The following is a 1143897-nucleotide window of genomic DNA, read 5'->3' on the forward strand; positions in this document are numbered from 1 at the left end:
GCAAACCTCTCACAATCACGAGGATGTAATGGAATAGAGAAAAAACAGTCTTTTATGTCTATAATTATTGTAGGCCAATCTTTTGGTAAAGCAGTAAGGACTGGAAGCCCTAACTGAGTTGGCCCCATAGATTGCACAGTAGCATTAATAGCTCTTAAGTCATGAAGGAGCCTCCATTTTCATGATTTCTTTTTTATGACAAAAATAGGGGTATTCCAAGGAGAAGTTGAAGGTCTAATATGATTTGCTTCTAATTGTTGTTGTACCAGTTCTTGGGCCACTTTAAGTTTTTCTAATGTCAGGGGCCACTGAGAGACCCACACTGGTGCATTGGATTTCTGTCTCTGATTTCATAGACGCTCTTTCTGATGTTCTAGATCTCTCTTCATATATTTCTTTTAAAACCTCTTCCCCTTGTTTTATAGCTTCTCTGCATTTTTGGCCTAGGAGTGTCCAAGCACCCTCTGACTAACATCCATATAGCCATGGTTCCCGGAGGCAATGGTTTTACTCTTTCTGTTGCTTTCAAGTCTTCCCCTAAATGCTCCCGTTGAGGGATGTTTAGTAATCCCTCGTCCAAGAACCATGGCACAATATCTTCCACTGTGCGTAAAAAGTTTTGGGCTGTTTTAGTTTCAAGAGGAATTCCATTGGCCCGGAGCAAATCCTTTAAGGGACCTTCCATGGGCATTCGTGACATTTCAGTGTCCATATTTCTCTATTAAACGAACAGAATGTAAAGCACTTTAACTAGCAAAACAAAAGCGAAAGCACTTACAAACACTCAATCTCCGACACTATCCGCGAACTTTAACCTGGCCAGACTGTACTTTACTTACCCTGTATTTACCTGATCAGTTCCTTCTTTGTAACTCAAGTTCCCGGGTTTTGGCACCACTTATGATCGCCCACCGCCCGTGGGGACAATCACAACACGTATGCTCTTCTTGATCACAGGAACCAAAAGGAGTTTATTCCGCAAGTCTCAGACTTATATCGAGAACATAAGCCTATCAGAGAGTAGACTACCAGGAAAGTCAGTCTATCAAGGAACAGTCTCCAGGCAGATAACAGGATCGCCTCATGTACAACAGCCAACCAGAGTTACTTCCTAAAACTTGTATATGAGTGCAGCTATGTCTGGCAAGCTGCCAGGCGCCATCTTAGAGATCAGGCCCGGGTGTAGCTCTGGGACCCTCAGAGCCTGCCCCTGACAAATGAGGAGAATGGTCTTACTGATACTGAGACCACAGAGAATATTGTTCTTGTGGATCCTAAGAATGTGCACACCTTGCAATAAAATGAACAATGTTCTTATGATAAATACCAGCTCTTTCATTTTTACTTGTTGGCCAGTGTTACAAAGTCAGGCATGAAGCCTGACTCTATAAGTGCCTTAATGGGATGGGTTGTTCCCAGCTCTGGCTTAAGAAAGGGATATAGCTTAACCTGTGTAAAGTAGGACTCTGCAAAGATTACTAGCAGGAGTTACGCTGAAATTTATTAAATTTCATCCCGGAGACTATAAATATTATCTCTCTCCACTGAGCTTCAGGTAAATATTAGGCAAGTTTTACTCAAATGTATACCTGGGATACATGTCTTACATGATGTTGTTAAAGTGTGTGCACACATCCATTAACACTGCACTGTGGGGTAGGATTGCCACTCTACTGTGAAAATTGAGTAGCCCAGCAAGAGGGAAACATGCTGATAAAGTCCTCCCATGGAGTGAGCTTTGTATAGCTTGGATCTTAAGTGTCCCCCAAAGGCCTGTACACCAGCCTGTGGCACTATTGGGAGGTCATGGAAACTTTAAGAGAGGGACCTTGAGTGAGGAAGTTGGGTCATTAGGGATGTGCTCTTTAAAGGGATATTGGGACTCCAGCTCCTGCCTGGTTCTCTTTTTTGTTTTCTGATCACAATGAGGTGAGTAACCTTCTCTGCCACATGATCCCACCATGATTTGCTGCTCTGCCACAGGCCCAAAGGCAACAGGTCCAAGGGACCATCAACTGAAATATCTGAAACCATGGTCTAAAGGAAAACTTTCCTTCTTTCAGTTGATTTTCCCAGGTATTTTGTCACAGTGACACAAAGTTAACTAACTCTTGAGCCAAAGAAATATTTCTAGGCATAGGAATGAATATTCTGAAAAAGTAATACTTGGTCTTCCCCAGCACACAGAACTAATGAAATCAGTACCATAATTAACCTGGAACAATCATAAAGTTGCCTGTTTTTTTAGCTCCCACACTCTGCTCCCTCTTTTACAAAAAAAGAACATTCTTATCAACCCTGATTCCCATGGTATCAAGGTAGATCATTAACATTGGGAATTCATATTGAACTTGTTTGTCTAGTCAATAATCAGTTAAGAATGGGGAACCTTAACACAACGTCAGAGGTCTTCATGGATCAGTCGATACCACCTGTTTACACATTTCCCTTGGTCTCAAGTACACCACATCCCTTGTTTCACTCCCTTTCCCTTCTCTGTACCTGAGCACATCATTTATTCTATAGAGAATGCTCTCTGTAGTACAACTGGCAGACTTCTGTTTGCTCTTCAATTCAAACACGTCAGCTACTTGGGCATGTAGAGAAATATTCTTCATGTAAAAGTAAGATGCATGTCTTTGTCCAGGTTGTGTTTAATACATACCATCCCATTGGATACTACAAAGGGCATGAGTACCTCCTCCCTCTTAAGATGGGAGGGGGAGAGATTTTCCTCCAGATAGCCAGGTAAAAGAGAACACGGCCAGATGCACTTTGCATTGAATAAAAATTACGCATCCTCTTTAATTACAACCTATCCTTTTTATGGAGTAAGTCTGAATTATTGTCAATTTCATCATTTGTAATCAGAGGCTGAAACAGATGCTGAAGGTTTAGTTTAAAATGATATGTGTCTCTTATAACAACTTGCAATATGCTCTCAAAAGACTATTTACCTTCCACATTCCATAAACTCAGTACAAAGGAATTTATTCTTAAACGCCTTTGAGGTAAATTAAGCACAGTGAATGCAACTTTCTATAGAGATAGCATTTAGCAGAGTTATTGCAGGACTTAGTACATCTGCTTTGAGTGGGCATTTGCCTTAATGACTGTTTAACAAGCTTCCATTTCCTTGCTTATGGAATTTAAAGTGATCTTACAACTATTAGCCCTTAGGAGTTTGGGTACCAATATGTACCAATCACAATTTAGAATTAAGGAAAATAATTAAGAGAAAAATATTTATAGTTTCAATATCAAAGGAAATGGTAAAATTCTTAAGTTTGTTGTGCATGTTAAAATGTATTCTTCACTCTGAAGCTAAGATATTGGAATAATGAATCCATAGCATTCCTCTGTCCAAACACAGGTTGGTCACTTTATGCATGACAGCCAGTCGAGTATACACAGTAAATACAGGAACACACCCACTTCGTTCTCTAGATTAACTAGAGAAAAGCATATTTTAGAATAATACTGGTACATTGGGGAAAGAGAGTCAGAAGCAAAACCAGGGTAGGGAATCAAAGAAGATTTTTGTCTGATCTGTAAATCTTTGGAATTGCATAAGAAGAATGCATTCATTTAATTTTATTTTAACTAAAACTGGTATAACAAGAAAGGATAAACTAAAAGAAAGCACACTTAAAAAGAAGTAAAGATGAAACATGTAATAAGCAACCTATCCATAAACGAATAAAATAGAGTCCTTAATCACACATGAGAATATAAGAGAATCCTAATTTTAAAAACTAATTAGAGATAGAATTTACCAAGTTTACTAAAAGAAGTTTTTAAAAGGGAAAAAATATAATTTGAATATAAAAATAAATAAAATATTAGCTTCTACTGCAATTTTGATTCAAAAAACAATTTAAGAAAATGAACCCAGGGTGCTTAACCACTGAGCCACACCCCCAGTCCTTTTTTATATTTTTATTTAGAGACAGGGTCTCATTAGGTTGGTCAGGGCCTTGCTTAGTTTTGAGGCTGGCTTTGAACACACCTGCCTCAGCTTCCGGATCTACTGGGATTACAGGCCTACATCACCTCAACGGACTTAAATATTTTTTTTATTTATTTTTATACACTAGAACTAGTTTCTGCCAATCTGTGATACTTTCTTAATACTTCACTGGTATTTCAATCAAAATCATCTCTTGGTCCTTGAGATTTTTCCCAAAGATAGAATGGTTCTTTCCCTTAAAATGAATACATGTTATGGGATGGGGTTGTAGCTCAGTGGCAGAGCACTTGCCTAGCATGCATGAAGCCCTGAGTTACATCTCCAGAACAAAAGTAGCAATAGTAACAACATATGCTGCCTAGAATATTGGTGGGATTTTCATTAATTTTTGAAGTTCTGTGTATGCTGTTCAGACCATAAATTATATAAGGTATATATACTTTTGTTCTCCTTGTCCCTTAAGAAAACTGACAAAGTTATCAAGAAAGTAGGCAGCTTTATTAATTTATATTGAGATATTATTCAGATATCATTTTATCCAAATATAGCCCAACATTAAAAAATATAAGTAGTTATTTATTTAATAAAACCATGCTTATTGGAAAGACACACCCCTATTTTACAAAATATGGTGTGATATGAGCTGAATTATGCAGCTTCAATATTCATGTTTTGAAAATCTAATTCCCAATATGACTGTATTTTGAAATAGAACCTTTCAGGTTGCTTTGCTTTGGATATGGAATGTCCCCCAAAGCTCACATGTTGAGGGCTGGGACCCAAATACAATGATAGGGTTCTTGGGAAGTAATTCAATCATGAGGGCTCTGACCTCATCAATGGATTAATCCGTATGTGGATTAATAAACTGAATGAATTATTAGGAGGTTGCAGAAAATGTAGGAGGTAGGTGGGTTCTTGGAGGTGTGCCGTTGAGAGCTATATCTTGTCCCTGACCCCTTTTCTTTGTTTCCCAGCTGTCCATGAGGTGAGTAGCTTTCTCCACCACACCTTTCTGCCATGATATTTCTGCCTTGCCTCAGGCCCAAAGCAATGAGTCTGCTGACCAAGGACTGAAACTTCTGAAACCGTAAGTCAAAATATCTTCCCTTCTCTAAGTTGTCTTTTCAGGTATTGTGTCCCAGCAAAGGAAAGCAGAATCATACATGAGGTAATTAAAGTTTAATGAAGTCATAGGGTTGCACCATCATCCAGTAGGATTGGTTGCTTTCTGAGAAGAAGGATGGAGAGAAGGATTGTGCTCTTTCTCCTTGAGTGGACTAAGAAGTCATGTGAGCACAAGAGAATCCAACCACCTACAGTCCAAGGGATGATGTCTCAAGCAAACTGGCCTTGATCTTACATTTCTAGCTTTCCAAACACTGAGAAAGAAGCATCTGTTGTTGTAGTCTCTCAGTCTGTGCCGTTTTGTTACAGCATCTTGAGTACATTAAACTCCTTTCCAACACTAGGATAAGGGCATACCAGGTTTGAGTAATAAATTGCTCTTCCCACAGAGTGAGTTGAATGGTGTCCCTCCCCACAGAGAGCCATATCCTAACCCTCGGATTCTGTGACTATTTACTTATATGGCACAAGAGTGAATATTACCTTATATAGTAACAGATGTGATTTAAATGAGGCTTTTGAGAAGACAAGATTATCTGGGGTTAGTTGTTTGGGTCCTAAATCACAACACAAGCATCCTATAAGAATGAGGCAAGGAGACTGGAGTGATGCAGACACAAATCAAGAAATAGGGACAGACACCAGCAGCCAGAAGAATCAAAGAACTGCCATAGAGTTCCAGAAGATGTGTAGCCTGGACAACACCTTGATGTTGGACTTCAGGTCTCTAAAAATGTGAGGTAAATACTTTTCTGGTTTACACCATCAACTCATGACTCGTTATAGCAGCCACAAGACACTAGTGCACCCTCCTTCAATTTGCTGATCCATCTTCAGTGGATTCACAACTCTCTACAGGTCTAATCTCACATTTCTTTAGGAAACGTTTAAAACTCTTAGATGAAACTCGTGTGTATGTCTCACTTACTCACAAACAGGTCTTAACATATCTGTGAAGTCTTTATCGACTTCTCTTCATTTAAAAATTAGTACCAAACTTTCTAATGATGCATTGCCAAAGATATTACCATTAAAACTCAAAGGATATGATTGATTTACCACTTAGAAGTTAAAATAGAACTTTCTGGAAACTGTGAAGTTGGTGAGTTCCCAAAGGGAGGTATGCTTAAAACATATCAACATCTTTTTATCAGCTATAACCAATTAACATCAAGTAGTAAGTCATAACAAAATGGTGACAAAAAAAATGAATTACTTAGGATCTGCCATTTTAAGAACTAGATGGTATGCATAGCAAAACCTAAAACCTATTAAATAGAGAGAGAGACACAATATTTCTTGGTGGAAAAATAATTTCCAAAGCAATAAATTTTCCCAAGCTAATAGTTTGACCCAATGTATTTTCCAACAAATCTTGACTACATTTATTTAGATTTTAATTCAAGATCAATTTGAAAGACTAAGGGTAAAAGGGTGATAATATTATATACAAAACATTAAACATAAAAACTGTATAATACTGGTAAAAAAATCAATAGATCAATGAAACACAATTGCCCTATCAGGCATAATAATTTTGATTGTGATAAGAGAACATCAACTACTATAATAGAGAGCTATTTGTCAAATGATTGGGACAATAAATGATCACGTAGACATAGCTAAAGTTTTATTTTTTAACTCATAGCATATATCAAAGTACATTCTAGATATACTGAAAAGTTAATATCAAAAATAAAATTTTAAAAATGCCATTCATAATTTATATGAACATTCTTCTGATCTCTGAAGGAAAAATAACTTCTCAAAGTACAATAAAAAATCATAAGTGAAAATGTTTATATTTTACTAAATAAAAAAACATTTGCATTCATAAAACAGGTTGAACAAAATGAAAAGGCAAGCTTAGGAGAATATTTCTTGTAAATCAAGTGGACATAAAGTTTATTCTTGATTCTATAATAGAGATGTTATTTTTGCCCTTGTTAATTCCTGCTTCCAACTGGTGACATTTCACCTATACACTCAGTCATTAATCTTGAAGTTTAGGCATACAGGGAAATATTTTTTATAAAGAAAGAATATTCTTTCTGGCTGGAGGCTTTGTGGGGATGACAAAGAAGAAATGCATCTAAAAAGAAGGTAAACTGACGAATTATCAGTCATTATCTGCCACCCCTTCCCTCATCCCTGAGTCTACTTTATGAGGGCTGATTTTAAAGCATCCAAAAATTATGGAGACCACCTGGAAGGGGGCTGGTGACTGAGCTATTCCTTTAGACTTAGATGTGGCCACGTCCATCACCATGTGGGAGTGACGGCTCAGAGAAGCCCTTTGAGTGACAGACAGCCTGTCCAAGCGATGTGGGTTTCCACCAGCCTGCGTTTGTAAAGCAAGGGACCAGAGGTTCCTGTAGGAGGGGCAGAGTGGTACTTGGACCTGAGTGAAGAGGTCACAGTGAGCAAGAATTTAGAAGCCAGAAACAAAAGGCCAGCATCAGGGATCCCAGGGAAGGGTGGCAGTACGTCAAGTTCAAACTGCTAAACAGGACCGCAGCACACTGCTCTGTAGTCACTGATCCAGGGAATCAGAAGCCCAACTGCTCCACAGTGCAGACTGGGGAGGGTCCCGTGAGGTCAGGACCAATCTCAGGACTCTGTCCTTTCTGCTGTGAGATCAGAGAAGGCACAGGTGGTGGCGAGCACAGATAGGAAAACAGTCAGTGAGTAGAATAAGGGACTTGCATCTCTTCCTGCCTCTCTAGCAGGTGCACATTTCTGGCCTCATTACACCTATTGCCCATCCATATATTTCTAAATACAAAAGCATTCCTGTTCTGGAAAGTGAACCCTTGAGGGTTTGGAGTTATGGGTAGACACTTTAGGATTAAGCCTTTTTTCCTGGTCTATCCCCCACTTTTTTTTTTTTTTTTTTTTTTTTAAATCACATTGCTCTTGTCCAAGAAAGAAAGACTTTGACATCCTCTTTGTCACATTCTCCTGTGCCATGGCCACAAACTTCCGGGATTAGGTCTTATTTGGAGAGGAGATTTCTTTCCAAAGCACACTGGACAAACACTTGGTTCTACATTCTCTAGGTCTTTCAGTTAGTAGGTGGGATAGGACATGGAGCTGTGTATCTCTGAGAATCAATATGATTTGCCTTATTAGCTTCTAAACACTATATCTTAGATACAATCTTACAGAGCTCCTACCAACTGAAAAGAATTGCCCACAAAAAAATAAATAAATAAATAAAGCAGAAAAGCCTTGTTCACTAGAGAACTGGCACAAGGTTTTCATCATACACACAAAGAAAAAAGGATTCAGAAAGACCAAAAAGAGCCAGAAATGTATTATTTTTCATACCTTTGAACTCTTCCTAGGAAGGATACATAAAAACCTGTAGCAAGGTTTTTAAAAGAAGAAATAGACATGTTAAATAACATTTAAGTTCACAAGTCATCAAACACATACACATTTAAAAACATGAAGTCTTATTAGATTGGCAATTAAAAGATGAGTTCCTGTGCTAGTGCAGAGGTGCAGTAATCCCGGGGGCTGAGGCAGGATCACAAGTTCAAAGCCAGCCTCGTCAATTTAGCAAGGCCCTAAGCATCTTAGTGACACCCTGTCTCAAAATAAATAATAAAGAGGATTGTGTATGTGGCTCAGTGGTCGTGTCCCTGGGTTCGATACAAAAAAAAAGTTCCCAATATCGGAGACAGTGCTTCAGAAAAGTATTTTTATGTAATGCTGTTGACAATGTTAATTTGCTTTAAATTACTATAAAAGAGATTGGCAATGCATTTTGTATTCTCCAAAAGATCTCCTTATATCATGTGGTTTTTAATGATTAGAAAAGATAATAAATATACTTTTGAGCAGGGCTAAGTAGCTCTTCTTGACATCAATCACTGTTGACGACGGTTGTCTCTGTGGGTTGGTGAGACTTCCACCTGGCATTTCCTATAGTTCTTATCTACATCCACCAGACATTTGTATCAGTAACTTGACAGGCGGCAAAGTGACAGGCATGTTGTGCTAGGAGTTTTAAGTAGCTCTAATTTTTTGCTTCAACTAAAATTCTATGTCATTTTCCAAACATTATGTAAATATTCAAACACAAAGCAAATCACAACGCTGACAAAATAAGAAGAGTAAAATGATTTTTGAAAGGAAAGTTAGTGAGCATGGTAAGAGTAGCAAACAGAAAATCTCTTCAGGAGGCCCTGCAATATGTTCGTGAAGCAAACTGAGTAAAAGGCCCTAAAATAACAGTGATGTAAAAAATGATCAAAATGAAGATGAAATCCCAGATTAAGATGGCAAATGTTTGAGTGAATCACACTCTTCTCTGACGAATGACTTCCTTGGGACAGCATTAACATCTCAGAAAAGCAACCAGACGTCCCTTCAATCCCATGGTTCCTTGTTCACTAGGTACAAAGTTTTCATGTGCTTAAATAATAAAGGACTCAAAAAGGCCAAAATATGCCAGAAATGTACTAGTTTCACACCTTTGAACTTTTCCCAGGAGGGACAGAACACACATGCACACACACTCTAACACACAGCATAACACACACCAACGCATATGCAGATATAACTCTATATACACATTTTTAAAATTAAAATCAGGGGAAATGTTCATCCCTGGGGCTATTATATGAAGCTGACTAAAGGATCCCTGTAAAAAGAAGTGTGTGTTAATCTGCTTTATAAAATGTGTCCAAGAGAATTCATGTTCCAAGGTGATTCCTGTAAGCTAAATGAAGATCTATTCTTTCTCCTCGGTTCTATATTTTTCGTAAAATATGTTCCACATCTCTAGCAATTAGAGAGATGCAAATCAAAACTACTCTAAAATTTCGTCTCACTCCAAATCAGAATGACAATTATCAAGAATACAAGCAACACTAAATGTTGGTGAGGACGTGGAGAAAAAGGTACTTTGCTGGTGGGAATGCACATTGGTGCAACCACTATGGAAAGCAATATGGAAATCCCTCAGAAAACTTAGAATGGAACCACCATTTGACCCAGTTATCCCACTCTTCTGTTTATACCCAAAAGACTTAAAATCACATACTACAGTGACAGTCACGTCAATGTTTATAGCAGTTCAATTCACAATAGCTGAACTATGGAACCAACCTAGATGCTCTTCACAGATGAATAGATAAAGAAAATGTGGTGTATATAGATATGATGGAATATTACTCAGCTATAAAGAAGAATGAAATTCTGGCATTTGCTGGTAAAAGAAGCACACTAAGCATCTAAGTGAAAATAAGCCAAATCCAAAAAACAAAGGTCAAATGTTTTCTCTGATATGTGGAAGCTAATTCACAATAAGGGGTTTGGGAGAGAGAAGAATAGAGTTTCTTTATATTAGATAAAGGGGAGTGAAGGGAGGGGAAGGGCTATGGGAAAGGAATGATAGTAGAATGAAACAGATATAATTAACTCATGGGCATGTATGACTACATGAGAGATGTGATCCTGCAATACATATAATCAGGAGAATGGGAGATTACATTCTATTTATGTATGATCAATCAAAATGTATAAACTCATTCTGTTGTCACATACAACTAATTAGAACAAAAAAATTTTAAGAAATTTAAAAAGACATTAAAACCTTTAGTTCTCTAGAGTAGGATTTTTCTGAAACAGAAATCGAGCCTGGAAAAGTAAAGTGTTGTCAACCCTAAGACATATTCTCTGCAAACCCCTTCTGTCCAGGATTAGCAGTGCAGTGTTAACCATCCCATCTACACTTTTACCTTACAAGTGGGGTCTCAGAGGCTCAGGGAACACAGGTCACTCTGTGGAGGTCACATTGCGAGTCAGTGTGAGACGAGATCTTGGCAGAGCTCCCAACTGTATCTCATTCCATTTGCTGGCTAGTTTAGTAATACCCACCATGCAGCAAGGATGGCGTCTTCCTCTCAATTTTCCAGTTCACCAGGCAATGATGTTCATGTTCAGCATGATATTAAATTTAAGATGGGTAGAGTGAAGGAGAGGTTTAATGTGCATGGGTAGTGTTTCAAGTCAATATGTCCTTCTCCATTCATTTTACCACTTCTGTTTCCTAAGGCAACTAATCTGCCATGGCTTCTATCACTTGAAGAATCTGATGCTAATTGCAACTTTATATCTTATACAAACTTGTCATATAATTCCACAGTGAGATTTTGGGGAAACATTTCAAATGAACTCAGTTCTTTGTGATTATACATATCACTTAACTCTATTGTTACATCTATCACATACATGTAAAGGACTTAGCTCAGTGCTGATAGAACAGATATGATCACGTGTCAATACATCTGTATTATAAAGTGGATTCTTCTAGTAGTCTTGGGGCTTTGAGATTTTCTATGGTGTTTATAATCCAGACCAAAAATTCTTACTAAGTGTACACTAAGTGTATAAAACTTTAGAAGGCTGAGAGATTGTTATGTTTTATTGCTTTACTGATACAGCCTAAGCACCTAAAACAGTACCAGGCACAGAGCAGAGCCTCACAACATAATTCCAAATAAACAAATACAGGAGCATGAACAGAACAATGAGTCAGGAAGAAAAATCCTGAGTCCAGCCCTGATGGCTGCTGCCAGAGCTCACAGGTAAAGCAGCCAGCATGTTGGCAAAGATGGAACTTATTATTCAGGGATGACAAGTCTGATCCAGAAACACAGTTTATGAGGGGCATTTCTTTTCACAAGTTAGAGTCATGTGAGGAAATGAGAAAATCAATAGGATTTCTAAACTGTTGCTTCCATTTATGGGAATTATTTTAGATTAATTCCTATTCCAGTCAGGGAGACTTTTGTTTAAGGCTGAATTATTTTCATAGATACTATTTTAAAAATATTTGTATGACATTGTTCTCTAACACAACAATAAACTCGCTAGAGGCTTATTGACTTGAAATTACCATGGATCTTGGACAATTTCTCTATCAGCTGGCATTACTATTTTCTTTCTAACTTTTTAAGGGAATATATCCTCAAGGGATGAGATACTATCTTTTTAAAATGGTATTTCTTTTACCAATGTGAATCAGATTATTTAGAAATGAGTTTTGGTGAGTAATAATTCTAGACCTTTGCCTAGAGGTAATTTAAAAACTAAAAACTAGATTTACTAAGTTAAGTTGCTTTCCATGAGTTAATTAAAAGTCTGTTATTAACTGATATTATTAAAAAGAAATCTCTAATTTTAATGTTTCCAAACACTAATTTGGGCGAGGATATAATCTTTGATATATCTTTAAAAGAGAAATATGTGAACTGCAAATGCCACTAGTTCATTTAAAATTTTCTAGTACGGTAGCCACATTAACACACAATATTTCAGCATAAATTAGCATAAATTGATTAATGAATGTTTTCCTTTTTTTTTGTTCTAATTCACTTTGGAAAAGTTACATTTCAAGTGGTCAAAATCCACACGTAGTCGAAGCCTACCATTGTGAACAGCCACAGGTGAGAGGTTGCAAGTTTTGGAGTCAGATGGTTCTGGATTTAAATCCTGGTTGAACACTTGCTGACCTAAGAGATGTTGAAGACTTTTAAATATTTCAAGTGTTAGTTCCAGTGATTATGAAATAGGAATAATTGATAGTATTAACATGGTAGTGAAAATTAGGAATAATGGGGAGACAGGTCTCTCAGTCTATATCTGTATCTATATTGATCACCATACTGGGAACTCAGTGTTAGTTTCCTGAGGAAACTAAGGTTTCAGTGTTTAAACCATAATCTCTATTAAATGAGCTCCTATTACCACCATCACTTTCTGTCTTCAGAGCTGCAGAAAAACTTTTTGTGCTTAACTTTCCTCCCTAGGAAGCCAGTACTGCCTTAATATATGTAATGAAACTGGTGACGGTGGAACTCCTGAAAGGCACCCTCATTAGCACACAATAAGCGAGAGAATATGTTGTCACTTACAGTAAAATGTCCATTCATCATGAGTCCGCTCATCCTTCTCATTTTAGGTCATAAGAAAAGTGACAGGCAATACATTCATTCTAGGAGATATAATTTTTGTCAAACAATGCCCTGATAATAATGAAATTCATTCTGACACAAAATATTTCTGTTTTGTGTCTCTGAATCATTAATTTCTTCCTGTTTCGATTCACAGTCATACCCTGATCACTTCAGTCTAGGTATAGAAGCTTGATTTCTTTTAACTACTTCTAAGAATGTCCTTAGGAGACCAGTTTTGGTACCTTTGGAAGAAAGTGTGAATTTACACTTCTATAAATGATGGTGAGTCTCCTGAGGAAAAAGAACTAAAGGGTTAACAATTTGAACACCCAACAAAGAAGTCTCATTTTCTTGTCATACTTGAGCACCAGTTGGCTTGGTTTAGATCATGGACTCAAAAGCAGTCAGTACAACTGAATGTTGTGTGATCCTTTTAAAAGTTTACCAAGTGTTCTCGTGCTAATAATCTCAATGAGGAAAAAAATAAAGTTGAGATAAACATCAACTGACTTAGAGTCAAACATTTAGTTTGCATTGGTTAGATGGTACCGTACAAGGTGAAGAATGTTTCTGTGAGCCTGCAAAGGTAGATGAAAGATTTAGAAAAGGCTTCCATTGTTATCTAATGCTAATTCAAAGAAAAATGGATTTTTAAGATGGATTGTGGTCAGACTCAGTCAAAAGGAAATTAAATGTGAACAACATAGATTTTAAAATGGAGACCTACATTCCGTATTTTGCATTGAAATTACTGTTAAGAAATATTTTTTTAACATAGGATTATAGAATCATAGAGTTAGTGGAAACTGAACTATACTGTCTTCCTTACTTTGCAAGAGAGATCCAAAGAAATGGAATGATTTTTCCATAAGCAAAGTGAGAGGGGGAGTCTTGTGTGAACCCAAGAAGTCAGCTTTACCCTTCCTGCCTTTCATGACAGGAAGTTGCCTCTAAGGAAAATGAATCACAGTCTGGGGTTGGGAGATAGATAAATAGTACAAAGTGGTATTTCCTGGCATTTTTTTTTTCTATTGGCTGAACATGTTCAAACACAATAAAGAAAATAATTAAAGTATCCTTTATTTTCTAGCACTGGAGAGCTTCAAACTGAGCTATGAAAGTGATGAATATTTTGGGAATATTTTGGGGGGAGAGGAATAATTTATTCAAATAATTATTTCAATGCTGTGCTTTATTTTGACTAGAAATACCATTGCAATTTTTTTTTTTTCAGTTTGACTTTCACTTTCAATTGTTTTGTTATTCTTGGATCATGGGCAGAGGAAGACAAGTTGTTACTACTGAAGCATCTCTAGGAAATTCTTCTGGGCAATTAAGCAACCATTTTCCCCTCATGAATTACTCCAGAGCTACAGTACCTTGGAAATGGATCAGATGAACCCCAGTTAAGAAAATAACCAGCTGGCAATTCGGGTGTCTCACAAGGAATAGGTCTCTCTGTAGTGTTACTTTAAGCGAGCAGTTCACAGATTATGTGTGCCTTGTAAAAGGAGTTGCAGAAGCGAGTTCTTGCCTCTTGGCCTGAGATGTGACGATGCTGCCTGCTCCTTTTGCACTGGCTGTGATGTTCCTATTGTCCTCGGCCTTTGTTCTTTCTGTACACAGAAATTAGTCCCAGTTACCCGGTGTTTATTTTTCCAAAGCAAATGACAAGTGAATGGAGAAAAGTTCCAGCACCTTCAAACTAAGAAATGCAGTAATTTTGAAACAAAAAGAAAAGAAATGTGTATATAATCTACAAAAAGGAAAACCTAAAGAAAAAACTTATTTCACTGTTCAGCCTGATGGAATGTAATGGAAGATTTCAGTGGTGGCTTTTTATTCTGCTGATAGCAAAACCAAGACAGATATGGAAAGTCAAAAGTGAAATAAATTCCCCCAAATCAACCAGCACTCCATATCTGCTGTAGGAGAATTAATCAAGTGGAAAAAGTTTAGGTTTCAGAAAAAATTACTTCATAGTTTCCAAAAGAGATACAGCATTCACCAAATTTCTATTTTCTTATGAATATGGCATTGCTTCTTTAAAAGCGACTGTTTATTTTATTACTGTCAGCAATATTAGTGAGACTCTATTCTCCATTTTCTATTTCTTCTTCAGCAATGTTTTTATAATCCCTTCTGGGCTCTCTAGGTCACCTGTCATTCACATCCTTTCCATCAGTAGGGCTGGTTTTACTCCGGATTGTATCTTACAGATATAACCTTCCTTTCTGGCATTCTTTGTCTTCTTAAACTATACAACTAAAGCTACACTTCACTTAAGCTATACTGTCTCCCTATTGACTTGGCCTTTCCCAGGACTCTGGGACTATTCTTCCTTGTAAACAAAGAGGAAACACAAGAATATCGAATTAGAGAGTTCTTTGTCTTTCTCTCTTTGAGTTGCTAATCACAAAATACCTCAGGTTAGGTAATTTGTAAACAACAAAAATGTAATACACAATTCTGAAGACTGGGAAATCCAAAATCAAGGCAACTGCAGATTTCTATCAGGTAAGGACTCACTATCTGCTTCATAGACAATATCTGTTTTAGTCAGCTTTTCCGCTGCCATGACTAAAAGAATCTGAACAGCACAATTGTAAAGGAGGACAAGTTTATTTGGGGGCTCACAGTTTCAGAGATCTCAACCCACAGGCAGCAGACTCCATGCCTCAGGGCTGCAGGTGAGGCAGAACATCATGGCGGAAGAGCATAGTGGAGGCAAGCAGCTCACATAATTAGAGGCAGAGAGAGAGACTCCACTCGCCAGATACAAAATACATACCCCCAAAGTTACTCTCCCACTGTCCCATCCCCTCCAGTCACACCCTACTAGCCTTCAGTTACCACTCAGTTAATCCCTATCAGAGGATGAATTCACTGATTGGGTTAAGGCTCTCACAACCAAATTATTTCTTCTCTGAACTTTCTTGCATTGTCTCACATGTGAGCTTTTGGGGGACACCTCACATCCAAACCATAAAAGTATCTACATCCAGACCATAGCAGTCAAGGTCAGTACCAAGCCTCTCTAATTCCATCATTAACTCTAGCTACCGAGTGTGGCAAAGATATCTACCCATTCACCACACCCCTGTTTCTTTTTTGTGGAACACAGCTGGACCTTAGTCCCCATATCCATGGCATGGCTAGCGCCCCATTCTCAGTTATCTCCAGCTATGCTACTGAGTTCTGGCCAATGGAGTATGACTGAAGTAACGGGTGTTACTTTCATCCCTGACCCATGAAAATCTCTTGGTCATGATCCTTTCATTCAATTTCCCATCTCTCAGCTGCTTTGTGCAGATGGCAAACTTGAAACCCCCTGACAAAACTGACAAGAATCTTAAGATGCCAACAGCAAGGTGTCTGAATCTCTACTTGAGGCAGAAACCCTCATCATTCACAAACACTCATTTTAAACTTGAGTGAAACAGTTTCTCTATGAAGAACCACTAAAAGTTGGTGCTTTATTTATTAAAGCAGCTATGATTATTTTATATGATGCTGTTGACACATACACTTTTGCAATAATTTCCATTCCAAAGAACTCGGTCCTTGTCTCGTCCCTGTTTACCTTAACCTTGTTGCTCTATAAGGCATTGCTTTCTCTGTCTTTCCAGATATTGATCTCTATTCTGGGAACCTATTCCACAAGACAAATGTTGAAGAGACCTTCTAGTTTTAGGGTTCCAGGAAAATGAGGCATTCTTTTCCCCAAACAGAGCCTTCAGGAACCCCATCCTGTCTTTTTAAAGATTCTCCTGTATACCCTGCCTTCTGTGTGGCTTTTCCCACCCTCCTGACTTGACAGTGGGCTATAGCATCCCAAGATCTAGTTATTACTCTCTCCTTATGGCCATGCAAGCATTCTACATTTTTAAGGTTTTCCTACTGTGAAAGAAATAGATTTTATGTTGTGCTTCAAAATTAGACTGGCAGAAATATTCGTTTTAGCTACAAAGAAAAAAAAAAAGCACATTAGGAAGAAAATCAGATGCTTTTCAAAATGAAAAAAACTGCACTCTTTCAGGCTTACTGAATAAATTATAAGAAATTCAATAAAATCATAATTAGCATTTAATTATCATAAGATTGATGAGGAAATTTCAGCTTTCTATGATAAGCAATGAAAAATTTAAGTGAGCAGATTACACTCCTCTCTGATAAACACCACAATGCATGAAGTGTCCCTTAACAAACATTTATGTGTTCAGTGTTATAGGTTGTGGTCAATCCTTCCACACATTCTCAACATACCAAGGTTCTGAGATTTTGGTGCCCTTTTTCATCCTTCCTATGGGAATCTGGCCTGTTCTTCTGTACCCTATATAATACAACAAAAATGATACTCCATGAGACTTCCATGTCTAGTCTTCTTTACAGTCTCTGCTTCTCTCTTGGAAAACACATGCTTGGAAAAGCCAATCATTGAGAAAGAAGTCAACCGCCATGAGCCCCCTGTGCTGTGTATTGATATAACATGATGTGAGGGAGTTTATCATTTTTCCCCATTTCCCTGAGTGAGGAAGTTCTAGCCAGTCATATGGAAAAACCACATGGACAAAGAGAACTGTCTGACAATTTCCAGTTCACATATCACTATAAGGATCCAGCTTGACACAACTACAGCCATCTTGGTCATAACTGCCCTCTTGCCTGTCAGGAGACCCTGGGACACATTCCAAACCCTATAGGATAAAAAAAGTCATCAAGGTGATCATCAAAACAATTCCTAACAACCACTGACATTCATACATGTCTTAACTGACATTTGATATCTTAATAGTTTTTACAAAGCCCAGATACTTTTCTGGTTGGCCTTGACTGACTTTGTCTAGCTTAGCATATAAACCTCTCCTCCTGTCTTAACTTGTTGGGATCCTCTGTCTTGCATAATGTTTCTGTCTGTAAGTTCCTGATAAATTGCATCCTACGCCAATCTGATTTATTATCTTCTCTCTTAGGTCTCTTTGAACCTTCCCCTTTGGTGGCTGGTTTTCATATACTAGGTTTTTCCAAAACACTTACCATCCAAATGGAGATGCCAGACTTGTGAGTCATCTTAGACAGCCAATCCCAGCACCCTCACATGACTCAAACCCCAGTTGCTCTAATTACTATGCAGGGACTGCTCCTGAGTCCAGCCACTGCAAAGAATCGTGGCAAATAATACTAAACTGTTGTTTAAACCACTTAATTTTGAAGTGGGATGCTATGCGGAAATAGATACAGGAAAGCCAACAGTGCTTTGTAAAATATTATAGCAAACTTCTTTCTCCCTTCTAATAAATATTGGTTTTGTTCCTTTCCATTCTTGTTCTAAATAAACTGAAAAGAAATGAGCAGCAGGCAGAGGTTCACCATTGTCGAGCAAGGCTAAGTCAGAGTCACATGGCAGCCAAAATGAATTTCATGATACTGACTGGCCACATTGTCAGGCTCAGCCACCTTGGTAGCTGGAGCGGGAAAACATCCAGAGGACTCATCCTAGGTAAATTTCACAGCAAAGGAACAGAAGATAACTTGTGGGCAGGCTTGTTTCCAGGAGGAACAAAGAACCGATTGTTCTTCCCAAATTACCAGTCAGAAAAATCCCTTACCTGGGCCAGGGTGAGGTCAATAACAAAGCAAAGAGTCCAGAGTCACACAATGGAAGGATATACTAGGAGGGCAGAAAAGGAGTTTTCCTCCAATGGTAAAAAGCTTGAATAAAACTATGAATAAGTATAGATGTAACTAAAATTTTTGGTGTATAACATAATGTTTTAATATGTGTTACACATATTCATTGTGAAGAGGTCACAGCCTCCAAACTCATGATCATATCCACCACTTTTCATAACTACCATTCTGTGTATGCAAGAGACAGAGCACTTTAGATGTACATTCTTAGCAAATTTTAAGTAGGCAATGCAGTATTATTAACTATAGTACCCATGCTGCACACTGAATCTCCAGAACTCATTCATCCTGCATTCTTTAAACTAAAATCCACCCATTTTCCCAAATCCTCAGTCCTTGGCAACCACAATTGTACTCTCTGCTTTTATAAGTTCAGTGTTTTTAAATTCTATATGTGAAGAAAAGACATGTGAGATCGTCTTTCCATTCCTTATTCCATTTATTTTACTTAGTATAGTGTCTTCCAGGTTCATCCATGTTGTTGAAGGTGGAAGGATTTTCTTCTTGTTTAAAACTAAATGGTACTCCTTTTTGTATATATGCCATATTTTCTTTATTCATCCACCCATTGATAGACACTTAGGTGGTTTCCATATTATGGCTAGTGTGAAAAATGATGTAATGAACAGGGGAATGCAGATAACTCATTATGATGTTAGTTTAATCAATTCATTCAGAAGTGGGATTGCCGGATCCTGTGGTGGTTGTATTTTTAATTTTTCCAGGAACTTTCATGTTGTTTTCCTGTAATAACTGTGCTAGTTTACATTCCCAGCAACAGAATACAAGGTTTCCCTTTTCTCCAGATCCAAATTTTCATGTATTCATTACTAATCATCACATGCAGATGAGTACAACAAATGAAAATGACATAAGTTACAAGGACTTCTGAATAGTCCAATGTTCTTACCATCTTAGGTGAGTTTCATAACCCCTATGTATTTAATCTCCTTATCATAAACACAACTTTTAAAAATTAACAGGAATATGGAAAAATGGGTGAATCCAAGGCTCCATTTAGGATAGAACACAGCACAGACATCAATGGTGCAAAAAGTGAGTAGAAATATAAAGTAAGAACAATTTTGATTTGAAAAATGGGATTTTCCTAGGATTGAAGAATGTAAATTTAAACATGTCATCATTGGAACTGCAGGGATGGAAATGATTTACTGAGACCATTTAAGAACCTGACAGTGTATAATCATTCCCTATATTGTAAGCTAAAAAAAAAAAAGATGAAAATAAGCATTATGTGTCATTAATCACTTATTTTAATGCAAATTATGCATTACCCAACAGTAAATATACATAATATTTTTGGAAGGAGAAATATAACAAGAGGAATTGCAAAGCTATCCATAGCCTGTGAAGCTGGAATCAGAACAACTTCCATCTGCCCACAATTAATATAGATTTCAAAAGGATACTTCCCCTGCTTTCAACCTTTCATATGGCAATTTTGCCCTTGATGCTCCTCAGCATTAGGAATTTGATCAGCTCCTTATATTAACAAGCAATGCACTTTCAAACTGTAGGTTTATTTAACACAAGTATGTTTATTTAACTTCCCAAAGCAGTATTTTCCTCAACAATATAGTTATATTTCTTCACATAAATGACTGCTCTGATAGTTCTCTCACTCCCTACGGCCAACAGGAAACGTAACATTACTGACACGGTTTATAGTCAGAAAGGATAGCTAAGGACCAACTTCTTTCAGCTTGGCTATCACTTTTACTGCTCCCAGGTCAAACATAAACACTGGTCAGTGAAGGGTTCATCAGTATCTCTCACCATGCACAAAACTAAACTCAAAATGGATTAAGGATCTCGGAATCAGACCAGAGACCTTGCATCTTATAGAAGAAAAAGTAGGTCCAGAGCTTCAACATGTCGGCTTAGGACCAGACTTCCTCAACAGGACACCCATAGCACAAGAAATAAAAGCAAGAATTAATAACTGGGATAGATTCAAACTAAAAAGCTTTCTCTCAGCAAAGGAAACTATCAGCAATGCAAAGAAAGAGCCTACAGAGTGGGAGAAAATCTTTGCCAATCATACTTCAGATAGAGCGCTAATCTCCAGAATCTATAAAGAACTCAAAAAACTCTACACCAAGAATGTAAATAATCCAATTGACAAATGGGCTAAGGAAATGAATAGACACTTCACAGAAGAAGATGTACAAGCAATCAACAAACATATGGAAAAATGTTCAACATCTCTAGTAATAAGAGAAATGCAAATCAAAACCACCCTAAGATTCCATCTCACCCCAATTAGAATGGCAATTATCAAGAATACAACCAACAACAGGTGTTGGCGAGGATGTGGGGAGAAAGGTACACTCTTACATTGCTGGTGGGGCTGCAAATTAGTGCAGCCACTCTGGAAAGCAGTGTGGAGATTCCTTAGAAAACTTGGAATGGAAACACCATTTGACCCAGCTATCCCACTCCTTGGCCTATACCCAAAGGACTTAAAATCAGCATATTACAGAGATACAGCCACATCAATGTTCATAGCTGCTCAGTTCACAATAGCCAGATTGTGGAACCAACCTAGATGTCCTTCAATTGATGAATGGATAAAGAAACTGTGGTATATATATACAATGGAATATTACTCAGCCATAAAGAATGATAAAATTATGGCATTTGCAGGCAAATGGATGAAACTGGAGAATATCATGCTAAGTGAGATAAGCCAATCTCAAAAAACCAAAGGAAGAATGATATCGCTAATAAGTGGATGATGACACATAATGGGGGTGGGAAGGGTTAGTGTTGGGGTTGGAGTTGGGTTTAGGGAGGGGGGCAGGAATGGAGGAAGGAAGGACTGTATAGATGGAGGGGAAGGGTGGGAGGGGAGGGGGGGAAGGGAAAAAATGGCAGAATGAATCAAACAACATTACCCTATGTAAATTTATGATTACACAAATGGTATGCCTTTACGCCATGTACAAATAGAGAAACAACATGTATCCCATTTGTTTACAATAAAAAGAAAAAAAAAAAAAAAAAAAAAAAAGTACTGAGCCATGATGCCTGACTGAGAAGCTCTGGGATCCAGGAGGAGTGATCAAGATAGCCTTCTAGACCTTCCTAACACCATGGGCCAGATAATATGGGGATAAATGTCTTCTAAGTGGTTGAAGAAAATGGCTTCCATGTACTGAATATATCGAAACAGTGACCCCAGTCTTTGAACAGTGAACCCTGGAGGAGACAAAGAATCACTGAGAAAAATATGTGAAAACTTGTGTGTCCTAAACATCTTCTTTAAGCTAAATAATGACATGCATGCAAATAGATGAAGAATGCATTTATTTATTTTCATCTCTTACTCAGATTAATGAAAACATTTGCACATTTTTACAGCTTCTACAATTCATAATACCCTTTGACATTATTCTATTTACAATTAAGCAGTTTTAAAATCTAGCTGTTCACAGATGAGACCCTGTACAGCTGTTTCATGTGAGAAAGAAAAAAAGGAGTCTCCACAATTGAAAGTATTTATTTTTTTTCTTGACTTCAGTAGACTAGTTATGTCCAACTCTTCCACATCCACAGAACAGGTTACCATTTGATGAAAAAAAAAAAAGCACATTTTTCTTGGGATGTGGAGTAGTGATGAGGGACACCATTCAACTGGGCAGGAAGCCCTAAGTAGAAAAAGAAGTGTCCTTTAAAATTCTAGGTGACTCAAGAGCCGATACATGTGATTTTGTTGGAATATGCAGGAAGTTGGTGTGTCTTGAGGAAAACCTACAGTTAAGGACAAAAGAGTATTAAAAGCTCCAAGAGACCCTCAAGTAGTGATTCTCAATCTTGGCTGCATATGAGAACCATTAGGAGTTTTTGAGCCACTGGATGGACAGTGGCACACTAGGTCAATGAAATCAGAACCCCTGGGAGAAGAAGCAGAATCAGTAGGCCTAACACAGCAGACCTAACACTTTCCAGGAGATTTCAATGTGCTCCAAGGGTGACGTCTGCTCTCAGGACCTTACAGACACTGGGGTGCGTGTCACAGCATGCAGGTACCTGATATGCCCCTCACACTGAAAACAAGTTTAAAGATTTCACATCTGTAGCCTGTTTCACAATCACCTAGTCTCTTGAGTGGCAAGATAACAGGATTTGTTGATTTGGCAAGAGGTGTTGTTATAGCCTCTGAGGAAATATTAAGCACATCTCAGGCTCACAGAGAGAATCCATAATCACTTTGCCTAGTCTTGATGTCAAACATGTTCTTCTTATTTTACCTTAAATCAGAAATTCAATAGAGCCCAGTCTACAAGGAATATGATTTTGTTTTTAGGCCTTTCACAATTACCTTATTGAACAATTAATTACATGACCATTGTGTGGAATTACCTCCTTGTATGCATGTGGATGTGCTGTTTTTCCTTATTTTCTGCAAATATATCAATGGAATACTATGATCCAATTATATGAAACACATTTTTAAAGGTAGAATTTTTTCCCCCTACTACTGGGGATTGAACCCAGAATCTTAGATCAGCTCTCTACTACTGAGTTACACCCCCAACCCCTAGTCCCAGGTAGCATCTTAATATCAGTAAATATTTAGGTACACACTGCATGCAAGTCATGCTGTTATGAGCATAAGATAAAAACTGTGAATTAAGACATGACTGTTCCTCTCAAGTAAGTCACAGTATAATAGGTGTGACCAGAGTAAATAAGTTAAAAATACACTGAAACAAGTTCTCATTATTTTATGAAGACATCTGTTATGGTTTAGATCTAAGGTGTTCCGGAAAGCTCATATGTGAGACAAGGTAGGAATGTTCAGCAGTGAAATGATTAGAATATGAGAGATGTAACCTGGTCAGTGAATCCATCCATTTGGTGGGTTAATATTTTGAACAGACTAGTGGGTGTTAACTGTAGGTCTAGTGGGTGTTAACTGTAGGTTGATAAGGCATGGCTGGAGGAAGTAGGTCACTGGAGGCATGCCCTTGGGATGGTGCCATCTTTGGCTCCTTACACTCAGCCTCTCTTATCTTCCTAGCTATGAAGAACTGGTCAGCTTTCCTCTATCATGCCCTTGCACCATGATGTTCCTCCTTACCATAGACCCAGAGCTATGGAGTCAGCCAACTGTGCACTACCTCTGAAACTGTGAGCTAAAATAAACTTTTATTCCTCCAAGTTCTTGTTGGGTATATTGTTCACAGCAGCAGAAAGCTGACTAAAACAACATCCTATGAAAATCAAAATTATAACTTATATGAACGAGGAAGAGACAGGACACAGTGATGGGGACAACTGATTTTGATTGTTTTAGCTGTTATTTTTTCTGACTGATGAATATACATAGAACTGGAAATATGGAAATGTGTAAAGGACAGCAATAAACTACCAACAGCAATTCAACAATCAAAACAAAACATACTTTTCATATGTATATATGTATGTATATAAATGTATGCATTTGTATCATGCTGCTTTTGAGATTTGTATATGTAGCATATAAGCAAATATATATCTCACATTTCTAAGTATATAAATATGCATATGTGTAATATAACATATTTAAACATGCATTTTGGTGTATTATGTATACACACATACTCTTGAATTTTTATGTACACATATGTAAATATAATACTAATATATTACACATGCAATACACTATGGCGATATCTGAAAGGACCAAAATAATAAGACCTCTGTTTCTCTCTAGATTCTTAATCAGTTGAGAATAGGTAAATCTGTAACAATGTCTTTATTGTTGACTAAGTTGGAGAACAAAGCTCTGTGTGAGAAACCAAAGGGTCAGCTGTGTCCAGAATTGGAAATATGCAGACTTACCCAATTGGTCACAGAGAATTCTGGACCAGAGAAGATCAAGCTCCACTACCCTGCCCCTAGAAAAGGAGAGTGAAACTCAAGCTCTCTGGAAGTAGCTGGCATACAAAGAGGAGAAAAGTTGGAACTGAGGTAGACTTGCCAAGTTTAGACTATACAAATTTATATATGCATTTATTATTATATAATATATTTAGCTGTATTACTCATGATATAACACACATATGTAATTATAAATACATGTTTCTATAAATATTCAACTTATTAAAAGGAAATTCTTAAGAAATTAGCTATTATTCTAATTTCCAAATCATATTATATGTATTTACAGGATATCAGAAGTTTTCCAATAAGCTTAGATGGCAACAGAATCATATATCAATTGCAAAGTGCATAAAGCCCTTTAGTTCATGAAATTCCTCAATAAAGTTGTCCTAATTTTACACATAAGCTGTCTGCAAATATTATTTTTTTAGGGAGAAAATAAAGATTAAAGAATAAATACTCTTGTCAATTACATTAAAGAAAGACCAAAATCAAATTTCCTTCACTTTTTAAAAATAAGTTAAAAAAATTGCAAAAGTTATTCCTGCAATTTCTATTCTGGTTTGGGGCTCAACATGCTTGGATACAGTTGGGGTTCCTTCAGCAACTGTAGCCTGGGAATGGTGTGACTCTTCTAAGGTTTCAGAAATTAGTTCAATGTCAAGACTCATCATTCTTCCTTCAGCAGGATACTTTAAAACAGGATTCCAAAAAACTAACCCTAACCCCACACTCACCAGAATTGGGATACAAGACAAACCCCTAATCTGTAAGACCTATGGTGTCAAACTTCCTCCACAGTCCGAGAAGGTAGTGTTCTCAAAGCCTATCTTAATACTGTCTGAAGAACCAAGATGGATAGTAGATGGTGACCATCTTGATTTCAGCCAGTCTCTTTGCCTTTTTTGGAATCCTCAACCTGTGAAGAAAATTGGTAGGAATCTTCCAGCAAATGATATATTTGTCACTATGAATTTGCCCTACATGGGACCAGAGGGTAGAAGAAATCCTGATGCCTCCTCTGTCTCTGTCTCTCTCATCAGACTGTCTCCTCTGTCAGAGCCAGCATTGAGACCATGATTTCATCTTTCTTTGTAATGGCAGCAGCAACTCTTTGCCAGGTATTGAGAATATTTTCTTTGTGGTCCAACCTATTATAAATCTCTTTGCTGCATTTCCCTTGGAGCATTTCAGCTCTAGGGATGAGCTCTACTGAGTATGACTGACTTTAAGATATTCTTCTAACAGGCACTTGTGCGTGCGTGAACAACAGCATCTTTCCTTTGCCTCTTGAAATTAAATTGGTATGGCCTATATATCCTGCCTTCTAGAGAAAGATTTCACCTTAGATCCAGCCAAAAAGTCACACTGAGATTTCTCAACTGAAGCTGCTGTGTAGGCTGATAGGGCAGGTGCTCCTCGTGAGGGCCAGAGTCTCAGCCATGTGGTCCTCTAAAGTCTAGACAAAGGCTATCTTTTCCATGTCATAAATTTCTTGAGCACTGTGGTACCCAGATGCCCAGCTATAATAATTATGATTTTGAAAGTCACTCCAACATTCTTTAGGATCTTCTGTTACCGAAACTTTGGACCAAGCACATAATTTAAGATCAAGTACTCAAGGTTTCAATCTGTGCTCTGAATGAAGGATGGAGGGCTACCCTACTGCCACCTGAGGCAAAAGAGCCTAAAAACTGCCTGGTGTTCTGTGAGCCCTCTATAACTTTGCTGATTGCTGTGCACATGCAGGTAATAATCCCATGTTAGCTCAGCCAGCAATGCCAGGTCAGGCAGAGACTGCATCATAATAAACTTCATCTGCCTGCATACTGAGGCCTTAGCACCTGCCAAAGACACTCTCTTTGCTGAGGACCTTGCCTTGCACAACAAATTCAAGGTCAAACTGCAGCAGTCTGCATCCTGAGGCCATCTGTGTTGGCTATAGGTCCACACTTTGGCCGTCTCTCTACAGAAAGTCATCTGGGGTCAGAACAACAAGTCACAGACACCAAAATAAAAATATGCCTAGTGACTAATACTTTGTGGATCTCAGCAGTTCAAAGCTAACTATGCAGAGTAAAAACCCATCTGGCCTAGTATAAGCTCTATAAACCATCACTGTCAAATTGTCCTGCCCGGACACTAAGGGTGCAACAAAAGTTTTGTTCATTGCACTTGCAATTTACTTTCCAAATATTTGTCTTGTTTCTCAATGTCCCCAGTGATTGAACCAAATATGGAATTTAGAAACACACACACACACACCACACACACACACACACCACACACACACAAGCTCATGCACATAAAATGTTTTCTTTTTAACTAATTTGGGATCATGTATGCACGGTGTTATAGTATTTAAATACACGCTTAATGTTTTGTATAAATGCCTAGAATACATTTGCTCCAATAAAACTTTATAAAATGAATCTGCGAATTCAAAAATTAATAAATAATATCAAGCAAATAGATGCTTTAGTGGAAGGAAGTTATATGAGTCAGTACTATTTATCATTGGTCAGCACTCATTGTTTATAGGTGAGAAAAATGCAACTCAAACTTTTTCATCTAAACTGAAGAATTTAATCATTCATATAACTGAGAATCCTGTTGGATCCAAATACTTGAAAGAGGCTGCTGGGAAATCTCTCTCTTCTGTCCTCTGTGCCAGGTCCACCACCACTATCTCACCATCTTTCTGCTCAGCTTTCCTTAGGCTGCCAGCACATCCGCGAGCTTACTGATCATGCCGCATGCCCAGGGAAAGTGACAGTCATTTGGTGACCATGAATGAAGGAGGTTCCATCTTGTTGCTTTATTCTTCAGTCTCTGTGGAGGTTGTGGTGACTCATCACTGGCCCTTAGAACATCCGCCTACATGTGACATCCATTACTAATGCTCACACTCCCTTGGCAAAGCAAGTCATGTCTAACCTCAAGAAGCTGAAAAAGAAATACCGTCCTTCCATTTATCCAAAATGCAGCAGAACTGGAAATACATAATGAAAAGCCTAATGACTTCCACATTAATTGTTAGCTTTAATCTCTGGTAAAAACCCCTAAGAGTTAGCCAAGAGGTTCCCAAACCTCAGTCTTCCATTTTAATAACTCAGATAGAAATAATAATAAAATTTTTATTTATTTTATTTACCCAGTGGTTTTAACAAAAGACCTACGGTTGAAGGAAACAAAATTTGAGATGAACTCTTATAGATTCTTATTGCTGCCGTACAAATTATCATAATCTTGCTCAAAATATCAAAAAAAATCAGTTGTCGTAAACCTAAAATGGGTATTTACTGAATTAAAATCCAGTGGTCAGCACAACTATGTTCCTTCTAAGGTTTCTAAGGAAATGTATTGTATAGTAAAGTGAATGGTGACCCCAAAGGATATGTTCCCATTCTAAACGTGAACCAAATGAATGTGACCTTATTTGAAAAAAAGAATCTTTGCAGACATACTTAAGGATTTCAAGATAATCTCATTGTAGATTATCCAGGGAGGCCCTAAGTCCAATGCAAATGTCTTCATGGGAGACAGAAGTAGACAAAGAAGAGAAGGCCACAATGAATACGAAGGCAGAGTTTGAAGTCAGAAAGTTCCAACACAAAGAAACATGGAATCACCAAAGACCCACCTTTGCAGGGAGGGTTGCCCTGATGACACCTTGATTTTGGAATCATAACCCCAAGCACAGTGAGAGAATAAGCTTGTGTTGTTTTAAGCCATCAAATTCCAGGTGTGTTTTGGCAGCTCCAGCCACCTGGCATGGGGAGAATCCATTTCCTTAATGATTCCAGCTTCTGCAGGGTGCTTGCATTCTTTGGCTAGTGTTCCCTTTCTCTATCTGCAAAGATAGCAATACAGCATCTTCAAATCTCTCTTTTTCTCTCCCTCATAAAGACCCCTGTGATTACATTTCCCTCTGGGTAATCCAGGATCTGCATCATTTCTACCGATTACAGAGAATAGAATGCACACATTCTATTAAATTGCAACACAAAGCAGGATAACTTATCAACAAAAATGAAGAATGGTATTTGATATAAAATGGAGGAAAAGAGAAAGTGAAGTTTGAGTCCTAGAAGTTTTAGTAAATGCCAGCTAAATACTCTGCAGACAACACACATTTGCTGACCTACACAAGTGAGTTAGAAATACCTTGCTAGTGTTCCATAATAAGTTTGGACCTACCTTTGCTTGTTACTGACCTGCAAGACTTTTATCAGCTGGTTGGTTGCCAACTCAGGATTTTCCCTTTGTTTTCAACACATATACTCTTTCAAGTATTTGGATCCATCAGGATTCTCTTTGGTGTTGGTCTGTCCAATCTCCTTTTCTGATCTCTTGCTAAGCACTTGCCTTGGATTTCTATTGCCAGCAGTTTTTAATTTTGAATTATTTTCAGAAGAATTTCCTATTCATATTGGTCTTGAGAATAGGGTTTAATGATTTTTCTGTGAGGAGGAGATTTTTAAAAAATGGATAAGAGTGTTGAATAGCCACAATATAGTATGTGAAAAGGGCCTGGGAAGGAGATAAGACTGGAAAGACAGATAGAGGTTTGTTTATAGAAAATATTGAAAGGAAGAGTCAGGACTAAGCAAATTAAACTTAAAAGTTCAAATTTTATTACTTTATAAAGTTGAAATTTTATGAGAAATAAAAACAAATATTAGAATGGTCTGCTTTTTATAACTTTATTAACTATGACTTGCTTTTTATAACTTTATTAACTATGACTGCTGTTAGTTATCTACAGCTGTATCTAATAATTGATAGAGCTATAGTGTAATCCTCAACTTTACCACGATCCAACTCCATATCTTACATTACATTTCAGTGTTGTGATTCACATGATAATATTAATATGAAGAATAAACTGGAGGTAAGAGAGCCTTGTGGCACAAAGAGAAACTGAAAGGTTAACCTAATCATAGTCATCTCAAGTAAAAGGCGATTTGGGCTGAACTAGACAACAGGCAACAGAAACATCCTGAAAAATTAGACAAGTAGGAAGATTGAGTATAGTCTTATGGTCAACTGGATTTGGATTAAAAATCCAGCTTTGTTTGTTATTTGCCTGATTTTAGTCAAATATTGTAATCTCCTTGGCTTCAACTCCCTGTTCTCACAATGGGAACTAAGGCATACTTCATAAATATGTTGTAAATGATTTATTTAATGTACTTAGCACATTGCAAGTCATGTTAGGAACTCAGGGAATGATGTTCTTTGTATTTCTTTTGGTTTTTCTTTTCCTTATGATTAAAGCAGATGCATGAATGTAGGAGAAAGAGTGGAGTCAAAGGTGACTATTTGGGTTTAGCATTGACAACTGACAGTATGATGATCTCACCAAGAATGCCAGGGAATATAGTTTTAAGAACTGTTATGAGGTAGGAATGATAAGTCTGACTTAGATCACACTGAATCTGATGTATTAGTAGGAGAGATATGAAGATATCACCCTAACAAATGAGATTCTGGTTCAGAGCTTGAGAGCCAAGTAGACATATAAAGCTAAGCAATAGAGTTTGGAATGGTAATGACCTATACATTTGCAATAAAAGATATAACAATGCCTGAACTTCATGGGCAGTTCATCAGGATGTTTGTCTTCTGATGAATATTTGTACTTAGCCATTATCCTGCTGGAGCAAGAAAGGCCCCAGTGTGAGGCTTCCTGACAAAGGGCACCAATGACTTTGCTTAACTAAGGGAAACACTTGTGATAAGTAAAGGAGGAAGGAAGGAAGAGAATAAGTAAATAAAAAAGATGTGTGAAAACTCATGAAAGTTCATTGAAACAATAGCCTAAAGATTTATTAACTGTATATCATGACCCAATGTCTGCTAAATAACGAGGAACAATGTGGACCTGGGATTATATGATATCAAAATTTCAATTTTACGAAACTGTTAAAAAAACAAAATTTAGGCAGGACCTTCTAGAGAAGTAATCTAGGATTTATTTCTATTGTTCTTTAAAGTTACTATCAGCTGGATTGCTTAATTTACTTAATTTATTTTTGTTCAACATATTGTAAGAAAGAAAATATGAGACACATCTGTTGGGTGCTTTCTGCGATTAAAATTTTTCTATTGTCAATTTCTATAGAAAATATATTAATAAAATATAGTTAAGGTATAATTTAAAATTATCAAAAAGAACTGAGAATAAAGAGTAAGAACCTAGGTCTCATTATTAGGCAAATTTTTTTTTTTCCTTTTTAGAGAGTGGGGGACTTTAGAGTCAGCAGACATGAAAGTTCGTTCTTGATGTTTCTATTTTTCACTTGCAAATTATTAAGAGCCACCAAATGACAGAGGAGACAAAAGTTCATCCAATGTGACAGCCAATGTACCATTCTAAAGAGGCCAAAGAAAGATATTTAAAAGAATATTCTCAATACTTCAATAATAATCCAGAAAAATAAACAAAAAACAAAATTGTGGATAAAATTACCATTTATATATGGCAATTGTTTGGGGGCAGTAAAATATGTTGAAATGAAATTAATTTGTGAACCTTCTTTTAAAATTTAAATTTATTTTTAATTGATGCATAAAAACATGAAAAGCACATATTTGTGGGTTATCATGATACTTTATTCAAGTACATATTATGTAATGTTTAAATTAGAATAATTATAATCATTTCCTCAAACATTTGTTATTCTTTCTGGGGAGAACATCTCAAATCCTCTCTTTTAGTTTTGATAGTACAATATTGTTATCTACAGTCATCCTACTTTGCAATTGTACACCAGAACTTCTTACTCTTAAGTTTGTATCCATTGATCAACCTTTCTCCATTCCACCCTTCCCCTTATTTTATCCAACCTCTCGTAACCACTTACACTCTTAACTGCTATATGATCTACATTTTCAGATTACATATATGTAAGAAATAGTGCAGAACTTGGGTTTCTGTGTCTGGTTTATTGCACTTAAACATAAGGACCTCTAGGTACATCATGTTGTCACAAATGAAAAGATTTCAACCTTTTTTTGACTGAATTCCATGGCATCTATGTACCATTAATCTTGGTCTATTCATCATTTGATGGACACTTAGTTTGCTTCCACTTCTGAACTATTGTGAACAGCATTGTAATAATAGTATCTAATAGTGTGGTAGTATGGTAGCTCTATTTTTAACATTTTAAGGAAGCTCCTACTGTTTTTCATAATGGCTGCACTAATTTATGTTGCCATCAACAGTATGCACATCTTAACCAACTTAAGCTGGTTCTTTGAAAAAATAAACAAAATTAACAAACCCTTACCTAGACAAGAAAAAGAAAAGACTCAAACAAAACAGAGATGAAAAGGGATGCATTACAATTGAGACACAGAAATACAAAGAAGGATTGTTATGGTTTGGATGTGAGGTGTCCCCCAAAAGTTCGCATGTGAGACAATGCAAGAAGGTTCAGAGGAGAAATAATTGTATTGTGGGAGTCTCAACCCAATCAATGAATTAATTCACTGATGAGATTAACTGAATGGTAACTTAAGGTGGGTAGGGTGTGGTTGGGCAGGTGGGTCATTGGGGTGTGCCTTTGGGCTATATATTTTGTATCTGGTAAGTGGAATCTCTCTCTCTGCTTTCTGATCATCATACAAGCTGCTTCCTTCTGCCATACTCTTCTGCCATGATGTTCTGCCTCAGCTTGAGTCCCAGGGAATGGAGCCGGTTGTCTCTGGACTGAGAACTCTGAAACTGTGAGACCCCCAAATAAAACTTTCCTCCTCTACAATTGTTCTTGTCAGATCTTTTAGTCACAGCAGTGAAAAAGCTAACACAAAGATCATGAGAGATTATCATAAACAACTATATAATTCATATTTGATAACCTAGAAGTAATGGAAAAATTTCTAGACATGTATACCTTACCAAGATTGAATCAGAAGAAACAGAAAGTCTGAACAGATCAATAATGAGTAACAAAATTGTATCAGTAATAGACTCCCATTAAAGAAAGTCCCAGGACCAGATGGCTTCACTGCTAAACTCTACCAAACACTGACAGAAGAATTAATATCTATTCTTAAATTGTTACAAAGAATTGAAGGGGAAGGGATTCTTCCAAAATCATTTTACAGGACCAGCATTACATTGACATTAAATAGGAAGTTGAAATGTCATTTTTTAAATATGGCATGATCTTATATATAGCAAACTCAAAAGTCTCTATTTGAAAAGAAGAAAAAGTAGAACTACCAAATTAATCAAGCAGGTTTAGACGACACAAAACCAACATGCAAAAATCAGTGGCACTGCTTTGCATTTCAGTGATCTGATAAATAAATTTAAAAAGCAATACTCTTTACAATAGTTTCAAAAATAAAATACCTAGGAATCAATTTAATGAAAGAAGTGGAACATCTCTATGATGAAAACTATAAAACATTGATGAAGGAAATTAAAGAGCACATAAAGAAATGTAAAGATGTCCCATGTTCATGAACTGGAAGAATCAATATTGTTAGTTTCCATATCATCTAAATAAATCCACAGATTCAATACACTCCCTATCAAAATACCAATGGCATTCTTCACAGATTTAGAAAAAAGTCAATCCTAAAATTTTTATGGAACCACATGAAACCCAAATAGCCAAAGCTATCTTGAGCAAAAATGAACAAAGCAGAGGCATTAGACTACATGACTTCAAAGTACATTACAAAGCTGTGGTAAGAATTAATAACATCTAGACTATATAAGGAACTCACAATTCTCAATGGCAAAATAAATAAATAAATAACATAATTAAAAACAGTAATAGACCAAATAGACTTTTCTCAAAAAAGAAAACCTACAAATGGCTGATCAGTATATGAATGAATGATCAATATCTCTAATTTTCAGGCAAATGCAAATCAAAATCACAATGAGATATCATCTCAGTCCAGTTAAGAGTGGCTGTACTCAAAAGACAAAAGATGATGTGTGAATCCTGATGATACTCTCTTTACCATATAAAATATGGTACTACACTTTTCCCCAAAGGGAAGAAAAATGGATTGATTTTTATCTTATCAAATCTTTAAATATAAAGTATTTACTGGCTACTCCCAAAAGTTATTTTTAAAAGCCTCAGAATATGCAAGCTATGTCATTTTATATATTTTCTAATCTCTTTGGTTAAACATTGTCCAGTATTGCTAATTTTTACAACTTAGTATATTTTCATAGTAAGCATAGAAATGTATGAAATGAAGAGAACCCTAAGCTAATTCATACTGATGTAAATAAACCATTGAATACAAGTTATAAAACAAAATGTTTTAATAGGACTTATTTTCCACTCTTTTTTCAAGCATCTATAATCTTCAGATGTGATGTTGGAGATGTTTTCAAATCTCACAGGTATTACAATACATGTTTTTGGTAACACTGATAGAAGAAAATTCTATTCCTGACACAATTCAGCTCTTTATTGCAAAGTCAGGTCCACACAACTTAATTGCTTGGTTTTCCTCATGGGCACAAAGAAGAAAGGAAGGGAAAATTACAAGGCTTGTCTGCTGGTGTCCAAAATAGTTCTATTTACCACCTTTTTCTTCATACCAAGTTAATTACCTATCTTTCTGGGGTTTTTTTCCTCCAACACTGTTAACACTTTTACCATTTCTCCCCCTTCTTATGTCAGAAATTTATTTTAGGTCATGAGATTTTCTCATTCAAACTACACAATCCCATACATGACTTCATTTCCTCTACAAACATTGGTTCCTTTAATCAACAGACACTGAGTGAGGTAGACATAATGATGGTATTGACAGAAGTATTGGAAAAGAGGTAAGAAACTTGCCTGAAGAAGGAGAAGGGAATTTCAGGATTGGATGCCATCCGGCTGACTCCACCGCATCTCCTTTCCATTATGTGAAGGTATGGAAGGTAATGGTATCTCCATGACAGCTACTCTTGCCAAAATCTTAGATACATTCCCTCTTGAAGATTATACAAGAGGTCCTTGCCTCTCTCCTGTAATACAGGTGGGCAGAATATGGGACTATCTGGATTTTGCTTTGAACATATTTCTCATTTATTGGGCTCTGATTATTCAAAATATAAAAATAAAATGGCAAAATGACAATGCTATTTGTGGAGGAGACAGTGCTAGCTACGTATATGCCCTCAAGGTCTTATGATTGATGAGGTACAGATGAAAATATTTCTCTTAATTGATAGAATGTACTTTCATCTCAATTATTCCCTAAACATATATTTTAATAAATAAAACATCCTAAACTTACATTTTATGGTTCTGTCTTATGTAGTGCCTACTAGTAAACATAGTGTATAATCAATCAATGCCTTCTAACAGATGGGACCTGAGAATGGTGGTAATATTGTTGAAGACAACAGCATTTAAACTCTAAGAATGGTTCCATTTTCATTTGGTAACTCTCATTAAATCATCAATCAGGAAATGTTTGCATATTGGTATCATTTATACTAAACCCAATTATTATGGTCCTCAAAATAAGTTATGAAATGTCAATGCTTAAAACATTTTTTAAAATTTTGTTTCTTTTTTTCATTTTTGTTATAATTGACATAAATTGTGACAGTTTGACTTCTCAACTCTTGATTTCAATGCCTGCTAACTAATTTGGGATAATTAAAATACTCCCAATAAGAAAATCCTCTTATTAGGGGGAACATGTTATCTTGTCTGAAATTTCACAAACATGATTTGGGAATGCTAGCTCCAACTTAACATTTGTCCATGATGGCCTTACTGGAAGAGAGTGTGTTCTCTTAATAAAACTCCATGAATTCAGTCTCTCACCTCTAAAACTTTTCTCTATAATATAATATTTTGCCTTCTTGGAAAGAGTTTGGAACAAATAGGACAAGAGATGATTTTGTTTAAAATACTTTAATGGAAATGAGTAAACATGATTTTCAAAGGAAAAAAAGCTAACCTATGTGGTTAAAAAGGCTGAAATTGCTTTTGTTTGATTGTATAGTCCTAGTAGTTTAAACTGAGACAACATTTGTCAAAAAGTCAACATTTAGCACATTTCTTAATAACTTTGGTTAACCCTACTAACTACTTCAGTGGAAACAGAAAGAACCTATGCTCATAGGAAACCAAGAAAAATGAGACTCATTCACATTAAAGGTCTTTTGAATGTATTTGTGCCTGAAACCTTTTATATAATTGAAAATAATTAGGTGGGCATAAAAAAAGTCATTGTCATATAAAAATCTGGCTGGAGGCTAATGAAATAAACTTTGCATTATGTAACTATTTAACATGTTTTTATTTGATGTGTGGACTAATCAAATGAATTACAGAGATAATAAAATTGACTTTAAAATTTATACATTAACATATGCCCCAAAGTCTTAAGTGTATTACGGTAGAAAATATATTTATTGAAAAGAAAAACACTGAGTAAGCAACTTGTCCTTTAAAATAGATGTAGTTTTATTGAAAAACAGAAATGAAACATGTGGTCTAGAAATGAATGTGTGATTCACAAGTTCAGAGAGAATCAGGTGAGAGAGAATTCCTACTTTGGAGGTAACTTATTCATTATTACATAAATAAACCACAATCAAATAAACTATTTCATTCATTAAATGGTTACCTTATTCTGGGGGCTGAGACTGGGTATGAGGTACTCTATAGCTTGAACCCTAGTGCTACCTGATAAAGGCAATCCTTGAATTGGAATGGACTCCTTGTGTAAGATGAAACTTGATTAAACTGGACTGGAACAGAGGTGAAGCAACTGAATATAACATGAATGACTAGCTAAGAACAACAAAGAAACTGGCAATCACTACAAGTCAAATATCAACATGTACACAGGATACTATTCTGAAAACCAGCAGAATAATAATGCCCATAGGAAATTTTACCAGGATCGGTAAAGGAGAAATACAGGAAAAGGCCAACCAAAACTGTAGAAGAAATTATAGGATTATAATTATAATTATAGGATTACATAACCATAATTTTGGAACCTCTAATGATACTACTGATCCAGAAAATGATGATCACTCATCAGTTGAATGCTGATGGAGGACATGAAAAGTTACAGACATAATCCCTTTCTGAATATCTCTGGCCTGCAAAGGAGAAGAAAAGAATTTTATAATGAAGCAATTAATTTGTTCACTCCTTTGCCATGTTTTGAATCTTAGTAACAGTAAGGGTGGATCAACCACAAACTAAGTATTCGGATGTAACACAATGTATCATCCAATGTTACTTAGGTAAGCTTACTAAATATAATTCTAATTTCTGGTTGTTAGGAATGACAAAGAACAGAAGAAATAGCTAGGTGATAACTTCAAAAAACTCACTGTGAAACTCTGGGCAAAATAACCCAGTGCCTTCCTCTCAATTTCTGGAAAATCTAGACCAATGAGGTTTTAAAGACATTGACATTACATCACAGGAATATTTATGTCAAAGTAAATTTTCTTCATGACATACATTAGCTAAATTTAGGAACCTTATTCCCCATTTGTACTCTTATCTTTGAGTATAATGATTGTACAGGGAGTAATTTCAACAAGAGGCTGACCACCATAATTTCATAAAATGCAAACTTGTTTTAGCTCTCTAGGAAGAAGTTAGGAATGGATATCAAAGCATTATACTTGTTTATTTTTTATTACCTTCAGATAAATTCACATAAAGAAAAATGCATTTCCATTTTTCTGCCAAATTCAATTATGTAATAGCTTCATGTGTGTTTCTTTTATAAAGAAGACTACATATCAAATTCAAAATATTTACCATGGATCCATAACATGGCAGCCCCATAGCCTATTCACATAAAAACTTTTTACAAATTGTAAATTGCAATATAGATGTAATAATAATTTCATTCAATTCTACAATGACCTTTTTAACTGTTTTGTACGAACACATGCTGAGAGCTGTAGTTTCCAAATGCAGTTAAAACAGAGACCCTAAGTCCTCATATTCCTCATCAGGCTAATGAGAATTAGGAGCAAACCTGTGCCCTCTTGGAAGATACAAAATCTGCTTCAGCAAATGAGGTGCCGAACATCATCATGAGATTATTGCAGCTTTTTAATGCAAACCATTGTTAGACATGGACCTTTAAGCCCTGCTGGTAAATCAATAGTCTAACAATTTTATTTTCTGTCTTTCACTGTCAGAGTATTGAAGAACTGTCTTAAGAAAGGACTCTTAGAGAGGTGATTCTTTAATACCCTCACAGTAGAGGCCTGCGTTATTGATCTATTTATTAGGGGAAGGAATGGGCCTAAAAACTTTGAGTATAAGGCCTACATTTCATTTTCTGTGCTCAGTGAAAAGGAACGAAATAAATAAACCCACAAACCACAACAGCAAAACTCCTTATTTCCTACATTAAGTATGCCCTCTCCCTTTCTGTTGTTACTATAATTATATCACAGTTTCAATGGCAAAATGCTAATGAACCATGGAGTATTTTTAGAAACAAGGCAGTTTGGGGAGAGAGAGAGAGAGAGAGAGAGAGAGAGAGAGAGAGAGAGAGAGAGAGAGAGAGAGAGAGAGAGAAAATAAAATGAAAAGGAACAAGCTGAGAGTGTGGACGTTCTATGGTCTGAGTCCGAATAGATTTCTGCCTTATTGCCCTTTACAAACCCAGGACACTAACATTCCACACACAGAACCAAGAACGTGCTGGAATGGTAAGACTTGAACTAGAGAGCCAACTTTGCCAACCACATAAACAAAAAGTACTGACAGCTTATGTGTTTTTATTTTTACAACTCTCCTAATAATAAATAACGATAGTCCCATTGAGTCTTTTATGTGCACAGAATATGTCTTTGGTTATTTCATTTAATCTTCACAACTATTCCAGGACAAAGACATTGTTCTCCCCATTTAACAATGGAGGAAACTGGGCTTTTGCTTTGGCAAGTTGTTTGAATTCATACAGTAAGTGAGAAATTTGGAATTTAATTTTACATCTATCTCACTCTAAAGTTTTTGTTCTTTTCTCTGTACCACAGTTCGGTTTCTTTTCGTTGTTACTTTTCATTCATTCTTTTCTTTTCTTTTTTTTTTTCCTGTCCTAGAGAGGCAATTTACCACTGAGTGTGTGCATGTATGTGTGTGATATACATATATATATATATCACTATATTCCCATCCCTGGTTCTTATCATTTTTTTTATTTGGAGACAAGGTCTCACTAAGTTTCTGAGGCTGTCCTGGAACTTGTGATCCTCCTGCCTCAGTCTCCCGAGTTACTCGGATTACAGGTGTCCACCACCACACCTGGCTGTTCCACAGTCTTTTTAACTTAAAAACTTAGATTAAGAACAGTGAACAAATGTGTCAGATGCTTAATTCAATTTTAACTTTGAGTGAAGTGTCACTGTTATTTACTTTTAAATTATATAAATTAAGACCTTAGGCTGTGTTTGAAATAAAATTAGGAAAGACGGTAGAAAGAATCTAACATAATTTTCCTATGTACATATATGAAAACACCTAAGTGAATCCCACCATCATGTATATTCACAAGAATGGGGTCCCAATTAGGATAAGATATATTCCATGCTCATATAATTGTATCATAATGGATTCTAGTGTCATGTATAACTAAAAAGAACCAATAAAAATTAGGAATGGTTTACTAAATAGGTTATATGATATACCGAATTTTAAATTAAAAGAAAAATTCTTAACATTGTTTTGTACTACAAAACTTTTCTTTTTCATTTTAATAATGTTAATTGAAGTCTATATTCTAGGAGTGGTCAGATTGCTGAGGTATATATTAACTCTGGGACTCTACGGAAGATGAGCTACTATTTAATTTTTTTAAAAAGGAAACAGAAAAAGAAGGAAAGATAGAAGGAAGGAAGGAAGGAAGGAAGGAAGGAAGGAAGGAAGGAAGGAAATTCCAGATGTAGCCACCACAAGTTTCAACTAGTTTTATGTGATGCCAATATTAGATATTCTTAATTTGTGTATAAAAATATTAGAGATTGCCTTTCTTTGGCATAATGAATGAGGATGAAGATATGTTGATAGGTGGAAATGTAGAAAATATTACGTGAAGAGAACTTAAGGATCTAGACCAAGCCCTTTATCCTTGCTACAGAATTGACTGCCCGGATCTCATTCCTAAATGGCCCTGTGTTTAGCTTGTGATACCAGCACATTTTGGGTCACATGATTCAGTTTAACACAGTTAAAACAGTGTCACATATGCCTCAAGGTAAACTTTTCATTTAATTATTGTCAGAATAATTAAGAAACTGTTCATGCATACAGAGGGTTCATGTGCCCATTTCATGCTTGCTACTAAATATCTGCATGTGTGACAAAATTCAGTTGGGGACATGCTTTCATTTTGAGAGTTAAGAAATGAGAAGACTATTTTCTCATATAACTAACTATTGGAGATAACTAATACTTATCAAAAATAATTGTCGGTGACCAAATTAGCTTGGGTTAAGTCAAAACAAATGTTCCGGTACCTGCATGAATTGATCAACTCTACCATTTCCTTGGGGTGTTTGTTACCCCCTTGTTGTTGTTGCCTTTACAGCACCAGAAGGGATTGCTGGAAGTTTGGCAGGGTGTTCTTGTATTATTTCTAAACAGGCATTTGGATGCAGCTGGACTTTCGGTGGGTCTCAGGAGAGATTGGCAGGTTACCAGGCTGCCCGAAGATACTTCCATCTGCAAAAGTTATAGAGCCAGACCTCAAAATGGCCTAAAATCCTGTTATCCTCTTAGAAAAAGGGATTTATCCAGATTTGAACACCAGAATAAACATCCTAACAATCCAGAGCCCTTCAAAATCTCCTAGATTGGTAGCAGTGCTTCATGAGAATGAACAAATATATCCTCTTGATACTATCTTCAAAGGGGATTTCAAGATTTCCAAGACCCTATGTGGTCCTTAGCTCCAGAAACATGCCTTTTCCGCTTGCTACCTAGTATGGTGGACTTCTTCTTTGGGATGCTGGAGATCAAAGCCAGGGTACTGTGCATGGTAGGCAAGTGCTTCACTACTGAGCTACATACCAGACTGTCACAGTGATGGGGAAAAGCTCTAAGACACCCTGTAATGTAACAGACCAGTCTCCCAAGAAAGGGGTCCTGGGCTCTATGAAATGAATGATGGCAACAATTTTAACATCACTAGGCTGTTTTATCAAACTAATCACAGGTCAGCTTCACTTGACAGGAAGTAAAATTTAGTAACTATGCTCTTAATATGGCTTTTTCACAGATGAGATTCCCCCTTAAGAGTCCTAGTCTGAACTACATTTAATAAAAGTATTAACCTAGGACCCATTCCTTATTTTAGGAAAGACAAATAATCTTTGTTTTTACAAATATCTAAAATCTAATAGCTCATTTCTGAAGATATTACCTGAGTTGCAAAAGATGTCAGAGGGCATACAGTTTTCAGATCTTAGTTAAACAACTTGTAGTAATGAATTTCAAGTCATATACAAAGGAAAATATTGTGAAATACTGTTTAAATGAAATCATACATATACACATATATGTATACTTACAGGATATTAACATCATTAACTTTCCATAGTTAATGAAGATCTACAGTAAGGCACAATACCAGTGTTCCGAACATGGAATCAGAAGTCCTAGTTTGAATTCTAGCTTTGTGACTGAATATAGACTGTTTAATTTTTCTGAGCCTCATTTGAAAATTGTTCTAAAATTAGATGAGGTAGAGTATTACAAAGTACCTATCATTAGCTACCATAAAACAGGTGCTCAAATATTATTAGTTAATTCTCCTCATCTAAAGCATGTATTTTGGAGGAATAGGAAGTTTGAAACAGATTCCTCCTTGTTTCAATGTAGCTCATTACCTGAACTAACTTGGTGTCTACTAATAAAACATTCTCAGGCTTCATGAGTAGAGTGCATTTCCATCTTTATTTGACCATGTGACAAAAGAGCTGAGTATGTGAATTTATTTGATTGTTTTCTCACTGAAATGTCTGCATGCTCTTCTGTACCATACAACTTCAAAAATGCTATTTCCTTTGTTAATGATGTCCAACAAATAAAACATTAAAAATAAATTGCAGGGAAACACAGTGGGAAATGAAACTTACCAGGTGGAAGATCAAGTGGAATTAAGCTCTGGACCAAATGTCTGGAAAATTGATTTGACTTAATAAGTTTGATGCAAATGAAGTTGTATTATTTGAGATGTGTGTATACATACACACTCAGGCACACAGAGACATCTTTAACTGTGTGAGTACATATTTTTTCACTGTCCTTTTAGAATTCTCATGAATAAATAAATATAAATAGGTTGTTTTCATTTTTTAAACTCAACTTTTTTATATGAAATTTAAAACCAAGTATAAACCAGCATATGAACAGACAAACTTTAAAGAACACAATAAACTAAGGAATGTCTAAAGATAACTTATGATGCTATACTGCTTGCTATTCTCTTCTTATAAAAGAAGCACTATACTTTTATGTCATTTTCTTGAGTAAATGTTAGTTTTTAAATATTCCTGTATTTTATTTTATTTCACTTTTTCCACTACTATCAGACACCATGGTGTTTTTTCACTCCAAAGCTCTACCAGGTGATTTGGGGAAAATATTTTCTGTTTTTTCTCCTAGCTTATCCCTGCATGTCCTTCAGGATTTGGCTTTGATATCCTCCAGTAAGCTTTGTCTTTATCCCTCCTTTCTATTCACAACAACAAAATGCCCTTCCTATGTAATCAAAACCACCCTGCATAATGTTAAAAGTATACTTCTCTTGTCTCTCTTATCCACTGGACAGTGAAGATCTTTAAGGCAGAAATTTCATCTTGCTTTCTTTTGTTTCCAGTCCTTTAGGAGAGTGCCCAGAACATAGTACATGTGTGTTATGGTTTGGATATTAGGTGTCTCCCGAAAGCTCATGTGTGAGACAATGCAAGAAGGTTTGAAGGAGAAATGATTGGTTTACCAGAACCCTAACCCAATCAATGAATTAATCCCCTGGTGGGATTAACTGAGTGGTATTTGAAGGCGTGTAAGGTATGGCTGAAGGAGGTGGGTCATTGGGGGCATGCCTTGGGGTATGTATTTTGTATCTGGTAAGTGGAGTCTCTCTCTCTCTCTTTGCTTCCTGATCATCATGTGAGCTGCTTCACTCCGTCATACTCTTCTGCCATGAAGTTCTGCCTTATCTCACGCACTGAGGAATGGAGCCTGCTGTCTATGGACTGAGACCTCTGAAACTGTGTGCCCCCAAATAAACTTGTTCTCCCCTAAAATTGTTCTTGTCAGGTCTTTTAGTCACAGAATTAAAAAAGAAAAAAAAAAAAAAAAAAACTGACGAAAACAGTCCACAATGGATGTTTGTTGTATTCAATTGCATCGATGTACAGATCAGTGCCTGTATTTAAATTTATTCCAAAATGACCCTCAAATTTCCATTAGCCCAAGAAGAATGCTTCTGTGTCTGGTTTCCTGAGAAGAACACTCACGTATGTGTTTTATGAAAGCAAATTCTGAATTGTCTCACAGCAATGAGCTTCAGCTTCTCACTACAATCAATGCATGGAAGAGCTCTAGCATATTTGTAACCCATGAAAGGTGGAGCCTGTGACCAGCCATGGGCTGAGTTTATGGATGTGAGCTCATCTCCAGGCTGCTCTTAGATACGGTTTCCACATCTTGTATTTGGCTTTATTTGGCTTGCTGATTTGCAATAATAATACTAATAATGATCTTTCTTACTTAACACACAGATTGGGTCCTGCTCAATTAGACAAATAAATATGATTTTAAAAAATTGATTGCAGTTCATCCTCTGATAGAGTTCTTTTACTTACCTGTTGGTCCCAATAATTAGTATGATAAATTTGCAAAATACACACAAAAATATCAGTGGATTTTAAAAGTTAAGGTTTAATAATAATGGAAAACAGTGTCAGTTATACAAAAGAGAAGAATGCTAGCATTTGTTCCTACTTAGTAGAAGTTCTATATACAATAAGATTGTGTCCATTTAGGACAGCAGTTATCGTTTTGCTTCCTAAATTATTTTTTCATTATATCAATTTATGGGGTACAATGTGATAATTTGGTAAATGTATACTATGTGAAGTGATGAAATGAAGGTAAATAAATTTCATCTTATACATTTTTTAAAATTTTTGATTAAATCATAAAAATTGTATGCATTTTTGAGTAAACTAATATTTCAACACAACAGTACTGATCCAATCTAGGTGATTATATTTCCATCTCCTTATTACTTTATGTTTGGAGCCTTCAAGCTCTTCTCTTGTAGGCACTAATAAGATATGAAATAGGATATTGTAGAACTACAGTCTCCACACTGTTTTTAGAACACCAGAAGCTATTCCTTCTGTCTAACTGTGTTTAAGTACCTGTTATTCAACCTCCTGACATCCCAACCTCCAACTTTCCTGCCTCTATTAATCACTATTATGCATTCCATAATTTTTCTGTTTTTTTTTAAATTTTTATTTTTACAGACTGCATTTTGATTCATTGTACACAAATGAGGTACAACTTTTCATTTCTGTGATTGTACACAATGTAGATTCACAACATTCATGTAATCATACATATACCTAGGGTAGTACTGTCTGTCTCAGTCTGCTATCTTTCCTTCCCCAACCCCTTCCACCCCATTTTGTTCATGCATAAAAGAGAACGTGGTAGTTTATCATTCTGTGCCTGACTTATTATATTTAATATTATGTCTTCTAATTCCATCATTTTGCTGTAAATGTCAGAATATCATTATTCTTATGGCTAACTAGCATTCCGTGGTGTATACGAACCACTTTGTTGTTCTCTCATCCATTAATGGTCGATTTCATATCTTAGCTGTTGTGAATACCACAGCAGCAAACGTGGGCACTCAGGTGTTTCCTTTATATACTGATATCATTTCCTTTGGCCATATACCCAGAAGTGGGATTGCTGAATCACATGTGGAAGATCTATTTTTAGTTTCTTGAGGAACCCCCATACTTTTCTCCATCATGGCTATACTAATTCACATTTCCCACCAGCAGTGTATGGAGTGTATGGGAGTTTCCTTTTCCACACATCCTTGCCAGGGTTTATTTATTTATTTGGTCTTTTTAAAAATAATAATCCAGTCTAACTGGAGTGAGACGCTATCTCATTGTGGTTTTCACTTGCATTTCCCTGATGCCTAATCAAGTTGAGCATTTTTTCATAGGTTTACTGATCATTTGAATTTCTTTCTTTGAATAGTATCTATTCATATAAAATAGCAATTATTTTAAGGGCATTTCTAGTTATTTTGGAGAGTTAGGATAAAAGAATATTCTTGATTTCTTTTATAAGGAAAATAGAAAATCAGAAAACATTTTTATAAACTCAAATTGAAATAGATCTCATCTCTTAAAGATACTACAAAAAAAATTCACCATACAACTAACAACCATTTATCCAAGGATTCCCTATCTTTAAAAATACGTATTATTTTCAGAAAACAAGTCATTCTTTTTTGTGTTTTATAGCTTGCACTGATGCCATCTGAAAATGCAGAGAACTGAAAACAAGAGACAGTATCTTTTTTGATACAGGAATAAAGTAAGAAATAGGAGAATGAATGAATTTTACATATGTACTAATTTTTATCTCTGGGGTTCAATTCTCTGTTTATTTTAAAATTACACTCAGATGAAACACACTTAAAACCAAAAGAAAAAAAAAAAGATAGTACCTAAATTATTTTGCACAGTTGACTACCTGTCAGAAACATAAAACATAAAACAAAACCAGAAAAAAATATAAACACATTTACTGTAGAATACAAAATACTCATTAAAAAAAGTAAAGCTTATTATTTTATTGCAAAAATATCAAATGCTATCCTATTGAATTTTACATTGTATTCCTTACCTTAGTATTAACACAGCCTCAGCTAACAGAAGATCAAATCAAGTCAGTAAGAAGTCATTGAAGTACGTGAAACAAAAGCAAAAATAGACAAAGGGAATTGCATCAAACTAAAAAGTTTCTGCACAGCAAAGGAAACAGTCAACAGAGTGAGGAGGCGACCTGCATAACAGGAGAAAACATTTGCAAACTACACATCTAACTGGGGTTTAATATGCAGACGGTATAAGTAGCTCAAAGCAAAAGTAAGGACAATAATAATAACCTGATTAAACGGAAGTACAATGTTTTCATTTTTCAAGTGCTATGACCAGATTAGCTGAGAAGAACAACATAGAAAAGGGAATTTTATTTGAAACTCACAATTTCAGAAGTCTCAGTCCTTAGATGGCCAATTCCATTTCTCTGAGTCTAAGACGATGTAACACATTACAGGTAAAGGGCTCAATAGAGGAAAGCTGTCACTTATGACAGGGTCAGGGAGCAGAAGCAGGTGAGGAGGAAGGGACTGCAGGGCAGACACGCTCTTCCAGGGCACCCCTCCAGTGAACCTCCTCCTGTAGCCACGCCCTACCCATCTACAGTTACCACTCGTAAGTCCATTCAAACTAGAATGGGCTAATTAGGTCACAACTCTCAATATAATCATTTCACCTCTGAATACTCCTGCATTAACAGGAGCTTTGGGAGATACTTCATATCCAAACCATAACAGACAGTGAGCAATAAACCTAAATAGAAATTTCCCAAAATAAGACTTACAGTAGGAAAACACACATGAAAAAGTTTCAACTTTACTAACCATCATGGAGGTGCAAATCAAAAACATGGTAAGATATCACCTCACTCCAGTAAGAATGGCTACTGTATTATCAAAAAGATAAAGATAACAAATGTTGGTGAGGAGGTGGAGGAAAGGGAACACGTGCACACTAAGAGTGGGCATGGAAATTATCACCACCCTCTTGAAGCACAGCATGGAGTTTCCCCAACATACAAAAATAAAACTACCCTATGACCCAACAGTATATATCAGAAGGAAATGAAAGAAGCATTTCAAAGTGACATCTGTGCTCTCATTCATTGCAGCACTAATCACAATAGCCAAGAAAGGTGAGCAATCTAAGCGACCATAAACTGATCAATTGATAAAGAAATCATGGTACATGTAAACAATGGAATACTATCCAGACATAAAAAATAAAATTCACCATTTGGTATGAAATGGATGTAACTGGAGATCCTTATGTTAAGTGAAATGAGACAGAGACAATTACCACATGATCATGCTCTTGTCTCGAATCTAAAAATGTAGAACTCATAGAAGTTGATAGTAGAATGCTGGTTACCAGAAGCTGGGTAGAGTAAGGGCTAGGAGGGTTTGGAAGGGGTTGATGGGCACTAAGTTACACAGAGATAGGAACAAGAGGTTCTAGTGGGAGGTTGCACAGTAAAGTGACTATGGATCATGTGCTGCATGTTTGAAAAAGGCTAGAAGAATGGATAGTGAATATTTATACCACAAAGTAATAATAAATGAGGAAATAGGCATGTTTAATCTGGTTTAAACATATCTAAACATTAGATAATATACACATGTCACATAGCACCCTATCAATATGTATAATTTTGATGCCTTTTATTTTTTTTGGTTCTGAGTATTAAGCCCAGGGGCATATCCCCAGCCCTTTTTATTTTTTCATTTTGAAACAGGGTCTCACTAAGTTGCTTAGATCCTTCCTAAGTTGCTGAGGCTTGTCTCAAACTTGTGATTCTCCTGCCTCAGACTCCCAAGTCACTGGGATTACAGGTGTTAGCCACCATGCCCAGTCTTCATGCTTTTTATATCAGATTGTTTTTTAATTTAAAAAGAAATCATTGACATTTATTATGTATTAATCTTTACCGTAATGTCTATTTTGAACCTCCTTGGAAGTCAATACCATTATTTTCGAAATAAGTAATCTCTCGGCTCATCTCCTTGCCTCTGGATATAACAGAGGTGGAAATTCACATGGTGTAGCAGGTGACTGTAGGGTTGTTGATGACTTACAGCCTTCAAATATTCTTCTATTACAGCAAACTGATTGCATATTCCAGGCAGATTCTTTTTCCTCTTTTCAAAAATTCACTGTGCATCTTAACACGTTTTTAAAGGGTTTTAAAAATGCTCTCTAATTGGTTTCTGGTTCCAAGGTGTTCAGATTCACATAATGTGTTCACAGGCTTACATTTATCTAAGTGCCCTTCTTCCCCTTGTCCAGAACATCTTCAGCATTTGTTTCAAGTTAATCTAAACATTTTAAACTGATACGTATGCAACATCTGTGAAATTTGAATTAATTTACACAGAAAAGCTTTTAAATTTTTCTCAGTTGGAAATATTACTCATTTTCTTTAAATAGAGAAAAAATTATGCTAGAGAAGACATTAATGTGACAGAGAAAGAAAATGCAGAAAAAACAAATGTGTGTGTTTGTATATTTTAAACGTGCAGAGGTAAAATTAATTTCCAATGTTGATTTTCAGGTACAGGATAAAAGTCAGTATCCATGCATTTTTTTCCTTTATTTATTTATTTATTTATTTTTTATTGTAAACAAATGGGATACATGTTGTTTCTCTGTCTGTACATGGCATAAAGGCATACCATTTGTGTAATCATAAATTTACATAGGGTAATGTTGTTTGATTCATTCTGCCATTTTTTCCCTCCCCCCCTCCCACCCCTCCCCTCCATCTATACAGTCCTTCCTTCCTCCATTCCTGCCCCCCTCCCTAAACCCAACTCCAACACCAACACTAACCCTTCCCAACCCCATTATGTGTCATCATCCACTTATTAGAGATATCATTCTTCCTTTGGTTTTTTGAGATGGGCTTAACTCACTTAGCATGATATTCTCCAGTTTCATCCATTTGCCTGCAAATGCCATAATTTTATCATTCTTTATGGCTGAGTAATATTCCATTGTATATATATACCACATTTTCTTTATCCATTCATCAATTGAAGGACATTTAGCTTGGTTCCACAATCTGGCTATTGTGAACTGAGCAGCTATGAACATTGATGTGGCTGTATCTCTGTAATATGCTGATTTTAAGTCCTTTGGGTATAGGCCAAGGAGTGGGATAGCTGGGTCAAATGGTGGTTCCATTCCAAGTTTTCTAAGGAGTCTCCACACTGCTTTCCAGAGTGGCTGCACTAATTTGCAGCCCCACCAGCAATGTATGAGTGTACCTTTCTCCCCACATCCTCGCCAACATCTGTTGTTGCTTGTATTCTTGATAATCGCCATTCTAATTGGGGTGAGATGGAATCTTAGGGTGGTTTTGATTTGCATTTCTCTTATTACTAGAGATGTTGAACATTTTTCCATATGTTTGTTGATTGCTTGTATATCTTCTTCTGTGAAGTGTCTATTCATTTCTTTAGCCCATTTGTCAATTGGATTATTTACATTCTTGGTGTAGAGTTTTTTGAGTTCTTTATAGATTCTGGAGATTAGCGCTCTATCTGAAGTATGATTGGCAAAGATTTTCTCCCACTCTGTAGGCTCTTTCTTCGCATTGCTGATAGTTTCCTTTGCTGAGAGAAAGCTTTTTAGTTTGAATCTATCCCAGTTATTAATTCTTGTTTTTATTTCTTGTGCTATGGGAGTCCTGTTGAGGAAGTCTGGTCCTAAGCCGACATGTTGAATCTCTGGACCTACTTTTTCTTCTATAAGATGCAAGGTCTCTGGTCTGATTCCAAGATCCTTAATCCATTTTGAGTTTAGTTTCGTGCATGGTGAGAGATATGGGTTTAGTTTCATTCTGTTGCATATGGATTTCCAATTCTCCCAGCACCAGATGTTGAAGAGGCTATCTTTTCTCCATTGCATATTTTTGGCCCCTTTGTTTAGTATGAGAAAATTGTATTTATTTGGGTTTGTGTCCGTGTCCTCTATTCTGTACCATTGATCCACCTTTCTATTTTGGTACCAATACCATGCCGTTTTTGTTACTATTGCTTTGTAGTAGAGTTGAAGATCTGGTATTGCGATACCCCCTGCTTCACTCTTTCTGCCAAGGATTGCTTTAGCTATTCTGGGTTTTTTATTCTTCCAGATGGAATTTCATAATTGCTTGCTCTATTTCTGTAAGGTACATCATTGGGATTTTAATTGGAATTGCATTGAATCTGTATAGCACTTTTGGTAGTATGGCCATTTTGACAATATTAATTCTTCCTATCCAAGAACATGGGAGATCTTTCCATCTTCTAAGGTTTTCTTGAATTTCTTTCTTTAGTGTTCTGTAGTTCTCATTGTAGAGGTCTTTCACCTCTTTTGTGAGATTGGTTCCCAAATACTTTATTTTTTTCAAAGCTATTGTGAATGGGGTAGTTTTCCTAATTTCTCTTTCTGAAGATTCATCGCTTATGTATAAAAATGCCTTAGATTTATGTGCATTGATCTTATATCCTGCTACTTTACTGAATTCACTTATGAGATCTAAAAGTTTTCTGGTGGAATTTCCTGGTACCTCTAAGTATACCATCATATCATCAGCAAATAGGGATAGTTTGAGTTCTTCTTTTCCTATTCGTATCCCTTTAATTTCTTTGGTCTGTCTAATTGCTCTGGGTAGAGTTTCAAGGATGATATTGAATAGAAGTGGTGAAAGAGGGCATCCCTGCCTTGTTCCAGTTTTTAGAGGGAATGCTTTCAGTTTTTCACCATTTAGAATGATATTAGCCATGGGTTTAGCGTAGATGACCTTTACAATGTTAAGGAATGTTCCCACTATCCCTATTTTTTCTAGTGTTTTGAGCATGAAGGGGTGCTGTATTTTATCAAATGCTTTTTCTGCATCTATCGAAATAATCATGTGATTCTTGACTTTAAATCTATTGATATGGTGAATGACATTTATTGATTTCCTGATGTTGAACCAACCTTGCATCCCTGGGATGAAACCCACTTGATCATGGTGCACTATCTTTTTAATATGTTTTTGTATGTGATTGGCTAAAATTTTGTTGAGAATTTTTGCGTCAATGTTCATTAAGGATATTGGTCTGAAATTTTCTTTCCTTGATGTGTCTCTGTCTGGTTTAGGAATCAGGGTAATATTGGCTTCATAGAATGAGTTTGGGAGAGTTCCCTCCTCTTCTATTTTCTGGAATACTTTGAGAAGTATTGGAATGAGCTCTTCTTTAAAAGTTTTGTAGAACTCGGCTGAGAACCCATCTGGTCCTGGACTTTTCTTTGTTGGTAGGCTTTTGATGACTTCTTCTATTTCATTACTTGAAATTGGTCTATTTAAATTGTGTATGTCCTCCTCGTTCAGTTTAGGCAATTCATATGTCTCTAGAAACCTGTTGATGTCTTCGAAATTTTCTATTTTGTTGGAGTATAGATTTTCAAAATAGCTTCTAATTATGTTTTGTATTTCAGTCGTGTCTGTTGTGATATTTCCTTGTTCATTCCAAATTTTAGTGATTTGGGTTTTCTCTTGTCTTCTCTTTGTTAGTGTGGCTAAAGGTTTATCAATTTTGTTTATTTTTTCGAAGAACCAACTATTTATTTTGTCAATTTTTTGTATTGTTTCTTTCGTTTCAATTTCGTTGATTTCAGCTCTCAGTTTAACTATTTCCTGTCTTCTACTACTTTTGGTGTTGGTCTGTTCTTCTTTTTCTAGGGCTTTGAGCTGTAGTGTTAGGTCATTTATTTTTTGAGTTTTACTTCTTTTATTAAATGCGCTCCATGAAATAAATCTTCCTCTAAGTACTGCTTTCATAGTGTCCCAGAGATTTTGATATGATGTTTCTTTGTTCTCGTTTACCTCTAAGAATTTTTTAATTTCCTTCCTAATATCTTCTGTTATCCATTCATCATATAGTAGCATATTGTTTAATCTCCAGGTGTTGGAGTATTTTCTGTTTTTTACTCTTTCATTAATTTGTAACTTCAATCCATTATGATCTGATAGAATACAAGGTAGTGTCTCTATCTTCTTGTATTTGCTGACATTAGCTTTGTGGCATAATATATGGTCTATTTTAGAGAAGGATCCATGTGCTGCTGAGAAGAAAGTGTATTCGCTCTTGGTTGGATGGTATATTCTATAAATGTCTGTTAAGTCTAAATTATTGATTGTGTTATTGAGATCTATGGTTTCTTTGTTCAATTTTTGTTTGGAAGATCTATCCAGTGGTGAGAGAGGCGTGTTAAAATCACCTAGTATTATTGTGTTATGGTCTATTTGGTTTCTAAAATTGAGAAGGATTTGTTTAACATACATAGATGAGCCACTGTTTGGGGCATAGATGTTTATGATTGTTATATCTTGCTGATTTATGCTTCCCTTAAGCAGTATGAAATGTCCTTCTTTATCCCTTCTGACTAACATTGGCTTGAAGTCCACATTATCTGAAATGAGGATGGATACTCCAGCTTTTTTGCTGAGTCCATGTGCATGGTATGTTTTTCCCCATCCTTTCACCTTTAGTCTATGGGTATCTCTTTCTATGAGATGAGTCTCTTGCAGGCAACATATTGTTGGATCTTTCTTTTTAATCCAATCTGCCAGTCTATGTCTTTTGATTGATGAATTCAGGCCATTAACATTCAGGGTTATTATTGAGATATGATTTGTATTCCCAGTCATTTGGTTCATACTTAAAATTTTTGACACATCTTGGTTCCTCCTTTATTTGACAGTTCCTTTAGGATAATTCCTCCCTTTGCTGATTTGCTTCTTTGTTTTTTATCTCTTCCTCATGAAATATTTTGCTGAGAATGTTCTGTAATGCTGGCTTTCTTTTTGTAAATTCTTTTAGCTTTTGTTTATCATGGAATGATTTTATTTCATCGTCAAATTTGAAGGTAAGTTTTGCTGGGTATAAGATTCTTGGTTGGCATCCATTTTCTTTCAGAGCTTGAAAAATGTTGTTCCAGGCCCTTCTAGCTTTTAGGATCTGGATTGAAAAATCTGCTGATATCCGTATTGGCTTCCCCCTGAATGTAATTTGGTTCTTTTCTCTCACAGCCTTTAAAATTCTGTCTTTATTTTGTATGTTAGGTATTTTCATTATGATGTGCCTTGGTGTGGGTCTGTTGTAATTTTGTGTATTTGGAGTCCTATAAGCCTCTTGGACTTGATTTTCCATTTCATTCTTCAGATTTGGGAAATTTTCTGATATTATTTCTTCAAATAGATTGTTCATTCCTTTGGTTTGTTTCTCTAAGCCTTCCTCAATCCCAATAATTCTCAAATTTGGCCTTTTCATGATATCCCATAGTTCTTGAAGATTCTGTTCATGATTTCTCACCATCTTCTCTGTTTGTTCAACTTTGTTTTCGAGGTTAAATATTTTGTCTTCAATACCTGAAGTTCTGTCTTCCAGCTGTTCTATCCTATTCGTTATGCTTTCTATGGAGTTCTTAATTTGGTTTATTGTTTCCTTCATTTCAAGGATTTCTGTTTGGTTTTTTTTCAATATCTCTAACTCTTTATTGAAATGATCTTTTGCTTCCTGAATTTGCTCTGTTAACTGTCGATTGGTGCGATCGTTCAATGCCTGCATTTGCTCTTTCATCTCATCGTTTGCTTCCCTAATCATTTTAATTATGTACATTCTGAACTCCCTTTCTGTCATTTCTTCTGCCATGCTGTCGTTGGATTTTATTGATGTAACATCTAGATTTGTTTGGGGCATTTTCTTCCCTTGTTTTCTCATATTGTTCAGGAATCAGTGGGTCATTAAGATATTGCAGATTTCCTCTATCAACTTATAATGTCCCTGAAGATTGCTAGTATATCCCCTCTTATCCTTCAGTAGCCTGAAGTCTTGGAGGAGGTTGATAATGAAGAGCTCCACGAAGAAGCTGCCTCTCTAGGGGTGGTGACCCTCAGATGGCGTATATTCCCTGCTAGTGGGCAGAGGTGCCTCCACTTGTTGACCAATGGTCATCCAATGGGGAACTAGACTGCGGGCTGAGGCAAGGCCTGTTTGTGCCTGTGTCTCTGGTTTTACCGTCCCTGTGGGAAAACCTCCCCCGGCCGGGAAGACTCACTCGGTGGGGACGTCTCGCTGGTCAGTTGCCCTCCTAGAGGTTCCCCTCAATCTACAACTACCACCTGGGCTGGGCTGTCTTCCTCTGCAATGATCCCAGGGGCCCGGACCTACGTCTTGGGCCTGGGAGCCTCACCCTTCGCAGGCCAGTCTCCTTAGGCTGCCTCTCCCAGAGAATCTGCCCGCCGTCCTGGAAACTTCACTCCGCCCCTAGGCGTGTCTCTGTGTGGCTCTTCCAGCAAGAAGCCACCTAGCTCCTGGGACCCTGCTCTGCACCAATTGCCTGGCTATGCAGCCCCTCCTCTGAGCCACCACCTGGAGCCCCGTACAATAGCTCCGAGACCCAGAGACCCGCCACACACCTCCTCCTCCGGACAGCCGCCCGGTTTCCAACGCAGTCACTAGGAGTCCAAACAACTCACTTGGGGTCTCCTCCTCCCGCCAACCACCCGTAGCCCTAGGCAGTCACTCCAAGTCCAAGTGACCCGCTCTGTTCCTCCTCCTCCTCCTTGGGGTAACCCCCGGGTGTTCAGGAGCGGCGGCTCCGAGACCAAGTGACTCACCACGCTCCTCCTCCAGGTAGGCCACCGGTGTTCAGGAGCGGTCGCTTTTAGTCCAATCAACTCACCACTCGCCTCCTCCTCTGGCAACCGCCTGTGGCTCTGATGCAGTCACTCCTAGACCAAGTGACCCGCCAGGCTTCTCCTCTTCCCCCGGCAACCCCCCGGTGTTCAGAAGCGGTCGTTCTGGGTCTAAACAGCTCGCCACGCAGCTCCTCAGGCAGCTGCCCAGAGCCCCAGTGGTTGCTCGAGTCCAAGCGCTGTGCTGAGCCGCCTCCTCTACGATGATCCCAGTTGTCCGTGTTTACCGCTCCAGCGGGGGGAGGGGCGTCTCGCCGAGCAACTCCACTTCACAAATTCCCTGCGTTCCGGGGCTACCGCCCCATCCAGACGCCTCCCCAACAGGAGAGACTCACCCGGCGGCTTTGAGTTGGTCCCAAGTCTCTCACTATCCTCTTTTGAATCTTGCGTCCTGGAGCAGCGTGAAATGCAGCCGCCCTCTAGTCCGCCATCTTGGCCCGCCTCCATGCATTTTTTTGCTCCTTCAAAAGAATACTTAAAAGCCAATGTTTTAAAGAAAAGTTTCAAAATATTAATTTTTCTTATAAGTTGTACTCATACATAAAGGATTTCAAAATCATGTTTAAACTACTATTTTTCTCTAACATATTTATAACTGATTTCTTGCTGCATCTATTTCCTAAAACAGTACATTTGTTAAACATTGAAAATCATTGAAAAGTAATTCAAGTCAAAATCTCCTGTATGATCTTCTAGCCTTTAATTATTTAACTAAATTATCTGTTACAGAACAATGTTACTTTGAATTTTAAGTAAAATATAAGTGATAATAATTGTAAGTAAATATATTCATAATTACAAGTAATTCTTAATGTAATTTATCATTACCAATAAGGATGACAAGTTTGCAGATCAGTGGTAGAACACTTGTCCAGCATGCCCAAGACCTGGGTTCTATCTCCAGCACTGGGGAAAAAAAAAATTAAAAAAAAAATAATAAAAAAAAAGAAACAACCTTGTTGAGAATCAAGATGACATTTCCCAAAGTGGAATGTTCAAATGATCAAAAACTCATAAGGCATTAAAAATGTAAAGGTTTTAAAGAATTTGTGCTATGTAATCAAGTCACACACTAAACTTCAAAGCTCAACTAAACCAAAGACTCATTGGATTGGATAACAGATGCAATATTCATATCAATAACTTAACTCTTAAAATGATAATAACACCAGGAGCAGTTTTTTTAAAAGATCAGCAATAAGGAGTATCCTAGAAGAGTCGTGGATACTTCTGTGTATCCATCATTCTGTTACATAGCTTTAAACTAATAAATACTTGAGATTTTTTTTTTTTACAAAAGATATTTTAGGGAGTTCATCTATATTATTCTTTTTTTTTTCTCTTCATATTCTGGACAAATTAGGTGGCAGAGATGAAAATGTAAGCACTTCAGTTTTTTTAAATTTTTTTTTATTTTTACAGACTGCATTTTGATTCATTGTACCCATATGGGGGACATCTTTTCATTTCTATGATTGTGCACGATGTAGATTCATACCATTCGTGTACTCAATTGAGGTAATTTTTGACTTATAGAAGAGTTATGAAGATAGCAACAGAAGAAAAAGGAGCAAAATGAAAAAAAGCTGCCATGTCTTCTTTGTGTCCTCCTTACTGTGACAGACCCTTAGTATTTCTGGGTTACTTATTATCTTGGCAAATTTGAAAAGTATTTTGTGTATGGTATTTTGTGAATGTCCCTCAATTGGAGTCTGCTTGACATATTAGACAGAGTTTTGATTTTGGAGGAATATCTAAATGGTGGAAGTCCACATTGCATTGCATTATAACAGAGGGTGCATGATTTCTATGTGTTTTGCAACCAGTGATTTTGACTGGATTCAGTGCTGTCTGCCAGCTTTCTCCACTGTAGAGTTACTATTTTTTCCTTTTTTTACTCTGACAAAAGTGAGTCATTCAGTCCCTACTCAAGGAGAATCAAGCTCCACCTCTTGGAGCCTAGAGAAAAGAGTATCAGAGAATGACTTGCATATGTGGAAACAACTGGCATCATTAACAAATATTGGAGGGGTTTGTCTGAGGCCCTGGAAACATCCTGTGTCTCCTTAAAGTTCTATGCACTCATTTAGTGTTCATCAGGGAAACTCATCCATAGAAACGCAAAGTTATAAAGGGGATTGTCTTTGCTCATTTCTTCTTCATTTATTCCTTGAAATTATCTAAAAGGTAATGTTGTCTCTCTTCCTTCACTTATTGAATCAGTCTTTCATTTATATCATGGGTGCCTGTCTTATTCAATTAATAATACAATGTGTTTGTCATTTATTGTGTTGCTCTAAGTGTTCTGGTTTTGGACACCAGAGATTCCTTCAGGTAGACCCTTGCATTCATTGGATTTCCCTTTGTATTCATGGTCTTCCCTTTGTATTTTGTGTTTTCCTTAGATTTTTGCTGGTTTTTTTTTCTTTTTAATTGTGTTTGTTTTGATTTAAGAACAACTTCATTTTCTGTAACTTTAAGGCACTCAGTGTAATCTTATATTTTCTCTGCTCCCATCCTGTGATAAACCAGGTATGGAAGGATCCTTGCTTCCTTTTAATGAAAAGCCAATAAAAAGGTGCTATGTGTGCTCATTACCACTGGCCATCTTGCCATTTAGTCCTCTTGGTGGACAGAGCTCAGAAATGTATGTTTGCATGCTGTCACATGTATGTACTTAAATTTATATTTCTGTATCCATCTATCTGCATGTTTGTACATATGTAACTATTTTAGTCAGATTTGTCTCTGCTGTGACTAAAAGATCTGACCAGAAAAATTTTAAAGGAGAAAAAGTTTATTTGAGGGCTCACAGTTTTAGAGATCTCAATCCATAGACAACTGGCTCCATTCCTCAGGGCTGGAGGTGAGGCTGAACATCATGGCGAAAAAGTGTGGCAGAGGGAAGCAGATCACATCATCAGGAAGCAGAGAGAGAGAGAGAGAGAGAGGAGAGGAGAGAGAGAGAGAGAGAGAGAGAGAGAAGGAGAGAGAGAGAGAGAGAGAGAGAGAGAGAGAGAGAGAGAGAGAGAGAGAGAGAGAGAAGGAGAGAGAGAGAGAGGGAGAGAGAGAGAGAGAGAGACTCCACTCTTCAGATACAAATATATACCCATAGCCAAGCCCCCAAGCAACCACTCCCTCAAGTCACCTGCCTCTAGTTACCAATTAATCCCATCAGGGATTAATTCACTGATTATGTTAAGACTCTTACAACCCAATCATTTCTCCTCTGAATCTTCTTGCATTGTCTCACCAGTGAGCTTTTTGGGGATGGGGCACCTCACATCCAAGCCATAACAGTAACCTATTTGCTTATAAGTTTATCCCAATATCTCTGACTCCAGTCTAGTACAACAATGTATGTTCTAGCTTTTCTCTTTCCTTGTTTGTCACATCTCTCTTAGACAAGGAAACACTGGCTATCAACAACTACAAAATAATTACTTATTTATTCAACTATAGTATAGCTCTAGTTCCAAAATTGCTTAATCTCCACTCACACAGCGAACAATTTACCAAATAGACTATGATATTTATGTATAGGTCTTTTTCCTGTTCAGCATTAAATAAGGCATGCATCTAGTGGATATATTGTTCTCCTTCTGTTCCTTTCTATGTGATTATGCCATGCATTTGTAACACTGATAAAAGGGCAGAAATAAATTTGAACTGAATGAACATGAAAATTCAACATATTAAATGTGTAGGATGCAGTTAAAACTCTGCTTAGAAGGCAATTTCACACAGATTAACTGCTTGCATTAGAAGTCTCAAATCACCAATCTAAAATTAAAGAAAGTAAAGAATGAATGTTTATGACTCCTCTGTATATGTTTCATTTTTTTGTCTACTTAATCATTTTCTCTTAGTCATTGATGGTGATTTGCATTGATATGTCTAGTTTTAAAATTTTCCTAGTGTTTTATGAGTTTCTTTGATGTTTGGTCTTATGTTTGTCATTAATTCTGGCCAAGTCTCTGCCATTATTTCAAGAGTTTCTTTCATCCTATTCTTTTTCCATTCTCTCTCAAGGATTCCTATTGCTCATATATCAACCCAGTCCTCTTGGAAGTCCCTCTTTGTATTTTTTTCTTCTCTTCTTTATATTTCTGTCTTTGAGTTTGGGTAATTTCTATTAACTTCTCCGTGTTCAGGGATTCTTGCTTTGGCTACATTGAGTGCAGTAATTAGACATAGGACATTCTTCATTATTTTATTGCATTTTTAATATCCAGAAAACCCTGTGGACTTTATCACTAACTCTCCTTTCTGGTTCCCATCTTATTTTGCATATGTTTTCATTTCTTACATTAGAACTTTCAACATATTAATCATATTTAAATTCACTCTGAGAGCTCTTCACTGTCAAATGAATTAGTTCTCATTTCTTTTTCTTATGGAAATGTGTTTATTCTTGCCTTTTTTGTATGTCTTGAAATTTATTACTACTTTCTGGGTACGATTTTTAGGACAATAAATACTGAAGTTAAGTCTCTTATACATGGAGATGAATATGCCTTCTCCTAGTCTTCTTGAATGGGGGTTTGTATTAATTGAGTACATAGGCTGGATTTGAGGATTTGAGTTTGTTGCTTTTGCTACTATTACCCTCTGTGTCCCACAGAATTCAAATTTCTCTAGTTATTCATGGCATTTAGGGAAGTTTGGTTTGCTATGGATCACATTCTCAATGAGTGCTTCACCTGACCACTGTAGTCTGAATGTTTGTGTCCTGCCAGAATTCATATGTTGAAACTTAATGTCATGGAATTATGAGGTGTAGCCTTTGGAAGATGATTAATGCTCTTGTAAAAGAGGACCCTGGAACACTTGTTAGCCTTTTTACCAATTGTACCTTGTAAAGACATGGCCATCTATGAGGACGAGGTCAGACACTGAGTCTACTAGTATCTTCATCATGGACTTCCCAGTCTGCAAAACTGTCAGCAATAAATCTTTTTGCTTATAAATTACCCAATCTAAGTGATTTTGTTACAGTAGCAGGAATGGACTAAGAACACTTACTTTAGATCATCCCTTTGTGCTGCATCCCAGAGAAAATCTTCTTCCAATCTTCTAGCTGTGTTCTACTTTGGCTTTTACTTTAGACTTGACAGTCTAGTGGCTGGTGGTGGAGACTAGGGACCAGGATGTTTGTCCCATGATGGTGTGGCTAAATGTCTTAGTTTTTGGCAGACTCTGTCTCTGGGTCTGATGTAGGTGACCTTTTCAAGTACTCCTGATACCCTGATCACCACAATGATGGACATATCATGTTACCAACCCTCCCTTAAAGCTCTAGATGAGTCTACTTTCCTTGTTTTCTTTCTCCAGTCACTGGTTTCTACCAGGGGTCTAAGGTGACGGTTTGTTACCCCCATTCCTGTTGATTAATGCCTTGTTCTCTATGTGAGCTAGTGGATATTGATCTGAATTGAGGCTCAATGGTGTGATAAACAGATGAAAAGTCATTAGTTTGCAGTTTTCATCGTCCACCTTTGCTGTGAGAGTGAGATCAGAATTCTTTTCAACTTTCCATCACTGAGCTAAAACCAGAAGTCAGTAACAACATTCTTACTGTAGCTCAATTACGAGAATGTGACTTGGGGATGTGGTGACTACTAAGGACAAACTTACCTACTCAGTTCCTGGGAAACAACGGCCTCAGAGCTTTGACCAGTAAGCCTGTGTCATGGTTGGAAGAAGATAAGATGGGTTTTCTACAGATGGAAAATTCCCAGGAAAAGATGAAAAGAAGAAAGAGTTATTTATATATGCTGTTTCCTTCCCAAATTCATTACTCAGATTTATCATCCTTCCACTCTGGAATGATGGAGTGGAAATAAACCAAGACTGTGTTTCTAATGGATATTCTTCTAGATCCACAAAATAGAAATACTTCCTCCCTTCCCAATAACCTTACCACCTGCACAGTTTAACCAATAAATCCATGGTCATCCTGCAGGAGGAATCAGCAATTTATCCATGTTGTCTTTTTCACCTTGCTGATGCTGCTTTCTTGTGAACAACCAAAGATCCGGTGTTTACTACAGAGACCTCTGTGTCAACACCTAAAAGTCCTTTCAATGATCCAAACAGAACACAAATAATTTCAAGTTCCTTCATTTCAAACTCAATTTTTCTTTCCATGCTCATTGGAGTCTGCCATATTGCCTACAGTTGTTATTAAATATTCTGTGATAGGAAAAAGTGACAATATAAAATAATTAAGTTCTAGGGGAGATTTAAAATCTACACACTGAATCATCATTTAAATTATAGTGCTAAGATTTCAAAATCTAAAACAATTTTAATGTGTGAATTCAAATTACTTTGTCCTTATAAGTTATAGATCCAGAAGAATTTAAGAGTTCACTGAGTCCCTATTCTATGAACTTATTCTGTCAACCCAGTCTCAACCATCGGTATGTGGGTTCAGCTGAGATTTCTTTAGCAGTCATAGTTTGGGGTCCCACTGGAACCGGTGAGGTTCTTTCAAAGCCCTAGAAGTTGTATTAGCTTAATGTCAAATATCTCATGTTCTCACTTTTAAAGTGTCCAAAGAATTACCAAGACATGTACCTGTCAGTGGCCTGCACTAAATTAAAAGAATAAGCTGCTCACAGCTCCTAACTCAAAATCTACCACTCAGTGTTGCCAAAGACCAACACAGAAACTCAAATGACATTGAATGGGGCGGGGGGGGGGGGGTGTGCTAAAGTCTTCTTGGTTTTAGTCCAACCAGGATGCCTATTAATGCATTTTTCTAGAGTTCATGATCTATGAAGTTAATCTCAATTATTAGAAGTCTTATTGTAAAGAATAGTCATATCTGGAAATATAATTGTAATACCTGGGTGGAAACTCACCCCTGTACACTTTCTAGTGTCATAGAGGATGAAGCACACTGGAGATACTGCTATCATATTATAATGTTTTTTCCTTTTGAATAATTGTTATTTAGATGAGTTTTCAGTTCACAGCAAAATTAAGAGTAAGGTACTGGGATTTCCCACATATCCACACTGGAGACAGAGGTACAGACTTCCCCATTATCCATGTCCCCATCAGAGCCGTGGATCTGTTACCACTGAGGCACCTACATGGACACATCATTATCTATCCGAGTCCAGAGCTTGCATTAAGGCTCACTCTTGCTGTTGTACATTCTACGGGTTTTGATGAATGGATGATATTCACGTACCATTCTGGTTTCATAATCATTATGTTACCACATTAGGAATCCGCTGGGCTTTGCCTATTTACCCATACCCCATACCCTTACACCGTCTTCACAGCTTCCAGGATTGTATAGTTATATCACACCATTGGAAACATAGTCTGTAGCTCTTTCAGAGTAGCTTTTTTCACTGAGTAATATGCAATTAAGGCTTCTCCATGTCTTTCCATGGTATGGCAGCTATTTTTTTAAAGTCTGACAAATTTCAAAAATGACTATGTTTGCAGTGCTAATCATTTAACTAGAGATGACCCTTTCCCAAACAACCTGTTTTAAAGCTCTTGCTTTGTGTTATTCCCCCATGGACTATGTGTATCATTCAGCTTTGAGCCTGTTGCCTCTCTCCTTTAGACAAAGAAGGCAACTACCTATATTGCCAAGATGATGGTCACCACCCTTCCTCCTGTGTTGTCGCTCCTTCTGCCTTATGCTTGTTGTGTATGAAGAGTTGTCTTTGGAGGAACCCTGAACGGAAACACCAGCACACTGAGTGTAGGGCTCTCTCTGCCATGACCTCCTCTACAATTGGGCAGTGGAAATCTTCACCCACGGCTGTCTCTTACATAAATGAGTCAACTTGAGACACATGGCAGCTGGATACTCTTCTATGCTATTTCCCTTTTAAAATAAAGTATCTGAGACAAGTGCACAGAGATGGATGGATTTTCCCACGTGGATACACTTACAGGACTGCTGCCCCAGCCAAGAACCAGAACGTCACTGTTAGGACAGAAGTCCGCCTTGTGTCCTCTTTTAGCTACTGCTCCACGCTCTTCCTCAAAGTAACAGCTGTTTTATCTTCTGACACCAAAGGTTCATTTCCCTTCTAATTGAATTGAATCATACATTGTGTATTATTTCTATATTTGGCTTCTCCAACATAGTTATTATTTTTTTCTTTTTTACACCTTTATTGAGACATGTTACCCAGTGTAAATTCACCCATTTTAAGTGTCCATATCAGTGGCTTTCAGTGTATTGAGAATTGTGCAGCTATCACCATAATCTAGTGTTAGATCATTTTCATTATCCTCAAAGAAAACCTCCTATCCTTTAGCAGACATCCCCTTTCCTTTTTTCTCCCACCTTCAACCTTAAGCAACCATTTTTATGTTTCATAGATATGTCTATTCAGAACAGCTCATGTGAATGGAGTCATGTAATATGTGGTCATTGTGTTTGGTGTCTTACAAACTATTTATTTATTTGTTTGTTTTGGTACCAGGGATTGACCCCAGGGGTGCTTAACCACTGATCCACATCCCCAACCCCTTTTTATATTTTATTTAGAGACAGGATCTTGCTGAGTTACTTGGGGCCTCGCTTTGAGAGATTCCTATATGCCTCATTTGTAACATAAATTCATTCTTCTTGGTTGTTGTACAGAATTTCATTGAATAAACATGCTAAAATCTGTCAATGCTACTATGGCTGGAACTTTGTATTACTATTTTGGAATACTATGAAAAATGCTTCTTTTACCATGCTTACAACTGTTTTGGAAGCACATGTATAACATATGTTATTTTATCTATATATAAAATATACCTGTGTGCATATATATATATATATATATATATATATGATGTATTATTCATTTATATTTGATATATGCCCCCAGTGACACACATTGTGTATTTTTACCTAGGCAAATTATTATTTTATATTATCCCCTGGAGAAACAAAATTGTTTTCAGTAGTTATAAAGTAACAGTTGGTAAGTCATTATTTTATGTATTTGCTTTTTGAACAACCAAGTAATCATTTATAAAAGAAATTTCAATTTTAAAGACACTCTTAAAAACTCATTACAATGTTTCAGACATGAACACAATTTGTATTTGGAAAACAAAATTATATTTCATTTTAATTATTTTAAATTTATTTATTCTTATTTTTTAAATAAATTATATTTTACTTATATTAGTATATAAAACATGATGTATAAGACACACACATATACTAAAATGGTTGTTATAATGTAACAAATCAACATATCCGTCATCTTACATAGTTATTCTTTTCTTCCCTGTAACAAGAATAATTACAATGTACTCATTTAGTAAAATTCTGAATAAAGTACACTATTACTAGGCATAGTCTTCATTATCCTACACTAGATCTCCTAACTGGTTGATCCTACACATTTGCTATTTTGTATTATTTGACTTGCCTCTCCCCATTTTCCCCTCTCTCTCTAATCTTGAAACCTGGTAACAATTGCATTATTCTCTACTTAAATATGTGTGACTATTTCAAGATTCCACCAGTGAGATCATGCAATATTTTTCTTCTGTGTCTGGCTTATGTCACTTAATATAATGTCTTCCAAGTCTATCTGTGTTGCTGCAAATGGCAGGCAGTTTCTGCTCCTTTTAAGGCTGAATAATATTCCACTATATGTATTTTACTGTATGGGTCCCACAGTTTCCTTAACCCCTTGTCCACTGAAAGACACTCAGGTTGTTTCTAAATCTTGGCTGTGGCATATAGCACTGCAAAGAACATGGGAGTATAGATATCGTCACGAAGTGGCGATCTCATTTCCTTTGGGTTTATACCCAGAAGAGGAGTTGCTGAGTCACTCAATCATTCTAGTTTTAATTTCTTTAGAAAATTCCATACTGTCTTCCATAATGGCTGCACCAATGGACATTTCAGGTAACAATGTTCCAGAGTTCCCTCCTCTTCACACCTTTGAAACATGTGCAATCTCTTGTCTTTTTGCTAACAGCTATCCTAACAGGTGTGAGGCGTTATCTCACAGTGGTTTTGATCTGCATCTCTTTGATGATCAGTGATATTGAGGTCTTCCCACAGGTCATTTTTCATTCATCTTTGGAGAAATGTCTACTCAAATCCTTTGCCTGTTTTGAAATCAAGTTATGTGTTTTCTTGCTATTAAGTTGTATGAATTTTTATAAATCTTGGATAGTAATCCCTTATCTAATACATTGCAAAATTTTTCCCAATCCACAGATTACTTTTTCATTTTGTTGTTTCTTTGTTCTTCAGAAGCTTTTAATTTGCTGCAGTCCCATTTACTTGGTTTTGCTTTTGTAGCCTGAATTTTTGGCATGATATCAATAAATGATTGCTGAGGACAATGTCAAGGAACTTTTCCTCTATGTTTTCTTCTAGAATTTTTGTGGCTTCAAGTCTAAGGTTTAGATCTTTATTCATTTTGACTTTGTTTCTGTGTATGACAGAAGATCCAATTTCATTCTATTGTATTTGGAATTTCTGTTGTAAATGGGATTTTTAAAATCTCTTTTCAGCTGGGTCATTATTAGTATATAGAAATGCAATGAATTTTTGTGTATTGATATTATGTCCTAATAACTTTACTGAACTTATTTATTGAATCTGACAGCACAATCTGACCCACTGTGTTTGCTATAGCTTGGATTTGGAATGTCCTCAAAGGCCTGTGTTGGAGACTTGGTCCTCAACTTGGTACTATTAAGAGGTGTTGGAACACTTATATGGTGGGGTCTCATGGTTCACTTATGGGACCATGTCCTTGAAGGGGATATTTGGACCCTGACCTCTTCCTGTCTTTTGTTTCCTGGGTGCCATCATGTGAACATGCCTCCTGTGCCACATGTACTTGCCATAATGTACTATGATATCACAGCAAGAACTTAAACCTATGAAACCACAATACAAAATAAACCTTTCCTCATTTTAAGTTGATTATCTCAGGCATTTTGTCACAGCAATGGAAAGTTGAATAATACAGTATCTTTTATGTTTGCCTATTGAAAATTATTTGGCCATGTATGTTGAGATTTATCACTGGGTTTTCCATGCTATCCTACTTGTCATTGGGTCTTGTGATTCCGTACCATGATGTTTAGATTACTATCACTTTGCAATGTAATTTTAAATCAGGAAGTATGATACATCAAACTTTTTTATTTTTCTGAATCGTTTGGTCATTTGGTATTTTCAATGGTTTCACATGAAACCATTGGATTGTTTTCACTATTTCTACAAAGAATACAATTGTGATTCTGACAGATTTTATTGAATCTATATGTTACTCTCGTTAACACCTAACAGTATTCATACTTCCAGTTCATGAGCATGGAAATCTTTTCATTTATTTGTGTCATATTCAATTTCTTTCATCATTGTTTTATAGTTTATATACAGGTCTTTCACCACCTTGGATACATTTATTTCTATTTTTTTTAACCCTATTGTAAATAGGATTGTTTTCTTAATCTCTTTTTCAGCTGGGTCATTATTAGTATATGAAAATTACATGAATTTTTGTACATTGATTTCATATTATACAACTTTATTGAATTTATTGGATTTGTTAGGTCTCTTTATGTTGTGTGTGTGTGTGGTTATCTACATATTGGATCAAATCACCTACAAATAGAAGTAATTTTATTTCCTTTCTGTTTTGCATACCATTTATTTCTTTTCCCTGTCTAATTGTTCTTGATACAACCTTTATTACTGTGTTGATTAGAAGTGTCAAGAGTTGGTATCCCTGCCTTATAACAGATCTTAAGGAAAAAGCTTTGTTTCTCCCTGTTGATTATGAGATTAGCTGTGGTTGTTTCATAAATGACCCTTATTATGTTGAGGAACTTTCCTACAATACCTTTGAGGACTATGGATCAGGAAGCTCATATTTCTTCTAAGACTTGGGAATTTTTCATTAATTATTTCATTAAGTAAGCTCTCTGTCCCTCTCTTTTCCCTTCTCCTTCTAGAACTCCCATAATGTGAATGTTTGTTTATTTAACAGTATCCCAAAGCCCCACAGGCTCGGTTTGCTCTTTTGCATTCTTTTTAATTTTTTTTTTTCTCTGATTGGGTAATTTCAGAAGATCTATCTTCAGGTTCTCAAGTTCAAAGACTTTCATTCTGTTTGATATAGTCTGTTGCTGAAGCTCCTAATATATTTTAAGATTTTGTTGTTTGAATTCCTCAGCTCTAAGATTTTGTTTCTCTTTTTTATTGTAATGATTTCTTTGTTGAATTTCTTACTGGGATCGTAGATTGCTCTCCTTATTTGATAAAATTGTTTTTCTGTCTTCTATAATATCTCACTGAGTTCTTATGATCATTATTTAAAATTCCTCTTCAGGCAATGCATGAATTTCCTTTTCTTTGGAGTTACTTAGTGAAGAATTATTGCATTCCTTTGGTGGTTTCATGTTTGGTTTTTGCTTTGTCACATTTCTTTTGTCCCTGTATTGATGTCTGGACACCTGGTGGAACAAATTGCCTCCTCCAAACTATACAGAGTGACTTTTGTAAAGAAGGATGTTCACCTATAGATAGATCTTAGTGTTCTGGTTGGGAAAAATGGGGTAAATCTGGTCCCAAGTCAGTGAAGTAGTAGTATAATCTCTGGACATCTTCTTGAATTGGGACCAATGTCCTTGATGAGTGTGGGGGCCTCAGTGGCTCAGCTGTGGGAGTTCGTGGCAGTAGCAGTAACAATATCGCTTGCAAGGGTCCTTAGTGGTAAAGACTTCTAGGGTCCTCTTGTTCTTGTGTTCCACATAATGAGGAGTCTTATCTGTGGGATCCTTTTTGGTATCAGGTCTGACATGGTCTACAAACAGCTACAGAAACAATGGTTTTCAGGGTAAAAGAGCCTGGAGAAGCTGTGGAGCCACAGATTGCGAGGTCTCAAGTTTGAGGTCTCCTGAACCGCTTGTGGCACCTGAATCTTATAATACAGTTTTACTCTCTGAGGCAAGGATGGATTCAGATCACCCACAAAGCTGGGGTGTGTGACTCTGTGGCACTTCCCAGCAGCTTGGGCCCAAGAGTGTATGTAGGTGAGACTTGACTCTTGTGGGGTGAGGTGTGGGCAGGGCACAGCACTGGCCTTGCTCTAAGTGAGGAGAGGTGCTTTGGGGTTTGGGGCTTTGGGAGAAGGACAGAACTGCAATTTATGAATAAGAGCTGAGAAGGCATAACAGAAATCAGTGCCCCAAGGGATGAGGCTTTTACAGTGGTGACTCTGGACCCTGAGATGGTCTCTCAGAATAGCGAAGGGGAAGTGTGGTGGCAGTAAGGACCCAGTAATGGTAGAATGCAGCAGCTACTTGTGCCCAGGGGAGCAGGGAGCAAGCAACACAGTGATGACTCCACTCCCCAGGGAGAGGGTGGTCTCAGCATCTCAGTTGCTAGGGAGTCAGTCTCATTCCAGAAAGAGGGTACTGCAGTCTTTCTGCCTGTAAGTGGGCGGTCTCAACTCAGTTAGCTACTTCACTGAAATGCAGAGAACCATGTCAGCTCAGCTCAGGATTGTGTAGCTGCTGTGCTCAGCCAAGGCAGATTCCCTCAGATGGGATTTACCACCTCATGCAGGAGGGTCTGAGTGTTCTTGGTGGATGAGGCATTATTTCCCCAGGAAGCAGGGTGCTGCTTCAGCTCCAGCATAGAGTGATGTGACTGCTGTGGGCTCCCTGGGGTGAGCCTCATGGCCAGGGTACAGCAGAGTCCAATCAGAAGGTGTAGACTAATTGGATTTGCATTTGTCAAATGACTAAGTACTTGTGTATCATAGATATGTTTGGATGTCTTTTGTTGTGAAGTTGCTGTTCAAGTCTTTTGACCCCTGACTAAATTGTCTATTTTTATTTGTCTTCATTTTAATGATTTGCAGGAATTAGTTACATAACCCCTGTATATGTATGTTGCTTATTATAAGTATTGTAAATACCTTCTCTCATACAGGGATTATCTTTTAAAATCTCTTCCTGATGTCTTTGCTAAGCAGAGTTCCTCACTTTTTAAAATACTCATCATTTGTTAACATTGTTTAATGGTTTGTGTTTTTGTATTAAGAGGAGTCCTTCCTTTTAGTGTAGACCACTTTATCCGTGTTTTCCTTGATGTTAGGACTAGTGTTGTGTTTGATCATTCTTTATCTACCAGTGGTTACAATGATGTTTTATCTATACATGTGGACTTAAGTTTTGCTAAGATTTTTTTTTTTTTTTTTAATATGGGGCAAGATAAGAGTTGACCATGGAAATCCAGTTCCCTTTGTATCATTTAATGAATGCGCCTCCTTTCCTTCATTCATTAGCACAAAGTAATGAAGTTTTTCATTGCCCCAAAGATTTCTAGTTATGTTTTATAACTAGAACACTCCATCCCAGGCAAGCATTGATCCACATTCTGTCACTATAGATTACTTGGCATTCTCATAGAATTTATGTAAACACAATTGAACACTATGTACTCTTATTTTGTCTGGCTTCTCTCAGGCAACATAATTCTTTTGAAATTAATCCATGTCTTTGTCAACAGTTGCTATAGTATGTCTTTTCAATTTTAATGATTGCTGTGGGCATGTAATGGTATCTCTTTGTGATTTCTAATTTACATTTTGTTAATTTTGTTTTTTAAAAATTAATTAAAATTAACATACCATGGTAAAGTTGACAGTAAAATTTATTCATTTTACACCCAGAAATCAGGGTACTGCTTCAGGTCCAGCACAGGGGGATATGGCTGCTGTGAACTCCCTGGGATGTGCCTAACCTACCCTGATGGGCAGGGTACAGCAGAGATCAATCAAAAGGTATAGATGAACTGGATTTGCATTTGTGAAATGACCAAGTACTTGAGTACCATAGATGTGTTTGGATGTCTTTTGTTGTGAAGTTACTGACCAAGTCTTTTGACCCCTGACTAAATTGTCTATTTTTGTGTTTTTTTTTAAATGATTTGCAGGAATTAGTTATATAATCCCAACATACATATTATATATATGCATACTGTGTATGTGATATAGACAGTTGTGAACTTTGACAAATGCAGTAGGGGACTCTGGGTACCACCACAGTCAAGACTTGGGCAGTTCCATTGCCCTCAGATTACTGACCTTTTGCCAGTCCCTAGAGTTTTCCTGTTTCAACCTGTCTTATGATGGAAGCACAGGGTATGGGGGCTTTAGGGTCTGGCAATCATTGTAGCAAAAGGGAATCTGAGATTCATCATAGAGACAGTTCATTTTTTTGTGTCACTGGATAACATTCCAAGGCGTGTAGGAACTATGGTATTTTATAGTAACTGAAGAACATTTGAAATATTTCAAGGTTTTGGCAATTGTAACTAAAGTGCCAATAAATATGTATGCACAAGTTTATATGACACAGATTTTTGTTTCTTGGGTAAATCCCTAAAAGTGAGATGGCTAGATTCACATGGTAAACAGGCGTTTAATCTTGCAAGAAACGGTCCAGACATTTTCCAATGGACTCTGCTGTTTTTTATTCACATTAGCAGTAAATTAGGACAATATGAGTTGCTCCAGATCCTCCTCTGATATTTCTAGTGGTTTAAATTTGCATTTATTCAATGATTAATAATACTTCATATGTTTATTTGCTAACCATTTATCTTCTTTGGTAATGTGTTCGTTCAAAAGTTTTGCTCAAGATTTTTTAATGGGTAATTTGCTTTTTGTTGAGTATTGACCCAAGGTCAAAAATATTTTCACTATGTTTTCTTTTAGAAGTTTTTTAGTAATATGCTTTATACTTACATTTTAAGTGAACTCTCATATAAGGGTTGAAGTTTTGGTAAAAGTTGATCATTTGTAAATGAACACCCAACTGTTCCAGCATCATTTGTTGAAAAATATCTTTTTTTCATTGACATTCTTTTGTACCTTGTAAACAGCATTTTAAAATTTCATTTGAATTATCGTTAGAAAAGTAAAAATACAACAAATGTTGTATGTTGATTGAACTTCTGTTCGGCAATTTTTATTTCTCCTTGTAATGCCTGATTTTTATATCAGAGTAACACTGGCCTCGTGGAATGAGTTGGGAAATAGTCCATCCTATTCAATTTCATAAAATAAAATGTGATCTTTCTAGGTAGTTAAATAATAAAAAAAAGAAGATAGATAGTGGTCACACCATGCATGTTCAGTTCCTCTTCTCACAGTAAACAAATAAGTAATCGAGTGAATAACAAGGTGTGCAGTATGAGACAATATTATCTTAGAGGATATTCCCACTTTAAAACATAAACAAAAGTAGAGGGATGTTCATCATTATATTTTCTTTCTCTCTTTAAGAATAAAATAAACCTAAGTCCACATTTCTCTGTAGAAATAAGTCAAAGATCTCTCAAATCAAACTATATTTTAGAGATAATGCATGTTTCAGAAAATCCTTAAGTTTAGGTAGATTCACTATTTGTTCCTGAAGCCATCAAGGGACAGGCATGGAAAGAGTTATGCTATCCTCTGTTTACATATGGAAAATGGAAAATAAGAGTGAATTAACTCATTTGTGATTAATGGCAAAATCAGACCATTAGACCTCTTGCCTCTCATAGTAATTGTTTCCTTAGTGACTTTCACTTCTCAATTTCATGATCATCTAAATAGTGACTTTAGAATAAAACTCTAAGTGAAATGCAAAAATTAATAAAGTATCATTCTCAGAAGTAGAGTGCTATTTCTATAACCCACCTTAATGTTTTAAGTCCTAGGGCTTGATGTCAGGTTTTTCTCAATATACTCACTCCCTAGATGTAGTGGGTGTCTGTTTTCTCCATGTCCTTTCCTTCTGGGGATTGTTCCTTCTCAATGCCATGTGATCTGGTAGAGTTGTCCATCAAAGGGCCCTATTTTCCTGGCCACAGAGGTGCAGAGGAGGCCCAGTCTGGCCCTTCAGTGTCTCCCTCCAGGGTACAGTGATGGACAGAGCCCATATGGGGATTGATAAGATTGCTGGGAGAGAAAAGATCTATTTTTCTTGTGAGACTTAAAGCTGAAACTGCCATGTGAACTTGGAATTGACAGAAACTTTCTGGAAAGGACACTAAGAGAGAGGCGAACAGAACCAAAAGCAAAACTCAGCAATGTTTATATTGAAAGAGAGAGAGAGAGAGAGAGAAAGAGAGAGAGAGAGAGAGAGAGAGAGAGAGAGAGAGAGGAGACAGAGATAAGAACTTGCCTTTCTGTTTAAGACAGAGTTTTTTGGGTCACTTTCAGTCAAGTGTTGATTATTTCAAGTGTTTTACTCATTTCCACATGCTGACAGTTTACTTTCTTACATTTTTACTTTAGACTCTGCTAAACTCCAGATTCATATTTATGAATATGCTTGACTTTCAGCTTGGAGTGCATGATTCAGAGGCAGCTGAACATACCATGCTCAAAGCCAAACATCTGATTCCTTCCCCAAACTTATTCTGGCTTCATGCCTCTGCATCTCAATATGTTACCACCACTTTTCTGTCCCTCAAGTCAGAAAACTTAAACTCACCCCAATTACCTACTTCTTTTCACTACCTCCAACTCCACCCATCAAGGAGACCCACCCTTCTTGCTCTCCAAATGTTAGAGGAAACTTTCCGCTTCTCTTCAGTTTACTATCTCCATCCCAGTCCAAGACAATGCTATGTTCTCAAGGCACTGAAGTATCTTTCCAACTGCCTCACCCTTGGGTTCCCTGTACCCCATTATCTGCACAACACCTAAAATAAGACTCGAAAAATATAAACGAGACCACTTTAGTCTCTTCCTTGGAAACTTGTACCTACTTCCCATTGCATATAAAGTAAATCTTGAATCCCTTTTTTCTGCCCTAAAAGACTTCTGAAAACTCTAACCTTGTCTATTTCTCCAGACTCATACACACTGCCCCTTCCATACAATGACCCTATGTTTGCCCCTCTCCTCCATTGACTTTAAGGTTCAGTCTAAATTACATTTCCTCAGAGAGGTAACTCTGACAACCTTATCCAAAATGAGTAGCTCCTGATCAACCCCATGATTGAAGTTCTTGTTCATTTACTTAATATCAGACATGATAATTGATAATTATTCATCATTTAGTTGGTTTTCTTTTTGTCCTGCACTAGACTGGAGTATAAGTTCCATGAATAGGAGAACCAGAACACCTTCTACCACTAAACACCCCATATCCAACTCAATACCAGCTACACAGATGCTCAAAATAATCTGCTGAACAAAAGAATAAACAAATGAATGTACGATGGAATGTATGAATTATACAGGGTATAATAGAGAATTGGAACAAAGGAAACTGATCATGTTTACAGTGACTGGCAAGAGTGTTTTGGGATAAAAAGTCTATGTGAGTTTAACCTTGAGCAGTGGTTTTGAGAATAGTGGGAAGAAAGGAAATGGCCTCAGGGAAAACCTGAGTTTGTGGGTGAGGGTCATGCACTACATACACAGACCCTGTTGTGGTTGTAAATGGGGACTGAACTGCAGCGGGTGGGAAATAATCCTTAATAGGGGAAGTGAAGTCAAATTGTGGAATTTATTGCTTACTAAACTTTATTTAGTTCCAAAGGAACTACAGTTATAGGGATAATGAAGGATGCGTATAAAGAAAATTGCTTTGGCAATGGAAGGAGGAGGTAATAGTTATGATGTGATGTGGCGGTAACATTTACAAACTGTAGTCACAAAAGGAATATTACATGTTAACAGAGATGTAAGAGTCAAAGTTGAATCAAACTTGGGAAATTTTGCTTCTAGGATATGAATTCCATTAATAGGCAGAAAACTTGGGAGAGCCATGTGTGACTTGGGGAGCTATGTGTCACTAAGACATGAACATTTACCAGTGGATACTTGGAAAGGTGGTGCTGGAGCCCAGTTTAAAAAATCAAAGATTAATAGGTATGTCTCTGGGTCTTCTATTCTGTTCCATTGGTCTTCAATTCTTTATTTGTGCAAATACCATGCTGTTTTTGTTACTATAGCTCTGTAGTATAAGTTAAAGTCTGGTATTGTGATACTTTTCTTTTCTTGCCAAGGATTATTTTGAGAACTCTGGATCTCTTATTTTTGAAAATGAATTTCATGACTTTTTTATTTCTATGAAGAATGTCATTGGAATTTTAATGAGAATTGCATTATATCTTTATAGTGCTTTTGGTTGTATGGCTATTTTGACAATATTCTGTCTATTTAAGAACATAGGAGATATTTCCATTTTCTGAGGTTTCCTTCAATTTCTTTAGTGTTCCATAGTTTTCACCTCTTTTGTTATATTGATTCCCAAGTATTTTATTTTCTTTGAGGCTATTGTGAATGGGATAGTTTTCCTGATTTCTCTTTCAACTGATTTGTCATTGGTATATAGGAACACGATATTATATCCTGTTACTTTGCTGAATTTGTTTATAAGTTCAAGAAGCTTTTTGGTGGAGTTTTTTGTCTTCTAAATACAGAATGATGCCATTGGCAAATAGGGATAGTTTGAGCTCTTCTTTTCCTATTCATATCCCTTTCTTTCTTTTGTCTAATTGTTCTGGCTAGTTTCAAAGACTGTGTTGAATAGGAATGGTGACAGAGGGCATCCCTGTCTTGTGAAGACACAGAGACATATAAATACAGTTATTTTATACTAGACAAAGGCACTATAAACATACATTGGCAAAAAGATAGCCTCTTCGACAAATGGTGCTTGGAAAATTGGAAATACATGTGTAGTAGATTGAAATTGAACCCCTCTCACCCTGCACAAAACTCATGTTAAATTTGACCAAGGACCTTGGCATTAGATCAGAGACCTTGAGCCTACTAGAAGAAAAAGTAGGCCCAACTCTCCATCATGTCCGCTCAGGAATGGACTTCCTTAGTCAGGCTCCCAAAGTACAAGAAGTAAAATCAAGAATCAGTTAATGGGATGATATCAAACTCAAAAGCTTCTTCATAGCAAAGGAAACAATCAAGAACAAGCAAGAACAGAGAGCCTACAGAATCGGAGAAAATCTTTACCACCTACACCTCAGAGCATTAATCTCCAGGATATACAAAGAACTCAAAAAACTTAACACTCAAAAAAAAAAAAAGAACCCAATCAATCAATCAATCAATCAATGAGCAAAGCAACTGAAAAGACACTTCACAGAAATATAAATGGTCAAAAATAAACAAAAAAATGTTCAACATCTCTAACAATTAGAGAAATGTAAATTAAAACTACACTGAGATTCCATCTCACTCCAGTCAGAATGGCAATTATCAAGAATACAAGTAACAATAAACACTGGCAAGGATGTGGGGAAAAAGATTCAGTCATATATTGCTGGTGGGACTGCAAATTGGTACAACCACTCTGGAGAGCAGTATGGAGATTCCTTAGAAAACTTGGAATGGAGCTATCATTTGATCCAGTTAGCCCACTCCTCAGTTTATGACCAAATGATTTAAATTCATCATACTACAGTGACACAAACACATCAATGTTTATAGCAGCTCAATTCACAATAGCCAACCTATGGAACCAACCTAGGTGCTCTTCAACAGATGAATGGATAAAGAAAATGTGGTATATATACACAATGGAATATTATTCATCCATATAGAAGAACAAAATTATGGCATTTGCCAGTAAATGGATGGAACTGGAGAATATCATGCTAAATGAAGTTAGCTAGTTCCAAAACCCAAAGGCTGAATGTTCTCTCTGATATATGAATGGTAACCCACAAATGGGGAGGGGGAGTATAGAAGTTCCTTGGATTAGACAAGGGGGAATGAAACGAGTAGGGATGGGAATAGGAAAGACAGTAGAATGAATTCGACATCACTTTCCTATGCTTGTATATGAATACATGACCAGTGTAACTCCACATCATGAGCAACCACAAGAATGGAATCAAACTTGGAATGAGTTGTACTCCATGTAGGTATGTCAAAATACACCTTACTGTCATGTATATCTAAAAACAACAAATAAAAAAAAGAAAAAAAATGATTAGGTATATACCCAGTGAAAATGCCTACCTATGTTCACCATGTGCAAGAATGTTTACATTCTTATGTACAAACTGGAAATAATTCAAATATGTATCAATAATTAAAGAATAAATAAAAAGTTTTTAAAAAAATGATAAATAGGATAATTAGCAATACCTGTCAAAAAGAAATTCATTGAGTCCATGCTCTAGGCTCAAGTCAAGAGAACCCAGTTACTTCTAGCAGAAAATAACTTAGTACCTTTTAAAAAGGGAATTAGATATTTGTAAAATCATTGAGAAATCCAGAGGAATCTCACTTATGTCGTAAGTGGAACTTCATGGATTTTTGTAGCTTTGATTATGTTACAGGAGCTAGTCCAGCCAACCAGAGGTCATGAGCATGCTGCTTCTTTGGCTTCCACCATTGTTGAAGTTGAAGGTTCCCCCACACACAGCAAGTTGGTGAGTTGGCACTAGGTATGAGTACAACTGCTGCTTATACTCTGGAACACTATGCCTATGTACCTACACTGGTACAGAAAAGATGAATTGCTTCCTGCTTTACCCTGTCTTCCAAATATGGTATAGGTCTCATTGGCAGAACCTATGTAATATCCTGGACCGTCATGGTAAGTATATCAGGGAAAGGTAGCTTTTAGTCTTCTAGCCTTTATCAGGGACATAAAATAGAGTGAGACTGGATGCTGAGTGCCAAAAATCGTGAATTTTCTGCACAATGGGTATTGAGCAAAGAGCTATATATATGTTTACTCATTTTTTACCAGGAATTATACCATTGATCTCATGTTATACATTAGAATGTGAAGACATAGAATCATTAAGTAACTTGACATTTGTCCACCTCTAATAAGAAGGGGAACCAAGACGTATATCCAGGCATACTGATTCCTTAGCTCTGTACTGGAGTTTTCCCTCTAGAAATAATAGGTGTAGACCTCGTGCTAACTGAGCAAAGACAAATTCAGAGCTAGACTTTTGGGTAGTTCCTAAATGTAAGGAATAAAAGGAGGAAGCAAAAGCAGTAGCTGAGATTACAAACTGCTTAGAAAGGAAGTGGAGTGTTAGAAGAACGCATCACATTCATAGTCAGAAGGGTGACAAGAATCGAGAAGTCATCACACCAATCAAAAGGCAGGCCACTATTGTCACTTTTTTTTTTTTTCTGGTGCTGGGTCTTGAACCCAGCGCCTTGTGCTTGTGAGGACAGCACTCTACCAATTGAGCTATCTCCCCAGCCCATCACTGTTCTTTTATAAATCTGAAACTGAGGGATAAGGTGAAAAATAAATTCGTATTGATTAAAAGATAAAGTATAGCTTTCAGCAGGTTAGGGTTGCTGAAAGTTCCTGGTCCTACCCAAGTGTGTTTCCCTCAACACTTATTTTGACTTAGAGTTTACTAAAAGACTTGTTCCTGAGTCACCCTTATTCCTCAAAATCACAGAAAAATCAGGTAACTCAGAGATGGTTTCATGTGGATGGAATGGCCAGAGTTCTGGAATCATGACCATAGGGCTACTAGGGCTTGGAATACGTGGTGGCTTGAGAAGTTCCCATGACATCTCACCCTCATGAATCCAGTCTCTGGTGAAATCAGAATATAACCCTGAAACAAATGTTTCGATTCCCTTGTTGTATTCTGATTTGACGTGAGAATGTCACTCCCTTTCGAGACTCACAGAGACTTTGCAGGATAGTTAAGAGTCCCACCACTTCATTCAGATCACCCCCTGATTTCACGGTGAGCAGCATTTTGCTGTGATTCACTGCAGCATTTCACATCTGGAATATACAGCATCCCTCCTGCTCAGCTACAGAAAGACTCATGGGAATAGACACATACTGATGACGTTGATGACATCACAGAGACTGTGTTTTGTAGTCAGATCAGATATGTCCTTGAAATTCCCTGGGATGCAAAAGTCCATTCTTTACATAATCATAGGGAGCTCATTTGGCTAATTTCTTTGCAATGAGATCTACTAAGTTCTTTGGAATTTTCCTTCTACTATCAACCGCTAAAAATATCATAAACAATCACATTCAATCTGTAAGGAAACATTATCTTGTGTTCAAATGCCTATACATAATCTTGACAAAAATGATCAATAATTTGCATGCACTGTTAAAGCACTGACACCTGGTTCCTGAATCTTTTTTAAAGGTGTAGGTAAATTTGCTCTAGGGAAGAGCAACCCTGAAAAGTATATTCTACTAGAGAAAATGAGACTTATCCAGTGTCCTCAAAATATTTCCAATGTAACTGGAAATTATGTAACCATATTCTAATATTTTAATGAATGTTTACACATTATTACACTAATGAAAATGAAAAAAAAACATAATAGGAAGACAGAAACATAAAAAATAAAATATTTATTTAAACAAAAATATACACACAGTGTACAATGAATATGGTTTACATAGAACAATAAAACAAAAATGATATTTCTACAAATGTCAATATAAAATGATCTAATCTATGTGTGGCTCATTTTCTATAATGCACATTATTGGTTCACCTAAAAGTATCTATATTTAGCACAAAAAGAAAACAAATGTCAGCCTTCCAGATGAGTACCATAAGAATCTGAAAATTCAATGTTAGGTTACATAAAATAATAAAATATTCACATGAGCAGTTATTTGTTCAAGGGGCTGTTATGTGTGAAGTGATCTATATAGTACAGACATGTGCACTTTGCCTTTTGTAAAAGTGAGAGCTCTCCAGTGTGAAATATTACTTAATGGTGATATAAAAACATCACAAGAGTGACACAGATAGTATAGCAATCTTGGCAAAACTTGAATCACTAATGCTTGCTAGTAATCAATACTATACTAAGTCATCATTCAAGATGTGCTGTTGGATCATGCCCTGTCATGATCTGGGAAAATTTTTAATGATTTTAGGAATATTGCAAATGCATTCATACCACGAATGTAAAAGAACAAAACCTTCACCCTAAATAACTGTATTTGCTAAAAGATGTATTTAACCAGCATATGCACTATCTACAGATGGTTTAGCAGGCAATGCCATTTTTATTAGGTATTTTTTCTTTAATATCTACTCTCTCTGGGTACTATATTTAATTGTGACCTTATTTGTCTTTTTTTAATTTAAAATTCTTAGTATACATGCTTGAATAAGAATTCAAGCTCAGAAACGTGATTGCAGGTACCTTTTGGGGGTTAACATTGCCCTAAAATTTTTACCTTTGTTCCGATCGCTAGTTATGATTTGTTTCTTTTAAACCAGAAATGTTTTAGAGTTTGTTTTAGAAATAAAATTCAAAGAGCAATTAATGTGCACCATGTCTCAGAAAGAAAAAAAATGCAATTTTGTATCCCTTAACTCCATCCTTGGCTTGCCATATTTTATCTAAAACATTACTTTTATTTTCTTATTTTAAAAGGCAGTTTTTGCTATGGGTAGCATCACTTTGGATGCAAAGTTCTAACTTCAAACTGCCAAAGAAATAAAAGATGTAATATATTTGGACTTTACAAAGCTAAGAAATTTAAATATGGGGGGGAATACATAGCTTATACAGATTGCAGCTGGGTGAAATGAATGTGAATTTATGCAAAAATCATCAATCAACTACACAAATTTCTAGCAAATTATTCTTAGTGCATAATTTGTAAAGCTTCCAGCTATTAGAGATGCTTTGTGTCCAATATGTTTGCTTCCCTCGATAACTGCTCACAATTCTTCTCAGACCAGTTTCTTAAATCTGTGATAAAAGTTAATTTATTTCCTAAAATATTGCAAAACGTGCCCTGAACTAAAATGATATCCCATCCTGCTTGGAAATCAAACACTTAAAACATCTGTGGTGCTTTAGCATTCTGCCAGAGTTTAATTTGTTTAATCTAACAGTTTGGGTTTCAATTGAGTTATATTTATTAGAATCTGGGCAAAGTAATATGTTACTGTTTTTTCCACTTTTAGCAAATGCCAAAATTATAAGCTTAAAAATTGGTACTGAAGCACATTTTCAATGATACTCTGATTAGGCTAACATTTTCCTGAATTGAGTCCTGAGTTACTGCTTACACCAAAGCTGCATTGCTAAGGTTCCCCTTGTAGTACATTATTGAGAGATGGGTTTATAAATCCAACTCTATAATTTAATAATTTTCATTATAAATAAAATATAACTATCAAATATAAATTATAGCCTATAGGAATCTTTAAAGAAGTTATACACCTAAATTATAGCCAGCTGAAAATGACCATTTTAATAATTTTAATAATACCATTTTAATAATTTTATCCTGCTCCCCAAAATGTGTTACTTTCTGGAGCAAAATTGGTGGTGGCTTTTAGCTGAGTGCTGGTAAACATTTGACAAGTGGCATTCCAGAAACTAAGCATCTTAGTGTGTAACATTTGCCAGTTCCTGTGGTGTAAATGTTCTCACAGTGCCAGATTTTCAGATACCAATATGGTGCCCCTGAATATGGAGTCAGGAGGAGATTCAGGGTAGCATACTCTCATATAGCACTTCAACAATAAAGACACAGTAGACCTAACTAATCTCAAGCATACAAATAAATAACAAAATTTAGTAAAATAGTTAGTAACTGGTAAGTTTTGATAATCAACTTCACTTTTGATAAAATGGATCCAATTGGATTTCATAATTTAATATTTAATTGTGGTTGTGTTTAGCAATCAGCTTACAAAATTTTTGAAAATTTAATGATCAACTCTCAAGAGTTGACAAAAGGCAGTTCTAGCACAGCACAATATTGGAATCTATCTCTTGGCACAGTTTCTACTCTTTCATAGAGAGAATTTGATTTGCTTGGGACCAAAAAAAGAAAAGGACTCCTTTTCCACCTTGAGTCTTACTTTATGCACAATACTGTGCTAAAGGAAAAAAAAAAAAAAAAAAAAAGGAAGTATCCCCCATCCAATGGTAAATTTTAGGGATTTACAGTTTTTCCAGAAGAGGTGTTGGAGATATTTTGTGGTCTTATGAATGACTGGAGGCTAGAGACATGGAATACTGCCCTAAACAGGGAGATGACCATTTTAGTATAATTCATCACCTGGATCAGGTGCTTGCTATGATCCACTGGATTAAGGGACTTAACAAGCTACATGCAACAAAAAGCTGTCCTGCAATGTGTAGATTAAACTCGAAGCAAAATTTATGAGAAAAAACTAACCATATGAGAAATGAAATGAATGGGTATACCAAAGTGTGAATCTGCTTCAATCAAATATTTCAAAAATTTGTGTTTAATGATTTTGGGAAACATTTTCAGACTCTGGACATTTGTCACTGGGTCAACCACAATCAAGATTGTAACTTTCCTTGTTTATCCTAGGGATCTATAAATGATCAGTTCAACTTTGATACCTACATTAAATGAGAGTAGAAGGGAAACACATTTTATAGCCAAATAACTGTGTTGTTTGGAAATGTGATTTTTTTTGTTGTTGTTCATGTGTGGCACAATATGATCTCCTCAAATAGGCATGCTGTATATATTTTAAATGAAAATATAGATAGAAAAACATGACTGTTACTATATGTGTTCAAGGAAGATTTAAAAACATTTTTTGTTTAACATTTAATCAGAAAGCTTTCATAATAGAAACAGTTAAGTGGCTTCCCCAGGATATTTGCACTATCAGAAAGGAGCAGGAATGTTTATGAAATAAGAATTTTCTTGGTGAAATTAACTTTTACATATATATATGTGTGTGTGTTTTTATAAGGATATGCTGATGACTATGCTAATGATAAATGAAAATTTTTATGCATTAGCATTACATCAAACTCTATCCTTTGCAACACGTATGTTAGAATTTAATTTTAAAAATCTATGAAATGACTTCTAAATATAGAAAATCTTAAGCCTGGCTTTCTAGATAATTAATATTTTTTTCAATATCTAAGAGGTTTTGTTTTTAAAAATATAATTAATTATTTCATATAAAAATTTATGGGTTGATAATTCATGTAAGGTCTCTTAGAACTAAGACTGCCATTTGATATACTAAATGAAGCTTTACAGTATCCAAAGAGACCTACACCATCTTGAACATCTTTATCTTAAATCCAAAGGGATAATGGAAAAAAAAAGAACGATGAATCCCACCATTCTGAAATTCATTCAAACAATTCAAAGATCATATTTAATAATCACTGAAATGGAAATGAGGTAGGACAGACTCCCAGGATAATTTTACCCATGAATATGCCCAGAGTATACAGCACATTTTCATTAAAAAAGGCTGTAAACATCTCGGCAACTGCTTTAGTAACTCCCTTTGGTCTCCAGCTAAAATAATAAATTTAAAATTCAAGTAGGAGAACCCTCAAAGAGCTATCTTACACTTGTAGCAATTTGAGAAATACAACATAGTACTGGAGATTTGTTTGAAGTCTTAAGTTTCAACTGCACTGTAGCCAAGGAGTTTGGTTAACGTTAGGGTTAGGTATCTTATTAGCTATGGAAGGCCCCACCATGCCATCTGCTAAATGTAGTCACAGCTGAGAGGTGTCTATGTGATAAGACCCCAGTGTTCCCAAAGAGGATTCCTGCTGTGGGTGGCATGTTCCATGGATGAGTAAGGAAAAAAGTAATTCTTAAAATCTGGAGAAAATCAACTTCATTTGTTCCAATTTCTAGTCTCTAAACTTCCATTGCAGTGATAGATCCTCATTTCTATTTAAATTAAATAGCATAGGATCCTCCCTTAATTTTGGTGTATATTTAGCATAGGAATGTAGACAAAGGACAAGCCAGAAGCCAGGAAATGAAGAAAAGTAGGACTACTGGTAAGAAGAGATCGTAATCATGATTCCTTAATTTACCAAGTTTTCAAATACTGGTATCACAGAAGATGATCTCTAAGGCAAGTTTCTACTTTGGAATTGGGAAAATTAACAAATTTCACATTTAAAAATTTAAAACTCAGATTAACAGAAAATTAATGTGTTCGTTTACTATTAGTTATAGTTGCACATGCCTTGAAGGTTTATTTACCCCAGCTAACCTATTCCAAATGCACACTCCCACCAAGATGGCTGCTAGAAAGCATCTCAAAGATATTTCTTATGAAGTTCATGAACTTCACTGCATAAATTTCAACTGATGGGGATTTTCAGCGTGGGTATCAACAGGCTCTTCATTTTTAATTTATTTCAGTCCCTTGCAGGGTTTTGCCTATTATATCATTAAATTATCTGCATCACCACTTCTAAGGCTGGGTCACACAACACAAATAGGAGCTTTGAAAAGATGCCAGTTTGGAAAGGTGTGTATACTGCTGTGTTTATCTACCTGGTTAGGTGCAGGAGTCACTTCTCATCTGGATGACAAAGGTCTTTACAAACGTATCTGCATACCATTTTAGTAGTCAGTGTCATGAGTTAACTTTACCTGATTTTGATTTGCTAGAAAGATATTTAATAACTCCCTAAGGTGACTCTAACTTTGTCTGCAATCAAGGCTATGATGCAATCAAGGCATAACTTGAACTTTTTGTCCCCTTTACTCTCTCCTTTCTTCACTTTGGATGGAGAAGGTCACTCTGAATTATCTCTGGTCCTATCCAAGCAACCTCTGTTTTCTTAGATGCTCTTCATTTAAATAATCCATGACTGAAATTTATACTTTCTGAATTAATATCAACCACTTTGTGAGGGTCAGCAACAAGGTGCCTGCAATTAGAAATGGCAGCGTTACCTAGGAGTTTTAAAATAGATTCCTTTCAGAGTCATATGCCGATGGGTGTTCAAGTAGTTCCTAGATTTGGGCAAACATCCATGATCACTTTCCCCCATAAATTCATAACAACAATAATAATAATAAAAGACCAAGGTGGAGATCATCCAACTGAGCATGTTTGTGTTGCTGTTTATTTACATGTTGGCACTCTTAGGTGTCAGCTTTTCCATAAGTGCCCTCTGGAGGTCTGTAGTGCTTGGGGAAAGCCATCAGCTGCAGCATGTTGAAAGCATACTTCCTGCATTTGATGTTCTTCAGAACATTCTCTATGCGGCATCCTTCTCTGGTGAAAGGGGAAAAAGTACAACTTCATGAAACACAGAATAAATAAATATGCTTTATTTGTTCAATGCAGAGTTGCAGCAACAGTCCGAGTAAAAATAACAAAGATTCAACTCTACATTTTTTTTTTTTTCACAAGTGATGATACATCTTACAAAATTAAATCCTAGGCCAGGCCCAATACCATTATTGCCTTCGGAAAGAGATGAGTAAAGTCTCTGTTCTTAACATACATTTAAGGTTTAATAAACTCTTTAAATATAATTCGCTCCACAATACAGCTTCACTTTCATTTCATAAATATATCTGTCTTTTTATAACTTTTCCACAAATTAATTTCTCAGTCTCTTTAAAACACATTAAAATCTATATGTAGCCCTAAGGATGCAGGTTCTAGGAATAAGGCATTTAATTTATTAAGTCTGGCCCTATAGATTTTTAAAGGAAAGTTTCATCTCTATTTTACTTCATTAGTTTAGCTGTGCAATGAAGAGAGAAAATGGCTTTCTGAACAGCCTGGTCCAAGTCTCAGCTTTGTAAGGGAAGAGTGGTCGTCCACGGACAGTACAAAAGTCACAGGTGCAGAAAAATGACGCATCAAGACACACGAGACCTTGTTAAAAAGAATAGAAAAGTACTCCGGAAGCCAAAGCAACCCAAACAATAGTAACAAACAGATTGATTTAATTACAAAACATAAATCGCCATTCTCTCCATTAAGTTACTTGACAGAAAAGGTTAAGTGCAACAAAAATAAATAAATAAACAACAGGTTAAAAAAAGAAAAAAACCAAATAGAAGTTCTATCAGCTGATGACAACTATGTTATTAGCACAGTGGAAATCAAGTCTGTAACCTCCCACATCCCTGGGACTTATTTCGGGGTTTCAGTGGGTTGTGCAAATTCAGTCTTCATTTCTTAAATAAACTGAATGGGAAGAGGAAGAGGAGGTTCAGAACTTCAAGCTTTCAGGATTCTGTTCTTTGTATTATTCCAAAGACAGTAATTTAAAAATTCTTCTTGAGATGGTTAACAGTGGGAAAACACTTTTCCATGAACAAAAGAGCAAAAAGAATTCACTTAATGCATAGTACTTTCTGTTTTTTGTTTTTGTCTTTTTAGATTTTAGGAAAAATGAACAGGAACACAATTCAAACATTTTTTAAATTCTATGAATCTGAAAATGTAGAAATATTACAGCATTGTCCCCATAATTTAAAGTCCATTGTCATTTGTAGAAAAAAAAAGGAATACAACATAGAATTTATTGGTATTTGGCTAATAGTAATGCGAGACTTAAAATGAGCCACACAACTAGCAGATGTGAGCTGACTAGCAGCAAGGCGACAGGGTAGAAGTGTCGAGAAGTTGGCTTGTTGTCACTTAGACAGCCTGTTTCAGGATCATCGGAGTCATTCAGTGCTCCCTGGGTTTGTCTGCTGTTAAACAGGGAGGAGTTAGGGAAGAAAAGAAAACAGTGTAGAATCGGCACAGTAAAGAAATTCAACCTTAAGTACTCTACAACCCAACACACCGTCCTGTGCAATATAGCTGCCTCAGACAAGCTTTCATGCTAAATAGCTCCAAATGCATCTACAGATTGTGCTCTCACTGGACTACACTGACAGAGATATTTAAAAAAAGAAAGGAGAAATACTTTTGCTTTTTGCATAAGGAGGAAACAGTGTGAAGACATTCCTGGAGGTGAAGTCTATATGGGCAAGGAAGAGTCCAATACACATAAGAGCACCAGCAGACAAGATTGCATGAATAAAACTAAAATATGGATGTGCTCATTCAAAAATCTGATAAAATATATCTTTGGGAAATGAAATAAGGATGGAATGAAGCACAGGATGTAGTGAAACAAACGGATGTGTCTGGCACATTTAAACACGCCCTCTCCAGATAGTATACCTATGTAATGTGAAGTTGTAAAAATGATTTATTGACATGGTTTGGTCTTTTAAAATGAATGAAACATCTGACATGTCATCCTTGCCAGCCATGATATTAGTTTAGCAAAACCCAACTCAGCACCCTTCTGTTGGTTCAGCTTGTAAATTCTATTGTCTCCTGCTAATCTCTCTTAGAGCCAAACCTAGCTCCTATGGACTCCTGATCTAAAAAGAGATCCATATCTGCAGAGTCACACTTCAGAAAATAAAATCTTCAAATTCTAAGAGTGTGTATTGTCTGTGTAATTTTTTTTTTAAATGGGCTTTTCCAATTCTACTCAGAAACAGCTTCAGTTGTGACAAGTCTGAAATACACACATTGAAGGTAAAACTTATTTCTCTGGTATATTTCATCAATATTCAGAGTACTCTGAATTTCAATTACATTCAATGGTCAGGTGGTGGTTTAACCCCTATAGGCTCCTCCGCAATGTGAGGCAGAATATGGGTTGTATCTTTAAAGGTTATCAAGCAAAGGAATCTTCTATATAAGCTCTTAGCTATGGCCTCTTTCCAACCACATGCAGTCCCAAAAAATTCCTACACAATAATTTTTGATCAGGTACTGACAATGTGAGTGACTACCTTTGGACAAACACCATTGTTATTATATTTCAGTGACTTGAATAAGTTTAAAACACCAAAATCAACCATGCTGTGCTGTGAACTGGTGTTTCCTTGTTTGGTTGAGACCTAAGGACTATGTAACCATTAATAAACTAAGTTATCTGGAAAATAAATTGTTCATTGAGCAAAAAGGGATTTATTCATGCTGTCAATTGATGCTTGTTCAATTTTCTCCTGCATATTTGCTGGAAATTATGCGTTAGATTTTTTTGGGGGGTGGGTACCAGGGATCGAACACAGGTGTGCTTGACCACTGAGCCACATCCACAGCCCTATTTAGTATTTTATTTACAGACAGAGTTTCACTGAGTTGCTTAGCATCTTGCTTTTACTGAGGCTGGCTTTGAACTCAAGATCCTCTTGCCTCAGGCTCCTGAACCACTGGGATTAAAGGCGTGTGCCACCATGCCTGACTATGCAGATTTTAAAGTATTAGTAACTTTGTGACTATGATATGCTTCTTGGGTAATATTGTTTTATTGGTTTAAAATCCTTACATTACTGACTAATCCCAGAGAAATCATCTATTTGTTAAACCAGTATTTCTCAGCTGTCTAGTAAGAGTCAGTCACTGCTATGGACTTGGGTGATACAGTGGTAGATAGATAAGATGGAAATTTCTGCCTGCATAAAGTTTACCTTTTGAGTTGGAGAAGGGGGAATAGAAAAACGGTAATATGTGGCAAACACATGAGGGAGAAACATAAAGCAGAGGATAAGTGTGTGTGTGTGTGTGCGTGTGTGTGTGTGTGTGTGTGTGTGTATTTTAAGCAGAGCGAAGAGGAACTCTCACAATAAGTCCAAAACTGAAGAGGAAAGGGAGGGAGATGTGTGGATGCTCAGATTAGTTTTTATGTGACGTAGTTTATTACCTAGTAGCTTCTTGACATAAGGGGACTGGCACCTATAGGCTAGAGGACAAAGGGACATGAGGGAATGCCTGGAGGTCCTGTCCAGCCTGGCTGGATCTCAGAGGAGATAGGGAGGAAAGTGGCCTAAACAAGTGGTGGACAGATAAACTGAAGGAGAGTCTCCACAGTTGTGGACCTCACTGTCACCACAGACCCAACACAGAAAAGGACATTAAGGCTATTGAGGGCAGTAGTTCTAATTTCCCCTATAATAATCCATCAACGTGATCTCCAAAGGGGGATACGTGCATCACGGGGGGTGGTTCCAGACAATACACTGGGGGCAGAGGACAAAAGTGTGAGAACTTCCTCATTACCAATATGCACCTCATTCTTTAAAACATTCACTTTGTCCTCTATTCCATAATTCATATTAATCAGGAGCATGGCACATGTAGAAGCAGCTCTGATACAGTAGACCAGAGCGTAGACTCTGGAGCCAGACCACCTGTTCCCAGTTGTTACATGCTAGTTGAGTGGCCTTCACTCGACTTGCCCTATCTCAATTTCCTTTTCTGGAAAACAGTAGTAACAATATTTACATCACAGAACTGCTGTGAAGTAACACTATGCTTAGAAAGTTCTTAGAACAGAGAATGCATGTAGCAAGCATTCAGTAATAGTTACTATTCTTATCTGAAGGTCAACAAATATAACATGGTAGTAGAGCTAGAACCTTTTTAACTGGGAAGCATATGTAACCAAACAGGACTTCAAGCCACTGATCTAGCCCCTGGGTACCTTGTGGGATGGTGGTGGAGAAGCCCAGGGTCAATGATAGCTATTTATCAATATAATGCCTTTAATTTATGTGTATACCAACCCCAGTGGTCACATCTGAACAAATAGTAGTCACAATTATTTCAAAAAGATCACACAGCAATGTGTATCAATTCCAAACACCAAGTCCACCATGCTGTGCTCTGGTTGAAAAGAATATTTGAGAATTACTGGTTTATCTCATGCTTGAACAATTCTGAGAATGAAGAAAAAGTACTTTTCACAAAGGTCTGTTTCACCCACAGGCAGCTGTGGATGGGGTTCAGCCCCAGAATGCATGTGCAGGCCTGTGTGGGGTGGGTGGAGAAGGGCTGGGATAAGGGGCCAGGGAAGGCTGGGGTGACCCAAGATGTCTCAAGTTTACCTGATCTTCACATGTACAAGGTAAAAAGAGAAACTCTGTTTTCTTAATTCCAGCTAAGGCAACAACTAGCTGCATGAACTTTAGTGAACAATCTCTTTCCATTGCAATTTCTTCACACACACAGAACTGTAGAGTTCTTGAAAGGATTAAATGAGATCACACATGAAAAACACTTAGTACAGTACCAGGCATAAAATATGGCCTGAAATGTTAGCTATTAATATTAAATGTAATAACTTTTATCATTATCATCCTTGTTAGCATTCCCTCTTGATCTGTTCTGTTTTAAAGTAAAGATCATCTATAGCAAAACATAACAACTTTAAACTTTGGTTCTTCTCCAATGATCCCTATAGTCATCCATCCATCCATCCATCCATCCATCCATCCATCCATCCTAGTATACATATTGCATGCTCATGGCAAACTTAGTTAAAAATATTAGCCACAGTTTATCAACATATAGTACAAAAATCCTCTTTCCCAATGAGGTCACCCGGTAGACAGGCCCTAGCTGAGTTCTACAGTGCTCAGACCAAAAATAAGGCTGGAAAGTAAGTTGAAACTGTCTGATAGAGAGCACTAATTCATGGCAGATGGCTTTCTTTTTCTACAATTGCCAAAGCACATTCAAAAATTTCCAGTCTGATGTAGTTTATGCCAAGTGAATATTACTAAGTAAAAGGTTTTTGTTTCTGTGTTTCCAGGGGCAGTTTTATAATTGAATTAATTTGTTGTTTATTAACTTTCGTCTCTGGAGATGAGAGTAACACATTAAAAATGCCTCACATGTAATCATCCTATTATTCAGTTGGAATCCAAAGCAACTTGGCCTGTGAGGCTGCCACAGGATTTAAAGGTGGAAGCCCAGATCCGTGCCAGACAGGTGCTTCCTGGCTTCCCCATAAGGATGGCACAACCAGTTTCTTCAAGGCCACATGTGATTTTGAAAGCACTCTTTAAGTGTGAAATACAAAGGAAGCATTAAATAATATTAGCAATTTCTTCACCGGGAGATTATGACAAATAATTTATTGGTGCCTGCCTTACAAGATCCCCGGCAATCCAATGCCATTAGTTTTAGCTGGCACTGACTGGCCCATCACCATGGAAGCAAACAATGATGTTGTCTCCAGTAGAAATGTGACAAGATCAGATGTCAAAGGTCAGTTGCTGAACCTTCAAGATAGAAAATTATCTTTTCTTGAAAGACCTGCCAAAGTAATCACTTAAAATAGAAATAAGTACAAAGAAATTCCTCACTTTTAAATATATCGCTGCCTACACAAGGAGACATATCCTAAAATAAAATCCAATATGAGTGACTTGTTGATATTTGTTTATTTCCCCTTTTTTTCCTGTCAGTGACTATTTTGTATCCTAGAGGTCATAAGTCACCCATTGAGATACCCTCTCATATTATTCAGATCTTTAAATACAAAGTTAGACCCCTCCCAGCTTCCTTACAAGACAATTATTAATAGTTTTTTTTACTAGATATTTTATTCTGTTCACCACTATAGGTTTTTAAGCTTCCCAAAGGAATATTACCAATTAAAACTGAATTAAAAAAAAATTTCTTCTGACCAGAAAGCTGATTTCTTTCCATGCTAAAATAAGAACCACTTCATATTTAATTACATGCTTCCAGTCTGGGGCTATGGGTATATCATCTTGAAATTATGAACCAAGATTTTAAAGCCAATACCTTACAGAGCTGTATTTGACACAACATTCATCTTAGGAGTCAATATACAGAACACCACATCTTGGACCCTGGACTGCTAAAGCGTATCAGAATCAAACTGGCAGATCTGTGTAAAATGCATACAATGCAGGTCTGGTGTCAATGAGAGATTTGAGAGTGGTATGGAAAACAGAGGATCAGAGATTCTCCTATGAATAAGAAAAATGACTTTAAAAAATCTTCAAATTATATGTATACATTTAATAGCTGAGGAAATAAAAGTCTTCCTGATGTATCTTTAGCAATCATCAGCAAGTAGACACTTGAGAACGTGACTGCCCTGGCTAATAATTTCATATATCACAGTCTAAGACAAAGGAAGAAAGAAGAGTTTTTCTAGTTTAGATCCAGGTCCAAGATGAATTTCAGTCATCTATGAATTAGATGACTGAAAATACACTTTGATAACAAATGATCATCCAAAACCTTTGACATACTTAATTTGGAATTTAAATACTAACGAATTAAAAACATTTTTAAAAACTATACAATTATTTAAATGTAGGAGAAATTTAATGAAAGAACCTCAAGGATGAGGTCATTCCCAGTGAGTAGTCTTTATGGCCACAGGATGAAAAATTCCTTCTTTTTTCTGACTGAATGTCAGAATCTAACTCAGAAGGTAGTATGCTAACCACAAGAAAAGCTCTAAAGGATGAAATTATGCAGAAAACGTAGGACAGTGTCACTGCTTTGGAAGTCCAGGTCATACACAATTTCAATAAGTGAGGACGAGTTTGCTACAAAAGTCATCTTGTGTTTTACCCGTGGAACACTGTGTGCATCTCTGGACACGGCATTCTGAAGGGAGGATGCTATACGCTAGGGAATACCAGAGCACGGTACCAAGACCACGAGAGTGGTCTGGGAACCTGGTGAATCAGAAGAGACTGATGATACTGCAAATGAGAAGAATTTTTTGGCTTGGAGAAAAGTGTATGATTAACTGATTGTTGATTTCCTGTAGCCTAATGCTGTGTGCTCTAACATCTGGGCTACCTTGGACATTACTACTTCCATGGGTTTCAAAGGGTTTCAAGACAAGATCAGGTAACAGTTGGAGAGGCTTTGTTCCTGTTTGTCCAATGGGGGAAAAAAATTCACATTAGGATTTGGGCCCCTTAAGCACAGGTTTCCTGCTACCTCACAGAAACAGGAAGATACAGTTGATTGCCAGTTTTAAGATTAGATTCACTGACCTCTAAGCCTACTTTCATCTCTATTTTCCCGTGATTCTTTGATCCTATTAATGCCTAACTGCTGTACTCCACAGATGCGTATTTTCCCCACTAAGAGAATTATTGCCTTCAGAAATGGTTGGGGTTGAGGGGAAATTAAAAAAAAAAAAAAAAAAGAAAAAGAAAGTATTCTGATATTTCATCCGGTCTCTAAAGCTATCCTCTTCTTTCTCATCTATTCTGACATTCGATTTTGAGAATTAAAACAAAATAAAAGAAAATTGATGTATTTAATTGTATTCATTGGATTTCTTCCTGGCATTACTTTTTTTGTGCTTTTTGTTCCATTTTAATGTTCTGGCTTTATAAAGTATCTAGAAAGTCAGAATACCTCCTCATCAGAGGAAGAGAGGCTCCACATGGTGACATATTCAGAAGGTGTCTAAACAGTGCTTTGAAAAGAAAGTACACACACAGAATTACAACTCACGAGCAGACAGGTAAATGGCCCAGTATAAAACCTAAAGGTGTTTTATTATTAAAAAAAAAAATAAGAAAGAAGGTGAGGCATAATGAGTTGAAAGCATAATTGCGTCCATCAGATCATTATCAGAGAACAAATTTCAGTTTTGATCTTTGAGTTTTAGAAAGGAGAATATTTGGATCAGATCCAGAAAGAAATATCAAAAATGATTAAAAGACCGAGGGAAAAAACCCATATGAGGGGTGTTTAAAGTTGCTTTGTTAGGATAAGAGAAGGCTAATATGAAATATATAATGAGAGTGATTTTTAAATACTGCAAGACCTATGGTAAAATAAGTTTGACATATGCATTTGTGGTATGCTGGCTGTTGTTTCTTCTTCCTCGTAGTTTTTGAGTTTAAAGCAGGTGCCCCGGGGATTTCAGCAGTGTTGAAAGCAGGAGTGGCCTCTGCTAAATAGATTTACCCTTCTTCCATGACAGTAAATTTGAAGTGTCCATTGGGAAGGCCCAGCGTTGAGAGGAAAAGAGGCAGAGGGAGGAGGAAGGGGACAGAAGAAGGAAGAAGGAGGGAGGAAAGTTTGGAGGGGGAGAGGCAAATTCCATAGAGACACACACAGGGATGGGGGAGGGGACAGAGGGACAAAGGCTGGTGCCAGAGTGTGAAACCTGTGCACTATCTTGTGAGCCAGGATGCAGGGGAGGATGCTGGCCCCGGGACATCACCGCCTTTGCCAAAGATTCCCGTCTTGAGTGAGGCCTGGATGCCGTGAACGGAAGGGACCTGACGGTACCAAGAGGAGTGGCAAGGGGCACGACAGGGCTGGTGACTGATGCAGACAAGTTCAAGCTTCAGCGCCCAGTAAGACCTGTGGCCAGAGCAGGACATGAAATCACAGAGACTGACTTTCATTCGGCTGGGCCTGCTAGGAGCTGGCATGTGGAAAGAAGTTTACGCAAAGAAACAAATCAAAATATACCACATTTTACATACCTTAGTGAACAGATAAGCACGAAACTTCTGCAAAGAAATGGGTACACAGATCTAGACATAGGCTTAGAACTCATTTTCTAGTTCCTATACATTACAATTATGCTTTTTTTTAAACAAAGAATTCCAACAAGATATCTTGTTTTGGAGTCAATGCAACAGCAAGATCAAAGAAAGGAACTAGTCAATAAATCATCCTGTGTGTTTGTTGCTCAAGTAAACAGTCATTGTCTTATTGCTCTAATTCACAACTTCCTGGAGTGTGGAATAACTTTTACACCTCAGCTAAGAGGAAACAAACATGCAAAAATCTAAGGGTTCTGCTTCAATCTCTAATAAGCCTAGACAATGAAGAACAATGAACAATGAAGTCCCTCCGTCATCACCTAGCTTCCCTGGTGAAGCAGGAAAGCTAGCAGAGCAGAAGTTCACACATGCCATTAGATTATAGCCCTGTTTATTCAAGAAGTAGCCTGAGAAATGTATCAGATATCAGTAATGACAAATAAATATTTATGCATGAATAACCCAGACGAAAATCAGCTCTCCTCCCTATTACCTAACTCCATTAAGTCCCAACTTTTTCCCTTTAAAATGAGAATATTAACATCTGTCCTACAGGATGATTGTGACAATTATATAAAGGTTCATGTGCAGGTGTGTCCCTTGAACAGATGTGTAGCTGTTCTTTCTGTCCAATGTTGAGCCACCCAAGATTCAAGATGGCACCCTTTGCCCTTCTCTACAATATCTTTCTATGGTTTAAAGGTCCCAAGACTTTAGTGTAATTTTGTGCTGTTAAGTCTTACATTTATCTCTTTAGACCTTTTCTCTGAATTACAGACACATACTGGATGTCTAGTTAGACGTCTAATTGACATTTTAAAGTAACAAGATTAAAATGTAAGTTGGGTCCCACCTACTCTGTTGCTGCCCCCTATCAGTTCCTGCTTCTCTTTCTGTTTCAGGAAAGGACCCCCACCCATGCTCAGACATCCACATGAAATACCTCAGTCCTCTTGTTTCTTTTGTATTCTTTGCACCCCACGTCCATCCATCAACAAGTCAGGTCACTTGGTAGCATCTCCACAGTCACTACCTGATATAATCCACTGTCACCTTTTTCTCAAGCTAACAGAAGCTCTTTTCCTTTTTCACCTTCTTTTATCCTTCTCTTAAGTTTTAGTAACTCCCAGCATTTCCACTTAGATATACAGAAAACCAGTAATGTGCTATCCTACTTGCAGCTTTGGAATGAGAATCCAGCTACATCCCAGCTCAGGGGGTCAAGCCTGTCAAAATGGCAGTGGTGCTTAGTCATCTGCCGAGAAGTGCACCCAGAGACCAAAGCTTCTGAGTCTCCAGTAGGAAGTTTATGTATATCTTCTTGCTGTACTCCCTCTTGGGTTTCCTGAGGGTTTTTCTTTCTTTTTTTTTTTTAACTACTTCCCACCACTACCACCTCTTTGGGATTAAAGTCCACTAGATGAATCCTATCCACCTTTCTTAGTAATGGAATCTCATTTCTGCTCTTTCTGCATCTGAAATGGATAGAACGAAGTGGGAACCAGTTCAACACTGGACACCGCCATTCCCAGGGTTGAATATTTTCAAACATTCACTTTGACCCATTCTTAGTATTGTACTCATCAAAAGAATCAAGTAAGGGTTGATTCTCTCCTAGAAGGATAGTGTTGCTTTCCCACTATTTTCTGTTTCTATCTATCTCCCAACTTTTCCCTTTAGTCCCACTGAACCATTGCAACATCATTGTATTACTATTTTTTTGTTATCAACTCCTAGGAGTAAAGGCTGATGTAAATCCAAGAGAAACAGAATAGGATAAATCAAAGAATCTTATGATTTAGCTTTTTGATTCAACACATCCATGACTAATTACGACCACAACAACAGTAACACAGCTACGAAGAAGGCAGAACACAGAATGCACCCGTGACGAATAACTCTCAGCTACAGCTCCAAGTGCTTTAAATATATCATCACTAATCTCTGGACAGGGATTCAAAGATCAGGGAAGGCTTCTTAGAGAAATAGATTTTTGTATTGGATAGTGAGGGCTGAACAGAGTTTCAATGCCTAGAAATTGGCTGGGACTGGAGGAATGTAACTAACACGGAAAAGACATGGAAACAAGAAAACCATACACATGTATTTAAGAATGATCCAGAGTCTGCCTTGGTTATAATGATGGGGCAACAGAGAAACCAACGAAGACAGGAAAATTAATTAAATGGGAGGGCATTTTCTTTTTTGTTGCTTATTTATTTTATGTATTTTCTAAAAGAAAAACATGTTTTAAAATAATTCAGTGACGATCTTTAATATGAGATGGGCTGTGTTGCAAGCCTTTGTGTTGACAACGGCCACACAAAACCTGGACCTTGTTTTCTAGGAGGAGGTGGGTGAGTGGGTGAGCCCTGAGGACTCATGAGCAGCCGACTGCTGTGATGAGCTCTGTGCCCAGCGCAGCAACCGGCAGTAAGTGAGATGGCTTCAGCCAGGGCTGCGACAGGGACAGAATAAGCCGGAGACATGGAGACCAATTAGGAGGCTCTTACAATAGCCCAGGCAAGAAATGACAAGTGCTTGAACTGGGAGGGAAAGAGAAGGGTGAGGAAGTCACAGCTCCTGTAACAGAAGTAACTGGAAAAACAGGATGTTGAGTTTTGATGGAGGGAAATTAGGATCAGAAAAAAGAAAAAAAAAAAATGAGGGGCCGAGGTTGTAGCTCAGGGGTAGACCACTTGCCTAGCATGTGTGAGGCACTGGGTTCCATCCTTAGTACCGCATAAAAATAAATAAATAAAATATAGGCATGTTGTCCATCTACAACTAAAATATTTTTTAAATGATTTTCAAAATTCAGGGTAAAACGCATTTTATTTACACATACTATGTTGCATAATTCTTGTTTGAATATTTATGATTGGACAGGATCTGTAACATGGCTCTATATCCTAAATTGTTACCAGTTCATGTAAAAAGTGAGCTAATTAGATGAGATTACCCACACAGATGACTGGAAACAGGGCTGAAGGCAAAACTCTGGGGACTGCATGCTTCTGGAAGGTTGGGAGGGGAGCAGACTATATTCAGGGACCTTGAAAACAATCCCAAATTCAGAGAAAGGACGACCAATGTGAAGAACTCTTCGGCTGGAGCAAGGAGGTTACAAAGCAAATAAAGGTCACAGGTGCCTTGTAGCTTTGACGTTCAAAAGAATTTTAGGAATTTTAGAAACAGGAATTTAGAGGCAGCTGGTGAATGAGTGGTGAAGCACAGGAGAGGGCATTCTGTCCTGTTCAGGCTGCTGTCTTTACAGCGTTGGCAGAGAAAGAAGAAAAAGAGAGCTCAGACTATCGAAGGGTCAAAGGGATGGATGGAACTGTTTTAGGATACGTGAGGTGAGTGTGCCGGGAATCACAAAGGAAAGGTAAACAGGGAAGATTAAAGAAGGATATGGAGTAGCCTGCCATCACTTCATTTTCAGAGGACAAAAGATATTTATGGATTGAGAAATGGTCATAAATTTCACTTTTAATCATAAAGTCCTCATGGCCTCCCTGCTTCACCAGAATGTGAAACCAAAGACAAAGGTCACAAGGGGCAGGGAGAAGGGGAACGTAGAAAAGTAAGATAACTGGAAAATTCACCTGTCTCCACGTTGGGGCACAATCAGACATATTTGCAACATACCTGCAGTGGTTTAGTAAGAAAATAAAGGCATCTTGTGCATTTTGAATGACTGTATAGTATTCTGCAGTCTGAAGGTACCATAATAATTTTAACAAATTCTCTATTAATAATCATTTATGACCTCTCCAATCTGTTACTATCATTATAGATTCCTAAGAATAGCATTGTTGGATATGCACATTACATGCCCTCAATGGTTATCTAGCAATTTTTAAATATGAGTGTAAGCTTAACATCTAAAATTCATTAATACAATCGCCATGTTCCTAAACAACCCATAAACACTTTAAACTCTGACCTCCTCTTCCTCACTTCTATGCCATTGCTGCATTTTACTTCTTTTTCACTTAACTTTGAAAGAAGATATTATTACTATTGTCTTCCATAAAAGAAGTTTAGTTACTATTAAAAAAAAAAAAACAAGATTGATTTTCTGAGCACCTAACCATTAATGTCGAAACAAGGGAGAGCATCCAAGTTGCCCACAGTGTCTATTAAATAGAATCTTCACATATAATTTTGAAGTACAATGTTATCTAGGTCCCAAGAGTTTATAGATATGTACATACATGACTTTCAATGCAGGGCTTATACCTCCTGAACTGATTCCTTTTTCATATGGCTATTTGGTTTAGAGTCTGTCAATGAACATCTAAACGCATCAACACAAATAACAATGGAAAGGACAGTTAGAGTGCGTTGTTCTGCTTCTCTTTTAATTTCTAATAACCACTAATGACCTTTAATTATTTGCAACATGCTATTTCAATCATGATCTTTGGGAAGACCTACATCTGGACTCCTAGAACTTAAAAACTATTCGAAGTTAATGAATGGCCTTAAAAGATGTCTTTTCTATAGACAAGACAGATACTTCCTCTAATTTCTCTGTTGAGTGTTAAGAATTTATTTTCTTTTTCAAATGAGTTGAGACTGTCCTACTTACTATAGGTTACAGCTGCTTTAATATGGGTCTGGATGAACCTTTCTTGCTTTTGATTTCTACCTTTCAACCCACTTAAGATTACAGACTACAACTCCATGAAAATGGTATTTTCCAAGACATGTGTGATGAAATAAGTCAAGGAAATCCTAAAAGAACTATTATACTTATTTATTCAAGAACTAGTGAGTGCATACATTATCATAAGCTTTAAGTACTATAAATACAAAGAAAAAGAAGATAAATATCCTACCCTCATGCAATTTATACTCAGATAAGGAGGCAGGTAATAAGCACATAAAAACAAGTCTTATTTTAGGAAATAATAGAAGCCCCAAGGAAAAGCATGGCAGGGTGGGCAGGGTGCAGGCTGATCCAGACAGCCTGGGCAGGGAGAACGTTTTGGAGAAGTTGACCTACTTTACCCTACAACTTAGTTTTGCAATAAAAAAAAAAAATCTCAGAACCAATATTATAAAATTGAAAAAAAAAACATTTAACCTCCCTGTCCAAATCTAGGTTCTAGCAAGAATTGTTGTAATAGTGTGATAGTGGGCAATTTAACTTTATTTTTTATAAGCTTAGCAACCATCTTGACAAGGTAACTAGGAATGACAGTTTAATTTTAGAAACAATATTTGTTGAGCATAAAAGATGCTCTCGAGTTTCATTATGATTAAAAGCAACTACCGTCAAAGACAAGAAGAGGGGACTGGTGCTGGCCCGGCGGCTGCGGGATGGTGTCTTCCTGGTGATTCGTGGGGCATCCCCCAGGCTTTGTGGAACCGAGCTGGTGCCAGACTGAGGTAGGTGGTGGCAGAGTGGAGAGAGGAGGGCAGTAACTCAGGAGAAGGGAACAGCAGCAGGAGGGAGGCCACGGAGGAGGGAGTGTGAAAGACATACGCTGGGGACTGGGGACAGTCCAAAAGGACTCCAGTCTCAGAGTGGGAAGAAAGAGGAGGGTGAAGATGGGAGAGGTGGATTCATCCTGAAACGACAGAGGCACCAAAATCTAGGCAGTTTTAACATTCCTTTTATGGAGTGGGAAGGAACATGATCAACCCTGAACTTTAGGAACCAACTCTTTGGTGGATATACAAAGTAGACTGGAGAGTAAAGGACCCGACAAAGGAGAGTGATTAAGAGGCGACTGCAGTGGTCCAGGCAAAAACCAGCAGAAGTTGGAATCAATCAAAAGAAATAGACACAATGAGACCATTGGTGAAAGACAAGAACAGGGGTGACTTAACATCTTGCAGAACCTACCTTCTAACAATTATAGGTCAAAGTAGCAATTATGAACTGTTAGGTGGAGATGATAGTAGTGTTTTCATCTCAGGTAAGATTTTCTTGTTTCTCTAGCTCCTTTTGGTAACTACACTGAAGCAGATAATCAGACTGTGTCTAACAGAGCCATCATTTCTGACACTTGCAACAATGCTCTGCAGTAATTCCTGAAATGGCTCTGTTGTTTGCCAAACAGATGGCTATCAGGAAGAGAGCAGAATATCACTCGGAGCCGATCGTGGCAATTGCTCAGAGTTAACTTCTGAGATTAAAATAAAAAGTGTTTCAGGAGTTAGATTCTAGTAGAACCAGGAGAATTCTAAGGGCACAGCAGTTTCTTTTTCTCTGCAATTGGTTTGTGCTTTGTTACACATCAGTCAGAAATCACACTCTGTATCGACCATTCTGTTCAATTGAGTAAAACACAAAGACACAAGAGCTTGGAAAAGGGATATTTTTTCCCCCTACTTTTCCCTTTTGTTTAGCCTCTCTCTAAACTGCTTAATGCTTTTCTTCAACTCAGATTGCTGGAGTTAGAGGAGACCCTTAGAGATGATCAGGTCCAACCTCTTCATTTATCATATGAGAAAGCAGAGGTCTCCAGAGGAGAACCCAGCTCTCATTAGCAGTCTGTGAGGGTGCAGAGCTGGGATTGTGTGCAGAACAATTGGATTAATGATAGTCTTCAACTCTCACACAGTGAAACAGCATCTCTCCTTCCATGCCCCACCCCTAACAGAGGAGTAACTTCTTCCCCTTTGGTTTTATTCATTGGGAAGACAACTAGTCCAGCACACTCCTGTGCAGAAATGCTCTCAGGGATTTAGGGCACTGGGGCAGAGTCTGAGAACATACCACATGACTCAAGTTCTCTCTGTTCCTCAGCAATCCCCATGGCTCTTGGTTCCTTTTCCTAAATAATTATGCCATGAAATTAGTCTTTCTGAATCTGTCACTATTGTTGCTATTGTACTAACTCACAAGCACTAAGAATATGGATGAAGGGAAATTAAGGCTTATTATTAAAGCATCAACTAAGCTCTCAAGCAGTTAACAGTAAAAGTTACCAGTGAGTTCTATTGTACAGGGTGAGGCAGATGTGGAAGGACAGAGGCAGCCAGGGCAAGATGGCGAATGAGGAGGTCAGGGGCAGGGCCAGACCACAGGAGCATGGATCGCATCTTCCAAGGAGATCACCTTTCTGGTTAGTGAAAGTACTTAGGGACACAAGTGGGGGCCCAATCAGACAGACACTTCTGTTCTTGTGCCCCTGAGCAGGAGATCCAACAGAAAAATAGACATGTGGACATGGGGGTATCAATGAACAATAGTGAGGAGAGTGTGGACAGGAAGGGCCATGGGAAAGGAGGAAATTCCAGGTCCATAAAAAGAATAAGCCCAAACTTCCCCACTGAACTCCTGGCTCCAGGGCCCCTTCCCTTTGGAGAAATTTGTTACTCTCCTTCTGTGACAAACTTGCTGTTTGCTTGTATCTCTGTGTCCTGTTCTTCAATTCTTTCCTGAATGGAGACAATGAACCCAAGTCTCCTAGATGGTAATTAGTGCTTATCAATTCACCTGGGTGTTCTCCTTTGGCCTTCATATGACATATGTGAAGCAGGTACAAGGACCCATTTTGCAAATGGGAAAACTCCAAGATATTCAGTAGCAGGCTCAAGATTAAATTGGTAATATGAGGCACAGGTGGAAATGGAATCTGGTTCCTTCTGACTCCTGAGTACTGCTTTTAAAAACTGTGCTGTACTGTTTTTCTACATTCTTCATTAGAGATACTAGTACCTGCATCCATGGTCTTCCAGTCTACATGGGACAACTCAGTACACCCAGAATAGAGAAGGTATGTAGTGCTATCTTTAAATTAAAGCAAAAAAGAAGAATCTAAACAGTTGTTGGTGTAGAATTTTAGGGTACCCTGGAGCAGCCCCAGTTCATACCTATTACCCAGCAGGATTTACATGAAGCTATGGAGAAGAGCATTTAGGAAAAGGGTATAGCATTAGAAAAAAAAAGAAAAATACAGGCAAGAAGTTGTGGTGTTCTCTGTGTTGCATGTTTTCTATATGAGTGTGAAGGGGGTACAGGTATTTATGTGAAAGAAGGGTTAAAGATGAGCGAGAGACAGAAATGGAGAAGTGTAATCTGATGAAAGGATGAGGGAACAGGTAGGTGATGAGCAGAGGCAAGAGAAGGTTGATAGTCAGACAAGTAGAGCCACTGGAAGACCACATGATACTACATGATCTGCAATGCTCTTCACCTTACCAAGGGGTTATGTCCCTATAAAACCATCTGAATTGTAAATACCATGTGTTGAAAACGCATTCGATGCAGCTACCCTACAGAACATCACAGCTTAGCAACACAGCTCACTGCAGAGTATCAGTGGTCTCCCCTTGAGATCACCTGGCTAAGGGTGAGCTGTCACTCTCCACTGCTGCTCAGCATCAAGGGAAAGGATCAAGAATGAAATTATAGCATTTGCAGGTAAATAGATGGAACTGGAGGCTATTGTGCTATGTGAAATAAGCCAATCCCTAAAAAACCAAAAGAAAATGTTCTCTCTGATATGTGGATGCTGATCCACAACAAGGGAGGGGAAGATTAGAAGAGTTCATTGGATTAGACACAGGGGAATGAAGTAAAGGGCGAGGGGATGAGAACAGAAAAGACAGTAGAATGAATCAGACACATCTTTCCTCTCCTTATATATGAATACATGACCAATGTAACCCCCCATCATGTGCAACCACAATAATGAGATTCTAATTGGAACAAGTCATACTTATTCTATGTATGTATAATATGTCAAAGTATGCTCTTCTGTCATGTATATTTAGAAAGAACAAATAAATAAAAGAGAGAAATGATCCTTCTACATGTTGTTAATCCTAGAAAAGATCATAATTCAAATATGGTTTCTACTGAACATATATTGCATTCATATCATTGTAAAATGGAAAAAAAGTCATAACTTGAGCTATCCTAGGTCAGGGATCATGGGTCCTTGGGTTTAAAACATAAGTTTAAAAATATTACACAGGGAAGTTTAGAGTAGAGAGATTGGAATCTGGTAAGACAAATATTGAAGTAATCAAGGTGTTAAGATTTAACACTGTGAAATCTTCTTGGGAAGAATTTGTCAAAGCCAAATGACACTCTGAGGAGAAAAAACAGTGGAATTTGTAGCAATAGACAGGTGATTAACATCATTGTTATAACTACATGGTCCCACCTTCTAGATGCTATTCTCGGGGTCAGAGAGAGAACTAGAAGGACTGGCTTCTACTCTCATGATGCTTTGGAACCAAGGGTCACCACACAGGTACTAGAAATTGTGAAACAATCTCCTAAAAGGTTTTCATAGTAGTTTTAAAAAGAGGAATGAGCACAGAAAACACAGGTTACCTGAACTGCTGTCACATGCAGTTTAATTGCAGAAAAACAGTATTGTGTCCTAGTAAATGAATTGTGCTAATGCAAATTATGTTATATGTAATTTGTGCAACGATTTTATCTCATACTTGTGTAAGAGCTCAAGGTATAGGAAGTTTTAGGTTTGGGCATAAACAAGTAACATTATACCAAAATTAGCTTATTATGAAAAGTAGGTGTATAATAATTATCTTTTCTTAAAAAGGGCCCACACATGAGTCAAGTCAAAAACAAGTAATTTAATATGAGTAAAGTGCTTCATACATCACTGGCTTTGGCAAGGAAGTAGTTCTTAGTGATACATGACTTCACAGTTTAATGGGCTGGTGGCATTTAATGGGCTGGAAGCCACAATGCAAATAGAGAGCAAGTAAATATGGGTTTAAAGGGTCACAAGAGTAGTTAAGTATGCACCAAGAAATGCTCATTGTGCATGCCAAGTTCCAAAGGAGGAACATGGAATGAAGAAATACAAATAATAAAACCATCCATGGAATCTATTGTTGGTACTCAAGACTTGGTTCAATAGCGGCAGTTCACTCAAATGGGAGTTCGGCAGTATGTGGTAGACATTAAATGTATTTCTTTTCAGAAAGGTGAAAATATCAATAGGCAGGAATTCATCTTACAGCCAAATTAGTAAACATCAATTTTCAAGAGATGTTAAAAGACAAAGTATTAGCACAAAAGTCTATTCAGATACCATTTCTCATTTCTCCCAAACCACAAATCAATGAACTGAAGATCTGTGGGTCATATCCACATGAAGTGTCATAGATATCAGCAGGAGATTTTACAACTTTTATCAAATAATAGATTGCTATTGTGAGCTCCAGAATAATGTGGCTAAAATACTTGTATTCTTTTAATTTCTTTTTCTAAATAGAAGCAAATAATGTATTGAAAACCATTTTCCAATTAGTTGCTTAGGAGATCACGGGGAATTGAATTTATACAAATGAGATTTCAAAGTTAAACCAGGAGTGACCTAAAACATTCTTATACAGACATATGAGATTACAACTTACCAGGACTTGTATCCTTTTCAAGAACTGCATTCTAATGGACAGCATTCTAGTACAAGAAGATTTATCTGTCTTCCTCACTACCTTAAAATATTTCCCACTAGAGAAATATTAGTACAATGGCAATAGTTGATTAAAACTAAAATAGAGGCAATTAGTTTACATGTTCCTGTAATTCTATAAATGTCAGTGTGTTTTTATTCCTGATAGTTAACACCACACAGAGTGAACAGTGATTCAGTATGGCATGGTATTTATGATCAGGGAGTCAGAGAAGCCGAGGTTTGAATGTGGCTTTACCTCTAACTACCTGTATTGCTCAGACAAGATATGTAATTTTGCTAGACATTTATTTTGTCTTATTTTTACTGGGGATGATAATACTTCCATTATACATAGGTTAATGTGAAAACTAAAAATATATGCACACACAAATACATGTACATATAAATGTTATTTCTTGGCACATGCTATTTCTTGGATTTGGGTAGTTGTTTCTCAGGTATTCACTTTACAATTATTTTTGAAATGTACATTCATGTACATGTACATATAAATGTACATGTAAATAATTGAGCATATCTAGCATATATTAAATACTCAGGAAATTGTAGCTGGAAACTATTAGGGTCATTATAAGTATTGACAATTGTTTATTGAATAGATGAGAATGAAAGAATCCATGAGATATTTATATTAATGTTTAATAAATTTAAAATCTATACAATAAAATTGGAATAGTCTCTATAAAATTTATAGCCCAAACTAATGACCTAAAACATACTTAACTTATCCTAATAACATATTTTCTTTTAACATATATATATATGAATAAGACATATTACATTAATCTCTCTAAATGTTTTATTGAATTTACAAGTCCAAAGTTGATGGAATATTGGATGCAGTTTGATTCATTTTGGCAAAAAAAAAGAAGGATTATTTGAAAAATATTGCTTGCTTACATTTCTTATACACCTTCTATAGTGCTTATTTCCTTTATGCTCCTACTCCATGTTTAATATAATTATATCTATAAAAAATAACTGAAACATTGGGTATTGTAATTTATCTTGGTCTACCTGAAATCATTAAATTCTAATAATGTTTTGCTATAATACTATCAACCAGAAATCATTAATATTGGGATATTTGTTGAAATATTTATACCCTTAATAAGTATAAGCATATAATTTTCTTATAATTTAAATTATTATAATTAGAGATAATAGATGCAGAATAAATTATTAACGTGCACAATAATTTCTAAAGAGAAATGCTGCTGCTCTTCTATTAATAAGCCAGTTTATTTATTCCCTAGGAATTACTTATTTAAAATTTATTTCTCCAGAAAGTACTACCTGATTACTTAAGCATAACTCATGCACTTCTATGTTGATAAATAAAAAACTAGAGCAATTGCATGCAGTTATAAGTTAAAACAAATATGCAGATTCCTCTACAGTCCTTCATAAATAGGCACATGTTTACAAAATAACATTAATGTTTTGAAAAATCCTACAGCCAAGAATACACTGAGTATTTTTCTTCAATATGAACAAAATAATGCCTTTACTTCATCTACTGGCCCAAACTTACAGTGCTGAAATTGTTTAGAGCTCTCTATTGTGTTCCATGGTGCTCACAGCTGGGCCAGTAAAAGTGCTTCTTTATGGTAGAGTCTTCCTAAGGCTCTAATATGTAAGTATGTTGGGGACTTTTGGGAACTGGCACATGCTGTTTCTTGGACTTGGGTAGTTGTGTCTCAGGTATTCACTTTACAATTATTTTTGAAATGTACATTCATGATTTATTCCCTTTACTGCTAATATTAATAGAGTTGTCCCTTGGTATCCTTGGGGGAACTGGTGCCAAGATCCATCATGGATACCAAATTGAGGATGCTCATGTTTCTTAGCTGAAGTAACTTGCACACATTTTCCTGCATGCATTAAATCATCTGTAGATTAATTATAATAACCCAATGCAAGGTAAATGCTAAGTATATACTTCACTGTTTAGGGAATGACAAAAAAAATGTTTGCAAATATTCAACACAGATATATTTTGAAAAATTTTGAATTAGTATTTGGCTGAATATGTGGATGCAGATCACAGATTCAGAGATCTGATGATACTTTAAAATTATAGTCTATAATATACATTGTGATATTCTGAGGACATACAGACAAGAGAAATTCTTTCTCTTAGAGCATCTATTTAACATCAGAAATGTAATTAGTGTTTAGAAGAGAATGAATTAGGAAATATTGCCCTATGAAAGTCACAAATTAGAAAATAAACAATTTATTCAAATAATACCCACATAACAATGTCATGATGACTCAGAAAGGTATACAATCAATGAAATTATTAAAATAGTTCTGATAATATTTTATATTCTACAGATGCTTAAATTAGATATCATTTTTTCATAAAATTAATCTGGATAAATGTCTTGATTCTCTTTCACATAGTACAGGATAAATCCAGGAATGTCTTAAAAACTTTGTAGATCCAGGTTCTATCATTAAAAGAAAATGTGGATACCTTATTATTATAAGAAAAGATAGTGTCCTCATCATGTTTCTTTAATGGCTTTACTTTGAATAAAGTATAAAAGGATGCTTTATACTGACATAAATCATTCATTGTTCTGACTTCCTTGGAACCAATCTTCAAGTCTCATTTAATCAAGAATAGACTATTTCTTTTCAGATGCTCATTATATTTAAAGTCTTAACTGTCATTTTACTTTAAAAAGTCTTATAATAATTTGTTATACTTCAGATATATATTTTAAAACATGGAAGTAGTTACAGATACAAAACGTTTTCAAGAGACAAGACACGTACAAATAATTAATTTTCCCCAGGTGTCCTATAAAACTCTCTATGTCGTCATTATAAAGTTTCTTAACAAATGTAAGAACTCATCTGGTAAGATTTAAATACAGTTGTTGGAAGGAAAAACTTCTCTTAAGGAAGAGTATTAAAAAGAAGAATTTGGCAAATGGAAACTCTTTTAGTCAGTTTTTGTTGCTGCTGTGACAAAAAGACCTATCTAGAACAATTTTAGAGAGGTGCAGTGTTTTGAGGGGCTAATGGTTTCAAAGGTCTAAGTCCACAGATGGCCAGCTCCATTGCTGTGGGCCCAAGGTGTATCAGAATATCATAGTGGAAGAGTGTGGTAGAGGAAAGCAGCTCAGGACATGCCCACCAGGAAAGAGAGAGACACTGCAGACAAAATATATACCCTAAAGGAATACCCCCATTGACCCACCTCCTCTAGCCACACCCAATCTGCCCATAATTACCACCCATTTAACCCCTATCAGGGGATTAATGCACTGATTAGGTTAAGACTCTCATAACCCAATCATTTCACCTCTGACCTTTCTTGTATTATCTCACACTTTTCTTGTTTTGGGGGATACCTCTTTTCTAAGCCATAACAAACCCCACTAGTATATAGAAAAGAACAGTAGAGGATATATCAGGGCAAGTAGATGATAGACTTGCTACACTCACTAACTAGTAGTGCATCTGTAAACTTACCTAAACTTATTAACTAACATGTTGGAGAAAATTGACCTAGAGAGTTATGAAACCTCAAAAGTCAATTCCATCACAACATTTGTATGATTTACCTGCTGAATTCTAACTGAATTACTAATGCATCAAGAACCACAAATCTGGTACTGAAGACGGTGCTGGAAAGATTGGATTAATATGCACTAGATTAAAAGGCCCAAAGTTAGAGAAAAAAAGAAAACTAGTCAATATCAACACCTGAATCTCATGATGAATGTTCTCTAGTGATATTCAAGCACAGACAAAGAACAATGAACCATTGCAGAAGAAGTATACAGGGCAGATATTGTGAAAATCTGGTAGTTGATTAGGCACAGAAGAAGAGAGATACAATAGAAAGGGACTTGTGCAAAGGACACGTGGCTTCTAGCACCTCCTGGTTGGTAGGAGAAGGTAGTGGGGAGGGAAACAACCAGGGAGATGAAGGACCCGGTGAGAGGCCACTGACTTGTTTTTGAGCAGATGGCGGACAGATCCGATATGTGTTTTACAACATGAATTTGTGTAGCTGTATCAGAAAGTGGCTTCCAGAAGGCAGTCGAAAGAGACAAACTGTTGAGTTGGCAAGGCTGGTGTGGCGCAAACACTGAATGGATGCTAACCCTCTGTATTAGCAACAGAAAGGGAATCTCTCTGGCTTCAGACCCTAGTGATATTGGTGATGATGTTCCCATTTTGCTGCGAAAATTGGATGTGATGACTTGTATATTTTTGTCCCAATGGTTCTATCATATTCTCACACAGTAAGAGGTTTGTAGTGTACCTGTAGTCATGGCACGACATCTCAGGACAACTACAGATACGCTTGAGTACTTTAAGAATTTATCTGAATCCCTACTTTCTCTCTGAGATTATGGAAAGCCCAAATCCTATGTATAACTCTTTAAACAAAGAAAAAAACTATGGAAAGGATAACCCAGATCTAGAAAAGTATGGAAGGTAAGAAGTTCCTAATTGCCAATGTCTCCCAGAGAGTATGAATGTTACAATAAATTCCAAAATTCAGGGCTTTCCTGATTTCCTGTCTGGAGTTTTAACTTTGACACTGACTGCAACAGACGTTCTTCAATCTACTTGACTATTTTATTCCACTTAAATTCTGGTCCATAAGAGGACCACAATCATGTGTTCATGTCCACAGAATATAATTTAGTATTTCAGCAATAAACAGGACAGATGAAGGATTGAATGCATCTCTATAAAAGCCTATTTTCAGGAAATCTTAGGATACTGGGGGAGATCTATTCTGTTTCTTAGAGATATTTTATAATTGGAATCGACCCTGGACGTTATGTATTCTTTGGATAGTATTGCTTACATTTTATGCATTAATTTAGAAACTTCTGATGGAAGTGTTATGTGGGTCGGTCATTTATAAAAATATCCGAGCATGCTATATTGCTGCTTTGTCATTTTCTGTTGTGTATAAAGTAAAATAACCCAAAACCTGGCTGACTGCCCCATGCTCAATGTAGTAATACGCCAGACCAGACCAATGGCATCTGCTTGTTATCTCTTTCTGAGGAAACAAATACCTGCAGAATAGGATCAGAAAACTCCACTGCTGTAGCTGAAGACTTTTCTACGCATGTATGAGATAATCAGTGCTGCAAGTTCAAGTTCATTACAGCCTCATCTCAAGTTCCAGCTGGGAATTAAACTTAAATTGAGACTGAAATGGGTTTTGTTATCCCCATTGTGCTGCTTAGAGAAAGATGTTTCACGGTGATAGGGAGAGTGATTGCCTCTGGGGCCAAAAATAGAGTGTGCGTTAGTTCTCCACATATGCACTCACACACACACACACCATACTTGAAAAATGAGATAATTCTACAGAGAGTCCACAGGGTCCTGTTTTTTTTTTTTTTTCTTTTTCTTTCTTGAGGACTGATTCAATCATGGGTGTCTGGTTGTCTCAGCTGGGGATCTACAACATTTATTTTAATATTTTCTGATCTCTTACTAAAACGAGTGCTGTGATAATGGAAGGCTGGATAGTCACAAAAGACTCCTAAGTCATGTTTAAATACACCCACAGACAGAAAATGACATTTTGGGGCAGTAAACCTTTGGGAGAATGGAGATAACAAGACACATAAGGAGCACTTTCTTGTGTACTGTTTATAAAAGGGGCAGATGGTCTCCATATCTGGGTTACCTTATTCAAAATTGTTCTATGGAATTTAGATCAACTAATTTCAACTGTCATCATTAGTTGAAGATTGTCTAAGTGATATAAGAAGGATCAAGTATGTAAATGTATAAGACCCCAATCACTATTTCTAGATTCTTGACTTTGCTTCATTAATTCAAAATATATTTTTGGTGACCTACTCTGTGAATTTATAATTCTAAATTAACAGGAACCACATGAAATTAATTTACAAGAATAGCATTTTTAATACCAGAGTACATTAAAGTTAGTTTGATGGTTCAAAAAAAAAATAACACTATTGATACAGTACTATGTTGATCACTGATTTCTATGAAGCACCTGAAAAGAGATTCAAACTCTAAATTCATTCTTGTCATGTATACACATGATCTTGACATACAGTTAGGCTTTGATGTTCTCATATGGAACAGACCATGTAACATGGCCATCAACTACCAACTGATAAAGTACAGTGAGTCTTTGTCCAATAGGAATGTTATATACTTTATGGCTAGATGAGATTTTGCCCATAAAATTTGTACAAAAGCAATAGAGTTTCACTGGCGTTTTGGTTAACTCAAAGGACTTTTTATATATGTAATATACTGAACTTTTAGGATTAGTAATCATAAAGTTGTCTTAACTGTTACAAAATAGCATTTGTTCAATGTAAAAATCTTATTTAAGTTTCTATGAAATAATTATTTTATACAAAAGTTCTGTTCTGTGATATGTGATAAAGGATCTCCTAAACAAAACAAGATAATAACAACAAAAGCAATCAATATTCGAATAACTTGTGAATTTGAAATTATTTATTTTATGTGAGGGAGACTAAAATTCTCTGGACACTGCTATCTTAAACAAATTTGATGATAAAAATAATTCAAGCTACAGAAGATAAATGTTAAGTGGCATCTCCTTTCTTCAAAATATTGAATTTCAGGGAAAGCTTTATCAGGGAATTAAATACAATTTTTCATGAAGAAGAGACTAAATAAACAAAACAAAAATAGTGTGGTACTTGTAAAAACGTAATCTACCACAGAAGTAAGTGGTAGGAAGACGAAGAAAGTCAGTTTCAAGGACTTTTGATTCCAGAAAATCCTCAGCCCCAAGTATGTTTTGAGCTACTATGTGAATGTTTTGGGCAGTAACAAAGTGCCTGAAATGACAATAAGCAGCTAAGCCTAAAAACATCAACATATTTTACAAGGAAATGAACATTCTAAAATTTAAATTCTCAAAGGGTTGGCAACATTACTGTGTTAAGTCCTGGGTTATAACAAGATAGACTGATTAAGTTAGGGGTCTACTGCCCTCCATTCACCTTTGGAAAACTGAACAATACTAGTGGTAGGAAGAAATGAAGGGTCAGGTCCACTTGGAGTTCCACTCTGCAACTCAAATACAGCTTTCTTGTCCTGGATGCTTGGAAAATGGAAAAGCTCTGATCAGAGAGTGTCCCCCTCATCTACCAACCACACAAATGATTGAGAGGCGGAAAATGCTAAAGAGACAATTTTATTAAACTCTTTAGGATGGCAAGGTACCCATATTCTAGAGTGACAGGTGCCGTGGAAATAAGCAATTACAGTGGGAGTAGAAGGAATCCATGAATACATCATCATGTAGGGAATTGACAATTAAGAAATAATATATTTCAGAAAAACTTTCATAATGACAAAAACACTCCACTTTAATATAAGAATATTAAAAATCATTCATGCACTTTTTTTTCTATCTGCATCTCTTTATCTGTTATTCTAATGTTACAGGAACTTAATCTATAATCAAATTCTTCATTGGCTGCCACTCACTCTCCAGGATTGGTTAGTGATTGAAGGTGAGAATAAAGGAAAGCTTCATTCAAGCAAGTAGCTACATGTATCTCCTTCCACTTAAGATTTTAAAAAGATAAAATCTCAGTAGCTACTTCTCATGTAAAAGACAGTTTGACTCATGCACTCCCAGGCTTGGACCTGAAATTAAGAGGTCAGTCGGTACTGACATGAACATTAACAGTAACCCACAGACCAAACCAGAAATAAATGTGCCTCAGTATAAAGACTATGAAAATTCTTCCACAAGCAAGAGGAAGGCATGAAATCTGGAACCAGTAATATTCTATTTCCTTGAGCTATTCATGCTTAAATTATAGCAAAATTATTCCCTAAAAAATTGTACAAATCCAATCCCTCCTTGTCCAGTGCTCTTTTTACTTCTGAAGTATTTTTTTTTTGACTCCACAATGCCTAAGGTTTAGTAAAAATCAAGGAATTTAAAAAAATGTATCACTTCATTTCCCCTCAAGACAGAACTCAAATGATCTAGGCAAAGACAGCATGGAAGTGTGTCCCCTCCTCCTGGGTATTTTTAGGTACTTTCTGACTCCAGGCAGATGCCACCTACCATGAAGCCCCCATCTCCATTTTCCTTCTCTTTGTATGTCTTGTCTCCTGCACTAGACTGAAGTTATTTTAGGGTAAGGGATATATTTCTTCTATCTAACAGACCATGCACTAAAAAGCAGTATCTAAAAATGCCAAGTAAGTCAAGATCCTCCAAGAGAGCCAAGTATTTTGAAAGCAGGCTGTATTTGGGCTCTATGTATAGGCCAGTTACTCAAATAAATGCAGATGGTTAAAATCTATTATGCTTTAGTAACTACCAAAAGCTCATCACTACAATACCAAGACTGAAAGTAACAGTTATTTGTATACAAATTTGTAATTTTCTTCAGTTCACACTATCAAAAAGGCTTAAAAATGAAAACTAATCCTAATCTCTTGGACTCACTCAATAAAAACAATCCCTCATTTTCATAAATGCCTTTACAATAAATGATGTAGTGTCCCTGGCCTATTACTTCTCAGATTGTATTTGTTTTCTTCCCTTAGAACATCATTAAGGAAACTATTTAGTCCAATCTGTTCTCTGCCCCAATGGCCTGCAGTTGTACAAGAGACTCAGGCCACTGTAGTTGGATATTATGCTCCAAGTACTGTAGAAATCATGTCCCACTCTTGCCTAGCAAATATAGATGAAATTCTCAGAGATGAGAAGGGGTTCAGACTTTTAAAAACAAAAGAGAAAAACTAAGATGAAATTCTATTTTGCCTAAGTAATATTTTTAATATGACTGAAAAATGTTAAATCCAATATTAAAACTATTAGGGAGGATTCTGGAACAAAATCAATCTATGATTATCTGCTTCAGCATGGCAGGCTCTGACACAACTTTTCTTAATGCTAAAAAGAAAAGTAGGGATGTAGTTTGGGTTGAGCAGTAATGGTGTTTCCAAGTATTGACAGGAGGTCAACTAGGAGGGCAACTAATGGAAGAGAGTAGAATTTTGTTTGTTTCACAGATTTCTAATCAGCTGAAAAGGGGGAAAATTCAGGCAGGTTAGAAATCACCTAGAAAACCAATGTATTTACAGAGAGATAAAGGCTGCTAAACCTGGATACTTATAGAAGTCATTTTTCCGTGTCTCTTTGACATTACTTACTCTGATATCATAATTTGATAAAGCAATTCACTTTAATATTTTCAGTATGTCTCAATTCACATTCCCCCAGCAAAATCATGCTGAAATTTATGTAATAAGTAATTGCTCTTAAGAATAAGAATCATCCAAGCTTCCTGTAGATGGAACATGTTCTTTCTTTGTGTACCTCTCTGTAACAACCCTAACTTAAAGGTCACCCTCTCTCCCTGTAGCCCCCTGATGTTGCCCCGCATTTTACCACCCTTCACTGCCATAATTGTTTCCTTATCTTTCCAAAAGCAATTGGTACATAATATCACAGAAGACTCCATCTATCTTCATTTGTTTGTCTGTGATTTTCTCCCAAGAGGTTTCTAGCTTTTATAGGAAGGAACACAACATATTCTTAAATGTATTTTCAAAATGAAGCAGGATTGTTGGTAAATAATAGTCACTCAAGAAATTGCTTGCTTCTTTGATACAAGCAAGCGCTCAGAATCTTCTATTCCTTACGGTCGATGTCTCCTATCAGTGTGGAAAAATAATGAAACACTTTTTATGGAAGCGATAGTCCACAATATCAGCCAACATTTGCCTGCTAGGCTCTATGTTGCAGAACAAAACAGGGCACAGAAATAGGTCACCATGATGCTTGAATTTGTCCTTGTGGTGGTCGGTGGACCCCTGAAAAATGTAGATGTCACCCTACCAATGGCATAAAACACAGCTAGCTCAAAGGATTCTGATTGGCCAACTTACTTCCCACTTTCAAGCTTTGGGTAGATCTTCATGGGGAAGAGAAGGAGCCAGGGAACTGAAGTCTCTTAGTGAGATCCTATTTCCTTTGACTTCATTTTCCTGCAGGTTCAGGGAAGAACCGAAGGAATGTGAACCAAATTCCAAATGATCTATCTCACTGACTTGCAGACTTGGTCAAGACTATATGGTCTGGTTTAACACTAAATCAACTGAAAATTGGTTGTAGAAATGACTACATGTAATGTACATATGACTAATTTTTTACTTTTGTACCAATCATGCCTTTTCAACATAGGTTACCTTACCATGCCCAAAGAACCTGCCCTATAGGATTTCTCTTTTTAATATTAATTATTGCATTTGTTTATTTATTAAAATCTTTTAGACTATAGAGCCCTAAATCACCTATTAATTGGATATCATTGGGAAGAAGTATTTTTTTATTTAATAAAATGATCCCCACTTCTTAAGCCATAGAAATATACAATGTCCATTTGGCTACTATACTTCTGTGACTACTGGGACCAATAAGAATAAGAATATATTCATTTATATTTTACTGAAAAATGTTAACTACCCCAGTGGAGCTTGGTAGAAACCTCGCTAAATAGTGTATATATGAGGAAGGACCACTTCTTTCTATTTATTATGAAATTCCTTTAAAAATATCATGTACTTTATGTATCAAGGAAGGAAGAGAGAAATACAAAAGGAAGGGAGGGGCTGGGTGGTGGCACATGCCTATAATCCCAGCAGCTTGGGAGGGTGAAGCAGGAGGACCGCAAGTTCAAAGCCAGCCTCAGAAACTTAGTGAGGCCCTAAGCAAATTAGCAACACCCTGTCCCCAAAAATAAATAAATAAATAAAAAGTGCTGGGAATGCGATTCAGTGGTTAAGCACCCCTGGGTTCAAATCCATTGTACCAGGAAAAAAAAAGAAGAGAGGGCAGAGCCTTGTTCCCTTGTTTTCTTTTACTTTTCATTCCTCACATTAAATTTAGAATATAATATCGAATTTGTACTTGTTTACAAAGGAATCAAAATAAAATAAAGCATGCATTTGAAGGATGATAGCAATATCATTTAGGAAGAGTTGTACCTACTTTCACATCTTTAAGGAGTTTAAGAAATTAATAATAACACAGAAACCATCTTCAAAATATTTGACAAGCTAACCTAAAAAAGAAGATAGTGACTTTCTCTGTGTTGATCCAGGCAGAGAGTAGAACAATAATTGGAAGTTACCAGGTATCAGATCAGAGTGTAAGACAAAGGTAAGTTCTATTAAACCTGTAGTTGTCTAATCATGGGATGGGTTGATATGCAGAGTAACAACTCCCTGCTGCCGGACACACGCAAGGAAAGGTGAGCTGACAGTCTGTCAGACATGTTGTACGAAGAACTCTGACCCTGGTTGGCAAGGTCACTAGGTAATCGCTAAGGTCTTTTCTAAATGCTGCAATCTTAAAATACCATTAGCATGAAAAGTTATAAGTACACAGAAATGGAAGGAGTTTGAAAATTGACTTTTAGGAGAATAACAACTGAAGTGTGAATAAATGACACTTTATCACCAAAAGTTGGTGGTGCTTCACCAACCCATGCATAAAGAGTAATCAGTCTGGCATACCTGGGGGAAGTTAATGCATCAATTTAAAATTACTCTTCTCAATTTATCTTACTTTAATGAGATAAGCAAATGTTGGGAATTTTAAAATCAACATTACATTTAGTAATGAAGAGAATAAGAATAAACACATCTTTCAGAAGTCATGATGACTGGGTCAAATGAATGAAATGCAATTTATAAATAAGATCAAAGGGAGCATTTAAACAATTTTTATATTTTAATTTTTACTCATGTTATTAGTATAACATAAAATCGTATGTGTGTATATATATTGCTTAACATCTGTAACTGCAGTCTCCAAAACAAGTTGAGAGTCATGTAAAAAAGTTCATTCCAATTTACTTTTCAATTTCAGTTACTTTATTTGGATTATAAGTCTTGCTGCCAAATTCATTTTGTTAAAAAAAAAAAAAAAGATTTTCTGAAGCGGCTTTGGACTATTTCCTCAAACACGGAGCTCTGACCCTGCTCTAGTAATTCTGTATGAATTCTCACTATGGCTCAGGGGAATCAGGTCTACGCAGACACAAGAAGGACACATACTGTGGTGTCCGGCATAACTGCTTTTGACCACTCTCACGCCATCACACCGGGAACAGCAGTTAGGTGCAAGGTACAGAATCCTCGATGAAAAAAATCTAGAAGAGCTACTATATATTTAAGAACAATGTCTAGATTACAAAAGAATTACATTAGTAGATGAATACATTCCTTAAGGTAAGATATTGTGAGGCTTCGGAATGAAAGATGTATACTTTCCTTTGCAATACTGATTCAACAAGAAGAAACCTTGGTAGACCCCTGGTGCATATTTTGACAGAAATGGATATAAACATTAACTACACTTGCTTAGGTTCCTCAGCAAAGTTTTTTCCAGGAGTTGAAATGCCATATATCAACTTTAGGCATCATGGTACCAATAAGGACATAAAGTCCACATGATGTGTATATATACCACAGTAAGAAGCTAACTGTTAAAGCAGTGTTTTTACTTACATAAAAAGAAAACTTCAGAAGCAGCAGCATTTGTGAAGAGTGCAGACTACCATCATTTAGCAATATTCTCTTCTAGTTGCTGGAACAGTATTTAGCCCAGATTACCTGCTCAGGCAGAAGACTCGCCTCTGTGGGGGAAAGAAAGCCCCACCTGTGTGGATGATTCCTGCCAACCCCAGGCCTCCAGTCCCAGCCACCAGAGTGACAGGAAGTTCACACAGGCTTTCACCTTATCAAACCCTAAATACATCAGAAAGCAGCTTATTCTCCTATGTCCAGATTTTTCTAAGATAGTTTTATTTTATATTTATTTTATATTTTCTTGATGATGATAAATTCGTTAAATCAACATTTTGCTCTGATTCCTTATCAAACTTCAGCAAGAAATCAGCAGAGTTCAGCACCAGATGGGCAAAAAATATTATTTTAACATTTAGTTGGAAATAGGGATATTAAAAAAAGGCAACTACTAACTTTCAAATTGAGTTCAAAATTTTAAAATTACATATATATGTATGTGTGTAGGTGTGTATATATATACATATTAGGCTATTAAGTGACTTTATATGTATATATATGTGTGTATAAAGTCACTTACTAGTCTAATATATATATATATATACATATATATAAAGTCACTTATAGTCTAATATATAAATATATAAAAAGTCACTTACTAGTCTAATATGTCATCATCCAAAAATTCCCAAGACTTTTTAAAAGAATATAATATTTAAAATTTTTCTTCCATCTCAGCACCTGTACTCAGGTTATAAATGTGTCCTTCTTTAGATATTCCAGGCAAAGGTAGCAAAGGAAACATAAAGCTGCTACCATAAAATCATATGAACCAGAGTGAAAGGAACCGTGACTTGTACATGTCACAAATAGAAGTGAAATACAGAGTTGACATTTTTCATTAGGGTCTAAAACCATAACATCCACAATTGAAAATTTAAAGAACTTAAAGGATTACATTAGGGGACATTATAACTGAGGATATAAATATCAAAATACATCATTTTCTGAAAATAGAATTATTTACTTCACCCACAGCCCTCTGATTTAGAATTAATTTCTTGTTAGGTTCCACATACCACATGAATTCAGCTTTCAAGACTTAATTCTCCCTACAAGGTTGTTGTAAGGCAGTTATGTGGAACTAGATCGTCTCTGCTTCCTTCCAACACTTCCCGGCTTTTATCATTAAGTTTATCAAAGAAAATGAACTCAATTCTCTGTTCAGAAATCATACAACTTATTAGCAACCTTTGAATTACTAATATGCATGCAAAAATTGTGTGAATATAGTCAAACTGGAGAGAAAAACAGATTACATTAGCCAAATATGGTGGCATTTGGACTTTCCAGAGAGTCTTATGTGGTCAAACTGAGCCCACAGCAAATGTGCACATCTGCCTGGGTTCCCTTTGGGCTTTATGACTGTGTAAGATTTAATCGAGTGCACTGGGTGTCTATGCATGGTGTGGGGTTTTTGTTATTTTCTGGGAAAGATGTTTTCATTTGTTTTTAATAGTGACTAGAGACACTAGGAGTTTTTGATACATGAATCTATTTCAAGAAGAGTTGCTGGAAAATCAGTTCATTCTACACAGAGGAAGTCACTCTCCCCCTTTCTTCAGGCAAAAATAATATCTCGACAGATCTAATTCTTTTTTGTTTTGGTTTCTTCGAGAGAAAAAAAATCTATCACAAAGTCAAATATAATTCTGTGTTATAAAAATTCTATCTGTGAATTTATGTCACAAAATTAAATTACAGAATTGAAACGGAACAAAAGATGATATCTATTGTATTTCTGTTTTTAAGAGCAAAGGAATAGTCAAGGTGATTTGTAAATTCTAAAGCATGTAAAATATAATGGTCTTATTTTCTCAAATAGTTGGGAAGACATATCATTTTTGAAAACACATAAATTCAGGTCTAAAAGGCAAGATTTTTTCACAGTTTGAAAAATACGTTAGCATTATTCAGCTTAGATTGAAGAGTGCTAAAACTAGATTTAGAAAGACTCTTGAGCATAGGATATGGTGAATGCATTATGTGATTTTTATTGTTATTTAAGGATTTACACCCTGCCTTTTTAAAAAAAAAAAAAAAAACTAAGGCAGTTTAAATGGATACATCAAATTCAGGAAGAGATCAGGAATGAATAGGGGGAAAGAAATAGTAAATGCAAGGGTAATGCCATAAAATGGAACTAGGAATGAGGTCACCATAAAAAAAAAAAAAGAACACATTAAACAATCTATATATTTGAAGTAGAGGGATCACAAAATTGGCCCTGAGCATTTTAGTAGTATCTACAAAGGAGAAACCACAAAATTAAAGCATACATACACAATTATAGACAACCTGCTTCACATGCTTGCACAAAAGTACCTGTGCTGCAAAGGATTATAAAACACCTAATGCCAATGATTGCCTTAGAAATAGAAATGGAAATGATGATAAAGAATACCTCCAAAGAGGGAAATTGATAAGGTAATGAAAAATGTCTGACACATGAATGAACCTTGAAAATATGCTAAAGAAGTAATTCGTGGTATTGCTACCAAAACCAGAAAGACCAGTAGATTAGAGACAAACCCACATAAATACCCTTAGCTCATACTAGACAAAGGCACCCAACTCATACAGTGGAGAAAAGATAGTATCTTTTAACAAATGATGCTGGGAAACTTGGAAATCCACATTTAGTAGAATGAAATTTAATGCCTATCTCTCACCCTGCACAAAACTCAAAGGGGATCAAAGACCTATGTATTAGAGCAGAGACCCTGCGCCTACTAGAAGAAAATGTAGACCCAACACTCCAATGTGCTGTCAGCTTAGGAATCAACTTCCTCAACAAGACTCCTAAAGCAGAAGAAGTAAAACCAAGAATCAATGAATGGGGTAGTATCAAACTAAAAATCTTCACAGCAAAGAAAACAATCAAGAGCATGAAGAGAATCTATTGAATAGGAGAAAATCTTTGCCACATGCACCTCAGATAGAGCCTCAATATCCAGGATATACAAAAAAATCTCAAAAAACGTAATACCAACAAAACTATAACCTGATCAATAAGAAGGCAAAAGAACTGAAAAAAAAAAGAACAGGTACTTAAGGTAAAAAGAAATACCAATGGTCAATAAATACATGAAAAAAATGTTCAACATCCATAGCCATTAGAGAAATGCAAATTAAAACTACCCTGAGATTTCATCTCACTCCAATCAGAGTGTCAATTAACAAGTAACAATAAATGTTGGCATGGATATGGGGAAAAGGTACACTCATATATTGTTGATGGGACTGAAAATTAGTGCAACCACTCTGGAAAGCAGTATGGAGATTTTTAAAAAATAATTAGGAATGGAACCACCATCTGACCCAGTTATACTGTCCCAGGTATATGTCCAAAGGAGTTAAAATCAACAGTGACACAGTCCCATCAATGTGTATAGCAACTCAATTCACAATAGCTAAGCTATGGTACCAACCTAGGTGCCCTTCAACAGATAATGGATAAAGAAATTGTGGTACATATACACAATGGAATACTACGCGGTCATGGAGAAGGATGACTTTATGACATTCGCTGGTAAGTGGATCGATCTGGAGACTATCATGCCAAGTGAAATGAGTCAATCCCTAAAAGCCAAAGGTTGAATGCTGTCTCTGAATTTCTACATAGATGCTAACCCACAACAAGAGGTAGGGGGAGAATAGAAGTTCAGTGGATTAGACAAAGGAAAATGAAGGGAAGGGAGGGGGGATGGAAATAGGAAAGACAGCAGAATGAACAGGACAAAAGTTTCCCATGTATATATATGAATACCCCAAATTGATTCTCAACATCTGTATGTCCATAAGACTAGAGTCATAATTAGAATAAGATATACTCCATGCTTATATAAAGATATCAAAATGGATTCTACTGTCATATATAACTAAAAAGAACAATAAAAAATTAATTCACAAAAGACCGCAGATTGCATGATTCTATTTATATTAAATGTCCAGAATAGACACAAATTATGGCAATGGAGAGACTATGATGATGGATATGGAGTTTCTTTTGGGGGTGAAGAATAGCTACTAAAATTATTATGGTGATGTTTGCACAACTCTGTGTGTGCAGTAAAAACTGCTGAACAAAAATTAAATTGTATGGGCTAATAAAGGTATATGAATAATATCTCAGCAAGGCATTAAAATGTAACACTATTCTTACACTAGACTGGTGGTTATCAAACTTAAGTGTGTGTCAAAATCACCTGGAGAGTTCATTCAAACACTGATTCCTGGATCCAATACCAGGAATTTCCAGGTCTGGCGGAAGTCCTGAGAGTAAGGATTTCCAACAAGCTCCTAGGAAGGCAAATGCTGCTGGCCAGGGGCCACTCTTTAAGAACAAAGGCAATAGGTGGTATGAATGAGAAGAGGACTGTTTCCTTAAGTTTCCTTAATACCATTTAAGGACATCACACACATGCACAGTTTAATCAAAACACACCTTCAGGAAGCCAAGATGACAAAGAAGCAATGAGAAGAAAGCCCACTCTTGCCACAGGCATCAGTGACAGCCACTGAATCCTTACTGATCAAGCAGCGAGTTAGGTGCCTCAGTGCATTTCTTTTAGCCTTCGCAACATCCTTGTGAGGATGCTGGATGCTGAGATGAGCATGTTGGTGAAAGTGCCACAGTGATGGTTCAACTTTATCGCACGGTTATGAGACCCAGTTACTATACACACACACACACACACAAATATTTATAGTTACATATATATTTATAGTTATATATTTACTTTCATTTTTATGAATAACCAACCAACCTAAGGGCTTTTAGAATTTTCTTCCCACTGCTAAGAAGTGGAAAACAGGGACAATGTGACTCTAAAATCTCTCCTCTAACCACTGCACTGTGCTTAATTCATATGCCATCCTGAGGCAGTTGCTCTCTGCAGGGCTGACTTAATGATTAGATTTTAAGAGTACTCGGTGCAGTGATGCCCCCAAACAGCAGTGCTGTGATACTTGAGAATATCACATGTGATTTGTTACAGCTAATAAACTACCAATTTTGCAAATAACACGCTTTAAAAATAACATTCTTGATCACCGTAATGATGTCATTCACACTCACATGAATGCCAATACATTCACTGAGTGGAAAAGAATGGGGTTCAATCATGCATGGCATGTTTTTTTTTTTTTTTCTTTTTCTTTTTGTCCATAGGGCTTTGGGCCATTATCTTTGAGGCATAATTGTATTATGCTGGGCATTTGAACTTCTTTGTGGTCTGTGATCTTCTCATCAGAGCGATTTGCCATAGCCTGGTTGCTCTTCCATAAATACTTGTTTTTGAGCACAGCTTTCATTAGACACTGGCCTGCAAAGACTCCCAGCACTATAAACAAAAACCAGCTGAGAAGGAGGCTAAAACACTTCCATAACAGTGTTCATCAGTAAAATGAGCATCCTGTGGAAAGCAAGAGCTCTGAGAAAGAACTGATGATGCATGGGTTTATCGGTCTTGGGTTTATTTTCACGTGTGTGAGGACAAATGTTAACAGGCCCATTAGTGCATCAATTCATGGATATCATTGCCTAGGACAAGGCTAAAATAAATAATTGTTCAGGTGTTGCTTGTGGCAAAAATCATTCCCTGGTTAAATGGGTGAGATTTGGGAATCTCATCTTTGATTCTCCTGAGTCCTGCAGTGGGTTTGAATGGACTCTAGGTTTTGGGGTAATGGCCCTATTCCACAGGTCATTACTGGTCTATTCCACAGGTCACTCAGACCTGGGCTGCCTTCATCTCTAGTTTCCTTAAGGAGAGCCAGCCCTTTCCAAGATGAGTATCTTCTGCACCTCACTTTCCAAGTGCAAAAGGCATCAGTCATCTCCCTAATTGACCAGAGGTTTTGTTTGTCTCTCTGCTGGAAGTTTCCTTCCCTTGTCTAAATTGGAGCTCTGTCCCTTCCCTGCTAAAAATCTTTCTATCTGTCACAGGATCCTGCCAAAACACTGTGCATTTCTTGATCCAAACCCAAGGGAACTCTTTTCCTGTTCCACTGTGCATTCATTTAAAAAATAAATAAATAAAAATATTTCTTAAAACTGCCACTTCTGAAACCCTTTTCTAGAACTTGACTTAAACACAATAGGCCAGAGGTGTACAAATGCTAGAATCCTCTTAACCTACAATTATATACAAAATCCTCATATCAGAAACAAAAAATTAGAAACTTGAATGGATAAATCAATGTTCAAACACATGCTCACTCCCACTTATAATCCTGGGAAAATATAAATTAAAAAAGAATGTGAACTTTTACCCATGAAATTGACCAGAATTTTTATAGAAACATGAGCACATGAACATGACTGTGGACTTTAAAATAGTACAGCTATTTTGACAAGCAATCTGTCAGCATCTAGTAAAGTTGAAAATATAAATACCTTAGCACTCATTCTATTAATGAGGTCTGTATTGGAGAAACTCTTAATTGTATTCATGGATATGTGTATGAAGATGTTTATTCCCTTACTGTTCATAGTAACAAAATATCAGATACTATCTAAAATTCAATAAGGGAATATACAAATCGTTATCTATTCATATGAGGGAATATTACAGTCATTAAATGGGAAATCCTAGATATTACATGTACATGTACTCTCCAAAATATCAGGTAAAGAAAATAAGTTGTTCAATGTCACACATATTATGATACCATTTATGTAAACATGAACACTTGAAAAATGTGATGAATGATTAACCACCATTCTCAGCCTGAACCACATGAATAATTTCAAGATAGCCCAGCATTCAGGAAGAGCTTGGCTATTATTGACTGCTTTTAGCCAGAGAAACAGGAGAAAAGAGGAACAAAGCAGAAAAATTTAGAATACTTGCAAGTTGACTAGGGAAAGGAGTGTGTTTAAAAGTCTTTGCAGGGAAGACACAGTTACTAAAAAAAGATTAGCACCATCACAAAGAATCTAAGTACTTTGGACCAGGACAATGAGAAAGATGTCTTAATGGCATCTTAGGAATCAGCAGAACCCTACCTATGACAAGCTTCATTGTGTAGAAGTGCAAACTCAAAGACTTTCTTTTGAGAAGAGAACCCTGGGATGCCCTGATCCTACAAGGCCTCCTAGGGCAATGGTTCCCTGGTATTCATTTTCAGCCATCGTACACTCAGAGGTTGTGATAGATATGGTTCCAGTGGATCACCTGCAGACTTTGGCCTCATCTACATCAGAGGCCCTGCATTGTCACTGACAGGGTGATGCATGAAGCTAGGATTAGTGAAGCTGAAGCTGCGAGGGAGACCCAAAGTAGTTAGCTTCCAGGAGTATGAACTGTCTGCTGAGGGAAGCTGCAAACAGTGGACACAGTCAGCCCACTGGTGTGGCCATGTGGACCACAGCCAGCAAACATACCTGGTGGGCTGCCCAATCCCTTTAAGAGTAAATCACACCACTGTGTGTACTGGATGCTGAATGCAGAGCTATAGGACTTCATGTTTGCCCCACTGGAGTTCGGTCTTGGTTTGGCTCAATTCCTCCTTACTATTTTCATGTTCCTCCCTTTGGAATGGGAAGGCTTGCACAGGGTGATTGTATATTGGAAGTATGCAACTTTCTTTTTGATTTTTATAGAGGTTCACAGATTTGGTTTGTTTTGAGTCTCAGAGGAGATTGGTCTTGGACTTTTGAGTAACAACTGAACTGTTAAGATTTAGGGGACTCGTGGAGAGAGAGAGTAAATGCATTTTGAAATGGCCATGAACCTTTGCAGGTTGCGGGTAGAATTGTACTCCATACAATTTGGGTATGGAGTATAAAAGGTTTCATTGCCAGCCCGTGACACTGTTGGGGTTGCTGGACCCTTTAGAAGGTAAGTTCTAGTGAAAGGAAGGTAGGCATTGAGCGCATGCTCTTCAAAGGAATATTGGGACCCTGACACCTTCTAGTCTCTCTTTTTGCTTCCTGGCAATGAAGAGTTGTGTAGCTTTGCTCTGTCACATTTTCCCACCATGATATACTATGCTGTCCCAGGTCCAAAGCAGTGATGGAACCAACTGACAATGGACTGAAACTAAAATAAACCTTTCCTCCTTTCAATTGTCTCAGGCATTTTGTTGCAGCAATGAAAAGCTAACTAATACAGCATAGTACTCTGTTGTAGTAGACACTAAAAAATGCTTACTTTGACTATGAAAATAACACTGACATATTTTGGTTAGTTCTCAATAGCCAAGTTCACCTCTGAAGGGGGAGTTCCTATTTATACATTATTTGGAGATCCTAATTTGTCAATAAAATCTGTGGATAGTCAAGCATTGAACATACATAAGTTTCATCATTTGAGTGCTGAGGACTTGCTCTTTGAAAACACAGATGAGCACTAACCCCTACTTCATGCTTAGCTGCTTCTAGAATCCTTTATTTGAAGGGCTCTAGCAAGACTTCTAAATCTTGTAACCCCAAAGCACTGAGAGATCATTGAAGCCATTTTGGGGGGAAAGGTAGGGATTTTTCTTGAAGAGCAGAAAAGTCCCTAATTTTAGGAATATAGAGAAACACAGAATAAGAAGTGGCTAGAGAGTGGGAGATGTTGACACTCACTGGGTGCAGAGACTAAATAAATTATCTCATTTAACACACTACCCACAGGGAAGAGAGTGAGTATTATCATGCGTTTAGAGATCAGGAAACCGAGGCTTTGGATAAACTTCCAAAGCAGTGATGAATCATTAATGTTAGTTTAAGGATTTCAGGTTTTGAATTTTAAATTCTATGGGTGTGGCAGAATTTGTTTACTTATTTTAATTAAATTCATATATATAATTCAATTTATTTGAAGTAATTTAAAAACAGATAGAGCCTTAGCCAATGGTTTAAAAAATTAAAAGAAGCGATTTCCTTAGGAAGGTGTGTGGAGATCTGGTGGCTGATGGCTCCATGCTCCAGCATCTCAAGTCACTAGTACTAGAAAACAAATACTTTATTTACAAATGCATTAACAAAAAAAAAAAAAAAAAAAGGAGACTTTGAAACCACTACTTTTCTGTAGCAAGGTAATATAATATATCTTGTCACCCCAACTGGGATTCCCTAAAATTAGCACATATATTTGTGTTCAGGAAGTTGAAAGTTCCTCAAAGGTCATTCTTTGATTTCGCCAATAAAATAAATTCTCTTTTGGTGATTCCCCTGCAAATTTCTCATTGAAAGATATTTGCCCAACATGATTTGCAAGGAAGTGTATTCTTTCCCCCAATTTCAGCTCAGCCAAAGCATCCTCAGTGGGTCAGTTTTTGTGTACTTGTTATGGAGGATGTAGGTGAGTTCATCTGGGATGATTCCTGTTATTTCCCACCGATAGGGTCTGAAGTCAGGTAGCAAGCACTGTGAGATTCTCAAGAGAGTAGGTAATAGTAAAAATGGAAAAACTGTCCCTGGTCATGCTGTTCTCCACCAACACATCCCTTTCCAACAGCCAATAAATAGCCACAAACTTCAATGACTGTGTCTGCAATGCTTATGACTTCACATTTGAAAGAGGAGAGAATATGAAATTATTGTAAGACTCTTCTCAAACTAGCACAATCAAGAAAAGTTACCTTAGAAGATGGAAAGATCTCCCATGTTCTTGGATAGGAAGAATTAATATTGTCAAAATGGCCATACTACCAAAAGTGCTATACAGATTCAATGCAATTCCAATTAAAATCCCAATGATGTACCTTACAGAAATAGAGCAAGCAATCATGAACTTCATCTGGAAGAATAAAAAACCTAGAAGAGCTAAAGCAATCCTCAGTAGCAAGAGCGAAGCAGGGGGTATCACAATACCAGATCTTCAACTCTACTACAAAGCAGTAGTAACAAAAACGGCATGGTATTGGTACCAAAATAGAAAGGTGGATCAATGGTACAGAATAGAGTACACGGACACAAACCCAAATAAATACAATTTTCTCAAACTAGACAAAGGGGCCAAAAATATGCAATGGAGAAAAGATAGCCTCTTCAACAAATGGTGCTGGGAGAATTGGAAATCCATATGCAACAGAATGAAACTAAACCCATATCTCTCACCATGCATGAAACTAAACTCAAAATGGATTAAGGACCTCGGAATCAGACCAGAGACCTTGCATCTTTAGAAGAAAAAGTAGGTCCAGAGCTTCAACATGTCGGCTTAGGACCAGATTTCCTCAACAGGACTCCCATAGCACAAGAAATAAAAGGAAGAATCAATAACTGGGATAGATTTAAACTAAAAAGCTTTCTCTCAGCAAAGGAAACTATCAGCAATGCAAAGAAAGAGCCTACAGAGTGGGAGAAAATCTTTGCCAATCATACTTCAGATAGAGCACTAATCTCCAGAATCTATAAAGAACTCAAAAAACTCTACACCAAGAATGCAAATAATCCAATCGACAAATGGGCTAAGGAAATGAATAGACACTTCACAGAAGAAGATCTACAAGCAATCAACAAACATATGGAAAAATGTTCAACATCTCTAGTAATAAGAGAAATGCAAATCAAAACTACCCTAAGATTCCATCTCACCCCAATTAGAATGGTGATTATCAAGAATACAAGCAACAACAGGTGTTGGCGAGGATGTGGGGAGAAAGGTACACTCATACATTGTTGTTGGGGCTGCAAATTAGTGCAGCCACTCTGGAAAGCAGTGTGGAGACTCCTTAGAAAACTTGGAATGGAACCACCATTTGACCCAGTTATCCCACTCCTTAGCCTATACCCAAAGGACTTAAAATCAGCATACTACAGAGATACAGCCACATCAATGTTCATAGCTGCTCAGTTCACCATAGCCAGATTGTGGAGCCAACCTAGATGTCCTTCAATTGATGAATGGATAAAGAAACTGTGGCATATATATACAATGGAATATTACTCAGTCATAAAGAATGATAAAATTATGGCATTTGCAGGCAAATGGATGAAATTGGAGAATATCATGCTAAGTAAGATAAGCCAATCTCAAAAAACCAAAAGAGGAATGATGTCGCTAATAAGTGGATGATGACACATAATGGGGGTGGGAGGGGTTAGTGTTAGGGTTAGAGTTAGGGTTAGGGACGGGGGGAAGAATGGAGGAAGGAAGGACTGTATAGAGGGAAAAGAGGGGTGGGAGGGGTGGGGGGAAGGGAAAAATAACAGAATGAATCAAACAACATTACCCTATGTAAATGTATGATTACACAAATGGTATGCCTTTACGCCATGTATAAACAGAGAAACAACATGTATCCCATTTGCCTACAATGAAAAAAAAAAAAAACCACATAATGTTAATATTAGGGTCAGAAGGGCCCTGAAGTTAAGAAAAATAAGCTAAAAGTGGAAGCAGGACTAAGAAAGGAAAAAAAAAAACTTTTCTATTTCAGCAAAACATGAATTATACTATCCAAAGAGGGAACCCTTCAAGGAATAAGTGATCATGAGCACAATGTTGCTGGCATCAATTGGTGACACTTGTCACTTATTTATGAAGCAAAGCATTATACTCCTTCAACGTAAATTTCAGTTGCAGCGTGTTGCAAATGTGACATGCAATGAGGTAATAAAATTCAATAAGGCTGATGAGCCATTAGTCTCTCTCTTTTGAAGTAAATTCTAAAGAATAATTAGAATCCTGTATCTTAAAGGTGAAAAGTAGGTTGTGTACTGAAACTTATCCTGATCCATCTTGCTAATGGCAAATCTATTATCTTCATCTTAAAGGAGCCATCATGAAATGACAGGTTGACAGAGCAATGGAACATTAGACAAATAAAAGACAGGCAACTAAGCAATATGGTGTCACATGTTACATTGTGTCCATGCATAATCTCAGAGCTCCTGTTAAAAGAAACACACATGCAGTGGTATTTGTTAAAAATTTAGAGTGATAATCCCTTTTCCCAACACAATTAATTTTGGCTGGGACATGATGATTTTCAATCCCAAAATGATTCAAATATCATAAATATACATTTATGATGTCATAAATATATATTTATTGTATTTTTATTTTTAATTAATAATTTATTTAAAAATTTTTTTAGTTTGTCAATAGATCTACCATTTAATTTTATTTATTTATGTGTGGTGCTGAGTATCAAACCCAGGGCCTCACACATGCAAGGCAAGCACTCTACCACGGAGTCACAACTCCAGCCTCATTTATTGTATTTTTCAAAGTCCAATTCTTACTTTCTACTCATCAAATATAAGTTTTAAAGTAGGTACTAAAATTGCTTTCTCAAAAAGCATTGCAGAAAGAAGCCTCTTAGCAATCAAAGGTGATTTTATAATTGAAAACTGAGCACTGATATTGTATTCAACTATCCTTAAAATAAAATGAAAAACCATAAAATGATCAAAAAAAAGCCCTACCAATTATTCGTCAACCACTTTGTAAACTTTCACTGTAATTAAGAAAAAATTTGGCCATACACATACATACATTTCAAAACTCAAAAAAAAGGATAGAAATGCCATATTTCTCATCCTATTAAGACATTCAAATTGGTTACTGATTTAAATTAAAATAGGTTTAATAAGTCCCAGTGTTACGGTTCAGATTTGCAATATCCCCCAAAGTCTGCTGTGTTCAGAGATGGGGCTTTGGGAATAATTGGATCATGAAGGTCCTGACTTCAAAGTGGATGAATCCATTCATTATTGGAGGTACCACGGGGAGGTGAGACCTAGTTCTATCCGGGTGCAGACGATGGTGGAAACCAGCAATTTCACTGTCTTCGGGATCTAACAGGGTTTGAAGTGGAGAGTGGAAAAAAACCCACCCACAAGCATCGTCAGCATTAGTGCTCCTGATGGCCCTCTGCTGAGAGCCAACGTCTCAGCCAGCCTGAGGCTGCAGCTCTAATGGCACCACTCCTCAGACCAGTGGATCAGCCAGAAAGGCAACAGGGAGCCACGTAGGGCCTGGATAAGCTTCCACATATTCCTGGTAGACCAGGGTGACCTAACAGGGCCCTGTGCAAACGAAAGCGAGGCAGGCTTGAGAACTGAGTATCTGGTGCACTCAAGCTCACATCTGCAGAGGGTAGGAGCCTTACTGCACTGAGCTGTTTCAGCACAACTTGTGTTAAACACATTACCGAGTCATTTCAAGTGATACTGTTTCATTTTATTTGGTACAAAGAAAATAATACTGAATGATAGGAGACCTGTGTTCCAGTGCTGGCTTGAATATTTTCTGCCTGAGTAGTCTACCCAAACACTCTAGAATTCAGTTTTATTATTTATAAGACAAAACTTCTAAGGTGACTTCTTGAGCTCAAATTCCATGATTATTTGTAAGAGCATAAAATAATACACATTAACATCAAAAAGTATTTATACGAAACCTTCCGAGGCTTAATGAATGCAATCCTTCCATAATTTGCACAGCATTTGCAAATACAAGCATATTTTAAAGTGCTATTTAAAGAGCTGGTTTTCTTAAACAAGTAAAGGAAATATTGAATTTGAAACCTTATTTACAAGTGTTGCAAGAACACTTTATTATATGGTATTGGAGTTAAACCTATGTCACAATGTATTCACAAGTATGAAACTACAAAGGTCATAATTACCTAGATTGAATTGAACTTGGAGGATGAGAATGTTAACATTATGAACTTGGATGTTTATTTTATTAATTTAACAAATATTAACTTACTGTGTCAACCATTGTTCTCATTGCTTTTCAGAGAGCAATTCATTTAATCCTCAATATAAACGTAAGAAGTGAGTATTGTTATGATTATTTTACAGGTGAGGAATTTGAGACACTAAGAGGTCAACTAAGTTGCTAAGGCACTAAGAGGTGATGTGTTGTTCACTGGCTAGTAAGTGGTCAATGGCCTGCATTCAAACTCAGGTCAGCTGGCTCCAAGTCCCACACTCTACCTACTTTGTCATGTTGCCAGAGATTATAAACTTGTAAGCGTGCCTTATAAGGGAGAATCCCAAAGAGAGAAATGCAGACAGTTATAACAAGCATGTCTTATTTTCTTGAAATATATGCACACGTACACACACACAGATTCTCACACTCTTAGGTAGCCCTCCTGTATATAAGACTGAAAGATCAATTTGATAGTTAGAAATAAAGCAAAAAAAGAAAATAAAAAGAAAAAATATTACCAGAGTAGTAGGAATATGGAGCATTTGTCATTTTAAATTAAATTTCTAACATCTTACCCTTTTTTTTTTTTAACAATTCAAAAACATACCTCCAAAGATGTTATGCCATGATTAACTGTGTTGTATGAATAAAGTTGATTCTGAACAGGAGTACATACGGTAATACGTAGTTTTATAGTTTTATGTGCATGCCAGATATGCCCTTTATTTTCCTGATGGAAGAATTTTTTTTTCTAATTTAAGGATCCTTCCTTGTCTTCTCTCCAGCTTAAGTAAACAGGTGACAATTTCTCCCTCCAGATAATTTGCTAGTCAAATTCCTTTAGTGCCCTGGTGTCCCTGGCCTATAGTATCACCTGATCTTCATCTCCTCCCCAAATACCTTTGTTCCACACATCGTAACATTTGTATTCTTTTCTTGTAGAGGATTTAATACTTGGATTTAGAATTTTTCCTGTTAGTGCCGAGAGATTATTTTTGAAAGCATTTTTTATTCCAACCAAACGTGTTTTAAATGGCTGAGATGCTCATGTCAGGCCTCTAAAACATTGTTAGACATTTATAAAAAGTTATGATGGAGCTCCACTGAACAATGAAAATGCTGGGAGACATGACATGGTACAAAGTCGAGGACTCCAGAACTCTCTCATTAGTGGGAAAACACACAGGTGGAGAGGAGCCCAAGCACACATCAGTGTCCCCGCTACAAGGCGCAGCAGTCAGAGGGCAGGGCAGGCTAGGAGCACGCAGATAAGAAGTTGCCCTGTCTGTCCAGCGCCGCACGATACTCCTCTCTGGGAGCACTGCCCTGCCCCACACCTTCTAAGAGCTTCTGAGCTGGTCTTTGTGGCAGGGACAATTTCACTTAGCTTTTAAATTAACGTGTGTCCTTGCTGATAGACATTGTGAATGAGGTACTTTTTCCTTCGCATTATGGCTCAGACTTTAGATTTAATTACTGTGGAAATGAATCAAGACACATGACTCGGGGCACAGCATTTTAAATGCCTGCTGACTAACATTATTAATTTTGCGTTTTAAAGCATCAGTGTTGTTCCATCTTTAGGATGCAGGATGTGAAAACCATTCCAAATGGTTTGCTAGTCCTACTAGTCTCAATTTGGAAACATTTTTTAAAATTGACAGTTTTATCTAGTGCATATTCATGACCACATAGACATCAAGAAAATGGGCTCCTCAAGTGTTACATAGGAATGTTCAAAACCCTTTATCTTGAGCCAATGAGCTAATGAAATAGTCCCCCATGCATATGTTCAAATGCAGGCAAGGCCATGTTTCTTTTTATTACCTGAAATGAGTAAAGGGAATACTTAAAATTACTTTCTCTCTCATACCATGAGCTAAAAACCATGGGAATACAGGGGAGTTACTAAATGTTTGGTTCTCCAGTAAGATACATGTTTTTCTGAAGAAACAAAACAAAACAAAACAAAACAAAAAAAAACAAAACTCAAAATGACCTTAAAAGAAGAAAAGACCTCAAGACACATGGGATACCTTCTCATGCAGTCCAGAGCACGGATGAAGAAGTCCTTGTGCAGCTGATGCTCATCCCTCAGAATGGAGCACTGCTCTAGCGTCACTGACATCGACGTCCTGTCTTTGGCACTCTTGCAGCAGGTGAAACGAATACCATTTAGCTTGCGACAAATCTGTAGCACATGTGCAAACAGTTTACTGTCCGTGTGTGTTATCTTAGCATCAGGGTCCTGTAAACACTACCAGCCTGAGTACAGCAACTACCAGTGACTTTGCATTTAGACTGATGAGTGCAAGTCAATGGGTGCAATATGCCCTATCAAAAGCGAAATCATTGCTCTTCATTCCGAAAGCCACAGGAGCAGATTTAACTTATTTAGCTCTTTGCGTGTGAGGTATGGGGCTGTTGAAATGAAATGAGATGTAAAAGATGCAACAGAGCAGGCGATGGTACCCAGCACGGAGCCTGATCTGCAGATCATGAAGATAATCCCAGCCCAGCTGCAACAACCTCATTGAAAATGGAGAACACTCTGCTCCTTGGATCTGACAGCTAGTCAGAGTTTTCACTGATCTCATCTTATTTTACATTTAAGAAACCTTTGCTAGACTGGTTTTATCCTACGATGTTTTAAAAATCTTCACAATATGAGATGGAACCAGTCAGCAAAAGTGGCTCCCAACTGGGCATGTCTGCTATGTACCAGCATAACACTGTGAAATTTCACATGGACTTGCTCTTTTAATGAACTTCACATGAAGGTAATTATTCTTATTTTACAGATGAGGAAACTGAAATTTAGGCAGATTAAGCAATTTTCCCACAACAGAGCTGATCCAAGATGCAAATATAGTTTATTGGAGTCCAAGGATCAGGTCTTTAATTTCTGTTATAGTCTGATTCCCTCTATAATTCTTTATTTTTGTTATTCTAACTTAAGTCAGAGAAGACTTTCTAAGTAGCACATTACCTTATGGTTAATAGGTAAATCACTCCATCCTTTCCTTCTATCCCATGATGGGCTTTGGATATAAGATACCAATCATTAACCACAGCATCAACAATGCTAATCAGTGTTTGTTTAAATTAAATTTAATGTGATATAATAAATGCCTACTTCAGTCTGTTGTCAAGGAGTTCTTAAAAGTTGCCTGCTTTGAGAAGAAAATAATACCGTTTAGGGCTTTTACCATATTTTAATTGTGATTCTGATACTTAAACTAGGATTTATAGATCCTATTAATTTGGACCTTCACTACCTTCTATTTCCAATAAAATAGACTAGAGATATATGGGAGCATGATTTCACCATATAATCTTTTTTCACTTAGAAAATTCTAATCCTTTCAAATAAATGGTAGTTCACACTTTAAAAGCTAAGTACTTTCACAGTAATAAAATAGACCTTACTGGCTACTTTTGAGATATGATTTTTAAAGAGAACTAATATTCTTTATGTACCTATCCTCCTTAGGATATTTAGTGTTCTAAATTCAAAGTCAAGTGGAAGTGGGGGCAAGTCCATCAGAATAGACAACTGGGGTCTGGATTTCTGTATTTCTACAACCCTTGAACTATGGAAGTTTGATTTAGTTCACTTGATTAGTATTTGACTTAATTAAATTCTCCTTTTTATTATTTAAATTAAACAAGAAAAAGCAAATGATTTTAGATGCTTCAATTAGAATGTAAAACAGTAATACAAGGACTGTTGCATTAAACAGATTTAAAGACAAAAGGAAAGAGAGAGAAATAAAAGCTTTTTAAAAAATAACAAAAGGAATTCCTGTATTTCTTCATTTTATTTACAAATAGATATTGGAACTGAGGCTTCCACCCACAGAAATGCTGCTAACCATGTATTCAATTGTACTTTAAACAGAAGCCGTATTTGACTAGCATATATATTTCAGAAAAATACCTTAGAATTGTGCAGGATCTATAGGAAAACTTTTTTATATTCAAATGGGAAAACTGAATGTACTGAGAGAAAGTATGTATTCACACTTGCATTTGTGTAGTCTTAATTTATCTATGTATAACTTCCATAATATGTGTGTATGATTTATTTATTTATGGTTTTAAGTAGCCAGAAGGCCTATGCAAATGATCAGAATACTCTAATGCTATTACATTATTAGCAAAATTGAAACAATGACTCGTGATCTATCACTGTGAAATTTTTGTAAGAATTAACAACTATGGTAGTCTGGCTAAGCGTAGCCACGCTGGGGAAGAGCTGTTATAGACAGCCTTCCTGTAATGCGACATGGTGCTAATTGGGAGCAGTGTAAATGAGCTTCCTAAAAGTTAGATTTCATACTGTCCCCCCACTTCGATGTTCTTGCCTGGGACTCTTAAGAAGGCATGAAGCAAACTATAGCAGCTTTTCTCTGTCTTGCTCTTGGTAAATTATTTTATATAATCTCATGGTAAATTATCTATTCCTTTTTTCAAAAAGGGAGTGAGTCATATTGGATGATAGTTGAAGCACTTGGAAGTGGGGAAAAGGCTTTGTTTTAAATGTTACCGATGGAGAATAGAGTGTGCTAGAAGCTTGGTTAGCCTGCCGATTCCAGTTTATAAGATCAACACTGCAGCATCTACAAATCTGGCACTCCTCATAGGCATCTCCAGTGCATCTTTCCTAACAGAAGGATGCTAAAGACAGGAACTTTACGTCTGAAGTTGGAGCACAATTCATAAATCTCATATGAGCTATGACTCAGAATGACCGGATAAGAGTTTTAAAAATATGAGCACAATCCCTTCTCTGTTTTAGAAATCTGGGGTGAGGAAAATAAGCTGTTCTACCCAAGGGGTACCATTAAGTGAAAAAGAACAATACAAAATACAGTTCATTACCCCAAGAGCAATCAATCTGTAAAAATCTCCATGCCAATATCTAAATTAACAAACACATTTACAAGCTCATTAACTGAACAATATGTCCAGGAGCCTTACTAAAGCTGTGAGTCAGAGACCTGATAACCACATTCTGTTGAAACCATATGTCTCGAGAGTTCCAGTTCAAAAATCCTAGTTGATACGGATAATCAACATTGCAACCTGCAACACCAACAAAATCACAGGTGCTTCATTTTAACCTCCAGGGTTGATAAGAATAGCTAATGAGTAAGATTCTCTCTTGGTGAGTGTGCCTTCCTCCTTCTTATGTTCTAGTCTATTAACAGAACTATCAACAGGAAGGACAAGGCCTCATCCCCTGAATGGGGGCTCACAGCAGCTGGTAACTAAAAGTGTAGAGGCTGGACCTGGCACAGAGTTCGCTTCAGCACGTCTGCTGGCTCTGATGTGACAGGGAGTAGACCTGACATGACAGCGCTTACCGTTGCAGCCAGCCACACGATTTCGACATTCTTCCTTTTTTTGGCTTGGATATTTTGGTGAAGATTTTCTAGTAATCCTTTTAAATCGGTTTGTTCTTGAAAGTGTGAAATGTCTGACGAGGAAATATAAGGGAAGAGAAAAAAATGCAATCGTGTTAGTACTATGCTACCCCCGGAGTTTGTTCAATCTATTTGTAGATTCAACTTCTGAAACAACAAATGCCCTTTGGAGCTGAGAGTATCTGAGGATAATCATGCTTACTAATCCTTTCAGGTTTATTCTTCACTTGGAAATGTGCTTTCATTTTCATTCCCTATTTTGTGAAACTATGATAATGCCAACTGGTCATAAAGTACATTTTATCTGCAAGGAAAAAGGTTTGATAAAGATGATGGTCGCTGTCTAACTTTAACCAAAGCATAAGACAGATGTCATGTGATATAACCTCCTGGTTTTTTTTTTTTTTTTTCTTTTCTTTTTTTTTTTTTTTTTGCCACTGAGAAGCTACTCCAAATTAAGAGAATGTATTAAATTGAACATTTCTGGGGTGAGTGAAATCTGAAATTTCAATTTAAAAAGCATAAAGTCAATTGCCATACAGCAAGTCTCCTCAGTCTTGAAATTCTGACATTTGAATCAGATAAATTTTTATTGGATGGTGTGGATTATCATCCACTGTAGGATGTTTAGCACCATCCTGAGCTCTCTTTCAAATGCAAGAAGCCCCCTTTCCATTATAACAATAAAAATTTTATCTGGATATTACCAAATTTCCTCAATGGGGACATCCATTCTGGTTGAGAATCACCACTATAGGTGTGGTAGGGAAAGAAGAACAACAGGAGGTGATACGTAAAGACATGAGGTAATTGTATAGGGAGCAGAAAGTAACACTGGTTGCTCAGAGCTCTACTAATAACTAAAGCATTAAGTAATAAATGACACATGTTACACTCAATCCTTAGGCAACATGCAATTATGAAACAATTGTCCCTGAGACTTGGTGAGATTGAATTCAAGGTTAGAATATAGTGATGGAAACAAAGAGGTTTTCTAAAATACTGCCTGATATAAAACTGTACTAGTGAATCCACAAAATGAGGTGTGAAGAATTACTGAGAGCTTTGACTGAGGCTAAAGAAAGGAAACACAAGCAAGAACTATGGACTGTAACTAGTCTACCTAGTTATACTAAACAAATAGATTACATGATCCTGATTCACATTAAAAAAAACACAAATTTGCTTTAATAATGATGAGACTTGGTACTTTTCAAATTTCTATCATATTTTCATTAGCAAAACAACATATTTGAGTAGTTCTTCCATTAACTCCAGAGAACAGAGGAAGTGTTCCAATGATCTATACTAGCAATGTCTACTGTACCCATTTGTGTACAATGAATCAAAATGCAGGCTGTAAAAATAAATAAATAATTATAAAAAAGAAGAAAAAAAGGTAGAAGTGGTTGGTAAAGTGGAAATGCACATTGAAAATGATCATACATCATCTTGGATTTCATGTCCAAAAAATAAGGAAAGTTGGGTGAAATTCAGAATTCAGCCAGGAAGGGAAAAAAAATAACAATGAATCAAACACCATTACCCTATGTAAATGTATGATTACACAAATGCTATGCCTCTACTTCATGTACAAACAGAGAAACAAGATGTACCCCATTTGTTTACAATAAAAAAAAAAGAATACAGCCTGTGTTAGGGAAGTGAGATTCAAACTATTCAAGTATAATATATATATGATTCTACTGTGTTAGTTCCTAACAATCAAATCCTTACCATGTAACTACAGATGATTCTCATAAGAGAGAGGGTTTGACTAAAAATATTGCATCCCGAGGCAGAAGACTTTGAGATATATAGGAATTCTAACAGAACACAGCCCAAAGATAAAGGAAAGGAAGTCTTGAAAAGAGTTAAAAAAGCAGTTGAGATGTTTTAGTCAGATTTTTCACTGTGGGATCCAAAGACTTGATAAAAACAATTTTAGAAGGGGAAAAGTTGATGTGGTGCTCACAGTTTCAGAGATCTCAGTCCATAGACAGCTAGCTTCACTACTTTGGGGCCAAGGTATGGCAGAACATCATGGCAGAAGAGTTGGGTGGAGGAAAGTGGCTTAGGACATTGGCCACCATGTAGCAGAGAGAGAGAGACAGAGACACAAACAGCTCCCCACACCACTGACAAAATAGGAACTTTAAAGGCACACCTCCGTGGACCCATCTCCTCCAGCTACACCCTGCCTGCCTACAGTTACCACCCAATCAACCCCCATCAGAAGATTACTGCACTGATTAGATTAATGCTCTCATTAGCCAATCATTTCACCTCTAAACTTACTTGCAATGTCTTACAATGAGATTTTTGGGGACACCTACTATCTAAACCATAACACCAGGAATCTTCTGCTAATTTGAAGTTAAGGACAGTAATAGAGTTTTATACTCATGGCATGTGAGGAATAAGAAGTCAGGTCCACCATAACTTTTTTTTATATGTTGATAAATAGCAACCAAAACAAACCTAGAGTGATCCATAAATTAAAATTATTAGCTGCTATTAAAAATTACATACAGGTATGTCACTGGCATAGAGAGTGTCCTTGACATTGTTGAAAGGAGAAATCGGTCAGATTGCTGAATGAATTTATTCAGGTAACATTGAGTGTGTGCAAGTGTGGGTAATACAAACAGAGAGAGACTTTGGTTTACACATTAGCAGGAATCATCTTCAGGTTGTTGGGAAAAATCTCCATCTAAGAAGGTAGGATAAATATGTAAGACAATACTGAGTGAAGAAAAATGTATCATGGCTATGACACAAGTCATGAGGCCCAAGGGAGGGACAGGGTAATTTCTGGAATAGTTGGGTGTGAAGGGACATCTAGCAAAGATAATGCTTTGTGGGTTCTGGGAGCATTTGAAGCCAAAGGGAAAATATCAACGAAGTGTGGAGACGTGAGTCAGAAATGCAGGCACTGGGAAACTGCAGTCCACAATGTCCTTGGAATGGTTGGGCCCTGGGACGGAATTAAGCCTGTTCTGCTATGCTGGGGAATCTGGGGTTCATACTAGAAAATAGGAGCAACTGGTGAGTTTCAAATAGTGACTTAACCATATCTGGGAGGTCCCTAAGACGTTTTCTGAAGTCAGATCCCACAAAGGAATTTTAAGTACTTTTTAAAGTACAAAAATAAGACGTTTAATTTAATGCAAGATGAACAAGTTCTGGTGTTCTCATGTATAACAACCTGACTATAATTAATAACATTTTATTGTGTATTTGAATTTTTTAAGAGGGTAGATCATAAGTATTTATACATAAAATAAAAATGATATGTACTTGAAATGACAGATATATTTAACAGTTTAATCATGGTGATTAATTTAGTTTCTTCTATTCCATTTTCAACCCAACAATATAGGAGGGATCTTGTGGGAAGTCCTAGGGTCACCGGGGGCATGCCCTCAAGGGGTTGGTGGGACACTGGCCTCTTTCTCTTCTTGGCATGATGTCAGTTTTTCTCCACCACACACTCCTTCTCACATACCCAAAGCAATGGGGTCCAGTGATCATGCATGGAACTTCCAAAACTGAGAGACAAAACTGACTTTATAAGTGAATTAGTTCAGATATTTTGCTATAGTAAAGTGAAACTAACAGTATTTAAGTGATTTTTTTTTTTCACAAAGTTTGTAGTCAAAGGAAGAGTCAGGCCTAATCTGCTAGCTCTGTTGCCAGTAATGTCTTCCAAATCTGTATTAGGGTTTTCACAATTAGTTGGGGCTAAAAACAGCCCTAGTATTAATGCAACAGGGCAACTTCTTCAGAATGCTAGGACTTCAGAACCAAGCCAAATACTTATCAAAATCATTTAGTTTCATTGTTTTACATATTTTTTTCCTAATAAAGTCATTTGAAAAGAGACTATATAATTCCCAAATGTAAATCATTCTTTTGTCCACTTCTATCCCATAGTGTCTTAAGATTTTTTCTTCTCATTTTTTTTATTGTGGTGCTTTTGTGGGTAGCATATGCATATCCAGGGTCTTGCATATGCTAGGCAAGTGCTCTACCACTAAGCCACATGCCCAGCCCTCTATTTCTTTTTCTATAATGAAAAGCACATCCCTGTTCATCCAATACTTTGGTTGCTGCCAACATTTTTAAACTGATAAAAATCCTGAGAGGCAGCTGGGCATGGTGGCCCATGCCTGTAATCCTAGCAGCTCGGGAGGCTGAGGTAGGAGGATCCCAAATTCAAAGTCAGCTGCAGCAACTTAGCAAGGCCCTAAGCAACTTAGCAAGACCCTGTCTCAAAGTAAAACATGAAAAGGACTGGGGATGTGGCTCAGTGGATAAGAATCCCTGGTTCCATCCCTGGTACAATTAAAAAAAAATAAATAGAAAAAGGAAAAAAATTCCTGAGAGTCATAGAAATTCAGGTCTGGTTCAGGAAAGGAGCATCATTCAATACTAATGATCAATTTGTTAACAGGTAAAGTTTTAAGATGTAATAAAAGATCCTAATGTAGTAACTGAAAATCATAACATATATAGAACTTATATTGATTTTAGTCTTATACCATGTCTCCTCAAATACAAATATACCCAAAAGATTTTTACTAAAGCTACTTACTTACTCCTGTATTATTCTAACACTGAATTTAGACACTGTTATGGTTTGGATATGAGGTGTCCCCCAAAAGCTCACATGTGGGACAATGCAGGAAGGTTCAGAGGAGAAATGATTAGGTGGCAAGAGTCTTAACCCAATCAGAGAATTAGTCCCTGATAGGATTAATTGAAATGGTAGGGTGTGGCTGGAGGAGATTGGGGTGTGGTTATGGGGTTTATATTTTGTATCTGGAGAGTGAAGTGTCTTTCTGCTTCCTGATGATGCCAGCTGCTTCCCTCTGCCACATTCTTCACCATGATGTTCTGCTTCATCTCAAGCCCCAAGGAATGGAGCCAGCCTTCTATGGACTAAGACTTCTGATATTGTGAGCCCTCAAATAAACTTTTCCTCCTCTGTAATTGTGCTGGTCAGATCATTAAGTCAAAGCAGCAAGAAAGCTGAATAAAACAGACAGTACAATTAGTCTCTGTGTACATCTTCATAAGCATATTCTTTCTTTCCTTTCAAATGGGATTTAAGAAAGCAGTCAAATGGAAAGTCACAAGAATGTTCTCTGTATTATTGTTTATAATACTAAATGGCAAAAAAAAAATCCCATGTAAATATTCATAAAGAAAATGGATGAATTGTTTTGTATTTATTCAGGGTAATATTCTATACTGTCATAGGTAAAATAATTAAGCAATTGCCACATGTATCCACATGGACATATCATAAAATCTGTTGAGAAAAAAAAAAAAGAAAAAATTATAGCAGTCATACAAGATAGCAGCAATAATACATACGAAAATGTATCATATTCTTATGGTTACATATGAAGGGTATAAATATATATGAGATTGTACAATACTGAATGCAAAGCATTGATTGTATCACAGGAGGTGAGTCAGCAGTGGGAAGCTGGGTGGGGAGATGGTACAAAAGGAGAGTTCATGTCTATCTAAATAAATATTCATCTATTACAAAAATTCCAAAGCTGAGTAATAGATTCCCAAGGGAATGTTATTTATGATTTGTTCTTTTTTTGTTTTGAATTTTCATAATTCTTTTAAAGGAAAGCGCTGAACCAAAATTCCAGGAAAATCATTTCTAATGTCAACTCTACTCTTGCTTTGATGTGTGGTCTTGGGCAAGTTGCTTAACCCTTTGTCCCTATTTCCTCAACTGCAAAATGAGGACAGTCACCCTGTCATGCTTCATCGACTTGAAGTGGAAAACAATTAATAAAAGTTATGGTAGAAGAGGCTACATGATTAAATTCTGTGTCAACCCTAGAAAACAGAGGGAAAGATTAATTGTTCTGAAGAAAGAGTTCATAGCCCCAGAAGGGAAAAGTCAGCATCTATTCAAGGCAGAAAATATTCTCCTCACACCCTTATGGGCACAGCCAGTCCTCATGAGCATTCACAAATCCAGTGACTGTCCTACTACTCTCCAAAGGAACAGAAGAGCCATGTCGAGTCATATGTTTGTACCTACATTTTCTTGGTTTTGTCAAACAGAATTTCCTCGACAACAAATGTTCTAGCTATGCCACTGACTTGCGTCAAAGGCAGGGTCCTGGCAAGTGAATGGGAATGAGACCACGACTTCTCAGCTGATGGAGCTGTGGTGCTGATGATTCCATGACAGTCGCTTCATTCTGTCATGGTCAAATGACTTCCTGCTGCCAGAGGCGTTTGAAGATGAAATGAAAATTAGAGCTGGCTTCCTAGCCCATCTCCACTCATTTTCTACTGAGTGGCAGATACCAGATTTACATGGGATCATTTGCACCCTTACTCTGATGAGTAGGTAAAATCTAGACCCCTTGAAATCAAGACAAGTTCAGGGATGGGCATGATCTACACCAAGCTGAATGTAACCACCCTGATCTCTTCAATTATTTTAAGGGTATATAAGTGACCAATGCTCTTCTAGTCCAGTGAGCATGGAGGTAGCTAAGGATAGTCATGAGGAGGCTAGATGTAGAAAAAAGTCAACACACTAAAAGCAGTATGGTGATGAAATAGGGGAAAAAGTATCTCTTGCTAGTCCTGAGCCACTGAACCAACCCTCTCTAGAAATCTGCTTTACTCCTGGAATTATCAGTTATGTTAATTAGTGAATTTATTGTTGAAAACAGTTTGGGTCAGGGTTGCTGTCACTTGCAACCTAAAGCATTCTAAAGCAAATAAATGGCTATGGATGCACTTTTAACATCAACCAGATATATTGCAAATGTGTACTGTAGATTTACAGTGAGGAAAAGACACATAAGATTATTTCTGGAGAACAACAAATCAACCATATCTACAATGATGGTTTTAAAACTACCATTCCTTCTACTGAGAGGTGGGGTCTATGGCCACTCACCTTGAATCTGAATGGGCTTGGGACAGTGTTGACCAATACAGTATGGCAGACATGAAGCTATCTAACTTCTAAGGCCAGGTCACAAGAGACTATTCAGCTCCCAACTGATTATTCTTTTGGAATTTACCTGTCTCTGTTTTTCCTTTTGAGACATTCCCTGTAAGAATTCATCCATACTGCCAGGGGACGCCCAAGCACTAGGAGGGTCCCACTGACACGCTATGGTTCCAGCAGAGCCTAGCCTGTGAGACCAGTTATAGAAAACTCTGGATGACTCTAGTTCCCAGCCATTCAGGTGACCCCCTGCCTTTCTTCTTTCCATCTGAAGTCACAGATGTCATGAAGCAAAGACACTGCTTTCAGTGTCTGACTACCTAACCCACAGAATGTGAGTATAAATAAAATGATCCTGACTTTATGTAAGTGCACTTGGGAGAATACGTTCCTTGGCAGTAAGCAACTAGAACAACCACAATCAAACAACTTGGAAGGGCCTGTACTTCTACTGGGGATAATGCTTTCAAAGAGTATTCTACTCTGCAGCAAGTCTCTTCTTCAACTCTGTAATAATCATAGTTGCTTGTACTAGCAAGCAAATACAATTGGTAAAAGTCAATTTTACATCTTAAAATTATAACATGTTCTTTTGGAGAATATTACATCTTAAAATTATAAATTATAATCATTTGCATTTACATATTAAAATTATACATTATATACTTTTGGAGGTCATAAAACCTTGAAAAATATAAAAATTGTATTAAAAATGCTTCCTAAAACCATCTTTTTTTAAAGTTATATTACCAATTTCCAACTTATGAAGGAGTTACTATATCAAATATCAAAATCCCAACCTGATCAGAATCCCAGGTTTTGAGCTATACTTTCAGCATTTCCTCATTATTGTTAGCACATTGGGGACTATGGCTTATGCTGAGTAGGAAGAAGAAGAAAACAATTAAACATTTTAATATCTTTTCCTACTGTCAATTTTTTTAAAAAAATCATTCATGATTTGATTTCAGAATTTCCAAACAATTTAAAGTCATGTTAAAGAGTTGGGAAATGGTTAGTTCAGATTCTTTAACACCTAAATTCTATTCTTCTCTAGCTATAGGTTAATGCTCAACAATAAAGATGAGTGGGCAAAAGAATTCTCGAGTAGGAGGAGAGGCTTTAAATGAAAGCCCAGTTCAGTCTTGGGAATCGGGTTGAATTGCATGGACAACTACTTTAGACTGTACCCGAGTGACTGAGATCCTGGTGCTGAAGAGAACTGAACAATCATCTTTTCTCCCTGGCCAGCTTCCAAGGCCCTGCATTGTAAAGCAATGACAGCAGCAGCAAAGATGCTCATCTCTTAGGCTTACAAAAAGTCTGAAAGAGGAATTCTCAAAGCATAGGCAGACCAGGAATGTGACTTGGAGGTGAGGGTAAGGGCCAAGCTGCTGGAGAGACAGATCAAGCTCAAATGCAGTGAGAGGCAGAAACACAAAAAAACTTCTCATGAAAGAGAACGGCTAGCCTCTTCCATGCCCCTCCTCTTCCTGAAAGCAAGGGAGGAACTGACTCCCCAACTGCAGGAAAATGCCCAGAAAAGGAGGTGGTTGATGGTCTCTCCAGGACCCTGGAGGCAGTTCAGAATAAGTGAGGAGTCCCTGCTATTCAGCTTTCAACTGAAATCATGTCTTTTGATTTCAGGCCATTTATATGTGCTGACTTACAAGACTGGTCTGTTGGGAGGCCAGCCAATAAAGCAACTCCTGGCGCATTAGGGATGACACAGGAGAGGTCAGGTAGAGAAAGAAGATGGAATAAGGTTGCTTTGGTTCCATGCTAAGCAAAATAAGCCAAACCCCAAAAACCAAAGGCCAAATGTTTTCTCTGATATGTGGATGCTAATTCACAACAAGTGGGGGCAGACTCTAGGGAACAATAGAGTTACTTTACATTAGGTAGAGGGGAGTGAAGGGAGGGGAAGGGGTCTGGGGGTAGGAAGGGATAGTAGGGTGGAACAGACATTATTACCTCATGTACATATATGACTGCATGACCGATGTAATCCTGCAATACATATAATCAGAAAAATGAGATCATACTCCATTTATGTATGATCTATCTAAATGTTAAATTTATTCTACTTTCATGTACAATATACTTGAACAATTTTTTTTAAAGTTTTAGAAAAAGCTGCTTTGGAAGTTTCCAAAATGAAAAGGAAAGCGTTAAGGAGAATATGAAGCCTACATTTTATTCCACTCTTTTGACTTGAAGCAGCCTTTTGTTTGGCAGTCTGGAACACTGGCACAGTGGCAGTTTATCAATGGTAACACAATTATTCCTCTACGAGTGTTCTTAGACTGCTCTTCTCTGCTTCATCTGATGAAAATAATTTTCAATTCTCCCTTTATGTGACTTCCCAGAAAGGTTCATATTTTTCTAGAGTTTTGTGATGTAGAAGTGGGAACATAAAGAACAAAAGGTGGACAGAAAGAGGGACTGGAAACAAAAGGTTTTGCCCTGTGTTTTTAAAAAAGTAGAATGTTAATTGAAGGGTGAATATTTGGGAGAGTGGTATGCTATACAGCTGAGTGAATGAAAGTCAGAAAAAAGGACTTAAAAGGTGAGAAGTTGCTAGTTGTCTAAGTTTAAGTAAAGATTGGAATTAACTTCTGTCATCTTTGTTGGTCCACTTATTTGATAGCATAATGAAACTGAGTCATTGAAGACCCTTGAATTAATTCAGGACAAATTCAGATATTTATATCCAAAAGGAATGATGAGTACTAAGATTTTTCATGGCCAGCTTACTCGTCATGTCAGGACCAAAGAATGAATCCTACTGGTAATGTTTTAAGGAGCTCATCCAAAGGGGTATTTCAAAAAGGAAAACACACACACACACACACACACATACACACAACATGCACGCGCACATACTTTTTTTTAATTACAAGGGAATTAGTGATTACTCAAAAAATTAGTAAAGTTAACATAAATATGAAATAGTGCAGACAAAGAGAGAAGCAAAGTCGTCACTGGATAGAAAAGAGATGTTAATTGGTTTAAACTATGGAAAGGACTTCACAATTAAATTAAATTGGACTGGTAGGTTGGTTTGTTTGTATAAAGGAGAAATATAATTCTCTTGAGAAGCTCAAAGTGCACCATAATCATTATCCTATCCATTTCCTTAACATTCATAAGTGCAGCATGACATTTGTCTGTCACAGAAACTGACACTGGAAATACTAACGTCCTTTTCCTGGTGAGATAATGGTAAAATGTACTTTGAAGTACAAGGTATATACATATTAACTATTCTCATTTGGCTGACAATGAAATGCAAGCACTGAACATATCAAATGTCTCATGTAAGTGAGCTTTCAACTGAATTCATGTCTTTTGATCTGATACCATTTAGATGTGCTGACATACGAGACTGGTCTACGGGAAGGCAGGTCAGTCTTTGATGAGTGGTGGAATCTGGTATATAAAGCTTCACCATTTTAAAGAGAAGAGAATTCCAATGAGAAGGAAAGAATGAAGAAAACTGTCAGGATGACTGAGAAAGTCAGGCATCCAACTTTGTGTCTGCACATACTATAGCAGAATGCGGCTAACCAAAAGATGCATAGATTTAAATCACCATGACCACCAGGTAAGGCAGAAGTTGCAGAGATCAATGTGTAGGTGACCAGGCAGGTGGCCATTTGTATATGTGTGTCCTACCATGTTGATGGAAGTGCTATCTGTACTTCATTCTTCAATCCAGTCTACAAGTTAATGGACACTGTAAGTCTCGGTCTATGGTTTCATGTGCATTGAGAAAATTAAGATTGAACACTGTCTTCCATCACTTTTCTTTACAAAACTACTTCAAGAGTGAGCAGACAAAAAGAAAAGTTTCTGGGCTTTTGCTGTCAGGAAAAAGACATTAAAACTTTAAGAGTTCAATGAAATTGAACAAATTAGGTTATCTGCATGTATGAACATATCACAATGAATCCCACTTTGATCTTTTATGTATAATCATAATATACTAATTAAAAAAAAAAAAACTTCAAGAGGTAAGTGTACCAGAGTTTCTTTTACAACAAGTTGAAAACAATTGCATAGTTAGAAATATATAAAAATTAAAATCAGACAATAAAAACATGGTGTGATTCAGTAAAACATGCAGTTTGAAAATCTATAATTATAAATTCAGGTAATTTATAAATTCAGGTAATTTATAATTTTAAATTCACTGTTGTCAGAAGCCTCTAGAAAGCACTGGTATAAAACTGAAAAGAACACTCAACTGGGAGTCATTGTACATGGAATTTAGTCCCTGTTGTCCCACTAGCTCAGTGTATGTACTTAACAAAATCTATGGTGGATCCCCAAGTCCCTCATAATAAATGATATGGCTGAAACAGATCAGTATTTCTTCAATTATGTCCTGAGGAGCACTTATTTAGCCAAATGCTAATGAGTATCCTATATAATTTTTAATGGTTCTATAATGCCAAAAAGGCTCTTTTAAACAAAATTAAATAGGTTTAGAAACTATAAACTAGGGTCAGAAAACTATGGCCTGCAGACTAAGCCCACCAGTTCTCTGCTGTTTTAAACAGTTTTATTGGAATTCAGCCATGTCCATAGCATTCATATTGTCCATGACTTATTTTGCACCACAATATCAGACTTGAGAACTTATGACAGAGATCACACAACCCACAAACCTAAGTATTTACTTTCTGTCTCTTTATACAAAGTTTACCCTCCATGCTATAGACAGACCTCTGAACATTCAATGTGATAATTCCAAAATAATTTGACTAGAGAATCCTTTTATCACTCAGCAATTATTAACAGAAATAATGATTTTTGACATTGTCTAGGCTCCATTAATTCCAAGATCCAGTAGCTTTCTATTTTTCTCTGATTCTTTAATATATACCTAAATAACCAAATAATAATAATTTATCCCATTCATTCATACATTAACCAAATATTTATAAAGTAGGAACCATGTGCCAGACAATACTTTTGGAAGTTCAGATATAAAGTCAACAAGTCACTTTTAAAGGGTCACACTGGCTATTATGATAAGAAGAGAATAAACAAGGACTGAGAGAGAAAACATAGAGAACTCAAGGGTGTTACTGTTGTAACCTTGAAGAGATACTAAATGGCTTGCACAGGGTGGTAGCAATAGAATAGACTTCACAGATGTACATAAAGGTGAAATTCACTCTGGTATATTCATATATTCTGAAAGTACAGTCAGTGAGATGTTCCAATGAACTAGAAGTAGAGTAGAAGTTCAAAGGAAGACTCAAGAGTTACTCCATTTCTTTAACCCAAAGCAACTAAAATGTTAGAATTTATATAAACTTGGACAAGGAAAATTGTAGTAACAGCACCTTTTTTTTAAGGGTGTCTCAGGAACCAAGTTTAAGGCATTGAGCAGAACATGAGTTCAGAAAAGATAGATGGGCCAGAAATGAGAACATGGAGGTCAATGGTTCATAGACATATTTAAGGCAGTGAGGCCATGTTCAAAAGGGGAGCTGAGTAGACTTCCGGGGACTGGATCCTAGGACACTGCAACTTTCAGAGTCAGGAAGATAATGATGAATCAGCAATGAGATTCTAAAGAAGCAGCCAGAGAAGAAGAGCTATCACAGAAATGTGTGGTGGTCCAACAGCCAAGTGATGAGAGAGGGAGTAAATAACCATGCCAAACCAATGACTAGGTCAAGTAAGATGAAGATGAAGAACTAGGCACTGGGTGTAACAGTGTTCAACTCCCGACAAAACCATTTCAGAGGAGTTACGAGAACAGAAGGCTGACTGGAATGGATTTAGAAGAAAAATTGGTGTAGAAAAAAATGCAGGCAGCTAGTAATCTTCCAATTTTACTTTCATCGGCTGTCTTTTGGACATTTTCAACTTTGAGGCTCCTCCACCTTGAGGTTGTCCTCAATATATATGATAGATGGATATCATACAATTTTATCTATGCATAAAGATATATAAATTTCCCTTGTACTGCCAGTTCCTTTTAACATTTTTGTATATCTATGCAATGCCAAACATATGGCTAATATGTGAAAATTTCCACAGCCATCTGAATGTTTCCAAATATACATATGTTTGAAACAAAATAAGCAAAATATTTGGATGACTGGTTGGATTTTTCTTTTGTATATTTGGATGCCTACATAGTATCAAAGTTGAAATGCCTTTAAAGTTATTAATGTAAATTAGTTATGTAATACATCAATGTATAATTCCTGTTGAAAGGCAACTCATGTTTACTTAAGAAAATCCTTATATCTTTTTTTTGAATTTTCACATTTTATTCTATTCTGTGCTCTGTTGCTGAGCCTCAGTGGGTCACATTCACAGTATAACTTTACACAAACTTTTAAAATAATTTTTATTGTTGTTTTTAGTTATATATGACAGTAGAATGTATTTTGACATATTATCCATACATGGGGTATAACTTCCCATTCTTGTGGTTGTACATGATGTGAAGTTACACTAGTCATGTATTAACATGTGAACACAGGAAAGTTATGTCCGACTCATTCTACTGTCTTTCCTCTTCCCATTCCCCTCCTTTCCCTTCACTCCCCTTTGTCTATTCCAGTGAACTTCTGTTCTTCCCTCCCTCCTGCTTATTGTGAGTTAGCACCCATATCTTTTTATATCTTTTATCTTCCAGTTTGTTAGAAATACTAAAAATCTGTACTATTTGGATTATTCTTTGTAGTAACTTAGACACTTTTAATTTAGCATGACATATGAAATCAAGGTAATTTCACATTGAATGGAAACATCATTCCATCTGATTTGCTTCATATATATAAATAAGTTATACATATATATATATATATAACTTAGGTCAATCAACTAAACAGCAAATAAATAAGATTATTAGCAGTTTTAATATGGTAGGCAATTCTGGCTTTTTAATACTCATGTGCAAAATATAAATGTGGCTCCATTAAGAGGGCTGGTATTCACATGTGCCCTTTTGGTTTATGGAGTGTTGCCCATCTGTGAGGCACACGTAGCTAGGGCTGTCAGAATTGATTTCATCATATATTTCTTGATCTGTGACAGAACTCACAGAATGATCACTAACTGAAGGAAGAATCCAATTAAGTAGCCTTAATCATCATTGTCAGAGCAAATGCAAAGCACCTCTCTGATAAATGTACCAACCAAGAGCCGAATGACCCTCTCTTCTTCAGTGCTGTTACTCATTCGTAGTGCAGGGTACCCACTGGCATGCCACAGTGACTCTATGGCATTAAACAGGATGCTGAGCCCAACAGTATGGTTTGTGAACAAAGTGTGACAAAACCTAGTACTGATTTTTTTCCAGAACAAAATATGTGTTATAAATATTGTAGTTAGTTTTTTAGCAATACTCTTATGTGTATCAATTTATAAGTTTAGTTTACACAGAATACAATTCTGAATAATCCCTTGGCAATTCTGTTCTTTCCATTCCTTTTGGACACACAAAAATAATAATTTATTTCAGGAAAATATTATCACACATTTAGTCTGGAAAATGATCTTCGCTTATTAGAGAGTTCTGGCTCATGTTTGAAAAATATACTACATTTTTGATGGCTATATGGCAATGTCCAAAATGACAAAGTATTTGATATCTCAGGAAGTTGTTCAATTCCTTGAGCTCATAAACCCAATTTTATATACCTATATTATGTTTTATAGATAAGCTCTTCTTTTTCACTTGCTTCTGTCAAATCCTTTTTTGTAGGTTTGCTTGTCCCAAAAGAACCCTGTTGCCTTTCATAAATTTCATTTGTTTTAATGTTTATTAAATTGTTCTATTTTTATCTCAACTTGAACCAGCTTTACTCCATTTATCAAATTTTCTAGTGAGAGTTAAGATACATTGAAATAGTGAAAATAGAAATTGCTAACTGAGGGACTGAGGGAACAACTCCATGGTACACTGCTTGCCTAGCACACGGGAGGCCCTGGGTTCAGTCCCCAGCACTGGGAGGGAGGGAAGGAAGAATAGAAATCCAAAGGGCTCAGAATATTTTAGTCTAAATTACACTCTGCCATCAAAATGTTAGTTCAGTAAAATCGATGTTAGACTTCTTAACATGCACAGCATTTTACAAATTACATTGAAGTATATTTCAATAATTCTATTAAAAGAATTTAAGAATTAGGTATCAATGAAAACGATGATTGATCTGATTTTTTTTAATTGGCAAAGTAGATGTGAATAAAACCTTTTCCCAAGGTTTTTCCCTCTAAATTCACCAAAGGACTATGCAACCTGACAGCCAGTGGTAACCGGCAGGGATTTGAAGACCAACTCCGAACTCCTCTTTGTAACCTTTCAAACTTTTTATGAGTAGAACACCAGTTTTACAGTGACTATGAATTCTTCTGCAATTTTTCAGGTGTTAATGGGGCCTCAGCCAGGTATGGCAGCTATTCATTATCTAGAATGAAGCTAGAATACTACTTTCATCCCTGCTGAGTTATGTTCAGTTTCTACTTTCCATGGGAGGACTAGTCCTTTGCTCTCTCTTAGAGATTCTTTTTTTGTTTTTGGCTACTTTGAGGAGACTCACCACTGCTACCTTCTCCAGAACCTCTCAGCCAGACCAAGAACAGGTCCTCACCCCATAGCTGGCACTGGGAGATTTCCATCTGTCTTTGAACACACATTGACCTTCCCTCTTGGAAAACTAAAGAGTATCAAAGCAAAAACAAAAAACCTTTTTCATGTGATTCTATGATTTCAGCCTATTTTCTCATTTCTCTCTTGGTATTCAGTGGTGAGTTTCTTAAGGTGTGGCTTTTACTCTCTCTACTTATACAAGATGTGATCTTTTCTTAAATGCCTGCTAATTAAAACTAGTCCATCAAACACCATCAATGATTCATAGAACCAAATTCAATAGCTTCTCTTTAATCCTCATTTTTCTCTTCAACACATCTAATATTCTTGCTCACCTTTCCCTGGATTATATCCCTCTCATTTTAGCTTCTTTTTTGCCTCAATGTCAAATAATTCCTCCATCCTCTATGGGCTCCATAGCCCTACTTTTCTTGTAGTTACAGATATTACCTTTCACAATGTCTATTGTCATTTTCTATGCAGACTATAGAGAAAACTGTTTAAATAATTCATCTAAAATTAATTATCCATAAAATATTAGATTTGCATTTTCTTCTCCTATTTTTGTAAATGGAATGAATACACAGGATGTTTTATTTTTCCTTGTGCAGAAATGAAAGCTATGACAATGCATAACCAGACCATGAATGTCAGAAACAATCAAGGAGAAAGTAAACCTCTTTGAACAATGGAAGCAAAAACAATAAAATCAAATTATTCAGAAAAAGGATCAACACTCTGTAATAGCAATTATTTTTCTGGAATGAGGTTCAGAGTTAATGCAGATTATTCTTTGATGACACTGAGTCATTGAATTGTATGCTACTAGGGGCACAGGCCTATTCATCTTCCTCATCCACAGTGATTGGCAGAGTTTTACACATCATATGAGCTCCACCAGCACCTGCTACATTGAATGTGAGACTTCCAGCAAAATCACATACATATGACCAGATACATGACAACATTACACCCACTTTTGTTGCAAACTTAGTTTTTTTATTTTTTTCTAAAAAACATTTCATGCGGAATTCTTAATGCTATAGTGGATAAAATACTACATGTACATATTATTTCAATTGGCAATTAATTGACAATTAATATACAAATAGTTTAGAATAGCTAAAAACTAAAAATAAAAAGCCCTGCCTGTTTTTCCTTCTAGCTCAAAAGTGCTATACAATCCATCCCTATTGTTCAAATAAAGGAGTCAATAAGTGGTGAAATTCCAATAAAGCTATGTTATAATTCCAATCTCACTGTTTTGGATGCAGGACAAACTATACGGGCATTACTATTAGAGAAAATGCTTGGAGGTGAACAATTGACACTTGTTCCCTCCTACCTTAAAGCAGAGAGACAGCAGCATTGAATCCACTCCTTCTACAAAAGCTTCTGGATTATACATGAGATGTGACAACCATCTTGAACCAGGGAACCATTTGTGCTGGCAATTTATGGAAGTGCTTTATTTTTCATTTTAGTGTATTTATAATGCAAAATTAAGTGTCTTCAGGTTTTAAGGAGGAAAGAAAGGGGACTTGAAAGATGTCTGAAAGGTGTCTGAGATCATCAAGCTCAAAGGGAAGATCAGAGTAGGAAGGAGAAGCATAAATACAGGTTCCAAGGAATTTGACAGTTGATCAAAGGGGCCAGTGAATATCACAGGTAGGGCCTGAGGGGAAGCAGCTCCTAGAGATTTACTCTGCCTCAGTCAGTGCAGGGATGGCAGCTGTCAGAAAGCTGCATCACTGGGAAAGAAAAACGGTGAGGGGGAAATCCTCAACACACAGAAGGGGCAGTCACCAGCCGCTCTGTCTCTCTGGAGGCAATTTCGGGTATGTATTACTTGCTTCACATGAAGGTTCAGGAAAGCAAATGCCCTTTCTTGGGATTTCTACACTTGGCTTGCCTCTCTGCAATAGAGACATTCCATGAGATGTCCCTCAAGATCCATGAATCCTCCACAACAGACACAGGAGCCACCTGCTGTGCCAAGTCTTTCCCTGATTGCCTTTCCATAGCTGAGAGAAGATGGGGTGGAAGTTAATAATAATCTGAATTTGATTAAATATTTATTCTAATGGCATTTAGCATTTTAAAATACATGAGTCATAAATTTCTAGACTATGATGAACATATTGAAAGGTACTGATAATGTCCAAGTTTCATTCAACGTCCCTCTCAATTACTAACTCCTGAGGTTTAGATGTTCAGTAAAGCTGGTAACAGTTACCAAAATAAAACTATTCCGCATTTGTAGACTGCCGAACTGAGGCTGTTCTTTAAATCTACTACATTCATAATGGGAATAGAGAATATTTGGGGGAAAATATGTTTTTAGTCTAAAATAAATTTATACACTAAAGAGTAAAAATTCATACATGAATATACACAGTGAATCCCACCATCATGTACATCCACAATACTGGGGCCCTAATTACAATAAGATAGATTCCATGCATGTATAATTTTCTCAAAATGGACTCTACTGACATGTATAACTAAAAAGAACCAATAAAAATAAGAAAAGATGAGAGTCCTTTGGGAGTGGATATATTGAGTGGGATGGGATCTATCTTTTTGTCTTGATATCAGAAAAGCAGGGCACATCTCTTAAGGTTAAAAAAACTTTGAGGAAGAAATTATTTTTTACCTCAAAATCTTATAGAATTCAACTATTTCATGCACAAATCATTTTAAAACAAGGTAATAAATTAATGAACAGTACATCCATAATGGATGAATAAGTGAAAATAGTATGTTAAAAGAATTAGTCTATCTTAAATGTTGACAGAAACTATCCCATGATTTTACTGTGAGAGAAAATAATAAACTTTATGGATTGTGGATATGACCCAGCATCATAGTTCCTTCCTTTTTAGCAAATGGCCCAACCTCTATTCACAAGCTTTGTGGTTTTGTCCTTAAATGGAGTATAACCCAAATCATGCTTTGGCCAACCCTGTTTCTACCAGAAGCCTAGCCCACAGGTGTTAGCGTTACTACACAGATGGGGTTTGCTCTCTGGTTTCAGATGTACCACAGTCATGCCATGACTCCATTCTGCCAAGAACCTATGAGCATTGTCTCAGAAATATAGGAATCAAAATAGGAAAATTCAGTATGTTAAGACAACTGTCTAATTAATGAACTGGGTGTGACCCAAAAGGCCATTCTGTTTTCAAAGAATAAAATTTCAAGTTTCTAAAAACAATTGGTTATACAGTCAGCTCTCTATGTTCAAGTGAAAGCAGCCACCAATCAAACATATTCAGAAAACTATACACTGCAAACTGTATTGAACATGTACAGATGTTTTTGTGTGTCATTATTCCCTGTAAGCAATATGGTGTAACAACTGTTTACATAGCCTTTAGGTTGTATGGGTTTTATAAGTAATCTAGTGATAATTTAAAGTATCCAGAAGTATGTATCCAGGGTTTATGCAAATACTATACCATTTTTATAGAGCACTTGAGCATCCACAGACTTTGGTATCTGCAGGAAGTCCTAAAATCAATTCCTCATTGATACAAAGGGACGACTATGGAATTGCTAATATATGAGGTTTCATATTCCTAAATTTTTTAACATTTATTTTTATGAAAAGTTTAAGTTAAATTGAAAATAGCATTATTTTTGTATTCATCTCTCAGGTAATATTTCAGCAAATACTTCTACATGTTTCTTTTACAGGTGACACAACTGTTAGTATAATTTATGGACTTTGCAAACAAGTACTTTTTAATATTTGTTTTGAATAAATATGACATATCAATGACCATAAATGGCTCTCAAGAATTAATGTGGATCAGAAACCACTTGGAAAGATTATTAAAATGTGGGATTAGGGTGAGTTCAGTAGATCTGCAGTGGGGCCTGAGAGTTTGCTTTGTTAACAGGTCCCAAGGTCAGGCTGATGCTGCTAATCTAGGAAGTATACATACTTTTAAGAACAAGCTAAACAGAAATAAAGTTGATAAAAATTTGGAGTATTACTCCCAAATTATAAGTAACTTATAAATAGACCAAAAACTCAGCAACATCCAAGTTACAGTAAATTCTGTTTTCATTAATGACTAAAGCAAAATGATTTTATATATAATATAGTAACTTTTTAGGTAATTAGCAAATTTATAATTTGAAGTATGCTGGTTGCTAAAAAAAATCTCCACCTGCTTAATTTCATTTTGGCAAAAAAAATTGATTTAAAATAAAAATATAAAAATTACAGTATAAAATCTACAAGTGAAACTTTCTATCTGCACATGGGCCTGAATATGCCCACAGAAGAAATCTGATTCAACATTCACCAGGTTAATGAAGACTTTAACATTCTTCCACCTAAAATATCACAAACCAAGCATAAGTCTATAAATCAGTTAACAAATGACCTGTGATTAGATGACAGGTAGATTTAGATTACAGTTTTTTGGTTAAAAGTATTAAAGCATTTCCTGATTTATTAGTTTTTTATCATTGGGAATACCTCAATATCTCAGCATTTTTATACTTATTTGCAAATGAACTCCAAATACATTCTTAATTCTCTGATGTTGGACTACTTAAGTGTCACGTACTTAACGGTGTGAGAAAAAGAGGTGCAGAACTGAAGAATGGCAAAACCTTTACCAAAAAATGTAAAACACATTTTTATCAGCTTGAATGCTTTAAGTTTTTCACATAAAATGGTGCGATAAGTATATTCAATAAATTGGCTCCTTCTTGTATGTTACTTGGCATTATGTTGTGAAACTTGTATTCTGATTTTCTCTTATGCAGTGTGTGATATTCCGACGTATCTCACAAATTAGAGACTCCAGGATTTACTAACGTGTTTTGTAGGGAGAAGAATTATGTACAAATTTTATGGGACTCGATAGAGGTTTCTAATTTTAAGTTCCGTAGTTTTAATTTTTGCCATTTTCCAATGGCACTGAAGTTAATGTCCCTGCGTGAGCTGTGGGAGACATTCTGAAGAGCAATCAAGGTAATGAGGCAGGTGTCAGCCAGGCCACCTTGGCAATCAGTCCTTTTGGTTCACATAATCTCAAAATCACTCTCATATCCCCATCCCATGCTTCTTTAGTCATTGACCTCTAGGCCTGACCTTCCCTGAAGATTTCTAATCAAGAAATTGTTGTTATTGTTTTCTCTTGTACTTACAATCAGGAGGCATCTTTTCCATAAATATTGTGTAATATTCTTTTAGAAGTTCAAAATTTTCATGGTTAATACTTTCTTGCAAAGAGACATCTCCAAACCTAAATGTGGAAATAAAAAGCAGTTACAGAGTACTAAAAAGTAACATTTTTAATCACTGCTTTATAAATAGATGACAATAGTTTCCTAAGGGAGTGTCTTGCTCATTTTTAAAGCAACATTGCACAATGGTGATTTCAAACATATTCTAGTCTCCACTGGCCCTGATTCACTCCTGATTCATTCTCTACTGCCCAATCACTCTGACAACACCAAAATAGTCTCACATCATCAACTGTAAACTTTGATGAAATACCATATGCTAAGCCTCACCCACCCCTGTGCATGTGGGTAACTAATACCCAGTTAATTTTCCTTACCTTGTTCCTCCTCTTTAGGACTGCATCTCTGTATGCATAGAAAATCCTCCCCACCCCTGCTCTCTTTATCCACTCAATCTTCCTCATGACCTATGGCAGCTTGGAACAGAACAGGACGCTGTGCTGCATGCAGTCTTGTATCTGCCAACTGCTGTAGGAACATGTACAGCCCTACACCCCCAACAGAAAGGAGTTCACTTTTACAGACATTTTTTTTTTTTTTTCTGCCAGATCTTAAGACCAACATCTCTGCACTAGGACTCTTTCACTTGTTCTTCAAGACAAATATTTCTACCCATGTGTCCCTGACTCTGTCTTCTCTTTGAGAATTTCCCAGGTTCAAAAGTCCACTCGTCTCTCTTTTTAAAAAGGAAGCTGTATAAATGGCTCCCAGTATGTATCTACATCCTAATCTGTATTTCTAGATTGAAACTTTCAGTGTGAATTGTCTTCCTCCCATACTGACTTCAGGTGCAACATAAGCCAAACCTGAATCCACTTCTTCCTCACTGACTGTTTCTAAACCTGTCCCCAATATTCTCTCATTAACTGGAGTTCAAAATCTAGGCATCATGTTGGATTTTCTTTCTCTTCTCCATCCTACCCACTGTTCATTGATCTTTTCACATCTCTGGTGTCCCTTCCTTTTTTTTTTTCTTTTCCACTATCACTATATAGTAGGTATAGTAGGTATTTAATCACGCTCCTCAAGTCTGCCAAATGCCCCAGACTCCAGCCTCCTTCTCTTTTAATTTATTTTGTAGCATGATCAGATCATTCATTCATTCAGCAAATATTTATTCAGTATCAGCTATGTACCTGGCATTGCATTATGCACAAATAAAATGCTTAAAGAATCAATTTCATCCCATCAGTTCACTGAACTTCAGTGCTTCTCTTCTCCTTGTAATGACAAAGTCTGGTCCCTTTGTTCAGCGTTGAACTCTACACAAAAGCTTTCAAACACACTTGTGGGAATGTACGTACTTACGCCCTTCTTCCTTGCCCACAGTATCTTAACACCTCTGAGACTCTTCACGTGCTAGTCCTTCTCTGACCAGAATGTCTAACTTTCCTTGTTGGTTTGATTAATTCATATTTATTCTTCAAAGCAGGAAAGACTCTTGTCCTCCAAGAGACCTTTGACATGGACTCATCTCCCATTTATTTACTTAAGTTTTTTTGGGGGGAGTTGAACTCAGGGGCACTCCACCACTGAGCCACATCCCCAGCCCTGTTCTGTATTTTATTTAGAGACAGGGTCTCACTGAGTTACTCACTGTTGCTGAGGCTGACTTTGAACTCGCCATAATTCCTGCCTCAGTCTCCTGAGCCTCTGGGATTACAGGTATGTGCCATCTCTCCTGGTTCATGTCCCATTACGAGCACTTTCTTTCCTACACGATTTCTGTCCTTTCAACACCTTTGATGGTTGCATAAGTCAAACACGCAGTGCAATGTTTGCTGACTTGTCCTTATCCGATTGTAGTTCTATCAGCACAGGTAGCAGGACCCACGTCTCCTGCCTCCCTCTGTCCCACAGCTGGACACAGCAGTGCCTGGCAGAGCCAACCTTCAATATCCATATGAGTTGAACTTGGAGAACATGAATATAGTCATAGGACAATCTAAAGGAGAGTTTCTCCAGACTGAAAATACACTCTTCTAACGTTTCCAGAGTGAACTGGTGTTTTCAAAAATGGCTTCCTTCCTTTTTGAAGTAAGATGAGTGTTTTGGACTACAAAATTAATGTGCTGAAGCCCTAACCCTAGTTTGGCTGTATTTAGTGATGGAGCAAGTAAGGCTGAATGAGGAGATGAGGGTAGGCTCTGATCCCAATTATACTAAGTGACACCAGAGAGTTCTGCATACCCTCTGCACCAGGTGCACCAAGAAAAGGCCACGTGAGCACACAGGGAACGTGAGCAGTCCCCTGCCCTCACCAGAGACCAACACAGCTGGGACCTGGCTCTTGGACTTCCCAGTCTCTTGAAGTGTGAGAAATGAATTTCTAACTTTTAATCTACCTTATCTATGAATATACCGAACTCTATAGTCTATAGAGTACCAAAAAAGACACCGTTAAGCAGGCTGGTTCTTTTCATCCCAAGTCATGTGATTTATATTCAGGGATATCATTTGCCACAAACACCATTTTTACTGTGAGGAAAAAAAATTACACCACACACATACACATACACACCTGGAATGCAATCTAACTTTTATACTGATTTTCAAAAATGTTTAACTATCAAAAAAACTTCATGTACAGTACTATGAATACAATTATATTTTGATATGTGCATACTGTAAGAAAAAGAGACTAACAGTTTCCACATGGATTAGAATCAAACATATAATACAAAGTTTCATCATCTACTTGTTAGTTGCCAAATGAAATTTATGAAAACCTGTGTTTTCCAGGAAACATCTTGTGAGTAAGAGAGAGAAGCAGAGTCCCTGAAAATAATAGCTAACAAGAGGCATGTTAAGCGTCAATGAAATTCAAGAGAACTACAATTATAGCAGAAATGTTAGCTTAGTAAAAGACAGTAATGAAGACCTAAAATATATTTAACAAGTTATAGAAAGTAACGTGCCAGGCACTTTAAAACAGTTTCCTGTGAGGAAAGAGACATTGGAGAGTAAATAGTTGATTAAGAAACCATTTTAAATACCAAAGACTCTCAAATTATCTGAAGTTTGCCTGTCAGACTTCTCCAGACAGGCCTTCTTTCTTTTGGTACCAGGAATTGAACACAACAGGGCAACTACTATGCACCATCCCAGCCCTTTTTAAATTTTTTCGTATTTTATCTAGAGACAGGATCTCACTGAGTTGCTTAGGGCCTTGCTAAGTTGCTGAGGCTGGCTTTGAACTTGCAGTCCTCCTGCCTCAGATTCCCAACTGCCGGCATTATAGGCATGCAACACTGCACCTGGCTCCCGCTGATAACTGCTTTCTCTAAAATCTTTTGCACCTGTGTTCCATGAACTTTAACTGTTAATCTAAAGTTTCTATAATCTTTACATGTAAATTAAGTAATGTGCAGAATTAAGTTTTCTACTCAAAAAGAAGTGTTTTTTGACAATGCCTCATGGGATCGCATACAATCATTTACTATTTGAGAAAGTCATTATAAAAAAGATGTGTTAACATTATTCCACTATAGTTATCATAATAAATAAAGCAAAAGATAAATAGATTGTGTTCAGAAAATTTTAACACATTAACTGGATTTACAATGTCTACATATATAAACATAAAAAGTTCTAATATTTAATATACACGTTGTATTTGGAAGCATAAATAAAGTTAATCCATGTGACTTCTTTGGTATTAGCCTCTACATTTTCCTCAATTTTTGGGACACATTTAAATTGTGATTTGAGCCAGATTTCCTTGAATATGTCTATTTTACATTGCTATATCAAATAACTTAGTATTAATAAAAAGGAGAATAATACCAAAAAATATATCTAAATTCAATATGCAGAATAATGGGGTTTCTCTGCATAGCCTAAAAAGGAAAAAAGAAAAACTGAAATCAACCTTATACCTGAAGCTTACCTCTCAGCGAGAGTTTGCTGTTCATTGATCCCAACATTAAAAAGTACTGGATGCACATGGAGTAACTGTCCTTCTTTAATCTGTGCAGGTAGTGACTCAAACATTCCAGCTGGAAGCTTGACCTCTACCACATAGTGTTCACTGCAGAAAGTAAAGGACAGGGAAGAAGCATGGCTTACCTTGTGTGTTTCAGATTATTTTAGTTTCATTGGAATGTAGTATGGATTTAGGGTTTTGTCTGCTATATGCTTATTTTCTATTGTTCATTCATTCAGGAAGCATTCCTTCATTTCCTTACTAAATTGCTTGGCACAAAGACTTGCAAAGATTTGTTTCCATGTTTGATTTTTCTACATTATTCTGAGCTCCATCAGGAAAAGAAAAAGATATATACATATTACTGGGGATTGAACCCAGGGGTGCTTAACCACTAAGTCTCATTCCCAGTCCTTTTAAAATATTTTATTAGAGACAGGGTCTCACTGAGTTAAGTGCCTTGCTAAGTGTGAGACTGACTTTGAAATCACAATCCTCCTGCCTCAGCCTCCAGAGCTGCTGAGATTACAGGTGTGTGCCACCAACCCTGGCAGGAAAGGAAGAATATTTAGTTCATTTTTTAACACCCAGGGCCATTCGCATAGATATGGCCTTGGTATTTGTTTTCTTTAGTTAATTTTAAAATCCTATCAGTTCCAAGAAAAAAGTAATTTAATAATGGATTTTTTTCAGTATGGTGAAGTCTGATGAACCAACTCATTTATAATATTTTTTGGCACAGTACAATAATGATTATTATTGATGAACACCCTATTTGTGATATCCTGATGAAAATGAATGGTTTAATTACTTAAGGTGCAACCTTTGAGAGTCTTGATCATTTTGCAACATTCACATACCACAGGCATATTTTCATTAGGAATTTTTATTAAACATTACCACTATGGAAATCAGTACAGAGGGTCCTCAAAAGAGTAGGAGTGGAACATCACATGACCTAGCTATAATACTTCTTGATATTTATTCTAAAGAATTAAAATCATTGAACTGTAGTAATGCATGTTTATCCATGTTTATAGAATCACAATTCTCAAGAGTTAAACTATGAAACCAGTCTAGGTGCCTGTCAGTGGATGAATGGGTAAAAAAAAATGTGGTATATGTACATGATGGAGTTTTACACAGCCATAAAAAAGATTGAAATTATGTCATTTGCAGAAACATGGATGAAACGACATTATATTAAGTGAAATAAGCCAAACTCAGAAACTCAATGTTTTCTGTCATATGTGTACTTAGAAAGGATGAGGGAAAAAAAGGTGGGAGGGGGAATTACATGAAAATTGAAGGGAGACCAGTAGAGCAGAGGGAAGGGACCAGAGTGAGGAAGTAGAGGAGGGAAAAGGGAAATACTAGGGAATGAAACTGACCAAATTATATTGTTAAATTTTATGCATGTACAAATATGTAACAACAAATCTCAACATTACTTATAACTACAACACACCAATAAAAAGTTTTTAAAAATAACTCTTAATGTTTAAAGTTGATAATTGAAATCAGTATTCATCAAATATGCTCAGCAAGAGTAGGTCCTTGTATACTTTAAAGCTCCTGATATTTGGATACAGTGTGAATTGTAAATAGACTTGCAAAGACTTTTTAGCTATGGAAGAAAATTGGGAAGCACCGTCAGTAGAGCAAACATAGGTGTCAACATTACCCTCAGATGGACACATTATTGCTCTTTGTTTAATTGCTCTCCGCCCTTCTTACAATAAGCCTGGCTAACAGAGGGCTGAGGTTTATTTCACATCTTTCAAGAATATTTAAGAATCAATGAGTCAGTGCACATGTAAAAGCTGCTCTGGAAGGTGACATGTTTTATATAATTTCTCTGTGATAACTTTGTATTAGCTTCAGATATAATTGACATAAATGCATCCATTTAATGGTATAATCCAGAGTTTTAACAAGTTTACTGAGTGGTACAACCATAACCATAATCCAGTTTTAAAACATTTCCATCACCTTAAAGAGATCTTTCATGCCTGTCAATCCCCTCCCATCGCCAGCCTCAGGAAGTCTCTACAGACTTTACTTTCCTGCTTATTTCATACGAATGGTTTCATACAATGGGTAGACTTTTCTGCCTGTCTTTTTCACTTCACGTAACATTCTTGATCTTACTTGTATCATAGTTCGTACCAGCAGTCTGTTTCCTATTATGAATAGCATTCTACTTTATAGATAACACTATAAGACAATTTGCCTATGCTGTCATGAGTTGATGGAAATTTGGATTTTTTTCATGATTTTGGTTACTAGGAATAATGCTGCTGTGAACATTCCAGCAAAAGTTTTTTGTTTGAGCACCTTATTTTCTCATGAGTATATACACCTAAGAGTTCATATTTAACTTGATAAGAAACTATTTCCAAAATTGTGTACTGTTTTACATTTCCACCAATAAATATGAAAGTTCTAGGCTTTCCATGTCTTTGCCAACACTTATTTTTTTCTGATTTTTTAATTATGATGATTCTAGTGTGAGTAAACTGGTATTTAACTGTGGTTTTAATTTCATTCTCCTAATGATTATGACGTTAAATATGCTTTCATGTGCTTATAAGTCACTTATAAGATATATTTGGTAAAGTATTCAGATTTTTGCCCATTTCTAAATTAGGGTCTCTTTTTTTTTTTTTCATTTTTATTGAGATGCAAGCCTTCTTTTGATGTTCCAGGAACAAGTTCTTTTCAATATATGATTTGCATGTCTTTGTCTCAATCTGTGACTTGTATTTACATTCACTTAATAATGTTTTTGATGCTTAAAAGTTTACAATTTTGATAAAATCCTATTATTCACATTTTCTTTTATGTATCTTGATTTTTGTGTCCAAAGAACTCATTATCTAACACAACTTATAAATATTTTCCCTAGAAGTTTCATGGTTTTAGCTTTTATTTAGATCTATATGAATTAATTTTTGTATGTGGGTCTAAATTCTTCTATTTGCATATAGATAACCAATTGCCACAGCATCATTTTTCGAAAAGATTCTGCACTCATCGTTAAGTTATATTTGTAGAAAATCAATTGACTTTAAATATGAGAGTTTATTTCTGAACTCTAAATTCTGTTCTGATGACCTATGTATATGCAAACTTAGACCAGTACTATATTGTTTTGATACTGTAGTGTTATCACAAATTTTGAAACCAGAAAATATAAATCCTTCATACAAATTTTGGGGAGTATTCTGGGTCCTTTTCATTTACTTAAAAATTTAGGTTTAGCCTTCCTTCTGTAAAAAAGACTACTGAGATTTAGACAGAAATTGTACTAAATCTATAGATCCATTTGTGGAGAAGTGCCATCTAAACAATATTGGGTCTTCCAATGCATGAACTCAGACTGTCTCTCCATTTATTGGATCATATTAATTTCTCTCAGCAACTATTTTGTGTGTTTGGCATACTCTTCCTTGACAACATGTTAAATTTATTCCTACTTATTCTTTCTGATTCTGCTGTGAATGGAATTATTTAAATCACTGTCTAAATTTCTGACACCTTTAGGACTGTGGCTTTTCCTGCTCTCCAGGGCAAATCAGGTCAGTCCCCTGGACAGTGAAGTTGCAAGGGTTAGTGACGGGCTTTGTCCTGGTAGACCTGTGAGGACAGTTCTGCTTGGTGGGAGCAGCCCTCAGGAAAAGCACCACAAATCCCCGCAGCTGCCGTCCAGGGTTCCCTGGCTTCTAAACTTGTCTAACTGCTTCTAAAATTGTCATATGCCTTTGATGGAGTCCCTTAGTCCTAACCTGGTGGTTTGAGATGACTCTGCCAAACTGCTCACGTTGCCCTTCTGGAAGTCCTGTTCCCATCTCTATGACAACATGAGAACTTAGGTACTACTTGAGGAATTTCCTCAGAAAAAGTCTCCTGCACTTGATTTGCAAATGCTCTGGGTAAGCACCCCTTATAAATTGTGAGAAAAGTATCAGGTTCTCACTTTTGACAGTAAACTTCACAGTAATAGACAGAGCTGTACTATTTCCCAGTGTGTATATGAGCAATTTTATTCCCTTTTCTTCCAATGAAAAGCAAATGAAGCATAATCTTCAAATGAGATGTTCAGTTTTACGAGGATGAGGGTTGGTTGGTTTGTTTGTTTTCCTCTCTTTATGTGTAAAACAGTCACCTTTCATTCAACCATGTGGCTCTCCACATCCTTCAAACAAATATTATATGTTTATCACAGATAGGAAGATGAATGTATTTTGTTTTTGTTTTTGTTTTTTAGACTTTGCCTCTTCTTCATTTTTTTCCAGCTTGAAAGGTGTTCTTCCTTTTATACATTCACATTTTCATTATGACCAGAGAATGTTTTAATCTTTAAATAACCTCATGCAGCACTTAAAATGGCTAACACTAGAATAGTTGAAAGTTGGAGGAATTCTGATTGCAACAACTTACTACAGGATATAAGTTTTCTATCAGAGGCCTATTTTATACACAATCATTTTTCTTAATTATTTCTGATACTTTGCCCATCATATACTGACCTTCAAAGCTATATATTTAAAACACTTCTCGGAAATTTCACAGCCTGAGAACGAATTGTCAAAAATAATTAAGAAAAATGGTGGTATATGCCCCTGCCATAGGAATATATCTTCCCTAAAATGTTGCTGCTTTTAACTGAATTTAATTTAAAGTCATCTCAAGAATTATGGAGCTATTAACTGAACGATTCCCGCAAAAGTAAAAACATCCAGAGCTTTAGACTAGATAGCTATAAAGAGAAAAATGTTCTTTACATGCATGATATTATTGTAAATTTCTCACATTTCATGAAGGAGCATTACCAGACTCACCTGACTACAATTTACAAACATTTAAGACTCTACAAGTTTTTCAAGATCTTACCCTGTCACATCACAGGTATTTACTTCTCAGCAAAAAGGAAAAGATAACAAAGGAAAACCAAACTCAAACCAAACCTGAATTCCAAGGCTCTTTTGCCAGGAATAAATACAATATAACTAACAAAGCACAGCCTGTCAGAAATGGTCACACTCACCGTCTTCCTGTTATAACTGGCAGGACATCATTGGATTTGGCTTCTATTATTTTAAATGCTACTTTCTTCAAGTCAGAAATGCCAACAGCCATGTCCTCTAGCATCCCAATTTCATCACCTAAACAAAGAAAAAGGTGCCTCTTTACAAACATACATATAAAGGAAAGGTTAGGAGCTACTACCCCTCCCTGCTGGAATTTGTTCTAACAATTTAGAGAAAGAGTTTCTGAATGTGGTACATCTGTTCCACGTGTTGGTCCTCACATGCTGAAGGTTTTCATCAGAGAAATAAGAACTGTTCCAATGAACTTTCTAGAAGGCAGTGTACCCTTTGAGGGAAGAAGGACACACACTTTTACTTGGAGGTTGGAGAGATTGTAACTCGTTTAGACAACATTTTATTGGCAGGACTGATATCTGATTTCTATAAGCAGAGATGACTGAACTGACCACCACTGACCAAGGCTCCTGATAGGTTTGTATCTCCATATACTAACTAATAAAGCCTAAGAAAGAGATAGTTAAATAGGATTCTAGATCATCTCTGTCCAATGGAAACATAATATTACAAATAGAATTACAGATTTTAACTTAGTCATATTTATAAGTGAGTAAAATTTAAAAAGGTAACAATAATTTTAATAATATATTTTACTTAACCCAATATATCCCAAAGGTCATTGCAACTATAAATCAATATAGAATTATTAATAACTAATATAAAATTCCCTTATTTACTAATCTTTGAAATTGGGATGTACATCTAGAATATATTGATTTGGAGTAGGCCTATTTCAAGGGTTTTATGTCCACAGGAGCCTCCAGTAGTGAATAGTGTAATTCTAGACATTAGTAGTGAATAGTGTTGGGATTTTCAAATCTACTCATTGAAACTGTGTTGTCAAGGAGCCTTTCATATTAAAAAAAAAAAAAAAAAGCCAGAAGGCTTTTCCGGAGTCTATTCTGAAATAATTTATAATTTAATTTTCAAAACATAATGGGAAGTCAAAGTAAGTTACAAGGTGAAAGACTGCAAAAACTAAAAGGTGCATTATTCCTGTAATATTTGGTACAATAAAGATTTACTTCCTGTTTTTACACTTCCCTGAGAAGTTGATGGGTTAAATATTATGGAAAGGGATAGGATGGCAACATGTACTAAGCAGTACTCACTGTAGGTACTCAGCAGTCCTTCATATTGGACAATCAACCCCACCGTGTGAAGCTGCTGCAGGAAATTGGGGTCATGCAAACTCGTGTGTAATTTGATGATAAAACCACAAACCAATCCAGCAAGCTAAAAAAAGAAAATCATTGAAGAAATGTACTGGGGTCAGCAAGCTTATCAGTTCAATTTTTAAATATTTTTAGACTTTTGAGACATCACAGATTTAATTAAAAATTCTCAAGTATAAGCAACAAAGTTACAAGTCTTCATACATACATATTAAAATAAGTTGGCAGTCTTTGATCCAGCTAGGCTGTGTATAAAAGACTTGGGGAAGATAGGATAGCAAAAGGGAAAAAAAAAAAAAAAGTACATGGCCTTTGCAAAGTTTGGGTTGTGTCTTCAAATGGATGTCTAAGATTTCTACCAATGAAACCATCAAAAATTACTGAGCACTTCCAAAGCATGTTAATTATGATTTCTACATGCAGAATAGAGGCAATGGCACTTATTTACAGAGTCATTGAAAGGACACAAGAACTATATATGAAGTAGAGCATACTTCCTGACATGTGGTTAGCTCCATTGGTCATGAGATTGTTTAATAATGGACAGAGGCAGTTTGGTTAAAATGCTCCCATTGCATGAAATGCTTACAAAGGGAGTCCTTTTGTCTCCTCCCTGCATGTGTTCAGTCTGTAAACTCAACCCTGGGGGTGCAGGCAGGTGGGAAAAAGGGAGGCACCAGCATGGTGGAGTAGTGGGGTCCTGTCCGTAAAAGAGCTAGTCCTGGCAAACTTCCAGTTCAAGCCTTACTGCCCTGAAAACTCATTTTATAAACAAAATAAGGGAAAACATTCAGCCTTTGGTTTTTTGGGCTTGGCTTATTTCACTTAGCATGATATTTTCCAATCCCATCTATTTATTTGCAAATGCCATAATATTATTTTTCTTTATGCCCAAATGTTTTCCCTGATAAGTGGAGAATGGTATACGATGGGGGTGGGGGTGGGGAATGAGAGAAGAATGGGGGAACTTTAGAATATGTAGAAGGAAATGAGAGGGAGGGGATATGAAAAATGGTGGAATGAGGCAGACATCATCACCCTATGTACATGTATGATTACACAAATGATGTGAATCTACATCGTGTACTACCATAGAAATGAAAAGATGTACCCCATTTGTGTACAATGAATCAAAATGCAGATTTTGTAAAAAATTAAAAGCTAAATTAAAAAAATAATAATTAAAAAAAATAAGGATTATTGTGAAACCCTGTCCTTGGATTTATAGGGAAACTTGGTAAAGAGATCCCCTTTGCCCAGGCCTAGCAGAGAGAGGTCCCTTCCTTACAGGTCAGCAGACCCCAGGATGTAACACAAGGGTGGGCCCCCTTTCTTCACAGACTCCAGGCCCTGGCCAGTGGAATGGAGAATTCAGACTTGGCCATCTCTCTTCAGAAAGAAATACCGGAGGTTTCATCAGCTGCGTCCGAGTGAGTTTCTGCACATAGCTCTCACAAGAAAAAAAACCAAAAAACAAAACCTGGTGCCCACGTCTTAAGAAAGGGATGTTTAAAAATAAAACTGCTGAAGGAAGAATTCTATCCTCATCCAAAAGAGGAGGTGGATGCGTGGCCCAGCTCCATGGGAACAAAGCGGGCACCTACTGCTTGGCTGAAGACGACGTCTCTTCGCAGAGTGAGCGTCAGGCACTGGGGCAGGCTGCAGGCCAGCTCCTGGAGCAGCACGAAGGTCAGCGACTGCTTGGCTCTGCTCACCACTTCTCCCATGCAGTCCTTCAGGGCGAGCACGAGGGGGCGCAGCTGCTCACACCAGTCCTCTGCAGGGAGCAAGAGCAGGGGATTCATGATGGAAGGTCTCGGTGTACAAAGCCCGTTTACGATTCTTTCAGCAAAGTAAAACAGACTATTAAGGACTTATAAAAATTTTAAAGGTTAAATCTAGTAACCTCCCCTGAACTTCAACAGTCTACACCAGCCACCCTTTGGATCTCCCTCATGGAGGTATTGGCTTCCTTTGCTGTCTGCTCATCTCTAACTTGGGCACCGCTAGTATCTTAGTGGAAGGTGCCACCAGACTCTTCCTTTGCGGGAAATAGGAATTTTACTAGACTTCCTCCGCAGCCTTCACAGTTAGTTGGCCATTCAATTAGCTCTGAAATATGTAACAGAGATTCATCTGCCCCTTGCCCCCTCTCGTCTACATTAATTCTTACCCTCCCCTGATCACTCTCTAACTGCTCCCCCTTCCTCCAGCCAGAGTCTGCTCAAATCCCCTCTCCACAGTGTTGCAAGGAGCTTTCTCGTCAGTTTGAAGTTAATTCCATCACTCGCTCTTGCCTCCTTACTTCAAAACAAATCACTAAAAGAGTCCAAACTCATCATAGACCCCCCCCCATTATCTCTGCCTACCTGCCCAAGTCCATCTCTCAGAGCTTCAGGTGCTGTCTTGAGTCCCTAGTGAACTGAAAAACACATTCTCCTAAACATGCACGACTCTCCCTTCTGTGATTTTGCAAAACCTGTGTCCTCTCCTAGAACATTTTCTGTACTTACTGGCCTGACAAGTACTTTTTCCCCCCTTAAATTGTAATCCAGGCTCCCCCTTCTCCCCTGCCCATGCCCCTGAAGTATGGGTGGAGTTCACTTCCTCTCGTGCCCACAGCTTCCTGCCCTTCCAGCTGGGAACACTTGCACACTGTTTTCCTCTACAAGAAAGCGAGTTCACACAGGAGAAGGAATTTACATTTAATCACTGAATCCTGAGAACCCAGCACAGTGACCAGCATGGAGCAGATGCTTGCATTTGAGTTGAATAAGTAAAGTTACAATAAACATAACCAAAGTTTCTCAACATGTACACAAGTATGAGAAGGTCAAGTTTTGACACTATTAGGGATTCAAACAGCTCTTCTTCAAGTATGGATTAAAACTGAAACCATCTGTACTGTTTGTAGGTCTCTACGTCTAACATGGTTCAATTATGCAATCATGACTTTGGTCTATGATGTAAAGACCAGTTATATTCTATTTCAATTTGTTTGGAGAACAAAGTCCTGACAATTGTCAAATATAAATTCGGGGTTGTGTGACATCCCATTAACATATAAATAAATTAACACCAGGATGACAAATACAATTTAATAGGAAGGAGCACATGCTGCAAAATTAATTATGGAGCAGGATTTGAGATGATATGATCTTCTCAGCACAAAAGGAGAAGCGTCGTCATGAGTGATGTGTGTGGTCGATAACTAGTTAAGACCTTGAAAGAGTTACAGGGAACAATGAAAAGAATCGCCATCGCTGATGTGCCATGTCTACTGCCACTTACTTATTTTATGTTGTGGCATAATAGACTAGATGAAATAAACCAAAGTAGTTGAAGGATAATTAATGACTCCAACTTAATAAAAAGATGTGCTCTTATTAACACTCTATGGAAATGGCTGTGTGATGCCATAATATAAAGTACTTTAGGAACAATAGGGGTGACTATTGCTAAAACCTCATAGATTTCATGTTATTCTAGGAATGACAACCACCAGAGAATGGGGAATTCAACAAATGCCTATTAAATCTGTAACCATTTAATAAAGAACATACTCTTATGGAACCTAAGATGGAATATGAACAATACTTCAATTCAGACAAACACTGACCAATAATTCTTAAGTCACCCGTAGTGTAAAAATGGAACATGAGAGTTCCATCATTTATTTTCAAAAGAAAAGACATCAGTGGACACCAACGAGGAACAGCCTGCATTTTTATGTTTTTCCTGTTTGCATTCTTGTATCTCCCATTCTCTCTCTCACTCTAATGTTGCTTCCTGAATGACACTAAGACACACACACAGAGACACGGCAGGGAAAAAAACTTTAACAAACTGACCCAGACTAGATGTTAAAAGATAACAGACTGTGGACCAACTTTCTTTTTTTAATTGAGATGGACACTATATTTTTATTATTTATTTTTATGTGGTGCCGAGGATGGAACCCAGCGCCTTATGCATGCTAGGCAAGGGCTCTACCACTGAGCCAGGACCCCAGCCCTTCTGGACCAATTTGTGTGTGTGTGTGCTTGGCTCTGTAGGGATCAGTTTCTACTAAAAACTGCTTCAGCATAAAATCAGGCTTTTGTGCGGTAGGTGGCGCTGCTTTATCAGGCTGAAGGAGAAGTACTTGGTCACTCATTCCATTCAAGTAAGTGATCGCCACTGTTTTGGACACTTGCGTAGTCCCCGAACAACATGATCCTTATTGAAGCACCTAGCATCATACTGTCCTGTGTCTGGAGGGCACTTCTAGTTTGAAAATTAAAACATGAACTTAGGTGCCCAGTATTTTCCCCTTGAAAAATATTCACTGACAATTCAAAATAAACAGAGCCATTGGTTTTTCTTGAAGGTCTTTATAAGAGGAAGCTTCACAGACTTCCTTGGTAGCATTAGGATGATTTCTTCCCTCACTCCTAAAGTCATCATCACGCTCCTCTAGCCAGGTGGCAGTTTATCACAAATTGCCATCAGATAACCAAAGGGAAAGGGAGAGAGAGAAAGAGAGAGAGAGAGACAGAGAGAGAGAGTGAGTGAGCACAACTGATTCTGATTTCTATTCCTACTAGAATAGGGGTAAAAACCTGGAAAAAAGAAATTCCAACTGATATTCTAGACCTATAAACAATGTTAGATACTTCTGATATAAGTAATGTTTTGGCATCTCCATCTGGCATAATTATATATACTTTTATGGCTAAAGTTTAAGGAAAATGACAACAGAGGACAACATTAATTATGAATGAGAAAATTACATGTATGTGAGCAAGATAAAACGTCTCCTATGGAGAAGTCTCCTGCAAATGAGCAAGGCAAAGACGAGAATTTTCTAGATAAAGAAACAGCATAAAGGAAAACCGCACTGACACATGCCAATTGCAACAACTACAGATTTTCTTCTCTGGCAACATTCGCCAGTTTAAAATCTCAAGGTTTTGAAATAAACACAATGGGGTCTGACAGGCCAAGGAAGCTGAAGTCGGTTCATAAATGGTCTTCTTGCTCCAGCGAACACTCCAAATCATGTGCACAAAGAACCCAAAACGCTGCAGCTTCTCTTTAAAAAACGTTTTGGGGAAAGCAGAAAGCGCCAGCTCTCCAGAGTCTTGAGGCTGCTGTGACATGTCCCTCACGTCTGGATGCTTCCTGCTGCACTGTCACACATGAATAGGTCCTGACATTTTCTGGTAAGGATGAAGACGGTGTTCATTTTGCATCATCTCATCCCAAGTCAGGAATTGTGGAACACACATTCACCCGCACTTGTGAGTTCAGTCTCTTCCAGTTTCAGCTAAGACTCTGTGCCTATGTGTGTGCATGCACACAGGTTTTTGTGATGTGGCAGCTAAAGGCGCACACACCACGGGACTGCCCCTCACTGACACCTCTCACACAGCTCATCGGCCTGGCTGGCACTTAAATGTGATTCTCTCCCCTGGGCTCCTTTCAGTGACAGAGGAAAATATGAAGAGAATGTTTTAGTGTCTCTATAAAAACTTGCTGAGACTCCTTAACCCTGAGACCAACAAGCCTAGTCTTTCCTCAGGAAAACATAAAATGCATGTGGCTTAGCTGAGCTCTTCCTGAGCTTTGTAAAGGGAGTTGGAAGTCATCCAAGTAGAGCTCTGTTTTCCAGCCCTTTCCTTGCTGCTCGAACATATTCAAGTGAAGCTCACTGAAGGATTCAAAGAATGACTGCCGGGTGCCCCCTCTTTTCCTCCACACACCATCTATTTTCTGTACAGGATGTTCCCGTCCTCTGAGCTCAATGGCTCTTACATTGCTCAGGAGAAAAATAAAAGAGCCAAATATCAACCAACTGTAGCAGAGCATAATACTTTCCTTCCAATTTCTAAGCCATTTTCTTCTCAGGTGTTTGATCTTCTTTCCTCATTTAAAATAATTAACTCCACAAAAGCTTGTTATTTTTGTTATCACAACTTTTCAGACATATGAAGAAGAAAAGCTGAAAGATCGCACATCCGTTAGGCTTTATGTAAAGAGATAGAAGAAGCAATGCTCCCAGCTCAGAAGATTCACCTGGGGAGGGGGGCAGGAATGGAGGAAGGAAGGACTGTATAGATGGAGGGGAAGGGTGGGAGGGGAGGGGGCGAAGGGAAAAAATGGCAGAATGAATCAGACAACATTACCCTATGTAAATTTATGATTACACAAATGGTATGCCTTAACGCCATGTACAAATAGAGAAACAACATGTATCCCATTTGTTTACAATAAAAAGAAAAAAAAAAAAAAAAAAAAGAAGATTCACCTGGGTAAGGGGATGATGAACTGTGAAGTCATCATTAGAAATGCCTTAGAGGAGGGTGAGAACGTTCCCAATGTCCTGAGGTGGACACAGACCAGATCCACAGCCAAAGGGGTTTTAGAGTACATCCAAACCCCGGTCAGCACAGAATGACAGACGTTCATGTCTGAGGGCTGGGGAGGGGGGAGTTCTTCTGACGAAAGAGTCTATGCCTTATATCTACCCAGAAGATGTAAGTGCTGCTCTGAGTGACAGCCCTCTCTTGCAGGTATAATTTTACAACGTGAAAATCACTGTAAATTTCATGAATGTGAACACAGAAGAGTCAATTACTGATACGACTTCCTCTGTAGATAGTTTAGAGCTAAACTTCTTTGTGTAGGTATAATGCCTGGGCCCACCTTTGGTCATAGATGCTGGATACCTGCACACAGGAGGTCTCTGAATACCCAGACATCTCCAGGGATATGGAACACAGAAACTATGCTAAGTACACACCAGTGATCAGGAAAGGAAAGCACCTGCTGGGCTTGGCTGCTTTGAACATTCTGCTGCTCACTCAGAACCCCTTCCGCCGAGCTCTCCTGACCCTTTCCCTATCCTCATGCTCCATCTCCTGCTTCAAGTCTCCCAGGAACTGAAAAAACAATGTGCATTTATCTATTTTAACAAATGAGAGCCCACTGCTTTCATTAGCTTTGTATTACGACAACAAAATACCTCAGGTAACTGACTTATAGAGAGAAAAAGATTATTTTGGCTCATAATTTGGAGGTTCCAGTCAAGATTAGGCAGATTCATCGCTCTGGACTTCTGGTGGGCCTGCCAGATGACAACGACAGGGAGTGTGTGGCAGAGAAAACAACTCACCTCACATCCAGAAAGAGAAGAGACCAGATTCCTACCATCCCCTTCAAGGGCACAGCCCCAGTGACTTAAGGACTTCCCGCTGGACCTTTGGAAACATTCGAGATTCAAACCATGGCATCCAGCTCCTTCCTCTTTCACTGCCATCGTGAGAAAGTCATTCACTGGACAAACTGAATGTCTCACTTATGAGGTCCTACGGTGGGACTGATGTGGGGAACTCACACCCCTGCCCTTGAGTCACTTAAATAGCAGGGAAGATGACCTGGAAAGTCATACCTGCAACTTAAGGGGTGGAACAAGTACCAAAGCAGCGGGGAGGGTCGGAGAACAAGTTGCAAAGAGTCAGAGTTTGAAGGCAAGACCGCTGGTCTGTCAAGTCCACATTCACGCATGTGGCATCTGCTGCTCCTTTAAAGGAAGCCACGTGGGGAGCAATCTCAGGAAAGGTGGTGAGGTCACACCAGAGTGAGGCTCTGTGAGAAGAGGGTCTGGGTAGGGCCCTGGAAGGGCGATGCCAAGTCTCATAAGCAGATGCCAGAAATTGAGCAGAGGGTGCCATAAGGGACACTGGAAGGGAGACTCAAGGACTCAAGAACTCAGAGAAAGCAGGAAAGAAATGGAAGCGGTGTTGAGTCCGTCATCAAGGGAACCAGACAGAAAATGAGGTGTGGACAGTAACTACGTAGGAATAGGACGGACAGGGCTAGGCATGAGCAGAAAGAGAATGCTGCAGATATGTATGAAAAGAGCCCAAGCTAAGAAGCCAGGACAGACCTAGAAAGAATGGACACCAGGCCGGCAAGTGGCAAAAGGGCTGTGGTAGCCCTGGGAGGAGGCAGTGCAGGATGCTGTGCTTCCTTTGACTCTACCACAGAGGCCACAAGAGTCTCATACAAAGGACAAAGTTGTATCTTAAAATCATTGTACTGTCTACGGGGGTACATGGCTGCTCTTGGTACCTTCCAGATGGATTATAAATGAGCGTACTGCTCAACCCAAGTTAGACTGCAACGAGAAAAGCAGGGACGACCTTGCCTCATGTCAAGGGCGCCTTGTTGGTTTAAACCCTGCCAGCCTGAAAACACACTGTCATAAAACTTTCCAGTCTTGCTCTTAGAAAAATTGTAAAGGAAATGCATCAAGGGATATCCTGGTTGAACTCCTCATTTTGTAGCACAAAGTTGAAAGCCTTTAGTAAATTCTGCTAAGACAGTTTCCAGGAACTAAATCCATTAATCAAACAAGCTCTATATTTGTTGGAGCACAAAAGCTTTGGATTCAGGTTGTGCTGGGCCAGGAGGAGTCAAGATTCACATTTGTTGGGCTTATTTTTCCTGTGGACCTTAAATAAACTGTAACCTCAGGACTCTGGCCCACAAACAGGCTGGGTATTGGAGAATAAACTCTGTGGGTCACAAGTTACAGAGCAACTAGAAGTCACCAATATAGCTGCACCAGATAGCTCTTGTCATTTAAATACCATGTAGCATCTGAGGTTGGAACAGAGAGGCAGTGGATAAGAACCTGATAGAACTGAAGTACAGGCAGCCAGAGGATGACAGAGGGCTACATTTCCACTCTGAAGTGAAGAAGGGAAAGCAATATTTTTCCAGTAATGCTCAAGACCAGGGGGATACAAAGTGCACCATATTTTTTTTATTCCTACAAATACAATAGAAATTCTTGTGCATAGATTTAACTTATAAATGTTGAATAGGTAGGCAAGTAACTGAACATGCACAATACATTTCTCAGGTCGCCAAAGTCCTCCAGAGGGATGCATCATGTCCCTTGTTCTCCAACTATCCCCATTTCTCTGTGGCCATAAGCATACCCATGTTTATGAGAAAGCAAAGCAATTTTTCAAGAGTAATTATGGATCTTAATGCAGGCATACAATTCTATAGTAAACTTTAGCAGGTACCCAGGGAACTGATTTTCATGACATTATTGTAGAGTATCATAAGTCCATGCCCGGTAAAATTTAACATCTTGTTAAAAAGGTGATAGCAAAAGTGTTTTGTAAGGAGGAAGATCAAAGTTTTTTTTTTTTTTTTTCTTTTCTTTTTTGCTGGGTGCGGTGGCCCATGCCTGTAATCCCAGTGGCTCGGGAGGCTGAGGCAGGAGGATTGCGAATTCAAAGTCAGCCTCAGCAAAAGTGAGATGCTAAACAACTCAGTGAAACCCTGTCTCTAAATAAAATACAAAATTGGGCTGGGGATGTAGCTTAGTGGTCGAGTGCCCTTGAGTTCAATCCCCAGTACTTCCCATAAAAGAAGAAGCTTTCCCCCATCCCTTGGGAGAACAGAGGGGCAGTCAGGAGCGCAGGCTCTGAAGCCAGACCACCAGGGTCAGGATCTAGGCTGCCGCTGGAGTAGGGATGGCAGGGCACAGGGGACTTTATTGCTCCCTCCTGTCCATTAATTGTATGGAACTACTCCTATGAGTGCTGTGATCATCAAATGAGTTAATAAGGCTGTAATTTCCACACAGTATTTAGCATACCATAAGCAACCTATATATATTAGGTTCTATGTTAAGAAAAATGGAAGTAACCCTGTTGTCCTGCATCTGCCTACCTGCCGGCATTGGTCCTTTATGCCCCTGCTTCTCTCCTGCTCCTGACAATGGACCACTTGCTCTGTAGCTGGGACCAGTCCTTCTCACATGCTTAAAAGCATGACTCCTTCAATTCTGCCCCTCTTCCTACATTATTCCATATATACTTTTTTCCATTGGATCCTTCCCATTAGCAGACTGTTATCTCCATATCTCTAAAAACAACTCTGTGTGGACCCTATTTCCCTCCGTAACTTCTACCCTATCTCTGTTCTCTTTCACTATCAAACTCCTCAAATGAGTTGCCCCTACCTGTTGTCTCAGGTTCCTTTTCTTTGTCTTCCTCTCAGCTCATTCCCCCGGGGTTTGAAGCCACTCTTGTCAATGTCACCAGACTCCCACAGTGCTAAATCCAAAGTTCACCCCTCGGGTTTCTTTTAACTCCCCCATCTAACCCTGCTTTTCAGGATATAATTTTTCTTGTTGTTACTCCGACCACACTAGATGTTCCTTATTCAAATAATTGATGGTTCCTCCATTTCTTTCTGACTTTTTAACATTGAGATATTACCAGGTATAATCTATAGGTGATTTACCTTTTCTATGTATATCTAATCATTTATTGATATTATTCAACTTCCTGGCTTTAATTACCATCTATTGGTTAAGAATTTCTAAATCAATATCTTTAGCTTGAACATTTCTCAGAAACTACAGATTTTTAAACCTAGCTGGATAGTTGAGATCTCTGTGTCAAAGTTAACCTGTTCCAAATGAGTTTCTAAGTTGCTTCTTATAAGGCCTTCTCTGTCCAGAGTCTTCTTCAACTAATATGTGGCCATCTCATCCTTCCATGTGCCAGTCAAAAATTGTTGAGTTGTCCTTGACGCCTTTTCTCTCACCTACTCAAACCATCAGAAAAACTGGCTTGGAATCACCCTCAAAATAAGCACAGATCTCACCACCTCGTTCTTAGGCCATGGCCCTCTTGGTCTTACCTACACTACATTCGCTTTCTAACTGGTCCATGCCTGAGATTTTACCATTTCCATCTACAGTCTCTCAACACAATAGGCTGGGTGTTAATATTGAAGTTAAATTGGGTTAATCTTCTGCTCCAAGTCCTCCAATTACTCCCCATTTTTCTTGGAGTAAAAGCCAACATCTCTACAAGAGTCCTACATGATTGTTCCCCTAAACTACCTCCTAACTTCATCTTCTTCTCTCTCCCCTTCATGTTCTTATTCAAACCAAACAGGCTTTCTTGCTGTTTCCTGAATATGGCAGGAACATGTGTGCACAAGCTGTTTTCTATATCCAATACATCATTCACCAAGATGTCTACATGGCTCACTTACTCACCTCTTGGTTTCTCTGCTGAAAATTCCAACTTTCAAACAAAGCCTACCTTGACTATTCTACTAATGGGCAATCGCTGGCCCACATCATGGCTCCAAAACTCTCATGTTTACTCTGTATTTTTCCCAAAGCATCTGTCACCATCAACATGTTATATAATGCCCTGTTGTGTTATTTTTAAACGTCTCTCTGCTACAAACAATTATGCTTCAGGAAGGTAAGATAATTTATTTTGTTCATTGTTTTAAGAACAATAAACATAGACTTAATGTTAAAAATTTAGCATTTCCTTGAACATCACAAAACTTTAGAACTGGAAGACCCTTTAACAATTTTTAGATAATATTTATTTTACTAAAAAAGAAACTGATGCTCTGCGATTTTAAGTGACTTGCTAAAGGCTGTGCAATCAAATAAGCACAAAATTATGAATGTGCCCAGATCCTGCCTCGAAGGCCCACACTGCTCTGTTGTGTCCATCATAATTCATTGACTGATTTTTTAAGGAAAAAATAGATTTCTGATAAGGCCAGTCATTAAAAAATGTCATAATGCAAGGATGCCCTCTTTCACCACTTTTATTCAATATTGTCCTTAAAACTCTAGCCAGAGCAATTAGAGAGAAGAAAGAAATTAAAGGTATACAAATAGGTAAAGAAGAACTCAAACTATCCACTATTTGTCAATGACATGATTCTATATTTAGAAGATACAAAAAAATTCCACCAGAAAACTTCTAGAAATGGTAAAAGAATTCAGCAAAGTAGCAGGATATAAAATCAATACCTATAAATTGAATGTGTTACTATACATCAGTAATGAATCCACTGAAAGAGAAATTAGGAAAACTACCCCATTCTCAGTACCCAATTAAAAAAAATACTTGGGAATCAATCTAACAAAAGAGATTAAAGACCTCTGCAATGAAAACTACAGAACACTAAAGAAAGAAATTCAAGAAGATCTTAGAAGATGGAAAGACCTCCCGTGCTCCTGGATAGGCAGAATTAATATTGTCAAAATGGCCATACTACCAAAAGCATTATAAAAATTTAATGTAATTCCTATTGAAATCCCAATGACATTCTTCATAGAACTAGAAAAATCAATCATGAAATTCATTTGGAAAAATAAGAGACCCAGAATAGCCAAAGCAATCCTTAGCAAGAAAAGTAAAGCAGAACACATCACAATTCCAGACCTCAAACTATACTACGAGCTATTACATATAAAAACAGCACAGTACTGGCACCAAAACAGACACACAAACCAGTGGTACAGAATAGAAGACACAGAGACAAACCCACATAAATACAGTTATCTCATACTAGACAAAAGTGCCAAGAACATCCGCTGGAGAAAAGATAATCTATTCAACAAATGGTGTTGGGAAAAATGAAAAGTCACATGTAACAAAATGAAATAAACCTTTATCTTTCTCACACTGCATGAAACTCAAGCCAAAGTGGATCGAAGACTTAGGCATTAGAACAGAGACCCTGTGCCTACTAGAAGAAAAAGTAGTACCAAATCTTCACCATGTTGGCCTAAGAACTGACTTCCTTAACAAGACCCCTAAAGCACAAGAAGTTAAATCAAGAATCAATAAATGGGATGAATTAAAACTAAAAAGCTTCTTCTCAGCAAAAGAAACAATCAATAATGTGAAGAGAGAGAGCCTACAGATTGGGAAAAAATCTTTATCAGATGTACTTCAGATAAAGCATTAATCTCTAGGATAAATAAGGAACTCAAAAAACACCAAAGAACAAATAACCCAATCAATAAATGGGCTAAGGAACTGAACAGATACTTCACAGAGAAAGATATATAGTTGATCAACAAATGTATGAAAAAATGTTCAACATTTCTATCAATTACAGAAATGAAAATCAAAATTGCTCTAAGATTTCATCTTACTCTAATCATAATGACAATTATCAAGAATATAAGCAACAATAAACATTGGTGAGGATGTGGGGAAAAAGGTAGACTTATACATCGCTGGTGGGACTGCAAATTGGTACAACCATTATGGAAAGCAGTATGGAGATTCTTCAGAAAACTTGGAATAGAACCACCATTTGACCTACATCTTGGTTTATACTCAAAGGACTTAAAATCAGCGTACTACAATGATGCGCAGCCACATCAATCTTCATAGCAGCTCAACTCACAATAGGTAAAATATGGAACCAACCTACATATATGTCCTTCAACAGATGAATGGATAAAGAAAATGTGGTGTATATATATATGATGGAATATTTCTCAGATTTAAAGAAGAAAGAAATTATGGCATTTGCTGGTAAATGGATGGAGTTGAAGAATATCATGCTAGGTGAAATAAGCCAAACCCCAAAAACCAAAGGCAGAATGTTTTCTCTGATATGTGGATGCTAATTCACAATGTGCAGTATGCTAGGGAAGAAAAGTTACTTTAGATTAGATAGAGGTGAGTAAAGGTAGGGGAAGGGGTATAGGGTAGGAAGGAAGTAGAGTGAAAGACATTATTACCTCATGCACATATATGACTGTATGACAAATGTGATCCTACAATATGTACAATCAGAAAAATGAGAAATTACACTCTATTTATGTTTGACTTATCAAAATGCATCAAAGCATTCTACTATCATGTATAACTAATTAGAATAAATAAAAAATTTCAAACGGGTCATAATGTAAAATGTTATTGGAATTCTTCATTTTTAATAAAAATATATGGTACCTGTGGATTATCTATTTACCAATTTTTTAAACTTATAAATACACTTTAAAATTGTTCCACCTGGTAAAGTGTTAGATTTTAAAAGACTAACCCATTAATCTTTCTTTTCCCACAAAATTCTAAACATCAACATGTAGAAATTCATGGAATTCAGAAGTATTAACATCTAAGCCCTTTGAAGAAAAATGATGCTTTATATTTATAACTTTGCATTTTATAAAACCACTGAAAGAATTATCTGGTGTTAAGGATAAGTTCTGAGGATATTAGTATTTTCACATGTATGTGTAAAAGTGCACACATGTTGAAGAAGTCACTTGACAACATCAGGACAAGCTGCTTAAGCATTCTGGTGGTTGCAGCCTTCCGTCAAGTTGACTAGGTTTTATTTCACAATGTTGGGCCTCTATCATTTGCCAACAATTATATTAGACTCTGGAGATTCAACAGCAAATCACAAAGACTTGGCATATTTTCTCAGAGAGCCAGATCTAGTAGGGGAGATAGCATTGAAAACATTATGCATGATAAATTATATTCACAGGTTTCAAAGAAATGGTCCCCAAACCAGCCTTTTCTGGTCTGGGTTTCATCATGTTATGATAAATTTAACCTTTTAAAAACGGGGATATTTCACGTAAAATCAGAAGAGATGATAGTTTCAGATCCATATTCCCCTGTGGAAATGATGGGCTGGGGCTGAGGTGGTGACCTCATTTGAGGGGATCTATATTCCTTAGTTCACTCTAGTTTCCATCTTCTCCTGGACTCATTCTTCCTGCCTTGCATGATGTTTGCAGAAGGTGTGACTACAGAATTGAAAGAACTCAGTGAAAAATAAAAGTGCAGAATTCTATTCAAAAAACAGTAAACAAGCCTTTTCCTTTCTTGGCGGTATACCTAACAACCTGTCATGGTGGTTGGTGGTTTTACTTTATTCTTTCATGTTCACATTCCCTTGGGCATGGGGATATGTGAGTGCAGTGTCTCAAAGAGTTCCAGCCTGATCTGGCTCTCCAGTACCAACTCCAGGGCTCCATGGTAAGTGGGAGTGAGAAGCAGTCACTAGCTGGAACGGGGATGGAGAGACTGGGCAGACACTGGAAAACCCCTCCAATTGTGGGGAGGAGTAGAACTGCATGTGAGTCAAGGCTCAACTCCCAGCCCAGGCTTTATTATGCTATTGGACTTCACCAACAAATACAAAGATAGAATTATTATAAATCTCAAGATGGCAATTCAGAGCATTATGCCCAGAGCAATGAGTTCTTCTGAGCAAGAGGTCATGGGCAACTATCTTGGTCCCATAACGCCAGCTCAGGAAAGATGCCACAAGGATGGGAGGTTTGGGCTTATGGGAGGTAGAGAAGGGCAACTTTGGAAGGTCTACAGGTAAGAAGCCCAAGGTGAGACCTAAAGGGGTCACTGTGAATGAGCATGAAGAATGAGGCAAGATGAGTAGCAGAAGATATCAAGGCACAGTGAAGTCAGGAATTTGAGTACTTATCAGAAGTAAGAAAATTAAACCACCAAGTGAAGCAACAGAGGTGACTATTTGAGAAAAAAATCCATTAAAATATCAAGGTCCAAATAAAGGCAAGTTATCCATAAGCAACAGTGCTCTTGAAATTTAAGCATTCCTTTTTTCAAAGGACATATGAGGACTCTAGGTTCTTTTTGACAAATTCTATCAGGAATCACTCTACCCAAATTGGAATCCTTATTGAGATGCCTACCTGCTTTGCAAATTTTAGACAAATTATTCAACTTCCTTTTCTACAAAATGAGGATAAAACAGAACCTCCCCCTCAGGTGGGTCATGAGAAAGAAGGAAGGGAGAGGAGAATTAGCAAAGTGCTTTGTCTCACAAATGTGAGCACAGGAAATGTGAACTGTAAATATGCTTATTGTAGCTCTTTTTATACCCTTGTGTAATATCCAAGCTGCACTTGGTTTTCACCCCTTGATGTTTCCCACACCTGAGCTGAGGGTGATCCTAAACCCTGGGCTCTTTGTTATGGAATTTGCTCATAGTTTCTTATTATTTCTATTTGTATTTTATTCGGTTTACTCTACCTACCTGTTGATGCCTCTCAAATGTATCCTCCTATCGAAAGTCCTTTATCGTATAAATTCTATCTTTAGAAGATCTCTAACTGGGATATTTTCTTTGAAATACAAGTTGCTTTCACAGGAGACTGCATGAACAGGGCTATGGTTGAATATGTTTCTGAATACAGTGCGCGAAATAGGGCAGATGCTTGACAACTCTCTATTAAATGAAGGAAAGGATCTTCAATTTTCTCTTCAAACTCAAAAAAAAAATTAGTGTGTGTCTTCCATGAGGTTTCGTGCTTGAAATATGTAAATATAAAGTGATATATTCATATACATATTAATCTATCCTTTAATTATTTCAAGTTTGCTAGACAGAAAGCTCACCTGTGCAATCAAAGACAAAGTATGAAACAGAGGAGTGATTTGCTTAAACCTTTAATTTGTCCCTATCTTGCAGTTGGGATACATTTTTCAAATGACTAATCTTTGGCATGCATAAGCTCTTGATGCTATTGATATATCACTGCCAAATCCCTGGTAGTTCTCAGACAACTGTGTTAACTGGAGTCAGCCAGAATAAAATTAAAAGATGTGGTACATATAGTGAAATCTCAGATCCCAGGGGGAATGTGGAATGTGCTTTACAAGTTAAAAGAGAATTATGAAGTGGGAAAGAACATGAGTACCTTGGAACTAGAAGTGAATTCTAAGCAGAGAGAAGTGAATTAATTCTGTGATCTGCATGGATATTTACCTCCTTTGAGAGAGAAAGCAGTGACGACTTGAAGCCAGCGTGAGCTCATAAATGAAAATTATGTCACAGGAGTTTCATCTCCTTTCTGACAGAGTTTACAGCTGGGTAGATTAGGAAGAAGAATTTAATGGCACAAGGTATTTGGCCTTTCATAGAACAGATCATGATACACTTATGAAAGATGGTTGAAAGCCAGACCATGCAACAGCACCAATGGATGCATACACAGCTGACTGAACACACATTCCTGAAGGGCAGGGATTACCAAGTACATTTGAATGCATACGGTTCTTTTTCATGTTGTGCCTCAAGGACTTGTGTTTAGCTATTTTACCATCCTTTTTATCTATTACTTCTATGAAGGGACAGGAAATGTGTAGAAAATGTGAATAAAATAGGTCTGAATAGGACAGTAGAAATGATGGATGAAAGCAACAGGTATTTATTAGAGGGTACTCAAAAGTGTTTTATACTGTAGCCATGGGTTTAGAAATCCATCTCTTCAGCAGCATTGAGATAAGCCATCTTAATCTCCTTGTGCCACTAATATTTCACAGTGTCTTGCATAGAGTGGTGCTTATGTGTTGTTTGAGTAATGAAGGATGAGCAGGATGAGTCAAGTTTAGCAGAATTATGAACACTAACAGAATTACTACCAAAATGTGGTTTTGCAAACAGTTAATGAGAGCTTAGCTATTACAATATGAATAGTATCTAAAATAGGGAGGTGGACTTCCTGGGTTGCTCTGTTGTTATTAGGCCACTGGGTTTAATTCTGGGGACTTCTCAAACTCTGAAGGATTCTGAGAAAAAAGCAACTACTGGATGTATTTGGAGGCTATTCCTTTGAAAAAAATCCCTCAAACACTGAAAATTCAAAAAAGGACATGATATGAGTTAGGCTTAATGTGGGAAAAGGAAAGTAAACCTATCCCATTTATTTCAAAGGATTATACTTGGGTCACTGCGAGAAGTGAAAGGAAACAGAGTTGGATCAATGTCTGAAGCTTGCTGTCTAGAAAATAAAAGTGGCCTCAGGACTGGAGATGTGTCTCATAGGCTGGGTGAAAACTGGCAGAGATACTCTAGGCCAGCTTCTTAACGTAATTTAGGAGGTTTAATTACATAGTATTTAAGGCCACATAAGACCTAAGACTTTAATATTCTCTGATTTAATCTGAGTTTTCAATTTATTGTGACATTGAAGGCAAGTGGTTCTACACATACAGATGCCCATAAATGTGTTTACATGTACTGAAAATAAAGGAACAATCTGTGTTCACCACACACACACACACACACACACACACACACATACACACACTACAGACTTTGGAATGGCTATTCTATTATTTGTGTTCAAAACAGTCGGGAAAGTTTTACTTCTCTCAGCACTACTTGTATTCACCCTGAAAAGAAAATGTATAAAACCAGCAAAAGATATATCATCAGATTCTGGTTCTAAAATAAACAAGCAGAAATCCTTCAAACTATAAATTTAAAATACTATTAAATGAATATACTATAACAAGAAAAATCTACACCCTGATGAGAAATATTTATAGGTCAGAGAGGAGCATAAGAAAATAGATAAACATAGTGATAATTCATAAGACCACTGCGTAGCTATGTGAAATATAAAAGAGCAAAACAAACACAAGAGCAGGTAAAACATGAAAATAAAGGAGGGGTTGAAGAAAGAAAAGGTAGCATCAGTTTGATTTACTCTATGAAATTTAAAATATATTCCAATACAAAAGACAATTTAACTGTATATAACAATAAAATTCAAGAAATTTATTAGAATTACTTGCAGAACTTAATCTATAAAGGAAAAAAAAACAAAAATGATACAATATGAAGAATCACTAATAAATGATGGTGCAAAAATGCCTAATATGCCAGGTTCCATGGTGCATGCCTGTAATCCCAGTGACCCCGGAGGCTGAGGCAGGAAGATCGAAAGCTCAAGGCCAACCTTGCCAACTTAGTGAGGCCCTGTCTTGAAACGAAATGAAGTGAAATAAATGAAATGAAATGAAATAAGGAAATAAAATGAAAATAAAATAGATCTGGGGGTGAGCTCAGTGATTGAGCAGCCCAGGATTTAATGCTGAGGACCCCTCCCCCCCACACACATACAATCTAACAATATTTATCACTTATCACATCGTACATTATAATAAGTACTAGATGACTCAGATCACTCCTTCAATTCAGTAATTAATTATAAAGAAGGGAAAAACATGAAAGGTTCTTCCACCACAGCTAGGGAATGAGGATACATATAATACTATTAAAGAAACAGATTTTCTCATAAGAACCGTATTTTGAAATACAATGTCAACAGTATTTTGAAATACAATGAAAAAGGTCATACAATGTCAACTTCACAGATAAGCAGAAGTTATGATAAGGTTACTTTCATCCAAAAATAGCATGAAATCAGTGAAACTAAGTCTGGGAAAACTAGTTAGGAGGGTGCTTGTAGGCATGGCACTTAGAGCACCCATTCTTTCAAAGAAGTAACAAAATGCCTGAAATCTCAGGTGTTGGTTTCTCGTTATTGAAAGAAACCAGGGTTCCCTGCAAAGTGGGTGCACCAGGAACTACAAGATGAGCCTGGAGCAGCTAAGGTAAGGAAGGGAGGAAAGAGAAGACTGAAAGTGAAGAACTAATCGTGGGAGGGAGGAACTTATCAAAAAGACACTGGAGCAAAGAGCTCCTGATGCAAAATCTGGAACAATTAGAGTCCAAAATAAAACAATGGATTATAAACCATAGGATAAAATAAGTATTAATGATCCCACATTGATATAAATAGGTAAGTGGTATCCATGAATACATAACATAAACAGATAAATGAAGAGGGACAACTCTTCTTACAAAATAAGCCCAATTCTAGTACACCATGGTAAAAGATAATATTTGAAATGTGGTTGAAGACTTACATAGTCAAAAATGCTTGTACATTAATTACAACATTATAATAATTGAATACCTGAAATGGTGGATTCCCTTTAGGCAAATTAGTTACCATCATTAAAATCTCATTTCCAGGAAATGTCTGAGGAAATGTTAATATGCAAAATAACAAAAAACACACATCTGTATTAATAACTTGTACTACAATTGGGTTAAAATACATGTGTGAGTGTGAATGTGTGTAAGTGTTTGTGCATGTGAGTGTGAGAGTATGTAGGTTTATTAACACAGGCAATGTTCAAAATGGTAATGTCTGGTTGAAATAAGGAAAAAAAATCATACACAACCATATTTGCTATTCTTTACAAATTTTCAAAGTTATCACTTTTGTGAATAAAAGTTTTAAAATACAGGTAGATTGGTGACAGGGAATGCATACCTCAAATATTTTAATCAGAAAGAGTTTGGGCCAAAATGTCTTCATTTGTTTTACATTAGCTTAAAAGGCCACCACATATTTCTCTCAGGAATTACTTTATGTGAAAAAAGTTAGAAAGATTTTTCTCCCTAATATAAGAGGAAGGCTATAAATTATTATTAAATTATATCTTGTTTTGGAGTATGTCTGCCCAATACCTCACATTTGAATAAAAGTGATTAAGCTTATGGATAATTTCTCTACCAAATATTTTTACTTTCTAAAATGTTACTTTATCATACAGATACAATTTCTGATTAAATAAGATACAGATAAACTGTATTAATTTAATATTTGACATTAATATTTTTATTAACTAATTGAGTTAATCAATTGAATTCAAATATAGTATAGATGCTACTGCATCTAATAGATCTTTAATATATCTATGGATGAATTAACATTTATAGATACATTTTCATGTACCTACAGAAATCAACTGAATTCAAATATGTTATAGATGCTACTGCATCTAATAGATCTTTAGTAGATCTATGTGTGAATTAATATTTATAGATATATTTGCATGTATCTACAGAATCTATACAGATTTGAGCACATCATTCATTTGTAAAATATTTATATATGTTAAGCATTTTCTTTTATGTGTCAATTATCTCCCTAGAACATGCACTATGTATGCAACTGTTTAGCATGCAAAAATTTAATGTTTTAACTGAATTATTTAATAATATTTACTACATTAAGTAATTTCAAACAAAAGTAATAGTCTATCTTATACATTTAAAAAGCAACATCTAAAAATTTTTAGAAAAACAGAGAAGAATGGACAATGGGTAAAATAAATATACATAACAAAATAAGATAAATTAAAAATCAATTAGAGTATAATATGTTGTAGTTTGATTTTGACCATCCACACCAATGATCTGGTTGTGATTTCTATATTTGCAGCAAGTACTGTTTGGTTTTAGATGATGTCCATACAATGTTTCACATTCAAATAAAATTGATTCATTTAATCTTATGATTTGTCTACCAAATACTTTTACTTTTTAAAAACATAATTTGTATCATACATGTATAATCTTCTGATAAAATATAAGATGTAGATAAAATATGTCATTTCAAATATTAGAATATTATTCTTTTTCAAGAGACTTCAGGGAGCATCAAACAAAAAATGTGGTAATAGCTGGTATCCTTCATTTCTACTAAAAAATTATGTCTTGAAAATCCATCCATGGATAAAATAAGTCCCTTCATTTTAAAATTCTGCTCACTTACCTGATTTTCCAGAACATAGCAGTGTCTGGCTAACAGTTCCTAGTCAATATATGTTCAATTAAAGAAAATTGAAGCACACTATTTCTTGATGATATAGCTATGACAAGCTTTCATTTTGATTCATGTGAAGTTATGGAACTGTACTAGATTCATTAGCTAATCAAAGTGATATTATTAAATAAGAAAATCCCCATATACAGTGAGATCAATTAAGTATGAACATGAAGAATGCCAAAAACAATCATACAGACTCTGTAGACTTCAGTTGTGTGAATGTGTAATAGAGGAAGAGGGACCAACTTTAATAAGGCGATTTTGGAAAGCTGTGGTTTACAAATGTGATTAAGAAAAGGGTCTGCTGTTAATCAAGTGATGAGAGATGGATGTTTTACATAATTAAACTCCTGATGAAAATGTCAGTAATGGAAATTGGGAAGACAAATTGGAAAAACACAAATTTAATCTTATAGACATCTATACCTTCTTATGACTCATTTTCTTTAAGTAAATAAAGAACAAATTTCAGGAGAATACTGTTTACTCTCTTCAAAACAAGATACTGAGTAAAAAAGGCTAGGTCAACTCTAACAGTAGTTCTACTATCATAAAGAAATGAAATATTTCTGTATCGACTTTAAGAAAATTAACAAAAATAATCATAAAAAGCCATTTCTGGGGATACAACTATGGTTAATATTTTATTAGATTTGCTAATCAATCTGCTAATATGATATGCATTTGATCGTATCTCCCTCTCTTTCTCTCACATGTGTATACATGTGTGTGAAAATACATTGTTATGACATATTTTTGGAATAATGCATAAACAGCCTTCATATTCAAACCTTATATGTTCACAAAAAAGTATGCCTTAGAGCTGGGCAAGGTGATATACACCTGTAATCCCAGTGACTTTGGAGGCTGAGGCAGGAGGATCACAAGTTCAAGGTCAGCCTCAGCAACTTGATGAGGCCCTAAGCAACCTAGAGAGATCCTGCCTTAAAACAAAAAAGAAAAAAAAGGGAGGGGGGGTGCTGGGAATGTAGCTCAGTGGCAAAATGTTCTTGGATTCAATTCCCAGTACAAAAAAAAAAAAAAAAAAAAAAAATCCCAGAATAAGACAAAAAGCATTCTATCATACTGCATTCTGTTCAAGAACTGTGAGAGATAACTGCGTCCTGGTCTCAAATTTGTACGAATTAAAAGCAATCATTATTTTTCTTTCTAATAAAACTTTGGAAGAATGTGTGAAAGTAGATCAAACTCTGACAGACCCTTCAAGAGAAAGTGTGTCTTTGTAGCAAAAGAAAAAAAAATAGACCTTGCAAACAATTCAGAAAACACAACTAAGATGCATTTTGATAAAGTCTTCCATCCTCCAAGCCAAAGCAGTGGAAAGGTCTGCTATCAGCACTTTCATCAAAGGCACTGTTGAGTTCCCTTTGTCTACCTCATTTTATCATAACTTTTTCATTTGGTTTACTCAGTAAATGGGAAAAAAATGATTCCTTACCACTTGGGTGAGAGGTGATGGAGTCCTCTAGCGAAGAGTCCTTCTCTCCATCTTTGCTGCCTCCGCTGTAGCCTTCGCTACCGCCATCTCTCTCAATCAGTTTATCTACCATAGCAATAATGCAGTTCAGGCTCTTCCCCACGTTGGCCCACACCCTATCCTGAAAAGAGCATGAGTATCACTACATGCTTTGATGGCAAGAACAAGAAAAGGCAAAACAGGTGCATCCAGTTCAGAGAAGCAGTGATGCAGGTTGAGGGACTAGCTGGGATTTTTCCATTTATTTGGTCAGATTGTGAATATAAAGAAATCTGTTTCCTCTGGATAAAGCCCAAATAAAGGTTTTCCTCAATCACGTTTAGTTAGTCCATTATTTTTGCTCTGTCATCAAGAGATGATGAACTGCTATGAAACATTAATCTGTAATTGAGTACAAGTTATGACACTTGAAACCAGAGGTATCTGCTACCTTTATCAACACTTAGTAAGAAAGCAAAGATACAACAAAATTTTTAAAGAACAGTTATACCACTTGCATTACAAATCCTCTTTAAAAAAACTGTGGTAACTCATAGATAACATGAAAATTGCTATTTTAACTGTTTTTATGTATGTAGTTCAATAGCATTAATTATGATCACATTTTTGTGTGACCATGATCTCTCATTCACTCCCATAAGTTTACATTTGCCTAAGCTGATTCCCCATTCTGCCCTCCCCAGCCTTGGTAACCATCAATCTTTCTTGTAACTATGAATCTGACTACTCTAGGTACTACAAAATCCTACAAGTATGGTCTTCAGACCACCTCTAATGGAATGGTCTAGAGGATTAACGAGCAGATCCCTGTGGTCTACCAAGTCAGTCAGAAGCACTGGGGACAAAATTAAAAATTTGATAAGATTACCAGATACTTCTGACCACATCAAGTCTCAGAACCACTAAGTCATTTGGTGTGATTTACTTCCTGGGAAGTGACTCACATCACCAAGAGGTCTCTAGGTCACTAACCTTCCCAGTTCAGATTAGTACCCATATTTGTTTAAGGTAATGCATCAAATGGAATGCTTTGATTCATAAAAATTACACTAACTTTTTTATTTATCATTTTTTGGTACCAGAGATTGAACTCAGGGATGCTTAACCACAGAGACACATCCCCAGCCCTTCTCTTGGTGAGTCCTTTGATACAGGGTCTCACCAAGTTGCTTAGGGCCTCACTAAATTACTGAGGCTGGCTTTGAACTTGGGGAGCTCCTGCCTCAGCCTCCCAAGCTGCTGGGACTACATGGTGTGTGTCACCGTGCCTGGTTGCATGAACTTTTTAAATAAAAGTTTTGAATATAATTATCTAGATGGAAGTCTGTCACTCCTGGCTTCCTTGCTCACTCTTCTTCCCACCTGATTTAGATGAAGGCAATGACTCCTCTGTTTTTCTCTCCAGACCAAAGATCCAAATTGATTTATGGTGCTTTTCTTGCATCAGGCCACAGAGTAATCTTTCAATGAGTGCATTCTCTGTCATAGAGCTATTTCAGGCACCAGGAGTAACATCAAATATGAAGACAATACTCAAATATAGTACTTCCTTGGTGGCTTGTATATTTTCCCCCCAAATGTGTATGTATCACCCAAGTTAATTTTGTTAGTTTGTAAATAAGTAATTTGGGGGAGGATAAATCTAGGAAGAGAGAACACAGCTGAATTTACATTATTTGATGGTTGTCCTTTGTAATGACTAAGTTAGTTGAATAATTCAACCATATTAAAACTAATGTAGGTCTGGGTAGTCATACAGTTGAGCTGAGGAAGTAGTTGGGTTTTGTAGAAAAGCAGCAGAAAGTTAGAAAAGATAATTCTGTGGTCCTCATGTGAGATGCTGCTAGGACACAGGGGCAATCACTTCATCTCTGAGGAACCAGAGTTGTTTTCTCTACAGTTTGGTAAGAAAATTTCCTGCTCCACCTACCTCATCATGCTTGCAGTGAGAACCACGTACTATACTATGATTTCTATGAAAGTGTTTGGGGAAATTATCACATTTTCACAAAATTTTATCCAGCCTTATGGGCTTTCCTAAATGAGTCAAGCTTCTTTCCCTCATCCTATAATCCTGAATGGCAAGTATGCTATGAATCACAAATAATTATAAAAATCTTTCCCTTGAAAGGACATCGTTGCTCCAAAAATTGAAGGCACTTTCCTTCAAGGAAATTAAGACATGAACACATCTGTAGAGTACATCATCCTCTTCCTGCTGTCTGAAAGATGAGGGGGTGGCATCTCTGAGCCAAGAGCCAGGAGGGCTAAGGAAGCTCACCTGTGCAGGAGAGGCTGGGAGAGAAGGCAGGCAGCCTGAAGGGCCAGACAGCACTCACACTGGGCTGTCAATGTTCCAACCCCAATGACAAACTTGACCTTTATTCAGAATATGCCTGCATTACTACCACCATCTGCATCTTTAAGATGGTTCCATTGAAAAATTCAGCAATGTTCTAGCTAATTCTAGGAACAAACACCGAGGGGAGAAAAAGGGAGCAGATCCTTCTCAGTTTTCCAGGTTAGCTTTGTACATGAGATAAATTCTCAAGCCTCTTTCTGTTGCCTGTGTTGAAAGGAATTTTGTATTTTGAACAAAGATCAAAAGTAAGGTTTCATGCTGCCTTCCTGATAGAGAGCAATATCAAGGATGGATCACCTGCTCTTAATGATGTTTCTGAAGAGCCTGAACATAAAGGAATTAAAAGATAATGTGACATTCACGCCTATACACTAACACTCATCCTATTCTTTATCTTTGGAGAGGAGATGGTGAGAGAACTCAGCTTTGGTACACTGCCTCCTTCTCTTTTATGGCCCCTACAGAGTAGATTAAAGTTATTGATTTGTGCCTCTGTCTCTAAAGCTAGATTGTGAACTATTTGAAAATTCTTTTCACACTATAGACAAAGGGCCTGGTTCTCCATGACTTTTGTTGGAAGAAAGGAAGGAAAAAAGGCAGAGAAGGAGAGAGGGAGCAAGTGAAAGAGGAGTGGGGAGACTTCAATTCAGAGATGAAAGGCTGGTACCTATATTCATCTGACATAAGCACACTGGCTAATTGAAACTTCAAAAACTGCCAAATGAGCTTAATATTATTGACTTAGTCCTTAGAGATGAAGAGACTTTGTTTCAAAGATGTAGAATAACTATTCTCAACATCAGAATGTTAGGAATGTCCTAGAAATACATTCTTTTGGACTCTAAAGACTTGATTCTCCCACGGGAAGAGTCAGAAGGAGGGGCCCAGGAAGGATCAGACAGAAGGGAGTGTCATTTTGCAGGAGTAAGATGAGGTTTCAGTTACCTGAGACTTGAAAACGAGTCCACTAGGAGATCAGAGACTAAACACTGACTCTACAATATGAACACGCTGGTCAGATGTACCCTTAACTGTGAGACCAATAGTGTCATGGAAACAGGGATGGAGCAGTGACATGGCTACAGGGTCCATTAGCATGGTCCAAGAAATATAAATGGCCAACATTTACAGAGGATCATGGTCTCAGGTTCACTCAACTGACTGGGACAGAAAACAGATGAAAAGTTCCAGGAGGAAAGAGGATAACTCAGTTACTAAGAGCAGTAAGTATAAGGTGGTCAATTACTTTGACACTAGAATATCAAGGAGAGGCAGGCAAGATTCTTAAAGGGGAATCTTGAATATTTGAGTTTCTCTGGGAAAACAAGCACAGAGGACAATAACCAGCAATCACAGCTCCTTGTTCTAATGAGTACCACAACGCCACTCCAAAAGGCAGATTCTTCTCGATTGAATTGTTGGGTCTACTCAGTGAGGTTCCCACCATGATGAAGAAAGGTTGATGAGTGGGAAGACAATGGAAGCACAGGAGCCTGACTGTAGAACAAGGGGCAACCAGCCCCCCACCATCTTTTCAGCCTGAGGAAGTAGGAACAGCCTCCACATCCTGTTTAGCTCTCCTGTCCCATGAGAGGGTCAAAAATGACCATTACCTACCATACACACACTCAAAGATTGGTGGCCCTTTCACTGCCTGATGGATCTCTGGCTGTGCTAAGGGAGTAATGGAAGGTCGGTAGGTCCCAGTCTAACCTTTATTGTTGGAGCCTTAATTTTAATCAATGTCCTTAACCTTAATAGAGCTTTTACTTCATCTCTTTAGGTGAAGTGGCTGTAAACCTTTTCTGGTCATTGAGGGTACAAAGTGAGTGGGGAACTAGTAGCAATATTTATTCTATTCTAAGTCAGGTGTGATCTGGGCCCTTATTTATTTCCTGGTTAGGATCTGAGTGAATATTAAGGTCAAGTCCAATGGCACAGTTACAAAAGTTTGATGGATGCACTGTGAGTAGCCAGGGGGGCCCTACAGTTGGCAAAGTTGGTTAGGGTAGGAGCCGCGGTGCTTACCCAGCATGCCACATGTTTATGAACTTGGTGGCATCAAGAGAAATCCTGAGTGCTTTGGATCAGCAGTGAACTTCAATAAGAAACTTCAGTAATGCTTAGTTGATCAACTTTTCTACAGACAACTTTTGATCAGCAAGAATGTGAAGAAGCAACCAGAGCTGATATGGAGATCCAAAATAGCCCTGTCAGGTATGTATTTCCATGAATAATTTCCCACTTGTCATTATCAATTTCAGAGGTCTTTGATTAGAAATAGTCAGTGAATTAACAAAGTTGATCCCATCTTTATAAAGGAGCTCCAGTTTATCCTTGAGCTGAATGAGAATAATTTGTTCCACACTGGTTAAGTTCCTTAACATTGAAAACCTTCATTCCTTCAATAGCTTGATAGCTCTTCTCTCTGAATCCTAACTTTATCCAGACTTAGGTAAAAGAAGTTGCATGTAAAATATTCTATGGTCCAGTTAGTACATGGATGTTCCAAGCAACATAGCACTCAAATACATACAAACACAAATACATTCACTTAATAAAGTCAGACTTCTGACATTTATCAAAATTAAATTAGATTTTCCAACTTTTGCTTCCTAGTCATCTTTTTGCTTTGATTTCACTTAGTTACTCATGTAAAAAGTCTTGATCTTCATTTCCCAATAACCACACTCAGTTTAAATCTCCTCCTCCTACTCTGACATTCAGTCCTTGGTCACATAAATGGACTTGGATAGCTAGCCACTGATTGTCCAGTGGTGACCTCCTCATGAGCTCCTGGTTTGGGTCCTGCTCACCTGCATTATTAGCTTCACACCGTCAGGTCTATGAATAAGTGCCACGTTCATCTCCATTGATCACCATATATATTTCATCACTCCTAGTCAAAAGTAGTCTTAATACTGCAGCTGCTATCACATTCTTCTCTCAGCCAAGAGTTACCTCATAGGGTAAAATTAGATAATTCCTATCTCCCTTCATTCAGATCAGTCCCCTCACCATCCTAAAGATATACTCTTAAATTAGATGACCCCATATTTGCCAGGTATCTGCTGTATGCCTGCTCAGTGTCTTCATCAAAAGACTGAAGGAAACTTTGGAGAAGTCTATCATGACAGATGCTAATTTTTAGACCTAGAATAACTTCTCCCTTATTTTCTATCAATCTAAATTCTTTCCTTTTCAAGTCTCACCCATCTTCATGAATTGTTCATATTATTCTCTTTCTGCATAACATGCTACTCATTTCTAATAAAGAATGAACTCTATGAAGAAAAGGATTATTCATTCATCCTTTTATTTTCAGGTCCTACCACCAGCAGGTAAATGAAAGAAGAATGAATAAACAAATGAATGAAAGAGAGAATGAAAAGAAGGGATGATTCTTCCATTCTTTCCAACTGTCAAATAACCTCTCTGAATATTTTTGACATTTTTAATGGTGATCACATCACCATGTGCAATTCTGAAGAAATTTCAGTATCTCTGCTTGCTTTGTGACTGCTAGTCATCTCACTTAAATTTCATATTGCTATTAAGCTCAGGTTCCATTGAAGTGGGTATGTTGTAGCATACACTTTATACTTAGCATCTGTTGACTGACTTAATAATATCCTTATTTAGGAGTAAAAAGACATTATGATACAATCATAAGAAGTTCTTATTGCAGGCATCTTCAAATTAAAAGTTGGAACCAAGCTCCTTCTCTGAATGGCTGAGTAGATCTTAATAAATGCCACATCACACTATAGGTTTCATCTTAGTGAAAATTTGTTGGATAACAAGTGGGAAAACTCTACTCATCAACTGAAGCTTTTAATTTTAAGTTGATAATAATATGTTATCAACCCATCATTATATGCTTGCACAACTGGTAGACTCAGGTGATGTTATTAGTTAGTATGTTGCATCCAACCACTTTTCAAAAATTGATTTTTTTAACTGAATGTATCCTACTATATTCAGTCAATAGTCTTTCTATACATACCTCAGCATTTCCTTTACTTAGTCACCAAATTTGGACTTTCAAAGATGTCTATTTAGAAAGTAATATTTCATTATTTACAATAGGATGTATTAAAGTGTGAGGGTGCTTGATTTGAATGCAATTATACATTTCTAAAGTATTCATATGCAAGTTTGTACAGTTATCAAAATATCCGACATTGAACCAGGTATTGTAAGAGACAGGAGAGTGTCCAAAGAGGGAAGATGGTATTCAACTTAAAGTCACATGAAATTCACCATCACCTTATTGGAATAAAATATCTCTATTAAAACACAGGTGGACTTGGAGAATGAGCTGCTGGTTTTGCAAATCTGTCCTTTCACCTGTTCCTACATTAACTGAAAAATACATTGAACGAGACAGTATGAAACACTGTGTTAAGTGCTATAAAACAGTGAACTGAAGGTGAAAGTATTAACTGCATGTGGGAAATCCAGAAACAGGCAGGATTTCATGAATATGCATGCACATAAAGATCTCATTTGGGGTTTCTTTTCTTTAATAGAACATTTGTGCATTTTAATGGACAGTCATGAACTTTGCTTAATCACCTTTTCTGGAATCTAATACTGGATAAGTATTCCAAGCACATTTCTTCAGGGTGAAATGGACTGGAGAAGTCCAGGAATGTTTCTCATCCATCAAGAAAATAGATGATAGACCACATTCAGTTGTCGTATAGGGAACTCCTGGCCTAATTCTCCCTGTCTCTGCCTGTCCTTTCTGAAGGGGAAAGTGATTACAGAAAAGCCTCATGCTTGTCCAGGTTATATATGGACTTTATTAACAAGATGTTTGATGTAAATATTACTATGAGTTTATGCTATTTTTCTAAATTATATACAATTGTTGAAAAATTTATTATAGGTGGATATGGATTACCCATTCCCTTATGTAACATAAACACATTTACTATAATAAAAATGAGAAAATGTTCTCTTTGCTCAAGAATGGAGACTAAGTCAGGTGTGGTGGTGCATGCCTGTAATCCTGCTGCTTGGGAGGCTGAGGCAGGAGGATCATGAGTTCAAAGCCAAACTCAGCAACTTAGTGAAGCCCTGAGCAATTCAGTGAGAACCTGTGTCTAAATAAAATATTAAAAAGGACTGGGGATAAGGCTCAGTGGTTAAGCACCCCTGGATTCAATTCCTAGTTCCAAAAACAAAGAATGGAGACTAAAATTCACAGTCTGATTCATGTTTGTAACATAAATGAGGGAACTAATTGGGTAATTGAGACGTTGAACCGTGGCCTGATGCTCAGTTCAACACAGTTCAATTAAAAAATGGGTTTGAGATATGACTGAATAATAATAGCTTTCACAGTTGTGCAGTTGGCTGAAATGGATCAGAATATAAAGGATCAGAAGCTTATTTTTTAAACAACTTATTTGAATAGGAATAGGAAGATTTAGCCCCAAGTCCATCAATGTAATGTTGAAATTAAATCACTGGGTTGCAGAGAATAGCATAATTTCTAGAAGCCACAAAAACTGGGTCAACCTAATAGTTTGGTTGGATGACATGCCTTCATACTTTGGACAAACTAATCTCAGAACCCCAGCTGCTGGAAGCATCTGGTGTAGAGATGAAGAGAAAGAAATGCAATATTTCATCTTTACCGGCTGAAAGATGAACAACACGATGCTCGCCTATTTCCTGGTACAGATTGTCAGAGAATCCCAAATAGTCCTTTGGGTTTAATTGTTTACTAACTTTTTAAGGAAAATAAACCTTTAAAGCACTCAATCATTTAATAAGTAAAATTCAGCAAATAACAGGCCTTTTTGTAAGTGCTCATTTTAGTTTGGATCTCTACAATATTGACTACATAATTATTATCCAGATTCATATGTCATCAATTTTGTCAATAAAACAAATTGAGAACAGAGAAGCCTCACAACAATGTAGAGTTAACAATGTTCTTCCTGACTGCAAAAGAAAGGTTGTTAGATGTATAAGGAGGATAGGATTCAAGAGTCATTTATTAACATGGGCTCAATTTCCAAATATTTATTATAAGAATAAAGGCAGTTATTCAAGTTAGGAAATTTTTAAAGTCAGGAACAGAAATTATGTAAAATGAAGAATTATAAAAATGGAATTACTGTATAAACCTAAACCAACATAAGCAGAGAATATTTTCATACATCACAGAAACCCAATTAAATTAATTTAAAACACTGAATTACTTCTAGAAGTTGACTAGATTTGTAATCAGTGCTGAAACTTTTTTACAGCTAATTAAGAAAAGGAATACACAAAGCTATATCTCCAATTCATTTCATGGCACAGTCTCCAAAGGCATTTTCAATTAGCTACAGTTTCTTTAGATTTACTCATTGTGTCAAAGTTGAATAAAACTTTGAAAATAATGTTAACATGACTGTGACTCTGGCAAAATTTTTCTTTTTAAAAGGGATTTCCATCCCTTGGCAAAGGCATTTTTTTAATAGAAAGTGGTTGTTATGGAAGTCAATAAGAATGTTATATAACAATCAAACAGTATTGTTTGTAAATAAAGCAAATTATACTAAGAGGAGAGAGTTATGATTAACTTTTTGGAGCAGGAAAGATTTTCCTTATAATTGTGGTTAATTCAGACAAGTCATTTATATGCTTTCTAGAAAAACTGGGTTCTGAAAGGAATGCAGAAATGATATGAAGGAAGGTGCGGAGAGAAAAGGGGACCTTCATTATTGCTCTACTTGTTTTGCCTTTGAAGAAAACCAAGAGAAACCAGTCAGTCAGTCATAAACTGGAAGAAAATAAGGAAAACTGATTTTCCTAGACCGAGGACTACCCAAGTATTCCCAAGAGAAGGGTGGAGGGGGAGCAACCACCAGCAGACCAATTTTTCAGCCTCGGCTTGCCTTTCCCAAGCACTGGGATTCTTCTAAGTTTTCCAAATATTGCTGATAAGCTCATCCCCCCATTTCTTTGGTGCCTACTTGAAACTTTCCCCACTCTCCTCTTCCTGTTCTTTCTATCTCCTTCTCTTAGCACATGAGTCCCCTTTGTGGATAGAACAAAGCTGCCCACCCACCCTCACCAAAGTCCTCCTTCACATGGTCCCTGCAGCCTCAGCAGAAGAGAGTACTCCACTTAGGACTCTAAGAACTGATTCTTTTTCTTCTCTTATAAGGATCCTGCTCCATCAATCATTACTTCTCTGTCTCCCAAAAGCCTTAAGCAATTTTAAAGAAAATTAAGTAATAATCACACACACACAGACACACCAACCACCTTCCACATGGCAGCTATTGCAATCCCCTGGCTAAAAGTACACCTTCTCCTCTTTTTTATTTGTGAGTTAATATGACTTTTTATTGATTCACTATAATTGTACACAATAGTAGATTTTGCTGTTACATATTTACATATTTTCTTAAATTGTTAACTTCTGCTCACAATTTTATGTCCAGAATTACTTCTGGAAATCCTGTTATGACTGCCACATTCTTGCTATACAGCTTTATGGCAAGAGCCACTGATCTTTCTAGAGCACTGATGGGCTGTAGAGACACAGAAGCCCTGGGTGTTCACCTGTGGCCCCAGCATGCAGCAGTGAGTGACACAGAACAGTAATATTGTCTGCAGGAAATGGTTCTCTGTAAACCTCATCAACCAATGACATTCATCTTATGCTCTTGCTTTTTGATCTCTCATTAGACAGTTTTGAATTTAAAATTCTCAGTTGAAGTCCCATGAGCAAAGACTATCTTCTTGAATCTCTTCTTCATGAACTTTTGTTCCAATGTTTTGTACCACCTGTTAACATATATTTTAATCTATCACTGGACTCTGAGTTCCAAGAAGTAAGAAACTAGAATTACTTACCTTCCCTTTTGAAATACTTAGGAGACTGACATTCTCAGAAATTATGCAAAGAATAGAAAACAAGGGAAGAAGAAGAGGAATGATTTAGAACAGAAGGAAGAAGTTGAGGTGTGGGAGAGAGATTGTATATCACAAGGAGGGTAAAACAATAAAAATGAAACTACCCAGTTTCAAAATCCTCTCTTGATTTAATATAAAATGGTAATTTTTATCTCAAAAGGTTAACACTGTCTGTTTAACTAAATGAAATATAACTTGTTTTACTTGTTTTAAAATTACTGTTTAAAATTCACAATCCACATTTTATGATCTGTACCCAGCCTCCCCACTTCCCTCAAAGGATAAATTTGATTTTCCTAATAGGATTATATAATTCACATTTCTTAAAAAAAGAAAATGTATAATAATAATGCTGAAGTAATGCAATGCATTTTCCTGGAACTATCCAGGTAATACAGCATCATTGCCCAGGTAAACCATTTATCTCACAACCATCCTGAGAGCTAAGCAGAACAGGTGCTATTTTCATTTTACAGTTGAGAAAATTGAACTTCAGAGAGGTTAAGAGGCATGCACGCCTTGAAGCTGTGAATAAATTGAAGAAAGTGCAGATAAAAGGGAGAAATATTAGATTTGCTCTTTTGAAAATGCTTCAGCAGGAGAAACACAATCTTAATCAGCAGCAACAACACTTATTCAGCATTTATTTACCTCTTGGAGTTGAGTTCTGTGTTTCCAGTGACAGAAATTTTTCCAAAGAAAGAGCAGGCATCACCTCATGGACCCTCAGGTAGCAAGTTTTTTGGGAAGATCATGGCCTCTCAAATAATTATTCCTCAAACACTTAAATTCTAGGCTGGAAAGAAAACTAATTGCTAACTAATACTTTAACACCTAATTACAGCTAGCACATTTTTAAAAAATTGTTAAACATATGATTTAGGGTTTCTCTTTGTGTGTGTGTGTGTGTGTGTGTGTGTGTGTGTGTGTATACAACTATGCATGCACTATGGAAGGCTTTTGGAAAATCAATGTGCTTTGACTCAATGATAACATAATAATACCACTTCTCTCCTGCCACGTGTTCTTTCATGTTCCTCCTGTCCTATTCTCTACTGGAGTTCTTCTCACTCAGTTGCTTCTTTTACTCATTTACCTTTATTAGATATCTTTTTTTCAAGTGCTTATAGGGGGCATATAAATTTTCAAGTACCTGCAGCAACATCTTCCGTTCAATCATAGAATCGCCAGCAAGAAGGATCTAAAAGATCTTTATGTCCACTATCACTTAAATGTGAATCTATTTTTTAAAAGGATGCCCAGAAGTAAAACACTGGGTTGTAATAATGAAGTTACTTGTTACATCCAAGTCATGGTAATATGGATGATTTTTGACTCTTCTGAAAAACATTTTCAATAGTTTCCTATAGCTTTGCAATAAAGAAGGAAATGTAGCATAGAGTCTTGTAATTATCAGTATCTTTGCTTTCATGATGTAGTCTTGGTTAGACATATAATTTATTTGCTAACAAATGTACTTCTATATCAAATAAATTTGATCAGTAACACAACTTCCAAATATAACTTTCCCCTAAGGCAAAGTGTGACTTCTTGTTCCACAATCCATACTATGACTGTTCTTTAATATTTTTTGATGAAAAGCAAACCTTCCTTATCACACTTTCTTTATTTCTCAGGTCTGAACAGTAAAGGGGCAAGCGATGTGTGAAGACTTACCCACTCTTCCTCATCGTAATCTGAATGATGCGGTATGGAGTCCTGCCTTCTCATCCGTGGGGGTTGGTCCTGGGGAGAGCTCTCCTCTGCCTTGCTCCTAGGAGAGGGTGGTTTGGTAAGGATGCCTCCTGGCCTTGCAGTATAGAGTGCTAAAAGCGCACTCCTGACCAGCTGATCCTTGAAGGCATGTACAAAAAGCTCTGTCTGGAAAGAAATTGACAAGGATTAGAAACACCATGGTAGGCAGCACAGTACAGGCTATGGAAAGGTCAATTGCAGATTTGTTGGTACTTAAGTGGTGTGTATGGTGGAAAAAGTACAGGCACCAAGGAGAGAAAATGATTCACACCAATCAATGGAAAATGGTTTGGTTTTGGGATGCTGCCAAGGCCTTGAGTCCTCCTGTTTTAAAGTTAATGCTGAGGTTTAAAATGCACTATAAACACCAGCTGTCTCCTCAGCCTCCTCTCTTTTGGCTCCAAACCCTGTCTTTGGAGATCAGTTTCACTGGGGATAATCATTTGAGCAACATCTACAACATTTTAAGTCATTCCAAGCACATCTTAAGACATAATGTGATCAGACTATGTATTGATATTTTAAATAGGGTTAAAGGCTAAAGAGAGAAAGATGTATCTTTAAAAAATTGAATAATTTTTTAATCATCATGAGCAGATCTCAGCAGTAGAGGTGACATAACACTCTTCCCTATGAAAACATTTGCTTTTTACTGCTTCTATCACCTCCCCCCCGAACTGTCTCCTCCACCAAATGGTTTCAGTAATGCTCAATGTTAACGAGGTTACTGTGATACTTGGCATGGTAGATTTTACAAGCTAGTGGTAAATAGCTAGTAAGTACTGCAGTAATGACAGCTTCCCAACTATAAAGAACTTTACAGCTGTACTTTGCAATTTCCTGATGAAATGTTTTAACAGCTTCACCCTGTAACAGACTGGAGGGTGCAGTAATTGATTTTCTGTATTATAGTACACTTAACATGCATGTGGCCTACCAATCTGTTGAAGGAGTACAGTCATAAGTCAAGAGTTGATCCATATTGTTAATAGAGTCATAGTTTGTAACCTGCAAGGAAGGGGCCCTATAATGTGCAGCGTTATTTTGAATAATAATTGATATTCTCACCACTTAATGCAGCATCCTTAGATATAAAGCCGACTTCAATATTGCCGTAACTCAAGGTAATTATTTCTTGGTGCACTCTCAATATGCAGTCAATAGTGCCATGTCTAACTCATGGTTGCTAAATGATCTCTAAATCTTCCTGTTGTGAATGTCAGCAATTAAAATCCATTAAATCTTGTGCAAAACAAGTGCCTCATAAGATTTTGTCATATCTTCATAGTTCTGTCTTTGCAATAGATCATAAAATTGTAAGGTGGAAGGGACCTTGAAGTTGACCTCTTTGTTAATCAGTTAAGAAAGTAAGTGTGGTAATCTGTTTTACTACAAGTTGCTTATGTTGGCATAAATGGAATAGATTACAAGTTGTGTAAAAATTCAGTAGTTTTTCCTATTCCATTCCACTTATCACCTGATCTAACAATTCCTGTCCTTCTTCCCTAACTCCAAATCCCTACATGTTTTCAACGTCCACCATTTCTCAAATGTGCCCACAATGCCCACATAATCATTGCTAAATTTCACTATTTAAAATACTGGTAATATATTAGTTATATTGAATCTACTTTGAGAAGGTAAGAAAACAAGAAGTATGGAAAAATAGATCTATGATAATACTCGACTGAAAAATAGTTTGGAATAAAGAAAACAAAATAAAAGTTCAGTTTATATTTGAAAGGAACAATAAATGTCCACTGATGTTTTCAAATAAGTGTTCAAATGGGAATAGAAGATATAAAAAAGATTCTGATGGAAAAATATCACTAGACAGTACTCAAACCAGTCAGTGTATTTACAGGAAAATGGGAAGACATGTTATTTGCATAATTTTTCACATAGCCTAGATATATCCATCAACGTGAATATAATATTAAAAATGTGAATTTACTCCCATTCAGCTTTAACCAAACTATTTCTGTGTTGATAATTTCAATAAATTCTTTTGATTTATTTTTAGAACAAAACAGCTTGCCTTCTTTGAATTCCTGCTACTATCGCTCCAGTCCCCAGATATTCATATAATTACTATGTAGCAGAATATTTATTCATATCCAATGAAATTTTCTATAGTATATGTAATCATTTCCTTCCCATAGCATGCACAAGCAGAGATTCCACTTAATTTATCTAAATCTCATTTGAGTTGATTTACCACCAAATGGAAGGAAGATAATTCAGAAGATTCTTGCAATTTTACAACCCAGAATTTTCTTTGGATAGTTGAATATAATGCATCACAATCTTTAAAACAATAATAGCTGGTTTTTACTTTGTTTCTATACTGACTAATATATCAGGCTGCTTGGGAATTCTCTGGATCACCAGGATACTGTGTATAGATTATACTTTACTAACTAATCCATTGCAATATTTTTATGACCTTGAAAAAAATTTAATTTTCTGAACTAGCACTATTTATTAAATGTAGACCAATGAAGAATTCAGTATGTTTTATAGTCAACATAAATCAGTTTGAGGAGATTAATATAGTCATTAAAACCCAACACAGCTGTATCCCTACAACTGGATGAAATTGGGAAGTAAAGTCAAGAGAAAGTTGTGGCCATGTCTCTGAGTAGATGCCAGAGGGTTCTGAATCCTTTTTCCTCTTCTGATCCATATACAGACATGTTATCCACTGCGCATTGGCCTGCACCAACATTATTCCTTTTCTGACTCAGTCTGTACTACATTAAATGCAAGAAGAAAAGCTGTATAAATATTATAATAAAAATTTATTTAATGTACCAGCTTAACAATATAATAAAAATAATAAACTCAGAACCAAGGAAAATCTAATTCACTTGTCTAAAAATTTTAAAAAATAATGCTATCTTCAAAATGAAATGTTTTTTATTATACTGACATTTTTCAAAACCATATTCCCATATAACTATTCTTTGAAGCAAAACACAAAAATATCTGTAAGTTTAAAACCACTTAGAATTACTTCTCCTGGGGATGAGTGGAGATAACTTCCTACTTTTCTGAATATGAATGACAGAGGAATTGTTAGACTATGTTCATTTAAGAACACTTTTTTATTAGATATCTCAACAAATTCAACTAAATTCTGTTCTATTTACAATTTCATTCTCATTGAAAAAAATATCAAGATGATGTCCAATTCCACTTGTAATATAGAAGCAGTCAATGGCATAAACAAGTGATTATGATTTTAGTAATCATGTATGCAGCAGGAAAGAATCCTGTTTACTTTGTATGTGATATGCTTTCATTATTTCATATAACTATATTCTTATATGCTGTCATTGGAATGAATATTTAACAGCCAATAGTTTACCTGACATTGGGCAGCTATGTATCATGCACTTGACCTAAGACAAAGCAGGTAACCATTTCCTAGTTTGTGTCAAATTACAGTGTCTATCTGTGAAACTCTTAATGGAGCTCACTATAAACTATACTCTTCTGTTTGTGCTACTTTTTTTTTTTTTTTTTGACTGAACTTCTTTAGTTTCATGTTTTGACTCATCATCCCGTTCACCCAAAATGCTGTAAAGGGAACCCCAAGAGCCTAAATCACTCTTTCGAAACCTATTTTCCCTACCGGTGATATAATCCATTCCCTCAAAGCTTCTACTAGAATCTTTCTGCCAAAGTCTCTAAAATCCATTTCTATCCACCTCCTGAACCATCTCTATCATCTATTTCCACTTAAAGTCCTTTGAGTTTAGGAGTCCCAGACTGATCTCAAGTGGTTTTTGTTTGCTTGTTTTGTTTTTTAAATCTATTCTTAGATTTTCCTTCTGAGTGTTATCATTACTATCCATCAGCTGGGAATCTAAACCTCTGGAATATCCTCAGTGATACCAATAGTCTAAATTTGTCTCTGATTTCTTCTAGTTTACTCTTTTCAAGAATTTCAAAGACTGACTCTTTCTTTACAATTCCAAAGTTAGTTCCATTTAAGATCCTTCTACATTCCAATGGATACTTTCCACATCCTTCTTAGTGGCTGATTTACTTTTATAAGCTAACTTTGTTTTTCTCAGAATGTTACCCAGAGGCCACAAATAATGAGTCTCAGCCCTAAATTACTAAATCAGAATTTGTACATTTAGCAAGTTCCCTAAGGACCATTACAGACATTTTGTAATGCCCAATAAGACCTAATGATTCAAATTCTTTGTCCTAACTCAATCTATTATTATTAAGTTGTGTAAACACTTCTTATATTCTGGTAGAAGGGTTTTGTATGATATATATTTTATAGATTCTTTCTCCAAGTTCATGGCTTGTCTTTTAATTTTAATAGTGTCTTCTGAAATATAAAATTTTTAAATTTATTAAAGTATTACATATCATTTTTCTTTTTTGACTCATGGTTTTGAATGCAAGAAATATTTGTCTAACTCAAGATGATAAATATTTTCTCCTATGTAAAATTTCCAGAAGTTTCTTTTTAAAATTTCTTTTAGATTATATATAAAGGTCTATGATCTACTTTAAGTTAAATTTTATATGTGCATCTGTATGCCCAGTCATTCCTGCATAGTATGGTAAAAAGATATCTTTTGCTGAATAAAATTAATTTGTGTTTTGGTCTAAAGTTATTTCGACATAAAGTATCAATCTATTTCTGGGTTCTCTATGCCATTCCATTAATCTATAAGTCTGTGCTACACTGATATTTCACAAACCACAATATCCTCACTAGTATTTTTTGCTTGAAAGTAAATATACTTAAGGAAATTAAAAAGTTGAAGTTTTTGAACTATCTGTTCACATATTGACTGTCTCTCTCTCTATTCTTTGTGTACATCCAAATCTCCCTGGTATCATTTTTTCTCCCTGATGGCTTTTCTTTGCCACTTGTTGTAGTGCGCATCTGCTATAAAATCCTTTATCTGTCTTCTCTTTACCTTTATTTTTGGCAGATAACGTCTCTGGAAATGAAACTGTAAATTATCATCTTTTCTTTGGTCAGTACTTAGAAGATGTTACTCCACTGTCTTCTGGTTTTCATAGTGCCTAATTAAGAGTTGGCTGTCATTCTCAGTGATGTTCTCTGCATGTGACCCTTTTTGCTTGCGTCCCCCCAACCACACACATACAATTTCCTGTTATCTTTGTTTTTCAGTAATTTGGTTATGATATACCTGAGTTTCTTTTTCTGTATTTATTCTGCTCAGAGTATCTTGAGTTCCTTGAGTTACTAGTTTTCTATTTCGTCAAATCATGAAAATTTTTGATCATTATTTTTGCAAATCATTTTATGCTCCCTCTCACCCTCTTCTTCTTGGACTCAGATATCAGCCTTCTTGACATTGCTTTTTAAGTCATTCATGTTCTGCTCATGTTTTACAGTGGTTTTGCCCTGTTTCCTTTGAATAGTTTTTAAGGCTATGTTTACAAATTCACTAAACTTGTACAGTGATCAATTTACTATTAATTCACCAAGCATAGACTATTATCTCAGAAACTGCTTTATACTTCTGAGTTCTTTGTGATTCTTTTTTATTTTTGTACCTATCTATTATTTATTTTGTGGTACTAAGGATTGAACCCTGGGGTGCTCTATCACTGGACCATGTTCCCAGCCTTTTGGTTTTTTTTTTTATTTTTTGAGAGAGAGTCATACTAAGTTGTATGGCCCCAATCTGTGATCCTCCTTACCTCAGTCTCCCAAGTACCTCGGATTATAGGTATGCACCAACACATCTAGTTGATTCTTTTAAAAAATCTTCTATCATTCTGCTCATTCTGTTTTTTCTCTAATATCTAAAATATATGAAGAATATACAAAATTCCTATTTTAGAGTCCTTATCTGCTAATGTAAACATCTCTGTCACTGGATCTGTTTATATCCCATTTTTGCTTCTAGTTATGGTTTATATTTTCCTGCTTCATTACATGTTTGATTTTGCATTGTTGGTTTCTAAATTTTAATATAATCCATTAAAGAATAATGTTTTGTTTTAAGTTAAGTTACTCAAAATCAGTGGAATTCTTTCAATCCTTATTTTAAAGCCTTATTAGGATGGATTAGGAGTAATCTTTAGTACTAATTTAGCTCCACTACTAGGGCCATGTTCTTGTGATGATGCTACTTAATTCCTTGAGCATCTCTTTTTTGTGCTATTGGCAGAAAGATAAATTATTATCAGCCCTGTGTAATCACCAGGAAAGATTGTTTTTGGTGTATTTTTGGTATTTCCTTTTCTGAATATGGCTAGTTTATTCTCAATCAAACATAAATCAGAACTCAAGTAAATATTTAAAGGCACTCATTTATAGGACGACAAGGCTCTATCTATATGAAGATTTCTCTTTTCTGATACTCTGCTCTATTATTTCTAGCTATCTTGGATTTCCTAAACTCTAATCCTTATTTACTCAATTTGAGAACATACTGTTTGTGTTTCCACTCCCAAATGCTCAGCCTGGAAAATGCCTTTAAAAGTAAGCTCAGTAATTAAGGATCACATAGTCTGTTACCTTTCTGTGCTCCCTATTTTCAAGTGACTGACAACCATTTTGTCCAGTCTTAGCATTTTTTAAGGTGAGAGGATCCATGTGTCTCCATCATGGATAGAACAGAGACCATTCTGATTTTTTTATATGCAAGTTTCATTCTTAACATTGTCATATTTTCTTATCTTTGTTTTGTCCTATTCTCCAGTTTTCTAATAAACACAAATTTTGTTAATTGTATAATATTATTTCATAAATTAAGTATTTATCACTTGGAAGGATTTATGAAAACCAAAGCATAAATTCTAATCTTAAAATTTAATCTTCATCTAAACCAGTTATTCTAAAGTTCCCTCTAGACCCTTGATATGTACAGGCTATAATCATAGATAATAAATCAAAATTCTTCATTCACTAAATCTGATCTTAAAGTTTAGGGCTGAGATAGACTTAGGAATGGTTGAAGCAAATAAACAATAAGAAATTTCCTTGCAGTATCTAAGAAATCAGTATAATTAAAAGTCTCCTCTATATTATGTGTATCTTCAATTTCTTACCACAGTGTTTTCCCAGCATTACTCTCATAGAAACAGAATATTTCTTAAGAAAATCTGGAGTTGAGTTCTAGAATGAAATGCTTTTCATTTTTCCTTCAACACACAGAATGTTTTAGTAGAGTATACTGAAATTCAAGAATATTAGTAAACAGAATTTCTTAAATATACTGTAATATAACTCTAATATTTGCAATTCTAACCATTTAACCATTGTAACACTGGAAACACCCCATTCTTAAAGTCTTAGTTTGTAAAAGTTAAGGACCATGTCTATGTAGTATTTATTATATAGCATTGAGTACAATACCATACACAATTAGGTTCTCACTGATGCTTTTTAATGAGCAGGTAATAATGACTTTGTAAACAAGGCCCATCATTCTCTATGGAAAAGAGAAAGCAGTGGGCATTTGAAAGTTAACGTCACACGTATTTCTGAACTATGAGAAACAACATATATTACCTACATTCATTTTGCTATTCTTTTCAGCTTGAATTTACTAACATTTTTCCTTGGGTATATTTTCCTGAAATATCTCAAATTTAATCTGAGGAAAAGAAAAGTGCATTTTTATCCCACTCTAATAGTAAATTTCAATATTGCATGTTAAAATTTTGACTTATCCTTTGTCTTTTCTTTTGTAATTAATTCAGATAAACTCAGAACTTGTCTAGTATTAGGATCTTATAAAATTATTTAATATTTCCAAGAACTAATATGCAACAAACAAATCCAATTCTCCATCAGGAGATATACTAAGAGTTTCAATTCAATGTAGTTGGTGCATATTAGAACAAGAGATAACTATAGAAAATGTTCATTATTGTAAAATTTCACTTATGTTCTTTAGCACACACTTACTTGTCTCCTTGGTCCTATGTATGAATGTCTATCAAAAACTCATGGGACATTCAAAGACAGGACAGTAGTTAAGCTCACAGAATCTGGAGCCAGAAAACCGACTGGTGTGACTGTAAGCACATTATGTAATGGTTCTGTGCCTCGGTTTCCTTAACAGTGTAAAATGAGAATCCAAAAAATAGCTCATAGGATTAGGAGGAATCAGTGTAGAAAATAGCAACTTCCTCATGGAATTGTGAAAAGTGAACACCTTACGGCAGCTAAGTCTCAGCTAAATGCCACCTTACCTTGTCATCGTCATTACCACCACAACTCTTACCTCTAAGAACTCTGCATTTCTTGTGAAAAATAATCAGTCTTATTTTTATTCTGCCAGGGTCCCTAGTGTCAGGCACAGTGCCTGGTGAACTGTATGAATTCAGGAAATACTTTTACTTTTTATAAGTTGTGTGTGTTTCTTTCTTTCTACCAATGAGTGTTCAGGATGGAATTTTGTTTGGAACCTCAGACCGATACTTTGGTGCTCTATGGCAGCAGAGATGCTATGAATTGCTTTAGGATCTAAAAGTACTGTCTACTCTGTGATTTCCCTGAATATGTCAGCAAGTTAGGCTCCCCTGTCACCTCTTGTCTTTCCACGGACTCTGAGTATATGTTTAATTGATAATGACTCCATTTCTATCATCTCCAGATGCACTGGTTTACCTAAGAGCAGAGATGACATCCCATCACAAACTAATTGAGTACTTCCTACCACATTACCCCTGGGCTGCCCTCAGCTTTCCCCGCCACACGGAGTCCACTCCAGAGACCTCATCCAGGTACAGATGCTCAAAGACTGTAAAACCTTCTGAGTTCCCTGCCAAGTATGAATATAAAACCATTCCTATTACTTCTGAAATATGCTCTATGGATGAGTTCCTAAAAAAAATAAGAAATTATTTTCCAAATAGACCCATTCAGAATCCATAAAAGGAATAATGAAATGTAGGTCAGAGGATATAGACTATCAGATATGTAAGACGGGCAAGTGCAGAAATCTAACATATGGCATGAGAATAGCTAATGAAACTGCTTTGTATTTGAAATTCACATGAAATGAGTGAGTTTTAGCTGCTCCAGCCACAAACACAACAAAAAAAGGATATGTGTATAAGAGGCTAATGTGCTTCATCCTGGTAACCTTTTAATTATCTGTATGTGTTCCATAAGATCATGCTGCATGTCTTAAATATATATAGTAAAATTTATTTTTTAAACTGGGACTATCGATGAAGAAAAAATTATTCTCTAATCCAGTGTTTTAAACCCCTCAAACTTAGAAAAATGAAACTTTAAAAACTTACATTCCAAAAATATTAAATTACATTTAAACTTGAGATATCACTAAAACAATTTTCCTTTCATGGTGAACTTGTGGATCACACTTTATTCTACACTAGGAGCTACTCACAGTCTTCATAGACTATGCAAAATTGTTAACTGAGATAATTCTTTGAAATTCCAGGCAGGAATTTTTAAAAGAATGCATGGCTTGCAAAATTAACTTGAGAAAGATCCTCCTTGTTCCAAGGGCTGAGGGATTTATTAGTAGGCAAAGCTTATCTACCCTGTAGAAAACGTAGGGGGAAAAGTTGGAGCAGCACTGGATTAAAGAAGCAGAAAGTGCCCCCCTCCATCACTGCAGCAAGTTGTAAATGATGTATGAAATGGCAAATCCCTGCCCAATGCACAGGAAGAATATAAATACTGCTCTGTAATCACTGCAGTGATGTGCTATTTGCTAAAATTTTCTGCTTAGGTGAGCCCAGAAAAACCCTACCTCATCTACAAATCCAAAAGAGAAATGAACCAAAATGAGATTATATTATTTTACTGTATGCAACAATCTTTTATTTCTTCTTTTCTCCCTTGGCCCTAAAGATGTATTTGTTGAATACTAGAATATGTACTTATCACTAAGGACTTTGTCCAAAAAAAAAAGAATTTTGAGTATTTTAAATAAGGAAATGTCAGAATATATATATTACATAAAGGGCACAGCCCTGGGTTTGAACCCCTGGTTTTGTTGGATTCCTGGGTTTTAGTCTAGATATGATTTCCAGTTACATGATTTCTAACATTTTGGACTTCTTAGAGTAAAAAAATGATGCTAATACGCACCCCACATTGTGAAGACTAAATAAGGTAGCAAAAGCCATGTAGGCCCTTGCTTTGACATGAAGTATGTACTTGTAAAATTTGGTCAATATTTTCCTCCCTTTTCACAATGGAGGCGCCTGTTATGGCATGGAAAAAAATGCTACATTTCAAACTAGATATTTTGGGTTTGGGGTTCTGATCTTTGACTTTTTAAAATATTAGGTGTACTGGGTCACATCTGTAATCCCACCAGCTATGGAGGCTGAGGCAGGAGGATCGAAAGTTCAAAGTTGGCCTCCACAACGGCGAGGTGCTAAGCAACTCAGTGAGACCCTGTCTCTAAATGAAATACAAAATAGGGCTGGGGATGTGGCTCAGTGGTCAAGTGCCCCTGAGTTCAATCCCTGATACCAAAAAACGAAAAAATAAAATTAACAAAAAAACTAAGAAAACACGTCACTTGATCTTTCTGCACAGATATCGGCTAATTTTTCATAAAAATAGATATTAGTTTTTTCCTATGAGAAAATGTATGAAAAGGATGAAATTTAAACTAAAATGCTACACAGGTAGCAAGATGGTACTATTATTAAATTTTCAATTATCTGAGTAAAATGATAGATATACATAAAATCTGAGTTTCGATGAATCTATGCTTCAGAAAGAGGTAAAAGAAGTAAACTTTTTATTTACTCTAGATTTGTAATACAAATGTTTCCATTGGTCAGTTTCATTATAAGTATTTCATAGCAAATTATAAGATGTCAGAATGCAGAGATGCTGGATGAGCACATTGGCATTAGACTCCATGACACCTGGTTTTACCTTTAAAGACAGGTTGCAATTTGTCCTTTTCTGTCTTGGCTCTATGTCACGCTGCTGCCCTAATTAGCTATGAAAGTTGATATGAAGTGTCTGTCCCATGCTAGATCAACTTTCCTTTCTGCAGATAGGAGCAAGTCATTCTTGGAAATATCCAGACTTAGGTTCTAGTATGTCTCAAACAATAACTAATACTTCTAGAAATTTTTAGAATCTTCTCCCAGCAGGTAATATTGTAGAAAGCAGGGGAATTATCCCCATGCAACTAGTGTGAAGCCACATCAAAGTTCTGCATTCAAAGGAAGTGACATTCTGATTCAAACGCATAGCTTTACATGCAGAAAAATTAGGTGATCAACAGAGGAAAATACTTTCCAAAATCTAACTTAAGTCACTTAACAAGACCATAAGCCAAAGAAAATAAAGGTGCCAAGGAAAAGAGAAAGCGTACACCAACCAATAACAGGTTTCACTTCCTACTAGGAAAGAAAAATAATGCTCAGTAAGATTTGAAAAGAGAATAAGGCCAATTCATTTTGATCCTGTGGCAACACTTTGAAGCTCCCTTTTAACCCAGTCTCTTACATTTCCAGATGCTATGAAAGGCAATGTATGCAGAAAGCAACGCCAGTGGGGCTGGGTGGATTTCATTTCCCCACTGTAGAGAAGACCCGGATCTTACTTTCTCTGAAAGCATCTTTAAAGAATTCTTCAGGCTGTCTGGAGAACGTTGGCTTGCAGAATTAAGCAGCAGGTCCGCATGGGTCGCTATCAGAGGTTGTAGTTGATTGATGTTGCTGAGAACTTCTTTTGCTTTCGCTGTATTTTCAGGTGAATAGTAAATAAACTGGTACCCAGTACTGCAACAGCAAAGATAATGGCACATTACACCCAAAGCAGAAAGGATTTGTAACCTTTAATACCAGATGGTTGATGATAAACAGAACTCCAAATGGCATTACTCCCTGTGGAAGAGATAAGAATTATTCTAAGGGAATTTGATGATATCCTAACAATTTTCTGTTTTTTTTTTAATTGGTGCATTATAATTATACCTAACAGTGGGATCTGTTGTTACATATTCATACATTCACAAAACAGGTTTTGGTCAATTTCACTTCCCAGTACTTACTTCTTTCCTTCACCTTCTCTCTTCCTTTGCTCTATTACTCCTAGAAGTTTTTAAGTAAGGTGGCAAACGTACTTTTTTTAAAGACTAGGTTAAATACATCTAGTTCTTGTTCAACCACTAGAAAGATTCCACATGAATATATATACATATATCTACATATACATATAAATGAATGTGAAGATGTGTAGATATATGTAGATATATATATCAAATAGTAGTATTCAAAAATTATTATTATTATTATTATTAATTACTAATGGACTTGAGGCCACCTAGTACAGAGAAAAAAGTGTGTGACTATATTCAAGTCATTGTCATCCTAAATCCTGGTTTGCCACTTACTAACTTGATAATCTTGGGCAACCTTCAGCTTCCTCATCAGGGAAATGGGAATCATTATCCAAACAATTCTATGAGGTAGGTAAGATTAGAGATCATTCATGTGAGGTGCCTAAAATAGTGTTTGGTATTAGAGTAAGCATTCAAATAACCACTACCTCTATATTCCCTATGGTACTGGTCAAGGAGGAGAAGGAATAAGTATTAAAACACAGAAATAGGAAGAAAAGAAATTAATGCCAGGTGGGCAGATGGCTAATTTTATTGAATAGAAGAAGAATTTTATAGCATAAAAATTTTATTCTATTACTTTATCACCACCTTTTTGTTCCTTATGGTTTCCCATCTGACCTTTAAAGAAATTTAAAATGGATTATTAACTGAACGATTATTGACTTTCATTACCATCATGTAGGAACTGATTGAGAATGTCATGGGAGTTAGGGATTCATAAAGCAAAGATATCTTTGGTCAGTTTCAGCAGGAAAGACAAAGGAGGCATTGCATCAGAGAAATGAGTAAAGCAGCAAAACCCCATCCAGCAGGAATGAGTAGAGTCATGGTTGGTACAAATCTGCCTGTGTCTTTACAACATTTTTTTTTTGCACCAGGGATTAAACCCAGGGATGTTCAACCACTGAGCCACATCTCCAACCCTTTTTATTTTTTATTTGGAGACAGGGGCTCACTACGTTGCTAAGGCTGACTTTGAACTTGAGATCCTCCTGTCTCATCCTCCCTAGTTGCTAGGATTTCAGGCATACACCACCATGCTAGGCTACACCTGACTACACTAGACTCTTAAAGTAGTCTTGCACAATAATTTGCAACCTATGTTGAGTATTTGTTAGCTCTTTTCCCTACAGTTCCCAAGTAAATTACTTAAATTCCCATAATTCCATTTCTCATCTTGAAAAATTAGAAATCATTAAAAAAAATTAACATGTAAGCCTTCTCTTCTCTACTAATTTTTTTTCAGGGGGGACATAACAGAATCTTTAAGGAGATGATATTCTTTAGCAAGCATATAAGAAATATTCCCCATATTTTATTTACTATTCATTTGTTACAAAATGATGAAAATAAAAGTCCTTGGATGCTTCAGCTATTTAGAAGCTGGAACAAAGAGTCAGTGAAGAATGACAGCTTTACAAAGGCTAAGAAATGCAGAGTTTGATTGACACAAGGATTTGCTCTCATTTCCTACTTGGAGGTTTTAAATGTCAGCAGTTACAATAAACCTTAACAAGTTATTATATATTTTAATGTTAATTAAGACAAGTAACAAATAGCACTTAAAGAGAGGAGAAAGGAAGCAACAGATCCTGTGGATGACTTGTGTCTATTCCTGGTTCATCCTGTGGTGGGGACCCAGGCCTATAGAACAAAAACTGTGACTATTTCCTTGAGAGAGTCTACAAAAGTCAACCCACCAAGGTCCTTCCTAATTCAGACAATTCCATGCTATTTTGGAGACAGTTATCTGAAGATACTGATGTGTCACCAGGGTGAGGTAGAGGTTTGACCCCCTCCCCCCAGCTCTGACCTCAGGGAGCCAGAGAGACTATAAACCCAATGCAGCTGGCTGGCCTGCTGCTCTGCCACTAGAGTTTGCTTCCTCTTGTGGTCTGATGGGTACTCAGAGGCCACCCACTGCTTAGTTCTTGGAAAGCTGCCCTGCTACAGACCATGTGGTCTCCATCTTCCTCTTTACCTGACTCCTCATTCTGCACTGTATCATTTCTGGCCCCCATGCCCTTACTCCATTTATTCTTTTTTACTTTTACCCAAGTCCCTTCTTAAGTTATTCTAATTTTCTTGGAATTGTATACAGGGCTACCGTGACACTCCATCTTTATTCTGCACACTTTGCTTTGGCTCCTTTCTCCTTGCTGGTGTCTCCTCTCCTGACATTTCCCATCACCCTTTCATCTTTTCCCTCCCAATGTGCTCCCTGCCTAATGTCTTTTAAAGATGAGCATCTTACCTAATGAGGTTGAAGTTTCATTTTCCACGATAAAAGTCAAGGTTGGTGTCCAGGATGAAATAGTATGGTATGGAGAAAAATATCACCACCCACAAAATAATTTTAAGTATACATAAATTTCATGTACCTATTCAGTGCTTTACTCCTTAAACATGTCATATATTTTAATGGTTACAGCTTCTTAAATGGAAAGTTATGAGTATAATTTAATTATCTAGATAAAAAGAATATATCTAAACTCTATTTTGCGGTGGTATGAAAGTTTAACTGAATCCAAACACCTGAATCAACTATCAATCAGGTAAAATCAGAAGAAAGAAGAAGCATTTATTTAGATAAAATACATTTATATACAATAGAGCAAATCATGGATATTGAAAATTGAAATTAGTTTATCATTTTTCTATAGATTAAACAGTGAATTAAAGTATGCATTTATAATTTATCTATTTACCTAAAACTTTAATATATAGTTATGGTTTGGATGTGAAGTGCTCCCCAAGACTCACATGTGACACAGTGTAAGAAGGTTTGGGGAGAAATGATGGGGTTCTGGGAGTCTTTACCCAATCTATGATTTAATTCCTGATAGGGGTTAACTGTGTGGTAACTGAAGTGGTGGGGTGTGCCTGGAGGAGGTGGAATTGGGGTGTGGCTTTGGGTATGCCTTTGCCTTTGGCAAGTGAGGTCTATCTGCTTCCTTCTGCTACACTCTTCTGCCATGTTGTTCCTGTCTCTCACCCTGAGCCCTGAGGAATGGAGTCGGCTGTCCATGGATTGAGACTTCTGAAGCCGTAAGCCCTCAAATAAACTTCTCCTCCTCTATGGTTGTGCTGATTGGGTCATTTAGTCACAGCAGTGAAAGAGCTAACTAAAACATATATTTAGTATCAATGTAAGTAGAACACAAATAGTTACCCATCCTTCTGTGTATGTCAACTATAACTAGGTATATTATTTTTTGAAGACGTAAGGAAATATAAGGTACACAGTGAAATCATGTTCATAAACTCTAATTGCTAGCCAAAATACAATTTGAACAAAGACTTCAATAGTCTGTACTATGCCATCCACCTCCTCCATACTTTTTTGCTGGTCTTTCTTATTCCCATTTTCTAGGGTCAGCATGTACCAGAATTCAGTCCTTAGAACTCTTGTCTTGTTGATCTACATATCTCTCCTAAGTAAGCTTATTTAATCTTGTGGTTTAAATGTATCAATTATGTTCATGATTCCAAATGAATATCTCCAACCTGGACATTTTTCCTGAATTTCAATTAAAATAACAGCTCTCCTCTTTGACAGTTGGAACCTAAGAGTTCTATGCTGCTCCTGATCAGCTCCTATTTTCAACCATCAGCTCCACTGTCTTCTCTGTCACAGTTTATGACATAACCACTGGATGTGGTCAATGACCTTATTCTCCCCTGCCTACATTTTGTCCAATTTTTCAGGAAAGCCCTTCTTTTCCTTCAAAATATACCCAGAATCCAACCACTTGTTTCCAACTCATTGCAAATATCCTGATGCTACATGTCCTACTACTAGAATTACTGCAATGGCCTATAAACTGGTCTCCCCACCTGTGACCTTGTATAACCTATCTGGAGATAAATAACTCTAAGACACTTGTATTCTTGACTTATGCTCAGGACTGGAAGGAGGTAGGAGGCAGGCAAGAAGAGAAAGTGGTTCTTCCATTGGTCCCTGATCACAAGTTCATATCCTGAGACTCTCACTGTTATTTTCAACGCCTCCTCCTCCTTCCCAACCTATTTGGCTCAGCCAAACTACTATTTTAGAAGTGGAGTTAAAGAAAAATATAGATGAGAGATAAGGAATAGGCAAGAAGGAAAGGGAAGGAATACATGAGGGAGGAAGGGCAGGGTGATAACCAAGCATGGAAGTTCACAAGAAAAAGTGCTTTCCAGTAGTGTGTCTCTGCTTCTGAGGCAGAGCTCAACCCACAGAAAAATCTCAGTACAAGTTCCCTCTATTTTTTCACAAATCAAGCACTACTTGTAAAAAACGGTCTCTTGAATCCATAGGGAGGGATAGACAGGCTCTTAGTTCTAACTGAGAAGAAAACCATGTGGATAATAAATGAAAATTCACACCTTACTGCACTTAAACATACCCTTCTGGCTTCACAGGGCTTAACAACGTGCTTTCATGAAATTGTAGAAAGTAAAATCATACCTGTCTGCTTTCCCCCACGCATCCTTTCCATTTTCTGCTAGAAGTGGGGCTTTGAGAAAAGAACTAGAAGATAAAGAGTATTTATTTTGTTTATCTCCTGTGGATTTCACTTATATAATTAAATGAATTATATGATCTATGCTTTAATTGATGTTTATTTTTAAACCTACTCTTGTTTAAAAAAGATCCTGGTTTCATAGAAATTTTAAAACCAGAGGACATTTTGATCAAAGTTTGATGCCATTTATTAGTTTTGGGACAAATGATGCTAATTAAAATAAACTCCTAATATTCATTTCTGCTCAACTTGTCCTCCTAAGGAAATTTGTTTGTTGACTGATCACAGTGGCTCCTACTATCTCGTTTTAAATGTTTAAGTTCCTATCTGTAATTTCTTGACCTTTGGGATGTCTCTTCTATCTATGTCCTTTCCTTAGCCTTATTCTTGTTGTAACAAAAATTTCCAGGCACTATCATATGAATTTTAAATATACAAATTCTAACATGTGTTTTTACCTCCTTCCATTTGTCTCTCAATTCATTTGCCCCAATTTCCTCTGCCAACTTCCAAGGTTCTGGTCAGTTCTATTTCCATGTGGTTTGGTTTCTGCCATCTTCACATTCTTTTTTTTTTTTTTTGCCAAGGTTGATGGAGTAATAACCCAAACCAGGTCCCATGATTCCCACTAACCTCAACAACTTCTCTGCTCCCTCCTGGCTCTTAACTTCTTAGATTTCACCAAGGGAGACAGCAAGGTTCAAGAACAGGAGCCATCCCCGAGTATGCTACATATGTGCATGGCCCCTTGACTGCAAGCAGGAAACAGAGACCTTTTTGGGATAATGAGTATTATCCCAAATATACTAAAATAGGGTTGTGATGATTTTCAGTGTAAAATTCACTGAAGTGTAAAATTCACTGAAAATCATTGAATTGTATACTTACCATAGGTCACTTTTTATTTTATGCAAATTATACTATAATTTCTTCTTAAAAAAGCAAAGGTTTCTAGTGTATGATATCATAGTACTGATGATCATGATTCAGGAATAAAAATATAAGAAAACAGAAGGTGCATTTACGAGCCATTTCATTTTTTTCCATGTTAAATCTGATTGGATTTTTAAATGGGTCACTAATAAAGCCAATAATTTATTCTATATAATTTGTACTCACAATCCAAATCTCCCTATTTCTCAATCATTTTAATGTTTAATAATTATTGGATCTATACTATGGATCTAACTTTATGTTAAATGCTTTCCAAGAATTATATTATTTAATCTTGACTACTATGAGGAAGAAACATTATTCCATTATAAGAAATTGAAGCCTGGGTGGGCTGAGCAATTTGTCTTGGGTCACATAACTAGTATATATGGTAGAACCAGGCTTCAAACTCACATTTTATTATTATACAGTTTTAACTCCTAATTATGTTTTACTAAGTCTTGAACAAAATATTGACCCATTTTAACTCTGAAAAAATTATAAAGCTGCAACAAATATTGGGCAACAACTTTAACAACATCATGGTAGGTTTAACTTATAAATATCAAAATAAAGTATAACCGAGGTTCTTACCCTCTAAAGCAAAACTTATTAGAGAAGATATATGATTCTATTTTATAACATGGATATGTTAAAGAAAGAATTTCAGAATTATGTCATAGAAAATTGCTTTCAACAAATGTTTAATGATTGTTCTTCAGTCAATTAATCAAGGAAAGCAAAAGGCCAGAGTCAGCAGCAAAATAGTCAGTAGACACGTAAAATGCTGCTTTGTTATGGTTTGGATGTGAGATGACCCCCAAAAGTTCATGTGGCAATGTGGATTAATAATCTGAATGGATCGCTGAGTGGCTACTGTAAGCAGATGAAGTATGGCTGAAGGAAATAGTTCATTCTGGGCATGCCCTGGGGAACTATATTTTTCCCTAGCTCTTTGGTCAGTCTGTCTTCCAGCTACCATGACATGAGTAGCTTTCATCCACCATGCCCTTCCACCTTGATGTCCTGTTTCACCTCAGGCCCAGAGCAATGGAGTTGGCTGACAAAGGACTAAAACCTTGAGCCAAAATAAACTTTCCCTCTTCTAAGTTGTTCTTTGTAAGTAATTTTAGTCACAGTAATGAGAAGTTGACTGATACATGCTTGCCCACAAATGCCACATCAAGGCTAGGTAGCATGCCTGACTCTTCTTCCATCAGACCTTGCAAACCTGCAAGACCCTTAGATTCCACAGCTCCTTACAACCCTTTGAAGAATTAAAAAGAATGTCACGTGTCATCCAAATTTTCTAGGTACTTTGTAGTTGGAGAATTTTTTCCCTGATACCTAGTTTTCATATGTGCCAAAAGTAGAACTTGCAAAAGGGTTTTGCAATGACATTTCTCTTATTGTACAACCAAAGACAGACAGACAGAGAGAGAGAAAGAGAGAGAGAGAGAGAGAGAGAGAGAACAAAACTTTTCTAAAACAAATATACTTCTGTATTTATCTATAGCATTCTCAGTAAACCTATTAATTTTTCCAATGCATTCATCAACATGTTTAGATTTATGATTTCAGGATATATATAATTTCAAGTTTTGTTTCTGACATTTTACTACTATGAATAATTTGACATCTTTTACTTTTTTTTTTCTAGTGATATTGGGCATTAACTCAGAGGGAGAGCTCTACCACTGTGTTCTACTCCAGCCTTTTATTTTTTATTTTGTAGTATGAGGTGTATTTTCAAAGGATATAAATAGAAATCTCATAAGGCTAAAGTTTAGAAATATTTTCACTATTATTCAGACTATGTTTGGTGGACTGAAACAGTAACGAAGTCTGAGTATAAATTACCATATGAATTTATAAGTTTTTAATAGCAAAGATAATTTACTTTTAAAATTATATTCTTACAAAAGCCTGGGAGGAGTTAAACAGTACAATGATATTTTATTTCTATCTTGAGGGTAGCAAAATCAATACCTGGAAGGAACATTAGTAGCTAACATTATTCATTTATTAAAGATATATTGTATGTTGAACATCTACTGACTGCATAAGGGTGGATAAGAATTGAGGAAGAACTTGGAACTAAGGACAGAAGTCTATTTTCTAGCTTAGCCACTGTTATTCCCTTTAAGGTTGATTTATCTTTAATCCTCATTATTTTTATCAATAACATTAATAGGGCACTAAGAAAGAAATTAAAGAAAACCTTAGAAGATGGAAAGATCTCCCATGTTCCTGGATAGGCAGAATTAATATTGTCAAAATGGACATTCTACGAAAAGTGCTATACAGATTCAATGCAATTCTAATTAAAATCCTAACGATGTACCTCACAGAAATAGAGCAAGCAATCATGAAATTCATCTGGAGAATAAGAGACCTGGAATAGCTAAAGCAATTCTTAGCAGGAAGAGTGAAGCAGTGGGTATCGCAATACCAGAACTTCAACTATAATACAAAGCCATAGTAACAAAAACAGCATGGTATTAGCACCAAAATAGACAGGTAGATCAATGGTACAGAACAGAGGACACAGACATAAACCCAAATAAATACAGTTTTCTCATACTAGACAAAGGTACCAAAAACATGCAATGGAGAAAAGATAGCCTGTTCAACAAATGGTGCTGGGAAAACTGGAAATCCACATGCAGCAGAATGAAACTAAACCCCTATCTCTCACCCTGCACAAAACTCAACTCAAAATGGATCAAGGACCTTGGAATCAGACCAGAGACCCTGCACCTTATAGAAGAGAAAGTAGGTCCAAAATTCATCATGTTGGCTTAGGATCAGACTTCCTTAACATGATTCCCAAAGCACAAGAAATAAAAGCAAGAATCAATAACTGGGATAGATTCAAACTAAAAAGTTTTCTCTCAGCAAAGGAAACTATCAGTAATGTAAAGAGAGAGCCTACAGAGTGGGAGAAAATCTTTGCCACTCATACTTCAGATACAGCACTAATCTCCAGAATCTATAAAGAACTCAAAAAACTTTACACCAAGAATACAAATAACCCAATCAACAAACAGGCTAAGGAAATGAACAGACACTTCACAGAAGAAGAAAAACTGTTCAACATCTCTAGTAACAAGAGAAATGCAAATCAAAACTACCCTAAGATTCCATCTCACCCCAATTAGAATGGCAATTATCAAGAATACAAGCAACAATAGGTGTTGGAGAGGATGTGGGGAAAAAGGTACACTCATACATTGCTGGTGGGGCTGAAAATTAGTGCAGCCACTCTGGAAAGCAGTATGGAGATTCCTTAGAAAGCTTGGAATGGAACCACCATTTGACCCAGCTATCCCACTGCTCGGCCTATACCCAAAGGACTTAAAATCAGCATACAACAGAGATACAGCCACATCAATGTTCATAGCTGCTCAATTCACAATAGCCAGATTGTGAAACCAACCTAGATGCCCTTCAATGGATGAATGGATAAAGAAACTGTAGTGTACATATATACAATATAATATTACTCAGTCATAAAGAAGAATAAAATTATGGCATTTGTGGGCAAATGGATGAAGTTGGAGAATATCATGCTAAGTGAGACAAGCCAATCCCAAAAAACCAAAGGACGAATGATCTTGCTGATAAGTGGATGAAGATACATAATGGGGGGTGGGAGGGAGGCAAGAATGGAAGAAGGAGGGACTTTATAGAGGGAAAAGAGAAGTGGGAGGGGTGGGGGGGAAGGAAAAATAACAGAATGAATCAAACATCATTACCCTATGTAAATGTATGATTACACAAATGGTACGTCTCTACTTCATTTACAACCAGAGAAACAAGTTGTACCCTATTCATTTACAATTAAAAATAATTAATAGGGGAATTCACAATTTTTGAGACTCCCTGTAAGTTCTAAAATTTAAAAGATTTTTTAAAGCGAAAAAAGAAAAACAGACTTGAAAAAATGATTTTACCTCCCAACTCTTTCATATCAAATATAGACAACTGACCTTATATTAAGTAAGCAATTGAAACAAATGATCTATTTTCCATATTCCTTTTCCCAGCTGCCTTCGCATTTACCCAGTAGTGTAAACCAGGAAGTTAAGGGTCCTTCAGCCCTGCTCAGTCTCCCTCAAACCTTTATCCAGTTGGATTTAAGTTCTGTTCAATGTTTCTTTAAATCATTCACGGTAACCCATTCCCTCTCACTATCACTATAAGAACTAATTGTTTGCCCATCAGTTCTCTGCACACTGTCACTCAAAATGCAAATATGATCATGTCAATGCTCATCTTTAAACTTGCTGAGAGCCCCCATGACCATGACAAGCTGGTAAAACAATGTCCTTAGGGATTGACATCTGCCTGCTGCTCTGCCTCACATCCCTTCACACTCACCAATATTCCACCAACTGCTCCAAGTGGCTGGAGTCTGTGAGCCAGGTGCAGTCAGCAGCCCCACCATCCCCTGGTGTGCTGCACAGAAGCTCGGAGACTTCCCTGCTACCTGGGTTCTCACCTCCCAAACCTAACAAACACACCAGCTCCAAATAATGGCCAAGCCCTCCTAGAGCCATCCCCTTCCACGTATGCTGGGGCTGACTTCCTCTCCTGATGAGGTCACTGCAATACGAGCTTGTAAGTGCAAGCCTCCTGGCCGGATGTTGGCACTTTTCAGGCAAAGCCCCATCTAATGAGGATTTTTGCAATTACACAATTTATTTCATGTTATATAAACCAATTGTGTAACTTTTGTTCCATGACATGAATCCCAATAGTACATTTCTAAAAAAAAAAAAATAAATGAATAAATATAATTAGTAACAATAATCTTACAAAAAGTGAGTAGCTATGAAAAATACAGTGGTTTTAGTTTTCAGGTAATTTATTTGTAGATGACTTTCTTTTCTACCACTTGCTGCCTTTGGGACCATGGATATTAAATATCTAGACTAACAAAGAGCTTTAAAAAATATCCTGGAGATCACTTGGTGTTTAACTTGAGTATAAAGGGTCTTCCTGGGAGTTGATACTTACTGGTTGAGATGACAGTGTGTGCTGTTTACAATATCATCTCAGTTTAGAGAGGAGATGTGTAACTCCCGATGTACAGAACATACATTTTTCAACAATATCGTCTTTTGACAGTTCTTTTTCAGCAAAAGAAAAGGTTGTTTTCCCTGCAATTTGCTTATTGACTTTTAACATTTTGACTTTTAAGTTCAAATCTTCCTGCTGATTAGCTTTTTCTTTTGATCTCACTCTTTTCCTATATGTGTGCATGCGTATTCAAAACTGAGTCATCTTAATTGCAGTGTGAAATTGAAAACATTTTATTGTAAAGTCAAATTATCCAAATTACCTTCCAGAGAAATAGTGATGATTTAGATACTAAGTTTTTCCTCGAAAAATCTCAGATTTTAACCATTCTTTCCAACAATGAGGCTGTGGCAACAATGAAGCAAATGAAGATATATCAGGTACATCTGGGTTTTCTGGCAGATGAGAAAAACCAGGCATGAGCAGCACAGGGGCTGAAATCCTACAACTCAGAAGGCTCATGTCTTTGATTATTTCCAGATATTGTTCTTTTTGGCAAATTGAGTATTACTATAAACTCTGGGATCATTTAGCAAACATATTGTCATTGTCAATTAAATAAGTCCTTTTCTTTGAAGCAGTAATTTAGATTTTCAGAATCCTGAATAGCCATACAGCTTTTTGCCAAGGCACACAGTGCTGTCTCAGCTTCAGATCAGGCTTTGCCTCACAAGCTCCTATGGAAGGTACTGGAAGCATGCTACCAAGTTTCACATGTTAAAGTCATCATGGTATTACTAACACTGTTTCAGGTATTAAGTTGGCTATTTTTTTACAAAATATGGCCACTTTTCTTCTTGCAGAATGTGGCAAAGAATATACTTCCCTTCCTAGGAAATTGTAAGCAAACACTGACATTCTAATTCTTGCTAAATATCTGTTTTTTTTTTTAAACCTATATGACACTATTCAGAAATACTTCTGTTTCTGTTTTTGATTCCAGATTCCTCAGAATATCCCTATGTCTGTTCCCTAATTCAGATCCATCAGTCTCTTCAGGAAGAGGAATTTGTTCTATCCTCCAATCCCATGGCAGGCAATCTTTTTACTTCATTTACTCACTTGCTCAATACACTTATCTATGCAAAACACTCTTATCCAGTGAGTTCCTGGGGATACTATGGTGGTCCAGACAGACATAGTCAAAGTCCTCAGAGTAACAGCAGCCTGGAGGGATGCTTATACATTGAACGCAGACATAGTCTAGCCAAGTAGTTAGGAAAGGCCTCTGGGCAGAACAGAATTTTAAGCTAAGATCTGTGGTAGCAAGTGAGGAAGCTCATGCTAGGTCACTATGGAGGGCAGTACAAGAGGGAGAGATAAAAATACAAGTGGTGAGATATGAAACTAAATAAGACAAGCAGAGCCAGACCATAAATGAATGCAGTACCCCACCTCAAGTGTTGCTTTCATGGTTTCAGTTATCTGTCGATAATCATGTCTGAAAATATAAAAAGGAAAATTCCAGAAAAATTTATGTTTTTAATTTTGTGCCATTTTGAATAGTGTGATGAACTCTTGTGCTGTCCTGCTCTCCCCTTGCCTGGGATATGAATCACCCGTTGTGCAGCATATACTTGCTGTATATGCTGCCTACCTGTTGGTCACTTTGGTGGGATAAAATCTTGGTTATCTGTTGACTGTCAGGATATCTCAGTACTTGTTTTCAAGTAAGCCTTATTTTACTTAATAGTGGCCCCAAAGTGCAAAAACACTGAAGTTCTCAACTTTGTTACAGCATATTATTGTAAATGGTCTATTTTACTCTTAGTTTTTATTGTTAATCTCTTATTATAAGTAATTCACAAATTGAATTTTATCAGACATATATATGTATAGAAAAAAAACAGAGCATTTGTAGGATTGGGTACTATACCAGGTTTTATGCATTCACTTGGGTCTTAGAATTGATCCCCCAAGTATAAGGGGTAACTACTGCATATTATGCACCTTATACTTTACCTTCAGGCAAGAGTTAGTTTAAAAATTTTAAAAATTATGAAATCACAAGATTATATCTGCTGTTTAGAAATATTATTATAGACAAAAGGAGGAAAATGGATTGGATGAGAGCCAGCCTGGATGGAAGGAGAGTGATTACATGATTTGGCAACAGAATGCTTATGAGATACTGTTCTATGGGCTAGGTTTATCATGTCCCATAATTCACTGCTGAAATTAATGTTGAACTGACAATCATTTTTATTTTTTGAAGTATAAGCAAAATAGATAAAGTTGTCAAGAAGTCCCAGATTTCTAAGTGGAGCTGAGCAGATGGCAGTGTCTTTTATTAGAAAAAGAACATCCAAAAGAACCAAGTTTGAAGGTCACAAGGGTGAGAACTTACTGAACATGTTCACCTCCAGGTGTGTGGGAGATAATGGTAAAGTGAAGGTATCTGGAAGATGGGAGTAAATACATGTCTGGACCTCATGGGTCCTTCCATCCACATCTGGACTCAATGCAGGCTGATGTCTGAAGTTCAGCACTCAAAGTTGGGAAATTAGACATCAGATGCATATTTTGGAGTGTGATATGAAAATATCTCTAAAATTAACCACTTCTTAACTAAGAAATTCCACTGTCAGGAATTTATCAAGAACAAACGTATTTTCAGAAATTTATAAATAAGGATGAATTTTCAAGTACAAGAGGTTATGAAAGTTGGAAACCATCTGATCAACTCTCAGTAGTATATTGTTCAGTTATGCTACATGCAATCTGCAAAATCCTCCTCAGCTTTTAGAAAGAATAAGATCTACACACTGAGATTTCCAAAACATTTTTGAGTGAAAGCATACTTATTGATACATTTTACATAAATAATAGACACTATTGATTAAGTCCTCACCATATGCCAGGTATATTTATAAATACTTGACATATATTAACTCATCAGATTTTCAGAATACCTATGGAGTGAATTGTATTGTTTTCCCTTCACAGTTGAGGAAACTAAGGTGTAGAAAGGTGAGGTAACATGATTAATGTCATGAAGCCAGAAAATGTGGAAGTCAAGATTGAAATGCATGCAGGGAATGAGAGCTTATGAATTGTCTGAGATGGAAGTTCCTACTTGCCCCAGTATAGAGACAATAAAAGTTAAATAGAGTCATAGAAAATTCAAGAATGTTATACTGTCATGATGAGAATTTGTGAATGAGGAATAATAACTGCTAAAATCTTCATGATCTGACATGCCTAAAATAAATCTTTCAGCATTAAACTACTCTGATTGTTATATTCTGGAGAAAGGATTGACAAAGGCAGTCTTTCAATTATTCTTGCTCCTTGATTGTTTGAATTTGTGTGATACAAGCCAGTCTTATCTCTGTATACAACTAAAAATGAGAAGAAGATCTACAGTACAGATTCACTTAGGATCATATGCAATGGAGCAAAAATCCTTCCCTTGATTTGTTCCTTCTAGTTCAATGCTTTGCAAGTCTCACCATCACTTTGTGCCGGATGTCCAACCCTTCACAAATTAGTCTAGACTGTTAGACTAATTAACAGAAGTTTTATTCTCTCCCTGTTCCAAGTTGTAGATAAGAGACAAAGCTCATTTCTTCTTGAAGATCTGGAGTTGGGTACAAGAAGCTGTGTGTGTAGGGAAGTCCCTTTGGAGAAGAAAAGTCTGGAGTACAGATTTGGCAGAACCAATTATTATTTGCTGAAATATGGACTGAACTGGGAGCTGTCAGTGGCCAAAGAAAAATCAACTCATGAGAGGAAAAAGAATATACCTGCAAAGAGTCAAATTATAATCAACACCATATATTAAATCACCATCTCCTCCAAAATGACACACTGTTAGCAACTAGACACAAAATAAAAGAAAAAACAAAGAGGAACTGACATATCTTTATACAACTTAAAAGAAAATTTGTGATATAGAGTGTTCTTTCTGAAAGGAAAAACAAAACAAGCATTTGAAAGTGAGTGAGGGATGAATTTTTTAATTGCTTCAAAATGGAAATGTTTAAATAGATCAGCTTTTTGGTGTTTTGGACATGACTACTAAAGAAACACAAAAACATAAATTATTTACAAAATGAAGAGCATTATATTTATATATACATGTGTATGTGAAAAATATGAAGAATTAGTGTAGGTGGTTTTGCAATTTTGAATCTATAATAGAAAAAATATAAATATGTTGATTTTATGTGGGACAAATAACTGGAAGAGACTATAAAATATGCTTCCAGTAACTGTCTTAGTGAAGGAGAACAGGGATATTTCTGGTCTCTTTGGACTTTTCTGTATTTTCTGATAAACACATTTGTTTCCAAAATTGGAAAAGAACCAATAAAATTATTTATTAAGAATATATATCATTGAAATATCAAACTATTTCTACTTAAAATATATGACACACCCTATTGATTCACATAAAATACCAAGTGGAATTAGGAGTTCAGACTCCAAATGGCTTGTTAATGAGTCACAACACAAATGTGTGCAAGAAATCCAGAGATCAAGCAAGAGACAGAAAAGAGCTTCGACTAGCACAAAATAATTTGCCCTCCCATCAAATCACAGATGGGATCTTATAGCTTTCCCAAATGCATTTTAATCATGCATTCTCTTTTTATACAAATGAATAAGAATTTTAATCTTAAGCATGGAAGTGAACAGTTTTAAAACAGTTTTATAACTATGCCTAGTCTGCTCATCTGTCACTACAGAAAATAGAGAAATGGAAAAGGCAGAAAAGTTTCTGAAGGTTTTGCTTAGACCTTCAAGCATGAAAATGCTAACTGAAAATGTTAATTTATGTTTTTGTCTCTCCCAAATTACGTAGTGGCTACTGATTGCGTCAGAAAAATGTATGTGAAAGGTGGTGGTATGAAGTTATGCATCCAGTTCTCTTATTTCTGGTTTATCCAATACCTGCTATATTATTGGTTGGAGACGACTTCTTTCTCTGATGTCTTTTTCCCCCATTTATACAAGAAGTCTCCTATTTATAATAGGGAATGAGGACATTTTTATTGGCATTTTTCCTTACTATTGTACTAATAAATTCTCAGCCCCAGAACTTTTGTCCTGGTGAGTGGCTGATCACTGACCTCAAAGAAGGCAAGACTGGTTTAACCCTCTGTGGTGTTGCTCACTGTTTTCAGAATGTTTGTGTGCCTCCAGAATTCAGGTGGAACCTTTAGGAGGTGATTAGACCACGAGAGTTCTACTTCCTGAATGGGGTTAGTGCCCTTATAAGAAGAACCACAGAGCTGCCCTGCCCTTCCACCATGTAAGGTCACAGCTAGAAGATAGTGTCTGAGAAGCAGAGAACAGACTTCACCAGACACTGAATCTGCTGGTGCCTTGATCTTGGGTTTTTAGCTTCTAGAAATGTGAGCAATACATTTCTATTCTTTATAGATTACCCAGCCTAAGTTGTTCTGTTGCAGCAGCAGGAACAGACTAAGTTACTGTTTTATTTATTTCAGAAAATTCCCTCAAACTTTAGTACAAACTGCATGTTTATAGGCTCAAGTATAACCTACAATATTCCTAACAGCAGAAATTTAGTTCATGCTTCTTAAGACCTTTGATTTTCCCTCTTCGTTTTCAAATTTTGGCTTATTAATGTTGATTATGGGCATCTGGAGCAAGTTGAGGGAGAGTCAGTGGTAGCTAGGGTAGAAGTCAGGCAGGCATTTGACATTAAGATCACCTGCAAGGGCGTCGCCTGTAAATCCAGCAGCTCCAGAGGCAGGAGGATCCTGAGTTTAAAGCTAGCCTCAGCAAAAGTGAGGGGCTAAGCAACTCAGTGATATTGTGTCTCTAAACACGATACAAAATAGGGCTGGAGATGTGGCTCAGTGGTTGAATGTGCCTGAGTTCAATCCCCAGTAACCACCCCTATCCCCTCGAAAAAAAAAAAAGATCACTTGAAAGGTCCCAGATCTGAGTGTAGTCAAAATTAACAGATCATAAAGAATTAAAACACTCATAAGGAGTTATGAGTCCCTCATTGGGTTTTCTTCTTCTTTACAAAGGTTCTTGTTTTTATGAGGTACCTTTTTATCTTATTGGGAGGGTTATACTTTCAGGTGATGAACCTACTTAGTTATAGTTCTGGCTGAATCTAATCTTGCTGAAATTATAAATGTTCAAAGAGAGAAAAAATATCTGTTGTAAAGGACATTTCCCTTTCATTTAAACAAGGCAGAAAGAATTTATTCATGTTGTAGGTGATAAACCTATTAGTTTCACATAGTATCTAGGTAAATCATCAATGCTTGGTGTTATGGATTAGATATGAGGTGTTCCTTAAAAGATCAAGTGTGAGACAATGCAAGAATTTTCTGAGTTTAAATGATTAAATGGGGAGAGGTATAACCTAATCAGTGGATTAATCCATTAATATGGATTAACTGTGAAGCAACTGTAGGCAGGTAAGGGGTGGTTGTGCCTTTGGGGTTTATATTTTGTCCTTGATGAGTAGAGCTCTCTTTGTTTCCTGGTCACCAGGTCCTGAGTTGCTTCCCTCCACCAGGCCCTTTTGCCATGGTGTTCCCCCTCACCTTGGGCTCAAAGATATGAAGTCTGCTGACCCTTGATTCAACCTCTGAAACTAACAGCCAAAATAAACTTTTCCTCCTCTCTGCTGCTCTTGTCAGGTCTTTTGGTCACATGATGCAAAACTGACTAAAACATTCAAAATGGTAGATTTGTGTGTGTATGTGTGTGTGTGTGTGTGTGTGTGTGTGTGTGGTGCTGGGGATTGAACCCAGGGATTTATGCTTGTGAGGCAAGCACGCTACCAACTGAGTTATGTCCCCAGCCCTAGATGTTTGATATTACAATACATAGGTCACAAATACACTGATAGGTCTTTTTCAACAAATGCATGTGTAATTAAGGTTTTGGTTCTATAAAAGTCTCAAGTTTGCAACATGAAAACCTCTATAATAAGAATGATTTTATTTGTGTGTTATTCAGGGCCAAATTTTCCCACATTAACATTCTTATACCTTTATTCTCAATATAGTTCCATTTTGCAACTGCCTGGGATTCTCTAAATGAAGATTTCCAATAAGTGAGTTACAGTACTTTTCTTCTTTGGTTTAATAAATATTCCTTCTTACGGCTTTTGTTTCAGGAGGGGTCTGTGTAGCTCTCCAGTTCAACTCACCTGTGTAGCTAGTCCCATTTCCTTTCTCCACACCCTTCATCTGTCTTCCCGCAGCACTGTTCATTCATAGTTATATCAGTGGTTTGCACCCTTGCTTCAAATTACTCACCTAGGAAGCTTCTAAAGCATACCAATGCCTGGGCCCCTTCCTGTAGATTCTGATTTAATTTATCTGGGGTGATAGTGTGTCACAGATAAAATCTTTCAAAGCTGCAAAGTTGATTCTGATATGCCAGCAGGGTTGAGAACCCATTGTCTGTGTGTTATTGATCTTACTGCATTATAATATTTGTGAAATTTTTCCTACTCCTGGAGTTTTCTGCACTTTTAAGTCTGAGGCTATATCTGATTCATATGTGAATTCCAATGCCCGTTGACCTTGATCTATATAAAAGTTATAAACAAAGCGCTTTTTAGGGCACTCAGGAAGATCCAAAATTCAAGACCACTATCTATTATTATTCAAGGAGAAAAGAAAACCTATTACGAAAATATCAGGCAAGAAAAATATTAATACACCATTCCTGTGCCCTTGTAAATTAAAGCTGCAAGGAAGTAAAAATAAAATATAAGAGAGAATCAAATCAACTTAAAGAATCAGGAAGGTCTAGTGATGAAGGTAGAATATTAGGCTACATCATGGGTATAATTTTGAATAGGGTTACTTAGATGGTTTTGACAGAATGAAAAGAAAATAATAGGGAGATAAGAAGTACAGATTTTGTGTATGTGTGTGTGTGTGTAAAGAAACATTCAGAACAAGGAAAGGAGAAGAGGTGGGAATGTGCAAAGCCCACTGGGAAATAATTTGCATAACATTTAAGACGCAAACACAGGAGAAGGAAGTGATGAAGGTGGAAAGTCGTGGGGTGAAATCATGGAGGCTCAGAATGCCTGATGGATGGATGAGCATGGACTCCTTCAAGGATTTGGAGCACTGGAGTAATGCACTCAGGTATTTGTGCTTTAGAAAGATCAGTCTTCCTAATTATCTTGTAGCTTTTAAAAATACTTTTGTACGTGATCGGACTTTGTACTACATGAATACCATGAGGAAGGATTTTCTTATGCTGAACCTGTTCCATTATGTGGTCAATATATTCATCAAAAAATAGATCACTAAGGAATAGAAACGTAAATTACATCTGTTCTCAGATGACAATATTTCTTTGGCTTAACTGAGAAGAAAATAAATGAAGGTGAAATAGCACAAGGGTGGTGGTGAGTTCTGCAAAAACAAGGCCTAAAAGGCCTGAGTCTTTTGGGGCAGTCACCACAGGAAAGAAGAGGCAAAGAAACTTTCCTTCACTTAATGTGATTCTTTGCCCTTCAATATGTAGTTTATTAAGTGCAAGATACTAATTTTATATACACAGGTTTACTTTGCCACATTGTCTTTGAATGCCAAATGCAGTATTTGCTGCTAGAAAGGGTTCCATAAAAAGTACTGGAAGGGCGCACCCTTTTTAGGTATTATGTCTTTGCTGGAGTTAGCTTTCAACTTAAAGGACAGGTCAATACCATGGTCACCTCTGAATTGCCTCAGCATGTCATATCTGACCCATATACTACCCTATGAAGAGGCGTTTTAAGATTCACACTGCTAGTTTTCAAACAATTTGATTAATTTTATAAATAATTAATAAAGCAGTGGGATATATAACACACATAAGACATCGATCAATGTTTACAAACATCAAGCACACTTTTCTCTTACTTTTATTTTAAATTTACCCTACAGCTCTATGTGTTGTGTGTTTAGATCAGACACCCATTAAGAACATAAAAATAGTGAATAATTCAGGTATTAATGTATGTATTTCAAACTTAAGAAATATTATTCAGGGTCCAATCACATAACCCAGTATTTGTATTTGCTAACAGTGTAGAGTAATATTTTATAAAATTATAGGGTTATGTTCCATGTCTCACATTAAAATTGATTCTGGATACCCTGTGGATAGTTTTGAGTCTTCTAATTATGTTATACACTTTAAAATTTGATTGAAAAACAAAACAAAATTATTGTCAATTCTCACGTTAGAGACTTCCAGTCTTAGACAAGATGGAGTAAACACAATCTATTTCATTTTTCCTGATATTCACAATAAAACCCTCTGGACAAAAGACATAAGTCACATCAAAAAACTCTAAGAGGGAGAGAGGAAACGTATTGGCTATGTCCTCAGGACTTCAGAAATGACATGACAGTGAAAACTCCATGATTTTTCCCTCCTAAATGTCTCAATTTGGATTTCAGAGAAGCTCTCAGTGAAGTCAAATGTCACCACCACTACCACCATGAACAAAATCATCACCTAAAAGTCAAATAACTAGGAAAAGGGTGACCCAATGGATCATGCATCTTTTAACCACCCTGTCAATTTTGGGGGTGAGTAACCCACAAAAAGCCAAGTTTAGAAACATACCCCCTCAATAAAGCCCACAGATAGAATCTATCTTCCACTCTCACATTTCCACTTAGACAGTTTCCCTTCCTCATGGAGTCTGAGTTTTGGACTGACTTCCATCACCCATGAAGTTATTAAGAGATGCCCCTCATCTGCAGAGTCTCTTGCTGGAACCCTCCCTTCCCCTCCCCACTTCAGGAGTGTGATAAGACCACTTTCTATAGCAGAAAGGTTTGGGGCAAGGGAATGAATACTGAGGAGAGACCTGAGGGAGGGGGAGTTTCTTTATGCTGATGAAATAGTTCTGTAAAATTATGATAATGGTTACTTCAATCTACACATGATACAATTTCACAGCAAGATAGACCTTTCTCAATGAAAAACAGAAAACCAAAGAAATTGGAGAAATACAATAAAGGTTGTAGGTGAGTTAACAGCACTGTACCAAAGTCAGTTTCTAAAATGTAGAAAGAAAAAAAAATACATATGTATTGCTAGTTTATATATTTATGTAATAGGAAGTCAGGTAGCCAATTCAAACTGACTTTAAATGCTTTCTTCCTGAACATCTGGGCATCAAAAAAAAACAACTGTTATATGTGACAAATGTGATCAAACTTTCAAAACAGCTCGCTTTGCCACTCAAATAGATCTTCTAATACTATTACTGAATCAAGTGTGACTAATGAATGACTCTTTCTCCCTACTGTTTTTAAATTTAGGTTCTTAATCCCAGGAGAGTAACTATTTTAAAAAGGAAGTTGTTCTTCACACCTGCATGATGCTTTTTATGGTTTGCCTAAGTGTAGTCATAACTGGAGAATATTACTGAGTAAACTCAAGAAGAGGGGTCCTTGAGGGAGGGCAATAAACTACTCAAGCAAAAGCTTTATAAAGAAAAATTGCTAAAAAACAAAAATAGAGAAAGGTGTTGTTATGATTTGGATTTGGAATGCTGTCTAAAAGCCCAGGTGTTGAAATCATGGTACCCAATGCAAGGTTAAGAGTTGGGGCTTTCAGGCAATGATAGGACCATAAGGGCTCTGACCTTATCAGCTGACAGGACTACTGGGAGATGGATGTAAGTGGAAGATGTAGGTCACTGAAGTCTGCCTTGGAAGGGTTATCTTTTACCTGTATTCATTTCATTTATTCATTCGTTCATTCTCTCATATTCTCTCTCTCTCTCTCTCTCCCTCTCTCTCTCTCTCTTTCCTTCCTGTGTGCCATTAGCTAAGTTACTCTCCTCCACCATGCCCTTCTACCATGATGTTCTGCCTTACCTCAGGCCCAGAGCAATGGAGTCAGTCAACCACAGACTGACCCTCTACAACTGTGAGCCCCAAATAAACTTTTCCTCCTCTATGTTGTTCTTGTCAGATGTTTTGGTCGTAATGATGAAAAGCAGTTGACTAGCACAGGCACGATAAAATTATAAACTGTGGTGATCCTTCAGTTTTTGTGCCATGCCTTTTCCCGGAGGAACAGGAAGTTTTCTCAGTTAATCTCACACTTATCTAATAGTTTTGTTCTGATGTCTCCTTTTCAAATGGCAAAGTTACATGACGGAACGGTTATGTGTCCTGACTCAGGCCACAGCAGAAGTCACTGACAGAATCATAACACAGGACCTATCCAGCTAAATCTCTGAATGTCATTTCTTGAGTGAGCCATGGTAAGTCCTAGAATATCACCTCTGAGCAGCCTGGCTTCTAGGATATTTGTCTGCTAGCACAGCACTGTGTCCAATAAGCAGCTCATTCAGACATTCTGTTTGCTCTAATTTCTTCTCAAGTATTTTGGAGAAATTTGAAAACTTGAAGTTACCCAGTGGGTTGGAAATGTCAAGGACTATTGGTTACGATGGTCCAGGCATCTTTCTGAAACTTGTCTATAGATTTGCTCAAAGGGAAGATGAGGATGTTGTCTCTACTTACTTTCTCCTTTCTGTTTCAAATCTATGGAGTAGTTTCCGAAGACCACCATTCTTAAATCCCTGAAAATGGGCAGCTGGGGCTCCCACCGTGATGACATCGTAGACAGCATCTGGAACGGGAACAGACAAGGAGATGAAGGCCCTGCAAACATTTATCTCCCGCATGCTGTTTGCACTGAAGCATACGTACTGTGGGAAGTCTGAGAAATTATTCTGTTTAAATTTGTAGGAATAACTATGAACTCTCATCTCACAGGGGCAAGAGAAACTAATCAATCTTTCTAAAAGCCACCTGTGCACCTAAACAAGTTATAATGTCTCCCTGATTTATGACTACATCTTAATTATATGCTACAGTGTAGAACAGTATGTTCTCTCATTCTTCTATATACTTACTGAGAAAACATGTTAATTGGTCTTTTGTGTATTTTACTTTATTGAGTTTTGCATCATTTAATTTGCAATCATATTGAAATTCAACAATAATGAACAATCTTTCAACCACATTTACAGAGAGAAGAACCAAAATATTAATTCATTTTGGCTCAAGGGCAGAGCAGAATGAGTGCGTTTTAGAAAAATCTATACAGAGTCATTTTTTTTTGCCAGTATATACTAAATCTTACACAATTTTGAATGTATACTTTCACAATTTCCTTACCTGACATGGAAAGAATACAAGAAAATGTCTCTTGATCTATTTTTCAGCCAGATACTTTGTTTTAGTGTAAAAATCCATACATTTAAATTGAAACTCAATCCTTTGCTCTTGAAAGTCATCAGGTTTGATACATATTAAGTATGGCTTCAAAATATGGCATCAGTTTTACATTCTGATGGAAAGTATCCTCATAAAAAGAAGACAAAGTGATGGCCCTCTTGTTAAACTACATTTTATTTGAGAAAACTCATTTCGTAATAGATCTTTTTCAAATTGATTTTGATACTGATGCAATGGTTGTTCTTTTAGATCTCATTTACTGGGAAAACATAAATTATTTTATTAGACTCAGGTAAACACTGCAAGTTCTTCAGAATTGTTCAATCCAGATGCATTTGAATTTCATTTTTTATACAAAATGTCTTTAAATGAAAGACTTCAGCAGTACTTCAAAAATGCAAGGTCAGAAGAAACACAATGCCACCCAAATCGATCCATCTTAAGGCACATGCTGAAAAATCAATTAATGGATCTCTGTGGTGGTAATCTTGTGCCCTTTGAAAAGTTGCTAACAAACTACTAGAGGTTAACTCATCCTAAGGTAGCAGAATATTAGATTTATGAGAAATTTAAATATCCTTTGACCAGGAAAATTTAACCCACAGCTGAGAGAAAACAGCTCAGGGTGTCTATGGATATGCAGATTGCGTAAGTGCATCCGTTCTAGTCCATAGCCAGGGATCACAGCTTTCTAAAGGGTCATGTCGCCCCCCCCCCCCCCATAGCACTATCACAGTGTCAATCTAGAATGTCCCACCGAGGCTCATGTGTCGAAGGCTTGGTTCCCAGCACAGTACTGTTCACAGGTGAAGTTTTTGGGAAGTGACTGGATCATAAGGGTTCTAACCTCATTAATGAATCAATCCATTCAAGGATTCATAGCTGAATCAACTACTGGGAGGTGGTGAAAACTGTAGGAAGTGGAACCTAGTTCAAGGGAGTGGATCATTGGAGCCATGACTTTGGAGTGTGCCTTGTTGCTGGCCCCTTCATTTCTTCTCTCTCTACTTCCTAGTTGCCTTGAGGTGAGATCTTTGCTCCATCATATAGACCCTGCCATGATTTTCTGTCTCACCATGGGCACAGAAAAAACAGAGCCAAGTGACCATGGACCAAAACCTCTGAAATATAAGCCAAAATAAAATTTTATTCCTTTAAGTTATTTTTCTCTGACATTTTGTCATAGCAATGGAAAGCTAACAAACAACTACCAATGATGAATTCTAGTCTGCCTTCATTTATCTAAGGAGAAACTTGGGAACTATGAAAAGCTGATTGCTTTGTCTAAGTTTCAAAGGATCTTACCCTCAGGGTGCTCTGCCTTCTCAGTCAGAATGGACAGCCAGTGTTCCCTGGAAATTTAAGATACTAGCTGGAACCTGAGTCCCTGAATTTAGATCCCAGTCCCGACATTTATAAGCAGTATGGTATTGGAAAATTAGTTAACTTCTCTATGTATCAGTTTCCTCACCAGTAAAAATGGAGTTAAATGTCACGATCATTCAGTAAATGTTATCTATGATTATTTTCTCTACAAGAAGTAATCTTACTGAATAAACAAAGGTGATGTTTTAATTTTCACTCATTTCCCTAGAAAAGGAGGCATTTCAGTCTGTAAAGGAAAATGATACTGTAAAGGAAAATGAAGACTGAAGGCTCAGTCTTCTGAATAGAATCAGCTCCTGCACTAATTTGATTGAAAGGTAAAAAGACAAATCATCATGACATTTCAACACAATGTGCTGTATGTCTGCCCAAAACTGGGGAACCAGCCACACCAATACAAAACCACCACTAAAACCACCACCTGGGCTTAGAAAGGAAATCTGTCATTTATGACAACAGGGACGAACCCAAAAGGTACTGTTAAGTGAAAGAAGCTGGTCAGAGAGGGACAGACGCTCTACTTCCTGTGTTTGCAGTGTCCCAACAGTCCAAGTCATGGAAGGAGAGGATATAAGGGTGGGTGTCAGGCAATGGGGAGGAGGCAATCGGGAGGTCTTATTCAACGGTCAGAGGTTTCAGTTATGAAAAGTGAACAAGTTCTGCAGAGCTGCTGTACAATAATATTGTGTTATACATTTAAAAAATTTGTTAGGAGGGAGGGTCTCAAATTACATGTTCTTAGAACAAGTCTAACAATAAGAAGACTCAAGAGGAGATACAAGGATGCTTTGAGATAATGAATGTGTTTGCTACCTTGAGTGGTGTTTTAGTCAGCTTTTTGCTGCTATGACTAAAAGGACCCAACCAGCACAATTGTAGAGGAGGAAGAGTTTATTTGAGGGCTCATGGTTTCAGAGGTCTTAGTCCACAGAAGGATGGCTCCATTCCTCAGGGCTCAAGGTGAGGCAGGACATCATGGTGTAAAAGGGTGGCAGAGGGATGTAGCTTGCATCACCAGGAAGCGGAAAGAGACTTCACTCTTTAGATAGAAAGTTTATACCCCAAAGCCAACCCATTCCCCACCTCCTCAAGCCACACCCTACCACTACAATTAATCCCACCATGGATTAATTCCCTGATTGGGTTAAGACTCTTCCAACCCAATCATTTCTCCTCTGAACCTTCCTGCATTGTCCCACATGTGAGCTCCTGGGGGACACCTCGCATCCAAGTCGTAACAAGTGGTGATGGTTTCACGGGTGCAGGCCTATGTCCAGACTCATCAAGTGTATATATTAAATATGTGCAGTATTTTGTAAATCAAGTGTACTTCAATACAGCTGGTTTGTTTTAAACCATATATATCTCTCTAAACCCAAATCAAATAGATTCCTAATTCAGCTTCCTAAACAATTAATTACCTATACCCTGTGGCCCCTCTAGTACCAATCAACAAGAGGATATTATGGTTTAAGAATGAATTGTCCCCCAAAAGCTAAGGAGACAATGCAGCAATGATCAGAAGTAAATGATTAGATTACAGTAGCAGTAAACTAACAGTGGCTTGATCCATTTGACGGATTAACAATTTGAAAGGACTACTATACCTGTTGGTCATGGGTGGGCAACTGTAGGCAGGTAGGACATGGCTGGAGGAAGTGGTCAATGGGGGTGTCATTGGATTTTATATTTGGTTCCTGGTGCCTCCTCTGCCCACTCTCTGTGTCCTGGTTTCCCTGAGCTGAGCTGCTTCCCTCCAGCAGGCCCTTCCACCATGATGCTCTGCCTCACCTCAGGCCGACAGCCATGGAGTCGGCTGATCATGGACTGAACTGCTGAAACTGTGAGTCCCAAATACACTTTTCTTCCTCTAAGTTGTTGCTGTCCGGTCTTCAGTCATAGAAATAAAAAGTGACTAATTCAGAAGGGAGGTATGAAGTGTGGTGGGGGAGTTTTAGTAGAAAAGAGAAAATATTTCAATGATGGAGATAAAAATTACTTACTTTTGCCAAATTTTCAAAAGCATTTGACCGCAAATGTGGTGCTTGGGCTCCTTGTAATGCTGTCTAAGAGGTCTAGGCAAATGAGAGGCCCTGAGAAACAGCATTCTTGGTCCTGTGGTGAATCTGCCTCTTCAACCCATCCATGACCTCACCATCATCCAAAGCTACTTTTGATGAACAGAAACTTTCTCTCTCCATCCACTTCACTGCTCATGGGAATTCTAGCCACTTATGAATGAACCAATAGACTCGGAAGCCCCAGGTAAAGGAAGAGAAGCAAGATGCTTGAATAATCTTATCTCCCCATAATTAAGAGTTGATTGTATTTAAAATCTAAATGAAGTTCATGTTTCTTGAAATAATTTATTGTAAAATGCCTAAGGTTTTGGTAATCTGTTGTGTGTATTCTGACTTTTGATTCTTTCCGTTTGGTTTTCTATTTACGAACTCATCCCTTGTAAGGCTAGTACATCAAATTTGTGTTTTTCATTTGTTCTTATTAGTTACACATGATAAAATATATTTTGACATAATACATATACATGTAGTAAAACTTCCCATTCTTCTGTTATAACATGATGTAGAATGACACTGGTTGTGTATTCATCTATGCATATAGGAAAGTAATGTATGATTCATTCTACTATCTTTCCTATTCCCATTCCCCCTCCCTTTCTTTCATTTCCCTTCGTTTAATCCAAGTACTTTTATTCTTCTCTACCCTTTCTCAGCCCCTTATTGTGAGTTAGCATCTGCTTATCAGAAAGAACATTCTGCCTTTGGTATTCTGGGATTGGTTTATGTGACTTAGCTTGATATTCTTTACTTCCATTCACTTACTGACAAATGTTATAATTTCATTTTTCATTATGACTAAGTAATATTCCACTGTGTATAGGTACCACATTTTCTTTATCCATTCATCTGTTGAAGGGCATGTAGGTGGTTCCATAGTTTAGCTATTGTGAATTGAAAAAGTTAACACCAGAAAGTCAAATGACCCAATTAACAAATGGGCAAAAGAACTGAATAGGCACTTCACAGAAGAAATATGATCAGTCAACAAAGATTGAAAAAATGTTCAACATCTCTTAGCAGTCAGAGAAATGCAAATTAAAACTACACTAAGATTTCATCTCGCTCCAGTCACAATGACAATTATCAAGAATATAAGTAACAATAAATGTTGGCATGGATGTAGGGAAAACATCATACACTGCTGGTGGGACTGCAAATTGGTACAACCACTCTGGATGTAGTATGGAAACTCCTCAGAAAACTTGGAATGGACCCACCTTTTGACCCAGCTATCCCACCCCTTGGTTTATACCCAAAGGACTTAAAATCAGCATACCACAGTGACGCAGCCACATCGTGTTTTTACTGGGGACTATAAAAATCTCCACTACTGGCAGAGTCCTCAGTTCCTTTTCTTCCCTCATCTTTATATCTGAATAATTTCAACAACTCTGTTACAAAGGTCTTAATTCTTGCCCATTTTGATGATCTTCACCTTCCTGGTGATGTCATTTCCTGTCAGGATTACTACCCCAACTTTGATGTTTGCTGTCTGCACCTGCGATGTGGAATTTCACTTCTATGTGGGTTGCCAGTCAGTCACACTGCCTGCAGCACAGGCTTCAATACTTAATCCCTCCTCCACAATTTCAAACACTGACGGAAGAACATCAAACACTGCACTACCATATTCAGGTCATCTGTTATCTATCTCCAATTTCTTGTTGGTCACATTGTCTGGCATGTACTGTAAATGCCACAAATGTCAAAATTATTGTAGCCATACTCACAGATATCTCCTAAGCGCTTAGCCCATGGAAAGAACTCATCGTTTATTGCACATCTCTCATCTGGTTACAACCATATTTTATATCTCTTTAATTTGTGTATGTATTTGAAGTCTTTTTATTTTGCCCTTGTATTCTCTGGTTTAGATTTTCTCCACCCTCACTTCCATCCCTCCTATTTCTTTATTGGGATGGAAATTCTACTGAAATGCCACTGTTATAATCAAGCTCAATTCTACCTTCTTACTGAAATCTTCCTGAATATTCCAGTCAGAAGTAACAGTTCTTTCAATCCACACTTCCATGTTGCTTTGTCTTTGTACCTTGAAGATTTATTTAATTCTTCCTTAAGCTAGCTCCTATAGCCAAGTAATATGAATATGAATATAAAAGTTTGTTATAAATGAATTTTTATCTCTTTTCTCCCCTGGATATGTTATTTGTGACTAGAAAGTGCATTTATTTAATGAATTATAAGAACGTTAATAACAATAATGTCTGAAATATAGTAGAAAAATGAAAATTTATTAGGTGAGTGAATATTGGTGGCAATAGCCCATGTTTATTGAGTGCTTGAATGTGCTGCCATGAGATCATAATACACACTATATATTCAGGCTCTCATTTAATTTTCAAAATAACCTTTTAAGATAAATATTATTCCCTAGCTTTACAGATCGTAATAGAGATTATCAACAAGATTAAATAACTTGTAATCTCACACTACTAAGTTTGAATTTTATATATTTCCAGTGTCTGACTCACTAAGAAAAGAAAAATAATGAGCTCTGTTTTATTCAATGTTCAGTGTCTAGTAATGGTTATATTTTCCATTAGCTGCAGTAATTAGGTACATACACTGAATTGTTTGGTAAAGTTTGCTTGCATGGGGATTCTAGGTATTTATTTCTAAAATGAAGATATTTTTGTGAGTATATCAAAAAATATGACTCAACTCTATTATCCTAATATTTACTGATTCACTAAACAAACACCCACTGCATGCACATGATTCTGAGGTGAAATTTTCACATTGGAACAGAAAGTTATGTATTAGAATTGATACAATTCTTAAGAATAAGGCCTATAGGAGGAATTATATGGAATTCACTAAATAACTACTCACAGAGACACACTCAAGTTGCAAGAAAGTGACTGGGGTGTATGATCTTAATTATGCTTTCTTTCCTGACATCATTTGTATTTTCACATACATCTTCTTTCTTCTTTTCCTTTTTCAAATTGGTTCTTATTTCTTTCACCTTCCTTTGCCATTGTCCCCTCCCTCTACCTCTGCATCTGCTTAACTGATGCAGCTGAGTCACACCCACCACCGCCATTGCTCATCCTCCTCTTCACAAGTCCTGGGCTCACCTCTCTCTCTTTCTCTCTGTTCCCAGCAGGGTTCCTCTGACACAGAGACCAAGAGTCTTATTTATAACCAATGGAATTACTCATAATTTCCCAATATTTTTCCAAGTCTGTTTCATCATTTTAGTGTCTTTCCAAGTTTTTATTTTATAAATTCACAATGGAGGCAAATTTATCATATGTGCATTTATCACAACTTTTTCTTAATTTAAATCATGTCTACAGTTCATATATAGTTCATGCCCTTCAACAGATGATTGGATAAAGAAACTGTGGTATAGATAAACAATGGAATATTATTCAGTCATAAAGAAGAATAATATTATGGCATTTGCAAATAAATTGATGGAATTGGAGAATATCATGCTAAGTGAAAGAAGCCAATCCCAAAAAACCAAAGGCTGAATGTTTTCCCTGATAAGTGGATGATGATATATAATGGGGGTAGGGAGGTGGGAGGTGAGAGAAGAATGGAGGAACTTTAGATTATGTAGAGGGAAATGAGAGGGAGGATGGGGTGGGGGTATGAAAGATGGTGGAATGAGACAGACATCATTACCCTATGTATATGTATGATTACATGAATGGTATGAATCTACATGTGCACAACCATAGAAATGAAAAGCTGTACCCCATTTGTATACAATGAATCAAAATGCAGTCTGTAAAAAATAAATTAAAATAAAAAATAAAATGTCTAAAACACAAAAAAGAGGATTAATGGAGAAATATTCTACATATTCTATTAAAGAAGTTGAATGTAAAAATTAAATAGCACAACTAATTCCATGTCTTTCCTTAGATTCTGTTGCAACTCTAAAACTCTCCAGAGGTTCTTCCACCTCGACTGCCTCTGCCTCCCTCTCTTTCCCTTCATCACACCTGAAGACTCCACACTGAGGTCTGGCTCCTGAATTAGTTCCCAACTGGAGACCTTGTGTGGTCTCTCGAGCAGAACGTATTTACCTCTTCCTATGTGCAATCAGTCTAGAGTCATATGTTTATTGTAGCATTTCTTACTCTTACATTGCATAAATAATTCTGAAAACTGATTTCTTTCCTAGATTTTAAACAATTTAAGTGTAGGCATTGTGAATTTAATGTGTTCATCTTCCCCTTAACACAGATCATAGCAACATGCATGTTGTACAAAAAAAGTCAATAAATATAAATATTTTGAAGCTCAAGCCTGGCTGCTTCTTTGTCTCTAAACCATAAAGGGAATTACTATTCCTAAGTGAAGAATAAAAAATTAGATGTACTATTAGGGCAACACTTATTAGAATTTGGAAATAGAGATACAAATACAGATATATATATATATATATATATACATATTTATACATATGGAATATATTCTATATCATATTGCACATCTCATATTACATATTATATATTATATAATATGAATATATTATATATATGATATCATATATGATATAGAATATATTCCATGAGAATATCTATCTATCTATCTATATATCTATCTGATATTCTTATAGGAACAAAGAACTTAGGACTAAATGGCTATATTTCCACAGAATTTTAATTAAGTTTTCATATGCTATACAAAATAAGAATAAATAAAACATTTATCATTGATTAAATACTTTTTAAAATTTTTGTTTGAGGTCAATTTTAGACTTGCAGAAATGTTGAGGAATTAGAACAGAGTTTCTATATGAAATTCACCCATGTTCTTCTTCTGCTAATAACTTTTGTAACTGCAGATTATTTTTAACTTAAGATATTAATCTTCACACCATACTATTAAAGAAGAGAATGCATTTACATTGTTCTTTCTGCTACAGCCCTTTTCCCTTTTAGCAGTCCACGTTTCATTTAGTTGACATAACTTCTCAGGCTCCTCCAAGCGAGGACAGTCTTCATCTCTCATTGTCTTTGGTGACCTTGCTGTTTTTGAAGAGTGCTGATCAGTGATTTCATGGAATGTCCTTCGGGTCAGGCTTCTCTCCTGCTTTCTGATGACTAGACTGACTTCTACACCATGGTGCCGGTTACTATGGAAGGGACCTGTGCTTGTCAGGGCACCACACCAGGGAGTGTTGAGTTCAGGTTCACTGTGATGCATCGGGTCCTCTGCCACTACCAACAGCAGATTCTCCCCTATAAAGTTTCTGGATTGGGGGTATATACTTGAAAACTATAAAAATATCTTGTTTTTGCTTAAACTTTTACCTATTGATTTTAGTCTACAGTCGTAATGATTAACGGGATGCATCCTACTAAATTTGATGCACATTGTCTTTAGCAATTATTACTATTATATTTGAATAATGATTATCTGTTTATCTCATTCTCCCTACATTTATTTATTGGAAATATCCTGAGGAATAATTAACCTTTGCCCAACATTCATTTATTCCTTCAGTTACTTATTAATATCAATATGGACTGCTATATTTCAGATGATAAACAGCCACCAAAGACCCCTGTGTTAAAGGTTTGGCCATCAGGCTGGTAGTAGCAGGAGGTGGTGGGACTTTTCAGAGATGGGGCTTGGTGGGAGGTTTTAGGTCACCCTGTCCTAGAAGAGGATTGTGGGACCATGGGCCCCTGCCTTCCCTTTCTTTTGCTTCTCAGCCCTGAGATGATCAATGTCCACCACCACGTATGACGTGCTACCTTGCTACAGATACAAACCAACAGGGCCAGTAGATCATGGACTGGAATCCACAAAACTGTGAGCCAAAATAAATCTTTTCTAATTATAACTTGATTATCTCAGGTGCTTGTTATAGTAACAGAAACCTGACTAACACATGGAATCATGGGTATTTTCTCTTTGGTTTATGATCCCATTGTGTTGTTCAAATTGTGCCAAGTTTGTCTATTCAACAAAGGTTTGTTCTATGACTTTCATTGATGTTCCTTCTCAAGGTTTTCTTTTTGAAAGCACTTTCTTATTTTCTGGTGTGACAGATGCTCCAGATAGATGTTATATCTCACCTGCCCTATAATCAATTTTTCAAGGAATTCTGATCTTTGAATTGAAGAATAGTGTTTAGAAATCAAGCCCTGAGGACTCACTATGCTCATTGCTATTGACGGATCATTTCTTTCTATCTCTTTAAGTGGCTACAGCTAGGAAAAAAAAAATCATGCTCATAACTAAGTCATGCATACATCTATCCTAGCAACTTATCTATACTAGCAACAATAACAAAATCATGAGACTATGTTGATATCTCTGACTTCAAAGAAGTACTCAGGATTCATTCCAGCTTTCCTTTTTATTTATTTTCTCTGGCTTTAAAAAATGTAACTCTCATTATCAATATACTTACATATCTGGTTAACCCTCATAAACCAATTAAATAAATTCACTGTTAATCCATAATCCTGTAAAAAACAAATTTATCAAGAAAGGTATAAAGTTTGTAGTTGTTTTGCTCATTTATACTTATAAATATCCAGTCTTTTCCAAGGTTTATTTAGGAATGATCCTTCTTTTCTGACTCTTCAATAAGTGATTATTTTTATCATTTTACTTATCATTTATCATCATTGTAAACAATACAATAAAATAAGTTAAAAATAAAAGCAGATGAGGGTTTCAAATTCTAGAGAATATTTCCATACTAATAAGCATGAAAATGACCAAGGTTTGAAAAAAAAATAGGCACAGCTATATGTTTTTAAAGTGAATGAAAAGAAGAAAAAAACAGGACAAAAGTCCCCTCAACACTATTCCCTTTTGAACTTCACAGAATAAACTTTAAAACAGCAAGCTGGCAGAAGGATTGCACCTCATCTAAATTCTGCAATGGAATTGCTTTCTCTACCTCATCTCTCAGCCCAACCACGATCTTCCATTAATATCAAGAAGTATTTTCTACAGACAGAGTTCATGTTGGGATGTCAAAGAAGCAAACAAGGTCTCCCTCTCACCTCACCTTTCTGAATTACTTTTGAGTCTGCCAATCTGACCCAGAATCACCCCTAAAACACTTGCTTATGCCCGCACTATGCAGAAGTTCAAAGAACCTGGGCTTAAATAGTCTTTGTACACTTCAGGTCAACGATGCTTTCAAGTTTTAAAGGTTTAACTTTGATAGCCAAAGAGTGACTCTGAGGACAACTGGGAAAAAGCTACTGAATGTTCTTCTCAGACCTGATGGGTGAATGTAAGCCACAGGGAATAGCCTGTCCTGCTATGGGGATGTTCACTTTTGTCAAGTGATCTGAAATAAGAAATGCATTGTGTACAGCTGTGTAATCCTTCACCTTAATCCAGAGAGTTTTCAAAAATCCAACACCTTCTATGAAAATCACAAGTTTGTTGTCTTAGAGAATCTTATTAATTTGCAATAGGCCATTTGATAATTATCAATTACCAATATCTCAATGTTGTAAAATATAGGTGTTTCTTTGACCATTTCAGTCTAGAATTTTCCTTGCAATTACTACAAAACTAGTAGATTAACTTATAGAGGTGACTTATTCCCTTTCCCTTGAGTTAATGGAGAATTGCATGCACTTAAAATACTATGTTCATTTTATCAGGGCAGTTTTACTCTTCAAAGTTTACAATAAACTGCAATTTATTTTCCTCTAGGATGGAACAGATATATAAAATAGACTTAACAAGACAAAAAATCCAAATTTTATGGCAACAATCCAGTCTAATCAGTAATCATTTTTTAAATCTCTCATTTCATCCTACTTTTTAAATTGTGTGTCAATATGAATCAAATAGTCCTTAGATGTGTATAACAAAAGTCTTCAGATTTTGGTACCAAGAGACAATCATAAAAATCAAGATGGGAATATTTTATAGAAAATTTATGCAAAAACAGTTAAAGGCTCTCTTGTCTTTAAGAAAAATAATTTTTTTTATCTTCCTCCTTTGACATTTTATGGAATCTAAAACATTGTCTCTGGCTTTGTGAAAATGGAAAAGTATTCAATGTCAAAGGGAAATAGATCTTACATCATTGAATCTCATCAAGGTAAAGATATCAGATTGGTACCACTGTTACGAAACAGTGATCCCTTGCAGCTTTTTAAAAGTCATTTAATAAAGAAATGAGATAACTTTTTTCCCCAAAAACATTTCTTTAAAATTCATTCAACTATAAAATAGTGCCAATGACATAAAATGTAGGCAAGCTTATCTCATATCAAGAAACATTTAAGCATAAGCCCTGCCATTCAAATGGCCTGCAAAGTCCTTAGACACAAATCATAAGGCTTTAGGGATTCTTTAGGGAAATCTCTTTTAAAATAGTCCCAGCAACTGGCATTATCTGAAGGTAACCAGGCTTCATTGATGGAGTAACACACCCCAGCCCTTGACATACAGAACTCAGGGAACTCTAGCAGGCTCTCTCGTTTGGTCCTTTCCTCGGTGTAGGTTAGAAAATGAGGGGCCAAAGGGCTAGCTGACATCCACAGTTACACATCAGCCTCCACCCAATGCTGAACCTGATGTCACTGTAGCTTTATGACATAAAATAGTGTTGTTTTACACATGCAGTGGTTAAGGTTCTTTCCGCTGCAGCTCATAGATCCCTACTTGAGAAACAACACACAAACAAGAGCAACAATGGGTGTGTGTGAGAGTGTGTGTGTGTGCTTGGCAGGTGCTCATTCACATAAACTATGGATAGGCCCATTCTCTATGGGTGAAAATCAGGAACCAAAATGCCCCAAGACTCCCTCCTCTCCTTTGGTGGTCTGCTTCATTAGTATCTTTGATTTTCCTTCCTACAGTAAAGATGGCCAGTTTTCCGTTCCTAGAACATGGTATGAGTTAAGATCTGAGCAGATCCTGCCTCTGGACCCTCAAACTGGATCCCTGAAACTCAATTGACTCAGCATGGAACATGTGCTCACCCCATCTCCCTCCCTCTCTCCTCCCTCTCACACACTGTGTGTGGACACTGCCATCACCCAGCCAGCTATATCGAAGAGACTAGGCCCATAATGCCACATCATGGCTATAGCGTTGATTTACCATTTACAAAACACTTACATTTACTCATAACTAATAATACACAGTTGCATAAGGGACAGCTTTAATTTTATAAATCACAACAGATTTATAAACTACTACTACTAACCTGAACTATTACTAGCTCTACAGACTAGTACTAGATTACTACTTCACTGCAAAAAAAGCACAATTGCTTTAATTTGAATTCATTAAATCTTATAGCAAATATAATACTTTGCCGTTACATATCTATAACATATCAAATAATCAAAACAATATACTACTACTATGCTTTATAGTATTCACAACTTTTTATAACAGAAAAACACTTATTTACATATATTGGAGGAGGACTTCATGCTTTTAATTTTATAGGTTTTGATTTTACTGTTGTCATTGCTGAGGTCTCTATTATGGTGGACATTCTATTTTTTGCATTTAAAGAGCAAATATGCATGAAAAATTAACATAATGGGTCTGGGGGCACCCAAAGTTAATTGTAGCTTATTTCATTTCTCAATATGGGACATCACATTAGTTCTCTTTTTGTTGCTTGTTTCAAAAGCTAGACATGAACTTGTATTTTGAGAATTTGCCTGCTACTATTTGCAAAGCTGTTTCTTTAAATATAGCAGAGTTATTAATCAAATGTGAATATATATATATATATCACATTTATATATATCACATTTATATATTGCATCCAAATAACTCAGCAGCAAAATACCAAGGCTTAGCCAATCTTACTTGTATCATTACCTTGCAAAATGTTTTCTGGATTCAGTTAAACATTCAGATCAGTAACCTGGAATCTAAAGTAGATTGAACTGCAATTCAAAAGCTCTTTAATATCTTATGTAAACAAGTAGAAAATTTGGTTTACCTACCTATCACAACTTTTAACCTTTTTATTTTATAATTAAGAAGACTGACAGAGAGTTCAAATAACTTGGTCCAAGTCAAAGAACTATGTGGAAGCAGCGTTTTTGATCTCTCTTCATATGGAGCTATGCCCTAGTCTAAAGCACTGACTCTATCTGAACTCCAATTTCTAAACTTAATTGTACAAATATTCTTAAAACAACCTAAATATGATCTGTACATGCTATGTACATTCACTCACATACAAATATATGTGTGAATATGTCACGTATGTACATTATAGATGAAAAATGGGAGGGGAGTCAGTATACAGTGCAAATCAGTACATTTTCCACTCACTTGGCTCTTAGGATATTTAGTAATCTCATATTTTCTAGTTTGATTGTTAAAGAGAAAAACTAGTCTTTTTGCTAAGAGCCTTGTTAAGAATCCCCTCATTCATAGCTTGCTGACATAGCTATAACATTGTAATTTTGCTTTTCTCTGAATTTCTTGATATAGGTAATCACAAGTAAGAAGTTCCTTCTGGTATTCTGTAATGGGTTTGCTTGTGCCCTTTAAGGTATTTCAGAATGTGACTTTATCCAGGTGAAATCCAGTCATGGACGAGGGTGGGCCCTTGTCCAATATATCCAGTGTCTTTAAAGGAGAAGTTTGGACACAGGACAAACCATGGACAGGGCAACTGAAGACAGGACACTATCACCTGACAATGGATGATGGCCAGGTGTATCCACAGCCAAGGAAAGTCACCAGACATCAGGGAGTTAGAAGAGGACTTTGGGCTGGGGATATAGCTCAGTTGGTGAAGTGCTTGCCTTACATGCACAAGGCCCTGAGTTCAATCCCCAGCACCACAAAAAAGAAAAAAAATGAGGACGTCCCTAAAAGCCTCAGAGGAATGGTAGTCCTGCTGACACATTGATTTCAGACTTCTACCCTCACAAACTACAAGATGATAAGTTTTGTTACAAGTGCTGCAGTTTGGTATTTTGTTACGACAGTCCTAGGAAACTAATACACATCACAAGACAAAAGATTTAAGATAAACTGCTGTTTGCAATGCCAAATAGTAGTTCCCAGTTTCTTCTTTTCAAATCAGAGAATCAGAAGCTGAAGTATTGTTTTCATCCTTATTTGCGCTCATCTATTTTTCAGATCATATAATGGAAAACAGGACAGTGTATGTAGTTCTTTCATTTTTAAGGAAGAAACATGAAGTAAAAGGCCACTTGAATAATAATTTTTCTTTGTTTGGTGGAAGAATATTAAGGATCATTACCAAATATGTGAATGCATAATTAAATACGAATTCATATCAATTTGGCCCCAAATAGCCTCTGTGGTTTGATGACACTGCCATCCATCAGTGGCTGTAACCCAAATTATCTCTCCCCTCATTACCTTACTCCATCAGTCATTAAGTACTCACATGTGATGACTCTCCAGAATGCCTCTCTAAATCATCTTTGCTCTAAACCCAGCTATTTCCTTGGTACAAAACTCCACTGTCTTTGAATAGGGTCTTACTTGATTACTGTTTTTTAGTTATAATAGTTCTAATAAAACGGACAGATCCATTTTGTTCCAGTGATGGCAAATGCCAGATGTATAATAAAACTGTTATTATTGTATCATTTTAGATGTTTGACATACTCTCACACTTCATCAGAAATGAGGGGTGCATCACTCAGAGGGATTAAACCACAGACTTGGGCCAAACATAAGAAGTGGTAGAGATGAAATTCACACCCAGGTCTGTTATGCTCCAAGATTCACCAACTTTTTACTATATCATAAATGTCTTTTCACATTGGCCATGAGGAAAAGGATGTTGGTTGATAGCTCTTAAGGGATTTAGTTTCTTTATTACTTGTTGATACTTTGGGTTTTGGTGATTTTTAAGACCATTCATGTTTGTGGTGTTCAAACTGACATGATCAGGAAAGGGTTCCTAAATTCCTTGGCCGATCCAACTGATTTTATTTCATTTGAAATAATATATGGTGAAAAAGACCTAAATTAGGAATTTTAGCTGTTGATCAAGGTTGCCAAATAAAATTACACATCAGAATAAGTATAACCACACTTAAGCTGGTTGTGTATATGTGACTAGTATGTTCAAACTAAAAAAAACAGCAAACACTTAATTTTTCTGTTTATAAAACTTCAGATAATTTTAAAATGGAACAGAGATTTCATTGAAACTCTTTTTAAAACCACTTTGTTGAGGTTTTATTAACATACCAAAACCTGTACATACTTAATGTATGTAACTTGATGAGTTCGAATATAAGTATCCACCTCTGAAATCATCACTACAGGTTATGCCATAAACCTACCCATCAGCTCTAAAAGTTTCCTACCACCTTTTTATTATTTTAACATATTTCTTTATATGATAAGAACACTGCATAAAGCCTACTTTCTTATGAAAGTTTTAAATATGTAATACAGTGTTCATTACTATAGGTACCACACCGTACAACAGATCTCTAGGACCCATTAATCCTGCATCACTAGAACTTTATACCCTTCACCAATAACTCCCTATTTCCCCCTCTTCTAGTCCCTGGAAAACAGCATTATACTCTTTGCTTACATAATTCTGACTCTGGCTTCCTTATGAAAGTGGTATGATGTGGTATTATCCTCTGGAATCTGGCTTATTTCTCTTAGTGTGATGCCCTCAACATTCATCTAACTTGTTGGCAAATGGCAGGACTTACTTCCTTTTGGAGGCTAAATAATATGCCATTATTTATATGTGGTATCATTTCTTTATCTATTTGTTCACCAATGGACATTTAGGTTACTTCTATATCTTGATAATTGAGAACAATGCTACAGTGAACATGGTGCAGATAGCTCCTTGAGGTCTTGATCCCAATTCTTCAGATATAAACCCAACAACGGGATTGGTACATCATATGGAAATTCTATTTTTAATTTTTGGAGAAACTCACATAATTACAAGGTCTACACAGATTTATATTTCTACCAATAGTGCACAAGGATTCGTTCATCTTCATTTCTAAATTGTAATCATCATATTGTTGACAAGGGCTACAGTACAGGTCGCAGGAATGTGTCTTTGGATGCCTCTGTGCATGCATGTTTGTATGTGTGCTGCTATGGTTATCCTAAAGATGTGATTCCCCAAAGTAACTTTTGGCCTCCTCAAAGATGGGCAGTAGTAGGATGCCATAGCTGTGGACACCAGTGACTTGGATCATGGGTCTTTGACTGCCTTGGAGCTTTGGCTGCATTTTGCCTTGGGAACTTTCTGTGCAAAGGTGGAGGCCAAGATTGCCCAGGAGCTATGGCAACACCCTGCCTGAGGAAGTTCTGTGCAAAGACACAGAATTATATCAGCCTTGAACTTGAGCTTCAACACCAGCAGGTGGGGATACAGAATTCTGAGCGTAACAAGATAACCACAATAGCTTGCAAGTGCTGAGACCTTCAAGCCTGCCTGCTTTGCAGACACTTTCCTACAGAAAATCTTTAGATGATAAAACCTTTATGGTAAATGTGCTGTGTGAGCTCTGGTCACTGTTCCTCCTTCGGAGGTCAATGTCCCAACTGGTCCCAGCTTTCTCTTGGTACATATTTGTGTGTCTTTCTTAATCTCGCCTCACCCCTGCTGGTTAGGGTTAAGTCATACAGGTCACAGTATTTCTTATTATAAAAAGAGAAACTTTTGAGAAGGGAAGGGTAAGGGGAGGCACCATTAACAGAGATCCAGGACAAAAGACATAATAACCTGGGACATTTCCTGGAAAACCAGGACATATAGTCATTCTAGAAATACACAGAAAGTTGATAGAGAAATAAGTTCAAGGGTGGTATGAGAATAATTTTTAAAACATTTTCATTAAGAAATAGCAAGAGTATACAGAATGGAAATAAATATGATACCATATAAGTCACTCTGGACCATACTCAAGTACAATTATGAAGACACAGAGAAAAACCCACGCAAATACAGTTATCTCATACTAGACAAAGGCATCAGAAACGTTCACTGGAGAAAAGATAACCTTTATAGCAAATGGTGCTGGGAAAACCAGAAATCCATATGTAGCAAAATAAAATTAAACCCCTATATCTCATCCTGCACAAAACTTAATTCAAAATGGATCAAGGACCCAGGAATTAAACCAGAGACCCTGTTCCTAATAGAAGAAAAAGTAGGCCAAAACCTATATCATGTCAGTTTAGGAATCAACTTTCTTTATCTTTTTCTTTTTTTTTTTTTTGCAGTACCTGGGATGGAACTCAGGGCCTTGTGCTTGCGAGGCAAGCACTCTACCAGCTGAGCTATTTCCCCAGCCCTAAGAATCAACTTTCTTAACAAGACTCCTAAAGTGTAAGGAGTAAAATCAAGAATCAACAAGTGGGATGGAATCAAACTAAAAAGATTTTTCATGGCAAAGGAAGCAATCAAGAAAGAATGTGAATAAAGAGTCTACTGAAAGGGAGAAAAATCTTTGCCACCTGCACCTCAGAGAGAGCATTAATCTCCAGGATTTACAAAGAACTCAAAAAACTTAACACCAAAAAAACAAATAACCCAGTTGATAAATGGGCAAATGAACTGAACAGGCACTTCACAGAAGAAATACCATCGGTCAACAAATACATGCAAAATTGTTCAACATCTCTTGCAGTTAGAGAAATGCAAATTAAAACTAAACTGAGATTTCATCTCACGCCAGTCAGAATGGCAAATATCAAGAATACAAGCAACAGGGTTGGAGTTGTGGCTCAGTCGTAGAGCACTTACCTAGCATGCATGAGGCACTGGGTTTGATCCTCACCTCATAAAAATAAATAAAATAAAAAACTAAACTGCAACTAAAAAAATTTTAAAAATTTAAAAAGAAAGAACATAAGCAACAATAAATGTTGGTAAGGATGTGGGGAGAAAAAGATATATGCATATATTGCTGGTGAGACTGTAAATTGGTGCAACCACTCTGGAAAGCAGTATGGAGATGCTTCAGAAAACTTGAAATGGAACCACCATTTGACCCAGCTATCCCACTCCTGGGTTTATACCCAAAGGACTTAAAAATCAGCATACTACAGTGACACATATCAATGTTTATAGCAGCTCAATACATAATAGCTAAACTATGAAAGCAGCCTAGGTGCCCTTCAACAGATAAATAGATAAAGAAAATGTGGTGTATATATATAAATATATATATATATATTTACTTATATATATATATATATATTCACACACACACACAATGGAATATTACTGAGTCATAAAGAAGAATGAAATTATGACATTTGCCAGTAAATGGAAAGAACTGGAGACTATCTCACTAAGTGAAATAAGTCAAGCTCAGAAAACCAAAGGCTGAATGTTCTCTCTTATATGCGGATGTTAACTCACAATAAGCTGGTGGGGAGGAATAGGAAAGAATAGAAGTACTTTGAATTAGACAGAGGGAAATGAAGAGACAGGAGGGAGAATGAGAATAGGGAGTTAGGCAAGACAGTAGAATGAATTGGACATTACTTTCCTGTATGCATATATGAGTATACAACTAATGTCATTCCACATCATGTATAACCAGAAGAATGGGAAATTATACTCCATATATGTATAATATGTCAAAATACATTCTACTGTCATAAGTAGTAAGAATTAAAAAAAAAAGAAAACCTAATATTTCTCCTTGACAAACTAAGTACATCAAAATGCCACCTTCTACCTAATTAATCTTGGCACCCCTCCCGATTCCCATGGGACATAGTATTTCTGTAGGTGGTCACCACTAAGTTAGAGGGACTGCCTGTTTGTCTACTTTTGCTCTTTGGTTTCTTAAAGACACATGAAAAACAAGTTTGGTTTTCTGTCTTTTTTTCTTTCTTTGATAGTTAGGTATTTTCCACCATAAATACTATTTTTCAAGAAGTTGATATTCTGCATTTGTATCTCTAAAACAACTCTGGTGCTATATTCACAGAGGATTGTGAATAAAGCAATAAACATGCCACAGTCCCTTTTAGACTATTTAGAGTCATTACCAGCAGTAATAGTTGCATCTTCCTCCTTATATAACTGGTGTACTTTTGAATTCTACCAACAGTGAAGCTTTTTAAATAAATATGCACTGTAACATAATTTGCCATTTTAAAAATACAATCCATAGTACCTTTCAAGTGAGGGCTGTGTACATGCATTCTTTGCAGGTGTAGATTCACTGGAACAAATTCTAATGTTTTCTCTCCTTTGCTGCTGCTTGATTTGAAAGAGGACCCTAGGAGGAAAAATATGGAACATTATTAGTATAGAAATAAATAAAAAGTTTTTATGTGTTGAAAAGATGCTTGTAACAGAAAAACTTCAGGAAGAAAAACATGTCCTGTGTTTGTAAGTTTTCTTCTCAGAAAGTCTATTTGTTGAAAGAAATTATTTCACATATTCTTATGGTAATACTATGGGATAGAACAGCACAGATTTTCCTCCTTGTGTTAAGATCTAATGTATAAGAAATAAAAATTTAAAAAATCTATTGTGCTCTCATCTCTATAATAATAATGCTTACTATTATTTTCTCATGACACATGTAGAATGCAAATGAGTTTGAGTGAATAAAGTCGCTGTTTTCATACCTGTGTCCTTGCTAAGCTCGGTCAGAATGTCTTGGTACATATTCACCATTTGATCACAGTGAGTAAGAACGTTCTTCCGTAGATTGTCCCAGTGTGGGGAGAGCTCACCAAGCTCTTTCAGCTCCTGGTTTCTGTGCAAAAGAAAAGCAGGAATTATTTATTTCTATCTTAAATCTATAGAGGCAGACCCTTAACCAGGCTGTCAAGCTGATAAGAAATTGCATCATTATCCTTATCAGGAAATTTGTATAAGGTTACTATTGAAATTTTAAAACATTAATTTAATACAAAGGAAAATATTATGTTGGGCTATGCAAACATTAAAAACATGTCAGAAGGAAAAAAAAAAAAAAGGTTAAATTCCTTAATGAAATCTTCACAGATGGGGGACTGACTATTCTTAATATGTGGAGAGAACATCCCATTGAAGAGCAAATACGCAAACCTCAATATAATTACAGCTAAGTTCTGGGCTTCAATTATCCAAAATCAAAGAACCTGGAAAAGGTTATCTGCCTAGGACTGAAGGAAACATGAGAAACATAGGTAATCCAGTTTAGATATAATTGAGCTATAAAATTTTCACAGCTTGAATAAGAAATAAATGATATTTCAAGGTATGAATTTTTTTGGCATTAGTTTCTCTCAAGGGTCCAATTCCAATACTGTATGCATATGTGTTGTACCTTCTAAATCAAAAGGAAGAGCTAATCATGCCATTTAGGTTTTAATTATTAACTTTTATCTAAATCTCTACCCTTTAGCCAAGTTAATTTAAATCATAAGAATGCCTTTTTTAAATTATAGTGATAAATGATCTAATATGCTGCTTGGTTAGATCTCTTATTCATTTCTGTAACCTTTTACCAACAACATTTTCATGAGGCTAATTTAACCAGCAATAATGAAGCTTCTTTGCTATTTTGGCTGTGAAACATGCTAAATACCAAGCTAATAAATAAGAAAGATGTAGAATCTTTTAGCATACTCTTAAATGCAAGAATACTGGATGGTGTGCAAAAATGTGACTTGTTTTCAAAAAATGTGGTACCTGTCTTGGCTGTATTTTGATGGGTATGAGGTATGGTATTATTGCACCTTTTATCTGAGATTTTTTTTTCTTTTCTTTTTTTTATTTTGATTCATTGTACACACATGGGGTACAACTTTCATTTCTCTGGTTGCACGCGAAGTAGAGTCACACCATTTGTGTGGTGTACATACATGTACATAGGGTAATGATGTTTGTCTCATTCTATTATCTTTCCTCCCCCCACTCCCACTCCACCCCTCATTTTCCTCTACACAATCCATCCTTTTTCCGTTCTTATCTCCCTGCCCCAGTTACGCATCATCATGCACTTATCAGAGAAATCATTCAGCTTTTGGTATTTGCGGATTAGCTTATTTCACTTAGCACGATACTCTCCAAACGTTTACCTGCAAATGCCATTATTCTTCTTTATGGCTGAATAATATTCCATTATATGTATATACACACACACCACAGTTTCTTTATCCATTCATCTGTTGAAGGGCATCTAGGCTGGTTCCGCAATCTAGCTAATCTTTGTGAACATTAATCTCATTCTCAACTTTTCCAGAAATTAACATTTATAACACAAAATGTGTGGGAGAAGAAATAATGCATCAGTAGACAATGAGAGTAATAGGAGTTCATGATCAATGGGGAGGCATAAAGAAGGTTGGAATTTGGGGGAGTTGACTTCTTTGCCCTCAAATGGCAGATGTTTAACTTAAGGACACACCAATGATAGCCCAAGCACACCTCTCCCACTGCAGAAGAACCCCAGCATTTAGGTCAAATCTGAGATAGACAGCCAGTGTGATATATCAATTTAATTGGTCAAGATTCAGGCTTTGCGTCCAATATATAATGCTAATAGAAATATTAGCTAATTATTCCTGTTTAAAACCAATAGATATGCTTTAGGTTTGTAATTTATATTCTCTAAATCCTAATCAGAAATAATGAGTAAACGAGGGATCATGAGGAAGAGGATATAGGTGTGAAGCCAGGACTTCACTGTGGGATACATATAATCGATCCCCTTGCCCAAGAAGTTTAGGAGTTATAACCAGAAAAACTTAGCACTTTGTTGGCAAGGGACTTGAGATAGACTGTGAAGTGTCCACAACAGCTGTTTTAAATTTATTGAACACCTCCAATATGCCACAGTTCATACAGAGAAGTACACAGATGGGTCTGTTTGTTCTCAGAGATGGTACTGAGAAGGTACACAGCCAGAAAGAGACAACCGGCCAACATACCATCACTCTGCCTTCAGAAAAGTTCACATACGAGCAGTGAAGAGGCTCTAAAACAGAATGCAGATGACTAAGGGAGTAGCCATGGTTTTTAAAAAATGAAATAATTACATTGAAACATTAAAGATAGATGAGGAGAGAAGACCGTTGGGTGCACCAAAATTAGTGAACTTTTCCATCAGGAACTCGAGTGCAATTTCTTTTTAAGTGTATTTGTCATTCAGTGAACAGGAACATCTGAGTTCAAAAATCCGGTGTTGCATCTCAATACACTTTCTCTTGCAGGTCCTGAAATCAAGCAATCTCAGGACAATAGGGAGGATATATATATATATACGAAAAAAATATATATATTCTTCATACATGAAGAAAGCAGACATGAGGCGGTATATTACTGAGCTGGGCAGAACTTTGCAAGCAAACATGGCTGGTTATTTGGTCATGTGGAATAAACCAAGAGCAATCACATGGAAACTCTGCACCTTACAAGACGCTAAATGGACAAAGAAACATTTGTATGCTAGTTCCATACCACATTCTATATTCCAGCAGTAAAGATTCATCCTACAGGACATTAAATTTTCCCACTTCCAGTTGTATATTCTGTCCCTTCTGGGTAGCCACTGGGAAAGCAATATCCCATTGGTGACAGAAAGTTCCTGGCTCTGGTCTGGTAAGACATGAGTACCAGAACTACTGAGGATCCTACCATGGCAGGTGCCACTGGGGGTCATGTTAAGATGAGCCTGGCAATTATCTTCCAGGAGGCTGTACAGCTAGGGACCTGAGAAGATGAGGTGTTAATGGTGGCTACAGATGGGGGTTCACCATTAGTCAACTGGTCAAAAACATAAAGGCACACTTGGGTTGAGCTAGTATATGGAAAAACACACAAACTGGATCCTGGACTGGCAAATCTTTATATAATTCAGATGTACATGTACGATTTTGTTATATCCCAATAGCATATAAAATAAGATCCCTAGTATAATATCAAGAACAATGCTTCAAATTGGTGGCCAGTTGCAATTCCCTCAAGACTCAAAGAGAGGAAGCAAACCAAGCTACAGTAGTCCATGCTCCAGCTGATCCTTGGAACCTTAAAGAATATCCATCAACCATCTCTTACCACACATTTAAGATTTTCCAAGTACCCTACCAATACTTCAGCTGCTCTGAGTTACTACCTGGTGAGGAACTTGTAGATCTTAATCCTGAGGGATTAAGCTCTTAGTTTCTTTGCTCTTACAGAGTTTTGGTTGCTGCAATTTCCCAATTCTTTTCTAGGCATGGAGCACCTGAGTTCCAGACCTTTTTCTCTTTGTCACTCCTGTCTTTTTGCAGTCCTATCTTCTCATAGCATGAGTATAGTAATCTTTCCATCTTTGTACCTCACAGTTTGGAAGCACACTTAGTAACCAGATCACATATGGAACCAATCACAGCTTCCATGTGAGTGGGACTTTTATTGGGTCATCTGACGGAACTGCTGCCCCCAACCCACCTCTGCCACAAGAACCGGGATTCAAATTAGCGAAGTCTAAGACTATAGAGAAAGAAAGCATATAAACTGCAAAGGGGGCACTGTGGTTGACTATAAAAAGGGCCCACCCTTATCCCAGAACTGTAAACTTTGGCTCTGATGAATGCAGCATCCTATATCAGCTGTTAGTTTAGCATGTTGCTTCATCCTAGAAGGCAATAATCCATTTCTCAGGATGATTTTGTTTCTTTGCTTCTGCTTCCCTTACCCCAATGTAGGTACAGTAACAGAGTTATTCATGATCAACATTATTCCACTCTTCCATCAGGTCAGTGGCTTTTGTGTGACAGAGCATGCCATGATTGGAAACTCACTGTTGTGCATTTTTTGAAATAGCAGCAAACAAGTTTTCCTTGGTAGGAACAATGTTGTAGGGGCACCATATCATTGGATCGGGCATTCTATAAACTGTCAGGTGTAGGTGCCAGCAGTGACACTGCAGGAGGACAGACAAAGATAGACTACATATTACCCACTTGGAACAAACTGTTATCCCCCTAAGGTAGAAGGGATCCAACTTCATTGCTTGCTAATTAAGCCACCACCAAACAGTGTGTGGGCTCCGAGGCATCAACTTAGTAGCTCATTGTCAGTCTGGCACTTAGGAGTCAACAGCAATGATGGTTATTTCAGCTTTGGAGAGAGAGGCCATGTCTTTGGGTCCATACATAGCTCCTACCACTGTCAACAGGTTGTTTTTTATTAGGATCTATTGCACAAACCCTGGGGTAGCTGAGAAAGTTGGTTGGCTTCTATCCCTGGACAGGGGTTACTATCCACCTGGTAGTAGTTTCCTCAGTAGCATTTATTGTTTTATAGGCATAAAGACTCTCTGTGCTCACTCCTCCAGACCCATCCACATTGTATCTCATTTGCCTAGACTTATCTCTTCCAGGTCCAGGAGGCCATTAACTTTATCAACACTCCATATACATCTGTACCTCAAGCCATCTCTTTCTCCAAATGAAGGGAATAATAAACTGTTTGCTGATGTGCCCACAGGGGAGACTTCCTTCACTTCTGATCATAAAATCCACCCAACATATATCAGGGCTGATCCATATCTGTTTGAATTCTTTCCTCCTCCTTGAGGGAACTCCCAGGCAGGCATAAGATGTGTGTTGAGAAAGAACATCAATGCCAATAAAGAAGGTGACATGAGTCCCTGTGACACCTCTTCATGCTAGATGCTCATACCTTCTGGATCGGCTTGAGTCCAGTTCCAAATGTATCACTCCCTTCTAATAACACATTGTTCCTGTATCATACCATTCCATAGGTTCAAGTCAATACCAATTCACAGTGGACAGGTCACAGTCCCTCTGTGTCCCACCAGCCTGGGTTCAGTCTCTGCTAGGGCCCTGTCTCACATCAAGAGCTATCTTTTCAAGTGGAAAGTAACTCTCTGACATAGGAGGCACTGGATAGGTTACTATCCACCTGGTACATGCCAGGACCCTAACTAAGGTCTACACTGAGACTTTCCTACTTGCATTTCCCAAAGACTTCACCTGGCAGTATTGCTTTTGGCCCCATTGGATCTCCTTGGATGACTTAGCCCAGTACCTGCAATATAGTCCTTACCTTCTGCAATGTCTCTCTGGTGGCCCTCCTTCCACAGTCTGCTTCTACACTCATAGTTTAACACACACATACACGCTCATGGGATGATTAATAGCTGAATAAGCACTAAATGAAAAGTACTAATGTTGTGCAGTTCATAAATACAGTTCAGAGCACAATTATTTATATGCATAGATGAAAAAAGTTTTTTAAGTTATACTAATTTTCCCCACTATTTCTCATTCCGGAAACATGTTAAAAGTGGGGGGGGGGCAACTATACCTATTTACACCAGTTATTTCACTGTATTATTAGCATCTTCTTTCCTTCTCAAAATATCAGATTATTCAAGTTATAAGGATAACAGAATCAATAAAACCTTTTAAAATAAAAACAACAACCAAATCATACAGGATGGTACACTGGGATGGAGACTCAGAGAATAGTTTGAAATCTGTTGTTTCACAGGTGAAGAAGCCCAGGTAAAATTGCTTGGTAGTCTTGGAGTCCATAGAGGACCACTAAGCTTTAGACTGCAGTTCCCATGTCCATTCCTTCCTTACTTCATATGATTACCTGCTATAAAAACAAGGACACACACACACACACACACACACACACAATAAAAAAAGATGACAGACTGAAAAAATGTTGGATGAGTGGGATTTAGGATGTGAGCTATTGACCTCTGGAACTAGTAAATTTTCAAGTACTTTTTTTTTTTTTTCAAGTACTTTTAAAAGTAAACCTGACGGTTTAGACATTAAATTCTCCCTGAAAAGTTCATAAGGTAATATAGGAATGTTCAGAGGTAGAATGATTTGATTAGGAAAGCTATAACCTGATCAGTGGATTCATCCATTTGATGGATTGATAATTTGAATGGATTACTGGGTGGTAACTATTGGCTGGAGGAAATAGGTCACTGGGGATGTGTCCTTGAGGGTTATACTTTTTCTCTGGTCCCTCACTGACTCTCTCTGCTTCCTCGTTTCCATGAGCCAAGCAGCTTTCTCTAGCACCCCAACTTTTCCTCCTCTAAGTTGTTCTTGTCAAGTGTTGGGTCACAGCAATGAACATCTGACTGATAAATTTGAACAAAGGACAAATTACACAATGGGATTTTTTACTTCTGGATATTTTAGTTGTGCATGGAGGGGTGGGTGGGTAGACTAAGGGAAAAGGCCTGTGTCTGTCCATTTATATTAAGTTCAAGTGCACGATGGTGTCCAGCATTAAGAGGACCCTGGGTCTCATCCCTTCATGTTGTCTCATGCATACAAATGGCAATCGTGTATTAAAATCAGACTTAAATTATTACACGTTTTTACTAAGTCTTTGGAGTATATGGCAAAGCAGATGAATTGTGTAAAGATATGTTTAATTCAGAGAAAAATATTTTTTAAAAATACTCCTTCCCCATCTACAAACATTCTAATTTTATTCACAGTAACAACAGTTCTACTTTCAAAAGTTCTCTCTTTCAATTGTGATTTTGCAAAACTACCAACCAAATGATTCTCCCTGGAAAACCTACCACCCTGCTAAATACATACCATCTCATACATTGATTCCTTTTCTCACTAGAGATCTGTCTCTAAAACACATCTTCTAGCCTGCCTCCAACTTCTCCTGATTCTCTAGGAGTCCAACAGGTTAAAAAAAAAAAAGTTGAGAATAAAATATTTAATATTAAAATATTAATAAGCTTAGGCCTCTTACACAGTAAACACTTTTTGTCACTTAGCTGACAAAAAATGTCTGTCCCATTTCCTTCTGCAACCTACAGAGGTAAAAGAAAAATAATAAAAAACAAATCTCCAAAGAAGACAGATGATTGCGAAGGCCTACTCAGGAAACATTCAGCGCTGTGGATCTGGGTATTGGGACTGTGGAGTGTGACATTCTTGATTCTTGATAAAATATTCATATGGATCTCTGGAAATAAGCTTAAGAAGTACCTTTGGTCTGTATGACTTCTTTTGTTTTTACCTTGCTTAAACATTTCAAAAACACATGCTTTATATTTTCAGTAAAATAGAAGTTCCTCAAGGTCATCACAATCCTCTGGAAGGTCCACAAGGTGGAACACCCTACAACTCATGCACAATGTTTCAAACATAAACCACGGAAAGACAGGATGAGAAAATAAGATTAAAATGAAAAAAAAAAAAAAAAAAAACTCCATAAAAAAATTTTAAAAATAACAGAGAAATAATTGAACACAGAATTTATGGCAGAGAACCTGGAAGAAAATAGCCAAACCTGCTTTAAATATTTTACCTATAATACATAAAACATTGGCAAGAGTGTTAAATTGATGAATGGTTTTTAAACTTTGTTTCTTCTCTTCTGGGGCTAGAGAGCCCGGGCATGGTCCAGTAAGGCATAGTCCTCAGGCCCCAGGCCTCATTTCATACACCCATCTGCCCAGCTGTATGTATCTCTTTTATTTATACTGTAATTCTGTGTTTAAATGTGTTTGGGGAGAAAAATTCTCCTGCTGAAATAAATATCGCAAGGTTTAAGACCAACAAAATAAAAAATAGTAAAAACAGAAAAAAAATGAACTTCTATTTAAAGCCTACAGCACAGGATGAGGGAGATTCCAACATGGGACAAATGTGCTTTGAACCTGTAATAGGCAGAGACTTGCCTTAGTCATCTAGTGTCCTACTGTAGTCCCCCATCCTTGGGATGTATTCAATATGGGCTTGTTAAGTGAATGAATGAAAAGTACACTTGGAGATTGTCGTTCTTAGATTTTCCTAAAATTTGGGATAAAGCTATAATATAGATTAACCTGGAAGTAGAGGGCTGAGCTGTGGCCAGCTGCAGTGCTGAACTAACACACTGTGGAACCTTCTAACCTTGTACGATTTAGGTCTGAAATTTTGGATCAGGCAAGTCTTCCTTAGGGATACAGACTTGAAATTTTATCTTCTTATGGCATTTCTTGCTGTGATAATTAATTTTATGTGTCAATGTGGCTGGGATACAAGGTGCCCAAATATTTGGTAGAATATTCTAGGTGTGTCTGCTGATGATGTTTTAAGATGACATTGACATCAGAATTGGTGCGTCAGGAAAGTAGATTGCCCTCCCTAATGTGGGAGGATCTCAAGCAAGCAGCAGAAGGCCTCAAGAGAACAAAAAGGCTGATCTTCCCTCAAGTAAGAGAGAATTCTCTTGCCTTACAACCTTGGAAACAGAACTTTGGCTTTCTCCTGCCTTCATACTCAGACTGAATCGTTGTCTCCTCCAGGGTCTCAGGTTCCCTGACTCAGACTGAAACGTGTTCATCATTTCCCCTGGCTCTCCTGCTGGCCAACTCACCTGTGGATCCTGGGACTTTCAGCTTCCATAATTACATAAGCCAATTCCTTAGAATACACAGGGACACAAACACACACACACACACACACGCACACACACACACAAACTATTCTGTTTCTCTAGGGAATCTTGAGGAATACACTCTGCTGGGATTCTATCACATAGATTTCTCTCTGGTGCATAAAAAGCCAGGGGTGGGAGGATCTAGGCTAGAGGGAAATTGGAGGGAAACATCTGGAATTTAGTTTAGACTCATCTGTGGACTTGTAATCCATACACCCCATTTCATAAAGACCCTCTTGACTTCTTCAAAGGAAAAATGACTACAGAGATGTACAACTTGTGTAAGGGCCATGGACAAGAAATCTCTAAAGTCTTGAAGTCACAACTCTGCATGTGAATATGCATTTTATTAGGTGGGGAACCTAGAATGATAAACTTTAACATTTTGAGTACATAAAATCAAATATCCCTGGAATTAAGAAAAATAATTATTATAACAAACAATAGTTGAGAATAACAGTTACTTCCTTTATCAGAAAGTGGTTTGTCCAAATAAAATCGTCTGGAAAAAAATTTATATACCAAAGAATAGAGCTGAATATGAAACATTAAAATGTTATTTGAGAATGTTATTATTTAAGTAAATAGAAATATTTTCCCAAAATGAGCTTTATAATACCATTTTGTAGAATAAAAATATCTCTAAATTTTAAAAGAGCCTTTTGGTAATCATCACATAGTAAAACTACATGTGGGTGTACACGGGTGGAAAGTTTAACAGCCAAGCTGCTTTCATTCATTAAGCAAAATTAGACCTTAAATCAAATCCCAAAGAAGTCATAAAAAATTTATCAGCTAGGAAAAAATGAAATACCAAATAGTCAGTGAAGAATAGACCACATAAATGGCTGGTGGGTGGCTTCAATTTCATAAAGTGGTTGGGCGACACCATAAAACTGAGCAAAGTTCAACTGGATGTCAAGTTTCACAGTATGTTCAACACCCAATTCAAAATGTCTGTACTTTAACCAATACAGGGATAAAAATTGTATCTATAAATTATAGGCTTATTTTTCAAAAAATTCATTTTTCTAAATGACAATGTAGTTAGTGCTACGATCCATGAGCCACTATTTCAATGAAAAACGACGGAATATTTCTGAGTGGTCATTCGCTCTGATTTTCACTTGACATTAAAATAAGTGGTTATTGTACTATTCACTCAATAAAGTTTCAATTTATATGCAAAGACTAAGAATTGAAACACAGTTATTACAGGATTTAGTTGTAATCACAGAATCTGTTTGTATCTGATAAACAGCCAGATTCTGTAATTTAATTTTAGGTAACTGCATTAGAAAAAATGAGGAAAAATAAGTATGCCTTATCCCAGCCAAAGAGTCTATTTATTATTCCTGATAAAGGTGAACGGGTGTTTATTTCTAAATAACATCCTGCTTACCATTGGTAGTTTGTTTTAAAGTTTAAAGACATGGACGACATGTATTTTTTAATATTTCAAAGTTCAGCTCTCCACTTATGTTAAGAGGGTGGCACACTGCCTTGAGTAAGGTCTTGCTCAAGTGCACGTCTTAATGACATGTCTTTCCGCTCCCAGGAGCCACGAGGGTTACAAACTGTACTTGAAAGACCAGCAGAGCCAGAAAGTTTACTGGGGCTCTCAGCACCCTCTCGTCACCCTCTCACACCTCCACCTACGCTTTCAGAAACCGCAGACGTTTCTGGATACTGTCCCTTCCAACATCCTTAACCCGGACTGAGGATGTCTCCCCGCATAGTGAGACAGGCAGACGAAATTCAGGAGGCTTCACTGACTGTTTTACATCACACTGGGCTGGTTGGGGGACACCATGACCCTTCCCATATTAGTCCTTATCTCTTCCTTTTGATAATCAGAGTTAATTTTGCATAAAATGTATCTCTCCATTAAATCCTCACAATCCCCAGGATTCACTGTTTCAGAGCTGTACCAAACAGAACTAAAAATTCGGTGTTATCTATTCCTCTGGAGATGGCCTTCATTCCCAAGGATTTGGATTCCTTGCTTTACTCCAAAAGGCATTTCCCTCTCAATCAATCAATTTCTGTCTGGCTACTTTTTCTCTCTAGTTGCTTTTCTCCTTGAATGTTGGTCTGCCTTCCTAAATAAATTTCTTTGATGCTTAAAAAAAAACAAACAAACAAAAAACCAAAACAAAACAACAACAAAAAGAAAACCACTTCAGTCACACCAGGCACACTTCAAGTACTTGGTAGCCAAAAGGTTAATATAAGGAACATAATAGAACATTTCCATTACCTGGAGAGTTTGAATGAATAGGGTTGTTCCAGACAAATGAGAAGAATGTGACTGAGAATGAGGTGAATTGATGAATGCCTCATTACTGGTAAGTGGCAAAATCAGGACTTGTACCCAGGTCGTACCAACGTAAATCCTATTCTCTGTAATTATTTTTGGTGGGGAGGTTGTGGGTACTGGGGATTGAACTCAGGGTCACTGGACCACTGAGTCACATCCCCAGATCTGTTTTGTATTTTATTTAGAGACAGAGGCTCACTGAGTTGCTTACCACCTTGCTTTTGCTGAGGAGGCTGGTTTTGAACTCTAGATCTTTCTGCTTCAGCCTCCTGAGCCACTGGTATTACGGGCCATGGGCCACTGTGTCTGGCTCTATTCTCTGTAATTTTATTCCTGGTGAGTATAGTTTCTCCTAATGAAAACATCCCAGAAAAGGCCAAGATTTGACTCTCCCATCTGAGGGACTCATCTGAATATCACTACCATCCAGCTCCACAGAGAGCTATTCAAATAGTTTTCTGTGAGTGTGCAAAATCAGGGTTGTCTATCATGTGATAGACAATCTTGGCTGCTGAAAAGTCAATCAATACAGCAAAATATTATTTATTTTCTTTTTATTTAACAAATATTTATGCAGTACTTACTCTGTGCCAGGTACTATCTGAGAACTTGACAAACAGGCATTCATATGATACTCATAACAACCCACTGAAGAAGATAAATTATTATCATCCTCATTTTATAAATGAGGAAATAGAGGCCAGAGAAGTTAAGTAATTCACCCATGGTCAGCTACCTGCTGAGTACCAGGGTTGGCATGAAGCCCAGGCAGTTTGGCTTGGGGGCTATAATGTTTTCTAGGGCTGTCATAACAAAATATCACAGCCTGGGTGGCTTAATCATAGAAATATATTTTCACATGGTTCTGGAGGCTACAAGTCCAAGATCAAGGGGTCAGTGGGTTTGGCTTCTCCTGAGACTTCCAATCCTTGGCTGAAGGCGAACCCCTCTTTGCTCTTACAATGTTATTCCTCTGTGTACACGAACCCTTGGTTTCTCTCTCTGTATCTTATATAGACATCAGCCAGACTGAGTTATTAAGCCAAAAGAGATTAAAATAAATTATGGACTTAGTTTTGCGTCTGAGACATTACAAACTTTCTCTTGGGGTGAGAAATAACAGTAGCTTTGATATATGTATTTTTTGCCAAGAACATGATTCTTTACATGAATGTTAGGAAAGATTTCTTCAGACAAAAGTCATGTGTGTCCATATACTAGACATGTTTTATCCATAATTTGAAATCTCACAATAACTACATGCATATATATCACTTAGGCCCATTTTTACAGTTGAAGAAACTGAAAATTAAAGCAATCAGATTGTCAAGCCATATCACATAGCTGTTCAGAGGGGTTGGTTGAGCCAAGTTTCAGACCTGGTATGTGTGTGTGTTGCGTGTGCGCACACAACACACACACACAAAACAAATACCTGTAGTCTATGCTACATCCTTGTGATTGCTTATTTAACTAACACCTAGTCTTGCAAGACAAATGATCTTATAACCTAAATAGTTTGAAAAATCAGGAAATTGAAAAATTAATTTTCTACAAATTTTGAGTATGTTCCAAGTAGCAGATATAGATTTTGAGCTCAATCTATAAAAATTCCAATTCTGGGCTTTTATGTTTACAACACACTTTTCCATACTCAAGTTGTTTGAAATAAAGAATCTTGGCCCAATAGGAAAAAATGTTTCTTTATGAGTTTTGCCCTATTCTTTCCTGTGGGGATATTATAATACCCAAACAATGATATATAAAACCATATTTCTTTCACCATCTTGAAGTTCCTAAGTGCTCTACAGGACCTCTCATTAAATGATACCAAGAATCCATAACAATGAACTTAATGGCACACAGCATCTGCCCTCCGTACTAGGACTTAGTAGGGCAAAAGCACTTTTCAAGATAAACAACATACCACGTGGTATTCTAACTGTGCATCAACATTACATCAAGAAAAATGAACAGACGAAATAACACTAATCAGGCATAAGCTGATAGTAGAGTCCTGATGGAAAGTTTTCTAATGCATCTTCTGTGAATTCTTTGGACTTCATTATTCTCAAGGAGTGCAAGAAAGGGAGAGAGTGAGAAAGAAACACAAAGAAAACAGGAAGAGACAGGATACTACAGAAACTTCTACTAGACTCAACAGTTTGAGGTTTACTTGATATGTATGAGATCTAAATACAGTGGCTGGCTCCCCATTGCTTTTCCCACTAACCAATATTTCTTTAAAATCATCAAAGATTCTCATTGTGCCTTTTGTTTTAACCAAGTGCGCAAATGTCAACAGACATCCCCAAACATCCCTGCTTCAGCTGTGCAAAAGAAAAGAAGGCATGTGACCTGGCTGGAGAATTAGGGAGACATAAGATCATGCTTGCCTTGTAGGCCATGGGAAGGAATAACTATGACTGGAAATATATTGACAGAAAGTATATAAACTGATTTCAGGAAGTCACCTCATGCTCAATGGACAGGCTGGGTTGCTATGTAATAAAATCCTAGTCTAAATATATTTATATAGTGAAGAAGTTTTAGAAATAAAATTTACCTCAATAAACCTGGCTTCAATTTTAATATTAAAGACAGATTTTTTAACCCTTTAAAAGGCATTCTGAAGTGGTATCATTTTGAAATACAATGAATCATTTTTTAAATGACAGTTACAAATACTGTAAGATAATGTGCAGGACCCAGCCTGGTGGTGCACGCCTGTAATCCCAGCAGCTCAGGAGGCTGAGGCAGGAGGATCACAAGTTCAAAGCCAGCCTCAGCAAAAGCAAGGCCCTAAGCAACTTAGGGAAATCCTGTCTCTAAATAAAATATAAAAATGGGTCTGGGAATACGACTCAGTGGTTAAACGCCCCTCAGTTCAATCCCTTACATACCAAAAAAAAAAAAAAAAAAGATAATGTGCAATATCAGAGAATTATCTTCTTTCTCCAAAAATAGCTTAGAAAACAAACTCAAGTGAAGGAAAATAAAATTTAAGTATACATACAGAACATGTCTCTTTAACATACGCCCTGTGTATCATCTATGATTTCAAAGTCGGGGGATTCTAAGAGATCTTAGTGGCCATATTTTTCAGATGTAAAAGTACATTATATTCAAGAAGTAGATTTAGGATACAGATGTATACCTAAATAGATAAGCTCAACATAGTGATAGAATATATATTTAAAATATAGAATATTTGAAACGGTTAGTGATGAACAAAATATATGTGATAGTCATTGATACAAAATATTTTATCATCATGGGTCTAGTGTATGTACAGCATTTGCAAATTGAGATATCTAAAACAAAACATTCTCAAAGAGACCCATAAAATCTCATACTTAAAATTTATAAATCTGAAACTCTTCTTTAGTTTTCCATAATGAAATTTTGGTTCATATTTTTAAATACTTTGTTTATAAGATTGTAAATATTTTTATGCAATTCACTAAAATTTTTTGTACAATGAAAGGTTTTCAAATACCATTTTTTTGCCTAGAAATATAAGTGTTTTGATAAAGCCACTATGCCATGGCCATGAGTGTCTCACCTAACCTACACATGTGCACACCATGTTTGAATACATTTGTATCCTGAATGAAGCTTAAGCTATATAGGTACCATCGTTCTGTAGAGTAACTAGCATACTTCAATGTAGGCTGGGCATAGCAAAATTTTGAAATCATACCAAATTTGGAGAAAACACACAACATAAACCAAATATGTGGCAATATAAAAACAACCTGTAAAAATTTTATCAGTAGTAGTTTGGGAAGATCTATATAACTTGTCTGCACCCAACCCAAGCTTAAAGGAAAATAAAGCTTGAAGTACTATAAACACAAGCAAACCTATTTCTATATAATCACACACACACACACACACACACACACACACACACTATATATATATATATATATGACATATACATACATATATATACACACAGATATATACATATAATTTTTAACACATACTCTCTCCTTTTCCTTCCATTAAATTACTCCATGAAAAACTAGTTCCCATTTCTGCCAGTTTTCAGTTATACCAGATAGAAGAAGTGGTTTGCTTTTCAATACCAAATCCCCAATGTATCATAATTATGGAATGACTTACTAAAGTTCTCAAAAAGAAAGTGTTAAACTGAGTACTTTATAAGCAGAAGTTTGTCTCTTCTCCCATTCCCAGCACATAACCCCAACATTGTTCTTGAAAGGTTAAATATCAAAAATATCACCCCAAAACTCCCACTGTATATCTGCATTTTAAAAATATTTTAAATCACATTTTGTGAGCCTGCAAGTGAATCATGGATTTTAAGGAAAAAAAAAAAAAAAAAAGTAAGGTTGTAGGTAGACAGAAAAGTCATTAGTAGACTGTTACATTATCATTAAAAAAAGAAATGGGGGTATTCTGATTAGAGCAGGTGGGGTTGGAAGAAATTGTGGCAGGAGATTGATCAGAAACTGATTCTGGAAGCTGAAGGTGGGTAAGTGTAGTTGAGATAGGACAAAAGCGTAGGTTCTATACTTCTGAACTGAGTTGATGGAGGGCATAGGGTGGAGTCAGGTAAGGAGGCAGGAACTAATGGAGGAAGAATGATTTTGAACAGAGAGAGAAGAGTTAAGCTTCAGGCATGTGGAGTAACTGCAAGATGTAAATAGACAGTCAGCAGGGGGTAGAATAGAGGTATCTGGACCTTGGAAGATAAGTGGGAGTTAAAGGATTTAGAAACAATGGCATAGAGCTGACAATGGACTCCATGGGAGTAAATGTGACAAATCACAAGTAGCATGAGAGAGGCAATGCAGAGCTCAGCATGAGAAGAGCCCATGGAGGAGACCAGCAGGCGAGGCAGGGGACACCTGACTCCTGCTGCCTCAACTGATGGGAAGGAAGCCTTTCCCAGAGCAGGTGGATGCTGCAGACAGGCCAGAAATCTAAGGCTAATGTCTAGCCATTTTGATGTAATGACAAAGGTGTCATTAGGAGATTTTATCATCTAACCCTTTTAAAGTTTGGCAGATCAAGTAGCCGGAAAAAAAAAAAAATGGAAAAAAATCAATAAGAGATTGAGAATATAATAATAACAATGATAATTTCAAGTTTAAAGAAATTATTACAAATTTGTACATCTCAGCTATAAAGTATAATTTATTTTCATATATCTATAAAATGATCAAGGAAAAGGTTATAAGGAAAACAAATATGAAGCCATTCATTACTCAGAATGTCTAAGCAAAGCGGGGTGTGGCTGGGGAAGACAAAATGATAATATCTTTAAAATAAGATATAATTTTCTAAATAACAAGTGATCAAGAATGAAATAAAACTAGAATTAAAAACTTTCAAAACTACTAAAAAATGGCAGCATACATGGCAGGCAACATACATGTGCCGAAGATTCAACACAAAGTCAAAAGTTTTTGATCATTTCATCCTTTAAACAAACAGAATAGAAATAAAGGTAGCATGCAGTTCATTTAAGAAGTCAATTTTTTAAGTCAATTTTTTAAAAAGGAATTTGATGAAAACAAATATTTGATTGAGAAAATAAGAGTAGAATTAATAAATCCATAAGAATTATTCTAAATTACCAATAAAAAATCAAACATTAGTTCTTTCAAGAAACATAAAAGCCCAATGAAAAGAACTACAAACGTGCTTTTGAATGTCTAAGAGAAGGTATGACAGGAGCATACTCCTGAATGTAAAAAACCAAAACTCCAAAGATATCCATTTTTAGGGTAAATTTGCTGTAACTAATACTTTTTAATATTTCTAATTACTTTAGTGGGGATGGTGGGGAGGGATGGAAATTGGGCAAATATCATAAGTAAGTAAGAAAGAAATGAAAATTGACTAAATTTTCAGAAATGTAGCCAACATTTGATAACATGTTAAATAAATTCTTGATAACACAATTTTAAAATGTAGAATAATAAAAAACATGTTATATTTTTATTGAGGCTGAACTGACCTGACAATAAAGGCAAGTTTTCTACACACAATTTCACAATACAAATAATTACATAATATAAAGTATAAAATTAGAAATACTACTTTAAAAATGTTACAAACTAGCCACATAAGTATCTCTTGCAAACCAAAAGAAAAGATGAATAGCTTATTTCAACACAGGCCTGTTATGTGTATTTGTGTGAGTATCTGTAATATAGACAAATGTTCAACCATAGAAGTAATAAAAAAGTAAGTTTGAAAACTAATAAGAGTTCAAGGTTTGCATTATAGAAGTGAAAACAGATGAAACTTTCTGAAGGCAATTAGGAAATATGAAACCAAAGCCACTACCACCACACACACACAGACACACACACACACACACACACACACACACACATCTTGTTTCAGCAATTTTACTCCTAGTATTTAAAAATAAAGGATACTAAAGATATATATGAATACGTGTTTAGGTGATTTTCTCATTAAATTTATATTGTGTAATATATAAAACCATATAAGTAACAATTTATATGCACTTTATTGACCTGTTCTATGACAGAATATCATGTAACTATGCAGATTATACTTTAGAAAACATTTAGGAAAGTATGAAAATATTAATAATACACAGGAAAAAATGGAAGTTATAAAATGATATATGTGATATAGTATCATTTTCAATAAAGCAAATAGGCAAGGATACAGGACTTCACGACCCATAGCCTTGACAACCTGGTAGCTAAGCCAAGCTGTGGAAATGATGGTGGAAAGATGGCAGATGCATATTGCTCCGTCCCCCAAGCTGTGTCTGGTGCATGAGAAATCTAAAGGTTTCCACATATCCACAATGGTAAAATTGCTGCAAAGGCCAGTGTTTTGGTGGAGTATATGATCAGGATGAAAAAAACTATGAAGGGTAAATATGTGAATATCAGATGCAAGAGGATCCCGATGGGATGACAAGAAACCACCTAAAAGACCAGGCGGAACCCATGCATCTCAGTGATTACCCATCATCCCATCACAGAAACCAGTAGGCATTCAAAGGACACCAGGAGGAATCAAGAAGCCCTTTGTTACTGATGCTGGGTATACAGTGCAAGCCCAGTCTCATTGACTGAGATATTGTCTTAGGGCAAGGAAGGGGAAAAGTGAAGTTCTAAAGGACTAGTAATTTTCCTAAAAAGAGTCACCCCCAAATTTTTAAAATCAAGCCTGAGAAGATCTAAGTTTTGAATAGACTTTGATAATTAGATTGAAGGTAAGCTTTTAAACTATAGGAAGTGGAGCTATGGTTAACTGCAAGTCTAAGCTATGTTATTTGCAAAGGTTAGTGTATTAATGTTATATAGCTGCGAAACAACTGTCATTCTAAATTCACCACCCAGGAACAATCAATAATGACTATGCTAGTATATTTCCTTCTAGCTTTTAAATGTTTTAATCAAAATTAAGATGAAATATTTTAACTGATTACTGAAATATTTTAACTGATTAGTCATATTTTCATTTAACATGATATAGTAGAATCATAGATGGATTTAAAATACAACTCAGATGTGCAAGGAAATTAAGCTTGCTGCCAGTGTATGATGGTCATGGAGGCTCAAATTCTATTTACCACAATGAAGCTTACAAGATGAAAGAGAATGTAGAAATTAAAGATGGTAATTTTCCTTCTTGATAGGGAATTTAGAATTATTTTTTTCTTTTTTATATTTTCTGTATTTTTACTTTTTTTATAATGGGCATGTGTTATTTTCAAGGTAAAATTTCAATATATATTCTACATATTTGTAAACTCTGGTTTCAGAAACAAGAAATCAGAAAATTACTAAGTGCAATATGAGTTTTTCTTCACAGCAGTAAACATATCTTGAGTGATATCTAAGCTCCCTGATGGCAAATATTTTGGACCTAAACCACAATATAAAACTCAAAGCATGATGTTATGAAAACACTTCACTGCCAATTCAAAAGCTGTTATATATGTGAACATGAACTCAGAAGGTGCTATGCTTAGGCCAATCAGAAGGAGCTTCCAAGGGACTTAAACTCTGCCACAGCCCTAAGAATTGATCTGCGAACGATTTCAAATTTAATAGAAGTACTTCATGTGAAGTCCAAAAGTCACACTAACTGTGAGACTAATAGCGAGGGTGTTTTGGGGTGGCATCTACAGGCAAGGATAGACACTGTGTCTGATTGATGTGAAAGTAGCTGCAGCTTAGCTCTGTCACTGCCGGAACATTTACACTCAGTGTCAAGCTTGGCTTGGCCATAAAGGGCACAGTTCTCCTCTCCTCAACCCTGTATGTGCGCACTACATGAACAGGCCCACAGTACACACACCTGGCCCCTGCAAACAGACCCACAACAACTTAACAACCCCCGTGTGTGAAAGTTAATAATATGCTTGACTGTGATGAGTAGGGTTTCATTCTTACTAAGTTAAAATTATGAAACTACTAATATGTCTTGTCTTTAAGGCACAGTTTTGAATATATAGACCTAAATTTTCCTTCATTTTCTTCCTTCTATTTTCTTTTCCAATTAAATCCATAATCAAACTTCAAGAAATATCTGTCTGTGAATTTCTGAAACTATATCAATCATTGCAGTCATTTTAATTTCCCATTTTTTAGAGCCTGGGTAAATAAAATAAGGGCAGTAATATAAGAAACTATTCAAATAAATGCCTAAACCCTCCTACAGAGAGATGGTAACACACCAACTCAGAACTGTTGACTCTTTGGCCATGGGTTAATTACATAAAAGTTCAAAACTGGGATTAAAAAGGAGATTTAAAGAGTGAAATCATCATGAAAGCAAGTCTAGGATTTTCAAAATAGATATTAAGGGCTGATTTGTTAGCAAATTCATCAGCATGGGAATTAAGAGGCAAGTCCTGTTTTCTAAGCACTGTTGAAATACAGCTATCATTATTCATTCAAATGTTGGATACACTTGTTTTTGGGTTACAAGAGCAAATACCCATATGCCTTGCAAAGACAAAACTATCTAATCCCAGCACTTAAGGTAAAGTTTTTGCTGACTACTGATGTAGGTAGGGCATGACTGAGCTCATGCTGTATTCGCTGAGATTTTTAAAAGTATATTTTTATTCGTATCTATCAATCTATCATCTATCTATCTATACCTACAGGTCTCATACAAAGCAAAATATGAAAAGAGCTGGGAATAGTGTTGGTGCACACCTGCAATCCCAGAGGCTGAGAAGGCTGAGGCAGGAGATCGCAAGTTCAAAGCCAGCCTCAGAAACTTAGTGAGACCCTAAGAAATTCAGTGAGACCCTGTCTTAAAATAAAAAATAAAAACACAGAGGCTGGGTATGTGGCTCTGTGGTTAAGCGCTCCTCAGTTCAATCCTTGGTATGTGTATTTTTGTGTGTGTGTGTCCTTCACCAAAAATGTAATAAAATGATTTACTCAATATTTATGTTAAAGGCTCAAAAACTAGTTACATAGAAAACATAGTTATACAGAAAATGTCATGCATCCCCAGCAAAGGAAATGCTCCTAAGTAAAGCTGCCCAGGAAATGATCTTTTGTTTTTTCCTGAAGAGAAACCTCAAGCTTTTTGATTAATAATTCTCCAAGGGAAGATTTCCAAGCACTTTAATGAAGTGTTTTATATTGCGAAGTGTTTTATATCGTTTTCAAGTGCTGAAAGAGAACGGCACTATGGCAACTCAGTAAGAATCCATCTAATTGTGGGGATGGGAGGGAAGACAAGTGGGACCAGATCTTTCTGGAATCAGAATAAAAGTAATGGAACAGCCGCTGAGAAAAGTATTTCAGAGAAGTTTGGTGCAGGCTGGGGATTCCGCCTCACAAAGAAATATGTTGCAAGTATTTTTGAAGGAGTTCCTATTCTTACATTAGCAATTTATTTTTATATTATTTATTAATTTATACAATTTATGTACTCATCTAGAATATTCTACAAATAGAATCTTTCATTTAGCTTATTAGATGACATATATCCTCAAGTCGGTTTTTCAAGAAAGCTTGTGGGTGGCATTTTCTGAGCTCCTGCATATTTAAGTATGTCATTTCCATTGCCGTCATTCATAAAAAATTCATAACCTGACCCTAAATAATAAGGTGGGGTCACAGCCTTTTCCTCTCAGAAATCATTAGACATTATTCCATTGGCTCCTGCCATTTGGTTCTGCAGTGAAGTACAAGGTTAGCCCGATTTTGGCCGGAAAGTAAAAAAGGCACCCCTGTGGATACAGACACCCAGCCACTGCTTCCTTTCAAGCTTTTGCACACACGACTCTTTCCCAAGACTATTTAAAATTATTTAGCAGTTTCCAGCTCCTGCACCACACATCAAACATCTCTCTCATCCTTTTGAGTTTTTTTTTCACCTTTGTTTAACATTTAGGGAGAGTTTATCATATTTGTCTTCCACATTACTGATATGATTTCTTAGCATCAGATCTTCTCTGCTGGCTCTGTGGATTTAATTTGGCTGCTGCCCTTTAAAATTTCATTACTTCCACCATTATCACTTCCTTCTTGTCCTTTTCCCTTTCAATGGTTACTTTCCTGTGAGTTTCTGATTCTGCTTCCTAATAATCTTATCTTCATAACATTATGCTCAGATGGCTAGTCAACTTTTGTCCTTTTTTAAATTTCCCTTCGAGTCTTTGGGGTGATTTTTTCCCTCCTCTTCCCTTCGTAATGTTTTAAAGGTTCAGTGTTGAATTTTTTAACACTTTCTAGTGACAGAAAATTTATAGAAAAAGTGTCAAATAAAGCAAAAGTGATCTAGAACAGGCTGGTCATCACTGTCCCTAGGCAGAATTAAGAATCTAACAGGTTGTTATGTTGTTTGGTTTCCTAAGACTGAAATGTGACTTGCTCTGAACAATCCCAGTTTCTAGTTCTCTCTCGGGCAATGGAACCTCATATTTAGAGGCAAGGGTCCTTGTTCTCCACCAAAACTGCCCACCTGTGTTTTCCATGAGTCAGTGAATATTTTGCTATGAATGCAATGGAGAGGCAGGGTGGAGGGACAAGGAAGCAGAGTAGGTGGACAACACCTGATTGTTATAAGAAAACAATGAGCAAATTTTGGTAGGACTCTGCCTACCAAAATTCAACAGTTTAGTAGTGTCTCCATATTCCCTGCTCATTATTTCTCCCCAGGATATCCTATCAGTGAATGGATACAGAGACATTCATGGGAGTGGAATCTAATTCGGGGTTGGAGATACCACAGTGGTGGACTCAGAAGTAGAAGATGTGCCCCAGAAGGCCAGCTTCTCAGCCTTTGAGATGTTTCCAAATGAATGACCAAAGGGATATTGGGACAGAACGTAGGATTTTTCCCTTTATCTTCTGTCTTACTAGCTTGTTACATTTTTTAAATTAAATAGCATCAGTGGTCCATCAACCAAGATTTTTCAACCACAAAATATTAGCATAAAATTAATTATGTTATATGGAATATAGTATATATATCATGTCAGTAGATTTCAGTGGTTTTTGAACTGCCATAATTTTCCATTTTCTATGTCTCTGTGCATGTCTCGGTGGGAATTTAGGACTGGCTAAGCTAGGTGCAACTACTCAGTTACCATTTATAAGGTAAAGTACAGTCACTACTTAAATTTACCTCATATGACAAATCCTTTTCTATGACCCTCAGCTGAACAAAGGTGCTAGTTACTGCCTGGCACCTGAGATTCATGCTTGTCTTCTGAGGGGTCCTTTCTTGTCTACTAATCCTGTGAGAACCTGATGCCTCCAACACTTTAGTGTGAAATGGTGGTCCTTGAAGGACCCAAGTAGGGGTGGTTCTTGGTGTCTAATTGTCTGAACACAACAATGTTGAGGAGGATGACTCTCTTAGGACCTTAAAGACCTGAACTCCATGTTGCTCTTCTCTACTGTACGAACTTCCTTATCTCTCCTGGGAACTGTCTTTGCTCACTACCTATTCATGCCACTAGCTCCAGGTGACACTGAAAACCCATTTTAGAATACGTTGGCTCACATTAACTTACTCTTGCAGCTGGATCTTCTGTAGTCTATGTAGGTTCCTGGACAAGTCACAGGTTCTCTTGACCTGTGTCTGATTGGTCTGATACTTACTGCCTGATTTCTGGGGTCTGATTTTCCTTGCTCTGCTGTATTCCTCTTTTCCTTTCAACCTTTATTGCCCTAGATCCAGATGTCCTTCTAATCCAGATTCCTGCCACATTTCCCCTAAAAGTCAGTTTCTGTTCTCTTTCTGCCTCACTTTGGTTTATAGTATTTGTGTGGTTATAGGAACCCTAACCAAATTTGTCAACACCTAGCAGATTTAACTTGCCCTGTCTATGGTTCCCTTGATGGCATAGGTCAACAGGAATCCCAGGGACTTTGTGTCTACCAAAGGCATATGATCCTGTATTTCAGCAATTACAGACTGTTACCCATGAAAATTATCTGAGATTTAGAGCCTTAAAGGAATTCAGTATAACACAGTATTCAACATTTTAAAAGTCAGGACAGGTTTGTTTAAAAGGCAAACAAACAAATTATTTAATTAGTCATGGTTCAGAGATATTCTAATCAACCAATAAGTTCTTAAGTTCTTCTGCCTTTTTTTATAGTAACTGACTTAACTTCATGGTACAATACTGTCCGTTTGCATAGCAAATTTTATCCAATATCTTAAATGGTTTTTCAGACCAAAAATATCTTAAAGGCTTGCTACAGATGAGTAGTCCAAAGAGGAGGTCTACGCTGCTTTAATTCAAATAGGAATTAAAGAAACAGTTATCATAAGTAGATGAGGTAAAGACAAAAGGATTAGTACAGGTCAAAGCTCAACTTATTGACTAGATACCAAGCTGTCCATAAGAAACTGAGTTTGATCAAGTCACAAAAGAAAAGCACATGTGTAATTTAAAATTTTATATTTGAGATATTTAAAAAGTAAAAATTAAAAGGCAGGTAAGATGAACTATAATAATAAATTTAATTTATCCCAATATACTCACAATGTTAACATTTCATTATTAAATTATTTGTGTGTGTGTATGTGTATATGTGTATGTACAGTGGGTGCACCAAGAATTTGAGATTTCATGTGTATTTTATACCTACAAAACAACCCAATGGAAAGTATATTTTAAATGATCAATAGCCCATAGAACCAATACCACCATAGCAGACAGTGAAGGTCTAAATATTTATGTTATCATCAAATTTAAAAGTTCTAGAAAAAGAATAGATAATTAGTGATAAGCATATGAGTTATTACATATGTCAATTTATGTCAATTATGACATAACAACCTGTTAGATTCTGAATACTGACTAGGAACAGTGATTACCAGCCTGTTTTATATCACTTTTGCTTTAATACAATACCTTTTCTATAAGGTAATGGCCAAATTATATTATTATATTGCATGCATGTATTTCACAATATGTTTATTTCAAAACAAGTTGGAGATGATAAACATACATAATTTTTAAATTTGTTAATTAAAAAAATTAAAAAATGATGTGAAGAGAAAAATAATGTGAGAGGCAGTGATAAAATACTTTTCTTACCTACACAAATCTTCTTTTATGTGAAGGGAAATCAGTTCCTTGGGAATATGAAAAGAAAGTATGCTCTCTGACATCTGCTCCCGGATGCGCATCCACTTATTGTCAGATGTGGGAAATCTGTATAATTTACACACTGGATTCTTTAACACTGGGAAGAAAAAAGATAAAGGTAATCGATAATTTACAAACAAGTGCACATCAGATGAAGCAAAATTAATGTTAATCAGGGTAACATTCTATTTATTTGATCAAAAATGTATTTACCAGAATTCATTAGTATATTTGAATTTCTAAGAATTTTATTTTTATGTAGTGTTTTTGTTTCTGTAGCATCTGAAAACATACAGTCTTTGTTAGCCAACAAATATATAAAGATATATTCAACGTAGTTAGCAAATTAGAGTAATACAAATCAAAACTACAATGAGATTTCATCTCAGGCAGGTTAGAATGGCAGCCATCAAGAACACAAACAACAATGAATACTGGAGAGGATGTGGAGGAAAAGGAACACTTCTACTCTGTTGATTGGATGGTAAGCTAATACAAATACTATGGAAATCAGTATGGAGGTTCCTCAAAAGACTAGGGATGGAACCACCATGTGACCTATCTTTACCACTTCTCATTATTTATCCTAAAGAATTATAGTCATCACACTATAGTGATACCCATGTTTGTAGTAGTACAATTCACAATAGCCAAACTGTGGAACCAGCCTAGGTGTCCATTGGCAGATAAATGGATAAAGAATATGTGATATATACATATATATATATATATATATATATATATATATATATATAAAACAATGGAGTTGTTACAGTTGAGATAATAGGTATCCCTTAAAAGCTCATGTGTAAGACAATGTAAGAAAGTTTAGAGGCAAAATAATTGGGTTATGAGTCTTAACTCATCAGTACATTGATCCTCTGATGGGGATTAAGTGGGAGGTAAATGCTTTTGGGTAAATATTGTCCTTGGTTAGAGGAGTTGTCTCTCTGTCTGCTTCCTGATTTCATGTACTGAAGTCTAACAGGCAATGAAACTTCAGATCAATCACTAGTCAAGCATCTGTGATTAGCTGGCTCCAGTTTACCAATAAAACTGATTAAAAATATAGTTGATACTGAAGTGGATGTAAGGCTTTAAATAATATCAAGCATGGTACATGGTAGCTCAGGTCTCCTCAACGTACAGGCATAAAAGTCTTTCAAATGTTAGGTCTCTGTGAGACTACAGTATATCATTCACTACTTGGGTAAACATATAATATCTTTCTGAACATTGAAATGAGAATCTATTTATTCATTCTTCTGCAACCATCCATGCTCAAAGGTATACTCTGAGCATTATCATTATCACAATTGGCATCAATTACAGCAGAGACCTTGATGTCAAGCATCTCATTCTTCAACCCACAGATTCAAATCTGTGGTATATTTACATACCCCTGTCAAGAATGAGACAGAGGGCTCACCTTTCAACAGGACCAACAGAGACCAGAAAACAGTAGAATATTTCCAGTGTGCTGAGAGAAAATATTTTAAAAGCTAGAGCTATGTGCCCAAAGAGATTATCCTTTGAATATCTTCATGATCATTTAGGTTTTGTCAATTGGATTCTATCACAAATACATACAGAGCCTTCATTATATTTATTTCCTTTCATCTAAAATAGAAGAACTTGCAGTCAGTCAATAAAAGAACTACATGATTTCATTCATTTTTAAAGTGACAATGTTTCAAAGATGTAAAAATTTTACTACTGCTTCTATTAACATATCTCTAGAGTTGGAAAAATATGTATTGAATTCAATATAGTGTCAGTCAGGTTAAATCATATGGATGAGATCTCACGAATTCTAAAATATATCACATGGTTAGGAAATGTTAATGCTTCCTTTTATGGAAAAACAAAACCTTCAATCTCTGAAATGTCCAAATTGTTGCATAACATGTAAATATTCAATTGCTATATGTGCTGTGTTTTAATCTCTTTTTTTTTAATTACACAGAATTTTTGTATCTCCCTAAACACAGTCAGGAAGAATCTTTGGATTTTTCTTGGCCTTTATAGGTAAGTAATTTTAAAAAATCATATTTTGAATTATGTCAGAAAGTAGAAAAATATTTTCTCTTTAATCTCAAAACATGTCCCTTAAATTTCACATATTTTTGACTTTTCATTTTAATGTTCTAAAAAGAAACAGCAGATCACAAGCAGTTTGATTAATGAGTTTGGGGATGCTCCTTTGGACACAAGGCACACACCATCCAAACATTCCATGGGAATGCTGTTATTTTTGAAGGAAATACCTGGGGCAAATAATCAAAACATCAGGCAACTTAATCATGCCCCCTCCCCAAAAATCTTCTCCCCAACTTTCATGCCATGGATTCTGATCTTTTGAGACTCATGTCTTCAGACGTTGGTACTAAATTGTGTACATTAACCAGGATTTAAATTCAGATATGGTAGGATCTACTTTGCAACTCAATTAGATCCACCAGTGTTCCTTCTTGAGTACCTGCTGTGTCTGAGGTAAGAAGACCTAGTGTTTATCATAAAATACTATATGATGGACATGATAATAAAAATGAGGAGGTATGATCTGACCTTATTCCTCCACGCAAGTTCATTGTACTAGTCACAAGAAGACCAGATAACATGCCTCAACTCAAAATTCTTGCTGTGGTGGTGAGGTAGTCATTGTCACACAAAAGAATGGCATGGTACTCACGCATCCAATAGTGAACAATGACTCACAAATGATAAATGCTTTGCCCAACTCTTTTAAATACTTCTACCTTATAGCAGAGATACAATTTCAGCAATTTTTTGTACATGTTCCAGCTGTTTATGTGAGTGACTGTGTGAATGACTTTCAGCTCTGGTTCTCCACTGTGCCAATTGTGTTTTATGTAGGAGCAGCTTTCTTGACCACATAACTAGGCTCATCCCAAAAACAATATGTAAGTAGCACCTAGTGCATGTTCTTTCCAAAGACAATTCTGTGCATATTCTCCATCTCCAATTTTTACAATGCTTTTTGCCAGAACAACTGCTAAGAATATCATGTGCCAGATTCTGTCAAGAGAAAGGTAGTTTAGGGTTATTTTGGACCACACCGTGGTCTTGTGATGACTTAATGAGGGTTAAAGTTCCCAACCAGTCCAGATTTTAATTGATCCACTCCCCTTTAAATTTGCCCCTTGAGATGAACACAAGTATAGAAAGTTTTCTCCAAAATTGCAACTCCAACTCAAATGTCTATATTATTTCTCTCAGAAATAACATTTAGCAAGGTAGCATGCCACCTGCCTTTCCACGGGATTCAGCAATTGTGAAAGCCAAGCTGCGGCAGTTCTGAATAATTCAAAATAAAGATGCCAAGGAAATGTTCAACAAAACCAACACAGATAACACATAAAAAAGACTGCTGCTCAAGCAACCTGGGGCAGGAAAAATAAACCAGAGTTATCCCAGGATGGTTTCTCTCCTCTCTAACAAAGGAGTGCTAGGGATAACGGTGGGTTGACTGGACAAGGGAATTTGGAAATATGATTCAGGGTCCCAGGGATCATCAAAAAGCAGGAACACTTGTTTCATCAGGTTATCTTTTATACACTGCTCCAGGGAAAGCTCATCTATGGCTGTCTTCATGTACTTCCTTGCCTTCAGGATAAGGCAGAAGTTATATATTTAAATCGAATTTGACTTTATAGGCTTAGGGCCTTAAAAAAATCACTAGTTAATGTGCTGTACATTCTTAGAGAGAATCCATTCATTCTGTAGTTTTAATTATGCAGTTGTTTAATTGTTTAATTATTCAGCTGAATGTGCGTATAGTGCCTATTCTCCAAATGCTATATTACACTTATTCAGGGTAAGTCCTTGTAATCCAATTAGATACTGGCAGACCCTCATTTAAGCTTACAAATATCACACACACACACACACACACACACACACACCTGAAATGTAGGTTGGCTGTTTTTTAAAATTGCATGAGAACTGAAAAATCTAAACAAAGATCCCAAAAAACACCATCCTGGGTCTGGCTCTAAGCAAACAGAGGGAAAGAAAAACAAGAAAGGACCTCAGAAAATACAGCAAAGAGATATATCTTTTTTAAATGATACAGGAAAAATAAATTGGTGAAAAATTGAATTCGCAAGAAATTTTCAGGGACATTTCTTTATGTATGTTATAAATTCTAAGTGTATTACTATTTTAAATAATCAAAAATAGAGTAGAAATGGAATATACTCTAAGTTGGACAAAGAACTGCTTTCCTAATGCAGCCAAACCCAGAAGCTCTTGGCCTTCCATCTTAAATTTAAGGCCAAGAATAAGAAAAACTATAACAGATGCCATAATAAAATATGAAAGTAATATTTGTCTCCATTTGGTGACACTTGGTGAATTTACTTTACAGAATTTGGACTTAGATACTGGGTGGACAGTAAAAAGAATTTGCTTCAGTTCTTTTGCTTCTGTTTCTGTCAGTGAAGGGTATAACTAGAAAAGCTGTAAGAGGGTTCATATTTCATGTGAGAAACCTAGAATGGCCTGTAGTCCACTGAGCTCACCAAGTTCTCTGCCAACATGCTTCCGCTGCTTTCTCTGGACCTCAGAAGAAACCCCTTTTTCTGAGCTGCATGCTATATACCCAGCTCAAATGGCACCTCCTCCAGGAAGCTTTCCTTGGCCTCCTCTGCCTCCCTCCATCAGACGTCTCTCCTCTTACTCCATCACAGTGCTTGCCAACTATGCTACGGTTGCCAGTCTTACATGGGACAGTTTGGATGTTGAATGTCTTGTACAGGTCCATGTGTTAAAGGTTTGGTGCTGAAGGTGGTAGGTAAGGAAATTTCAGGAAGGGCAGCCTAATGGAAGGTCCTTGGGTGACTGGAGGCACACCCATTGAGGGGAATGTGCACACAGGTCTCCTTCTTTTCCTTCATCTTTGTTTGCTTTCTGGCACATGAGTTGAGCAGTTTGCTTTACCACATGTTCCCACCATGATATGCCATTCTTGTCAGAGGCCCTAAGCTAATGGAGTCTCATAATCTTGGACTGGAAACTCCAAAACTGTGAGTCCAAGTAAATCTTTTCTCTTTATCAGCTGATTGCTTCAGTCATTTTCTTATAGCAAGGCAAAGCATACTAATACACTGGTCCATGTCCCCCATAAGAATACGAACTCTTTTTTTGGAGGGGGATAGGACCTGTGCAGCTGTTTTCCTCACTGTCCTTGTCTCTTCTCCTGTACCTGCATGGGGCCCAGTAAATGCAAACAAAGCACAGAAATGAGTCTAGATTTTGCAATGTAGATGTTTTCCATCATTACTTTTCCTATGAAAAGAACAGACATGGCATCAATAATTGTTTAAATGGAGAGGGGAAAGACAAGACAGAAGGACATAATTAAAAGCCCCACTTTAAGGCAGGACACAGATTTCAGAAGAAGGGAAAGATTAACCAAGGTTAGAAGTCCCCTTCCCACTCCTCCACATAAAGTTAACTTTTTGACCATGTCATCATCTTGCCTTTATTACTGTTCTTCTAGTTCACCTGAGGTGGCCAAGAGAGGAGATAGAACATGAATGGAGTTGAAGCATTCAGCTGATACCTTTAAATGCATCCACAAGAGGGTTCCACAGGCTGTTAGTGAAATGCACTCTTCCATTTAAAGCTACTTACCATTCTAAATATATTGTGGAACAGTAATGAAAATATATGGAAATTCCAAAAGAGCAAGGTGAATGGGTTGCATCATGTTTACTAAAACAGCAAAGGGCAAAGAAATTTGGCAACTAAAAAGGAGCAAGGGCCAAGATTATGAGCCAAAATGGCCACAAGTTTTATAATTAGAGAGTTATAAGGGGGAAAATCTATTTAAATTTGTATGAGGAAATGATATTTTTGTTAATATAAAATGATATCATCTGACATTTGACGAGGTAATAGATTTAGTACCACATGAATACAAAGAAAAAAGGTGAAAGCAGGATTTGTTTTTTGGCTGGAATGCATCAGAACTCAAAATGAATACAGAAGGAAATATTTTTGACAATCTCTTAAAGTATTATGAATCACAGATGGTGGAGTTTGTGAGAACATTATCTCAATATTTAGTTCAGTTGCATGGTATTGTGAAAGATAATTAAAATTTATGGTACTATATGAAGCAGAAAAAATTTTAAATGAGAATTTTCTTGTAACTTTTAAGGAAAGTAAACTATCTGATTCCAAACCTAAATAAGTAAATTTGAACATCTTTCTCAGGGGACCTGAAGCATAAATTCAAAGAAGATTCATATGTCATTTGTCACTGAACAAGCATTTGTTGAGTTTCTGTAGTATTCTGGCACTGGAGATTGGGTATTCAGAAGGCAAGGATTGAACTGTCCCTCCCAGAACTCCGCTCTCGCTCTCAGTCTAGAGCTCCCAGGAACTGCTCTGTCCAGGACTGCATTCATCACTGACTGATCATCACCTCTATCACAAGATCAGGGTAGTCCCTGGTGCTTATAAGAGGCTCTCAGTCAGAGGAATGTATCTACCTCTGGACTCCAAGTCCCTCCATTTGTAGAGCTTGTTCTCCATGAGATTAAAAGAAAGAAAATCCCAGGTTCTCTGTGTGTTTAGGGTTAGAAATTGCCTTTATCTAAAGGGAATCGGCTATCTTCTCTGGTTTTTTGAAATTTCAAAGGTGCACATTCAACAGGGCTGAAAACTCTCATTCCTTAATAATAAATTTTTATTTTACCCATAAATTATTGATCAAGTTCTGCATGATAGAAGACTTTTATTAGGTCAATGGAAAAGGGTGCATGTTAGACAATCTGAAATTCAACGTATAAGATTTAAGGTCCAATGCTTGTTAAAATAAAATGCATACTCTAAATCTAAGAAGAAAGAAAGAAAGAAGCAATATCTCTTCTTCAATAATTTATACTCCTTCATCTCCTGAGAAGCAACAGTAGTGGATGATTTAACCCTATTTGGGGAAAAAGAGTCAAAGACATAGGGATCTATTTGAGGAAAGATATGGTTCTTGTGTGAAGCAAGAAATAGAAACACCAACAAATTCTCTAAACAGGAAGGCAAACTGCATGTATTTATGACTGACAGCAGGCGGTCCCTCATCTTTGTTTGGATCCCAAACAACACAGTCATGGGAATCACAGCCCATCAGAGATGCCCTCTTTGAATAGAAGGGACACTGCACATATTAACATAGAGCATCAAAGTGGTCTTCAGTGAAAATAAAGGACAGTCATGACTCCAAAAGTATGGGGTTCAACCCAGGAAGATGCTGTATCCAATCTAATGCTCGCTGAAATGGAAAACTCACTCAAATCAGGATGTTAACAGGGAGCTTGGGATGGGGCCCACTGACTCCTCTCATCTGTCATTGTGATATAAGGATCGGTGAGCTGAAGTATTTCTCAGAATTATAATTTTATCCCCCTCCCCCCAAAATGGAGAATTTGAGATATCTAGAGAGAACTGTCTTCTTGACAAAAGTTTAAGAAGTTAGATCTCCACGCAAGCGTTTGTGCTGTAAATGACAACTCCTGAGAAACAAAACTGTGTCAAAGAGTTTGTACGTGAGCTTCACGTGAAAGCGATTCAAGTGAACACTTGCATGAAACGTTTCTCAAAAGGAAAACAAAGCAAGAGTTCACTGTGCTACACTCACCTCACACATGAGAGAGCCAAAAGAGAAGTCAAGGACCCGTGAGGTTAACGTGGCTACTAATGTACAAAGTGGCCACTCAGTCTGTCCATCGGTGTCACCTGCTTGGTGGCAAACCTAGGGCTGGCATCTGTTCTCAAGACAGTCTGGGCTGTGCTCTTACATGATTACCACAAGAGCCAGCAGTGGGCAAGGAGCTTGGCCTGATGTGACTTAAAAGGATCCCCCAAACCCATGTCCAGGTGAGGGACCTGACCCTCTGTACTTCTATACAGTTAAAACTAACTCCCCATTCACCATCTCCCAACATCAAATATATTTAAGCTTTCTTACTACCATTTTGCTTAAGTGAATACGTAAATAATTAAAGAGATAAGTCTACTGTTTTAACAACCTTATTTTATAGGCTCTATATTGAGAAAGTCAGACTATATAAGAGCTTCTTCTATCTGATACGTACTGTGTTTGGGTCTGGTTTGTTTTCCTATGAAGCTAAGGTACTGGTATTTCATTCTTATGGAATTACAAATTCTGCCCCTACTCCTCCTTCTTGTCCTTCCTCTCCTGCCCTCAATTCCCCAAATTCCCAACTTAAACATTCGACTTGCAAGGTAAACAGGCCATAAGAAGGGTGAGACCTTAGGGTGAAGAGCTTTTTCTTTTTACAATAGATAAGAGAATTTCCTGAGTTATAAATGAAACCTCTGGAGATATAAATAGAATACTGAAGAGTACACCAAGATATGACATTCTCTCCCACTCACTCAGAAAGTACTTCATAACTCACTCGAGACTGGCAAGTTCCATATAATACATTAATACAAAGCCTTGAGAAGAATGTCAATAGCTCCCTTTGCCTACAGATTAAAAAAAAAATACCACATGGGAGTTAAATGGATTCATTCCAAAGTTGCTGAGTTTATATAGATAAATAAATAGAACAAAAGACAAAGGTACACACAGGCCAAAGTCATACATATTCTATGCCTGTACAATGCACTTTTTATTTTGAACAGAGATATTTTATGTATAATGCTTAGCTTGTATTTTTAAAACTTTCTAAACACCTTTACAACACTGACTTTCTTTCAGGCTGATCCTCCCTAATATAAAATGACTTGGAAAACATTCGTGATAAATATATTCTAGGGTCAGAATACTCCTTGGTTTCCCCTGGACTAAAGACATTTAGTAACATCTTCAGAACAACATGGAATATCACCACCATCACCACCAAGAATAGAGAAAAGCAGTAACCCACGGTCTTTCACTCCACCAAGTAGGTGCACTTAAAGTGTAGAATTCAGCCATTCCCACGAATTCCATGTCTACTGTCTTTGTCTTATAATGAACACATAGCAAGCAGTGATCTAGTAATCTCAAAGAGTAAGGTTTCCAAGATGTACAGAATCTAGACCCAGGTATTAGGAGGTATGGATTCATTTTCCAATACTCTACACCTCTGTACCTTATTCCTCAGATCCTATATTTGTTCACTTAGGAGTAAGTTTTCTTTTACTTTGAAATTTAACCAATTGGTATCTTTAAATGACATTTCTTTTTGTGTGTCTAAGAAAGGCACAGGTTTTACATGAATGAATCTTTAACTTATAATCATAGTATAGATTTGAAAGAATACATGAGTCATTCGAATTGTATTTAACATGAACTCAATATCTACCACACTCATTTTTCAAGAGAACATGTAATAAATGAAACAGATTATATGAACATACTAAAATAAAGTACTAAAGGTTGATTAAAACCTTCAGGTGAAAAAATAAACATGAACAGGACCCTTTGATAACACTTCAGATCTTTTAACCATGCTGATAATTTATCAGACATTTTATGGTCTATGGATGATCTAGCTGTCTGGGTAGAGCCTTCAACACTGAAATGCATGTCTCTTCTGAGATTAAATCTTCAATTAAAAGTAACCATCCAAACAAAAATCTCCCATACCATGTGTTCACAGGTTGAGAAGCAGCTATTCTTTTTTGGCATAATGCTTCATTTTGCATAAGTAGAGTTGATTTTTTTAACATATTTATCAATTAAATTTAATTTGATTTCTCTGTCTGTATAAAAACAGCCAAACGGTGCATTCCCTTCTCCAGTTCCTATTATTAGCTGCCCCTAATAAATAGCTAATAATTTAGAGGCTATGTATTAATAAGCCTTTGAAGTTCTGTTCCATTCATTAATCTGATTTTCACGCTATCTATGTTGTTACTCAAATATAAATAACATGGCAGGGCAAGAAAAAGCAGCAAGACTTATGTTACTGTGACAGCAACGTGGGGAGTAGTGGCATGGCCTGGGACTCAAAAATAAATGCCTTGGTACTGAAACTCGTGTGAATGCCGTACCCACTACTATTTACCGGGTGGGGGACATGGAACAATTTCCTCATCTGCACAGTGTTGCCAAGGGTAAAACCTTCCCCAAAACACTTGGTGGAGGACCAAGGCAACAGATCTACTGCCTGTCACCAGAGTAGCCATTAATGATCACATAACTTACACTATCCTTCAAAAAGTTATTGAATTGAACATATTCAATATTATCACGTATATCCTAACCATACCATCCATCTCCATTTTATTCATAAATGCCTTTAATACATTGTTTGATGCCTTGTTGAAATTGAAATGTGTTACTATGAGTAACAGACACAGGCCTAGGAATGTTCCAATGTGGTTATGAATTTTTCCTATTGAATTTATCTGTCGATTGTTTTTTGTTTGTTCTTGTTTTTGTTTTTGGTACCAGGCATTGAACACAGGGGCACTTGACCACCGAGCCACATCCCCAGCTCTATTTTGTATTTATTTAGTGACAAGGTCTCACTGAGTTGCTTAGTGCCTCACTTTTGCTGGCCTTGAACTTGTGATCCTCCTGCCTCGGCCTCCCAAGCCACTGGGATTACAGGCTTGCACCACCACACCCAGCCTGTCCATTATTTTAATAACTTCATTTTATGAAGTATATAAGTAGAAAGTCAAACTAGATAAGAGGTTCACTTTCTATTTGTCTTTAAGTGTTTCTTGTTTCATATAATATTCAATTCAACAGTCAAGAGGAATTTGCTTATTCTGCATATAGCTAAGGTGTCTGTCTAGGTTTCCTATGGGATTATACAATCTTCCCCCATTCTGCTGGCTGCACCTGATTCCCAGTTCATTTACTAAGTGCTCAGAAGTCATTCTCTGAGAAAAATGCCCACTTTCAGAGTTAACTTTATAGAACATTCAAATTTATGTTCATATGACACTAATGTAAGTATCCAAAACTGAGTTACATACCTGCATTCAAAAAAGGTAAATTATCTTTTCCACTCACACTTTCTGGGGCCATACATTCGTATACCAGGGCACACTAGGAAAAAATAAAAGAGAAAAGAAATATATTAAAAATAATCAAGATGAGAAATGAAATTATTTTTTTGTAAAAACATGAAAACATTTCTTTACCATGGAGCTTGTTTAATTTGTGATTATTTACTCATATTTATATGTAAGACATTTGTATTACACAATTATGAAATACATCTCAGTTCTGGCTAAAGGCTACTTGGGGAAGAATTGAGAAAGAGTTGAGAAAAATCCCAATGTGCTAGGGAAATTTTTCTAGTAGAGCAAATCATATTTTACTAGCAGAATTATTTGCAATTGTTTTTCCACTGGGTTAATTTTAGAACAATAGAAAGCAAAATATTTTCCAGATTTTAAGTAAAGGCAACTTTAATTTTTTTTTGTTTGTTGATTTTAGGGGGTACCAAGAATTGAACTCAAGGGCACTTGACCACATCTCCAGTCCTATTTTGTACTTTATTTAGAGACAGGGTCTCACTGAGTTACTTAGAGCCTCGCCTAGGCTGAGGTTGCTTTGAACTCGAGATCCTCCTGCCTCAGCCTCCCAAGCTGCTGGGATTATAGGTTTGTGCCACCTTGCTGGGCTAAAATACAGTAACATTTAAGTGTATAGGACAAAAGGATATTTTGTCTCTAGGAAAACAATGCAATGCTCGTAGAGTATGAGGACCATTTCTAACCAAGATGATCTCCGGGGTCCATGATTACTAGATCAATTTCCCGACATTCACAAAGCTGATACCTCTCTGGATGGAGAGAAGGAAGAGACACAGAAGGACTCATGGACTTACTCCTAGGGAATGAACCCTGATGGGAGAGAAAGTTCCAGGCAATTCATCACTAAGATGGAACTCTCCCTCAGCTTCCTATGGAACTGTAACTAACAGAGGAAACAGGAGGTTGAGAAGAGAGCAGTTTTCACATAGGCAGATCTGGAATCCATTTCTTCTCATGAGTTTCCTTCTATTTCTGGCCCCAAAATGGAGGGATTCAGGGGAAGGAGGAAAGTGAATTTTCTGAGAACATATACCAGCTATAAACAAGAGAAAGTAAACAAAGCAAACGGAAAAAAAAAAAAAAAAAAAAAAAAAAAAAAAAAAAAAACACCTAGAAAGTTCTTTGGGTGAGTAACTAAGGGAAGCGTTCATCCTCCTGTAGGTTCTGCTTGGCCATGCTCAAAAGAATGCACAGGCTCAGATCACCCTCCCCAGGAGGTTAGACCAGAATTCCTTGGGGACTTCCCAGTTGTTCTAACACACCTGACTCCCCCCACCGCTTGCCTGTCTGCCCCCAGGGCCTGGTCCCCCTTGGGAATCATGAAAACTGAGGTTCCTGTTAAAGAAGGAATGTTTAGGTTCCCTAAACACTTTGAGGAGGAAGGCACATAATCAAAGCACTGACTCAAATGTCACTTTCTGTATTTTTCAGTCTACTACTTATTCCTCTGCTGTATTGTTCATCATGTAACACAGTAAATTTGTGGGTGGGTGAAACAGGAGCTTTTGTAACTATTTTACTGAGGTCCTAGTTAACTGAAAGAATGAAAAATCACAAACAGCTCTTAAAATTTGATGCCCTCTAAACCATTCCTCTGACCAATCAAAAGTCAAAGGTGGTACCCTTCTTTTAATTCACAGCTTGTTTGGAAACGTACTTTTCAAAGCACTGAAGTAATGTGCAATGATGCTTGGGCATACTTAAAATTCTTTACTTTTCCTCTTTCCAATATTTCCTCTACTCCTTTCAGACTATACAGGGCTGTTAAAATAATCTTTCATAAACACTATATTCATCATATCAATGTTCTGCTCCAGCATGTATAATGGGTATTTACAGACCAATCAAACCTAATATTCTCAGACTGTTCTGGATATTTTCCCATGATTTGTCCCTGACACCCTTCCATGTAATAACTAGATCTATAGCTATAAGACATCCTCATTTCCAAAAGAAGAACATTATCAACATAACTTACAGGAAAGGTGAGATCGAACCTTTCGAGTAAAGTCCATAATTTATTGAGACCAGGCCATTATTCTGACACTGCTTTCCTATATGAAGCAGCCTGTCTCCTTGTAATAAAAGACAGCTTCATGTTTCCTAATGGAAGGTCTGTATTATTTACAAAGTGGACACAAAAATATGACCTTCCCATACTCATAGCTCCCATCCAAACTGGAAGGCAAATATTCAGGACAATTTTGACCTAAAGAGCCATCTTCTATTGAGATTTTACTGTATTTTAAAATTCTATTTATCATGCTCTCAAAATTTAAATTCATAGCACAAAATAGAAAATATCCAAAAATAGTTACTAAATTAATACTAATTAATTCCTCAGCAGGAACTGAACTAATAGACACATTGATCTGGGACTTTCTAGCTTCCAGAACCATAAGATAAATTCCTGCTATTCAAGTCACCCAGCTTAAGGTATTTTGAATAATATAGACTTCACTGTTACCTGCTTAAATCTACATGAGCGATAACATGTGTTACTCTCAGGACAAAAACTGCAATGCTAACAGAAATACACTCCTTCATCCTCAAATTAGGCAAAGCAGCAAAAGTGATGCTATATTAGGGATATATTTTACTTGTTACCTTCCCTTTTCACATATGTCAATCATTCAAGATCTAAATCACCATTAATAAAAAACTATGTTAATACACTTCCTATGGATTTTAGAAGATCTACAGAAGGATCCATCATTTGCAGTTCTAAAAAAACAACCACCCCCACGAATTCTGGCCACATTTTGAAAACACAATGAGAAAAAAATATTTCCATATATTCTTCTAAATATCATGCATATTGGATCTTAATATATGTTTTCCACTCAATAATGAATTTTGTTATGGATTACCAAAAGACTTGATAGTTACTTTATTAAATATTCACAAAAGGTCAGTTTTTCTAAAAATCCAGAGGTGACAGAGATGCTGCCAACCTTTGGTTTGTTTCTTCTCTTTGTCAACTTATGACTCACCCAGGGTGTCTACTGCCACCTTCTATTTCTAGAATAGCTCAGTTACAATTTTTTTTAAGTTCAGATGACTGAGCCAAAAGCATTATATAGGACTTTGGTGGGGCAAGTTCCTAGGTATCAAGTTCTCTTTCTATGAAAAGAGTATGATTCAATGTGCACTACCTCCTAACAGAGACAGTCTGGAGTCAGGAGTGGGTGAGCTGGAGGAGAAAGGGGAGGCGGCTTTGAGGAAAGCAGCTCTGCTTTGAAATGGGAAGAATTTCTGCTACTGGCCTCCTGGTTCATGGGTACAGGTCCAGGTATGATGATCTGTCTACTCCTGAATCCAGTTCCCCACTTAGCATCCAAGTCATCTTTCCCTAAACTTGATACAGAGTTCATGTGATGGTGACCCAAATGAGTCTTATATGAGACTCCAAAGGGAACAATGCTAGAATGAAAGGACCAAACCCAGGACAGAGTTCTCGAATACAGAAACCCATTGAGGATCTCCGGCAAAACTCTGCCCTAGCCCTGACACTTGCAAGTGACCTGATTTAAACTCTAGGCCTCCTTGGAATATTTCTTATGATATATAATAATGTCCCAATGGGAGAATAAGGGAATAAAGAAAAACAAAGTTTGGAACAGCACAGAAGATGCTAGCCAATTCTAGTACAAGAAAAATATTTTGTTGAAAGTCTTAGATATTTTATAAAAATCATTTACTTGTTAAGTGTTGGATAAACATCTTCCATGTTGATGTTTCATAAGTACCAAAAATTGAACATGCACCAAAGTAAGAAACAATAAACTAGAAAATAAGTCACAGTGGCCTTATCATTTAAAAATGTTCAATTATGTGAAGGTAGAAATTAAAGTATATAAAAGAACCCATTTTCCTCAAAAAAAAACCATTGGCAGTTTTTAAATATGTGTCTGTGCTTCAATTGTTTCCATAAAATAGGCCACTGCATTCCTAACAAAGGAATTTAGGTTAATATTTATATCAGGTTTTTCTCTTTTAGAGAAAAGGAAGCAATAGAAAGAGAAAATCCTGTGCACATATTTATTTGCACTGCACCTTTATCATAGGCTTCAAAAGAGCTGCTTCACTTCTGGCTGGTATTGTCCCTCTTCTAGAGCTGTCCCTCTGCAACATGTTATTTCCTGCCTCTCTCTGTACAATTTCATAAGGCACCAAGTTCTTGTTAAATCTGCTTTCCATCATACAAAAAGGAAATCCAAATTAAAATTGCATCTCTTTCCAAAGACAGCTCTGGGAGGAGAGAGCAGGTTACTTTTTGGCAGAAGCCCTCCCAGAATCTTCTGTGCATCTCATGCAGGGTTAATTATGACAGAATGCAACAATGATCAATACTTTCGTTCCAACTGAGAAGAGGCAGTGCCAGCAAGGGAGCTGGCAGTGAACAGAAAGGTGTTTCTGAATGGTGTGTAGCTTTGCCTCGTTTCATACAAGTGGACCCTCTGGTTCAGAGGATGAAACACTCATCTTGTACTCCAATTCCAGAGCCGATTTCTCATTTATCTTTTGAATAATGAGATTTCCAGCCCCACAGAGTGTCAGTGATACAGGCATCTGGCAAAGCTGATCATTTCTAATTTAATTTGTGCAACGAGCTGACTGCAAACCTACCTTTTGTCCCTGCACATCTGTTGTGATGTGGTCGGCTTCCCCATCCTCGATCTCCCCCATCTTCACGACACTGACTTCTATGGTGCCGACCACTTTGCCACCATCTGAAGTTCTGCAAGCAGAAATCAGTGAAATGCAGAAGTGAGAATCTCTCTCTCTAAACATGTTCAAATCACTGTTGTTTCTGAAAACCAGTAACATTGCTATTTACCTTGTCTTAAACATATCTGCTAAAAACGGCAAATAGTGTTACTTATGCTGGTATTTTTAATTTCAAATGAAAATTAAACCTGAATTTGTAAGATAAATTATGTCAAAAACTACTTCAAGAGCCCTCAGGAGCAGCCTCAGGGAGGGAACACTGCCTGTGGAACAGATCAGCCGTCTACCTGCAGTCATAAAATGTCAACAAGGGCATAAACCATGGTCCCACCATACCAACTGCATGACCTATCACATCAACTCCAGCTGAATAAAAAAGGAATGAAAATAAACGATCATGTATCCATCTATGGCTAAGCCACTGGTTACAAAATCTGACTTTGTACATTTTTTCTAGTATTTTTTTTTCTCTCCGAAGAGAAAAGATTAAGAAAAACTCTCCTAGCAAACATTAGTTAAGGTACACGCAAATCAGAACACAACCTAGAGTTTATTTACTATAGTCTTTTATTTTTCAGACACAGAAGCTGAGACTCAAGGGATGGGAAGACTCGTCCAAGGTAACAAAGTAGCAGCCCCTGTGCTAATCTTCTTCAAGTCTATTTGGTCACTGAACAACTCTGCTGAGCTTAAAGGTGATAACTTTATTAGATTTTTAATGTCATTTTTTTCATCACCATAAAAGTATTATGGTTGGCAATTACCATGAAAACTAAAGATACATTAATGAACTACCACATTTTAAGATTCTCTTGTTTCTCTTTCCCAGCAAGAAAATCTTTAGGAAAAAGTGCTGCCTTTATACCATGGCAACACTGTGACCCATAATTACATGTTTCCCTCCAGGTCTATGGTGAAAGTAGGTAGCATGTCACCCAACGGGTCTGACATGCTGCTGTACCTTCTCGCTAGCCACCCTGACCGAATGATAGTGATCACGACACTTCATTTTCGTTTTGAGTTCTGTTCTTTTCTGAAATTTGCTTTTCACTTTAATCTGTGTATCTCTTTTAACAATTCCTTCTAAATGTTGCTATGTTATTATAAGAGGTATCAGAAAAGAAGAATAAAAAATCAGTATTGTTTGCCAAAAATACTAATTAAAATAATGAGTAAACTAAGTGAAAGGAAGCATGACTATATTACTAGATCATGAAAATAAAGGGTAAAAATTAAAAGGATCTTTTGAATTATGCTTTTAAGGAAACTGGAGTAGGAAAATCCTAGAGTAGGAAAATATTCATGTACACAATTAATATCATAGTGCAATAAAATAGAGGTGACACAGAAAAAGAAGTGGTTTATTGTTAACTATTAGCTAAAGATTCTTATGAATCTTGAAATATGAAGTAAAATGCTTGTTGGTCATTTTAAAATTGGTGGCAATCATCCTACTATTGTCTCAATTTTTTGATATTAATATACAAAATCAAATGTTCCCCACCAAGAAGATACACATACTGGAGACATTACAGTTTGTGATACTGTAGAAAACTATATTAGTTCCAATTCTGGGATAGCGTTAAAGAACTCATTATATCATTTCCCACTTAAATATGACTTAATGACTTCTCACAGGCATTGTGGGGCATAACTCAACATAATTCTTCCAGACCTAGTAGTGTAATAAAAATCCTCATTGATAAAGGCTTTTTTAAAATAGAGATTGGCAGACTCCTCTTCCCCACCCCCAAAATCAGTTATCTAAATGAATAAAGGAATTGTTTCTTTCTTCTCAAAAGGAATTGTTTAAAAATGATTCTTTAAGCAAACTAAGCTAGCTTAACTTTCAGGAATGTAAATCCTATGTATAACATTCTAAATTTTTTTTTAACAAACTAATCCAAATAACATACCTAATGAGTTGAAACAGTAGGTAGACTTTTCACAGCCTCTTCCAGGGCTGTGTAATAATTAAAAAGACCTCTGCCATAATGGCGACAAGTGTCAACTCAAGGACTGAGCTGGGCAAGTCACACAACCACGTGAGGCTAAGTTTTCCTCCTTCGTAACTCAGTCAGACTTCTCCCAAGGATTGAATTCTGTGCTCATCACAGTGCCTAGGAGTTGTACTGGTACAGCATCAGCATCAACACAATCGCCACTGACATTAAGGCATCAAATTATATTTAATACGATTCCCCTCAGAAATGTCACTCAAAAAAAATATCTAAAACAACAGTAAAAAGAGCATAGGATCTCATGGCACATATATTTCAAGAGTGCTTGAATATCACCGGAGATATAAGACTTAGTGATAACGGATGATGGTATGAAGTCCACATTCCTGGTAGTGCAGAGTACATAAATCCATAACTATCACAATACAAGTGAACCTTTCAAAATCCTCCAGCAGATGAAAAAGTAATACACAATGGGAGTCAACTTCTGAGCTACAGTTCTATCTATTCCCTCTTTTGTAGTTATCTGGCTACTTGCTCAATGATTTGTCTACCTTCTGGGTTTCCAGGTTTATCTCTTCTTGGCTTCTGCTTAGTCCCTGAGTAGAATCAAAGTCAGGAGCTTGCTTAAACTAGTGATACCATAGAATTCTAGAGTCAATTCCTCCCCTCCCAATCATTTTAGATAGGCAGGTCTTTTGAGTACCCTAAAGTATATCTCCTCATCTCAGATTTGTAGAAGATAAAATGTTTAAACCAGGTTAGAAATGAACCCAAAACAACCCAAATTGCACCCTGTCACTGAACTAGAATATAGAATATAGAAGTAGATTCTTGATATAATAATTTACTACACACAAAAATTACAGATACCAACACCTCTCTTCAATCAGAAGAGTCACAAAAGAAATATTTATTTCATGTTCCAGAAGGTCCATTCAAAGATGACATCATAGAGATTTAGAAAACAAATTTACTCTTAAATGATTAATTACCTATCACCCATCAGGTTGGGGAAGGTTAATAATAATAGCTTAACCATTATTCACTACTGAAATTCTATTGGGTTTTAACCAACAGAAATTCATCACATCTGCAGAGAAGATACATTTAAGAAAGTTCTGGACTAGCGATCAAGAAATCCAAGCTCTACTTCCACCCCTTACTAATCAACTATGTGACCACGTACATATAATTTCATTTCTCTGCATTTCAGTTCCTTTTACTACAAAATAGAGTTGGTCTCTAACAGCTATTCCACACTATCAGCACTTGAAACCCATCTTTAGTCTCTTCTATGATTTCATAACTGCCATCATAGGCCATCACAGATTAATATAGACTCAAGGGCAATCTCAGGCACATGCTAGCCTCTCCTCCTTAATCCCCCACCTTCCCTTCCCACTTTCAGCCCAAAGAAACCAAAACAAACCAAATGTGTGCCAAGCCTGGGGAATCACTGAACAACACATTTGACTGAACCCGAAACAGAAGCAATCTTCAGGTACTTTCCTAGCAATTCGGGTGGCAATAACATGAGGTGCAGTTAGAAAAACCTCAGCTACACCAAGAAAAGAAAAAGAAACTGTCATTTCAGAGAGTGTATTGCTGGATTATCATCACTGTTGAAAGCAGAGTCTCATAAGAAAATACAAAGTGGATAGTTCATGGTCACTGCTGTATTTCCATCACAACGTCAAGGTCCTCTTTCCATCCGTAGAGACTTAAATATTTAACCATGACAAGGAGATGTGGAAGACAAGAATGGGGGATTTTGGCAACACAAATCTACACACATTTTTCTCACCCAGGTTTTCAGATACATAATAAGTTGGTAATGAAAGCTTTTTAAAATATGCTTTTCAAATAACTTTCTGACACTTTCTAATATATTTAATCTCATAGGCTGACATGTACACATGTATTTTAGAAGTATATATGCAAAATGTTCTTCAAACCAAGTACAATTTAATGAAGCTCATCCTCTGAACTTCTTTCTCATCTATTCCGCCATCCTTATTACAGCAAAAGGAAAAAAATAATAATAATAAGAGAGAAAAGAAAAATATTTCCAGAAATGTTAAAAAGCAACATGTAAATAACTTTTCTATTTTGGAAATGTCGCAGAGATGCAAACGAACAAATGACTCTGTAAACATCCAGGGAAAAGCATCATTAGCACTGTCTGTCTTTGTGAATACGAAGTAGCACCAGTACATACCCAGGAATTTGCAATTGCAAGACGTGCTTTACATTGCAACCAACTAGATGTGTAACTAGAAAATGAAAAGCTCACCTGGACGGGAAAATAAACAAAGGCCATAAATAAACAAACAGAGCCAGTCAGTCAGTGAGCACACCCTGATGATCTTCTGGCACACAAATTTACACAGCAGGGCTAAACTCATGAAATTGAGGGATCTCTTTAAGTACATGGAGGTGAGAACACCTCTATTCTAGATGAAATTCATGAGTGTTTAGTTCTAGGGTTTTTGATCTTTTCTCACTATAGATTCACCTCCAAAAATTCCACCCACTATCATGGGATTCCAATGTTCTTCTAAGATCTACCACAATTTTATATTCTCAGCTCAATTCCAATTTCTATTTCCAAATACCGTTGCTCCTTATGTCATTATTTAATATTCTAGAAGCTTGAAACTAACCCTTCATTTTTTCAAACCCAAACTCATGCAAGAGCATTTTATTCTAAAACCAAAACCAAAAACACTCCTCTCCTCCCTCTGCCTTGTCTTTATACTCCAGTCAATCACTAAACCCTGATTCTTCCCCCATAACATCTCTTACATGTATCTCTTTCCAAGAACAACATCCAGATTGATCACATCTCTTATGTTACACTTAAGAGAATCTACTTCTGTTCTCCAGTATCTTTCCCTTGCATTCTATCTATGCCAAATTCTCTGCCTAAAGCTCTGCTTTTTCACTACTTTATTTTTCTCATGTTAAAAGTCTTAGGACATTGCCCAGTCACTACCCAGAAAGGATGGACTAAATAGCACCTGTCTTTCAAGGCCTGATATTAGGATCTGTCAAGTTTATTATGGACAGCTTGATATTTTTGGTTCAAACTGATCTACCTCATCACACATCATTAAATAATGAAGAATGAAGTGGTGGGAAGCATCGAGGATTTTGAGTAGCAGAGTTCCTAGCCATTGTTCTGATTCCCTATATAGTAAACAGCTCTGTGATTGGGAACAGGCAAGCCTCCATAAAGGTCTCCCAGCTATAAAATATGAAAACTGTAAACCATCCACTTATCTCATAAGATTTATGTAACCCAAAGTAACAGATCTTAGGTTTAAACATGAAAAAATGCTTTTACAAATGCGTAACATAGTTATATAACTTGGACCACAAAAATTCAAGAGTACAAATAATCACCATCACATTTTTAGGCCTGTAGGTCCCCTTTTAATGCTGAAAATGAAACTGTCCCAAAAGTAGGAATTCTACTAACATAAATTTCACCCCCATCAGACACAATTCAAATGTTATCAATTATATTTTGAAACTTCTTTCAATAATAAAGGTGAAATGCCAACTGTCTCCTTGAATGAAGAAGTATCCCATCAGAAAAGTGAGAAAACAAGGTTGGCTCCTTGGAAATGCCATGGTCAGGAGGCTGAAGCAACTAAAATTACAGTAGAATTATCAGACATCTTGATCTGCCAGGAGGGCTCCAGGTAGCAGAGAAGCAGCACACTCTAGCCCGTCACACACACGGAACACAAAGACACAACCAGGATGTGGAGCGGTTACAGTAGGACAGGGATTTGAAGAGAGCACCAGGCAAACTGAGGGAAGGTGTCAGCAGTGAGGTTATAATTTCCCCCTCTGGTATCCCTGGACCTAGATTCAACACAGTCTCAAATGTAGAGATAAGCATTAGTGCAGACAGCGATCCAGGAAAAGTCCTCTAGTTCTGGAGGTGAAGGAAGGAGGTCTCCTAATAATAAAGAAAGAAAAGGAGAAGAAAAGAGAAGAGAAGAGAAGGAAGATAAAATAAGAGAAAAGAAAAGAAAAAAGAAAAGAGATCTCTTTGTTCCACTCCCTCATGCCCCAACTACCATGTAATTTTGCAGATGGTGGTGGCAACAATAAATATGGTCACAATCAGGGCAAAAACTCAAAGTTCCCTATAAAACTATGAGAGAGGAACTGCTTCCTCTCTGACTGGAGGAACTATGATCCCAAGGGTGTGGCAAAATACTCTTTATCTTTTATTACCCTCCATTCTCCTGCTATGTGGTCCCAGAAAGGGGGTGGAGTTACACAGCATAGTGGGAAAGCAAAACCCACTGGAGGATCCAGAAGAGAATCACCCCAAGAAACAAGAGAGTGCCAGAGAGATTGTAGAGAGAATGAAGTTCTGGAAAAGGACGTCTTAATATTGTTTATAAGCTCTCAGGCTCAACCAAGCTGGGCATGCTTGGTTCTGATACAAGTATATGTATTAGAAATTTTGAAAAATGACCCAAGGACCAGAGTACCATGAAAAGTCCAAAATCACCTGGATGACAATGTGAGGGACAGATCCAAATTACACTATCATGGTTCTGGAAACAGGTGACATCGAAACCAGAGGGCTCTACAGGATACATGGTAAATACACAAACATCTAGCAATGAATGTCAGGAATCCAATTATTCATTTCTTTCTCAAAAAATAAAATGATTTGTAATGGACAACAAATTAGTGGTTGCTAGGGGTTTTGTGGGTAGACACAGGAAACAAAGGAGCAGCAGAAAGGAGTTTTTTGTATCCTAATTATATTGGTGGTTATGAGAATTTATTCATGTGTTACAATTCTAGAACTATACAATAACACAAGGTCAGTTTGACTTACGTTAGTTCATGAAATCAAAGAAATGAGAAAGGACAGAGCCATTTTCTGTAATAATAATTTAATAGACAATAAAAACATCAATTTTGGTCTGGGAATATAAAAACCATATTTATTAAAAGGCGATCCTTTTCCATGTCAACCAAATCTGATTTCTGACATTTACTAGGTAGGGATGCCAGAGTCCAAGTGTGAATTTTATCCCATCTGTTGTGATTTTGAAATATCTGAAAAACCTTGGAAATCTCACGTATGGAAAGAAAAAGTTCCACCTGAACCAATGGGAAGTAGTTCATCAGAATGGATAGGAAGATGCTCATTCAGGTGGTGCAATACATTTACCAAACCAGTGAATCTACACCATGGTATAAATCCTGGCCTCTTCCTGCCTGAAATCTCTCACATTTAGACTTAAAAAAAGAAACCATTACTTAGATTTTTGTTGAATTTGTTTTATTATATTTATTTTCTTTGCACTTTTACTTTTGAGCAAGAGAAAGGGAAAGACTAGTAGGAAGAGAAAATCCACATTAGCAGAGGCAACTGGGAAAGGAAGAAAAATAGGAGAAGGGATGGAATAATATGAGATTATATGCACATAGCAGGGAAAAACTTAATATCAAAAAATTTACATGTATAGAAATCTTTATGGCAAAGGGCAAACAATATTGACAGCTAAGGAATTTTGCTTTTGTTCCTTTGATATTGTTTTTTACATAAATTGCTTGCAAATTTCATAAAACTAATCAAAATGCTCTTAGACACCGAAAACATCCATAGACAATGTACATGGAGAACTGAAGGATTAAATTAGTAAATAATCAATTAAATACCAATGAGGAAACACTAATATTCAGATTTTCAATTGCACACTTTTATCAGGTTTTCTTGTGCTTTGAGTTTTAAGTTAGTTTTTAATAGTAGGAGAGTACAAAAAATACCAACAGAAGAGCTGGTATTAAAAGGTCAAACTTATACATTGTATGAATGTAATTTTAAAGTACAATGCATTTCAAGCCTATTCAATCAGAAATTCAAGGAGACATGTACTCTGAACAACTCTTACTGCCTATATTTTTATGCTTAATTGCATTTTGATTTGTTTTAAATTCTGTCAATTATAAAATCTTCCCGTTTTCAAATTTTTATTTTCTTTAATCTGATATCACTAAAAATACTTACAACTGCATCAACTCCATAGAAATATAAAAATAAGTTAAGAAATTACAGAAAATATTAGTTTGCAAACATTTATTTGGCAACTACTTGTTCTATTAAGAACTATTCCATGTACAATACAACAACAGAGAAAAAAAAAAACCAAAATTCCTACCCTCAGGAATTCACATTTAAAGGTAAATGAGTGAGAAATATATCAGAATATGATAAACGCCTAGAACAAAAATTAAGCAGGGTAAAAAGATAGAGGAGAGTTGGTCTGAGGCTGCTACTTTATGGTTAATGGAAGAAAGGCCTCTTTCATATGATGAAGTTTGGATACACCCTAAGGAAAGGAATAAAATGAGCCATATATCTTAATTGGGGCAAGATCTTTCCAGAAAGAAACAGATGATATTAAGGTCTTTAGGTGACCATGGTTGCCCTAAACCAGGAATGGCATATGCCAACGTGGCTAAAGCTAGGTAGGTGGGGAAGAGGGAAGATGTACCAGGAACACTAAGTCCAAGAGGCATGTATTAGTTTTCTATCTCTGCATATCAAGTTACCACAGACTCAGTCTTAAAACAGCACCCATTGGCTATCTCACAGTTTCTGTAGAAAGGAAGTTCAGCCAGAGTCCTCTACTTAGGGTCTAACCAGCTGAAATTCAAATGCAGGCTGGGCTGAACTCTCACGGAAGAACCTTCTTCCTGGGGGTGACTGGTAGAATTGATTCCTTGTGGCCATGTGACTCAGGTCCTCATTTTCTTTCAAGTTATCAGCCAGAATGATGCTCGGTTCTGAAGCTACCCTTAAAGTTCACTTCTTCAGGCCCAGCAGGAGAACTTTCCTCTTCAGTCTGCTAGGACTGTGTCTCAGACATGGCTACCCCAGTCGCCTATATGAAATTACAGAATTGTCTACCTCACCACCTGTGGTTTAGAAGGTAGGCTGATGAAGAGAGTGAATTTCCTGTCACATTCAGGGCACTTCTGAACTGAACGAGAGGAGTCCTAAAGAGCAGGTACCACAGGGTCAGGCATCTCAGACACCCGGGGCAGTTTCCCTGCCAGAGAGTAGATGGTATGATGTGAAGCCTACAGACCACTGTGGGAACTCTGCCCTTTACTTTGAATGAGTTAAAAAAAAAATACAATATAGAGAACTGGAATAAGTTTTAAGGTGAGAACACTGGCTGCAAGTACAGAAAATGAACTGGCAGGAGGTTGGGGGCAAAGTGAAGATCAGTAGGATGAGTCGGCAGAAATTTGGAGGCGCATGAGGTGGGTCAGAGATTAGTTTTCTTTTGAGCGAGAGTTAATAACATACTGTTGTTACGGGTTGGTAGGAAAGGATAAGAAAAAGAGAACTCCAAGACCACAGGGATCTGAGCCTAAGAAATGGGAAGGGGGAAAAGCAGTTTCCTGGAAGGGGAGACTGTGGAGAGAACGGGATTTCAAGGGGAGAGGTGGGCAGTGGGCAGGAGTCAGGCCCTCAGTTTTGCATATTTTAGATTTGAGGCACTTACTCAAAGTTGAATTATCATAGCATAGTTGGATGTGAGGATCAGGAGTTCTTGGAATTGGTCAACCATCCACACTAGGGAAGGTGTTGATTTTAGATAGGAAGTGAGGGGTCATTACAGGAGGAGGCGAGGCAGACCGGGTGCAGACTGGATGGAAACTGTGCTGTAGAAAATTGTCAGATTGCTCTTCTTGTTGAAACAGAAACCAGATGAATGAGTTGAAAGAGAGGAAGAGGAGAGAGATTTCAGAGGTTTTAGAGATGCAAAGAGAGGCAACTTCAGAACATAGATGCCAGCGGCTGGGGAAGAAATCTGTGGTAGAATGTACACTTAGCATGTGTGAGCCCCTAAGTCTGGTCCCAGTTCATACACACGCAGAAGCACAGGTGCTATTAAAAGCTTGGAGACTGGGTAAAAGAGGATGAATGAAGAGGGAAGGAGAAGAAGAACCCACACTAAAGTGAGAAATAGGACTCTTCGACATTTAGAGGTCAGGGTGCTGAGGAGCAAACAGGAAAAGACACATAGTGGTAGGAAGGGAAAAAGAAATTCCGGTGTCCCAGTACCAAGTGCAGAACATGTTTGAAGGAGCAAGCAAGCGATCCATTGTGTCCACAGGCCATTAAGAGGATCACTGAGGGGCCAAGATGGTGGACTAGAGGGCGGCTGCATTTCACGCTACTCCAGGACGCAAGATTCAAAAGAGGAGATAGTGAGAGACTTGGGACCAACTCAAAGCCGCCGGGTGAGTCTCTCCTGTTGGGGAGGCGTCCCGGATGGGGCGGTAGCCCCGGAACGCAGGGAATTTGTGGAGTTGCTCGGCGAGACGCCCCTCCCCCCGCTGGAGCGGTAAACACGGACAACTGGGATCATCGTAGAGGAGGCGGCTCAGCACAGCGCTTGGACTCGAGCAGCCGCTGGAGCTCCGGGCGGCTGCCTGGGGAGGAGCTGCGTGGCGAGCTGTTTGGACCCAGAATGACCGCTTCTGAACACCGGGGGATTGCCCGGAGGAAGAGGAGGAGCGCGGCGGGATGCTTGGTCTAGGAGTGACTGCATCAGAGCCACAGGCGGTTGCCAGAGGAGGAGCTGCGTGGTGAGCTGTTTGAACTCAGAGTGGGCGCTCCTGAGCACCGGGGGACTGCCCGGGGGAATTGGGGGAGCGCAGCGGGACGCTTGGTCTGGGAGTGACTGCATCAGAGCCACGGGCGGTTGCTGGAAGAAGAGCTGCATGATGAGCTGTTTGAACTCGGAGCAGCTGCTCCAGAACACTGGTGGCCTGCCTGGAGGAGGAGAGCGGTGGGTTGCTTGGTCTAGGAGTGACTGCATCAGAGCCACAGGTGGTTGCCAGAGGAGGAGGCGAGTGGTGAGTTGATTGGACTAAAAGCGACCGCTCCTGAACACCGGTGGCCTGCCTGGAGGAGGAGCGTGGTGAGTTACTTGGTCTCGGAGCCACCGCTCCTGAACACCCGGGGGGCTACCCCAAGGAGGAGGAGGAGGAAAAGGGCGGGTCACTTGGACTTGGAGTGACTGCCTAGGGCTACGGGTGGTTGGCGGGAGGAGGAGACCCGAAGTGAGTTGTTTGGACTCCTAGTGACTGCGTCAGAAACCGGGCGGCTGTCCGGAGGAGGAGGTGTGTGGCGGGTCTCTGTGTCTCGGAGCTATTGTACGGGGCTCCAGGTGGTGGCTCAGAGGAGAAGCTGCATAGCCAGGCGATTAGGTGCAGAGCAGGGTCCCAGGAGCTAGGTGGCTTCTTGCTGGAAGAGCCGCACAGAGACACGCCTAGGGGTGGAGCAAAGTTTCCAGGGTGGCAGGAAGATTCTCTGGGAGAGGCAGCCTAAGAAGACTCGCCTGCGACGGGTGAGGCTCCCAGGCCCAGGACGTAGGTCCAGGCCCCTGGGATCGTTGCAGAAGAAGACAGCCCAGCCCAGGTGGTAGTTGTAGATTGAGGGGAACCTCTAGGAGGGCAACTGACCAGCGAGACATCCCCACCGAATGAGTCTTCCCGGCCGGGGGAGGTTTTCCCACAGGGACGGTAAAACCAGAGACACAGGCACAAACAGGCCTTGCTTCAGCCCGCAGTCTAGTTCCCCATTGGATGACCATTGGTCAACAAGTGGAGGCACCTCTGCCCACTAGCAGGGAATATACGCCACCTGAGGGTCACCACACCTAGAGAGGCAGCTTCTTCGTGGAGCTCTGCATTATCAACCTCCTCCAAGACTTCAGGCTACTGAAGGATAAGAGGGGATATACTAGCAATCTTCAGGGACATTATAAGTTGATAGAGGAAATCTGCAATATCTTAATGACCCACTGATTCCTGAACAATATGAGAAAACAAGGGAAGAAAATGCCCCAAACAAATCTAGATGTTACATCAATAAAATCCAATGACAGCATGGAAGAAGAAATGACAGAAAGGGAGTTCAGAATATACATAATTAAAATGATTAGGGAAGCAAACGATGAGATGAAAGAGCAAATGCAGGCATTGAACGATCGCACCAATCAACAGTTAACAGAGCAAATTCAGGAAGCAAAAGATCATTTCAATAAAGAGTTAGAGATATTGAAAAAAAACCAAACAGAAATCCTTGAAATGAAGGAAACAATAAACCAAATTAAGAACTCCATAGAAAGCATAACCAATAGGATAGAACAGCTGGAAGACAGAACTTCAGATATTGAAGACAAAATATTTAACCTCGAAAACAAAGTTGAACAAACAGAGAAGATGGTGAGAAATCATGAACAGAATCTCCAAGAACTATGGGATATCATGAAAAGGCCAAATTTGAGAATTATTGGGATTGAGGAAGGCTTAGAGAAACAAACCAAAGGAATGAACAATCTATTTGAAGAAATAATATCAGAAAATTTCCCAAATCTGAAGAATGAAATGGAAAATCAAGTCCAAGAGGCTTATAGGACTCCAAATACACAAAATTACAACAGACCCACACCAAGGCACATCATAATGAAAATACCTAACATACAAAATAAAGACAGAATTTTAAAGGCTGTGAGAGAAAAGAACCAAATTACATTCAGGGGGAAGCCAATACGGATATCAGCAGATTTTTCAATCCAGACCCTAAAAGCTAGAAGGGCCTGGAACAACATTTTTCAAGCTCTGAAAGAAAATGGATGCCAACCAAGAATCTTATACCCAGCAAAACTTACCTTCAAATTTGACGATGAAATAAGATCCTTCCATGATAAACAAAAGCTAAAAGAATTTACAAAAAGAAAGCCAGCATTACAGAACATTCTCAGCAAAATATTTCATGAGGAAGAGATAAAAAACAAAGAAGAAAATCAGCAAAGGGAGGAATTATCCTAAAGGAACTGTCAAATAAAGGAGGAACCAAGATGTGTGAAAAATTTTAAATATGAACCAAATGACTGGGAATACAAATCATATCTCAATAATAACCCTGAATGTTAATGGCCTGAATTCATCAATCAAAAGACATAGACTGGAAGATTGGATTAAAAAGAAAGATCCAACAATATGTTGCCTGCAAGAGACTCACCTCATAGAAAGAGATACCCATAGACTAAAGGTGAAAGGATGGGGAAAAACATACCATGCACGTGGGCTCAGCAAAAAAGCTGGAGTATCCATCCTCATTTCAGATAATGTGGACTTCAAGCCAATGTTAGTTAGAAGGGATAAAGAAGGACATTTCATACTGCTTAGGGGAAGCATAAATCAGCAAGATATAACAATCATAAACATCTATGCCCCAAACAGTGACTCATCCATGTATGTTAAACAAATCTTTCTCAATTTTAGAAACCAAATAGACCATAACACAATAATACTAGGTGATTTTAACACGCCTCTTTCACCACTGGACAGATCTTCCAAACAAAAATTGAACAAAGAAACCATAGATCTCAACAACACAATCAATAATTTAGACTTAACAGACATTTATAGAATATACCATCCAACCAAGAGCGAATACACTTTCTTCTCAGCAGCACATGGATCTTTCTCTAAAATAGACCATATATTATGCCACAAAGCTAATGTCAGCAAATACAAGAAGATAGAGACACTACCTTTTATTCTATCAGATCATAATGGATTGAAGTTACAAATTAATGAAAGAGTAAAAAACAGAAACTACTCCAACACCTGGAGATTAAACAATATGCTACTATATGATGAATGGATGACAGAAGATATTAGGAAGGAAATTAAAAAATTCTTAGAGGTAAACGAGAACAAAGAAACATCATATCAAAATCTCTGGGACACTATGAAAGCAGTACTTAGAGGAAGATTTATTTCATGGAGCGCATTTAATAGAAGAAGTAAAACTCAAAAAATAAACGACCTAACACTACAGCTCAAAGCCCTAGAAAAAGAAGAACAGACCAACACCAAAAGTAGTAGAAGACAGGAAATAGTTAAACTGAGAGCTGAAATCAACAAAATTGAAACGAAAGAAACAATACAAAAAATTGACAAAATAAATAGTTGGTTCTTCGAAAAAATAAACAAAATTGATAAACCTTTAGCCACACTAACAAAGAGAAGACCGAGAGAAAACCCAAATCACTAAAATTCGGAATGAACAAGGAAATATCACAACAAACATGACTGAAATACAAACATAATTAGAAACTATTTTGAAAATCTATACTCCAACAAAATAGAAAATTTCGAAGACATCAACAGGTTTCTAGAGACATATGAATTGCCTAAACTGAACGAGGAGGACATACACAATTTAAATAGACCAATTTCAAGTAATGAAATAGAAGAAGTCATCAAAAGCCTTACAACAAAGAAAAGTCCAGGACCAGAAGGGTTCTCAGCCGAGTTCTACAAAACTTTTAAAGAAGAACTCATTCCAATACTTCTCAAAGTATTCCAGAAAATAGAAGAGGAGGGAACTCTCCCAAACTCATTCTATGAAGCCAATATTACCCTGATTCCTAAACCAGACAGAGACACATCGAGGAAAGAAAATTTCAGACCAATATCCTTAATGAACATCGACGCAAAAATTCTAAACAAAATTTTAGCAAATCGCATACAAAAACATATTAAAAAGATAGTGCACCATGATCAAGTGGGTTTCATCCCAGGGATGCAAGGTTGGTTCAACATCAGAAAATCAATAAATGTCATTCACCACATCAATAGACTTAAAGTCAAGAATCACATGATTATTTTGATAGATGCAGAAAAAGCATTTGATAAAATACAGCACCCCTTCATGCTCAAAACACTAGAAAAAATAGGGATAGTGGGAACATTCCTTAACATTGTAAAGGCCATCTACGCTAAACCCATGGCTAATATCATTCTAAATGGTGAAAAACTGAAAGCATTCCCTCTAAAAACTGGAACAAGGCAGGGATGCCCTCTTTCACCACTTCTATTCAATATCGTCCTTGAAACTCTAGCCAGAGCAATTAGACAGACCAAAGAAATTAAAGGGATACGAATAGGAAAAGAAGAACTCAAACTATCCCTATTTGCTGATGATATGATGGTATACTTAGAGGAACCAGGAAATTCCACCAGAAAACTTTTAGATCTCATAAGTGAATTCAGTAAAGTAGCGGAATATAAGATCAATGCACATAAATCTAAGGCATTTTTATACATAAGCGATGAATCTTCAGAAAGAGAAATTAGGAAAACTACCCCATTCACAATAGCTTCGAAAAAAATAAAGTATTTGGGAATCAATCTCACAAAAGAGGTGAAAGACCTCTACAATGAGAACTACAGAACACTAAAGAAAGAAATTCAAGAAAACCTTAGAAGATGGAAAGATCTCCCATGTTCTTGGATAGGCAGAATTAATATTGTCAAAATGGCCATACTACCAAAAGTGCTATACAGATTCAATGCAATTCCAATTAAAATCCCAATGATGTACCTCGCAGAAATAGAGCAAGCAATTATGAAATTCATCTGGAAGAATAAAAAACCCAGAATAGCTAAAGCAATCCTTAGCAGAAAGAGTGAAGCAGGGGGTATCGCAATACCAGATCTTCAACTCTACTACAAAGCAATAGTAACAAAAACGGCATGGTATTGGTACCAAAATAGAAAGGTGGATCAATGGTACAGAATAGAGGACACGGACACAAACCCAAATAAATACAATTTTCTCATACTAGACAAAGGGGCCAAAAAATATGCAATGGAGAAAAGATAGCCTCTTCAACAAATGGTGCTGGGAGAATTGGAAATCCATATGCAACAGAATGAAACTAAACCCATATCTCTCACCATGCACAAAACTAAACTCAAAATGGATTAAGGATCTCAGAATCAGACCAGAGACCTTGCATCTTATAGAAGAAAAAGTAGGTCCAGAGCTTCAACATGTCGGCTTAGGACCAGACTTCCTCAACAGGACTCCCATAGCACAAGAAATAAAAGCAAGAATTAATAACTGGGATAGATTCAAACTAAAAAGCTTTCTCTCAGCAAAGGAAACTATCAGCAATGCGAAGAAAGAGCCTACAGAGTGGGAGAAAATCTTTGCCAATCATACTTCAGATAGAGCACTAATCTCCAGAATCTATAAAGAACTCAAAAAACTCTACACCAAGAATGTAAATAATCCAACTGACAAATGGGCTAAGGAAATGAGTAGACACTTCACAGAAGAAGATATACAAGCAATCAACAAACATATGGAAAAATGTTCAACATCTCTAGTAATAAGGGAAATGCAAATCAAAACCACCCTAAGATTCCATCTCACTCCAATTAGAATGGCAATTATCAAGAATACAAGCAACAACAGGTGTTGGCGAGGATGTGGGGAGAAAGGTACACTCTTACATTGCTGGTGGGGCTGCAAATTAGTGCAGCCACTCTGGAAAGCAGTGTGGAGATTCCTTAGAAAACTTGGAATGGAAACGCCATTTGACCCAGCTATCCCACTCCTTGGCCTATACCCAAAGGACTTAAAATCAGCATATTACAGAGATACAGCCACATCAATGTTCATAGCTGCTCAGTTCACAATAGCCAGATTGTGGAACCAACCTAGATGTCCTTCAATTGATGAATGGATAAAGAAAATGTGGTATATATATACAATGGAATATTACTCAGCCATAAAGAATGATAAAATTATGGCATTTGCAGGCAAATGGATGAAACTGGAGAATATCATGCTAAGTGAGATAAGCCAATCTCAAAAAACCAAAGGAAGAATGATATCGCTAATAAGTGGATGATGACACATAATGGGGGGTGGGAAGGGTTAGTGTTGGGGTTGGAGTTGGCTTTAGGTAGGGGGGCAGGAATGGAGGAAGGAAGGACTGTATAGATGGAGGGTAAGGGTGGGAGGGGAGGGGGGGAAGGGAAAAAATGGCAGAATGAATCAAACAACATTACCCTATGTAAATTTATGATTACACAAATGGTATGCCTTTACGCCATGTACAGACAGAGAAACAACATGTATCCCATTTGTTTACAATTAAAAAAAAAAAAAAAAAAGGATCACTGAGAATTACCCTCTGGAGTTAGTGGCATGGAGTCACTACTGATCATGACCAGTGTCGTTTAGGTAAAATGGAAGGGCTAAGAGGCTGAGGAGGACGGGTTCAGAGGACAATCAGAGGAAGAGACGTAGAGACAGATCTTGCAGTGCAGCCGGGAATGGAGCATGAGTCAGGAGATGTGCAGCCCGGCATGGCACTGTGTTTACATTAAGAGACATCTAGCAGGTGATAATTTATGACACAAGAGGAGGAGGAGGTAACTGCTGTAGGAGTGATCTGGGTAGTTCAGAAGAGGTGCAATCTACAATAAGTATGGAGGCATTGATGGTAGAAAGGAAGCCAGAGTCCATCTTAGAAGCAGGAGGGAAGGCAAAGGAGATGCAGACAGGTTGGTAAATTGGGCATGGGCAATTGTCAGATTCCTCTTCTCAGTGGAACAGAAACCAGATCCATCAGCTGAGAAAGAGGATGAGGAGAGAGATTTGGGAGGTTTCACAATGAGGTGGCATAAGATAATGTTCCCAGAGATTGGGAGACTGTGAACCAGGAAATACGTGGGTCTATGGGTTAGGGTACCCAGATGGTCAGGGGTCATGTGCTCAAATGCAACCTGTAAGCCTAGAAGTCAGGTTGCTCAGCCGCCTCGACTACAGGAATGCACGTGTAGACGTGTAGAGTAGATGAGCTAAACACTGGGCTTAGCCGGATTTTGTTACTGTAGTTTTTAATTTTCATTAACAAGTTGATGATGTTACATTTTTCTCAGGGAATATAGGAACAGGAAAGAGAGGCACAGGAGTTCAGGGAATATGTGAGGGAGTTGTCTTGTGATCTCTCAGGGGTGGACTGTGGAATCATCATCTGGATAAGAGGAGAGGATAGGAACTGGGCATGATGGCACACACTTGTAATTCCAGCAGCTCAGGAGGCTGAGCCAGGAGGATCGCTAGTTCAAAGCTAGCCTCAGCAACAGCAAGGTGCTAAGCAACTCAGTGAGACCCTGTCGCTAAATAAAATACAAAATAGGGCTGGGGATGTGGCTCAGTGCTGGAGTGCTCCTGAGTTCAATCACCAGGACCACCCCCATCCCTCCCCCTCCAAAAAAGGAGAGAGGATATGGGGGAGGGGTCATGGAGGACAGAGCAGAAGCACAGCATCAGTGAGTCTGTGTAGTTAAAGAACAGCCAGAACTTGTGTATCACAGGTGGGGAGGTGGGAGTCAGCAAGTAGGATGCTTCAAGTGGAGACTCCGGAGGGGCTGGATTAGTGATGAGACCCAGGAATGACCTTGAATGGGTTGCCAAGGTACGATGGAGAAAATACTGAGAGGCCAATGACTTGACAAGGTCACCTAAGTGGTCCTGAATCCAGGAAGAAAAAGGAGTAGTGCTGACGAGAGACCCATGTGTCACAAACTAAAATTGTCATGAAATGGGGGAGGTGACATCTGGGGTTGACCTCAGTAATGTGAAGAATTGGGTGGTTTGAGGCCACGAGTCACAGTCCAGGACAACTTCTGGAGATGCCTATCCTACCCCAGGGATGAAGAGAGAGGGCAGCTTCCAGTGGAATAAAGAGAAATGACTGAGGGAAGGGCGTGGACTGAGGGTGGACCTCAGGTGTCATAGCAGAGCTGAGGAGCACGGGCTGTCATGGCCAGAGCATGGGACAACCCGGGAATCCAGACTTCTGTTACAGCAAAGCACCTGAGAATGAAGAGCCATTGACAGTCACAATAAAGACACTCAGTTTGGCTAGGCAAATACACAACAGCAGACAGGGGGCACTAGTTTTAAAGGGCTAATTACCAAAAGCACTAGACAGATTCGATGCAATTCCAATTAAAACCCCAATGATGTGCCTCAAAGAAATAGGGAAAGCAATCATGAAATTCATTTGGAAAAAAAAAAAAGACCCAGAATAGCCAAAGCAATCCTGAGCAGGAAGAGTGAAGCAGGGGGTATCACAATACCAGACCTTCAACTATACTACAGAGCAATAGTAACAAAAATGGCATGGTATTGGCATCAAATTAGACAGGTAGATCAATGGTACAGAATAGAGGACACAGAGACAAACCCACAAAAATACAGTTATCTCATACAGGACAAAGGTACCAGAAACATACAAGGGAGAAAAGATAGCCTCTTCAACAAATGGTGCTGAGAAAACTGGAAATCCATATGCAGCAAAAAGAAATTAAATCCCTATCTCTCACCCTGCACAAAACTCAACTCAAAATGGATCAAGGACCTAGGAATTAGTCAGTCCAGAGATCCTGCACCAAATAGAAGACAAAGTAGGCCCAAATCTTCATCATGTCAGTTTAGGACCAGACTTCTTTAACAAGACTCCCAAAGCACAAGAAGTAAAACAAGAATCAGTAAATGGGATGAATTCAGATGAAAAAGCTTCTTCTCAGCAAAGGAAACAATAAATAATGTGAAGAGAGAGCCTACAGAGTGGAAGAAAATCTTCACCATATGCACCTCAGATAGAGCAATAATCTCCAGAATTTGTAAAGAACTCAAAAACTTAATAGCAAAAATACAAATAACTTAATCAATAAATGAGCTAAGGAACTGAACAGAGACTTCACAGAGGAAGATATACAATTGATCAATAAATATATGAAAAAATGTTCAATATCTCTAGCAATTAGAGAAATGAAAATCAAAACTACCCTGAGATTTCATCTCCCTCCAATTAGAATGGGTGTTTTCAAGAATACAAGCAAAAACAGGTGTTGGCGAGGATGTGGGGAAAAATACATGGCTTGTGGGATTGCAAATTGGTGCAGCTACTCTGGAAAGTAGAATGGAGATTCCTTAGAAAACTTGGAATGGAACCGCCATTTGACCCAGTTATCCCACTCCTCGGTATATCCCCAAAGGACTTAAAATCATCATACTACAGTGATGCAGCAACATCAATGTTTATAGAAGCTCAATTCACAATAGTTAGATTGTTGAATTGACCAAGATGTTCTTCAACAGATGAATGGATAAAGAAACTGTGGTATATATACACAATGGAATATTACTCAGCCATAAAGAGGAATAAAATTATGGCATTTGCAGGTAAATGCATGGAGTTTGAGAATATCATGCTAAGAAAGACAAACCAATCCCCCCAAAAACAAATGCCAAATGTTTTCTCTGATAAGAGGATTCCGATACATAACAGGGGCAGGGGTAAGGGAAGAATGGAGGAACTTTGGATTATGTAGAGGGAAATGAGAGGGGAGTGGGCAGGGGGAAGGAAAGGTGGTAGAATGAGACAAACATCATTACCCTACGTACATGTCTGATTACATGAATGGTGTGATTCTACATTATTTATGACCAGAGAAATGAAAAGTTGTACTCCATTTGTGTAAGATGAATCAACATGCATTCTTCTGTCATTAAAACTAATTAGAACAAACAATTTTAAAGGGGGGCTATAAAGACCTGAAAGTTCCCATTTTGGGGTATTCACTTGTTTTACTATATGATGCATTACTAAATCATCTAGTAATTATTTTAGAGGTTAAAATGTGACTGATCCACAGTTTAAGCAGTCTATACTGAACAATAAAGATTCCTACAGAAGATTTTATTTTGTTGCTAAGAGGAAGAAAAGTAATTAAAGAGAAGTCCAATATTTCTGCTATATAGAAACAGTATATTGATTTTACTCATGTTAAATACATTCTGAAGATCAGCAAAACTAAATCATCTTCTACTAGTATTTCAACTTAGAGTACTCAGCAAAGTTGTCTACTTCCTTTTCCTGAATCTCTCACTTTTAAGACATTATTCCATGATTTCCAATTATAAGCAGATATATCTATGGTAACTCAAAGGTCTTCATCATATCTCTAAGAAAGAATCAGCATAAGAAAAAAATATGTTTTTGGTAATTGGCAGATGGAGGTTCTAACAGGAAATAGAAAGATATAAAACTTGAGAGTCATAGGATTAAAATTTTCAATTCAAAAGGGATTATTATGTATCCTTTTGCAAATTTTCAAGAAGCATAATGAAATATATTCCTAATAAAAGATTCGCTGGTTTTAGATAACCCTGGATGTTGTCATTTTTTTTTTTTAAATCTGAGAGATTCCTCAGAACTCAGTATTAGGTTTGGTGAAAATCAGAGAATGTACAAGTCCAGAGTAACCTTTAGCATCACCCAGTCTATTATGTACGAACTGAGTCATCTGCAGTGTTAGGCCTTATCCAAGAACAGAAACAGTCAGAGGACCACACCCAGTCTTTTAACACTTATGTCTGAAGACCAAAACATAAAGTGGTGTTAACTTATTTATTTGTTGCTTGGTCAATATATTTCTTTAAATTTTTAAATCTTCATAGAAAATGGAAAGAACTTGATTTAGCTATCAGCAACCTGCTCCTAAACTGTGAGAAAACTTGCCTGGTGCTAAACTAGTTGATCTTCCTTACAGGCAAGAGCACATTTTGGGATGTTCTGATCTTTTCTTTTTAATTTCCTCCTATGTTTCTTCACATAGCAGCATGACCCTTCATATATGTCTTTCCTCCAAATTTGGAATTTAGTTATTCTTTATGCAGTGAGAGAAGTGTTTCTTATGAGTATCTTCATCTTCTTCCATTAGATAATGCATATAATCTGGAATGTTCTCATCTATAATATGCTTCCAAATTACTTCACATTGCATTCTTTGCTTTCTGAATCAAAACTGGGGAAGCATTCATTCAGTACTGGGAGGAATAGACAAGCTCCCCTTCATAACTCTTCACAGCCTCAAAAACTTGATTTCCAAGGTATTTTTGGCAAGGATCGCACACAAATACAAAACACCTTCACAATATCCTCTGAGAGCTAATGGACATAAGCTGCCCAGACTCTCAGGACCCCTTTGACACAGGCATGAGGAAGCTGATGAAGGACAGCTGGGTCTGTCACACAAACCACCATCCTGTATTTGGACATGTCCCTTTATTTTTTTTTCCTGGATTATTACACATTTCCAGGCACACTCATCAGTTTCACCTTTTAAATTTCACTGGTTATCTCTTGAATGAGATCTTGCACTTGAAAGTTTTAAGGAACCCCATTCTGCTGAACAGAGTCCCACATCTGTGGCTTGGCACAGACCCACAGCGATGGTATGACTTTCAGATCTTAATTTTCCTGGCAATAATAAGAAAATACTGTTGATGTAAGAAGAGTTTGAGTGTAAAAATCTATTCAGACAAATGCATCAGAATGTAGTTCTCTTGATCTTAGCTGGCTTGGGTTGCCTAATAAAATACCGCAGACTGCGTGGTTTAACCACCTGAAATTTACTCTCACAAGTGTGAGGGGCTGGAAGTCTGAGATAAGGAAACAAGAATAGCTGGGTTCTGGTGAGGATTCCTTCTGGCTGTAGATGGCTGTGTTCTACCTGGGTGCTCCCAGCAGGGAAAGAGAACAAGCCCCCAGTCTTTTGTTCTCACAAGAGCTCAAATCCCATGAGCAGGACTCCATCCTCACCAGCTACTCTGACCCTTGCCAACTCCGATGGGCCCATTTCCAAACACCAACACACCAAGGGTTGGGGCAGTATAAATTTGGAAGGCCACAAACATTCAGTCCAAATATTTGAAAACCTCAAATTTGAAAATTTAGCAGACTATAACTTCAAAATATCCATCACTCATTACTTTTGCTTCATTGAGACTTCCCATGAATTATATTTATAGAAATCTGGAAAGTTTTATCTTAATATGACTTTGATTACCAAACAGGGACCATCTTCCTTCAGAGAAACGTTTTATTGCAGTCCTATGAATCCCTGTGCTCATAAATTATCTTCTCTCATCCTTTTGTTTTCTTTTACTTTCTTTCCTTTCTTTTTTTTTTAAACAACGTTTTCACTGGAATGTACCAACAATGTAGAGTTGGATAATTTCACAATCCTAAGTTCATTTCTTCACCTATAAAATGGGTATAATTATACTACATTTCTTATAAGATATTTTGCAACTTAAATAAAACATGATACACATACTCTGTAAGCTGTTATTTTCCTGGTAGTGTCTTTGGTGGAAGCAGCAGACGTGAGGGGGAGTCAAGCATACCACTATTTTGAATCCTAGAACTGCTTGGGTTCATCTTCTGCCTTGCTGATCAAGTTTTCTGCAGTGTTAAAAAGACTATTTCTTATTTTCAAGGTGTTCAATTTAAATGTAAACCATTATGTTTTTACCTTCACTATCCGCTTTCTTCTCCATCCTGTTGTTATTGACTAAACTGAAGTGCTCCAGGACTTTACTGGGACCACTGTGCACTTTCTAAGATATTTTTTCATTAATGGATTTTAAAACTTCAGTGGTGATTTTTTCCCTATTTACTTATTCAGAAATGCACTTCTCTTGATGATAATTTAAAATACTTTTCTAGGCTTCAAAGAGTTGCTTCAACGTTTTCTTCATTAGTTCTTTTTTAAAAATTGAACTCACCTAAATTTGATTTAACTGAACTCCCAATTTTTCTTTTAAAACCAGCTTCACTGGAGCCTACCCCTGCTCAGCATTAGCTCCCTTCTTCCCAAAAATCCAAGCTAATTTCTTAGATTCATTTTTGTTTCATTTCTCTCTCTCATATGAACCATGCATGCTATCATCAAATTCTGCCTGCCCCTTTTTCAAAATGAATCCAGAATGTGACTCTGCCTTACCACCTCTAAACCACCTCCCTGGTTCAAGCCATCAGCGCCCTTCACTGCATTAGGACAGGGCTTCCCACCTGTTTTTTTCTGCTTCCACTCTTGTCCTCCTACAGCTGGTCCATTTACGACATAAGTCATAGTGTAAATCAGATCATGCCACTTCTCTGCCCAGAACCCTGCAATGGTTCTCAGCTGTAACCAGAGTAAAAGATGAAGCAGGCAGATGGCATTCATCTCTTTACCAACTGGACTTTGGCACCTCTGCGGCCTCATTTATTTAACTCTCCTTCTCACTCTGCTCACCCAACTCTTGTCATGGGACAATACTATTCCTTGAATACACCAAGAAAACTCCTTCTTCAAGGACTTAGTACTAACTATTCTTCTGACTGAAGCACGACCCCACCACCACCAGCACCACCACCATTATGGTACCACCACTATTACTGCACCACCAACACCACCATCACCACCATCCACACCACCATCCCACCAGCATCACCATCACACCATCACACCATCACCACCATCACCACCATCTACGCCACCATCACCACCATCACCACCAGCACCACCATCACCACCAACACCACCATAACTTCCATCACCACCATCTACACCACCATCACCACCAACACCACCAGCATCACCACCATTATGGTACCACCACCATTACTGCACCACCAGCACCACCATCACCACCATCTACACCACCATCACCACCATCTACACCACCACTCCCAACCACTATCTGCACGGTTATTCTCCCCTTCAAGAATATGCTCAAAAGTCACCCTCCCAATGAGATTGGCACTAATCACCCACTGGACCAGGCTAGCCATGTAGGTGAAGGGGAGTTTGTGATCAAAAACAACTTGGATACACATCTTCAAAGAGAAGCCTCTTCAGGACTCAGGGTTATAAGACATTGAGGTTGATGCTGATGGTGGTAATAGTGACCAATATTTATTGGGGGCTCTGCACCATGCACTATTTCAATTGAATTTCATGTATTCCTTTTTAAATATCTCAAATCGACCTTAGGAAGCACATGCTACTCTTGTTCCCAGTTGCAGATGGTGGTAAAATACCCAAGAACTCCCACAAGCACTGCTGTTTTAGACCTCTTTAGGTCTGATGCTGGAAGGGCTATCTTCCAGGAACACAGGGGTTCTCTAATAAAGATCAAACCCTTTTCCTTGAATCATCACTAATCATGTTCTCCAAGCAATGCACACATTACTTTTTGCACACCCTCCCCGCTGTTCCCTACGTGTAAGTCATAGAGGGAGACAGTCCTCAGGGAATTAAAACTAGGGATCTAGAGCTCAACTGGAGTTCTTCATTTTAGAGGATAAAACTGAAGCACAAAAGTCTGCATTGTGAAGTTACATGTCCAGTCAGTGGCAGGACATGGACCACAATTCTCAGTAGTAATGTGGTTGTTTACAGTCCAGGCTGACATTCACCTGGTGGTCCTACCGTCTGCAATGGAACCTCATGAGTCAGTTTTATGTGCTGATTATGAATATGTGTGACCCTTTCCTAGAATGAGTATTCATGAGCTATGATAAAAAGTTACTTGTTCTCCACTCTCAGCCTCTTTTCCAGTTTCATGGGTACCAAGATCCTATGCCTAAAATCAATTTGAGAAGAGCTCCCTCCTTACCACTTAGAAACACATTAGCCCTGCTTTCTGACTCCATCTCCCTGTGGAGAAGGTATTAGGTGGAAAAATCTGTAAAAATTCTCTTTGAGGAATGAACTTGCAAGATATGAAAAAGGGAAAACACTCTCCAGAAAAGATATATATTCCCATTTTTTATTCACTTTGGCCCTGAAACTCAAAGAAATTTTTGCTGCATCATTTCATATCCATGAATAGTATTTGGGGACTCAAGGAATTTAAAGATATTACAAAGACAATCTTTGAGAAAAATAATACAATTTTATAACAAATATTATAAAACCAATTCTATGTGATTTTACCATTTTCCTTCCCTGGAGCTTCGTATATCTAATATTGTCTCTGATATATTTCGAATGAACTTGGCAGGAATGAGAACATCCGTTGAATAGCACTTGATTCAAGGACTCATGGGGGTTCTGGGAAAGGAGAGATGGAATAAAAGAAAGAGGGGGAGAAAAATGTTTCCTTTTTTCTATTGAAGTTGGAAGATCCTTTAAATATGGCTTATGAAGCTATAAATTAAGCTTATCTCAGTGGCATTAATATCATTACTAGAAAGATTGTGAAATTTAAGCAAAGTCATTAATTCCTGGTGACAACAAGGGAGCTCTGACTTCCTTCAATGTCACAATATGAGGCTTACCCTCCGTGCTTTAGAGACCCCTGCGCTTGGACAGAGCATCACTCCTTTTGTTACTAGTGTGAGAGGCAAGTCTCAATAATCAAGAAATTTTGTGTTAGCTGGAAGTTTGCTCAAAAAACAAGCAAACTCTCAAGAATGCTTCGAGACCATCTCTCCTATTTATTGTGTGAAGCCCTGGAAAATCTTCCATTTGATTTTAGATAAGAGAAAATAACTTCTACTAAACACCCTTTCTAAGTTTAGGTTGGAAATGTTTCAGCCTGCTTTCAGTAAGAAAGACTGCATCAGAAAAATATTGGGGGAGAAATAATAAAATAAAATTCAACTTATCTGCTCTGATCTTCCATGAACACACAGGGATTAGAACATGTTTATTAGTATACCTTAAATTTGTTTTTATTGATCAAGTTTTATATTAAGCTCTAAAGGACTGTTTGTTTACTTCCCAATTTACATGTATCAACATTAGAAAGAAGTAATATTCATTATTTGTCTGCAAAAAGTTGATCTTTTACTTTTCTTATACAAAGTAATAAATGCCTAGTAACATTTAGGTCAGGACCAATTAAACCTACATTCAGTGATTTGGGTTAATTTTAAAAGCTTTTTTTCTATGCAGTAAAACTGTCCTAGAATGTAATAAAATCATCAATGCAACACAGTGTTATAAAAAAGAACCCTTAATTACCTCACATTTTCTACGCAAATTTAATAAGCTTTTAAGTACATTGATTAGAGAATCCAGTGGATCGCCCCCAAAGGAACCATCCCCCACTACATATATCATTGAAGAAAACAACCTGGTTATATTGACACTAATTGTACTGAAATAAAACAAAACAAACTTGCCTATTCTCTCTTTCTTATTCTGCACCTTTTTGGCATTTTCTCTTTGATCTCATCCTTCTCTTCTGCTTTTTTGGCATCTCATTTATCTTACTATTCTTCATGTGTTTTCTGTTCTCCTATTTTCCGTGAATAAAGTAGTATTCTTTGACTTCTCTCTTTATTTTACTGAAGCCTGATTGCAGATAATCTTTCCCAGCCACAGTTTTACTATGAGCACATGATACTACGGCTCAGAAGAGGCATCTGCGAATTGCACTTAAGGAATAACGTTGGGAATCGTGGGCTAGAGGCAAGCGGTTGGGGGAAGGCACTGTCGAGAAGTAGGGCACTTTCTATATGCCCTCTGAGCAAGACCTCCGGTGCCTCTCACACCCATGCAGTAAGGAGAACTGACAATCTACAAACAGAAAAGCAAAAGGAAACCTCTTTGGAAACACAGTTAAACATACGACCTTGTGATCATGAGGCCTCTATTAGCCGGAGAAGGAATGATGAGCTCTGACCTCCTTCCAGCATCTACTCAGAAGCATGATGATATTCCACAGAGTCATCAGGTCACAGGAAATCGAGGAGGAGGACTGTGACTAGACATTTGCACTGATATGTCTGGAAGTTCTTCTTGTTTTTTAGTAAAAGTACAGTTAGAGAACATCAGAGTTTTCTAGATAGATAAAACCTATTGTTTGGGAAAGGAATACCAAAAAATGGTGAAAAAAATGAACATGGGGTAGGGAAGAAAATACAGTGTACCATGCACACATACATTGCCGTGCTCTGTTATTGGATGAAGTTGAAACTAAGCTCAAAGAACCCAAGAGAGAATTACAGAGGAGTACAGGAACTCTGACTCCACACTTGATGTCAAATAGCCATAAGCCACTATAAAAGGGAGGGAGGGGTGGCCAGTGTCAAGGGCAATGTATGTGGCTGAAAAAGCAGACCCACACCTGGCTTTGTAAAGAAACTTCTGTACCTTGGCTGAAGAGATTGCCTATTCATGCTCCTTGTGGAGGCTGGAGGCCAGTGTGAGCAAAAAGAAGAGGGAAGATAAAGTTTCAAGAAGGAAAGAGAAAACAACCAGACAAGGATTTCAGGAAGGATAAATTGAAAATGAAGCTGAAATTTCTGACCAGGGCTACACTTAGAATATCTGATAGTCCAGCTTTTCTGATGAGTCCACGTGCATGGTATGTTTTTTTCTCATCCTTTCACCTTTAGGCTGTGGGTATCTCTTTCTACAAGATGAGTCTCTTGCAGGCAGCATATTGTTGGATCTTTCTTTTTAATCCAATCTGCCAGTCTATGTGTTTTGATTGATGAGTTCAGGCCATTAACATTCAGGGTTATTATTGAAAGATGATTTGTATTCCCAGTCATTTGGCTCATTTTTGTTTTTGACACGACTTGGTTTCTCCTTTATTTGGCTATTCCTCTAGGGTGGTTCCTCCCTTTGCTGATTGGACTTCAAGCCAAATTTAGTCAGAAGGGATAAAGAAGGACATTACATACTGCTTAAGGGAAGCATAAATCAGGAAGACATAACAATCATAAATATCTATGCCCCAAACAGTGGCTCATCCATGTACGTCAAACAAATTCTTCTCAATTCCAGGAATCAAATAGACCACAATACAATAATACTAGGTAACATTATCATACCTCTCTCCCCACTGGACAGATCTTCCAAACAAAAATTGAAAAAAGAAACCATAGACCTTAATAATACACTCAATAATTTAGACTTAATGGACATATATAGAATATACCATCCAACAAAGAGCAAATTCATTTCTTCTCAGCAGCACATGGATCCATCTCTAAAATAGACCATGTATTATGCCACAAAGATACTGTTAGGAAGTAAAAGAAGATAGAGATACTATCTTGTATTCTATCGGATCATAATGGATGGAAATTAGAAATAAATGACAGAATAAAAAACACAAACTACTCCAATACCTGGAGATTAAATAATATGCTATTAAATGATGAATGAACAACTGAAGACATCAGGAGGGAAATAAAAAAATTGTTAGAGATAAACGAGAACAAAGATACATCATATCAAAATCTCTGGGACACTATGAAAGCAGTACTTACAGGAAAATTTATTTCATGGAGCGCATTCAATAAAAGAAGAAAAAAAATCAACAAATAAACAACCTAACACTACAGTTCAAAGTCCTAGAAAAAGAAGAAAAGAGCAGCACCAAAAGAAGTAGAAGACAGGAAATACTTAAAATCAGAGCTGAAATCAACAAAATTGAAACAAAAGAAACAATCGAAAAAATTGACAAAATAAAGAGCTGGTTCTTTTAAAAAATAAACAAAATTGATAAACCCTTAGCCACACTAACAAAGAGAAGGAGAGAGAAAACTCAAATTACTAAAATTCAGAATGAACGAGGAAATATCACTACAGACACGAGTGAAATACAAAACATAATTAGAAGCTATTTTGAAAATCTATACTCCAACAAAATAGAAAATCTCAAAGACATCAACAGGTTTCTAGAGACATATGAATTATCTAAACTGAATCAGGAGGATATATAATTTAAATAGACCAATTTCAAGTAATGAAATAGATGAAGTCATCAAAAGCCTACCAACAAAGAAAAGTCCGGGACCAGATGGGTTCTCAGCCGAGTTCTATAAAACCTTTAAAGAAGAGCTCATTCCAATACTTCTCAAAGTATTTCATGAAATAGAAGAGGAGGGAACCCTCCCAAACTCATTCTATGAAGCCAATATCACCCTGATACCTAAACCAGACAGAAACACACTGAGGAAAGAAAATTTCACACCAATATCCTTAAAGAACATTGATACAAAAATTCTCAACAAAATTTTAGCAAATCGCATACAAAAATATATTAAAAAGATAGTTCACCACGATTAAGGGGGTTTTATCCCAGGGATGCAAGGTTGGTTCAACATCTGGAAATCAATAAATGTCATTCACCATATCAACAGACTTAAAGTCAAGAATCACATGATTATTTCAATAGATGCAGAAAAAGCATTTGATAAAATACAGCATCCCTTCATGCTGAAAACACTAAGAGAAATAGGCATAGTGGGAACATTCCTTAACATTGTAAAGGCCATCTACGCTAAGACCATGGCCAATATCATTCTAAATGGTGAAAAACTGAAAGCATTCCCCCTAAAAACTGGAACACGGCAGGGATGCCTTCTGTCACCGCTTCTATTCAACATCGTCCTTGAAACTCTAGCCAGAGCAATTAGACAAACCAAAGAAATTAAAGGGATACGAATAGGAAAAGAAGAACACAAACTATCCCCATTTGCTGAGGACATGATTATATATTTAGAAGAACCAGAAAATTTCACCAGAAAACTTTTAGAACTCATAAGTGAATTCAGTAAATTAGCAGAATATAAGATCAATGCTCATAAATCCAATGCATTTTTATACATAAGTGATGAATCGTCAGAAAGAGAAGTTAGGAAAACTACCCCAATTCATAATAGCTTCAAAAAAAATAAAATACTCGGGAATCAATCTAACGAAAGAGGTGAAAGACCTCTACAATGAGAACTACAGAATACTAAAGAAAGAAATTAAAGAAGAGCTTAGAAGATGGAAAGATCTCCCATGTTCTTGGATAGGCAGAATTAATATTGTCAAAATGGCCATACTACCCAAAGTGCTATACAGATTCAATGCAATTCCAATTAAAATCCCAATGATGTACCTTGTAGAAATAGAGCAAGCAATTATGAAATTCATCTGGAAGAATAAGAAACCCAGAATAGCTAAAGCAATCCTCAGTAGAAACAGCGAAGCAGGGGGCATTGCAATACCAGAACTTCAACTATACTACAAAGCAATAGTAACAAAAACGGCATGGCATTGGCACCAAAATAGACTGGTAGATCAATGGTACAGAATAGAGGACACAGACACAAACCCATATAAATACAGTTTTCTCATACTAGACAAAGGGGCCAAAAATATGCAATGGAGAAAAGATAGCCTCTTCAACAAATGGTGCTGGGAAAACTGGAAATCCATATGCAACAGAATGAAACTAAATCCCTATCTCTCACCCTGCACAAAACTCAACTCAAAATGGATCAAGGACCTCGGAATCAGACCAGAGACCCTTCACCTTACAGAAGAAAAAGTAGGTCCAAATCTTCAACATGTCGGTTTATGATCAGACTTCCTTAACAGGACTCCCATAGCACAAGAAATAAAAGCAAGAATCAACAACTGGGGATAGATTCAAACTAAAAAGCTTTCTCTCAGCAAAGGAAACTATGAGCAATGCAAAAAGAGAGTCTACAGAGTGGGAGAATATCTTTGCCACTCATACTTCAGATAGAGCACTAATTTCCAGAATATATAAAGAACTCAAAAAACTCTACGCCAAGAATACAAATAACCCAATCAACAAATGGGCTAAAGATATGAACAGACACTCCACAGAAAAAGATCTACAAGCAATCAACAGATATATGAAAAAATGTTCAACATCTTTAGTAATAAGAGAACTGCAAATCAAAACCACCCTAAGATTCCATCTCACCCCAATTAGAATGGCGATTATCAAGAATACAAGCAACGATAGGTGTTGGCGAGGATGTGGGGAAAAAGGTACACTCATACATTGCTGGTGGGGTTGCAAATTAGTGCAGCCACTCTGGAAAGCAGTGTGGAGACCTTAGAAAACTTGGAATGGAACCACCATTTGACCCAGCTATCCCACTCCTTGGTCTATACCCAAAGGACTTAAAATCAGCATACTATAGAGATATAGCCACATCAATGTTCATAGGTGCTCAATTCGCAATAGCCAGATTGTGGAACCAACCTAGATGCCCTTCAATGGATGAATTGATAAAGAAACTGTGGTAAATATATACAATGGAATATTACTCCTTCATAAAGAATAATAAAATTATGGCATTTGCAGGCAAATGGATGAAATTGGAGAATATTGTGCTAAGTGAGATAAGCCAATCTCAAAAGACCAAAGGACGAATGATCTCGCTGGTAAGCGGATGATGACACATAATCGGGGGTGGGAGGGGGGCAAGAATGGAGGAAGGAGAGACTTTATAGAGGGAAATGAGGGGTGGGAGGGGTGGGGGAAGAAAGAAAAAATAACAGAATGAATCAAACACCATTGCCCTATGTAAATGTATGATTACACAATGGTATGACTCTACTTCATGTACAAACAGAGAAACAAGTTGCATCCCACTTGTTTACAATAAAAATAAATTAAGATAAAAAAAGAATATCTGATAGTTCTTCATTTAACCAAGAAAGGAAAAGCATTAAAAGGAAGGGCCCTCAGAAGAGTGAAGTTCAGCTTGGGGTAGTTAAAGCATTATTGTGAAAATACTTGTGTGTTCATTTATCTAAGCTTAAAGAATCTGCCAGTGAACAGACAAGAGACTTTCTGCATTTTGCAGTTCCTTCCCCATTCATTTAATCCAAACTTCAGGAAGTGGTGTCTATACAGGCCAGGGGTATGGGACTGTGGCTGGGACGTGGGGAGAGGATGTGTGGGAGGTGGGGGTAGCAGAGTGTGTTTATTGGGTGTAGACCCAATGCCCGTTTACAGTAGTGTGTGTTAAACATCAAGCTGGTGGTAGAAAAAAGTGCATAAATACATAAAAACATTCATTCATCTATTTCTTTGGAAAATGCTTTATTGTTCCTGTTGTTTTAAATCAGGGTTTTCTAAACTGTTTAGCTGTCTTTCTTGGAACATAGAATCTATTAAGCTGTTCATAGGTGTTCCACACAGAAAGTATCTTGTATTCAATTTTAGAAGGGCTGAGCCGGGTGTGGTGGCCCATGCCTGTAATCCCTGTGGCTCAGGAGGCTGAGGCAGGAGCATCATGAATTCAAAGGCAGCCTCAGCAACTTAGCAAGGCCCTAAGCAACTCAGTGAGACCTTGTCTCTAAATAAAATACAAAAAAAAAAAAAAAAGGCTGAGGATGTGGCTCAGTGGTTAAGTGCCTCTGAGTTCAATCCTCAGGACCAAAATTAAAAAAAAAAAAAGGGGGTGAGCTGCCAGGGACACAGACCCTTTGAAAGTCCCAACAGAAAAAAAAACTCACTGCCCTTTTTCATTTTCTTTTAAATACAGGATTTTCGATTTTCAAACATATTTGACCCCATTCCTTTAGGGGAAGAATATGTATCAATCACCTAAAGAATACAGTGTTACAAATAACACCATTTAAAAACAGCTATCATAAAGTGTCCAGAGCGACAGAAACACAATAATAATGATGAATTAACTTTCATAAATACCGAAAAATCTAACACAAAATTTTCAGGTCAAATATAATTCCTTCCAGGTATAGGCATTCCTGAAAATTATCTTCAAAGTTCTTAAGCAGGTAGGTCTTTGTATATAGATATTAACTTTGTGTGATTTGCATTTTAAAGAGGAAGGATTTTTCTGTTCAAATTGAGGAGCAATTGAAGTGTTTGCTAAGCATGTGTTGTCCCTTCAGTGGTGGGGAACTCTAAACCAATTTGCAATCTGAGGAATCCGACATCTTTTGAATAATGCAAACTATGAACGTGCTAATTGGTTTCCATGGTCATAACTACAGCTTCATAAAAATGGATTAGGAACAGAATGAAGAATGCAGAATATATAACTGCAGGGCCATTTACGTTATAAATGAGAGTCTAGTTGAATGAAACAAAAAATAATAATATCGATGATGATAATGTAAATAATAGGTGTATGGTGAACACCTCCTTTGTATCAGATACCATTTCAGATAGTCTATAAACAGGATATCTAGTCCTTGAAATAAAAGACTGGGACTAGAAAAGCTTCTCAATAAAGAAAAAATAAAAATAATAACTAACACTTACCAAGCACTGTGCAGACCCACTGTAAATGTTTCACATTATAACTCCTGTGGCGCCCACAGCAAACCATGGGGAAAATATACACTAGTATCCTAATTTCACAGATCAGGAAACAGTTTTAGCAAACGACCTTCCTGCTATTTTCTAGAAGAGCATGGAAAAAGGCATAGACATGTCCCCAATTCCTGTACTCTATTTCTTTACTGTCTTTGTCCCAAATTTACATGTTTTGCATTCTCCTTTAATTTTATGATAAAGTGATGGGATTTTAACAGTCTTTATAAAGTGACTCATGGGAGAGCATTTTGGTAATTTTAAGCAATTGTGTCCCTAAGAGCCTTTACCAAAGCTACTTAAAAGACCATCATCAGTTTTGCAAGCAAATTCCATACTTCTGTGTTTGATGTCTCCTTTCTTTCTCACAGTCCAGCCCAGAATAATAATGTCACTTGGATTTATTTTTGTGGACAGTGTTTGGTATACTGCATCAAATGCATCCATAATTCTAACAGCAATTGATATCCTGTGATACACTTCCAGATCTCTGTCCTGATTTTGATACTATATTGGTAAAGTTTTTAGTCAAAACATGTTCTATTTTTTCCTATTGGTATTGCTTCAACTCTATTGGTATGCCTCAACCAAACTGCTCTTCCTACGCCTCCAGCTGGGATCTGCTATGATGTCAAGACTAGGTTTTAGGTTTCAGGTAAGAATCAATTCCTTGGTTGATAGAAATGCTATACCCAGAACAAGCATTAAATAAATCCCTCTGCATCTACCATGTGTAAAGACTGTGGCTGTCATTTTTTAGGAAAGGATTTCTTCAACAAACTAAGCAAGAGATTAAGGAACGGCTGACAGAATTAGCAAGGGTAAATCAAGAACCAAGGGAAACAATATTTACAGTGTTTTCCTCTAATGCAGAGCAGTGGTTGGAATCTCTTAGCATTTATTATTGCCCAGAACCACGCTGGGAGAGAAGTCATTACCACTTCCATGAGCAGACAGCATGCCAAGAAAACCCAGTGAGCACTAGAACTTAGATGTGTTATTAAGTCCCCCGCCTATGACCTCATGTTTCTTCCTGAGAAGAAAGAAGGAAAGATTTAGAGTTGGATGAAAGAGCTGTTTTCAAGTGTGTCAAAGAAAAAGGGAGACTTCTTCTACTTAATCCACAAGGAGCAAGAACCATGGCCAGGAGATGAAATTTGGGAAAAAATAGGAGCTTTCTAATATTAGACCTGTCTGGGGATAGGCTCAGGGGTTAGGGAGAGTACTGAGTCTGAGTTCCCTGCTCCTTAATGGGGACCAAGAAGTTATTCAATAAACAGTTTTTAAGGCCCTTCAGGTCTCTAAAATAACTTAATGCCTATGATTCTAAACAAAATAGATATTCTCTCGGAACTTGCTATCAAGAACTCTTGTTCTCTAAAAATCTCCATTCGCCATCCTGTCCCAGCTGTGTGACCCTGAAAAGTCAAACAGTTTTTCCTCTGTTGCCTAAAGAGTAAAACAGGAAAAATATCATTTCCCAGAACAGTAGAAGATGAAGGTTATTAGAATATTAAGTACGATAAAACACTTGAAACCTTTAATACATTTCAAACCTCAGCAAGTGTTAGTCACCCCTCCCTACATATCTGAGGGGTGCCAGGCCATGTCAGAGCTGCCTTACAGGAGCTTCATGCAGGAGCTTCCTGTCACTTTATCAGAATCCTGCCAAAAGCCAGTGGAAGAATGTTCCAAGTCTATGAGACTCTCTCCCACCTATGTGCATCTAAATCACTCTTGACAGAGTGTTTGCTATTAATTCTCATGTTTCCCTGCTTGTTTACTTCCAAAGAGAAAAATGTGGTGTTCTGATGCACTGCTTCCATGGATTAGGGTATAAATTTTTAATTTTCTATGCAAAAAGCATTAATTAAATTAGCTATTTGTATGCCATTCTAATTGCCCACCTTTCTATTGATGCATCCAACTACTCTGCTTTATAATTAATCACAGATGTGATACTCTCTCCTAAAGAGGAGCTATTGGCTGCCAATTAATTTCTGTTGACGTTATTTAATATAGAAAATGTTTTGGATATATATAACAGTGTTTTGGAGACCATCAAAAATATCTGCCATAATCTTGGTTTATGGAACCTAAAAATAAAAAAGCTAATTGGAAGACTAGTGAAAGAGAATGAAATGTACACAAATAATACATGATGATTAAGGTGGCTGAATGTAAATTTTTACATTATATCTGAAGTTCAAATAGATATTGATAAGAAAATATTATTGATGATCAAGAATACAGTAACAATAAATGCTGGTGAGGATGTACAGAAAAAGGTACACTCATAAATTGATGGTAGGACTGCAAATTGGTGCAATGACTCTGGAAAGCAGTATGGAGATGTCTCAGAAAACTTGGAATGGAACCACCATTTGACCCAGTTATACCACTCCTTGGTATATACCCAAAGGACTTAAAATCAGCATCTTACAGTGATGTAGCCATATCCATGTTTATAGCAGCTCAATTTACAAGAGCTAAGTTATGGAACCAACCTTGGTGCCCTTCAACAGATGAATGAATAAAGAAACTGTGAGATATATATATATATATATATATATCACACAATGGAATATATATATATATATCACAATGGAATATTACTGAGCCATAAAGAAGAATGAAATTATGGCATTTTCTGGTAAATGAATGGAACTGGAGACTATCATGCTAAGTGAAATCATGCAATCCCTAAAAACCAAAGGCTAGATGTTCTCTCTGATATGTGGATGCTAGCACACAACAAGGCAGATAGAGAATAGAATTTCAGTGGATTAGACAAAGGGAAATGAAGGGAAGGGAGGAGGGCAGAAATAGGAAAGTCAGTAGAATGAATCAAACTTAACTTTCCTATGTTCTTATATGAATACACAACCAGTGAAACTCCACAGCATGTACAACCTCAAGAATGGAATCCTAAGTAGAATAAGTTATACCCCATATATGTATAATATGTCATATAATACATTCTACTGTCATAAATATCTAAAAAGAATAAAATATTTAATAGATGTACTATACAAATATTCTTCCTACTCATACTGTAAAGATTAGATCTGATGCGTAAAGTAAGAAGAGCTACATAATTTTTATTTTTGTGCAAGAAAAACAGTGATGGGCAATTAAAGGTCTGGAGATGTTTAACATCATTTTAAAAACCGTTCCTGTAAAACCCTATTTTCAGTCTATGGCCAGGTTGTTCTCAGGTCACTGCTTACTGGAATTCGGGAACCACCGGATTCTGATCTACTGCAATGCGACATGCCCACCCGCAGCCTGTGAGAGGAGATGGACAGTGCTATTGTCTTCCCGCCTGGGAGCCTGGCTTAGGGGACTGTCCATCACAGCCTGTGGGCCTCCCTTTTAGTCCTCTCAGCTCCCAAGTTAAGAAGATAGCCTTGGGAGATTCGGTTAAAATTTTTTTTTTTTTTTGGTGCTGTTCTTTGATTTTTAGAAACAATACACTTGAACTCCTGTGTGATTAGGAAGGTTAAATTAAGCAAAAGAGCAGAAAGAACTTTAAACCTCACAAGTCTGATCTTATCTTTTTGGAGTATAAATGTTTGACAATGATCAAAACTATTCTTTTTTGTGGGGTGGTACCAGGAATTGAACTTAGGGGCATTCAAGTGCTGAGCCAAATCCCAGCCCTATTTTTCTATTTTATTTAGAGACAGGGTCTCACTGAGTTGCTTGGTGCCTCACCGTTGTGGAGGCTGACTTTGAGTGCATGATCCTCCTGCCTCAGTCTCCTGAGTCCCTGGAATTACAGGAGTGTACCAGCAAGCCTGGCAGTATTCATTGTTTCTGAGAAAGCAAAATAATCCTAAAATAATATAGGTACACACACATATATTCATCTAGACACTCACTGGCTAGCATGTTTATGCATGCTTATGTACCTTTATAATTGCTCCATAAAATAGGGAATTATTTTTAAATAAACAGTACAAGTTGAATGTTCTTTTTCTTCACAGCTCTTCTCTGTAGACAACATCACCACATTTAGCATGAGTGGAGTCATTGCTTGGTGAAAGCACTATTATAAAGGTAGAAGAAGTAGAAAATGAAAATAAGATAAATTCTATTTTGTATGAATAAATGCTTGCATATCTGTTGTTTTAAACTTTTTATCAAATCCACCTTGATAAAATGATATAAACATTTGCCTAACTTGGGGGTTTACATATAGAGATTACAAAAGAAATAACAGAGTACCGACTGAGATGAGCTGAAGGTAAAGAGGCCTATTCTGAAGTACAGGTGAATTCTAAATGAAGTTCCCAGCTTTTAAGATCACAATCTATCAATCATTACTGCTCTGAAAGTTCCTTGTTCCAGATATACTCTAATGCTTACACTGCATCATGTTTACTAATTTAGATGGATTCCACCTAGAAATAAGCTCTCAGTACTAGGTTTACTTAAAGCATCTATAAAAATGTAAGGAATTCATTATCATGAATCAAAATTCCAACAATTATTATTGAAGCTCTACTATGTTGTACACACATAAAATCTGAATCTTAAGATAAAGCATTAAGAAACAAAGGCCCCTAAATTCTCCAGGGGATGGAATGAAAACTGTAGAAAGAAGTAAAGTTTCTATTAGGTTGTCAGCTTCCTAAGAGGTAGTAAAAAAGAAACAGAAAAGGCTCTGGAGTCAGGCTAATCTTAAACACCAGACTTGCTTGTAGATTCCTCAGCTGTAGGATCTTAGACAAGTTATGATAAAACAGAGATGATAATGCTACATGAATTAAATAATAAAATAATGCATTAAAGGTACCTAAGGTATCCCTTGCATGCCAATAGCTGTTCAATAAATAATGATTTTTTCCATTAAACATTCTATTTGTAACATCAAGTGCAAACTATTAACTCTGCTGCCATTTTTAAAATTTCATGAAGAACCTGCCACAGTTCTTAGCATATAAAAAATCCTTCATATATATTTGCTAAATGAGAGAACACTGGAAGAAATCCATATTGTGTGGAGGCATCTGAAACTCCTCCCCATGACTCCATCCTTCTGAGAAGGATTTCCTAGGATAGAAGAAGTTCACCCTTTTTGATGTTATGGGTTTTCCTTGCTGGCTATTTGAATACTTTAAGAGCAATGGGCTTTTCCCCCTGACTGCTAATACACCATCTCCAGTCACAGATCTGACATTACCACTCTGTTCTTAAACCATAAGAAAGTACGGTAATGCTCCAAAGTTCTGCTTATATGGTCCAAGAGATTCAGGTCACATTGGTAGAGTACTCCAGGGTTAGGTGCTTAGGCAGAAAACCCTGTGAAGGTCTGGCTAATGTCATGGATCTAGAGTGAGAAGAGATGTCTCAGGTTTTCTTCAGGCACCAATCAATTCCCCTTAAAACTAGCAGGCTGGTACCCACTTCCTGCCTTCTTGGTTAATATCCCCAAATTGTCCTTGGCATGACTCATTGAGTCATCACCTACTATAAGACCAGATGCTGACGAAATCAAGCATGAACGAAAGAGTGAACAGATGGTCCTGGACCCACGTCCTTGCTTTGCTCTGCCACTAAGTGACATGACATGAGACATATGTTTCAACTGGTTCTGTTTTCTCCTTTATTGAAGGAGATACACAGTGGGTCATTAAGATCACAGGCTTTGCAGCCAAAAATGTGTGGCTTTCCACATTCCCTTTCCTGTTGAAGAGCATTGTAGCTTTGCACAAGTTACTTAAGTGTCTTCTATGTCTCAGTTTGATTTATGAAATGAAGAAAATAATAACATCTTAGGGCAGTTTGATAAGAGTTAGTCACATATCTGTAATATTATAAAAGCACAAAGTAGAGTACACTATTGTTGCCATTCTTCTTCTTTTTTCTCACTATCATTATCACTTTCATACTGAAAATTATCATCCTCTGTATAATAACTCTACCTTATTTATATCATAGCACAGAAGTCAGGACTACACAGCAAGGACCTAGAGGCAAGAACGGAAAATATGATTACCATATAAAAGAAGTCAGAGGAGATAGGAATCACCAAACATAAAGTAGCAAAAAAAGTAGGCATAATACAAAGGTAAAGAGGTTAATACTAAATAAAGAAACCAATTCCACTTGGGATGCTAGAACATTCTGACAAACATAGAAAACCAGGCATTTACATGAAGATGACTTGTATGCATAGAAACTGCTTTATATATTGGAGTCATTTTCCCTAGCATAATAAAAAAATCATACTCAATGACCTCAAAAACACACCATATTTCATAAATGTAAACCTAAGTCTAAAAATCAAGAGGTATGTTTCTTGCCCTGTCCCTCTAAGTTTTCTGTAGGAAAAAGCAAAACCCCATGCACCTGATCTCCAGTTCAAAGTACACACAACCTGGGTGGCCATGTTAAACCATGGTGCTTCGTGGAACTTGTTGAGAGATTTAGAATCTGAATCACATAGTAAGAAGCACCAAGGGTCAAGACAAGCAGAACTGTCTGCTCTGGAGAATCAGAAACACCAGCTGGGGAAAAGGAGGTAAGGAACTTTATCATGTAAAGTGGCACCTACAAATGTGTCCTCATTTCTGTGAATTTGTTTAATTCTACTGTTTTAAAAATTATGACTAAAATATAAAAGGAATAAGCATCACAAAAGAATAATTTTAAAAAAAGCTTCTTAGGTCTGACCTAATGTTCTCTCAAACTCAATACCTCAGAGACAGTCAGAAAAAGAAAATAAATCACATCAGATATATTTTTTAAAAAAAATCATGTGCCAGAAGCCAAAAGGCTATGATAAATTTATAATCTGTCTGGTTCTTAGGGAGAACGGTCCACAAATTCAGCAAAGCACAGAAAGGGGGAAATAATAACCTAGTCATTTTAATATTGGTATTCTAAAGTTAACATTTATCTAGAAAACTCAATTCTTTGATGCTGAATTTGTTTCCCTTTTCCAAATCAATATCAAATTACTAAGAATCGAGGTTATTCAACGAAAGGTGAAAATTTGTCATTTTCATCAAAATCTGAAAATTTATATTTCATTTTTCTTCCAAAAATAGTAGTCTACACATGACCCTTATGTTCTGATCTTCCTTTTATAAAAATTTTTTTAGTTGTCGATGACCCTTTATTTTATTTATTTGTATGTGATATTGAGAATCAAACCAGTGCCTCATGCATGCTAGGCAAGTTCGCTACCACGGAGCTACAACCCAGCCCTGTCCTGAGCTTCTTTCTGAGATACTGTATGTGTTCATGATTTTCATCTCATTTATAATTTCTTATCTTGATTTTGGTTTCAAACTAGACTGTCAATGGTGCACGATTATGCTTTGCTTCAGGTGCTAATGAGTCTCAGGATGATCAGAAGCTGTGCATCTGATCTAGAAAACATGAGTGCTGCTGGTGGTTCCAGGTTAGCTCAAGGTTGGACATTCCATCGTGGATCCAGGGAAGCAGGTTACTTCAAGGGACATTCTAGGATATTGATGTATTTTAGGCTAGCCTTTCTAACTAGCCCTTTCATACCCCAAACTGAAATTAATGACAGCACAACTTTTGTTAGAGGACAATATCACAAAACTCTGAAGATTTTTATATGACTTCCTGAATAAAATACACCACCAAATGTTTCAGAGATAGAGCCGAAAGGAGGCTTTACTAGAAACCACCAACGAGTAGTTTTCCTGCTTGGAGGATGGCTCATTTTATATAAAAGCAAACAAAATGCAGAGTTAAAGAATAAGAAAAAAATCAGAGAAAGAGAAATCCAGGAGTAGGGATCCCAGCCTAAGCTATAGCATCTTGAATGAAATAAATTGTTGGTTGCAAGTGGGTTCTTGGGGAAAGAGGGGACAAACAAACTTAAGACACTGTCTGATCTCCCAAAGTTGTCAATTCCACTCTAGTAAGAAAGACTGATAAATGGTGTTCTATAAAATTTTTGTATCCATCATGCAATATATTCTACACAGTATTCTCTATGTACATGTAATTACAAAAGTTTCTTACAGAAAAAAAACCAGCATTGTTTTCAAATTTATTGTCAACTTAAAAAGACACATTTATCCTATTTAATATACTTTACAACTACCTAAAAACTGTTATCATCTTTGCAATCAAAATAAATTTAAATTGTACTCATAATCAGAATTAGCTATGCTCTGCTGTTTCAATGAGTCTGCTTTAACTTATAAGTATTTTATGTTTAATAGCATAGTAGCAAAAAGAAAAAGCTAAAACTATCAATTCACTCTCTGCAACTGCAATGTTGCCTCTACAAAATTTTGAAACTAAAAACAACTTACTTGATTTAAAAAGCAACATTTTCATAAGTAACAGAAATTTTATTTAATAACATGGTCATAATTTATATTTATGGTTTTAGTTTCAAAGCACTCTGTCACTTTAACAACAATGCAATATTGCCTTTCCAACAAGGTCTAATAACATTTCCCGCATTGAAACATGAACTTGAATGTGAACTTGAATAATTACTGTGCCGCTATAACTTGTAGCAGTAGAGACTTAAGCTATTTGAGAGTTGACATTTAACATCTGCAAGAATTATGACTTTTAAATGCAGCCAGCCATCAATAAATATCCCAGGTTACTAACTACCAGTGTCGTGTGAACGAAGAGACCTACCTCAGGCTGAGGGACAGCAGTTGCTCCTTCGACTTCAGTAGCTCCGCCACTTTAAAACTAGCAAAACCCAAGAAGCTTCGCTGATAATGAGAAAGAAAAAAAGGTTTTCATTAATTTCTGGGTTTTTTTCAATATTTTTGATGTCACACCAATCACACAAAATTAGTCTTTAGAAGAAAAAAAATATTGAATCTATTAGCCTAACAAAAATTTCACTGACAGAAATACCATTACCCATAGCATATCCTCCTTGGAGGTGTAAGTAAAGGGGGAAAAGCTTCATTTTGGTTAAAAACAGAGACCAGTGGCCTGGAAAATAACAAGATGTGAAACACAGCGGCCGTGACTTTTCCACGAACTGTAATTTTCTCTCTGTAAGAAAAATCTAGGGTAAAAGAAAAGATCATAAACTTTCAATATTTACCAATGCTGTAGTTCCTATTAGACTTCCTCACATCACTGGGATCAACAACTTTGTATTCCAGATATGAGCAAATCTGTTACTTGGAGCTATTTTTATGTGGGACTCTGAGCAAGTTATAAATAGAAATGCTATATTTCTCCCCCATCACAGAAACATTTAAAAGTATCTGTTTCCTTTGTTATTTCTTTACTGGCTTGGGACAATTTCATTCCAATACACACACACACATAAATGGTGCTTCTTCCATTTCATTTTCTAAAATTGCTTTTTAAATGTATCACACAGGGTTGTTGACTTACCTACGAATGCTTTCTACTCTTTTTGACTCAATGTCAATAAATAAAACCTATTTTTCCCCTCTTTTTTAGGATAAAAATCTCCCATCTCTTTTTAATATCCCCTGACTATTTCTGACTTGAAAGTCATATTATGACAATAATAACATAAATACTATCTCTCTTTTCTCAAGATAGAGAAGCAAGCAAGAAAATACCAAGTCCTACCATTACCTATGCTATTGCTGCCAAGCACCATGTAGCCACTCTCTAAGAGGTTAAGGCCACTTCTTCCAGAACTTTCTCTCATCTTAAGTCTGCTGCCAGACTACAACTGAATCAGAGGCTGGATTTAAGTAGTCTGAGGCTAAGTGGATTTTTTAGAAGAAAATAGGAAGTTATTCCATATGTAAAAGTCACAGTCTACAGGAAGCAATTGTTAAGCCGAGTTAGGGAAGAAAATCTGCAGGTGAACACTTTTATACCTCTTTCAAAAGTCCAACTTGGGAAAGGAGGTTCACAAAGGTTTAAAACAGACATTCGAAAACAAACTGGGTTTTGAAGTTGGAGATGTCTCTATTTATTAATGATAAACCCAATACATTAATTTGAAACTCAAAGCACTAATTTAGACACCAACTCAACAAAGCCATGAAAAGCTGAGGTTATATTATTGGATGGAAAATATTGGGCAAATATAGGGCTTTGATGAACAATGAAATTGGTGACATTTCAGCAAAGGACAGAAAACTCAGGAAACATCCAGCCTAAGAAAGCATTCAGGTCGTGTCATTAGAGACACCTTCCAGAACACTCCCATGTAAGGGACCACCTCTCCTCCAAATACGCACTCTGCTCTTCACCATTCCTTATTCTATTTTGTTTTTCTTCCTTGGGTTATCACCACTGGGCATACTATATATTTAATTGCTTATTTTTACTCTCTACAAATAATTGAGATTGGAAGAGCCACAAAGAGCTTTATTTTGCTTTCTGATACATTTTGCCTGCAAAGCACCCAGTAGGCTTGTGAAAAATGAATGAAAAAATGGCAGAGACTCAAGCTCTCAAGTAAGTTATTTTATTAGATGTGGGAGAAACACTCATTCTGCAGTTACTTATAAACTACTATAATTCACTGAGATGGGAAAATCAAAACAATTTTATACTATGCAGACTCTCTAATACTGTAGTAAACTTCATTCCAGCATTTTATATTTTAAAAATATGTCTGTCTCACTTTTTCTTTCACTGAAAATCAGGATTTTAAATTTAAATTACTACCTCTCACTCATTATTCACACTCAAGGAAAAATTAACACATCAGAAATTTCATAACCCCAAATTTCAAATTATTTTGTTTGCCTTTTGAGATCTCGTGGATAAGGATGAGTTGAGAATTAATAAAACAAACTGCACATGTCATGATATGATTGTGGTTTTTTCAGCAAGAACTGCACAAACATCCCAGACTGGAATGTAGCAACTAGAGACAGGTGGAGTGGCTATTTTTAGACACAAACTACAGACACACCATAAGGCACAGCTGCAGGAAAACCTGTGACAAGCCACAGAATGCCTCTCCTGTCCATCAGCCCAGAAGTTCCTGCACAAGCAAGGCCTTGCTTGTTCATCTCCTAGCCAAGCCCAGTGTCTGGAAAAGAGGGGATGTGTGCTGTGACTTTTGCTGTGCTGTGAGCTCACCCAGTGGACCAGGGCAATAGGCAAAAGTCAAGCTTTTCCACCACAACTGTTAGTCACATGCTTGATCTCAGGATAATATCAGAACCTTCAGAAATAATGCAGCCTGTTGAAATTAACATTGGTCATGAAATTACATTACAAAAACTTTTCAAACCAGAGGAGGTATGATTTAGATACAAATATTATCTTGTTTATTCTAAAAATAATTGTATTTGGGGACTTGGTATTAGATAAAATGCATTAATGAAATCCCCAGATTTAAAGATAATATATACTTGTTTCACACTGTAACACCAAAAAAAAAATGGAATTGCCTATGCATTTACTTTTGAGCAGATTTTTATTTGCTTACTTCACCTTGACTGATATAAATAAAACCAGGATCTTCCCCATTCCTAAATTAGAAAACAAATCCTACAACTATGCAGTTATTCATGGGACTCACTGTGAGAGAATGAATGAGAGAAAAATCAGTCTTTTCTCTTGCTAAGATTTTAATTTCCATGGAGGCAAAAAGCTATTTTATCTTTGCTGTCACTGTGATCATAATCACTGAATTTAAGAGGAGTTCTTTAATTTTAGCTATATTTCAAATATAATTCAAGTTATGAGGTTTTCTGTCTCTCTTTTGGTGCTATTTCTATAGGGTAGAGAATAAAGACAAACAAAAAGTGAAAAGCCTTATTGAAGTTGGAACTTAGAAGGTGGGAGCGTGGTCCTAAATTATGAATTGGAAATTTAGATAATTAAATCACCTCTCCCAGTCTCCAGGCTCCTTCTCCTGTGGGGGGCACCGTCAGGTCTTACCATGTTCCTTATGAAGTCTCTGATCTTGGATAAGTTGCTCTACTACTCTAGGCCTTAGCTTCTACCTTTTTAAAAATGTACATATAACTGTATAATTCCCATGGTTATTATTTTGAAAATCAAGGTAATCCAGGCAAAGCACTTAGGACACTAACAGGAAAACAGGAAGTACATCATAAATATCAGCTTGCACAGTGATTGCAATAACACACCCAGAGTCAGATGTCTCAGAATGATCTTCCGTCCACCTTAAATACTCCGGAAAAGGTAGAGAATTAAAAAGGAATTGGAAAAAAATAAAGTCTATGAGAAATGCCTTCCTTACAAAAAGAGAGGTGTGTGTAAAATTAAAAATTAGATTCAGGAGAAATGTAAATGAGAAGAAAATCTAGATAAAAGGTGGAGAAAATGAAGATAAGTCTACACGGTCTTGTGCAATTATCACTGTTAAGAACATGTAACCTGGGATTCTGTAGAATTAGTTTATGCAGACTGTTTAAAGGACAGTAAGTTTTCTTAAGGCATCACCAGTGAGTAAAGGAAGACAGTTAACTGAATTAAAATGCAGAGAGGTGAAGTTGGAACCTAGGCTTCTTGCTTCTCTGTCTAGCCTTCTTTCATCTCTATCACACTGTGTCTCATTTCCAGGAGAGGTGGCAATTCCCTTCCCTTCTGACAGGCTCTCTGCCTGCATAGTACATGTCTCTGACCCTTCTTGCCTGCTTTTGTGACCATGAAACACTCAGCATTATCATCTGGTGTACAGATCCCAAAGCTGATGATCTTTAAACTGCTCAATGCATGATTTCACTCATTCACCTGGCTGGAGAGTAATGTCAAGCAGGGTGGAAAAACAGGGGGTGAAGGGTATGGGAGGAGCCTGTCACCACCTCTGGATCTCTCTAAGGGAAGTGTAAAAATAGTTTATGCTGGCAGCAATTGCAGGAACTCAGAGCAAGTCACATAGACCCCAACTGCTCATTAGGTAATTCAGGTCTATTATGGCACCCTGGTCACTCAAAGGGCATTAAAAGAGGTACAACCCCAAGCTTATTGCCACACTGTGGTCAAATCTCCATTCCCCATGTTCATCTCACAAGTCTTTATTCAAAGGATAAATTTCCTTTATAGCACAATTGGAATGATCCTCTTAAAATTTTTCCAACTACTATCCAGAGCTGTACTACAATGGGTAGACATTAATTTAAGCTTGCAAAAGTGTCTGCTACACGTTGAAAATGTTCTTAGTATACACACTGGATTTAGAAGACTTAGCATCAAAAAGGGAACATGAAACACAATGTTAATTTTTTGTATTGATTACATTACAAAATGATGATATTTTGCATACAGTAAATTAAAAAGAACAAGTTTCTTTTTGCTTCATTTTAAAACAAGGGTACTAGAAAACTTTAAATTACATATGTGGCATGCATTTTTGTGGTACACACTTATATTTCTTTTGAACACAGTTAGTTTAAAGCTTAAAGGAATATCTCAATAACACTTGACCTCTTCTCATAAAACCATATGCAGGATATATGGAGTAAGTTATAGAAGGTCTTTAAAGAGCCAAAGTTGATATAAGGCTGAGACACGACATCCTATACATATAACTTAAAGGACAAGTTTTTCTTTTCAAAGCCCAAATATTCTTTTCTTCACTGCCAACCATAATCAATTTGGTTACATGGTTTCCAACCCCATGAAAAAGGGAAAAGAATACATGAACTATTAACATTGAAAAAAACATACCAGAAAGGAAAATAATTGGGAGGAAATCTCTTAGAAGTTGATGAACCACCCAAAGAAAACATTAAAATTCATTTTATGGTACAACCATTTATTACAAAATGAATCTTTCCTCTGAATATACTTTCAAAAGCCTAAGAGCACAAATTGATACCTATTTGATTAGATCATCACGAAAGGCTTGGATGCACCCAGTAAATGTTGCTTAAGAAATACAGTACACTCTTTATCAAGAGGTTCATTCATTTATTCAGGTTCAAGGAGAATGAACTGGTTTAAATCTTTCTCCTGGAATTGCAGCATCACAGGGAGAAAGAGGGTCATGCAACTGTGGCTGTGAGGAGCTGAGGCTCAGAAAACCTTCTGGGGCATCTGGGGAAACTAAAGGAAGGCCTATATAGTGTGAGCACAGAGAGTTGTGGGGAGATCGGTCTGAGCAGTTGAAGTGGGAAACAAATTATGGAGACTCACTTGAGGCCAAGGAAAGTTGCTCATCCTATCCTCAGAAAGAAACTGGAAGCTTTTGTTAGGCCAGTCTCCAGTGACTTCTTCCTACTCCCTCCTTACTAGCAGATGCTCAGATAACCGACATTCTGCTCAGCCAATTCAACTTGCATGTTGGTGCATATATTTGGAGTACTCCCTTGGCAGGTCTGGAAGTGACTGTTGTCAGTGACGAAAAATGAATCTAATACAGTGCTCTACACATTCACTGGGAGAAAGTTGTCAAGTGCTTGTAGGATTTAAATAGGCCTTTCAGCTGGCTCAGCCCCAGGGCCTCCGAGACTCAACTTTCTTCTGGACTTTTTTCTCCTCTCTGAATGCACAGGTTGCAGGGAATCAGCCTGCTGAGTTGTATCTTGTCAGGAGCTGTCATCTCCAACTTTAGCCTTGTCTAAGCCGAAAGCATCTGCTATCCTCTTGCTTTTCCTAAATCTGAAGCCTGGAGATACATTGGTCCAGAAGCAGCAGGAAAATCTCAGCAGAGTTTGCCAACACTGGACTGAACATCAAAGGTCATCCCTCTTTTGACCTGCCTTACATGTTTAAGTGGCAGGAAGCGAAAACAACAAAGTCCCAAAGCTGTCCTCTTCCTATGGAGGTGTACCTCACAACTGTAATTCCCTTAGTCTCCCGATGGTCCAGGAATATTGGCTACGAATTTCATTTCAGCTACCTGCAGAGCGATCTCTGTGCTGACCTCTAGTCAGCTGAACTACATATATTTATTTGAGGATGATTTTCAGGAAAGAAAGAATGATTTCCATGCCATTCAAAAAATATGTTACAGTGCCTCTTTGAATGGTCACACCCTGCTAATTCAACTCAATTTCACTCCTCAGCTACCAGGCAGGAGGCCAGAGAAAATTCAAATGATTAACTAACAAACCATGTGTGCACCTTTTGGAAATATAAGAAACACTTACCCCAACTTCTGGTGGGGAATCTTTCTGATCAGGTAGGACACTGGTTCGAACCTATGGAGAAAAACAAATATTTTCTACATGACTTTGGAGTAGAAACTAGTGCAGAAGCTTCATACAGGTGCTGGATTTCAATTTCCTTCTTCTGGTGTTAATTCAGACTCTGGTTAATCATTACCGAAGGTGCCTGTGCTCAATTCCCAAAGCAGTGCAATACAGCTGTCCTTTTATAGTTTTTAAACTTCCTGATTTTCCTAAGTGGACAGATCCTTGCCCCATTGCCTCCTTGTCAAATATAGTTAGATCCAGGATTTAGGAGAATCGCCTTTAATCTCTTCTAAAAGCAAGCTTCGTTCATCAGTCAAAGGAAAGAGAGTTGGTGTAGAGAAAGTAATTCCACGCATGCTCCACAAATGTTCTTTGAACGTGTTCCAAAACCCATGCTCCTTATAGGATACCCCTTCCACATGAGAATTCTGGGTCAAATAATCAGACACTGCTGTCGGAACTCATTTGAAAATAATTCTCACTTGGGGAAGGGGGAATAGGATCAAGTAACCAGTCATCTGGGGGAAGTTTTGATATCAGCATTCCATGTGAAATGTCAACCCCTTGAATAATGAGAGGACATATATCTTCTACTGAGTGGCAATTCTCAGTCTTGGCTGTACACTGGAATCACCTGGAGACCTTTGCAAAATATTGCTGCTCCTCCCTTCCCCCAGATTTTCTGAATATAGTGTGCAGCTATTGAGTCTAGGGTTCTCTTAAGAAAAAAAATGTTTCAAATGGAAATAAAAAAGTCATGATCATCTTTATCTTCTTACTTCAGAAAAAGATAGTCAAAGAAAGAAAAAAACATAAAATGTATATCTAGGATGACTTCATTTGAAATAAAGATGAGATAAACCAATTGAATGACCACAGAGCAATATATGAGCTCAGTCTGTAGCATTGGGGAGCAGGGATCTGCAGAGAGGGATGGGGAGCAGCAGACAGAAGGATTCCATGGATCAGTATTTTAGGGGTCACTTTAATGAAATCCCTTTGGAGGTACAGCACTTCAAATCATACTTCCCCTCAAATCCCTTAAGTTCTGACACAATGGACCATACCAGGTCAGGATGCAGGATGCAGGAATGCTTTTAATACCTCTAACAATGTCAAAAGTCTTGACTCATATACTAAAGGCCTGCTGATCTTTAACACAGTTTCCATTTCCTTAAAAAAAATGGTGCAAGCCATGGCAAAATGTGCCTCTCCATTTCCAGTTGAACACTTGGCTTTAGTTTCTTTATGACAGATCAAGCACTATTGCTTGCACGATTTGTCAGTCATTATGGTTCCAAACTGTTCACGAGAGCACCAAATAAGTGACAGGAGAGATCCCAACAGAGTAAACAACACAATTTATAGAATGCACTTGACTTAGAATTGTGTGATAGAGCAATGGCTTGCCAGGAGCATTTGCAGTTAGCTGAGTAGCTGCCGTCACATTCTTTACCCAGGTGTACTGTTCAGTCTCATTATCTGAAAGTCATCGGCTGGCCTGGGAGCAGAAGAGAACTATATGAGTAGTGGGTTGTATGGACTACAAAGTGCATGTGAATACAGCAACTCTACATACGGTGTGCATGCCCATGTAGATATATATATATAATACATATATATACATATACACACACATATACATATATATGCATATATGTACATATAATACATATACATATATAACTCTAATATGGTAAAATGAACTATATATGTAGTAAATAAATGCACATATATAACATAACACACACATGCATATGTACATTATTTTTTAAATCACTTTCCATAGTGGTATGCTTGAATTTACTAATAAAATTTAAAAATCCAGGTTCAACATATATCAAAAATCCAGGTTCAACATATATCAAATAATATGAAGTATCTGGATTATGTATGTGTGTTAATATGTGTGTACTAAGCTGTGATTAATGATAGACAAAGATAGAATAATATTGACAATGCCAACAGGGACCATTAAATGCTTATATGAATTTTATCATTCCTTATAAATATGATTAGATCATAGGGGAAAAAAAAGAAGATTCATACACATAAAAACAAATTCTAATTCATGGACAAGTTTGGCATGTTCTGAGTATGTTTTTATGTGTGAAGGGGAAAAAGAGAAAATGAACTACTTTTTCGATTTACATAGCAGAAGCATGAGTACAAGTTTTTCACTTTTCCTATAAGGAAGAACATTTAAATCACTATCAAGCTCCTGAGATAGAATTGAAAGATAAAATTTTGGAAACCAATTCCAAATTTTTTAAAGTCAGATTTTCATATAAACATTTATTTAAACCAGTAAAATATGTACAGCTCTAAAACTTTTATGTTTAAGTTAGTACTACTTATATTTTGGTACATAGGTTACATATCACTGATTTTTTTTTTTTTTTTTTTTAACGTAAAATCTACCCCTTGCTTCAGTGAATGCAAACCAGGTAGCAATCACTGGGTTTCCCAGGGTCTTTGGGCCTTGAGAGTCTAGAGGATGGGATAAAAGTAAACCAATCCAGTACAAGGTAGTGAGTACTCTAATGGAAATAAGGGCATTTGCTCTGGGCATTTGAAGAGAAGAGTAATTCAGCCTGTCAGTGATATAAAAGCTCCACAGGAGAGGTGGTCTGAGTTTTGAAGGTAAGCAGGAGTTTTAGTCAAGGAAGGATACAATAAAGCAAGAAGCCACTTAGCAGGCATGAACCATGGAGTTGCCAAAGTCCAATGGTGTTCAGGAAAGTGTGCCTACTCTGGTGACGCAATAGGGACTTGTGAGGAAGTGACAAGCTAAACATGCTCAGGGGAACAGGTGGGGGTCACAAGCTAAACATGCTCAGGGGAACAGGTGGGGGTCATGTGCTGTAGAGGGTACCCTATTGTGTTATAGAATTGGGGCTTCATTCCATTTATTTATTTGATGCAACAGGAAATTAGGGAAGGTGCTGGATAAAAGAATGATATGAGCAGCTTCCCTTGAATCATACCAGTCTCCTTGGGAGAGTTATGTACCCTCTGTAGGCCAGCTGCCTTCCTGTCTTTGGGTCAGTTCTTCAATGGGGAATTAATAACAGACCCTATAACCTTGTTCTCTTACATCTTTTTCAGTCCTCAGAACAGTACCAGACTCAGAGAGAGAAAGCAGCAGGAAGTGACAGAGGAGGAGACGGAGTGAGGAGGAGGGAAGAGAGAAAAGAAAGGAGGAAGGGAAGGCAGAGGGGAGAGATGGGCAGTAGGGAGCAGGGGGGAACATGTCACCAAAAAACACTAAACTCTGAAGAAAGTTAGATGGGGCCTCTTGACCAGGAAGGGGTGAAGCGGTGGTTCTCATGGCAGAGAATAATAATATTTGGAATATTCTGGTTCACTGACAGTGTCATGCCTCCTGAGAATTACTGGCCTTCCTCAGGAATTCATTTTCCCTTTTTTGGTCTCATCAGAAGCTCCCTGTCTGTCTGCACCATATCCCTCCTGTCTTTTCTTGGAACAGAAGAATGTCTGCCTGACTGACAACCAAAAGCTCTTGCAGCGTCCTTTGGTCTTGAAGTTGATATCACACTGCTGTTCACTGCTCTGCTTCAGCAAGGCAGAGCAGTTAATAGGAATGACCCTGTAGGAGATCTTGTTATGCATTCCATCTTGACTGTGCCTTAAGTTCATAAGAAACAAACGAATTTGCTTCTCTATAAGCCTCAGATGTTCCAAATTCTACTAACCAAATTCACCCTGAAAACAAAACAAGACAAAGCCAGATAGTACATGTGAGTTACATGCAGTCTCCCATCAACTGCTTGGAGTCTATTTCACTGACCTTAACTGCTCCCAAGCAAGCTTGGGCTACCACTCCGGCAGGTGGACAACACTTAAACATTCCTTAAACTAGTCAATCTTGCTAGAAACGCAGCTCTACTGGGCTAAGGTGAACACCGCCATGGATTTCATGGGTAAGTAGGCAAGAATGTGGCTGCAGGAAATGCTAGAGCTTTCTTGGGGATCCAAATCCAGAGGAGGGGGTCACATGGCCATGAATCAGCACACCAGGGTGGCAGTGCCTGGACCATATGCAGCTTCATGACCTCATGGGGGTGAGTATGAAACAGCCTACCCTAGAAAGACTCAGCAGGAAGGCAGAGGGAAGGGTGGCTTATTCCAGAGGGACACTCCTGGGTAGGGAGAGCACCCAGGTCCTCTGCCCAGAGTATTGTCACATCTGAGCATATCTCTGAAAATGAATGCAACATCAAAACACATTCGTCTCCCCCCCATATAAATTTCAATTATCGATGTATCTCAAATTCAAATATACAATTATCATCACATTCACCTGGATAAGACACAGATCTACATTCATATTTGAACACATGGAAACCTGACTGAAATATTTAGCTTCCTTCCCCAGTATGAATTTTTCTGGAAGGAAGCTGTTTAGTTGGGATTATGTATTTCAGAATCCCTTTTGCCCTGGCACAGTCCCATAACTCATTCATACCAATAAAGTATATATATAAGTGATATTTGCTACACCCAGGAATTTCCAGAAGTGGATATAGTATGCTCTCTCCACTGCCTCTTTCTCCTCCTAATGGTGAGAAGTAGAGGGGTCCAATCCTTGGGCATTGACAGAGCTGTAACTGGGTCTCCAAATGACCACATGAAAGAAAGTCATCTGGCAATGACCACTAGCAATATTAGACAATTAAACTACTGTACTGGTTTTCTACTGGTGGATAGCAGCCCGCTGCTTAAAACAATATCCATTTATTTGCTCAGTTTTGTGGATCAGAAGCAGGCATGGTATGGCTGGCTCTCCATGAAAGACCCACAAGGCCAAAATCAAGATGCCAGATGGCTGTGTCCTGATTGGGGAATTTGCTAGGGAAAGACTTGCTTCCAGGTTCCCTCTGGCTGTTACTAGACTCCAGTTTCTTGCAATTCTAGAAGGTTCTCTTTTTCTTGATGGCTGCCTGCTGGGCCACTTTGAACTGCTAGGGGCCACAAGGCAGGGATGCTGGGGTGTGGCCTCCTCCACCTTTAAATCCAGCAAGAGAGAATTTCCCTTGCATCAAACCCTTGCACTTCAGATCTCAGTCTGCAGGAAGAATCCTTTCCCTTAAAAGGCTTACCTGAGTCATTCAACCTTGCCTCAGGATCTCTCTTTCTTTTTCTTTTTAATTTATTTTTTAACACAAACATAAAAACATAAAATTGTACAAGTGGGGTACCATGTGAGAAACACCTAGACGTTGCATGTTTTTTTATTTATTTATGTATTTATTGGTGGTGCTGGGAATTGACCCCGGGGCCTCATGCATGCTGAGAAAGTGCCCTACCTCTCAGCTGAATCCCTAGTCGTCCACAATGTTTAAAATCAGGTTTAACATATCCATCTTCTCAAACATTTATCATTTCTTTACACTGAAAACATTCCACATGCTTTCCTTCTAGTTTATTGATATAGTACATAATTGTTAACTACCATCACCCCACTGTGCTATAGCACACTAGCACTGCTTGCTTCTCTCTGACTGTAACTTATTACCATTGACCAACCTTTCACCATCTTTCCTTCCACTTTCCTCCCCAGTCTCTCGTAACCACCATTCTACTCTCAAGTTCCAGGAGAGATGATCTCTCTTTTGTAAGTCAACTGGGCCTTATAACAAGACCTAATCATGGGAGTAAATGCCATTAATACCATAGTCGTGGGGATCACACTGCCAGGTGCGCCATGGTGTGGCAGTCTCAGGGACCATTTTAAGATTCTCACTACCACAGTGATTGAGAAATAAACACATTTTGCTAAGACACTGAAATCTGGATGTTTACATTTGTTTCAGCAGTCAGCATAATTTAGGCCTCTCATTTGTTTTAAATGGAATTTCCAATTCAGTTTATGGTCAAGAGGAAATAAAGCAAAAGAGCTCATATTCAATCTTAACTTACTATTTTAAGCTCACAAATATATATTAAGCACTTCTTATGACTCAGACACCATTATAAACATTGGCAACCTCAGAAATTAAAGAATTAAGGAGACGAAAGTTTTTCTTGTTGTTTTTATTGTTTTGTTTGCTTTGTTTTGTTTTGTTTGTTGTCCTCAGACAATAATGACAACGTGGTGAGAGTTGAAACTTCTAGTAATAATTGCTAAGAATCTTCAATGTTCTACAAGTTATCAGTGAGTCTTAGAAAATGATTTGGAAATTGTTTAATTTTTATCCTGGATGGAAAGAATGACATATAAGCACACCTACATGATTTATACGCAGAATGTTAGAGATAGAAGGCATCTTAGAGTGAACCTAGAAAAAGCACCTATGTGATATAAAAATTGTTTAAAATTTTTTGAAATGTTGTTAGACCTTTATTTTATTATTTATATGTGGTTCTGAGAACTGAACCCAGTGCCTCACACATGCTAGGCAAGCATTCTACCACTGAGCCATAACCTAAGTCCTATGTGATATAAAAATTTTATCTGCAATATCCCTGGGAGGTACATTTAAAATTTCTTCTTGAACATTTTATGTCTAGCTTCTATCTCACAAATCAGTATTTTAGATGTAGTGTGCAAACTAACATTCCCAAGGGCTCTAGGCTCTTAATGGAAGAGGCAGGCTGGGTATAAGACACAACAGGCACTGGAGAGGACTGTGGAGAAATGCAAATCACCTTGCCAGTCTATATGGAGCAGCGACAACCTAGCTCTAAATTACTAAAAGAAATTCCTGAGAAAGATTCACTCAAATATCAACAATGAGTAGATCCTGGTTCTTTTACAGGTCGGCTATTATTTGTATGTACTGACATTTGCCAAAAACGCGGCTAGTCAATGAGGTGGGTGGATCAAAGCAGGTCTCCCATGATTTAAGTGAAAATAATTTTAGAAGTGCTACTCTAAAAGAGTTGTTACTGTGTTGGATTTTTTTGTTGACTGTGACAAAATACCCGAGGACAATCAGTTTTGAAGGATTTTGGCTCAGAGGCTTCAGTGCACGGTTCTTGGTCCTCTTGCTTTGGCCCTGTAGCAGCAAGGTACATCATGACAGGAGCACATGGCAGCGAAAGCTTGCTCACTTCATGGTGGCTGTGAAGCAGAGAGGAAGGGGCTGGGGTCCCAGTGTTCCCCAACATTCCCTTCCAGGGCATACAATCATTGACCTCATTTCCTTCCACTAGGTCCCACCTTCTAAAGGTTCCACCAGCTCCCAATAGCACTACTGGCATGGAACTAGGCCTTCAACACATGGACCTTCAATTCAAGGTCTATGCCATCACATTAACTCAGCAATACATAAGAATCAGCTAGAATGTTTTTTTGTGTGTGTGTGGTTATTTTTAATGTCTATTCACAAGGCATAGCCTATTATATTTCATTCAAAATACATGATGGTAAGCTCTAGCCTTTAGTATTTTATAAGGCTTGCTCTTTACTTTATTCCAATGTACAGCCAAAGTTCATGTAAAGAATCACTGCTGTAAATGTGTGAGATTTTGTGTGCGTGTAAATGCTGTAAAACTAGCTCCAAATCCTATGAAAAAAAATCTCAAAAAATGTGTTGTGCAGTGATTAAGCCATAAATTATGCTCTATTTTTAAAAGACAAAGTCGTTCACAGGATCTCAGAGCTGGAAGGGGTTTCAGATGATTTTAGGCAACATTTCTTAAAACTGAGTGTGCATTCTCATCCATCACCTGCTGGTCTGCAGTTGTTGGGAGGGTTGTCTGAAGACCACTCTGTAGAAGCCTGTTGGAGATGCAGAACCTCAGGCTTACCTCAGCCAGGCCAAATCAGAGTCCTCAGTTTAAAAGGTTCCCAAGTCATTCTCACACAAAAGTTTGAAAAGCTCGGGTTGAGAAGAATGTGCATGAATGAAATGGGTTATAGATGAGAATGGGAGATGATCATTAGTATACAAACATGCCTGAAACAAGGAATGCAGTTGGTTATGAAGGCATTTAGCATGTTTTTTTTTTGTTTGTTTTGTTTTGTATTTTTTAATGACTGACGACTATAAAAGTTCCCGATGATGTCTACTACCATAGAGGTGAAATCTTCCTTTATGAGCAAATATCTGCCGGGCAGGGTGGGAGGGTTGTACTCTTTAATCAAGTCAGAGATTGAGCTGTGGCGGAGTTGGGTTGGAATTTTATTAAGACTCAGTATCCTGGGCTGAATTGTTTCCCCCAAATTTATAGGTTGAAGCCCTAGTACCTCAAAATCTGACAATTTGGAGAAAAGTTCTAAGTGAGGTGATTAAGTTAAATGAGGTTTTTAAAGTAGAACCCTAATCAAATAGGACTGATTTTCTTACAATAACAAGAAACACCAGGAGAGCTCACGGACAGAGGAAAGACCAAGGGAAGAGGCAGCAAGAGGATGGCCGTCTGCAAGACAAGGAGGGAGCACTTAGAACACCTTGACCTTGAACTGCCCAGCTCCAGAACTGCAAGAAAATTAATTTCTGTTTAAATTCCCATTCTGAGGCATGTTTCATGCACAGCCCTGGGGAAGATGCTTGTTCTTGTGCAGCGTGGCCTTCCAGATTTTAACTAAGAGCAGGTATGGACATAGATTTTCATCCCTGAAAGAACACAGGCAATTCTCAGAGGTTTCAGTGTAGCTCTTAAGCATTGTGCCCTAAACAGAGCCGCAAAATCTGTCGAAAGATTGTAGAGGAAACCTAGCTAGGAGCCTGAGCCTGCTTTGGACTCCAAATTTGTCATTCTGGCTATACATGCAAATGGGAATCTGTAAGGAGTTCTCTGCCAGCTCTTTCCTTCTCCTTGATCTTAAGACTTGTAGCTCCAGGGAGAGTCTATGAACGCCACCATGTGAGAAATAGTTTTTAATCCTTCGGTGTCAACTTCAGGGCTTCCTCTCTTGCCTGTTCTTTTTTTGTTTTTCCCCTTTTTTTTTTCTTCCTCTTTTCCTAAGCATTGTGAAACTGTGGGAGGTTCACTCTGCTTTTTATAAGTCTTTGCCTAGTACTTGAATCTCTTGCAAAGCATGAGAATTCAGCAAGTTTCTTCTAAGAAAAAGGACTGCTTCTGAAGGAAGTCTCCATTTCTCTCTTCATCCAACACCACTGCTGAAAGCTTTGCTAATCTCTCTTATTCTAAGCAGAAGTAGCCCTATTCTCCATGGCCTATGCCTCTGCTCACTCTCAAAGTTAGAATAGGCCCCTCGATGAAAAATTACTGCTCTTCATAGTTCAACACTGAACGGTCCTCTTTCCTCTAGAAGCTTATTCTTGTCGTCTCTGCTTCCACAGCTTGATGAGGCATTCACATGTGTGTAATCTGTCTGGCTTTTTTCTGAGTGTTGTCTCACCCCACCATGAATACACGTATGTGTTTTTGGTACCAGGGATTGAACCCCAGGCCTCATGGATGCTAATCCTATGCTCCATCACTGAGCTATGCCCCCAGTCCCTGAACTTTTTAATATCCAAAAGTTATTATAGGAAAGCTAAGCAATCTTCCAAACATGTGTCTAAGGGATGAAAAAAGATATTCAAAAGAACATAGATAAGTATGACTGGAAAGGGGAAAAATGCCATTATGCCTTAGACTGTCTTTTAAGTCTTTGGTAAAACAGTTACAAATGCATATCTATAAGTAGTTCTCTTGATAAACAGCTTTTAGTCTGAAGCCTAAACACCAGCCAGAAGGATGATGGCTGTCTTAGACTCGACTAGGTAAATGTGATCATCTTTCAAATGTCAATGCACACAATGCCAAATTTTGTACACAGAACATTCTATAGACTTCCAACATAAAAAGAAATAATAGTTCAGACAAATTTAAGCACAGCTTTGGTTTGGATGTATCTCATCTCAGTGTTTTCCATCTAAGGCAGCGATTTTCACACCACAGCTCTCTAGTCACATGGGCCCCTTTATGTTTAATTGGTGTCTCTTTAAGAGTTCTAATTTCTGTCTGTGAATACACCATTATACTAAATTCCACCGGTCATACAGGAGTCATGTGGTTCTTTAGGTTAATGGTGACTGCAAATGTGGCTCCAGAGTCCCATAATTCCGAGCATCCCTGCCGCTACCCACATTTTATTCAATTTCCCTTTCCAAGATTACAGGATCTGTTGAAGGCAGGTGAAAAAACCCAGAACAACAAAAATATCTGTAGGTATTTCCTTCCTAAAAGATCCAGGTTCTGCTAAAAATAAGAGATGACAAGACTGAGGTTGCATTTTCATGAGTCAAAAGGAAGTCCTGTGTTCTAAGAGCCAATTCTCCTACACTCCATACTGCTTACTCCCGGACCTTTCCAAAAGAAGCACAAGATGAGGAAAGCAAGCATCATCCAGAACCCATCAGCTTTCCTGCACTCTACCTATAAGCCAAGTCCTGTCCCACACATTTACGAAAGCTCAAAGGACAATCCTCTAAAGAGTTGTACCATTCGAGACAAAGATTTTCTTTAAATGTTAAGATATGTTTAGATCTTTTCAAAACACAAATAAAGAACAATGGCACACCATATGTTGCAAAAATACAAGCTAAGAATATGCTTTCCAGGCACATAAGAGAACAGTAGACAACTTGCTAAGTATCTGTTCTGTGTAAGTGGAGGACACCATCTCTGCTGACTCACTGCTACAGTTTGAATCTGAAATGTCCCTCAAAGACCCATGTAGCTTGGTCCCCCTCTTAGTGCTACTGAGAAGTGGCAGAAGCCTTACTACGTGGGAAGTCTTTAGAGCTTATTAGGGGTGTGCCTTGAAGGGGGAGTGGAACCCCAGTCCCTCTTATTCCTCTTTTTTACTTCCTGGCCATGAGGGAACAGTTTTGCTATGCTATATGCTCTCGCCATGACATGCGGCCTCAGTCACAGCAAGGGGACCAAATCAATCATGAACCCAGACCTCGAAAACAATGAGCCAAAATGAACATTTTCTCTTTATAACTCGATTTTCTCAGGGACTTATATAGTGATGAGAAGCTGAGAGATAATTATGTGGATATTATCAATATATGAAATATAGAGAGAACTCAATTCAAATCCCAAGTACTCTACAACACACAATGAGGTCACACCTCAACAACTGCCTTTATCTCCCTTCCTCTCCTCCTTCCACCACGTCAACACGCAAATATCATTGTACCATCATTCGGAAAAGTGGAAGGAGGATCAGTAGGTTGATTCCTTATCCAGAGCACTAGATCTCAATGGAATCTAGACTATTCTAAAAACATCCTACCCTCAAGAGAAATAAAGGGAAGCTTATAGTTGGTAAATAACGATAATAAGTGCAAAGAAAATGACAATAACTGACTTTAGCTTTGGTTAAATTATTTCAGGGCCTCGTATATTAATTATTTTACTTGTATTATCTAATTTAATTCTGATAGTTCTGTGTTGCGTTATTGATTTGCCATTTCACAGATGAGAACACTGGGTTTCAAAAAGTCAGAGTAACTTGTTCAAGGTCACTTCATGAGCAAGTTGCAGATTTGACACTAGGTCTGCTGCTGAAGGCTGTGCCCCTAGCATGGCAGTATGCCACTTATAAACCCAGACTAATGGTGACTTTAATTGTCTTCCCTAGGGTTGCTTAATGAGAGTTTTAAAAACCAAAAATCTATTAGCCTCAGGGAATAGAAACAGACACAATTCATCACACTGCCAGACTCAAAATCACCATCTTATGTATTAACAGCCCCCAATTAAGACCACAGCCATGAGTTAATGAACAAGCCATTAGACAGAGAACAGCAATATCAACACAAGCACATGTCTATCAATCTGTTGCTCCTTGGAAATCATTAGTCCCATTGATATGAGGCTAAATAATTTCTAGGTAGCTTCAAAACTACTGTGATATTGCTGAAGTATTTGAAGATGGATCATGTACAACCTGGACTTGAGTTATTCTTGTCAGAGGATCATGAAGTTCTGCACAATGATCAATTGATTTAAATGATATTAACTTAACAAAGTATGTTTTGTTCCTTGAATTGGGGGGGGGGGCGTCTGTGGGTGGGCATGAAGTGGAGAAGTTATTGGTATAGCTATCCAGAGAAGTACTGTGCTTACCTCCGGGCACAAATGGGAGAGCCACCACAGGAACTCTATTCTACCATCACAATAGTTGCTTCTTCTGTGGAATTTTACCAAAGCATCCCATGGTGTTTTTGTTGTTGTTGTTTTTTGTTTTTTGGGGTGCTGGGGATCGAACCCAGGGCCTTGTGCTTGCAAGGCCCATGGTTTGATAAGTGATTCTCAACGTTGGCGGTACACTAGAATCACCTGGAGTTTTTTAATACTGATGCCATTGAGCTACTTGTATCCATTCCTTTAATTGGATGATTCCTAATCACACAGAATTTTCTTGTACTGCTTCCTTGTTCAATTTCATCTGCAGAACAACCTTGGGAGAAAACTGAGGCTCAAACTTCAAGTAACTTTCAACTTGTAAGAACAAACTCAAACCTAAGTTTCTCTCCAGGTTGTGTGGCTGGTAATAAGCAGTGGAGCTAATATTTCAACTTGAATCTGCTGCTTTTGCCAACCAATGCTTTTAGACCCTCTGCTGTGTCACTGAACGTGGGAATAAATAACAGTAGCAGCCCACTACACCAAAGGCATGAGTTGCAGCAAAGCACCCAGTTTCCCTGCAACAGTGGGTATCACGAGGGCCTAGCGGCACCCCAGATAGGGATGAGGGCCATTTCTTTTCTCAAGGAAACACCTTACCATGGTGGCCACAGTCTACTTCCTCACTCAGTGTCACCTTAAAGGTGTTACATTCAAGGTTGTGGGCTCTTTCCTGGAAGCTAATAAGAATATGCAACAGTGTCTTCACAGGAAGAGTATATTTGAATTTTTCAAGTATTTCAGTAGGGTGAGGGTTCCTTTCCTGTAATAATCCAGGTGCACACTGAGTGCTGGTGGCCACGGGAACAGCACCTGGTTGCAAGATGCCTGCAGCTCATATCTATTCAAACCCTCAGTCTTCAATTCTCAAGTGTGATCCAAGTGAGGGATTTGGAAGGTCAAAACTATCTTCATAATAATACTTGAATGACAATTTTCTTTTTGACTCTCATCCTTTCAGGAGGGTATAGTGGAGTTTTCCAGAGGTTACAAGATATGTGATACCACAAATGACTGCATATAGAAGTAGACTAGATGTCACAATGCAGGTTTCCCCTATTGGTCAGGCATGAAAGACATTTCAAAACTAAGACAATGGCAATCTCAGTAAATGTTTTTGGTTTTCTGAAACATGATTTTCAAATACATGTATTATTTAATATGACAGGTTTCTTATTTGTGATTTCATATTAATGAATAAATAATTTTTACATTTTCTGAGTTTTAATTTCTAATACAGGAAATATCCAGAGTCACTCAATGTAAATAAAAGCCCTTCAAGATTCTCAGTATGTTTTAAGATTGTAAAAGGGTCCCGAGATCCTTTACATTAGAGAAACACTGCTACAAGGGGGTCTCAATATTGGATCAATTTTACCTTTTTTAAAGAAGGTTTGTGCTTCAGCCTCTGTATCAATGGCAGACGTGATGCTTACTGAGGCACCTGATAGTCTGGTCATCCTGGAATACAAAAGGTCCGTGCCTTGCTCTCAGCGCCCTCTGCATGGGCTGGTCTTTCACTTTCAATGCAAGGGATATAGTTGTGAACAAGGAGGGATCATTGCATGGACCACATCCTAGCATCAGGAAGAGTTAGGAAATATCAAGATGGGTAAAAAAAGGTGTAATGGTTTGGGTCTTTGATGTCCTCCCAAAAGCTCATGTTAGGCAAGATAGGAATGGTCAGAGGTGAAATGACTAAATTATGAGAGCTGTAACCCCATCAGTGGATTGATCCATTTAATGGATTAATACTTTAAAGGGACTACTGGGTGGTACCTGTAGGCAGGTGAGGCCTGACTGGAGAAAGCAGGTCACTGGGATGTGTCTTTGAACTGTCTGTCCCTGCCTCCTGGGGCTCACTGTCAACGCTGTGCCACATGCTGAGCAGCTTTCCTCCGCCACACCCTTCCTCCATCACGTTCTCAGGCCCTGAGCAATGAGCGGGCCCGCCATGGACTGAACCTCTGAAACTGTGAACCAAATTAAACTTTCTCTCCTCTAGGTTGTTCTTGTCAGGTATTTTGGTCACAGTCATGAAAAGCTTTCTAACACAGTAGGAAAATAGTGAAATAGAGTAATGGCAAAAAATGTAACTAGTTGCCAGGTACTTCTTCTATAGTGCAGGTTTCTCTAAGCAGGTGACTTTGATTAAAACCTGCATAATGAGGAAGAGCCAGAGAGAGAAAAGAAGGAAGAATGTTTCAGGCCAAGGTAACATCAAATGCAAAGGCCCTGAGGCCAAAGTGGCTAAAAAAAAATCAAAGAAAATGAGAGGAAAGAAGTAGGAAGCAGGGTCAAAGAAAGGCAGGGTTCCAGTAACACAGGTTCATATTATAATTACAATAGAAAACTCTAGCAGGGTTTTGAGCCAAGAAGTGGTGTGATCATTTTCATGCTTTAAAAATAGCATCCAATATGTGGAGAACAGACGGCAAGAGGTCAAGAGCGGAAGGAGAAGCAATAGGAGTCATTTACAAATTAGAGTTTTATCCCCATAACTCTACTTTTTTTTAGAGTCAAGATAAAGCCAGGTATATAGGTTTTAGAGGAATAATCATTGAGTTCCCTTGAGTTCATTTATTTCTAAATATTTATAGAAAGCACTTTGATACTGACAGAAAAACAAAATGAATACATAAATTTCCTGTAAGTGTAATTGCATTCATCTATAAGGATAATAATGCGCGACTGGTCACACAGATATTTGTGGGTTAACAATTATTTAAATAAATCTAATGCCGCCTAATAAATGTTGAACTATTCATTCCCTATTTACATTGTGAATGTTTAGAAATAGCACAGCTCTTAAAATAGAAGGATATTTCAAAGAAGCTTGCTAACTCAAAGCATGAGGGACCTGAAATCACTAAGAAACATGTATACACTGAGTGATAATAATGATCATAATTATTAACGAAAGCCAATGAATAAGACTGTTTATGAATGGACTTATCTCTTCTGGCAGGCTCCTCTGACAGTACTACATAGAAAATATCTTCATTGTTACTTTTTGTATTTGGACTTCAAAGATCCATGACTGGCAAACAATGATGCATGCAGAGAATACGAGAAGGAAGAAGAGCACCTTTAATTTTTAAAGAAACCACTTATTTCTAGCACCAAGAGGCCTATTCATGGGACTTCTAAAAAGCATCTTTCCATGTGGGCACCATTTTGCATATCACTGGACCTGGATTCAAATCCATCTCTGGATTTTGAAAGTTAGAATTATGAAACACTCTTCATCTGTGCTGGACCAGAAGAGGCCTGTGAAATGCTTCTTTTATTTTATAATCGGTGTTTTTTTCTGCATGTTTTACAGGGTAACTGGAAGTCAGACCCAGGAATGCGTGTGTGCACACAGGCACGTGCTGTGAAACCGTTCGATTCCACTAAGTTGTAATTATTCAACCAATGCCAAAATGTTCCTGCTACCCCAAACCATTCCAAAAACCTAAAGAATATATCTTCTTTTATATTTAAGGACTTCAATATCTCAAGGAAACTTCTGAAACCAGAATTCTTACATTTAAAATTCTTAACATTGGAGTACCTTTGTCATTTATAATGCATGTTTTGTGCCTAAAGTGAATTTATCCTCAGTATTCTTGCTGCCTCAGTACTTAGTTGCTGGCTAAGTTGGGGCTAACAGGTTCAGGAATTTTAGAAGGAACTGTTTTAAAACTAAGAGCACTAAACAATGTCCACTAAGGAGAGAAACAAGAAGCACTGTCATAAATTCATCCTATCAAAAGCTGTACTTTCATCTTTTCCACTTCTTAAGATGAATTTTTCTGTGATGCTGTCAGAAAAAGAAACTTTAAAATACTCTCAGCTAAGAGAGCTCCTTATTTGCACTGACTAGCTGAAACCAGAGGTAAGAAAGTTCAAGGGATTTAATGCAACCATGCCGAATGGGATTTTGCCTTTAAGGACAGTAGTATACAGGTAAATGTTTGACAATTTGGCTCTCAGAGGATGGGGACGGGTGGGAGACAGCTGTCACTTATGGTGACTTCCAGTCTCTGTGGTATAAATATCCCACCCAGGTCCATTCCATGATACTAACTTGAGATCAGTGACCATGGGTAGAAATGTGGGGATCAAGTCTCCAGGGCTAATACAAGCAGGTTCCAGGACACCACCATAGGATCACTATGGAGAAGTCAGCACAGGGTAGACATTCTGTACCTCATTCTACTGAGATCCTGGTTATCATGAGCAGCTAGCACAGGTATGTCTTGCAGAAGGAACTTAACCTACCATGGTATTCCAGTCAATAATTTGAAAACAAACTTACCTTTGACATGTCAGAGGACAGGTAAGACCATGTCTCTAAACCAAATAATTTTAATTGGGTTAAAACTCAATAGTTAAACATCTAAGAGAGGTGCCCAGCACTATCTAGTCAATCAGATCCCTAGTAGTTGCTGAGGAATTTTTTAAAAAGTCAGTGGAAACTTTGGTCATGGGAAAGATGCACACACACATTAAGAATCTGGCTAACCAAAATTGGTCTCAAGACATATCTGACTCTGGGGTCAGTGTTAAGTGACCTGGCAGCTCCAGGGTCAGTATTAAATGCCCTGGCAGTTTGTACTGAATGCTTTAAAATTTTCTCCATCTTTGGAACCTCTAATTATGGTCTTTACAGGCCACAAATCATGTTATGCATCAGTATTTTAAAAAGTACCCCCACAAAGTTAGAAGAAACCTGAGGCTAGCAAAGCATCCCATATTCCAAAAATAGGCTCATAACCAAGAATTTCTAGAGTAGAGTCTAAAATCTCAGGAAAATCTTTCTTTTAAAAATTTGCCCCAATTAAGAAGAGATTTCTTTAAGTGTCCTGTCTCCTTAAAAAAAAAAAAAAAAAAGCTAATCTTCAGGACAGCTATTTTACATTGTTTTAATTTCACAGATTATTTGAAATAAAGCTATATATTATGGCAATCGGTGCTTATATTACTGTGTTTCAGGGACCTCAGATGATTTTATCAAAAATAGAGAAAGAAATTTACAACACCATAATGAGACTCTTTATTCTTGGTTCTCCTATAAAATAAAACAGAAAGGGGGTAATTATGAGTAGACATTTAGTAGAGGTTTTGTAATAATAATTAGATTAGTAGCCTTCATGGACATATCAATATTAATGGAAAGAGCAATGAAACAGAAAAGTATTCAATGCTATTTTTAAAACAAAAGAGAAATATTTCTCAATGACTTTGGGAAGTGAATAGCTAAGCTAATTAAGCTAATTAAAGGGTGGGGGAAGAAAACCACATTTGGTAAGAAAAATGAAAAAAAAAAAAAGAAAATATATGATTCACTTTCAGGATCAGGAAAATCCACATTACAGTTGTTCTTTTATTAGCAAAAGGGTGTTGGACGAAAAAGAAACTTAGAAGTAATTTAATCCCTTCATTTAAAGTTGAGAAAACCAAAGCTATTGGTGGGTAAGTTAATTGTTCTGGGTCTCACTCTTAGTTCATAACAAACTTGTATCTAGAATCAGTGTTTTCTTTTGTCCTTCAAAAACTTCCAAAACCACCGAGATGTACCACAGTGTGAGTCTGTGAAACACTGACTGACTTGAAAGAACCCATCTACAGTGCATCCTGCTCACAGGTGCTGAGCAGGGGTGTGAGGGACTTGTCTGATCTGCTTAGCTGGGCCCACCTGTCTGTTCTCTCTGTTCTTGCACCTCAAAGTGAAGACCTTGGATTAGCAGCACTGGAATCACTTGGGAACTTGTTAGAAACGCAGAATCTGAGGTCCTTCCCCTGGTTGGAATCTGCATTTCACAAGATCCTAAGGTAGTCAGTTCCCAAGCACAGAGGTCTGGGAGAGGATCCACTCACTCAAAATGGAGAAGAGTTTGCTGAAAGACCAGACCTTTCCTTTCCATCCTTCCTCAAATTCTAACTGGCAGAAATCAGGAAGAAAGGGAAAATAACAGCAACTCAGTTAAGATATGAGTTAAAATTTAAAAAATTTTTTTAATTGTAAATGGACACAATACCTTTATTTTATTTATTTTTATGTGGTGCTGAGGTTTGAACCCAGGGCCCTGCACATGCTAGCCAAGTGCTCTACCATGAGCTACACCTCTAAGTCCAAAACATTTTATGATGTTACATCACTTGAGGATTCTCACATGCATGAAGAAAGGAAGGCTTCTACCTAAACACCATCTAATTCAAATGCATAAGTTAACTGCAAGGACTTGTCTGTATTAGAAAACTAAATTCACCCAGCTTTTGTTTATTTTCTGGTTTTGTACATATTGCATTTCTACAGTTTGTCCAGTACCTTTATTTTCTTCCAGTTTTATTGCAGTATAATTGGAAAATAAAATTGAATAAATACATTTACTGTGTACAACATATTTTGATATCCGTATACATTACGAAATGATTATCACAAACAAGCTTTTTTACCCTAACCATACCTCCACAAATATCTTTTAAGTGTGTGTGTGTGTGTGTGTGTGTGTGTTGGGGAGATAGTAAGAACATTTAAGATGGACTCTTTTAATAAAGCTCAAATATGCAATGCAGTATTGTTAGCTAGAGACACATCAGATTCCCAGAACTTATGCATCTTATAACTGGAAGTCTTACCCTTTGACCAGCATTTTCCCCATTTCCCCCTCCAGCCCTAGGCGACCACTATTCCAATTCTACTGTTTCTGTGGGTTTGACTTTTTTCGATTGCACATACAAATGAGGTCATACAGTATTTGTCTTTCTATTTGAATTATGTCACTTAGCATAATACCCTAACGGTTTGTCCATGTTGGTGTAAATGACAGAATTTTCTTTTCATTAATGATTGAATAATATTCATGTGTGTGTGTGTATACCCAACAACTTATTTATCCATTCATCCATCAAAAGATACTCGGGTTGTTTCCACATCTTGGATATATTATTTAATGTTTCAATGAACACAAGAGTGTGAATTTCTTGAGATTTTGTTTCCTTCAGATATATTCACAGAAGTGGAATTGCTACATCAGATGACAAATTCTATTTCTACCTTTTTGAGGAACTTTCGTACTGTTCTCCATATTGGCTTTACCCACTCACATTCCCTGTGACAATGTGTAAGAGTTCTCTTTTCTACATATCCTCGCCAACACTTGTTATCTTTTATCTTTTTGATCATAGCCATCTTTGTAGAAAAAGATATCTCAGTGTGGTTTTAATTTGCACTCCCTGAAGACTGGTGAAGTTGATTGCCTTCTATAGCCTGTTGACCATGTGCGTGCCATCTTTAAACATTTATCTTTTCAGGTCCTTAGCCTATTTTAAAACTGGATAATTCAAGGGTTTGGGGGGTTAGCTTGGTTTGGGTTTTACTTTTGCTTTGCTGTTGGGTTGTGAATTCTTTCTCTATTTTGGATACTAATCCCCTATCAGGTATACAGTTTGCAAATACTTTCTCCCATTCCATAGGTTGCTTTTTCCTTTTGTTGGTAATGAACTGCCTTTAAATACTGAATGGATAGATGGAGTATCTGAACTTACAGCAAACATTCCCCTGAAGATTTTACTTTCCGAAACCTCCCAAGAATAAATGCTATAACTCTAGCAGACTGGCTAATGCTCAGCCTACTACTTCCTGGGAAAAATGCAGGAAAAAAAATAATAATAAGAGTTTCTCTGAGAATCCATGAATTCCCAAAGCAGCCGGAGGAGTTATAAAAAGAAAGGCATTTGACCATTTCCATGGGAGCTTCTTCACTTGTCTCATTTTCTTTATTGACAGTGACTCAGCTTAAATCTTGCAGCAATAAAAACAAAATGTCTAGCAAACTGGTTCCTAATATGTGCTTGGAGTACAGGACGCTTTTCCTCCCTGGCTTCAATTCTGGACCTGTTACTTCTCTAGTCCAAGTGCCCTGTCCTTGCTTCTCATCTCACACCCTCAGTCACCTTCCTCTTTGCACTTTAGCCACTGAAGTCAGCAATTGTATCATTCCTCATAACCCAGAGCCTCCATGTGTGTCTTAAGGATGCCTTTGCTTTCCAACCTCCACAAGGAAAGACCAGTCACATGGACGGTTACTGTCTATTTGCCTTTCCCGTGAAGCTTCTGATGTTCAAATTCTCAAACACTGAAATGCAACCTGAGATTTTAAAACAGTGCCACTAAACCCCTTGGGAGACATGCAAAGTCAGTATCAAATGGCAGAACAGAGAAAAGGAGAGTCACCTAACTTCAAAAGTTGTTGCTCAGATGCAGCTTGATGAATACGTACAAAGTAACACCAGTATGAAACTGCTACCTGTGGATGAAACCCACATTGGTCAGCAACCTTTTTGCACCTTTCCCCCAAACAACTTTGAGATTTCACGTAAAATACATAAATACCGTATACGTCCCTTTGTCTTACTTTGTTTACCCAACATTTTTGTGATTTACTAACATTGTTTCTTATAGCTGTTTCATTTATTTTCCTTGTCAGATATGAATTTATTGCATGACTATACCATGATTTATTCACCCCTATTACTCTTGATGGATATGTGGGTTACTTCTGTGAATTGGTTGGAATGAACTAAAATAAACTATGCTACTATGAAATTCTTGCACGTGGATCTGGAGACCATGCATAAATCACTTTCTAGGGTACAGACAGGAGAATAATTGCTGGATCTTTAGTGAGCGGATCTTCCACGGGGCTGGAATGCTAAGCTGCTTTCCAAATGGTGGTCTCATTTAGCCTTCAATCATATGAATATTCATATCTTTATACTCAAAATTGTCAGATTTTTAAACTTTGTGTGAACTTGATAATTATAATCTCATTGTGGTTTTAATAAATATCTCTCTGATTCCTAAAGAGGCTGACTCCCAAATGTACTAGCCATTTGACTTTCCTCTCTGGTAGAATGCTGTTTGAATCTCTTGCTCTTTATTGCCCTATATTTATTTGTCTCATTTTTGTTTTGCCTCTCATACATTTTATTATGCACAATGGCTTACAGTCCCTTGTGATCTATATGTAAATGTCTTCCCCACTCTGTCTTTTGGTTTTTTAACGATACCTTCTTCAACTGACTCAGAGGTTCATATTTGAAAGGACCAGGTGAGAAAAAAGGACTGATACACCTCTAAAATACAACTTCTTCAAAATGTCTCCAATATCATCATCCCCAATTCTGTAGCTGAGAAGTGACCAGTTGGCACCTCCACATCTGACTTCAACTGTATCAACCCAGAATTACCTATGCTTTGCTTTTCAAATGCTTTTTAAAGATTTCTGAAACTTTTCCTTCCATAAAACCCCAACAACCAGATGCTGACCTACATCTAATGAATTTTTCCAAAGTTTAGGTAAATGCCACTTGAAAGACTAGCCATCCAACTGTTCTAGCAGTTTATAAATAAAGGCTGCACTTAAAGATTATGAAGTGGCCTGTGTATGGAAACCTGCTCCTTTGCCTTGGCACTCAATAAATAAATGGGCTGGATTTTGTTTTCATGCATTTCGAATTCAACAAAGAAAGGCTCTTAGAGCCTGAACTCCTCATCAGTACTATTTCCTACATCAACTATTATGATTATCACAAGCTATGAATAACCTGCATTTCAGGATTTTAATTTCCACATATTAGCATTTGTGCTAAAACTCTTCTTCCTGCACCTCCAGATCCCAGGTTCTATCCTCTTCCATCTGTCTTCTTCCACTGTGGATGACATCAAGGGACTTCCTCTGACTTTTTGAGTTCCACACTGGGGACCCAAACTGGACAATAGCAGGCCCAGAGGGAAAGGGAGGTCTGGACACCTAGCTCTGCCTCTTTTCCTGCTAGGTAGTTTCTGGTTGACTGAGTCCCTCAACCCAGCTAGTATTCTCTACTTAATTCTCTCTGTCTGCTTTCTGAAAATAGTTCCTTTCTTTCAGACCTAAAAGTAATAATAGCCCTATCATTATTAAACCAGGTTACAGCATCGCTCTGTGGTTCTGCTTTGCAAATAGTCCCTTTGTAAATAAACCCTCCTGGAATTATCCTAATTTGCCAGTGCCATCTGTTTTCTTTTGGGACTCTGACTGATACAGACTTAATAGCCATGCTTGCGTGCAAAGAGAGAAGCAAAACAAAGCATTTAGGTAGATGACTGTAAGTGCTGCTCTTCCACGCTCAGAGGAAGCACAGAAGAGGCACAAGTACTCTCCTAAGGAGCTCAGAGAATGATAGGCAGCACGCACATTGTGTTGGACATTAGGAATGTAATAAATAACGAAGAACAAAATTATCCTTCCTTTTGGAAGGATGGGTTCTTTTTCCAGGTCTAGGCTGTAGGCCCTAGTCAGTATCTTGCCAGCTGGATAGCATCCCAGGAAAGTGTTTCTGGTGGAAAACACTTTCTTCACACACCAATTCTTTATGACCCTTGTTAACTCTTCCTTGTCACATCCACGTTTTGAAAGTAAAAGGGGACATTAGTTAGTATAGGACACTGAATAATATTTCAAGTGATCCAATGAATCCTGACTCTGAATGATATTCAGAAACTTTCTCCAGCCAGGCATGGTGGTACACAACTGTAATCCCAGAGGCTCTGGAGGCTGAGGCAGAAGGATTGCAAGTTCAAAGCCAGTCTCAGCAAAAGCAAGGTACTAAGCAACTCAGTCTGTCTCTAAATAAAATAAAAAATAGGGCCAGGGATGTGGCTCAGTGCTTAAGTGCCCATGCATTCAATTCCTAGTACCAAAAAGAAAAAAAAAAAAAAAAAAAAAAAAAAGGAAAGAAAGAAAGAACTTTTCTCCATTTCTGTTTTTTAAATTTTTTTTCACTCTATTTCTAAAAGAAAAGGCAGTGTTGGTGCCTCTTTATCCCTGTATACCTCCTTATATAGCTCTTATTCCTCATGCTTTGATACAGAATTAAAAAGTTAGAAGATCACCTTTTATTTATGGTTCAGGCAAAACTAAAAAGCAATTATAAAGCTGGAAAATGGAAGCAAATTGTAATTAGCAACAATTACACATATACCTCAGGATGCTGCAAGAAAATGTTTTCATTTCTCAGCCACGGGGTCTTCTTAAGAACATGTTTTATTGTGTATACACTATAGAGTTACAGATCCTCAAGTTAGAACATATTTAATACCACAAAAAGCACATTAAATGGAGAGTATTAAATTTCTAACTGGAAGTACATTAAGGGTATCTGGGCTGGGGAACAGCACTGGGGGGCTCTCTCTGTTTTCCTATAGACTGGTGGCCTAGTTTCCATGTATAGAGTCAGGGAGGCCCAGTGGGGGGACCTCTTGCTCCCCCAATTAGTAGCCACTGTGACAGGCAGCAGGCAAACACAGAGATGAGAGACAGCCACTGTCTACCCTGCGTGCAATGACAAACCCTTCCTTACAAACACCATGATGGTCCTTCTCTTCTGCCTCCCAGCCTGGAAGAACCTCTGGCTTCACACATCCCCTCTCTTAGCAGCCAGTGACATGACTAGACAGGAAGTGATCTGAAGGCCTCTAAGCCAGGCATAGCTACAATGTCAATACTACAGGAACTTAATGTGTGGGTCATGATGCATTTGCCATTATTCTACTGGAGATTCTGAGGATAAAAAATAAGTTACGTTTTCTAACAGAAAACACTACACAGGTTTGACTGTGCTTACTAATTAGTGAACATATAAATATACTTATTTGACTGGAAAATCCATGTTCCAATCTCCTTGGACAACACTTAACATTTTACAGAGAGTCAAAGTGAGTCTCTTTATGTTGATGCTATTTGGTGTCTAATTCAACATTATACTTAGGTTTGGACACAGATGTGAAACAACATACATTTATTTCATTTTAAGGGATAATTTACTGTTAAGAAGGGTCCCATCTAGGAATTATATCACTTAAGCTATACTTTAAAACAACCTGTTCAAAGGGTATACAGAAAAAAATCTTACAGAGATATATTTAATTTATTTGTATTCAATGGAAGAGGGAAAATAAATGGCTAATGCACAGGCAATTAAGTCAGTAACTTTCAGCTGTGAATCTGAGTAGTTCTATGATTTGGTTAACTACTAATGCAGCAGACAGAACTTAAGATCTCTCAGGTTCCCCACCTTGCCTCCACCCCTCAACATTTTTGTCCTGTTTAATTTCCTTGCCGTGAGTGGGGACAAGAGTTGTAACTTGCTTCTAATCTAGAATGTGGCAGGGGGGACAGGACACTACTCTTGTGATGGTTATGTTACATAGCAAAGGTGATAGACCGTTCCCATGTGATCTTACTGCATATCCTAAGATTCTGGTTTAGCAGACTGGACCCAAAGACTCTCTTTATGGACTTGGAGATGCTCACCTGGCAAGAAATTGCAGGCACATTCTAGAACCTGAAATGATCTCAAGTCAAAAAGCTAGCAAAAAGCTGGGACCCTCAGTCACACAGTCCAAAAGGCACTGAATCTGCCAGTAACTGGAGACACTTGGAAATACAATTCTTCCCTAGTGGAGTCTGCAGATGAGAATACAGCCTGTCCAATACCTTCATTTCAGTCTTGTGAGACCCTGGGCTGAGGACTCAGCAGAGGACAATTCCTCTGGGGAAACTGAGATAGTAAATGTGTTGTGATAAACTGCTAAGTTTGTGGTGATTCATTACACATTTCTCCACTCCTGAGATTCTTTCCATGTGAAATAGAAATGATTGACTCTCTCATAGTATCTGTGAACATTAAATGGCATCCTGGTTTCCGTGCACACAGGACCTGGTTCTGGGAAAACTCTCAAACATCAATGGTAATGTTATTCCTATGACTATAGCAGAACATTAAGTTGCAGAAGGGTAAATATAAGATAATCGTCTTAGGAAGAGATGAGGTCAGCTAATGTTAATAGTGAAGATGGAATCAAAAAGAATGCTGATTGACTGAGAACGTGACAATTTTACTACAGGGAATGCTTAGAACAGTCCTAAACAAAATCAAGAATTAGAAGGAATTGGTCATGGATACGTGCTCCTTGTCCATGCAAGCCCTTGACATTCTTCCACAATCTCCCAACCTCTAGGTTGGTCCTCAGTTTCCCTCAGCGGTTGCATATATTAAAGATGAGAGAATCCATTTTAAGAGAATCTTATAGCAGCTTGAGCCATACCGGAAACACAATTTGCCTTTTCTCCCAGAATATAAGAATTGTTCCACATGTGCGCAAGACATTAAATGAAAATGACAGGGAACTATTTATAAGAATACAAACATTTTCATAATATATAACAATTTCAAAATAGACTTCATACATTTTGCATAGAGAAATTCTGCTGCAAAGGCATTCATGTTTCTTAATAGCGATCTCAACTATCTTGCTTACTGCCTTAATCTCTGAAACTGAGCTTTATTTATTACTCTCACTTTGATTTCAGATCATTTTAATTACCAATAAAAAGCAAGTACCAACACTGAATGGATTATTACTTATGTGGATACTTAAAGCTAGGATAGTTAGTGGCTTCATTCCAAAGGTTCTATAAACCATTTTTATAAGTGAATGCTATCATAAAAAAAAGTAGATAGAAACCCTATCACAAGTGGAGAAAAGCAAAGAATGAGAACTTTAAATGTGTCAAGCACAAATCAACATCATTAGCTTAAAAGCGTAAATTTCATTCATTCCTCAATTTCATTAGGAGAAACATCAGTGAGGAGATGAAGGATTTCATATATATCCTGTCCATTCAAACATGGGAATTAGAAGAAATCTGAATATGACAACATAGGAGCTGATGCAAAACAGTTCTGTGCTCTGTTTATTTCTCTGGGACCAAGAAGATTTTTCCAATACAACAATCCAAAGAGGAACCACTGAAATTGATATTCTGCCTGGTAAATTAACCAGGGATCTCAAAAACTAAGTAGACTTTACAACCCATTCTAAAGGGTATATTTCATATTTTATGGTGACAAAGATATTGATGTTCTCGAGATGAAGGAATGGACAAGTGCAGGACATTTATCTAATGGATTATTAGAATATTCTTTGCTTCTGAGTTCACATAAATCCCTATACCTGAGAAGGCATGAAAAAACCTGAAAGTTTATAAAAAATCAAACAAATACAAATTGGCCTCTCACTAAAGTGAGACATTGGAGTTTTGCCTATTTTTTAAAAAATATGAATTCCATATTCAGAATCACTTAGCTATCTATAAAAATATGACTAAGAGCTCCAAACTACCCCAAAGGCCTTTTATGTCTATTATTATTGGCCTTATCTTCTGGTTTATTTACCTCATCAACCGAATGCTAATGAACTTCAATGGTCAGCTATTATTGATAGCCCCGACACTAACTAATTGTAAATTTGGTCAAACCAGTTAATCTCTTTGACTCCTAATAAAAGTCAGGGATCCTTTTCTCTATTCTCCTCTCTGTTGAGGGCCTCAGAAGCAATACTATGTGTGAAAGCACATTAGAAAACAGTGAGGCACTATGCAAATTCAACATAAAATTACTATAAATATTAATACTACCACTTCTGGTCCTTGATTGCTCATTGAGTATCACTTTTGCTAAGTAATAAGCTGAAATCCCATAACATTTATTAACAATGATATTTTCTGTGCATTCCCGATGTCACCATTTAGCTGCTTTAGTATTGAGTGTACTTTGGTTATCTTTTTAATAATGGCCATAAATTAGTTTTATTCCATTCATACTGTCTAAAATAGTTCCTCTCTCTTATAAAGAATAGCATGCATTTAAAGAGAAATAACCACAGAAATACAAGAAATCTTTGCATAAGGAAGAGGACGCTAGACTCTTTAGCACTAAGGTGCTTCAGTCAGATCCAGGCTGTCAGACAGGACAGGCTAATGAATACCTCTAAAGACATAGAGAGGCATGATATATATTTTATGTAATATAAGTATTACACACAACTTCATAATATTTATGTATTTTTCTGTAGAGTTTAAAAGGCACTTTGAAGAAACTATGAGGATCATTAAGTCAGAGGACAGTAAGAGAGTGGAAAATGTGCCTGTGGTAAGTTCTCTTGCTTCCTGATTCATACCTGTTCTCCAGTAGCCCAGCGTGATGTCATCACAGCTCACAATCATGGAGCTTCTACCAAGGGAAGATTTACATAAAGAGAAAGATACTAGATGCAGTCAGAAAATCCACTCCTTTGCCAGCTATACCCATCAGTCATCTAAGAACAAGGACATAACTCCATGTGACAACGTGATAAAGGCTCACCACTTAAGACGCTGATAGGTTTTCTTTCAAATATAAAAGTATCAAATACTCCCTATTTCCACTTTTTTTGCCATTTTGTGTCATTCAGTTAGAAGAAAACAATATTGTCTCTAGATTCACACATTAAAATAACATAGTTCCCTTGTTTTTCTGTCATCTCATTTGATTTGTATAGAAATGCTACATAGCTCTCTTCAAATTATTCCAAGCTAACTTTGCTTGGTTCTGATTATTTCTTTACAGTCTTAAAATTCACAATTTAATAACACTGAAGTGTACCGAACTCCCTCTTATTTGGGAAATGTACACTAAAAAGATCCTTATGGAGGTATCTATGCATTACAGGGCATATTATTATTGTTTAGTGGAGGAGAGACATTATATAGCAGCAGATACATGTGTGACTAATTAAACTCTAATACAAGGCACACAAAAGATGCCAGATATCTAGAAAAATAATTCATTTCTTGATGAGAAGGATCTATATTCACTATCAGATTTCCTGATTTAAAATTTTTTAAAAGGCCCTGGGGAATAATATAGAAAAATAAAGCATTTAAAGGACAGTGACAAAGTAGTTAGAGAAAAGTATATCTAATGCATTCAGGTGTGACACAGGTTTTCATGTTTCAGGTGTGGAGAAAGGCATGTAGTTATGTCAATCAATATGAATAGCTATAGACCAGGAAGAGAGCAAACACATTTGGTGGAACACTGTTACATATAGTCTGTCCTCACCAAAGTTCATGTTGAGGCTTGGTCCCCAGTGCATCAGTATTGAGAGGGATAGAGCCCTTTAAGAGAGATTAGAGCTCTTCTCTGTTATGGAAGTGAGCTATTGCACTACTGGGTTGATCACTATGACAGTGATCTAGTGCACTACGTGAGCCAGGCACCACCCAAGTCTCTTGCACACAAGCTTTTCCTCAAATACCTACTTCCCCTTTCCAGTTTTTCACAATGACTTGACCGCCATGAAGCCCTCACCAGAGGCTGAGATGTTGGCACCATGGTCTTGGACCTCCAGAGCACTAAGCTAATGGAATTTCTTTTCATTATAAAGTATACAGCCTTAGGTATTTTGTTATAGCAGCACAAAACATACTAGGTCAGTGAAACATGGATCATGGCTACATTAATAAATAAACATAGAATCTGAGCAGAAACAACCAATTCATTTAACTCATGCAATAAATTGCAGTGGTTTCAATAGTAAAACAAAAAAAAAAGATTCATAGTAATTTACATTTGACTTATTTTAACAATGATGAAAAGAACCTGATAAATCAAAGAAAATAGAGGGTTTATGTTTCCATCAATTTCAGGCTGAAAAGTGCCCATTTTCCCTACAATGGCTAATATTTCACCTTTTTCAGTGTATACCTGGTCTACTCAGTGAACCTTTGAGATACTGGCATCTAGATCTTCCTCCTCTTCCCTTTAGGCAACTGTGGCAGTTTGGAGGAAGTGTTCTTCATCTCAGCGGCCACCTCCGTTTGCTGGTGTCAACATGCAGTTGCATATGCTTGTCATTAAGTCATGCACATGTATTCACAACAGCAAGGATGTGGTATGGTAGGAAGGCACACACGGCAGAAGCGGCGCTAGTTTATCAGAAATCACTGCCATCTTCTTACGTAGTGCTGAGCTGGGCACTTAATTTAAATAGGCATGGTCTCTGCCGCTTATGAATTTATGAACCAAAACTTCAACAACACGTTCTCATTCCTTCCAAGAGGATCTGCCCCCTGAGCTTCCTAATTAAATGCAAGCACCAGAACTCTAAGACCAACTGGCCGTTACTCCATTCTGTTTCCTCTTCTCTCCTTTTTGACTCTTTCCTTCTATCACTCCATAATTTAAGGAGAGTCTTGGGAATAAAAAGACACAGAGAAAGAACCTAAAGCGCAAAATGTCCTCAAACACAAAATAAAGTGAAATAATGAGCTAAAAAAAGACTTGGTAAAGGAGGTATATTAAGGATGTAGAATAGGATAAAAGTCTCTTTTATGAACCACACTAGCACCAAAATACACAGGAGGTAAGGGACATTATCTGACTGAAGAGTGATAATCAAGAATTGTAAATTAGCCAAGAATAGAAAGGAATAAATAATGTTTTAAAAAATTAAAAAAGAGGACTTGTGCAATGTTTAAACAAAATAATTTTTAATGTAGTCACAGCCCTAAGCAACTCAGCAAAATGGACCAAATTAGACAAATATCAAATAATTCAAACTTATGCTATCTACATAATTAAAATATTTGGCTTAAACAATAATCAACATTTTATTTTTTTCAAAGTAAACAAATGGAATACATGTTGTTTCTCTGTTTGTACATGGAATAAATGCATACCATTTATGTAATCATAAATTTACATAGGGAAATATTGTTTGATTCATTCTGTTATTTTTTCCCTCTTTTCCCTCTATACAGTCCTTGCTTCCTCCATTCTCGCCCCCCTCCCTAACCCTAACCCTAACTCTAACACTAACCCGTCCCACCCCACATTATGTGTCATCATCCGCTTATCACCGAGATCATTCGTATTTGGTCTTTTGAGATTGGCTTATCTCACTTAGCATGATATTCTCCAGTTTCATCCATTAGCCTGCAAATGCCATAATTTTATCCTTCTTTATGGCAGAGTAATATTCCATTGTATATATATATACCACAGTTTCATTATGCATTCATCAACTGAAGGACATCTAGGTTGGTTACACAGTCTGGCTAGTGTGAATTGAGCAGCTATGAACATTGATGTGGCTGTATCTCTGTAGTATGCTGATTTTAAGTCCTTTGGGTATAGGCCAAGGAGTGGGATAGCTGGGTCAAATGGTGGTTCCATTCCAAGCTTTCTGAGGAATCTCCATACTGCTTTCCAGAGTGGCTGCACTAATTTGCAACCCCACCAGCAATGTATGAGTGTACCTTTTTCACCACATCCTAGTCAACACCTATTGTTGCTTGTATTCTTGATAATCGCCATTCTAATTGGGGTGAGATGGAATCTTAGGGTGGTTTTGATTTGCATTTCTCTTATTACTAAAGATGTTGAACATTTTTTCATGTATCTGTTGATTGCTTGTAGATCTTCTTCTGTGAAGTGTCTATTCATTTCCTTAGCCCATTTGTTGATCGGGTTATTTGTATTCTTGGGGTAGAGTTTTTTGAATCCTTTAGATATTCTGGAAATTAGTGCTTTATCTGAAGTATGAGTGGCAAAGATTTTCTCCCACTCTGTAGGCTCTCTCTTCACATTACTGATAGTTTCCTTTGCTGAGAGAAAACCTTTTAGTTTGAATCTATCCCAGTTATTGATTCTTGCTTTTATTTCTTGTGCTATGGGAGTCCTGTTAAAGAAGTTCGATCCTAAACCGACATGTTGAAGATTTGGACCTACTTTTTCTTCTATAAGACGAAGGGTCTCTGGTCTGATTCTGAGGTACTTGATCCATTTTGAGTTTCGTGCACGGTGAGAGATATGGTTTAATTCCATTCTGTTGCATATGGATTTCCAGTTTTCCCAGCACCATTTGTTGAAGAGGCTATCTTTTCTCCATTGCATATTTTTGGCCCCATTGTCTAGTATGAGAAAATTGTATTTATTTGAGTTTGTGTCCGTGTCCTCTATTCTGTACCATTGATCCACCAGTCTATTTTGGTACCAATACCATGCTGTTTTTGTTACTATTGCTTTGCAGTGGAGTTGAAGATCTGGTATTGCGATACCCCCTGCTTCACTCTTTCTGCTAAGGATTGCTTTAGCTATTCTGGGTTTCTTATTCTTCCAGATGAATTTGATAATTGCTTGTTGTATTTCTGCAAGGTATGTCAATTGGGATTTTAACTGGAATTGCACTGAATCTGTATAGCACTTTTGGTTGTATGGCCATTTTGACAATATTAATTCTGCCTATACAAGACCATGGGAGATCTTTCCAACTTCTAAGATTTTCTTTAATTTCTTTCTTTAGTGTTCTGTAGTTCTCATTGTAAAGGTCTTTCACCTCTTTTGTTAGATTGATTCCCAAATATTTTATTTTTTTCGAGGTTATTATGAATTGGGGTAGTTTTTCTAACTTCTCTTTCTGAAGATTCATCACTTATGTATAAAAATGCGTTGGATTTATGAGCATTGATCTTGTAATCTGCTACTTTACTGAATTCACTTATGAGTTCTAAAAGTTTTCTGGTGGAATTTCTGGGTTCCTCTAAATATACAATCATGTCATCAGCGAACAGGGATAGTTTGAGTTTTTCTTCTCCAATTCGTATCCCTTTAATTTCTTTGGTTTGTCTAATTGCTCTGGCTAGAGTTTCAAGGACGATGTTGAATAGAAGCGGTGAAAGAGGGCATCCCTGCCTTGTTCCAGTTTTTAGGAAGAATGCTTTCAGTTTCTCACCATTTAGAATGATATTATAGCCATGGGCTTAGCGTAGATGGCCTTTACAATGTTAAGGAATGTTCCCACTATGCCTATTTATTTTAGTGTTTTCAGCATGAAGGGATGCTGTATTTTATCAAATGCTTCTTCTGCATCTATTGAAATAATCATGTGATTCTTAACTTTAAGTCTGTTGATATGGTGAATGACATTTATTGATTTCCGGATGTTGAACCAACCTTGCATCCCTGGGATAAAACCTACTTGATCGTGGTGCACTACCTTTTTAATATATTTTTGTATGCGATTTGCTAAAATTTTGTTGAGAATTTATGTGTCGATGTTCTTTAAGGATATTGGTGTGAAATTTTCTTTCCTCGATGTGTCTCTGTCTGGTTTAGGAATCAGGATGATATTGGCTTCATAGAATGAGTTTGGGAGGGTTCCCTCCTCTTCTATTTTATGGAATACTTTTAGGAGTATTGGAATGAGCTCTTCTTCTTTAAAGGTTTGGAGAACTCGGCTGAGAACCCATCTGGTCCCAGACTTTTCTTTGTTGGTAGGCTTTTGATGACTTCTTCTATTTCATTGCTTGAAATTGATTTATTTAAGTTGTGTATGTCCTCCTTGTTCAGTTTAGGTAATTCATATGTCTTTAGAAACTTGTTGATGTCTTTGAGGTTTTCTGTTTTGTTGGAGTATAGATTTTCAAAATAGCTTCTAATTATGTTGTGTATTTCACTCGTGTCTGTAGTGATATTTCCTTGTTCATTCTGAATTTTAGTAATTTGAGTTTTCTCTCTCTCTTTGTTAGTGTGGCTAAGGGTTTATCAATTTTGTTTATTTTTCAAAGAACCAACTATTTATTTTGTTAATTTTTCCGATTGTTTCTTTTGTTTCAATTTCGTTGATTTCGGTTCTGATTTTAACTATTTCCTGTCTTCTACTACTTTTGGTGTTGGTCTGCTCTTCTTTTTCTAGGGCTTTGAGCTGTAGTGTTAAGTCATTTATTTGTTGATTTCTACTTCTTTTTTTGAATGCGCCCCATGAAATAAATCTTCCTCTAAGTACTGCTTTTCATAGTGTCCCAGAGATTTTGATATGATGTGTCTTTGTTCTCGTTTAATTCTAAGAATTTTTTTATTTCCCTCCTGATGTCTTCTGTGATCCATTCATCATATAATAGTGTATTATTTAATCTCCAGGTAAAAGTTTCTGTTTTTTTTTTTCTGTCATTTATTTCTAATTTCAATCCATTATGGTCTGATATAATATAAGGTAGTATCTCCATCTTCTTGTATTTGCTAACAATAGCTTTGTGGCATAAAATATGGTCTATTTTAGAGAAGGATCCATGTTCTGCTGAGAAGAAAGTGTATTCGTTCTTTGTTGGATGGATGGTATATTCTATATATGTCCGTTAGGTCTAAATTGTTGATTGTGTTATTGAGATCTATGGTTTCTTTATTCAATTTTTGTTTGGAAGATCTATCCAGTGGTGAGAGAGGTGTGTTAAAATCGCCTAGTATTATTGTGTTGTGATCTATGTGATTTCTGGAATTGAGGAGGATTTGTTTGACGTACATGGATGAGCCAATGTTCGGGGCATAGATATTTATGATTGTTATGTCTTGCTGATTTATGCTTCCCTAAAGCAGTATGTAATGTCCTTCTTTATCCCTTCTGACTAGTTTTGGCTTGAAGTCCACATTATCTGAAATGAGGATGGATACTCCAGCTTTTTTGCTGTGTCCGTGTGCATGGTATGTTTGTTCCCATCCTTTCACCTTTAGTCTGTGGGTATCTCTTTCTATGAGATGAGTCTCTTGCAGGCAGCATATTGTTGGATTTTTCTTTTTAATCCAATCTGCCAGTCTGTGTCTTTTGATTGATTTGTTCAGGCCATTAACATTCAGTGTTATTATTGTGATATGATTTGTATTCCCAGTCATTTGACTCATTTTTGTTTTGTGACATGATTTGGTTTCTCCTTTAGGCTAGTTGCTTCTGTTGCTGATTTGCATCATTGTTTTTCATCTCTTCCTCATGGAATATTTTGCTGAGAATGTTCTGTAATGCTGGCTTTCTTTTTGTAAATTCTTTTAGCTTTTGTTTTTCATGGAAGGGTTTTATTTCGTCGTCAAATCTGAAAGTAAGTTTTGCTGGGTATAAGATTCTTGGTTGGCATCCATTTTCTTTCAGGGCTTGGTAAATGTTGTTCCAGGCCCTTCTAGATTTTAGGGTCTGGATTGAAAAATCTGCTGGTATTCTTACTGATTTCCCCCTGAATGTAATTTCATTGGTTTCTCTCATAGCCTTTAAAATTCTGTCTTTATTTTGTATGTTAGGTATTTTCATAATAATGTGCCTTGTGTGGGTCTGTTGTAATTTTGTATATTTGGAGTCCTATAAGCCTCTTGTACCTGGTTTTCCATTTCATTCTTCAGATTTGGGAAATTTTCTGATATTATTTCATTGAATAGACTGTTCATTCCTTTGGTTTGTTTCTCTAAGCCTTCCTCAATCCCAATAATTCTTAAATTTGGCCTTTTCATGATATCCCATACTTCTTGTAGATTCTGTTCATGATTTCTTACCATCTTCTCTGTTTGTTCAATTTTGTTTTCAAGATTAAATATTTTGTCTTCAATGTCTGAGGTTCTGTCTTCCAGGTGTTCTATCCTATTGGTTATGCTTTCTATGGCGTTTTTAACTTGGTTTATTGTTGCCTTCATTTCAAGGATTTCAGTTTGTTTTTTTTTTTTCAGTATCTCTAACTCTTTATTGAAAAGATCTCTTGCTTCCCGTATTTGCTCCTTTAACTGTTGATTGGTGCGATCATTTAATGCCTGCATTTGCTCTTTCATCTCTTCCTTCAATGCCTGCATTTGCTCTTTCATCTCCTTCTTCAATGCCTGCATTTGCTCTTTCATCTCCTCGTTTGCTTCCCTGATTGTTTTAATTATGTACATTCTGAACTCCCTTTCTGACATTTCTTCTGCTATGCTGTCATTGGGTTTTATTGATGTAGTATCTAGGTTTGTTTGGGACATTTTCTTCCCTTGTTTTCTCATATTGGTCAGATATCAGTGGGACTCTGAGATATTGCAGATTTCCTCTATTGGTTTATAGTGTCCCTGTATATTTCCAGTATATCACCTCCCAGCCTTCAGTAGCCTGAAGTCTTGGAGGAACCTGATAATGCAGTGCTTCTGAAGAAAGCTGCCCCTAGCCCCCTACTGGGTCCAGGGCTGGGGGCTGGTTCTGCGTGGAAATCCTCTCACTGGGTGGGCCTGCTTCAAGAAGCTGGCTATAGACACAGCCTGCCCCTGCCTGAGGGAGCCAGGCTGCTGGGGGAAAGCCTCTCCCTGTCCTGCCTTGGTCCCAGAAGCCGCCTATGGACTAGGGCCCACTGCTGGGTCCAGGGCTTGGGGTTGACTCTGTGCAGAAAAGCTCTCCCTGGGCGGGCCTGCTCCAAGAAGCTGGCTGTGGATTGTGCCTGCCGCCAGAGGGAGCCGGGCTGCTTGGGGAAGACTCTTGCTGCCCTGCCCGGACCTGCCACCCGGACCAAGCTTCACCCGGTGGGAGAGACTCACCCCGCGGCTCTATGTTGGTCTGAGTCTCTCAATACCTTCCCTTCTTGAATCCTGAGTTCTGGAGCAATGGGGGATGCAGTCACCCTCTAGTCCACCATCTTGGATCCCATAATCAACATTTTAAATCATAAAGGTGTGATACTGTGTAGCTTAAAAGTGTTCAATTAGGACATTTGTATATGTGTGTGTGTGTGTATGTGTGTGTGTGTGTGTGTGTATGTATTACTGGAGACTGAACCCAAGGGTGCTTTACCATTGAGCTACATCCACAACCCTTTTGTGTGTGTGTGTGTGTGTGTGTGTGTGTGTGTGTGTTGCTGGGGATTAAGGATTGAATCCAGGTCCTCATGTATGCTAGGTAAGTGCTCAACCACTAATCCATATTACCAGGCCTCCCAATCCCTTCCTCTCATCCTTCCCTCCCTCCCACCCATCTACCCTCCCTCCCTCCCTCTCCTCCTCCTCCTTCTCCTCCTCCTCCTCCTTCTCCTCGTCTTCTTAATTTTGAGACAGAGCCTAAGTTGTGGAGGCTGTTTTGAACTTGTGATCTCCCTACCTCAGCCTCCTGAGTCACAAGATTACAGGTATCTGCCACTGCATGTGGCTGAATTTGGCATTCTAAAAGGTGGAACAAGTTCCATAAATGAAGGCCTTCCTATTTGAAATGACATAGGAGAGAGGACTTGGTATCCCACCACCCTCTCATTGACCAAGTTCAATTTCATGACTCACTCAGGTTTTAATAAGATGACAATCTTACTGAATTCTATACTTGCTTTAATTTTCCATTTCCCTTTGTGTACATATAGCCCAGTTCTTCCTTATAAGAACATCAAGATAACCTCTCTGTTAACTAATGTGCAGTCATGGAATGCCTGCCTTACCAGCCACATCTTTCATATGATAAGGAAAAGATGAAATCGTATTTGATTTCATTTGATTTCATCACATTTAATGCCATTCCATTGTAAAATCATGTGTAAATAATTTTCTTTTCAAATTAACCCAGGAGAATTAAATAAAAGTGATGTCACTTCAATTTCAACTTTAATAGATAATCAACAAATATCTACTGCATATCTGCTATGTTTTAGCTATTGTGACCAAAGTTCTTCAACAATCCACTTAACATGATAACCTAAGGAAAGTCTGAAACAGTCAGGCCTATAATGAAATCATTTTTCTGAGGAAAGTGCTACATACATTCCAAATTCCTGATTATGATTTGGCCAGTGCTCTGGGGGATAGGGGAACCATTATCATGATGAGGAACTCCAAATATTACATCATAGATGCCACAGTTCCATCTGGAATGTCCCCAAAAGGCCCACGTGCTGAAGGCTTGGTTCTGAGGTTTGCGCTATTGACAGGTGGTGGAACCTTTAAGAGGTGGGGCTTAATGGGCAGCCCCAGGTCCCTCGGAGCATGCCTTCAAAGGGGTTTGGGGACGCCAGTCTCTTCTCTTCGCTTCCAGTCATCCTGAGTGTTTGCTCTACTACCTGATACCACCATGATATGCTACCTTACCACCGACCCAAAAGCAATAAGACTTACAGACCATGAATTGAAATCTCTGAAACTGTGAATCAAAAAAGACCACTTCTCTTTTTCAGTTTAGTGTCTCAGGCATTTTCTCACAGTGGTGGGAAGTTGACTAACACAATGGCTGACATACAAAGTGAAGGTTGAAGAAAAACAAGTAAATTCATTCATTCTCAGTTAAATTAGTGAAGATGCTATTATTTTCATTTAATTTCTAACTTGAAAAAATAAAAGTGGAAAATATTAATTTCAATAAAAACATTAAAAATAATCCATGAGTTAAAATATTAGAGCAAATAATTTCTATGTGAACTTTGTTCATAACTTTTCTCATAACTTTTCTCTCTGGTATCATAATATAGAATACTGAAAGTAAAATATAAAAGGATTTATGAGATGGAGAAAGATTATATAGGGTGAACATTACCTTCCAATTTGAGGTACATCTGTAACAACGGAGGAGGTTCACAATTGGCGAACTATCTCCTCAAAAAGTAGAAGAAATAGGGTCCTGGTTCTCCCACCCTGAAGTTAAATATCCCCAACCCAAGTCACAATAATTTCCTGACACTTAGAGGGGAAGAGATGAAGACACAGAAAACTCTGTTACAAACATTAACATCACATGCAAACATGATAAATCTTCAAAGTTGCCATGCTTTTCTAAGACAAAAGGTCCATCTCCATTCTGGGATTGTAGGGATCATGGCACAAGATTGGCCAAAATGAACGTCACATCTAAGGTTAACTAGAAGCTCCGTCTTTGGAATAAAATCTTTCCACCTTGCAGCCTTTGTTTATGATGGTGGGATAAAGTCTTGAGATCTGAAGAGGGGTACTGGGGAGCCCTATCCCAACCCTGCTGGGACATCACCAGACAGCCTGTTTTCATTAGCCCCCAAACCTATTGCTTCATTACTGAGGATCTTGGCAGAGGATAAGAAATGGAACATTTGCCATCTCAAAGAACCCAAGGCATTCCCCATTCAGACTGCCTCTATTTGTTCTTCATTAGCATTTTACTTCTGGAATATTTTTACTATAGAGAAAAAATGATGAACCCATCAATGGAGAATTCAAATCAGATTCATTCCTGAGCCCCAAAACCAACCTCCCAGGCCCCAATTCTTCCCTGCAGAGAAGGCTGAAGGAGAGGCTGGAAATCAGCATGTGGAAGGCCTTTTGCTCTCTCCTGTTTTATACGTCCTCATAATTTACAAGTGGAAATCTGGATAATAAGAAAATAAAAGAACCTCTTTCTATGAGCCGGTGATATATTAGAGTAATATTGCCTCAGGACTGCAAAGGAGAACTGGCTTGACTCGGGGTGACAATTGTCTAAAATGTCCCTAATGAACAGTCTGAAGGAAGAGCGCTTCCCTCTGTAGCACTGGTGGTTACCAGAGCAAAGCCTCCTCTGTCCTAAGAATCCCCCGAAGTCAACTCCACTCGGTGCCTCCTCCCAAGAGCTGTCCTGTGAGCCAGCAGGGTGGCTGCAGAGCATTTCATGTCACTCAGGCAGGGAGCCCGAGGGCGCTACCACGGGAAGCCCGTACTTACAGCTCAGCCTTGCCAGCACCAGCGAGGAGGAGCACAGAGCAGATGGGAGTTTTCTAGTGTTTTTACACTCTTTGGAAAGAAAGATTTCTTGTTCCTCCTCCAAATTTTGACTACGCTTGGCTGTTTATTAGCTCTCTCTACATACTCTGTCTAGTAGCCAAGATTGTCATGGCTATAGCCATTTATTTACAACCCGAATTAAAATATATTAACTTGAGTCAATTAGCAGCAAGATATCTTAACATAGATGGAAACTCTGATATCACATTCAGCTGACCCCCTTTATTTCTCCCCAGAGAATAAGAACTGATATACAAGAGGGATTTGTGCATCACTTCCAAATGAAGGGACCAAAGAAAGATAATGTGAAAGAGATGCTATTTTTGTATTGTCTGTTATACTCTTTGTTACTTAGATACTTAGGAATCAAGATCTACTTTGTCATAGAAACTTAGCACTACATGGTTCTCTAAAAGAGTGAAAGTCAAACTACTATGTTAGCAAATAGTTTAAAACTAGAAAGTAATTTGCACGCAAGAATCTCACGGATCATATTTCCCATTTTCCTGCAGTGGCATAAGATTGTTTCTCTGGAAATATGAAACATAGGACTATTTCAACATCAATAATTCATGAAAAAAAAGTATTTCATAAAGATTCCATAAATAATAGTAAAACACATTTGAAGGGGAAATTTTGTTGGGAAAATGTTAATCACTCCATGAAGGTAATACCAAGAATTGTTCTCCATAAAAACCACAACTTTCTGCCTTTCAAGGAATGAAAGAATAGAAAAATTACTTCTTTTAATTTAATTTTTATTTTTAGTTCTGTGTTGGGGATTGAAACCAGGTCCTCACACATGCTGGACAAATGATCTACGACTGATCTATAACAAGCCCTATTTCTTTATTTTTTCAGCTATAGTTTTAGGACAAAACAAGAATTTTATGCTCAAATAAGTTCAGATTTTTCTGAAATCAGTATGTCAAAGAAGTTGCAAAAGAAAAACCCATCATCATTACCACCACCTGACCACTAAGTATTTATTTATTTCCTTCAATGCAGGACAAAGGTAAAGGGTATTTAAAAAACAGATATTTATAGCCGGGTGCTGTGGCACACTCCTGTAATCCCGGCATCTCAGGAGGCTGAGGCAAGAGGATTGCAGATTCAAGGTCAGCCTGGGAAACATAGCCAGGTCCTGTCTCAAAATAAAAAGTAAAAAGGGGCCGGGGACAGGGCTCAGTAGCAAAGTGACCCTGAGTTCAATCTCTAGTATCAAATAATAATAAATTAATTAATACTATTACATGAACTGGGAGGCTGAACTTGGGATGAGTGTTGCCTTCCACTGTGAAGAACACACACTGTTCATTAGCCTGGCTCTGAGCTTTCAGGTACAGGGTCTGCAGGATCCCCATGCCCTTGCTTCATGTAGGCAAAAGAATAAAGGCTGAATCATTGATGTCACATTCCCTATTCAATAGTTGGTGTCCATGTTTCAATTGCCATTTCTAGTGGATAATTTCAAGATAAATCAGAGCACATAATGGGTACCAGTCAACATCTTTCTTGTTGGTGACTTTTCTTCCAAGCATTTTCTTCAGCAAAACAAACAAGAAACTAAAACCTAAATCACTTTGCCTTACACATCACCAATACCAACGTAATTCAAATTCTCGGCACACCTCCCCTTACTCTAGGCTTACTTAATTCTTCATTATATGTTCTAATCCTTACTTTGAGATAGAGAATGAGCATATTATTCATAAGCTATTGAGCCTCAACTATGAGAAGGGTCCGTGTGGTATAAATATTGATTAACTACCCTGCTTTGGGGGAGATACTTGGAAACATAGAAGTCATTTAAAACTATCTAAGCCACGATTCTTTTTCAAGATTTAAAACAGTGAAAATGTTAATGATTATAAAATTCTGCTTTTTACTGCAAAATTATACTTTTCCCTGTATTTCATGTTGTAAAGTACTTTATAGACATACAGCTGTGTCAGTGACTCACTCTCAGCTCAAAACGCATTTGCCTTTACTCTGTGAAGCTGGACCTGAGACTCTCAAAACCACAGTTTTTGCTATCTCCAGCTGGCTCTGTCTTGGAATCTTCTAGCAAGGAGCCCCCATGAAACCAGAAAAGGGTGAAGGAAGAAAATGGAACATACTCTTCCTGTGAGGCAGATGTCTGTCTGCTATTCCTGAGCACACCCTAGTTATTTTCTTTACCCTCAGAACAGTGGTTCCTTCTCAGAGCTGTATCTGAAACCAGCCTGCAATATTCTAATATCTGCCGCCCTGTGCACACCTTTCAGAAATACCAGTGCCAGCCTGGCCTGTTCCCTTTGCAGAGCGGATATCAGGCCTGTGCCTGGAGCTGTTGCCCAGGCTCCTCAGCAGGGAGTATAGTTCAGCTCCAAACTTTTCCCTTTATTCCTCCAGCTCCAGGGCAACAGCCATCTCCCACAGCATCCACCTTTGGGACTATCTGGAATTCTCTTTTGACCCTTTCAGTTCCCCCAGCAACAGCAATGTTATGCCTTGTTAACGACTACTTAGGTTAAATATCTATGTCTGAGTAATGAGTGTGGTTTCTGTCTCCTGACTGCTCCCTGTGAATTCAGTCACCCTATAAGGACAGTAGAACAAGCATTATTGTTCCCACTTCACAAAGAGTTAAGTAACATTCCACTTGATAGGTGAGAGGAAAATGTGTGACTTGAATGCAGTATTTAAAATCCAATTCCAGCACGGTTTCCACAGAAATTGCTTCAGATGTAAAGAGAGTAAAGTACTTCTCATAGCTACTCTACGTGCTCCATCAAAACCCTTACGTAGAAAGTGGATCAAGTGGCCACAGGAGCATGGCTATGCTAAGCCAGATCCTTTGACAAAGTCTCAGGTTAATTTTCACATCAAGACTCTGCAGTGTCTATCATTTCTAACAGTTTTGAGAGTTGGGATTAAGATGTATTCTTATTCCTGTTGTATAATAAACAGTCGTGATCCATTCAACGTGAACACCTCAAAGAAGGCCAAAGTAATATTTACAAGATCATTATTCCTATAGTTTTAAAACTGAAAAAGCAAAATACTGACTAAAAGGTATCTCCCTTTTATATTTTCTTTCTGCCAGATAGTCTATATATGATCTATATCACAGATCATGGAAGCTGCCATTTAAAATAAAAGTAAAATTTTCCAGGCATGGGTTTCCTTTCTCTGGTTGACCAAACAGAGTGCCTTTCCCTCTTGCCTTTTCTGTAGAGGTGTGTCTCAAGACTGCTTTGTGTTCTTGTAAATTACATGTAACTGGACAGCCCGGCAGCAAAGACTAATCAAGTTGAAGAAAGTACCACAAACACATCCCAAACTGCCTATTTCTACAACCATCGACATGAAGACAATTAAGAAAGTGAAAAACAGGAGATGAAAACAATACAGCACCTTTTATTCCTTCTCTCCTCATTGTTAGAACCAAAACATAGAAAACTAAAACTACAATTACACTTGTAGAATCTATGCTACACAATAATTTATAAATCTATTGAAGCACATAGTCTGTATGATATGAAAATAAAATTTTTAATTTGAAGTTTTATTACATACATAATAATAATAAAATATTCCCAACCATATGTCTATATGTCACACCAAGTATTGAACAAATCCACCTGCTAGGATCAGACTTCAGCTCCCTTGTGGTGCTTGGTGGCTCATCACTAATACAGCACCAAGTAAGAAATGAAAAACAGAACCAACATTCCCACCTCCTTCGTTACTTTCTGTTAATTAAATACCTGTGAAAGTGCAACGTTTCATTTTCATAATCCCAACATTGTCAGAATTTGTCATTGGGAAACTACTGGTAAATGACAGCATCCAAGTTGCCTCTTCTTATTGCTGAGTTCAGTCTTCTGCATAAGAGGCCAAGTCCTTGAACAACTGTGTGCCAACTGCTAGGTTAGGAACACAGTCCCTTAGAATTAGGGTGATGTGCTCCCAGTTCACTACTGAACCCCTGACTCTTCACTCGAGATTATCTGTGCATTGCATCACTGAAGCCAAACTGCTACCAATGAATGCATATTTAAAAAGGTCGAAATCGCTAAGTGCTTATTTTTTTAAACATGCCCATCATAAAATCTTCTGCAAATGAAGCACAATTGTGAATAATTGTGCTTTCAGCCTTTTAAAATTTGTGAAGGTAATAAATAGAGATCACATTAAAATATTCATCAGGAAATTATTAAGAGTAAGAACACTTCAATTGCAGGGTTTTTAAAGTTGTAAGTATATATATTAGCCTCTAGGGGGAACTCCAGGTTCTTTTCCTTAATTTTTCTAAAGGCTGAGACAGGAAAAGAGAAAACTTCATCCTCCTGTGAGGGAATAATCAGATGCATCAGATACTAGGACACTGAATGAACCCTGTTTGGTAGGACTGGAGCTTACAGAGATTTCAGGAGGTCAGTATGCAACTACTTCTCAAGCTCTCCATTCCCTCCATGTGGTACCAGACTAAATCACTGCTCTGGCAAATTGGCAAATTTGCAATCCCTCTCCCTCTCTAGATATAGATGTTTACAAACACATATGCATATGCAGCTTCGCCCAAGATTATCCGATTACTGCCTTTGCTCAGTCAGTCATGTCCATGCCGGTGAGGGTAAACATTGCCCAAAGAAACATTTATCAAGCCTGGTTCACTGGCCATAATATTGGCACACCAAAGATCTTTCTCTGATTCCTAATAAAATGCAAGAATACATTATCTATTTTAAAATTGTACAGAATACCATTACCTAACGTTGTGACTTTGGGCATCTCCCCTTGCTCTGCGAATTCCACTTTCCTCACTAGATGGTCTCTAATGTGCCTTCTGATTCCAAACTCTATGCATTTTTTTTTCTTTTTATTCAATAATATATCCAATGCTAAGTGAAATTTTGTTTAATAACTCTTGGCAGTCTACACATTTCTCCACCGTTGATTTAACTGACATAGTTCCACTCAAGGTCACAGAGCAAAACTAAAACACCCAGCAAGCATATAAGAACTCAAGTCAATCCATGTGATCCGTGGGCTGCAGGAACCTGGAAGACCACAGCCAGAAACCACCTGAGTGGCCAATCTCAACAGCAAAGTCACATCTGCATAGATTTAATGTAGCATATTAGGTAACATGTGCTACAAGTCTTCCCACAGCCTTGGTACATGGGCTCAAGCAAATGTACACACGGACTTTTACACCTACAAATTCAGTGATGCACAGACACCTTGCATAAACCATCCTCCTGACTGTGCCAGCAGCATTTCTTTCCATCAGTATGTGGCAAATCAGGATTGGGTTTGGATGGGCATGACCCATGTTCTTGTAGGAGGCACAGGACTTCCACAGGAAAAGCAGAGGAGGATTCTTGGCCCTCTCCTGGGATGGGCTGACAGACCTGGCTCTATGAGAATGTTACAGACCAGACTATGAGGGAATTGACTAAACAGACTCCATTTTGTTCTGAGACTCTATGTTATGTAGGAAATAAGCTTCTCCCATGGGAACACCCCGCCTCTGGCCCATCATCAGTTACTTGGTGTGACGTGTTTAACAATACAAAATGACAATTCCTATGTAATGAAAAATTGCTCTCTTTTGATCTCTATTGCTCCTAACCAGTGTACCAACATAGCAGTAACTGTGTGGTTGTTAGTAACCATTCTTTAGTTTGTACCTAGGTAAGGGTCATTTTGACCCACTTCCCCCTCTGTCAATGATCTCATGATGTTAGTATGTAATTTTGAATCATAGCAACAGACACTTATGATTGATGTGATTTTTGGTATAAGAACCCCTACAACTCTTTGGTCAGGGCTCTTCTCCCAATAGCCATTTTTTGGGGCATTGTGTGAGACAGTCAGCTGGACGGCTTAATAAAGACTCTCAAATTTGGACTTCTCAGTGGTGATCGGTCTGTTCTTAAGTTGTACCCCATAACACTTCTATAGACTTGCAATCCCATACTTTCACATTTTGTCTTTCATGTTTCTTGGGTACTCAAGGAATAAACTGGCCAGAACAGTTGAGGTAAAGGACAAAAAAGAAAATTAGAATCAGGAATTCCAATTTTCCCAGAGAAATCAAAGAGCAAAATGTGATATTACTACAGAAGGTAGAACAAAGAAAGATCTTAAACTGCAATTGATCCAAAACAAATTCAGAGAAGTCTATGCCTTCATTGTGATGATCTTTATTTTGGGCTTAGCTTACACACTATTATGTGTCTCACCATAGTGGGGAAAGGTAAGTGGAGAATTTCACTTTTGCACACTCCAGAGTTGAGAGAATCAAGTTAAAATATACCTGACCTATGGCTAATGTATTCATTACACTTTTCAACATAACAAAGCAACCTGTTAGGGGCTTAATGATTATTTATTATTCCTCCTGTTCCTGTTTCCATGCCTTGACTGGGCAGTTCTGTTTGCCTCATCTCAACTCACATGTGAGGCTCAGTCAGCTCATGGCTGGAGGAGGCTAGATGCCTGAGGTAGCTTCCCTCTCAAGCCTGGGGCCTCAGCTAGGGCCACTGGTATGGTCATTGTGACATCTGGGACCCTCTCTCCACAATCTTTCATCTGGGCTTTTTATAAAATGCTGGAAGTTTTCCAAGGGGGCAAATATAAAATCTGTAAGCTCTTAAATAAGAAGTACCAAGTCACCAAATATCACTTCTGTATTCTCCATCACGAGGACAGACCAAAATCAAGTGGTGGGAAAACAGACTCCATCTCTTTATAAGAGGAGCTGCAAAGGATTTGTGATTCTACCTGATGTAGCACATACACACCAGAGAAGTCAGGAGACTGAATGAGATGCATATTTGCATCCCTTTCTCCCTTTCAATAGACTGTGTACTAGGGACCAAAGAGATGCTAGATCAGTCAGTCATTGCACCAGATAATTATTTTAAATTGTTAACAAACAGAAACCATACTAGTGATATGCTTTTCTGTAAGGTCTACATCATACTGGCACACAATAAAGCCACAATCTAAAAACAATGAGGACATATGCAGGGACAATAATGTTTCACAGCAGAAACTAAATTATATTTGGTGAGTTTTTTTTTTTTTTTAATTTTGTGGGAGGGTACTGGGGATTGAACTCAGGGACACTCAACCACTGAACCACATTCCCAGCCTTATTTTGTATTTTATTTAGAGAGAGGGTATCACTGAGTTGTTTATTGCCTCATTTTTGCTGAGGCTGGCTTTGAACTCTAGATCCTCCTGCCTCAGCCTCCTGAGCCACAGGGATTAACAGGCATGAGCCACTGTGCCAGGCTTGTAAGTTTATTAAGCACATATTCGTATCTAGAATGAAAAGTCATTGCTTTCTCTACTGAGGAAAGCGATTACTTTTGCACAGAGGATCTTTATATAACAACACAAAGAGATTCCAAAAGTTACAGGTTTCTGGCAAGACTACAACATCCAAGGCAGGCAGTCTCTAATCACGCAAATTTTGTAAAGCAATTCAGCTTATCAGGGCATGGAGCATATGAAGTCAAAGCTTTGATCTTCAGATAGGCCAATTAATTTAATGGAGAGAAATCCTTCTTACATAAGGAGAGCCTTGATCATTTCTCTCCCTACTGGGTCCTTTCTCAACCTCAAGAAAAACGGACAATGTGATTCAATAAAATGCACCCATTTTTTTTAATGCCACATGCTCAAATAGATGCAAATCAGGCTACCAACAAAAAAATGAAAATGGTAGTTTTTTCCTTCCAGAATTTTTTAGATTAGTAATCAGGACAAAAAATAGGAGAATCCTAACAATTAATGGATAATGTATAAAATGAGAGTGAAGAGGAGGTACAAATTAGAAACCAAGGTTAAAGGAAAAAGATATTTATACTAGGGAATCTAGAAAATGTACAAAGGTGGTGGCATTGCACTGTAATTTTAATATGTGATAACATTTCTAGATAAAAGGGAGAATAGTGAACAGTGAATGTTTAAAAAAAAAAAAAAGTCTACAAAGAGAAAATCAGTGGGAAACAAGACTATGAAGTAGATTGGAGTCGGATGAGAAAGGAGTTATCTTATCTTGGAAGGTCACGGGGAGATACTGAAAGTTTTTAAGCAGTGGAATAAAATAACCAGAGTGGCACTGTGTGGAAGCTTATTCTGGGCACAATGAATGGAAATGAGCGATCAGGAAGAGAAGCTGGGTTTCTACTCCAGTAAAGTACATGAGAAAACTAAAAGTCAGAACCATGAAGAAGATAGATCCACAGCACCACCAGGCAGTTTGTACTTTAAGGTGGTGTGTGTCCTTCCCTCTTCAGAGGAGAGACAAAATAAACAGAAATATAAATCTCACATATGTGTTGACAGAGGAGACGAGAATGTGAGGAAAACATGGAGGGTGTTAGCATGTCCAGTTATCTAGACCAGCTCCTGGACAATGAGGTTGGGCTTTACTGGGAGACTTGTGGAGCTGGGGACTTCTCCAGCATGGACACAGAAAGGGCAGTAACAAGGCATGAGAAAAATTCAAAAGCTGGGCTGAGGGAGCTGCTGAGAAGAGATGCACGCTTGGCAGGAGATTCTAGTTAGTCTGATTTTGCACATTTCTCCGGCCATGCTCAGTAACCTCAGAAGATGAAAGTAAGAGCACAGTGGAAATTATCCGAGCTGGAAACCAAGATGGATCAGGGGAATGAGGCAGAGAATCTAGGCTTCTGCTGAGAACATGTTAGAGACCTCACATCCCATGGTTCTGGCTGAGTAATGGAAGCCAGACGGAGAGGGAAAGTCCTACAAAGATAATGGGGTGGAATGTCTCTGGATCCTGGTCAGCAGCAAAGCCAAGAGTTGGAACTGAGGTAATGAGGTGGATATCCTGCTGCTATGGAGGAAGCAGAGTTCCACATGTGGCAAAGAACCCACAACCCTTCTAATTTCCTGAGCCATAGGGGTTCTGAGGGCATCTCATTTGATATTTGTCCTTTACGGGTTCCTAATACAGGTCTAATCTGTTGGAACATCCTGGGAGACAGGAATGCCTGGCAACTCTTGGTGAACTCCAGGATGAGGGCTGGTCCCCAGAAACATCAAGTCATGGTCAGACCATTGGACCTTTTAGCTACCCTAACCCCAGTCCTCAAGGATGGCGAGAAGGGCTAGAGATTGAATTAATAACTGATTTTCCCTACTGGATGAAAGTCTCCTAGAAATCACTGAACTACAGGATTCAGAAAGCTTGGGGGTTGGTGGACACATTCATGTGTCAGGAAGGGGTGCACCCCAACTCCCTGAGGACAGAAACCCTTTCCGATCTCATGCTATGTACCTCTTCATCTGACAGTTCATCTGTGGTCTTTAAAATATACTTTGTAGTAAATCAGTAGTAAGTGAACTGCTTTCCTGGATTCTGTGAACTACTCGAGCAAATTGTCCAACATAAGAAGGTTTGAGGGGGAAAAAAAAAGGAGAAGAAGAAAGGAGGAGGATAGGGTCCTCTGAACTATAGCCAACTTGGACAGAAGTTGTGGGTAACCTGGAGACCCAGTCACAACTCAGATGTGTTGTGATTGGCATCTACACTGGGGGATAGTCCTGTGGCATGGTGCCCTTAACCAGCTGGGTCTGTGCCGACTTTGCACCTGTTAGTGTCAGAATGAAATTGCAGGTCACTCAGCTGAAGTTCACAGAGATTTAGAGCCTTGCTTGGTATGGAAAACCCACACATCTGATCACAGAACTATTCAACACGAACACACCGAAGAAAATTATGCCTGGTTTTCCCTATATTGACACGGCAATCTCCCCACTCTTGTGGGGGGGGCCTCAAACCCCCCCATTCTCAAACAAACCTCAAAAAAATGTGACCTATCTGTAAAGAGGAAGCCTCCCCTTCCTTTAAAAAACTCTCTTATTAATGAACACAATATGGGTAGTGAATATAATGTTATTATACATAATAGTAATATAATATGTATATTATACATAATAATTATAATATTGAAGATAATTCCTTGCAGTTCCTTCTGGCATTAGCATTTTTCTATAGTAAACCTTATTATTTTGTCTACAGTAAACCCATGACCTCTCAACTAATCTGTAATTATTTCTAAACATATAGAAAGCAACAGAGAAAAATAAAGCATAATGTAACAAATATCCCTGTACCTACCATTAATCCAATTAAAACATTTTTACTATATTTGCATCAATTCTACTTTCAAAAGAAAGATGTATACACAGAAACATGTTGAGCCTTCTGTGTGCCCTTTCTTGATCCCATTTCTCCTCCTACAATTTCAAAATTAAAAACTGCTCTGAATTTTGTTCATGATCACCATGCACATCTTACATCTTTAATAAACATGAAGGCATCTGTAAGTTTCTCTTTTAAAATGTTTTTGCTTTTTACAATGTATGTTGGAAGTTAATTCCCATTTACTGCTCTCATAGTATGAATATACAGATTTTTCATCCATTCTGTCTTAATGGACATTTAGATTTCCTGCAACTTTATACTAATACAAAGAAAATGTTGCAAAGAAATTCTGGGAGACTAGTGGAAACACGGTCTGAACATTACAATTATCTAGGGAAATTTTTTGAAAATGCAGATGTTCTATCCTAGATCTCTGCAAGCCATTTGATTTTACATCATGAGAGACCTAGAAAATAATATGTATAGGGTGCACTGGAGTAAAGAGAAGAGGTTACTCAAAGATTGTAAGAAGAGGAACAGGCCCTTTTGCCTCATACCAAACCCCCAAGACTATAATGAATCAAAACTCAATAGATTGAAATTTTTTTCCCACTTTCTAGCATGTCAACATGGCAGAAATACTGACCAAATGGCTCTTACTAGAGCAGGGATTCTCAAATTTGACTGCACATGAGAATCTGCTGGAGAACTTTTAAAAATCTACCATACTCAGGATCAAGACATTTAAAAAAAAAAAAAAAAAAAAAAAAAAAAAGATGATTCCGACACAGTGCTGAAGCTTAGAATGACACAGAGACCTACTCAAATCTCCTGACTATGAAAATTACCTGCCGCACTTGATACAAATGCATATTCCCCAAACTTTTTCATGGCCAGGCTGGGAACCTGTACATTTAAAAATGCCTCAGGTATATACCCAAAAGCAAAATTGCCCTCTCTCAAATGAACAGTGCTGAGAAGGCTGCTTGACAGCCACTTGAAAGCCCTCATTTGTCATAGCAATCAATTCAAGCAAGTAATCTTGCCTTTCCAGATAACATCCATGTCTGAGTGGCCACTCTGACCTTCCGACTGCATTGGTCAGTCTGGCTGGAATTGGAAAGATGAGTTCAGAAACCATCAGAAAAGAGGCCTGGCCTCGTGAGGGGCTGGGTAGGATGGCTGTGCGCTTGGGTTGTCACACCACTCCACATGCTCTCCTGGAATTAGCCTTTGAGAGTCTCACCACACAAGTGTCTCTTGCCTTACTTTAAGAGGCTGGAAGGAATGCTAGTGAAAAACAGTCTCTGAAGCCAGATGCCTGAGAACTCCTGGCTCCTCCAACAGCTGCTCTGTGATCCTAAGCAGCACACTGAATGGCACCGTGCCTCTGTTCCCTGTTCTGGAAAAACAGTCACAATAAATAGGACCTACTGTCATGATGCAGTCATGCAGAGTAAAAAGAAAATAATCATATTGCCTAGAATTTAAGTGCTCCGTAAAAGATTAGATTATTCCTAATATAAATTGACACTTCCCAGTTGTCTCATTGAGGGTATTTTTTAAATTTATTTTCTAGTATTCTTCCCATTTTCACCCACTCAAACCCCTATTCCTTTATTTTCATTGTAGTAAAGGAAAAGCAAGCAAAATTCTTAAACCTTTCTCAAAAAACCAACTGGGTATATTTTTTAAAAAAATAAATGTGACACTATCATTGATAAATAATGTTGAGAGATACTAATTCTAATATAATACAACATAGTGTCTACTGTGGCTTAAGCTTTGTGTTATTTGGATTCAATATCTTTCAGGGACATATAGGATTTGGTATCCTATAACCCACTTTGATAACTTGTTGTTGAGTTAAAATAAACCTTTTAGGCAGGAAATTCATTTTTATGTCAGTGTTTTTTTGGTCATGCTGAACTTCAATCCCATTTTCTCTAGGTTTAGCTCTTGTGCCCATTTTAAAAACTGGGACTTGTGATAACTATTATTACATAGTATTTATTGTAGAAAGAACCTCAAATCTTTAAAAAATTATACTAGAATATTACAATATGGTTCCTTTTAAGTTAAATGTCATGAATAAAAGGGACTTTTATAGAAATACTAAAACAAATGTTATTTGAGGCAATTTTAACCATAAAGTGGATTCCAATATAGACATGAGACCAGGATTCTGACATCATCTATGTGAATTCTGACACTTATGTTAATATAAACAAAACACATGTAATCAGCACTATGATGAACCATTTCAGGTCCAAGGCCTGGAGGGGTTTAATAGGCAGACACTGTAGCAGGGTCAAATTCTAAAACTTGCTCACTTATGGTTTTTAATACTGTTCAGTACTTTGTCTTGTCCCTGAGAAGCAGCTGGTCATCTAAACCATCTGGTCTTTTGTGCTGGATAGAAAATGTCACAGTCAAGGTGTTTCAAAGTCATCACAATGAAGCAAACAGAGCTGAGACCTGGGAAGCTCATAGAAAACTACCCTGAAAATACATTTCAGACATTTTTTATTTCCCGGGACTCCTTCATATGGCAAAGCCAAGTGTAGTTGTGATACACTGAAAATAATTAATGCTAAAACCCCTCTCGAGGCTGTGAAGAATTTAGGTCATTTCAGGGAAAGGATAATGTCTATGTTAATTCTGCAAATCCCACAGGATCCAGGTCAGAGATCTACGTATTGCAGGAAAGGAAAACATAATTTTAGATGACAGTTGAAGATGATGATTATGGTGACTACAATGAGGGAAAGCCTTTTAATTATGTCAGCCCCGCAAAGAGTAATTGTGTTTTGTAAAGTATAAGGTGGAAAAAAAATGTATTCCAGTCTTCATGCAAAGAGTGTAAAAAGTCTACCAAATGATTAAAAATCTGTTTCTGCTTATAGGAGCTAGATTTCATTAAGGGTACATATTTACACTATACATACACCTACGTTCTTGTTATTTTATAGTCTGCATGCAGGAGCTATTTTTTGCTCTCCGTCACCCTTGGTGTTTTATCTTGACCTCAGCTATTTTCTCAATGTCCCCTAAGCCTACTGTCTCTTAAGACTGCATAAAGCCACTTCTCTCCACTCTAAGGTCAACAGGCTGGTCTATTCACCAACATCTATCTGCCTCTTCTCTAGTATCCTGGAGAGTCCATATTCTACACAACGACTAGTGTGGTCATTCAAAAGTACAAATGAATTATGTCTTTTCCCTACTTAAAGTCATTCAGTGGTTTCCTAAATCAGAAAAATGAAATTAAAATATCCTCAAGACCCTGCAAGAAGTTGGTGCTACCTGCAATCCCTAGCCTGATCTCTAACAAGGGTGTGGACTAGTTTTGGTAAATGGGACAGGTACTGCCATCTGCCCTCCCTGGGTCACTGTGCCACCTCTTCCTTCTAGCTATTACCCCACTTTTCCCAGTCTTCCTTACAGTGAGGATTGGCTAACGGTTTATAGTCAAGGATGTGTACAAGGACGTATATGAGGAGGGATTTCCTTCTAGTTTCCAAATGTGTGTGGAGATATTCCCTAATCAGATTCCCTGCTGCTACTCTGTGTCATGAAATCCTATTTCTTCACAGCACTGACGGCAGTTTGAAAATGTATTACATATTTGTTGGTCTGTTTGTATCTCTAACTCCTCTGCAAGTTCTGTAATGATCATTTGTGCCTTATTTACAACTGGGTATTGTCACCTCTCACAATAGTGGTGCTAGATAAATATTTGTGGGCAAGAGAATAAAATAATTTATCTTATTATTTGCTGTGAAACACTATAACTTGTATACGTCCATCATATTCATAAACATTAGTCACATGTTTATTTTGCTTAAGGCAGAAGCTTGGTGAGGAGATGTATCAGTTAAGATGATGTAGCTTGTACCCTTAAGAATGGCACAGACTACTAGCTGGGCAAGGTGGCTCACACCTGTAATCCCAGCCACTAGGGGGGTTGAGGCACAGGATGGCAAGTTTCAAACCAGCCTGGGCAAATGGGTGAAATACTGTCCCTAAAAATAAAAAATAAAGAAGGCTGGGGGTGTGGCTCAGTGGTAGAGGGCTTCTGGGTTGAATCTTCAAAGAACAAACAAATAATAAAAAAGTGACATCTACTACCGCAAAAACGAAACGGACATGATCATCTGTAACAGATGGCAGGTGTTGTAAGCCTGACACACAGGTGCTAGAAGTTCAAAGGAGAGAGGAAGCCTGATTGATAAGTGTTGGCAAGAGACAGTGAGAGAATCACTAAGTTGACAATGAGGTTCAATATCATCCTAATGATGGTGGGGGGGAGGGTGAGCAGGTGGGGAAATATTTGCTCTGAGGAGAAAACTCAAAAAGCACTTTCAGGAAGTTCAGGTTGTGTGTGAGTAACTAAGAACAGCTTATCAAAATTCAAATGTGCTGCTGGGTGTGGTGGCACATGACTGTAATCCCAGCCACTCAGGAGGCTGAGACAGGAGGATCACATTTGAGGCTAGCCTCAGGAACTTAGTGATGTCCTAAGAAATTTAGGGAGATCCCGTCTCAAAATTAAAAAAAACAATCAGGTTTTTTTTAGAGCTGGGGATGTGGCTCAGTGGTTAAGCAGCCCTTGGTTCAATTCCTAGTACCGAGAAAAAATGCACCCAAATATATCATTCCTATATGTTCATTTCCTTTAATTACTTACGTTGGTCATCCTGAGGATGACCCAGCTGGGCCTGATGAACAGGAGGAACTGTCATTTAATAAGGTTGATAGGAGGGAGGGAGAGAGAGGAAAAGGATGTGGAGTCCTGTACAAGTTCTATCAAAATCTTCAGGGGCTGGGGATGTTAAGTTCATTAAAAATATATCATCCCAAATTGGGAATCAATCAAGACAGGAAGGAAAGGAATCTGTTATGAAGGCAAGAACCCAGAAAATAAGCTGTTTATGTTGGTGATCTCACTGTAGTTATTTATTTTTAAATGCCTTTTATTCCCATTTAGCCATTGCACCATCACCAGAGGGAAGATACAGAAAAAGTTAGAAGAATGAAGTTTCAGTTATTTGCAAAAATCTGATCACACACACACACACACACACACACACACAGAGAGAGAGAGAGAAGAATGACAAATTTTCAAATTATTATACAAAATGAGTTGCAATGAATTGAACTTGAGATCCTCCTGCCTCAGCCTCCTGAGCCCCTGGGATTATAGGGGTGAGCCACTGTGCCTAGCACTGAATTGACTATTTATTCATATATGTCATTCTAAAAATTGTTAAGGACTGCTTCTGCAATGGAGCCATGCAATTAGACAAATGAAAAGGAAACGTACACATATGTATATATATGATATATAATTATATAGTTATAATTTTTTATTCATCCTCTATTTGGGTTGCTGCATGTCCCCCAAAGTTCTTTGTGTTAAAGGTTAGATGCCCAGGAGTTGGCATTGGGAAGTGGCAGAACCTTTCAGAGATGGGATCTTACAGGACATCCTTTCCTTAGTGGGGTTGTCTTTAAAAGGGATTATGAGGCCCTGGTACCAGACACTCTCTGATTCCTGGCTTGTCATGTGAGTGGTTTCTTCTGACATGCACCTCCCTCACTCCCTATCACTACTATCTAGTGTCCCTGCCAGAGGCCCAAAGCAATGAAGCTATCCAGATTATGGACTGGAAGTTCCAGAATTATGAGCCAAATAAACATTTTCTCTTTATAAGTCAATTGCTCAAATGTTTTGGTGCAATATGAAGACGACCAATACAATTTGCATACATATTTGTGCATATAGAAGCTCAGACATATTTCAAAATGTGTTACACGTTTCATAGACATCTCTTCCTCATTGCATTATCTGACCCTTGTGGTGCCTCTGAGGAGTAAATAATATTATGATACTACATGTATTTTAGATATGAAAGTAAATGTAACGGGACGACGTTGCTTGCCTAAAGAAATAAGTCAGTTCATGCAGAAAGTAAAGCGGAACCAAGATTTCAAAACTCATTGAGTCCAGTGATCCCCCTAATGCATTTTGAACAGCACAAAGACATCGCCTCTTGTAGCAGGTGGAAGAATGATTAAGATGGTGTCTCATATATAATGTCGCCCTAGATTTATACATCACATTTCTTCCAAAGGGTTTTCAGATATGATCTCATTTGTCTTCCAACATCCCTGAAAGATAAGTCAGGGCAGGTAGGTTCATCTGCATTCCCTAAGATGGATTATCTGAGGCAAGGAAGGGTGAAGTCACTGTGACTCTGGAGCTCAGACAGTGATCAGACCAGAATTTAAGCCGCCTGCTTCCAACCTCAGTCTTTCTCTGCTGATCTGTGTAACGAAATCACGTGACGTCCACCGGGGCTGGGAAGGTGAAGTTGGGAAATTTCAGCAAACAGATATAACTCTTCTGTTCCACTGTTACTTTTCCTAATCTCTCTGTCTAGGCAACAGGATTTTAAATGGAACTTGTCCTTTTCTTCAAAATTGATTGTTAATGTTTAACGCAAAGAAGAAATGAATATTAGTACCCCATCCTAAACAGAACTGCAGACAGTAGGGGCTCCTCATCTTCAGAATATTCTAAGGTAGCTAAAGCAAACTCAATGCCACTTCAGGCTCCTGCTTTCCCTTTCCTATCTATGAAAAATAAAAATGGAAAAGGAGACAGCAAAGAGGCCATACATTCTTGTTATAAATTCTTAACCTAATGGGAAATAAGACCAACCTTCTGTTCAACAGGCTTCTGTTCAGGTTAAGAGAAGCCTGAATAGTTATTGGGGTTCCAGCAGCTCACTGATTTCCATTTCTACAGAGAATTCTTGATCATTTCTGTGTCTGCCTAAGCCAAGAGAAAACTAATTGATAAAAAGAAAAAAGGCAGAACAGGTGATTTTAAATATTGCACCTTGTAGTTCCTATATCTGATTTCCATGATTAAGCGAGAAGGACTAGAATCACCTTACCAGGTGACTATGGAGGAGGACATCTGGTCAGGTGAGGGACCTCACAGAGCAAGAGGCTACAGGGCATGTCCATAGAATCAGGTGCAGGAGACTCCACAGAAGGGATGCTTAGCTCCCAGAAGCCCCTCTTCTGCATGTCCCCTTTAAGAGACTCAGCTATGATGCTAGTAAGGACTAACTGGGTAGCAGAGCAATCGACAAAAATGACAACAGCACCAATCATGTAAAAGACAACTACTCTGATTTTTTTCTTCCCACCTTAACCGCACAAGCAAAATAAGAGGAAGCAGGTGTCCAAATGCCTACCAATCAATCCTACTCTCAAGTAGAAGGAGTAGATAAGCCAGTCACATTTCCTTCTCCTAGATCCCGGGACCTCGAGACTGTCCCCATGCTGTTAGAAAGCAAAGTTTTATAAAAGACATGAAATTGGAGTTTTCAACTGGACGGAATTTGAGTAATGGAAAATGACTAGAAAGTCGTGGAATTTGCCTGGGATGCTGTGAAGGGATTTGCTATCCAACTGGGGAGAGGAATTTGACATCACACAATAGGGGAGGAAGGACTGGTAAAAAATAAAACCATTTCATGTTTGTTCCCTGCTGAGCTGAGCCTGCTCAATAAACTAGCTACATGCAGATGCCAGTATCAACTGAGACGGTGCAGGAGGAAGGGCAGGCTTCGGCAGAGAGAGAAGAATATTATCTCTGCTTCTCCACAGAAATGATTTACTGCAATAGAAACAGCCCGCGAGGCCCGGGAGGAAGGGACGGGAAGAACCAGACGCTCATGGCTCTCTCTCTGGTACTACTTGCAGTTTTTAGATTCCTTCTAGATTCCTTCTTTCCCACTTATATGCACTTGGATGGCAGCAGTGCACACTGAAAAATGTAGAGAGGTTTATACTTGACACTGCAAGGAACATTTATTTCAGGCATGTTGCTACATCAATTAAACGCCATGTGTATTCACATTAGTCATTTCACACAGCCACTCATTATATTGCTTGAGCCTTGCAAAAGCAGCCACGATTCAGTGAGGCATAAAAACCACAAAGCATCATTATGGATTGTACATCACTATCTTTAAAATATATTAAGTTGTTGCAGTGGTTTTATTCTCCAAGTTATTAATGCTGGTCAAAATTACCAACTCTTCTCCTCACTTATTCTGGGTAACTTCCATTTGACCTTCCATCCTGATTATATAAATTGACCCTCTAATTAGCTTAATTCAACAATAATTTTAAAAAGTGTTTTCCCACCATTGTGAAATGATGCCCATAAATTTGGCATAAAATATTAAAAAGTAAATGGCTCTAATAAAATATTATTAGAGGCTGCTATTTCTAATTTAAAACACTCATTAATTAAGCTTCAGCATGAGGGTAACTAAAGTAAATCACATAAATGAAAAACGGGAAATAAATTGAAATATAATTATAGAAATGACTATTTTAGTTTATGCGAGCAAATGGTGACTTAGTAAGTTATGTGCAGTTTGGTACATTAACTGATACAGTGAAAACAGGAGAATCCAGCTTGAATTTAATTCAGTTCAACAAAACAAAGATTTCCTTAAAGCATCCTATAGGAATAAGTAAATGTGTGAAAGATTGATAGAAACACAGAATTGCAAAGATAAGTAAGATAGAGTCAACAAGGAGGAAGGAATGGAAGTTTGAAGGTATCACTGTCAGTCAAATGCTGTGTAATGAACCAATGTATTTACTGACTAAAAGCACATCTTCTTTCCTCTATCGATCAGAACCTGATAAGAAACAGATGGCATGCTCAAAATGGTTTAAATGAAAAGGAATAAAGGAAGGGACCATTTACAAAGGTATGGGGGGTGTGGTCAAGGGACGCAAGAACCCATGAAGCACTACCACCCCATCGGTCAATTCTCCCTACTGCTTGTGGGAAGGAACCTGTTTCCTAGGGGCCTACTGAGAGATGGAGCCAGGAGCAGGCTGGTGGACCCAACAAAATGTGGCAGGGGAGGAGGGCAGCCAGATCCAGAACCTCACAAAAGGGTGAGGGCTGCAAAGAGCTGGATGATCTCTCTCTCCTTCCATGTTCTGATCTCTGGTAGGGTCTCCCACCCGTCTCTAGACGCACTGTAGAGCTGAAAGCCAAGGATTTCAGGGACTAAGATCAAAGACGCCCAAGGAGGACTGGGGGGAAGTGGGGCAGGAAGAGGCAACCAAAACAGCGCATTTGCTAAAATGAAATTTAGAATACAGTAAACCAGACTTCTCTTAATCAATAGTTTAATGTCTCAAAAACTAGTCCTCACACTGAAGGCACAGAATTGAATAAAGAAAAACAGATTTTGAAGAACACTCTAAAATACTCTAAACTTTAAGGCAGGTGACATCCTGACAGTAAGTCAGTATCACTGATCATCAATGGAAGAAGTAAGTACTGGACAACATAAGCGTCCTTCTGCTGGTCATCCTAGGAACACGAAGCACACATCTAAACTGTGTTGGTAGGAAAGGCATGTTCTCTTATGCAGGTCTGGAGTCCATGCCTCCTTCTTTCCTTAGTTTTCAAGAATTTATCACACAATAGGCACTCGGTGAAGGCACTTAAATGAGAAAAGAATTCCACATACCTTTAGCAATTCGGGGGGAAAAGAGGGGTGGGGAAAAGGAAGAGGAGGAGGAGAGGAGAAAGAAAGGGAAGAAAGAAAGAGAAAGAAGGAAAGAAAGAAAGAGAAGGAAAGAAAGAAAGATTAAAAATATAATGTGTAATTCAGACTACAGCAAATCACAAATAGAATGCCTTATAAGGACAAATTATGATTAAAGGTATTGTGGGCTAGGGAAATCGAAGTGAATCATGGCAGGGAAATATTATTAAGGAAGATCTGGTGTACAGGGTAAATTGTCAAAGCTTTTAATTGAAAGCCTGAGAGATTTTTATTATTAACAATTGGTCATAAACATAGTCTTCTCAATAATTCTTGCCATTTGGTATCACTGAATTCCTTAGAATTGATATGCACAGGTCCCATGAGTAGCTAACTTCTTGTTCTCATTTTTCATGACTCCATTCAATTCAGGGGACTGCTTTCTTTTTTTTGATACTGGGGATTGAACTCAGGGGCACTAGACCACTGAGCCACATCCCCAGCCCTATTTTGTATTTTATTTAGAGACAGGGTCTCACTGAGTTGCTTAGCACCTTGCTTTTGCTGAGATGGGTTTGAACTTTTGATCTTCCTGCCTCAGCCTCCTGAGGCGCTGGGGTTATAGGGCTGCTTGTTTAATTGTAAAGAGAAAACTGTGAGAACTTCTCCAGTGGGAAATGAGCAGGGCCTTGGTTCTTCTTATGAATGAAGAATACTGATACTAAAGCATGAATAATGTCGTGATGTAAGTCGTAGGACTTTGCAAGAGCACTAGTTGAGCCTTCATCTGACAGAAACAACAAACATAGGATGTTCTCCCGGGAATCCTGTCTGACCTCAGGATAATGTGTACATGTCCAAAGAAATTTAAAAAGGCACATGAAGATAAATCATTCTCTTGGTACCTTGACATTGGTTACAAATATTAGCTCTGAATTATAATTCAGGTAGGCAAAAAATAATAAAAGAAATTTCTCTCTCTTAGGTTTTTCAACCTAAGTGCAAGTCATCATAAAAATACAAAATCAAATATTAATTGACCAATTCTTCTGGAGGTCTTCATAATTAATGAGGTCTGATCATTAGTTCAGTGTAATTTCATAATTTCATGAAGAGTTAAGAACATCTTTTGCAGTGGTAAGAGATATTATAGAAGTACATTTAGAAACAACCAACATTCACTTTAAAGATTGAGGGGAAAGATCTATTGTTTTGGTTATTTACCTACCCTCAATCCTACCAGCATTCCCGGGCCTTGGGGTGTGGCTATCATCTTCTCTGCAAAGTATTGATAGACTACCTAAAATTCCCAGTACAATTTCAAAGAAATCCAAAGATGTAAATGGAGTAAATGTAAATGGAGGTGGGGGAGACTTTTGGAACCATTATTAACAGGAGCCTCCTTTTTATGCTTTCCTTCAGGGAAGTGCTGATTGGATAACTGCCTTCTTCAACAAGCTCTGCTCTTGAATCCTTTGGAGAAAACTCAGTTTGCACAACGCTTTTGTCAAGGCCCTGGTCTCACCTTCAACAAATGCTATTTATTTCTTCTTCTGTAAAACCAAGAGGAGATAAATGTTTTGTTTTGTTTTGTTTTTCTTTTCCCTTGTTGTACATCATAAAATGGAGTTATCAACATTTGGTATGTTTCTAATCTGCTTCTCTAGGATGAATGTCCTATTTATATTATTGATTAACATACTGTGTGTGTGTGTGTGTGTGTGTGTGTGTGTGTGTGTGCGCGCGCGCGCACGCATGTGTTTCTGTCATTAGAAGAAGTCTAATTTGACTCCATGAAGTAGGTTGAAGATGGACATGTGAATTTTCTTTAGGATACAATTTCCCGGAACTCCCTAATTCTTTAACTCAGTTTTTATAAACTAATTTTGGGCAAGTACTGTCAGACAGTGGACAATAGTAATAAAAAGGATTCCACACATGGAACTCCAGGCATGTCATGAACTCTGCCCAAGGGCTCCTTGTGCCTACTTCCTGCTCTTCATTACCAACTGTCCATTAAGATATCCAGATATACAAAGAAGGCACCACCGTGGAAAGTGAATTCTACCCAGTCATGTCACCTGAGCAACCATGTAAGCTCTTTAAGTTGAACAACAGGAATCATTTACAAATGTGAAACAACTCCTTCCAACAAAGGTCCCTGTCCTTCACTTTGGGAAGACCCCTGTGGCAGGACAAGGAGCTTGGACACTTCTCCAGATAGGCAGGAGGAAGAGGAAGCGGGAGTCACAAGGAAGGAAAGGAGAGGGGAAGGAGGGAATACTGGAGAAACAAACAGAGGTAGGGGAGAAAGTGTAAAAAATTAGGATGAGATACAGTCCGTGTTTGTATAAATATATCAAAATAGATTCTACTTTTTAGTTTTATAACTAAAAAGAACAAATTTAAAAAATAAAGAAACTTGGAATTTATTTGCTCACGTAAAGTACCCAGGGGTTACTCATGTATGGGTACCTCTAAGTGCTGATGCTTAACTATCATCCATACCCTTGAGGTTTTGATTTTTGTTGGCGACACTGCCAGATTTGTCCCAAGAGCCAACTACTGAGAGCCAAGTACCTTTTATCCTAAGGAGGGATTATTTCCCCAGTATTTCCAGAAAGGGGGAAAAAAATCCCAGTAGTTCCAATGATGTTTCATTTACCTGGCTTAGCTCACATGCCTGGGAAACTGAGGGCAACCTCTTGACATACCAAGAGTACCAGACACATTAAATGTCTAAACAATATTGCAGTTTGAGAAGTTAAATGCTCAAGATCAGAGCCTATAAATACTCACACCCAAGTCTGTTCATCTCCAGTCCCTCTCTTCCAGATATAAATAAGTGCCTTCATAATAGTCAATTACCAGCCTGGGACAACGTCTAGCACTTGCTTTGAAAAACTACCCACTCTTATGAAGCACAGTAAACCCTGCACAATGAGTCCCAATGGAACTTGTCTAGAGTTCTAAAACTCTTTTAGGTTTTCCCTTAAAATAAATCAGCCCAATAAAAGTAGTTCAGACTCTGAGTGATTTCCCACATCTTTTCTGTGTAATATATGCTATATATTTTCTATGTAATATAATGCTGTGCATTGGGAGAAAAAAGGAAACACTAAGAAAGTAATAACAGAGGCAGAAAATAATATGTTTCATGGCAAGACCAAATGGTAGAGAGACTGGAAGACATGTCCCTGAGGGGCAGATCTTGCTTCCCAAGTCTGTCCTTCATTTCCAGAGTGACTTGACAGACACAGAAACATGTGCCTCTGAAGGAGAAGCTTGGCACATTCTCAAGGACAAAAAAAATACGGTTGATGACAACCTTGCCATTCCTATCGTGGGCAGAAGTAGTTTTTTCTCCAGGAAGGAGTAATGAGCTGAGTCTTCTAGTCCTGGAAGTGAATTCCCAAAAGTGTTCACTACACTGACTCCTGCTACCTTGATGTCACCACAAATAGTGTCTCACATGATTGCTTATTTAGGTTTTTACCTCCATCTACACTCTGAACCGAGAGCTCACCCTCTGCACCTGTTTGCAAAATAAACAAATACAGATAAGCACATGCACAGGGGCATGAGTGCACCTCTCGTCTGGACTTGAAATATAGATGGTTTTTACCTGAATCATTTCTCTTCTTTGCCAGAACAGGGATCAGTTTCAAATAGCTGCAGGCGCTAACAATTACTATTTTGAAAATCTGACTCCATGTGATGCAGCATAGTGGAAAGAGCCCTGATTGAAGAGCCAAGTGCTGTATGTGTCATAAATTCTATTTTTTGCATCTATATTGAATAGACTGGTGCCCTTTCATAAAGTAGAAAGTGTTTGAGAAGATGAATAGAGTAACAACGTTTGACCTTTTAAGGTTCTGAAAACCTAAGATAATAAATCTCAAATACTTAAGAGAAAAATATGTTTTAGGGACATGGTTAGAATCGCTCCCTTTGAGACATAAAATAAACAAGTAAAAAACATTCTTATGGCAAGATATAAAAGCTATCTGGACAATTATTTACCAAGTTAGTTATGATCATTTTAGAATACAGTGAGTGATTAAAAAGAGCAGAGACTCTGGAGCTACATGGCCTAGTTGAAATCTGAAAAGTTCTACTCAGTAGCTTTGTGTCTGGGGAGAGGTGCTTCCTTCTCTGTGCCTCCAACTCCTCATCTAGGAAATATGGGTGATACCAGTGGATTCTATTGCCTAATAAAAATTTATGTAGATTAAATGAAGCTGGGCACAGAGGTACACACCTGTAGTCCCAGTGACTTGGGATGCCCAGGCAGAGGAATGGCAGGTTCAAAGCCAGCTTCAGCAACTTGGCGAGACCCTGAGCAACTGAGTGAGACCCTGTCTCAAAAAAATATTAATAAGGGCTGGGGATGCAGCTCAGTGGGTTAAGCATCCCTGGATTCAATTCTGATACAAAAAAAAAAAAAAAAAGATTAAGTGAGGAAATACATAAACTCCAGAGAATTCTGTCTGGAACAAAACAGCACTATTAAGAATTTGCTGTTGCCAGGCACAGTGGTGCACATCTGTAATCCTAGCAGTTCAGGAGGCTGAGGCAGGAGGATCTCGAGTTTAAAGCCAGCCTCAGCAACTGAACAAGGCCCTAAGCAACTCAGTAAGATCCTATCTTTAAACAAAATACAAAATAGGGCTGTTATTCAGTGGTTGAGTCCCCTGAGTTCAATCCCCAGTACCCATTCCCCCCCAAAAAAAGAATTTGCTGTTATACTGGTAAGTGTGAAATAAGTGTATAATTACTCAAAGAAATGATAAGTATTATCACACATTTAAAACATAAACAGCAGGGACTGGTGACATCCTGTAGTCCCAGCTCCTTGGGAGACTGAGGTGAGAGGTCTGCTTGAGCCCAGAAGTTGAGGATCAACTTGGGAAACACTGTGAAACCCCTGCTAAAAAAATTAAAATAAATGTAATAAATAATACATACTTGAACATACATATGTAAGGTAAAGTGTCATTTAGGAAATGCTATTCTTTATTATATTCCCAGATGAGAATTTTTCTTTGGTTTTTGTTAAAACATGCAGAAAGCGAAATTTTCCAAGGTTAATTATAGTAGTAAAATATAAATAAATAAAGATTATGTAGTAATATTAAGACCAGCAGCAAGAGCAAGTAGCCTTGCAGCAATGATGTGGCCGGCACTCTGCCGGAGCTTTGCAGCAGTGATCCCCTTACTAACACCCCAGTAGCCACTCTGCTAATGGTCCCCCATTTCTTTGCTGAGTAAACTGAGATCCAGAGAGGTTAAGTAACTGGCTGATGCTTACAGGATTAAAGGTTGGGAACCTGAATAGATATCTGTTGAAAGTGGGCCCAGGCTCACAATCTTAGCCATGAGGCCAGTGACCTTGTTCTAAGCAAAGATGCATTTTTTTGTGCTTATACTTTCTGCAGTGATCTGGATCTCTTAGCAACACTCACAGTTTGGAAGATGTAGAATAAAGAGGATATGTTAATAAAAGGGGGAGTTTTGCATACTGCAATATTTTTGAGATGGAGCAGAGAAGCAGCAGTATATAGGTTATTGCCAAATGCAATTTCTGACATCTTCCTTTTCTCATTCTTTCACATGATTTTCTCGTTAGCATATTTATTCTGGATTCCTGGATTTTGTCAAACCAGTCAAAATAATCTTTTTTATTGAGCTTGTTATAAATATTAAGGAATGACTAGATGACACTAATCTCCTTATGTCCTCAGGGAAGTCATATTACTGGTGAGCGTCTCATAATACAATTTACTCCCCACCAGAATTGCCAAACGCATCATGAAAAATATGTTCTCCCACTTGTTATTCAAATGGTGTAGTTCCAAAACAGGCATTTTATTATTTTATTATTTACTTGGTAAACTGATCCAAGGAAAGGACTGCAGCATAAGTAAAGCCATAGAAGAAATTTTACAGTGTGAACTTAAATATCTACATATATCTATCTGTTTGTGTGTGTGTGTGTGTGTGTGTGTGTGTGTGTGTGTGTGCTCGTGCATGAGGGTTTTCTTTAATTACTCTGGTTTCTGTAATTACTCTAAACAAATTACCAAGACATCTGCATCTCTCTGTTCTGGGACCCCACCACTCCTCTACCCTAGGATTCCGGGTGACTCACCACTGTGTGCAGAGATGGCCTAGATCACATCTGCGAATGTGGCCAAACACACCCTATCATCAAACAACCTTTCTGTGTGTGCGCTGGCACTGCTACCCCCTCTTCCTTCTTTCTGATACTCAGTGTTTACAAGCCTCCTCTTTCACCTCTTAGCCTCCAAACTTCTTCCCAGCCCCTGAGTATTTTCTCAGGGCCAGTGACCTGCCTTCTAATCACTGACTCCAATTTGTTTTCCATCTTCCTGGATATCCTTGTAGAACCAGGCAACACCGCCCTTTCTCTCCATCTTAAAAGTGCCCCCCGCACTATCTGCTTTCCTCCACTTTTTTCTTACTGTTCTTTATCATTTTTATTGGAAGCTGACTATCTCTCAGACCCACGGTCAGTACTTTCCAGGGTACCACTTTGGATCATTTTCTCCTTCTTTCTTTCTTGAATCTCTCATTTTCAAAGATGGCATCTGTAAGGCTCTCTTCTGAATGGTTAATTTAAATCCAGTGGCCACATGCTTAATCCAAAAGTTGTTTCCAACTACCTTCTTCTTTGTACATGTCAGTACAAAGAATTTGGAAGAACAGATGCACTGGACACAATTTTGGCCGAGGAGATTCTAGAATGAGACTTAAATGCCTTTATGTTCCTGGATAAAAGGGACAAAAATCAGAGGTATAACGCTTTTCCTTTTGGCTTCCTGGCTTCTAAAGCAAAGAGAAGGCCTTGGAATTACTGCATTTTATCTCCTATCCATGCAGTAAGAGACAAACATGTGTACTAAAGGTCAGGATGATTAGAGTCATAAAGAAGAAAGAGAAAAATTCTGTGCCTTTGAACATAGCATGAGGCATCTGAACCAATATCAGCAAATGCCTGGATCTGAACTTTCTGCAGTGTAAGCAAAAAATAATGCCTAATTATTTAAGCTACTATTAGATACTTCTCAACAACATAAATCTTATCCCTATTTCTTAATTCCATCCACCTATTTCCACATGATCACTTACATAGTTCACATGGATATCCCATCTGCATGTCTAATTTATCACATTGAGAATTAAATTAATAGAAAGAAGTCTTAAATATAGTTGCTTTATATTCTTACTACATAGCACTTTATAAAGAATTAGTGTATACTAAATTGTGACAGAATGAACCGTGGTGGACAAATATAATCTCTAGGAACTTCCCATCAGAGGAAACAGCCTTCAGATACACATGTTCATCTCCCCGCTTAACTATTTCCATCTTGAAATTATCATCATCCTGGGATAAGATCTCATGATCATAGGGCAACGTGCCTTAGCTCTTCCCGGATGTCAGTTCATCTATACCAGAGTTTCACATCTGGAACTCAGCAAACCCAAGACTGGCACCAACAATACTGACTTCTCATAATCATCACAGCTATTATACAGCAAGGTAAGACACGGTTACCAGGATCAAAATGGACTAAAGATATTTTTGCTTGTGTGTTCAAATCCACTGGCTCTTAGGGATTATCTACCCAGTTACTCTGGATGTCTCCAGAAGATTTCCCCTCAAGAAGCGAGATCCAGACCATATTTATAAGTGGGGATTGTTGTCAGCAGTGAACTGATTGGAAGTTATCATCAAACCAAAATGATTTAACAGAGTTAGGCGCCTTAATATAATTCCTTGGAAACTTCTTCAGTACATTGGATTCACTGTCAGAAGACCTGGACTCTGGCAATTCAATATGACCTTAAGCAAATTATTTAAATTCAATTTCTAGTTCCCTCTTCTATATAGTGACACTAAATGGAGGGGACCCCTATGAGGAGCAAATTTGATGGTATATGCATAAACTCTTTGTAGCTGATGAAATGCTATGACAATTATTTGTTAATTTTTTTAATGTCCCAAGCAGAATTAGCAATACTGTAAAAGGTGAGTGATTTATAGAGCAGGGCAGGAAGACATTCCTCTCTCTAATCTGCCATTCATTATTAACACCACTTGTACTCTGGTGCAATGTGTGATTAAGCAATAGCACTTAAGTCTTTCTTCTATTTTATCTTTGATGTTTCTGAGAGTCTAACTGGTTAAACCATTTTCCCCAAGGGGAGGTAATTTTTGCACAGTTTTTAGGTGGCTATGGTCTCAGACATAGCTTCAAACAATCTAACCTACTTAAACATTCTCTTGAGGTCAGCTAGAGAAGAAACATTTTGCTAATCTTTTTCTAACAAATGCCTTTAAAGAAAGCAAAGGAAGATTGTGTGAAACAGAAAATGACTTTTTATTTGCTGCTTTTACTTTTTGCCATGTTCAAGGTCAAAGAGTCTTACAAAAGCCTTTCATTTTGGACAGTGGGAATGATGTCTCAAATATCAAACTGGATGATGGGAGAATCAGAAGGGTGAAGAAGAGGGACAGGGTGACTTGCTGGTCAGCCCATCAGGAACAAGTATGATTGGAAAAGTGAATATGAAAGAAGAGGGTGTTTTTTTCTTTCTTCTCTGTCATTCTTTTTCATGTGTGGTTTTAGAAGAGAGACCCACAGACACACTTCCATTTGTAACCTAAGAGAAATGAGACTCAGGTATCAAAATGACTTTATGACAATGGAAAGCGTGGGCATGTCTATGAAGTGATTATGCTTTGCAGGTTTTTTCCCCTTTGGGAAAGAAATACTCACTCAGGAAATGAATGTTGGAGTATCAGAAAACTAAGTATCAGAGTAATGAAATACTAAAATAAAAACAGATAAAATAGCTTCTTATCCATTGTGTTCAAAGTGAAACAGCTCTGGTGCATCAGCACAGGCTCTGTACCCAGACACAAATCACCTGACAAGAACATAGACAAGATGCAGATTGATGGATGCACTGGGAACATAGTCAACCTTGTGGAGTCTGATACCATCAAACCACTAATCCTTCTCTTAGAAATAAACAGTGTCACTCAGGAAAGAACCCCTAAGTACAAAAATAATATCTGTAGTAAATGTTGCTGATACCTGCATTTCTCTTGCATTTTTTACTTCCAAAGCAATTTTATATGAGTTTTATATTTACCTTCCAGTGGTGAACAGAGCAGATATTGAAGTCTCCATTTCAGAGCTGCAGAAACCAAGATCCAAGATGAGAGAACTTGTCCAAAGTCACACTGTTAAGTAGCAGATCTGAAACTACAGCTTTCGCCTTTAAACTTTGTGTCTTCTCCTCTGCTTCCTCACTGAAATAAGCTCAGCAGCTTTCCTTGGCCACAGCCTTCCACCATGATGTTCTATCTTACCTCAGGCTGAGGGCAATGTGGCCGAACACAGGCTGAACCTCTAAAACCAATTAACAATGGGGTAAACTGATGCAGAGTTATTGGAAAACACATGTGAAATAAAACCTAATGCACTCCCACCCTCTAAGAATATCAGAGAGAAAAGCAGACCAAGTCACAAGCACCTGGGGTGACAGCAATAGCAATAGTAATAGCAGTCAGCGGAAGGACCTGGTCCATGTATCATGGTTGCTCAAGAAAATGGCAGTGGATTAATGAAGGAACCAGAGGACCAAATATTCCTGAGCAATAAGTAAAAGAATTGCTGAAGATACAAAGATGTTGCTCTTATCTTCAAGGATGGAGTGATGGAATTAGCAAGCAAGATAGAAACATGAAAATATGTTCATAGAGCTGCAAACAGAATAGAATCTTTAAAATGAAGACATCTGGGGAGATCCCTGGGGGTAGATTAACAGCTTCCTACTTCCCCAGTGCTTATGTGAATACAAATAAAATCACAGTGAAATCATAAAAAAATAAACCCAAAACTTTGTGTCCTCTGCTCTCAACATGGCATTGTGATTGAGAATGAATCTATGAGACAACACAGAGTTGTATCCTTGATCCTAAATGTGCAAATGTCCTTGGCGTGGCTTTCAACACTCTGGGTATCTGTTTTTCCCCTCGCGTTGTTCAGAAACCTTGTTCTCACATCCACTGGTGGGATTTTCAAATGCTTCTCACTTTCTATTGCAATTATTCATTTCCAGTTTGGTAATGTCTTTTCTCAGATACTTGCTTAGGTTGCAAGTTCAAAGTCAAAGAAACTAATGAGAAGGAAAGGTGTCTGTTCTACATCTATTCTGGGAAAGCAAAAGACAAAGACAGTAAAACCTGGAAGACATGCTTCTGCCCCAAACCTGCACTAACTGAAGAGGGTCTCAGTGTATGGAGAATGTTCCTCTGATTAGCAACACTGCCTGAACTTTTTACAGCTACAAATGAACTTAAGCCTGGAATTTAAAGTTTAAAGCCTTACCTACTGCACAACTTTGTGAATATTACTCAATGCACAAAGCTCACATTTAAAATTGTGTGTGTGAATCCACAACCATAAGGCCCGAGTGTCTAAGATGAGGCTCGAGTTTCTTTGTTTCTCTGAGACCAGAACAAGCTGCTCTGCTGGTTTCACTGTGTCTGAATTGAAATTCAAGAATGAAAAGCAAATGTGGTAGCTAGAACATATGCTTCAGATTCCCTGAGTAGGGATGGGAGTGGGGGTTGTGGTGGGTGAGCTGTTGTTTACACTTAGGTCCTATGCAGTTAATATTTTCTTAGAAACTGCTGTCACACATTGCAAAGTGCTATTATGACTATCAGTGACTTTTTGTTAAAAAAAAAAAAGTGGCAATTAAAAAAATCAGAATATTATATAAAATGTTCGGTATCATTGATTCAACAAATTCAATGGTACCTTCCAAAAGCTGCTGTCTGAAGCACAACTCAAAACAATTACCCAAGTTTGTGTGAAAGACTACTATCTTTGTGAGTTCACACACAAATTCCTTGGGACAGTGTATAAAGAGCAGCTGTCACCTCAGCATTTAGCTCCAGTCTCAATAAATGCATCTTCAAAGACAGTCTGACTCAATGCCATGAAAACCTAAGTAAGGAGAATAAAATCTTTGTGATGTGGAAACAGATGTCCTTAACATTTTTCAGCATGTGACATCATCTTCTGCTGTGGTAAAAAGCGACTTTTCTACATTTAAAAATAATTTGCACCTGAATTTAAAGGCCAGATCCAAACTAGTTGTCATTATCATTCCATTCAAATGACTCCAAGGAAAGCCCATGCTTCTTTAGAATTTCCTTTTGTTCCCACTGTGCAGCATATATCAACTTTTGGTAATTAAAAGCTATTCCTAGCCAAAGCAGAATAACCTTTTATATTACTAGCTTCTGCTCCTTTCTAAGCAGAAGAAATATTTTGCCAACATATCACATTTCAGCTTTGCAAAACCAAGCATTAATGAGAAGTCAATGCAAGACACACGTCTCCAGCACCCACCACCAGGTGGGCTCCCCACCATCAGAGGGTCAGTTCACGAAGCATCCACCTGCATGTACAGCTGCGTCAAGAATGCTACAGTGGAGACAAGACAGCAGAGCCAGCCAGCAGGTGCTAAAGGCCTACGCCACCAGCCAAATGGTAGCAACTGCAGCATACTTAAAAGTTAAGAAGCAAGTCTACGTCCTACCAAGGGAAATAACTTGAAGCAGAAATCAACTGCCTTTCCATGCAGGGCTTTAGGATCACTCACAAATCTCAGAGGTCGTCAGTTATCAGATTATGTAATTGGTGTTACCAGGTCAAAAAATCAACCCTCTAGGTCTCCTTTGAGTATGTGTGAGTCACACCATTTACTACCTGTAACGTAGCACAATGGTGTGTTCCCACTTGCTAGTGGAGAACACAGAATCCCTTTTCAACTTCCTCTTAGTTTGTTTCAGGGAGTTCCCAGGGTCTTCATGAAGTATTGCCAACGACTAGAATATTCCCCCCTCTCTGCAGGAACCTTCCCGGCTGATATTTTCAGTGACTGCCTTCATTCCATATGATGATCACTGACAGGCGGTCCCTCGTGTCTCCCTAGCCCCCACCTGCCAGTATGCTCCCAAGTTACCACTTGCTCAGGACAGTCCCTCTCATGGGGGACTGCTGACAGCCCTGATGTGCTGAATCTTCAGAATGCCAAAGTGACATTCCTCTCGGGCCAACAGATTCCATGTACAAATAATGGGAATGGCACTTATCTTTTGAAGTGACATTTTATTAGGAGTAAGGAAATCTTTAAGAAGACCTATTAGACGACAACTTATCCTGTTATCAGCTTATTTATCTCACGCTCTCTCACTTCCTCGTTCACTCTTCTTCTCCATTCCATCTTCTGTACATTACTTCCCATGCTTTTCTACATACTCATTATAGTCATGCACGATTAATATATTAATATCTAAACACAATACTCATACATAGATAAAGGCACTTTTCATTATTAGTTTCTTAAAAAACAAAGTGATACAATGTTTTCTGAAATATCTTGCTTTTCTCGATTATGCAATGGCATGTTCTGGACGCTTTTAGAGATTCAATTTAGTCCATCCTTCTGTGGATGCACCTCAGTTTATTCTCACACTCCCTCACTGACATGCCTTCACCCTGCTTCTGGTTTATCAATATTATGAGTCATGCTCACATACGCTTTTCTATGTATTCTTTTCTTTGGGGATGGGGGGGACTGGGGATTGATCCCAGGAGTGCTTTACCACTGAGCTACAGTCTCAGTCCTTTTAATTTTTTATTTTGAGACAGGGTCTTACTAAGTTGCTAAGGTCTCATAAGATACTGAGGCCAACCTCAAACCTGAGATTCTCCTGCCTCAGCCTCCTGAGTAGCAGAGGATGACAGGCATGTGCCCCTGTGTAGAGCTCTTCCCATTTTTCCTTAAATCTTGGTGTTCTATGAGGTTGGTAACCAGGAGTATGGATCAGAATGATACTTTTTATTTTAAGAGATACTAATACACTATTTCCTAAAAGATGCAAAAATTTGTATTCAGTCAGTAACATATGACAGTATACTTTTCCTCATAACTGTCCTGCAATGGATCTTTAAAATTTTAGCCAGTCTTATAAAAAACTTGGTAATCCCATTGCTATTCTAATGGTGTATTCTCATGAAAAGGCAATTGAAACATTTTCCATGCCTCTTATTTTTCTGAATTGAATTCATTTTTCTCAAGACCATCTTTTCAAATTCTTTGCTCGATCTTTTGACCATTTTTCTCCAAAGTAGAACTTTTTCTATTTTACAGGGATTAGCCCCACCAATTTGAAAATTGCAAATAATATTCCATATCTACTTTTTCCCTTTTGTATGCCATATATTCCCATAAAAATGTTTAGATTACTGTGGGGAACCATTTATGACCAGCGATTATAACCATGCTTTGTGAGCTGTCAGACACAGAGATTTGGCTTTCAGGAACTGGCAATCACTGAGCGATTATTCCAGATTGCCTGAAGTATGTGATATCCATGCAGCGGCTCACTACTGGGAATATGCTGGTCCTGCTGGGATAACCCGCTAAAGCAAATGGCTTCCTTAACTCCACCCCATCCTGTTTCTCACAGAAAAGCTCCTCCTGTCCCCCCTTTACCTGTACAACTATAAATAAAGGGAAGGTGGGCACCTCCATTGTTGTTAGAAGCCAGATCTTAACGTGGCTCAATCTGTCATGTCTCCTTTGATCAAAAAGATAATTGTCTCCTGTGGTTACTCTATTAAGTAAGTTTCTTAGTGATTAATCTAGAGCCAACTCATCCCTCGACAGAAACCCTTTCCCTCACCCACACTGGATGTGGAAGAAACCCTATAGATTACCATAGAGTCATAAATTATCATATATGTCTTTTTGGACTGCCATTCTTCAGAAAATTTTCCCTGCCCCTCACCCTTGGATTATGCAGATAATTATACAAAAAACTCCCAGATTATTAATCTCTCAGATTATTTTCTGGAAGTTTTAATGTAATTTAGCATTCTCACACTTAATTAAGCCACTTGGAATATACTTCCATACATGGAATATGATGTAACTGTACTATTATTTTTCCAGATGAGCAGTTATTTCACCAGCACTGTTTTCTTAAATAATCCATTCTTTGCCTGCTGAGTTAAAATTCTCTAAAGCAAAGCTAATCATCGAGTATTCTGGAATGAGCTTCTGGATTCTATATTCTACCTTTTATTTATTTTTCCATTCTTGCCATAATACTGTACACAATTAATTGCTGTAGTTTTATGTTATGTTTTGATGCCTGATCAGCTAAGTATTATTATTAAAATATATAATATATATGCACACACATGTGCATGTGTGTGTATGTATATATATCTGTTGACTCTTCTTGGATATGACCTTTTTCCTCCCATAAACTTTAAGGAAATTTTATCCCCAATATTCCTTCGTCCCATAAAAATAATTTTTGAGTTTTTTTTTTAATTACTTTAAATAGGAAATGCTGGCCCAAGTTCTCACTGAGCTGCGCCTCCACTCAATATCCACTCCCTCAGGAAATGTGGGTTAGGTTATGCTTCTCTACTGGGGGTGATTAGTAGTAATGAAGTTGCCCACCTTCAGAAACAGAGTAGCAAGTGGCCCTACCCAACGATTCCTATTTAATTGAAAGAAGGCAATTTTAATTCCACCTATTGCAATGTCAGACGAGGTTAAACAATTTTTCTGAAACTTTCACATTTGTGTACAGTCACGGGTGAGAGCACTGAGGCTCAGATCTGCTGAGACAACAGCTCTGTGGATCCTCAGGGAATAAAAGAAGAATGAGGCTACTTCAGAGTCAAGCATCTGATAATTCAGGCCTTTGCCCAAATGTAAAAGATTTTATTTATTGATTTATCTAGGAAAAGAAATCATTTTTAATTTTAAAAATGTAGAAATTAAAAATAATTATATGTATTTATGCTGTGTCATGTGATGTTTTGATGAATGTTTTATATTATGCAATGATTAAATCAACCTAGTTAATAAATTCATCTCCTCAGACAATTGTGTTTTTATGGCTAGAGCATTTAAAAATTTACTCTTTTAGTGATTCTGAAATATGTAATGCATTGTTATTAGTTATAGTCATCCTTACGGGCAAGAGAGCCTGATGCTTCTTTCTCCTTTCTAACTGAAACTTTGCACCAATTAATCAGGATCTCCCCTTCTCTACCCACCCCGACCTGTGGAAAGCACCACTGTGCTCTCTAGTTCTTTGCATTCAACTTCTTTATATCCCACACCTAATGATATCATGTAATATTTGTCTTTCTGTGTCTGACCTCTTTCATTTAGCAAGATGTCTTCCAGATTCACCCATGTTGCCAAAAATGGCAGAATTTCCTTCTTTTTTGACTGAATAAGATTCCACTGTGTACATATCTCATATTTTCATTCATCTGTCCATGGACACTCAAGTTGGTTCCATTTCTTACTATGGGGAATAATGCGGCCATGAATATAGGAATGCAAATATCTCTTTGACATTCTGATTTTAACTCCTCTGGATATATTCCTAAAAGTGGGATGGGCTGGCTTATATGCTACTTCCATTTTAATTTTCTGAGTAACTTGCTTACTATTTCCCATAAAGACTGTACCAATTTACATTCTCACCAGTAGTTCAATTTTCCTCTACCTCCTCACCTACCTTTTATCTTTTGTCTATCTGATAATAACCATTCCAGTAAGTGTGAGGTTATCTCACTGTAGTTTACATTTGTATTTCCCTGATGATTAGTGATGATGAGCAGTTTTTCATATACTCATTGGACATTTCTATCTTCTTTTGAGAACATTCAGACCTTTTGCCTATTTTTTAAAACTAGGTTGTTTTCCTATTATTGAGTTGCTTCTGTTCCTTATGCATTTTGTATATCAGCGCCTTATCAGATACACAGAGTGCAAATAATTTTTCTGCATGTTGTGTTTTCACTACACTGATCGCTTCCTTTGCTGTGCAGAAGCTTCTGTGTAGTTTGATGCAACCCCATTAGTTTATTTTTGCTTTTGTTGCTTGTGCTTTCGGGGTCATATCCAAGAAATATTTGCTCAGACCAATATCACAGGGACTTCTCCTTATGTATTCTGTTAGTGGTTTTATAATGTTATGGCCAAAAGATTTTTTTTTAAATTCATGATTAAATTAATTATATTATTATACCATCAAATAGCAGTCTTTCACCAAGCAAACATCATTATTTATTGTAGAAAGAGAGGAGGGATCAATAAATATCCTTTTCTTCTCTTTTGAGAGTCCAAATAAAAAAATAACAACAAAAAAAGAAAACAACAAACAAAAACCCTCTGAAGAGATGTAGAATCTAAAATTCTGATCAATGAAATATACCAGAGTAGGAAATGATTAGGCAAGTCAAAATCTGAAAACAAACTTGTAATACATATATTCAAAAAAAGCACTCTTATGATAGACAAAGAACTCTTAGAAATCAAAATAAAAAGAAAATTACTTTGTTAGACAAAAGACTTGATTAAAAAAAACAGATGACTGCCCAATGAGCATTAAGAAAGATACTAAGCATAATTAGTCATCAGAAAAATGCACAATGAGATACTGCTGTAAGCTCACTAGAAAAGCTAACTGCAAATGATTGGCAATTTCATGTGCAGCAAGCAACTGTAGCTCTCATACACCATGAGTAGGAGTATAAAATCATACGACAACTTTGAAAAATACTTTGACAGTTTTTAGGAACATTAAACATGAATCTCCCCTATAATCTAACAATTATACTCCTGAGTTTTAACCCAAAAGAATAAAAGCACTTATCCGAACAAATATTTGTGCACAAATGTTTATAGATGCTTCATTCATCATTATCAAAAAGCAGAAGCAATCTGAATGTCTTTGAATAAGAAAACATGTAAACAAATTGTGGCATATCACTAGAACAGAATGCCAGCTAGTGATAAAGAGGAATGGGCTACTGATTCATGCAGCAAATGAATAAATCAAAACAACAGGTGGAGCAAAAGACACTGGCCACAGGGAGCATGCGTACTTCGTGATTTCATTCATGCAGATATCCACGAGGAGCAAAATGTGTCCATAGGAAAGTGGTTGCTTCAAGTTGAATGGGGTGGAGGGGACTTCTGGAAGAAACAAAATGTCTACCTGGGCATGTGACAGTCAAACTCATCAAACTGAACACTGGATCTCGCTCTCTGTTATTCTATGCAAATTATGCCTCAATAATAAAAAAAAAAAAATACCTTTGTAAATCTATACTACTTTTTAGCAGGTAGAAAGGAAGTGGACTTACTCAAATGTCACCAAGTAACATTTAAGAAATCTGAGCTCCTTCCACATGGAATCCATAACTCCCATCGCAAATCATGGGACAACAGAGATAGGAGCATTCCAGAAGGCAAAGTCAGGGCACATGGCCAAGCTCAGAGACCACACAGAACACAGAGAAGGAACAAACAAAGCCAAGGAGAGGAAAGGAAAATTTGAGCCATGAACTCAGACATTTCATAATATTATCAGCCATTTTTCTCATCAATTGGAGTTGGCCACTTCATCATAAAATTTATTTGAACATCTGCAATTAGTTTTACATACTTAAGAGCTTAGAAATTTAGGGTATGGTTCTTTTTCCCTACACTTGAATACTGACTTTTTTTTCCCCTCAATCGACTATTAAACTCCAAATGAAGGGAGTGTTTTTAAAGTATCAGCTGAAGTAAAGGTGCTGTACTGTGGGGTGAAAGAGAAGGGAAACCTGTTAAGGATGTATGTGCCATCACATAGGCTGGAAAAAATAAGGGATCACTGAGAAATATCTCAGAATATCAGTTTTTTTAATCTCGACAATGGGCATAACAACACTTCTCTCAAAGGAGTGACATGGGGGTTAGCGAGGACCTGAATCACCTATTAAACATAGCATTCAGTATGTACTTAGTGAGTGGAAATCTCAATTTCTTTTTCCTTACCCACTGCTTCCTGTCTTGCAGATCAAGAGGAAGGCCAACCAGCAGAATTTAAGCCTCAACAAGTATAGTTAAGACTGAAAGTTCTTCAGAAGTCAGTTTAGACCAACAAGTGAAGTCAAATTATTCTAAACACAAATACTCTTATTTTCCCTAGAAGAAATGAATATAGCAAACTTGACACTTCTGTCTAGGAAACTGTATTATGACCAGACTGCCCTGGGCATATAACACATAATTCAATAAATTTACATCCAATCTTGATAAGGTCACTTTTTCTAGAAGATTCTAATGGGGGTTGCTAGTAATTGGTAGTGTATATCCTCACCTGAGAAATGTTTAGTGTCTACTGTAGTCTAGATTCTCTCCTATAAATTAATGAGGCTAGAGCAAACATTTATTTACCCCCAGAGTAGAAAGAACAGGGTCAATGTACACTTCTGCAAAATAGAGCAAAATTTCAAATTTCGACCATGAGCAAAACCAACTGTGTAACCTAATCATATGTTTGCAGTTTTGAGGGCTGGATGTCCTCAGTGGGATTCTGAAAGAGCCTTGTCCTACCTTCCAAAACACCTACTCATTTGGGAGGAATAGGAAAAAAGGCAAATTTTGATAGTGTTATTCTTTGCTTCTGAAGTTCCTCCTTGTTCTGAAGTTTCCACTGTGCCATATGAAAGCCTCAGATTCTCAGCCTAACTCCTTAAGACTTAAATAGTGTTTTCAAAACAGTTTTGTCCATGTTTTAGTTTCAGGAAATTTGAAGGGGGACATACAATTGGTAAATATCCTTAAGACATCAATTTCACTGAAAGAACTTGGGCTTTCATTTCCCAGCCATGGGCTTCAATTTCAGGCTTTAAAGTCCCCACCAAACAGCTGGATATTAGAACAGCCCATCCTACAAAAAACAGATTCCCTCATAATGAGGAAAATAATCAAAATGTCACTGGAATCCTAATAAGGATGCTAATAGCCCCTATAACCCCACTCACCCCCATCTGCCAAGCCTTACCCATCCATCTGCCTCATTGAGAGACTCAGCAAAGAATGGAAAGATGAAAGATGGAGGAGGAGGAAAGGAAAGGCATTCTAAATCAACAGTTAGGCTCTTCTCATTTGCTATGATGATTAATTGCATTTCTACTAAAGTCACCAAGATAATCAATCTAGGTCTGGATTTGTAGAAGAGTACAAGAACAACAAACAATTAGCAAAATAGTAGCTCTATCAAGGACACAGAGAAAAGGTCATTATTTCTCTTTTAAAATATCTAAGACTAGAATGTATGTAAGTGAACTTGAAAGGGCAGAGTAACATATTTATTTGACTAGTTAATCCCAAGTAATCATAAGGTCAATAGGAAAACACAAGCAACTTAGTCACTGGACTTAACGAATTAGCAATCAAGCGGTAGAGAAGATCTATTTGTTATGGGTCAGTCTAGCATGAGTGATGATTTGCTAGAATGAGCCAGTTAAACATTTAAAGACATGCATGTAACATGACTTTTCCAAAACATATAAATATTCAGAGTCTCATTTCTTATACCTTAAAAGTATTTTACTATTCAGGTATTTGGGTTTTGAAGTGCTTACACTTAATAGCTGTATTTTAAATCCCTTGTTTCCTCTCCCCACCACCCACCTCCAAGGAAAAAGTAAGAAATGAGAAAAAAAATACTAGGAAAAAGACAAGCAGCCCACAGGGACTATTAGCATATCAATGAACTGTGTTTCTATTTACACTTCCATCACTGGTGCTAACTGTTAGCTATTTTAAGGAAGAGGTTACGCCTTAATTAACAGCACTTGGTAAATGAAAGCCAGCTGCATTTCTTAAGTATGTTCAAATTTCAAAAATTTTATTTCACAGCAGGGATTCCAGTTCATCCAATACTTTCATGTGATAACACTTCTGATGAAGGAAAAAAGTCTTTATAAGACCCCAAATAATTAGTTTCCAGAACCGGAGTCAACAAAAAGCATAATTAATGAGTCAGCAAATTGTTTATCTCTAAAGCATTAATATACATGCACATTTTGAAATGAAGGGACTTGAAGGGAATAAATAGCTTCAGTATTTAATACTTCTAGCATGGACGTTTCTAAATCCTTACCAAAACCAAATGCAATATCATCAGCTGGGTAGCATGGTGTTCCTATAACTCTGGCCCTTCCACATTCTCTGTCCTGCCTGTACCCTGGAGCTGATGAAGGATCGCACTTAACCATGAGCTTTGCAAAACATAAAACCCTGTCGTTTCTGCTTGCTTTCCCTTTCCTCTTGGCCATTTCCTGCATATTCCTCCTCCGCACATTTTATCACCTGTTCTGAGGATCCAGATCTCCCTCCTCCCCAACATCATGATTTTTCCTTTCTCTCCCTTTCTCTCTTCTCTGATCGGAGGTTTCAAAACTGGACATGCATGGGGGCTTTGTGCAAATTCTGTCACATTTTGTCCAGAGTACCAATTACAGTCGACCACTTTTCCACACTTATTTCAAAAATCGAGAAGAAAAGACAAAGCTCCCAAGCAAATATTTTTTCAATTGTGGTTTTGACCCAAATTCTTGCCTCTTTTTTCAAAGATGTCAGAAACAATAAGTGTGGACCACTTGAGACCAACTTAGTAAACACAGGAACAGACTTTGGTGGATGGGCCCTTGTTTGATTTTTACTATTCAGGAGGGACTGTCCGCCAGCAGCCCAACAGCAATACCAACAGCAGCGGCAGCGGCAGTATCCTATGCAGCTTGTGCATGTGAACTTATTTTACCTGTGTAATTGTCCCACAAGGTGAATATTATAAAAGAGGAAGCAGAGGCACTGGAAATGAACTCTCCCAGAGTCACAGAGCTAGTAAGTGACATAAAACCACACAGTGTCACTGCAAAACCCACCCTCTTAAAAACTCCACCAGACCATCATGTCTGTTTCTACTCCATGTCCACGTGGCATACTGAAATGGAAATCTGTTCTACCATTTTGAAGAAGTCATCGTCTCTGAGGCTAAAATGAGTTGAAATCCCTTCAATAAAGATTACTAAGTATCCCCAGCGTTGTGCAGAATGCAAGTTCCTTCTACCTGTGTTATATACCTACCAGTGAAGAATGGAAAGAAGAGTAAAAGTCATCATGAGACAAGTAGAAATGTCTAAGTATGGGCAGTTTTAAAGCAAATTTTCCCTGAATGAGGCACTGTGTTCTACAGGTTCAGCAGCATCCCTTAGCTTCAAATAGAACCCTCCTGGAACCCACCAGCCCACCTGCCATCAAAACCTTGCTTGTCTCAAGCTTCACTATTGACCATGATGGTTCCCATAGTTCCCCTGTCCTGACAACACCAAAGTTCATACTCAGAGGAGAGATTTAAAGGAAAGTACTGTTTCCTTCTTTTCAATATCTCCCCAGTAGCATTCTTTCCTGTCTAGAAGTTTTAAGGGTAGCCCCTAGGGATAGTGCCTTCGTACCTAGTTGTCTAACCAGGAGAGACGATTCAGTTGGAAGGAAATTCAAACCAGGTGGAAGATTGAAGAAGTATCTGGGACAAAAGACCATTGGGACTTTGCACAGCCTTGATGTAAAGAGGCCAATTAAATCTTCTGCCTAGTGCTTCCCAATACTTTCTCTGTTGGCTTTGCTGACAATAATGAAGTTGGAAAAAATAGAGGGAGTTTATCTACAGTATTTAAAAGAATAATAAAGAGTAAAAGTAGGGTATATTGTCAATCCCCTGCTTTTAGATTACAATATCTTGAAAGTTTTGAGAGATTATTTAATCTTTTCTCTTTGCTTTCTGCCCACATTATTGCCCATTTAGCCAAAACAACATCGACAACAAAAATATAAACCAAGAGATCAAGTCAGTTTTCCTAAAAAAGAGAGAAAAAAATCTGTTCTGAAAGCTTCTGCTCTGAAGTCAATTGCCAGTTTAGCAATAAACCAAGCAAATTTGCAAAACACCCAGCAAACTATAAACATAAGACAAGCATGAACGCAGTACAAACACCCTCTTTGAGAAATGCCAATTGCATCTAAAGTCCAATAGTTTGGAAAAGTATTACTAACTCATCCTTTTACTAAAGAAAGAAGCGCAAGTACTTACAGTGTCATGAGACTTGTCCTTGACATCATAGACGGTTAGTTTTATTTTGGTCTCCTCATAGATGGGATACTCGGATGGGAATGTGACACCAGTCAGAAACAGTGGGTCTCTTGTCCCCTGAAACAGCACAAGCAGACAAGTTGTATTCAGTAAGGCAGCAACTGCGGTCGGCAGCATGCGGTGACACATGAGAATGCAGAAAGTGTGTCTGAGGCTCTTTTTCTAGGAAACAGTTCTATTAGAAGACAGATCTGAATTGCCAAATGTTGCTCCAGGGCAACAAGGAGACCCAGGGCCCCCAAGTACCGATACAGCTGTTGATGGTAGACAGACTTGTATTACTGACAGAGCTGCTAACAATGAGTCTTGAAAAACAGCTTTTTTTCATTATGTGCAGAATGTGCCAGCAGTCAGTCCATTTAAAATATATTTAATAGCTATAACCTATAATTTATGTGAATAATCTAAGATAGTGACCGATGAAACAAAAGCAAAGTTATTTTCTCAACAAGAGCCATGTGGTAATCTTCTGCTGTCCATTTTTTTCCCTTACTATGATTCAACTGATAGCCAACGCCAAGCTCTTGTTTTACTTGTTTTTGGATGATCAGCTGTGACCTTTTTCTTTTTCTTTTTTTTTTTTTTTCCTCCCCAGACCAACTTAAAAACTTAATGAAAGAAACTTTAAATATGACAAATTTGGGACTATGTAATAACTGGCTCAGGAAGCAGTACACAGGATATTTCCCCCCCCCCAAGGGAGCTAACATCCAACATAAATTATGTATATATGCACATACATATACATATCTGAATATTATAGGAATGTTTGCTCAGGGTCTACAAAGCAATTTTCTACAGAAATTTCTGAAAGCCCACTCAATTCATTCGTTTACTTATTCATTCTTTTACTCAACAAATACTTTTTGCCTGGTATGGTGTCAAACACTTAAGTGAATAAAACAGCCCAAATAGCAACATGTGTTCAAATATAAAATTCTGAACTTTGCAAACGTAAATCCTTTTATGTTTAAAGTGGTACATTTTATGATATGTGTGTTTTACCATGGTGAAAAAAAAATAGGGAGGAGAGAACTTCATAAATAAACTCATTTAAATTTTTGGTAATATTTAGAAAATTATTAATTTAGAATAATGATTGAAAAAAAAATGGATGTAAACAATTTTACAAGTTTAGCCAAGCTGTCTTTATATGAATAAGATTATTTCTGTTCATTCAAGTGCAGCACTAACTATACATTACTCTGGCACGGGATCCTAAGATTTTCAAAGGGCAGACTCAGAACTGCATGCGTATCTGGGTCATTCCCATTATAGAAGTGACTGGTCTGAATCATTTATTCCGCCAACTGCATCAAAGCAGACGGGCGGGCGGCACTGAGCCAGCCAGGTCTGGGGCAGGCTGCTTAAGTTCTTACAGAGAAATTCCTCCTTCCAAACAGATGCAGCTCACAAGTCTAAGAAAAACAAGCAAATGTGAAGGAGTTTAGAGTCTGCTTTCCCCAGCCCCAGATGGGTACCTAAGTACCTCTCTTGCTAAGGTCCTGAAATAAGCGATCTGAACAAAATAATCAAAAGGGAAACACTTCCTCTTTTGAATCCGATCCAGCACAATAACGAGTTTCCTCTTGACACATTCTGAAGGCCATATTAGTAACAATAAATGTAAATAGGAAATCTCTCATCAGATGAGTAATATTTACACCTTCAGCCTGGAAACATTACAGTTTCGCAAATCAATCACCTACCTTTCTTGGAAAAACATCGGACTTTGAAAAACACACACACAGCAAAGAATGTAAAGTTTCCACAATCGGACTGAAGAATATAGGGGGAAAAAAATAAAAGAGCAAAAACACTTAACATATTTAGAACTTCTATGGGTACTTTATAACTCTTCCTTCCCTAAAATAAATGTTCATTCTCTTCCATTTAAAATCTCTCTCTTATTTCCCCCTCTCTCCATTCTAATCTCTATTTGGGGATTCAAAGGAGAACCTTTCCTATCTATGGAAGAAAAATAAGATCTTTCATTGAAAGAGGTTCAGTTTTCCCATGGTGTTTATTCTGGTGAGTTACCAGTGCAGGCTTAGTAACCTCAGGTATGTGTTCCTTAATGACAGAGGTCAGTAACAGCATGGTTACAGACCATGAACTAACTCATTTCAGCCTTTTGCTTAAAAGGAGGTAGGGGGCAGGGTGAGAGGGGGAGGTGGGGAGGGAGAGAGAAAGAGGAGAGAGAGAGAGAGAGGGAGAGAGAGAAATGCAGGCAGGCGCACAGCATGCTCACCTCCACAATTTCAGTGCTGGAGTATCTTATCAGACTCTGCTCCGCGGGGTGGATTACAGAGATCTGCACCACTGTGTTCAGTTTCCGATCACGGACAGGAGCCACGAGATCCTTGCATGCTGGCAACGGCAGAGGAGAGAAAAACAAAAAAAGAAAAGAAAAAAGAAGAAAAAAGGAAACTAACACCGTATCTCAGGGAAAACTTCTGTCCTGGTTGAAAGTAAACTTAGCTAGGCGCTAAAGGAAACCTCCTGGGACTCGGGCTGGTTTTACAGAGGAAGTCTCTTGGAAGTACCTTACAGAAGTAGGAAGTCACGTGCTGCGGAGCTGAATTGAGAGTTCATTTCCACTGACCACATTTGCAACTCATGCAAGTCTTGACTGCTCGGAGGATCCCAGCTTTAATGTGTGACTCTGCACATCCTGCTCAGGGACTTGGGTGACTTTAATTAGTCATGAAACCCTGGGCTTTAATTCATACTCCTTGATGAAGTAAGTTGATTGGGGCCATCTCCAGGAAAACTAGGATGTCCCTTACTGGCAGTGGGTGGATAGTTCAGGTGTTAGAATGCACTCTTGGTCCTTTCCTGCCTATTCTCTAGGACTTCCCTCCTATAGTCAGAGGCACCAAACCAACCAAAACAGGAAGAGTGATTGCTGCCAGCAGCAGAGGCAGCGGCAGCAGAGGCACTCAGGCAGAGGAGGGAGCAGAGGAGGGGTTAAAAAAGCCCTCTGTCTGGAATTCCAAGCCAAGCCTGGGAGAGAGCAACCAGGATAAAGATGGGGTAATTCTTGCCCAGGGGCCACACGTGCATGCTAAGAACTTTCCCTTGAGACGCCAGGCTCATATTACAGCCTCTTACCACCATACCATATTTACTTGAATATTTTCTCCCTCTCACATATCCCTCCCACTGTCTGGGGAAGAAAACATCCAGAAGAATATGCCTTTAGAGCAAGTCCTATATCCCTTCTCCTTACTACATCCTCCCCGCTGGTTTTGAAATAGTGACTTCATTCCACACTAGGTATGATGTAAAGTGTGTTGCTAAATGTAATGCGAAGTGCCCTCACCAGAGTTGGCTCAAGTTAGGCTCAGCCTGGTGGCCCTGGGTCTGACCAAAGTCTGAAGGTAGGGGAGGATGGAAGTATTCAAGTTCGTCACAGCACTGCTGCAGTTGGCAGGCCTTTATCCACGGGGACAAAGGTAATGTAGCTGAGATTTGAAACTTGAAAGCAAAGGAAATTATAGATGTAATTATCACCTTTCAATTGCTTACAGATAATCTCATTTCTAGGAGCATAATGAGATGGGAAAAAGCAGGCATTCTGAAATGAAACAGGCCATGTTTTAGTACAGTTCTAGTAGCTCAGCAATGCTGGAAAAATTATTTAACTTCTTAACTTCTTCTTGCCAGACTTTGGGATCCTTTTATTCCTATCTGGCATTTTGTCATGTGTTTTCTTTATTGAAACCACATGCCTCTAGCCATACAGGAGAGCTTTAGGAAAGCTCATGTGGAAATATTAATAGCCAGAGTTTATTTAACCCTATTTTTTAAAGCACTCTGCTCATTATCTCTTTGTTCCTCAAACTGGTGCTTCGAATTAGTATTGCAGTTTTGCATATTAAGAACTAGAGCTCAGAAACATGAAGTGCTCACATCTACATGACTAGAATCCCCTAGCAGCTTGCTTACATCAAACCCCACTATCTCTACTTCTTTCCTGGCCTTACACGTTTGCTCTCCTGCACAGTGGAACCTCTCTTTGGAAGACCTATTGTCATGGTCCTTTAATTGCTCAACCCAAGAGATCTACAGTTCTATAAGTGACTGATACAAGGTTTCAATAACATCAGCATGTCAAGGGAAGGAAAGAAAAAGCTAGATTTAGATTATACTGTTCTTTGGTGGTTATTTTGATCATTTCTTTTACTTGCCTGATGAAGGTGTTTAATTTTATTGCTCTTGGTTTTCTGTTCCCAGTGAGCATTTGCATATATCTGTCTTTGGTATTTAAAGCTGGGGCCACTGCGCTTTCAACACATGCATGTCACCCACTTTCTGGTGGTAGTTTTACCTCTATCTTGTGAGCTCATGATACCTTTGCTCAAAATAAGTCAATTCGTTTTGAGTTCTTATCAGGCTCGATTGTGGGCTGTGGTTATTTCCCAGAAGTGAGCAGCTGTTCTGCATTTCATCAGAGAAACTCTCAGCCTCACTCCCCACAAGGACAGAGAAAATCTCTACTGAACTGAAATGTTCTGTGCCTGGTCTGCGGATCTCCCAGTACCAAGCAGGAGAAAAACAATAGTGGTATGTCATCTTTCGTTATATTTTGTACCTAAAAACAGGCACAGAAAACAACAGCTATCTTTTGGATTGCACTTATCTCTTTTCGTCCTAACAGCCCAAAGCACTGACAGTTCCTTAGGGCTTAGGTGGCAAAATGTCATGCAAGACACTGAGATCAGACAAAACTTCTGAGATACTGCCCTAGGTTCCGGCTTCCTAGTTCTGGGGGCTAAGTCACAAACCCTCAGGCACTTAATTCCTCTGTCTTCTTACCTCTCAGGGTGGAGGCAAGGAAGAAATTACGCCTGTTACAAACAGACTTTTCTATGCACAAATAATGTTCACTAATATCATTGTTCTAAGAGAGACTGATATTTGGTGTGTTGTTAGAGTGTAAAATGGTTTTTATTGGGTTCATCTTACTCAGTTCCTTAAAAGCAGTTACCACATCCAATATTTCTTTATAAATGCTAAGTCACTACATGAATCATGACATTTCGTAAAGTGAAACCCTAAACATCATGGATCTCAACACACCGAAACTGTACCCCTAGAGGGGTGATAAATGTTGAATGAGTGGATTGCTTCAAGGAGATATTACTCATTGGAAAGTATAAAATCTAATTTTCATGGGAATTATTTAGTAGCCAATCTAGAGGATCTTGAAAAAAAAAAAAAAGATTCAAAAATCAAAAAAATGTTGTATCAATCTTCCAGCCACACTTACCACATCCATTACCCAAAGAAAATTTTATCCAAGAGAACCCTACATAAGTGTCTTTCTTCAACTTAGAAGACTAAAAGAATGCCAACATTTTGACTTTGCTTCTGTTTTGTTTATTTAAGAAATCTAACTATTTGAATCAAGTAGCAACAAATGCTAACCACTTAACCACTGAGCCACATCCCCAGCCCTTTTTTGTATTTGGGGCAGGGTCTTGCTGAGTTGCTTAGGGCCTTGATACCTTGCTGAGGCTGGCTTTGAACTCAGGACCTGTCTGCCTCAGCCTCCCGAGCCACTGGACTTACAGGCACTCGCCACCATGCCCAGCCGACTGACTATTTTTTACTGAAAAGGGGGGAAAATAATAATGCAGAAGTAATGACTTTTTTAAGTTATAATTTGAAATTTTCCTTGAAAAGAAATAAAAGCTATGAGCAACTATGGTGCCTATTAATCCCACCATCATCGTAACTAGCAATGTGAGGGGTTCACTTTCCTTTACCCATCACGGTGAGTGAACTGCCTGTCTAGCTCAGATTTGTCCAGGAGCCAGGCGGCTCTCAGCTGGAAGTGAATCCTCAGTGGAAGCGTAATGGTAAAAATAAATGAAGCCTCCCTTCTCAGGGGACAGCTAAGTACTGAGCCATCAGAAGGCCTATCCCCCAGGGAACCTCTCTGTGATGAATGAAGGCCCACTGGGGCCTCATTTTAGAATCTGTCCCAAGTTTGAAATCCCAGTCACTGTTGGGCCAACACTAAGAAGAGTCACATAAAATGTTCCTTTGCTAAATTTGGCCTGAGGGCCAGAAGTTGCCAACCTCTGGTCTAGATGCTTGCAGCTGCGAACTGCCCTAGGAAGATAACAGATTGTCTTATCTTCTAGCAATTCTTCTCATATTTGAGGGTCCAGAATCTAAAAGGTGAAATCTTTGAGGTTCTTGTTGGGTCAAAGAACCCACCTACTTCAAAACACTGGGTTGCAAGTGTTTTAAATAAAGTACTGGGTTTCACCCCACTTGGCAATCATTTCTAAATCATGTCAAGTCTATGGATTTGATAGAGGCTTTCCATCTCTCTAGCCAACTTTGGCTAGTAGCCTAAAAATGTCTCCTGACTCACATCAGAAAGCTCTGTCCAAGCAACAACAGTGTGAAGTGGAGCCAGCTGCACCTTTGGGAGCTCCTGAATTCAGCAGCACTTCCCATGTCAGGGAGTTCTGAATCCAGGCTATCAGAAGGAAAGGTGGCCGGAGCCCTGAGCAGCCGGAGTTCATGGTCAGCCCCAAGCAACGAACCTGGACCCTAAGGATTTTTTCTTCTGTGAAGTTGGGTCATTTTTCTTGCTTTGCTGACATTCATCTCTGTTCTAGTCATCCAGAGTTAGAGACATGGAGCTAAGTTTATCTTCTTTCCTTCCAGAACAAAGTAGATAGGGAGGAGTGTGTTTGTGCATGTGTGGGAGGTGGGCCATTTGTTAAGAATTTCCGGATCTCTACAATTCTATACTCAAAATTAGCTGAAGGCAATTTAGGCTTAGAAGAGCCACCACACAGTACAGCAATATGGAGGATAATTTTTTTTTTACATAAGATAAAACTGTATTTGATATGAATCACATGTAAGAAGCTATGTGACTAGGTCAAATTACTCAATCTCTTTGAGCCTCTATTTTCTTATCTATAAAATGGGGCCTCTATTTTCTTCTCCACAAAATGGTGGAAGAACAGACTGTATACATTTGTTATAAAGACTACATAAGATTATATGTATAGGTTGCTAATCATATAAGAAGCCTTTCACATTTTTATTATTATTGACATTAATAAGAATATTCACTGGGTGCAGTGTGGTACAAACCTGTAATCCCAGCAGCTCAGGAGGCTGAGACAGGAGGATGGCAAGTTCAAAGCCAGCCACAGCAAAAGTTAGGCACTAAGCAACTCAGTGAAACCCTGTCTCTAAATAAAATATAAAGAGGGGCTGGGGATGTGGCTCAGTGGTTGAGTGCCCCTGAGTTCAATCTCCAGTACCAGGAAAGTAAAAGAGAACATTCATTAACATAAAATGGTTTTATCTATCTCACATTTTTATACAAAATGCTAATTAAATGCTCAAGATAATTCATTTACTCCTGGAGTTTATGTAAATATACTCTTTTCCAATAAAAGCTTGTTAATATACATCTGTGACTCTTTTTGTACTTACTTATTTCCATATGCTTAAATAAACATTTTGAAACCCTTTATTGGATTGTGTGTTAATATGAAAAGACAGGTATATTAATGCCTCACACCTGTAAAAGCAGATGAGCACTCTTAATGCTTTTTAATTTCACTTCTGACTGGGCACTTCCAGATGAGAAGCCCACAGGAAAAGCCTTATTTCCCATCTCCAGGCAGATAATGCAAAAAGGAAATGGTCAACTCAGCCTCTGAGTTGGGGAGACACTGGGGGCTCGCAGGAGAGGATGTTGGGTAGAATGGGGTGGAAGGATGTTCTCTCAACCACTGAGATATGCCAGGGCGATGGACTTGCTCATTATTCTGCAGGTTCCCTTCATCAGAAAAGAAGACACGAGATGCTAATGAAGCTTCTTAATCTTGCAATTAAAAATCGTATTACGGGAAGAATCCTTTATAGCCAGGGAGAAGCTACACTTTGAGGAGATTTTGTCTCTGAAGAGAGAGAGCACTCCTTGTCCCTTCTACAGACTCTTCATAGGGAAAATGGAAGAAAGTAACCCCTGCCCATGAAGGACAAAAAAGACCAGAGAACATTCTAGAATAGAAATGTACCCCCCGCACTCCCAGAGCTTTAGAGAAATAACCATTTGGCTTCCGGCCTCCCTTAATAACCATTCTTATCTTGCCACATTTGCTAAGAAAATCAGTCACTTCCCTGAAAATGCAGGACAGATTTTCATAGACCACAATAGTTTTTTTTTTTTTCAATTCACCTCTCAAATTCTTACTGTTTGCTTGAGCTTCTTCAAAATGTTACATATATATTCTTTCTCCTTGTACTACAGAACATTAGGTTCTACTAATCAACTGATAAGCCAATTTAGGTTATGTTTCCAGTCTAATAAATTATTGGACTCCATGATATGGTTTCACAGTTACCCTTCTATACCAGTGATTACATTTAGATTAAATCAATTTGCATCATACATGAAAAGATATATGGAATACTTAAGAATCTAATAGCCCCTCTTCTCTAATTACTTTGCTGGTGTAATATGTTTTTCTCTTTTCGTTTTCCACTGACTGTTTTTTATTCTTCTTTCCCCTGAGGAATTTTAAGACAGCAATTTTCTGAAGCCTTGGATCTCTACAGTTCAGATCCCCTGGGTAGATTTAGAAGACAGTAGGGCCTAGTTCCCAGTGAACTGCATTCCAGGGCAATTCAAATGTGCCCAGTGAGAGGGTATCATGCACCATGTCCCTGTCTCACATTAACACACAGCGGGAATTACCCAAGTCGTTGGGACACACTGTTCACTTTCGATTATTTGCTTCAGGTTACTTCCCAGAAGAATGTGGCTGTAAATCACGCTGAGCTAATTTGTGGTCACTAATTCTTCCATGTTCATTCTGTATTCTCTATCACCTTTAAAAGTATTTAATTCATTGAGTGTAGCTTCTCTGCCTGCCCTCTCTGTTCCTTTGAGCTCATTTTCAATTGGGCAAGACTGCTTTCTGTAATTTTTCTTTTTTAGTATTAATCCTTTTTGTTCTTTTGTCTGCTCTCTCAAATTTCCTAACATGTTTCTTGCTGTCATGACTCTGAAAGACAGATCATGGAAGTTATTGCTCCTATACACAAGACCTGGTAACCTAGGGATCAGGAACTCATCGAGCATACCAAAGAGTTTCTCCTGAGTTAGCTAGCCAATTCAAAAGTCTTAATACAAACATAACAAAACTGTGTTACTTTTCTCTTAACTGTTGTAATTTAATTGCCACATACTAAAGAGCCTACGAACCATGCATAGCCACCAATATAAGTAATACTTGTCAGAAAAATTAAACATACAAGTTAACATTTAAAAAAAATGAAAATTTGACATTTTTTTTCCATTTTTTTTTATTTGTTTGTGTTTTGGGTTTATTTTGTCTTCTTTGGCACTGAGTTTGAAAAAAAATCATGTCCCTAATTCAAAACCTGGGCCTTTTATTCAAAGAAGGCAACACTCTTATAACTTGTAACAACACTATTAATGCTAGGTTTCTAGAAGATCAGGGGAAAACAAAGCAATTTAATGTTCAAGGTTAAAAAAAGAGAAGTCAATCCAAGGAATTAAAACACACACTGAATGAATGAATGAATAAATGAATGAATGAATGAAAAAAATGAGTAAACAAAGTCACTCTAATGCAAGAATACCTTAGGCATACTAAAATAATGCTAGACATTTTTGCTCCTATATTGCAACTAAGAATTCTAATATCATATACAATTTAGGGTTATTGTCATTTAAAATAACACATGAAATGTGCAGAGAAGGTGGGGATGGAAACAGGAGCAAAATATCCTGAGCCCTTACTATGTCCAGCCAGCACTTGCTCAGCCCCTTGGCTTGTGTCAGCTCCTATCCATCCAGGTCAACAATGTACCTTTTGCTGCCTCATCAACTCTAAATGCATATTTTTTTTATTCAACGTTCACAGATGATGGCATTTAGCTCAAGGATGAAGACTATTTTCACTTTACCAACAACGCAGTAATTAGGAGTCTGAGTTCATAGTTTTGCAAAAACATCAATATGCCCACTCTAGTCCTCTGCCTTTACAATAGTGATTTGGTTTTGTCAGGAGAATTTAAGACTCTCAACACTCAGATAATAGAATTCAAATAAAACTTGACGAGAAGCTGAGGCTAATACCATAGGGGGGAAACAGAAGATGGAGCTCTTGAGGAATATGGGCCATGATTTACAAGAGGGAACTTAAGAGATTCTGTTACAGAAATATTGCTTTGATATTGCGGTCACACTGAGAATTGAGTACCACGGCTCCTAAATTTTGTGACAACCCACTCACTGATAGATTAAACATATTTCCTTGATATAAAAAGCTAGATTGTTGGGAAACAGAACCTGAAAAAAACCTTACTTTTTCCCATGACAGAATAGTATAAAAATATTTCACCATATTTCACATGTGTCTCTGTGTGTTCAATAGAAACACGTTAGTCTACAAAAAACAAAACAAAACAAACAAACAAAAAAAAAAAAAAACAGGGGGGTCTGAGAAGATAAAATTCATTCCTTTACTTGGGAACATGATTGATGTTCAAATAAACTTATGCTCGGTCCCAGTTCTCAATCTAAGTATCACTGTAGAATCTGGAGAGAAAGAAAAGAAATTGCGACCTCTGGCTGGAACAATGGTGCTCAGGGGAAACACTCTTGGATGGTGCCTGGGAGCAGAGAAGACACCAGCTGTACAGCAGACAGCTTATTTGCATATGAAAAGAACAAATTTTGTTCAAATCACTGTTGTCAGTACCAGAAGACTTCCATTCTTGAGTCTGTCCCCTGTTCCCTGAGCTTCTCTCATGTCAATCCTTAGACAATCTTATTTTGTCTTGTTTTCCTGAATATCACCTCAGTGGCTACGATTCCATCCTAAAGCAACTGAATTAGAAACAACTCCGTGCCCGTGTCTCTTCCAATTTTGATATCCCACGCTACAGGCCGTAAACCCCAAAGTGGCCTGACATCGTCTGAAGTTGCACACAGACTTGGCTCCAGTGCTGGCTCTGAATTCACGCTTCCACGTTGGAAAGAGCAAACGCTTGCAGCTTTCTGCTGTTCTTTTCAGCAAGAACATATGTGCTGCTTCAGAAAGGAGGAAAATGTTATTCCAAGAAGGAAAGCAGGTCCCACTGAATACTAAAAGAAAAATTGTGAGTCAGTTAATGGAAATTTGTAGTGTAACTACCAGAATCGGAGAAGTAAAAAAAAAAAAAAAAGAAAGAAAGAAACAGAGAATGCTCTTGCTTAAACCCTTGACTCTCCTGCAGGAGCCAAGATGCCAAGCCAAAGGATCCCTGTTTGGGACAAGCACACAGCCCGTTATTGGATCTAGGAGTCCAAGGGATTAAAGGGAAGGGCTCTTCCCTGTTCTACCTCCAGACTAAAAGTTGAGGCTAGTGTGGGTGATGGAAAGAGGGGTACAGGAGGGACATTCAGGGTCTGAGTCAGCAAAAGTGGATGGGTAAGGCCAATGTGCTCAGGTTGGTGGACTTCAGATGAGGACATGTGATGGCACCTAGGGGCATCTGTGAAACTGAGGAATAAAGGCAACAGGGACCTCTGAGGTCGCCTTGATGAGCTGATGGTCTCCTGAGGGAATATGAGGTCCCCCGGCTGAGGCAGGCTGCAGAAAAGGGCAGCCTCTCAATTCAGATGATTTCTCATATTATACACCAACTCATGGGTCTGGGCTTCACTGAATCCCGAACAAGGCAATTTTGAGGCACGCTTTCTTAAACAAAAATGTTTTAAAAAAACTGCATTGTATATATTGTGTTTAAGGTTTAATTACATGGGACAGTACTCAAAGGTGAAAAAATTGTTTCAGGGCATTTTTCCCACTAAGCATTGGGCTTAGTATGCATGAAGTTTATATGAAATTGCTATCATTCTAATGCCCAATACTTTACAGGTAAAATTAAAACACAAAACCAAAGACAGGCAAATAGACATATTTAGGAAATCAAGGAGAGAGGGCGAAATGGGATAAAAAGATGGTTCTAGGGGGATAATTAGTATCTTGTTTTTATTGTCTCCATCGCAATCATTCATTGGGGAAGGGCAAGCTTTGAAGAGCTTGAGGAAGTCGACTCCCCATTTCTACCTAGTCTTCAGTCATATAGAGACAAAAGAAAATCTCAGTACTTGTGTTGAACAACAGGGCTCTGAGGGTGGCCATTCCCGTCATGAGATGTTGACTGACAGGAAACAAAACAGACCATACAGATAAGGTAGAGCTAGTGATCTAGAAATAAGAAAAAGAAGGAGGAGCCAGAGCCTGGAGAAAGCCAACAGGGCTACTGGTTTAGTCAGCTATTTCACGGCTGTGACTATGATCTGACCAGCACAATTATAGAGGAGGGAAGGTTTATTTGAAGGCTCACGATTTCAGAGATCTTAGTCCATAGAAGGCCGGCTCCATTCCTTGGGGCTCAAGGTGAGGCAGGACATCATGGCAGAAGAATGTGGCAGAGGGAAGCAGTTTGCATCATGGGGAAGCAGAGAGAGAGAGAGAGAGAGACTCCACTTTCCAGATACAAAATATATACCCCACACCAGACCCCATTTCCAATCTCCTCCAGCCACACCCTGCAACTTCAATTAATCCCATTAGGGATTACTTCACTGACTGGGTTAAGACTCTCACAACCCAATCATTCCTCCTCTGAAACTTCCTGCATTGTCTCACATGTGAGCTTCTAGGAGACAACTCACATCCAAACCATAACAGCTAATTTGAGGGCAGAAATGATTTGGAGCAAACCCCACTACTTCAATAGTTCATGGAAACCATGAAGATCAGACAATTTTAAAGTGAGACAGTGCTCCAAGAGAACTAGAGTTTTAAGGAAACAAAGCATATTTCTCAGAATGTTGAGATCTCCAAGGAGATCAAACAGTTCAAACTTAGAGCTTGGCAGAGCAGCTAACTGAATGCAGATCCTTTAGAGCCCAGATATGCAGAAGCTGTAGAGCAAAGAAGTCCTTCACACCACCAAAGAATTCGACTCAACACCCCAAAATCAAATAACCCAATCAATAAAGGGCAAAGGAACTGAACAGGCACTTCACAGAAGAAGAAATATGAATGGACAACAAATATATGAAAAAATGTTCAACATCTCTAGTAATTAGAAAGCAGCAAATGAAAACTACACTGAGATTCCATCTCACTCCAGTCAGAATGGCAATTATCAAGAATACAGGTAACAAACATTGGTGAGGATATGGGAAAAAAGGCATGTGCATACATTGCTGGTGGAACTGCAAATTGGTGCAACCACTCTAGAAAGCAGTGTGGTGATTTCTCAGAAAACTTGGAATGCATTACCATTTGACCCAGTTATCCCACTTCTTAGTATACACCCAAAAGACTTAAAATCAGCACGCTGCCGTAATGCAACCACATCAATGTTTACAGCAGTTCAATCACAATAGCTAAGCTAGGGAACCAACCTAGGTTCCTTTGACAAATAAATGAATTAAGACAATGTGGTATATATACATAGTGGAATATTACTCAGCCATAAAAAAGAATGATATTATGGAATTTGCTGGTAAATGGATGGAATTGGAGATTATCACACTAAGTGAAATAAGCCAATCCCAAAAAGCCAAAGATCGAATATTCTCGCTGATGTTCAGAGGCTAACACACAATTCGGTGGAGGGATAGAAGTTCACTGGAGCAGACAAAGGAGAATGAAGGAAAGTGTGAGGAGATGAAAATAAGGAAGACAATAGAATGAATGGGACATAACTTTCCTAGCCTTGTACTTGAATACACGACCAGGGTTACTCTGCATCATGTACAACTACAAGAATAGGATCCTAATTAGAATAAGCCATACACCATGTCTGTATAATTTGTCAAAATACACTCTACTGTCACGTACATCTAAAAAAGAACAAATGAATTTAAAAAATACAGGAAGAAGAAAAAAAGAAGAACAATCTTCTTGGCTCCTTCAGGACTCCTGGTGGACTACATAAGACTAAGAGGCACCTTCTGTTCAAGTTCCCTTGATAATTTTTGCTCCCTGTGCATGGTAAATAGCCAAACTTCCAAGGTCATGGACCCCAGCTCTAACTCTGTGCCTTTGGGTTTTTTATGAAGTCTCAGAATCCTCATCTGAAAACAGGGATGATGATTATATTTATTCTCACTGGATGCTTATGAAGATCCAATTAAATAAGTGGGGGAAAAGATTCAGGAAATTCTTAATAACATATTAATAATGTATTTCTCACTTGGAAATATTTAGCTGAAACACTCTGTGAAACAGAAACTATTCTGTGGAACTTGCAGGTAAGGAATCAGAGTGTAGGAGAGAGTAATGGGATAACAAAAATACTAATGAGAGCCATGATATCAAATCTATCACTTCTACACCAAGTACCATTCTTAGTGCTTTAGGTGGACTGTCCCATTTAATCTGCAAAACAGCACAGTAAAGGAGGATTCCTCAGGGATGCACAGGTAGCCAGTGGCAGAATGGGGACAGAAGGCTCTCAGGCCAGCACCCGGCTTGTGACCTCAAACACTGCCTTGTGCTATAGGCTGAAGTGCCAGCTCGGGTCTTCTGACTGGCCTGTTGCTATTATTCTAGTTATCCATTATTCTTGCTTCTATTTGTATATACATCTCAGCAAAAGGATTCAGTGCTTCTGGAGACTTCTATAAGACAGGGACCCCAAAGTTCCTCTGTGAAGAATTTTACTTATCAAATCCAACAGGTAATTCTGTACTTCACTGTCAGATTGTGTGTAAAGAACTAACTTGTTGTATTCAGCCTGGAACTGAGTCTCTTTGTCAGTTCTTTCTAGAAGAACCCTGAGGCCAACAAGACTATATCTTACAGAATTTATGAACAAAGAAATATCAATAATTAAATAATTGCATTCATTAGGGATTTAATTTTTTTTTACCAATGTGTCAGCAATAATTACAAAATATATCAATTGATTTTGACAAAGAAATGTGTGAAAGTGAAGCAATGGAATTCATGCATGCATTCAGTCCATGGGTATTTATGGAAAGTTTAAAGTTTGTCCTGTAGGATTCCAGGCTGTTAAAAAAGTGAAAAATCAAGTTCTCTCAGTCTGCTAAGAAAAGAAGATTAATAACCTGTGGTGAGAATTCTAAGCAGGGTGATAAACTCAAGAGAGTTGGATGCTGATAGACTAGGAGAAGAAGCTTCTCTGAGGAGGTATCATTTGAGCTGTGACCTAGATCATTCAAAGGAGCTAAATGAGGAGGAGCAACAAATATTTGGCCTGTTTAAAAAGTGGAAAGAAAACCAAAGCAGTAAATGCAGAGTGAGTTAGATTAGCAAGGTAAGAATGGCCTGCTTCCTTAAACCCCAGGTCCAAGGCAGTAAGAGTTGTGAGTATATTCCTAGGAATGGAGCCAACAGAAGATTTTAACTAGGGGAGTGAAGCAATCACATTTGTATTTGTGAACAAGTGCTCTTGCTGTTCTGTCAGAGGATAATGGAGCCCCAACAGACCCCTGAGGACCCTCCAGGCTGTCCCAGGCCAGAGCTCTGTGTAACTTGGAAATGAAAGGCCATGGTGGCTCTGGAGAGTGGTAGGTAGTCAAATTCAGAATATGACCACCATGTTTTCAACACAGAACATACAGAACTTGATTGTGGATTTGATGCAAAGGTAGAGAACGAGAAGAATTGAGATGGAGATGTGGTGTGGGAACTTGAAAAACAGAGCAGGAAGTATATTTTGCAGACATGGGTATTGTGGGGTATAAAACATTTGAAGGGACAGGCATGGGGGCTGAGAAGTCAAATTTTAATCATCTGAAGTTTAAAATACCTCCTAGACAAGCAAGTGGAGATAGCTAGTGGTTGGTAAAGTCCCAGGAACATTACTTTAAAGTCATGGGCCTAGAAATTGCTTAGAGTGAGAGGGTGTTGAAGATTTGCACTGAGATAAAACTAAGTTCTGAATTTGAGTAAGTTTTGACTTGGGAATACCTACTTTATTCAAAATGACTTCTGCTACCTTACCAGAGCCATCTCTTTGTCCTGGGTAATGTGGAGAGATGGACGGAAAGGGAAGAATGCTGGAAAAGCTTTGGGCTTCTCCCTACCAGGGAAGCAGCTTAACCTCTCTGAGGTTTAGTTTCTTCCAGTGGAAAATGGGAATACTATCACCTTTTATAGCTATAAAAGATTGAAAGCTCCAATAAGAAGCATGTGGGGAAAACTGTTGAGTTCCATGGAAATGCAAAGGGACTTCTTAAAACTGTTGCCTTGTGTTCTGCTAGGTCTCTTCTCTTGCCCACAGCATGGTTCCCCAGTGGCCCAGGATACATGTGCAACTATTTGCTAGACAAGAAGGTGGACTGACATCTTTTAACCACATAGACAACAGCATCAGGTATCCTGCTCCATTCACAGCCTCAGTGGCTTTCAATTTTACACAAAGCAAAAGCACCCAATGACCGCAGCCCCAATTTCTCATAAGCAGCAACAGATGCTGCAGAAGTAGACCATTCCAGTGACCAGCACTCTCAGCAATTAGACAACAGAGGGAAGAAAGTCATTAGGTAAATCACATAAAAGTCATTAGGTAAAGTCATTAGGTAAAGAGAAAGAAACTAGATGTGATGTGTCGATCATGAATGAAAGACACAAATAAAAAAGACAGAAAGGGAACATTTAAGAAGAAGAAAAAAAGTCACAAATAACTTGTTTAACCCATGTGGAACAATCAATTTAAGCCTGCAGAGTTAAACATGGTCAAAGACATCCCTTAATTAAACATCCTACGATATATAACTCAGAAAGAAATGCCACAAGAAGAATACATACATACACACACACACACACACACACATACACACACACACACACACACACACACATATATATTACGGCATTGCAACTCAGTTAAGTGAAAAAGTCACAGTAAGAGAAGTGAGAAGTTTGACTTCCCAAGTGTTTCTCATTTGTTGACTGATGTCATGCATCTCAATATCTGCAGAGTGCCAAACTAGAATTTAGACCAGTGTCAATGAGGAAGGGCTACGATCCAGCTGCAGAACCCATTAAATGCTGGGTCTCCAGAAACCACTAGCACATGACAGACCTGCTAAAATGCTCTAATTGGATCATTTTCTCTTCTTTCAATTAAATCTCTAATTATTTCAGCAGTACAGAAACAATTATGCAGGTCTTAGATAACCTTTAATTGCTCTTCCCAATCTCATTCTTGTATTTTTTTTAATAATAATGCAAAGAACATGGCCTTTGGAGTTAAAATTTAGATCCCTCCCTACCCTAGATCTAGGCCATTGTGCCAGGGCTGAAGTTATCTGTGAAACATGAGTAGTGAGGAGCACCTGAGGGCACACTCTAGGCTCAGGGTGCAAGTGTACAACCCATAATTCCTGGCACTCAGGTGTTCAGTAAGTTACAGCAATCATTATGCACAAAAAGCGCAGAGCCAAGACTCTCGACTCAAAAAGTACCTATGAGTGTGATAAGGTGATTCACCTAAGGCAATATTATCATAATAGCAATTAAGCATTTAGTATATGTCATATATGTGCTTTGTATACATTAACTTATTTAATCCTCATGAGAAACTTCTAAGGTGAATGACCATATCCTTCCCATGTTACAGAAATTCTGAGACATTGGTTAATTTTTCTAAGGCCACATGGCTAGTTAGTAGCATTTGAATGCTAGCAAGTTACCTGAACACCCATGACACTCACTAGGAGAGCTAAATAGCCTTCTCTCTTGGATTCTACTGCAGCCTAAAATGCAAATTCATTTCTCTTCACTGTCCTTATTTTGTTCTTATGGCTGTTTTGCTTTTGGTAAATGACAGTTCTAAAATATATCTCCTCAATTGTATTGCTAGTTGCCTGCTGTTGACAAAATTGAGGCAATTCAAAGACTCACTACAAAGGTTGTTGCACATGCAGATTCCTCATAAGCAGGAAACTGTCTGGGGCACAGCAACCTTTAGTCCACACTGTCCCACTCAGAAAGGCCTGAGCTTTCTCTGAGTTTCATCCAGCACAAGCCCAGTGGTAGTAAGACCCATTTTTTCACCATACCCAGATATAATTAACTAGCATAAAGCAATGTTTAAAACTGTTCACTTAGAATTTTAAAACAAGGTCCAAATATTCATGCAACAATTGTAAAATACTGCAAGAGGACTCCTAGAACTTTATTTTAGAGTGCATTATAAGCAGCAAAAGAAAAGTGTAAATGAGCATTAAATGCATCACCTTGGAAAATGAGCTCTATGATTTTATACTTCAGGTAGTTTTCTACTCCTTTTGCCTGAATTTGCTCATGAGGGCTTCTAAACGAACTGAGATTTTGTTCATCCTTTAAGACCTGGACCAAATGCCATTTCCTCAGAGACACTGTCTCTAATGCCATAGTTATTTTTAATCACTACTTGCTCAGCACTTCCACAATTATTGGTTTAAGTCTTTGTTTCTCCCTTATGGAAATCTGCATGCATTATTATGTTTTTTGGTCCCCGCCATTTCCTGGAAATTCCTAGAAAGCAGCAATCAATATGGATGTGGGTATGTCGGTCTGTTGGTTAAACGCAGGAGTTAGAACTCTCGGATCCTGCCCTGTCACTCCTCTTCCATAGATCTTTGGGAAGTTGATCTCTGGGAGTCTAAGATTCTTCATCTGTCAGATAGAGACAGTATATGAGAACATGTTCAAGATTCAAGATTCCTGGGCTCATTACCTATTGATGCCTGATTTTTCTTACCTGTAAAACAAGGATGTTAATAAAGCACGACTCAAAAATGAAACTGTGGGAATTAAAGGAATTAATCTACATAAATTATTTAGAACGCCATATGGCAGACAAGTAAGCATACAATAAATGTTGGCTACTTTTATTATTATTAAATATTATCTTCTACTAGAATTGTGATAGGGCATATGTGCTTGTAAAGAACTAAACACATGATCTCTCAGGACCTTGCACACGCCCTACTTTAGAAGATTTCCAGAAAACCAGATTTAGCAGAATGCAATATTTTACATGAAACACAGTATAATGTAAGAATCAATAAAATGATGATTCATTTGTAATAAGGCAACAAAATAAAGCAAGTACAAAGTCTTGTCTAATGCAATTGTTTCTCTTGCTCTGAAGATCATCTTGCATTGTATTGGTGAAGGAATATTTTTATCACTAGATTAAATACAAAAATATATTTCTGGGCTTAGTATCCCTTTCAGCTGACTCAGCGTACCCTGTAAAAGGTGAAAATACTAAGGAAGATGTACTAAAATCTTCCTTTCCCCCACTGGAGTTTTTAAAAAGTCAAAACTTTATGATCATTTATAGAACACAAACCAGCAAGAGAGAAGAAGTGTGAATACAGAAAAGAATTGGTAAATTGGGCCTTCTAAGATTTTTTTTAAGATACATAAAACAATCCCTGATTTAGACCCATTCATAAAGTATAAATGAATCTGACATGTGGGCTAATAAAGACCCTAACAAGTGGTAAAAGATGGGTCTTTTAAGAGGGCAGCTTGTCATTTTGGGCACAATTCCATACATTTGCACATAATGAACACTGATTTCACATGATTTTATGATTTTTTTTTCTCCTAACTGAACTGTTAGAAATATAGTGACTCTTTTTTTTTAGCTGGGTATAGTGGTGCACACCTGTAATCCCAGCAACTTGGGAGGCTGAGCTTGAGGACCACAAGTTCAAAGCCAACCTTGGCAACTTAGTGAGATCCTATCTCAAAAGAAAAAAAAATAAAAAGGACTGGGGATGTAACTCAGTGGTAGAGCACCTCTGGGTTCAATCCCCAGAACTTCCAAGAAATAAAAAGAAGTTAAAATAAAACAAGAAATACAGTGGCTTTCTCTATAAAATTCCATGGTGCCTGTCATTTAATACATAAAATAAGGGACAAACTAAGTATTTAGAATCAGCATTTTTATGGACAAAGCCTTAATAACCAAAGGGCATAATCTCTCCTGATTGACAGTAACTGTGATGTTTGCTGTAGCCTACCTAAGGACATCTTGTTATTATACCAGGACATGATATTTTGAGGAAACTGAACCATCAGCACTGAACTCCAGGATGCTACTGACCATCTGCCCAGCACAGGCACACATTGGGTTGCACATCTAGACTTTTCTGTTTTAATTATCCACTTGCATAGAGAAAACAGAGTTTCTACAAGAATTGCATTTCATCTATATAATCATGCTAAAAAATTATTTCTCCATAAGGCACTAATTTTTTTTTTCATGTATACTACTGTTCCCAAAGGAGAAGGAAGTAGATGAATCAAGATCCTATTTAAGGAGAACACTCTGCATTTTCTCCTCTAGAGAGACAAGATGGCTGTCCTGCTACTACAGTTTGGATCTTAAATGACCCCAAAAGTTCATGTGTTAAAAGACTTGGTCCCCAGCCTGTGGTGCTACTGACAGGTGGGGAACCTTTAAGACATGGGGTCTGTGGAAAGAAATTAGGTTGTTGTCACTGTGCCATTGAATAGGATATTGGGACCCTGGTCCATTTCCCATCTCTTTTTTCCTTTCTAGCTGCCATGAGGCAAGCAGTTTCCTTCACCACAGCTTCCACCACGATAGGATGTACTATCTCATCATGGGCCCAAAAGCAACAGGACCAAATGATCATGGACTGAAACATCTAAAACTATAAGCCAAAATAAACTTTTCTCCTTATAATTTCATGTTCTCAGGTGTTTTATTATAGCAATGGGAAGCTGACTTACACACCTATTTGTAGTTAGGCATAATAACTATCTATTGGGTATGTTCTGAATTTGGAATCTTCATCTTGTTCCAAGAACCGTGTGCTCGAATCATTTTATTTCTAAATATTTTATGCTTCTCACTATACAGTTTGAATAAATGAAAGACTTATACTTGTTAGGGGTTTCCCTATAGCTTTCTTGTTCTCGTATGCATCACAATCAACCCCAAACCTCGTAAACATATACGAAATCTATCTTTTATCGTACCTCGTTACAGGCCACTTTGCTTCCATTGGGTATCCACCATCAAGAAATAAATTTTAAAAAAAACAAGAAATCAGGGACCATCCTGGTATGTACAAAAGAAGACTTTAGGTTCTCTCTGGATTGATACCTTTTATGTTCATTCCTATTGTTTAAGTATTGTCAAGTCTTTCTTTTCTAGAATAATAATTCCATGAAGTCTCAAATTTCCTACTTTATCTTTGCCTTTATTATTTACCTTTATAATTTTAAGCAATGACTTTCTAATTTTCTGTTTGCTTTTAAGAATGTGACATTCTCTTTTATTAAAATGTTACATATTATGTTCAACTACAGCAGTATAAGAAAGTACAAATAAAAAAAAGGATACCTCAGATCCCACCAACAAGAAATAACTCTTACCAAATTTAACACCTAATAGATGGATGAAAGGATGAGTAAGATAGATCAGTAGTTCTCAAAGTCTGGTTTGCAATGCCCTGGGTATCCCTGGGATCTTGTGAAGGAATGTGCAAGGTGAAGGTTATTATTATTGTAATACTGAAAAAGTAGTTCCTGTTTCTCTGTATGAACACTGTACTGTACTGATGATGCTTAAGTAGGGGGTCAATAAAAATGCTGTTTCCTTAGCAAAAAAAAAAAAAAAAAAAAAAAAAAAGACAGAAAGAAATTAAATTCAAAATATGACTTCAGTGTCCAATCAAGAACACAAGGATCACATACAAACACACACATGCCATTCTCTCCAGTATATTCAATAGGCATCACTACCTATCAACTTCAATTTATAAGGTTACTGATGTATGTATTTGTAAAATATGAAAATATAAACATTCTGTTGACTGGAGATAATCAATGGAGGCACCTGACAACATTATAAGTATAATCAAGGAGGATAAACTTAAAAAAGTTCATAGAAATTTCTTTTAGATCTTTTTAAGATTAGTCTTCTCTATATATTTCCCACTTCCATTTTTCTAGAAGCAAAAATACCCAGATTTTAAGAAATGATCTGTCTTTTTGAGAGCCAACTTTGTTGAGATGAATTTTGTTAAGCCATAAACAAACTTCATGTTCTCTTGTGTTTGTAATTATTTTTTCTGTGTGAAAATAAAAAGTGTATCAGTACACTCAAAGAAATAAGAAGTGTGGATGCAGAGTTGCAATTGGACAAGAGTAAATTAATATGGATACGATTCACCCATCAGAAACACCAACAGTGGACACGAGACACTGCCATTTCCTGCACGTGTATCTAGGGCTAACAAGACCTCTCAGGCCAACTAGCTTGCTCAATTGACTAAGTATCTCCTAACTCAATTCTGAATAAATATGTAGCAGAGGAAACTCACTGAGATGCAATGATTTTATGATCTCATACAGGCAGGAGAGAAATGAGTTCTCATGGAAAATAACTTGGGCAAAGCAACATGATACCTGGCAACATGATTAGTACAGCTGTTTCCCCAATTTAAGGAGCAAGGTTCCTGAAATTCTCAATCATTTTGAATATTTCAGTAGAGAAAATCAAATATAAAACTTTCAATGGACAAACAGTTCTCTATCTTGCTCTATTTTTTTCTCTAAAACTTTTCCTTCTTTTACTTCTGATTAAACAAATATGTACATCCTTAAACAATGAGATGATCAAAATATTTTAGGAAACTATCATTCTCTCACAGTTCAATATGAAATGTATACAAGTTAATTATACAATAGGTGAAGCTGAAGAATTTATGGAATTAAAAAAAAAAGACTCCAAGGAAAAATACTGACAGAAATCTATAGTAAAATTTCCAAGGAATTACCTGCACTGTTCTAGAAAAAGTAGATTTTTGTCCTTGTTTTTTTAAAGTTCTTCAAGAAGTGGTATGGTTGAGGATCTAAAAGTGCTAAGAAGCCTAACAGACTGAGAGTGTGCTTTCCACAGTCAACAATACAATTCCATGAAGACTGAATGACTTTGTATAGTAAACTGGTATTCACTTTTCAGGCATTTCTTGCCAGTTGTAATGGTAAAATGATCTATTCTTAAGACTTAGTGTATTTTTGAATAAATACAGAAAAAAGAAAAATGAGGTTTCTTAAACTGGAGGAACATTATTACCAATAAATTTTTTCATTTGTGAATTAGATCAATGATGCAAAACCAAAAATGTGAGTGAGGACAGATGGTTACTGACTAGTATTTCATACAAATAGCCTGGTTAGCCCTTCGAACAGATGACACTGTTTTAAGGACAGTAGACACGTGTCTGGCCCAGGTACGCCATCTCTGTACTGTTGGCCGCCATTTCTCTTGAACACTTTCCACTCCAGTTGGTTCTGGCTTCTTCCAGTTCCCCCTTTTTCTAGCACACAAACAAGAAGACTTTGCTTGTGCTTTGAAACACACCAGATCAATCTAACAGATCTTACCTTTTCACTAGGTCTATCAAAAAGGTAAAAAAGGAATTCCTTCTCAAAAAAATGAAAGGTGGATAGATACCAAGTAGGAAGAGGTCTAGTCAGTGAGTCGTAGGGTACCTAGGCTTTCTTCTGCCACTCAGCTGCATTTCTGAAAACAAAATCTATGATCCCACATCATCTGAAAACTCTAAGAAATAAAAGTATAGCTTTATTCACATTTTTCCCCCTGTTTCTCAATACCTGGGGGAGGGGGAGGATCTAGAATCCTTAGTTAAGGGTACCTCTTTTAGGTATACTTGTAACAAAAGTATTCAAGATATAAATTATATACAATAGTTATCTCAAAAATTTATGCTTCAAAGTGAAATATTTTGAGCAAAGGATATATATTCGCATCGTAATTAATAAAAATGTATGTTCCTAAAATAATTGGGATTCAAATCCTAAAGACCAGTATATGTACATATTTAAATTTGCCCCAAAACTTAAGAAAATACCTATATTTATATGCAAAGATCTGTGTACTAAAATGTGTCTGGTCTCTGCATTAAATATGTACCTGTGTAAGTTTTTTTTAAAGCTTAGTTTAAAATAAAACAAAGATATTGCTGCCTTTTCAAAATATTTCAATACCATCTAGGAAGGAAAAAAAAATAACTCTCTAAATAGTTCATACAAACTATTTTTAACCCTCATTAAATACCTTTCTGCAGCTAATTTCCTTATGGTAGAATTGTAGTTATATGTGGAGTAAGTCCAAAGCAGTTCCCTCTCCATACTGACAGGGTGGCCTCGTCTCAGTGAACATTTTTAACTCATTCTTGGACAAAGTTACAAATTTCAACATGTGACAGAACTTGAAAATGTCTTAAGTCCAAACTTGGATTTAAAGTTACATTTTCAAGGGCCAAAGATCTGTCCACAAAATCAATATGGAAGAAAAAGTGAATATTCTTTACTAAGGCAAAAAGGGAGCAAGAATCCTGTAAAGGCATAAAGAAACCCAAAGGAAATTTCACGGGGCCAGTCTCCAGTCGAAAGAGTAAAAAACTTAGACAAGCAGATTTCCAGCAACAAAAATCAGTTACTACACTGGAACAAATGTTGGGAAAGGGATTTGTGGTCATTGTACCTGGCTGAGAAGTAAAACTATACCATCACTGAACTCTCTACCCTTGGACAGTAAAGTACCCTGTGTAGCAGCCAGGAATCTTTACTTAAAAATTCACCTACCTTATGGAATACATATTTAAAAGAACAAAGTTCATTAAAGTTGTCAAAACTTAATGATATATATATTGTATATATAACTTCTAGACTACTACACAAATTTGTACTATACTTATTGGTATAAATAAAATGAGATTCCTTACCAAGGATGAATTCCAATTGTGGTTCGTTTGGAAACTTCTGAATACCTAGAAATAATAGGTGTAAATTCAGATTTTAAAAATTCAACTCATTATCAATAATATGGCAGTATATATTACTGTATTTTGCTCTGACCAGAATGTACAAATATATTATTTGACAGAATATATTCATGTAGCTAATCAGGCTCAATCATTGTAAGTTCTCAGAAGAGGGCATACTATTTGTAGCCAAGCTAGATGTGACTGGAGATTGCCATTTCTTTGGGAAGCATGCAGACAGAAGTAAAACCTTTAAAAGGAACCACCTCACCAAAGCACTCTTTTAAATTGATTTTTTTTTTTTTTTTTTAATTCAGGCTGCTCTGGCTGGCTGCAAACAGGAAATCATTAGCTAAAGGAAGTCTCCAACTAGGGTATGATGGGCATAATCATGATGCTGGTTGTTCTGCTCATTTATTGAGAGCTTAATCCAATATTCTGATAAATGTTCCCATTCCTTTAGTTAGCAATGTTTAAAAAATGTAACATGGCTAAATGACTTTATGATGAAATAGGAGGGAAAGTGAGTCTGAGGAAGAAAAGCATGGAAATGCAAACATTTAATGGTTGGAAATGGAATGTTAGGTGTCAGTAAGTGGTAACTCTTAAGGTGGATGCTACACAGACAGACAGGACAGGGTCCTCCTAAGGCAGAGCCAGCCTCCTGGCTGCAGGATGCCATCTGTTACAACTCATGGGTGGCTCAAGATGCCAAAGTAAAATGCATGGAAAAGGCAACAACTTGGCAATAAATGTAAGAATAAGAGTAAAAAAATACTCTCCTTGTTTATTTTTGGTGGTGCATTCATGAGACACTATTCAAATAGACTGTCACTAATATATCTCTAAGGCCATGTTCTTTTCATAAAAATAATATTTTTATTCACAGAGTTAAATTTTTTTTTGCATGTTAACCACTTATTTTTTTTTCTCCTGCTGACATTTAACAATGCTGTGGTTAATAATTTTAGACTTTCCAAGAGAGGTTAGAGGGACAATCATTAGGTAGGTCTTTGTGAAATTCGAATAGACTGGATTTTTTAAAAGGTTATGAATAATTAACTCTGCTGGAGGCTTTGACAATCAAACTTCTTGAGAATGCATCCAACCAACACCATTTTCTAAAGATAATTTTTATAATGTAAATTAAAGGAGAAGGTTAGGAATATATTTGCCAGTGTTAAACAACTGGGAAACAAAAATCTTCTGAAAGAAAAAGATGGAATTCATACTAAAATATAAAATGCAAACTCCAGATTTTTAAGCATGAAAGAAAACAAACAATTCTTCCAATGATTTTAATTACTTGGGTAGCACAAAAACCAATTCTAATGTTCAAATGCAGTTTTGGCCAAATCTCTGAGCTTGCTCTAGTGAGGTGAATTAGTGCTCTCTGACTGAGCAGCAACAGTCTAGCTTTCTTGTGCAACATTTTTTCACTAAGACTTTCAACTTAAATGTTTTTTGTTTTTAAAGAGAAAATCTCTATGTGCCAAAAAATAACTCTGTGTAAGAATATACAAATACCAATTATAAGGTGTTCTTAAATCTTATTAGTGTGTACAAGATATCTTTAAAGAGTATTAACTAGTGCTAATACTCAATAAATTATTGTGATTTGTCATTTGATATTTAACCATTTCATGGAATATCATCTACCTTTCCCAAGAGAAAAGACATGAAGCACACTATACACTCACATGCTAAGGAAATAGTGCAAAAGAAAAAGTTGTGCAATCTCATGCCATTCGCCTTTCCGTGAATACACAGGTATGTGTGTTTAGCTGACCCAATCTGCTTCTTCAGAGTTACAGGAAGGGACACAATAATACTTACTTGTGAACTGAGTGCCCCTGCTTTCATTTGTCTGGGCCGTGGGAAGAAAATGCTGGCCTTCTTCTGATGCTCCTTCCTCTTTGATTTCCATGATTGTCCTTTGCAATTGTTTAATTTGCCAAGTATTCTGTTCCAAATGTCACCAGTCAATGATTTCTGGTAGATCTATCTTCACACTAAGGGTTTGATGTCTCACTCTAAAATTCTGTACATAGGAAACATCAGGAGTGAAAAAATCTCATTTACTTCAGATTTCAACAGAAAGTTAAGAATTAAAGGTAAGTAGAGCACAATTACCGATACATAAACTTCCCTCCTCCCCACCCCACTCATCCATAAAATCATCACACTCATCCACGAGATCAACACACCATTAGTTCTAGGTTAAACAGGAGTTTTCCAGGCAATTCTTAAATGGCCACATGAGTGACTTCTAAATTCTGAAAAGTATGTTCTTTCTCTTCAGGTTAATTCTGAGAGCAGACAGATACAGGGGTTGTAATGTAATACGTGACTAATTTAGCAGCAAGGTCAGGCAGTTTCATATCAAGGCATTAGCCTGTTTTGTCAAGGTGAGAACTACTATCATTCCTTCCATTAAAATTGCCCTTTCTGCTCATCTCTCCATCTGCCCATCTTAGAACAGAATTCATGACCACAAAAAGGTAATTTGGCATGACATGCTGCTTCTGAGGTGGGCCAACAGGTTGTATAGGGGAGTTTCCAACTTTATTATTGTCCACAAACTTTCTTGCTGTTATGCTTGATAAAGGTTTAATTGTTTAATGATTGAGGTATATGGGGAAGAGAATGAATAATAATTCTAAAAAGCTAAAACTCAAGGGGAAATGAAAGTAATAGCAAGTTGATGAAAATTAGCACGGGGAAAGATAGTCTCTCCAAAAATTTAATACCCTGTTACTCAGACAGTCTCAAATAGTTACAAATTCATTTTGATACTTAGCATGATATACATGACCAAGAATGAATTGAAAAAAAAATCAATGTTGTTTTAAATCAAGTTACCAGCTGAATTAAAATGTGTGAAAAATCTTTAAGTGTCTACCCAGCACTGTTTAATGAGATAGCAGCAATCGAGTGGTTTGGAATACTGATGTGGTCTCAAACTTTACAAATCAACAGCCTCACTTTCTGTTGTTCTTAACAAAGCAGCTTCATTTATAATTCAATGCTAGTTCTTAAAAATCATCTAGCAAAAATTAAATCCAGAAAGTATCTTGAATTCTTAGAAAATATTACAATAAAGTTCCAGATAAATACATATTGGTTTCTAATAATATAAGGAAACACTTTCTGGTGCAAAGTGCTACTGCACCATTAATTAGACCAAAACCATTAATTTAAAAATAATGTTTCAAATGAAGTTAATGCTTCCTAAATTCTTTTTCAGCTATGAAATTTAGAAGTCTTTTCTGATAAGGAAAGACACATTCATTGTACTCCCAGGGCCTGTGACAAATTCCAGTAGTAGGATTATACCCAGAGGACAGTACTTACGTCCCACCTGAATATAAGGACCTTGCTAACTTCACTATGTTCCTCTACCAAAGACTCAAATCTTAATCCTGATAAGTCATCTTAAAAATGTGAAAGGAGATTTACATGAGGCAGTATGAATGAATCCTTATAAAATAACAGTTCAGTACACTAATAGGGAAAATTAATAAAATCAATGTCCATTCTGTGTGTGATTGTGCACACTTGTGTAATTTGAGGGTGAGAGGACATGACTGAAGCAAGATGTCTGCAATGACTCCTGGCCAGGACCCCACTGTAAGCATATCAACCATTTAAAATGAGTTCTCTAAGTAAATATAACTGCAAATTTAGAGAAAACTGAGCCAAAGTTACCACACAAGGATTACGTGGCCACCTCTGAGTTTCTATTCATTTTCATTCCTCCTTTGTTGCACTGAGGATTAATTGAAGATTTAAAGAGCATTCTTGAGAAGGAATCAGTGACTGAGCTCCAGGAAAGAGCTGCATTTCTAGCTGATAACGGGCACATTTGCCTATGGTTGTGGTTTGGTACAATAGTTCCTTTTCTGTGTCTATTTGGAAATTTTCTGGTTTGGTGATCATGCACAAGAAGAGGCTGTGGTTTTTGCACACCACGAGTATCTTTACAAGACAACTTTTAAGCATAGTGACTACTCAGTCCAGTTCTCATATATCTTGTCCTACTCAGAAAAACAACAGGCTAAATGGTCATAATAGTTAAAAAATATTCTTGGTTTTCTCCCCCTGCTCCACCAGGGAAGAGAAAGGATTGAGAGCTATCTTTCAGTTATGTGTAACAGAGGAGTGTTTCTCACCGACTGCTGTAATATCAGGCATTTGTTAATGTTTTGTATACTGCAAAGGAGACTCTGACATGCAGGTCGAAACACACAAGGAGATTATGGTCAATTAGGAAGAGAAGACTAGTAACACCGTGCAATGAAGGACAAAATGTGATGTGTTCAATGTTGGAACCCTGCACTGGGATGCTGGCCATTTACTGGTGATAAGAAATAAAACAGCATCAAGATGTTGTGGCAGAGTGCTCTGGGGGTACAGGAGATGGTGTTAAGGAGCATGCCCTTGGCTGCCATGCTTTATTAGACACCATACTCTACTCCAGTGTCAGAGAACATACTCACGATCAAATTTGAGAATTTTTAAAAAATCAAATGGAGATGAATGAAATAAGATCAAGGGATTTTGACAGAAAATTTAGAAGATGAATGGAGGGAAAAGAAGAATCAGATCTCTTAGTGATTACATGTAACAAGTTGTGATAAGGGAAATATTTTGCAAATATTAAATAATACAACTCAATTAAAATAGTCTTTTCCATACATCTGTCTGTAGAGCCACAACACTTGTCAATCCAGAGCAAGAAAGAACAAAACAATAAGGTTCAGAGAAACAGGATGTACTAAATCCTTTCTCCTTTTACACTATATGGTTGTACCTGGTTGGCCAAATTCTAGAATATTCACATAGTCGAGTGAAGGTAATGCTGCCACTGGTGAAGGTGGAGCCAGAGATAGACAAGGAGAGGTGAGTGAGACCAGGATGGAGGGCGGGAGAGCCATACTCCTCTCTGGGACTTGAAACCTGAAGTGTGGAGAAGATCCTTGGTGGATGGCAGGTGGTCTTCTGGCCCCACATTGTAAATATGGGATAAGCCGCCTTCCAGGATGCCTCTGTGTCAATGCAGGGCTTTCTCCTCAAGGTGGAAGAGGGTCCCTCATGTAGATGGGCAGAGGTACAGGACCTTTGCTAAAACCCAGGATTCCCTCTGCTTCTCTAGTGCATGCATGAACCCAAGAAAAGACTATCTGACCTCAAAGTGGGTACAGAAGAAAACAGAACTGAGACCTAGCAGGTGAGCCTTGGGGGTTATTGACAAAAGGGATATGAGAACCCTGTGGCAGAGGTTGAGATATTAGCTTCCAAGGCCATGAAACAGGTAGAAGATCCAGCCAAAATGCAGCAGGCCTTCTCTCCCATCCAGACCCAAGGTAAGGCCTCGTTAGTTAGAAGTTACTGACGAGGCTATGAGAACACAGCTTAGGGGTGACTCCTGCCAGGCAGGTGAGCTGTGATGGAGATGGGTCACCGTGCCTCAGTGGACAATATAAAACATCCACCCAGGAACAGCATGAGAGCAGCAAGTGTCATTTGTCCAATGTCACACAAGCACGTGAGACCCATTTCCTCACTGGAGGAGATGCAGAGAAGAGACAGGCCAGCTGGGAGACACAAACAGAACAAGCTCTTTCTGGTATGGCTTACACGGTGTTATCAAACAGAGATTTAAACAGTAGTGGAGCATGTTGGTTAGCTTTTGGTCACTGTCGCAAAAGAAAATCAACTTAGAGGAGGGAAGATTTATTTTGACTCATGGCTTCTGAGATTTCAGTCTATAGTTGACTGGCTTTATTGTTCCTGGTCCTGTGGTGAGGCAGAACATCATGGTAGAAGGGCATGGCAGAGAAGAGCTGCTTAGTTCATGGTGGCTGAGAAGGAGCGGGGGGAGGGGAGTGTCCCCAAGGGCACACTCCTAGGATCTGCTTCCTCCAACTGGACCCTATTCTACCTCTTAACATTCTATTCAGGCTATAACTTATCAATGGTCTAATCCATCGGTGAGGTTAGCATCATCATGACCCAATCACTTCCCCAAAGTCACCTCTGAATCTTACTCTAAGCCCTGGGGACATAACAGATCTAAACCATAACATGATCTAAATGTTGACAGGTTTATTTATTTATTTTTTCTTTTCTTTTTCCTACTCTCAGCTAGTAGGTGCTTATGAAGTTAAAGAGGGGAGAAAAAAAAAGAACAGGTTCTTTCAACAAAAGTGAGAAGATCCACTCGTGCCACAAATTGAAATGTTTTTATTAACTGAAATCATGTTTTCCATGGAATTTTTTTCAATTTCAGCATACTTCTCTCTTTAAGCAGATCATCTGTGAATATAAAAACATTAGGAAAAAAATAAATGACTTAGGATGTTCCTTTAAAGGATGTCAGTCTTAAGAGGGAAAAGTAAAGTGAATATTTACAAAGAAATGTGGTACATGTTGTGAAAGGGGACCCATCAAGGTAAGGAGCACAATCAATAGCACCCAGGGGAGGCTCACTGGGTTGTGGTCATCAAGAATGAATCAAGAATGAATTCAAGGGCTGGGGTTGTGGCTCAGTGGCAGCACACTCGCCTAGCACGCGTAGGTCCTGGATTTGATCCTAAGTACCACATAAAAATAAAATAAAGGTATTGTGTCCACCTACGACTAAAGGAAAAATTAAAAAAAAAAAAAAAAAAACCAAAAGAATGAATTCAAGGAAGAGGGTTCAGGATGAACTAGGTAAAGGAGTGCTTCCTTAGCATTCCAGGCCAACAGCGCCCAGGAAGAAAGATGTGGGAGGATAAGGATTAGACAAGTCAGAGAACTGCAAGTAGTTCATTTTGGCTGAATATGAGATACTGTGTTTTATTGTCTTTCCCCTATGTTTTATTCATTTAAATTAATTAATTTTGCTTATTTCAAGAAAGTCTATTATTGGTGCATATTATTTATACACACTAGTTGAGTTTCATTGTGCATATTTGCATATATATGGAAGTGTAGTTTGATCCATTTCACTCCCAAATACCTTCTCATCCGGCCTCCCTCTCAGTGGCCTCCTTCCTTTACACTACAGACCTCCCTTCCACTTTCAAGGCATCTCTCTCTCTTTTTCCTATCTCACCCCCCTCCCCACCACTGCCCCAAGGTTTTATGTATGGGAGAAAAGAGCGAGACTTAATACTAGGGATGGCATCATATTAAAAAACTTCTTCACAGAAAAGGAAACCGTTAGCAGAGAGAAAAAACATCTTACAGAATAGGAGAAAATCTTTGCCAGCCACTTTTCTGACAGAGGGCTAAAATCCCAAATAAAGAACTCAAGCAACAAAACACTACAGAAAAACAACAACAACAACAAACCCTTCATCCATAAATGAATAAATGAATTAACTAGACTCTTCTCAAAAGAATTAGTACAGATCACCAAAAATTATATGAAAAAAAGTGTTCAATATCTTTAGACGTCAGGGAAGTACAAATGAAAACTATAATGAGATTCCATTTCACTCCAATTAGGAAGGCAATCATCAAGAATACAATAATAAATGCTGGTGAGGAATGTGGGGGAAAAGGAATTTTTACTCACTATTGGTATGAAGGTAAACTAGTATAGCCACTATGGAAATTAGTATGGAAGTTCCTTAAAAAGCTAAAAACAGCAGGGCACGGCACATGTCTGTAATCCCAGTAGCTCTAGAAGCCAAGGCAGGAGGACTGCAAGTTCAAATCTAGCCTCAGCAATTTAGCGAGGCCCTCAGCAACTTAGTGAGACCCTATCTCAAAACAAAAAATAAAAGGGGTTGGGGATATGGCTTAGTGGTAAAGCAGCCCTGGGTTAATCCCCAGTACAAAAAAAAAAAAGCTAAAGATAGAACTACTGTATGATCCAGTTGAACCAATCCTTGCTATTTATCCAAAAGAATTAAGGTCCACATACTTTATAGGTAAATACATATACATGTTCATAGCAACAAAATTCAGAACAGCCAAGTTATGGAATCAATCTAGAAGTTCATCAACAGATAAATGGAAAAGAAAATGTGGTGTGTGTGTGTGTGTGTGTGTGTGTGTGTATCAGAACTTTTGTTTTTAAATTCTAGCAATAGATTTTTTTTCATATAAAATCTAATGGGTAACATAACATAAAACAGAAAAAAGCAGAGCTACTCTGAGTTGGGACTGGAAAACAGAGGCTCTACTCACTTCCTGGTCTTACTTGTCCTCTTCCTTGGATTTTGTGAAATACCTTCCTGGAATTCAGTTGGAAGCTTTCATGAGTCTTCCCATTTTATTTATTTTTTTATTGTGGTCGTTGTTTCTGTAATTACATGAGAATTGCCTCCAGAGAAAAACTACAGAGATAAGATCAGTTAGTATAGGAGACTACAGGTCAGACTAGAGAGACTAAGCTTACTTTTAAGAGTAGAAAGAACACAGGAGGGTGACATGATCCTGTTTGAATTTTAGAAAGTTCACCAGGTATCAAGGTAAGTAATGTCTTGCAAGAATGGTAATGACATGGAAACAACCTTACTTGAGGTTATTCGAATAGAATAATATAATATTCTAGAAAAATAATAATGGGAGTCTAAACCAAGATAGAAGTAGATGATAAGAAAAGAGAATCAAGATTCCAAAGAAAGTTATTAATTAGAATTTACTGGCTATAGTGATAAAAAATCTTGGTGGAAATTATAGAAGACTAAACCATCTGGAAAATGAAGAATTTTAGTTAAATATATTGAATTTAGTTTTAACCATGTTGTTTTGAGTAACTTCAGATATTCAGAAAGTAGTTGAACACATATGGATTAAGATTCTTGGGAGAGAAATTAAGGCCAGAAAAGTGTATTTGGAAATCCATGGCTTATAATTAAGTCAAAAGAATTTATAAAAGTTCCTGAAAGAAAATACATGTACTGAGAAGACAGGGTTTTGTGCCACCTTAAGGCACAAAAAATATTTAAGGAGATAAGAAGGAATTCCTTGGAAAAATCATGGACAGTAGTAAAGAGAGGCAGCAGAAAGGAGTAACCAATGGAATGGTGTTTTCCCTGGACTTGGGTATTTCTCAAGGAGACGAGATCACTGGGTTCAGAGATGGTTTTATTTATATATTTATACATTTATTTATTTCCTTATTGTTAAGGCTGGGGAACTGTAAGCATACGCAAATGCTGAAAGGATACAGTCAGAATAACAGAGAAATTGAGGGTTGAGGAGAAAGGGAGATGACTGATAGGGCTCGGAAAAATCTAGAATATACAGTCCGCTGGAATGCGAAGAACGGTGGTGAAATGAGAACGAAGCATATCTGACAAGCCAGGGTGTCTCCTCAATTACCTCAGTTTTTTGTTTTTTGTTTTTTTTATTTCAAGAAAAGCATATTTATAAATTAGGTTTAGGGGAAAATATCTCAACCCAATTTCAAAAGCACAGACCATAAAGGAAAATATTAATAGCTGACTACATTACAATAAAAGTGTCCTGTGAGCAGAAGATACCTTAAAAGGGAGAAAACAAACTACATACTGGCAAAGTAGATGGTGCCCCTGACCTTTAGGATATATAAAGATGTAAATAATACCACTCCACTCCTACCCCAGCCACAGTAAAACGCTGAATCAGGTATAAAAAAAAAATACTGTTCCTTAACTAAAAGAAGAAATAAGGTCTTAGGGCAACTAACTATGCTGACTATAAGAAAAGACAGATGCTTCTGGGAAGAAGAGATGTCAGACCCTAAAATAAGCTGGCAATAAGAATTCGGACAAAATATTTAATGAATTAATGAAGGTCAGCACTGAGCTAGCATAGAATAGAGAGGTGCTGGGAACCACCACCCCAGGGCCCTCCCCACACTCTAACAGGCTCTTCTTCATGGACCTCACCCACATGCTTATGGGAAAACTAGGAGCAGGGTGGGCGTCTGGTGAAAATGCCCCTCCGTGACATATGCTTGTGGCAGGGGACAAGAGCCCTGGGCAGGAAAGCAAGAAGCCCCACCTGGATCCTCCTCCCTCCAGAAGAGAAATGACAAACCCTGTTGCCGTAGGGGCACAGATAAAGACTCAGTAGAGTGGGAGATGAAAGCAAGGGAGGAATGGGAAATTTTCCTGGGACCAGATCATTAAGGACACTGATCCTCTATCACTGTGATCTAAGATCAAGGAGCTTGCCTAAGAATCCAGTTTAAAGAGGACCACAGAGTACCTCTGGCTCCTACCTCCAGGCCAGCAAACAACAAAACCCAGGCCAGAGTAGACTGCCTACCACTGAAAGAGGAACTAGCATAAACAGTGACCCTCTCTGTGGTTAGCAACCCCCAGGCAAAGCCTAAAGTGGAGAGTGGAGATCAAAGTCCCCGCCACTCAGCCCCTTCCTGAGCATGAGTTAATGCTGGAAGGATGTGCAGCCAGTGAGGCACTGAAGTTGGCCCTGGCAACAACAAAACCCAAACTCAGCTAAATTACTGACTACATTGAGTCAAACTCTCCAACATGCAAATTAAAGGCCTACTAGAAAAAGTAAAATGCCCATTTTCAGGCATAAGTAATCTTTACCTCAGACTCAGGAGGAGCAGAGGAGAAAGAAAAATATTATTGAGAGAAAAATGCAGATAAGCAATGAACAGGGCCATACTTGGATATTATAGCCAGTACTGGAAAGTCAGGAAGAGAATCAGAAAAAGAACATGCTGAAGATTTCGTGGAAAAGGAAGACAGCCTGCATGATCAGATGGGAAATTTTAGCAGAGAAAGAGAAAATGTAAAATGAACAAAATGGAAATACTAGAGATGTAAAATGCTGTAACAGAATTGAAGGATGTCTGTAACAGGCTTATCCATAGGTTTAAAACAGTCAAGAAAATAGTCAGTTTGAAGGTAGGCCAATAGAAATCACCCAAACTGAAACAAAAAGATTAAAAGTGACAGAGCAAAAGTGCACCCAAAAACTCTGTGACAACACCAAACAGGCTAATATGTGTGCTATGTAACTGTTGGAGGAATTACAGGACCAAATAAATATTTGAGGTGATAATGGCTGAGGATTTTCCAGGGGTTGAAAGACATCAAAACACAGATCCAAGGATGTCAGAAAACCAAGAAGATTACACCACCCCCAACCCCACACATCAATAAACCAACAAGCCAAAAGAGAAAACAAAGAAACTCCAACGTATAACATATTCAAACCACTGAAAACCAAAGGTAAGAAAATAAGTACAAAGGCAAGTGGAGCAAAGGCAAATTGCATATAGATTTTCAAAGTAAGAAGCATAATGGCCTCCTTGTTAAACCGTGTAATCCAGAGGACAGCAGAGTGACATCTTTAAAGTTCAGAAGGAAGAAAACCTGTCAACTCAGAACTCTATACAAAGCAAACATAATTTGTAAAAACTAAGGAGTAATGAAGACTTTTATTCAGAAATAATGAATGACAAATTCATTATCAGCACTTCAGGAAATGTTATAGGAAGTTCTTCAAGTGTGACACTTGGGTTTATAAAAGAAATGAACAGCTCTGCAGATGGTAAAAAGGAAAGTAAAAGTTAATTTCATCTGTTCTTGCTTTTGTGACTATTAAAGAGAACTGCCTAAGGCAGAGGTTGGCAAACATTTTCTGTTAAGGGTCTGGTAGCAAATATTTTGTGTTTGTGGGCTATCTAGTCTGTCACACCATTTCAACTCAGGGTAAGCCAGCCACTGATAATACATAACCAACAAGCACAGTTATGTTACCATAAAGTTTATTTACAAAACTCACCAGCATTCTGGATTTGACCTGTGGGGCAGAGTTGTCCAACCACTAGCTAGCACTAAAACAGTAGCAATATGTTGTTTTTATGGCACACACATGAAAAAAAAAATCATGTAAACAGCAAAAAGGTATATGGAATATATTATATGGTTGTGTACTACAAATACAATGTGCAATTATGCCACAAATATGTTTAAAGTAGACTGTGATTAATAACAATATAGGTGGTAACCTAGGGTAGCCACAATTGACCTTAAAATATAATAAGCTAATAATGCAGACAGAATGGAAGATAAAATTCTACAATTCATCTACAAGCAAGGAAAAAGAACAAAAATAGAGGGAATGACTAGAAACCGACTACCAAAATATTTTTGATTCATCTATATCAATAATTATATTAAATACAGTCTTCACACATGTGCACACACATAAACACATATACTGCAATTAGAAAACGGAGATAATCAGCTTGGATAAAAACAGCACAACTTGCTATGTACTTTGCAGATGTATTTAAATATGATCACACAGATGGGATGGGAGCAAAGGGATAGAAGAATACATACTATGTCAAGAAAGTCAGAAGAAAGCTGGCATGACTATAGTAGTACCAGATTTTGATTATTGATTATTAATATTGATTTCACATCAAGAAATATGAGCAGGGGCATGATTAATTATAAAATGGTTAATTCACCAGAAAGACATAATAATCCTAAATGTGTATGAATCTAACAACTGAGCTTCATAATACACAAAACAAAACCCAACAGGACTGGTAGAAGAAAATCAATCCACAGCATACCTGGGGCCACCAACATTCCTCTCCCAATAACTGACGGAAGGAATAGATAAGAAAAATAAGTGAGGACACAGAAGAGTCAGAGAATCCTCATTTATAAAATAGTCTACCCAAAAACAGAACTCACATTTTTTTTTTTCAGAGTGCATAGGGAATATGCACTAGGAAACATTATATCCTAGGTCACAGAGAAAAACTTAACAAAATTAAAATAAATGAAATTGTACCAAGTACATTTTCTTTAATATTGTATCATGGAGAGGTTCTTTTTGGACCTTGTCTATTCAGGGTTCTGAATACATTCTGCATCTGGATGTCCATCTCATTATCAAGGTCTGGAAATTTTTCAGTTATTATTTCCCTGCGGAGTTTATCCATTCCATTAGCCTGGGATTACAGGCATGAGCCACTGGCAAGAAAGATTGCATTTTTTAAAAGTGCAGGTTGTGGTGATCCCTCTAATCCCAGTGACTCGGGAGGCTAAGAAAGGAGGATCGAAAGCTTGAGACCAGCCTCAGCAACTTAGCAAGTCCCTAAGCAACGTAGTGAGACCCTGTCTCAAAATTTTTTTAAAAAAAGTGGGGGAGGCTAGGAATGTGGCTCAGTGAGTAAGTGCCCCTGGGTTCAATCCCTGGTGTACAGAGAGAACACAGAAGAGATAAAGCAAGTGATGGTTATAAGAAAGGAAGATAAAAACTAGAAAAACAAAGTAAAGGGAGAATGAAAGATCAAAAAAGAGAATTTGGAGGTCAGCAGAAGAGGAAAGAGAAATAAAAAAAGAGAAACAAGCAAATGAAAACAAACCCCAAATAAACAAACCAAAAACTCTAACCCTCTCAAAAGATAAGGAAAAATAGCTACATTAAAAAATGCTAAAAATGAGGAAAAAAAGAAACTTGCATATGTATATAGTTCATGAACCAATCAGCATGGCAAGAACACCAAGAAACAAAATCAAAATTGATTTTAAAAAAGATTCTTAATCTAAAATGAAGAAATTGCCTCCACCGAGTTGGTCAAAATAGTCAACAAGAATGGATGTTCACTGACTGTACTCGACTATTCTCCTTTTTGTTTCTTCTTGAGCTACATACTGGCAGGGGCTGGAGTTGGGGGTCATTAACTCTTTTTTCTTTTTGTGTTGCTCACCAAGCTAGCTGGAGTGGCCTAAGACTGAAGTTGGTTGAAACAGCTTGAAGCTTCCCTTCTCACCAGTAGGAGGTAGGACAGAGTGGACAGTACTGTCAGTTGGAGTTTTGTCCATACATACAAGATTGATGCACTTCCAGGGTGGGGCCACTGCAGAGTTCTATGAGAGAAGATCCAGATTTTGAGACTCAGGTCTAATCAGGCTTCGAGGGTTATGTTGGGTGGTATCTGACCTGCAGAAATTAGATCAAAACACCCCTAGGGACCAGCAGTTGCTGATATCTGGCAGGAGTCTGCATCTCAGGAGTCTTCTAAGAATTCCACTTGTGGGGCAGGGGAGTCAATCCTACACACATACTGATCTCATGAACAGGGTCTTCCCACACTTAGTCCCTGAGTATAATCACACTCCCTTGTTCAGACTCCTGACCTGTTTCAGTTGGTAATGTGAGTCAGCAGAGTCAAAAGAGAAGCAAGTTGGGATCCCCTTCAGTTATCCAATTTGAATTTCCCTGGGTACAATGCCTGTTTCTCTCATGTTCTATTAGATACACCCTAAACCACATGGAAGGTGCTTGCCAGGACAGCATGACCACCTAAAGATGGCTCCACATCAGCTCTCTAAGTGCTCTGAGAAACAGACCACTTTTCAAACACCACTTCATAGTGCAGCTTCTAATTTCAGGATGTTTCTCTGAACTCAGGTTTTTCTACACCAAATCTGTCAATTTATTTCTCTGTGATCTGCCTCCTCTGAGGTGAACCAATGCTACTGCTACCAGCTTGGTTCCAATGTACTTTTTCTTCTTTGTGGGCTTGGGTCATAGCTCAGTTGGTAGAGTGCTTGCCTTTGTTCAAGGTATTCAAATTTCTGAGTCTGTCCGATGCTTTTACTGTCCACTATTGAATTTTAGTGAAACCTCTTTCACCCACCTCTCTAAGAAGCAGACTCCTATAGCTTGAATCTTGAGTCACATAGCAACTAGGAACGTAGACTTCCTCTAATCCGCCATCTTGAATTCTTCTCAAAAAGTAACAGTTTCTTACCACTGTGGAATTAAACTAGAAATTACTCACTAAAAGATATATGGAAAGTTCCCAAATATTTGGAAATTAAATAATGTATTTCCAAATAACCCATGAATCAAAAAGGAAGTCACCAGGAAAATTCATATATATTTGAAAAAATAAAATCACTCTACTACATATCAAAACATGTTTGGAGGAAAATCCATTGTATTATATGCACATAATAGAACAGGGACTCAATGTAATAATCTAAGCTTATACTTCATAAGCAAAAAATGCAAATCAAGTCTAAAATAAGCAGAAAAGTAAAAATAATGTATAATAAATACAACTGATGAAGAATTCATTTCCAGAATATATTAAAAATGTCAACAAACAAGAAAAAGGGCAAAACAACCCAACTGGAGACAAAGTTTTCAAAATATATAAACAAAATAATTAAAAAATATTAAACATAAATTGCCAAGGAACATTTTTAAAGGTTTTTAACTTTACTTGCAAACACAGAAATGTAAACAAAAAGCAAATGACATATAATCATATAGTCATCAATAAGTAAAACTGTCAGTCTCAAAATACTGATGAGGATTTAGTGTAATATAAATTTTTAAACATTAATGGAGCTCCAACCATATTAAAAATAATTTGATAATATCCAATAAAGTTGAAAAGTAACTGACATTCAAGCATTATGTTCTGGAGAAACTCTTACACATATATGTATCAGGAAACAATTAGGAGGATGCTTATAACTAATTAAGTTGTAATAAAAAAATGTTGAAAATAGGCTCAATTTCACCAACAAGAAAGTAGGTAAATATATTATGGTATATTTGTTTTGTATTGCAGTGAGAATAAATGAATCTTCATTTGTGCTAGCAATATAGATAACCTTCAAAAAGTATTGAGGAAAGAGTAGAAAGAGTGAGTAGGGGTAGAAAGACAAAGAGAACCAAGCTGGCATTTATAGAAAATTTTAAAACATGTAAAGCAATACTCCACAGTTCTATATTGTGTGCAGTACACACATGAGGTACCATTACAGGGAAATTCAAACTGAGCACTAAAGTTAGAACATCTAAAGGAAGGATGGGCATTGGGGATGGGATCTGGGAAGGGAACACAGTGGTCTTCAACTGTGCTGGGGACGTTTTACACCTTAAACTGGGTAATAGTGCACTAATCCTCTGTAAGGAATAGATTGGGTCATAACTATAGGCAGGTAGGGTGTGGCTGGAGGAGGTGGACTTTTGGGGGTATGCCATTGGAGTATATATGTTGTCCTTAGTGAGAGGAGATCTATCTCTCCCTTCCCTCTCCCTCCCCCCTCATCCCTCTCCCTCTCTTCTTCCGGGTGCCATATTTCCATTGCTTTCCTCTTCCATGGCCCTTTGACATGATGTTCTGCTCTCCTCTGGCCCAGAGCAATGAAGTTCGCCATCTATGGACTAAGACCTCTGAGACCACAAGCCTCCAAATAAATTTTTCCTCCACTAATTGGTCTCATCAGGTTTCTTTGGTCACAGCAGTGAAAAGGTTGACTAAAACAATGAGTTCAATAAGCTAAAACAGGCAAAATCCTGCATTCAGAGGAAATAACAAGAAAGTGCCTAGGAACTCTGAGAAGAGCAATGGAGTTTTGAACTGGCCTTCTTGAGCACTGGATGAGAGAACTAACAAGTTCATACAGGGGCAGCTTGGGGGATACAGCTGGGGCTAGCGACCATAGATCTGCAGGATCTCAGTCTGACTGTGATGTGGCTTTTTCCAGTGGTGCTCAGCATCCTGGTGAACAAAGACTGTATGGTTGGCACAGTGTTGGGATTTTGCCTGCTACTTCAGTGAGGGAAAGGTGAAGTCGATAATGTGGTACTGATAAAGAGACTGAAGGTCTTAAGGGCTAAAGAGAGAAGTCATTGAAAGGGAATGACATTATATTTGGGAGATGAGAGAAGCATTCATTTTTAAGTAAGGAGAAGTTCAGGATACAGCCATGGGACAAATGGGTGTTGAAATAAAGTGGGGTTGGTAGTAAGTAGAATCAGTAAGGCAAAGAAATGATGTATCAAAAGTGTTAAATGAGTTAATTCCATGGAAATTGAAATCACTCAGAAGGACAGCAGATATGATCTGGAGGTCAAGAAAAGACAATGTGCCTCATAGAAGAGCCTAGAGAGACTAGGAGTTTGGACAAAAAAACACAATACATGGGTATGAAAGTGTGGTATAGCCAGGCAAATCTTAAATTAGGTCATAGCCATTTAAGGGGCCTCTTATGACATTAAAAAATGATAAGCCTGTCTCCATGCTCTGTGGTGTGTGCCTTGTCCACATTAGATTAGGAAACAGGGAAGCTGGGCCTCACAAGAAAGCCAGGCTCCATTAAGACACACACACACACACACACAAAAGAAGCAGCAGCAGCAACTTTCTCTAAAGAAGTGGAAGGTAGAAAAGCCTGTTTTTTGGAGAAACAGAAGATCTTATATATCTTATATCTTATATTATATATCTTATCTTATATTATATCTTATCTTATATCTTATATTTCAAAAGTGGCATGTTAAGGTATGGATTGAATCATGGCCAACTGAGCCCACAATGAAAGGAGATAATGTGGTAGGCAAGGATAAAAGTCAGGAGGCACTTGGTTCTGGGGAGTACTCTGGAACAACAGGCATGTGAGCCATTACGTGATGAGCCATTCTAAATAGACCTCGGGTAAAGATGCTTCTGGGCCCAGTCAGGCTAAGGTCCAGGCAGGGAGTGCTGATAGGGCTACTTATCTGTGACTTTTTCTAAGGTTTCCAAACTGTGCTCTTACATGAAGTGCTGAATGAGTTGTTCTTTCCCATCATCTCAAAATGAAACACAATAGCAAGTCTCTGTTGTGCTGATGATATCCTCTTTTAATAGCTAAAAAGCTACATTTGCTCACTTCTCAGCAGTTTCTCAAAACTTCATTCATTCTGGTAAACCACATAAAAAAGCTGGAGGTGTAGCTCAGTGGTAGAGAGCTTGCCAAGTAGGCATGATGTTCAAGAGAGAGAGCAGAGAGGAGAGGTGGGGGGAGAGGAAGAGAGAGAGGGAGAGAGAGAGAGAAGAAAAACAAAAAAGAAAAAAAAATTCACAGTACCAAATTACTCCTAAAACTTTCCAAATACCTAATATTTGTGGATTGGAAATAGACAGGGTTTATAAGGATCAGCCAAATACTAAATTGTGCTGAGAACCGGTAGGACCACAACATGATTAAGATGGAATTTTGACTCTGCCTTTTTCTTTCCCCTCTTGGAAAACATCAGGCCACTTTGAAGACAACCATGAATGTAGGACAACTGGATTCAGTTTTGCAACTAGGTACTTGTGCTCAGCAGTATGAGTTTCTTCTGATGATGACATTATTCAAAAGCAATAATGGGGTTAAAAAAAAGATTCAGAAAAAGTGGTTCACTTTGAGGAAGATGGTGTTTATTGTCAAATTCTATGTTTTATCTGAAGAAACAACCAAGCTTGTATTTAAAGATCAAAGATATTCCTGGGTTTTTGAGCAGGTAGGGTGGACCTAACAAGGCAGAGGAAATCTCCTGTCAGATCAGAGGATGAACAGCAAGGGGAAAGCTTCTGCCCAGAAAAACCAATTACATCAGGGGACAACCTAATCCTCCAACCCATCTGCTACAGTTTGGATTTTGAATGTTCCCTGAAGGTCCCTGGTTGCCATCCCATGGCACTGTTGAGTTGTGGTGAACCTTTAAAAGGTATCAAAATGCATAAATGCATTCTACTGTCATGTGTAACTAATTAGAACAAATAATTCTTTTAAAAAAGGTTTTTAGCATAGGTAGCTTTTACAATGTTATGTTCCTACTATCCCTATTTTTTCTAGTGATTTGAGCATGAAGGGGTGCTGTATTTTATCAAATGCTTTTTCTGCATCTACTGAAATAATCATGATTTTTAACTTTAAGTCTGTTGATGTGATGAATTATACCAGATGTTGAACCAACCTAGGATCCCTGGGATGAACCCCATTTGATCATGGTACACTATCTTTCTATTATGTTTTTCTACATGATTTGCCAGAATTCTGTTAAGAACTTTTGCATCTATTTTCATTAGGGATATTGGTCTGAAGTTTTCTTTCCTTCTTGGGTCTTTGTCTGCTTTTGGTATCAGGGTGATACTAGCTTCACAGAAATAAGTGTGGAAGGGCTCCCCCTTTTTTATTTCATGGAATACTTTGAGGAGTATTGGTTTAGTTCTTCTTTGAAGGTCTTATAAAACTTGGCTGAGAATCCATCTGGTCTCAGGCTTTTCTTGGTTGGTAGGCTTTTGATGACTTCTTCTATTGCATTGCTTGAAATCGATCTGTTTAAATTGTGTATGTCCTTCAGATTCAGTTTGGGTGGATCATATGTCTCTAGAAATCTGTTGATGTTTTCAAGATTTTCTATTTTGTTGGCATATAGATTTTCAAGATAGGGGGATGAGACAAACAGCATTACCCTATGTACATGTATGATTACGTAAATGGTGTAACTCTACATTGTGTACAACCAGAGAAATGAAAAGTCGTACCCCATTTGCATACAATGAATAAAAATGCATTCTGTTGTCATGTATAACTAAACAGGGCAAACAATAAAAAATAAAAAAATAAAAATAAAAAAGGTGGGGCCTAGTAGAAGGAAGTTATTTCCCTGGGACTGTGCCCTTGAAGGGGATTGGGATGCTGCCCCCTCTCTCTTCCTGACGCTTCCACCACATGCTCACCCCAAAGGCAAAGAGGTCAAGGTGCCATGAACTGAAACCTCTGACACTGAACTAAAATAAGTCTTTCTTCCTTCTAATTTTATAATCTCAGGTATTTTGTTACTATAACATCAAGCTGACTCACATGCTATCAGTATGGTTTTTCCATTGGTCTTAAATTCAGTGAAGACCTGTTTTGTCACAGAAGAATAAAGATGAAAATTGTTAGGACTCCAGTTTGATCAAAAATTTTGAAGGCAACCAGTCCCACCGAATTTAAGCACAGCAACTGGTGCATGACTATCCTCTTCCTTTTTACTTTGAGGAAGCACCATCGACCTCAAACACATAGAGAAGACCCATAGATCCAACACGACCACACAGCAATAAATAGTCTTTAAAGGTTCTGTCACTTAAAAGATGGGCATTTTATCAGCAGCATTTGCGATCGCTTGAAGCTTGAGAGAAATACAGAACCCAAGTCCCATCTTCATCTACTAATTAGAACATTCATTTTAGGAAAAGTGACTGTGACACACATTTAATCTTCAGAAGCACCACTATAAAGCACAGAAAACCACCCGGATTCCAGATGCATGACTTGGAAGAGGGGAACAGGGAGTACTGCTGGATAAAACACCATTGTAGGTTAAAATCCATGTCCTTCACTGCATTTCTATAGTCATGCCAGGAGGTGGTGGATTCTGGCCTGGACTTCAGTTACTCTAGCCATTGGTTCATGACTTACCATCAGCAATGGCCAGGATTTCATGGCCCCAGTTCTCTCTGGAGCTTGACTCTTGCCTACCCTTTTACCCTCCTGTAAGTTGGCCTCTTTGTGATGGGCTTTTGCTAGTGATCGGTCCTGACCGAGCCTAAATTCTGTCCCCAGATTTGACTCCCTTTCATCTTTGCTTTTCCCAGTCTCAGCTCTGCAGCCTGACTCTTGGCAGTCCACTTGACTCTTGGCAAGGACAGATCAAGGTACTTCCGTGGCTAAATCTTGGAATGTGTTGGGATTTGGCAAGGACAGTTCTGCAGCAGCTCACAATAAGAACTAATGCTTTAATGTCATCAAAGCAGGACCATCTAGCATCCAGTCATTCATAAAGAAAATAAAAAGTCTGGACTGTGTGTTTTAGGCACAGTAGTTAAAACTAGTGTGATAAGTAGAAAAGGGAAAGGAAGACAGAGGGAGACAAGAAATAGAATCAATTCCATAAGATACAAATGACTACAGGTTACCCTTCCCTTTCTTTGCAAATACCAAATCAAAGGAATCTCTACTAATATCTATTTATAATCCCCACAGAATTCTATCTTTACTACTGTGTTTAAAATTCATTTCATCTAATACAAGTTTTGATATGTTTATGTGCCATGCTATCGCTTTGTATTAATCTTTGCAATAAATTTATAAAGTAACAACAACTTTACAAGTTGAAACTGAAAAACTGAAGGTTAAAGGGTGATTTGTTCGAGGACCCACTTACTAGTTGATAAATTGGGCTGTGAACTTAGGTCTCTGATTATAGAGCCCCTCCCTATTCTATCTGCCACCCAGTTTTTAAATTTAACCTTCAAATATTGTTATGGATTTGATATGATGTATACTCTAATAACTGCAATGTTTCTTCAGGAGTATTCAAAGACACATGATTGAACTGTGAGACACTGAACACAACCAGTCTATCCTAGTTTGGATGGATGGACTGGGTGGTAACTGTAGGCAGGTAGGGCATGGCTGGAGGAGGTGGGTCACTAGGGCATGCCCTGGGAGAAGTCTTCTTCCCTGTGGCACCTGCTTTTCAACCCCCTCTACTTTCTGACTTGACATGAACTGAACAGCTTTCTTCTGCGGGTCCTCGCCCCATGATGTGCCACTTACCCCTTTACCCAGAGCAATGGACGTGGTCTCTCTGCACTGAGATCTCTGAAACCACGAGCCCCCAGTGAACTTTCCTCCTGACTTGTTCTTGTCAGTATTTTGGTCACTGTGATGAAAAGCCTACTAAAACTAATTTTTTTTTTTACCTTTTATTATTCCTTAAGAAAGATTTTAAGGCAGAGTGGTAGAGACTGACAGGAGAGAGGACTAGAAAATGCTTACCTTATATTTTCTGTGTTTTATTTGTTATTCTTAAGAGATGAAACATTATTTTACTCTGATGTCATCAGTATATGTGAATTAAAATGTCACACTGTACCCTCCCCAAGTATGTACAATTATTACATGTCAACCAAAAAAATGTTATTAAATGTTTTAAGAGTCTGAAATGTCAGCTACTCTGATTTGATCATTATAGTATGCATTTATCAAATTATCATACTGTACTCCATAAATATGTACAATTATAATAATAAGTAGTAAACAAAAAAATATTCTTAAGAATAAAAACCTCTAGAAAAATCTATAACCTCTTAGTATAGCATTTAATGCTGAAGTACCACAACCCAGAGGCAGGAAAAAGAAAAACAGGACACAGTATTTTTATGATTCTGTTCATAATCTTCTGTCCATTTGAAGCATACTCATTTCTGGTTCTTTTGCTGGGTCCTGATATGAATATATTTTCAGTGGACAAGTCAGCATGAGAAAAATCAAGCACAAAATTTAAAGTCACTGAAGTTTGAAAATAGAATCTAGTGATGGAGTATACCCCATTCTCCAGAGCCAGAATTCTGCTTACTTAATGAAGAGATACTATTTTCATTTTTAACACTTTGAATCTCAGGTTCTCTTTTGGAGATCATAATCCCAGTCAAGAAATAATCCCAAAGCAAAATGGGTGATGGTGACCACCGAAACCAGCATAATCTTGACTTTAAGAAGCCCAGCACATGAAGCAGCAATGCAGAGGCCGCAGCTCCACCCCAGAAGGTACTTTAGGTTCCTTGTAAATCAGAGTCAGCCTGTTTCTTGTTTCTAATTAGGATAAGAACAATTTGGGTCTTTGCTATAGTTTGGATCTTGAATGTCCCCAAAGGCCCGTGGATTAAAGACCCAGTGTCCAGGTGGTGCTATCAGGAGGTGGCAGAATCTTTCAGAGGTGGGGCCTGGGGTGTCCCTCTGAAGGGGACTCCCAGGCTCCAGCCTCTTCCTCTCTTGCTTCCTGGTCACAAACTGAGCATTTTTCCTTGATCACATGCTCCTTGCTGTAGCCATCCAGCACGCGCAGAGAGATCTCATGGGTCCACCTAATCATATACTGGAAAGCCATGAGCTGAAATAAACCTTTCCTATTTACAAGTTAATTAACTCAGGTATTTTATCTTAGTGATGAAGCGCTAACATGATCTCCAATGTATACAAAGCAAAAGAGGAAGGCTCGCTCAATCCCCATGACAAGGCAGCCTTGATCCCAACGACTCAGAAGGCATCAAATCTAAATCAGAATTTAAATAGTATCCAACAGCAACCCAATGTTCTGAAGAAGGGAAGACAACTTTGGGAATAGAGGGAGTCAGCCATCAGACTATTTCCATTTTGTTCTGTGTCATCAAAAATGAAAAAGCAACCTGAAAAATAACAAACTACAGATGTGAACATATGTTGGTTTCACCTCAACCTTCTCTTAGAAACAGGTTTAGTATGTCCACCTACCACCACTCTTTAAAGTACAGGAATAAAATCTTTCAGCAGAACATAAAATTGAAGAGCCTTAAAGAAACTAGGGGCCATTCTCATATAAGAAATGAGAGCACCAAGACCCACAGGTGCCCACGGGGGACATGGCTGGCAGTGACCACACTAGGATCAGGCAGGAGGTCTGTTCTGAGGTGTGGAGGTTGTGGACTTCTTGACTGCCTCTCAGATGTCCTTTCAAAGTCTAGGAACTTCCATTAGATGTTCCAGAAAAGACTAAAATTTCGTGGACATTTTTTTCTTCTATAAATACTTCATGTGTCACATTGAATTTTGCTTACTTATCAAAACTTCATAAAACCAGGAGCCCCAAATACAGTTATTTAAAAAATGCTATCACAAAGCAAAGGTTTAAAGTAAAGAAAAACAGGAACATGAGGGTCATGGAGCAGTGATCTGGATGCTTACAGATTTTTAGATGCCTTTCTATGTCATTGTCTGAAAAAAATTAAGTAAAGGATAGGAGTTTATTGTCCACACATAGATGGCGGGGTTTTCTTTTCCTGATCCTTGTCTTCAAACAAACTGCATGTTCCAAATATAAGGTCTCTTAATAGCCTATCTCCAGTCCACATCAAGAAGCAGAATTCTACAGAAAAAAAGTGTAATTTGTCTAGAAGTTGATTTTTATTTCACACACATTAAACAGGACTACAGAATTGTGGTCTGAGCAGAAGCAGATGAACACGGCCCCACATATATATCCAAGGCCAGTTAAATTTCATATGTGAGAGTAAAACTCAAACTGAAGCTTTGATTATATCCTCAGGACATTACTAATACAGACATCATCAGATGTTATTAATTCACAGAGCTGATTGAATTGCTTATGATGATACAGTTCAGGTTCAAATTAGTATTGACTAAATTATCTGTAGTTTCTGATGATGAATTACCCATTTTCTTTTGAAATTTAAAATTTCAAAGTAAGAACAGATAACGAATTTAATTAAAATTTTATCTTCTGCTTTTTATTATGACAGGCAAGAATAAATGTATATATATGATTATTATAATTTCACTTTAGCTCTCTAGAGAAGTTCAGAGGATGCCTGAGGTTATCCGCAAAGAATATAAAAATGGCATAACTAAGTTCTCTTATTCCCATTGCCTACTGCATACAGATAATGCATCTTAATGCATCCTTCACCACAGAGTTTCCTTGTTCTCTGAGATGGATCCAATGACATATTCCATCTTAAAATATTTATTGAGTAAAACTGCACCACAATGAGAATAAGAGTAAGCAATGCACGATTCAAAAAAAGGAAAATTCAATTGCCGAACACAAATTGGGCTGCATATCTACAAAAAGAACCAGGATAAACAGTGAATTTCCAGAACACTATACCACCTGCAAATTCCTCCAGCATCTCTCTTATGGAACTAGAGAAAACGATGGGCAGATTTAACAAATCCCCTCTATAACACAGGTTAATCTTCTGTGATCACACATAAAGGACTGTCACTGAGATATTAGGGGACTGTGAACTCAAATGTTATGCCAAAGCATGTCATTAATGCATGCCTGAATAGTGACTAAAACGTGTTAGGCTTTCCTACTGCCTTTTCCACTTTGCTATCTCTGGTGGAAGACACCTCCAACTCAGGATTGCTTTGATCCTATGTGCAAGGAGAAGTGAGTTAGGAAACACCATAACCTTCATTCATGGAATATGCATTTATTGAGCACCTACAACATATAGTATACTGTTGTAAGTAGAAAAGTTGCCTTTTGCATTGACATTGCCAGAATACTAGTTTTCAATCCTTAATTAGCATAACCAACATAACAGCCTGATCCACCCCCTCCCTCTGTACATTTCTATCCCAGTACTTTTTATCATATAAAATTCCCTGACTCTTTCTCTTATGGAAATACTAGAAGAATATCTTCACTAGTTTTTGTTTCCATGTCCAGTCATAAAGTTGCCTTTATCTGACTATTTCTTCTTACTATTCTGAAGTCTTTATTCTTCTAGTGTATTATTCTAACATGCATATCCTAACCCCTTTCACTTGATGCTTATCATCACAGTAATTCAGCAAGAGTAAAGCACCAAGTGTGGACCCAGCTTTCCTGGGCCCTTCCATTTACTCTGGGATGTTGGGCAATTCATTCGAACACAGCTTCTTCATCATGAATTATGAAAATGCTAATTCCCATCTAATAAATTGAGAGGGATTAAATACATTGACATACGTGAAGTTTTTAGGCATGCTATTTCTGGCCAAGATAAACCAAGGCAACTAAAGATCACATCTCCTACTGACTGGGGGTATATATAAAAGCATGCTCCTAAAAATTCTGAAAATAAACAAAGCAGGAAATTGGTTACAAGGAATTAAAATTTAGAGAAGATAACCATATAAGGTTAATATTTCATTTTTTCTGTTTGCCTCATGGTTTTGATCTGAGGACAGTTCCAAATTTTTGACATGGATCGTAAAACAAGTAATGAAAAATTTAAACAAAATGAAATCATAATGAAGTATGTTCCCAAATCATAATGGTATTAAATCAGAATTCAATCACAGAACAATATCTGGAGAGTACAGATTTTTCAGAACTAGGCAACATACTCTTATATCATATTTGTAGGATGCAGTTACAGTAGGGCTTACAGGAAATCAGAGTGCTTATGTTAGAAAAGAAGTTGTGAATAAATAATTTAAGCTTCCATCATAGGAAATTAGAAATAGTACATTAAACTAAAAACAGGTGGTAGAAAGAGGGCAGTAAAAAGAAAAGCAAAAATTAGTGCAACTGAAAACTAAAGTAATAGTGAAAATCAGTGAAATAAATAGTTGATTCTTTGAAAAGACTAATAAAATTGATAAACTTCTACCCATACAGATCAGAGAAAGACAAGATTTCCATGTCAGAAATAAGGGACATCTTGATAAACCATGATAAAAAGGAAATATGACATAATTATAATTATAAACTAAATAAAACTAAATAAAATAGTTTCATTTAATAAACTAAATATAAGAAATAAATATAAGAAATTAAATAAAATAAACTAAATAAAATGTATCAATTTATTAATGAGATAAGCAAATTTCATTGAAAAGAATCCTAGATAACCTAACAAATCCTGGGTCTATTACTGAAACTGGATTCATAGTTAAAATCAACAAAGAAGACTGCAGGCCTTGATGACCTGCACCAAAAGCTTGAAAAACAAATTTTATAAATAATATAAATTCTTCCAGAAAACAGGAGGGAATATTTCCCAACTCGTTTTGTGAAAATAGCATTATCTGATACCAAAACTGAAGATGCTATCAAAAAACAAAAAAAAAAAAAAACAAAAAAATTTCTTAATGACCTTAGATAAACAAGACAATCGGCAACCAAATTTTAGTCATTAGGAAATGTAATCCAACAGTATATAAAAAAAGAAATATTTGCAAGAAGAGTTTATCCCCAGAACTGACTCAACGTTCAAATATCAATCAATACAACTTATTATTCTAATAGACTACAAAAGAAAACATATTATCATTCCAATGATGCAAGAAATGCACTTAACGAAATTCAAGATACAAAATATTTAAACTCTAATCCCTAAAAAAAAATTCTCAGTAATTTAGAGATTAATGTTTCTTAATCTGAAAATGAACACAGAATGATAAAAGCCTCGAGTCTTTGCCTCTAAAATAGGTAAGGGAAGGATATCTATTCTTATCTTTCCTCTGCAACATTATATCAGAAGTTGGATGCCTATGCAGTAACACAAGAAAAATAAAGTGCATATGAGTTGAAAAAATAAAGTTGTTTCTATTTGCAGACAACGTGACTATTTACATAGAAATTTTCCCAAAATTGCTACAAAAAAACCAGGAATGTTAAATAAATGTACTGTATATGTTTTTAAGTTGTCAACGAGATATCAATGAATGTTGGGGGAGAATGGAGCACCAATTCATGTGGCAACATGGATGAACCTTGGTAACATTAAGCTAAGTGAAAGGGTCCAAGTTGTGTGATTCTGCTTATAAGAAATGTCCAGAGAACACAGATAGGAAGTAGATTAGTGGTTGCCTAGGGTTGGAGAGGTTGGTGGGAAATTAAGGAGATGGCTTAGGGATACAGGTTTCTTTTTGAAAAAATAAAAATGAACCCGTATTGTATTGCTAAATACAGAACTTTGTAAATACAAAAAACTATTTAACTTTACAATTTAAATGGCTCGATTTTATGATATATGAATTATATCTCAATGAACTGTTTAAAAAGAATAAGTGAGTTTATCAAAGTTACACAATACAAAAATCAATGTATGAAAATCAATATTACGTCTATAAACAAGCAATGAAAAAATGAGAGCACAAATTTCAAAAAATGAGCCATCTATCACAGCACCAAAAAAAAAAAAAAATCACATTTTAGGAGTAATGAGAAGAAATATGGAAAGAATGTGTGTGTGTGCTGTAATCTAAAAGCACTGATGGAAGATATGAAATAATATCTATTTAAGTGGAGAGGTAGATTATGTTCATGAATTAGAAAACTCATCGTTAAAAATGTCAAATTTCTGCAAAGCTATCTGTAGATTCAGCCTAATTACAATCAAAATCCAAACAAGATTTTTGTAGATGTCAACAAGAATCTAATTTTAAAATTTATATCTAAAGGCAAAAGAAATAGAACAGCCAAAACAATGTTGATAAAGCAGAAAAAAAAACAGAAAATTATACCACCTAGTTTAAAAAATAATAAGACTTTAGTAAAAGGACATATACGGAACAGTAAAAGGAGATAATACATACATACATAAATGGTCTGTTATATTTTTGGCAAGATGCAGAGAATTATTTTAGGCTATCACAATTGAATACAAAAATAAGATGAAATTAAAAAATAAGAATACATCTTGTACTTTATAATTATACAATAAATATTGATCATCTAATTATAAAATCTAAAACTATAAAGGTATTAGAAAAAAAACTAGGAGAAAATATTATTAATCTTGGCAAAGATTCTTTTTCTTTTTCTCTTGTTGTTGGGGGATTGACCCAGGGTCTTATATATGCTAAACACAGGTTGTAGAACTGAGCTACACCCCCTGCCATAAACATGTGCTAATAGAATACATAAGTTATAATCCATAAAAGAAAATGGTTAGTACATTGACTTCATGTACATTAAAAATTTTTACTCTGTGAATGACACTAAGGGACTAGGAAGAAGACAAGCTGCCCCTTGGAAAAAAATATTCACACAATTTATATGTGATTAAGAATTCCAAAACAACATTTAAAGATCTCTCAAACTCTATTTAAAAAAAAAGAAAAAGAAGAAATGCACTAAAAAAAAAAAAAAAAAAAAAAAAATGGGCAAATGATTTAAGTAGACATTTTCACCAAACAAGATATGTAAGATAAAAATGATGGTATATAAGCACATGAGAAAACATTGCCTCACTGATCACCACTATGCCTCACTGATTAACACTATGAAGAACATCACTACACACTATTGGAATAGCTCCAAATACATTTTAGAAGACTAACAATAACAATCTCTGGTTAACATGCGAACCTACAGTATCTTTCAGACATTCCAACTAGGAATGCAAACTAGCACAGCCATTTTCCAAGAGTGGCTGGTAGTTTCTTACAAAGGCCCACACATACCTACTATACCACTCAGAAGTTCACCTCTTATATTTTTACCCAAGAGAAATACAGCTCTTGATAACTAAAAGCCTGCATGTGGATGTTTCTGGTGGCTTTTTTAAAAATCAATAAAAAATTGGAACAACCCAAAGGTTTTTCAAATGGTGTCATGAGCAAGCCAGGCCACTCACAGCTCAGACTCTTTTGTGTCTTTCCACAATGTCAGAATTTATTGAACAACAGTAATTTCATAGGCTACACCACTGTCGTTGGTGGCAGTTCACTGAATACTTGTAGGTCACTGGAAGTCATCAACTGGGGGAGCACAGGTTCTTTTATTTCAACCTTAATTTCTATAACACTCAAGTCACAAGTCACAGTTCACACAAATATACAGAAAAGCTAGGGATGGGATAAGGCTGTCACAGGGACTCAGCAGGCTGAACTGAGGGGCAAAGGCACCCAGCAGGTATGCATGCAGGGAGTCACTGCAGGTGGTCAGATAGGATTAAGAACCAGTCAAAGAACCTGTTTAGGGCACAGGGATGCCAAAGTGAGGGACTTATTCTAGGCCAAGGCGCTGAGGACAGCACTTTCACAGTGTCAGCTGTGTGTCAGAGGCAGGGAAATCACGCTCTGCTAAACCCCAAAGAGAGAGTTTCAGAGGTTTGTCCCTGTTGCAATTTTCCTAGGCAAGGCCTGCAACGAGTGACCAGCAGACAGTCAGGGTGCCACCGTGTGTCCAGTCTTGGGGTACTCCTACTTTCTTGGATCTTGAGTGAGGGTGTTTCTTCATTTGGTGATCTGCTGAGTTCGATAAGCTCATGGGCCTGGTTTTTCTGATATGAATTTGATAAGTCCATGTATTCATGAGTTCCTGATTAATTTGATAAGTTCCCAGGTGGTTGTTTTTATTAGCATGATTAATTTATCTATCAGTTTGTGCCTTGTGGTTGTGTCAGGCAGATGGTGGCTGTTTCCTTGTACAAACCAGGTAGAGAGTCATTCCACCTCAGCATTTAAACTCAAAATGGAATAGCTCATGGCAAACTACTGCTTTACAAAATGGAGTAAGTCAGGTTTAGGCACAGCCCGAAAACTGCTGTTTTCATGGAGTAATTTGGAATAGATCACAGTCTGCCCTTCACAAATGGTATATATGTACACACACACACACACACACACATACACAGTGATAAATCTGTAAGATGAAATACTATTTAGCAATAGAAGGAAATAAATACTAATAACTACAACACCATGGGCAAATTGAAAGCACAATATGTTAGGTGAAAGGAGATGACCTCAGAGGCTCTATACTGTATGATTCCGTTTATGTGGCATAAATGGAAAAGGCATAATTATGAAGACAGAAATAGATCAGTGGATTCTAAAGGGTTGTGGTAGGCAGAAGAGGCTGACCATAAAGGGATAGTGGGAGGGAAGTTTCGGGAACGATGCAAGTGCTCTGAATCTTGATTGTCACTATGGTTACATAAATACATCTTTGTCAAAATTAAAGAACATGTAAGTTTACCTTATGTAAAAGTTTACAGAGTGAATAAAAACAAATGATATTTTAGAAATAGTCAGTAAACATAACAGCATTGTTGATTTAATTATATTATTAATATGACCAGGCAAGTGGGAAGTACAATGTGAATTCAATGAAAAGAAATGTAGGGACATGAAAAGAAGCAAACAGAAATCCATTTAGTAAGGGAGTCAAGAAGGGTAATGTGCAAAAGAAATTGTGACTCATCCATGGAGGAGACAAGAGTCCATGACACCAAGATTTGGTTACATCTCTATATGCATCAGTAAGTAAGGGGGGTGCCCTGGGGTTTGGAATGAGGGGTGGGGAAGCAGTTGGGGAGGGTGGTTCTCAGCATATGTGTATCCAATAATCAGGGGGGTGCGGATACTGAGGTAAAGGCAAGTCACAGGGAGATAGATGCTGGCCTGTGTCCTGGCAACCAGGGCTTCTAGGTCACTGAACTGCAGAGTCTGGCTGCTGACTCTGGGGGTACAGGGATAAGAACTGAGGACCCATTCAGAAAGCCATCTTGACTCAGGCAACTGTGACTTCAGCCTGGAGCTTCCACACACTGGTGGCTCATGGCCTAAATTCGTCCTACCAGTAATGCAGACATCAGTGTGAAAGCAAGCCACCAACTGAGCTGAGGTTCTCTCCTTTACTAGTAAAGGAAAGCAGGACAGAGCAGAGAATGAAGGGTAAGAGCTGTTCACACATTATTTGCCTTGGCTTTCACTGGCTGTGTCAGACTCAGTTTCCACCAACAGGGAACAAGGGACAGTGCCTGCAAACAAACCAGAACAAAGCAAAGGCAGTAAGATTATCTCCTAGGAGATGCCTGAGGTGGCTTCATGCAAGACATGGTATCAGATAAGAACTAAAGAGATTTGCATATAAACATTGAGGGTAAATAAAAGAAAGAGAGAAGAGAGAAAAATGAGCTGTCAGAGCAGTAGGGAAGGAAAGAATGCAAACAAGAATACTGGGAATGCAGGCAAAGACCAAAAGCTAAGCATGTGGAATGTGCACAAATAATGGAAAAGTGGCCAATCTGAAGGGAGTAGAACATTAGAGAAGCAGCAAGAACTGGTTGTACTACCATGAATGACACAATCCACAGGAAGGCATATACCCTTGCTCTGATGTGAGACCTGCCATGTATAAGCTGGGGGGTGTGGCAATCTGGGTGATGTGTCCCCTGGCACCCTTAGTTCCTAGCTTCACTCAACCAAACTTTAACTGATCATCTATCCTACCTGGTACTGTGCAAAGTTCTGTGCCTAATACAGAAAGAGGTAATGCTACCTCTAAGTAGAGTTTACAATCTGGATGGCAAAGTCCAGACATCTACAAGAAAAGAGTTTGAATAAAAGGATGAACCAACCTGCCTTTGATTCTTTGCCTCCAGTATAGAATTCATAAGCACTTTCCCAATATTTTTATTTGAAATAGTCTGTGCTACATAGTATAATGTGTATTTTAAAAGTTAATCTTCTTTTGTTTTACTTCCTTTTCTTTCCTTCCTTTCTGCAACTTAATATTATATATCTAGATCTGCTACTACATACCAGTCAGTGTGTAAAATCAAGAGAGAAATAAGATAGAAATGTTGAAAACCCAGTTTTAGAGATGAGTATATTATGAGTTTGTAAATAGTTACAAAAATATCTGCCCAAGATGACACAGAGAATTGATGAGGGAGCTTGGCATTCAACTCAATCTTCAAAATATTAAAAAGCATTGTTTTTACAGTGAGAAAAATACCTGAAATTAATTTATAGAGATTGAAAGACTCTTGTTTTGACTGAGTAAAATTCCTCTTGAAAGAGGAAACAGTAAAGTTTCAGTGTGGAGTCAATACCATCTTCCCCAAAGGCCAACTCAATTTCAGAGAGGTGATTATTCAATTTGGTTGGAATATTATCATTTGTGTTTTTCTCCCTATTTTTATGTTTCCATGTTGATCTTTATTCTTTCCTTTTTGTAAAAGCCATTTTCAATTACGATTTCTAATTAGATTCCAAATTTGAGACATATCCCTGCTAGAGAGCGAATAGGAAAAGTAGTAATTAAAAGACATCTGTCTCTTGTCTTTCTGGGGATGAAACAAAGCTTTGGGTTTCAAAGTTTTGAAATCCTGGGGAATTTTTCTTGATTTTCTTCTTTTGAAATAACAGTTAATTTAATTGAAATATACTGAATTGGTCTAAGAAAACAGATGCCACTTCTAACATGCATGCCAAAATCCTCTCTTCTTGAACAAGCATAAGTCAGGTTTAATACTCTAGTTCCTGAGGATCTTTCTTGCTGCAAGTACAAAATCTCTATATTTCATGCAATATCAACTCATTCTCTAAAGTACTCAAGTAGGCAATACCCCCAGGTCATTTGCCTTATCTTTAAGACTTCTTTAAGAGCCCAAATTATGAGAATTTTATAAATCAAGAAGAAGGAGGATTTTTGATGGAAAGGAGGAATATGAGCCAGATTAGTTGAGAGGCAAACACAATTTTTGTGATATTCCTCTGTGTGTTTGACTTAAGAAAACCAATATGACTAATGCTGATATTAAAAATTATTTATTAAGTTCTTACTATAGACTTCTGTTTTGGAACCTAAGGATATATTTTCACATGCAAAATATAATCAGGGATCAAAGCAATTAACTACATATCTCAGGTCAAGAAAAATTCTCTGCTGGAAAAAGCTAAACCACCAAGGCAAACAGATTTTTCTTTCCCTGACTTGAATTATCTTGATCCTAGGAAATTATCTAATACAGTTTAATGTGCATAGACACAAAATAGGCCACATTACCTAACAGCAGGCCAATCCCAGGAGCAAAAGGAACCTCTTAAAAGGCATATTTTCAAGAGAGCATCTTTCAAAATAATTTCTACTGTAATTCTGAAAATAGCTTTGGAAGTACTGTATGAAATAAAGGTACACACACACACACACACACACACACACACACACAATTTCTGTTGTGTTTTTTACTGTAGAACTTTGCCCAGGAGATGCAGTAGGGTAGTGCAGAGTCTGTTGATAGGTTTGAAATCATCTCTATTCAAGAGATCAAAAGAAGGTTAGGGTTAGGGTTAGGGTTAGGGTTAGGATTAGGGTTAGGGTTAGGGTTAGGGAGGGGGCAGGAATGGAGGAAGGAAGGACTGTATAGAGGGAAAAGAGGGGTGGGAGGGGTGGGGGGAAGGGAAAAAATAACAATGAATCAAATAACATTACCCTATGTAAATTTATGATTACACAAATGGTATGCCTTTACGCCATGTACAGAGAAACAACATGTATCCCATTTGTTTACAATAAAAATTTTAAAAAAGAGGGGACAAGTGACATCACACAAAATTGCCAAGCCAAGGAGTGAAAAAGCGAGCCTGGGCCCAGGACACCTTACTGGAACAGGAAGGTCTTGTGGGACTGGGCTACTTCCCACATTCAACCTGGTTTCCACTTCTGTGATTGTGCAATAGCCACACAAACTTCGTTCATTTTTTTCTTCTTTTGTATATTTTAAATTGTTTTCTTTATTCACTATGGTCCTATTGGTTTTATCTTCACAATTAAGACCTCAGTTTAAAAGTCATCTTCTAAAGACATCCTCCTACTTCACAAACCACAGACTCTTCCCTTCTTTCCCCATAGTCTCCCACAGAACTCTGCACGCTTTCTCTTCACTTCCTTAATAGCATTTATCACAACTTCCAGTCACATATCGTTATTTGCTCACTTAATGTCCCCTTCAGTGAATTTAGGTACCATGAAGGCTGCTTTGTCCAATTATGTGAAATCACTTTGTAGATGAATTTCCATTTCATAGATATATACTGGGGAAAAAAAAAAAAAACACCAAAGGTTGAATGTTCTCTCTGTTTTGTGGATACTAACACAAAACAAGGGAGGTTGGGGAGGGGAATAATAGAAATCAGTTGGATTGGACAAAGGGAAATGAAGGGAATGGAGGGGGAGGGGAAAAGGAAAGACAGTAGAATTAATTGGACATAACTTTCCTAGCCTTCATTTAAATACACAACCAGGATAACTTTACATCATGTACGACCACAAGAGTGGGATCCTAAATAGAATGTTATACTCTGTGTGTATAATTTGCCAAAATGCATTCTACTGTCACGCATAACCAAAAAGAAAAAATAAAAATAATTTAAAAAATGATGATAAAAAATTAAATAAATCAAATGCTTTCAGAAGGTAGGGAAATACAGTATTAAAATTAAGGGGGCAGGATCAAGAAAATATACTTCTTAAAATTACTCTCCCTGAGTAATAACTGTAAGTAGAAGTATAATAAATTGAAATACTAAAAAAAAAAGTAATAATAATAACTTGATTCCTTCACATTTCTGTTTAGAACTAGTTTAACCAACTTCAAAATTGTTGTGATGCAGACATAGAAATAAATTTCCCTCTAGAATATGGTTAGCTACCTGTAACACATAGTCCCGCATATTCTAAGACTGGTGTTACTGAAAATATTTTGTTAATAATGGAGTAATAAGCTTGAAGTAATCATCAATTTATGTGTCAATAATAATGAGTTTTATGTGTCAACTGTTGAGAATGACTTCTGTACCTTATTTATGTTGTATTCCTCAACAGCTCTGCTCTTTGACTATTGTTTTGCTGGGTTCAGGGCTCTGCAAAGACAAGAAAACAAAATTTTAGGATTTGGCATTTTACAGGAAACTTCTCTAACTAAAGCACCATAGATATCATATTTAATAGGCTTATACTGCCAGTATCATTATAAACTTGAGGACTTATCATTACAAGATCCATAGAACACAACTGTTCATCTCTCTTTCAAATTAATCTGCCTCATTCAGTTCACAGAGCTCCACTAGAAGGAATTATAGTTGACCCTGAGGGACTGCTCCCAAGTGCCAAGCACTATTTTGTACCAAATGCTATTCTCAGTGACAGGATTAACTTGTTTATCCTCATAACTCCCTGGGCAAGAAAGGGTTAATGCAGTTACCCTGAAAGAGGCACGTCTCCAAGATGGGCCTCTGGTTGGCTCCTGGGAGATAACTCTGGGTTCTTGGAATAGTCTGAGTGGTTAAGAATGTTTTTATATGTATGAGGCCTTGGGCTATGCTGTTTCAATCCAACCAGATAAGTTTACTCTAAAATGTGATTTATAGTGAACACCTGGTTTTTGCTTGAAGGCAGGGGATGCTGGAGTCTGTATAGTTGAGGTCGGTTGCTCAGTGTTGCACATTTATGTGACTAATTCCCAGTAGAATTCTAACAACCAAAGTTCTGCTAAGCTTCCCTGGCTTACTCACACGTCATGGTTTTTACTAGGAGCTGTAAGCATGTGACTCTACTGGAAGGGATACCTGGAAATTGGTTCTCATGAGTCTTTTCCCTCGGCTGATTTTACTCTGTATCCGTTTACTGTTATAAATATGCTTATATGGTTTTTTTGAGTCTTCTAACAAGTCACCAAACTGAGGGTGGGCTTGGAGACCTCCAACACAACCATTCACAGGTAAAGAATTTGGCCAAGAAACATGAGATAGCTCAGTCAGAGTCTCACAGCTGGCACAGCTGGTTTAAGAATCAATCAGTATGTGAATTTGAATCCAACATCTGGGCCCAGAGTTTGGGCACTTTATCACTCTCCCATATCATTTATCAAAATATTTTTTTTTTTTTTTACTATATGGCATACAAATGAGTCCAAAAAATGATACCTGGACCTCTTTCCTATTTTATTGTCAGAAATTATAATTTTTAAATTGTAATTTTATTATTATCAATTACAAAAATTTCATTTTATCTGTCAAAAGAGAATAATAACTCCTTGAGTTAAAGTACTATTGTACTTTACTCAAAACACTTTCCTCCAATCACATAAAAAGTAGATGTCACATCAGATTTTCTCCTTCATTTTATCACGTCTCTCTCTCTCTCAATTCTACAGTTGTCCCTCAGTATCCCTGAGAGATTGGCTCCAGGATCTCATACAGATGCTAAAATCTGCAAATGCTCAAATTCCTTTTATAAAGAGGTGTAGTACTTTCATATAAACTAGGCATATCTTTCCCTATACTTAAAATCATCTCTAGATTATTTATAATAAAACCAATATAACATAAATGCTATGTAAACAGCCACCATAATGTATTGTTTAAGGAATAATGACAAGAAAAAAGTTTGTGCATATTTGGCACAGACAGAAATGTTTTAATATTTTTGATCTGCAGTTCATTGAATCTAAGGATGTGGAACCTACAGATAGGATGGCTAGCTATATTTGGTTTTTAATTTAGAAAGAGGAAACTACAACAAGTAAGCTATAAATCACATCAGATCTAATTTCATTTGGGGAAAACAAAATACTTCATTAAAATTTGTCCTAACATATCTCATTTTTTGAGTCTGACAGAATCAAAGTTGCTTTTAAGACGTTAGGAAAGAAAAGTTTTATAATAAGAGAAAACATAAAACTGGTCACCCACTTGCAACTCAAGAAAACAGAAACCACTTATTGGTTACTAAACATAAAGCAAAATACACCAGTTATATAGAAAAGTCTTAAGTTTGCTATATTGAGTTTTTATTCAGATAGACTTTGCCAAAGATGCTAGGGGCTAATCAATCTTGGTCATCAGGTATATGAAAGAGTAGCTTTATTCTAACACTTAATAAAAGCCATAGTTTACCCCTTATATTTTTCAAATCCAACCAAAGCTTAACATTTTGCCCTGTTGTATGTAGAGTATATGGCAGTGTCCTGTCCTTATCACCCTATCACCAGAAGAAACTATATGACCCTCTTGATACTTTGAGGTGACGAGTCTGCCTTACAGATACAATGTGAATGTACAGAGGGAAACAGAAATTCATATGGTCCACAGTGCCCAAACAAGTCACTGAATAATTCTTGTCCTTTTTTTTTGGGTGCTGGGAATTGAACCCAGGGCCTTGTGCATGCAAAGCAAGCACTCTACCAACTGAGTTACATCCCCAGCTCTGAATAGTGCAAGTTGCTCATAGTTGCTCTTAAAAGTGCAAGTTAAGCATACAGAGGAAGGGCAACCTCTCATACAATCATGATTAAATATATCGAATAAAAAAGAATAATTGTGCAAGTCCAAAGAACAAAAGTTTATGATGCAGAAAGATCAATGGTGTTATATGAACCTGTCTTTCACACAGGTTTTGTCCTCCTTATGGTGTTTGTCACTTGTCAGCTCCCATCACACAGCAAGAACCAATATTTACTCAAATCTACTGAAGTGCATGCTCACCTTAGACAAACATCCTACAGAACTAATGCAAACAAAAAGCCTCATTTAACACTTATCATTACCTTCACAATAAATGACCCAAGAGGATACTGCATTAATCAGGTCATAAAAGTTTTTTAAAAATGCTATTTTAAATAGAATTCTAATTTAAATTATATTTGGATGTTAGGTTGAACTCAGCATGGTTGTTCAGTATTAGAATGTGCACAACCAAAAAGGAGATTGAAGTGGCCGCCATTGGGGTTCTACCTCATGTGATGCAGCTGGTGAATTCTGTGGTCCTTGTGCTCATTCCCTCTGTGGTCCTGAAAGACACAGGTCTCTCCTCCTGCTTCAGAGTGTGTGCAAAGAGGATGCAGCTAGCATCAAGGCTGACTATTTCTTTTCATGTTACCCCATGGAAGAAACAAACCTAGGCTTTAGAGATCTTATGCTGACCCAAAACAGCCTGCAGGACTCCAAGCCAAGGGTCTCCTCAGTTAAGAGTTTTGGGATATTATGCCAAAGCCTGGAGCTGAGAAGCTTGGAGTTTAGAAGAGATCAGAGAGGGCACATGCTGTGTAAGTCAGGAAATTGGGCACTATGGAGGTATTCATGGGTTCTGAAAAACCTCCACGTTTGTCCCCTAAAGGTCCATCATTTAAATGCCTGCTCAAATTATTTGAATGTAGTTACCTGAAGGTATTACTATAAACTATCTCTAAAACAGATGTAAAAGTTCCATGCAATCTCCAAAACAAATTTTTTAAATCATATTTTTGTTACCTAATTCCCATCCCTAATTGTAAAGACAAAATAGAATTTAGCTGGTGTTGACATTATGCTCAATGTGGTCTTTAGTTCAACTAGAAAACTATAAAATTTTCTCTATTAAAATTAATAAAATTATTCAAGCAAGCTCCCAGGATGCAAGGTAAATATACGACAGTAACTTTTCTATATAATCGCAGTAAACAGTAAGTTTTCCAAAATAAATGAATACAAATCCCAACAGCAGTAATAATAATCTGAATCACTACAGCAGTAACAAGAAAATCAATAAAAAGTTTATGAATGACTCTGTAAAGAAAGTTATTGAAAGCTGTAAAGGGAAATAAGGAGCTATAACATGTGTGTGAGTAGGAAGGTATTTACCATTCAAACATTGATTTTTCCAAAACTTAATTTATATTTTAACACGATTTAAACAAAAATTCTAATGCAGCTAATTTTAGAGCCTGTTGAAATTTTCTGAAGTTCATTTGAAGAATGAGCTGTGGCTCCAAAAGAATATTCGGAAAATGAATATTAATAAGAGGTTTTATTCTAATGATAAAATGTATTATTGTGACACAACGTTCACCGGAGTGCAGAAATGATTCTGGAATGGATGTAATTAGTGAGAAAATATGGCTTTGCCAGAAATGTCCCATTTTAAGCATTTTTCATTCAACAGATATATAATGCCTGTCACATGCCAAGCACTGTGCTAGTTATCAAAGGGACAACACATTTCTGTCCCTCCCATTAAATTTGGTGGGAGAAAATTAATAGCTAATTTTCATTACAGTAAAAATTGATGTAAGCAGGCATAGGCCACTGGGATACGTAGAGAAAGGGAACCCAAATTCATCGCATAATAAAATCAGAACCACAAATGAATGCAAAAAGAAATGGTTTAATAATTATTGTGATCATTGTCTAACTTGGGGGAATGAAATAAATATGTTCCATTAGACATAATAGAAATTCCAAATGAGTAATGGGAATAAATAAAAATAAAATAAAACACAAAAAATATAAAGTTGAGATAAATCAATTATACTTTTGAAACTTACAGTGCTAGAAGAAATTATAAAGAAAATGCTTGGCAGTTTAAATTATGTAAAAAATTTCACTAGATTAAAAATTAATAAAAGTAGAAATGATGTTATTTGCAACAAATGCAATACACCAAATCTATTTTATACAAATACTGAATACTGAATGAGAAATAGTCAAGTGATACTTCCCAAAGAAGACATAACTCATTAATGAATATATGAAAAACTGCTGGACCTCACTGGTACTCAAGGAAATAACCATTAAAACGGTGATTGAAAATATTTCATCTAACACATTGGCAAAGAAGAAAAATCACTTCTACTTGATGCTACTTGAGATTGTTTTGAATGCTACTTTCCTGCATCCTTAGAGTATTTTCTCAGAACTTTAAAAGTGTTCTTAACCCATCCCAGAATATCTAGGGTACATTCTCACTAATGTAGTTAATACAAGTTGAGATGTTCACTTTAGGCCCATGAAACCATAATACTCATTTTAGGTAAATGTCTTTAAAGTACCTCAATAGCAAGAAGGAGGCATGGGATGAATATGTTCAGTGAATAGATTAAGGAGCTTGTTTCTTTATTAAACAAAAGTGTGGCACTGGGTTATTAGAAAATACATTTCCATTCCCTTTGATTTTGTAATTCTAACTGTGGGTCTTTATTGTAGAGAAGAAATATAAATGTAGGGGAAAAGTACATGAAAAGTATTTCTACAATATGACTTTTGTAAGAAAAAAATAGAACCAGCCTAAATATTTAACAATATAGAAATCTTTGAATAAATTGTGTTATATTAATTGGTGGAATATTCCGTCACACCATTATAAAGATATCCACAAAGAGTTTAAAATCCACAATTGAAAAGATTTTTAATAAAACACTAAATGTAAAAAGCAGTATTTACAGCTGTACATCTCAATTATGCCTATTATGTAGGGTAACAGGTAAGACTCATAATAAAAATTCCATCTTCACTAGTCCTTAACCTGATCTTCATGGACAAGTGACTGAACCTCTTTAAGCCTGTTTCTTCATTAATATAATGGGAATGTATCAACAATAATGCATATCTCAAAATGCTATACTTTAAATTAATGATTAAGTTATAAAATTCATATTGTATATATTCAGACATGGCAGCTTTTATGTGAGTTATTAGACAAATGTCACATCTACGTGTGCCAGAAAGTTTAGAGGATAATTCATCAATGTGCTGGGGTTTTGGTGTGGTGGCTTGCCTGTCTGGAACCTCAGGAACACCTTTCCTATGTCTGGGAAATGTCCCACCTAACAAGTTCACCCATCACCAAGAGAGACACCAGAATCCGCTTCTCAGTCTTTCTTACTGAGATTATGCAAGCATTTAGCCAAGTCTCCTCTCCTATGATGTCACCGCACAAAGCATCAGCCCAGAAACATATGCTTCACGGAAGCCATCTGGCATTCTGTTCTGAGAGCTGACACCTCTGCCAGCTCTGAGAGGCAATGGGGGCAGAGGCTGTACCCTCTGCCCAGTGCCAACAGTGTGGAAGGAGGTCCCAGGGCCAGCAGCAGCAAAGGAAAATTTTTCCTGGCACAGAGCTCATGTGGATTTGGTTGGGGATGCAGCTCCTGAGAGGGCAGCCTCCAAGTCTCAGCCTGTGTTCTTTACTTGAGGGGACCCTAGACACTCTGCATTCATTGACTCCTTTTTCCATGTGGACATACAAACTCTCACACAGAGCTATATATCATATTTGATGATTGCAGTGGTAAAAAAATATATTTATATTACACAGCAATTTTTCAATCTAAAAACTCATTTTTTATTCAAATTTTAAAAAGAAATTAAAAGTTTGTCATGGGCTGCTAAATGAATTGGGGGCCTTGACATTATGCCTACTGTGGCTTTTGAGTAAGTATACTCTGCTGAATGCCCCCAAATAAATTCATTTCCTCTTTACCTCTATGTTTGCAGCTAAGAAAGCTAATTGTGCGGATTGCAAAACAATGGTGAATTTTTTAAAAAATTTTTTTCACTTTTCCAGAAATTCTCAAATTCTTTGAAAAAATTATGTTTATTAAAGGGAAAATAATACATTTATGAAGGAAAAGAAAAGAAACAAGTCTAACCAATTGATATATAATCAGTAGCTTATAGCAGCAAAGGAAAACTCTGCATATTTCTGAACTCAAGCTAAACAAGTACTGCAAAGACCACTGTGGAAAAAAAAATGTCATGTGTCCAATCACTCATTTCCATTTGAATCACCTTTACCCCACTGTACCCTGACCAAATGGTCACCTCTAGTGATAAGGAACTCAATCAATCGCTACCTCAGGAAGCAAACCAGACAATGTTCTTCTTTAATGTTGAGCTACTACATAGTCCCGAAACATTTGTTTTTCCCTGAGTATATTTCTGACATTTGAATATTCTTTATACTCCAAGTTAGGTACCCAGTATCCATCCTCAGAACCACCACCTAGTTCCCCAACTCAAAAGACCTTCACATATGTACTTTGTCAGTCCAAGACTTCCCTAAGTAACCTGTCATTCCAGAGCAGACCCGGGAATTGCCAAATCAGGGGCACTAACTTTCATCTCTTCAGATCACAGACTTATCATTTCTTTGAACCCAAAACAAGAAAACAAAGTGGGACATAGTTTAAAAAGAAATGTGAATCCCAATTCAAAATTTAGACATTTAAAGTCAAAGGTAATAATATCTGATGGGCAGCTGGCCACCTCCATCACAGTCCACTGTAGTTTAAGATTTTATGAGGTCCAACTGGCCGGAGGCAGGTAGCACACATTAGTCTACACCAATGCTACATATCTAAATAGTGAAAGGTAGTAAATAAGGATTTTGGTAAAATTAGCATCTGAAATAGCTGAAGACAGGAGGATAATCAGAAGAACGTGATGGTTACAATCATCAGATTAGCAATCACCTCAGGGAGAACGAACAACAGGGATCCAGGAAGGAAAGGTTCCCAATGAGAAGGAATAGAAAAATCTTGGAGGCAAAAGTCATATTAGAACGGGAATTTCTAAGGGTGTTGTTTCTACAGTCATCATGCAACAAAACATCAAAATACTCCTCAGAAATATAATCAGGTCATTTCCTAATCTGTCCCTTTCCAGTCTCTCTTCCTTTCTGGGTTCTCTTGTTCTGCAACTCTGCAAACTTCCTGTCTGGACATTCCTTCCATCATTATGCTACCTGATAGAACTTTACCAACCCAACAAAAATCCTTCACATAGCCCAGAAAAATGCTTCCATTCTTTTCCTTGGGAATTCTCCTATCGTTTGTGATATGGTGACTCCTTGTGGGGCTGCTTATTGGTATAATGTTATGTAAATTTACTTTTTTTGTGTTGTTCTTCGCACTATCATATCTCCTTGTATGTAGAAGGAGTTAAAATATTCAGTGACTGGTTGAAAAAGTTAAAAACAGATTTATATGTTAAATCAGTGTTTCTTAAACATATTGCATACCAGAATTACTTCCGGAATACGGATTCTCATTCAGTAAAATGGGATCATACGTTACATTTCTAAAAAACTCCCAGATGATTTGATTTCATCAGCTTTGAGGGAAAAACATGAGTAATTCTGCTGAATCTGAGCTAAACCTGTTAAGTCACACTTCAGACAAAAATAGAATGAGGTCAGTGGTTTTGATTACCCAGACATAAACTGATAGGGATATGATTTAGCACCAAAAAGTTTAAATAGAATTGAGACTATTTCCTAGAACAAGCAGTTAAAACTTCCCAAGAAAGGAGACTCTCTTCCATTTTCTGTGGTCTAGTGCATGGAAAGTGGTAGAAGGGAAGACTGTGGGTGAGACCCAAAATAATTATCGTCACAATAATTTCCTTTTGTACCCTCACGAGGGAGAGGGAACAGACATAGTTAAATATTAGGGGGAAAAAAAGATGCGGCAGTAATACATGGGTGTCAGTGGAGAAATCATTTTAAATTAAAGTAGAAAATGTCAGAATGAAGTGAATTCTGGTGATTGTTTATGAAATTCTTTACAATAAAACCAGGAAAAAATATGTATCAAGTTTCAAAACCACAGACATAGCTAATAAAGGGAGACAAAGGTATCACTGTAAGGGAAAGTGTAGAGTTTATTCATTTAAAGTTCAGCTATCTTTATCAATTTTGAGATAATCCTACATAGTTTTGAGTTTTTGTCTCTTTCAAGTAGCTTCTGGTACAGTGGTAAATACTACCAATCAAATGCCATCAACTGTCACCTGTTAAAAACTGTCCTTCAGAGTCTCCAAAGTCAGGCAGAGTAATAATGACAGGGAATATAGCCTACAGATTGAGCGTTATCTGGGAATAAATGTTTTCCCCAAAAAAACAACTTGCAAGGTTACCTTTCAAGGAAGATTAAAGCAAATATAAACTTTTTTTTTTTAATATATCAGAGGAAAAGGGCCAGTTAGAGACCCTACAAGGACCAGTCAGGATCTCAAGAACAAACAAAAACAGACTAACAGGAGAAGGGATATCACAAATTATCTCCCAAAATAACAGGTTAGGAGACAGAATAAACATAAAATGTAACCACAGGATTTTGCTTTCTTAAGGCTTTATTAAATTCAGGTCATATGCTAAAAAAAACACTAATTCTTGATCATCTTTGTTTTAGTTGTTTCCACATTAGAAAGGCTGGTTGAAGCTCAAACCATCAATGTTAAAAAAATAATAATAATAAGGTAAAGAGGCCTTTCTACATAGAGCCAGCCACAAGTCCCCGAGCCAAGGGAGAGCTTTGATCCGCAAGCAGCCTCTGGGATCAGGGCAGGGCAGCTTGAGTCTTCCACAGGCAGCCCTGCGCACTCCGGTGCTGGGCCCCTCCCACACAGCCAGCTTCTCCAGGTTCTCGGAGCAGGTCCCCTAGTGAGAGCCTTTCTGATCAGAACAAGCTCCAAGTCCCGGAGCCAGCGTGGCGTACTCAGGCCTGCAAGCAGCTTCAGGGACCAGGACAGGGCAGCCAGAGACCTCCCCAAGCAGCCTGGACCCCTGCGGTGGGAGGCGCCTTTCAAGGCTAGCTTCTCGGATCAGACTGCTCAGTGCGCCTTTCTACATAGAGCCAGCCACAAGTCCCCGAGCCAACGAAGAGCTTCGATCCCCAAGCAGCCTCTGGGATCAGGGCAGGGCAGCCAGAGACTTCTCCAGGCGGCTCTGCCCACTCCGGCCGCAGGCTCTTTCCACGGGGCGATCCAAGATGGCGGCCTAGAGAGTGACTGCATCTCCAGTCGCTCCAGAACCCAGGACTCAAGAAGGGGAGGCATTGAGAGTCTTGGACAAAAATAGAGTCACAGGGTGAGTCTCCCCCACTGGGCGAAACATGGCCTGGGCGGCAGGCACAGATGGGGGTGGCTTATCAGAGCAGGGCACGGCAGCTAGTCTTTCCCAGGTAGCCTTCCACACTCCGGTGGTGGGCTCCCCCCACACGGCCAGCTGCACGGTGCAGGCCCACAGTGAGAGCATTTCCGCACAGAGCCAGCTCCAAGCCCTGGAACCAGTAGGGGGCTAGGGGCAGCTTTCTTCGGAAGCACTGCATTATCAAGTTCCTCCAAGACTTCAGGCTACTGAAGGCTGGGAGGTGATACACTGGAAATCTACCAGGACACTATAAGCCAATAGAGGAAATCTGCAATATCTCAGATTCCCACTGACATCTGACCAATATTAGAAAACAAGGGAAGAAAATGTCCCAAACAAACCTAGATACTACATCAATAAAACCCAATGACAGCACAGCAGAAGAAATGTCAGAAAGGGAGTTCAGAATGTACATAATTAAAACAATCAGGGAAGCAAATGAGGAGATGAAAGAGCAAATGCAGGCATTGAAGGAGGAGATGAAAGAGCAAATGCAGGCATTAAATGATCGCACCAATCAACAGTAAAAGACCAAATACGGGAAGCAAGAGATCATTTCAATAAAGAGTTAGAGATACTGAAAAAAAAAAACAAACAGAAATCCTTGAAATGAAGGAAACAATAAACCAAGTTAAAAACTCCATAGAAAGCATAACCAATAGGATAGAACACCTGGAAGACAGAACCTCAGACATTGAAGACAAATTATTTAATCTTGAAAACAAAGTTGGCCAGACAATGAAGATGGTAAGAAATCATGAACAGAATCTACAAGAATTATGGGATATCAAGAAAAGGCCAAATTTAAGAATTATTGGGATTGAGGAAGGCTTAGAGAAACAAACCAAAGGAATGAACAATCTATTCAATGAAATAATATCAGAAAATTTCCCAAATCTGAAGAATGAAATGGAAAACCAAGTACAAGAGGCTTATAGAACTCCAAATATACAAAATTACAACAGACCCACACCAAGGCACATTATAATGAAAATACCTAACATACAAAATAAAGAGAGAATTTTAAAGGCCGCGAGAGAAAAGAATCAAATTACGTTCAGAGGGAAACCAATAAGAATATCAACAGATTTTTCAATCCAGACCCTAAAAGCTAGAAGGGCCTGGAACGACATTTACCAAGCCCTGAAAGAAAATGGATGCCAACCAAGAATCTTATACCCAGCAAAACTTACCTTCAAATTTGACGATGAAATAAGATCCTTCCATGATAAACAAAAGCTAAAGGAATTTACAAAAAGAAAGCCAGCATTACAGAACATTCTCAGCAAAATATTCCATGAGGAAGAGATGAAAAAAAATGATGCAAATCAGCAACAGGAGGCGCTAGCCTAAAGGAATAGCCAAATAAAGGAGAAACCAAATCATGTCAAAAAACAAATATGAGTCAAATGACTGGGAATACAAATCATATCACAATAATAACCCTGAATGTTAATGGCCTGAACAAATCAATCAAAAGACATAGACTGGCAGATTGGATTAAAAAGAAAAATCCAACAATACGCTGCCTGCAAGAGACTCATCTCATAGAAAGAGATATCCATAGACTAAAGGTGAAAGGATGGGGAAAAACATAACATGCACACGGACACAGCAAAAAAGCTGGAGTATCCATCCTCATATCAGATAATGTGGACTTCAAGCCAAAACTAGTCAGAAGGGATAAAGAAGGACATTACATGCTGCTTAAGGGAAGCATAAATCAGCAAGACATAACAATCATAAATATCTATGCCCCGAACATTGGCTCATCCACGTACGTCAAACAAATCCTTCTCAATTCCAGAAATCAAATAGACCACAACACAATAATACTAGGCAATTTTAACACACCTCTCTCACCACTGGATAGATCGTCCAAACAAAAATTGAATAAAGAAACCATAGATCTCAATAACACAATCAACAATTTAGACTTAACGGATATATATAGAATATACCATCCAACAAAGAACGAATACACTTTCTTCTCAGCAGAACATGGACCTTCTCTAAAATAGACCATATTTTATGCCACAAAGCTACTGTTAGCAAATACAAGAAGATAGAGATACTACCTTGTACTCTATCACATCATAATGGATTAAAATTAGAAATAAATAACAAAATAAAAAACAGAAACTTCTCCAATACCTGGAGATTAAATAATACACTATTATATGATGAATGGATAACAGAAGACATCAGGAGGGAAATAAAAAAATTCTTAGAAGTAAACAAGAACAAAGACACATCATATCAAAATCTGTGGGACACTATGAAAGCAGTACTTAGAGGAAGATTTATTTCATGGGGCGCATTCGAAAAAAAGAAGTAGAAATCAACAAATAAACGTCTTAACACTACAGCTCAAAGTCCTAGAAAAAGAAGAGCAGACCGATACCAAAAGTAGTAGAACACAGGAAATAGTTAAAATCAGAGCCGAAATCAACGAAATTGAAACAAAAGAAACAATTGGAAAAATTATCAAAATAAACAGTTGGTTCTTTGAAAAAATAAACAAAATTGATAAACCCTTAGCCACACTAACAAAGAGAAAGAGGGAGAAAACTCAAATTACTAAAATTCGGAATGAATAAGGAAACATCACAACAAACATGACTGAAATACAAAACATAATTAGAAGCTATTTTGAAAATCTATACTCCAACAAAACAGAAAACCTCGAAGACATCAACAAATTTCTAAAGACATATGAATTACCTAAACTGAACGAGGAGGACATATACAACTTAAATAAACCAATTTCAAGCAATGAAATAGAAGAGGTCATCAAAAGACTACCAACAAAGAAAAGTCCGGGACCAGATGGGTTCTCAGCCGAGTTCTACAAAACCTTTAAAGAAGAGCTCATTCCAATACTCCTCAAAGTATTCCATGAAATAGAAGAGGAGGGAACCCTCCCAAACTCGTTCTATGAAGCCAATATCACCCTGATACCTAAACCAGAGAGAGACACATCAAGGAAAAAAAATTTCAGACCAATATCCTTAATGAACATCGACGCAAAAATTCTCAACAAAATTTTAGCAAATCGCATACAAATATATATTAAAAAGATAGTGCACCACGATCAAGTGGGTTTTATCCCAGGGATGCAAGGTTGGTTCAACATTCAGAAATCAATAAATGTCATTCACCATATCAACAGACTTAAAGTTAAGAATCACATGATTATTTCAATAGATGCAGAAAAAGCATTCAATAAAATACAGCATCCCTTCATGCTCAAAACACTAGAAAAAACAGGGATAGTGGGAACATTCCTTAACATTATAAAGGCCATCTACGCTAAGCCCATGGCCAATATCATTCTAAATGGTGAAAAACTGAAAGCGTTCCCCCTAAAAACTGGAACAAGGCAGGGATGCCTTCTGTCACCACTTCTATTCAACATCGTCCTTGAGACTCTAGCCAGAGCAATTAGACAAACCAAAGAAATTAAAGGGATACGAATTGGAAAAGAAGAACTCAAACTATCCCTGTTCGCTGACGATATGATTATATATTTAGAGGAACTTGGAAATTCCACCAGAAAACTTTTAGAACTCATAAGTGAATTCAGTAAAGTAGCAGGTTACAAGATCAATGCTCATAAATCCAATGCATTTTTATACATAAGTGATGAATCTTCAGAAAGAGAAATTAGGAAAACTACCCCATTCACAATAGCATCGAAAAAAATAAAATACTTGGGAATCAATCTCACAAAAGAGGTGAAAGACCTCTACAATGAGAACTACAGAACACTAAAGAAAGAAATTCAAGAAAACCTTAGAAGATGGAAAGATCTCCCATGTTCCTGGATAGGCAGAATTAATATTGTCAAAATGGCCATACTACCTAAAGTGCTATACAGATTCAATGCAATTCCAATTAAAATCCCAATGATGTACCTTGCAGAAATAGAGCAAGCAATTATGAAATTCATCTGGAAGAATAAAAAACCTAGAATAGCTAAAGCAATCCTAAGTAGCAAGAACGAAGCAGGGGGTATTGCAATACCAGATCTTCAACTCTACTACAAAGCAATAGTAACAAAAACGGCATGGTATTGGTACCAAAATAGACAGGTAGATCAATGGTACAGAATAGAGGACATGGACACAAACCCAAATAAATACAATTTTCTCATACTAGACAAAGGGGCCAAAAATATGCAATGGAGAAAAGATAGCCTCTTCAACAAATGGTGCTGGGAAAACTGGAAAACCATATGCAACAGAATGAAATTAAACCCCTATCTCTCACCCTGCACAAAAATGAACTCAAAATGGATCAAGGACCTCGGAATCAGACCAGAGACCCTGCATCTTATAGAAGAAAAAGTAGGTCCAAATCTTCAACTTGTTGGCTTAGGATCAGACTTCCTTAACAGGACTCCCATAGCACAAGAAATAAAAGCAAGAATCAACAACTGGGATAGATTCAAACTAAAAAGCTTTCTCTCAGCAAAGGAAACTATCAGAAATGTGAAGAGAGAGCCTACAGAGTGGGAGAATATCTTTGCCAACCATACTTCAGATAGAGCGCTAATTTCCAGAATCTATAAAGAACTCAAAAAACTCTACACCAAGAATACAAATAATCTAATCAACAAATGGGCTAAGGAAATGAACAGACACTTCACAGAAGAAGACGTACAAGCAATCAACAGATATATGAAAAAATGTTCAACATCCCTAGTAATAAGGGAAATGCAAATCAAAACTACCCTAAGATTTCATCTCACCCCAATTAGAATGGTGATTATCAAGAACACAAGCAACAATAGGTGTTGGCGAGGATGTGGTGAAAAAGGAACACTCATACATTGCTGGTGGGGTTGCAAATTAGTGCAGCCACTCTTGAAAGCAGTGTGGAGATTCCTCAGAAAGCTTGGAATGGAAACACCATTTGACCCAGTTATCCCACTCCTTGGCCTATACCCAAAGGACTTAAAATCAGCATACTACAGAGATACAGCCACATCCATGTTCATTGCTGCTCAATTCACCATAGCCAGATTGTGGAACCAACCTAGATGCCCTTCAGTTGATGAATGGATAAAGAAACTGTGGCATATATATACAATGGAATATTACTCCACAATGAAGAATGATAAAATTATGGCATTTGCAGGCAAATGGATGAAATTGGAGAATATCATGCTAAGTGAGATAAGCCAATCTCAAAAAACTAAAGGACGAATGATCTGGCTGATAAGTGGATGAGGACATATAATGGGGGGGTGGGAGGGGTTAGCATTAGGTTTAGGGTTAGGTTTAGGGTTAGGGATAAGGAGAGCGGTAAGAATGAAGGAAAGAAGGACTGTATAGAGGGAAAAGAGGGGTGGGAGGGGTAGGGGGAAGGGAAAAAAATAGTGAATCAAACATCATAGCCCTATGTAAACGTATGATTACACAAATGGTATGCCTTGACTCCATGTACAAATAGAGAAACAACATGTATCCCATTTGTATACAATAATAATAAAAAAAAAGTATAAAGAAATGTAACATGAAAAAATCTTTTAAAAATTAAATAAATGACACTTTGCATGGAAGGAGAAAAAAAAAAAAAGAAATAATATATACCAAGCTCTGAAAGAAAATGGGTAACAACCAAGAATACTATACCAAGCAGAATTAAGCTTCAAATTTGATAATCACATGGCACCTTCCAAAATAATCAGAAGTTAAAAGAATTTACAACTAGAAAGCCTGCACTACAGACATACTTAGTAAAATATTTCATAAAGAAAAAATGAAAAAGAAAATTGAAAACCATTAAAAGGAGGAACTACAATAGAAAAATTGTCAATCAAAGGAGCAACTAATTCACATTAAAAACCAAAAAAATCAAAATGACAGGGAATAAAAATTCTTTCTTAAAAATAACATTGGATGGAAATGGCCTAAACTCATCAATCAAAAGACACAGACGGGCAGACTGGATTAAGAAACAAGACCCAAAAATAAACTGTCTCCAAAAGACTCACCTCATAGGCAAAGACATCCACACACTGAAGGTAAATGAATGGGTAAAAACATATCATTTACATTGATCACATAAACAAGCAGGGATTTCTATCCTCATATCAGATAAAGTGGACTTCAAGCAAAAGTTAATCAGAAGGGACCAAGAAGGTCATTTCATACTGCTTCAGGGAATTATACATCAACAGGACATAACAATTGTAAATATTTATGCCCAAAACAATGAAGTATCTATGTACATCAAACAAACCTGTCTCAATTTCTAGAATCAGATAGACCACAACACATTAATACTGGATGATTTTAACATGCCTCTCTCATCACTTTAACATCCTCCAAACAAATACTAAATAAAGAAGCTAAAGAAGTAAAATTACAATTAATAACTTAGACTTAACTGACATATACAGAACATTTTATCAATGAATGAACACACTTTCTTCTCAGCAATGTGTAGATCTTCTCTAAAATAGATCAAATCTTATGCCACAAAGCAACTTTAGCAAATACAAAAAATTGAGATAATACCTTGTATTCTATCAGATCATAATGGAATGAAATTGGAAATCAATGACAAAATAAAAAATAGAATCTACTCTAATATGTGGACTCTAAACAATATGCTACTGAATGACCAAGGGATTACAGAAGAAATCAGAGATGATAGAAAAAATATTTAGAGGTAAGTAAAAATAGTGACAAAATACATCAAAATCTCTGGAACACTATGAAAGCAGTTCTAAGATGAAGGTTCACTACATTGAGTTCATTCATTAAAAGAACAGAAAGTTACCAGATAAAAAACTTAACATTACATCTCCAAGTCCTAGAAAAAGAACAAATCAACACTGAAAGCAGAAGACTAGAAATAATTAAAACTAGAGCCCAAATCAATGATGTTGTAACAAAAATTTTCAAGAAAAAAATCAATGAAACAAAAAGTTGATTCATTAAAAAAATAAATAAAATTGATTAACCCTTAGCCAACTTAATGAAGAGAGAAAACTCCAATTACTAAAATTCATGATGAAAAAGGATATATCATGACAGACACTACTGAAATACAGACAATAATTAGAAACTATTTTGAAAATTTATACTCCAATAAAATAGAAAATCTTGAAGACATCAACAAATTTCTAGATACATATGACCTACCCAAATTAAGCCAAGAAGATACAGAATATTTATACAAATAAATTTCAAGCAATGAAATTAAAGATGCCATTAAAACTCTACCAACAAAGGAAAAAAAACAGGACCAGATGAATTATTAGCCAAATTCTACCAGACCATCAAAGAAGAAATCACAGCAATCCTACTGAAACTTTCCATGAAATAGACAAAGAGGGAATCTGTCCAAACTTAATCTATAAAATTAGTATCACCCTGATACCAAAACTAGACAAAGACACATCAAGAAAAGAAATCTCAGACTAATATACCTGATGCACATAGATATAAAAATTCTTAATGAAATTCTGGCAAATTGCAAACAGAAAGGCATTAAAAAGACAGTGCATCATGATCAAGTGGGGTTCATTCCAGGGATGCAAGGTTGGTTCAACATATGAAAAGCATTAAATATAATTCTCCACATCAACACTTAAAGACAAAAATCACATGATTATCTCATTAGTTGCAAAAAAAAAAAAAGCATTTGACAAAATCAGCATCCATTCTTGCTCAAAACATTATACAAACCCAGGGTCATAGGAACATACCTGAACATTTGAAAGTTATATACATTAAAACCCAAGCCAGCATCATTCTAAATGTAGAGAAACTGAAATCATTCGTGCTAAAATTGGAAAAAGACAGAAATGCCTTCTTTTACCACTTCTATACAAGGTAGTTCTTGAAATTTCAGACAGAGCAATCAGACAAAAGAAATTTTAAGAGAATACAAATAGGAAAAGAACAGCTTAACCTATCCCTTTCTGCTGATGACATGACCCTACACTTAAAAGGCCAAAAACCTTCACTAGAAAACTTCTAGAACTCATAAATGAATTTGAAAATGTAGCAGGATAAATTAACACCCATAAATCAATTGTGTTCCTATATACCAATGATAAATCAGCTAAAAGAGAAATTAGGAAAACTATCCCATTCATAATAGCCTCAAAAAACCAAAACACACACACACACACACACACACACACACACACACACACACACACACACATATCTGGGAATCACTCTAACAAAAGAGGTGAAAGTCCTCTACAATGAAAACTACAGAACGCTAAGGGAAAAAACTTGAAGAAGACCTTGGAAGATGGAAAGATCTCCCATGTTCTTGAATAGGCAGAATTAATATCAGGTCATACTACCAAAAGCACCATATGGATTTAATGCAATACCTATCAAAATTGCAATGATGTTCTTCATGGAAATAGAAAACCAATCATGAAATTCATCTGGAAAAATAACAGAAGGCCCAGAATAGTCAAAGCAATCCTTAGTGAAAAAAGTGAAGCTGGAGGCATCATGATACCAGACCTTAAATTATACGACAGAGCTATAGTAACAAAAATAGCATGGTATCAGCACCAAAACAGACATGAAGATCAATGCAATGAATAGAAGATATAGAGACAAACCAACATAAATATAGTCATCTCATCCTAGACAAAGGTACCATACACATAAAATGGAGAAAAGATAGCTTTTCAACAAATGGTGCTGGGAAAACTGGAACTCTATATGTAGCAGAACAAAATTTAAACACTATCTCTCACCCTGCATCAACTCAAAGTAGTATTAGATCAGAAACCCTGTGCATACTAGAAGAAATTGTAGGCACAGCACTCCAATATGGCTGTCAGTTTAGGAACAGACTTCCTCAACAAGACTCCTAATGTGCAAGAGGTAAAATCGAGAATCCAGAAATGGGATGATATCAAACTAAAAAGCTTCTTCACAGCAAAGGAAACAAGAATGTGAAGAGAAAGCCTACAGAATGGGATGAAATCTTTGCTACCTGAACTTCAGAGCATTAATCTCCAGGATATATAAAGAGCTCAAAAAACTTAACACCAAACGAATAAGTAACCCAATTCAAAAATGGGCAAAAGAAATGAACAGACATTTCAAAGAAGAAATATGAATGGACAACAAACATGAAAAAATGTTCAACATCTCTAGCAATTAGAGAAATGCAAATTAAAACTACACTATATTCTAGTCAGAATTGCAATAATCAAGAATGCAAATAACAAATATTGGCAAGGATGTGGGGAAAAGGGTACATTCATACATTGCAGGTGTTAATGCAAATTGGTGCAAGCACTATGGAAAGCAGTATGGAGATTCCTCAGTAAACTTGGAATGGAACCACTATTTGACCCAGTTATCCCACTCCTCACCCTTCAAGAGAGGGGTAAAAAAATATGGTACATACACACACATTCACACCACAGTGGGACATTACTCAGCCATGAAAAATGAGTTTATGATCTTTGCCAATAAATGGATGGATCTGGAGACTATTATGCCAATCCTCCAAAAAACAATGGTCGACTATTCTCTCTGATATATATATGCTAAATCACAACTGGGGGTGAGGGTGAAGGGCAAGAATAGAATTTCAGTAGATTAGACAAAAGAGTATGTAGGAAAGGGAGGAAGGACAGGAATAGGAGATATACTGGAGTGAACCTGACATAAGTCCCCTACATACATATATGAATTATGACTATGCCATAGTGAATCTCTACATCATACACAATCGCAACACTGGGTTCCTAATTAGAATAGGATGTATACAATTGTCTGTATAAATATGTCAAAATCTGTTTTACTCTCATGTATACCTAAAAAAATAAAAAATAAGGAAAACCCTAGTTTATTGACCAATTTTCCTCCTCAGAACTTCAATATATAACATTTCTAATTGTTTAATGACTACAAAAACAAAAGGCAGTATTTGCATTTGTGGTGAACTCTTTTTTTTCTGAGAAAGAATATCCGATTAATACTTGTAGGTAAAATAAGTCTATTTTCATTTAAATCATAAGTGCAGCCATAAACCAGAGGAGTAAATCAGACAAAAGTGATTTGTACTTGATTAAAGTTGTTCCTGACCTGGCTGACTTGGTCCAACCCACCATTTTTGTTTCTATACCATGTGGAACTTTCCTTTTGTATCACATCAAATCTTTGTATGAATTATTAATGAAGAAGTTATAATTCCACTTGATTTTAAACTCTGTGGCAATCAGAGGCCATGTACACTTTTAGATCATTGTATCTCCAGTACCTAGAATATTGATATGTAAGATGCTTAATAAATAAATAATGCAATATTTTATTTAATGACATAAAAGTTTATCTTTAGTATGAGCAGAGATTATAAAGCGATTTAAAATCAAGTTTTGTTTTTCTCTTTAGTTATGGTCCATAGAAGCAAGAAGTTCTACTAAATAAATCTTGTTTGGAGATTTGGATATAGTTCTCGGGAAGGCAAAATCAAGAACAGTCATGATGATAGAAACCAAAAATAGTGACTGGACTTAGGCTAGATTTTGCTTGAGAAGGTCAGTACCCAGGTCTCACAGGAGCTGACTACATAATTCAATGTGCATCATTCATGATACTCAGGCCATGGCATCAGCCTCTAATGTCTTGCCATTGTGTTCCGACATCGGGCTGGGCACTCTAGAAAAAGCAATAGAGTCAGTATGAGAACAATCTGAGTTGGGATCTTTACCACGTTTGCCTCCCAGTTCATACTGTTTTCTCAGGTACGTAAAGCAAAGGCTGGTAGGAATTCTGCAAACTAATGTTATTAATGGACCTAAGAATAGTGATATCTGATGTTCAGTTTTAGGTTTTCATTGTTGCATCATAAGTTCTCTCGGTCTTAGAGACAATTTTGTAAACTTGAAATAATGTGTTTTATTGACTAATAAGCCGGTGTGCATATTTTATATCAAATTGGATGGCAGATTGCAAAGACAGGATGAGTGCAGCCATATAAACACAGGCAGTAGGGAATGTCTGCTCTCAAATGATGAGCAGCAAACAGAACAGGTCTGTGGAATTCAAAACCATTCACAGGAGATGCTCAGAAATTCTTAGGGACAGGCCTTGATTTCTTACCACTGAGTAGAATGAGGACTTGAGGCTATGGCTGCATGGATATTAAAGGAAAACCAGATACCAGAAAGAAGATCACTTATCTATGGAATCCAGCACTCTGAATTAATTGGAAAGGGGTGAAAAGAACCTAAGAATCTTTAGATTGCTGCTTGGGAACATGCATCTTGGTGATGGAGTAGTTGATAAGGACCAGAGATTTTTGTGCATCATGAGAAGTTTAATTTAAAAATATCAGAACAATTTTCCTGTCCTGAGATATCAAATACAGCTCTTATCACTGTATCCAAAGAATAATATTTACAATTTAAGAGGGTTCAGAAAATACGACCTAAAAAACAATCAAGTGAGTGAAGTAGGGAGACTGCTATACACTGCCAGATTAAAATGGTATGGCTTTACTAAACCAGAAGCAGAAGCTCAGCAAGTACTTTAACCTAAAAATCAGCAACTTAAAAATCAATATAACTTACAAATTTAATATATATTTTCAAATATATATTAAACAACTCTCAAAGTATGAGGACAATGGAATGTCATGAGGAAATAAGATCACCAGTATTTTATTAGTACAAATTAGAAATATATTTTGTAAACATATATACATAACAAAAAAGTATCAAATTCATGAAAAACTAAGTCATAGAGAGCTACTAAAGGAAATCTTGCATATTTCCAGTCTCCATAACTATCTCTTAAAGCTTTTACTGTCAATCAAAACCCAGAATTAGAAGGGCCTTGGTATATCACCAGTATACTCTCCAAAACCCAAAATATTTTTAAAAAACCACTTTAAACAATATCTACCATTTCATTTTCTGCAATAAAGCATGGATAATTTAAGGAATTTTCAGAAAAAAGATCTCTTTGTTCAGATACTATAAAAACAATTGCACTTAGGGGTCCTGTACTTGGTTTTTGTCTAATAATGGTCTCTATTTTAGGAATATCTAGGTAAGAAAGAGGAACCTAAAATTATCCAAATGTAAGTGTGTCACCCAGGGTACTCAAGCAGATATATGTGACCACTCACCAGAGACTCCTTGTTTCACATGGGACGTCAGGAGATTAGTCTGTTTCTTTCTAAGGAATGAAAATTGCCTTCATTGAAGGCATATACCAATAATTTTTTTAATCGGACACTAAGGGAGCTATGAAGTACTTTGATAGAGGAATCTTTGATCTCAGGCTACAAAGCTGAGAGTAGAGAACAAAGCAATCAGAATCTAGGCATAGTCTCAATTTTCATTTAAATGTTTTCTGGAATACTTCACTGACGTGAAAATTTTCTCATAAAAAAAACAAACCAACCTTAGTCATTCAGGTTTTAGACTGATAGTCTATATCTCAGAATCAAAAAATTATAATAAATAATGATGCTCATTTAACAAGGGCTCTGTTTTCAAACATCGGAGTTTAGGTAAATACCACATTGATCAATAATACTCCTTTGTCAGTTTAGAAGGAAAATAATTTGTTTTTAAAAAATAGTTCAGATAATTCAGAGACACATCTAATTTAAACTTTAGGATAAACCTAGAATGAATAAGAGCAGGTGTCATGATTTCTAATTTGTAAAAGTAAAAATACAATCCCTAAGAACTAGAAAATATATCAATAGCGTCTAATAAGATCCAGTGCACAAAGTGGTTTCCTTGGTGGTTCAGTTAAGAAATCAGGAGTTGAACAAATCTAACTCTAAGACCATGCCCTTAAACACTGTATTTTAAAATTTCTTGTCCAAGATTACATTATTTTACTACTAGAATGGCGCGTGACATTCAGAAACTAGCATTCTCCTCATTATATAAAGTACCTAAACTATGCCCACATCCATCCGTCACTAAAATTATGAATGTGAACGAGGCTGGCACTGGGTAGACATGCATCAAACCCTCTCCACTGGCTTCTGCACACACCTATTTGATGCTTCCCAGCCTTCTGTGAAATTAGGTGGCTGAGATCTGATGGTACAATGTAGACAGACATCATATACGCTATTCCAGACCTGGCCTATAAAATTCTCCACTGGACTTCATATTCCCCTTCCCTCTGCACTAGCTGAAAAGGCAAGACCCCAAGGTGTGCAGAAACAAGAGAATCCTGGATCCCTGCATGACCACGTCTGAAGCCTTCCATCTGTCAGCAATGGAGAGTGGAATTTATATGAACATGAAATAAACTTTTACTCCCACAAGTTGTTAATACTTTGGAACATTTAAACTGGTTTTACCATTTCAGACTCCCACCAGGAAAGTATGATAATTCCAGTTACTCCACATTCGCACCAACAGTGAGATGTTAGTCTTCTTAATATTAGATAGTCTGTCTGCATGTAGTAATAATTCCTGGTTTTAATTAGTGTTTTCCTGATGCCTTGTAATTTTAAGCTCTCAATTAGGTTTATCATTCGTTACGTATTTGACAGTTAACTAGTCAAACATTTCCCCCATTTTTAATTGAAATGCTATCATTGTATTATTGCTTAATAGGACTTTTTATAATATTCTAGATACATTATTTTGTCAAATATGTTTCTGTTATAATGTTTTTTTTCAGGAATATTTTTCCCAATCTGGGACCTGCCAGTTCATTTTCTTTATTGGTGTCTTTCAAAGAGAAGTGTTACGTATTTACAAAGTCCAACCTATCAGTTTTTTATTTATGTTTCATGCTTTCTTTATGAGAATGATTTATTTGTTTCTTTTAGATTTTTATATTTTTGTATTTGAAACTTGGAATATGATTCATCTAGTAAGAATAACAGTTGGCACTCATTTTGTCACATAGATGTATTCACTTGTTTCAAAAACATTTATTGCAAAGAAGTTCCTCAATGAATATCTTGGCACTTTTATTAAAAATCAATTGCCTATTATATGTTGGTCTATTTCTGAAAACTATTTTTTCCATTAACCTACTTATCCAAACATAAGCCACTATCAGTGTCTGGTTTAAAATTTAATTACAGTAAATTATAAAATTAGGGGATATGATTTCAAATCTTTTGTCTATTTTAGGTTATGTGTATTTCCACATAAATTTAGAATTAGGTTGATAATATCTAGCTCCCCTACCTCCCAAAATTGTCTGTGATTTTGACTAAGATCTTATAGAACTTAGATACAAATTTTAAAATCCATATTTTAATAACATTGAATCATTTCAGGTTGGATTAAGCATAGATTCAAGCCAGGTGCAGTGGCACATGCCTGTAATCCCAGAGAATTGGAAGGTTGATGCAGGAAGATCACAAGTTTGTGGCGGGCCTCAGCAACTTTGTGAGAACCTGTCTCAATTTTTAAAAAGATAAAAAGGGATGGGGATGTAGCTCAGTGGTAAAGCAGCCCTGGGTTCAATTATCAACACCAAAATAATTAATTCTCTAGACAAAGTTTGATAGTTTTCTCTGTGGAAATGTCACTCATGTTTATTAACTCTCCCTGAGCATTTTATGTATTATGTACAAATAACTTATCTAAAATTTAATTTCTAATTGTTTCTGCATATTATATATGTGTGTGTGTGTGTGTGTGTGTAAAATTCCCCTTGTATCATGTCTTTTCTATATTAACTTTTTATAGTAGTTGCATTTTAGATTTGTCAAAATTTTCTATGTACATATATCATCTGTAAAGATTTTCTCTTATTCCTTTTGAATTGATGTGCCTTTTTTCTCAATTTCTTGTATTTTTACATTGATTAGGACACCCAGTTCAACATTAACTATAAAGCATTTTTCCTGTTCCTGTTCTTAGCTGGAAAATATTCAAAATGTTGCTACTATGAATAATGTTTGCTGTAGAATTTTTAAAGATGCACATTATGAGATTAAGTAAATTCTTTTCTATTCCTAATCTTTTGATAGTTTGTTTTTTAATCATGAATGGGTGTTTAATTTTTCAAATGCTTATTCTGTGTTCCTTGAGTTGATCATATAGTTTCCTCCTTTCATTTGCTAATGTGGTACAAACATGATTAATTTTAGAATTAAAGTCAATCTTGCATTCCTAGGATAAACTCCAAATGCTCATCATGTATTATCCCCTTCCATAGAATGAAATTGTAAAATTGGTTTTAAGGTGCTAACTTCTCTTACATTTTAGGACAGTTTGAAAAACACTGGATTATTTTCTTCCTTAAACGTTTGATTAAATAAACCAGTGAAGCCATGGTGGCTTGGAGTTTAGCCTATGGAAAGATTCGGATTTCCAAATGTAGTTCATTTAACAGATATAGGACTTCTATTTCTTTTTGTGTCAATTCTGACAAATTGAAATTTTTAAAGAAATCTTCTTTTCATTTAAAATGCAGAATTTGTTCATAAATTCCTAAAATTGTTCCTTGCTCATAATATTCTCTTATATGCCTCTTGATATCTTTAGTATTCTAAGGTATATACTGTTATTTTCTTTCAAACTCAATATTAATAATTTATACTTCCTCTTTTCTTGATCAGACTAAATCAATCTGATTAATCCTTAAAACAAAAAGAAAACAACTTCTGTTCCTTAAACTTTCATTTTCTATTTCTTTGATTTTCTTTATTTTTTAAATCACTTTCTTTCTTCAACCTCACTTTGCTTGTAAGTTACCCTCCTCTTCCAAGGTTTTTAATGTGAAAAATTAGCTCATTAATTTTAGTGTTGTCTTCCTTTCTAAGCATTTGCCAGTAAAAGTGCTCATTTTTTTCTCAAATACTTTTCTAGCTGTATCCCATAAGCTTTTATATATGTGCTTTCAATTTATATTAAAGAATTTTCTAATTTTCCCTGAGATTTTTTGCTTTGATTCATGAATTTTTTTTTTAGAAATGTGCTATTCAATTTCCCAATATTTGATGATTTTCAGATATCTTTTTTATCCTAATTTAATTTAGCTGACTATCCTGTGGTCAGAGGAAACCATCCTATAAAATGTCTATCTTTTGAACCTGAATGAAACTTTTTTTAATGACCCAGCATGGGATCTATTTTGGAGAGTACCTCATTTGTCCTTGGGAAAAATGTGTTTTCTGCAGACTAAATCAACCTGGTTAATCCTTAAAACAAAAAGAAAACAACTTCTGTTCCTTAAACTTTCATTTTCTATTTCTTTCATTTTCTTTTTTTTTAATCACTTTCTTTCTTCAACCTCACTTTGCTTGTAAGTTACATGCATAACTTTTTATAGTAGGGAATATTACATGCAAATTTAAATTAGATCAATTTCATAGATGGCATTTAAGTCTTTAACATATGTATGTATGTATTTCTTTAGTGGGTCTGACTGTTGAGAGGGGATGTTAAAAATATAAATTATGTTTGAGCATCTGTGTATATTCTTCACTTGTAGCAGTTTTTCCTTCATTTTTAAGCTGTTATTCAGATATATACATATGTGGGATAGTTATTTCAACTAATATACTAATTTTCTCATTGTTATGAAATATTCCTTCTTTTCAGGTAATAATCCTTTTTCTTGAAATTTGTTTTGTCTGATATTAATCTAGCTAAATTTGCTCTGTAATAATTACTATTTTATGTTACATATTTTTCATGATTTGACTTCAATATATACTTCTGTATCTTTGTACTAACAATGCATCTGTTATATACAACACATTCTTTAGGGGAACTTCATTTTATTGTAACTTTCTTTTTTCCTTTCTTTTGCAAATAAAAATTATATATGTGATGAACAAAATAATGTCCTGAAAATGCATATACATTGCAGAATGGGTGAATCAAGATAATTAACATATTCATTATCTCACAATTGCTTTCTTTCTGAAGACTTTTAAATTTAAAATTTACTCTCAGCAATTTTCAATACATTATTATTAAATATAGTTACCAATTACTCAACTTATCCCCCCTGTCCTACATATTTTGACCACCTCTCCCCAATTCTCCACTGCCTCACCACACTGTGCTAGCCCCTGGTAACTACAATTCTACTCTCTGTTTCTATTAGTGCTTGTTAGAGTCCACATATAAGCAAGATCATACAGTATTTGTCTTTCTATGATTGGTTTATTTTGCTTAATATAATGTCATCCAGGTTCTTTCATAGGGTCACAAAATTATAGGAATCCCTTCCTTTTTAAGACTGAATGGTGGGCTGGGGAGATAGCTCACTTGGTAGAGTGCTTGCCTTGCAAGCACAAGGCCCTGGGTTCGGTCCCCAGCACCACAAAAAAAAAAAAAAAAAAAGTGAATGGTATTCCATTGTACAGATAGAGTCACATTTTCTTTAACCATTCATGTACCGATGGGCACAACTTAGGTTGCTTCTATATTTTGACTATTGTTAATAAGGCTGTAATGAAAGTGGAACTACAGATATCTCTTGGGCATACTGATTTTATATTCTTGGGTATTTACCTAATAGTGGGATAGACAGATCATGGTAGTAATTCTATTTTTAATTTTTTGAGGCAACTCAATATTATTTTCTATAATGACTGTTCTAATTTGCATTCCAACCAAAAGTGTACAAGGCCAAAGAATGACATTGAGCACATCTCATCCCAAACCACAAAAATCAATTCAGATTTTTTTTAAAGTCTTCTATGTAAGACCAGAAACTACTACATGAGAACAGGTGAAAAGATCCATAACATTGTTCTGGACAAATATTTTTTATCAAGACCCCCAAATCACAGGCAACAAAAAGCAACATTAAACACCTGGGTTTGCACCAAACTAAAATGCTTATACACAGCCAAGGAAACAGTCAACTGAGTGAAGACAGAACCTGTGGAATACAAGAAAACATCTACCAACCAAACAGCTGCTAAAGGGTTGACATTCAAAGTATATAAGGAACTCACATCATCCATAGCAAGAAAAAAATAAACTAATTAAAAATGGGCAAAGGATGTGAAGCAAAGTGGGCAAAATGTCAATGAAAAAATGCTCAACATCGCCATATGACAATGGAAATGCAAATTAAGACCACACCAAGACATACCTCACATCTGTTAGGGCAATCATTACCAAAAGACAAGATAAAGCATTTTGAAGAATAGAATTATATATTCTATTTTATTTCTTCTTCTACTCTTTTGTTAATTTTATATATATTTGTGTAATTTTAAATAGCTCTAAAGATTAAAATTTGCATCCTTAATTTACCATATATCTAATTATTATTGCGCTGTTGCTGTCGTATGTCATAAGCCCCACAGATATTTTAAATTTTCTAAACAGTTTTCAGTCAAAGAACATAAAAGCATCAAATATAGGCTTTCATATTTACCAACACATCATTTCTGAGCTCATTATCCTTTCCCATTGACACAAGTCCCTATCTTTATCACTTCCCTTCAGCTGGCAAACCTACTTGAGCTTTTCTTATGTATAATTCTGGACAGAAATAATTCTCTCAAAATGAAAATATTCTTATTTTACCCTCAATTTCTTGGTATACATTCATCAGATATAAAATTCTAATAGTTTTTGCTTTCTTTTTAACATGTTAAAGATAGGGTTCCATTATCTTCTGGCTGCTATTATTTCTTGCAAAAAAATTCATAATTTGGATGATGGTGCTCCTGTATGCAATGTGCATTCTCTCTCTCTGATTTCTCTCAAAATTTTTTCATCTTTGATTTTTAGCAGTTTAATATGATATGGTTTGGTATGATGTAATATGATCTGGCTGGTTTCTTTTGTATACCTCCTTCTTATGTTCCATATATATTTTTTTACCATGTTTGAGACTTACAAAACATTATTTATTTAAACATTTTATTGCTCCATCCCTTTCTCTTCTTTTTCTGGGATTCTTCACATATTATACCTTTTGAAATCACTTTAGACATCATGGTGACTGTCTTTCAAAAACACTTTTGCTATTGTTCTTCAAATTGCACAATTTCTGTTGACCTGTCCTGTTCATTCACCCTTTTCTCTATGATTTTAATCTGCTACTCATCCTATCCAGTATTTTTTTTTAAGTTCATATTTTGTATATCTCATAGTTCCAGAATTTCAATATGCTTTTTCTAGTTTCCATTCCTCTATTATTAATCACTATGCACATGCTTTTTTATGTATTTGTTTTGAAATCTTTAGCATATTTATTGAAGGTATTTTAAAGTCCTGTTCCAAAGGCTCATTTTGCTATTTTACTTTCAGTCTCTTGGTCATCAAGGCACCTGTTTCTGCTAGTTTTTCTCGCAGTTATAGGACATATTTTCTTTCTTTTTCAGATGACCTAGTCTCTGACTAACTTGGATTCTCAACATCCAGCTAACCTTAGAAGTCTGAAATCTCCTTAGGAATAAGATGCCAGTAGCTCTGGATTTCCAATTCACCATTACCAATTTAACCACTAGGGTTTCAATTATTTTTAATCACTATAATGGTCAGGGTATGTTACAGTTTGGAATGTCCCCCAAAGACTCCAATGCTAAAAGCTTCCTCCCTTGCCTCTGGTGCTACTGGGAGTTGGGGGAAACTTTAAGAGGTGGGGCCTAACCACAGGAAGTTAGTTATTTGGGACACGTCCTTGAAGGGGATATTGGGACCCAGGGCCTTCCTCTCAACTTCATAGGTGCTCTGAGGTGAGCAGCCTCCTCTGCCAGATTCTTCTGCATGCCTGATGTGCCACAAGCCAAAGCAACAGGGTCAAGCAACCATGGACTGAAACTTCTAAAACCAGGAGCAAAATAAATTTTTCTTTCTTTTAAATTGATTATCTCAGGTAGTTTTTCACAGTGGATGGAAAGCTGACTAACACAAAATCATTTTACTCTGACTTTCGAAGGCTTTTGTTGTAATGCTTTAACTTTCATTCGAAATCTCAAAATATATTGACTTATAAGGCAGCTGTGTAATACACACTCCTAATTTCTCTAGTTTTGATCTGCAGAGTGACCATTCAAGCTTTGTTCCTGCTCCTGGCTCAACACCTGATCCTCAGTCTTCCTCCCTCGTAGGCGAGTGCTCCAAGGGACAGAGAGTTACTGATCCTCAGCAAGTTCTGAACTTTTTCCCCCAGCAGCAGTTATAGTGCATCTAATATTCTTTGATTCCAGAGTTTCCTGGTATCTTTGAAAATATGACTTTTGTAATTTACCCAATTCTTCTGGTTCTGTTAACACTTTCCTTGGCCTCTTACGATTTACTGAGTTCTACTTTGAAACACAATTCCAGTTTTGCCTAATTTTAAACTTTTATTCGTAAAATAATACAGTATATACTCTTGTTTTCTGGCTAATTTTGCCTAACAGTGTTCTTTTGAGCTGTCCATCCATACCTCTGCATATCCACTCTCATTGCTGTGGATTATACTAAAAAGTATTTGCACATTCTGCTGTTAACAGGTGTTGGACACATTTCTTCTTTCTGGTTATAACAAATAATGCTGCTTCGAACATTCTTATAAATGTATTTTCATGAATATATGAGTACATATTTGGTAAGTGTGTAGTACATGTTTGGTAAGTGTAAGTAGCATAATTCTGAATCATGGGGTACACATATGAACTTGTCTTTAGGCACTATTATAAAATAGCTTTCCAAAGTACCTCCATGAGGGTATGAGAGTTTCCATTTGTTTATACTTAATTTGCTGCATTTTTAAAAAATGCTCTTCTCCATTTCCTTATTAGGGTATTGCTATCCTATTATTTTAGAAAAATCCTTAATGAAATGAAGATGTTATCTCTGTTGTTCCCAGCAAACATATTTCTGCCTATTCTGTTCTCAGTGTTTTAACTCAAAGCTATGTGAACATTATATGTAAATGATTTTGGATTACTCATACTTTGAATTATTCACATCTCCACTTCAGTCCATTAAAGCAGATAATTAAGTCTTGACAATGAATTCTTTCTCATCAGATTTACCTGTCAATATTTAATGCACTATTGTGAAATACCACTTTAAGACTGGTAATGATAAAGCAAATTAGGAATAAGGTAGTTTCAGTCTCATTCTTTGGGGAGACCTAACTACTAATAGGAAAGGAAAAAAAAAAAGAAGAGGAGGAAGAAAAAGAAGAGAAGATTTCTGTATAAAAAAGTTTTTAAGCTATATAATCAGAGTAACATAGATCTGTAGTAAATAGATGCTGACATGAAGTTTTGGCGGGAGTGATGGTTTTAGTTGTTTGGTTTTTCCTTACTTTGCCCCCCATAGAAGGCTACAGTATCAGGGTTCATGGCTACTGTGTTTCTCCAGCATGCCCCTGTAAAACAGGCCTTTCTACCTGAGACATTATTAGCCACATCACATCCCATTATTCCAGTTGTGAGTAATATGAAAGGAGAAACAGTGTCCAGCCACATCTTCCCTGGCACAGTTGTAACTGTTAGAATCACACAATGCCAAACCAACCAGCAACTCAGTGTGGTCAAATTATATTTATTTTGACATACAGTGAAACAAATTTTCAGTCTAATATATTCCCCTAACTGGATAATTTCAAAAAAAAAAATAAAAAAAGTGTAAGAGAATCAATGATATGTCTGCTAATGATGAAAATCCCAAATTTATTCAGAAGAGATTATCGCTCCAAGACTTTCAAGACTCATACATAAATCCACGAATATTTTGCAATGTTTAATCTTTTTCTAACATAAAATATACTGAAAGCAAATGCTTTATTGGCTAACCACGAGTTAAATAAACTAAGGAGTCAACATTGTAAATAACTAAATCAATGAACAGCTCCACTTAAACAAAACTGTCTGAATTCTTGGTCTGCTTTGAATTTCATTGACTTTTTCAACATTATCTGAAAACAACATATTTCCCCGTAGTTACAGTATATTATTATTACCAGCTTTAGTCAGAGCATGGGAAGCCTTATTCTTGGCACATTGCCAAACACTATATGCAATGCCTTAAATGTCATTAATACATGTCCACTACCATCCATCTGAAATATGCAGAGAAAATGAGCATAAGTTTCAAAAGAAGTTTAACGTGTGATCCATGCCTTATTTGGCATAGACAATGAGAAAGGTCACTTACAAATGCAAAGATAAAACTGTGGTCAAAGCAAATATTATGCATATGTGATATGGTTCCTTTTATGAGTCCTTTCAGGAACTTGAAACCATGATACAACTACTTCACTTTTGTCTTCTGACTTGCTTTTCATCTGTACATTAATTCTCTTGGGTGACTTCAAAGGGGTTTAAGTCAATGTTCAAAAATGCCAATCCAAGCCGTGCACCACCACAACTCAGACCCACCAGCCTCTAACCACCATATGCTCTTCTAAGGGGTAAAAGTCACTTCCCACAGAGCAATGTGACAGAGAAAGGAATGGAGAGAATTCAAGATAGCTACCTTAAAAGTTGAAGATGACTGTGATTTTGTGGGAACATGAACTGTATGACAAAGAATCTACCAATTTAAGAAGTCTTATTTAAGGAGGAGTTAATTTGCAATCCTCTGGTTTAAATGAGAAGATAGATAATCTGAGTTTGAAAAGATACGAGTATAAATTGTAATTGTCAACTACAAAGGCAAATTGTGTGACTTAAATATACAGTTTGACCTCTACTTCATGCACAAACAGAGAAACAAGATGTATCCCATTTGTTTACAATAAAAATAAATTTTAAAAAAATACAGTTTGATTTTTAAGAGATTATAATTTTCTGAAATGCAAAAAATATATTGAAAAATTATTTGGAAAAACTTTTTACCATGTAAGAACTGGTTCTTAGACTCTTTGTAATTGGAAAAAGTAGAAAATACTCCTTGATTCCTATGATCTGCTTTGGATCTGGAAGGATAAAGAAAAAACACCTATTCCATAGAAACCAGTCCGTATGGGGGACTGGAATACAAGTTTAATACCACTGGGAAACATTTCTGCTTGTTTACTTGAATTTAAAAAAGCAATACAGCATTCAGAGGAGGAAAAATATTTAATCAAGGCCTCATACATGCAAAACAATGAAAACCAAATGCCCAAGAATATGGAATTGTGGTTAGCAAATCCCATTTGGTTAAAAGAGAGTTTAAAAGGAAACTAGTAATAACATAACATAATAGAAAGCAAAATTTAGAACAGGTTAAAACTCTGTTGACTTAAACGTGTATATAGAATCTACAGTTTGCTTTATTGACCAGCAAATAAAGGAAGCTACGATTTCATTATTCTTGGGTTTATAAAATAATTTTGCTTCCTCTAGTGATTTACAAGCTGCCTTTTGTCTAAGAAATACTGAGCAGGGATAGGAATTTCTTTTACCAGGAAACTGCATGTGAATGTTCAGACATCCCATGGAATCAGAGCTCTCTTGACAATGTTGTCCTTGTCACACCACAGGGATCATGATTGCTGAATGAGACCAATTACCAATTCAACAAACCTCTAAATATCCTTTCCTTTAACCAATAAAAAAAGATCAAGCCTCCCAGGCTGTTAAGTAATAATTGAAAGCCTATTATATCCTGAAAGAATAATCCACAAACTCTGCCTTTATTTCTTTGTTCCTCATCCTGCCCCTGCAATCTGAGCAAAGCCCTCTTGGTACTAGGCAGCTCTCATGACTCCCAGGGAGGAATGAGGCTGTGCCAGAAGCTCATTGTTCCAGAAATATTTGGAGTCAAATTGGTAGGAAAATAGGTTTTACTCAAAGCCAGCTGTGAAGGAAGATAGAAAAAATTCAATTGCTCCAAAGGTTTGATCTCCCAAATCTCCAAAACTAAGCAGAACTTTTAAAAAGAGAAGAGGCCTAGAAGGGACAAAGGACAGGAAGTATGTATGTAGAGGGTCAGCCTGCATTGGACAGGCAAGCCTGAGTGGGCAGTCTCTGCCCCCATGGCTCCAGGCTTCTTTGATGTGTGTCAGGGTCTAGAATGGAAGTCTCCCCTACAACCACTCTCAGCATGAGAAAGTCATTCCCAATTTCAGACAGGACCACCCTAAAACCAGTCTGCTTCACCATTCCCTAGTATGAACACCACTAAAAGCTATTGAAAGCAGAGGGCCAAATCCTCTGCCTGGTCTCAGGCTTCCCAGTAGTCTTAGAAAAGATAGAAAAGGAAAACATTCAGGAAACATAGAAAAATCAACTCAGGAGTGCTTTAAATGTAAGCCTTAAGAAAGTAGTACTGCCGGGCAAGGTGGTGCACTCCTATAATCCCAGCAACCTGGGAGGCTAAGGTAGGAAGATTGAGAGTTCAAAGGCAGCCTCAGCAACTTAGTAAGACCCTGTCGAAAAGAAAGAAAGAAAGGAGGGAAGGAGGAAGGGAGGAAAGGAAGGAGGAAAAAGGGAAGGGAAAGGAAGGGAAGGGAAGGGAAGGGGAGGGAAGGGGAGGGGAGGGGAGGGGAGGGGAGGGGAGGGGAGGAGAGGGAAAGGAAAGAAAAGGAAGAAAAGGAAAGAAAAGGGCTGATGTGACTTAGTGCTTAAAGCACCTCTGGGTTCAATCCTTGGTACCAAAAAAAAGAAAAAGAAAAAGATAGTATCAGCCTTCTTTTTAAGGCCTAATAATACATACCACATTTTCTTTATCCATGCGTCAGTGTAGACCATGGAACACTTAGGCTATTGTGAATAACACAGCAATGAACATGGGCACACCAATAGCTCTTTGAGCTCCTTACATGAGAAAAAGGAAGTCCTGTAACAACAAGGATGAACCTTGAGGACACTATGCTAAATGAAATAAACCAGTCACAGAAGGACAAATTCTACAGAGTCCACTTATGTAAGGTATCTAGTCAAACAAATAGAAACAGAAAGTAGAGAGGAGTTGCCTAGAGCTAAGGAAAGAATATTTACTCTCCAATATTATGAAGTTTTAGTTATATGAATGAGAAAGTTCTAGAGATCTGCTATAGAACATTCTGCTTAGAGTTAATAATCCTGCAAAGTACACTTAAAGTTTGTTAAGAGACTATATATAAATGTTTACTTTTTAGCCACAGTAAATAGTAATTTTTTTAAATAGTGCTCTAATCCTGTAGTCACTGTCAGAGGACAAGAGCCAAGTTAGCACCAACTAGTAAACACAGATGGCCTCATTACTCTGAGTCAATTCTGCCAATATGCAGTAGCTTATGGAAGGACAGACAGCTGTTGTATTCTCTATAATGGGGCTGCAAATGTAGGAAACGGTGCCCTTTCACCTTTTGTGGAACAGTCAGTGATGGAGACCCAAGTTCCAATGTGTTACCAGAAACTCCCTTTCAACACTTTTTAGGTGATTAGCAGCCAGAGAAAATAAGAAAAATTAGAACAATCTGCCCAGCAAATAGTATTTGAATGATATCCATTATATTTGAACTTCAGTTCAATGCATGCACACACACACACAGTTAATAAACTTGACTTCCAAAGGAAAGATTTAATTAAGTGAAAAAGAGCGAATTGTCACCATCAAGAACAAAAATGGTGGCTTCCACGATCAAGAGTTTTGTTAGAAAATGAAGAACAAGGGAAAAAAAGGAACTGGGTAATATAAAAGATAAGATAGTTTGATGATAAGCAGGCCTAATATACAATACTAGAAATTCCAAAAAGAGAAAAAAAGAACTGATGAAGGAAAAGTAAAAACTGAACAATAATAGAAGATAATTTTCCTGAGGTAAAGAAATCTAAACAAGTGTTTAAAATTACTAAGTTGCATATTTCATTGATAAGAAAATACATATTTCTAGACCTGTGTAATGGAAATTGCAAGTCTGAAAATGAAGAAAATACCATACGGCCTTAAAACACAAAGAAAAAGTTACCTAAGAGAAAAGAACCAGACTGAGATTTCTATAGGAGACTCTCAAAGCTATAAGGCAGCGGAATAAAACTTAGAGCTAACTGAGAAACAAGTCAGCAACATTAGAATCTTTTTAATCAGCTTTCAATCAGCTTTTCAATCTGTTAAGAAAAACAGAACAATAGGTCAAAACATGAAATGCTATATGGAGTATCACCCTTGTAAAGTGTGAGAAGACTTAGAAAAGCAACTAAACCACCAGAGCAGAAATTTCTAGATGAATGAAGATGTGCTCAAGTCAGACACTAATGGACAGGGAAAACACTTGTGTCATGTGTACCAGATTATGAATGCTGGGGCAGCAGAAATAACAGCTAATGAAATGGAAGAGGATAGCAGGTTAATTTGAAGTGAGACGACTATTACAAAGTAGTTTTTTTTTTTATCTTCTTTAACAATACTATGCTTTAAAATAAGAGAAATATGTCATTCATAATAGTTATAAACATCACAAAATACTAAGTGACTTAGGAACAAGGGCATGGGACATCTTGTATCTGAAGTTAACCATGCAACTGTATTGAAAGTTATTAAACAGCATCTGAACCAAATGGGAAGGTCCTTAAGTAGAAAGAAATTATGTCATAAAAATGACAATTTCTCCCCAAAATTAGTACCTGCATTTAATGGGATTGCAAATAGAATCCCAACAGGACTTTAAATAGAATTGGATAAAATAAATAAGGATTTACAAAAACAGGTGCCCAACTATAGCAAATAAAAGCATGTAGTCGAATAATAATAAGCACTTAAAAACATAATAGAAACTGTATTATTACCAAATTGATATACACTAGAATGGAAGTAAGCAATCAATGAAATAAGAGAGAACCTAGGAATGGATCTCACACATAATTGGTTAAAAAAAAAAGATTATCAAATTAATAATCTGGCATAATTAACTACAAACAAAAAATTAAGATTTATCCCTATTATCTTATACAAAAAATCCCTTATCAACTATAGACTCAATTGTAAACAAAACTAAAGAAAAACAGGAGATATATCTATGGTCAAAGGGTAGGAAAATCTAGACAAAATAAAAACCACACAAAGAAAGAAAGACAGACTGACAGACAGACATAAAACCATTTTTGAAGCAATCATGCCTAAAGACAAACGAGTTAGAAAAATATATTTGCCAAGTAAATGGTTGACTAAAGATTATATAGTGTACAAAATTATTAAGAAAAAGATAAGCAACTCAGTAGAAATATGAAATAAGTTCACAGAGGAAAAATGTTTAAATTTACCAGGGGTCAGAAAAATGCAAATAAAAATTGATGAAATATGGCTTTATATATATCAGGCTTCCAAAAAACAAAAAACAAAAACATTCTAACACTACATAGTGACAGGAATGTGGGAGAATATCTTTCTGGGATATGAAGTGTCACAGCCTATTTGGAACAGAGTCTAGCAACAGCTACTGGAAAATAAATATATACTCTGTACTATGAAAATAATCCTATTTCTGGTATAGAATAAATGCAAAATTATTGAGCCATTAAAGACAATGAATTAGAATATTACCAGTTAATCTAGCACTAGTTCCATACTACACTGATGAATCACCAATGATACAGAAAATTGCTGAAGACATCACCATATTTGCAATGTAAATGATTACAAATACATGTGAATAATTACAAAGAGCATAAACATATTTTTATTATTATAGTATCATGTGAAATGAAATATGGAAGGGCAAATATTAGGACTTCACCAAATATTGCCCTGCTTTGGGAGATGGTTAGAAGTGCAATTTGTATTAAAGATGTAGAACAGGAAGGAATCAGCAAAAACAGAATATAAAATGGACTATTAAAAGTTGAAAACTATTCAAATATCAAAATTACATGTGTGAATTTGATTGCATATGTAAAAGAAATTGTTCACCATTAAACATGATTTTATCATTTTTGTTTTCCTAGCCTCTTCCTCAGTGACAAGGAAAGTTTCTCTGGGTATGTGTAGGAAATGGCAGTGTGGATGGCGGGTCCACAATCTTTGATGTTGGGCAGCTGGGATTCATATCCCAGCCCTGCCACCAACTGGAGATGAGATTCCAATTGCATTTTTCACTTTTCTAGGCTCACAGTTTCCTCAGTCATGAACTAAAGATATGGGAAAAAATTTCAACTATGTAATTAAACTGCTCAGCACATTGCACATAGCAAATAACACTATCGGTCTTAAAGTTACTGCAAATTAGCCATATTTGGGTCATGATTAAAGAGGAGAAGAGGAAGAGAGAGAGAGTAAGATGTTCTTGAGGTTCAACTGTAAGTGATTTGAAATCACATTGCTATATTTAAAACTTTTCCTTCCTACACTGCAATCAGGAAACCTCTTAGTATGACATTCAGGATCCTCAAAATCTGTCTTTCAGCTAATTTCAATAATTCAAAATTTCAATAACTTCCCTATGCTTAGATATTCTGTTTATTTTCCCAAAAAAAAAAAAAAATCCTGCAATACCTACTACTCTAAAGTTGCTTTTAGGATCATATAATAAAGAGGTTGACTCACATTTTAGGATCTTCTATTACATTCCAGTAACTGTTTTATATGTAATAACACTGAAAAATATGTTCTATTTCCCCCATTTTGCAGATAATAGAACTAATATGACTGTAGTCAAATGAATGTCAAAGTTTATTTTGACATGATCTATGTCTACAAATTTCAGGCAGGCTCTAATAAAGCTGTTGCCATCAATGTATATAAATATTCTAAAAACAGCAAATATTCTACAAAATTTAAATGTAGCAGGATATTTAATGGGAGGCTTCAGTTTCCTTAAGAGTCTTGGCTGAGGTCCTAAAATTGAGGATGGCAGGTGATAAATGCTCACACATTACAAAAAGAGGTGCCAGACACTCCTACCTAGACCTTCTGAGATAAATCTAAATGTGTCCTCACCTCCTTCCCCATCGCCAGCTCTATACATAATGAATATAAAGTAGATTAGGTAATGGGTTCTTTAGAAAACATGTTGGCCTCGAAGGGGGAGGTCAAGCTTTTCACCTCCTCACTTCCACACTGTGTTCAAGAAGCATCCCATTACAGAAAGAGCAGCTATTGGGCATCCGAGACACAGGGCAATGAGCCACAGGACAATGAGTGGGCAAAGGGGAGACTTGCCCCTTTACTTCTGTTAGCATCCCTAAGCTACAGGGGCAAAGCGTGTAAGAGTAAAAACACAGACAATGCTCCTGCCTCTAGCCTGTGGTCCAGGAGATTCTTGTGCCAAGTCTGAACTGGAAAAATAGGGAGACAGATGCCTGAAACTGGAGTAGAAGTCAATTATATGTACTGTACTTTTAATATTAGAAAATGACAGTCCTAATATCCATTGACTGTTCTAATATTATTTCTGGACAAGCTGAGATCCTTCTGAGATATTCTTCAGGGGCAGAGAAGGCAGATTCCACAAATCCTGTTGTGGGATAGTGGTGGGAGAAGGGACAAGCCTGCTTCATGATTATTCTACAGTCTGGTAACGGAAGCAACCACTACTCCTCCCCTCTGCTGTATCTGACATTGTTGATGTTCCTCTCTGTTGAAATCTTTCCATTGTTGAAGTCTCATCTTTCATGACCCCATTTCCATAATGTCTTTTATACTGACTCTAGATGAATTAATATTTTCTTCTGTATTTCCAAAGTCTTTAAATCCAAACAATCACACAGTCTTGCAGCTACAAGTACAGTCAGTCTGCTCAGAAACAGGGATATCAATTCAGCATGGGCATGCTGTCTTACTAGTCTTTTATTTCCAGAGCTTATCACAGTATCATGCTCAGGCTAAAACTTCATCACTAACTGTATAAGTTGATGTGGAACAAATTGATGAATGAAATCAGTCACAGATTCCAGGACCTTGTTATATGTGCTGTGTGTATTTATATGTGTGTACATGTGTATATATGTATATATGTGTATAATGTGCATATATCTATATACATATATGTATGTATACTCCAGAGGCAGGTATACGTGTACACACACACAAACACACACATATGCCTATGGAGGATAAATCACAGAACACCTACTCCAGGTAGCAGAATTCCATTTCTGCTTTCCTAAGGACTTACCAGGAAGATTTAAAACAACTCTGACTCAGGTAAACACTCTAGAAATTTAGATGTAGGTGTCATCCATGCAAGAAGCAAACAACTATTAAGCTCCTACCTCCATGTCAGGCCTTGGGAATGAACAGAAAAGAGGACACAGCACTTGTCCTATTCCTTTAAACAACTTTCGACTGTACAAAACAGAACTTTATTTGGAAAATATGTGATTAACCTTGACTGAGAGCACCGGCAGCTTAAATTTGGAGTTGGTAGAACTCTGATGTGCGTTGCCAGCTCTGCAAGACAAATATTCAGCAACGAAGTGGGCACAATCAGGGACATTAAAGCAGGCCCTGGCACCAACACCAGACCATGCCACAGACCTCTGCTGAGTGTGGGGGTTGCACAAATCCCTATCTACCCACTGATTTAATAATGGTGCATTCCAGTTTCACCCTCAGCAAACAAGCATTACTTAGCCAAGGCTTTTAATTTCTTGAGTAAGCTGGAGGCAGGTTTCCTTCTGACCATATGCTGGACTTCCCTACGGCATTTACTCTAGAAAACTCATTATTGCAAATTCTTTAGATACCCTTTGAGCTGTGAATAACCTCCCGGCCTTTAGTCAGATTTACTGCCCAGGAATGTTTTTCTAAGGACCTGGGGGCCTTCCCATTGACATGTAGTCATCAAGAAAAACAGAGTCATTCTCCAAGTCTCTATAAAAGGGAGGAGCCTAAATTCGATTCACAGATGACCTAATCACATGATCAATCTTGATCCTGAGATCTTGAGCACATTTCCACTAACTCACCCCCTGTGTTTATCACTCCTCTGCCTTTGCTTTAGGCAGAGTTGTGTTCAATCTCTTCCCTCTATTGCAATATTCCTAACTGCATTCTTCCTTGCCTGTTCTTTGCACTTGTTTCACATTTCACAGCATTTTATCCACAGAATAATAATAAAAATAGTGTGATTAGTAAAAAAAAATAAAAATAAAAATATATATATATATGTATTCAATAGCATTTCATGATATTACAAAGCATTGGTTCTTACCAAGGCCAATTTTGCTCCCAGAGGACGTCTAGCAAAGTCTTGAGACATTCTTGGGAGAAGAAGGGGCAAGTTTGCTGTTGGCATCTCGTGGGGTGAGACCAGGAGTGGTGCTAAACATTTTCCTATTCAAAGGAGAACCCCTCACCACAAAGAGCAATTAGCTAACTAAATGTTTGGGAAACTGTTTTAAATACCTAGGATCCTAAAACCACTCTTCTCATAGTCTTAGCCTGGTTGGGAAAATTAGGCTGTACCAAAATGCTCAGATCAGTGTAGATTATAGCTCCTAAAACACAGAAAAGCAGGCATCTGAGAAATAACTATAAATAGCTCTGTAGAACACCTTTGGAAAAATGAGCAGAATCAAGGAAACTTAGAGAATATTAAGTTATTATGTTAATACTAAACCTAGATTACTCAGCCATAAAGAAGAATGAAATTATGGCATTTGCCAGTAAATGGATGGAACTAGAGACTATCATGCGAAGTGAAATAAACCAATCCCAAAACACCAAAGGTCAAATGTTCCCTCTGATATGCCCATGCTTATACACAATAACAGGGGAGTGGGGAGGGAAGACAGATTAGATAAAGGGGAGTGAAGGGAAGGGAGGGAGATGGGAATGGGAAAGACAGTACAATGAATCCAACATAACCTTCCTATGTTCATACATGATCACATCACCAGGGAAACTCCACATCATTTACAGCTGCAAGAATGGAATACTAATTAAAAAAAGGTCTACTCCATGAACGTATGTTGAAATACACGCTACTCTCATTTATAAACAAAAAGAACAAATTTTTAAAAAGTAAAATTAAATTTAAAAAAAGAAAATAGGAAATCTACAAATCAATTATGAAATAAATGAGAAAATACATGACATATAATTAAGTTAATCATTTACCATTTTGAGATCAAGGTAACTCTTTCAATGCATTTATTTTTATGAGTTTGAGAAATTCACTTTGTGGTATGCTGAATCACTTTAAAATCATAATATACATAAAGGTTATTTCCTAGGAAGAATCTAATTAGATGCTTAATTAATATGGAGTGACTAATGAATGACCACTCTGCCATTATCTGCTTTAGAGGTTCATCTTAGTCAATGTAGTTAATCAATAAGAACTATGATCAATTCAACTCAGGATGACTTCACCTATCAATACCTCACTGAGAAAGCAGTGGCTTTTCAGTGAGCTGATAACCTCAGACAAATTTTTAAATTTCCAGAAGCTATCTCCATATCTGGCAAGTTACCCCAGCAGGTTAATCATATTTCTTTTCATTTACACAAAACATAGTTATTGTAATGATAATAAAATATAAACAAATTTAATTCACTTGTGGTAAACTGATCTCATATTATTTGGCAAAAACACAAGAAAAGAAAGAAGCATTTCTCCTCCATCTTGCTTGCAGCTTGAAAAATCAGGACAAGCTTATTTAAGGTAATTGTATGTAGCTCAGATGCAAATGAATTTGGTTTGGCCTGTAACATAGGACTCTACTGTACTTTCATCAACTACATATTGAGTAACAGATAATAAACACCATCCCTTATTTTTATTTGTTCCACATATAGAGCTTCTATGATTTATTTATCTTATGCCTTCTTACTAGTATATGCTCAAGATTATCTGAGTTTCCTCACGCTCAACAGTTTGGATTTTAAAACACATTAGTCTATGTGAAGCAAAAGAGTGAAATCCCTTCAGTCTCCACTCAATAACTCATTACTAAATCAATATGTAAAGTATGTATTTAAACCACCAGAGTAAAAGAAACTTAAAGATCAAAAACAATGGATTTCTCTTCCTCCAAATTTTCTAAACTAATCTTTTCTTCAGATAGACTTGTCAGTTCCAAATTGAATGTGACTTGAGTTTCTGAAATCCTGGGAAATGCAGGATACCTTACTTCATTTTCAATTCCTCTGTGAAGCAGGTGTATTCAGGTCTTTCCCTCTTTATGAGTTCCACAGGGTGCATTTTGGTTAGTTCAATATGCTATTGCTACTTTAACTTTCTTATATGCTCATTTTTCAATTTTTATCCTAAAAATTTCAAGCAAAAGAATAAAATCTCTGAAGTGCCTGTCCTCCCTAATGTACTTTTCAGAAGGGAGATATTAGATATAACTTCAATGAGGTACAAATCAGGACATAATGCTAGTATTTTTTTTTTTTTTTAAGAAAAGAGAGAATTATATAGAGTGGCAAAGCCACTGAATTACCCTTTACAATAACCCTAAAATGAAGGCAAATTGTCTGGTTGACACTCGACCTAAAAGGGAAATTTTTCAACATCTAGAAATCCTCTATACACATGGCTTGGAAGGAACTTTGCTGTAAATCAGTTAGGACCAATTATAGATCCTGAGCTAAACAAAGTCAGCAGATTAGACAATTTGGAAAACAATGCTTACGATCTTAGTAGATTGGGTATTCACAATTTAAATCAGCAGTTCTCAACCCTGGTGGCACATAAGAACCTAAAGAAGACCTTTGGAGCTTTTAAGTAATCCAGTGCCCAGAGTGTTCCCAACCCAATTAAACAAGAACATCTAGACTGGGCCCCAAACATCAGTTTTGTTTTAATATTCACCTGGATGAGAGGTGGAAGATTTCATTCACAACAGTGTCTTAGCTAAAAAGGATATTTGAATATATTTTCATAATTGATGGCTAGAATACAAGGAAAAATCATCTTTTTACCCCTACCTATAATGTTGAAAATGAAGTTTAATGTTGCTACTGAAATATATTTCAAATTTTTTAGTACTTTTTAGAGTTCAACAACCAAACTTTAAGATCTTTTATACATGTGTATCTAAGTTGAGACAATTTGACTTGCCATAGCAATTAATGAGACTACTAAATAGAAATATAAACACTGCTAATTATTCAACTGACTACAGGTAAAAGAGAAGAAGTAGTCACTGGCTTTTCAATTTTATTTCCTCAAAACGAGGACATACCATGACACAGCAGGAAAAAAAAAAAAAAAAAAAACTTTTGCATGCTGTCTTATAACAAAATACTATGACCAGTTTGTTAACTTATTCATTAAAAATATCAAGGTATATGGCACCATGCTAGTCCCTGAGGATGTAGCACAGTAAAGGAAAAGACACCATTCCTACTCTACTTGACACTCAGCCCAGCTGGCTGATTTATAAATCAGGCAAAGATTATGAACCCATCTACACATTTACCATAAGCTCAAGATATCATTAAATCATTAGTAATATTAAGTTCTAAATGAACTGCCATTTATTTATACAATATTTTCACAATGTCTTGGATGGTTCTCTATGCCTTTTCCTATACTTCATCTTCTGAAAGATCAAGAAAAGAGTGCTAATGTAAACATTACTCCTTGAGTTTCTGAAGGTTTGTGCAAAAAAAGAAAAAAAAAAATCGACAATTTTCATATCCACCTCCCCCCAAATTTTCTGTTCCTTTATTGCTCTTTTATTCTGCTGATTATCACAACTGCCAGGGTAGTCTCTAATGTGTAATTCAAAAGTGTCCAAAAGTAAAAATATGGCATTGGAAAATTGTTAATCTACTTTGAAAATGTTTTAGATTTGGTTATTTTATGTTTGTCCTATAAAATGTGTATAAATATACTCTAAAGTATGAGATAATTACTCATAACCCACTTACCATGACAACCATTTTTTGACATTTTTACACACTTATCTTCTATCAAATTTTTACATATCACACTGAATTTAAAATCCTATATATAGTTTTTAAAATTTTCTCCACAGTATATATTAAGAAATATAAAATATCAGTAAGAACTTTTAAAAAATTCTGAATCCATAATATTTAATGATCTAAACTATCTTGAAAACCTAACTATAACATACTATAAGTCATTAATCTCCATTGACAATTCACAGGATAGCATAGGAACTTGAATAATTTGACTTTTTAAATAGTCAAAATTTTTAAAATTAATTTTTATTGATGCATTATAATTATTCATAATAGTGGGGTTCACTGTGACATATTCATACATGTACATAACATAATTTGGTCAATTTCTCTCCCTTTCTCTCCTTCCTCCCTCTTCCTAGGTTTAGTCCTTCCTTAAGAACTTTATAAAAATTCCCTTTGAAATAGTAAGTGGCTGAAAGTCTTACCATGATAGGGGACTTCAAAAGTTTCCAAACCTGAATGAGCGAATATGTATGTTCTACCTTCTATGTATCAAATATTATTCTAGATTCTAGGGACACAGGAGGAATAAAGTATATTACTACACCTTGACTACCATAATAAAAAAAAAAAAAACTGTGCAGCTTACAAACAATATAAATTTATTTCTCAGGGTTTTGGGACACTGAGAAGTCCATTGTCAACAACGTGTCTGGTCAGGGCCTGTTTCCTAGTTCACAGATGGCCACCTTGCTCCTGTATCTTCACAGGGTATAAGGGACACAACAGTCCTCTGAAGCCTCTTTTATAAGGGCACTAATCCCATTCACCAGGGCTCCACCCTTCTGAACTAGTCACCTTCCAAAGACCCACTCCCCTCAATTCTTAAAACCATTACATTGGAGTTATTATTTGGAAATATAAGTTGAGGGGGAGTCCCAAAAATAAACCTACATAACAATGCTATTCCTGCTCTGTGGAATTTATACTCTAGTGAGGAGAAAAAGACAATAAAAGTAAACTAATAAGATAATTTTCAGATAATGATTCTTATTTAAAAGAGAGGAAAACAGTCATGCGATTCTGACCTCTTGAGAGGGGAATGGTTGGGGAGGGCACATATTTGGGAAGATGATACAAGGTAAGTAGGCAGTGCTTGATCTGAGATTTGAATAATAATAATTTCTCAATCATGTGAATATAACTGGGAAATTATCTGAAGTAATGTATGGCTGAAATTCTTGATATATGTAAATGTGAGAAGAGTGGACTAATGCTACCTTCTTAGACATTTTTAATTACCTGCAAGAGACAACTTCATGAAAGAACAGGCAAAGAGTGAACAAGTCTTCAAAATGTCCTTCCTCTCCAATCCTCTGCTCATTCCCCTAAAGCACATCCCAATCTTAATCATCCTTCCTCAGAAGCCACGTTAGAGGCCAATGGCTTTGTTACATCACTCACCAATCACAATGAGAACTGATATCACCAAATTCCTCCCTGAACTTCCAACCGAAGATTAAGTTAGAAGGTATCACATAACCTGATTAAAATCTGTGACGTCCTTTCTTTTTGCCATAATTTTTTTACCATAAATGTATCATGATTCTTGACATTTCCAATTGGTGCTGCTATGGTTGTTCATGATATCTCATGGAGCTGAACTATGTCAATCTGACACAAGTGTTTTAGTACCATAGATTAACAGGGATTATGGGCAGATGTTAGTTCAAAATCTTACCCAAGATACTTAGTCCAGACTCAATATTCTTGTCACAATAAAAGTACTGTGAGTTTTAAAAGAGATAATGTACAGAGCTCAGCTGAAAGGTTAATGCTCATAAGCTTTCAATAAAGATAGAAAACAGTAAACTTACACATACCCCAGTTTGAGATTTAAATATCACATTTATAAAGAGTTCAGTAGTAGTGAAAATGAGATATAATTTAATTATGTGCATGGTTATCTATCCGGCAATTTTATTTGGGCGAATTACTTAATATGGGGTTTAGGGAATTTGAAATCCTAAACTATGCTAACTTTTGACCAGAGAGTTCACATCAGTTTTCAAACACAGTCCTCATGTGGCATGAAGAAGAGATTTTAAACATCTTCCCTTGATTCTCCTCAGTATTTCCTTCTATTCTCAAAGCCTTAGGTGACTTCTTCTACATTATATAAATACTTTCATGGAAGACTATCTTGAAGCTCAGCATTCTGTCTTTAAAATACAACTCCAGATGACAGCAGAATGATGAACACCTACATCCAAGGAAATGAGAGAAATCTATAAGAAAACGAAAGAAGCCTTCAAATAAGAAACCAGCATCCTTCAATTGAAGTCAGCTGAGAGTAGGGAAAAGAGGCCTGATTAGGTAGACTGCAGTCAGAAAACCCCATATTCATGTGTGTATGTGTGTGTATGTTGTGTGTGGAGTGGGGTGTGTTTGTGTGTGGGATATCCCATAGCTAAAACCTACGTTTGAAAACCACTGAGCCAATAAATGTGAATGCCCTTTGTAAACTGCACTATGATTTACTAATGCTGGTTTAAAACATTATTATGGATGTTTCTTTGTTCCTATGAAAATTTTAATGTGTGTTTCATTGGAAAATTGCTTAATTAGATAATATATCTCAGCAATCGGCATTGTTCCAAACCAAAGATTCATTTTTCCTAACATTCTGTGCAATAAGCACATTTAAAATGCTGTTTCTCAAGGAACTCATTCAGTGAAGGAAGCAGAAACAGTAGACTAAACTTTCCCATCACAAATCTAATTCACACAGGGTCAACCCAGCCAGTCATCTTCTGCAGAAAAGAAATTCAAAAGATTTCCTGGTTGTTATGAGGATATTCAAGAAAGTGCTGCCTGCCTTCTTTTGTTGGAAGTGAGAATCCTAATGATCTCATTTGATTACTGCCACCTGGATATTTAATTCTAGGTTATAGTCAAATGCCAAAGGGATACTGAAAACTACTCACTAACCACAGGAATCCAATTTAATTCAATGTATATTGTTTGTCTTAAACAGCAGAAAACAACTACAGGGTACTGTAAGGACTTAACTAAATGATAGTCAAGATGTAAATGCTTCCTCTGTGCCAGAGATGGGTTCAAGTGCATCAAACATTTGTCATTTATTCCTCACTTCCACTCTGAGGACTTAATCCCACAATTCTTTCATGAATGTGGCCCAAAGGTCAATATTACAGCTAGCATTCAAGCCCAGGAATCCAATTGCAGAGATCACTATACGATATTTTAGTTTTTAGTTTCAGTAAAATAAGGAAAAATAGGATTTATTTTGATATAAATCCCACCAATCTTAAGTATGCCTGTGTGCTGGGTAGTCTCTTTTTGACCTTCTGTTTCCACCTCCCAAACTTCTCTAACTTGCTTTGTACTCCGGCACCTGTCAACAGCATCAATGAGTTCTAGTTGTATTTGATGCTACCTCGAGATTAGAGGTAACGTGGAGAATGAAATCAGAGTATTTATTTTCCTCATTCTTCCCCATCAGGTCATTATTAGTTGGCTGCATCCCTCGGTGCAAAGCTATATCGCCTGTTAAATGACACAGTCCACTCTGGACTCTGCTCCTAAAAATAACTCTCCACCATTACACTCACTGGAGCATTATGCCATATCTGTTATTTTCCCTAAACTCTGACCAAATCGTTGTAAAACTTTTTATCAAACTTTTCTCAGGTTGCTCTTTGAAGAATCTGAGAAGTGCATTTGTTTCTTAATCTAGTTTACATATGACCAGACAAAAAGGACAGAATCACGCTCACTATCCTCACCTTCCACTCCCTGCACACCAGGCCCAGGAAATAAATTCTACAGCTGTCCAGTGGAGCTCCACTACTCCCATGACAAGGCTATGTGAAAACTGTTGTCCAATTTTCTGGGATTTTGTAAGAGGCCAAGAAGTGAGGTCTGCAAATAGAGGAATATTTATATTCTAATAATAGTCATTTGGCCTATTAAAGCACAGTAAGTGTGAAGCAAGAGGACACTGGCAGAATTATTCATGCTGGGGGTTGGCTGCTGAATGAACAACCTTACCAAAGTCCTGGCTCAGAGGTCATAAATCAGACATTCAACTTAATTAAAAACAAAAATATCCAATGTTATGCAGCTGAGAATCTAGACAGTTGACTTCCTGGAACCAGGTAGTAACGTACATCCAGGAAATGTCATCACATGATGCAGAGACACACCAGGTGCTTCCTTCTCTTATCTTTCCTCCTTCAACTAGTCATTCATCACAAACAATGCACACGTGGGACTATGTCTTGTTCTTAAAGAGAGTGAGCATCTCAATCGACATAGCATTTCTTCTTCAAAACACCTAAACTTGCCCTTGGCATTTCCCATAGTAGTTTTAGGAGAAGGAGGTTTTCCCACTGAAAGGGATAAAAAAACAATTCCCTGAGTCATAATTTTAAAAAACACAGTCCATCATCCCTTTCATCCACCTAAGAGTGCTGACAACTCCTCTCTTCCATTCCTGGCTTCCATACTGTCAGTCTAGCTTCACTGCTGCAAAGTCATCTGTTTTGGTATCTGAAGATGTATTTCTTTTACTATATCTGGATATTTGCAAAGCTCAATGTGTATGCCAATAAACTACTTACATTTTTTCTGATGAGCCTCATTGTTTTATCTACAGAAAGTGTCACAGTATGTGTAAGTACCAGTGGAATGGACGCAACGAATGAACATTACCCTAGGTACGATTTCATGGAACAATGGTTGGAGATAAATGCACGAGACCCTGACCTACTTTAGCAATTTACATTTGAGAATCTCTTGGGGCATTCCTGGACTGGCAGGAAGCAATGACCAAAGATTAAAAGTCAGAAACTCTGGGCCTCGTGGCTCTAATTCTAACTCTGTCACCATCTTGATGTGTGACACTGGAACTCCCTCACTATCAAATGACAAACTTGTCTGCATGACCTAGTCACAAAGTCATTAGCATAAAAAAGTGATTTACATGTACATAAATGGTACAAAAAGCCTTGTGATGCTTCACCTAGCAGAAATCATTCATAAGTTATTTTTAGTGATTTAGATTCTCATTGTCCAGAAACAAACTTCAGTGGTTCTTTCAAAATTACATACGCGGTTTCTTTCTCTACCAAGGGCAAAACTCTAAGGTGGCCTCCTCCAAGGACTTCACCTTCTGTTATTCGCCCATTCTTCCACAGTATCAGTGCCAACCTGTGTATGATATTACCTAAACAACATTGTGTGGATTCCAAGGCTAGTTCATAACTCACTGGGCATCTACCTTGTCCTCTCAAGTCGCTATTTGCAGGAGAAAGCAGTTTCCATATGTAAACAGCATTCAAGTAGCTGGACACAATGACCCACATGTTGAGGCACTGAGGGCTTCTCTAGAAAGTCAGCACCCACCACCATCATGGGATTAAGCCATCTTGATAGGGGACCTTCCTGCTCAGTCAAGCCCTCAGTTGACATCAGTCTTACCCACTGTAATCTGGTGAGAACTCCCAAGCACAAATCACCCAGTAGCTCCCTCCTAAATTCTAGATCCACAGAGATTATGTGAGGTATTATGTTTGTTTTTAAAAGTCACAAAGTGTGAGGGTAATTTGCTATGTAGGACCAGCTACCCGAAACATTCTTCATGCTTCTCTCCCTGATTACACAAGGTGTATGTTGTGTATAGACACACACCCTATTTTTCAAGCAAGCCCTCTGTATGGTAGCATGGCAAAAATCTACAACAAGTACACTTTGATAATAGCACTTTAAAAAAAATTAGCTTCCTAAGATAGAGGTGCCCAGAGGTGCATCTGTACATGAGATGAAAGTGCATCTGGAAAATGTCCTCATCCAAGAAAATGTTTATAAAACAAAATATCACACACTGAGCACATTAATGTCACTTCATTATTGTGTATACTCTAATTTATTTGTACCACAATAGATTATTCTCTTTTATTTTGGGAGCTAAAATGGAATATTGGTGATATCACTTTAGTGCCCAAGTAGTTAACAAGCAGTGAGTTATTATCCTGCCATTGTTCCTGTTAACTGGAGGAATTGAGTCATCCTATCTCAGCTATAGTGAAACAAGTGAGTTAGACCATGAAGAGGGACATCTGCCTGAAATACTGCTCCATTCTAGCAGTGCATTTAAATCAAATAGTAGTTTCTTCAGGTGCACAAACTTTCAAACTATCATTAAGTGCAACTTTACTATGAGTCATGATGACATTTTAAAAGTGCTAAAGTACAAACATCAGAGGAGCCCAAAGCAGATACGCCTTCCTTCTTGATATTTACTTTCTATCTTACATAAAAATCAATTTATTACTAACATTTCAGATCAATATTAAAATGTGATGAAATTAGAGAAGTAAATATTTACTGTCGGTGTCACTATATTTTCAAGGCTAAAATAACAAAGGAGGTGAAAAATCCCATCTCTGAAAACTTTTGGGTACTTATAGAATTTCTTTATTAAGATCTCTTAAAATTGTTTCATTATATTCCAGGACAATAATAGGCTGAAAGCAGAGATAACTTTCTTAGTATTGATATGAATCCCTTCTAGGGAAATTAGGATTCTAGATTAACCTAGATAATGTTGAAGGTATTGAATTATACTTCAAATGAGATTTTAAATGTATAAATTATGCTTTTCCAAAGCACAGAAGTTTTCTTTGGTACACGTTCACCAATTTTTTTCAGAGGTGTAAGAATTGCAACAAAATTAAAAATGTTAGAAGTAAGATTCCTAAATGTTGTATCCTTAAATAAAAAGCAGCAAAATTTTACCAAATAAAAATGGCATAAAGGGTAATGATTTGGGAATGAAAATCAAAACTTTTTCTGAAACACTCAAATGGACAGGGGGTAATTCATTCACTCTGGGTACTAGATCTTTACATATCACTTAAAATTTTTGTTTGATATTTCATTTAATACCTATATTCAGTATATTTATAAATCATTGAAAGAGTAGAAATGAGGGACATTTACTTCTAAAATTAAGTTGGCTGAGAAAGCCTCAGATATGGAGCAATACAAAATATAGTCTCAAATCAACAAATTTTCGCTTCATCAATTCTATTTATTGTTGTATCAAAATTATACCCTTACTAATCAAGGTATTTAAGTTATGTCTAGTAGTCACAAATCCTCAAATGAATGGATTATTCAAATAAAACTGTGAATTGGATTTATGCTTAATGTTACTTCAAAATGATTGAGCTGTTTTGCTCTGAGAAATCACAGATGATTTAATTCTGAGAAACCGTATGCATTGGACTATATCCAGTTCCTAGATATTATGAAGGTATCATTTTTCATCAGATTTTTATAACACTTGTTGAATAAAAAGGAGCACATAAATGAGGGGAAGCAGTCCCCAGCCATTGTTTCTTGCAGTGTTTTGGCACAAATACATCCCATTTGTTGGCACAACACTGTTATCCTTATGTTGATCTTTGTGTTCTTTGGATTTGCTTTTTAGTCCCATTTAAAACTGTGGAAGGACTCTTTTTACTACTACCCTCCTGCCCCAAATCTACATTTAGTATAATGAACTACACAATAATTTCTAAGAAAAATCAAATAAACCATCAAAGTGTTACTAGCTAAAAGAAATAAGACTGAGGTCCTGACATCAAGGAGATGGAAAAGATAATCAAGGAAATTAAGTTAAATTACATAAAACAATTAGGAAAATTAAGTGCTTTGATGTATAACAGCATTTCCCAAAATATCCATGAGATGTTAATAGATGTTTTGTGAAAAAAATAAAAGGTTTCCATGGTCAAATAAGTTTGGGAAATATTTCATAAGACATTACCCTCTTGGCAATTCACACTTTCCATTAGCATATTAATGAGTACAAAGTTTTTCAGCAAAGAAAATGGTTGTACTTTTGATTAACCTAGAATGTCCAGAATTCCTTTGACCAGGGAAGCATTTGTCCAAATTTTCTCTTTCTAATCATGAGAAATTTCAAAATGCAGAAAAGTGAAGAGAAAAAAAAAATAACTCAATTCTTGCCACATTAACAGACGTTACCACTTCGTCATATTTGGTTCAGATATTTTAATCTAAAGAATAATAAAATAGCCCTTACACATTTAATGACACCTGAACCTCCTTCTTTTCCTCACTCTTTTCCCAGATGTTGCCAACATTTTGAAACTGATATTCTTCTTGTCCAGAGATTCATACTTTCGATTCACCTATTTGTATCAAAAAATAACTCGTAGGATTTCTGTTTTAAATTTATAAAAGTATTTGTGTATTATTGTGACTTTACTAGTTTCATTTAACATTATGCTTGTGAGATATATAGCTATGATAAAACATATGATTTAATGTATTTTAATTGAGAATTTATATTCTATGTATAAACAGACCACACAAATATAATTTTGTTTTTTAATCAAGAAATAATTTTAAAAATCCAATAGGTGAATTAACTACTGCTGTTTCTTCCATAATTACCACATAATAATGGCAGATTAGAGTCCTGCTAACTACTGCTGGGCTGTGGGGCTTTGAGTAAGTTGCTTCTCCCTGCTAGACTCAATGTCCACATATATAAAACAATGACTCAACTTTTATTTTTTTGCAGCTGTGAGATTTAAATTAGAGAGAATGTAACATATTCATAAAATCAGAGCTAGGTAAATTCGGTTTATCTTGCACAATGTGTTGTTATCCTAAGTGAATCTATGAAAATACTGTATTTTTGTTGTGTCTTTATACCCACTATCCCATTATTGCATTTCTTTTTTATTACACACATCTCTTTAGGCATTTTAAGTTAGTTTGCTTTTGTTTCTTTTTTTCTTTTTCTGAGATGGGGTTTTCCTGTGTTGAGGAGGCTGGCCTTAAACTCATCACCTTCCTCAGCAATTAAGTATCTGGGATTACTGGTGTGTGCTACCATAGCCAGATAGCATTTTAATTTTTATTGCAATCTTGACATTCTATTAAATTTTTTTCTATTACATAAAAATAATGTTCATCCTGCAAGAGATGCTCCATTTTTGAGAAAAAAATTAAGAGACAAAGATAACGTTAGTGACTTAAACACAGAATATGTTTTTGCTCTCTAATTGTGCTGAAAGTTCATCCTTAACACACTGTATTAAGCATTATGTGAATACATGTTCGTGGTTAATTATAAAATGCTTCATTGTGCCCAGAAATTAAAACATTCTCAAAATTAAAGCAAATGAACCATAAGAATTAACCATCCAATAAGCTTTGAGGATATGTGTTGTTTCCAGTGATTTACTACCACAAACAACATGGTGAACATCCTCACCCATTTCTCCTTGTGTGTCTATTAAGATGTCTGGAGGAATTATTAAGAATAATTAGAGAAGGAATTAATAAGTCACAGGTACCTACAGCACTTACTTAAGTAAATATTCTGAAGTTCTCTCCAAAGTAATCAACCTTACACTCCAGCCAAGACCCAGAAGTTTTCAGGGACACAAATCTCCATGGGCATGCTTACATTTCTCTCCACCAGTCTTGTAAGTACGAACTTGCATTGTGTTGACATATGATGTTGATTTCCCTTACAATGGAAATCAGAGCATATTTTCATAAATGTTTTAGAGATTTAATTTTACTCTCCTGTGAGTTGAGATTGAGTTGGATTACATATTTTTTATAAACTAAACCTTCATTGGTGTTATTTGCTGAAAATAATTTTCCTTGGTTTATGGTTTGCCTTTCATCGTTTCATAATGATTTTTTGTTGTGCTTCTGCAAGCTTTTATATTTATCAATTTTGTTAAGTGCATACTTTTGGTGTCTTTGTTTATTTATTTATTTATTTATTTATTTATTTTTGGTGTATGGTAACGGGGATCAAAGTTAGGCAAGTGCTCTACCACTGAGCTACATCCCTAGCCTTTGTTCTTGTTTTCTTAGTTATGATTCCTAAATTCCTGAATTATTATACATTAAAACAGAGAATAAAAGGTTAACTTTCAGGAGATATTTTTAAAAACAATGTCATTTAAAGCATGGGAGATAATCAAATATTAGAAAAGAAGCTTTCCCAAGAAACCTATTTCCCAAAACCCTGGTGAGGATTAAAGGAGATAATAAACATAAGATGTGACAGCAGATGATGGTGGTTGACAGAGGATATCCCAACATCCACTCTACCATCCTACCCCTTCCCTATGACACCATAACCTTCCAGTTTGGGATGTGAGCCCAGCTCAGTTCAAGGAGTGGAAACTGATTTTTTAATTGAAAAATAAAATTGTGTGCATTTATCATATACAAACACTAGTCTTTTGAAATACACATGCAATGTGGAATGGCTCAATCAACTTCATTGACATACACAATATCTCACACACTCATCAATTTTTGTGGTGAGTCGTTTTATGTTTTCCTCCAAAATGATCGAGGTTTTATTTTTCACATTGATGATTTTCTCCCATCTGCTATTTATTTGTGCATGTGTCATAAGGTGCCTAATTGCCCCGGTCATGTTTCTTGATTAATCTATACCATCTGCACTGATTTCTAGTGCCCCTTCATCATAAAGAATTCTGTGAAATACAGTGGTCATTAGGGGTTGAGAGAAGGAAGGGAGGTCTCCATTTCATAGCTAAGAGGAGCTTCAAGAAAGAAGTGGTCTGCAGGTGGGACCTGAATACAAGATGGACACAGTCTAAGAACATGGGTTCTAGTATCAGACAGACAATCGTTTATGTCCCTTCTGTATTACTGACTTCAGGTGAATTACTCTTGCTACTAATGAATTCCCTCATCTATAAATCAGGACAGTAACTTATGTAATAGTATTACTTAATGCACTTAAAAGTAGTTACTGCACTACCTGATACATGGTAGCTGTTCAAAAAAGTCTGTAGTATTAATTGTAGTTCTATTGTTGCTAGTTCATAGTAGTATCTGATTAGTTTAATGGCTGCACGTTTGAAAAGAAAGATGAATCTGAAAGAATTCCTAGAAAAAGAAAGTTTGAATTTGGCCATTGCCTGAGTATAACACAAAGGTGACCCGAGGCTGGGTTTCAGAGGACAGGTTGAATGAGTAGAAGACACTGGTTCAGAACAGAGGTTCCGAGAGTGGGGGTCCAGAGGAGAAACAGCAGTCATTCTGTACCACTTATTAGAAATGCAAATTCAGGACCCCACACCTGCCAGGATACTTTCCTGTATGGACTTGGCAATCTGCAGTTTAGTTTCCCAAGCAATTCTGTGGCCTGCTCAAGGCTTGGACCACTACTTTGGATAATGATGAGTAGGAGTTGATGTTGAGAAGCCAGGTGAACCTGACATACAAGGAAAAACCAGAGCTGTGGGTGTAGACTTATCATAGAGAAGTGAGCCAAAATTCTTCTTTTCTGATTCCTTTACTTGCTTTCAGTTATTGGTTTTATTTTACCAAACAACTTGCCAATGTCAGAATCATTTCTGAGTTTTCCAATTGTCCTTGAACTTCACCTACTTGCAAAGCAATGCCTGGTTCATAATCAGTCTTCTGCTCTTCCCAAGATCTCACTCCTGCACTATCTCCCTGCTCTCAGCTTGCAGGCTCCTCAGGGAAGGCAATTTGCCTGGCACAGTGTCAAATAACATTAAGTATCACACACACTTACAGAATATTATTAATAATGGATGAAGGTGGGAATAGTCTAGAACCCAGCTTTTAAAAGTAGGAATTCCTGGTCTTTAAACGTACAACAGACATCAATATATGCACCAGCTTTTAATAATAGGAGTCCCTGGCCATTAAATATAAAACAGTGATCAATATACGTGTAGCTATTGACCACCTCCAGGACCTGAAAGACAGCATTCTGCAAAGAACACACACATCAGTGCTATTTAGAAGCACCTTTATTTTAAAAATAAATTTCATCTTGTATTCACTAGGTATAAGTGTGCAAGAAGACTACAGCAGTAGCCAGTCACAGACTGGGTATTTGGGTAGTTTTAGATTTCTCCTCTGTGTGTGTGTGTGTGCATGTTTATAAGTTTTATTGATTCTGTGATGGAAATGGAAGTGGAAAAATAATGAGAGAGGTTCTTACAATAACCTATCAGAGAACTGACCAGTGTTCTAATTTTCCCCATAATAAGTGTCACTTCCAGTTGCAAAGATTCAGCTCAGCTGTGGCTACCAGGATCAATTGTAGAGAAACCTACGATGAGTCAATCAACCACAGCATGCTCTGGAGCAAGACACACATGAGGATACCACCTGGATTCCTGGATTTTAAATTAGTAATGATTGCCTTGTAACATCTGTGGACCCATGTTTAATAAAACAAGATCAATCTTTAGGGACTTGAAACCTGTCACTTTTACTATTTGTAAACTCAGGATAATTCTGATGTGTTTCTTAGTGCATTTTCCTTTAACTTTGTAATTATTATATCACATGCATGAATATGGGTGAACTTAAAAATCTGTAAAATATATAGAAAGTATATAAAAAGAAAATCAATAAAATATTTTCAAACTTTATGTAACAACTTGACGATTTAGACAAAATTAACTTACACTGAAAAAGTTTTAAATTTTCAATGTTTTGGATAGTTGATTACCACTGTATTTATGCTAGAAAATTCTGCTTCTTTGCAATAAAATCTACTTACTCATGTGTTTAATTTATGTACAACCACAACTAGGAGAATTAAGACAAGGTATAGTGTGGAAATTACCCTTTAATTTTGTTAAAGAGAAATTAAAATATCCCTTAAGCGAATATTAAGTGCATGAAAAAGACAGAAAATACACAAAACTACTAGACATGATTTTGTCTAGGTGGAAAGATAATGTATAATCTTTTCATTAATACATATTTACTCTCTAAATCCCCTATCATAGCAAGTGTTATCATTAATTTTAGCACTGATGTTAAGAAGGCACTAATGAAATACATACTTGGAAATATGTATGAATGTTATTCAAATATGTACCAGTATCTTCTTTATAGAATTCATACAAAACAAAATGAACTTAGGCACACACACACACACCATAAACATACTTGCAATGTCTTTCTTGGTAATTAAGAAATCAGACACAAATAGGAGCTGTAAGAGATTCAAACTCTTCTCTTGCTGGCAGGGACTCGACTAGTGGGCACCAAGCACTGAAGTGAAGCCGTGAATGATGGGCACTGACGTACACGTACCCAGCAGGAAGAATCTCGAAACTTTATAAAACCCAGTTTTCTTTTTTAAAAGAAAAGAATTGTCATTGCCTTTCCTTAGAACAATTTTACTATTCGTAACATGTAGAGCAGGGTCAGCAAATTACCAATTTATCAAATGCAATGATTGGGAGAGGGTAGGCAAGCAGTTCTGAGAGTGTGATCCTTGGGTCCATCAGGGTCCCAGGATACTTTCCAGGAGGTCTGTGAAGTCCAAGTAATTCCCACTACATTATTTATCTTTTTCATTCTCTTTCTCTTCTTTTACTGTGTTGTCATATGTCCTCTCTTTCACTATGTTGGCATTTACACTGACGCTACAAGTGAAATGGGTCAGACTGCTGGTGATTTAGAAAAAAAAAAAAAAAAATCAAGACAGTAGAACCAAGCTACGGCAGACTTTGGAAGCTTCATTATCATGCACCAAAATGCGAGTTGCATTTAAGAGTCTTGGATGAAGCAGGGAAAATTATTAATTTTATTAAGTCTTGGCCTTTGTATACACACTTTAATAGTCAATGTGTGTGACAGAAATTGAAAGTGCATATAAAGCACTTCTACATAGTGCAGTAGAGGGTTGTATTAGTTATTTATTGCTATAGTTACAAATTGCTCTAAATTTTAGTAGCTTAAAACAACATACATTTATCATCCCGGTTTGTGAGGGTCAGGAAGTCATGGGCTGCTTAGCTGGCTCAGGTTCTTAGACTGCTGTCATCAAGGTGTTGACTGGGGTCAAGTCATCTCAAGGCCCACTTGGGTGGGGATACTCTTCCAAGTTTATAGGTATGGTTGGTTGTTGGATGGAATCAGTCTCTTGAGGATTTTTGGCTGGAGATCACTCTCCATTCCTTGCCAAATGTCTTTTTCCCAGCAAGCATGAGAGAAAATTCAGAGAGAAGGACAGAAATCAAGCCTTTTATCATCTAATCACAAAAGTGACCCTTCCTCACTTTATTCATTATCAGCAGGCCACCAGGCCCTGCCCACAATCAAGGAAAGGAAATTACATAAAAACCCCAATTCCAAGAAGCCAGAGCCATTGAGAGTCAAGTCAGAACATGCCTCCCAGGATCAGCATCTTCAGGAAAAATGGTGGTATAAGGGGATATAAGTTGAGCTAGCTTCTCTTCTCATGAACCACCACTTACCCTTCAAAGAAGAGAGAAAGGGAAAGGAAGGGGGAGATGGAGGGAGGAGGAAAGAGAGAAAAGGGGAAAAGGAGGAAAAGAGGAAAGGGGTCAAGGACATGATAAGCCCTTCAGGGCACGCTCCTGTTGACCTACTTCCTCCAACTAGGTCCTACCTCCCAAAAATACACTCGAACTATCAATCCACCAAATGGATTAATCCACTAAAGAGGCTTAAGCCCTCATGACTCAACCATTTCTTAAATGCCTGACCCCTAACATGGGGGACCAAACCTTTACCATGAGATTTTAGGAGACATTCCAAATTCAAACCATAAAACCACATAACTATATGAGGCTGAATCTTTTATCATACTTCAACCACATCAAAAAATGGCAACAGTTTGAATACTGCAGGAGCAGTAATGTGGAAACACTACTACCTTCCATTAAGCCAAATATGGACAATATTTATAAATATGTATGAAATATCCTTCTCATGAAACTTTTTTCATGAGAAGAAAATACATAATTCTTTTTTCTTTCTTTATTATTTTTTTTATTTTTTGCAGGGGCACTCTACCATCAGACAGGTGCATTCCCAGCCCTTTTTATTTTTGATTTTGAGACAGGGTCTGACTAGGTTGCAGAGTCTGGCCTCAAATCTGCAATCCTCCTGTCTCAGCTTCCCAAGACCTGTGTTGTCCATGCCCAGCAAATATAGTTATTTTCATTAAATTACATTTTATGTGAACATGAAATGTGTTTTTATTTTGAAATAAAATTTTGAAATATTTTGATTTCTAGCATTTAAATATTGATTTACACAATTCCCAGAAAAAAAAAAACTATTTAGGAACCTTCAATAATCTTTAAAAGAGTAGAATAATTTTAAAACAAAACACCGGGCTAGGTTTTGCTTTTTTAACAAAACAACCTCCAGAATCTCAGCAGCTTCAACAAATGAATCTATTTCTCATTCATACTCCGTATCCACTATGGTTGTTTGAGAAAATGTGTTCTCTGTTTTCTAAGGGAGCCAGGATCATGAAGACCACATTTCATCAAGGTTCTATACTCAAAAAAAAAAAAAAAAAAAAAAAAAAAAAAAGAAAAGAAAACTCTGGTGGTAAGGTTGCCAAGGTTCATAAAGCTTTATGTAGAAGTTACGTAAGTTGCTTCCACTCGTCAATCACCATAATTGTAACTAAGAAAGCTACATGGTGGGCAAGAACATACAATTCTGCCACTTGACCCCAAGGAATACCAGAAATATTCAGAGAATAATACTAATGACTATGACATATGCGAACTCCAGAGCATGGATAATTGAAGCACTGAGCTGAAAAATATTCTGGGGCTGCATCTTAATTCAGAAGGTGTATTAGTTTCTTATTGCTGCTGAAACAAATTGCCACAAACATTGTGTCCTAATCCAGGTGCTGTATTTTATTATGTTGGAGGTCAGAAATCCTGAAATTAGGGTGTTGGCAGGTCTACCTTCCCTCTGGGGCTCCAGGAGAGAATTAGTTCTCTGCCTTTTCTAGCTTCTAGAAAACACCAATTCTGCAATATCCACTCCTTAGACCAATATTAATTGAGCACTTGCCAGGCAGAAGACACTATTCTAAATGCTGTAGACGCTGAGCTGATCGAAAAGTGCAAAACCCAAACTGTCCTTGAGTTTGCATTCTAGTGAAAGGAGAATAAAAAACCAAGTAAACAAATATACATAGTTATTAGGAAATTGACACAGAAAAGGAAGAAAATTAAGGCAGGAAAAAGTAATTTAAAACAATGTTTACAAGAGCTCTTTTTTTATTTTCTTATTTTTCCAGAATGCATTTTGATTCATTGTACACAGATGGGGTACAACTTTTTCATTTCTATGGTTGTGCACAATGTAGATTTACACCATAGGTTAATGATGTCTGTCTCATTCCACTATCTGTCCTTCCCCTTCCCCTCCTGCCCCATTTCCCTCTACATAATCCAAAGTTCCTCCATTCTTCTCTTGGTCCCCTACCACACCTCCCCTCATTGTGTATCATCATCCACTTATCAGAGAAAACATTGAACCTTTGGTTTTTTGGGATTGGCTTATTTCACTTAGCATGATATTCTCCAACTCCAATCATTTACCAGCAAATGTCATATTTTTATTCTTCTTTATGGCTAAGTAATATTCCATTGTGTTTGCATACCACAGTTTCTTTATCCACTCATCAACTGAAGGACATCTAGGTTGGTTCCACAATCTAACTATTCTGACTTGAGCAGCTATGAACATTGATGTGGTTGCTTTACTGTAATATGCTGCTTTTAAGTCCTTTGGGTATAAATGAGGAGTGGGATAGCTGGGTCAAGCGGTGGTTCCATTCCAAGTTTTCTGAGGAATCTCCATACTGCTTTCCAGAGTGGCTGCACCAATTTGCAACTTCACCAGCAATGTAAGCGTGCCTTTTTCCCCACATCCACACCTTCACTTATTATTGCTTGTGTTCTTGATAATAGCCATTCTAACTGCAGTTAGATGAAACCTTAGGTTGGTTTTAATTTGCATTTCTCTAATTACTAGAGATGATGAGCACTTTTTCATCTATTTGTTGATGGTCTACGTATCTTCTTCTGTGAAGTGTCTGCCCAGCTCCTTAGCCCATTTATTGATTGGGTTCTTTGTACTTTTGGTGTAAAGTTTTCTAAGTTCTTTATAAATTTTGGAGATTAGTGCTCTATCTGAAGTGTGTGTGGAAAGGATTTTCTCCCACTCTATAGGCTCTTTTTTCACATTATTGTTTCCTTTTCTGAGAAAAAGCTTTTTAGTTTGAATCCATCCCATTTATTGATTCTTGCTTTTATTTCTTGCACTCTGTGGGTCTTGTTAAGGAAGTCTTGTCCTGAGCCAACATGATAAGAGATTAGGGCCTACTTTTTCTTCTGTAAGATGCAGGTCTCAGGTCTGATTCCAAGGTCCTTGATCCATTTTGAGCTGAGTTTTGCACAGGGTGAGAGATAGGGGTTTAATTTCATTTTACATAGCCTCTTCAACAAATGGTGCTGGGAAAACTAGAAGAGATCTTTTAAGTAAGGTGGCCAGTAAAGGTCTCCCTGATCAGACTAAAATTGAGTAGATCCCGGAATAAAGTAAAGAAACAAATCAAGGTATCTGGAGGAAGAACATTTAGACATCAAAACACAATGGAATATTATTCAGCCATAAAGAATAATAATATTATGGCATTTGCAAATAAATGGATGGAGTTGGAGAATATCATGCTAAGTGAAATAAGTCAATTCCAAAAAACCAAAGGTCAAATGTTTTCCCTGATAAGTGGAGAATGATATATAATGGGGGTGGGGTAGTGGGGAGTGAGAGAAGAATGGAGGAACTTTAGATTATGTAGAAGGAAATGAGAGGGAGGGGGTTATGAAAAATGGTGGAATGAGACAGACATCATCACCCTGTGTGCACGTATGATTACACAAATGGTATGAATCTCCATCATGTACAACCAGAGAAATGAAATGATGTACCCCATTTGTGTACAATGAATCAAAATGCAGTTTGTAAAAATAAAAAAATAAATTATTAAAAAAAAGAACAACAACCACAGCAAAAGAAAACAACTGAAGACACCTCAATGCAGAAGGATGCTTGATCTGTCTGAGAAAGAGCAAGGAGCCTGAGGGTGGCTGGAGAGAGCTGGAGGAGATGAAGTCAGAGAGCTGAAAAGCAGGTCACAGAGCATCATAGGACTGTGACGAGGACATGGCCTTCTGAGATCTGCAGACAGAGGGCCATTTACTTAAAGGAATGTTATGGTATGGTTTGTATTTTTAACATGTCCTTGATGGTTGGAGAGAGAATGTGACCCCTGGGGAGCAAGGGTAACAGCCTGAAGAATAGGCAGAAATTAAATATCATGCCTTAGGAAGGAGCTGGTGCTGATCTGGACTAGAGCCACAATATGGGGGTGAATCATTGAGATTCTAGATACACTTTAAAAATAAGGTCAGCAGATACACTGACGAATTAGATGGTGTAACGGTAATGGAGCCATGACCAAGAAAGCCCTTACCAAAAAAGATGCTCACCCTTCAACACAGGAAGGAAGAGAAACACCTATGGAAGAAAGTCAGGGAGACAGAGGGAGGCAATCCCTGTCCAGCTTTTCAGTTGGAACATTCTGGGACCAGAACAAGGAGGTTTTTCTGGAAAATTAATTCTGTGACTTAGGAAAGTCCTTGAATATCCGTCAGAAGAATGATGAATCTTAGGTAAGCAAAACAAGCTTATCTAGTATCAAAAACTGGAAATGGTGTTGGGCAAACCTGCCCCATGTAGCTGCCTCTGCACATTAGTGTGGTATCTATGAGAAGTAATTTTTCTTTTATGAGTCCAAGTTGATGATGTAGCTTTCAACATTATTACATGATTTATGATTATCTTATCCACACTTGAGTAAAATGGTACTGTCCTCTGAATAGAATAAAATTTCTCCAGTAGATTTTTTAACAAGCTGTGTGAAGGTCACATTTGCTGTCAATTCCACAGTCTTGAACTAAGCAAAAAGACCCTACCAATAAACCAAGACATTAGTCAGAGGGACTGGTTCTCAACAGAGGTACCAGAATTTACTGGCCAATTACCAATTTCTTTTCAAAACAGTTATATTAAAGCATTAATTAAACTGAATATAACTGATAAATATAATTTATCTACTTTTTAATGCACTAGAACATTTTACATAAATGATATTTTCATTTGAATTTTCTTATTGTTTCAGTAGCCAGATGTTAAATCCTGAGTCAGGCTTTGTTGAGGAGAGACATTAGAAATTTTTGTTTGGTTGACCAATTTCTACTTTCAATTTATTGCCATGTTAATTTCACTTTCTAACTATTATTAAAATATGGTCATTTGACCCCATTATTTGCCACCATCATCCTGGTCCACGTCGTCGCAGGCCCATGTATTCTCCAACCCTGATCTCTGCATCCACTCTTACTCAGCTCTAAGTAGGATGGTACAAATGATACGCTTAAAACTTCTTCCTCTAAGTGAAAACTCTCCAAGGTTTGCCAATGTTCACAGGATGGTGAAGACTCACCGGAGGGCCCGCAAAGACGCATGGTGGGTCTCGCCACCCTCTTCTGTGGCAGGATCCCTCTGCTCTGGTAACTGCTCCCTCTTTCCTCTCTAGGAAATCCACTGCAGCCCCCCAGGTCTTTGCACAGGCCATTGCCTGGAAAGCCTTCCTCCTGGGGTTCTCTGGGTCCTTAGTCTTCAGGTCTGTTATTCTGTTCTGTTTCCTCAGGGAACATTTTCCTAACCACACTGCTCCACCTCAACAAGGTCAAATATCCCTAGTATGTACTCCGACCATCCTGTGCTCCTCTAGTTCACAGCAATTCTAAAACTAACATGCCTGTTCATTTGATAAATGGACGTCTCCCTCAAGGGATGGCACTTCAGCTTCCACATGGAAGACCCAAGTCAGTTCAAGCTCAATGGGCTACCAGAGAATAAGATATCTGATAAACAGCAAATGTATATGTAAATTGTTCAAAAACAGAATAAGAGACTTAATACAAAACATAAAATGGAATACATTAAAATAAGGAGAAGCAAAAAGATATACACAAACACCTAGAAATTTAAATAATAAACTATAATTGTGAAATGGTTCATTGGAAGAAAATTAAGGTTGGTAAATTCAGACCTTTTGATTTCACTCAGAGGCCATTCATCTGTCGGACCTGTTGCCCCTTGGGCTTTAACAATCCCTTACAATTTTGTTTTGATTTATTTTAGCAGCTATAAACCACAGTGTCAAATATTTGCCTTTTTAAGATCAATGCTAAAAAAGATTCGGATGCCACTAGTTAATGCGCTTAGAAAGCAAATGAAACACGAGACAAAAAGAGAGCCTTAAGTTAAGACAAGTGAATTGGAAAACCATTTCAGTAAAATCATGTCCAAAATTATAGGTCTGAAAAGTGGCCGTGACATTTACCCTTTTTCTCTGGAGGTCAGTGTCCAAACTGAATTGTAAATATATCATTAGTCTCACAATTTGAATGAATTCTATCACAGTTTTATGAATATATGCACAAGACAAACATTCTCCCTACTCTGCAGCAATCATGAAGTTCTGATAAGAGACAGTTTACTTTGAAGTCAGTGTGGCCTCTTACTAGGGAGACTGCAAGGTGTCTCCTCAATTGATCTTAACCTGGTTTAAAGATTCAGTGCAACAAGCTCTCAACCATTTGTTTCGATTTCTAACAAATAAAAATCAATGTTACCCTGGATTATAAAACGTACACTTGTAAAATCAAACGTCAAGAAGAATGTTGAGCTCTGTAGCCCAAGTTGATGCAACAAGTCTCCACCAACATAACAAGGACTGTGAGCCTCTGTAAGAAGGAGGGGATACATTCCCAGTCACTCATTCCGTTTACCTCATCACACTTTATAAGACTGGATTGAGAAACACATTGTGAGTTTCAGGAAAAAATTAGATGAAGCCAGGTAAAATGTAATAAAATTGTCACCTTGACATGTATTAGCAAAATGCTTGAATGAATGAAATAATATATTCATAATAATAATATATTCATAAGAATATGGCCACCTTTAAAAGTATGAAAGCATCTCATGAAAATCCACATCCAGATTCCATATGTTCCTTTTTCGAACACACCAAAAGATAGTGTCATAGTCCTCAGTACAAGTCATCAAACATTTCTATTCTTTCCCACTCTGGGCACATAGTAGATTTGCAGTTATTAGCCTGGTATATCCATGGACTTGCTTTGGCTGATGAAATCTTGCTAGCACTGATGGATGACATTTTGAGTAAACTTTCTAACAAGTGGTGCACATTTCACCAGGTTCCTTTCCCATGGACCCTGCACTGGCATTGCTACAGAAGGGTAGGGACTTCTTGATCCTTAGTCTTCAATTTTAATCCATGGATCAGAGCCCCAGTCAACTTACTGTGGATATCTATCCTGATTGAGAAATATGGTTCATCACTTATGCCTTTAAAATGTTGGAGTTGGTCATTCCTCTAGCCCAGCTTAGCCCGTCCTGAGTGGTACACATTTGTGACTTCAAATCATCAAAAATGATTTTGAATTGTGCTGGATGCTACTGTATTGGAATGATGGTGTCCCCTCAAAGTTCAGTTGAAACTTAGTCCCCAGGGCAAGAATATTAGGAGGTTGGCCTTTGAGAGGTAAGTCATGAAGTCTCCACCCTCACCAATGGAAACACCACCCTTATAAAAGGGTTCAGTTTGAAGGGAGTATGCTTCTACCTTCTGTTGTGAGGAAATACATAACAAGGTGCCATCTTGGAAAAATAGTAGCCCCTAGCAAACACCAATACCAGTGCCTTACTCTTAGACTTCTCCACCTCTGGGTCTGTAAGAAATACATTTCTGTCCTTGCTATATTGCCCAGTCTGTGATATTTTGTTATAGCAGCACAGGTGGAATACAACAGATAAAATAGAAGAGACCAAGGAAGGCAAAGATTATAGATTATCCTCAAATTTCAATGCATTAGAATTCCTGACTTTACATGGTTCAATGTCCTTTTAAGTTTTTTGGTCTAAGAAAGGATAATTGTGTGAATTTCTAAAATTACCCTTTTTCATATGTACAGAACAATTTACTTTCTTCTGGAAATAATACCATTTGCTCTTAAAATATATATTCTCTGGGGATATAAGAGTTCATTCTGTAGCATTTTCCAGCCTACATTCATATTACCAATATCTTAAGCAAAACTAATTATCATAAAATTATGATAAAAGTACACATCATGAATAAAAGTACACATCATCTTCAGGGGCTGTACAAACGACTACACTTTTGCACAATTTGCTCAACAGTGCCAAACACCGAGAACTTCATGAGTCAGATGATGATTCAACAAAAACTCCCTACCCACTGAGAAACGTTAGTTTTTGTCTCTTGTCTGAAGATGTCCCTTGAGTTAAGTAACAACTGAGAGAGAGAGAGAGAGAGAGAGAGAGAGAGAGAGAGAGAGAGAGAGAGAGAGAGAGAGAGAAGCTGAAAGTTTAGTTCATCCACCTACACAGAACTGAGTGCATCTGCTTCCAGATAAATGTCAACACTTTTTGTGTCCTTTAAACCATAACAAAATTCCAAATAAAAGTTTACTAATCCTAAACTTTGGGCAAGCTACTACCTATCTCTGTGCCATGGAAGATCTTTAGACTCTTCTTGGGAGATTCTATACATAAATGAGATTTGTTAGTGTAGCAAAAATGAGCTGTTTACTTAGCCTGAGTACTCTTCTTGACCAAGAAGAAATGCAAGGAAAGTAATAGAGCTATAGCAGCTCTCTCTTCTGTGATATAGGGCTAAAATATCCCTTAACCCAAGGGATTGTATCACATGAGCAAATCTGTATGCATTCTCAAGCACATGGTAGTAGCTCATAAACTGGAATTATAAAATAATTATTATCCAAATCAATAAATGTGTGTATTTTCCAAGATAAGTTCTCAATCATTATTTTTTTCCCCAAACATACTGTCTTTCTTGGAAATCTCATTCAATATCTAGTCTTCTATTATCAAAAATGTGATTCCTAAGATTCCATTCTTATGCCTGATTTCCAATCCTCTGAAATATTTTAATTGATGTACCATCATTTTATCAAACTCCATATGTCTACGTAATACCTAATAACTGCATCCTACTTCTGTCTTAGTGAAAATTTGGGTGAGGAGGACCCTTGCATTCATGCTCTATTGAAAAGGATCTGTTCTAACCCTTCTTTTTTTATTAATGATAAAGCAACCCTTTATTCATTTTTTCCCAATTAAAATTTAGAGATGAGTTTTTTCAAGTTTTTTATTTTATTTTTATATATTTGTAAATTGCTTGTTCTATTTAGTTATACATGACAGAAGGCATTTTGATTCATTGTACACAAATGGATGCTGATACATAATGGGGGTGTGGGGGGGCTAAGCGAAGAATGGAGGAACTTTGGATTGTGCAGAGGGAAATGAGGGGAGGGGAAGGGATTAGGAAAGATGGTGGGATGAGACAAACATCATTACCCTATGTACATGCGTGATCACATGAATGGTGTGACTCTACATCATGTACAACCAGAGATATGAGAAGTTGTACTCTTGCCCCTTTTGACTACCCTCAGAGCAAGGATTCTGCAGGACTAAGAGATATTTCACAACTGTCCAATTTCTCAGGGCAAGTAAAATTATTGGTAGATTAACAGTATAAAATTAAAATTTCCAGTTCTCTGTATAAGACCTAAAATCAACATTCAGTACTTGGTTCGTGAAATCCAAGTCTTTATTTAGTATTTCCATAAACAATGCTGACTGATGTGAATTTCTCTTTTCTGCATATGCCTTGATAATTAGCTGCCCTCCCTTTCTCCATGTTCTACTTCAGAAAGCATTTCTAGTTTTAACTTCTAAAAATTTGAACTGAGAAAATTCTAAGTGGGAAAAGATAAGTGACCATTAATTCAATGAATAATCAACCACCTGAAAACGAACAAAGGATTATATTATCAGCAATTGCTGCCTTTCTAATGATTTAGGATTTTATTTCCCTCTAAGACACACAATTACTATTTTCTCAAAGAAAAACAAATGGCAGCTGCATGTAGCGTGTGTGCCCTGCCATTTCTGGAACTGGGACTGTTGCCTGCACTTGACCAAACAGCTTCTTCCAGAAATTAGGAATCCAGGTGATGACACAGAAGATGGGAAGAGCCATCTCAACACTTGGAAGAGTGGGAACTTCCCTGATAGCCCCATCCCTTCCACCACCAAAGAACTTGACTCTCAGCCGTCAAAATGATGAAGGATGGGAACCGCCGTGGTTTTCTGTTCTGCTTCTGGCCAGGATTGACCAGGTCAGTTGGGCAAGTCATTTGAACTTGAAATTTCACTTTCCCCCATCTCTCAAATGCATGGCCTCTCACATCTAAAAATCTGCCCCTACGTATGTGACGTGTCACTGTGGAGAGTTAAAACTCACTACAAATCTCATTTTCAGGAACAAGTGTTCCTTATGCTTCTGTTTGTTTACATAAGATTTGTCACTATTCATGAGGCCACCTGGTTTTGGAATAAAATAGCTAACAAAGTAGATCACTTAAAGGGTGAAATGAGACCTGCGGTTCCATTCCTTGATCCCTGTGTCATAGAATGAATTCTACTCGAGAAGGTACACACATGTGACATGCCGGGTCTCCATCATCTCTAGGAACATTCCGTAAAAGTCTAAATCTCAACTAATAAACTCGTACTTCCCAGGATACCCCACGTTCTTTCTCATCTACAATTTTCTAAATATTTTCTTTTTCTTCAGAATTGCCCCCATTTGTCTAAAAATATCAATATGTCTACTTCAAAATGCAGTTGAAAACCTGAAAAGCCTATTCTGTCAGTGCCCAGGAATGATTCAGCACACAGATAACAGCGTGTATTGTTTTGGTGGCTGACAGTTCCTATGCCTCCGTCCTGCTACACCTACACCATATGGATCTGTTCCCAGACCTAGCACAGTGTCAGGCACACATATAAAACTTATGTACAAAACTTAATAAATTTAGTAAAGAATATGCCTAGTGAAAATATTTTTAAATATTAAGAATAGTCTTAGTGAAAATATTTTTAAAAACCAAGAACTCTGTTTTTGCTTTTTCTTATATTTTGACTTTCTCTGCCATCCCATGGAATTTCAAAAGGTTAACTTCCCACTGTGTCTGTACTCCTGTCTGCTGCCATGATCTTGAAACTGCATTGCTGCCACCAACAATAGGCAGCTGAGCATTACTTCATCTAACGAGTTGGACGTGAACAATAGTTTTACCTAATGAATGTCTGTGTTGGCCAAAGCATCCAGCAGAGTGGAGCCACACGTGAGGTTTAGCATCTTCCTGTGAATCCTATGTTGTTGTTTTGAGAAACACACTCACTTGTTCAAGTCCAAAGAAGGGACTAAGAGACACAAAAGACAGGAAAAGTGAGGCTTTGCTTAATGATGATCTTGTGAGATTGCATGCCAGGTGGTCAGGGACACAGATTGGGTACAAGCAGCGTTTTATCCCTACAGCACAAGATCCCTCCCTTGCTTCTTCATTGGCTGAGTACTATGGGTGGCACAATCTTCCAGAATGTCCTAGGTTTTACTGTTTCCTCCTATTTAAAGAAACATGCCTTTAATTGTCCCCAACTCCCTTAACTATTCTCTTGTGGCAGGAAAGTCCCTTGGATTGAGTATCTTTTGGAAGTTCATAGTTGAGTCAGATGTAGGGAGGGTTACTTCTCATCTGTGAGTTTTTACACTCCGGTGTTAACAACTTATCACTTTCCATCCTACTCTCCTCTCCAGCTGCCTATCTTAAATCCCAAGTCATTTTACATTTAAAGCTAAATACTGTATTCTGAAAACGGACCACCCAGACTTCTTATTTCTCATGCTAGTAAGAAACTAAATGTGATACCCAATGACAATTTTTAGTCAGAATTGAAATCAATGTTCATAGTGTGCGCTCATGGGTCACGAAAGTCAGTCATTAACACCTATAAGATAAATTTCACAGAACAAGCTGAAGGTACTTCAATAAACTCAGCAATCTAGTAAATGTATTATTAACTACAATCTAGCAAGTGTATTTTTAAGTGATTAATTGTTCTAAATGTTAACAATCACTAGCCACCTGAACATATATTTTTATTGAAGCCAAATGCACTGCTATAACCTAAGATTTAAGATAAAGGTCATGATCCACTTTCCCAGTACTAAATGAATCCTTAAAAACAATGGAATCCCTCTATCATTCCATGAATTTGATTATGCTAACCACCAAAAAGAGAAAAGTGGAGAAATGAAATACTATCCATCTCTGGCACATTCTGCATGCATCTGACCTGGGCAGGTGCAGCTGGCTCTCAGCCCATCTCCACGTGGGGCTGCAGTGGAGTTGACTTGGGATGAGTGTGGCAATAGAAATCTGACCCTTGCTGTGGTTTTCCACTCCTGTTCCCATTCTCCATCATCTACAGGTATCCTTGAAAGTACATAGTTATTAGCTGAGATTCATTTTTTTACAGAAAATCATTAGAGATTATCAAAACCTGGTATGCCACATTTACCTACTTTCTTAAGTAGACTTTATCCTATACCCAGGAAATCAACGAATGGTATCAGTTTCATTTCATCATTCAAGTATCTGTACTTTGTCACTTTGATATAATTTACAAGGAGTTTAGTAGGCATAGGTTCTAGGAAATCAGGGATGATCAGGGTCCTTGTGCTTAATTAGCATGACGATTCATAGATAGCAAGGAAAATCTCAAGTGGCACATTTTTAAACTGAAAGCTGTTAAATCCTATGTGACCAGTAAATGTAGACGTCTAGGCACAGTGAGGGGCAGTGGGACAAAGAAGTCTTGGGCAGAGTGTATGAGTGAGTGGGCAGGGTGCTTGAAGGGAAGTCAAATTGCACACCTTCCCCGGGTCTTCCCACGTCTAAGACACTGGCTAAACAAACAAAAGAGGGGGAAAAAACAGTCCTCTGAAATCAGAGAGAGAGAGAGAGAGAGAGAGAATGAAAAAAATAAACCTCGCCCAGGCACCCCAGAAATTAATAGCTATTCCAAAATTGTGTGATCGTTCTAAATTGGAGTACATACGTTACTCTAAAATTTGCCTAGAATCCTTCAAATCTTGGTTTCAGAGGGAATACATGGAAAACTAAAGTAGACTAGAGGTTAGGATGTAAAGACTCTTATTTCAAGAACATGTAATCCTTTAACTTTAAAAAATGTTGGATAACTTTTTGTTCCTTAAACAGCAACATCAACAGCATAAACCCTCACGTAAACCTGAAGATTTTGAAAACAAGTATGGTCCTCGTGCATGACCTTTTTAAGACAGGAGCCAAACAGCACAGCTTGGTTTTGATTGCTAATCATCCACTTCACCCTTATGTAAGTGGCTTCCCATGCTCCTTCTTTGGGAGCACTATTTTTTCAGTACTGAACATATTCAACACCCACTGTGAAATTGGTTAAATCCACATGGCACGAAGGGCAGCCAACAATCTGGAGTGTGTTAAAAATGGGAATTAGTTAAAAATGATTTATTGTAAACTCTGTGACAGGCAGAAATCTATAATAATGTTGACATTCTAACTGATCTAGTAAATCATCAGGAGTTATATGAATATGGAAAATATATATATATATATGTATGTGTAAATATATGTGTGTGTATACACACACACACACACACACACACACACACAGATATATAAGAATGGAAATCCATCGACTTGAAGTTAACTACTTGAGCCATAATTTGTTAAGCAAAATCGTATTTATTTTATCTAAATGCTCACAGAACTGGGCATCATAATTCTTTGTGATGTGCTATAAGGATACTTTGGATATGCTACTTGAAGAAAGAAAGAATCAGAAGGATTTTCTTATTTTGAACACTGAGAAGTACATAAGTTGCACCCTGGAAAACAAGCTACTTTGGGATTCTAATATTTCCAAGATGAATGATGTCTATTCACCTGTCCATATTGAAGGCCAGGGTATAAAGGTTAAAGAATATTAAAATATTTTCCCCAGAATTCTTTCAGTCAATTTCCCCCTCCAGTTATCACTTTCTTCAACTTCAGTATTGCAGAAAGAACTTTACAGTTATGAGCTATAAAGCTCTTGCCAAAGAAGTAAAAAAGAGAATCAGTTACCAAAAAGCAAGCGATCAACTATACCTCAAAAAAGTTTAAAAATACAACAAATTTTTTATAAAACAATGCAAAAGAAAGCAAAGAAAAAGAAATGTGACCTTAGCCTTCTTCAGGACTCTTTCTCTGTAGATGTAAAAAATAAACTATAAGTCACACATTTTGCACTGAGTAGAACTTCATTTGTTAATCACAGTTCCCGGAGAGCAAATGTGGACCAGAAACTGTCCTCCTTTTTTTCAAATCGGAAAGTCTGGATGATCTCCAGATTGAAAACACAAGACCTGCTTCAGGCTGCTCACACCAACTGCTAGATGTCTGATGTTACCCAGATACCTGAGCATCTGAGGAAGTCATGTCAGCCAGATGGCTTCTATTTTGCATATCTACATGACAACATAACAAAAATATGCCCTATTGAAACAGGACATGTCTCAAAGTATATGTGAATGACAAATTTTACCAAGCAAAATGATTCTTCTTTTCAAGGTCTATTCACATGAAGCCAACCTAACTAGCAATGGGGTCAATTCTGATAGCGAATCAAGGCAGCGGAAGTCACAGAACTGGCGCTCAACTGACCAGTTGGTAATCAAAACATTTGATCAGTCTTGGCAAATCACATACTTTGTTTTCACCCCCTTCTCTTTCCTTAATTTATTCTTTCTCACACTGAATCTCCCTATTGTGAGAATAAAACCTTCATTATTTAATGTAGACCAGTGAATCTCACAGTCTCTCCCCTGGTCCCTCACGGCTGACCATAAGGCCCTTGTGCCAAGAATGACCAAATGGCATAAAATCCCACATCATTCCTCAGTCTTGCTGTTGAAATTTCACTTTGGAGTCTGTTCTATATTTTTTTCTTTTATTGTAGATATTATTTGATTAAAAGGTTCCTTGGGGGAAGCGGCAAATGATAAGGGAAAAGCAGGCTATGAATTATGATAAAATGAATTAGTAAGTTTTAGATGACTTTGAGAAATGTTAACATAGTATATGTTGAGAAAAACAATAATTACTAGACTTTTAATGACATAAGTGATTCCAGAAAAGTAAGCAATGTATGAAAATAAAACCTTTGTGTTAGCCTGTTATACAATAGCCACTTCCACCTTCTTCCTATGGTCTACTCCTTGCCAGAATTGCTGAATATAGAAAGCAAAATCTAACTTTCTCAACTCCCTTGCTCTGATGCTCTGGATGCAATTTAGTCTTTGCCAAGAAGGTATTATGTGCACTAAATGACTGAGTCACAATTTTAAAAGGCTTTTAAAGATATCATTGTGGGTAACCTAACAATTAAAATTCTGTTCCACAGTTTGGTTCTAAGACGTTTTAGTACCTACAGAATAGGGAAGCAATTTATATGGAAAATATATGTAAGTGTTAGTTCTCAAAAATTCTAATGAGTCAATATCTGAGGCAGCTGCTGACATTGATGCAGAATTAGGTTATATTCATAAATGTGTACTCTCCAAAGCATGAGCTATTAGATTCACTCAAGTCTGCATTTTCCAAACTCTATCTGGAGTGTTGGCTTCACTTCAGTGGAGTGATTTTTAGAGGGGTGCTGAAAAACCAGAGCTGGGGATCAAGGAGAAAAATCAAGAAGAAAAGAGATACAAGGATTATTTTTAATATGTTGTCTTGGAGATTCCTTTGCCTTAGGGAGGAGCCAAAGGAGAAGCCATAAAATGCTTGAATTTAACTTGTAAAAATTATTCCTAATCTGAGGATAGAAAACAAAGAGTGGGGAAAACAAATCAGAGAAGGTTTGGGGAAAGAAAACTGTTGACCCACTTCCAAATACTTTGGGAAACTGAAAATAGAGAAGGTCTATGCCAGCACCTTACCTGGAATCATTGGGAGGGATGACAGGTGCAGGGGTGATACCTACACTAGACTGGCTCAGACACTGTCAGTGGACAAGATTCCTAGGGGTACCAGGAAAAAATTTGGCAAGGTAACCTCAGGTCCCCTCCCCCAAAATTTCCCATGGCAGAGAATGGTGAAGAAGAAGAGTCAAATATTTCTGTGTCCCAAGAATTTGAGATGTTAGGTAGAAGGAGAGGGAGAAGGAGACAAAGAGAATACTAGCGAACAGAAAAAGGGATTTGGGGCCATGACAATGAACACGATAGCAAAAAGTGACCTGGGTTATGTGTTCCATACCAGCAGAAAAATGATCAAGAGATGTCAGAATCAATCTCATGGCCTAGGACTAGATGATTTTGTAAGTGGTCAGTGTAAGAGGCTAAATGAGGAAGGGGTCCCATGTTCCCCTACGCCCCACTCTAAAACATGATATAAGCCCTCCACAACTTAGTGCTGCCTACATTGGAGAAGGGGGTAATCCTGAACTGATGAAGCCCAAACTAAAACAGTCTTTATGTGAAACTGACAATGGTAAGTTTACTATCATAAGCAGCACAGGGATCTGAAATGAATTTAGTATAGAAATACATAGTTAAAATTTTGTACCCCTAAATTCAAAGATCTGTGAAATTTAGACCCTCCAACTTGAAAGCAAGCCCAGCTTTGTCCTTTATTTTTTTAAATTTAATAAGCTTTATTTTTAGTGCAATTTTAAGTTCAGAGCAAAACTGAACAGAAAGTACAGAGAGTTCTTGTATATCCCATCTCCCCTTCCCTCAAACTCTGTCACCAACCATTGACATCTGCACCAGAGTGGTGCATTTATTTCAATCAATAAACCTACATTGACATCATTTAATCAGGGTTCACTCTTCTTGCTGCATATTCTATGAAATATGACATATACAGAATAACATGCATCCTCCATTGTAGTATCATACAAAAAGCCCTAAAAATCATCTCTGTTCTGCCCATCATCTCTTTCTCAACCTACCCACTGATCTTTTCAGTGTCTTTGTCCTGCATCCTCCAGTATTATACAGTTAGAATCATACAGTATTTAGTCTTTTGAGATTGGCTTCTTTCATATAGTAATATGCATTTAAGTTCCCTCCATGTCTTTCAATGGTTTAATAGCTCATTCTTTTCAATGCTGAATAATATTGCATTGTCGGTAGGTACCACACATTGTATGTCCATTAACCTATTGAAGAGCATCTTGGTTGCTTCCAAGTCTTGAAAATTATTAAAATTGTTATAAACATGGTTTTCAGGTTATTATGTGAATGGAAATTTCCAATTCATTTGAGGAAACAGCAAGGAGTGCCTTTCTTGGATCCAATATTAAGAGTATTTTGGGGGCTAGGGTTGTGGCTTAGTGGTAGAGCACTTGCCTAGCATGTGTGAGGCACTGGGTTCAATTCTCAGCACCTCATTAAAAAAATAAAAGCATTGTGTGTCCATCTATAACTAAAAATATTTTTTTAAAAAGAATATTTTTAATTTTAAGCTACTGTCTTCCCCAGTGGCTATATGATTTCACATTTCCACCAGTAATTAATTAAAATTATTATTGTTTGATAGCCTCACCAGCATTTGATAGTATGAATGTTTTGGATTCAGGTCATTCAGAGAGGTGTACAGTAATATCACTGCTGTTCTCGTTGGCCCTTTTCCCAAGCCAAATGATGCCGAACATCTGTATATGTTCTCTGATAAAGTTCAGGTATCCTGCCAATTTTTAAAATCAAGTCATCATCTTCTTATTGTTGAGTTTTAAGTGTTCTTTGCATATTTTGGATAGTACTTCTTTCTCTAATAAGAGAATATTCTTATCACTTGGAGAACAGGCAAATATTTTCTCCTACTCTGTGCCTTGTGGTCTCATTCCTGTGACATTAACTTTCTCAGAGCCTAAGTTTTTAATTTTTACAACATTCAGCCCATTATTTTTTTCATTGATTGTACCTTTGGTGTTTTAGCTAAAATGTTATCACTAAACCCAGGTAATGGGATTTTCTCTTGTAGTCTTCTAGGAGTTTTATAGTTTTGACTTTACATTTAAGTCTATAATTCATTTCAAATTAAGTTTTATGAATGACAGTGAAAAGTCTTGGGCAAAGACTGGATTTGCTACTGTGCTGAAGATCACTTGACTATAGAGGTTCTATTTCTGAGCTTTCTAGTCTGCCCCATTGATTTATTTGTCTATTATTTTGCTAATACCACACTGTACTGATTGCTCTTGCTTTATACTTGAAGTTGGATAGTAACAGTCTTCTGACTTTTCTCTCCACCTTCAGAACTGAGATGACTCTTTGGGATCTTCTGTTTCTTCATATAAACTTTAAAGTCAGTTTTTATTTTTGATATCCACAAGATATCCCTTTCTGGGATTATATGTGTAGATCAATTGGAGAACAGACACTAACATTCTTGAGTCTTCCTATTCATGAACATAAAATATTTCTTCATCTAATAAGTTTTTCTTTAATACAGTTTATCAGAATTTTGTCATTTTCCTCATACATATATCTTGTCATATTTTGTTAGACTTATACCTAAGGATTTAATTTTTGGATGCTAATATAAATGGTGATGTGTATTTATACCTAATTCCATATGTTCATTGCTGGACTATGTGAAAGAAATCCACATTTGCATATTAACCTTATAAACTACAAACTTGCCATAAACACTTATTACATGCCAGGATGTTCTTTGCTTTTTCTTTTGGATGTTCTACATAGATATGTCATCTGCATGCAAACAAAGATAGTTTTATTTATTTTATTTTACTGTCTTATTGCATTACATACTACTTTTAATACAATATTGAAAAACAGCAGTGACAAGGGATTTCTCTCCCTTCCTTCCAATATTGCAGAAAGGCTTCAAGATTCTCACCATTGAGTGTGAGATTAGTTGTTGATTTTTTTTTCCTTTTAGATGTTCTTTATCAAGTTGGGAAAGTTTCCCTTTGTTCCTAGTTTACTTAGAATTTTTATCATGACCTGTTCTTTATTTTTAATCAATTCCCTGGATTTATACCCATTTAGTAGCTTAAAACAGAATTACAGATAAGTCTGAGATAATAGCTCTTCTAGATTCTAAATTTCAGAATGTAATAAAAAAATTATTTTTATTAAATAGCTTATAACATGGCATATATAATAAGCAGCCTATAAAACTTAATGATAATAAGAGAATTATTATTTTTATCACATTTCTATTTCAACATTGGATTCTTTGTTTGCTATCCCTATTAACTTCAAATCACTTCACACTGTTCCCCAATTAGTATTAATAGACAGTCACAGTTATCATTTTGATACAAGCAGGATGGAATAAAAAGAATGTCACAATCATTTTATCATTTGAGAATCAGGAAAAAAAAAAAATACATGATCAAAATACCCTGAAAGTCTTAGGAAAAAATGGGAACAAGAACCTGAATAGTTAAGAAAAAAAAGAAAGGGAGGTCGAAGAAGACATTTGCTTTTCATTTATAGTGGCCAAGTTACTTGACTTCCAGAGTATTGTCAAATTCGTGTGTAAATAAGGATATCTTTTTTTCTATTCAAACTCAAGGAAGCCTCTGAATGGAGACTTACTGGGGTGATACAGAGAAGAACAGTACTGGGACTACAGAAGAGCAGGTGTGAAGATTCTGAACCCGAGTTAAATTACCCATAGGTTACGCTCCTTGGTGTGTCTTCCCTAACTATTCAACAATGACTTGGGCATATAAATACTTGCTTGCCATCCTGATGAAATCTCAGCTAGTCTGTATGTTTACGGGAAGTTTTAGTTTATGCTAAAAGTATCTAACATGATTTTAAAATGTTTGTTATTCCAGGAATGATGTTAAATGCCACATATACATACACATATTTATTTATATATCATGTTATTTCATACATTGTAAGATGTGTGTGCGTGTGTGACAAAGTATATTACACATACTTAACTCATAGATTCACTTAACATCAGAAAACTGATGTTAAGTAAATTGACAAAGATAAATCACAGAGGTAATAATTGACAGTGTGTCCAGATTTGAATTTCTGGCCACAGAGCCAATATTTTTCCATTTTATTTTCATACTTTTCTCTGTATCTCATTTAAAGTAAGGATGATTTACCAGTAGTTTGAACAGCAAGACACAATACTCATTGTATATTGATGCTAACAGTCCACATCCTATGGAGCCCTTTATAGAGATTACTAGAGCCAGCATCTCTTCAGGCCAAAGATAATGAAATAAATAGCTACTACTCAGAACAAATACTGATATTGCTATAGATTTTTAAATAGTATTAAGTACAAAATATATTGAAAAATACTTAGCTTTAACTAGTTAGCTCATGAAATCTTCAGAACAATAACAAAGAAAAAAGAATAAAAAGGAGGTGGGTCACATTGGTATTGCTTTTATAAGTAAGGAAACTGAGGCAGAGAGGACACTTCATATATCTGTCAGATTTATACTCAAGTAGTTGGTGGTAGGAAGAAAAGGAAGATGTTAGACAGTCTCAAACATCTACAGGGGTTCTGGCCAGCTAACATCTCCAGCTAAGTCCCCAACTTTGAATTGAATAGAGATTTGTAGGAAGGAGCCTAGAAAAGACTGGGGCTAGAATAGAATAGAGCCTAGAAAAGACTGGCTCTTGGGCATATACCTCTAGTGACCTGCAGAGCTAGTCTAATTCAGGGACACAAGACCACAGGTGTGCCTTATTTTCTCCTTAAATATTTGAAGAAGTCATTTACCAACTCACAGCTCCCAAATCTACCCTTTAATGCATGCTTTGTAAAAGTGCAGCTGAGCCCTTCAAATATATTTTTTTTTCTCTTTGGGAACAAAAATATTAAGCTTTGTCAGTAGAAGGCACCATAGAAGCATTGCCAGAAAAAAAGAGGTTTTGTAGTAGTTGGTGGTGGTGGTGGTGGTGGTGGTGATGGTGGGTTCCTGCATGCTGATTACCTAGCTTCCGCAGCATGAATGCTGGCTTCTCACTCAACTCCTACAACATTCATGGCTTCCCCTGGCACCCAATTCCTGAAGCACAAGTAGTGTCCCCAGCCTCTAGCTTCTCCAGTGTGCATGGCTTCCCCAATGCCCAACTCCTAAATCTCAAGTTTCTCAAATATCCAGGAACTGAATTCCTGGCTACTTCTCCAGTGTCCAGCTCCAGAAGATCATAATGACCAGAACCACCCACACCCAGTAGCCTCCCCAGCACGCTTTCTCAGGTGGTTTTGTAACAGAAACTCTGTACACCTTCCCATAAACAATTTCCCCCAGAAGTCTAGAAGATGGATTTATCTCCTGCAAGCTTCAGGAACACCTTTACAGCCAGCTCTTCAGGAAGTAGCAGAACAACTGCCATCTATAACCACTGTCTCTCCCACATCACCTGTATCTCAGGCCTAGATTTTAGGGAGAGGAGAAACCCTCCTTGGATGTTCTACCTCATTCCTAGAGGTTCTGGTTGTTTCTTATATCTACTATTCTCTTATTAGATTTCTTTGTATTTCTTACTCTATTTTTCTCTTACAGTTGATAATTCTTGTATTAAGTTTTTTCTGTTCAAATAAATGTATGGTTTTTGTCTTTTGATTAGACCCTGACTGAATAGAATATTCAAAAACTTTCTTCCCTATTGTAGGATAATGACAATCTTTACCAGAAAGTGAACAAAGTATCTAATTTTTCATGTATGGAAACTAAGAAAAACTTGGATTCAAGTCTGATGCAAAATTTAAATTTCTGCCAATCTTTATTTCTCTTGCTTAATTAGGAAACACGAAGCAATTGCTTAGGATGGTATTTGAAATTCCATTCAGGACAACAGAGTCAAATATTAAAGAATAAAATGCTATGAAGTACTGTTCCCTTCTTGGGCTACAAAATAATTTTGGCTTCCAGAGCTATAGTTCTTTGAAACTTGTTTTCTTCAATAACCAAATTCATATGAAGCTCATTTCCCTCTGAATTTGGGAATACTGAAAATCAATAAAGCCATTTTGCCAAATCAATAATAACTAGATTGTTGCCTTCTAATACACATGACTCAGTAACATTAAATAAGATACTACATATATCAATGAAAATTCACTGAATGAATTAGGTTTTTTTTTTTTTAATATAGTGCAGACACTGTAAATCTTCCTTGCTCAAAATGAGCATCAATTGGTTTTACTGTAAAGTAAAAAAAGACAGCAGATGTTCAAAGAAAGGAAAAATGCATATGTACCAGCTCAACATAGTATTCTTCTCACCATATGGGTGAAAAAGTCCTCTGGAAATCACAATTCTGAGGGGTAAATATTACATCAATGAGAATTAGAAGCCCGATTCTCAAAGTATTAGCATTTGTGCAAAATTTAAAGTGCACCTTGTTTACTAAACCAATTGAAGAATGTTCTTACATTTAAATGTGGTAACCCCAAGAGAATACATTACTATTGTCACATTTTCAAATTCTCAATTGCAGTCACTAATGAAATGCTATTTCTAATTACGCTTAATAGTACACTTTGTTCTAACCATGGTTTAACTCTGCTGCTACTAGGCGTGACTTCTCAGCTAACTGAAAATTTGGTAAATATGATTGCTTCTCTTTTTAAGCAAATGAATTTTATGCAAACTTATTTCCACTGTCACACAATTAATTCCCTATTAGCATTATAATCTATTATATGTGTGGATGATAGGCAGAAAATGAAATGGAACTTCTCTTTCTGATGGAGCTAAATTCATTAGTGAAACTTTGAACTGTGTAGCTAAAAGGTCATTTTACTTCATTGTAAAATAAGTGTTCTTTTGTTTTTAATCTTAGAATTCAATCATAAAGTCAGCATTTAAGGAAAAGTCCTCCTAATGATTCTCAGTAATGTTTGCTCTCTTTCATTGCATGACATATTTTCCTCCTTAAGTTTTCAACTATTACCCAAAGTTTAAATTGCATAAGATTTTATGCAGTTTAAGTTATTTTTAACTTGGAATCTCCACAGACTATATGCTATATGCAATCACTGGAACATTTCTGGAACATTTTCAAAGTTTATGAAATGAATTTTAAATCCAGCATCTCAATTGAGATACCAAGGATACTAAGATAATAGATATCAAAGAGTGCGGGAGGATCCATCAAGAAGGAAGCTTCATAACCGATACCAAGAGCCTGCTGTATGGCTAGCACAGTAGGAGAAGGGGAGAAATCTGTGTAGAAGTTTGGTTTGGAAAAAAGTGGGGCCCCATAACCAAAGTAGGAACACAGTGGAATGAGATTTGACCTCCTCCTGCAGTTCAGAGAGTGAGAGACGGCCTAACTGTGTTGGCAACATGACCAGAGGCATTACTGTTATGTTACAATCATCAGAATACACTTGTGAGTATGTCCTGTGGCTCAGAAGGGGGAATCCATAGGAGAGCAAGTGAGCTGAGATGCCTTTGTATTCTCCAGGGAAAAGGACAGAAAAGAATGAACCCAGAGGTCACGTGGAGGCATCCACTACAGGCTGAGCAGGTTCCTTCAGGGAGTTGGATGGAATGCTTTCCCCATGTCATGGGGGTCACAGTCAGAGGACAGCTTCCAAAGAACCCACAGAAGCATCCACAAGAGAAGAAACTTTTTAAGAAACCCTTGTAGGACAAGAAGGGATACAACAAACTATGAAGTACTCACTCAAGAAAGAATAGCATGCTCTCATATTTCTTCCCTACCATCCTGTTTTGATTCTTCCAGGGTTGGGAACAACAGCTCCAGAGAGGGAAGGAAGGAGGAGGTGACCAGTGTGAAGATGGGTGCTGACCATAGTTGATTCCCTGCAGACAGGTGGTCAACAGAAACTGCCCAGGCCAAAGGAGAGGCCTGAATAAAGATTGAGTGTTGACTAATACATTGGACTGGACAACCTATTTTCTGATTTGAGACTGTATTTTGTGTGGACTGTAACCTTAGGACTTCTATTACCCAAGAGTAATGAACCTGTTGACATTTCCATTGAGCACCAGAGAAAAAGCTTCTACTCAGTCTATTTTACATGAATACACAAACCAAAATCATATGGATTTTATGGTTACATTCCAGGCACTGTACTTTTTCAGTTATATTGTTTATACAAATCTATACTTTGAATCTGAAAGACCCTAATTATAGGCATGTAGGGAAGGGATTTATGTAAGTTTATCTGTATTTATATCTTAAAACATGGATACACAGTATAAGAATGTATCAAGGAAACAAAATCTTTATTAATTCAGGACACATTGAGGTGAAGATTCAACATGATTCTCTGCAGCAGTGTTGTACTTAATAAGAGCTCATGTGTGCTATGTACTTATTCTGTGCAAAACACTGTCCTGGATACTTTATAGAAAGAACTTGTATACTACTCTCCTCATCCCATGCCTTTGGTGATGCTATGATCTCCACTAAAAAGAGAAGGTAACTGAGGAATAGAGAAGGTAACTGATAATCAAGGTTACTTAGTACTAAATGACAGATGGGTCCAGAGATAAAACTCTTAACCAGTATCTCTTAAAACCAAAGAGAAATAGAGGCAAAAAACAAACTATCAGACTAGCGTAAAGCCCATGCACTGACCCAAAGGCAAGCTCCTATGTTGGCAATTATTTGTCCACCCTCCAGTTCTTAGGAAGGCTCCTTTACTGTGATTATGTTCAATTTTCACATACTACTTAATCTCATCTGTGCAAAGAAATAAGATATCAGATATAATATAGAGACACAAAATGATTTGCAGTCCAAATCATTGAGATATATATTTCAGGTAAAATGACTAAGGCATTCATCTTTCAGAATCAGTTTATATTATCAAGAAATTGTTGTGAGAGAGATAGAATACATTGACGGAGTACTTCTGACCAAGGTGCATGTCCCAAACTGAGAAACCTAGAAGTCTCCGACAGCAAGTGAAGGTCGTAAGTCACAATCCCAGTTTTTCTACCCTGATCTGCCATGTCTGAGTCAGGAGAATCAAAATATTATGACTTCACCAAATGTTCAAATAGTCAAACTGGATAGTGAAAACAGAAGCACTAAAAAGCTGTTTAATCTTGTTAATTAGGAATTTAGGATCCTCAAACAATATTTCAAAGAGCAGTCCTTTGTTGGTCTAAATAAAAAAGGTTAACAGCATTCAAGAGTAATGCAACTTCAACAAAATATAACCCTGAGGACATAAAAGAAGCAGTGCAAGAGGAGCCCAATTCCCATGTCAATTAATTTTCCAGTTTATAAAAGTAATACATGCTTCTTAAATGATATTAAGAATCTACAGACAAATATGAATATAGAAATCACCTATAATTTAACCACAAACATGTGAACACTATTAATATTGTATGCTTTTTGAAAATTAGATATTACAATAATTTTGCTTAGATTCATTTTAGTTAACAATATTTTGCACATTTGTTTCATTCAAGATTCTTCAAAATCATTCTTTTGCCTCTTTACATATTTCCAATTATATAGCAATACATATGTTCTTTTTTCCTCCCCTCCTGATTACAGTGATTTTTTTTATACTTCCCCAAGGCAACCAGGACAGTAAACACTCTCAAAAAGCTACATCTGCGAATTCAGAAAACTTACCTACAAATCCATATTTTGTGTGCAGGCAATATCTCTGGCATCAAAGAGGTCTCTGCGAATTCTAGCCAGAACCCTTACAATAATAAAACATGACTAAATAGTGGATCTTCCCAGTCCTCGGCAGAATCCAGGATCTCTCTGATGTATCAAAGGATGCTTCAGCATCTGATCCCCTAAAACTTACAGGATTGCCTAGGCAAGAGTTAAATATTAAATACTTGTAACTGACTTCAAAACTCGGCACTAATTTTCTGCAACCCAATTAGCAATACTTGGCAAAAGAAAGTGCCCTTCATCTTGTGAATCACTAGCAAATCAGAGTGAAAAGAGCCAAATGGGTCATCAGAGGTCATCATGTTTAGTCCCCATTTTATATCTCAGGAAAAAACTAAAGACCATGAAGGTTAAGGGACTTGGCTGATATGACTGTGTTGAGTGAGGCTTATGCAAGGGCTGGCAGAAAAAAAAAATACTGCTTTTGCATTTCCTAAAAGGTAAATGGTCTTCCCGAAGCATTTATATTGGGGAAAAAAATGATTCCTCATTTTCTATTATCATATTTCCCTATTGGGGAGAACAAATTTGGAGTCTAGTTTGGAACCTGCTACATCATATCTGATTTCTCCTTGAGACTGAAATACTATGAGAATCCATAAGAAAAAATCCTGGCTCCTATAATATTCAGGAAGCAACAGCCCAATTTCATTCTTTTATAGCCACCAAAATTTATTTCAGGGCTCAAACTTTATAGACTGACAGAAAGGCTTCTCTCTTCTTAGAGAGAGCTTCATGCTAAGGATTGCTTTAGCACACACTTCAGCAGGGAACAGGCTACATCTCTGGTCAATGGTAAGCTTGGAGAGAAGCCCAACAACATCTTTGAAAGGTAAATAACATCTCAAGCAATGTTTCCAGCATGGGAGGGTCCTGGCTTGAAGGTGTGCTTGTGGAAACTATCAGTACTGACCTAAGTGTTTTAAGCCTCTCTTTCACTGATGGAACAAGAGCCAAAGTATTTCAAAGGATATAAATATCCAAACAGAAATAAAAAGGGTCATCAAAGAAAAACTCTATTTCCTGAAGTAAATAATGATAAGATCAATATATAAATTAACAGAAGGGGAAGTTAATTCGATTGGTCCTCTCTTAGGAGTAAATGTGACATGAAGACAAAATATTAAAATGTACAATGCATAATATGGTAAAGCAAACTTAATTGCCTACATAAAAAGTTATCTAAAGTGTTTAACATGGAACATTTTTCTGGATCGACAGACACCTTAGTATGTAGCAATCATTTTGATCAAATGCTTTACAGATGCACAAAAAGCTTCCCTCTGCAGAATCCTTGAAATGTAAATCATTCAAGATGACATGTTTTCAGAATAACAGAAAGGTTACCTTTCTCAGTAACAAATAAAATGATGGTGTGTGTGTGTGTGTGTGTGTGTGTGTGTGTTCATTTAACAGTCTGACAGAAAATCATTCTAAAATGTATTAAACTTTATGAGGCCTTCCTTAAAAGCACATTGGGCATAATGTAATTTTCCTTGATGACCCAAAGTCACCATTGTGAATATTAATTATCGTACTATGCTGTAATAAAATTATGTCTTTGAGGCCCTCAGAAATGTATACTCTCTACTGCCCTTAGAATTACAGAATGTCAGAATTAAACAGGACTTGAGCACACGTCCAGCCTTCTCAATTTCAGATGAGGACACTAGTGTCAAGAGAGGAGTGCCATGGTTTAATTAAGAGGACACAAACAATGACCCACCCTCAACCTCCCAACTTTTAAACCAGAGTCCTATCGATTAACCTACACCGTACAACACCCTGGCCTATGCTTTTCATGAGTTCTCTGGCCGGCTCTGGATAGCTCTCCTCTCTCCTCCCTGGGTGTGTTCTCTGCCACCTCCTCACTGCTCCTGGTAGTAGTCTCTCCTCCTCCCACAGCTGTGCACTCTGAGGATGAGGGCACAGGAAGCTAAAGATGGTGGAAAGGCAGACTTCGGAGAGTCCCCAAATGAAATTTAAGTGAGTGATCTAAAGCCTACAGAGTAAACTCAACTGGATCTCAGTCACGGGCCCTAACCAAATGCTGGAGTTGAAGTTATGTGTAAAGCCAGGTGAGGAAGGGGTACAGGCCCAGGGTGCTGAGCAGAAGGTACTGAAAAGACCAAGTCAAGAGAAGCCGGGTGGGTAAATTCCAATGACTAAGATAAAATGACTGCACCTTCTTTCAACTCCATTCCAGGGTGTTTATGTAATGAAAACAAACACAATGGAAAGAACTAGAATGGGGGAGGGAGAGTATCGTTGTTTTGTTTTTTTTTTTTTTTTTTTTAAACCACTCCCTCAAACTTCAAAATTTGAACCTAGCTTAGAAAAGAGCCCACTTCTTGGTCAGTTAGATGGTATTATGGAGATCTGCCTGATCCACCTGGGGGGGTCTCAAGAAGATGAGGCTGAGGTAGTTCACAAGCCTTATTTGCTTCTTCCTCATAAACAGCTTCTCCTGGCTTGGTCCCAGAGTCCTCTAAGGCTTCAGGACAATTAAATTCCAGGTAGGTGACTATTCCTTTGTGCTTTGGTTTCCATGTCAATAAGCAGATAAGGCAATCACAGCCCAGTGTGTTAGGAAAAGGAGGAAATAGCATTAGAAAAACCAGGGGCACTTGAGTCTCTTCTAGCAGGAGGGTGAATTTTCGCTCTCAGCAGGAATTGCCCACCCCCTTTGTTTTAAATGAAAGACCAGAACTCTCACGGGATAAATGACCTGTGCAGTAGCACACAGTGGCAAGGTCAATTGCCCCTGATTAAAACCTCTTCCAAGCCCTTCTGCTCCAGATCCATTTTGATTAAGTCCTACAAATTCTATCCATTAAGTGGCCTCAAACTGTCCACTTCTCCATCTTAGACCAAGGCTCCAAATGGTGGTCTGAGGTCAGATTATTATCATCTCAGAGGAAAAGGCTCCCTGTGTGGTGGGCAGAGGAGATTCTGTTGTGCTTTCTTCTCACTCCTTCCTGTAGTGCCAGAAGACTGCACAATTTGGAAGACAAATTGGTATTCTCTGTAGGAACAGACAGGATGATTCATGCTGTGTGGTACATAATTAAGGGCTGTGAACTCAAAATGAGCAAACCAGGATGTTAGTCATCTTGGTAGAGGAGTGGCCTGAGAGGGCAGCTGTACCTTATTCTTTATTTTAATCTCTTTGAGGTAGGGCAGTTCAGGTTCTCTGAGGTAAGGGAACTTACCTAGAATAGAAATTCTTTTCAAGTATTTGCTCTACTACCTCTTGATCTGTTGCTTCCATCGTGACACAGAAAAAAAGGCATTTTTTTTTTATTATTTTAATGCCAAGAAACAAACTGTATCTCTCACTCATTATGCTTTGAAGTATTTGTTTGATCCAAACAATTACTGAGGACCTACAGTGACCAAAGGACCAAGCACTTCAAAGCCACGTAAGAAGATAGTGTGGTGCTGGCTTTCATAAAAAAACCACAGACTAGCTGGGGAAACACAGATAGAAATCAATCACCTGGGTACTTATCTGGCTGGGTCACTATGAGTAAAACTTAGTCTCTTCAGGGTGAAATGACTTATGCTGATCTTGCCATTGGGGGTGTGAGAGCACAAGACTGAATGTGTATAAGGCACTGAGCAGTGTGCTGGGCACATATTAGATGATTAAAACAAACGAAGACGCAATAGCAAAACCCAGCGAGTGTTCTAACGAAGGAATGGCAATGAGTCATGGAAACACAAGGAAAGAGGTGGGGATTCTGCCCAGAGTAGGTGACATGTGTTGTTTTATGAAGGGGACATTTGTTGCTCCATGGCTGCCCAGCAAGCACACATCCCTTCCTTGGCAACGCCATCCAATTTCCTTGGATGAGGCCACTGTTTCCTATTTAGTCCACATGTTCCTGAGGGGGCTCACTCCATTTTTGGCTACATGGCATGGCAAGTAGCCTTTTCAAAGCTTTATCAGAGTCTGGGCAGACAAGGAGAGCCTAAACCCTCAATTATAATGTATTAAAAATGGAAAGAACAAGTGGAGACATTTTCCATTAAGATTTATTTTCTTTTTTTAAAAAATTATTTATTTATTTTTTGATTTTTACAGACTACATTTTGATTCATTGTACACAAATGGGGGACATCATTTCGTTTCTATGGTTGTACACGATGGAGATTCACACCATTCATGTAATCATACATGTACATAGGGTAATGATGTCTGTCTCATTCCACCATTTTTCATACCCCCTCCCTCTCATTTCCTTCTCTATGATCTGAAGTTCCTCCATTCTTCTCTCAGTCACCACTCTCCCACCCCCATTAAATATCATTCTCCACTTATCAGGGAAAACATTTGGCCTTTGGTTTCTTGGGATTGGCTTATTTCACTTAGCATGATATTCTCCAATTCCATCCATTTATTTGCAAATGCCATAATATTATTCTTCTTTATGGCTGAATACTCTTCCATTGTGTATATATACCACGGTTTCTTTATCCATTCATCTGTTGAAGGGCATCTAGGTTGGTTCCACAATCTAGCTATTGTGAACTGAGCTGCTGAGATTTATTTTCTGAGATTGCACAGAAGTGAACGAGATTGTGAAGCCAGGGGGACAAAAGGCAGTCAGTGTAGATGATAAAAAATTGGGTCCCCTGAGGAGATGGGGGTTGATTTGAAAGGAAAGGAAATCAGATGCTAATACCTCCAGAGCCCTTCCCCCTCCTCCTCCAAACTGTTGCCAAGGTAACTGACCTCCAGGGAATTGTTCTTCCCTGTAAGGAATAGAATCAGTTGTTAGTTAATGCCTCCTGGGTTGCTCTCTTCCTGCCCAGATCACTCCACCTTTGGCCCACCTTTTGGGTCACCTGTCACACAGGCAGGATGGGAGGAGGAGAGCATGAGAACAAAGGAATTTTAAAATTTATAAAAGGGCAGGACACCCCCCACTTGTTTGGACACCAGCTCTGGATCCCTTCTTCCTCCTGGAGAAGTGTATCTCTGCTCTATCCTTTAAATAAAACTTGCTTTCTACGCTTGCCTCTGCATTTCTCGGGTGTTCAATCTTCACATCTGGGGAAATGGATCTGGTCGTCACCTGTATCAATGATAGGGAGACAAGACAGGAACCTAGAACCCAAGTTGAAACCCGTCCAACGGGGCATTTTAAGGCATTACTGACCAATACTCTACTATAAAAGTGCTTGCATTTCTGTGATGTAAACCCCTTCCATCTCCTCAAACTTATTATAATTCGTCTAACACACACAGGTCTACTTTGGGTGCGGCCCTTTGTTTTTCTGGAAAGTGAGGGAAAAGCGCTCATGGAGTGGAAGGATGAGCAAAGTGATCCATGAACTAAATCAACTCAGTGAAGCAGAAGCTGAGATGACACACGCCCTGAAGGCTTCGAAAAGTCGGATGGCGAGAGGGCAGAGGACTTCCCTGAAGGCATGGAACAGCGATTCAGGCCAATTTTATCTACTTTGGGGGAAAGGGATATCCTAGACGATGTGAGGGTTTGATTTTAGGTCTTGCTCCGGTGCATGTGAACTCTAATGTGATGGACAGTTCCTCCTTGTGTGAACCCCCTCCCTGGTTCTGATCCAGAAGCTGTGACTGCCCCCCTGTGGAGCCTGTTTGAGAAGAGTAACAATGGACTCAGCATTAGCTAGAAAGGTCATGGAATTTCTATGGCCCACAGAGTCACAGGGAAGTAGTATAAAGTATTCTGAAATCACTCTTCCAGAATTTAGGCAAGGAATTTCAATACTGAATGCTTGTAGCAGAAAACCAAGTGTATGCAAAGAGGTAAGAACTCTGAAGAGCAGCACTTTTTAAATTTTAGTGTGAATGTTCATCAACTAGAATGTTTGTTAAAGGGTGCTGGGGTTGCTGAAGAACCCTCATGGCTGTAGATTTCTCCTACCCTCTCTAAATATCATCTTATTATCTTCCCTGGTTTTCAGGGTGTAAAATCCCCTGCTTTCTGTACTATTTTTCTAGAATTCCTTTCAGTTTGCTTTCCAGGATCATTCTCAAGGCTGGGATTTCTGAAGACTGAGTCAGAAGATTTTCTGTTCACTCCCTCTGCGGTTCTTCCAGTAGACAACAGCAACCCCTGCATTAGGATCCCCTCTACTCAGAAGACTCCTCCTCCCTGTTCCCTTTTCAAATCTTGACTTACATTCAACTGGGCATCTCGATTTATAAATCTGAAAACTTAGGTCAAATGAAATAGAGCTAAAACTAAGTTCAAGATTGCTGCTCCCTCTTCCTCCTCCCCAATCACCTATTACAGAGGTGACTACACCCTATCCATGTTCCCTTGACTATTATTTCAGTTAATGCCTCCAATTTCCAACCGCTAGCATCTGAATGTTTTCCCTGGTCATTGAAGAATAGTGTTTATTCCATAAACTAATTTGAAGGTATAGAGATCTGTTGCCAGCTGGTGAACTAATGGCTGACAGGAGGCAAGCTAGAGAGTAAATACCCAGCTCTTATTCCCTTCAGGTATAAAAACCAAAGCACATATTCCATGCAGGTTCCTAGAGTTCCCCAACAGGCGTACACTCCTGTATTCCACAGCAGTCAATAGCATGATAATGCAACATTTATTTCCCACCTTCCCTTCTCCATTTCACTTGTTTGTCCCTTAGTTTATGCTTCCTGGGATCAACTCCCAAATAATCGCTGGCCCTAACCCTACGTAGGAGTCTGCTGCTGAAGAAGACTGTACCAACATGTATCCTTCTCCTGAATGACTTCAAATGTTCTTTTTTCAGTGAACAGGTAAATCATCCATCTAATTCCACTGGATTAGAATCCCAGCATCATGTTTGACTCCTCCCGATTCTCTTCTATGTCAGATCTACTAAGACCTACAAATTCTATCCAATAAATACTTTCAATTGTCTACTTTTCCATTTCCTCCACCAACTGGCTAGTCCAACTACTATCACTTCTCATGTGGAATAGTATTTTTTTTAAAAAGTCTCTAATTGGTCTCTTACCCACTCTTCACCCACAAATCCATACAAAATTAGTGAAGTCTACTGACTCCCCACCCTTCAAGTACTCCTCATTTAAACCCTCTACTGGTTTTCAGACTGAGGAAAAGCAAGTTTAACCAGAAGAGACAAGACACTTTGGGATTCAATTTTCCTTTCTTGGTTTCATCAAAATATCCCTCATATCTGACCTTCATCTTCTCTAAGAAGTATTTAAGCATTTTAGCGAGGTGGGATTATAAGGCAGGAGGATCACAAGTTGGAGACCAGCCATGTCAATTTAGTAAGACTCTGTCTCAAATCTCAAAATAAAATGAAGAGGGCTGTGGATGTAGCTCAGTGGTAGTCCTGCCTAGCCTGTGTGAAGCCCTGGGTTCAATCCCCAGTACTGAGGGGGGACCACTTAGTTGGTCAAAGTCAGAATTGTATTTTAATGTGAAGAAAAACACACCAGAGTGTTACTTGTCAGACCTTTTCTTTCAATTACATGAACACTGCATCCTACGGGAAACCATGTTTGTAACCAAAGATCACAGTCAAGAGTTTGAAAAACGACAATTGAAGTAGGCCTTGTTCTCCCTGCCACTGAGGCTCAGCATGTGCTCTTTCCTCTGCCTGGAAAGCTGTGCCCCAAGCCCTTTGCCTAAGAATCCCTACACACCCTCCTGATATCAACTTTGTCCATGATATGGTCCTGAAAGCCTCAGGGATGTTGGGGGATCAGGATCTGAAAGATTGTCCCCCAGGCAGCTCCACATTCATTGAAAATAATCCAGCATACCCAATGGGGGGAAGTTTCAGAGTCAAAGCCATGAAAAATTTAAATAGCAGGCGGCAGGAGGTCCACCAAGCCCGCCAGCCCAGAGGAGATGGGCTGGGAGAGAGGGTGGCAAGCTGAGTCTGCAGAAGTTCCCCAGGCCATCCAAGTAAGGCCTACAGGACCCCCCACAGGAAGCTGGCATGCTGTGAAGGACAAACAGGAGGCCAACGAAGCTAAGACCTGGATGTGGAATTTAGAAAGCTGAATCAGCAGGCCAGGTGAGAGGCGGCAGGCCTATCTGGAAAGGCAGCAGCTGTGGGGCTGGACAGGAGGGGCCAACCTGAGCAATTGTTAAGGAGCAAGGATCTAGAAGACCTGATCCCAATGCAGTCTGACTTACGTACTTATCAGACAATAAATAACTGTAAATGGGCATTTTTACAGTTGATGTATATAGACTCCAGGGTTAAGTTTAATAGGATAAGGGTCTTGAGAGCAAGTGAAAAAACATTTTAAGTATTCCTATGTTTCTGCCTATTAGCAGAAAGTATGCACACACCCAATTTTTCCCATTCAATGATGCAGGAAAGTTCTTGGCTGTGGGTGACAACTGAGGATACAGAGTTAGGATTATAGGATGGTGTATATTTAAAACTCTTAATGGTGGATAAAGAAACCGAGGCTGAGAAATGCATTGTCTCACAACCTAAGAACAAAAGCTACAATCAGAACCCAGACTTCGGCCAGATAGAGGGATTATTTTTTAACCATGCATGGCCAAAGATGTGATTTCTAAGCACGACCCACGTGAGCCTCCTCTTTCCATATGACAAAGATCAAGAAACTTCTCTGGCCTGAGTCTGCTCTGTCCCCACTGCCATCACAGATGGGGAGGGGTGTACCACATCACCCCTCAATTACTGAAGCAGGTCATTGCTGGGTCCCTGGCACTAGAGAGGAGTTAAGATGTACTTAAGTAGAGAAAAACCAACTACTACTTACAAAACAGATATTAGGGTTAAATCAAAGAAAAATACAAATATTGAAGCTAATTTTGTGAAAAGCATTTAATACCTGAGGAAGTATAAGGGACAAAGGAGAAAGAAGCACATGGGAAAAATCAGACTGAAACCGGGAAGAAAGCCAGTATCAATGGCCCAAATAGGGTCACCTGGGAAGGAGAGGGAGCGCAGACAACAGGAAGAAAAACAGAAACCACTGGTTCAGTCTTAGGTAAGTTAACTTTGCAAAGAGGGTGAGATATACATGTGGAGATTTCCTGCTGATGTGTTATTTGGGTAAAATGTTTTATATCACCTGAGACAGTTTTACTTCCACTCTGAGTCAGAAAGTCAAGCTTGGCAGTTATAGTACCAGGGATAAGGGCCTGAAAGAGGTGCACAAATTGCAGGAGAAAGTATCAATTGCTGTTTTTATCATCTAAGCTGATACCTGGGAAACCTGCACTGTCTCCTCAAATATTCAGGCAAAAAAATAGAGAGGGTCAAAAAGGGTTCTTTCTTCTCTTCTTCTGATGTATCAAAAATGATACAGCACAAAGTTGCTCCTCAAAACTGCCCTGCTGTGACCACTGGGGCCCAGCAGCCAGCCTCCCATATCACACCCCAAATCAGGTTTTTACCCAGCTGCTCGGCCTGAGAGACGTGTTCAAAGAGGCTGCCTGGAGAGCTTTGCTGATACAAGGGCGAACATCCCTCCAAGTGCTCATGGCTGCTGACAGAGCTGGAGGAGACTGGCCGTTTGCCAGGGTAGGGATGCTGACAGGAAATTTTGGAGAGTTGTGGAGAGGAGAAACTAAAGAATGAATAAAAGCCAGATCCGAATTTAGGTTCAGATGTTAAGATCAACATGGACGAGGACAAGAGGAATGGACAAATCTTCAGTTCCCCAAAATGGAACTTCTATGAAATTCAGACTCACTGCAGAGAAGTACTGCAGAGAATCAGGGGACCCAAAGACCTTGACATTTCCAATGACAATATCCTCCCTCTTTCTACTAACACACAGACACATGAACTCCAAGAAGAAGGAACTGAGGCCGGGGACCATGAGCCCTCCTGGCTGTGCCTCAGGCAGGTACTGGTGAGAGAATCAGTGAATACACTCAGGGCACAGATAAGGGCATGGTAAACAGGTGCTCTAGGTACCTAAAAACAGAATAAGTAAGGACAGGGAACACCTGTGATGAAATATACCATGGCACGGAGCTAACTCACATTCCACCAAAAGTGAATTAGAGAGCCCAAATCTCGCCACTGCATCTTTCAGTACAGGTATGCTGAGCCATCTGAAATGGCAGTGCTTCCCCAGTGCAATGGCCTTTGCTCTGCTCTCTTGTAGAGCTTCTGGTCTCACGTGGCTTAGTCCCTCTCTGCCTTGTCTCGGTTCTGGTCTGTCCCCCTGAGCCACAAGAAACTCCTGCTTGAAGCAAGCTGTTGAGCAGAACGTCACTCCTATTTCCCTGTGTTTGAAGCAGCACTCAGGCCTGGATTATGGCTCCTTGCCTCGGTTATCTGATCTGAGGAGCACCTTCCTTGGTACGGTCTTGTCCTGTGTCACTCATGCTGATCAAGATAACCAGAGCCACCCTTTTCAATCCTGAGACACTAATGGAGTCTTTGGTCCTGAATTCTACCCGCACCTATCACCTCAAACCTCTGCATGAGTCACAGACTCCAATCAGGGCGTTGTTCAGCCCTTTGCAAAACCTTGACCCCCAAGTTCTGAGCCCAGTCTGTATGCTCAGGTCATTTGTCCATTCTGCTGGCTGTGGCATGATGTCCTGTCTGACTCTTCTCTGTCCTTCAGGTTCAGTTTTTTATTTGTCCTACACTCCATTCCCAATGCATTCGTTATCTCTCAAATTTCATCATCCTGTCCTAAGATAGCAACTGCAATTTGTTTTTGCCAGTATAAAAGAAGAAAAGAAGAAAGATGGAAACTGAAAGACAAGGAAGAAATAAGACTTAATTTTGAAACTATTATTACTAATATGCCTCAATATGAAGCCGAAAGCTGAAAGATGTCTATAACCCATAGGTATCGTCCAGGGGATGCTAGGTTTAAATCTTCCTGGAAATCTTGGTGGATCAACACAAATTACCACTTGTCTTTGTAGATATTCACCAGGTGTCAGGAGGTGGTGGAGAATCTGCTCTAAGAAGAAACTGGGGACCTGGCCTCTAGGAGGCCTCATCTCCCTAAAGCTTCCTGACCCAGAACACACACCCTTCTCAATTCTCTAGTAGGTGAAGAGAGACTGGAGGAGCCCAGGGGCCTTCAGTGCCTCAGCCTGGAACCAGCAGGCATTACTCGCTTGTTCAGCAACCTAGCTAGAAATGGACAAAAACCCTGCCCATCTCAAGGACCCTAGAGACCCAACTCCTCCATGTGTCCAAAAGGAACTGGTGAGGGAGAAAGCTTAATAATGGTCAGGGGCACAATGATTTTACTTTCTTTGACTCTCAGATTTTTGCAGTGTTGTGTTGGCTAAAGGCTGACACACTCAGTTGTCACAGGACGTCTCATTTTTAGTTGACAGTAAACAGTGGCTCACAATACATGGGTTAAAAACATCTACAGTAACGTGATGAACATGGACTAATGAATGATGAGTATCACCAACAGGGGGAAGAAATGACCGTGCGCATGTTCAAGGAAGGTGCCAGAGAACACAAGGGCTCTTACATTTCATCTCACTGTTCTGTTCTTGCTGGTTCATTTTCATAGCTTGTGGAGAATTATCTAATGTTAATTTTTAAGATGTGCCTTCTAGTTTGTGGATCAAGATTAAAAATGGAACATTTAACCAGGCACGGTGGCATACGCCTGTAATCCTAGCAGCTTGGGAGGCTGAGGCAGGAGGATGGCGAGTTCAAAGTCAGCCTCAGCAAAAGTGAGGCACTAAGCAAGACCCTGTCTCTAAATAAAGTACAAAATAGGGCTGGGGATGTGACTCAGTGGTCGAGTGCCTCTGAGTTCAATCCCTAGTAACCAACCCAAAAATGAAATAGAACATTTACCTCTCATCTTTACATGTAACAGCATATAATATTCAAAAGCTTAAAACAACAAGGATGTGTTTTTCCAGGCAACTTCAGTATTCTCATATGACAGGAAGTTGACAAATAGTAAAATCTTATGCATTAATTTTTATTCATATTGTGATTTAATCCTAGAGTATTACCCACACTTCTATACATATTTAAGTTGTAATCACAACCCTTTTCAGACAAACTCATAACCCAACACACTGCTAATTATGCCAGGGGTTCTGACCTGGCGTTAAAGTACTTAAAATTCTCAGTATATAAATTGAATATTATGCCAAGAATACACTAAAAATAATGAGAAAACTTTGAATTTCCTTCTATTTATTGCTTACTCTTCTTCCCCATATGTTGGGGAAAAAAGTTTGAGGGTTATTTGTTTACATTTAACTTACAAACATGGATTTTAGACCCCCAAAGTGTCTACGGTAAGAAGAAAGCTATGCCATTCGGTCCACCTCAGGGCCTAGAACTGGCCTCATTCCATCTCAAGATATCACATCAGATACACAGCAGGAAATATACAAATGTTATCAGACAATGTTTTCTCTGTTGAGATCATCACAGAAGTGAAGTGCTTTGGCAAGATCTAATCCTCAACACTAGGAGTCCGTGGCATTAAGATATTGTCTCTCAGCCTCAGCCACGTGCCTACATAAAAGACTAAGCAAGCGGAAGCCCACCTGCAGATTGTCTCTGACATGGCTGTCTGTTACAGCCACCAGAGTGCAGGGCACAAGGCCATCAGCCCTGTCTGTGGAATTCAAGGTACAGTAGTCCTTCCTTATCTGCGGGGATATGTTCCAAGATCCCCAGTCCATCTTCAAGCCACAGGTAATACCATCCTGAGTATGTATACATACTATGTGTTATCCCATACATACGTACATCCCTATGATAAGCTTCCCTCATAAATCAGGCATAGCAAGAGACTAATAACAACCATTGATAACAAAACACAACAGTGGCAAGGATATGCAATAATAAAAGCTACTTATAACATAAGTTATTTCTGGAATTTTCCATTTAATATTTTTGGATCATGGGTAACTGAAACCACAGCAAACAAAATCATGGATAAGGGGGTTTCTATGCTTCTTAAACCTGAAAGCTTGTAAATGCCGCTATTAAGTTTTAAAACTGAATCTCAAAGGTTGACAAAATCATGACTGCAATTTTGGTTAAAATTCAAGTGACCCTTTAATATAACCTGTTTTTCTATAATGAAAAATTGCCAGACCCACATTATAAATTCCTCCCAAAAGTTTTTAAGAAATATCATTTATGTGTAACAGATAGTACATGTATATGTTATACATGTCACTAATAGCATAATTCAGAAATTTGTAAGAAATCAGAACTTCAATCATATTTTATCTGATATCATAAAAGACCACAAAATAAAAATTTTAAAATTCTGTGCTCACTGATTTTGCTGATATATTCTCTGTTAGGGAAGGATAAAATATGATACTGAATTTTAAAAGACTTGAGATGAAAATATCCTTCTAAAACAGAAATAAATTCCCAAAATTATCTCACTTGACTGAATACCCATTTTGTAAATGGAAAAACTGAAGGAGAATGATTATATGACTTGTTCAAGTTTCCAGAGTTGATTTGTGAATGGAGCAAGAAATAGATGTATTTTTCTTCTAACATCAATTCAAATAACTGATTCAAGATTTTCTTGATACTTGCCTACAGATCCATAAAGATTGAAATATTTGTTTATTTGTACATTGTAAGAAAGTTTCACGTAAAGTTTTAAAAAACATCTTTTTGCAGAGTTTCTATGTACACTGCAGTCTGTAGTATCACATCAAAATTTCTATTTTTCTTTTTCTCTCCCACTTTTTTATCTTAAGATTTTCATGAGAGGAGTGTAGGGGGGGAAATGAAATTTCATCAGAGGTCAGTTTTGATCTGGAAAGAGAAAAAGAAGACCAACCTTTAACATGAAAAAAACTAACAGATTTTTAAGGGGCGGGGAAAATCACTCTATCATTTTGCTTTATGTGGCTGTAAAAGTTACCAAGTTTTTGTAGCTTGAACAAGGATGGGGATTTTCTTATGATGCTTTGAAAGGTTTTGTAGTTGAAAATAATGTGAAAAACAATAACTTCTGCCACTGAATGATTGTTATAAGGCTCAGCACCTTCAATAAAAAGATGCTTCTGTTCAATTTCCAGTCACATCAAATTCTCATTACAAGCAGCTAAATCCCATCTCTCCATGAGCCAGACTGTATCAAAAGTAGCAGCTTTATGCATTGAGTTCTGCAACACACACTTACATCCCATATATCCCAGGTTGCAAAGCAAATTCTAGGACATTTTCCCCTCGATGAATACCAGGATTGGATGCCAAGCCTCAAGGTGAAGCAGCAGGAAGTACAGTGACCAAAGTACCCTTGAAAATAAGAAAGAAATCCTGCTGCTTTTTGAAAACAGAAATTTCCAGTTTCAAATGCTTGCATAAAATCCATTTTGTGTTAAAGGGGGAAAAAAAAAAGAATTTCTGAGAGTTTTGTTCAGAATCCATGAGAAAGAAAATTAGAGGCAATAAGAAAAAAAAAAAAAAAAAACATAGTGCCTCATATAAAAACCCCAAAAGCCTACTTACTAATCTCTATGCCATTATCTCTTTTCACACTATTTGCTATATTTCCTTCTAAAGTCTGATGAGAAAATTAGGTTAAATGCCAACGTATTTGAAGATCCTTGACTATATATGGGAGTTAGGATAAGAAGGTACAGGCACCAATAATGAGTGCTAAGGTGCAACATGCAAGCTCTAAGTCATAGCATCCCTCACCTTCCTAGGAAAGAGGCCAGTGGACATGCCCCTAAGACGGCTTTGCCCTTTAAAGGAAACTCTGTTTAGCAGTGAAGAATCCCTCCAGCAGGCAGAAAGATGAATGCCACTTTTAAAAGAAAATAGGTCAACTGATATGACAGAATGAAAGCAGGACTTTGTCAATTTTTAAGGCAATAATGCTGAAAAAGAAAGGTAAAGTTCAAGGATGTACAAAAGTGGTGTGTTTTCTTCTGAGCAGCAAGTTCTTCACTATATGAGTGCATGGTTTTCTGTTCCTGAGAATATTTGCTTCCTTTAATGACTTAATCCTAGTAATTAACTGAATAGCACATCTTTATCTGTATTTCCCTTGAACGGATGCAAAGAGTACTCCAGAAAAGGCAAATTGAAGGAAATGCTAGAAACGGCAGCTACGTTTCACAAGAGAATGGTATGAAGGTTAAAAATGACGCGAGGATGTGGTGAAAAAGGAACACTCATACATTGCTGGTGGGGTTGCAAATTAGTGCAACCACTCTGGAAAGCAGTGTGGAGATTCCTCAGAAAGCTTGGAATGGAAACACCATTTGACCCAGCTATCCCACTCCTTGGCCTATACCCAAAGGACTTAAAATCAGCATACTACAGAGATACAGCCACATCAATGTTCATTGCTGCTCAATTCACCATAGCCAGATTGTGGAACCAACCTAGATGCCCTTCAGTTGATGAATGGATAAAGAAACTGTGGCATATTTATACAATGGAATATTACTCCGCAATGAAGAATGATAAAATTATGGCATTTGTAGGCAAATGGTCGAAATTGGAGAATATCATGCTAAGTGAGATAAGCCAATCTCAAAAAACTAAAGGACGAATGATCTCGCTGATAAGCGGATGAGGACATATAATGGGGGGTGGGACGGGCTAGCATTAGGTTTAGGGTTAGGTTTAGAGTTAGGCTAAGGAGAGCAGTAAGAATGAAGGAAAGAAGGACTGTGTAGAGGGAAAAGAGGGGTGGGAGGGGTGGGAGGGGTGGGGGGGAGGGGAAAAATATAATAAACATCATTACCCTATGTAAACGTAAAAAAAAAAAAATTAAAAAAAAAAAAATGACGCCTATATTAGGCGATAGCAGTGATAGTGATAGAAAATTAGATTCCAGGTAATCAATATGTTGTAAATAGCAATCCTCAATTTATATGCATTAGACCACAGGAGGATATTGGGAAAATGACCATAATACATTCTAGTGCCTCCAATCAAGAAATAGAGCCTATTTGCCCATCTATAAATTTGGCCTGGTGTTGTGACTTGCTTTGGCTAACAGAAAGTGAAAAAATAATAGCATGCCAATTCTCAGCATAACTCAAAAGAACGTGCAGGTTTCCCCCGACTTCTCCCTCTCTATTTCTCTTTCTCAGAACCTACCACCTCCATCTGAATAAGGCCCACACTTGGATGAGCCTTCCAGAAGACAAGTCATGGCTTAACTATCGCCATGGTTCCATCCCACAACCCAGCCAATCTCCAGAAGCTGAGCCACCTCACTGACCAACTGCTGACCACAGAAAAAATAAGTGAGACCACTTGAGTCAGAAGTGCCCAGCTATCTCTAGGCTCAATGATCAGCCTATAGAATTATGAGCTAAAGAAGTCATTGTTATTTCAAGGCACAAACTTTCAGGATGATTTGTTACACAACCCAAGATAACAAATAGAATTCATATAGTCACAGAAGCTTGTGTAAGTATCATCATTAAATTCAATTTGCCAAACCTGTATGGAGTGTAAACTAGGTTCCAGACATGCTGACAAAACTTGATAATAGTGTTCTGGAGAGAGAGAATCCTCTGGTACACAAGATGTGGCCAAAAAAAAAAAATCCACCTGGGGGTGACAGCAGGCCCTGGAGCAAAGATACCAGAGTGATGAAAGAGATTTGTAAGTGGGCCAGATGAAGTGAGGCAGGAGAGGAGTTCCAGGCAAATGGGATAGCAAAGGTACTGTTATGGCTTAGCTATGAGGTGTCCCTAAAAGCTCATGTGTGAGCCAGTGCAAGAATGTTTAGAGCTGAAATTACTGGATTGGGTTATGACAAGTCTCAACCAAATCGATGCAGTAAACCCAACAGGGATAAACTGGATAGTAACTACAGACAGATAGGGTATGGCTGGAGGAGGTGGTTCATTAGGGGGATGTACCTTTATGGTACCTATTTTATTTTTGGTGAGTGGAGTTCTATCTCTCTCTCTGCTTCCTGGTGCCATGTCCTGAGCTGCTTTTCTCCTCTACACCCTTTCACCCTGATGTTCTGCTCACCACTGGCCCAGAGAAATGGGGTTGTCCATCTATGGACTGAGTCCTCTAAAACCCTGAGTGCCAAATAAACTTCTCCTCCTCTAAAATTGTTTTGGTCAGTCAGATCTTTTGGTCACAGTGCTATAAAGGATGACTAAAATAGGCAGGAAGACGAAATAGCCAAGGATAAGCAGAGAGGAGCAGGGATTTATAGTAGCAGAAAGTATGGTTTTAGTCAAGGAATGTATAAAAATGATATTCCAGAAGTTAGTGAAAACCAGACCATGGAAGGTCTTGTTCACTCCCATGAGCACCCTGGATGGAAACATAGCGGGATAATAGTTCTCAAACTCGAGGGCACATGAAAATCATCTGGTGCTGTCATTACAAATAGAAAATTTGAGTACTCTATCACTCTAAGAATTGTCAATTCAGTAATTATTTGGTGCAGTCCAAATTCTGAACTTCAGAGTTTTTAAACTTTCCATTTCCAATATGTACATTCAAAGATTCTGATACATGTTGTCCATGGACCACCCTTTGCAAATCATCACTGTAGGAAATGAGAGGTCTTCTAAAATGTTTTAAAATAGAGACTGTGTCTATTTAAAACATTCTTATATTCTGAAATTATTTTCAGGTCAGTATTTAAGACTGCTGTTTTTTGTTTTTTGTTTTCTGGCTGTAGCTGGTAGCTAAATGTGAAACACTTAGAGACAGAGGTAGGAGGGCAAGAATCCCCGAATAAGTAGAGTGGTAGCAAGATAGGGACCAGTGTGTAGAATATCCAGAAGGTTATGCGGCCTTCACCAGGGATTGTCATCAACAGGAAGAGTGGAAGGGGAGGGGAAGTAGCAAAGATAGCAGCTAGATGAAACTAGATTAGCAATATCTTGAAGATGTCTGGAAAGCTCTGGTTGGAAGTTCAGTAAAGAGTTGCGAGAGTCATTAGCACAGGTGGTAGATCAACCACAGGGTCTGGGAGGGCACCCAGAAGAGTGAATACAGCAAGAAGCAACAGGACCAAGGACAGAACCAGAGGCACGTCAACACTAAAGCACATGTTGAAAATAAAATGCAGCTTAGGTGACTGGAAGAAACTACCAAGGAGTTGCGAGAAAAACATGCGCACAGTGACATTACAGTACTAGCAACTACGAGCCAGGACTGCTCCAGGAAAATTTCCATGTATGGTTGCCCTACTTAAAAATCATAGAGTGTCATTTCAAGTTTCTTCTGATCATTGCCCATCCAGCTGCACCCAGAGTTTTGGATGCAGAAGACTCAACAGAGTATTGAAAAGTTACATAGAATTAGAATCATGAAAGCAAAACTTATACAAGCCTTTTGAGAAAATACAAGGTATGCAGGAAATTATACACTGGAATGTTAAGAACATACAGCTACTTGTGCACTTTCAGACTGACCTTTCAGAGTCTCTGTTCACAGATAATTTTAAACCAATAGGATTTTGATAAGATAAATATCATACATATGTATAATTATACATAATAATAATTTCCTTAGTTACTCCAAAATGTTGTCATCCTGCATCTTCATAATCCATAACAGGATGGCAAAAGTTTTCTGTAAAGGGCCAGAGAGGAAATACTGTAGGCTGTGTGAGTCACACCGTCTCTGCCTCAGCTGCTCAACTCTGCCTGGGTGTGGCAGAATGAACGCAGCCTTGGATACAGGCAAATGTGTGGTAATCTGGTCCACAGGATGTGGTTGCCAAACCCTGATCCATATCCAGTTTTGAATGATTTCATATTGTTTATGGCTACACTGTAAATTATTGAATCAATCTGACTTCAAGAAATATATCCAAAGGAACTTTTCAAATGTTTTAAAATATGTTTAATTTAGCCTCATATACCATCATGGAAAAACAGAAACATGTAAATGTTCATCTAAAGGAATAAATGTTATATATTACATAAATTATATGAAACCTATCCTTACTGGTGAAGTTAGAACTTCAAGTACATTTTCATTTCTTTCCTGAATTATCCTGACCCCAACTCAGATCAAATTTTTTAAAATACAGTAATTAGACAAAATTTTTTTCTAAATCAAAATAACCTGTATGCTTATGTTATTTTTACTTGATCAAGACAGGAGGATAAAATATATTACTATCATATGTTGTAACATTATATAATCTACAGAGTTTATTTTGATTTCTCCAATTGTCTCACGAATGCTCTCTTTGGTTTGGAATCTAATCCACAAATACACTTTGCATTTAGTTGTCATGTTTCACTGGTCTTCTTTAATATGAAACAGTTCCTCTGCCTGTGATTTTCATGACCTTGACAATGTTCATGAATACTGGCCATGTGTTATGATACCCTAGTAGCAATAAGCTCACTGAATGCCCAGATCTTGGTTTCTAAATACCATTCTCCAATAAAGAAAACCGTAGTTCCTTGGGAAAACAGCTGAACTCAGGACTAGGGAAGAAGAAGAGCAAGGCACTGATATCTGTATTAGTAAATTTAGAAGTGCTTTAAAAATAAAAAAGAAAGAGAAGAGAAGAAGGATGAACACATTCCAAAAAAGATGTAGGAGTCAAATCGAATGGGGATCCCAAAGGTCTGGGAAAATCTGGGAACACTGAATAACAAAACAAATCATCACTGTAATGAATTATAACCCATGGAATAGAATAAGGATTCATGTGCTTGTACTAACAAACAAATGAACAAATAAGTAGATAAATAAGTAAAGGGTCAATTCTAACTAGTATTTATACTATATCGATAATGATCAAATTCTAAATAGTATCTATATAAATAAGGAATAATCAAACCAGAAAATTACCGTTTGGAAACCAACACAGCAATAATTGTTTCAGGCATGCATCACCAATGGATATGCTTCAATTAGTGGTAAAATAGTGATAAATAAGAGGATATTTATATGCTCTCAAATTATTTCCCCATGAGACACCTATTAAGCATGAAGAAGTACAATACCCTTGTGATGGATAAACTTGGCAGACACCACTGTCATCAAGTGATCAAAGCTACCATTTTCAGTAATGGAACAAATCAGCATCAAGTGCCTTCCAATATGATGTACTGAGAAGGTCACGACCTCATTTTTTGGTATCCTTGCCAAAAATGCAAAACTTCATTTAAATAAGAGGAACCATCAGAGATAACTTATTGACTGGCAGAGCCTGGTCAAACTAGTATTAGACACACTAGGGTACACTCGTACGTGCTGGATGCACTTTCAGTTTGGCCTTCATTCAGCTCACAAAGAGATTCATTTAAGGACTTTTAAGAAGAAAAATTTCAGGATGAGCAGTGTGCCTGAAGGAGATTAAACGGGCAGCAGAGGGTAGGATACAAAGTGAAGGGGGTGGAAATGAAAGCCATGGAAGGCACTGATGCCTGTAAGGAATCTATTACATTATTTCAGGCACAGAGTCATAATCATCTCAACTAGGGTAATAGCCACAGAAACGGAGAAGAGGAGAGTGAGCGGAGGAATAATATGAAGAATAATCAAAATGATTTTTCCACTCACTGACTGTGAAGGAGATGGAAAAGGAGGGAACGGAAGGTTCCTACTCACGAGACTCGGCACGTGGGAGCAAAGGCAGGAGGGAAGGAGGGAAGGCAAGGTAACGATTCTGTTTTGGATAGATATTGGAAGTATTACTGAAATGTTCTAAGGAGAGTGTCTAACAAGCAGCAGTGAAAATGAAACTGTAGTCTGGGAAAGAAGGATCACACATAGCAATGATTACATTTGACAAGAAACCGAGTTTAAAGAGAATACATAACTGGTCCAGTGTTACGAAGCCAGTAAATGGAAAAACCAATATTTAAAGCAATTCTTCCAGGTTCAGAAGATTCTATGGAACTTGTGAAGTTCTTGTGTATATTGGGACTCCCCGAGGGGTAAAAAGAAATTACAAAACTCTCCAACTATCAGTTTCTAAGTGCACCAAAATATCAGACTTATGCATAAAATTATAAACAACTCATTAAAAAAAGAACAAATGATATTCTCCTCTCATCTGAGGTTGTAAATTGGGCTTCATACCAAAATAAGGACTATGTGCAATGTCTCCCAGGGATTTTGATAGTCACCCTGATTGACTTGTCAGAGTCTAGTTGACCTCAGGACCATCAGCTTAAATGCCATCATTTCACAGATTGGGTATCTGATCCTGCACATTCAAATATTTGTATGTAAGTTAGATGGGAAAGACACTGGTGTAAGTAAACTAATTTCCACTAGGTCTCTCAGGCTATTTTAAGAGCAGTCAGGAGCTAGACTTCTCGGTCTCAATTCCCTATATAACTGGCAAAGTGTTTCATCCTGAATAACTACTTCAAGGAAATGTATCATCCTTTAAACAAATCTTAACCCTTACATAGTGGCATCACCTGGGGGGAGCGAGGCCCATCCCAAGACAGACTTAACAGGAAATGAGGGTCCTTGAAGAAGCTGCTGATCACTAACTGTAACCGGTCTTTCATGTGGCAGTTCCCTCTTGGTGCTGAAGAAAGCCCAGAATTTTCCCCTTCAGTTTCCCATTATGAGAGGTGGTTCCATCTCTCTGCAGCAAGGGCAGAAGGAAAGAGAAAAACCTCTTTCGTGTTACCTAATACATTAAAAGATGGAAAGACTATATGCTGAAATAAGTAAAATTATTCTCATTAAATATTTGTCTTATTTGCAATACCTACAATAACAATGAAATAGATTTATGCATATTGGAAAAAGTAAACATAAAAGACATATATCCCCTACATAAATTCAGCACTTGTCTTAAAAGACCACAGCCAAAACAATCGCATTCTTAAATCCTTCCTAACCACACTTCATTACATACTCTAAGGCAGGTTTTTCATTATTGCTGTTCATTTATTTATGCTCCTGAAAAAACATCCCTAATTCAGATACTCTCAAACCATGCACTACCTTCTTGCAATTATAACACAAATTTACTTAAGACACTGCTTGCCTCTAACAACCATATTTTTAAAACAGGCAGTCCATGAGATTTGTTAGGAACAGCTGCATGCTTTGGAACAGAGCAGAGGTTCAATTAAAGGATTACAGCTCTAGAGCCACAAAGGGAAAGACTGTGAGCTCTGCCTGGAACATTTCCCCACTGCATTCTTTCCCTCTGATTCCAGTTTGCTTTTGATAATTCTTTCCCCCTTTCCTGTTCTTTCTTTTGTTTTTTAACTTTCACTTATTTTTTTCTATTTTAAATCAGCTAAAACTAGGGCAAAAGAGCAGTCAGATCTTACCAAGGAAGTCACTGTTCTCACGTTGGCTCTCATTTCCAAGCTGGTTCTCACCTCCAGCCTTTGTAGGACTCTAATCTTCATTACTTCTGGTGACTCACCAAGGTCCAAAGTCTGCCTGAGAGCTACCTGAATGCTTGACCCAGCTACAAATCTAGTTTGCTGACATGAACCCTCCTTGTTTTCTCTCATATGCAAATGGGGTTTGGAAATGTTTAAGCAATAACTATGTGAAGAATAAGGAAAGGATCTGGATGGACATTGGACTTCCATGCTACCATCGTTTCCTGTTTCTCTCTACTTAATATCATGTAGGTTTCTAAGCATCCCAAAGAAGTTAAGGAAAACTGGCACTTAGTAAACTCTTCCAAAAAGTAACCAACTTAGAAAAGCAGCAACACTTAAAACAAATGGTGTCTTCCTCATCACTGATATGCTGGGAGCAGAAGGAATAAATTAATAATCCTATGAGATAATCATAGATGCCCTTCACAGCTACTGAAGACATTATTAATTGATAGGTAACATTCTGATACACAATTCAACCCTGCTAGGGTTTGGGGCAGAATTGCTGAAATTGGAAAAATCTAAACCGATATTCTTTAATTTGTCAGTAGGTGACAATCTAGTAGCTCACAGAAACATTTTATATGCATATAGACAAATGAGAATGGTAATTTCAAAAGGATCAATACTTATAGGTTAGAAGACTTGCCCTTTTCAAAAATAACTATTTTGATGACATTGGAATTTAAAAGAAACGAAATGTTGTGATATTGATTAGATAAGCGAGAGATCAAGTTAATGAATTATTTAGATACACCATGGCATTTTTTTTCATCTGAATGTGGGCATGAACGAGAAAGATTGCTCACACATTCTGTCCCTCTGCCTAAAAAGGCTAGATGGCCACTGGTTGGCAAAGGGAAAGGGAACATTATACAACCTTTCTTTATTTATCTCAATTTCGACTTTCTATTTGGAAAAAGGTGAAGGATAATTCTGGCCCGTTTGTTCATTCCCATGGCTTTCTGGAACAGACAGCATCAGCTTCTTAGCAATGTCATAACCATTCATTCCCACCATGGCAGAGCTGCTCCCTTCATGAAAACATTATCAGAAAAAAGTCCTTCTTATGTGCTATTGTAAACCATCTGCCATATTCAGGTTTAGAAATACATAGCAAACAATGACAAAAGAGAATAAAGAGAAATTTGGGAGACAGTATTGGCATATAAGAATTAGAAAGCTATCACATTGCTAGAAATGAACACGTAAAGCAGCATAGCCAATGAACACATTAAAACACCTTCCACTACAAATAAGCATGGCATTTTCTTGCTAAAAAGAACAGGTCCCTCTCTCTGTTTAAATATCTTCCCACCCCATCAAAGGGTAGTGTACTTTGTTTTGTTTTTTAGTCAACATATAGTGCTAACTGTATGCCCAATCTATTCTAAGTACTCCATCAACATTAAACCACTGAATCTGTCAGACAAAGCTCATGAGGTGAATGCTAGGAACCTGCCTATCTCACAGATGGGAGAACCTAGACAAAGAAGCCAGGATTGGAACTCAGGCAGTTTGTCACGATATCACCACCTGAAACACTACACTGCTGTGGTGTTTGGAGACTGGTTCCTATTTCTTCAATGTGCTCATAAAAATTTTCTCTAAAATAAAGGTAACTCAAAAATTGAGATTTATACGCTAAGATTAATTTCAATGTCAAAGTCATAACTAACATCCAAATTCACATTCCAGTAGTCACTGAATATGTGCTTTCCTTCTTAAAAGGCTTTCTTTTAAACATTGATCTACACAAAAGATGAAAGAAGTTTTCATTCTCCCAGTAATAAAGAATACAGGGATCAGATTCAGTTAAAAAAAATTATACATATATATTTAACACATGCCATCTCTCAAACATAAATTTTTTATATATAGGAAATACATAGGTAATAAAATAAAACTAAAACTAGCACATGTGAGGCACTGGGTTCAATTCTCAGCACCACATTAAATAAATCAATAAAGTTATTTTAAAAATATATATATACACACACACATACATATAGATGGTACATGTGCATGCACACACACACACACATATATATACACACACATATACACTTAAGATTTTAAAATTGAGTGAACATTGCTCAGATTAATTTTGTTGGTAGAGTAAGAAGTGAAGGTATGGGATCAAAATGAAAAAGAGGAAGAGATGGAGAACAATGAGGAAGGTGGAGTTGGGAGTTTTCTTCCCTCCCTCCTCTAAAATATGATTCAATGTTTTGGTGAAATAGCTGCATACAATAATCAATAATAACCTCCCAACCACCACTCCAAAAAAATTATAGGAATTTGGGGAATGAATAAAACTAACAATAGGTTTTACCTCCCTGTAGCTACAATATGCACTTAGGAAATCACATCATTTTTCAGTGTCCATAGAACAACAGAAAGAAACCAATATTGCTTTTTCATGTATTTTGTTTCATACTGAAAAGAACTGATTTTCAATGACATTAGTAATAGGTTCTCTTGCTAAACAACCACATAGCAGGAGCACAATCTTTTTTTTTTTTTAAATCCCTGAACACCCATTTGAAAATTAATTTAGAACTCTCATTACACTTGTTCCCATAGCCACTGAAAATTTTCAACATATTAGGAAAATTAATTAAGTAATATTTTACTGCATTTTTTCCTTAGAAAGAATTAGGGGTAGTATTTTAAAAAATGTTATAGTATAGGGAAGAGGGATGAAATGCAAACTGAATGTTTGATAAAAAAAAAACAATAATAATTGTTTTTTAGCTAACTTCAGTGGGGAAAAGACTCAGTAACCACAGTGACTAGATGCTACATGAAGGCAGAATTTGAGTTTATCCTGAACTTGATAAAAACCTAACACTCCGAAGACTCTGTGATCAAGTCATTTTAAACCCTATTTAAGAGAAGAAAAAGAAATGCATCAGCAATTTTTAAACAATCTAACTCATTTAAACATTTCTTCATATAACGAAAAGTTCTTTCAGACATCAGATGAACTCAACCTTCAGTGTTACCACCGATAGCATATTTCAAGCACACTCAAAATAACTGTTCATGAATTTTACTTTCCTTCTCTTCATTTCAGGCCCAATTTCTCTTTTGCCTCATCTCATCAACCGCACTCTCACCCCCAAGGTGAAAACATGGTCTTTCACTAGAACTTCTCTTTTATTCCAAAGTGGTACCTTGCAATTACCCTCCTGTTCTTCTACCTGGATCCCATTAAAGATTCTCTTTTCACTAGACTGGTCCACCTGCAGCAGGGTTTCAGGAATTCCCACTCCATTTTTCACTGCTTACCAAAATTAGGAGAGTAGGGACTGGGGCAGGAGGTAGAGAGGAAGAGAGGCCTGGGAATCTTCTGGAAAGTCTTGCAATGCATTTAGAAAAGCTTCCAGTCCCTCTCCCAACTCCCACCTTCCTCATTGTTCTCCATCTCTTCCTCTTTTTCATTTTGATTCCATACCTTCACTTCTTACTCTACCAACAAAATTAATCTGAGCAATGTTCACACAATTTTAAAATCTTAAGTGTATGTGTATATATGTGTGTGTGTGTGTGTGTGTGTGTGTATGCACATGTACCATGTATATGTATATGTGTGTGTGTGTATATATATATATATATATATACTTTTTAAAATAACTTTATTGATTTATTTAATGTGGTGCTGAAAATTGAACCCAGTGCCTCACATGTGCTAGGCAAGCACTGTACCCCTAAGCCACAACTCCAGCCCCTACTTTTCTAAAGTATATACAATGATGTTGTGTATATACATGAGCTAAGTCCACTTTGTGTCACTGTGGCCCTAAAACCTGACAAGAACAACTGAGAGAAGGGAAGGTTTATTTTGGCTCGAGGTTTCAGAAATTTAGTCCCAGGTTGGCCCACTTCATTGCTCTGGGCCCAAGGTGAGGCAGAACACCATAGAGGAAGGGTGTGGTAGGGGAAAGCTGCCCTGTTCTTGGCAGCCAAGAAGCAGAGAGAGAGAAAAGGGAAGCCAGACACAGGGAAGGTGAACCCCTCCAGAGCATGCCCACAGTGACCCAGCTCCTCCAGCTGTACCCCACTTGCCTAGACTTACCACCCAGTTAGTTCATTCCAACTTGGATGGACCAATTAGGTTATAGCTTTCATAATCCAGTCCTTTAACCTCTCAATATTCCTGAATTAACACAGAAGTTTTTGGGTGATACTTCATATTCAAACCACAATATACACAGTCAAATGATTAATACTGATTAATACATCACCTTCCAGTAGATTTGGTTATGTGAAAAAGAGTCAACTTACCATTATTCACATATAATGATTAACATTTGTGCTGAAGGTTAGTCAATAATGATTTCATGTAATGATAAATGCTTATGAATCTTTGTTGTTTCATTTATTACAAAACTATTTTATTACATGTACTCTCTTTTAAATTTTTGCTTAAGTACTATAATTATCTCCTGATAAGAAAAAGAAAATCAAAGGAAAATTGTTCCATACCTATCTACAGATTAAAAACACTGCTCATTAAGTGGGAAAGTAAGTTGTATTTACATCCATGGAATTAACTAAACTGATATTCTAAGGGGTTCGGCAAAGGAATGGCAGATAATTCATTAGAATCAGACTGTCCCAAAAGAAAGAGAACACCAGTGAGTTACAGAAAACAGACCTATATTTCAGCCAAGTGGTATTTGTGAAAGCTACATTTAATAGTGCCTGATACAAGGAAGCACACAGTATTTACTAATTAAGTAAATGAGTGAGTGAATGAATTGCTTTTCTGGCTTACACCAGGACAACTATATTTGTGAATATTTAACCATTTTCTACACACTTCAACTGTATATTGCCGCTTCATAGTCCATGCTTAAAGTCAAAGACCCTGATCCCTGTCAGAATAAGATGGACACAGATTTAAAAAGTAAGGATTTAGTGATTTGAGAATGACTTTTTTATGTAGGTAAAAATGTGCCAGTTTTCCTTCATATGAACTCTCTAACCTTAGACTAGATTCTTATGCTTTCTATAATTTTTAAAATTTATCATAAAATGTGAGCAAATTATACTTATGTTCAATTCTTGTGAGTCCCATGGTTGAGATGCAAGAAATATCCAATGAATGGTGACAAACATCGAATAGGTGTGTGTATCACAATAAATGTAAATATTTATGTATATAAATAATACAGTCAGCTCTCTGTACCTTCAAGGTCCACACTCACAGATTCAACCATGGATCAAAACCATTTGAAAACACAATTGTTTCTGTACTGAACATGTACATACCTCTTTTCTTGTCAGCATTCCTAAACAGTATAACCACTATTTACATAGAATTTGTGCTAATTATTAGAAGTCATCTAGAAATGATTTAAGGGATCTTGTGGGATGTGTGTAGTTTATATGCAAATCATACATCACTGTATATAAAGGATTTGAACAGCCACAGATTTTGGTACCAGTAAGGGGTCCTGCAACCAATTTTCCACTTATACCAAGGATTGATTGTACATATAAATTATTTGTATAAATGTATGTTCATATCTTCCTACAACTGCTCTGGTTTGAAAATGTCCTCCAAAGTTTTTGTGTTAGAAACCCAATCACAAGGTTTATTAGGAGGTGGAGCTTAATGAAAGGTATTTAGATCATGAGAGCCAATTAATATTATCATCTCAGGAGTTGGTTTGTTATTGTAAAAGTGGGTTTGTTATATTGGCTACAGAAGCAAGCTCAGTCCCCCTCTTTCTTCTGCCAGGAAATGACATATTGACCAGATTATTCTTTATAAATTTTCCAGTCTTAGGTAACCTGTTATAGAAGCACAAATAGACCAAGACAAACTATCTTCCCCCCATTGTAATCCTTACACTAAGCCTTCTAGTTCCTACAGAAGGAAAGGAAATGAAAATACTAGCCCAGTACCAAATTCTCTTGAAAAGGAAGGGCAATAAAACCAAAAAAAGTATCATTCTTCTGCCACTGGCTCATTTGTCCCTTGCACAGCTCTCTGCACCCCTTGCTTTCTACAGAAGAGAACTATGCATTTGTGTGCTGGTGTCAAGAAGTGAGATGTGGCCTGCAAGATGGTCAGCTAAGCACGCACATGGCAACGTGAAGAATAATTCATTGTTGTTGCAGGCTGAAGTAGAATAAGTCAATCCACAGAGAGCTCTCAGGGGGAAGGGGGACTCAGAACAATCTCCTTAAGTTCAGCTTGAATGTCTTTCTGAGGAGCTTTCATGGTGGCCTGGGCTTTTAGGACACACCACAGAGCTGGCCGAAGGTCTTCCCCTGTATTATCTCAGTTCAGTCTGCTCATTGTGGTTCTACACAGTTCCCGTGTTCTTTTAATAAACCCTTTCCTCTCTTCCATATCCAAGGCCCTGCATCCATTTCTATCTTGCCTGTCAGGGATGGGCAGCAGCCATCTTTTGTTCCTTGAAATAGCATAGCAGGAAGAGGAACACTGTTCTTAAGGCATGGCATCCTGCTCTTCTGGTCTGTAGATGGAGATTCTAAAAATCAGTCACCTACCTACCTCAGGGAATAGTTGTCTCCACCAACCTGATTCTAAACCTCATTGTGCTAAAAATAAAAATCATACCTATTACTCTTCCAGCCTCTTAGCCTATTTTTTAAAATCCTCCAACAGTTACCTTTGGCTTGAGCCATATTGGTTTGGTGAAAAGGTGGGTGTGTAGCACACCATTGTAGATTGCTTGTGTTAAATCATGCATTGAACTAGTGTGCCTTGAACCCAGCAACAGATGATCCCCAACTACACGACTTCCTATTGGACTAACTACTGCCACTGCCACCTGGTTTCCTGATTTAATCTGTTCTGCAACAAATCCCCTGACAGTCTACACTCAATTTTCTCATGTCTCTCTACTTGAAATTTCTTGGCTACTCATGTACCTATTTACTTGCATAAAATTCCGTAATTTACAAATTATATATGTACATAAATATATGTAATAAATATACATATATAATTTCACTTGATTATCATAAAAAAACTGATAGGGAACATGGTACTATCCCCCTGTTAAAAGTGGGTAAAGTGACACTGAAGGAAATTAAGAGACAAGACTGAGGTCAAAAGAGTTACACAGCTAAATTCCTAATCCAAACCATTAACTCTTGAACTAGTAGTTTTATCAATACCAAGAGTCTCAATGTGACATTCAAGACAAAAAAAAAATCTGGACTTGTCTATTTCCATCATTTTATCCCAGCTCTTTACAAATAACCTTTCTGCTATAGTAAAAGGCTGGTACTCGCACCGTTACCCGACTTTGCTTGAAGAACTGGTTTCCTCCTTCGTCTTGTCCTCCCAAGCTGGAAAATTTTTCACCCTCTTCATGCTGTTTTTTGACCCAGAATCAGCCAGTCTTCTATAAGCTTAAGGTCCCATTGGAATCCCGGTTTCCCACATTGCCTCAGTACAGTCTTCATTCTTTGGCGTCTGTGCAGCTATTTTCTGTCTCTAAATGTGGGCATGATGTATAGGCCTTCCTGTCTCCACAATCACTCTCCGTCTCGCCCTGGCCAGAGAAAGCTATCTGAAGCTTAGGGAGCCAGAGGATCCTGAGACACCTTGTCCTCATGTCAATTTCTTTTGGTCTGTCACCAGGGACGGGAAATCACCAATGGATCAACAGAGCACTTTTCAAAGTTGTCAGCATTCAGTTCTAATATTCTTTCCTCAGTGAAGACCTTCCTGAGCCTTTCAGTCAGAATTTAGCAGACTTCTCATATCCCTGTCATAACTAGTCCATCCTTCGACAGCACTTACCCTGTGCTAGAAAGCCTTTTGCTTGTTCATGCAGTAGTCTCCTGCCTTCAGTTGCCCAGTTCCCTGGATATAAGGTCAGTAACACTAATTGTAATCTGCCAGATACTGGCTCCAGAGAGGCAGGCTTCATTACATGCTTCTTACACAGCTGAATGAATAATATGAATGAATGGATAAACAAATGAATCGATGGAAATTCAGGGTTAGAGAAAAGCAGAACACAATTTATCTACACCCCATTTAGTTAGCACTGAAGAGTGTAAAACTAGCCAACAAAAACCTTGCTGATCCTAAATTTGGGTGAAAAAACTTTCAACTCTTGTAGAGGGCAGAGAAGAGAAATTTACTGTGGAGGGTGGTTTCCCTTAAGAAGTGTTAGCCATGTTATCTGACTCTCAGTTAAGCCCCAAATCCCACTTGACCCACAGTGCAGCAGAATCATGATGAAAGTCAAATGAGAGGGGAAAAATTAGAAAATGAGGAAGGTTAGGGGCGGGAGTTGTATAGTCGGTTTTTTATCACTGTAATAACAACCTAAAAAGAGGAAAAGCTTATTTTGGCTCTCAGTTTCAGAGATTTCATTCAGTCCATGGCCACTCCAAAAAGAATGGCCTGGGGCAAGGCAGGATATGGTGGGAGCTTGTAGCAGGGTAAGATGCTCATTCATGGACATGCCCCTCCCCAGAGACCTAACTTCCTCCCACTAGGCTCCACCTCTTAAAGGTTCCACCACCTTCCAATAGTGGCTGGTGTTCAAGTCTTTTATACATGAGCCTTGGAGGACACTTATCCAGACCATACCAAAGAGTTTCCACTAGAACAAAGCAACAGATATCTGTACACATATGTACACCCAAGGATGAACTAAAAACAAATTATAGAAACTTTTTAAAAATTGCAGCAGACTTTTAAAACCTATTCAATCTTCATACTTGCAATACTGAGGCCCCAGAATTGAACTGACCAAGATTTATTCACTGAGCCAATGTTTTCTACTAACCATCTACTTTCTCCACCATACTTTGCTGCCTTTCTAATATACTTTTACTGGTATTACATCATAATTTGAAAGTCCTACTGTAAACAACAACAATCACAATGAAAACACCTCTGAGTCCCTAATTCCTCAACAATAAGATGGAATGACCAGAATGAGTAACTCACACAGTCTTTGCCAGTACTAGGTGAGATAGCGAGTGCGAAGTACTTAGGACAGAGAAGGAATATTAGAAACCACAATAAATATCACTGTTACTAATACTCTCATTGGTCTCAGTCCCATACCTGTTTCAAAATATGTCTCTCTGAGAAACTAGCATCAAACCAGAATTAGTTACAAATATGACATATTCAATGCCTTCTCACAAAAAGGAAGCTTTTAACAACTATACCATTATACCCTTAATTCCACAGTTACTATCTATATCACCTACCTAGTTATTCAAATAACTCGAAGTGCTACATGCAAAATGACATATTATGTGCACCCAGGTTACCTTTAAGAGACTGAATCCTTGCTGAGGCCCTTGCATAGTTGTTAGAAATACTTCAACTTGTAGGGAGAAGACCCAGTGCTTTTTAACTAGCCTAGATGTCCCAGTAGCCCACATGCAGCACAGCTTCATTTCCATTCAGTAGCCAGTTAGGCCTAATTCATTTATTTGACAAATATTTATTGAGTTTCTAATATGCATCAACCATTTACCTGTTGCTGGAATATAGTTGTGAATGAAGGAGGAAAAGAATCCCTGACTTATTAGAAATACATTCTCATGGAACAATGATCTAGAATGGTAAAGGGCAGAAATAAAAGTATTTATTCCTTGGAAATACCACCTACTAATCCCAAAGTAAAAGCTGCCCTTAAATTCCATGTAAAGGAAATCTTTATAAAAAGTTATCTTTTACCTTGACACTTTGTGATCTTTCCAGTAAGATCTAAGGTATGGCTCCCTGCAGTCTCACCAATAGTTTTTCCTGATATGTAATTTTTTCATTTGCTCTAGTTATACATGACAGTAGAATGCATTTAGACTCACTGTATACAAATGGAGCACAACTTTTCATTTCTCTGGTTGTACACGATGCAGAGTCACACCATTCATGCAATCACACACATACATAAGGTAATGTTGTCCATCTCTTTCCACCTTATTCCCCCTATGCCCTCTTCCATTATTCCCCTCTGTCCAATCTGGAGTTCCTCCATTCTTCCCTTGTCCCCGCCCCCCCCCCCCACACCATTATGAATCAACATCCAGTTATCAGAGAAAATATCTGGCCTTTGTTTTTGGGGATTGGCTTACTTCTCTTAACATAATATTCTCAACTCCATCCATTGACCAGCAAATGCCATAATTTCATTCTTCTTTAAGGCTGAGCAATATTGTGTGTATATACCATAGTTTCAAAGTTTCTTTATCCATTCATCTACTGAAGGGCATCTAGATTGATTCCACAGTTTAGCTATTGAGCTGCTATAAACATAGATGTGGCTGTGTCACTGTAGTAAGCTGATTTTAAGTCCTTTGGGTAGAGATGGAGGAGTGGATCAAATGGTTGGTTTCCAAGTTTTCTAAGGAATCTCCATACTGCTTGCCAGATTGGTTGCACCAATTTGCAGTCCCACCAGCAATGTGTGAGTGTAACTTTTTAACCATATCCTCACCAACACCTATTGTTGCTTGTATTCTTGATGATTCCCATTCTGACTGGAGTGAGATGAAATCTTAGTTTTGATTTCATTTCTCTAATTGCTAGAGATGTTGAACAATTTTTCATATATTTGGTGACTGTGTATCTTTTATGAAGTGTTTGTAAAGTTCCTTAGCCCATTTATTGATTAGTTATTTGTTTTGTTTTATTGTTCGTGTTTTTTGAGTTCTTTATATATCCTGGAGATTAATACTCTCTCTGATGTGCATGTGGTAAAGATTTTCTTCTATTCTGTAGGCTTTCTCTTCACATTATTTTTTCCTTTGCTGAGAAGAGGCTATTTAGTTTGGATCTATCCTGTTTATTGTGTTTCCTTTGCTATGAAGAAACTTTTTAGTTTGATTCCATCCCATTTAATGATTGATTTTATTTCTTGCACTTTAGAAGTCTTGCCAAGGAAGTCAGGTCCTAAGCAGATATGAGGAAGATTTGGGTCCTAATGTTTTTTGACTTTCTCATCTGCACCAGAGTTTCCAAATGAATACAATGTATCAGAAAACATGAGATAAATCTATTGACAATGAAGATAATCATCACAGATCACTGTTATAAAGTAGAAATAACCAAGCTTTAAACAGAATGTATACAATCATGTCTTTAAGAGATAAGCACAAAAGTCACTGTGTGGGCCTGTTCATACCTTAAACCCTTCAAACAAAAGCAGCACACTCAAGCACTGGCTCTGCAACCTGTCTCCTCCTCCCTCCAGGCCCACAACAGAAGCATCAACTCCAAAGCCAGAGGTTCTAAATTTAATTGCATTTAACAAATCATTCCAAAATGGGAGAACTGTGCTATATTTTCTGTTGCAAGGTTCTTTTTATTTGTATACATTTTACTTAAAAATTTATAAAGACACTGATGGTTTGTATAAGATACAGAGACATAGCATATAAATTTAAATGTATAAATTTAGTCTCTATCTTACACATAATTTGCAAATCATAAAATACATCATATGCTATTAAGTTCCATTTATCCATTGATTTCTCAAATAATACTTTCACTGGTTTTTGCTTATTCTTATAGTCATATCAACCTTGATTATAATTTCACTATGATGTGACAATTGATTATGGAATGAAATTATGGCATTTGCTGGCAAATGGATGGAGCTGGAGAATATCATGCTAAGACAAATAAGCCAAACCCCAAAAAACCAAAGGTGATTGTTTTCTCTGATATGTGAATGCTGATTCACAATGGGGGCTTGTTAGGAAAGAATAGAATTACTTTAGGTAGAGGGGAGTGAAGGGAGGGGAAGGGGTATGGGGTAAGAAGGACAGTAGAGTGAAACAGACATTATTACTTCAGATACATATATGACTACATGACCAATGTGATCCTACAATATGTATAATCAGAAAAATTACAGATCACACTCCATTTACATGATTTTTCAAAATGCATAAATGCATTCTACTGTCATGTATGATTAATTAGAACAAATTTTAAAAACTTTTTAAAAGAAAAAAAATAAGTAATTTAATCTGTATGATTACCATATTGTCCACAACTTTCATAAGTCTACATAATTGACAATAAATTAAGCCTTGATGGGTACTCTTTGTTCTCTGTGGTAAAAATGCTACTATAATTGCCACTTTTAAGCTACCAACGCGAAATCCCTGGAGGACAACTTGGGAAGAGATACTCAGTAGCATGACATTGTATGACTTTTCTGTCAAAATGCAATTTACTTTTTGCATCCAATCCCATGCTAATCTGTAGGAACAGTATGAAATCACATGGCATAATTCCTGTACTAGAAGAGTTTCCCTGTCTGTCAGAGGAAACAATGGGAAGAGGGAGCAGAAAACAATTCCTGGAGCTGTGGGTAAAAACCAGGTTGGCTGACTGTGAAAGACTTTTAGCTTGTACATGTCTACACAGTCAGCTGTCTCAGTTCTATCATTCAGCCATCAAGAGAACTTCCACAATTAGTCTTCAGTGTCAACATTTTTTACCTATGCCTACTGTATAGTGGGTATAATATTGGTATCCATCTTTAGAACTGAGTTTGCTTTAGTGTAGAATAGTACCTTAAACTTGATAAATGTGAGTCCTTTGCATTATTATTCTAATTGTAAATCTCTAACTTCTAGCTGTGGGCTAGAGATTGTCCTCAGATCCAAGAAGCCACCACGGCTTCTTGTTACATGGGGTCCCAACATGACTTCTTACCTTCTCAAAACTTGCAGAGGAAATTCCAGCAGGATGGAATATAGACTTACATATCAAGAACACATAATATTATATAATATGCTACAAATGTGCAACCTGGCATCTCCTGTCACCTCCTGCCATATTCTATGAGTTAGAAGAATAACTAACTACTAGTTACACACGGGTGTAAATAACACAAGGGTGCAAATAACAAGGGTGAAGACCATGGGAGCAAACTTACTAGTCTGCTTTGTGATATAGCATCAGACCCAGGCAAGTTGATAAATTTACCCTATCTTCATCGCAGAAAACCTTGCCAACAGGATGGCAATATACAAACTCTGTGGTATTTTCTTCCTTGAGCAAAATTTAAATGAATAACGATAATATTTGTCTTTGTGACTAACTTGGCATTTTTCGTGGGTACCCAACTTTCTTTTGAATGTTAGGTTCTATGTTAATTTGCTCTAACAAAATATTGTCAAAGGAAAAATTTAAACAAACGAAAATTCAAGTGCTCACAGTTCTGGAGGTTAAAAGTCCAAGATCAAGATATTGGCAGGTAGTTTCTCCTGAGACCTCGCTTCTTATACACGGATGACCATTTTTACCTTTGCCCTCACAGGGTCAACCTTCTGTGCATGCACGTCCCTGGTGGGTGTGTGTCCAGATTGGATTATGGCCCACGCTAATGGCTTCATTTTAATAACCTCTTTCAAAGACTTATCTGAAATCTAGTCACATTTTGAGATACTGTGAGTTAGGGATACAAATGTGAATTTTAAAGAGGGGTACATTTCAGCCTATAATAGTGGGCCTTTTAGAAATGGTGCATCATTAGTTTACAATTGGGCTTCATTTGTCTGCAACACCTTCAAAATGCTTTGCCTATCTTGACAATGACCCATTACATTGTTGTGTGGAACTGTTAATGCTCAGGGAGAAATCATAGTCCTCTTAGCTTTAAATTCTCAGGAAATGTGTTACTGAGGCCTCTTGTAACTGAAAAGTAAGCATTCCTTATAATCTATCCCTACCAAAAAAGACACAGAACTAACTGCAAATATGCCAGAAATCTACATGGTCCCTATGGTCATGGAGCCAGCACTGAAGTAGGGGAAGCAGTGGGTAGAGTAGGGATTAATCAAGTAAGCAGATAAATACAAATTACATTCTAATGTGAATTTTAAAACTTAAAATGTTACGAAAGAGATACTGCTTATGAGTTGGAGAGAAGAAATCTGCTTCTCACAGGGTGGTGAGGGCATATATTCTATTGACTCTTTCTCTGGAGAACCCTAATATTATGGACACCAACAAATGCAGAGTCCCAAGGCAAGACTACCAGACAGTGTTGTGTTTGAGGACATGAAAACAGAGCAGGAGATGGAGTGAAAGAGGCCAGCTCTTGTGGATGCTGTCCAGTAGCTGACACACATGCACAAGCATTAACTAGTACACTATGTAGTTAATGAAGCAGGCCCAAACATTAAGGGTCTGGGTATAAATGAAATGCTTGTATTCAAATCCCATCATTGCAACTAACTAGCTATGTTAACTAAGATTCAACTTTCTAACTTCAAAAGCAGCAAAGGGTTATTACATTTGTAGGTCACTGCAAGGACTACATGAATTAAACAATATAAGATACTTAGTTTCTGGCACACATTCCAGTGCTCAGCAAATATTAGTAATCTTAACATGAAGCAAGCCCAACATACGATTTTTCTTTTTATGTTACTTTCTAATTTAGACATACATCAGAAGAGATAATTCCAGTAGAAAGTTTTCCTTGATTAAGAAGCTCCAATTAAGAGGGCTAATTTTGGAAGAACTGAGAGTTAAAAACTTCACGTGAGAGCTGTGATTAAAATCCAGGTGTTAATCCCCAGCTTCCTCACCATCACCCCCACCAAATAAAGATCCCAATACAAGTTACAAAGAAAATATCTATGTGGTCTATTTTTGTGTTCAAACAGTAAAAGACAACAAGATAGATATTACACATCTAATGTGCTCTTGTTAATTTCCCTTTCCTCCCCAGATGCCTGAGACATCTTGGAGGAACTAGAAAAGGCAGAGCCTGTTCCATTCTATAGGATCAAATTAAATCAGAGTGTGAGGAACACATTAAATAAATTGGGACAAAATCATTTAATCCACCTCTCACACAATTTCAGCTTCTGGAGAATATGAAGGTGCTGTTTTATAACTCATCAGGCCTGATATATGCACTTTAGTGTAAAACTTTATTTTATTACATGGAGTCTGACCTAAGTTCAGAACACTTCCTAATGGTATGATATGTACAAAATTTATCCTTACATCAAAAAATTTAGGACTTTTCTCTCACTTCATCACTTCAAATTTTTGGAAGAAATATATATGAATTAAGTATGGACTCTGAACTAGAAGGGGCAGGATAAAAGGGGATTTCTTATCATTATTTTGGCTAAAAATAATAGAACCAAAGAAAAGAAAGCAGGAAAAAATACATCAAGTCTACAAATATATACTTTTGCTTACTCTTTAAAGAAAGGATATGAAATCTAGGAGGACACAAATAAGGACATATTTTATATTTCTCCAAAAGTTTTAGGAACTTTCCCTCCAAGTTTAGTGCTACACAAAGAAAAACACTCAAGTATTTCCACTCAGCCATTCTCTCTCAGATCCAGTCTCCGAAGTCCTATTGGAAATCAAGGGCAAGCAAACAGAATACCCAGGATACTGTCAGATTAATAGGTTATTGATTGATATGCTATCTTCCAAATCATCAAGGTCAGCAAACAGCAATTCTCCATGAACTTTAGGTGACAAAGACATAGATAGGTGCTCCATTCTTTCTACATGATTTATTTCCAATAATTCATCTTCCTTCAGATTACTTGATGGGAAATCCTTCAAGTTACCTGATGGCAAACTGCTATAACTATTCTGAATTGGTCATCAATAGGCATATTCTTTACATGAGATTATTCCAGTGCCTTATTTTCATAACTTAATCCCGAATCTATAGGGGTCAGGGACAGTGCAGTGGATACTACTTAGAAATTACCATAGGTAACAGCTGCCATGAGAGACTCACCATCTTTGGCAATTGTGTTGAAATGGAAGAATATTAATCATGCCAAGGGAAAATACTCTACTTTAAAATAAAGGAATGCTACAACCATGCACTGTGGGAGCCAGCAACCGCTATATTATCTAGCAATTTGGCATGTGCATATGGTCCATGCCACGTCTCTTCCCAAACATGATACACCTGCTGCTGCCAATTTGTTCTTACTGTAAAAGCACTGGTGGTCTTGAAGACCTTCTGCACTCATTTCTTTAATCTGCTGAAAACATAATCATCTAATGGTAAAGAAAATAAATCTTAGAGATGGCTACAGGTTGTAAAAGAAAAAAACCTGTTACAAAATTATTAATGAGTTTTTAAAGGTCTGAGACTAGACCTGGAAATCTATACCTTATACTTATTAAAGCTGTCAAACAAAGACACAGAGATATATGAGAAGAGAAAGGAGCAGATGCAATTTCATTTGCTCTGCCTAGGTCCTGTTCAAGTGGATAAAAAGAAACTCAGCTAACCCAGGGTCTATGAAACTTTAAGTAACATGCTCAAACAATATTTTCCCATGCATGTGAGAGAAGCTGGGCAGAAAAGACACAAATTGAAATTTATTTATGTCATATGGAACTAGATGACATTTGAAAGGGATGGTGCTAGCTATTAATAGTACCTTAATGAATTTATAAAGTATATAGTATAGCCAGAGAGGAAAAGAAATTCTGCTGATAGCAAGTTTGGTATGTGTTAAGTCAAACTTCATAAAATGGACATGGGCCAGGCCACAGCTTCCCCATCTGGAATTTTCTACATGTGTCAACCTGTGTCTGCTAACCAAAAACCAAGAAAGCTTCACTCCAGAAGTGCCCTATGAACCCGAAATGATTGATAGAGAGTACATGACTGTGTCATAACACACTAAGAGTTTGACATTTTGCTTACTGCAAAGTTTGTTGTTGATGTTCAGCAAATGTACAATTTCTTCTAGGCAGAGATTAATTACTATTTATATTGGGTTTTACATATGTGATACAGAAAATAAAATGATACTGAGTCTCATTTTTATTAGTTTATTAGCTGTGTGACCTTAAGCAAATCTGAATTTCTGAGCCTCATTTTGCTATTAATATAGCAACCTCTATAATAAAATATGTCTTTCTAATCCTGCTAGTCTTGGCAACTTTTCATTATGAATTAGATCATATTTAATTTTAGGCCAAAATTCCAAAGTGAGACCTTACCTGCTTAAGCAATAAAGCAGGCCCTCTCAAGGACTATATCAATTATTTTTTGAGAGTCTAGAAAAGGGATTTATCAACAGCAGTCACTCTCCATTTCATTTCTTGCTTCTCTTTATCACTCCTACCACACAGACCCTGCTTGGAAAGGGGAAATTTGACCCTGACATTAAATAACAAAGCGATTTCAAAATACTCTTGTCCTGTGCTGAGTCAACTTGTCATCAAGGCCCTGAAGCAGAGCTCAGTTCCCTGGAGAGTGAGGCAAATGGTACACCTGGCCATGAACACCCACCAGCAGCAGTGCCTCTCCTATTCCCTGGACTCTCACTCACTTCAAGGGAGACTTAGCCCTGAGCCTCCCTTGCTTCCCATAGGGAATCAACCCCCTCCAAGGAACTAGAGAGAGATGAAGTGCTTCACCTTGACCAAGACCTCTTTGAAAGATTTTCCAGTTTCCAGACACAGGGTCCCTAGCAAAGGCATGAATGCGCACAATTCCAAGTGATGACCGTAAGCCTGGTGGGATGTACAAACTGCACCGTGGGCCAGCCCAGTTCACTGAAATGCCTGCTTGTGTGCAGATGCACTCGTTTACCCTGCAAATGTTTCATTTAGCTAGTTTATCACATGAGCTGCCTTTGTAGAGCAGAATCAAGAAACAGTATTATCTGTCTCATAAAATAGCTTTCAAATCTGCTCTTTCGGATAACCTGTCTTCCTCTGAACAATATTTCAGATAGTTTCTGTGACTTTTTGGTTTTTTTGTTCAGGTTGCATGATTTGATATTAAACACTTCTATTCTGATCAAAACCAAAACGTCAACCTCTTAGTTTCTAACTGCCCTTCATCCCCAGTTCCAGCTCTTCTTTCAGCCTTAGAAACCTAAGGTGGACAACAGAGGTATGTTCTGTCCTCTGACTTCCTGTTCTGTGTTCTCTGTACTCTCCTTTTCAGACAGGGAGAAAGATGAAGGAAAAGAATCACTAAGCACTTCATTTTGTTTTCTTTATATCACATTTAAAAAAAAAAACTTTTTATTTTACACTTATAGATAATTAAACAAACTGCTAAGAGAGTAAAAAGAGTTCTCTGGTACCCCATACCCCAGTTTCTAATATCATTAATATAGTATATATTATACTATATGGAACATTTTGTTATGGTTTAGATATGAGGTATCCCCCAAAAGCTCATGAGTGAGACAATGCAAGAATTTTCAGAAGTAAAATGATTCAATTATGGACAGGCATAATCCACTGATATGAATTACCTGGGTGGTAACTGTAGGCAGATAGGGTGTGACTGGAGAAAGTGAGTCACTGGGTCACCTTTGGGGTTTATATTTTGTCTTTGGTGAGCAGAACACTGTCTCTGTCTCTGTCTCTGTCTCTCTCTCTCTCTCTCTCTCTCTCTCTCTCTCTCTCTCTCTCTCTCTCTCCATCTCTGTTTCCTGGTTGCCATGTCCTGAGCTGCTCTCCTCTGCCACACCCTTCCACCATGATATTCTGCCTCAACCTGGCCCAGAGCTACAGAGTCAGCCATGTATGGACTAAGAACTCTGAAACTGTGAGCCCCTGATAATCTTCTGCTCCAAGTTGTTCTTGTCAAGTGTTTTGGTCACAGTGGCAAAAAGCTGACTAAAACACATTATTTAGAATTAGTGAATCAAAACTTTATGATTATTATTAAAGTTCAGACTTAAATTACAATTTCCTTAGTTCCTACTTCTAGGTATTATTATCTTTTCCTGTTACAGGATTCCATCAAGTACATCTTATTCCATCTATAAGGAGCATCCTATCTCCTTACAATCCTTCTGCCTAAGACAATTTCTCAAACCTTCCCAGTTTTTGATAATAAGTTCAGGGGAAGACAGGTCAATCACTGTTGTGGTGTATTCCTCAATGGGGATCCATCTGATGTTTTTCTCATGATTAAGCTGGGATTTGAGGAGGAAGTCCACGGAGATAAAGAGCCCTGCTTGTCATATTACATATATAGGACTACTGTAGGGTGGCCGATTTCTGTTAATGCTGGTCTCAAACATATGGATGAGGCAATTTTTTCAGGATTCTCTCCTGTAAACTATAAAGTCATCCTGTGTTCCATCTTACATTGCATACTGCACATTTGGAAAGAGGTCTCTATGTATAGCCCATATTTAAGTCATGGGAGTTATGCTTTACTGCCTAGAGGGCAGAATGTTTACATAAACTATTTGTAATTCATCTATAAGGGAGATGTATCTACTCCCTGTTTACTTATTTATTCAATCATTTATTTATACCTGTATGGATTTGTGGGTATTTACCTTAAACTTGGAGTTTCAATCCAATACAATTTTATTTTCTTGCTCACGTTATCTTGGCTTTGGCCACTAAGAGTTCATTCAGTTGGCTCTGACATTTCCTCAGCATTGTGTGTGGAGGTGGGGGTGCAAGGGAAGCGGGGGGGGGGGGGGGTGCTGTGTGCTGTTGCTGATCATATCAGCACTTTATTTCTGGCAGTAAAAGAGGCTTCAGGCACAGAGTCTGTATTCAATGTCCTTGCCCAGCCTGAATCATCTGTCCAAGGAGTCTTGTTTCTTTTTATTAGAGAATGATATTCAAAACTAAGACCAGCAGTTTTATTTTATTTCCTTAATGGTATCTGTGATTTCTTTTTGGCTGTCAAAGGGTCACTGCTTGGAAGACCACTGCTCCACTTTCTTCCTCGTGGAGTACTTAGGTCAGAGAAGTGCCTGCTGGAGACCTACACTGGATGCTCCTAGCACAGCTGATGTTCCCTCAGCCTGACACATACAAGTCCCCTTTCAGCAACTGATTCTGGTGGGAGACCAACACAAACTCCTCCTGTGGAATTAGCTAATCCAGGAAGAGAAACCTGTGGGCTGAGGTCTTTTCAAAGTTATTCAAGCCCACAGGACAAGCAATCATATCCACTTCCACATATTCTTGTCCAACCTGTCAGGAGTCCAACATGGCCCCCTCTTGCTGCACTATTGGAGAAATTCCAGAAAGTCTCTCCCTGTGAGATTTTACCAGGTGTGAATCAGGGAGTGGTCTCTGTGTCCTCCACAATATAGGGGCATGTATCAAACGTGGTTGTTTTCTTGAAATCTCCCTTCCCATAGTTTGAGTTGGAAGACAGAGAGCATAGAGACAGAAATGGAAAATATATCTCCAAATTACACTGAAAGCCTTCTTGCAGAATCCTTAAGACTCCTCTTCTATAATCTGGAGGAAGGCAAGGCATAAAGAGTCCCAGAATGTTTGGAATGCTTTCAAAGTTCTATATAAAAGGACTAACAACAACTCTTAACCATGGTAGATTCTAGCCTTTCCCATTATTTTCAAGAGCATTTTGAAAACAGGTAAAGGGTTGCATTTTGATATTCTGATTCATTAATAAGCACCTGCAACATAAAAGGCTTTGAGTTAGTCTCTGAGGTAATAAATAAGGGAATAACACAAAGACAAGTGGTTGTATTACTAGTAAAAAAAAAAAAAAAAAGAAGTTTCAGTGTCTTTATGTTATGGAGATTGTAAAATACTAAAGAATAAATAAGAAGCTTATTTCATCCGCTGAGGGGGTAGCAGGGAATTGATGGAATGTGCAGATGAGAATGGCTTCTGAGAAATAACATGTTGGCTGAGATCTGAAGAATGTAAAAGAATCAGCCAGTAAAGAAACAATTGAGTGTTGCAGGTCCAGGTACAGCATGCACAATAGCCTGAGGGTCAAGAAGGGGAGAGCCTGTGTGTGAGACTACAAATTCTGAAATACGGTAGAAACACAGGCTGTGAGAAGAAGTGTATTGGGAAGTGAGGCCAGAAAGCATACATGGCCTTGACTGCTATTTTCAAAATGGGGAGACTTTAAAGAAAATCACGTAATAAACTGTGAATAAGTACACTGAGTTGCTGGATATTTTTTCCACTATGAATTCATTGATTTTCTAGATAAAAGTCTTTTTAAACATAGGGAGACACAGAAGATTATTATGTAATGTGTAGTGAGGATGGAAAAGCAGGAGAAGGAAGAAATGAGATGATCCCTCCTCTATTTTTAAAGGTCATACTTCTTTTACATAACTCGTTTGCACAAAACCCACCATTTTTGTTGATTGCCACAAAACTCCCATTGGTGACATTTAGTCACACTCAGATTATAGTGCTTTTAAAATTGTGCTGCAAAAATCAAACATCTTTAGAAATGGAGTTTACTATCTGAATAGCTATATATCTGCTAAGAAAATGTAATAAATATCAGCCTTCTAAATTTAAAATTTAACAAATTTTAAATTCAACTTTCTAAATCTAAAATTTAATAAATATCCACCTTCTAAAACAAAGCACCAGGTCCAGATGACTTCATTGTTGTATGCTACCAAACCTTTAAGGAAGAAGTAGTACCAATTCTGAATGATGTCTTTCAGAACATAGAAGAAAAGGCACTTCCACTTATTCTATTAGGAGAGCATAACTTTTACATAAAAGCTAGATGAAGACATTACACAAAAGGTAAACCATAGACCAATATCTCTCATAAACATGAGTGTAAAAATTCTCAACAAAATATTAGCAAATCATATCCAACTATGTACAGAAAGAATTATACACTATAGACCAATGGGGATTTATTCCTGCGAGACGAGTCTTGTTCAACATTTGAAAATTAAAATAATCCACTACATCAACAAGCTAAGAAGAAAAATTATATGATTATATCAACTGATATGGAAAAAGTATTTGATAAATCCTATATACATTCGTGATAAAAAGAAACAGAAGGGAACTTCCTCAATTGCCTACAAACAACCTTCAGCTAACATTGTAATTAATGGCCAGAAACTAGGCCCTTCCCCCCACGATCAGGAAAAAGGCAAGAATATCTCCACTTACCACTCCTGTTCAGCTTTGCTCAGGAAGTCCTAGACAGTGTAATAAGACAGAAAGTGAAAGCATAACGTATATAGATCAAAAAACAGGAAATAGATTTGTCAAGGGGTTTTAAAATTGTTTTTGTTTGTTTTGGTTTTGTAGAGTATGTAACTTCTCTGTGGAAAACACCAAAGACTGAACAAAAACAAAAAATTCATAAGGCAAATAAAGAAGTATAGCAAGGGTGCAGGATACAAGTCAATTGCTTTCCTATATGCTAAAAACGAACAATCAGAATTTGGAATGAAAAATAGAAACTACTTATAATAACACCAAAACAAAGTGAAATAGGCACAAAACATGAACAGGATCTATATGCATCAGACTGTAAATCATGATAAAATAAATCAAAGAAAACCTAAATAAATTCTATGTTCCTAGATTGAAAGACCCATGATTTAACAAAATCTCAATTCCTATTTGGGAAGGGTTGTACTCCAGGTACGTATAAAATGTCAAAATATGATCCACTGTCATGTGTATCTAAAAACAACAAATAAATTTTTAAAAAATTCTAGTAAAATGTTTTGCAGATATCAACAAACTGACTCTAAAGTTTTTGTGTTATGGCTTGGATATGAAGTGTCCCCCAAAAGCGCCTATTAATGCAGGAATATTCAGAGGTGAAATGATTAGATTGTGAGAGTTGTGACCTAATCAGTTCAACCCAGTTTGAATGGACTGAGTGGTAACTGCAGGCAAGTGGGGTGTGACTAGAGGAGATTAGGTCACTGGGAGCATGCCCTAGAAGGCTGCATCTTCCCTCCAGCCCTTTCCCCCAACCTCTCTCTCTCTCTCTCTGTTTCTAACCCCACCCCTAGCTGAGCAGCTTTCCTGTGCTGGGCCTTCCCCCCATGATGTGCTGCCTCACCTGGAGCCCAGAGCAATGGAGTCAGCTGTCTATGGATTGAGACCTCAGAAACCATGAGCCCCAAACTTCCTTCTCTCAGTTCTTCTTGTTAATTATTTAGGTCACAGTGATACAAAAGCTGACTAAAACAACATGGAATGACACAAGAACTAAAATAGTTAACACCACACTGAAGAAAAGGTACACAGTTGTAGACCTCACACTACCCAATTTCAAGACATAACACAAAACTATGACAATCAACAAAATGTTATAATGGCCAAGAATTTTTCAAAAATAGATGAATGGGACAGAAATATATTCACACAAATATAGCCATATGATCTTTGCCAAAGAAATAAAGGCAATTCAGTGGAGCAAAGTCTTTTCAACAATGTGCCAGAACAAGGGAACATCAAGTAAAACAACAACATTTTACTAGAATATTTTAAAAATTTATTTGTTGTTTTTAGATACACATGACAGTGGATCATATTTTGACATTTTATACGTACCTGGAGTACAACCCTTCCCAAATAGGAATTGAGATTTTGTTAAATCATGGGTCTTTCAATCTATGTACAAAAATGAACCTAGACAGTGTTATGCCTGTATAGAAATGGAACACAGGCCTAAAGGCAGAATACAAAAACTATAAAACTTTCAAAATAAAAGTATAGGAAAAAAACATCTAGATGACCGTAGGTTCAAGTGATGAGTTTTTTTAGATACAGCAACGAAAGTACAACACGTGAAAGAAAAATCTGATAAGTTGGATCTTGCTAAATTCAAAAACTTCCTCTGCAAAAAGAGACTATTATGAGTATCAAAAGACAAGCTACTCACAAAGAGAAAACACAGAAAATGTACCTGACTTAAATCCAAAATATATCAATGTAAAAAAAAAATGTACAAAGAACTCTTCAAAAAGATTAGGATAAAAACTTCAATTTTAAAAATAAGCATAATATCTAAACAGAGGCCTCATCAAAAATGATAGGCAAATTGTAAAGCCATAGCATATGAAAGAATATTCAACATCATTTTTGATTAGTGAATTGTAACTTAAACAACAAGATACCATTTCAACACATCTAATAGAATGGCCAAAATCTCCAAATTTGGCAATACCAATTTCTGGTAAAAATGCAGAACAATGAGAGTCTTCATTGTTGATAACACAAAATAGTACCACTTAAAAGACAATTTGGTCATTTCTTAGAAAACTAAAGATGAACTTACCATGTGACCTAGCAATTGTGCTTCTAAGTATTTACCCAACCAATATGAAAACTTACTTATGTTTACTTGGAAACTGCATCAAATGTTTATTGTATCTTTATGCACAATCACCCCAGACTAGAAGAAACCACAATGTCCCTCAATAGGAGACTGGATCAACAATTTCTAGTACAACTATAAAATGTAAAACAAAATATTATTCAGCAATAAAAGGAAATGAGCTATAAAACTTTGTAAAGATGTATCTTAAGTGCTATTGCTAAGTAAAAGAAATGCACCTGGAAAGACTACATAATGATATTCCAGAAAAGGTAAACGTATAGAGATATTAAAAACTTTACTGGTTGCCAGGGGTTAGTGAGACAAGGAGGACAGATTGAATAGGTGAAAGACAGCAGATTTTTTATAATACTATAAAGGCAGATACAGGGCATTACACCTTTGTCAAAACCCATGGAAACTTATGGCACAAAAAAATGAATTTTACTGTGTATAGATTTGTATGAAATTGATTCACCAGATCCCAAGATGAAGTGCAAAATGTCAAAAACAATCAAATTGTATTTTAAATCAATTAAACAACCTAACTCAAAGGGATGGTGGTAGAAAGTACCACCGAAGTAACTCTGGAAAAGAGTGCGGTCTATAAGACCAAAGGCAAAATAATCCGTACATAAGAACTATTTTCTGGCTGGTAAAGATCCCCCAGCAGGGGAGTTCAGGTTAACATTTCTGACACTGCTAAGCATGTAGGCTGGGAATAAAACATTAAGTAAATGGATGACAGTTGGTAGGAGACAGGTTTCCCACTGCTGAAATGGGAAGTTACAGATTAGCCTGGGAAGAAGCTAGAAAGATAAATGATAGATAGACAAACAGAATGAGTTACATATGGAAATATTTAAAGATACATACATACACACACACACACACACACACACACAGATTAGTACAAAAACATGCATTTCCTTGTTGTACCATGGACTGGGTCCAGAACCAACAACACCCTGGTAGAACCAAGCACATTCACTGTCAGATCTTCATTTCTAATACATCCTCCAAATCAAAGAACCAGGGTCCCTCAGAGAACTGACTGTTTTTCTTTCTTTAGGGGGATAGATAGAAATGAATGGATAGAAAATGTGGTATATATACACAATGGAGTTTTATTCAGCCATGAAGAAAAATGAAATTATGTTATTGTAGGAAAATGGTGGGAACTTGAGAACATTATGTTAAGCAAAATAAGCCACACTTAGAAGGCCAAAGTTGTATGTTTTCTTTCCTATGTGGAAGCTACAGAGGAAAAAAAGGAAAAGAATCTGCTGGTAGGGGGGACCTCCTGAAAATCAAAGGGAGATCAGTAAAACAGAGAAAGGAAACTGGGAGAAAGAACAGTGGAGGGGATAGGGGAGTGAAAGGGGAAATACTGGCAGATGTTAATGGTCAAATTATATTCTTACATTGTGTGTATGTATGACTATGTAGCAATGAATCCCACCATTGTGTACAATTATAATGCACCATTAGAAGCATGGAAAAAACAATAAAGGGTTGTAAAAGTTCAAAATAATAAAAGTTTTGTGCCAATATCTAATGCCAATAGCAATAAAAATAATAGTTAATATTTCTCAAATGTTTAGTTTGCACCTGTTACAATTAGAAGTGCTCTATTTCTATTAACTCATTTGTTTTTCACAAAAATCCTATAAGATGAACACAATTATTAATGTCAACCCCATTTATTCAGATAAGAAAACTAAGACACACAGAGAAAACAATTTCCCCGAAGTTATACGTCTAATGAGAAGCAGAGTTGGATTTAAGTCTACACAGTTGAGTTCCAGTACTGGGGCACTTACCTGTCAGTCGTCATTGATTAGTGACATATGTTATACCAAACACTTAGATGTCATAAAGTAAGTTTGGATTGTTACCTAATTTGTAGTAAAAGGGAGGTGGCTATGGAGACTTTCTGTCTTGGTGGTATCTGTTTTCCAGACCCACTTAATTTCTGACCCTTGCTCTCAGCTGAAGAGGATCCTTGGGCAGCTCACCTAGAGTCTAGCTCAACAACCACCTTTGTGCTGACAGTTTGTACAGCTATAAACTAATGTGTCAATGAGAGAAGGCCCTGGGGTGGTGGACTTTCTCTAATTTCTCTTTAGTGGCTGCAGCCCTTCTCCAAGCAGTCCGCTCTGGTACCAGAAGGTCGAAGTCAAAGTGATTAGACTATCAAGTTACAAACATTTGCATTATAGTTAAATACAACAGGTTATGGTTTAGATGTAAGGTTATGGTTTAGGTGTCCCCCGAAAAGCTCCTGTTAATGCAGGAATATTCAGAGTTAAAATGATCAGATTGTGAGAACTGTGACCAAACAGTCCACCCTAGTTTGAATGGACTAACCAGGTGGTAGCTACAGGCAGGCGGGGTGTGGGCTGGAGGAGGCAGGTCACTGGAGTGTGCCCTGGGAAGGTGCCTGGTCTCCTCCCTCTCCTTCTCTCCTCCCCCTCCTCCTCTCTTCTCCCTCCCTCTCCCTCCTTCCTAGCTGCCACGAGGGGATCAGCTTCCCCATGTAAGACCTTCCATCATGATGTTCTGCTTCACCTTGGGCCTAGACCAGGGCTGAGTTCCAAGTAAACTTTTCTTCCTCTAAAGTGTTTTTGTCAGTGTTTTGGTCACAGTGATGGCAAGCTGACTAAAACACAATATTTATTAACCAAAGTAGGATCTCCTGAGAAAGAAAAGGGGAATTCATGTTACTGTTATTCCGGGTCAGCAGATTAAAAACAGACTGTTTCTCCTACATTTTGGTCACTTACCGGTGCTTCTTGCATTATTTACCTACCTTACTTTGTCTTTATGAAATGCTGAGGTAGATTTTTTTTTTTCCATAAATGCCCACAACGATTACTTCCATACTCGTCTGCTGTATAATTCTGTTATTTATTTTATTAAAGCTAGAGTCTATTTCTATCTCCTGGACATTAGACAGGTCTTGTGCTTGCCTTAACCAATAACATGTCAAGGAGGCAGAGATGTCGTACATAACGCCTGAGGCCTAGGCCTCGAGAGACTTAGCAGCTTCCCCTCTGTCCAGTGGGAATGCTGCCCAAGGTCAGCTTCAGGTGAAGATGCTCAGGAGAGAAGCCTCAGCAGTCATGCCAAGAGGCAAGCCCCAGACGACACCAGATGAATGATCAAGCCCAGGTAAGGTCAGTGGCAGAAGCATCCAAGCGACCCACAGAATCATGAGGTATAATGAACCATGATTCCTTTTAAACCAGTAACTGAAACAAATGCTTATGATAAATTATTTTTCCCTCCAATCCATACTTATAATTTCAAAAGTACAATAAAGTCATTTGGGATTTATTTAGCATAGCCAGGTTTAAAAAATTGTGCATGTTTTGAAAATACCATGATTCTCAACAACCAGCCTCTCTGCTATCAGCTAAAATGGCACGCTCCTCCTGGTCAGGGCTTTGTGGAAATGAGTAAACTAGGGAGCTTCTTTGCTCCAAGTCAGGGCCACCCTCACATCCCTTCAGCCTTCACAGCTGCACAGATTAAAGGGTATTGTTTCCTGTTTCTCCTTCTGGCCTCTAAAATTGTATCATTCCACTTACCCCCAAATAAGAAGCACCGTTTCCTGCCTGGGCTCCAGGGCCACAGAGTCTGTTCATTCATTAAAAATCTATGATGATGAACTGAGGAATGACCAGAGGATTCCCGTGGTGTCATTCAAACCTCACAACCCCAGGATGTGGATGACACTGGAGAAATTAAATGTCTTGTTCAGGTTTCCCCAAGTAGTCACTGAGAGGACCAGAACAATTAACTGGCAGCAGAATTTAGAGGATTTTCTGTTTATTTTCCTGTTTATCTAGTTTAATGCTCAAATTAAAGATAATTCTGACTTCTTCAAAGGACCTTTCCAGTATGCCCTGCAGATTCATGATTCCATACATAGCCAACAATGAAACTCAGAACTGCTCTATGTGAAAAAATGGGGCTACCCATTTCCTGGGCGTGGGGTTCAGATGAGGCTAAGACCAGTTTTTTAAACATTTCATAATAAATTTTCCATGCTTTTCAGATAATGTCAGAAGAAATAATTGAGATAAACATGCAGATTTAGATGACAGAGGTCTAGGTGATTTTTCACTTGAATGACTCCATGAGTCATTCAGAACTTCTCTTTATCCTAAACTAGAAAATCCCCTCTGAGAGAGGATTAAATTCTAGAAGGTGGTTGTCAGCAGGTTTCAAAAGGAGGCTTACTGACATATAAATCCCTTTATCTGTAAGCATCTTTCCATTTGGGGAAACTTAATGAACACCATGGTAAGAGTCATTTAAGAATCTGTGGTAACTCATTAACAATTTTTATTCACTGTGGTTAAATGTCTATTCATCTGTCTCTGAGGCTACTGTGTCTCCCTGGAACATCCAGAATGCTAATAGGCAATAGCAGCTAGAATACCACCATGCTGGGAGCTAACTTCCTTTTATAAACAAGAATTTACAGTATGAAGCCAAATGCCCCTGACTCCACAGTGAATTTGTGAAAATAAGACCAAGAAAGCCTTCCTGCCTCAAGAAGAGCTAACCGATTTTAAAATATCAGATTCAAACACAGCTGTTCAAATACATATTTTCAAATAGTTGAGATCTCAAGAATGTTTGCCTAGAGGAATTTTTCAATCTTTTCACATGCAACATTCTGGCCTTGAAAGTGCTAAAATTCCGCAAGGAAGCTGCCGGCAATATTTCTGTTTATTAAAGGAAGAATACTGAAATCAGATAACGCTGGACTCAGATCAAATTATAAAATGAGAAGTACTGAAAATGACAGTTTCAACTATCTCTGGTACATGTATAAATCTTAAGTATTTGGAAATCAGAGGCAAATTCTTAAAAAAGATAAAAATGATGATTAATTTTTTTTAAATTATAGTTTTGCCTTTATTCTGGTTATAGGAGATTATACAGCCAACGTAGAATAATTCAAAAATCTAAAATTACAAATATGTAAGTCTAAAATTTAAATAAACTCTATAAAGCATTATATTTCAATGACTATTAACTTATATTTTATAGCATTGTTTCAATCCTAAATATGTGGTATTATAAGGAAAATATAGTACTCTTCCTGATTTGCTTATGTAACGCTTTTGCATACGTATATGACCATGCCTTTCAATTAAAATGAAAGAATAAAAAGAGACAAACATCATCTATAAAAATTCCATCACATAATTGTCAATAATTAATTTGATGTTTTTCTTTGGTTGTATACTGCGAATATATACAGAAAGCAGATAAGCATTTTATGTAAATATGAAACTAGCTACAAATTAAATATATGCAAATATGTAAATGAAGCGGACTAAAGGTTATCATGGTAGTTTTTCATTACTACACATGCCGAGATTTCTCTTCCTAGTTCATATGGAGTCTTTATAAGCTATGATGTGTGTTTATAAGCTACACATGTGATGTGGTATCACATATTTTTACCTGTTCCAATCCTGGCTGCCATGAAGTTTGACACCAACCATGGTCTGCATTCAGATCTCTTTATCTCTAGAACATTTACACTGGACTCTAGTCTGTTGATCTGATCCAAAATGCAAGTAGAAAAATCATGAGTTGCTCTTCCAGATGTGTGTGTATGAAACAAGTTTAACACAAATAGTGTGTTAAGTCCCTGTGGACAGGTTTTGTCCCCACTGGCCTTAACCTTATTCCACAGAACAGTTCCAGAGAAAATAGGCAGATATGTATAGAAGAGACATACTTTTCAAGAGTGCCTATTAGCTTGCAGGACGAGAGGCTTCTGTCACATAAGGGTGAAGGGAGAAGAGGCCCCTCCAAGCAGCACTGGATTCCTTGAAAAATCTGACTTCTAAGAGGAGTGGACATGTGCCAGGTCTAGGGTGCAAATGGACAAACGGCAGCAGCCCCTTCTAATGACAAGGACACTATGAAACACTCCTAGGATGTCAGCAGTGAACCTTGTTCTTTGCTTCCCAGGCACTCTGCCAACACCAAATGCTTCCGTTATCTGACATCTGTACTGCCGTATCCTTAGGGTGCAGGTAAGCATTAAGAAGTTATTTGTTTTGCTTCATTTTTTTAAACAAGTGAATGAATCATCAAGGTCCTGTTGGTTTCTAATTATAAGCAGCTGCACTAACGGCCACAACTGCCCATTAGTTAGTGATCCCCTGAAAATGGAGGTGGAGGTTTCCTTTTGGAGTTTCCTCCCAGAATGTCAGAAACTCTTTTCTCTACTAACCATCAAAAACCAATGAGGTCAATTCGTCTCTCTCACCTCCTCAAAAATATTTCACCGTTGACATCACAATGAATTTGGAGAAAACATACATGATAATATAAATGGCCTACAGAAAATAATGTCTTTTTCAATACTAACATTCTGGATTAGGAGGGATTTCTGTTTCCTATACCTTACAGCTACCCTTGCCTTTCTTAATACCCTATAAAGTCCTACCCACTGTGCTCAAAATCCCCAGTGCCTAGAACAACCCTGGAAGACAGCTGTGTCAGCCAGATAGCTAGCTAGAGATAAGCAGGAATGGGAGAAGGAAAAAAGGAGGATGAGTTTGGGGAATAATGACTATAAAAAGGCCCCCAATCAGAAAGTGACCCAGAGGTACCAGGCTCCTTCCACGTTCCAGTAACAGGCCTAACAGTGTCTGCTGCAGTTTTACAGGCACACATCAAGTTCCTAAGGTCACACATGTACACACAAGTTGCTCCAAGGGATAGGTGACCCCTATGTGACCTTCCACCAGTGACACTCAGCCAGAAAGGGCAAAATGACCCAAGTATGTAGGGACATCCCCTAAGATTCCACACAGCTCAGGTGTGTGACTTCCTTCAAACCAGGAACAAAACACTGGCCCAGAGAGGCCTGGCCACCAGCCACTCCAGGCTTTCCCACCACCATCCCCATCCCCTATCCTAAGGAAAGGAAAAAGCCTGGTCATTTCAGTGCATTCCAGTTCTTAGGGGCCAGCATTCCCTTTTATCCTTGGGGGTATCTCACTTTCTCTGGCTGTTCCCTCACCTCTGTCTCATTGTCCACTTCTGAGTCTGCACCAGGCTAACTGCCTAATCCTAGACAATGACACCCAAAGGCCAAGGAACAAATCACAATGCTCCACAGCCAACCCTCACCCTCTGGGAATAGGTGCTCAGTAGTATTTCTGGACGTCCCAGTCTACAGCTATGACCTCTGATCTCCACTGTTGTTCTTATTCTGACCCATGCTATACAACACCCTCCAGGACTTACCATCTTGAAAAACCAGTTTGGTTACGTCCACTCCAACAAAGGATCAACAAGGCTGTCTTTGACATCTGCCCCCGTACCAACACTCATGCCCTTGATCATCTCTGTCCTTGCCTGATCCCACCTCTCTAACAAATGCTGCTTCTGCTAATTTCAAACACACACCTTCTGATCCCATCCGGCCTCCCAGGGTCTCCTGTCCAACCTCCACCCCTGCCAAATTACACGATTCAGGACTGCTCCTCCTTGACTCAGAAAAGTCACCATTTCCTTCCCCCTCCCCGAGTCCTACCTGTTTTGCAAGAGAAGTTCGAATTTTGCTCCATTTAAGGTTTTTCCCTTCTCCCTCTGTATTCAGATTTTCTCCCTTTTTGCGAGTATTTACCTCTTCATTTTCTTCTTCTTTGTTTTGTGGTTTGTCTCTCCAATTAGATTCCCCCTCAAAGCTCCCAATAATTTTCCAGTAGTATCTTAATGTAATTAACATTAAGGCCACAAGGCTGTGTGTGGAAGGGCCAGAGCTCACTGAGGCTGCCTACTAATTACCGAGAAGCTAATTTAATTCATCAGCCAGGTCCTACTAGATGCCTAATATTGTAATGAATGTCGCCAAAATGAATTTGAATCTTTCAGCTCAATCAAAATGAAGTCCATAAGTATATGATGATGTGTATGTGTGCTTTTATCCTAAAAGAATAACAGAAAATCCAGGTTTCTCTCCTGTTGTACTCTGGGTATTCATCTTTCCCCTTTTCTCAAAGGATAATCATATTCAACCTCACATTGCTAGATATAATATTAACTCAAACTCCATGGACAGGGCTCTGAATTGAACACTTATAACATTGTCCCCAAAAGGCATTACTGCTCATAAAAATTATGATCCAAACTGTTTCTGAAAAAAAAAAAAAAAAAAAAGAAAGAAAGAAAGAAAAAAATGAAATGCTTAGAGAACCATCTATAAATACCCATGGTGCCAATGACTTCCTAAAAATCATTTATCTGCTTAGTTGCACTTATTATTCTAATTTCACACATACTCATTTTCTTTTGAATAGGAAAAATGTTTCTTGAAGAGTCAACCGTTTTCTAAATCCTTCTGATACTGCTGCTTTGCTTGCTCACTGTTCCTAGCAGCCCCAAGCGCCAGCTGAAGCAAGGATGTTATTATAATTCAGCGAGAAACACTGACTCTAAGAGCTCTCCAAGACAGCCCTGTCCAATAGAACCTTCTCCGCTGATGGAAATAGGAAACTTGCACTGGCTGATACAGTAACCACTAACCATCTCCCTGGCTACTTGGAAGTGTGGCTGGTGGGACTGAGAAAATTGACATTTTAATTTTAGTTAATATAATTTTAAATAACCATATGTGGTTAGTGACTACCACATTAAACAGTGTTACTCTAATATAAATAGCTCTCATAATATTATATATTTGATGAAAATGCAGAGGATAAAATAATATTTATTTTAACAGCAAATGCCTCACACACCTGCAATTGCTATCTCTGGGTAAACAAGACAAATATTTGAAAGAATATTCTCTAGGAGTCAGAAGATGTATGTTTGCAGCTGTATCCCTAACTATTGTGTGGCGGGGGAAAACTGCTCGGTTCCTTAGGGTCTCAAAGATTTAAAACATGGGATCACCAAATGTGAACCTATTTAATTCCGTGGTGGTCTCTTCCTTATTCTTACTACCTTGAGAATATTTTTGAGGATTAAATGAAACACACTCACTTTAACACTCTGCAATCAGGAAAACTGCACAATAATATAAGCATAATTAAAGAAAAATATGATTCAATCTTGTCACTTCTAAAATTTATCGAGAACCTGACTACCACAGGATACACGCTGGTATTTATAAACCTGTAATATTTCAGATTATTTGGTTTTGTTTCTTTACAGCAAGTAATGACAAGCATATAATAAAAACTAACTATGAATGAGATACTTTTATATAGCCTGGTAGTTTGAAAATAAATATCTTTTATTTTTTTCATTTGTACAAAAAGTTTTTGAGTACCAAAGATAAACTGGAATCTTGAGTGCTTTTGCTTCCCCCTGGAAAGCCTCTCCTGAAGGACAGGTTTGCAAACCACTTTGAAGTACACACAGTTCTTTTATACTGTATGCACAGGTATGATGCACATCTGCCCAACCAAGAACCCTGGGGAGGAACAGGTGTCTCCCAGTCGCACCTGACTTTGGGATGGCCAGTTAGCTGGCAGAGCAGACTCACCCTCCCTCCCACTTCTGCCTCCAAAGTGAGGGGCCCACACTCAGGAAGATGCCCACAATGATCCACATGTACATAGAAGGCAAATACTAATATTGCTACTTATGTTTACTTTTTATATAAAAACTAAGAGAAATTAGGCTTCACAAATGTTTAACATGCATTGTCTAAAATCTCTTCACAGCTTACAGCAATATCCATTCTTTCTTAGTCTTTTCACCTGCTATAACAAAAATTACCACAGAATTAGCAGTTTATAAACACAAAAGTGAATTTTTCATGCTGGGAAGTTCTGCACGCTGGGAAGCCCACGATCAAGGCAACACCAGATCTGGGGTCTGGGGAGGTCTGCTCCCTTGTTCACGGACATCCTGCTGCTATAAGTTCACTTGGTACAAGGACAGGGATCTCACTGGGGCTTCTTTGTAGGGCACTAATCCAGTCTTGAGGACCCACTCCCATGCCCTAATTATATCTCAAAGGCCCACCTCAAATATCACCTACAGAGTTGGAATTTACCATATAACTTGAGGGGATACAAACATCTAGTCTCTCATTCCCACTTGGTAACAGAAGTCTCATTTGTAGTTCAAGTAGCTGCCTCTTGGGAAAAAAAAAATTGTCATTTCCTGGCCTTCCTTGAAGGTAAGTTTTGACCCCTGTGATACAATCATAAATTATGTGAGGGCCATCCAGGAAATTTACTCCAAAGGAAGTATGGCCTCCCCCTTTCCTTCTTCCTCCCTGCTACTTAGAATGTGAATGTAAAGACTGGGGATCCAGCAGCTACTTTGTACTATGAGGTAGAAGGCCTATGCTGAGAATTTCAACAAGGTTTTTTTTCCCCTGATGACCTCACAGAGCTACCAGTCAATCTCCAGACAGGGAAATAAAGTTCCATCTAGCTTTAGACAATGTTATTTGTTTTCAATGAATTTTATATTATATTCACTGAATCTAAACTTAACCTAGACATAAAGATTTATTAGTAGTACATTTTATAAGACATAAATTAATATCCACATAACATTTACATGTTTTTTATTTCTCATAGGATGCTCAATAAAATAGTTTGGAGGTTACAGGGGTGAAGGACTGTTATATTCTACCACTAAGTATCATCTCTATTTTGAATCAATGGAGTTAAGGAGGATCACCATACATATGCTAATTACTCTACAGTGGACTCTTGATATTTGGGAGCTGTGGCTACAGATCCTTAGAGAATCTAAAATTCATAACACAGGTATCTTGATATAACCTCTGACTTTTCACAAACATAACTTATGTTCAGTTTCATGTTCTCCGAATATTTCTTCCATCATATACAAAGAAAATTGTTTAAATCACTTCATAAAATAACAAATGAAGAGTTCAAAAAGCATTAATGTTCAGATACTGAGTGGTTGGCTGATTACTTGTTGGTTAATAATTTAGTCCCACATATTATTCTCATGGTGCATATTACTCAAAACCACACCTTGACTAAATCACAGAAATATCATGGTCATGATCCTTACTGTGGTTTACAAATGGCTGAGCTCTTTAAAGCCAAATCTACAAATACCAAGGTTTCTTTGTATTAAAGAGTCAAACTTCGACAGCATCCTACCGTGCCATCTCAGGATGCCTGGTTGATACAAACTCATGCTTAAACCCAGTGGCTATGGCCTCGGGAAAAGGGTGGTAAATAAATGTTGAAATGAGCTTAACTGTCCCTAGCATGCTCATACGGACAACCCTCACATTCCTGGCCCACGATCCTTCATTCCATTTGGTGGCTTTCCCTGAATTCCAGGAATGTTAACCATACCAGAAGACTCTATTCCTACAGCCACTGTTCCCAGGGACAGACACAAGAAGAAGGAAATATCATCCTTCTCTGGTTTGGAGACAGGAGAAAGCTGACATGCCTGTATCCCACTCCTACACTTTCACCACTGACCAAGATCCACATTCTCTAAGTGATGGCAGCTGACTGAAGGCAGGGACCACTGCTTGTGCCCAGGGGTGGCTTCCCCCCACAGCTGCAAAACCAGTACGGCATCACAGGGCAACGGTCCACAACTGGAGGCCCCCTTCCAGCCAAATGTGCACACCTGGAGTGGATCTCAAGGGCCTCCAGAGAAGTGAGATTTAGTGACAGAAGGAGATCAGGCCCTGCCACAAGTTTCATAAGTTTAACCTGTGAAGCAGTAAACACATCGTGGAGCCGCACCAGGTGTTGAGTGTCGACTTTCCATGGAAACAGAAAGGATGAGCGGGCAAGATGGCCCAGATTAAATCATCTCTTAAAATAGCCAACCACAACATGGAACTTAGGATCCCTGTGGAGGGTGCATTCGCTGGCCTTCGTCCTGCCTTGCCAAGGTGGATCAAATTAACCCAACTCCCAGGCAATGCAATTAGAGAAACAGCAAGGAAGTTGGAGTTTCTCATGCCACTGGTTATTCCTTGGGTTTTATCTATTGTTTGAAAAGGGCTACTCCAAATTATTGTGGTTTGCCATTTAAAATATCACATTAAAGTTAGCAATATGCAAAAGCATCATTAAAATGGTGGAACAGGAATTCAACTCATACTTTCTAAAGGGAATTAAAGGAAATTTTATTTTATACACTTTATGTGTTGCAATAATATTTCCAATGGGGTACATTAAGAGATGGCTATTGAACAATTTGATATTGTTAAAACATCACTTACTCAAAGTGATTTTAAATTCTTAAGCAATATCTATCACAATCCCAACGGCATTTTCTCTTTTTCAGTAATGGGGATTGAATCCAGGGCCTCACTCACGGAGCTACCTCATCACCCCTTATTTAAAACTATCATTTATTTTGCAACAGGGCTTTGCTAATTTGATCAGTCTGGCCTCTAGGATCTTCCTACCTCAGCCTCCTGAATAGTGTGGATTGTAGGCATGTGCCACCACACCTGGCCCTAATGAAGTTTTCTAAAGAAAAGCAATCCTAAAACTTAGAGATAACCATAAAAAATCCTGAAGAGTCAAAACCAACTTAAGAACAAAGGTAAAGGCATCATACTTCTTAATTTCAAAATACATTATAAATCTCCTATAATTAAAACAGTATGGTAGCAACAGAAAGACAGACATATATAGTCCAATGGACCAGAATAGAGAGCCCAAAAATAAAGCTGCATATACACAGTCAGCTGATCTTTGACAAGTGTGTTAAGAACATACAAGGGGGAAGAAGAGTTCCTTCAACCAATGGTGCTGTAAAAACCAGATATACACATGCAAAAGAATAAAACTGGACCCTATTCTTCCACCATACACAAAAAGTCAGCTCCAAAAGGATTAAAGACTTAAATATGACCTTGAAATGTAATGCCCAGAGAAGAAAAGCTTCATGATATTGGTCTTGACCTAAGCACAGACAAAAGCAAAAACAGGCAAGTGGGCATGGATCCAACTTTTCTGTGCAGCAAAGCAAACAATCAACAAAGTGAAATGAACAACCTGTGAGAGAAATATTTTTCCTTGGGGGGAAAGTATTTACATCCATATTTCTAATAAGCGGTTAGTAAAAGGAACCCCTTCAACTCAATAGCAAATTAATAATAATAATTGATTTGAAAAATGGGCAAAGGATTTGAATAGACAATTCTCCAAAGATTACATACAAGTGGTCAATGGGTACAAGAAAAGATGCTCAACATCACTAATAACCAAGGAAATGAAAATCGACATCACAATGAGTTCTCATCTCACACCTGTTGGGAGAAAGGAAAAAGGAAAGAAGGAAAGAAGGAAGGAAGGGAGGGAGGGAGGGAGGGAGGGAGGGAGGGGAAAGGAGAGGAGAAAGGAAGGAAAGATAGTGCATGTTGGTATGGATGCATAGAAGTTGAAATCCTTTTGTACTCTTGGGGGAAATGTGAAATTGTGCAGTTGCCATGGAAAATACTTTGAATTTTCCTCAAAAAATTCAAGATAGAACTATTATATGATTCAGAAATACCACTTCTGAGTATCCAAAAGGATTGAAATCAGGATCTCAATGAAATATGGGTAATGAATCAGACATAACTTTCCTATGTTTATATACTAATGCACACCAGTGTAACTCCACATCATGTACAACTACAAGAATGGGAAGTTATAATCCATGTATGGTATAATTATGTATACCATAATTTGGTATGCCAAAATACCCTCTATGGTCATGTATAACTAAAAAGAACAATTGTTTTTAAAAAAGAGAGAGATGTGTATCCCCTAGTTCACTGCAGTACTATTTGCAAGAGTCAAGATTTGGCAACAACCTAAATGCTCATCAGCAGATGAATGAATAAAGAAATTATGGTCTATCTATAGAATAGTATTCAACTCTAAAAAAAGAAGGAAATCCTGCCATACACAACCATGAGGGTAGACCCAGAGGATATCACGTTAAGTGACATAAGCTTATGACAGAAAGACAAATATCACCACCCAGCTAAGGTATCTAAAATAGTCAAAAACATAAAGAAGCAGAGCGTAGAGCACTTGCTGCCAAAGATGGGAGGGAGAAGGCCATGGGGAATTGGTACTCAGTGAGTCTAAAGTTCCAGTTGCACCAGATGATGGGGTTCTGCAGATCTGTATTAGACAGAGTTCTCATAGTTAACACTGTGCTGTACACTTAGAAATTAAGAGGTTCTTACCACAATTACAAAAGGAAAAATTCATGGCTATAAACATGAAATAAAGATACGTCTGGAGCAAATCATAAGAAAGGGAGAAATCTATTTCTTTAGCAATTAAAGTAAAAATTCTTTCTGAAATGTTTGAGTTCACATGATTTAACACAGGCTCATCGTCCCAAGTTTTGAGACCAATTAAGAGTAGCAGGACAAGTTTAGACTAAACTTTTTAATGATGAAAACTAACAGGGTTTTACAAAATTAAGGATGTCCACTAGAGTACGCAGCTAACTAGAAGAGTCAGGAGAAGGACTCAGGTCTTCAGATTTTGTGCCAGTTATTTAAAATTCTATTTTCATATTTTCCCTGTATCTGAGTTTTGACCTTTTTTATTTTTCAATTTTAAAAACTCACTTAAAACATAACCTTTAAGGAAGCTGATTGGGATTACAGAACTGCTCATGTCCTGATTGTACTGGTGGTCACACAAGGCTATACATGTGGCACAATTTAGAGCTGTACACCCCAACAAGTAAATGAAAACAGCTAAAAGGTGGCCTTTGAAGTTATTGAAAGAGCTGATTTTTTTTTTTTTTATGGAACATACTTGATTTTTTATATGATAATTTCTTAGTTGTTTTCAATAGAGACCCAAAAATAAAATGCAGGTCACTTTAATTCCTTTGTCCTTCACGCAAAAATTTTGTTTTACTTGGTGGCTTGCTTTACCAGATGTATTTGCAAACATAGATGTAAAATAAGGAAAGAAGAATGAAATATAATCTTTCTTCCTGTTATTGACCACAGATGTCAACCAAAAGAGAATATTGTTTGTGAAAAACACACCCATAGAGAGATAAACTATATTGATCAACTAAAGATCTAGAAAATCATATCCATTTGGGTCAGTCTTAAACAGCTCCTGGTAAAATAATGATTATCCTCTGTTTATACTCCTTGTGCACTAGACTCTTCATTAAAATGGGTCTTAACTATATCTAGGTCAGAATTATCATTTGTGGGAAAAGAAACAAATTTTGATATCAATTAACCTGAATACTAATACAGGGTTAAATCCAGTAGATCAACACCGAGTGATAAGGATTCAATCACCAGAATTTCTCAATGGGATTCAAACTGAGGCTTCATTCTGTTCTTGCCCTGAGATATTTGATGTATATTGTTTTTTTGTTTTGTTTTGTTTCTTGGTTCCAGGGATTTAACCCAGGGCTGCTTAACCACTCAGTCACATCCTCTGCCCTTTTTATTCTTTTATTTTCAAACAGGTTGCTTATGGCCTAAGTTGCTGAGCCTGGCCTTGAACTTGCTATCCTCTTGCATCAGCCTCTTGAACCACTAGGAGTACAGGTATGTACCCATGGTGCCTGGTTGTTTATCGTTTTTATATATTTCTCAATCCATTTCCCGAGTGAGAAATGGAAAAATTCTGCCTACCATGCTGTATAATTATATGGATTAAATAAGATGATTCATACAAATAATAAGTTAACACACAGTGTTTGGCATGTGCAAGACACTAAGTGCTTTCATTGTATAACTTATTTGCAGAAAATATTGAAAGACAAGTGCTGTTATTATCCTAATTTTATAGACAGAAAGGCTGAGACAGAAGATTAAGTAACTCACTGTAGGTCATATGTGTAGTAAGTTGGGAACTAAGATTTGAACCCAATGTTCTGACGCCAGAGACCTACTCAAACAACTTCACCAGCATCACCTCATGTGTGGACAACTTGGCACAGAGTAGATGCTCAATTTAGTGGCTGCTGCTATAACTGCAGCTCTTTATTTTTTATGGCAAACTCATCTCACTGTACTCCCAGAAGGCTCAACATTGGCCAGGGCTACAAATGTCAATGAGGTAAATAAAACCACTTTGCGAACGTTGATATACTTTTCATGACGTGTTCTTTCAAGAATGCGACAAAGACAGAAATTTCTTTTTAATGCTGATATTAATTCAAAGTGAAGGCTTCCATTCAAAGAAAAGAAAAAGAAAGTCCCCAGTCTTTAACTGCTCCCCTGAGCTCTGAATCCAGATGCCCAATTTCTTCCAAACAGCTTCATGTGCACGGGCATACCTGAAGAAATGGAGTGGATAACAGAGATGGGGCATAAAATGAGGAGCCAAGTGGAGGTTTTCACAGTTTGGACCTGGTGCATTGATGTCCTTCTTTAAGAAGGGGGAAGATGAGATTACCTGAATGGAGAAGGATGGAACACATCCAGGAAATCCCATGGACTAGAGAAGAGTCTAGGCAGGGAGGCAGAGAGAGACACCAGGCGCATCGGTGGTGACCCAAGGGAAGCAATTACATTGGCACAAGATGATGACAGTATTGGTGGAAAAGAGAAGTGACCATGGGCTCTTGGCAACATCTGAGACCCTCTCCCTTTAGTGGGTCTATTTAGATAAATAATTGAATAACAATGTTCTTCCACTGAATGTGGTTTGCATCTCCATCACAGATTTTTTGGAACAACTTTATCAAGACATAACCCATATACCATAAAACTCTGCCATTTTTTATACAAAAAGTAGATTCCCAACACTGTGCATCAATTTTTAAGCTATTTCTGTGTTATGTCCACAATGATGTTTGGCTCTTGAGACCCTGGGTGGGTTCCTAAATGTCCTCTTAGATTCTTGTACACTTGTGACTGCCTGAGGTCACTGGAGGGAATCGCCCAGATGCAGTAGCTCCAGAGCAGGACCGTCTTCACTCCTGAGTTCCTAATCTAAGATCTTTAGAACAGAGCTTCAGAGTTTGCACATCTTCTCTATTCCCACTGTATTTGCCCCAAGGAGGGCTGACATCATCCTTTCTCAGGACTACTGGGATGCCCCCTGAAACTCAAAGATGGTACCTGCCTAGTGAGTTTCTTGCCACCCCTGCTCCTTTATTTAACTATGCAGGTCTTCCTGGCTTGGTGAATCCTCAACACTGAGCTCTAGGAAGCCCTTGCCAGGTAACCAGAGTTGACCCACGGAATGACACCAATGGGCTATACCTTCATAATTCAATTTATCCTTCATACTTTGCCAGAGCCACCTTCCAAAGACAGAAAGCCACTGCAGTGGCAGAATTCCAAGATGGCCCCTCAACATACCCATCCCCTGGTATGCTTGCCTTATATAATCTCGTCCTTTGGAAAGTGAACAGAACTGTGAGTGTAACAGAGCATCATTCCCATGACCATGTTATTAATCAGGTGGCTTTGAATTATTCAAAAGGATACTATCTGGTGGTCCTGGCCTGATCAGGTAAATGCTTACATGGGACAGGGCCCCTCCTAAAGTTAGAGGAATGTGAACTGAGAGACTCCAGTGCTGGGTTTGAAGATGGAAGGGCCATGCAATTGAGACTTGAAAGCACCCTTGAGGAGCTAAGACAAGCCCAGTCAAGAGCCAACAAGGAAGCAGGGGCCTCAACTCTACAACCACCACCAAATGGATTCTCCCAACATCCATGTGTAGCTGAAAAAGGACTTTAAACTCCAGTTAGGAACTAAGCCCAATTTGCACCTGATTTCAGCCTCCTGAGACCCTGAGCAGAGCACCCAGTTACACCACGTTCAGTCTGCTGACCGGGAGAACTGTGAACAAATGGCCATTGTTTTAAGTCACTGAGTATGTTACAGAACAAACTTTTTTAAAAAAACTAATTTCTCCCTTCTTTTTTCCATTTGAAAAATCATACCCAGCTCCCCCAAATGGCAAATAAGTTAACTGCCCTGAATGTTTGATGAAATTTCTTCAAATAAATATTATTGATGCTCTAAGATGAATATTTATTTTACGGGTGTGTGTGTGTGTGTGTGTGTGTATTCCCCCCAAACACCAATAAAGCTGTATATCCTAATTTGTTTCTCATTTGAATGCAAGTCCTACATCACCAGGTATGACTAAAGGATCCTGCTTGGAAAACTTCTGTTAGAGGCTACACATGCTACCACTGAGGTTTTTCTTACCCAGTCCCTAGTAGAAGAGCCCTTCTTTGGGACATTTCAGCACCACCAGATGATGGACGTTGGCCTTGGCACCTCTGCAGAACTATGGTAAACTCCAACTAACTGCACCTCTCTGAAGACTTCTCCATTGACTGTCAGTTCCTATAACACATTTTTCCTGCTGTGATTATGCTGTGTGTACACAGGTTGTTTATATCTTTGATTCCTCCTACTGACAGGCATTTCATAAAATGTGGCCCTACTATATTACAGAATTCCTAATGTTCAGTTCCTTTGCAGAGAAAATATATTCATTCTCTATGACAGGTTTATTTTTCCAAAGGAGTATCCCCCTCAAATAAATGATAAACACAAATAAATGCCCAGCAGCATCACAAGGAAAATGTTCTGGGGAGGAGCATAAACAGAGTATCAAAGACATGACACAAAGCCTTTACTTCATAAGAAATAATCCACCACCGTACATCACACTGTGTCCGCGGAAGGCAGAATCTACCTCCACATTGTATTTATTCCTCTCTCTTCTTGCTCATTGTGTTTATGGAAGCAGGACTGGACCCTCTTTCCTGCAATTAATACACTGCCCAGCTGTGCACCTGCTGTTCTTTTCCAGGGCTAAGGAAGTAAACAAAGGTAATTACAGGAAAAGAGTGTGCCCAGTGTTTCTTCTCTCAGCACAAGTCTGCTGGAAGTGAGGAGATCCGTGAGCATATATTAAACTGCTTCCCAGGGAACAGGCAGTCAACCAGTATTGACTGACTACTAAGCCAAGCGCTAAGTCTCGGAGGATGTGGGCTTTCATCTACTCATTCAACAAACGTTGATTCCTATTTTGATGTGACTGAATAGGAGACAGTATACATGAGGATAAGAAAGTGCTACTGAACTGGAGTTGATCATAGTTTGATAGAAGAGTATAAATAAAATGAGATTAGCTTCAATAAGATAAATGCAGATGTTCTGCTTCAAGCAGAGACTATTTTCAGATGAGTTGAAGGAAACTCCAGAACATGTGTGTGGTGTGTGTGTGTGTGTGTGTGTGTGTGACAGAGAGAGAGAGAGAGAGAGAGAGAGAGAGAGAGAGAGAGAGAGAGAGAGAGAGAGAGAGAGAGAGAAGGGTCCACAGAACATGCTGAGGTGATCCCAAAGCTGGGTCTTACTAATAATTAGGCAATGCTAGGTCATGTGACAAAGCATATTTCTAGGTCAGAAAGCAATATGGACTCATGAAAAGAGATGGTCTATTTGGGGAAAGATTGAGATGCTAATCATGACAAGAATTTAGGCATGAGAGAGTCAATAGCAAAATGTGATACTGGAAAAAGAACAGGACTTGGTTTACAAAGGGTTTTGTGTAGCTTGGTACTGGGAACATTCTTTTCCTTTGCCCAACTGTTCTTCTCCTCCATTCCTCTTCCATGTACTGACCCTGATCCCAGGGATAGCATCTGCTGTGGCCAATCAGATAGTCCCTTCGAGAGAAAAGGGCCATAATGATGGGTCCATGGATGGACATAGGATCTAAGCCAGGATATAGATGCTGACTACAAGGAAGATTTACTGACAAGCACAGGACCCAAGCTAAGCACTTTATAGGCATTTCCTAGGATTCTTATTATTGGATTTTGCTGGAAAAAAAGGACAGGTAGAAAGATGGCAAGGTTTGAGGTGTAAAAATATAAGCCCAACACTCTCGTGATGAAAAAGCTTGTCTGCAGCAAGATGGTGGCAACTCCTCAAGAGCAGCAAAGACATGGAAGCCCGGGGGAAACCACCCACTTCATGGTGATTTGTTCTTCAAATCCACTCATGTCTAAGGGCAACCTGGTCATAGCCTCTTTTAATAATTTGATTTCCTAAGCCACTACTTTCATGCCCAAGCTAATTAAACTTGGAATCCTGCTAGTTACAACCAAATAGCAAGTTTGTGTTTTGGATTTTTGGTGCCTTTTTTTTTTTTGCCAAAATAAATGCTTAAAAAATACAGATACTTTGTTTTTACTTTATAAAAATGCATTATCTTTCATAAGTTCTTTTGGGATATGGAACAATGTTCAGTTTTCTAATAGGCAAGTCAAAAATAAACTCTACCAAGGCTTCTAATTCTGTTAATGGCACACTGATAAATACCAATCGATACTGCTTCTGAGGGTAACTGGAACATCTGGATTGGATGATATGAAAAAATAATGTATTTATGTCTTTGCCAAGCTAGCAAGAGAATGAAATATGACCAGGTCAAATTACAAAGGAAGGCAGAAGTTCAGGAATATCCACCTGGTTTGGGGGTCATGTTGCTGAGGAATCTGAAGGGTCAGTAAAGAAGCAGCCCAGTTATACAGCACAGTAGCACTAAGAATGGGATCGGAGTCCAGAGCCTAGCAAGGCGGGGAGGAAGGTAAATGCATGTCTTTGCACTGAGATGTGGACAGGCACAATCTTAGGAGTGAAGGTTACCCGGAAGTGAGTGTCCCTCTGCTGGAATTGCTTTAAGTCACAATGACCGGAATTGAAATGAAGCACTCATGTATTGCCAGTGCCACCCGGAACTACCAGAATCCTCTCTGGAGAAAAAGATGAAAACAAACAAAAGATACATCACACTAAGACTCAACTTATTTGCCTAATTTAAATACTCTTTTACCATATAATCCAAATAAGATTATAAGACAACAAATCAATAGAGAAGAAAATCTCCAGATCCAGGGCTGGCGCTGTGGCTCAGTGGAAGAGCACTTGCCTAGTACATGTGAGGCACTGGGTTTGATCCTCAGCACCACATAAAAAAATAAATGAATAAAATAAAGTTATTAAAAAAACAAGGTTTATGATTTGTGTTTAAAAAAAAAATCTCCAGGTCCAACAAACAACAGAAAAGGAGTTATAATTTAACCTCCAGGATGCAGAATAGACTTAAAGTGACTAGACTTGCCTTGTACAAAGAAAGAAAAATATAAGATAGAGTATTTGTCAAGAGAAGTAGGTGCCATAAAAAATAATGACATGGAAAGTCCACAAACTAAATATAGCTAAAATGAAGAACTCGATGTATGTTTAAAAAAAAGTAGTAAATGTTGACATATTACTTAGTAAACTTGAAAATGAGTTGGAAGAAAATATATAGAATGAGACACAAAGAGCTAAAAGGATTCAAATGGTGAAAAGAAAGGAAGAAAAGGAGTGGGAGGCTTTATCTCTTTGGGTAACTGAAGCAAAGAAAGAGAGTAAGAGAGGGAAGAAAGAGTAACTTCATTATTGGAGAAGATGCTGACTGAGAACATTTCAAAATTGCTTGAGGACATTAAGCCACTGATTCAAGAGACTTTAAACATTGGAAGCAAAAACTTATTTTTAAAATCTGAATCGAAACACATCAACACTATAAAAATTAAAGATAAATATCTAAAAAGATAGAAATGAGAGGATTAATGTCAAAGTAGCAGTAATTATACTGACAGCTAACTACATGAAAAAGGAAGTTGAAGAAATAAAATTGTATCTGCAATTTGTTTAAAAATATATGCCAACCTAGAGTTCTGTACCCAAATAGAGGGTTCTTTAAGAATAAAGGTGAAACTGAGATGTCTTATACAAATAGAAACTAAAATAATTACTCAAGAATAAACTCCTGCAAATGAAAACACTAATAGATGTGCTTGTTATAGGTAAATGCAAACAAAAAGCTCGAACTAAAGAAGAAATAAAGAGCAATAAAAATAGTGCATAAGTGGATCTTTAATACTGTTGCTTTGAAATAAAAATAATATATTTTTAGATAAAATTATTAAATGCCCAACAATAAAATCATGTGCTTAAAGAATTAAAATATTTTATGGTCCTTGCATTATCAGGTATGAGGGGAGAATATCAATTGATAATAAATTTGATAAATAAAGGATGCATGTTGTAAGCTTTTGAACAACTGCCAAAAACAGTAAACTACAACTTCTATTTTGAATAAGTAAAACAATTCATCTATACAAGGCATGCAAGAAAAGTCAGAAGGATCACAGAAAGATAGATCTAAAAATAAAATTTAAACTGTAATAAACATACTTAGATTTTACAGCCCAAAACCTGAAAATTAAAGCAAATAGACTGAATATACATTACGGATGATCAAAAAAGGTAAAATACCCCCAAACTGATAAACTCCTGGGGAAAATGATAGAATAAAATAGATGAAATTAAAGAGATCTTTAAAGATGCTGTGGAATTAAATGAAAAAAGGGAGGAGGGGAATATTAGAAATACTTTTTGCAAATAAATTTAACAACTTACGAGAAATACAGATTGCTTAAATATAAGTCACCAAATCTGACATATGAATGAATAGAAAATCTGAATACTCCCAATGCAGGGGTCACCCGCTTGGTCTTGAACACCCAGCAGGGACATATAATCAAAGACTAATGTACTCATATGAGGGAGAAAGAAAAGTCAAAGAACAATCATACATGGACAGTTAGATGGGAAGATGGTGGCCCTTCTAAATGTGACCAGAGATATGCACTTGTCTCAGCCTACCAAAAGTAAATCAAGTCCAGAAGTTGTGAAGAAGGGTTTCTAATACATGATTGCCCAACTCCAAAGCTCTTCCGCTCACATCCCCACACAGAAGGCAGAACTCATAGCTAAGATGGGGGACCTCTATTTAGATAGACTCAAGAAAATGGCTATTTCTTCTGATCTCAAATATGCTTTTTAGTAGTCCATACTCACAGAAATACTTAAAAGGAGGGCGAACCCCCCACATGATGCATTTAGTGGGGTATCTTCAGACTCTGATTCTCTTTTGCATTCTGCTGTATAATTTATAATAATACTTCTACTTTTAGGCTTAAGCATCAGACCCTTTTCGGTTATTTGCTTCAGCCACTGTATAAAGGCAAATTGTCACCAGACCAGGAAACCTGCAAAGCCAGATTGGCTGACACCTTACTCCTTGCAGCAGCTGAGTTAGGCCTCCACCAATGCAGACCCCCAACCATTTCCTTCATTCCACCTCCTGTAAAAACTCAGAGGAATTGTCACCCTCTGAAAGACAGGGCTAAGCACATGGGTCCTCTCGTCACATCTTCTAGATACAGCTACACTGGTTAAAGTTCCTTTCATGTTTAAAGAGAAAAAAGAAAATCTGAATGTTCCAGATTAGATCCATAACAGGAACTCCAGGTTTAAAAGGTTTCACTGATAATTCAACACTTAAGACGCAGTGCCCACTTCATACAAACTGTTCAAGAAAACAGAAACTAGGAAAGGAAGCGCTGCCTGATTCATCTTTTTAAACTATTATCCTTGAAACCAAAACCAAGCAAGAGTATTTGTGATATTGTGATAAAAACTGCAGTCCAATCTCATTCATAAATACAGTTGCAAAAATTCTAAGACTACTAGAAGAATCAAATCTAGCATATAAAAATTGCTGTACAAATCAAGCTTAAACCAGTAATGTCAGTTTAACATATAAAATTAGTATTGCAATTCATCATATTAACAGAATATATGGGGTAAAAAGCATATGATTATCTCAATGAGAGCTAAAATTTTGACAGAAATTCTCATTAATTCCTGATTAGAGTTTCCTTGAAACTTTCATTAAGCTGTTAAAAGAGATCTATGGATAAATTATATAAAATATCATTTTAATAGCAAAATGCTTAAAGCTTTCTCTTTGAGATTGGGAACTTTAAAAAATGTGCCCATTATTAGCACTTTTACTCAGTATTGTAGTGGAAGTTCTGGTCCATGTAAAAACATAAGAAGAAAAGAAATAAGAGACATAGAATTAGAAAGAGAAAAATGAAAACATGTGACAAGAAATGATTGTATACCTAGAATATTTGAAAGATTTTATAATGCATTTGAGAAGTAGTAAGTTTTGCAAGATTTCCATGAAATGTACAAAAATAATTAATTTCCATTACCAGAAAAAAAATAAAAAGTAATTCTGACAACATAACATTTACATTAAAATGGAACAAAAACCCAATACCTAAAAACACATATAACAAATGATGTATAAAACCTATATGGAGAGGTCTATAGAATATTGAGAAGCATTAAATAAAATCTGAGTAAATAAAGGGAAATACCTTTTTCATAAATTGAAAATCTCAGTATCATCACATTATTAGCTCTTGCCAATTCATAGTTAAGGTGGACATAGTCAAGTAAAAAACGGCAGCAAGCACATACTTGATTTCTTGACCAAGAGACTTTAGTTTTATTACAAGTGGTTGACTTATCAAATAATTCTGGTCAGTTTTTCTAAATGACACTACTTTTTAAAAATTTCAATAACATACGATGGCAAACACGTATTAGGGGAAAAAAAAAGCTTCTTCATATGTATTATCTAAACCTTAAAATTACATAAGCAGAATTATTCTTGTTACATATTCACGTTTTAATCCCTTTATTAGTAAAAACTGCATGTTACTGATACTTCCCCCAAAATATTATTTTTATTAAATATGGTCTTATTGTTTTAAATTTTTCATAAAATTCCTCGTATTTATACTATTTCATTTTGCAGTTAAAATATGTAAATTGTAGACACTTTCACTGGACTATTCTGGTGAGTGATGGTACTCCATATATATGGGTAAGTTTTCTGCTAAGTCTTACTCTCAATTCTATTTTTATTTTTTAATCAACAATCTTTTTGGTTTATAGCAAAATTGAACATAAAGTACAGAGTTCCCATATACCACCTCTCCCACCACCAACATTCTTCACCAGAGTGGGACCATTTTTTAATATATATTTGAGGAACCTACATTGACACTTTGACCTTTATCACCCAGCCCATAGTTTGCACCACGGTGCTCTCTAGGTGTTGTATATTCCATAGGTTTGACATATGTATAATGACCTGTATCCACCACTGTAGGATGATATAGAATTGTCTCACTGGCCAACAAATCCTTTCTGCTCTGCCTCTTCATCCTTCCCTCCCAGCAAGCCCTGCCCACCACTAATCTTTCAGCTGTTTCTGAAAAGTTGTGCTTTTTCCAGAATGTCATATGTTTGGAATCATACGGCATGTAGACTTTTGAATTGGATTACTTCACTTAGGGATACACATTCGAGTTTCCTCTACGACTTTTCATGGCTTGATAGCTCATTTCTTTTTAGCACCACATAATATTCTACTGCCTGAACATGCCGCAGTTCACCCACTAACTTACTAAAGCACATCTTGGTTATTTCTAAGCAATTATAAATAAAACTGCTGTAAACATTCCTGTGCAAGTTTTTGTGTGGATATAAATTTTCAATTTCTCTGGGTAAATACCAAGGAATATGGTTGCTGGATTCTATGGTAAGAATATATTTAGTTTTGTGGGAAATTGCCAAACTGTCTTCCAAAATCGCAGTACCATTTGGCATTGTCAACAGCAATGAAAAGGAGTTCCTGCTGCCCCACCTCCTTGCTAGCATGTTGTGTCTCCAGTATTTTGGATCTGGACCATCTGAAACAGCAAGTAGTGATGTCTCATTGTTTTTGTGACATATGACATAGGTAATGACATGTAATATGAACATCTTCTTATATGACTGTCATCTATATCTTTGTTGATGAAATGTCTGTTCAGAACTTTCACCCATTTTTTTTTTTTTTTTTTTTTTTAATCAGGTCGTTCCCTTTCTTATTGCTGTGCTTTCTGAATTCTCGGCAGGTCCTGGATAGCTCTCTTTTACACTGGCACATATTTTCCCCTAGTCTGTGGCTTGTCTTACTGTTGATACGGTCTTGGCATAACTGAATAGTTTTAATTTTAATGAAGCTTATCGATTATTTCAAGGATTGTACCTTTGGTGTTTTTCTGCAGTTATTTCCATACCCAAAAATTTTAGATTTTCTCCTATGTTATCCTCTAAGAGTTTTATAGTTTTGCATTTTACATTTAGGTTTATGGTATATTTGGAGTAATGTTCTGAAGGGTATAAAGTCTGGGCCTAAATTCATTTTCCTACATACAGATATATAGTTATTCCAGCACCATTTGTTGAAAAGACTCTCTTTGATAAATTTGTATTGCCTTTGCATCTTTGTAAATATTAGGTGAGTTTATTTACATAGATCTATTTCTGAGTTCTTGATTCTCCACTGATTTGTATATACTTATGCCAATAACACACTGTGTTATTGCTGTAGTAACTCTTAAAGTTCAGTAGTATCCGTTTTCCACTTTTATTCATCTTTAATATTGTGTTACCCCTTCTAGGTTTTTGCTGGTCCATGTGAACTTTAGAATTAGTTTGCTGCTATTAAAAAAAAAAAAAAAACTTTCTAGGGTTTTAATTAGAATCACATTGTTCCTATAGATAAAATGATGGAATAACCTCTTATTTCATGAGTCTTTCTATTCATGAACATGGACTATAACCCCATTTATGTAATTATTTGACATCTTTCATACAGATGGTGTTTATATTAGAGTTAAATTAAACATTTCATTTTTGGATACAAAAGGTATTGTGTTTTTAATTTTAAATTTTATTTGCTTATTGCTAGTACATAGGAAAGCGACTGACATTTGTATATTAACCTTATATCCTGCAAACTTGCCATACTCATTTATTAATTCCAGGAAGATTTTTGCTGATTCTTCCATATTTTATACATAAAAGTTAATGTTGTCTACAAATTCAGGCAGATTTATTTCTGCCTTCCCAATCTGTTTTTTATTTCTTTTTATCTTATTTGAATTAAGTAGGACTTTCAATGTGATGTTGTAAAGGAGCAATGAGACATACTAGTTTGTTACCTGCTTTTAGTGGGAATACTTTTAGTTTATCACAAGTATGAGGCTAACTACAGATTATTTGTAGATTGTCTTTATCACATTGGTTAAAATTTCTCTCTATTCCTAGTTAACTGAATGGTGTTGCTGTTGTTGTTTTTATTGAGAAATAGGTGTTAGACTTTTGTTACGGTTTACCTTGACTGATATCTTTTTTTTTATTTTTTGCTTTACTTTGCTTCTTTTTAAAAATATTTTTAGTTGTAGACGGACACTTTTTATTTTTAAGTGGTGCTGAGGATCAAACCCAGTGCCTCACATGTATGGCAAGTGCTCTACCAATGAGCTCTGACCCCAGCCCTATTTTTTTTTAATTTTTATTTGTTCTAATTAATTATACATAACAATGGAATGCATTTTGACACATTATATATGAATGGAGTATAACTTCTCATTCTTGTACTTGTACGTGATGTAGAGTTATACCTGCTATATAATCATGTATGTATGTGGGGTAATAATGCCCAATTCATTCTACTACCACATTGACTGATATCTGATTGCTGAACTAAGTGGAATAAATCTCACTTGATTGAGGTGTCTGATTGTTTCTACATATTGTTGGATTTAATTAATATTTTGAGGATTTCTGCATGCATTTTCATGAAAGATAATGATCTCTTGCTTTATTTTCTTGTAATACTCTTATCCAATATTGATATTAGTATAATGTTGGCTTCCCTGTGCTCCTGACATCTGAAAGAGCTATAATTTCTTCCTTAAATGTTTGGTAGAATTCACCAGTGAACCCACATGGGTGTGGTACATTTTCATTTGGAAGGTTATAACTTAATCATTTCTTCAATAGCTATAGGCCTATTCAGATTGTCTATTTCTTCTTGGAGGAACCTTAGCAGATTGTGCATTTCAAGAAATTGGTCTATTTCATCTAGGTTATCAAGTATGTGAACAGAAAATCTCTTATACCAAAAGGAGTCCAAACAAGGATTTTCATAATACTTTGTGATCACCTTTTTTAGATAATTATTTTCATGAGGCAGAATGTTCCAAATATCACACAGACACATTAGATGATTGGCAGAGACAGGGTAGTCAAATATTTCACCACCACCATCCTGGATCAGAATATGTCACCTACATATATTTCTTCACATGTAAGTTCACATTGTTTTATCAATGAGTATTCTACTTTCTGACTTTCAATGGAAGGTATTGATAGCATTGCTATATGAAGGGTTGGAAAAGGCAGATCATTGACGGTCAGTTTCTAGATTTAACCACGTGCAAAAGTGAGAATTCTGTTTGCTATACATTTCTTTCATCCACTTCAAGATGAGACCACATGGAAACTGGAATGAAAGAGCAGGGATCTACCAAATCCTCCCCAGCATGATAAGTGAAAAGAGGAAAAGGCTCAGATAAATGCTAAAGTAGATAGGTTGCCAGAACTGTAGGAAGGTCAACCAGGATAAAAGATCACACTACCTGTAATCCCGTGCAATCCTGATGAAAATACCAGGGGTACCTAACAAACTAATTTAAAAATGCATATGAAAATACCAAAGAAAGAACCAAGACACTCTTAAAGCACAACGACAAGGTGAGAGGATTTGCTGTATTGGAAATCGAGACTTATTACAAAGCTATGGTAATTAAGATGATGTGATACTGGTACAAGTGTGACCAACAGATAACTGGAATGAAACAGAGAGCCCAGGGCTAGAATAATTAATATGCGGATACCTGAATCGTGAGAAAGTCGACACAGCAGAGCTGTGAGTTGGGTAAAGATATTTTTCAATGATTTGTACTAGGACGGTTGGAGAGCCATATGAAAAAATTATCTAAATGTGGAATGCACAACCATAAAGTTCCCAAAAGGTAACTTATTTGAATATAACATCAACAACACAAAAAAAGAGGTACATTTCTTAAAAGAATCATAAAAGGATTAGGTATCAAAGAAATGGGGCATATACTGAACTATACTAAAATTAAGAACTTCTCTTCATCAATATGCACATTAAGAGAATGAAGAGGAAAAGCAGAAGGCTAGAGATGATATGTATAACACACATGATCAAGAACTGCTAAGACATTTTTTAAAAGGACAACATAGAAGAAAGGGATTCACGGGCCTTTAAAAAGCACATTGCAAAAAGAAGATAACCAAATTGCCAACAATCGTATGAAAAAAACGTTCAAGCTCATTTTTCCTAAGAGAAATTCTAATTAAAACTACAATAAGATACCACTGGATACTCAGAAGAATGGCAAAAATTATAAAAAAAAAAACTCCTAATCACAAATAGCAGTGAGAATGTAAAGCAGTGGGAACTCTCCTTTATTGCTGGCGGAAATATAAATCAGTGCCACTTTGGAGAAGTATTTGGCCATATCCAATGACACTGAAGACAGCCACCACCTAACAGAGATGCAGTAATTGCAGAAATGCACATGGGCCCCGACAGGCAGGCACTCAGGGTTGACAGCAGCCTTACCCGTAACTGTCCCAAACGGAAAGAACCCAAATATCAAACATCCACCAGAGTTGATGAGGTAGCTAACGTGAGGTCTGTTCATACAAGACTATACCATACAGCACCCCACATTTTTTTTTAAACTGGTCCTTCTTACATCAAGATAATTATTGTCAACAATGTGAAGCGAAAGAAATCAGACAAGACTGTTTTACATTAGTCACCTAAGGTGAAGGTCAAAACCAGAAAGGGCTACACACCCTGATTAGGGATGCACAGTCAGGTGTTAAAACTCTAAGGAATAACGAAGAAGCAATTAAATAAGTCATGCGCTGCATGACAACTCAGTAGAGGAACAAAAAAGTCTCTGGTGGGCTGGCATCCTTTACCTGGACCTGAGGGTGGTCCTAAGTGTGTTCACTCTTTCAAATCTTTGAAAGGGTGATTTTTTGTGTGTGCCTTTTTCCTGTATTTTGCTATAATTTTTTTAGAACGATAAACGATACTGTGGTAGTTCGTCAATTCAGTGTCCATCTCACGTCTTTATTTACAGCATAACCAGCTCTGCCGTATTTGAATGCACTCTTTTCAAAGTTGACTAGAAGGCAGAGGTGTTCTTAGGATGGATAATGCTATTTGGGGCCCATTGGGAGAGACTGTGGTGAGGATTTCATAAATGGAAAACTGAAGTCGAAAAGCAACCAAAGATCTAATCCTAAGTGTGCTGCTGAGTGACATTTGTTTTCATTCTGAAGCACTTCTGAACAGAACACGATCAAGAAAATCAAGACCATGGCAGGAAGCTACATCGACTCCTCACATACTGACCTCACTGCGATTATAGCAGTATCGTTTCCTAACTGTAGAGTCTCAAAAATTTATGAGATGATATTCTTTCCCCTCAAAAGTATTTAAAATCATAGGTGAGTAGGATCTGGAATCAAATCAAGGATGATGGTTTGTACTTAGATGATTAAAACTTTAATTAGGGCAGAATTTTTTATTTATTTATTTTTTTTTTTTGGCCAAACCTTAGTGCATAAAGTGATATCATTTTGAACTAGTTTTAGTTAACTTCAGTCACAGAAAACTCATCTCTGGGAAAGGTTTTTTTGTTTATTCTATAACTGTTTTGAAGACCAAACACAACCTTCACTTTATAGTACAAATTTACTCTATGGAGAAAGAAAAAGTATATGTTATAAATATTTGTACAATGTGATTACTAAGAATTGAGATGTAATATTTAAAATTGTGTATATTGTATGCTACTGGTCATCAACAAAAAACATACAGGAAATATTGACCATTAATTTTAAATTGTCACTATAAAAACATATAAAAAGGTAAAGACATCTGTGAAATTTGATAGTGAGCTTTGGGAAATTCATAATCAATAGAACTCAAAAAAATTTCAGTGAAAGAAAAACCCTAATGACTGAAAAGAGATCACAGGGTTTGACAATTAGGATGCAAAGAGGTTCTCAGATGGAAAATGCTATGGTTTGAACATCGTTTGTCATAACAAACGATATTTCATGTGGTAAAGGCTTGGACTCCAAGGTAATGGCATTGAGAGGTAGAGGGGGGCCTTTTAGAGGCTGGAGTAATGGAGGCACCACCCCCAGGAGGGATTAATGCTCACCTCCCTGGAGTGTGTTAGGTCTCATGCCATGGGATGGGTGGCACCAGCACAGGTTGTTTTAAAGCTGGGCACCTTCCTTCAATCTGTCTCTTGAATATGCCCACTTCCCTTCCACTAGTGAATGCAGTTACAAGGCCCTGGTGAGATGCCAACAACTGTTGCTGGAACTTTCCAACCACCAAGAATAGTAAGCTTAATAAACTTCTTTTCCTTATGAAATACCCAACCTCAAGTATTTTGTCATAGCTACAGAAAACAAATGAACATAGATAATTTCAGAGAAATCAGAAAAAGATTATTAATTGCTTTAAGAAGGGCCAGATTAGCACATCTTCATAGGTTGAGATTTTAATGAAAAAACAGAGCCCTTCATTATATTATCAATCATAAAGAAAATTGAAAATGCATTTAATGAATCTTTAGTGACAGAAACCTGATTAGTGTGAGGCTGTCATCAGGAGTAGGGTGAGGAATGATCGCAAAGAGATATAAGATTTTTTTTTTTTTATTAGGGACTGGCTCTTATTTTGTTTGTAGTCATGGTTACATGGTTACCTACATTTATCAAAATGAACTGAATGGATGCCTTAACATGGGCATATTTCATATATATGAATTATATCTCAGTGAAGTCCACTAAAAAATAAGTAAAGAAATGAAAAATCAACTTCCACAATTGACAACATTTCTAAAAGCAGAACACCCACAGCCTAACATGATAAATGAACAGAGATCTAAATCAAAGGAAATAGTTAGAACATTTTTAGACTCTCAGGAACAGAGAAGGTCCTAAAACTTCCAAGACAAATAAATAAAACAGACACACGAAAAACAGCTTCTAAACAAAAGATCAGAAATCAGCATGGTATGAGACTTCCCTCCAGCAACTTAGGAAATATTAAGAGAAATACGTTCTAATATCACCAAGTGATACTTTGAAAAGTCTGTGAAAAATGTTCATTCCAGTCTCAGCCAAACCGCAACTGATGGTGAGGATAGAGTACTGACACTTTCAAAAAGCCTTCTTCCCAAGTGTCATCGGTGGCAGACTTGAGAATGTGCTCCACCAAATGAGGATGTCAACCAAAAAAAATTAAAAAATAAAAAATAAATTAATTAATTAAAAAAGAGAAAGAAAGCAGATCCTGGAGCAGGATTTCAGCAGAGAAGGTGTGTGTATGCCAGGTGGGAGAAATTCCTTAAATGATGGTTAGAAGAAATTCCAGGACTTTTGGGTCCCAGGTAGAGAGATCAACCTGTCCAGATGCGAGCAAGACAGTGTTCCAGGAAGGCCATTTCTGAGGAGCAGGAGATAAGAGGAACAAACTTTGGTTTACCAGATATCACATATTTTACTGAAAGTGTAGGCTGCATTAAAACATTAACCAACCTCCAAATGGGGCAATTTTTAACTTCAAGGAAAATGGAAAGATTGATGCAAAGAGGAAACTGTAATGCATTAGGCAGCTCGGCTATAGGTAGTGTGCAAAACTGTAACCACAATACATCAGTTTCACCAAGGATTGTGATTATAACTTTGTTGGAGAATGGGAAGGAGGCTTTGCATGGAGACAATTTAAGAACTAAGTCTTCATCTTCATGGACAGAAATTGGTAGAAAATGCTTAAATTAAAAGAAAAAGTTAAAATGTAGCCATGTCGGCCTGTTACTTTTTTAAAATGGAGAAAATACCAAAAACAATGGCTAAAATAGTTGACATACTTGCCTCGAAGACGTGGGAATCATAATTCAAGAGGGGTGCAGCAGCAGGTCAGGGGTCTGCTGATTTTCTGTTGTTGTTTTATCCTGTAGATGTTAACTGTATGCATGCTCTTTTTAAAAATAAAAATTATTTATGAACAAATTTCAGTTAATGCAGAGCTTGGCCTCAACCCTTTCCTGTTTTTATTGGGATAAGAAGATGGACAGAGGACTGACAGAAGACATCTAGGAGAAAGTGGGAAGTCAACAGTGAACTTGAGGGGAGAGAGATCTATATCAGCATCACGATTTGGCCAGAAGTCTGGGCTACTGTGTGTGGAAAAACAGAAGCAGTCTCCAGAGGTCCTTCACCTCTCTCAATGGGTTCTAATAACCCTGCATGAGATCAGCAAATCCATAGACACTTCTTCCTAGATCAAGAGGGAGCATAGTGCTGCCACCAGCTATGAGCCTATAGAACTCCCAAGAGATCACACACCATTGAAAGGATTCCTGAATCAGTCCCTGCGTCAGTCACCTCAGATGCATGATCTCATTCAACTCTCACAGTAACAACATGCAGAATAAATAAAAAGGTATGAATTTGGTTTAGAAGTCAGATATTCTGTTTCCTAATTCGTTGCATTAAACTCTGATTTCAGAAGTTAATACTCTTCAAAAAACAATAAAAATCTCACCGAAGAACACTTTAATCATTGCCATATGGCATCAATTTTCCTGGTTAAAAAGATACTTACGAAAATCATCTCACCTGGTGGTCCAGCTCAGCTGGTGAGCTCCATTATCTCCACAGTTGTACAGTTCTTGTCATTTTATTTTCCAAACTTTCATTTACAGGGAAGAGTACATTAACATTTTCTGTCCTCAGTAAATCCTCTCTGTGTTATAGAGCACACCACATTTTTAGTGAACCACACACTCTTTCTGACTTGACCCAAGTCTACGTGAGAAGACCTACCATATGTTCATTTTTAATGTTTGCCTTGAAAATTATCTGACAAGTGCAGCTAATTCTGTGCCCTGTATGTTAAGTGCTTTAAGGCACCTGAGTGAATTATATTTCTAAAAAAAAAAAAAAAAACCAGCCTTACATTTTCCATAATTAACAGCATGAGGGTATGGTTAAGTAACAAGACTTAAAAGGATTCCGTAGAGTTAAATGAGTGGACACAGTTAATTATGTGAGTATAAAAAATTGGAATCTGTGGCAACATACTGTAGATTACAAACTTAATTTAATTTGGTTTTCTCATTTCTGTGTATTATTCCTTTTAAACTCCACATGAAGGCACGAGTTGCTTGCCAGTATTCCAATCTATCTTCTGTTTTTCCTTGGGCTCTTACTATCTTCTATCTTTGTTAGTTTTCAAAAACAGATCTACTGTCAGTTAGAAAGCCAATATTATTCCCTACATATGAACGATCACATAATGTATAGAATATCTGATTGCTAATTCTGAAATGCAAGATACAGGTAAAATAAGTTCAGAAGACTGAGGGTAAAACAATCATGGTCCTGCGGAGGTTTTAAATCTATCCATAGCAGAATTAAAACACATGTGCAGTGATAAAATAAATTTTAACAGCCAATATAAGCAGCTATTTTCTCCATTCTGCAGGAGATCTCAAGAGGAAATGAACTTAATTACTGCATAAAGAATTTCAATCAGACACTGTATGGGTTCTTAATACTGAGACTTTAAAATGGATATCAAAAGAGAAGGTAGAATTTGAAAAACAGGTTACTGTACTAGGCAATAGATAAGTTAGCTTCCTACTTACAATGTATCTTTTGTGATTGTTAAATATGGGGGAATTCTTAATTTAGCAATTCTTTCCAAATTGAAAAACCCTTTTAAAACACTACTGCATCTTCTTTTCATGCTGAGTTTGATCTTAAGGGTGGTTATTTAAAACAGGCATCTTTCTATTCCATTTATTTTCTATTATTCTAATATTTCTATTATTATTTATTTTCTATTCCATTCCAGCTATTGACTAGGGAATAGTGAAACTGAACTTTTCTCCATCTGAATTTACAGATGCTAGTTTTCCCTCAAAATAGGAAGTAATCCATTTGAAGTTTTTAGCAGACATGATCTTTTAGTAAATGGATCCCATGACATGTTACTTTGAATTCAAATTTTCCAAGCAGTCAGACAGGGACTGGTGTGAACAGGGTCCTAACATACAGGAAGTCAGAAGAGGGGGAGAGTTCAGACAGGACTTGATCCTCTGACTTATGTGGTCCTGCTCTTGGAAACTTCTCTGCAAAATCTTGCAGCCTCCTTTTTGTTGCTTCGTTGTTAAAGAACATCACATGTTATGAACGGGGTATACACAATTGTCATCTTCCTTAGCACTGATGACAAACTGTCCACCAACCACTGGCCCTTTCTGTTTCAGAATATGATACTAAGACTAAGAGGCAGCTGCCAATCAGAGATACACTTTCTAACTGCCTTGGACTCTGGCCTGTCTGTGTGACTAATTCCCACCAGAAGAACATGAGAAGAGATTGTGTCACCTCTACACCAAAACCTTGAAGAAGTCAAAGGACCTGAGGTTGTGGAATACAAAGGTGGAAATCTCCTGAATGACTCTGTGATGGAAAACTCCCCACAATCAGGATTATACATATTAGACTCTTACAGAAGGGAAAACTTTAAAATTTGGGGCAAGTAGAATAATCCTGTAACTCTAATCCAAGGAAATGTAAAAGAAAACTTGATAAAAATATCTTTCAATTCCTAAATATGGAAAATGTCAGATCGATGAATAAATCTTAAAATAGAAAGGGTGGTCTCATCATTAAAAAATTACCGCTATTAAGAGGTACAATAAAAAAAGAGAAAAAATAATAATAATAAAAAAAGAGGTAGTTCATTAGTATAGAATATTTAATACATGCTAATAGTTACATTTTTAATAAGAATTGAAAAGTTATTGGGACAAGTTATAGGGAGGGCCCCCCATTAAAATACATTATTAGGATAAAGGAAAAATTCAGTTTAGAAAATGAGAAATGAAAAGGAATTAAGAGTGTGGATGGACATGAGAGTCAAAAAGGTAAAAGAACAAGGTATGTTTCCATAGACCAGACGCAGGATCAGGCAAGTCATCCCATTTACATCTTTCCCTCCTTGGAATGTTTAACATTTATCCTGTTTTTCTGTTAAAAGGTCAAGACAGAAAGAAGATGTGATCGCTCTTTAAAAACTGTCAAGTACTAGGAAACATAAATCAATATTAGTGCTAATAAGTTAGAATAATCAGAACAGGTCTATAGATTGCAGGATAATGAAATTATATTAATTTCTTTTATCTCTTGGATTACATTTCAAAGTCTAAGGAAATTTGCAATTATACATTTTAATACAGGAAATAAAATCCTGAAATAAAAGGAGAGGTGAAAATCAAGAGGGTGATATATTTAACAATGAACTAAATTGACATTTTAATGCAAGCAATGCATTTTTGTTTACAGAATAAGAATACTTAGACAATTAGGGGTCTTTTCAATACAGGGAGTAGGTCTTTTTAAAACATTTATGGGTTTTTAAAAACCTATTCACTTTGCTGAAATAATTATATTTAATATCTTTAAATTGTCCACTTATTTTTTCATACAGAAAAATTAATCAATATGAGATTTTAATGATCATTTTAATTGGGTTTTGGTCCATTTTTAAGAATTTCTATAGCAACTGTCACCATAGTTTTCAGATTTTGAGACAAATCTATTGAAAATTTGGAAAACCTTTCAGTAAGTAAAGATTTTCACTCTGATAAAAATTAAATAGTATGGGAAGAAAGGGGGGAAAAATAGAGGTTTTTTTTTAAATTTTGCTTAGATGAACTAATTATCTCAGTAAAATAGTTCCAGATATTCCAAAAAGTGACAAAGCACTAAAAATGTCTCAGATAAACATCTAAGATCTCTGCTTTCTTGCAGGCAATTAGGGACACCTGGCTTTACTCTAGTAATGCCACACACCTAATTCTGATGGCTGATTGTCTCCTGGAGGAGTCCACCTGGTTTACTCCTGGACTGAACAGAAAGAGCGAGGAGCCCTGCCTCAGAAGCCTTCCCTCAGCCACTTGATGATTTATCCTGCTCACCACCATCTAAGTCATCCCTGCCAGGACTTTGGTGGTGGCAGGCAAGCCATGTCCCGTACTGTCCCCATGTGTCTGCTTCCAACCCCAGCTACTTGCCTGGCTTGCTGGCCTCTTTTGCCAGCTCTGCTGTCCACTGTGGCAAGTTCCTGTTCAGCCATATGCCTAACATCCCACCAAGGTCTCACCTACCCCTGGGACATTCTTTCTGGGACAGAACTACATGACTGCCATGTAATACCTGGTACCGCAGCATACATAAACGGGGTAACACAGGACCCAAGGTGGGATATTGGACCGTAACTAATACATTGAAATGCCAAAATCAAGTTCATCCCCTTTCTTGCAGAAGCCTGAAGAGAGACAACAAAAGTCAGTAAAATAATAATTTTATGTTTGATATTTCTAATTTTAAAAATTAAGTGTAAAAACTTCCTTAAAGGAAAGCACTAACAGAAATGGGATGTAAATGTGTTGTTTCAATAAAAGGTAATAAACAATCTTAAGAGCAATGAAATTTATAAAAATCCCCCAAAACAGGGAAAATAAAATATAAACATTTACAGGTTCAACCCACATACTTAAATTTCATATATTTTTTGTCTCAATTTTTTTCTTCCAGAAATTTACCTAAAGAAGTAATGATTGATGTATTAAACATTTAGCTCTAAGCGCCTTCATTGTAGTTTTGTTTGCTAATGGCAAAACAATGGAAATAAAGGGAAAAGAGGGGTGGGAGGGGTGGGGGGTGAAGGAAAAAAAATAATGAATCAAACATCACTGCCCTATGTAAACGTATGATTACACAAATGGTATGCCTTGACTCCATGTACAAATAGAGAAACAACATGTATCCCATTTGTATACAATAATAATAATAATAAAATATGATACACTGATACAGTAGAACAGTGCATTTATATACTATATGAAATGGTATAAAAATTTCCAAATATTTTATTAAGAAATAAAGTAGCACTAAAAAACTAGTTCATATTTAAAATGCTTATTCTTCTTTAAAAATAAATCAACATATATGAATGTGTGTATGCAAATATATTTGGAAAAGTATACATCAAAATAGTAACAATTGGGAGAGGAGAGTACTGATAAATATGCATATTTATGTATTTTTTTATATATGTACATACATATGACTGATCCATAATCCCTAATTATACTTCAAGAAACAATTTACTCTTGTAATAAAAGCATTAAAAAAGTGTTCATAATTTCAGTTTAATAAAATTTTAAAAACGTGTTTATAAGAGCTCCATCTAAGGAAAAATAATGAAAGAGCTTAAAGATACAAAGATGAGGAAGAATTTAGAGACAAATTAAAAAGCAATCAGAGAAAGCCACCACTTTCACAAAAATAAAGTTATATGAGTTAAAAACAACTTAACATATTAGGCATTCATTATAATCATGTTTTCCCTTAATATTTTATATTAATGAAAATCTTATGATACAGTATTAAGTAAAATTATATATATCAAGCCAATTAAAATATGCAATATCACATATTAAACTAATATATTAAATGCACATATATTGAAGTTTTATGTGGTTATATGTAGCACATATTATGATACATACATAATAAAAATGATCAAAGAAATAAAGCAAAACACCCTGATTTCCCTTGGTGATTTGTTAGAAATGATTTTTTTTAAATCATATCTTGTTTTCATACTTGCATAAAAATTTCTTTCTTTAGAATCAAAGTACTTAAAATCTATGTCGCTTATTGAAACCAATCATCTTATGTAATATACAAGATAGAAAACTGGAAGAGAGAAGTAATAAAAGGTAAGTCAAAAACTACACTTTTCTTCTGCATCTTTATGATGAATTCATTAATATCGTTGCTCAGGACCTTGAAACGTGGAGAACAATGATACTTTTAATAGCAACGAAAAAATCAATCACAGGAATTTCCTTCTAACATTTTTTGAGATTATTATAAGATTCAGTTCTCATAAAGAAACATTTAGGATAAGATTTACATCCTGTATATGTGTGTGTGTGTGTGTGTGTGTGTGTGTGTGTGTGTGTGTAAATTTCATTGCTGCTGAACACCTAGGATATATTAGTGCCCAATGATATCACCAGCACCGGTCTTGGGGAAAAAAAAGGGTAAAGACAAGTGCAATCTATCAACCTTTTAATTTGCTAACATCCCTTAATGAAAACTAATAACCCTTAATATTCATGTGCTCAATAAACAAGCCATCTTATATGAATGGAAGGTCAACATCACCTGAGGCTATTTGCAGGCTGTTCTGTTGGATTTTCATGGTTGCTGGAGTCAGATGCTGTAAATACACACACAAAATGCCCACTCATACTGTTAAGCATGGACTTTATAAATAATAGGAATCATGGACATGACATGCATTTGTCAACGTCTATCTTCTTTGCCTGAATCAATCACTGTAGTCTGGCCATGAAAGGGTAAACCCCGAGGCAGTGCTGACCATACAGACAGCATAATGGACACAGAACCCCTATGGATGGAATTGTCAGTGAGACTTGCTCCCTGCATGGTCTGACGGGGGAGAGCTCTCGGGACCCTGCACCTACCCCATGCTAGCCCTCCTTCCTGGTCCCTGCTGTCTGCCCAGTCCTCATGTTTTAACTTTCTCTTGTTGCCTGATCTGAATTCCAGTTTGTTTTCCTAGAGTTCTGACACACCAGGTCAGGATTTTGACAGCTATACATTTTAAAATCTCTATACATGTACCATTTCATGCTGAAAAAAATCTAGCTCCACGAGGACAGACCACCAAGTTCAACAATGATAATGCACTGGTTTAGCCTGTTTGAATACTGTTGCTACCTGAGAGAAATGGGAGTACAGGTTGTGGAGTCAAACTACCTGTTCCTAATTCTACCCCAGATGCTAAAATGAGCAATGAGCCATATCACTTCTCTAAACCTGTATCTTCATCCGAGAAAATATCTCTAAGGGGCTGTTTTTGGAATTAAGATTCTAGACTAGGAGCCTGGCACATGACCTGCACTGAGTAAGTGGATATTAGAGAAGATTATCTTTGGAAAGTGAAGAATATAAGTCTTCAAAAGTATGAAGAATGATGAGAGCCCACAGAACCCTGTGTCCAAGGAGAAGGCCTCAGAGCAGATCACTGGACAGAGGTGACTGGGTGTCAGAACACAATTCAGGAACTAACCACCATGATTGGGATTCAAGGTGAAGTCCTGGTCACTTAAAAAGCTAGAAACTTACAGAATTGGACATAAGGTCAGTGTCAGGGAAGAAGAATGACTACCTTAATGTAAACTTGGCTGAAATGCTGGATTAGGTCTTCTTAAACTTCACCCAGCAAGGAAGACAATCTTATCTAGAGTAGTAGATGGGGAAGAGAACATAGATGTTGCTAAAAACATTGAAAATTCGACCGCTGAAGGCATAATCTATGCAGAGAAAGTAAGTGGACCATTAGAACCACCTTTTCCCTCCTGCCACATAGATGCATCCTTAGGACTCTGGTCCAGTTATTTCTCTACTGGGAGTTATGATCATCAGCCAACTCATCTCTCGAAGTCCTGGAATGAATTACAGAAATTTGTATAATCATTTCAGCACAATATCTTCTGAGTTAACTTTCCTTTACCACTTTTATCCCAATATGGTCCTATGTGTAATTAGGGTTCCCATGAGACAGACTCTAACACGCACTGTGCCTTCTCCTGCCTCCAAGATTTTGCTCTTATGATCTCTTCTTCCTGGAACTCCCTCTCACGTTGAAACCCTGTTGCAACTGCTCCTTTGGAGGTTCATCTCAGATACAATCCTGTTGTGTGGTGTTGCAACCCCAACTGGGTTGAATGTGAGAGTCCAGAAACCAAGGGATGAAAGCAGGAGTGGTCCAACCTATTATCACCGCACATGGGAGATTACCAGTGGCCTTTGGGGAACTCGGGCAGGACACCCTCATGACTGTGGGTTCTATAGGGCCTGGTGCTTAAATTCCCAGAGGGTAACCTTTCCACCAGGCAGCACAGTAGAGGTCCCAACGGGCCTTTAAGGTTTAGTTTACATATTTAAGATTTACCCTGCTCAGTGTACAGTTTTGAGTCATGTCACATGCATATAATTAAGTAACCATCACCAATTGACAATAATTCCAACAACCCAAAACATCATTTCACACTACTTTGTAGCCAACTGCTACACCAACCTGAGTACACAGCAAACACTTATCTATTTTCTGTTCTTGCAGTTTTATCTCTTTCCGACTGGAATCACAGCACATGGAATTTGAGTCTGTCTCCTTTCAGGAGTATAAAGCATGTTGCTTCATACAGCAGAAGTCCATTCCTGTTTACTGCTGAGTAGTTAGCTGTCCACTGTACCAATGTACCAGTTTATCAATTATCCCATTGAAAGACATATGTCTACCTGCGTCCTCAATTTGTGCTATTATGAACAAAGGTGCTGTAAATATTCACATACAGGTTTTTGTTTATTTACATGTAAACCTAAGTTTTCATTTCTCTGAGTAAAAACCTACAAAAAGGATTGCCGGGTCATATGGTAAGTATATGTTAACCTTTATAAGAAACTTGCAAAATGTTTTTGAAAGTGGCTGCCCTCTTTCTTCATTTCTTCCAGCAATAAATGAGACTTCTAGCTGTTCTGGGCTCTGGCCAGCCCTCAGTATAGATACCTTCCTTTCCTTGTTAAGATATTCTAATACATAAATGTAGCATTGTTGTTGCAGTTTTAATTTGCTTTTCTGTAATGACCAATGGTGTTGAGCAATTTTTCATTTTCTTTATGTACAGTGTCTTTGGCAAAGTTTCCCTTCAATAGTTTGCTTGACATTGGATTGTTTTGTATTGTTATTGAGTTTTAAAAGCTCTTTATAAATTCTAGGTACAGGTTCTGTACCAGACATATGCTCTGCAAATATTTTCTTCTCTTTTGTGGACTGTCTTTTCATTCTCCCAATATCTTCTGAAGAGTAGAAGATTTCAATTGTTATAATCTCATTCATAATTTCATGGCTTATGCTTTGAATACTGTTAAGGAAGCTTTGCATAACCAAAAGACATAAGGACATTGCCTGTGTATTTTTCTTCTAGAAATTTCATAGCCTACAATTTACATGTAGTTCTATAATTCATATTGAGTTGATTTTTTATATGGTGCTGGTAAAGGCTGAAGTTTATTTGGGGGGGGGAATGGAAATGGTTATCTAATCTTCCCAGTATCATTTGTTTGAAAGACTGACTTTCTCCACCGAACTGCTTTTGCATCTTTGATTACCAGTGTTACTTAACCAAATGCAAGAGCCCATTTCTGAAGCTCCCAATCTTTTCTACTCATCTGTTCATTTGTCCTTTTTCTAGTACCACCCTCTCCAGATTACCATAGTTTTATGCTTAGCCTTAAAATCAGGTGGTATGAGTCTTCTATTTATCCATCTTTTTAAGAATTATTTTTGTTATTCTAATTCCTTTGCCATTCCACATTTTCAAATCAACTGGGCAATTTCTACTAAATAATATTGTTACATGGACTAAAATTGCATTGAATCTATTCTTAGAGATAAAATTCATATATTGAAATGTGATACATTTGTAAAATTCCATTGTATAATCTGGAGAAAGTTCTACTGAATACTAACCTGTGAATGTTGCTAGTCACTCTGGGTTCTTGATGCCAGCGCACCAGTATACCAAAGGAAAGGAGTCACACTTCTAACAGGAGTAAGTAGCCCTGATCATCCCGAGGAAGCACAGGGGGACCGAGAACAATATATTTGCAACCTGATGATCGCTTCAGCATTTCTTTATACTCTTCTACCCCATGTTAATGGTAAATAGGCAAGTGCAGTTGTATTCCTTGGCCTGAGAAGGACATGAGAACCAGAGACTCAGACCCCTCAGGGATACAGATCAGTCTACCAGGAAAGCCCAGTAGACCAGGAGAGGTGCCATCCAGAGGTTCTGAGAGTATCTAGAAGGAGCAGAGAGCAGGTGAGGGAGACCAGGAGTATCAGCTGCAGCCTCAAGTCTCAGTCTAACTGCCCTCTTTCATGTTCCCCAGGAAGAGAGTCAACATAATCAGGAACTGTTCCTAGATGAGGTGAGTTACCATATAAAGCAAGGGACTCTGGGTGAGGCCACCGTCCAGCACTTAGACTACACGCCCTGGAAATGAGATCCAAGGCGCTCATTTCCTCAGTTGCCAGGAGTGTTGGCTGCTCAGAGCTCACAGTTGAGTCTCTCTGGGCACCACCCAGATGGCATATGGGAGCTGCCTCTTTCAGAGTTGCACATCCACCCAGGAAATGCCCAATGACTGGACCTTGTGCCCCTTCTTTGATTTGGGGACGAGTCTGAAGGGTGAGTCACCTCAGGGACTCTCCAAGGCTCTTGCCATGGGCTTGATGGACAGTTCAGTTCAACTTCTTCCTCCGCCCAGTCTGCTTCTAATAATTTCTTTGGGGTCATTGCCAAGGGTACTTTCCAATAAACCTCCTGCATCTGCTGTTTGGGTAACCTGTCCCAAGATGTGCCTGCATGCCCCTTATCCCCAGAGTTCTTCTCTGAGTAAGTTTGAAGTGCAGTGTAGACCTGTCCTGTCTTAACCCATCCTCAGGTGTTCAAGAGCTGCCAGTGTATTTTTGGCAGTTTTCTGACCCAATTCTTGAGGTTACTTGTCAATTAAAAAAAAAGTGATTTTAAAGGTGTATATATGTGGAAAGAATATTTTCATGTTAAAATCAATAAATGGTAGCACTCAGTATCTTTTCAGGAGAAATATAAAATGAAGGCAGACCATCATGACATTATTTATTAGAATACTGTGATGATGATTTGATAAATTAAACCCACATGGCCTGCGGACTGGCCATTAGAAATACAATAAGGATTACATCCACCCAGTAAGGTCAACTATAGCAGACCTTTAGCCCCGCACCATGCCTGGGTCCTGCCAGTCAACAAAACCAATCTTGTTTTGCTAGAATAAATATTTAATTACTGGAATCTGATAATTCCTAAATAGCAACAGATATTCCAGCTTTTCCTGGGAGGGGTTTATCAAGTTTTATGCTTTGTAGCCAGCATGTGGTTCACATTAGACAACTGACTTTGGGTGTGTGACCTTGGATAAATCACTGTACACCTCTAGGTCTCATTTCCTTATTATCAAAATGTGCAAGTCATACTAAGAATTCCTAAAGTTTCCTCTGGCTATAAAAATAATTGTATGATATGCTGCTCTTATAAAAGATGACTAATTATAACACATCTTGCACTCAACATAAAAACATGTGAAAAGAAAGAATGAAAGGAAAACTGTACATATCACACATCTATGAACAAGGTAAATTTCTTAACTGTATTTCGAATTGGAAGGAATGTTCCACAGGTGACCTAAGTAACTGATCTGAAATTAGAACAAACTTAGAGCATCCAGCCAAGCTGAATGTCTTCTCCACTCAAACGTGTTATTTCCTTTAGCTGAGCAATGAAAAATTGTATAAAATGTTCAGGGCCATCTTCCCAAGAGACATTAATTTTTCTTCTCTAATCTTTAAAAATTCATTTCAATTACTACTGAATTACAATTATAATTACAGTCTTACTAGACTGAGGGAACTGTTTTATTGTTCTAAGGAAAACAGAAAGTTTAAGGAATAAGTCATTTCCTTACTAATAAAAACATATTTCCTTTCACCTACTTTGATGCACTTTAACTCTCAAGAAACGGCTGATACAATCATCTATCCAGACCCATAGGTCACAGATGCCTCAGAGAGAATGGGTCTTACTTCATAGGAAATAAGGAAGAGATTTAATGTGCTTTATATACCGCTTACATATGCTTTCCTTGGAAGGGAGAGTATTGCTGCTTTACCAAGTCAGATAAACATCTATCTAGCACACAAAGCCTTGACAAGACTCAGTACTTTGTTTAAAGTGAGACTCTTAATTGGATTAGGGCAGTCCCCTAAGAGTATCTTGAAAACTGTGCAACTATTTTTGCCCTTTGGTAAATTTCTACATGAATATTTACAAGACATACTATTTTATGATAGGTTACTTTCTTTTTAATTCTCCATTTATGGCATTAGATTGAAAATATGTGTGTATTGCTTCTGAATTTTGTTTCAGGATAGTAAAGCAGGTATTCCAAAACATTATTACAGAAAGGCCAAGAAGCACTAATTAAAATGAATATCCTTGGAGGAGCCATGTGTAGGGAGTCCCTCCTGTAGCTCCTTCAATGCCTCAAACCCACACAGAGGTTCAAGTTCTACAAGACAAAGGACTGGCAAGCGCATATCAGCAGACAGTGCTACTTCCTGAAGGAACTCCTCAAGTTATAAGTATAGGATTCAGTGCTTATTCAGAATATACTAAAGGTCAGCCTCATCGTCCCAAGAGCATTCTTCTGAGTCAGTTAAGTGGGCAAGGAGGGATCTGTGCACCCTTCAACAGTCCTGTGTCAATATATTAAAAAAAAAAAATAGATACACTCTGTTTTTATCCAAACATTAGAGACTTAAACAATTAACTCTGGCAATAAATGGCAACATGTAGTGAAGATCTAGTTTCTATTGGATTCCATTTTCTTTTCAGCAACAGTCAAGCTGACAGTTAGCTAGTCTTCCCCTTTATCCACTTTGAGTTCTAATTTGGAACTAGAATATCACAATGCATAAATCTAATTACAGGTCTTATTTGGTGAACTCTAACTTGATTGTTTTTAGACTAATTTTAAAATGGCATTTTAGCATAAAATATTAAAACTTCACATATTCCTATTAATTTGATTTCCTCCCTTTGTGCCAGGAACCTCAGCCAAGAAATCAACAGGAAAGCAAATCAAAATATTTCTCAGCTACACTGCATTCCAAAATTACCTTAGCCCATGCCAAATCCTATTGCCATTCTTACCTAGCACATCCCCCAAGGGAAGCACTTCAACCAACATGATCATTTGTTTTACGTTTGCTTCCAAATTAAAAAGGCATTTAGCTCCCCCTGTAAAGTAGCTATTGCTACACAACTTAAATCTTTATTTATAACTGGCTATTAATCTCTAAATAACCATGAAAAATAAAAAGACAGAAAACTGAAGAATCAAAGGCTCCTACCTGGTGTGAAGCAGTTCCCAGCAAGTACATAATTGAAGCTTGTTTTTTTTTTTTAAACTAGTTACCCGTGTGTTCAAGGAACTGAAGTCACTTTTTAGAAAAGCGCCTTTTGCATTAATTATTTCTACTAGAGATGTGTTACTCCAACAAATGCAATTCTGGATTGGGCTGTCGCTACTAGAAATGGCCTCCAATCCATCTTCCAGGCATCTCATAGGGGTTTTAGGGTGAGGACTTGGGGGAGGTTCTTGAACTATCTGGGAAAGCCAGAACTGGTTAAGGTGGCTGTGGCTGCCTTCCCTCCTTCAGGATGCATGTAGTGCTCTGGTAGCTGTCACAAGTACCACACAGCTTTGACGAGCACTCAGAACACAAACAGGAGCCAGATACTCTTCACAGCTGCACCCAAGAATGGAAAAACCCAAAGCAGATTCTCTTGCAGATAGTTCTTCTCAGGAGCCAAGGGCAATAATCCTGCAGACTCAAGGCTACACATGTAGAGAGAAAGGCTGTTGGACTGGCTTAGTATTCAGCCAAGTCTATAAAGAATATGTGAAGTATATTGTCATTTGGGGCCATGACCACTTTCCTGTTGTATTCTTATTGACTGTAATTACATGGCCCTTTAAACAGTCTAAAACGAACATTTATGTTAGCATCATTTTTTTTAAACCCTGCAGAGACTTCTAATGAGCCATGGACATGAAGTCAATGTCCTATCCTAGCACAGATATTATATGCCTATTATGTAAAAAACAGAAGGATTCTGTTCAGAGCTGAGCAGCGTTGCCCTGGTTTTTCTTTTCTCTTATTTTTTGACAGGGATAGGGAGCAGTGCTCAGGATCAAACCCAGGGTCTTGGGCATAGCTAGGCAAGCTTGCCACCAGTGAGCTACACCCCCAGCCCTGTTCAGAGCAGCTGACTCCACTTAACCTGGGGAGGCCAGGAGCAACCAACGGCCTTCACAGAGAAGCGCTCACTGAACCAAACCAGACTTCACAGAATTCTAAATACAACTCATTAGTGAGATAAAGGCATTTGAAACAAGGGCAGCCTTTCTCCTCCTCTGCTGTGGATGCTAATTAATTAGCCATCTTTGACTACTGGGTAAAGCTGAAGAAAAAATAGAAGAGATTAAATAGGCAGGAAAGGTCAGGTGTTTAAAGATTAAAATGAAAGTGAATTTAAAAGTGACATTAATTTTGGCATTAAAGCAAACACCTGGATAACAGAAGGTCAAGAAAGACACAGGGAGAGAGGAAGGCAGGAAGAGAAAGGGAGAGAGAAGGAGAGACAGAAGAAAGAGGGAAGGGCGGAGGAAGGGAGGAAGGAAGAAGGGAGGATGTAAAAAGTAAAGCAAAAGGTTTTCCAAGAGGTGGAGATCTACAAATGCTTATGAAATAAAGGTTGTTGATAAGAGGGGGAAAAATGATGGGAAAATTAATAGCAAGAAACAAAGCAGGTGATTTGTTCTAACATTGTTTTTTAATCTGCCTTGAAATATCTTAAAATTCAACATAACAAATTATATGGCATTTTAATGGGCCACGTATATTCAATCCTTAATAAAAATGACTGGCAGAGATTGCTGTCTACACTTGAAAATATTTCATCATGCATACTTATCCCAAATCCATGCAAAGCAACTCAAAATCTCAATCATACAAAGCACTACTTTTTCTGTTCAACGTGCAATTTAGCCTAAATGCACCCCTTTGGGAGGCTGTGCATCTGTCATTGTTCAAGTGCTCTGTAACTTGCAGCTTATCCTTGAAGTAATATCTGTAGTAAAATTATTTCATCTGCTTCTGACATTTGAAAACAAATGTTCTAATTATGTGGAAAATGATTTTACAAGAAGTTAATTTATTCTATCAATTTACACAATTTCTTTAGTTTTTGCTTTGTTTTTGGGTTTTTTTTTTTTTTATTTTTTTGACATTTTCTCCCGAGAGAATATTTAATGTAATTACTTGGCAAGAATCATTCCCTTTCTCTTTCTTAGCTATAAAACAATACCCATTCAATTCTACCTTGAACAGGGATTGTAAAAAAGACATCTCAAAACATCAGAAGGAGTATTATTTTTAGAAGACTGTAATTAATATCAATTAAAAAATAAACTCAAAAAGAAGCAATATTTCTACAAATTTCAAATACAATAATGTTTCTAAGGGCACTCGATTATGTCACTGATAAAATAACTATAATGTTTTCCATTAAAATAGCATCACTAACTCACCCATAACATTTCCCACTAAGATAGTGTCACTTTCATCCACAGACACGAAATCAAGATGACTTGCAAAGCAAACCTCACAGGAAGAACTTGGGCAGCAAAGTAATTGGGTTATTACTCTGACGCTTTCCATGCACATCCCTTTTATATAAAAATAACTTCATCACCTAACTAACCAGGATTAAGTGACAGATCAAAAACAAGCTTTGCAACAATTTATATGACAAAATAAGTAACTCATCTTATTGAATATAAAATGAAAGTAAAGTTACATTCACCAAAATAAATAATATAGTAAAATTAAGGAAATGAACTCTTATCTTACATGGTATTAAAAGGTCAGATCAGTAGGATTGACTCAGAAGTTTGAACTAATACAACTGTATGAACTTAATACAACTGCATAAAAATGATTTTCATTTACTGTCACAATGTTATTCAAGCAAAATAACCAAATAGCCTTATCATGAAGTAACTTTTTTGCTTATATAGGCAACAATGAAATAATATTAGAGAGATGAAATAAATTCTTAACATATAAAATATACCAATGCATACTAATATACTCTTTCATGCAATTCATGAAATGTGAAGTAGTCCAAGTTGATAGTAATTTTATGTTATGGTAATTTTAGCTTGGAGAGGAAATGATCGAACTTCTCATAGAAAAGATCACCTCATAATTTTGAGTACAGTTTAAATACTTAATATTTGAGAACAAAATACATTGCTTTGCTTTCTATCTAAAGTCTACTTTCATAAGCACCATTCTCTTGTGTATTTTTAACCAATATGATATTGATTTTCCCTCCAAAAAGCACTTAGCATTATGCCATACGCAGAAATGGAAAAATATTTGTTGGACAAATTATATGTCTGCATAGGTATATTTGTCAAGGAAACATCAATAACCTGTACATCCTGAAGCTGTTCCAATTTGCCTGGGTTCATAATTAGTAAAGCCAGGGTAGGTTCTAGCTTTCCCATTCCGAGGTAGAAGTTTCAAGGTAAATCTTAGGTTCATCAACACTGAATCAATAATTCATTATTCAATGTGTCTACCTTTCTCAGGGATGAAAGTATGAGTATTAATATTTTCTGTTTGGGCTTTAAAACAGTTACAAGATGAATTTAAGGACAATTTAAAATATTTTTGAAAATTAATGTTAGACTTTTACTATTATTATGAAGCTATTTGCAAAGGTCTTTAATGAGAACACCACCAAAACAATTTTTTTAAAATTTGTGAATTCTGTATGCATAAGGATATTTTTTTTCTATAAGATTAAACCAGTGGCATGTGGAATTCAGATTATCCTGAAGTTTAGCACAGCACAATCTAAATGAATAATTTCTTAGTAATTCATCAGTAGTGCTTTGTATCTGATTTAATAAAATAGAAATAATTTTATAAAAGTAGTGATAGCTCATTCATGGGTTGCCTTTGGTTTCCAGGCCAGGGAGTTTGCCCTGCCCAATAGAAAGCCAAAACTGCAGGTGTCCCAGGATACTGCACAGCTGAGCATCTTTACAACACCATGCTGATGCTTTCCTCCAGCTTTAAAAACTCCGGCAGTGCCCCTTTCTATGAGCACAAGAGAGGGATCCTTTAGAAAGAAGTTATATGCTATTGCGTTTAGCAAGATGGAAGCAGGAGTGAGAAAACGGGATCCCAGGGATTTGTACATGAATCCACATTCTCCATCTGCCTTGGGGGTGAGGTGGGGATGGGTTAGGGACAGGTCAGTGTCACTCTAGCATACTTTGGAGCACAAGGCAGGACAAGAAGAAGAACCCTACACCCCCACTGTAAATACTGTTATTTGTTTCCTTCTGTGTCTATCTACTTCAGTATTTTTTGATAGTGAAACATGGAACCACATCTGTGAAGAAGAGTACCATGTACTGATTGGTATTTAGACACAGTGGATACTGATGAAAATGATTTTAACAGCATTTCTACTTGAAATTGCTAATAATAACTTGGTCAATTGATCTATTTTTATTTTACCCCATTCTTATTTAGCACTTCATTTCTTGGGTATGAAGATATTAAGATCATTTTGATCTTACTAGAATTTTTTTTTAGTAGATCAGATTGGCATAGGTAGTTAGCAAGGAAGTTAAAAGAGATAGTTGAAAGGGAAAAATAAATCTATATCTATAGCTTTACACACTAACTTAAAAATATAGATATATATATGCATATACATTTGCTAATCTTCTGAGGTTGAAATAATTTGAGTATAGCGTCTCTGATTTGTGAGTCACATCACCTTTCTTAAATAAAAGTCATATGCCTTGAGTGTCTCCAATGTGAAATCTTACCAAAAAAAATTAATTTGGCAGGGTTGGGGTATTCAAATCCCCCATGATCCAAATAAATGACTGGTTCTTAACAGGTCCCTAAGAAATAATCTAAAAATCTAAAAGCCTTTGGAATATTCCAGCTGATCAGACTCTTTGTATGCCTAAAGCCTTGGGCAATTTCAAGCATTTTATGTTAATACGAAGTTGGGAATGTTTATTGTTTTTTACCTGGAGACCTGGATCACACTGTATCAGTGGATCACACTTTATCAGTTAGACAGCTGGGAAAGATAAGCCTTCCATGCCTATGTGATTAAAACCACAATGAAAACTTCAGACGTGAAGGTTCCAGTTAGCTTCCCTGGTTATCAATATTTTATATATGTCAGAGTCCCAATGGGGAGAACTCTGTCTGTACAATTCCACTACGAGAGCTTCCTTTCTATCCCATGCCTAGTCTCTCCTGGACTCTGCCTGTGATGTTTGACTTCATGTGTCAACTTGACTGGGCTAAGGGATACCCTGGTAGCTCATAAAACATCATTTCTGGGTGTATCTATAATGATGTTTCCAGAAGATAATAGCATTTGAATTAGTAGATCTAGAGAAGATCATCCTCACCAGTGTTGGTGGGCATCATGCAATCTACTGAGGACCAGAACATAACCCAAAGGTAGAGACATAATTTAAACTCTACTTGAGCTGGGTCATCCATGTTTTCTTGCTCTTGAATATCAGCACTCCTATTTCTTGGGCCTTTGAACTCAGACCAGGACCAACGGCTCCCCTGTCTCTCAAGCCCTTGGACTGAGTGAGCTGCATATTGGCTTCCCCGATTCTCCTTGAACATGGCAGATTATGGGACTTCTCAGCCTCTGTGGTTACATGAGCCAATTCCTACAATACATCTCTTGATAGACTGATAGATAGATGGACAGACACAGAAGTCCTAATATACTACCTTATCAACCCTTTACTTTTGCTGATTTAATTATTTTGATGTAATAAACTATAACTCTGACCATATCAGCTTTTCTGAATTCTGTGAGTCCTTCTAGTGAATCATTGAATATGAGGGTGATCTTGGGAACTCACAACACAAAATGAGAATTTAAAGGTATTTATAAAACAAATATAGAATAAATCTGGATTTTAATAATTTTTTCCTTTATTGTCTTTTCTGCACCAATTTTGTGAGCCTTTAACTCTTTCCAAAAGATTAAACCAATTTAAATTAATTTATGAAAAGACCAAATCTCTTTCCTTTTGTATCCATGTTTTACCAGTTTTCAGGAGTCTTAATTTGGTCACTGATTGATAATAACAACCAGTTTCAGAACTGAGAATGTGTAATTCCTTGAAAAACAAAGTCCTTTCCCCAGTACATGACAGCAGATAATATTTCCTCTGAGTATCAGTGTGTAAAATTTAAAATTTCCTCCTCCCAGGAACTGTGAGCAAGGAATTCTAAGAGACAAAGAATTGATATCTGGAATTTCAATCTCAAAAGGAAAAGCGTTCTGTTTTTGAAATTTGATGTGGTTAAAAAAAACACTTAATAGAAGTTGAGAGGAAACTGGTGGTTAACAGGCAGGGAAGAATAATGTGCTTTATTTGTGTTTCTGTGACAGAAAGAAGAGGGAGAGAAAGGAGGAATGAGGAAAAGCTGGTCAATAGGTACTATGTTAGGAGAAAGAAGTTCTGTTTCTCAGCAGAGTGTTCTGGTCAGCAGAGTGACTTTTGATAACAGTAATATACTATACATCTGAAAAACCTACAAGACATCATTTTGAATGTTTCACCATAAAGAAATAAAGGTTTCGCATAGATATGTTTAATCCGATTTAATCATTATGCAATGGATACATGTATCAAAAAACCACAGGTACCCCATTAACATGAATATTTTTTAATATGATAATGCTTTTAATGTCAGTTAAAATAAATTTAATGCGAAGTTTTAAAAATAACTTTGTTAGCTATAAAATATCAATTGGTAGGTATGAAAAGAAGCCTGAAATGAATATTTCGGCTTCTGAAACAACAAAATTATATTGTATAAAAATGTATTATAGCCCGCTAGTGAGAGCCTTTCTGACCAGAACAAGCTCCGAGTCCCGGAGCCCCTGCAGCGCAGCATACTCTGGCAACGAACCAGCGGAGAGCCTCGATCCGCAAGCAGCCTCTGGGATTAGGGCAGGGCAGCCAGAGACCTCTTCAGGCGGCTCTGCCCACTCCAGCTGCAGGCTCTCTTCACGGGGCGATCCAAGATGGCGGCCTAGAGGGAGACTGCACCACCAGTCGCTCCAGAACCCTGGAGTTAAGAAGGGGAGGCATTGAGAGACTCGGACTGAAATAGAGCCACTGGTGAGTCTGCCCACTGGGTAAAGCTCGGCCCGGGTGGCAGGCCCAGATAGAGGTGGCTTATCGGAGCCGGGCAGGGCAGCTAGAGTCATCCACAGGCAGCCCTGCGCACTCCGGCGGTGGGCCCCGCCCACACAGCCAGCTTCTCCAGGTTTTCGGAACGGAACTGGCCCGCTGGTGAGAGCCTTTCTGACCAGAACAAGCTCCGAGTCCCGGAGCCCCTGCAGCGCAGCATACTCTGGCAACGAACCAGCGGAGATCCGCAAACAGCCTCTGGGATTAGGGCAGGGCAGCCAGAGACCTCTTCAGGCGGCTCTGCCCACTCCGGCTGCAGGCTCTCTTCACGGGGCGATCCAAGATGGTGGCCTAGAGGGAGACTGCACCCCCAGTCGCTCCAGAACCCTGGAGTTAAGAAGGGGAGGCATTGAGAGACTCAAACTGAAATAGAGCCACGGGTGAGTCTGCCCACTGGGTAAAGCTCGGCCCGGGTGGCAGGCCCAGATAGAGGTGGCTTATTGGAGCCGGGCAGGGCAGCTAGAGTCTTCCCAAGGTAGCCTTCCACACTCCGGCAGTGGGCTCCTCCCACACGGCCAGCTGCACGGCGCAGGCCCACAGTGAGAGCATTTCCGCACAGAGCCAGTTCCAAACCGTGGAACCAGTAGGGGGCTAGGGGCAGTTTTCTTCGGATGAGCTGCTTTATCAGATTCCTCCAAGACATCAGGCTACTGAAGGCTGGGAGGTGATACACTGGAAATCTACCGGAACACTATAAGCCAGTAGCGGAAAACTGCAATATCTCAGGGTCCCACTGACAACTGACCAATATGAGAAAACAAGGGAAGAAAATGTCCCAAACAAACCTAGATACTACATCAATAAAACCCAATGACAGCACAGCAGAAGAAATGTCAGAAAGGGAGTTCAGAATGTACGTAATTAAAACGATCAGGGAAGCTAATGAGGAGATGAAAGAGCAAATGCAGGCATTGAAGGAGGAGATGAAAGAGCAAATGCAGGCATTAAATGATCGCACCAATCAACAGTTAAAAGACCAAATACGGGAAGCAAGAGATCATTTCAATAAAGAGTTAGAGATACTGAAAAAAAAAAAACAAACTGAAATACTTGAAATGAAGGAAACAATAAACCAAGTTAAAAACTCCATAGAAAGCATAACCAATAGGATAGAACACCTGGAAGACAGAACCTCAGACATTGAAGAAAAAGTATTTAATCTTGAAAGCAAAGTTGGCCAAACAGAAAAGATGGTAAGAAATCATGAACAGAATCTACAAGAATTATGGGATATCATGAAAAGGCCAAATTTAAGAATTATTGGGATTGAGGAAGGCTTAGAGAAACAAACCAAAGGAATGAACAATCTATTCAATGAAATAATAACAGAAAATTTCCCAAATCTGAAGAATGAAATGGAAAACCAAGTACAAGAGGCTTATAGAACTCCAAACATACAAAATTACAACAGACCCACACCAAGGCACATTATTATGAAAATACCTAACATACAAAATAAAGACAGAATTTTAAAGGCCGCGAGAGAAAAGAATCAAATTACATTCAGAGGGAAGCCAATAAGAATATCAGCAGATTTTTCAATCCAGACCCTAAAAGCTAGAAGGGCCTGGAACAACATATACCAAGCCCTGAAAGAAAACGGATGCCAATCAAGAATCTTATACCCAGCAAAACTTACCTTCAAATTTGACGATGAAATAAGATCCTTCCATGATAAACAAAAGCTAAAGGAATTTACAAAAAGAAAGCCAGCATTACAGAACATTCTCAGCAAAATATTCCATGAGGAAGAGATGAAAAACAACGATGCAAATCAGCAACAGGAGGCGCTAGCCTAAAGGAATAGCCAAATAAAGGAGAAACCAAATCATGTCAAAAACAAATATGAGTCAATAGACTGGGAATACAAATCATATCACAATAATAACCCTGAATGTTAATGGACTGAATTCATCAATCAAAAGACACAGACTGGCAGATTGGATTAAAAAGAAAAATCCAACAATATGCTGCCTGCAAGAGACTCACCTCATAGAAAGAGACACCCATAGACTAAAGGTGAAAGGATGGGGAAAAACATACCATGCACACGGACACAGCAAAAAAGTTGGAGTATCCATCCTCATCTCAGATAATGTGGACTTCAAACCAAAACTAGTCAGAAGGGATAAAGAAGGACATTACATGCTGCTTAAGGGAAGCATAAATCAGCAAGACATAACAATCATAAATATCTATGCCCCGAATATTGGCTCATCCACGTACGTCAAACAAATCCTTCTCAATTACAGAATTCAAATAGACCACAACACAATAATACTAGGCGATTTTAACACACCTCTCTCACCACTGGATAGATCGTCCAAACAAAAATTGAATAAAGAAACTATAGATCTCAACAACACAATCAGCAATTTAGACTTAATGGACATATATAGAATATACCATCCAACAAAGAACGAATACACTTTCTTCTCAGCAGCACATGGATCCTTCTCTAAAATAGACCATATTTTATGCCACAAAGCTACTGTTAGCAAATACAAGAAGATAGAGATACTACCTTGTACTCTATCAGATCATAATGGATTGAAATTAGAAATAAATGACAGAATAAAAAACAGAAACTTCTCCAATACCTGGAGACTAAATAATACACTATTATATGATGAATGGATAACAGAAGACATCAGGACGGAAATAAAAAAATTCTTAGAAGTAAACGAGAACAAAGACACATCATATCAAAATCTCTGGGACACTATGAAAGCAGTACTTAGAGGAAGATTTATTTCATGGGGTGCATTCAAAAAAAGAAGTAGAAATCAACAAATAAACGACTTAACACTACAGCTCAAAGCACTAGAAAAAGAAGAGCAGACCGATACCAAAAGTAGTAGAAGACAGGAAATAGTTAAAATCAGAGCCGAAGTCAACGAAATCGAAACAAAAGAAACAATTGGAAAAATTAACAAATAAATAGTTGGTTCTTTGAAAAAATAAATAAAATTGATAAACCCTTAGCCACACTAACAAAGAGAAAGAGGGAGAAAACTCAAATTACTAAAATTCGGAATGAACAAGGAAACATCACAACAGACACGAGTGAAATACAAAACATAATTAGAAGCTATTTCGAAAATCTATACTCCAACAAAACAGAAAACCTCGAAGACATCAACAAATTTCTAGAGACATATGAACTACCTAAACTGAACGAGGAGGACATACAGAACTTAAATAAACCAATTTCAAGCAATGAAATAGAAGAGGTCATCAAAAGCCTACCAACAAAGAAAAGTCCAGGACCAGATGGGTTCTCAGCCGAGTTCTACAAAACCTTTAAAGAAGAGCTCATTCCAGTACTTCTCAAACTATTCCATGAAATAGAAGAGGAGGGAACCCTCCCAAACTCGTTCTATGAAGCCAATATCACCCTGATACCTAAACCAGACAGAGACACATCGAGGAAAGAAAATTTCAGACCAATATCCTTAATGAACATCGACGCAAAAATTCTCAACAAAATTTTAGCAAATCGCATACAAATATATATTAAAAAGATAGTGCACCACGATCAAGTGGGTTTTATCCCAGGGATGCAAGGTTGGTTCAACATTCGGAAATCAATAAATGTCATTCACCATATCAACAGACTTAAAGTTAAGAATCACATGATTATTTCAATAGATGCAGAAAAAGCATTCGATAAAATACAGCATCCCTTCATGCTCAAAACACTAGAAAAAATTGGGGTAGTGGGAACATTCCTAAACATTATAAAGGCAATCTACGCTAAGCCCATGGCTAATATCATTCTAAATGGTGAAAAACTGAAAGCGTTCCCCCTAAAAACTGGAACAAGGCAGGGATGCCCTCTTTCACCGCTTCTATTCAACATCGTCCTTGAGACTCTAGCCAGAGCAATCAGACAAACCAAAGAAATTAAAGGGATACGAATAGGAAAAGAAGAACTCAAACTATCCCTGTTCGCTGATGACATGATTATATATTTAGAGGAACCTGGAAATTCCACCAGAAAACTTTTAGAACTCATAAGTGAATTCAGTAAAGTAGCAGGTTACAAGATCAATGCTCATAAATCCAATGCATTTTTATACATAAGTGATGAATCTTCAGAAAGAGAAATTAGGAAAACTACCCCATTCACAGTAGCATCGAAAAAAATAAAATACTTGGGAATCAATCTCACAAAAGAGGTGAAAGACCTCTACAATGAGAACTACAGAACACTAAAGAAAGAAATTCAAGAAAACCTTAGAAGATGGAAAGATCTCCCATGTTCCTGTAGGCAGAATTAATATCGTCAAAATGGCTATACTACCTAAAGTGCTATACAGATTCAATGCAATTCCAATTAAAATCCCAATGATGTACCTTGCAGAAATAGAGCAAGCAATTATGAAATTCATCTGGAAGAATAAAAAACCTAGAATAGCTAAAGCAATCCTCAGTAGCAAGAGCGAAGCAGGGGGTATTGCAATACCAGATCTTCAACTCTACTACAAAGCAATAGTAACAAAAACGGCATGGTATTGGTACCAAAATAGACAGGTAGATCAATGGTACAGAATAGAGGACATGGACACAAACCCAAATAAATACAATTTTCTCATACTAGACAAAGGGGCCAAAAATATGCAATGGAGGAAAGATAGCCTCTTCAACAAATGGTGCTGGGAAAACTGGAAAACCATATGCAACAGAATGAAATTAAACCCCTATCTCTCACCCTACACAAAACTCAACTCAAAATGGATCAAGGACCTTGGAATCAGACCAGAGACCCTGCATCTTATAGAAGACAAAGTAGGTCCAAATCTTCAACTTGTTGGCTCAGGATCAGATTTCCTTAACAGGACACCCATAGCACAAGAAATAAAAGCAAGAATCAACAACTGGGATAGATTCAAACTTAAAAGCTTTCTCTCAGCAAAGGAAACTATCAGAAATGTAAAGAGAGAGCCTACAGAGTGGGAGAATATCTTTGCCAACCATACCTCAGATAGAGCGCTAATTTCCAGAATCTATAAAGAACTCAAAAAACTCTACACGTAGAATACAAATAATCCAATCAACAAATGGGCTAAGGAAATGAACAGACACTTCACAGAAGAAGATGTACAAGTAATCACCAGATATATGAAAAAATGTTCAACATCCCTAGTAATAAGGGAAATGCAAATCAAAACTACCCTAAGATTTCATCTCACCCCAATTAGAATGGTGATTATCAAGAATACAAGCAACAATAGGTGTTGGCGAGGATGTGGTGAAAAAGGAACACTCATACATTGCTGGTGGGGTTGCAAATTAGTGCAGCCACTCTGGAAAGCAGTGTGGAGATTCCTCAGAAAGCTTGGAATGGAAACACCATTTGACCCAGCTATCCCACTCCTTGGCCTATACCCAAAGGACTTAAAATCAGCATACTACAGAGATACAGCCACATCAATGTTCATTGCTGCTCAATTCACCATAGCCAGATTGTGGAACCAACCTAGATGCCCTTCAGTTGATGAATGGATAAAGAAACTGTGGCATATTTATACAATGGAATATTACTCCGCAATGAAGAATGATAAAATTATGGCATTTGTAGGCAAATGGTCGAAATTGGAGAATATCATGCTAAGTGAGATAAGCCAATCTCAAAAAACTAAAGGTCGAATGATCTCGCTGATAAGCGGATGAGGACATATAATGGGGGGTGGGAGGGGCTAGCATTAGGTTTAGGGTTAGGTTTAGAGTTAGGCTAAGGACAGCGGCAAGAATGAAGGAAAGAAGGACTGTGTAGAGGGAAAAGAGGGGTGGGAGGGGTGGGGGGAGGGGAAAAATAAAATAAACATCATTACCCTATGTAAATGTAAAAAAATAAAAAAAATAAAAAATAAAAAAAAATGTATTATAAGGATTATATATTATGTGTACATGTATACACATACTTAAGGATGACTGTAATAAGGACTTGGAAGAATCATTTCTTAGGATTTGGACTAGATGATTTCCTAGATACATGAAGGTTAAAACTCAGCCAAAGCTTTCTAATTGTTGGTTCCCTAGCCATTCTGCCCTTGAACTCCCAAATCATCTTTAACAAAGAACATGCATATTAGATATTTCAAAAAACCTACAATTAAATGCTGTAGCTTTGGAAGAAAAAGTCATCTCTTCCTGCCACCCCCTCCGTGTAGCTTATTTGTATTTCTGTGACAGAAATGCAGGGAGACCAGTTATTTTATAAAACTTCTGTAAGGCACTGAGAGTACAAAATAGGCCTTCCTGATGACAGTAAAGCAGACACAGTTCTAGAGTGAGTGAAAGGACTTTCCCCACCAGGGAAGCTTTGAGAGGACACTGGTGCACAGAATGAGCATTGCGATTTAAAAAGAATCCTCAACAGGCATCCATGTGGTGGAGAAAAGAGAAAGTACAGGTCACTGGGCTTTGGTGGCTTCCAAGGAGCACTGGGAAACAAGCTACAAAAGAGAAAATGCTGCCTACCATTTGGAAACTAACAGAACTATTTATTATGTTTAATATTTATTGTTTTTGTTTTGTTTTGTTTCTTTAAATGAGACAACCCTATGGCTCCTACTACCTTGTGGAAAGAAGCTAGACCATGCCTTTTGGTCAAGCTATATTTTACTCTCTAGGTTTGGAAAATCTGAGGGTACCTAATTGCACATGACAACAAGTTGGCAAAACTTAGCACTATCTATTAAATATGGCAATGGAAATAAGCACAGGGTGATAAAAAAGGGGAGTGCAAAAAATTCTGTGCTGCAAAAAGGGAGGGGAATTTTAAAAAGCTTCAGAGGAACTGATATTTGAACTGTGTCAGGAGAAATGAGTCTACATTTTCCAGGTAGTGATAGGCTGGTGGGCATTCCACGCAAATACACAAGGGCAAAGGAGAGCGTGGTATGTTTCAGGACTAGTCATCATGTGGGAGGCTAATGTCTTACACATACGTGAAGTGACCAAAAATAAATAAATAAATAAAAAGTCAGCAGAACTATTAACTTGGATTTGCTCATTGCAAAACTTCTTTAGTTCATATGCATAATAAAACATGGTTTAGGACTTTTGTGACATGTTGACAAGTGAGAGAATTGCTACAAGCTGACAAGTTTGCCCAGAAAGGTTCACCAAAATTTTGGGTGGAATTTATGAAAAAATACAAAATGAGACATTCGTAGATGGCAATCCGGGCCTTCCTAAATGGTTTGCCCAGAAGGTATTTCATGGATAAGCTCCCTTTTTGGGAACTCAAGTTATCAGGATCCAAAAGGCCCAAGTAACTTTTCTAAGAGCTACAAGTATAACCCATATTTTCAGACTGGGCATCAGTCTAAGTTAATAACATGAAATCCTCAATAAAAATGTCTCTTCTACCTCCCATGCCCATTGCTCTCTAGGCAAAAGAACTCTGCTACCAGAAAATCCCAAATACCTCAACAGCCAAAAACTGAGAAAGGTATGAGAATTTAGGGGAGAAGTCAAAAAGGAGTTTAACAATTTAAAAAGAAAAAAGCCAATTACTTAATTATGATTTAGTACCTGCCATTAATATTTAATTCCATTTTCCCTGAGTATTCAGAAACATTATTTTAGAAACGTTATCCTTGCTATTAAGTTATTGCCATTTCAGATTAAAATGAAGAGCCCACATACATTTATTAAATATACCTTGTTCACATTATTCCTAGGTAAGACAAAAGGCACTTCCACATTACTAATTACTTGGAAAAATTTTAATTGAACCAAATTGGCACAGGGCTACAAAAAAATTATCCAGAGTAGCAATCCAAACCTCAAAAGACCAGTTTGAACACTGCATGCTGGTTATATATTAATAAAAGGAAATAAATCAAAGAACATATGTGTGACTTTGAACATTTCCAAAATTAAATATATTTTAAGCTGCTGCCCAAACGTGAGTATTTATTTTCTCTGACATTATTCCCTGATTCAGACTTAAGTATGTTTTCAATAATTCTGAAAGGCAGAAGAGTCAGAGATATATCAAAGTTCTGCTGTGGCCCCAGATACACTGCTTCCCAATTTCACAAGCCGCAGCAGTATTACTTAATAAGCAGAAACTGGTCATTGCCAACTTAGTCCCATGCTTGCCTGAGACAGATAAATAGGTAGTATTTTACAAGAAGAAGAGCATTTGAATTTTTACCATTTCGTAGAACCTCCCTGACTAAAGAGGAGAGGGGGGGAAAAAAAAGCCAATTGCACTTTAAAACAATCCTTCATTGGGGAGACATTTTTAGTGAGTATTATTTCAAAGACTGTTCAAGGTGGGAAAAAGTGTTTTACAAACAATAAATATTTTAGTGACTTCCATAGTGCAAATTTCATAGTGTGGTTTTTTTGAGATCATCTACCTTTATTTTGCTCAAAGTCCCCTATCTGTAATTATCTTAAAAAATGAAAGTGGACAAGAGTTTTCCTACCAAGTCAGGCTTCTTCAAATTTCCAAACTAATTATATTTTCTCTAAAATCAATGAGGTTTCCATGTATAAATTTTCCCCTAGTCCTTTAAAATAAATCTATATTAAGGCAACTGACCTTAGTAGGTAAGTCTACTGCTCATAGTAAATATCAAAAGACTGACTAAATGGAACACTAAATGAGCTATAAAGAAATATTTGATCTGTAAAACAAGATTTCAGAAGTCTGCAGTTCACTATGGGGCACAGGCTCTCAAAGGCCCAGCAGCTTATTCTCCATATTACCTATACCTGAACTGTGCAGATTCCAGAACAGTTGGAATTAGCACTAGAAATGCCTACAAGAACTAGGACCATGGTTTCCACCCTCCAGATGACTCTTAGATTTGAAAAGTTCTCTAGAATGCCAGAATTCAAGTGCTACACGGGTACAGTGGATAGTTAAAATTTCAACTAATAAAAAACAAAAGGTACCACAAGCTTAGGCAGGAAGTGACGAAAGCAGAAGCCTAGGAAGAGATAAAGCCCAAGAAGAGGCTAGGTCAAGAGTCAGGTCAGCTTCCTATGTGAACTGCTCTGACCCTCAGAGGCCAGGAATCCCCAGCAAGGCTGGAGTGCAGATGAGGTCACAGGACCACTCTAACAACCGGAAACATGGAGCAACAACCTCATCACACCATTTTAATGCAGAGGAAAAATCAGCAAGTCCCCAAATAATCTTAAATCTTAAACATATTCTACCAGCCATTCTGAACTCTACCTCACTACTAAGATTCATCCTCAAACATGGTACCTGAAAACCAGCTACAATTATAAATTATATAATCTTTGTTTATTCTTGAATTTCATGAGTTAATTATAATTTTAAAAAATAAACCTTTATTAAGAGAAAATAACCCTAACAGAAAAATGATTATGTTTGTCCTTTATCTCCACAAGCTAGAGATTAGAAAACAAGTCATCCAAGCCAAGAAAAATTGAAGAATAAAAATGTCCATGTCACTGGAGATAGGAGATGACAACCAAGATTTGTTCTTAGAAATAAAATAGATTTGGAGAAGAAAAATGGCATAGTATTTTTTCCAGTTTATGAGGAACAGTGATGATGTTTTGCCACTAGTAAGGATGGGGGACATTTTTATTGAAAGCTATGTATTCTGAGTTCTTTAAGAAGAACATAAGACCCAAAAAGATAGGAAATTAAACCTCTAATAAAGAAATAGCAGAGAACTGGGAGAATTATGCCAGAGAACTTGTGAGCTTAGAAAGATTTTTGATTATTTTTACTTATTAATTGTCAATTCATTCTAAAAGGGTTCAGAGAGCTTTCTAAAATAGCTCCAATGCCAAATCACAAAATTAAGCATTGAGAAAAATCAAGAAAAAACAAAATAACCATAGATAATTAAATAAGGCTCTGATTAGGAAACACTTAACATGAGGTTTTACAAAGTTGTTGAAGTAGGAAACAAATTCAGCTTTAATCTAAAGCAAAAGAAGATGCAGAGATGGTGAGATTACTAATTCTTCCTTTTACCCAGTTGGCTTTACTTGGGAAAACTTTTGGAAGAAAAACTAAAGTCCTGTGTTTTTTTTTTTTTTTTTTTTTTTTTTTTTTTTTTTTTTTTTTTGCTGGTTCTGCAAGACATAGCCTAGCAGAGGATGACAGCAGAAATACCAAGAGGAAGACATGGAAAAGACCAGAGCCTGTAGGTTCTCACATTGAAACTGCTGGAAATAGAAGATAGAGTCCTGGTGACTTTGAGTGATGTGGGTCATATTTGCTAAGACACTTCAAGCAACATGGGGTGCTTTGGGACTCATGATGATCACACATATACTTGATTCCTCATCCCTCTCTGGCTCTTGATTGCCAGGATGATACTGTCCTTGTCCTCATACCAATTCCACCTGAGCCTCCTTCATCCTTCACATTCCTCTCTCCACCTCTGGAACCCTATGACAGATGACCAAACTTCACTCTGCCATGATCTTCCCTATCACTCTCCCAAGACTCGCAGATCATGGATAGATAGCCAAGCCACACTTAAGTCTTCTGATACCTGTCCCTTCCAGATCTTTTTTTTTTAATGTAGCAATATTAATGTTTTTTTTTTTTTTTCTAAACTTTGTCTTCATAGCACTTTCCAGATTCACTTCATCGCCAGAGTGAACTGTGGAATCAATACTAACTCATCTTCTTTTGTAGTTTCTGAAGACCATGTCCATGCCTTCCCTGTCTCAGGCTTGCCACAACCAATATAGATGGTTTCCTTTTGAATACATAAATGACAACAAAGTTTCAACAGTAAACATTACAGTACTACATAAATTTCCCCCAAATAAACGACCATAGATAGCTCTTGCCTCCAGGACCCTGCATGTTATTTTCCGTTTTTTTGTTTGTTTGTTTGTTTTTAATTCTCCCCATGATAATTTTTAGGAAAATATTCCCCCTTCAAGAACAAGCCAAGAATCCTTTTATTTGTTCTTAGAAACATTTATGAATAAACTAATTCTAATTTTCAAAAATGTACACAGCTAAGAAATTCTTTAAAAATCAAGATTTAACCTCCTCTTTTTCTATAGAACTAAATTCACCAGGAAGTACTAAGTTTGTGCAATTTTAAAAAGGTCAAACTTTCTGTATCCTACAAGATAAACTGATAGATAAATACATGGCAACTGCTGTCTGCATAACAAAATGAATTGGCATTTATACATTTAATAATCTTTTCTGTGATGCACTGTCTTGTATAATGCCTTGAAGTTTTAATGCAAAGTGAGTGTCCTCCTTAGCAATATTTTGCAGGAAAGACATCTAGTCACCATCAATTAGCACCACGATGTGAAATCAGGATCTGATTCTTAACTTCCTTTCAAAACACAGTAGGGCATCTTTTATTGATCCATGAATATATGACTCAGGTCCTGCAAAACACACAAACACTGGCTGAGATCTTGAGCCAAAAAGTTGCCCTGCAGGTAGATAAAGGATGATCAGGGGAGCCCTGGCCTAAACATAACATGGGGAAGATGTTGCAAAAGTCCTTTTTGTTTTTTAGACTGGGGAAAATATTCCACATATAAAACAAATAATACTAGAGGGTGCTGTGAGGAAAAGATCAATAAGGACAGACAACATATTTTTAAACAAATGTAAAAGTTCTTTAATTTCTACTTCCCATTCCCTAACCTATTTGGTGGTTTTATCTGCTGCTTCCCTTCTTCTGCATCCACTCCCCACAGGAGACCTGGCTGCCTTCAAAATTTTCTTCACTTAAAAAGACTAGGTTGGGGGCTTACTGTGCTCTTGATTTAGTGTCAATTTAACATTGAAACAATCTTGAAAGAAATCAGGGCTCTCCTGCAGAGAACTGCTGGAGAATTGGCAGAAAGGACCAGAGAAGGAATAGTAAATGGCTGCCTCCCGTTCCTCCAAAGGGCCTCCCCTGGAGCCTTCAACTTAATTGGAGTAGCCAAGTTAGACTTTTCAAATGGCTCCCAATACCCACATGTCTATCCCAGGGAATGGTGGAATCAACCTGTTTGTACCATGCAACCAGGGGTTAGGAATGGGTAGAGACCCCCAGCACTCCCTCCCCACCCACCTCCTCAAGCCCCAAATCACAGAATCCAGGACCTTGTCCCTCAAAGCTATTTTTAAACAAGCATACCCCAAAGCTACTCATAGAAAGCAACTTGCCTTTTGTCACTCTGGCGTTTCAAGTTCTGAGCAGAATCCTGTTGCCCAAGAGCGTGCCATCCAGTCTGATGACCAGCTGACCTGGGAGGCACCACAGAGCTAAGAACTCAGCTGGATCCAGCTGCTGAGTTCCATCACTGAGAGCTGAGCCGGGCACAGCGCATCCAGCATGCCGATGTCTCTCTTTTCCTTTGCATCTTAACATCATCTTTAGCTGCACCAGGCACCACAGTCTCCAGCAAACTCTAAGGGCCCCGTGAAAAAACTCCAAGGCAAATGATGGTGCTTCTCACACCGAGCCCAGAATGTGCTTCAGAAGCATTTTGAAAAGAATAAAAGACCAGTGGGTCCAAAATGCCTACAGAGGCAAGGATTCTTTCTTCCTTTTTTGTTTTAATTTTAGTTCCTCAAGATCCACATTATATTGACAATGTAGGCCACGAGGACCACGTTCAGAAAACAGATGCTGCTAAAAAAAATACCCTGATTAACACTGTGATGTACATTTATAAAAATCAAGCAGAGGAAGGAAAACCATTGAAGAAAATATATCCTGTATCTCAAAATCCTGAATAATATGAAGTTGACTTATTCATCAACAATCCTGATTTGGAAACAACACAAACTCAAAATCCTAGTTATCTGATGCAGATGACCTACTCTATCCTCTAACTACTGAGGAATCTCCTGTCTTTTTTTTTTTTTTTTTTTTTTTCCTAAACTTTCCAAGCTACCTTTGGAAAAAGAATGGAAGGTGGCTACTTTTCAATGACAAATCTGTAAACTATTGACCTTGAATTGCAACAACCCATTATGGTTTGGATCTGGAATGTCCCCAAAAGTCTCATGTTGAAGGCATGGTCCCCAGTGCAGCAAGATTCAGAGGTGAGACTTTGGAGAGGTGACTAGATAATGAGGGCTCTGACCTCATCAGGGGATAATCCACTGATGGCTGAAGGGACTTCTGGGACATGGGACCCAGTTGGAGGAAAGAGGACACTGGCAGTGTGCTCTGGAAGGGTTTATCTTGTCGCTAGTTCCTTTCTCTCTTTCCCTTCACCCTCCCGCTTCCCAGCTCCTATGAGCTGAGAAGCTTTTCCCAGTCACATCTCTCCACCATGATGTTCTGCCTCACCTCAGACCCAGAGCAATGGAGTCAGCAGATTCATGGACTCAACCCTCTGAAATCATGAGCCAAAATCAATCTTTCCTCCTCTAAGTTGTTCTTGTCAGGTATTTTTGGTAACAGCAAATATGAACTGACTAAAACAACCCTTTTGTTTATGCTTCCCCTTTGAGGATCTATGTAAAAGTTATACATCAAAAACACAGGGGGAGAAAATAGTATTTGGGTTCCATGTCTGAGTCTGCCACTGAGTCAGGCTGTCCTTCACTTTTCTGGGCCCCATTGTCTCCTCTGAAAGAAGGGGGATGAATTATAGAATCTGAGACACCTCTCCTAACACAAATTCATGAGGTTCTCAAAGCAGAGCAGCACTGCACTATCACAGATCAAAGAAACCTCATGGACCATGTGACATTATTTTTCTGTAGCACTCAAGATTTCTGTTCAGAAAGGAAGATGGGACAAATCAGATCAGGGTCTTACTTGCATAATAGATTGCTGGAAACAAAAATAAATAATAAATATTTAAGACAAAAATACAGAATATTTATAAGCATTGTTCCTCCCACCATTCTGTAATTATCCACTTACTACTGGCTGGCAAGATTTATAGTTAACATAAAAATGTCTTGGATTAATATACCAAATTGACTTTCCTTTATAATTCTTGGAAAATATGTTTGCTGTGACTATATAATATGTACATGGAGAAGTACCAACTAAAATCTCTCAGGAAAATATTTTCTCTACCAGGAGCAAAAACTCAAAAGCCACTTTCTTGTATAAGAACACTCCATTTCACTCTTGGCCCAGTTCTAAAACAGGCTCTTGGAAAGCCGGAGAGAATATTATTCTGCATCTATAAAGGCAAAGATAATTGCAAACATTGGAACACAAGTTAATGTACCTATGCCACCTTCTTATTCATTCATATTTTGGTATTAAAACCAATATCTGTAAAAATTATAAATAAATTTTGTGAAGAATCACCTTATGAAATAAGTTCCAAATTGGAGACATTGAAATCACTGACCCTATTTCAGGACTACATAAAAAGTAAGGTTCTGAAATTGAGATACAACCTAAGAACTGAAGATTTCCACAGATGGTGCTAATTCTCCAACAGCCCTGCCAAAGTTGAAGCATCAGTTCTGTTAGCCAGAAATCCCAAAACAGACAATTCTGCCAAACTCAATAGCTATTTTGCTTCCCTAAAAGTAAAATTTTTAAAAATATATAGAACAAATTTTAATAATGCAAATGTATCTTAATTCTTCATGTGTTTTATTCAAAGTAAAGGGCCAAGTATAATGCAGCTGTCACTTTCCTGATGCAATTATCTGTAAATTAGTAGTTTATTTGTAAAATACTATGTACAAATCTATGATTGGAAATAATTGGTTGAAAGAAAAATAAGCTGTTGTGTCGTGTTGTTAGCAACACGTCTCAAAGGCAGGAGCCCGACCAACAGATATGATTTAATAAACTGCATAATGGAATTTAAATCAGTTATATAATGCTCATTAAGACAGCTAAATAATGCTCCATCCTGCAGAGCATTAAGCTAACTGGTACCAAATCTCAGCTGTCAGGCAAAGGGATCAGTAGTCCCCTACACATCATTCACATATATGGAGGCAATGTTTCTGATCAAGATGTTGGGTCACAAGGGACAGGACAGGTCACAAGAAATTCAACTTAGACATTGTTGATCAGGTGAGAAGTCAAGTGCAGGAGAACTAGCTGGGACTACGTGAACGAGACAGGTGCCCCAGGTTGAACAGGAAACTTTGAACAGTGGACAAAATGTTAGAAAGATAGCGGGAGCCTAGGAAGATAGTGGTTAAGGCCTAGGCTGTCGGATGACAGCACTAACACATTAGATAAACTGAGGCACACTCTCTTCCTAAATCAAAACACAGTCTCTTGCTTCTTTCCATGTCCTCAGGCCAGACAGAATACCCTTGGACCTCCAAGCACTTACACGCTCCTGAAAAGACCAGAAAACCACCGGAAAACATAACAAGAGGTCCTCTGAGCACCCCCCCAATTTTATTCCATTCTGCACCCAGCAGCTCAAAAGGGCAATTATAAAACAAGACTGCCACCCTCAAAGGGCATAGAATCTATTAGAGGTCAAAAGAGACCCACAGACCAGCGCAAGGCATTCATTGGCCTAGTACCCAATTTTATGACTTAAACACTCTCTTTTCCCTTCCTAATTCTCACATTTGCCTCACACACGGCATACACTATCCCTACCTGCACAACCCTGCCAATGACTGACTGCTTACAGCCACTCCGACTAGCTAACCCTGGCATCTACATTGCCCCCTCGACTCCTGCATCCCCATCAGCCACTACGCGTGAAGCTCTCTGAACATTTCAAAACTACCTCTACACAGCCATCCACGTCTGCTCCTCTCAATTTGCCAACCCCTCCACAGCCAGCTAGTAGAGGGGCCCAGTGAGGAGGCAAATTGGATAACACCAAGGGTGTCCAAGAAAAAGCAGGTTTATAGTTCCACTCTTTCATTGTAAAATTACTTATTATCTGACTTCTCTTTGCATGTTTTACTTGTTTTTATAAAAGTCCTCACCTCCAGCAAGGAAGCAAATAAAACCTCAGTGTGCAGCCCAGCGCAGGCCATTGTATGCACTTATTCTTAGAATGGTAAGTCAGGGAGAGTGGAACACAATGCAAGACTTGGCAAGCTCTCACTTTCTCTTAGTTTAAAAGTATGTCAGCTATCATTTATCATCCCAAAGATGAATTTTACAAAAATTCTTGGAATCACTTCTTAAGCATGTAATGTTGATGTCAGTTGTAAGCAGACTAAGTTATGCTGTTATTACATTATCTGTCATACAATGCTTCATATTTTCCAGGAAAGCAGACTTCAAAAGCAAAGACATCTGTGACTAAACACAGGATGAGTGACCCCAATACTGCTGTCCCTTCTGATTCTGTTAAGCTTTCTCCCGACCACGCCAAAGTCATCAATCTTTCTCCCAGTAAAAGCTGCCCTAGTTTATGGACTTGCTATTAAAAAATAAAAAGATCTGGTATCAAATGTGAAAATAAATTATATATATTAGCAAATAAATCAAAATATATTTTAACCAGAGGTAAGCCAAGTTTATTGTTACTGCACTAGGTTTTAATCACATGCTAATATTCTGTTTATCTTCTCTTAAAAATCTCATCCAATTAGATAGAACCATCAGTCAGTCTCAACCAGAGAGCTTTGAACAATGTATTCTTAGAAGGCTGTGCTATATAATTAAATGACAAAAGCCTATTGCTTTCCATTACTTTATGTGGTCAGAGCAACACACCAAGAACCTACCAGAAAAACAGCAGATAAAAGTGAGTAACGAACAAGGAAAGGAACTAGTTGCAGCCAGTAGAATTTTCCCATATCCTGAGTTCAGTTTATTAAGATCTGCATACTGGCTGAAGCCTAAATCCCAGGTCACCAGCTACGTGTACAAGTTTTTATATATCAGCAACCTATTACAAATCACTTTCTTGGTACTGACTTACTTAACCCCATTTTTTTTCACATTGTTACACAGATAATGATATTCTTAGCGATAAACTCAGAATTTCAAAAAATCCATTTGAGAATGAAAATTTCAAGAATTCTAAATACTTAAAAAATACAGGCTTTATATGATTCCTTTCCTAGAATATGACATATGGTTGAATTGACAGGACCTAGTGCATGAAGAACAGATGTTAAAATTCTAAGCTACTGATAAAACACTAAGTCTAAAATGAATCTTGGCATAAATCAAGATAAGCAACCACAGCTATCTTTTCAGGGCCATTGTTAGCAAGAACATACCTTACCAATAAAAGAAAACAACACAGTTAAAGATCTTACAACCTAAAAAAAAAAAAATTCCTGATACAAATCCATCTTCTTGATTGATATGAATCAATAAAGTTTTCATAAACCATTTTTCACAGAAAATGACATATCTGTGATAAATAGTTAAGTATATTATCACTGAAAGTACAGGTCACCATTTATCTTTACAGCAGTAGTCCTGGTATAACTCTTGTTTTGTTTTGCTTTTTTATTTGCTTTTAGGTTCTAAAGATTGAACCCAGGACCTTGAACACACTTTTCCACTTAGCTACACTCCAACCCCTTGGATCATAACTCTGAAATTTCAATTTTCACATATAGGACCCTGCCCCTCCCTGCAAATGATTTTTCCCCCCAACATATTAGGCCCATTTATTTTCTTTACCAGTTCACAGACCTCGTCATGCCCAGATCTCAACTACAAGCATCTCAAGTCCTAATTTTTCCGACTCACTCTCATGTGTCTAACAATCTTTAGACTGAATTGGGATCAAGTCCAGCTTCTGTTAAAAGCCTACCTGTGACCCTTTGGGAAGGATGGTGGGCAGTTACAAAGACTTGGCCCCTCAGGCCTCACGGAGAAAGCTGTCCTCCCCACCAGACTCAGCGTGCAGATAGGACATCACTGATCAGAGCTCTGGCCAAGTTCTAGGGCCAGCATGCTTTTATACATACCTGTATTCTGAGCTCAGCACAGATCTCTTCATCAGGAACTGCAGCCACAATCATCCTCAGCAACCTCTGCTGAGCCCCTCTAATCAGGAGGAGTCTGAGGGAGCCTCGAAGACATTTGTCCACTCTGACTCGGTTTTTCACTCCTAGCCCTTCCCTTCCACCCTCCTCCCCGGATCCCACGCACACAAAACTACCAGAGCCTCGCGTTCCCGGCCCCCTCAGCAGTAAAGCGTTTCTTACATGTGGGCAGATCCACCTATCCTCAGTCAGCAATTCCAGGAGGCAAGTGGAACAGGGCTGGGGAGAGGGACAGCTCCCTCAACAGTTTAGCTTCCTGCTCACAGGAAATGATGAAAGGCCTGACTGTTGCTTGCATTTTGTTAGATTGTCTTAACCAGCTCTTCTGACACCTGGGGCTCAGCTCAGCTCTGCCCAGCTCAGCAGGACCTTGACATCTAGGCCCACTGTAGCACCTGGCCATGGGCTCCACTCCTCTTCACTTCCATTCTCACCCAGCTCCGACGTCCTGGTTGCTCACGGCATTCAGCAACTCATTACCAACCCAGACTACCCATGGTTTACCTGGGAAAACCAGCTCTCTGCCCACTCTGTTCATCTACATGTGCAGAATGTCATCTGAGAAAAGTCCAGGACTCTGCTGACTGGTGTCATTTCATACCCACCGTCTCTATCCCCTGACAATCATGCTGTTCCTCTTGGGCCATTCACTCTAAAAATACCTCAGGTCTATTAAATACCTTCATCTCCTATTGAAACCCCCTCCACCCTGTCTCACTAATGTCCTTGCTTCTTATTCAAGAGGAAAACACAAGTGATCTGAAGGTCATTATGGCTCCCATCAGAAGGTATTCAATATTCATCCTCTTAACGTACCTGTATGGGTCTAATCTGCCTCCCCTCTATCATTAAGAGTGAATTCCACATGCCTTTGTCTCAAACCAACCCTTCTACTGAACATGAGTTCTCAAACACTCTTTCCTACTCAAGAGTATCTTTCCTACACACTTCCCTCTACTGGTTCTTTTTTAATCTCTATACAAATAGGCTGCTGTTTCTTCCATCTTTAAAAACAAAACAGAAAGAACTTTCTACAGCAACCACTCCCTCTCTCCCTGCCTCCACAGTAACACATTTGGACAGAATTGTCTATAGTCTCGATCTGCAAATTGTCTTTTCCCGTCCTTTTTTGAAAACTACGCAAATCAAGCACTTGTACCTATCACCCTATCAAAAAATTCTGTTTTTGCATCTCCAACAGCATCCTTATTGTACAGTCCTGGTTAAGAGACCAGGACCAAACAGCTAAGCGGTCAGTCAAGTTTCCAGCACCCAAAGAGTAATCCACTTCTCCAGCTAACCTGGATGCAAAGGTCAGGGGATACGATTTACCTCAGATAACTAGACACAGTACCTTCAAGTCACAAGGGAGAAGGTTAGGCTCAGAAAATGAGGAATTTGTATTAGTCAATAGGTCTGTGGAATAATTTAAGTCTTATACTATTTCAAGTAGAAGCATCCAATTTAACTTTAAATAGTGGGAGCACTTATTGAATAGATTTTCTGAATTATCTTCCCCATAAATACACAATACTGAGTTCAATATGGATATAACAGTTCTTTACTGAGTGTCTGGTACATCCACAGCTCAATCCAGAGAGAGTCACATCTTCAAAGATGAAAAACAATTCCATCAGGTTTCTATAGAATTATTTCTGTGTTTATTTTCATGAGAGAATAGAAAATCTCTCCTTTTCTTCTAAATATCTGTTCCAAATTCTATTAACCCCTTTACTTTAAAAAAAAAAAAAGGCATTCTTATTTTAAAAAAAGAGCCAGACATCATAACATATTTGCCCAATTTATTACTCCTTTGTTTTTCTTTGGCTTATTGTCATGGAACTAAAATTTTATATTCTGGCAGCAGGTTCTTCTTGCTATCTCAGATTATAATCTTTTCTTAGAACAAGGTCATATGACCTTTCTGTGAAATCGTGTGGTTTTGTGTTTATGTACCAGTGAAATGTCTTCAATTTATATTTTCATGCCCGTTTTTAACTAAAAAAAAAAAAAAAAACTAGGCTGGTCAAGAACACTTGGTTGATATTACACCTAAAACATTGGAAAAGACTGATACTCAGATCATTTAACCATTTGTTACGTTAGAACATGCTATTGTTAAATTACGTTCCTATATCAGTCAGAGAGCTAGAGAATGAAACTAATGGAAATTGATCCTCACTGCCTCAAGCTGTGAGGGATTTCACTGGGAAGATATCAGAGCTGAGGGGAGGCTGGCAAGATGGTCTTGGAGAATTTGAGGATTAAGGGAGTCCCAGGAATTTAGTAAGGAATCCTAGGAAAGGCCACATAGCAAGAACCATCTCGTAAGCCTCTGCTGACATGGTCGGTGCAAGAAAGTTCCAGGAAAGTGCAGATGTTAGTCAGGCTGTGTATGTTGTCATTACCCCTGGCTGATGCAAAGCAGGAGGAGAGGGGTCACACCCAGTCCATTTCCATAGCAGTCAGGGGACACCTCCTCTACCCAGTCTCTGCACACAGGAAATGCTCTGAAGGGGAGCAGAGAGAAATGATGTCATATAGCTAAAATGAGGAAGGTTGGCACTGGGCGTCCTTTAGAAATGCCACACAGATCCGTTCACAGCGAGGCAGCCACTTCACAACAGGGGTGATCAGGCTGGAATGACCACCAGAAACGGTCTGAAAATTTTGAATGGCATCAGAGAGTACTGAGCAGCCAGGAAATAGGGAAGGCCTCATGGATAGGAACAGGGATGTGCCTTGGTGTCACGTGTACGTGTGGATAGGTGTGAAGCTGTGGATCTCATGTGGAAAGTTACCATTTCTCCCACAGACACCTTCCTGAATCACCGCTTTTATTCAAAGTTCCCAAGAATCAGAGATCGGTAGCTCTACCCAGAAGCACAGAGAACACAGACAATGGACATTGAAAATACGGTACTGCGGGCATCAAGTCCTCCTAAACTGCTACTGAGTAAGCACCTGGGTAGGCTGACAGTTCCCACAACTTGTTAAATACAAGGACTAACTAGGTATTACCGTGATAGTTTGATATGAAATGAACTAAACGAAATGAGGTCCTTGGAAAGAGGTGGCTTCCCTCAAGCCAAGTCTAAGGTCAGAGCCTGGGAGACCTGTTAGCAGTTCTACCCAGGCAAGATTTTCCTGACCTGTAACTCCGCGCATGTCACCTTTCCTCTGCTTTCACAGCTTTGGTCTCTTTGAGCTTTAGTTTCTTCCTAAAATTATCCATTTAAGTTCAAAATATTTGTTACTATTACACATGAGAGATTCCAAGTAGACTTTGGGTGGCATTTATTCCATGTGTGTGGTCCTTAGAATTGTTGTTCATGGGACCTTCTTAAAAATGATCTGTTTTTCTCTATGCCAATCTTTCTCAAGTTCCAGAAAGCTGAATTATTGATTCAAAAATGTATAAGAATATAACGTTTTCAACAGACGATGGCATATACACATGACATTTGGATTATGCTTTGGATTAATGAACTCTAAATTTTTTTGAATAAGGATTGCTATCTGCCAATAATTGAGTCCCACAACATTTTTGACCTTGGTGCCGATTCCATCCAAAGTTAGAGGACATTGAAAAAGACATTTTTGTTATAACTGTTTTTGTTTACTTTTTGTTTTGTTTAGTTTGGGGACTTTGTCATTGTTGTTTGTTTTGCTTCGGGGTTCTTTTGGTGTTAGGGATCAAACCCAGGGTCTCACTGCACTACATCCCAGCGCCAAGAAGGTCGTTTTATAGAGCAGTACTAATGTCTACACATACTGAAGGAAGATTAAAATATCTAGAGTACTTGAATGGGAAAGAGTGTTTGATTTAGAATTATCAAAATGTAGGTTTAAGTCTATTTCAGAAACTTGTTAGCAAGTTACTTAAACACTTATTAGCTCTGACTAAAGAGAGTGATAAATAATGATTAAAAAGGATAACTTGTGGGGAAACAAAACTTGGTGTTGGGCCTATTTATTACTCTCCCTCTTACTGTCTTTGTGAGCTCTTCAAGGCCATTTCGTAATGTATTTGAGATATTCATAAAGTCCTCAACCTCCAAAAGGTAGGGCCAGAAAGAAGTAACTGCATCAACTCTACAGCCCGAGCCATGGCTTTTTTTTTTTTTGGCAGGGGAGTGGGTAACCAGGGATTGAACTCACCAGGGGCACTCAACCACTGAGCCACATTTCCAGTCCTGTTTTGTATTTTATTTAGTGACAGGGTCTCACCAAGTTGTTTGGCACCTCACCATTGCTGAGGCTGGTTTTGAACTCGAGATCCTCCTGCCTCAGCCTCCCAAGCCACTGGAATTACAGGCGTGTGCCACCATGCCCAGCTAAACTGGTTACTATCAGCCTGAGAGATTTTGTGAAGGGGTTCACCTGCGGCACTGAACCTTGCAAACAGAAACACTTCCTCACAAGTGATGAATCTGCCTTCAAAATCCTAGCATTTTTAATTATGAAGGATTTTTCACTTTTTAAAAAAAGGATAAGTAAGAACCTAACAACAATAATACATTTGGTAGTTAGAGTGAGATTTCAGACCATAATATTACGATGGCCAGATGTCCTACTAAGAGGACAGCATGAGCAGCAAAGATGAAAAGATTCACTTGAAACAGATTGTTAAGAAGGCTAGGCAGAACTAGAACTTCAGGAGAACAAAAGTAAACCAACTTCTCAAGTTTACTGGAGGTATCTAGTGAGTCCATGACCTAAATCAGCACAGGGTTCGGTGTACCGACTTTGATGCTTATGGGTCTATGTGAATAGAGCCCGTCTGCTCTGTGGCAATTCAGTTTCCTACAGCATATCTCATTTATCTGAAGAAGGAATGTCACCACTGTTAATATGCCTCAGAATTAGTGAGTCATGGAATAGGAGGGGGCTCCTCTCTTTGATGACAGAATGCATTGATACTAAACTCCCAAGTACAGAGGAGACTGGAAAAACTCTAGCAGTAACAAGAATCTGATCCAGGTAAGAAGAAAGTGGAGCCACATGGTCTCCCCTTTCTTATTCCAGCAGCACTGGACCAGCAGCTAAGAGGAGGACCAATTTGGGGGGCAGTGTCTTTGGGGATGGCTGGATATGAGAACATTTTCTTCAAGTTGAGGAGGAAGATAATGTATACAAAATCTGGTACTTGACTAGCCAGGTACAATAGCTGACCATAGGAGACAAGGATGGTGGTACCCCTTCCCATGGAGAGTGCATCAGAAGTAGTTAGTAGAAGGAGCTGCACGTCACAGAGCGAGGACTTGAGGTCTCACCTGCAACACAGGATGCCACAGATGGCAAGATAAGGAGGCCAGAATGGACAAACCACAGGAACTTGTTACAAACACATAATAGGCAAACTTCTAAAAACAAAATAAAGACCTGGTGGGGTGGGGGTGAGAAGGTACAGAGTAGGGAAGGTGATACCTTGAAAACATTTTGAGAGTGCTAAATTTTCAACAACTAATCAGTGAAGCACTTCCACTGAAAACATTTAATTGCATTTAGTTGTATCATGGTGAGTCCAATAATACAAGAATTATACACAATTTGGTAAAAAAAAAAATCCCTTGAGACAACTTCTTTATTTTAATCCTGTATAACCAAGATAGTTGTGACTTACATATCCACAGAATAAATAGAAGCTGTAGGGTAGAATTTCCTTAACTTTTTGCCAAAAACTTAAACATTCACAAGCTTGTACACATATAGTTTTTACTCTTTCCTTCTAATACACATAGAGAAATCAAATTTAAAATTAATCTTCCTCCAAGGCTGTATGATCTCCCCTTCCACTTGCTCAAAAAGTTCCACCATGTGCATATCCTTCCTTTTTCAATCTTCTTCCACCTTCTTTTCTACTTGTTTTTCTCTATCACCAGGTAAACCTGCTGAAATTTCTTTTTTCTTAACAAACAACGAGAACAACTCTCTCAAATCCATGTTCCTGATACCCACTGCATTTATTTCTACCCCTCAGAAATCTCTAGAAATAAATACCAATTCTCTGTATACTTCTGACCCCTCTACTCATTCTTCAATCCACAGTAATCCAGTTTTTGTCCAAATTTCCCCTAAAAGTACCCTCCTTATTATCACTAGTTACTTGACTAATCACCAAACCGAATAAACTCAGTTCTTACACTATTTAGCATTTCAGAAACATTTGAATATTATTGGTCATTATCTCCTTTTTGAAATATACCACACTCTGCTAGTTTCCTCTGTAATCCTTGTTTTCAATCCCTTTTACTGGCTCACTCTTCCTCTGAGGGTTTTTAAACTACTACTCCAGGCCCCAGGATATCTTTTATTCTCACTATAAATGCATTTCCTGTGGATTAGGTGGCTCTCTTGATGTTTAGACCATCAGTCCTCAACTGATAATCCAGATCACAATTCTATGCAGGACAGCTCCTATAGGCTTTCCTATAGCACCTTCAATCCCACATATTCACTGAATTTATCATCATCTCCCATAAACTAGTCTTTTTTTCTGCATCTCAGTGAATAACAGAGCCATCATCAACTTAACTATCTGGTCAAAAGCCTAGATGTTATCATATCTGTCTACCTTCACTATACACAAGTGCACACACACACAATCATATTGTCCTTGCTTCCCAAAAGGACACCTTCTATCCAGTCCATTCTACTGCCCTAGACAGCAAGATCCTGGATAGCTACAGTTGGAGGTAGGGTAGTCCAATTGTAAGAGCAGGAGTTTTTCAGGCAGAGATTGAATCCTCGTTTGGCCACTTCTTTGCTGTACTACTTTCAAGAATTGACTTAATGTCTTTCAGTCTTTCATCTCTTCACCTTCACAACTGGGATAATTATAAAGCATAATCTCATGGGACTATTATAATCACTAAAGGAGATACTGCACAAGGTCTTGTGACCCTGCTGGTAAATACCTAAGTACCCACTATACCATGTTAGTTCTTTCAGGTTGCCGGTCTCACGTATGGGTATATTCTTCACATGCGATCTGATGGTTTTCCTACATAGAAATAAAGCCTGTTTCCAAATTAAAACCACTTGATGGCTCCTCTTGTGCACAGAATGAAATCCAAATCCATTAAGATGACTCAAGATCCTCCTTGTCACCCTCTCAGCCTTCTCTCTCAACCTTGACTCCTGTCCTCCATGACCATCACAGGTACTGTCAATTTCCCCTGAGCTTCACGTGCCCTCACTTCCAAACTTCACAGAAAATTATATTCCACATGGAATTCCCTTCCTGTTCTTCTTTGTCATGCCCTCACACTCAAGGCCATTGCTTTGGCTAGGAATAGCCACAACACCTTGGAATACCCAGAGTATACTACTGTATAATTGTTGAACTATTGTTTCCTCCTCTGGATTTCAAGCTCTATAAGGGACATATGTATTTTGTTTATCTTTGTTAGGCAAAAAAATAAAAAAACAAAAAACAAAAAAAACCAAAAAATTTCTTAGTCCATGATTGGTACTTAATCACAATTTTGAGATGATATCAGTAGGCGAATAAATAGTGTAGACTGCCACATGACCTTACATGCAGGAAGCAGCGCTCTGTTCATTGTCTAGTCTGGTTAGTGACATTTGTTTATAAATCTGTATCTTGTGTGTTTTGTTGACATGAATCAATACTCAAGACTCAAGTTACCAAGACAGATGCCCAGACATCAAAAAATCAGTAAATCATTTTATTGCTTGTTCTGGAATGTTCCTCAGAGGCTCATGTGTTAAAGGCTCAGTCCTCAATGCAACAAGTTCAGAGGTGGGGCTTGTGTAAAGTGATGATCATGTGGGCTCTAACCTCACAAAGGACTAATCCATTGGTGGACTGATTCAGGGATCAGGCCACCAATGGACTAGTCCTGCTACAGGGAGGTAGCAGAAACTGTGTGAGGCAGGACCCAGTTGAAGGCAGGGGGTCCTTGGTGGATGCACCCTTGGGATTCTGTCTTGTCCCCACCCCTTCCTCTTGTTTCCTGCTTCTAGTTGCCATGAGGGAGCACAATGCTCCGCCACACCCTGTCACCATGATGTTCTGCCTCACCACAGACCTAAAAGCTTGGAGCCAGTTGACCATGGACCAAAACCCCTCAAACCCTGAGACAAAACAAAAAACAAACAAAAACAACTTCCTCCGTTAAAGTTATTTTATCAGGTGATTTGTCACAGTGGCAGAAACCTAACACATCCATGCCATTATGATAGACTAAGGCCATCTTTACTACTTACTTCAAAGACAAATCCCATCAACTGAAGTTGAAAGCAGGGGATCTCACGTTCCTAAGCTTACAGGGTCCCATACGAGCAGGATGAATGGGCCATTTGGGCCTCACATCAAGAAATGCATATTGTACAGTGAGGCTGAGTTGAATGGAGAATGCACGCCTTGTCTCTGGGGTCTAGATGTTGCTCAGCTCCAGCAAATGATTCACGGATTTCTGACTGGTTATTTAAAACTGCAAATGTAAAAACCTGCTTATGAAGTTCCTCATCTTAAAAGGTGACTTGTTAAAATAATACAGAACAAACAAAACCAATCTGTGGGCTTTCTCTGGCTCCTGTGAATTATCAATTCATGACCTTAGCTTTAAACCAAAGAACGGAGACAGAATTTGCAAGTACAGATAGATGATTACTATTCTGTTATATCTGATGCCCTAACATTGCACCAACGTGTTCTTCTACTCAGTCACTACCCCAAAACTTCAACGTCATCCTCAAGTACCGTTTTAGTGTACATCTCCTTGCTCTCAGAATTTGATTCCAAACCCATAAAGAAAATTTCAAGCATTGATAATAAATAACCTCCTTTTCTTTCCACTCTCAGTCTCCAAACATACCTATAATGGGAACCATCCAACTTCAAAGGAGAAGTAGACTCTCTCTTTTTTAAGGAGAATCCTTACACATTAGCCCCTAATACTGAGCCCCACAATTATCTCTCCTCTCCTTCAACTTTACCTCTTTCTATTCAACTTATTTGACAGCCTCATCTTGGAAGAGGGAGGGTGATTTTCCTTTGTTCTTGCAACCCCCTCGGACTCCTATCTACCTCTCATTTCCTTTAAATTGTGTTTTCATCCTCTTATGATTTGAATCTAAAAATATTCCCCAAAGAACTCCTATGTTAGGCAATGCAGTAATGTTCAGAGGTGTAAAAGCTGGATTATGAGATCTGAAACTTTATCAGTGGATTAGTCCATTTGATGGATGGATAATTTAAATGGACCACAGGGTGGTAACCGTAGGTAGGTGGAGCATGGTGGTAACCGTAGGTAGGTGGAGCATGGCGGGAGGAAGTAGGTCACTGGGAGTGTGCCCTTGGAGTATATCTGTCCCTGGCCCTTCCTCTGTCTCTCTCTACTTCCCATATGCCATGAACTGAGCCATGCCCTCTACCATAATGTCCTGCCTTACCTCAGCCCAGAACAGTGGTAGTTAGTCAACCACAGACTGAACCTCTGAAACCCTGAGTCCCCAAATAAACTTTTCCTCCTCTAAGTTGTTCTTGTCAGGTATTTTGGTCACAGAGATGAAAAGTTGGCTAACACACATTCTGTTATACAAGTTTTACTATTAACATACATTTATAGCACAGGAAGAAATGGTTACTTTTATTAGCTTATAATGACTTTCAAACAAACCTACTTCTTAATGCCTTTATTTGATAAATGTTACTACCTCCTACAATATGCCAGTCACTGCTCAGGAAGAATCCATTCCAAATCCCAACTGAAGTCAACGATCCTCAGCACAACTCACCCACCTCTAGGTAACAGATTTCCAACTCAGACATCAAACAGACAAAATAAAATCAAAGTAGGAAAACACTCATACTGTTTCGTTGGTAGGAACTTATCTATGAACACAACGAATGCCTTTAAATGAATACCACCAAGTCTTTCTCTTCTTTTTGTAGTCTGGGGGACTGAATCCAGGACCTTGTACATGTTTATCATGCTCTGTACCATGGAGCTTTGATACCTCCAGCCCCTGTACAGTCTTAATCATCCAAAATATCTTTAAATCAGTATTTCTACAAACTTTCAATTTTTGATTACAGATTCAAAGGTAAAAATCCCAAAAGCAAGGAAAGATTATGTTTCTGAAAGTTTCAACATAAGGGCCAAGATACGATACCCACAGACGTGGTAGAGATGTAAGTGATGGCTCTAGGTGTCAATGTTTCATGCCAATTACTGCCCATGACTATAACTTTCAAATCATGAGTCAAGACCCGAGCCTATGAAATAGATTTGTTGGAACTTGACATTTAAAAACTTTTATGTGGAAGAGAACAAAAACATCAGAGTACATGGTTCCAATAAAAAGAAGTTATTATGCCACACAACACTATTTTCATTTATGTATATGGGTGTGTATGTGCACATATATAGATCACTGTAGGAATTTGTTACTGTGGATTATGATTTTTAAAAATTTTTGAAAACCACTTGTCTGTGTCTATCAAGCTCCATGAATGAATAATCTATATTCTCTATCTATACCTCTTTACTTCTCAGACTTGATCTGCTGCTTCTGTTTCAGACACCCAGATAAAACTGTTCTTGATATTGTCACCAATGGCCCTCTATTTGTCAAGCACGAAGTGTCTCCTTCGGATACATTCTTAGTGGAATCTCTGCAGGGCTGCACACTGTCCACACTTCCTGAAAGCTTGCATTGCCTTTGGTCCTGTGGAAACACTCTAACGACTCTACTCCCTTCTCTCTGGTGTCTCTAGATTTTATTTCATGGTTCCTTCCTTTGGCTTCACCCTGCAATCCTGGCATTTCTGCCGAAAGGAGCTTGGGCCTTAGAGATGCCACACATGAAGACTGAACAGCACTCTGCCCCATCCATTACCATCTTTTGCCCAATTATTGCATAGCCTAATGACTTGTCTCCCCCTCTGTCTCTTCTCAAAGGATGGCCAGAATCACCACCATAAAGGGAAAGTCCAATCAGCTCACTCCTCCATGGGAAACTGTCATTAGTCCCATGACCTCCTTCTGGTCTTTGCTCCTGGAATCTTCTTAGTGGAGACTTAGAGCCCTCCCTATTTAAATATGCAATATGCAACTTTACCCCTGCCACAGATACCCTGTCCCCCTTCAGTTTTACTTTTCTCCCTAGCTCTTTTCTAGAGTCCTATACAATTATTTATTTTGTTTACTGTCTGGCTCCTCTTCCTGGGACATAAAATCCAGCAGGGTAGGGATTTCTGTCTGTTTTGTAGACTGCTATATTCCCAGCATCTAGAATTAATGGCCCATAGAAGGAGGCCAATAACATTTATTAAAAGAATGAATGACTATCATTAATCACAGATTCTTCCTATGATGGTAGGCCTGAGAATACACACGGCCATGTGCACTACTCTGCACAGTTCCCTGGCAGTGTGACATGGTGTTTTAAAAGGGCTTTAGTCACTGCTGAAGAAGTGGGACCTTTAGCAGGTAATTAAGGCATGAGCACACAGCTCAGGAATGGGAGCTGTGACCTTATAAAAAGGTGTCAGGGAGCTATGTGTGTCCCTTTGCCCCTTCCATCAGGTGAAGCAGTAGCAAGTAGGGGAAGTTTCTCCAGAGACTGAATGAATGGACTCCATCTAGGCCTCCAGATCTGGGAGAAAGAGATTTCTATTATTTATAAATTACCTAGTCAAATATCCTGTTATATCAGTAGGAATGGACTAAGACATAAGATATTGATATGAAATTACTGAGATTAATAGTCAGGTCTTAAAGGGTGACAGCACCTGAGTCCTGCCTCAGCAGTTTCCCTGCTGGTTGATCCTACAAGCAGCAGACTCATGGCTGGACAGGAATGTCCCAGGTATGCTGCCATTCGGTCCTCCTTGTGTACCTGCTCCATCATCATATACATGGTCATTTCTATTAGTGGTGCTAAAGGATGGTAAAGATAGTTCAGTTTCCTTCTTTTATTTTCTGAGCAATAATCCATAACTGTGCAATGAAAGAAAAAAATATTCATCAGTCTTCCCATGGATTCTAGACAGCTGTGTTTGTTTTTCTTATTCATTGCTCTAGTATTTTAAGGTGATTTTCTTTCCTATATAAATGCCAACTGATCCACTAGATTTTTTTCTTCCCAAGAAGAAGCAAGTTCTCCTGCCTCCCTGTTCCCAGGGAGATATAAGAAATCAATCAACTGGATCTTCAATACACATCCCCATTGGATCCCTGTTTGATTTTCACAAATCATAATTCACTCTTAGGTATTACTGCTATTGCTATTGCCACCTTACAGATGAGAAAAAATGAGACAGAAGGAGAATAACAACCATGTGCTAGGTCATTTTATTAGGTGGAAGAGCCATGATTTGACTCTGAGGCCAGCAGTGTGCTGAAGCCTAAGGAAGAAGAGGAAATGGGGAGCATGGGATAGATGCTGAGCCTGAGAGATGTCAACATTTGTAGGAGTTGGCAGCTCGGAGCTAAAGAGAAATCTTGAATGACTCTCAGGTTTCCGATGTGGGTGAGTGGATAAATCGTGTTTCTTCAAATGATCTGCAGGAAGGAGAGGTTTACAGTACAAGTTCACGAGATCGATTTTGGATGTAAGTTTGTGATGCCTCTGGGGATATAATTTTGAAGCTCAGAATGCAGACTGAGCTGGATATATAAATATGGACGTCAAAAGCATTTAGATAGAATCCAAAATCATGGAGGGCAAGGAGTTCACCCAGGAAGAGCCCACTGCAATTGGCAAATAAAAAACAACTGATTATCTGAGTATGAGGTCTACTGGGATGAAAGTAAATGAAAGATCATTGTGGACCCAAGAGTGAATGGTTGGTGAGAAAGGAGAAACAGCAAGGAAAGTTCACTGTCCTGAGAAATAGTTATTTAAAAGGGGGAAGGATGGAATTTAAGACTCTCTGGAAGCCACACAGCACTATTAAATTTTCAATTAATCGTCCTCTATTTGACGCCTTCTACAGAGGGATTCCTCAGAAAACCTCTGAAAATCTCCCAACTCAAGAAAGTCCTTGTGCAAAATGGTTAGCCACCTTGAGCTTCTCAGGAGTCTCTGTAGGGATGGTCCCTATGCTGGCCTCTCCCTGTTCTCAGCATCTTAGGATGCTGCTCACTTAAAAAAGTTCGCTGATCAATTTTGTTTTGCAAAGTAAGTCTTCTTGGAAGAGTTTGTTTTATTCTAAAGAAGCATATCACAAAGTGAGCTATGCTGAACCCTGGTACCACCAGATATAATGAGCATTACATGAAAATATTTACTAAAATATAAAAAGATTTCATGATTCATGCATTCCAGGCAATGCTGCGTTACAGGTAAGCAGGTTTTTCTTGAAGGCGGGCTTACTCAGAAATTAATATCCTAATGTGCATCATAAAACAACAGGGGGGAAAAATAAAATGTAGCATTTTTCAGTATGACCTGATTAAATGACCTCATGGAAGAGCCATTGCATGGGTCAGAAATTTAGGAAAACACATTGCTATAGGAATGATGTTAGTGGAGGGTATTTGGGGCAAGGTGACAGAGCGATTAGCACTGTTTCCATGACACCAGACATCTTACCCTCTGTCAGGATCTCTTCTGGTCACCCACCTTCGGACCCCCCTCACACACTGACATAGATCCTGAAACAACCACTCAAAACTGAATGAAACCCTTGTCGCAAGTTTAAACGTTTACTTTCTTTTTGATCAAGTAAATTCTATGGTTTCCATAATAAAAACTAGGGTTGGGGCTTTGTGGTGCTTTTTATTTCATAGCCCTCTGGTGACTGAGTACAAATGAGATGAAGCTGATAAATAAACTTGTTGATCATTGATATTATTTCCCTGCTTTTATTTATTTTTTCTTTTATAGTTTGCAAGCTCAGTTGTTACAAGAAAAATCAATAAACAAGATTTCAAAGAAACCTACACCCAGGGAGAATAAAGACCCCTTTGCCTTGAAGTTATTCTTTTTCTTTCTTAAGGTAGTAATATCCATTCCGCAGTCAGAGTTCTCTTTCAAGCCCACAGGAACCTCGGGGTGCATGAGGACACTCTGCTGGGAGAACAGGACCCCCAACGATTTGCAGAGGGATATCTTTTGTCATGGGATAACTTATGTGAATTGAATTGTTCTGAAAGTCAGGCAGGAGTTTTTAAAAAGAAACAAATGTATCCAGGAAAATAAACCATTGTCCACATGTCCAGGGGTTAGGAAAGAATTTAGGAAAGGCTAAAAACAGCAATCTTTTTATGTGAATATAAATGAAACATAACGCCATTAACTGGAGCAGAGATTGACATCTCTGTCCTCTCCAGAGCTCAGACCCAGGAAAGAGTCCAGATACTTTAGAGCTCTCTGCTCAAGGTCAAAAGCTTTGTTACCACTGTATCTCAGTATCTAAAGGATTTAGTCTTAGACCTCATGTGTGAATTGCAAATCAGAGCAGGACCCAACAGAACTGTGAGATGATAATTTTTCCCTGTTCACTATGTTAGCCAGTAGTCACATACAGAAATATTGAGTACTTGAAATGTGGCTAGTGTACCTAAAGGACTGAATTGCTAATTATACTTAATTTTAATTTCATTCACATTTAAATCACAGGTGTCTAGTGGCTGCCATATTAGATAGCATAGTAAGAGAGAGTGGGAGTAGAATTTGTCAACTCAGGATTCCCTGACATTCAATAGGGGGCAAAAATCAATGTGAGGAACCCCAACACTGTTTCCATCCCAGAAAAGCTGCATCACAAAGCCAGTGGAGTAAACAATGATAAAAAGAAAATCTCCACATCTACCAGGTAAATCAAAGTAAGCTTAAATAAAAGCACATGACAATATGGAATAGTGGTTATTGGGTAGAGCAGGGTCTGGTAGGTGTAGAAAAGAACCCTGGGAAGTAATTCTAGGGTAAGAGAGTCCTGCTTGCTCTAGGCATTCACATCTATGATCGTCTAACAAATTACCCTGAAATTTAGTAGCTTAAAACAGTGTCATTGCTTTGCTCATTAATCTGCATTTGGGGAAGGAACCAAGGGAAAGCTCATTGCTGTTCCTCTCGCCACCACCCAAGTTGCTCAAAGGCTGGGAGCTGAGACTATCTGAAGACTTGGTGATTTGCATGGCTGGCAGAGGACACTGGCTTTTGGCTCAGAACTTAAGAGAGTGCTGCCAGCCAGAACAATTTGCAAATAGCTGCTCTGTGAGGGCCTGGAATTTTTCACGTGATAACCAGGTTCCAAGAACAAGTGTCTCTAAAGATAGAGACAGACAGATGGACACACACACACACACAGAGTGAGCAAACAAGCACACCAGGCAGAATCTATACCTTCCTTATGACTTGGCTTTAGAAACATCATTCTACAGTATGAGACACAAACCCACTTGGCTCAAGAAAAGGGAAAATCATCTTCACTCTTGGTGGGGAGAACCCAGAAGGTTCTGGAAGAGCACACAGATTGGAAACAAGGCTGTGCTCATTTTTGCAAAATGATCTATTGCCATTATTCAAATTGTTTATGCTTCAAGTGAAGAAAGCTTAGTTGAACCAGCTTAATGACAAAACACAAATGTTTTAGTTCAAGAAATTAGTGAGCTCAGGGTTTCAAGCATGACTTAATCCAGTGGTTCAATAGTACAATCACAGTTCCTAATACTTGCTCACTCTTCTGTTTCTTCATTCTTTCCTGTCTGTCCTTCCCCTTCCCTTTTCTCTTTCTTATATTAATTTTTCACTGTCTTTTAATCTTTCTCAAGTGGCAGAACAAAAGATTATTGTAAGTTAACATCTGATAGTTTGCATCCTCAAGAGAGTGATTTATCTCTTGGATTACTGGTCTCATGTTAGAGTTGTGAATTGTTCTGTTTAACACACATGCCCATCCCTCATCAAAGCAATGAGTTCTGGGAAATGAAGTCCCATAGCAGACGAGGTAGAGGCCCCAACTCTACCCTAGCTGAAAATTATTTAATCTCTTTTATCTCAGACTTTTCATAATACAGAAAGAGATGCTGGTATATTATTTGCAACAGTGACCCACGTTTTCCACCCATCTCTATCCAATCAACTGTGATGTGGTTTGGCAATTCCTTCCATCAAATGGTGAGGTCTCTTCCTTATCCCTTGGTTCCAGGATGGCCTTGAGGTATGGTTTGGTCAATAGACTGTGGTACCTTGTGCCAACTTTGAGCCCAGGCCTCAAGAAACCATAAGTATTTTTCCTTTCTCTTCCCTAAACCCTGCTACCACTATGGAGAAAGCTGTTGCAAGATTGCATGCAGCAAAGTTGGATCATCCCTATTATCCTAGCTAAAAACACAGATATGTGAGTTCAGCCAAGATTAGCAAATCAACTCACGGCTCACTATGAACATATGAGCAAGTCCCTCTAAGAAAGCATAAACCACCTACACAAGCTATAGGATTTTTGCTAATGAGTTTTGTAGTTGTTGGTTTCATGGCATTATAATGACAAAGGAAAACTGAAACAGAGATCATAGTAGCCCCTAATTCTTAGTGCTGTTGTGAGATCCAATGGAGTCACTGTTTATGTTCCCCCTAAATCCACATGTTGAACTCTTAACCCCTAAAGTGATGGTATGAAGGAGCGGGGCCTTGGGACTTAATCAGGTTATCATGGCTTTGTCCTTATGAATGATAACAGTCACCTTCTAAAGAGACCCAAGGGAGCTCATTTGCCCCTCCCACAACATGAATGCATGGCTAAAATATGCCATCTCTGAACCAAAACACAGGCCCTCAGCACACACCTACCGATGCCTGAGCTTGGACTTGCAAGCTTCCAGAAGTATGAGAAATAAAATTGTTTTTACAAGGTACCCAGTTTATGGTATTTTGTTAAAGCACTCAGGATAGCTTGAGACAGAGATACAAATGAACTAACGCACTAAGTGTCAAGCAATGCCTAGACTCAAGTAAGTACCAATTTCCCCCCATCATCAGAGGCTCAAGTACCTGAAGTAAAATGGTGTAATATTTCCATGTAGCCTAAACATGTGCTCTCAAATACTTTAAATCATCTCTAGATTCCTATAATACCTAATACTATGTAAATGCTATGTAAATAGTTGTTATACTGTATTATTTAGGGAATAATGGCAAGGAAAAAAGTATGCATATGTCCAGTATATGTGCAATTTTTTTTCAAATATTTTCCATTTGCACTGGGTCAAATCTATGGATATGAAATCATTGGATACAGTGGACAACTGCAGTCAATAAATAACCTCTATTATCATGTCCACAATTTGCCTATTCCACAGAAAATGTGAGTATTTCCTAATGAAGATGTTTCCCAAACTCTAAAACTAAACAAAAATGAAAATGATATGTTTACCACACATTTCATGAGCACTAATGAAAAGCAAATTCTGATCTATGGAATTTTTAATAATCCTACTAAATTCATAAGAAAAAGTATGAATTTATTAATGAAAAGCATTTTCTAATAATGGAAAATATATCATTTATTATCCCCTACATGATCTCCAAAGTCCTTACTATATTCTATATAGATTCCTAATATCTGAGCTATACCCAGCCATCCTATTACCAATGAAATCAAAATATCAAACTTCCTCCTTGCAAAATGGACAATAAAAATTTTATTACATGGTTAATTGCTGTTGTTAATGATATTTATATCAGGTCAAAAAGTAGGTCAAGAGTAATTTTATCTATCCTAGTATTTTCAGACATTGTGGTTTCACGTCTGATAGTACATTCAACTATGGATTCGAAAAGGATGCATGCACTAGCCCTAGTAAAATATTGTATTTCTTATGTTACAAAACTCACAAAAAAACATGACATTGAGTCTCATTCTTCTGGGTGAGTGAGGAGGTGGGCAGGGAGGTGTTCTTTTCTTGATGCTCTTTTCTGTCCACTCTCTGCCTCAGGTAAGTAATTCATTCATTCACACAGCTTCAGTCCACTTCTGTCCATAGTTACCAAATATCTCAAGTTTTAACTTCTCTTTTGAATCCCAGTTTTATATTCCCATTTCTGCTGGACTTTTGAGCTTGAATGTTCTCTCATCTCATTCTTTAGTAGGTGCCAGTGTGAACTCATTACCTCCTGGTCCATAACCCCAAACACACGTGTGGTGTTATGATAAGCTAATATAAGTTAAGTCCCTAATTTCGTTTCTTACACATAACAGGAGTAGTATAAGTGAAACTACTGCCAACCCTGTTATTTTTATTTTCTACTTTTGCCTTCGCAAGAACTGCAGGAATATCCTGGCAAGTATCATCTTATTGATGGAGGAAATTAATACAGCAAGTGGTTAAAATGTAGGAATCACTAAATTTAAACGTCTGTTGAGGTGATCAGTTTCAAATACATACTAGTGAGATTAGTGACTATATAAAGAACAACAAATTTTGAAACAGACTTTATAGAAAGGAATTGTGAAACTGTTTGATGGAATTATTAGTGACTAATACATATACTAAGCACCTACTATGGGCCAGTAAGAACTGTAGGTTATTATTAATAGCCTCATTTGACTAACTCCATCATTTAAGTTATTTCTCTTTCCTGGTTTTAAAGAAGAAATAAGCATGAAACACAGAGGGTTAAGCAGCTTGCCTGTCAGTTGGGCAGCAATAAACTGCCCATCTGGGAGTTGAACCTTGAACATCTGGCTAACAAAAAGTGCCCCTTCTACCTGTTGCTATCTCTGAAATGAAGACCAAGACATGAGAGAGGGGAAAAGTCAAACTTCTAGGTAGAGATAACGATGAATGCAAAGTCATTAGACAGACATAAGTAAGTCATAGATAAATGGGATGGATCAGGTCATAGGGGCTACAGGCAACCACTGGGTGAAGAATTGGACGGAAATAAAATTGGGAATATTGGGATGCAGCCAGCAGTAAAGTGGTCTTCACATGTCAAGCGAAGGTGTTTGAATTTATTGAATAGCCCAAAGGGAACCCAGGCCTCTCTAGATTTTGACTGAATCCATGTCAGTGCACAGGTAAATTAATATGTTGAGAAGAAATGTGCTGATGTTTAGAGAAATGTATATCAGTGAGCTATCATCTCACCCACCTGGACAAAATGGCTATCATCAAAAAGACAAAAAGGAGCAAATTCTAGAAAGGATGTGAAGAAAAGGAAACTCTTATATAGTATTCATAGGAATGTAAATTAGTGTAGCATTATGGAAAACAGCATGGAGATTCCTCAGAAAACTAAAAATAGAACTGCTGTATGATCTAGCAATTTTACTACCAGGTGTATATCTAAAGGAGATGAGAATATTATATGGAAAAATAAAACACTTGTACTACCCTTTATTGCAGCACTTTTCTCAATAGAGCCAAAATATGAAATCAACCCAGATGTCCTTCACTAGATAACATGGTATATTTACACATGGAATGCTATCAGCCATAAAAAAAGAATGGAATGTTATCATTCGCTGCAACATGGGAGGAACTGGAGGTGGTATGGTAAGTGACATAAGCAGACACAGAAAGAAAAATACCTCTCATATGTAGAAACCAATAAGCCAAATTTATAGCACACAATGGTATAGTGGTCGCTAGAGACTAAGAAGTGCAGGAGGCAGGAAGCAGAAGAGGGAAGGCACCAACACAGAGAGAAGGAATTGCTTCTACTTCTTTTTTAGCACAGTAGGGTAACTATTATTTAAAACTATCTATGATGTGTTTTAAAATGATCAGAAGAGTACAAACTTCCCAGCACATAAAGGATTAATGATTGAAGAGATGGAAATGCTTATTACCTTGATTGGATTACTACACATTGTATACATCTACTGAATTATCATAACACACCCCATAAAGATATGCAAACATTATGTCTCCAATAAAAATTACAATAAAAAGAAAAGCACTTATGCATATGGAACTAGGTGTGGGCTTATTAATGTGGAGCGAGGACACTTGAAAATTGTCAGCGTCTCTATTCAAACACCTTGTGAACCACTAACATTTGACTATTTATAAATGATGAAGAAAATGACAGATGACAACAGATGCCCCAGGCAGATCCTGGCACTGACCTCTCCTCAGAATCATGGCTGGATTATTATGGATCCTGTAAGCCATGTGCTTCCACACCAGGTTCAAGGTTGAGAGTCCCTTATCTGAACATCTGGCTAATGATGTGCTTCCATTATTGACTGCACTTGCTCCTTGCACCGACTGCATGTGGATAATTACATGAGTCAAGCAACTGCAGCATGATGTCAATGCTGGCCTTGTCACCTATGAACGTAGTTATCTTTAACAACCACAGTCGTGGGCAAAATTTTGGTAAGTCCATTTTACTAGCAGAGAAGCCTAGTATTACTCCTATGAAGCGAAACCAATATTTCTCAAATCTAACAACTTCAGTATAAAAGGAATTCTCTCTTTGACCTACCCACAAGTCCAGTTAACCCAACCTCACCCTTACCAACTAGAACAACCACTTTCTAAAACAGATCTTGAAAGTGAGAAGGATGCAAAACTCACTAATATGGTATGTTCATTGGTAGAATCTGCTTCAGGAAAAGGAATATTTTTTATAATTTTTTGGACATCTTTTCCTGAGACACATTTTTAAATGCAACTTCAAGCAAAAATTTTCCAGAGGACAGAAATAGGAAAAACTCCTTTTCTCATAATTATTTACAAGTCATAGTCAATCAACCATGAGTGAATTCCAACTGATGCCTAAAATCCAACAGATTAGACTGAAACTTCCTACTCATGTGAATATAATCTGACTAGACATTAACTACATTATTTTAAAAATTATTAGTACCTATTGAACATTGTTAATACTATAATTTTCTTATTCATTTCTGGGAAAAAAGCATTTGTAATATTTCTATCTACCTTTTTAAAGGTTAAAAATTATATATATATAATTGTACATATACATTGAATATATACATGTTAAATATGTTATATTTCATGGAAAATATTATTTCCAGATTTCTTTCTCTGTCAAATATCTATACCCTGTGGCATCTATCAAAATGTTCTGAGAATCTTACAATAACAGAACACAGATTCAGGAAAGTTTGGATGTTACTAAGTAAACAGAGCACAGATGTGGATGCTGAAAATTTAATACTACACAATCATCTCATGGTTTATTCCACCAAAAACACATCCAAAAAGCCAAAGCCCAGTTATTTATGCAATGCTGACATAAATGAATCACAAAGTGTTGACAGGAAAATGCAGAACTCTGGCATCAAGTGAAATTTCTGACAAATTACTCAGTTCACACTTAATTCTTCATGCCATCTCACTGGTACAGGGAATACTGGAAATAAAAGCAGCAGGTTACATGTGAACAGAAAGCAGTTTTAAAATGACTTCATAACAGTTCTACTCTTTAATGCCTCAGAAATTGGTCTTAAACTTTCGCAGTAAGTATTATTCTCAGATAAAATATTCTAACAGTACTTTTTGTTGTTGTTACAAACTAAGGTCAGAGGAACCCCTAGGTGGTTGCTGCTGACATCTAGTGGCATAATTTTTTAAAAGTCAAATGCATTTGAAAGGTAAAGGGATATGTCTATATACAATTTTTTTCATGATTACACCTGCAAAGCCTAGTAGACATTCCACATTACAAAAGATTTGTTTCAGTCCAAATCACTTCTCCTTCAATGACTTGATTTCCCTTTGTGCTAACACTGCAAAACAGAAGAAATGAAAATATATCTGCTAAAGCCATAAAGGAACCAATTCCATCAAGTTCATTAGTCCTTTACTAGGAATCACTAGTTCTCTAGGAGCCTCAATTCCCAAAGGCTCTGCCCCAACCCCATTAAACAGTATTTCATCTCAATGTTCCAAATAACCATAGCCCTATTTTTATTTCTGCACCTAGCATTTAGGTCCTTTAAGGATCCTTGCCTGGGTGACTCTACTGTAAAGCTAGGTATATGTCCTTTCAGACCCCATATTCACACACAGACATGCACATTTGGAATGGCCATACAATTCCTACAAATGAGATGCAAAAACTATCAAAGACTTAAAAGAAGCTATTGGGACTGCCTTAGTGGTTTCTAACATCCACATTATGGTGATACACCAAAGAATGTGAAAGAGATTGGAATCTGTGTGGAAAATGAGGAGCACAGAGATAATTTGCAAAGGGTTCTGGGACCTGTGTGGCATGCATGTATGCACCAAGGCAGTGTGGAGAACAAGCAGAAGATCCTCCAGCGCTGTGTGGACTTCCAGTTCAGCTAGAGCCCGTGTGAACACAGCAGGTAGACATTGAATTGATAAATGAATAAGTAAGCGAATGAGCTAGTAATTCTAACTTGTATATTTTTTATTGATTTTGGTGGTAAACATGGGTTAGGTAGTGTTCTCATAAGGCACTGATTTGTTCTTAGGTAAAAGTGACTTTGCTGAAGAGCTAAAGTCAAATTTTTCTCCAATGACATGGGCAAAATGGCACAAAGCCAACAGGTGATAGAATTAGGCCATCTCCCCTTGGTGAAAAGTGTGTCCCTACAACAGCTTTAGAAGTTAGTGGATTTGAATTTCAATTTTATTCTCTTTGAAAATAAGCAGTAGAGTCAGTTCTCAAGGTAGTCCTACTTAACACAAAAAACAGCTAAATTCTGACTCCCATAGTACAAAACAAACCTTTAGCCTTTCAAATATTCCTTCAGTAGAAATCCTGGAGATTCAAGGACTCAAAAGAGAGCACTCATTCAAAACGTGTCTACTTTACTCACAAGTGGGAGTAAAAGTGAATGGCAGAAAGATATTTCTTACAACCATATTAAATTAAAATATTTGTGTGTGCACCTTTATATAATGATATGAAATTATATATGCACATATATGAAATCACATAAGAACACAAATATGTGTGTCAATCAATGACATCGACTAGCATTATATCTAAGTAACTGTTCTGAGTCAGCATAGGCTAAGGGACAGAGAAATGCATGTGATGAGGCCTCAGAGCCAATTCTTAAGGAGAAGCTCTAAAGTTATACAGGCTGTGGATTATGGCAGAAAGAAGAGGGGCATCCACAGCAGAGTTTTTAGGACAAAGACATAAATGTTTGGAGTACAGAGTAACAGAAACAACATAAACAACAGGTGGAAAATTGAAGAATGAACTTGAATATTAGCAGGAGCTGATTCTAGACAATGCTATGGTTTATAGTCCTGGGAGAATTTTTCACATGTAAACACATCCAGTATCCCACAGAAACTAATACTCAACGAAAGTCAGAAAACCCAACAATTTCTACATATGACAAAAATCATAAAAATCACAAAAGCCAAATTCTTAAAACTATTATAATAACTCTTCTGATGAAAATTCTCCATTAAAGAATTGTGTTTTAATCACTTCTCCATGAAACTGTCCAATGGTTTGTTCTCTGCTTTGTAGTAGGAACAAGTTTGCCTGATGCTATAACTGTTTCTGTAAAGCGCTGTGCCAATCAGACATGGAATCTAATTCAGGCACCATGCAAACTACATCACGTTTCATCACAAGCCATAGAGACATTTCGCTTGTTTCAATTCACAGCTGTTCACTTATCAATCAACCCACAAGTTTCCATGCTGTTTCCATTGATTTTATAATAGACAAATTATATATAATTTGTAATGAGTTCCTAAAATGTTTAACATATTTATCTTTTCAAATCTCAACGTGAAGTACATCTACAAAACTTTCTACATCAAATAAGTAACCAAAATAAAACCAACCCATACACAATATATTTGTAACATTTCTTGAACATAAATAGAACTATACTCTACTCTTAGGATCCGGTTTATTTTCAACTCTCAAAATGTGTTTTCCACCAAGCCTCCATACCAACCTATAACATCAAAAAGTTGCTGAATCCTTAATGTAACATTTTAATTTTCTCATAGAAAAAGTTAAATATATATAAGAATAAAATTTAATGTTCCTACAGAATAAAAACAAGTATAGAAATAAAATTTCCTCAATTGAAATTCCATATTCTCAGAAATAAAAACTTGTATAAAAATTGAATAGAGTAAGACTCTTTCTCTACACACACACACACACACACACACACACACACCACATATCATTGTCTACTAGGTATATAAGAAGTTGACCTAATTGAAGTTGCCTCTATTTTTGGATGACAGAATTAAGAACAGTTTGATTAATAGACACCAATAACTTCACATAAGATATTACATGAAAAGTAATGTAAATACTCTTTTATATTGAATGTAAAATTTGCAGATTCTACACACACACGAAAGTGCATGTTAGTCCAATAGACTCTGCTCTGGGCTCCACTGCCAGAATTAATCCTACACAAAAGAGTATGTTAGTCATCATCCTACACAAAATGAGTGTGGGCTTGTACAACTAGAAAAAAAAAAAGAAAAGAAAAGCTGGACAGTAGCATTTATCTAAAAATAGCACCTTCACTAGAAAGTTAAATTTCCACTAAACACTAAATTTAATTTCCATTAAAACACTAAAATTGAAATGTAAGCATCTCATCTGAGGTAACAGAGGCAAAGCATCCACCATTAGCACTCTGTCTTATTAACAGGAATTTTATAAGATTCAAACCCCCCTCACTATGTGCATCTAAGGGATGAACCTAGAGAGATAACAACACAGACCCACTTCAACCTCCCCAAGCTTCTCCTCCACAGCCTGCTCTGAGCCTGACACAAATGCACACACATCCTAGATAATAATCTCTTGGGGAGTTTTATCATGGAAAAGCACTTGAACATTGGCACTACACAAATGCTTCCTTTAGTGTCACGGTGAAAAGAAGCAAAATGCTAGAAATTCTACCATGTTGATGGGAATTTTCCCCTTCCTCATCCTAACTCTCTTCTACTAGGTTTGTTTCAATATAAGTTTATCCATATCTTAAATAAATCAAATTACTGTCTAATAATTGAACCTATGAGTATACACCTAGCTCTGAGAAAAGAAAAAGTTCATGAGCGCATAGTGAGTCTGCCCTCACCCCCTTCCTTATTTCCATTCTAAAGAGTATGGGTCCAAGACCTCTTCAGTGGCTGCTCCTTTCATAGGCTCCTCTCCTCTACTGACTGCCCCCAGAAAGCACTTTTCTAACACCTGTTTCCCTACACCTGTGTCACATAGCTCAGTTCCAGCTTCTTCCCATATTACATATTAGCATTCATTATCACACCCCTCTCTGGGGAATCACAGACCTATGCAAGAGGCAACACTTAACTCATGTCATTAACTATAGTTTGAATTAATATTTTAAAGCAGATGAAACTTGGAAAAAGTAACTACAGTTTTTAAAAATCCCCTTAAGGGAAGAGAAGCTGTTTTCTCAAGGGTTTACATCTGCTTTGAAGCATTCATTGAAAGCCAGAAATAAGGAGAAATGCCCCAATTTGTAATTCAATGTAACAGTTTATTTTTATTCAACTGCAAATCAAAGTTCAGAAAGAAATTTTGTCCTGATGTCAATTAAATTCAAAATTCAATCTTTGTTTCAGTATTTTTTTTGGAAAAATTCAACCATTAATCATAAACAAAATGCAATCAGTTCCAATTAGAATGCAGCCATATTATACTTTTTAATTAATAAATATGTTCCTATACACACAGTGACATCATAGCTATAACAAAAAGATAGTACTCAATAGATGCATCTAGTTCCCTTCACAATTCTAACCTGTCTGCGACTTTTCTATAAAAATCTCTGAGATGGAAACTTTGTTGGTAAAACATGTACCTATTGCTTCTGTGCTTACACTTTGTTTACATGTGTATGTCATTAGAATATTTGCATGAGTTTTCATATTCTTAGGACAACATATGTAAATAAATCAGATAGCAATCTGAAAATTTAGCAACTAAATGTGCAATCTGTTAAGCATAATCAGGCATGCTATTCAACAACTGCATGATATAACTCAGTCTCCAGAGAAAATATGTGGTTTGTACCAGCGTATCTTCATAAAACTTCAAATTTTCTTGAAATTTATATCAATTTTTTTGCATATTTACAAAAATATGCAAAGCCGTCAGACTAATGCTTCATAAAGGAAAAACACTCATCACTGTACCCTGATAAGAATCTTTCTCTTACTGCATATCATTTGTAAATATGATATAGCAATTGGGAGTTATTTCCAAATGAAGAGAATTGCAATCATCTCGTCAAGATCCTATTCATATATTAACATAAAGGAAAAAGCAGTCTCAGAAAATTAACCATTATCTGCAGTGTTTTCATAAACTACTATATATTTAAAAATTTATTGTTCACTTCATGAATATGGTCATCATTAGAAATCCTTTCTTCTACTTTTCAGTAGCGATTTCCTTTTTTGATGAGTCACTCAATATTTAAAACCAGTAATCAAAGAAACATACTGAAAAACATATCCATTCAAAATAAGCATCACTACCTTGGTCTGATTTCTCATAAAACACAGGAGATCTCTTGCCAGGTAACACCATTTCTTTTGGTTCTGTGGGCAAGGAGAAAGGATATTAATAAAAACAATCTTTCTTTTTACTTTTTAAAGGCTTCTTAAAGAAGATTCATTAGTAATAAAGGTCAGAGAAGAAAATCATTTAACAAAATATTCAGCTCCATTCAGTAGGTGCCTCAAGAACCACTTGCTTTAAATGCCAAATAACTTCCCCAAAGGTCCTCTCTCCCCTGCAGCTGAGAACATGGGTGACTGCGGCAGATACTCAGTCTGTTTTCTTTGCTTCTTTTTTCTTTTCTCACATGGGAATGAGATTTGCACTTGAGCAAGGAAATGCATTAGCTTCCATCATTTCAAAAGACAAGATGTAAGCCATGTTGGGACTGAACATTTACTCAGAATACAACAGACTGAAATGGAATTTGCAATTATCTAAACTTCTTTCCTCCCTCTCCTAGTGGGTATGGGCTTTAAAATATTCATGAAATTTTGGGTCTTTCCACAAAAGTGGTAAGATGAAATATTGTGGGATGACTCTGTAAATAATTGCAGATTACCCTCCTTATGAGATGCAATTTCAAAGCTTTTCAGTGCTGCAACGAGGAGGAAAGTACTTTACAGAAGTCAGAAGTTATGAAAATATATCTTATTCCCTCCCTTAGCATATAACAATCTTGAGGAGTATCCCATAAAAGATTTTATTGCATCATTATCTGAATGTTCAGATTGGAGGGTAAGAAATTCAAGTCTAAGCAATATTTTCCAGAAAGGGCTGTCATATAGATAAGGAATGAATCTAAAATTTTTACCTAAGAAAGTTATTTGGTGGAAGGAATATTAATGGTTAACAACATTGATTAATTGGTCATTGACTGATTGTTATATCAATCATCTTAAAACTAAAATCACTACCATATCATAGCAGCTGTGTGATATTGGGCAAGCAAATGAAACTAATGGAAAACTTCATGGTTCCCATGTAATATGGGAACAATTCCTCCTTCTTCATAGAGCTGATATGACAATTGAGTGAGATAAATACATATAAAGGACATACCATAACACCAAGCTAAGTGTTAGCCAGTATTACTATCAACATGATTATTGCTATTATTAGCGCTATTCTCCTTTAAAAAAAGAATCTCACTGCCCCACTGACAATCAACGCCTGGCAAGCCACATGGTAGAATGATTAAATCACATCACACAGGACATTGCCTGATTTTCTATTTATTAATCCAACTGTGATGCAGGTCAGTGAAAAAGATTGAAGAGTATTTCAGAAGATTATTAGCGAGCTGTCAACTACTGCACTGCAGTGGCTCCTCTTGATTTTGCTTAGGATTTTCATTGGAAGAAATCCTCCAAGACATTGTGATATACTTCAAGAGTCACTTAAAGCACCTGGCCCTTGTCTACTCTGTGAACACTCAATTCCATTCAGAAAAGACTTTGTAAACTCCTACTACAAGTCAAGGCCTGTGACACACTTAAGAGGAACCACAATCAACAAAGAGAGACTCAAGGGGGACAGTTTCACAGACAATTATTCCAAGTGATTGGTTTTAAAAAATGTCATCATTAACATAAAATGTGCTGGAGCAGCAGAAAGTACTAAATCAATAATGTGCCCAAAATTAAAGGGGGTAGGGATAAGAAGAGATAATCTTTAAAAACACGAATCAGAGAAGCTGAACTGGTACACAAAACAGACAGTCCTGTTAGATCTAAGAAAATTTTACAGAACAGAAGGACCTTGAAGGATCGAGTCTGCTGGTATTGCTATAGTTTGGATGTTGAATGTCCCCCAAAGGTCCATGTGGGCTTGGTCCCCAGGGTGACACATTTGGGAGGTGGTGGGGCCTTTAGGAGGTGGGGTCTGGTAGGAGTTCCTTAGGTTACTGAGAGATTCCCCCCAAGGAGACTGGCAGACCTAGGCCTCTCTCTTCCTCTATGCTTCCTGGATCAGGAAGTGAACAATTTGCTCCACCATGAGCTCTGGGCATGATGGGCTCCCCCTGTCAGAGCCCCAAAGTTAGGGGCCATTTGATCTTGAACTTGACCTCCAGAACCATGCACCCAAATAAATCTTTCCTCATCCTAAGTTAATTATCTCCCATACCTTGTTAGGGTAACAGGAAACTGACTAACAGGCAGGTAAGTGGTGGCATGATTTCCAGGGAGATGGAAAAACACATACAAAGAACTAATAGTATAAAAAAAATATATGGAGGCGATTAACAGGCGACCTCTTAGTGCCCATGTGTCTTCTCAACTTCTCCTAAATTGCTCAGAGGATGTCAAACAAGAGGAACACTGGTAACAGCACTGGAAAGAAAATGGACAACATGTAGAGTTATTTCTAGTAGAAGCATTCCTGACAGGAATAGACTAAGAAATACTGTTTTAAACTTAGACACTGACCTGTGTATTTTGAAAAAGGGCAACACATAGGATTAGAAAGGAAACTAGGAAGCAACTTTGATTCACACCAACAATTCCCTAACTCTGGGTGTATAACATCTGTTGTGGATTAAATTATATCCCCCAAGTGCATATAATGAAATCCTACCCTGGTACATCTGAATGTAGCCATATTTGGAAATGGAATTTTGCAGATGTAATTAAGGTGAAGTTATATTAGCATTGAGTGAACTTTTAGTCCAATATGATTGGTGTCCCTATAAGAAGAGAGGAGAACACAGAGATGGATACTCACAGAGAAGAGAAAGTCAGATGAAGCAAAGACATGCACGGAGAGAACACCATGTGAGCAGGCATGCAGAGACTAGCATGCTGCACCTGTAAGCCAAGGAGCTCCAAGAACAGCCACTGAGTTAAAAGGAAGGCATGGACCAGATTCTCCCCGAAAGCCTGCAGAAAGAGCACAGTCCTCACACACCTTGATTCTAGACATCTAGTCTGTAGAAATATGTTGTGGTTTGGATGTGGTATCCTCCAAAATCTCACGTGTGAGACAATGCAAGAAGGTTCAAATGAGAAATGACTGGGTTATAAAAGTCTTAACCCAATCATAATTTAATCCCCTAACAGGGATTAACTGAGTGGTGACTGAAGTGATAGGGTGTAGCTGGAAGAGGTGGGAATGGGAGCATGGTTTGGGGTATATGTTTGTATCTGGCAAGTGGAGTCTCTCTCTGCTTCCTGATCATGATGTGAGCTGCTCCCCTCCGCCATACTCTCCCACCATGATGTTCAGTCTCACCTTGAGCTCCAAGGAATGGAGCTGACCTTCTATGAACTAAGATCTCTGTAACTGTGAGCCCTCAAACAAACTGTTCCTCCTTTACAGTTGTGCTGGTCAGATCCTTCAGTCACAGCATTGAAACAGCTGACTGAAAGAAAATATAAGGAAGGAAATTTCTCTTGTTCCAAGCCACTCGGTTTGTGGTAATGTGTTACAGCAGCCATAGGAAACTTATACCTCATTTCAGTCAGTAAGAAACAGGCCCTTACCTAGACTCTGACCACTTAGAGATGAAAGAAAAACATTCTACAGTTCCTTTGATTCACTGTTAGAAATAAGAAGGTACCGCAAGAAATCAAACAGATGCTCAAAAGTGGATGAGCAAGGCAAACCTTTACTTCTGCCAGAGGTAATGCCAGTGGGCCAGAGAGGGCAGTGCACCTGCTTATGTATCTAATGCAGAGTTGCCCTTTGCCCTGATTGGAGGACTCAGGAGTACCATCTATGCAATTGGCTAATTTTAAAATCAGGGCTGGCAAAAGGGAAGGGCTACAATTAAAATGACTACAATCGGATCCAATTAAAGCCAAACACTATATTTTGAAAACGGACCACCAGACTTTCTCTTTCTCACACTCACCAAGCACATTCTCAGTACAGTCAAGGGAACACCCAGCTGCATATGGACAATTAACCCCCCTAGCTAGAATCTGCAGAAGCCAACAGTCAGTGAAGAGGGATCCCCCTGCCACGCAAAGATCTTTCTTTCCCAGCGAGTCAGTTTTGTATTCTGATGCCTCTGGAATGTGGGAGTGAGTCAAGAGGCTCACTCTGTGGGGCTGGTGTGAGTTCAGAGCTGCTTCTCTCCCTGTGGGTGCTATTCCAGATTCTTCAGCCGTCCTCCTTCTGCACTCACTGAGCCTCATTCATCTGACTGTTCCTGATGTGGGTCTCACCGCATCCACAGTCCCAAGTGACACCCACAGCTCCTGAGACCAGTTCGGGGGCTGCTGAGTCTTAAGGGAAGGAGTTAAGTCAATTCCATGACAGCTTTCATGGCCCTCATGTCTTCCAGAAGAATAATCCCTGAAAGAACAGGCTCACTGCAGATCAGCACCTCCACTACTGTTCCATGAGAGCTGCTCACTAGCTCAACTCTTGGACCCTTGGCCCTTAGGTTCACCAGAAACCAGTGTACTGCACTGTACTGCCTCACCACAGGCTCTACCATCTCCCAAAACTTCAGAAGACACCTATTAACCTCTTCACCGAGTCTCCTTGAAGCACATCTCTCTAGCTCTGAGGGGAAACACCCCTACACTCCCTCCATATAGATATCTCCAGTACCCTCTGAGTTCATTTTAAATAAATTTTCCTGTGATCTCCCAATCTCCCAACCCTTTAGATCAGGAACATAAGCATTATCTAACCAGTCAGTTCTCATCTTTGTTCTAAGGAATTTCTAAAAGGCGATCCAGCTTAGAAATCATGTTAATATCTGATAGCTATTACTTTATGAGGTCAAAATTTAACCATTTTACATCCTGTGATATTAGTTTTTCACAATCTGACCTTTAAGAGACCTATAGGTAAAGCAGCTAAAAATAATATGTCTACTAGATGTAACTTTTTCCCCCCTTAGTTTCCCGAACATTCTATATACTTTTCACTATTACCCTTCCTACACAGTCAGGCATAGTTCCTAGTGGCTGCTATGTTTTTCTATCTCAGTTTCATTCTCTTTGTTTATTCCTTCTGGTTGTGGTTCAGTTCTTACTTTTTGGTGCCTTCCAAATTTACCACCCTATTGAGGCTTTAATGCCAACTTCTCCATGAAGTGATCCCCAGGTACTGTGGACTCTCGATTTGATCATTCTCTGCCCTTGTACAGCAATTATACTCTATGTTTATAATTTACCTTGCCTTCTCAGGTTTTCATGTGCTGTCTTGTCTCCCATCTATATTTTAACTTCCTCAAGGGTGGTTGTATCTTGTGTCTCTTGTCTCTCTCCTTCAGTACTTAATTCAATAATCAGCACATAGGAAGGTCCCTAATAAGAACACACCCAATTACTATCTATTAAATATCTATTCACATAGATAAAACAAAGCTGACTGAAATGGCTTGAATATCTTACCACATCCTATGATAAAAATTGCTTAACAATTCCTTACCATTGCCACCTGATTTTAAACAACATTAAAAAAAAAATGTTCTTAAAACATATGAAGAAGATAAGACATAAAACAGGGATGCTATTACTTGGAAATATATCCTAAGTGGAATGTTTGTATTTCTCTGTGTTAGACAGCACCTTTCCACCAGGATAGCATTTGCTTTCAAGAGGGTTAGAAATGTTGCAAAAGAGAGAAACTAAGAAAGAGGCAGACTAGATTTTGACACATGGAAAGAATTATGGATCCATAGCAAAACCCATCTTCAATATCAGCTTTTCTTAGAAAATGATATTTAAATTAAGATTAAGCTTCCGTTAAGATATTAGAATTTGCAGAAGTGGATTGTGGAGTTTTGAAGTGCTGAAAGCAGACAGCATATAGAGTATAAGATGCAATATCGAAAACTACCTTGAACTCAAGAACTGTACAACTGTTTGGATCTGGAACATCTCCTAAAAGACCAGGATTAAAGACTTCATTTCTAGCCTGTGGCACTATTGAGAGGTGTTAAAACCTTTAAGAGGTACGGCCTAATGGAAGAAGTTAGTTACTGGGGACATGTCCCCGAAGTGGAAATTGCAACCCTGGCCCATTCCTGTCTCTCTCTCTTTGCTTCCCTATCAGACAATCCACCACATGATCCTACCACACGGTACTATCTCACCACAGGCTCAAAGAGCAAGAGGGCCAAATGATCATGTGAACCTCTGTGAAACAAAGTAAACCTTTCCTTTTTTTAAAAATTTTATTTTCTTTATTAGAGCTGTATGGTTATGCAGAGTAGTTGGGTCCATCCTGATGAACTCAAACATACATGAAAATTGATTTCAGTTTGTGATTCCTCTGTTCCCTCCCCCTTTTCCCTTCTGTTCTCCCTGCTTTCTCCCTGTGGATTATCTCAGGTATTTTGTCACAGTGCTAACACAAGTTTTATGGGAAAGAGGAAGAGTGACAGAAGAGGACGAGAACAAACATAAAGTCCTCATTTCCATTCTAAGTTGAATCCCTGCAAGAAAGCAGTATGGAGATAATAGGAGCATTAGACTAGCAAACTATTTACAGGGCATAGACCAGAGAGAACTCAAGATTCCCAGAGAAAAGCAGTATTCAGGACTAACACAATATGGAGGAGTCAGGAGCATGAGAAGAAAGAAGTGAGAAGAGATGAATCTGGGACAGAATCTCATTATCCCCACAGATCATGTGAGGTGTCCAGGGCAGATGGAAGTCCCCTGAGCAGGGGATGTGGAAGTACTGAGTGGCTTGGTCCTACCTACTCCCCTCCTCCCAAATAGGCCCATTATTCCGCAAATCACTAGATCACAAAAGGAAAAGCAGAAGAAAAGGGAAAAAGTCTGAAAGCACAACATTTAACTCACCCTGATAAAAAGCAATTAAAACTATATCACTATTTTATAGCTGAGGAAACTAAAGACCAGACTCATTTATTAAAGAGGATTATTCATCTGAGGGTAGAGAAGAGACAACAATTCCAATTTTTCTAGCATCTGTGCAAGCGTAATGTAGAATCCCAAATTCTCTAGTTTAACTGTTATTTTACTATAAACTTTGTTACTATCCAATTAATATTTAGAAATTAAAATAACTGTCTTAAATAAAAATAACAATTAAAATAATTTTAATTTATTTATTTGAATGAATAATGAAATGCATGTAAGATTAAAATACTAGTGATTGAAAAGAGTTCACAGAAAATTGTTGGGTTTAACTATTAAATTTAGCAAAATTACTGAATTCATGTTCATTGTACCAAAATCAATTATTCTATCAGAAAATAATCAAGTAAACATAGAAGTTGTAAAAATAGATGTTATAAATAAATAAAAATAGAAGCTATAACACTTAAAATAGAATAAAATATTAAATACCTGGAATAATTCTAACAAGAGATGTTCACGACCTCTACACCAGAAACTTATAAAACATTATTTTGAGAAAATAATGCAGACAAATCAATGGAGAGAAATATGACGTGCTTGTTAATTGTGAGGTTCAATATTATAAAGATATTCATTCTCATTAATTGGTTCATATATTCAGTATAATCACAATAAAAAAAAAACCAGTAATCTGTTTTTTGTTGTTGTTGTTTTCATTTTTATAAACATTAACAAACTAACATTTATGCAGAAATGTAAAGGGCCAAGATTAGCCAAGGCAATATTAAAGAAAAACAAACCTGGAGGTCTTAAATTATCAGACATCAAAACTCATTACAGAGCTTTTATAATTAAAACTCTGATTAATTTGTACAAAGACAGATGAATAGATATTTGGAACCAGAGTCCAGAAACAAACCCACACAAATTATGGCAGTAAGTTATAGCGAGTCGTATGAGGCTAAGTGGGGAGAAAAGAGCAATTTCTTTACTAAATGGCGCTGAATGAAGCGTACACCCACTTGGGAAAAAAGTGGATCTTGACTCCTACATAAACAAAAATCAGCTCCAGAGGGCTGCATAGCTAAATGTGGAAGATAAAACAAGAAAGCTTTCAGAAGAAAACGTCTTTCCCTCTGGGGTAGACAATGATTTCTTAAACAGCATTTAAGTGGTAACCGTCAAGGGGAAAACGTGATAAGTTTGATTGCATTTAAATTAAAAACTTCTCTTTGTCAAAGGACGCCCAGTAGAGAAAGGCAGGCAAGGTTCAAAGCACAAATACACGTACCAGACTTGCAATACCCACGTCAGACAATAACCCATATTCAGGATACACAAACTCCTGCAAATCAATCAGAAAAAGGCAGACGACTCAATAGAAAAATAGACAAAAGACATAAATAAAAACTTCACAAAAGAGGGCATCTGAATTTTCAATGACTATATTTAAAGTTCCCCAACTTTGTTAGTTCTTGGGAATGCAAGTTAAAGTCATCATGAGATACCACCACATGCAGACAAATGTGGCTGAATTTTTAAAAAACAAGAACACCAATTCTAAGAGGTAGCTAGGATGCAGAACAAGGGTACTGCCATATACTGCTGGTGGGTATAGAAATTGGTGGAATTATTTGAAGAGTAGTTTGGTGGTATTGACGAACACGGCTGGGCAAGTCCACTCTTAGGTTTGTAGCTGTGGTAAAGGCATCGTACCGTTGCCAACATTATGTATAGAAGTATTCACAGCAGTACTATTCACACTAGGAATAAGTCAAACAACCCCAATCTCCATCAACAGATCTGATTAATAAATTTATATTCCTACCATGAAATGTTACGTGTTAATGAGCAGGCCCCAGTAACATGAAAAACATTAAAGAATGTCATAACTAATGTTAAAGGAAAGAAGTCAGATACATGAAAGCATATACTACACCATCAGCATTTTGTTTGGGATGAATTGTATTCTTTCAAAATTCAAATACTGAAACTCTAACCCCCAATGTGAGTGTATTTGGGTTAGGCCTCCAGTGAGATAATTATGTGGCATTCTAATCCAGAATGGTTGATGATGTCCTTATGAAGAGAGAGACAGGCAGACAGACAGACACCAGAGTCATGAGAACAGAGAAAAGACTGTGGGACTACACAGAAGATTCTGCCTGCAAGCTAAGGAGAGAGGCCTCAGGAAGAACCAACCCTGTCCAAACCTTGACCTTGAACTTCTATCCTCTAGAACTGTGAGAAAATAAATTTGTTGTGTAAGCCATACAGCCTGTGGTATTTTGTTATAGCAATCCTAGCAAACTAACACAGACCATCTCCAACTTACAATGGTTCAACTTAGAATTGTTGAACTCACAATAGTGTGAAAGACGTTCGCAGTTAGTAAAATCCATACTTGATTTTGATCTTTTGCTGGGCTAATGATATGCTATCATACTGTGTTGCTAGGCTAGGATGCTTGATAGGTTAGGCATATTAAATGCATTTTCAACTTGTGATATTTTCAACTTGAATGAGGATGTAACCCCATTTAAGTTCAGGAGCACCAGCATACATGGATATAAAATGTGGAGGAAAATCTTGTGGGGTATCCAGTGCTTGGAAGAGACTTTTGGAGACTCTCTGAAATACTGAAAATGTTCTTTCTTGATGTGCTATAGGATCTACAAATGTGTTCCCCCTACAAAAAAAAAACTACCAAGCTGGGCACTTAAGATTTGCTTGCTTTTCCACGTGCATCTTATTCTTAAAAAATCAGATGACACTGACAATCTTATTTGACCACAGCACTTGGAAAAAAAATTGATTTTTTAAAATGATGTCTGATTTTAAAGATGATTGGAAAGAAATTTAAGGGCAGATTCCAATCTATGAATGTTCTTAATTTGTGGCCACAGGGTGATCACTAGAGAAGCAAGGATACAGGGCAACCCGAGATGGAACATCAGTCCTTACCCAGGACAAAAATCACTTTACATACTTCAGACATTCTCAAATTTCTTCACAAATTGCTTATTCATTGTTTTTCTTAAATACATAACATGACATAGAATACATGGGTATTCAGTTTTAAAGCATGCTCATGTAATACTTAACAATACATATTTTTTGAGAAATTTTTAAAATTTGGGCAACTTGAGTCAGAAAACACTTATAATCAGGTTGTGTTCTACTTGACCCCTGAAATTTAATTGCTTTTGCAATTATTAAACATGCCACCAATTGGATTTCTATCTCATTTTTCTTGTCGATTAGTTTATAAAACAATTATTCCGGGGGGAAAAATGGAGGTTTAGAAATTTATGTATTTAGAAATACCTGCATTTCAATTTGGGGAAAAATAAAAATAGAAAAATTAAGTCCAATAAACACCATTTTGTCTCTTTCTATAAGCAATAAAATAGAGAAAGTTTTGTTTTCTCTCTATAATTATGCCTAGATCAAGTATCAATAAGAAAAGAACACAAAGTTAATAATCAAGGCCCAGCATTTTGAAAAGTATGCTTAATCCATGCCAAAGGAGAGCAGCAATAATATAAAAACAACAAAGCCAAGTCCTTTGTATAAGGGATACTAAGAAGCTGAAAGATGGGAGTAATTAAAATCTAGCCTTATGTTGTACTTTTTAATAATTGAACTTTACTGATTTCAACATCTTTCTCTAAGTGACAGTCCACAGGTGAATCCCCTGTGAATACCAAAGTCCTCAGATTCTCAGGTCCCTTACATAAAATGGCATAGCAGTTGCATGTAACCTACATGCATCTTCCCATACACCCTAATACAAATATTATGTGAATAGTTGCCACACAGTATTGTTTAGGAAATAACAGACAAGAAAATTGGGTGTACCTTCAGTAAAGATGCAGTTTTCCCCTAAATATTTTCCATCTGCCGTTGGTTCAATCTGCAGATGTAGAACCCAAAGATACAAAGCTAACTCTGATTTTACTATGTTATTCCCTCGACCATATTTTTTACTTCCTGCTATTTATTCAATTAAATAGCCAAATATTTTTATATGCAATTAGCAGCAGCATGCATTCAAAAGAGTTTGTTTTTAAGGACTCTTTAAAATCTCTTAGTCTGCATTATTATAATAAAAAATGAACATTTAGTACTGTCAAATACAAACCAGCATTGTTCTTCGTTTCTCTCTTACTTACTTACTTAATACTCATAAGAAGCTTCATAGGTGGGCACTCTATTATCTCTATTTTATAGATAGAGAAGCTGATGCACAGTCTGGTTGCCACGCACTGCCTGAGCCAAGAGCCAGCAAGCAAAGATGGGATTTGTTTGCAGGTAGCTGGCAACAGTCCTTCCCTTTGACTCCTTGTCTCAGCTAAAAGACCTCGTTGTTTCCATGTGAGTTACTGTTAATTTGGAATATATTCTGTCCTTACGTCATATTATTAAAATATATTGCAAAGTCTCCCATTTTACATTAAATGTATGTACTCAAAATTCCTTTCTGTGTATGCCTTTGCTGTCTTCTACATTTTGCATGCATCCTGAAAACTGTAAACATACTATGTTTTGAATTTAAAGTAGGTACTATCCCCTGAGAGTTTAAAGCAATTTACATATATTTTTCTATTTACACTGAAACACATAGACACTAACACTATTCATTGAATTACTTTTTATGTATTTCATTACATATTTTCTGATCTTATATCTCATGCCATTGCCAAAGTCAAAATCTCGGAGTCCAGACCCATTATAATCAAAGGGTAGCCCATAAAACGGCACCAGCACCTTCACTTGGGGTTCATTAGAAATCCAGAATTCCAGGCTCCAGCCCAGACCAAGTCAGATTCTTCATTTTCCAAGAACTACAGATGATCTGAAGGCATATTAAGTCTTAAGAAGTCTGCTTTACAAAATACATTCTTCTAAACTAAGGGCTTTCTTAATCCTTCCTCCAACTAATTTATTTCCCTAGGTTCTGTGAAAGATTCTCTTATCAATTTTACCACTAAGTGTTCTAGTCTATTAAAATTATTATTGAGTATTTCGCCATCCCTATCAGCTTTCCTGCCAGCAGTGTTGCTGCGTTTTACTGAATTAATTATTGAGGACTTAGAAAAGTTTCTCTTCTTATAAACACATTAGGTTTCGAGGGCTGTCAGAAAAAGCTAGCTGTTTGCATATGTGATCACAAATGGCGTCCACTGGAAACAGGCAGAGCTGACAGGTTTTAGCTCTGGTGTGTAAATGTCTGGCCTTATAAATGTCTATGTGAGTTCCCAAGTTAAAAGATCAATAGTAGAAAAGCTACTGTTTTCTCAAAATCCTGTGCAATTTTATGCTATGCTATAACACAGTGTTGATCTCAATCCCTTTGTAAATTCTTCTCAGGTTTCCTTAGTTCTCAGGAATTCACTTAGATGTCACTCTAGGAGTTTCTTGCTTTTTGTATCAGTTGACCTGAAGGAATTCCAGAATTTCTGATTCTTGCTTCTGGCTAAAATGGCCATCATCAACCCAAATTACCCAAACCACCCAAACCAAACAGGTAACGAAGTAAACCCTCAAACAGAGGGAAACACCTACATTGAAAACCATTGAGGTAAACTTCAAACATAAGAGATTAATGCAAAGAAAATCAATCCTATTTCAATTTTTAAAATAAGTGCTTTTAACTGCTTAAATACCAATACCCAAAGCTTGAAAAAACACTATAAAATTTTTATCACCTTATCTTTTTGTATTGTATATTGAATAGTTCTCCAACACGTGAGCTAGGTAGGATAAGAATATTAATTTACTTGAGCATATACTGTTGAAGAGAGTAATTCTTTGAAATTTCACCAATTGGAAAATAAGGAAAATCTGAGTATACACTGGGTATTAGATGGTAAGAAGGAGTTAATTTTCATTTTGTCAGGTGTTATAACCATGTTGCAGTTCTGTAAGATAAATGTTTTTATCTTTTAGAGATACATATGGAAATAAATTGGGCTGAAATGTCCAAAATGTCAATATAATTAGTGGTGCAAACTATTACCACTAAAGAAATAAAATGAACCACCACTAACAAAGAAAGAAAGGAGAAACATATAAAATCCAGAAAACACACCAATAATGAAGAAATTTTAGTATCAAGGCACTATAAGCCAATAAGTCTATTGAATTAGATGTTTTCTTAAGTATTCACAATGTCACTGAAAAAGCATATTACATGTGAAAAAATGTTATGGACATCTTTAATCAATCCTTAGGGACATCCAGATGGAAGCCAAAACAGATACTTTGGAGACAAACTATGCACAACTTCAGAAGGACAGTTAATGGAACTGAAAAATACACTTCAATACTACATAAAATACAATAGCAAGAACAAGTTACAAAACACATATAAAATGGATGGCAGAATACAAAGTTCTCACATGTGACCCATCAAATTCCCCAAAGAAGAGATAAGAGAGAATGGAGAAGCCAGATTCAGTTCTCAAACCAGGCAGGGGAAGAAGCTAGAGCACAAAAACTTTAAGAAGGCATTTATTTTTTAAAAATTTTGCCCTCTAGGAGAGACAATATCCAAAAAAGATGCTAAAAGATTTTATATTAGAAATTTCAGGTCCAAGGAAACATGTTTTCCAAACGGAATAAATAGAAAGAAATTTGTACTAGGTACACTAGTAAAACTGCAGATTACCTGAAGACTGAGATCTTAAAAGTAGCCCGAAAGAACATATTGACTCTCGGTACCCTAAACAGACTCCCTTTCACATAATGGTGGATCCGTCACACAAACTTCCTTTACATTACTGTTCTCAACCACTGGAAATGTCTCAAAACTCCATACTTTCACTGGGGACAGTCCACAGCCAAAGTATGATTCATAAAAGGAAATTAAAGGCCAGTCCGCTCGTACCAATGGGGGATGTTGTAGGGGATGCTCAGGTTGCAGAGTTTCTTGTGGGATCAGGTTGGTCTTCCACTAAATCACATCTTCTACCAGCTGCTTTGATCTGTCCTATCCTGCTTTCTTAATTTCATTTGGTCTGATTTCCACTAACAAAACTAAGAATCTTCATCTTGATTTTGACATCAGTAAATACAAATGAAGACAATTACAAATAAGCAAATCACAAATAAACCAGCAACAGATTCTCAATGGAGCAACAGATACCAGAAGACTGGGGAATAATACAGTCTGAGGACAAAGAAAGTAAGTGTCAGTTAAGACCCCATTCCCAAAGTAATTTGAGGATAAAAGTGAAATAAATATTTAGATGTACCAAAACAGAGTTTACCAAAAGACCCATGCCTAAGAAAATTATAAAGGAAGGATTTCAGACAGAAAGATAACAATCCCAAATAAAAAGCAGGACACATAAAAAGGACTAGAAAAAAAGAAAAAAGAATTAGTAAATGTAGGTAAATCTGAACAATGAATTTATTTAAAATATTAGTAAAATGTTGAATTCAATGAATAACAAAACAAGGTAGAACACTAAATTATTATGCCAAAAAAGGGAGGGGATTCAGTTTAAGTTGGAATATCTCACACTGTTGAGGAAACAATAAAGACTCATCAACTTTAGATGGTAAGTTTAAAAGCAAAGATTCTAAGGTTAATTTCTAAGAAGTAGAAAACAAATGTATGACTTTCAAACCAGCAAACAGGAGAGAAAAACAGAAAATCTCAATCAGAATAAAGGTATGAGGAACTTGTATTTCTGACTACAGTGGAGTAACCTGTCCTAGATGAGTCTCCTCCAGATAAACAGTCCTAAAAGAACAACATACATAGGGGAACTCTCCATGAGCATTAATTCTATATGCAGCACAAAACTGCTCTTTGAGTGAAAATAAGGCTCCATAATTGTTCCAGTTCCTTCCTTAGGGATAATTTTCCCAACTCAGCAAAGCAAGTTGGGATTCAGAGCCCCATTCAGAGCATGGGCCTCTGGATCATAAATCTTGCTTTGACTGTGGGCTGTCACCAGAGGAATTATGGGCACTTAAAGACAGACGAGTATTCAAGTGAGGTGAAGAGAAGGGAATAGGCGAGGCAAGAGGCCTACAGGAAGGAGTGTTCAGAGGGAGGTTTCAAATGTCTGAGCAGTATTCCCTATATGTCCTCAGTCAAGGGCTGCCGCCATCCATGTGCAGGACAAGAATACACGAAGCTCTTTAGATAGTTGCTCCTGTTGGCTGACCGTGCACTAGAGGTATCAGCAGGCAAGCAGTGGTAGTGGATACTGGAGTCCATACCACCTGAGTGGAGACACCTCATTAACATGTCCTGATACCAAAGGCAGCCAGCTGAGAACCTGGCTGCACTCTGAGCCCTGCTTATGAGTAGAGATAATGTACTAAAGTAAGGTACATTCTAGAAGCACTCTCACAAAGCTTACCACTAAATCTTGACATTGTCTGCAGGAGAGATGGAGTTCAGAGGTTGAGTTCAATTGAGTTAGAGTAGCTCTCAGCATGGCTTAGGTTTTCCAAAGATCTGTCCCGACAAGATGTAAATTGTACAATATGCGAATTCAAGGTGATCACTTGTTAACTTGATTTTTTTTTTTACAGTGTCCCATATAAATCAACTATCACAAGACGCACAAAGAAGAAAATGTGATATAGTCAAAAAAAGGCACCAAAAAGAGACTAATCCAGAGTTAGCATGAGCCTTGCATTTAGCCAATAATGACTAAGCCAGCTATTAAAATATATTCAAAAACCAAATAAAATGTGTTCAGAGAATTAAAAGAAAATACGGTCTTAATGAAAGAATAAATAGCCTCATAAGAGGAATGAGAGCTGTTTAAAAGAGCAAATGGAAATTAAAACAGAAAAGGAGGATAAATAAAATGCAAAATTCATTGGATAGGTGGAACAGCAGCTTGGAAATTGTACAAGACAGTCAGAGAAGCTGAAGAGAAAACTATAAATTCTGCAATCTGAAAAAAAGAGGCACAAATTGAAGAATAAACAGCACCTCAGTGTTCTGAGTCAATATCGAGTAATCTAATGAGTACAATAGTCATCTCAGAAAGAAAGCAGAATAGGACATAAAGTAGTTAAAGAAATGAAGACTAAAATATGCTGAACTTAATGGGAAAAAATCCTACAGACTCAAGAACTAAGAAAACTCCAAAAGCAATGATTTCAAAGAAAAGTATTCCAATGCACTTCATAGTCAAATTTCTGGAACATATAAATACACACACATACACACACACACACATATATATTTATACATTTACAAATATACAGATTTATATATATACACATAGGTATGTATAAAAATATATCTGTACACACTTACACACACAAAATTGTTGATATCTGATCTGAACAAAGTAAGCCACTAACAATAAAAGAACATCTTTAACATAGTCAAGGAAAAAATATTTTTAAAAGAATTTTATACCTAATAAAAATTAAAATATCCTTTGAAAATAAGGTAAAATGAGCATTTTATTATAAACGAAAGGTGAGAAATTATTTGTAGCAAACAAAATCTACAAGAAATGCTAAATGAAGAAGGAAAGGTCACATAATATGAAGAATCTTATTTATAAGAAAGATGAGAGATGGAAAAAGTCAATAGAAGATAATATAAGACATTATATGATTCCTCCTTGTTATTTCCTCAAAAGACAAACTGATTTCTAAAGCAATGATGTTGTAAAGCAGAGTTTATAACATTTGAAAAATAAAATATATGCAATCTATAGCACAAGGGATAAAGGCTAGGGGGAAGGAATTCTGCTGCGGAATGGTTATTATAAGTGGGAAATGGGGAGAGAGAAAGGGGAAAGATCAGGTGTGAAGTAATAATAAATTAGGACTCAAGAGTCAGGAGTTCAGTGGAATAAAACCAACTCTAAATAAACTTCCACAAATTAAGGGCAGGATAGTATTAATTCTAGAGAAGACACTACATAAATTAAATTTTTAAAAAGGGCTAAGAAGCCAAGAAAGTAAACAGAACATTTAGAAATATTCAATTAGTCCAAAGTAGTCAGGAAAGGAGCAACAAAAACATACAGGGAAAAGAGCAGAGGACTAAGGCAATAGTAGACTTGGACATGGCTGAATCAATAATTATAGGAAAGGTAAACAGAGAAAAAGAAAGAAACGTAAATAGACTGAATCTAAACAAGGGGTTGCAAAACTATACCCTGCAGGCCAAACCTTGCCCACCTATGTTTAGATATAGTCACGGACTGTCTAATAAGGGTGCTCCTCTGAGATTTAAGAGGATCTGGAAACTTCCTACCACCTAGCAACGCCACAGACGTCATGATGCTGTGGCACAGCGCATTACTCATGTCTGTGACCATTCTGGTGCAGACATGCCCACGGCATGCCAGAGACAGGAAGGTGTAACTGATACAATTCTGCACGGTACATAGCACCTGATAATGATAGTAAGTGACATTGATTGGTTTATGTATTAACAATACTATACTTTTATTATTATTTCAGAGTGCAAACTCTAAGAGGGCCTCAGGCAAGTCCATCAGGAGGTACCTGGAAGAAAGCATTGCAATCACAGGGGACCTTCCAGGGGACAAGACATGAAGGACAATGATCTTAATGATCCTGACGTGGTATAAGTCTTGGCTAGTATGTGTTTGTGTCTTAGTTTTTAATTAGAAAATGTTAAAAAGGTAAAAGAAAAACTTAAGTAGAAAAAGTTCATAGAATAAAGGAAAATGTTTTGTATATGCACAATGTGTATTTTAAGCTAAATCTTACTGAGAGTCAAAAAGTTTTGAAAACCTAAAACCTTTACAAGAAAGTTACAGTAATTTATTACTGAAGAATTTTTTCAGTAAGTTTAGTATGACTTAAATGTACAGTCTGTAGTGTACAGGAATTTCCCAGGACTTCGTACTCACTCTGTGCCTACTTAGACCCAGAATACCTTCCTGACCTGCAGGTCCATTCTCCACTACAGGAGTGATATATTCTATCTCTTACACCATATTCTTACTGAAACTTTTCTATGTTCAGATAGATTTAAATCATGAATACCCGCCATTGTGTTACAATGGCCTGCAGTCTTTGGCATTGCCAAGACATACAGGTTTGCAGCCTAGGAGTCAGAGACTCCACCACCTAGCCCAGGTGTGACCCAGGCTCCACCAGCCAGGTGTGTGTAATACACTGAGATGTTCACACAAGGATGGAACCACTAAATGGGGACATTTCTCAGAATGCACCCCCACCCTTAAGTGACCCATGACCATTTTTTGAAAAATAGCCTTGTTTTCATTTACATAGTGTCTGTGACTTGCTTTTGTGCCACAACAGTAGAGTTCAGTAGTGTTCAGATGGAGTAGCCAGCAAAATCTAAAATATTTACTCTCTGGCCCCTTACAGGAAACGTTTGCCAACCCTTGAACTAAACATTTCAACGATGTAGCAGATTTTTTGAGAATGACAAGACCAGATCCGATGCTGTGCCACCCACAGAAGACTCAACTCATTGGTAAAAAGATAAGTAAGTTGAAAGTAGAAGAATGGGGAAAGACATATAGTATGTACATATGAATACATGCATGTGTGTGTACATATATATGCATAGATATGCTATGGTTTGGACCCTAAAAGTTCACGTGTGAGGCAATGCAAGAGGGTTCAGAGGGGAAATGATTGGGTTGTGAGAGCCTTAACTTAATCAGTGAATGAATCCCTGATGAGATTAACTGAGTGGCAAGTGGAGGCAGGTGAGATGCAGCTGGGGGAGGTGGGCATTGGGGACATGGTTTCGGGTACATATTTGATATCTGGTAAGTGGAGTCTCTCTGCTTCATGATCATTATGTGAGCTGCTTCCTTCTGCCACACTCTTCCACCATGATGCTCTGCCTCATCTCAAGTCCCAAGGAATGGAGCCGAATGTATGGACTGAGACCTCTGAAACCATGAGCCCTCAAACTATTCCTCCTCTACAGTTGTTCTGGTCAGATCTTTAAGTCACAGCAGTGAAAAAGCTGACTAAAACAACAGATGTATGTGTTTGTATATATGCATATATGTATGTATGTATACATGTCTATACATGTGTGTATACAGGTATATCTCTCTATGTATGTATATGTCTACATGCATGTGCGTATATAGTTAAGAAAACAAAAAATTTTATTCTTAATATATTCTGAATATTAATCCCCTAAGGGAAGTTAGAGTAAATTAAGGGGGGAAAGGCAGGGCACAGATCCCACAAAAATAGAGTGGGGGTCAGTGGAGCAAAGGAAAGAGATTGAGGGGGAAGGAGAAGGGACAGGGAAAGGGAAGAATGGAAGAATGAAACTGACAAAATTACTCTGTACGTATATGTATCTATCGCAGTGAATTCCACCTTTATGTATATCTGTAAAGCACCAAGAGGACCCGAAGAGTATAGGAAGGGGAACAGGGGGAGGGAGGAGGTCCCTGAGACAGAAATGGAGCCAATTATATTCCATGTGTGTATGATCATGTCGAAATGAACCCTAATGTTATATGCAACTGTAATGCACTAATAAAAACATTTTTTAAAAGAATTAATTAAAAAATATATGAACAACACTACCCAACCATCTTTGCCTAATTGACAGTTACAGGACACTATCTCACAAATGTGCTTTTCAGGAACCCACAGAATATGCTCCATGAATGAACACATGCTAGCTACAAAATAAACATCGATATTTCAATGATTGAAATCTCCCCCAGTATGTTCATGTCACAAATGGGAACTAAAAATTTACAATTATAGATGTAAAAAAAGTCCAAATAATTGGAAACTAAGTAATCTGTTCCTAAATAATACATGGAACAAAGAAAAAAAACAGTCACAAAATTAGAAACTTTTTCAAACTCATTGACAAGAAAGCCACAAAGGGATATTTATGGGTCACAACTAACACATGATTAGAGGGAGATTTGTAGTTTAACTGTCTCAATTAGGGGAAAAAAAAAAAAAAAGACCTACATCTGAATTAAAAAACTGAAAAAGGAAGAGTAAATTAAACCAAAGTAAAGAGAAGGAAAGACAATTAAAAATCAGAACAGAAACCACAAAAATAGAAAATACATGAAAAATAGAAAAAATTTTAAAATGCAAATTAGTTCTTTGAAAAATATAATCAAACTGATAAATCCCTTACAAACTAACCAGGAAATAAAGAGAAAAACAAAATGAATAAAATTCATAAAAAAAAGATACTGCTAAAGATTATAGAAAATATAATGAACGACTTTATCCAATTAATTGAATAACCTATGTGAAATGGACATATTCCCTAAATAACTCCCCAAAGTTGAATCTAGGGAAAACAGAAAAATGAATGTTATTCCTCCCTCTTTTAAGGGATTTGAAAACTGGAACAGAGAAGGTACAAAGAGAAAAAAAAAAAAGTAAAAGGGAAAACACAAATCAAAACACAAAATAATAGGAATAATTAGGAATTCTAATATATTAGAAAAAAACAACACATAAAACTAAACTATTGTGTCCTTTAAGAATAGTTTCCTGGAAAGCAGTATGGAGATTCCTCAAAATCTAGGAATGGAACCACATTTATCCAAAGGATTTAAAATCAGCATATAACAATCATGCATCCATATCAATGTTTACAGCAGCACAATTCACAATAACTAAGCTTTGGAACCAACCTAAATGCTCATCAGCAGATGAATGGATAAAGAAAATGCGGTATATATGCACAATAGAATATTACTCAACTGTAAAGAAGAATGACTTTATGACATTTGCCGTAAATGAATGGATTTGGAGACTATCGTGCTAAATGGAATAATCCAATCCCCAAAAATCAAAGCTTGAATGTTTTGCTGATATGTGGAAGTTAAACCTCAATAAAGAGGAGAGGAGAAGAGAAGTTCCGTCTATCAAACAAAGGAGAATAAAAAGAAGGGGGAATTGGAATGGGAAAGTAGAAAGAAGAATAAATATAAAATAATTTTCCTATGTACACACATAAAAATACCTAAGTGAATCCCACCATTGTACCCATCCACAATAATAGGGGTCCTACATACGACCTACCCAAATTGAACCAGAAAGATACAGAAAACTTAAACAAATCAATTTCAAGTAATGAGATTGAAGAGTCTACTAAAAAAGAAAAATCCAGGACCAGATAGAATATCAGCCGAGTTCTACCAACTCTTTTAAGAACAACTCATACCAACTCTTCTTAAAATTATTCCATGAAATAGAAGAGAGGGAAACCCTTCCAAACTCCTATGAAGCCAATATCACACTGATACCAAAATCAGACAAAGCCACATCAAGGAAAGAAAACTTCAGACCAATATCCTTGATGTCCATAGATGCAAAAATTCTCAATAAAATACTAGCAAATCACATACGAAAACACATCAGAAAGATAATGTATCAGGGCCAAGTGGGATTCACCCCAGGGATGCAAGGTTGGTTCAACATAAGGAAATCAATAAATGTAATTCACCACATCAGCAAATATAAAGACAAGAATCATCCAATTATCTCAATAGATGCAGAAAAAGCACTTGGCAAAATACTGCATCTGTGATAAAAACACTAGAAAAACAGGAATAAGAGGATCATACCTCAACACTGTAAAAGCTATATACAACCAACCCAAGGCTGACATCATTCTAAATGGACAAAAACTGAAAGCATTCCCTCTAAAAACAGGAACAAGACAGAGATTCCCCTCTTTCACCCCTTCTATTCAACAGTCTTTGAATCTCTAGACAGAGCAAGTCAGCAAAAGAATGAAATAAAAGGGATAAGAATAGGAAAAGAACTGAAACTAGCTCTGTTTGCCAACTACATGATCCTATATTTAGAAGACCCCCCCAAAAAATATCCCACCAGAAAACTTCTTTAACTCATAAATGAATTCAGCAAAGTAGCAGGATACAAAATTAACACCCATAAATAAATTGTATTCTTACACTCCAATTACAAATCAGTTGAAAGAGAAATGAGGAAAACTATCCCATTCACAATAGCCTCATAAAACAGATGAAAAAACCCTGGGAATCAATCTAACAAAGGAGGTAAAAGACCTCTACAATGAAAACTACAGAACACTAAGGAAAAAACTGAGGAAGACCTTAGAAGATGGAAAGATCTCTCATGTTCTTGGATAGGCAGAATATTGTCAAATGGCCATACTGTCAAAAGCACTATACAGATTCAATGCAATTCCCATCCAAATTCCAATGATTTTCTTCATGGAAATAGAAAAGCACTCATGAAATTCATTTGGAAAAGTATGAGGCCCAGAAATTCTTAGCCAAAAATTTAAACAAAACAAAAAAAATGAAGCAGGATTTATCACAATACCAGACCTAAAATTATACTATAGAGCTATAGTAACCAAAACAGACAAGAAAACCAAAGGAACAGAATAGAATACACAGAGACAGACCTGTAAAAATACAGTTTCCTCATACTATACAAAGGCACCAATAACATACATTGGAACTGACTTAATAATACTCCAAAAACACAAGAAATAAGATCGATAATCAATAAATGGGATGATATCAAACTAAAACCTTCTTCACAACAAAGAAAGCAATCAAAACATGAAGAGCAGGCCTACAGAATAGAAGAAAATCTTTGCCACCTGCATCTTAGAGCATTAATCTAGAGGGTATAAAAAGAACTCGAAACACTTAATACCAAAAGAAAGCCAAATAACCCAATCAATAAATGGGCAAAGGAAATGAACAAGCAATTCACAGAAGAAATAAAAATGGTCAACAAATACATGAAAAAATGTTCAACAACTCTAGCAATTAGAAAAATGCAAATTAAACCTACACTGAGATTCCATCTCACTCAAATTGAATGGTAATTATCAAGAATACAAGTAACAATAAATGTTGGTAAGGGTGTTGGGGAAAGGTACACTCATGCATTGCTGGTGGGACTGAAAATTGATGCAACCACAATAGAATGCAATATGGAGATTCTTCAAAAAACTTGGAATGGAACCACCATTTGACCCAGCTACCCCACTCCTCAGCATATACCCAAAGGAGTTTAAATTAGCATACTACAGTGATACAGTCACATCAATGTTTATAGCACTTCAATTCACAATAGCTAAACTATGGAACTAACCTAGCTGCCCTTCAATAGATGAATAGATAAAGAAAATGTGGTATATATACCAATGGATTATTACTCAGCCATAAAGAAGAATGACTTTATGACATTTGCCAGCAAATGAATGGGTCTGGAGAGTATCATGCTAAGTGAAGTAAGCCAGTCCCAAAAAACCAAAGGTTGAATGTTTTCTCTGATAGGTAGAAGCTAACCCACAATAAGGGGGCAGGATGATGGGAAGTATAGAACTGCAGTAGATTAGACAATGGTGAATGGAGGGAAGGAGGATAAGCAAAGGAAAGACAGTGGAATGAACCTGACATGTACATATATATACATGTACATATATATATATACATATACATATATACATGTATATATATGCATATAAGTATATATATGTACATATATGAGAACACAGTAAATCTCACTACCATGTACATCCATAAAAATGGGACTCTAACTAGAGTAAGATATATTCCATGCTCGTATAATTTTAACAAAAATGGACTCTACTGTCATGTATAAATAAGAACTAATTAAAAAAATAAAAGAATAAAATCAGTTAAAACAATAGTTTCCAGATTCAAAAGAATAACCAAATAAATCTAACAATAAGGTCTTCAAAAGATTCAAACTCAAAAGGAATTCTGGATAGTAAAGAGTAAACAAAAAAAAAAAAAACTCAATAGAGTAAACAGTTAAAAGCAGTAAAAGAAAGTGATCATAGCCACATGGTACTGACATCAGACAAAATGCGTTTTAAGGCTAAAAGCAGCACAAGGAGGATAAAGAGATGCCCACTCAGTGGTAAAATAACCAGTCCACCTGCAGTCCACTCAATGACCAAATATGCAATCCATCTGCACATATATCAGTGAGCAATTCTGAAGCTGTGTTGACTTCACTATATAAAACAAAAACTGATAGTATGATAAAAACAAAATGAGATATTTACCTTTCTGTCTCAGAGGAAAATTTTAGCATACTTAACCTATTTAAAGCATTTCTCTCAGTACTTGATGTAACAAGAAAACAATAAATATGTTGAAGATTTGAACAATGAAAATGAAAACTACATAGAGAACCCTGTGCCCAACAAACATGAAAGCAAGCATACTTTCACCAACATTGACTTAAGACTAGCTTCTACTCTTAGTGACTATCACTCTAATCACAATAAAAACAAATAGGAGATCACTGACAAAGACATCCAAACAATTATGAAAAAAGCCTCCGAAAATAGTTTTCTGTTTTGTATTTAAAAACTAAATATTAACTTTTTATTTTAAAAATTGATATAATCATTGTATATACTGACTTATGTGCCATCACTTAAAAACTCATCTTTTAACCAGGTAGTTTAACGTTGCATTTCTTAGCAACTTATTAAACTGCATTGCATGTATGACAAATATTAATTAAAGGACTGTGTAGAGATGAAGAATGAATTTAATATTTTTGATATAAAGACAACTAAGTAGTAAGAAAATAGAATGTACTGTATTTTTAAACATAGGTCATGGATAAGATATAAAATTATTTTAAATAGGAAGAGATAGGAATTTGATAAATAATATCTTTAGATTTCAAGATAATAAAATTATAAATACATAACAATAAAAATAAGGAATTAGGGTTTATTTTATCGGAATTGATGGTTAAAATCATATTTTTGCCATGTAAATTAAAGTGAGACTACATTGTGGGAAATTCAATCATATGTGATTTTAAAACTGACTCTTTCATCATGGAGGTAAAATATGATATCTATATCAATTCTAAGAAAATAAAATTATCTAAATACAGACACCTTTATAGTAGAGAAATCAGAAAACTACTTAGCCAAAATTATTACCAATAAGGGACAAATCTATATCCTTTGCCTCTAGGTGAGATATTCTGAAAAGAGTAAAACATGACCCATGTAATCACTCCAGGCAGATATTCACAACCTGAGCCTCCTTGTGAGGAAATATCAGAAAACACACACTGAAGACATTCTGTAAAAGAACTGGCCTGTATTATTTAAAAAGAAAATTCTATAAAAGAACTGGCCCATATTATTTTTAAAGATCACTCTATAAGAGAACTGGCCTTTACTATTCAAAAAATGTCAATGACATAAAAAGACTAAAAAGAATTAAAGGAGACTGAAGAGACAGGAAAATTAAGCATATAATGTGATTACAAATTGGTTCTTGTTCCAGAACGGGGGGAAAATGCTTTAAAGGACATTATTGGGACAATTAATGGAATTGGAATTAGGACAGCAAATTAAATAAGAGTTTTATACCAATGCTCAATTTCCTGAATTTGATAATGCAGCATAGAAATGTAATTGAGTATTCTTGCTCTTAAGAAATACACATTGAAGCATATGGAATGAACTGCTCTCAAGTAGTTCATAAAATAAAACATGTATGAGGATATGTTCATGTACATAGAATAATAAAGCCAGTGTAGCAAACTGTTTTAAAAATTGAATTAAATTGAAATGCTTAACAAAGTGAATCTAAGTAAGAGACTAATATATGCCTATTTTGCAGGGGGTGGGGAGGGAGGTACTTTTCTCAAGGTCTAAAATTATTTCTAAAATAAAACAACCTTAAAGAGGAAAAAATAAATTAGTTTTCTTCACCAACATTTCCACTTAACACATTTCAAGAAACATTGGTGACACCTATTGAATAAAACAAGGATGATGTGACAAAATATATGAGAAATTTGAATTTATAAAGTTTACAATTGAAAACCCAGATAGTGTCCTCAAACTGTAATTTAGAAAATTGTATATACAAGTTGCATCAGAAATAGGAACAGTAATCCTAAGAGAGACGGTATGGAGAATTGACCTGGGAAGCACACAAACATGAGCTGGAATACTGACCAGTACTATCCATACTGTGCAATACTGACTGGTCAAGTGAACTTAATCTCTCTGTGCTTTAGTAGTTTCAGCTAACTCTGGAAATAACATGTCTAATGCCACAGGATTAGCACTGTTATATAAAATAAAAACAATGTAACAGAACCTAAAACATACCATACACTTATTCTTAGAATCTGCCCTTATCAAATAACAGTAACACACAACTAGAAATAGCATCAATACATTAAGCCTATAGGTGTTAATTCTGTTCCTAACTCAAGAAAGTGGTTAAATCATATGGAAAAAACTACAGAGAATAAATACAGGAAGATTAACATACTATTAACTTATGATGTATATTGATCCCTAAGCAAACATTTAATGGCACATCCCAGTTCTCCATACAGTATCACAAAGTGACAGTACAATTCATTTTGAAGAATAAGCAGGATAAAATTATATGGGAATGGGGGTTCAGATGTACTTACCTTATGAGCTGTTAAGTTATATTACAAAGTAAAAATTACTAAAGCCATAAAGTGTTTAACACAGAAAAATAAATTAATAGACTAGAACATATAGTCAAAAGTGAATCAAACTGTCATAAAACCTTAACAAATGCCAAATTAGAGCAACCCAAGAATAGATGAAAGAATCCCAACATAATAACTATTAATGAAAATGTCAGCATGGAAAATGATATAAATGCATAATTCACAACTCCACAGCTATGCTTTTCAAAAGGATCAAATAATTTAAAACATGTTTAATATGAAAAACAGATAAAAATTTTAATGCCATCTGAGAATTAAATAAAAATGTTTGACCATTAAAGAAAGGACAATCATTAGACATGAGATTAATTAAGTACATCTTGAAACTGCATATTAAAATGTAACACAATACATATAAAATTATGATGAATAGGATGCCAATATATCTGTCAATAAAATGTAAGTGATCAAAAGCCAGAATTTTCCAGATAACTCATAAAGCAGGTAAACCAAGGTAGATAGACTGAAAAATACAGAAATCTTACAAGCTGTAAGTCATCTGTACAACAGCATTATAATAGAAGTGGGCAGAATTAACGCAACTGCCCAACAACAGGGGAAAGAGTAAAGAACCTATCACTTATTAATTGATGGAAATATATATATGCTTGCTTTTTGCTGTTGCTGCTATTGTTGTTGTTTTGGTGCTGGGGACTAAACCCAGGGACACTTTAACACTGAACTATATCCACAACCCTTTTTATTTTTTCTGAATTTTGAGACAAGGTCTCACTAAGTTTCTCAGGGCCTTGCTATAATGTTGAGACTGGCCTTAAACTTGTGGTCCTCCTGCATCAGCCTCCCAGCTTGCTGAGATTATAGGCACGCACCATCCAGCAACATAAATAAATAAATAGATAAATAATAAATATATATTTATTATTTAATATATTATATTTATTTAATATATATTATTTAATATATTATATTTAATATATATATTTATTTTTAATAAATAAATGTAAATATTTTAATGACAAGAATTGGGAGTAGGACTCTCTCTAAAATCAATGATATGCCCACCACCAACTCTCAGTCATAGTTTACTACAATGTTATAACCAAAGTGCATTTTGGAGCTACATAAATAAACGTGGTAAAGAGTAGTTTCTTATGTAGCTCTTTATTCTCCTCTTTCTTCAGTTTTTCTCATGCCTGATTTTATTTCTATTCCTTATTTCTTCCAAATAACATTTTTTTCTACATAAAATCAGACATTTTCTTTCTTTTTTAAAAATATTGCCTACTCTGCTGTAGTTCCAGATTGAATCCTGTCCCTCTTCATTCTTAGTGTTTTATCGGTCTCATAGTTCTGTGATCATATTGAGAAAGAGAGAGAAACACACTCTCCAGACAGACATCACACTCTCTTCACAACCTTTTAGCTCCACACACCACAGAGAATTGCTCTCTGTACACTGTATCAGTGGGACCAGTCGTGAGCTCCTGCCCAAATCCAAAGGAAGGAAGCTTAGCCTCTCTTCAATGGGAAGCATGTCAGTCACGTGAGAAAAGCTTGTGGGATGGGATTTATATACTGGAGTAGCCAAAAAACAATCTGCAACAGACCTTGGATAAAGAAATGGCATACAGTATATGTAATCTTGCAGCCGATATTACGGTAAGAGGGATGACTAAGGCTTTCAAAAATATTAAAAATGAAAGTCTTTTATTCCTGATCATTGTTAAGAGCTTCAGATGTAGAGCCAGCCGACTTAAGCAGGTTCGAATGAATGACTTGACATATAAAGTGGGGATAGTAATACTTACCTTATAAGGTTGTTGGAGCATTAAGGGCGAATGCCTTTCAAGTACTATTAAGGTAGTTAGCATGGTGCCTGCCACGTAGAAAGGGCATGCTGTCATTATTAGAAATACTCACTGCGATGTTTTTTTAATAAGGAATATTTGGAAAGTACAAAAGTATACAGAGAAGAAAATTAGTCACTTATAATTGCAGCACTCAGGACAAATGAAACTCATTTTAAAGTGACCTTGACAGGGCAGAATAAGAGTCCTATTTAAAAAAAATAATAATAAAATATCCAACTGAGAAGGAAAATGGTGGGAAAAGATGAAAACCCCAAGCTGCACAGCTTACAGAGGGTCACCGCTCTGTAGGGCGGAAGCAGAGCTGGGGAGACAGGGAGCTCACACACTGGGTGACAGCTGGGGTTGCATAGAGCCTGAGGGGAAGAAGAGATGTTCACCAAGGAGGTGGTGCATACTTTGAGCCCAAAGCTCCAGCAGGCTCCAGATCACCTGGAAGCAATGGAAACCGAGCAAAGGTTGAGGGGTCCACACCTGAGGGTACTGGGCTGATGGGGCCGATCAGATAGGAAGTGAATGCTGAGTCACCATTCGGTCCAAGGATAAGCAGTCTCCCACACCAACTAAGGAATTTAAACTTAGTCCCTGTAGGCATTTGGGAAGCTTCAGAAGGTTCTGGGGTGGGCGGGGTTATGACCAATACTATTGTCTTTTGAATTATTTAATTAAAGTGAAACACATGGAAGGACCTAGAAACTGAAGCTAAATTCAAAATATAAGAGAACTTAGTAAGTAAAATTCTTTTGAAATCGAATTGCCCCTGGGTGACACAATACACAAAAGAACTGAGCACAAGCACTGTAGGGAGATCTAGAGACTGTTGCCCCATAGCAAATTTGGGACAGAGCTGTAAAAATCACGTGATGCTGAGAAATACTGAGAAGAAATATGATAAAAAGGGCCAACATATGCCATATAACCATGACTTTATGGGGCAGTTTCATTCATTAATGTTATAAGTTAGATATATGAATAGTATGAGTGAATTAAGAGGCAAAACCAGAAGATTTTTGTCTTTAAAAAAAAAAAAAGGACATTTCTATACATAAGCGATGAATCTTCAGAAAGAGAACTTAGGAAAACTACCCCATTCACAATCGCTTCGAAAAAAATAAAATACTTGGGAATCAATCTCACAAAAGAGGTGAAAGACCTCTACAATGAGAACTACAGAACACTAAAGAAAGAAATTAAAGAAAATTTTAGAAGATGGAAAGATCTCCCATGTTCTTGGATAGGAAGAATTAATATTGTCAAAATGGCCATACTACCAAAAGTGCTATACAGATTCAATGCAATTCCAATTAAAATCCCAATGATGATTACATTACAGAAATAGAGCAAGAAATTATGAAATTCATCTGGAAGAATAAAAAACCCAGAATAGCTAAAGCAATCCTTGGCAGAAAGAGTGAAGCAGGGGGTATTGCAATACCAGATCTTCAACTCTAATACAAAGCAATAGTAACAAAAACAGCATGGTATTGGTACCAAAATAGAAAGGTGAATCAATGGTACAGAATAGAGGACACGGACACAAACCCAAATAAATACAATTTTCTCATACTAGACAAAGGGGCCAAAAATATGCAATGGAGAAAAGATAGCCTCTTCAACAAATGGTGCTGGGAGAATTGGAAATCCATATGCAATAGAATGAAACTAAACCCATATCTCTCACCATGCACGAAACTAAACTCAAAATGGATTAAGGATCTCGGAATCAGACCAGAGACCTTGCATCTTATAGAAGAAAAAGTAGGTCCAGAGCTTCAACATGTCGGCTTAGGACCAGACTTCCTCAACAGGACTCCCATAGCACAAGAAATAAAAGCAAGAATTAATAACTGGGATAGATTCAAACTAAAAAGCTTTCTCTCAGCAAAGGAAACTATCAGCAATGCGAAGAAAGAGCCTACAGAGTGGGAGAAAATCTTTGCCAATCATACTTCAGATAGAGCACTAATCTCCAGAATCTATAAAAAACTCAAAAAACTCTACACCAAGAATGCAAGTAATCCAATCGACAAATGGGCTAAAGAAATGAATAGATACTTCACAGAAGAAGATCTACAAGCAATCAACAAACATATGGAAAAATGTTCAACATCTCTAGTAATAAGAGAAATGCAAATCAAAACCACCCTAAGATTCCATCTCACCCCAATTAGAATGGCGATTATCAAGAATACAAGCAACAACAGGTGTTGGCGAGGATGTGGGGAGAAAGGTACACTCATACATTGCTGGTGGGGTTGCAAATTAGTGCAGCCACTCTGGAAAGCAGTATGGAGACTCCTTAGAAAACTTGGAATGGAACCACCATTTGACCCAGCTATCCCACTCCTTGACCTATACCCAAAGGACTTAAAATCAGCATATTACAGAGATACAGCCACATCAATGTTCATAGCTGCTCAGTTCACAATAGCCAGATTGTGGAACCAACCTAGATGTCCTTCAATTGATGAATGGATAAAGAAACTGTGGTATATATATACAATGGAATATTACTCAGCCATAAAGAATGATAAAATTATGGCATTTGCAGGCAAATGGATGAAACTGGAGAATATCATGCTAAGTGAGATAAGCCAATCTCAAAAAACCAAAGGATGAATGATATCACTAATAAGTGGATGAGGACACATAATGGGTGGTGGGAAGAGTTAGTGTTAGGGTTAGAGTTAGGTTTAGGGAGGGGGGCAAGAATGGAGGAAGGAAGGACTGTATAGAGGGAAAAGAGGGGTGGGAGGGGTGGGGGGAAGGGAAAAAAATAACAGAATGAATCAAACATTACCCTATGTAAATTTATAATTACACAAATGGTATGCCTTTACGCCATGTACAAACAGAGAAACAACATGTATCCCATTTGTGTACAATAATAAAAAAAATTTAAAAATTAAAAAAAAGGAGCAAAAGGAATGGGGTGACAGTCATAAAAAAAACTATCTGATAATGACATTTGATCTCAATCATGAAGAGAGAACATTAGTGAGAAAGATGCTGATTAATTGATTTCTACGACAAATCTATATAGGATTGTGCAATATAAAATGAGCTCATAGAACCAACAAAACAATTCTTCCCAGGGAGTAATAAAACATCTCCAAACATATATCTTCTACTCAATTTCTATGAAAAAATTTATAAAACACTTTAAGAACTTCCTTAAAGACCTTCTAGAGTCACTTCTAATCCCAAATTCTGCAATTCTTTTATGTGGTGTTTTTGTTTGGGTTTTACTGGGGGGGGTAGGGAAGGCAGTAACCAGGGATTGAAACCGGGGTGCTTTACACTGAGCTACATCCTCAGCTTTTTATTTATTTTTTTGGAGACAGTTTTTTGCTAAATAGCTTAGGGCCTCACTAAGTTGCTGAAGCTGACCTTGAACTTGCGATCGTCCTGCATCAGCCTCCAGAGTCACTGGGATTCAAGATGTGCACCACTGCACCCAGCTATGCTCTGTCATTCTTCATCCTCTTCTATACAGTTAGGTTTTCTTCTAAGCTCAGGGTTCTGCCTAAAGTAGATGGAGCTAAGAGGAATGAGATCTCCCTTGAAGTCTCTGGAATATTCCAATCAGTCATCAGCCATCAGTGTGAGAGACCTATAGGCTCATTGCTTATTTCATATTTGACTTGATTTTTAAAAACCATTAAGTAATATCACTCAGACATATGGAAGAGAAAACACCTTACAGAACTGTTCCTGAGGTCTGCAGGATTAGGAGTATGGTTCAAAAGAGACAATTAGAAACCTGGTTTGTCTCTTTTTTAGTCTAGATGCTGCTTCATTGTATTTTGTTTCCCATGTGTCCGCCGGGTACTTTCCCATGAATTTGTGAGGTTATTTCACTCTCCCCAAAGCATATCATATCCTGTATACATCTACTTTTCAAAAAAAAAGTTTCAGTTTTCAACAATAGTTTTATAAGATGTGGAATTCTATTTTCCTCCCCTCCAGGGGCCTGCCTTGTCAGATATAAGGCCAGCACACAGACACTGCACGTGGAATCATCTAAGTTGGCACTTCCTGCAAGCCCTGTTTAAGGAAGTAGACATTTTTAGAGTGTAGGACAGAAGCCAGCCACAGAAGGTAAAGATCAGAGAATCTCATCACATGCAGCTAAAAAAGAAAATTAAATTGCTCCAGGTAGAGAGCTGAGATTTAGGAAGTCAAAGTAATCTGGCAGACAGGAAAATGCAGGCCTGAGAAATAACATTCTGGTCCAGGAAGAGGCTGCCCTGGTCATCATCTTCTGAAGATCACCATGAAATCACACGTGAACGGAGTTCACATGTCCCAAGCATCCTCGGATTCCCGTCTACAGATCCTTTTCAGATCCAGCTTCTGTAGATGCAAGAATCACAGCCTGAATTTCTACCCAGGACCCCGTCCAGGAATCTTGGCACTAGCCATCTTTCATGTGTCAGAAGTGAACACCCTGCTGAGTTGCTGGAGGAGAATAGGGAGGCTTTGTCCTTTCTCTGTTTTACTATTTGATTTTGAGCAACTAGCTGGGGAAATTCTAGACTTAATGAGTCCTTCTTTCGTCCTTGGGAGAGTCACAGAATGCAGCTGTCAGGTAGCAAGAGTTGTATGGGTCTTACAGATCCTCCATAATTCTTCAGATAACATCATATTTTACATTATCAGTTACCAAGTGCCCGACACCTGGGACTCTACCTTCTATAAATCCCCAACAAATGAGGACCAGATGCGTCTCCTTTACCAGCCACATTTTCCTGCACATTCTGACATTCTGAGGGGTCTTTGAAAAAAAAGCCAATTTTCCTTTTTTCTATGAACAGGGGAAGGAACAGCATGTATTAACAGATAGTTATTAGAATTCAGTGACTCAGGAAGGGCTTCCTAAGTATTTCCTTTGAACCAAGCACTTAGCAAGGATCTACAGATGTCATTCAGAAAAGTATAAATAATTCCTGGCACGGCCTACCTAGGCAAAAACAACTCTGTGCAGAGGAGAGCTCCAGGCCTCAGGACATGCAATAAAGTCTTTATTTTGACAAATCTAGAAATTTAAGAATCAGGACTTTTTAGTAAGAATAAAGATTTTACTTAAATGCAACAATTAAAAAATACTCAAAGCAATAGTTTTATAAGAACACACAAGGATCAGATTTGACCTTATACTTACTATATGGTAATAAATGGTCCCAATAAAGTAACAACAGCTTTATTCCAAATTCTCACTTTTCTCTAGGTTAAATTCCTAACTGTACATGGGAGGGGTGCTCAATAATGATGATGCAGTATGTCTTTGACATTCTTGTGATCATAAAATATTTCAGCATATCCAACATCACCTGGTGGCTAGGTTGAGACTACTGAGTTACATAAGCTTGAGCACTTGACAGGGAAGCCCAAATTGATTTGTTGTCACCATGATAATTATTATCTTGTCACCAGCAGTCCAGCTGGTATGATGAAGACCAGGTCAACCTAAGAGAATCTTTCAAAACCCATTTGCATATTTATGCCCCTCTCTTCTCATCTCTTTTTTGACCAGATTCAAGTCTTTCTTTGAGTTAAGGACACTTGGGACGCGATGTCTTTCAGAGAGAGAAAACTTCAAATCTTTCACAAATGTGTTTTCAGGATGAATTTTTACTGTTGAAACCTCATGATAGTAGAACATGCTTCTCAAAGATGAAATACGGCATATTTTAATAAATTATGTCAGTATGCTTATGACAAAGAAAATACTTAGGAACTATACAAACATCATTTTGTTTGTGAAAATTGCTACAGGAAAGATAGAATGCTTATCAGATGCATTTTACAGAAGAATTCTTATTACCACCTTCCTGAACCCCAAGTACCATCCCCCTCCTACTTCCATTCATTTCCTTCCTTCTTCCACAAACACTCAATCCAGGCCTTAATATTCCTCAGAAAGCCCCAGAGGGCATTATTTAGGTGACTGATTTCCATCATCAGCAACTGAAAAATCAGAAGAATGCAACGGGTACCAATCCAAGTAAAGTCATATTTAACGGCGAATGTGCCAATTGTGCTGGTTTCCAAACCTAACAGATTTAGAATGAAGGGGAGTGTGAATTTTTCATTCAAAATTTCCCTTTATACCTTTCAATAATTTCCCTGCATCTCTTCTTAAATCAAAAATAACTCCAAAATATTATTAGTTAGGGATCTCTTTCGCATTCAATTTCTCAAGTAAATGAGTCATGCTGCTTTCCAAGACATCTTTTCCTAATGAGCTGCTTTATTTGGGCTGAAGCAATGGTGACCCCAAGTGTGACAAGCAGTGAAAATCGTTGTTTGAAACCCAAACAGTACATGAGGATGTGAATCAGCTGAGCCTGCTGGGTGGAATAGACCTGACCCTTTCCTTCTGTCCCCTGCATGCCCACAAAGATGTGTACCCTCCTGGGCTACCTTTTTTTGGTTACCCTATATCCAATCTTTAAAACCCTTGCAGTAGCATTTGAAAGGCACACCTACATTACATATTAAAATGCATCATTTTATAAAACCAAAAATTAAACATCTAAGTTATTATCTCAAGGTACAGGAGGTGGGGTCTTGTCCTATTTGCCAGCTTTTAGGTATACCCCTCTTCTTTTCAGAATAAAAAGATCCAGGACTATGAAGTGGAGATTGTAACTCATTTCTGCTTTAAATTTAATATGCGCTTTTACTAGGCATCAACTAAAATTGCTTAATGATTTTCACACAGCTAAACTCCTGGCCCATGGGCTTTTGAACATTTACCTTAGAATTGAGGTAAGCCAGTCTGCCCAGCAATAGACTGACACATGCAGAAAAACGTGAACTGAAAAATCTTGCGAGAGTATGACACATGACAATTTAGAATTACATAATGCTCTGCCATCAGCCTACCTTATATTGCACCTGCCTCAAAGGTTTGCAAGGATTCATTGAAACAATGGAAGTTCTCCACATACACTTATGTCACAATGTATGGGAACTCTTGTTCTGATTACTGATTCCATTTTCTTCCTAGGGTCACAGACTTCTGCTCTATGCATCTTCACAAATCTGTTAGTCTTTTCTGCAAGGTACAAGTCAATCCAAGTCACCAACAACTGGCCCACCCAGGCTTTTCTTTCTGAAGGGCAGTCAGTAATTTAGAGTTCACGAACTCCTCAGTCGATGTTCTATGTCTGTAACAACCTGTTTCCTAACGCTAGATTTCAAAGAGAAGTAATAACACGTTGACTTTGTATGAACTTTCTCAAATACATTTCAAATTTTTGCTTCTTTTTCCAACTAAAAATTATGTTTGCTCTCCCAGACACTTTCTCTGTCAGTGATCTCAATTAGCCCTATTTTTCCATTATTTCCAATTGCAGAGCTTTAATTATAACTCCTTTTAAAAGAGTTATTGGAAGACTGTCAAACCAAAGGAAAAAAATTTTAAAATAAAAGAGCGGTTGTTTCTGAGAGCCGAAGGTCTGCCCTTCTGGGCAATGATGGAACACGTCTACATAAAACCAATAATCAGTACAGGATTATTTTTTGAGAGTAGGCTTTAATTAATTTTCTTTAGAAGGAAATAAAACGCAAACATGTGGTCAGCAGAGGAGTGTATACCGTTAACTTCACTCTAGAAGCATTCACTTGATCTTCTGCAACAATCCACTCCTTCAGCATCTCAACTATTTTGAGAACATTTTCAGCAGCAGAATAACAATGTATACGAAATGCTTCTGAGCTTTAGGAGTGTAATGAATGTTGATAGTTGCTCACCCAGAAATTATTCCCCCACAACCACCTTCTTCATTGCTCTCACAATCCCAATTTTCTTCAGGTCTTCCTCACTCAACCCTAATTTGTATCAGGTACCAGAGACCCCAACAGCTTCTCCAGGGGAAGGGTCCCCATCTCCAGATGCAGCACCAGCCCTCCACCCCGAGTTTAGCTGAACATGGCATTTTCTGGGATGTAAATCCATGACTTTTCGTTTATGCTTATTATATCTCATGTGGACCATTTGGGGCCACCATTCTAAACTGAGAGCGAATCTCCACATGTCCATTTCCTCTTGCCAGTGATTGTTTTATGCTGCCATACGTAGTATAGTTCCGGCGAGTAAGAGAAGAAATCCAAAGAAAGGGTTCTGAAAAATAGATAGGGAGCGTCTCTTTGCTCCAAGGCATTGTAACATCTGCATGTTATGAAACTGCAGCTGCCATTTGGGGACCAGGAAGGAGGTTACCCTGAGAGGAAATGCTGAGGGGGCAGAGTAGAAAGACAAAAAAGAAGGAAAGCAGGGTTTTGATGACATGAGGAAACTGCTGAGTTATCTACCCTTGGAACTGCCCTACTTGCTATGAAAGATAACAAATGCCCTCATTATGTAACACATCGAAATTGGAATTCCTGATGCTTGCAGTCAAAATCATCTGAGTCAAGCTACAGCAAGATGCCTAACTTTACGGATAGGGATGGAGGCTTCCTCCCTCTTTTACATTCCAAGACCTGCTCCCTCTCAACTTCCCACTCTTACAGACACGTGTTCCATTTAGAAAGGAAAAGAGTGCTTCAAAGCATCAGGCAAATGGATGCGACAGAAATAAAGGCATGAGAGGTACACGCAACACTCACCAGAGAAAAGAGGTGATCAGGACAGACCTGACCCCACAGCTTTTGTTTCTCATTCTGGATACCTGCTCAGAATTAATGAATCCTTAAGTATCGCTGGATGAGGCAAATGAGATTGAAAACATGGGAGTAAAGAATGATGGTCAGGGGCCTGGGGTTGGGGCTCAGCAGGAGAGCACTGGCCTGGCATGTGTAAGCCACTGGGTTTGATCCTCAGCACTACATATAAATAAATGAATGAATAAAAGGGAAACCCGCTGACAACTAAAAACTATTAAAAAATAAAGAATGATGGCCAGAAATGGTCAACATGAGATAGAATAAAACATAAATGTGAAGTTGCAGATTTACATCCTAGAAAATATAGTGTAAAAATGTAGGGATAGTCTAAGAAGCCCAGATGGTTTTAACTATTCCCAAATTTGGTGCGTAATGGATGATGTTACATGGCTGCCATGAACATGGTGCGTCTTGCCTTCATTAACGAACTGAATGTATTATGTAAATCTGTGGCTCCCAGGTCCAATTAGATGTCAAAATTGTGTGTGGAGTTTTTTTTAATTAATTAGTAAACTTTTTTTTGGCAGTAGTTTTAGGTTCACAGCAAACTGAGTAAAAAGTAAACAGAGTCCTCAAAGACCACCCATCCATCAACACACACACTCACAACCACCCCTGTTATCAACAGTCCAACCTCCCACAACATCAGGCCCACAGTGGAGTGGAACCTTTGTTATACAAGGTGCACACACTGATGCATCATATCATTCAAGGTCCTTAGTCTAGATTAGGACTTGGCGCTGTACATTCTATGGATTTGGACATATGTATGGTGACAAGTGTCCATCATTACAATATTTTACAGAATAGTTTCACTACACTAAAAATTCTCTATGCAGAACCTGCACCTACCAGAAGAAAATGTACATCTGACTTTCAATCATGTCACATGAGAAACTGATTTCCTCAAGACTCCTAAAGCACAAGAAGTAAACTCAAGAATCAATAAATGGGATGGTATCAAACTGAAAAGCTTCTTCACAGCAAATAAAACTATCAAGAATGCGAAGAGAGAGCCTACAGGATGGGAGAAAATCTTTATCACATGCACCTCAGATAAAGCATTAATCTCCAGGATATATAAAGAACTCAAAAAAACTTAACACCAAAACCACAAATAACCCAATCAATAAATGTACAAAGAAACTGAACAGGTACTTCGTAGAAGAAGAAATACAAATGGTCAACAAATACATGGAAGAATGTTCAACATCTCTAGCAATTAAGAAAAATGCAAATTAAAACCACACTGAGATTCCATCTCACTTCATAAATGTTGGCAAGGATGTGGAGAAAAAGGTACACTCACATCGCTGGTGGGAAAACAAATTTCTGCAACTGCTATGGAAAATAGTACGAAGATTCCTCAGAAAACTTGGAATGAACCACCATTTGACCCAGTTATCTCATTCCTCACACCCAAAGGACTTAAAATCAGCATACTACAGTGACACAGTCACATCAATGTTTACAGCAGCTCAATTCACAATAGCTAAGTTATGGAATCAACTAATGTGCCTTTCAATAGATGGATGGATAAAGAAAATGTGATATATACACACAATGGAATATTGCTCAACCATAAAAAGAATGACTATGACTCTTGCCAGTAAATGGATGGATCTGGAGACTATTATGCCAAGTGAAATAATCCAATCCCCAAAAACCACAGGACAAATGTTCTCTCTGATATGTGGATGCTGACACATAACAAGTTGCGGGGAGAATAGAAGTTCATTGGATTAGACAAAGGGGAATGAAGGGAAGGCAGAAGGAATGGGATTAGGAAAGACAGTAGAATGAATCGGACATCACTTTCCTATGTTCATATCTGAATACACCACCAATTAAACTCCATATCATGTACAATCACAAGAATGGGACCCTAATCAGAATAAGTTCATCTCCATATATGTATGTCAAAATGCATTCTACTGTCATATATAGCTAAAAAGAATAAAAAATGAAAATGACAAAATAAATAAAATTAAAGTCCTCTGTACGCTCTCTATTCAGTTCTCTCTCCCCCCATAATCCCTGGACTTCTAACTGTCTCCATAGTTTTGTTTTTTCTAGAACATCTTGTGGTTGGAATCACACAGCATGTAGACTTTTCAGACCGACTTTTCCACTTAGTAATATGCCTTTAAGGTTGCTTTGTGTATTTTCCTAACTTGATAGCCCATTTCTTTTTAGTAATGTTATGGCTTGGATATGAGATGACCCTCAAAAGCTCCCATGATAATACAGGAATATTCATGAATTATATTATGAGAAGCATAACCTACTTGGTCCATCCTAGTTTGATTGGATTGACTGAGTGGAGATGATAGGCAGGTATGGAGGGAGGTGAGTCACTAGAGAAGTGCCCTGAAGGGTCCATCTTCCCTGCAGAGCATCTTCTCTCTCTCCCTCTGCTTTCTGACCCCACCCTGACCTGAGCAGCTTTCCTCTGCACCACCCTTCCACCACGGTACGCTCCCTCACCTCGGGCCCATAGAGAGAGAGAGCTGGTCAACCATGGACCACACCTCTGAAACTGTGAGGCCAAGATGAACTTTCCCTCCTCTAAATTGTTCTTGTCAGTTATTTTCGTCACAACATAAAACTAATGTAAGTACCAAATAATTTTCCTTTCTCCAAATTTACCACAATTTATTTATCCACTCACCTCCTGAAGCATATCTTGTTTGTTTCCAAGTTTTGGCAATTATGAATAAACCTGATATACATTTGAATATTTATCAACATACAGGTTTTTGTGTGGAGATAAGTTTTTGTTTCATGTGGAGGTATGAAAAGTTGCGTGACTACTGGATCTGATGGTAAGAATGTTTAGTTTTATAACAAACTATTAAACTGGCTTCTAAGGTATTTTGACCCTCATAAGAAATGAATGAATTATTTTTGTTTCTGGGGAACTTTTTTTAAAATGCCAATATCTAGACCCAAATCCAGACCTAACAAATCAGAATATTTTGAGATTGCACCTGGAATTGTATATTTTATAAAACCCCAGAGGATAGAGTCAATGATGTTGGTCTAGCCTCTAGATCAAGCAAGACCTGCTGAACTTAGCTCTGAATAGATATTAGCAGTGGGATGTTACTTAATTCTGTGAACCATAGTTTCAAAAAGACATTTAAAAATGCAGGTGCAACCAAGGGAAGGCAACAGGGAGGGCGAGGAGTCTTGTGATCATGTCACATGATGAGTAGTTGAAAGATGAAGGACATTTGAGCTAGAAGTGAAAGGACTTAGGAGGAAGCCATGAAAGGAAGTCATATCCTTAGGTTGGATTTGTCAAGTTTCACACATGTAAGAGGTGCTGCCGTTTGTTAGCTCTGAAGCAAAGGATTAGGGAAGTGACAAGACAACAGACCTCAGATCAATATCTGAGAATCATCATGCAATAAATGTTCATTAAGGGAACATCCTTGAAAAATAATAACTTTTCTCATAATTGAAAGAACCCCAGGGGCCAGAGAACAGTATGAAATAAAATCAGAAAGGGTATAATGGGAACCCTTAATCTCATCAGGGGTGGACAATAATGCCTCTGTGGTTACCTTCAACTGAGATTCCATTATACTCTGCACAAATACATCACATAGAGATCAGAGAAACATGAAAAGAAGCAACCTTGGAATTCCCCTATCAAGGGGTCTCCATCATGTGTATAATAACAACTGCTAATACTTAGTAAGCAGTGACCATGTGCCAGACATTTTATGTTTGTTATCCTTAATTCTTAACAGCAACCAAGAAAGATTATACTGGTATTCACTTTTTGCAGGTGAGGAAACCAAGTTTCTGAGACTTACTTTTAACATTAACTAGTGGAAAAGAGAGCACATGACCCCATGTCTTACCAAAGTCAAGGGACTTCTCAAAGTGTTTCCAAAAAGCAAACACTAACCCCTCTGTTTGGTATTCAAGATCTTTCATGATCAGTCACCAACTTAAATTTCAAACTTAGTTTTCATAATTATCCTCAATTTACCTTAGAATCCAATTAAATCAAACCATTGTTTCTTTCCAAGCCCAAAGAATTCTTGAAAAAAGCCTTACCTTAAAGAGTTCCTTCTGATTTAAACACAATTTCTTTTTTCAACCTTTTCCTAACCACAAACTCTTTTCCAGGACCAGTCCATATCCTTACTCTTCCAATCCTTAATGACCTCAACTCAGATTCTTCATCCTGAGAAGTCTCAATGTATTTTACAAGCACTCTCTTGCAGGACTTAATATTTTCTGCTTTGCATGCATTGTATGTATGTTGTGTCTAAAACCAATTTTTGTATGTATTACATTTCTCCTAACTCTTTTCAAATGTGAATATAGTACCACACACGTGGTAGATGGCCAATACACTTTGATTAAAGAAATTAATGGGGAAAACCAAAACCTTAAGCTACACAGAAGTTAACTGATTTGTCCAGGATCACAAAAGTAATTTGTATTTCAAGCAGAACCTGCCTCAAATTTTACAGAGTCCTTCATTTTTGAATCATGAAGCAATCATTTTGTATCATGAAGCAATTCCTGCTACACACTTAGATAATAAGAAGCAAAACAGACAAACAAAAAAGAATGTGTAGACTATTGAATTAGCTCTTCACGGAGCAGAAAATAAAAACTAGGGTAAGGGTAAAAGTGTAAGTTCATTGTTTTTCCTGGGAAAAGAAAACTGAATATCTGTTTATTGTCATATTTCTAAATGATGTTTTGCCTGAGATAAATAAGGCAAGCTCAAGTACCTCAAACCAAAATCCCTCAGTGGGGATACTAAATATACAACTGCCAGAGCTCACAAATACACAGAAACTAACATTTCTAATTAAACAGAGCACATCATGGAGTTTAGAATATACTCCCTGAACAAAAAAATCTGGAAAATGCTATTTTCATGCCATCATGTTAAAAAACAGTAATAAATCATTTTAACAGCTTTTTTCTGCCATGTCATGCATGGAGAAAACAAAGAGAATGTCTTTAACAAAAGAGATTCAGGGAGAAGAAGGTAAAATCAGAGAACTCATTAGAAAAACAGCAAAAATACATCAATTGTGAAATATTATATTGTTTTACACATCTGGCAATTTAAGCAAATGACCAGCAGTACACTTGAAGTCTGTGTCCACATTTACAAAAGCTTCACAGCCAATTCCAGGGAGGAAATCAATTATGCTGAAGAGCCACAGTACTCTTAAAGAGCAATAAATTATCCTAAAAATACTTTCAATGACTGACTCAAAAAAAAAAAAAATCGCAAGAGTCATAAAGAAGTCCAATATATAAGAAAAGCTAATTGCAAAAAAATAAAAGAGAACCTGCTTGTGTTAAAGATTCTAACTGCTCTTATAATAAACTTGGCCAAAATCACTGGAAATGAGAGTTTTTCTTTTATTTGCTCTTTCACCACTGACTATGCAATGTGGTACCACATCCAGGAACATCCTTTTCCATTACTTTTCTCAGCACCCAGTTCCTTTCTTCTTCCTCAATTGTATTCATTCTTGAAGTTTCAGAATTCTTCCCTGAACATGTTCCCCAATGCTGGTACATATCTCCCACAAAATGAATACCAGCCTGGTATCCCATGCTCACCCCACTATTGCACAAAGCACAATGTACTGCCATTTCTTACTTATATTCTCCCATCTTCCAGCATGTATGTGCACACAGAGACTGTCACCTACTTCTGTGAAAAAATATAGTGTCCAGTATCTTCCCAAGAACACAGTAAGAATCTAACATATTTTGTTTGAATGAATACATGTAGTACAAAGAAGTAATTGTTTTTGTTGCCGGCTAAATAATAACCAAGACATTTCCAACTGTCTTCTGCAACATTCTCCACTGTATCTCCTGGCCCTGCTAATAGGAGTCTTTAGTACTTCTGCAAGTTAGAAAAGTGACTGAAGTTTTGTGCATGAGTTCCTTATGACATTCTTCCTCGTAGATTTTCAGCTTTAAGAACAGAGAGGCAGGCACAGTGGTACACACCCATAATCTTAGCTACTGGGAAGCTGAGACAGGAGGTCCCCAAGTTCAAGGCCAGCACGGGCAATTTAGGGAGACCCTGTTCCAAAATAAAATGAGTGGGGCGGGGTAGAGCTCAATGGCACAGCATTTACCTAGTAGGTACAAAGCCCTGAGTTCAATCCTCAGTGCCACAAAAAGAAAGGGAAAAAAAGGGAGTATGGACAGAAAAAATATATATCATGTAATTTAGTTCAAATCCTTGTCATGAGAGTCCTTCCATAGAAGAACACACTGCACATGGGGGCCAAGAGTGAAAAATGTGTCCAATTATCCATATTTTGTATTTTTACAAAGTTCACAGTGAATTTGGGCATAGTGGTGCGTGCCTGTAATCCCAGCAGCTCAGGAGGCTGAGGCAGGAGGATGGCGAGTTCAAAGCCAGCCTCAGCAAAAGGGAGGTGCTAAGCAATTCAGTGAGACCCTGTCTCTAAATAAACAAAATAGGGCTGGGGATGCGGCTCAGTGCCTGAGTTCAATCTCTGGTACCCACCTACCCCCTGCTCCCAAAAAACAAGTTTACAGTGGATATCACAATAATCTTTGTTATAAAAGATTTCATGTACAAACATAGAAATGAAAAGTTGTACCCCATTTGTGTACAATGAATTAAAATGCAATCTGTGAAAATGAAAATAAATAAATTAAAAAAGAAAGATTATTTAAAGCTCATTCCATGTTAGGAAAATCCACTTGAAAGGCACTGCAAGCTCTCCAAGAGTGTGTGATATTTGATTGTTTCTATTTTTCACACATTGACAGTGGTAGAGAGGTGCACTGGTCATTTTTGTCAGATGTTGAAACCAAGTCTCCAAGTCCTTAGTCCAGAGGAGCAGAGCATCAGCCACAGCAGGCACAGCAGGCACGGACCCTGCCATGTCTGCACAGGTCTGAGACTCTGCAGGCCAGAGTCGAGCCAGGCCAGGGTGAAATGATCTGACCCCTCACCTGTCAAGTGGAGGCAGCCCAGCCCCAGCCTTGTGCAGACACTGTTCCACACAGGGCCACAGCTGGGAACCCCAATCGTCCGCTATTGGATGATTTCAACTGCCAGCTTCCCAAGAGTGGGGACAAAATGGAAGTGTGCAGACCTGAATGGAAGTTCAGATTCAAGGATTTACCAATACCATTAGTACTTTTCCAAACCCTGATTAGCATAAATGTGAACCAATAGCATTGATCCAAGTGCTATATAAACCTCTAGACTAACACACTCAGGCGGCAACCCCTATGTGGTGGGGGGGCTGGGGGTTCCCCTCTTGTCCCTGTACAATTTCTGTTTCTATTCTTCACACTTGAAAAAATCCTATTCCGTTCACTCTGGCCTCTGTTGTCCAGTGGATTTCATTCTTCATATTTGTGAAGAACCTGGAAAGAAGCTGGCAGTGAACTGCTGGGGTTTACTGTGACACTGGAGGACATAGCCTACTATTTGGAGTTATAACATGCTACTCAGTAGTGGAGAAGAATCTGGCTTTGCTGGCTGCAACCTTTGAAGTTGATACTGGTAGGCATCCCCTGCTGTGATTAGCTGCTAACACAGAAAGACTTACTCAGACTTTCTCAGCTGAGAGAACTTCAGCTTGCACAGCTCCTACTCACCAACAGTTGCAGAGAATCAAGTTTCATCTCAACGTTACATTAAGAGGGTTGCACTAGGAATCCCTGCTAAAAAGGAACATCCATTGGGGCTTGCTAGACTTTTTGTCCATCCAAATATGAAAGGGTTGTACTTAGAGATAGTGAAGATAACTCAGTCTTAGCCAAAGGTTGAGCAAAAACCATTTCAAAAACTCTTGAAAAAATATCTGAGTCAGCCAGATGCAACTTACTAGCCAAAAATGATCATTTCTGACCTAGATCCAATATGAAACCTTGACACAATTAAATTTAAAAAGAAAAAGGTATTATATAACTTGAGTCCACAGCTAAGGGGTTGACCATCCTTAACAGCCTCAGACAGTAAGTGTTGCTTATGCCCAGATGCTGAGGGCTCTCGTGCTCGCCCCCACTTTTTCTCATTTGTTCATCTGGATGCCCCATGTAGGTCTATCAAGTGCCCTGACTCTCACTCTGCATCTCCTGGCATTCTGGAAGCATTTCGGATCCTGCAGAACTCTGCAGTGCACTCTGGTTGAAACTAGAGTGGAGACATAGAATCTCACCAATACATCCACCTCACTATTCAAGTGCACACCCATACACACACCCACTCACACACAAACACATACTCAGAGTTTAAGTTCCAAAGAAAATTCTTGGGAAGATCATCTTAGTGATAAAATTTCTCAGTATAACCCTGGGAGCCACCATAGTCCTGTGCGGTGAGCTTACTCAAGAGCAAAGACAGCTGTCTGGCTAAAGCTGCCCATGGCACATAAAGCAATCCTACACAAGCACGCTGCAGCAAGACAACCAATTTTTCCATGAATTTCCCCTTCCAGTTAGAACAGATCTAACCCATATAGTATAGATCTATACTATTATAAAAGACAGGGGAAGAAACTGTGTCATCTTTAGTCACTGCAGGAAAACACAGAGTAAATGTGCTAGAGGGCTCAGGTCATATATTCAACCACATTGTGTGAACCATAGGAAAGAATATCAGAACAAGAATAAAATCTTGGCCACTGGTCATGTCATTGCTGTGATCTAAATGTGTTCTCCATATTTTAGATGCTGAAGTTTAATCGTTAATGTGGTAATATAAAAAGGTGTGGCCTTTAGGAGTGATAAAATCAGGAGGGCAAAGACTTCCTGAGTAGGATCAATGATCGCATAAAACAGGTGCAAGGGAGTTGCTTTCTGTCCTTCCACCTGTGAGGACCAAGCAGCAAGGGACCATCTGGGGAACAGGGCAATCCTCCCAAATGCAAGTTGGCTTGATCTGGGAATTCCAAGCTTCCAGAACTATAAGAAATAAATTCCTGTTATTTATTAACTTCCCAGTCTAAGGAATTCTATTATACCTGCAGTGATGAACTGGAAGTCACCTTGAAGAAGTCATTTGAATTCTCTAACCATTCATTTCTATCTGCTTATAACTATATTATCTTACTGAACCTTAAATATAATTGTGTACATTGTTTAGAAGTATAAGCAAACACATTCTATCTTTTCCAAGTATATTAATGTATCAACACTTAACAGAAGCTTTTATAATTTTGTAAAAATCATTAACACATTTTACTTATGAAATAAAAGTGGCAGACTTAAAAAACTACTTTGATACATATTAATTAATTTCCTCTTTGATTAAATTTAACACTGAATAAAAATATGTAATGCCAAGAAACAAACAACAGAACACATTTTTAAAAAATCACCAAAATATCACCCTGGGGACACAGGATGGGAGAGTTTGAAAACTTGGCACATGATTAAGAAGGGAAACTGAGTTTGAGAATTACAATATGTCATAAAGGAGAACTCAGTATTATACACATATTCAACTTGGACTTGTTCCCTTTATAAAAGAACAACAACATCTGGAAGTAGGAAACAACTAATGCAAATCAATGTGTTAGCTATACCACCAAAGTAAAACTAATGCCAGAAGCAATGGTAATTAAGGTCCAATGTGTTTATATCTCTTTGCTGTTAACAAATTTTCCAAAGACAAGAGCACAGATTTTGCTTTAGTGAAAGGAAAGTTTTAAATTTAAAAAAAAAAAAAAAAAAAAGAATTCTGCAAAGAAGCAATGTAAACAGTCAGATAGAAAGATTAAATTACTTAAGTTCTTACAAGAAGAAAACAAAAAAGAAAATTCTGTATGAAATTAATGATTAAACATATTCATGGACAGCTTCCTAAAAGCTCTATCTGCTATTTAAAATTCTTTGAGCTTATTCATTTTTAAAATGTTTCAAGTTCAAAAAGTTATGACAAAATGCTAATTTTATTACTTAATTTATGAGAGCATAAATTTTCTTTCCTAAAAGAAAGTTTAAAAAAAAAAAAAAAAAAAAAAAAAAAAAAAAGTTTTATTACATTCAAGATATTTTCCATCCCCCTTTTTATACCAGACAAAATTACACCTGTGTACACAATAAAAATATAAAATTTGCATCCAAAATATGAACAACATTTAATTGGCATTTTGTAAGTAAAAACCTACAAATCAAAAAAGAATAATACTCTTTTCTCACTAAAATCGTCGGATTAATTTCTGGATCCTTTAAAAGTGGTTGCTGAAAAAGTATACAAATGAACACATACATCAGACAGACACTGCATCTTTCAAAGGTTATCTTTTGCTTTAAACAGTGATAAAAATTCAAGGCAACTGTCAGAAAACAGCTGAAACTGCACCATACTGGGCTGACATCTAAGAAGTTGTTGATATTGTGGTTTCTTTCAAACAAAAATACAACTTAGTTTGGGGCTCTGCTGATACTGAGATCCCACCCTGTGAACCTAACCATCTTATTTTGACAAAAACAAAGAGGACCCTGCTGTTGGAGGAACATGTCAGAATTCAGAACAGCCATTATTCCTCAAGAAATGTCCCTGAGAGATGACATTAGCCTAGACCGCTGAGAGTGTCTTCGTTATGAAATGCGAAAGTGGCTCTTCACGGCTCCAGGGGACAAGTGAAGCAATTGAGGTCTACCAGGTGCTTATGGGTGAAGCCAGGGTAGATAGTTTGGTGCAGTGGAAGGACTGAACCTACAAGGCTGTGAAATAAAGCAGGAGAGCCATGGCCACCTGAGTGGGCCCTGATCCCCAAGAGGCACACCAAGCAACATCAAAACACTCTCACCAAATACAGAACAAGAAGTCAGACTGGACCCACCACCTTGATTATTTGGAGGGAGATGTTCAGTGGAAAAATCAATAAATAAGTAGATGATCCTTGGGCTTAGAACAGATGAATCTCTTCACTCTCCTCCAATCAATCACCTGACAGTAAATTTAGCTCAAAACAAAATCAATAAACAGAATTGATTTTTGATTGAGCCAAACAACTGTACAGTATTTTCATTGTTAATTTCCCAAGTCCTGCTGTTCCTAAAAAAAAAAAAAAAAAAAAAAAAAAATCAGCTAAACTAGGACAACTGCTTGTATGCCAGTTGTGACCTTTTCCTTATTTATGTAACCTGGGTTAAAATTGAGAAATATTTTCCTGATCATCAGTTTTCTCTTTTATAAGCTTAGATTTCAACTCATAAAAATTGCACAGGAAACTGTCAGCACCAAGCTACTGATTTTATCAAAACACAGTATGATGTAAATCAAAGCTACTGCTCTTTTCCAGTTAACAAGATACTATTTTTTTCAATAAACATATTAGTTCATCTGAAGTTGGTCTGTTGATTTTTTTCCAGACCATTAGATTCTCACTTACTGCTATTTTTCTTTCAAAAGTAGAGATGTTGAATCAATATGGTCTCCTATAAAAAAAATTCAGAAAACTGTAATATTTGCATAAATATCCTAATCTGAGACACTGAATCAATGATAGAAACACATGGGAAGCCCTATTTACTTAAACCATCACATTCTTATTATTTTTAATTGTATTTATATTGTACAACAAATATTACTTTTAGGGCAGAATGCATCTTTCACTGCAATGGTTTATTATAAGATATTCAGAGTAATGCATAATAAGATGTAAGATATTAATGTTTGTTTTTCTTCTGAATGTCTATTTAAAATCTCCTGGATACTATCAAATAATTCACTCATTGTGAGTGTGGTAGTTAGCAAAAGGCATATAAGCAAAATGAATTCAACAGGTGCTTCTTAAGAACACAGGAAGAGCCAGAATGGAACTTAGAGACCATGGATTCTTAAACCTAGAGGGTCATCAGATGACCCAAGCCCCTACAATTACACAAGGAATGGTGCATGTGTATTTGGAAGGTGGGGAGAGAAAACAGGAATGATATACACAGATTTCAGCAAATTCTTAATGACTCAAAAAAAGTAAGGGCATTCACTATAACGCCAACTCCTTATGCTATGATTATGCAAATTAGATGCAAATTGGGGAACAGAGTCACCCAAAGTCATGAAAGTCCAATAGTTTATGTTTCAGATGACATTGGTCTTACAGGTTATGCTCATTCCACTTTCAGAGGCTTCCACTATGAAGCCTTAACAATGGAGTTCTTCTATACTGCTTTTCTAGGGGGCAAAACACTTTGGGATTTAAAAGTGGGAATTTATTTGAATAGAGGAAAAAGTCCAAAGGAACAACAAAGCTTTGATTTTAATCCTACATTTAATCTTTCAACCAAGACAGTTTTAAACACAATGACAGGTGGCTTATATCATGCAATTTGAGACTCTTGCATCTGTTATTAATTTTGAGCTGGTCAAGTAAATGGGTTCTGCATTCAGACTTTCTGAGTTCAAGCCCAGTCTCCAGGGGTAAATCTTAAGTCAGGTACTTAACCTGTCTGTGCCTCTGTTTCCAGGCACAATGGGGACAATAATAATACTTGTCTTAACTTGGGTTTCCCCCAAATGGAAACGGATCTTGTGTGCAAGTTTACTCCGGAGATAACCTCTGGAAGAGTTAGGAATGACAAGAGTGAGACAGAGTGGTAGAGCAGGAAATTATCAAAGTTGCTTCTATAAACAATGGAAGTTTGATTCCATGGAGACCGTTGAGTATGCAGAATGCCTCTTAGAATTGTTCATCCAGAGGGTGGAGGCTGAAGAATTTACCCACCAGCTCATGTGCATCTCCCCTTGAGGGCTGCCCCGAGAATGTTAAATCCCTTCACTTTGTGTGAGGCTCACAGACAGATGGAGTGACTTCCTGCAGCTTCGGAGAGATCCTGAGACAAAGCAGATTGGCACACAGTGTGCTTGAGGTGAGACACTCAGCATGAGTCTGAACTCACACAAAACTGTCTGCAACAGCAAGGACTGAAATCAGAGTCAAGGGACAGTGCCACAGGACACCGAAAGCACGACTGTAGAGACAGAATAAAGTAATTCATGGAAAGTGATTAGAACAACCTGCCAGAGAGCTAGAGATCAATTCGTGTTAGTTTTGATGATTATTCTTGTAATATTTATTGTTTATCAGACATCAAATGCTGTACCATGAGATACAAAAATAAAATAAATGAATAAACAATACAGATTCTGCACTCAATCTCTTCATAATCTACTAGAGGCAGCAAAAAAAAAAAAAAAAAAAAAAATTGTCAACCAAACCTGTGAAGGCTATGATAAAAGTATACATGGGTTAATTGTTATACAAAATAGGGGGCAATACCCTCTGCCCAGAGATCACAGCAATCATGAAGGTTTCCTACAAGATGTAGTGTCTGCACATACCTTGACAGACACAGGAAGGACTTCAGGTGGGAAGAATCTTGAGCAGTGAGAACAACATTCAGAGAGGCAAGTCACGGGAGCAAGAATATGGGGCTTCCAGACAGCAGCAAGGGGCTCACGGATGCTGGACACTCACCCCAGGGTGACTGGAAATGAAGCTGCATCCTGACAGGCAAAGGCATAGACAGGAAGGATAAAGAGAAACATCAGTTTGGAATGAGTCATACAGACACGGAAACAATAGAAGGATTCGTGTTTTAGGAACTTAGTGGAAGCATGGAGGCTGGATTGGTGGGAACCACACTGGTTGCCGAAAGAATCCACAGAAGCCTATTACAACAGCCCAAGGTAAATGTGACCAAGTCCTTTGTTGATCCAGAAGCGCGAGTGAGGATAAGAGGAAGAATAAATAAGTTGAACAGCTGGTAGGGATGGAAGTTGAGGAAGGATAACGTTTCTAAGATGAGCTCCAGGTTTCCAGCTTAAATAACTGATTGCTTAGTACTGTTTTAACCAAGACAGGAAAGAAGAGACAGAGGTCTCAAAGAAAGAAGAAAGAAAACAATGAATTCGTTTGGGGTCTATCACCTTTGAAGAAGCTACCAAGAGCGTGCTGATTGAAATTGTGGTGCTTGCCTCCAAAACAGGCTCAGCCAAAGGGACGGTTTCAAGGTGAGAAGGACACAGAGAGGTTCCCATAATGCTCTGCAAGGTGCTTTGCAGTACTTTTCTGACCCAAATTGAAACTAGGCTTTAGAAAACATACCTGTGTTACTTTAGCAATCTATAAACTAATCCATGTAGAATCACCTTTTAACTCCACTAATTTATTATATCATCACTAGAATAGACATTGGGGCCATGGCACTTGGGTGTTTTATAATATGATGTGGATTAATGTTATGTCTGAGATTTTACCACTGATGATTTATTACTCTTAAGATATTGTCCTCTCCGGGAATTTTTATTTTAGAAGTGCAAATACCACGGAGGTGCTATTACTCATTGACAAATCAATGTTTTTCTTCATTAATCTAGTTGGAAGGAAGGCACAAGGGAAAGGGAGCTTTGATATGGGCCAGAAGAAAGGGGGTCACTTCAAGTGCAGAGGGGGAGGACAGGATGGAAAGAGACTCATTTTTCTTCAGGATCAGAGTCATCATCAGGGCCCAGCACCTGTCTGGAGGGAAGGTGAACTGGAGTGGGTGAGAGCGTCTTAGGAAATAGGAAATCATTAAAAAACAACTTCATTATTTTAGCTCTTTGAACTTAGGCCTCTAAATCTGGTACGATTTATGGAGTGAAAGAACTATATTGAAAACTGACAGTCATCTTTGCTGAGTACCAATAATAATCGCCTGTTTATACTTTATTTTGCTTTTTATTAACATGCATTAATTGGACATATTAATGGGGTTCAGTGTGCTATTTGAACGCACGCCCACTGAGGACAATGATCAGATCCAGCCTCCCTGTATCCACCTCGGCTCCCCTCCCCACCCCTGGTCATCCCTATTCCGCACTGAGCTTGCTTCTTGATCACTAGAATTTGCCAAGGACCTGCAACAGTCCCTTGGTTGGGAGTTCAGCCAGCAACCTTGGTGCACTACTAATGTTCAGTTTATAATACTCTTATATAATCTAAAATTTTGTAATAAAGATAAATCTTGATTTAATCATGTTAATAAAAGTAAAAGCGCTATAATTTATGAGAAGACCTAAGCCAATCCCTCCGCTTGTAGAGAGGATGAACTTGTCTGACAGATCATTTTTTCAGTGAATTAATAGCACTGGTTTTCCTGCCTAATAAACTGATACCCTGAGCATCACATCTTCATCCCCTTCATTAAGGGAAACTATTCCCACTGCCCTCCTACCACATTCTTTCATTAGGTAAGTACCTTAGGTCAGAGTTTCTTTTACCAATTATAGGCCTCATCAATTCCCCAATCTTGGTTTTAAAGAACTCTAATAGGAATTTAAGTTTCCTATAACTAACAAGCAATTCCATTAGAAAAAGAATGAGGGAGGAAAAGAGTGATCATGGAATTAAAGGGAAACACATGCTTATCCACTCAGTGCTGGTCTGCATCAATTCTCTGAGGCGGTGGTGATACAAGCATGGTGTCTACTTCCAAGGGATCTGATCTGGCACGAAAGAACAGCTGCAGTGTGCAGAGAGCCACAAGACAGGGAAAAATTCCTACCACAGTAAAAGGAACCCCTGCCTGGAGGAGCAAGGCAGACTGCCAAGGAGACAGCACCAGGCTCCCAGCTGCCAGCTGATAAACACAGACAAAGGCAGGGACCGTGTGGGATGCTAGAGATCAGACTCCGGTTGGGAAGTGGCAAACAGAAGCATCCTGCACCTAGTAAGGGCCACAAAGAGGAAGAAATCACCTGCTGCTCATTAGCAAAGTCTCAAGGCAGGAAGCATCTGATTAGATAGTCAAGGACAAAGTTTGAGGCAGGAGCAACTTTGCCTGAGGGACAGAAATGTGGGGAATGTCACTGTACCCTGGCCAACAGAGGACAAGGAAAGAAGGAAGGCCAGAGGTTACTCAAGGGTCAGATGATGTGGGCCTTAGGCTGATATGGTAAGAAATGCACATTTAATTGCAAGTGGAAGTCCTTAAATAGGACTTTCAAATGGGAACAGTGGGGTCTGTATGTGCTGCAGTCTTCTCTGGCCACTCTGTAGGAAGCAATAAAGGAGGCAGGGAGACCAATTAGGGAGCTCTGGCTGAAGTTCAGGTGAGAAGTTGGTGGCATTAATCCAGGTGAGAGATAATGATGGCCTGGACCAGAATTATGGAGGAGGAGATGGGAAAAATGCAGAAGACTCAGGATATATTCTAGCAACAAACTGACAAGAGCTATCAAGGTGTATTGTGAGGGAAGAGAGGAACTGAAGCTTATGCTCAAGTTTAGCCTCAGCAGGGCTATGAATGGCATTAACTTTTACCAAGATAAGAAAGGCTTAGTTAGGGGGAAAAACGTCAAGCGTATGCTGGCCATGGTAAGTATGATATTCCAATTAGAAAACCAGCAGGTTATGAAGATGCTTATCTATTAGTGCAAGAGAGGTGAAGGGTGATCCTGTTTGGGGATATAAATCTGTGAGTCATCAGAGAAAAGGTGGTTGTGAAACTCACAAGATGCATCATTGAACTGGTAAGCACAAAGCATCTGCAGTGGGTAAAGCCAACACTGATCTGTGCCGGGATGACCAGGACACCTGGCCTTAAGGAGCTGATCAAGGGGTATGGGGTGAGAGTGAGGCACAAAGAAGGAAAATCCTTGGCAGGAGGAAATAAAGGTCACCCAAGAGAACAAAGCAAAGTGGAGCCGACAGTGTAATGAATTCCAATGGAGTCTTCTGTTTCCCCAGGTTAAGGTGTGGATATCAACGGGTGGATGTGGGGAAGAGGGCTGAAGGTCCACTGTAGGCAGCAGCAGGGAGATGCTGAAGTGAAGACCAAACACCATCCTCATGGAGCAAGAAAAAATGAGCAGACAGACACAGCACAGTCGCAGCAGGCAAGGAGCCTGCATGCACTCACAGACCAGATGGCCACAGCCACGGATACTCCAACGGGTCAGAGAGGAGGACATGGCATGCACGAGCAAATTGGTAGTATGAAAGTTGATGCCTTAAAGACATAATATAGCCGTATAATTGCTCTTATGGTCTGATGCCAGGAAATGGAGGCTCCAAAAAACGGAGGCTGGAGGATAAACATTAAGGGCTCCTCCTACCCTAGAGAAAAGAAAGAGTTGGTCAGGTGAAGCAGGGGAACTAGACAGTTGTGCTTTTGAATTCTCAATTTAAAAACAGAACCGGACAGTACCTGGCACTTGGTCGTACCCCATAATTAACATCAGAAAGAAATTCAAAGTCTAGCAAAGCACCCGAGCAGACATAAAAGTTTAAAAAGCTTCTTCTCAGCAAAGGAAACAATCGATAATGTGAAAAGAGAGCCTATGGAGTGGGAGAAAATCGTTTCCATAAGCACTTCAGATACAGCACTAATCTCCAAAATTTATAAATAACTTAAAAAACTTTACACCAAAAATACAAAGAACTCAATAAATGGGCCAAGGAACTGGGCACACACTTCACAGAAGATACACAGGTGATCAACAAATATATAGAAAAGTGCTCATCATCTCTAGTAATTAGAGAAATGCAAATTAAAACCAACCTAAAATTTCACCTAACTTCAATTAGAACAGCTATTATCGAGAACACAAGCAATAATAAGTGTTGGTGTGGACATGGGGAAAAAGGCAAACATACATTGCTGGTGGAGTTGTAAATTGGTGCAGCCACTCTGGAAAGCAGTATGGAGATTCCTCAGGAAACCTGGAATGGAACCACTATTTGACCCAGCTATCCCACTCCTTGGTTTATACCCAAAGGATTTAAAATCAGCATACCACATGGCCACATCAATGTTTATAGCAGCTTAATTCACAATAGCTAAACTATGGAACCAACCTACGTATCCTTGAACAGCTGAATGGATAAAGAAACTGTGGTATATAAACACAATGGAATATTATTCAGCCATAAAGAATAAAATCATGGCATTTTCAGGTAAAAGGATGAGTTGGAGAATATCATGCTAAGTGAAATAAGTCAATCCCAAAGAACCAAAGCCAAATGTTTTCTCTGATAAGTAGATGATGAGACATAATAGGGGGTAAGAGAAGAATGGAGAAACTTTGAATTGTGTAGAGGGAAATAAGGTGGGGAGGGGTAGGAGAAGGAAAGACAGTGGAATGAAACAGACATCATTACCCTATGTACATGTATGATTATAGGAATGGTGTGAATCTACATTATGCACAACCACAGAAATGAAAATTTGTACCCCATTTGTGTACAATGAATCAAAATGCAGTCTGTAAAGATAAAATTTAAAAATAAGTAAGTAAATAAATAATGACTTTAAGAAGAAAAAAACCAGTTTGGAGTCTTCTCTAAAAGTTTATCTTATTTATATTTACCATTGCATGTAAATCACTTCCAGGGAATACAAAGCCTACTTACCACGTATTTGTATGTCTATATACCAAAGGTGCAGAACTGAATACAGTTTATTATTAAAAATCACATGAGCTAATAAACACCCATACATATACACAAACACACACACATACTGCTTCCTATACTAGGCATACGAGGATATTTCTAGATGTGAAATATACTAGTTAAACTATTTATACTGGAAGGGCTAAAATTTGAGGGAAAAAAAAAGCCTGCACTGTAAGGTAATATACTTGTTAGAAAGCTGACCTCTCATGGTTTCATATTTACTTCTATATTTCTGAAGTTCCACAACTTTAGAGAGCATGAATCAAAAGTAAGGATACATGAAGGAGAAACTCAAGAGTGTAGAAACATAGAGGCAAAAACACATTGTTTTGCCAGTAGCATCAGAACACAAGAGACCAAAACTCCTGCTGTTGCTGTTTCCTCAGAAGAGAATGAAATTGATCTGGATTTCTGGAGGGCAAGAGCCATCTGGTCCTATGGATAAGAGTACTAACTCTACCCTCCAAAATCCACTCCATTCACCAGAGCTGACCTCGAGCAGTTAAAGCCCATATTCCAGAGAGCATTTAAAACCAGGATGATAATTTCCAATATCAAAACCACAGTGGAGTTTTTCCTTTTTGTCTTAATTTTGTTTTAACTTTTCGTTAGTTTTCTTTCTAAGAAAAGAGTGCACACACATAAATATATACTCAGAGGCTTCCCTTACATCTTTTCCTCACAATAATGTTCAGCAATTATTTCTCCCTTTTATCTAGAGTGTGTAATTCCAAGATGAGCAGAGAAAAACTTACCATCTGGATGTCATAAGAAAATAACTGGTTTCTGAGGTCTGCCTGGAGCCACCTGACCCAATGCAGTCACAGTGGAGTTGGCTAACAAACACGGGTAATCATGGTATCTGAAGGCACCTTCAGGCTTGCTCTAGCCCAGCTGTTCTTGTGCATGACATTCCTTTGGCCTCTGCTTGAAGATCAGTAAGGGGACATGTTTCACCTCCTCCAAAGGCAGGTTGGTCATATTTGGACGACTCTAATACTCATAAACAGCTTCTTTCAATCTGCTTCTGTATGACTAGGATCAGTCTGATCTTGTTCTAAAGTATGATCCCTTTATATTCAATGTCCAAACTATTGCAGGCAGCAATTATAAGTACTTCAATTACAACTACTTTAGTATATAAGTACTTCATACATATTCTCTTTTTTAAAATCAAACTTGCCATTTATAATCTGGTTATTAGAGTCACTCATTGATTCTGTCTTCCATACATCCCGTTTGTCTTAAAAAACAAACTATTTTAAAACCGTTTTAGATTTGTAGAACTATTTCAAAGGCAGGGAGGAAAGGCAGACTTCCCATATTCCCTGCAGAGGGTCTCCTTAATACTAACATCTTACATTACTTTAGGACCTTTGTCACGATTAGTGAACCTATATGGATACATGATCATAAATTAAAGTACAGACTTCATTCGGATTCCCTACGTTTTTTCCTAATGTCCAAGACATTCATTAGGCTCGACTGTGACAGTTCCTCGGACCCTCCTTGTTTTTGATGTGTCTTTGACACATTTTAGAAATGCTTGCATTTTGTAGAATGCCCTTCAAATGGAATTTATCTAATTAAAAAAAAAAAAATTCTGGCTAGACCGGGGTTACTGTCTTATGGAGAGAAAGCACCATATTACAACGGCAGTCCATGCAACACAACGTGACTCACCATTGCTGGTGCTGACCTTGACCACTTGGGGGACAGTGTGGCAGATCCCTCCATGGAAGAGTTACTCCGCCACCCTTCCCACCCACTTCCACTCTGCACTCTGAGAGAATGGCATTCTGCAGAGCTCATATTTGAAGAATGGAAGCTATGCTCCATTTCCTGACAGTGGTGAGTCAGCATTTGTTGTTTGGAATCCACTTGCATGACTATCGTGTGGATATGGGTCTTTGTACTCCACTTATTTATCTATTAAATCTATTGTATCCATATAGACCTATTTTCAACTTTGGTTTATAATTCACTACTACTTAATTTCCTTGCTAAAATTATTACAACTTTTACTGTTGGGAGCTTTTCAGTTGACACTTATATTTCATTACTGGGGTTTTGTTGTTGTTGTTGTTGTTGTTAGTTTATTTGCTTGTTCAATTATTTCCTTATGTTCAGGTACTGCAGATGTTCTGTCTAGCTCATCTTGCATATTTCCTGCCCCAAATCTAAAATCAGTCATGTCTACTAGACATCCAATTTTTTAGTTGTTTGCTTTTTTTTTTTTTTTTTTAATAAGGAGAGCTAGGTGTGTTCATGGCCATAGAGATGGGCATTTCTAGGCTCTCTCAGCTGACAGACAAAAATAGATGTAAGTATATATTCATATTTAAAAATATTCTCTTAAGGACCTCTATCTATATTGAGCTAAATGTGAGTTCATGCTGATGTCTCTAACACTAATCCATTGCTTCATGAATCATTCTATTGCCTCTCTCTTGCTTCTCTGTAAATTCTCACTCCAACAATAAGAAATCTGGTTCCTACCATCAACCAACCATTTAACTACTGGATGCCAGAATACTTTCATAGCAACATCAGAAATGTTAACCAGTACACCTGTGATAACGACCTTATCAACTAGGGCACAGTGCTTACATACAGTTCCTTTTGACTTTATTCTTACAGACCCAAATCATTTCCAAAGTTACTTAGATCATTATTTTACCCCATCTCATTCAGTGATATTGTTTAATATATTTATAATATAGTTGAATTGTTTTGTTAAACAGAATTCTGTATTCTATCATGCAAATTCTCCAACACATTAATGATTTTTACATTAGCATTTGTTGATCCACTCATGCTGGAAACTTCTGTGGGTTTTGAGCCGCTGCCCGCTTCAAAATGTCAGTCATCCATCATTACAGTATCATATAGAATTGTATCCACCCTAAGGTATCTCCTATGCTTCACTCAAACCCTCCTCTGCTCCCCGAACATCTGTCAACCATTAATGTGTTTCACCATCTCTACAGTTTTCCATTTCCAGAATGCCATATAACTGGAATCACATAACATTTAGTCTTCATGTAGCAATATGTCTAAGATTCAATCATGTCTTTTGGTGGTTTCATAGCTCATTTCTTTATATTAAAGAATAATATTTCACTGTATTATGTAGCTACCCCACAGTTTATTCATTCTCCTTTTGAAGGACATCTTGATTGCTTCAATGCTTTAGTCATTATGAATAAAGTGCTATAAACTTTACAAGCAGGATTTTGATTCCATTGAACAAATGCCTGAGTGCAATTGTCAAATCATATGTTTTGCTTTGCAAGAAACTGCCCAATTCTCTTCTAATGTGGGTCAACCATTTTTGGATTTCTTCCAGCAATGAATGAGGGGTTCCTGATGTTCCTCATCCTCTCCAGCAACTCGTATTGAAATTTTTTGGATTTTAACAATTCTAACAAGCACCATAACAGTATCTCATTACTGAGATGTTGTAACTTGCATCCTAATAGAAAATTATGCTAAGCATCTTTGCATATTCTTATTTATAATCTGTATAATGTCTTTAATGTGACATCTGTTCATATATTTTGCCCAATTTTTTTAAAATCAGATTGTTTGAATGTTTTCTATCTATTTTTGATAGAAATCCTTTATCAGATATTATTTAGGAAGAATGCATCTCATACTAAAAAATGTAATGCTTATTATAGGTTTCATGTAGATATTCTTTATCAAGTTGAGGAAGTCCCCCTCTATTTATAAGTTGGTAAGAGTTTTTAGCAGAAATGAGTATTGGATTTTGTCAAAGGCTTTTTCCGTGTCAAATGATATGATCATACAATGTCTTAAAATATGGTAGGTTTGTCTTTCTTTACAACGTATGATAATAATTTTACTTCCCTTGTTTCTACTAATATAAGTAAAATGTGCATTAATTTTCTAATACCCTGATTTCCAATTTGTTCTTGCTATTGACAAAAGCCTTAAATCTGTTATCTTTCAATTAATAATTTAATCTAGAGAACTTCCATTCTCTACTTACACTATTGAGTTTTATCCCTAAATACATTATATTTTACTTATTATTGTTACATTTAATTATACATTAAAATCTGTATCCAAGAGAGCCTAGTATGTGCCATGCAGATATCCTACAAAGTCTGAGGATGCTGGAGATTGACAGGCTATTCAGGGAATGTGGTCAAAAAAGGCCTCTCACATTTGATGTGCTGTGATCCTTGAATCAGGTTATTGAGATTTTCCTTGGGACTCTGCCATCCAGCATATGTTGTCATTCATGGCTTTGCACTAATATGCACAGTTAGCAGGGCAGGGTGAAGGACAAGGGCTCTGTTGTATTAGCTTTGAACTAACTGTATCAGCTCAGCTAAGCAGGAACTACATTTCACATAATTCCTTTCCTACCTACTTCTGAGATAAGACCAACTCACCACAAGAGAGATGTATATAGACTGGAAGCCAAAAGCAAAGCAGCAAGTACCACTGCAGCTCCTACACATCTATCCTGCATCCACTGACTAACCTCATTGGCACATGGTGGCTGCCAGGGTCACAACTACTTCGGCGTCTCTTTCTTTCACCAGAAACTGCATCATGAGAAATGGAAACTTAGAGGCTATGGCAGGATCTGGACTCTCCTCACACATCCCAGTGTTCCCAAGCTCTCCCCTTAGCTCCTGCCATGCAATCAGTTCCCCCAACTGTACAAAGTTAAAGCTCTATAATTAATCCCTTATTCCACATCATTCCTATCATTCCATAATTGAACTCTGAATGATACAGGGATTCATTCCTCTCTTCAAACTACATCAAACTCCTTTTGTCAAAGTATTTGTGCTGCAACCTATAGGGGATAATCATTCAACCAGCCATGAATTCATTTGGCTGTATTATTTGTACTGTATCTCTGCCTATGACCTATAAGGATATCATTAGGAGCTTTGTAAATACCTCTCTAAAATAAAAAATATCATACCTATGGCTTCCTCTGGGCATAACAGTCTTGGAAATACATTATAAGAAAATCAAATGAGGTTAATTTGGCATGATTCCTGTGATTACCATTTCTATTTCTAAAAGCTGACAAGTTACCTGTTTAATAATTCCTTCCAGAATTTTGTAGGAAATTGCTGTCAGGCTTGCTACCCAGTAATTTTCAGGATTCATCTTTTTCTTTCTTTGAAAAAAATGGCACCTCTCTGGCTCCCTGTGATTCTTCAGATTACTGGCAGTGCTCCTCTAATCACAGCTATAAATTCTTTCTGTACCCCAAGGATGTAATTTGTCTGACCCAGGAGACTTATATTAATTCAAAGCAGTTTGATGTGCTCTTACTGTTTCTTGTCAAGACTGTTACCAGCTGTGAGCTAAGGTCTATTACCCACTCGCTCTGACCAAGAAAAAACAAGTTGGGTGCAGCCTGTAAGACAGCAGTGCCGCTCAGCATGTCTAGAATGTGGTGTTTCCCAAACACTAATGTGCATATAATCACCCACGGTCTTCCTGAAATGCAGAGTTTTCTTCAGAAGGTGTAGATGGGGCCAGAGACTCTGCATCTTACCAAGTCCTCGTTAAGTCGCAATGCTGCGAATCCATGATCCACTTGTAGAGTCATGAGGCTGTACTGGGAAACACAGGTTCATTACCGAGAATGTCACCAAGCCACAGGCCAATCACTTGTACTGGCTCCCCAGGGTATTAGAAGTTGCTGGGAACTACAGAATGTTTTCAGTGAATGTAAGGAAGCCAGGCTACAATCAGGAAGCATCTCTACATATGAATTTCAGAAAAAAGTGCTTAGGGATACCAGGGAGAAAAAAGACCTAGATCTCTAAGGTTTGAGAAATTTGTTGTGATTTCTCTCATTCTAAATACTCAATTTGAATTAATATAATAAATTAGGCAGTTTTCTTCAACTGTGGACTTTTACATGTGGCAAACAGACGATACACAATCCCCAATACACTATTCCTCTCCTCCTCGAGCCTTGTTTGTAAACTCCCCTTATGACTTGTTTTTGACCAACGTGGATGGCAAAGGTGACATCACTCTTGTGATTATATCACAGCAGACTGGAGAGACCGAAAGGGAGTGTCAGAGACCCTCCCACTGGCCTTGAAGACTCAGTCATGGTGAACTACCTATGAATGCAGGTCTGCAAATCACAGGTGGCTTTTAGGAGCTGAGGGTCTCTGTCCCACAATCCCAAGGTACGGGACTCTACCACCAACCACATGAGCTTGGAAGTCAACCTTGATCTCCAGAAGGAACGCAGCCCGAGATGCCCTGAGGGGAGGATCCAGTCAAGCTGACCCACAGAAACCACGAGGTTACAGCTGCGGTACCTTGTTACACAAAACAGAAAACTAATAAAATGCCTCAAGCCACATTGACTTCTACTATCATATGAGGAAAAGATTCTTCTTCTGAGGATGGTACATCTTCCAGAGCACACAGTTCTTACAGGGCTTGGTAGTTTTCAAGATTCGTCTTTAGGGAACCTGTATGGAGAGGTTTTGACATAGCCTACCAGCAAGACTGGCTGTCTAACTTGCAAGGTCCAGTATGAAATGAAAATATAGCATTCTTGTTCAAATGTTTAAGAGTTTCAAGACGAGAGCAGAGCTTTACACCAAGTATGAAGCCCAACTAAGAACAAGGCCCCTGAGACTGCAGAGGTCTCGGGTGTAATTATGAGGACAGATCTTACCACCATATTAGATATGACATGAGTAAATTATATAAACTGAGCATCAGTGTATTTATACATAGAAAATGGCATACTGGACTTGCAGCAATTAATTGTAAACTTGAGAGGAGATGATAAATGTGGAAGCCTTGACATAAGTATTTGCTATAGTTTAGATCTTGAATGTCTGCCAGAGGCCCATGTTTGATCACCAGCCTGTAGCACCGTTGAGAGATGGTAGAACATTCAAGAGGCGGGGCCTAGTGGAAGGAAGTTAGGTCATTGGATATATGCCTCTGAAGGAGATATTGAGACCCCAGCCCCTTCCTCTTTTTTGCTTCTTTGCTTCCATAAGGTGAGCAGTTTTGCTCTATACCATGATATACTGTGCTATCACAGATCCAAAGCAACAGGCCAAACGACCCTGGACTGAAATTTCTAAAACCATGAGCCAAAACAAACCTTTCTTCTTTTTAAAGTAATCTATTCTCAGGTATTTGGTAAAGCAATGGGAAGCTAATTAACACAATACTTCATAAATGTTCACTTTTTTATCTTCCTTTCAGTCTTCACTTATTGCTATGGTTGGGATCTTGTGTCCCTCAAAACCCATGCATTAAAGGCTTGGTTCCCAGCTGCCGAAATTGGGAGGTGATAGAAACTTGAACAGGTAAGGTCTACTAGGAAATATTTAGGCTCTGGGGGCATGCCCTCAAGGGGCACTGCGGACCCCAGTCTCCTCTTTTTCTGTCTTTTGCTTCACAGTCATGAGGTAAGCAGTTATGCTTTAGCCCACATTCCCACCAGGATGAACTGTCACAAGTCCAAAGCAACAATGCCAACCATCCATGGACTAAAACCTCTAAAACTATAAGTCAAAAATAAGCTTTTCTCTTCGTAAATTGATTATATCAGTTATTTGTCACAGCAATAGAAAGCTGGCTAAACACATTAATTATGAAGTGTCAGCCTCAACAAACATATAGCCCATTTTACTCCTCTTTCTTCCCCCAAAGACACAAAATATAATTGAGTTGCCCAAAGACACTAGTTACAGGTAAAGCCAAAAATGGTTATTTCTTTTGATGATTGTGACTTGTTTCCAGATCCTATTTCTGCTTTATTGTTTTTTAAAACCAGCCATTTGCATTAAATTTTATGGCACAGATCCAGAAATATCTCAAGGTTTTTCCAACATAGATCTTCTTCAATCTATTATCCCAGGCTTATAAACTGAGAGCTGGAGAATTTCCCCCACCCAGTAAAAGTGAGCAACATGGCACATTTGCATCAACACCAAAGGTTCAGCACAATGAGTTCTCAGCTGGGTGTATCTTAGAGCTTGTGAGAAAGAATTACAAAGAATTAAATCAGGTGGGTACACTGAAAAATTCTCTGATGATTCTAATAAGACAAGCACCATCATCACTTTGTAGGGAATCGATTTTAGTAAGAATTCCATAGAGTTTTCCTTCCAGGGATAAACAAGGTTATATTTTTGTTTTCTTTTTCTTTTTTCTGTTTTTCTTTTGATAGTGGTGGTGGCAGGGGTCCTACAACTTTTTATAATTTGCTATTTGCCTGACATCTCAAGTAAAATTTTGTGCAAGCAACACAGGACGTCACATTAGAGGTGAGATTTGTTTAGATACACCATCAGAGAAATGAGGTTTAAATCATAACTACGTTTGTCCACCTCCGTGAGTGTAAGAACCAGTGTAGCTGCTATAGAGTTTGCTGAATCATCAGTTTACATTTTTAAAACGTAAACAGCCAAAGTAACTTTTCCTGTGCATAAGTAGAGTTAATAAGGCCCTGATTTTTAGGCGGTTCTCTGGTTTGAAATCAGTCTCTAACAGAATCACAGCAAATGGTCCCTGGCATTCTGAGATAGGATTCAGGAATTTTGTTTTCCTGAGACCATTTTATGAAAGCTAGTTACAAATATTGAAAGCATTAAAATTCTATCTTGAACTCATTATGACTTGAATGGTATTGTGTGGATTACCTTAGGACTCACCATCTTAGGACTTATTATGTAATTTCCCAAGTTGATTACTTATAAACAGCCTTTTGGAATATGGTCTGCACATAATTTGGAGTCTACATGAATCTATGACAGTTAAAGCCAGCAAAAGTACAGACCAAAGGAGGTTATGAAACAGACATCAATGGTCTAGTGATGTATGTTTACTGTCCTATTGGAAAACTTTTCCTTCTATTCTTCCTATAAATCAGTATTCCCAGCTATTACAGTTCATTATTTTGAACCAATGGAGTACACTGAGGACATAATAGGTTGAGCACCCATTTTTAAAAACATTTCTACATTCCATGTTCAGAGAATAAATGGTGCCTGAAGCCATAATATGTAGGTCTGTGTTCTATCTTGGGAGGCTGCATATTTGATTTTTTAAGAACAGAAAACTAGACTTTTGATCATAATGAAATAAAAATGAACAAAGTAAGGAAAGGAATTCAATAAGGAAAGCAGGAGGATTAAAGAAAACCAAAAGAAGAGACTCAAACCAGGCAGTGGATGAGGGTCACAGTGACTCAGAGGTAAAAGGTAGTAAAGGGAGAAAGAGACTAAACTCTAAGGGGGTCAAAGCCAGAAAATATGCTTGCAGATCTGAGGTGTCCCAAACCCATGGTACTGTTCAGAAAAAAGAGTTCATATTTATTAAATAAATACCATTACTTTTATATTCATAGCCAAGAAAGAATAGGGCAACTCTGGCACCTCAATGACAGCTTAAATAAATTCAGGTTCAATTTAGAGAGAATTACATCTTTTCTTTAAAGTGACCATTATTTTCACAGTTTATTAATGTCAATTCCATAAAGCTAAGTGTCTGTATCTTCACATATGACCAAATCAAGTAAAATTTCTCATCTCTGACCTTCAACAAAAATCCCAGAAGAGTGGTAATAAGAGTTTCAACTGAAGCTGAATATCTGAGGAAATTGAGAGAAGAGGGCAGATTCACATGAATTTTCAGAGATGGAATCAATAGGACTTAAGATGCAAAATAGTGAGGGAAATAGGACAGAAAATCACAGCCATGCTCAACTTGATACATGCTGAGGACACATTTAGCACAAAGAAATTAATGCATTAATAAAGTCCAGGAAAAGAATTTTTAATTTAAACAAAAATTCGATTCTGTCTAGACTGAATCTGATCTACACGTACTTCTCATAAAGGTGTCAGAAGCTCTGTTATTGTTTCTTTTTGGGTTGTGAATATAAAATTAATGAGAATATAGAGAAATGTCTGTGAGTTCATTTATCTCAAGACCTTAGAGGTTTAGAGAAATCAATCTCATAATATTCCCTGAATTTGTGAGCTAAAAAGTGCTTTAATGATGCGTAGGATCACTGCTTTGGCTCTTTAGGTGCATGTGAGATAGTCTTAAAATTTATATTTTCAACAGGATGATGGTGCAGTTGGGTGTCAGTGTAGGAGTGTTTCTCATGAAAGTGGGAACAGAATAAGGTATGTCACTCACTACAATAGTTTGGGTCTAAAAATGTTCCCCAAAGAGCCCATGCATTAGGCAACACAGAAATGTTCAGAAGTGAAATACTTAGATTTTGAAGGCCATAACTTCATCAGATTAATCCATTTGATGGATTAATAATTTTAATGGATACTGGGTGGTAACTGTAGATATGTGATACATGGTAGAAAGAAGAAGTTTGCTGGAGGTGTGGCCTTGGACTATATCTTGTCCTTGGCTCCTCATGGCTGCTATAAACTGGACAGCCTCCACCATGCCTTCCTGCCATGATGGTCTGTTTCACCTCAGGTCCAGAGCAATGGAGCTGGTTGGCTACAGACTGAACCTCTAAATCTGTGAGCCCAAAATAAACTTTTCCTCCTCCAAGTTGTTTTTGTCGGGTATTTTAGTCACTGCAATGAAAAGCTGACTAATGCATTCATCCTTTAGGGACAATTAGAGGAGCTTCTCCCCCTAAACCATCAGGAAATTTGCACTCTGCATATCCCTCACAAGTTTCCCTTGGCTGGTAAGTCAGTTTCCCAGTGCTGATCCTCTTCCCAGGCAGGGCTCACTGCCACCCCAACCACAGGCTGGACTACTGAAGAGAGACCTCCACTCCTTTTAGATGAAATAGGAGAGAGGACAGCAGAGAAGAAACTGCACATCAGTCAGGGTTGTTTGGTATAGAATGAATCATCTTGAGAGGAGGTGATTTTTCTGACACCAGAAACACTTGGGTTGTTCTTGACCAAGTAATATGCAAAAATGCAGTGTGTTATTGTGGTTGAATTTGGTAAACATTTCCCATCTGAGATTTAGCAAAGGTAGAGAAGTATGCAAAAAACAAAGATAAAGAGTTAGAAACTGAATGGAAGATTATGGAAAGGATAATAGAATGTATAGGTTCGGTGGGAATTAATACTTATGAATTAAAGTGTAAGTCTTCATTTAAGGTATGCAACACTGGAATCACAATATTAAATATATCAAATATAACAGTAAAATCAAAGAAAATTCCATGAGAGTGGACTTGTCATTAGAAAATTAACACTTAGTAATAAGAATTCAATTACTGCCCTTTAAAGAATTACTACAGAAAGGCCACTACTTTAGTTGCTGGTCACTGTTTCAGCTGGAATGACTTATTCCCTCTTTTTATCTTGCTAACTTTATAAAAGTAACCTTATTTTAAATTAAATTGGACATCTCCCTACTGGCATTATTTATGTTATGGGGAGTACCAAGTGCCATGCAAAGACAATTTTTATTGACCTTGTTCCCTTTCGCTTTTTCTTAGTTTTTAGTTCCTAGTTTTATTTTTATATATCCCTTGTGGAAGATTAATTTTTTAATATACCACATTTTTTCTACACTGGGATTATGATAAGCAGAAATTTAGAAAACTCCATATATTCTGAAAAACATTTAAATGACAGAAATATACATTAGAAAGAAAAGAGTGCAATAATGCTTGCCATAATATATTACTTGCTTTCTTCCAGTTCTCCCTGCTTTTTTCTTACCAGTTATCAAAGTAGGCTCAGCCTCTGATATACTCGGATCAGGATTCAAACAGGGCAGTGCAGGGCGAAAGGACTAGTGGAACAATGGAGAACAGATAAAGATGCATCACCGGACCATAAACAATGAGACAAACTACTTTGTAAGAAGTTTTCATTTAATTTTTAATTGACAAAAAGTAATTTCCACACATTTAATGGGCACTGTGGGATATTTCAAAACAGACAGATGAAAACCATGGAGTATCACTTACATGTGGAATTTAAGAAAGTTGAATTCACAGAAGTAGAGAGTGGAATGAGGGCTACCAGAGGCTGAGAAGAGAAGGGGAGAAGAGGAGAAAGGGAAAGACGTTGGCCAGTGGGTACCAAGTCTGATGGGAGGAAAGAGTTCTGGTGTTGTAGTCCCATGAGAGTGTCAGCAGTTAGTAATAGTGTTTATTTCAAAAGAAGAAGAAAAAAGAGAAGGAGAGGAGGAAAGGAGGAGAAAAGGAGAGGAGGAGAAGGAGAAATTTTAAGACTTTCAAGGCTAAGAAAATGCTAGGAACTTTCAATTGAGAAGTCATCACTCCCATACTTCCAGCAAGAAAAAAAAATGTTCAACAAACTAAAAATTAGGAACCTCTTTGACCAATCATAGAATTGAGGTCACATGCCAAACCACCACCCCATAATCTGAAAGGATAACCAAATATAGAGAAATCACAAATAAAAAAAGCTTACCTGGAGCTAAAGCTAACATAAGCTGCTAGAAGCACTTAAATATTAACATGATGATGGCTAGAAGTTGAGTGTAGACAAGCTTTACAGTGAGAAACTCTTGGAGACCGCGTCTAGAGCTCCCAACCATGGTGGATTTCACCTCCAAGAACCACACCAGGTCATCACAGTAAAGATACTAGAAAATCCCTCTCATGTTTTTGGGAGAAGGAGGAGGGTGACCACTTTAAAATGCACCTAGAACATTTTTTCATAACAAAATCTCCTGGAAAAGATTTTACCAAGAGCCTTATCTAAACTAGGAGAAGGACAATTATTCACCTAGCAGCCCTTTTAGATTTCCTGTCTCCTTTAAGGCAAGAACAAAAGAAAAATGAAGAATGAGTTGTAGAAGTCAAAGCCCAGGGACATGGATTCACTAAAAACACTGAGATTTAATCACAGCATTACAGAACATTGTTCCTACCCCAACCCTTGCCACAATATCAACAGGGTTCCAACATAATGAGTGAATCACATCTTAATCAGCATCAAGATATGTGTTCTACTTAAAAAGGAGTTTTCAAGAAAGTTCAACAATAAACAAGAGGACAAAAACTAGAAAATGAGAGGAAACTTAAATTTTTTGCACCTGCAGCTCTAGGAACATTAAACACTGCCCAGTTTCTTGTCAGAGAAACACAAACTTCCCATTAAGTCTGTTTACTATTGTCCAATACACCATATCTAGCTTCCAGTAAAAATTTACAAGTCATGATAATGCACTGGAAAAAACACAGTTCCAAGAAAGAGAGCAAGTGTCAGAATGACAATCAGATAGGAAGCACATATTAGATTATCAGATTGGAAACGTAAAACCATATGTAAAGGAACTTAACGGGAAAAGTAGACAGCATGTAAGAACAAATGGGTAAGGTAAGCAGAAAGATGGAAATGCTAAGAATTAAAAGAAAATGTTAGAAATCAGAAACTTTGTAAAGGAAATGAAGAATGCCATTGATAGACTCTCAGTGAGTAGACCATCTTGGTTGCAAAAAGAATCAGTAAATTTTAAAGACATGGCAATAAAGATTTCCAAAGACAAAATATAAAGAAATAGAAAAAAAGACAGAAAAAATATGAAATAAGTTCCAAAGTTATAAAATATGCATAACTGGTATTCCATTTAGTATATGGTATTCCAACTGGTATTCCAATTCTCCAGAAGGAGAACAAAGAAAAAAGTGCTGCAGGAATATTTAAAGTAATAAAGGTCAAATTTTTCCAGAATTAATGATGGATAATGAAACCATAAATTCACCAAGATTAAAGAACACTAAGCAGAATAAAATCCTCCAAAAACCTTGGCATGTCATATGCAAACAGAAGAAAACCAAAGACAAATTTTTGAAAGGAGCCAAAGGACAAAAACAATTACTTTTAAAGGAACAAGGATAATAATTATGTAATAATTATCAGAAAGCATGCAATGAAGAAAAAAATAAGTGAAATATTTTATAGAAATAAAGAATTTCTCAAGCAAATAAAAACAGAAGAAATTTACTTCCAGGAAACCTAACCTGACTAAAAGGATGTCTTCAAGGAGAAGGAAAATTATGTAAGTTAGAAATTCAAATCTATATATTCAAATCAATAGCATCAGAAGAGGAATAAATGAAAATACAATTTTTTAATTTTCTTATTCTAAATTTATAACTATTTGTTCAATACAACATTCACAATATTTTGATCCATTATTATACATGAACCAATGAGATTAATGCTAACAATATTAAAAGGGATAGGATGAATGAACTGAGGATATTCTGTTAACAAGGTACCTGACCTACCCATTAGATAGTATAGTATTATTTGAAAATGCAATTAGATTATCTATAAATGTATGTTACAAACTCTAGGAAAGCCATCAAACTTTAAAAGATGTATAATTGATATGCTAAGAAAGGAAATAAAATGGAATCATAAATTGCTCAATTACAACCAAAGAGAAAAAGATAGATGGAATCTAAAACAACAAATAGAAAATAGTTACAGACAAAAATAAATATTACTCCAACTATATCAGTTATCACATTAAATGTGAATGGTCTAAATGCAGCAATTAAAACACCAAGACTACCAGAAATAACTTTTTAAAAAAAATCTAAACATACTACATATAAAATCCCGATAGAGCGCTAATTTCCAGAATCTATAAAGAACTCAAAAAACTCTACACCAAGAATACAAATAATCCAATCAACAAATGGGCTAAGGAAATGAACAGACACTTCACAGAAGAAGATGTACAAGCAATCAACAGATATATGAAAAAATGTTCAACATCCCTAGTAATAAGGGAAATGCAAATCAAAACTACCCTAAGATTTCATCTCACCCCAATTAGAATGGCGATTATCAAGAATACAAGCAACAATAGGTGTTGGCGAGGATGTGGTGAAAAAGGAACACTCATACATTGCTGGTGGGGTTGCAAATTAGTGCAGCCACTCTGGAAAGCAGTGTGGAGATTCCTCAGAAAGCTTGGAATGGAAACCCCATTTGACCCAGCTATCCCACTCCTTGGCCTATACCCAAAGGACTTAAAATCAGCATACTACAGAGATACAGCCACATCAATGTTCATTGCTGCTCAATTCACCATAGCCAGATTGTGGAACCAACCTAGATGCCCTTCAGTTGATGAATGGATAAAGAAACTGTGGCATATATATACAATGGAATATTACTCCGCAATGAAGAATGATAAAATTATGGCATTTGCAGGCAAATGGATGAAATTGGAGAATATCATGCTAAGTGAGATCAGCCAATCTCAAAAAACTAAAGGACTAATGATTTCGCTGATAAGCAGATGAGGACATATAATGGGGGGTGGGAGGGGTTAGCATTAGGTTTAGGGTTAAGTATAGGGTTAGGGATAAGGAGTGTGGTAAGAATGAAGGAAAGAAGGACTGTATAGAGGGAAAAGAGGGGTGGGAGGGGTGGGGGGGAAGGGAAAAAAAATAATGAATCAAACATCATTGCCCTATGTAAACATATGATTACACAAATGGTATGCCTTGACTCCATGTACAAATAGAGAAACAACATGTATCCCATTTGTATACAATAATAATAAAAATAAATAAATTAAAAATTTTTTTAAAAATAATTAAAAAGATTCTGCACATATGAGAGATAATCCATTATCAAAAAAAACACATACATATTAAAAGTAAAAAAAAAAGATATACCATGTAAACACCAATAAAAACAAATCTATGGTAGCTATATTACAAAGCTATATAGACAAAGAAGGAAAAAAATTCACAATAAAAATAGGCATTACATCATGACAAAGGGGTTAAAATTTCCCAGAGGACATAACAACTCCTTAAATGCATATGCAACTGACAGCAGACCTCCAGCAATATGTGAAGAAAAAAATTGACAGAACTGCAAGGAGAAATAGAACAATCCACTACCACAGCTGCATACTTCAACATGCCTTCTAAAGTGATCAATAGAGCTAGCAGGTAGAACATCGCTAAGGAAATGTTTGCACTATATAGCACAATCAACTTAATCTTATTGACATTTATAGACTCCTTTGTCTCAAACAGCAGAATATATGTACTTCTCAACTTTGCAGTGTCATAACACTTACTTGAACAAATTCTTAAAAATAGAAATCATACAAGGAATATTCTCAGATGAAAATGAAATTACACTAGAAATCAACAAATGTAATTTTTAAAATTCCAAAATATACAGATATTAAAAGACACATTTCTAAATTATACACTGGAACAGGAAAGAAATCTTAGGAGAAATAATAAACATTTTGAAATGAAAATATGATCAAAATTCGTAGGATACACAGTTAGCTATGCCTAGAGAGAAATTTCTAGTATCAAAGACATCCATTGGAAAAAAAAAAGATAAAAGAAACACCTAAAAATTGATAATCTAAGCTTATGTAAACAAACCAGCATATTAATTCAAAATAATGTTTTTTGGTAATAAAAGGAAAGGAGGTCTCAGGTCACGATCAGACACACAGGTGCATATTGATGAGTATGATTCCAATCATATGATATTCTAGAAAAGGCAAAACTATAGAGATATTTAAAAGATCAGTGATCACCTGGGGTTAAAAAGGGGACAAGGAGGGAAGAGCAAGTCAAGTATAGAGGATTTGGCGGGGGGATAGTGATTAAACTATTCTGTATGATACAGTAGGGTAAAATTCTGACATTCTGCTTTTTTGAAACCCATATAAAATACAGCACCAAGAATAAAGGTAATTTATGCATATTTTTAAATAAATTACTACGGAGGTTAGGGTATCCAAGGAAGTAATGTAGACTGTGATGAGAGAATCTAAGTGTATTACAATCTGAAACAAACTCTCCAAAAGGGAGAGGGTGGGGGAAGGGGTGCTGGTATAAGTGACTTTGAACCTGAATAGAGACTGTGAGACTAAAGGCAAAAGACACTGTGCGTAAGCACCATACTCTGACTGATGAAGAATTAGAGGCCTCCCAAGAGAAGGAGTGAACAATCCTGACACAGCGGTCCAAATATAGTGGAAATGAACAGTTAAGGAAATGGGAAGTAACTGGTGGGAGTCAGCCAGGATTCTCATGTCATGTTGGAAAAGAGGAGAAGAAAGAATCACCCAACAGATTCCAGTGGTAATGGATTTGAGCCATCAGTAAAAAGTCTTGTTAGCTTAATATAAAGAGCTTACGTGTAGAAGTGATGTGCACTTGTGTGTTTGTGCATTCATACTTCCGGGTTAGTATGTACACATATTTCTTTCTCTGTCAACTATGAGGGTCTAACAAGGAAAAAAATAGTAAAAGAAAACAAACACATCTAACACCCACTTTCACATCCTTATCCAATAAAAGGAAATCTTTGGAGAAACGGCAGGTTCTAAGGATGGGGCACGAAGCACACAAGATTACCCCAGAGCACTTTATAGAGGCAGAAAGGAAGAAAGTATTCACAGAAACTCTGCATTGAGGGCAATACACCAAAAGGGGCAGAGGAGCCAAGTTAGGCAGCTCCCTTTAGCCAAAACTGGAGTAATTAAAGCAAAAAATAAAATAGGATTGAATTATAACGCAGAGAATTAAATAAGAAGTCATGAGTATATACTGATGTGAATTAATTCTCAATGCTAAATAGGGAATAAAGACAGATTCTAAATAATTTATGTAGATATTCCCCCGTGAAGAGGTAAAGCATAACTCCCGACGCCTTAAGTATGAACCGAACACAGTGACTTCCTTCCACAGAAACAGTATGAAAATGATGAGAGAAAACAATAACTTTACCCAAACAAACCTGGCAAACTGTGCTTCGGCGGGGTGATCAAGGTCAACGTCAAGAGTGGTAAATCATGTGGACAGCGTGTTCCCTCAACTCGAAGTGATGGAAACGTCACTTTACCTCTCCTATCATCCTCCTTCCCCCACAAAAACCATCACTCCCGTGCAATCACAAAAACACATTCAACAAATCCAAATTGAAGGACATTCTACAAAATGCCTGACCAGTAATCCTCTAAACTGCCAAGGTCATCAAAATCAAGAGGAGGCTAGAAACTGTCACAGTCAAGAGACACCAGAGGAGACATGACTACGAAACGTAAGTGGTAGCCCGGACGGGATTCTGGAAAAGCACAAAGACATTAAAAACTAAAGAAATCCAAATAAATGGCGAGCTTAAAGTTGATAATCACGTGTGTTCACTAATGACATCAAATGCTACTTACGACAGGGGAAAGTGTGTAAGGGATACAGGAAGTCTCCGTATTCTCGATTTTGCTGTAAATCTGAAAGAGTGGAAAAATAAGATCTATTAAAATAGATGCCAGGTTCAGGATGATTTAAAAAAATAATCACATTTGAACGTGTCTCCCAAAAGCATATGAGGAAAACTTACTCCCCAGTGAAGCAGTCTGGGAGGTGGGACCTGATGAGAGGGGAGCAGGCCAGGAGGGCTCTGTCCTCGTGAGTGAAGTAATGCCCTTACCATGAGAGCAGTTTCCTTATCAATTATAAGGATGTGTTTGTGACATGGCTTCTGGGCACCAAGCCACGCAGTTGGCCTACTGGTCCCTGCTGAGAAGCAGCAGCAAAGCAGTAGAACAGTGGCCTGGGAGGGTCCAAGCACTGGCAGCAAGCACTGCCAGTGGCCACATGGAGCCCACCAAGCAGGCACAGGAGCCAGCACCCAGGCAAGCCAAGGCCTGCGGACCTGACATCCTTCAGCGGCCAGGCCTGGGCACGATTCTGAGGCTGCTGCAGAACCGCTCCATGCAACGCTGCAGCCCCATCCAAAGACCTCAACCTCCTCTCTCCTGACCTGGTACAAGCAAATGGCAGTGGGGCAGACTGGAATAAAAGCCGGGACTCAAGATGTGACAGAGAGTGTTAGTACATTTCCAAGCCCTAAGTAGCACAAATTTGGACCAAGAGCATGAGTATGGTTCCAAAGCCTAATTAGCCTAAGTTTGAACCAATAGCCGTGAATTGAGTGCCACATAAACCCCTAGACCAGCAAACTCCAAGGGAGAAAACCTGCTATTGCTTCCCTCTTGCACTGCAAGGGCTCTGTTCCTGCTCCTCGATAAATCCTATTACGCTCACTCCTCCTGGTCTGTGACTCATTCTTAGAATTCACAAGAAACCAAGAAGACCTTGACAGTGAGCTGCTGGAGTGGAGGGGGGGGCGTCTGCTGCCACACTGGAGGGCACGGCCAACATGAAGAGCTGCCCCACTTCTGGCTGCAGAGGCCTGTACCTGTGCAGACCCGCCTGCCAGCAGAAGCAGAGCATGGGGTTTCCTCTCCAAACTCCGGTTTCATCTGCACATGTTCTCTTGCTTCTCTCTCTCTCTCACCCTCCCTCCCTCTCTCTCTCTCTCTCTCCCCCTCCCTCTCTCTCTCCCTCTCTCTCCCCCTCCCTCCCTCTCTCTCTCTCTCTCTCTTACCTTTGCACATGCTATCATAAGATGATACAGCAGCAAGGCCCTCAGCAGATGCTGGCACTTGATATTTAACATACCACCCTCCAAAAGTATGGGAATAAATACCTTTCATTTTAAATTACCCAGTCTTGGATCTTCTGTTAAAGCAACACAAAACACACCAAGACACCTATATTCTGGGTTCCAGTTCTATTCATATTACCAATTTATTTTGTGCCATTGAGTAATCAGCTGTCCCTCATTTACAAAACAGTCATGGAAATTATAAGAGTCAATCACAAATCTATATCCAAACTCTACTGTAGTTAAAATACTACACTGATGCTTAAAGGATTAAAAAATTCCCAAAGGAGTTGCAACTGCCCTGCCCCTACCCGCCCCCCAAAAAAAAGTATCAATCTGGGGAAGTACACACACTCAGAAACAACTAGTAATTTATAATGAATACTAAGTAAATATAATTGCTATACAAATTCAGAGAATGGTCAAGACTTGAGCCAGAAAATGTGTTGTAGGGAAACTAATTCAAGAGTTAGAGAGGCAGAAGGAAGAGGGGGCAGGAATGAGCCTAGTGCAGACAGAAGAGCGATTCAGACCCAGTGGGGGAGTCCCAGGAGTGCAATGAGGACAAATGCAGCGTTTCTAACTGTGTAGAGTCATAAGCAATGCAGACATCACCCCTCCCTGCAAAGTTCCAAACATGATGACCCTAACAATTATAACATTCCAGTCAATAAACACTTGGGAAATTTAAAGCAAACATCAATTTTAAGAGAAAGCAAATATTAATAACTTTAATAATGCATCTTTATCCCAAGGACCTCAAGATATTTCTAAAATGTACTTTCACTTAACTTCATAATTCCCAATAGTAAAAGCATGACCTAAAAATGCCTATGTAAAAGAAGATGGGCTTTTAAAGACAGATTTGAGTCTAAAATCTAAGTTTTCAGAGGCTGACAGAAGAGAGGGTTTCTCTTCATTCTGCAGCATCTTTTACTAGGTAACGGTGAACATTCATTAAAGTTTAGAGGAACTGAAAATTTCCAACATATATTTTCTTTTTTTTTAATTTGTTCTAATTAGTTATACATGACTTTTTTGTTGTTCTAATTAGTTATTTCATGCATTTCAATAAATCATACATAAATGGAGTATAATTTCTCATTTTTCTGACTGCACATATTGTAGGATCACATCAGTCATGCAGTCGTACATATACATGAGGTAATAATATCTGTTTCACTCTACCATCCTTCCTACCCCCATACCCCTTCCCCTCCCTTCACTCCCCTCTACCTAATCTAAAATAACTCTAACTCTATTCTTCCTATCCATCCCCCATTGTGAATTAGCATCCTCATCCTTGTATTAGAGAAAACATTTGGACTTTGGATTTTGGGTTTTTCTTATTTCACTTAGCATGATATTCTACAACTCCATCCATTTACCAACAAATGCCATAATTTCATTCTTCTTTAAACCTGAGTAAAATTCCATTGTGTGTGTATGTGTGTGTGTATGTATGTGTGTGTGTGTGTGTGTGTGTGTGTGTGTATATATATATATATATATATATATATATATATATAACATTTTCTTTATCCATTCATCTTCAACAGATATATTTTCAAACCAGGAGGTTTGTATAGGGAGAAGAAACACACAGGGCAAAAAACTGATATGATTAATCATTAATCTGATAGAATATTAAACTCTAATTTTCACATTTTATTTATATAAGTAACTTTCTCAATGATGAAAAATGGCATATTATTTGAGACTGAGATCCTAATCATTTTCTTAGGTCAAAACCAAACCACATTCCAGAAGTGTACCTTTTTCTTTTTCTTTTAAAACCTTGAAATGGGAGAATTTAGCCCAATATCCTAAGTTGGCACACCTGTTAATGAGCCACTTCCTCCCACCAGAATCTCTAACACCAAAAACAAACTCTATCATAATTTGTTCAAAACCTGCCTACATTTAAGAATGTTCTGCTTTAAAGAACAATAATGAAAATACCTAAATTTTGCATGTAACCTCCCTCTTTTCCAGGTGATTTTCCATACAGATTCTTTTGACTTCAGACCTCACAGCTTGGTAAAACAGACCATGATTTTATACAAAGGAAATACAGGCTTGGGATACAGACGTGATCTGTCTGAGAGGAGATGCCTAAGAAAGGGCATGACCTGTTAGTTATATCACCAAAGCCTAATTTCAAAGCATCAAAAACTTCATTTCAGAAATTCACTTCTGTATAGAGAAAGACTGCTAAATAGCACTATTCTCTAAAGACCTTTGTTTCATTTCATTTGATTTCAGCAATTCAGCAAGTGTACTACTCAATGGGCAATTTGCCAGGAGAAGGAAACAGTTCCATTTTAGAGGGGCAGAAATTAAAATAGCAGCAATTAAAATGGAAGTCTGTCTATGGCATTAACACACTGTCCACTGCTTGGACCTCAGGTTGAATTTCATAAGAAGTGCGTGCAGGGGACAGCCAGCAGGGGGCACACCTGTTGGGTAGGGATTAGAACTGCAGAAGCCTGTGAGTGGTCTCTCTGCTTCAAGGTTTCAAGCCAGCCTATACCGCACCCCACAAGTAACATGGCTCTTGACTCTTCTTGATACTGAACTCTATTTCAGTGACTATTTCAACCCATTATCCTCCTACAAAAGATGTCTCTAGTAACTCAGCTCCCTGTACAACATCCCCAGGGATCAAAAACAGCGTTCTTTTCGTTGTCCTTTTCATCAATAATTATTTCCGGAGTTACAACTCTCAGGTAAAGTCTGGGCTCTGAACCTCAGGCTCTGCTGCTTTCCCACCTATGACTGCTATTTAAAACCAGTCACTACCAACTGATCCTTGCAAACACTGATTTCCCACCCAGCTGTTGTCATCTAGATTTGACTGCCTACAGCACACTTCCAGCAACCTTGGTAACCAGGTATGATTGACAGGAAACTCTGAACGTCAAATGGCAGTGGCCAAGAGAGAATTGCCTAAAGGTGACTTTGAATTTTTAAATTTTAGGAGTAAATAGCCCCAGAGTGCCTCATAGTTAATCCTACTGTTTGTATTTTCCTTTCTAAAAATAAAGTTTTATTTATTCATTTTTTTTAATCCCTCTAACTGGAAAAAAAATACATACATACAAAGTTGAGAGAACTTTGGGGGGAAAAAAACAAAAATTCAAGAATCCTTGTATTTCTCAATTTCTCAGTGAATATTAATAGAGATCACACTGCAATAGTTTGTTTTGCTAACTTCATTTAGTATTTTTATCAAGAACATTTTCTCCTGAATTAAACTTCTTTTACAATGCTTTTAGATGCTGCATGAATTTCCATCATATGAGTGTATGATAATTTATTTAATCATGGCCCTAAGGTCTTTTCCTCTTAGCTTATGGAAATTGCTATAAGGTGAAGTCAAACAGAGACACTGTTTAAGAAATGAAAACATTACCATGGGCTCAGAAAAAGTAACATCTTGTGGTCATAATCTCATTGACATAGAATGGAGATGTCCTGAAAGTGTCTTAGACAGAAAAATAACTGCAAACTTAGACTTGTCAGGCCACACAGCAAGTACGGAGAGGATGCTCTCCACATTATAGGTAAAGCATCGCCGTGCCAACAGTACCAGACTTAACCAATCACGGCTCCAACTTTCAAAACTGAAAATCAAGTGTCACACATTCAAAAAGTTACCAAAAGTAAATCTCTGGATGGATTGAGCTATGCAAATATTGTCTATTCTCCAGTATTGTCCCCCATGATCCCATGAGCAGACATCTGTAACCAATCCCAGGAGCTGGAAGGTCCTACTGCTCTTCTGGAAACATACTAACTTTCTATATCTGACTATACCAAGATGCCTCCTGAAGTAAGGAGTAAATGGCAAACATAAAGAATCAGTGATGCACCAAAAACATTCATATCTATTTGTTTACACCCAAAGTTTTAAAAGTATGAAACACCCAGAGTGTTTTGCTCCAGAAACTACCCATCAGAAATGGAACTTCCCAAAGAAAATAAATTTCCCTTAGCAACATGGAAGAATTAACTAGGAACAAATGTGCCAAAATGTCCACCAGACTCTAATTAGAAGACAGGGATTGACTAGAGCATTAAACTGAATCCAGAAGCAGAACTATGAACAAGGAGGCTATTTCAATGCAAGTGTCAAAGAACAAAAGGAATTAATGGCAACATAAAGCATAGGATGAGCTTGTTCCAGCAGTTGTGTTTCAATCCCTGCAAGTAAGAAAACATATCTGTAAAGATTTTCCGCAGAGGCCTCAATGTCTTAGTCAGAAAATGGCAGAAATACTAAGTGTGCTAATCAATTGTGCATAGAAAACTGTGATACCAAACATCGAACAGACAAAATAAATAAGGCACACTGTATTTGTTACTAGGATTAACAAAACAGTTTTAATAGGTTGTTGAATAGAAATCAACATGGAAAACTCAACTGCATTTCTAAATGCCACCAGCAACTAAGAGTCAGAAAACGTAATAAAGATACTTTTACGAAGCATGAAAAAAGCACATAGGAATAAATGTAACGTAATATATGCAATGCCTTTTTGAGAAAATATCAAAGTTTCATTCAAAATATTGAAATAAAGAATGGATAGATATTCCAAGTTCATGAACTGGGAGATTATACATTGAAGAGATATTAGTTCTACAAAAATAGATCTATAGAATCAATGCAGTTACAATCAAAGATCTATGAGCAATTTATGGTAGGTGTTTATATCTTTTTACTTATGTGATTATTTTCCTACTTATTTACCTATACATGTGTCTAACACAAGCCAATCTAAAAATGTTTCTATTGGAAGAACAAGTGACCAAGGTGCTACTTAAAGAAAAAGAATCAAGGGAGAAGATCTGTCTTGCCAGATATCAAGACTTGTAAGGTTTAAGCTATAAATTTGGTATAAGAATATCAATCTAAAGTTTCGGATGGTGTGGATCAGGGATAGACAAACCAAATGGGCAGTATATTGTACCAAGAATCAAAGACATGGAAATTTCATTTACATAGACCTAAATTCAAAGTCAATAGGACAAGACTAGACTTTTCAATAAAAGCAACTAAGATAAAATGAGGAGAAAAACAAGCATACTTGACACCTACTGAAACATTAATAAAAATAAGTTATAGAATATAAAACTATAAAATTTTTAAAGGATAATAGTTTTAATATCCCTAGGGTAGGGAACAATTTCTTAAATGTGAAAACCCAAAATTATAAAGGAAAATGCTGACAAACTAGATTATATCAAAATTAAAAACTGTTCTTCATTTTAAAAAACCACATAAAGAAAGTGAAAATTCAAGTCACAAACTGTGAGATGACATTTACCATAAATTAAAATACTAGCATAAAATATGCAAAGCACACATGCAAATCAAGCAGAAAATGGTAAACTATCTAATAAGAAAAATGACAGCAAAGAGAAATGGTGCATGTCTGTAATCCCAACTACTCAGGAGACTGAGGCAAGAGGCCAGTTTTGGCAACTTAGTGAGACCCTGTCTCTAAATAAATAAATAAATAGGGTTGGGGATACAGCTCAGTGGTAGAGCGTCTCTGTATTCAATCACCAGTACCACTAAAACACAAGGAAAAAAAGGTCATGTCTTCACAAAAGTATAAAAAAAAAAAAAATGGCCCAAAGATTTAGGGAATGAAATTTGAAAACAAGCTGGCATTGTGTTGTAGGGTATATGTATCTACTGTAAGCTATTGAACTCCTAGACGTTATCTTAGAGAAAGTTTCTCAAGAATAGTTATCCAGCATTCTTTCTAAAGATAAAATATAATCCAAGAGCTGATAAACTGTGATACATTTTGTGAACTATTATTGCTCTGGTTTGGATAAATGTCCCCCAAAGGCCCCTGTGCTAAAGGCTTATTCACCAGCCTGTGGTGGTCGAACCTTTGGGAGATGGGGCCTAGTGGAAGGAAGTTCAGTCACTGGAGGCGTGCCCTTGGGGACAGTGTGACCGGTCCCCTCCCTCTCACTCTCCTTGGCTTCTTGGCTGCTGTGAGGTGAGTAGCTTGGTTCTACCACAGGCTCTGCGCCATGACATTCTACCTTGACACAGGCCCAAAGCAGCAGAGCCTACTGACTGTGGACTGAAACCTCCAAAATCAGAAGCCAAAATAGTCTTCCCTCTTTCTAAGTTGCCTGTATCTCAGGTGTTTTTCCAAGGCAGTGACCAGCACAAGTAAATAGCAATGAAAATGAATGAACTCCAACATCAGCAACGACATGGACGAATCTCAGGAATATAATGTTGAGTGAAAGGCAAGTTACAGAATTCAAGCATGATGTTATCATTTGTGTAACTTGAAATACATCAAGAACCAAAAAAAAATAAATTACCTAGGGAGAAAAAGATGGAGATACAAACCATGAAGAAAAACCAAAGGAATTATGACCACAAAATCCAGAACAGTATTTACCTCTTAGGGAGCGCAGACAGAAATGGCAATGTGATGGGACCCCGGGAGCAGCAAAGGTGACGACCCTCTTCCTTGACCTGAGCAGTAGGTCCACAAGTGATTGCTTTAATACCTACGACTTAAAATTACTTAAATCTAACATACCCTGTCATTCTCGCCACCACAAATTCTCTTTCTAAAACTTCCATAGATGCTGACTCTATTTGATGTGCCTCTTAACATGTTTTTACCTAATCTAGGTCATTACTGGCAATTTAAGAATATTATCTAAAATGAGGATGATGTACGATGCTCCCACATTCATTCTGTTTTTATAGTTCATTCCTCCCAAAATGAAGCCCTCCTGACTGGACTTAGTTACAATATTCAATTAGGCTGGGGTGGAGCTCTGTGATACAGCACCTATGGGAGGCCTTGTGTTCAAGCCTCAGCACTGGGGGAAGAGAAAAGCAATAACTTCTCAGTCACAATATTCACATACAATGAGTGGGAGCAGTTCAGAGGATCAGTGCTGTACCCCAACATCCTGCCCCGTGTGATGAGTTCATTTGTGTGTGATCACGAGATGCTGATCACTTTCAATGATTGTCTGTAAAATTAATGAATTAACAAGGAGTAAACAGATGTGGAGGATCTTGTTTAAGTTAAAGGAGAGAACACAATGTTTGCTTCTCATTTGTTCAAAGACAATGGGGTCCTTAAAATGACAAAATTCAACACACAAAAAAGAATGAATCTATAACAGGAATCAGGGTTCAAGAAATGACTGAAATCCTAAGAAGGGAAAGGTGTTATGCGGCATGTTAAGACTTAAACAGAATAGGAGAAGTTGCAGCCAGGAGATGAGAACCCACAGTGGGATCTGCACCAAAGTCAGCAAGGACAGCTGAGGTAGAGAAGGATGCAGCCCAGCAAAGGGCCCACGCTTTACCAGGACGTACTGGAAGAACCACCAGCAGCTTTTTATATTCAGGCAAACAGGATAAAACGACTCAGAGGGCTCATTCTGAAGATTTGAGTAACTGCTATAGAAACTAGACTATTGATTTTGAAGTGGGCACCCGTCTATCCTGGTATTTATAAATGCTCAGCCTAAGAGGACATTTTCTGATTATTCCTCCAAGAACACAGACTTATAGCTTATAAGATCATCTACATACAGAGTTTCCAATAAGCTTCTGTATTTAGGAGAAATTAATGTTTACAGTAGATGTGTACACACACATACACATTCAGAGAAAAAAGAAATCGTACTACCTACATAGATGACCAGTCTAGTTCTGTACTATTAAACATGAATGATTAGAAATAATTACATGTGTTGTTTCACAAAAGAGAGATGAATACAATAGAAAGAAAATTAAAAATTTTAAGCTGATTTTAGAAGAAAACAAATTACAAAACTCGCATTATCTTCACCAATGAAATTCGAGAATACAAAAAGCTAGCATTTATTTAATGTTAACTATGTTCCAAACTCTAACTTGAGAATTTTGCATGCTTGATCCAGTTTAACCTTCCTAATGTCCCTATGAAAAAGGAGATGGAAAAGTCTAGATTCAAAGAAAATTAAGACATATCTCTAATATTACATAGGAAGCGATGAAACCACAAGTTGCACCTGAGTCTTCTCCCTCCAAAACTCAGACTTACACTGTGCTCTCTTCTGAAATAGCATCTATAAAACAACAGTCTCCTGGGTTTCCAGAGCATACAAAAGCATCCATAAATGTCAATCATGATAACCAAGAAGGAAAATGGAAGATAAAGTCACAGAACTTTCCCAGAACACAGAACAAAGAAAGAAGAAAGAAAGAAAGAAAGAAAGAAAGAAAGAAAGAAGAAAGAAAGAAAGAAAGATCTGAGCTAAGAGGGAAGAGACATAAAAAAAAACTGTATCTGAGTGAAGTTACAAAGCAAGGACAGAAAAGATAGGTGTTCTCACACTAGAAGGAATAAGATAATTTCCCAGCCCAAGTAATAATAAAAGATATAGAAATCTATATAGACTTTCATGCCATTTTATACTATAGTAACAAAAAAGGAATATCCTAAATGTTTCCAAAAGGAAAGAAAATAATAGCAGGTCATTCACAAAGGAATGACACTCATTCTATTATCATCATTAAATGTTAGGAAATAAAGTAATGTCTTTAGAGTTTACAGGAAAATTGTTTGAAACCAAGGTTGTCTATTTTCCAATGTGAGATAAAATAAACATATTTTCAGGTATTTGAAAACAATGTACCTTTCACATAGTCTCCTGAGGAAGTCACTTGGGGATGTGCTCATGAAAACAAGAATGAAAATCAAGAAAGAGAAATAAACAAGTAAAAACAGAAGCAAACCAGAATTAAGTGCAAGGAAATCTCAACTACACAGCAAGCTTAGAAATTGGTCTTAATTAAGGTAGAAGACACAGGACTACCAGTAGAAAATTCCAAAATAGGAAAAATGACATAATGTTCAATCAATACTTTAAAATAATTCAAATGAGATTAGTGATAGTTTGGAAATGGCATATATCCCTTTACTGTTCCTGAAGGGAGTGGGGAGAGGGAGGAAGAGAAACACTAGGAAAAATGGAAAATATAAAACTATTTTGACTCACATAAAGCAAACCAAGATATGCCATGATTTTGAGATAATGAAATGTGATTTTGATGACAGAGTGAGGAGAAGAGAGTGATTTGGCCCATGAAGAAAGAAGCCAATCTTGGCTAGTCATCTTCAGGATCTACTTAAAACAAGAAAGAATTAATGTGGTTTCAGAACAGAATGTGATGTCATCTACCTTAATAATATAAGAGTTAGAGCTAAAAAAGTTGAAAGAAGGAGTTGGTGAAATATACAGGGAAGAGGAGAAGTACAGATGTCCTCCTTGAACAAAGCAACAACTTAGAAGATCCCACGTAAAGACGAAGGAATGAGTCAAAACTGAAGTAGATTATCAAAAGCAACAGAGATCCATAAAGGAAGACACTTGAAGTATAGAAGTATTCAAAATCATAAAGAGAACAGAACTGTTATGTGAAGATTTATAACAATAAGTTGTTATACTTCCAAGTGGGAAGCAGAGACAATGCCTAAAATTGGTAAACCAATTAGTATGTACACATATGACAAAGTTTTAGAATTAACTAACAGAAGAACCCAAACTAGAAATGGTTTACCTGATGAAAGTGTTTGAAGGAGTAGCAGGATAGGACTGCGAGACTGGGAGCTAATTTTGATGAATAATTTGATACTACTGAACTTCACCCATGAACCCTACTAATTAAAAAAAGCAAAAGAATGGATGGAATTTAAAAGCACAGACATATATGATTCAAAGACCAGGATTAATGTCCATGGAAACATCAGCACAGAAGATGAAATATAAAGGAATTCTCAGATTCAAACTCTATTAAAGTGCTGTACTACTAACATTATTTACAAGAGCAACTTATGAAACATCTCGTTTCTCTTTTCCCTGTACATATTTCTCAATTATTTTCTCCCCATTACTATCTGAAGCTCAGTGGTCTTGACATTTTTAGAATAGTGATGTGCATTTTTCACTAATATTCAATTAGACATGAAAAAAGTCTACATATGGTGGTAAAACTGGGTAACTCTGAAATGTATATAGAACAAATGATCATAATCCACTCTTTGGAAGTAAGCACTTTTGATTTTTTTGGCAATCATGTTTCTTGCTTTTCATAACTGAAAGAACACCAAAACTAATATTTTGCATTCTACTTTCAAAAATTGATATATTTCCCATGCTGTTAAAGGAACTATTCATATGCCATTTAAAAGAAAATTTGATTATAAAAATAACCAATGGAGAAAGGTCAGAAAATAGAGAAAAGTATAGAAAAAATAACGATCCTTTATAATTCTATAATCCACAGATATTCAGTTTTAACATTGTCACAGATTTTCTCCCAAGTTTTCCCTATACACACTATGTTTTTAATAATTGGTCTAATGTATCTGCAACTTTGTTCCTTTTTTTATAACTACATATTATAACAAAAGTATTTCTCCAATACATAAACCTCCTCCTAAGTACCTTTTATGTGTTTTATCAAATTTTAATTACCTCATGTCCTACTATTAAGTACTTAGTGTTCTTCCAGTTTTTACATTATTCAAATTATAAATAATGATGCACTAAAACAGTATGCATAACATCATTGCCTTTTTTGGATTATATCCTATCTTAAATACTGAATCTAGGAGGCATCTGATAATCTCAACTATAGAAAGATCATTCTGAATACAATTGGAAAAGCATTATAATTTAAGTAAACAAAAAAAGGGTGAGTCTCTCACTTATATAAAATGTTGTTGCATGAACGGAAAAACAAGAGTCTATATGAGAGTTCTTTTCTAGCACTTTTGAATAAGTGAGAAAATATAAAGCCTTTTAGGTTGAATGTATATACAGCAGCCTTAGAAATAGCAAGCTCCTTTCTCCCCACAGTAAGTAATAATTTATACCAGACAAACCAACAGCTCTACCGGTTTCACTCCTTTTATGGCCGGTGTATCTCCATGGAAGCAGCAGAGCAGGTAAAGATTCTGAGTCAACTACAAAGCATCAGTGCTTATTTACAAGGCTATTCAAAAGGTTGCCTAACAAATCATGCTTCCTCTCTGATCCTAATGATTCTGGCAAAGCATCAAGTTAAGGTAATGGTGTATATCTGATCAAGTGGAAATTGGACCACTAGAAATATACAGGATCATGTTTTTCAAGATATATTAAAGAATTGGGATTCTCCTGAGGTTTATCTGCAGATTTCTGAAAGAAAAGAAAAAGACCCAATGACTTCCATAGATCACTTAGTTGTTTAAGTTCTAAAGATGAAGCACTAATTGACTATCATATTATTTAGCATGTAACCCTAAAAACACCTCTTGACACCGACTTTCATTTGTGGGACTTGTGTTAAATACCTTAGTTTCAAATCTTGAGAGCTCCTTTCAGTATTCCCTCCTTAGTACTATGGGTGGAATATCTTCAGTTCAGTTAAATGACCAAAGGTGACTGGATGGTGGTGATGACTTGAGATAGAAGCAACAGAAGACATCATATTATTCCGCATTGGAAATAAGTTACAGACAAAGGGATGTCTGAGGACTCAGTCTGCTCAGAAGGTCACTACAGGATTTGAAAATAGACCAGATGTTCAGAAAATGGGTTTGATGGAGAATAAGGTAGAGGAGAAATTGCCCAGAAATAAAGACAGAAAGTTTAAAAAGGAAGGAAAAAAAGTTGACTAGAGATCAATCACAGTGGGTCTTGTGGGCCAGGTTAAAGTCATTTAAAAAAAAAAAAAAATGCTCTGGAGATACGTAAACATGGAGGGTCATGATAACACATAAAGAACATCATAGTTGGAAAACAAGGAAAAAACTGTCAGTAGTCATGAGTGGACAAAAAGAGGTAGTTGCAGTAATGTAAGCAGGAAATGATAATGGTCACAATTAAGAAAACAGAATGGGAACAGTGTACTAGTTGAATTGTGCCTTCCCAAATTCACACATGGAAGACCTGACTCCTAATCCCTCAGAACGTGAATATATTTGGAGATAGGGCCTGTGAAGAGGTGATTCAGTTAGAATGAGGTCCACGTGGGTCCTAACCCAATCTGATTAGGGTGGGTTCTAATCCAATCTGGCTGGAGTCCTCAGAGGCGATTTTGACACACAGAGACACCAAGGATGTGTGGACACAAGAAAACTGCCACCTATGGAACATGGAGAGAGGCCTCAGGAGAAACCAAACCTCTGGATTCTTGGTTTTAGAATTTACAGCCTCTAGATTTGTGAGAAATAAATTTCTGTGGTTTAAGCCACATAGTCTGTGGCATTTTGTTATGGCAGCCCCAGAAGTCTAGTAGAAATGGATATAAATAAATGTATCTGAGAGATATTTAGAAGTCAAAGATCACAAAATTCAGTGGCTAGGTATGAGTCTTAGTGAAGAAGCAGAAGGCCAAATGGTTCTCAGAATCTGACATAAGTAGTGAGACAGGTATACCGCCATGTTCTGAAGTCAGAAACCCAAGAGTCAGCAGAATGGTCTAAAAGATAAATTCAGCTGTGGACCTATGGAGGAGTTTCATCAGTATGAGACTGAATGGAAAACATATCACAGTTAGAAGAATGCATGACGGAGCTCCGGAGAGAGTGGAGAAATGGACCTATGTGCCATCAACACGGTGACTGATGGAGACCTTGGTGGGAGCAGTTGACAGCACTTGGTAACTTGTAGACAGGAAAACACAGAAATGGAAAGATCACAGATAATTCCATTGCCCCCTGACACAGGTCACTTTAATTTGTTTTTCAGGTATCAAAGCAAACACTTGAGTGCTCGACAGAAGATGTTCCTCTTTTTAAGGGGAGCCTACTTTGGTTCAGGTTTGGGGCAGTTACACCAAGCCCCAGGGAATGAATCATGATTGGTGCCTGGATTCACAGCAATCCCATTTCCTTTTTCCAGAGAAAGTTCAGTAGGCCTTTGACCTATTCACGCCAATTATGATATATCTAAGGTATTCTTCTTGATAAAAAGAAAAAAACTTGATAAAAAGAAAAAGAAAGGAAGGTTTATCCCTTTCTTCTTGAATTTGAGAACTGGTGAGAAGACATGCCTGACATTGTAGCAGCTATGTTGTGAGGACAGGGGAAAGGGAGGCATCATAGACAAGTCTTCCCAAAGGCAGCTGTCAACTTGCTGCAGCCGTCCAGAATCACCCATCTCTTCCCTTGTCATGTGAAAAAAATAACCCCTCACTTCTTATTCCACATTCAATCAAGAATCCCGTTTCTTGAAGCTGAAAACATTCCAATAGGTTCCAGGATTTTTCTCAAACAGTTGACTAACCAAAATGACATGGACATCATGTTGGAAGTGCCACTATGCCAACTCACTCACCTGCTAAGGCTGAGAGACTCCACCTTTTAGGAATTTCCTTTCCCCTCTTCAAGTTTCTGTTTTAATAATATTTTTTTAAAATAGTATTGACCACTTTACATAGGCAAAATAATGAAGTTGAATAAAGTGGTAGGAGGATATGATACAGAAAATGTCAAGAACCAGTTCCTTAAAATACCTTATACAATAAAATGGGGCTTTGTAATGACTCTAAATTAGTTAACAGGTATAGCATAACTTTAAGTAGATGCTCAACAAATATTTCTCATCAATTAAATTTACATGAAAATTATCAGTAAATTATTTTTAATTGTTTCTTTGTTATTAAAATAACTTTCCCCAAGCCTCATTTTGCCATTTTTCATATAAGAAGGGGGAAAAAAACTATCTCTACTGCTTTACATTTGAATTACTATATAGAACCCTACAAAGTGACTTCCCTTCTGTGGTCTAATGCAGGAACAGAGATAAGAAATGTCTCTGGTTGGCCAGTGGAATTCCAGTAAACCTTTAAAAAATAAAAAAGCAGATAATGCTAATTCTCTTTAAATACCACAAAACAGAAAAATGAGGAAAACCTCTCAATTCTTTTCATAATGAATAAAACACAAGTATTAATCCTCAATAAGGGATTACTCAAGCTAACATATAAGCCCTCAAAACCAATTTCATTTGTGACGATCATGTAAAAATCTTAAAGAAAATAGTAGCAACTCAAACCTATCAATACTTCAAAAAGATGAGCAGTGCATCTTGACCAAAAATGGCTTATTCCAAGATCATCCAAAATTAGGAATGTACTAATAATATAATAAATGTGTCATTTCGATATTGAAGTTGGGTCATGACATTTCTCTCCTCTAAGCCTTCCAAGGAGCTCCCATTTCAGTTAGAGTAGAAGTCCCAAACTCTCACAATGGCCTCGAGGATCTATGTAATCCAGCAGCTGGGGCTCTGTGTCTGATTCTCTCAGCTGAGTCACACTGGGCAGGCACTCCACAATCCAAAATACCCCTTCCCTGTTGTATCTGCCCTGCTGCTCCCCATGTCTGGAACACTTACCCCAAATATCTATTTAAATGTCACTCTCACCATAAGACTTATATCCACCATCCTGCTTAAAGTGGCAACTGCCCACCCATCTGTGGTACTTTCAATTCCCTTACCCTGTGGCTTCTTTCTGTTATACCACTGTGATACCATCTCCTCCAAAAGACTTGCACCATTTATGTATCATGTATCACCGTAGCATAAACTAAGAGAGCAGAGTGTTTATTGAGCTCACCACTGTATCCATATGCCTACCAAAGTCCTGGCACACAGCAGCAGGACAGTATTTTTAAATAAATGAATTCTTATATTATGTTTAGAGAAGGCACAAGATATTCATTACAGACACTAAAAAGCCAGTTGATCAACAAACATACATTTTTTTTAAATACTAAGGATTGAACCCAGGGGCACTTAGCCACTGAGCACATCCCCAACCCTTTTTATTTTTTGAGACAGGGTCTCACTAAGTTGCTGAGAGCCTCATTAAGTTGCTGAGGCTGGCCCTGAACTTGCAAAGCTCCTGCCCAGTCTCAGCTGGGATTACAGGCGTGTGCCACCATGCCCAGCAATATACACTTCTGCTAAGTACTCATCAAAACAGAAATTGGTGGCAAAATCCTAAACACGATTTCACTCCAAAGCACTCTTAGTGGAGAAACAGAGGAGACATCCCACTACAGTCACATAGAAGGATGCACCCAATCACTACTAATACTTAACACTCTATGGAATAGATAAGTCAGAAATAGTAAGAAATTATGGAATGTAAAATCATGAATAAACTAAAACTACTTGTAGATAAGAGGATATACAACTAGAAAGTCCAGAGATAAACTACCAAAATGAACATAAGATTTAGAGAGGTAGGAGAATATGAAATTAATATACAGAAAGCAATAAACTTTATTTGTACAAATAACTAAAGTTAAAATGAAATGGAAGATCCAAGACAAAGCAACAGAGAAAAATACAAAGAAATTATTTTTCAAGTAAATGTGCAAAACACTATTAGGACAACCTAAGCACAAGGTGAAACGCTAATTGAAAATTAGTAAAAGAGTAAATGTCATAAAATGTCAATTCTTACTAAGCTAATTTATAAATTTAAAATCATACAAATAAAATATCAACAAAATTTACTCCTGGAAATGAACAAGCTGATTCTGAAGTTGAATAAATAAAAACAAAGGCAATCTCTATAAATCTAGACACTGCCTGAACTTCTTGGCTCATAATCCCTTTCCACATTGGGAACCAACAATAGCTGCCATGTAAAAACAACTTATAGAAATATTTTCAGAAATTAGGATATAGACATCTTTGGGGAGTCACCCTGAGAAATAGTTCTGAATAATTAAATAACTTTATATATGATAAAACTGGAATCCAAAAGACTTGGGGAAAGTTGGACTTTTTAATTAACTATTTTGGAACACCAGCATGGGTCTCAAAGAGAGATTAAATTAGACCATATATTATATACTACAACAGAAAAAAATCCAAAGGAATCAAATGACTTAAATACAAATAAATGAACCTGAGAAAAATCAGAAGGCATGCTGAATTTTTTATAACATCATGGAATTTTTCTATCTCCCTTCTAATGGTAACTGTGGTGGACAGTGTTTAATGTGCCACCATCCTCCTGTCTCCTCCTATTCCTGTCTTTGGGCAATCCCCTCTCCTCCAGTGTGTGTGGGAACTATGCTTGCTTGTGATAAACAGGATGTGGCAATGTCACAATGGTGAAGGAATGTATGTGATTTTATCTATGTGCTTATGTAAGAGTAGGAGTGCAACAACAACTTGCTACTCTTGTCTTCTCCTCCAAAACTGGAATAGTCCACGAATCCTGAGGAAGCAAAGCACTAAATTCTGCCATGATTTGAGTGAGCTTGGAAGTGGATTCTTCCACAGCTGGATCTCCACACAAAGCAGGCAGCCCAGCTGATGCACTGATTGCTGTTTTGTGAGACTCTGAGTGGAGTACCCATTAAGCAGCGCCTGGACTCCTGACCCACGAAACTGAGAAAATAAATCTATGTTGCTTTGAGCTGTTAAATTTGTAACCACTCGTTACATAGAACAGAAGACAAATACATGCAAAATTTAGAACACAGAAAAAAGATTAAAATTTTTACTACACAAAAATTTTTTAAAACTTCTAGATTTCAAAGCAAACAAAAGAGATCTGATACCATGATATACCAATACTAAAAATACATGAGTAAACCCAAAAGATAAATGACAAACTCAAAGTAATGATTAAATTAGAATAATGACCTCCTCAGTGAAGAACTTCCATAAATCAACCAGTGAAATATTAATCACTCGTCCAGTTGAAAACTAGTCAATGGACATGAACAGTCTGTTTTCAGAAGAGTAAATACAAATATATTAAAAGATACCTAACCTTTTAGGAAAATTTTCAACTAAAAATACACAGAGACCAAAGTAATAAGGATGAGGTAGAAATGTTAATTACCCTACTTTGATCAGTACATATTGTACCTACGTATTGAAATATCGCATTTTACCCCATAATCTGTACAATTATTATACCCTGATCAGTTTTTTAAATGTTCAAGGAGATGGAAATGTTAATTTACCTTGAATTGATTATTACACATCCTATGCAAGTATCAATACACTACCCCATAAATGTAAACAAATAAAATTTTTTACAATCCATGCCAGAATATCATTCAAAACTGACAGATTTGCTAAATTCCAGAAAGTTTGATGACATACTGTGTTAGTGAATATACACACACAAGCTCGCCCTCACATGCTGCTGATACAAATCAGAGAGCAGTAAGGAGTATCAGCCAATGTTACAAATTCATACATCTTTAATCTAGTAAATTCTGAGACTCAGAATTTACCCTAAAGTGGTACTCACACTCATGTGAAAATGATACCTATCAAGACCATTTGCAATAAGATTTAAAAACAACCTAATGTCCACCATAAACTTAAATTCTGACCAACAAGGTGGTCTTTAGGTGTGGACTGGGACAGAGTGGGGCGCTATTCACTAGTTGTTCTCAATCCCCTACTTCGATGCCTATCCTGTAGGAAGATACCTCCACTCCATCCTTCTGAGCATTGGAGGGCAAGTGACTTGCTTCACCCAATGAAATGTGGGCACATATGCCTTGCATGGCTTCCAAACACAAGACCTGGAGACAGCATGAGCTTCCAGTGCCTTTCCCTCCTCTCCCATGATAGATCATGTTCTATCTGGCAGTGTTACAATAGAACACGATCAACCAAATCCTCAAAAGATGATGACACGGACCAGGACCACGCCTGGCCCACTAGACATATAATAAGGCTTTGATATAAGCCTATGTTGTGTCAAGGCACACAAATTTTAGGATCGGCTTTGTAACCTGTCCTGAACAATACACTCATGTAGGAAAACCTCTCCAAGATACACACTGTTGAGCCAAAGAAAGAGAAGTATGGAAGAGTATGAAATATAGAAATACTGCCTAAATATAGAGAAAAGAACATTAAAGTGTGTGTGTAGTGGCTTGTATAAGCATAAAAAATCCCTGGATGACTTTCCTCTCTTAGGGTCAATGGGAACTGGATAAACCAGACAGACTTCAAACAACATATTCCTTCTCATTTTCAGACACTTTATAATATTTATGTATAATCTCATAAAATCAAAATGAATTTTAATGCTTTTATTAGTGTATTGTAATTAAACATGATAACTGGGTTCATTTGGACAAGCTCATACAGGTATGGAGTTTAATTTATTCTGTTTCAGTCCCAGTGCCTCCTCTTCCCCTCCTCCCTCCCCCTCCCGCCCCCTCCCTCCCCCCATTCCCCTTCCTCCACTCTACTGATCTCCTTCTGTTTATTTATTGTTTCTTTTTAAATTGGTGTTCTATAGATGTGCATAAAGGTGGAATTCACTGCACTGTATTTATATATGTGCATAGCATAATTTTGTCAAATGTACTCTGCATTTCCTCCCCTTCGCATCCCTCCTTCCTCCCCCTCAATCTCCATCTTCTAGTCCACTGATCTTCCTTCTATTCCAAAGAAATCTGATGCCTCCACATTTTCTGCCTTTATCTTGCTCTAGCTTCCACATACAAAAGCAACCATTCCACCCTTGATTTTCTGAGTCTGACTTATTTCATTTAGCATGATGTTCTCCATTTCCATCCATTTACTAGCAAATGCCATAATTTTATTCTTTCTGGCTGAGTAAAACTCCATTGTGTATATATACCACATTTTCTTAATTCGTTCATCTATTGACAGGCATCTGGGCTGATTCCATGATTTGCCTATTGTGAATTGTGCTGCTATAAACACTGAAAGGGTTATATTGCTATAGCATTGCTGATTTTAATTCTTTTGGATAAATATCAAGAAGTGAGAGAACTGGGTCATATGTGTTGCTTCTAAACGTTGTTTTTTTTTTTTTTTCTTTTTGTTTTTTTTTTTTTTTTTTTTTTTGAGGAATCTCCATATGGCTTTCCAAAGTGGTTATACTAATTTTCAGTCCTACAAACGATATATGATATACCCTTTTCCCCATATCCTCACCAGTGTTTATTATTATTTGAATTCTTGATGATTGACATTCTAACTGAAATAATAGGGAATCTCAATATAGTTTTTATTTGCATTTCCCTAATTGCCAGGGATGTTGAACATTTTTTCGTATCTTTTTTTGGCCATTTATACTTTTTCTTTTGAGAAGTGTTGGTTTAGTTCTTTTGTCCATTTATTGATTGGGTTCTTTGGGATTGTTTTGGAGATCAGTTTTTTGATTCTTTATGTATTCTGGATATTAATCCCTTGTAAGAGGAGTAGTTGCCAAAGATTTTCTTACATTTTGTAAGCTCTCTCTTTATACTCTTAATCATTTCCTTTGTTGTGCAGAAGTTTTTTAATTTGATGCCATCCAACTTACTGATTCTTGGTTTTATTTCTTGAGCTTTAGAGGTCTTGTTAAGGAAGTTGGTGCTTGTGCTAATTTGTTGGAATGTTGACCCTACGTTTTCTTCCGGAAGTTTCAAGGTTTCTGGTCTAATTCCCAAGTCTTTGATCCACTTTGATTTGCTTTTTTGTGCAGGGTGAGAGATATAATTAAGATCAGAGCCAAAATTAATGAAATTGAGAATAGAAAATACAAGGGATCAAATCAACAGAGTTGGTTCTTTGAAAATATAAATAAGATAAACCCTTAGCCAAACTAAACATGAAAGGAGAGAATTCCCAGTTCAACAAAATTAGAGATGAAAAAGGAGGTATCAACCATAGACATTTCTGAAATCCAGAGGATCATCAGAAGTTATTTTGCAACCTTACACTCCAAAAAACTGAAAAATACAGAAGACATTGACTAATTCCTCCATATATCTGACCTGCCCAAATTGAACCAGATAAAGAAGACCTAAAAAGACCAATATCAAACAATGAGATGGAAATAGCAATAGAAGCCTTCTAACAAAGAAAAGACCAGGACCAGATAGATTCTCAGGCAAGTTTCACCAGACCTTTAAAGAAGAACTAAAACCAGTCTTCCTCAAATTATTTCATGAAATAGAAAGGGAGGGAACACTGCCAAATTCATTCTACGATGCCAGTGTCACTCTGACACCAAAATCAAAAAACATACATCAAGGAAAAAAACTACAACCTATATTCCTAATGAACATAAATGCAAAAATTCTTAATAAAATATTAACAAAACCCTGGTCATATATACAAATACAAGGTTGTCTTTCCTATCCCTCCCTCCTTTCCCTTCCCTATGTCTAACCCAACATCCCTCATTTTGGCTTAGCATCCACAAATCAGAACATTCCCTAGCCTTATTTTCATATACATGACCAGGGTAACTCCACATCATGTAGGACCACAAGAGTGGAATCCTAAATAGAATAAGTTATACTCTGTGTATGTATATTCTGCCAAAATACATTCTACTGTCATGTATAAAAATATAAAATAAAAAATATTAACAAATCCCATTCAAAAACACATCAAGGAAATAGTACACAAAGATCAAGTGGGTTTTATTTTGAGGATGCAAGATTGGTTAACCTACACAAATCAATATATAAATTCAACACTTAAATAGAATTGAGGATGAGAATCATGTGATCATTTCAATAAATGCAGAAGAGGCCTCTGACAATATCCAGCATGCATTCATATTAATAATGCTGGAAAAATTATAAACCAGGGCATAAATGCCAAGAGCTATGTTTGGCATGACCACCATAAAATGGTATAATCACTCTGCATAGCAATGTTACAGTATGTATCAAAAACCTTAAAAATGTTTCATAGCACAAAGTTAGCATTCAAAAAGATATTTGTTGTAGGAATGATTATGTGGATAAATAAACCAGTAGTTCCAATTCTAAGGATCAACTCAAAGGAAATAATGAGATGTAGATAATAAATGTTTATATGTCAAGGTGGTCATGCATTTTTTGGAACATGTATGGAATGGAAATAAGTTAAATGTCCAAATAATGAAATATAAAAATATATACATGATATCCTGATTATTCTTCATCTATTAAAAATTAACCTTTCAAAAAAATTCTGGAGAAACTAGGGACAGAAGGATCTTACCTCAAGGTAATAAAGGATATTTGTGGCAAACTCAAAGTCAACACCAAATTGAATGGAGAAAAATCTGAACTCATTTCCTCTAAAATCAGGTACAGGACAAGCATGTCCACTCTCACCCCTCCTATTCAATATTGTTCTTGAAATTCTAGCCAGAGCAATCAGGTAGGAGAAGAAAATTAAAGGGATACAAATAGGAAAAAAAAGAAATCAAATTCTCTCTTTGCTGATATTATCCTATATCTAGGAGACCCAAAAAACTCCACCAGGTGATTTCCATAGCTGATCGAAGTAGCAGGATATAAGATCATCATTATAAATCAATCCTTCCTACACTCCCAACAGTGAATCTGCTAAAGAAAGAAAGAAATCAGAAAAACTATTGCATTCACAATAAACTTAAAAAAAAATAACCTTGGAAGTAAATCTAACAAAGGAGGCAAGGAGGCCAAAGACCACTACAATGAAAAGTATAGAACATTGAAGGAAGAAATTGAATATGGCCTTAGAAAATGGAGAGACCTCCCAGATTCTTGGATAGGCAGAATCAATATTGTCAAAGTGGTCATAGTACCAAAAGCTTTACACAGATTCTATATAATTCCCATGAAAATTTAAAAACATTTTTAAAGAAAGAGGCACCTATCTCTGAAACACATCTGAATATGAATCTTAAATATTTGAAGAATCGGTGGAAGAAGATAAGCCAGATGTGAAGTCTTTCCAGAATATTAGCCCAGGCCTTCCAAACACTTATTCCCATAATGGTGCCTGCCTCTCAACATGGTCATCTGACAAAAAGTCATATATGACTGTAATACTGGATTATGGTGGCATATTGAACTGCTAGATACTTTTCACTTCACTAAGAGTGTGTGCACACGTGTGGGGGCTAGAATGTAAATACCACCAATTCAACCTAATATGATCAGATGAACCTTGACTGCTGAGTCTGGCTATTAGTTGGAGCATCATCTTCAATGATGGCAAGAATTTTAAGGCAGGCATGAAGTGTTTGATACATATAAACAAACGCAGGTAACCAAAAGACATCAAGATCTAATGTCTTAGCATTAGTTTGAAGGTGGATAAAAGGAACAGGGAAGGGGAATGTTCCAGGAGAAAGAAACTGGATGTACAAACTGATATATGTGTAAAGTAACACAAAGATGAGTTTGAAGAAGTTTGTCACTAAAATGAAAAGTAATAATCAGAGGAATAATTAGGGGAGAGGGCAATGATCAAATTATCAAGAGTCTTGACAGTTAATCCTATAAAATTTAGATTTACTCTCGGGTGATGTGTAGCCAATTCCTCTGAGCCCAGGAACAGAGTCATGGTTCACCTGGTTAGCAGTGTGAAAACTGCAATGGAAGAGGAAAGACCAAAACATGCAATTGTCCACTGAGATATGGTGAGAGTGATGCGTCCCTAAGACTCACCTTTGTGTCCCACCCAGCAACATGCATAGTAAATTTCTCATAGGGACACCCAGTAGCTAGTGATGGTCCACAACATCTCTTAACCTGTTCCTGACAATACCTTAGCTCTGAAACAAAGTAAAAAAGACTTTACTACACTTCTGCTATCTTCCCAAAAAATGGGTCTTGCTGCTGAGTTTCATGATAACACACACACACACACACACACACACACACTCCAGACAATCACCTACCAACTAGATACTTCCTTTGGGATAAGTAGTTTCTCTTTTTTCTTATTTTCATTTACTAAATTCCTGGAAAAAATCATCAAATAGGGCTTCAGAACAGGTGAGACCCTCTAGGATTCTTACTTGAAGATTTTAAAATAGAAAGTAACAAGACAGAGGATTCACAAGACTTCTCATATTGAAAACTGGATAAAGAGACGTAACAAAATGCTATGGGGAAAGATTCAGGGGATATACAATATCTGTTCTAAGACTCAAGGAATCATCCAGTCAAGGAGGAAAACAGCACACGGACTTTATTTACAGACAGGACCTCATCCCAGTTGTACTTCCAATTATATCCACCTTTTTCAGTGGGACAAGAGTACTTTAAATAATATCTATACGTAACCCATGCTAGTCTAGCTGAGTACATTTGGCTGTATGTATACAGAAGGTATGTCATAGTTCACAGAGATACGTTACCTGGAAATAGTTTTTGACAACGCAAAACTCACATTCTCTGTGTATTCAACTAAATCATGACCAGAACAGAAACTGCCACAAAAGAAATAATTTTCTCAGAATGTTTTATTTTTCTGTTTCCAGACTATTTATTTATATGACCCACTATTTTAAATAGTTAATGTTTTGAAAGGCTAAAAAATTTTAGAATAAAAGATATAGATAAAATATCCATATCTTTTAGTCTGACATGATAGTATCTAAGCTGCTACTATCGCTATCCTAAGTAATAGTGAAATTTAGTATTTAAATATAGCATTCAAAAATTAATAATATGTTTTTTGGTAGTAGGGATTGAACTCAGGGACACATTGTCACTAAGCTACATCCCCAGTCCTTTTTGGTTTTATTATAATACAGGGTCTTACTAATTTGCTAAAGCTGGCCTCAAACTTGAGATCCTCCTGCTTCTGCCTTGGAAGTGGCTGGGATGACAGGTGTGAGCAACCATGACTGGCTCCAAAAATTAATAATCAAATGTTCAAATTGATAAAGAAGACACAAGGACTTTTTAATTTTCAGTAATATTTGTATATGAAGTATTTCACCAGTCATCCCAGATTAGAAAACTAATTAAGAAATGAAAGTTTAGTCAGTAGATCTTTATCAATAAATGATATGCTGGAAGCCAGCAAATAATGAATTTTAATGTTAAAAAGGCAGAAAAGGCCAACATTTTCATTTACAACAAAAACATACCAAACTTACTATCCTAAAACATAATTATTCCTTCACATTCAATTTACATTATGTAAGAAAAGCTGTTTAAATGGACTAAATTGCAGTGCTGAAGTTTTACCCTAACTTTCTATATTGCCTCAATACCAAGTAATTAGTGTTCACTTCACATCCTGATAAAACAAAGGTTTTCTCAAACTCCAGTTGTTCAAAGAAACTCTACAGAACCCTGCTCATCTCTAACCCCATCAAGTACAGTCAAGACAAATGTCTGGTGCTATGACAGATTTCATCCCTTGCCCATTTCCATGAACCTCTATGGTAACCAATCTTGCATGGCCCATTTGATGTAAATGTGAACAGCTGAGGATGGACTGACTCATAGACTAAGTTTCCCTTTACAATCTATTAATATTCTGTCATTGTGTGAGCAAAGTGCTGACTCAAATGCAAAGAAAATTTTCTCAAACATCATAGATTATGTACTAGTCTACGAGATACTTTAACATCTAGCTGTTGTCTCCTACCTATGGAGATCTAGTACCTGCTAAAGAGCTGCCAGATCTTTGTTTCCTGTTTGTTTTATGTATGTGCACACCTGTGTATTGTTAAGTTGTCCACATGTGCTTATGTCCCTATCATGTACATGGAAGCAAGGTTGCTTATAGATAAGTTAGTACTCATAAATTTAGTTAACAGATCCAAATGCCATTTCAGTTCACATGACTTCAGTAAAAATAACAAAAAAGGGTCAATTCACATTGGTAAGAGAACAAAGGTCTTTGAAATTACTAATCCACACATTTTTCTAGGTGGCCCATCTAAGTGTTGGTTTCCATGAATTTTTAAAATTTCAATGCCCATTGCTTTACAGGATTTTTCTTTGGCAGGACTAATTAGCTTAAAATGCTAACCAAACTTTTCCAATATCTTGGTTTTTGTGGGTAACCTAAGTTAAAAATGGGTGAATTCATTGTAACATAAATGGAATTAATCTTCATAAATGTGTTTGTTAGATTAATTTGCAAAGTTAATCTGATTAATTTGCAAAGTTAAAATACTAAAGCAGCAACTCCTAAACATAAATTCGAGTACTCTTGGTTTCTTGAATTCTGGAGGACAATATTTATTTGGGTCTACTAAATGTGTTTTTGTAAGTCGTTGGTAAATAGAAAAACAGTTTGAGATGGTTTTGTTTCTGGGTCTTCACTGAAAGCAAGATAAGTACGAGTTAAAATTCTAACAGGCATTCTATATGCAAAGAATACAAAAGTTTCAGCTATGTTTTAAGTACTGTAAAAAAGCAATGTGTTTCATTTTATAAAAAGGAGTGATTTGTTTAAATTCACAAGTTTTATAAGGATTTTTCAGAATGTAAATTAAAGAGTTAAGAAAGTCATAGGTATGGCAATATGTTTTGGTTGAAGAATGTCTAAATAAGATACAAAAGGTTTTTGGAAAGTAAATCTCAAAATGTTTGTATGTGACTAAGTTGATTATAATTAGCACAGTTTTATTAAGGTCAAAATTTAGTGTATTGATACAGAGCAAAGTCTAATTCTCTAGATTTAACAACAGGATTTCTTAAAACATTGATATGCTTATCTATCAAGATAAGTTCTTATGTCTGTTATTTAGGGAATCAATCTTTTTTTATATTTTTATTTAAAACATCAATCACTGTTTTTAATTTTTTTTTTTAGTTGACAACGGGCCTTTATTTTATTTACTTACATGTGGTGCTGAGGATTGAACCCAGGGTCTCCCATATGCTGGGCAAGCGCTTTGCCACTGAGCCACAACCCCAGCCTGGGAATCAGTCTTAAATCAGGGTTTGTACCTATTTTAAGGTTCTAAATAATTACTCCATAACTGGTTAAATAAATGTTATTATTTTAGGTTATTACAATATAGTTGACACCCTAGATATGTGTGACTAGAGATATGTGTACATCTGAGAAATAAATTTGCAAGCTTTGTCTAAGTGTTAACATAAAAGTTGATAAAAGGAAAACTTATGAAAGTCTAAGGCAGGTAAGATAATCAATAAGTATTGTCTTTTATACATTGTGTCTGACATCAAAGGGCCACACATTTCAAACCTGGCTTACATCTGTTTGTTCTGAGTACATAAAGACTACCATATTAATGAGATGCATGTATAGGTTAGATAAGTCTATTTCTGATCACTGATACTGTTTCTCTTGTTAATTTCATTTTTTTAAATTTTCAGTATAAAACCTTATAACTGTTGCCTGTTGTTTCTAACACAACAACCTGAGTTCAGATAATAAGCCATCAGCTACAGGACACATAAGATATAATGCCAATATCCAGTACCGATACTGAGCCTAATTAAGCAAAAGGGGTTACTATAAAATCATAGACATTTAAGTATAACTTATACCTACCACATTAATAATGGTGAAACTGGCCTGCTGGATATTTAAAAATAAAATCTGGAGACCAAAATCAAAGAAATTAAAAAGCTAAGGAAAAAATACTCAATATTTTGTCCCTTGCCCTTTAGGTCAGCCAAAACTCAGGGGATAATGGGACTTCTCTAAAGGCCTGCAACTGAGTCACCTGATCTACCACTCAGGGAGATCCAGGAGACCCTATAAAAAAGGAAACCAATCAGTGCATATTCTGTAAAAAGCAGGGTTACTGCAGAGGGAAGCTATATGTGGTCAGCAAGCTACTGACCCATCTGGGCAGATGGAACAGCTAGCTGAGGAAAGCTAAAGGAGCCAGGAGGCTTCTCACAAGTTCCCAAGAGTGACTGACAAATCTCAGTTGACTTTTAACAGTAGATAGGAACAAGATCAATTTTGATCAACTTGGTCTTAAACACCTGGCAGGAAAATATAACCAAAGCATAGTTCTACAAGGACATTTAGGTTTGTTTTGTTTTTTTTAATATAACTTGAGATGTACACTTGACAGTTCTCTCAAAGTGAATAAAACTAGGAGGTTACCCAGCTAAAGAAAATCACTCTACCAAACAGGTAACACTAATGAAAAAGCTGTTTTACAGAAATCCATGGTACTATAGCTTAAGATGTTCCCTAAGCCATTATACAAACTAAATGCTGTATGTTTTTAACAACTCTGCTAATGTTTCCAAAGTCTTAAATGGTCTTGCTTTAGTCAGCATTTTTTTGCTGCTGTAACAAAAAGATCTGACCAGAATGATTTTAGGGAAGAAAAGTTTATTAAAAGGCTCACAGTTCCAGAGGTCTTAGTCCATAGAAAGCCAGGTGCATTCCTTGGGGCTCAAGATGAGGCAGGACCTCTAGGCAACAGAGTGTGGCAAAGGGAAGCAACTTACATGATAATCATGAAGCACAGAGAGATTCCACTCTCCACCACAAAATATAAACCCCATAGCCACACCCCCAGTGAACCACTCCCTCCAGCCACACCCCACCTGCCTCCAGTTACCATTCAGTTCATCCCATTAGGGATTAATTCACTGATTAGGTTAAGGCTATAATGAAATTATTTCTCCTCTAAACCTTCTTGCATTATCTCAACACATAAACTTTTGGGGGATACCTCACATCCAAACCACAACAGGTCTCCACTCACAAATCAGTGTCATGTTAGACCACACCCTAAGATTAATGTCACTGTCCTCATAGTTTTCAGGGACTAGTTAATAATACTGACTACTTTTGAGCTAATCATTTGAAAGAAAATGATGCTTTGCTGTCCTGTTTATTGTCTCAACATGTTCCCCGCCCTGTGAATGCCTTGTCCCGTCACTCACAAACCACCATTAGGGACCTCTGGACTGCCCTAAGGTCTAAGATGCCCAACTTCCAAACAGCCGTGCACATGGAATCCAAAACCACGCTCCCTTCTCCTGGGGCCCTACACAGGCCTCTGTGGAAGAACCCAGACTGTTCCCTTTCAATGCCCCTTTTCAGTCTGAAGCATCCAGAGCAGTCATGGCCCCTTTCTCCTCCAACAGCAGCTAGAGTAACTTCTTCAGAGTGGGGAATGAATAAAGGCAGATAATGGTCAGGCAATGGGCCCCAACTAAAGTCTTATTCAAAGGCAGAGACCACACCAGAAGGCTAGTCAGTAGAAATACTAATGGACACCCTGAAGGCCTGCTTCAAATGTGAAAGACCACGAGGCTCACCTGTGGGAACACTCCAACCAACTCCTTTGTCCCAGAGAGGCAGGAAAAGGGAAGGCTGGAGTGAACCAAAAATGCAGTTACAGGAAGGATCAAAACCCAGGCTAAAGAGCACAACCCGCAACCAGGACACTTTTCAACACCTGTTTAACACAGATTTTGATCCATGCTCTCCCCAAAACCACACAGGCCCCTAACCTACCATACTAAAATGGATTTTCTGCTATCCAGCCCCCTCCCACATGAGGGGAATTCTCTCTCTTCTAACTTAAATAAATCCTACTCCATTTACTCTTTCCTTCCGCTACTGTCTGTGAATTTTATTCTTCCAATTTGAAAGAAAAGCTGGGCCCAGTGGCACACACAGCTGGGGAGGCTGAGACAGGAGGCTCACGAGTTCAAAGCCAGCCTCAGCAAAAGCAAGGTGCTAAGCAACTCAGTGACACCCTGTCTCTAAATAAAATAAAAATAGGGCTGAGGATGTGGCACAGTGGTCAAATGCCCAAGTTCAATTCTCAGTACCCCCCCAAAACCCCTGCAAAAATTAAAAGAGAAGAAGCCAGAAGGAAATTGGAAAAACAAGGAATCTCGTCTCACCTCAAAACTCTTGTTTCATTAGGATATATTTCAAAATCATAGAAGTTACATAAATTATCTGCATTTTTTCCTTTCCCTGTGTCCTCCTTAGCTGATTTCCCTGGCTCCAGCAAGACACAGTCAAACTATATTCAGTGACTCTGGAAAAGATTTGGTTTATTCTTGTTTAAATAATTAAAAACCTACAGGACATAACACAACCTTTATCTTAAGAATGTGTTATTGACTTGTACAACAATGTGAATTATACTTAATGCTACTGCACTTAAAAACCACAACTTAAAATGGTTAAAATTTTAAATTTATCTTATGTATACTTTACAAAAATAAAAAGAAATTTATCAAAACATTTATCAATGATGCTGCCATTACCCATTTAATTTTGAAATAGTATACATCACATCTCTTGACTGTGCATCCACACAGCTTTGAATGTGCCTTGGTTCCTATAGTATCTGGGTTTTTTTTTTTTTAACCCATAACTCTGAACTATACTTTGATCCATCAACATTGTTTATTCATTGACTTATAATACAAATATTTTACTGTCATAAGTATGAGTAGCAAGCAGTTCAATTATGGGACCACTGCTAAAATATATGATCATGTTTTTAGTACTGTACCAGAGGCTCTGTAAAAGTAGCTTAGTTCACATCTATTTAATTCCTGTGGAGCACAAAGGACCATCCCAGGTGCTTTTATTGTCATCTCAATACATAAGTGACTAAACTGCAAACTTTACACTCATACTATAGGTCTAGTCATGTGTGAGGCTATTATTAACTGCTCAGTGTAATCCCAAAGTCAGTAAAGTAATTTCCTAAGACCAAATCTCGCAGGTATCATATGCATGCTATGCTTATATCAGACTTCTAATTTTCTTGCCCCAAACTACCTTGCACACAAATTGTCATTCAACAAATATATATTAGTTTATAGTAGATCTTTTTGATTTTACTAATTAAACATGTCCAGACAGCAGATAGTTCTTTGCCTTTAAACATTCTGCTGATTCTGGCCTTTGTTTTCTTCATGGATGACCATTCTTATTTTGGCTTAAATAAACTCTGTTCTCACACTTAATATGCCTCAACTTGTCCTTTGGGTTGACAATTTTTGACGACCACGAATGTACCCTGAAATGACCCTTCCTTGCTTTCCTGTCGACTCTCTCCAGACTCAGCTCTTGGTATCAGAGGTAGCTCCATGTTCTCCCACTCTGGAGACGCAGTAGGAGGAGGTGGAGAGTCCTTTCAGAATCTCAAGTCTCCCAGATCTTCAGTTAAGATGGGACTTTATTGGAGTTATTTTTTTAATACTCTTCATAAAGAGAATTATGGACAGAGTTCTGTCTCCAAAGGGTGGGAACTTCTTTCCACCTTTTTTTGCAGAAAGAGGAGGAGAGCTGGTTTGCTTACTGGTAAGGAGGCTTAGGTTTTTGTTTCCACCCATTTAGTATAAGCACTTTATAAACTGTAGTTGATTTCTTTGCTTTGTGATATGTATCTACCTTTGACTGTGACTGACCCTCTCTTTAGTCTGACCCAGTAAAAGCATAAGAGCAAATCTTGCTCCAATTTTAAGTCATTGCTGCTTCCAGTCCAGCAAGTAGATAACAAGGGCTCCAGCAGAAGCATCTGGATCATTGTCAATGATGTGCAGGAGATTCACAGGGATTCCCATAAAAGAAGAACATCTCAGGGACATTCATGCAGCTGGGAACTGCACAGAAAAGCTGGTCACCTGGCACCTTAGCACCCCACTTACTCCAGAATAATTGTGTTTCCAAGACATATAAAATAGCAGAATAGGCTAGAGGGTGATACCTTGAAGAGCAGAGTTATAAACAGCACAGTTGATGTAAGATACAGTTGTGGACTGGTCACATCTTAAAAGATTCTAAATTATAGACAATTTCACATCAAAGCCTGAGTTCTCCCTTAAAAACCCCAGATGGCTTTATGCCTAACACTGATGGTGCCTCATCTTGGCAGTACCTAGAAAAAAATGGTATACTGACTAAAAATAATCTTAGACTCCAAATGGCCAAAATAGGGATATTCTGATATTCTAAAATCGGTATTTTTTTATAGTCGTTTGAGAAAACTGTTTTAAAGCTGTAACAGAATTAAAAGCTGATTTTGCTTAATGCTCTGAATCTTCATTTCAGCCTCCAGATGCCCAATGGGGAATTAAAAGCAGGATAAAAGCCAGGCATCTCTGCCTTCCGTTCCTGGCTCCCTTATTACCTTACACTTGGGGTTGCTCTGCGCAGCACGCAGGCATGGTAATACGAGGCTGGCTACTCCTAAGCTTACCTAAGCTATCTCATCTCTATTTGAGACGAAGGACACTAAGAGTAATTAAGGTATTTTCAAGATTTTCAGGGACATTCAACCAACTTTCACAGGGTCCTGTTCCAGACCCCTAGAGGTTGCCTAGAAGTCTCCAGTCACTGCCCAAGTCCTTCCAGGAACACCAGAGCCTTGCAGGCAGATACCAATGATAATACTGTCCCCCTGAAGCAAGAGAAATCTTCTCATGGAAACCAAATCACCCCCTTCCAAGATCACATCTCTGATGGGTAAACATCTGCATCCTTCAAAGCCAAGTGGAGATTGCCCCCTTAAGGGATAAGGCCTTCCTCACAGAATCAGAAGTGAAATGATGGCCAACCAGATCACCATTTAAGCAAGATGGCTTCATCTTCCATACCTCTTGCCCTCCACCCCAATTCTTCCTCTAAGCCTAAAAACCCCAAAAACAGAGCTGAGATACTTGATCTCACTTTGCCTTCCCCATATGAAAATACTGATTAAAGTTCTTTTCCTGCCTTTCACCATTACTTTTCCATTTGACTTTTGGGATAAGTGGCTGGACCCAATTTGTTTGAACCCCCAGAATATGATCTCTGGTCTAGGATTCTGGTGATGAAGCCAAACAAAAAAGTGAGTGTTTGGTTCTCAATGATACTTAAGATCTTCTAAATGCAGCGCAGAAAAAAAAAAAAGCTTAGCTCCCTCTAAACAGTAAACCAAACATTAAGAGAGGCTCTCTCTAGACTAAAACTTCTTTAGAGCCGCTTCCTTTTCTACACCTCCTCCTGCTACTGAGGCCACTGTAGCTCCTGGTGGTCCGGGATTTAAAAGGTCCAGGTTTGATGTTGGTCAGGGAACCATGGCATTCTTTGGTGACCCAGATGGAAAGGTGTGTCTTCCTTCTTATCCCCTTCCTTAAAAAAATAAAAAATAAAAACTGAAGCCAGCCTCTCAATCCCTGTGGGCTCCAAGAATTCATGGGAGGCCTCTCCTTTCCTCCTCACTGAAATGTGAGAGGAAACTTAAATGCCGGTTAAGGAGAACAAGCCGGAGGCGTAACAGACCCTGGCTGAGCCACCCTTTCTGATCTCGCCCCACCACTTTGAATGACCTTCTCCCTCCAGATGCTGAAACCATGGAAAGGTGAGGGTCCCTGATCGGCCTAGGCCTTTTACACGTCCCAACCCTTATAGTTCCCGGTATGTTCTGGGCTCTCGCTCCTTTCTACACACAAAGCTTCCCCAGGGATTTCCCAAAAACTCATAATGTGCACATTTCCTTCTCTCGGAGGAAGAAAGATGTTTTAAACCTGGAGCAAGCAGAACAATGGAAACTAAAACAACCAGAACACACCGATTTAGTCTTCATGGAAATCTTCGGTCTCTAAAATTCCCTCTGCACAGATTCTCTGCTAAAATGACTGAACTCTGTAATAAATTAAAACAAGAAAAGCCTTACAAAGCTCTAAAGAGGTTTTCCCAAGTATTCCCTCCAGTCAAATGAGCACAGATAAGGCTCTTTACCCTATTCTTTAAAGGGGTATGCCCTAAAGTCAGTCATCTAATTAAAAAACAGGCTGCGTTGTTAAGACTTGACAATGACTTTCTGACTGTTTCAGTTGGCTTTTTAAAAACTCTATAAGAGAAATTTCTGTTTGTAAGGGTGTCTCCCTCTCTGCACATTAACCCAAATAATAGGAAAAGACATTAACTTAAATCTGCATAACAAGCCTCACCCTTGGCCATTTTATCTTAGCTGGGCCATTACCTACGCCCTCCCTGCCTCTGCAAATAGTGGCATTTAGAGCTAAGTTTGTTTCCTTAACTGTAAAATTTCTGTTTTGCTACACCAGTTATACGCTTAAAAATGCAAATCTAGGGTTGTCTCCATCACTTGGGACAATAAGAATCGGTCTAAGGGTAAAAAGAGCTACTTAAAAGCCAGCTAATAGCCAGGTGTGGTGGTGGCTCACACCTGTAACCCCAGCAGCTGGCTCAGGAGGCTGAGGCAGGAGGATCTCGACTTCAAAGCCAGCCTCAGCAATTTAGAGACGGCCTAAGCAATTCAGTGAGACCCTGTCTCTAAATAAAATATTAAAAGGGCTGGGGATGTGACTCAGTGGTTGAGTGCCCCTCAGTCCAATCCCTAGTAAAAAATAAATAAAAAAAATTTAAAAAGCCAGCAAATGAAAACCTCAGATTGTTTCTTCTGTTGGCATTTTTATGTATGTATACATGTATACATTGTATGATAAGCCTGCATGTATGCTTATGCCTATAAATGAACTTGCATATTATCTACATAATACCAAACTGACAGAAACAGATGAGTGCTCATAAATTAAATAAAACAATTCAAATATTTTTCCAAGTTTATGCAACTTGGAAAAAATTTAAGGTCATGTTAATGCAAAATTAAGTAATATTAATTAGACATCTATGTTAGTTCTAAGTAAAATACTAAAATATCAACAATTAAACATAAGTTTAAAGTTAACATGAACATGAACATTTTGTTTTACATGATTTTAAAAAGGCTAAATATATATGGGTCTGTTTCCACATTTGAAGATTATGTTATAAAAATGCATTTATTTCTAGAAATTATAAATGGGTGTTGGTCCTAAGGGTGCTGGTTCACAGCTGCTGAATATTACTATAAAAGGTAGTAGAACTAAAAAAGAGAAATAGCCATATGTTAGGAAAGTGAGACACATTTTATAAAGTTGCAAGTATAAGAAAGTTTTTTTTTTTTTAATGAAGAAAGTTTGGAAGAGGAAGTAATTTTTGTGTGAGAGAGAAACTTATGGACAAAATGATAAGAAAAACAATATACAACAGAATTGAAGATTTAAACGATTTAGAAAGGCTTACAAAAGATAAATCGTATAAAAGCAATTTCATTATGTGTGATCAAGTTGGGTAAAATTAAAGGGATTTATTTACAGGTTAAGTTTTAATATCAAAAGTTCACTGATACAATTTGACCCAGCTATCCCACTCCTGGGCATATACCCAAAGGACTTAAAATCAGCATACAACTACAGTGACACAGCAACATCGTGTTTATAGCAGTTCATTTCACAATAGCTAAGCTGTGAACTAAACTAATCGAGGTGCCCTTCAACAGATGAATGGATAAAGAAAATGTGGTTTATATACACAGTGGAATATTACTGTGTCATACAGTAGAATGTCTTTATGACATTTGCCTATAAATAGATGGATCTATCATGCTAAGTAGAATAAGCCAATCCAAAAACACCAAAGGTCTAATGTTCTCCTGATATGTGGATGCTAACCCCTAAAAAGGGGAGAGAAAATAAAAGTTCAGAGGATTAGACAAATGGGGAAAGAGGGAAGGGAGGAGGGATGGGAACAGGAAAGACGGGGGGATGAATCAGACAGAACTGTCCAATGTAAACACATGAATACACCACCGTGAACCTCAACATCACATACAACCACAAGACTGGGATCCTAATTAGAATAAGATGTACTCCATGCTTGTGTAAATATGTCACAATAGACTTTATTGTCATGTACAATTAAAAAGAGCAAATAAAAAAGTACACTGATACAAAACTACAGTCCGCTGTGTTAAAACAACAAGGTTTCTTAGAGTTTTGTAGTAACAGAAGTTCTTGTAGTAACAGAAAATAATGAAAAGGTTTTTTGTTTTTTTTGTTTTTTTAATGTTTGTTTCATTTTTTAGGTTACTAGCCTAGGAAACAAAATTCTGTACTTTAATAAGAAAATTTCCTTTATTTGGTGCTCTTTTATTACATCCTGATTATTTAAGAGAAGTGAGTCTTTAAATGTTAAAAAAGCTAAGTTTTTGTTAAAACCATATAACATTACACATTTAACCTTATAATTTATTGTCATTCTGATTAACAGATAATCAAGGCCATGCTATGGCAATTTTTTAACAAACTTCCAAAATCAAATTCTAAAATTAAAGATTTCTATCTAGAACTAACGTTGGGATTCCCAGAAGGCCCCTGTAAGCCCAAAAGATATACATTAGACATATTTATATAGATGTGTAGTTACAAAAATCATATGACGTTTCTAAAAACCTGCCTTGCTATTTGAATGAAAAAATTACTGTATTCTGAAGAAACAACCAAATTTCTTTGCCAGTTCTGAGCAGTCATCAGATCTTTAACCACGGCTTTTTTAAAGTTCTGTTCGCAGTTTAGAGTGCTTTATACTGTTCTGAAAGCTTTGTGAAAGCAATCCCAACCTTGAAGCAACAACCTTCCTGAAGTGTCGTGTCTTCAAGAAGGCTCATCAAAAGGATGCAAAGAACTCCGGCTGGTACAGGTGTCTGGCAACTTTGAGATAATACGCAGGACTCTATAAGGATTTCTAGAACACTAGGGAAGAAACTAATCGGTTCATAAAACTGCTAAACAAACCCAGGCTCAGTGGTGCATACCTGTAATCCTAGGGACTCGGGAGACTGAGGCAGAAGAATCGTCATGTTCCAGGCCAGGCTTAACAACTTAGCAAGACCTGGTCTCAAAATATTTTTTTTAAAGGGTAGGGATGTAGCTTAGTGCTAGAACACCCCTAGGTTCAATTCCCAGTACAAAATTAACACACAAAAAAAAGCTAAACAAAATAGGCATAACAAAAATTAACATGAAGCTAACTGATTTTTTAAAAATAGGAGTAATCAACTTCTGTGAATTTTTATTTTTTAACCCCCAACCTAAATCCATTGACTCAAATTCCCAAAGATAAAATCTGACAGCACTTTAAACACGGAAGGAAGAGTCAGCTTTCCTTTATCCTTTAAATTCCTTGGGAGGGACATTTACTCAAATTAGACCTCATTTTTACCAGGTCCAAATTGATACCAGTGCCACCTTCTTCACCTTAAGCCCTCTACCCAACCCCTCTTCCAAAGAGTCCCTCAACTCAAATGCAGTACTTAGTTGGGTATCATCTGCTGTAGGGTCACTCCTGAGATCAGAACTTCAAATTGCTCTTTTGCTGTTCATCATTCCTTGCTTTTTCTTTAAGTTGCTTGTCATTTGTGTAGTCCAAGGCTTAAAAATGACAGGAAAAAAATCAAAATCATGGTGGCCCGATGACAGGATATGATTCAGGAACTGACCACATGCGTGACTGAGGTCCCAGGCATTCGTGAGACCTCATGGTGCTACCCACGATTCAGCCTCAAAACTACAACCTTCTTTTCCCTCCCCCATGGAACATGACTACCTAGGAATGAGCCTTCCATGCAACACGGGGCCTTCAGTTCTTAGCTCTTGAAAACCAACAGCCAGTCATCAAGGATTCTGAGAGAAAGATTTTGATCAAAAGGGGAAATGTCACAAGAGTAAGATGACAAAATTCTTTAGTGCAGGGGTGGTGGGTGGGTGGAAGGATGCTGAGACATGAGACTGCAATCTCCCAGGTCATCCTGACCCAGCTCACAGGTCTCTGTGCATCCTCTGCCATCAAGAAGATTATAAATAACCCTACTAAAGATGAAACTATATATTTTTTTAAATTGTATAAATGCAGTAACTGACATTTTCTGCACTGATTATTAAATTACTAATCTATTTTCAATCCAATCACTAAATTTTAGACTTTTTTGCTTTATAAAGAGTCACTTAAAATGCTTTTGCTATAGGGCTGAGGGTGTCGCTCAGTGATATAATGTTTGTCTAGCATGTACAAGGTTCAGGGTTTGATCCTTAGCACACCAAAAATAAAAATACAAAAAAAAGTAAAAAAAAAAAAAAAAAAAAAAAAACTTAAAAAGGATCTTGCTACAGCAGTACAGTCTGAGGATGGAACAGGTGCCACCACGTTGGTGAAGGCATCCTCCAGCTCCACCCACACCTCTGCCGAGCATACCGAGGCGGGACCAGGGCAGTGGAATGAGGGGCAGTAGTTGTCACTGCCTCAGAGGAGCATGGTGCAGGCAGAGAGGGGTGCAGATGGCACGGCAGGCAGCACCGGAGCAGGCGCTGCTGACAGACCACAGGAGGGCCCCCCTGGATCTCAGCCACAGGGAATCACAGACACGCAGGTGTGTCCCCTACCCTCACCCAAGGGCACAGTGCCAGCCACGCTCCAAGCTGAACAAGCTGACTAGGGGAAGACACTGAGGAGATCACTAGACAGTTTGATGCAATTTTCTACATCCTGACTCAAAAAATGCATCCTGGTTGTTAAAATGTCCCGCAGCAAAAATATCACATTGACACTATCTAAAAAAAAAAGCACCTGGTGATCAGTGGAAGGATTCGACCAACAATTTACATTACAATTTACAGTGCTTGGTAAACCATCTCAGGAATGTATCACACAGAAAATAAAATAATTGAGTCAGAGGATTTTTTTTTTAAAGTTTACCTATACATTCATCAGTCCCTACCCCATGAGGATTAGAACCCATGTTTGCTTAACAATCTATCCAAAAGAAAAGCATGGGGCTAGCACATAGACCTAAAAATATTATCCACTGGATGATTACTTAATCAAATAAATATATACTCAACTTTCATTCATCATTTCTCATTCTCCCTAAATCCAAGGTCAATAACTCAATTTCACTTAAAAATTGTTGACAACCTCCTCAGCGTAAGACAGCATGGGAATTGCATGGATGTGTGAAGATCAACAGTTACCCAGCCCCTGCTCTCAAACAGCTTCAACTCTCATGAGCAACAGACCCTCATGATAAAAATTAAAACCCCTAATGTTTACTGCATACTTCTGTGCTGATCTCTACAGTAGAGTGACAGCGGGCCTTCCGGAAATAGCATGCCTATCAACATGCTCCGGTGCTTTAGACTTGACAGCAAACATAGGGTGTGGCATTTCAGGACCATGTTCTTCGAATAGCTATAGTTCTCAAATGGAGACACTGCATTAGCTTCTGGCTCTACACACCTTGACAACGGCTTCATCATCAAACATCTTGGTTTTTGTCATGTTTTTCCCCTTTACATTTAGAATATTATACACTCATAATAAGGGCACAGATTTCATGGATTCCGCTTCCTTCTTTCATTTCCATTCTTGCAAACATGTCTGTCTACTTGCCGAATGCAGGGTAACAGGTGTGAGCATGTGCAGTTCATTTTGCAACACCAAAACATGAATGCTTAAAGGGCAACCATAGAAGAAAAACTAGAAACTACTATATTACCTCACTGGTGCCTTATATGTATTTATAATAAAACAAGGAATGAAGATTGATGTTAATGAAGTGTTTTTAGCAATAGGCTCCCAGAATCCATCAATTTTAGATTCAAAGAATTCCCACATTCTTCAGCTGTGTGGATTTGACAGGTTGTATATGTAAAAGCAAGATAATCCTTTGTAATGTTCAGAACATTCTTCTGGAACATCTTACTAGTCACAGATGAGAGCTTTTACCTATCTTTTAAATGACAAAAAAAAAGAAGGCTTTACTATGTGATCAATATCAAATTGATATTCATAACATCCAACAATCCAGGGACTTAATGTCAAATGCTTGACTTCACCTTCTCCTTATGTGCTTGTGATCTAAGTTCTACAAATGTTGAAAGTGAAGTTTTAAAACAGTCCCACGATAAAGGGAGTTTCTTCCACTCCATCCTAGTGTTGTATAGACTCTTCCTAAGCCCAGCAAGGAGACTCAAAACACCCACTGTTCACATCCCAAGCCAATGATAAGTAAAAGTAACACTGTGTTACAACCTTGATACACCTGATGTCATTTCAGGGTAGAAAGTAATAACTAACCCGCGGTAATTCTCTAGTAACCTGTTCTGCCTTTCCTCACCATTCATTGAATAGAACTAAATAAAGAAAGTCAATCATCTTTCAGGAAAAACTCCTCCATGTCATTACATGGGGCTGAAAATCTCTGGGTGAGCAGGGAGCAGGTTCCTTGCAGGAGTCGGTTGGGTTGATGAAGTGAAGAAGTGTCGCGCTAAGGTTGATCTCGCTCCTTCGGTCCTGCTCTACCAAGCAACGTGGTGGTATTTATGGTTACTCAATTGAGCCTTGCTCTGTGCCTTGTCACTGGCAATAAGAAGATAAAGAAATAAACAGTATCACAAAAAAGAAGTTGGCAAAGCTTTCTAGTGACCCAGATTATAGATCCAAGCTAATAAAAAGTTTCATTTTAAAACACCGTGGTAACGCCAACAAAATAAATGAATGCTAAATCAATGATTTACAATATACTGGTGACTTCTATACTACAAAACAACACAGTGACTGAAGAACTCCACCTCTTCTCTCTCACTTCCTTTATTATGCTGCATTTTGTGCCTTTGGGCACTATTTTTATTCTGAATTGAAATTCTAGTACCCAATAAAACACAGTGGTAACTACTTTAAACATCACCATCCCAGTTTCTCTAATCAAACTCTAACACACTCTGCTCTAAGTCATCAGCCTGTTCCCAATTTGGTGTTGCCACTCAAAGGAAGAAAATGTCATTGAAGAAGTCTCACCCTCTGTCCTGGTGTGGATATCTGCAGGCTGAGGGTGGCTACTAAGGGACTGTGGTTGCAGAATGGGACCTATCAAGGCCCTATCAGGGTGTTTCCCATTATACAGCAAAAGACCAAAGAGGATGCAATTGTTTGGGTCTTAAGTGTCCTACAAAGTTCTCTGTGTTAAAGACTTTCTCCCCAGGGTGGTGCCAGGGGGAAGTAGTGGGTCGACTGGCAGTTGGGGCCTAGAAGGTCTCAAAGGGGACTATGTGACTCCTCTCTTTTCTCTCTTGAGCAACCTGGCCAACAGGTGAGTGGTTTCGCTCTGCCAGGGTGTGCTGCCTCAACACAGTCCCAAAGGCAACAGGGTCAACTGATCATGGACTGAAACTTCCAAGACTGACCTAAAACCTTTTTCTTTATAAGCTGACTACCTCAGGTGTTGCATTATAGTGACAGAAAGCTCACACAGGAAAGAAATGGCAAGAAAGAAGATGAGAGGGATAAAGGAAGATTGTATAAATCCTCCTTTGAGACTGTATTTTATGTACAGTATCTTCATGCAAAACAACAAGGAAGGGTTGGAGGGAATGGGAATAAGGAGGTTCCTTCACGACCCACTATGCCCAGTCAATAGCCTAAAGGCTAAAAAAAATAATAAACTATTTAAAATATGAAATGATTTTCAAACACATTGTTAGTGAGCTTTTTCTCACAGTGACCACAATTCCTGATAAGAACAACTCAGAAGAGGAAAGGTTTATTTTGGCTCCTGGTTTTAGTGGTTCAGCCCCTGGGTGTCCAACTCTGTTGCTCTAGGTTGAGGTGAAGCAGAACACCACGGCAGAAGGTAGTGGTGGAGAAACTCTGCTCTGCTCAGGGGAGCCAGGAAGCAGGCAGAGGAAGGGGAAGGGGTCTTAGGGAAGATGAATCCTTCCAGGGCACACCCCTAATGACCCACCTCCTCCTGTCATGCCTCATCTGTCCAGATACCTCCAGTTAGTCCATTCAAACTCATATGGAATGATTAGGTTACAGTTCTCATAATCTAATCCTTTCACCGCTTAATATTCCTGCATTAACACAGGAGCTTTTGGGGGACACCTCAGATCCAAACCATGCCACACATTGGCCATAAATTGCAAAATATGTCTATTTTTCTTGGAATAGTATAAATGAACCAGATTCTAAGATAAAGATCTAAACAAAGATAGACCATGGATATCATTATCTGGTTGAGCTACCTACTACTTGGTCCAATACTGTCCTCTTCTCCAAAATCATATTATAGAGTTATTGTATGAAGAGGGAGAGTTGCTGTGGACTATTTAAATTCACTGTGGCTGACCTAAAAACTACACACAGGACTCAGGAGCTACCTGAATGAGTTCTCAATGGCCAAAACTGGAAGAATTTGAGCAACAAAAATCATAAGGTCATATGGGAGTATAACTCAAAGCATAAAATAAATATCCATGAGTCCATAATGATATAAGGAAATGATAAAGATAAATATCCTGAGCAGAAAGATTCAAAATGATGTACATGAACACACCACCCTCGAAGATATGGTGCGCAAACCCCCTGCACATCCTCCTTAAGCACTTAGTAATTTCCCTCAAAAATATCCAATATGGAACCAGGAAGGGGGAAGAACAGTGCTGACAGCACTAGTTGAGACACCTCCAGACCCAGCTCTCCAGGTGAGGAAGGCCAGCTGTGAAGTCATGGGATAAGATGCCCTCTGGACACAAGGTGATCAGAATGGCATGTTACTTCTGCGGTCTTCCTCCCAAGAGCACTTACGCTCAGTGGACTCGAGTGAAAATATCAAATTCCAGTGGAGGGGCATCCTAGAGAACCCTGACTAGTATTCCTCAAAAGCATCCAAGTCACACAAAGAAGGAAAGTCCAAGAAACTGTCACAGCCAAAAGGAGACTCAGGAGACATGACATCTAAAATATATGATGTACGGCATGGGATTTTGGAAAAGAAAAAGAACATTAGATAAAATTCTAAAGAAATATGAAGTATGGGCTGCAGTTAATAAGGAACATTGGTCCATGAATTGTAACAAATGTACCATTCTAATGTAAGATGTTATTAACAGGGGAATGGGGTATGGGGTTCATGAAATCTGAATTACCTTAATTTTCTGTAAATCTATAACTTTTCTGAAATAAATGGGTTTGTTTGGTTTTTTCCACAAAAACTGCACAAATCTCTCTCAGTTGTTTCATTCATATGTCTCAGTTTAACAAAACCCCTTTAAGGCTACTCAGTTTGTTAACATGAGCTCTGATGAAAAAAGCAAATCAAACTGTCTCTTTCTGCAGGGGCCAAGCTGTCATTAGATTTTCAACTTTACAAAGACAAATAACATAGGGAAAGCTTGACAACCCCTAGCTTCATTCCACATATATTTTTATATGTATTAGCTTCGTTCTGTTTATATGTTTTCTTTATTACAAATCAGGTACAGTGTTTGGAAGCATATTTCAAAAATGCAGATGTCTTGCTTTAAAGGGCAGATGAAAACCTACTGCAGAAAACCCATTTTCTTCCACAGGTAGTTATTAATTTTATCTTCACTTTTGTAAATTGCTTGCTTTGTACACAAACAAGATGTCTTTTCTTTTCACCGTCGATCCTGTCTACCTACTGTGTAAAGAAAATGAAATAAAGGTCTGCTTTCTATTATGAAGTCAAAATGCTAAATTTGTGTCACCACCAGGGTTTCTGTGGCAACAAACTGATGTCAGAAAAGAGATTGGGCAGGTTCCAGAACAGAAGATAAAAGCCTGTCTTCTGCTTGTCTTCCTGCACAGCCCCCAGGGGAAATGCCTGGTCCTTCCGACCGGGATCAGTCTTCAGCCAGGGATCTCTCATGGCAGGGATATTTTGCCACTCTTCGTCCTCAGGAATTGTAACACTGAGAGAAAGAGATATTTCTCAAAAATGAATTAAAATGGGTTAAACTCCAAGTTCCCAATTTCCATTTCATAAGACTGCAGTGATCTTCTTTTACATTAGGTATGTTTTCATACTTGCCATGACCTTATGTTAAATATGCTGTCACAGAAAAAGTTGGGGTGAGAAGGGTAAAGGACCTACTGAGTCATTTCCTTTAGACACCCGGCTTCAATCATTTCCCATCTTGAAAACGTGAAGAGTAAGATTCCACAGTGCCTAACTTTTATTTAGAAAATCATAAACATATAAAATACATACATATATATATGTATATATACACACACAATTTAATTATTTTTCCATTGTTTACAAGCCTCTTCCGGTGCCTCACATTACACTCATTCACTTAACAAGGTGGTTGATCATTACAATACATGTGTAGTGTTTCCACTAATATAATAAAGGATGATGAATATTCCCTCACAGAAACGTCCTTAGATACTATTTAACACATGTCAATGTTTAAACTGTCATTCAGCGACCATTTATTAAGTGCCACTGTAGATATAAATGAGGAAGATAGAGTACTGCCATTCAAATCAACCTGGAATCTGGAGGGGGCAGGGTGTGCTGGGATGAAGAGCGTCCTCCTAAAATTCAGTGTCCACCTGGCTCTCACAGTGTGGCCTTCTTTGGAAATAAGGTTCTCACAGATTTAATCAATAAAGTTACGATGAAGCCATAGTGGCTTAGGACGGGCCCTAATCTGATGACTGCTGTCCTTATGACGAGGGGCAAGAGAGAGAGAGATGAGCACAGGGAGAGCACCACCTGAGGATGGAGTGAGGCTGCTAGAAGCCGAGGAACGTGAGCAACAGCCAGCCACGCCCAGAAGCTAGGAGGGAGGCAAGACAGGCTCCTTCCCTGGAGCCTCCAGAGAGCACAGCCCTGCTGACACCTTGATTCAGACTTCTGGCCTCCAGAACTGTGAGGATACACTTCTGTTGTGCTAAGTCATCAAATCAGCAGTCCTTTGTTACAGCAGCCCTAAGAAACCAATACGGGGGACGAGATGGCTACCTACGCAGGTGAGAATCCTAGAAGAGGTTGCCTTTAAATAGAACTTTCTAAATGCAGCTACACAGCAGCCCTTACCATGTCAAAATGGATGTCACACACAAGACTACAAAGCACATAGCACTGAAGCTGGGGATGGGGAGGAAGGGGGTTTCATCGTCTTCTCTGCTGTTCACAGGCCTGAGCCTATACCTTGCATGGCACCCATTCATTTAGCAAGGTGGCAGATCGTTCTGATGACAGGGTTAAAGTTTTTTTAGTGAGCTTTCCAGCCATAGCTAAAAAGCAACATAAAACTAAAGATGTGTGAAATGAAATTATCAGTCACAGACCTGACGAGTTTCCAAAATGCAAGTGAGCAGCCGGCCGCCGCCCCTTCCAGTCCTCAGAGTCAAGGTGCAGAGGGAGGGCTTTCGACTTTGAAGGTGAGCTGCACCAAACTTCCCAGCCCTTCTCTCTTCCCATGGATCAAATCCATCTCTCCACCAAGGGGCACATTCAGGTAACTGACGGGCTGAGGACAATGCCTGAGCCACCACAAGCCCTTAGAAAAGAATGGCAAGGAGCCGAGGGCGCGCTGGGCCTGCCAACCCACATGACCAAGAGCCAGAGGTGAAGACCCCCTCAGAACACATCACCCATCACCCGCCACGTCAGCTTCCCTGCAGAATGAGGCTCTCGACAGCTTCACATGAATGTATTTGGACTGAGAAAATAAAAACAGACCAAACCTACTTTATGACTCTTATATATAGCCAGAGAGAAGAAACAAAATGACAAAAGACGCCAGGAAACTGGGACTTCTTAGATAAACTTTTCTAGGTCTTTCGGGGGTTTCCTTTCACTAGAAGTAGAAAAATGAGCTGTAGGTCATCCAGAAATGGAGAGTGAAATGGAGGGAGAGAGAAAAAGAGAGGAGATTAGGGGAGGTCAAGGAGAACTTAAGTAACAGGAAAGAAACAGGAGATGGGGAAATCAAGGCATTAGTGATAAGAAAATGGAGCCTTAGTAATGCCAAAGAATGAAAAGCCAGCAAGCCAGCAGCTCCTCCCAGCACTACCTGGAAAGGCCCAAGAAGCACCTGGACCTTCAACAACTCCCTCCACAGACTCTCAGTCCACTGACCCCCTTCCCCCGCCAGCTTTCCCTTCCTCTCTGATATCCAAACTTCAAAGACCGCCACTTCTTCACTGAGAAGGCTTGCTGTCCCAGCAACATGAAGACAGCTCTTTACACCATTCCTGGCACTTTTACTACACTAATATTTCCATGGCTCTCTTTTCTCTCAGAGGCTATTGGAGGGCCTGGTGTTTCTATAAAGAAGAATGCAATTTAAATATATGAACACATACGTGCTTGTGTGTCTACTTCCAATTACATCACTACCTATATTTAAGCAGAATCCCTATTTGCATAAGATTCAAAATTCAAATAAAGTTAATTATATGATGCAAAATCTTTATTGTAAAAATTTAACTAACAATATGGAAACAAAAACCATGGACTTGGAGCATGGCTCAGCGGTAGAGCACATGTTTAGCACATATGAGGCTCTAGGGTTCAATCCAACACCGAGAAAAAAAAATCGATTCGACATTAACGGTAAGCAGATTTTGGCTAGGTGAGCCCCTGGGGCCACCTCCTGCACCCAAGGCTTCAGCCTAGTCCCTCTCTGTGTACACTTTCCTGTGTGCAGCCAGCCATACTCCATGGCTCCATCAGCTCACGCCTCGACTGCTCCAGTGTCCGGGAGCCTGTTCCTCTCACTAGTCGACATAAGATAGCAGCCACTCCACATTCCTCAACTCTTCATCTTGTGTTATTTTTATCCGTAGTGTAGCCCTCCCAGTGATGTGTTTATGAGTTTTTGGTCCACTGGCACATCAATGCTAAGAAGGCAGGGGCTTTGCCCCTTTGGTTTATGATCATATGCCCAGCCCTCCAAAGAGCATTTGGCTCCCATAGGCTCAAGATGAACCTTTGTTGAGGGATGAAGGGCTCTTGCTCTGTACCCTGTGCTGGGATTACTTTGTGGTATTCATTCTAGAAGAAAGAGCAGCCCGGACACTCATGTTCCCAAACTTCCTAGAAATGTTTTAAGGTAGATGAAAGATCAATAATGGAGGAAAGAATAGACACTGGTGAAAGTAACAGCTTGAGCACTTTAACGAACAACTTTACTTTCAAATACCAAGACCCCTAAGTGGCTGCACCTTAGGCTCTCCCAGTTCTTTTCCTGTATTTACCACACAGCCTGCAGAAGATGAGCTGCAATGTTTGATCCAGTTCATTCAAACCAACTCATAAAGGCTTGTCGCCCACCAGAACAGAGCACAGAGACAGGCTCATACTGGACTTACCAAGCAACAGGGCAAGAACAGAGCGCATGAAACAGAAATCTTGGACATAAAATCAGCATACTACAGTGACACAGCTACATCAATGTTCACAGCATCTCAATTCACAATAACTATATTGTGGAACCAACCTAGATGCCCTTCACTAAATGAATGGATAAAGAAACTGTGGTATATAAACACAATGGAATATTATTCAGTCGTAAAGAAGAACAAAATTATGGCATTCGCAGGTAAATGGATAGAGGTGGAGAATATCATGCTAAGTGAAATAAGCCAATCCCCAAAAATCAAAAGTCCAAAATGATTTCTCTGATAAGTGGATGATGATACATAATTCATGATGGGGGGGGAGGCAAGAATGGAGGAAGGATGGATTGTATAGAGGAAAATGAGGATGTGATGGGCTGACGGATCTGACTCCATGAGTATGCTATAGGCCAGACTCTAAGGGAAATGACTAAACAGACTCCATTCTGCTCTGAGACTCCATGTTATGTAGGAAATAAGTTTCTCCCATGGGAACACCCCACCTCTATGCCCATAATCAGTTACTTGATGTGACATGTTTAACAATACAGAATAATTCCTATGTAAAGAAACATTGCTCTCTTTTGATTCCTATTGCTCCTAAACAATGTACCATGTGAACGGTGATTGTGTGGTTGTTAGTAACCATTCTTTAGTTTGCACCTAGGTAAGGGTCATTTTGACCCACTTCCCCCTCTGTTGATCTCAAGATGTTAGTTTGTAATTTCGAATCATACCAACAGACACTTATGATTGACGTGATTTTTGGTATAAGAACCCCTACAACCCTATGGTCGGGGCTGTTCTCCCAACAGTCATTTTTGGGGGCATTGTGTGAGACAGTCAGCTAGCCGGCTTAATAAAGACTCAAATTTGAACTTCTCAGTGGTGATGGGCCTGTTCTTAAGTTGCGCTCCATAACAAGGGGTGGGGGGAAGGAAAGATAATAGAATGAGACAAACATCACTACCCTATGTACATGTATGATTATGCGAACAGTGTGACTCTACTTCGTGTACAACCAGAGAAACGAAAGTTGTACCCCATTTGTGCACAACGAATCAAAATTAAAAAAAAAAAAAACAAAACTGGAAAATTCCCAGGAAGTCTTAGCAGATAACGAAACCTGAATTCTAAAAGAATACAGTTATCTTCTTCATCCAAACCCACAGCTAGCTACCAAACTGGGTGAAGCACTGGATACTGTGTAGGAATACAAATTCTCCCTGCACCCCTCCTCTCCCTAGCAAGACCTATTGAAAGGATATTTCTGAAGGCCAGAGTTACTGGACAAAACAAAAATTCAAATATGTCTGTGGCAGAGGCTGTGTTGATGCCCTGTTCGGACCCCAAGTACCAATAAGGGCCACCTCACCTGGGAAATTAACACACACACACACACACACACACACACACACACAGCTCACAGTCAACAACGGCGGACAGGCACACTGGGCTGACAGCCCCAGGGTGATGTAGTCCAGGTGTGTCCTCTGCCTCTACAGTCCCACCCTCTGCCCCGCAGTGAGTCTTCATCCAGTCACCCTAGAATCCACTTCACTTGTAGCCCAAGGTAAAGCCGCATTCCTCCTCCATCGTCCTCCTCCTCCCTGCATCACCTCCCTAACAGCCCGGTTTCAAAGGCCCAATAAATCATGGTGTCCAAATCAGCCTCAATCCAAAATGGCGCATCTCAGAGTGCAGTTACTGATTCAAATGCCAAAAAAAAATTTGGCCTTAGATTAAATTAGAGTAAATCCAACCTCATTTTAAAGTCGTATGAATTTAAAAAGATTTTGAGTAAGTTTTCAGAAGTAAAAGAGATTGAATGCAAAGCAGGACTTTATCCATTTCATTTGACAAATTCATTGCCTGTCCATGCCGTGACGAGGTAAAAAGAAAAGCGTGCACACTTTGCTCAGATGAATGGCGGCTCTGCTCTGTAACACTTCCTCCTCCAGCTCCCTTCTGCAGGGCTAGTTGGTTGGTGTGCTTTTCTTTGTTTTTAAGCTGTGGATATACAAAAGTTGGCTGTAGAAGCTTAAGGAAATAATATATTTAGCTAAGTCAGAGTCCTTTTATTCTCATTTTAATTTTGTGTTTGTCTGATGAAATTGGTCTTGTGTATTTGATGGATTTTAAGAGAACTCTTTCTCTTGGTTTCTATTATAACTGTATATTGGTTATAGTCGGTTAAGAATTTAATCTGTCTCCTACATTTTATTAGCAAACTGTGTGAATTATCTTCACAATATGCAGGCTTGCTTCTGTCTGGTCAGTTATTTCTCTTAGGAATTATGATGCCTCTTGAGAACTTGGTCAATTGCTTTTTATATTTTTAGTTCACATTTTTTAGTAATAACACTATTAAAAAACTTTACTGGAGATAGAGTATTTATGATATTCTCTTGAGCCCAAACTCTCTTGAGTGAATTTATTTACTTGATTTATATGCTACTTTCACAAGGAGAAGTTCAATTTATAATTTTGTCAGTTTTCTATTTTCACACATTATGTTAAAAATACACATAGCCTTAATTAAAATGACACAAGGTGGCTATGCCTTTTTTGGGAGGACGATAATTTTTTTTTACTTTGTTGCTGAGAATAATCCAAAAATTACTAATAAGCCTGATGAAAAACACATTTCCTGCATTATATTGTTGCTTTCTTGATTAACATCTATTAATACATATGCTCTTTCAAATTGACACCAACGACAGAATTTTAAAATATTTTTATTTTGCTGTTCATTTTTGTGAATTTCTAGTTAAACCACATACACAAATATATATTCAACAATATCACTACTAGATAGAAGGATACTTTTTGTACTTTTCTCAGTTTCTTCAACACAAATGGTAGACCGTAATGAAATCAGTCACAGAATTGTGGTGAGGATACAGCGTGGCAGGAAGCAAGCCCTCTGTAGGCACGGGCTCCCCTGTTAGTGCCACGGGTGTTGGTGGTACCAGGTATAGATCTAGATACATGTCAGAAGTGAGTCATGGACACAGCAAAGAAAGAGAGGGCCCTGGCAGAGTCTTATCACCTAAAGAGCAGCTGAAGGAACTGACATTCTTTGAAAGAAAAATTCAATTGTGCTACATGCATCCCTAAAAATGGAGACAAGAACCAACCCATGGAAGCTTTGGGAAGATGGCCATCTTTGCCACATGTGGAAAAACTGCCCAACACTTCAGGAGGAAGTGAGCACACTGTCACTGGAGACTTAAGCAAAAGCAGGACAACCACCTGCCAAAAATACTATAAAGTGATTTCTCAACAGGCTGGGATGTTTCACTGGAAGAATAAAAGATTCCTTACACCTGGAACTGTGAAGACCAATACAAACTAAAGGTCACTGCATGTCTATTATGTGGCACTGTGTGAAGCACAGATGCTTCATCGCCCTTAATCATCACCTCCTCAGGAGGCTGGGCCTGAGCTGATCACTCCTGGTTCACAGATGAAGAAATAATGCCTTAGACTCTCTGCCTCAGAGCACCTGAACCTAGTGACCATTCGGACATACCACCTCCCAGGAAATGATCAACTTGTCAACATAACCGTGGAGGTGGACATTCCATCCTCTGCTTACCTGGGGTCCTAAACTGGTCCTACAGTTTGGAATTCATCTGTATGAGTCAATGTGCAAGGTTATGCTGCGTTAACAAACAATTCCCAAATCTTCCTGTCTTCTTAGATGTCATCATTCACTATACCTTTTATCACATGGGTCTGGGTTGATAGAGCAGCTACCATCTCAAAAGACGTCAGTCACCAGAGCAAAGGGCAAAAGAGAGCTCCAGAAGGTGGCACACTGGCACTTAGTTGTGCACACAAAGAAGTGACAAATTCCACTTTTGCTCCCATGTCACCAGTTGGAACCAGTCCCCCAAGTTCAAGAGGCTAGTAGTGCATCTGTGACCATTCTGGTGAACAGAATCAATGACTACCACATTTCCACTATAAAGTTTTCAGGTAGTCTTCAAAAGCTGCTCCTATCTTGGTTTCTCAAAATGCATTCCCTAAAAATATTAATTTTTTTGTAGTAGCATAATATAGCTGATAGCATTATCCCTTTATTTCTTTCACAGTATTTATACCTCTTCCAAAAGTACAGGGTTTCTTATAATAAGGACAAAGCAATTAAGATGTAAAATTCTATCAAAACAGGATAGTAGCTATTGTTTTGAGACCCCAAAACAATGCACTGGAGGAGAAATAATGACACAATTTTAATATGTAGCCTGTTTAAAAGCAGAGACTGGATTTCTGTTGATCTTCATCATGTTAAATGGAGATTGTTTTAATTACTTTGTTATTGTTTACAGATCATATAAATCATTAAATTTTTTTTCTTCTAAATGATTTCTACGTTCAAAAGTAATTCACAAAAGACTATGCTGTATTTGAGACACAATGGACTTTTAGTTGTACCACATGGAATGGCAATGTTTTTGGATAAAAGTCATTCTCCCGCCCTGGAAGCTTCCAGTAGAAAGCTAAGCCAGTACCATGGTAGACAGTTCACCCTTATGATGGTTAATTAGATGTGTTGACTTGCCTGGGCTAAGGGATACCCAGATAGTTGGGAAATATTTTTTTCCTGGGTGTGTCTGTGAGAGAGTTTCTAGAACAGATTAGCATTTGAACTAGTAGACTGAGTAATGGAGATTCATCCCTTGAGACGACCACCATTCATCGAACATATCAAAAAGGTAGAGGAAGGGACATTCTCTCTTCTTGAGCTGCCCCCAGACATCAGCGCTCCTGCTTCTCAGACTTTCAAACTTTGAAAATTACAACAATGGCTGTGTGTGGTCTCAGGCCTGAAACTCAGACTGACTCACAGCCTTTCCCAGGTGTCCAGCTTGCAGATGGGAGGCCTCCTAGGCTTCTGTAAGTGTGTGAACCAATTTTTCCGTCTCTTGTATATCTATATAAATGCTATCAGTTTGGTTTCCTAAAGAATCCTAACTAATGCAGTCCTCTCGACTCTTTTTCCAAACCACCCATTCCTCCCTCTATACCCTATTTGCTTTAAAACACTCTAGAGCAGGCTAAGAGTGGTTGCTAAGTGTTGTCATGATCCTGTTCAATTAAAGAAGCAATTACTTCAAATTTGAGCGTTAACCATAACTAACTCTAAGAGCTACAGCTTCTCTGGTATGAATCATCAAAGGCACAATCCAAAAGCTTTCTCCACACAATATCAGAAGAAAGAAATTTCTTAAGAGCTGTCATGCCAATCTCAACTGATTCATTTCCCCAAGTCCTTTATTCAGATACAGGTTTCCAATGCCTCCCTCGCAAATAGTTTGAACAACTCCACATTATCCCACTTTAGACAAATGAATTTTTAAAACAGACTCCTTACCCTGTTTTAAAAAAAAAAAATCTAGATCCAAAAATGAGAGAGAAATGATTTTAGGATTACACACTGAAAATTGTTCAAAAATGGAACTCTTAGGATTTGGAGATAATTTTCTTGACCAAGAAGTTGAGGACTTTCTTTAAAGTCACTTTCATTTTTAGTAACAGAGAATCTGAACTAGAAAATACACTGGAGGGGAAGAAAGCTATGGCAATTTTGTGTAATCAAAATTGCAAGCTTGGATTTGTGTGCTAGCGCTCTTTGATAAGCTAGAGTACATGTCAGACTTCTCTAGTAACCAAGCTCCCTTTGACATATTTTAAAGGGCAGGCTATTTGCATTTAGTCAATGTAATAGGTTATTTTCTTTTTTTGACTTCTAGAAGCCTCAGTAATTTTTTCCCCTCTCTACTGGGGCTTGAACTCAGAAGTGTTTCTAGCACTGAACTACATTCTCAGAACTTTTTAGTTTTTTATTTTGAGACAGTCTCACTAAATTCCCCAGGTTAGCTTCAAACGTTTGAGCCCCCTGCCTTCCAAGTATTGAGATAACATGTATACATCTCTGCACCTAAAAGAGATATAGTTATTAAATTACTACAGTGTGGGTCTAATATAATTGATTGTCTTTAAGAAGTACATATGTCCAGGAAAGTTTCTATTCACATGATTTAGATCTGAGTCACCCAATTCGACTATCTGGACTAAATATATTACATAGGTTGAAGATTTTACTGTAATTTTATCTGAAAAGTTATAATCTACCAGTAAATTGTTTTCTTTGACTTTCCCCTCAGTGATAAATAGGAAATGGCTATTATGTGCAAATCACTGTGCTATACATCAGGAATCCAACACTGGAATCCCTGAACCCAAGCAGATTGGAATGGAGGAGGGTTACTGAGTAGGCACAGAGCCAGTGATGAAGAAGCACGTGAGAAGGATTACAACAGAGACAGTGGGCTTTGCTGCACTTCCCCAAGACCCCTTCCAGCTGGGGAACGAGGGGACGGCTTGGTGTGAGATGTCTCATGTGACCCGGGCTGGACCTTAACATGTGGGTAGAATTCCGAGAGACAAATTTGGGCTGGAAGAAACAGCACACTGAAAATGAGAAAATACCACGAACGAGTAGGGGCGTGTCCGGGTAAATCATGTTGTCCTACTGGGCTTTAAAGGAGATAAAATGCAAAAATGTAGTTTATCCGTCACATAATGCTCATGATAGAAGGGATCTCAACAATCCTTTGTCTTATCTCTTGTTTTAACAGTTTTGGAAAATAAAAATCCCTTTTCACATGTTCCTTTTGTTTTTGTGCTCTTTTCTAAATTCTTATTTTTAATTTGATTGTCTTGCCCTTTTGACAGGCCTCAATGTAATCTCAATGTAAACTGCTCTAGTGAAAGTTACATAACTAATTCCTCTATGAAACAGATATCTACATATATGAAAAACTTATTGCTTTTTTCCAGATTTGGTAGACAAAATTTGAGCACAGTAGATTCTCTCCTTAAGCTTTAATCGGTTACATTTAATTTCTTTGGATGTGTAGTAAAGGAGGCTCATATATACATATTCAAGTTTTGCAGACCAAGATCTTCATTTTAAATATTCTTGTATGTCAGGACAATGCCATACAAGATTTAAGAGCCCTGGCTCTTCTTTTTGCCTGAGAAGTGAGTGTCCTTCATGTTTGCTGAAGATCCTGCCTTCTGACCCCAAACCAGAGTCCTAATGGGCACTGAGTCCCATTCTCTTCAACATTTTCCTCATGCTAAGTTGTGTTCTTAAAATGAAGCATAAATGATAAGGAAGACAACCTTGTGTTCATGGATTGGAAGAATCGTATTATTAAAAATGTCCATACCAAGGCAATCGGCACACTACATGCAACCTCTATCAAAATACCAATGACATTCTTCACAGATCTAGAACACCAATGATATTTTTCACAGAACTAGAAAAATCAGTCCTTAAATTCATTTGGATGAATCAGAAACCCAGAACAGCCAAAGCAATTCTGAACAAAAAAAGCAATGCAGGAAGCACATAACTTTCCTATGCTCATATATGAATACATGACCAGCGTAACTACACATCATATTCAACCACAAGAATGGGATCAAAATTGTAATGGCCTGCACCCCATGTATGTATAATATATTAAAATACACCATACTGTTATATACCTAAAAACAATTTAAAATTAATTTTTAAAGAAGGAATAATGGCATTTGCCAGTAAAAGGATGGAAATGAAGAAAATCATGCTAAGTAAAATAAACCAGACTCAGAAAATCAAGAGGAAAGTACAGAAGCTAAAGCAAAGTAAGGGGAAGAAGGTGGCAAGGGACGAGATTGGGTATCACAAGATAGATTGGTAGAGAAGAAGTGTTATGACCTGGATGTGAGGTGTCCCTCACAGCTCATGTGTGAGACAATGCAAGAAGGTTCAGAGGAGAAATGATCAGGTTGTAAGAATCTTAACCCAATCAGTGATTTAATCCCCTGATAGGGATTAACTGAGTGGTAACTGAAGTGGTGGGATGTGGCTGGAGGAAGTGCAAACAGGGCCTGGCTAGGGGGTATATATTTTGTATCTGGAGAGTGGAGACTCTCTCTCTCTGCTTCCTGATTGCAATGTGACCTGTTTCCCTCTGCCACACTCTTCCACCATGTTGTTCAGCCTTACCTCAAACCCCGAGGAATGGAGCCAATTTTCTAAGGACTGAGACTTCTGAAATGGTGAGCCCTCAAATAAACCTTTTCCCCTCTACAATTGTTCTGGTTGGATCTTTAAGTCACAGCAGTGGAAAAAGTTGACTAAGACAAGGAGAATGAGGAGGAGGAAGGAAAGAAAGGAAAGGGATGGAAATAGGGAATGATTATAACAATGGCATGTTATGTACATACATAAGTGTATCAAAAAGAATCTCACCTGTATCTACATAAAAAATTCCAATCAAAAATAAGTAAATAAAGGAGTGAAAGGAAGATGAATATTCGGCTCTTTTCTCTCCTCTTTTTCTTCAAGGATGAAGTTGATCCTAGTGATTTCAGCCCATGCATTAAACAGGAAATGGTAACAAATGTGTAGATTTCACATTTTTCTAAAGGGAACTTAAAAACTGCTGCTACATGTTATCTACAAAACTGGCTTATGCCACATGAACGGAGAATCACAAGTTTGGTTTTGGTACTTTTTGTTCCTCTTTGTACTCAGTTGTATAGAACTTCCAAATTCAGAATGAAAAGAAAGCTGTTCTGTATCAAACCGTCTAAGTAATAAACATTATATTTTAAAAATGGCAAAATAAAAAAATAGAGGAGAGGAGAGAACAGGGGGAGGGAGGAGAGAAAGGAAGGAGAGAATGGGGATTGAAATAAAATTCCTTGCATGTATTATTTTGTCAAAGTAAACCCAAACACTATGTATAATCATAACACTTTAATAAAAAATCCAAGTAGCCAAGACTATCCTGAGCAAAAAGCAAAGCAGGAGACATTATATGACCTGACTTCAGAGTATACTACAGAATTATAGTAATCAAAACAGTATGGTACTGTCACATGAACACACATCACTGACCAATTCTACAGAATAGAGAGCCTCAAAGTGAATCTGCCATGCCTCTACACCCAACTGATCTCATCAAAGGTACCAACGGGTTGAGGCAGGAAGACTGCAAGCTCAAGGTCAGCCTAGGCAATATGGTGAAGACCTGTCTCAAAATAAAATTTAGAAGGGCTGGGGATATGGTTCATTGGTAGAGCATCCCTGGGTCCCATCCCCAGTGCTATATTTTTAAAAAGTACTAAGTATCTGCATTGGAGAAAGTACAATCTTGTGAATAAATAGTTCTGTGAGAACTGGATATGTACACACAGAAGGATGAACCTCGCTCTTTCTCTCACCAGTTACAAAACCAACTTAAAATGGATTAGACTTACAGGTAAGACATGAAACTTCTGGAAGAAAGCACAGAGGAAACGCTTCAGGACATTGGCATGGGAAAGGATGACTCCTGAACACAGGAAACAGACAAATGGGACCACGTCACACTAAAATGCTTCTGAACAGCAAAAGCAACCATCAGTCAAGTGAAAACACAACTTATGGAATGGGAGAAAAATTTTGCAAGCTATTCATCTGGACAAAGGGTTAATGCCCAGAATACATAAGTCAAAAAACTCAATGGCAAATAATAATAATCATCCAATCAAAAAGTGGACAACAGACCTATTATATAGACACTTTTCAAAGGAGAACATTCAAGCAGTCAACTGGAAGGTGAAAATATGCTCACCACCAACCATCAGGAAAACGCAAATCAAAACCACAATGAAATATCATGTCCCTCAGTTAGAACGGCTATTACCAAAATGACAACAGGTAACAAAATGTGAAGCAAAGGAAACCCTCCCAGAGTTGGTGGGATGTGAATTAGGACAACCATGATGTCATTAGTATGTCTGTTCCCCAAAATGTTAAAAATACAATTACCATATGATCTAGTTATTGAGTATATAGCCAAAGGAAATGAAATCAGCCAGCCGATGAGATATCAGTCTCCCAAGTTCATCACAGAACCATCCACAATAGCCAAGAAATGGAAATATGTCCATCGCCTGACAAAGATCCAAAAAATGTGGACACGGACACACTGGAATAGTATCCAGCTAGAAAAAAGAATAGAACCCCATCATTTGCAGCAACATGGGTGGAACTAAAGATCCATATGTTGGAGGAAATAAACCAGGCACAGAAAGACAACTACGACACAACCTCATTGATGGAAGCTAAAGGGGTTGAGACATCCAGGCTGGGAGTGGAACAGGAGTTAGAGGCCAGGGAGGGAGGATGGGGAAGGTTGGTCAGAGGCTACCAACTTATAGTTGGAGAGGACAAATAAGTTCTGGTGTTCCACAGCACACAGGAGTGACTACAGATGCCTGTAGTGCACCGTGTGTTTTTCAAGGAGAAGAAAGGATTTTGAATGTTTCCACCATGGAGAACTGATAGTTGTTTGAGGAGACAGGTATGTTTTCCTGGCTTTGAACATCATACCAGGCACATCACATGGTACCCCATAAATATGTACAATCTTACGTGCCATTCAAAATAAACAAAAAGAAAGAAACACAAATGAACAAGCCAAAAACGAACACCCCTCCCCAACCCTGACCCATTCCAAACTGCTGCAAGTGCCCAGGACCCGCCTCCCAGAGAGGCTGTGTCTCTCTGAAGGCCGGGTGGCCCAATGGACTGCTCTTTACAACTGCTGTTTCTCAGTGGGAACGCACAGCCAGGCGAGCCTGTGTCTCCATTCACTGTGACAAGAGCTGGCTCCACTTTTGCCTTCGCAGACTCAACTCTCCAGCTTCAAACACGCAGTTAGGATGAATGACCCAGCAAGCTCTTCAAAATAGCCAAGATAAAGTACAATGATCATTTTCATCTTTAAAAAGCTCTTGGAAGCTTGTCGCTGTTGTTGAAAGAGCTTTCCCCTCACGGCTCCTGAAATTGGCAGCAGCATCTCTTTGTCCACAGGGCTACCAGGGCCTAGCTGTAGGCTCTGTTGCTCCAAGAGTCACCTCCCTGCCACTGTCTTCAAGGCCTCACCGTCAGGTCCTGCCGCACTGCATGGAACACTTACTTTGAAGGCCTGTCACCTCTATTTGGAATGTCACCTTTTTTTTTTTTTTTTTTTTGCAGTGCTGGACTCGAACCCAGGGCCTCACACATGCGGGACAAGGTGCCCCACCACTGAGCTGCATGCCCCGCCCCCCACAAGTCTGCCTTTCCACAGCAATCACTTGTTCTCCATCAGGTCCTTTGTGGGAAGAATCTTAAAGACACCAGCTGCCCTGTGCTGTCAGTGTCAAGCCCTGCATTAGTGACAAGGTCAGATCTCCCCCACGCCTGTCCCTCCATGCATTTAAGTACTCTTCCCTATATTCAGGTGTGGCATGCTCTGTATATTAGCAGAAGTTAATTTTATTTTATCTGTTCCACTCGAAGTCTAAGTCCAACCATCCAATTTAATAACATCACTACAAACTGGAAAGTCTTTACATTAACTGGAAAAAAAAGACCAACCTCTACGTATTACGATTCACCTTTGGTAATTTAATAACGTCCCCCGCAGCAGAGAGGAAAGCGTCCCAGCATTGACAGAAGCCACTGAGAATTCCACAAGCCCATGTACAGACATGTATTTAAAGGAAAAGGTAAAAATACTTAACATTTTCTACAGCAGGAAGGTAGAGACAAATCCAAAGCCAAAAATATATCTCCCGAAGAGACAAACATCAGAAAACTGAGGTAAGATGAGAACATCTATTCATGAGAGTGCTGACCCCTGCCCACAGTCCCACAAACTAATCATTCTCTCTTCAGACGCCCAAGGGTCCTCCCAGTCACTCATGGACAAGTGCAAACTGGACTCCTGCTCTGTGCCAGACATTATGCTAAACCTGAGGGAGATCCTAACACCACAATCCCTGCCCACACAGATTACAGAGGTTGTGAATTAAAGTCATAATGGATTGACATATATAGAGAGATAAGGTGACATAGGAAGGGAACCTGGACAGAACTTTCAAGAATCCCAAATTGAAAGAATCACCAGGGAAATGATACTGAGCCAATTGATAAGGCACAAATAGAGGCGAATACGCAGGATCTCCTCCATCCTGTTTTCAGATCAATTGCCTTACCATGTACCAGGCTGAGTTCTCAAGAAATTAAAATCCTTCAATGGCAAATTAAAATGAACTACATATCAAGAAAGTAGAGGACAAATGTTAAAAACCAGGAAACTAGATCTTGGGGAACTCAAGGTCAAGGAATTGGAGGATAAATGTGAAGGTCGTGGGTGACCCGAGCCCCATCTAGAACTTCCATACTCAGAAGGGAAGCCGCACTTGTCAAGGGTGGGCTAGAGACTTCCTCCCTCCCAAAGGGGACAAGATGAGGAAATCTGTTTATCTCCATCAGAGCTCTGAGCAGGAAAAAAACATTGATAGCCTCTTCAAAAACCAGTGTATATATAATCATTCTTTCACAAAAATTTGGGGCTTAAGTGACATGGCTCCTACAAGAGGTTGGTGGAAGTCCGTGGCATCTTGAAGAAACAAAGGCAAGTCCTCCTTGAAGGAAAAGATCCTCCAATCAAGTCGCCTGAGTTGCACGGTGCAGATTAATTTCATCCAAAACTGTGCTCACACTGAAAACTGAACATAAACTCAAGAAAACTAGCCATTGTGAGCAAGGGACGACAGGAACAACCGGAAACTACAAACACCAGACCCGACAGACACAATAAGAATAAGGGTACATGAGATGCCTAAAGAAATGAGAGAGGGGATGGACAGCTGAGAAAAGGGGCAAGAAGTAGCTAAAATTATTAGATAGATGTGAAGATAAATGTAAATAGGTATTTTATGCTTTAATTTCCAGATCCACTCTTTTCATCCTGTCTACCAGGCTCTCGGTGCCCAGAGAGCTGACCAGCATGGAACCTGGATTCTGATGGGACGTGGCCCATGTGGGGCACAGGCAGGAGATCAGAGCATGGAGGGGGAGTGACCCTTCCTCGTGAGGTCCCCAGGAAGGGCTGGTGTGCCTCTGGATAGGTCACTGTTCCTCTCAAGGTGGCCTCCTCTGCACACCCCTCCTCCCCTGGTCTCCAGTAACCTCTCTCCCACTCACAGGGCTCTTGCTGCTATTTCTGAGTCTGCACTCTTCCTTGTGGTTGGCCTTTATCAAAACCAGAAAGAAAAAGAACCTACAAAGAAATGGCAATTAGACTGACAGAGACGGTAACAATAGAAGCCAGAAAACTGTGGAGCGATATCTTCAAAGTGCTGAAAGGAAAACTGTCAAGCTGGAATTGCAGGACACCATCATTCAATAGCAAGTTCCGCATAAAGCAGCTTAAGGTAAACAGACGCCAAGAGCATTATTCACTAGCAAGAGACTTCTGTTTCAATAAATATTATATTTAGGAAACAGCAAAGTTATAGAAATATTAGGATGATTTTTGCAAAGCTGCTGGCATTAAGATCAACACATGAAAACCAATAATATTCTATATGTCATTAAAAAATATATAACCTTAAAAGAGATACCATTTGAAATAACTGAAAAAATTCAATGAGCGGTCTAAGAATAAATCCAGCATGGGATGTACAGGATCTTTACAAAGCAAATGTTTGAACTGTATTGAAAACCACCACAGAAGTCAGAGATACACTATATTCATAGATACAAAAATTATAATCAACAATGTAAGGGGGCAAAGTTACCCAAATCAATCTAATAATTTAGTGCAATTCCCATCACACAAAGAAATACAGTTGGAGTACAAGTAGGCATGTTTATTTTTTCACTTGTACAGTATGTGTGTGAGTGTATATCTGCAAAATATGTTTACATTCAAAAATTAAATGCAAGGAAAAGAGAATTCAGTATCAAGAACTCCAAAGGAAGAATTCTTTAAAGGAATAGTTAACACAACCGGATATTGCCATGGGGTCAAGCAAATAAAGACAGAGAAATACCTGTGAAATGGAACACAACATCTTTTCTAATGACCTTGACAAAAACAGTTTCACAGCTGCTGTAGAAGCAGAGTCCAGACTACAATGGAATGGGAAAATGTCGACCATCTCCGATGAGATGAATGGCTCTCCCTGGGAAGAAAACAGGGTAGCTAGAGGGGAGTGTGGGGTGGAAGGAGTTCTAGTCTTTTTCATGAGTGAAAATCCTAAGTATATTCTCTGTCAAAGGAAGGAGGCAGAGAAATGGAAAACAGAGGAGGCAAGGAAGTACAGCCATCAGAAGTCCCTCTGGACATCTCATCACTGGAGGAAACAGGACTGGGCACAGATGCACAGAAGAGAAGGGGGCGTGAAATGCACCCAGTGTGGCAGCACACTGGGTGGCGAGTTATTAAAGGGATCACTTTGATTTACTTTCCCTGGGAAGAAATTGGTGCGAGGGTCCAAGGATACAGCCCTCTTCCTTCATCCCCTACCCTTATGATAAATAATTTAGTCACTTCTAAAAGGCTGGATGAATAGGTAAATCTCAATATGTTTATATATTTCCTCCACCATGTCTGAGTCACATTACTTAGTGATTCCCCATAGCAATCAGTCTGGAGAAGTCTAGGCCAGAGGTGGCTTTGCATTAGAGACTCCATTTGCCCCTACAAAAGTTTCCAAGAAGACAAGCTATAAGGGAGAAATAAAGCAGCGAGACTGTGCAGCTCAGAGTGCCATTGAGCACAGAAATTGTGAGTTGTCTGCTTTCACATATTAAACCATTCATCTCCCCACGGGGAGCAGCTCCAGCAATTTCTCTGCAAATGTCTTCTACAAGGATCCACAAGGGTGAAGAAAGATTCCTCCACAGTCATTAATTTAAAGAACATGTACGTACAGATCCCCTTGTGCTTTCAATGAATTATGATCAGCTTGAAAGCACACATTCCTCTTATGTTTTCCCAGGAAGCATTTCTTCCTCTTTCCACGATGAAGCTTCTGTGTTGAGTGATCTGCAAATGAACCTCATCAGAAAGATCAGAGAACAAACCTTCCATGATCACACAAAGCTAGTTGAGAGATGGAGGATCCTTCACAGAATGAGACAGAATCTGTGCTCATCTTAATGGAGACTTGTCACCCAGGTGGGCTCATTGTTTCCAACTATACTGTTCTTACAGCATAGATGAATTCCCATGACGTCGGTACTATAAGTAGCTGTGGTACAAATAAACTTTAGCAGCATTGGTACCATACGGGGTAAACAGATTTTTCTTAAAAATATAACATATATCTTGTGCTCCAAACATGAAAAAAGTTCACCCCATACAGTGGATTGTCTACATTAGATACCAACTTCTATAGATTGCTGGAGCCAGCAGATTTCACAGAGGTTAATGTTTATTTCTACTTATGTGGAATGTTCTGAGTAGAAAATTCAGCAACAAGTAACATTTTTAAGTGTGCCCAATGCACATGAAATGACTGTGTAAACGAAGCATATTGGATTCCAAAGCTCTTATGAACAACACAGCAGATGTTTCCTTCCAACTATGGATGCTTTTAGGCCATAAAAAAAAAAAAAAATTGGCTGGAATGTTCAAAGTGCATGATTAAAGGTTTCCAACTGCTGGGCAATTTTATGCTCATAATCATCACAGGATCCTCAGACTATTATGTATATATTCAACAGATGGGTCCAGTCAGAGCTAAATAACCATTTTTCCAACTTAAAGAAGAGACTAATTGCAAAGAAAGGGATCCGGTAGATACTTAGATTATTTTTAGCCCAGACTCCGTTCTGGACTAGAACAGTCTCCTAGGTCCCTAATGGCCACACCAGGGAAACCTCTCCTTGTCTCTGCACTCTTGGCTGCAAGTCACTCCAAGGGGCAATTATTTCCTTCCCACCAACTGAAGCTCATGTGAAGAACACTCAACTTGGAAGCGACAGGAAGACGGACTCCCTCTCAACTTCTGCTGCTGTTACTCTAAGGGACAGACTACCACGATATTCTAAGGACCTGAGACATGGATGCCTGAAGAACTTGCTCAGAAGCCTAGATCCACCACTTCCTGAATCTGTAGCACAAGCGTGATGCAGGGCCTTACTGTCCTGCAATTCTCACCTATAAAAATGTGGGTAATAAGCAGTACTTACCTCACACAACTGGGGGGAATAAAAAATGATGTGAATAAAGCCCTCAGTGTCAAAAAAAATTAGCTATTTTTTTTTTTTCAAAACAGTGCAGATGGGTGAGTTCCAGTGGACACATTTATTCAACCATTTACCTCAACCTTCTTCCCATGGATGAGAGTGATTAGCAACTCTACAAATTGCTCATCCCAAAAAGGACAAAAGCTGGCCACACCACTACTGACAAAGAGTTTGCCATTGTTTTCCATTGCCTACCTGTCAAGAGTGGTAAATATTTCACTGATCCAATTTCAGCAGGCTCTCATGCTGATGCAGCAAAATCCTCCAGAAAGGTAGACCATGTTCAAGGCCTCGTGCCTGGCACTCCGCAAGCCCTCCACAGATGCAGGCTCCCTACCAATTTTCCTTCACTCAAAAGCTTGTCAACCCACACACGTAAAGGAATATTCCTCAGGACACAAATACATATGCCAACATTTGAATAGCAGATTCTCTTCTGATATAGCAAGAGATCAAAATTTTAATAGATCAAAATTCTTCTAGTGTTATCAAAATGCATCAATTTTAGGTCATTTATTATATCAGGAAACTTATCATTTTCAAGCTCTAATGCCTTTACCTACCAACAGACTCTAAAAACCATGGTGATTTTTCTCAGGTCAAATAAATCCTACCCTACTGTTTATTCATTTGTCAAAGAAAAGTAAATTCATTGACACCTACTATGTGCCAGGCATTCTACCAGGCATTAAGCCCAAAGATTAACTGAACACCCTGCCCATTCTCAAGGAGTTGGCAATCTAGAAAAGAAACCATAAAAAACAAAGACTCAAAGGGAAAATACCAAACTAAAAACCAATAAAGATATCAAGAGAGAAATTAAATAAAAACAAAATGAACTTCATGATAGTGTATGAGCTGATGTAATCCCATAACTATTATCTAGAACCAGACTTTACAAGTGCGTGTTCAGCCAGGGAATCTCCTTATTCCCATTAATTGACCTTCTCCATAAGCATACTTCAAAAATGTGAACTTACTGCATTTATACTGATAATTTATATCTACTTTATGTAATAGGATTTCATTCAAAACTCTACTGCCAAAGTTTAGAAAATACTACATCAGATAGCTCTTTTATCTAAATTCCTCATCCATTCATACAATAAAAATATTAATCACAGAAATAAAGTTGCTTAGTAAAGAAAGAAAGTAGCTTAGAAACTTAGGATTGAAGATTCATTATGGTCTAACACGGTGTGCTTTACATCCTTTGTTTTATCTAATCCTCATAACTCCTTTGACAGGTAGGTATCAATGAACCCACTTATGCATAAGGAGAATATGGGTTAAAATCCATTACAGTGGACTCTGAATTCTTTTTGAAAAACGTTCTTTTGGTTTTGCCCCCAGAAATCCCCTTGATCCTCCTTCATTTTCAAACAGAAAATGTTTAAATAGCTGAATAATAATTTTATTAGGTTCTTCCATTTCACAAAAGAATGCCAATTCTATCATTCCGTTTTAAGTCAAGTTATAGGTCTCAAGTAACCACAGAGTATATTCAGACAAAAATACTACCAGAAAGCATAACACTAAGGTGTACACTGCATACTTCTTACCAGAATCTTGTTTTACATAAGAACATACACAGAGGATGGCTGGAGGAATATGTAATTCACTTGATTTTTTTCTTGTTTAGAAGATTCAAATCGAATGCCTACAAGTATCAAGCAAAAAACAGACACAAGTGACATGGGTGAGGTGTAAGACAATAGGGAGTAGCAGAACAGGTATGCTTTGTCAAAGTCAAATTCAATTTTTAACAAAAAGTTTAGTATTCTTGTTCTACCTGAAACAGTCTAAATTTAGTTTTTAAACATTTTTATGTTTTCATAATCTTTTCTAGAAACTCTGTTTGGATGCTACAAAACTATAACCATTTCATTTATTATGCATGTTGCACCAATTGATTATATATATAATTCAAAATTTTGACTTATAGGCAAATCAGAATAAGCACCTCTCTTAAATACTCTGCTACATATCTTCAGCAAAGATGTATCACTATAGTTTTCTTGGATACATTTAAATTCATAATTAAGCTCCAAATGATCATTCTGAATACAGGATATAACAGAATAATATTAATGGATGTCAATATTATTAACATTATACTTTTATAGTATATTCTATAATCATTTTATATATAATCTCACTTAATTCTCTCTATAAATTTGTGATACAGTTAAGATTTCTACTTAATAGTCGGAGAAACAGGCTGCTATCGCTTGGATCTTGAATGTCGCCCAAAGGCAGGTGTGTTAAACCTGGTCCTCAGCTTGGTGTTACTGGGAGGTGGCGAAACTTTAAGAGACGGGAGGTTTTAGTTCACTAGGGTGAGTGTCCTCGAAGAGGATTATAGACGCTAGCCTCTTCCTCTCTTTGCTTCCAGGCTGCCACAAAGTGAGCAGCTTCTTCCATGATGCATTCCCATAACAGACACTGCCTGGCCAGCAGCCCAAAAACAATGGTGCCAACTGATCATGGACTAGAACCTCAAAAACTATAAGCCAAAAAAAAAAAAAAAAAAAAAAAAAAAAACCTTCCCTCTTCTTAAGTTATTATCTCATGTATTTCATTACAGTCATGAAAGCTGACTAACATATAACTTTGGGTAAAACACAATGACTTTGACAAAATCACTATACTCCAGGTTTGGAAGAACAAAGACTCTGTCTAGATCATTTTAATAAATGTAACAAATCTGTTTAATACAAACTTAATTGTGTCTAATGCTAGAATGTGTGAAGCCAGAATTAAAAACATGTTTGTGAAAGCAAGCTTTCATTCATGTTTGGATTAGCCTAGGGTTCTTGGACATCAGGCCCTGCCTCCATAGCTCGCTCACACTGTCCAGTGGGAACTTTATAACATTAAATAATGGCTCAAATAATTGCTACCTTTTTATCCAAAAATTGTGGGAATCTGGGTAGTGATTTGGAATGTCCCAACATATTTTTCTACCTAGATAAGTACACATATCATGCTGACTAGTATTCACATTGTCAATTTTAATTCTAAAGGCATGTCCCTTTTAGCAGAGCTCCAAACTCTTACATTATTATCAAACTGATAAAAGCTTGGTAACTGTGATTTTACTGTAAGCCATCTCAAAGTATTTATGAAAATATGCAGGGAATAAATTATGAATAAATAAGTACATAAATAAAAAATATCCAGCTTCTGCCAGCAAAGGACAATGAGCCCAGATTTTTTAAAAATCTCTGGGGTGATTACTATTCGTAGAATGTTCAAGTAAGCTTTCATAAACCAAAAACTCTATTCTATTGACTGTAAGAGATTATTTGAAAACTGCTACCTATTACTTTCCCTTTACTCTTCAAACATGTTCGTGGAGATAAAGTCTATTCCTAGTCTTCCCATTTGCCTAGGTCCCTCCTGGTTTTAGCACCAGAACTCCTCAGTTCCAAGCAAATCAAGAGGATGGTCAGAAGTTGATCAGATTAGACAAAAGGGAATGAAGGGAAGGGAGGGAAGATGGGAATAGGAAAGATAGCAAAATGAATTAGACGTCACTTTCCTATGTTCATATGTGAATACATGAAACTACACACAGTTACAACCACAAGATTGGGATCCTAATTAGGGTAAGTTTTACTCCATGTATGTATATGTCAAAATACACTCTACTGTCATGTATATCTAAAAAGAACAAATTTTCAAAAATTTTTAAAAAGATGATCGTCATTCCAAAATGGAATATGAAAATAAACTAGAGCTCCTTGAAGGTAACTTTCCAAACTAAGACTCTCAATGAGAATTTATGATTTTTATTATTATGTTTATGTGGACCAATGTGCTAGAGAAATACATCATATGCATTTGAATCTCAGGTTAAATGTTGTGTGATTGAGAATCCCGCTTGCAATTTCTTTGCTCTGCAGTGTCGACACTGGTCACTGTTCCTCTCTCATGCACTCCTTCTCTGCAACAAATCACCAAGAGATTCTGACAGGGAAATTTAAACAAGTAAAGAAAAAAAACTCCCTTGAGGCTGTAAGAGGATTTTTATCACTGCTAGTGCACTGTGGCTTCAAGCATTCAACCAAAAAGAAACATAAACCTAAGGATTTTTTATTAGAAAACCTTATCAGAGGCATAGTGTAAGCTTTGCACTTGTTTTCATTTGTCATTGGGTTCCATTATCTACCTGTGAAATGGAAAGTGGATGTCTGTGGACTCTGGTGTGGTGGACCACCATAGTGAAAGGCTCTGCAGTTTCAGGCAGGGAGAAAAACATGGCTCTTCCACAACTCCTCCCATACTTATCTACACCCGTCCTGAGATAAGCACTAGCCTGAAATAAATACGTCTCAGCTTCAAGAAAATCTGGAGGACTCATGTTAATAAAGGCAAACCTTTCTCTCCTGTGATTCCAAAGAGCAAACTGTTTCATATATCAAGGTCAAAAGAAGAGAGTTAGAACAGATGATTATGTAGCATTTAAGAAAGACATAAACAACTCACATATATGAAAACATTTTGGACTATTTTCATCTTTAAAAAATCTCTAGAGTACAGACCCACATAAATAAGCAATAGCTTCAGGCTAGATGCCTAACCCAACCACTCTATGGCAACAGGCCAAAAATCGATTATGTTGGAGGTAATTTTGTTAGATTTGCAACAAGAAACAAAATCTTACACCAACCAATGCTTGCTGCATTTTATTTTGTTGGTATCAAAGGTAATACAAATTTTTGGACAATGTTATGACACCTCATTAGTAATGTGCTTATGGAATGAAACTATTATTCATAATAATGGTATAAATATTTATATTGAATTAACTTCTTAGGTTAAAGTAAATAGTTTAAAAGAAATGTTGAGAGCGAGGTCATAAACTAGTAATGGGAAAGAGAAGTGTTCAGGCTGCATTTGCCCTGTCCCCAGGGAACCACACAATGCTGAGGTCAAATATGGGAACAGCCACAAGTAACGCCATGGTGGGCCGTGGAGCACAGGCCGGGAACATAACTCCTTCATCGATCTGAAGAGAGACTCAAAAGGCGAACGCTGGGGCAAAATGACTGATGGCTAGCATGGATACTTGCATACGACAAGAAATCTCCCCAAAATCAAACCTTTACTAGACCAGGCACCTGGACAAAAAGACCATCTTTTAAAAGTTGCCAGTTTCTCCTCAATTCCATTTTTTCACTTGGTGAGGTTTCAATTAAAATCTAAAATTACTTGGGAGTTGATTTACAAAATTACTCTAAAATTAGTATGGAACAAACATCACTGAGAATGTTTTCAAAACCACGTGCAAGCAAGCACACACACACACACACACACACACACACACACACATCCATGCACACAAAGATAGAGAAAATTAATATGAACAGGATATTAAATCTACCAGATGTTAAGGAAATAGCAAGGACACTTAAGCCTATGTGATATTAATAAAACAACTGACAGAACACTAGAATGAAATAAATATACCAGAAACAGAAACACACTTAATTCAAGAGTAGGCGTGTTTGCAGGTGTGTACACCTAGAATAAGATATGATGTGATGTGGTAGGATCCATCTCCCACAAGTGGGAAATGGATGGGCTACTATCCAAAAACCACTTTTGAAAAATGCTCAATTATTTTTAGGAGAAATATCATTTTAATCCCTGTCTTATACACCAAGAAATGCTGGATGGACTAGAGAGGGAAAAACTCATTAAAGAATCTGATGGAGATCTTTTAAGGGGAATGTAATTTGCTATATTTTAACCTGTTCTGAGTGAGAAAGTACCATCTACACACACACACACACACACACACACACACACACACACAACCCAATGGAAGAAACATGACATTCAACTTAACCACACACATATTTTCAATTTGTATGACAAAAATATATATTAGGTAACACAAATGACCAGTATCAATATCCCTAATACATAAATACATAAAGGGCACTTGAAAACTGATAAAAGGAAAACCAAGGTTTTACTATGCAAATAGGTTAAAGATATTACCATTAAATATGAAGCGCCACTGAATATAAGAATTTCAAAAACATTCACTCTCCCTTAAGCAAAGAATTACAGATATTTTAGTCAGCTTTTTCACTGTTGTTACTAAAGGACTCAACCAGCACAATTGTAGGGGAGGAAAAGTTTATTTGAAGGCTCACAGTTTCAGAAGGCTCAGTCAATAAACAGCCAGTTCCACTCCTCAGGGCTCAAATGAGGTTGATCATGGTGGAATAGTGTGGCAGAGGGAAGCAACTCACATGATGATCAGGATGGAGAGAGAGAGAGAAAGAGACAGACAGACAGACAGACAGACATTCCACTCACCAGATACAAATAAAAACCCCAAAACCACAATCCCAGTGCCCCACCTTCTCCGGTTGCCACTCAGTTAATTCCATCAGAGGATTAATTCACCAATTGGGTTAAGGCTCTCGCAACCCAATCATTCCCCCTCTGAACCTTCTCCAATTGTCTCACATGTGAGCATTTGGGGGACACCTCACATCCAAACCATAACAGTAGAAGAATGTGGTACTTTTTTTTTTTATTGTAAACAAATGGGATACATGTTGTTTCTCTGTTTGTACATGGCGTGAAGGCATACCATTTGTGTAATCATACATTTACACAGGGTAATGTTGTTTGATTCATTCTGTATTTTTTTCCCTCCCCCCCACCCCTCCCACCCCTCCTTTCCCTCTATACAGTCCTTCCTTCCTCCATTCTTGCCCCCCTCCCTAACCCTAACTCTAACCCTAACACTAACCCCTCCCACCCCCCATTATGTGTCATCATCCACTTATCAGCGAGATCATTCTTCCTTTGGTTTTTTGAGATTGGCTTATCTCACTTAGCATGATATTCTCCAATTTCATCCATTTGCCTGCAAATGCCATAATTTTATCATTCTTTATGGCTGAGTAATATTCCATTGTATATATATACCACAGTTTCTTTATCCATTCATCAATTGAAGGACATCTAGGTTGGTTCCACAATCTGGTTATTGTGAACTGAGCAGCTATGAACATTGATGTGGCTGTATCTCTGTCATATGCTGATTTTAAGTCCTTCGGGTATAGGCCAAGGAGTGGGATAGCTGGGTCAAATGGTGGTTCCATTCCAAGTTTTCTAAGGAGTCTCCACACTGCTTTCAGAGTGGCTGCACTAATTTGCAGCTCCACCAGCAATGTAAGAGTGTACCTTTCTCCCCACATCCTCACCAACACCTGTTGTTGCCTGTATTCTTGATAATCGCCAGAATGTGGTACTTTGAAGCCCAGATTTTAAAGTAACACCAATCTTGGTCCAAGAGCCAAGTCTACTACTTAACAGTTACACGGTCTCGGGCAAGTCACTTAACCTCTCAAAAAACTAAATTCTCTAGCCTTTAAAATAGGTAATAATACTGTTCTCAGTTTAGAGTTATTGCAAAGAGTAAATAAGATGATGGAGACACAGGTTTGCAGGACGTGGCCTTGACAGGTGGCCTCAGTAGGAGCCCAGCACACGCTGATTTTAGCTTTTGTTGTTTTCACAGTCATCTTCACCTCTTGAAATAACAAACTTTAAAGAAATAACATCCCTGGGTGGGGAGGGTGCTGGTGTGACTTGTGTATTTCCCAGGAGAGGGGAAGTGGGTGCAAGCTTTCTGAAAAGCAGTTTAGCAATAACTGCAGGAAGCTTTCAAAGGGTACATACCTTTATCTAGCATACGACATACATATCACTCCTTACAAGTCAGAAAAAGAAAAAATACAATAAAAACGCAAAGAATATCAGAAACCAAGGTCATTCGGAAAATATTCATCATAGTTTGAAAACAGCAAAAAAGTAATAATAATATTATTTATTATTAGATTAATAATTGCTAGTGGTCTTAAAGTCTGAGAAGGATGGCTTAACAACTGATAATGATTCATATGCCTAAGCACTAGATAGCAATTTTGAAAAAGTTAGAGAAGTGTTTACAGGAATGGGGAAAGTGGTTTTCTTTTGTATTCATGGCACTGAGTCAGAACAGAGCCTCCCATAGGACCTTGCAAACTGTAGGTGTCAATCAATATCTAAGCTGAATTGAAAAACAGAATTCTGAGTTAAAAGAAAAAAAAAGAACAGCATTCATTTCTCTCTCTCTCTCTCTCTCTCTCTCTCTCTCTCCTCACACACACACTACAAACATACTGCAATCTCAACTTTTATAAAAGAATCATAAGAAACCCAGGAAACATGAAATACTCATAATATTGACAGTGGATGATATTTTTCCTACCACTTTAGTCTTTTCTCTATTTGCCAATTATTTTTTTCCAATGGAGACGTATAACCAAGTAGTGAAAGAAAATAAAAAAGAAACCCCATAAGTCAAATAAAATCCAAAAACTCATTTATTTCTCATTACACTATTTCAAGTATGTATCATTCTTTACTCCCACCCAAAATATAAAATATGAAAGGGGATATGAATAAACTGGAAAGTATTCTTTAAAACAGAGTCCAAGAAAGAAAACAGCAAATTTAAAAAAAAATTCATGCAAATTATGTGTCAAATATTTAGAAAATTATACAGGTGTTTTGGCCCTTATATAATTTATACATAAGAAAAACATGTCATGGCATGAATCTTTTAGATACAAAATATTTGTTTTCCCTAGAATGGAATTACATTTGTTCTTAGGTATACAATGCCACTAAGATTTATACCTAGGGGTTACCTGTCAACTTTTTGAAATCTGAAAAAAATTCTACTCATCCAAAACTTCATTCAACCCTACAGCATCTAAAGAGTATATTTCAACAGATCCCTGACATTCTCAAAGGAGAGAACCAAACAGTTTCTCATTATTCAAATTCTCCAACATGCACACCAATGATAAATCCAGAGAGTGATGTGATGAGTCAACCAGAATGCAGGGTTACCCTGGGGTGTGGCTGCCGGCCACCCGCTGGGCTCCTTCACTGGAAAGGCCAGTCTCTGGTGGTGACGTAAATTTACACCATAGTAAAATTACAGATTAGTACATGCTGCACTTTAAAGATGGCTGGTAGAATCTTAGCTTTGACTCTTGTATCACTAAGTTCTTAGTGGCCGTGTCCGCAATGTCAAATGCTATACAGGAGGACTTTGACAACAAGGTATGCAGTCAACATTGGTTTTACCTAAGATGACTAATTCATTCTTTAGCTTATCAAGTATATTCTACCTACATAATAAATTCAAAGAACACTGTTACACACTTCCAGGGATTGAAAAAGTATGATAGAACAAAACTGAAATCTATTTTATAAAGTCTTTCATATTTTTCAGAAACTCAAGTACTTAATATATCTAATGCCAATATTTCTGACTTTTAAGTGAAATATGTAGTGTTTTTACTGTAGTCATTATTTTAAAAATTGCCCTTATCTATAATTGCCCAAATATGTGATACCTACATTTGTAAAGAACTTGTCACAGTATGCTTCCTTCAATGTAACTGCTATGATTTACTTCATAAACTCCAAGACTTTTTTCTTCTTCTTGTTAGCTTTGACACATAAGGGGTTTTGTTTGTTTGTTTTGTTTGTTTGTTTTTTTAGCAGTGTACTTCTTAGCCATGATCAGAGAGCAGCCATGAGATGTCAGTCTGGTCTTGTGGATGCTCCAGTCGTGACCGGTGCACCGAAGAGGGAATAGATTGATCAGCTTTGCTAGCACTCATAATTTAATCATCCAGCCAAAGACAGGGATGTCTACATTCAGATGAACCAAGAAGAAATGGTCATAATAATAAATCACGGAGCTACATAGCTGATCCAATTTGAGCTTTGTGGTGGCCAGGCCATCGCTATTACAGAGAACATTCTGTGGTCTGTGAAAGAATCAGTGAAGTAATCTGGACTTTTTAATTGTCCCAAGGACAATGAAACAGAGAAAAATTAATATTTACAGCCTCTGACTCCTCCGGGGAGAAAAAAAACTTCCTCAGCTGGTGGTGTGAGAAGATTAGGATGCAAATCATTAATGGTTAATACACTATTTGTGAATGCCCATATGTTTTTTTTCTTCCTATCATGTTTATTTAATTTTCTTTCCCTCTTACTCGGTCATAAACAGAATACTGACATGCATTTAATTCAATTAATTCCCAACAGTTCTTCACATAAGCAGACCCCTCATAAAAACAGAGTGTGTTAAATATTACAATCAAATCTTTAAAGTATTACAAATAATAGATCTTCTAAATATACTACGAAGGATTTATGTGCCTGTTGTCTTTAATTTCATTAACTCACTCATGATATAAATTGTTTAAAAGTCTTAAAAATGAATATGCTGAGATTAAAAGAACCAAGGCTTCTAAGCATTGCACACCGCCACCTAGTGCTGTCTCTTTTGCTTCCTCCGCACAATGAACAGCTTTGGGAATGTGGAAATGCTGTATTTTAAAGCAAAATTTTCAGAAAAACAGGTTTGAGACATATTTATTCACAAGCATTTCAAGAGAAGATGAGAGCGAATATATGAAATTACACATAATATAAAAATCACATCTGTCTCATAAAGATTTGATTAGATGGGTAAGTATACAAGTCCCAGATTTTGTTAATAAAGACAAAAACAATTTAAAGGTGATTTTTTTATACTGTGCATCAACTAGGCAAAGTATTATGAGTGTGATTTGTGCTGACCTGAGTGGAATAGTGGTTATCAAGCTAGTTTGGCACATGAAGATGTTCAAACAGGCATCACAGGATGTTAAATGATCATTTAGGATATTGTAAAGTTTTCTTGAAGACAACGAAAATCTCTGTCATACAGGTTATAACTTTAATTCAAGATGCCACCGGTTCTTAGTTCTATTTTATTTTCCCCACATCAAATAATTTTTGTGTTTTGATTGAGCTCATCTCTGAAGCACTAAGAAAAGCAAAGGCCCACAAAAATGAAATGGAAGTCATTTTGAAAGTACTAAAGGCAAGTCTGTGGTGAATGACTTGGCTATGGTCAAGGGGCACATTTTATTTGACTCACTATATTCTAAAATGGTAGCCTTGAGTCTGGTCTGCTTCCTGAATTATACCCAAGAACTAAAGTGAAGGGTGAAAGACTCTAAGCTTTTAAAAGTGAAAAATATTAAGTGGATTCTCTTTAGATCATATTACTTAACTTTTTTAACACTCTCCTTTTTGAGAAACACAAACCTTAGATTCTGTTTTAACAGTATTAAAAATTTGTATGAAGATGATACATTATAAATAGTCATACGTGGAAAATTTTAAGAATTACAGTTTTATTTTTAATTTAGAAGGTGCTTTTCATTGCTATTGTTACTCCAATCATTCAGGATCAGCATACCAGTGAAGGAGGCTTGTATATCACACACACTTTTCTATCCTTGGAAAACATCAGAGAAAGGCATTGGGTAATTTCACTACTCGGCCTGTTGTATTGCTTTGTTTGCATGAGCAGGTAAAATAGATAGATGGCTAGACCAATAGATGGATAAATTGAGGGATGGATGGACAGACAGAACTCCCTTTAAGGGAAATGCTTTCTCTATACTCCATGAAAATCATTAATTAATTCCCAAAGGAAAGTCCAATCAAAGCCACATGATTTAGAAAACTCCTTGAGATTTAATCAGCTTAACCACCTTACTGTCTGTTTCACTTAGTTCTGCAGGGGGCTATTTTAAGGTCCCAACACACAATGGACAAGCCTACTTGGAATGGCTGCCTAATGCTCAAAATATTGCAACTCAAGAAACTCAGTTTGGAAAACACATTGTCTTGTACTGAGATGACATCTATCATGATAACCAATGTTCAGTACAATTCAAAGTTAATTGACCAAAAAAATTATAGCTTTTAGATATGGTCTTATGTACATATCTACAACATATTTTCAGGACTGAAGATAGTTGATACAGCTGTGCCTTATATAAGGAAAGTTCTGCTTCAATGGCAAATGTATGTAAATTATGGTTATAAGACATAAACCTTCATAAACATGATTTATTGGTACTGGTGATCGAACTCAGAACCTCACGCAGGCCAGGCAAGTACTCAGCCACTGAGCCACATCCCCAAACCCTTTGTAAGCACTTTTATAATGCATTTATTAATTTACATGGAACTGAAAAAGCATAAAATGAATGAACTAACATGACTTGTTTCAAATGACAACTGTGCTTAAGACTCTAAAAGTTCCCTTAGTTTTTCCCCACATATCATAACGCCATTGCTAGGCACGCAGGACATGTAAAGTTTTGGAATCAGAGACTATAGCATTTTCACAGGAAATTCAATCATAGCATCACCATTTGGATTTATCTATAAATAAATGCTTAAGATGAAATTATTTGCCTAATAGCATCATTTCTTAAGCCTGAGTATTAAAGTATATATGATTATGAGCATATCCTAAGAAGCCCTCTGATCAGGGATTTCTAATCCAACATTAAAAAAAAGTACTAACAACATGGCCTTTGGAGCAGATTCCTTGGGGCTTTAGAAAGAGAGCTAGGTCATGTAGAGAAAGTAAGGTACAGAATACAGAAGAGACTGAACAGCTTTCCACTGAACACTTAACTTGAGATCATTTAAAATAAGGCATTTCTATTTATTAAAAAGTTCCATGTGAAAGACAAGAATTTATTGCCTATGGATTATAAAATGTGTATTTGTATACCGACTACTGGGAATTGCTCACTATGAAAAAAGAAATAAATATTCAGTTAGCATTTTACTAATTTGGATTCCATCAGTTTTTAACTTTTTTATTTTCAGATGTGCTTACCTGAAAACTGACATCTATTTGGTTCTAAGAGATATAACATCAGTTTGCAGTCTCTGTCTCTGTCTCTCAGAGAATTACCTTCTTGGATTTTGCCTGAAGGTAGTGCAAGTTAACTCTGTTACCCATATGGGGATATGCCTTATTTATACTAAAAGATACTCCAAGGTCTCAGAAAAGAAATGAACAACTTTCAATTTGGCATGCTTTAGAACAAATATCTGGCTTTTATCTGGAGTTTAATGGTTTTCCATTTCACAAAACTAAAATATGATTGCATTATTTTATAATCAAATTTAACTGATGAATCTATGACATGAAGTCATTTAGAATTTTGACAAAAATTGTATGGGAAATGAAGTCATTCAGTCAGTTTCCATCCCTAAAGTGATACTCAAGTCCAACATTTTAAGAGTGTTATCTGTCTATAACTTTGCATGATTCTTCAAACATATGGAGAGACAAAACTAAACTTGGTCTACCTGGTTGTTCTTATACTTTATTAAAGTCTAAAACAAAGTGCTGCTATAATTACACACACCCTAATGGGTCATTAGTATATCCCCAATAAATATTGATTTGCCTAATCAAAGAGAATATTCTTCTAAAGTAAGAGCAGTATTTTAATCAGTAAGTATGTTGCCCAATGACACTAAACATCTAGCATCTCTTTGCAAGCACATTTCATAACCTTTCAAGGACAATCTTCCAAATCACATTGGAAAGAAATACACCAAAAAAGCATTCCATTGCAGAAGCATTTTAAATTACTACATATCCAACAGGTTTAATTTTTAATGCCCAAGTACTAATCACAAAGCCTTGGTCAGTGACTGATTTCCTATCAATGCTTTACTAAAGTACATTGCAAGGGAACATGAGCTAATACATTGCCTTATATACCAAGGGAACTGACGATGCCGGCTTGCTCAGTCCTCTCCTTACTACTCAACTTCTGACACACTCTATCAGCTAGCTGCCCTGTTGATTCCCAGCGCCTTATGTGTTGCTTTAGCACTGAGTCAGGTTACTACCATTTCTGATCCAGAACTCATTAAGAAAATTCCTGTTACAAGCAAAGTCTGAAATGTAGGTGCACAGTAATAAAAAGGCTACCTTTTGCCCATCTTGAGACAGGGAAGATAATTTATCCTCTCTTCTAGGCTTTTACTTATTTTATAGAACCACACCTTTATAAACAAATTCTTTCAGACAGAGAGAAGAGAGAGAGGCGAGATGCAACACCTGGCCTTAGCAAATGTAACGACCTCAAACAACATTTAAGAGAGAGAGGAGAAACCTGGTTCAGGATTAGAAAAAAGTAAAAGGAATCAATCTGCATTATTAACACAAGAGTAAGAGAAAACCCCACCAGGTTCTCCCTGTAAGTTTTGTGCAGCAGCAACAATCTAATATGCACATCTTCAACTGATAAACCCTCTTGCCCCCGAAAAGAAACTGCTGGGTCCCCCTTCCTTGTGTCCTCAGGGGTAGACACCACCACCCCACAGGGAGGAGAATTCAGAGGCACAGGGAGGGGCAAACGCGGGATTGTGTAGCTCTAGCATCTTCTTCTTGGTACCAGCTACAAACCTGTAAGTCCATTCAAAAACCAGACTCTTAGATTTGCTCCAGCTCTGGGCCCTGCCAGAGGGGCCTGAAGAGGTTGAGGAGTCTATAGAGCAATGATCCGACTCCAATGACCTCCCCCCACCCCCTCAGCTAAGTCCCCAGCTTGCTAACCTCTTAATGAGACCTCTCAGGAGTAGGATAAGAGATGCGTGGGTAGTCGCCAAGAGGCGACATGCATCCAGGAGTTGCTGGGGGTGGGGCTAGAGATGGTCACTGAGAGGGGCTTTTTAAGAAACACCAGGCAACCGGGACCCCAGCATCGACCACCCCTTGCGAGCTTTAAGGACCCCTTCTTCTGAAGCGGGCGGAGGCGGCAGCCTGTGGTTGGGATTAAGGGTGAAAGTGAGTCCCTGGGCCACAACGGCTTCCCTCAAGGACCGCGCAGGTGGGCGCAGCCTTGGAAGGTCAGCGAGGCCAGAGCTCAGAGTTACCCGGGGGCCGGGAGAGTGTGAGCGCGTGAATGTGAGTGGGAACAAGCGCGCACTCCGGGGCGGAGGGCGCTCGGCAAGACCGTAAGCGGCGACAGGGGTACCCCAGCAGCCAAAGAGAGGCAGCACACCCTACCCACTAGGCGACAGGGCTGGAGGGGCGATCCGGGCTGCAGGATTGAGAAACTTGATGCAAAACACGCAGGCTCCCCAAGGCAGGACGCGCCCCCGCGCTTTCAGACACGCTCGGGCGCCTCCCGATCACCCACCGGCGCCCACCCCACCCTGCGAAATTCCCCACCGAGCCCTCGGATCCGAGGCGGGTAATTACCTCTCCCGGAGGCTGAGCGGGGGGCGGCAGCAGCAGCAGCAGACACTTTTAGCCCGACTTTCCGGCGTTCGCGTGTGAGCGAGTGAGCGCCGAGGAGCTGTAACCTGCTATTTATAGACCCGAGCTCAGCACCCGGGGCTGAGAACCTGGAGGAAACGAGCAGGCGTCGCGGCGCAGGGCGCGGGCCGCAGCTCGCGAGGCTCCCGAGGCTCCCGCCGCTGCCCTGGGCTCGGGCTCGGGCCGCGCTCTGCGCTCGCTCCCCGGCCCGCCGCGCGCGCCCCAGAGAAGTTGTTACCAGCGCGGCTGCTGCTCGGGCTGCTCACACGCCCCCTGGCACAATTGCTACTTCCCCCCTCCCCCACCTTCCTGCCCCTCTTCCTTCTTTGCTCTCTCCAAGCGGTCTCCTCCCAATGTCACTAGCGACCGAGTAGAGGCGGCGACTGCAGCTAACGAGCTCGCAACTGGCGCAGCTTGCCTCCTGCTACTGATGGAGCGGAGTTGGTGACCCGCCGCGCACCTCGAAATGACCAAAACAGGCTGATTGCGTGTGCTGACACCCCGCACCCAGACTCTCTGCGCGCGTGGACAACCACCCAGGCTAGGGTGTGGGATCACTGCTGCGGTGATGAAGAGGGATCAGGGGACGTCGCGCTGAGTCCCGTGCAGGAGAAACCTCAGAGAAAAAGATCAGCGGGAGGCGGCGCCCCAGACCCCGGCCGCTGATGGTCTCGAGGCCATAGGATGAAGGTGAAGCAGTGTCCCACGTTCGGGGGACTTCTGCCTGCTGTCGCCCTGGGACGCGTCTCTCCTGCCTCTCCGACCCCTTGGCCCAGGTGGAGGTCTGGCGTGGGAGAACTGGGCACTGGCTCGACTTCCAGTCCAGAGCAACCCAAAGCCACCCTCCTCGAGTCCCCCACGTTGCAGGGGGTGGCAAAGGCCGACTTGCTCCCAACAAGCTTGTGGTATGACTTAGGGAGACTGAGTGCGTGGGTCCAAGTCCGCCTTCGGCGTGTTTGGGGTGTTAGGGAGATGGGGTATGTAATCACGCAGTCTGGAAGGAGACTAAAACTCCCCCACTTCCTAGCCAACAAGCCCACGGGGGAAAGCACGCCGCCTGCTCGTTCCAGGCTGTGGGGTGTGGGGCAAATGACTATCCCCATCTGCGCCTTACAGGTGCCACCTGGCGGTTCTCTTGGAAAGGCTTTGACGGAGCTGCTCAAAGGTAAAGGTGCCTAGAGCAGCCCATAAATGTACCCTCAGCTTCTCTCTTCTGGGCTCTTTAAATTCACATTTTTAATAAAATAGAGTTTCAATGCTTGTACACAGTGTGACATTTGCCATACCAAGGGCCTGGAATCCCGAAGTCAGGATGGTGAAATCAATTTAGGTTAAGTCAGTGCTTAACAGTTTCACAGCGTGGGAAGCTGTATCTACCCCCAGCTGTCACCCCTGCTGTCACTGCCTGAATCGAGGCATCCTCTCACTCCAAAAGCATTTGACTGCCACTGGGTTATAAGCTTTGTCAGTCGGTGCAGGGACTTGGGTTGTTTGGGTTTTTGGTTAAGGGGCGGTTTGTTTTGTTGCTTTGCTTCCAGGGCATGGGGCAATGCCCAACATACTGTCGTGCCCATAAATAGTTATAGAATGAGTTAATAAGCTACTACAGGCCAGAAACTCCTGGTCTTCCTGCAACCCTTACCTTTCCTTCTCTCCCAGCTATTTCTAGCTCTGCTGAGCTCCACCACCATCCCAGGTGAACTGAGTGGAGAAAAGTGAGAGGGTGAGGGATGAACTGGCCACAGATCTTGTAAAGAGGGGGGTCTAGTCACACAGCTGGAGTGTTCCTCCATGGAACAGGACCAAACACACCCACTTCCGGCATAAGTCCTGTTCATAAGGGTCGACTGAAAAGATGGTACAACCTCCCCAATGTGCAACAGTTTTAGACTATTCTAAAGAATATCAGAACATTAGGATGCCAAAGCCTTACCATTAACTTGAAAATATCACTAATTTATCAGTCCTCTAACTTTAAATGGAGATTGTGTGTTTATGCAGACTGCTGCAATCATGCCACAGGTACTAAAACATTCCTCCTCAGAACAGAGTTGTAAAATAGGTACAGTACTGATTCCGTGGACAGGAACACTTAAAGGGATACACCTAGAAAACCCTATTATAACTAAAATCCAGATATAGATCATGTTGACCAAGCCTTTTTAAAGGGTCACTGAGGAATATATGCCATACCTGTGATCATCATATAGGAAGTTTAAGTGGGGTGGGAGAGAATGAAAGAAACCAGGACTTTATCAGATGTATATGCCTCATGGCATTTTTTGAACTTCGTCCAATGTTTACCTTTTTTAGTTATTTGGCAGCATGTTCCTTGAATAATCCTGGAGGATCCAGTTGCTTCTATGGTTGATTAAACTCATTCAGCCTTTACTTTTACCAACCTTGAACTTTTAGCCACTTGTGTCCCCAGAACATAACTCCATTTGCCAGTGCAGGACAAAATGTTTTCCATTTCCTTTTGAAATATCTTGGTAGGGCCGGAAGTCGAAGGTGATTCCCAGTAGTTACCTTGCTGTCTGAAGCAATAAAATCAATCTAGGATCGCAGGACTCACACATCTCCTTTGCAATGAGGTAGCTCACACTCTTTTCATACATTCACTGTTCCTGGAGGTTTTTTATTTTAGGTGAGATGGATGTGACACAGTAGGTATCTGTATCTTCATAATTCTCTACTATTCGAAATCTCCTAAAATAGAGCACCCGTGTGACATCAGATTTTTTCTTAACCAGATTTGCTCATTCATATCAACAGTGTGCTGTAAAGTCAGTCCTTGTTTTCATCCCAATTTTTAAAAAGTTAAAAGCAAGTGTTGAACTATGTTATTTGTATATTTAGATCATGTGTGTGTGTAAGTCAAGCGGGATGTTATGAGAAATAAAAATTTGACTAACGTATGTAAAAGGAGTGAATTATTATAAAGATGCTTGACTGTCACCTGGAACCCAAGAGCAGGAATGAAGCCAGGCATAGGGTCAACCAGAAACAGAGACATGCTGCTGGACATTTCCCCCATTGCACTATCTGCTCTGTTGCTTCCCTTTCTCCATCCTTCTCTCTCTTTCCCCACATACACTGACTTTCTCTGTTTCTCTGATGTGCATTAAGTCACGTGGTTACTAACAACCCTTGAACTTCGTAACTAACAGGCCAGTTCCAAATTCTCACAGAAGTACCATGATTGTCACAGCTACCAAACTCAAGCCCAGACGACCAAGCCAGGGATGGCAGGCAGTCAAATTACAGTCTCAGAGCAGTGACTGTAGCCACCAGGTGGGTAGTAGTGGTGGGTCAAAGGAGGAGGAAAGAATGAAATTCCCAAAATGAAAGGAGGAACGTGATGAAGGGATGGTTCTTCTATTATCTCCCACTCCTGTTGTTTCATGAACACTGGCACAAAAAGCAGAAGGAAATAGGGAAGAAGAAAGCTTAAGGAGGAATCCCATGTCTCTGGTATCGGAATGCTCATGCGTGTCTGAGTACTGAGCGGGACAGAATGTCCCTTACTGCTGGTGGCGCTCTAAGGTCACTTGTCCCAGAAGAAGTATGTCATGGTTTGGATATGAGGTGTCTCCCAAAGCTCATGTGAGACAAAGCAGGAATGTTCAGAGGTGAAATAACTGGAATATGAGAGCTGTAACCTTGTGTGCAAATGAATCGATTTGATGGATTAATGATTTGAAAGGCCCACTCTACTGGGTGGTGGTAAAGTGTGACTGGAGGAGGTAGGTCACAGGGGGCACGCCTTTGGTGTTATATTTCACCCCTGGGGCCTCATTCATGCTTCCTCTCTACTTCCTGGCTACCAGGCACTGAAGAGCTTTCCTTTGCCACACCCTTCCGCCATGATGATCCGATGCATCTCCAGCCCATAGCAACAGAGCTAGTGGACCCTGGACTGAACCTCTGAAGCCATGAGCCCAGAAACAACTTGTCCTCCCCTAAGTTGATCTTGTCAGATATTTTAGTCACTGTGACAAATAGCTGACTAGCACAAAGCATCAGTATGTTTTTATGACCTCTTGACATGGGATTTGATAACCATGAGGAAGGAATTAAATTTTTACCATAGCTTCATTTTTCATGGCAAATTAGAGGACTTTTTAAAAAATGAAGCAAATGAGTGTGATATGATTTTCCAGTTATTGAATATAAACATTCTGCTCTCACTTTACGTATTTCTAAAATCATATGTAAAATGCATGAACTTTTAGGGGGACACAATTGGGCCCATAACAGATGTCCCATTTTCAACTAAACACTTTTTTTATTACCTAATTATGTCACAAGTGGCATAAACATTTCAGGAAATGTTTGCAATAATCAGGGAGATTGTTTGGAGCACCTAGTTCTTTCCAGAAGTAAGTAGACTATTTCTGAATATTTTATTACAATTTGTTTATCCATGTCCCTTACTGTCCATGCTTAAGCATATAAAGAGATCCTTCCTCCCTATTTTTAGAAATTTCTTTGCATCTAATCATCTGGTCAAATTATCATTTCTATCTCTCTCCCTGGAATAATCCAGCTCTTGCATCTTCTGGTAACCTGATTTCTGCTGGAATAGCCCAGTTTGATCACCAGAGCAAGTCAGAACAGCTGTGCAGACCTTTATCTCTTCGTTAAATCTGGGACTTGGAGACTCCTCTCCATCAGGACTTCATTTGTTCATCAGGGTAATAATTATGCTTCATAATCAAACGGCTTGTGTCCCTATTCATGGTGCTCCTATTCACTGGCTGTGTGACTTTTGACAAGTACTTTTAAATTTCCGAGTCTGTTTTCTTTATCTATAAAATGGGGGTACTAGTACCTACCTTGTAGAGTGTGAGAATTCCCTGAGGTACCATAACAACACCATCTGACACTCATCTTGCTCTATTTTTCTGCCAATATTCATTTGCTGAGACTGAAAAAGATAGTCACAGAGCAAAATAAATTTCCTCAAGAAGCCTAATTTATGTGTTCTAGGCTAGTTATTTCACCATTACCTAAAATGCAACATTTGTCATAGGAATATTGGCCAGCACCTATGAAAAGTAACACAGTCCTAGAGAATTCAGCTAAAGTCTGTGCCATATGGGAAGAGAATTTTCCAGAGTTTGTTATGGAGACTTCAGAACAACTTCCAACTCCCAGTTTATCTGTACACCTCCCTTTCCTATGTCTTCAACTCCATTCTAGCACATATTTATTGAGCAATTACTGTTTGCCATGGAATGTGCTTAGCTCTGGGAATAAAAAGAATGTATAAACTCTGTCTTCATCATTTAATAAACTTAGAGTTGATTTTCCTAAGCCTTCTAATATGTATGCCCTACTTGATTTACCCTTACTGAGTGTCTTGTACACATAAGGTACAGGGATGTGGGGACATAGGGATGAGCATATAATTTAATAGGGAGGACAAGGTAAGTATACAAACAGAGTCCAAACAAAGCGAGATATTATGTGTCAATAAAACCAGCCAAAGTGCTATGAGAATCAGAGTATGAGAGAAACCAAATCTATTTGAAAGGATCAAAAAAAAAATTTCATAAAGGCGGTGGTATTGGATATGGGAAAGATTTCAGGGAACATAACTGCCAGGCATTCCAGCACAGGAGTGAATGAAGACCACCAGGTGAAAACCTCACTCCTCAGGTCTGATTCCAGCATCACATGCTCTGAGAAACCTGCCAATCAATCCTCTTCTGTGCTCCCCACCACCCTTGGTTGCATGACTTACTGAATTGCCTTTGTTTACCTGTCTGTCTCCTTCACTGAGTCACAAGCTCCTCCTGAAATCAGAAACCCTGCTTTATGGCTTTTTTTGGAAGAGATGTGAAGGCCTTGGAAAACTCTGAGAATTTAGAGTATAAGGTAGTTTGTTTATCTGTTTGTTTTGCTGTGCTGGGGATTGAACCCAGGGTCTCCTGCATGCTACATTTATTTTTAAGTCAAGGTAGATCCAGTTTGAACTTCTCACCACCATCTGTTTTGGGCCTCCTGCTCAGAGGGAGTTTACCCAGCCCCAAGGTGCCCAGTGATCCATGGTTTTCTCAGAACTTCTTTCTTCACAAGGCCAGGAGGAATTCTGGATCCCTGCATGGCACATCCAACAAAGCATCCTCCTCTGCCAATATTCTCTAACACGCTACACCACTCTGAGTGTGTCTGAGTGTGGGATTTCTCTGAGATGTGCCCAAAATGGATCTCAGTGATCTGCTGACTCCTCACTGCCAATCAACCTCTAGAGGACACAAAGAGGATTGGGAGTGCTTAACCACTGAGCCACATCCTCAGTCCTTTTTTTATATTTTATTTAGAGACAGGGTCTCTCTGAATTGCTAAGTGCCTTGCTAAGTTACTGAGGCTGGCTTTGAACTCACCATCCTCCTATCTTAGCCTCCCAAGCCACTGGGTTTATAGGCGTGCACCACCACGCCCAGCCCTTTTCTCATTCCTGTATCCTGTTCTTTCCCCTATCCCAGCTTGCTCCTCCCCTGCCCTGTTCGCAAAGCCTCCTGCATCACAGACCTCTTCGCTTTCTCTGGTGGCAATTACACTTACCTTTCTCAGAATCACATTGTCAAAGCAGATACAAAGAAAGAATTTGTGTTGCCACAAAGAGAAAATTCATCTGGGTTATTTCAAAAGTATTGGTCTATGTTGCACAAATGGTTGAGTGTGTGTGTGTGTGTGTGTGTGTGTGTGTTGTGTGTGTGTACACGTGTATGTAATCACTAACCTTTCAAAAACTTTTGAATTTCCAGAGAAACTTTTTATATACACTGGCATGTTTGTTTCTACAATATAGTATGGGAAGATCTAAAGATACAGATATTTTCCTTTGTAAATAGAATATAAGCTTCTCACACAGAATGCACTGCAATATTCTCCAAGGTAAAAGCTGAGAAATCATAGACAGCTCAAAAATGTTCTTCCTTTGAAATACAGTACTTATGAGTAAATAGAACCATTTGAAACCTAAGGGAAAAGTTGAAGAAATTCATCAATGTGAAAAAGACAACCATTCTATTTAGTCTAAAAGGAAGTAACATTTTATAGGACTGAATTTTAGTTTCTTGAATGTTATAATGAAAGCAAATGAGCGACTCATTTTATGCTTTCTTTAAAGCATAAAATGCCTGAGATAGTTAGCCTTTTCTGGTTTCGTACCCCAAAATTCTGTATGATTGTTTTTGAAGTTGAGTATGTTTTTTTAAAAAAACCTTGATAGATTGGGTAGACCAGGTGAGTGAGAGTACAAGGCACCGATTTAACCATGGTGAACATTTCATCAAGCTTCCCAAATGGAGGTTATGTTAGCCAGCTTTCTGTCACTGTGACAAAACACCTGACAGAAATCAACTCAAGGAAAGGAGAGATTTATTTTGGTGCATGGTTTCAGTCCATAGTCAGTTCCACTGCTTTTAGGCTGTGGTGAGGCAGAACACACATGAGGCAGAACACAGTGGCAGGAAGCATATGGTGGGGCAGAGCTGCTCCCACCTCAGGGAAAGAGAAAGAGCAATAAATGGTCAGGGAACAAAATGTGCCCTTCAAAGGCAGCCCCCAGTGCAACATCCTCCCTCTAGGCCCTGCATTCTAAGGTTCCACCTGCTGTGGACCAAGGCTCCAAGACATGAGCCTCTGGAGAACACTCCATATCCAAGCTCCACAGAGGTTTGACTTGAATTATGCAGTCTCATGGGTTTGTTGTTTGTGTTTTGAAAATGGTACTTTGATGGGTTTGTGTAATGGTGAAAACAAAAAGAATACAATTCCATAATTAGGAGGTCAAAAATAGAGGGAGAAGGCAAACGATTCTACATTATGAAGAAAAGAGTTGTCTTCATTCCTATTAATTCTCTGAAGAGGATTTTGTATCATGGAGGCAGGCTTTGAGCTGGGGAATAGAGGTTGTAGATGAAAGAGAAGCTGAATTTGTCTCTTTTTCTAGACCTCAAAAGATTTGGGGGAGAACTGAACTCCAGGCTGGGAACCCGTAATCAGAGGCAATTCTCTGAAAAGTACTTCCTTAGTTGTGTTGGCAGACCAAGTGGCAGCCGCTCTGCGCCTCTCTCCCCGCTTTCTTCCCCTGTCCCTGTGTCTTCGCTCAGAATGCTTTAGCAGAATACCACTGATAGAGTGTCCTGAACAACAACCATGAATTGCTCTGGAGGCTGGAAAATCCAAGGTCAAGGTACTGGCAGATAGATGCCTGGTGAAGGCCCAATTCATGTTTCATAAACAGCTGTCTTCTCATGTCCTCATGTGGCCAAGACAGAGTGATCATCTGTTCATGTCTCTTCTTATAAGACCCCTAATCCCATCCATAAGGACTCCACGCTCCTGCCAAAGGCCCCAGCCCTCCCAGTACCCTCCCACTGGAGACTGGGTTTGAACACATGGATTTGGGGAGGAAACAAATATCTAGTACAACACTCCCCACCCCGACTACCCCTTGTGGGAGGACTCCATACTCCTTTCTGGGCTCACCATTCTTCTGGGAAGTGTAAAGACAAGCCACAGGAGTTTAGCCAAGCCTTGGTGATGTTGTTCCTTCTCTGAATCCAAAAGCAACAGCCATCTAGAGAAGACAGTCACAGAGCTGGAATCAGAAGATGATGGGTTGCGGGGACTCTCCAGATTGGAACAAATGGGTGGAATATATGAGCATTCTTGGGATCAAAAAACACTCTACTTCCTAAAATCAAATGGGGTGCCAGCTCCAACTGTTCAGTGCTCGTTGAAGAAGGTGTGATCCTCAAAGGCGGGAGCAGTCACAGACATTCGAGGGATAGTTACAAGGACGGAGGTGCGCTGAGCAAGCATGGGATGCCAGGATGTCTCTCGGTATCTCTCAGGAATCTCTGTCAGAGATACTGCTGACGTTGCTGATTCTGGCATCTGGTCACCTTCTACCGAACAGCTTTGAGAGGAAAGATAAAGAAAACTTGGGGACTATGCCATCCACGACCAAGTTTTGCTCTCTTTTGAACCCTTCCCTTTGATTATTAAAACTTAACCAATCTCATCGTGTGTGCTTCTCTTTAGAGATTCCCTTTCTTCAAGTGATCTCCATTCCCCTTCGTCTAAATTGCAAAGGATAGCATCAGATAGACCAAGGTAGTTAACATCTCTCCTATAAAGAAGAGAGCTTCTTACAAGAGTCTAGCTCACAAGTTGCTGAGCATGGGTAGGTGAGCCTTAGATCAGGAGTCCACGCTTGTCTAGAGACTAGAAAGGCAGGTCTGCCATTGTTTCTAAGCAAAGGGAGTTATGAACTGGGGTTTCAATTGTCGGTAAAATTGGGTACCAGGCTTGTAGGGATCCTTACTGAAACAAAGGCACCTCAAAGATGGAAGAAAATAGCACTTGCTGACCATGGTGAGGCACACCTGTAACTCCAGTAACTCAGGAGGCTGAAGCAGGAGGATCAAAAGTTCAGTGCCAGCATCAGCAAATTAGTGAGGCCCTAAGCAATTTGGTGAGACCCTATCTCAAAATGAAAAAATAAAAAGAACTGGGGATGTGGCTCAGTGGTTAAGTGCCCCCTGGGTTAAATCCCCAGTACCAAAAAAAGAAAATAGCATTTGGTGAACACATGTCACATGCATTGAAATATGTTTCCACTAAAGGTCATGGTATCAGAGAAAGAGACTCAAGTACTTAACTACGACAGACCACACTTAAAAGATGGGGTTAAGCCAGCACAGCACGGGGAAGTCAACTCTCTCACTGTTCAGGTCAAACTCCTCATATGTTATTCATTGTTGAGCTTTGTCTTTCTAAAATAAGGAAAATACTGCTCAGTCTTTGTTCTGCGTTTCATATTAAAGTACGCAGTTGCAACTTTTATTAGTTCTGAAAGGCAAAGCATACTATGTGAAATAGTAAACCACAGTTTGATCATCTCTTGACAATCTATATTCCATGGAGGCTACAGTTTATTTATACCACTATTGATGAAAGGCTAAATTTTTATTATGCACAAACCAATTTAAATGGTTCTTAAAATGAATAAAGAAGAAACGTCCTCTCTGCTTGCACAAGAACATAGTTTTTAGCAATCTCTGAATGTTTCTTTCTTTCAAATTTCTTTGGAACATAGCTATTTTTATATTACCTATAGGCAGAATTTTTTCTGGGAATCTGAGGATTAAAATTAAAGTTGAAATTTTACCAGCTTCTATCTGTGTCAGACGATACTCCCAATCAAAAATGGCTTACTGTTGAAGAGGCTCAAAATCAATATTGCAGGGACCTAATTTTTCAAGCCCTCTGGTTCTGGCCACTGCATTCTTCCTTTTCCTGAAGCTGAGCTATTTGACACTCTACTATGGGCTCAGTCACTTCTCAGTTCCAAAGGCCCTGGATGAAGGGGGACTTGAAGACAGCCACACAAAATCAGAAGAGCCAGCTTCAAGACACACTTGTTTGTCTGTCCCAGAACCTGTGTCTAGTTCTCCTTCTGGGGTTTTCTTTGCTTCCAAACACAAGAATTAAAAAGAATTTTCTGAAAATCAGCTCTGGGGAGTGCACAGGACCACTGAGAGCTTTCACGGAATTTATCTTCCATCTTTGACATCAAAGCATCTTGCAACGACATCCAGGGTACATGCTACATCTTCCTTTCTAGGCAGTAGTTGCTACTTTTGCTTACCATTATAGTGTTACCAAAGTAATGGAGCAGCATGATATTCTTCAGATTGCTGAGATGGCTAAGATCCCCATGAGCTAAGTCAGGGATCAGCAAACTTCAGCCTGGAGGCCAAATCTGGCCAGCAGCCTCTTTTGGTGACTCTTGCAGAATAAGGTGTTTTTTTACTTTGTAAGGTTGCTTTAAAAAGAAGAATTTACAACAGAGATCATATGTGACCTGCAAAACCTAAAATGTCAATTTGGCCCTTTACGTGAGAAGTGTCCCATCTCTGAACTAAATTATCAGGCAGAGCTAGGAAGATGATCTAACCTTTGGTCCATTGCTGCTCCTGCCAGTTGCAAGGAAAGCTTCTGTGGTTTCTTCTTATTGGGGTGTTTTTAAAAAGCATTTGCCACCTGATAACTCTACATCAGGCATCAGAGTCTGTGCTCAGTGGCTTCAGATAATAAACCACACATGGAAAAGCAACATCAATTGGAATCACTCCCTAATTAAGTCTGTGATAATCTGCTGATACTCTTCCAAAGACCCATCTTCTCATTGACCAAAGAAAAGAGCTAAAAGAGGATGTAAGAGTTTAATGAGAAGGTAGGGAAATTTGGAGTTGTAGTAAGAGTTTCTTCCCCTGCCTTTTACAGCTGTTCTGTAGCAATGTTCATCTCCATTGCCCCTCCAGGTACATAGAGCTGCTTCGGGATCACTGTTTTGGCAACACTATTAGCACAGAGTGCTAATAGTGCTCTTCCAGAACCTTCACTCCATGGTCCTTTCCAGCTATATATGAGGAAACTGAAAGTAATCTGAGGACAATTCACCAGTGGGTCCACACTGACCTACTGTGGGCTACTGATCCCAATAAGCCTCCTCTGAGTAGCGGGTCACAGAAGAATTGACACTAGCTAAAGCTCTTACCAGTAATGCCCCTAAGATCTAGGTGGTTCACTTCCCTGAGAGATGACTACAAGCCCTTTATGGAGGAAGACTAGAAAGAAGATGTGCTATGCATGCTTGTGGCATATGACAGGCACTTCCTCATGAAGGCTGGCTTTCCCTTCCTTTACATGCTGAGAATATGAGTAGGTAAAGGTGCCATAACGTAACTGTAGTTTCTAAGGTTACCTAGAATCTTCTTTTGGTTTTGATTTCAGTTTATACAGATCGGGGAGGATGATAACAGGTTATGTATTCTCTTTCAGCCCTTGGAGTCTCTGGATCGGTTAGTCACTGCCAAAGATCCCTGGCATGGCCACTCAAACCCCACTGCCTATGATCCATACCCTCGTCTGTCTTTGGGTCCTGTCACTGGACTCGTCCTCTGCATCCTGCCACTTCAGAACCCACCTCCCAGAGAAATCAGACAGCAGTTCCTACCATCAGGTCTGGCTGCAGAAGACAGTCACTCCAGCACTCCCAAGGTATTTCTTGATGAAAGTTGTGCCTCAAAGAAGAAAGTGCCCTCTGCCTCCTGTTGTGAGGCGTAACTAGGCAAGTGGAGTGATTTTCACACCATAAATATACTGCAATGTTTCTTTGTCTTTACTTCCATTTCTCCACACTATCCCAAGAAGTTACTGGCATCATGAGCATCCACTAGTGCTACACCCACAGTCCTTTCAAACACTTTCAGCTGTTCAAGTGAACATATTGAACCCAGAATCTCTGGCAAGTACACTCAATGCAAACCATTCAACTCAATCTAAAATTATACCTCTCCCTTCAAGGATTGGAACCATCAGGATCCAGTCCCACACGTATTCCAGGTTTTTGACATCACAAATGAGCAAAAATCTTATCATTCTTTTTGCTGGGAAAGCCTTTTCCCTCCAGCTTTGACTTTATGTTTGCCACCATGCCAGGACTGGATTCCAGTGATACGTCTGAAGGTGACACTGGAGTGTTAGGCAGGTGAAGGATTGGCCTCTGCTAGGGCGATGGTTAAGTTTAAGTGTCAAATTGAGTGGATTAAGAAACTCTAAGGAACTGGGGAAGCATTACTTTACGGTGTGTGTGTGTGTGTGTGTGTGTAGGTGTTTCCAGAGGAGATTGGTGTGTGAGTCAGGGGACTGAGTGGGGACAACCCTCCCTCTATGTAAACAGGTGCCTTTCAATTAGCTGGGGGACTGGGAGAAAACACAAAGTAGAGGAAGGGTGATTTCTCTACCCACCCCCTGCCCTCTCTTTCCTGAAGTTCTGTGACCTTGGGGCTTCAGGACCTGTATCAGCTGCCCCACAACATGCAACTGTTCTCAAGCCTTTGGCCTTGGGCCAGGAATGACAACATCAACTTCCCCAATTCTGAGCTGTCAGACACTCTGAGCCATGGTACTGGTACCCCAGGGTCTCTGGCCTGCAGACAGCCTGTTATGGAACTTATAAGCCCCTGTAACTGTGTGAGCCAATTCCTCTAATTAGTCACCTTTTACTATATCTCTATCAACTCTCTACCTACCTACCTCCCTATCTACCTGTTTACCTATCACCTACATCCTACTGGTCCTGACTTTCCGGAGAACCCTGACCAATACACCTGGTGAGTTAATTCCCTTGAGTGAGGTTACTGGCCTTCGACAAAAGGAGCACGCTCATAAAACAGGAAACAGTTTTGCTTCTGCTGTCAAGGAACACTGGGTGTTATTTGGGCTTTCAGTTTTCCTGGTCCCAACAGTCTGGTTCTTATTCTTTCCAATAAATGCGCTGTTGTTCACAATAGACACTGAAGCCTATGAATTCGCCTTCCCTTGCTGTTCAGCAACTTGAAGGATCACACACTGGTTCTGCTTTTTGACTCTGTCACTTCTGCAGCCGCAAGACAGAAGAGAGTCCTGCGGCCACCATAGAAGTTCCCTGATTATCCGGCCCCACCTTAAGCTGAGAGTTTTAAATCCCATTTTATCCTTTTTTTCCACCGTAAGTTCTTTGAGGAAAGAACTCACAACACACACACACACACACACACACACACATGCACACAATTCCTCCATCCTTCATTTTCCCCATAATAATCAGCATTACTTAAGCCACCAAAACCATACCTTTGACGGACTTCTTATTCAAAACAGGTGACAATTAAGTTAATTCATCACCAGCATTCATGCCGGTCTATTCGATGATGCTAACAGCATATTAGCTGTCTTTGGTTCAAACCAGTGAATTAACCAATCTCAGAATCTCATTTATTTGAGAGCTCATTGCTTATAACCACTGAAGTTAACAACTTCTCTATTAGAATTTAATTGTAGAGAACAAAGCACATTCTAGATTATGTCAACAGGAAGGAATTTGTTCTGTGAGGATATTAAATGACTTATAAAATTGTTTATAACCTGAAGACACTGAGCTTTACAGAAAAATTTCTTGAGTCCTGTTATAGGAATGGACCACCCAGGATGCTGTTGCTATGGTCATAGTCAGGAAGCTGCCTGATTAGCTTGCTATCTCAAGTTCAAAGCAGTTCCACTCTGATCTGCATGAATCAAATTAGGTATCTCATGCCATGTTACCCTCCACTCCCCCCCCCCATTTATAAAACTAGGGTAAAATGTACATGGCCTAAATTTTTAAGCATACAGTTCGGTGGTGTTGCACACATTAACATTGTTTTACAGCTATCATTATCACCCATCTCCATAATTTTTCATCTGATTGAACTGAGATTCTACAGCAATTAAACACTGACTCCCCGTTCTTCCCCCACTAACATTCTGCCTCTGTCTCTTAAGACTTTGACGGCTCTGAGTACCTCACATATGCACAACCATACAACATTTGTCTTTCCGTGATGGATTGACTGGTGTTCATTCATATTGTAGCAGATGTCAGAATTTCCTTCCTTTTTTAAGACTAAGTAATACTCCATTGTTTATATTTAACACCCTGTGTGAATCCCTTTATCTATCAGTAGACAATTAGATCACTTCTGCATTTTAGTTATTGTGGATAATGCTGCTATGAACAAGAGTGTGCAGATAGCTCTTGGAGACCTTGCTTGCAATTCTTTTGCATCTATACTCAGAATTGCTGGATCACATGGAAATTCTAATTTTAACTTTCTTGAGGAATGATGACCATACTCTTTTTCACAGAAATTTTACTGTGGGTTCCTACTAACAGTGGACAAAGCTTCCTATTTCTCCACCTCCTCATCGACACTTATTTTGTTTTTGTTTTTGCAGCCATAGGTATCCTAATGTAGACGAGGTGGTATCTCATTGTAGTTTTGATTTCCATTTCCCTAATAACTAGTGATGTTGAGCTTCTTTTCATTTGCTTATCAGCCATTTATATAAGGACCATTTTCTTTGAAGAAATGTCTATTCAAGTCCTTTGCCCATTTTTTGGATAAGTCTTGTTTGTTTGTTGTATTGTTAAATTTCTTTTTGCTATTTCAGTTGTGGGTTTAGTTGTTATCTTTTTTTTTTTTTTTTTTCAATTCTGGGGGCAGGGATACCCAGGGTCTAGAGCACACTAGGCAAGTTCTCTCTCACTGAGCCATCTCCCAACCCTGAACTTAAGTCTTACATAAAGGCATGGGGTTGAGAAAACATAAGTCACATCCAAAAATGCGGGAAATGTAGATTTTAGCTCACCAGCCTCTGCAGTATAGGAAGCCACACTAGAAAGAGGTGGAACTCAGTTCTGGGCAAACCACTCTGCAATATCCACCACAGTCCTCTTCCTGGGAGACAGGGGTTTCCTGAGACTGTAAATGGAACACTGCTGCCTCCTGACAGGTTTCCTCATGCCCACCTACCTGTCTTGCCTCCTGCTCATATATTGACTTCTGTTAGATTGTTCATCTCCACCCACTTATTGAAATCCCCCACCCATTTATTTCATATTAAAACTCCTCAGCATTAGCAGCTTTCCTGAAGTATCACTGTCTGGGATCCTATGTCATTTTCTGCACATGGGCTTAAGCTTTTCCCACTCTGGTGCTGTCTGCTTAGAGCCCTTTCTGCACAGAAGGATCCCACCCGCTGCCAATCCCACCTGCTGCCAACCCCACCCGCTGCCAGTCTGTCTCACCTGATGCTGTTTACTTCAACAGGTTGTATCAGGTTCCATGAGATTTTAATGGAGAATTTTTAAAGACATTGATCTAAATAGACTACTAATCCAAATTCTCAACATGGTCCATTTCATCTCTGATGAACTTGTTAACAATAATGTTAATGTTTATCAAGTCAAATCTAGGAGCTGAATAATGTCTTGAACTCTTTTTTTTAAATCAAGTCATGTACGAAACAGTTCACTTTTTCTGATTCTAGTATTTCCTCTTGTTCCCAAAAGAATATCAATTGTGCTGATCGGTCATCCTCGGTTAACCAGGTTTGCCCTAATTAAGTAATCTCTTCTCTTATGAACCCCATGACTCTGGAGCCTTTGTGTTTGAACTGGAGACTTTTCTAGAGTGCTTGCTTTGCATGCCCAAGACCCTGGGTTTGATCCCCAGCATAGCAAAGACAAACAGAAACAAAAAACAAAAGCTTGTGGTGAACTGGAGATTTTTCTGAAGAATCTAGTATAAAATGAATTTCATGACTTCTTTCTGCCCATTGTCAGATTTTTAAAAATAATTATATCAGTAAAATCACATAAAGATTACAAGGGTTCTCAGTAATCTGTGATATTTTTATGCTGGCCATAGCAGCATTTTTTTTTCCATAGCAGCATTTTAAAGGAACTTATAGAAAAATGGTAGCTTTATCAAAGTATGTTAAATCTTCCTAATATCTGGTACATCACAGAATTTATTCTTAATCTTGTGCACAGTTCATATCAAGTTAAATATTGTATAGGTAGGAAACTCTGTCTTATTTCTATCTGAGGTATTTGTTGAATTGTTACTTTTACCATCAATAGAATATTCATTTTTATCCTAAACCATTATATATTTCTTTAAGATTGGGTCTCTAGTGTAGAGTTCCCAGGTTTCTATCTTTGATGAGCTAGAAAATTGGTTTTGTATAAATGTGTCTGACACATTTGTTTCTAAAAATAAATTGTGGATTGCTCCCAGGTTAGCCTTCTGAAATTACATAATTTTCACAGGTTATTAATATCACTCAGAATTTTTCTTTCCTTGCTGTTTATAAAATCAACACGTTGTCTTTTCCACTAACACTATCATTCCTAAGTCACTCTTTTTTTTTCTCTCTCTTAAGGGGGTCCTGACTAGGAGAGGCATTAGGGGAATGTCTTTCTGGCCAGCAGTAACAGGAAGTTTGTTTGGGCCCCTCCCATAATGCTACTCCCAAGACCACCCTCTGTATATTTGGACTTTGGAAAACAGGTCTTTCTACTTGTTCCAAATTTCCTTTTTGATGGTGGCACACTGTTTCCCAGGGGACATGCAGGCCTTGTGGTGGGCTTTCTATTCCCAAGTGTTTAAATCCAGGTCTGCTCCATGGTTAACAATGGGGCACAGCAGGCAAAATCCATAGCTTTGGTTCTTCGCAGCTTGTCTTCATGATTGATGGGTTGCTGCAGCTGGGCTAATTATGCAGCCATTTATATCGATTGTTTTGAGTGGCAGCGGTGAATCCTAGTCACTAAAATTGCCATACTAAGATCTGCTTCTTTTCAGCCAGTATAGATGTAGGATAATCCAAACACCTTATGAATTCATATGATTTTTAGATCTGTGATTCCATGTGGTTCCAAAAACCAGTGAGAGAACATAGCTTTCTTAGCACTTAGAGAAGGTTTTAAAATGTGACTTGGAGACGAAAATGCAAGTAACAAAATGTTTTCCTAACAGTTTCTAATCCTTGTCCTAATGTTTTAGTTAAAATGAAAGTGGGTGCATAGATTCTGCATGCTCTTGATTTTATATATGAGTAAGTTGGGTCAGCTTATATCATTACACCTATAGAGTTGATTTAATATCAAATAAATCTTAAACCTTTTTTTTTCACATTTAAGTATTAACCTAGGTGAAGGCCCGATGCTCTAGTTATTTACATTTAAAAGTCCATTTTTGAATGATTTCTTAGTTTTGCAGATTATTGGACTTTCCATTTTTCTCAAAGAATAGAGCTCTTTATACTGTAGTTCACAGGAACTGTGGTCACATAGCTGTGTGTGTGTCTAAGTTGCTAGCTAAGGACCACCGGTGCTTTAAAAACAAGTATAACAATAGTTCTTCTAAATGGAAAACATAAAAGACTACTGACTGGCAAGCTGTAGGTGACTCCAGTCACTCCTGAGTTACTGAATATAGGCAATGCTCCATTTGCTCTTTACCTAAAATAAATGAAGTTCTTCATGAATGCCATAATAAAAGGTCAAAATCTTCTATTCCAATCTCAGGGGCAATGGCTCTAAAAGACATCATGCCCTATGTCTTTGCTGAACAAAACAGCTTGCGGGCTAGCAAGTTTTAATTAGAGGACACAAGGCTTTCCTTATGGCCTTCTGACTTTAGGACATTAAAAAACCTGTCCACTAACAAGACACAAAAATGGAAGAAATCCAAGTGAAATGTCAATCTAAATATTACATAGGAATTCACTTAAGAGTATATAAGTGAAAGTAAATGAGTTGTATGTCTTTTTTTATTTGAAAATATCTGAATTTCTTTGCTTTGATTTTTAAAATATTATATTTAATCTAACATATTAATGTACACCTTTTGTTATACTACCGAAAATTTCTACTGGAATGACCTGTTTTTGATAAAGTAATACAGGTTTTAAGTGTGCTATTTATTATTACAGAAATAGAATAGGATTTTTCTAAGTAAAAATAAAAGATTTCTACTCATCGAGTCACAATTGGTGACTGTAAATTTCAGGAAGATCTATCAGATAAACAAGAATATCTTGTGGTGGAGTCTACCAGTGAATTATCCTGTGATGTTAAAAAAAAGTTATTCTGACTTAACTTTCCTGTGTGCATGTATGAATACAGCACAGTGAATATCCACATCATGTACAATCATGTACATCATGTACAATCCCATGATTATGGAATCCTAATGTGAATAAGATACACTCCATGTTAGTATAAACATGTCAAAATATACTCTACTGTCATGTATAATTAAAAAGAACAAATTTTTAAGAATCTGTAAAAATAAGTTGTTATAAACGTATTGATACTCATTCAGAAAATTCAGGAAAACATTTTTGATTAAAAACATTCATCATAATGAGAGATTTTACTATTTATATTTTGACTTTATCCCAATATTAAATAGTTAAGAGTATGAAATCTAGAACCAGTTGAAATACTTGCTGCCATTCACAAGCCTGGAGACTTTAAACAAAGTTCTTAACTACTTTGTGCCTCATTTTCCATATCAATAAAATGGTCATAATAATAGACCTAATTCACCATGTCAATGAGAGAATTAAGTGGGGCGAAACATATATAGTGCTTAGGAAAAATTCCTGGTACTTAGTATGTATGCAGTGCATAAAAGTTTTAATTATCATTGCTAAGATTTTCATTTTCATGTTTTCTTTCACATATCAGCCATTTCACATTTTCTTTCAAATACCAATTGCTTTTTCAATAAGTAATTGAAAAAGAATTAGAATATCCAAGATAATTTTGACAAGAAAAACAGCGAGAAGACTCAACTTCCAATCTCAAAATTGTTAACAAGACAATGTAGTATGGCATAAAGATAGACATTATTTTATTTTATTTTTATCATATTTTTGGCACTGCGGATTTAACCCAGGTATGTTGAGTCACTGAGTCACATTCTCAGCCCTTTTTATTGTTTTTATTTGAGACAACTTCTCACTAAGTTGCTGAGGCTGGCCTCAAACTTGAGATCCTTCTGCCTGAACCCCCTAAGTTGCTGGGATTACAGGTGTGTACCACTATGCCCAGCTAGACATTCTTTTTTTATAGATGGACAATTCACTTGCCGTTTTTTTACAAATGATGCTTGAACAAGTGGATGTCTTAATAAATAAATAAATAAATAAAAGAAATTAAACGCTGAATTAGTACACTAATTCATGTACTAATTCATGTACATTATATAACCAAACACCGAAGACTTGGTATCTTGTTTGTACAAATTAGAAGTTTACTTAGATCAGAGTTCTGGAGGTCTCCTACTCCCTGCACCTCAGCTCTGGCAGGGAGCCTGTGGGAGAAGTCATCACAATGGCAAGACTGAAGGTATGAGGGGTCACCTGGCAAGACAGGAAGGCAGAACGGTGGGGTGCAGTTTTATTCTTGTATAACAACCCATTCTCCTGGGAATGCACTCGCTAATTCATTCCTCCAGAGCAACGTGATTCCCTTTCACAGACACACCCCTGAGGCCTAATCACCTTCCACTAGACCCCAACTCCTATAGGTTTTACCACCTTTTATATTATCATATTGGAGACCAAGCTCCCTAAACACAAACCCTTGGAGAATAAACCACATCCAAACCATAGCAGACCTTTACCTCATAACACACAACAAAATAAACATAAAATTTACCATGGATTTAAAGAGCTGAAACAATAATACTTTTAGAAGATAACGGCTGGGCACAGTGGCACATACCTGTAATCCCAGTAGCTTGGGAGGTTGAGGCAAGAGGATTGTGAGTTCAAAGCAGACTCAGCAAAAGCAAGGCGCTAAGCAACTCAGTGAGACTCTCTCTCTAAATAAAATACAAAATAGGCTGGGGATGTGACTCAGTGGTCAAGTGCCCCTGAGTTCAACCCTTAGTAACCACCCCCCCAAAAAAGAAGATAATATAAGGAAAGTATTTGAAAAATTGGATTAGGAAAGAGTCCTTAAATACAACACTAAAAGCATGGTCCATAAAAAATTAGTAAGTTGAATTTCCTCAAAATCCAAAACATTTGTGTTTCAAAATTCACCACTAACAAATTGAAAACACATACCACAGACAGGAAGAACAACTTTGCAAAACACGTCAGATTTTTTAAAAAAAAGTATTGCCAGAATATACAAAGAATCCCTACAATTCAACAATTGTAAGAACTCATTTCATATTTGAATAGACACTGAACAAAACCATGGACAAAAGATTCCAATAGACCTTCCATGAGAACAATGTACCAATGGCTGGTGCGGCAACCAAAGATGCTCCAAATCATTAGCTTGTAGGAAAATATAAATTGAAACCACAATGAGGTGTCGCTTCATACCAACTAGAACAGTATAACCAAAAAGATAGAAAACTACAGGTGTTAACCAAGTTGTAGAGAATCCGGAGGTCTTCTGTACTGTAATGTAATGTAAAATGGTACAGCTACTTTGTAAAACAATTGAGTATCTTCTCAAAAAGTTAAGCACAAATTTCCTATATGGCACAGCAATCCCAATCCTAGGTGTCTACCCAAGAAAAAAATAAAATATATGCCTACACAACAATTTTCACATGAATGTTGTTAGCAGTATTATTTAAAATAACCAAAAATTTTAAACAACAAATGTCCATCTACTGACAAATATAAAGACAAAATGTAGTATGCCCCTACAATAGAATGCTAGTTAGCAATGTAGAGAATATCCCACAGATACATGTTATAACACATCTATTCTTTTCAGTCACTTGTCTTTAACAGTTATTAAACAATACTACCAAGCATTACACTAAGTGAAAGAAGTTAGGTACAAGAGATCACATATTGTATAATTCTATTTTTGTGAAATGTTCTGAAAAATCTATGGAAACAAAAATTAGATTAGTGGTTGCCCAGGGCAAGGAATGTGAGATGGAGATAGACATTAGCAGTAAATGAACAAGAAAGATATTACCAGGGTGCTGGAGCTGCTGTAAAACTGATTTGTGATGATTATTGCACAACTTGGTAAATTAAATAAAAACCATTGCATTGTAGACTTTAAATAGGTGAATTATGTGATGTGTAAAATAGTCCCCAAGAAAGTTATATTAAAAAATGCTTTGGTCCAATTCTGTGGGTGAGGAGCTTTGAAGTTGCCACTCCATCCGATAATAAATAATGGCTGAACAGACTGAAAAACAGTAACTCTTCTAAGATCCACAAGAGAAGTGAGAAAAAAGCATAGCTCCCAAGACTGTAGAGACACAAAGTCACCACACTCTGGAGCCGAGACTCACAAATGGACACTGCTGCAAGATGCAATGCCCTGGGAGAAAAATCTAAATTATAATTGATGGATTGCTTGAGGCTCCGTGTGGATAACAGTGAGGGGCTCTAGTCTGTCCTGACGTCCTGTGTGGTAGTTTCCTCTACCACCTAAACAAGGGAGAATAATAACAAACACATGAAATCCACAGTGCAGAGGCAAAGGCTCAGTGAAAGACTGAGAACCAACCCACAGGGCAACAGATGATGCTTACCCTTCCCCAACCTGTCCACCACAGTATCGAAGGTCTATTTAAAATAATTTCTTCTTCCTGGTACATAATGTCTGTCTATCAAGAAAAAGCTATAAGTCATACCAAAAGCAAAACCACAAGTTACAGAGATAGAGCAAACCTCAAAAACAAACATGGTAGAAATGTTGGAATTCTCAGACCAAGAATTTTAAACAACTATGACTAATAAGTACTCTAATGGATAAGCAGACATTATACAAGAACACATAAGCAGTGTAAGCAGAAAGATAGAAATTCTAAGAAAAAAAAAGAAATACTAGAGATTAAAAAATACAAACCAAAACAAAAACACCATAACAAAAACGAAGAATGATTTCAATGGGTTCATTAGTAGACTGAACAGTGCTAAGGAAAAACTCTCCTAGCTTAAGGATATATCACTGGAAACCTCCAAATATGAAAAGAAAAGAGAAAGATTGAGAAAAAGGAAAAAAATAGAATACTCCAAAATTGTGGAACAATTACAAAAGATGTAGCATTTGCTTAATAGTAAGAAAGGAGAGTATAGAAGAAATATTTCAAAATACCATGACCGAGATTTTTCCAAAATTAATGTCAGACACCAAACCACAAATCCAGGAATCTCAGAAAACATTCAGCAGGATAAAGGTAAAACAAAAGCTACATCTAGTTACATAGTTTTCAAACTCTAGGAAATCAAAGAAAACAATAATTACTGAAAGAAGCCAGGGAGTGGTGGCTCATTACCTACGGAGGAATAAAGATAAAAGTTAAATCTGACTTCTCCCCGGAAATCATGCAAGAAAAATCAGTAGAGTAAAATGTTTAAAGTGTTCAGGGAAAAAATTAACAACTAAGGCTTCTGCACTCTATGAATTTATCCTTAGAAAAATTAAAAGAAATAAGACCTTCTCAGACAAGGTATAGATTGAGGTAATAAATTGAAGTAATTTATTGCCAATAAACTAGCCTTGAAAGAAATATTTTTAAACTTCTTTAGCAAGAACAAAAATAATACAGATTAAAACTCAGATTTACAATAAGAAAGGAAGAGGATCAAAGAAGGAATAAATTAAAACAGAAATTTTAATTTTCTTATTCTTAATTGACCTAACGAATAACAGTTGATACAAATATAATAGCAAGAATATATTCAATTATATATACTTATATATGAGTGAAATGAATGACAGCAATTAAAAAAGGGATAGGAGAGAGGGATTGGAATGATTTTGTTTTTAAAGAATACTGACAGTATCCATGAAGCAGGATAGCATTATTCAAAAGTGGATTTAGATTCGTTGTAAATACATATTATATACTCTAAGGGCAACCACTAAGAAAAATTTAAAGGGTGGGAACACAGCAAATATGCTAAGAAAGCAGAGAAAATAGAATCACATAAATGCTCAATTAAATTCACAAAGACAGAAAAAGTTGCAAACAACAAAAGGAATGAAGAACAAGGATAACAAATAGAAAATAGTATCAAATATGGTAGATATTAATCCAATCACATCAATAAATATTTCAAAAGTTGGTGACCTAAGCGCACACCAATTGAAAGAAACCAGAGGGGAGGGGGAACATCTTACCTATACAGGAATAATGATGAAAAAAACCAGACCCAACTATATGTTGTCTACAAGAAACCCACTTTAAATATAAAGATAAGTATACGTGTCAAAGAAATGAAGGGAAAATATATACCATGGTAATGATACATTTTTTAAAAAGTCAGAGTACCAATATCATCTTCAGAAAAGGAGATTTTAAAGCAAGAAAAGTTATCAGAGGTAACAAAGAGTATCACATAATGATAAAGGGCTCATGTCTCCAAGAAGACATAACAGTTCTTAACGCGTATAAGCCTAAAAACAAAGCGTCAAACTACATTGAGCAAAAATGGATAGGTCTGCAGGAGAAAATAGATAAATCTACTATCATAGGTGAAAACTTCAATACTGTTCTACAGAAATAGACAAATCAAGTAGGTACAAAATCTAGTAGGACATAGTCAAAGTAGAAAACACAATCAATGACATATAATGGAAATCTATATCATCCAACAACAGCAGAATACATCTTTTTTTTTTTTTTTTTTTTTTTTCTCAAGCTTACAGGAAACTCACCAACACAGACCATTCTAAGGGCATAAAATTCTCTTTAACAAACTTAATAGAAGTCATATATATGCTTTCATACTACAATGGAATTAAAGTAAAACTGAATAACAGATGACCACAAAGAAAAAAAAAGAAACAGAAATACATGGAGATTAAAAAAGCACACTTGTAAATAACACATGGGTCAAAAAGAAACGTTAGGATAAATTTTCAAATATTTTGAGCTACATGAAAATACCACTTACTAGAATTCATGGAATGCAGCAAAAGCAATGCTAAGAAATTTATAGCATTAAATGAACATATTAGGAAAGGAAATAATGAATAAATCCAATAATCTATGCTTCCAGCTCAGGAAACCAGAGAAAAAAAAACAAATTAAATCTGAAGTAAGCAGAAAAAAAAAAAAGAAACAATAAAAATTAAAACAGAAATCAGTGAATTTGGAAGAAATCAATAGAGAATACAGTAAAACAAAAGTTGGTCCTTTGGGGGGAAATTGTCAATGAAACAAAAAAGACTAGCTTTTCTAACAAGGAGGAAGAGGAAGAGGAGGAGAAGGGGAAAAGAAAGACAGAGAGAGAGAGAAATTACTCATATCAGCAATCAAACAAGTGACAACACCACAGACCTAATGAGCACTAAAAGGAAAGATACTGCATACCACAAAATTGGATGACTTAGATGAAATGGAACAGTTCTTGAAAGACAAAAGCTGCCAAAACTCACACAAGAAGAAATAAATAATCCGAGTGGATCTACATCTATTTTGAAATTGGATCAATAATATTAACCTCCCCTAAAGAAAGCACGAGACACAGATGGGTTCACTGGTTAAGTTCTAACAAATTCTAAAGAAGTAAATATAAACATTTCTCTATAATCTCTTCTAGGAGATAGAAGCAAAGGGAAAAATGTCCTGTCACTGTATGAGGACAGAAGTACCCTATCAAACCAAACAGACATTACAAGAAAGAAAAATTATCATGTGTACAATCAAGTGGGATTTATTACATGTATGTAAGGCTTTGTTTAACATTTGAAAATCATTTAATGTAATCCATCACATTGACAGGTTTAATCTACTGCTATGATCAAAGCAGTAGATGAAGAAAAAGTACCTGACAAAATAAAAACCCATTCAAGATTTTAAAAAATTAGTAAAGTACCTACATCAACTTGATAGAGACTATCTCAAAACAAAACAAAACAAAACAAAACAAAACAAAAAACCCTATATCTAGCATCATGCTTCATGGTTAGAGACTTGAGGTTTTCCTAATAAAATTAGGAACAAGGCAAGGATTTTCTATTCACTGTGCTTGTACGAGAACTTCTAGGTAATCAATAAGACAAGGGAAGACAAGGTATACAGATTAGGAAGGAAGAAGTAAAATTGCCTTTTAGGTGACATATCATCAACATAGAAAAATGAAAGAATCAGCAACAAAAACAACAAATACTCCTGGACTACAAACTGATTGCAGAAAGGTGTCATGATCCAATGTTAATATACAAAGTCAGTCATTCCAACATACCAAAAATGAACTAGTGGAATTTGAAATTAAAAGTACAATATGATTTCAATTAACACTCAAAAAAATGAAAAGGGTCTAAATATAACAAAATATGTGCAAGATTATGTAAGCAAAACTATAAAACTGATTAATTAAATCAAAGAATGACTAAATAAATGGAGAGGTATTCCATGTTAATGGATAGGAATACTCAATATTGTCAAAATGTCAGTTTTTCCAACTTGATCTGAAGAATTAATGCAATCTCAATCAAAATTCTCTCTCTCTCCTTCCTGGCTGCCATGATCCAAGAAGTCTTCCTCCACCACACACTTCCACCATGGTGTTCTGTCTCACCTCTGGGCCAGAGCAATGGAGTTGTCTGATCATGGACTGAACCTCTGAAACCATGAGCCCCAAATAAACCTTTCCTCCTCTGAGTTGTTCTCATTGGGTGTTTTGGTCCCAGTGCTTAAAAACTAAGTAACACAGAGAACTAGAAAAAAACAGTCCTAAAATTCATTTGGAAACACAAAAGTGCTCAAGTAGCCAAAGTAATCCTGAGCAAAAGAGCAACACTGGAGGCTCCACAATGCCTGATTTCAAAAGACACCCAGCCATAGAAACAAGATCAGCATGCTGTTCTCACAAAAAGAGATGTGTAGACCAATGGAACAGAAGGGGGACGCAGAAGCATGTCCACATATCTTCAGTCAACTTTGTGTTCTTTAAAAACATACGTTGGAGAAAGACAACTTCTTCATCAAATGGTACTGGGCCAACTGGATATCCACATGTAGAAGATTGAGACTGGACCCTTATCCCTCACTCTACACAAAAGTCAATTCAAAATGGGTCTGAAACCTTCATTTAACACCTGAAATTTTGAAAATACTATAAGAAAACACAATGGAAACACTTCAAGGCATTGGCACAGGTAATGATTTCCTGGATAGAACTGCAATAGCTCAGGAAATAAAACAAGAATTGACAAACGGGATTCCATAAGATTAAAAGGCTTCTGCACTGCTAAGGAAAGCATCAGCAGAATGAAGAGGCAACCTATGGAATGGGAGAAAATCTTTACCATCTTCACACACACACACACACACGCACACACACACATTCCACTCTATGATGATTTTTAAAACACATGTAGTCTGATGTGTTCCATCCTCTATAGAGCTTGCTGAAATTACTTATTTCTAGGTCACCTTCTAGGAGTCCACAGATGAATGCATAAAGACAAGTACACACCACACACACAAACACACACACACACACACACACACACACACATGCATATGTACATGTGTAAGAGTATATACATACGTATATAGGAGTATTATAGGAATATATTACCTAGGAATTTATCTATATGTAGCATATATATAGTAGAGTAAAGCATATAGGAGTATAGTACATAGTGTAATAACATACATTTTATATATATTTTATATTATGTATATATACATATATATATATATATATAGAGAGAGAGAGAGAGAATATTATTTAGCTATAACTAAGAATGAAATTGTTGTTTGTTGGAAAATGGATGGAATTAGAGAACATCATGTTGCATCAAATTAGTCAGACATAAAAAGACAAGTATTGTATGTTTTCTCTCATATGCAGAAACTAAAAAAAAAAAAAAAAAAAAAAAAGACCTGAAAGTAGAAGAAAGACTATTAGCGATTGGGAAGGAGGTCAGAGGAAGTGAGGAGGAAGAAAGAGAAGAACCAGGGAGGATACAACCGAGGCTGGACATGATCAGTGCACAAGATATATGTGTGGGCATATTATAATGAATCCCACTAATTTGTATGATTAATGTATGTGAGTTAAAAAAATCTAAGACATGTATATACATATATATTATATGTACATATATATATTCATCCCACTCTCTGGTGATTTTAGAGACACATACTCTAATGTGTTCCCTCCTCTTGGTTTATCTTTGAATCTCAAAAACTGTGTTCTGCAGTCTACACACACAGATCCAACTTTGGAGCATACCAAAATTACTTATTCTAAGCCACTTACTAGAAGTCCTGTAGGTAAAATATAGAAGTATATATTTTTAACAATTTCCCACATCACTAGTATTGAGTTAATCTTAATCATAATGACATCGGTGAAATACCATGCCATAAGCAATGTAACAATGTGGCCACAACATCCAGAACAAGGCAGAGATCTGAAGATCAGGGAGTCAGTGCGGCAAAGGACTGGATTTTGAACTCAAAGGTGGTCAGGGTATGTGATCCAAAAGTCGGGACTCCTTGAGAATATGTGGCTCAAGCAGAGGCCTGAATGAGGAGCGGGAGAACCAGGAGAGGACTTCTCAAGCCACCAGCAGCTGAGACAGGACAGCAGTGGTGTTTCAGGAAGTCCTCTAGTTCCTGTGGGTGTGATCTGCCCTGCACCCACGGCTGTGTCCCGTGAATAGTCTGCTGGCAGTGGAGATGCGTTCCCATGGGGACTGGGAACACTGGCACTAGAATACTAAGACCACAGGAGAGCTTTAAGTGGATATCAAGATGATACTAAGATCACAGGAGAGCTTTAAGTGGATATCAAGATGATACACCGACCAAGACTTCACTTGTTTTAATCACTTACTTATCACTTTTCAACAGATTTATAGAGGTTGGATTTACATACGACATAATTCATCCCTTTTGACTCTTAGCAATTTTATTGTTTTATTAATTTTATTTAAGTTTCATTAAGCCATAATTCAAACCCAATTTTAGAACATTTTATCACACAAATAATATGCTTCTGCTCATCAGCTGTTAATCCTCATCTCCACCCCACGTTTCATGTACCAATCAATAATCTACTTTAGGCCTCTCTATATTCACCTTTGCTGGACTTTTATATAAATACAATTCATACTTTATGTGGCTATTATGAACAATAATGTATAAAAATTTGTGTGTAATTTCTCAAGCCATAAATATATATTTTTTCTTTTACCTTAAGCAGATATGAAGATGTGGATTTGCTAGAATGACATTCTAATTTTATTGCTTATGTTTCACTAAAAAGATACTAAAAACCTGCCAGACCTCTTTTCAAATCGACTGTGCTATTTTACATTCTCACCAACAACTTAAGAGGAGGGCCAATTCTCCACAACCTTGGCAACATTCATTGTCAGTCTTTTTGATTGTAGCCACACTAGTGGGCATGAAATGGCATGTCATTGTGGTTTTCATTTGCATTTCCCTACTGACTAATGATAGTGAGCATTATTCCATGTGCTAATTAGCCATTCACATATTTTCTGTGGTGAAATGTCTGTCAAAATATTTTGTCCATTTTTAATTGGGTTGTTTTCTTTTTATTATTGAAATAAAATAATTGTTTGTATACTCTGCATATACATCCTGTAACAGGTATATGATTTGCAAACATTTTCTCCCTTTTTCTGGTTTGTCTTTTCATTTTCATAATGGTGTTTTTGGAAGCAAAAAAGTTTTCAAATTTGATGAGGTTCAATCTATCATTTTTTGTCTTTATGGCTCATGTTTTTACCATCATAACTAATAAATCTTTGTCTAATCCAAGTTCTGAAAGATATCCCCCTACATTTCCTCCAAAACAAGGTAGTTTTTAGCTGTTACATCTGTCTCTGAGCCACTTTGAGTTGATTTTTGTGTATCGTGTCAGGAACGGGCCAGCTCCATCTTTTTACTCGTCCCAGCATCATGTGTTGAGATATTGAGAAGACTATCCTTTTTCACTTAATTGCCTTGGCTCCTTTGTGGAATACCAAATATAGTTTATTTCTAGACTCTTTGTCTATTCCTTTTTTCTATATGTCTAACCTTCACCAGCACCACACCATCTTGGTAAATTTTGACATTGGAAAAGAAACATCCTTCAACTTTGTTATTTTTTAAAAAATGGCTATGCTTGGTGTGTTGGTCAGCTCTTCATTGCTGTGACCAAAATACTGACAAAAGCAACATAAAGGAGAAAAAGTTTATTCTGGGCTCATGGCTTTAAAGGTTTGGTTTGTATGAGCCAAGTCCATTGCTCTGAGCCTGAGCTGAGGCAGAATATCATGTTGGAAGGACATGGTAGAGGAAAACTTCTCATTCTACTGCAACCAGGAAACAAACAGAGAAGAAAAGAGAGAGACACAGAGGAAAAAGACTGAGAGAAGAACCAGGGACAAGATATAATCCCTAAGGGCATGCCCCCAATAACCTACTTCCTCCACCCATGTCCCCCTGCCTACAATTACCACTACAGTTACCACCCAGTAGTCCATTCAAACTATTAACCCATCAAGTGGGTTAATGAGATTACAGCTCTCATGACCTAACAATTTCATGTCTGAAATTCCTGCATTGCCTAATACATGAGCTTTTGGGGGAACACCTATATCCAAACCATAACACTGTTTTCTCCTTCACTTACCATTGACACTTAACACTTAAACAAATACCTTTAAAGTTTCATTTACCTAATAACTTTTTAAGCTATCCATGTGCTATGTTGTTCACATAACAACAACAATCAAAAAACAAAAAACAAAAACCCACACAAACTGTTTCTAAGGCACTGTGATCAATTGAAAACTACAGGGATATAATAATATACATAAAGTACTATATGTGAGCATGACAAATTTAATTTCAATAAAAATCTTATAAAATGTACCATGTCATTGAGAAGAGAATGAGAAATATTTCTGGTAAGTACATGAATATGAAACATTAGGGCAAAAATACCTCTACTTAGTTATTTCATCATTAATTCCAGATCTTTCTCAAAGCACAAAGATGTTTCCCATACATCATTCATGGTAACATTACAACATAATCAACTACATAAGAAATCTTTGTTGTAAGTACCAATTAATCCATCAAAACAAGTTAAAATAGCTGTGCAAACTGTTGTGCTTACTAAAATGATGCAGCAGTTTCTCCTGGTAAATATGTCTCTTTTATGTTTGTTTGATACATTTTCTAGGAAATATGCTAAGGAAATCACAAAATATGATAAAAAAGGGCATGTATTTTTTCCTTTGATAGCTAATATTGAATGTTTACCACTTGCTCATGAATAAATTATCCAATAAATCTTCAATTGCCTTTTTTATCTATGAGTAAAGCAAAATGAATATCACAATATCAGCAGCCCCAAAATGTACAGCTACTAAAAATAAGATAGAATTTTAACCTGATGATTCTTTAATAGAGTCTGCTATTGAAAGTGGACCACATTTGTACACAACCTTATTGGTATCCAGTGTCAAAGGCATCCCAAAATTATGGGGAAGTTTCTGGCTATTCTTCACAAAGAGAGGAAATTCCCCGTACAACGCTGCACTAATATTTACTATGCTGAACTGTACGCTCATTTTGAGGGATGATAGCAGATTTCCTTCTCCATGAAGTTTCAAGGCAGGTCATGAAATAAGACTTTCTGGGTAAAATTTGTCATTTGATGTTCCCAAAATAGAAACTTGTAAGACACACCAAACCACCCTGTGACTGGATTCTACTGGTGTCCCTATTATTCCACTCAGATGTGAGCCAGTTGTGGCGTGCCCCTTCTCTACCTTGAATCACTGCAGATATCAAGCAGCACTGTCAATCATTCTCATGAAAGATGCTTGCAGCAGGAAGTACACTTTGTTCGTACCTTTAAAAAATGTTCTTAAGGTCTTTATCCAGGATAAAGATTGCCACTACTTCATGAAAATACATGAAGTCTAGCTGCCTGATCTCTTTCACAGAAACTCTATAAAATCTTCTATAATATTAAGACCAGGTAATTAACAGAAGAAACAGATCAGCTTTACAGGTCATAAACCAGCTATCAAAAGTCACCTGTTAATTCTATAACATCCTACTTCCTTTCTCTCAGGTGTACTTTCTATATTCACTGATAAAAAAAATAACAATACATCAGTTAGCAATAATTAAATTAACTGGCAAACACTTTAGTGTCTCAAAGCATTTTTTAAAATTAGTTATTTTTTTATTTTTTGCAGACTGCATTTTGATTTGTTGTACACAAATGGGGTACATGATTTCGTTTCTATGGCTGTACACGATGTAGATTCATACCCCTCGTGTAATCACACACGTACATGGCGGGGTAGTGAGAGAAGAATGGAGGAACTTTAGATTACGTAGAAGGAAATGAGAGGGAGGGGAGTATGAAAAATCCTGGAATGAGACAGACATCAAAGTATTTCTAAATCCATGATTCCCAAACCCTAAACATGTTCTGTTAATATTACATCCACTGGGGCTGGGGGAATAGCTAAGCTGGTAGAGTGCTTGCCTCAAAAGCATAAGGCCCTGAGTTCGATCCCCAGTACCACACACACACACAAATTACATCTACTGGAATCAAATTGTTTTCTTCGACTATAGATGAACCAGAATGAATAAAGTCAGCCAAGACAACTTTAGGACCGCTGTACCTTCTTGGTCCCTAACTCATAGCCATGTGCTTGGGGAAGCATATGAGCTTATCTGGTAACTTGGGTACGTGTTGTGGAACCTTCTCAAATTTTAGCATGCAGATGAATAACCTGGGATCTTCTCAAGAAGAAATGCAGGTTCTGATTTAGAAAGTCTGGGGTGGGGTCTGGAACTCTATTTTTAACAAGCTCCCAAGTCATGTTGAGACAACTGGTTTTTGAACCACACTGAATAGTACAGTGAAGTTCATGAAAGAGGATGTAAGCATGAAAATATTGAGGCTGAAGATGTTTCCATTCTATCAGTATTTTTTATAAAAGCAATTTAGGATTTAGAATATAAAAAAGTAGTGGGATTTTAAGGGAAACAATATAGAATTTATTTAGAAGACGCAACATTATTATTCCACAGTGCAGATGCTTACAACCACAAGCTCATTCTTCATTTATTCATTCATGCACGTGAACTATCATGGGCATGGACTATGTGCAGGCAAGGTGCTGGATTCAGGAGTACGGTATTCAACAGGTCACATTTGTGAGCTGAAGAAACTCATAAACTCATCTAAACAAATAATGAATTGTGAGATAAAGGCAACCATTTGTGTCATATACAAAGAAGAGCAAAAACAGAAAATATTTCACTGTTGTATACCACAGGGGCTCCCGTAATGAGGGGTGAGGGGCTCAGTGTCAATAACCACACAGACACCGGGAGCCAGGTAAGAGCAGGCAAGCTAGTAGCTGCTGACTTGTTTATTGCGGAAGCTTTTTCTTCTTTTATTGAGTACCTATCCAATCACCACGTCAATCAGTGCGTCACACCACTCCAAGTCACCAATCATTTAGCCTCCTAGAACCACCAATCACTTGAGGGTTTTGTATTTTGCACCAGTGGGGATATATTTCTTATTCTATATGACTCCACATTTCACTCTGCAAGGTGGAAAGATAAGCATACAAGTCCAGGAGGAGTTCATAATAATTTTTGATGACTCAACTTGTGCCAAGTACTGTTCTAAATATTTGCTGCTCACAAATGACCCTTTAATGAGAGGTGTCCTTATTATTCTTATCTTACAGCTGAGGAAATAATAGCAGAAAGAAATTACTTCATTTATCAAATAAGTAACTTACTGATGATAATTGATAGCAGCAGGATTTACTCTGCTTGCCTCACTAATACTACTTACCAGTGTGTCCCCCAGATTGGAGATTACTGGCAATCAGTAAGATTCCTTGTTCTCCTTTCCTTCAGGGCACATTCCTCTTTGGGTATAGGCATGGACACGTGCTAATGAAATATGATCAGAAGTGACACGTGTGACTTTCAGGAAGAAGCATTTAATAGCTACTGTACCATTTTCCATGCTGTTTTTACCTGGCCCTGTTGTCATAGGCTTTACCTGCAGCCATGGGAAGCTACTCCCTTTGTTGAAATGCAATCACTACAAGATCAGAAGACCCTGAATACTGAGCCTCCACTGGAAGGACAGCATCCCCAGACTATCTTCCAAACCCAAGCAAAAACTTGCAAGTGCAAGAAATTATCTGCTGTCTTAAGTCACATGGATTTTGATGATGTTTGTTACTGTAGCCTAGCCTGACTTATCTTGATAATGCATTTCAGTAGAGGTGATGCACAGATAAATCTTGCAAAACAAGATTGAGTCACCAGAGGAAGTCAGGGTGTACTGGAGAGGAAGCTCCAGGTAGGCAGAGGAGATGCTCAGAGGTGTTAAACAGGATGTGGTCAAAGTAGGAAACTTGGGGTAGTTGGGCTATACTGGAGAAAAGTTTCCGAGGAAGTCATGGAGGAGGAAGGAGGAAGGGTGTGAGCCTCAGGAAGGAGGAAGTGAAGGGAAAGAATGGAGAAGGAATGAAGGTCCAGGCATTACCACTCAGAACTGCACATGGACGAAGGTAATCATGGACTCAAGAAGTGTCTGTATAGAAAATCAGGGGGAAAAAAACCATGTTGGAAAGAAGGGTAGTCACAAATAACAAATAAAGAGGTAGAAGAGACGGAGCAGAGGAAAAGAAGTAAAACAGAACAGGATTTAAAAACCTAGAATAAAGCTAGAGGAAATGGGAGGATGGGTTCTCAGCAAAGAAAGAAGGAAAGAAATACATGCATCTGTTTGCAGGATATGCCTGCTCTGACCCACACACCTGGTACATGCTGCTCTGCTGTTTGCCTTTTCCATATACCTTCACCTGGATGATGCCTATCAACTACCCGAAAAGATACAGCCTCTGAGAGGGTTTTCCTTCCACGCTCCCATAACCCTCACTCCTGCCCACCTGTCCCTCCTACATCTTCACTTTATCAATACATTTATGCAAGAGGATTTTAATGGCTCATTCGTTGGTTTCTCTCCCCAGTTATTAAGAGGATGATTTTATCTGATCTAATTGGTACCAGACATTGAACCCAGGGGTGCTTTTACCACATCTGCAGACTTTTCGATATTTTATTTGGAGGCAGAGGCTGGCTTGGAACTTGCAATCCTCCTGCCTCAGCCTCCCTCGCCTCTGGGATTACAGGCATGCACCACTGTGCCCAGCATATCTGATTTATTTTTGTAATCCCAACACCAAGCTCACAGTTTGGTCTGTATTGGTCACTCAGTAATCGGTGGTGACTGTGGCAGACGCAGAGAGAGAATTTCCTCTGAATATTTAAAACATGCTTTAGGACCTCAGAAGTATTTCTGAGATCAAGACTAAAACATGGTCATCTTTAGTGAATTCTCTCCTGTTTTAGTCAGTTTTTTGTGACTGCGATCAAAAGAACTGACAGGAACAATTTTAGAGAAGTTTATTTGGCCCTCGTGGTTTCAGAGGTCTCAGTCAATAGACAGCCTGCTCCATTGCTCTTGGGCCCAAGATGAAGCAGAACATCATGGCAGAAGAGATAAGCAGCTCAGGACATGACCATCAGGAAGCAGAGGGAGAGCTCTGTTCAGCAAGGAAAAATAGAGGTCCCAAAGGCAAACCCTCAGTGACCCACCTCCTCCAGCCCCAGTTTACCTGCCTATAATTACCACCCAATTAATCCCTATGAGGGAATTAATGCACTGATTGGGCTAAGACTCTCATAATCCAACGATTTCACCTCTGAACATTCTTTCATTGTCTCACACATGAATTTTAGGGGGACATCTCATATCTGAACCATAATAGCTCACTTAATAAATATTTGTAAGTACTTATTACACTAAGTGATGGATGTCCTGGTGAACAAGGAAGACATAGTTCTTGTGGTGTTTGGATACTCATGGAAGAGAGGTATTAATTTAAAAAACACAAAGCATTACTAATTCTAAGGATAATTTCTATTTTGTTGTGCTTTTTTGTAACTGTTTTAAATAAATCAATTTGTACTGTGTATTTGTACTTTTGTGAGATCCTTTTTGCTGTTCTCCCATTTTAAGTCTCTGTACTTGGCTACACACAGATTGTATTTTTATTGTTAATGCTCTTCTTATGGATACTTTCATTTAACTTGTAGACTATGTAAACAATATATATCAATATCTGTATATCTATATATCTATCTGTATAAACTACTAGCTTTTCAAAAAAAAAAAAACATGTAGTCATAACAGTTCTTCTCAAGGTCTCCAGTGATCTCCAGATTGCTAAATCTGATGCTTGACTGAGTCTTCACCTTACATGACCTATCAAGAGCATGTGGCACAGTCCATCCCTCTTTATGCCTTGAAGCAAGATCCCACATTCATTTTCCCTTTGTCTTTCTCCATCTCCACAGATGTTCCCTCCTTGTCTCCTGAACTCCAATGGAGGGTTTGCCCAAGAAGGTTTCTCTTTCCTTCCACATTCACTACCTAGCTGTGATCTCACCCAGATTCATGACTCAAATGCCATTTAGATGCTAATGATACCCAAATTATATTCCTACTCCAAGCCTTTCCACTGAACTCTAGGTCCATATCTTCCAGCTGCCTACTCTATTTGGGTACCTAATCATCATCTAACACAAAACATGTCCAAAAGCAAGTTCCTGTTATTTTCCTCTTTACCAGTTCCTCTAAAAGCCTTCCCCATCTCAGGTAGTTACAATCCCACTTTTGTGGTTTCTCAGAACAAAAAACTCAGTCACATCTCCCCCTTTCTTGCATACTATATCTTATCCATCAGCAAATTCTGTCTTAAAAGTATCTTCCTAACTTTTCTATTACTTACCAGCCCCACTGCTACTAGCCTGCTCTAAACCAGCATCATTTTTTATCTGAATTATCGCTAACCAATCCCCCAGTTTTTGCACTCTGTTTTCTCTGCATAGCAAGAGAGTGATAGTGTTAGTTCATATCATGTGCTCCTCAAAACCCTATAATTGTTCCCTATTTCATTCAGGGTAAATGTCAAGTCCTTCCAATGGTTCACAACCTCACATATGATTTAGATAAAATATGGTTTACCCTGGAATTCACCCTATGATTTCAGCACCTAAAATACTGATTGTACTAAACCTAAAATGGATTGTACTTTTCTACAATCCATCTCACATTTAAAAAAGAGGCCAATAAGCAGGACAATTCAGTAATGATCCAAGATATCTTTTTCTTATTTATAATATTTTCTAAATGACAGCATCAAAGCAGTTGAATGGAAAAGGAGTTATTCTCTTTTTGAAATTCCTGGAGAAATCATAGTCCAGTGTCTTTTAAAGGATATTGTGAGCCCATTTAGATAGGTACCCAGAATCTGTTCCCTATTTAAGCAACATCAGAGTTGCAAGGTAATCAGTTGGAAAAGAGATTTAAAGAGAGAAAAAGCCTACTTCAGCTGATACAGTTCAAAAAGCATTACTTAAGACAATCTCAGCAATTTTTGTACTGTTTATTTCTTCTATTTTGTTTCACCACCAAATTATAGAGTGCTTCACTGTTAACCTGTAAGTATTTACTACTTACCTTATGCTATAAAAGAAACTAATTTTCCACTCTGATTGGAATGCTGTGAGTGCATATGTATGAGTATGTGTATATATGGTGAGAGAAAGAAAGAGAGAGAGAGAGAAAGACAGAGATACATAAATGTGAGGTAGCGGGCAGGAGGATGAATTTGGAAAATATAATAGTAGACAAGCCTAGTTCTTTGTACGGGAGGAATAATCAGTCACAAGAGAGTCCACGTGGGGTCCAAACAAGAGTGAAAATAGAAACATTTCATTCTCCTTTACAATTCACTGAAACTTTGGGGGAAAAAAACACGAAAATTTAAAAGAGAAAAATGAGTGATTTTGGTTATACTAGAGAAAAAAAAAACCTGAAGTTTTTAAAATACCTAACAAATTTAAGACTAAGCCAGAAAAGAATTTGGAAAAGGAGCATATTTTTATGAAAATCTCAAGCAACACAATGAGCTCTCCAGAAGTAATAGGCCAACCATGGGCATGTAAACCATGAACTTTGCTTGTACCTAGGAAGAGCAGAAGACAAGCTAAACATCTCTGAGCCCAATTTCATAGTCCAGAGTGGCAGAAGAGGCACAGCTAAACAAGGAGGCAGACATGCATGCCACCTTTGCAGGAAGCAGGTGTGGTAGGGTGAAGCACAGAAGGAAGATGACAATCAGCAATGCAGCTACCAGAGGAGAGCAAAGACCAAATCATGATATATAAGAACTGCGACACTCAGGCTTTTCCAAGTTCCAGGAATCCTGACCTGATAGCCAGTGATCTCTCTTCAGCAAGGTCCCAACGGTCCTTGCTCGGAGTTTTAAGCAAAAAGAACCTCTCTTCTTAGTTATTTTGTGTATCTCAAAGGCAATAACAGGATCCACAGTAAAACCAAATGGTGTATCAAGAAGCCAGGCACAGGAAGCAGTAGAGTGTTCCCCCACCACCTCTGGAGATCAATGGAGTGAGTTATTTCTACCATTAGTATGCACATGTGCTTCAACAGCACATGTTCTGCATACTAAACTTGACAGGTGTTATTAGGTTATGTATGGAAAGAGTCAAGACAAGTGAAATGGGTTATTGCCAGGCAACTTATAGATTTAACTGCACGTTAACTGTTCACTCTATGTGCATAGCTAGCAGATTTCAAGGGAGAGGCTGGAAGTACAGAGTAAATGTCTACCAAATTCATCCAGGTTTATCCTAATGCAGCTATTTATAAGGCAATTTATTTATTTTTGTGAAAATAGAAAATCTGAGGCAAATGTAAGATAAGATAGGATCCCAGGGCAGCAAGTCAAATGATACATGGTGAATTTGTAGGCTGGAGAGCAAAAGATTCAACTTACTTTTAAGGGAGAAAATTAGGTTGGCCTCAAAATTATTCATAACAACATTAATAGCAGAATGTAGGGAAGGATTCAACAATTTTGCCAGAGAAATAATGTATAACACCAAGAATTTTATAAAGGTAAACAATTTCCAATGTAAAGAAGTTGAGGAATATAGCAACCAAGAGTCATTCCAGAAAACAGTATTGATGATAAAACCCCAACCAAACTGATGATGGATGAAGGGACTAATGAAAAAAGACTGAATGTGAGAATTGCATTCATGTAATTGCGTAGTTTAAACAAGGCATGGAAGAAAGTTTATAGTGACAAAATGTACAACGCACAATGAACTGTCATGAATTTGTGCATCCAAAAATATATATAGCACCAATCCCAATAAAGCCAAAGCTATAGGAAACAAAAGGAAAATAGACCCAAAATAGAAGGATGTTAACTATTCCATTCTATGAGAGATCAAGAAGACAAAAATAATAATAAGGTTATATAGACTCTAAATAACAAGATAAATACTTCGACAATATTTGCGAAGTCAATGTTCTCTTCCCAAATGTCCAGGGAAATCTCTAAAACTGCACAACTCTTGAACAATAGAAAAGAGATGACTACACATCAGATGTTGAAGTGAAGACTTGGACTAAGTAGAAGGTGAGCTGGGTCTGAGATTCTGCATTGCTAACCAGATTCTAGATCTGTTGCTGGTTTAGGGACCAACTTTGAACAATATAGGCTTAACCTGATTCAAGGAGAAAAACAACATTTCAGAATATTTCATAGAAGAGTTGCAGACTTAACCATAGTTTAAATAAATATGAAAACTAGATGAATTCATTGTTTTTCCAGAAAATATATAAGGATTCAAAATGGATTCTAAAAGAGAGGTAAATTCAAATTATTATTCCCATTGAGAAGAATATTATTAATGGACATTTAAACATATATAAATTAAAACATATAAAGTAAAAGCAAAATGAATTTTTTTCATCATATCATTTGCAGATTTTGTAATCTCGTTTTTGGAATTTTCCTCTCATTAAAAAATTTTTTTTGTCAAGATCTAGTGTACTTGACATAAAATTCACCTTTTTAATGTGTCTAACTTTGGTGGTTTTTAGTAAATTCACAAAATTTTGCAACCATTACCAGATAATGGTTCCAAAAAGAAATCCTATAAATTAGAATCTACACTCCACACTCCCTAACTCTCAGCTCCTGGCAACCATTAACTTTATTTCTATATAGATTCACCTTTTCCAGAAGCATTAACTAAATGTCTACGTTATCCCAAAATTAATTGTGTCAGAATCCTGATCCTTAAGGTAGTGGTGGTGCCTTTAGCAAGAGATTAAATCATAAGGCCTTTGCCTTCATGAGTGGAATAATTGCACTTATAAAAGAAACTGAAGAGAGCTCCCTTGTTCCTCTGCATATGAAATCATAGAAAGGTAACAGTCTATGATTCAGGACATGGGCCTCCATCAGACAGCAAATCTGCTGGCAGTTTGATCTTGTACTCCTGTGTTCATTTTTTCATCATTATGATAAAATGCCTGAGAAAAACAAAGATTTCTTTTGTCTCATAGTTTCAGAGGTTTCAGTTATTGATCATCTGGCTCCATTGCTACGTGCCTGTTGTGAAGCAGAACAGCCTGGAAGAAGAGCATGGTGAAAAAACGCAGCTCACCTCACAGCAATCAGGAAGCAGGGAGAAAAAGAGAGCTGAAGTGGCCAGGGACAAGGTATAGTCCCCAGGGTATACCCCCCAGGACCTACTCCCTTTAGCTAGATTCTATAGCCTGTAGTTTCCACCACTTCCCAATAATGCCATGTATTATGAATTCATCAATGGATTAATCTGCTAAGGAAGTCAGAACCCCCATGATCCAATGACTTACAAAAAGTCCATCTCTGAACATTGCTGCACTTGGGACCAAGCCTTCACTACATGGGCCTCTGGGGAGCATTCCAAATCTACACCGTAGCAACTTCCCAGTTTCCAGAGCTGTGAGAAAGAAATTTCTGTTGTTTATAAACCACCCAATCTATGGCATTCTGTTACAATAATAGTGTGAAGTTTTCAATTTATTTTTATATATTTACATATTTTTATAGCATTAGAATGATCTGGTGTTTGAGGTTTGATAAAAATTTTCTTTGAAATCATCTGAGTCTGATATTTAACTTGTGTGGTAATTCTTCTACACCTTTCTCTAATTGCTCTATAAAAAATTTATCTGTTTAGGCTTTATATCTAAGGGAGCACAATTAGTAAAACTTTCTATCAAAAAATTGATCACTTATGTTTTCAAATATATTTTCATAGAGGAGGTATGCCAAGTAATCTCTTATCATTCTTTATGTTCTGTTCTTACAAAAGTTATCTCTTCATGCCATTTCTTATTTTATATATTTGTGCTTTCTTACTCTCTATTGGATTATTTTTAATTTTGTGCATTTTTATTTTCTCACCTTTTTGATTAAGTTAGTTAGTGGTTTGCCCACTTTCATTAACTGATTTTTTTTTTTCAAACCACCAGCTAGCAATCAAGGGAAAAAGTTTACTTTACAAATTTTGTAGCTTCTGTTTTTTGTCAGGTTGGCAGTCCGTGTCCCTTCATACCCTTGATATTCAGCCACCCATTCTGCCTTCCTATTAGAACCCCTGAGTTTTAGCTGAGTACATTAATACCATAAATAATGACATTTCCATCTTAAATAGAAATTTGATATTGCCAAGTGACTAAATTTGGTCAATCTAATGTAAGTGGAAATATGTCTACAAGGTCTAGGAAATGTCCCTAAAGGAAGTATGTTTCTCTTTTCCTTCTTTTTGTCTGGAATGCAAATAAAATGGCTGGAGCTATAGAAACCTTCTTGGAGATAAAAAGAACTTGGAATGCAAGTCAGATATGATAGTACAAAAGGTTAGATGCTGTCTGACCAGAAAAAAAAGTTAGCATAAAAATGTCTACTCCAGAATTTACCCAAGAGATAAACCCATAGTTATCTTTTTAAAGGACAGCTACTGTTGGATTTTCTATCAAATGTAACAACAAATCCTAACTGATTCAGGAAATATATAAACATGTCCGTTCCTTTTTTATCTGGACAAATGCTCCCACAGTTGTCTGTAGCAGTTCAATGAAATGTAAATTATAACATGGATTTTGGAAAGTATATGAAACTTTCAGTTACCAGGAAAATTATTCCTTGGTCATTTGTCTATTCAACAACCATTTCTTAAGTGAAATTCAGTAGTGGCAGAAATGATTCAAGTTGGATGTCTAAGAATACCCAACACAGAATTCCACACCAGCTGGGGTTTTATGTGTGGTGGCTCTTCTTCTATTTCATTCTGTTTTGTTTTCTAAAAGAATTCATTCAACTACTTTTCAAAATAAGGTCTCTGGGCTACCAAGAACCCACAAATTAAGTTATCATTGTGGTGGTCCCACAAGAGGTGTTCTGAAATGGTACTATCATTCATAATGTCTCATTATTCAGGAAGCCCACAACAAGAGCAGGAAGATTTATACACTGAGAAATTGCATTGTTTGTTTAGAAATATTGAGCTATATGAGAATTTAATATTAGAATTGGAACCAATTCTTTTATTAAAACTAAATCACCTCAATATAGTAGCCTCACTCTCCAAAATCAGCCTAACTCATGAAGTGCCAGTGGCCAAAAGTCAAACCTAATTGTGCTTTCACAATAAAAAAGAATTGGTCAGAAAGGGTACTACTAACTATAGAATTTGGAAACAAGGTGCAGGATTTATAGAGTTAAAAAAAAAATTTAGAGCTCATTGAATCTAACATTTTCATTTTATAGAAACCAAGATCCAGAAAATGTATAAAGCCCACCTAAAATTACAAAGTTAAACCAGGTTCATTTGATTCCCAGTCCAAACTTTCTCCTATCTGTAGTCAAGATGTGCTTTATTTGGTAGGTTCTTTTTCACTGTTGTCCACTAATCTAGAAGTGAGAGTCCACCCCTAACTGTAGACCTCAACCCAGCATTGAGACAAGCCAGCTAAGCTTTCTCCCTGGGAAATAGCAGGAGCAGGCCAAGCCCGGCTAGGAAGACTGAGTGCAGAGATTCCCATTCCTCATTGTTTATTCGTAGCCAGATGCACTTCTGATATGTCTTCACACATCACAAAAAGTGCAAATTCACACTTTTTTGTATATGAACCTAATTTCAACGTTCCCCACTCATGGCAGACTCAATTGTTCAATAATTAACCTTGGCATCTGCTGCACAGTAATTCTTACAATGAAATATGCAGCGTTTGTTGTTTAATTAGGTTCTATAATTGAAACAAATGAAAAATAAGCCAAGGATTTCCAGAGTCAGCACAGTTCTGATTTGTTTGTGCTTTTGAACTTAAAATATACCGTTGTTTTTCAAGATACCACTTAAGTATGGCTTTTGAGAACACGATCTCCATTTCTGAAACATAGATAGAATGACTTCCTTGTGACAAGGAGCTATTATTATAGATTTGAGCCTGGTGGTGAGATCGTCTCTAACAAAGGAAAACAGGAACAACCCAAGTTGTCATGGGTAACCTGTTTCTCACTTGCTGCCTTCTTTTTTTATCCTTCATATTCTGATTATTATACAATGATCTATTGTTCCAGTTTTTCCCCCCCGAGGCCCCAATATATTTCTTTGGCCTTTTCCCCACTTAAATTTTCTTCCCAAAGATTCTGATTTCATTCTGCTCACTCCACATACTTCAGAAACCTCATTTTCTTCTAAAAATAATCTATTGGTTCATGTTTGACCTTTAAATGCAGTCACATGTGTGTATATAAGTAAAAAGCACTCCCGTTTTTCATATTTCCCATAGTTATCAGCTTCTTTTATAACAGTTTAAGCTCTGCTACCAATTTGCATAAGAGTCTTAAAAACTGCCCGCTAATTCCATGAAATTTTATTTAAGAGAGTGAAGGAGCAGTCAAAGTTTTAATGAAATGGAAATAAAGGCTCTTTCCCTCAACATTAAGCAACAAGAAGTTTAGGTAGTAAGGTTTCTGATATTACTGTTTCCAAGTGCAACTGCATGTATTGGTGCTCACTGGGTTAGTATTAAATATAAGGTAAAGTGAAATAAATAAATCAGCTTCTGAAAGCCCCAGGAAGTGAGATAGCATGAAAGCTACATTTCTGTAGTTGATAGGAGACATTTATCTTGAAGTGTAAATCTCTTAACCCATAGAGCTTAACTATAGTAAGTATTTATCATATTGAATGATGAGGCACAAGTACCACGTTAAGGTTTGTGACAGCGGATCTGCATGCTTGAGCCAGCGTTTGTTAAGCACCTACTTTAAAAAACAGCCATCAGCAGAGCAGAATTTTCTCAGTCTGGTTCATGCTATCTAAGTCCATCACAACAAAGTCAAGTGGAATGTTGAAACAGCCAGTTACATCAAGACACAACGCTGTAATGCCAATAAAAGAAGATTTGAGAGCCTGAGTTTTCTATAGGAATTTAGATTTTCAACACAAATTATATAATTTCTTAGTCCCTGTTCCAAAGAGGCAGGCAATGAAATGATCTGCTGGGTGTTCCACTCACACATCTAAGTTAGGGCTGCTTAGCCCTCTCTTTCACCATCCTTCCTACTATAGGACCAGTGTTATTCCTATTTGGGAAGAATTAAAGAGGCTGTACATCAGGAGCTCACCAGCCTAAAATCAAGGTAATTTTTCCATTAGTTACATACCAGAAAGTAAATTGTGGGAATATGAATTCCATCTGTCTTGTTCAGCCCTATGTATTCTGCACTTAATTTTTTAAAAAATATCTTTTAGTTGTAGATGGACACCATATCTTCATTTTATTTATTTATTTTTATGTGGTGCTGAGGATGGAACCCAGTGCTTCGCACATGCCAGGCACTGAGCCACAACCCCAGCCTCTCTGCACTTAATTTTTGGCACATGGTGGGTACTTGATAGTTACAATTTGAATGACTGAAACCGGATGAGCAAGTAAAGGAAAGAACTAATCAAATCTCTGGTGTCCTAGGTGAGATCTAGGTACATAGCCCTTTTTGTAAACTCAAATGAGTGAATCTTGATGTAGTGCCTGATTTGCTGAGGTTCTGCTTGCTTGAAAATGGTTCTATGTAAAAGAGGTACTTTTTTTCTGAACGATGGATCCAAGGTGGAGACTTTCTCCCTCCTGCTTCCTCATCTCCCTTATGCCAAGCCAATCTTGATTGTTCTCGCCTGACCTTCTTCAGACAGTCATCTATTAGGGGACTCACATGTTAGACTTTGCTCTACTTCCCTGACCTGGCACTTTTCCCTACTTCCCCAGTCTCTATACTGTAAAACTCTTCTCATGAAAATTTGTCAGTAGGAGATAGAGATAGAGAGAGTGACAGTTAGATAGATAGATAAGAGAGGGAAGGTCAAACTTCTATGAGATGATGAACAGTAATTTATCCTGGAATATTTTCGAAAAGCTGAAATGTTTCCTCAAAGTAACACTATGTCTTATTGATTGATACCAATGAGTAGTAGTTTGGTATTTATCTTTCTGCTATTTCTTTATAAATGTCATAAAAATGCAGAAAGAATAATAATGAAAACAAATTTGTAATTAAGGGTCAGAGGGGTGGATAGTAGAACAAAGTTAATTCCAACTGATTGGTTGCAACCCTTTATCTTCAGAGATGTTTTTAGTCATTGTACTGATCCTTGACCAAATTTGAATGAAATGTACTAACTAGTTGTAAATGTTATCCTAGCTAGGGTCCCCAACGGTCCAAAGGGCAACCTGTGCCAGCTTATCAGCATTGTTTATAGAAGAAGTATAAGTTGATGGTTTGCACCTGGTTTCTGTTGGTTCTCTTGGTTTCTGCTTTTGAGCCTTGTCATAACGCCCGTTTTGAGCAACATGGCCAGAACAATATAAAAGACATCTCCCCACTTGGAACTATGGTTTCCCTGAGATCAAAGCTACTTTATAATTCAGGGACAAAGCAAGTTCTATGCTGAGAAAGGAACTTGGGAGCTGAGCCAGAAAGTCTTGTATCTCTGGGACATCTGTGTCTTCTTTCTCCTGTTATACTATTTCCTTTACCTTCATTAGAGCTTAGTGAGTATATCATGAGGTGCCTCATAAGTTCTTTTAATCATCCAACTTTTAAAATTGATGCAGTTGACATAAATCAAAGCTTTCATTTCTTTAGTATAACTATACATAATAGTAGGCTTCATTTTGACATAATCACACATGCATGGAATATAATTTGTTTCATTTCAGTCCCCAATACATCCTCTCTCCTTTTCTCCCTCCCCCCTTTCCCCCTTCTCTACAACCCTGGTTTCCCCCTACCTATTTATTGTTTTTATAAACTGGTATTTTATAGGAACATAAAGGTGGAGTTCACTGTGGTATGTTCAAACATACACACAGCATAATTTTGTCAACCTCATTCCACTGTTCCTCCCCTTTCCCATCCTCCTCCCTCCCCTGGACCCTCCTTCTCCATTTCTCTGATCTCCTTTCCATTTTCATGGTGTTCCCACACTCCCCCCGCCACCCCTTATTTTGGTCTAGCTTCCTCATATTAGAGAAAGCATTCAACCCTTGACTATCTAAGTCTGGCTTATTTCATTAAGCATTATATTCTCCAGTTCCATCCATTTATCAGCAAATGCCACAATTTTACTCTTCTTTATAGCTAAGTAAAATTACATTGTGTATATATACCACATTTTCTTTATCCATTCATCTTTTGACAGGTATCTCGACTGGTTCCATAACTTGAATATTGTGAATTATGCCACTATAAATATTGATGTGCTTATATCACTATAATATACTGATTTTAATTCTTAGGGGTGAATACCAAAGTGTGGGACATCTGGTCATATGGTGGTTCTATTCCTAGTTCTTACTGCTCCATACTGCTTCCCAAAGTGGTTGTACTAATTTTCAGTCCCACCAATGAAGTATAAGTGTACCTTGTCCCCCATATCCTTGCCACTATTTATTATAATTTGTATTATTGATGACTATCATTCTAACTGGAGTGAGGTGAAAAACTCTCAATGTAGTTTTGTTTGGCATTTCCCTGATTGTCAGGGATAGTGAACACTTTTTCATAAATTTGTTGGACATTTGTATTTCTTCTTTCGAGAAATGTCTGTTTGGGTTTTTTGTTTGTTTTGCCCATTTAATGGCCATGGTTTTCTTTGGTGTTAAGCTTTCAGAATTCTTAATGTATTTTGGATATTAATTCCCTATCAGAGGAGTGATTGGCAAATATTTTCTCCCATTCTGTAGGCTTTCTCTTCAAACTTTTAATCATTTTCTTTGCTATGCAGAAGTCTTATAATTTGATGCTATCCCCCATACTGATTCTTGGTTTCTTTCTTGAACTTTAGAAGACTTGGTAAGGACATTGGTGCCTCTACCAATATGTTGAAATGTTGTCCCTATCTTTTCTTCTAGCAATTGCAAAATTTCTGGTCTAAATCTTTGATCCACTTTGCTATGACTTTTATACAATGTGAAAGATAGAGATGTAGTTTCATTCTTCTACATGAGGATATTCAGTTTTTCCAGCACCTCTTGTTAAAAGGCTATCTTCTTTTGAACACATTTTTTTGAGACCTGTAAGTTCTTGGGTTTGTCTCTGTCTTCTATTCTGTTCCATTGGTCTTCATGTCTATTTTGTTGCCAATACCATTCTGTTTTTGTTACTGTAGCTCTGTATAATTTCAGATCAGATATTGTGATGCCTCCTGCATTGCTTTTCTTGCTCAGTACTGTTTTGGCTGTTCTAGGTCTTTTATTCTCACAAATGAATTTAAGCACTGATTTTTTTTTTTTTATTCTGTGAAGAATGTCATTGGTATATTGATGGGGATCGCATTGAATCTGTGTATTGTTTTTGGTAGGATGTCCATTTTGACGATATTAATTTTGCCTATCTAAGAACATGGGAGATCTTTTCATCTTTTAAGGTCTTCTTCAATTTCATCCTTCAGTGCTCTTTAGTTTTATTAAAGAGATCTTTCACCTTTTTGTTTAGATTAATTCCCAAATATTTTTTGAGGCTATTGTGAATGGAATGGGTTTCCTGATTCCTTCCTCAGCAGAATCACTGTTGGAGTATAGGAAAACTATTGATTTATGGGTGTTGATCTTGTATCTTGCTACTTTTCTGAATTCATTGATTAGCTCCATAAGTTTTATGGTGCATTTTTTGGGTCTTTTAGATATAAGATCATGTCATCATTAAACAAAGATAGTTTGATTTCTTCTTTTCCTATTTGTAACCCTTTAATTTCCTTCTCCTACCTGATTGCTCTGGCTAGTGTTTTGAGAACTATATTGAATAGAAGTAGTGAGAGCTTGTCTTATGTCTGATTTTAGAGGAAATGCTCTCAGTTTTCCTCCATTCTCTATAATGATGGTTTTATGTTTGAGATAATTATGTGATTCTTGTTCTTAATTCTACTTACATGGTCATTTACATTTATTGATTTGCATATGTTGAATCAATCTTGCACACTTGGGATGCAATCCATTTGATCATAATGTACTACCTTATGAATGTGTTTTTGAATGTGGTTTGCTAATATTTTATTAAGAAATTTTGTCTATATTCATCAGGGATATGGAGCTATAGCTTTCTTCATGTGTTTTTGTCTGGTCTTGGTATCAGAATGATCCTGACTTTTTGAATGAGTTTGGGAGGTGCCTTCCCTTTTTATTTCATGGAATAATTTAAGAAAAATTGGCATTAACTCTTATTTAAATGTTTGGTGGAACTCAGCTGAGAATTCATCTGGTCCTAGAGTTTTCTTTGTTGAGAGGCTTTAAATGCTGTTTCAATCTCATTATTCGGTATTGACTTTATTTTGTATGTTTTCTGTATCCTTTATGGGTATAGAAATTTGGGTAGGTTATATTTGTCTAGAAATTTGTCAGTTTATGCTAACTTTTACTATTTATTGGAGTATAGATTTTCAAAATAGTTTCTAACGATCCTCTGGATTTCAGAAGTATCTGTGGTGATAGCTCCTTTTTCATCTCTGATTTTGTTCATCTGTGTCTTTTTCTTTTGGTTAGTTTGGCTAGGAGTTTATCAATCTTGTCTTTTCAAAGAACCAACTCTTTGTTGCATTGATCCTTCATACTTCTGTTGTTGTTGTTGTTGTTCTTCTTCTTCTTCTTCTTCTTCTTCCTTATTTCATTATTTTTAGCTCTGATCTCAACTATTTTCTGTATTCTACTGATGTTTGAATTAGTTTGTGCTTCCTTTTCTAAGTTTACTGTTTTTCTAAATAGTATTAGATTTCTTGTTTGGGATCTTTCTATTTTTTTTTTTAATACAGGCACTCAATGCTATGAACTTTCCTCTTAGAACTGCCTTCATACTATTCCAGAAGTTTGGATATGTTGTTTCTCTATTCTCATTTGTTTCCAGGATTTTTTTTTTTCATTTCTCGCCTGCTGTCTTCTATGATCCATTCCTCTATGGAAGTGTATTATTTAATCTCCAGGTGTTAAAATTATTTTTACCTTGTTATTAATTTCCAGTTTTGTTGCTTTATAATCTGAGAGGATGCAAGAAATTATCTCTATTTTTTTTGTATTTGCAAAGTCTTGCTTTGTATTTGAAAATATGATCCTTTTTAGATGTGGAGCTGAGAAGAAAGTGAATTCAGTTATTGACAGATGGAATATTCTATAGATGTTTGTTACATTCATTTGATTAATAATGTTTTTTAGTTCTGAAAGTTCTACTTAGCTTATGTCTGGATGACCTATTTACTGGTGAGAGAACTGTGTTGAAATCACCCAGTATTACTGTATTAGGGTCTATTTGATTCTTTATATTGAGAAGGATTTGTTTTATGTACATAGCACACCATCGTTTGAGGCATAAGCATTTACAATCATTGTATCTTCTTGTTGCTCCATTCCCTTAACCAGTATGAAGTGACCTTTTTTGTCTCTTCTAATTAATTTTGGCTTGAAATTTACTTTGTCAGATACGAGAGTAGCTGCTCCTGCTTTCTTTCAATCTCTTTTGAGTATATCTTTTTCCAGCCTTTCACTTTTGGCCTGTGAATATTATTGCCTGTAATGTGAGTCTCCTGTAAACAACATATGGTGGGTCTTTTTTTTTTTGATCCATTCTGCCAATTTATGTCTTTTTATTGGAGAGTTTAGACATTTTACATTCAATATTATTATAGAAAGATGATTTTTGTTTCCTACCATTTTGATTTATTTCTGATGCTTCATCCGGACTTGATTCTCCTTTAAGTAATTTTTCTCTAGCAAGTTTCACCCATAAACTGTCTCTGATATTTATTTTTCATTGCTTCTGCACAAAAATATCTCATAGAGTATGTTTTGTATTGCTGGTATAGTGGTTATGAATTCTTTAGCTTTCTGCTTATTGTGGAAACTTTTTATTTCATCTTAAATTCTGAAGGATAGTTTTGCTGAATATAGCAATCTTGGTTGGCATTCATTTTCTTTCAGGATTTAGTATATATTATTTCAAGTCCTTCTTTTAGGGTCTGGGCTGAGAAATCAGTACAAATTGTAATTGGTTTACTTCTAAATATGACCTGCCATTTTCCTCTTGTGACTTTTAGAATTCTATCCTTGTTCTGTATGTTAATTATAATGTGACTTGGAGAGGATCTTTATCTTGTCTATTTGGGGTTCTAAATGGTTCTTATATTTGTACTTCCATCACATTCCTAAGGCTTGGAAATTTTTCTAATATTTCATTGTAAAGATTTTGCATTCCTTTAGTTTGTATTTTCATTCTTTCATATATGGTAATGATTCTTAGATTTGATTTTTTAATGTTATTCCAGATTTCTTGAATATTCTGAAAATATTCTATTTTCAACTTTATTTTCAAGGTTATATACTTGTCTTCAGGGCCCGAGAATCTGCCTTCATAGTTATCTAATCTATTGGTGATGCTTTCAACTGAATCTTTAATTTGATTTATTGAGTCTTTCTTTTCCAGTGTTATTATTTGTTTCTTTTTCGTAATCTCTATCTATCTCTGTTGAAATGGTCCTTCACCTCCTGTATGTTCTCTTAGTTTTTTCCTTAGATCTTCATTAAATATTTTAATTTTGAACTTTTAGAATTCTTTTTCTGGTATTTCCTCTACTGTGGTGTTCATGGGGTCAGTTGTGTTGTGATCTTTGGGGATGGCTTGTTTCCCTGGTTTTTCATATTGTTAGTATTTCTACACATTTTCTTGGATGATTCTCTCTTCTACTTTTATAAAAGGGATTTTTAGTGAGTTTCTTTCTCTTTACTGTGTGTCCTTGGTTAGGCAAATATTTTCATGTTAGTATTTTTACTTAGTTTGAACATGTTGGTATGTCCAGTCTCTAACACCACATTTGAGAGGAGATACTAATCCCCATTACTTATAGCCACTGCATAACAATGTCTTATACTAGTTTTTTTATATACTAATAAATCTTAAAAATACTTACTAATAAAGATCTTCAGCAGCCTACTAAGCTATTATTCTTGATCAGAGTTTTGAAGTAGGGTGCTTTCTTTCTGGGCTTTCAGTTACTGTGCAATTTGTTTATTCTCAGCTCTGCCCACAGTGGTCAAACTTGTAAGGGTAGTCCATGTATAGAGTTTCACTGCAGAGTTTCACTCCTTCTGAGCTGGACAGCTTTGATGCCACCCTTTCTGGAATTCTCAGATTATGTGCTAGGGGAGAAGAATGGAAAGCGTCAGTTTATTCTCTAGTACTTCTAGGCTTGGAAGAGATTACTCAGAGTTCATCAAACTTGGCCTGATGTTAATTGGTCTCAGGACTCTGCCCTACCCCCGCCCTTCCAGTGTCAACTAGATTCCTAATCCCAGGGCTCAGGTCACCTGTTTGAAGTGTACAAATTGTTCACTCTTCTAAGGTTTGTAGATTCCATGTGCTGGTCTTGAACTGCTGTTTTAATTCATTCTTGTGAAGCCTCTATGATAGTGTAATTGGAAACACCTTTTACTGGGATTTTGTGTACAGATGTCTTAGATTGCTTCTCTTCCTGGTTGGAAGTGATACAGAAATCTATCTGGGAAGTTCCAGTTGGCTGGGGATGAGTTCTAAATGGAACCTTGGACCTTCTTTTGGGGTATGTACTTAAATCCTTGCACCCTTACGGCTGAGCAGAGGACAATATTCTCTGGGTTTCTGGGGCATCTCCTCGGAGTTCTATTCATGGAGCGTGGTGACAGACCAGCTTGTGTGTATGGTGCATGGCAGGTTTCCTGTAGCTTGTCAGGCACCCAAGTATGAATTTCCAAGTCTTTGTTCCAAATGTAATCACACTCACCTCATCAATCTCCCCAATCCTTCTCAGCTGGTCCTTCATGCCACAAAGTTCCAAAGGAAATAAGTTTGCATTCTTGTCCCCAATGTATTCATGCCTGCCTACCAGAACGAAATTTCTCCAATTCTTTCCCAGTGATCATTTACACACTGCAGGGCTCAAAGGAAGAGCAGGTTGCATGCTCCTCTGAACCTCTGCCCTGAATCTCCCTGGATCTACTATTCTCTATAACTGTTCTGGAATCTTGATTTGCCAGGTGTACCTTAGGTCACACAGTAAGCTGGGGCTGAAAGAGAGTGGAATTATGTGCTAAGGACTCTCAGGTTCCCATAGGAACAAGTTTCAGCATCAAGTCTTTAAGCAGGATCTCCCACTCTTCTTCACTTAAAGGTTGAAAAACATGAAGTGCATTTTGTGTGCCAAGTTTGTCTGCTGTGTTTCTCTTCCCCCCATGTTGTCCCCACCTTGCAGTGACACAAGGAAAATTACCCTGCAGGGCTTGATTGTATTTCTTTACTTCCCATTCACTATACCAGTATCTCTGGGTTTCTCCAAATCTCTAACAGACAAATAATGATATATAATCTGTTTCTTCAGACATGTACCTTGTAATAAATCTGCATTCCTCTCCTTCAAATTCCAATCAGCAGAACAGGTGGAAAGTGCCTCTTTCCTCTACTCTACCATCTTGTCCTCTTCTCCAGAGCTTCCTTTGGTATTGCTAATCCTGACATGCTTATTTGTAATACTGATCTCAGTAGCAGATCACGATGACCAAGTTGTCAGGTTGAACATGGTGCATCTTGATGTAATGAATGGCCTCAGTAAGCTTTGCTGATAGTGGACATATGGCTTAATTCATTTCCAAATCATGTCATCTCCTGTAATGAGTGAAGCAACCATTCCGGTACCTTCACTTGCACCTTCAGTGAATTCTGGCATATCACTATGCACTGCACTTCATGGGGAACTGGTTAAGTGAACTCACAGATTATATAATTCTAACCAAACTATTCTTCTCAATTAAATCTCTTGAAAAGATTCCTAGGAAGAAACCATAGATTAAAGGCAATGATAATAAGGAAAACACAAAGAAATAGCATCAAAAATCATTTTTATACAACCAGCAATTATATTTGGCCAGCAGATATGAAAAATGTTGATAAAAATGTTTACCTATGGTCAAAGATGTACTTTCTCCTTTGGGATCTATATGTTTTTGTGAAGAAACAATTTCTGTAATGTTAGAATAATCCATTTAGTCCTAGTACAAAATGCACTGAAATTAGAATGATCTGTTTAATCCCTGTATCACAAAGGATTAACAATATTTTTTTTCTTTATTTTTTTATTATTGTACACAAATGGGATACATGTCGTTTCTCTATTTGTACATGGCGTAAAGGCATACCATTTGTGTAATCATAAAATTACATAGGGTAATGTTTGATTCATTCTGTTATTTTTTTCCCTTCCCGCCCACCCCTCCCACCCCTCTTTTCCCTCTATACAGTCCTTCCTTCCTCCATTCTTGCCCCCCTACCTAAACCTAACTCTAACCCTAATACTAACTCTTCCCACCCCCCATTATGTGTCCTCATCCACTTATTAGCGATATCATTCTTCCTTTGGTTTTTTGAGATTGGCTTATCTCACTTAGCATGATATTCTCCAGTTTCATCCATTTGCCTGCAAATGCCATAATTTTATCATTCTTTATGGCAGAGTAATATTCCATTGTATATATATACCACAGTTTCTTTTTTTTTTTTTGTAATCATACGTTTACATAGGGCAATGATGTTTATTTTTTTCCCTTCCCCCCACCCCTCCCACCCCTCTTTTCCCTCTATACAGTCCTTCTTTCCTTCATTCTTACCGCTCTCCTTATCCCTAACCCTAAACCTAACCCTAAACCTAATGCTAACCCCTCCCACCCCCCATTATATGTCCTCATCTGCTTATCAGCGAGATCATTCATCCTTTAGTTTTTTGAGATTGGCTTACCTCACTTAGCATGATATTCTCCAATTTCATCCATTTGCCTGCAAATGCCATAATTTTATCATTCTTTATGGCTGAGTAATATTCCATTGTATATATATGCCACAGTTTCTTTATCCATTCATCAACTGAAGGGCATCTAGGTTGGTTCCACAATCTGGCTATGGTGAATTGAGCAGCAATGAACATTGATGTGGCTGTATCTCTGTAGTATGCTGATTTTAAGTCCTTTGGGTATAGGCCAAGGAGTGGGATAGCTGGGTCAAATGGTGGGTTCATTCCAAGCTTTCTGAGGAATCTCCACACTGCTTTCCAGAGTGGCTGCACTAATTTGCAACCCCACCAGCAATGTATGAGTGTTCCTTTTTCACCACATCCTCGCCAACACCTATTGTTGCTTGTATTCTTGATAATCGCCATTCTAATTGGGGTGAGATGAAATCTTAGGGTAGTTTTGATTTGCATTTCCCTTATTACTAGGGATGTTGAACATTTCTTCATATATCTGTTGATTACTTGTACATCTTCTTCTGTGAAGTGTCTGTTCATTTCCTTAGCCCATTTGTTGATTGGATTATTTGTATTCTTCGTGTAGAGTTTTTTGAGTTCTTTATAGATTCTGGAAATTAGCGCTCTATCTGAGGTATGGTTGGCAAAGATTTTCTCCCACTCTGTAGGCTCTCTCTTCACATTTCTGATAGTTTCCTTTGCTGAGAGAAAGCTTTTTAGTTTGAATCTATCCCAGTTGTTGATTCTTGCTTTTATTTCTTGTGCTATGGGAGTCCTGTTAAGGAAGTCTGATCCTAAGCCAACAAGTTGAAGATTTGGACCTACTTTTTCTTCTATAAGATGCAGGGTCTCTGGTCTGATTCCAACGTCCTTGATCCATTTTGAGTTGAGTTTTGTGTAGGGTGAGAGATAGGGGTTTAATTTCATTCTATTGCATATGGTTTTCCAGTTTTCCCAGCACCATTTGTTGAAGAGGCTATCTTTCCTCCATTGCATATTTTTGGCACCTTTGTCTAGTATGAGAAAATTGTATTTATTTGGGTTTGTGTCCATGTCCTCTATTCTGTACCATTGATCTACCTGTCTATTTGGGTACCAATACCATGCCGTTTTTGTTACTATTGCTTTGTAGTAGAGTTGAAGATCTGGTATTGCAATACCCCCTGCTTCGCTCTTGCTACTGAGGATTGCTTTAGCTATTCTAGGTTTTTTATTCTTCCAGATGAATTTCATAATTGCTTGCTCTATTTCTGCAAGGTACATCATTGGGATTTTAATTGGAATTGCACTGAATCTGTATAGCACTTTAGGTAGTATGGCCATTTTGACAATATTAATTCTGCCTATCCAAGAACATGGGAGATCTTTCCATCTTCTAAGGTTTTCTTTAATTTCTTTCTTTAGTGTTCTGTAGTTCTCATTGTAGAGGTCTTTCACCTCTTTTGTGAGATTGATTCCCAAGTATTTTATTTTTTTCGATGCTATTGTGAATGGGGTAGTTTTCCTAATTTGTCTTTCTGCAGATTCATCACTTATGTATAAAAATGCATTGGATTTATGAGCATTGATCTTGTAACCTGCTACTTTACTGAATTCACTTATGAGTTCTAAAAGTTTTTTGGTGGAATTTCCAGGTTCCTCTAAATATATAATCATGTCATCAGCGAACAGGGATAGTTTGAGTTCTTCTTTTCCTATTCGTATCCCTTTAATTTCTTTGGTTTGTCTGATTGCTCTGGCTAGAGTCTCAAGGACGATGTTGAATAGAAGCGGTGAAAGAGGGGCATCCCTGCCTTGTTCCAGTTTTTAGGGGGAACGCTTTCAGTTTTTCACCATTTAGAATGATATTAGCCATGGGCTTAGCGTAGATTGCCTTTATAATGTTTAGGAATGTTCCCACTACCCCAATTTTTTCTAGTGTTTTGAGCATGAAGGGATGCTGTATTTTATCGAATGCTTTTTCTGCATCTATTGAAATAATCATGTGATTCTTAACTTTAAGTCTGTTGATATGGTGAATGACATTTATTGATTTCCGAATGTTGAACCAACCTTGCATCCCTGGGATAAAACCCACTTGATCGTGGTGCACTATCTTTTTAATATATATTTGTATGCGATTTGCTAAAATTTTGTTGAGAATTTTTGCGTCGATGTTCATTAAGGATATTGGTCTGAAATTTTCTTTCCTCGATGTGTCTCTGTCTGGTTTAGGTATCAGGGTGATATTGGCTTCATAGAACGAGTTTGGGAGGGTTCCCTCCTCTTCTATTTCATGGAATAGTTTGAGGAGTATTGGAATGAGCTCTTCTTTAAAGGTTTTGTAGAACTCGGCTGAGAATCCTTCTGGTCCTGGACTTTTCTTTGTTGGTAGGCTTTTGATGACCTCTTCTATTTCATTGCTTGAAATTGGTTTATTTAAGTTGTGTATGTCCTCCTCCTTCAGTTTAGGTAATTCATATGTCTCTAGAAATTTGTTGATGTCTTCGAGGTTTTCTGTTTTGTTGGAGTATAGATTTTCGAAATAGCTTCTAATTATGTTTTGTATTTCACTCGTGTCTGTTGTGATGTTTCCTTGTTCATTACGAATTTTAGTAATGTGAATTTTCTCCCTCTTTCTCTTTGTTAGTGTGGCTAAGGGTTTATCAATTTTATTTATTTTTTCAAAGAACCAACTATTATTTGTTAATTTTTCCAATTGTTTCTTTTGTTTCGATTTCGTTGATTTCGGCTCTGATTTTAACTATTTCCTGTCTTCTACTACTTTTGGTATTGATCTGCTCTTCTTTTTCTAGCGCTTTGAGCTGTAGTGTTAAGTCATTTATTTGTTGATTTCTACTTCTTTTTTTGAATGCACCCCATGAAATAAATCTTCCTCTAAGTACTGCTTTCATAGTGTCCCAGAGATTTTGATATGATGGATCTTTGTTCTCGTTTACTTCTAAGAATTTTTTATTTCCCTCCTGATGTCTTCTGTTATCCATTCATCATATATAGTGTATTATTTAATCTCCAGGTATTGGAGAAGTTTCTGTTTTTTATTCTGTCATTTATTTCTAATTTCAATCCATTATGATCTGATAGAGTACAAGGTAGTATCTCTATCTTCTTGTATTTGCTAACAGTAGCTTTGTGGCATAAAATATGATCTATTTTAGAGAAGGATCCATGTGCTGCTGAGAAGAAAGTGTATTCGTTCTTTGTTGGATGGTATATTCTATATATGTCCGTTAAGTCTAAATTGTTGATTGTGTTGTTGAGATCTATAGTTTCTTTATTCAATTTTTGTTTGGACGATCTATCCAGTGGTGAGAGAGGTGTGTTAAAATCGCCTAGTATTATTGTGTTGTGGTCTATTTGATTTCTGGAATTGAGAAGGATTTGTTTGACGTACGTGGATGAGCCAATGTTCGGGGCATAGATATTTATGATTGTTATGTCTTGCTGATTTATGCTTCCCTTAAGCAGCATGTAATGTCCTTCTTTATCCCTTCTGATAGTTTTGGTTTGAAGTCCACATTATCTGAAATGAGGATGGATACTCCAGCTTTTTTGCTGTGTCCGTGTGCATGGTATGTTTTTCCCCATCCTTTCACCTTTAGTCTATGGGTGTCTCTTTCTATGAGGTGAGTCTCTTGCAGGCAGCATATTGTTGGATTTTTCTTTTTAATCCAATCTGCCAGTCTGTGTCTTTTGATTGATGAATTCAGGCCATTAACATTCAGGGTTATTATTGTGATATGATTTGTATTACCAGTCAATTGACTCATATTTGTTTTTGACATGATTTGGTTTCTCCTTTATTTGGCTATTCCTTTAGGCTAGCGCCTCCTGTTGCTGATTTGCATTGTTGTTTTTCATCTCTTCCTCATGGAATATTTTGCTGAGAATGTTCTGTAATGCTGGCTTTCTTTTTGTAAATTCCTTTAGTTTTTGTTTATCATGGAAGGATCTTATTTCATCGTCAAATTTGAAGGTAAGTTTTGCTGGGTATAAGATTCTTGGTTGGCATCCGTTTTCTTTCAGGGCTTGGTATATGTTGTTCCAGGCCCTTCTAGCTTTTAGGGTCTGGATTGAAAAATCTGCTGATATTCTTATTGGTTTCCCTCTGAATGTAATTTGATTCTTTTCTCTCGCGGCCTTTAAATTCTGTCTTTATTATGTATGTTAGGTATTTTCATAATAATGTGCCTTGGTGTGGGTCTGTTGTAATTTTGTATGTTTGGAGTTCTATAAGCCTCTTGTACTTGGTTTTCCATTTCATTCTTCAGATTTGGGAAATTTTCTGTTATTATTTCATTGAATAGATTGTTCATTCCTTTGGTTGTTTCTCTAAGCCTTCCTCAATCCCAATAATTCTTAAATTTGGCCTTTTCATGATATCCCATAATTCTTGTAGATTCTGTTCATGATTTCTTACCATCTTTTCTGTTTGGCCAACTTTGCTTTCAAGATTAAATAATTTTTCTTCAATGTCTGAGGTTCTGTCTTCCAGGTGTTCTATCCTATTGGTTATGCTTTCTATGGAGTTTTTAACTTGGTTTATTGTTTCCTTCATTTCAAGTATTTCAGTTTGTTTTTTTTTTTCAGTATCTCTAACTCTTTATTGAAATGATCTCTTGCTTCCCGTATTTGGTCTTTTAACTGTTGATTGGTGCGATCATTTAATGCCTGCATTTGCTCTTTCATCTCCTCCTTCAATGCCTGCATTTGCTCTTTCATCTCCTCATTAGCTTCCCTGATCGTTTTAATTACATACATTCTGAACTCCCTTTCTGACATTTCTTCTGCTGTGCTGTCATTGGGTTTTATTGATGTAGTATCTAGGTTTGTTTGGGACATTTTCTTCCCTTGTTTTCTCATATTGGTCAGCTGTCAGTGGGACCCTGAGATATTGCAGTTTTCCGCTGTTGGCTTATAGTGTCCCGGTAGATTTCCAGTGTATCACCTCCCAGCCTTCAGTAGCCTGATGTCTTGGAGGAATCTGATAAAGCAGCGCATCCGAAGAAAACTGCCCCTAGCCCCCTACTGGTTCCACGGTTTGGAACTGGTTCTGTGCGGAAATGCTCTCACTGTGGGCCTGCACCGTGCAGCTGGCCGTGTGGGAGGAGCCCACTGCCGGAGTGTGGAAGGCTACCTTGGGAAGACTCTAGCTGCCCCACCCGGCTCCGATAAACCACCTCTATCTGGGCCTGCCACCTGGGCCGAGCTTTACCCAGTGGGCAGACTCACCTGTGGCTCTATTTCAGTCCGAGTCTCTCAATGCCTCCCCTTCTTAACTCCTGGGTTCTGGAGCGACTTGGGGTGCAGTCTCCCTCTAGGCCGCCATCTTGGATCGCCCTGTGAAGAGAGCCTGCAGCCGGAGTGGGCAGAGTCGCCTGAAGAGTTCTCTGGCTGCCCTGCCCTGATCCCAGAGGCTGCTTGCAGATCGAAGCTCTCCGTTGGTTCGGGGACTTGTGGCTGGTTCTATGTAGAAAACCTCTCACTGGGCGGTCTGGTCTGAGAAGCTAGCCTTGGAAGGCACCTCCCACCGCAGGGGTCCAGGCTACTTGGGGAGGTCTCTGGCTGCCCTATCCTGGTCCCTGAAGCTGCTTGTGTGCCGGAGTACGTTGCGCTGCACTGGCTCCAGGACTCGGAGCTTGTTCTGGTCAGAAAGGCTCTCACTAGCGGGCCAGTTCTGTTCCGAGAACCTGGAGAAGCTGGCTGTGTGGGTGGGGCCCACCGCCGGAGTGCGCAGGGCTGCCTGTGGATGACTCTAGCTGCCCTGCCCGGCTCCGATAAGCCACCTCTATCTGGGCCTGCCACCCAGGCCAAGCTTTACCCAGTGGGCAGACTCACCTGTGGCTCTATTTCAGTCCGAGTCTCTCAATGCCTCCCCTTCTTAACTCCTGGGTTCTGGTGCGACTTGGGGTGCAGTCTCCCTCTAGGCCGCCATCTTGGATCCAATTAATAATATTTTTAAGATAATGAAGTATATTTGAAAATACAGATTTAGGGCCCGGGGCTGGGGTTCAGTGGTGGAGCACCTGCCTAGCACTTAGAGGCATTGGATTCGATCCTCAGTTCCACATAAATGTAAATAAATAAAATAAAGGTATTGTGTTCATCTATGTTAAAAAATATTTTTAAAAAATACAGATTTAACTAAGAATACATATGTATAAACATTAGAAAGTAAGTTTTGTGTAATGTGAACATAAGGTTATTTTTAAGCATTATTTACTTTGTCTTTATCTTTTCAAATTTTACTTTGAGGTATGTTTTGAATGTACATGAAATGTAGGAGCAGAAGCTAATATATATAATGTATCATGAATAGATAAACATTGAGATTTCATTGGAAAAGGTATATGTTTAAAAGGCTAAGGAAACCACTGTTCTTACCTAGAATTTCTCAATACATGGTCTTCAAAATGCCCTTGTGGCTTATCAAATGATGTTCAGGCTATTTGGTGATATCAGAGAAGAAATCAATAAAACAAATTTATTTGTGAAAATTTCTCAGATCTCAAGTGCAATATTACCTGTCAATTTTATGGGAATTCTTTTAAATTCTCACCAATCATTATGCCCTCAAAGTGTGACTACACACTATGAGGATGACATGGATTCCTCACCACAGCTAACATCCAGTTCACAGGATGCAATTAAACTCAACTAATGAGTCTTCATTTCACATGCTTTTTACTTACATTTGCTTTTATTGACTTTTTACTGCTTAAGTGTACTTTATCATTACTATTGTCTAATGACAAGTTTCTCAGTCAAACAGAAGCACGCATTAAGTTTTAGAGTTGGTTTATTAAAGCTGAATATTTGCTAAAGAAAACATTAACATAAATATTGCAATTTAGAATAATACAATAGACATGTGTAATGACTATGAATATGCTGAATAGATTGGAACAATTGCATCTTCAAGCTGTGATAATTTTGTATAAGCTTGGATACTGATTTTATTGGACCTTTGATCCACTTACTTCTGGTCCCAGTGGCAATTTCAATTATGAAACATTGTCAAGACTTCTGCTTCACACAAAGCACAGGGTCTTTTTGTGAACCAATAGGGTTTTTTTTTATTTTTCAGAACAATTACAAAATAATATTTGCATGGAGAAAATTGGTTATATTAAATACTAATGAGGGAGAAAAGAGAAAACTACAGGAGCATTATTCATTATTGCACACCTTCCAGTGGAAATATGCAAATCATATTGTTGACAAGAAGTTTCCAAAGTTAATGAAAAATATGAGGACAACAAGAAAACAACACATCATTGACAAATTCCTTTTATCAAACAAACTTGCGGGAGTCCCATAGTATCAATGGTACAAAATGTTGAATTACAAATATATATGGAATCACAAATATATATATATATATAAGATAGGATATATATATCCTATCTTGCATTTGGATGAAATTATTGATACATATTATTAATCATTTCTTATAAGATGGTGAGTTTAAAAATTCCATTGTAATTAAAATGTTCTCAATTTAAAAAAGTAAAATTATAAAAATGAATGACATATAAAGGGCAAGTGTCTGATGTCTTGCAACATTTAATACACATTTCATACTATGGGAGAAAAGACCTTTTCAAAAACTTAAGCTATAATTCTTTTGAGGTTTAATGTAGACTTGATGTGTTAGAATCAGTACTTAAATAGCTCTCAGTAGCTATGAAGCAAAAAAGGTAATAATAAGTTTTTGCACCAAAATATCAGTTAAACCTCCTGCATTACTTATAATTATTTTGTGATTGATTCAGTTTTGCAGAAAATAGCAGCCATTTTAAATATAATAGATCAAGTTTCTTGAGCTACAAACAACCAAAGCAATATGACTGGCTTCAGTAAAAGTAAACTTAGAATAATAATAAGAACTCACAGAATTAATGGAAGACAAACTATTAGGCTTGGGAATGGGCAGAATGAAATCATCTCCGGAGGCTAAGGATCAGTAAGCACTGCAGTAGTGATTTATCAGGACCAGGCAGGTGGAAGCCCACTACTGGGATGGTAGAGAAGGCCAACTATTTAATCTTCTTTATTCCTCTGTACAAGATCCAAAAACACCACCTAGAGGGGAAAGGTCTGTTCAGAATCCCACCAGATTAAAATCCACTCATCAAATTGAAGTGTCATAAAGGGCTAAGTAAACAAAATGTAGACCAGTGTGCAATGCAGAGACTATGTAAGAAATCATCAGCAAGGACAAGAGACCACTCCTCCACACAGAGTTAAAGACAAGATACCAAGGTCTCTTAAGGGGAAAAATAGAGCGGGGGCGGGGGATAGCACAAATGGTTTATCTCCAAGAATTTAACATTTAGGCTGGTCACAGTGATGAGCACCTGTAATCCCAGCCGCTGGTTTGGCAGAAGCAGGATGATTGCAAGTTCAAAGCCAGTCTCAGCAAGAACGAGGCACTAGGCAACTCAGTGAGACCCTGTCTCTAAATAAAATAAAAATAAGGCTGGGGATGTGGCTCAGTAGTTGAGTGCCTGAGTTCAATCCCTGGTACCCCACTACCCCCACCCAAAAACGAATTTAACACTTATGATACTTGATGATTTTCTTCACACCAAGTGACAGAGATAGATGGCATATTTTATATGTTACAAAAGATTTTATTGTCACATGTAAATTCTGAAACACAACAGAGTTCAATGAAAGTTGAGAGTACATTTAAAGGTCTACTGACCTCTAACTCCCAATACAGAAGACACACTAGATTTCCCAGTCTCTGAGAGTAATCTCCTTATAACGTCACATCTGATGTGGCTCTGAATGTTGTCTTCACTCGGAAAACTCTATGAAGTCACTGGATACACATTTGGTCTGAATATCTAGAGCTATTGACATATTTCTGAAGGCTGGAGTTTTCTATAGAAATAAAGAAGGGAAAAAAGGTTAGAAGTCAGTAACAAATTATTCATCATTGAGCTGGATATTGTTACTCTAGGAAAAATTAAAGCAACCTGATCTTTAAACATGGATAAAACTTATAAATTTAGAAATCATATGCTTTATTTTGAATTTTAATTTTTAAAATTTGATTTTTAATTGTAATGAGTTATTATTGTTAACTTACCAAAAATAGGCAGGCCCCACTTTCTCATGTTGCATACTCACATTGACACAAATATCTCAGCTTGAGAAATCTCCCTCCTGTAGTGACCTCCATTGCAACTCTCAAGCATAATAATTTTTGCCCCAAACACAACTCTGGAGACACAATGCAAAGAATCAACGTGAGTTATGAGCATGCACACTTTTGTAACAATCATAGGAAGCTAAATCTCAGAACTTGACACTCCAAGTTCTCTTTTATGAAGCAGACACTAGAAAATAAACTGGTAAGTTTAGTCATTCCAAGTAATTACATTTTAAACATAAATTACCTTGATTATTTTTGTTATAATGAGAGACAATGTGGGATAGTAGAAAGTACCCCAAAATTTAGAAACAGAAGTTGGTGTATTACTGGTTTTTCTACCAAGTAAATGTTTGGTACTGAATGAGCTCCTCTACTTAACATCTGTAAAGCTCACTTTACCCTCTTGTAAATTGGATATGGTAATAATGATGCTCCGCAGACAGCATGTGAAAAGAAAATAAAGTATCACTTCATACACGGTGGTCCAAAATATTGTTGACTTTTCCACAGAATGTCTCAACTTTTCACTTTACTTAACCTAGAGAAATAAGATTAAAAAATGTGTTTTAATTGTCTATGAAAGACCAACCTTTTCTCTTAGTCTCCAGAGTTAAAATTAAGGAAGATAGGCATCATCAGAAATGATAATGTCAAATAGATATAATTCATCATCCTAATAATATTTCAAGTGTCAAAATCATCTCTTTTTGGCACCAATCCCAACATTAGCCAGAAATGGTAATGTCAAAATCACCATTGCACTTTTTATTATCAGGCACACTGTATTTTTTAATATTGCCTTCATTTCAAATTCTTATCAAATTATTGTGAATTGCCATCAATAGCATTTAGATTTGCATGAATGGGGGAGTAAATACATTCCTCCACTCTTTGATTAAAGGAAAATATGGGGCCTTGAGACCTTTACAAGTACATAATGAAGTTCTCTTCAGAGCCTGAAAATATTACCTATGCAGAAAGAAGTAAAATTCACTTAGAATATCAATAACCCTCTAGAATCTCTGTTCTTTCATCAGTGCGGATCTTAATTGAAAAGACTAATATACATGTAAGATAAGCTCACAGAAATAAATAATAACTGGACAAGAGCACATATTAAGAAAAATAAATTATGAGTGTCACAATGATCTTCAATAATTGAGGAGCAGTACTTACTACATAATTTCTCTGATCAATAAATGTACTCCAGGTTATCTAAGATTCACATCAAAATACTAAGCCAAATGAATTCATGAATCAACGTAAAAATTCAGCCCCCAAATCAACCCTCCCAAGAATACAAAATTCAGGGTCCCCTGTTATCACCTGATATTTTCCATTTGTGCTTACATGTGCTTAATATCTACCCAATACATCTCCTTTGAGAGAGTGACAGAAAATTATTACACAGTGTTATGTTCTCCTTTTCTTTCTTTTTGTAATAAAACCCACAAAATTTCTGCTCAGTACATAACCACCCAGACAGTAGCTATCTGCCTAGCCTCCTTGAAGTGAGGCATGACTAACAGTAATACCGGCTGAAGAGGTTGGAACAGAAGTAATTAGTGAAATATCCAACTTACCTCCTTAGAGACACTATTGCTCACCCTGGAAGCTCTCCTTACCGTCCTCATTTCCTTAGAGATTGAGAAAACTTGGACAAGGTTGGAAGACACAGATTAAGAAAGATAGAGAGGAATCCAAGATGGCGGACTAGAGGGAGGCTGCGTTCATTGTTGCTCCATAACTCCAGATTCAAGCAGAGGATATCTGTTTCTTTGTGAGGCAGTTTTTGCTGCTTATCGATTCCCTGGTGTTTACCCCATTTGTCTGCTGTGATTACCTGCAGTCTGCCAGCATATTGACGCCTTTTTTGAGTGCAGATTGTTCACTGTCAGGCGTCTATCATCCGCCATTTGCCTGCCTCTCACCTGTCCATCGCCCGCCTTACACCTATCCATCACCCAATGCATGAGGTTCACCTCCCAATCATCCGACAACAGTCAGCAAACTGATCGCCGACCGCCAGTGGAGCACCAGCTGCCTGCTGTTGCCTGGAAGTTCTCTGTCACAGTACCTGCAAGTTTGATTACACGTGGCTGCCGCCATTTTGAGACAACAGCCAGGCCCCTTAGGACCCCTGGCCGGATTGACTGAGCCCTGCCTCCAGGGTCCCTCAGCCCAACCGATCACTCCCTGCCTCTGGGGCCTTCACATCAACTGACTGCTCCCTGCCACCAGGACCCCTGGACTAACTGACTGCGCCCTATCACCAGGACCCCAGACCAACTGATTGCACCCGGCCTCCAGGATCCCACAACCACACCAAACACACCCCTACCTCCAGGACCCCTGCCTGACCAACCGCATCCTGCCTCCAGGACCTCCTGCTGACCACAGCCACACCCTGAGCTGCAGCTCCCCATTTGCCAACACATTTCGAAGCTGGAGCGGCCATCTTGGATAATCCTGGAAGCCGTAGCTCCGATCTTTAGGTGGGGCAAATCTCATCCTGAGACACCTGCTGAAGGCTTGAAGCTCATTGTCACATACCTCTCATACATCAGGCTACTGAACACTCGGAGGTTTCATTACTATATGACTGTTATACTGTAGATTTTCTTTTTTCTCCATATAGAAAAAATTTAAGTTTTTATTTCTTTACTTTTCTTGCTCTCTTTTCCTTTTTACCTGTTCCCTCAGAGTCTCTTTCTCCTTTTTCTGCATGCTAACATCCAATTTCTTTTGATTACACTCTCACACTTTCTATTATCTAGAACTTCTGTATAATCTTTTCTTATCCCATTAACAGCCACATTCTACATCCCTCTGCATCCTCTTTGTCCTCCATTAGAAACTGCAGACCTTATTGCAAATCTGTTTGTTTTACTGAAGATAATATTTGAACTCATTCTGTTTATTATGACAATTTTGTTATTGTCCTCATAGGGGCTATTTGGTCTAGGATTGCATAGTGTCTGAATTGGGCATGACTAATATTGATCTCCCCTTAAAAAAGTGTTTTGGAAACCTATAGGGCCACTATAAGCCTATAGGGGGAAATCTGCAATACCCCAGATCTGCACTGCTAGAGGGGAAGATACATGAACAACATGAAAAAACAAGGAAAGAAAATGATCCAAACAAATCTAGATTCTATATTAATAGAATCCAACGACAGTATGTTAGAAGAAATGTCAGAAAAGGACTTCAGATTATACATGATTAAGATGATTCATGAAGCAAAGGATGAGTTAAGAGAGCAAATGCAGGCAATGAATGATAATACCAATAAGCTGAAAGAGCACCTGCAGGAAACAAAAGATCATTTCAACAAAGAGATAGAGATTCTCAAAAACAAAACAAGCGGAAATCCTTGAAATGAAGGAAACAATAAACCAAATAAGAAACTCAATGGAAAGCATCACCAAAAGACTAGACCACTTGGAAGACAGAACCTCAGACAATGAAGACAAAATATTTAATCTTGAAAATAAAGTTGCCCAAACAGAGAAGATGATAAGAAATCATGAACAGAATCTCCAAGAACTATGGGACATCATGAAAACACCAAATTTAAGAATTATCAGGACTGAGGAAGGCACAGAGATACAAACCAAAGGAATGAACAAACTATTCAATGAAATAATATCAGAAAATTTCCCAAGCCTGAAAAATGAAATGGAAAATCAAATACAAGAGGCTTACAGAACACCAAATGCACAAAATCACAACAGATCCACACCAAGGCACATTATAATGAAAATGTCTAACATTCAAAATAAAGATAGGATTTTGAAGGCCGCAAGAGAGAAGCATCAGATTACATATAGAGGGAGACCAATACAGATAGCAGCCGACTTCTCAACCCAAACTCTAAAAGCTAGAAGGGCCTGGACCAACATATTTCAAGCTCTGAAAGAACATGGTTGCCAACCAAGAATCCTATACCAGCAAAACTAACCTTCAGATTTGAAGATGAAATAAAATCCTTCCGTGATAAACAAAAGTTAAAAGAATTTACAAATAGAAAGCCTGCACTACAGAATGTTCTCAACAAAATATTCCATGAGGAGGAAATGAAAAACAACAATGTAGGTCAGCAAAGGGAGGAACTACCTTAGAGAAAAAGCACTCAAAGGAGAAACCAAGCCAACTTAAAAACCAAAAATAAGCCAAATGACTGGGTATACAAATCATATCTCAATAATAACCCTGAACGTTAATGGCCTAAACTTATCAATCAAAAGACATAGACTGGCAGAATGAATTCAAAAGAAAGACCCAAGAATATGTATGCTGCCTGCAAGAGACTCATCTCATAGAAAAAGACATCCACAGAATAAAGGTGAAAGGATGGGAAAAAACCTACCATGCATATGGACTCAGTAAAAAAGTGGGGGTTTCCATCCTTATATCAGATAAAGTGGACTTCAAGTCAAAATTAGTCAGAAGGGATAAAGAAGGACATTTCATACTGATTAAGGGAACCATAAATCAGGAAGACATAACCTATAGTAAATATTTATGCCCCAAACAATAGTGCATCCCTGTACATCAAACAAATCCTTCTCAATTTCAGGAACCACATAGACCACAACACAATAATTCTGGGTGACTTTAATGCACTGCTGTCACCACTAGATAGATCTTCCAAACAAAAACCAACCAAAGAAACCATAGAACTCAATAACACAATTAATAACGTAGACTTAATAGACATGTATAGAATATTCCATCCATCAACGAGCGGATTCACTTTCTTCTCAGCAGCACATGGAACCTTCTCGAAAATAGACCATATGTTATGCCACAAAGCAGCCCTTAGGAAATGCAGAAAAATAGAGATACTGCCTTGTGTTCTATCAGATCATAATGGAATGAGAGTAGAAATCAATGACAAAATAAAAAACAGAAATTACTCCAACACCTGGAGACTAAATAATATGCTATTGAATGAAACATGGATAACAGAAAACATCAGGGAGGAGATAAAAAAAATTCTTAGAGATCAATGAGAATGACGATACAACATATCAAAATCTCTGGGACACTATGAAAGCGGTACTAAGAGGAAAATTCATTGCATGGAGTGCATTCCAGAAAAGAATGAAAAGTCAACAACTAAATGACCTAACATTACAGCTCAAAGCCCTAGAAAAAAGAAGAACAGAATAACAGCAAAAGTAGTAGAAGACAGGAAATAATTAAATTCAGAGCTGAAATCAATGAAATTGAAACAAAAGAAACAATTCAAAAAAATGGACAAAACAAAAAGTTGGTTCTTTGAGAAAGTAAACAAAATAGCCCTTAGCCACACTAACAAAGCAAAGGAAAGAGAAAACACAAATTACTAAAATTCGTGATGAAAATGGAAATATCATGACAGACACCACTGAGATACAGAACATAATTAGAAGCTACTTTGAAAATCTATATTCCAACAAAATAGAATCTACCAAAGACATTGACAAATTTCTAGAGACATATGTTCCTCCCAAACTGAACCAGGAGGACATATACAATTTAAACAGATCAATATCAAGCAATGAAATAGAAGAAGCCATTAAAAACCTACCATCCAAGAAAAGCCCAGGACCAGACGGATTTTCAGCCGAGTTCTACAAGACCTTCAAAGATCTCATTCCAATACTTCTCAAAGTATTCCAGGAAATAGAAAAGGAGGGTACCCTACCAAACTCATTCTATGAAGCTAATATCACCCTCATACCCAAACCAGGAAAAGACACATCAAGGAAAGAAAATTTTAGACCAATATCCTTGATGAATATAGATGCAAAGATCCTTAACAAAATATTGGCAAACCGTATCCAAAAGCATATTAAGATAATTGTGCACCACGATCAAGTGGGGTTCATCCCTGGAATGCAAGGATGGTTTAACATCCATAAATCAATAAACGTAATTCATCATGTCAATAGACTTAAGGATAAGAATCATATGGTTATTTCAATTGACGCAGAAAAAGCATTCAACAAAATACAACACCCCTTCATGCTCAAAACACTAGAAAAAATAGGGATAGGAGGAACATACCTGAACATTGTAAAGGCTATTTATGCTAAGCCCATGGCCAACATCATTCTTAATGGAGAAAAACTGAAACCATTTCCTTTAAAAATGGGAACAAGACAGGGAAGTCCTCTTTCTCCACTTCTGTTCAACATTTCCTCAAAACTCTAGCCAGAGCAATTAGGCAGAATAAAGAAATTAAAGGGATACGAATAGGAAAAGAGGAACTTAAGCTGTCACTGTTTGCTGATGACATGATTCTATATTTAGAGGATCCAAAAACCTCCTCCAGAAAACTACTAGACCTCATCAATGAATTCAGCAAAATAGCAGGCTATAAAATCAATATGCATAAATCTAAAGCATTTTTATACATAAGCGACGAAACAGCTGAAAGGGAAATGAGGAAAACAACCCCATTTGCAATAGCCTCAAAAAAAATAAATACTTGGGAATCAATCTAACCAAAGAGGTAAAAGATCTCTACAATGAAAACTACAAAACATTGAAGAAAGAAATTGAGGAAGACCTTAGAAGATGGAAAGATCTCCCATGTTCTTGGATAGGTAGAATTAATATTGTCAAAATGGCCATACTACCAAAAGTGCTATACAGATTCAATGCAATTCTAATTAAAATCCCAATGATGTACCTTACAGAAATAGAGCAAGCAATCTTGAAATTCATCTGGAAGAATAAGAAACCCAGAATAGCTAAAACAATCCTTAGCAGGAAGAATGAAACAGGGGGTATCACAATACCAGAACTTCAACTATACTACAAAGCAATAGTAGCAAATACGGCATGATATCGGCACTAAAATCAACGGTACAGAATAGAGGACATGGACACAAACCCAAATAAATACAATTTTCTCATACTAGACAAAGGTGCCAAAAATATGCAATGGAGAAAAGATAGCCTCTTCAACAAATGGTGCTGGGAAAACTGGAAAACCATATGCAACAGAATGAAACTAAACCCTATCTCTCACCCTGCATAAAAATCAACTCACAATGGATCAAGGACCTCGAAATCAGACAAGAGACCCTGCATCTTATAGAAGAAAAAGTAGGTCCAGATCTTCACCTTGTTGGCTTAGGATCAGACTTCCTTAACAGGACTCCCATAGCACAAGAAATAAAAGCAAGAATCAACAAGTGGGATAGATTCAAACTAAATAGCTTTCTCTCAGCAAAGGAAACTATCAGAAATGTGAAGAGAGAGCCTACAGAGTGGGAGAATATCTTTGCCAACCATATTTCAGATAGAGCGCTAATTTCCAGAATATATAAAGAACTCAAAAAACTCTACACAAAGAATACAAATAACCCAATCAACAAATGGGCTAAGGATATGAACAGATGCTTCGCAGAAGAAGATCTACAAGCAATCAACAAACATAGGAAAAAATGTTCACCATCTTTAGTAATAAGAGAAATGCAAATCAAAACCACCCTAAGATTCCATCTCACCCCAATTAGAATAGCGATTATCAAGAATACAAGCAACAATAGGTGTTGGAGAAGATGTGGGGAAAAGGTACACTCATACATTGCTGGTGGGGCTGCAAATTAGTGCAGCCACTCTGGAAAACAGTGTGGAGACTCCTTAGAAAACTTGGAATGGAACCACCATTTGACCCAGCTATCCCACTCCTCGGCCTATACCCAAAGGACTTAAAATCAGCATACTACAGAGATACAGCTACATCAATGTTCATAGCTGCCCAATTCACAATAGCCAGACTGTGGAACCAACCTAGATGTCCTTCAATTGATGAATGGATAAAGAAACTGAGGTATATATATACAGTGGAATATTACTCAGCTATAAAGAATAATAAAATTATGGCATTTGCAGGCAAATGGATGAAATTGGAGAATATCATGCTAAGTGAGATAAGCCAATCTCAAAAATCCAAAAGAAGAATGATCTCACTGATAAGCAGATGATGACACATAATGAGGGGTGGGAGAGGGGTGAGAATGGAGGAAGGAGGGACTGTATAGAGGGAAAAGAGGGGTGGGAGTGGTGGGGGGGAAGGAAAAAATAACAGAATGAATCAAACATCATTACCTTATGTAAATGTATGATTACGCAAATGGTATGCTGTTACTTCATGTACAATCAGAAACAACATGTATCCCATTAGTTTACAATAAAAAAAAAAAGAAAAAGAAAAAAGAAAGAGTCTTTTATATTAGCAGTGGGCTCCACAGCACTGGATCGTCACATTAGAAATAAACTTCTCTTTTGATGGAGTTGATGTATCTGGGGTGTCTTGGTTGCAGCATTAACAATGACCTGTGTTAACAGAACATCATCAACTGCACAGAATGGAATATATGAGGGTTAACTTTGTAAATCAGTGATTTTCTAAAAGGAATTTATTTTTCTCATTTCAAAAATTTTATTGAACACATTTTAAGAATAGTCCTCATTCTTCTGATCCTTCAGGAGGGTTTTCACCTGACCTCAAGACCTCAACCAATCTAAGTTTTTCAGATTTCAGATTTTGGGATATTTGCAGATACAGAATGAGATATCTTGGAGACCCAAATCTAAATGTAAAACTCATTTTTATTTCAACTATACACATCTATATACATAGCCTGAAGGTAATTTTATACCATGTGTTCTCACCCATCACATGAAGTCAGATGTGGAATTTTTCACTTGTGGTATCATGTTAGTGCTCAAAAAGTTTCAGCTGTTTGAATGCTTTGGGTTTTAGATTTTTGGATTAGCCTGTAGTTGAATGACAACTGATACCTGCAAAAAGAAAAAGAGAATGTAAAAATTATCAGTAGATGCTGAAAGTACGAAGAGAAAATTTGCCTAGGGAACATTTTTATATATTCACATAATATCTTCCTATAAATTACTTAATTACAAAAAAATAGTAAATTTACAGTGGAAAAAACTCTAATCACCAATTTTGGACAAACTGACATGATGTTCAGAGTACAATGACTTAAGAAGTAGCCAGTCAGCCAGCATCTCTTTATTTACTTTCTTGCCAAAAATAAATATCTAAAAATGAGGAATAGCAAATTATAAGCCATTTTACAAAATAATTCAGTAACCAAATTAAATATCATATCATTCTACCAAATAATAAAATTATCAAAGTCAAGGCAAACAAAGGTAGGCTGAAGAACTCTCTAGAAGGATTAAAATTAGAGATGAGGCACTACCATGGTTCCAGGTTAGATCCTAGACAAGGAAAATAAAAGCTATAAAGGAGATGGATGGGGAAATTGAAGAAATCTGAATAGGCAGTAGATTAGATAATAAATTGTATTGTTTCTTGATTTTGATAATAAAGATGAAGAAAATGTTCTATTTCTTAGGAAATACACACTGAATTAGTTTGAAATACAGTAATACAATGATTCAACTTATTATCAAATGGTTCAGAAAAAAATGTGCTTGTATGTGTGTGTATGAGAGAGAGGGTAAGGAAGATGGGGCTAAATGTAAAACATTGATGAATCTGGGTCAGAGTCAAGTGCACACCAGTGTGTCTTATACAATTTACACATTTTTCATAATATTTGAAGTTATATAAATAATCTGTTCTGCTTTTCATTAGTTTGCATCTGACTCCAGAAGTATTCTGAAATATATGTCTTTAGAGCAATCTCCACCTGTACCTGATTACATCGAACCATCATCTCTAACCTCCCAGTTGGTACGGTTCTCTCCCATTTCTCAAAAACCCATACATATAAAAGACCCGGACAAGGACAACTTTTCAGTGCTGTTAATCTTCTCCTTTCCTTTAGCACCAGCATGTCCCTTGATGTTACTATCTCCATTGACTTAGTATTTGTACTCCTCTCCTTCCTTAATGCAGAAGGCTCTTTCACTGAGGGGAGCAGAATCTATAAGTTACTGCTGGTGAACACAAAGGGGAACCCATGAGACAAAATGGAAGCACAGTCTGATATAAAGTTCACAGTCTGATACTAGGGCAGTATATGGAGCCCAAGAAAAGATCCAGGGTAATAAAAAAAAATGCTATTATGCCAAGCTTTGTTCTAAGAAATCCACATTACCACACACTTATTTCCATAGCAAATTTAATAGGTTGGCACAATAATTCTCATTTTATAGACCCTGAAAACGGAAATTTAGCATGCTGAATGAATTCTTCCATTTGCTCTTCCAAAGCCATTCTCTACCTGTCTTTTTGCTATTGATCTTGAGTAGTTGACATGAATGGATTCTATCGATGGATTTTCTTGCTGTTTGGCTCACAGTTGATTTCATTTTAATGAAAAACATTTTAAAGATTTAAAAGAAAGTTAGAATTGGGTTGGGTATTTATCTCCCTGAAACCTTCCCTGCTGGTTTGCTGTGCACTGTATGTCACCTCAACAAAAGGACCCAGCTCCTCATAGGTGGCCATCACTATATGACTCTCTCTCTGCACCCTCTCCTGACCACCACAGGCCTAAAATGGAAAAAAGTCTCTTTTGTGATTAGCCTTAGATTAGTGCACTATCATTAGTGTTTTCCCTACACCCTTCCCAATGCTCAGATAATCCTTTTTAAAATGTTCTTCCAACTACCTTATTGTAATTTGAAAAATTCTGCAAAGCTGGTTAGCAGAACTGCAGTAGTAATTAAATGGTTATGCTTACAAATGTAAGGTCCTAATAATGTAAGAGAAAGGGATGGGACCCTGAGATAGGGGGTAGGATATTTGAACAGATAAAGGTGAGGCTGGGGGTTTTTAACCCACAACCCTCAGAGAAATGTCTTAAAACTTTCAGGGAACTCTTTCCTTCAAAAGCATCCTCCCACTCTCCCTCTCAGGCAACTGGTTTAATTCTGAATAAAAACATTTCAATGACTGACTAGGGAGAGATACCTCCTCAGAAACTCATGTGTGTTCTCAGGATCCACCCCAACCTCTCCTCAGTGACTTTGAACCCTAAACAAAAGTAAGAGCTCTACATATTCCACACTGAATCAAGGTCAACTCCAAAGGAGATAGTCCACCCACTAAAACAGATAGAGCAGAAGCTGACAGAGCTGGGAGCATATATGGAAGTAGATTCTAAGAGTATCAGATCAAGAACGAAGCATATGACTTGACTCAGCTGAACTGATTGACAAATCTGTTCACTCAAGATTCAGGAATGAGTTCATAAGCATGGCAGAGGTGTTTAGTCTGCTAAGTTGGTTAATGGAAATAGGATCCGAATGTTATCAATGTCAGGGGTCAGCCAGCTATGGCCTATGGGCCAAATCTGGCCTACCATCTGACTTTTCTAAAAATAAAAGTTTAGAGGAATATAGCTGAATTTATTTATTTCACTATTATCTGAAGTTGCTTTCAAGCTAAAATGGTAGAGCTGAGCAGTTGAGACAGAGCCACATGGCCCTTATTGCCTAAGATATTTACTGTTCAACCCTTTATTGAAAAGTTTGCTGACCCCTACCTACATCACTGAGGTAAAAATGCTGGAATGCAAGAGAGGAAGGAGTACTAATGGTAAATGGGAAGTTGGAATGGATCCACAAGTGATTTGCTCATTGTTCCCAGTCATCTGCCACGGGCAACCCAGAGAACGCTTCCTTTACCAGGGCACTGATGCAAAGGGCGCCAAGATGAGACACCCTGTGCTGGCTGCGCTCTGTAAGCCAGAGATAACGATGGAGGAGGCTGCATTCTAATGTGGCTTTTGGATCTCAGCGGAAATAATGGAATCCCAGAGGGCTAGAGACCAGATGTTGGCACTTAACCATCAATGATAAGGTGTTTGCAACTCGACAATAAACCTCTGGGAAAAATGAAGCCAGACGATTTTGGCCCAGAGGGGATTGTGGGGATGGTGAGTTGATCCTAAGATCCCTATAAATGCAGCAGATGGGCTGTAAGTGAAACTATTTCTAGGCATGTCTCAGCAAAAATATTCTAAATCTGGGAATCAGAAATTCAACTCACTGTAATGGGATCTGTGATCACTTACTCAACCATACTTAATCCAGTTCAAGTCGATAGGTTCTTTCTTGACTGATGGAGATGCAAGAGCCCTTGAGAAAGGACCATGCACCACAGCCGAAGGCAGTGGCCTTCCAGAGGGATCTGTGGCCATTTTACCAGTTTGTGCACTAAGACCTTCTGAAGCTTATTAGAACTTGGTTCTGATTATGCTAAAGCCCAACCACTGTACACCACACTGTCCAGAGAGGGTATTTGTGAAGTCTTGACCCGAGTTTTTCTAATAATTGGCCCAGTGGGGAGAGTGAGATTAGTGTATTTTCCCAACTCCTTAGCCCACAGTGTAACCACAGGGCCCTCTCCTAACTCAAGTGCACCTTTCTGGTCCTCAAACGCTTTTCTCTTTCCCTAAGTTTCAGTATTCACTGTCTCCTCTTGTCACTTCAAGCACAGGCATGGTAAACGCACCCTGCCGTTACTACTCCTAAACTCTGATTTCCCTAAACTATACCCACATTTATACGAGCACACCTTTGTAAAAAGCTCCCAAATTAAATTCTCATGTTATTGTCACAATACTATTTAGCAAACCCCACAAAACATTAATAGCACCCAATAATAAACATATATTTCTTGATGTCCAGTATCGAATAGATGCTCAGCTAGTCAACCCTTGGTCAAGATCACACAGACGATCTAAGAGAGCCTCAGCTCTGTTCCTCATGCATCTCCACCTTCAGAGGGTGATTCTAAACCTGCTCCCACGATGCTGGTAGAAACAAAAGAAAGTAAGCCCCCAAACACAAGTACACTCCTAGCTGCCGCTTGTATCTTTTCTGCTCATGTTTCACAGTTTAGCCCAGAGCCAAAAGGCAGGTTGAGGAGGTACGGAAGGCCTAGAATGGAAAAATTCTGCAAAGTAACACACCAAAGGAACTAAGGAGAAGAAAGTGAAGAATGGAATCCATCCTTGCAAATTAGGACACTCAAATTAATCAAATCAAATGTGCTGTCTCTTCCTGATAGAACCTTGTCTAATCCATGTAGAGAGGTGAAGAAGGTTTTTGAGTTTGCTCACTGTCAAGTCAAAAACCAAGCAGTCTCTCTAAAGCTATCCATGATAGTAACCACCTTTTGTGCTGGATACTGATACAGATAGAAATAAGTATAATCCAAGAACAAAGGCAAGCCAGCTTTGAACAGGGAATAAATTACACTTATTATTGTCAGGTTCAATAGAGGAATATAGGAAGCAAAATAGAAAATAAGGTAGTACCCTCATTTAAATGTGCATCCTCAGATAAATGTAGAATCAGGATATGAATGGAGAACAGAGTTATAAAAATTTTTCTAGAGTAAGGTATCTGAACATTAAACATACACCATAGAGAAGTCCTAGAATTTACATTTATTGGCTCTAGTTCCATGTTGGTTCTTTCTGATCTAAAGGTAGGCTTGTGTTGGACCATAGGAAATAACAAAATTTATAAGCATTATGAAGGTTTCAGAAGGTCATCACACTCATGGTTATTGGTTTGCTTTTTTGTTAACCCTCTCTGACACTCCATTCTGTCTTGGGAACCTTTCTTCTCCTTGATGTCCTTGCTTGTCTCCATTCTCATCTATGAGCCTTAAAGATACAGCTAAAGTGAAGTAATGGGCGTGTTCTAGCATTTATTTATATATCTCAGAAACTGTCCTGGTTGGCTGCCACCAGTTTCAATAAGTTCTCTCATTATATTGGAGAACTAGTCTAAGATTTCTTGTTAATCATTGCTGTCAAAAAAGGGCAAAGAAACAGAAGCCAAGATGAGCATGAGGAAAGCACAGTTTATACAGTAAATCACTGCTTTAGTACCGAGAAAATTCCTATGTAAGTGCTGTTTTACATCTCATTATGGTAAATTGAGGGAAATTATGTATGTCTATGTTTGGACCAAAGTAAAAAGGCCAAAACAATACCACCCCCTGCCCTTCTAGGTCAGGAGTGGTGGAAAGTGGAAATAAGCAAGGGAGGTAGAATAAGGCAGAGTAGCACTCACGACGCATTACAAAATGCGAACCATAGCATTTTGGAGACTGCTTACATGAAGGTTTCTAAATTTCCTTTCATCATCAGAAAAACATACCTCTGCAAACGTAACAGGCTACAATTCTCTCCAAGTTCTTGTTAATGTTTGACTTTTAACAGAATGCCAGGCACAAACTCCAATGAAATGTCACCTTTAACAATATAATGAGATTTAAAATCCTGTAGAATGCCCAGATGATGGATCAACCTTCCTATGAAATCTCCTCTATAACAACAGTCTAGATGGTGTGGAATAGTGCATAATTTGCATTCCATAGTCAGTGTAACCCATTGGCAGTCAGAAAAACAGTCAAAATATTGCCAGTTATTAAACTTTTCCGGAAACAAATAACCTCATTTATTAACAAAATAAATCCCAGAACATTCGAGACTGGGATTCAAAGAAGGTGCTCTGTGTAAGTCTAGCAGCTGTGCATCACACCCCACATCTGTTTTCCCTGGAATCATCTCCTTCTTTTCTTAATTCCAGTGCTACCACTATCCTGGGCTGGGGCCTAAAATAATGTCCAATTTCATCTCTGGTCCAAACCTAGTGGTCCAAACCACAGCAGAAACATCACAGTGAAACAGTCAAATAAAATTTTTATGAAAGTTGAATATCACAAAAGGGAAATCTACTGAGAAAGTAACATTAAACTAGATACATGTGTAATGGCTATAATATTTTGAAAATACTGTAACCATGTATTTTTAACTCCCTGTAGCTTTCTCAGGCATTGAATCACCGGCTCTCATTGCTTTAGTGGAAGAACCTATAATACCTAGAAAAAGGAATTATCCAGATTTGAGTCTTCAGTCAGATATGTTAAGATTATACTGAGAAAACAGTCTCAAAACCTTGTTCATTTGAGCCAGGTATTTTCTCCCCACATGCCACACAGATACATCCCTTAATTTTCAAAAGCTTAACTAGCAAAATAAAGAAACAAAGTTTGGAGGGTTTTTTTTAACCTAGCAAATTGTTCTTGAGGTACTGGGGATTGAACCCAGGGGTACTCTAAACTGAACTCCATTCTCAACCTTGCCTTCTGTTTAATTTTTTTTATTTTTTTATTTTGAGACAAGGTCTCACTAAGTTACCCAGGCTAGCCTGGAATTTGTGATCTTCCTGCCTTAGCCTCCTGAGTCACTAGGATGATAGGTGTGCACCTCCTAGTAAATTATTAAGCAGAAAATCAAGATAGGTACTAAGAAAAATTCCTACCCAATGGCTAAACCTACCTTTGAAGAAAAGGAAGAGAAGAGAGAGGAATGCTGGGTGAATGATTTTGAAGGGACTTCCTGCCCCCTCATTACCACTACTCACTACCTACTCTCTAAAGAAAAAATCCTTGGATGCAGGGAGAGTTGCTGAAACCCTCACATGAGTTGAGGAACTTCTGAGTAGCAGGCAGCTTTGTTTTCCCTGCGTACAAGCCCCTCAGGGAAATCCTAGCTTCTTGGCGGTGCATCTTCTCACATACTCCGTAGCACAATGTGGCAGTAGCTGAGGAAAGCTCCTGTAGCCCTTGTGGTGGACAGAAGATGCAGAAGCTTCTGCACCCCCAAGGGAAGGAAAACATCACTAAGAATGTTCACTGGCACACTTGCTGCGGGGTAGGGGTTAGGTGTCCCACTTGGAAGAACAAAGTTCAGTGGAGAGCAGATGTCCTGGGAAAACTGTCCAGAGATTCAACAGTATCCCTGGCCATGCCACCCAGGGTCAGTAACATCAGGAGAACAAACGAAGAGGCTCAGTAAGCAAACAGGAAGCTTGGGCCTTAGTCACGCCAAGAGGAAGACTTCTCAACCTATCCAAGTCAGAAACATCCAGCAAAGGGCCCGCTGCCTTGCCATCCAAGGACTCCTGAGATTCCTGTCTAATGGAGCAGAAGGAAGAGAAAATGTTCAATAGGATGGAACCAACTTTTATAAGTAGTATGAGGTTTGCAATAAACAAATATCCAACTGCAAGACTGTAATACAATGGAAGAGAAGATTCCGAGTGGCTCCTAGGGCAAGTTAGTCACCACTTCCTGCCAGGAACAGGAACAGGGGTGAAGGGACATTGAGCTCAGATACAGGAAACAAATCTCCACTGTTTGTATGCTTTTATTTGTAACTGTCAAGTTTAGACTCTCTGACATAAAGAATGTGGCTTTTTAATGTGAGGCTAACACGCTACAGAAAATGTGGTAGTTTCCTCAGAGTGTGATAGATAGTTCTTGGCTGCCCTGAATTGTCCTTTGGCCAGTCTCTTGGATCCCTTAGCAGAGCAAATAGCTAAGAACCTTGGTTTTGGACCTGGACAGACCTGAGCCCAAACCTTGGTTTTCTCACTTTGAACAGTTTGATCACCTGTTACCTTAACATAACAGACCCCAGAGTCTTTATTTTTAAAATGAAGATAATAATTGGGCTTGCCTCATAGAAATTCTGTGAGGGGTAAGTGAAATTATACATATAACAAAAGGTATGCTATGCAATCAGAGCTAACTCTGTGTGTGTGTGTGTGTGTGTGTGTGTGTGTGTGTGTGTAGTGTGTGTATGTGTGTGTGTGTTTTGCACAAAATGCCCTAAAATGCTACCAAAGTGTATAGGATGTATACAGTCCTGCACTAACTAGGTCCCCAGTTTTGCATCCTCTGAAAGATGAGCTGCCTTTAGGGTGTCATCTCCCCAAATACAGAGATGCTCTCAAGGGCTATTGCAGGTCCCTGTACTCTGCACCTCATGGCTGTCACTGGCGTTCGGTGTGATGCAGTGATATGCTAAGGCACTAGGTAAAAAAGCTCATCATCACGATGATTAAAAATGGCTAAAATTTCCAGAGATACTTGACCATGTGCTGCACAATACACTAAGGGCTGCACATGAATTAACTCAATCCCCACAACAACCCTAGTTGGTAAGGGCTATTATTATCATTTTATGGATGAGGACATTGAGGCAAAGGGTTGGTAATTTCCCCAAGGTCATTAGCCAGTAAGCAGTCGAGCTGGGATTTGCAACCAGGCACTCTAGACTAACATGCCAAGTTCATTACCGCTTCATTTCTCTGCTTCAGAAAGGTTTCTTCTCTCTACCCTTCTGGCTTCCTAGAATTCCTGCCCTATTGAGTACTCCCTGTCTCTTCTAGGGTGACTTCTGTCTCACTTTTTCTCCCTACTCTCTTCTTTCTCTTTCCTAGCCTTGGTATACGCAGCCAAACAATGACGACAGTACTTGCATGAATAAACCACCAGCCCATTCATATAAGGTTATCATCCTGTCTGGGTCCCCTAGGTAATATCCACGCATGCTCTCAGACTTCCCTGGTTACAGCTGAGTATGCAGCTGCTCCAAGCAGCTGAGCCAGCTAACCATCTCTGAACCCATTTCCCTGTAGATTCGACTAAAAAAAGCATCCAGATGTGTCAGATAGATGTAACTCTTGAGGCCGAGCCGTGAATGTGCTGATGCTCGGTGGACTCGCCTCCGGCTCCTCTTTGGGTCGACCTCCATGCAGATCGCAGAGTGGCACAGATGGCTCTGCCCACATCCCCGTCTGTTTACAAGGCCGATGCTGCGATCCTGTGGACACCTGGAGCCAGACAGCCTTGCCTCACTGATTCAGAGAGCCAGAACAGCGCTATCTTGCACATTTGCCTGATACTTAAGTGTTGTCTTATTTGTCGTAATTTATAAAGATGCCATCGACGGGGACTGGAGCGTTTCAGGACGTGTCACCCTACAGTTTCAGCAGATGGTGATGCTGACTCAGAACGATTGACTTATGTCCAGCGCCTTGTCCTTGAGTAATCTTATGCCCAAATCATCTGTAGATATCTGTTTTTTTTTTTTTTTTATAAAATTAAGGTTAAAGTACTGGGGAACCGGGAAACCCAAACTTGGATGGTTTAAACTAAATACCTTGAATGGAAAGGTAAAATTTTCCTGAATTATCTGAATAATTACAGTCACTTTTTCTCTGATGGACTATCTTCAGCCATCCTAAGGTGTACTGCTGTGGTTTGAACTGGTCTGTTTGTGCCCCAAAGTTTCATGTGTTGGAAGCTTTGTCTCCAATGTGGCAATGTCAAAGGCAACAGAACATTACAGAGGAGGGACTTAATGGGCAGTAATTAGGTCAGGGGAGCTCCACCCTTCTGAATGCATTCATGCTGTCACTCAGGAGTAACCAGGTCTTGTGGGACTGGATCCTGTCCCTTGAGAACAGGTTTTTGTAAAAGAGGAAGTCTGGCCCCTCCCCAGTATCTTGCTACCTGGCTGGCACGGGTGCCCCTGCCGCTCCCAGCCAGTTCCCTTTCTGCTTCTCCACCATATTGTAACACAGTCAGACAGCAGGGCTGTGCCATTTGATCTTTTCAGCCACTGGAATTGTGAGTCAAATACACCTCTTTTTTAAATACATTCCCAGCATCAGATATTCTGCTACAGCAACACAAAAAGGACGAAAGGCATTAACTCATTTTTATACATTTTTTTTAAAAGAAAATATATCCTCTGGATATATCTAGAGAGTAAGGAAAGTGCAGTTTTCCATTTTCATTGATAATTACACTTTGAATGGCTACTAAGGAAGCATTTATTTTCCTCATAAATGAAGTTTAGTCCTAGGTAAGTGGCTAAATTTTTTCCATGTATAAAAGTGCTTTAAAAGCTGAATATCTATAAATTCATTTCATGCTTTCATTTTTGAGACAAGGTAATTTCAAAGAAAAATTCTATTAAAATGTAAGTAACTAAAATATAATTAATTAAGATTTCTATATTCCCTTAAGTGGCTTTTAATCCTTACTTCAGTATTATAATTTTTATTGCCAATAAAAGTTAAATGTGCACATTAAATATCTAACATATAATTATGATTTAAATATACTACGAAATGTTTGCTATCATTTTAAATTCAACTAAAAATCAAAATACTTTGAATAGTTAAAGATGAAGCTAAGGACAATATTTGTTTCCCATGAATATAAGTAATTTATTGGAACTAAGTTCAAGTAGTTTGAAGGAAAAAAAGCACATCTTGTATATCTTTTTTGGTAAAATTTCAAGAAACCTCCGCACGGGAAAAAGATCTGGGAAGGAAGAGAAAACTGGGATTTGTGAGCATCCTGTTGGAGGCTGAAGCCTGGAGGACCACCCAAAGATAGTGCAGACGGTGACAGGAGAGTTGGAAAGAAGAACCCTGGGACACCAACACCTGAAAGGCAGAAAGAGGAGGAAGGCTTGGAGCCAGAGAAACGGACTGATAACATTCAGCAAAACGATATAAAAGAACTCTCAATAGAAAATAGTCCCATGAGAGAAGAAAAGTGACTGAGGAAACAGAGGCAGAGAATCTTCTGTGACCAAGGACCCAGGATGGGTGAGAAGGATCTTCAGTACGTTTGGAAAATAAAGAATGAGCAGGGTGCGCGCCCACCTGTCATACGCACGTGGGAGTCGTATGACGACTGTGCTACAGTCGTGCAGTTAACATAGCGAGAGGCGACCGTCCTGGGATGGGGAATTATCTGCATGTTGAACGGTGTCAGCGTGTCAAGGAGGGAGGACTGTTTTGAGTGGGCTTTTTAAATCAACACCCAAGCCCAAGCTGAGCATGTCACTTGTGTCCATGAAGGAAACTTACACTGCCACATTAGGGTCAGTGTAGAGGGAAAGTACAGGGAATGACTCCATGCTGGCGTCACAGCCCCTGGGTCCATGTTCTGGTTCCCTGACCCATTCACTCATTTACTTGCTTGGAGAGAGACATCTGCAGCATGGGGGTAATGAAAGTACCAACCCGGTAAGACTGTAGTGATGATTAAACGAGACGGTGTGTACGAAGCTATTAGAATACTTCCTGGCACATAGCAGGTGCTCAGTTATTGGGAATGAAGTGCAGTACCCGACTTTTGATGCCAAGTGTCTGACAATTAAACGCATATGGTTTGAGCTCCAGTCTCTTCACATGTAAGTAGAATGTTATTCTCCACCAACCAGTGACCCCCGACCCACCACATTCCTAATTATACACACATAGTGACTGACTTCTGGAGCTCATCTGGTTTTATCTTGGTGTTTCTGTGCATGCTTAGGAGTGGGTCCTCCAGCTCCGTCATCAAGCCTTGTGATGCCGACACTGTGGTCAGTGAGACTCCTCAGGGGACTCTTTCACTGCCTCTGTGTGGCAGGAGTATCTTGTGTTCTAGGCTATAAAAATCCAGGTCCAAATTTTACAGTCCCAGAATGAAGAAGAGTCCTACTTGCCTTCCTGGCCATGGGTCACCTTCTCAGTAAAATCCCTGAAATTCCTTGCAAAGATGGCTGCCCTCCTCCATTCATCTTCTCCTGCAATATATGAACTTGGTCTTTAATCTACGGTGCATGTGCATGCAGGGCAGGGCTCCAAAATATGGCAGTCTGAAGAACACGGGTGGCACTTCTTCCTGGCACTCCAGGTGTGTGCACATGGATCTGATCAGGGAGAGTTCTCTCAATCCCTCAAGAGAATGGGGACGTCTCCTAATTTTTCTGAGGACACTCCTCACTGACCTTCATCTGGTCCTTGGCGTGGGACCAGGATGTGTAGAATGATACCCTCTGCCAACCCTCAAAGAGGTGCATGGCCACAGCCAGCCCTGCCCTCCAGCCTGCCTTGATCACCTAGTTATCATGCTGCTTCCTTTACATCTTTCCTCGGTCTGCTTAAGAGTTTGCTCTGATTTGTCTTGGTAGGCTCCATGGAGTATCTCAGAATTGTTGACGAAATGCCATCACCCTTCAGCCAAGACAAAATGGTGGATATATTCATCTCATAAGTGTGCAAGAAGAACCTTAGGAACTCTGATCTTCAGGTATTGGGCAGTCTTTCCAGATTAGGAGAAATGTTGAAGATCTGCCCTAAACCATGTTGAGCTGGCTAAGTTCTGCTGTGCATGTGGTGGAACATCTCACTCCTGCCATCAAGCGTGGTCTCCTCCCTCCATCTGTTTAGCTTCCGAATATCAGGACGATGACTTAGATATTACATTAGATTATCCTGCCCTGGAGAGCCCCAGCCAGGGAACACCTGGTAGTGCTTAGAATAAGGAGTAAGAACCACAAATCACACCACTGGACAGATCTTCCAAACAAAAATTGAACAAAGAAACCATAGATCTCAATAACACAATCAATAATTTAGACTTAACAGACATTTATAGAATATACCATCCAACCAAGAGCGAATACACTTTCTTCTCAGCAGCACATGGATCCTTCTCTAAAATAGACCATATATTATGCCACAAAGCTAATGTCAGCAAATACAAGAAGATAGAGACACTACCTTGTATTCTATCAGATCATAATGGATTGAAGTTACAAATTAATGAAAGAGTAAAAAACAGAAACTACTCCAACACCTGGAGATTAAACAATATGCTACTATATGATGAATGGATAACAGAAGATATTAGGAAGGAAATTAAAAAATTCTTAGAGGTAAACGAGAACAAAGAAACAACATATCAAAATCTCTGGGACACTATGAAAGCGGTACTTAGAGGAAGATTTATTTCATGGAGTGCATTTAATAAAAGAAGTAAAACTCAAAAAATAAATGACCTAACACTACAGCTCAAAGCCCTAGAAAAAGAAGAACAGACCAACACCAAAAGTAGTAGAAGACAGGAAATAGTTAAACTCAGAACTGAAATCAACGAAATTGAAACAAAAGAAACAATACAAAAAATTGACAAAATAAATAGTTGGTTCTTCGAAAAAATAAACAAAATTGATAAACCTTTAGCCACACTAACAAAGAGAAGACGAGAGAAAACCCAAATCACTAAAATTCGGAATGAACAAGGAAATATCACAACAGACACGACCGAAATACAAAACATAATTAGAAGCTATTTTGAAAATCTATACTCCAACAAAATAGAAAATTTCGAAGACATCAACAGGTTTCTAGAGACATATGAATTGCCTAAACTGAACGAGGAGGACATACACAATTTAAATAGACCAATTTCAAGTAATGAAATAGAAGAAGTCATCAAAAGCCTTCCAACAAAGAAAAGTCCAGGACCAGATGGGTTCTCAGCCGAGTTCTACAAAACTTTTAAAGAAGAACTCATTCCAATACTTCTCAAAGTATTCCAGAAAATAGAAGAGGAGGGAACTCTCCCAAACTCATTCTATGAAGCCAATATTACCCTGATTCCTAAACCAGACAGAGACACATCGAGGAAAGAAAATTTCAGACCAATATCCTTAATGAACATCGACGCAAAAATTCTAAACAAAATTTTAGCAAATCGCATACAAAAACATATTAAAAAGATAGTGCACCATGATCAAGTGGGTTTCATCCCAGGGATGCAAGGTTGGTTCAACATCAGAAAATCAATAAATGTCATTCACCATATCAATAGACTTAAAGTCAAGAATCACATGATTATTTCGATAGATGCAGAAAAAGCATTTGATAAAATACAGCACCCCTTCATGCTCAAAACACTAGAAAAAATAGGGATAGTGGGAACATTCCTTAACATTGTAAAGGCCATCTACGCTAAACCCATTGCTAATATCATTCTAAATGGTGAAAAACTGAAAGCATTCCCTCTAAAAACTGGAACAAGGCAGGGATGCCCTCTTTCACCACTTCTATTCAATATCGTCCTTGAAACTCTAGCCAGAGCAATTAGACAGACCAAAGAAATTAAAGGGATACGAATAGGAAAAGAAGAACTCAAACTATCCTTATTTGCTGATGATATGATGGTATACTTAGAGGAACCAGGAAATTCCACCAGAAAACTTTTAGATCTCATAAGTGAATTCAGTAAAGTAGCGGGATATAAGATCAATGCACATAAATCGAAGGCATTTTTATATATAAGCGATGAATCTTCAGAAAGAGAAATTAGGAAAACTACCCCATTCACAATAGCTTCGAAAAAAATAAAGTATTTGGGAATCAATCTCACAAAAGAGGTGAAAGACCTCTACAATGAGAACTACAGAACACTAAAGAAAGAAATTCAAGAAAACCTTAGAAGATGGAAAGATCTCCCATGTTCTTGGATAGGAAGAATTAATATTGTCAAAATGGCCATACTACCAAAAGTGCTATACAGATTCAATGCAATTCCAATTAAAATCCCAATGATGTACCTTACAGAAATAGAGCAAGCAATTATGAAATTCATCTGGAAGAATAAAAAACCCAGAATAGCTAAAGCAATCCTTGGCAGAAAGAGTGAAGCAGGGGGTATCGCAATACCAGATCTTCAACTCTACTACAAAGCAATAGTAACAAAAACGGCATGGTATTGGTACCAAAATAGAAAGGTGGATCAATGGTACAGAATAGAGGACATGGACACAAACCCAAATAAATACAATTTTCTCATACTAGACAAAGGGGCCAAAAATATGCAATGGAGAAAAGATAGCCTCTTCAACAAATGGTGCTGGGAGAATTGGAAATCCATATGCAACAGAATGAAACTAAACCCATATCTCTCACCATGCACGAAACTAAACTCAAAATGGATTAAGGATCTCGGAATCAGACCAGAGACCTTGCATCTTATAGAAGAAAAAGTAGGTCCAGAGCTTCAACATGTCGGCTTAGGACCAGACTTCCTCAACAGGACTCCCATAGCACAAGAAATAAAAGCAAGAATTAATAACTGGGATAGATTCAAACTAAAAAGCTTTCTCTCAGCAAAGGAAACTATCAGCAATGCAAAGAAAGAGCCTACAGAGTGGGAGAAAATCTTTGCCAATCATACTTCAGATAGAGCGCTAATCTCCAGAATCTATAAAGAACTCAAAAAACTCTACACCAAGAATGTAAATAATCCAATTGACAAATGGGCTAAGGAAATGAATAGACACTTCACAGAAGAAGATATACAAGCAATCAACAAACATATGGAAAAATGTTCCACATCTCTAGTAATAAGAGAAATGCAAATCAAAACCACCCTAAGATTCCATCTCACCCCAATTAGAATGGCAATTATCAAGAATACAACCAACAACAGGTGTTGGCGAGGATGTGGGGAGAAAGGTACACTCTTACATTGCTGGTGGGGCTGCAAATTAGTGCAGCCACTCTGGAAAGCAGTGTGGAGATTCCTTAGAAAACTTGGAATGGAACCACCATTTGACCCAGCTATCCCACTCCTTGGCCTATACCCAAAGGACTTAAAATCAGCATATTACAGAGATACAGCCACATCAATGTTCATAGCTGCTCAGTTCACAATAGCCAGATTGTGGAACCAACCTAGATGTCCTTCAATTGATGAATGGATAAAGAAAATGTGGTATATATATACAATGGAATATTACTCAGCCATAAAGAACAATAAAATTATGGCATTTGCAGGCAAATGGATGAAACTGGAGAATATCATGCTAAGTGAGATAAGCCAATCTTCAAAAAACCAAAGGAAGAATGATATCGCTAATAAGTGGATGATGACACATAATGGGGGGTGGGAAGGGTTAGTGTTGGGGTTGGAGTTGGGTTTAGGGAGGGGGGCAGGAATGGAGGAAGGAAGGACTGTATTGATGGAGGGGAAGGGTGGGAGGGGAGTGGGGGAAGGGAAAAAATGGCAGAATGAATCAAACAACATTACCCTATGTAAATTTATGATTACACAAATGGTATGCCTTTACGCCATGTACAGACAGAGAAACAACATGTATCCCATTTGTTTATAATAAAAAGAAAAAAAAAAAAAAGAACCACAAATCAAAGTTAATCTTCATAAATGTGATATTAGAAGGAAAGGAAATCAGATCAAAAACCTCAACTACAGATAGATTTGAGGTTAGAGGATATTCCACTCATTTCCTCATTCCTTCTGCAAATGCCGAGAATGTTCTGTGCTTCAGGCACTGAGCCAGGCACTGGGGCAGCAGCCATGAGCAACGGCAGGTGGCCCCGTCTTCGCCTGGTTAGAGTCAATGCAGAACTGGGGAGAGGCAGACGTTAATTAAGTGATCACGCCAATAAACACAAAATCAAAGTTGTTAGAGTGCCACGATGCAAGGACAAAGGTTCCGTGGGGTACAGCAGTCGTTCCTGACCTGCTCTGGGCACACAGAGGAAGGTTCCCAAAGAAAGCGAAGCCCAAAATGAAACGGAAGGATTGGGAAGGAGGAGAGAAAGGAAAGCAGAGAACACAAAAGTCACCTATTTCCCAAAATGAATTCTAAATCTGGCTCAGCAGTGGCGATCTATTACCACGTGAGTGTGTTACTAGGCATATTACTACCACATGTAAGCGCAGAATATGGAATTGCTCATAGTGTGTAAGGAGAACTATTTTGATTCAGAATCACCAATAACCATCATATTTAATAGATTAAAAGAGTAAATCAGAGCCAACGGGTCTTGCTAGGAAGAGGGCACTAAAGCCAATGTGAGGACTGGGAAGGATTCGGAATCTGCCTCCACATTCCCAGAAGCCAGAATAGGCTTTCCAGGAATGGAACCGCCTGGAGCGAGTCACTCTGGCTGTTAGAACCTTGCTCCTCATTCTGAAAATTGAGAATGTTGTGATAAATTATCTTGAATACCCTTTTAAATTCCAAAATCTCATACTTCTGTAATCACTGTCGGCAGTATCTGGAAATGTGAAACTAAGATAAACTAGTTGTCCAAAGACTTCTGCAGTGTGAATATCTATGTAAAATAGCAAGAGGAAAAATCTGTTTGATCCTAGTTGGGGTTAAGAATAGCTCATACCTTAAACTAGGCACCTGAAAAAAAGTAGAATAAAAAATAAATTCACTAACTTCTTTTAAAAATATATGCATTTGGGGAAAACAATCCATTTTGAAAGTCTCACAGAAATTTATGCTGATGGAGGTAAGGATGTGCAGGCACTAGGAACATCTTGCAGTGTTACAACTCATTAAAGTACTCAGTAGACCATAGAATACAGCATCTGAGTAGCAAATAGGACTCTGAACACTGTTTTCTTAATTAAAATTCTGTATTTAATTCACTTGAAATATGTAATAAAAAATAAATAAATAGAAAATGCAAAGCAAAACAAACATTGGGAAGTACTGCTTCAAGCCCTGGCTATTTGTTTTTCAACTTGCAGGGTAGTTCAAGTTGTATAATCGTGATGTAGTTAAAAATATAATGAGGAATTGGTGCTGGTAGTTTTATAGGATTTGAAGATTGGTTTTTATGCACCAGGATTTTTGTTATTTAAACTTTGTTACTGTCATCATTTTTCTAGCTGTTGGGTTTAACCTTTGAACACTCCAGACTGCAGGACCATCGAGCATGCTTGCAAACAAATGAAAGATGTAACTGAGCCCAGTGATCCATAGGGCATGTCATTCCACAGTGACGTTTCCATGAAATGAGGCCTCTGTATTTGCCCATGTGTTTTTAGGTCAAGCATAAACTTCCCAATTTATAAGCCACTGTCTATGAATTTAGTTGTATGACTCCCAGAATATAAAAAAAAAAAATCATTTAAGACCAGTCTACACACAGATAAGGTAGAGAATTATTGGAATAATCATAGAATCTGAGGGCTGTATCAGACATCAGAGTCTTCTAGATTGATGTTTACTCTAGGTGCCTGAAAATAAGAATAAATGGGAATCTTGTAAATTTTTTGAAACATTAAGAACTGGAAAAAGAATATTGTTGGGTTCCAACTCAATGTAACTAAATTAGAATCCCCAGCATGAAAAGCCTTAACTGCTTACATGTGTTCTCAGGGAACACCTGAGAAAGTTTGATCCAGTGCCACTTTATCTAAAATCTGAATCTCAGTCTTATATGATTCCTTATACTTCATGTGCATTAGAATGAACTGGAGTGTTGTTTGGTTTTGTTTCAGAATGGGGTCCAATACATCTTCCACAAATACTGAATCAGAACAGGGGTACAGTGGTCAATTTTGTGTATCGATTTGACTGGGTTAAAGGATGTCCAGATAGCTGACACCATATTATTTCTGGGTTGTCCACGAGGGCATCTCTGGAAGAGATCAGCATTTGATCAGACTGAATCAAGGAGGTCCATCATCCAATCTGTTGAGGATCGGAATAAAATGAAAAGGTGGAGGAAAAGCAAGTTTACTCTTTCTGTTTGAGCTGAGACATCTACCTTCTCCTGCCCTGGGAGAGAGAAACTCCTGGTTCTTCAGTCATCAAGCTTATACTGAGCTGCACTACTGGTTTTCCTGGTTGTGGAGTTTGCAGATGACATACTGTGGGACTTCTCAGCCTCCATCACTGAGCAAGCTCATCCCTAATAACAAATCTCTTCCAATGTGTCTCTATATATTCTATCAGTTTCTCTGGAGAACCCTGACAAATCCAAGGAATTGTAACTTGGTTTTGGTTTTTTAGTTTGTTTGTTTTGGGTACCAGGGATTGAACCTAGGGGTGCTTAACCACTGAGCCACACCTCCAGTCCTTTTTATGATTTTTATCAGGGCCTCACTAAGTTGCTGAGGCTGGCTTTGAATTTGCAATCCTCCTACCTCAGCCTCCCCAGTTGCTGGGACTACAAGCGTGCACCATCACACTCAGCTGTAACCTGGTTTTCTTGTTTGCATGTTTATTTATGTTCCTAGGACAATGTTGATGGCCAGGATGGTTTAGGAACAGTCGTAACCTCGCGTTCCCTGAGAGCCCATCTCTGCTTGAACAAGTCTAAGCCAAGAGCCCAAGTCACGTCCACCTAATGTCTTGTTTTCTGTACATAGCAAAACTTTCTCTATCTAGGAAAACCACTTTACTGCTCTCCTTTGCACACAGACACACCCAGTCGAGGAAAAGAAGTAGAGATCTTGATTCTGGCTGTCAATATATGCACAGTGAGTTGGAGGTAAGTTCTTTTGTTATGACATCTTCTCCAGGGCAAGATGGGAGAAATGGAAAAGGGAGGAGGGAAATATGACAATATATAACATGGCATTATACACTTTGAATATTATAAAATTGAACTATTTGGGAATCTCCTTGAAGAAATTGCTGTTCATTAAATGAGCACATTTCGTATTTTAAATTGATGCCATGAGCCTCTTTAGTACTGTCAAGTCATTAGAAGTACACCAGACCGAATTTCACATTGCCCTCTTACAAATATATGTTGAGGGCTCATTATGTTCAGGCACTCTGCTTGATGCTAGGGATACAGCGGAAAGCAGGTCTCAAGACTGTGCCCCTCCATAACCTTCATCTGGTGGGGATAGGGAGGAAACAATTTATAATAAAATAAATATATATAATAAAATACCTGGCAAAGACGAAACTATGGAGAAAATAAATCAGGCTAAGAGGACAGAGAATGACTGGAAGACTTTTATGCGACACAGCATCCAGCACATCACCATTAGCTGGCATTCATTAGTATGATTTATGGATGTGCATCATCTTCCTTCACATATGATTTTAATGATGCTGGCAATGTTACTTTCCATATTTATGGACATAGCTTTAAAGAAAAAGAAAAAAAAAAAAAAACCCTGCAGACTGCCCTAAACAAAAATTTCGTCAAGCCTGGCTTTCTGACTGCAGGTACTAAGGTAAGGCCCGTCACTGAGGCTGACTGTCTTAGCCTCACAGGCTGCTCAATACCTTGAATCAAAATGAGCCACCCCTGTCACACTGCCGTATGCCATGTCCACCCACCGAGAGGACCCCCCATTCATCACCAACTGCCAGCAGCCCGCTCGGCGGGTGTCCCAGCCACCTTTCCAGATGGACTCCTCGGTGGATGCGGCTGTGGGGCAGCCTCTCCGGGGGTTCCTGCTGCCATCCGTCCTTGGCCAGTGCGCAGCCAGGCAGAGCAGCGCGCACAGCTTCACGTGCGCCGCTGGCTGCTCTCCCGGGCAGCTGGTAAAGGCGAGAGTGGTGCTGTGTAGCTAAGTACTTTCATAGCGTTTATCACCTTGCCGCATGGCCGCAGGCAGATCCAGCAGCATGTCCAAATGAAAAGCAGGACAAATTCACTACTTCTTTCCACCTCTGGAGAAAGTGAGCCAGGAACAGGCGTTAGAAATGACTGGGTTCTAAAACATAAAATTAGCAAGCTTAAAATGTCATGTGTAGCATTATTGTGGTGCTGACCGAAAACGAGATGCAGAAACGCCTCGATGGGTATGCGCCGAGTTTTAAGCCAGCCAGCGGTCGAGGAATGGCACCTCGTGGTATGTGTTCAAATCCCATCTTTCATGTTTACAGATTATTTCTTTGAGAAGCTCCTTTATCTGCATTACATCAGTTGTATGTTCACTGGGTCTCCACTGAAAATATTTTTAAATGTGCTATACAAATTAAAAGTTAATAAAATGACATTTTATAATATTTTAAAAATGTCACTTGACTGCCCTCATCCAGAACTCATGACACTGGCCTGAGCACTTCATCCCACCTCTTGGATGACTCCTTTCCTTGCTCTCTTCCTCCAACGGCAAATAGGTCCTTAAGTTCAGCACACCCAATTTTCTTCCCAATATCTACTCTTTTCCCTAAGATGTCACCCATCTCCTTCGCATCTTCAATTTTCATCTCTTTGTGGATGATTCAAAAATCTTTCCCTTCTATCTTAAGATTCGCATGCGTCATAAAGAAGAATGAAATTATGGCATTTGCAGGTAAATAGAACTGGAGAATATCACGCTAAGTGAAATAAGCCAGCCCCCAAAAACCAAAGGTCAAATGTTCTCTCTGATATGCAGAGGCTAACACACAATGGTGGGAGTGAGACAAAAGCGAATGAAAGGAAGGGAGGGGGAAGGAAAGATTGTAGAAAATATCGGACATAACTTCCCTATGTTCATGTATGAGTACTCGACCAGTGGAACTCCACATCATGTGCAACCACAAGAATGGGAAGTTATACTCCATGTATGTATGATATGTCAAATATGCTCTGCTGCCATGTATATCTAAAAAGAACAAATACAACATTTTTAAGAAAGAGTGGCATACATAAGCCCCAAATGGATTGCCTCATGGAGGGGTTAGAAAACCCAACCATTCATTTGGATTAAAACGTAGATTCCATCTTCACACTACCTACAAAATTCAATTCTAGATGGATTAAAGAAATAAACATTGTTTTCAAAAAGTTTTCCTACAAAATCAGAGTGGTCATGAAGTTTGGTGATGGAGTGACAGACAACTGAACCTCTTTGATAACATCTTCTGAGATAAAGTCACAGATCAGTGCCCTCCCAGGGGCTAATGGAAACAGAGCCAATGCACATTTATTGTAACTTTGTAGTGCATTGAACTCTGTGGCACCAATTGAATGCCACATGTTGGAGTAACACATGGAACACATTGTGTATGTCATTAAACATATGTATCTTAATAGAATATTGATATACCTTTATTATGTATATTTACTTGTGCTTCCAGATTTTCTGGTCACCCTATTTAAGGAGAAAGTAAGTGATGGTTTTATTTAACACCATGGGATAAGGCAGGCATTTCTCCATTTATAGAACTCAAAAGCTATTAAGTACATAACTTTTAAATGTATTTTTAAAGGTCTTCACAGAATGCACACTGATAATCTTTAGGGAGTAGGATATTTTTATTTATTCTAAAAATGTTTTTTAATAATGAGAGCATTAGCATAGATTACTTGTATAATTTTTAACATAATAAATATGAAAAGTACTACATGACACAAATGAGTTGTTAATAATCACTATATATACTGGAATGATGTACATACATTTCTCTGTTACACGCTTTGTAAAAGTGCTGACAAAAAAATTCAAAGTAAAACTTGCCTATAATGTCTTCAACTAAACAAGAATAAACATGCAGAGAGAGAAATTTTTCTCCTCAAGTTACTGAAGTGGAAAGTCAGCTCTAGAAGTCTACAAGAAATGACAGAAACAAATATAACTATTTTGATTAGAAATGTCAGAAACAAGAAGCAGCAGCTCTGGGAAACAATAGGATAATAAATTATGGATTAAAACAGCTGTTTCCCAAATTTTTCCTTTGGAACACTAGCACTTCAGAATGTAAGTGTTCTGCAGGGGAATCAAACTGCTTCATCATCCAAAAAGTTTGGAAGAAATCTAGGCTAAGCGTGAACATATTTCTTAAGTTCCAGCCTTCTAGAAGTCTTTATAAAGTCCAGGCAAATGGCAAAGCTCTAACAGAGGGAGGTGGTATCCAGAGAATTCCATATTGATTTGAGCTCAAATACTTTTTCTGTTGTAGCTATTAAAAGCTCATGTTATGCAAAATGCTTCGCAATATGTCAAGAAAGGTGCTAAAGTTAAAATAATTAGTTCCAAATATAGAAATTACAAATGGCACCCCTGATTCCTTAGCTAATCAAATAAGCTTATACCATATACAGGCTGGGCCATGTGTTCCTTTGGTCCAAATATCATGGCCGAAAGTTTTAGAAATTCTTAGGAAATCTTAGCTTACCTGTTCGTCCTCACATGTACTATACATACTCAAATCCATCTCTTATTAAAACACGTATAGTGTTTTAAATGACTAATGAAGTTGTCCTCCTTTTGTTTAAGAGTTTCAGATCAATAGCCTTTGAATTCAGAACTTTGTATCTTTTGGGTGTAATTATATTAAAAGACTGCACACCAAAAATGTGTAATAAAACTCCTATAATTCAATTTATACTGATGAATAACGTCTATATTCACAACTAAGTAAAATTAAATATAAGTACATCACAGAGCTATATTCAAAGAGAAGAACCTGCTCTAAAAGAATTTACACAAATGCAATAACAAAAGAATACGTAATATGTAAGAGCAATTTTATTGCATATTAATGTGAACACAAACATATGCATACATATACATCTTTATATAAATATGCATGTGTGTTAGGGATGTCAGTTTCCTTTCCCTTATAATTAAAAAAAATCAGTAAAAACACATTGGTGGGAAGAAATATCTTTGGTGCCAAGAAATATCTTTGTTTGACCTGAATTCTTTCTCTCTTAGAGTAGACCACAAACACTAGGAAGTCAGAAATCAGATTGCTCCCTTGGGCAGGGATGTAGACGTAGTTATACTTTCTGAACTACATTAAACATCCACCCTCATTGCAGTGGCTTGGGAAGTTCACCATTTAATCATCCCTTACCATAATTAGATTGACTACAAGTAGATTGCAATAATTTCGAAACACTGCTCTAGAATATGAGGCCAGCAAATTCCTGGGCCAAATTCAGGCAGCACCTGTTTGTAAGTAAAATTTTATTGGAGCATAGCCATGCTCATTCATTTCAATATTGTCTATAAATACATATATGCTACAAGTCCTAGCAAAAAAATTTATTTCATGGCCAAAAAAGCCTTAGTATGTTTATGATCTAGCCCTTTACAAAATTGTTTGACAAATTCTGACAGATTTCTAAATAGGCAAATTCTCTTGCTGTCAATGTCACTGCTAGTAGATTTGGTTTTGAAATTGAGTACCTCTCTGTATTGAGTCTATCTGTAGTTTTGAATATAAGACTCTCTAGTTCCCTGAGCATATACAATTTTTATTGATGAACTTGTACTTTAAGTTCCTGATTGAGGAATTTATGGAAGCTATGGTTTCCTCAGCTCTATCTCCTGCTTCAACAATGTTTAATCTTCTGACATTAATGAGAAGCTCCAACTTCATAAAGAATTGCTGGTATATTTTCCAGAGTAATTAACCTAATAAAAAAATATTTGAGGCTTTTACACAGAAAACTGCAACACACAACTCAGATAAATTTATTTTTAATTTTTTGTTATAATTTTTTTTTAGTTGTAGGTGGACACAATACCTTTATTTTATTTTTATGTGGTGCTAAGGATTGAACCCAGGGCCTCATGCATGCTAGGCAAGTGCTCTACTGCTAAGCCACAACCCCAGCCCTGAGATAAATTTTTTAAAGGCAGTGAGGAGAGGGGAGGAAAGAAGAAAGAGAGAACACTTCCATGAATTGGAAGGCTCACTTTGAAAATTATCAGTTCCTCCAGATTGATCTATATCTATAATGGAAAACCAATGAAAACCCCACACGAGATTTTGGTAGAAATTTACAAGCTAATTCTATAATTCCTGTGGAACACAAAAAACAAGAACAATTTTTAAAGAACAAATTTGGAGGGTTCATGCTTGCCAGCTATCAAAACATATTATAATCCTAAGCAATGAGGAAAAGAGGTTTTAGTACAGTTGAGGTAAATAGGCCAATGAACAGAAACCAGAATCTAGAAAAAGAAGCAAACATATAAATTCACTTGATGTATGATAAATAAACTGTATTGGGTCAGTTGTTCATTCACATGAAATTAAAATGAATCTTATCTCTATTTCACAAAAAGATCAATTCCACACAGATTGTGAAACTAAATGAGAAATATACAATAGTAAGACTTGAATATAATTTTAAAAAATCCTCCAGACTGTGGGGTCAGACCCTATAGCAGTCCCCATGATTCATGTCCCTAGGAGTTCTCCTCATACATAATCCATTCCCTTTGAGTGTGACCCATGCCTTGCTTCTAACCAGTAGAATATGGCAAAGTGAAGGAATTTCTAATGTAACTAAATTCTCAAGTAAGTTTAGAATTATTATCAAAAGACAGGTTATCCTATGTGGATTTGACTTAGGTGAAAGTCTTTACAAGTGACCTCAGCCACCTCTGGGTAGCCGTCAGCCAAAAACCAAACAGAAATCCCAAGCATTCAATATACACACAGGGAAATTAATTCTACCAATGGTCCAAGTGAGCTTAAAGTAGACCTGAGCAACACCTTGACTTCAGCCTTGTGACACCCTGAGCAGAGAGATTCAAGCTCATGCTCGGACTCCTGATATTCTAGCAATTTGTTTAATGGCAATAGAAAATGAATACAATGACTTTTATGCAAAGATATCTTTAATAGAATCCAGAAAAGCACCAACTAGAAAGGACTGATAAATCAGGCTTCAATAAAACTATGAGCTTCTTGCTCAACAAAATCACCATCATGAGAGTAAAAAGGCAAGCCCTAAAGTGTGAAAATATATATGTGCAACAACATATTCAAAGAAAGGATGCAATTCCACAATATACAATAGTTTCCCTTTATCTATAGTCCTGCTTTCTACATTTTCAGGTCCCTGAGGTCAAGACTGGTTCAAAAATATTGTGGAAATTCCAGAAATAATTTGTAAGTTTTCATAACTTATTATACTGTTTCAGTTTTTTCTAATTTATTACTTGATATTATTGTTAATTTCTTATTGTACCTAATTTATAAATAAAAATTCATCATAGGAAAAAACATAGTAAACACAGTCTTTAGTACCATCCACAATTGACACCCACTGGAAGTCTTAGAACATATGCTCCAGGGATAAAGGATTCTACTCTAGAAGAAATTACTATAAATCAATGAGAAATACATAGACAACTCAATCTTGTAACGGGGAAAAGATTTACACAGGAGCTTCACAGAAAGTATATCAAATAATTACCAACACATGAGTAGGTGTTTCACAGCATTAATTCTTTCAGGGAAAATGAATATTAACCCTAACAAAAGAATCACTAGGAATCTAGTACGTAACTAACAGATTGTTTTTAAACTATATCAAATAGTGGTCAGGCTGTAGTATAGAAAGAACTCTCATAAACTCTGATTGGTGTGCAAATAGGCACAACTACTTCTCAAAGTATCTTGAGAACACCTATCAAAGATGAATCTACACCAGAGTAGAAGACACAGAGACAAGCTCACATATATAGTTATCTCATAATAGACAAAGGTGCCATAAATATGCATTGGAGAAAAGATAGCCTCTTCAACAGATGGTGCTGGGAAAACTGGAAATCCACATGTAATAAGATGAAATTAGAACCCTATCTCTCACCGTACACAAAACTCAACTCAAAGTGAATCTAGGACCTAGGCATTAGACCAGAGACCTTGCGCCTACTAGAAGAAAAAGTAGGCCTAAATCTCCATCATGTCGGCTTTGGGACCAAATTCCTCAACAAGATTCCTAAAGTACAATAAATAAAATCAAGAATCAATAAATGGAATTTTATCAAACTAAAAAGCCTCTTCACAGCAAAGGAAATAATCAATAACACGAAGACAGAGTCTACAGAATGGGAGAAAATCTTTACCACCTGCACCTCAGATAGAGAATTAATCTCCAGGATATATAAAGAACTAAAAAAACTTAACACCAAAAATCCAAATAACCCAATCCAAAAACGGGCAAAGGAACTAAACAGATACTTCACAGAAGAAGAAATACAAATATATGAAAAAAATGTTCAACATCACTACAAATATATGAAAAGCAAATTGAAACTACACTGAGATTTCATCTCACTCTCAGAATGACAATTATCAAGAATACAAGTAACAATAAATGCTGACAAGGATGTGGCAAAAAAGGCACACTAATACATTACTGGTGGGACTGCAAATTGGTGCAACCACTGTAGAAAGCAGTATGGAGAGTCCTTAGAAAATTTGAAATGGAACCAACACTTGACCCAGCTATCCCACTCCTCAGGATATACCCAAAGGACTTAAAATTAGTATATTATAGTGGTGCAGCCACATCAATGTTCATAGCAGCTCAACTCACAATGTAAGCTATGGAACCAAGCGAGGTACCCTTCAACAGATGAATGGATAAATAAAATGTGGTACATATACACAATGGAATATTACTAGTCATAAAGAAGAATGAAATTATGGCATTTTCTGGCAAATGGATGGAACTAGGGACTATCATGCTAAGTGAAATAAGCCAATCCCAAAAAGTCAAAGGCCAAATGTTCTCTCTGATATGTGGATGCTGACTCACAATAAGCGGTGGGGAGAGAGGAGTGAAGGTTCATCAAATTGGACAGGGGGAAAATGGGGGAGAAGGAAGGGGTGATAGGAATGTGAAAGCCAGTAGAATGAATCAGACATAACTCTCCTTTGTTCATATATGAATACATGACTATTGTAACTCCACATCATATATGACCACAAGAATAGGAAGTTATATTCCATGTATGTATGATATGTCAAAATACATTCTACTATCACGTGTAACTGAAAATAACAAATAAAAAAGGTGAATGTGCACATGTACACATATCTTAGGATCCTTTGAGTCCACTTCAGGGTATCTACCAGACAAAAATATGCACATGTCATATTTGGTTATACTTAATAGTCGAAGCCTCTATGCAGTTGAAGTGTAATGAGTAATTAATTGTATGGACAAATAAATTGTGATATATTCATACAGTAGGATACTCTACAACAGTTAAAATGAACAAGTAATTGTCACATGTACAACACAGATAAATATCTTAAACAGAGTTGAATGAAAGAATTCAAACACAAAAGGATACATACTTTATGAATCCATTGACATAATGATCAAAACAGTCAAAACTAATTGGTTAAAAAAATTAATATGCTGCTTACTGTGGGCTAGTGATGGAAGCCTGGAAAAAGAAGGGTTTCTTGGTGCTATGAGATGCTCCATTTCTTGATCTAGGTGGTAATTACACAGGTGTGTTTATTTTGAAAACTCAGAGTAAAACACTAAAGATTTATGTATGTACGTATGCATGGATGTATGCTACATTTCAACAAATGTTAACAAAAACAATTAAAAAAATCAATCAGGAAGTTACATATCAAAAAAGGATGGAAAGAGTAGGATTAGTTCAGTATGGTTTTGGCACTAGGATAGACAAATAGATCAATGGAATGGAATAGAAAGTCCATTATCAGAAGCCCACTTACAGGGCCACTTGATTTATTCCCATAGACATGTCTTAGAAATTTTCAGAGCCCTGAGAAACAGAATAAAAGAGATAGTGAAAATACATTTAAAATACTTAACAGTCAAAAGGTATAGAGAAACGGGGTGGATGCAAAGCAGAGAGAATGGATATTCACCCAAAACCCTGTTGCAAGCTTCTCCACAAAGTCTTTCTGGAAAGTACAGAAAGGGACATGTGAATAATGATAAGTGCAGTTACAGAGCAGACCCCATTCTCTAGAGGAAAGACCACTTCACGATGCCCAAAGGAACCAGAAATCAACGTCACACTACTGACTTGATTTGGGTAGATAGTAGGATAAAGATCTGAAATGTGAATTAAGGTATTTCCCCACTCCTGTGCTGGCCATCTGTTGATGCATTACAAACTATTCCAAAATTTAATGATTTAAAACAACAACTAATTTATTACCTTTCATGACTCTGTGGTTCAGGAACTCGGGGGTGGGGGGCTCAGCTGAGCATCTCCTGCTCCATGAGACATCAACACACATAACTTAGTGGTATTCCGATTGTGAATGTGCTCATCTGGACAGTCCAAGACAGCTTCACTTCCATGTCTGATGCCCTCACTGGGGTGACTAAAGTCTGACTGGGCTGAGCTGGAACTGTTCAGAATGCCCACTTGAGGCCTCAGCCTACTGGAATGGTGGTCTTGGAGTAACTATCACTCCTTTCATGGCGGTTAAGTGTTCCCAAGTGAGCGTTCCAAGAGGCCCAGGCAAAACCTCCGATACTTCCCATGACCGAGACTTGGAAGTCTTAGAACATCACCAAGGCCTGTTTTATTGATCAGGCAAGCCAACTGGTCAACCCAGATTAAGGGAGATGGGTGTTTTAGTCAGTCTTGTTGTCACTGTAACCAAAATACCTGACAAGAACCACTTAGAGGAGAGGAAGTTTATTTGAGGCTTATAGTTTCAGAGGTCTCAGTTCACAGATGGTTGACTCCATTGCTCTGGGCCCAAGGTGAGGCAGCATATCATGTGGGAAGTGGCCAGTGGAGGGAAGACACTCAGCTCATGGTGGGGTCAGAAAGCAGGGGGTGGGGAGAAGGGGTCACAGGGTAGATGCACCCCTCCAGGGCCTGGCCCCTAGGATCCCCCTCCTCCAGCCACACTCAATCCAATCATTTTACCTCTGAATATCCTGCATCAACAGGAGCCCTGGGGGACACCTGATATCCAAACCATAACAAGGGGTGAAACAGACTGTCACTTACAGAGAGAACAGTATGCGTGGACAAGGAAGGACACAGGGATGCCACCCCCCTTAGAGACATGTTGTCATACTCCATCATTTCCTTGTTATACCAAGCCATTCCTCACCCAGCCAGTGGCACACACTGCATCAGGAGAGGAATTACAAAGCGTACAGAGAATGAGAGAGTCAGAGTTGAGCTCTCGCCTGAGGATGAATACCAATAACTTGGAAGCAGCTGCTAGAAGATGGTAACAGATGCCAGCAAGGACAGGTGACGACTGAGTAGATGCTCTGCCCCTCTGGTGCTGGGCACTGGAGGAAGTCCCCAAGGAGGTCACACACACACACACCACACACACACACACACACACACACACACACTGACACACGTGCACACACACACTGACACACGTGCACACACACACTGACACACACACACACACCACACACACACACACCACACACACACACCACACACTGACACACACACACACACACACCACACACACACTGACACACACACACAGAGACACACACACACACACTGACACACACACACACACACACACCACACACACACACACACACACCACACACACACACACACACACACACTGACTCTCTCTCTCTCTCTCTCTCTCTCTCTTCTCTCTCTCCCTCCCTCCCTCCTTTCCTCTCTCTCTGGAAGGAATGAGAAGGAAAAAAATCATGAACAACTTAATGAATTCTTGACTAAATTTATCTTTGAGTGTCAAAGTTACATTTGTGCCACAAGGCATAGTGGGTTGGGGTAGAAATGATGTCAACTGTAAAAAAATAAAGTCGGACTTTTTAACTCCTAAGTCTGTGGAAAATTAAATTCATACCTATACCATCGCTTCAAGATTTTGTTCGTATCAGCTTTATCATCTCTATTTGTACACTAGGTTCAGGAAGAGTTAACTCTGATGAGCTGTTTTTCCCGTCCCCTACCTATTTCACTTATCCTGAAATCTTTCTGTTCTTCTGCTCTCATAGTAATGAATGAACTGCCTTATTATTTGTTTCACTTGCATAATCTCGATGACTGTTAAAATCTGATTTGCCTTAGACATAAAATATTTACTCTTTTAATCACTTAGTTAATTTCCATTGACTCTTCTAAGTATCACACCCCTGAGATCATTAGTCCATTGCTCCTGGAGGAGCCCATAATGTCATACTTTCCCAGGCTCATTATTATTTGTTTTCTGGGAAGCTTTTGTCCTTGAGCAAAGTTATGATACTTCTTCAGAGACAGATGGGCAAATATTCATTGAGATAAACTACCCACTATAACTGAGGCAAGGAAAGGTACAGACAAAATTTGAAGTACAGACAACAATTTCAAAGAGTTGGATTTTCAGGGGCAAGATAAATTCACAATTATATATGTAATCACTATAAACATTCATAAAAGCTTATCAATTCAGTAAACACCCACCAGACACAAACTATAGTCTTCTCACAAAGGAATTCCAAGTTGTCTCTTTTTAATTGTAGTTTCCCTTTTGTTCTATTCCATCTCTACTATACCCAAAATACCTTCCAGTCATGGGGAAGGTTCTATGCATGCTCAAGTTTGTATCCAGGGTATAATCAGGCAGGTCTACCCAATATTTGGTCTACCCAAATCTGTCAGGAACACACACACACACACACACACACACACACACACACAAAACTCAACATATAAAGATTTTCATCCAGATACTTTGTCTTGCTCTTAATTCAGCCAACATAAAAGAATCTTGTTGTAACATATTAATTTGCTTTTAATTATTTTGCAGCAAACTCAAACACTGCTGAAGACTCAGTCACTAATAATAGGAAAACGGTGAAACTTCATTGAGTGGTTAGCACAGGAACAGTGCTAGGACAGGAAATGGGCGTGTGGGTTGGTAGGTACCCCCACACCAAGTACCCACACCCCCTGAAACAGCCCCATCGTCAGCACAATTGTACAGGTGGGGAAATTGGAACTCAGGGAGTTTAAATAGTTTGGCCGAGCAATAGCCATCGATTGTCTTGACATTTGAAGAATCCTGTTGACAGATCGTCCCACTTAACACTCTCGGTCATTCTAGTATATTCCCTACCAAGAGCTAGAATGGCCACACTTAAACAACAGCCACTAGGGAATGGCCAAATGGTCCCACAGAATAAATAGCTCACTCAGAATAATTCCAAAGTCCTTAAAACAGCAGAGAAAACCTTTGAGGGTCTGGACCCCCATCACCTTTCTGCTCTGCTCGGCTACCTGGAGCTCCATTCTCTTCCCTTCAGCCTCATTTGTCTTCTTGCTCTTCCTGCAAAGCACCCCCAAACACTGTCCCCACTGCCTGCATTAATCTTATCAAGATTTCCACATTCCCCAATCTTTCTCAAATATTTCCTTAAGTGCTCTCTTCTTACTGAGACCTTCCTTTCTTTCACCCACAACATGCATTATTTTTCTTCACAGTATTTGATTACTCATATCAAATAATTACCTATTTATTCTCTTCAGTGTCTGTCTCCACCCATCAAAATGTAAGCTCTATGAGAGAATTTTTAGTATTTAGTGCATTGATGTAACTTTAATCCCTAGAACACTGCCAAAAACATAGCAGGCCATCAACAAATATTTGTTGAGTGAATAAATGATGGCATTTGTTATGGGTGTTACTTCAAATAAAATGGCAGGGATCTGTTACGCTGCATTTCCTGGGTGTTTCCTTTTTCATCAGCAAGGACTTCCGCTATTAATAGTAGCAGAGCAAATCTTCATCTCATCCTATGCCCCAAACACCCAGGAACTCAGGTATTCAATTTTGAAAAAACAGAAATAACATTTTCCCCCCAAAATTTTTTTTAAATAAAATATAAATAGATCTTTAAACTTGGTACTTACAAAGTTTAGGCCCTGTGTTCACAAAGTTTTACATAAACTCATATACATGAATGTTTAGGTATAAGAAGAATTATTTCAGCCCCATTACAATTTTATCTTTTTGTTCTCCTTGTAAAAAACACACTGAAATTTATTGCAAGGATCCTTATAAAAGTAATAAAATAATGTAAAATGATCATAAAACCAATCACATATTTTATAGAAAATAGCAGAATAAAATCACTTTTTGTGAGATGTCAGATGCGAAGAAATTTATCACTTAAGAAAAAAACAACTTTCTGCCGTTTATAAGCGTTTAATCGCTTCATCTTCTTGTGCCCTTGCAGGGCTAGGAAGCCGTTTTATTATTGCCCGTTTGAAAAGAATACTGAGTACTGACTATGCTTATAAAAACTTTCAGCGTGGATTTTCTTAACTGAAAAATCTTTTTAATAATTGTCTTATCTTTTCAATCATATCTCCTCACACTCTGCCCCTCACACCAAAACCAAATGCAAACAAACAAAAAACTTCATGTTTCCCATATCTTTCATATTTGAAAACAGTAGCTATTATAACATACTGAGTTCTACTAACTTTGGCTAATGTAGAAATGTAAAAAAAAAAAAAAAAAAGAAATCTAGGGATCACAGGCATTTGGCATGTTTCTAAATTTGCAGGAGTTATTTAGGAGCTAATTAATAGAAACAAACAGGTTAAATGTAGAATTAGTGGAACTCAGTCAACATAAAGTTTCAATAGGGACTTCAAAGAGGTTAAAAAGAGACAAATATATTTTTTGAGAAGATTCACAGAATAATATTTAATAATGGAACAGAATGGGAAACAGTGAAGAAAATAGAAGGCAAGAAAAAAGGCAAGACAATGATCAGGTGCCCTCCATCTTCACTGGAAATGGACCAAGAACGAATGGTCCGCAACTGCAGCACTTAAATAGGTGTAGGCATGCTCGGTGACCTCTTGTGGGTCAGGGAACTTCGACTCCCAGCTTTATGACCATCCTCCTCCCTGTCTTGAAGCAAGACTTTCTGCTCTTATCCTACCTTGCTGATCATTCTTCTGTTTGCAGGATGTCCACAGTCTCATGGTCCTAAGAAGAAGGTCCTAAGAGGAAGTCTCATGGTTCTTTTCAAACGGGCAATATTAAAACAGCTTCCTAGTCCTGCAAGAGCACAAGAAGATGAAGCGATTAAACAAACTGAGTTAGTCTCCATGTAATTTTTTGCTGTTACTGTTCTTCTTTTCCCTTTCAGTCTCTGCTTCTCCTGACTACCTGTACAATGTGGGTGTTATTGAAGATCATTTCCCTTTTAACCCTCTTTTCTATTGTTTTTCTCTTTTTCCTTCCTGGGCATTCTCACGCATATATACTGATGACTCCTAAAATTATGGTCCAGTTTTAATTTTTTTCTGAGCTCCAAACTAAATTTCTCTCTTCTCTATTGTCTTGCCAGTACATAAAATTCCATCCAGTTGAAAATCAAATGTATCATGTCTGCCTAAAATCCTCTCCTCTTCTAGCATTTTCTGTTAATGCCATTTCCATCAAGGCAATCCTCCAAGTTAGCAACCTTGAAATGACCTTTAGACCTAAACCCAGACTCTCTGCCTGCCACCTTGTATGTGTTTTGGTTTCCCCTTCTACGCTGGTGATGCATCCTGAAAGGAAGGATCCTTCTTTTTTATCCTTCTTATCTCTGCCTAGAAGGTGTTTAGCACACATCAGGTGTGCAAGGTAGGAAGGAAGAAAGGAAAGAAGACGGGATGGAGGAAGAGAAAAACATAGTGAAAGGAAAAGGAAGGAAAAAGAAATGGAGAGAAAGATAAAAGGAGGAAAGCAATTAAAATTACCAAGCCATTACCCATTATAGAACACTTAAAGGTCTAACAGCTGACCCCGTAGTTCTAAGAAGAGAGCTCTCTTTGCTGGAAAAACATAATGAGAAGTACTTAGAGTAGAATTTAAGCTCCCCAGGGCCTGGAAATCAACCAATGAAAGTTGCAGGAAAGGGGGAATACTCTATAATACAGAGACAGAGTCTGGAGAATGCCAAGGCAAAATAAGAGGACAAGAGTGAGGCAAAGAAAACCAACAAAGGGAGATAGAAAAACAGATGCCACGTGTTCTCTCTCATACGTGGAAACTAGAGAAGTTGACCTGAATGTAGAATAGAGACTGCTGGAGGTCTGCACAGGTGACGAAGGGAGGGGGACAAGGGAGACTTGATTTGATCCAGGCACACTGTACGCAGGCGTTGAAATACCACACCGAACCACATTAACGTGCACAACTAATTCCTGCCAACCAAAAATAAAATCTTTTCTAACAAGGGATTCTTTGGCAGCCCATGAACAACTAATGTCAATCTAGTCCTTTTTCTCCCTTTGGCCTCCTTGGTGTTTTCAGGGATGCATGAAGTAGGAGGCAGAAGAAGGAGATGACTGTCCAATGGTTCAAGTAGAATTATTTACTTATTTATTTATTTACTTATGTCTCCCAATGTCATGTTCTAGAAATGCAGCATTTCTTACTAGTAGGTCACTACACCCTTCATACCTATTTTGATGCTCTATAGCCTAGTTTGTTTCCTTTACATGCTTCAGTCTGAGTTGTATGACTTTTAATTGTATGTGTTGTTGTTATATAAAAAAAATGAAAGTAGCTATTCAGTCTGACAGGCTAATGAGGTGCAGGAGTGCAAAAGGCTAGGAGTATGTGATTTTATAGAAAATATAAAGATGAGGAAAACAAGATGGGGAAAACAAGAATATCTCTTATATGGTTGCTATCAGACTTGTTTTGTAATAAACCAAATTGTAGACCTCCAAAACATGCGGCTGTCTCATAATGAAAGCACTCACAGCCATAGATAAGTGAAGAGAAGCCTTGCTTTCCAATCAGTGGGAGTCACCTCTGCTATAAAGAAAATGCTCTGGGTTGTCTCTGAGGCAGAAAAATCAGCAGACACCCAAGAAACACTCCAAAAAACTGATGTTAGTCATCAAAACAAACTAGCAAGGCCTCAAAGCCATTTGAAAAATATTCACCTTGCAGAGGTTATAACAATCTTACAGTCTCTTCTACCATCAGCATTTACAGAACCTTTTTCCACTTCACTAATTTTCTTGAGTTTTGGCATTGTTCCCAGATAGCACCTTCTCGCACTAAGATGCTCTATGCTGCAATTGTTCTTTAAGTTAGAGACACTGTCTGGATAGTACACAATGCATTTCTTTCAAATGTATATTGCCTGCCAAAGGTCCAACTTTCCAAGTTAGGCAGACACTTTTCCTTGACCAAAAGTCAACTTTCTCTCTATAATCGGTCATGTTTGTATCTAGCGTCTATGTTACAAGAAACAAAGAGAAACACTAGTAGGCCACCCTAAACTTTCCTTTGAAAACTTTCCCTCTGACATCCCAAAGACATGAACCATTACAGTTGAAATAGCCATCTATGTGTATCCCAAATCAGAAGCCGATGAGTGTGCCCACTGTGGAAAAGAGAATCAGTCGACTACCAATCACAGTGACATCAGATGTAGGATCAGAAACTCTTGGTTTCTCCTCTGAGCCCCTGCTTTGCAATGTGCCTAATTTTCATAGCATAGAACTAGCTTTCCCACTGCTAATGCAACTGCTGGAACAACTATAGCTGCCAAAACCTCACCTCTGCGGAACTTGCCTGTCTTGCAATTCAATCAGTATGCCGTGGAGCAAAGACAAAAGGTTCTGAAGACCACACATGCTATTTATATAAGATTGCCTCTCTCTTCTTTTCAGAATATATTCATTCTTAGTTCGAAGAGAATTTGAGGAAGCCTAAAGGCAAGGCAGTGTAATTATTAAGAACACAGACGCTGGAGCTAGACTGAGTTGAATCGTTGACTCTGCTGTTCACTAGCTCTTGGGCAAGTTACCTCAAGGCCCTGCTCTGCTGAATTGCTCACAAGATGGGGAAAACAAGAATATCTCTTATATGGTTGCTATGAGGACCAAACAAGTTAAAATATGCAGAACATTTAGAACTGTGCTGGGCACCTGGTTTTTGTTTAATTTCTCAGCCCTTAAAACATAAACAGCAAGGAAGAAGAGGGAGAAGTGTTTCTCCAGGCGATTGCATTGACACTGGCCAGTGGTGCCACTGGTGTCCCTGAGAAGGCAAGAGGTTTTATTGAAAAATAGACACAAGAAATTAAGCCAGTTGAGTATAGGAAGAAGCCTGGTGAGGTCCCAGGATGTCAATCTATTACATCACAACAGAGCCATGAAGTTTATCAACAGGAACCTGAACTGTCATGTCCAAGCATGTCACTCTGCTTCAGCTGGGTGACGAGAGGTGATGTTTATAAAGATGACTGAATATGTAAGAAATGGTTTTCAAAGGCTCTATAACTTAATTGAAGAGGCAATACAAAAATATTTTTGTTCAAAAGAGCCAAATAAAAACTTTTTGCGCTGTGGTAGATACCTACTCAGCTATCAAAGAAACACATTATTTGAAGTGATTCAATCTCTAAGTGATCTTGTTATGAGAAAATAGTCAAAGTAAGGACAACATATAGCATTGCAAATCATTTCATAAGATGTGGCAACGAATGCTAATTATCCTACTTTTCCTTCATGGAGTCTTCTTTTAGGGAATAGAAATGTTCTGAGTATTGGGGGATATGACTGCATGTGTATCCAGAGGCTACATGTCCCCGCCTCCCTGGTGGCTCAGTGAGGCCATGTGACCAAACTCTCGTCACTGATTATGAATGGAAATCTGTTGTGTGCCTTCTGTTGTGCTTCTTTATAAGAAAACTGCTTTTCTTCCTCCCACAAACTGTATTCAGAACATGAAGCAGATGGCAGTATCTCCTCCTGCATCCCATGCCTCTCTCAAGGCAATTACTTTCTGTTTCATTTGAGTCAGAATAATTTTCAGTCTTTTTGTTGTAGCAGCATAACATTATCTTAAAAGACTTAAAGAAGATAGTAGAAATTAAATTCAAACATACGAACCATAAATATTGGGCCAGTTACTGTGTTAAGCTCTACAAAGATGCAGAATTAGAGGTAAGTTCTGTCCTCAGAAGCTTTATAATCAAGAAGAGATGAGTCAGGTATCCACATAACTCCAGTACCATATAGACTACATTGCTTGTCATCTGAGAGTTATAAGCAATGTGTTCTGGACTTACACGGGTCAACAATTCTATCAACTTGAACCAGGAAATTGATCAGGAAATTCTTCCTGAACATGGCCTTTGAGAACAACTGGTAATTGACAGAATTTCAAAGGCAGAAATAAACATTAAGAGGAAAGGAGAGGGACCATTCCAAGAAAAAAATAAGAAGAAAAGAAATAATATAAATAAATTAAAGTAGAAAAGTGGACACATGTTAGTTTGTCCTGTTAGAAAAGAGAGTAGAGTTGCAGGACCTTGGAACACATAATCTGGAAGAGTAAGTTTAGACCATACTGCAAAGAGCACCAAATTATTATAATTATAAAATGTTTATTAGGTTCTTTCTGCATGCAAACATTGTTAAGTGATTTATTTGTAATTTCACAATTTGTCCACAAAATAATTGTCTATGTACCACCTCTGCCCTGAGGAGTCTGTGTCTAATTTGGCAGGCAATAGAAATGTTGATGAACTGCAGGCAGGTGGTGGTACTCTCTGCCTGGGTTTCTGGAAGACTAAGCACGTAACTAGCGGCGGGGGTAGAAGATGGTGTGAAGAGGAATGGGGAGGACACTTGTCATAGACAAGAGATGGGTTTGGGCTACTGTTAGAGCATTGAAACTGGAAAAGAAGGGCTGGATTCGAGATGTCATGAAGAATTTGGTCAAAAATTATGTGATTATATGAAAGAGGAGATGAGGTGGAAGGAAGCCCTGAGGCTCTGAGAGTAACAGAATAAGGAGCCAGGTCTTAGGTTTAACAAAAGTAAGAGGTGGGGAGCATGCACCGAACACACCGAGATGTTTCTGGAATCTATAAAGAGAACCCTGCCTCTGTTATTACCCCTGACTTTCTGTGTGACTTTGGGAAGAGAGCTTAATATCTCTAAACCGGTTCTCTAGAAACTATGATTAATAAGATTCAACTCATAGACTTCTTGTGAGAATCAAATAAGATAATATCTTGAAAAAAGAAAAGAAAAAGCACCTAGCCAGCACCAAGGATAGCACATAGTAGAGGCTTATTAAACAGTAGCTGGTACTATTGTCAACACTGCTGTTGTTATTTCTCCTGGGCATTATGGAAAAAACAGGGACAAGAAGTGTGTTAGCCAGTTCTCCATCACTAAAACAAAATGCACAAGATATTCAACTTTTAAGAAGGAAAGGCTTATTTCGGCTCATGGTTTTGAAGGCGTCAGTCCATGGTCACTTGGCTCTGTGGCCTTTGGTCCTGCGGTGTGGCAATACATCATACTAGGAGCATGCTCACCTCAAGACAGCCAGGAAACAAAGAGAGACAGGAAGGGCCAAGATCCCAAATACCCTTCAAGGATATGACCCTGATGAACTAACTTTCTGTTAGGTCCTACCCAAAGGTTTCACCACCCCCCAATCGCACCAGTGTGGGAGCCAAGCCTTTAACATATTGGCCTTTTGGGAATATTACAGACCCAACTGATAGCAAAAGATATGGGTTTGAGAGATATAAATTGAAGATATGAGGGCTGAAGAAATTATCAAAGAAAAGGAAAAAGTTTTGAGGAGAGAACCTCAGGAAATTCCTCTTTTAAGACACAATAGGAGAGAAGGGAGCCTATGAAGGAGAGAAGAGGAAAGGTAAGAAGTGAAAGATGGGAAAAGGCAGGTTCAAAGAAGAGAACGTCAAGATGCCAAAGGTCACCTAGAGAATAAAAAGAGTTGGGACCTAAGGAAAATAGCATTGACAGTGTGCCAGACAAGAGCTAAGTCTGTTTCAACAGGTGGGGGAGACCTGGCAAAGAGAGAGCTTGCATTTACCAAGGGGAAGGACAACTTAAAGGAAAAAAATCCAGTCACAGGAAGCAAAGGGAATTAGACCAACAGCACAGGTAAAGATCAGCCTCTGCCAGGAGGAGGCACTTCCCTCATGGAAGGAAACGAGAGAAAGGGCGCTTGAGTTTGAAGAACTAGGCAGCTCTGAGTGGTGAGAGAGTTCACTCCAGTAAAGCAATGGGTTAGGGCCTGGACTTGGGGGAAAAGAGAGAAACGCAATCAGACTTGGATAACTCAGAGTTTGCTTCTCCTTCACAGGTAAAGGGCATTTCTCCAGCAAAGAGCGTTATTTCCTCATATTTCCACTTTCATCCTATTTTATCACATTCGTTTTTCTTGCCAAAACTTCGTTTTCCTAGTGTTTGGAGAAAGTTTTCAGGGAAAAGCTTCTTGAATGGTGACCTCAGCCCTATCCCTGCGGGTGAAAGAGTGAGTGGGTGGGGTAGTAGATGGGACTCTGTTCTGTCAACTTTTTTGCTGCTGTGACTAAAAGACCCAACCAGAACAACTGTAGCGAATGAAAAGTTTACTTTAGGGTTCATGGTTTCAGAGGGCTCATTCCAGCAGCCGACTCCATTCGTCCGAGTTCCGGGTGAGGCAGAACATCATGACGGGAGAGTGTGGCAGAGGGACGCAGCTCACAGGGTGATCAGCAAGCAGAGAAAGAGACTCCACAGATAGGAAATATATGCCCCGAAGGCACACCCCAATGACCCGCCTCCTCCAGCCACACCCTACCTACCTTCAGTTAATTCCAGCAGGGAATAAGGTCACTGGTTGGGTTAAGGCTTTCATAACCCCATCATTTCTCCTCCAAACCTGCTTGCATTTCTCACATATGAGCTTTTGGGGGACACCTCACATCCAAACCATAACAGGCTCTGAATTGGACAGAACCATTCCAAAGCTATCACCTTCCTGTAGAAGGACTTTTACGAAATTTTTATAGATCTTTTTTCTACACTCACTGTACTGGGATAAATGTTACCCTTCCCTCTCCCTGTTGCCACCTGCAGCAACAATCCTGCGGGAATTTATCAGAGGCAGACTGGGAATGAACTACTTCTATTTCTGGGCTGGTTTTTTGCTTGCTTGCTTGTTCGCTAGTTTATAGAGGAAGAGAGGCTTGCTTGCTTTTTAGAGGTCCTACGCTTTCACAGAGGCTACTCCTTAGAGGTCTGCTGCTTCTTCTTAGAGGTGCCTTCAGAGGTGCACTCTAGAAGTGCATCTTAGTGGTGCAGCCTACATCCTATCAGAGGTGTTGCTTATCAGAGCTGCTTCCTATAGGTGCGTCCTTCGTCCTTCTCCCAGGTAAAGAGAATGTCTTATATACACTAAGGCAGACAATCAGCTTAGGATTAGTGCACGATTGGAGCAGCGCCAGGGTACCAATTAAGAAAGAATGAGGACCATGTGCTGACCATGAGCGCTGAAGAGACATCAACCAATCAGGCAAAAGGTCATGAGAGTTCACGTCATGTTAACACTAATTATGCACCACCTCTTGGCCCAACGCCAGCTGCCGTCTTAGGGCCACTTAAACATGTCTCCACATCTCCCTACTCCACCAGAAGGCACGTTCACCAAGAGCCTCAGTGTGTGACCTCGTTTGGAAATAAAGTCTTTGCAGACGCACAGGGTTAAAAAGTCCTGGAATGGTGCGGGGCCATCCCAACAGGGCTGGGAAGAGGAAAGAGAAAAGAAAGAGCAGAGGAAACCGGACAAATGAGGAAGAAAGATGGTCACTTGACAACAGAGGCAGGGGTTGGAGTTATGCTGTCAAAACTAACCAATGCCTGGAGTTCTCAGAAGCTGGAAGAGCAAGTAAGGTCCTCCCCGACAGGCTGCCGAGGCACCACGGCCCTGGCCACATCCTGATTTTAGACTTCTGGCCTCCAGAACAGTGAGGGAATACATTTCTCTGTTTTCTTTTCAAAGCATAAAACTACTATACCCACCAAAAGGAAATAAGGGAGCTAAGTCCTATGACTCATGGGTGCTTCCTCCTGAAGAGCCTGCAAAGATCAGAAGTGTCCTTTTCTACCAGAACTTAGCTTTGTTGGACTTGCATCCCTCTCCAGAAACACCAGGAAAGATACCTTGTAAACCATCATGGGAAGCAGAGTGAAGGATTATCTCAACACCCTGAAGAACTGATGGAGAGTGGACATGAGAAAGAAAAAAAAATCTTCAAGATCCAGTATATTAAAAAAAAAATATCGAGGTCCCAAGTTTCTGCAGAAGAGATCAGTTAAATGAGAATGAGAACTAGGAACTTGGAATAATCAACGGGTAGGGAAAAATAATAATAGCTTAGGTCCCTAATATGTGTAGCTTTAAAAAGAAAGACGCCCATTAGAAGAGTGTGCCTGGAGCAAGGTGCAGAGAGGAGCAGCCAGAGCTCTGGCTGCATCCAGAACTCCTTGGCAACACACCCGAGGGAACTGCAGCCAGAGGGAGTGGAGAGGACTCGGGCCCTCCGTGTGTGAAGACCGCAGTGCTGATTACCACAGATGTGGATGAAAAGCAGCCCGACTCCCTGGGCTTTGAGTCTGTAAGATTCACAGGAGGAAATAAGTCAGAACTTAGAGATCAAGGTCTGGGGTTGTGTCGCGGTCCCTCTGGAAAGGTGATGAAAAGGTACTACAAAGAGCCAGGGAACAGCAGAAACAAAGCCATGAGGTGAAGCTTCTCCTCCTCCTTGAAACAATGAAATCAGAGGGGAGGTGAGTGGAGAATGCTGTTCCTTTCATTTAAGAATTCCTGGGAAATTGACTGGACTCATATGCATAAAATGGGAAAAATATAATGGAGAAGAGATGGTTACAGTAAGAAGCTATGGGGGATATTATTTATAAAGCACATTAACTTTTGATTTGAAAATGAACTGAAATCATTACAGACTTCTAAAAATTTGACTACCCAGGTCAAGTAACTTCAGGAAGATGCTTCCTACTGCTCTGTGAATGACAGAGTTTACAAAACAAAGAAGGTGATTTAAAAAAAAAAAATGAGCATGGTATGATTAAGTATCCAGACTGGGCTATGTAAATGAAAAGATCAGGACATAGAATCAAAAGCATTAATTAAATAAAACAGACTTGCACTTGGCTGTGTATTCCTTCCACTCTCCAATCAAAATCTCCAGTCTTTTATTCCCACACTCCTGGGCTGATGCGCCATCAATCCTTTGCCTATCATCCATGGATGTCAACACGTCGTTCATTCCCCCTCGTCTCCATCCAGGCCTCCCTTCTCTCCCTGCACGAATTAAATTCTATACTTCATGGTCATGATCACTTCTGATTGCAGACCAGCCCCCTTCCCTTCTCTCCCTCCCATGTGCCCACCTGGCTAAGTCCCAAGACCCCTTAAGCCCAACTCCACAGCCCCTTCACCTTGCACCTGAGCTAAAGAAAAGGCACAAACACGCACACCTACTTCCCTCTTAGCTCATAACTCCTAACCTCAGAGGGGCCTGTGCCCAGCAACCCTTCTTTTTTCTTGGTCTGTTCACTCTCACATTTGCATAGATAATTATTTTCTGCCCTTTGTCCTCCAATCTCCAAACCATCTACTTTCTTTCTTTCTTTGTAATTTTGATTCATTGTACACAAATGGGGTACAACTCTCATTTCTCTGGTTGTACAAAAAGTAGAGTCACACCATTGCGTCATCATACACGTACATAGGGTAATGATGTTTGTCTCATTCTATTATTTTTCCTTCCCCCCACCCACTCCCCAACCTTCATTTTCCTCTATACAATCCATCCTTCCTTCATTCTTGCCTCCCCTTACCCCCCATTATGTATCATAATCCATTTATCAGAGAAATCATTCGCCTTTGGTTTTTTGGAATTGGCTTATCTCACTTAGCATGATATTCTCCAACTCCATCCATTTACCTGCAAATGCCATAATTTTATTCTTCTTTATGACTGAGTAATATTCCATTGTGTATGTATACCACAGTTTCTTTATCCATTCATCTATTGAAGGGCAATACAAGCAACCATAGGTGTTGGCGAGGATGTGGGGGAAAAGGTACACTCCATACATTGCTGGTGGGGTTGCAAATTGGTGCAGCCACTCTGGAAAGCAGAGTGGAGATTCCTCAAAAAACCTGGAATGGACCTACCATTTGACCCAAGTATCCCACTCCTTGGCCTATACCCAAAGGACTTAAAATCAGCATACTACAGTGACGCAGCCACAACAATGTTCACAGCAGCTCAATTCACAATAGCCAGATTGTGGAGTCATCTCCTTTCAGCTGATGATCTTGACTCCTGTTTTGCTGCAGTCGATGAGATCGAAAAGGAGAATTTCCAAACTCCCACCTTTCATTTTGCTACTAAAATCTGACTCAGGCACCCAGGTCGGACCCTCCTCTTGTGCTCAATGCCTATCCCTTCTCCCTTTTTAACATTAGACATTTTCCTCTTTCCTAGATTATTACCATTAGCTCATAAACGTAACAGAGAAGCTGTTTGGAAAAACACCTTGTTTCCCTACTCTTCTTCAGCTCTTTTGTCTTTTTCCCCTTCCATTTTAGAGACAACTTAATCTTCCATCCTGACAATTGGTCTTTGTCCGTTCCATGAAGTGGTACATTCCCAGTCCTCTCCTCCTGGAGTGTCATCAGCTTGGACACACTTGACCACTTCCCTTGAAACACTTCTTTTTTTCTTTTCCTTTTTGAAAAATTTTTAAAATTTTTCTTTTAATTTTTTACAGACTGCATTTTGATTCTTTGTACACAAATGGGGCACATCATTTGTTTCTATGGTTGTGCATCATGTAGATTCATACCATTTGTGGAACCATACATGTACAAAGGGTAATGATGTCTGTCTCATTCCACCATTTTTCATACCCCTCCCTCTCATTTCCTTCTACATAATCTAAAGTTCCCCTATTCTTCTCTCAATCCCCACACCCCACATATATATCATTCTCCACTTATCAGGGAAAACATTTGGCCTTTGTTATTTTGGGATTGGCTTATTTCACTTAGCATGATATTTTCCAATTCCATTCATTTATTTGCAAATGCCATGATATTATTCTTCTTTAAGGCTGAATAATATTCCATTGCCTTGAAACACTTCTTAACAGGGCTTCCAGGGCACACTTCTCCAGGATTCTCCTGCTTCACTGTTGAGTCTCTTTGGCTTTTTTCCCACCCAGCCTATTTAATAGTGTAGTGTCTGAAGGCTCAATCCACTGACCTCTTCCCTCTTTTATCTTCCAAAGGTGATAAAACATCTAGTCCCCTGGCTTTAAAAAGTATCTGTCCATGGATAACTGCCAAATATATCTTTTTTTCCCCCCTTAGGGAAAAAAGTTTCCTTTGGACTTCCAACCTCCATGTCCAAATGGCATATCATTCCTTATTGTATTTTGATTACTGGTTTACAATATATAAAATAATACGTTTACATTTTAATTACAGGTCTGTCATCCTAAAAATTAACATGTCCAAAATAGTTTTTTTAAATTCTCCGTTCCCATCCCAAGATTTCTTCAGCCTTCCCCATCCATTCCTCCTAGTCCTTCAGCTCAGAACCTTGAGATCCACCAACTCTGGCACTTCTCTTTCTCCCTCAATTCAGTTCACCACTTTGTTTTGTAGATATGTCTACATGCAGTCTCCTCTGGTTCAAGACATCAGGTTTTCTCTTTAAGATTCCTGCAAGAGCCTGCCAGCCAGCCCCCTGCTTCTTTCACTATATTTCCCACACATCAGGATGGTGCTTAAAAACTAAGTCAGACCAGATCACTCTCGGGGCGGGAACTGTGGGCACTGGGAGGACTTACCCTAGTACTGTTAGAGGTGCCTCAAGAAATCAGATGCATGCTAGGAAATGGGTCAGCACGGCAGAAATTGTTCTTCTGCAGAGGGGTGTGTGCCCCAGGGATCCAGGCAAGATGCACCTGGGCGGGTAATCCGCCTGCTTTTTTCCTTAACCCAGCTCGGCACTTAGCCCTGACGGGAGGAGCTTGGGATTCTGATCTACACCATTAACTAATTTTAAAATTGTCATAGGCAAAGGAAGAGCTATAATTAAATAGCTACAACTGGATCCAAGTTAGGCTAAATCCAATATTCTGACAAGGGACCGTCCCACTTGCAATTTCTCACAGTAGCAAGTAACTAAGTAAGCCTGCTACAGTTTCAGATTCCGCAGAAGGAAAAGACCAAGTGGAGGAGACAAAAGATACTTATTTACTCCCAGTGACAGCCCCGGCCAGTCAGCATAGCCTTGTCGTGCCACTGCCCCAAGCCCCGGTTCTCACAGGAGAAGGTGGAGGGCCAGGGGTGGCTGGCCCAGGCTGGCGTGCTCAGAACACCGGGCGCCAACCTTAGGAAGCCTGCACAAACATAAGCAGCTGCAACACGCTGCCTCTCCTCCTCTCCAGGTGGAGGTAGCTCCATCTAATTCCTCTTCAGGGGGGGAAAATCTGCTCCAGGAAGGAAAGCAACTCAGTCATCCAACGCTGCGTGCTATGCAAACATTATTAAAAAGACATTTCAGAGCAAATTGTCTGTTAGTGCCTTTGATGATGTGCAGAAATGTAAAGCATCCGTCAGGAATTTTGCCCCCACAATCACTTCTCCGCTTCAAATCTTTCAACGGTTTCTCATTTTATTCATAGTGAAAGGCAAATTCCCTCGGAAGGCCTACGAGGTCCCAAATGGTATTCCCCTCTGTTCCCTACAGGTTTCATTCCCTGCCTCCCTCCCTCCCACCCCTCAGCTCCAGCCACGCCTTCCGCCTGCTCTTCCTTAAAATGCCAGGGCTCCCCGCTTAGGTTGCACTTGGGACAGTCTCCTGAATACCCACTGTGCCCACTCCCTTTAGTCCTGTCTCTCGTCAAATGGGTCAAAGATGGGAGGAGAGAGCAATGCCAAAGACCATCCCCAGGGGGTGCGTCTGAGGGGTACAGGAAGAAACGTGGGTGGTAAACTTGGCTAAAACTCATCGTTTCTTAAGAGAACAATAATTTTAAAAATCGACAAGTCAAATATCACTTGTTAAAAGTGAATTAGAAAGCTTTACTTATTTATTTATTTATTGGTACCAGGGATTGAACTTAGGGGAGCTTAAGCACGGAGACACATCTCTAGCCCTTTTTAATTAATTAATTTATTTTATTTTGAGACAGGGTCTTGATAAGTTGCTTAGGGCCTGTGCTAAGTTGCTGAGGCTGGCTTTGAATTTGTGATCCTCCTGACTCAGGCTCCCAAGCCGCTCGATTAAAGACATGCACCACCAAGCCAGGTTTCAATTTTCAATCACTATTTCTCAAATGGAAGCTTACAAACCCCAGAGGATGAAGGGTGATATTCCTATGGGTCTAGTGATTTTCTAAAAAAAGTTTAAACTTACTAATTTTTATTTTTATAAAAATGAAATATATTTACTTAGCTAAAGTAAGATGATATCAATAGCAATTTAAGGCAATATTGACAATGCACAAGTATTTTCACTTTTAAAATCACTTTTAAAAGCATTTCTTCAATGTGAGGAAGGAGCATCGTATTTCCTCACAGTTCTGTATTTTAGATTCTGCTGCCTTACTCTCCTCCTAGATTTTTTTTCTACTCAGGGATATATCCATGACTTTAGGGGAGCTCGGCAGTATGATCTTAATAACCAAGACAAATATGAGTCTTTCTTTACTATGTCCTTGCTGTTGATCCTCTAACTTCAATCAGACCATGAAAACACTAAACATCAAAACTCCCACAACAATAAAAGCTTTTGGGATTTGAAGTGTTAAGCTCACTATCAACAGTGACTGAAATGTATTCTGTTATCTCCTTACTACCTTTCAATAAGCAACAGCCATCCATGCCCTCTCTGAGCTCAGTTTAGGCATCAGCCTCAGCAGCATGAATCGCAAATTTGTTTCAGAAGAGGACTATGGTCCACTACAGAGCAGGACCCAAGAGGTCGCCAGCTTTTAACCAACCCTTATATTATTGTGCTCAGGTTTCCATAACAAAATACCGTGGACTGGGTGATTTAAATGTCAGAAAATTTACTTTCTCACAGTTCTGGTGGCCGGATGTTGCAGATCAGTGCCCGCAGGGTTGGGCTCTGGTGAGGGCTCTTTTCCTGACTCACAGACAATGCAGTCTCCTCTCACTGGGTCCTCATAGAGCTAAGGGAAAGGGAGGGCAAACTCTCTGGTGTCTCCCCTTTGAAGGCACCAATCCCATTGTGAGGACCTTATTCTTTGTCTAAACCTAATTTAACTCCCAAAGGCCTCATCTCCAAATACCATCACACTGGGGGTTAGAGCTTCAATATGTAAATTTGGGGGTGACACAATTCGGTCCATTGCAGTCTTTATTTATTTATTTATTTATTTATTTATTTTTTATTGTAAACAAATGGGATACATGTTGTTTCTCTGTCTGTACATGGAGTAAAGGCGTACCATTTGTGTAATCATACATTTACCTAGCGTAATGTTGGTTGATTCATTCTGTTATTTTTCCCCCTTCCCATCCCTCTTTTCCCTCTATACAGTCCTTACTTCCCCCATTCTTGTCCCCCTCCCTAACCCTCACTCTAACCCTAAAACTAACCCCTCCCACGCCCCATTATGTATCATCATCCACTTATCAGCGAGATCATTCTTCCTTTGGTTTTTTGAGATTGGCTTATCTCACTTAGCATGATATTCTCCAATTTCATCCATTTGCCTGCAAATGCCATAAGTTTATCGTTCTTTATGGCTGAGTAATATTCCATTGTATATATATGCCACAGTTTCTTTATCCATTCATCAACTGAAGGGCATCTAGGTTGGTTCCACAATCTGGCTATGGTGAATTGAGCAGCAATGAACATTGATGTGGCTGTATCTCTGTAGTATGCTGATTGTAAGTCCTTTGGGTATAGGCCAAGGAGTGGGATAGTTGGGTCAAATGGTAGTTCCATTCCAAGTTTTCTAAGGAATCTCCATACTGCTTTCCAGAGTGGCTGCACTAATTGCAGTCTTTAATATGAAGGATATCAAGGAGATAAAATCTCTCTCTCTCTCTCTCTCTTTCTCCTTCCCCCTCTTTCCTCCCCCTCCCTCTCTCTCCTGCCACCTGTCTTCTCCAGTTAGATACAGGTGACTTAGACTATCCATTTTTCCTACTTTCTAGCCTGGTTGAATTTATTGTTCCTAGGATCCTATAGACCAGAGTGACCAGTAGTATTTTGGTTCAATCAAAAGATCTCAAACTAAAGTGGATGTCCTAAAATTTCTATCTAAAATGAGTAAACCCAAGTTTAACAGGAATGTATTTTCATTAATAGAATATAAACATCAGGAGTCCAGGACCACCTCCTTTCTTCCTGAATTCTCTACCAGGCTATCTTATAAAACATAAACAGGGGGCTTCTTTCCATTTGGGAGGCTGTGGATGCTTAGACCTGGCATATACTCCATCTATCAAGCACCAAAATTGAACCGCTCTTTAATCTCTATGAAATATTTTGGGGGATAGGGTAGTAAAAATTGTTTATCAGAGTAGAAACATGATAAACAGTTTTTAATTCACTTAATGCCCACAAAGTATACTTATTTCTCTATCTCTTGACTTAAGATTTGCCTCTTTTAAAAAGCTGCCCCCAGAAATAAGGCAAAGATACTTGTGACAAGGTGTTTACTCTCAGTAGCAAATCAAACATTTCACATTAAAATGAGATACTATTTTTGAATATCAAGTTAACATAGATATTTATAAGTAAGACATCCAGTGTTGGTGAGGCTGTGATGGAAGTATAAATTGGAATAATCTCGCTGAATTCAGGTTTGGCAATAAATAGCAAAGACTGTAACCAGGGCTTTAGACTCACCATTCTCATTACTGATGAACCCTAACAAAGTAAAGGTGCACATGAAGATTTAGTTCCAGGACAGTCCTTAGTCCATCATTTATTATCTTAATTGTTTAGGCAACACTCAAGATTCCAATGACATGGAATTGGTTGAATAAAGCATGGTATATCTCTACAATAAAATGACAAACATTTTAGAGTAACGTGCGGTAACATGGAAAGATGTCCCTAATCTATTGTTAAGGGTGGGGGAGAAGTTTAACAAACAGTATGTATAATGTATAATTTGAATCAGAGAAAGAGGGAAAGGGAAAATGTATGCTCAGAGTGGATCTCTCTGGTCTGTGTTGTGTTTCCCCCGTTTTTGTCTATTTCCTAAATTTTCAACAATAATAATGTTTAAGTGTGTAATCTTCTCTCTTCTCATCTACATCTAACTTTTAAAAACTCAATGATTACCCAGGCCCAGTAGCACATACCTCTAATACCAGTGGCTGGGGAGGCTAAGGCAGGAGGATCACAAGTTCAAAGCCAATCTCAGCAACTTATCAAGGCCCTACACAACTCAGTCAGACTCTGACTCTAAACAAAATACAAAAAAGGGATGGGGATGTGGCTCAGTGTTCAAATGCCCCTAAATTCAATCCCCAGTACCCCAAAAAACAAACAACAAATTAAAAAAACTCAGTGACTTCTACACCTTAGTGACTACAATATGAAAAGCTTTAGCTGATATGTATCCTAACAAATATATTTTTGATTTTATACACACTGCTTTCTTATTCAATTCTCATAAATTCATAAGTTCCAAAAGATCAAATATAAATACAACTAATTCTTTAAATTTCCTGAAACTTAATAAAACAACGCACACAAAAATTATACCAAGTTAACATTTCCCAAATTAAACCTTCAATTTTCCCCCAAATACTGCCCAGCTTCAGAGATATTACCATATGAGAGTTTGTCCTAGCCTCAGTTCTGAGTTCAAACTTGCTCAGAAAAGCAGCACCTCAGCTCTGAGTCCTCACACCACCTTTGCCTGCCTAAAGATTTTATCATAACTGGAAATCATGATTCAACTTACCTTAACATTTTCTTTCTGTTCTATTGACTGGCTTGTTCTCACAAGTTTGTGCTATTCTATTCAGGGCAAGAGGAGCAGAAATTCACTCATGTTATTTCCAATAATGGATGGAGGCTTACAATCAGAGAATTAAATAAATAGGTGCAGTGTTTGACTATGCTCGACCCAGAGTGGGAAAACACTTTCTAAATATAACACCAAAGTTAGAAGCCATGAAAGCAAATATTGAAAAATTCAATTATCTTGAAAGCAAATCTTTCTGTGTTCTCCCAAAACAATGAAAAAATAAAGAAGAAAATAATGTGTTACTTATGTTACAAACAAAAGGATAATTCATTTAAAAGATTGTGTGAGAGAGAGTGAAAGAAAGACCCAAAAATCCAAATCCAGCAGGGAAAAGACCAATAACTCAAAAACTGGGCAAATATAAACATAGTTCACAGAAAGAAAAGTACAAATGATTCTTAAACATATGCGAAAATGCCAAGCTTCACTTCTAAGAATCTGAAACACAAAAACTATAATTAGATTTCATTTTTGCCAAAAAATTGCCACCCACAGTGTTGGTAAAACAAGGTGGAACAGGCCCTTCTGTGTATCATGGATAAGAGTGAGAACTGCTTCAACACCTACCAAGAAACTGTTCACAACCTATACAAAAAATTGCAAATCGCAATTAATGAGTTAGCCTGTGGTCCAGTTATTCCACTTCTAGGAATTTTTCCTACATATGGTATACATATACTAAATGATTTGTGTAAAAGATACACATTCCAGTACTGTTTATTATAGCAAAAGATTGGCAATAACTTAAATGCCTATTGATAGATGAATAAACCAACTATACTTCATGATTATGACAGAGTATACGCTACCTTTAAAACAGCAAGGTTGCCAGGTGCAGTGGCACATGCCTGTAATCCCAGCTGCTCAGGAGGCTGAGGCAGGAGGACAAGTTCAAAGTCAGCCTCAGCAAAAGCAAGGGGCTAAGCAACTCAGTGAGACCCTGTCTCTAAGTCAAATACAAAAATAGTGTTGGGGATGTGGCTCAGTGGTTCAGTGCCCCTGAGTTCAATCCCTGGTACCCTCCCCCACCAAAAAAAATTTAAAAATAGCAAGGTTATACACATACACACAAACACATATATATATACACATATAGACATATATATGCATGTATATATACACACACATATGTACTGGTATAGATATTGTACAGTGAACAAAGCATGCATAGGATGGTAGTATGTGTTTAAATATGAGTGTGTGTGCATGTGTGCATGTATATAATACCATAAAAGAAAATAAACACTGCTGGGAAGGGGAACTAGGTTATCAGGTGATAGAATGAGAAGAACATTTCCTTTTCAAAATAAGTTATTTTGAACTCTTTGACTACTGAATCCAATGCAAACATTTGCTTTTTAATAAGCACATAAACCGACTTAGAACACATCTTCTTTGCTGAGTGAACTTCTCAGTAATGCAGACGAAAGACAAGTAGGTACCCCAAGCCCTGGGGGAAGGATGCAGCATGACATTTATGGGACCAGATGAAAGCCGTGCCTACTAATCACCCTTAGTGTGGAGAGCTGTTCTTGATGGAGGAAGTGAGTGAATTTGCATAGGAGTTCAAGGTTAAAGAATCCTGTGGGAACAAAGACATTGAGATCTTGACTTGTTTTTTTAGGTTATTGGCATTAGAAACTGTCTTATTGATCAATATACGTCTACTGGCAACAAAGACTTACAACAGTCCCCAGGAGGACCTCACCACTGGGGAAGGGCGTCCGGGCCTGTGAACGTGCTCTGCGCCAGGACAGATGCTCAGGGTAATAGGCTTCTTGCAGCAGAGCTAGGACCATGGATGGACAGCCTTGAGCTAGCTCCCTGAGAGGTGCCCAGGCTTGAGCATAAAAGCTGTGCATGTGAGTGTGAAGCAGAGTTGAACTTGGCAGCCCACGTCTGGAACATATTTGCAAAGCATCACACTGAAAGAGTGAGATCATTCTCTCTAAAAGAATCTCTGCAGCCTCTTGGCATCAGCCCCACTACTCATGGTTAAAGAACATTATTGGTATGAGGAGCCTGGTGCAATATAATCACAATTGGGCTTAACAGTATGGGGAGAAACTTGTGGAACATACTCTCCCTGCAATGGAAAACTACTACTAGATCTGCAGTGATGGCCCTGCAGCAGTGAATTGAATGACAAAAAAAAAAAAAAAAAAGTAAGTCCTTTCATTTTTTCCTGCAACATGTAGCAGTGTTAGAAATGAAATCTACTCCATGAGTTTAGAAGCATGGCTATGCCTTTGAACTAGTAAGCACTCAGAGGGTTATGAATAACTTTTTAGTTCGTGGAAGGGGAGAAAACTTAGGAATAAAATGCTAGACATTCTAGTAATTTGGGTACATGAATGCTCAAGCCAGTGTCACTGTGAAAAATTAAATAGGACTGAGGACATCGCTCAGTGGTAGAGCACTTGCCTAGCATGTGCAAGGCCCTGGGTTCCACGCCTAACACTGCAAGATAGATAGATAGATAGATGAATAGATAGATGAATAGATAGATAGATAGATAGATAGATAGATAGATAGATAGACAGATAGACAGATAGATAGACAGATAGATAGAATCTCCTGTACACTACAAGCTGTCGAAGTGGGTCATATCAGGAACTAAGAACTATGTCAACGATGAGCTTCTGGGGTGCCCAGGAAAAATCATACAGCCCTCACAAAGAGCAAGACCTATATAAAGCTTGGAGTCTGGAACTTGAAGGCTATTCACTTAGAATTAGGAAATTAATGAATTCATTCAAAATCTTGCCAAAAGAAAAATGTTCCCTAAATTTACAAGAGTGGAAGTTTCCACGCATCTCCCTTCTTGCTCCTGAAACCCCTTAATGTGCCCAACCCTTCACTGCATGTATTACAGTATGTTATGATTAAATCAGAGTTTAATTATGCTCCCCAAACACCTTTGTTGTACTAACAGCCCCTAATGAGACTATGAGTTGAATATATTAAATCAAAAACCATTATGTTGAGAATGGAACAAAAAGATCATTAGTTATTATGCAAATACAGTGATCTTCTAGACGTGAGCTGATTAGGGGACCAGCCTTCATTACAAAGCAAGGATTAGACCTCGATTTAGTGGCTTCCTCTGCCATGCCCCAAGATTACAGCAGCAAACTGGACAGGGTCACTGGGCAAAGATAATGGGGAAAAACACTAAGAAAGTCCACACTCTAGGAAGAGTTCCAAAATATTTTTTTTCAATCTTAGATTTGAAATTACAAGGGTTTCAGCTGCTTAAAGAAGGTCAAGAGCTCAGCCAAATTGCTTGGCAACAGCTTGGCTGAATGATAACTCAGTGGGTTTATTTTGTGACTTTATTTGCTCTCTCAAGAGAATATTGAGACTGGAGCTATGTGTACACCTTAATTCAATTCTGAACCAAAATTTGAATTAAATTTTTTCAAACATATTGTAGAGAATAATATATATTTAGATCATTTCAGTTTTGTCTGATTCTGTTGCATGTTGAAGAACATCTTACTCAGCAGATAAACCACATGTGGGCGAAAAGAAGAATTTTAAGTATATATATTCCATCTCATGTTATGTTTCATAATCCTTATTGATTTACTTTGCTCAGTAAAACATTTTACTGTATACAGAAGCAAGTTTGGAAGCTTTCTACAAATCCAATATTATGTTTCACTTACTAGCTGCCCCTGGAGTTTTGAGCTATAATGATTTTTCTTTTGACCACCCTATTAATTGGTGAGGAAATGTATGGGTTTTGTAAATATATTTCCCTGTACCTTTCATTTGCACACTAACCTAAAACTTTAAAGGACGAGACATTACATCACCTCTTCTCTACAATAAATAAAAGTCAGGTTGTGTTATTACCATGCTGAGATGTTTACTGTGACCTAGTCAAACATATACCCAAACATGAAATCCCTTTACCTTCCTTAAATAGAAACTATCAAAACTCTTTGGGTACCCAAAGTACTATGGAAACATCACATTCTGAAGTAGGAAGCTCTACCCCAGCTATAGCCATCTAATTTTTGTTATTGTTCTGGAGATGGAACCCAAGGTTGGTAAACCACTGAGCCACATCCCCAACCCTTTTTATATTTCATTTAGAGACAGAGTCTCACTGAGTTACTTAAGGTCTCACTGAGTTGCTGAGGCTGGCTTTGAACTTGCTATCCTCCTGCCTCAGTCTTCCAAGCTACTGGGATTACAGGCAAGTGCCACCTGGCTCAACTTGGCCATCTAATTTTAACAACTACAGACTATATACAAGGTGCATTTCCAGCACCATATTAATAATTAATGCTGGGTAATAAAGTTGGGAGATCAATGATGAATTAATTAAAACAAATCAGATCACAATAACTGAGAAAAGATAAAACAGGATAAAAATACAGTAACTGAGTAAAGGAAAGGACAAGGTAAGTAAAACCAAAATGAAAAAAAAAAAAGCAAAAAAAATGATAATTTTATAATGTAAATAGCTAAAAGCTGATCCAACATAAAGTAGCTAACCTTCAAAAGAAAACACCAAGAAGTTTCAGATACAGATAAGGAAGACTGCTATTTCTGAAAAAAAGTTAAAGTATTTTAATATACACAAAGGATGATTTTTTAAAAGTAAAATACAGAGCAATTCAAAAATTGTTCTATAAAAATGTTAAGGTGCATTTAAATTAAAATCTCAGTGACAGTTACCCTTTATAACAGACTCATCATTGGCCAGCAGCCATTATTACCCTGGCATGAATATTAAGGTTCTATTCTGACTATTTTCCCTTATAGTTATGATTAATGCTGACTATGCACAGTGAAGTTCACTGATTATTAAATGTCAATTCATTTAATAACTCATGACTCATTTATTCTTTAGATTATCAACATTTCCAAAAGAAAAGAGACTATACAAGGATGAAATGATTTTATACATTTTTATAGAATTGAAAAAAAATGTCAGAAGGGTAGAAATCATTAGTAAGTCATCTAAAAGGAACTTTGTCATTAGTCTCCAGAGACCGTTTAAACTGGGTTTATCTTCTCATTTTAAAGAGTGAAAGAGGCTTATCACAGTAAGAATAGAACTAATTTAAGACATTGGTTTTCCAAGAATGAATGTAACTCCTGCCAGTTCCTCTTCTTTCCCACCCCTTCTCCCTCCACTTGGGAACACTTTTCATTGGCTTGGCAGGTTGTATGGGTGGGGTGATAGCATAACGTAACAAAGATATATTCTGATAAATAGACCATCTCTCCAGGGCTCACGTTTCTAAAGAATTTACTGAGTATTGGAAGATACAAAGGGGAGGTCATGACAGAGAAGTACTCCTGTTTGCTGTTGTTTAATTTAAATAGTTTTGTTGGTTCCCCCCCCCCATACAGTTTAGAAAGTTTTATAGTATCTACATTTTGTTAAATTGTGATCTACTCCTATTTACATGCCCAAACATATGTGTACCTCGAATGTGAATTTGCCAAGGATTTTGTTATCTCAGAACTTCCAGCATGGAGATCACAGAGTCAAAAGGAAAACCAAACTCAGCCAGCCAAAAGTGTAGTTTTGACAAAAGCTAGATGTCAGGTACCAAAGGAAGCTGGAAGTGGATAACCACATTGTTACTGGAGATCAGAAGCCAGATAAACAGTTAGGGCTTATCCAGAAGGTGGTTGTCAAAGATTAACCAGGAGCTGAGAATGTGAGACCAGCATGAGGAGGGGAACCAGACCCAGGTCACTGGATACACCTCTGCACTTCAGTCTAGCATGAAAACCAGTTCCACAAGGTGATAGTCCAGGACTTATAAAACCGAAGTCACATCCAAAAAATGCTCACTAGATTCATCTGATGAGCTGTGACATTCAAAGTCAGGGTAAATACACCTTCTCAGTTCCTGGGAATCCTTCTGCAAATCCTGTAAAAGGTTATGCCTGAGAACGGTTGTGAGAGATGCATTTTAAAGTTTGAGGGAGATAATGGATTTGCATTAAGCTGCTTGAAATGTTTATGTTTTTCACAAGCTTCTAATGCATTTTTGCCTCTGTAGGAATATTTGTTTAAAGACACTCAGTGACCATTTCTACACATTACTTCCTTTTCACAAAAGTTCTCAGGCATAACCTCTTAGTCCCACCATTCAGAGTGAGATACAAAATAGACTTCTATGAATTTTCATGAACACTCAGAGAATTTTCAAACAAAACAAGTCTTTCCCACAGGCAATTAAACACCTTTGGGAATGACAGTTCTGTGCAATTTTGAGCCCAAAGTTCACATTTATTCATTTTTTGTTTAATTCAATAAAAGAAGTATTCTCCCCAAAGCATAAGGAGACTTAAAACAAAATTGAGGTGAAATATACAAACATTTAGGTCACCGTGATGCTGACTGAAACTGACATACATGTCCTTATGTTCCAATAAAAAGAGAAAGAGGAAAAAATGATGAGAACTATTGAGAGAAATAGAAACAAGTAAAAAATCAATTGTCGATCAAGTATCTATCTCAACTACAGCTTCCACAGGTCATTGAACACTCATGGACAAGATCTCAGAAAAGAAGTTCAGCTTTCCAGAGAAGAACAGAAGAAGACCATGACATGCGGAGTAGGTGCTTAGCAATGGGAATTGTCTCATCACCTTCCTCTCCTCTCCTTCCATGTCCTCTCCTGCAGCAGTCAGGTTTGGAGCTGCATACTGAGTACATGACAGGGCTTGGTGTGTTGCTCCTTGGTGGTAGGTTCTTCCTTCAGTAAGAGCAAAGGGGAGCATCTTCTTACGGATCCACTGGTTATAGACTATCTATATTATCCAATTTTCAAAATGTCCAAAATAAATTTACCTCCTCACTCTATAAGAATCAAGAACTGAGAACAAATTTCCCCCTCTATGTAACAAAGCCATCCTAAATGAATGTCTGCTATACAGCAAGAATTTTCTGGAAGCTGTTCTCATGAAGTTGGTTGCCAACTTAAGAGCTGATAGGGGAATTCTAGCAATAACAGTGTAGATAATATAAAAACTGAAAGAGAATGAAACTATCACATTATTGGACGAGTACCAGGCCCAGAGAAATATTTCTCGATTCAAGTTTAAGAAATTGGAAAAGGGGGGTATAAAAAAAAAAAACTCTGTGATATGTAAGAAATAACTTAGCTATTTCCCTAAAAACAGAGATGTATACCCCTCAATAATATTTATCTAAGAAATAAAAGTTTATATTCTTTCTGGTTTTTTACATCAATGAAATATAAGTAACCATGGACTCTGATGTAAGAGATAAAACAAGATGAAAGTTTAGCTAGCAGAGAAAAAATACAGAGAAACATGCAGCACCATAAAATACAGAATAATTAAAATAATCACTGGTGCACGGAAAGACTGCAAAAGAATTTCATCAGTAACAACCTAGAGAAATTCTCTTAAGAAAATAGATACAGTGAAAGAGAAAATTCAGCATATGCATAATCACCTCACTGAGAAGGAAATTGGGAGACATAAAGATTCATTAGGAAAAGTTAATGCCCTGAAGTAAAAAAATAATAAAAGCATAGATGATGATAGATCAAAAAAGTTTACCAAATTCTAGGCAAAATTAATATAAAATAGGCTAAATTAAATATAAACCATATGGAATTTTAATTCCAATGTAAGATGTTATAAAGCTGCGGGCAGATAATAGATTACTTTTGGAGAATCAAAAACAACCAGGTTTGTCTCACTGAACCCAGAATACCAAAATTGTCTTCAGAATTTGGAAAGAAGAGAGATACAACAAATATTTTATATCCAGACAAGATAATAATACAACCAAATGTACTATACATGTGTAGCCACCTGAAAAATCAAACAACAATTTTTCTTCAGAATATTGAGAGAAAAATAAAAAGTAAGAATGAGGAACTAGAGTTTTAAAAGGATTATGTTGAACAATCTAAAATATTATATACTGGAAAAGAAGGAACATCAGAGAAAAGGTTAAGAAGCTAAAACAAAATACAGTGACTGAACAAGACTACAGTTTACTTCTCAAGAGTCTGAAGCTGGGAAGGCAGTAGAGACAGATGGCCCAACAGGACCACATGAATTGCTTAATTGTCTCTTAGTATGTCCTCCTCGTGCATATGGTGAAAGCCAGCATGGACAGCAAAGCCACTTTCTAGGATGTGAAAACTTGCCGTTTCCTTCTATAGAATGATCTGGAAATTATATGGCATCACTTTGCTCGCATCCAATTGACCAAAACTTAGTCAGCTGGCCTCACCTAACTCCCTGGGAGGATTAAGAACTAGAGTCCCTGGCTGAGTATGTAACAGAGGTTCACTTCACCTTCTGAATGTAGCTCTGAGGCTTATTTTTAAAAGGGACTTGTTTTCCTTTTCCTCTTCTCCCTCTGCCCCTCCCTAACCTGTAACAAGATCACCTTGAGTTATCTGTGCTCCACAGGAAGGAGATGTCTGCCAGAGGATCTAGGAAGTGAATTGCTCCCAAATTAACAAGTGAATGTTAACATTCCCCTGGGACCCCTGTCAGGGCACACTTGGGATGTGGCCTTCGAAGAGCTCCTTTAAATTCTCCCCCTTCCTGCTGGTGGGCAGAATCACAGCCTCTGGGACAGGAGTCCCCTGTGTTTCTCCTTTGCTAGCAAAGCAATAAACCTTCTTTTTCCTTTTTTCTCCAAACCTTGTCCTCGTTATTGAATTGAACCGGGCTTTAGGCCACAAGTGGAAATGTGACCAGCTGAAACTCAGACTGCATACAGAGGTGTTGCAGAGTGAGACCTGGCCCACAAGACCTGGTGGTTCTCAGTCACCAGTTTTTGCAATCTCACAGGAAAAATTTCAAAGGAGTTATACATAGAGGCAGGCTGGGGTTTATTAGAAAGACAGAGAATACAGACATTTGGGACAGATTGAAGGGATCACCTAGGGAGGTCAGTGGAGGCCTTACAAAGTCCAGGTTTTTTAAAGACTGAACTGGGAAGACCCTCCCTCTCTGAAACTGGAAGACACAGACACTGGCCCTAGAAGTCTCACACCCTTAGACATGACAGAGTGAAAACCTACATAATTACTGGAAGTGTCTTTTGTCCTAATGCATTCTATTCCCCTCATAGTTCCCTTCCCCCCAGAATTTTTGAAAATAGAACTTTGGAAACAATGAAGTTTGTTCTATCCTCCCCCAAAGCTGACTTTGAATAAAATCTACCTTCCTACTGTTATGGAGCCGGGGTCTTCTGAAAAACTGTGGCAATGCAAAGACCCCCTCTTTAATCCCTGCTTCTTGTGGTCAAGTCAGAAAGATTTCAGACCTGTCATTCAGAGTAACAAGAATGAGTTTACTGAAGGACTAGGGAAAGGGAAAGGGGATGCTTTCAAGGGAGAGAGTGGGTTCTCTCAGAAAGGAGATGTACAATGTGCCTCTCCTGCACTCTAGTTTCATTGGGGATCCCAGAGAAGTTTCCAGAGAGTCAAACCCAGTCCACCTCTTGACTTTTGACTAACAGCAAGGTGACAACAGACTTTCAAGTCCCTACCATGGCAACTCTAGGTCACCTTGGCCCATGCTGACCGGTTCTAATTGAATTCTTAACCATATGTTCTTACAGATTTATGGTGAGGAGTGTAATATAAAGCCGATACCCCACCTCCCAACCACCTGTCAATCTGTGCTCTGCCCGCCTCTTACGTTACAGGAATTTCCAGCTTCCGCTGCCGCCATTTTCCTGCTTCCCACGTTACGTCCTAACATGCTAGCTAGCTATTGGTTCATCAGTCAGCTTGCAAGTATTCTCCTCCGCTATTGGTTCCTTCCAGTCCGCGAGATTCCAATATCTGGGAGAAGCACACATGCTATCTTCTTTTTTCCTTTCTTTTCACCCTGGAGTGGACACGTTCGTCGTCCGCATAATAAAGTCTCTTGCGTGAGACCTCGTGTCCGCGGTGCATTTTTCTGGGAGCTATTGGCGAGCCGCAACTGAGACGAGCGAGCGGGCGGCAGTTCAGAGGGAGCACGCAGCGGTGGCTAGAATTGCAACGGGTCCCAAGCTGCCTTACATCTGGTGCCGAAACCTGGGATGGGTCCTTGCGCTAACTAAGCAAGCGGAATCCCATCCAAATGCCCCAGTGCCCGCGGATACAGGCTCACCTTCCATTTACCTGGATGCCCAGTTTTCTGCATGCAACACCGGACTCCAAATTGGTGAGTTCCCCATAGGCAGGTACCCTAGACCACTTAAACACACTTCTGCTGACCTGAGAAGTGACTGTTGAGTATCCAGGGCTCTCGAGGCTGCTGAGGTATGGGGGTACCCCCAGCCACAACTTTCAAAGTTACAGTTGGTTCCTATAGTCTTATCTGCTGGGTGGATTCCTGATTTTATGGTGCTGAGATTCTCTCTCACGGTTTGAGGCTTATTTTCTCAACACGCTCGAAATCCTGGCCAGGTCCTCAAACTCTCTCAGCTATTGCCTGGTAGACACTGGTACTGGTGACGACCAGACCTGTGTACTACCTTCTCATTGCCTAACATGTGGTCGTGGGACGCCCGATCACTAACTTAGGCATTTCTCAGTCTTCGCCACGGGATCTAGGACTTCCACCCCGGCAAACTCGCCCCTGAGATGTTTATTAACCAATTTCAAACACCTTCACCTGTTCCCTGAATTAGAGCCAAACTGTCCTTTAGATAGTAAATCAGAATGGTCTATTTATGACACCCTAAATTCTAGCTTTATACTAGGTATAATTATATGCATAATTATACTAGGTATAATTAAGTACATATGTGGGCGACCTAGTGAATGGAAAGAGACTTTTCCCCTTCGTGTTTTTCCTTTCTTTCATGCTAAACCTAATCTCTGCTCTCCTCAAAAACCTGAACACGTTCTCTTGGCTTCTCCTCCCCCTTTTAACCCTTCTTTCTCTTCTGAGTTTGATCCAGCTGATGAGTCATCTCCTTACAGTCTTCCTACTGCAGAAGCCCCTGTCCATTCCTCTCCTTTGCCTCATTCTGTTTCTCCTTCCACTCCTCCACTCAGCCCACTAAGTCCTCCCACCACGCGGTCTCGTGCACATGTCCTAGCCCCTTTACGGGAAGTGGCTGGCGCAGAGGGAGTAATCAGAGTTCATGTTCCCTTTTCACTGTCTGATCTGTCTCAAATAGAGAAGCGGCTAGGCTCCTTCACCACCAACCCTACAACCTTCATTAAGGAATTTCAGTACCTTACCCAGTCTTATAACCTTACCTGGCATGACATTTACATGATCATGTCCAACACCCTAACCCCTGAGGAGCGCAGGAGAGTTTGGGAACAGGTGCGCAATTATGAAGATGAGATCCATCAATTAACCACAACCCACCCCATTGGGGCTAAAGCAGTACCAGATAGGAAGCCCCTATGGAACTATAATACCGAGGTTGGGTGTCTACAGCGGGATAGGTTTCAAACCTGTGTCCTTGCAGGTCTACGAAAGGCTGCTATTAAACCCATTAACTATGACAAACTTCAGGAAGCAATACAGGACAGAGAAGAAAACCCATCAGCATTTCTAAGCCACCTTACGGAGGCCATGCTCAGGTACACTAACCAGGATCCTGAAACCCCAGAGGGACGGCAGCTACTTATGACCTATTACTTTTCCCAAAGTTACCCTGACATAAAGGTTAAATTGAGGCAGTTGGATAGGGGGCCCCTTACCCCACAGCCAGAGGTTCTAGCAGTGGCATTCAAGGTTTATAATGGAAGAAAAAAAACAAAAATTAAAATACCAAATGCTGGCCAAAGCCTTTCAGCCAGCTAGACGTGCCCAACTGTCCACTGCTAGGGGCGCCCAAGCTCCCAGAAGACCTCCAAGCTCATGCCTCAAGTGCAGGCAAGAGGGCCACTGGGCACAAGCCTGCCCCAATCCCCGGCAGCCCCCAAGTCCTTGTCCAAGATGCCACCAACTGGGACATTGGGCAGTGGATTGCCCTGGTGCTCAGAGAAGTGCCAGGTCATCCTTGGCCCCTCCCTCTGGCCACTTGCTGGGATTGGCAATGGATGAATGAAGGGGCCCGGGACTTCTGCACCCGATGACCATCACGACTCAGGAGCCCCGGGTGACCCTTACGGTGGCAGGGAGGCAGATCCCTTTCCTTATAGACAATGGAGCTACCTTCTCAGTGCTGCAGGAGTTTGGGGGAACCACTTCCCCTGCCAAATCCTCTATTGTCGGGGTAGAGGGAAAACCATATAACCCCTTACAAACCCCTCCAATAAGCTGCCATATAGGACAAATTGGCTTTACTCATTCCTTTTTAATAATTCCTTCATGTCCCATTCCCCTTCTGGGAAGGGACATCCTAACCAAATTGGGTACCTCTATTTCCTTCTCACCCACCATGCGCCTCAGCCAAGACTCCTCTGCTATTCCTCTCCTTATGACTCTACAGGAATATACAGTTCAAACAGAGTCCTCATATCCCCTTCCTCCCTCCCTGGTTGACCCCAAGGTCTGGTACACTCATGCACCCTCTGTAGCTAAATGCTCACCTGTACTCATTCATCTAAAGGACCCAACATCCTACCCAGCCCAGGCCCAATATCCCCTTCCCCAAAGGAGCCTTGTAGGACTTCAACCAGTCATCAAGGATTTAAGGCAGAAAGGCTTCCTGCGCCCTGCCAACTCACCTTATAACACTCCCATCCTGGCTGTTAGGAAACCTAATGGATCTTACCGTCTAGTGCAAGACCTCCACGTCATTAACTCAGCAGTGGTCCCCATCTTTCCCATTGTATCCAATCCTTACACCCTACTTTCTTCTATCCCTTCTTCCACCACATACTTTTCAGTGCTAGATTTGAAGGATGCATTTTTTACTGTCCCACTTCACCCTGATTCACAGGATCTCTTTGCTTTTACTTGGACTGACCCTTTCACTCGAGTTTCTTCTCAGCTGACCTGGACAGTTCTCCCACAGGGTTTCCGAGACAGCCCCCATCTCTTTGGCCAAACACTATCTCAGGATCTTGTCTCTCTCATATTCATTTCCTCCTTTCTCTTACAGTATGTTGATGATCTTCTTCTATGTAGTCCCTCTCTTGAGGACTCCCAAAGGGACACAATTAAGCTTTTAAACTTTCTGGCTGACAGGGGTTACAGGGTTTCTCCAGCAAAAGTGCAACTTTCCCAGCCTCAGGTTGTTTACTTAGGTGTCAGCCTCTCACCTGGATTTAAGGCCATCACTGTAAAGAGAAAAGCATTAATACAGGACATGCCCACTCCATCCACCAAGGAAGAAATCCTTTCCTTTTTGGGACTAGCAGGATATTTACGATCCTGGATCCCCAATTTTTCCATCCTGGCAGCTCCCCTATATGAGGCTTCAAAGGGTACTCCCACTGAACCTCTCCTCAACACAGTGAAAGCCCCTTTCCAGACCTTAAGGAAAGCCCTTCTTCAAGCCCCAGCCCTACACCTCCCTGACTTAACCAAACTATTCTACCTGTTTGTCTCTGAGAAAAGTGGGTTCGCCCTGGGGGTCTTAGGACACATGTTTGGTCCCACCTTTGGACCAATAGCATACCTGTCATAGCATACCTGTCAAAGAGGTTAGACCCCACTATAAGGGGCTGGGCGCCATGTCTTAGAGTATTAGCTGCAGCATTTGTCTTGATTCAGGAATCAAAGAAACTTTCCTTTGGGGCTCCCACTGAAGTGCTCTCACCTCATCATCTGTCTAAGCTTCTTACTTATAAAGGTCTACAAACGCTACCACCCTGTTGGGTGTTGGCCTTGCAAACTGCTCTTATTGAGGACTCTTCCATTTCCTTTAAAACCTGCTCTCCTTTAAATCCAGCCACCCTCTCACCCCTGCCTTCCAACATACATGCTTCTGCAACCCATAGCTGCCTTGAGACCCTGGAGGAGTTACTCCCCTGCCCCTCTAACGTCCAGGAAGGGGCTCTACACAACCCTATTTTCATATGGTTCACTGATGGAAGCTCTTTTCTCCATAAATGAATCCAACGAGCTGGATATGCCATTGTCTCTCTTAAAAAAGTGATAGAGTCAGGACCACTACCCAACAATACCAACCAACAGGCAGAACTATTGCCCTTACCCGCGCATTCACTCTCGCAAAGGGAGAATCCCTCACAGTCTACACCGACTCCAAATATGCTTTTCACATTATCCTCTCTCTGCTGCTATCTGGAAAGAGAGAGGCTTTCTTACTACAAAAGGAAACTCCATCACCAACTCTAGTTACATTCTAAAACTCCTTGAGGCTGTTCACCTCCCAGCAACTATAGGCCTTGTACATTGCAGAGCCCATCAAACAAATCAATCATTCATATTTTCAGGTAATAACAAGGCAGATGAGGAGGCTAAAAGGGCTGCCCTCTCGTCCATGCCAGCCCCTATTATGGCTCTCCATGATCCCTTGCCTCCACCACCCCCCAACAGGGAAATACTTTCCTATCTCCATCATCTGTTTCACCCCAACCTTTCTCCACTCTTACAATTTGCTAAAACTCATCTGCAACTGTCCTCCTCTGATATCTCATTTCTGAAGGAACTCTCCTCCTCATGTGAAGTCTGCCTGCGAACAAATCCTACAGCTGTCAGGCCTCCCATTTTTCCGACTCTCCTAGCCCGTGGCACCATTCCAGGGGTAGACTGGCAACTTGACTTCACTCACATGCCCACAGTAAGGAAGTCTAAATACCTATTGGTTATGATAGACACCTTCTCAGGATGGACTGAAACCATCCCCACCTCCAACAAAAGGGCAATAACTGTCTCCACCTTCATTCTTCATGAAATCATTCCTCGCTTTGGAGTGCCTACTTCCTTCCAGTCAGATAATGGACCTGAATTCACTTCCCAAGTCACCCAACAACTTGACAAGGCTCTTGGGGTCCCTTGGCATTTCCATATTCCCTTTCACCCAAAGTCATCAGGCAAAGTAGAAAGAGCAAACTGAACTCTTAAAAATGTTTTAACCAAGCTCTCTTTGGAACTTCACCTCGACTGGGTTAAACCGCTGCCCCTTGCTCTTCTGCGTCTTCGTTCACTCCCAAAGAAACCAACTAATATTCCCCCTTCTGAGCTAATGTACGGTTGTACCATCCCGCCCCCTGGGATAGTGCCCCTTCCTTCATTTCTTCCTTCTCAAATATCCATTCCTCTCCTAAATCACATTCGAGCATTTCTATGGCGTTATGCTGACTCCACCCTACCTAAACCTTTATCTGGCCTCCTTACCCAACCTCTTCAAATAGGAGACCAAGTTCTTCTTTCTCCTCCTCAGGAAGCTACAATCCTTCTATCTCCCAAGAGGCAGGGACCCCATACAGTGATCCTGGCCACGCCAACAGCAGTCAAGGTACAAGATCTAACAGAATGGCTACACATTTCTCAGGTTAAGCTCTATTCTTGGTCCACTAACCCCTCTCCAGCTCCTAACCCACAGGTTTCTTCTAACTGATACTCGGCTACTCCTGTGGGACCCCTTCGTCTCAGACTGAAGATCATGAAGCCCTCCACCCTTTCTCCCATTCCAGAAATTGGGAATCAGACAACTGAAACACCAGACGACCACGCCCAGCCATGAGGACTGGATTCCTGTTTGTAATTTTCCTAACCACTGAATTTTTTTTCCAATAGAATGCCAGCTGAAAAAGGGGAGCCCCCTGTCTTTTTACTTCCATGTCACCTAATCAGCTTGTATTACAGAAATATCAGGATCTTACAGAAATCGGAGCCCAGCTACAGGTGTGCTCCCAGATGAACTATCAAGTCCCCAACTCTTCCTGCCACGATGATCTCTCCCCTGAATCAGCTCTATGTCCACACTCAGCAGGAAGTAATTACAGAAGACTGACCTTCATCCATGTACCCAAAAAGCTTTTTTTTTATAAAATCAAAAATGGGGGAATGTAATATAAAGCTGATACCCTGCCTCCCAACCACCTGTCAATCTGTGCTCTGCCTGCCTCTTACGTTACAGGAATTTCCGGCTTACGCTGTCACCATTTTCCTGCTTCCCACGTTACGTCCTAACATGCTAGATAGCTATTGGTTCATCAGTCAGCTTGCAAGTATTCTCCTCCGCTATTGGTTCCTTCCAGTCCGCGAGATTCCAATATCTGGGAGAAGCACACAGGCTATCTTCTCTTTTTTCCTTTCTTTTCGCCCTGGAGCGGATGTGTTAGTCGTCCGCATAATAAAGTCTCTTGTGGTTTTCCCCTAAGACCGCCATATCAGCCATTCAACTCTAGGTTTCACTCTCCTGCTTCAGAGACCCAGTTTGCTCTGCTGTGCAGGGGCTGAAAATCCCTAGGGACAAAGACTGGCTCCTGAGCTCCAGGAAATGAATACCTTCTGGGAATTCTCTACAAGAATGTGTTTTATTTGTGTTTTCATGAAATAAAAGAACATATTTTGGTACAGATAAAATGTTAAAGAAAGCCAAGATGGTGGACTAGAAGGTGACCGCATCTCCTGTCACTCCAGAAGCCAGGATTCAAGAAGGGGAGGCATTGAGAGACTCAGACTAAAATAGAGCCACAGGGTGAGTCTCCCCCACCGGGTGAAGCTCAGCCCGGGCAGCAGGCCCAGATGGGGTGGCTTATCAGAGCAGGGCAGGGCAGCTAGAGTCTTTCCCAGGCAGCCCTGCCCACTCCGGCAGTGGGCTCCTCCCAAATGGCCAGCTTCTCCAGCTTCTCAGAGCAGGCCCCCCAGTGAGAGCCTTTCTGCACAGAACCAGCTCCAAGTCCTGGAGCCAGCGCAGCGAGCTCCAGCCCTCAGACAGCTTCAGGGACCAGGACAGGGCAGCTAGGGACTTCCCCAAGTAGCCCGGCTCCCTCCGGCGGGAGGTGCCTTTCACGGCTAGCTTCTTGGAGCAGACTGCCCAGTGAGAGCCTTTCTACACAGAGCCAGCCACAAGTCCCTGAGCCAACGGAGAGCTCCGACCCACAGGCAGCCGCTGGGACCAGGGCAGGGCAGCCAGAGACTTCTCCAGGTGGCCCTGCCCCCTCTGGCTGCAGGCTCTTTCCACAGGGTGATCCAAGATGGCGGACTAGAGGGTGACTGCATCTCCAGTCGCTCCAGAACCCAGGATTCAAGAAGGGGAGGCATTGAGAGACTTGGACTAAAATAGAGCCACGGGGTGAGTCTCCCCCACCAGGTGAAGCTCAGCCTCGGGCGGCAGGCACGGATAGGGGCGGCTTATCAAGCAGGGCAGGGCAGCTAGAAGCTTCCCAAGGTAGCCCTGCTCACTCCAGCGGTGGGTTCCTCCCACAGGGCCAGCTTCTTGGAGCAGGCCCTCCAGTGAGAGCCTTTCCCCACAGAGCCAGCTCCAAACCCTGGAACCAGTAGCGGGCTACAGGCAGCTTTGTTCAGAAGCACTGCATTTTCAAGTTCCTCCAAGACTTCAGGCTACTGAAGGCTGGGAGGTGATACACTGGAAAACTACAGGGACACTATAAGCCAATAGAGGAAATCTGCAATATCTCAGAGTCCCATTGACATCTGACCAGTATGAGAAAACAAGGGAAGAAAATGTCCCAAACAAACCTAGATACTATATCAATAAAACCCAATAACAACACAGCAGAAGAAATGTTAGAAAGGGAGTTCAGAATGTACATAATTAAAACAATCAGGGAAGCAAATGAGGAGATGAAAGAGCAAATGCAGGCATTGAAGGAGGAGATGAAAGAGGAAATGCAGGCATTAAATGATCACACCAATCAACAGTTAAAAGAGCAAATACGGGAAGCAAGAGATCATTTCAATAAAGAGTTAGAGATACTGAAAAAAAAATACTTCAAATGAAGGAAACAATAAACCAAGTTAAAAACTCCATAGAAAGCATAACCAATAGGATAGAACACCTGGAAGACAGAACCTCAGACATTGAAGAAAAATTATTTAATCTTGAAAACAAAGTTGAGCAAACAGAGAAGATGGTAAGAAATCATGAACAGAATCTACAAGAATTATGGGATATCATGAAAACGCCAAATTTAAGAATTATTAGGATTGAGGAAGGCTTAGAGAAACATACCAAAGGAATGAACAATCTATTCAATGAAATAATATCAGAAAATTTCCCAAATCTGAAGAATGAAATGGAAAACCAAGTACAAGAGGCTTATAGGACTCCAAATATACAAAATTACAACAGACCCACACCAAGGCACATTATAATGAAAATACCTAACATACAAAATAAAGACAGAATTTTAAAGGCCGCAATAGAAAAGAATCAAATTACATTCAGGGGGAAACCAATAAGAACATCAGCAAATTTTTCAATCCAGACCCTAAAAGCTAGAAGGGCCTGGAACAACATTTACCAAGCTCTGAAAGAAAACAGATGCCAACCAAGAATCTTATACCCAGCAAAACTTACTTTCAGATTTGACAACGAAATAAGATCCTTCCATGATAAACAAAAGCTAAAGGAATTTAGAAAAAGAAAGCCGACATTACAGAACATTCTCAGCAAAATATTCCATCAGGAAGAGATGAAAAACAAAGAAGCAAATCAGCAAAGGGAGGAACTAGCCTAAAGGAATAGCCAAATAAAGGAGAAACCAAATCATGTCAAAAAACAAAAATGAGTCAAATGACTGGGAATACAAATCATATCACAATAATAACCCTGAATAGTAATGGCCTGAACTCATCAATCAAAAGACATAGACTGGCAGATTGGATTAAAAAGAAAAATCCAACAATATGCTGCCTGCAAGAGACTCATCTCATAGAAAGAGATACCCATAGACTAAAGGTGAAAGGATGAGAAAAAACATACCACGCACACGGACACAGCAAAAAATCTTGAGTATCCATAATCATTTCAGATAATGTGGACTTCAAGCCAAAACTAGTCAGAAAGGATAAAGAAGGACATTACATACTGCTTAAGGGAAGCATAAATCAGCAAGACATAACAATCATAAATATCTATGCCCCAAACATTGACTCATCCATGTATGTCAAACAAATCCTTCTCAATTCAAGAAATCAAATAGACCACAACACAATAATACTAGGCGATTTTAACACACCTCTCTCACCACTGGATAGATCTTCCAAACAAAAATTGAATAAAGAAACCATAGATCTCAATAACACAATCATCAATTTAGACTTAACTGACATATATAAAATATACCATCCAACAAAGATCGAATACACTTTCTTCTCAGCGGCACATGGATCCTTATCTAAAATTGACCATATTCTATGCCAGCAATTTGTATTTGCTGTTAGCAAATACAAGAAGATAGAGATACTACCTTGTATTCTATCAGATCATAATTGATTGAAAATAGAAATAAATGAAAGGGTAAAAAACGGAAACTACTCCAACACCTGGAGATTAAACAATATGCTATTATATGATGAATGGATAACAGAAGATATTAGGAAGGAAATTTAAAAATTCTTAGAGGTAAATGAGAACAAAGAAACATCGTATCAAAATCTCTGGGACACTATGAAAGCAGTACTTAGAGGAAAATTTATTTCATGGAGCGCATTCAATAAAAGAAGTAAAACTCAACAAATAAATGACCTAACACTACAGCTCAAAGCCCTAGAAAAAGAAGAACAGACCAACACCAAAAGTAGTAGAAGACAGGAAATAGTTAAACTCAGAGCTGAAATCAACGAAATTGAAACAAAAGAAACAATCGGAAAAATTAACAAAATAAATAGTTGGTTCTTTGAAAAAATAAACAAAATCAATAAGCTCTTAGCCACAAACAAAGAGAAAGAGGGAGAAAACTCAAATTACTAAAATTCAGAATGAACAAGGAAATATCACAACAGACACGAGTGAAATACAAAACATAATTAGAAGCTATTTTGAAAATCTATACTCCAATAAAACAGAAAACCTCAAAGAAATCAACAAGTTTCTAGAGACTTATGAATTACCTAAACTGAATGAGGAGGACATACACAACTTGAATAAATCAATTTCAAGCAATGAAATAGAAGAGGTCATCAAAAACCTACCAACAAAGAAAAGTCCGGGACCAGATGGGTTTTCAGCCGAGTTCTACAAAACCTTTAAATAAGAGCTCATTCCAATACTTCTCAAACTATTCCATGAAATAGAAGAGGAGGGAACCCTCCCAAACTCACTCTATGAAGTCAATATTACTCTGATACCTAAACCAGACAGAGACACATCGAGGAAAGAAAATTTAAGACTAATATCCTTAATGAAAATTGACACAAAAATTCTCAACAAAATTTTAGCAAATCGCATACAAAAATAAATTAAAAGATAGAGCACCATGATCAAGTGAGTTTTATCCCAGGGATGCAAGGTTGGTTCAACATCCAGAAATCAATAAATGTCATTCACCATATCAACAGACTTAAAGTTAAGAATCACATGATTATTTCGATAGATGCAGAAAAAGCATTTGATAAAATACAGCATCCCTTCATGCTCAAAACACTAGAAAAAATTGGGATAGTGGGAACATTCCTTAACATTGTAAAGGCCATCTACGCTAAGCCCATGGCCAATATCTTTCTAAATGGTGAAAAACTGAAAGCATTCCCCCTAAAAACTGGAACAAGGCAGGGATGCCCTCTTTCACCACTTCCATTCAACATTGTCCTTGAGACACTAGCCAGAGCAATTAGACAAACCAAAGAAATTAAAGGGATACGAATAGGAAAAGAAGAACTCAAACTATCCCTGTTCACTGATGACATGATTATATATTAGAGGAACCTGGAAATTCCATCAGAAAACTTTTAGAACTCATAAGTGAATTCAGTAAAGTAGCAGGTTACAAGATCAATGCTCATAAATCCAATGCATTTTTATACATAAGTGATGAATCTGCAGAAAGACAAATTAGGAAAACTACCCCATTCACAATAGCATCGAAAAAAATAAAATACTTGGGAATCGATCTCACGAAAGAGGTGAAAGACCTCTACAATGAGAACTACAGAACACTAAAGAAAGAAATTAAAGAAAACCTTAGAAGATGGAAAGATCTCCCATGTTCTTGGATAGGAAGAATTAATATTGTCAAAATGGCCATACTACCTAAAGTGCTATACAGATTCAGTGCAATTCCAATTAAAATCCCAATGATGTACCTTACAGAAATATAGCAAGCAATTATGAAATTCATCTGGAAGAATAAAAAACCTAGAATAGCTAAAGCAATCCTCAGTAGAAAGAGCAAAGCAGGGGGTATCACAATACCAGATCTTCAACTCTACTACAAAGCAATAGTAACAAAAACGGCATGGTATTGGTACCAAAATAGACAGGTAAATCAATGGTACAGAATAGAGGACACGGACACAAGCCCAAATAAATACAATTTTCTCATACTAGACAAAGGGGCCAAAAATATGCAATGGAGAAAAGATAGCCTCTTCAACAAATGGTGCTGGGAAAACTGGAAAACCATATGCAACAGAATGAAATTAAACCCCTATCTCTCACCCTGCACAAAACTCAACTCAAAATGGATCAAGGACCTTGGAATCAGACCAGAGACCCTGCATCTTATAGAAGAAAAAGTAGGTTCAAACCTTCAACTTGTTGGCTTAGGATCAGACTTCCTTAACAGGACTCCCATAGCACAAGAAATAAAAGCAAGAATCAACAACTGGGATAGATTCAAACTAAAAAGCTTTCTCTCAGCAAAGGAAATTATCAGTAATGTGAAGAGAGAGCCTACAGAGTGGGAGAATATCTTTGCCAACCATACTTCAGATAGAGCGCTAATTTCCAGAATCTATAAAGAACTCAAAAAACTCTACACCAAGAATACAAATAATCCAATCAACAAATGGGCTAAGGAAATGAGCAGACACTTCACAGAAGAAGATATACAAGCAATCAACAGATACATGAAAAAATGTTCAACATCTCTAGTAATAAGAGAAATGCAAATCAAAACTAATCCTAAGATTTCATCTCACCCCAATTAGAATGGCGATTATCAAGAACACAAGCAACAATAGGTGTTGGAGAGGATGTGGGAAGAAAGGTACACTCATGCATTGCTGGTGGGGTTGCAAATTAGTGCAGCCACTCTGGAAAGCAGTATGGAGATCTCTCAGAAAGCTTGGAATGGAACCACCATTTGACCCAGCTATCCCACTCCTTGGCCTATACCCAAAGGACTTAAAATCAGCATACTACAGAGATACAGCCACATCAATGTTTATTGCTGCTCAATTCACAATAGCCAGATTGTGGAACCAACCTAGATGTCCTTCAGTTGATGAATGGATAAAGAAACTGTGGCATATATATACAATGGAATATTACCCCACCATGAAGAATGATAAAATCATGGCATTTGCAGGCAAATGGATGAAATTGGAGAATATCATGCTAAGTGAGGTAAGCCAATCTCAAAAAACTAAAGGACGAATGATCTCGCTGATAAGCGGATGAGAACATATAATGGGTGGTGGGAGGGGTTAGCGTTAGGGTTAGGGTTAGATTTAGGGTTAGGGATAAGGAGGGTAGTAAGAATGGAGGAAGGAAGGACTGTATAGAGGGAAAAGAGGGGTGGGAGGGGTGGGGGGGGAAGGGAAAAAATAACAGAATGAATCAAACAACATTACCCTATGTAAATTTATGATTACACAAATGGTATGCCTATACGCCATGTACAAACAGAGAAACAACATGTATCCCATTTGTGTACAATTAAAAAAAAAAAAAAAAAAGTCTCTTGCGTAGACCTCATGTCCGCGGTGCATTTCAGGTTCTGGTCATGAAAGTCTCCTCCTTCAGGGTAACTCAGGTTCCTCTTACCAACATTATTTTGGCCTGTAGGTTGTTTTCTGAGGAATGTGACATACCCCATTCACTGAGACTGGGCAGGGCGGTAGGTAAATTGCTTCCTGGAAAAGAAAGCCTGTGGGGGTCAGCAGAGTGGGCCCATTTTATTCTCTTAACCTGTGTTCCCACCATCCTCTTCTGTCTGTCCCCTAGCAATACCAACTTGACCTGAATATCTCTGGAGCAGAGAAGAGTGTGGCTGAGCTTCCTTCCTCCCCAGGCCTGTATGAGGCGGCCAGGTAACAGAGTCTTCTGTTCTTGCCTGCTTCGAGCGGGTTCCTGGTCATCCCCAGTCCTGGGACCCGGCCTGTCTGTGAGGCCTGTATCTGATTTCCTCTCTATAACTCACTGTCCTGTACTGTCTTTTCTCCAGCCACAGCTCCTGGATGAGTAAACGGCCTCACAGCAGAGGCCTGTGTAAAAGAAAAAGAAAGCTGAGAGGACAGCAGATCTGCAATTCAGTCTGCTAACTACTATCATCACCACATATGATGGCAAATTTAAAATAAAAAATCAAAGCAGAAACTTGAAAGAGAAACATAAAATTGAAATCTCTAACCCCATGAAAATAATAATCCGTATTTATAACTAAGTTACATTAGGGGATCAAGATACGGTGATGGAAAGGAAAATGTGCTGAATTATTTGATATAGGATTCAAAAAGTCTTACTCTTTCATCTATTTAATTTGAGAAAATTTGGTTTCAAGCATTTTTTAAAATTAATTTCTGTTTAGAGTTAAAACAAGATTTTATCTTTCAGTCACTAGGAAACGGAAAAGGAAAAGCAGAGGAAAAAATTCAACAAACATTTAAAATAAAAAAGACTGATGGCAAAAGTAAGACAATCTAAAAGAGTTTGGACAAAAAATAAAACAACTGAAGTTGCCTATTAAGACAAAAATCTGAGTATATCCAACTTCTCACACCTAACATAAAGACATCAAAATGCTAAAAACAACAACAAAAAAATAGATTTACTAGGCAAAATCAGATCAAAACAAAGCAAATAGTAACATTAGTTTTAAACAAATAAAATTGAATGTTTAAAATTAGTCATTTGAATTGGTGACAACTCAAAGTGAAAGTAAAACAGTCACGAACTTCTATGCTATAAAAGGTAATGAGAGAACAATGATTTTTTGTTATAAGAATTTGAAAGTCTTACAGAAAAAAAGATTGACCAAAGTCCCATAAAATTTTAAATAGTATAATTAATGAAGTTATTTATTAGATAAAGTAAACTTTATTCTATGGAGAACATTCACTCCCCAAAAAACATGTAGTGGTTTGTAAAGATAATCTCAATAAATGCCAGAAAGGACCACATTGTGCAATTCACATTTTCTGACTGAAAATAAAAACTAGCAATTCACAACAACAAAATAAATTAAACAAAAAACACCCAAATAACTTGAAAAAAAATTTTTGAAGTGCCTTACTAAAGAACCGGATTGAACAGAAAAATCAAAACTGTATTTTTAATTAAATACTCTGATTATTACATAAAATGGAAATAAATAAACTCAAATCAAATCAAAATAACAGAAAAGTCTTAGGAAAACAAAATGCATAAAATCATTCACTCGGTTCAATCGTTATTCACAAATACTTTTGCAAAGGTCTATTACATTCCAGAGCTCATTGCAGGCACTGGGGATATAAGGAACTTACCTTTTAGCAAGGCTACAAATAAGTAAATACATAAATAAGCATTTGTCACAGTGTTATACAGAGATCAACACTGTACAGAAAAACAGTAGGATAAGGGGTCACAATAGGATAGGAAGGAGTGGCCATTTCAGGTGAAAAAAACAAAAGGTCATGGAAGGTTATTCTGAAGAGATGACATTTGAAAAGAGACTTGAAATAAATAAGTAAGCAAGTCAAACAAATGTCTGGTTGAAGAGTTTGGTGAAAAAATATATAGACCTTGGGAGATCAGAAAACCAAGGCTGATCCTTAGAAAAAAGTTGCACACACACCTTCTGAGATGAACAAGAAATAAAATAAAGAAAGCATGCACATCCAAGTACAGACCAGAGCAGCAAGCGTAAGAGAGACTCTTAGAACATGAGTGTGTGTGATGAAGAGCTCCGACTTCTGCTCTGGTTAGAATGTGTGGTGTCCGTGAATCTCCAAAATGACAAAGACCTAGATGTCAGCCCAGTTTTCCTCTAAATCACACCTCAGTAAGCGGTCACGTGATTCCCAGCACATCCTCACCCAGTAATTGAGCTGTGCTGCAACCTCTGTGAAAGTTGTCTTTCCCGTAAGACTGCTTCGCTTAAAGAAACCCATTCCGTCACTTGCAGAGTCATTGTGGACAGGTAGAGAAGAACAAAGCCACAGTGACAGAAGAGCTGGACCCAGACTTGTGCCATCCAAATTCCCATTTCACAAGTTCCTTATGCTATGAGGGGCCAATTGTGAAGAACTAAAACCAAAATACATTAAATCCACTAAGTAATTATGTAACATCACGATGGAGCAAAAACACAGATGATATATAATTTTCTAAAAAAATAAATAAGTATTTTAAAATTAAAATTGAGAAATAGAAAACTTAGGAAATGAAGTTTTAAATTACACTTTTCCGTGGTCTGGGAATTTGGGGTAAATGTTCAAAGAAACTGCACTTTAAAGAGAATAACCAAGGAACTGCCAAATATCCACTCTGGGGCTTATTAAATGAAATAAAAAATCAGACCTGTTCCCTTTATCCCCATCCTCCCATCTCCAGCTGATTTAAAGAGAAAGCAATGGTGAAGGAAAATTAATAGAGAACTGACCTCAGATGAGGGCTGTCAGCAGACGGGAGTCTTGTGAGTTTTCTCCTCCATTTCCCCACTTGGATCTAGGAGAGTCTCCAGGAGAACCAGTCATAGGGACGGGCTGCGCCAGAAAGAAGAGGAGATTGGCTGCCCTTCTGCATCTGCATGATTAGTATGGACTAGATGAAACGTGGTTCTGCCAAATGCAGAATGGACTGTGACAAGAGCTCTTGGGAGAACCTGGCACATATTCCCTGTTGGTGATGAGAAGTTGGCAAGGAAGGAGCAGCAGAGGGTGCCTGCACATGGCCATTTCAAGAACATGCTGTGATCTTAAAGGTATTCCTTGAGAGGGTTGCCTGAAGACTCCTCTGCTGGAGAAGTCAGGTCTGCTTCCAGGGTGGCAGATAAGTTCTTGCAGCACTCCGGGGAATTAACACCTACAGCCTGGGGTCCACAAAGATATTGATGGCAACAATAAAGCTGGAAGACTTACCACTCTCCTCTAGGCCCCTGCAACTCATCCCAAACCTGTGGAGTGAAGAGCAGCAAATAGAGGAAGGTGGGGTTGCAGCGAAATAGCAGATCTTGTCTTGTCTTTTGCAGCTACTCTCCAACCATAGGCCCTGCCTGGAATTGGACTATGAGGATAGTCAGAAATACAAGAGCTTTGAATTTAATACAGAATTAGGCCAGACAGTGTAATGCTTGAAGATATTAATATTCCATTACTATAACAAAATACCTGAGATAATCAAACTAATAAGGGGGAAAGGTTTATTTTGGTTCACAGTTTTGGCAGTTTCAGTCCATGCTTGGTGGGTCCTGTTACTTTTGGGTAAGGCAGCACATCATGGTGGTAGCATGTGGGGTGACAAAACTTCTTCACCTCACGGTCAGAATACAAAAGAAACAGAAGAGGAAGAGATCTTGGTCTCACAATCCTCTTCAACAGCATGCCCCCAATAACCTAAAACCTAGTACATTAACTTCCTTCAGCATTACTAAAGCACCTCCCACTAGACCTCACCTCTTGACGTTCCCACTCACCTCTTAAAGTGCCAAGTTGGATACCCACATACTCTAGATGACTGGATGACTGAAAACAATAAAAACAAACAAACAAACAAACAAGAAGAACTTAGGTCATGTTGATGAATCAGGAGACCCATCAGGAGGATCAAGAAGTTATGAACTCCTGAAAAGAAATTGGCAAATCTTTCCAGTTGAGATGTTTTACACACAAGTCCAGAGAATATATATATACAGGGAAGACCTGAGAGGCTCCCAGATCTCTAGCTGGACTGACTGACAATGGTCTTCTTCCATTCAAAGCTAGTCTGTGAGGAGTGGGACAGGTGTGTTTTTTTCTAATGTGCAAATACGAAAAGAAAAAGTCAAGGAAACTGATTTTAAAACAACAACAACAACAACAACAACAAAAATGACATAAATCTCCAGAAACCAATTCTGGCTAAGCAGACATATATGATGTACCTGAGAGAGCATTCAAAAGAACTCATGACGATGCTCAATGAGCACAGAAGAAATGCATAATCAAAATGAGAATGTTGGCATAGAGGGATCAAACATAAATCTCAAAGAAAAAGAATACGGTAAATATTGACTGAAAAATTCACCAGAGAAACCTGCTCTGGTTTGGATGGAGTTTGCCCCCAGTGTGGCGATGTGGAAGAGGATGGACCCTTCCTACCAGTTGGGCTGCACCAACCAGGTGGGGACCTACAGCCAGTGGCTGCAACAACTTTCCTACTGGATTTGATGCAGCTAATTTTGCACTCACCCGAGTGCAGGAGCTGCTTAATAGGTTTCTGGGTTTCTCATATATTGGTCTGTGTATTGTTAGGTGAGCATCACGGGGTAGAAGGAGTCAGGGCTTCCTATTCCACCATCTTGGTGATATCCCTGTAAAACTTACTTTTAATTACAAATCCAGGAAGTCTTACATTTTCTGAAAGTCTCTAGAAAAGTAATGTTATATGGTCTTTTCAATTAGAATCCTATTAAATAGAGAGAGAATGGAGGAGAATTGTAGGGCTGCTTAAATGTCATGACTTATAAGGAAAATGGGGATCAAAATAAAATAAAAATTTTTGTTGGTTTTTAATTTACATGTACTTTTTGGGGGGAGAGGAGCACCAGGAATTGAACTCAGGGGCACTTGGCCACTGATCCACATGCCCAGTCTTATTTTGTATTTTATTTAGAGACAGGGTCTCACTGAGTTGCTTAGCACCACTCTTTTGCTGAGGCGGGCTTTCAACTTGCAATTCTCCTGCCTCAGCCTCCAGAGCTGCTGGAATTACAGGCATGTGCTATCACACCTGGCTATGTATACTTTTTGATATAGATTAAGACTTTATTTGACTCATCTTTATGAAGGTAAATTAGATAAAATGAAATAAGTGTAATAAAGATCAAGTTTTAAATTCACAAAACTTTATTACATGTATATGTATGCATAATACATATGCATATCACACTATATATACTTACATATACACACATACATATGTGTGTTTTCATAGATTCATACATGTTGAAAAATAAAGTAGCTCTTTCTCCTTGAGACTAGATAGCCAAAATATTTTTAAAAATCAAAGAAAAATATCATCCTATGTGAATATTTTGTTTTGTGGACAAATAAAATATGGATAGTCTATCTTCATAATAAAAAGGGTTATCTCTGACATGTCAGGTAAATAAATACTATGTCATCACATAAATGTCACCTGGTTATCAAATTCCAAGGGTTTGGAACCTAGTTTGATATCACCTTAGAAGTTTGAGAGCCCAGAAAAATCTTTTTTTATTGAACGACAGAGAGAGGGACCAACATTTTTTACATTTCATTTTGTTTTGAAAGAATATAGAGAAGTTTAGACAAAAGTGTTGCAAAAATATCTTTGGTCTTGAGAAATATATTGGTTAGAACTCTTTTGTTAACAACTAACAAAACCCAAACGAGGGTAGCATAACTTTTTTTTAAAGGTATGTATAATAAGAATGTAACGCCTTCAAAGACAGATGCAGCTGGGCCTCAGGACAGATGGAAGCCAGGATCAAATGCCTAAATGACTCTTTTCTCATGTTTCACCTCTAAGCACTAATGTAAGTTAGTTGCTATCTTCTTTTAACCGCTGGGGCCAGACACTCTCAGATTTTCTAATTTGTAAGGCAAAAAACATGGCCAACTATAACGGTAGATGAAAGAAGCACACGGAGCCACAGTCCAAAGCAAATCACCGGAGAAGTTCCGTTTTATTTTAAAAATGCACACACTTATATAGGGCCGGAAGAGGCTGATTGGTTGGGGCATGAAACGGGGTGAGAGTTGATTGGGAGAGCCTTGTTGCTGGGGGACAGGGCAATGGTTGAATGGGTGAGCCTTGTTGCTAGGGGTCTGGGTAGGGTGTTGAGCTCCGATTGGGTGCGAGTTCACGCTGGCGGGAAGAAGTTATGAGGAGTAAAATCAGGAAGAGAAGCTCAGCCACTGCCATGTTGACACCTGGGGGTGGGGGGAGTGACCTTATAGTAGAATTAAAATTTTAAAAGGCCAGCCAGAAGAAAATCCAAAATTAACACCAATTTTGAATTCCTAGAGAGACTTTGAGGAGGCCAGTCTTACTGCACTAACATAGCTGTTCTCATTACCAGGGAGACTGAGTTAGTAGGGGACATGAGTTCTCCAAGACAAACGACTCAGACAAACAATCCCACAAGTTTTCATTGCAAAGCCTACATAGCTAATACAGAGATAGTTTGAAATATTCCAAGCATGGAGATGTGTGATATGATTTAACAACTTCTGTTGGATTTTGTTGTTGTTTAAGTAAACGTGTTTGTTGTTGTTGAAAAAGAAAGAGAAAAACAGATCCTATGGTAAACATTTAGACTAACAGTCTCTTCTATTTGCCAGTGTGCCTTGCAAAATAATTAGTCCAGATACAAGAAATCAAGCTAACAAATATGTGCAAATGAAGACAATCATCTAGCACAGTAAACAGGGAAAAGATGTGGTTGTTGTGGGAAGGAACATTGGAACAATCACCCCATGCAAAGCAGCAATAAAGAAAAGAAAATGAGACACTGAGATATTCTTAGCTGAAAAAAACAAATACAAAAAAACAAAATGTGTCATAATATTATCCAATATGGTAGCTCTTTGTTCCCACTTACTGAATTGGGTACAGAGCTGATCACCAGAATACAAAAACCCATTAACTCAGGAAAGTGAATATATTTTTCACTCCCTGCACAAAAATACTGAAAACATTTTTTTTTAAATTTGGATAAGAAGAATTTAATATTTCTTGATAACCTGATATTTCTAATGATGACTGAACAAATAGGATTTTTACATTGCTTTGACATTCATAAACAAGAAAGCATCCAAAATTCATTAACTATCAGCAAATAAATGTTGCAACCAGCAATATTACTCCAAGCAAAGTATAATTACAGTGAATGAATTATTGTGGAAAACCACATAGGAAATAAATATCCTATTACTGTCCACAATAGCCTGAGGCTGTTGTGATGGGCCAATATCATTTCTTTGAGAACCTAACCAGTACTTACTTCCCAGAAGTAGCATTTAGTGGTGAGACTTGAATAGTCATGTATGGCATTTATCTATGGAACAAAATTACTTTATTCCCTTACATTTAATAATTGAGTATCATATCACTTGCTTATGCTAAAAACAACCAAATTCAAGCATATTCCATAATCTTCTTCAGTTTCTAAGTCCTTTGCTACTTCAAAGAGCAAAAATATATTAATTTTAATCTTTCTCATAGTGTACTTAAGCCATTTGCTTCTATGCATATTTATAACATTACCTAGGTATTTACTCCAACCCCAAATTCTCTTTGCCACTTGCATCACATGTCACATTTCTAAGCTTAAAGATGACACTATTTCAAAACCTTGTGCAGAACACCTGAGTTTTTATTGTTATAAATATTTAAGACGAATGTCTATTATTGAGAGGATAAGATATCTGAATCAGTGTTCAGGCACCATTGCAATGTCAGTGAAGTTAAACTTGTCACAAGCAGATATTTGGGGACATATTTTTCCAGCTCACTTTTGAAGAACTGTATTCTAACTGATATTTCTTCTCCTTGCAAACTTTTTTTTATTTGAGACTCTTTGAAATAATATTGAATTTAATATTAATAACTTGAACTCACATTGAGTCCTTACCTTTGCCATCCAGATATGAAGACAAAAATGTTCATTCCCTTTAATCATATTTCATCTATGAGCCTTTAATCAGTGCAATGGACTTTTCATTGCCTTAATTATGATTTCAAACACCACTCGCTCTCACTATTGCAATGCCACTCAGATGTGTGAGACCTCATTACTACTTTGTCATTTTTGATGATTTACTTTTGTGCTGGACTGAGAGATATTACAATTATGAAATTGGCACAAGCGATATATTTCTTATTTATCATTGCTAGTATGTGTTCTACTCAGAAAATATTCTATTTAAGTCCAATACATAAATAAGCAAAATAAGTATTAGTTTCTTTCTACAGAATGTTAAGTAAAATTGTCATGAAATGCAATCTCATTTAATAACTACTTGTATATACTGGGCATACTTACATACCACTAAACCTCTTTTAAAAAAATGTATCACTGGCTAGGCTGCAATAAGAACACAAGAACTAGTTTTTCTTTTCTTTTCTTTTCTTTTCTTTAACTTGATACACTACCTGGTACTGCCTAACCTACACACACACACCAACAAGCCGATGCTGAGGAATTCTTAAAATGCTTCTTATACCAATTTTCACCAATCCAGGAACTTCCTAGGTTCCTTTTCTTAGGAAGCTACTGAAGGGGGTGCTTCACTAAAACAAAGTGTCAGGGCAAAAAAAAAAAGACACAGAATCTAGGAAACAGAAGACCCAACAGAGGAAAGTGCTGAAAGGTGTTTCTGTGAATTTTGTAAAAAGCAAATCCCACGTTGACAGCCATGCAAAAAACCTACGTTGAAAACCATCATGGAAAAGAAAGATGAAGGTCCCAGAAAGAATGCTCTCATTAAAAAAATAAATAAAAGGGGGCGCTGTAGTTACTGGTAGATTATCTGAGAAGTGTGGCTTCTTACAAAATGATATTCAGAGATATATTACAGAGCTGTTAGAGGATGTAAAAATACTTGACTTTTCATTTAAAGGAAAGGAGGTGAATACAGTACAAAAAATAAGGTAATTGTCAATTCCAAGGGGGAAAGCTCAGATGAGAATGTGTAATCATGCCACAATGCTTGAGCTCAGCCGGGAAACACACACATGCACACACGCACACACACACACATACAATTTTCATAGTATTGAAAGTAGATTTAATTAAATTTGTGATATTCAACTGAGCAATGAAAATTCACACAGCATTTAGAGGAAAAACCATTTTTAAAAAATGTTTTTATAAATACTCGGCAAAATTGATGAGAACTCTTCTTGTACTATCTGTTGCATATCATACACTTTTAATGGCACCCTGGCATGCTGTTTTTTATATTAATATCCCTAAATGGATTTTTATGTAAGTGAAAAATAAGATTAATACCTTTGATACATTATCTAATAAGTATAATTCAGAGGAAATTGAGTATTAATGACTCAAGGTACAAATTAACATTTGAGCAAGAATAGAAAGATAATAAAACACAGACTCATTATGTGCTTTTAGTAATTTTGCAGTTTAATTCTTTTTACCATTTAAGGATTTTTTTCACTTCCTTTTGGTCACTTTTTTTCTATTCTCTAACCAAATAAATATTGATTTAGCCTCCTACGTTTGTGGCTGCTTTTGCAATTCCAGGTGAAAACTTTTACAAAATTTAATCTATTTTACTTTCCAAAAGTAAAATAGAAATTGGATGACATCTCTTTCTTCTGATTTCAAATTAATCAGCTTTAACAGCATTCACTTAGTTAAGAGTCAGGAAATTCCAATGAGCATAGTGCAGTTTTCAGAGTCATACGATTCAATGTTCTCCAGCTGTAATGGGAAAAGGTAAGAAACGCTGGCTTTCTCATTGGCCTCCTGACGTATACCATAGTATAGGATTTTTATTTATCTACTTTTGGTGATTACCTAGTGTAAACCCACATGCCCCCATTTAATGGCTGATTCAGAACTGAAATTACTGTTTCTAACCTTGCAGTGGACATCAATATTCCAGAGGTTAGGAAACTTGGGTCCAAGACTTAATTTGAAATAAAATGTGAAAGGACCGATGGGGGAAAGAGGAAAGTTCTCAGCAATCTCTCTGCCCATTAAACACCAAAATCTACCCACACTCCATTGAAAGTTCATTGTTTCTTTAAAGGAAGAGCGAATCTAAAAACTTCACTTGATTTTTAACAGGAATTTATTCAATGGTTATTATGCAACCATGGGGAAAAAGTCAACTAACCAATGTTGATGAAATGTAAATATAGAAAGAGCCTCAGTATGTAATGTTTTGCCTGACAATTTCCTCTGCATTTCTTCTTATGACAAAATCCACTTTATAAGTAACCCTTAGCCCCTTAGCTAGTTTTGTTTGTTTCTTGCAATCCTAAGTAATACACATATAAAAGATGAAAAATCAGATAGTGAAACAAAGATTTTTTTAAATTACGAAAATCTTTAGTTAAAAAAAGAAACCACATGTGAATGCTGTGAGTTAGGTCTGAGAAGACAACTATGTTATGCATTATGATCAAGTTGCTGAGAGGAATTGAAGGAAGAGAAATACAAAATAAATTAACAGAGATCTCACTCAGTGAATTCTCATTTTTACAAAGAGTTCTTGACCTTCACAAGCCAGATTCTGCAAATTTTTTAAGAATTTGTAAACCAGGAAGATAAATCCTCTTTCAAAGGAAACAATTCTTATATTGTAAGATCTCATTCACAAAGGAGAACAGAAAGAGCTCTTCGGTGCATTCTCCGAGAATGGAAAAGTCAGATGTATCTTTGGATATGCAAAAACTATGGCAGCAATGTTTTAAAATGGAAAGAACAAAATAATATAACACCCCATGTTAAATATCTGACAGTGTAATCCCCTTAGTATTAAAAAAATGAAATGCTTTTCTATAGGGTTTTAAAAATTTGTTCGAATTCCTCCTTTATTAAAAAAAAAATTGAAGAAGCCTTCCAATCAGGCTGCAAAAGAGATGCTATGTAATAAATGAATTGTTAAAGTATGTCAGCAGAAACCTTTATCAGAACCTTTATCAAAGCACTACTAGTTAGTACTACTATACCAGTTTGGATAAAACAGATTTTTGCCCTCAATAAGCTTCAGTGTACTCATCTATAAGAGGGAAAAGAAGTTTGAACTAGTAACATCTAATACTCATGATAACTTTAATTTTTAATAATAAAACATTTTCTTAGTACATCCATAATATACGTTCATTAGAAAAAAATTGTGAACAGAGATTAGCAGAAATAAGACAACATGATTCTTACCAAAATCAGTTCCATCTTTTATTTAACAGATTATTTTCAAAACATTTGACAAAGAAGTCAGGACACTGAGAGACAGAAGTCAATCAGAATTAACTCATCTATTTTATACCCAAGGTCATGTAGAGAATGGCTCTGGTATCATCTGATATCATCTGCTAGAGACCATTTTAAATATGCAACCATTTCTTGGATAACTATTTGGGCAAGAAGGGGTTTTCTTATAATTTTTGGAGACACAACCTTGAGATCGTTTCAAAGGAAAATAAAATTCCCATCCAACAACGTTTCTTCTTTTCTCTACTGAAGCACTGAGCAGCAGTTTGGGGAGACATTCTTTGTTCTTTGGGTTTGGGGGGATTCTGTTCCAATTGTTGTGGTTTAGATATGAAGTGTCCCTGAAAGCTCCTTTGTGAGACAGTGCAAGAATTATCAGAGGTGAAGTGATTAGATTAAAAGAGGTGTGACCTAATCATCAGAGTAACCACTAATGTGAGTGAACTGGGTGATAAAAGGGCAGGTGGTGGTAGCTGGAGGTGGGTCACTGGGGGCATGCCTCTGGGGTTTTTATTTTGTCCCTGCTGAACAGAATGCTCTCTCTGCTTCCTGGTTATCTTGTCCTGAGCTACCTTCCTCCACCATGCCCTTCTGCCATGATGTTCTGCTTCATGGGCCCAGATCTATAGGGTCAGTTGACCATGCACTGAATCTCTGACACCATGAGCCAAAATAATCTTTTTCTCCTCTATGTTGTTCTTATTAAGTTTTTTCAGTTACAGTTATGCAAAAACTGATTAAAACAGTAATAAAAATCATCAAAAGAACTATAAACTATAATTCCAGAACAAAGGGCTCTAATACATGTCTTAAGATTATTTGTCCTCTTAAACTATTGTACTGAGCCCAGGAAAGCTAGTGTCAATTTATTGTTCCCCTGTTTTTTCTCAGAAGAAAGATGAGTCACACGTGTCTAGTGTCAAAATTTTCCCTAGTCTTTAAACAGCATATTATCAGGGTCTTATGTGACAACTGTAATCCAGCTGGGTTTTTTTATTACTTAACATATCAAAAACTTCTTTTCCATGTGGTTAAATACATTTATACATCATATTTTTAAGAATTTTCCTGTTTTCTATTTATATATGTAAAATCTTCTATTTCAACTTAGACAAGTTACTTAAATCAAAACTTCAATTCCTCATCTGTAAAATGAGAACAATGTAATTCTTATCTTTTGTAAAAAAAATTGAAATAGAAAATTAACATGTCATTCATCACAGTGTCGGATACATAGTATTGTATGATTAGTATCAGTTGTAGTTTCTGTAGAGAAAATGATAAAATGAAAATAATATACAATCCTGCCACCCAGAGTAATTCCTTTTGACCTTCTCTTTCAAACTTTTCAGACCTTTCTCAAGGTAGATATGTGCTTACATAGTACAGGCCATGTAGCCCATCTCGTAGAGTTCCTGCCTCTCATGCTAGAGGCCCGGGGTTCGAGTCCCCAGCACTCTGGGATTGTGGAAATAACAAACAGGAAAATGAAACCAAACTTCCATCGATATGTACTTACGTTCTCACAGACACAAACTCATACATTATTTCCTTCCTTTTCACCATGGTATCCCCAGTGTTTTACAAGTGTTAATTATTTGTGGAATGTTAAAAGTATTGTGGAATTCATTAGTTAAAAATGTGATTTCTTGAAAAATCTTTATCATATTTAGCCCCAACCAATGGGACATTTATTTCATATATTATTTGATAGATCAAAAGATTCAATATAAAAAACTTCAGTATTTTTCACAATGTATTATAACATGATCTCACATATGAGTTGAAAAGCATATGTATGGGTTTTTATCAATTTAAACAGTTTGCCTTTAAGTATCAGAAAATGTAATTCAAATTAAATTTAACAATGAAAATTCTATATCGTCACATAATAGAAGTCCAGAGAAAGGGTATTTATCAAGGTAGGGCTGATCAACATTGTCTGGGTTCTCTGGGTCTATCTTGAGCTCAGCTGCTGTAGGTCTTGTCCTCTTCCGGGTTTAGGGCCTTCTTCATGTTAGTAACAAGATGCAGAAATTCCCTGAATCACATTGACACACGAGAATGGCACAAGGAAAAGTAGTGGCTCCCTCCTGGCAGGTTTCTGGAAGTTCAGTCATGAGTTAATAGGTATCAGATTTACCTTCCTGTAATAAATTGCGATAGAGCAGTAAAGATGTATGATGTGGACATATTCAAGCTATTTACAACAGAAAAGATGGACTGTGGTCTTTACAACAAGGGACACTCATCAAGCAAGCTCTACTTTCACCCTGGCTTTTGTTCCATGCACACTTTCAAACTGCCTCATGGAGAAGCAGAGTCTGAACCAGTCTTACTGAGTGCATAACATAAATGCTGGACTTGAGAGTTGCTGGGACACTAAGCATTTGCAAGCCTGGGTGCCAGGGAGAAGGAAGTCTATTAGGAGTTAGCTTGAGTCGTGCTAAATCCTTAGTTGTATGAACACAGGGTGAAATTCCCTGACTGAAGTCAACTGTTGGAAGTCTGCAAGCTGAATGTAGATCCCAGCATGCTGAGATTCTGACCATATATACCTGTACAACTTTCTAAGCATTCAATATCTTTTCAACCATTTTTCTATGTGACCTTAGAAAGGTCACAACTGAGGGCATATCTAGCCATGTAAACAAACCTAGAAATGATGCTTCAAAAGAAACAAACCAAATTATCAATAAATTTACTTCCTGCCAACAATGACAAAAGAATCAACATTCTGTATATACAGCATGATTTAGGCTCTCAACAACATGATATTTACAATAGCCAGCATATAATAAAAAAAAAAAAAACTAGGTGTATAAAGAAGAAGGAATATTTGACTCAAAATCAGAAGGGAAAAAATCAACAAAACAAGTTCTAGATATTATAAAAATGTTTAACTGAACGGGAATGACATTTAAAAATATCTGTGGAAACTTTTGAAGGTTTGTCATGAAAGAGATCCACTTCTCAATTTCCCAAATAAAAAAGCAAATATTATATTTGGTGTCTTCATTGTTAATCACTTTTGGTATAAAAAAATGAAGGCAGTTCTCTTTGGAAAAGAAGAAACAGAAACGGAAAGATATCCATGAAGTCTGACTATAGATAACCCATATTTTGTCTGCCTTGTATTGATAGGACAATGCTGGAAGATAGAGAGTGGATAGATGATGGGGGGGGGGGCGTTATTATTTGAAACACAGCTTCAGAGAACAGGATGAAATAGCTCTTCATTTGATCTTAAAGCTTCATTCCTCAATTATCCAGGGTTCAGTCAGAAAAGCAGAATCCATTCTTTGTGTTTCAAGCAATAGGATGTTATGTACAGTCAATGAGAAGATTATAATTAGTAGGAGGTCAATAGAATTAGTCTGATTCCATGTCAGTGAAAGGATTGGTAGAATGAAGGTCAGAAAAGCCAGAACTAACTGTCCGGGTCACTGGTGGCTTCCAAAAGAGAAAGCTACAGGCATTGCAGGATGTAGCTGACAATGAACACAGCTGCTCTTGCACAAAGAGGGGCGATTTTCAAGGAAATGCCTAGAGGCCTCGGCAAAATCTCAAATTGCTCTTCTTGCATCTGCCCACTACTGCTGAGGAAGCAAGAGAACAGAAACCTCTCTTAGGTCTTTCAAATCACATACAGGTGCTTCTCATTGACAGAATATAACCCAGAGACCACTGCCCAGGCTTCTGAGAATTTAGTTTCCAGGCATCCAATTTCCATGATGTGAGGGAGAGCCTAGGAGAAAGGCCTTCTGAAACTTCTTCCATCACCCCTGTTCTTCGATGCTTATAATAATGTCTTGCATTTATAAAGTATTTTCACACAGTGTCTTACTCGACTTCGCTATAACTGAGATGGCTGATGCCATGACCCTCATTTTACAAGGGAGAAAACTGAAACTGAGAGTGGTAGTTATTTTCCTTTTCTGTACTTATTCTACCACATGCTAGTTGGCCCAAAGACACCAGGCTGTGATATGGCAGATGCATTCTAAGCAAGGAAATTATCTGACTCTAAGATAGAAATTTAAGTTTCACACCAAACAATTTCTGGTAGTGAAGAGTCCCCCCTGCCCAATTACCCTTTATTTACATTATCTTCAAAAGTGACCACTTTTATTATTTCTTTCTCTATCCTAGTTAAGAATAATTAGTTATACTTCTCTTACACATGTGGAAAGGATTTAAAAGTTATGCAGTCAAACTTTACCTATCCACTAGTAATCATTACCTGTAAAGTCAAGTTGAACAGTATACAGACATTTCTATAACAATTAATTGAAAAGTAGCAACAAAATGACACAATTATTGATGCACAACAAAATGATCTTTGTATATTCTAGTGTATCAAGAAAACAGAAAAATAACACAATTTACAATTGCACAACATGGAGTCTCATAGTGATCTCTACAATCTGTGTATATGTGTATATAGTTTATCACAAACTACTCTGATTTAAATTTAGACTTAAGTTTTTAATAATTTAACTAATTTCTATTTATCAATGTATTGATTCATTTCAACCCTGGCTTTTCTAAACTTTCTGGCAGAAAATAATCAACACATGGGATTATTACATCAAAGTTACAATAACAAAGCAAGATTTAGACTTTATTCAAATATGTAGCACTAAAGATAATAATACTTATAGTTTTTTTCTGGAGACAAATTATCAACTAATTGGACTACAGAAATTACTGAACTGGTTTTGTGGGGCGCAACTTAAGAACAGACCAGTCACCACGGAGAAGTCCAAATTTGAGAATCTTTATTAGCCGTACACACAGTGCCCCAAAAATGGCTATTGGGAGAATAGCACCAACCATAGGGTTGTAGAGATTTTTATACCATAAGTCAGTACATCAATCATAAGTGACTTGCTATGATTCAAAACTACAAACTAACATCATGAGATCTAAAATCATTAGCAGAAGGGGGACATGGGTCAAAATGACCTTACTTTGGTACAAATTAAAGAATGGTTACTAATATATAGATAATCACTGTTGACATCACTGTTGACATGGTACATTGTTTGGGAAAAATAAGAATCGAAAAGAGAACAATTTTTCATTATATAAGAATTGCCATTTTGTGTTGCCAAACATGCTGTGCTAAGCAACCGTTTATGGGTACAGAGGTGGGGTGTTCCCACGGGAGAAGCATTTCCTACATAACATCGAGTCTAAGGGTAAAATGGAGTCTGTTTGGTCATTGCCCACAGAGCCTGACCTGTAACATTTCCATGGAGTCAAATATGTCAGCCCATCACACTGGTAAAAAAATTTACACTAAAAAGAAAAGGTTTGTATCTGATTATCTCATTAATTTCAACCAACATTTTTGTGATCTAGACACATAATGGAAAGTGCATTTAATCACATTTGTTTCTACTGCTTCTCCTCCTCCACTGGAGTCTGTCCTCTTCTTCCCCTCTCCCTCCTCTGTCACTGGTTCTTTGCAGTGCCAAACCCACGGGTATTTGTCACCACCTGCAGCAAAAATTTGCGCGGGTCTTTATGGGTGGTGGACTGGAAACTGAGCTACTTCCTTCCTTGCTTGCTTGTTTATAGAGGATAGAGGAAATGAGGTTTGCTTGCTTTGAGAAGAGAGAGAGAGACTACACTTTCAGAAACCTATATCCTCTTAGTTCCGCTGCTTCTTCTTAAAGGTGCGTCCTGCATCCTGTGAACTAAGGGTGCGCCTAGAGGTGTGTTCTCAATTCTCTGCTCTGTGATCTGCCTTCCCCCGCTGCCTGCTCGCTGCTTCTATCTGCTTGCCGCTTCTTCTTCTTCCTTTCTGCTAATGGCTTCTCCACTTCTTTCTGCTAGCTGCTGCTCTGCTAGCTGCTGCTCCTCACTATCGGGCCTTACTCTCGCGCCCCCCGCCCACTGCCCGATTATATTCCCTCCAGGAGGCGGAGGGCGGGGCCACACCAGTTGCGATCAGGCGAGGAGCCAGCTGCCCCATCACCGCAAGGGTCAAAACGAGCAGGCCCGAGCAGGCGCGCTGGGGAACACCTGAGCTCTGGGTTGTGCCGGTGGACTTAACTGAGTACGGACAGTGATAAATTACCTGAGTGTGCTTATGTCAATTAACCTCCTCACTGCCGATGTGATCAGGCACCGTCCGCAACACTCTTCCTTCTGTTCTGTCTCCATTTTTTTCTTTTCCTCCATCTCCTCCTTCTCCTCTACTTCTCCATCTCCCACTGTCCCTGTTCCCCCTCTGAGTTCCTAAGATTTCCTATGGAATAGAATGAACTTCACAAACACAACCTTTTTCCATTTTTTTAATTGGTGTATTACAGTTGTACACAATGGTGGGATGTGTTGTTACATCTTCATACATACACACAGTGTAACAATGTAATGTGGCTAAACAGTGACGTAAAAAATAATTTTTAAGAGCTGTGGTCTTCAAAATTCACTTATTAAAAGTACCAATGGAGTGCCTCACAGGCATTAAACACTTCCTAGGACTCTGAAAAACATTTCCTTCTGTCAGATTGCATATGACGCAGTTTGCTAAATCAACATTCACACCGAGGCTGTTCCCAATGCCAGGGCACGCTGCTTCCCCTGATTCTGTCTCCTTAGAGACTTTCGTGTATGTCTTCACTCTGTCGTACTTACAAATTGCCTGAGAATTCATCTACCCAAGCTAATTATGGGGACAACCTCTATTTGTCTTTAAGTCTCCTTATCAATGAGAAGTGTCTATTGCTCCTTCTGGCATCTTTACGTCCTCGTTACTTACCACCTCTCTTCCCAAAGCAGACAGCAGAAATCACTGCCACGTGGTCATCTCTTCACCCTACTTGGGAATCTTTTCATTTAATTGAGAAAAAAATATTCTCTGCTAATCTTAAAGGAACAAGGACTCTCCTCTACTCCCACAATTTGATCTCTGGAAGAAATGAGTGGAAGAGGAGAATGAGGGAGACAAAAAAGGAAGCATGAGAGGACATGAAACATTTCAGACTGTAACCACTGTGATTCTTACAAAGCAGCTGAGGTGGCCCGGCAACTTTAACTTTGACAAATGTTTCTATGGTACAAAAAAATAGAGTGTGATCAGCTATTGAAATAGACATCTTGGTAATAGACACTTGGAATCATTATCATAACAAAATCACCTCAAAGATTTTTAGCACTTTTCCTAAGAAATTTTGCAGTTACTATGTTAATTGAATCTTACAACAAGCCTGTAAAAAATATTTGAACAGATTTTTTCTTTTTATTTATAAAACGAATTCAGGGCTAAGTGTATAGCTCAGTGGTAGAGTGCTTGCTAGCAGATACCAGACCCTAAATTTAATCCCTAGAACCACAAAAATCATAGTCAATAATAATAAATTTTCGTTTTTAAAAATTAAAATAATACAGTACATAGACCAAAATGTGAAGGTTCTCCTTGTTCAAGTCCAGTATCTTCAACAATTTCCCCTGCATTTGAGCACATGAATAAACACACAATTTGGGATGGCAGAAATTTATAGACGTGGCATTATATAGGCAATATATATACTATTCCATGAAAAGTTTTCCCATTAATCTAACAAATATCTGCCCAGTTATTTTAACTTAACACATAGCAATCCATAATATGGATATAAATACAAGTTATCATTCCCTTAGATATATATCAGATTTCATTCATTAGACTGGTTAAGAGTTATAACAAGCCAGGCTGGGTGGTGCACATCTGTTATCCCAGTGGCTCAGGAGGCTGAGACAGGAGGATCACGAGTTCAAAGCCAGCCTCAGCAAAAGCAAGGTGCTAAGAAACTCAGTGAGACCCTGTCTCTAAATAAAATACAAAATAGGGCTGGGGATGTGGCTCAGAGGTGGAGTACCCCTGAATTCAATTCCTGCTACCAAAAAAAAAAAAAAAAAAAAGTTATAAAAGGTTGAAACGTCCTATAAAATTTAGTTGTGAACTAAGGTTACAGTCCAACAGGTCAGTAATGGGTTTGTCTTTCACATGGGATCAGGTTTATTTCTTCTTCAAGTTTACCCTGCAGACATGAAGAATAGAAAGAAAATGTCAAACACATCCACTCAATGACTGGCAAGAACTAGTCATGGTGCCCACTAACAGGTCTTGGAAATGTGGTTGAGTTTGTGCCAGGAAGTAGAAACGGGCTTGATGAACACCTAGTCAGTCTCTGTCACATAAGTTAATCCCATGTTTTTTCCCTATTAAAAGTAATACTACGGTAAACTCCTTCTAGATACCTCTCTGTGCACCCTGGTAACATTTCTGCAGGAGAGGTATGGAAACTGGGAATTACTAGGTAGAGAGTCACACGGAGGTATTTTCTAATTGTCATGTTTGAAATAGGAACATTTTAGTAGATATGTTACCTTTCTAAAGTAGTAATATTTCACCAAATTAGACTAGTCTTCTAGTATACACTAAGTACATACTACAAAGCTGTCATTCAAAGGATTGTATAATCTGTCTTTATTATTAAAATTTTTCTCTATACTATTCTCCATGAAGAACTTCCACTTCTGGACTTTCCAGCTCTCAAACATACCATGACTATTTAAAATTCTGAAACTGCAGTTTACTAACTCTGTATTCTTGGAAATGTTACTTAGACCTCAGAATCTTAGATTCATCATTCTAAAAAGGAGTTACCATTATAAACTACATTAGTTTCTTTAAATAATTGTAAATAGCACATGAGAAATGCTTAGAACCCTCAATGAGTATTCACTTCTACCCTTCCTTCTCTAATTATTCCAGGACATAATAATAGTTCTGTCTTAGTCTGTTTTCTGTTGCTATAACTAAATACCACAGACTAGGAAGTTTATAAAGAACAGAAGTTTATTAAACTCAAGATCCTGGAGACTATGACACCCAAGAGTGGTGTCAGTATCTGGTGAGGGTTTCTTGCTGCATGGTGGAGACCATCATATGGTGAGACAGAGCAAGCATGCCAGCTTGGGCCTCTCTTTTCCCTTCATATAAAAGCACTGATATCATCATGGGAATTCTTCCCTCATGACTTCATCTAATCTAGTTACCTCTGAAAGGTCCCACCTCCAAAAATATTAACATGTAAATTTGAGGATTAAGTTTTCAAGAAGTGAACTTTGGGGGGACACATGCAAACCATAGCATATAGCCATCATTCTGTTCCTATGGTGTTTATTCATGTTACTTTTCTGTGACCTAGTATACGACCTTTCATGGTCATTTATCTTTTCATGTGTATCTTGTTGCCCCATCTCAATTATAAGCAACCTGAGAACATGGACCATACCACATTCTTCTTTGGGTTCCCAATACATTAAAGTATTGGTCCTAGATAAATATTTGTGATTAAGTCAATTAAATTGAGCATAACAGTGGAAGACAGAAAGCAAAATGAAAAGAAAATCCATCCCAGTTACTCAATTTTAGGGAGAAAAAGCATGAAAAAAATCTATAAAGATTAGTTAGGGAAAAATTGAATGATAGTACTAAAAAATTCAATAACCCACAGGAAGTTGAAAAAACATTTGTAAACACTTCATTGAAAATACAAGATAAATGTATGTCAAATTTAAAATGGCACATCTGTGTGTGTGTGTGTGTGTGTGTGTGTGTGTGTCCCCAGGCAGGGGAGTGAGGAAGCAGATTTTTTTTCCAGTTTAAGAGAGCTGATTGAGAAAGATTTTTTTTTTAAAATAAAGGAAGAGGGAAGAAGGAAGGAAGGAAGGAAGGAAGGAAAGAAGAAAGAAAGTAAGCAGAGAAGAAAAGCTGGGAAAGGAAGGGAAGATGGATGGCAAGAAGAGAAATGAAAGAATCTTTCATAGCTGAGAAAGCTAGCTCAAAAAAAAAAAAAAAAAAACAAGGAAATCCAAGAAGGTTGTCAGATCAGGTACACCCAGAAGTTAGGCAGATCAAAAACAGATTGCGTGGTACTTTTGAAAGATTGTCTAAAACCATCAGCAGAATCTTTGGGTGCTGCCTGTGGAACAGGTGGGACCACTAAAAGGTCATGGTGCACATTCTCCCCCAAGAGCATGCTGCAGAAGAGGGAGACAGCACTGACCTCAAAACAGCTGGGGCTGGGTCTGATCTAAGGAGCCAGAGGGCAGGACCCACCTCGGGACCCACCCAGGGATTTGAGCAGGTGCTTTGAGATGGAGACTAGGCAAGGTGGGCAAGAGACACAGGGATTTCTTTTATTTTTTTTTCTGAATTAGTCTCTCTCTCCACCTTTCTCATTTCTACTTCTTCCTGCCGAGATGCCTTCCACTTTCCCCTCTTTCCTCAGAATCCCTGTACTTTTATCTTTCTTTGCCTTATAGAATTCAACCTTCAAAGACAGATTTTCAAAGAAAGTTCTTGGTTTCATAAACATCTGAAACAGATGTCTCATTTAGAAGTGAGATTGAATGTTGCATATTTCAGGTGCTGCCTGAAAACAAACTGGAGATCTGGCAACACCAGGTCCTGGTCCCGCAGGAACCTGGTACCACAGGAGCTGTGCAGAATAGCTTCTGTCCTTTGAGGCATGGCAACCTTCCCCATCCCCTGTGTCCAGCCAGCCAGATCTGCCTGCAATTCTGTCAGCCAGGCCCAGGCACAATGGAAGTCCACTCTGCCATAAAAATTCCTATTCCTCATCCCACAGCTTCATAGGGAGCTTCTTCTTTTTTCCCCCTGGATATTTATTTTCTTTTTAGATTTCCATAAGCTGTAACTGTAACACATGTTACTTATTTTTGTCTGTTCCTAATTCTTAACTGAACAAACAGAAGCTTTAGTTTTCTCTTCATTTCAAATCATCCCCATACCAACTAATATGCTTTTAAGTCAGTCCTTGACTAAGGCTAAAAATATACTTTGCATACATCCCAAAATAAGTAAATAAAACTATTTTGCCTGTGTTTTATTACTATTTCAACCCAGTACAAGTGGTAAGGTTTGTCAGTGTTAGAGTAGTGAAAATAAAATCAAAAATTTTAAAACATAGAAGTTTTTCTTTGATATCCATAAACACAGAGATGTTTAGTTTTTTAAAACAGTGATGCAGTGATCATTGGCCTCTATTTGTGCTCCCAGAAGAACAAAAGAATCACTGCAGTATCCTTACACGCTGCATGAACACAATTTAGTCCTACTAGAACCTGTTTACTAAGATCTCCCCAATGGCCTCCCCGCCCAGACGTTTTTATCACAGTCAGTTCCTGATCTACTCAGCTTGGTGCTGTGTTGACAGCCACTTCCCCTCCAGGTGAACCATGGCTTCATCTCTAATGGAGCTCCTCGTTTGCATATTGTTTGCATATTTTAAATTCCTTCACATAATTTCAATAATTGTACATCCTTCTGGGCATATGCAGCATAATGATCCTGCTATACTTCTGAAGATGTCAGGTGAGACTCATTGCTAGAACTTTATTCATTGAGTTAAAAAACATTTATAGAGGGCCTGCTTGGTGCTACGTGTTATTCCGGATGTCTAGGACAAAATGTGGAATGTGATACAATCTCCACTTCTCAAGAGTATGCTTATTCCCATTTTTATAGACAAGAACCAAAGATAACTAGGGTTTTCACTCACTACTCCTTTGGTCTAAAAGACCAAGGCAATAGCATGTTCAAATTTTTTTGGAGTTTATACAACTTCTCTTTCCCAAGATTATGGCACACATTTTTATCTTATTTTTCCCTTTTGTCTTGCTTTTCTTTCCTCTTTATTTCATCCACACATTTTGGTTAAATGTCTGTCTTCATTAACTCCATGATGATTTCATGCTCAGACCAAAACAAGAAAACAGATTGTGTTGTTTATCTGCTCAGATATTACCTTCTATGGCACAGAACTTGTATATATGTTAATGATCTGGAGTATTTGAGTTACTCAGTTCCCATATTCTAATTTTCTTTTTTTATTCCTATTTACTGTTTTGCTCATCTCTCTGCAAACTAGCAAAAGACTTCTAAGAAAAGTATCACAAAATAGACTCCATAGGAAATTCAGAGGCAGTAATTACAGGCACACTGACATTCCTGCTTATTTAAGTAGGTGTTTTAAACAAATTTGGCACAGATTCACTTGCAGTAGTCTCTATTTTTGTGAAACAAAAAAAGTAATAATAAAAGAGTTTTATATCTGTCATGGTTTTTAGTCAGACCACTTTTTAAAAATTCTTTGCATTTCCAATACTGTAGAGGTAGTTTCTTGTCACATTTTATTTCTATTCCCAATTACTTCTTTAATAAGTTTTAAGTCTGAGGCTCAGCAAGATTTTTTAAAAGTCAACTATCAAATGATAATTTTTTTTGCTTTGGGCTTTTAGAAACATCTTGAACTTTTATTTCAATCACGAATGAAATTTATCATTTATGATCTTTCTCTCAGTTGTAAGTTTACTTTTTAAACCATTTTCATCTGCTGGCTACTTTTAATTTTCTCAAGACTAATCTTCTTAGTCAACTGCAATCATTAAGAACTTTTTCTTACTGGATACTGGAGACATTTTAATTTTTATTTACTAAAGCTTGGGTAAAACATTTCTTCCAAACATTGACTCTACATTCTGATTCCAGGTACACAAACCAGATTCCCATTAATACTTCAGTCTTTTTTTTTTTTTTTTTATGCCCATGATTTATTTTTCAAGTCTATTCAACAAAGGCAGAGACTGTCAGTTTTCTTCTAGTGCTAGGGACTGAATCCAGAGGTGCTCTATATTACCGAGTTACATTTCCAACCTTAAGTTGCCCAGACTGGCCTTAGGATCCTCCTGCCTCAGTCTCTAGTTGCTGGGATTACAGGCATGTACTATCGTGCCTGGCAAAGCTTGTCTTTTCTGAAGGTGGTTGAGGGAGGGTTCACCCTCAAACAGCAAGACTCTAAGTGAAGAAAGACCTCAAGATAGAGCCATCTGTATTAGTGGGCAAGGGGGACAGTAAAAACTTCTAGAAAACCAAATAAAGTAAATCAACATTGAGTAAAAATAGTTCCAACACCCAGGAATCACTAGTGATAGGTGGCAGCAACTCCTTTCCTTTATTTCTTCCCCTTGTAAAGCAAATCCAGGTTCCACAGCTTTCCTTTCCTGTCCTCAAGTCCCCAACTGGACAATTGACCACAGGCACCAAATATTAGGCTGGATAACAGCACAGGTCTCAGAAACTTGCCTCCAGTTCTGAGGTCCAAATGGATATTTGTGTTAAGTCAGCATTAAATCCATCAAAAAAGAAACGCACCACTCAAAACCAGGGGGGAGCTAGGCCTGAAGCTTTAGGGTAGAACAGAGGCAGGCTTCTGACTAACGAGTCTCAAGACAAAAGGCCACCTAAGTCTGGTTGGATGGAACCCCACAATAACCATGGTCACCTCAGTTTGTATAGAGGGCTGTTGAAGGTAATTCAGCTCAGTTGTCTGGAGAAAAGTGCGACACACAAGTCTTTCAAAGGAAGCAATCAAAGCAGTATCCTGGTCACAGCTCCACCTTCATGTGCCCAAGTGGTTGCTGGGTCAGCTGCAGGGCAGAGGCAGGCTTCCAAGGAAAGGGGGACAATGGGCTATTTCTAGGCTCTATAAGCCTACCTCTCAGGAGACATCCAGGAGGGAAAGCTCATTCTCAGGGTCGGTTGACCATGACTTCACCCAGGGCCTCCAATCCTCCGACTTGTAGTCCTCGAAGTCCCCATCAATCTGGCTAACACTTTGTTCCTCCGCCACCCACAGTTGGCAGTTGGTTTCTGTGATGAGTCCGGCATCATGGCTGAGAAAATCACAGCACCCTTGTACTCATTGATGGTCTCTCCCAAAGCATCAGTGGACTCTATGTCCAAGTTATTGGTTGGCTCATCCAAGATGAGGACATCAGGCTCCTGACAGGCCAGCTCTGCAAACACAACTCGGGCTTTCTGCCCACCAGAGTTTGCAGATCTGGATGGTGTGTGCATGACGCGACCTTGGCACTTGTGCGCATCCTGGTAGGCCAGGTTGAAGCTCCGCTGCAGATCTCAGCGGGCGTCTCCTCCATGTGCAGCTGCTCTGCATACTGCTGGTTGAAGAAGCCAATTTTCAGTCGGTGGTTCTTTCTCATTCCCCCGTGTGTCGGCGTCAGCTTGCCAGTCAGCAGCAGGAGTAGTGTGCTTTTCCCCACACCATTAGGGCCCACGATGCATATCCTTGAGTCCATGTCGATGTCAAAATCCAGGTTCTTAAAGAGTGGCTTCTGCCCCTCATGGCCAAATGTCACACCATGCAGACCCCGCACAGGAGGGCTGAGTGGTGGTGGATTTGGGAAAGTGAAGCGCAGGGTGTACTCCTTTGGGCACATCAGGAGTTCAGGGGCTTCCTGGTTTTTCCGTCGGCATTTCTGCGGTTTTCCAATCAGGGCTTCCTTTGTTTGCTTTTCTGCCTGCTTGGTGGACTTGCCACCAGCCTTTAGCTCCTTTAGCTTTTGTTTCCTGCTTCTCATACTGCTTCAGCAGTTCTTTCTGCTTCTGCTGGTACATTTTCTTGAAGGTCATGTAATTGCCTCTGTAGGAGTGCAGCCGCTGGGCAACAAGATGGATGATATCGGTGCACACATCATCCAGGAAGCCCTGGTCATGGGAGACAATCAGCAACGTCTTCCGCCAGCCCTGAAGATAGTTATTGAGCCAGATAACAGCACTGAGGTCCAGGTGATTAGTGGGTTCATCCAACATCAGCAGTGTAGGCTCCATGAACAGAGCCCCGGCCACAGAGACACGCATGTGCCAGCCCCCTGAGAACTTCTGTGTGGGCCTATTCTGCATCTCAGGGTCGAAGCCCAGGCCAATCAGGATCTGATGTGCTTTGGCCTCGGCAGTGGTTGAATACTTCAGTCTTTGAGATCCCTTGATACTAGGAAGAAGGGTACCCAGGAGAGTAGATTATGCATATTCCAGTTACTACAAACAAGTGCACTCCATTATGTATTAATAAGATTGTTTTGTGATTTGTCTATCAAAATCATGAAAATTTAGTCAACATGAGTCTGCAACAGAGCTTATAATTATCTCTGAGTATACTGAGAAATTCTGTTTCTAGAATTACAAGGTAGAGGGATCATTCCTGGCAGCAGTGATATTGCCGAGAAGCCCTTTCACCAGCCAGGACTGTCACAAGCACCCACCACTAGCAAAACAATGTGTTTAATGCAAGTACTGCATTAAACACTACAGGGTGCACAGTTATGTAGCACTGTGGGGTTGTGTTCAGCCCTCATCTCCTTCTTCCAAGGACCTGGTCTGTGCTCAGGGGACTACATTACAGAAGTCAAACTTTTGCAATATAATTAAGATAGGAGAAAAAAAAGAGATAGACTCATTTAACAGTAACACCAGGGCCACTACTAAGAACCAATCATCACTGGCAGAGTAAAACTTGATTGTTATTACAGAATATTTTACCACCAGGCTAGACTAATGAGAGCAAGTTCCCTTCCTCCACCTGAGATTAAAAGAACACTCAAGCAGTCTCATTCAAAGACAGAATCAATTTATTAACAACTATTCAAGATCCAAGACAAGGATGGGGAAATCTCCATAATGAGAAGAGAGTCCCAAGCAACCAGGAATTCACCCGTTTGAGAGGAAGGGATTCTATTTGGATCAGACTACACAGCCACCCCTGTTTCTCCACCCAAGGGGGAAAATATCCATCAACTGGATTAATACAAACTGTTCATGCAGCTTTTGCTAGTTAGCGTCCTTAGAGTCGGCCATTTTTGTTTCTTCATCAGTGTAATCTCTTTATTAGGCTTTACATATCAGATGGACCAGTTGTCACAGCCTGGATATGAGGTGTCTTCTGAAAGCTCATGTTAAGATGATGCAGCAATGTTCAGAGGTGAAAGGTTCTGATTGTGAGAACAGTAGCCTAATCAACACATTAATCCAGTTGATGGATTAATAACTTGTTACCGAGTGGTAACTATAGGCAGGTAGGATATGGTATAGGAAGTAGGCCACTAGGTGAGTGTCTTTGGGATTTACATTTTGTTTCTGGTGCCTCATGCACATGCACACTCTCTCTCCCTCTGCTTCCTGGCTGCCCATGAGCTGACAGCTTTCCTCTTCCATGCCCTCTGCCATGATGTTCTGCCTCACCTCAGGCCCAAATCAGCTGACCATTGATGGAGACTCTGAAACTGTGAGCCCAGAATAAACATTTCCTCCTCTAATTTGTTCTGGTCAGATATTTTGGTCATGATGATAAAAAGCTGACTAACACACCATACCTTTTAAATGTACTTAAGACACATCATCAATACATTAATGGCTTTATTGGGCATTGGGGGGAGGGGATATGCATGTGCATGTGTGTGTGTGTGTGTGTAAATACTTATATAGTCTTTGTAAGACATACACTGATTTCAGAAGTATTAACCAGAGGATGGTTTAGTGAAATAATAAACCATGTAAGCACAAATATTCCTGCTAGTTGGATAAAAATGCAGAGATAAAATTTTTCTAGATGAAGATGCTTCTTTAAAAAATAATTTGTTGATAAAAAATAAGAGAAAAAAGAATGAAAAGAAAACTGCCCTACTGGAGCAGAATTCTGAGTTGTTATGTGATTAGAAGCACCTTCTGGGAAGTACCTAATATTTGTGACACAATGAGGGAGCAGTTTTCCGATAAACTGTCACAAGATTCAAACTCCTTTTGAAAAATTATATAATACCACCCAGCTTATGGTCATCTTGTAATAAACTTAATGATCTTTAACTACACATGCTTTTTAAAAATATATATATAACCTAACAGTTGTGTATTACCCCATAATGTGCTTCCTTCAAGAGAAAATGTTTGAATTCCCTTTCTTAGGATGTTCCTCCAATCTGAGAAGCTGAAACCCAAGTATCAAACCACGAGTAATACGAACAAGCTACAAACTCCTCTGCTTTTCCCCTCCATCCCAGGGGAGATCATGCCTCTGGTTCAGAGGCAACAGGGTGAATAAAAGAAACCCCAGGCAAAGAGAAGCAGAAGGAGGGAGAGAAGGGAAGACACTGATTCAGGAAAAGCCCAAAGCCAGGGGAGGAGAGATTCTCCTTTAGCTGGGACAAAGAAGCTTCAAATTGAGATGGAGATGAAGGAAAGCAGTTAGAAACTCAAGACATGAATTTCTTTATGAACAAAAATTCAGTTCTGTCACTTCTAAAAGAACACATGGGGCTGTAATAAAATGTCTAAATTTTCAAGAATCTGGACTAAAGTACTCATACAGATAGAAAAGCAATGAAAAATTTTAAAAGATTTACTAAAGGTCCCCTGACTATTCTAAATGTCTGCTTTCCTTCTCATTATGTCTTCACTATCTGAGCAAAATTTTTTCAGTTGGTTTCTTGAAAGGCTGCTTTCAGAATGTAACATTGGTAAGACCGCAGTGAAGGAATGATACAGAAAGTAAGAGCAGGATGGATGTTTTAAAGCTACTCACTATAAAATATCCAAAACCCATGGTGGCATGTCAGAGGGAGAAGCCTGATATAAGTTTGGCCTAGATTTATGAGACTGTTGGTAAATGTATGACTGTTGTGAAAGAAGGTAAAGAATCAAGTATTATTCAAAAATAGCTTTAGATCTCATATGGTGGCAGACATGGTAGATCTGCTTTTTGTAAGAAGACAACACAATGTCAGATTTTATATCTTCCAAGTAACAAATGCAGATTAAGCAGGGGTCTTCTAAAAATAGAGCACTAGCCCAGGGAGTAGAATTTCAGATGTATGGCAAACTTTTTAAGGCTTCTCTAATCAATCAACAGGACTTTGTCCAATCCATCAGTTTCTTGATCCCTAAAGCAACCAAGTAACAGATGAGGCTTGTAATAAAGAAAAGGAAACAGGATCCCCATGATCCCCAGCTCCCTCGTCTATTTCTGTGGTTCATTCAATAACCGCTTGCTGACAGCACACCATGTCTTAGACATTGTCCTATGAAGCACAGTAAAATGAATAATGAATAAGATGGGACCCCTGTATTCAATAAAATTAGTCTTTTTTCCTAAATAAATATATAACATAAAGATAGATAAGTACATAGAAGTTTGAAAATTACAAATTTCATAAGAATACAGATGTAGTACCATGAATATAGGGAAATTTAAGTATAAACAAGTTTGTATTTAGGAATCAGTGTAGGAATGGACATTTCTCCCCCCAAAGAGATAGCTATTGACATCATTTAGGAAAATATAGAGGGAAACTTAATCTGAACACACACACACATACACATACGCATATGTCAGAAGAATTTTAAAACTATGAGAAAAACAAAACCACTAGAAGTAAATTATTAGAAAAGTTCTTTGAGAATATTTTTGTAATTTTTGGTGCTAGGGAAGGACTTCCTATCCATAAAGAAATATATTGAAATTTGAGATTTTAAACATCAAATCCTCTAATAAGTGGTTGATGATATATAATGGGGGTGGGGGGTGGGGGAATGAGAGAAGAATGGAGGAACTTTAGATTATGTAGAGGGAAATGAGAGGGAGGAGGGGGCAGGGGTATGAAAAATGGTGGAATGAGACAGACATCATCACCCTATGTACATATATGATTACACGAATGGTATGAATCTACATCATGTACAAACATAGAAATGAAAAGATGTACCCCATCTGTGTACAAGGAATCAAAATGCAGTCTGTAAAAATAAAAAAAATAATTAAAAAAATACCTTATCTTGAAATGTTCATTTTAGTTCCAATCAACATAACTTACCAGAAAAATATGTTGAATGCCAATAAATTAGATTATCCAAAAAAAAAGGACATAAAAAATTTGCCATAAACAAATTTAAAGACAAACAACAAGCTAGGAAAAAATATTGGCAGAATATATAACAAGATGACTGTGGAGAATATTTTAAAAGTTATTAAGCATGAGAAGACAATGCAGGTCAACATAAAAATGGGAAAACAATGTGAACAGACAGGTTACAGGAGAAATACAAATGACTAATACATTTGCCCTTCCATTCATTCAACAATATTTATTGACTCTTACTATAGGTCAGGCACTTTCCTAATATGGACCCTAATAATACAGCAGTAAACAGGATACATAAAAAGATAATGAAGAAATAATTAAAGTAATTTACCCATCAGATTGACAAAAGTTTACGAAGATTGGAATATTAAGTACTGGTAGAATAAAGAAAAATGCACATGCTCAAAAAGTTTGGGAGTATAAATTACCATAGATTTTTGAAGTGCAAATCAGCAATATGTATCAAAATTTTAATTACTCATATAATCTTTATGTGCAATTCCATTTCACTGAGTCAATCCTAAAGAAATATTCAGGCCATGCGTGGTAGCACAGGCCTGTAATCCCAGCGACTCAGGAGGCTGAGACAGGAAGATCATGAATTCAGTCAGCTTTAGCAACAGTGAGGCACTCAGCAACTCAGTGAGACCCTATTTCTAAATAAAATACAAAAAAGGGCTGGAAATTTGGCTCAGAAGTTGAGTGCTCTTGAGCTCAATCCCTGGTACACCCCCAACCCCTGCAAAAAGAAAAGAATATTCATACCTTGCACAAAGATATACAAGGATGGTCGATGAAACATTGTTTACAAATGGGAAAAGTTGAAAAGGTTCTGTCCATTCCTATGGTAACAGTTTAAAGTTTGCATCATACATATTAAGTAGTGTCTGTAATGAAATTTTAAAATCTCTAAGTTATTATGCATGAAAGTACCAAACAATTTGTATTTAACAAAAGACATGTGTTAAGAAGATAATACACCATGATGAAGTAAGCTTCATCCCAAGGATGCAAGGTTGGTGCAACATGTACAAATTAACAAATGTAATTCACCACTTAAATAGAAATAAGAACAAGAATCATATGATCATCTCAATAGATGCAGAAAAGCCCTTTGATAAAATATAGTAACCATTCATGCTGGAAAAGCTAGGGCTAGAAGGAACTTATCTGAACATTATCAAGGATATATGTGACAAACATAAAGCCAGTATCATGTTGAATGGAGGAAAAAATAAAAATATTACCTCTAAAATCAGGCACAAGACAATCATATCCATTCTTACTACTTCTATTCAATACAGTTCTTGAAACATTAGCCAGAAAAATCAGCCAAGAGAAGGAAATTAAAGGGTTAAAAATAGGAAGAGTCAAACTGTCTCTTTAATGATGACATGATCTTATATCTAAAATACCCAAAAAAAAAAAAAACTCCACCATAAGTCTTCCAGAGCTAGTAAGTAAATTCAGAAAAGTAGCAGGATACAAGATCAACACCCATAAATCAATAGCCTTCCTATAGCCCAACAGTGAGTATGCTGAAGAAGAAATCAAGAAAACCATTCCATTCACAGTAACCTCAACAAAAATAAAATATTTGGAAATTAATCTAACCAAAAAGGTGAAAGATCTCAACAATAAAAATCATAGAATGCCAATAAAAAATTGAAGACTTTAGAAGATAAAAAGACCTCCCATGTTCTTGGATCAGTAAAATTAATGTTGTCAAAATGGCTATACCACTGAAAGCAATATGCAGCAGAGTAAATGCAATTTTTATCAAAATATTAGTGACAGTATTCACGGAATTAGAAAAAACAGTCCTTAAATTCATTTGGAAGAATAAGAGATCCAAAATAACCAAAGTAATTCAGAGCAAGAAAAGTGATGCAAGAGGCCTCACAATACTCAATCTCAAACTATACTACAGAGTCATAATAACAAAAACAGTATGGTATTGGCATCAAAGTAGACATGAAGACCAATGGAATAGAATAGAATACACAGAAACAAACCCACATACTTGTAGCCTTATGATACTTGACATAGGTGCCAAAGATATATTGGAGAAAAGATAACATTTTTAACAATGGGTATGCTGAGAAAATTGGATATCCATATGTAGAAGAATGAAATTAGATTCCTGTCTTTCATCCTGCACAAAAGCCAAATCAAAATGGATCACAGACTTAGAAATTAGAGCAGAAACCTTGCAACTTCTAGAAGAAAACATAGGGTTAACACTTCAGCACCAAATTCCTCGATAAAACCCCTAAAGCTCAAAAAAATAAAACCAAGAATCATAAATTGGATGGCAACTAATTTAAAAGGCAGTGGAGAGGATTAATAGTGTTAAGAGAGAATCTACAGAACAGTAAAAAGTCTTTTCCAGTTACTCCTCTGTCAAGGGATTCATATCCAGATTATATAAGGAAATGAATGCAATCAATCAAACTCAATGCAAAAAAAAAGAACCCCAAATAACTCAATCAGTAAATGGGAAAAAGAACTTCTCTAAAGGAGAAACATAAATCGCCAACAAATATATGAAAAAATGTTCAACATCTCTAGCAATCAGGGAAATGCAAATCGAACCTACACTGAAATTTCATCTCCCATCAGAATGGCAATTTTCAAGAATACAAATAATAAATGCTGGTGAAAAAGTGGGGAAAAATGTACACTGATACATTGTTGATAGAATTGCAAATTAGTAAAACTATTCTGGAAAACAGTGTGGAAATTCCTCAAAAATTTAGAAATGGAACTACCTTATGATCCGGCTGTCCCACACCTTGGTATTTATCCAAAACAACTAAAATAAGACTACTATAGCAATACAGCCAAATCCATGTTTATACCAGCACAACTCATAATAGCCAAATTATGAAGTTAGCCCAGATGCCCATCAATAGATGAATGGATCAAGAAAATGTGGTATGTATTTATTCATAATGGAGTTTTTTATTCAACCATAAAGAAGATTGAAATAATGGCATTTGCTGCTAAATGGATGGAAATGGAGGACACCATGCTAAGTGCAATAAGTCAGACGCAGATAATCAAGGGTCAAATGTTTTCTCTCATGTGGAAGTTAAACTAAAATAAGAAAAAGAAGGTACTATGTTGGGGGAAGGGGGATTAGATATCATAAATATATTGGGAAGATCAGTGGAATAGAAGAAGGAGAATAAGAGGGAGAAAGGAAGGAAGGAAGGAAGGGAAAGATGAAGAAATATGGAATGAATTTAACAAAATCATGTTATATCTAAATATGCCAGGGGTTTCAAGATGGCGGACTAGAGGGCGGCTGCATTTCATGTTGCTCCAGGACGCAGGATTCAAAAGAGGAGATAGTGAGAGACTTGGGACCAACTCAAAGCCGCCGGGTGAGTCTCTTCCATTGGGGAAGCGTCCTGGATGGGGTGGTAGCCCCGGAACGCAGGGAACGTTGTGAAGTGGAGTTGCTCGGCGAGACGCCCCTCCCCCCGCTGGAGCGGTAAACACGGACAACTGGGAGCATCGTAGAGGAGGCTGCTCAGCACAGTGCTTGGACTCAGAGCAACCACTGGGGCTCCGGGCGGCTGCCTAAGGAGGAGCTGCGTGGCAAGCTGATTGGACTCAGAGCGATCGCTTCTGAACACCGGGGTGCTGCCCGGAGGAAGAGGAGGAGCGCGGCGGGTCGCTTGGACTCGGAGAGACTACACCAGAGCTACAGGCGGTTGCCAGAGGAGGAGCTGCGTGGCAAGCTGGTTAGACTCAGAGCGACCGCTCCTGAACACCACGGGGCTGCCCGGAGGAAGAGGAGGAGCGCGGAGGGTCGCTTGGTCTAGGAGTGACTGCATCAGAGCTCCGGGTGGCTGCTCAGAGGAGGAGGCGAGTGGTGAGTTGTTTGGACTCAAAGCGACCGCTCCTGAACACCGGTGGCCTGCCTGGAGGAGGAGCACAGTGGGTCACTTGGTCTCAGAGCGACCGCTCCTGAACACCCGGGGGGCTACCCCAAGGAGGAGGAGGAACAGGGCGGGTCACTTGGACTCGGAGTGACTGCCTAGGGTTACGGGCAGTTGGCGGGAGGAGGAGATGCGAAGTGAGTTGCTTGGACTCCTAGTGACTGCATTGGAAACCGGGCAGCTGTCCCGAGGAAGAGGTGTGTGATGGGTCTCTGGGACGTGGAGCTATTGTACGAAGCTCCAGGTGGCGGCTCAGAGGAGGGACCGCATAGCCAGGCGATTAGGTGCAGAGCAGGGTCCCAGGACCTAGGTGGCTTCTTGGTGGAAGAGCCGCACAGAGACACGCTTAGGGCGGAGCGATGTTTCCAGGACTGCGGGCAGATTCTCTGAGGAGAGGCAGCCTAAGGAGACTCGTCTGCGCAGGGTGAGGCTCCCAGGCCCAGGAGGTAGGTCCGGGCCCCGGGGAACGTTGCAGAGGAAGGCAGCACAGCCCAGGCGGTAGTTGTAGATTGAGGGGAACCTCTAGGAGGGGAACTGACCAGTGAGACCGCTGCACCGGATGAGTCTTCCCGGCCGGGCGAGGTTTTCCCACAAGGACGGTAAAACCAAAGACACAGGAACAAACAGGCCTTGCCTCAGCCCACAGCCTAGTTCCCCTTTGGATGACCATTGGTCAACAAGTGGAGGCACCTCTGCCCACTAGCAGGGAATATACCCCACCTGAGGGTCACCACACCTAGAGAGGCAGCTTCCTTGTGGAGCACCGCATTATCAACTTCCTCCAAGACTTCAGGCTACTGAAGGATAAGAGGGGATATACTAGCAATCTTCAGGGACATTATAAGTTGATAGAGGAAATCTGCAATACCTTAATGATCCACTGATTCCTGAACAATATGAGAAAACAAGGGAAGAAAATGCTCCAAACAAATCTAGATGTTACATCAATAAAATCCAACGACAGCATGGCAGAAGAAATGACAGAAAGGGAGTTCAGAATGTACATAATTAAAATGATCAGGGAAGCAAACGATGAGATGAAAGAGCAAATGCAGGCACTGAAGGATGAGATGAAAGAGCAAATGTAGGCATTGAATGATCGCACCAATTGACAGTTAAAAGAGCAAATACAGGAAGCAAAAGATCATTTAAAAAAAGAGAGATATTGAAAAAAAACCAAACAGAAATCCTTGAAATGAAGGAAACAATAAACCAAATTAAGAACTCCATAGAAAGCATAACCAATAGGATATAACACCTGGAACACAGAACCTCAGATATTGAGACAGAATATTTAACCTTGAAAACAAAGTTGACCAAACAGAGAAGATGGTAAGAAATCATGAACAGAATCTCCAAGAACTATGGGATATCATGAAAAGGCCAAATCTGAGAATTATCGGGATTGAGGAAGGCTTAGAGAAACAAACCAAAGGAATGAACAATCTATTCAATGAAATAATTTCATAAAATTTCCCAAATCTGAAGAATGAAATGGAAAATCAAGTTCAAGAGGCTTATAGGACTCCAAATACACAAAATTACAACAGACCCACACCAAGGCACATTATAATGAAAATACCTAACATACAAAATAAAGACAGAATTTTAAAGGCTGTGAGAGAAAAGAACCAAATTACATTCAGGGGGAAGCCAATACGGATATCAGCAGATTTTTCAATCCAGACCCTAAAAGCGAGAAGGGCCTGGAACAACATTTTTCAAGCTCTGAATGAAAATGGATGCCAACCAAGAATCTTATACCCAGCAAAACTTACCTTCAAGTTTGACAATGAAATACAATCATTCCATGATCAACAAAAGCTAAAAGAATTTACAAAAAGAAAGCCAGCATTACAGAACATTCTCAGCAAAATATTCCATGAGGAAGAGATGAAAAACAAAGAAGCAAATCAGCAAAATGAGGAATTATCCTAAAGGAACTGTCAAATAAAGGAGGAACCAAGTTGTGTCAAAAAAATAAATAAATAAAATTAAAAAAATGAACCAAATGACCGGGAATACAAATCATATCTCAATAATAACCCTGAATGTTAATGGCCTGAATTCATCAATCAAAAGACATAGACTGGCAGATTGGATTAAAAACAAAGATCCAACAATATGTTGCCTGCAAGAGACTCACCACATAGAAAGAGATACCCATAGACTAAAGGTGAAAGGATGGGGAAAAACATACCATGCATATGGACTCAGCAAAAAAGCTAGAGTATCCATCCTCATTTCAGATAATGTGGACTTCAAGCCAAAGTGAGTCAGAAGGAATAAAGAAGGACATTTCATACTGCTTAAGGGAAGCATAAATCAGCAAGATATAACAATCATAAACATCTATGCCCCAAACAGTGGCTCATCCATGTATGTTGAACAAATCCTTCTCAATTTTAGAAACCAAATAGACCGTAACACAATAATACTAGGTGATTTTAACACGTCTCCCTCACCACTGGACAGATCTTCCAAACAAAAATTGAACAAGGAAACCATAGATCTCAATAACACAATCAATAATTTAGACTTAACGGACTTTTATAGAATATACCATCCAAGCAAGAGCGAATACACTTTATTCTCAGCAGCACATGGATCCTTCTCTAAAATAGACCATATATTATACCACAAAGCTAATGTTAGCAAATACAAGAAGATAGAGACACTACCTTGTATTCTATCAGATCATAATGGATTGAAGTTAGAAATAAATGAAAGAGTAAAAAACAGAAAATACTCCAACACCTGGAGATCAAACAATATGCTATTATATGATGAATGGATAACAGAAGATATTAGGAAGGAAATTAAAAAATTCTTAAGAGGTAAATGAGAACAAAGAAACATCATATCAAAATCTCTGGGACACTATGAAAGCAGTACTTAGAGGAAAACTTATTTCATGGAGCGCATTTAATAAAAGAAGTAAACTCAACAAATAAACGACCTAACACTACAGCTCAAAGCCCTAGAAAAAGAACAGACCAACACCAAAAGTAGTAGAGATAGGAAATAGTTAAACTCAGAGCTGAAATCAACGAAATTGAAACAAAAGAAACAATACAAAAAATTGACAAAATAAATAGTTGGTTTTTCGAAAAAATAAACAAAATTGATAAACCTTTAGCCACACTAACAAAGGGAAGACGAGAGAAAATCCAAATCACTAAAATTCGGAATGAACAAGGAAATATCACAACAGACACGACTGAAATACAAAACATAATTAGAAGCTATTTTGAAAATCTATACTCAAACAAAATAGAAAATTTCGAAGACATCAACAGGTTTCTAGAGACATATGAATTGCCTAAGCTGAATGAGGAGGACATACACAATTTAAATAGACCAATTTCAAGTAATGAAATAGAAGAAGTCATCAAAAGCCTACCAACAAAGAAAAGTCCAGGACCAGATGGGTTCTCAGCCGAGTTCTACAAAACCTTTAAAGAAGAGCTCATTCCAATACTTCTCAAAGTATTCCATGAAATAGAAGAGGAGGGAACCCTCCCAAACTCATTCTATGAAGCCAATATTACCCTGATACCTAAACCAGACAGAGACACATCCAGGAAAGAAAATTTCAGACCAATATCCTTAATGAACATCGACGCAAAAATTCTCAACAAAATTTTAGCCAATCGCATACAAAAACATATTCAAAAGATAGTGCACCATGATCAAGTAGGTTTCATCCCAGGGATGCAAGGCTGGTTCAACATCAGGAAATCAATAAATGTAATTCACCATATCAATAGACTTAAAGTTAAGAATCACAGGATTATTTCAATAGATGCAGAAAAAGCATTTGATAAAATATAGCACCCCTTCATGCTCAAAACTCTAGAAAAAATAGGGATAGTGGGAATATTCCTTAACATTGTAAAGGCCATCTATGCTAAGCCCATGGCTAATATCATTCTAAATGGTGAAAAACTGAAAGCACTCCCCCTAAAAACTGGAACAAGGCAGGCATGCCCTCTTTCACCACTTCTACTCAATATCATCCTTGAAACTCTAGCCACAGCAATTAGACAGACCAAAGAAATTAAAGGGATACGAATAGGAAAAGAAGAACTCAAACTATCCCTATTTGCTGATGATATGATTATATACTTAGAGGAACCTGGAAATTCCACCAGAAAACTTTTAGAACTCATAAGTGAATTCAGTAAAGTAGCGGGATATAAGATCAATGCACATAAATCTAATGCATTTTTATATATAAATGATGAATCTGCAGAAAGACAATTTAGGAAAACTACCCCATTCACAATAGCATCGAAAAAAATAAAATACTTGGGAATCAATCTCACAAAAGAGGTAAAAGACCTCTACAATGAGAACTACAGAACACTAAAGAAAGAAATTAAAGAAAACCTCAGAAGATGGAAAGATCTCCCATGTTCTTGGATAGGAAGAATTAATATTGTCAAAATGGCCATACTACCAAAAGTGCTATACAGATTCAATGCAATTCCAATTAAAATCCCAATGATGTACCTTACAGAAATATAGCAAGCAATTATGAAATTCATCTGGAAGAATAAAAAACCCAGAATAGCTAAAACAATCCTCAGTAGAAAGAGTGAAGCAGGGGGTATCACAATACCAGATCTTCAACTCTACTACAAAGCAATAGTAACAAAAACGGCATGGTATTGGTACCAAAATAGAAAGGTGGATCAATGGTACAGAATAGAGGACATGGACAAAAACCCAAATAAATACAATTTTCTCATACTAGACAAAGGGGCCAAAAATATGCAATGGAAAAAAGATAGCCTCTTCAACAAATGGTGCTGGGAGAATTGGAAATCCATATGCAACAGAATGAAACTAAACCCATATCTCTCACCATGCACTAAACTAAACTCAAAATGGATTAGGACCTCGGAATCACACCAGAGACTTTGCATCTTATAGAAGAAAAAGTAGGTCCAGAGCTTCAACATGTCGGCTTAGGACCAGAGTTCCTCAACAGGACTCCCATAGCACAAGAAATAAAAGCAAGAATTAATAACTGGGATAGATTCAAACTAAAAAGCTTTCTCTCAGCAAAGGAAACTATCAGCAATGCGAAGAAAGAGCCTACAGAGTGGGAGAAAATCTTTGCCAATCATACTTCAGATAGAGCACTAATCTCCAGAATCTATAAAGAACTCAAAAAACTCTACACCAAGAATGCAAATAATCCAATCGACAAATGGGCTAAGGAAATGAATAGACACTTCACAGAAGAAGATCTACAAGCAATCAACAAACATATGGAAAAATGTTCAACATCTCTAGTAATAAGAGAATTGCAAATCAAAACCACCCTAAGATTCCATATCACCCCAATTAGAATGGTGATTATCAAGAATACAAGCAACAACAGGTGTTGGCAAGGATGTGGGGACAAAGGTACACTCATACATTGCTGGTGGGGCTGCAAATTAGTGCAGCCACTTTGGAAAGCAGTGTGGAGACTCCTTAGAAAACTTGGAATGGAACCACCATTTGACCCAGCTATCCCACTCCTTGGCCTATACCCAAAGGACTTAAAATCAGCATATTACAGAGATACAGCTACATCAATGTTCATAGCTGCTCAGTTCACAATAGCCATATTGTGGAACCAACCTAGATGTCCTTCAATTGATGAATGGATAAAGAAACAGTGGTATATATATACAATGGAATATTACTCAGCCATAAAGAATGATAAAATTATGGCATTTGCAGGCAAATGGATGAAACTGGAGAATATAATGCTAAGTGAGATAAGCCAATCTCAAAAAACCAATGGACAAATGATCTCACTAATAAGTGGATGATGACACATAATGGGGTTGGGAGGGATTAGTGTTAGGGTTAGAGTTAGGGTTAGGGAGGGGGGCAAAAATGGAGGAAGGAAGGACTGTATAGAGGGAAAAGAGGGGTGGGAGGGGTGGGGGGGAAGGGAAAAAATAACAGAATGAATCAAACAACATTACCCTATGTAAATTTATGATTACACAAATGGTATGCCTTACACCATGTACAAGCAGAGAAACAACATGTATCCCATTTGTTTACAATTAAAAAAAAGTTAAAAAAAAATAAATAAATAAAATAAATATGCCAAAAGAAATTTCCCTTTTATGTATATGTAAAAAGTACCAATCAAAAATAAATAAAGGAGCAAAAGGAAGACCAGTAGTGCAGAGGAAGGAGAATGGTAGGAGTGGAGAGGGGAGGAAAAGGGGTGAATAGGGATTGAAATCAAATTCCTTGCATTTATGATTATGTCAAAATGAATCCATCTACTACATGTAATTATAATGCTCTAAAAGAAAAATCCTAAAAAACATGTGTAGTTCATCTATGCAAATAGCATAAGGGGAACTAAAAAGAAACACCACAAAGTTGCTAAGACTGCTAATCTCTGCGAGGGGAAGAGAAGGTGCAATGAAGGGAGACTCAGTTTTCTCCTTGTGTTGTTGATGGTCAGATTGGAGAGCGAGGCGGGTATGTATGGGCTTCGGAGCAAAACTACATATATTCAAATTCTGGTTTTGCTATTTTCCAGATGCACTAAACTAGGTTTTCCTTTTTGTAGAATATTTATGGTACACATGTCACAAAATTCTGAGAATTAAATTAAGTAAACCAGGAAAAAAAAGTACTCCAAGAAGTAGGCACACAAAGTTTATGTTAGTCATTATTAATCTTGGGACTGTTCGAAACAATTACAATAAGAATATATTCATGTGTTACATGTGTGATTTTAAAAAACACAATCAAAAACTCTCTTTGACTAAAAGGTACAAATTGAGGACTGTAAGAATCCAGAGCAGTTAGAAAACTTTTATTATTACCTGCCACATCCTATACCTGCTCTGTCTTAACTGCAACAAATGCAAAGAGATGAATCACCAATCTTGTTGGACAGACCCCTCAAATTTGTACTGTACCTCTTTCTTCTATAGAAAAATTTAGAAAATATATATAAACATAAATAGAAACCAATTGATAGAATTAAATATTTAGAGCCCTTATAAATAAATATCTATACATTTTTTTTAACTTGGCAAGTTAGGCACATCTATAATGTATTTCCTGAAGAGTAATTTAGGAACTGAAGCAGACCCAAAACTGCTGTGGAAATAATTCTCATCCACACGAAAAAAAATTTTTTTTTTCTAGTTGATCACTATTATTTTAAAGTTATGTTTAAACCTTCACAAAATGTTTTTTATCAGACATTTATTTCTAAAGATTATACTTTAAAGCAGTGATCAGTTTAAAAAGTTGCCAAATCCTAAGAGTTTATTGAAAATATGGATCCCCAGACCCCTGCCCTTAGAGAATCTGATTCAATTCATTGGTGTGGGATGTGACAAGGGATTCTGCAGTTTTAACTAGCACCTTGCTCTATTCTTATGACTAGGAAAGTTAAGAACACCCCGAGCCTTATCTCAGTCATGAGCTGTCTCTATTTAACAGGAAGCAGTAGGCCCCACAAGGTGTAAGGTGAATTTTTCTTCTTTCTTGTACCTTAAATGTATCTTGGCTAATTAGGACCCTTTACCTTCTCATCAAATTTATGTCCAGCTTTCCAAGATCCACCAAAAAAAGGGACAGGGGGAACATTGTGTTAAACTATAAAATGATTTGAAAAGAGTCATCACCTTTCCAATACTGAGTTCACTCACCCAATGCCATCATTGCTCAATCATTTTGTCATCGTATGCCCTTCAAGAAAGTTACAGAATTTTCTTTATAAAGTTTTGCATATTTTTGTAGATTTGTTCCTAAATAACTTTCAGTTTGTATTGCTAACCTGAATGCGATTTCGTAAGTGTGGGAGTGGGTGTGAAAGAAAGAGGAAGAAATATATTATACAAAGATCTTTGAAACATCATAGTTTTAAAAACAGTAATATAAAACATTTTACTTCCTTCCCCCTCAAGAAATAGAACTCACAGAATCTTGTTTTCCTCTCTCATCTTATTCCCTTGTCTCCTCCACTGTTATGACTTGTAACTTAGATTGTGTATTAAAGAGTCCATTGCTTTTCTTTAATATTTTCACCTATCCATGAACAATACATTGATGAGATTCAATGATTTTCAACTCCTTAAAAACAAAACAAAACATGTTTATGCAATTCAGCCATATTGAAGCATGCCAGGTTGTTCAATCATTTTCATAGTGTGTTTCCTGACATGAGTATGGCAAATTTTATCTTTTCTACTATTGGTGACGATTTGGGTTGTTTTCAGTTTGGGGCTACTACAAACAACGCTGCTATGAACAATGCTAATGCATGTATCTTCTATAAATATACTAGCTTTTCTAAGGGCTAGGCCTGAGAGTGGAAATGCTGAATCATAGTATCTCTTCATTTTCAAGTTTAAAGCTGTTTTCCAATGTGATGCACCAAATTATACCCCAACATTATCTGAGAGTTTCTGTTGTTCCACATTATTGAAAACACTTGGTGTAGGGCTAGATTTTTATATCCACAAACTTTTATTTTTTTAATTGACAAGTCAAAATTAGGTATACTCATGGCATAAAGCATAATATTTTGACATATGTATAATTGTGAGATGACTAAATCAATCTATTAAACATATGCATTGCATCAAACTTAACCTTTTGTGAGGATACTTAACATATATTCTGATCACTTTTCAAATGTACAATACAGTTATTAATTATAGTCACCATAATGTACAAGAGACCTCCTGAACATATTCATCCTGTCCAAATGAATCCTGTATCCTTAGACTAAGATCTCCCCAATCTCTCCCCCACTGCCCAGCCTCTGGTCACCGCCATTCTACTTTCTGCTTCTATGAGGGACTTTTTTAGATACCACATGTAAGTGAGATTTTGCCATGTGTGTCTTCCTATGCCTGGTGTATTTCACTACTTAATGTCCTCCAGGTTCATCTCTGTTGTCATAAATGACAGGATTATCCTCTTTTTAAAGGCTGAATAGTGCCCGCTTGTGTTGTGTGCGTGCACGTGCCTCGTTTTCTTCCACTCATCCATTGATGAACACTTTGGTTGATTTCATATCATGATTCTTGTGACCAATGCTCTAATGAACATGGGAGTGCAAATATCTTTTCAATATACAGTTCCTTTGAATATATACACAGTAGTGAGATTACTGGTAGTTCCATTTTTAATCTTTTGAGGGACAGCCATACTGTTTTCCATAATGGCTGTACTAACTTACAGTCCCACCAACACTTAGTATCTTTTGTCTTTTTTATAATAACCATCCTAACGGGTGTAAAATGATATCTCACAGAGGTTTTTAATTTATATTTACGTGACAATTAGTGATTTTTTTTCCACATCTATTGGCCAGCTGTATGTCTTCTTTTGAGAAATGGCTATTCAGGTCCTCTGCCAGGTTGTTGTCTCACTATTCAGTTGTCTGATTTCCTTATATATTTTGGATATTAAACACTTACCATGTGTATGGTTTTCAAATATCTTCTCTCATTCTATAGATGGTTTCCTCACATTTTTGGTTGTTTCCCTTGCTATGCAGAAATTTTTTAGTTTGGAGTGATCCTATCTGTCTCGTTTACTTTTTATTTTCATTGGTGCTAGTACTTTTGAACTCACTTCAAAAAATCATCACTCAGATCAATATAATGAAGTTTTCTCTTTATTTTATCTAGTAGTTTTATTGTTTGGGTTCTTATGTTTAAGTCTTTGATCCATTTTGAGTTAATTTTTGTATACAGCATGAGATAAGGATTAAACTTCATGTTTTTGTATGTGGATAGCCAGGTTTCCCAACACCAATTATCGAAGAGCTTGGCCTTTTTCCATTGTATATTCATTGTCTTTGCAAAAAAAATGAATTGAACATAAACATATGGATTTATTTCTGGATTCTCTGCTCTCCTGCTTTGGTCTATGTTTCTAGTTTTATGCTAGTATCATACTGTTTTGATTATTAAAACTTTGTAGCAGATTTCATTTATTTTTTATTGGTGTGTAATTATTATACAGAATAATGGGCATCATTGTGACATGTTTGTACATATACATAGCATTCTTTGATGAATTTCATTTCCCAGCGTCTCCCTATCCCCTCACTCCTCCCTCTCCCTTTTCCCTTCCTCTACTGGTCATTCTTCTATTTTCATGAGCTCCCTCTTTTTTTTTTTTTTTTTTTTGTTTCGCTCCCTCGCTTCCACAAAGAAGGGAAACCATTGGGCCCCTGACGTCGTCAATCTGGCTTATTTCCCTTAAAAACGATGCTTCTCCAATTCCATCCATTTTCCTGCAAATGGCATAATTTTGTTCTTCTTTATGACGAAATAAAACTCTGTTGGGTGTGTGGGTCTGTGTGTGTGTATCTCATATTTTCTTTATCCATTCATCTGTTGAAAGGCTGGGAGACATAACTCAGTGGTAGAGTATTTGCCTGGCATGTGTGAAGCCCTGGGTTTGTTCTCAGAACCACAAATGAAAAAGAAGAATCATTCATCTGTTCACAGACACCTAGGTTGGTTTCCTAACTTGGCTATTGTGAACTGTGCTGCTATAAACCTGGGTACGCACATACCGCTACAGTATGCTGACTTTAGTTATTTGGGGTAAATACTGAGGAGTGGAATAGTGGTATAGTGGTATAGTGGTTCCATTCGTAGTCTTTTTAGGAATCTCTATATTGATTTCTATAACGTTTTTACTACTTTCTTTATGGTAGATTTTAAAGACAAGTAGTTGGATGCCTCTAGCTTTGTTCCTTTTCTTGATTGCTTTGGTTTTGTGGTTTCATAGGAATTTTAGAATATTTTTTTCTATTTTGTGGGAAATTCCATTGGAAATTGATAGAAGTTGCATTGAATTTTAGATTTTATGAGTGATTTAACAATAAATTCTTCCAATACATGAGCATAGGATACCTTTCCATTTGTATCTTCTTTAATTTCTTTAACATTTTTTATCATTTTCAGTGTACAGATATTTTATTTTCTTGGAAAAATCTATTCCCAAGGGTTTGTGGTTTTGTTTTTGGTGGCTATTATAAAAGGGATTTTTTTTCTTGGTTTTCTTTTCAGATAATTCTGTCAGCATATACAAATGCTACTGATACTGAACTTAGTCATTAATTCTAACAATTTTTGATGACGTCTTTAGATTTATGCATAAAGTCATATTGTATGCAACCAGACACAAATTAACTTCTGTTTTGACTTGGAAGACTTATTTCTTTCTGTTGCCTAATTGCTCTGGTTAGAAGTTTCAGTACTGTATTGAAAAGTGGCAAGATTGAACATCCTTGTCTTATTCCTGATCTTAGAAGAAAAGACTTCAACTTTTTATCATTGAACGTGGTATTGGATATAGGCTTATCATATGTGATGTTTATTAATTGACCTTTATTCTTACATATTCTTTCTATATCTAATTTGATAAGAGTTTTTATCATGAAAAGATGTTGAATTTTGCTAAATGCCTTTTCTGCATTTATTGAGGTAATCATGTTTTTGGTTCTTTATTCTATTAATGTGGTGTATCATATCAATTGATATACATATGTTGAACCCATACTTGCATCCCACATATAAAAGGCTTTTCCATTTTTGCCCCTAAGTTGAGTATAGAGTGGTATCTCATTGTGAGTTTCATCTGTGTTTCCCTCATTTACATAAGGTGAGTACTTTATTTTATTTTACTTTTTTAGTTGAGTACATTTTTAAATGTGTACTAGCCATTTGGATCTCCTTTTTGTGTATGTGTGAAGTACCTGTTCAAACCTTTAACCCATTTTTCTGTTGGGTGTTTTCTTTTTCATTGGTACATAATAGAGCATTGTGTATTTCCAATTCTTTCAATTACAACTGTTGCAAAATATCTTCCCACTTGTGACTTGTCTTTTCACTCTATGTTTCTCTTGATAAAGAAGTTCATCATTGAAAGTAACTAATTTTTTTGTTTCTTTATGTTGCATTTTTTAGTCATATTTAGGACCTCCTTCCCTATTCCATGTTATAAACTTATCACATTGCCTTTTAAAAGTTCCATAGCTTTTCCTTAAACATCGAAGTCCTTAATCTACCTGGAATTAATAACTGTATGTGAGACAGAAATTGAATAATTCTTTAAGATTACATTTTATATTTTCTATTTTGTTGATATATATAAAAACAATATTAATGTCAGTAAATTTAATTTGTATCTAAGAACCTTGATTTTTCATATTAGTTCTAATATTTATTTGTAAAATTTTATTTTCTATGTGAAAAGTCACTTTATCTAAAAGTATTTTTTGTCTCTGGTCCTTTAACATTTATTTATCTATTTTGCCTATTACATTGGATAAGATCTTCAGCACAAGTATTGAGTAGAAACAATAACAATGAGAATTTTTGTGTAGTTCCTGACTTTAAAAGAAAGTCCTTAATAGAAAGATTAAAAATCTTCCTTTTCCTATTACTAACTTTTATTGCTGTTGTTCATTTTTAAATTATGGATACATATGAGCTTTTTATCAGGTTATTTTTCTGAAAGTGCAGTAAAATGAATAATAGCTCCCAAAGTCATTTATGTCCTAATCCGAAGAGCCTGTAAACATGTTGCTTTAAGTGGAAAAAGGACTTTTTGAATGTAAACAATTTTTCTTTTTTTTTTTTTTTTCTTGCGGTACTGGAGATCAAACTCAGGGCCTTGTGCTTGCAAGGCAAGCACTCTACCAGCTGAGCTATCTCCCCAGTCCATAAACAAGAATTTTGAGATGGAGAGAATATGCTGGATTATCTGAATGAGCCAGTGTAATTACATCGTTCCTTACAAGAAGGAGGAAGGAGGGCCAGGGTCAGAAAGAGACTGGAAGATGCAACACTGCTGGGTTTAAAGATACAGAATGGGGCCACAGTCAAGGAATGTGGGCATCCTCCAGAATCTAGAAAAAGCAAATTCTCCCTGAAAGTAATGCAGCCCTGTCCACACCTTGATTTTAGAACACTGAGATTGATTTTGAACTTTTGATCCCCAGAACAGTAAGATAATATCTATGTTGCTTAAGTCAGTAAATTTATGGTAATTTCTTTACAGAAGAAATACAGGCTACAGGGGCTGCTATATTGGGTTTTAACCTCCTTTAGTCTATAATTATGATAAATTATAGAATTTTGGCTAATAAATTAACCTTACTTTCTTGAGATGATTCATGCTTGGATATCTTATTTTTCGTTCAGTTGCAGATTTAGTTAGGAAATATTCTTTTTAGGATTTTGTAACTATGTTCATAAATGAGGATGGCTTATAATTTTCATTTTTGGTTTTTGTTTTTGTTTTGTTTTTTGTACCAGGAATTGAACCCACGGATGCTTAACCACTGAGCACCCCTACCCTTTTTAAATTTTAAGATAGGGTCTTGCTAATTTGCTTAGGACCTCACTAAGTTGTTGAGGCTGGCTTTGAACTTGGGATCTTCTGCCTCTAGCCTCCCAAGTTGCTGGGATTATAATTGTGTGCCACTGTGCCTGACTAATTTTCATTTCTTGTAATAACTACTTTGTGTATCAGACTTCCTGGACTTATAGGCCCTCTTTTACTATTATATGAGCATGTTTTTATAAGTCTGGGAGAATTTTCTCTTTGAAAACTTTATCTGTACAAACTTCAGAGCCAGGTGCCATTTTTCTATGTAGCTATCTTAATATTCATTTGGTTTTTTAGTGCTTGTCTTTTCCAATTTTATAATTACTTTGGAATCAATTTTGATGAATTACCTTTTTTTTTCTAGAAAGGTGTTTCAGTTTTTCCCAAATCACTAACATGAATCTGTTCATAGTATTCTTCCTTTTGTTTAAACATGTTTACAAGTTGTTATACCTATATTAATTTCTACTATTGTATGACTATTTCTCTGCATTTTCTTATCTTGTCCAATCTTGGAAGAAGTTAAACTGTTTTATATCTTTTCCAAGCATTAGCTTTTGGTTTAGTTGATCTTACATTGTTTGTTTGATTTTTATTTTCTTCTATTTTCTTTAATATCTTTTAGGATTACACTATTATTCTTTTTCAAATGTTTAATTGAATATTTATCTTATTTTTTGATCTTTCATTTTCAAATTTACATGTTACTATAACATTTAAAGAAGAAACAAAATGAAATATAATAAAAAGTAATTGTAGCTCCCTCTTGCCCATGGATATTTTATTAAGCTGGTTCTTTCCTGACCTTGGAGTTAGTTTTATAACTGGACTGATGACTTTTGAGATCATGGAAACATCACCTCAAATAATAAGAGTCTTCAGGTCACTATAGTTCCAAGAATAGTCTAATTTCAATAATTAAAATACTTGATCCACTGTAATAGTTAAAACTCTAAAATTCACTCATGGTTCAAAAGCATCCATAATCTCAGTTCAGGCTTGCTTCAAAAGGGGATTCTGTTTTGCATATGAGAGGTGTGGTCAGTTGATTCTCTATTCCTGGCCCTTTTACCTCCTCCCTACTTGACTAGTTTAGTAGTTAAAAAGTTCTAATTGTTAGGAGCAGGAAAGCTTTCCTCTGCTAGCACTGGACTCAGTGTATTAGTCAAGGTACAGTCCATGATGCTATGAAAAATAATCCCTAAAATACAGTGACCTAAATAAAATATAAGCTTATTCTCCCTCTGAGATAGGCAGACTGTCTAGGCTAGTGAGATGGCTTAGTTCCATGAGGTTGTCTAAGACTCAGGTTGCTCTCCTACCTCAGGAGCTTTGTTCTCATTGTGATGCTCCTGGCTGGTTACCATCATACCTGCGTGCCAACTCACAGGAAGGTGGAGCAGGAAGTGGAGAGCATCCAAGGCAAGCAGTTTCCTTTTAAGCAAGTGATAGAAGCTGCATATCACATCTTCCCACTCTTTCAGTAGCATAAGCATTTCTCTCTTCTCTTGGCTTCTGAAGCATCTTGCTTACCAGAAAACATATACTTTTAGCTCAGGCTTAAAGAAATATTCACACAAGCCCAAATTGAGGGATATTGTACAATGCAGCTGGTCAAAACTCTTTGAATATATCATGGTCATGAAAGACAAAGGAATTACTCCAGATTAAGGGAGACTGAAGAGCCATGGTACCCAAGTGCACTATGTGATCCTAGATTTAGACTCTTCATGACAAAAGAACATTAGAAGGACAACTAGCAAAATGTGCATAATGTTTGCGGAGTAGGTAGTACTACTTAATGACAGTTTCCTTGTTTAGATCAATGCACTGTAGCTATATAAGATATTAACACTTGGGGCATCTGGTTGTACACAAATATTTTGTACTATTTCCTAACTTTTTTGTATGTCTGCAAGTATTTCAAAATTAAAGTTTAAAAAGAGAGACTGTATGTGCTTCGGATCTCAAATTTAAATCTTTATCCCCAACCTTGCTTCTGAACTCTAGGCTAGTACATTCAGTCGTCTAATTGTTGTCTTTATGAGATAGATAAATGATACACGTTTCAGGCTTAATATTTGTAAAACAAAACTCTTGCCCAATCTTCAAAAAATCTCTTCTTCCAAAAGTCTTTTCCAGTTCACTAAATGCCACCACTACCTATCTAGTTACTCAAAGTAAATGTCTTGACAACATACCCTGTATCCAACCCATCACTAAAATCTGTTGATTGTACTTGCAAATATATAGCTGGAATCTATCTGATTTACTTCATCTCCATTGGCAGGACTCTAGTCTAGGCTACGTTAGCTCCCATGGAGTATATTGTAATAATTACCTGATTAGTCTTCCTGCTTTGACTGGGGCCATTCTCCAAACAGGAGCATATGTGATCTCTTTAAAATGTAAATTGGATCATGACTCTTTCAATTTCAAAACTGAAATCTGGTTTAAGGCAAATTAAGATGTGTATAACTTTTCTGCCCTAACTACCCCTCCTTCAAACATACTTACACTCTTACTACTCTTCGTCACCCCTCAACCTCCACAGCACAGTGTACATAACCTTAAGAGCTATAGCTTATTTGTTCATCCAGGACTTCATGAAGGCTGTTTCTTCTTCAGTCAAGAGAGCTCCTCTTACTGCCTCGTGCCCTCTTCCTTATAACTTTCCCTACAATGGCTCCTTTTTTTTTCATTCTTCGAATTCATTTCTCAGATTAAATGACTACATCTTCTAGAGGTCTTCCTAGCTACCCAACTTAAAATATATCCCTTACATTATTCTCAGTAAGCTGCCCCTTTCCTTTATATCACTTGAAATAATTTTTATAGACATTTTTATTGGTTCTTTTTAGTTATAGATGACAGTAGAATCCATTTTGACATAATTATAAAACATGGAATATATCTTGTTCTAATTCAGTACCCAGTACCTCTCCTTCCCCTCCCTTACACCCACCCCCTGCTCCCTGCCTCTATTGATCTTTCTGTCATTTACCCATAGTTGAATTTTTAAAATGAACCTCTTGTGGATATACACAATGGTGAGATTCACTGTGGTGTGTTCATATGTGAACACAGGAAACTTATGTCAGATTCATTCCACTGTCTTTTCTCTTCCTATCTTCCCTCCCTTCCCTTCATTCCCTTTGTTTTCTCCATCGAACTTCCAATCCCTGCACCATTGTGGATTAGCTTCCACATATCAGAGAAAACATTTGACCTTTGGTTTTGGGGGATTGACTTATGAAATAATGTTTAATTCATTTTAATTTCACTTATTTGGTATCCATCTCCCACTAGACAACGAGCTCAACAAGAGCAGAAATCAGGTCTGTTTTGTTGCTTTTTATATTAAGTATTTAGTTTATGCTAAACAAATGCATGAGAGCAATCAGACAAATAAATTAATTAAAATCCCAGTGCTGAGATGCACAATTCCCACTTAGGGTGGCTAGGTAGTTCTGGTTCTGAGTCACTGCAGGAAATGTGAAAGAGGACTGCTGTCCAGGGAAAGCAAGATAACCCCTTAATTTAGTAACTGTACAAGTGCTACCACATCCTCCTGAGCACCACATTGAATTGTTTTGTGATGGGGTCCTTCCTAGGTTAGAGATGAGGAATGATATCCACACTTACATGAGATACAGAAGAGACGTTCTGTTCAGCAAGCATTGTTAAGCTCCTCCAGTAGGAGGCCATTCTGAGATTGACCAGCAAGTGAGTTTCCTGACTTCACATGTTCGTTGGCCATTCTCCTAACCGCAAATTTCCTCTGGAACTGTACTTCGCTATGCATTGAGAAGTACATGTTGGCCTCTGTGTATCAGGAATGTACATCAAGCAACAACTTTTTGAGTCCAGAACTATGCTGTTGAGAAGATCTAAATTACAAAGCAAAATTGGCCATTCTTTTATTTGGGTCAGAACATTCTGAGTACAGAGTTAAAGTGGAAATGTTCTTATATAACCTACTGAACTTTGGAAAATGGGATACATGAGAGATCTGGGTTTAGAATAATTTGCCTTTGAAGATTTTGTTGAGAATATATTAGTTCCAGAAGCAAAATAAGAAGAAATGAGAAGGGAGATTTCATATTAAGGATTTTAATTTCACTGTGGAAACTTGATAATAGAAACAGAAATTAAGTATTCAGTTTTCAAACTTTTATATTACTACCATTGTATTAATAGGATTACTGACATCTATACATAATCCTCTCTAATTAGATGAGCTGAATAATCCAAAATGAACTCAAAAATAGGGAGCAAATTTTTCCAGAGAGTTGTGACCTAAGAATTAACTTAAGCACTGTCATGTGGACTCATTTCAGAATCCTCTCTGATTATTTCTTGGTGTTTCTTTCCATGAGAGACATCCCTGACTTTAGATTTAGTTTTTAAACCTAATGAATTAACAGGATAAATAACAAAGTCAGGGAAAATAGGCATTAGGAGAGGAAAAATCGCCTGTACTGAGACTCTTAAATTCAAGAAGCAATCCTCAAAATAAACTAGGTTAAACAAAAGGGGAATTTCTTAGAAACAAATTTACATAACTCATAGAATCAAAGAGGAACCAAAGAAGCTTTGAACACCCAAGTAGCGACTCACCAGGATTGTCTGTTCCTGCCCTTCATCAGTTTCTCAGTTTCTTCAAGAGATGAGAGACATTGAACCAGCAGCTCTGAATCATATATTTAGCTTTCTTGTAACAAAGAAAATTTCCCCCATAGAGCCATTTAGGAAAATATCTCAAGGAAGTATTCTGATTAGTTCAACTTGAATTAAATGCCCACTACTGAACCAAGCACAATGACCAGGAAAATATGATAGGACTGGGTCATGGTCACAGCCCTGAGACAAGGAGGTAGAGGAATTCTAAGATTAAAATGCTACAAGAATATCAGAATAAGGATGTTAAGAGAATACCTATATCCCCCACTGAAGGTTAAGAGGGAACATTTTTGTTACCAGGAAAAGAGAAGTTCAGTAGACACAATAATACTCATCTTACTTTCTTTCCCAAAAAAATAAAAATTTTAAAGTTCAAATTAAGCTTTTTCTCCACTTTTGTGGTGCAAAGTGAGAACTTTCCCCCCTTTATTTACAGACACATATATATCAAGTGAAATAGCAGGATTTTGATGCTGGGGATGTACAGAAGCTACGTGCACCCTATTTTTAGTGCATCCCATTTTTTTAGAGAAAGTGTGGTAGGCAAAATAACGGCCCCAAAGATGCCTTATGTTCTCATCCCTGAAACCCATGAATACATTACTTTATGTGGCAAAAGGGACTCTGAAAATGCCAAATCTAAACCCATGAGTACTTGAAAGTGAAGAACCTCTCCTGACTGATGAAATAAAGACTCGATGAAAGAAAGTTATGGAAATAGAAGGTTGCTAGCTTGGAAGATAGAAGAGGATCAGAAGGTAGGCAGCACGGATGTTCTCTAGACACCTGAAGAGGAAGGATCAGAGCTTTCAGAAAGGAACACACCTTGACTTCAACACAGCGAGACCCACCATCGGACTTCTGGCCTACAGCACTGTATGACGATAAATATGTGTTGTTTTATACCACAAAGTTTGGGATAATTTGCCAATACAGCATTTAGAAAACTAACATAAGATGGCATGTAACTATTTGTAGAACTCAGTTAACACAATTCACCAGTAAGGAAGTCTGTTAACATTATTTGCTTCTAATGACAAGGGAAAAAAATTGAAAAATAGTATACTAGGAGAGTTTCAAATTCTATTTAGAGGATTTTCCAAAGAATGAGCAAGATGTGAAGGCATAAATGACAACTTATTTATGATAAGCAACATGGTCCCTGTGCCAAAAGTTCAGTGTCAAAAGTTCAGTGTGCAAATGTAGTTCGTTCTCTCTCTCTCTCTCTCTCTCTCTCTCTCTCTCTCTCTCTCTCTCTCTCTCTCTCTCCACACACACATACACACTCACTCTCTCTCTCTCTCTCTCTCTCTCTCTCTCTCTCTCTCTCTCTCTCTCTCTCCTGACCTTTCTTTCCTGGCAGCCTAAATTATGAAAAGATTTCAAAAGAGTCAGTTAAGCCTATAATAATTAGATCTCCACTGGTTTCAGATTTTAGCCATTGTGTGCATGCTCCTGCTTCTCATACAAACAGAAGCAAAAAGGAAACCACCCTGCTCTGACAGACAGAAGGCAGACAGAGGCAAGGAAGCACCGCACAGGTCTGAATCCACCCGGAGACTGGCACTGTAGAAATAAGCCACTTCTTCTGTTAGGTTTCAATGACAGAAGTGATGCTCTGGATCTTTGTAAGTAGGAACGATTAGAATCAGATCTATCCTTAGCAGAAGAATGTCCATGTGTTGGGCAGACTGAAGGGAATCAGATTAAACCACGTGTAACTTGCATAAGCCATTCTGTAGTATCTGGTCAAAATGTCATCACCTGTAAGCGCCTTGAAGACAGGAACTGTGTTTACTGCTTTACACTCAGTAGACACTTGACACAATAAATAATGGAAATAAGAACATTTCCATTTCATCATGGCTTCAACAGGGGCCTGTTTCACTTGGAGTCATCCTAATAGACTACAATCCTGAAATTCCTCAGCTGAAGAACAGTCAATTCCAGAACAGTTCCTCCTCCTGCCTGATAGTGCATGCCAGTCGCATAAAATGAGCAATAATCCTTGTGGGTGTTATAAAGACACACACCAGTGACTGCTTATCTCCAAGGGAAGCCAGAACATTAGATGTCTAATATCAACTGTTGCAAAGACATGATAGTGACACTGGATGAATCGTGTAGTGCCATACAGCTTCTGTCTCCTTTCCAAACTGAGAGCAATCACCTCCTTCCCCCTCAGGCCTTTGTGCCAGCTGTTCTCTCTGCTTGGAATGATCTCCCCCAGTACTTTACGAGACTTACATTCTCGGCCCAGCTTAAATGTCCTCTCCTCAAAGAGGTCATCTAATCTAATGCTGTACCTCGTTTGCTCCTTATCACATCACCCTGTTTTATCAGTAGCTTATTTTCTCTTGCTTCCTTGTTTTTGCTTTTGTGTTTACTTGATTATTATCTATCTTTCCACCAAAATTTAGCTTTTAGAAAGAAGGGGCTTTTTAAAAGAAGGTCTTCTTTACCTCTATTTCCTCAGCTTCTAGAACATAGTATATGTTTAATACATATTGTTGAATAAATGAATGAAACATGTCAAAGGTGAGTTAGTGGGACCTGTTGGAATAGGCACTGTTAAAATACCTGGAAAAGATCCAGGAACCCAGTTCCAGCCAGGCAAACAAGGACAGGGGACTGACCAGTTAGCTAATGTTTTTGTCCCAGCCCAACCCTCCCCCAGCCCATGCTCTGTCAACCCCCCCTGGGGTACTACACACACCATCAGGCATTCTCTGGTTTGCAGGAGTTTCTTCATAGACTTAGAGGCCCTGGAGGGCAGAGGCTGTGCCCTGAGAAGTTCCATGTCTGAGCCCCTAGAATATGAGAGGCCCCAGAAGGGTATTTGCTAAATGTTAAATGTTTGGCCAAAGGAACAAATCTGTTGAGATCTGTAGTCAAGAGAACTGAACTAAAGTCCATCTTTACTATGAATTACATAGCTAACTTTGGCAAGTATCATATTTTGAGTCTCATTTTCCTTGTCTAGTTGAAAAATGTCAAATGAAATAACAAAAATCTAGAATTTCCAGGTATTAGGTTTGGACCATGTTACTAAAAGACATGGTCCTGAATGCCTTGAAATTCTTAAAGATCAAAATTCCTGAGCTCTAAAATCTCTAAAGATCAAAATTCTAAAAATATAAATCTGGGGGAATAGTTTTTAAAAATTTGTTAAAAAAATATTTATTTACATTTCAATGGGCATTTTTTGAGAAACATATAAAAACACTACGAACACCTCATAGACCACTTTAAAAAAACAACATAACTAATAACATACATACTTTCAAAAGCATAAACCCCCAGGACTACTAATGACAGTAGCACAGGTGTAACAATTACAAGCAAACAAACTGTATTGGTAAAGAAACAGGTCAAAAAGTGAAATGCATTAATGTATATCACTATGATTGGTAATTGGGTGCACCCAGTTTTATAACTAGTCATCTGAACTACCATGATGGACATTCCAAGTCTTTTGATAAGACCCATCAAAAATTCTGATGGGTTACCACCACATATGCAGTTATCCAAACAGCCAAGATCTCAAGAAATTTTATCTTTCTCAAATGCCAATGTACAAAAAAGAGACATCTTTCTATTTATTGAGGGAGTTTCAACATTTTTATATGCACACACAATGCTTACACACAGAGTCAACATTTTGAAAATCTGCTTTCATGGAGTCAAATCTGTAAAAACTTCATAAGACAAATTAGAACTCTTGGTCTAAAAGTCTTTATACAATTTATACCTCCAAGATTAGAAATGATGCAAATGTGAAACACATAGCACTGTGAATTGTAAAAAATAATAGACAATTTAAAATAGTGGGGAAAACTAAAAAAAGACAAAAAACTAAAAAAATTCAACACATATAAAAGGGTATTAGAGGGATACAATATACACAGTCGCACAGATATTTCCATGAGTTGGCCAACTTAAATGATCATTAAGCATATTTTGAAGTCTTACATTGCAATGACTAGCTGCACTTTTTTCTTTTAAGCAATGATCTCTGAGAATATGTTCACACCAATTTTCCCTAGAATTTGACCTTTTACCCCTCTTACACAGTTCCCCCGACGACCCCCAACAAGGTGAGTTGTGGTTTTCAGCATTTTGGCTTTCAGTATTTCAACATTCTGGATTTTAATCTTTCAAGATTGTGATTTAGGGAATTTCAACATTTAAAATTATGACATTGGACATTTCAGGATTATGGTCAGCACTGCCTGGCAGAGTCAATTTTCAAAAAACACTGGTTAGAGAAAAGAGCTATTCAATTTAGGTGAAGCTTAATATTCTGAATGAAAAAAGTAACAAACACTATTTTGAGGTCTAAGAATAAGATATGTAACTTGTTATCTCATAAATAGCAACACATACATTTCAGTTTTATTGTATGGAAAAAGCAATAAAGATGAAACTTAAAGTTTTTCAAAGCCACAAGAGGGAATGATAATTAAGTAACAGTATGACTTTTCTTTTAATATAACTTTAGATGAATAAAGAAATGGCTGTCTCCCATATTTGTCACTAAAAGCATTTTAATTCTTCCTTAAGCTTCAGAAACAAATGAAATTCTTTCTCATTTTCTGCAGGAAAAAAAAATGTTAATATGCAGGAGTGTTTCCTGAACTTTCACAGTGAAATGAGCCCATCTTGTGGCCTTTTATAATATTGCCATTTTAAAATTGAAATACTCTGTATTAACTATAGGTGTTTTTTATTCACTAACTTTTGAGCATTTACTGTGCTGCAGGTGTTATGCTAACTTCTCAAGATGCAGTAATAGAGAATGTGAGGAAAACACAAGGTCCCTGCTCTGAATTCATATACATCTAAAGGAGAGATGGGCTTTTATCATGGAATAGTTAAGTGCTATTAAACAAAGAACTCAGAGTAAAATTGGTAAATTCCCACTTCCAGGAATAATAATAACTCTAATCACAAAAGATATTGTATATCCCAAGAAGTTGGGTTAAATATTAATTTCCAGTCAGCCATTTCATGAGGAAGTACTACACATTTTTTTAACCTAACAAACCCACAGAAACCTGAGAATATCTGGATTTCATCTAAATCACCCATTTTCAGAGGGTAACAAAAAAAGCATTTTTAGGGCTGGGGATACAGCTCAGTTGGTAGAGTGCTTGCCTCACAAGCATAAGGCCCTGGGTTCAATCCCCAGCACTGCAAAAAAAAAAAAAAAGTATTTTTAAACAGGTAAACAGGTTCCTATGTATTTTTCCTATTGGTAAGTAGGTTTCCCTCTATGAACACTCATAATTGTAACTTTAAGAAAAAGGAGAGGCCAAACGTTTTTGTTTGTTTGTTTGTTTTGAGAAAGTTAAGGAAGTGATATAAAATATTTAATTACACAAGAAGAAGAGGCAATGAGAATCCCATTCTTTCTAACTTGATTGCTTGGGGGACAAAATGGAAACCGAAGTTTGGTAGGGGGGCAAGTTTCAAGGGAGGAGGGGGATGTGGTTGGCTGGGAGAAGTGTTTCCTGTTTCAGGCTCTGAGAGGATTATGAAGAGTGGCCCTTACCAACACATGGCCACACCTGTGTGGTTGAGATGGGGTGGGGCGCACAGTCAGACAGAGAAGACTGCCCCTGTGTTCCTGCATGACAGAGATGCTGAGATGAGAATCCACAAGACAATTGCCACAGCAGAGAAAAAGCTGATCTCTATTGCTTCTGTTGTCTGTTGACCAAGTTCAAATGGAGGATGTAACAGACACTCAAAAGGGTCTCTGAACTATCAAAGGTTAAAGAGAGGCCAAAACAACAGAAAGGGCCATTAAGAACAAATCTTTACCATGGGGAAAGAGGGTAAAGTTCAAGCTTACCAGGCACAGAGGTGAATGATGGATCCTAACAAACATAAAAATTAGAAATCAAGTATGTCTCAATGCACAGCAACCAACCCACACTAAAGGAGGAGGACTACCTGCCCCAAAGCTGGGATGTAATGCAGACTCCATTAATCTACCCCATCAGTATCTCTCTACCCCTTAACATACAGAACACAAGTCTTCACTTGCTTCTACTCTTTATACCCCTACATGCCTCATTCAGCAAAACAAATGTTCTTCCTGAGAGTCTATCTTCCTTAAATCACAAAAGAAGGAATTTTGAAAAGCTAATTATTTTAAAAATATATCCTGCCATAATGCTTATATGAGTATGCAATTAAACATAGGGTTTCATGACAAAATAATATTGAAGGCAATGGAAAGAAAAGAGATTGTAAGCTTGACATATATCTCTTTGGTAGAAATATACAATATGATCTAAAATTTTCTTCTTTGTTCCTTTAGTTCCTTCAACAAATATCTTTGAATGCCTACTTTACACCAGATACTAAGCAGACAGTTAGTATAGATATGATTTAAAAGACCAGGGAATCTTTCTTTCCTCAAAAGTTTTCAGATCTGGACATTAGTGCATTTTTCAACAATTCATTTGGCAAATACATGTTGAGTGCTCACTAAGTACTACTACATGTTCTGCTAAAACATTAGACAGTAATAGTAGTACCAGAAATTGATACAGGAAATGGAACAGATTAGAGAAAGATTAGATCAAGTAAGCTGTCATTGTTTCATCAAGACAATTAATGGATTCTGGAGCAATGTAGATGAACAAAGGTTATGATTTTATGACTTCCTTTAGATAACAGTTGAAAGAGTTGCTCTCCTGTAGTTAAAGAATTAAGATCAATTTCCCAGTTAAAAGACTGTATGTCAAATACAATTTCTTTCACAATTTCTTCTAAATAAATACATAAAAACACTCCCTCCTTATCTTCTACTCCTCATTCATTCAATTAATTTAGTAAATATACTGCTATTACATGTCAGTGAACCAGACTAAGTGCTTGGGATACAATCATAAACAAGATACCAGTCAGTTCCTACTGCATGTCTTATTTTCCATCAATTCTTCCTATCTAAAAGGACTTTGAAACTATAGACTTCTGTACCCGTCTATTTCACATTACTACAATAAAATACATAAGATAAATAACTTACAAAGAGAAAGGTTTACTTAGATCACAATTTGGAGGTTCAAATCCAAGATTAGAAGGCCCCATTTGATTACCCTATGTAAATTTATGATTACACAAATGGTATGCCTTTACGCCATGTAGAAACAGAGAAACAACATGTATTCCATTTGTTTACAATAAAAAAAAAAAAACCTGAAGCCCTCTGCAGAGGAATATATTTCCATCTTTCAGATAATGCATTTAAAAAATCTGGCTATATATGAAACTTCAATAAATGGCATTGGGTTGTTTGGAAAAAAAAAAAAAAAAGAAGGCCCCATTTGTTCTGGCCTCTAGTGAAGTCAGCACATCATGGCAGGAGTGCATGTGAATTACGTCTCAGGTCAGGAGTCATAAAGAGAGGGCATGGGCAGGGTCCCACAATCCCTATTTAGGGCAAGGGATGTTCCATTAGGCTCAACATCTTAAAGGTTCACAACACCACCACTCTGAGGAAAAGCCTTTAATAGAAATTTCTTTCCCTGTTTCAAGCTCATTCACCTCATTACCTGCCTCCACAAGTGTGTTCAACCACAAGGTGCCACGTTGCTCAGGCACCTAAACTCAGGGCTTCTCTAAGAGGCTCTCACCTTATCTAAGTGACACAATGGGAAGCAAAGCACAAGTCCTGTGCAGGATTTTTCAAGGACATTTTTAGCATTTCTGTTGTTCCTAAAAGACTTATCCACTAGGGGAAAAGATAGGAGAGCTCTCAGTAGCAAATTTCTCTTTTTCTGTCCTCTCCCTCCCATTCCAGGTTTCTCTGCCTCGATCATGCCTGAATAGTGTCTTTATCCTGTGTATTATATCCTGCATCTTCCCTGCTCTAGAGGTTACAGAATTAGTCTCCTCTAGTCCTCCAAGCTGAGTATTGTGTATTAAGGGAAATCTTTTTAAATTCTTTCTCCTTGAAGCAGCTAGCTCTTGCCACTGAAAGTCTATCCTTCAAGACTATCATCCCAAGAGGAATTATTAAATTCAAAACTTATCAGCGATCTCATTATTCTAACCTGTCTTTGTCTTCTTCACAAATCACAAAATGGGTAAAGAGCTATAAGACAATAACTTCAGGACAGAAGAATGGGAACCTGAGTTAAAAATCTCCAAACAGAATCCTGCTGCTTATATTTGAGTAATTACTTGAAAAAATGTGTCTTGCATACCATGAGGCATGTGTCTTTACAACAGGAACTGTGTCTGTTTCCTTCCCCAATTAATGAAGACAGGGGCCTTGCCTCACAAAGTTAGACAGCCCAGCAGACAATTATACAAACAATTACAATGCAATGCATCCCGTTCCATAACAAGAACTGACAAAGTGCCTTAGGAAGATGATAGAGAATGACTTAATTCAGACTTGAATGCCAGAGCGGGATCCCCAGAAGTGATGGATGAGTTGGGAACTGAAGGATAAAGAGAAGTTAGTCAAATAAGGTATTTATGAAGAACTCCACAAATTATGCTCCTGTTTGGATTTATTTCTAAAGGCAACAGAAACCCACTGAAGGGTATAAGTAGGGAACTGGGGACTTTTTAAAAGGTCACCCTATATGACAGAGATTCCACTGGGAATGTCTGGGGGTGGGAAAGGCTGTTGGAAACATCTGTAGGATTCGACTCAGGTCTGCAGAATTACATGTGGTCTGGCCCAGGGTGATGGTAGTAGGACTGAAGATGTATGTGAGTTGGTGATAAATCAGGGTAAGAGTAAGTGGAGTTTAGGATATTAACAAGCTTTCCAGCTTGGCTAACTGCGCAGTACCATTGACTGCCATGCAAATCAGAAGTAGAAATGGTTTTGTGAAAAATCTCCAGATGCTATTTGGAACAATTGTACATAATGGTCTCATGCTCATTTACTCCTCAATGTAAATTTTCATTCCCAGAGAGCTCATTTTTACAAATTTGTCCTCACTAGCAATAATCACTTTACCTTTCTGAGATTTGGGGAAGGTCAGGAACCTTCTGGGCTGTCCTTTCATATCACATAAACAGACATAACAAACTTTCTCTGTTAGGTACCAGACAGTAAATATTTTAACTGTAGAACATACAGTCTCAGTCACAACTACTTAGTTCCACCCCATAGCAAAAATCAGCTATAGAAAATATGTAAATGAATTGATATGTGTCCTAATAAACCTCACTTTATTTTTCTATTGAGTGCTGGGGATTGAAGCCAGGGCCTCATACATGCTGCTGAGCATGTGCTCTACCACTAAACTATATCCCTTCACAAAAAAAAAAAAAAAGAAAAAGTTTATTTATAAAACTAGACAATGGGCAGGATTAGGCCTGTGAATCAAAGATTATTAAATCCTGATCTAGAGTTGTAGTTCCCTGTGTACTTCAGCATTTATAATCTTACAACACCTCGACACATATTTCCACCTGCAAATTTTAAAAATCATTCCTTCATTTTTGGGGTAGAACATAGTTCAGAATTAGTTTTAGATCTCATATTATTAAATATTAGGTTGACTTCGTAACAAAGACATCATTACTAAAAATATTCATGACATATAAAACTAAATTTTTTCTTTCTCCCCATTAACAAGTGACAGATTATTTATTATTCATGCCTAGAATTATTTTTTAAATGACAAGATAATAGAAAGAACTCTAGTTTCCTATTTGCAGGTACATCTCATCATTATTGCTCCTAAAGCAAAATGTAATTTGAATAGCATGATAATTTTATATTTTTTTCTGTTCACATAGGTATTTGAAATATTAGAGATATCTTGACATGTAATATGAGAAAATTAATGTACTTTTCTATCTATTGAAAATCAAGTGGAGACAAAATTGGAGGATTATTATCGTCTCCCAGTTGTCAGCTCAAATCCACGCACATACACTAAATCATATCAACCTGCTACATATTCTCATAATCATCTAAACTCTCTATTTTAGGGGATGATATAGGAGCCAGAGCTGAAGTCACGTTTGACTGGAGATCCTGCATAAGTCTGACCATCTTCTCCTCCTGATCTTCCATGATTTGACAAGGAAGGAATGGAGAGTTGTTAATTATGGATACAAATTTTCAAATAGGAGGTATAGGTTTTGAGATCTAGTGTGTAGCAAGGTGACTATAGTCAATAATAATATATATTTCAAAATAACTAAAAATGTGAATTCAAATGTCTCAATAAAAAATGATATGTCATCCAGGTGATGGATATGTTAATTAGTTTTATTTTATTATGCTATTGTATGCACATATCAAAACATTTTATTACATAAATTATAGAATTCTGACTTAATAATATTAATATTTATTTTTAAAATAAAAAGATAAACAAGTTATTTTAAAAATTAGGTTCATATCTATTATTTTGAATGAGAAAAATCACTTTAAAAGGCTGAAAATACTACAAACTTCTCAAAAACTATTAAAAAATATATTTAACTGCCAACATCCTTTATAGTGCTTTTACCCTGCATTTTTTGGTTGTGTTCTCTTTGATAATCTCATATGACAAAAATTTTTAATCCTATTTTATAAAAATTAAATAATAATTTATTCTTTCCTCTAGCATGATTGAAAGTAATTTGGTTTTAAAAGTATTTTTAGTTTAGAAAACTGTCTGCTAGCCTCACGATTCATTATTAGAAATGCCTTATAAATGTTTAGGATTTATTGTCAAATTTAGAACTATCAAGTTTCATTCATTGTAAAAGATTGGAAATTTTTTCCCACAAACTAGCTCCTGACTTCTAGTACCATATATTTTAATCCTTGTTTCTTATTCACCAACCATTTACTTCCATTACTGGTCCCACAGAACACATTTAAATTACAAAAAGACCTCTGGTCTTACATCTTCATATTGTAACAGATTAATAGACACAGTAGGTGGTAGAAATATTCCTAGAATCAATTCCTATAGTAGGACAACTAATAATAACTATAAAGAATATTATATATATATATATAAATATATAAAGAAATTGCATAAATATTGGACACTAAAGTCAAACTATATTTCCTAGTCTGTCTCTACCTCTATCTGTTCCATATTCTCCCCTTCTTTCCACTACCCAACATCAATACACACACACACACACACACACACATACACACACCTTTACTAGGAAAGTTAAAGTCTTTCTTTGTTAAAGGAATGAAGATGTGTTAGAGGCCATTTTATGGTTAGACTTCTTTAAGATAAAAACAATGACAATACTGTGTCCCAATATAGGACAACTTGCTCAGAAGCCTAAATGAGGGAAGAAATACAATTGAGGGATGAAGATTAATTTCAGTGTTTCTTGGTCTCCTAATATTTCCGCAGAGCTAGATCGGATCAGTGCCTAATATACTATGTTCTAGCAAGTTGTCACCATGAATATCTATAGATTAATTAAAAGGATGACTGGGAAAATGAAGGTCTAAAAGTGGGGGATACATAGGGAATCTCAAAGTATTGCTAGTTATTAAACCTCAAGGTGTAAGAACTGAGAAATCTACTATGGTGGATACTGGGTGGGTTAGGGGCAAGGGGTGTGTATGTGTGTTATGCTATTGGTTTTAAAGCTTTTTAATTTTTTTTGTTGTGACACTCTTTTAGAAAAAAGTTGAAATCTTTTGTAGGATAACGTTATAAAAGTGTTTATAATTCCCAGTCCATATAAGTCTGAGTAACATAATTTAAGAGCATTCTTATTTGTGTAGCAAGTAGTTTCCCAGATTCCCAAATGTCCACCATTTATATGCAACTGTAATCCTTGTAATTGCATGTATTGTGTGTGTGTGTGTGTGTGAGTGTGTGACTTGACACAAATACATAAATACTGAGTTTTCACTTCCAGCTCTAAATAAATAATATATAGAAGAAATAGTATAATATATTGCCATTGCTATTGTATTATTTTGCTTTTCTTCCTGGTTCTGCTGCTAACTACACAGTCTTGGACAATAAACTAGGCCCCTTGGTGATTCCTGCCTTTATGGTGTTTTCATCTTATCTTCACCTCCACTCACAATTTCTGGAAATCAGTTTTCTTTCTTATTCAAGTTCTCTGGGTGACTTTGCTGGCTGTATACTTATAGGTCACCAGACCTTAACCATAGCTGGTTCTGTTCAGATGATGTGAAATAATCTCATCCTTTTCCCCACCCACTAAATAGTTCAGAAGCCTTCCACTGGTCCCTTCAACAATCCTCAGTGCTAAGGATTTTCATCAAAATGTTAACCTACCTATTCACCTTACATACTCATTTGTTTAAATTAAACTAGGTTGTTTTAAAGTTTTCTATGTTTAGCATTTCATTTAATCTTTCATGAAACTGGTTTTAATTTTTGAGATAATTTTTAGAAAAATATGATGGTGAGATTTTCAAGATGGTGGACTAGAGGATGGCTGCATTTCATGTTGCTCCAGGACTCAGGATTCAAAAGAGGAGATATTGAGACACTTGGGACCAACTCAAAGCCACCAGGTGAGTCTCTCCCATTGGGGAGGCGTCCCGGATGGGGCAGTAGTCCTCGAACGCAGGGAACGTTGTGAAGTAGAGTTGCCCAACGAGACACCCCTCGCCCCTGCTGGAGCAGTGAACCCAGACAACTGGGAGCATCGTAGAGGAAGCCGCTCAGTACGACACTTGGAGTCGGAGCAACCCATGGGGCTCTGGGCAGCTGCCCAGAGGAGGAGGGCGCGGCGAGCTGTTTGGACTCAGAGCGACTGCTCCTGAACACGGGGGGCTGCCCGGAGGAGGAGGAGGAGGAGCGCGGCGGGTCGCTTAGACTTGGAGTGACTGCATCAGGGCTACAGGCGGCTGTCGGGAGGAGGAGGTGTACAGTGAGTTGCTTGGACTCCTAGCAACCGCACCGGAACACTGGGTGGCTGCCTGGAGGAAGAGGCGTGCGGCGGGTCGCTGGGGCTCAGAGCGTCTGTACGGGGATCCAGGTGGCTGCTCAGAGGAGGGACCGCATAGCCAGGCGATTAGGTGCAGAGCAGGGTCCCAGGACCTAGGCGGCTTCTTGGTGGAAGAGCCACACACAGACATGCTTAGGGCGGAGCGAAGTTTCCAGGACTGCATGCGGGCAGATTCTCTGAGGAGAGGCAGCCTAAGGAGACTCGTCTGCGCAGGGCGAGGCTCCCAGGCCCAGGGGGTAGGTCCAGGCCCCTGGGAACGTTGCAGAGGAAGGCTGCCCAGCCCAGGCAGTAGTTGTGGATTGAGGGGAACCTCTAGGAGGGGAACTGACCAGTGAGACCTCCCCACCGGGTGAGTCTTCCCTGCTGGGTGAGGTTTTCCCACAAGGACAGTAAAACCAGAGACACAGGCCCAAACAGGCCTTGCTGCAGCCCGTAGCCTAGTTCCCCTTTGGATGACCATTGGTCAACAAGTGGAGGCACCTCTGCCCACTAGCAGGGACTATACTCCACCCGAAGGCCACCACCCCTAGAGAGGCAGCTTCCTTGTGGAGCACCGCATTATCAACCTCCTCCAAGACTTCAGGCTACTGAAGGATAAGAGGGGATATACTAGCAATCTTCAGGGACATTATAAGACAATAGAGGAAATTTGCAATATCTTAATGATCCACTGATTCCTGAAAAATATGAGAAAACAAGGGAAGAAAATGCCCCAAACAAATCTAGATGTTACATCAATAAAATCCAACGACAGCATGGCAGAAGAAATGACAGAAAGGGAGTTCAGAATGTACACAATTAAAATGATCAGAGAAGCAAACGATGAGATGAAAGAGCAAATGCAGTCACTGAAGGATGAGATGAAAGAGCAAATGCAGGCATTGAATGATCACACCAATCGACAGTTAAAAGAGCAAATACAAGAAGCAAAAGATCATTTCAATAAAGAGTTAGAGATAGTGAAAAAAAAAACCAAACAGAAATCCTTGAAATGAAGGAAACAATAAACCAAATTAAAAACTCCATAGAAAGCATAACCAATAGGATAGAACACCTGGAAGACAGAACCTCAGATATTGAAGACAAAATATTTAAACTTGAAAAAAAAGTTGACCAAACAGAGAAGATGGTAAGAAATCATGAACAAAATCTCCAAGAACTATGGGATATCATGAAAAGGCCAAATTTAAGAATTATTGGGATTGAGGAAGGCTTAGAGAAACAAACCAAAGGAATGAACAATCTATTCAATGAAATAATATCAGAAAATTTCCCAAATCTGAAGAATGAAATGGAAAATCAAGTTCAAGAGGCTTATAGGACTCCAAATACACAAAATTACAACAGACCCACACCAAGGCACATTATAATGAAAATACCTAACATACAAAATAAAGACAGAATTTTAAAGGCTGTGAGAGAAAAGAACCAAATTACATTCAGGGGGAAACCAATACAGATATCAGTAGATTTTTCAATCCAGACCCTAAAAGTTAGAAAGCCCTGGAACAACATGTTTCAAGCTCTGAAAGAAAATGGATGCCAACCAAGAATCTTATACCCAGCAAAACTTACCTTCAAATTTGACGATGAAATAAAATCCTTCCATGATCAACAAAAGCTAAAAGAATTTACAAAAAGAAAGCCAGCATTACAGAACATTCTCAGCAAAATATTCCATGAGGAAGAGATGAAAAACAAAGAAGCAAATCAGCAAAGGGAGGAAATATCCTAAAGGAATTGTCAAATAAAGGAGGAACCAAGTCGTGTCAAAAATAAATAAATAAATAAATAAATAAATAAATAAATAAATAAATAAAATGAGCCAAATGACCGGGAATACAAATCATATCTCAATAATAACTCTGAATATTAATGGAATGAACTCATCAATCAAAAGACATAGACTGGCAGATTGGATTAAAAAGAAAGATCCAACAATATGTTGCCTGCAAGAGTCTCACCTCATAGAAAGAGATACCCATAGACTAAAGATGAAAGGATGGGAAAAACATACCATGCACATGGACTCAGCAAAAAAGCTGGGGTATCCATCCTCATTTCAGATAATGTGGACTTCAAGCCAAAGTTAGTCAGAAGGGATAAAAAGGACATTTCATACTGCTTAAGGGAAGCATAAATCAGCAAGACATAACAATCATAAACATCTATGCACCAAACAGTGGCACATCCATGTATGTCAAACAAATCCTTCTCAATCTCAGAAACCAAATAGACCGTAACACAATAATATTAGGTGATTTTAACACGCCTCTCTCACCACTGGACAGATCTTCCAAACAAAAATGACCAAAGAAACCACAGATCTCAATAACACAATCAATAATTTAGACTTAACAGACATTTATAGAATATACCACCCAACCAAGAGCGAATACACTTTATTCTCGGCAATACATGGATCCTTCTCTAAAATAGACCATATATTATGCCACAAAGCTAATGTTAGCAAATACAAGAAGATAGAGACACTACCTTGTATTCTATCAGATCATAATGGATTGAGTTAGAAATAAATGAAAGAGTGAAAAACAGAAAATACTCCAACACCTGGAGATTAAACAATAAGCTATTATATGATGAATGGATAACAGAAGATATTAGGAAGGAAATTAAAAAATTCTTAGAGGTAAATGAGAACAAAGAAACATCATATCAAAATCTCTGGGACACTATGAAAGCAGTACTTAGAGAAAAATTTATTTCATGGAGCACATTCAATAAAAGAAGTAAAACTCAACAAATAAACGACCTAACACTACAGCTCAAAGCCCTAGAAAAAGAAGAACAGACCAACACCAAAAGTAGTAGAAGACAGGAAATAGTTAAACTCAGAGCTGAAATCAACGAAACTGAAACAAAAGAAACAATACAAAAAATTGACAAAATAAAGAGTTGGTTCTTCAAAAAAAATAAACAAAATTGATAAACCTTTAGCCACACTAACAAAGGGAAGACGAGAGAAAACCCAAATCACTAAAATTTGGAATGAACAAGGAAATATCACAACAGACACGACTGAAATACAAAACATAATTAGAAGCTATTTTGAAAATCTATACTCAAACAAAATAGAAAATTTTGAAGACATCAACAGGTTTCTAGAAAGATATGAATTGCCTAAGCTGAATGAGGAGGACATACACAATTTAAATAGACCAATTTCAAGTAATGAAATAGAAGAAGTCATCAAAGCCTACCAACAAAGAAAAGTCCAGGACCAGACAGGTTCTCAGCCGAGTTCTACAAAACCTTTAAAGAAGAGCTCATTCCAATACTTCTCAAAGTATTCCATGAAATAGAAGAGGAGGGAACCCTCCCAAACTCATTCTATGAAGCCAATATTACCCTGATACCTAAACCAGACAGAGACACATCCAGGAAAGAAAATTTCAGACCAATATCCTTCATGAACATCAATGCAAAAATTCTCAACAAAATTTTAGCCAATCGCATACAAAAACATATTAAAAAGATAGTGCACCATGATCAAGTGGGTTTCATCCCAGGGATGCAAGGCTGGTTCAACATCAGGAAATCAATAAATGTAATTCACCATATCAACAGACTTAAAGTCAAGAATCACAGGATTATTTCAATAGATGCAGAAAAGCATTAAAATATAGCACCCCTTCATGCTCAAAACGCTACAAAAAATAAGGATAGTGGGAACATTCCTTAACATTGTAAAGGCCATCTATGCTAAGCCCATGGCTAATATCATTCTAAATGGTGAAAAACTGAAAGCATTCCCCCTAAAAACTGGAACAAGGCAGGGATGCCCTCTTTCACCACTTCTACTCAATATCATCCTTGAAACTCTAGCCAGAGCAATTAGACAGACCAAAGAAATTAAAGGGATACAAATAGGAAAAGAAGAACTCAAACTATCCCTATTTGCTGATGATATGATTATATACTTAGAGGAACCAGAAAATTCCACCAGAAAACTTTTAGAACTCATAAGTGAATTCAGTAAAGTAGCAGGATATAAGATCAATGCACATAAATCTAATGCATTTTTATACATAAGTGATGAATCTTTGGAAAGAATAATTAGGAAAACTACCCCATTCACAATAGCATCGAAAAAAATGAAACACTTGGGAATCAATCTCACAAAAGAGGTGAAAGACCTCTACAATGAGAACTACAGAACACTAAAGAAAGAAATTAAAGAAAACCTTAGAAGATGGAAAGATCTCCCATGTTCTTGGATAGGAAGAATCAATATTGTCAAAATGGCCATACTACCAAAAGTGCTATACAGATTCAACGCAATTCCAATTAAAATCCCAATGACGTACCTTTCAGAAATAGAGCAAGCAATTATGAAATTCATCTGGAAGAATAAGAAACCCAGAATAGGTAAAGCAATTCTTTGCAGGAAAAATGAAGCAGGGGGTATCACAATACCAGAACTTCAACTATACTACAAAGCAATAGTAACAAAAACGGCATGGTATTGGTACCAAAATAGACAGGTAGATCAATGGTACAGAATAGAGGACATGGACACAAACCCAAATAAATACAATTTTCTCATACTAGACAAAGGGTCCAAAAATATGCAATGGAGAAAAGATAGCCTCTTCAACAAATGGTGCTGGGAAAATTGGAAATCCATATGCAACAGAATGAAACTAAACCCATATCTCTCACCGTGCACGAAACTAAACTCAAAATGAATTAAGGACCTTGGAATCAGACCAGAGACCTTGCATTTTATAGAAGAAAAAATAGGTCCAGAGCTTCAACATGTCAGCTTAGGACCAGAGTTCCTCAACAGGACTCCCATAGCACAAGAAATAAAAGCAAGAATCAATAACTGGGATAGATTCAAACTAAAAAGCTTTCTCTCAGCAAAGGAAACTATCAGCAATGTGAAGAAAGAGCCTACAGAGTGGGAGAAAATCTTTGCCAATCATACTTCAGATACAGCACTAATTTCCAGAATCTATAAAGAACTCAAAAAACTCAACACCAAGAATACAAATAACCCAATTGACAAATGGGCTAAGGAAATGAACAGTCACTTCACAGAAGAAGATCTACAAGCAATCAACAAACATATGGAAAAATGTTCAACATCTCTAGTAATAAGAGAAATGCAAATCAAAACCACCCTAAGATATCATATCACCCCAATTAGAATAGCGATTATCAAGAATACAAGCAACAACAGGTGTTGGCGAGGATGTGAGGAGAAAGGTACACTCACATTGCTGGTGGGGCTGCAAATTAGTGCAGCCACTCTGGAAAGCAGTGTGGAGATTCCTTAGAAACCCTGGAATGAACCCATCATTTGACCCAGCTATCCCACTCCTTGGCCTATACCCAAAGGACTTAAAATCAGCATACTACAGAGATACAGTCACATCAATGTTTATAGCTGCTCAATTCACAATAGCCAGATTGTGGAACCAACCTAGATGTCCCTCAATTGATGAATGGATAATGAAACTGTGGTATATATATACAATGGAATATTACTCAGCCATAAAGAATGATAAAATTATGGCATTTGCAGGCAAATGGATGAAATTGGATACTATCATGCTAAGTGAGATAAGCCAATCTCAACAAACCAAAGGATGAATGATCTCACTGATAAGTGGATGATGACACATAATGGGGGGTGGGAGGGGTTAGTGTTAGAGTTAGAATTAGAGTTAGGGTTAGGGAGGGGGGCAAGAATGGAGGCAGGAAGGACTGTATAGAGGGAAAAGAGGGGTGAGGGGAAGGGAAAAAACAACAGAATGAATCAAACAACATTACCCTATGTAAATTTATGATTACACAAATGGTACGCCTTGAGTCCATGTACAAACAGTGAAACAACATGTATCCCATTTGTTTACAATAAAAAAAATATGATGGTTATAGTTCTAGGACTACATATTAGAATCTGGAGTACGAACTGTAGAATCTCACAGGCATGGGTTCATTCTGGCTCCACCAATTGCTGTGGGTCTCGGGCATATTATTGTTATTTAACCTGAGGATCAATTTCCTCATCTATAACGGGGAGCAATATGAGTACCTACCATTAGGTTGCTGTAAAACTTAAATATTGTAATGTAAGTAAAGTGATTTTAGCCTAGTATCCAGCCCAAAATAGATAGTAAATGTTAGACATTATGACGACAATTGCAGCTATTATTTCTTTTCCTGATCTCAACTCAGTACCACAAAACGTTAAGTGATAGGTTTTTAACAGACAAATAATGTCTTTTTACCTTCCTTACCAAAGATCAAGTAATTCCTAGAGAGATCTATATCAAATGAAATTCTGATTTTCTAATAAGAAATAAAACATAGTTTGACAAAATAAAAGAGAGGGGGTAATTCAGTGAATTAAGCTGAGACATTCTTTGCAGAATGTCTGGCTGTAGCTTAACCAAAAAAGACATAAAACTCTCAGAGGAAAACTGACAGTGAGTGCAAACAGCAAAAAGACCCAAGAAATAACACAGACCTCTCAGGATCTAAGCAAACAGAAGCTTGGAGAAGAAAAGCTTTTATAAGTGTGATGCTGCAAGGCAAGTTTCCTACAAAAATTTCCACTGCCACACACATTTATTCGTGCATAAATATATTCATCCATTCACTCACCTTACATTTATGGAAAGAGCCTACTATGCATCAACTACTTTCCAAGGCACTGGGAATACACAAGCAAACAATAATATTACTATAATAGCTACCTGAATGAGATGCAATAATGGTATATTTTAAGTGCTTCCTTGAGCTCACGATATTTACTTATCTGATTGCCTAATACAGATTAGAATTTGTTGAACAAATTAAAAAACAAGAACTGAATTAATATTCTATAACAGGCTTTCAAAAATATGATAATGTACTGGAAGCTCAGATTTAAAAGCAAGACTATATGCTTGGGGAAAGATTTCCAAAAATCCTTTATCTCCCCTTTAAGAGTATTAAAAGCTAATTGTGAAAGGCTTTGTTCATGGCATCCTCTAAGAGCATAAGGAGACTGACCCCCTTCAGCTTAAGACAATTAGAACAGTTTTTAGTTCCTCCAAGGAACTCTAGAAACAAAAAAGAAAAGCGGATTACCCTTCTGACCCAAAGAATTGTGGGAATAAAGAAAACAGTATAATCGGGTACAAGCTTTCCCACTTTTCCTTTCCAAGCTTGAACCTAGAGAAGAAAAGGCAGTAATAGATAGGAGAAGGGGACTGTAAAGGAAAGGGCATTTGCAGAAGCTCAAAGGAGAGAGGATAACTCAGGAAGTGCAACTGGATCCTGACCAAACCAAGCAAGCAATGACATAGACATCAGCCCAAGTTTTGGCAACACGTGCTGGGCCCAGGGAGGCTGAGCATATAGCCAGGAGACACCAGGAGAGGATGCCAAGAATGGTATGCACCTACAGATTCCAGAATATCCCCACCTTGATAAGGGTGTTTTAACCCCACCTATCCCCATCCTCATCCCTTTCTCTATAGATGCTGACGCTGTCTTAGGAAGAAAGAAGGGAAATAGGAAAAAGTTGTGTGAAACGCTCAGCATTTACTTTTTACTTTTTATTTTTATTTATTTATTTTTACAGACTGCACTTTGATTCTTTGTACACAAATGGGGTACAACTTTTCATTTCTGTGGTTGTGCACAATGTAGATTCACACCATTTGTGTAATCATACATGTACACAGGATAATAATGTCTGTCCCACTCCACTATCTTTCCTTCCCCTACTCCCTCCCACCCCATTTCCCTCTACACAATCCAAAGTTCCTCCATTCTTCTCTTAACCCCCGTCCCCCCGCCCCACCTATCATCATCCATTTATCAGAGAGATCATTTGGCCTTTGGTTTTTTGGGATTGGCTTATTTCAGTTAGCATGCTATTCTCCAACTCCATCCATTTACCTGCAAATGCCATAATTTTATTCTTCTTTATGGCTGAGTAATATTCCATTGTGCATATATACCACAGTTTGTTTATCCATTCATCTACTGAAGGGCATCTAGGTTGGTTCCACAATCTAGCTAATGTGAATTGAGCAGCTATAAACAGTGATGTGGCTGCATTACTGTATTATGCTAATTTTAAGTCCTTTGAGTATAAACTGAAGATTGGGATAACTGGTTCAAAGGGTGGTTCCCTTCCAAGTTTTCTGAGGAATCTCCATACTGCTTTCCATAGTGGCTGCACCAATTTGCAACTCACCAGCAATGTATGAGTGTAAGGCTCAGCATTTTTAACCAAATGGTATTAAATACTGCTTGAAAAGCTAGTTTAAAGTCATCAATTCAGGTGAGCTTTTCATTGGATATTAAGTTGGTTTTTCTTCCTTCCAGTTAATTAATAGAGGTTCTATGGAAAGGTCAAATTTGCTGTAAACCACATTCTTCTGAAAATCAAGTTATAATGTGGTTCAAATATTTTACCTCAATAAACTAGTATTTATTCAATCATAACCATGTGTCTGTTTTTTTGTCCCTTCTATCTACAAAGAAGCCTACAGAGAGAGTCATGGAATTCTGGAATATTAGCACCTAAAAGAAATGTATAAGAAATCTAGTCCCTCAGAAACCAAATAGACTATAACACAATGATATAGGTGATTTTAACATGCCTCTCTCACCACTGGACAGATCTTCCAAACAAAAATGACCAAAGAAACCACAGATCTCAATAACACAATCAATAATTTAGACTTAACAGACATTTATAGAATATACCATCCAACCAAGAGCGAATACACTTTATTCTCAGCAGCACATGGATCCTTCTCTAAAATAGACCATATATTATGCCACAAAGCTAATGTTAGCAAATACAAGAAGATAGAGACACTACCTTGTATTCTATCAGATCATAATGGATTGAAGTTAGAAATAAATGAAAGAGTAAAAAACAGAAAATACTCCAACACCTGGAGATTAAACAATAAGCTATTATATGATGAATGGATAACAGAAGATATTAGGAAGGAAATTAAAAAATTCTTAGAGGTAAATGAGAACAAAGAAACATCATATCAAAATCTCTGGGACACTATGAAAGCAGTACTTAGAGGAAAATTAATTTCATGGAGCACATTCAATAAAAGAAGTAAAACTCAACAAATAAACGACCTAACACTACAGCTCAAAGCCCTAGAAAAAGAAGAACAGACCAACACCAAAAGTAGTAGAAGACAGGAAATAGTTAAACTCAGAGCTGAAATCAACGAAATTGAAACAAAAGAAACAATACAAAAAATTGACAAAATAAAGAGTTGGTTCTTCAAAAAAAATAAACAAAATTGATAAACCTTTAGCCACACTAACAAAGGGAAGACGAGAGAAAACCCAAATCACTAAAATTTGGAATGAACAAGGAAATATCACAACAGACACGACTGAAATACAAAACATAATTAGAAGCTATTTTGAAAATCTATACTCAAACAAAATAGAAAATTTTGAAGACATCAACAGGTTTCTAGAAAGATATGAATTGCCTAAGCTGAATGAGGAGGACATACACAATTTAAATAGACCAATTTCAAGTAATGAAATAGAAGAAGTCATCAAAAGCCTACCAACAAAGAAAAGTCCAGGACCAGACAGGTTCTCAGCCGAGTTCTACAAAACCTTTAAAGAAGAGCTCATTCCAATACTTCTCAAAGTATTCCATGAAATAGAAGAGGAGGGAACCCTCCCAAACTCATTCTATGAAGCCAATATTACCCTGATACCTAAACCAGACAGAGACACATCCAGGAAAGAAAATTTCAGACCAATATCCTTCATGAACATCAATGCAAAAATTCTCAACAAAATTTTAGCCAATCGCATACAAAAACATATTAAAAAGATAGTGCACCATGATCAAGTGGGTTTCATCCCAGGGATGCAAGGCTGGTTCAACATCAGGAAATCAATAAATGTAATTCACCATATCAACAGACTTAAAGTCAAGAATCACAGGATTATTTCAATAGATGCAGAAAAGCATTAAAATATAGCACCCCTTCATGCTCAAAACGCTACAAAAAATAAGGATAGTGGGAACATTCCTTAACATTGTAAAGGCCATCTATGCTAAGCCCATGGCTAATATCATTCTAAATGGTGAAAAACTGAAAGCATTCCCCCTAAAAACTGGAACAAGGCAGGGATGCCCTCTTTCACCACTTCTACTCAATATCATCCTTGAAACTCTAGCCAGAGCAATTAGACAGACCAAAGAAATTAAAGGGATACAAATAGGAAAAGAAGAACTCAAACTATCCCTATTTGCTGATGATATGATTATATACTTAGAGGAACCAGAAAATTCCACCAGAAAACTTTTAGAACTCATAAGTGAATTCAGTAAAGTAGCAGGATATAAGATCAATGCACATAAATCTAATGCATTTTTATACATAAGTGATGAATCTTTGGAAAGAATAATTAGGAAAACTACCCCATTCACAATAGCATCGAAAAAAATGAAACACTTGGGAATCAATCTCACAAAAGAGGTGAAAGACCTCTACAATGAGAACTACAGAACACTAAAGAAAGAAATTAAAGAAAACCTTAGAAGATGGAAAGATCTCCCATGTTCTTGGATAGGAAGAATCAATATTGTCAAAATGGCCATACTACCAAAAGTGCTATACAGATTCAACGCAATTCCAATTAAAATCCCAATGACGTACCTTTCAGAAATAGAGCAAGCAATTATGAAATTCATCTGGAAGAATAAGAAACCCAGAATAGGTAAAGCAATTCTTTGCAGGAAAAATGAAGCAGGGGGTATCACAATACCAGAACTTCAACTATACTACAAAGCAATAGTAACAAAAACGGCATGGTATTGGTACCAAAATAGACAGGTAGATCAATGGTACAGAATAGAGGACATGGACACAAACCCAAATAAATACAATTTTCTCATACTAGACAAAGGGTCCAAAAATATGCAATGGAGAAAAGATAGCCTCTTCAACAAATGGTGCTGGGAAAATTGGAAATCCATATGCAACAGAATGAAACTAAACCCATATCTCTCACCGTGCACGAAACTAAACTCAAAATGAATTAAGGACCTTGGAATCAGACCAGAGACCTTGCATTTTATAGAAGAAAAAATAGGTCCAGAGCTTCAACATGTCAGCTTAGGACCAGAGTTCCTCAACAGGACTCCCATAGCACAAGAAATAAAAGCAAGAATCAATAACTGGGATAGATTCAAACTAAAAAGCTTTCTCTCAGCAAAGGAAACTATCAGCAATGTGAAGAAAGAGCCTACAGAGTGGGAGAAAATCTTTGCCAATCATACTTCAGATACAGCACTAATTTCCAGAATCTATAAAGAACTCAAAAAACTCAACACCAAGAATACAAATAACCCAATTGACAAATGGGCTAAGGAAATGAACAGTCACTTCACAGAAGAAGATCTACAAGCAATCAACAAACATATGGAAAAATGTTCAACATCTCTAGTAATAAGAGAAATGCAAATCAAAACCACCCTAAGATATCATATCACCCCAATTAGAATAGCGATTATCAAGAATACAAGCAACAACAGGTGTTGGCGAGGATGTGAGGAGAAAGGTACACTCACATTGCTGGTGGGGCTGCAAATTAGTGCAGCCACTCTGGAAAGCAGTGTGGAGATTCCTTAGAAACCCTGGAATGAACCCATCATTTGACCCAGCTATCCCACTCCTTGGCCTATACCCAAAGGACTTAAAATCAGCATACTACAGAGATACAGTCACATCAATGTTTATAGCTGCTCAATTCACAATAGCCAGATTGTGGAACCAACCTAGATGTCCCTCAATTGATGAATGGATAATGAAACTGTGGTATATATATACAATGGAATATTACTCAGCCATAAAGAATGATAAAATTATGGCATTTGCAGGCAAATGGATGAAATTGGATACTATCATGCTAAGTGAGATAAGCCAATCTCAACAAACCAAAGGATGAATGATCTCACTGATAAGTGGATGATGACACATAATGGGGGGTGGGAGGGGTTAGTGTTAGAGTTAGAATTAGAGTTAGGGTTAGGGAGGGGGGCAAGAATGGAGGCAGGAAGGACTGTATAGAGGGAAAAGAGGGGTGAGGGGAAGGGAAAAAACAACAGAATGAATCAAACAACATTACCCTATGTAAATTTATGATTACACAAATGGTACGCCTTGAGTCCATGTACAAACAGTGAAACAACATGTATCCCATTTGTTTACAATAAAAAAAATATGATGGTTATAGTTCTAGGACTACATATTAGAATCTGGAGTACGAACTGTAGAATCTCACAGGCATGGGTTCATTCTGGCTCCACCAATTGCTGTGGGTCTCGGGCATATTATTGTTATTTAACCTGAGGATCAATTTCCTCATCTATAACGGGGAGCAATATGAGTACCTACCATTAGGTTGCTGTAAAACTTAAATATTGTAATGTAAGTAAAGTGATTTTAGCCTAGTATCCAGCCCAAAATAGATAGTAAATGTTAGACATTATGACGACAATTGCAGCTATTATTTCTTTTCCTGATCTCAACTCAGTACCACAAAACGTTAAGTGATAGGTTTTTAACAGACAAATAATGTCTTTTTACCTTCCTTACCAAAGATCAAGTAATTCCTAGAGAGATCTATATCAAATGAAATTCTGATTTTCTAATAAGAAATAAAACATAGTTTGACAAAATAAAAGAGAGGGGGTAATTCAGTGAATTAAGCTGAGACATTCTTTGCAGAATGTCTGGCTGTAGCTTAACCAAAAAAGACATAAAACTCTCAGAGGAAAACTGACAGTGAGTGCAAACAGCAAAAAGACCCAAGAAATAACACAGACCTCTCAGGATCTAAGCAAACAGAAGCTTGGAGAAGAAAAGCTTTTATAAGTGTGATGCTGCAAGGCAAGTTTCCTACAAAAATTTCCACTGCCACACACATTTATTCGTGCATAAATATATTCATCCATTCACTCACCTTACATTTATGGAAAGAGCCTACTATGCATCAACTACTTTCCAAGGCACTGGGAATACACAAGCAAACAATAATATTACTATAATAGCTACCTGAATGAGATGCAATAATGGTATATTTTAAGTGCTTCCTTGAGCTCACGATATTTACTTATCTGATTGCCTAATACAGATTAGAATTTGTTGAACAAATTAAAAAACAAGAACTGAATTAATATTCTATAACAGGCTTTCAAAAATATGATAATGTACTGGAAGCTCAGATTTAAAAGCAAGACTATATGCTTGGGGAAAGATTTCCAAAAATCCTTTATCTCCCCTTTAAGAGTATTAAAAGCTAATTGTGAAAGGCTTTGTTCATGGCATCCTCTAAGAGCATAAGGAGACTGACCCCCTTCAGCTTAAGACAATTAGAACAGTTTTTAGTTCCTCCAAGGAACTCTAGAAACAAAAAAGAAAAGCGGATTACCCTTCTGACCCAAAGAATTGTGGGAATAAAGAAAACAGTATAATCGGGTACAAGCTTTCCCACTTTTCCTTTCCAAGCTTGAACCTAGAGAAGAAAAGGCAGTAATAGATAGGAGAAGGGGACTGTAAAGGAAAGGGCATTTGCAGAAGCTCAAAGGAGAGAGGATAACTCAGGAAGTGCAACTGGATCCTGACCAACCAAGCAAGCAATGACATAGACATCAGCCCAAGTTTTGGCAACACGTGCTGGGCCCAGGGAGGCTGAGCATATAGCCAGGAGACACCAGGAGAGGATGCCAAGAATGGTATGCACCTACAGATTCCAGAATATCCCCACCTTGATAAGGGTGTTTTAACCCCACCTATCCCCATCCTCATCCCTTTCTCTATAGATGCTGACGCTGTCTTAGGAAGAAAGAAGGGAAATAGGAAAAAGTTGTGTGAAACGCTCAGCATTTACTTTTTACTTTTTATTTTTATTTATTTATTTTTACAGACTGCACTTTGATTCTTTGTACACAAATGGGGTACAACTTTTCATTTCTGTGGTTGTGCACAATGTAGATTCACACCATTTGTGTAATCATACATGTACACAGGATAATAATGTCTGTCCCACTCCACTATCTTTCCTTCCCCTACTCCCTCCCACCCCATTTCCCTCTACACAATCCAAAGTTCCTCCATTCTTCTCTTAACCCCCGTCCCCCCGCCCCACCTATCATCATCCATTTATCAGAGAGATCATTTGGCCTTTGGTTTTTTGGGATTGGCTTATTTCAGTTAGCATGCTATTCTCCAACTCCATCCATTTACCTGCAAATGCCATAATTTTATTCTTCTTTATGGCTGAGTAATATTCCATTGTGCATATATACCACAGTTTGTTTATCCATTCATCTACTGAAGGGCATCTAGGTTGGTTCCACAATCTAGCTAATGTGAATTGAGCAGCTATAAACAGTGATGTGGCTGCATTACTGTATTATGCTAATTTTAAGTCCTTTGAGTATAAACTGAAGATTGGGATAACTGGTTCAAAGGGTGGTTCCCTTCCAAGTTTTCTGAGGAATCTCCATACTGCTTTCCATAGTGGCTGCACCAATTTGCAACTCACCAGCAATGTATGAGTGTAAGGCTCAGCATTTTTAACCAAATGGTATTAAATACTGCTTGAAAAGCTAGTTTAAAGTCATCAATTCAGGTGAGCTTTTCATTGGATATTAAGTTGGTTTTTCTTCCTTCCAGTTAATTAATAGAGGTTCTATGGAAAGGTCAAATTTGCTGTAAACCACATTCTTCTGAAAATCAAGTTATAATGTGGTTCAAATATTTTACCTCAATAAACTAGTATTTATTCAATCATAACCATGTGTCTGTTTTTTTGTCCCTTCTATCTACAAAGAAGCCTACAGAGAGAGTCATGGAATTCTGGAATATTAGCACCTAAAAGAAATGTATAAGAAATCTAGTCCCTCAGAAACCAAATAGACTATAACACAATGATATAGGTGATTTTAACATGCCTCTCTCACCACTGGACAGATCTTCCAAACAAAAATGACCAAAGAAACCACAGATCTCAATAACACAATCAATAATTTAGACTTAACAGACATTTATAGAATATACCATCCAACCAAGAGCGAATACACTTTATTCTCAGCAGCACATGGATCCTTCTCTAAAATAGACCATATATTATGCCACAAAGCTAATGTTAGCAAATACAAGAAGATAGAGACACTACCTTGTATTCTATCAGATCATAATGGATTGAAGTTAGAAATAAATGAAAGAGTAAAAAACAGAAAATACTCCAACACCTGGAGATTAAACAATAAGCTATTATATGATGAATGGATAACAGAAGATATTAGGAAGGAAATTAAAAAATTCTTAGAGGTAAATGAGAACAAAGAAACATCATATCAAAATCTCTGGGACACTATGAAAGCAGTACTTAGAGGAAAATTAATTTCATGGAGCACATTCAATAAAAGAAGTAAAACTCAACAAATAAACGACCTAACACTACAGCTCAAAGCCCTAGAAAAAGAAGAACAGACCAACACCAAAAGTAGTAGAAGACAGGAAATAGTTAAACTCAGAGCTGAAATCAACGAAATTGAAACAAAAGAAACAATACAAAAAATTGACAAAATAAAGAGTTGGTTCTTCAAAAAAATAAACAAAATTGATAAACCTTTAGCCACACTAACAAAGAGAAGACGAGAGAAAACCCAAATCACTAAAATTTGGAATGAACAAGGAAATATCACAACAGACACGACTGAAAAACAAAACATAATTAGAAGCTATTTTGAAAATCTATACTCAAACAAAATAGAAAATTTTGAAGACATCAACAGGTTTCTAGAGACATATGAATTGCCTAAGCTGAATGAGGAGGACATACACAATTTAAATAGACCAATTTCAAGTAATGAAATAGAAGAAGTCATCAAAAGCCTACCAACAAAGAAAAGTTCAGGACCAGACAGGTTCTCAGCCGAGTTCTACAAAACCTTTAAAGAAGAGCTCATTCCAATACTTCTCAAAGTATTCCATGAAATAGAAGAGGAGGGAACCCTCCCAAACTCATTCTATGAAGCCAATATTACCCTGATACCTAAACCAGACAGAGACACATCCAGGAAAGAAAATTTCAGACCAATATCCTTCATGAACATCAATGCAAAAATTCTCAACAAAATTTTAGCCAATCGCATACAAAAACATATTAAAAAGATAGTGCACCATGATCAAGTGGGTTTTATCCCAGGGATGCAAGGCTGGTTCAACATCAGGAAATCAATAAATGTAATTCACCATATCAATAGGCTTAAAGTCAAGAATCACAGGATTATTTCAATAGATGCAGAAAAAGCATTTGATAAAATATAGCACCCCTTCATGCTCAAAACACTACAAAAAATAGGGATAGTGGGAACATTCCTTAACATTGTAAAGGCCATCTATGCTAAGCCCATGGCTAATATCATTCTAAATGGTGGAAAACTGAAAGCATTCCCCCTAAAAACTGGAACAAGGCAGGGATGCCCTCTTTTACCACTTCTATTCAATATCATCCTTGAGACTCTAGCCAGAGCAATTAGACAGACCAAAGAAATTAAAGGGATACAAATAGGAAAAGAAGAACTCAAACTATCCCTATTTGCTGATGATATGATTATATACTTAGAGGAACCAGAAAATTCCACCAGAAAACTTTTAGAACTCATAAGTGAATTCAGTAAAGTATCGGGATATAAGATCAATGCACATAAATCTAATGCATTTTTATACATAAGTGATGAATCTTCAGAAAGACAAATTAGGAAAACTACCCCATTCACAATAGCATCGAAAAAAATAAAATACTTGGGAATCAATCTCACAAAAGAGGTGAAAGACCTCTACAATGAGAACTACAGAACACTAAAGAAAGAAATTAAAGAAAACCTTAGAAGATGGAAAGATCTCCCAAGTTCTTGGATAGACAGAATCAATATTGTCAAAATGGCCATACTACCAAAAGTGCTATACAGATTCAACGCAATTCCAATTAAAATCCCAATGACGTACCTTACAGAAATAGAGCAAGCAAGTATGAAATTCATCTGGAAGAATAAGAAACCCAGAATAGGTAAAGCAATTCTTTGCAGGAAAAATGAAGCAGGGGGTATCACAATACCAGAACTTCAACTATACTACAAAGCAATAGTAACAAAAACGGCATGGTATTGGTACCAAAACAGACAGGTAGATCAATGGTACAGAATAGAGGACATGGACACAAACCCAAATAAATACAATTTTCTCATACTAGACAAAGGGTCCAAAAATATGCAATGGAGAAAAGATAGCCTCTTCAACAAATGGTGCTGGGAAAATTGGAAATCCATATGCAACAGAATGAAACTAAACCCATATCTCTCACCGTGCACGAAACTAAACTCAAAATGGATTAAGGACCTTGGAATCAGACCAGAGACCTTGCATTTTATAGAAGAAAAAATAGGTCCAGAGCTTCAACATGTCAGCTTAGGACCAGAGTTCCTCAACAGGACTCCCATAGCACAAGAAATAAAAGCAAGAATCAATAACTGGGATAGATTCAAACTAAAAAGCTTTCTCTCAGCAAAGGAAACTATCAGCAATGTGAAGAAAGAGCCTACAGAGTGGGAGAAAATCTTTGCCAATCATACTTCAGATAGAGCACTAATCTCCAGAATCTATAAAGAACTCAAAAAACTCAACACCAAGAATACAAATAACCCAATTGACAAATGGGCTAAGGAAATGAACAGACACTTCACAGAAGAAGATCTACAAGCAATCAACAAACATATGGAAAAATGTTCAACATCTCTAGTAATAAGAGAAATGCAAATCAAAACCACCCTAAGATATCATATCACCCCAATTAGAATAGCGATTATCAAGAATACAAGCAACAACAGGTGTTGGCAAGGATGTGGGGACAAAGGTACACTCATACATTGCTGGTGGGGCTGCAAATTAGTGCAGTCACTCTGGAAAGCAGTGTGGAGACTCCTTAGAAAACTTGGAATGGACCCACCATTTGACCCAGCTATCCCACTCCTTGGCCTATACCCAAAGGACTTAAAATCAGCATACTACAGAGATACAGCCACATCAATGTTCATAGCTGCTCAATTCACAATAGCCAGATTGTGGAACCAACCTAGATGTCCCTCAACTGATGAATGGATAAAGAAACTGTGGTATATATATATACAATGGAATATTACTCAGCCATAAAGAATGATAAAATTATGGCATTTGCAGGCAAATGGATGAAATTGGAGAATATCATGCTAAGTGAGATAAGCCAATCTCAATAAACCAAAGGACGAATGATCTCGCTGATAAGTGGATGATGACACATAATGGGGGGTGGGAGGGGTTAGTGTTAGTGTTAGAGTTAGGGTTAGGGAGGGGGGCAAGAATGGAGGAAGGACTGTATAGAGGGAAAAGAGGGGTGGGAGGGGTGGGGGGAAGGGAAAAAATAACAGAATGAATCAATCAACATTACTCTATTTAAATTTATGATTACACAAATGGTACGCCTTTACTCCATGTACAAACAGAGAAACAACATGTATCCCATTTGTTTACAATAAAAAAAAAATCCTAAAAAAAAAAAAATGGAATCTAGTCCCTCCTGTAGAGTAAGCTGACTTGTCCGAAGGTATGAGTGGGTCAGTGGAAGAGCCAAGACTAGACCCTGGTTTCCTACCTCCAGACCTCTGCTCTATATTTTTACTTAGGCAGTAGCCAAAATTATCTTTAGAGAGTTATTTAGTGATAATCATTTGTTAAATTCTACAAATGCTTAATGATAGTCAAATCCAGTGCTAGGTGCTATGAATAAAATGATAAAATTCCTGCTCCTGAGAGGCTTTTTTTTCCCTCTTCTGGAACTGGAGAACCAGGGCCTTGCACATATTAGGCAAGCAATCTACTGAGTGTACAATACACCCTACTGAGTGTACTGAGCTACATTCCTAGACTTTTTTTTTTTTTTTTTTTAGATTTATGAGGTTTCTCAGGCTAGCCCAGAACTTTCAGTTCTCCTGCCTCAGCTTCCTGAGTAATGGGATTACAGGTGTGTGCCACCAGGCCCAGATCCCGATGAGCTTTGATTCTAGCGGGGCTCCTTTATGTCCTTCTATGTCCTCAGCACTATACTAAGCCCTAATCAGGACTAATGACACCAAGTTCTGCACCTGGTGAATTTGACTCTGGTTGGTGAACTAGAAATAAACGTTCTTAACATTACTGCTAAGTTGGAGTATTTGTGCCGTAAGATTTCAGAGACAGAAGTCACTCTTGGGTGGAATCCAAGAAGTCTTATATTAGGGCTTGAGCAGAACCTGAAAGGACAGGTGGAGTTCAGAAAATCTACACAGGACTATAAGAAGGCATTGTGGGTTCTGAGAGACAATGTGGAGGTGGGGAGCTTGACTAGACTATGTTGGAGAAACATATACTACACACACACATACACACACACACACACACACACACAATGGGCCCAAGTAGAGCAGGATATAGAAATGGGGAAGACAGCAAGAATATCTGATGAAGGCATAGCTTTCAGCTACACATGCTTTTCATTCTGAGGTTTCTCATTTAAAAGGTGTATCATGTTGTCAGTGAGTATCATTTCTGGTACAATTTTCTGATAATTTTAGTGATATGTAGAAGTAATAGTTATTTTCTTTGTAATAATATACAGAAAATCTTACCCTTTTCATGAAATCATATCTACTTCATGACTAGTTCAGGAAGTCTTCTTGTGTAGATATTCTGAACAGAATATTGGTGAGACATGAGACCTTTAAAGGACATGTTCATTTAACAATAAATTATTGCAATTAGGTTTTTGTCATTATTGGTGTTTGAATGGTTGAGTTGGGTTGGTTTTGGTGTCTGCTTTGGGTTTTATAAACACCAAGATGTGAGGATATATAAGGTTCAATTAATTTATAGTTATCTCAGTCAAAAATATGTGATATAATTAAGTTCCAACAGAGGGTCAATCAAATGTCTTTAGAACAGATTAAATGTCATAAAATACTTTAAATGAATTAAAATATTTTTTAATAATACAAGAAATTCAGAATTCCATCAAGATGTAAAAGTAGTTATCTGTAGCCTTAATAGGCATGCAGACCTCTCACTTTTCAAATTAAAAGAAAGAATTTAAGTATAACTTTAGTCAGGAAAAATGTTTGTGAATCAGACCCATCTAGAGTGAGTGGACTTTGAGGACCCTGTTTTCTTAGGCTATGGCATATGTGTTGCTGTGGAAAAAATACCTATCCATTGGGAAAAGCAGATCCCAAGTTCCATCCTCAAATGTCTAACCTGAAATATTCACAAGAAAGTTCTTGTAATAATGTTTAAAGAAATGGAACTATTAGGGAAGGTAATATATTGGTTTTGTGATCCTAATGGAAAATGTATTACTGATTTTTAGATTTGAGATTTTTAAGTAGAAATGTATGAGAATTTAACTTAGGTCAAAGGATTTAATTCCTCCCTGAGCGATTATATCTCTCGAGGGTAGTAAGTTAGAATATGAAGTCTCTTAAAGAATCTGTTTGGCTAGTTGATAGAGATAAATAGGCACTTACATAAATCAAATATTTCTAAAAATCTGAGAAAATAAAAAAATTGAATGTTAAATACATTAAGTGTGCTAGATAGACTTCTGCCTCTTACCAGAAAAATTTTCTGTGATTTATGTTGACTTTATTACATTGCTGATTGTTTAAGAGAGGAAAAACGCACAAAGAACAAATCTACAGGTCTTCATTGACAAATGATAGCCTCAGAACTTCAGAAAAAAAGAATTGTAAGATATTTTAAACTACTAACACTTCAAATAACTGACACTTGGGTAGAGTTTCCAAGCTGATGTTGCTAAGATAACTACAAATGGACAGTCAGAATTTTCAGGATTTTTTCCTATGAAGTAGATAAATTCATGGAAGTAGACTCCTAACCCAAGATCTAGAAAAACAAGATATACATAAAAATGAATGAACTGACATATGAAATTTTATTGTAGTTTTTTGAAAGATTATTCTCTTATAATGTTCCATTTTCTGCATATGTGAGACAGGATTTTAGATTTGCAAAGCAAAATGAAGGAAGAATATATTATTAATGCTTATGCTGCACCTATGTAAATAATTAGGTCAAACCCAAAGAAACTAGCCTATTTGTGTGTGAGATTAAGAAAAATCTCTGAGGCCAGGTACCTTCTGAAACAGCAGGATCACTTGAGCACAGGAGTTTGAGACCAACCTAGGCTACATAGTAAGACCATACCTCAAAAATTTAAAGATAAATAAATAATCTTTGAGAATAGAGGACCCAAAAATAAACTCATGCAACTATAGCCAACTGAATTTTTATAAAGATGCCAATAATATACAATGGGGAAAGTACAGTCTGTTCAATAAAATCTGTTGAGAAAACCAGATATCCATATGCAGGAGAATGAAATCAGACCCCCTTTCTCACTATTTACAGAAACCAACTCAAAATAGATTAAGTACTCAAATGCAAGTCCATAAAGTATGAATCTACTAAGAGAAAGCACAGGGGGAAAGCTTCCTGACATTTGTCTGAGCAATGGGTTTTTTTGGATGTGATCTCAAAAGTGCAGGCAGAAAAAGCAAAAATAGACAAATGCAATTACATCAAACTAAAAAGTTTCTGTAAGCAGAGAACAACTTGAGCAACCGACAACCCACAAAATAGGAGAAACTATTAGGAAACAACATCTTATAAGGGGTTAATATTCAAACTATATAAGGAACTCAAATGATTCAATAGTAAGATACAAATAACCTGATTTAAAAGTGGGCAAAGGCACTAATGTATAATTATAATGCATAGATTTAAAAAAAAGAAGAAAATGGGCATAAAACCTGAATAGTCATTTTTCAAAAGAAGACATAAATAGCCAACAGGTATATGAAAAACTGTTCAACATCACTAGTTATCCAGGAAGTGCAGATCAAAACTATCACCTCACATCCACTGGCATAGCTATTATCAAAAAGATTCTTTAAAATTGGGAAGGCTATTCCCAATGTTGGTGGGAATGTAAATTAGTATATTAGTCATTATGAAAAACAGTATGGAGTTTCCTCTAAAATTTAAAATTGAGAATTACCATATTATCCAGCAATCCCACTAGCAGGTATGTGTTCTAAGAAAATGAAATCAGGACATCAGGGACACACCTCACATATTCACCACAGCACTCTTCACAACAGCCAAGACACAGAATCTACACAAGTGTTCATCAGCAGATAATGAATAAGAAAATGTGGCAAATACACACTATCCAGCCATAAAAAAGGACAAAGTCCTGCCTTTTGCAACACAGATATGTTAAGTAAAATAAGCCAGGCACAGAAAGACAAATTCTGCATAATCTCAGTCATGTTTGGAATATTAAAATGTCAAACTCACTAAGGTTGAGAATAGAATGACAGTTACCACAGGCTGGGTAAAGTATGGGGAAGAGGGGGTGACAAGATGTTGGTCAAAGAATATGTAATTACAGCAAGATAAGAGAAATAAATTTAAGATATCTTTTGTACAGTATGATAACTAAAATTAATGACAATATATTATATTCTCGGAAAAATGTAAAGATAGTAGATTGATGTTCTCATGGCAAAAATAACAACTATGTGAGGTAATACATTTGTTAATTCACTAGATTTCTCTACATATATATATATTTCAAAATTCAATGTTGTACATGATACAATTTTATCTGACAACTTAAAATAAGTATAACTTTTAAAAGTAATTTCTGAAGTTATTTTCATCAGGTAGATAAATTATAGGGAAAGACTGTAGAAGATTTTGAAATGGGAAAAAATTGAGGGGCTATCTTTTCAATGGGACAGGCACTATCTATGAAATGCTTTCATGTTACCTGATTGTATAGGGGTCCACCTCTTTTGTTATCTCTAGTTGAGCTACAATATAACTGTACATTGTAAAAAATTAGCAGCAATGAAAATTAGTCTTATCTATAGAGAGGCAAACAAATTTTGTCCAGCAGAGGTATCACTGATTTTACCACTACCATCATATCCACTCCAAGGAAGATGCCTATTGTGAATCTATCAGCAAATTCATTTGGGACCTCTTTGTTGTGGTTTGTTTTTGTTTGACATATTACCAATTTCTTTACTGATTAAATAAAATGCCTGACACATGTTAATTTGAAATTTATATAAGATTTTGCCTCTGTTAAAAAAAATTATACATTAACATGAGCAAGCTACAAATTCCTATATTATAAAATTTACTTCAAATTTGCTACAGAGATTTTCTAAAAGAGCCAATTCAAATACCAGTGTCCTGATAATTTTATAAGATTAAAAAAAGAAAAGAATAGCTAGGTAGTCATTGTGAGATTAGATAGAAGAGAAAGAATAGCTGATTAAAGATCATCAAACTCCTTGCAAACCTGGTTGAAAGTCCTTAGGGTCCTCCATGATTGACAGTCAGGATAGGTAACCCAGAAGAGGCTTTTAAATCTACCAGGTAAATTGCTCAAGCATTTACTCAGAAATGTTAACTGTTTTCCAGAGAGGTGATTAGACAACATTACTAAGTTTAAGAGTTAATTTTTTCATATCACAAGAATGTTTAGAAGAACTTGAGATTTTTCTCCATTTAAGGTTAATTTATTAGATTTATGAGACTGAAGTTCTTATGGGAGTTTTACTTGTTAAAGACATAGTTTGCCTAGTCAAGCATCTGAAGCACCTAAGATAAAAATCAAATATATTGTTTATTAAATGTAGTTTAGAATGTTTCAGAAAATAGAGTTAAGTTTATAAGTGGAATTTATTGTTCAAGTGTGTTTAGTCTATTCAGCTGAATTGAATGGCCAAATACCAAAAGTCCTCTGAAAGATGATTAGTTTACTTTACATAGAAATTATTAGATTTAGAAATTTTTATAAATAAGTTGTAAATTAAACTTTTACAAATAAGTTGTAAGTTAAATGAACAATTAATAGAAGTTTTAGAAATACTTAAAATCCTTTACATAGTCAAAAATCAGTTATAGACTAAAAAGAACATATTAAAAAAATGTAAAAACAGTCAGTCATAGGTTATCAAAATTCAAAGTGACAGAAATCAAAGTCAAATTGTACTGCACACAGAAGTCATGATTATCAATTATTAGAAACAAAATTAAAGAGAAAAATATCAGTGTTTCTCATATAAAAAGTATTTTTTGAACTTTTGTCTCAAGTTATATTTTGTGCATACATGTGTATAGTGATTGTAATGTAAAATTTACTTGTTACTGAATATCACAGTCCAAAAGCTTTGACAGTCACTGATACTGATGTTCTATTACCTCCATACAGTTCAAATTCCCTGTCAAACTCTCCATCAGCTGCTAAAAGGCATCTCAAGACTAAAGTATCATGAGGTTTCCTTAAATTGTAAAAATTCTATTGATTAAAAAGAAAACACAGTTTTCCCTTCATTGTTCAATGCTTAACTCCTTAGTCTATCACTTAACACCAATGTTTCCTTAGTAACAAAGTCATCCAAAATGCAGCAGACTACTGCTTTTCACTCACTTCCTATCTTTACTTCCCATTTATTTCCTAATTCATTGCATATCTGCTCATCCAAGTATCCACTCTACCCCCAATCCAAAACTGTCTCTGAAATATCACCAGTGCTTTCCTACTGACTGGTCTCTTTTCAATCCTTACCGCATTTGAGTTTTGTGATGGTTAATTTTTTATGTCAACTTGATGGAAATAAGGGATGTCTAGATAGTTGATAACACATTATTTCTAGGTTTGTCTGTGAGGATGTTCCTAGAGGAGATTAGCTTTTTAATTGGAAATCTGAGCAAAGAAGATCAAGCCCTCATCAAACTACATCAAATCTTATCCATCAACGGACCAAATAGAATAAAGGGTAGAGGATAGAGAAATTCTTTTTCTTCTTGTGCTGGGACAAGGCCTTCTTCCCTCAGACACTGGAGTCCTGGTTTTCTGGCCTTCACACTCAAACTGTATTATACCTCTGCTTTCCTGGTTTTCCAGCTTTCAGAAGGCATATATTGGGACTTCTTGGCCTCCATATTCATGTGAGTCAATTCTCATAATAAATCTCATAATCAATTTTGTGTTGTTTAATGGCAGAAAGACATTCAGAGAAATACATTATTAGATGATTTCATCATTGGCAAACAACATAGAATGTACTAAAACCAAGATGACCATGATGCCAACAGGAAATATAATCTTACGGGATCATTGTTATGGATGTGGTCTGTCAGTGACTGAAATGTCATTATGCAGTGCATGACTATATATATACGTATAGACGGATCCTTCTGGTTCTTGTTCCTCTGAAGAACCCTGGCAAGTACAAGCTCCAGGACATTTAATTCTGGCATTCTTCCCTTCTCTCCTTCCTTATTGACGTTCTTTTCTTACTGGGAACACAGCAGTAATATAATCAATATCCTTTCTCCACACCCCCAGCTCTTCCTTATCTTCAAGGCTGTTTCAGGTTTCATTTCTTCTAAAGTCTTTCAAAACATTACACACCACATCAATATCCCTCTTCTCTGAATTACTGTAGCTCCTAAATTTTATATCATATTATTTTAATACTTAGCTATTTTTTCTTATTCTGTTTGTGGCAGAATTTCAAAACATAAAAATAGTTAATTAAGTCATAAACATCTTATCACTACGTCTCCTTTCAGTCATAAAGTGACCTTGTTGTTGCCCTTATTCTTGGGTTTTAAAAGCATTTTTCAGAGTGGAAATATTATATCCAAAATTAATATTTTAATATCATAAATTCCTACTAAATCTTCAAGACAAGTTCATATATCATTTTCTCAGTGACACCTTCCCTAATACCATTTCTCTTAAATCATTAATTACCTCCTACTCTTAGTCCATTCGAGCTGCTAAAAAACAAAAACAAAATTCAAAAAACACCTTAGACTTGGTAATTTATAAGCAAAATAAATAGAGCGTGCACAGTTCTGGAGGCAGGGAAATTCAAGAGCAGGTTGCTGGCAGACAGCATGTCTGGTAAGGACCTACTTCTTGGTTCGTAAACATATGTCTTCCCTTTATAGCCTCACTGTTAATCTGGCAGGCTTGTAGTTTGTTTTTATTGGCATCAATCACACTATTTATGTTTAATTTTATAATCTAAGACTTTTCATTAATGATTAACAAGGATTTCATACAGTAAGACTTTTTAAAGAATATACCTTAAGTAATTTATTGAAAAACTCCACAAAATGATAGTTATAAAAGTATGTAGCAGAAAGAGACCTGATGGGTCAACTCTTTCAATCTTTAGATACAAATTCCTAGTTCTAGAAGTTTATGGGATCTCTCTGAGATTAAACAGATAGAAAGTCAAAGCAGTAGATACTCAACCTGGTTTTCCGATTACCTAACCAGTATAGCAAGAAAGTTATAACGATTTTTTAAAGGCCTACATTTGTCTTTATAAAAGCCAAGAAATAGAGAGGATAGGGTATTTCACAGGCTGGTGAATAACTTTTTTTAAACTGAAAGCTTCACTGAGTTTTTGTGTCACATGAATGAACTATTTCCTAGGTCAAAGACAGAAACAAAGTAAAGGTCACTTTAAAAGAATGACTCTGATCATTCAAGAATTATAAAAAGTAAATGGGTTTTGACCTCATTAAGTTTAAAGTACACTTTTCAATATGGCAAATTAGCATAAGCTGCTGGTTCTCTCACTCAAAATCAACTGTAGAAAACTATAAAAGTGAGGAGGAAACTTGGATTCCAAGTATCAGCATCAATTACAAAAACCACTGGAGATATCCATGGAGAAACAGAAGAATTTATCTTCAGTGGGTAAGGAGCTTGTGGAAACCCAGGATTTATAGCCAAGTCAGCCAGAAGTGTGCGTAACCTTGAGACCTACTACTTGCAGTCGACATCTTGAGTAGGGAGCAGTATTGTAGAATGGAGCCCCTGACCTGAGGGAGTTGTGCTAATCTTAGGTAATGAAAGAACTGAACTGGTGTCCACAAAGAATGGGGAAATGTGATGTGTGGAAAACCTACGCATCTGATGTCAAAAGTGTTGTGATGGACTTTCACTTTAGTGACAAATAGAAGTTGGGCAAAAAAATTTTGTATGCATATATTCACATGTATGTATGTACATATATAACATATGTGTGCATTATACAGATGAAAAGTATGCTTCTCTCATTCTTTTCTGACCTGGACACACCTGTGACAAAAAGGCTTAGGAAATCTCCAAAGATGTCTAGTATAGGAGAGAAGATGGACGAAATTCAATAATAATAAAAGCAAATCTAAATCAACTTTGTCTATAGGAAGGCTTCCAATACATATTTCCCCTCTACTACACTGGAATAGATAGTAGTTTCCTTGAAATGTCATAATTGCCTCAGAAATGACTGATATTTAAAGGAAAGTGGAGTAAGAAAAGCAAGAAAATAAAGTTTTTTGAAAAACACAAGGGCAACTAGAAAATATCTGTTCAAGTAATTAAGTTTTGAGATCTGTGCCTTATCCTGTGTTCCTATTACTTAGATTTTCTCTTCATGACCTCACACACCCACATTCTAAGACCACATATATTTGTATACTGTGTGCATACATGTATCTGTGTGTGTGTTGATATCTGTTTCTCTACATACATAGTCCAATTAACCTTAGTAAAATATTACTTTGCTTTTACCAATCTGTGTTAGTCAGCTTTGTGCTGCTATGACCAAAATACCTGACACAAACAACTTAGAGAAAGAAGTTTATTGTGGCTCATGGTTTCAGAGGTTTAGTCCACGGGTGGCTGACTCCATATCTCTGGGTTCAAGGGGAGGCAGAAGGGCATGGTGAAGGAAGGCAGCTCAGCCCATAGCAACCAGGAAGCAGACAGTTTTCTGATCACCAAGGACAAAATATAAACCCCAACGTCACATCCAAAGTGACCCACTTCCTCCAGTCACACCCTTACCTACCTAGAGTTATCACCCAGTTAATCCACATCAGTGGATTAATCCACTGATTAGGTTATACCTCTCATAATCTGATCATTTGGCCTCTGAACATTCTTGGATTGTCTCACACATGTACTTTCAGGGGACACCTCATATCTAAATCATAACATGATCCCTCTTGAAAAATTTAAAATTCTCTTTAACCCTATCCAAGAGCACAATAGTCTACAGCAATCATAATAAGCAAAGACAATCAATGTTCTAACAACTTTCCTCTCATTCAGTGCTCTTCATGAGCTAGCTGTGCATCTGCTACAGTTTGGATCTGAAATGTCTCCCAAAGGTCCACACATTAAAGGCTTGGTTGCCAGGCTATGGTACTATTTGGAGGTGGTGGAACCTTTAAGGAATGGGGCTCAGTGGGAGGATGTTATGTCATTTGGGGCCTTCCCTTAAAGAGGATATTGGAATCCCCAGGTCCTTCTTGGCTCTCTCTTTTCTTCCTGGCCACCATGAGATGAAGAGCTTTCCTCTGCCTCATGCTCCCACCATCCCAAAGCAACAGCCTCAAGCAACCATGCTCTGAGATATCTGAAATAATGAGCCAAAATCAACCTTTTCCCTTACTAAGGTTATTATCCTGGATATTTTGTCACAGTGACAGGAAACTGACACAATGTCATTTGCCTTATCTTAGGCTCTTATAACAAAACACCATAGACTGGGTAGCTTGAGCCACAAATGTTTATTTCTCAAAGTTCTGAAGTTGATAAATCCAAGTTTAAGGTGTCAGCAGACTTGGTTCTTAGTGAGGGCCCTCCTCCTCATTTGTAATGGCAGCCCTCTCACCATATACTCACATGGCAAAAAGAGACAGGCGTGGGAAGGAGAACAGAAGAGATTTTGACCTCCTCTACTTATTAGAAGAACACTAATCCCATTGAAAAGACTCAACCCTCATGAACTCAACCAAACCTAATTACCCCCAATGCCCCACCTCCTAATCCTGTCGTACTGAAGGTTAGAACTTCAACTTATGAATGACAGGAGGGACACAAATATTCAGTTATAGCCACCATCCTAATCTTATTGCTCATCATTCCAAATGGGCAATCACATGTATAAATCTTCTCCCTTCCCATTTCCACCTTTCCACTTCTAGTTCTTTAAAATCAAGTGATACTTCAATAACAGAAATATGGCAACATATATTTATTTAGCAATATCTGTATAACAAGAATACAGTGGGTTCAGAATGGGAGAGAGAGATCACACTAAATATCTGGGATCTTGCCCTAAAAACAACAGATTTTCTAAATTGAAAATGGTGATTTGGGGAGATAATTAGTCAATCAGGGAACAAGAACAGGTGACAAGAACATACTCATGCTCCTCTAAGTAAATCAGTTATAATCAGTCTAGACAAACCAAGAGATCTTATCCAACTGAAAATGAGAGGCCTAAAATTTAGAGATCCTGGGATGAGGGAACACATTGGTATAGTGAAAAGAACACTCACTTGAGGATCAAAGACTCTGGCTTTGTGCTTATTCTATAATTAAGTAGATGTGTCACCTCAGCAGTATTTTAAACCTACTGTCTTTTTACTGAACTATTTAGAAAAGGAAAAATATTAATCTGGTTAAGGCAAAGATCTTTTCTAACTCTTAATTTCTGTGACATAAACAAACAGATCTGACATTCTAGCAGTTTACAAGACAATTGGAATAATTTCTAAGTTCATCATAATTCATATAGGCCAAGCAATTACATCACTTATTCATGTGTTTAACAAAGATATTAGATGTCTATCATATGTGAGGCACTATGATCCAGAGAAGATAAATCCTTGCTTTTGAGATCATAGTTGAAGGAAGTTATATATGCCAAACAAATAGTTCACAACATGACGTATGTGCCATATCAGAGTGCTGTGCCGATTTGTATAATATACTAAAGAAGAGCAGATAACTTCTGGGGAAAGGAAGGGGTATATTAATCACCTTGCTACTGCTGTCATAAAGCATGTGAGAAAAAAATAAATTAAAGTATGAAAGGTTTATGTTGGCTCACAATTTCAAGAATATCAGTCCCTGGTCAGATAGCTCCATGGTTTCTGGGCCTGTGGTGATGCAAAACATCATGGTGGGGTGTGCATAGTGAAACAAGCTGATCACCTCACAACAGCCAGGAAACAGAGAGACAGAAAGAGGAAGGGACCTGAGGCAAGATACAGCCTTCAAAGGTAAACTCCCAGGGGTCTACTTATTCCAGCAAGGCACCGACTCTTAAGTTTTCACCACCTCCCAATAGCCCATTAAGTTATGACTCCTTCAAGGGGTTAATCCACTGATGAGGTAGAGTTCTCTTGATCCAATCACTTTCTAAGTTCTCACCTCTTATCTCTGATGCACTGAGGACCAAGCCTTCAACATATTCGCTTTTGAGGGTTTTTTTTTTTCATAACCAAACCATAACAAAGAAATTACAAAGCTGTTCTTTGAAAGAAATCATATTTTGAGATGAGAGTGACATTTTCTTGATTGGTGACAATTCTCCACCCAGAGAGATAAAAATCTCTTTCATGCTCATCCATGCTAGCTATTGAGGAAATAAAGGTACCTTTTCATAAGACTTCTCAGAAACATTAAAAAACAAAACACAATAACAAAACCCCTCACTCCTTAAAACAAAGTAAGCAAGCAAAAGTTTCTCATTTTTGGAGAAAAACAAATCTTCTTTTCTCTTTATTAATTTATATGGATCAGAAAGTAAGCTATTCTGAAAATGAAGTTGGAAAACTCATTCACAAAATGCCATTGATCATCTTGACATTTTGTTCGGCTTTTATATGTTTTGTTTGCAATTAAGTAGTTTGATTGGCTCATAATGTATAAGCTTTCATAATTATAAAACATTTTAAACTCCAGAAAGAAAAAATTCTATGGATCTCTAAGAATTTTACACTTTTTAAAAAAATTTTACAATTTTGTCAGTTTCTAGTACTTTGTATCCAGGATTCATCCCAATGCGCGATACATTTTAGGTATCCTACAAATATTTGCTAAATTGACATTGAATAAAGAAGTGAACAAAAGGAAGAATGAATATGAGAGATACTGAATGAGAAAGATATGAAAAGAGAGTATTCTACTTAGGTTTGCATCACTGTGACCAAAAGACCTGACAAAAACAATTAGCTTGGAGGAAGAAAAGTTTGTTTGGGCTCATGATTTCAAGGTTCAGTCTACAGTGAGCTGACTTCATAGCTCTGGGCCCAAGTGAGGCAGAACATCATGGTGGAAGGATGTGGTAGAGGAAAGCTGCTCAGGACGTGACAACCAGGAAGCAAAGAGAGAGATTCACTCACCATGGACAAAATGTAAACCCCAAAGTCACACCCCCCCCCCAGTTATCTACTTCCTCCAGTCACACCCTATCTGCCTACAGCTACCACCCAGTCGGTTCATTAAGTTAAAACTCATTATCTAATCATTTCACCTCTGAGCTTCATGCATTGTCTCACACATGAACTTTTGGGGAATTCCTTATATTCACCATAACATTCCACCCCTGGGCCCTCAAACCTCATGCCCATCTCACAATGCAAAAATATTTAGTCCATTTTCAAGAGTCCCCATAGTCAGCAGTTCTAGCATTCCTCAAAAGTCCAATTCCAAAATCTCATCTGAGACTCAAGGCAAACTCTTGAAAATTTTCCCTGTAAAAATCAAAAACAGGTTACATATATTCAATATATAATGCCACAGAGTAACGTTTACATTCCACAGGGAGAAACAGGGACACAGAAAGAAGGGATGGAACCAAAGTAAGATCAAAATCTAGTTGAGCAAATAAGTCCTATCGCTCTACATCCAGCATCTGGGGCACATGACATTGTGATATTCCCTCTGAAGGGCTTAGGTAGGAAAACCCCATGGCCTTGCTGGTTGTAGCCCTCATGGCCTCTCCTAGCCTGTTTCTGCTCAATTTCTGCCACTTTTCTCATTAGACATTCTATGTAGACATTCTACATTATTGGCATCTCTTAATCTCAGAGGTCACCACTGCAGCTCTGGCTTCCTTCTCACATCTTCCTGCATCGCCATCTCAGGGAGCAGCCTGAAGGAACTCCAACCCTCCAACTTGCTACACTTTGCCTACAACTAAAACCCAGTTAATCTACTGATTATGTTACAACTTTCAAACATTTCACCTCTGAGCTTCTTGTATGGTTTCATACATAAGCTTTTGGGGAAAGCTTCATATCTGAACCATAACAGAGAGCTAACTAAAAAGAGAGCTTGTATTTCATATTTCAATGCAAAGATTAATTCTGGTCAACACTGCCTCATCAAGAAGTGCAGTCTATTTCCCAACCAAAGGAATCAGGACTGGTCTTGAGACTTGCTCTGACCAACAAAACATGTGGCAATACCATATGATTTGTAATTGTTGAACTCAACCTTTAGAGCTCTGTTCTCATCCTCTTGAACCTCTATTACCACTATATTTTAAAAAAGAAAAAGAAAGATTTATCCTGCAAGAAAAAGACAGATTTATCCTGCAGATTTATCCTGTAGGCAAGAAAAATTCCCTAGTCAACTCCCCCAGTTAACAGTCAGACACAGACCCAGGGGAGCATCAGATTACTGCAGTCACATCCATTCCAAGAAAGATCAACAGAAGAATCACCCAAATAAACTCAACCAAACTGCAAAATCGTGTGGTCTGATTTTAAGCCACTAAGTTTAAGAGTGCTTTGTTACCAATCAAAACAACTGATACAGAAATTGGATCCCAGACCTAACAAAAATATAAAACATGCTTCATTGGACTTGGGACCAAGTATCTAAACCATATCAGAAAGTTGACTGAGGCTGCAAAAGCAGCAGAAATGACTGAAATAATTGTGAATAAAACATTAGAAGGCCTAAGAGATAGTTACAATTGTTACTAGAGTCTAGAAAAATGGAAACTCACGGTATGTAATTGGAGAATAACTGGTGAAACATTAGAAGTAACTTGGGTTGGACAAGGTGGCACACTCCTATAATCCCAGGAAGATCCAACTTTAAGTCCAACCTCAGCAACTTAGCAAGGCCCTGTCTCAAAATCAAAAATAAAAAGGACTGAGGATGTGGCTCAGTTGTAAAGCACCTCTGGGTTCAATCCCCAATATCAAGAGAAAAAAAAAAAGTAACTTGGAAGCTAGATAACATATCTAATGAATTTTTAGATCCAGCTAATGAGGCAGCAAGTTGGGAATGTCAGTTGTCTTGCTGAGCTGTGCATGATAAGGTACAAGAGAGATTAGATAGAGAAGGAATTTCCCAGTGTAAAACTAGAATATACACAAATATAGAGGGCTTGGGACCTGCCTGTGTCTTATCCCAAACTTCTCTAGGAAAAAAAAATTTTTAAATTTTATTTGTTCTAATTAGTTATACATGACAGTAGAATGCATTTTGACACATCATATATAAATATATACATCATTCTTCTGACAAAAATTCTTAAAGTAAAAAATGATCTCAGGGTTGTAAGACTCAAGGGTGTTTGCTAAGACCTCAGAAAGATTTTTTTTTTTTTTTCCCAGTGCTGGGAACTGAGCCCAGTGCTTCACACATGCTAGGCAGGCACTCTACCACTGAACAACATCTCACCCCCTTTTTAATTTTTTTTTTTTTTTTTTTTTTTTTTTTTTTTTTTTTTTTGAGACAGAGTCTTGCTAAGTTGCTAAAGATCTCACTAAGTTTCTGAGGCTGGCTTCAAACTTATGATCCTCCTGCCTCAGCCTCCCAAATCACTGAATTACAGATGTGCCCACCATGCCTGGCTAAGACCTGAGAAGAATTTAAGATGGTTCCCAGTGGACTCTCAATTAGACAAATGGCTAAGAATTTGGGGGTGTTTTTCTGCAGCATCTGATGCTTCATTCAGAAAGAAGTCTGTCTCAAACCAATTTATAGATACAGCATAGACTAAAAGCAACTTGGATTATTGAAATTGAATAAAGGGTCTCCAATTTTCTACAGTAATGGGCACTGTATTTCACCATCCATATCCCCTATCTGAAATGAAAGATTTATTATCCCATTTTGGGGGCTACTGCTCTGGTAAACAGCTCTGTGCTACAGTCCCCTTTGGAAATTACCATAACTAAAAAGAGTTACCTTGGTCAAAGTCATTTCTCTGTCTTAAGAGTCCCATATCTAGTAATTGACAAATTTGTGTCCAGTCTTTTCTCCCCAGCTCATCCTATCTTTATACTACCCCATTTTTACTCCACTTTTACTTCACTGAAGCAGTTCAGCATTCCTTCTGTCTAATCCTGATTCCTGCCATTATCATCTGTCCACAGGAATTCTTAACCTTCCACATAATAATTTCCATCTATGGTCACTTGCTGTGACCTAGAGATTGTGCTAAGAGTGAGGTTGCTTGATTTCTAAGCATTATCCTCAAGAGACTTTGTAGTCTCTACCCTGCCTCATGAAACATTGCCACTGTCATATCAAAATCTGGCTATCTGACTGGGGAGACCATGCACACAAGAATAAAGGTGCCCTGCCAACCACCCTAGACAACCACCACACATGAAAGCAATGCCATTTTCCACCTTCTGGCCTCAGCCAAACTTCTCAGTAATTGCAGATAAATGAGGAACCTCAAGAAGACAAAGAAAACTGCCAGTCTAACACGTAGAATCATGAGCAAACAAATCACTATTGTTTTAGGACACTATATTTGTGGCAGCTTATTATACAATAATAATTAATATGCCAACATATTCCAAATTTAGAGTTGAGAAATATATTTACAAAAGATGTTTATTGTCTCAGTCCATTTGTGCTGCTATAACCAAATATCTGAGACTGGGGAATTTATAAACAACAAAAATTTACTTCTCACAGTTCTGGAGACTATAAGTCGAAGATCAAGGTGCAGGCAGATTTGGTGTCTGGTACGAACCCAGCGTCTGCTACCCAGATGGCATCTTGGTGTTGTATCCTTTGGAGGGAACAAATGTTACCACATGGCAAAAGGTAGAAAGGCCATGACTTAATGATGTGCCAAAGGTTCCACCTCTTATGACCATTATATTGGCTATGAGGTTTCAATGGGAGACAAATTTAGATCACAGCATTTATTTAACAGTTTTTTTTTTTTTTCCGGTTTCATAGCTTTGTTTACAATCTAATACTTGAGTGAAAAATAATGTATAAGTTACTTATAATGTTAAGTTTTTAATTCTTTAAACACCAGAAGTCATAGTAAGCTCTAAGAACTCTAAAACTGCAGCAGTTTACAAACTTGAGAAAATTTAAGATCCAAATGGTCATCAGATACCTATATATTCAGTATACCCAATAAACATATGTCGAGTGGGATAAAGGTTGGCAAAGCTTGTCTTTTGCCCTTCTGGTTTCAATGATAATTAAAATATCATTGAAGGAATAAATGAATGTGAACATATAACCTAGAGAAAGTGTCATAAGCAGGTAAACCAAGAGTATTTAAAAATACAAAGCAAGAAAAGCATAGATTTTTTTATACTGAATTAATAAAAGGAACATAAAAACAAAGCAAGTTTTAAAATGAAGCAGCTTCCAGCTAGGAAAACAATAATTGTACAAGAAAGGAAATATAAGTATTGCTTAACTATGAACAATATTTAAAAGTATGTACACAATCACTGCTCATTTAGCCAAAAGTTATGGTATAGCTTTATGGAAAGAATGAGAGAGATGAAATGTGTATTCATGTCTGATAAATAAGAATTTAATTATAAAATAATACTTAAATTAAATTATGCCTGAAGAACCTCTGAGATCTTCCAGAAAAAGTATTTTAAAACAATTTAAGCTTCCCTGGCAATCTCTTAGAATACCAGACAAGGTACTCTCACAGTGGATAACAAAAGCTTAAGTGATTTTATATGAATATTTTACTTGGGGTCACTTAGACTGTACACTTAAGATCAAAGTATGAGGTGCCAATATCCCATTTTACAAATGAAAAAACTGGAGTGTTAAATAATTGACTTAAGAGCATACTGCCAGAACAAAGGTTGTATTAATAGTTTCCTTCCTTGTTTGCTTATTTTAATAAGATTTTTCAGTGTTAAAATTCACTTTCAAGTGTGCTGATCAAGAAATAGCAAGACAACAAATACAGAAATTTTCTCTTGTGATTTTTTTCAGGGAGGGAGGCGGTATTGAGGATCTAACCCAGGGGTGCTTGAACACGAACTATTTTTTTTTTTTTTTTTAGTTTTGAGACAAGGTCTCACTATGTTGCTTAGGGTCTTCCTAAGTTACTGAGGCTGGCCTCCTACCTCAGCCTCCCAAGTCACTGAAATTACAGGCATGCACCACTGTACCCAGCTCTGATGATTCTTAATTCACTGGAAATAATTTTACAATTCAACACTTTTAGCAGCTTCTGCGTTTTGTTCTTCTGTTTCTACTTCTTTAGGCAACAATGGATCAATTTTTAGTTAAAGAAACCTTCACTTGTTGAGCTACAAAAGAAAGCATATACCACAAAAGGATCCATCCAACTCAAGTGGTCTGTGACTACAAACTTCATTAATAACTACTTGCAGATTGGCAGCTATTTGGTTACTTTGACTTTAAGAAATTCTTCCTTTCTTCATTTACCTTAATTTCATGTCTAACTATATTTAAGCATTTTAGAAGGTCTTAACCAATGGAATTTCCAATAATTTTGGAAAACTTCTGTTCTGCTTCTTTAATGGATGAAGCTCAAGCATTATTTTTGGAACAGCTACATAAACATCTATATAATATCATCCTCCAAAATCTTCTGAATCAGGGTAGTTCCTCCTGCAAACATAGATCTCTTTTCTATTGCTATGTCAATCTCTGATGCATTCCCTCTAAATACTGCAACTTTATTGATTTCTGAAGCAAATGGATACAAAAAACTAACAATGCTGGCAAATGATACCATCTTGTTCCTCTTCTCAGTACTGTACTCAGAGTCAAATCAAGATAAACACATTGCTTTGAATTAATGAAGTCCATAATTTAAAATTTTCAGTAGATGAACAGTTTTCTCCACTCATATACCTGCCTGGTGTTTAAACAGGCATCACTGTCAGGTTCACCTTCCATGTAGGCATATGACTATTTTTTCTATCACGCCTTGTCTTTCTATTATACTGTTACTCATCTTTGACACATTCTCTTGTTTTCATGGCAGGCTTCGTTGGAGCAGGAGTAAAATGTCTTTGGCATACCTGGGTATTTACATAAAAAGGATCAAAAGATGTCTGACAAACCATCTTGGAAAAACTATGCCTTTGATCATGTATCAGGACCGTACTGAAGCATCTTAACACTTCCTGCCACGTTGACCATTGTGGACTGTGTTATGTGTATGGTCTCTCATCCCATACAATATCAAAAAAGACATTCCAGAATATCAAAAACATAATTCTAGGAGTTGAAGAATTTTTTTCAAGTGTCTAATATGAATTTTTTTCCTGAAATTTAATCCTGTTCAAAGTGAAATTGGAAAATATATTCATTAAACCATCTAGTAGCCTATTTCTATTTTGCTAACCTATTTTTATTTATTACTGTTCCATAACATTGTCAATCATAAAATTCACTACAAATTCACAATATGTGAAAAGTTATCAACAATAAAATGTTGCATGTGCTGTAAAACCTTCAAAATCATGAAAATTTATTTATGGGCAATGGCAAACAACAAATGACAACTGCATACTGATGATGTGTCTGAATGCAATATGTGCAGGGGTCAGATTATATTTTTGATAAGCTAGTCATTTAAATGTGAAATTCTGGAGAATGCCTACAGTACACATTTGCACTCATAAATTATTTGGAGAAATATCCTTAACAGTGTGAAGGACCTCTGATGAAGAATTTGACTGAGTGTTAAGATTTTGTTCAGTGTTTAAATACTCCCAAGTAAATCAAACGTTAATTATTAACTTAAAAATCATTAACTTAAAAATTCTTACAAGTTGTTTAATTTTTTTTATTATAACACAATAAAACTTGCCTCAAAGACTATTCCTTATTAAGGCACCTTACAAAAAGCAAATCCTCAAAAAAATTGGTACAACTATTTCTTAGGAGCTATCTCCTGATTCCCTACAGGCCATATTTTATAAGAGATTGCAACGATGGAAACAAACAAGGGAGAAAAAAATTAATTACAAGTGAAAACATGACTTCCCTTCACCAGTGAAGGGCCTTTGTGTTTCCAAGCTGTCCTTTTATGTCTCCATTTGGACTCAGAATCCTAAACCGTTTACTCAATGCCTCATTCCTCAAGTTCCTTTAAGAGACTTTGTCATACAGACTGTTTATCACAAGTGATTTAAGCAAAAAAGACATTTTGGAAAGAAAAAGAATTTATTCGAGCTCCTGGAACAAAGAAAGATCTGAATAGGAAACATCTCAGAAAGGGTAAAAACCTAACCAGTCTAAACATCACCATCAAATGACACCACTCCAACCACATTCTGTCCCTTAATGTTATTAGTAATGTCTTTCTTGAACCCTCGATTCCCTTGGCTTCTGTGACAGCCTTTTAAAGTTCTCATCCTGTATTCTCACCTCCTCCTTTATCTGCCTCTTAAACACTGATGTGCTGCTAAGTCATTCTGGGTTCTCCTATCTTTTCCTTCAACTCATTGCCACTGAGAAATATTATCGACTCCTATAGTCTCAACTACCAACTATTTTTTTATGATTATGAATTCTTTCTTTTTTCTTCCCTTCTCTCTCTTTCCTTCTCAGTGAGAGTTAATCTGAGCAAAGAATTGTGCAAAGCACACACCTATAATCACAGTGGCTTGGGAGGCTGAGGCAGGAGAATCCAGGGTTCAAAGTCAGCCTCAGCAATTTAGCAAGGCCCTAAGCAACTTAGTGAGACACTGCCTCAAAATAAAATACAAAAAGGGCTGGGAATGTGGCTCAGTGGTTAAGTGCCCCTGGATTCAATGCCTGGTACCAAAAAAAAAAAAAAAAAAATTCTGGTCCAAACTCCTGTCAGAGCTCCAAGCCCATACATTCTATTGAACCTCTATACCCATGTGCCTCTCAAAGGTACCTCAAATTCAAGATGCCCAGAATTAAATATATTACTCTCTCATTCTCCAAATATGTTCCTTTTCTCTATTTCTTGACCCAGAGATAAGCATTACCATTCACCAGGTGCCCAGTGCAGAATTCTTCACACCATGCCTGAGCTTTCAATCATTATCAACCCTGCACGAAACTCTACTTCTTAAATATTTCTGTCTGTTGTGTGGTAGTTGAGTGCCCAGACTAGAGTCAAATCTCAGCTATGCCACTTCAACAGCTATGTCTGTTGTATGGTAGTTGAGCGCCTAGGCTAGAGTCAAATCTCAGCTATGCCACTGAGTATTCAGTGAAATACCTTGTGCGTGGTATATATAGCACTGTGCCTAGCACACAGCAAGTATTCAATATATACAGATTATTTCATTAACATCATCCCATTGGTATTACATTAATTCCTTTCTTGGTTCCATTCTAATTTTCCTGCAAGAGCAACTATCTCCTTATGTCCAGTCCCATCCCTTATCAGCCCATTCATTATACCACTGCTCAAAAATCTGATCTAAAACACACTGACATAGAACAGAAAGGCATAAATCTATGAAATAAACATTTTATTGATTCTTGCTTACACATGGAGGGAGAAAAAAGTATCCCTGACTTGGATCTACTGAAATTGTATCAGGTCAATAGCAAAGACAATATAATCAACTTTCAGACACATATCACATTTCCCAAATATTGGCAAACTTTCCCCCCAGCAAATATTATTTATATTCACTAAGCTTGGCCTACCCAAAGCAAGTGGAGGTTAAGATGATTTATTACAAGCTCCCAGTTCCTGATTCTTTGTTGATTGTCCATACCAGTTTAATAACTATCTGCAATACCAAAGGAAGTCCATTAAGAATATAAGACATTCTTAGTTGAAATCCATTTTCTTTAAGAGATTGGTATATGTTATTCCAGAACGTCGTAGCTTTGAGGGTCTGGGTTGAGAAATCAGTTGAGAGTCATATTGGTTTTCCCCTATATGTAATCTGATATTTTTCTCTCACAGCCTTTAAAATTCTATCCTTGTTCTTTATGCTGGGCATTTTCATTATAATGTGCCTTGATGTCGGTTGTAATTTTGCATATTTGGGATCCTGTAAGCCTCTTGTATTTGATTTTCCATTTCATTCTTTAGATTTGGGAAATTTTCTGATTGAAAATTTCTGATTGAAAAGATTGTGCATTCCTTTGGTTTGTATCTCTAGCCTTCATCTATCCCAATAAATCTTAAATTTGGTCTTTTCATGTTATTCCATAGTTCTTGGAAGTTCTGGTCATAGTTTCTTAATATCTTCTCTCCATGGTCAACTCTATTTTCACTGCCTGAGGTTCTGTCTTCCAAGTGGTCTAGTCTGTTGGTGACGCTTTCCATTGAATTTTTAATTTGTTTATTGTTTCCTTCATTTCATATGAATGTACATAAATATATATAGGAATATATATGTGAAAAATATGTGGATATTCAAACTAAAAAATGAAAAGAAAGTGTCTGAAACTAAAAAAAGATGAAAGAAAGTTATAGGTATGGAAACAGTATGAAAAATTAAAATAGAAATGTTTCTTGATGAGAAAGTATTTTGTATGGTAAAGTAATATTCTTGGGCTAAAGTCCAAGATGAAAGAGGACAAAACTAAGGATGTAAATTTGTGAATGTCTCAGTAAGTCACAGAAGGTTTATGTAAGGTAAATGTCAAAAGTTTGTGCTTGTGATTAAATTGGATATAGTTAGTACGGTTAAATTTATTTGAACTTTAATATACTGATATTAAGGAAAGTCTGAAACATTGATCTGCTTTTATCTACCAATAATTTTCTTGTATTTGTTAGGTTTTATTACTTGGGGAAATTAAATCTTAAAGGAATTAGGGTTTATACCTGTTTTAAAGTCTTAAATGATTACTTTATAACTGGTTAAACAAATGACTATTATTTAGGTTATAACAATATTGTTGATAACCAAAATATATGTTACTAGGTATATGGATGCATCTGAGAACTATCTTTCTAACCCTTGTTTAAGTGTTATGTAAAAGTTTATACAATGAAAGTTTATGTAAGTTTACTGGCAAGACAACAAATAAGTGCTCTCTTTTATAGATCACATCCGGCATAGAAGGGCCACACTGTCATTTGAAGACCTATTTTACATCTGTTTGCTTTGACTAAGTCAATTTCTGATGATTAACACTGTTTGATAAATGTATAAGAGATTTAAGGCTATCCTTTTATTTTTGTTAACCCATGCAACACCTCTGATTATTGTTACTGTATACTCTGGATTCTAAAATGTACTTTAAAAGTTAAAACATAAGATAAAATAAAAAATTTTTAAAAAAGAATATAAGAGTAACTGAGTAGGACTGATTCTTTGGGGGCGAGGGGGCAGTGTCCCACCACTGAACTACATTCCCAGTCTTTTGAATTTTATTTTGAGACAGGGTCTTCCAGAGCCACCAAGGCTGGCCTCAAACTTGTGTCCTCCTGTCTCAGCCTCCATAGTATCTGGAGGTATGCATCACTGTCTGGCTATGAATTTTTGATAAAAGTATTTAAAACTGAATTGTCATCAATCTGAAGAACTTTGGGGGCAGAAAGGGATGCACATGAAAATAAAATTTAGTTGATGCTATATTATTTTTAAAAAAGAATGTCTTAAATTATAAAAATGCTGAGTAAAGTTAAAACATGTTAGTAAAATAGTTATCATTTGATATATTATAGAAAACTTGCTAAAAAGCAAAATCACACCACTGAATCCTATGTTCCTATTCTAAAGTGGAGAAAATCTTGCAGCAGAAATGAAAAGGGAATTTATCTTAATCTGATAGGATGATAAAAGCTTATTTCATTTGTATACATAAATGTTGATCTATTAAATGTTAGCTTACTTCTAATAGTGTTCTGCCAGGAACATTTTGTCTTGTCTTGCTTAAAATCTAATTAGGCTTCCCCTATCTATATCACTCAGACTAGAAAAATACTCTAAAGGAATTGTTCTGCTGTTTTAGCAAAGCAAAAAAATTAACCTGAAAAGGTATAAATAAGAAAACCTTTAACCAATTTTTAAACCATGGTCTGAAAAAAATTGCATAAGGCAGCATCTTCTCTATTATTTATTGACTCACATGTTTAGTCAAACAGACAAAAAATAGTGTTCACCCTTTAAAAAACAAATAAAGCAGTGTTATTTTATTATCAACTTAAAAGATCTAAAGGAAAAAACATTCAGAACACCTTATTTTTTATAGTTGAATCAGCTTTGCATTGAAATGATTCTGCAATACAACATACCTTATGGAATAACTAATGTCTTCATTGCTATTCTCATGGGAAGTAAGTTTATCTGTCATATAATCCCATTTTAGGCTATGTTATTAAAAAGTTATAGAAATAGAGATTGAAAGATCAAGATTAGTTCTTTCACAGATGAAGTTCCAAAATCAATGAAGCAGCCTTATTCATGCAGAAATAGAAGAAAATGTACAATTTTTACCACTATTACAAAAAAATATGTACATAAATACAGAATTCTTGTATCATCACAACAAACCTGGTCACAAGTCTATGTCACTGTGTGTATGCATTAAAAGGAAACTTGTTCAGATATGTTTTTTAATGACTAAAGACTAAAGACAACTCTAAAAGGGGTAATTTTCAAAATTGTCTCTCCCTAAAAAGCAAGTATCTTATTTCAAAACACTACTTGTTAGTAAATAATGCATTGGATTCTCCCTAAAAATATCTGAATCCAAAATCTATAATTTCCTTAGCTCTGTCAGAAATAAAGAAACACAAAAATGTAAAGTATGCTTGTTTTTATGACTGTCAGGTTTTTAAGTACATTATGAAAAATCCTAGTATTTAACTCAAAATAAATTTTAACCATGAATCTGCTTAATAATATATTTAATTTGTAGCTTAACAATAGCATTTCTCATAGGTGCCAACAGCAGAAAAATAGCAAGTACAATGTGACAAAAGAAATTTACAAGAATTCATTCCTATTGCCTCTATAGAATTTGAGAAATTAACAATCCTCCACAAGACCAATTAAGAACTGTTGATGAAGTTTTCTGAAAGACTGCCTAGATCATTTTAAACCTTCCAGTTTGGGTCTATAGCTATTACTTTCTTCAGAAAAAAATTAGCAATAATCAGCTCTACATCTTGTAAAGAAACTTTACAAAAAGCAGTTTAACTTTAATTTGATGTATTGAGTCCCTTTCAAGTATATGCTGAACCTTGGGAGAGAAATTCAGTGGAGTTTCTGAAGAACAAACTCTCAGTCAGTTCCATCAAACCAAAGATGCCTGTGTTGCTAATACACTGCAATTTTGTGTTGACAGATGGCTATGGTAAATATTACTCCATTTATTTAAACAAGCTCCATTCACCTCAGGCATCTCTTTCCTTTGCATCTTTCACCAACAGTCAATTCTTAGCATAAACTTCACTTTCTTCACATTTTGTGCAATATATTCTTGAGACCATACATCCAATTTTCAACACTATCCATCACTGTTCCCAACATTTACAGTATCCTACAAGAGCAGTGTGGTATAGTAGAAAATGCATAGTCTTTAAAATAAGATCATGGTTGGAATCACAAGATCATTTACCAGATATAGAGCTGTGGGAAAATTACTTACAATGATTCTGTTTCATTATCTGAAAAACGGAAAGAATATCTAAATTATAAGTTGTAAAAATTAAATATGGTACATATAAAGTGAACCTCTCCCCACTGAATGATACATACAAAGGCTGATGATGAAGCAGTCAGTTCTCACTTTCTCTTTTTGTTCTCTTTGTTGCAGAAAGGTAAAGCTTTACACTACTATTCTATTCATTTTAGCAAGGCCTCCAATCTCTGTTTAACATCATTGTCTATCACTCTCTATAGTTGTCCCTGACACATTTCCCACCTCTTACTTTCATTCTCACCCAGGTGGCCTTATGAGAACAGGTGTCAGCACCAAAATTTTTGTACAGATGCCCCTTGACTTACAATGGGATTATAGCTCCATATACCCATCTCATGCTGAAAATATTATACGTCAAAAATATTGTAAGTCAAAAACCTAACCTTACCAAACACAACAGCTTACTTTAAATGTGCTCAGAATCCTTACATTCGCCTACTTTATGGCAAAAATCATCTAACACGAGTCTGTTTTATAATAAAATGTTGAATAACATATAATTTTGAATACCATACTAAAAGTATTAAACAAAATGGTTGTATGGGTATGCTTTCACATGATTATAAAGTAAAAAAATGTAACTCAAACCATCATTAAACCAGAGACTGTCTGTATACAAGTACCTACTCCCTTATCTAAAGTTTTGCTTTCCTTGGTTTCAGTTACCTGCAGTCAATCATGGTCTGAAAATGTTAAATGGAAAATTCATGAAATAAATAATTCATAAGTTTTAAATTGTGTGCTGTTCTGAGTAGCATAATGAAATCTTGTGCCATCCTGTTCCATATAAGATGTGAGTATTCATTTGTCCAGTGTATCCATGCTGTATACATTACCCACCCATAAGTCACTTAGTAGCTGTCTCAGTTATTAGATAGACTGTCATAATATTGCAGTACATGTGTTCAAGTAACCCTTATTTTACTAAATAATGGCCCTACAGTGCAAAAGTAGTGATACTGGCAATTTGGTTATGCCATAAGGAAGCCAAAGTATTTCCTTTAAGTGTCATCTCATATCAACATAAAAAGAAGGGTGAGAATAATACAATAAGATGTTTTAAGAAAAGGAGAGTACATTCACATAATTTTTATTATAGTATTGTTATAATTATTCCATTTGACATCAGTTCTTATTGTTAATCTCTTACTATGCCTAATTTATAAATTAAACTTAATCATAGAATTATGTGTGGAAAAATATAGTATATATAGAGTTCAGTACTATCCACGGTTTCAGGCTTCCACTGGGGCCTTGGAGGTAACCCCCATGGATAGGGAAGGACTATTGCAGAAGAAACTTGAAGCAACAATACGGTAGGAAGACCTAAAGAAAGCTGTCTTAAAGTTGAACTTACACAACAAAAGCACTATTTTTACTTTAAGTATGAATAGAGGAAACTTTGTGCTGATGCTGTGTTTGCACAGCAAGTACTCTGTTTTCATATATATTGTACATTTTGAAAGCAGCTTTTCAGGAGGCTGATGGAGGTGTAAAAGTCCTTAAAATCCCTCTTTCTCCCATCTCCTTCAGCAATCTTTTAGACCATCATTGATCAATATCCTCTTTAAAACTGCATTCTTAAATTAGTATCTATACTTATATTCTTACTTTCTCATATATATATAACTTATGCCCTCCTCCATAATGTCTACCCTAAGAGAAATTGAAAGTTAAAAACTTGTCATGACCAACCATCTCTTTTTGACTAAAATTTCACTCTTCTAGAATCAAGAAGTCTGCAATATACTGGCCTGTGTTCAGGCAACTCTATCACCTTGGCAAATTTCTTATCCCTTATCCCTTATGCCTCAACTTCTCCATCTGTAAAATGAAGATAACAATAATCTAATCCATGGGCTTCAAGGATTAAATTAGTTAATAGCTGGCACAAGTGATATATAAAGGTTAACTATTATTATTGCTGCTGATGTTGTTGTTGGTATTACTAAGTTAAAATAGATGCAGGATCCATGCAGGATACTTATGCTCCAGTTCTTTAAATGTTTAGCATTTAAGACCCACCCAGTGGTGCCCCAAATCAATTTTTATTCCATTTTGTTCTGTACCAAAGTGTTATTTTTTTCTTTCATTCTACAAATATTTATCAAGTGCTTACTATGTGCCAGATGCTATGCTAGATGCTGAAAATACATGGTGAATAAAAATAGATATTACCCTTCCCCTTTGGTACTTGCATATACTGGGAGAAAGTACCACAAATCTAATTATCATAAAACAAATAGAAAACATTAACTATAAAAATGCTATAAGGTGAGGTACATGAAGCTATAAGGAGGCCAATTTACCAAAAATCAGTTTGTAGAAAGCCAGTTTGCCAAAAATCAATTTTCCAAATGACTGATTCACTGAATTCCCTAACAGACAATTCACTGGAAGCTAGTTTGCCAAAAGCCAATTTCTAGAAAATCAATTTGATGAAAACCGGTCTGCCAAACCATCATTTTGCCAAATGACCAATACACTGAATTATTGTGAATGTTTCAAAGTCTTCATTTCACAGAAGTTTTGATGCATTCTTTCACGACAGTCAAGTTCGACTATCTGGGGCTGAATGTCAATTTCATGTTTTCACATTTCAAATCCCAAGCCCTTCTTGAATACCCAGTGATACAGGATTCCAATGAAAGCAAATGGTGAGTTCTCCTTAAATGCAATTTGCCATCTTCAGACTTCAGCTTCTGCCTATCTCTGACACTGCCAGAAAGACAGCTGCAGAGAACCATCCGAGATCAGGGTGATGAACTAATCTTCTGCAAATTGTCTGTTGCCAAACTGTTGTCAGCAAATTGGTCATTTGTGGAATTGGCTCTCAGTTAGCTGATTCTCAGTGAAATTACCTACAGCCCATGTGTTGTTCGCCTGTAACTGAATCTGGCCTATCCAGCAGGTGAAGGGAGGCTTCACTGAAGAAAAAAATAACTGAATTGAGGCCAGAAGAATACAAACCACCAGGGAAAAAGGAAAATGAAAGAACTTCAAAGAAATAATACACATAAAGGCCATTTGAAATGAGGAAGCACTAAAATTACGAGTTGCAAAAAGAGTAGTGTGGCTGGAGTACAGAGAACGAGAAGCAGCACCGTGTGAACTGAGTCTAGAAAGAGTGAGGAGCTGGAGACCATGCTATGCCTCATAGACAGGAAGATTTCTGTTCTTATTAAGAATCCTTAACATAATTTAACTAGAAGATGACATGATCAGATTTGCATTTTGAAAATATCATTCTGCAAGTGGTATAGATTTTAAGGGGACTGGATTTTAAGAGTATGTGGTATAGGATATTTTCTGACTTAAATATTTTTTCATTACTGGGAATTGAAGCAGGAGTGCTTTACCACTGAGCTACAGCCCCAACCCTTGTCATTTTTAATTTTGAAATAGGGTCTTGCTAAATGGCTGAGGTTGACTGACCTCGAACTTGTAATCTTCCTGCCTTAACCTCCCAAGCAGCTTGGATTAATTACAAGCATGTACTACCACAAATTTTTTGAGTTGGGAATTAATTAATGTAGTAGTTCAGGTTTGGGATGATAGTACTTGGACTAAGGAATGAGAGAAAGGTGGAGTAAATTAAATCACTTACAAAATTATTTAGGAGGTAGAGAAAACAGGATTTTTATATCGAAGCACTGAATGTGGGGGTAAGAAAAAGTGTCAGGGATATTTCCTATGTTTTTAGTTTGCATTAAGTCCACGGTAGGGGGGGTTATTCCTGAGAGAGGAAATTATCAATAAAAACCAGACTTACATAATACATCTCTCTTCACATTGTTGATTGTTTCCTTTGCTGAGAAAAAGCTTTTTAGTTTGAATCTATCCCATTTATTGATTCCTGTTTTTATTTCTTGTGCTTTGGTAGTCAAGTTAAGGAAGTCTGCTCCTAAGTCAACATAATGAAGATTTGGACCTACTTTTTCTTCTATAAGGTGCAGTGTTTCTGGTCTAATTCCTAGGTCCTTGATCCATTCTGAGTTGAGTGTTGTGCAGGGTGAGAGATAGGGGTTTAGTTTCATTCTGCTGCATATGGATTTCCAGTTTTCTCAGGACCATTGGTTGAAGAAGCTATATTTTTTCCATTGTGTGTTTTTGGCACCTTTGTCTAGTATGAGAAAACTATAATTATGTGGGTTTGTCTCTGTGTCCTCTATTCTGTACCATTGGTCTACCTGTCTATTTTAGTGCCAATATCATGCTGTTTTTGTTACTATTGCTCTGTAGTATAGTTGAAGTTCTGGTATTGTGATACCTCCTGCTTCGCTCTTCCTGCTAAGGATTTGTATGGCTATTCTGGGTCTCTTATTCTTCCAAATGAATTTCCTGATTCCTTTCTCTATTTCTATGAAGTACATCATTGGGATTTTAATTGGAATTGCATTGAATTTGTATAGCGCTTTTGGTAGTATGGCCATTTTGACAGTAGTAATTCTGCCTATTCAAGAACATGGGAGATCTTTCCATCTTCTAAGGTTTTCTTTAATTTCTTCCTTTAGTGTTCTGTAGTTCTCATTATAGAGGTCTTTCACCTCTTTTGTCAGATTGATTCCCAAGTATTTTTTTTTTTTGAGGCTATTGTGAATGGGGTAGTTTTCCTAATTTCAATGTGTTCCTTTATATGTGTATGTTTATTTTAGAATATCTTCTTTCAAATTTTAAACTACCGAGATACTAAACATGAGTTCAATTGAGGGTGTTTTATGCTGCTTAGTGCCTCATTTATACTGGTATTCAAAACACATAATTTTTAAAAATCTAGGTTCCATTGTTCACTAGCTACAACTAACTTAACCTCTCTATGCCCTAACTTAACCTCTCTATGCCTAACTTAACCTCTCTATGCCTTCAACCTTAAGAAGAGTAGTACTGTCTATCTGAGAAGAAACTGTATAGCAGCATGCTTGAAATCTGTTCTTTATCTTTACTTGAGGGAGGCCCTTGGGAAAGAAAAAAGGTGACCTAGTTAAATATGAACATTCTAATGACAAATATCCTGGCCAACACATTAATTGTTTTTGCTAGGGAGAGAGTTCTAGTATTTAGAAAGCTTTCAGGAGGATGTGCCTGGTCTGTATGGCTCATGGTATGCAACCCTAGCATCTAGGAATTTTTTGAATTGTGGCCCTGGAAAGTATCATGTAAACTAGCAACCGAGCATTAAAAAGGAAAAGTATCATTACTGAAAAAGCTCCCTTGTGTGTAAGATAGCCCATGCATTACTTATTTAAAGACTTCATATGTTCATCTGTGCCAGAGGGAATCCTGATGCAGCAAGAAAGGACATGAGGAAGAGCACTGGTAGGTCTAGAACTCTCCCTGCTAAGCCTGTACCCTCTGATTCCCTGCAAAGTTTGGTGCAGGGTAAAGTCTCTGATTTTCATGTGACTTGACAGTACCATCTTTGGTGTTAAGATCACTGAGAGGATTGCTTGAGGATTAAGTAAGTTAATGCTTGGGGAAATGCTTAAAACAGTGCCAAGCTCAGATAAGTACTCATTAAACTGCTTTTATTAATATGTTGTTATAATCCTAAGGAACAATTACAGCTATCCTTTATGGAGTGAATATTATATGTCAGGCATTTGCATTAAATTCCTCCCAAGGATTATCTCATTTAATCATCCCAAAAGCCCTATGTTCTATGTTTATTAGCAGTTTATATGTAAGAAGCCTGAAGCCTAGAGAATAACTTCCCCAGAGTCACATAGCTAGTAAATTGTGGCACTGAATTTGAAACCCAGCTGATCTAATTCCCCAGTTAAGCTGTTGTTCCCACTGCCAAGTGGAACTGCTTTGTTACACTATCCTGTCCATTGGAATGGCCATCCAGGAGTTGTTTTAGTTAAGATGAAAGTATAATTAACTAACTAGCACCAAAATGGTCTTAAAATGCTGAGGCAGTTGCTAAATACATGTGACATTTATCTAGGGAGTTACTAATAGCAGGAGAAAATTTTAAAATACAGAAAACTATCTCCGTATTATTTTTACTCCATTTCTCAGACTGTAATGAGCCTTTGATATTCCATGAAGCATAGTCCCCTGTGCTGCCCTGAAAATGAGCATGAGATGATCAATTCTGAAATGATAAAATAAAACTAGAGTTTCAAGGAAACTAGCAAGAGTTTTGATAAGATTCTTTTTTCTGTGATCACAGATTATGTAAGCTATTTCACCTTCTTACCGCTTTCTTACAAAGAAAAACAGGAAGAAGCAAAGAAAGAAAAGAGGTACACAAAACTCTAGCAACTGCCAAGAGCACTAATTAGATTAACATTTTTGTCTAAAATATTATTTGGGAGAGTAAGAGTGTTGAGATTATATTTAATCATATTTAAAATCTGTAGGTTGGATACTAAATCATATTTCCATGGATTTTTTACAACCTACATCATATGGAGAATAAAATAATTAAACAACAACATCCTTAGAGTTGATGCAGGTAAATGGAAGATTATCTAATAATGTTATCGAGAAAACTTTATGGTGGCCATGTTTCTGCTCATAGCAGTTCTGCTTTCTGTCTAGATATCAATCTGCAGCAGCTTTTCTTGACAAAGGGAGTAAACCATAGCCTCTGCCACTGCAGAAAACAAGGCAAATCAAAGAAAACAAAGTGCCAGCACTCACAATAGAAAATGATTACATATATTTATGGGCTACTGATGCAGAGAGAAAGAAATTTCTATAAATAGTAACAAGGCCTTTGATATGAGTGCCACCATTCCATGACAGATCTGTAAGGGATTAGAATCCTCAAAAGAAGATAAGGAGGATTTTAAAAAACAAAATATAGATTGGATCCAAAAAGAGATGAATGCTTGTTAAGAAGGAAGTGGAGCCAGGTGTGGTGGAGCACACCTGTAATCCCAGCAGCTAGGGAGGGGCAGATACTCTGCCTGTCTGCTTAATAAAATCTCTTGTGTGAGTTCCCACATCCTGAGTGGTTTCTGGTTGCTTTCAAGTATCCTATTTGTGAATAATTTAAAATTAATTATATGTACCTATATATAAGTCAACTATATGTGAAAACACATTTTTGTGGTGTTTAAAAATCCAAATGTGAAGAGATTCTCTCCTTAAGTATTGTTAGAGATTCCAGACTAAAAGAACCCGTTAGGAGAGTCAATCTGCCATTGGCTCCTAGCATCTTGCAATTGTTACAGCACATAGCAAGCATGCAAAGCCCTGAACGTTTCTTGCCCAGGCCATTTCTGGAATCAATATTTCACTAGCAACTTCAAGAATCAAAAAGGCTGTCTTACTGACTGCTATAAAAGCAGCGGAATCTCAAGTTCAGGATTGCTCTCCTGTAACACAGCTATTGCATGTGCAGGCTCCCAACTGGGCCCTCTGTGCCACCCCAAGGGAATGGAAGGAAAGTTGAACCAATGCAAACATATTGATGCTTATGCTTCTTCCTGTACCATAAGTAATAAAGTGTTTCCTCTGATGCAGAAGACAAATGTCTCCTATCACCGTGGATAAACAGTTGATGAAACAGCAAAAGGCTAACTTATATCTTGAAAGCAAGGTAGAATCAAATCCCAGAACTGACAAACTCTGCCTGAATCTCTAATAAAAATCCCAGAATAGACAGCGTGAAGTAAATAACATGTCTTAATGTTTCTAAAATTTAACAATTTTATAGATTTTTTTCCACAAATTGTCTCCAACAATAATATAAACTGCATTAAAAAATCCCACAAAGGCTCAATAAGGAATGACTCCTGAGCCACCAGAAGTGAACATTCTTTTTCATGCAATTTAGACAGTGTAATCTGTCACTTTATAAAGTGTTACTGAAGTCCTATGAGAGCCAAAAGGGCAAATAGATATGATAACAAGACTGAAAGAAGGAGCATGTCTGTCTATTGAGCAAAACCAAGACAGTGGAGAGAGATTGATGATGCAAGGAAATGGCTGATGAAGCAAAATATCACAGCAGGTGGAAAGGGATACAAGGCACAAACAGAAGGGCATGTAGCTAATGCCTGTAATTCCAGCAGCTTGGGAGGCAGAAACAGGAGCATTGCAAGTTCAAGGCCAGCCTCAGCTATTTAGTGAGGCCCTAAGTGACTTAGTGAGACCCCATCATAATATTAAGAAATAAATAAAATAAGGACTGGAGATGTAGCTCAGTGGTAAAGCACCCCTGGCTTAAATCCCCAGTACCAAAAAAAAAAAAAAAAAAAAAAAAAAAAAGGCACGAACATCAGCATTAACAAGAAGGAGAAAAACATAATACAGAAACAGTTTTCTACTGGAGCAAAGGGAAATTAAGGGAGTCAATGTGATAGTTCTCAATCTTTTTGATGAGGTAAGAATGAAGAATGTTACAAAGAAGAAGCAGGGATAGGGTACTTGAGTGCTGGGGGGAATGCAATATTTCAAGATGAATATAAAACTTAACAGCAATGAGGCCATAGCTAAGGGTGGAGAGCATAAAAATTAGCAGTATAACCAATTAGTCTAGTTTTAAGTCTAAGTATTAATAATATTTGACAGTCTGAGAACTGGAGTAGGAGAATTGAATTGTGAGGTTGAACCAGATTGAATCCAAGTATGAAAATTTAACTGAATTAAGTAACGCCTAATGAAGCAGCCTTTGCCTACTGATCAGCTGAAACTTCTCTCTACGAAGGTCTTGTATTAAACTCACAATGATCTATAGGAAGTTAAAGTTACTGTAGTACCTATCATCAGTAAGAAGAAGAAAACAAACCATGAAGTACAACAAATAAATTATTTAAATAACTAAAATTTGCCTCTACTGGAAGCTAAAGTGAATAGATAAATTTATACTTGTGATGTTATCATTTTCAGATAATTTGACCAGTACAATAAAATGGACTTAATAAGGAAGTACATTAAGACAAATTAAAGGGGTTAAATAAATATAATATTACTGATTTTATGCTATAAATGCCACTGAAAGAGGACAGGCTTTCTTTAGCTTTGGGACAATATACTTGTGAATTATATTCACAGTTCCTATTACAAACTTTAAATGAAAATCCCCCATTATCTTTTCTTCTCAAACAACCAATCAAAAAAATACTAATTTCTAGCTTTCCTGCCAATTCCATTCATCTCTTTTTGTGGGTCTCTTTGTAATACAGAAACTCTGTAATTAACACATATAAATTATTTAGTCAAGTATAATGATACATTTACTTAATAACCCGTAAGTATCTTCAATGTTTTTACTAGAAATTTTCTTCTCAATAAGCTTATTGCAACTCTGGTTTTCTGAGCTTTCTAAACCAATCCAAGATATACATGTGGATAGATGGGAGAGTGTATATTTTCCTCATCCCTAATGATCTTCCTCATAATTACAGATGAAATTTGAACCATAACCTTTACCCTTTCAGATAGGGGGAAACAAATAAGGAAGGGAAGGAGGGTGGGAGGGAGGGACCTGGTCTACAGTGCGCAAGGATGTGGTTCAATAAAATCCTACACTGCTGTTTTTCTTAACCAAACTACCAACTGATAAGAAATACAGTCAGTCTTCTGTGAACTTGGGACCTTCATCTGTAGATTCAACCAACTGTGGATTGAAAATATTGTTTTTGTTGCATTTTATACATGGACATTTTTCTTGTTATTATTCCCTAAACAATGAAGTATAACCATTTACCTTGTGTTTGCACTGTACTAAGAATTAGAAGTAATTTAGAGGTGATTTAAGTACATAGGATGATGTGCAAATACTATGCCATTTTATGAAAGAAACTTGACCACCTGCAGATTTTAGAACAAATCCCTTACTGATACAGAGGGATAGCTGTATTCTTACATGCCCACAGATGTCAAGAACATTATGTACACTGAATTTTCTTAACCTATAGACTATCTCTAGGGAAAAAGTCAATACTGTCCTCATTTTGCAGATAAGTAAACTGCAGTTCAAATAACTTATACAAGGCCACAAATAAAAGTAGTCAATTCCAGTTTAGTCCGTCTTAAAAATCAGAGATGTTTCTCCACTAATCTACAACTCAGAATGAAAAAGTATACAACATATTAAAACACAGGAAGATAACTGACTTTTGTTCCCAATTCTCTGGTTCTTTGTTTGCCACTGCCACAGCCTACATTTTAGAGCTAAATAAATACTCCAAAGTGTTCTATACATGAAAGTGCCTCATAGCTGAAGCTGACTGAAGCTCAATCCAAAGATACAAACATTTCCTCTACATTAGAGTTTATAATAGACTACCACATCCAGTCTCCCTCTCTCCCTGTTCCTCCCTCTCTTTCCCTCTTCCTTCCTTTCTTCTTCTCTCCTATTCTCCCTCTCCCTGGTTATACCTTTGAGGATGAACGAAGCCTCAGAAAACAAGATAGTAAAACATTTTGAAATCTTTAATAACCCATAGGTTGACAAAGTCCACATAAACATAAAAAAAAACTCTTCAACTGAACTGTCCCTTCTCAGAGGTCATGATGGGCAGCAAGAAAGTATCTGCCAGCAGGATCCTTCAGGCAGTCAAGCCACATACCCCATCAATAGCATTAACTCCTGAACCCAGTGCATCAGAAGTTTGGACATCAGCAAGGAGATCTGCAATTTCTCAGCATCCTAAGGGAAGTCAGTCAGAAGATTTGCTGACACACCCAGTCTACCAGACATTACAGAAAGAGTAAAAACTGCCTCAGAAATCCAGAAGGAAACTTGAATCTTGAGAAGTGGAATTTATTCAATGTGGAGTTCCAGAATGATTATGGTGGCTACTAATTTGTCATCAGACAAAAGAACAGTCATTATAATGAAGAACTTCAAAAGTGACAAGTGACAAATTGCATATTAAATAGTTTAAACATTTATCAAAACAGAAATATAGAAAATTTAGATCAATACTTGTTTTCCCTTGGTCAGCTTCTCCACAAGTTTCTCTAATTGTTTATGTACTTTAGACTTTTTAAACTTTTTTTAAATGTTGTCATTAATTTACTCTTTTATCATCAAGTATTACCAGTGATGTGCTATAAAAAGTTTACAATGATTAGCAAACTATCATAGATTTCCCATAATTTCACTTTACTTTTTTCTTTTTTTTTAAGACAGGGAAAGAATTTTTCAGGCAGAATTACTTTAGGTAAGTAAGTTCCTGAAATTAGATGAGGATTCATGAAATAATGACTCTATTATTTGTCCTTAATTCTCTAATGTTTTTCATTCACAAGACTACTGGAGTTATAACTGGGTTAATAACTGTATCCTACTCTAAATGATAAAAATATAGCTAAGATAAAACTCAATGACTGTGGTATTAAGATTATAATGCAAAAGATTATTTGTAATGTGTACTCAGGAAAAAAAATGTCAGCCAAGCACTGTGGTGCACACTGATAATTCCAGCAGCTCTGGAGGCTGAGACAGGAGGATAAGTTCAAAGTCAGCCTCAGCAGCATAGTAAGGCCCTGAGCAAGTTAATGAGATCTTGCCTCAAATAAAAATTTAAAATGGACTGAGGATGTGGCTCAGTGGTTAAGCGCATCTGGATTCAAACCCTGGTACAAAAAGAAAAAAGAAAAAAATGTCAAAAAACATAAAATGGAAAATAGGAAATCAAAATGAAAAAAATTTGAATAAACGTTTCATTAGAAACTGCAATTTATTATATTTAAGAAAATATAAAATTTTATTCTTTGGTTTTCTTTTGATTTGATTGTGATCATGTGTGCTATGTTAGGTCAGTTCTGCATCACTGTGACAAAATCCCTGAAATAAAAAAGTATAGAAAAGAAAGTTTTATTTTGACTCATGAAATTTCAACCTATCGTTGCTTCGCCCTGTTGCCTTGGCTTAAGGTGCTACAGTATGTCCGGGTAGAAGCATATGACAGCGGAGGTCTATTCACTTCCCAGTAACCCATAAGCAAATATAATAAGTCTAAGGGCCAGGGTGTCAATGTCCCCTTCAAAGGCAGGCCCCCAGTGACCTAACTTCCTTCCATTAGGCCCCACCTCCTACTGGTTCCACCACCTCCCAATAGCACCACCTAGGAACGAAGCCTTAAATACATGGGACTTTGGAAGACTTTCAGCACCAAACTATAGCACATGCAAATCCTGACAACTATTCATTTTCTCAAATTTAGTATCTGAAAATCTCATAAAGTCAACCTAAATATTTACTATATTAAGGCAACCTGTGAAAATTTAACAGGATTTTCCTGTGCCAAATATGCCAAGGGTATGTACATTGATAAAGTAAGCCTCACTCTTCCATGTCTGGAAAAAAAAAAAAAAAACACTCAATTATATATATTACACATATATTTTTTACAGTAAAGGAAGTTAACATTCATAAGCCCTAAAAATTTATAATAATGCTAACAAGTTACCATCAATTCACTTTTTAAAAAATTTATTTATTTTGATTCATTGTGAACAAATGGAGTACAACTTGTTTCTCTGGTTGTACATGAAATAGAGGCATACCATTTGTGAAATCATACATGTACATAGGGTAATGATGTTTGTCTCATTCTGTTGTTTTTCTTTCCCCCCATCCTTCCCACCCCTCTTTTTCCTCTATACAATCCATCTTTCCTCCATTCTTGCCTCCTTCCCACCCCCCGTTATGTATCATCATCCACTTATCAGAGAGATCATTTGGCCTTTGGTTTGAGAGATCATTTGGTCTTTGGTTTTTTGGGATTGGCTTATCTCACTTAGCATGATATTCTCCAACTTCATCCATTTGCCTGCAAATGCCATAATTTTATTCTTCTTTGTGGATGAGAATATTCCATTGTATATATATACCACAGTTTCTTTATCCATTCATCAACTGAAGGATATCTAGGTTGGTTCCTCAATCTAGATATTGTGAATTAAGCAGCTATGAACATTGATATGGCTGCATCACTGTAGTATGTTGATTTTAAGTCCTTTGGGTATAGGCCAAGGAGTGGGCCAGCTGAGTCAAATGGTGGCTTCATTCCAAGTTTTCTAAGGAATTTCCACACTGTTTTCCAGAGTGACTGCACTAATCTGCAACCCCACCAACAATGTATGAGTATACCTTTTCCCCCACATCCTCTCCAACACCTACTGTTGCTTGTATTCTTGATAATCACCATTCTAATTGGGGTGAGATGAAATCTTAGGGTAGTTTTGATTTGTATTTCTCTTATTACTAGAGATGTTGAACAATAGCCTCAAAAAAATAAAATACTTGGGAATCAATCTAACAAAAGAGGTGAAAGACCTCTTTTCTTTTTTCTTTCACTAAAGAAAGAAATTAAAGAAAACCTTAGAAGATGGAAAGATCTCCCATGTTCTTGGATAGGCAGAATTAATACTGTCAAAATGGCCATACTACCAAAAGCGCTATACAAATTCAATGCAATTCCAATTAAAATCCCAATGATGTACCTCATAGAAATAGAGAAAGCAATCATGAAATTCATTTGGAAGAATAAGAGACCCAGAATAGCTAAAACAATCCTTAGCAGGAAGAGTGGAGCAGGGGGTATCACGACACCAGAACTTCAACTATACTACAGAGCAATAGTAACAAAAACAGCACAGTATTGGCACCAAAATAGACAGTAGATCAATGGTACAGAATAGAGGACACAGAGACAAACCCAAATAAATACAGTTTTCTCATACTAGATAAAGGTGCCAAAAACATACAATGTAGAAAAGATAGCCTCTTCAACAAATGGTGCTGGGAAAACTGGAAATCCACATGCAGCAGAATGAAACTTAACCCCTATCTCTCATCCTGCACAAAACTCAACTCAAAATGGATCATGGACCTTGGAATCAGACCAGAGACCCTGCACCTTGTAGAAGAAAAAGTAGGTCCAAATCTTCATCATGTCGACTTAGGAGCAGACTTCCTTAACATGACTCCCAAAGTACAAAAAATGAAAGAAGGGGGCTGGGGAGATAGCTCAGTCGGTAGAGTGCTTGCCTTGTAAGCACGAGGCCCTGGGTTCGATCCCCAGCACCCAAAAAAAAAAAAAAAAAAAAAAAAATGAAAGAAGGATGGGATAGATTCAATCTAAAAAGCTTTCTCTCAGCAAAGGAAACTATCAGCAATGTGAAGAGAGAGCCTACAGAGTGGGAAAAAATCTTTGCCACATACTTCAGATAGAGCACCAATCTCCAGAATCTATAAAGAACTCAAAAAACTTTACACCAAGAATACAAATAATGCAATCAACAAATGGTCTAAGTAAATGAGCAGACACTTCACAGAAGATCTACAAGCAATCAACAGATATATGAAAATAATCACTTCTTAAAGATACAGTTTTAAATCTAAACAGTGTATTCCCAAAGAATTTTTATTAGAACTAAGATTGGCTATTTAATAACTGCTAAGTCCTGAGTACTAAAAGGTTCTGTGTTGGGTGCTGGGTGTTGGGTGCTGGGTAAGGAGCAGGAGAGAATATAAACATAATGCCCATCCTTAAAGAACTTACATCTAGTGCAGAATAAAGACGTTTAAGAATTAATGAAATAAGTATATTTGTGATAAGTCCTAGAGAGAAATATAGGATCTTTGAGGATATTTTATAGACTAATTGGCCTATTTGATGAAGTTATGTAAGGCTTCCCCAGAGGGTGGAACATTTGAGCTGAAACCTGAAAGAATGAATCAGTGAGGCTGCAGGAAAGGGTCCAGGGTAGAGAAGATATACTGTGATTTAAAGAGGGTGGGGAAAGGATGCATACAGCTATCTCAACATTAAGTAACTTTTGTAAATAGCTAAAGAAATTTATTGCAACCAGAAGTCATTATTTTGACATCCTAAGATCTAATAGGATAATTTCTCAAAAAACTTTTAAGAAAGAAAATGCAACTTCAGCCAAGCATTGGGCTATGCACCTTGCATGTTCTAATCTATTCTTATAAGAAAATCATTTCCAGATCCTAGACTTATTCTCTCTATAATCTGCTGGGCTGAAGTATATCTTGCATATCAATTCCCACACAGAAACTTCTTTAAAATACCCATAGCAGAGTGAATATAATTAACGAAATGCACTGCACTTCTCAAAACAGAAATTTTGAATGTAAATGTAAAGAAATCATATAGTGATGGATAGGCTAATTACCCTAGATCATTATTCAATGCATACAGAAATCAAAACAATACTTTGTACCTCAGAGATATGTACAAACATCATGTATCAATATAAAACAATTAATGAAAATGAACTTAAATGTTAAATAATAATGTCCTTCTCTCCTTCTAAATCTTTAAAACCTATACATAAACTCTGCACTGTTATCCAATCTAGCCTTCCTCATAAGCACACGAAAAGTAAAACGGCACCCATGCCATAGAGACCTCTTAGGGTCTTTCCAATTTTTTGAGAAGCCTCCACACTTATCTATAATGCAGTACTTATTTACATTCCCACCAAAAGGTGCAAGGGTTCCTTCCTTTTATCCAAATCTTCACCAATACTTGTCTTTTTGATGGTAGTCATTCTAACTGAAGTCAGTCTATATCACATTGTGGTTTTGATTTTCATATCCTTGATGATTAGTGATGTTAAGCATTTTTTCATATTCCTAATTGCCTATTTCTATGTCTTCCTTTGAAAATGTCTATTTAGATCTATTGCCCATTTTTACTGGATGTTTGGTCTTGTTTGTTGTTGTTTGGTTTTCTTATACATTTTGGATATCAACCCATTATTGGATGTACAGTGCGTGAAATGTTTTCTTCCATTCTGTAAGTTGTCTCTTCACTCTATCGTTTCCTTTGCTGTGTTAAAGCTTTTTAGCTTGATATAATCCCAATTGTTTATTTCTGCCTATTTCCCGCACTTATACCGTCCTGTGCCTACAAGCAAGCCCCTCTGCCAGTCAGTCAACACCTTGGTCGCCTCCAACAAGAAAACTGTAAACCTCTCAACATTCAGCAGTAGATATGATAGTTCTGAGCTCCTGTTATAAATGAGTAAAGAGGGGACACAGATTTGGTCCAAGTAAGTGATTTGAACAAAAGTGGCCCGAAATTAATATTCCTACCCAATGTTTTTCCTGTGTCACATGTTGATAATTTCAGGCAGCATAAAGGGAACTGTAAGTTTTTTTCTATGTCTATAAGCAATCATGTTCATTTTTTTCAGGTTTGGAGTCCCCACCATCATTTCTTTGTTTGAATTCACGTTCAGCAAGTTATGACTTCTTTGATCTTGGGAATTTTTTGCATCAGTTTCCAAGTTTCAAATTTTGTTTTGAATGTTAACAATAGCTAAACATTTACAAGTCAAAAAGATACTACTGCTACTCAAAGTCCTGTCAGGCAAGAGGGCAAAAACTTTTTGCCTAGCTTTGTGAAAGAGATCATCATGATAATGAAAATCATTGATAGTATAAACAATTTCTGTATTATATCTATTAAAGGTAATGAATAATGAGCCTTAATAACTTCAGGGCCTTATGATTCCTTCCTGACTTCAGGTACCACCTGTGCCCCATGCAAGGCAGACATTTTGCCTCAAACATTTCACTCTAATTCAAGTAGACCCTTACGCTGGGTAGGAATCAGACTGTATTTCCATTCTCCCAAACAACTATGACATAATTTCACCTCTCTCCTAAAATCTGTACTGCTTCTTCTGTCTCACTTTTAACTGATACTCTTCCTTTATATTTTACTGAGAACTTCTGATATATTTATCAGAGAACTTCTGCAAACTCTCAGAACCATGTTCGCTTACCTACACGCACTATTCTCTCTCCTGTTACTGTGAGTGAACTTCATATCCCTAGCAAAAGCCAACCTCCACTTGTGCACTACATCCTTTCTCACTCAAGGGTATTGTCTCAGCAATTTTTCTTCTCTTCTAGATATTTTATCTAATAGTCAACAAACGTGAATTTTCTCCTGTGTTAAAACTTTGTCTTGATCCTACACTTCACTTTATGTCTACCAACCCATTTTTACCCTCTGCCTTTGTCAAATCTCCTTGAGTTAGTTATTTATATTGATTGCAATTTCTTTCCCATTTTCTCTGACACCTATAATTAAGCTTTAGTACTCACCTATCCATCCAACTGCTCATCTTTATGTTGTTAAATAGTGTTCAATTCTCAAGCCTCATTTTATTAGACTATTTAGCAATATGTGACACAGATACCTGTCTTCCTCAGATGTCTTCCACAATATCACTTGCTCTTCATGTTCCTCTTACCTCAGTGGTTGCTGCTTCAGAACACTTTTTTCTTTTTGTCCTCCTTGATATGGTCTGAATGTTGTGCTCTTCCAAAATTTATATTTTGGAACCTAACCCCCAAGGTGATGATATTAAGAGGGGGACCTTTGGAAGCAACTAGGTCATGAGGGCTCTGCCCTCTTGGAATTAAAGCCCTTATAAAAGAGACTTGAAGGAGGCCCATCTTCTTTTACCATGTGAGTACAAAACAAAGTACCATCATTGAAACACACAGCCCTTACCGGACACTGAATCTGCTGGTACCCTGATTTTGGAATTCCAGCCTCTTAAACTGTGCAAAATAAGTTTGTCTTTTATAAACTACCCAGTCTAAGGCATTTTGTTATAGTCCACTGAACAGACTATAACCCTTATCTCCCGAATATCTTAATGGAGTTCAACTAAGAGCTATAACTCTAGTTCTATCTACGCTAATTCCTTTACAGGTCTTAATCACCTCATACTTTAAATATCACTATGTGCTGATAACTTTTGAATTTTGTCTCTAGCCTTAACCTTTCCCTGTACTCGAGACTCACACATTCAACTATTTAACATCTTCACTTGATTGTCTAGTAGATACCTCAAATTAAATACATCAATAGTGAAGATTCTCTCTCTTAAATATGCATTTTTTGGTTCTCTTCTTTATCTCAGTTCATGGAAACTCATCTTGCAAAATGCTCCGGAGTCATTCTTCTCTTTTCTCTCACACTCCACATCCAATCTAACAAATCTTGTCCTGAGTGCTACCTTTAAAACATACTCATAATCTTAATATTTCTCACTATCTCTACTATTAATAGCCCAGATCCAAGTCACAACCAATTATCTTCTGGATTATTACAAGTTATTTAACTGATCTCCCTGCTTATCCTGTAGATTACCAGAGTTTGGATTTTGCTGATAGCATTTTTGGCATCATGTTTCTCTACTTCTTATTTCCATTAATTAATTGATCAGTTGATCTAGAAGCTCCATCAGAGCCAGATTTCCTTGTATTTATTTTCTACATTATTTAATGGGTTGTACTGTGCACTTCCATTAGGAGGTAAGGTGTAGATGTCTCTCTTCTTGGGATTTTTAACAACCATGGATAATCCACTAATTCATTAGTTACGAAATGGTGATATTTTACCTTGGTTCTTTCCTTTCCATAATTTTCTAAAATAAATCAATCTCCCAAAGAGAATCAATAAGCTTTTTAAAAAATTATTATGAATTAATGCATGTAACCATAATATTAATATCACAGATACTCAACTTTTGCCATCTTTAAATGTGTTTATTCAAATTGACTCCTGAATACTTTTGACATGAGCCTGACAGTCTTTATTGCCTTTTTTGATCTCTAGATCTAGGTTCCTCTGCAATATATCCTGCTCCATCTCTGGAAGAAGCTATTTCTCCAAATTATCCTTGTTCTTTTTAGTGAGATCTAGTAGTTAAAGACTGCATTCTGAGTGCTACTAAATTTGCCTTATTTCTATTGATTTTTGACCCAGTACTAAGTCAGAAGTTGGCAGATAGATGATAAATTTTTAAAAATAAAATCCATCATAAATTCATATTGATACTTCAAATTCAAATTCAAAACAACGGAATTTTTATTTAACCTCACTATCCATAAATCTGTTTATTTTCTTTTAAAGACCATGAAAATCTCCATTTATCAAAAATATAATTACTGGCCAGGTGCAGTGGCACACGCCTGTAATCCCAGTGGCTCAGAAGGCTGAGGCAGGAGGATCCAGAGTTCAAAGCCAGCCTCAGCAAAAGCAAGGTACTAAGCGACTCAGTGAGATCCTGTCTCTAAATAAAATACAAAATAGGGCTGGGGATGTGGCTCAGTGGTCGAGTGCCCCTGAGTTCAATCCCCAGTACCCACCCCAAAATACACGCACACACACACACACACACACACACACACACACAATTACTCATGTATTACAGGCTTTTCCTACAGTACACAAAATAAAATACTCCCCCAAAATAATATGATTACAATGTACCAAAAGTTTACAATATTTTATGGTTCCTTTTACTCTTGGAGTATATTCAACTGGAGATGTATAAATTACTGTGTTAAAAATCACTTGTAGTATTTTCTTTTGTATTGTTACAAAGTATTACAGATAAAATTCATTTATTTCATTTTCAATTTTAGAAATTACTTTTTACTTCATTTTGTTTTATAATTATATAAAACATATACATGGGTCTAAAGTCAAATATATAAGAGAAATTTCCAAATAAATAAAGCTTCTCTAAGCTCTTCTTCCTCTTTGCACACTCTATTCTATATGGTTTATTCTTTCATTACTTATACAAATGTGTATGTGTATATTCCCAGTTCATGCTTAAACACCAACTTTTTTTTTCTATCATGCTTTTCAAAATTAACAATACATTCTGAAGATGACTCCTTTTTGTTCTCTTTCTTTTTTGTGAGAGAGTACTCCATTGTACCAATTCATTCAGTCCTCTAGTGATGGGCACTTGGATTACTTAAAAGGCTTCTGTTATTACAAAGAGTGCTACAATAGCCTTGTGCATTTATAGACGTAAATGTTTTTGACAAGTGCATTTTTGGGATAGATTCCTATGAGTAAGACTGCCAAATAAAAAGGGTAAATGAATGTAATTTTATCATACTGCCAAAATGGTATAAAATCCATATGGGTTATACCCTTTTCATTTCCATCAACAATGTATGAGAATGCCTGTTTCTCCACAATCTCACCCAAACTATGCTGTCAAATGTTGAAATTTTCATCTGATACGTGAGAGATCCATTTAAGCATGATTTTCATTTGCATTTGTCCTTCCAAGAGAAATGGTGAGCATCTTTTCACATGACCAAGGGCCATCTACATTTCTTCATATATTGTTCTAGCCTATTTTTAAATGGGTTTGTTGGCCTTTCAGAAGTCTATTTTAAGAAGCTCTCAATGCATTTGGACTACCAACACCCCTTTTTCTGTTATTAACATGCAAATGTGTTTTCTCAATTTGTCATCTTGTGACTTTTTGTCTTCCCCCAATTATTTTACACATAATCAAAACTGTTCATTTTTCCCTTATGTATCTGTACTTTGAGTCCTATTTGGCAAGATTTCCTCAGTTCTAGAAAGAGAAATTCATCCATATTGTTATTTTTATGGTTTTATTTTTTCCATTTAAATTTCTGATCCATTTGGAATTTATTCCAGAATGGACCTAATTTTATTTTATTTCTTCACGTGGCTATCCAATTGCTCACTTATTAACAGCCCATCATTTGGTCAATGATTTGAGATGCCTTAGATCACATACTAAATACCCTTATGTAATTGAGTCTATTTCTAGATTTTCTATTCTGTTCCATTCTTTTCTGTGTATCTTTTCAGGTGCCAATACCAAAATTTTTCCAAATTATAAGTTACAATGAGTTATTTTTTGTAAGTTTTAGAGTATCTTTTTTAATGTCTGGTAGAGTTAGCTCTCCTCTCTCTCCATTGCTCTTCTTTTTCAGAATTTCCTTGGTATTCTTGTTTTGTTTTTCCAATTTGAATTGTACACTCAAGATGGTTATAACACAAAGGGGAAAAAAGAACCTGATAGCATTTGTATTGTTATTGTACTAAATTTAAAAGAAAAATTTGGGAAAGAATTGACTTTTATAATATTGCATTGGCTTAATATTTTTAAGCTATCAAGCCAAATCATGCCACCCCTCTGCTCAAACCCTCCAATAACTGTATCACTTGAGGTATAAACTGAAGTGTTTATAACAGTCTGCACTATTTGACTTCAGTTCTTAAAAATCTCCCCCTTGCTAACTCCTTGGCAGAGAAAAGCTGTTCACCTCATGGCAGTCAGGAAGGGCAGGAGGGGGTAAGGCTAGGGACAAGATGACACCCCAATGACCTACTCCCTCCAACTAGATTCCACCTCTTACAGTTACCACCACTTCTCAATAATGCCATCAAACTATGACTCCATCAATGGATTAGCCCACTGATGAGGTCAGATCTCTCATGATCCAATCACTACACAAAACCCCACCTCTGGACACTGCAGCATTGGGAGCCAAGCCTTCAAACATGAGCCTTTGGGGACATTTCAGATGTAAACCACAATGGAAAGTAAGTTCAAATCTCACCTCAATTTTAGGTGGTCCATTGAGAAAAATTGAGATTTTTCTTAGATAAGAGCAAGAATATAGTTCACAGGGGGAAATTTTTGGTTTCTATTACAGAATGAACTGTGTTCTCACCACTACCACCCCAAAATTCACATGCTGAATCCCTAATCCTTACCGTGACTATATTTGGATATAAAGTCTTTAAGATGGTTAATTAAGATTAATGAGGTCATAAGGATGGGGCCTAATCCCACAGGACTGGTATTCTTATAAGGATACACAGAGAGACTTCTGTCTCCTTGCACCCACATAAAAAAGGCTAAGTAAAGACACAGCAAGAAAGTGTCCACCTGCAAGCCAGAAAGAGGCCTCTATCAACTTTAACTTGAACTTCCAGCTTCCAAAACTGAGGAAAAACACATTTCTGTTGTTTAAGTCACCCAGCCTGTATTTTGTTATAGCAGCATAGATAAGATAGTTCCTTACTAAGAATCTCTTGCAGCAATTCCCAAGGTGCAAACATGTTGGAATCTTTACTGTACAGAACTCCAATTGGTATATTAGTCTCTACTTTTTATGTTTTTGTGCTTAATACCTAGAAATACTTCTGACCACCATGACTTATTCATACCTTATTTTTCATTATTTGTAATTACATAAGAGCTATAATTCTTATAAAATCAGATCATTGTCTATGAATAGTCATGATTCACATGTTACCTTTTGAAACATGAAACTGAAAGCTATCATAGTATACAAATATTAAGGATCTGGGGTTTGTTTTGATGGAGAAAATAGGACACAGTGGAGTTACCTAATTACATACAGAGATAACATATAAGTTAGAGTGGGATATTTCAGGGGTTTGTTTTTGATTTTTTACTTTGGCCTATATCCACGCAAAGTTGCAAATATAAAACAGAGAGATACTCTGTAGTAAGATCCATACAAGTTGTTGTGACTATTAATAGTTTCTTTCTTTTTATTGCCATGTTATGGATGCACCAATTTGTTTAGCATTTACCTACTGACAACCCTTTTGGTTTCCAGTTTGGGATTATTACAAATAAAGCTGCTATGAACATATGAGGTGGGTACCTACAAATGGAATTGCTGGATCATATGATAACTTCGTTTAAATTTTTGATGAACCATCCAACCACGCTTTACAGCAACATCACCATTTTACATTCTCAACAGTGCATTTTTTCACATCCTTGCCAATTTTCATTTATATCAAATATCAAAACAACTTTCCATTGTTTTGTGTTTTGCAGTAAAGGTCATTACAATGTATTAGAAGTGGAATATCACTGTGGTTTTGATTTATATCTCCCTAATAGGTAAGATGCTGAGCATCTCTTCATGTTGTAAATCTTCTGTGGAGTGTCTACTCAAGTTTCTAGACCATTTTTTAATGAGGTGTTCTGTTTTTGGTAAACTGTAGGAGTTCTTTATATATTCTATATGATCCCTTAGCAGGTACATGCTTTGCAAATATTTTTTCCTATTCCATAGTTGTCCTTCCACACTCTTGATAGTGTGCTTTAATGCACAAGTCTTTTACTGTGTTGACTTCTGAGAGTGCTTTATTTGAGATACACATCCTTTATCAAACATATGGTATATAAATATTTCTTCCTAGTCAGTAGGTTGTCTTTTCATACCATCAACAAATTCTTCCCCTCCCCCATAATTGCATTAAGCCCATACTTCAATTTATATCAGTATCATGTTGAGTTTATCAATCCATGAACATGATCATTTATTTAGATCTTTTGTGATTTCTTTCATTAGTATTTTGTTGCTTTCAACAAGAGTATTGTACATATTTTGCTAGATTTACACTTAAGTGGTCTTGATGTTGAGCAACTATCACTGATATTATATTTTTAATTTTGTTTCCATGTGCTCATTGCTAGTACATAAAAGTAAAATTGATTTTTGTCTGTTATCTTGTAGTAGACACAGGAGCAAATTTATGTTGAGCCTTACAGTAAATGATTGTCATTTGGATTTTATTCTAAATAAGAATGAGAAGCACTGGTAGATAGTGAAATTAACTTGGTGTTCATATCTTTTTTTTTTAATCCCATCATACTAAAGTGGTTAGTGTATTTCTTTCCAGGCTTTTTTTTTTTTTCTTTACAACTTAAAACATATATATAACCAGAAACTGCATAGTTTAAAATCAGGATTATCTGGAATTATTTCATATAATGGTTTGCTGACCACAGCTCTCTTTATATGATGTATTCACTTTTGATTCTATAAGGTGACATAAATTTCTAGGGGATAGTTAACCTCATAATAAAGCTGTTGCAACTGGCTGATTCTAAACACTGCTTTTTGGAAATGCCTTTTCTGTTTACTCATCATAAACACAAACATACTTTTTACCTAATGGTATGATGGAAATACTAGAGCTTCTGGAGTTGGACTTACACATTTACTCTCTCATGGCTTCAATTATATTTCTACAAAATACAGACACTAACACCTATTTCCAAAAGTCTGTTGAGAACTAAGAATCAAGTATAATACACTAAGCCCAAGCATACAGAGGATCCTCAATAAATAATTCCCTCACCACTTAGTTCCCATTCTCAAATCTATTTATAAAACCATTTAACTAGCAATTCAGGCCTTAGACTAAACCCCTGTACAAAAATCTTAAAAACCATAGTAACAGCACTCCCTAATCCTATGATGAGTGGCCTGAGTCACTGTAACAAAAACCTTCCATGGACTTCTTATAATATTTTAAAATGTTGAACAGGATCAAGGTAGTGTTGTATTGACTTGAAGTTATACTATAAAATAAAGTTGGTCATTTCTGATTGAAATTCTATAACCACTGAATGAAATAAATAAACATATGGCAAAATACATATAGAGCAATGCAAAGGAAGTAAACACGCTTTAAATTCTAGGATAATAAAAACCTATCATTTTATTTCATGCATATAACACAAGAAATATTTTTTAAATAGTCACAGAGCTTTTGGAAGTCTGATAGTACAAAATTATATTATATACATTATATAGCCTGAGAATTAACTGCATTTAATCTTATTTTAATAAGCAATCGTATATTGCAACATAATATTAGCAGAAAATGGAAATATTATGGATGATTGAAAGTACTCTGTCAAGTTTTTAACTAAACAATATATTTTTTTCCCTGTCTGCTCTGGAGTAATCATTTCACTGCTACTGTTCAATAATCTTCAGTCATCCTCAGTTGGTTCCACTGAGGAAGGAAGTGGAAATCTCCACTTCACTTCAAACCCACAATCCTACCTTTCCTTCTTAATACTTTACTTTCTATACTACATTTGTCTTCCACTGTAGCACTATTCCCAATACAGCCGCTTTAGTTTTAGTAGTTTTTAACCTTGTACTTATTCAAAACAGGAAGGTTCCAAAATCATTCCTGTCCTCTAGCACCACTGTCTTTTTAGATCCATCAATTACCTCACTCTTTTCCAACAAAGCAACTCAGTTTCAAGTTCTCTTTTACTCAGCTTCTATCTTCCCTAAACTGTTATTCATTTTAAGATTGTCCTGTAAGGGGTATGTTAAATATACTGACATAATCATGTTTGTAACTTAATTAAAAAAAAAAATTCTTTAGCAAATCGAAACAATTTGCAATTTTGTTCGTCTTGCTGTTGGACATTTTAAATGAGCTATTTCTTTAAAGTTTTGCCTGTATTACAGGCTGTTGATGTCTGATTTTAAACTTTATTACCAAGCCTAAAAGGTGCTATACTTAGGCAATTTTTTTTTTTTCATTATGAAGGACTCTGGTTAAAGTTTAAGTTCTTGTTATGAATCATTTAACTTCAAGGAGTACAAGCATAAAGACTCCACCTGTTCTTCCTTATTGCAAACTACCTTCAATGGCAACACACACATACACTAAATTTTGTTATATTCACT

At 37.5% G+C, this 1143897-nt stretch overlaps 1 protein-coding gene and 3 pseudogenes across 2 annotated transcripts; 1 reads left to right on the plus strand and 3 right to left on the minus strand.

The window, feature by feature from the left end:
- Positions 1-80189: 80189 nt before the first annotated feature.
- Positions 80190-865045, minus strand: Inpp4b (inositol polyphosphate-4-phosphatase type II B). Of its 2 annotated transcripts, XM_047566293.1 has the most exons (28): positions 864808-865045; positions 786399-786458; positions 718075-718207; positions 712922-712984; positions 484955-485018; positions 451888-452092; positions 450013-450057; positions 427423-427541; positions 425112-425228; positions 344696-344746; positions 338307-338386; positions 295752-295863; positions 291057-291129; positions 280038-280185; positions 255366-255496; positions 254906-255010; positions 234604-234712; positions 212058-212235; positions 200410-200613; positions 188406-188565; positions 167229-167401; positions 165562-165685; positions 164389-164506; positions 159303-159443; positions 155315-155412; positions 134457-134569; positions 131124-131278; positions 80190-83313 (listed from the first exon to the last, which is right to left on the minus strand). In XM_047566293.1, exons 6-28 carry the CDS (start codon positions 451976-451978, stop codon positions 83181-83183), a joined length of 2778 nt encoding a protein of 925 aa, XP_047422249.1. In that variant the 5' UTR covers positions 451979-452092; positions 484955-485018; positions 712922-712984; positions 718075-718207; positions 786399-786458; positions 864808-865045; the 3' UTR covers positions 80190-83180. The 2 variants fall into 2 exon arrangements, with proteins under 2 accessions (XP_047422249.1, XP_047422247.1); XM_047566291.1 differs by lacking the exons at positions 80190-83313; positions 295752-295863; positions 338307-338386; ... (8 more) ...; positions 786399-786458; positions 864808-865045 and adding exons at positions 83338-84752; positions 217033-217095 and having other exon boundaries at positions 291057-291119.
- Positions 865046-1034547: 169502 nt separating this feature from the next.
- LOC124994149 (ATP-binding cassette sub-family F member 1-like) lies at positions 1034548-1036766 on the minus strand (annotated as a pseudogene).
- A 74408-nt stretch (positions 1036767-1111174) lies between these two features.
- On the minus strand, positions 1111175-1112065 carry LOC124994150 (39S ribosomal protein L1, mitochondrial-like; annotated as a pseudogene).
- Positions 1112066-1129070: 17005 nt separating this feature from the next.
- On the plus strand, positions 1129071-1129349 carry LOC124994350 (alpha-ketoglutarate dehydrogenase component 4-like; annotated as a pseudogene).
- The last annotated feature ends 14548 nt before the right edge of the window (positions 1129350-1143897 follow it).

Source organism: Sciurus carolinensis, chromosome 10, assembly GCF_902686445.1.
Source record: "Sciurus carolinensis chromosome 10, mSciCar1.2, whole genome shotgun sequence".
NCBI classification, from domain to species: Eukaryota; Metazoa; Chordata; class Mammalia; order Rodentia; family Sciuridae; genus Sciurus; species Sciurus carolinensis.

Excerpts from the sequence above, each read along its gene's own strand:
- Inpp4b (XM_047566293.1), bottom strand. The coding sequence starts at position 451,978 with ATGGAAATCAAAGAGGAAGGAGCATCAGAAGAAGGCCAGCATTTTCTT. Across the intron at positions 234,713-254,905 it reads ACACAGCCCTCACTTGAAAG|ATGCTGTCTACGATGTCATC; the intron begins GTACTATGGATT and ends TTCCCGTTCCAG. Across the intron at positions 131,279-134,456 it reads TCGTGTGGCTGGCTGCAACG|ATTTGTCGCAAGCTAAATGG; the intron begins GTAAGCGCTGTC and ends CATGTGCTACAG.